This window comes from Manis javanica, chromosome 1 (genome assembly GCF_040802235.1).
Source record: "Manis javanica isolate MJ-LG chromosome 1, MJ_LKY, whole genome shotgun sequence".
NCBI classification, from domain to species: Eukaryota; Metazoa; Chordata; class Mammalia; order Pholidota; family Manidae; genus Manis; species Manis javanica.
This window is the reverse complement of record NC_133156.1, coordinates 16,332,676-17,486,108: the sequence shown is the minus strand read 5'-3', so window position 1 is coordinate 17,486,108 and position 1,153,433 is coordinate 16,332,676. Positions and strand designations below refer to the sequence as shown.

Here is a 1,153,433-nt window from a genome sequence, read left to right as displayed (position 1 = left end):
GAATGTGGGTGTTCTTTCGTATATCATACATTTTGCATTTAAATTTTAATTTAAAATTAAAGGCAGGGCCAAGAAAGGAGTCCCAGGAGGTGGGATCCGTTTCAAGCCCTTTGGCTGTTTCTCCGTCTGCTCATCGGAGCTGCCCGGGGGGTGCTCACTCCAAAGGGCAAGGACTCCCCTAACCCTCTGCCGTGTTTCTAGTCCATCCCCTGCTTAAGCTGTGGAGGCCACGCCCTTCCTTTTCTTCTGACCACAATTACAATGTATTTTTCTATCTTATTTTCAGGTCATTCTGGGCTTTAGCTTTTTGATATTCTGATTAGTTCATATCATCCATCTCGTCTGTTATAAAACCCAGCCAAGATCATTGAAAATACACGGACCCCCACCCTGGGCAGCCCCACGGTTTCCTTACCTACCTCCTTCATGGATTAGGGGGTCTGACTGCCACATATTTAGAGGCTTCCCCCATCTTCACGGGACAGCTCTCCCTGCGGTCCGTTCCAGCCATGGGATCCTGTTATGTATTCTGTGGTTCTTTTCCCGTGTCTAGAAGGTGGTTTCCTAAGAGCTAACTAGCATAATCGACATAACCAGCTTTCTTCTCTCAAGGTCACTTCTCCTAATATTCTGGTAACACCCCTTGCCTCCTACTAGATGTTTCTTTGGAACTTATCATTCCATGTGTCAGTCCTGCAGCCACCCATCTGGCCGTGTAGATACACTGATACTTCTCTAGTTGTTTCCAAATATGCAAGGTTGTATTATTTTTCATACTCCATGCCTTTGTCAGCGGAGGGCCAGGAATGTCATTTCCAATCGCTCGGCTCCTTTCTCTACATCTAGAAGCACACACATCTTGTCTATCTTGTCTTCCTTCTAAAGCACCCAGCCACTTCCTGGTACACAGTAATACTGGGTGAATGTGTTGATAATAAATGAATGAATGAAAATATCACCTTCCATTCTAAAGAATCCAGGATTAGACACATTTTCCATATATTTCTCCCCAGCAAATGTTTACTTACAGCTATTACAATCCAGTTGGCAAATATCCCTCCAAATAAAGTCTTCCCAACATACCAAGGGGCATTTTATTCTTGGGCAGAATCCTGCCCCAACTCTATACCCTGTGCTGAAAGCCAAAGTTCAGAAAACTCCTTCTAGCTGTGTGATCTTCTCTATGCCCCAGTTGAGAAATGGTAAAATAATAATATGCACCTTAAAAAAAACCAACTGAGTAACGCATATAAAGCATTTACAACAGTGCCTGACAAACAATAAATTTTCAACAGACGGTAACGTATTATTACTCAAGTCACTACTCGGTTACTGTTTTAACAACAAGTTGTTTTTGTCTTTCACTGACAATTGATTTTTTTCAATAGCAAATCGGCGCTGAGGTATGTGAGACAAACGATCGAAATCCACAATATGAATGCAACGCTAGTGAATTCCAGGACATAGGTCAACAGAAGCACCAGCATTTTATCTCTATTAGAAGACCTGCTAATCTGCAAAGTGACTCCTGTGATCGGCCTCTGGGAGTAGCTATAGGTTGGTCCTCTGTGTTCAAAGCTTATGTGACTACCAGACATCCGTGCCCACTCAACAGCTCGGGAAAGGCATGACAGAAAAATGAGATGACTTGTTAAATCAGAGGAGAAGGCATTTTGTTTTTCACTGGTCTAACGTGGACACTTAAACAACCCTTTTTCTGAATGTTATTTTCCATGACAGGAAGGCTTGCCTGAGGATATCATTTTGCCAAAAACTCAGTGCTAAGGATGAAAAGTTTTGATACCCATGTAAGAAAAATGTGTGGAAAGGCTAGCCTTCCAGAAATGTGGATGAAAGTACTGAGAATCATGGACGATTAGAACGTCAGACCTGGAGGCAGACCTGGAGGTCCTCTCACTCATGTCTTCACTTACAGATGGAGAAACTGAGTCCCAAGGGGTCAGCAGTTATCCAGTGGTCAGATGTAGACCTAGGCGGTCCCTTTCCCCACTTTAAGCAGCCAGCGATGGTCCAGGACAGTTACAAGTCACACAGCCAGTTAGACTAAAGGTATGTAGTCAAACACCAGCCCAGCTTCCCAGGAGGAGAGGCAGAGACCCTCCTGAACCCCACCGGACAATAAACATCTTCAGAGCTTTGGAGGGAACAGAATACAAAACTAGGAATCAACATTGGGAACAAAATGAAGAAAACATGCAAAGGTTCACCATGAACATTACCCAATATGAACACTGTAAAACAAAATGATTCCTAGAACTTTTCCTATATATTACAAATCACGTCATTTCCAGTCAGCCCCTATCTTGATTTCTCCAGAATAAACTCAGTAGACTCCAAATTCCTGTCATCATTTCTAGTGTTTGTTATTGTTATCAACGTGCCAGACAGAGGTCTGTTCACTGTGGATGCCTCCCGCCAGGTGTGATAGCCAAGAAGGGGCTTGGGAAGAGGGGTGGACTAGAGCTAATGGGTTTCTGAAAGACATAGTCATAATCTAGAAGCTATTCATTTCAAAGGGGACTTAAATGTTTGATGGATGGGTGAGTGGGTGGGTGAATAGATGGGTGTGTTTAAAATCTTCTGAGAGGCACTATATTGCCCTGCACAGTGTATGGAGCCAGGAATGTCTAAATTTAACTTGTCCATAACTTGCGAGCTGTGTGATCCTGGGCAATATACTTAATGTCTGTTATGTGCCTCGGTTTCCTCATCTGTAAAATAAATGTAATAAGAGAATTTAGCTCACACTCTTGTTGTGAGGATTAAATAAGTTAATGCGCATACAGCCTGCAGAATATTCTCTGGTGTACAGCATACATGTAATCAAACATGAACTGTTACTATTCAGAGGTCACTCATCCAGCAACCACAGTTATCTGGAAAAACGCCCAGGCAAGTCTTCTACAGAAGCTGGTGCTACAGCCTGGCCCTCTAGGTCATAGGCGAGTCTCAAATGACTTCACACTAAATTTTTATAGGTATATCTCTGCTCCCCCTGTGCAACAAATTGTAAGTCACAGATAAATAAATGTCTTCCTCCAGATTCCAGCCCCTGACACAGCTCCACAGTCACTCACACAAACTATTTTTATGGAGTCCCTGCTCTCTCCACAGCATGGTGGGGAGGCCAGATACATTTGCCTACACCAGGAGGTCACAATCAGGCAGGGAAACAAGCCACACACAAACACTTGGATGGCAGCACAAGAGTTAAAGAAGTGAGTGCAGGAGAAGCACCGCGCTGGGTGTGATCCGTTTAACCAAGTAATACAGATCAGCGCATGCCTCTTCTGGGTGTGTACAGGGGAACCCCCGGGCCCACCGCAGACAGGGAGTATAGCTGCCCACAGACGGGAGGGACCTTACTCTCCACCGAGATTAATTACCACTAGGCTGCCAAAACGAAAAACACTGCATCTGAAGGAAGACACAATACGCAGATCTTTGTGTCAAACCCAAATAATTACATCAACAGCCTATAAACCCGGGATCACAGACATGGCTGCACAGGGTCACCACAGGGTCCTTGCATGGCTATCTTCTTAAGGGGAAACACTGGGCCCCCATGAACACAGGGGTTTCTTCCAACTCCTGGAGCTGTGAGGCCCTGGATCAGTGACTCACCACGTCACCCTGCCCTGCCCCAGCGCTTCCAGAGGACTGGTGACGTCTGCGTGAATGCACATTTTCTAAACGGGCCACTCATTCCTTTAATAACTCTTAATGTCAATGTATCCAGCACAGTCTGTGCAGCAATTTATGACTGAGGAGGAGGCACAGCAAAATTGAGTTTAGCAGGATGAGTCAGCTCTCCCAAGACTCCCTTCTATTAGTCTGGAGAGGGAGAGGCACGCTGGGGAGGCTTTAAAACTCATGCTGAAAATGAGAAGTTTTACCTAGTTCTCCTCACATGATCCGGCCACTTTCTAGGGATCAGCAAGCTTGTCAAAAAAAGAGTTTGTGTTGGTCACTTCCCTTTTTGGGGTGGTTAGGAAGGACTACGTGGGGTTTGCCTCCACAGGGTCCCTGTTAGAAGTCACCCTGAAATCCTCAAAATCCCAACCCCTCTTATAGGCATCAGGGGACAGCCTTGCACTTACGGCCAGAAAGATTGTCTGTCATTATATCTTGAGCCTAGATGGCCAACATGAGACTGAACTTAAAAGCTGGTTATGAGTCGGTATGAATGTGATAAAGAAGAGATTAGACCTCTGGCTCTGAGTTGGTCAACATTTGTGTTGGTGGACGTGCTGGAAGACTACAGGACTTCCCACTTCTGACACCAGAGGAGACGTTCAATCTTAGGCCACTTGCCTGAGAGATGTTCTCCTGCCAACACCGCTGATCCCTTGAAATGTGGTCCTCAGATCTCTGAGAACATGATAGGAAGGAAAGAAGTCTGTGTGGGGTGGTCAGGCTGTAGGAAAAGCACTGTCATTTCAGACCAATTTGGGTTACAAAGAAATGGAGACTTGCATATTTCTTCAGAAGACTCTTTGTTCCAGAAAAACCACTCAAATGGGCCATTTGGGTATGTAAATATAAAGGTGAGGCCATAATTGGAGAAGAAAGAGGCATTTGGGACTATGATGTGATTCTTGGAACTGAAGCGTTCTGTGTGTTAACAAAAAAATATTGCGTCCATGTAAAGTACACTCTCTGTACATTTAGTTGCCTTTTGGATTTTATTTCATTTTATGTTTTAAGAATGGCTTGAGATATCTTTGTGTTAGGAAAACTGTTTGTTTTGGGGAAGATGTATATGTGTATGTTTTTGTTTGACGAGGACTGTCAGGGAATTTGAGCATGAGGGTCAGAAGCTGAAGGAGATGCTCTCAGGAGAAATAAAGTGAAAACTGGAGCACCAGCAGGGCAGCTTCAGAGATCTGGAAGAGGGTCCACAGTTTGCATTTCTGGTGGCACTGCTCCTGTGGCCCTGGGAGCGGCAGCTCAGAGAGCCTCAGAGATGGTCCCTTTGCTGAGGGCATGGACGTTCCCGCCAGGGACATCATTGTGATGACTGATTGTGAGTCGCGGAAGATCCCTGGGCTGTATAACTGACCAGGGGAGCCAGAATTTTGGGAGATAACCCCCAGGGCAATTGTCATTCTCCTCAAGAATACCCAGGTGGGTTCCAGGGCTATAGATTACTGACTGCAGGGGCCAGAAAGAGAGAGGAACTTCAGAGGTGATTTCTGAACAAATTGTGTAAGGCCATCTTGGAGTCACTCAGAAATAATCAGTACAGTCTTCAGGGATGTTAAGTTCCTGCCGGCAATACGAATGGCTAAGGTCACCATTTATACTCCTGCTGGTGAGACTTAGACCAACATGGTTGCCTTTGGAAAGGCACCATCTATTGAGAAACTTCTATTCCCAGTTCTACTATTAATGCCATAGGTGGCTTTTGTTTAGCTGCCTTAGGTACTTGGAATTTTTTTTTTTTTTAGTTATCCCCAGATGGTGCTTGTCATTTGCTCTGGAGTCTTCAGGTGACATGGGCTGGATCATCTTCCATGACGGAGAAGGAACTGCAGGAGTCTGTCGCCCTTAGAAACACGGTCTGAGCAGAGACATATGAGACCAAATGTGAAGTACAAGTAAGAAATCCATGCAAAAGGAAAATAGAAGTAGAAATATTAAAGGAAGCTGCCCCAGATTGGGTTCTCGCCTAGACAGACCCTGACGCATAATTGGAGTATCCGTAGTTTATTTGAAGTCACAATCAACAAGTGCAGAGAAGTAGGAAGTGACACAGAGAAAGGAAGGCTGTTCGTAAAGTGTGCATATTAAACAAACTAAAGCTTAAGCAGTTAAGCTTATCCCACAGGAACACTCTAAGAAACTGCAAAATACATGCCTCAAGGCTATCTTACGCAACAGAGAGGGAGCTGCGGTATTTATACACCAACTTCTGTCCATCACTGGCTGAGGGTAGCTGTCAGAGGGCTGCCAATTCTCCAGTTCTTCTGGTTTGCTGGGCAAGCAGGCAGCCTTCTGCACTTGCAAAAAAAAAAGTTCCCCGATGCCAACAAGATACTGGGAGTTGGAAGTCACCCAGAGCATCCGGTAATGGTAGTCTGCCAGGCATAGGAGTGGGCACTCACAGACTCCACGGCACCCCTTGCCCTTGTACCAACCAGATCCACTCACAACACTTTTAAAGGTCACTCTGTTTGATTCATGCTTCCTCAAGGTGGCGACTGGTCCCAACTTCTTAAAGAAGAAGCTTACAACAGGAATCCATAGCCCCTACAGCTGCCCCTGGTCCCAAGGCCACAACTGATCTGTATCATCTGCAGGTCTAGAATCCATTCTAGATTCTCCTCACCTTCGGGCAACTTTACTGGTCTAGGTGACTTGCCCAGCGTGCCCAGCTGGTTGCTTACCTACTAAGGTAACCCACACCTTCATCTCTAATGTGTCCAAGTCCCAGGTCATCACGCCCTTGTTAGGCAACAGATGTTTCAATTGCCCGATTATAGTTATTTTGGATGATAGGAACACCAAGAAACATCAATGACTTCCAGATATACCTTCTCTGCCCCAATATGGAGCAGCACCCTTATCTCCTCAAGACAACCAGTTACCCCTTCCAGTAAGACAATTCCTTTCTTCACCTGCTGGTCTGTTCACATGAGGAACCCAAGGGACCCGGTAGCAGCCATGGTGACATGTAGTAGAACCCTTATTGCATCCCTGGGCAGAGCATCCCTCCCCTGAGACCAGGACATCGAGTCTAGCTGAACCTAAATTTACAGGAGCTGAAAGCTCAAATTACCCCCAAACGGGTTACTGGAAGTAATGGTGAAAAGGGCCATTCCTACTTCAACCCCTTATTCCCAGATCCATTTAGTATATCGAGGAGAAACAGCCCTATATAATAATCACTGGTTTTCAGTTATTTACTCCATCTTGAAGGATGGTTTCTCAACATCTCTGGATATCATCTCCAAGCTAGCGACTGATCTGTACCTTTAAGAAATCATCCCAGTGGCTTCTTAGTCCAGCCACTCCTGAATGACCTGGACCACAATAGAACCCGTGGAGCTCAAGGTCATGTACCTGTTGTTGCCTGTCTTCACTGTAAAGTGGCCCTTTTGGGTGATGTAATATGGGATCCCATGACATCAAATCAGAAAAACTGAGAACCTTCTGAGAGTGGTGCTGACAGAGGCACTAAAAACAGAAGAGGAAAACACATACCTGGAACATGTACTAATCCAAGTAGGGATGATACAGTGTCTTTTCAAGACAGAAAAGTTCTAATGTGACCACCTGCAACCAGGTGGCTGGTCGGCCTCTCAAAAGTGATTTTATAACAAGGTTTACCATCAGTTTTGGCTGCTAACGGTTGACGTTCAGCAACGACAATAGGCTAAATCAACCTTGTGCTGTCTGTGTTCTTGGGCTTAGGCATATCCTCAGTCCCCACCTCCATGACTATGTCCCTAGGCCCAGAATGCAAGAAGCGAAGTGACAAGGAGAGGGGCTGGCTTACTTCCCCTGGATGAATCATCCTACCCACCTGGTTGTTCTGTGCTTCCCGGATAGAGGAAATTCTTACAGGGCATTGAGGGGAGCACAAAGATCCTCACACTCCCCTAGAGGCACCCACACCGCTCTAGACCTCTTTGTCTCTGAGCTTCTAGTCATTCTCATCCTAAGTACCTGGCCAAACAGTTAAGTCATCCACCACTGCTCATTACTGTACATCCTTACCTCAGATGACCTCACCCTGCACACAGAGCTGATTGCCAGGAATGCTGTTTTAAGCTCTACCCACTGGGAGGATTTGCACCCCCACTGTCTTCCAGGGGCTTCCCTGAGTGGAGCTGCAGTGCAGAAGCATATCGAGTGCACCAACCTGCCCAGCTGACTCATCCCTGAACAAGGCCCGAGACTGTTCTTCCTTGGTCAGCCGGTCATACAGAAACATCACTGAGCTCTAGAGGAGGCCCTGGCACGCGAGAGAGATAGGTGCACAAGGATCTGGACCGTCTATCTTATAATTTACTTGTATTTTCCCATGCAGGCCTCAAATGCAGTATTTCCATGGTATAAGGGGTTGCTGCTGTGCCTACCAGATTTGGTGAGTCTGAAAATACCCAGGGCATGAAGGACAATTCCAGTCACTTGCGAGGCCAAGGTCTGGTGCTCAGTTTCTACAAGGCCCAGCAGCAGGCTAAGAGCTGCTTTTCAAATGTGAACAGCTCTCTGCTGCCAATGGCATGGCCTTGCTCTAGAACCCTGAGATTCAGCTCTGCAACCCTCTGAGAGCTCGCCAGACACACCATGGAACATTCTGATCTACAACAGCTATATGATGGGGCATCAGTGTGTCTCCAAACAACTGGATCTCTAAACATTTCACCAGTGTGACAGGATCTTGGATTTTTTTTTAGGTGTATTTCCCATCTTCTGATGAACACGTTTCTCAACACAGCATCCACAGCGGTTGCCGTCTGCTCTTCTAGGTCAAAATCAACATGATGATATCAAAATAGTGGGCAGGGATGTTGTTCTGAAAAATGTCTAGACAATCGAGGCACCTTTGGAATATCTTCAAATAACATAATAAGCCATTTGGATCGAGGACATGCCCATGAATGTACACTGCTGTCTATTCCAAGAAAATACAAAGTGCTTCAGATCCTCCCTCTTGAAATGAATTGGAAGGCATGCATTTGCCATATCAATAGCTACATACTAAGCGCCAGAGGCTGCTTGCATTTGGTTATGTAAAGATACAACAAACACAAGAGCTATAATTGGGGCTAACACTTGATTAAATTTACAGCAGTCGCCTGTCAGACAGATGAGTTGAATGCAGTCTAGACAACCATCCCTACTAATCTCATTAGGGTGGCACTGATTTCTGCTGTCCTACTAGGATGAAATTTTGTTTTGATTCATTGCCTTGGCTGAAGACAGGGGAATTAGAAAAGGGTGACAATCTCCAATGCCTCTGCGTGGCCTTTCCTGTGGGTCAGAGAACCACGGATAAGAGAATCCATCTGAAGGTTCTGTTTGCTATTATATCCATTTAGATCATACACCCCAGGGACCAGGAAAATGACCACAGGTAGGGTAGTGGATGGTGGACCAACGGGGACGTGCACTTGACCAGGTCTGGTCATCTCCAATTGCCTCAAATCTAGCATCTAATATGATGGCATATTGGATAACTGGTATTGTGAGTTATTTTCTCTGAAAACAGGATCTGAGAGGGATATTGGGAGAAATTCTGGAAATAACGTCCTTGAGGGGGCAAGGACGCAGACTTGGGAAGAGAAAGAAGTCGAAGTGTGATGCGGTTGCAAGAGGCCTCAGCTGCCACGGGGAGCTCTGAAGCTGGGATCGGCTTCCGTAGGTGTGACAGATAGAGGCCAGGCAGCCTAGCCTTGGACCCAGCACCTTGGCCAGTCATTAGTGGGGCTTCTCCCAGGGCGGGCTCAGCCCCCAGCCATCAGCAGCCAGCATGCTAGCAGCGAGGAATACAAGTCCTTTCCTCCTGGTGGTAGCATCTGGGCCACACACTACAGCAACCACTGTGGTCTGGCCCTTGCACACCTGGATCCTCTTGGTGTGCATGTTAATTTTACCCCTTCAGGAATAGTTCCCTCAGGATTCTGACTGTTATTAGGAGAGGCTATAGCCCCCACTGCTGCAACTGCTCTCAAGCCACAACCGATATTCATCATCTCCTGTCTCTGCCACCTATGCTACATTTCCTTCTCCATCGACCAGCACATCTGCTGTCCCAGTGACTTGCCTGCTAGCATGAACCAGAACTTCATCCATAAGGAGGGGGGTCCAAGTCCCTGGTCAGCATCTCTTCTCAGGTAGTAACAGTTGCATTATTCACTTATTATCAAAATTGGACAGCGTATGCCAAGGCTGTGGGCCAACCTAGACCTGCTGCCAAGCCTTCCCAGCTCTGGACCCCACCCAGAGCTGGAAGCTTTCCACGTCCTTCAATAAATAGATCAGAGCCTTATATCCAACTATGGAAATACGCTCTCTCCATAAACCTAAAAGGCCAGTTAGGCATTGTGCTGCCTTCTTACTGGTGGAGGGTACACAGGAAATAACGTCCTTTATTTTGGAGAGATATCCCAGCGTGCCTCAGACCACTGGAACTCTGAAGCTTCACTGACAAGGTGGCTCTGTGATTGGGTTTATCTCTCACCTTCCGGAGTGAATGTGTCATGTCAAGGCCTCCAACACTCTTGCCACCTGTTGTTCATCAGTTCAAGTAACATAATGTCATCAGTATAGTAGAGCAGTCTAATGTTTTACAGAATTTCCAGATGGTCTGAACCCTTTGGGACTACACTATGCCAGCAGGCATGAATTAAAACCTAGACAATGACTGTAAATGTAAACTGCTATCCATCCCACATGAATGCAACTGCTTTTGGTGCTTTCCTGACAAGAATAGAAAATAACACATTTGCCTGATCAGTGGCCATATACCACAGGCAGAGGCCATGTTGACCTACTCTGGTAATCATACCATTTTAGAAGCTGTAATTAGGACTTCTACTTAGTTGAAGTGGTAGGAATCCACTCCTGGGATCCATCCGGTTTTAGAGGAGGCAAGCTAGTGAACTAAAGGTGTGTATGAAGGGGATGGCCACCATGCATCCGTTAGATCTTTAAGAGCGGAGCTAATCGCCACCATTTTCCCCAGGATACAATGGAAGTGTTGTTTTCCTACCTTCTGTGGGGAGGGTGCAGATACAGAGGCTTCCACTGGGCCTTCCCCACCCAGTCAGCTCTTACTGCACACTCCTAAGCTCAGATGTGGGCATTCCTCCGACAACCAAGTGTGTACAATTCAAACACGTATTCGGGACCTAGGGACATGGCCGCCCGTAGGTCCTCGGGCCGAGCGAAGCCACCGGGAAGCAAACCATGTGTCATGTGGCATATACACACCCCTCCTTCTAATAGGGTGGCTATGATCATGCCTAAGTTGCAACAGTTACTGGAACCCTGTCCAGCAGCCATTGAAATGCTGGCTATTCCCCTTCCCCAGGTAAATCGCCAGAGGTGCCTTTGGGGAAGGCCGGGAGGCTCATCACCACATGCACGTGCTGTAGTGTCGTACGATTCTTTCTCATGGGGACCTGCCTCTCCTTTAGTCGTTGGCCTCCGGGCCTGAACACTGGTTCAGGTGAGAAAATAGCAAGGAATTCTGGCTTTTTAATGGAGGCAGGTGCCCTCAGCCTCCTGGTAATCTATCCTTGATTTCTCTTACTCGCTCTAAATGAGAAATACTCTTACTGGCAGCCCATCTAAGCTGCGCCTAGGACGCCATGCTCCATTCCCCATCTCCGTGGCTCTCTGCATGCCATGCCCTCAAGGCAGACGCTCTAACTGTGCTGCTCAAAGAGCCCTGTGCCACCGGGACTCTGGTACTCAGAATAGTACCATCCCCCTTGCTAGCAGAGGTCCCAGTCCTTCAACAGAATCACGTTCCATCAGCGCCCCCACCATTCATTCCTTATCTCTTCGGCAAACAGTGTCCTCTGGGATTCTTTGCAATCTGCCAATTACTTTCTCAAGTTGTATTGTTCTTATGGTGTTAAATCGTTCTTTTGTGTATTTAACCACTTAACTATATTTATTTTATATTGTTTTTTGTATATTATCATTCAGTTACCTAAGGTTCTTAGAGGCCGGACCTGATTTTTATTGTCTCTGGTGTACAAATCGGGTATGTCCCGTGTGGGAGTAAATCTCCCCTTCAGAACATTTTTGCATTCATTCCTGCAGAGTCCCTGCTGTGTCCCCAATCTGGGAACAATTTCTAGGAAAACTTTTGGTTTCGCTGCTACTGGGCCCCACGAGTAGGATAAATTCAGCATCCAAAACGCAGAAGCAGCACAGCCCTTTGGTTATTAATTTGGGGAGAGAAGAGGGAAGGGTCTCTTCTTTTCCTCCCAAAGACAGACTGGCTTCCTGTTCTCTTTCCGGCCAGCACACAGATGGAGCTAGTCCACCCTTCCACCGAGGGTGTGGCCATGTGAGCACGTGGAGGGGAGGCGGGGTTTGGGTCCGTCCCAGCTTTTTCATCAGCTCATGGCCTCATGGCTTGTTGGCATGCGTGCATTAAAATCCGAGGTCCCAGGCTCCCAAGACTGGCGGCTCCCTAGGCTCCCCTCTAACGTAAAAAATGAACAAGAACTTATCGTTCTTGTTTTCGGTTTCCTCTCCTTCTAGAACAAGGGGATTTCCTCTTTCTCTCAGAGCTACATAGGTATTCCAAAGAATCTTTGACATATTTTGTCCAAAACTTCTGGGTGTTTGCAGAAGGATTTGCGACTACCCAGATCCATGCATTTCTAGAATCAGCATGGTTGCTGAAACAGGCTTATTCCCCTTCCTGCCTCCCCTTCCCCCAGTTCCCTCTAGTCCCCAGCTGGAAGTCTGGCTTCTGTTCCCGCTCTGTGGAGCACTCCATTCTAGTAACACCAAACTGATGCCTCTACCCGAAATACTCCTGTATCCCTCTTGGCCTGATTAGTAATAAATGTAACTTTGAGAGAAAGAGAGGAAATTCCTCGCTTCTAGAAAGAGAAAGAACTAAAAATCAGAATGGTACGTTCTTATCTATTCTTTGGGCGAGGGGAGAGCACAAAGCAGGCTGTCAGTCTCTAGCCTAGGAACTTGGGTTTCAACATGCACATGGCTACTTAACTCTCAACCATCCATCATGTCACAGGGCATATTTCATCTCTGAGAGGGCTTCCCTTTGAACCTCTATAATCCCATGGATCACGGGGTTTATTTCTATCTCACTCACTACATTATAATGAATGTATCTTTAAGTGTCTGCCTCCCCAGTTTAAGATCCTTGAAGTCCAGGACTATGCTTTATGCATTATATCCCCAGAACCCAGCAGAGCATTTGACACACAGTAGGTAGTTAATTCATTAGTTAACTGAATAGATGAACACAGACCAGTTCCATAGTTATTGCCTTCAAAAGGTTTAGCAGTCTCCCAGACCCTGGGAAACTTCCACGTTTGTTTTTTGCCTAAGAAAAATGTGAAGTCCAATTAGACCAAATGTTCAGATCCCTCCAATGACTTGCCAGAAAATGTAGTACAAAGCCTCAGGCTGTCATTCAAGGTCAAGCAAGATCTAAGACCTGGATTGCCTTTCCTGTGTTATTTTCTGCTCTAAAGACCTTCACTCATTCCCTCGAAAGGATTATGAATCTCATATTATCGTACCATCACCCCTTGACCCCAAACCCCGTATCATTCTGCATACAAGGGCTCAAAAAGAGGTGATTTTGCTGAGAGCACATTATCTGTTTTTGGGTTTTGCTCCTGGCTTACTTTATGTCACTTAGGTATATACTGAAGGAAACAGAGTGCATTTAATTGGGTTACTTTGGCTGTAATAAAACCCTCCGCTCCTCTGCCTACATCTCCATGAGCTTTTTGTTAGGGCTGGACTTCAGCCTGCGCGCAGCCCTGCCCCGGGCCGCTCCCATAGCTCGGCTCCCAAGGAGAGAAGAGCAGCGAGGGGAAGAAACTGACGCGTCGGGTCTAGGGTGGCTCCAAAGGCAGAGTCGTTCCTGCCCCTCCATCCACCCCCGCCCCCCAACCCCGTGAGACGAGGGCTCCCCGAGTGGGGAACTCCCGGATTTGTGGGGCCCTGGAGGAACTCTGTGCTTGGATGTCACTTCTACCAGTGAAATCTGCTCTCCTGTTGGAAAGGATTTAGATGAAGTGATTACTTCAGAATAAGTACGTCATTATTTTCGTGGTCAACTGAGACAACAGCGCATGGGAAACCAGATGTAGCCCAAAAAAGAATTCAGTTTGGCAGATGCGGAAACCTGGTGGGGAAGAGAACATCCTCTGGCTGCCTGGCTAAGTAACTGCAAACAGCTGCTGCTCTGCACAAAGCTCAGGGGAAGAGAATCTCCCGGCCGGAAGGAGCCCCACCTCCTCCTGGTACAGATGGAGAAACTGAGGCCAGTGAGAACGTAGGGTCAGAAACCTCCTCTGCTTCTTTCACTGTTAAGATTTCTTTTTCTGGAAAATGCACAAAGCACTAAGAGCCCAAAGAACTATTTTCTTTGGCTTTTCCTATGCAAGGAGCATGACGTGATGAAGCTTTGTCACATATTGTTAAGCTACTGCTAAGCCAGTGAACGCCACCGAGTGATTGACATTCCGGAATGGCTTCTGTCCTCAGTGTAGCCTCTGCTCACCGTACAGCCATGTGAGCGTGGAGCTGTGAGCACTGAGCTCCAAGCACCAATAAATGGGCACTGAGCACCCAGTACTCTCGAGCTCATCAGCCTCCCTGCGAAAGGAAAGCCATCGTTCATGAGCCTCCTACCCCAGCAGCCTTAACTCTAAGGGAAGTTAAATGTCTCAATGCTGGGAAAGTTTATGGATCTCCTCTACACACAAAATATTCTGAATACCTTCTCTACTCTATTTATAGTTCATGACAGTCTCCAAATACCCACTGCATCCTGAATTCAGTTCAGGCCTCTGGCACATTCCAAAAAGTCATATTCCTCTTGGTCTCCCCCAGCTTTGCCCCCTCGGAGGAGAGAGCAGGTTTGGGTGGCGGCGTTCGGCAAGAACTCGCCTTCCACCTGCTCCGCTTCTGTTCCTCCATGAAGCTCTCCCCTGGCCCAGACACCAGCCCTCTCTCCTCCTCTGCCTTCCCGGAGGACTTCATGAAACTTCTAATATCCTGCAGCGTGCGTTCACAGAGTCGGCGTCCTCACGCCATTCCCCAGCCCAAGGCTGAGATCCAGGCAGGAGGGACTGAGTCACTCACTGCACCGTTATACCCCGTGGGGCCCTGCACGTCACCCAAGCTGCTCACTGATGAAAGGTCTGATGATGGAGGCGTGGGTGAAGGCGTGAGTCACTGCCTTCCCCTCTCCCTCTTCTCATCCCAGGCGGCCGCCCCACCCCCACGACTTCCCCCTAGCCTCTGCCAACAGGAGCTTCATAACCACAATGCTCTTCTGGGGTAACCACACACACACATACACACATACACACACACACACACAATGGTAACTGTGAGCTGATGGATGCGTTACTCAGCTTCATTGCGGTAAACATACCGTGATGTGCAGGCATGTCAAAATATCACATGGTATACACTGAACATATACAATTCTTATTTGTCAGTTGTACTTCAATAAAGCTGGAAAAAAGAAATTTGTACAGATGATGAGAAAAATAGCCATCCTCATGCTTTATCCTGTTCTGATGTTTGCAGACTTAGAGATACAGTTCTGGGCCCTGCAGAAATCTCTTTGGAATGCCAACCTAAGGCCTTCCGGAAGAGTCCTGGGACCAGCCAGGGGGCCAGCTCTGGGGTGAGCAGGCTTTCACAGCAGAAGGGAGCAACTGTTCCGCAAAACGGCCAACGCAGGGAAAACAAAAATATTTAGGTCTGGGTTTTCTAGCTTGGTAGGAAATGCGTATTCAGACAACTTAGATGTATCTGCTTCGTTATGAGAAGAACGGGCAGGAAGAAATTGCCACTGGTTTTTCTGCCACACCCCCTACAAATGTTAATAGCTGGGCTAATGTGAATTTGAATGACACCGTAGACTTACCTCCCTAACTTGTCTTTTCTCCCCGAACGTCAAGGCACAGCCGCAGCTGTTGGCTGTAGACGTCGGAATCCCAGCCAGGCTCAGTTTGCATCTGAAAACCAACTTTCCATGGGCTTCCCATTCCAGCTGCTTCTCACTCTTCGGAGACTGGTACTTAGCAGAATCCCTCCAACAGCAAAATCCTGCAGTTCTCTGGCAGGTTTTAAAGAGCACAGGAATCAGAAACCAGGTGCTAGAAGAAATGTTCAAAGATGGGAAGAGAGGAGGGTCCCCCCATTTCACTTGATGTTTTAATCCTTTATCACAAAATTAGCTCTGAGCTCAAGGCCCTGGGGTTCAGATTCTGGCCGGGTCCGCCTCCTGTATGCATGTCCATCGTTGCTAGGCCCCGCTGAGAAAGGGCGAGGCAGGGCGGGGAACCGTTACAAATCCTTGCTCCTGTTTTGGTTTGCAAAGGAAAGCGGCCACTTCTGTGATGCGTGATTGACTGTTAGTTTTGGTGATAATCAAAGCATAAACATTTCAAAAAGACCAATTCGGTGTTCGTCTCCCTGAGGTGTCACATGCACGCAGACACACGACTGGTCTTTTACCTGGAAGAGAGGAATGACACGGAAATTTTTTAAGGTCTCTGCTCTTATTTGTATTTACAGAAGCTTCTTAAAAAATGAGTATGTGTAAGAGGAACTGCTGAGAAGCGAATCATATGCCAGGTGAGCCCTTCGGTCAGGCAGTGATCACAAGATGCTCACATTACACGAGGACACCCCCAAGCTGCTGTCCCAGCTCCCACGAGCACCGACTGGGAGGAAGGCGACACGGTGGCGAGGAGAGGCCGAGGGGCTGGAAGGAGGACGGCTGTGCCCCGTCCAGGCGGGCTGTGGGGCCGGGAGTGTGGGGCCCTGAGGGCTCCTTGCAGAAAGAACAGCCCCCTCTGGGTACCGCTGGGCAGTGCCCAGCGCTGCGCTCTCCTTTGCCGCTGCCCTCCCCTGATGCTCACACTCCTGTCTGCAGCGCCAAGTGTGCCCCAAACACAACTCCCAAACCAGACATTCTCCTCTCTCCCTGCTGCCTCCACTACAGCAGGATTCCCCCAGAGGGCTCCTGATGGAGCTCCTGCCTCCGGCTCTGCCCGCCGGGCCGCCTCTGAGCTCTCACCTGCCCAGGGCAGCCGAAGCCTGGAGGGAGCAGAGCCCACCTGTCCCTCATTCGGGCATCAGAGGCTAACTGGCGTCTCCTCCCCACACACCTGCCTCTCAGGCAAAGGCAAGAGCCCTTGAACTTGGATCTGAAATGATCTCACGAACAAGGCGAGATGCCACAGCACGTTTCCCCCTGAGCCGTGAGCTTCCTGTCATTGCCGCCCAGTCACAGAGTCACACGCAGCGAAAGGCTGGGAAGAAACTGAGTCAACCATTTAGCGAAGGAATTGCCAACAGAGGTTGTCAGTAAAATCATACCCTGATCAAGGTCATAAAGGAAAATGGAAGAATCTGCAGCCGTGTTTGCTGACAAGCAGAGTTACTGGAACTGGGCCGGTCCATGGGAATCACGGGGACCATGAGGGGGCCCCCACCTCACCCCGGGGGTTGGCTCCTCTCGCATCATCCTGTGTGTCTGCATCTCCGCGTGCAGCCAGCCCCGTGTCCCCACGCAGTGGCCTCCAGTCATGGCACCTTATAAAGACCCACTCTGCAGGGCTCCCTGGCACATCTGCCCTCGGACCAGCACACTTGAGTCCACTGTGTCTTCAGCACTGGGCTGTGGTGCTCTAGAGAAAATGTGATTATGAGATGTGGGACTTGCTCCCGGTGAAACGGAGAAGACAGGGTCAGCCCAAGAAGAGAGGGCATAGGCAATGGCTGCTTGGTTGCCAAGTTTCGTGGCACCAAATTCACTGACCTACAAGGAACTGGAAGGTGAGGTGGGTGAGAACCGAGGAACGCCGTCCCCTGCGCATCTGCTTCCAGCCCTCGGCCGGGCCGCGTTTGCCACCTCTCCTGGCTGACGCCTGCTCCACAGCAGGGCTCGCCTTAAATGTCCAGGTCCTCGAGCAGCCGTCTCTGGTCCCGCAGGGAGTTTTCCTTCCATCAACGTCAGCTCGATTTGTGGTACTGGTCTGCTCATGGCATCTGTTTGCTGTCCCCTCCCACCGGGCTGGACACCCCCTGAGAACAGGATGCACCTGTTGGTTCATTGAACTTCAGACCCTGAGCCCAGGGTCTGGCACCTAGTAGGTGCACACGTGAGATCGGTCACTGAGTGAATGCAGCGGGGCCTGAGCTGGGATTGGGTGGAGAGGTGAGGACAGCAGGATCCCCAGCGGAGGCTCCAACGTGAGCAGAGACCGCAGCGTGGACATCAACAGGGCCACGTGTGAGTGGTGGGGAGACCCGCCTGGCAGAAGGGCACGGGATCTGGAACGCCCTTAGGGGCAGCCAGCAAGTGACTGCTGATGGAGAAGAAGAAAATGGAGAACCACAGAAGGTTTTTGATAAAAAGAACTTCCTAGGGAAAGTGAATGTGAGAGATCAGCTTTGCATCTTGCTGGAGGAGGAAGGCTCTGGAAGCAGAGGAACAGGTGATGCGGGCCTGGCCTGACAGAGGCGGGAAGCCTCACCCGTTTGAAAGCCCTGTGTGCCAGACCCTCTGCTCAGGCAGGAAGTAGGACGCATCCCAGAGGAAAGCAAAGCAGAACCTGAGGCTTTGAAATGACAGCTAAAGGGGCATGAAGGATGAAGGGGGGCCCCCGAGGCTAGAGGCTGGGGGACTGGGTCTGAGAGGACAATATCTGAGGCAGGGGGAGTTGGACTGGCAACTAGGGGCCAGGTGAGTTCACTCGTGACCTCCTAGTGACAGAAATCACTGGGTACATATTAGTGATCTACTGCTATGTGACAAGTCACCCCAAAACTTAGTGGCTTAAACACATGCAGCAATTATCTCACGATTGCTGTGGGGCAGGAGTGGGGCACAGCTTAGCTGAGTCCCTCTCTGCAGGGTCTCTCACTACGCTGTGCAGGGTTTCAGCTGGCGCTGGGCACTCACTGGAAGGCTCGGCCGGGGATGGGCTCACTTCCAAGCTCCCTCGTGTGGTCAGGATCAGGATTCAATTCAATTCCTCCCAGGCCATTGGATTGACGGCCTGGGTCCCTTGCTGGCTGTCAGCTAGAAGCTTCCTTCCTTGCCTTGGGGGCCTCTCCACAGTGGCATCTTCATTAAAGCATGAAAGCCAGAAAGGAAATAGAGAGAGTCTGTTAATGAGGTGGAAGTCACGCCCTTTCGTGACCTCATCATGAGTTGGAAGCAAGTTACTCAAGGGGAGAACATCAGACAGGGTGTGAATCCGAGGCTGCTTGCCACGGGTTGTATTTGGCAATGTGGAAATAAAGTTTGGGAACAAGAGAGGGGTCACCTAAATGTAGATGAGGGTTGAGATGATCAAAGAAAAGAGTATTATATAGATATGGCAGGGCCTGGAGAATCAGTCACATTTAAAAATAAAAACAGGGAGGTAGAGACACTTACAAAATGGAGAAAAGGAAACTGAGAAGATGATTTCACCAAATCCAAGATCATCACTTTCTTCAAAACCTAGAAAGAAAATCATCTCCTCCAGGAAGCCCTCTTAGATTGACTCTCCTCTACCTGGTCCTTCCCTAGTTATTTGCTCATAAGAGACCAGGAGTCTATTATGCTCGAAGGCTACCAAGCTGAGTGAGATCTAACAGTCTTCAAGGAGCTTACAAGTTAGGGAGTTAAGACAAATTCACAAATAAAAAAAAGTAAGAGTGACACGAGGGTGGTACAAACAGATGAGAAGCACAGGACTGCGTAGAGGGACGTCCGCTTCTCCCGGGGAAGTTACACTTCTGTGTGTCTCCAGCTAGTCTGCATGTGTTCATCCCTGTCCATGTGCACCTTTAGGGCTTAGGTCTCAGGACATCCTGTGAGCCTCTGGTTTGTCTCCCTAGCTGAGTGCAAGCAGAGCCCACATCTTCTGGACATTTCCTGCACTCCTTCAGGGCCTACCTGGTGTCCCGCACTGGTCACTTCTCTGGAACTGCCTTCTGAAGACAAAATTCCTCCGGTGTGGTCGAATTAGCAAGCCCAGGACACGGCAGATCGCCTTAGAATGACTGCAGTACTTGAAATACGCTCTCAGGATTTCCAAGTTGTTCAGTTCTTAGCAGACGAAGGTCTCTGCGGAAGGAATGATTTCTCCCCCAGCAATGTAAGTGGTGCTTTTTATGATTTATGATTGGTGAATCATTTCTTTATTTGGTGTTTGCATTGTGTTTCGCAAAATCACCTCAGGGGCAAATCTCTCCAAATGAAAACATTAATAAGACCAGATAAACCACAGCAGCTTTTCAAACTCTCCCCAGAGGTCAACCACATCACAGGCCTGAGCTCAAATGCCATGTGTAAGTCCCTGCTACAGAAGTTCCTGGGGACACACCCCATCCCCGTTCTTCCGCCTTTCTCCGCCCAGCCCCCGGGTGCTCCTTGGAAGAGAACAATTCCTGGAAATACACTATGAAGGACCAATGTGACAACAGGAAAACAGGCATCCAGGGTCAAATTTCTCCCAAGAAAAGCACTCCTGTTCGCTCAGGGCAGAGGTGAGGTGAGCACCCCTCAAGACCCCGCAGCAGAGGCAGGAGGCGGGGAGAAGTTTGCTCTCAGTCCCCAGCGAGGCAGGGCAGCCAGCAGTGTGACTGTCCCCAGCCCCTGAGCTGACCCCTGTAAGGAAGGGCTGCGTGCATGCGGCCGAGGGATGCTAACAAGGATCGGCAAGTGCCAGCATCCCATTTATTGGCTGACCAGTCACTTCTCTGGAGTCCTGGTGTGCCTATTGGACTCCAGATAAATCACAAAAATCACCACTGAGATTTCTTTGCCTTTTCTGACATTTCAAAGAGGGCAGCAGAAACTCACCCTGGTCGGTGCGGAGACAGATCCTGGAAAACAGGTGTATGTTTTCTCTGTCCTTCTTATACACAGGGGCCAGCCTCCCAGCGGTGAGCCACCGCGCCGGCTGGCCCTGCCCCACCTGCTTATCTAGGGCCCCCCGTCCGAAGTACACTCCTAGGGCCAGCACGTAGCATGACCAGAAGCTTAGTAAAATGCCCCAACCCAGACCTGTAGGACCAGATCCTGCATTTTAAGAAGAGCCCCCCTCCCAGATGGTTCGTACACACCTTAAGGAGCAGCACTGCTCTAAGCCAGCAATTTCATTCAAAAGGATTTATCCTGAGGAAAAGATGAGGTGCCCTCACAGTGCCATCCCTTCTAAAGACAGAAACTGGAAACAAGCCAACCATAGGCAGGCAGGACTTACTGAGCAACTACTACATGCTGCACAGGAAATAGGAGCGACAAGACAAAGTCCTAAAAAGACAGTTCTTTTTTTCAGATGGAACATTCCATAGCCATTTTTAAATACACTTTAAAAAAGTAGCCTGCTGGTCGAGCCCTATTTCCTGCCCCCAGATTGACTCAATTATTGTGATTTTTCTCCAGGCAAACAGTTTTCTGAAGGCTGCTGGCTGGGCTGGGGACACATTCCTCTGCTGAACAAATAAGCGAATGCAGAAGGGTCTGCACTGCTGGGACACACTGAGGTTGTGAAATGACCGAGATGCACGGCCAGGGCTCGTGCCGGGGGAACGTGACCGTTTGCTTACACTCCGCACCCTCTCACCCCGAGCCCCCAGTGTTCCCATCCCCCAGGGCATGCTCCACCCAATCTCAGCTGCACGCTGCCTCATCAGTGTACTTTCCAAAGGGCTCGGTGGGTTTGCATCACCATATCCCTTTTTTTTTCCTAAAAGACAGATAAAACAGGTTCAGTTTAAGCAAACATGACTTTATTCAAACCACCACAATTAGGGTAATAAACTCTAGAGAGGGGGTGTTCCAGAAAAGATAGCAATATTCTTTCGCCCAGCCCAGGGCTGCGATTTTTCAGCTGCTCTCAAGATTTGCCCAGAAATCATTGCCTCACTTTGCATCTTGCCAGTGGGTTTCAGCCCCGGACAAGTTCACTCTTGATTCGGTGAGACCCAAAAATGACAACGGAACGTTCTTGGGGTGAAAGGGTTTATAGCCAACTTTATTTCCACGGTGGCAGGTCAAGCGCAGGAATCCCGTCCCCCCAGAGCCAGTCTGCGTGCAGCAAGCCGGTTTGGGCCTCTGGGCCTCTCCACCCCCACGGCCGCCTCAGTCCCTGTCCCCCGGCGCTGCCACCGCTCCAGCCTCACCGCAGGGGTGCAGTCGGGGGTGGGGGCGCACTGGGCGGAGTCCTTATATGGAGTCAATAATAACATATTGGCTACACGTGTGCAGTGAGCCAGCCAACCGGGGCCAGAGGAGAGTCCTGGCCGTAGGAACTTAGATTTTCTCCACATTTAGTATTATCCCAACTTGGCAAAGTCATTCAAGCAACATTTCGTATAATAAGTAAATTGTCAGTGGCTGCCTTTAAAAGGAAAGCACCTGACCATACGGTCCCCAGCAGAGAAACGGCCCCCTGTCTGCATCACAGCCACGGCCCAGCCAGTGCCCCTGCAGCGCTGGCACCTGGAGGGGCCCTGCCGCGGAGACCTGCCTGCCCCCTCAGGGAAGGATGGCTGTGGCCATTCGGGGTCCAGCTGAAGGCCATCTTGTGGGTTTCCTTTCTAATGCCCCTCCTTAGCCTCTCAAAACTAGCATTCCAGTATCTTCCTTCATTCTGTCTCCAGGGTCTCCACTCGTTATCCATGTCTCACTCACTGATTCATTCAACAACCGAGCCCAGATCACACTGGCTGTCATATCCTCAAAAGCGCCAAGGCGCTCACTTCCCATGTGGGCAGAGTCATGAACAAAGGCAGCCCACCTAGGTGTCCATGACGTCACCAGTATTGGGACATCACATTCATTTTGTAATATTTAAATAAAAATGGACTTTCCCAGCTTGGTCCCTCCCTCCTCAAAGCTTCTCTGTTGCCTTCTATTCATTTGTAGCTCTAAGTCTCAGCACCCACTGAATTCTCCACCTCCAACACTCCACCAGGTCCTGCTTCCTTCATGAGCCAGCCCCGGTCTGCATCCTGTGCCCCACTCTGATGCCACCCTGCCTGTGTCACTCCCCAGAGTACCTCTGCCTGGCTTCCCCTTTGTCTCTCGCAGAAAAAGTTGATTCTGTCCCATTTTACCACGAAGAGTCCTTTCTCTGCCTCTGTCTGTCTCCAGATCCTCCCCCATAAATCTGAAATCTCATTTGGTTGACTGCTAACCAGGAGCCACCCAGTAGAGGACTCCGGGTTTGGGCGGCACAGGGTATAGTCCCTAAGAGCATCAGATTCTCAGGCAGCTCCTTTCCCCACTAACTCCTTTAATCAGGATGCAGCGGAGCCTTACTGATCCATGCTTTAACTCATGATACACACCTGCACACATGCAGCATGCTCACATACACCATTCACCCACACGTGTGTATATACTTTCACATGCATTCACATGCACCATGCACCCTCACACACTCCTACACGTACACATGTGCACATACATACACACTAATGCAAGCTCACACACTCATGCGCATACACACACACAGTTGCATACATGCACATGCACACTTTCTAGAAGGAAGGAAATTGAGTTCAGTTTTTCTTCCTGCTGCAGACAATTACAATGTGAACATGGTAAGTGATACAGTCAGAGGCAGATTTATCATAAAGCTAATGAAGCTTAAGTATCAGGCCTCCTTACTTTTACCAGCCCCAGAGGTCCTGGAAGGTCGAGGTGGAGAGCGGGAGTCAGGTTACCAGCAGGAAACATTCCTGGAAGTGTGTCTAAAACATCTCTAAAGAAAGAGACCTGAAGCTGAACAACTCCAATAACTTGCTGTGATTCCTCATGCTACATAGATACATGCATTCCTAGCTAAATTACTTGCAATTTATTTTCTTAAAGAGGGCCCCTAAAATTGTATTAGTCTCAGACACTACAAAACCTAGATTTGCCCCTTTTTGTGTTAAAACAGAGCATCTCAATCTTGGCACTATTGTCATTTGGGTCTGGATACGTCTTCATCGTAGGGGTTGTCCTGTGTATCCTAGGGGCTGTTTAGTAGCATCCCTGACCTCTACCACTAGGTGCCAATTGCACGTCCCCCTTCCCTTCCCAGCTGTGACAATCAACATCTCCAGACATTGCCAAATGTCCCCTGTTGAGGATCACAGTATTAAAGTTTGCACAAATGGCTATGAAAGCCCAGGAGAGAGAATCAGGATGGAAGGGTGGGCATTAAAGGATGAACAGGTGTGCACGACAAAAGAAACAATCAAAAACGAAAAGGTAACCTGCAAGATGAGAGAAAATATTTACAAAGCATGTATCTTATAAGGAGTTAATATCCAAAATATAAAAAGAGCTCATACAACTCAATAACCAAAAAAAACCCCACAAATAATCCAATTAAAAAGTGGGCAAAGGATCGGAATAGATAGTTTTCCAAAGGAAGCATAGAATAGAAGTGGCCTCAGGTACATGACAAGGCGCTCAACATCACAAACCATCAGGAAATGCAAATCGACACCACCAGAGATATCACCTCACACCAGTCAGAGAGGCTGTTATCAAAAAGATAAAAGATAACAAATGTTGATGAGGAGGTGGAGAAAAGGAAACCTTTGTACACTGTTGGTGGGAATGTAAATTGGTGTAGCTACTATGGAAAACACTATGGAAATTTCTCAAAAAACTAAAAATAGAACTACCATGTGATCCAGCTATTCCATTTCTGGATATATAGCCACAGGAAATGAAATCACTCTCTCTAAGAGAAATCTGGGCCCTCTCGTTCATTATTCGCATTATTCACAAGGAAGTTCTGCATTTGCGACAGGGTCAGACCTTGAGGGCATTATGCTAAATGAAATAAGATAAAGAAAGACAAATAATCTCACTTATATGTGGAATTTTAAAAAGCTAAACTCATAAAAACAGAAAGTAGAGTGGTGGTTACCAGGCGCCGCAGGATGGAGAAAATGGGGAGACGTTATCAAAGGGTACAAATTTTCAGTTATAAGATGAATAAGTTTTGGAGATCTACAGCATGGCGATTATAGTTAATAAAGTTGTTTTGTATAATTGAAAACTGCTATGAGAGTAGATCTTAAATGTTCTCACCAAAAAAGAAAAATGCTAGCTAGGTGAGGCGATAGGGATGTGAACTAACCTTATTATGTTAGTCATGTCACAATATATATGTATGTGAAGTCATCACCTTGTACACCTTAAACTTATACAGTATTACATGTCAGTTATATCTCAATAAAGTTGGAAAAAATTAAAGATTCATGAGAAATCACAGGTTGAAAAAAAGGGTGGACAGGGGTTCGAAGAAGACAGATGTTGCAGAAGACATAGTAACCACTGGGTACGGGCAATGACAAGAAAAGCCACAAATGAACAGGCACAGATACATAGCCTGGGCAAAGGGGGAATGGAGGGTGCCATTCACAGAAAGAAAAGATTTAGGAAAGGTGATAAATTTATTTTGACATTTTGAGTTTTAAGTACCACACGGGGATGGACATAGAGGGAGAGATGTGTGGTGAGTCCATGGAGATACGAGTCAGAAGAGAAATCAGGATTGCAAATCAACACCGAAACTTGGCCCTTGTCAACTCTGGGGACACGTCAGCCAGGGGAAAGCAAGGGTTTGCTCAAGAGTAGCGAAGAAAACCAAAGACTGAATGCCAGAGAACGTGAACTCTAGGTGGGCGGGGGAGAGTAAACCAGTGAAAGATACTGAAAAAGAGTTAAGAGTTTCAGGTGACCCCAGACAGTGATTTGAACCCACAAGAAAAAGAGTAACAATAAACGTAATTATGTCATTAAATAAACAGCATAAACACATTTTTTCTCCTTTCTTCTCTCAACTGATTTTAAAAGCAACTGTATAAAGTAAAATATGTATAATATATTGTATGTGAAGGGCCCCCACCAGTAAGATGGCAAACTTCCGGCTTCTCTTCGGGGTCCTCGGTTCTCACCGGCACCACCTGAAGCGTAATCACCTCTCGCCCCCCTCCCAATCCCAGCACCTAGCCAACAGCCACCAGCCCCGTAGAAGTGACACCTCAATCCCCCATGCTCCTTCCTATATAACCCAGCACCTTTCCCTAATAAAGCGGAATTCTCCGGTGAATTGCCGCTGTGTGTCGCTCCTTTCCTTTCAGTATGTATTTTGTAAAACCTTATATACATTGTAAGACCTATAACATGTAGAAATGTAACTTTTGTGTAATATATTTGGGGAAAAAAGCACAGAGGAGGTAGATGGCAGTAGACTTGTACTGAGCTAAGGAAATGACTATAGATGGCAAAATAGTAATTATAGAAAAATATTGTTGACTTTGTGACATTAATAGATATGATATTATAGTAATGTTACAAAAAAGAGGGAAAGAAAATAGATCTATACTGGAGTAATGTTTCTATACCTCACTAGAATTAAGCTAATTTAAATCTAAAGCTAAGTCTGACAAATTAGGGTATGTATGGTAAGCCTCAGAGCAGCCACCAAAAAGTTTTCAAAATAGTATATTGAAAAAGTTATTAAATAAATCTAAATACTTTATTAGAAAATACTCATAATGCAAAAGAAATCAGTAAAAGAAGAGCTGAAGAGTAAAAAACACATGAGAGATGCATAAAAAATGAAAAGTACAATGAGAGATGTAAGCCCAACCATATCAATAATGATACAAAATGTGTATGGATTAAACAATACAATCAAAAGGCAGAAATTGCCTGACTGGATTAAAAACCATCTACATACTGGTTATCAGAGACACACTTTAGATTAGAAGATACAAATACCAGTTAAAAGATGGAAAGAGAAAGATGATACAAACAGCAACATCAAAAAAGCTGAGTTGGCTGTACTAATAGCAGACAAAATAGACTTTAAAACAAAAATTGTAACTAAAGATAGAGGGATATTTTATGATGTTAGAAGGTTCAATCCATCAGGTAGACATAACAATTATAAAGACATATGTACCTAATAACAGAGCAACAAAATAAATGAAACAAAAAACTGATAGAAATGAAGGGAGAACTAAACAATTTAACAACAGTTGGAGGCTTCAGCACCCCACAGCCAGAAACAGACAAAACAACAAAAATAGGCAGAAAATCAAGAAGGAAATGGAAACTTGAACACTATAAACCAATTAGATTTAACAGACATCTATATAACACTCTATCCAACAAGAATATATATTCTTCTCATGTGCACATGGAATATTCTCCAGTACAGACCACAGGAGCTCAGCACCCCACAGTCACCCTTTCAGAGCCTGCTCCATGGGCGACCCCAGACCCACTCACCCTTAGGCAGACATAATGATAATAGCTTATAGATTTTCTTCAACTAATGACAGCACGTGGTGCAGATTTCTTTGGGGACCTCAGGGAACTCACCTGTCTTATGTATCTGCCTGTGTTATAGTCCTTTGCCGCTTCTCCTGCAAACTCAAGCCTTTGTCACTTCTTACTCCTTTAAGGACATAAAGAATGTCCTCTGGTTTGGGGCACATTATGGACAGCCCGGTGCCAGGCACACGTTTCCCCAGCCATGGGCGCCCCTGGTCCCCACGCACAGTGCAGCCCAGTAAAGCCCTGGTGATGAGCCGCTGTTAGGGCCTTCAGGCCATGCCTTCTGCCCGCCTTAAGTAACCACAGTGTGCAGGTCCTCTGTAAGCTGGCACAGCAAATATTCTTTACCACTTTCCTCATTTCAGAGCTTTCTGAAAGAGCTTCCCACAACTAAGCAGAGAAAAATCCCTATTTGCATCCTGGCATTTAAGACAAACTGCTGCCCACTCACTATCCTACTTTCTCCCCAGTAATCCTGTAAGTGAAAGGCCCGGAGGTGGGAGAGGGGAGGTGGAAATTTCAGAACAGTAACATTTTTAAACATTTCTATTTTTCCATTTTCCTTGAATTTCTTAAATTTGAAAAATAAAGGCATGAACTCTTTAGAATAAATAATAAAGTATTTAGAGTAAAAAATTCTTTATTATTCATATACTTATTTATATCTTCTAATTGTTCTTTAGAGAGATTTCACACAAAATTATAGCAAAAACTACATCTGAATTAGAGTATTGCCAAACATTCCTTAGCAAACTGCCCATGAAAAGCCAATGTTTGAGGATTTAAATGTATCTTTGCTTACATATGCCAAGAAAAATAATGTATTAGGAAGAGAAATCATTGGGCTATCCTTTTTTTTTTAATGCTCCAAGTACCATGAGGGAACAAGAACAAATCTATATGGATTTTCCGGGAAGGGGGTGATTGCTGGGTGGGGATACCCAGGGAAGACCCCGTGTAGGCCTGAGCCTACTGGCTGGACCCTGAAGAGGCCAGATTTCCACAGACAGGGATGGAGAAACATCCACGCCAGAGTAAAAGCCAGAAGCAAAGACAGCCTGACCAAACGGGGCGGCAGTGTTTTGGGGCACGTGTTGTGCACAGCGCATCCTTCACGACAGAGTGTGTGAAATGGTGGCAGGTGACGAGGCTGGACAGAGAGACGGTTCTGCAAAGTCCGCAGACTTGCTAGTCCGACATTTCTTCAAACCTAAGACAGCGTAGACTGCGAAGCACACCGCTGCTTTACATCCCAGGGCTGCCAGTCAAACCGACAACACTGGACTCTAAGATGCACCCCAGTTTCAAAGACGGAAAAATATATCCCCGCTCCCCCCCCCAAATACATCTTAGAGCTGATCACATACAGTACGTGAGAACGTTGAAGCAGTGCAGTAGGGAAGGAAGCACGAAGGGTGATTTCAGTGACCCAGGCCTGAGGACGAGGAGAATTTCCTCTGAGGTTAGACGCCAGCGAGGAGGCACCTGTTTGGGATCAATGGTCCTGCAGTGCCCGCAGAACCCAGGACCCTGCCCTCAAGCATTTAGAGCCCCGGACTGGACAGCCCGGCTGCCAGCTCCTGCTGGGCCCTTGATCCCGGCCCTGCCTCCCTGGCCCGCCTACAGCAAGCTTCCCACCAAGGCCACTGCAGGGGAGGGAGAGGGAAGCCCAGAAGCCTCAGCGACTTCTCCCCGGCAGACAGCCTAGGCCCGTGGAAAGGCCGAGAGAGCCCAGTATGTTGGGCTCCCTTCTTCCACCGTCCACAGCTCGTGGCAACAGAGGGAGCTGGCGGGATGCTCCCTAATGACGTGTTTCCTAAGAGAAGCAAGGAGCTTTTCACCCATTTGCATCCTTGTGATAAAAAAGAACCTTCAAATCCTGGCGTGGAAGCCCAGAGAAACCTATGGATTGGATTTTTGTTAACATCAGCAGACAGAAAGGGGGAGCTGTGAACCTTAATTCTGGATCAGAAAACAGCCCTTCCGAGGCAACACTGTCACTCCCCCCCCCCCCACGCACATGCACACACGTGTGCACGGATGCATGCACAGTGAGAGGGGAAGACATTTGCAAGAGAAAAATAGATATTATTTTTGATTCTGGGATACTGGCTGCCATCAAATTTTCTAACATAATCTAGAAATGGGTGGCTTTCAGTTTACTCTATGCAAGTTCCTGCTGGTTACACATTTGTCTCTACAGTGGCATTAGGAGTGGCAAACCAAGGACTTACATGCATATTTCATTAGTAATAATTATGTTCCTTATAATTGGTTTCTAAATCAGACCATTTCACACAATTACGGTGTTTTCTTTGCCTATTCAGTCAACTGAAGATAGTAAAGAAAAAAGAAAGTTCTTTGTTATCAAAAGGGTATATTCTTAACCTCTTTGAGGGAGCAAAGGAGATAAACTAAAATAAAAATACAACTATTTTGCATATACAGAATACTCCTTGTTAAAATGCATCATAGCTTCAAAAGAAAGAAGAGAAAGACAATAAAGATGGACGTTTCTTAATATATCAGGAGTGAAGAAAATACCAAAAGGGGAATTTGAGGGTGAGGGCTGATGAAAAGAAGACAGAAGTCATGCTGTTTAAATGCCACAATCATTTTTCACCTAAATGAATTCAGAAAACAGGGTCATCTTCAGAGCCACAGAGTCACACAAACAAAGGGCCTACACGAGCTGTGTACTCAGGAAGACCTACGTTTATTCCGTCACTGAGTCCACACACATTTCCTGAGTGCTGTGTTGGGTGCCAAGGACACTAGAGTGAGCAGAACTGAGTGTCAGCAGTGCTGGAGTGTAGCAATGACCTCTGGGCTCCCACACACACGCGTGCACGTCTGCGATGCCTCCATAACGCTTAGGGAGGCATCGCACTGGCAGGGTGAATCCTTTGCGAATCCCACTTCTACCAACACCTTGGGCGACTAGCACTCTAAGCAGGTAACTTTCTGTGCCTTAGTTTTCCCATCTGTAAAATGGAGGTAATACAAGTGTACCTACCTCATAAGGGTGTTGTAAGGATTCCATGAGTTAATATACATAAAGCACGTAAAACAGTGCTGGAATGAATGAGCAGCTGGATGAATGAATGAATGTACAAACACACAGGGAAGCAGAAAACATTTGGAGGTTATGGATGTTTATGACATGGATATGGTGACAGTTTCATGGGTATATCATCAAGTTGTATGTCAAATATGTACAGCTCACGTTATTACTTGTACCTCAATAGAGCATTTAAAGAAAAAAACACAGCCCTGGCATAGTGTAGGCCTTATTATAACTGTTAGCTATTATTATCCTTCCCGGCCTCTTTACAGCTTTCCCCCAGCCTGAGGGAAAAAGCTGTCATGGGGCTTCCCAGGGACCCCTTGGCCATTTTTAGCTTTCCCCAGACCTCTGAGCCTACCTGCAATAACCCCAAAGTTCAACCACAAAGCTCCCAGCACTGATCCACAGCAGATGATCAATGCATTTGATTCCCTCCCCTTGCCCAATCCCTCCTTTAATTGCTGCCTGCCCCCAACAGCACACTGCCAGCATTTCATAACCCCCCAGCCCTCATTTGGAGGAGGGGAACTATGTTCATGGATAGAATTGTCTTAATTTAAAATTCCTCAGTCCATTTTTCCTGTGTCACTGGTATCTTCCCACCTCTAGTACACCCACCAGACATTAGTGTGAGACAGTATCTGCTTTAGCGCAAAATTTGGTATTTAGATCTTATAGATTAAATAACTAAAATGTCATCATTTTCCAAACAGATTTGAGAACCACTGCTGGGAGGCGTTGGTCATGGATATTAGTGGCGTAATTACCATGGGTATTTTGTGATGCGAAGGGAAGGAAAAGAGGAGGAGTTAGGACTGACCCTGAGACTATGAAATGCGGTCCCTTGGGGAAGTGCTTGAAGTGAGTGGAAATTTAGCAATAAATGGGGCAAGTATGTGGAGCAATCTGATGTCCCAAAGCCAGGTTCCTTCACCAGAGAACATCCGTACCTTGACCTGGCCCACCTGACAGGGGACAGAGAGGCCGAGGGGACAGGTGGCACTAGGGAGAGACAGTGACGCTGGGCAGGGGTGGGGGATGCTGGAATGCTGGAAGCTCAACCCAACTTCCACAATGCCATTTCCATCCAGAGCAGCGGCCAGTGCTCAGAAGGTGCCAGAAGCACCGATGTCCCTCTGAGGTCCGGCACCCGAGCATGAAGGCAGAGAGGCTTGCAGGTGGGCAGACAGCCTGTCTCTGGTCGAAGCACCCTCGGGGGCCCCAGGGAGACTCATTCTCAGGCCCCCAGTGACCTGAAGCCCTCATCCCTGCAGACCCGCAGAGAAAGGAGCAGGGGCCCTGCTGAAAGGAGAATGAGTAAGAATGAAGTTGGCGGCTTAGGGCATTTTTCTCCCAATTTAGACACCATGCCAGCTTGTTCAGAGAGGAAGATTGGAATACAGAGAAAATTAGGAGACCATGGGAAATACACACAAGCCCTGCTTTGAAGCCTCCCTTCAGAGACAGCAAAAGGACTTTGACAAGGCCTGGTATTGGCTGGGGGCATTTACTTTGTCCTGCACCCGACCAGAAGGTGTGCCCAGCCACCAGCTGTCCACGAGCCCTTCGGATAGCCCCCAGCTCCCCGCCCTCGTAATCCCAGGTTGTCACACTGCTCCCGCCCTCCCCTGACCCAGCACAGCCCCCGTGCCAGTCTTTCCCTACTCCCACGTCTTCCTGAGCCACCCATATGCCCACTTTCACTTATTTCTCAGCTCCTGTTCCAGACAAGAACGATAGCAAGACTCTCAGTTTTTAAAAAACCACAGCAGGCTGGGTGCACCCAGATGGGTCATCCCCACCACAGCCCTTTCAAGTCTGTGCTCTTATTCCAAGGACATGTCACTGGCCTAAAGCAATGTCAGCGCCCCTGCATGGACTCACCTGCAAACAGTCATCAGCCCCGCAAGAACTCTTGGGTCATTGTGCTGTATTAGAGACACACTCACCCCAGTTTAATGCAAAAAAGCCTCAGGCTTAGAATCCAACGCCCTGGCCTTTTGTCCTGGATTCACTACTTGCCAACTCTGTAAATTCAGACTTTAGCTCACAGGGTTTCTGTGTCTTGTTTTCTAATTGGGAATAGTAATGTACCTCATCCAGTTTGTAGGATTTTGTGAAGCTCAAACGAGGAACTAGAGGAGAAAGCACATGTAATGCCACAGAGCATATTAGACTTCTAAAATACTATTCTCTCTTTGTCTCCCAGTTTACTCACAGGGTATCTTACCAACTATCCTCTCACCTTTACACTCTAGAGGAAACAGTTATTCATTCATTCAAGAAAGATTTACTGTATCCCCTCTATGCACCGGGAACAAGATGAATAGCACTGACTCTCTGTCCTCAAGGAGCCTCCAGAAGAGAGAAATCAGCAGATGCAATTGTGAGCGGATGAATGAATGGCCGAGTGAATGGAAGAGAGTCCTAAAAAGGCATCAGCAGGTGCCAGGAGGTGACCAGTTGTGGAAACAGGTAGATGGGGGCAGGAAAGCCAGTGAAGATTTTAAAAAGAAGAAAGACGGTAGCTGAAGCAAATTTATTCTTTCAGGAAATATATATTGAGCACTGACTCTGTCTGTGTCAGGACCGTGCGAGATGCTGGCGACATAGCTGACAACGAGCAGGAAAGGTCCTGAACCTGGCTGGGTACACAGCAGACAAGTGCGAGAGGACCTAAGGGTTCTGCCTGTAAGAAGAGCAAAGGTGGAAATAAAAGGGGCAAGTGATATTCTGGGGCTGGGACTGGGACTCGGGTGTAGAGCCCCTTGAAACAGGGCAGTCAGGAGTCACCTCTGCAAAGGTTACATCAGAGCTGACGCCTGAAGAGCTGAGGCTCTAGTGGAAGACGGTTCCAAGAACAGGGATTGGCAAGAGAAAAGGTCCTGAGGTAGAACAAGCTTGGTTGTTCTGGGAATGAGAGAAGTCTGCCTGAAGCTGGGGGTTGGGTAGGGAAGAGAGGTGCAAAGAGGGATCTGGGAGGCCGACCCGGGGCATCACGCAGAGCCTTAGGCGCTGGCAAGGAGTTCGGGTCTCACTCCAAGTGCACTGGGACGCCACCGAGGACAGGCTGGTGGCGGTGATGCCATCGGAGTTGCATTTTAAAAATACTAGTTCCTGTGGGAAGGACTGATTGTTAGTTAGAGCAGCGAAACTGCCAAATGGCTATGGTTGTGTCTCTCTGGGCAGCACGTAAGCTAACGCTGGAACAATGCAGAGATTTGTGTGGCCCCTGTGCAAAAATGACAGGCAACTTGGTAAATAATTTCAGACTTTTAGAGAAAAGGTTCCTGCAGAATGGGGAGGCAATGCACCCGGGAAGTCTCAGAAAGCAAGTCACGAAATTTTTTTAAACTACCCAAAAATGGCAGAAGTGGGCCCTCTTTGAGGTAGAAAACCCTTTTTGAATCCTATCTCAATCTAAGATTTCAGGAAAACTCAGTTCACATAAAAGCTGACAGCAGAAAATCCAGGTTAAACCCTATACAGATTGATCAGAGGAAAACAAAAGGGGTAAGTAAGGGCAGAACAGCATCTCGCCAAACAGTAAAGCCCAGGAGAAAGGCACACCTACAAAGCTGGCCCAAACTATGATTCACTATTTCGAAATGGTAAAGACGTTAAGAAAATTATATAAGACATGAAAGAAAACACAAATCAGAATTAGGAAAAGTCAGAAATGAGGCTGCAGAACTTGAAAAGAATCGTTATAAATTATCTCAGAAAGATTAAACTAGAAGAAACACAAGAATGCATAAAAGGAATATTGCCTTAGTTGCAGCACTCCAAAATCGTGCGACTATAGACTATCTACTGTTAAAAGAACATATGGGATGTGAACAGTTCCCAGGAATGTGTTGTTTTAATTTGTCTGATTTTTCTCAAAGTATTCAAATTCAGTTGGACAATATCCATCATATCATTGATAAGTTTTCACAAATGCCTAGGGTACCTAACTGGTTTTCTTGGTTTCACTGGATATGGCTGGTAATTGTAGGTCTGTTTCTGTTATATATCTGTATTCCTATTATGTTAATGTGTGTATGCAATTTAATTAGTAGTTTGTTAAAACCTATATATGCTTAAGTTACTCTACAAGAAGATATGTCAAAGAAATAACCAATCTTCCCATGTTTTCTTCGTCTGCTACCTCTATAGCTTTTCTTCTTCCTTCCTAATTACAACCCTTTAGTAGAATTCGTGCCTCATATCAAAAATTACCGAGTATCATAATTCTTCCAAGTGGTAAAGATACCTCGAGACAAGTGCTGGGCATAGAAGCCACAGGGCATAAATCTGCAAAGAAGTAAAAAGCTAACCTTTCAAACAATATGGCTTCTCTCTCACTTACCAACTTTACATTTCCCTGTATGGCCCCGGAAGATGACTGGTTAGCCAGAGACGGGTAAGATTCCTCAAGGGAGGAACAACCTAAGACAGGCACAGTCGCAGGGGGGCCATCAGGTGAGAATTTGGGGATCAACAGAGGTGAGGCTCAGAACCTCACCCCCCTGTTCTGAGAGAAATCTTCTGCATCCGTGGATGTTTTGCTGCCCTTGTCTAGCTCGGATTAGCACATAGTCTACAGGCACACACCTGATCATCTACATTTGCCCTCTTGCAGCACTAAACTATGTTTTCTACCTTTATCTTGCATCTACCTACCACTTCAGCATTTTATTTCAAAATAATAATAATAATAATAATAATAAGGGAGAAATGTGGATTTACATATAAATCAAGTATAAAAATCAAACGAATAATCATATCTGACTTGATTGTTTATAGTTCATAATGCGTGATCAAAACCGAAAGTTTCTGTGATGACTGCCCTTGCACTGTTCACCATGTAAGAACTTATTCACTATGTAAGACCTTGTTCACCATGTAAGAACTTGTTCGTTATGCTTCAGAAGATTGGAGACTGTTGAGAATTAGGCTTGGGGTGGATTAATGATTGTGCATTGAGTCCCCTATACAGAATTTTATTGTTGTTAACAACCATTTGATCAACAAATATGAGAGATGCCCTCTCAAAAAAAAAAAAAGCCCCAACATCTCCCAGACATCTGTTAAAAAAAAAAAGAAAGAAATATTGCCTTCAGAAAGATAAAAGAAGAAAGTAAAAAAGAAATAAAGAAGATAAAAAGGATTTAAGACAAAGAAATAAATATTGAAGATTAAAAATGCAGGTAATACAAGTCCCTGGAGAGGAAAAGCAGAGCAGGAGAACAGAATGAATACTAAAAATTATAATTGGGGAAGGCGTTCCTGAAATTAGAAAAAAAAGAGTTGAGACCACATATCGAAAGAGCACAGTTTGTACATGAGAATATTAACCTAGAAGGACCACAAGATAGTCTAATAAAATTCCTGGAGGAAAAGAAAGACTGAGAGGCAGGCAGAGACCAAGAGAGAGAGAGACAGAGATAAAAAAGAGGGAGGGAGGAGGGAAGTAAGAAACAGGGAAGATGTCTGGCATCTAGAAAAGGGAGCACGTGACTCATAAGGAGAGAAAGTTAGATGATCATCGAACTTCCCAAAGGCACATTTATGCCAAAGAAAACAGAATACTAAATTATGATGCCTAAGGAAAGAAAGTGTAAGTAATTGGTTTTTTTATCAAGTAAAACGAACTTTCCAGACTTAAAGACACAGACACACCATTAACAATGTGCAAGAACTCCAGGAATGTCGTTTCATGAGCCCTTCCTGACACATCTACTATAGAATGAGCTTCATTTCAGATAAGCAAATTAGCTAGAGACCTAAGGTATATGGTGAGCAAGAAATACATCATACCCTGTACAACTGAGACTAAGTGAGGGTCAGAAAGGAAGAACATAAATACAGTTGACCCTTGAACAATGCAGGAATTGGGCACTGAACCCCGTGCAGTAAAAAATCCACATGCAATGTTTGACTCCTCAAAAACTTAACTATGAATAGCCTACTATTGACAGGGAGCCTTACTAATAACAGTCATGAACACATTATTTTGTGTGTTGTTTATACTGTTTACATTTCTCTCAGCAGCAAATGGTGCCATGTGTAGTCTGTGTTTGTATGTGCAAGTTTTTATAAATTGTAACTTTTTAAAATAGAAGTGTGTATATTTTATAGGAGTAAATAATCAGACTAGTGTCTCTATATATTTTATGCATTCGTGACATCCCTAACCTTTGCTTATTTTTTTTGATATTGCTAGGCTATATGGTTTCTTTGCAAGGGTTTTCAAATTGTCACATATCTCCAAAACATGTTCTAATGTATTTCTTGAAAAAAAAAAGACTCCGCATGTAAGTAGACCTATCCAGTTCAGGCGCATGGTGTTCACGGGCCAGCCACAGAATGTAAGGGCCACGTGCTCTGGAAGTTCAGACTTGGGGTAACTATTTTTTAATGGAGGGAGCAATGAAGACATTTTTTCATTTTCAGGGCTCCTATTGGTTTTAGTGTTGTTATTTTGAGATTATGGCATGTGGTTGTGGGATTTAAAAAATATATAATTGTGGTTTATTCTAAGTCTATCATTCTTTGTGTCCTTGAGAACCAGTATCTTGGTAGGGAAGAAAGGAGACAGTGACGTAATAGAGGACAGGTGAAGTAAAACATTGTGGTCTTACTCAATTTTTAGTTGGAATTATCAATATGAAATCATGAGGTATTTTACTATATATATATACAAAATATATATACATTTGTCATATACATTACATATTAAAATTATCTTACATATTGTGTAATATATACTAAAATTATATATATTATGTATATTTGTGTTAGATAAAATATGATTTTTACATATAATGTATACAATATGCATTTATATATTGTGTATGTGTGTGTGTGTGTGTGTATTTTGTCCTTAAGCCCAAAGGTCTACAAAATTGCCATCCCTATTGTGCTTCTGAAATTACCCTCTCTCTCTAAAAGAAGCCAGGGCTTCTTGAGGAAATGGCTGATTCAGGGTCTGGTAGCCAGAACGCTATCAAATACCACTAGCGTCATATCAAACGTGGTCTATCTACACAGGTACATGAAGCAGAGAGAAGAGAAATCAGCCAGACGGAGAGCTGGACCAGAGTGTAGGATATCTGTCAGGCTTCATCGTGCATCTCCTGGGGACGAGAGGAAGGGCAGTGTTCAATCACCCTCGTGGCAGCTTCTGCGTCTGTGCCAGCCCCCCCGGAGATGTGTCTCTACCCCCGAGAACCGGCCCAATGAAGCACAACACTATCTGGCCCTCCAGTCACACTGCACTGCTGCAGATCACGTGCCGAAGTCAGTCTCAAGGTGACTGTTTATGAGGTAAGAGAAAACGAGACCCCAAAATCAGAGTCAAGCAAAGACTTACAGCCTAAACAGGTGGGGCACAAATCGCATGGGAGCAAGGGTACCTGGAAATAAAGTTGAATCTTAACTCAGCCTCAAAGGAAGGGGCAGATGTGGATTAGCAGACTCGCAGGAGAGAGCCCTGGGGCCGGCGGGGGAACTGCTGAGGGCAGGGCGGAGGCAGGGGGGACCAGGATGGAACCTCCGACAGGGCTGGGGAGAACCACTTCATCAGCGCAGGGTGTGCAGAAGCCAGTGTGCAGAGGCGCTTTCTGGGCATTCACACGGTTACCAGGTCAGTGGCCATGACGTGGTTGCCTGCGTGGTGTCGGGCCCCCGGGCCTGGGCCTGGACCTGGTCCTCTGGCTGACTGGGATAGGCGAGCCCCGTGGATTCTCAGAGGTCATCAGTTCACAAGAAATGGCTGATTCCATTCAGAGAAGAACACAGGTAGAGCCTGGGAGAAAAGCAATCATTAAAGTACCCTTTGCTCCTGGACCAGCCCAGACTATCCCCGGTGTATCTTTTCTTTTCCCGCAGAAGATAACCATTTTGCAATGCAATCCTCGGTGCTGCAGAAGCATAATTTGGTGTTATTGAGCCGGAGTGATACACATGGAAAACCTCCAGGCGGAAGAGGATCTCACTTCATGTACAACCTAAGATGCAATTTCAGGCTTTTATAAGTTTAATGTCTTTACAATTAGGTCCAAATTTTGCTGTGATTCTTTTCTTAGAAGGGGCATTATAATGTGCTATTTAGGGGGCCATTTTCTCCGATTTGCCATCATAAGCTAATTTCACTACATTAAATCCTGCTGGGAGTGTATCTAGAAGTATGAAAGCAGATCAAGACCAGTAGCAGGAGATGTGGTCTGGATACTGAAGGTACCATTATGTACAGCGTCAACGGCCTCCGTGTGCGCACACATTCACGCACACACACGTTGCAAAGAACTTTTATTTAAAAAATGAGTTGAATAATAAATTCAATATTTTCAATAAATGGAAAGATGAATTATAACGAAGGTGGATCTGTGTCCCCCAAAAGTTTGTGAATACTGATTTCACGATAATTAGTATTTTACTTAAATCTACATGAGAAAAAAGCATTTCACTTATGCTGTTTCACTCTCGGTTTAAAAGGTCACACCTGCTCTTACCCTGGACGAAGCATTCTGAGTGTGGCAATTTGTCCCAAATGAACTGTCAAAGTTCCAAAGAAAAAAAGAAAAAAATTCTGTGACACGTCTTGTCCCATGACATATAAATTATAAGCTAATATATCATCAATAATAATTTTTTATTATAATGACATGTATGGATTGGCCTTGTCTACAAAGCAATAATAACAAGGTTTAAATAATACAGAAAGTACCTTTACTAAGTTCCTTATTTTTTGTGATCAAATTTCCTATCTTACAAATTAGAAAAAAAATTTAAGCAAATTGATATAGTTTATCCACCTCTACAGGGAATTACTACTTATGACCATGTCCAGAATATATTGGAATGTTGCCTATGACAATGAATTCTACTTAATTAGCTGTGATAAGCCCACTATCAAGGAACAAAAACTACATTTTACATGTAGGAATAACATCTACAAAGTCTTCCTAGAAAAACCCATCTGCTCTGTGATTCAGACATCCCAGCCTCAAAGATAGTGAAAAATTAATCTTAGAGAAAGTAATACTGATAACAGTGATACAAATCCTCTCATCTAAAAAAGTATTTTACAATTCTAGAGGCCTTACAAAGCCTCCAGACAAAAATTAATTCTAAAGCTTTAATATCATGTGGCTCTAGCTTTGTTATATACAAAAAGAAGATATTTGTGTATTATTCAATATTTCTTGTTATGCCTATACAAGTAAACTGGTCACATCAAGTAAGATAGCAATTAAATAAGTCATGATAGTTTTATTCCTCTTACCACATAATTGGTGAAGGCATGAGCATTGACACATTCTGGTCACTGACATACTGGCAGAAACCTGGCAGACAGTATGCAAAAGATATTTTTGCTAACAAAAAGAGACACATAGAAAATCCTCCTTCTTCTAGTGACATTATCACAGCTGGATGTGATGACTGAACCACTGCAGCCATTTGCAACCATGAGGAGAAGCCAGGCTGCCAATCAGTATGGATTTGGGTCTTTACTTTACCCCCACTTGGGTTCTTAAATCAAACTTCTTGGTATATGTGATACATTTTCTTTTCTTGTTTAAGTCAATTGAATTGGGGATTTTCTTTTTCTTGCAACCCGGCCCAGACTTACTATTAAAGATGCCTACTGACTCTCTCCTATTACATTCAAGATAGATTCTGGTGCTCAGAGTAATGATACCAGGTAAACAGTACCGAAGATGTAGTGTCCTGGACATTATACTTGCTTTTAGAGGTTTTACAATAAGAGATGTGTATCTAAATAGGAGAAAATGTTGTAGGGCACTATATGGCATTGAAATATGAGGGCCACAAGGTAACCCCGTGATCCAGATAGAAAAGATCTCAAAGTCCCAACATCTCCAAGGAAAAGGATAGAGGTGAGATGAACTAACAAATGATTCCACGAGTTACAGTTAGAGGAAAAGTTCTTGGGACAGGAAAAGTCATGACTGAGAAAGGCATCTTCAAAAACAGAGAGTGCTTTAACCTGGGCCGAGGTCCTGTGTGACATGAAATTGCTTCTCTGTAACCCAGCACAGCACATTAAAGCCCAAAGCCTGAGGTTCCTCTGTGGAATAAAAATAGCTGTACTCCTCCTGTAAGGTGGGTGCCTGCACAGCAGACACCCAGTGGCAAGGATGTGGAGTCTAGAAGTGTACAGCTTCACTGGGAGATGTCCGCACATATCATTTTTCATCCACTGGGTTGAAGGGCCGTGAGTGGTACAGAGGGACAGGAGTGGACATCTGGTTAAGAGAGCTGCCCTCAGGGCTTACGTCTCAACACACAGTCTCGTTCGTTCTACATGACGTGACCATTTTCTATACCATCATTACACACAACCAGCAATTCTTCCGTATTTGTATATAACGAACCCTTTCTCATTTCTGTGTGAGAAATAATGTTTCTTACTGGGAAGATACGTTAACAATTACTGGGTCTCATCAACCATTTCACACACAAGGAAACCAAAGCCAAGAAAGACCTTGTAACTTTTACAAGATCTCAAGCCAGCATGAGAATCTAGGTCTTTTTACTCACCCCAAATATTCTTGTTCCCAATAAACATAATTTTACTCATTCTGCACACAATTCAATTTGAATCTTATATTCTCAGATGCTAACAACTGTTCTTCCAAGCCACTGGGAACCGACCTGGTTTCTAGTTTTTTGTTTTTTGGGTTTTTGGGGAAGTTTCTTTTTGTGGTTCAATGGTGGAGCAAAGAATAAAAACCCAGACAAATAGCCACAGAGAAGCTAAACCTAACAAAAGCTACAGTCATAATGAAATGTGTCTTCTCCTTGTTAACCTCTCACAGTGTCAGGGTCTTCCAAACAGATTTTAGAAGTTTTAAAAAAATTTCAGTAGTAGGACTATTCCCAGCAATTATGCTTATTAACATCAGAGTTGTTCTTACCACACATGTATTATTTATGATTAGGGCATTAATTCTCTAGATCCACAGAGATTAGACAGCAATCAATGTTTATATAATGTTGACACAGACCTAATCACATTCTGCTAAGTAGCCCAACGGAACTCAAGTAATTAATGGAGCTGTTGCTTTCTGCTAAAATCTAAGGCTGTCTGCAGACTTCCGATGACAAACCCTCACCTTACAAAATGAAGTTTTATGTAAGTTCCCTCAGCTCTAATTGTTTTGAGGATGAGACTGCCATTTTGATGTTTCAATGCATTCATGCCAGCAATCTTATTTCAGGCTAACCTTAAGCTAAGAAAAATGAACAGAGAAGTTATGTTGCCTATTGGAGACAGTAGTGAATCTCCATGATGGCACCACCCAACTGCAACAATCTCTAAGAAATGTTTCAAAAGCTTCATATTCAGACTATTGCTGGACATGAGTGGCTATTGTTAGGGCCTGACAAGTGTTAGCTATGCAGAGATTTGCTTGTTGAATTAGGTCGGATCGGCATAACCAGAATGGAAGGAGACACTTCAGTTTTTGCTGTAAGAATCAATTAATATGTGCTCAGTATCTCTTGGGGTCTGGCATCATATTATATTCTCTTTATGTGTAAATATATTTAGGAACAAATAAAATGTCACTTCTCCATTTCCAAATAGGCTTATACCGTTTTTAATTAAATTTCTTGGAGCAGTTTGTCAACCTTGGCATTTACACAGAAAACATCGATCATTATGTAAAGATTCTTAAGAGATTTGTTTAGAATGTTTTGAGTCAAGAGGCACAATGGCAGAGAAAGGGCAAAATTAAAACACTGACGACAGCTTATTCACATCTAGAAACAAAAGCATGAGAGCCGAGCCCCCACCCCCACCCCCACAGCAGCAAATCCTGCCCCGTGGGACCCGGGGAGAGCGAGGCACAGCCACCAGGGAGGGGTCACGCTGACACCCGGGCCATGCACATTGCACGTCTTCTGGGAAACAGTACCCTTGATTTCAGGAAAAATATTTAGGAGCCCCTGTAAGAGCAAATAATATCAACTAGACACTTGGGCTTAGAGCTGGCACAGTATTCCTACTGCAAGGATGGAGGGAGATGGGAAGGAGGGAAGCAGAGACCAGAGAGAGGGAGAGAGACAGAGAAGTCATGACTAAGGCTGACACCGTGTTCCAGGAAATAGCACCGCGTTTTATAAATCTCATTCTCTTAAACAGAACTATCCTCCGGGTCGTGGATACAGATGAGGTCAGAGCAGTAAGTGTCACCAGGTGTGGCAAGGTGTGGCCGAGGGCCTCTTCCCTCCCTGGTTCCCAGCCTCCACCCAGCAAGCCCTGCCGCCTTCTGGGACCTGCGCTCCCTCTGCCATTGCCTCCTCCTGGAAGCCCTCACACTGCACTCAGAGCTCTGGAAGGAAGGGGGAATGGCTCCCTTCCCCTTTCAGACAGTGCTCAGTCTGGAGGTGCTCCAAATCGGCGCAGCTTTCCTCCGTGTCACTCGCAGGGTTTGGGGAGCCGAGCTGTTACCCTTCACTTACAGGCCTGGCTCTCTTTGGCACAGACGAGCGCCAGAAAGGGCCAGGCCTCAGAACGCCTCTTTCTTCCTGGAAACCAAGGCTGTCGGGAAGGGGGCAGGTGGGGGCTGCCTCCTTCTTCCTCAGGTTGAAGAGCCTCCAGTCCTAATGCACTGGACTTTTGCATGCTGCCCCCCACAGTACAGGCACAAAGCCCCCAGATATCAACAGGTACATCTGTGACCAGAATTAGCACAAGCAGCTGCTGTGCGTTTCTCCTCTGAATCTTATTTAAATGCCTTTATACATAAACAAGAATACATGTAATGTTGTCACACAGCACAATGAATGAAATGCATAATAAATAAATGAAATTAAGAAATAGAACCAGAACACTACCATCACATCTGTGTTGCTTTCCAAATCCCAAGCTTGTGCCTCGGCAAGTGTAACCTCTTTCTTGAATGCCTGCATTACCATTTCCTTGCTTGTTTACATATACAGCTGTAATTCCATCACATATGTATATATCATTAACATACGGCTTAGTTTCACTTGTCAAGTTTCATGAAAAATGGCTTATCACATATGTAGTCTACTGAGACTGGCTTTTCTCATCCAACATTCTGGTACTAAAATCGTCCATGCGCATTATTTTCACTGTTTGTGAACATAGCTGGGTTCGTTCTGTTTTTCTCCTACATTTCATAATGCCCATGTGCAAGAGCTTCTCCAGGGTCTGTCTTGGGAGTGGAACTGCTGTGTCATAGAATATGCAAAACATTACATTTGCATTCATAATGGCACTGCATATGCCAATGTCTGTGATGCGCATCCTTTCCGAAACTCGGTATTCGCAAACTTTTACAGGTCTCCAATCTACGGGGTGTAAAATAACTTTTTGGCTGAGGTCTTCATTTGCGTTGCCTTGGCTGCAGATGAGTCAGGCATGTTTTTCACCATTTGTGTTTCCTCTTGTGCAGAATGCCTATTCTTCCATTGGGTTTTGTGCCCATTCTTCTAGTGGGCTGTCTTTTCCTTACTGAGAAACAGTTCTGTGTTCCAGACGTTCATCTTTTCCTGGTTATATATGTGGCAGTTATCATGTCCCAAGCTGTGGCTTGATCTTCACTTTATGATGTCCTTTAATGAACAGAAGTTCTTAACATGAATGTAGTCAAACAATCTTTTCCTTAATGGTTAGAGTATAATATGTCTTGTTAAGAAACCCTTATCTATCTCAAGGTCATAAAGTCATTGTCCTACATTTTCTTCTAAAATTTTTAAGCCCTTAACATCCGGGACTTTCATTGTCCTAGCTGCATAACCAATCTGGGTATCTAGAGAAAATTTTCCCATCTTATTCCTTAAAAGTAACTTTTTTGTTATATCTTTGTTCTTCTACTTCAATGTTAGAATTCATTGGTCAAGTTCCCTGAAAGAACAATAGTAGGATTGCTTTGAATCTGGGGACAAATGACATTTTTATTATATTGGTTCTTCCTAGCCATTAATATGGCTTATTTCTTATATATCTTTTAAATGTCTCTATTCTGGACATCTCATAGAAATGGAAGCTTATGATATATGACTCTTATTTTCATGTAGCATAATTTTTTTCAAGGATCATCCATGTTGTAGCAGGTATCAGTCATTCCTTTTTATTTGCTGATTAATATTCCATTATACAGATACACCAAATTTTATCCACTTATCAGCTGATGGACATTTGACTTGTTTCTACTTTTTTGGATATTTTGAATAATGCTGCTATGATCATTCATGTACACATTTTTGGGTGGACATACGTTTTCATCCTTCTTGGATTTATACCCACTAGTGGCATTGTGGCATCTTATGGTAACTCTATGTTTAACCATTTGAGAAATTCCCAGACTGTTTTCCAAAGTGACTGCACTATTTTGCATTCCCACCAACAATGTTTGAGGGTTCCAATTTTCCCACATTCTTGCCAACACTTACTACCATCTGTCTTTATGATTATAGCCATCCTAGTGGGTGTGAACTGGGATCTCCTTGTGGTTTTGATTATGGAGCCAGGCAGACCTAAATGTAGATCTGACCTTGCTATTTTCTGGTGGTCTTTCTGAGATGAATGGATTGTTAAAGTTTCTCTCCTCTTAAATGCTTTCTCAACATTCAATGCTCTAGCTGTCCTGGAGTTTTCTCTAAGGCTCCATGGCAGAATAAAATTTTACTCCTGTTGTTCTTTAAACAATAGTATTTTCCAAAAATGTTTTGTTAACATTAGCTCTACAAAATGCTTGTGGGTATTTTTCAAAAATCTTTGTCAAAGAGGTTTAGAAAACCATGGGTTCAAGAAAGAAGATGCTTAATATAATAGCATGAGCTTTGTTATGAGAATGTTCATAAAATATTTTTTAAGAAGGTTACCTGAAAAGAAATGCTTCCAAACTTACTGGTTTAAAAATCTTGGCATCATGGTGGATCTGTTACCACCTCTTAGAACTAGTTTTCTTAGCAAAGGGGCCTGGGAGATGCTGCTTTGCACTAATAGACAAAAATTACTCATTTGTATTTAGTATCTTCATAAATACATAAAAATGTATCCTTTTCATATTCAAATACTCTTTGAAAACATGATTTTGGATGACTGTATATTATTCTGCATATGAATAAACTCCGATTACTCAGTTCTACTCCCTATAAATATATTTAGACTGTTTCAAAATTCTTCATTATTATTTATTGGTTTCTAACTTGAATATATGCCATTTAAAAATCTATTTGTGAGATTAAAATAACATATTGTGATAACAGTTTATGCATCACCACTTTCCCACAAATGTGAATGGCCCTCCTCTTTGTAACCGTTTCTCTGGCCTCTGATCAGCACACCGCCTGGGAAGCCCCTGTCTGGCCTCTGGCCCAGCCGACCACTGCACACATCAGGGGGATGGTCTTTCTGTCTGCTTCTTTCCAGCTTCATTATGTCTTTAAGAACCACGGTTGGGGGCAAAGTCAAGCGCTCTGGGTATAGGCATAGGGTGATCTTCCCAAAGCATTTCGTACCAGTACACCAAGCTGGTGCTGGTGAGCAGCCGTCAGGATGTACCTTTGCGTTACTATTTTGTCTCCCATCTACCTTATAAGTCAGACACCGGGGAGAGCCTGCCCTTGCCTCTGGATGCAGTGGAGGGCAGGCCCGTGGCCTTTGTGACCACTCTTCAACAGGCAACCCTGCGGTTACTTTAAGTCATACGTGTCATACTTGGAAGGCTCGGTCCAACGTATGAACTGACGCTTCCTTCACCCCCCAGCCATCTCCTGTCTCCCACCAAGCTCAGGCCTGTCACAGTGGGGACCCTGCTTTGGGGAGGGGACGTGCTCAGTTTCTACTCCTTTCCTGTCCACCGCCTCCACTACCTGCCGACTGCTCCGAGGTGAATCCCAGAGGGCGGAGTGAGGGCCGGGGGAGAAGGCCCCAGCACGCGACCCCCACGAGGGGTGCCTGTCCTTCATCCGCTCCTCTCCTCCTCAAGTTCAGCCCTTGGGGTCCCCCACAGCTCTTACTGCTGAGCAGTTCCTACCCTGGTCGGCCACTTTCTAGGACAAGACCTCTTTTAAAGGACCCCAAGCCATTCCATGCAATGGGTTCCACACCTGGAGCAGACTCTGTGCTATGGCCCAGCCAGGCCACCCGAGCGGAGCGTGAGCCTTCCCTCCCCCTGCCTGCCCCTGCAGCTCCCCCAGCCTCGGCCAGACGCCAGCAAAGCCCCTCACTAGCTGTGTGTGGGGGTGGAGGGGGAGCTCACAGCACGGGTTTTTGGCTAAGAAATCCTCTGTCCACACATTCAGCTATTTCATATCTTCCCTTCTACAGACGACACCTTGTATGTTTTCTAGTGAATTCTCATACCACACTTTCCCGCTCTCGGTGCCAGATCTGGGTGGCCTTTCATTTAGTCTTTTAGCAGCTGCGGCTCCACATCTCGGGCGCCAGGGGCTCTCAGAGCCGGCCGCCTACCCCTGCTCTTCGGGCAATCACCCTAAAAAGGAAGCTCCACATTTGAAGCAATCCTGCCCAGACAATAGACCTCTTCTTTAGATTAGTTGCTTTCCGGGTTTGAATGCTCTAGTTTTAGGCTAGTTGGTAGTAGGAGAAGCTGCAGACTGAAGGAGGGGAAGAGGACATATAAACCTTCACAAGCAAAGCAGGTGCAATCACTTCCGTTGCCCTTGGCTTTGGGGTCAGGTTACTGTGATGGCACCGTTTCTCCTTCATAAGGTCTGCAGACGTTCTGATCCAAGTGAGGATGGCACACGAATGAGGGGGGCAGGGACGTTCAGAGAACAAAGCCAAGGGGAAGACAGCTCGTGCTGGCGTGGGCGAGCGCCAAGGGTCAGGAGCCAGAAAGGTCAATGCTTCCAAAGACTTTTTCTCAGGAAAAATGGAGCTAGAGATCAGGCACCAGACCAGGAAGGAGGAACCAGACACCAAGAGAGGCCAGTCCACGTGCTGCTAGGTCACTCCCAAGGCAGGGCGAACTTTCCAGAAAGCCACACCAAGACATGCCCTTTTCCCTTGCATGTCTTAAAATGCCACTGACCCTCCTCCCCTGAGAGGTGGGGGCTGTGTCCTGGCTGAATGACAGTCCAGTGTGGAAGTAGGATAAATATATTTTCAGACACCCAAGTACAAAGTTTACCTCCCAATACCCTTTCTCAAGAATTTCGTTAAGATGAGTTCCAGCAAAATAAGGAAAGAATCTAAGAGGAAGACATGAGACCTAGGGAGCAGATTCTACCCGAGAAAGAAAGGCACAGAATGAGAAGCCCCCAGAAGAGGGGCTCCAGAGAGGGGCTTGGGGGAAGGCATGGGGGTGGGGTACAGTAGCCTGAGAATTGGGGGCATTTTATTGCAGGCCTGTCCACAATTTCTGATGCTCCCAACCATGTCGATATACTACTTTTTAAAAATTAAAAATTATCTTGGTATAAAATGACGCAGCCACTGAGTCCTGGAGAAAGGGGTTGTGTTTATGGGCCCTGCTGGTGGCACCTGCTCTACAGGTCTGGGTTGGACTAATCAGACTGACGATGCAGTGAGCTAAATTGGCTATTAAGACAAAAATAACCTTACTGAGCAGAAGACAGGCTTTAAAAGGAAAACTGAATCTGTAGTTTCAGCTTCAATTAGCATATATGTTGATGTCATTTTAACAAAGAAAATATTTATGGTCTGGTTATGATACAAAGAGCTTTGAATCAGGAGGCTGGTTGGCTTCTAATCCAAGCTCTATTGACTCACTACATATGCTTGGAAAAATGCATAACTTCTCTGTTCTTTAGTTTTGACATTTATCAGATGGGAATTCTTTTATTCATATTATGCATATGTATTGACTGCCAACACACAGACCCTATTCTAGACCCTGGGGAAATGACAGCCAGCCACATTTTAATGAGGGGGACTGACAATAAATAAAATAAAAAGTGTATGATACAGTACACCAGAAAGTCATGTGTGCTATGGAGAAAAATAAAGCATAAAAGGGAAAAAAGGAGTGCTGGGGGACTGGGGGTATGGCACAGGGGGGTGGGAGTGGGGGACACAATTTTTTATAAGGAAGTCAGGGAAGGTCTCAATGAATCAGAAACATTTCAACAGCTTGAAGGAGATGACAGGACTGGGCAATACCTGGGAGAACATTCCAGGCAGAGGGAATACTATGTGAAGTAGTATGCTATGGAGACTTGCCGAGCATGTTCAGAGAATGGAATGGTGAGCAAGCCCCTGGGCTGAAGGTGTGTGTGAACAGAGGGAGGTGAAGTCAGAGGCATGGCAGTAGCCAGATCACAGCCAGGCGATGATACAAGTCTTAAGCGGAGAGAGAAATTATCTCACTTCCATTAAAAAAAAATAACTCTGGCTGCTTTGTGGAAAATGGTCTTTAGCAACAAGGGGAGAAGTAAAGAGACCAAGTAAGAAGCTTCTGCAATCCAGATGTCCTGGGTTGATTGTGTGCCCCCAAAATCCGTATGTTGAAATCCCACCCACCAGCACCTCAGGTGGCTTTGAGATAGGGTCTTTACAGACATAATGAAATCAAGGTGAGGGCATTAGAGTGGGCTCTAATCCAATATGACTGGGGTCCGAACAAAAATGGGAAATTTAGACAGATACGCAGGGCAGAAAGACGATGTGAAGGGACGTCTTGATGACAGCCTCTGCAAGCCTGGGAGAGAGGCCGGTAGAATCCCTCCCTCACAGCCTTAGAGGGAACCAATCCTGCCAACACCTTAACTTTGGACTTCCAGCCTCCAGACCTGTGAGGCCGTCAGCTTCTGTGGTTGAGCCCCTAGCTTGTGGCACTTGGTTACAGCAGCCCTCAGAAACTAATACTCCAGATAAGATGCCATAGTGGACCGGACACAGAAGTAGCCATGGAAGTGGTTAGATTTAGGATGCATTTTAATTCAACAGTATTTCCTGACAGACTAGAAGGGACACAAGCTAGAAATCAGAACAAAAGTTGCATTAGGCTTTGGGTCTGAATAACTAAAAGGATGAAATTACCACAGACTGATATGGGGAGAGCTGGGCTGAAAGAGGTTCAGAAGTGGATGTGGTGGAAAGATCAGGAATTGTTTTGGATATATTATCAGAGATCTAATTAGGGAGGACTATGACCCAATTATTGTGAGAATCCAGTAAGTTCCATACACACTTATCTTGTTTATGTGTGCAAAATTGAGGCATTTGTAAGCAGTAGATTTTTCAAGTCACTGTTTCATAGAAGCTTATATACTATAAACCACATGGGTAAAATAATCTTAAAAATTTAAAGACATCAAGTGTGGAAAAGTGGCCCAGGCTGTGCACAGTTTGTCTATAAAGCGATCAGGATGTCTTTGCTGGGTTGTTAATTTCCTCTAGATAATTTCCTAGTTGTAGTTCACAAGATAATGATAACAAGTCACTGCAGCTCATACGCATATGCTCTAGCGTATCTGGCTTTCCTTAGTCTCACTACTATAAAGATCTACATTCAAATTCTGGCTCTGACACAAACTGTTTGAACATGGCAAGTTATTCTGAGTCTTGGTTCCTTTATCTGTAAAATGGGGATAATAATACCTCATAGAATTATTGTGAGGAATGAATTAGATGACATACATAGAGTGCTTATTCTGAATCTGTTCATAGCAAGTACTCAATAAAGCTCTTACTGGTGTCTGATGGCGCCTTAGGAATTCAGGTTGAGATGAGCTATCAGTCTAGGGTCAGGAAAGGTACAGTGGGACAGCAACTTCGAGACTGGGATTCAAAGCAGGAAGATTTCACAGACCAATGCTTCTCAAATTTTAATGTGAATTCCAGTAACCCAGAAAGCTTATCAAAACACAGACTGAATCAGCAGGTCTGGAATGGGGCCTGAGATTCACCATTTCTAACAAGTTCCAGGGTGATGTCCTTGCTTCAGTGAAGGCCAGACTTGGAAGAGAAAGACATAAATCATAAATCACAGGCGAGTAGAATGGTGCGAAGCAGGCACAGGAGTCCTGGGGCACAGTGTATTGAGGTGATGGTCCTAATCAGTGTGGCTGGAGTAAAGTTCCCATTAGAAAACTGTAGGGAAGCGTTTGAGAAGACAGGATAAGGACATACCCTGGCAGGCTGTGGAGGGAGGGCTCACTGCACTGACACTTCAGTGTGTAGGAAGGACACATAGCAGGACTTTCAGATACTCACCCTGCTGTTAGCTGTACAACACATCAGAGCAGGAGTGGCCGAGGGAGGGGGAGGCCCAGGGATGGTCGCTCCAGGCAGGTCCTTCCGTCTGGGAGAAACTGGAGTCCCTTCAACCAAACTGGTTAACGGGAAATGAACAGGGCTTATTTGAAGGCTGGGGAGCTCAAAAAGTACAGGGGTTGACTGGGTGCCAGAGACCCACGTCTCCCTCTTCCTCCTCTCTAAGGGCTTCGTGTCCTCTGGCACTTGGCTCAGAGCGGCCTGTGGATTGTACATTTATCCACAGCTCACTCGTGTTGTCAGCGTCTTTAACCAATTAGGGGCAAATTCAAACGGGCTTGGCTGATCTTCTGAGACAGGCCACCACCCCTTCGCAGTCAGGTGGAGTGAGAGGTGGGGCAAGATCGCACAGATCGGCAGGGGCTGTGGGCCAGGGCAGAGTCCTTAAAAGACCTGCACATTTCCCTGTGTGGCCCCGGAAGATGACTGGTTAGCCAGAGACAGGTAAGATTCCTCAAGGGAGGAACAACCTAAGACAGGCACAGTCGCAGGGGGGCCATCAGGTGAGAAATTGGGGATCAACAGAGGTGAGGCTTAGAACCTCACCCCCCCTGTTTTGAGAGAAATCTGCTGCATCCGTGGATGTTTTATTGCCCTTGTCTAGCTCGGATTAGCACATAGTCTACAGGCACACACCTGATCATCTACAATTGCCCTCTTACAGCACTAAACTATGTTTTCTACCTTTATCTTGCATCTACCTACCACTTCAGCATTTAATTTAAAAAAATAATAATAATAATGGAGAAATGTGGGATTCACATATAAATCAAGTATAAAAATCAAACGAATAATCATATCTGACTTGTTTATAGTTCATGATGCGTGATCAAACCAAAAGTTTCTGTGGTGACTGCCCTTGTACTGTTCACCATGTAAGAACTTATTCACTATGTAAGAACTTGTTCACCATGTAAGAACTTGTTCGTTATGCTTCAGAAGATTGGAGACTGTTGAGAATTAGGCTTGGGGTTGATTAATGATTGTGCATTGAGTCCCCTATACAGAATTTTATTGTTGTTAACAACCATATGATCAATAAATATGAGAGATGCCCTCTCAAAAAATAAAGAAAAAAGAAAAAAAAAAGACCTGCATGGGAAGGTATCCCAAAATATGAATGTCTAATGGAGAAAAAAAGGCTCCTTTAATTTACCCTTAAAACAAAAAAGAGCCCTCTCCTCTTTCCTGCTCATCCAAACTTCTCCAATCAGACTCCCCTGCCACCCCTTCCCGACGGGCCGTCCACTCAACCCCGTCTGGCTTCGGGCTCCATTCCCCCCACCCGACAGTGCCGACACCGCCCTAGGAAAAGGCACAGGGGGCTCCCCAAGCTGTCAAACCCCAAACCAGAAACCCCGGCGCCTCTGATTCTGCCTTGTGCCAGTAGCTGCGGGGAATCCGGCTCCTTCCCCAAAGCGCCCAGGCACGTCCAGTCTCACCAAGCAATGGTCGAGTTCAGTGAACTGACACAGTGAGGCGCTGATAATTCATCATTTCACTCGATAAACTGCCCCCGCACCCACTTTTCCTGCTCCCAGCTTGCTCCCCTCCGCACTCACCAGGGAGAGACCCCAGCCCCTGTTTTGAGCACCGGGCCCGCTGACTCCGGGGGTCCGGAGGCCCAGGGCCCTCTGCACCGGCAAGAGGCGCTTCTCGTGCCACACTCCTGGCGCAGGTGAGCGTGCCACAGCTGGGTCTCCTCCGGCACCTTCTGTTGCATGTGTCACCAGCCTCTGTCCCTTCGTTGCAGGCCCCGGAGGGTGAGGGGCTCTAGTGCCACGAACATGGTAACGACAGGTCCCCAAGTGCCAGCTCAGGCCCCCCAAGCTGGGGTCCGGGGGCAGGCTCGTTCCCGTCAAGGCCAGCTCATAATTCCTTGGAAAATTCGGAGTCCAATCGCATATTTAGAAAAGGGTATTTCTCTCTCACTGCTGGTGAGCCTTGCTGCTCGGTAGTGCTGCCATCCCTCGGTTGGACGCCATCCCCTCCCCCGGGTTTGGGTGCCTTCGTTTCCAACACGCCAACACCAACACGTCAGCACATTGCACGGACCCTGCACCCTGCACGGACATCCAGACGCCACCCTTCACCTTGGCCATCGTCGCCGGCCGGCCCAGCCGCGCACCCCCAGATTACCGCAATGGCCTCACCCAGTCTGCCCGCCTCGGCTGCCCTCCCTCCGTCTGTCTTCGTCACCTCGGCCAGAGGGTCCTTTGCAAATGCACGTCAGAGCATTCGACACCTCTGTCCACAGCCTCCACCGGCTTCCTGGCTCACCCCAGAGTAAGACGGCCACGAGGCCCCCCACCTGCGCTCCTGCCGTTCCCGTGCCCGCTGCGAGCACAGCTCTCCCGTCTGCTCCGTCTGGCCGCACCGGTCAATCTGGAAAACGGTAACAGTCGCTAATATTTCGCGGTCATTATGTCAGGTACTTCTTTATATTCATTTAACTCAGTGAAAATGAGACCTTGAGAGGCTGTTCAACTCGCTCAAGAGTGAACACCTGGGAAGCAGCAAAACGCGGAGCAAAGCCAATCAGGGTCTGGCCGCAGGAAGGCCCACGTCCTCACCCACACAGTACAGCGCCATTGCCTTTGATTCTTGGTATTTTCATTATACTTATTTTCTAGTCATCTTTCTTCCTTTGGCCTGAATGTATTAAAAATAAAAATTCCAGGTGAGTAAATATGTTCTGAAATTTTGGCATTTTCAGATTCTTTGTGGTATGACAACCGATTTTGGTAAATGATTCACAGTTTCTTGAAAAGGTATATTCTATTCCAAGGACAGGGTTTAACATATATCGATTAGATCTACCTTACTTTGAGCCCTGATACACTTTGATCTGTAACTATTTACAGGCTAGTTTTCATCTCCTCAATCTCGTCACTTTAAGATCTTTAAGTTCAAGTTCTCTCATTTCTTTGAGGGTATGGAGAATGTCTGGGGATATTCTTTTGGTATATAATCTTCACCACCTTTCACTCACTGTGTTCCTTTTGCAGAGTGGGAATATGGGGTCGGGAAGGCACCGTTGGGCCTTGGTGACTATCTGGTTCCTCTGCTGGCTCCTGCCTATCACCCACCTTCCGAGGATGGCCGTTCTATCCAGGCCCACTATCTACGAAGGCCAGGACACTATCTGAAGCAGCTGGCAGCTTCAATTTATACACAGCCACACACAGGGGAATATCATTCAGCCTTGAAAAAGATGGAAGCTCTGACAATGGTTACAATGTGGATCAATCTTAAAGACCTTATGCTAAGTAAAGTAAGCCAGTCACCATGATGTCACTCATACAAGGTACTTAGAGTAGTCAAATTGTAGAAACAAAGTAGAATGGTGGCTGTCAGGGGCTGGGAGGAGAGGGGAATGGGAAATTACTATTGAATGGGTAGAGACTGTTTTGCAGTAATGGAGATGCATGTTGGCAATGGACGCATAAATTACAGACGTATTTACTACTACGAAGATGTGCACTTAAAAATGGCTAAGATGATAAATTTGATGTATATGGTAAAATAAAAAAATGTGGAAACAGAATCAGTGGGCAAGGTAAACTATACTTTGGACAAAGGGCAAAGGTCAACGATTTGAATGTCCAATGGTGGATATTTCCTACCTTTGCCCCCAAACAGTAAATACATCACAGTATATGTGGTATACACATACATGTATATATATGTATATATAATACAAATCCTATATACATGTATATGTAACTCTATTCTCCATTTTTTTACATAGTGTATTTTATTTGATTGACTACACTTTGAGTTTTTATTTTAAAGCTAGTAACTTCCATTTTACTGATGAGCAAACTGTAGCACAGACATGTAAAGTGACTTGCCTAAAATCATATAGCTGTTACATGTGCACAGCCAGTCGAACAAAGGCTATGTTACCAAGTGTGGTAAATCTAAAGTTGCCATATAAATGTAGTATATTCAAAAGTACCTTTGAAAATCCTTTACATTTCCCATGGTCTTATATACAGAACCCACAGTCATGATTTCCATGCTCATCAGAATTTGAGAATCAATGCCCTAAACCTATGAAAAGCACAGAAGAGATGTGAGGGTATTCAAACAACTCTGCCTTTAAGGTAACTTTGAAAACACTGGTGAGCGGAAAATAGGTAGATATTGCTTCTTGTAAGATTTACTTCATTTTTAAAAAATATTTTGCCTCTTATGTAGTTGTTCAATCTTACTACACTACATGTGGGGATCAAAGGAGATAGTGGAGTCCTATCTTTCAAAGGGAGGTCTTTAAATAGTGCATAAATATATTTATGATGTAGCTATACTTGAGAATTATCTATGTATAAAAATATATTTCCGCAATCTATGGGGGGGGGGGACTAAGTGTACAATCTCTACTGTGCAGAAGTCAGAAAGTTGTTTTTTGCCTGTAGAAAGAGGACACGTTGACAACTCTGGGATTAAGTTACGATGCCAGTTTAAGGGGTGAGTGAAGGACAAAGAACTACCAGTGGAAATAACGTTCAGGAAGGCAGGAAGGGAATGTGATTCTAACAGTGTCAGGAGAGCCAGGCAAAAAGCAGGTGGCGTGCGGAGTCAGAAAGCACGGAGAGGAAAGGACTGGCTTCGGCCACCGGTCATCTCTGTAAAAGCAGTTGCTCTGAACTGGGCTGGACAGCGGAGGCTCTGAGGAATTGTAGCGACTTCAACTGACAGGGATGAGCGCTAATAGCATCACTAGACATGCAAAAGGTATCCGGGCTTCTTTTTCTTAAAGTAGCTTGGGAAGGCTCAATGCTCATGGATGAAGCACAAGCTTATGATGCTTTTGCATCCCACAGCACCCCCCAGACAAAAAGAAAAATGGGCTAGAATGCAATATAAGCTGGAAGCAAGAAGATATTCTACTAGGTCCAGACGGAATACTGAGTACCAGCAATTACCTTTCCTTAGAAAATAAAAGCAGATAATAGAAGTGCACACGCACACTCCTGACAAACCCACAATAAGATAAGGAAAAGAAATGCACAAATTTTGACAAATTCTGGAGAGACAGACAAATTTTTAGGAGGAACCACAGCCCAAACATACACTGGAGAAAAGTGCCATAAGGGTAAAGTTGACATGTAGAAGACAACTCAAAAAGCTCCAAAAATCTGAAAAGAATCCCAGAAACAGAAGAGGGGAAAAGAAAGAAATAATAAAGACTAGCTATATGCTCTCTTAAAATCAGATATAAAACTAAAGGACACAAGGAAGTAGGAAAAAAAGAGGGTATCAAATGCTGATAAAGAGTGTTGCGAGGTTAAGATCAAATAGAATTCAAGCAAAAGCAATAAAGGGGGAAAACATTTTATGCTGTGAAATGGTACAAATCTATCAAGAATATATACCAGTCAGAATTTCTAACAGCACAACTTTGAAATATATAAAGTAAAAACTGATACAAGGAAAGATGAATGTATTAATAATCTTTATAGGGGGTGCTGACAGAGCTATCTCCTAAACCAATAGGTTTGATAGACAAAAAAGATATAAAAGTTTAAATCACCCAACAAACAAGCTCAATCTAAACACACATACACATACATAACTTGGTACCCAAAATACTATGAATAAACCTTTTTTTCAGACACAGAGGGAAACACACTAAAAAAACCCTCGATACAAACCAAGAAGTAAAATTACACAAGTGCTATTCTTGACCCACATTTAGTTAAATTAGAAATTAATCAATCACAAAAGAGTAAAAGAAGAAAATCACTTCCCTGCCTCAAACCTATCTAATCAGAATTTTTTTAAAAACTCTGGTGGGAGAGAAAAACACCAACCTTAATAATCAAAACTAAAATTATAAGCTATTTAGGAAAGAATAATAAGGGGAATACTCACAAAACCAAACCTTGGATGAGAAAAACATATATTAGAAAATAAGAAAGACTAAAGGGAAATGAACTAAGTATACAATCCAAGAGACTAAAACAAGAATAAATTCAAATAAGTTGAAAGAAGAAATGAAGATCATTGCAGAAATAACAAGGAACAATGAAAACGCTCAATCAATAAAACCAAAATCTGGTTCTTAGGAAATTTCAGTGAAATCTAATCATAAGGAAAAGAAGAACTGACAAAAATTTTTGAATCAAGAAAAATAAATATATAAAGATGCCGCGGAGATTTATAGAATTGCCTACGTAAACCTTCTACCAACAAATTTTACAATCTAAACATGCATGATTTCCAAGGAAAACATGAGTTACCAAAATTTCACTTCAGGAAGAAGTAAAAAACTTTAACTAATTATAAATAAAGCTAAAAAGATAAAATATCATCTCCTAAGAAAACTTTTAGAGGAGTAAGGGTATAGGGGTAAGAGCAGACTGAGCCAGAATTCCTATCCACCAGCAACAATCATAATTTTAAAGAAGTAATTTTAAAGAAAGAGACAATTTGCAAGACCATTAGAGAGGAAGTTGTAAACTTTACTGATGGATATAAAAGGTAGTTAAACACCAACTGACCAATCACATTCACGGATGGGAAGGTTCAATGCCATAAGAATGATTATTTTCTCAAAAAAAAAAGTTTTTATTTCAATGCAATTTCAATAAAAATCCTAAGGAAAGTCCAGGATTTGGCAGCCTGATTTTAAATCATGTGGAGGTGATAAAAAGACAAGAAGAGTCAAGACAATTTTGAAGAGTATTCATAAAGGAGATAGATGCCTTACTATAAAACTGTAGTAATGACAATATACAGGAGTTATATAACACACATAAACTAATGGAACACAAGAGAGCCCTAGAAACATTATGAATATGATAAAAATAAGTATATTATTCTTAATATATTCTCAGTATATAAAGGCACTTGGTATATGACAGATATGGAACCCAAATCAAAGTAAAAAAATAAAAGTGCTGAGATGAATGGCTAGGCATTTGAAAAAGATAAAAAAAAAAGACCCCTAACCCACAGCACACACAAAGTTAATTCCAAGTGGATACAGGTATAAAAATGAGAAGTAAACAAAAGCTCTTATATGTTGCTGGTGGGAGTATAAAGTAATAAAAACGACTTTGGAATGCAATTTGGCAACAGCCAGAAAGTAGAATACCATGTTCACTACATTCAACATTTCCATTCATGGCAACAGCCTGAAAGTAGAATACCATGTTCACTACATTCAACATATCAATTCAGAGTAATTGTTTTGAGACAGGAAAGATATTCACTTCGGCACCAATTTGTTAATATTACAAGTACAAAATATCTGATTATCCATCAGTAAGAAAAATGATTAACTGTTTTATAAACATGGATTAAATGCGGTATATTCAAACAATAGAATGCTTTACAAAAGCAATTAAGAGGTATTAACTACAGAATCTAATACAATCTAAGATGGTACCGACTAGAATATGCACCATTTTGTCATTAACAAAGAAAACGCTGCCAGTTTCAAGCTATCATTGATTTCATTCCAATTTCAGAGATGTTATATCGTGAAAAATGGGAAGATCAACATGTATCAACATGGCTGTATCACAAAGACAGTCCTGGGTGAGAAACAGCAGGCTGCAAAATTACAGAGGAAGTCAGACGGGTCACGCCTGAAGTTTTAACAAGGTTTGAGGGAGGTGCATGTCACACAAAAGCGCGAACACCCAATCGTCATGCTTATGAACTATAAAAGGATCTGATGTGGATTTCTTTTCATAAAAATTTAAAATGCACAAAATAGTCCAATGTATTTTTTACAATACATACATGTAACATGATGGAAATGTGCAGAGGGCTGACCACACAGTAATGTCAGGATAGTTATCTCCTAAGAAAAAGGGGGAGGAATGGGGAAAAAGTTATAGGCTTTAGCTACACCTTTTAACATTTTACTTATTAAAAACAAAAAAGGACGTAGCTTTTGCAAAGCATAAATAGTGAATGTGAGCTTATCCTCCCCATGAAGGGCCAGGTACAAACTCAGTCGCTCAATAGCATCTGTGACATGGTTGTGGGATGTTTGCTCTTAGAACACAATAAAGAAACATTGCTTTCTACACATTCCTGAGAGATCTCACTGCTCACACACAGAGAAAGGAGAGAAAGAACACGTACATGATGGGTGGTGGGGCGAGTTAGTGAGAACTGAGACGAATATGGAGAAGTGTTGACATCTCCTATTCTTGGAGAATGAGATCACGGTGGTCGTCTGTATTATTCCCTAGATATCTGAAATACTTTTCACTTAAAAATTTTTAAAAATAAAAATTTTAAAGACACCACGTACAATTTAAAATGTGAGCTCTTAACTTTTGAGAATTAGGCTTGGGGTTGATTAATGATTGTGCAGAGTCCCCTATACAGAATTTTATTGTTGTTAACAACCATTTGATCAATAAATATGAGAGATGCCCTCTCAAAAAAAAAATATTGGGAAAATTATACCTAAAAATAAAATAAAATAAAAAAAATAAAATAAAATAAAATAAAATAAAATAAAATAAAATAAAATAAAATAAAATAAAATAAAATAAAAAATAAAATAAAATGTGAGCTCTATCAAGATTTCAGGAAGTAAATAACTCCAATATTATATAAACTATTTTCTAGAAAAATATGGACAGCTTTTGAACTCATTCTAGATGGCTAGCAAAACCTCTCCTATCAATAAAGATAACACTGGAATAAAGATAACACAACAAAGAAAATTATAAGCCAATCTCATTATTCAACATGAATATAAGGATACTGAGTAAAATGTTAGCACACTGAAACCAGTAGCAGGACCAAGCTGGCTTAGTCCTACCAAAGCATGGATGATTCTATTATGAAACCTATTAAATATAATTTATTATATTAACAATTACTTTTTAAAAAACACAAACTGTTATGCAAACACGGAATTCAATATACATTACAGATTTTATTTTTTAACCACCCTGACTAGACAGAAATAGATACTTAAACTGGAAAAAGACAGGAAGCTTTCTATTTAACAATGCTGGGGTGGTATCAACACAATCAGACCAGAAACACATGATATGTAAGTATCAGAACAATTTGTAGAGAGTGTTATTTATCTAACAGATCCAAGAGAATTAACTAAAAAAAGGTATTACAACCAATATAAGTCAGCAAAGTGGCTGAAGATAAAATATAGCAGGCATAACTAAGCAGAAAATAATGGAGTAGCAATGTTAGCAATAACATAATCCACAAAATATTTTTTAAAAGATGCAAAGCCTATTCTTATGAAGCAAATAATAAAACTATATTGAAGGAAAGGCCTTTAAAAACATCTCTCAGTGGGCAGGCTCAAGACTATAAAGATGTAGATATTTTGAGTAAGAGAAAGTAACAAGAAAGGCCTAGAATAGTAAGATACTATTGAAATTAAAATTAAGGGTAAATTTTTCAGATGAAATTTTAAAACATACATAGGAAATAGTAGTCACACTAGATGATACAGGAACAAAGAGATCAGTGAAATGTGAGTCCAAGAAGATAACCAGGTAGATAAAGATATTTAAGTTCATGATACCCATGGCATTCAAACCAGTGGAGGAAAGAGAAACTATACAATAAACCATGTAACGGAAAGTAACTATACACGTAGGAGAAAATTACATTAGACCAAATCACATACAACATACAAAAATTGTCCCCAGATGAATTACATGATTTAAAAATGTGTATTAGAAAACAGTATCTTCACAATCTTGTAATAAGCACAAAACCCAGAAGCCATAAATGAAAAATACTTAGATTTTGAGCTCACAAAAAGGAACTTTTTTGTGACAGAAGATATTTTTAAAAAAACTTAGTGACTCACTAAAAGATATCTCCCACATATTTAATAAGAGAATATGAGAATATGTAAAGAGCTCACAGAAAGATGGTGAGCTCACTTTCAGCACATAGAGCAGTTCCCCCGTATCCATAGGGGATGTTCCAACACCCCCAAATGGATGCCTGAAACTGGGGTAGTACTGAACCCTATACATAGTTTTTTTCTGATGCATACATACCTATAACATTTTAATTTATAAACCAGGTATGCTAAGAGACTAACCACAGTAACAGAACAATGATATATTGTAGTAACTTATGTGAATGTCATCTCTCAAAATATCTTACCGTACTACACTCGCCCTCCTTGTGACAATGTGAGATAAAATGCTCACGTGGTGATATGAAGTGAGGTGAATGACGTATGTATTGGGATGGAGCATTAGGCTACTACTGACCTGACAATATGTCAAGAGGGTCATCTGTCTCTGGACTATGACTGAACACAGGTAACTCAACCTGTGAAAAGCAAAATGGAGGGTAAAGGGGCAATCCTATAGCCAAAAGCCACAGTACCTTTTTTTAAGAAATAAAATACATCACAGTGTAGCTGAAGTCCATAACCTACCACCCCTACCTCCTCCCTTTTTACCCAGACATAACTAGGTAAAAAAAGACAAGTAACTAAATAGAAAAATGGGCAAAGAATACGAACCATTAATTCACAGACTCTAAAGAGCCAATCAAAATGAAAAATGTAACAATGCTGTTCATTTGTAATTGAAACAGAAATGAAAACAAATTTTGTGTAATTGCTGGACAAAAATTAAAAACCATTATTAACTGGAGGACTTTTTGAAAAGCAATTTGGCAATGATTTAAAGGAGCTCCACAAATTCTCTGCATAGCAATCGGTCTCACAGGAAATGTGGTACTTCAGCACAAAGACATATACGTACAGAGATCACTGACTACACTGTTTTTTTAACAGCGAAAAACGTAAAACACTGAAATGCCCATCAATAGAAGCGATTAATCAGGCATAGCTATACAGTGGGTAACATGCGCTTGTTAAAAGGGTGCTGATAGCTTTATAATAACACAAAGTAGAGGAAAAGGCTGTGGAAGGTATGGTTGATCCTGCTTAAATAAAAAAAATGTAGGTATCTGAGTGAGAAGGTGGGGCAGACAGGAACCCTCATCTAGTGAACCGAAGAGAGACTCATTGCTCTGAATGTCCATGTTGTTTCTCCCTCCTTTCTATGGGCAAGTATTTAGGAAGCACCTGCGTAAAATTTTAAATAAAAAAAATCTTTAACTGGCTGTTACTTATTGTGAATGTTGTCTGCTTTTTTGAATAATGGAACTATAGAACTCAGTTCTAGCAATGTCTAGTTATGAACAGTCTGAGACCTCTAGACAAATTATTTCTTCAAACTACTAAATGCATTCTTACAGAAAACTGCCTGTATAGTCTCTAACTGTATTATTACACACACACCCTTCTAAAGCCATTGAGTCAAATGTCATAATAGTTCCGTATTTCATATCTTCATTCTTTTGCTCTAAAGTTCTCTTAGCTGGCTTTGGAATTCAAAGCCTATAAAATGTTCTCACAAATTAATTTTCCAAGGATCTCTCTCCACTACCCAACCTCAACTCAAAAGTTCTTCACTTCAATGAGCTGGTCTCTCAGCTCCTAAATGATCCTACCTGGTATGCACCCAAGCCCCAAACATTTACACACCATCTATTGAGTGCTAACAGTATTACCACCTGTCCTGTGACTTTTATACATAACTAAAGGAACTATAATGCAGCACACTATAAAGGCCAGCTGAAGTCATTCACTCTAGAATGTGAATAATGTTAGATGAAATTCACATTTTTATCCACCACTTGCTAAGATCTCAGCCTGAAGCATTTTATATGCTTTCAATAAATACAAAGTTTTGGGTTAAATAAGTTATTTCAATTCTAGGCCAAATCAGTAGTGCATAAGGCCACTACCTCTAACTGGTTCTACTCTACCTTTGGGCAAGTCTACTAGGCTTCTTCATTTGTCAAATGTTGGTGACATATGCTTCTCACAATGGGAGATAACACAGCAAACGCTGGGGCAGAGTATCAGTAAAATGGCCATTTTCATGTTCATCCTCTTGACTGGGAAATCCGAACACAGCCTGAAAAGTTTATTATCACTACTTGTCTAAAATGCATCAGTATGTATTCAGTGTTGATGCCTAATACTTGAGGTTGTACAGAAAAAGGATGGCTTTGAAGGACAACAGCTGTGACCAAAACTTCAGTCACCACTTCAGAGATGAAGAATCTTGAGTAAATCACAATGTTGTCAGGCCCTCCCTGGTTCCAGGGCATACTATCAATTACGACACAGAGCTACAGTGAGGACTATAATGAAAGCTGATCTAGATTTCTGCAGCTAATGGTCGGGGGTACTGTGGGCACTGGGCACTGTGCAGATGGCTAGAGAGGAACCAACTAGGAAACACACACCTACACCATCTCGGTGTTCATGCAGCTTTCCATGCTGGAGGCAGGGGGCAGGCATTACTCAAACATTCCACGTCAGCTGTACGAAGTGCTACGGAGAGGTAAGCGAAGAGGGCACAGAACAGTGGCGTTTGCCCTGACCACAGAAATCAAGAAAGGCTTCCCTAGGGAAAATATTCACTCGCAGTGTGAACAGGAAACAACTAGACACAGTGGAAGAAGGAAGAGAGCACAGGCAGAGAGAACGGAATAGGCGCTCTTTTGAATGTCTATATACCTTTACACGCACCGATAGCTTGTGCCTCTGACACCAGGTACGGCAGTGTAGCTGGCACAGACCATGAAGAGACTGGCTGGACAGGCGGCACCAAAGACGCAGAGCGTTGCCGGGCCCATTACCCTAAGGGCAGCGGTGCGGGGCGAGGGCTCGTGGGGTTTGTGTTGTTGCTGCGGCGAATCACTGCCTTTCACAGCAGTCTGGGAACACTGTGAAAATGAATCTGAGGTCAGGCAAGAATGCATGTAAGAGGCCTAGTTTGGAGGCAAAAAAAAAAAAAAAAAAGATAAGAAATTAGAATAAAAAGATTACGCTGGGGAAAAAAGTAGAGCAATTCCAGGGATACTCAACAGGACTTGATGACAGACTGAGCAGTCGGGGGCAAAGGGCCAGATTTGGGAAGGAAAGGTTAGTTTCCTTTCCCAAACACGACCCTTTTTGAACATGTGGAGACCAAAGCTATTTTTTTTTGTTTGTTTAAAAAAGACCAAAAGGTTAGACCTTGACAGTCTTCTACTCCAAGCCCTGCCATGGGTTTCCATCAAACGCTGAGCCAAACCTGTTGAGTTGTGTGTGACTGGGCTCTTCGCAGTTTTCTGACTTTATCTCCTAACCCTTCATCCCTTGGTCACTTTCTCCCCAGAAACAGCCTTCTGGAAATCCCTGATGTCCTTGCAGTTTCTTCTTCCCTAAGGATTCCTGTACTTACTCTCCCTTCTGCCTGTAATACTTTTTCCCTCAGGTATTCGTAAGGCTTGATCCTTCACGTAATGAAGTCCATACTCAGGTGTCACCACCTCAGAGAACATTCTCTGACTATGCTATAGAAAATAACTTTTCTATCAAGAGGCTGGGCTGGGAAGGCTGAATAAACCTCGTCATCTTGCTAGGCTACAGGGAAAAGGCTTGTCACATGATCCAAGTCCTGCCCTCAAGACTTTTGGAACAAGTGGGCCGAGGCTAGCTACAGCGACAGCTCAAGCCCAGCTCCATGAACGGAGTCCATCAGTCCCTACAGGCCTCCCAGAAAATGAGGCAAATCCTCTACTGGGGAAAAAAATCCCATCAACTCCAACCCTTTAGTTTTTTTATACACACTGTCCTGCATAAAAGAAAAAAAAAATCATATGCCCTATAAAGAAGGAGAAAGAAATATGAGGAGGGAAAATGTGACTAATAATCAAGAAAAAAAAAAATCGGGGAACAGAACCAGATCCGCGATGATTCGGGTGTGGGAGTGAGTTATGTGACTCAGATCTTTGGCAGCTATGTTAAAAAAAAAAAAAAGGTAGAGTAAAAACAAAGAGACTTTCAACAGTGAAATGAAAATCTATAAAATGATATCTATAACTGGCCATCCTAAAACCAAAAATATAGTACATGAAATTAACTAGTTGGATGGGTTACATGGAAAATGACATGGCAGAAGAAAGGACTGGTACATGTGAAGATGGGTCAATACAAAATATTCAAACTGAGGCAGAATGAGAAAAAAGTAGTAAGAACAAAGAAGAAAATAAAAAACAAACAATATGCTTACAATGAGTGTCAGACAAGAGTGATAACTGAGTATAAGTAATAGGGGAAAGGAAAATGGCCAAGAATTTTCCAAAACTGATAGGATACATCAGCCCATAGATTGTAGAGCTCAGTAAACTCCAAGCAGGATAAATAAAATGAGAAAACCACAGTAGGCTCATCATAGTCAAGCTGCTGGAAACAAAGATAAAGTCCAAAAGGCAACCAGAAAAAAAAAAAAAGAACGTATTACCAAGGTTTTCAGCTAACTTTGCAACAGAAAATATCAAAACCAGAAAATGATGGCATACCTAATTTTAAACTGCCAAATAAATGAATCTACCCAATCTAGAATCCTGTATCCCAAGAAAATACCCTTTAAAAATGAAGGTATGATAAAACCTTTCAAACAAATGCTGAGTTAAGTGCCACCAGACTTGCACTATAAGCAATACTGTAAGAAGTTCTTTACGCTGAAGGAAAATGAATTAAGATGGAAGCACAAAAAAAAAGCAAATAAAAGAGATGATGTATGGGTAAAGCAACAATGTCGTGGTATTTATAACCATACAATGTATAACAACTGTAGCACAAAGAAAGACAAGCAAAAAAATGGGACTTGAAGTGTTTTGAACTTCTTGCATTGTTCAGAAGATGGTAAGAGCATTAGTATAATACAGACGATAAGCTGAACAGATACTGTAATCTGTAGGGTAACCATTAGAAGAATAATACAATCAGGCATAACTAAAAAGCTAATAGAGATAAAACAGTAAGAAGTAATTTACTGAGTCAAGAGAAGGTAGAAAAAGGAGGAAGTAAATAAATAAAGAAAAGATAGGCAAAAAAGAAAACAAAAATCATGATAGTAGGCTTAAAACCTACTCTATCATAACTGCACCAAAAGCAAATAGTCTAAACACTCTAATTAAAAACAAGGACTCTTAAGACTGGGTAAAAGAACAGGACCAAATTATACAATGTTTACATAATGTATGTTTTAAATATAAGGACACAAATCGGTTGAAAATAGAGGGGAAGAAAGTTTTCTCACACAGTATAGCTACAACTGGTATACCTCTATTAATACCAGACAAAGTAGGCATGAAGTAATCATATAGATACCAAGTGAGATTTTCTAATTATAAATGTGTCACTTCATCATAAAGATGTAACAATCCTAAATTTTATCTTCAAAGTACATGAAACAGCTTGTGCAATCATTTCTACTCTCCAGTCCCACCTTTCCTTTTCTAGTCACCACACTTCCCACAATCTTAGATTATACATTTCATGACTGTTTCCTTACCTCTCTCCCCTGCACCCCCACATGGAGAAGGCAAGAGGTTCACAAGGGCAGGGACACTCAGTCTATCCTGACCACACTTCATCCTCCGTAACTAGCCTAGCACACAGTAGGCGTTCAATAAACATTTGCTTAATAAATTAATAAAATTACCACTAGCAACTTATTTTCTTAGTCTCCAAGTTTGTATTACACATTTATTTTCTTTAATTATGGATGGAATCCTTTAACTTTAAGTAGTACTAGTAAATTTCTGTTAGCCAAGATTTTGCATGAGAAGTTTAAACAAAAAGCTTCAAAAATGTTACTGGGAAAAATATGTTTACTCTCCATGAAACAGAACCTCCAAAGTTAAAAGTCATCTAAATGTGCCTTTCTCCATTTAGTAAGCATATTTAAGTATATATGGATTCACATAAATAAAATAATACAATTATACATTAGCTTTCATGTTTATTCAACTTCACAGAAAATCCAAAAGGTGTCTGAAAATTGGTTACCTATCTAAAATACCCATGTTCATTATGGTGACATAATACTATGTGGTAGGGGAGATGTGTCTAAGTTAAACAGATTCTTAAATTCCTGACATTCTTCAAGTGGGCAAAAACAAATCTTAGAAATCAAACTTGCAAACTGTAAGAAGATACAGAAAGTAATTTAACCTTTAATACCTGGAACCAGTTTTACAGCCACATTGGTAATTTACATATACAGTGGAGATCACTGAAAAAGCTTCCTGTTGCACTGCAGCAAGAAATTTTATTATAATGTAGGCTACACGGCTTTGCTACCGAGTGCAGCAAGATAACCTCACTGAAGAAGAATCTTAAGATTTTCATAATGGAACTTGTTACAGTGAGTTAAATATTTTTCTAAATTTTATACAGTACATATTTTCAAAATGAACATTATCACTGAAGACGTTGCTAACCATTGTTAGCAATTAATGTTTTATACATACTTACTTTTACTTTATTATAGTATGTGGCTCTGAATGTTAGTTAGTACATGAAATGTTAACTTAAAACATAATAGTAAGAAAATCCCCTAAGATCTGAAGACTCAGGACATCAAAACTTTGATCATTATTGCATCTATTTTTCTACAGAAAAATGGAAAATTTACATCCTCCCAAAAAGGGGACAAGCTGTAAAATCACAAACTCATTGGCATTGAACAAAATCTACAATGAACATTTTTTGTGAACCGATGTACAGAATTAAGGTGAAATGAAATTTGATTAACTACAATCATGCAAAAAAAATCCTCCACAATCATTTTTCTGTTATGTTATATAAAGTGGTCTTAAAGATATACTTCCATAAACATTTCTGGTGCAATTTAGTCAACAAGAAAAATACAAAGCTATCCCTTATTCTTTATTTTATAGAATTAAAAACATGCCTTTGTACTGCTGACATAGAAACAGCGTGTTTGAGAGAAGTGAGCTAATAAACATTTAAAAACCAATGTATCTTGGTCCAACATTAGCTGCTTTCATATACAGCAGCCTCCTATAATCAACTGATGTCAGTACTGTTGTGAATGAATAGTTAAATATTGAGAGATTAAGACACAATTCAGAATATTTTTTAAAGCATAAAAGGCCATTTCATAAACATGAAGAAAATTTTAAAAGAAAAATAATCACATCAATTGTGATACATACTGGACAATAGTAAAATGTCATTTTCCAAAATAGTTTATTATATCCCACCCATCTATTATAACCAATCTTGGAAATATATCTTAAACATACTGGTGTATTGTATGAAAATGCTCCATTATTCAATGTGGTAAGTTTAATAAGTTAGAATATGATTTTCTTTTCTGATGTTAACCATGAAAAGATGAAAGAACAGCACCTGAAATACTAAAATGAATTCAAGGAAGCATTAAGTAGTAATCTATATGTTTTGGTTCAAAATAACAGTTTATAAAACTGTATAAATGATACTGCCTTAAGTAATTTGTTTCTATATTTTGCAGATTACATGAAAAAAAAGAAAAGATCTGCTCTAAAACCAAATAAATTTCCACCTTTCCCAATCTGGACAAAGCGGAATTTCACTCAAAGTTCATATAAGACCGTGATACCTACAGTAGCTCATATAGCTGGATAGGGCACCCCTACCCTGGCTGTCCCCTAAAACAATTTTTGGCTCCAAAATAAAGTACAATAAACTCTTGATGAGAAACTATGTCATGGGGCAATCTATCATACACTATGGCTAAATGTGAATTTACAGAAAAGAGCACATCCCATTTTCAGCACTTTTTTTTCATAAACATGCAACTCACTATAAAGTACAAAACACTTGCTTTCAAGAACAGATTTATAAAGACACACTGCATCAATAAAATTTTTTTCTTCCTGATTAACTTTACACTGTTATGGAGAACTGGAACTTTTCTAATGTGTATATATCAGGTTTTATATTATAGTGTAATAATTTTTATTTTCTGAACATAATGTTCAAGAGGAAGTATCTATACACAATAACATTCTAGACTATTAAAAACTAGTTCAAATTACAGAATTTTATTGATACAGTAGATTAGTAAGAACTGAAAAGGGATGATAAAATGGGATAAAGAATTCAGTACATTATTTTATAACACACTCTTTAAAATTAAAATATTTTATATCTCTCTCTTAAAATTTTCATCGCCATGAAAGGCCAAAAACCTCTGGGACCAATACTGAGGTGTAAAATAATCAAACAACTTCAGGACTATTTCACAATTTGCAGGGTGTCCTTCCTCGAGAGGCATCGTTCAGGTGTAATGGCAGACAATTCAGCACCTCTGAAGATTAGGGTGCCTAGGAGGAAATACTAGGTAACATACACAAGGGAAAGAGACCATTTAACTCGCCAACAAAGAGTGACATCAAGAAAATGACACCATTTGTTGAAATTTTTTTTTTCACAGTAAAATTGCAGAGAATACAAATACAAACACTGACAGATTACTGCTTAAGATCTATCCTAACAAACTCTTTTCAAATTAATAGATCCAATAAACAGTTGGGTAACTGTCAGTTTAAAGCCGCAGATAAAAGCTATACAAGCACTTCTGAAGTCAGAAACATTTAAAAAAAAAAAAGAAAAAAAATATTTACAACTTTCTTCTTTAGTTTATGTCTACATAGCCATCACACGTTACACTTTCACAAGACTCCATAGTCGATCTATGACCACGTGAATGGCTAAAGCGTATGACAGCAAATACATGAGGCCATCAAAAGTAAGGTCCAAGTGTCCACTCTTCGGCAGTCCCATCTGTGCATCAGAGGCTTTTACTCGGCCTCAAGCTTAACAAAAAAAAAAAAATTTTTTTTCAAAGCTTTCACATAGATAGGTACTAATTACATGTGTTCACCGCCTTTCTCTTTTAGAACTTCGCCGCCGTACCTTGAAAGAAAAATCACAGATGCTTAATAAAAATATTACACAGAGCAGTAATTACTACTCTTTTAAACAAAATATTTAAAATCTCTCTCTTAAAATTTTCATTGCCATGAAAGGCCAAATAAAGTTTTAACCAATCATTATTCTTTCTTGTTTCTGATTTTCTTTGCTTTTCTTTCCCTGAGACCTTCCTCCAGCTTTAACCTTGGCCTTGACTCACATTCCTAGACCTCTATACCACTGGGATGCTCATAAACAGCCTTTCCCAGAATAGAAAAAGAGAAAACTATTTATATTTTAAAGGGAAATCAGCAGAAGTCAACGTAGTGCACAGAACACATTTCATACTGGTGGGAAAACAGTTATGGAGTTTGGGTCCTAATACAAATAATCTGAAATTCAGACATATTACTATTTACAGGTAAGCACTAATGAAAGCATGTAACTTTAGTGCAAAAAAGACCAGTATTAACAAGAGGAATATAAACAGAACAGGATTTTAATTTAATTTAATATATGGCATAGTTTTTCTTAATGAAGACAGCGATCATTGTGGACTCTTCATCAATTTTATTCCTAACAACCCTCTAAGAAACAAGTCCAACTAGTTTGAGACCACAATTCAGCATATTCTTCGGTGGTCTTAAACTATTCAGGTGAACGAACCCTGGTGCAGATGGAAGTGCTGACTATATTCAGGATAAAGGGGCAGGGATCAACTCTGGGACTTGGTCACAGAACACAAGTTTCTCAAACAAGGATGGCTGGCTGAGCTGATCCACAGATTCAGCATTAGTATTATCAAGAGAGCAGCTCTTACATAAATGTTAACTATATTTCTTCCAAAGAGAAATACCTGAGATGCGTTACCTGGCAGAGACATGCATTACTTTAAAAAAATAAAAGTATCTCAGGCAGGATCACATTCTTACTTTTTTTAAAAGGAAGTGTCTATTACCAATTTTATGAATTTCAATGGCTGATTTTAGTTAAAGACATGATTTTATTCTATATTCCTAGTTTCTACTGTGGAATTCAAACAAAAAGCTATGAAACATAAACAACAGTATATTTAATGGATACCAACACTCTAAAACCAAGCTACAATCTAAATGCTTGAAACACCAGTATCAAACCGCTACTTGCTCTTCTCCACATTCAGTTTTAAACTTGACATTTACACTTTCACTAGGCCGAATCTATTATTCTCACTTAGTTTCAAGTTTCCATAAAGGATGTTTTCTCCATTGCCTAAGCTCGTAGATGGAACAGTACTACATAACTAACAAGGAAATTATATAAATACTTAGCATTGCAAGCGACAGCAAGTGCTCCATGGATCTGGCCAAAGATCCATTACTCTTATTTCTAAATTTCATAGTGTCACGCATGGTACTTGAAAACACATACATTTACTGTAGCAACTTCCTCTTCCTCTGTTTCTTCCTGGGGAATATCGTCATTGACAGGAGAGCTACCCTGAAACGCATCTACTTCTTCACTCGAATCATTTTCTTTAGTGGCTGCTTGTTTGGAGCGTCCTACACGGCTAGAGTAAAACACATGTGAAATGAAATGAACATTCTGATCTTTAGTAGATTACCTCATTTTAGAAAACGCTTTAAATATTTCATGAATTCTCACTTATTATCATTTTTATCCTCAATTACCTTGTAAGACAAATACTATTTTTATATATTTGGAAGCCTAAATTAGTGTTTAATTCTAGAATTTTACATACAAATATCTATCAAGTAACAAAACTAAGTGTAACTGAGACCAATTCCATAAAGGATTTTAAAACAAAATCCAAAGTCTACTCTTCCTTTTATCTTTCCCAACTCAGTAAAAGGCATCTGTATCTATTAAGCTACTCAAAGCAGAAAATTTGGAGTATTTTCTTAACAGTGTACCACTCTTTATCTGGCCCCATCCATTCATTCTACTGAAGAAGGAATCTCCAATCTATTCATTTCTCTCCACCTCTATTGCTACCATGTATTTCCAAAACATTCTCATTTCTTGCCCTCTTCTATTTACAGAGTAATCTTTTAAAAGTACAAAAACAGCTGATTTCACTCCCCCTAGATAGCTCTCTACGAACAGAGACTAATTCTGTAAACCTCCTTAACACAGTATATAAGGCCTACTATTCTCAAGGAATCAACTCATCAATTTCTGAAGAGAAAACTGCCCAATACCACAGCCCTCCCTAAACTGTACACACCCTAATTTTTTCCTTGAGGGCATACATTACAACTCATAATTCCATGTTTATGCGTGACTAATGACTACATGCCCACTCAGAGGTGAGTCCCATGAGGACAATAACCATGTCTGTTTTGTGCCATTGTATTTCCTAGCACTAGCATCCTCTGACACATGGAGGCAATCAAAAATAGGTAAGAGATACTACCATTTAATCAAATGTGTCCTTCTTCATAGTCTTTTTTTAAACTTAGGAATATAGGTTATCACTTCTCTAAGCAATCCAAGATATATATTGTTATTCCATGCTCAAACCAAATAACTTTTTTATTCAGTGTTTCAGAATTAACAGAAGAAAATACAGTAATTACATGGAAAATAATACACTTTTTCTCAATTTCACCGAGGTCAGAACAAGTAAAACAGAAAATCATAATCCATTATTATACTAGTTCTAAAAAAGAACTTCCCAGTGAAGGGAGAAGTGGCTGTTAATAAAAATATAGAATCTTTTTCTGTATTCATCTTTTTAAAGAAATACTTGTTTGGTTTACAGCATTCATGAGGACTTGTGCAATTTTAAGAGAGAGTATAATAAACCACTTAAGCCCTTAATTTTATTATGCCCAAATATAAACAAAGTTATGAGCTTGAAAGATATTTACCCCCAGTTATTTCTTTATTATAAAATTAACCATGGGAATTTAATATTCCTTAGGAATTCTTTTTTAGAAACAGTCATTTCCCACAGTTGAGTCTAAACACATTTAAGAAACAGCCACAAAAATGTACTTACCTTTACTTTTTACCTGAGGGAAAAATTAAGTGGAAGAAGGCATGAGGTACTGGCTAGAGCCTCAGGTAGCATCCCTCTTCCTGTGGGATACACAGGAGTAGGAAAACCCTCTACAGTAACTGATCCTTAGCCAGGGTGTGCTGGCAACTGCCACCGACATGATAACATGATCACGTAATGGGATCGCTCCCAGAAAACCTGCAGCGGATCTGACTCCGGAAGGCTCGCTGTCCCACTTCTACTCAATAACTGAGGAGCAGGAAGGGCCAAATCGACAAGCTACAGCGCTGACGCTCCCCGTCCCTTCAATGATCTTGAATACAGATGTTGTTGTGCCTCTGATAAACATGTGTTTGTGTGAACATCCAGAAGTATATGTAGGTACTAATGTGTTAATTTGATTAGAAACCAATGATTCTGTTTGAGATAAAAAACTTGAGATCAATATGTGATAATATCTATAGACACAGTTTAAGAAAAATGATGCCTATACCTTTCCTATATAGTTCAAAGAATAATTTCAAACATATAAAAGCAATTTTTTTTAAAGTTGCTGAGGAGACACCTGACAAAAAACTAGAGCGGAATAACAAGGCAACCTGGTCAATGACTGATTATTTAAAAATATCTTATCTGTTTAGGTATCATCAAGTCTGTATTGGAAATAATAAACGATCTGGTATTCATTTATAAAGACCTGCCTGAAATCTACAAACAAACACAAATATTACCAGAGAGTATATTAGTTATCAATCACCTAAGTAAGTCTTACCTAGTGTATGGGGCTAAAGATTTGGGATTTAAAGACAGCTCTATGTATATTTTAAAATTTATGAACTCTTGCAAAATAATTTGAAATTGGCTTGAAATTTAATATTATTTACAACTTACACATTTTTTTTTGGTTGTGATGGTGATGGCGTTTTTGATGGTCTTCCTCGTCCTTTCTGTGGTGTGGATTGTGTGGATTCAACTGCACTAGTTTCAGGAGATTCTGCTCTGCTTTGGGGAAGACCCAAATGTGGATAGCATCAAATTACGATTTGTAACATAGGCACTGAACGCATGCAGCTCAGAGTCGCACATGCTCACCTCTGCTGCGCGCGCCTCGATGGCCGGTGCTGTTTGCTCTTGGACTTCGGCTCAGTGTCTCCACTCTGTCTTTCTTCTTCTTCCTCTTCTTCTACTGCTGAAGGTCCAGATTTTTTTTTACTGCCTTTTTTAGAAGTCTTCATCGTTGGCTCTTCCTTGGGTGCACCTGCCCCAAGAGGCTTTGGTGGTCGGCCTCTTTTACCTTTTTTTGGTGGACTATTCTGTTCATCCTCATTTTCTAACATATCTTCTTTGAGCCTCTTTTCCTCAGGCCACTGCTGTTCGTCTGACTCTGAGACTGTGTGGCCTCTCTTCCGCCCGCGCTGGCCGCCTTTAGGCTTCTGTTCCTGTACCAACTTAGTCAGGTCATCCATACCCAGTTTCTCCTCTGAATCTGTGACAGGTGTTTTTTTCCGGCTTCTAGGTTTGTCCAATTCAGACTAGGAATAAAAATTACAATATCAAGTATCAAATTGTTAGTATGCACATTTTGAGAATAAAACAAAAAAAAAATGGTTATTTACTTTTGTCATAACAATATATCTACATGAAGTATAGAATGCTTAAATATATCAGAAATATAACTAGTTACTTGCTTTTATTAGTTTTTTTAATTAAAAAAAAATTATCTGGAGTAGAAGAACAAATTCTTATTCTTACTTAAGCTTGACAACCTCAAATGGAGACCTCTCAAAATCAGTATTTGATCAAATTATAAGTTTTAGTGAAGAGCTATATCAAAAACAGAACACTCTAAATTAAATGCTTAAATAATGTCTGACTATTCTGAAGTATAGCGGATCTGTTTTGATAGTCAATTTAAGTAATTCTAATTTTATTACAGTGTATAAAAAGACAAAATATAAACAATATTATACATCATGCTTATTATACATCATGGAAGAACTGTATTTATTTTTTTAGGGAGCTATAAGATATAAAAGATAAACATATACATCATTTGTTAAAAATCTGAAAACACTTCTGAATCAAAGACACTGCTTCCTCCCAGGTCCAGCTAATTAACAAGGAAAACAATTTATAAATCAGTATGACTTTCACATTTAAAATAAAATCCTAGTCTACATTTGGAGAATTTATGCACTGACCAACAGCAGATGGAGACTGAGGAAATTCTCCAAAGAAACCAAGAATAATGTATATGTACACCTATAATGATCTCCTTACACATGCACATAAAACACATAAATATACGCTGCAATACTAAGTTAATTTCTAAAAAGTTTGTACCAGTTTAGTCTTAAAAATCAATGAGAAAACAAACATTATATGGCTACCTGTGATTTTTAAGTATGTCTGTCATTTGTGTTTCCTGTCTGTGAACTGCTTAATTATGCCCTCAGTACATATGCTCACGTGTTCTACCTACAGTCTTCTACATTTTTGGGTATGTTTAAACTTCATTTCCCATTTGTTATGGACTGCTGTGTCCCCACAAAATTTCTGTGTGGAAGCCATAATCCCTGATGGAGATACCTGAGATGAGGTCCTGACACTGGGACCCTCCTGATGGGATTAATGTGCTTCTGAGGAGTGATCTTTTTCTCTCTCCACGATATGTGGATGCAGCAAGAACGCGGCTATCTACAAATCAGGAAGGGAATGGGCCAGCACTTTGATCTTGGGACTTCCTAATCTACAAAGATGTAAGAAAATTAATTTCTGTTGTTTAAGCCACTCAGTCTATGGTATTTTGTTACGGTAGCCTGCACAGACTAAGTCATTCTTGTGTCTTGTTTTAGAACAGGATGTAAGACGACATTCTAAATTTGTTTTTCCTACTCCCATCCCTAAAGAGACATCCATCCAATCATTTCAAAAATCACTGATTTGTAATGCTTCCTTTATTTTGCATTGTGTTTTAAAATACAATAATGTTTCTGGGCTATTGTAACAGCAGCACAATATTTTACCAATTATAACTAAATATGTTTCTATCTGGCTGGGCTTATCTTATCATTATTATTCCTTTTTGTATCCATTTATTCTTCCACATGGGCTTAAACTCACACTAGAATTTTGCAATTATACATTTAGAAAGACCTGTCATTTTTTTAAATTAATTTTCCCCATGAAGGAACACGGCCTTTCTTTAAGTCTTCTGTTTCTCAATTTTGTTCCTTTCTTCCATACAGGTTTCCCCCTACTTCTTTTTTAAGGTTCTGTTTAGATCTATCTAATTTTGTTGTAGTGGTTATTGTGGTGAAGTAAAACCCTTTCCCCCTGTGTATACCTGATATATAGTAAAATTACCAGAGTAACATTACATAAATACACACATATAAATGGCTATGACGCTGACTTTTTAAGTTTTTCAGTTGCTTCTCTTATTTTTCTAAGAGTGCAAAAATAAAAATGAATTTATTTCTTCTTTTTCATTGTCATACCTTTGAGTCCTATTTCATGTCTTCCTGAATTAGTCAAACATTCTAGCATCATTTTAAATAATAGTGGTGACAGCAGGTGGCTTGTTTTGTTTTTGATTTTAATAAGAATGCTTCAAGTATTTTGGCCTTTAGAAGAACAACTTGACTAAATCATTGACTGCTAAGGAAGTATTCTTCTGGTATTCATTTATTAAGAATTCATATTTGTCAAGAATGGGTTTAGAATTTTATTTATGTCTTCTTGGGATGATCTGAGATCACCTTGTATTTTTCTTATTTGGTATTTGCTATATTATACTCAAAGATTTTCTAGCATTAAATTATCCCTACATTTCAGGAAAAAAAGACCTGTAAATGATTGGTTTTGTCAGTACTTAGTGTTTTGTATATAAATTAAAAGTTAACTTGTATAAGAGATGGGAAGAGAAATATTAAGTTAAAACTAAATTTAAAGGGTCACCTTCAATTTTAAATGCTACAATCATTTCGGTGTCCAAAGATCTGAAAAGGTGGCTGAATTCCTTTATGCTCTGGAAAAGGTTGGTGGTAAAAAGGAAATCCAATGCCTGCTTTCTGGAGAATACCATAAAATAATCTAGTTTCCTAAAACATTTTTCATTTTGCACTGCATTGCTTTAAGAACAAAGGGAATATAAAACTGAGGTTAGGAACAGGAAATAGGGAAGACATGTTACTTGTAGAACTAAATAGTTGAATATAAATGTATACAGACAATAACTCCTTTGCAGTCAAATGTCTAAGTGAAGCTGATCGTATGCAAAGATTACAGTACTCTTTCACAGTAATCTATCTGTCTTTAAACATTCTGTCTCATAATGCTCACCTCTTTGAGGGTATTTCAGTTGAAACTAGCTTATTTATTAATAAGGTCTTCTAGTACTTCTGAAAATGACTGCAATGTTACACAAAGGACAACCAAAGGCTTCCATTATAATTAAACAAATCTCAAAAGCTCAGAAACCCAAAACTCCTCTATGAAAAATAGACTTTGTTCTGCATTGCTCCAAAAGGTAGAGGAGATACGGAATGCATAGGATAACAAAATATTACGAATTAATCAAAACCATGTTTCCCAAATATTTTTGGAAAATGGGAGGAGGTAAAAGGGGAGTGGGGGATGAGGGTGCGGGTGGCCTAGTTGATGTTTCCAACATGAGAGAAATTATAAGCTCTCCAGTGAAAGCATTTTCAAGCACATGGTAACTAACTCTCATAATTGCTAATGAAGGAATTTCTGCATTAAATGAGAAGTAGGACTAGAAGACATAAATACCTTTTCCAATTCAAGGATTCTCTTCTATAAATCCAGATAACAGGATTCCTTTCTGGCTAAGCGATCAATTTTTAATTCTGCTTGGGTGAAATTTTTAAACAGCCAATAAAAATCAGAATTTACAGTTATAAATAGTAAGGATTTAATAAGAATTTTAGAATTACAATTTTTCAAGTGGAAAAGAAACAATCTGGTAAAATTAATTACTGGAGAAACTTGAAAACAACTGAAAATAATTTAAATTTCCTGGGATATGTAATGCTGGGCCAGTGGAAAACAAGAAGGGCAGTAATATATTTCAGAGAAATCAAAAGTTATTAGTTTATTAATAACCTTCCTCCTCTATTAATCAAGTAGATTCAGACATATTAACTTTCATTATTATGGTAATCATTAATCAAAACTGTTAACTATTTATAACAATGAAGCAGCAGCAATTCATTTGAACTAATTCATTTATCCTGATAACCTCACCAGCTAAGCATCCACATTACACAGATAAGGAAACTGACTCAGAGAGCCTCATCGGTTATTCAAGGAATGTTTAACACTAACCAGAAAGTCAAAATCTGCCAAATAATTATGACCATAAGGTTGTGTTGCAATACATAACTGTATTCTATTTCCGCACTAAAACTTCAAGGGACATTTACAAATTGTGTCTGTCTTACAAGTTATCATAGCTATTTTCAAAAACTAAGCAAGCACTTTATGAAAAATGTAGCATTTCCTACCCTTACTAGATGCTTATTTAGTAATTAAAGGCTCAAAGAATCAATTAAAATGGAGGAGCTTTAAGAATTCTCATTCTGCTTCTCTCAGGCTAAATCTAAGCTTATGTGGTTCAAAAACAAAAGAAACAAAAACTAAGCAGTTCTAGGTATGGAACTGGCATGTTTGATTCTAAAGACCTAAAGAATAAAGATTACTTATTAGAATGACAAGAAACAAGAGATTCAATACACTTAAATTACACGGTAGAGGATAATTATAAACTCAGATTTATGATTAAAACCATTAAAGAAAATCAGATGTCAAATTTGAGAGTAAGGTAACTGGTTTCAGAGTAGGAATTATTACTTATACAGTAAAATTATTTTTATTATAATTATTATAAAATCAAACCAAGTATCTCACCCTTACAAGATCAGAGTCGTCTCTCTTGTCACTTTTTTTTCCTGGCAAAGGTGAAGACATTGTATAATCTTCATTTTCACTGTGATCCATTTCAGAGCTATCAAGCCTTTTAATATAGACATTTGTAATTGTTATTACAATCAAATAACCTTAAAAGCTTTTTCTTTTCCCTAGTGTAGCTTTATAGCTTTATGAGAAGTTTCATTCTTTTCAAAAGGTATCACTTTCATTCTATTCTATTTGGCACCAAATCAAGAGGCAATGAAGCACATCTAAGTTAACAGGGAAATTTAAAAAATCAGATAGTTTTCTCCCTCTTTTTAAAACATCAACTCTATTCACAGGGAAATTTTAAAAATCACATAGTTTTCTCCCTCTTTTTAAAACATTAGTTCTATTTGGGAGTAGGAACTTCAGCAAGTTGGGTTGGCCTATGTTACAATCTGCCCTGCCCCCTGCCGCCCTTATCCCCATTCCTCTTTTTCTTCTCTGTTGCATACTCAACACCCTCCAATTCATACTAAAGTTATTATATTTATTGTCTGCTTCCTCTCTGCTAGAAGGTAAGCACGGATCTTTTGTGAATTTCACTTACCAATTTATACTAAGCACTTGGATCAGTGTCTGACATCAAGCAGGCAATCAATACATACTTTGTAAATGAAATAATAGCATCGGTACTGGTATGAAGGCTGTCTTCTGCCCTGGTGAGCTCATCCTTATCTTGTTGACCCCTAAATTTCAATTTCTAGCCCAGAAGCTATGCTGAGCTCTAGACTCACACATCCAATTGCCCACTCACTTGAATTTCTAATAGGTGTCTCAACTTTTAACACAGTCCAAATAGTTATTTGGACACTCTCTTTTTTTCCCACCTGTCCAACACACACACACACACACAACAACAACAACAACAACAATAACAACAACAACCCTGTTGCTCCTCAAGGCTTCTCATCAGGAAAAAGGCCAGGATACATCCGTAAGTCCTTCCTTTCTGTAACTGTTTGCATCTAATTTGATGGATCTACCATCAAAATAAATTCTGAATTTGACTATTTACCATCTTCCTCCCTGTCTATTCCTTTCCCAGATTATTACTGGCTGACATGTTAACTGGTTTTTCTACCTCAATTCCAGCTCCCTTCTTCTCCACAAATAATTGGGGCAATCTTTTAAAAACACAAATTAGATTACTAGACTCCAAAACCACATCTTAGCATGGGGGAAGAGTCAAAGACGATTTTTAGACTCAGCCTAGATGACTGTGTGAATTAGATCATCTTTGATTATAACCAAGAATTCAAGGAGAAAACCCAGTAATATAGGAAATGAGTTGCTGGAAATGTTTTTGGTCATGTTAAGTATGAAGCCATCTACCAAAAAATGTCCAAATGATATAGGTGAAGGGTCACTTAGCTATCAGCCACTAATATGCATTAATATAGGAATCTAAAACAAACAAGAGCAGTAAATGTAATTTTTGTTCTATTTCTATTATACTATATGTCATTTAATGATTTATTCACTATAAAGAAACTGATAGATATTTTAGAGTATCTCCTTCTTTCTTTGCCAACTTGACTGGTTACAAATAATGGAAAAGACAGCACAGTCTCTCATAATAATTTAGCAAAATCAATAAATAGCACTTTCGCCCTGTACAAGGCCCTGCTATGAAATGGCGTTCTAATTACTATGCTAAAACCAGTGAAATGTGAATTTTTATTTTCTAAAAAAAATAATATAAATCTGTAGGACATGATTTGAAAGTACATTTTTTTAAACTACTTTTTTAAACAAGAGAAAATTCATACTGGCATGTGGTAAAAAGCAATTCAAACTATTCCAAAAAATAGATAATCATCTTCCTACCACAGATTACTCTAAACACAATTAAGATATTGTGTATTCTTCGAAAACCTTTTTTCATGCATAAACAAGTATGAATGCAAATCTGCTTTAAAAACTCAAAAATACTGTAACACTCTTCTATTCTTTGCCTTTTTAACTCAGTAATGTACTGTGGGAACTCTTCATATTAGCCCATACCTCATCATTCTTAAGAATTATTATGTATTTCATTGTATGGGTATATTAAAATTGAGGTTTTACAATTGCTAGAATTTCAGGTTGGAAACTAGCTTATGTCTACCAACACAGCTAAAATATAAAAGACTTTATGATGTGATGGAGTTATCCATGTAAAATGAGCAAGCAAATCAATATGAACTTATAAACGGCTACCAATATTAAATGGGAATGTTCATGTACGCATTTATTTCCATTCACTGACATTAAATATTTTGGGTTACATTAAGTTAGATCTGATAACCTTGTTGGGATCCTTAGACATAATATCTAATATTTCTCATATACTCACCTCCCTTTTATTCTTCCAGGAGAACTTGGATTTGAACTGCTGCTTGCATTGCTAACAGTTTCCATTCGTGATGATTTTGTCTGAGATTGTTTGCCTGCTGATGAAAGTGGCTTATTAACAGCTCCTAGAACATTGGTTGTTTTAGGCTGAAATGAAAAATGTATAAAACTCTATTTTAATAAGCCAAAAGAAATTACATGTAAAGAACCATAAAAGAAATCTTTGTCAAAATATATATAAATCATGAAAAATGTACCTATCCCTAAGCAAAATAAGGATTAAAAATTGAATTATCACTTGAACAATGAAAAACTATATAGTCGGCATAACAGTTAAGTTTCTTAGTTATTTGGAGGAAAAGGCTTACGTAAAAGTAAGAACCAATGAAATATATAGTCGACAATGAAGACAGATAATCAGACTCTTGTTATGGAAGCACATAGAAGATACTTTTTAACTGGATTTTTATCTTGATATTAGAGAATTAGATATTTAAGGATCAAGATCTCTGGGGCTTTAGTATAAGCTAAAATTAAGTTTATGTATTTCAGCTTGCATCAGAATACAGGAAATATAAAACTATTTCTTAGTAGTAAATGGAAGATGCCTAATTAATTATATTTTCTACCTTAAGATACACCAATTTTTAAAGAAATACAAAATAACACAATTACCATAATCACACTAAACTACCCCATAAAAATTAGAACGATTCTCGAAACCTACTTTTCCAGGAGTGAAAAATGATTTCATTTCTGGAGGCAGATAATTTTTGGTGTTACTAAAGTTCTATAAGCAAAGGGAAAAGATGCAGTCAGTGAATATTAAAACACTTTATGAGGTTTTAAAGTACACAATTAAACACATATTTAATTAGTTGAAATACGAAATTTTAGTCACTGATTTAAATACCATAATAAGCTTAGACTAATCTACCAACTCCAATATTAACAAACCACATTTGAGCTCTAACATGTCAGAACTCTAACAGAGCATCAGAACACACATGCTTCTGTGGTAACACTCTCCAGAGAAGAGACCACATATACTCCTGTTATCTTCATCACACCAAGGCGGGTGCTTGAAAGCAGACAGCCTCTTTGAGTTAGCAGTGAACCCACAAGGCTGTTCCGAATCTCTATACTCCAGGGAGACCTTGACTGACACTTTCCTTTCTAAACATAAGAATTTCGTGGTAGTTGCCATGCTCTCACGTACTCGACAGGCTTAGGTGCATGGCGAACCATGTACCTAAGAGAGATTCTGGAAAACACCATTTACATCTCATATAATACCTGAGTTTTATGAGAGTGGTTTGGGAACATTCCTGCGGTGTCCCCAGGGTCTGAACCTGTGCCAGTGTCTGTCCTCTGCCTGCTTCCTCATACCAGTTACGATCTCAATCAAGGGCTTACAACTTCAGACTAGATCTCTATCAGCTTCCACCTCTCCATTGTGGGTCAATGGCCATTAACTGACACATCCACATGCTTTGGTGACATTTCTGCCTCTGCTCTGAGCCTGGTATAAAACTCTGAACACACACTGGAGACCATCCCACCTAATCTCTGAACCTTATTTATTTTTGGTCCAAATCCTGTTCTTAAGTCACATCATTAAGACTGGCGGTGACCTTCCCATGACGTCAGGAACGGGCTAGCTCTTCACACTGTTTATTCCTGATCTTCCTGCGACCTAGTGCTGAGAATATGTTTTATTTCAATTGCACACGCACAAAAATTTAAAATAACTACCTTGTCAGGTTGGGTGAAAAAACGAGCTGGCAGCACTGGGTCTTTAGGAGATTCCAAACTGTACGTGGTGCTCTTTGACATGATGATATTCATGGCGACGTCACATACAGTGTACAGTTTCTACAATGGCATTAAAAAAAAAAACCAAGTACTTGAGCTGGCATCCTAAACTCTGAATCAGGAGTAATTCTCGAACATGCACTCAGTGCTGGCACACCCCGGAGGTATGGCGGGTACGGTTCCAGGGTCACCACAATAAAACGAACATTGCAATGAAGCGAGTCAAATGAATTTTTTTATTTCCCAGTGCATATAAAAGTTATGTTGACACTACACTGTAGCCTATTAAGTATGCAGTAGCACGATGTCTAAAAAAAAAATGTATACAGCCTAATCAAAAAAACTTCCAGTTATAAAACAGTCACAGAGAAGAAAGTACAACACAGGGAATTTGGTCAATAATATAGTAATATCTATGCTGACAGAAGGTAACTACATTTATGGTGTGTATTTAGTAATGTATATGATTGTCCAATCACTATATTTCATATCTGAAACCAACATAATGCTGTGTATCAAATATATTTCAATTAAAAATGCTGTGAATCAACTATATTTCAATTAAAAATACTGTACTGCTAAAAAATGCTAACGTTCATCTCAGCTTCCAGCAAGCTGTAACCACCTTTTTGATGGAAGAGGGCCTTTCCTCGACGTGGATGGCTGCTGACCAATCAGGCCGTGGGTGCTGAAGACTAGGGTGGCTGTGGCCATTTCTTAAAGCAGGCCAGCAGTGAAGTCTGCCGCATCAACTGACTCTTCCTCTCCCCGCTGAGTTCTCTACAGCACGTAAGGCTGTTTGGAAACACTTCACCCTCACCAGAACTTCTTTCAAAATTGGAGTCAATCCTCTCAAACCCTGCCAATGCTTTTTCAACTAAATTTACTTAATACCCTAAATCCTTTGTTGTCGTTTCAATAAGCTTCACAGAATCTTCACCAGGAGTAGATTTCATCTCATGAAACAAATCTCATTGCTCACCCATGAGAAGCCAGCCACCCTTCATTCATGAAAGTTTTATCATTAAATTGCAACACATCAGTCACATGTACAGGTTCCACCTCTAGTTCTAGCTCTCCTGCTACTCCCTTCCCTGAGTCACCAAACAAGGGCTGGAATACTTCTTCCAAACTCCTGTCAATGTTGATATCTTGACCTCTTCCCATTAATCACAAATGTTCTTAATGGCATCTAGAATGGTGAATCCTTTCCAGAAGGTTTTCAACTGACTTTTCCCAGATTCATCAGCAGCACAGCATACCATCTATGGCAGTATGGCCTTTACAAAATGTATTTCTTAAAGATTAAGCCTTGAAAGTCGAAGCAACTCCTTGATCCATGGGTTGCAGAATGGATATTGTGTTAGCAGGCACGAAAACATTCATCGCACTGCACATCTCCATCAGAGCTCTGGGGTGACCAGGTGCATTGTCAAGGAGCAGTAATATTTCAAAAAGAATCTTTTTTTTCTTAACAGTGTACTTAAACTATTCAGTAACCCATGTTGTGAACACATGTGCTGTCACCCAGGCTTTGTTGTGCCATTTACAGAGCACAGGCAGAGTAGACGGAACATCATTCTCAAGGGCCCTGGGATTTTCAGAATGTCCAATGAGCGATGACCTCACCTTCAAGTCCCCAGATGAATTAGGTCCTAAGAAAGGTCAGCCTGTCCTTTGAAGCTTTGAAGCCAGGGACTGATTTCTCCTTTCTAGCTGTGAAAGTCCTAGATGGCACCTTCTTCCGACAGAAGGCTGTTTCATCTACATCAAAAAGCTGTTGTTCACTATAGCCACTTTCATGAATGATCTTAGCTAGATCTTTGGATAATTTGCGGCAGCTTCTGCATCAGCACTTGCTGCTTCACTTTGCACTCTTATTAAACCACATGAGCCAACCTCTGCTAGCTTCAAACTTTTCTTCTGCAGCTTCCTCACCTCTCAGTCTTCACAGAAATAGAGTTGGGCCTTGCTCTGGATTAGGGTTGGCTTAAGGGAATGTTATAGCTGGTTTGATCTTCTATCCAGGCCACCATAACTTTCTCCGTATCAGCAATAAGGCTGTTTCGCTGTTTTATCATTATGTGTTTACTGGAGTAGCACTTTTAATTTCCTTCCATTGCACTCACAACTTGACGAATTGGTACAGAGGCCTAGCTTTTGGTCTGTCTTGACTTTTGGCATGCCTTCCTCACCAAGCTGAATCATTTCCAGGCGTGAGAGACGGGGGACTCGTCCTTTCAGCTGGGCACTCAGAGGCCGCAGCAGGATTACTGGTTGGCCTGGTTTCAGTACTGTCGTGTCTCAGCCACAGAGAGGCCCAGGGAGAGGAGGAGCGGTGTGACAGCCAGGTGGAGGAGCGACCAGACCGCACACACAGTATTCATCCATTAAGGTCGCTACCTTGAACGCATGCAGGTCACAGAGCCCCGAAGCAATCACAAGAGTACCATCAAAGATCACTGATACTGTTAACAGTGTAACAACAGTGAAGAGGTTTGAAATATTGTGAGAACTGGCAAAATGTGACACAGAGACATAAGGGGAGCAAATGACGTTAGAAAAATGGTACCAGGAGACTTGCTGGATGAAAGGTTACCACAAACCTTTAATCTGTAAAAACTACATTACCTGGGAAGCACAGAGAGTGTAACAGGAAGATGAGGTCTGCCTGCATGTAGTTTTCAGTACAGCAGTGTAAGTTAAAATGCTTACCCCGACTATTGTTTTCATTAGTTGACTTGTAACAACATTACTACTAATTATATGAGTAAGTCAGTTACTACTAATAGAAATACTATTTACTATAGATAAGTCTTACGCTGTTTACAAATACTATAGAAGTTTCATACCATACAGTCAAATGTTTAAATGAACATAGAATCATGATTATTATAAAGAATTACATACTTCATTCATTTTTGCGTCTTCTGGTCCTTGGGCATCTTTTGTTTGTTTAATATTTTCTACCATCTTTCTTATAAATGCATGACTGTTATTTTCATTTTTGGCCATTAATATTTCTAGAACAAACCAAAGACATCTAAAAACAAGAAGAAGAAATACAGAAGAAATAGTTGGTTGTTAAATTCAAGTACCATAACTCTAAATAGAAATATCATGAACTCCAAAAGCAGAAAAATTAAAAGAAACAGCTATGTATCAACAGAGGAAAAAAAGATACGTATTACAACATATCAGCAATGTAGTTATGAGTTTGTAAGATCCACCCCCTTAGGTTTACAAAGGATATAAATGGTGAAAAGCATGAAGTGATCCTAAGCCCTACTAGCTAGGACAGGAAGGGAACTTCCTAACGCAGTTAACTGGACCATCGATAAGGTGAGGCGGGATATACTCAGTACTGACTGTAGTCCTGATGGGACGTCTTCAGCAAAATGTAACTGCTTTACTGTATTCAACAGTTAAGAATCTTCACTGATAAATGAGAGAAGAAGAAGTCATGGCTCACAACTATACATACTGTCTTTGCTTAAAGAAGGAAAAATTAAAAGAAAGCTTCAGTAGTTCAGTTTTAATTACAGAAAATTCTATCACAAAAAAAGTCAAAAGTGCTTTGCATTTGTGAAAAATGGGACAGAGCACAGAGGAGAAAAGTAATAGGAGAAGAGAGAAATGTGAAGTGCGGAATCATTCCAGAAGGGTTTAAAAAGTAACTCTGAATCTCAGGCATAGGTTGAGTCGTCTGGAGTGGCTCTCCGATAGAATGGAGACTACTCATGGCTATACTGGCATAACCTGGAAATACAGCCAAAAATGTTCACTAAATCCCAAAGAGTATTTTATCTATTTCAAAAACCAGTGTTTTCTGAGGAAGAGGGGTGGCTAGAAGTTTCATTAGTTATAATCATTCTAACACAGAACTAATTTTGGGAGAACTGCTTATTTTAAAAAATGGAAACAGGCAAAAATAGAGTAACAGCTTTTCCCTTGCCATGAGAAAGTTATCAATAATTTGATTTTATTCTCTTGAGACATCTCAAATATTTAACTATAAAATAATTCTATGAATTGAAAAAACCAAGAGTCATTTTCCTTCGACAGAAAGCCAAAAGTATAAGAAATTAATTTATTCAAAACCACAAAGGCCATCCTTTACTATAACAGAAAGAGGACCAGGGACCAGGGTCTCTAGCTTATTTTAAAGAACTATGCTAGTCTTACAGGCTTCTCTAATACTGCTATATTCCCTTATTATACACCCAGGCATACATAGTCTTTTGACCTCTCAACAATAATCTTTGAAAGAATTACAACTGTCATACATGTTATTTCGAGCATCACCACTGAAACAGTAAGTGGGAGCAGCTCCGACCTGGCCCAGGACTAAATCAGCCCATCCTCCTCCTTATGGAGGAAGACAGTTACTGCAAAGAAAATATGCTCACTATGTGAATAAAGCCGAGTATTAATTCACCCACCTCACATGGAAATCTATACAGTCTCAGAAGAAAGTAGGAAAAGATAAGAACTGGAATGAAAACAATTTAAAGGATTGGTTAAATCAAAAAGAAATGCCAGACTGGTGGAGAAATAGAACAGTAGTACAGTAATTATCTAAATTAAGTTTTGCCAACTTTTATAAGAAATGAAGTTTGAAGAGACACTGTGAAAAAAATCAAGAGTAAGGGAAAGAACCTTAAACTCCTATGAAATGGAACAAATCTAATGAGACAATTATAACAGACTCCATTATTAGCAGGAAGCAGAAAAAAGTTTCAGAAAATATGAAAATGGCCTGGAAAAAATCTTACTCTTTAACATCTTTAAGTTGTTCAATATCCTGTACTTTGACATAATCTGGGTCATGTGCCAAAAGGTGAATTGTATATGGAACAACATACTCTGGTAGGAGAGATAATAATTTTTCTGAAAAAGAAAACAAAAACAAAAACATCACATTAGAAAACCAAATGTTACTCACTCTTTCACTCATTCTCTTTCTAATACTGTATTTTACCACAATATGACCAGAAGAAAAATATATTGAAATATCCAGTGTTGAAATACATCACAAATAGTTTTATCCATCCATCCATCAAGTCCACTATGGAAACACCTACTAAATGCACCATATGCAGAAGCTACAAAGATAAGTATTTATCTTCAAATGCACATGGGAAAGAGTGACCCAAATACTTTTTCCCTTTCTTAGATAAAAGAAATATCTAAGACTAAGAAACATATGATCCATTTTTCTTATTATTACAGGGAACTATATTCAACACTCTCTCATAAACTGAGCAAACTGAAAATCCAGTAAATCGTTCAGCCTTAGTATGGTACAAAAGGCTTAAAATTTAATATTTAAATTTAGTAATTTAATATTTATAACAGAAGAATAGATATAAAAGAATAGACTTCAAAATTTCTATGACATTTTAAGTAATAAAGAAAAATCTTTTTGGTTTAAATTCAAATATTTTTGTATTTTGACTTAGATGAGCATATTAGAGGTCAAAATGGTAATCCTAACTAGCTTTAATAAATATTACTCAAAAAGACCAGGATTTATATTCTGAATGTTAGCTGTTATGTTTCCTACTTTCAAAAAAAATTTTTTAATTAGAAGTTCAACCTGGAGTATTTAATAACATATGTGTCAATAGGCACCAAGTTCTTTACTGCTGAATTCAGAGTGAATAGTTTGTGCTTAATATAAACCATTTCAAGGCAGGTATAGATGACAAAAGGTAAGAAGGCTCAAAATTCAGAGAAATTCAAATTAAAGTTCATCAAATATTTACTGAGTGCTGTGCTTACTAATTTTTGGACGACTTCCTATTTTAGACATGAAGATGAATGAAACTAGACAAAAGACCTCACACTAAAGCATAAACAGAAACAAAAGCTGTACTTCAGTGTGGAAGGTGCCTTAAAATAAGAAAGGCTAACAAATACCGAGTACTTCTTTGGACCATGACATTAAGTCGGGTGCTTTATGAGCATAACTTTTTAATCCTCATAATAGCCATGAGAAATGGGTGTAACTACACCAACTTTACAGGTAAGTACACGAAGGCTCAGGATGCTAAAGTGAGCCATCCACACACGACCGGTAAGTGGCAGCAATAGGATTCGGCTGCAGAGTCCTCATTTCTTCCAAGGTGAGGAAGGAAGAGAAAGAGGGGTGGTTCCAGAGATGCCATAACACCAAGACCGTGTTTTAAAAGATTCAAAAGGTGCAAACCACACTCTTTGGTTTTCTTGGTTTATTTTTTTGTCTTGAAGCGGGAGGCAATCTCCAGAGTGTAAAACAGGGAAAAATGGCTGCACAAATTTCACATAATCCAAGGAGAACAAAACTGATAGCAAGGAGTGGCTAGACAGAAAGCTTGACACACAGGCTGAGAGTAAAACAACAAAGGAACATGCCAAGGAGTTCCAACATTGTCTCCTAGACAACGAAGAATCTACATGGATTTCAAGTAAGGAAGTGATGTGATCTGATCTGTTTTAGAAAAGGGAATTTTGATCGTGGTGTGGCACAGCTGGAGGCAGTCACAGGCAGGGGAACATTTACAACAGGGAGATGGTTAGGAGAGTACACAATAATCCAAGTGCAACACAGTAGAGGAGAGTTGAGATGTTCAAGAGAGCCAGAGGGAGACGGGCGATGCCTCGGTAACTGAAGAAGGAAGAGGGAGGTTTAAAGAATGCCCCCAACTTCTGACTTTGATAACTGGATGGATTACAATGCTGTTAACCAAGTTGTAGAAGTCAGAGAGGTACAGAAACTAACAACATGAACGGGATAAAGTGAGCAGATTAAAATCAGGCACACAAATACCTGCTACTCATGTCAGCTACTGGTGGTAACAATCAAGAGATCAAAAACCTGTACTTTTTAAAACTGAAAGAGAGTACTTAGAAAATCTACATAAATGTGCACATATTACTGTTCTATTAAAATGTCACTGCTCATTTCCTTTGTTCATTTAGTCAGTTACATAAAGATGTGGGTTGATATTTAAATACCCATGCATTTATATTTTTAAAATGACCTTTTTAAAGGAAAGCTGTTATTGAAAAATAGTAACAACTTCTTAATGAGTGCCAATCAAAATATAACAGATAATAGTAACACCATTTTGTGTTCTATAAAAGTGAAGCCGGCAGGCTGTTGAAGTATACTTTGATTTTCATATATGCTTACCACTAACAGCTGCATGCTGCTTCAGATACTCCCGTCTCACATTTATATTTTTTACCAGACACTGCCTGGCATGAGCTCTTCTCTCTTTCACAGGATCTTTCGCACAAAGTGCACAGATTGCCATGTACTCAAGGGGAAGTCGTAATCGGGAAAGGCCTTTGTGGAGTTTCTGAGCAAATACTTGTCTTACTTGATAGCATTCATCCTGTGAAGACATAATTATTTTCTGTATTATCCATATGGCAGCAAAAAATAGGTAAAAACTTCAGATACAAAGTGTGCTGCTATATCAAGTAACCAGAATGGTAAATGGCAGCAAGTTCATCTGCAACCACTGCTTTTGTTCACAAGAGGAGATGCTGTAACAAGTTAATTTCAGGACTGGAGTGGTCATCTGAACCTTAATAACTACCAGTTGTATGAGTTACAAAATTATGAATGTACTTTTAAAACATAAAACTAGCAAACATACAGCCATATTAACTTTAACAAGATATTTAAAAAAGTTTAAACATCTATTTTTCTCATATTTAGCCTTTTCATTTACTGAGCAAGATGAAACTCTATCCAATTTATATACTTTAGTCCTATCATTTAAAAAGCTATTCCAATTAAAATTCACAACTGTGAGCTACTAATCAATTTCAGAAACACCAGATTACTTTTAGTTCTATGAACAAACCGACCTGTTCATCACAGCTGTCTGTTTCCCTCCTGCTCCATCTCCCTTAGCTAAGCCCTCCTGTCTTTAATGCAGCTCCCGTATTTCCCAGAAACCACTGTGTGCTCTTTACCCTGCACCCACCTCTGTGCTCCCTTAGCGCTCTGCTTATCCCCAGCACAGCACCCATACACAGTATTAAAATGACTGGTTTACACGTTCGTCTTGATCATCAGTGCTCATTCCTCGAAGATATTCATATTCATATTTATGCCTCTAAACCTAACACAGTGTCTGCTACAGAGACTATCAGAATTTTAAAATAAACTATAGGGAAGAGCTCAGTATGACTTTCGAGTCATATATGAGACATCTAAAGACCATAATCATACCTTTACCCTCTACTAATTAACACAAGGGGTCGTGTGTTTCATATCACTGCAAAGTTGTGGATGCTATTTCATCTGGCTAGAATAGTCATTTGCTTTTAGCATTTGTTTTTCTTCAAAACCTGGGTCATAACATTTTACCCTTACCTTTAAATCCTTACTTTGTGTATTTTCTTTCATTAACTTACATTTCACAGTTTATTATAATACCAAATACCTTCTTTAAAAACAGTAGTCTAGCTTTCACAGAAATGCTGTCTATGACCTACCCTTAGACTCAACAAAACAAAGTCACAGCTAACATACTCCTTCCTCAGTATTACTCCTGTGGGGGAGAAGAATCTTCATTATCCAATTATTTACTGTGAAAATACCCAATTACAAACTGTACAAGTAAAAGTCAACATACCAGAAATAAATTCACAAATGGACAGACCATAGATTAAAAAATTAATCTCCACTCTAATACCCCCCCTCCCTACTTAGACATTTACAAAAAAGATGATATTTTTATCACTCTCACTAATTATTCAGGATCCAACAATACAGTGCAAACTAACTAAAAATCAAATTGTGAATCATGGCAAAAGTAGTAGGACTCCAAAAGGTCATTAAAGTGACATTAGAGAAGAGCCGTCCAATCGTATGAAAAGCAGCTGACACAGTTGACAAGGAAGGATGAGAACACTGACAAAATGATGACACAACAGGAATATCGAAGGGAATCAACCATCTGAATAAAGATTTAAAAGATATGCTCCTGGGAACAAAGCAATTTATAGATACACTGCAATCCCTATCAAAATACCAATGGCATTTTTCAACTAACTAGAACAAATAGTTCTAAAATTCATATAGAACCACAAAAGATCCCCATAGCCAAAGCAATCCTGAGAAAGAAGAACAAAGCTGAGGGGCTTATGCTCCCCAGTTTCAAGCTCTACTACAAAGTTACAATAATCAAAACAATTGAGTACTGGAACAAGAACAAACCCACAGATCAATGGAATAGAATAGAGCCCTGATACAAACCTACACATATATGGCCAATTAACAGACAATAAAGAAGCCATGAATATAAAATAGGGAAAAGAAACCATCTTCAACAGCCTGAGTTTGGAAAACTGGACAGCTACATGCAAGAAAATGAAACTGGACTACTGTGTAACCCCATACACAAAAGTAAACTTGAAATAGATCAAACACCTGAATGTAAGTGATGAAACCATAAAACTCTAAAAAGAAAAATAGGCAAAAACTCTTGAACATAAGCATGAGCCATTTTTTTCCTGGACACATCTCCTCAGGTAAGGGTACAAAATAAAAAATGAACAAATGGGGCTACACCAAACTAAAAAGCTTCTGTACAGAAAAAGACACCATCAGCAGAACAAAAGGCAGCCTACAGTATGGAGAATATATTCATGAACAATTTATCTGATAAGGGGTTATCATCCAAAATATATAAAGAACTCATATGCCACCATACCAAGAAAACAAATAACCCAATTAAAAAATGAGCAGAGGAACTGAACAGACATTTCTCCAAAGAAGAAATACAAATGGTCAACAGTCACATGATTAGACGCTCCACATCGCTAATCATCAGGGAATGCAAATCAAAACCACAATGAGGCATCACCTCACACCAGTCAGAACAGCCACCATCCAAAAGACAAGAAATGTAACAAATGTCGGCGAGAACACAGAGAAATGGGAACCCTCCTACACTGTTGGTAGGAGTGTAAATTGCTGTGGAAAGCAGTATGGAGGTTCCTCAAAAAACTAAAAATAGAAATACCATTTGATCCAGTAATTCCACTTCTAGGAATTTACTCCAAGAAAACGAAATCCCTGATTCAAAAAAATATATGTACCCCTATGTTTATCACCATACTAATTGCAATAGCCAAGATATGAAGCAACCTAAGTGTCTATCAACAGATGAATGGATAAAGAAGATGTGGTACATATACACAATGGAACATTATTCAGCCATAAAAAGAAATGAAATCTTGCTATTTGCAAGAATATGGATGGATCTGGAGGGTATTATGCTCAGTGAAATAAGCCAGGTAGAAAAAGACGAGTACATATGATTTCACTTATCTGTGGAATATAAAAAACAAAGCAAAACATAAGGAATAAAGCAACAGTAGACTCATAGACACTGAGAAGTGACTAGTGGTTACCAAGGGGGAGAGGCTTGTGGGGGGGAAGGGTTTAGGTGGGCAGGGGAGAAAGAGGCACAATAATTCACAAGCACAGTGTAAGGTGATCATGGGGGCAGTAGCAGAGCATGGCGAACATAGTCAATGATTCTGTAACACATCTTTCTATGCTGACAGATAGTAACCGCACTAGAGGTGGATGAGGATTTAATAACACAGGTTAACTGCTGAACCACTGTGCTGTACATCTGAAACCAATATAAGATTGTATATAAATGATACTTTAATAAAAAAAGAATGATTCATCATAGAAAGTTATGAGTAAAAGGAATAATAGATATCATAGGGCAGGGTTATCTGCACTTCTGCGATGAGGTACAAGAACAAGCAAATAGTCAAATACAAACTTGTGCTTTTAGGTCTAAGAAATGCCATTCAGATTTATTTAACACTTTTTGAAGCTCTAAATGTCAGGAAAGAATAGATTTGGGAAAGAGTATGAATTCAATCTTACATTTGCAGAACAGAAACCATTTGAAATTTCGGTTCAGCACTGGAGGTGGGAACAGAAACTTGACAAAAGTTAATGTTGCTAGTACAAGAGTCACACCTACAGACAATGAGACGGCCAAAGAAGAATGTGTAACTAGAAGAGGTGGTCATGGACAGATCCTCACAGAACACATTTAAAGGAAAAAGATGAGCTAGAAAATGTAGTCAGAGAAGTTTGACAAAAATCAAGAGACAGAAACAAAGAAGAGAGTTTCATTAAAGGTGCAAGGAGCTGTGTCAAATGATGCAGAAAGGACATATGCAAGACTAAGCCATTGGATACGGGGGCTTAATAGAGCATTTATGGAAAACAATGAAGGCAAATGCCAAATATGGAGTGAGAGATTACTGTTTCCTGGGGGTTTAAGAAGAGAGTGGCATGTGGTTTAAAGGAACAGAATTAGGGAAAAGTTTTGTTTAGAATAACCTCATAAATTTGTAAGTTGTAAGAATATGCTAGTAATTAACGTTTAACCATTAACACATGTTCCACAGTCAACAGAATTCCAAAGCAATCTTAAGACCTAGGCCATCTGAATTTTTACCTTGGGAATATGGTGACTGAGATAGTAATATATAATAAGTATTGTGCTAGAAAATAAAGTCTCTAGAAGTTAAAATGTGTGGATACTTTTTACACACAGTGGACATTTAACTAATGGTTTGCACACATTACATACAGTACATTTCAAAGACCATCTCTCTTACCGTATTTCCATAATTTCCTGGTTTGGTTTTTTTTACTTTCCATTTCAATACTGATAAGCACCAATACCCAAAGAAATATCAGACCAAGAACCTGATAAATCAACAGACTGCACGTATTACAAATTTCAAAAATACCTATGTAGGTGATTCCCTCTAAGAAATTTAATATATACTTTTCAAACAATTTTCATTTTCTTGCAAAGTAAGATTATCTCCAAAATTAAATGGAAAAACCATTCCAGGAAATAACGTGTTCCCCAAAATCTTGTTTTCAAATTGGTGTCTAAATTATAATATCAAAACTAAAACAAATCAAAAACAGTATTTGGAGTAGTGTTTTAACTTAAGTACCAGAAAGTGACAAAATGATGACAATTAACAGGTGATTGCTTATATTCAGCAGTTATAAATAAGCAGCTATTTAAAAATAAACAATGAAAAGGGGGAATGCAGAGAAAAATTACAAAAATTCATGAAATAAGTGCCAAATTCTTGTATATAAGACTGCTTAGAAAAGAATAGGAAAACTAAGTGTAAAATAACCAAATTATGAATGAAAAGCTCCTATCAGAATATCACACTATTATGAAAGCTTTAACTTTCTCAGTGATGACAAAGACTTCTAAAGTGATATAGTTCAAATATTATGTTACTCTAATACAAAAGCTGGAAGGCTGAAATATGAATCCATTAGTGTCACTGTTAATAATTTGAGAATTCAACTCCAAATGTTAAGAATGTTTCTCACCTGAAATTTATCTACGCCACATCTTTACAAAACTATAAATTTCTGGGTTTTTTTCCTTCTAAGAACTAAATACATTCCATCCTCATTATTTTCACATTCCAAATTTGTGAATTCACCTACTCACTAAGCTTTATTTGTAACCCCCAAATCAAAGCTTTCAGTACTTTCATTTTCAAGTAAATGAGTAGAACAAAAAAATACTTTTTAGTCGCTTGTCACACATGCCAGCTGAGTTCAAACAAGGCAATGCTCTGCCTTCTTGTTTCAGCTCTTATTATAAACCAGTGTCTTTTTGGCGGTCTGTTTAGTGCCACATTTTTTGCATTTCTGTGCTTTTTGTTGGTTTTGTTTATAATGCCTGCCAAGTATAATGGTGAACTGCTGTCTAGTGTTCCCAAAAGTAAGAAGACTGAAGTGCCTTCTGAAGAAAATGTATGTGTCAGAGAAGCTTCATTCAAGCACTGCTGGCTTTGAGTTCAATGTTAATGAAGTAACTGTATATTAAATAAGGTGTCTTTAAATAGACACACCCATAAAACAAGGTTATGTATTGATCAGCTGACAAAAATGTTGTGACTAGAGGCTTGTAGGAACCACCCATTACTTCCCCTACAAATAACAAAAATCAACTGTACCCAAAATGCATAAATAAATTTGCCAAAAGGAAATAACTCAAGATTTTTATCTCTATATCATGGTAGACTTTTTTCTTTCCTAAAAGTCAAAGACCACATAAAGTCATGATCTATACAGCCATTCTCCTTACATTGATGGCTAGTGCACACAGCTGATATTGTTCTAAAGTGATGATTTCATGATAACAGGGTTCTTGTGCCAGCTTCACAATAGCACTCCCAGCAGCAAGTCTCAGACGTGACATGTCTGGTTTGCTGAAAAATAAGCAAGAAAGAATATAAATTAGATTTCTAAGTGCCTGCACAGAAACATTCCTAGAGGTCATTTTATAAAAATTCCTTTGGCCCAAAAAAAGGGTAAAAAATCAATTTACTGATACTGAATACTCTATTATGTTTACTTAACTTTGGAAGATGATGCCTAATAACACTAATTTCTTCTCTTGAACGTAAGTCCATGCCTAAAGGCATTTAATTCTCTCATCTTTACATGAAATACCTTTTAGATAAGCTTAGAAAAAATTCTATTTGTATGTTTAGGTGTCTTAAGTCTTTCAGTGTGGATTTTCTTAAAATATATGTTTACTTATAGATTAGGCATTAAAAAGTCCTGATTTACTAATCAGTCAACTAAAATTACTGTGCTAGGTACATAAAAAGTGGAATGAAGGCAGTTGTAGTGGATAAAACATTATAACTTTTAACTAGAATTCAACTTTTCGAATATTACCAGGAGGCTCCTTTTAAGGAAAGAAAATATCTAGTAAATGGAACACATTTTAAAGGTTAGTAAATTCTTGAGTAGTAAATACATCAAAACATAGTATAATAACATAATACAGTAACATAGTAGATGAATTATGGGCATTTTGAACTAATGTTAAGAGGGAAAGTTATAATTCCTTAATTAGGACCCATTATATAGTTCTAAAGTAAAAGATTATTATTCAATATTCATGTACGAAATATGCATCTATCATATTTAAAGCATTGAGAAGGATTTAAAAGACAGTCTTCCAGAAACTACTGATCTAGTTGGTTTAAGACTGTTCCTTTATCTTTTCAAGGATTATGTGAAATACTACCTGAATGCAGGCATCAGTAAGGTTCTGAAGTTAAATGGCCCAGAGGGGCTTTCAGTTCATGAAAGGCAAAATCCCAAATAGCTATTATGAGGTAACTCACTTAACCATTGCTAACAGAAAGTCTGTTTTTCTTGTTGGAGTTTGTAGAAATAAAAAACAAGTAATTATAATTAAATACTTTACAACTATGTTTTTGAAGATTAGGTTTGAATATAAAGCCTTGTTTAAAACTGTAGAACCAATTAATTCACATATATTTTCAGAACTCAAGTACAGATTTGATTTTGTTAAAGAACACCATGAACAAAAACAGCTGAAATGTGTCTAAACATGCACATAAATAATATAACAACAACTTTAAGACATAAAATGTATTAATATTAGGGAAAAATTTTTCTCCAATTATTACATAAATCCTGGACACTGGCATATACAAATTATGAGAGTGGAGAGGTGAAGTCAAGTGATTAGACAGAGAAGGTAGGTAAGTTACAGCATGTGGAATGGTTTACCTAGTTTTATTTGACTTAATTTGTTTGAGAAAGACATGCTGTTAACATTTCATGGGAAAGCACAGCATGAGCAGAACACACATGAAGAATGAGGATGGACGGGAAGAAAGAGGCTGCCAGCTTCCTCTTTATATTTTGTCCCTGAAGTCTTAAAGCTAGATATATTAAGGGGAAAAAAGGTTTTCTCACATTTTTTTAACCAATAAAAGGCAATCAATGGCATTTGTATTTTCAGAGAGGACAAACTTCATAACTTTAGCCAACTTGGATATAATAACCACTACCAACCACCAATACTTCTAATTACTCTGCACTAGGCAGTGTTTTAAATACCTTAAATATACTAGTATTACTATCATAATAGCTACATGAGATAAGGATAATCATTATCTCTACTTTATTTATAAGGACACTCAGGTACAGAGAGGGTAAAGCAGCTTGCTAAATGTCATGGAGCTAGTTAAATGGTGGTGCCAGGATTTGAATCCAGGCTCCAGAGTCCATTTTTTCAATTACTATACCATACTACAACTTTCAAATAAAACAAAGCAAAATTGAAACAAAGTGTGGGTATTTTAAATAATTGACATCAAGTGCATTTTTTTAAATTTTCATATATTTATACTTCTGGAAACAAAGTAAGTTTAAGTTGCCTTTTACCCAGTCTGTTCTTTTCCCTTTAGATCAGCTACTGATTGGTACACTATCATTTTCACATTAGATATTCAAAAAGTAAGCATCTATTGTTTAAAATGCTTACCATGTATAGCAGTACCCTGGTACCAGACCTGTGACTGCCACTTTGAAATAACTGTCAACAGCATATTACGGTACAAGTATATGCAAACATACAAAGGAATACTAATTATCTTTTAAAAAATAAACTGCACCACTTAACAATTATACCAGATATTGAAATACTATGCAGTCCAAAGAACTTTGAAATAGTAATTACATACCTAATCTTCCCCTGTTCTGTCAAATCCCCGTCACTATGCAATATTGTTGTTAACAATCTTAAGGTGGAAGTTCCTGATTTACTGTGATTATTTTTCATTCCAAGTAGCCATCGAACCATCATTTTAATAGCCTGAATCTATTTGAAAGAAAAATTGACAAATAAAACATTGCTACATTTAAAGAATTCTGTATCAACCACAAAAACGTAAAGAATTCTGTATCAACCACAAAACCAAAAATGAAACATTTTTAATGGATGCTTTTTAAGAAAAGGAAAAAAAAGATTCTCTTTTGCATGTATGGTAACTGAATGCTTTAAATAAAGATGTCTTACCTCTCACCCCAAGCAACTGACGAATGAATGATTTAACTAAAAGACTGTTTCTTTTTTTTTAATGTTTTTCCAAAATACACTCTACCCTTTAGAACACACAGTAAAATCGGGATAACTTTCAGAGTCAGAAAGTTAAGTTCCCAACTGCAAATTCTATTCAGTCTTTTGCGCCTAAGAGATACCACCTCACATTGGTACTACATATTATGGTTACGAAGTACTTAAGTACTTCAAAACCTGTGGCTGTCTTTAATACTTGCAACAACACTTTTTTTAAAGGGGTGAATACCTTGTTCACATATGAGCTTTTTACAGATTGAAGGCTCAGAGGCTAAGTGGGTTTTGAACAGTGGCATGTGGCAGACACTCTTTCATGACCCTTTTCCCTGGGCCATTTTTTTATAAGCACGAATTCAAGTGTAGGTGACCCGCTTCTAATCCAGTGTTGTTCAAACTACAACAAAACTGCTGCTTGAGGCCAACGATGAGAAAACAAGTTTGGACAAATCTTAGAGGTATCAAGCATCATTCATGATGTTAGAAAAGAAAGGCTGCTCTCCAGCTCTGAAGAAACAGTATCACAATCTGAAGCTAGAACAATGTGACCAGGCTCATAATGTGAAATATAAACACACATACACACACACACAAAGAACTGATTTATATAAGAAATTATAAGTAAAAAAAACAGTACTTATTTGTTCCTGTCTTTCACACCTTGGGTAGTGGATTGAGATGAGGTCTGTATCAGACTACTGAAGGTTTTAGAGATCAACCCTCTCTTCACTAGTGATATCTGATCTTTTATGTTTAACTCCTATTCAAGGAATTACAGGATGAAATTTTTTTAATCAAATAAGTTTTATGAAGTCCCACAGAAAAAATAAATAGTCTTAAATCCCTGGATGACCACCTTTACTGCGTAGGAGTACGTATATAAGAAACCCAGCATTGCCTTAAGCCATTAGGTTGATTTCTAAGCAGCAGCAACCTGGAAGTAGTTTCAAACTCTTTTTTCTCAAATTAGATTATGTACAGCAGCCCACAATGCCTCCTGTTTCTCACTATTGCTCTATACTTTCACAGCACAAAGGATAATGTCATACACTAAATATAAAAACTTGAATTATTTTAATTGCCATATAATAAGGATGGAAATTTTAACACCTTTAATGATAATGTATTAAATACATTAAAATCAACAGATGTATGCATATTACTCACTTTGACCATTGTCTCAGGAGAAACTTCTTCATCTGGAACCCAAAGCTTAGTTGTTTTTTTTCCTGGAAGCTAAACAAAAATTAAGGACTTTAAAACAAAAACAAATTCTTATGTTTAACTGAATGAGTATCTTTATCTTCTGCAACGACAGTCATTAACATGGCTAAAATACCTCGTCTAACCCTATCACACTAAAAGGTTGAAAGATCCCTTCACTAGCACCCACGTATAAATAACACTTACACATCCACCTCCAGGTGGGTCTCTCTAGGTATAAGGTAGGACTGACTGTAACCTCTTACGTATACTCCCTTACTTGGCCCTTTTTGAGACTAATTATTCAATTATTTAAGACAGCTGGCAAGGGCTAGGGTAAAAATGGAGCCAAAAAGTGTAGTTCTTAAAACAAGGGGAAAGGTATATAAAGAAAATCTTCAGAAGGGGTAAAATCAGAAAGGTTTGTAACTGAAGATAAAAGAGAACATGCATTGATTTCTTCCTACTTAAATCCCACAAAAATGGCAACACAAAAAGCACACACCCTTAAGTTAGCAGGGCTGAGAAACAACAGAGGCCTAAAGGCCAGAATCATAGGAAAAATCTGAAAAGTACAAACCATACAGTAAAGAAATTAACAGAGCTACAGGGCTTACATCTATCTCCCTAATAGCACGGAACACTCTAGAAAAAAGGTTTGTTTTTCTTTTTCTTTTTTCAGCACAATCACAGATTTAATCCTGAGATAATGAACTGCAGGTTTTAAGACACATGAATTTACAGTGGCAGCCAGGAAATTAAAGGAAGGTGACAAAAAGAGCTCCCCAGTGTTGGAACACTGGAATCCCATTTTTATCCAACCGCTGACATTTTCAGAGGCAGCCTAAGAAACAGAAATCAAATAGCACCTCAGGTAGCCCTCTGGCAACAGGATGGTTAGTCCCAGCATTCGGAAGGCACACTCCCCAAATACACAAAGCTGAAGATTTACATATAGCTTCTTAAAATTCTCCAATTAAGAAATGCCTTCAATTAGGAAATGGAAATAATGAAAAAGAAATCACACAGGACACTCTGATGAAACTTCTCAACTAAGGATATCAGAGAGATCCCAAAAACTTCCTTGGGAGAACCTACCAAAAAAGGACCACAAATCAGATCAAATATAGATTTCTCAGCTGCAAGACTAGGCATCAAAAAGTAATGTTCCAAATATTCTGCAACCAAGTGACTTGAAACACAGAATTCTTGTATTCAAGAATGAGAGGGAAAATATTTTCAGAAATCCAAGAAACGGAGGAAGTTTCCAAATTACAAGCCATTTTGAAAGTATTCAAAGATACACTCCACTAAAATACTTAATTCACAAGGAAAAAAATCGGCATAATTACAATAGAAAAACAAACAAAAGTTATAAATAAGACCAATGGATGGTCAGATGGGTCAAAAATTAAAAGAAAAAAGAGGAAACACTGAAAACTTCATCATAGCAGAAGACCTGAATATACCTCTTTGAAAAACTGATAAAGTTGAGATAAAAATAATGGTTAAGTACAGGAAATACATGTAAAAGTATAAAGAAACAGAGACATCCAAGGACTAGAAAATAATCAAAACTGGCATTCTTCATAAGCTGATTAAAAATAAAGAGAAAAGAATTTAGCAGGAAAAGATGGATAGAAGATAAAAACTACAAAATAATAACCCAAATCAACTACAAACAATAAAACATTACTTTTAAAACCAAAATACTTGAAGTTGCGCAAGAGAAATTTTACAATCTTTTCTTTACAGAGAAAATTAAATCTAACGAAAGCCGTCTTGTAGATGAGCAAACAAAGCTGTGGTCAAACAGAGGCGATCTGAGTGGAGAGCTGCAGGTGACCGGAGGAGAGGTCATCTACACACTGTACTGGGGCAGCCGGTCACTCTAACGGGGAGTAAAAAGAAATGGAATTCTGAAGTAACAGCATACAAACCAAACAAATTAATACCAGATGGATTACATTTTTTACGTGTGAAAAGTAAACCTTAGAACTTTTTGAAGAACATATGGAAGACTATTTTTATGACACTGGAGTAGGGAAGGATTTCTTAAACAAGATGTAAAAAGCATTAACTACAAAAGAAAGGAAGGATGAAGTTGGCTATGTTAAAATTAGTAACTTTCGTTCACAAGACACCACAAAGGGAATAAGGAGATAGACTGTAAATGAGATTTTATGCATTTTATAAAGATATTGTAACATGTACCTGATGAAGTATTCTGTGTAAAGATTACCTATGAGAAAGACAAACAATGGAAAAAAAGGCAAAAAAACATAAAAAGGAACTTCAGAAAGGAGGCACACAAATGGTGACTAGATATAAAAATAAGAAATTAGTAACCCGGGAAATGCAAATTAAGACTATAATGTGTAGTATTTTACACCTGTTAGGTGGGTAAAAGTTAAGAAATATGACAAAAATGAGTGCTATAAATGGCTAAGAAAATAAGTTTTAACAACCACTTTGAAAAATAACCCAGCAATAGAAGTTAAATATTTGTATATACTGATTCATTAATTTCACTCATATGAATGTAACCTATAAAAATTTTTGCTCATATACATCAGGAGGCCTCTGTAACATTCATATGAGCACTGTTGTAAAGAGGAAAGAAACGAAAGTACCCCAAATATCTACTAAGAGAATAAATTATTGGATATTTGGCACAACAACATAATACAGAGTAATGAATGAACTACAACTAGATTTATTAACAAGGGTTATTCTAAGAAACAAATATAACAAAAAAGTCCCTGAGAATATAAATGGTATAATTCATAAACTTCAAGAACAAACAAAACTAAATACATTGTTTAGAGTTTATATGTGGTGAAGTGGTGTTTTGTTTTAGTTAGAGGACAATGAACCTAAATTCAACCTAAATTCAATAAACCAAAACTCAATACAGTGGTTACCTGAAGGAGAAAAGAAACAAAAAGAAAGGTTTGGAGGATAATAAAACCAGGAGCTAACAGTAAACGGGTGTTCACTGTATCATTACAAAACAATCACACAAATATTACATATATATTCCTCTGTACTTATCAAATATAACATAAAATAAGACAAATTAATGAGTTAAAAGTTCTGGTTTTGACAAGACCTGAGTAGGTTGTTTTGAACCTATATTGCACGGGAACAAATGAAAGGGCTGGACAAAATATTTATTAAAAACCAGTTTGGGGAATGTAAATTGGTGCAACTGCTATGGAAAGCAGTATGGAGTTTCCTCAAAAAACTAAAAATAGAAATACCATTTGGCCCAGTAATTCCACTCCTAGGAATTTACCCAAAGAAAACAAAATCCTGATTCAGAAAGATATATATGCACCCCTATGTTCATCACCGCACTATTTGCAATAGCCATGATACGGAAGCAACCTAAGTGTCATCAATAGATGAATGGGTAAAGAAAATGTGGTACATACACACAATGGAATATTATTCAGCCATAAAAAGAAAAGAAATCCTGCCATTTGTGAAAACATGGATGGATCTAGAGATTACTTTGCTCATTGAAATAAGCCAGGAAGAGAAAGACACATATCATGATTACGCTTATCTGAGGAACACAGAAACAAAAGCAAAACAAAAGGAAGAAAACAGCAGTAGACTTACAGACACTGAGAAGTGACTAGTGGATACCGAAGGGCAGGGGTTGGGGGGGGAGAGAGATAAAGGGGTACAATAATTCCCAATCACAATATAAGCTGATTACAGGACTGTTGAACCACTGTGATGTACATTTGAAACCAATATAAGATTATATATTAACAAAACTTTACGAAAAAAACAGTTTGAAAGTATCAGAGCTACAAAAGCAGTGATAATTCACAAGGAAGTTTTAAAAGAGGAGAAACATCATGAGATTTGAGTCTGGCACTAGGATTGCTTTCTCATACAAATGAGAGCTGATTTTGAAAGTGAAAGGCTGAGAGGCCAAACAATGCTTTCATCACTGTCACAGAGCTCAAAAGAGAAAAAAAACTGGAATTACGGGCCCAGTAAAGAATAAAGTCCTTGTTAAACACCCTAGATTTTTTGGGTGGATCCCAAAGAAATACATCCTAGACATAAAGGTGACCAAAAAAAAAAAAAACAAAAAACACATCAGCCTCTTAAAAATTAAAGTCCAACTTCCAATCATTGCATTCTTGATTGGACAAAAGTGATCTGGCAATAGCTCAACTGCCTGTCAAAAGCAAAAATACATCCTCCATGGAAGAATTATAAAATCACCCAGAACCTCACATTATCTCTAAAATTTTTTGTACACAAAGTCTACCATTCAATCAAAACTAACATGTGTAAGACAAGACTTGACCAAAAAAACCATCACTAATCACCAGAGCATGTAAATCAAAACCACAATGACATATCACCTCACTCAGAGTGAAAAATATTATCAAAAAAATAAGCACTGGCAACAATGTGGAGAAAAAGCAATCCTTTTTCACTGTTGGTGGGAATGGAAATTGGTATAGCCACGAGGGAAATCAGTGGAGGCTCCTCAAAAAATTAAAAGAAGAACTACCACATAATCCAGCAATTCCATCTTTTGGACATTTATCTGAAGGAAATACAAACATAAGCTCGAAAGAATATCTGCATCCCTATGCTGACTGCAGCATTACATATAATAGCCAAGACATGGAAACAGCCTAGGTGTCCATCAATGGATGAACTGATAGAGAAATTTGTGTGTGTATACACGTGTGCGTGTCTGCATAAAATGGACCATTATTCAGCCCTAAAAAAGAGAAAAATCTTGCCATTGGCAACAACACAGGTGGCGTTTGAATGTATTATGCTAAGTGAAATAAGTCAGACAGAGAAAGACAAATACCATAGGATCCCTCTTGCATGTGGAATAAAAAATTTTTTAAAAACCTAAATAACACAACAATAAGCCACAACTCACAGATACTGAGAGTAGACTGGTTGCCAGAACAAGGGGTTGAGGATGGGCAGAATGTCAAAGGGGGTCAAAGGTACAAACATCCAGTTATAAAATAAGTAAGTCATGGAATGGAATGTGCATATAGCATGCTGATTATAGTTAGTAAATTGTACTATACACCTGAAAGTTGCTAAAAGAATATTATCTTGAAAGTTCTCATCACAGGGAAAAAAATTTAACTATGTGTGTAGCTGGATATTAACTAGATTTATTGTGGTAATCATTTTACAATTTGATATACAAATATCAATATGCAAGTTGTGCATCTGAAATTTATATAATGTCATATGTCAATTGTATCTCAAAAAAACTCCATAAAGAATTAAAGAACAACTTCAAAAAGAAGTGAAAAGACAACCTACAGAATGGGAGAAAATATTTACAAAGCACAATCTAGTAAGAGACCTATTTCTAGAATATAAAAATTTATTAAAACTCAACAAAAAGACCAACGACCCTAAAAAAAATGGGCAAAGGACCTGAATAGTCACTGCTACAACAAAGGTATAGAAATGACTAAGTAGCATATTCAAAGATGCTCAACATAATTAGTCATTAGAGAAATGCAAATCAAACCCACAATAAGATACCACTTCACACTCACTAGGATGGCTATAATCAAATTAACAGAAAATAACAAGTTGGCAAAGATGTGGAGAAATTTGAACTTTCATACTTGCTGGTGGGAGAGTAAAATGGTGTAGCCACTATGGAACCCAGTTTGGTGGTTCCTCGAAAAGTTAAAGATAGAATCACCATACATTCACCCAATCTACTCCGAGGTATATACCCAAAAAAACTAGAAACAGATACTCAAAAAAATCCTCTGGTACAAAATTCATAGCAGCACTATTCACAATATTCAAAGTGGAAACAACCCAATGTCCATCAATGAATGAATGGATAAGCAAACCATGATACATGCATACAACATAATATTATTCAGCCATAAAATGGAATGAAATGCTGATACATGCTACAATGAGTTTGAACCTCAAAAACACTATGCTAAGTGAAAGGAAGCAGACAGACACAAAAGGTCACATATTATATGATTCCATTTACAGGAAATATTCAGAATAGTTAAATCCACTGAGATGGAAAGGAGATTGAGGTTGCCAAGCGCTGGATGAAATGGGGAGTGACTACTTAATGAAAATGATCTGAAACTGGATAGAGGTGGTGGGTGCAAAACACTGTGAATGTACTAAGTGCTACTGAATTGTACACATTAAAATAGCTAATTTTATGTTACGTGAATTTTACCTCAATTTTTTAGAGCAGGAAAAACAATGTTTTCAATAAATAGTACTGAGTCAAATGGAAATAAAAAATGAATCTTGCCATCTATCTCATACCACATAAATAGAACAATTCCAAGTAGATTGTAGAGCTAAATGTGAAGCTAGAACAATAAAATTCCTACAGGAACACTGTTCAACACAACTTCCTGTGATGGTGGAAATGTTCTGTGCTGCCCAATACAAGTCATATGTGGCTAATGAGCACATGAAATGGGTGAACAGGTTTATAATTATACTTAGTTCAAACAAATTTACATAGTTTTATGTGGCCAGAGTCTAGCACAATTCTAGAAAATATTATATGGAATACACTCACAACCTTGGGACAGGCAGAAAAGACTTAAACAGGGTAAGTTCTAACCAAAAAGAAAATGATTGATAAATGGATTTTGTTAAAACTAAGAACTTTCCTTCATCAAAAAATACCATTAGGAGAGGGAACAGGCAAGTTACAAAGCAGGAAAAGAAATCTACAAAACATATTGCCAACAGAATAAATAAGGAAATCTTACAAGTGAATAACAGAGTAACTGACTACTTAATAGAAAAATGTGGAAGATACTTGAACAAACAGTTTGCAAAAGAGAACAATGTCAATACATATAAGAGAAGTACCCAGGAGCACACATTTGTTACACATTCACATAATAAGTTATAATGTTAAAGACAGGCAGATCTACTACAGACAAGGAAATGGTACAACCAGAATTCTCATTCAGCACTTATAGGAATGTTAATTGGTACAATCACTTTGAAAAGCAATTTGGCAAAATCTACTAAAACTGAACTTATATAAACTGAACTCTAAGACACAGAAATTGCACTGTAACACAAAAGTGATATATAATGCCCACTAAATGATATGTAAAAAAATATTCATAACAGCAGTATTCATTTAACACTGAAATAACTTAAATGTCTAGCAACAGAACAGATGATTATAGCGTATACAAACAGAATACTGGACAGCAATGAAAATGCATGAACTACTGCTGTAGGCAGCAAGATGGATTCACCTCACAAATGTTGTATTGAGTAAAGGAAGTGAGACATAAAGAATTTACTCTTCAAGATTCCATTTATAAAAGCTCAAAAACGGGTAAAACCAATCTTTGGTATTAGAAGTCATAATAATGGTTATCTTTAGGGAATACAGAGGGTGTAATAATAGGAAAAAACACAGGGGGCTTTTAGGGTGTTGGTAATATTCTACTGGTTAGTCAAAAATGCTAATTTTGTGTTAACTTAATGAACTGCACTCTACAAAACATGTACTTTTTTGGTATGTTTTATCTCAAAATTTTTTCATAAAAAACCAGTAAGGCTACAGAAAATTTGAAACATGACTAGCATATATGACTAAAGAATATATATGAAAAATAGTGCACTTAGGGGAAGAAAGAGTGAGAGACACAGACGAAGAACACAGGCAGAGGAACTGGTGGACAATGGTGATTAACACAGGCTCTGGGTCTCCAGATCTCAGGGATCTAATCAACTGAACTTAAACAGCCACAAACCATTAGAGATCTAATATATACAATTATCTTGGCAATTATCCCCACAAACTTTTTTTCCATAATCAAACAGTTAAAATGTATTTATAGAATTAAAGTATATTATTGGGCTGAAAGAATAATGATCATGAAACATGGTAATAAATACAAGTACACATTTCAAGACTGTAAATATATTTTATGAGGAGAAACTTTACCTCATATTTCTTAATTCTGCAAAGAACCGAACAGTGCTGAGCACACAGCTCATATGGTTACATATGTCTCTCAATGTATACACACACACACACACACTCCATGTGACCAAAGCCAAACATATCCTGCCCCAAATAATCACAAACCAGAAATAGACAAAATCATTACTTCTTTGCCAATGTTTTCTCCCAAGGCTCTTGTAATTCTCTATCACGTGTAGGGAAAGGAATTATTGTCATGACAACCTTACTGTGAACTAGCTTGACAGGCTTCACATTATTAAAAATAGATGTCACTACAAAGTTAAACCCCTGTAAAGGTGAAATAGACAGAATCAGGGGATATCCTGTGTTTACCAAGGAATGCATTTCAGGTCGCATGCCTATGCTGCACTAAAGAAATGGTTCAATGCTATTTTCCTTTTAATGGAGATAACAGCACCTTTAAAGATAGGAAAACCTTAATAACATAGTTTTACTTTTCTCTTTGTTGCGTAACATTTTACAAAATAACATTATGAAGAACAAATGTCTAAATAATATAAATTACCCGATCATTCATGAGAAGATCTTTCACAATGAAAGTCGCTACCAAAGACTTCAAAGGAGCAGCAAACTGGTCAGGTGCAAGGAGAGCAATATGACCGATGGTGACCAGCGGTGTTATGAGATGTTCCAGGTTGCTTGGATCTAGGCTCTTATGCAGAGGCTGAAAAATGAGGAAAGGAAAATATATTCAGTTCCATAGTTACACAAATAAGCTATTCACATATTTCATCTTCAAACTAAATAAACCACAAAAGTTTCAATACACATACATGGTATAAATGGTGGCTCAGTCTCACATTTAACCTTCCATAGCTTATTTATATTTAGAAGGCATCATGTTTAAATATTTTCAGTTTGTCAAGGTCATATTTTAAAAGTAGGTAAAGAAACATGTCAGCATGGACATATGTTTTCTGATCACATGTATGAATATGGTAGAGACTGCCAGGGCTCACCAACAGCTACTTCTGCTCTACTTCCTGGGCATAAGGATAATTATTAAGTGCAGCTTCCTCTGCAGTTAGGTGAGGATATGTGAATAACTAAGCTCTGTTTAGAGAATGCAAGTGAGGCATGCCATGCCTGCACTGAGGTAGGTATGAGCAGTGTGTCTTCTCCACATCCTCTTTTTGAACTCACTGGTTAGCTTAAAACCAAGGATCCAGTGGGACTAAAAAGAGAAGCCCCTAGTCAAAAACAGGCTTTGTGCCTACATCTCTCATTCAAACGCAATCTAAACATGCAAGTGGACTTCTGTATAGTCACATGTATTTTTGTGGATTTTTACAGCATGAAATATTATATACCATTTTATAACATGAAATAGTAACAAAATTATTTTTGTTATTCTGATAGGAAACCCAAATATCAATACATAATTTGCTGTAACAGAAGAATGAGGTTCCTCATATACTCACATAGAATAGTATCTAAAATGTATTGTTCAGCTCTTAAAGCAAAGACATCAGAAGAGTGACTATGGTATGCTCTCACTGGTGTAAGATGACGGGGAAGGGGACAAAATGTATGTGTGTGTGTGTGTGTATGTGTGTGTATTTATACTACCTGTATATGAATAAACTCTCTCTAAAAACATATTAGAAACAGGTAACATTGGTTGTCTCTGGGAACGGAATTGGTGACTTAGGATACACCAAGAAAAGGTACATGAGGCATAAGAGAAAACTTTTTACTACTTTACTACTTACTATTTGGATATTTGTTTAGTATTTTTTGATACTGAAGTGAGAATATATATATATATTAGAAATTTTAATGACACATTTTAATGACAAATTGATACACTATCCTCCCATACTGAATGCGCAGAATTGTAGGCTTGAAAAACTATTCTTTCTCAAATATTAGGGCAATATGAGGTCTCATTTAGTCAGAAGTGTATTTAAATTAAATTCACTTCTTGCTATCCTTGATGACTTCCCTCCATACTTCTCATTGCACACCTAAGTGTCAGCTTGTTTCTTATATTATAAACAAAAATCATAGCGTAGTTTTTAATTAGATTTATAATTGGTATGACAATCTTCCATAATAATACTATCAAATCATTTCTGAAAAAGCAAAATTAATGGTCAGATCTTAGATTCATAGTAGTCTCATGAAGGCCAGGTATCCTTATGAAACCTTTTCTCAGAAAGCCACCCAACCTTGCAGGCTATAGGAGGAAGATTACAGCTTAGATTCTTGTAAAGATGAAATAAAAATGTTATACATTATCAAAATGAAAATAAAAGAACCCTAAGAAATTCAAGTTATGATCATTTTCCACCACACATCATTGAAAGGAACAAAAAGGAGATTAATCAAGAAAAACAAAAGTTTTGTGTAAGTTAACATGAATTTGTAGAAACTATTCTCATATACAAAAACAGAGTACAAAAGATACCTCTCCCCAAAATTCACAAAATATAAAGCAAATCATTTACTATCTACAGCAAAGACGCTGTCTGACCAAGAAAACGACTTTTCCTCCTCCTCAGGTCTTTACCCTAACACATGGAAAAGTGACAGGGTTAGCACCAATGTGTTTAAAACGGCAATACCAAGTCCAAGGATTTAAGGCAGGTGGCTTTGGCATAATTTCCAATTATTTGACTACATTCAGGTATCCTGAACTAAAATTACAAACTGGGATTTTATATAAGAATACTAAATACAGAGTAGGAATGTTAAAGACAGCCCAGATCATAATAAAATTGCAATGCTTAGTTAGAAAGGTAATGGTAATTTAAAGTGTAGAAAAAGTACTATGAAATACATTGAAAAGACACTTTAATCCGACATAAAATTAGGCCAACCACTAAAATATCCATTTATTTATATTGCCAATTATTATTGATTTCCAAAGCCCCATACTTCAGTAGTATATCATAAACAGAAATCTCAGTTTTAAACCTGTAAACTGACAGAATAATCTATTACCACTATAAATAAGTATTTTATATGTAATTACATATTAATGAAAAAGTTTTCTAACACTAAATGTATGACAAAAAATATGCAATTGTTTGACTTCTAAATCTGAGTATTAAACATCTGAATATTCATGTATTTCCATATTTTAAGCACTCGTCAATGATTATACAGATTCAAATTCTGAAAATATACTATAAAATTATGCATTTCTAAATGTAAATATTCTGCAAAATCATTTGTATGTTTTTAACGGTAACATATGAAAACATAAATTTCTTTTTACTTTACCTCAAATATCTGTGCAAACTGGGTCTCTTTACTAGAAAATATAGCATGGATACAATGAATGGCATATTTGGCTTGACGGGGGGGTCCTTTTTTGGATTTGTGATGTAAAACAGGAAGCAAAGCTCTTAAAAAAAATGGAAGAAAAACAGTCATCCAGAAAAATCAACACAACTTCCAATAGATATTTTCATGTTTGAATTTTTTAAGTAATGTTTTATAAAAATGAAAAGATGTCACATCTACTTAGACTCATTTTCAATTGTGTATAATTATACTTTATGAATACCTATAACACAAATATAATCCAAATACAAGTATTTTTGTCCTCACTTTTACTTAGAATTGTGAACATAAAGAAGAATGGTGACCCATTTCCTCTTTTTAATGTCGTTCTCATCAGCCTTTGCTTGTATTTTCACTGCTATCACTCCAGCTAAGCTTCTGCCACTGTGCACACATAGACCACAGTGGGACCTAAGTCATTCCTTCTTTCTCAAGTATCTTCCTCCTCTTTCATTTGGTGCCAAACCAACCTACATAAAGGGAAATTTGATTATTTAATCAACACAAACTGAGTGCTAACTATATACTAGGCACTATTAAAAGTCCCACATTCATGCCTTTAAGCTACCAGCATATTAGGGACCAAATTCTAATACACAAATTAGCAAAATACATATTATGTCAAACTGTAATAACTGCTGCAGGGGGTGGGGGGCAGGGGGGGAGAAAAAGAAAAAGAGGGTAGGGATAGGAAGTGGGAAGGTTGTGTGAGACTGTTACAGTTTTAAGTAAGGTGGTCACAGAAGACCTCTCTGATAATGTAAAATTTGAGCAGAATCTTCAGAGACATAGGGAGTAAGTAATGTAGCTAAATGTAAGAACATTTCTATAACATATTATTATATTACATTAAAGGTGAATACTGAATAAGCAGGACTATTATTCAAACATTTAACAGTAAAAAGCAACTTATGAATCCTCCCCCTTGCCCAATACTGACTGTGCGTTCCAGGACCAGGAATTTAGATACAATAATTACGATAATTGTCTCACAGAAGATATCAACAGCAAGTGACAAAATGAGGAGAAGTTTTACATTTCATATTACAGAGACAGGGTTATTATCTCTAACATGTAAAGACCTTCTACAAATGGAGAATGAAAAGATCAACAATATCATGGAAAAATGGCTTAGACATAAAAAGAGTAGAAAGCTCTTCAAAAGAAGATACGCAAATTATCTGTGATGTGTAAAAAGATTTTTACCTTCAATTAAAACTACCCTGAGAGAACTTCTGTTTCAGATTATGACAATGTATCTGAGATTGGATTTACTCTCCTACCATAAACTCTCCCACACGATAAATGTATGTTAATGGCTTCATACACTGGACAATAGGAGCATGTAACTATAACCCTTAAAAGATGGTAAGCAAAAAAGAAGAGCCCTGAGAGAGGATTAAAGATGGTTGCATGAGAGGTGAGACAGAGGCTTCCTCCTAAAACCGCATATAATACAAAAATATAATTAATACAACTAATCCTGAAAGAGCAAGAGAGAGAACTGCACCAGACTGCATACACCTGGAGAAAAGAGCAGACCTCACGGAACAGAGTAACGTACAAAAGCTGTGGCCCAACGGGACTTAAGCCCTACCCCCACCCCAGCTCACCGGCAGGAGGAAAAGAAACAGAGCAGGGAGGGGGTGGAGGCCTGGGACTGCTGAATACCTAAATCTGGAGATCTTCTCTGGGAGTACAAACTTACATTTCATGGTGCTTGCATGGTACTCTTGTGAATAGGGGTTGGAAAGCTAAGACAGGCTGTATTTCTGCAGAGACTGAAATCCCAGCCGCTTGTGGAAAGCAGGGATCCATACTCCCAGCTTCTCTGGGACAAAAGAAAGGTAGGCAGTCTGAGAGACTTCCTAACAAGGAAGCCGTTAGCAAGAGGGCTGCTAAAGGGGCAAGGATTGCACAGAGCTTACTCCTCAGAAGAAAGGACAGGTGGACAAAATTTTCCGGGTGCACTCTGCCTAGCAAGTTGGGAGCTTTCACAATCTTCAGGTGCTCCAGCTCCCTGGCTGGCTACACAGCTCCAAGGACCCCCTCCATGACACACAGCCTACTGTGCCTTTCTCCCGGCCAGCCCCACCTGGCTCACAAACCAGCAAACCCTACCCTGGCGATAGGCCAGCCAGAGGGAAGACTTGTCTACAGCAACCATAACGCAAGGCATAGAGGGTTATACCTGTGTGCTCGGCCCACCAGTTCAGGCAGTGGAGACAGGCATAGCAGCCAGGAAGCAGGAAATAGCTCCTTCCACCCCCCAGGCACCAGCACCACTCCCCTGTGACCCCCAACATTGCTTCGGGGGCTGAGCAGCTCCAGAGTAGAGCTTCTGGGCACTAGAGGGCTCCATATACAAATATGAAATGTCAAAGGAACCTGGTTTCAAAGTAAAATTATTAATACAACCCCTGAGAAAGATTTAAATGATATCGACCTCATGAATTTTCCTGAAAGGGAGTTCAAAATAAAAATCATTAACATGCTCATAAACGTACGAAAAGATATTCAAGAACTCAGGAGTGAATTGCTGTCGAAGATCCAATTGTTGAAGAGCACAATGGAGGGTATTAAAAGCAGATTAAATATGGTGGAGGAGATGATAAATGAAATAGAAACTAGAGAAGAGAATACAAAGAAGCTGACAAAGAGAAAAAATGATCTCTAAGAAATAAAGGAAATTGAGAGAACTGTGTGACCAATCCAAATGGAACAATATTCGCATTATAGGGTTACCAGAAGAAGAAGAGAGAGAAAAAGGGATTTGAGGAGGTAATTGTTGAAAACTTCCCCAATTCAGGGAAGGAGATAGTCTCTCAGGCCATGGAGATGCACATATCTCCCAACACAAGGGGTCCAAGGAAGACAACACCAAGACATACAGTAATTAAAATGGCAAACATCAAGGATAAGGACAGACTGTTAAAAGCAGCCAGAGAGAAAAATAAGATCACATATAAAGGAAAGCCCCTCAGGCTATCATCAGACTTCTCAGCAGAAACCTTACAGGCCAGAAGGGAGTGGCAGGATGTATTTAATGCCATGAAGCACAAGAGCCTGGAACCAAGATTACTTTATCTGGCAAGATTATCATTTAAATTTGAAGGAGAGACTAAACAATTTCCAGATAAGCAAAAGCTGAGAGAATTTACCTCCCACAAATCATCTCTACAGTCTATTTTGGTGGGACTGCTATAGATGGAAGTGTTCCTAAGGTTTAATAGCTGTCATTAGAGTAATAAAACCACAGTAAAGAAAGTAGAACAGCTAATGATTAAGCAAATACAAAAGTAAATTAACTATCCCCAAAGGCAATGAAGAGATAGACAAAGAGCACAGAATATGATACCTAATTTATAAGGAATGGAGGAGGAAGAAAAAGGAGGAAAAAAAAAAGAACCTTTAGATTGTGTTTGTAATAGCATATTAACTGAGTTAAGTTAGACTCTTAGATAGTCAGGAAATTAACCTTGAACCTTTGATAACCATGAATCCAAAGCCTGCAATGGCGATAAATACATAATTATCGATAATCACCCTAAATGTAAATGGGCTGAACGCACCAATCAAAAGACATAGAATCACTGAATGGATAAAAAAACAAGACCCATCTATATGCTGCCTACAGGAGACTCAATTTAAACCCAAAGACATACACAGACTAAAAGTGAAGGGATGGAAAAAGATATTTCATGCAACTAATAGGGGAAAAAAGCAGGAGTTGCAGTACTTGTATGAGTATGAGACAAAATAGACTTCAAAACAAGAAAGTCATAAGAGACAAAGGGCATTACATAATGATAAAAGGGTCAACCCAACAAGAAGAAATAACTCTTATAAATGTCCATGTGGCCAACATAGGAGCACCTACATATGTGAACCAAATACTAACAGAATTAAAAGGGGAAATAGAATGCAATGCATTCATTCTAGGGGACTTCAACACTCCACTAACTGAGGGATGGAACAACCAGACAGAAAATAAATAAGGACACAGAGGCACTGAACAACACATTAGAACAGATGGACCTAACAGACATCTATACAACTCTACACCCAAAGGCAGCAGGATACACATTTTTCCTTCTCAAGTACAGATGGAATGTTTTCAAAAATAGATCATATACTAGGCCATAAAAAGAGCCTCAGTAAATTCAAAAAGACTGAAATTGTACCAACCAGTTTCTCAGACCACAAAGGGATGGAACTAGAAATAAATTACGCAAAGAAAATGAAAAACCCCACAAACGCATGGAGGCTTCACAACATGCTCCTAAATAACCAATGGATCAATGATCAAATAAAAACAGAGATCAAGCAATATATGGAGACAAATGACAAAAATGATTCAACACCGCAAAACCTGTGAGATACAGCGAAGGCCGTGCTAAGAGCAAAGTATATTGCAATACAGGCCTACCTCAGGATTGTTCAATCCTATATGAGCAGTCTAAACTCAATTAACGAAACTAGAAAAAGAAGAACAAAGGAGGCCCAAAGTCAGTAGAAGGAGAGACATAATAAAGATTAGAGCAGAAATAAATAAAATTGAGAAGAATAAAACAACAGAAAGTATCAATGAGAGCAAGAGCTGGTTCTTTGAGAAAATAAACAAAATAGATAAACCCCTAGCCAGACTTATCAAGAAAAAAAGAGAATCTACTCACATAAACAGAATCAGAAATGAGAAAGGAAAAATCACTACAGACACCACAGAAATACAAAGAGTTATTAGAGAATACTATGAAAAATTATATGCTAACAAACTGGATAACCTAGAAGAAATGGACAACTTTCTAGAAAAATACAACATTCCAAGGCTGACCCAGGAAGAAACAGAAAATCTGAACAGACCAATTACCAGCAATGACATCAAACTGGTAATCAAAAACTACCTAAGAACAAAACTCCTGGACCAGATGGCTTCACCGGTGAATTTTACCAAACATTTAGTGAAGAACTAATACCCATCCGCCTTAAAAGCTTTCGAAAGAGTAGAAGAGGGAATACCTTCCACACTTACTCTATGAGGCCAGCATCACTGTAATACCAAAACCAGGCAAAGACACCACAAAAAAAGCAAATTACAGACCAATACCCCAGATGAACATAGATGCAAAAATACTCAACGAAATATTAGCAAACTGAATTCAAAAATACATCAAAAAGATCACATCATGATCCAGTAGGATTTATTCCAGGGATGCAAGGATGGTACAACATTCAAAAATCCATCAACATCATCTACCACATCAACAAAAAGAAGGACAAAAACCACATGATCATCTCCATAGATGCCGAAAGAGCACTTGACAAAATTCAACATCCATGCATGATAAAAACTCTCAACAAAATGGGTACAGAGGGTAACAAGTACTTCAACATAATAAAGGCCATATATGACAAACCTACAGCCAACATTATACTTAACAGCAAGAAGCTGAAAGCTTTTCCTTTAAGATCCGGAACATTGCTAAAAGCTTTTCCTTTAAGATCGGAAACAAGACAAGATGCCCACTCTCCCCACTTCTATTCAACATAGTACTGGAGGTCCTAGCCAAGGCAATCAGACAACACCAAGAAATAAAAGGCATCCAGATTGGCAGGGAAGAAGTTAAACTGTCCATGTTTACAGATGACATGATATTGTACATAAAAAAAACTAAAGAATCCACTCCAAAACTACTAGATCTAATACCTGAAAATCAGCAAAGTTGTGGGATACAAAATTAATATGCAGAAATCTGTGTCATTCCTATACAAGAATGATGAACTAGCAGAAAGAAAAATCAGGAAAACCATTCCATTCACAGTTGCATCAAAAAGAATAAAATACCAAGGAATAAACCTAACCAAGGAAGTGAAAGACCTATGCCCTGAAAACTACAAGACACTCATGAGAGAAATTAAAGAAGATACTAATAAATGGAAACACATCCCATGCTCATGGATAGGAAGAATTAATACTGTCAAAATGGCCATCCTGCCTAAAGCAATCTATAGATTTAATGCAATTTCTAACAAAATACCAACAGCATTCTTCAACAAACTAGAGAAAATCGTTCTAAAATTCATATGGAACCACAATAGACCCCGAATAGCCAAAGCAATCCGGAGAAGGAAGAATAAAGCTGGGGGAATTATGTTCTTCCACTTCAAGCTCTACTACAAAGCCACAGTAATTAAGACAATTTGGTACTGGCACAAGAACAGACCCATTGACCAATGGAACAGACTAGAGAGGAGCCCTGATATAAACCCAACCATATATGGTCAATTAATATATGACAAAGGAGTCATGGACATACAATGGAGAAATGGCAGCCTCTGCAAAAGCTAGTGTTGGCAAAACTGGACAGCTACATGCAAGAGAATGAAATTGGATTACTGTTTAACCCCATACACAAGAGAAACTCAAAATGGATCAAAGACCTGAATAAAAGTCATGAAACCATAAAACTCTTAGAAGACAACGTAGGCAAAAATCTCCCAAATATAAGCATGAACAACTTCTTCCTGAACGCATCTCCTCAAGAAAGGGAAACAAAAGCAAAAATGAACTGATGGGACTACATCAAACTAAAAAGCTTCTGTATGGCAAAGGACAACATCAAAAGAACAAAAAGGCATTCTACAGTATGGCAGAATATATTTGTAAAAGACATATCCAACAAGGGGTTAACATCCAAAATATATAAGGAACTCACACGCCTCAACACCCAAAAAGCAAATAACCCAATTAACAAATAGGCAGAGGATATGAAGAGACAATTCTCCAAAGAAGAAATTCAGATGGCCAACAGACACATGAAAAGATGCTCCACATCACTAATCATCAGGGAAATGCAAATTAAAACCACAATGAGATATCACCTCACACCAGGGTAAGGATGGCCAACATCGAAAGACTAACAAAAACAAATGCTGGCGAGGATACGGAGAAAGGGAAACCCTCCTACACTGCTGGTGGGAATGTAAGCTAGTTCAACCTCTGTGGAAAGCAATATGGAGGTTCCTCAAAAAACTAAAAATAGAAATACCATTTGACATGGGAATCCCACTCCTTGGAATTTACCAAAAGAATACAACTTCTCAGATTCAAAAAGACATATGCATTCTTATGTTTACTGCAGCACTTTTTACAATAGCCAAGATATGGAAGAAACGTAAGTGTCCATCAGTAGATGAATGGATAAAGACGAGGTGGTACATATACACAAGGGAATACTATTCAGCCATAAGAAAGAAGCAAATCCTACCATTTGCAACAACATGGATGAAGCTGAATGACATGATGCTCAGTGAAATAAGCCAGGCGGAGAAAAACAAGTGCCAAATGATTTCCCTCATTTGTGGAGTGTAACAACAAAGCAAAACTGAAGGAACAAAATGGCAGCAGACTCAGAGAGTCCATGAACGGACTGGTGGTTACCAAAGGGGAGGGGTGTGGGAGGGAGGGTGGGGAGGGAGGGAGAAGGGGACTGAAGGGGATTATGTTTAGTACACATGGTATGGGGGATCACAGGGTGAACGGTATAGCACAGAGAAGGCAAATAGTGAATCTGTGGCATCTAACTATACTGATGGACAGTGACTGCATTGGGGTATGGGTGGGGACTTGATAATATGAGTAAATGTACTAACCACATTGTTTTTTCATGTGAAACCTTCATAAGAGTGTATATCAATCATACCTTAATAAAAAATTAAAAAAAAAAAAAAAAGAGGAGCCCTACATCGGCCTGTGCTCATGGCCAAGAAGGTAGTTTCCAGACTGTAGTGTCAGGATATGTAACCCAAATAGAGCCTCATGGTCACACAGAGTTGAGAAACAGACGGGAGTTCCGGCAGGCCAAGGCAGCTACAGTTTCTAGGGCAGAGTATCCCAGAGGAGGGAGGGGCAAAGGGGGAAACAGAGCTTGGGTTCCAGAAATCCAAAGAGAGGTCCCAAGTCTTCGGCTGAATAATGATCAGTACCACGCATGAGGAAACACTGAGACAAGGAATAGAATGCCAGAAAGCACTAAGCCAAAACATTTCTTAACACACACAGGGCTGGTAATAATTCATGTTCCCACTAACCACAGTATATTCAATACATAACCAGGAGAAAACTAATCAATAGAAACAGGTCTAAGGTAAGAAGAAAACATGAGTATGAGGAGGGAAGAAATTAAATATATGTAAGAAGACCCAAATGGAGCTACTAAATATGAAAAATACAACACCTGAAATGAAAATATAGTATTAAAAGCACCTATATATTACAAGAGAAAGATAAGTGAGCTGGAAGACTGGAAGACATAGCAACAGAAACTATACAAAATAAAAAAAGAGGAAAAAGCCAGGAAAAAAAATATGAACAGAGCATCAATGACTGTAAGAGTACATCAAGTAGTTAGAGTACATTCAATTAGGGTCTCAGAAGACAAAGAACTGGGGAAGGGAGAACAGAAAAAAATATTTGAATAAGTAACAGCCAAAATTTGTCCACATCTGATGGAAATAAACTAGTGTCCAAAGAATCTCGATAAACCTCAAGCAGAAGAAAAATAAAGCAAACCATTCTAAGATGTATCATTATCAACTTGGTTAAAAAAAAGTGATAAAGAGTAAACTCTTAAAAATAGAAAAAGATGGCTGCAAGGTTTTTACAATATACATTAATGATATAATTTTATTTGAACACAGAAAAGGCAATAATGGAGATAATAAAACAAAATTATTAAAAATAATCACAAGGAGGGCAGAAATAGAGGGAAAAGTGAACACAGAAAAGATGAAACAAAAATAAGTATCCAGATGGTAACATTAAACCCACCTCTATAAGTAAGAACACTAAATGTAAATGGTCTAAGCATTCTAAATGAAACACAGAAGTTTGTCAAACTGGATTAAAATAACCAAAAACAAAACAAAGACAAAACTATAGGATATTTATAAAAAACTCATTTTAAGGATTAGTCTCAGGGAGACTTAAAGTGAAAAAAAAGGGGGGTGGTGAGAGATACGCCTCACAGACACAAATATAAAAGGAAAAAGCAGTTATGTCACTCTCAGACAAAAACTGCAGAACACAGAACATGACCAGGGACGAAGAGACGTGTTTCGTGACAACACAGTCTGCTGACAAGGCTGTGGGGAATTAGGTTCATTCATACACTCCAGTGGGAATGCACAATGGCATACCACTTTGGATGGAATGCAGCCAAAATCTAGCAAAATAATAAAACAAATATGCATTTATTCTATGACATATCCACATGTAATAACTGTCACTATACGTAAAGAAGGTGAAGAAAAGTGTTTATAGCATACTTTGCTATTTACCTATGAAAGGGGTCACATGAATACATATCCATACACACACTTAAATACACCCAATAAATGCGTGGAAGGACTTATTTTTTTTTTAAGTTTATCTGTAGGTAAGAAAGAATAGGGTAGAAAGTTGAGGAATAGAAGCTAGACTCTTTAGAATATATCTTCCTTTTTAACTTGTCTTTAAAGCCAGTATTTCATATAATGAAAGAAACAAAACTAAACTTTAAGAAAACCACCGCTTAAAAAATAAAAGGCAGCTCACACGCATCAACAAACAAAAATCAAATAATCCAATTAAAAATGGGCAGAGGAACTAACAGTTCTCTAAAAAAGAAATTCAGATGGCCAACAGGCCAACATGAAAAGATGCTCCACATCGCTAATTATCAGAGAAATGCAAATTAAAACTACAATGAGGTATCACCTCACACCAGTAAGGATAGCTGTCATCCAAAAGACAAACAACAACAAATGTTGGCAAGGCTGTGGAGAAAGGGGAACCCTCCTACACTGCTGGTGGGAATGTAAATTAGTTCAACCATTGTGGAAAGCAGTATGGAGGTTCATCAAAATGCTCAAAACAGACTTACCATTTGACCCAGGAATTCCACTCCTAGGAATTTACCCTAAGAACGCAGCAATCAAGTTTGAGAAAGACAGATGCACCCCTATGTTTATCACAGCACTATTTACAATAGCTAAGAATTGGAAGCAACCTAAATGTCCATCGGTAGATGAATGGATAAAGAAGATGTGGTACATATACACAATGGAATATTATTCAGCCATAAGAAGAGGGCAAATCCTACCATTTGCAGCAACATGGATGGAGCTGGAGGGTATTATGCTCAGTGAAATAAACCAAGCAGAGAAAGACAAATACCAAATGATTTCACTCATCTGTGGAGTATAAGAACAAAGGAAAAAACGGAAGGAACAAAACAGCAGCGGAATCACAGAACCCAAGAATTGACTAACAGGTACCAAAGGGAAAGGAACTGGAGGATGGGTGGGTAGGGAGGGGTAAGCGGGGGAAGAAGAAGGGGGATATTAAGATTAGCATGCATGGGGGGGTGGGAGAAAGGGGAGGGCTGTACAACACAAAGAAGACAAGTAGTGATTCTACAACATTTTGCTATGCTGATGGACAGTGTCTGTAAAGGGGTTTAGAGGGGGGACCTGGTATAGGGGAGAGCCTAGTAAACATAATATTCTTCATTTAAGTCTAGATTAAAGATAACAAAAAAAAAAAAAAAAAAGAAAGAAAAGGGGGATTACTCCCTGATAGGATAAAACTAACTGTAAATCAAAGATGAATGCATGCTTTAAGTATCCTTAATTTTGATCACTTAAAGGGTGTCAGATGATCGGCTATGGATGTACACTTTTCTGATAATATTCCTTTCTCTTAAAAAAAAAAAAAAGCAGTTCCTAGGTGGTGACCTCCAATGAGTTCTACACAATGGTATTAAGGGCATATCAAAGTGTGGGCAAAGGGTCTGTTTGTGTTTATACAGAGGATCAAAGCCTAATTTAGCTACCCAGAAAATGAACTAAGAGACGATATGAAGAACAACTTCCAACATCAGCACTCTCTGGAAGAGTCACACCAGAAGGTGATCATCAAAAAACCTCAACAAACATCCAGGCGATGCTGCAGTTGTAGCTGCATTCATCCCACCGGTTCCTGGACTTACCATTGGAATGAAGAAGGAGATATCTAAGCTGGCCTGTGCATACAGTAAAACAACAAATTTGACTGGATCTATACTGTTGGAACTCAACCAAGAATTAAGAGAAATGCAAGTTGTAGTGCTCCAAAATCTTGCGACTACAGACTATCTACTGTTAAAGAACATATGGGATGTGAACAGTTCCCAGGAATGGGTTGTTTTAATTTGTCTGATTTCTCTCAGACTGTTCAAGTACAGTTGGACAATATCCATTATATCACAGACAAATTTTCATAAATGCCTAGGGTGCCTAACTGGTTTTCTTGGCTTCACTGGAGATGACTGGTAATTATAGATCTGCTTTGGTTATGTAACTGTATTCCTATTATGTTAATGTGTGTGTGCAATTTAATGCTTAAGTTACTCTACAAGAAGATATGTCAAAGAAATAATCAATCTTCCCATGTTTTCTTCCGTCTGCTACCTCTATAGCTTTTCTTCTTCCTTCCTAATTACAACCCTTATATAGAATTTGTGCCTTATATCGAATTTACTGAGTATCATAATTCCTCCAAGTGGTAAAGATACCTCAAGACAAATGCTGGGCATAGAAGCCACAGGGCATAAATCTGCAAGGAAGTAAAAAGCTAACCTTTTCAAACAATATGGCCTCTCTCTCACTTACCAACTTTACATTTCCCTGTATGGCCCTGGAAGATGACTGGTTGGCCACAGACGGGTAAGATTCCTCAAGGGAGGAACAACCTAAGACAGGTACAGTCACAGGGGGGTCATCAGGTGAGAAATTGGGGAGCAACAGAGGTGAGGCTTAGAACCTCACCCCCCTGTTTTGAGAGAAATCTTCTGCATCCATGGATGTTTTATTGCCCTTGTCTAGCTTGGGTTAACACATAGTCTACAGGCACACACCTGATCATCTACATTTGCTCTCTTACAACACTAAACTATGTTTTCTACCTTTATCTTGCATCTACCTACCACTTCAGCATTTTATTAAAAATAATAATAATAATAATAATAATAATAATAATAAAGGGAGAAATGTGGGATCCACATATAAATCAAGTATAAAAATCAAACAAATATTCATATTTGACCTGATTGTTTATAGTTCATAATGCGTGATCAAAACCGAAAGTTTCTGTGATGACTGCCCTTGTACTGTTCACCATGTAAGAACTTACACACTATGTAAGAATTTGTTCCCCATGTAAGAACTTGTTCGTTACACTTCGGAAGATTGGAGACTAATGAGAATTAGGCTTGGGGTGGATTAATGATTGTGCATTGAGCATTGACTCCCCTATACAGAATTTTACTGTTGTTAATAACCATTTGATCAATAAATATGAGAGATGCCCTCTCAAAAAATAAATAAAATAAAATGAAATAATGAAATGAAATGACATGACATGAAATGAAATGAAATGAAATGAACGAAAATGTGTATCCACTTGGTGGCAAAGCTACACAAAGAATCATTCCAAGTAAATTTAGAAGAGGATTTTGACTGTAAATCTCTATTATGACATATTCTCAATACAAAGAGAACCACCTAAACAAGTAAACAACTGTTTTTAGGAATCATATTGGTGGTGCTACTGCTACTCTTAGACTCCTATGTATTTTTTATGGGGTAATTCAAATGAATTATGTACTATCAGTTTTATCATCCTGTTATCTCACCATGGGGGAAAAATGAGATACAAATATAAAATTGAAGAGGTTCAATAAAAGCCCTGTAGTCCTGAATCTGAACTGGAAGCCCTTTCTTTTTTTTCAGCTATGTCAACTCAATTACCCTAGAAAAATGACCCACACATTGACAATTAGTACTGACAGGACTCACATTCTGATTTCCTAAAACCATTCCCATTAAAAGGAAGAGGGGCTCCTTAAAGAAATGGCTGATTCCAAGTCTGGGGCAGGACATGTACAAGATGGGACTGGAACATTTTTTCAAACCAGATGCAAAGAAATTAACAAAGATTAACAGACTTGTTCAAAAGGACTGAGCGGTCAACTTGAATCTGCTCCCAGTACAGAAGGGAAAATCTGTACACCAATGAGAGTGATCACTGCCGACTGACAGAAACACAAATCCCTGTAAATCCACGAGTTCATAAGTGTATTTCAGAAAGACAACAACAGTTAAATGATCACAACTGTAAGATACTAGTAAACTCACTCTTTATTCTGAAAACTCTTCAATAACATGAACATTTAACCTCCGTTTCCTGAATAAATGTAATACTGAGGAATCAAAGAAAAGATGTAAAGTCCTTCTTTATATTTAGCTAACAAGTGATGAAAGAAAAACAACATTACCACTGATTAGGTCATCAGCTGCTAAGATCATAAAAAGAGAAACAATCAGATACTATGTGCCTCCTGATAGAGGAGCTACCATCAGCTATAAAGTGACCCTCTAACAACAAAGTTGAACCAGAATCCAATCAGGCCTCTGGATTCACTATCACTTCACAGGAACCCACTGAAATACACCGAAGGCATACAATTAGCAAAACAGTCTATGTTAAACTCTGCAGGAGAAACAACCTGGTTTCTTATCAAACACAATGAGAGAAAGAGAACTGGAGGAGGAGCCTCAGAGAGACACAGACCTAGATACACAAACCAGTAATAATGTGGAAAACTACTTGGATCCTGACTCCAAAAAAAAAAAAAGTGCTCCAAAAAAATTACTACATCTTTGAGAAAATTTAGTGGATATTATTAACATTAATCAATTATTGTTAACTGTGTCTATGATAAAGGTATTATGTTTATTTTTTAAGAGTTCTTATCTTGTAGAGATATTTAGATGTATACACAAAATGATAGAAGTGTCTGAGATTTGCTTTCAACTACAAGGGCAACAGGAGGAGTGGGGAGAACTGTAAACACAACTAACTATAAGTTATTCATATATAAGCTGGTTGGTGGACACATGGGAGTTCATTATAATATCCTATGCACTTCTATACGTTTGACATTTTCAATAATAAAATGTATAAAAATAGCAATTAAGAGTCTCACCAAAATGCTATCCTTTCAGTCTATGGTTTGTGGCTTCTTTGTGAAATGAAAAATTATTATTTTTGGTTACTTACATAACTAACCTCCCCAGATAAGATCTATCCTCTCATAAATCAGACTGTACACTACAAATATCCATAGTATGATTTTTTGGTACACAAGAGAAAAAAATTACAGGTTATACACAAGTAAAAAGCAACTTCGGTTGAAATTTCTTAAAATAGTATGAGAAATTTTAAGCTCATCCAAATGCTTTTACATATTCATTTAGACACAAAATGGATATAAGCCAAAAACAATAAACAAAGAAGAAAAAATAACAATTTCAAGAATTTGAGGTAGAAAGCAGTCTCAGAAATTAGTGAGATGTAAATGAAGCAGCTGACTTTTTGTTTAAGTAAGTTCCCTTTAAACAGAATCATTTATTCCCTCATTAACTTCATTTTCTTTCATATTCGTTTTTTCCCCTGTAATAACAATACACATGCAGAAAATACAAAGCTGAAAAAATATATTACAAACCCTCAAGAAGGAGGTGGAGCCAACATGGCAACATGAGTAGAGCAGCGGAAATCTCCTCCCAAAACCACATATATTTATGAAAATATAACAAAGACAACTCTTCCTAGAATAGAGACCAGAGGACACAGGACAACACCCAGACCACATCCACACCTGCGAGAACACAGCGCGTCACGAAGGGGGTAAGATACAAACCCCGGCCCGGCGGGACCCGAGCGCCCTTCCCCCCAGCTCCCAGCAGGAGAGGAGTCAGCAGGGAGGTGGAGGGAGCCGAGGACGGCTGAACATCCAGCCCAAGCCAGCCGCACCAGAGCACAGACACACAGTGCATGCATGGGGTGCTGGATACTAGGAAAACAGGGCAGCAAGACCAGTGAGTGGGTCCCTGTGGCCAGTGGCAGAGGACAAAGAAAAGCGAGCGGCTTTTTTTTTTTTTTTTTTTGGCGAGTGCTTTCTGGGAGTCTTTAAGGGACAGGGACCCCAAAACCAGACAGAAGCGTCCCTGGACACTTAGTCCAGAGGCAGGGAATCTGTGGATCTCTGGGTACTCTAACCCCCTGGGCAGCACGGAGCATGGAGGCCCATCACGGAGATAAATAGCCTCCCGGCCGCTCCCCTTCCAAAGCGGCTCCACCATTTTGGAGCAGCAGACTGAGCCAGGCCACGCAAAGAGCAACAGCGGAGATAAACTCCATAGCAGCCAGGCAGGAAGCAGAAGCCCTGTCTGCGCGCAGCTGCCCAGCACAAGCCACTAGAGGTCGCTGTTCTCCCAGGAGAGGAAGGCCACAAACCAACAAGAAGGAAAGCTCTTCCAGCTGTCATTTGTACCAGCTCTGGAAACTATCCCTATCACCATGAAAAGGCAAAATTACAGGCAAACCAAGATCACAGAGACAGCACCAGAGAAGGAAACAGACCTAACTAGTCTTCCTGAAAAAGAATTCAAAATAAAAATCATAAACATGCTGACAAGAGATGCAGAGAAAAATGCAAGAGCTAAGGGATGAAGTCTGGAGGGAGATCACAGATGCCAGGAAGGAGATCACAGAAATGAAACAAACTCTGGAAGGATTTATAAGCAGAATGGATTAGATGCAAGAGGCCACTGAAGGAATAGAAACCAGAGAACAGGAATGCATAGAAGCTGACATAGAGATAAAAGGATCTCCAGGAATGAAACAATATTAAGAGAACTGTGTGACCAATCCAAAAGGAAGAATATCCGTATTATAGGGGTACCAGAAGAAGAAAAGAGAGAAAAAGGGATAGAAAGTTTCTTGGAAGAAATAATTGCTGAAAATTTCTCCAAACTGGGGGAGGAAATAATCAAACAGACCACGGAAATACACAGAACTCCCAATAGAAAGGACCCAAGGAGGACAACACCAGGACACATGATGATTAAAATGGCAAAGATCAAGGACAAGGAAAGAGTTTTAAAGGCAGCTAGAGAGAAAAAGGTCACCTATAAAGGAAAATCCATCAGGCTAACATCAGACTTCTCGACAGAAACCCTACAGGCAAGAAGATAATGCCATGATATACTTAATGCAATGAAACAGAAGGGCCTTGAACCAAGGATACTGTACCCAGCACGACTATCATTTAAATATGAAGGAGGGATTAAACAATTCCCAGACAAGAAAAGTTGAGGAAATTTGCCTCCCACAAACCACCTCTACAGGGCATCTTACAGGGACTGCTCTAGATGGGAGCACCCCTAAAAAGAGCACAGAACAAAACACACAACATATGAAGAATAGAGGAGGAGGAATAAGAAGGGAGAGAAGAAAAGAACCTCCAGACAGTGTATATAACAGCTCAATAAGCGAGCTAAGTTAGGCAGTAAGATACTAAAGAGGCTAACCTTGAACCTTTGGTAACCACGAATTTAAAGCCTGCAATGGCAATAAGTACATATCTTTCAATAGTCACCCTAAATGTAAATGGACTTAATGCACCAATCAAAAGACACAGAGTAGAGAGGGAGCCAAGATGGCGGCGTGAGTAGAGCAGTGGAAATCTCCTCCCAAAAACACATAGAGCTATGAAAATATAACAAAGAAAAATCTTCCTAAAATAGAGACCACAGGACACAGGACAACATCCAGACCACATCCACACCTGCAAGAACCCAGCGCCTTGTGAAGGGGGTAAGATACAAGCCCCAGCCCGGCGGGACCCGAGCGCCCCTCCCCCCGGCTCCCGGCGGGTGGAGAGAAACCGGAGCAGTTTTTTTTTTGGCGAGCGCTTTTTGGAAGCCTTAGAGGGACGGGCCCCCGTTGCTGGGGAGGCAGGGTGGTGGGACCAGTGAGGAGGTGCCTGGGAACAGCGCCGGAGGACAAAGAATATCCCGCGTTTCTCCCTGCGAGACCTGGGGGCGGGTGCCTGAGACCGGTGCCTGAGGACGGAGGAGGTCGCGCGTTTTTCCCCTTTTTTTTTTCTCTTTATGGCAAGCGCTTTTTGGAAGCCTTGAAGGGACGGGGACCCCAGTGCTAGGGAGGCACGGTGGCGGGACTGGTGAGCGGGTGGCTGGGACCGGCACCTGAGGACAAAGAATATCCCCCGTTTTTCCCTGCGGGACCGGTGGGCGGGTGCCTGAGACCGGCACTTGAGGACAGAGGAAATCGCGCGTTTTTCCCCTTTTTTTTTTTTTCTCTTTTCTGCGAGTGCTTTTTGGAAGCCTAAAAGGGACAGGGACCCCGGTGCTAGGGAGGCAGGGCGGCGGGACTGGTGAGCGGGTGCCTGGGACCGGCACCTGAGGACAAAGAATATCCCGCATTTTTCCCTGTGGGACCGGTGGGTGGGTGCCTGAGACCGGCACTTGAGGACGGAAGAAATCGCGCGTTTTTCCCCTTTTTTTTCTCTCTTTTTGCCAAGTGCTTTTTGGAAGCCTTGAAGGGACAGGGACCCCGGTGCTAGGGAGGCAGGGCGGCAGGACTGGTGAGCGGGTGCGTGGGACCAGTGCCTGAGGACAAAGAATATTGAGCGTTCCTTCCCTGCGGGACCGGTGGGTGGGTGCTTTTTGGAAGCCTTGAAAGGACAGGGACCCTGGTGCTAGGGAGACAGGGCAGCAGGACCAGTGCGCGGGTGCCTGGGACCGGCACCTGAGGAAAAAAAAAAAAAAATCGCGTGTTTTTTCTTTTTTTTTTCCTTTCTGTTCCCTCTCTCATTGTTGCTGTTGTTGTTTTGGTTTGGAGAGTGCTTTTTGGAAATCTTAAAGGGGCAGGACAGGTCACTTAGACCAGAAGCAGGGAATCTGGGGATCTCTGGGCACTCTAACCCCCTGGGCAGCAGGGAGCACAGAGGCCCCTTACGGAGATAAATAGTCTCCTGGCTGCTCCCCCTCTAACGGGGCTCCACCATTTTGGAGGAACAGCCCCAGCCAGGCCAAGCCCACAGCAACAGTGGAGATAACCCCCAAAGCAACTGGGCAGGAAGCAGAAGCCCTGTCTGCGCACAGCTGCCCAGCACAAGCCACTAGAGGTCGCTATTCTCCCAGGAAAAGGCTACAAACCAACAAGAAGGGAAGCTCTTCCAGCGGTCACTTGTACCAGCTCTGCAGACTATCTCTATCACCATGAAAAGGCAAAACTACAGGCAGACAAAGATCACAGAGACAACACCTGAGAAGGAGACAGACCTAACTAGTCCTCCTGAAAAAGAATTCAAAATAAAAATCATGAACATGCTGACAGAGATGCAGAAAAAAATGCAAGAGCAATGGGATGAGATGCAGAGAAAAATGCAAGAGCAGTGGGATGAGATGCAGAGAAAAATGCAAGAGCAGTGGGATGAAGTCCGGAAGGAGATCACAGATGTCAGGAAAGAGATCACAGAAGTGAAACAATCCCTGGAAGGATTTATAAGCAGAATGGATAAGATGCAAGAGGCCATTGAAGGAATAGAAGCCAGAGAACAGGAACGTATAGAAGCTGACATAGAGAGAGATAAAAGGATCTCCAGGAATGAAACAACACTAAGAGAAATATGTGACCAATACAAAAGGAAAAACATTCGTATTATAGGGATACCAGAAGAGGAAGAAAGAGGAAAAGGGATAGAAAGGGTCTTTGAAGAAATAATTGCTGAAAACTTCCCCAAACTGGGGGAGGAAATAATCGAACAGACCATGGAATTATACAGAACTCCCAACAGAAAGGATCCAAGGAGGACAACACCAAGACACATAATAATTAAAATGGCAAGGATCAAGGACAAGGAAAGAGTTTTAAAGGCAGCTAGAGAGAAAAAGGTCACCTATAAAGGAAAACCAATCAGGCTAACATCAGACTTCTCAACAGAAACCCTACAGGCCAGAAGAGAATGGCATGATATACTTAATGCAATGAAACAGAAGGGCCTTGAACCAAGGATACTGTATCCAGCACGACTATCATTTAAATATGATGGTGGGATCAAACAATTCCCAGACAAGCAAAAGCTGAGGGAATTTGCTTCCCACAAACCACCTCTACAGGGCATCCTACAGGGACTGCTCTAGATGGGAGCACCCCTAAAAAGAGCACAGAACAAAACACACAACATATGAAGAAGGGAGGAGGAGGAATAAGAAGGGAGAGAAGAAAAGACTCTCCAGACAGTGTATATAACAGCTCAATAAGCGAGCTAAGTTAGGCAGTAAGATACTAAAGAAGCTAACCTTGAACCTTTGGTAACCACGAATCTAAAGCCTGCAATGGCAATAAGTACATATCTTTCAATAGTCACCCTAAATGTAAATGGACTTAATGCACCAATCAAAAGACATAGAGTAATAGAATGGATAAAAAAGCAAGACCCATCTATATGCTGCTTACAAGAAACTCACCTTAAACCCAAAGATAAGCATAGACTAAAAGTCAAGGGATGGAAAAACATATTTCAGGCAAACAACAGTGAGAAGAAAGCAGGGGTTGCAGTACTAATATCAGACAAAATAGACTTCAAAACAAAGAAAGTAACAAGAGATAAAGAAGGCCACTACATAATGATAAAGGGCTTAGTCCAACAAGAGGATATAACCATTCTAAATATATATGCACCCAATACAGGAGCACCAGCATATGTGAAGCAAATACTAACAGAACTAAAGAGGGAAATAGACTGCAATGCATTCATTGTAGGAGACTTCAACACACCACTCACCCCAAAGGATAGATCCACCGGGCAGAAAATAAGTAAAGACACACAGGCACTGAACAACACACTAGAACAGATGGACCTAATAGACATCTATAGAACTTTACATCCAAAAGCAACAGGATATACATTCTTCTCAAGTGCACATGGAACATTCTCTAGAATAGACCACATACTAGCTCACAAAAAGAGCCTCAGTAAATTCCACAATATTGAAATTCTACCAACCAATTTTTCAGACCACAAAGGTATGAAAGTAGAAATAAATTCTACAAAGAAAACAAAAAGGCTCACAAACACATGGAGGCTTAACAACATGCTACTAAATAATCAATGGATCAATGAACAAATCAAAATAGAGATCAAGGAATATATAGAAACAAATGACAACAACAACACTAAGCCCCAACTTCTGTGGGATGCAGCGAAAGCAGTCTTAAGAGGAAAGTATATAGCAATCCAGGCACACTTGAAGAAGGAAGAACAATCCCAAATGAATAGTCTAACATCACAATTATTAAAACTGGAAAAAGAAGAACAAATGAGGCCTAAAGTCAGCAGAAGGAGGGACATAATAAAGATCAGAGAAGAAATAAACAAAATTGAGAAGAATAAAACAATAGCAAAAATCAACGAAACCAAGAGCTGGTTCTTTGAGAAAATAAACAAAATAGATAAGCCTCTAGCCCAACTTATTAAGAGAAAAAGAGAGTCAACACAAATCAACATAATCAGAAATGAGAATGGAAAAATCACGACAGACTCCACAGAAATACAAAGAATTATTAAAGACTACTATGAAAACCTATATGCCAACAAGCTGGAAAACCTAGAAGAAATGGACAACTTCCTAGAAAAATACAACCTCCCAAGACTGACCAAGGAAGAAACACAAAAGTTAAACAAACCAATTACAAGCAAAGAAATTGAAACAGTAATCAAAAAACTACCCAAGAACAAAACCCCGGGGCCGGACGGATTTACCTCGGAATTTTATCAGACACACAGAGAAGACATAATACCCATTCTCCTTAAAGTGTTCCACAAAATAGAAGAAGAGGGAATACTCCCAAACTCATTCTATGAAGCCAACATCACCCTAATACCAAAACCAGGCAAAGACCCCACCAAAAAAGAAAATTACAGACCAATATCCCTGATGAACGTAGATGCAAAAATACTCAATAAAATATTAGCAAACAGAATTCAACAGTATATCAAAAGGATCATACACCATGACCAAGTGGGGTTCATCCCAGGGATGCAAGGATGGTACAACATTCGAAAATCCATCAACATCATCCACCACATCAACAAAAAGAAAGACAAAAACCACATGATCATCTCCATAGATGCTGAAAAAGCATTTGACAAAATTCAACATCCATTCATGATAAAAACTCTCAGCAAAATGGGAATAGAGGGCAAGTACCTCAACATAATAAAGGCCATATATGATAAACCCACAGCCAGCATTATACTGAACAGCGAGAAGCTGAAAGCATTTCCACTGAGATCGGGAACCAGACAGGGATGCCCACTCTCCCCACTGTTATTTAACATAGTACTGGAGGTCCTAGCCACGGCAATCAGACAAAACAAAGAAATACAAGGAATCCAGATTGGTAAAGAAGAAGTTAAACTGTCACTATTTGCAGATGATATGATACTGTACATAAAAAACCCTAAAGACTCCACTCCAAAACTACTAGAACTGATATCGGAATACAGCAAAGTTGCAGGATACAAAATCAACACACAGAAATCTGTAGCTTTCCTATACACTAACAACGAATCAATAGAAAGAGAAATCAGGAAAACAATTCCATTCACCATTGCATCAAAAAGAATAAAATACCTAGGAATAAACCTAACCAAGGAAGTGAAAGACTTATACTCTGAAAACTACAAGTCACTCTTAAGAGAAATTAAAGGGGACACTAATAAATGGAAACTCATCCCATGCTCATGGCTAGGAAGAATTAATATCGTCAAAATGGCCATCCTGCCAAAAGCAATATACAAATTTGATGCAATCCCTCTCAAATTACCAGCAACATTCTTCAATGAATTGGAACAAATAATTCAAAAATTCATATGGAAACACCAAAGACCCCGAATAGCCAAAGCAATCCTGAAAAAGAAGAATAAAGTAGGGGGGATCTCACTCCCCAACTTCAAGCTCTACTACAAAGCCATAGTAATCAAGACAATTTGGTACTGGCACAAGAACAGAGCCACAGACCAGTGGAACAGATTAGAGACCCCAGAAATTAACCCAAACATATATGGTCAATTAATATTTGATAAAGGAGCCATGGACATACAATGGCAAAATGACAGTCTCTTCAACAGATGGTGCTGGCAAAACTGGACAGCTACATGTAGGAGAATGAAACTGGACCATTGTCTAACCCCATATACAAAGGTAAACTCAAAATGGATCAAAGACCTGAATGTAAGTCACGAAACCATTAAACTCTTGGAAAAAAACATAGGCAAAAACCTCTTAGACATAAACATGAGTGATCTCTTCTTGAACATATCTCCCCGGGCAAGGAAAACAACAGCAAAAATGAGCAAGTGGGACTACATTAAGCTGAAAAGCTTCTGTACAGCGAAAGACACCATCAATAGAACAAAAAGGAACCCTACAGTATGGGAGAATATATTTGAAAATGACAGATCTGATAAAGGCTTGACGTCCAGAATATATAAAGAGCTCACACGCCTCAACAAACAAAAAACAAATAACCCAATTAAAAAATGGGCAGAGGAACTGAACAGACAGTTCTCCAAAAAAGAAATACAGATGGCCAAGAGACACATGAAAAGATGCTCCACATCGCTAATTATCAGAGAAATGCAAATTAAAACTACAATGAGGTATCACCTCACACCAGTAAGGATAGCTGCCATCCAAAAGACAAACAACAACAAATGTTGGCGAGGCTGTGGAGAAAGGGGAACCCTCCTACACTGCTGGTGGGAATGTAAATTAGTTCAACCATTGTGGAAAGCAGTATGGAGGTGCATCAAAATGCTCAAAACAGACCTACCATTTGACCCAGGAATTCCACTCCTAGGAATTTACCCTAAGAACGCAGCAATCAAGTTTGAGAAAGACAGATGCACTCCTATGTTTATCGCAGCACTATTTACAATAGCCAAGAATTGGAAGCAACCTAAATGTCCATCTGTAGATGAATGGATAAAGAAGATGTGGTACATATACACAATGGAATACTACTCAGCCATAAGAAGTGGAAAAATCCAACCATTTGCAGCAACATGGATGGAGCTGGAGAGTATTATGCTCAGTGAAATAAGCCAAGCGGAGAAAGAGAAATACCAAATGATTTCACTCATCTGAGGAGTATAGGAACAAAGGAAAAACTGAAGGAACAAAACAGCAGCAGAATTACAGAACCCAAAAATGGACTAACAGGTACCAAAGGGAAAGGAACTGGGGAGGATGGGTGGACAGGGAGGGATAAGGGGGGGGAAGAAGAAGGGGGGTATTAAGATTAGCATGCATGGGGGGGAGGGAGAAAGGGGAGGGTGGGCTGCACAACACAGAGAGGACAAGTAGTGACTCTACAACATTTTGCTAAGCTGATGGACAGTAACCGTAATGTGGTTGTTAGGGGGGACCTGATATAGGGGAGAGCATAGTAAACATAGTATTCTTCAGGTAAGTGTAGATTAAAAATTTAAAAAAAAAAAAAAAAGAAAGAAAGAAAGAAAAGGGGGATTACTCCTTAACAGGATAAAACTATTGGTAAATCAAAGATCAACGCATGCTTTAAATATCCTTAATGTTGATCACTTAAAGGGTGTCAGATGATCAGCTATGGAGGTACTCTTTTCTGATAATATTCCTTTCTCTTAATTAAAAAAAAAAAAAAAAAGCAGTTACTGTGTGCTGACCTCCAATGAGTTCTGCACAGTGGTATAGAGGGCATGTCAAAGTGTGGGCAAAGGGTCTGTTTGTTTCTACGCAGAAGATCAAGGCCTAGCTTGGATACCCAGAAAATGAACTAAGATACGATATGAGGAGGAGCTTCCGGCATCAGCACTCTCTGGAGGACTCGTGCCGGGGGATGATCATCAAAAAGCCTCCACAGGGATCCGGACGATGCTGCGGTTGTGGCTGCATCCAGCCCACCATCTCCTGGACTTGCCATGAGAAGGAGGAGGGAGATGTCTAGGCTGGCATGTGCATACAGTGAGACAACGAATTTGACTGGATCTGTACTGTTGGAACTCAACCAGGAGTTGGGAGGGGTGCAAGTTGTAGCACCCCAAAATCTCATGACTATAGACTATCTATGGTTAAAAGAACATATGGGATGTGAACAGATCCCAGAAATGGGCTGCTTTAATTTGTCTGATGGTTCAAGTACAGTTGGAAAATATCCATCATATCATAGATAAATTTTCACAAATGCCTAGGGTACCTAAATGGTTTTCTTGGCTTCACTGGAGATGGCTGGTAATTATAGATTTGCTTTGTTTATGTCACCGTATTCCTATTATGTCAATATGTGTGTGCAAATTAGTTAGTAGTTTAAAACCTATACATACTTAAGGTACTATACAAGAAGATATGTCAAAGAAATAATCAATCCTCCCAAGTTTCCTTCATATGCTACATCTATAGCTTTTCTTCTTCCTTCCTAATTACAAACTTTAAATAGAATTCGTGCCTCATATCGAATTTACCGAGTATCATAATTCCTCCAGGTGGTAAAGATACCTCGAGACAAGTGCTGGGCATAGAAGCCACAGGGCATAAATCTGCAAAGAAGTAAAAAGCTAACCTTTGCAAACAATATGGCTTCTCTCTCACTTACCAACTTTACATTTCCCTGTATGGCCCCGGAAGATGACTGGTTAGCCAGAGACGGGTAAGATTCCTCAAGGGAGGAACAACCTAAGACAGGCACAGTCGCAGGGGGGCCATCAGGTGAGAATTTGGGGATCAACAGAGGTGAGGCTCAGAACCTCACCCCCCCTGCTTTGAGAGAAATCTTCTGCATCCGTGGATGTTTTGCTGCCCTTGTCTAGCCTGGATTAATACTTAGTCCATAGGCACACACCTGATCATCTGATCATCTACATTTGCCTTCTTACAGCACTAAACTATGTTTTCTACCTTTATCTTGCATCTACCTACCACTTCCGCATTTTATTAAAAATAAAAATAATAATAATAATAGGAGAAATGTGGGATCAACATATAAATCAAGTACAAAAATCAAATGAATATTCATATTTGACCTGATGGTTTATAGGTCATATTGCATGATCAAAACCGAAAGTTTCTGTGATGACTGCCCTTGTACTGTTCACCATGTAAGAATTTATTCACTCTGTAAGAATTCGTTCACCATGTAAGAACTTGTTCGTTATGCTTCAGAAGATTGGAGACTGATGAGAATTAGGCTTGAGATGGATTAATGATTGTACATTGAGCATTGACCCCCCTATACTGAATTTTATTGTTGTTAACAACCATTTGATCAATAAATATGAGAGATGCCCTCTAAAAAAAAAAAAAAAAAAAAAAAAAAAAAAAAAAAAAGACACAGAGTAATAGAATGGATAAATAAGCAAGACCCCTCTATATGCTGCTTATAAGAAACTCACCTCAAACTCAAAGACATGTACAGACTAAAAGTCAAGGGATGGAAAAACATATTTCAGGCAAACAACAGCGAGAAGAAACCAGGGGATGCAGTACTAATATCAGACAAAATAGACTTCAAAACAAAGAAAGTAACAAGAGATAAAGAAGGACACTACATAATGATAAAGGGCTCAGTCCAACCAGAGTATATAACCATTCTAAATATATATGCACCCAATACAGGAGCACCAGCATATGTGAAACAAATACTAACAGAACTAAACGGGGAAACAGACTGCAATGCATTCATTTTAGGAGACTTCAACATGCCACTCATCCCAAAGGATAGTTCCACTGGGCAGAAAATAAGTAAGGACACGGAGGCACTGAACAACACAGTAGAACAGATGGACCTAATAGACATCTATAGAACTCTACATCCAAAAGCAACAGGATATACATTCTTCTCAAGTGCACATGGAACATTCTCCAGAATAGACCACATACTAGCCCAGAAAAAGAGCCTCAGTAAATTCCAAAAAATTGAGATTCTACCATCCAACTTTTCAGACTACAAAGGTATAAAACTAGAAATAAATTCTACAAAGAAAACAAAAAGGCTCACAAACACATGGAGGCTTAACAACATGCTCCTAAATAATCAATGGATCAACAAATTAAAATAGAGATCAAGGAATATATGGAAACAAATGACAACAACAACACAAAGCCCCAACTTCTGTAGGATGCAGCGAAAGCAGTTAAGAGGAAAGTATATAGTGATCCAGGCACACTTGAAGAAGGAAGAACAATCCCAAATGAATAGCCTAACATCACAATTATCAAAACTGGAAAAAGAAGAACAAAGGAGGCCAAAAGTCAGCAGAAGGAGGGACATAATAAGGTCAGAGAAGAAATAAACAAAATTGAGAAGAATAAAACAATAGCAAAAATCAATGAAACCAAGAGCTGGTTCTTTGAGAAAATAAACAAAATAGATAAGCCTCTAGCCAAACTTATTAAGAGAAAAAGAGAATCAACACAAATCAACATAATCAGAAATGAGAATGGAAAAATCACGACAGACTCCACAGAAATACAAAGAATTATTAAAGACTACTATGAAAACCTATATGCCAAAAAGCTGGAAAACCTAGAAGAAATGGACAACTTCCTAGAAAAATACAACCTTCCAAGACTGACCAAGGAAGAAACACAAAAGTTAACCAAACAAATTACAAGCAAAGAAACTGAAACAGTAATCAAAAAACTACCCAAGAACAAAACCCCTGGGCCGCACGGATTTACCTCAGAATTTTATCAGACACACAGAGAAGACACAATACCCATTCTCCTTAAAGTTTTCTAAAAAATAGAAGAGGAGGGAATACTCCCAAACTCATTCTATGACGCCAACATCACCCTAATACCAAAACCAGGCAAAGACCCCACCAAAAAAGAAAATTACAGACCAATACCCCTGATGAATGTAGATGCAAAAATACTCAATAAAATATTAGCAAACTGAATTCAAAAATATATCAAAAGGATCATACATCATGACCAAGTGGGATTCATCCCAGGGATGCAAGGATGGTACAACATTCGAAAATCCATCATCATCCACCACATCAACAAAAAGAAAGACAAAAACCACATGATCATCTCCATAGACACTGAAAAAGCATTTAACAAAATTCAACATCCATTCATGATAAAAACTCTCAGCAAAATGGGTATAGAGGGCAAGTACCTCAACATAATAAAGGCCATATATGATAAACCCACAGCCAACATTATACTCAACAGCAAGAAGCTGAAAGCTTTTCCTCTGAGATCAGGAACTAGACAGGGATGCCCACTCTCCCCACTGTTATTTAACATAGTACTGGAGGTCCTAGCCATGGCAATCAGACAAAACAAAGAAATACAAGGAATCCAAATTGGTAAAGAAGTTAAACTGTCACTATTTGCAGATGACATGACATTGTACATAAAAAACCCTAAAGACTCCACTCCAAAACTACTAGAACTGATATCAGAATACAGCAAAGTTGCAGGATACAAAATTAACACACAGAAATCTGTGGCTTTCCTATATACTAACAATGAACCAATAGAAAGAGAAATCAGGAAAACAATTCCATTCACAATAGCATCAAAAAGAATAAAATACCTAGGAATAAACCTAACCAAAGAAGTGAAAGACTTATACCCTGAAAACTACAAGACACTCTTAAGAGAAATTAAAGGGGACACTAACAAATGGAAACTCATCCCATGCTCATGGCTAGGAAGAATTAATATCGTCAAAATGGCCATCCTGCCCAAAGCAATATACAAATTTGATGCAATCCCTATCAAATTACCAGCAACATTCTTCAACGAACTGGAACAAATAGTTCAAAAATTCCTATGGACACACCAAAGACCCCGAATAGCCAAAGCAATCCTGGGAAAGAAGAATAAAGTAGGGAGGATCTCACTCCCCAACTTCAAGCTCTACTATAAAGCCATAGTAATCAAGACAATTTGGTACTGGCACAAGAACAGAGCCACAGACCAGTGGAACAGATTAGAGACTCCAGACATTAACCCAAACATATATGGTCAATTAATATTTGATAAAGGAGCCATGGACATACAATAGCAAAATGACAGTTCTCTTCAACAGATGGTGCTGGCAAAACTGGACAGCTACATGTAGGAGAATGAAACTGGACCATTGTCTAACCCCATATACAAAAGTAAATTCAAAATGGATCAAAGACCTGAATGTAAGTCATGAAACCATAAAACTCTTAGAAAAAAACATAGGCAAAAACCTCTTAGACATAAACATGAGTGACCTCTTCTTGAACATATCTCCCTGGGCAAGGAAAACAACAGCAAAAATGAATAAGTGGGACTATATTAAGCTGAAAAGCTTCTGTACAGCAAAAGACACCATCAATAGAACAAAAAGGTACCCTACAGTATGGGAGAATATATTTGTAAATGACAGATCCGATAAAGGCTTGACGTCCAAAATATATAAAGAGCTCACCCACCTCAACAAACAAAAAACAAATAATCCAGTTAAAAAATGGGCAGAGGAACGGAACAGAGGATGGGTAGGTAGGTAGGGAGAAATGCAAATTAAAACTACAATGAGGTATCACCTCACACCAGTAAGGATGACTGCCATCCAAAAGACTAAAAACAACAAATGTTGGCGAGGGTGTGGAGAAAGAGGAACCCTCCTACACTGCTGGTGGGAATGTAAATTAGTTCAACCATTGTGGAAAGCAGTATGGAGGTTCATCAAAATGCTCAAAACAGACTTACCATTTGACCCAGGAATTCCACTCCTAGGAATTTACCCTAAGAACACAGCAATCAAGTTTGAGAAAGACAGATGCACCCCTATGTTTATCACAGCACTATTTACAATAGCCAAGAATTGGAAGCAACCTAAATGTCCATTGGTAGATGAATGGATAAAGAAGATGTGGTACATATAGACAATGGAATATTACTCAGCCATAAGAGGGCAAATCGTACCATTTGCAGCAACATGGATGGAGCTGGAGGGTATTATGCTCAGTGAAATAAGCCAAGCGGAAAAAGAGAAATACCAAATAATTTCACTCATCTGTGGAGTATAAGAACAAAGGAAAAACTGAAGGTACAAAACAGCAGCGGAATCACAGAACCCAAGAATGGACTAACAGGTACCAAAGGGAAAGGGACTGGGGAGGATGGGTGGGTAGGGTGGGATAAGAGGCGGGGAGAAGAAGAGGGGTATTAAGATTAGTATGCATGGCGGGGGAGGGAGAAAGGGGAGGGCTGTACAACACAGAGAAGACAAGTAGTGATTCTACAACATTTTGCTCTGCTGATGGACAGTGACTGTAAAGGGGTTTATAGGGGGGACCTGGTATAGGGGAGAGCCTAGTAAACATAATATTCTTCATGTAAGTGTAGATTAAAGATAACAAAAAAAAAAGAAAGAAAGAGAAGGGGGATTACTCCCTGATAGGATAAAACTAACTGTAAATCAATGATTAATGCATGCTTTAAATATCCTTAATTTTGAACATTTAAAGGGTGTCAGATGATCAGCTATGGAAATACATTTTTCTGATAATATTCCTTACTCTTGAAAAAAAAAAGCAGTTCCTGTGTGGTGATCTCTAATAAGTTCTTCACAATGGTATAAAGGGCATATCAAAGTGTGGGCAAAGGGTTTGTTTGTGTTTATACAGAGGATCAAAGCCTAATTTGGCTACCCAGAAAACGAATTAAGATACGATATGAAGAAGAACTTCCAACATCAACATTCTCTGGAAGAGTCATTCCAGAAGATGATCATCAAAAAACTTCAACAAAGATCCTGGCGCTGTTGCAGTTGTAGCTGCATTCATCCCACCGGTTCCTGGACTTGCCATTGGAATGAAGGAGGAGATATCTAAGCTGGCCTGTGCATACAGTAAAACAACAAATTTGACTGGATCTATACTGTCGGAACTCAACCAAGAATTAGGAGAAGTGCAAGTTGCAGCGCTCCAAAATCTTGCGACTACAGACTATCTACTGTTAAAAGAACATATGGGATGTGAACAGTTCCCAGGAATGTGTTGTTTTAATTTGTCTGATTTTTCTCAAACTATTCAAATTCAGTTAGACAGTATCCATCATATCATTGATAAGTTCTCACAAATGCCTAGGGTACCTAACTGGTTTTCTTGGTTTCATTGGAGATGGCTGCTAAATTTCAGGCCTGCTTTGGTTATGTAGCTGTATTCCTATTATGTTAATGTGTGCATGCAATTTAATTAGTAGTTTAAAACCTATATATGCTTATGTCACTCTACAAGAAGATATGTCAAAGAAATAATCTTCCCATGTTTTCTTCCGTCTGCTAATTCTATAGCTTTTCTTCTTCCTTCCTTATTACAACCCTTAGGTGGAATTCGTGCCTCATATCGAAAATTACCGAGTATCATAATTCTTCCAAGTGGTAAAGATACCTCAAGACAAATGCTGGGCATAGAAGCCACAGGGCATAAATCTTCAAAGAAGTAAAAAGCTAACCTTTTCAAAGAATATTGCTTCTCTCTCACTTGCCAACTTTACATTTCCCTGTATGGCCCTGGAAGATGACTGGTTAGCCAGAGTCCGATAAGAGTCCTCAAGAGAGGAACAACCTAAGACAGGCACAGTCGCAGGGTGGGCCATCAGGTGAGAAATTGGGGATCAACAGAGGTGAGGCTTAGAACCTCACCCCCCGTTTTGAGAGAAATCTTCTGCATCTGTGGATGTTTTGTCACCCTTGTCTAGCTTTGATTAATACTTAGTCTGTAGGCACACACCTGATCATCTACATTTGCCCTCTTACAGCACTAAACTATGTTTTTCACCTTTATCTTGCATCTACCACTTCAGCATTTTATTTTAAAAAAAAAATAATAATAATAATAATAATAATAAGGGAGAAATGTGGCATTCACATATAAATCAAGTATAAAAATCAAACGAATAATCATATCTGACTTGTTTATAGTTCATGATGCGTGATCAAACCGAAAGTTTCTCTGATGACTGCCCTTGTACTGTTCACCATGTAAGAACTTATTCACTATGTAAGAATTTGTTCACCATGTAAGAACTTGTTCGTTATGCTTCAGAAGATTGGAGACTGTTGAGAATTAGGCTTGGGGCTGATTAATGATTGTGCATTGAGTCCCCTATACAGAATTTTATTGTTGTTAGCAACCATTTGATCAATAAATATGAGAGTTGCCCTCTCAAAAAAATAAATAATAAAATAAAAATAAAATGAAATAAAACAAACAACAAACAAAACAACAAAAAATAAACAACAAAAAAACACTCAAGAAAAAACTCAAAATTCCACGACTCTGAAATAATTAACATTATGGTGAACATACTTCTAAGATTCGTCTATACATGCATATTTGTGTGTGTGTATCTCAAATAGATGAGGGTATAACATAATATTTGGAAACACTTTTTCGCTCAACAATGTGGTTGACAATCTCCTATGTCAAGTATTGCTAAACACTAGTCTTTTTAATTGTCACAGAGCACTTCAGTAGGTAGCTTATACCACAGCTAATCTAACCATTCTACATGAGTGTTTAGATGGACTTCTTATTTTTATTTTTTTAAATCTTAACAACAAAGCCATGAACATTCCTCTGCTAGTTATTCACCTACTGTCTCTGAGCTTTAAATCTATTCTATAACCTGCTCTGAGATGCTGGAGCTGTAAATCTCAAATTACATTTTCTGGACTCCCTCAAGTCCTGGCTTTCTGTGAGGTTCTTTTTGTAAGTGATAGCATAGCGGCTTCAGGTACTCTATTCACTAGCTTCACCGCCTCCCGCCAACAGCCAGCCCACCACCCCCTCTTTGACAGGTGGCTGAGGTAGACGGGCCTCTTTCCCAGGTTGAGCAGTTCTTAGCACATCTTCCCAGTTGTTCTACCAGCCCAAAGGGTTGTAGCTGTTTCCAGTAATTCATAATCTCTGGGTTACCAAAGCACCTTTGTTGCCCTTTCATCCTTCAAACACCTGTATTGATTAATTTATGTTTAGAATATCTAGTATGGTTTCTGTTTCTCTGCTTGCTCCCTGAACCATATAATTGTTAGTTAGTTAGACATCTTTTCTACTTATCTCCAGGTTAAGTTTCTGTGAGTGAAACTGCAGTGTTGAAGACTATCCACATTTTAAACTGTATTATCATATTACTAACCCAGCAAAGCTGCATCAATTCATACTCCAAGAGAGGACCTTTGGAGTGCTAGCTCACACTGGTCATGGCACATGAATATTTTTATTTGTATTTTCCTAGAGTACTACTAACAGGCATCCATGTCTTTTCTTGATTTGGGGGGCTGTTTGTGAATATTCTGTTCAGTCCTTTTGCTAGTATTCCAGGGTGAGACTTGCTATTCCATTGTTAAAGTTTTTTATATATATTAATATTGAATGAATACTGAAATCATATTTATTGAGAATAGTCTCCCAGCATACCATTTTTGTTTCCAACTTCATGATTTTTGCTTTTGTCTAAACACTATTTTCCCTCACTAAAATGTAAGGACAGAGACTTGTCTTGTCCATTTCAACATCCTCATTATCTTACACACAGTACAGCTCTATAAATATTTTTTCAACAAACGGATTTTTTAAATCCCTGCCGTCAATATTTCATTTATGATTTGCACTAGTGTCCCTTCCCCCACAAAAAACAAAGTTAAAGAAATGTACTAGTTACTAATTCTTTCATTAATTCATTTTAAATATTTAAAATTTTAGATAAAGAACTTATATTTAGCTCATCTGGAATATATGTAAAAACTGAGATAAGCAGTCTGTTAATTTTTCTTTTCAAAACAGCTTGCTAGTTATTCACTGGATAATCTAACTTTCCTGATTAATTTACTTTGTTAAATATTATTATACTCCTCCATTTGCTATTACAGGGTTACAAATTCCTTGTCTACTTCTGGGTCTCCCGGTTTTTACTCCTACAATTTTTTCTAAATGATTATTAATGGTATGTAAGGAAAGCTTTGAATTTTTACATATTTATTTTGGTCTATCTTGATTTTAGTAGTTTTTAAGTTGAATCTCTTGGATTTTCCACTTTACACAACTTTGCTTCCTCCTTTCTAGCACATGTTCCTCTTATTTTCGTAATTGTATTGGCTCAGGCTTCCAAGATAATGTTAAATCCTGGCAAAGGAAGTGTATTTTCTCCTCTGGGTCCAGATTTTCCTGGGAATTCTTCCAGTGTTTTACTATATGATGGTGCCTATTGGCTTGAGAGATATTTATTACGTTATGAAGTCATTTAATCCTATTTTAATGGGCTTAATTACACATACACTGATTTTTTTTTCAGAAGCACTTTTAGCATCTATCAAAATGATCTATTGTGTGTCCTTTCCCTTTTACTCATTCATGTAATGAATTGTAACACAAACATTAGGCTTACTAATTAACCCTTCTTTGTAGCCCTGAAATTAACTATATTTGGCAACAGTATATTACTGTTTCACTGTACTAAACTCTCTTTGCTAATATTTTATTTATAATTTTTGCATCAATATTAATAAAATTTGTCCTCATTTTCTCTGGAGGGGCTCTTTTACCAGGTTTTAGCGTTCCTGGTGGTTATCTTGGTTTTACAAGTAAACTGGATGTTTTTTTTCCTCCTATACTCAGAACAATTAAAAAGAATTAGAATTCCTGGATTTTTGTAGATTTGAAGTATTTCCTTTAACATGTAACTTTTACTTCATTCAAGGGTCATTTTCTCAACTTCTTTTATATAATTTATAGCCTATTAGGTTTTTTTCTTCCTTCTTGAGCCAATTTTGCTTATTTTTATCATTTTTTTAAAAAAAAAAACCCAGGTTTTCAAATATGTAGAACACAGATATAGTACCATCTGAAACTTAAATACTGAGAATAAAATGGTAAGAAAAGACAAACTAGTGACATGCAAACAAGAAGAAAATAAAGTTGAATTCAGGAGCATAAATACAAACCAAATGCAAAGGGAAAAAGCATACAACTTGGTAGATAAAGTGACTTCACAATAAACAAGGGATAATACATTTCCTAAATCCTTTATGTAAAGACTATCCTTCACTAGCCCTTACACACAACTTGGCTGGTTAGGAAATTCTCGTTATATCCTTTTCATCTATCAGAACTCTCTAGCTGTTGAATCATAAACTTCGAAAATCTTACATGGTTGAAAAGTAAGTCGGCTTCATTACTTTTGTGTTGTACACAACCTACTTCCTTTATTTTTTCCCCCCTTGATGTTTATGAAATCATTTCTTTAATCCCTGAAAATTCAGTGAATTCCATCAGGATACTTTCCTAAAACATAAGTCCTCCTGATCTCCAGATTCACGTTTTCATTTCATTCATCTGAAGTTTACTATTATTTTTTAAAATATTTTCCACTCCCATTATTCTATTGTCTTCTCCACAGAATCCAATTACAGCTTTTTACTATCTGCAATTCATTCTCTTCAACTGCCTTCATTTCTCTGCCTACTAACTGCATTCTCTGCAGTTTCCTCAAGTTCAATCTCTACCTTACTGATTGCATTTTCTATATTGTTTAGCTCCTCGTAGCTTGCAATAAATTATATTCTGTAATACAAATGTTTCTACCCTCCTTTATATCCTTAGCTCTGCCACATCCCTGTTTATATATCGTTATTTTTTCTTCTTCAGATTATCATTTACTGTTTAACCTTTTTAGCAATTTAGAACTGTCTTGTTTCCTGTTTTCCTAGAAAAATTCAATTCTTCCACAGAGTACTCATCAGCTATCTTTTGAATGCTAATTTTTTATATATATTTGCATAGGTTTCATGTTTGTTAATTTATTTTTTAATTACAGAAATTTTTAATGGCTCCATCATTTAAACAAAAATGCAGATAGTGTTTCCCTGACGACTGAACGTTGGACACTTCTTTTAAATAATTAACCTCAAAGCTCCCAACTCAGGCTATACTTGCTTTCATTATAATCAGCACAGCAGAGGGAGTTGGGACTAAATTTCTCTACAAGTCTACTAAACCTTTTCCAATGATGACAACCAGTCCCACCTCGACTATGACTCTCTCATATGCTTGAAGATGTTTGGGCACATGTGCCTACTTTAGAGTGAGCCAAAGTCCTGAGAGACAGGATGAGTCAGGATGGAGCACACAGCTCACTATCATTTCTGCTGATTGGATGAGCACATGATTTTTTCTGTTCTTGTAAAGTTGATAGTAAGTTATTTGCTTCACAATTCTATCTAAGCCTTAGCTCACCTCTAAGCTTTGTTCTTCCTGTGAAGGAAAATAGATCAACCCAAAGAAAAATGATACGACACAATGTCTTTCCTTTAGTTTTACCACAGCTGAAATTAGGCTTCCCCTATTTCTCTCAAAGCCTGCCTATACCTCAGTCTCCTCCCTCAAAATTAATAAATGATAGAACAATTACCATACATGTCTTTATACACCTGATTCAGGGATATGTGTATCAATTGCCAATATTCTCACCTTTAATTCAGTCTAAATGGCTTACCTATCACCAATTATGCCAATTATTTGATGTAGCTTCTACTTAGATACATTTTTCTTTTGGTTCTTTTCATTTATTTTGTTGGTTTCAATGGAAGATAATTTAATAAACATTCATTTAACTCTACCATTTTTCCTCAAAATCAACTCACCCAATTTAATAATTTAAAACATAAAATCTGCATACATATTTTATCTCTTGGAAGACATATACTATGAGTTACTTCATCAAGAACAGTGTGTGCACACAGCAGGTATTCAATATCAGATGAGTTAATTCTCCTCATGAGAGAATTTTAAATATATTCAGCACATAAATCAAATGATTTTAAGTACTTCAGTTCCGTATTAAAGCAGCATATGTTTTAAAATGCCCTTGAGTGTTCTAAGTGTCCACCTTTCGACCTTGCTCTCGTAGTTCTCCTACAATATATCAAACAATGTTTCTTTAAAATATAAAGGTACGAGGAAACACAGTCTAGAATGAAAATAAAAACCTCCAGTGAATAAATCAAAATAACTTGTTCAAAGCTTTAATTAAGAAAGAAACTATGCCATAATGGATATGGTACCATAGGCATTGACCAAACAGACCTAAATTCAAATCTTCACTCTCTACTTGCTTTACATGACCTGTTTCCATTTTATCTCAATTGAACATTAGATTTCTCATCTAGTAGACCAAGGTAATTCTTATACTTTACTGAACTGTTACAAGGTTTAAATGAGATAATGCAATAGTCAGGCATTCAGTACATGGTATAGAGTTCTTCACACTGTGTGTGTGTATGTGGACAGATGGACAGATAGATAATAATCTCTAAACTCTTGATCTCTGATCTGAACAGTAGAGTTACAGCACCATTCCTAAGGGAAAGTCATGTCTTAGGCTCCCTTGAAAATTAAGAAGTCAATTCTAAATGAAGTTTCTTACTCTTGCCAAAGAGAATACTACAACAAAATTCTGACATGTTTCAATTACCATTTAAATAATGCCTGTGTCCTATTTATCAACAGTTTCTAGAACTGATTAGGTTCAGGTGAACAGAAAAGAGTAACAAAAAGTACAGCAGAGATTTTTAAGATCTGGTTTTGTCCCCAGTCTCTGAGGAAAAGAGCCACAGGCAATTCTTACGCGTGAAGAAGCACGTCACCCAACCACAACTGACTAGACCAGAGGCTAAGGCAGAAAGAGGTAAAGAGGCAGAGGCAAGCCCAGGCACCAGCGGGCACGGCACTACCAGGACCAGCCACCGGGAATGTCCTCCTGGCACACGGAGGAGAGGTGCATCAGAGGAGTAAGCAGGGCTCCATAAAGAATGAAGATTCACTCTTTTGAGCGACTACAGAATCTTGAACAATAACCAACCACTATCAGTGATCCCCAGGATAACAGCGCAATTTCGAGTTTTTGGAAATACTGAAAACACGGAAAAGTACACTGCTGTTAAGATGACTGACCATTCCCTGCTTCCCTGCTCCCCTCTGTCAAGCAGAGCGCAGTCTCTGAAAATGTCCAATCCCATACTCTTGATCACGGAGGACAGTGAAGAGTGACAGGGACGGACTTTCTGAAAGTCCAGGGAATTTCCAGTGGGGCCTTAAATTCACATGAACTATTGATTCTATGGCTATCATACACTAAGAGGTGGTTTTAGTATAAAATTGTTTGCATTGACATCTTTAAACAAAACTGACGCTTCAGAAAGAAGTGCCACGTTCATTGCACATGTGCATGGATCTTCTGAGATACCAATCAATGCTTACTCCCAAGAAATGAGAATCTACATTGAGTAGTATAGACATAAGGAAACCTCACCACTAATTATTTCCTCAAAAACTTAGAAGAGTCCAACTATTACATAAATCAAGAAATAGTACATTATTTTTCTGTTTTCCCAATATTTATCAGAATAAACTCAACTCACGATCTGATATGTGGGAAATCCTCTTCAATTTTGCTTCCTGTGTTTTTAAAAATTTGGAGTGCAGCTTCTGCTACTTTTTCATCATCCATTTTCAGACAAGCCAGGAGAGATTCAAATGTTTCAGCAGAATGAAACGAGATGGGATGCGTAAATGAAAGTACCTAAAAAAGAAGTCATAAAAATGATGTGTGAACATTTTTCATCTTATCAATATCAATCCAAAATAACTCATAATTGGAAATGCTACAAATCAAAGTAAATATAAAAATAATTAGATAACAAGTAAATGAGAGCACCATAAAGTTAAAAACTTACTCAAATACATAACAGAAATGTTGTGTAGGAAGACTGTATGATCTAATAAAGTCACTTTTTCAAAATTAATTACATGTTTATATAATTCTACTGAAAATAACTTGGATTTTGCTTACTGTTTGGGGTTTTCTTGGAGGGAGAAGAGGGTAAGAGAAAATGGGACAAGGAGTGAATTTAACAAAATTTCTCTATTCTTCTAAACAAAGATTATTAGAAGAAACTAGCTAATAACATTTCTGAAAAAGAGTAATCTGTGGAAGGGGATAAAACACCAGATACTAAAAGATACTGTAAGGTTACAAAAAATGTTTATTATTTTTACTGGGCCAGACACTGCTAAAAAATGTATGTACATGGTTTAATTTAGCCTTCCGTGAGGTAAGTGCCGTGTACCTCCATTTCAGATAAAGTACAGGCAACAAACGTGCCCAAAGCAGACATCTAGTGCATAATAGCCAAAAATCAGATCTGCTTCTGACACTCTTAAAAAGTGTCAAAGCACTAAGAAAGCACTTGAAAGCACTAAGAATATGCTCATAATTTAACAAGGGAAAATAGTGAAGATATATACTGAATACTCAGTCTGATCTCAACTATGGAAAAGTTTGCATATTTTTAAAGGATTAAAAGGAAGCAAACTAATGGTTTATGTAGGTAGGCTTAGGAGTGTTTTCTTTATAATTTTGTATTTCCTAAGCTGTCTACAATTAACTGATATTTTTATAATCAGTAAAAAAGGCATTTTAGCTAATAAAATAAATATAAAATGGAGTTTGAAGAAGAACTTAGCTCCTGTGGTAGGGCTAGCACCTTCTTTGCTTACTAATGACTCCTTCAAATTATAATCCACTATTTTAATAGTCTATAATATATAATTTAAACCTGAAAATATTTAGCTTACAAATATTAGCATGCGCAATTTCTACATTATCTAAAATGACTGAGAAATTTTTACTTTAAGTTCTATAAATTTATCATGTAAATCTCAAGAATTAAAGGTATAAATTACATATGTTCAACAGTTATCTAATCAGGCACTGAATTTCACCTTAAGTGTATTTTACCTTAAGCAGTTCAAGACCTGCCCTGATGGCTTGATCAGTTGGAACACCCTCATCTTCATCATCTGCTGTTCCATCTATTGATTTGTTAACTTGCTTAATAAGAGCACTATAGTATGACAAAAAAGAAATATTAGCCATGTCTAAGAAAAACAATCCTGAATATTTTCTATACAGACCATGTCTAAACCATATCCAAATTCGAGGTAGTTGTTTCCCAAACAATGTTGCAAAACAAAAAACTACAATAAACTTCTTGAGACACTTTTATTTTTCAAAAATAGTATTTTCTCTTGTCATCAAATCATTACTTGATTTGCTGTTTCTTAATGCTATCTGTATTTTTTTCTTGTATTTTCCCTGGAAGGCCTATGCCCAAACATACGAATGATAGATATTTTTCATTACCTAAAATTCCTTATTGCTTTAGTAAGTGGAACAATGTACAATGAAGTAAAGGATAAATGGCAACATTAAACACTTTCAAACCATTTACATTTACAAGTATTACTGTGTGTCAAGCAATGCTGTAAGAGCCAGAAATACACAAGCCTGCTCCTGAATGGTATAAAAATACTTAGGTGACCAATAAAACCTCACTAGAATGAGATCAAAAAGAAAACATAATGTTATGAAATTTTCTTCTAAAAACAAGCTTGCCTATGTTATTTTAAAAAAAGCACTGTAATGTCCTCTCTATTATCTAAAATAGTCATTCACACTGATAGATACTTGATCAATTTATTAAAAAACGCCACCAGGTTAGAGACATAATATGTATCAAAACACAAGAATATTCAGTTATTCAATGTTCTTTAAATGTTTAGCAGGTCTGTGTTTCTACAAATATATTACATACAGGAATTTAAGATCAACCCAGGAGGTCAAATGTATTTGTCTTCCTTGCAGGGTCCTCTTCAATTTATCATCCCCTCAACAACTGATATCCTTGAGAATGTTTCTCTCCTATTCTGACCATTTTTCCTGATTAACTGATTCTCACAGCTCTAACTATCCCAAATAAAAATCTTTAGCCTGAATCCTCTTCCCCTATTTTCAGCAGCCCCAAGGTTTCTTACCTAGATGTACCACAGGGATGAAAAATACCACATACTAAAGATGAAACTCATTATTTTTTTCCATAATAAGAGCATGAAGATCTCAGTCCAGTGAGGGAAGGCCAACAGATAAATTAATTACAAAAGAAATTCAGGGAACAGTAAGGACTAGAAAGTGAAGACAAGAAGTGAAGTTCTTTAGTGAGGGTAGTCAGGAAAGGCATTTCTGAAGAGATACAACCGAGCTAACAACCAAAGAACAAGAGCCAGTCATATAAAAAACTAATCCGAGAAAAAGCATCAACCTGGTAAAACCAAAAGCAACAACTGAAAAACTATTAAAACACACTGAGTTCAGTGAGGTGACAGCAACAGAACACTGGAAAATCAAAAGTGCTTTTCAGCCAAAGCCACCTAAAAAACATACAGTCATAATGACAAGTCAAAATACAGGAAATAACTAAGAATAAAAAGTTTTAAATGCCCAGAACCTACATGTAAATTCCAAAATTATATGGAGAAGGCATAGAGATTTAAATAACTCAAGACATTTTCGTTAAGTTGGAAACACAATATTACACAAATGGCATTTTTCACTAAATCGATCAATGTCTCAAGAGAATACAAGGTGGGGTAGGACAAGATTTAACAGAGGCATTCTACATATGGCTCACCTGGAAAAATTCATTAACATTTGGGAACAGCTGGTAAGTTTTAGGGGTGGAGGGATGAAAGAAATAAAATAACTAAATAATAAATCAGTGAAACAGAAACATATCATAAAACCCTCAAAAGACAAAGGACCTAAAGAGAAATCCAGAAGGAGTCCAAATCATATAAGAATTTATACTATAAAAAGGCATCATTTCCAATCAGATGGGAAGGAATCAATTTTTCAATAAATGAACTTGATACAACTATAATTTTTAAAAGAAGGTTGTATCTCTACCTCCACCTTACACTAAAATGAATTCCAAACCAATTTAAGATTTAACTGTAAAAAAACATAACCACCTAATATGATACCAAATGTTAAAAGAAATCATAATGGAAAAGATAGACTTAATTATATAATTTAATGTTATGTCAAGCACAAATTTTAAAAGGCAATAAACTGAGTTAATAGCCTTATTTTATAAAGCATGATTAAAATTAATTGAAAAAAGACAATTCCTCCAAACCCTTCTAGAAAAAAATAGAAAGAAATGCAATTAGCTAAGAAATAGATGGGGAAAAAATGTTCAACTTAATTAGTAATACAATTTTTTTTTTTTTAAGCACCATCATTCACCTAGGAAGTGGTTTAGACAGAACAGGTGAGTATCCACTATGAGGAAGAGTCAGGCGAGCTACTCAGTGACAGTCGGTGGGGACCAAGAGTGGCAAGCTTTCTGGAGGCTTCCTACACAGCGTGGCAGCTGAGCAAGAGAGCTCAGGAGACAGACGTCCTGGGTTTGAACGCCATTTGCCACTTCCCTGTAGTAGGAAAGTCACTCAACATCTGTTCACTGTTCCTCATCTGTAAAATGGGAATAATAGTATTTCTTGTCTCATTAAGTTAAGAAGTAAATGAGTTAAGACGTAAAATATTCAGAACCCTTCCAGGCACATTATAATGGCTACTACCTGTTACCGATATTTGATTTTGACGTATCTTCTAGATCGCTATGATGTACTGACTGGTAAAACCAAAGACTTGTTTCAGACTGTTCATTACCAAGCATGTTATTTGAGTATGCATCATTTCTGAAAACTTTCTCTACCTAACTTTCAAAGCATTTCAGTAACCTGGTATTCTTACATTTCTGTAATTTTTCTACTGTTAAAAAAAAATTTCAAAGATCTTTTCATCTTTTTCTTTCTTCACAATCTCTTGCTCAGGGAACTAACCCATTCTCACAGTTTCACACTAAACTCAATTTGCCTTGATTTTTTTTAAATTTTTTTGTTGTGTCCAAATAAGCAGCACATCCTTTCTTACCTTCTCCAAATACAAGTCCCTGCATTCTTTCAAAGTATTACTATTCTCTTCATCATTTGGACTTGAACTCATACTTCTTACTCCTCCTTCTCACCTTTATTGTCCATTTCCAGTACAATGACCCATTTTTCAGGCTGTTCTTTGAACGGTTTCCCAAGTTATGCTCTCACTTTCCATCCCACTACCACCACCCACAGACAATTATAACAACAGCTTAGCTTTGAATTCTTCTACTTCCCTCCTCCCATGACCAATCATCTGCTGTTTTCAACAGACCAAAGAATAAAGTAAAACCTCTAATGTTAGATCTTAAAGGCTTTCCACATCTGATCCCAAGTACTTTTTTAGGATCATCTCAGAACATTTTTATACCTCTCCATAATGGAGTTTAAATTAATAGATGGCAATCATTTTCTAAATAGCCTTATTCCTATCTATCCAGTTAGCTTGGCTTATATTAATCTCAATGTCTAGAATACTCACTCCTTTCCCCAACTCTGTAGAAAGAAAATCTTACCCATTCTTCCTCTTATGTTGAATACTACCCCCTTAGAAAAATCCTTTCAGTCCTCTGAATGTTATTTGTACTAATTCTACAGAACTGTAATATAATCTCCTGATTAAAACTCTTTATTACATTAATAGACAAAAGGTGATACAAAGCACATATACCTAACCAGCATTGCCTTGAATAGAGAAGGGATGTAATTATTTAATTAATGAATTTCATTCTGATTCATAGTCTTTGTCACACTAATACACAGGGTTCTAGTGTTTTATTTTCTTTTGTTTTTCAAACCACAGAACACCTTCTTCAAGTGAAAACTGATATAAGAAGCACCCTGAGGGCCTAGTGGTTATACAAATGGAGGCTCCACACAAAGGTATATACCTATCGTGTGGGGAGCCATGGGCCAAAAGCTACACTCTATGCTCTCCCAAACAAAAAAGCCCCAACGGTGCTTTACTGGGTACAGGTTGTATCATTCATATAATTTATTTTTAGATTCTACTATGCCTCTGCAAGTTATACTGATGACTAGTAAATCAGTACATTATATATATTTTATAAGTACTTATTTTTACAACCAGTTGAGACAGTAATATCAAAACTGAAACTTTTTAAATGAGGGTTGTTTTAAAAATAAGTTTCAGTTTTCAAACATCTGTGAAAATGCATCACATGCCGTCTTATAGCCTATCCACCTAGTTTTCTTTTCCTGAGAGTTTAACTACAAATTGTTTGTACTACCTAACCTATACAAGTTAACTAAAAAGAGGAATTCCTGTTATACTGGTAACAGATAAACACTAGGCTTGGACTGACAATTTCTCACACTAAGCAATTTAAACAATACTTAAAATAAGTAACAAGAAAAACCACATATATACAGATAAGCGTGTGTGTGTGTAGACATAAATATATATGGTTAGATATAGATACAGAAACATAATGTGTATATAACCACTGAATAGCAGGTACTCAATGAATGACTAAAACATAAATGAATGAACTGTAATGAAAACTCAATGTTTTTATATGCAAGTACCTGATAGATTCGGTATCTATGTGCACAGGTGCTATCCTCTCCAAAAGAAACTTGATCATTTCCAGGAAAGGATTTGTAGGCTGTTTGGGGTTGCCCAACTTCTTAGTTATTTCACGCTGTAATATAGATTATTTTTAATATTACAAAAGTATGTTTAAATAATTATATTACATTAAAATATTAAGAATTTAAAATAACTAAAACCATGTAGTATTGGTGCTAGAATAAAGAAATGAACAGGGATTGAGTAAGTCCAAAAAACAGACTAGTTGAAGAGTTTATCATATAAGGTAACATTTCAAGAAAACAGGACGAAAACAGATTATTCAATATACTGTACTGAAATAAGTGACATTTAGAGCAAAAAGTCAGATCTCCATCTTATACCTTAAGCCAAAAATATTCTAAAAGATAAAAACAAATATAAAAGAATAAAACCAAGAGTCAGTAGCTATACAACTTCATTGAGCAAAATATCAGGGGAGCTTGCTAAAAAATACAGATTCGTGGACCTCATTGTAAAGATTCTAATGTAATCAATCTGGGTTGGTGCCAAGAATCATCTTGTTTTAAGAAAAATCTCTTGGAAGATATATGAGCAACAGACTAAGAAATACTAACATTAGTAAATATTTTCATTGAATTTGCAATAAAATACTGGGATTTCATAAGCAGGACACCAAAGGCAAAACCCTTGAAGAAACTGCTGATAGACTCAGACACTAGATAAAAATAAAACTATGGTAAGTAAAGGGCATCATTAACAAAACGAAAGGGCAAACTACAGCTGACAGATAATGGTATCAGCCTAATTAATATACAAGGCCACGACAAACTCATAAATCAAAAGATAAAGACAAATATTTCAGAAAAATAGGCAAAGATTAAGAACACACAATTTACAAAAGAAATACACCCAGGAAGAAAAAATGGCAGATGACTCGCAACCAAGAAATACAAACCCTATCAAAATAGCTACACTTCTTGTTTTGCTTCTTTCCCATAATGATACTGGCCAACACTGAATTTATTATCTTAAAGAAATAATCAAGACTGTAAAATTACTTAGCTACAAATACATTAAAGTGTTTGTTACATTAATCACAAACTGGGGGAAAAATCTACATGTGTAACACAAGTGGAATGCTCAATGAACTATGATACATATACTTAATGGGATGCTGTGTTGCTATTAACACTATAAAAGACTCATTAATGAAAAGCAAAATGTACAAAGCTATATATATATATATACATATAATATGATCTTATTCTGGAAGGATATATACCATAATATTAAAAGCAAGTGTCTCTATAGAGGAATTATAGTTTATCTGTATTGTTAATGTTTGTGATATTTTCTAAATTTTACATAATGAATATATATTATTTTGTAAAAGGGGACAAAAAGATTTGGGAGGTTCTTCAAACATTAGCTATTAGGTTTCTCTCCTTACCACACAACCTTCAGCCTGCTTGCAGGAGCATGTTGGACTGACAAGTACTTCTAACTGTTTTCTTATTTTCTCATCATCTTCTAACACCTGTGTGAACTTCTTCATGAAATCCTGAGCCTTACCAGGATCGGGCAAATTTCCTTAAATTAAAATTCAAATGAAATAAAAATTTTAGAAATTTCTCAAATATAGTAAAAGATCCACATTTTCATTCTTTTTAACTTTGATTAAATGATTAATAATCCTAACTTACAAATTCAGTTTAAAGAAAGAAATTACAGAACATCTTCAATAGTCAATTTTCACAAATAAAAATCTGCTTTCTAGAAATATAAAAGAAGATCACTGTGAGGGAACATTTGTGTAAGGAAAGAATAAACTGGCTATTTCTAAGTAACTCCTTATAATATTTAAGGGCATTAAATGTCAACTTGAATAATACCTATTTTATTACTGTCTCCTTAAGTTTGTTGCACACATTATTTTCTTCTAATTCACAGCAAGAGATGAATTACTAAGGTTCACCTTTAAGAAACTATCTTCTTGCATTGCACTGTTTATTATTATGCTATCCAGAGATAATTCATATACACATGCATGCTACCTGGCACTGACACATGCTAAGCAACACGTTCCAGGCTATTACTGCTGGAAAGGATGAGTCCCTGTGGTGTTTATCCTACTCTCCTAACATGCCCATGTAGAAAAACACGTATGAAAACTAATAAAACGTTGATTCCACTTTTTTCCTGGCTACTCACAATTTTAATTAAGAACTTATTAGACTAGGACACTTCTAGTAAATAGACATTATAATACAGCATTATGAACTATAACAAAAGTTGTAGAAATTGAACTAAGTATTAAAATATAAATACAGTAAATGCAGCCTTCAAGCTCATACACAACTTTGAAATTCAATTTAAAGCCTTGGCCAGATCACTTAATATAGTGAGAACAAAGATTTCCCCAAATACTTGACTGTATGACCTTTTCACATTTCAGTAATATAAAAACATTGACTGTACTATTTTCAAATAATTTTGGAAAATGTCCCTTTACAGCTCCTCCATAATGAAGAGGAGTCATATTAGTAGCTGCAATAAGGGCTGCCATTAAGGAGCAAAACAAAGAGGGAATGGGGTAAGAGGAAAGGGCAGAGGGAAGGACGAACAGAAAGAGGAGGAAGGGAACAAAAAAACCCTTTTTTTCTAACAATACCGTTAACACCTGCAGTGCACTAGTATTCCTCAAAACAGAATTTGCAAACTACTATACCGGTTGGAAGAAAATGGATGGGGGTGGGGGGTGGGGGGTTTATAGAAAGAATATAGGAGACAGTGTCCACAACCAAATACTTAGGCGACAGTTATAAATAAGCGATAAATAGCACAAAATTACTTGCTTTAAGTTATCCAAAGGGACTGAAAACTATTTTATATTTAACTGCCCAAGATTAAAAGATGTTTGGTCTTTAATGTCCTACTCCTATCACTTAGTCTAAAACCCAGTGAATTAGGGCACTGCTGTCTTCAGCATCCAGCATACACATCCTGGAATATTTGTTAACATCTTCGAAATCCAGTCTCTTCAATACTATCAAGTAGGAGCTCAGGGTCAGCCCTCCTGGAGGTGCTCCTGACTCCCCGCTGCCCATCGGCTCTCCATACAGAGTGATCTCCGGGATGGGAAGGAAAGCAAATGCCCTGCAAAAACAGCTACTTTACCTTATTCCTGCACCATACAAAGGAGATATGCTGCACAAGCCTTACTGGTAAATGTAATTAAAAACCATTTTAAATCACTGAAAGCAAAAAGGCAAATTAGTATTTTTCTCAAAGAAGCTCTTTTATAGTTATTGGGTATATCCTTCCCTCTAAATTTTGGCTCAGAATGAAATCAGCTTCAGAGAGATTTACATCAGAGCAAGCACAAATTCAGTTTTAACAGTGAGCTTATGTAATAACTGAATGAATTCTCAAAAAATAAATTTATGTAATAAATCCTTTCTCCAGTTTTTGCTCATATCAACACACACACACAAATAAAAATTCTATGTAGCATGTGAAGCAAATGAAAATCAAAACAAGGAAAGCTGAAGCTGAGCTTTCTGTTGAAAAAATCAATCAAACACACTTGAATAATTTTTCTGTATTATCACAGCCTAAACTGGAACTCCATGAAACACTTCAAATTGTCAGAAAGAAGTGTCTCAATTAAACCTTAAATTTTACATACAATATTTGAAATAACTTACTTGTAATAACCATCACTTTTGAAAATATGGCCTTGACACTGGCATCTGTCTGTAAATCACACACAAAAAGTGCAAAATTAACATTTCTTAACAATAATCTCCATTACGGTTTTCAGAAAATTCAGTAAGCATAACCAACTACGGCTCCAGCCCACGCCATGGCCACCAGCACACACTCCATCTCTAGCTGTATTTGAGCTCCAGCTCAACTGAGTGAAAGGTGCAAGTATTCAGAGCCTCCCGTTTTGTCAACCTTCAAACAAAAACAACAGACTGCTGCATTTTGTTTTTCTTTAGTACTGAAAGAACAGGGCAAATAAGTGTAGAAAAAAGAAGAAAACCTGAAAATGTTGGTTTTCAAGTTTTTAGTCTTATCTCAAACGAAAAGTCTAGTTGACTTGAGGTGTTCCTGAGGATTATAAGGAATAGTCATGAAGCTTATGGGGAAAACACTGGATAAAAACAGTTAAAAAGATTGCCACTGACATGTACAACAGAGTTTTCCAAGAGTGCTAGTTATTTGCTGCATGAGGTTAGTATATTTCAGCAAGTCAATATGTTTACCACATTTTGTTACATGTAATACACCCTGTAAAGTCACATGCATAAAAGATGTTTCTAAAAGTACTACTTATCCATTGCATTAGGTTAGATTACTTTAAAAAAAAAAAAGATATTGAGCAACTCTGTGTAACAGACTGAGCTAGAAAAACATTGGGGTAAAGGCAACAAATCACATTAATGATCAAATAAACCATTCCTATTGAGGAGGAGCTTCCTAAGTGGAAGTGAGAGACAAAGCTTAATAGAGTGTAGGATTTAATTCCCAGTATCTGAAATTTAGAGTATTTGAATAGATCTGTCTAGAAACAGAAAAGATTTTCCTTGTGTAACTTTGGGGGAAAGAGGTGTTAGTGGGCTTTCAAGAAATTAATCCACATGAGAAAGATTCAACACCAACAAAAGTACAACATTGGAAACTAAGAAGTGACGTATAAATGAAGACAAAGGATTACGCTGCTGAGCTAATAAAAACTACCTTAAGTCAGACTGAATAATGAAGAAGGCAAAAAAACTTACACTGATTATTAAGTACCTAAGAGTCTTCCTGGTAAAATAAAAAGAAATATAAACACCTAAAAGTTAAATAGTTTTGTATCTTTTCTAACTTTGACTCTATTACTTACAATATTAATTGTAAGTAATTCTTGGTATAAAGTGACTGTTAATAGGAGACTTAATTCTCCTCACTAGAATTCCACTTTACATACTATTCTCCTCCATCCTGTTTCATCTTCAACCGCACCACACATACATGCGAATTCCCTCTTTAATTTGGTTAACTCAGCAATTATTTTAAAACAATTTAAAGGAAAATTTGACAAAGTAGAAGGGAATTAAACATTCTAACTGAATTAAGACTGTATTTTGTTATTTCATGTAAGACTGAACAGGAAACTAAAAATGAATCCGAAACTCTCAAGTTTTGATCAGCAAGCAAGGGGAAGAAGGACACACTCCCTAAATAAATTTTTAAGGGCCAGTGAGAGTTAAAAACAAAGTTATTTTGTATAACAATCTCACATACCACGCTATTTAAAATATGATCTATACACTTACACTACTTGGCTGCTATTATGACTTCAAAAATGCCCAAAATCAGGAATAAATTTTATATACATGCACATCAGACTACCTCACATTTTTAATTAATACTTTTGCAACTTTGGCCAAAAGGAAGTAAGTTAATAAGGCTCTAGGTAGCAAACAGGGGCACTTTATCCAGAGCTTATTAACTGTTAACACACTAACTTGTCGCATTACAAAACTGACCAAAACACATATTTACTGGCCAGTACACAGTAACTTGATTGGGGTGTTCCATCTACCTCCTTGGCAGAGAAAGAATTCAAAAAGCAGAATCACTGAGGTCAGTTTTGACTCATTTATTATAATGGAAAACTTATCCTACCAGCTTCACTATACTCAATCATAGAAGGTCAAATTATGTTCAATAAATCATAAAGTGATTATTGTTAGCCTATAAAACAAAAAAACACTGCTCAGTTGTAAACTCCAATCAAGCAAACAAGTATGAAATGCCTCATTACTTGTGATCTGGATGTAAAAAAGAAGAGTGAGGAAGTCCCTGTAAATCACTCAACAACCACTGTTAGCTCATTGATTTTTAGGACAAATAGCCAAATTTACACCTAGAAAAAGCAGATATTGACCTCTGCCCTATTAACATGAGGTGTATGGTTTTCTTTGGGAGGGCACAGGGTGGGAGGTGGGGGGAAAAGGGGAAGTCCGCTATGGAGTGAAAAAGAAATAAAAAATAACATCATGTTTTCCCTGGATTCACTTTAAAATGACCAGGCACACTGCTTTTTAGATAACTTATGCCTTTCATAGGCCTACATACAAACTTCTCAAACAATATTCTAAGAAAAAAAAAATACCTAGAATCATTCTAAATGTCCAAAAAATAACATATGTAAGAAAAGGATGAATACCACCATTAAGTTATAATTATGAAGACAAAGTAATACATTAAAATTAATAGTACATGATATTAATTATAAATAAAAATTATCAAGATACTTAACTATAATCGCATGATATTAAAATTTCTTAAAACCACAAGATTATAAAAGGTGATGGGAACATTTTAGTTGAGCAAGATGAAGGGCAAGCTTACCCTATTTCTATGCTTTCACTTCTGCTAAATTATTTTCATTTTTCTTTCTTTTAAAACTATAAAAAACCCTGAATGAAAATTTTCATTAAATTCAACTTACTTTGGGTTGCTTAATTAAATCAAGCAAATCCTTTACTTGATGTCGGAGGAGATTTTGACATTTCCACATTTCATTCAATGCTCTGAAAAACACAAACATGTAAATTTAAATGACAAAGAATAAAAATATTCTGACTATATTACTTTTTTCCAAAAAGTATTCAAATTACAAAGATGATAGAGTTGAGGTTAAATTCACAGGACTAAGCAATTGATGACTAAGGACCTGTATAGAGGGAAAGAGAAGAGTCAAATCTAACAGGTAATAATGTGAGGAGATCCCTATATTGGATTAAAGGGATTAACGGTGATTGTTTTTCTTTTGTATAAAAATAGGGAAAAGCTATCATTATGTGAAACATGTTTGCAGTCTAGGGCTTTGGAATTAACTGCAGAGATTATAAACTTGGGAAGTAAAGGAATTTTGATGGAGTAAGGGTCCTATAGTAGACAAGCTGAAAAAGAATCAAAGACAAACAGAAAAAAGTTAGCCCTGAGAAAATGAGGATACTTTTCCCTAAAACAGAAATATTATCTTTATAATTTTGTCATATTATATACTTGTATATATCATACACAGATATATATATATATTATATATATATGTAACTACTTTTATATGGCAAAGATTTTGTACTCAAGAAAATACACATAAATCACAGACAGCAGGTAATGTTACTGAAATATTAAGTTATAGAATATTAGGACCACACATATTTTAAAATTTAAAAAGGAAATTTTCCAAAAGCAAGTAATACTTTTCATTATTTTGTTTTCAATTATCTACACCTCTAATAACCTCCACTATCACACATATTAGGTATTGCCTTAGAACAGTATATAATACAGAAGCATATAAAACCACTCTTTCTTTTGACAGATAAGACTATTAACTGATTTAATATTTTCATTCTCCTCCTTAAGAGTATGTTTTAAATATACCTTTGGATATTTTTTAAGGACATAAATTAGTTTAAATTTGGACCTTTAAATTCCTTAAGGTGGTATTGGCAAAGTAACAGTATTAGGGCATTTTGCCTTAAAATTTAGAATAGCTATTACCACATTGTTTTCAAGCCACTAAATTTCCATAAGAAGTTCAACTGGCACACTTTAAGAACGTAAACATTAAAAGAAAAATGATCATTATACAAAGACTTAAAAAATATAACAGCTCCATGAGAGCTATATAATCAAAAGTGTACTTTTCAAAGAAACAGAGAAGTCATCTGGAGTCAATGAATTCTCTCTCCCTTCCTATATACTTTACCACTTCCTACAACTTCTTAAGGGGCTGGATTTTGAAACTTGCTTTCACTTAAAATAAAGCAAATTATTTTACCTATTATAGTAACTTATTACTTTAAAAATTCAATCTCAAGCAATTCTAAATCCCACTTTATTATGACTATAGCTTAACTTAAAAAGTGAACATCACTGACAAAGGATTTGTACTGTAACATTTAGGGAAACCATCGAGTATTTTAATAGGATTTTATTAGGCAACAAAGACAAGTTGTCCTTGTGTTTTACTTTCTAAGTAGTCAAGAAAAAAAAATTTATCCTAGAAGCAATGTTACTACAGTGAAAAGAAAAATATCCATTTATTTTATATTAGCCTGAATTCCAGTTCTATTACTAGATAAACATGAAAAATCTGGTGAGAGCCTGGATACTCTTAAATTTATTATCGGACATCTTAAGTGGCCAACTTTCCCTCCCTCGGGCTTCTTGTTCACGTGAATATACCACAAGTACGTGCCAACTCAAAGGAAAGGACAGCTACCACCGGGCTGCAATCAGAAGCCTGTGCAAATGTTGAAGAGAACCTCTCCTCCTACCTTCTGGTCCCAGTTGGCAAACTACCCATTAGACTCAACAGTACAAACCTGCCTAGATGAGAGACCGCCCAATAAAAGAGAAGACCACAATCAGAATAACTGACACTACTACTTACTCGTCACTAGTACCTGCCTGGGAAACTCGAAGGAGGCAGAAATACACACCATGGTCAGGGTACTCAAGCCTGCCTCTATAAGAATACTTAGCACATTCATGCTCACCAGAAACCTGCCTGCCAAACAGCTATTTTTAAGCCCCTTTCAAACTAATTAGAGATCAAAAATTCAAATGACTTCTGGGCTAGAAAGGTAATGTAAATGAATGAAGTAGGACAAGTGTTACAATACAGAATTGTGAGGACTATGGTGAAGTGAGAAACATTAGAACATCGATATTTTTAGTGTTCAGGAATATAAAAAAAGGTGACATAAAATTTGGTACCCAAAAGATTCACAAAAAATGTCTCATAATGTTCAGGAGAATGTAGAAACTTAGAAACCACTGGTAGGAGTAAAATTCATATAATCATATTGGAAACAAATTTGACACTAGTTTATAAGGCTGAAAATGCGCATGCTCAGCAATCCCACTCCCAGCTATATACCAGCGACTCCCAACCCTGGTTGCACATCAGAATCTCCAGAAACATGTACCTAAATTTCCACAAGAAGTTCAACTGGCATACTTTAAGAATGTAAAGATAAAAAGAATGACCATTACCCAAAGAACTGTAAAAATCTAACAGCTACATGAGTTATGTAATTAAAATTATACTTTTCAAAGAAACAGAGAAGTCATCTATGAAATTACTTCTGAACTCCAAAGTCAATGAATTCTCATGTAGCTGTTAGATTTTTACAGTTCTTTGGGTAATGGTATTAGTAAAAAAACAAACAACACAAATGTCCGTTTTCTTCCTTTCAAATTTCCAATGTTCAGGGTAATGGAATAAACTGTGGCATAATGACATAACATAATTCAATACCACAGTGAAAATGAATGACCTACAATCTCTATGGATGAGTCTTAAGAACATAATAGAGTCTGGGAGCAGAGGGAGTCACAGCAGAATACACCCACAATTATTTCAGTTTCATAAGTTCAAAAACAAGCAAAAATATTGTTGAGGGATGCCATACATACATACATACATTTAGGTGACAAAACTATTTTTAAAAGGGAATGATGAACACATAATTAAGGCTACGGTTTCCTCTGGGAGGAAGACAGGAGGATAAAAGGGACAAGAGTTCAAAAGTTGGGTGGTGGATTCATATTTTTTTTATTTTGTGTGCTTTGAATTCATATGTAATTTCTTTGTGTGTATTAAGTATTGCATAATAATAAATGTAAAGACTTTTGAAAAAACAGCATCTTTACTTACTAATTCAGTCAAATTTACTTGCCATTTAAGACGAATGATATCTGACATAGTTTTATAACTGCTATTCAGTGTTTTCGACTTACAATTATTTTTATTTTTCTCTCCATTTCTGGTACTAAAGTTGTCATCAATTATTTTTTGCTCTATGGGTTTGGAGAGCTGTACATTCTAGTTCTATTCTTTCAGGGGTAACTCAAATTTTTATTATGCATACTTGATTTATGGCCTAATTAATCAACATGGCTGTGCTCACTCTTATAAGACAAAAGAACCTTTACACACTTTACTTATCTTACACGCTGGTATCTCATAGGTTGCACCTCGTACTCGAAATATTTCAAAGGCACAAGCACGAACAAGTAAGAACAACCGGAAGCACAACAAGGCCCTAGTTTCCCTACTGCTGCGCCCAGACACTGGCTGGAGAAGGGGGTTGGCCAGGATCAAGGGACTCACAAGAGAGCTTACATACTGCTGCAGTGGTGTGTGTTAAGTATCAGCCTTGATGCTAACCTACTTTTTAATTCACAACCTGCTCCTTTTAAAGCAAATTTATTATTATTGTTTTTATAGGCATTACTTAGATGTGCAAACCTGAAAGTTCTGTTGCTTTTTGCATCCTATTCCTTTCTTCTGGATTTAATTTCTTTTTTTGTCAATAGAAATTATTATTCTTTCAAATAGAATCTCTTGAGTAGCAAACTCTCATTTTTTGCTGAAAGTGTCTGTATTACACTTTTACTCCTAAATGACTGTTGAGCTGAGTCAAGAAGTCTAGATTGTTATGTCAAATAGATATACACATAGATACATAGATATAAAATATGTCATCTATTCTAAGAAAACATCAATTGCACAATGAAGGATGCATTCTAATTCCAGAGACATTAGCATATGAGAACTGTACGTCTTAAAACCAATCAAGCACGGTAGTGACATATTGTACTACTTGCAGCGGAAAAGACTGAGCTTCAGGACCAGGGACAACTGAGTTCAAATCCTGGCTTTGTCTCTTACTACCTGTGTGACTTTGTGCAAGTTACTTGGCCTCTGTGAGATTCATCATGTGTAAAACAGGAAATACATTGTTTATACTAAGGGTTGGCAAGCTTTTTCTATGAAAGGCCAGTTAGTAAATATTTTAAAACTTGTGGGCCAGATGGTCTTCGTTGAAACCATCCAACTCTGCTGTTGTAGTGCGAAAGCGGCCCGAGATAATTCCTGTGCCTGGAATAAAAGCATGTACATACATTTCTCCCTTCTACAACCTTTCCCTCAATGTTTCCACACAAAATATATAGTACTTGTAATGATTTCCATGAGGGAAGTGAAGTCAGAAGAACCTTTTAAGCATGGGGAGGAATGAAAATTATATACTACTCCTTCAGCTTCCAGTTCCTGAACATTATAATCCCCAACAGCTGTAACTATAGTTGCAGGAATACTAATAATCTGCATTTTCCAAAACCTAACACAAATCAATCTCCACGCCTCAGTTTCTTCTCTCTCAGTATGATCCCATCAACAATGTCTCTTCCATGTCTAAAAGGCCAGTTCCCTGCAAAGGTACCCAAAAGCATTTTTTGCATGAAACAGTAAGTCATAAAAATATATTTGTGCTTACCCTTACGCCAAGCTATAACACTACATTGAGGCTATGCAGCACAAATATATATACTGCCCTATAACCAAATTCAAAACTGTATCAGGTAAAAAGAAGGTAGCATTTTCACAATATGGACCTTTCTAATGGATGTCTTAAGCAAAAAACAAACAGAATAAAATTTTTTTGTATTTCTTGAGACAACAATATGAAAATCTGTAAAAAGAAAAATCAAGTCCTGAAAAATTTCATGTCAATCAGCTCTATTTTTTAATTGCTTACAAAAATCTTTGTTCATCTGATGTTGACAGCAGTGCTATCTGAAAAAAATGAAGTTTGTTTTATTGATCATTCGAACAATGTTTACATAAATCATTAACATTTAAAAGAACTGTCTTTTGGCCCATAAAGTCCAATATACTGTGAAAAATGGAAAGAACAGTCTGACATTTGAAAAAACATACTTCACAGCATTTAAATCCAGTGTGGCATATAAGTAATATAAACACTTCATCCGTTCTGTAGTTTCCAAATTGTGGGGAACCATGTACTGAGCGAAGATCCGTTCAACAAGCAATCTACAAAAGAATATAGAGAAGGCAATGATTTTTTTTAAAAAGGGAAGCACTACATTTGATTATAAAATTCCAAAACACACAAAAAAATCTTATAACAAAAGTTCCTGCTTTCTGAGAGGAGATGAGATTTCAAAAATCAAAGACCGCTTTCTGTAAAAAGAGGAGCCAAAAAAATTATTTAGCTAAATGTACTGGAAACAACCCTATACTCCCAACTCTGTATGACTTCGGTTAAGTTATTTATCAAGATCTCAATTTCCTTTCTAAATAACAAAGGGTTAAAAAACTATCCCAGCTCCTTCCAACTGACAAATTCTAAATGTCATTAAGCTAAAACTAAAGAAATTTTTAAGATTCTTCTGAGTTTTTATAGTGATCATCATGAAAAAAGACCTGGTTCAAAGTGCAAAAAAAAATAAAAGTAGTATCAACTCAACGCAAATCTCTGGGCTTTGATGCCACATACTCAAAATGTCTAAAAACTTCAATTTTATAAATGTAGTAACTATGAAGTTTCTTAGAAAATGTTAACCTAAGATACTCAGTTTTTAGTTCCTATGCCTCTTAAAAGGTAAGAGGGCCAACTGGTTCATGTTTTTCTCATTCTGATCTGTTACAGGCAAGATCATTTGGATCCTACTAACAGTGTGTCAAATTAATTCAGACTGCAAAGAGGATTTACTGGTCTACTAACAAGTAAATGGTAAGGATCCAAAGATCTAACCTCACACTGGAATAGAAAATACAAAAATTATATTCAGATAATGTGTTTTATATAAATGTATAAACAGTTTTTTTAGCATTGAGTAGGAAGTGTTTTTATGTAAAATGTCTATGATCTAAAGGTTTATTTTCATTTGAATTTTATTTGGGAAAAATGCAGACCCTGATAACAAAATCACCTAGGAAACAAAATTTAAATTATAATTACACAGATTCCTATTTTAAATATTACTGTGTGAATATAAAAGCTATATACATCCCTAAAGTTATATGCAAATTACTGCTTCATTTATAGCTTAGGTGGGAAGGAAACTAGTCACTCACTACCTTCAACTTGCAGTAAAAACTGAAGGAGTTTAAAGTTATAGTTTGCCTAAAACAACAGATCAACAAAAGTCCCATAACACCAAAAGCACCAAGTATTTTTTTATCACATTTGTTACTTATTTAACTTCCATTAAATATATGAAAAAATGCAACAAGAAAAATATATATTCCTAAATTTCATCCTCTGTGTGAATTATGTATATGGAACATTTAAAATTCCAGATCTTGCCTTTTTTTCTGAGATCTCTGTTGTCACACAAATGATAGGTAAGAGACAGCATGTCTAATGAGTGTTGACAATAGTACCAACTATTTTATACATAGTATCCTTAACCTACCGATCATCAATACTATTTTGATAATATATATGTAGCAATTTGTCTTTGATCCATGAAATCTGTTTTGCAGCATCTTTTCCAGCTGCTGACTGTAACGCATATTTCTTATAAATTTGGGCAAGTCCCATCATGGCTTCTTTGCGCACTCTCCACTGAAAATAAAAACAAGTATGTTTCCTTTTAAATTAAAAATGCTTCCAGTTGTATTCAGAAAATACTAGTATTCTAGTTTTTAATTTATTGTACACAATATATTCTCATCAAGCTTGTTACTGGATATCAATTAATAATGACTGCATGAAAAAAAGCACAACTATCATTTCAATGTATCTACTATGCAAAGTACAGATATATCAACATGTATAAAGAATAATGCTTTAATATCCTAAACCTATCACCTACCCCTAAAAACAGAAGTCAATCACAATCTACCTACAGTCACTTGGAACTGGTAAGGGAAAGAATGCTACCAAATTTTAAAAGGCAAAGACAGAATTAAGTGGGTAAACTGTGACCTATACATTTATACAGTTGACCCTTGAACAATACGGGTTTAAACTACATGGGTCTAGAATAAGTACAAAATTTTTGCAATAAACAAATTGGGAAAATTGGGGGGAGATTCACAATAATTTGAAAAAGCATTTTCTTTTAACTTATTTTAAAAACACAGTATATAATACATATAACAAACAAAATTATTTGTCAATTGACTATTTTGGTTATTGGTAAGGCTTTTGGTCAACAGCAGGATTTTTTGGGGACTCAAAAGTTATACACGGATTTTTAACTATTTGGGGGGTTGGCACCCTTCACCTCCACGTTATTCAAGGGTCAACTGTAAATTTTTTCCAAATTGTGGTTGATATTAAGCATACTTGTGCTAAAGGTATTTGTGTATCTGGAAATCAAGCTCAAATAGAAGAGGAATGTGTTCAACTATTTGAAATAAATACATGTTTGCTGTAATATATCAACATTGCTTTATTATTGTAGAATGAGTTTGCTCTTTAATTTCACATAAACAGAACACTGTCATCAGTAGAATATCAGTAATGTTTAGAATTTCATGAATCTGCAGATTACTCAAATTTGCAGTCCATCATTCATAGCAATATTCTTCCATTTTTCTTTCAATTAATTACAGATTAGTCCTTACCTCATCCATCCACCACAAAATTTTTCTCAAAAATTTTGTTTTTAATATTTAAATGCCTCCCACTGCCAAATAAAGGACTAATGACATCTATATCTCAATATTTTCAAATGAAATACTATTAAACTTTCAGATTCAACCTACTACTAATTATTTCTACTTACCCGTTTGTCTAATGTTCTCTCTCTCACAAAATTAAGTAAGTGATCATTGACCAGAAGAATATCCTTTTTAGCAGCTGTAACTATAGACACAATAACATCATGTCTAATAGCTTCCTCAGGGTCATGTGACCTCACTTTAAGATACTCTGAAAGATAAAATTTTATTTGATTAAAATAAAAATAAAACCTAAGTAGAAGGTTCAATGTTTTAGGAAAATTAGGAGCAGGGGACGTAAGAGGGGAGGGGAGGGAAAAAAGGAAGGTCAGTCCTTCCATCAAAATATAATATTTTACAAGCAACTGAGTATTAAATCCCCTCCCCATTTAGTGGGATAGGGTAGTTAAGGAGTTTTTTACCTCATTAATTAAACAAACCATATAATTAACCAAGAAGTATATCAACATTAAATATTTCACTTTTGTTTTTTATTTAAATGGTTAAAATACTCAAGACAAGTGGTTCTATAGGAAAAAAGCCAGAGCGTTCAAGTTTCTATCCCTTAACTAGGGAAACTGAGTGAGATTATTGAAAGAATAAAATTGAGATACTGACTACCAATAAACAAAATTATTGGGGAGACAAAAAGATGATTCATTTAAATGAACTAAGAACAGCCAAAGAGAAAATAGAAGAAATGAAACATTAAACAATTATGATTGACAAGAGGAGGATCTTAAAGTAAAGAACATGGGAGTTCAGATCTGGCACTGTGAGAGCAGAAAGAAAAACTGACATCTTCAGTAATGATATATTAGGCTTAAGGAAGAGGTACCACAATTGAACATAAATTTAATGAACAAAGTATTATTCAGCTTTTTTATTGTAAGAGCAGTAAGCTAAATTTTCATTGCTTGGATTCAGAGTAATAAATATAGCCATGCCTATAACTCAACAAAGAATGCTTATGATTATGAATGGATTTACTTCTCTCTAAATTAACCCTTTAACAAATAATTATAATATAAACACCCATAAAACCATTGCCCAGGTCTTAAGCCCCTGCACTGTGAGCAATCTCCACTAATAGGAACTATTTCAAAAATGAGAAAGAGCTTATGTTGCTAAAGAACTTAGGGAAAAAAATGGAAATTTACTTAACTCAGTAAAGAAAGTTACTTTTAGTATTAATTTCAAAGGGAGCATGTTAAACATTAAGTTCATTTTCTCCCACCAAGATAAATGAAAGAGTTGTACTTTTCACTGCACTTGTTTGAAATGCAATACATATAATTTTAGGTGCCACTAAGAAAAAGACAATGACACACAATTAATCTTAAGATGCATCCCAATTTCCCTAAAACAAATCATTCATATTAAACAGGTATATACAATAGCTATTAACTTAGAGATTGCAACTGTGCAGAGGAAAACAGAGAAGAGAGACGAAATTCTTGACGGTTAGCCTGGCCAAGCATCTAGTAATACCCTTCACAAGGTTACTATGTCCCTCAAAGCTTGGCTGAAGGCACAAGGATGAATTTCACAAACACTGTTAAGATAAACTCCTGAGACGCTAATAAAATGTGTTTTAAAAGGCACAAGTAACAACAGATGAGATCACAGGAAAAGAGATTTTTCAACAAAATTTTAGCACATGGATGACTAGTAAATAACAGAGGACAAAGGAAAAGGATGAAATAAAAGGGGAAGGGAACAAGAAACAAGCTAATTTCCAGGGTTAGAAAAACGCTGAAAGCATTTATGAATTCAAGGCACCGAACAATGAGAAAAGCAGAGATGAAGACTGCAGCTGAAAACATGAGAAGTGGTTGAAAATTTGCATAAAGAACAGTTAGACCCCTAGATTTTTCAGAGCTGTCTTTTAGCCAACTACAAAAATATAAATGTGCCCAGAGGCTTAGGACTAGGAAATCATACAACATAACAACATAAATGCTTCATTAAAAAATGAAACTACATTTCATCTTTTGGTAAAGCAAAACATTCAAAACAACTGTAAGGACTAAAAAGGTTATTCACATCTAAAGTATATTTTAGATAGCTATTTAAAAAATCAAAAGATCTATTTATTATTTTGTTAATAGTAAATTTTATATTAAGGTTCTGTGCTATGGAAAAAAATACTTAAATTTTTTCACACTTTAAAATAGATCCAGAATATGCATAGAATTACTACACAAGAAAAAAATTCAAACAAGCCAATTAAAAAATGATGGGCTTAAAATTTTAAAAGGAAATATGTTATCAATATGCACATAAAAAGATGCTCAATGTCATTAGAAGAATGCAAATTAAAACCACAACAGAACAGTAAGACCTGTGAAAATGGCTAAAATCACAAAGATTAACAACACAAAACATTGGGAAGGATGCTGAACAACAGAAATTCTCAAATGTTTTCTGATACAAGGGGAAAAAAACAACTAATACATAAAGTTAGTCGTTATTATAAAGTTAAACATGTTTTTACCCTATTACCAGCAATTTTATTCCTAAGTAGGTCCAAAGAGAAACAGAGACGTAAATCCACAGAAACACTTGTACAAAAATAGGCACAGCAATCTTAATCATTATAGTCCCAAACTGAAAATCACCTAAATATCCACCAAAAGAAAAAATGGATCAACAGCTACTGTGTATTCATACAATGGAATACTATTCAAAAATAAGAGAGAATAAAGTAATAATACAGGTATGCCCAAGCCACTAGCACCTAGACCTTGAAACTCCTCATAGGATAACTCTTCTCCGGTGAATCTGACTAGCTGTAGAGGAAGCACAAAACTAAAGATTTTCCAATGAACAACCCACCCTGATCACCCTAAAGTACAGTTCACAGTCAATAATCCCATCCAACTACTCAGAACTATCTAAAGAGCTTCTGATTTACTTCCCCACTCTTAACAATGAGAAGACAGCACAGACTCCCAAGCCTTTGAGGAAAGCTTCCAACATTGAAAATAGAGACAAAAGCGACAAAAGCAAATAAAAGACAGCAAAACAAGTTAGCTGAAACAGACATTTTGTTAGAAAAAGAAAACTTCCCTCAAAATACTATCACTTATTTTCTCAGAGAATTACACCAATAACAAGAAATGGATGCCACAAAGAAAGGAACATCCGGGGGAAAAGAGGAGGAAAAGAAAGGGGAGAGGCCTGACAGACACACAAACACACAGACACAAACGCATCCACACACCCCAAGTCCAGATGTGAATAGGCAGATAGAGGGCTCCTAGCATGATAGCTCCCCCAAAAAAGGATGACAATGATAAATATCTATTTAAATCTGACTGACAGGAATTCAACAAAACCTGAAAGCATTGCTATAACAAACTATTGAAAACATTACAAAAGGACATGCTTTATGATTTTATCAGAAGGAACTCAGAAGGAAGTGATGATTTAAGAAGAAACTGTAAGCAAAGACTATTAAAAAAAAGCAGTTAAAAAATTACTGCAAGTTGGCAAAGTTTAAAAAAGATTAAGTAACTAAATAATAACAAGACTAATGTGAAAGGTAGAAGAGAGTGTTCACAGTTAAAGCTGTCAAGGGTCCGTGATTGCTCAGGAAGAAACTAGAGAATTCTGATTAACTTCAGACTTCATTAATCAATTATGCAGTGAAAGCTCAAAAGAGGATGTTAACTTCCAAGCCCATGGCGGGGAGGAAAAAAAGAAAAGGACAAAGAAAATTAATCAACTGAGCAGATGAGAGGAAAACAGAAAAAGAGAAACAAAGAAGATGCATGGAAAATAGAAAACACCAGAATAACCTAACAAGTTCAATTATGTCAAATATGAATTTTATCATTCCAATAAAATTTTAAAAATATATTACAACACTATGTATTTTATGTACAGATACACATGTGGCCTAGATTTAAAAAACATGAATAGGATACAGAACAAATTTAGCAGAGTGGTTACCCAGGAAGGAGAATAGTTTAGAAGGGGCATTTCAACTATATCCACAATTGTCTTTTTTTTAAATCTCTTAAGCAAATAAATACAGCAAAATGTTAACATTTCTGAGGAAGACACAGGGCTGTTATATTCATCTGTATTTTCTGAACTATTTTGTTCAGAAAAATTAAAAATTTTTCTAACAATTTTAAAAAACAGCAATAGTCAGATACAGGATATTCTCATTAGTATAAAAATTCAAAGTTCTGAACTGCCTTATAATCATACAGATTTCAGAAAAGTTACCTTCATTTAGAATGGTTAAATTAGGTCACAAATTAATGACTCACCTCAGTTCTCAAAATATTAGCATTAAAATCTTGTAAGCTATTCAATCAAAACTTGTTCAAATCCAAATGCCTGAAATAATTTTAGAATTGTCCTTACACTAAGAAACTAATAATATCTGGTAACATCAACTTTTTGAAGGTGCCTCTAGCCTAAGCAGGCAATAGGAAGTAAAAATTCTAGCTTCAGAGAGCAACTTCAGTGATGAACTGAAACAAGATTTCACCTACTACAAGAACAAAGAAAAAAGATTTTTTCCTACACAGAAAACCAATTTTTTTTTTTTTTTTACCAAGAGCATCTAAGAATATTTATTGTTAAGGGGATATAGTACCTGTTAAGTCCTTTGCTAAATCAGGATGGTTCATGAGACAATGGCTGGCAAATTTCACACATTCCAGGCGGATTGGTACATGGATATCATTAAACCTAATAAAATATAAAATGCATAATCTTTAAAGAGAAATAGGTATGTGTTTAATCTACACTCAATTTATAATTATTTCTCTAATTAAAAGAGAAAAACAATGCCTGTAGGATAATTCAAAGTAGAACCAGACTATTTTAACAAAGTTTTGATGTACTATTTTTATGTATGAATGCTCTGAAAGCTCTATTTTAAACTAAGGCATAACTAGTTCCTATGAGAAGTATATGTACTTTTAAGAAACATGTTTAAATAATACACATTTGACTCTATACAAACTATTGGAATGACAATGTTTTTCCTATAAATACTATACGTTCAAATATATCTGTTCATGCAAGTGTGTTAACACAGTCCATAGATACATTATATAAATTCCATTCTGTGTTTGAAAAGAAAACCGTTCTTCCAAGAATTTTTTAGATAAAGGGTATTCACAAATGTTTGTTAGATCTTGCACCAAACCCTGTATTATTTTGTATGACTCTAAAATCATGCTCCCATTACTCCTGTCCAGATAACCATCACAATATCACACTTCTACTGATATCAAAGGTGATACTTACATGGAAATGGAAATGTCTCAGAACATATGACTAAAAAATTAAAACTCTTTGGTTGACATGTTATTTAAGTATATTTTAATCTTGTATTTCCCCTCCATATCTCTTCTATTTTCCTTGTAACTTACTTGGTGAAGCAACTGTTTTGTGTTTGTGTATGTAGTTTCTCCACAGTTTAGATTTTGCTAATTAGTATTGTTCTGATGTCAATTAACATGCTGTCCTTTCTCCTAAATCTTACAAGTTTACCATTAGATCTAAAACGTGATCTTATTTAAGGTTCAATTTTTTTAGCAAGACTGCTTCACAGATTGTGTTCCTTAGTCAGGAAGCACATGACGTCTGGTTGTCTCTAAACCACTGATGTTCAAAAACCTATACAGATTAACTCACCAGGGACTACAAAACTTATTAAAAAAAAAAACTTCTAAAGTAAGAACAAGAACATTAAAGTGAAGCAAGAATTTTCCATTCAATATTTTCATGTCTTAATTCTTTAAGAATAAAGGGTTTCCAAATCTTGTACCACCCAATGCCCTAAGAAACAAAATTTAGCACTTTAAAGGAGAAAAAAAGTCTTCAAAATGAGCGTCAAATTAGTTATAAAAGCATATCATCAGAAAAGAATATGGCTCCATCAAGTATACAAAAAAGTTATAAAACCTATCCTATGGTCTCGGAAGTTTCCTGGGTGCTTTGAATCCATATACTCAATCCCAGCATACTCCACCATTTCTCAGCTAAGTATGTACCATATAACCGTTATAAGTAAATGTAAGGCATCTTAAAAAAAAAACTCTTATCTCCTTGAAATTGGTAATAATATGTGAGTTTTATGTCATTAATATTGAGGAACAACTACAATGTAATAGAAAGGTGACATACATTTAAATTAGGATTTTTCCTCCTAAAAAGCTGTAGTCTGCATATTCCAAAACCTGACTTAAAGATATATTAAATGTCTCTATGTAAAAACTGTATTTTTGTTTTAACACAGTTAATAAAATTGGCTTTACATTAACATATTTTTAGGTTGTACAATTTAATTAAACAAAATATTTTGCCCTCCTGCCCGAGAGCTTTCCATTGTATTAAACTCAACATGACAATGGGCTAATGTTTGTTAGTTTAATGTACCTTGTTAAATATTACTACTGAGCTACATGAATGAGAATTTAGCACTTAAACAAGCACTTATAAAACTTATATCCTCACTTAATAATTAGAAAAGAACAAGACATACTGAGTTTATCATCATTGACAGTTCTGATACTGAAATGGAAAGCAAGGTAGTTAGTGATAACAATGCAAATATTTCAATATAAAGAAAACAGAAGTCTTTAAATCCTATTTAATTATTATTTGTTACAAGAACAATATGGGGGTGGGGAACCTCCTTTATCAAGGTCAAAGTAGGTTTCAGCCAAGGCACTTTAAGTGTTTTCAATGTATTACAGGTCAGAGATACCTTTAAAAATGTAATGAAATGAAACCCTCTCACAGAAAAGAGAAATACACAAACACACTAAAATTTCTCCTACCAATTTCAGAGGGTTTGTGGATCATTAAAAGCAAATAGGGAGCCCAGAAGGCGGTTAGGAGGAGGAATATACAAAATCATTTATTTATTCATTCTGTGGACACCATTATCCTTTCCTCTGAATAATCTAATTAAATATAATTTTTTGTGGAGGAGCTGTATCTCACAATGATGTATTTTCAGTCGGAATAAATCACTGCAATGTCATATTAGATTTTAATACTTTGTGGGCTATCTCTTTAAGTGTATCATCTTTTAAAAATTACTGAGGATAAAATAAGGTGAAAAGAAAAAGGGCAATTGTAAATATGGCTTAATCTCTATTAGCATTCAAAAATCTCAAAATACAAAATCCTTCAATTTTATGATTTCAGGGAACAATCTTATATGTGAATGGTGTTTTAAAATAATATAAATAGATATACATATATATTACTTCTAAACAGGAGACCAAAATCATATACCTGCCCAAGTAACATTGCCAAAGTGGTTTGTTTTGAGAAGCCAATTCTGAGTCCTTTGCCCCAAACATTTTTGCCAGTAGTTTAACAACTTGCAGGCGTTCCTCGTTATCATTGCTCTAAAACAAAACACAACCACAGCTTTAAAACCATGAGGTACATATATTCACAATTAATTTTCCCGTGATTTCCCTTATCCTCCAGTTCAACAGAAAACCTTTCATGAACTCCACCTGAAAAATTATACAAATACTCAATATACTTTTCACAAAATTAAATGTTATCTTACATGCTCTGATCAGAACAAATTACATTAATCAGTACTCCTACATGAAAATATGTAGGAAACTATCCAAAGTTTGATTATATGTTCAAGGTCCCTCCTGCAATGGAGGCTTATTTCTATTCAGAGTCAAATTCAAAAACTAACTCACATCAGACTCCTTGAAAAACTATTTGTGATTTTTAAGAACAAACACTGATAGAGACCAGGCCTACCGTAATCAGAGAATTCTGCATGACTGTATTGGTTAAGCTCTTTGCAGAAATAAACACATGCTAAAGTCTCCCAATATGAGAGCCAGTTCACTTACATATACCAGATTCATAACAGAGTTCAACAATGTGAAGCCTGCACACAGAAAAACTAAGATTTGTGCTTTATATATTAATATTGTAGGTACCCTGTGAACAAGAACTCAATTTTATTACTGATTTTGGTGCCTCCAACTAGTGACACAATGATCAGATGAATGCGCCAGCCAGAATACTAGACAAGCATAAAATCTAACAATCAGGGATATCAAAGCGGACTGACGTTCGAGGAGCTAAGGCCAGAACTGTACAACTTGTTTTTAAAAATCAGCACCTCAGCCAGTGCTGGTTCTTGGGGGTATCTCAGTAATATGACCTAACCTATCTCTATTATTTTTCTCATCATTCCTCTAAGTACTTTTCAACCCTGGCTGCACATCAGAATGTCCTACAAAGTTTAAAAAAAAAAAAAAAAGACAACACACAAAAAACCCCAAATGAGGCCGGGACTCTACTGTCAGAAATTCTGGTCAACTGATCTGGTTTAATGCCTTGACATCTGCTTGTTTAAGGCTCCACAGGTGAAGATTCTAACAGGCAGCCAGGGATGACTTAAACTTTATGCTACTGTGCAACTGTAATTCTCTGTGTTCCACAAATTTACCCAGCCCCTTCTTACCTCTATATGCCTTTGCATCTTGTTTCCTTTACTTCATTTGTATACTGTATCTTTTATGACATTTAACAATGCCTGGACTTTTATTAGATCCAGAATTTTTTCCTTGCTTTCCCTACTAGATGTCAAATCTGCTGATCATTCCTCATTTTTGTATTTTTATCCAGTATTTTTATCAGAGAAAATCAGACCAAAAAATAATTTAAAAGACTGCCTCCTGCCACATCACAATTGCTAAGTAAATGAAAAAAGGGGGCAGGGAGGCCAATGAAACAAGGGGCTCGCTTGAAAAATATACCAATACACTCCAGAATGAAACAAAAATAATTATTTGCTGGTTCTTGGGGGTACCTACCAACACACTACCAACATGAACTGTTTATTTTGTTGTTTTTTTAAGACAAAATTTTTAGAAACAAGAAATACAACACTTCAACAACTTTTCTGATGGTACACTGGGGTTCATCAAAGATTAATTATAACCAGCTTTAGTTATCCTTCCTATAATAATTTGAAAGAGAAAAGAGTATTCCCTAAATGTACAAATTAAAACTCAATTTAATGGTGTAATTTTTTTATTGACTTTATTCCCTGTGCTATACTTTTCACCCCCATGACTTGCTTAACTTTAATTGGAAGTTTGTACCTCTTTATTCTATTTCATCACTTTCCCAACTCCCTCCCCTATGGCAACTACCAGTTTGTTCTATGTATTTATGAGAATATTTCTGGTTTATTTGTTCGTTTGTTTCATTTTAGATTCTACATATTAGTGAGATCATATGGTATTTATCTTCCACAGTCTGACTTATTTCACTAATACCCTCTAGGTTCATCCTCATTCCTGCAAATGGCAGGATTTCATTCTTTTTTTGGAGCTAATATTCCACTGTGTATGCATGACATCTTCTTTATCCATTTACCTTTCAATGGTCACTTAAGTAGCTTCCACATCTTGGCTCCTATAAATAATGCTGTGATAAACATATGAGGGCACATGTCTTTTTAATTGGTGATTCTGTTTTCTTCAGGTAAATATCTAGACATGCAATTCCAGGCTAGTATCATATCCCTACTTCTAATTGTTTGAGGAACCTCCATATTGTTTTCCATAGTAGCTACACCAATTTACATTCCCAACAATGTACAGGATTTTCTTTTCTCCACATCCTCAGCAATACTTGGTATTTCTTGCCTCTTTGACAAGAGTTATTCTGACTGGTGTAGGTTGATAGCTCATTGTGGTTTTGATTTGTATTTCCCTGATTAGTGACATTGAGCATCTTCTCATGTGTCTCTTGGCCAACTGTATGTCTTCTTTGGGAAAATGTCTATTCAGATCCTTTTTTTAATCAGATTTTTTTTTTTTTTTGCTACTGCATTGTATGAGTTCTTCATATATCCTGGATATTAGCCCCTTACTGGATATAACATTTGCAAATACATCCTCCCATTCAGGCTGCTTTTTCATTTCACAGGTTTCCTTAAAAAGCAGTGCAGAAGCTTCTTAGTTTGATGTAGTAGTTTTCACTTGTTTATTTTTGCTTTTGTTTCCCTTGCCTAAGAGACGTACCCAAAAAAGAATTACTAATGTTGATGGCTCAAGAGTTACTGCCTATGCTTTCTTCTAGGAGTTTTATGCTTTCAGCTCTTACATTTAGGCCTTTAATCCATTTTGAGTTTATTTTTGTGTATGGTGTAAGACAGCCGTCCACTTTTATTCTTTTGCATGTAGCTGTCCAATTTTCCCAACACCAGTTACTGAAGAAACTGTCTTTTTCCCCAGTGTATATTCTTGCCTCCTTTGTCATCGATTAATTGACCATATAACCATGGGTTTATTTCTGGGCTCCCTATTCTGTTCCATTATCTCTACATTCATTTTTGTGCCAGCACCATACTATTTTGAATACCACAGCTTCGTAGTATAGTTTGAAATCAAGGAATGTGATACATCCAACTTTTGCTTGTCTTTCTCAAGATTGCTTTGGCTATTTAGGGTCTTCTGTAATTCACACAAACTTTAGGATTATGTGCTATAGTTCTTTGAAAAATACCTTTGGTATCTGCAAACAAAACTCAATTTATGACATACTTTAATGTCAAAGCATAGGGATATGCCATCAAAAGATTCCAGAGAACTATGTGAAAACCAAAGGAGTTTTCAACTTAGGCAAATATACTAAGCACAAAGAGAAAATACCACACACTACATGGATAACAGACACTAATCTTACAGTCCAATCAAGAGGTCTTGAGAACCACGACAAACTGTGCCTTGAAAACATAAGCTTGATGTATAGCTATGACCTCAAAAGTTAGTCACAACCTAGAATCCACTGGAAAATACTGGAATACTATAATGCAAATCATTGGATTAGGGAGCCACTACCTGTTAGGCACCATGCCAGGCACTAGAGACACACAAAGAGGAAAGCACAAACATGTAAATAAGTAACAGTAATATAACACCACAATTGTAACACTCGGTTAAAACCACTGTAAGAATTAAAAAGCCATAAATAATGCTCTTTGTTTATTTGACTGACAGACCATATTATTTTTATAATGATTACCTTTAATTTAAATTCAAGCTGGGGTAAAACTGAGAGCAGCAAATGACTATCAATATTGTAGAGCTCCAAAATTAAGTCAAAGACATGCTCTGATAAATCGCTGATAGATGTTTTCCCAAGCATCAGAACCTGATTAAAAAACTTTGAGAAAGAAAATTTATCATTAATAGAAACACCATAGATAAAATTAATTGTCTAAAACCTTAATTATTATTCAATTAAATTCATTATTATTTTATACAAATATCAAAATAGGCATATCAAAACAATTTCTTTTCTAACAGGTAGCAAACCACCGCAGGCTCATGAAAAGTTAAAACATGGAATTCACTTTGCACACAATAAAAAACAGACAATTTGTATTGAATTATCAATTAACATATCAATAAATACCCTACACACCAAATGCCTTCTCCCCATTATGATATTTGCTCCATTTTATCCTGTATTATAGTTATTTGTGTACACGACTTAGTTTCTTTACTAGATAAAACATTTTAAGAGCAAGGGGCCACATCTTGTTCACCTTACCAAGTACGGGAGATGCCAGCATCGAAGAAAGAGACTTATACCTTCATAGAAGGGGCCAATTCCATTTTTTAAATATTTAGTTTTATACTTACAACGCAAAAGAACCTCTTTCTAATCCTTTTTGTCTTCTTTTACATTCTGGTGAACAATGTGTACATATGTACAAGATTTACAGCAGTAAAATCTACTACACAAACACAAGGAAAATTCAAATTTGAATTTTTTGGATGAGCCAGCTCTAAATAGTCCCCGTACTCAGATCATTCATCATTTACTGCTGAAACTGGTAAAGATACACAGCATAATGGCTCCTTTCTCTATAAAGTCTTCCAAATATGCAAAAAATTAACACAGAGCATATGCCACATATTCTCAACACATCTTCTGTCTCCTTGAAGAAGTTAAGAATTGTTTACACTACATCAACTGCCCTGATCTCTTCTGTGACAGTTAACACACAACTTGGCTTAAATAGATTTTTTACATGCAAAGTACAAAGCCAACGACTTCACATTTCTCTTTCCTGCTTGCTTTTATTTCCTGGATTATTTTCAAATAAAGCTTTTTAGGTCTACAAACCTGTATAAATTACCTACCCATATAGGGGAGAAAAGAAATTCTTTTTTTATCGGTTTTAAAAATAAGTTTGTCCTCCTTACTATCCATTTTATATAAAATGTATTTCATAACAATAAAGATTAAAGTTATTCAGGTTGAAAATGAGGTGACTTTTTTTTTTTCACAAATTTTCTCATGTTTGAAAACAGTAAATCTACCTTTCCTTAACAAAAAACAATAATCCTTTCCAATCTAGTCACCTTGGTGATCAAATTGCCCTTCTATCACTCTAAGGAAAACTCATTTGAAAGTGAAAAAAAAAAATAATAATAATTCCCTGGTTTAAATTCTTACAAATTCCATCAAAAAAATTTAACACTTGTAATCTTCAAAAAGACAAGGATCAAGTCAGTATTCTCTACTTAATAGCGAGAGCCTAGCACAGCGCCTGATACAGAGTAGGTACTGGAGACTTACTCAGTAAATGAATGAGGTATCGTGAAACAAATAAAAGTAAAGTAACCTTTACCCTCCATGATGCTCTGCAGTTTAATAGAGGCAGATACAGATTTGATTAAAGTATTTTCTTCCAAAAAAACACTAGTCTTTCATTTATAAGTGGGTAATTTTCACACTATAAATTATTTTATTTTAACAATTGCCTCCTAATAAAAGGACTATGAGTAAGTTAAAAGTCAGTAATGAATTGTACCTTAAACAGTCAGTTTTAGTTACAAGTGTTTTCACATTAAGTAACACATTCTCTACCACTGTCCCAAGCATTATTAATCCCAAGATACAGATGCAAAAACTGAACAGAAGCAAGATTAAGGAACTTAACCAAATTTTACCTATATCAAGATGGACTCGATACAATTTTTCAGCCCAACAAAATAACTTTGTGCTATCTCTTAAAACTTGTGATTAAAAACATCTGGTGAAAAACAGTAATATTACCAAGAAGTGATCAATGTAGGAAACTTTTTGAACTGTCACTATGTACTTTTTGTTTTTAATACTGTTTTACCTTTTTAAAAAATCTATTTAATTATCCTGAGTTGTCGAGTTAGAACAAATCACATTTTAAAAAATAATCTACAACACACAGTGATTTCTTATGTCCCATATATATAACAATCATTATCTATAAAGAGCAACTTGAATACGTCTATATATTCATGAGTGAAAAAGACACAATTGAAAAACAGAAGTGGGGTTGTTGTTATCTCAGTATGCTACCTTTATTTTTGCTTGCAAGTTCTCTACTAGGAAGATAAATGAATAATGGCTTTTACAAGCCCAAAAAGGCTGAGAATGAGTTTTAACATTATATTCACTTTATCCTACTACAAGCCAATTTACAAGTTCACTGTAAAGTAATTTTACATGTAACTGTGTAAGTCTGAGATAGCAAAGTAAGACCACTTATAAGGGAATAAAGGAGAAAAAAAATCTTTTAATGACTTGTTAATAACCCTCAAGGTAAGAGACAAGAAAACAGGGAGAAATAAGAAAATAATGGACAGAGTAATGGCTATATATATATATATATATATATAATTGAAAATAAACTCAGACCATTCTCCTAATCCTGTGCTTCCTGCCCCCAGCTTCTGATAGACTTTACAGGAAAGTATGGGGTGGGGGGGTTCTATTTCCGTAGGCAAGAACTAAAACCAAGACATGAATATGAGGTGATACGGAAATGCTTTTACCTTGATTTAAAGTAATTCCTTGGTCCTTTATCTTCCCTTTAACTTTTCTTACAAATCTTTTTAAACATAAACAAATGTTGAGAAAATATATAATGAACTTAATCACCTAGCTCCAATAGATAACACCATTCTATTCTAAACTTTTTTTCTTTTATTACCCATGCAAATATTTATTTCCCCAATTGCTGCAAAGATATCATCCTGGTATAGTATTATTTTCTTATTTTTATGCCAGAGAAAGGCCTCAAAAAGAGGTAAGTGTTCCTCTAAAAAATACCTGGCTTGACAATATCAATTTAAATAAACGACCACCAGGAGGAGCTCACCTAGTATATCTAATGGGCCATGGAGAGAAGTCATTCAGAGGCACTTAAAGCAAAGGAAAAGGGAAGGGGTAATTAATCATAAAATGCTTAAGCCTGGTCTGCACACTTCAACTGCCATTAGGTCAATAAAGAAAAAAACTGAATCCACTGAATCTAACCAATTTACTCCAGCCAACAGCCAAGATGCACAAAACTCACAGAAATCAATACTCAAAGAGAATTCTCTGCCAATCTTGGAGTTATTAAGACAGATTACACTATTTAATTTTCTACTACTGAAAGTTCTCCCTCCAAAACAATTTATTTACATATTAAGTACATTTTTCCAAATCATCATGTGCTTATATTTTTAAGGCTGTAAGCCAGAAACAAAACCTGAGATTTACCAAGGCACTGTTTTATAAAGTATGCTTGTTTTCATGATGTATTTATATAGACTTAAAATTTTGTATACCACAAGTAAAATCCTCCTTCAATAAACTTCATGAAAATTAAGTAAATAAGTAATTATAAACGGTTTTCTTTCTCACTTTTCTCAAGACAGATTTACATCCTTTATGTGTTTGGAAGTGGTGAAAGTAGAAAGTAGGTGGAGAGACAAAACTGCTACACAGTTCCAGAGGCCAGCGTGAGCACTGCGCTCTAGATTTGTCCCAGCGGGCGCCATTCACATGGAATACATGGAATACATGTGAATGGGGCCATCGAGAGCTGTGCAACTCCACAGAACGGTGGAGAGAAAATAAAACTGGAAATAAGCTCCTAGTGAAACTATCAGCTAAAATACATTTCTTCTGAAAACAAAAGATGGCCTATCATAATTAAGTTGATTTGGAATGATACTGAAAGGACTCATTTCATCTGAAAGGTAGATGTAGATGGAACCTACTCCAGGTAGAGCAAGATAGGCAACTTTCACCAAATCACTGTCATTAATATTTGCCTTCAATTTTTAGATCTTGGTATTAGTTCATATCTTCTTGTATAAATCAATGTAATCTCCAAAAAGCTATAAGCAACTTTTCTGAACAATGAAAAGTTTCCTATGTTTTATCTAACATTTAACTCTACTATTAACATTAGAAATCTTACTGACCAAAATGAAAGTTGTTTTAGTTCTAGGTAATTTGAAAGAAGTAAATCAGTGAACAAATGAGATGAGCTAACCTTCCAGAAAACATTAACCAACAATAATTTTAAATAAGGAGAAAGAAAATACATTATGATTAAAACACAAAATTTTAAAGTACATACTATTTTCTGAAATTTTGCTTCTGACAGTCTTTAAAATTTTGGCTCTATCCTTCTGACAACCAATTACAAGTAAGACTTACATTGGTAATATATGGTTCAATAGCTTGAGCTGTCCTCTTCAGTAAGGCCTTTGCCAAATCATATGCTTGTTTGTTTAAATTCTGAAAAACATAAACAATATCTCTATGAAAAACAGAGTATCACCTATATCAAAAAAGCTACTCTCATTGTCAAAATGGCCATCCTGCCTAAAGCAATCTACAGATTCAGGACAATCCCTATCAAAATACCAACAGCATTCTTCAACAAACTAGAAAAAATAGTTTTAAAATTCTTATGGAACCACAAAAGACCCCAAATAGCCAAAGCAATCCTGAGAAGGAAGAATACAGCAGGGGGATCTCGCTTCACAACTTCAAGGTCTACTACAAAGCATTCTTCAACAAACTAGAAAAAATAGTTTTAAAATTCTTATGGAACCACAAAAGACCCCAAATAGCCAAAGCAATCCTGAGAAGGAAGAATACAGCAGGGGGATCTTGCTTCACAACTTCAAGGTCTACTACAAAGCCACAGTAATCAGACAATTTGGTACTGGCACAAGAACAGACCCACAGACCACAGAACAGAATTGAGGCTCCAGATATTAACCCAAACATATATGGTCAAGTAATATACGATAAAGGAGCCATGGACATACAATGGGGAAATGACAGCAGTTTCAACAGCTGGTGTTGGCAAAACTGGACAGCTACATGTAAGAGAATGAAACTAGATCACTGTCTAACCCCATACACAAAAGTAAATTAAAAATGAATCAAAGACCTGAATTTAAGTCATGAAACCATAAAACTCTTAGAAAAAAACATAGGCAAAAATCTCTTGGATATAAACATGAGCAACTTTTTCATGAACATATCTCCCCGGGCAAGGGAAACAAAAGCAAAAATGAACAAGTGGGACTATATCAAGCTGAAAGACTTCTGTACAGCAAAGGATACCACCAACAGAACAAAGAGGTACCATACAGTATGGGAGAATATATTCATAAATGACAGATCCGATACAGGGTTGACATCCAAAATATATAAGGAGCTCACGCACCTCAACAAACAAAAAGCAAATAATCCAATTAAATATTGGGCACAGGATCTGAACAAACACTTCTCCAAAGAAGAAATTCAGATGGCCAACAGGCACATGAAAAGATGCTTCACATCGCTAATCATCAGAGAAATGCAAATTAAAACCACAATGAGATATCACCTCACACCAGTAAGAATCATCACCATCCAAAAGACAAACAACAACAAATGTTGGTGAGGTTGTGGAGAAAGGGGAACCCTCCTACACTGCTGGTGGGAATGTAAATTAGTTCATCCATTGTGGAAAGCAGTACAGAGGTTCCTCAAAAAACTCAAAATAGAAATACCATTTGACCCAGGATTTCCACTCCTAGGAATTTACCCTAAGAATGCAGCAGCCCAGTTTGAAAAAGACAGATGCACCCCCTATGTTTATCGCAGCACTATTTACAATAGCCACGAAATGGAAGCAACCTAAGTGTCCATCAGTAGATGAATGGATAAAGAAGATGTGGTACATATACACAATGGAATACTATTCAGCCATAAGAAGAAAACAAATCCTACCATTTGCAACAACATGGACGCAGCTAGAGGGTATTAGGCTCGCTGAAATAAGCCAGGTGGAAAAAGACAGGTATCAAATGATTTCACTCATATGTGGAGCATAAGAACAAAGAAAAAAACTGAAGGAACAAAACAGCAGCAGACTCACAGAACCCAAGAATGGACTAACAGTTACCAAAGGGAAAGGGACTGGGGAGGATGGGTGGGAGGGGAGAGATAAGGAGGAAAAAGGGGGGGCATTACTATTAGCAGACATAATGTGGGGGGGGCACGGGGAGGGCTGTACAACACAGAGAAGACAAGTAGTGATTCTACAGTATCTTACTACACTGATAGACAGTAACTATAATGGGGTATGTGGGGGGGGACTTGGTGATGGAGGGAGTCTCGTAAACATAATGTTCCTCAGGTAATTGTAGATTAATGATACCAAAAGAAAATAAATAAATAAAAGATTAAGATGGTGGCGGGGAGGGGGGAGTTGGGGGGGAAAGGCTACTCTAGTAAGTCCATGAGAAAACTGCCCAAGACTCACATAAAATAAAAGAGAGAAAGCAAGAACTTTTCTTCTCTTAAAATTAAGTGGGCTACTAGATCATAAGATCCCTTCCCAGCAAAAAAGATTATATTCTCTTCATATCTTATTCACAGCAAATGATTAAACACAAAGGTCAATAAATACTTATTAGACAGAAGATACTTAAGTCATTCTAAATCTAGTCCGAAAGTCAGATCAGTTCTGGTGAGTACAAATGCCATCGGTTTCACTCCAGGTCCAGAAGAACCAAAACATCATTAGAAGATGAACTGGGTTATTTTTACTGTGGATAAGAATAAGGGACCCACAGGTGGAGAAGTTAAAGAGTGGGGGGCAGCTATGGGAAGGCAGATGTACTCAAGCACCTCTCAGGGCACAGGTAAGCCCAAGGATACAACAGGCAACATAACAAATAGTAAAGTGGGAAAAGAAAAAAGGTACAAGAAAAATTGTCTTAAGAAAATGTGTTTTCTAAGAGATTCTGATGATGACAGAAGGAATCAAGACCAGTGATCTAAAATGGAACCACTATTCCAGTTTAAACATATTACAGAAAACAGGAATATTGTATATATCCTCAACTTCCCAGTCAGAATATTTTTAGATTTACCTGTATTCATGCTTCTACTGCATTATTTCATTCATATCTAACTGCTATTTGGTATTTCACTATATATTACGCTACAGCTTATGTACTCACTCTACTACTCAGACATTAAATTATGTCTTGTGCACGCCTGGCTTGTGCTATAAGAAATAATTTTAGATAAATGCTATCTTTACCTTTTTTTTCAAATGGACTGTTTTGTCTTGTTCTTAGTTGTAGCTTCTCTATAAATTCTATACACTAAACCTCTGACAATTATACATATAACATATCTCAGTCTGCATCCGTCTTTTCACAATGCTTCTGGTGTCTCAGAGCACAGAGAAGTTCTAGTTTTAATGTGATCAGATTCATCAGTCTTTTCCTGTTTGGCTTGTGCTCACTGTATTTTTCTTAAGGAATTATTTTCCAAGTTGAGGCTAGGATGTTTTATATTTTCAAGTAAAATTTTAAAGATTTGGTTTTTTGATTTAGATCTTTATTCTACCTGCAATTTATTTTTATGTATGGTGTGAAATAAGAATCTAGTATTATTTTCTGTATGGACATTCAAGTGTTCTAAACCATTCATTAAATAGTCCATTATCCCCTCCAATGACCTACAGTACCCATACTCTCTAATTTCTATGTAACCATGCATCACAACTACTCTCCATTACTACCTATGTCTCTTTGTCTCTTACTGCCTGATTATAATCAAAGGGATATGGAAGCAATCCCTCAACACAAGGTAGGGTAAGTCCCCACTTTATTCTTGTTCAAAACTGTTTGGCTACTAGACATATGCTCTTCAATGTGAATTTCTGAATAAATTTGTCAAATTACATGGATACACACACATATATTCTCTTCATATCTCTCTTCATATCTCATTCACAGCATTCATGACTGCTCTAAGCTTGTTACTCTTGTGTTTTAAATCCTCAATATTTGACAAACTACTGGTCTACTGATTTACAGTCCCTGGGAAATGTGTTAAAATGGCCTACCAAATTTTGAGTTTGTTTTTCTCCTTATAATTCTTTCAGTTGATGCTTTATATATTTTGAGCTTATGTACATACAAGTTTAGATATACTCCTAAGAACTAAACCTTTTATCACTGTACAAATCCCTTGGGAAGGACTATAACATCTAATATTAATAAAAGCTACTTCAGTTTTCTTTCAGTTATTGTGTGCCTGGCGAGCCTTTTTTCCAGCCTTTTAACTTTTAACCTTTTTGTGAAAATGTTTTTGTTGTTATTTATTATTAACAATGACCAGCTAGATTATTTTCAATCCAATCTGACCATTTGTTTTAAGTAGTAAATTTTGGCCATTTACATTTATTGTATTTCTTCCTTCCACCGTGATCCTTAAAATTTTAACATAAGTACTTTGCATAAAGTTAAGTTTATCAGTAGCTCTACACCCCTGATTATCTCCAGAATCAGATCCGTCATTAACTCCAGTAAGACATTCAATCTTATATGTTATTAGTATCCAGTTGTTTAGGACTATTTTGTTAATACACATTTATCATTATAATTCTTGCTGTTACTGTTTTTATTTTATGTATGTTTTTTGTTTAGAGCATTTTGTGGTTGTTCACAGACATTTCTCATATCTCACCTTTAAATTCAATTTCCATCATGTTAAAGCACTGACCTAGTCTCTCAGGACGGATGTACTGACAGGTAAGTATTAATGTCTTAATTTCACTCAAACTGGACTGCAATTACACACACACACACATACACACACAGTTATTTTATCTTAGCACTATGGAAACAGAGTCCCATTATCTTCTGGCATCTATCCTTGTTACTGAGAAGTCAGGAATCAGCACACTCTTTATTCCTTAGTAAGGACTATGACTTTTCCCTCTGGGTGCTTTATAGATTATTTGTTTTAGAGTTCTACAATTTCTCTAGGATGTGCCTAGACTTGGATCTGCTTTTATTTATTCTACTCATGACACTATTGTTACCTAACCCACCCATAAATTCATGATTTTCATAAATTCTGGAACATCTTAAGGAAATTTCTATTGTATATCACCTCTTCTCCACTCTCTACCTGGTATACTGAAATCATTATTAAACCTATCAGACCTTTTCATTCTACCTTTCCATGTCACATATCTTTTGTTTTCTTTATCTCACTGTGTCTGTATTATTTCTTCAGAACTATCTTCCAGTTCTCTCTTAAGTACCTTTCATAATCCAGGAAAGATTTTAATTTCAATGATCGTTTCGCATTTCTACTTTTCCCTAACCTTCTTCTTTTCATATGTCTACCTATCATGTTTTTTTAACTCTTACATCTTTAATCCCTTCAGCATGTTATATTTAATCTTTTTAAGAGTATTTATTTTTATCTAATGAATGTTATCTGAATTTTTAGGTTTAATCTTGCTATTTGTAGTGTCTTTTAGCATTAAGGGACTATTTTAAGAGTTTGGAAATATTGGATTATGAGTTCATTTTTGCTGCAGCATTATTTATGTGACTGCTTTGTAACAATAAACTTAAATTGTATCTTGGTAGAAAGGTGTTAGATTTGCACAGACCTTTATACTGGTGATTCTTGTGCCCTTCTCTTTAACCTAGACCTCTTGTAAATTACAAAACAGTATTTCCAACTGCTTACTGGAGGGTTAGTCATTTCCACAGTACATCTTACATATATAGGCACACACATATACACGTTGATTAACATCACCCAAGGAAGAAACACTGTCATCAACATATCCTCTGTCTACAATTAAGATGAGATTTCCTTTTTAAATTTCACCCTTCTTCTCCATCTACATTACCACTAACACAGTCCTTTTACTTAGTGGCCTAATTGGGTGCAACATGTCCCAACATACCAAATTACATGTCATCTCAGTAGCTACTAACTCACTCCTTGAAACATAACCTATACAAACTGAGTTATTACAGTATTTTATCATGCAAACCTATTTAATTAGTGACTAATAAGTGTATTATGCATTATTAAACATTAAACACAATTAGACATTATTCCAGTTACATATATTGCTACTTACCTTATGGGCAGGTACCAGGTTTACTAAAACTGTATCTAAAAGCTCCTGAGATACAGTATCACCTTCACAGATAATAGAACTCATGAGGTCTACCATGTGCATATGAACTTTCTGATTGTGGCCATTGCTGAAATTCAAAATAGATTATTTTATGTAAAGAGTAACTGAAATGTACAGAATTTAATCAAAACAGAACAGTCATTATACTTTATAAAAAATGATACTAAATATTAATTAAATCAAATTCTATATATTCACTTAAAGCTTGTATCTCTCTCTCTCACATCTTAGAGTAATATCCAAAATACTTTTTTAAACTTTATTTCTGGATCACTTTTCTCTAATTTTAGCCAGTCTCACAATCAGGAGTAATTCAAATGTAAGTTTCAGTTTTACCTTAAACTCAGAAATCAAATTGTTTTTCTGTAGTTAATTCTAGTAGGTAACTAGTAGGTAATTTTAAAGAATATATAAAAACCTCAATTATTCACTGAGTTAAGAAGTAATACGTAGCTTAAATAAAAATATAATCTGAAAATTGATTTTACATTGGCTACATATTGCTTTATGCCATTCTTGTATTATTCCTTACATTACAAAGTTAAATTCTGTTCATTTTTAAATGAATTCTATTTAATTAATTTAAATTAATTTGATAATTTCATTTAAATTTAAATTCTATTCATTTCTAAAATCAATAAAATAACGTTGAATTAAGTTACAACTCACAGTCTTCCTATATTCATCGTAACAAATGGTTTAGCAGATTAATCTGTAAGTTAAAAATTCTTTGTATTTAAAAAGTTATATTCCTATTAAAAGAAACTTACTTTATAACTGAAAATAATGTTCTGTATAATTGGGTAAAAATTTCATTGCTATCTTCCAATTCAAAGCATATGTTATATGACTTGACCCAAGCAATGTTCTAAAAATAAGAAGTAAAAAAGGTGAAACATAAACACTTAATCAGTAAAAATAAATAGAGAAACCAATTTAAAATGTCACTTCAAGATACAATATATTGCTTACCTCAAGTAAATAAAAATACCTATTGAATTGTGGGCTCTTTGTATCCTCCAGCCCCTTCAACTGCCTTGTTATAAACATAAATATATCCTTAAAAAAAAAAAAGACAAAGTATTATTTAGATTACAACTGCTAAATGAAAATACCCACTAAACTCCTAAAGCTAATTCAGCACTCACATGTATCTATTACGATGAATAGTAAAGAATCAAAACAAAAATTGAATGTGGCTAGAACTTTTTTAAAGTGCTTTATCATATAAAAACACAAAATGCCTTATTGCCATTCATAGGAAAACAGTAAACAATTTACTATGAACTTGAAGTAGAGAAAGAAAAGCTTCATTTTACAGCAAGTTAAAAAGGTAGATCTGAAAGCTGAGTGAACTAAAATTTATGCTATTAGAACAAAAAAGGTTGCAATGACTGAGAGCTGATCAGGTTTGTGGGAGCAGCACCATACACGGTAATTACACAGCAAGCACACAGGTTAGGAAACTTAAAATTTCACAATAAAATCACCAAGTGAAAAGACAGTGGATCACAAAAGCTCAGACATGTTAACAAGACCCTTCTATTACTGCGAGCTAAGCTGTCACGCTCCCTCCCTAATCATTATGGCCTGTTGGCTCCCCACCATTTCTCAATGTATCCCAGTCTCTGGCTTTTGACTTTTTACTAATCCCCCCTTTGTACCTGGACAGAGAGACGTTCAATGTCACTTTGAGTCAAACTTTTAAGATGATGACTGAGAAGTTTGAGAAAGGTTAAAACTGCAAAAGCTACTTCTGCATAGGAAGCATGTTAATCAATCAAAAAAAAACGTTTCCCATATAAGTAAAATCAAAAACAACCACTATTTTTAAAAGGGAAGAAATATAATATTCAGATGACTGAGTAGCTTTTTAAGAAAAATACTGTCAAAAGCACATCCTTCAAAAATGGTTACTTTGATAGTAGTATTATATGAAATATGTCCTCCATGAATGAATTCTTCCTCGTTTGACTGAAAGAGAACTAAGTATCTATCTAGAGATGGAAAGACAACAGTCACTCATTTATAATCTCAGCAATCATTGACCTGAATATGAAGCTATAACAAGAGTTTTCTGATGACAACAAAATAACAATTGGAAAGGTTAGGATCAGTTTTTCTATTATCACTACTACACAGTTTTCTATTATTATTTACTACAGACAAAGAAAAATACAAACTTGATGCTAATCAAAATAGAATGGAAACTATTCCACCACATTCAGAAAACATTCTCAAAATGAATAATTTTTAAGCACTACCCCAATAAAAGGAAAAAAAAGGCCTTTAAAGTAAGACCAAGAAAACTGGACAGAAAAAATAAAGACAAAACTTTTCAGCTATGGAATAATCCAAAAAGACTCTAATCTCAGTTCTTCAATATTCTTCTCATAAACTGTCCTGTTACAAATGGAACAGATCTGTGGCTATTGTTTTGGGAGGACTTTTAGTTACCCCAAAGTCTTGAATACATCACTGATTAAGCAAAGTGAAAAATCCACAAGAGAGGTAGAAGAAATCGTGTAGCAGCACTCTTAAGTTTAGACTTCCCTCTTCATGGGAATGCCAACAATTAGCGAGGAACAGCCACAGCCCACAGTCAACCAAATACAATCAGTATTTAAACCAATTAAGTAGCCCAAATTAGAGGTTCACAATTAGATATCAAGATATACACCTGGGTACACACAATCAGCTATGTTACCTACTTTAAGTCTCCGATCATTCTCAAATCTTAAAATTCAATTCCACTTTTAAATGACAAATATTGCCCCTAAATTCCCCCTCAGAGACTCTTTTAGCCCATCAAAACAAAAAACAAGCATGCCCAAAACAATCTGGATATTCCATATTGGAATTTTGGCCAACTTGATCAAAAGAGCAGGTTCACTCCGATTATTAGAAGCAACTCCATGGTAAGAACCACGCTGGGGTTGTTTTTCATCACTGTAAACCAGTTCCTGATGCATAATTAACATCAGTATTTGTTAAAATGAAATAAACCTAAACGCCTGACATCTTTTCCATACGGAGTATTAATGATCTTCCTATGGACTAATTCTCTACCCCACAGTTTCCAGTTATCTTAATGTTAGTTTTCTCATTTTCTGCCTTATTAAATTCTCTTTTTGCATAGTTCTAATAATTTTATGCTTTCTCCACAAGCTGGATTAATTCATGCTACTTCCCTTCTTTTTCTCATCTTTTGAAAGATTTTCCATTCATTTGGTTTTACTTACAACTACTGTGACCAGTACTAGGTATCTTTTCTATCTTTCCATTAAAATTTTGCTCACTATTTTCTTCAAGACAATTCACACTACACTTCCATTAAATGAAATAAGATTTATAGATTACAATCAGGTTTACACTACATACTATCTTTTAAACAACAAACATGGTCTTCAATACTGATTTTCAAAAGGGGAAAGGACGTGACCCCAAGTGATAATGAATCAGAGCTAATGATGACATAATATAGAAAGTACAGGATCTATACTATACTCATCTACTTCTTATCCTGTAGATCAGAAATTGTTTTACAAAAGTTAGAAGTAAAGAGGCATGGCAGTAAGTTCTAAAGAAAACAGAAGTAGTAAAGATTGCTGCAGCCAATGTCAAAGAAATGCAAAGAAATAATCTAAATAATTCCCATTTTAGTTAGAAAGATAAGTGAAAATGCCAGTCAATTTTGGCAGTTGTTCAAATCAGTACTTGCCTTTAGTTTATCAGGGGATGTGTAAGGAGCTTCAGGAGCATAAATCCTGAAAATATCAGCAAGGCAGCAGGCTACCAGTAAGCGAACATCTTTATCAGGATGCTTGAGGAAAAAATCTGAAGCAAGATGTAAAGCTAGGTTTAAATAAAGCTCCTTTTCTTCTTCAGAGTCCTGGTCCATATCCATGAAAGTTTTCACAACCATCTACACAAAAACGGAATAATCAAATAATGAAATCCTCCATGTAAAAACAGTCATCTGAAATAAAAGCCATATTAATTACAAAAGTTAACTTCCAATAAACAGATTTTCCCCTGATAGTGTCTAAATGAAAGAAAAAGATCACTCGAATAGCAAAGGGCAACAAACTTTTCTTTAAAAGACTAAAATACATTTCATTTACCCTTCATGCCTGTTAACCAGATTTTTAAAGCTTAAAACTAGACTTACAGAGTGTTTCTGGTCACTTTTACAACCGGGCTAGAAGAAGCATGTCCTTAAATTAGCATCCCCTTTTATAATATTTCTAATCTTTTATTAGGAGAAAAAGGATACTATAAAGAAAAACCTAGAATGACAACTGAAAAATTGTGGCCATGTGAGCCATAAACCACTCCAGGTATGTTGACTTGTGTATTCAGCTAAAAAAATAATGTATTTAAGAAAAGATGGTGAGGACGCATCCATAGATGTTAGGAAAGTACCATGAAGGATCTACCATACCATACCAACCAATGAAGTACTTTCTGCGTCATAGTAAAAGAGAGTATGATATTGATGATTCATTAGTAGGATTCAATGGCATGTACTGAGCGTGCAGAAGGAAGCTACAGGAAACGTTTCCTTTTTCAAAAACATAAAAGAAGTGGGATGGAAACAAGAATGGTGAAGAATGGTATAGTTTGAATTCTGTAAAGAACTTATTCTCACTTGAGTATTAGTAGTCACAATGAACCCTCAGCCTGTACTATTCCTACTTGAATGAGACCAAACAAAATTGCCTAACTTGACAGAACATTTAAATACAACTCTAATGGAAAGGTGAGCATCTGGCATCCACTAGGTGGTGCTGCAAATACTGAGTAATCAACCATTAGAGCCGCCAACAAGAATCAAGGCCTATGGCTTGATCCTTGAGATAAGGCAAGGATTTCCACTCTGCTGCAGAACTAGACTTTGAGTAATAAATTCTCCAATGTCTTAATGAATATTGAAGAGTAACTATGAGGAGCAGACCCTCATTTCTATTTTTCCAGATGCCAGAACCAACAGGACACTAATCCTCCCAGTCTGGCACTACCTTTAAAGGGTACAATGTCTAGAGTTACTCTCCAAACTTTTTAATTTTATTACTTTTAAGACATATGCTTTGATGGCTAGGTGTATTTATGAAAAGAAATGAAGATAAAGAAAGCTACATACAAGGAACTGTTATTTTCTCTACAAGCTCTTTGCGAAAGACTGACAGATTAAGTATATTTTGAATAAAATGTTGTAAGAACTTTAGAAATATATAAACAATGACACCTCACAGATCAACAAGTTATAATTTATAAAATACACACCTGTACTTACATATATCAAAAATTACTATCACACATTAAATCCTTTTTGTTTCTCTAAGAAAGTTGATAAAAATAATGGGAAGTATAAATTAGGAAAGTAAATGAAAAAAAAAAAAAGTACATTAACCAGATTACTGCTCAACATAAATGCCCACAAAATAATGAAAGCATACTACAAACATGTTATTAGCACTGTGAAAATCATTTCACCAAGACTAACAACAAAGTTTACTCAGATGCTAGATAATGGGAACTCCTCAAAACTCTCTTTAACTCACTAATCAGTGAGTTATAAAACTCACTAATAACTCATATATGAGTCCTCTAAATTGAAGATGTCTGAGAAAATAACAGTTCTAGAAGACACTAAGTGCTAATCACGTTATAAGTGGTCTGTGTTTAACTTTAGTTTCTTAGCAAACACTAGGGATGTTTAACTATTACTACCGAAACACAAAAAAACCTGAGGAAATATATTTCTCTAAAACTTCAACAGGTCAAGAGAAAGCAAATACACAGAAAATGGAAAATGTCATCTCAGAAAGGGTTTGTAGCTTGACTATTCTTAATAATATATATGCAAAATCTCAACTAGATAAAATATCCACACATTGGTGAATTAATCTGCTCAAAGATGTCTTTTCCCTCTAATAATAAACATCCGATACCTGATTTTCTAATACTTTGTGCATAAGAGGACAATACTAAGACTTCATGTGAAATTTATAATAGTATTAGGATCCTTTTTCTCTAATAAAATAAACCATGATGCAGCAATAGCTATAAAATAGTACTTTGCTTTAAGGCTCCTGGGTCTTCAATGATTAATTAAGGGAAGTTTTCTGGTCTTGAAATACAGGTAAATAATAATATATCAAGCAACATAGATGTCTAGGTATATACAACCTGGAAGGGAAAAAATGCTCACATGTAAAGAGTATCGGAATTAACTAGCTGGTAAAATCAACCTAACAGTCTCCTTGGCCACTCTGTTCCATCAGCCATTTTAATTACTACAGGGACCATCACTGCCCTGAAGGGAAAGGGGAAATTTTATTCAAACACACCTATAAGGAGACTCTAGCCACACAATGACTGCCTTACCTATGGAAGCTCACCAGCAATCTTAATTGACTGCCACATGTCATAAGCAGAGAAGCTAAAAGTAAAAGCTCTTTAACCTACTCTCAAAATAATTTACAACAAAGTAAAACACAGTCTAAGTACTCAGTACAAAGACTTAAAACTTCCTTTCTCAGATTAAAATAGTTGTTTTAATAATAAATGAGCAACAGGAGAAAGGAGACAACATTCTACAGACAAAAATGATGAGCAGTGTGGATCTGTTCTTTATCCCCAAGTACAGGAGCCCTACAAACCTGAGATTCCTTCTTCCGGGTGCTCTCCCACTGACAACAGCTAAGAAAACCCCATAGTTCTTTCCCTACTCCATTCTCATACTTTTCCTGCCACTTTCTCATGGGATTTGCTTTTTTAAGTTGCCCTAACAAGATATAATCCTATGTGATTTCGACAGGTGACCCCCACACACACACAAACTCCAAAACAGATATCCAAAAAAACATAACCCATTTTTACTCACCTTTAACCGTCTCACCATCTCTTCTTTAGATATTTTATCTGAGATTTCCTTGACACCAGGAGGGTAAGTAATTTTTCCATCATTGGTCCTTGTCTTTGAATGAGCCATGATGAAAATATTTTTACCCCTAGAACAAGAAAATTATTAGATACAACTGAAAAATAAGTATAAATAACATTCATTCATAATGAACATGAAAAGTAACCTGCCACCCAAATAACTTTTAACTTTCTAATTTATAGTAATTACTTACTTAATTAATGAAAATCACTTTAGTAAACATACCTCAATTTTTTTTGTATTTTGTTTTTAGTTTCATTTCAAATAGTCGCAAGCAAGGTTATTTGCACTAACCCTCCAACTACAGAAACTAAATAATAATACAAAAAATATCCAAAATAAGCATATTATTTTTAAAAGCACCACAAATTATTCAGGCCAAAATATGAGAGAATACAGGATTCACTGCCAGAGACTTGAACACAAGACTCACACCAAGAGACAGAAAATAAATAAGGAAACAAAGGTACTCAACAATACATTAGATCAGATGGACTTTACAGATATCTACAAACACCCAAAAGAAGCAGGATACACATTCTTCTCAAGTGTACATGGTACATTCTCCACAATAAATCACACACAAGGCCACAAAAAGAAACTCAATAAATTTAAAAAGATTGAAATTGTATCAAGCAACTTCTCAGACCACAACAGTATGAAACTACAAGTAAATGACACAAAGAAAACAAAAAAGCCCACAAACACATGGAGGTTAAACAATATGCTTCTAAATAATCAATGGATCAATGACCAAATTAAAACAGAAATCAAGCAATACATGGAGATAAATGAAAACAAAAATACTTGAAAGCAAAAAAACTTGTGGGCTAATGAAAAGGTCATTCTAAGAGGGAAGTACATGGCAATACAGGCATACCTCAAGATCAACCCCAAATAGACAGTCTAAACTCATAATAAACTAGAAAAGGAACAAATGAAACCCAAAGTTAGTAGAAGGAGGGACCTAATAAAGATTAGAGCAGAAATAAATAATACAAAGAATAAAACAAAAAAAATTAATCAAACTAAGAGCTGGTTCTTTGAGAAAATAAACAAAATAGATAAAACCCTAGCTAGAGTCTTTACCAAGAAAAAGAGAGACAAAATAAACACAATCAGAAATGAAGAAGGAATAGTCACAATGGATACCACAGAAATAAAAAGAATTATTAGAGAACACTATGAAAAATCATATGCCAATAAAGTGGACAACCTAGAAGAAATGGACAAATTCCTAGAAAAATACAAACCTCCCCAGATTGACCCAGGAAGAAACAGAAAATCTGAACAAACCAATCACCAGCAATGAAATTGAATTGGTAATGAAAAAACTCCAAAACACTAAAAGCCAGGTCCAGATGGCTTCACAGCTGAATTCTACCAAACATTTAAAGAGGAGCTAATACCCATCCTTCTTAAAGTATCCCAAAAAGTAGAAAAGGAGGCAATATTAACAAACTCATTGTATGAGGCCACCTCAAAATCAGGCAAAGACACTACAAAAAAAAAAAGAAAATTAAAGACCAATATCCCTGATGAACACAGACGCAAAAATCCTCAACAAACCAAATTCAAAAATACATCAAAAGAATCACTCATCATGACCAAATGGGATTTATTCCAGGGATGAAAGGATGGTACAATATTTGTAAATCAAGCAATATCATATATCACATCAACAAAAAGGACAAAAACCACATGGTCATCTCAACCGATGCCAACAAAACATTTCACAAAATTCAATCTCCATTCATGATAAAAACTCTCAAGAAAATGGACACAGAGGGTACATACCTCAACATAATAAATGCTATATATGACAAGCCCACAGCTATTATACTTAATGGTGAAAAGCTGAAAGCTTTTCCTCTAAGATCAGGAACAAGATAAGGATGCCCATGCTCACCACTTTTATTCAACATACTACTGGAAGTCCTAGTCATGGCAATCAGACGACACAAAGATATAAAAGGCATCCAAATTGGAAGGAAGTAGTTAAATTGCCACTATTTGCAGATGACATGATATTATATATAGAAAACCCTAAAGAACTCCACCAAAAAACTATTAGAACTAATAACTGGATTCAGGAAAGTTGTGGGATACAAAAATACACAGAAATCTGTTATGCTCCTATATACTAACAACAAAGTAGCAGAAAGAGAAATAGGGAAACAATTCCATTTAAAATTGTATCAAAAGGAATAAAATACCTAGGAATAAACCTAACCAAGGAGGTGAAATGACCTGTACTCTGAAAACTACAAGACACTTATGAGAGAAATTAAAGACGACACAAGTAAATGGAAATCTATCCTATGCGCATGGACAGGAAGAATTAATACTGTCAGAATGACCATCTTGCCCAAAACAATTTACAGATTCTATGTAACCCTTATCAAAATTCCAAAAACATTATTCAATGACCTAGAACAAATAATTCTAAAATTCATATGAAACCACAAAAGACCCCAAATAGCCAGAGCAATCCTGAGAAAGAAGAACAAAGCTGGGGGGTTATGCTCCCTGACTTCAAGCTATACCACAAAGCCACAGAAATCAAAACAATATGGTACTGGCACAAGAAGAGACCCACAGATCAATGGAACAGAATAAAGAGCCCAGATATAAATCCACACATATATTGTCCATCAATAGACAATAAAGGAGCCATGAATATACAATGAGGAAAAGACAGCCTCTTCAATAATTGGTGCTGGGAGCACTGAACAGCTACATACAAGAGAATGAAACTGGATTACTGCCTAACTCCATACACAAAAGTAAACTAAATAGATCAAACACCTGAATGTAAGACATGAAACCATAAAACTCTTAGAAGAAAACATAGGCAAAAATCTCTTGAAAATAAGTACGAGCAATTTTTTCCTGGACCTATCTCCTCAGGCAAGGGAAACAAAATAAAAAATGAACAAATGGGTCTACATCAAACTAAGAAGCTTCTGTACAACAAAGGATACCATCGGCAGAACAAAAACAGTATGGGAGAATATATTTGTGAACGACTCATGTGCTAAGGGGTTAAGGTCTAAAATATATAATAGCTCATGCACCTCAACACCAAAATAAACCTGATTTTAAAAATGGGCAGAGGACCTAACAGACATTTCTTCACAAAGAAAAAATACAGATGGCCAAGAGGCACATGGAAAGATGTTCCACATCACTAACCATTAGGGAAATGGTAAGCAAAATCACAATGAGAAATCACCTCACGATCAGAATGGGTGCCGAAAGACAAGATAACAAGTTTTGGGGAGGACGTGGAGAAATGGGAACCCTCCTACACTGTTGGTGGGAAGGTCAACTGGTACAGTCACTGTGGAAAACAGTACGGAGATTCTTCAAAAAACTAAAAATAGAAATACCATTCCACCCAGTAATTCCACTATTAGGAATTTACCCAAAGAAAACAAAATCTCTGATTCAAAAAGATATATGCATCCCTATGCTTATTGCTGAACTATTTACAACACCCAAGACATGGGAGCAACCAAAGTATCCATTAATGGATATAGACGTGGTACATATACACAATGGATTATTATTCAGCCATTAACAAAAAAGAAATCCTGCCATTTGCAACAACATGGATGGATTTAGAGTGTATTATACTCAGTAAAATAAGCCAGGTGGAGAAAGACAAATACCATATGATTTCACTTTGTGGAATATAAATACAAAGCAAAACAGAAGGAATAAAACAGCAGTACTCACAGACACTGAAAAGTGACTGGTGGTTACCATGGGGGAGGAGCTGGGGTAGGTGGGTGGAGAATTTGAAGGGGATAAAGAGGCACAAAAATTCTCAATCATAATGTAGGCTGGTCACAGGGACAGTAATACAGAATGGAGAATACAGTCAATGATTCTGTTAACATCTTCCTATGTTAACAGATAGTAGCTGTACTAGTGGAGGGAGGATTTAATAATATATGATCAGGTTAAACAACTAAGACAGATTTTAAAACTTCAATAAAAGAGAGCTTACCAAAAGAAAAATTTGAAAAAAATATGGATATGAAATATTAAAAGTAAAAGGATGGGAAAATATACCAGATAAACACTAAAGAGAAGAAAGCACTTGAGCTAAATATAAATTTTAAAACATACGTTATAAAGTAGGCCCCAGGATCCACTCCTTGGTATTTATTCAACAGAACACATACATGTGTGTACCACAGGACATACATAAAAATGTTTGCAGCAATTCCATTCATAGTACTCAACACAGAAAAGACAAATGTCTATCAGCAACAGAATGAATAGATATACTGAGAATATTCATATAATGGAGTACAACACAGTTATGACAGTGATTAAACTACTGATTCACACAATATGGAATAACACTACAAAATTATGTGAAAGAAACCAAATGTAAAATACTACACACAGTATATGACTGCATTACTGAGAGTAAAAAAAAAAAAAAAAAAAAGGAACCCCATCTAAGGTTGAAAGTTACAACAGTGAATACCTTTGGTGGGAGATGTAACTAAAAAGGAGGTAAAAGGGGATTTCTTAGATACAGGCAATGTCCTACTTCTTTAACTGGACACTGGTCACACAATTGTTTTCACCTTGTGTAAAGTTAGACACTTAAAATTTTTACATTTCTGAATTATACTTGAATCACAAAAAATAAAGTCTTCAAAATTTAAAAATTTTCAAGTATTTCCTAATAATCAATGAACCAAAACAAAACAAGCATAGACTCAACAAAATAAAAAAAATGACAGAATAATCTTACAAAGTTCTGATATAACATTTGAAAATTTAGATAAAATGGAAAAAACCTGTACCTTACCAAAGCTGACTCAAGAAAAATAACTATTAAAGAAACTAAATCAATAATCAATATATCTTTCCACAAGACAAACAGCAAGTCTAGATGGCTTTACTAGTGAGTTCTGCCAAAATATTGATGAGGAAATAATTCAAATGTTACATTAATAGGTCTGAGGCCTAGGAAACACAGGAATCCTTTCCAATTAATTTTATGCTACTAACTAGCATAAATAACCATGACAGCAAAATTAAATGAGAAAAAGAGAAAGGAAAAAATATTACAGACCAATCTTGTTCACATAGATACAAAATTCCTAATCAAATTATTAGGAAACCAAACGTAGCAACACACACAAAAAATGGGTTTAATCCTAGGAATGCAAGGTTGAATTCATGTGATAATCTCAAGTGCAGAAAGTTTTGATAACACTCAACACCAGTTCAAGACTTTTAAAAAAAGCTTAACAAATTAAGAATTAGATGAGTTTCCTTTATCTGAGGATGGTAAGGTGGTACAACACCACAGCAGGATAAATCATACTTACTAATGATCCACTGCAAGATTTTTACTTGTGATCAGGACATACACAAACATACCTACTTTTATCCCCTCTATTTGACACTGTAATAGAGATGTTAGTCAAAAAAGGAAGAAAAAGAAATACAGTAAAGAGATAAAAAGGAACAAAATAGTCATTATTTGCATATTATATGATTGTACACACAGAAACTCCAAAAGAATTTACAGATAAAACATGAGAATTAATAAACTGAGTTTGGCAAGGTTTTAAAGTGGAAAAATTTATATTCAAACATCAATTACCTACAGATAACAAAATAGTTGGTGGTAAAAACTGAGTGATTCCTTTTATGGTCAGACAAGACAATGAATGACGTTTGGTCTCACCACTCTTACTTAACATAATACTGGAAGCCCTAGCAAGCACAGTAAGGCAAGAAAGAAGACTTCAAAGGAATCTTAAAAACAAACATAGTGCTAGCTCAGATCTTACATAAAGTAGTCAACCTGGTGTTCCATCCTTCAACTGCTTTCTTTAGGCTGACATAACCCTCTATTATCCAAAATAAAATTGTACAGAAGATTAAAAAAAACATAGTTCATCAAGGTTGCAGGATATAAAGATCAACATTCAAAAATCAATTGTATTTCTATAGACTAGCAAGGAACAGACAGAAACTGAAGTTAAACAAACAATACTATTTTTAATCACTGGCCCCGCATTAATGAAATACTTCAGTATAAACCTAACAAGACATACAAAGGATTGGAATGCTGAAAGTTACAAAACACTGATGAAAGAAGCCACAGAAGAGCTAAATAAATGGAGAGATATACCACATTCATGGATTGGAAGACTCATCATAGTAAAAGATGGCAATTCTCCCCCAAACTTATCTATAGGTTTAGGGATTCTAATAAACCAGCAAGACTTTCAACAGATACAGACAAGTTTATTCTAAAATTTATATAGAAAGGCAAAGGAATTAGAATAGATGAAACAATTTTAAGAAAGAATGAACTGGGAGGAAATCCTTCTATGTAACTTTAAAACTTTCTTTCTAGCTACAATAAACAAAACAATGTGAAGTTGGCAGAAGGACAGATACACAGAACAATGAACAGAATACACAATCCAAAAAGAGATCCATACAAGTATGACCAATTCATTTTTTTTTTGGCCAATTAACTTTTTACACAGGTATAAAAGCAACTGAATGGAGCAATAAGTCTTTTCAACATGTAATGCTGGAGCAACTTGATGTACATAGACAAGAAAAAAAAGCTGTGACCTCAAAACCTCACACTTTTTTTTTTTTGTGAGGGTATCTCTCATATTTATTGATCAAATGGTTGTTAACAACAATAAAATTCTGTATAGGGGACTCAATGCTCAATGCACAATCATTAATCCATCTCAAGCCTAATTCTCGTCAGTCTCCAATCTTCTGAAGCATAACGAACAAGTTCTTACATGGTGAATGAATTCTTACCTAGTGAATAAATTCTTACATGGTGAACAGTGCAAGGGCAGTCATCACAGAAACTTTCGGTTTTGATCACGCATTATGAACTATAAACAATCAGGTCAAATATGAATACTCGTTTGATTTTTATACTTGATTTATATGTGGATCCCACATTTCTCCCTTTATTATTATTATTATTATTTTTAATAAAATGCTGAAGTGGTAGGTAGATGCAAGATAAAGTTAGAAAACATAGTTTAGTGCTGTAAGAGAGCAATTGTAGATGATCAGGTGTGTGCCTGTAGACTATGTGCTGATCTGAGCTAGACAAGGGCAATAAAACATCCACAGATGCAGATTTCTCTCAAAACAGGGGGGGGTGAGGTTCTAAGCTTCACCACTGTTGTTCCCCGATTTCTCACATGATGGCCCCCCTGCGACTGTGCCTGTCTTAGGTTGTTCCTCCCTTGAGGAATCTTACCCGTCTCTGGCTAACCAGTCATCTTCCGGGGCCATACAGGGAAATGTAAAGTTGGTAAGTGAGAGAGAAGCCATATTGTTTGAAAAGGTTAGCTTTTTACTTCTTTGCATAGAAGCCCTGTGGCTTCTATGCCCAGCACTTGTCTCGAGGTATCTTTACCACCTGGAGGAATTATGATGCTCGGTAAATTCGATATGAGGCATGAATTCTATTTAAGGGTTGTAATTAGGAAGGAAGAAAAAAAGCTATAGAGGTAGCAGATGGAAGAAAACATGGGAGGATTGATTATTTCTTTGACATATCTTCTTGTAGAGTACCTTAAGCATGTATAGGTTTTAAACTACTAACTAACTTGCGCACACATATTAACATAATAGGAATACGGTGACATAAACAAAGCAAATCTATAATTACCCGCCATCTCCAGGGAAGCCAAGAAAACCATTTAGGCACCCTAGGCATTTGAAAACCTCACACTTTATACACAAATTAGTTTAAAATAGATGGATTCAAATATAATGAGAGACAAAAAAAGCTTTTTGAAGGAAGTCTTCACTACTGGGGCTAGATAAAGAATTTTTAGAAATGACACCAAAAGCAAGATCCGTAAGAGGAAAAAATTGATAAATTGTACTTCAAAAATTAAAGACTTTTGCTCTGTGAAAAATTCTGTTAAGAGAATGATGAAAAGAGAAGCTAAGGATTGGGAGAAAATATTTGCAAATACACATCCGGCAAAGGACTTGTACCTAATAACATATAAAGAACTCTCAAAGGGAAACTGTAAAAAAAATCCAATTATAAAACGGGGGAAGACATGAGCAGACATTTGAAGAGTATACACAGACGGGAAATAAGCACATGAAATGATGTTCAACATAATTAATTAGGGAAATGTAAATTAATACCACAATGACATATCACTATACACTATTAGAACAACTAAAATAAAAATTAGTCATAGCATCAAAGGTAGGCAAGGATGCCAAAAAACTGTATCTATCACACATTACTGATAGAAACATAAATTAGTATAGCCATAGTTGAAAACAGTCTGGCAGTTTCTCATAAAACTTAACATGCACTTACCATACAAACCAGCAATTGTACTCTTGGGCATTTTTTTATCCCAGAGAAATGAAAGCTTGTGTTCACACAAATCTGTGTAAGAATGTTTTTATAACAGATTTATTTATATACCCCAAAACTGGAAGCAATCCAAAATGCCTTTCAATGGGTGAATGGTTAAACAAACACTGATAGATCCATACAATGAAATACTCCTCAGCAATAAAAAGAACTGATTTACTGATAATATGCAATAATTATGGTCACTATGTTTACTGAAAGAGCCAGTCTCAAAGGTTACATACTGTAGGGTTCTATTTATTTAACATTCTCAAAATGACAATACTATGGACACGGAGAACAGCTTAATGGTTGCCAGGGGCACAGATGAGAGTGAGAGGTAGCATGAGGGAATACCTTTTTAGTTCTCTATCTTAACTGTGACATAAAGCTATATATGGGATCAAACTGCACAGAACTACACACACACACACACACACACACACACACACACACACAGAAAATGTCATGCAAAATCTCAAGAATTTCAAATAAGGTTTGTAATCTAATCAAAAATATTATACCAATGTCAATTTCCTGATTTGACAACATACTACAAGTTACATAAGATGTCACCATTGACAAAAGAGGGATAAAGGATTCACACAGTATTTTTGCAACTTTACATTTCTAAGCATTTCAAAATAAAAAGGCTTTAAAAAGCAGATCGATTGTATTTATATGAATAAGCAACCAAAAAGTTAGAAAATCAATTTATATCGAAAAGTATAAACTACCCAGGAATTAACCTAACAAAAGATGTACTTACACAGAAAATCAGAAAGTTTTATTGATTAAAATTAAAGAAAACCTAAATAAAATGAAGAGATAGTATGTTCATGGATTGGAAGTCCCAAATGCTATAAAGATAATGTATCTCCTAACACTGATTATGGAATCAATACAATTCCAGTCAACCCCAGGCTCTGATCAACACATTAAGTTTTAGAATCTGTGCATAAACCCAGAAGGCCAATAGCAGCAGACACATGAAGAAGCAAAGCGCAGCGAGGAGATAAGCCGGCTGTGAGGCTGGGGTGGCTCAGGTGGTGGGGAGATGGTGCAGAGGATCAACGGGAGATACTACACAACAGATCCACATAACATGAAAAAACACATGACAACAGTGCAACAGTGGCAGGGCATATCGGTAAGAAAAGGACAAGAGTACAAAATTATAAGTTCTGAATATCATTTATTATTTTAACATTAAGTCAAATCTATAAACACTGGATGTCTTTCCATTTATTTGTGTTTTTTTATTTCTTTCATCAAATGTATTGTAGTTTTAGTATAAAAGTTTTTCACCTACTGGAATAAGTTCATTTCTAAGTAATGTTTTCTTTGTGATGCTATTGTAAAGGGATTGTTTTGTTAATTTCCTTTTCAGATAACTCACTGTTAAAATACAGAATTGTAACTGATTTCTCCATGTTGATTTTATATCCTGCAACTTTACTGAATCTATTTATTAGTTCCAAGAGATTCTTCTGTAGGGCCTTTAGGGTCTCTACATGGAAGACCATGTCATCTACAAATAGCTAATTTTACTTCTTCCTTTCCAATCAGGGTGCCTTTTATTTCTTTTTCTTGCCTATTGACATGGCTAGAACTTCCAGTACTATGTCGAAGAGTAGGGGCAAAAGTGGGCATTCTTGTTTTGCTCCTGATCTTAGAAGAAGAGCTCTCAATCCTTTACCATTGAAAAATGCAAATGAAAGCCACAATGAATTATCACTTCACTTCACACCTGTTAGGATGGCCATTACCCGCCCCCCGCCCCCCAAAAAGAAAACAAGTGTTGGCAAAGATGTGGAAAAATTAGAATCTTTGTACACTGTTGGCAGGAATGAAAAATAATGCTGGCACAATGGAAAACAGCCTCAAGAAATTAAAAATAAAACTATCATTATGATCCAGCAATCCTAATTCTGGGTACTTGTCCAAAAGAATGGAAATCAAGATCTCTAAGAGATACCTATACACCCATGTTCTCTGCAGCACTATTCACAATGAGCAACATATGGAAACAACCCAAATGTTTGTCAATAGATGAGTGGATAAAGAGAAAGTGGTATATACATACAATGGAGTATTATTCAGGCTTAAAAAAGCAAGGAAATCCTACCATTTGCAACAACATCGATTGACCTGGAGGACCCTATGATGAGTCAAGTCAGTCGATCAAAGAAGGACACATACCGCATGGTTCCATTTACATATGGTATCTAAAACAGTCAAACTTACAAAAGCAGAAAACAGAGTAATGGTTGTCAGAGTATGGGAGGAAGGAGAAATGGGGAGTTGTTATTCAGTGAGCATTATAAAGTTGCACTTATACAAGAGGATGTTCTAGAGATGCGCTTGCTGTACAACGCAGAATCCGCAGTTAACAATAGTGTTGCGCATTTAAAAATCTTAAGAGTAGATGTCATGTTAAATGTTCTTACCAAAAAAAGAGGTAAAGGGACACAAGGAAACTTGGAAGTGATGGTATGTTTATTACTTTGACTGTGGCAGTGGTATCACAGGTATATGCATATGTCCAAAATCATCAAATTATATATATTAAATATGTGCAGTTTTTTTGTGTGTGTACCAATATACTTCAATGAAGATGGTTCTTTAAACAAAGAGATTTTCAGGCACCCTTTAGGAAATAAATGCTTTGCCCCATGTGCTGAAAAAAAGAGAAAAAAATGGCCATCCAGAGAGATGTCTCAATGAGAGAGAGATTTGAGAATCCTCAGTGAGAGAGAAAATCTGGGGCCCAGGTGAGAGCATTCAGGAAGGCTTGTTAAGTGAGAAGAACGCGGGGCCAAGGAACAGATGAGCAAGACCCGTCTTTAAAGAATGGACAGAGGAAAAAGAGCTTGCAAAGGACTCTGAGAATGACCAAAGAGGTAGGGGGAAAACAAGGGGTGTACGAAGTTTCAAGAGGTGACCAATAATACTGGCTGCTGCAGACAGCCCAAGAAGAAAATCTAAAAAGAATCCATTGAGGGATTAAATGTAAATTGGCATGGGTATCTTATTTGGCTGATGAAATGTTCTAAAATTGGATTTTCTGAGATGGTTGCACATCTCAGAAAACTTAGTGAAAATTATTGAGTTGTACACTTGAAATGGGTGAATTTTATTAATTTTATGGTATGTAAATAACATCTCAAAATTTTTTTAATTTTTTTTAGTTTTTTTAAATTTCTGAGATACTTTCATACCTATATGGAAAAAATGACATTGCACTCATACCTCAAACCATGTACAAAAAGAATTCCACGTAGATGAATGACCTAAATATATAAACAAATGTAAAAGCTTTAAGAATATAACAACTTCATGACCTCAGGTGAGGAAAAGCATAAACGACTGAGCAAGAACCCAAGCTCATGGCTGTGTTTATTCAACCAAAGAACATACTCAGCCAAGGCCCAGGACAAATCATTCCCAGAGAAGGTTTTAAAAAAAAGTGAAAGGATTCCCAGTTCTCTAAAGAACCTGGAGTGGAAGAAATTCTCTCTGCCTTGCTTCAACAGAAGCAAAATCTGTGATCATGACTACAGACTACAAATTAATAATGCAGACATGGTACCTTTATAGAATACAGTCATCCATAGAGTCAAAAGTTTATCAAATACCCCTTTACTTACAGAACTCTTTAGCAGTAACTATAGGGCAGAATGAGTAAGATGGGTCTCAAAATCTACCAAAGGAAACACACATGCTCCTAAATATATCCTAGTAAATTCTAAGATTATCCTAACAGAAATAACAAATAACAAACTTGGAAAAATGAGATTGAAAGTCCACTTCTCTAAGTGGATGGGGATGAAGTGGCAACAATATATAGAACAAAAGCACAGAGAAAACAATTTGAATAATTCAAATCTCAGAGAAAGGTCAGAATTTGTTACTAAGCTAGAAGTATGAGTGAAGAAGAAGATGTAAGGAATGAAGAGAGCTCAGAAGGAAAAGGCAAGAGCCGACAAAGGGGCAGGTCACTCGTCTGTGCTTCAGATTTACAAGCAGCGGTATTGTGAGCAGAGGTCTGAAATGACTCTGAATATACACAGGCTGTTTCTTTCCTCAGAGTAAGACATACTTAATGGCTCCTGCCTACCAAGCAAACTCTGTGTACCTTAAAGTCTCAAGTCTATACTTAAGCTCTCCCTGATCTCACCAGGCAGAGCTAGGCTCCTCCCCCTACAGCTAGGCAAACTCTGAACGTATCATAATTAACATCAATCACAACATATTAATGAACTCAGTTCTGTGTCTGTTTCTCTTACAAGACCATAAAGCTCCTTAAGACAAGCAGAGTATGCCATTTTACGATAGCATCTATTACAGAGACTAGCATAAAGTAGGTACTCGGGAAATATTTAGTGAATGAATGACTAGAACTATGCTAAGAAATAATGGCTATAACAGGCCGCACAGACTAGACAGCGGAGAAATCAGATAAAGTAAAGCCGTTAAAAAACCACTACAAAATTCCAGGTAAGAAGTAATGAGAAGCTGACTGTAAGCAATGACTGGAAAACAAGAAAACTTACTCAAAGAATGATTATAAGAGGGAAGCAGCAGATGAATCAAAGATTCAAAACTTTTGTTCCTGAAAAGCCAAATAACTATCCCCTAAGAATTTACATGGCACAATATACTATACTATGCTCGGCATTAAGAATACAATGATAAGGAAACTATATAAAAATCTCTACTCTCACTGTAATAGAGATAGGAGAAAAAAAGAGAGATCAAGTCTTGGGAAAATTACAGCTTGGTCCAGAAGGCAACTAGAGACACAGATCTGAAGTTGTGGAGAAAAGTTAACACCAGAAAATATTTTAGGACCATGTATACAGCCCATGCTTTCTGAGTTTACAAGATCAATAAAGAAAATGTATAGGGTAAGCTGAGATATCTAGACTGAACCTGAGGAGATATCTGTATTGATATTGGGTGGGGGTGGGGGGAGAGTCAAGAAGGAAAACAGAAGAGAGCATAGAAAGGTAAAAAATACTAATTGTTAAAAAAAAAAAAACTAGAAAAAATGTTTGAAGATGGAGTGATGGTATACAGTGCTAATTAATTACTTCAGAAATACACATCACTGAAAACATACAAAATAACCTCAGCAAATATCCATTGGACTTGGTAAGGCAATCTCTTAAGAAGTTTCCAGAGAATAGGAATGACACCAAATCAGAAGGTAAGAGAAAAAGGTGAAAAGAAAAAAGAGGGAGAAGGAAAGAAACAAGGCAGAGGAAGAAAGAAAGAGTACAGAAAAGAAATACTACCGTTAATTGTTATCAGAAATCAACAGGAAAAGTTAATACATAACTGCCCCTCTGAGGTTAAACAGAGTGTCAAAGAAATTATTTGACATAATTTCTTTCATCTTTGTGGAATCTCAATTATTCACTTTTAAGGTAGGGAGGATACACTGAAAATGAGAAAATAACTGTACTTAAAAAATAATTATACAATAGTGACCTGTGTCAGAATCCATTTTATATTCTATATATACTAAAAAATATGTCAATTAATTTGTCTCTATTTAAAAAAAAACACATGCTTTTAAATTACCACCAATTTATTAAAAAAACTATGATAATCTAGAATTTTCCTGCTTTCAAAGAGTAATATGAAACAAATACTTTCAGGAAGCAGTTAATTTCAAAATTTATTGTATGCATGTTATTAACAAGCATTTATACTAAATATCAAGTATGAACAATAAGTAAAACAAAAATTCTAATACTAAAGAGTTCATACAACCTTTGGATAAGTTCAAATAAAATGGTCATGAATTAAAGGAAACACATGTCAATATATTTTTTAATTATAGTAACAGTCCTAGGAAGAAAAATTAATGTAATCATCATTCTTTATTCTGATATTAGATGTAAACAAATGTTCTTAAGATGAAACTAAGAGACTGCAGTAAAAATATTTAAGATTCAATAATGGGAAGAACAACAAAGCACTGGCTGATTGAAGAGCAAGGGTAAGAACAACAGCAATAACCATCATTTTCCCATTGATCTGGGAAGAAATAAAGACAGGCATCTGCCATTTTCATGATGATTCTTAAAAATCCTGTGACAACAGTTCAGAGTTACAGAAATCAAATCAAACCAGTACTAGAATCCCTACTTGGCCATGTTTATTAAAAGCTGTTTTTCCCTTCTGGGATTTTACTCCAGGGTTGAGGTGGAATTAGAAGGAAAACAAGACTTTGTGACAAGCCCTGTAACTGCAAAAGGCAGTCTTCCCCCAACCAGTACCTCTTACAACCGGCAGATGGTGCCCTCCATAAAGACAACCCTTTCTGTACACAGTCATTACACAGAGTAAGAGGTTAGCCTTATTCTTTGCCAGGGACAACTGAAAAGCTAATAGGAGTGTTTTCTAAGGAGTGTAAAATAAATGATGCTATTCTCCCCTAAGTATATAACCTTAAGACCACGTTTACATATTTCCACCTATTCAAACAAAGAGCTGTTTTTTCCATATACAATGTTACAACTATCCACCATTCAGCTTGAATTAATCTTTATTAATTCAAATTAAGTGTATTTAATAGTTATTCCTATGGATTCTGGAAAAACTAAACCCATTTAAATGCTTTAGATAGTTCTTTAAGAAAGCATTCCCTTCATATTTTTTGGTATAGTTTATTTATAAAAAGTTAAACATATGATTACTCTCTTGCCTACATCCTTTTGAAGGACCATCAATGTTACAGAAGGGAGTAAAGTTACACTAACTGGTTCAGAGAAAGAGTCCCAGACCCTGGAACATCTCAACTAGCATCAATATCTAACTAGCAGCAGGAAGTGTTCTGTTAAATCTCTTTAATGGTATTTCTCTGGTCACGTATTCATTCAGCTCAATGTCCCATGTTAATGAAAGACTTCTCTATTCACATCAAACCTCAAGCACACATTCTTGCACAATCCCCTACTCTCAGTAGACTGTCTCTATGTCACTGAGAAAAAAACAGAAGCTCTGTCAAACAGGAACTTCCTTCTGTCAGTTTCCGTCATCAAATCTACCTGCGTACCTACTACATGTGTACTCATTCTCTCCTTCCTTATGCTACATAAAATATGTAGCCCAGCTCATATCAAAAACTAACCCCTTCACAGCTGCACAAAATCCCATCCTCTCAAGGCTTCTCAGAGACTGCCATTTCACCAGCATCCTGTGTGTCTACTAGATCCTTTCTCTCAATAATCAATGTATTCTGTTCAAGAATGGAAGGAACGCAATCAGGAAGAGAAAGAAAACACAACACACATGCTTAGACTACAAAATCCCCTCCAGCTACTATTTTCTCTCCTAAATTTTCTTCACAGCCAAGCTTCTTAAAAAGTAATCTACACCTAAAACCACAGTGAGATATCAGATCCTCAAACCAGTAAGGATGGCCACCATCCAAAAGACAAACAACAATAAATGTTGGCGAGGATGTGGAGAAAGGAGAACCTTTCTACACTGCTGGTGGGAATGTAAATTAGTTCAACCATTGTGGAAAGCAGTACGGAGGTTCCTCAAAAAACTCAGAATAGAAATACCATTTGACCCAGGAATTCCACTCCTAGGAATTTTACCCTAAGAATGCATCATCCCAGTTTGAAAAAGACAGATGCACCCCTATGTTTATCACAGCACTATTTACAATAGCCACGAAATGGAAGCAACCTAAGTGTCCATCAGTAGATGAATGGATAAAGATGTGGTACATATACACAATGGAATATTATTCAGCCACAAGAAGAAAACAAATCCTACCATTTGCAACAACACGGATGGAGCTAGAGGGTATTATGCTCAGTGAAATAAGCCAGGTGGAGAAAGACAAGTACCAAATGATTTCACTCATATGTGGAGTATAAGAACAAAGAAAAAAACTGAAGGAACAAAACAGCAGCAGACTCACAGAACCCAAGAATGGACTAACAGTTACCAAAGGGAAAGGGACTGGAGAGGATGGGTGGGAAGGGAGGGACAAGGAGGGAAAAGGGGCATTATGATTAGCAGACATAATGTAGGGGGTGGGGGGCATGGGGAGGGCTGTACCACACTGAGAAGACAAGTAGTGATTCTACAGCATCTTACTACATTGATGGTCAGTGACTGTAATGGGGATTGTGAGGGGGACTTGATGATGGGGGGAATCTAGTAACCATAATGTCACTCATGTAATTATAGATTAATGATACCTGAATGAATGAATGAATGAATGAATGAATAAATAAATAAATAATCTGCACTTTCTACCTTCAGAATCTTTAGTTCCCACTTCACTTTTCATACTAATCTAATATTGAATTGGAAACAAGATTGTTTCCAATATCCCCCATCACCAGCAATGCTTTTACCATAATCACTGTAGCCAACTTCCAAAAGGCAACAGATTATCACCTATCTACATCCTTGCCGTGTGACTTGGTTGCTCCTCCCACCAAGAAGCAAGAGTGTTTAGAGGTACAAACTTCCATTTAAGAAAAAAAGAAGTAACAGTGTTTTTACAGCCCGTGACTCTGAGATGGCCTTATGACTTGCTTTGCCCAACGGGACGTCGGCAAGCTCAGTAATGGCTTGCGTCTTTGGGTGTACAGACCTGCTGCTCTTGTAACTGCTCCTCATGTGTGGCAAGCCCATTAGTTAACCCACTGGAAAATGAAATAGCATATGGAGAGAGGCCCCAGTTATCCCACCCCTAATCATCATAAACAAGCCAGCCCCAGCCAAACTACCAGGTGACCATAAACACATGCCTACAGATGCATGAGCAAGCCCAGCTAAGGTGACCTGGGTCATCTGACCTGCACAGCAGAGCCAAAATCAGGTTGCCAGCCTGCAGAATTGGGATCTAAATAAATGGTGGCTGTTTAAAGCCATTAAGTTTGGGGTGGTATGTTATGCAGTAAAAGCTAATCAAAAGTCATCAATGACCTCCATGTTGCCAAATGAAATGAACACTTATCTAATCCTTATGACACACAGTTGACTGCAGTGGCCTCCTTGAAACATTCTTTTCTTTTGGTTTCAATTACACTTTTTTTTCCTGACTTTTAGCTCACTGGTCACTCTTGTTAGCTTTGTTTCCTTCTCCTCTACGCAGTCTCTAAACATGAGTAATTCATCAGAGATCAATTCTGGTCCCCTTATCTGCTTTTTATCATTTTCTCCCAAGAATTTTGCACTAAGATTAAAGCTACTCTGAAGACTTTAAAACACATACCCCACTGAGAGCTCTCTTATGAACACCAGTCCACACATACAACTGTCTACTTAACATCTCCACTTGCGTATGTCAAGTGAAAGGCATCTTGGACTTACAACGCCAGACCTAAAAACAAACAATCGCCCAATTTCTTCCCCCTCCAAAAAAATTCCTTTCTTCAATCCTTTCTCTGTGTACTGCCTTGCCAATGGCTTTTAGCCCCAGGCAAGTTCACTATGGATTCAATGTGACCAAAGAAAAGACAGTAGATCGTTCTTGGGCTGAAAGGGTTATACCCAACTTTATTTCCATGGTGGCAGGTAAATCACTAAAATCTCACCTACTCAGAGTGAGTCTAAATGCAGCAAGCTGGTCTCTGCCTCTGGGCCCCTCTGCCCGCAGAGTCATCCTCTACGTCTCTGTCCTCGGTGCTGCCACCACTCCAGCCTCTGCTCTGCTCCGCTCTCCTGCAGCCTTGCAGCCCGTGCCACCGTGTCACCCAGAGCACTGGGCAGGGCTTATTATATAGAGTCAGTAACGATACATTGCCCACACGTGTGCAGTAAGCTAGCCAACCAGGGTCGGGTGAGAATCCTGGCCATAGGAACCATGGTTTTATCCATGGGACAGTGCCTTGGTATACCCAATCTTTTCCTACCAGAAAACTGGGAGTAACCATTGACAATTCTCTTTTAACACTTAAATGTAATTCTCACATCCTGTAAATGCTACCTGCAAAACAAATAAAATCCATCCTTCATTTGGCCATCAGTTCACCACAATCTAATCTAAGCCACCTCCAATTCCTTGTCTTCAAAAAGCAGCCAGAATGATCTTAATATAAGCTCATCTCTTCTCTCTCTCCTTACTTAAAATTCTTAGCTTCCCATTATCCTAGAGTAAATTCTAAATATCCTAATCTGGCCACTTTCTCAGTACAATCCAGTCACTCCTCTATTCCTTGAAGGCACCAAACCAAGATCCTTGTCCCAGTGTGCAGTTTTTTTCTGCTTCATAACCTTTTTCCCTCTGTCACTCCTCCCTGTCACCCCTCATTCCTGGCTAATACTGGCTTTTTCAAGTCTCATACATCAATTCCTCGGAAATGCTTTCCCAAATCCAACCAAGCTAAATTTACATTGCTACTGCATGCTCTCAATACCAGCTCTGTATTTTCCTTCAAAAAATTTGTAACTGTAAATATTTACCCTCTAATGTATGTTTTCCATTCTAAACTTTTCAAAACTATATGAGAACAAGAACTCTATAGTTTGTTCACTGCTGTATACCTAATGCATAACAGTGAGTGACAAGCAAGAAGAGCTCAACACACAGTATTAATAAAGAGATGAGTCATATAATCATGCCCATTTTATAAATGAGAAAACTGAGCATAAGATATTAACTATGCTGAAGTTATCCAGCAACTAAACTGGAAATAATCTACAGCTGACTTTGACAGCTTATTCCCATAATCTTAGTAGTTTCTAAGCTTTGGGACACACTTGAATCCCTAATACTCAGACCCAAACACCTGCACTTGAAAAAAGTTTCACAGGGACTTCTACAAAGTTGAGTAACATGGCATTCTAGTAGCCAAAAAGTGTAAAAATGCAAGTATCTATTAACCGGTGAATGGATAAACAAAAATGGCACGCCCACACAGTGGAATACTATTCAGGGAAAAAAAAGGAACAAAGCACTGATATGTAACATGGATGAACCTCAAAAACATTATCCAAGTAAAAGAAGCCAGAGACACAAAACACCACATATTGTATGATTACATTTACACGAAACATCCACATAAGATAAGTCTATAGAAACAGATAATAGATCAGTTGTCACCTGGGACTGGGGGTGAGAAAAGTGACTACAAATGGATACCAGACATCTTTGGCGGACAGTGTTACATACTCTAAATTTATTAAGTCACTGAACTGTACACACGAAAAGAGCATTTTAAAGAAAACACAAGAGGGAACAATTCATTCTGTCAAAGATGGTAGAAAAAGCTGTCAGCAGCTCATCACAGAGAGTTGGAATTAAATATAAGCTGTGAAAGACAACAGGTGGCTAGGTGAGGATTCTGGGCAGAGGAAATACTGAGTTATAAGCAAAAGCACAGGGATATGCTAGATCTGACGATAAAACAAGTAAAGGTATGTTATGTGTGCATTTCAAGAAAAACCTCACATTCTGCAAAATCACACTTTCAAAATAACATTAGAGAACAACGGTCCACATAAAAAAACTAGTTGGTCTCAACTAGCATTTGTTTCTAATATCAAAATCAAATTTTCAGCCTTAAATTTGGGGGCTCAGGCTTTCCCATTCAAAAAGTAGGCCCTTGTAGGTACAGGCAGATCTGTTTTATTGCACTTCTTTGTGCTTTGAAGATAATGCATTTTTTACAAAGCAAAGGTTTGTGGCAACCCTGAATTAATAACCAAGTCTATCAGTGCCATTTTCTATTTTTCTGTCACATTTTGGTTAATTATTGCAGCATTTCAAGCTTGTTCATTATTATTGTATTTTTTACGGTGACCTGTGATCAGTGATCTTTGCTGTGACTCCTGTAATTATTTTGAGGCACCACAACCACACCCATGTAAGACAGGGAACTTAACAGGTAAACCTTGTGTGTGTTCTGACCGCCCCACCAACCAACCATTCCACCATCTCCCTCCCTCTCCTCGGGCCTCCCTATTCCCTGAGACACACTAATACTGAAATTAGGCATATTAATAACACTACAAAGGTCTCTCGGTGTTCAAGTGAAAGGAAGAGTCTGTGTCTTTCACTTTAAATCAAAAGCTAGAAATGGTTAAATCAGTGAACAAGGCATGTTAAAAGCTGAGATAGGCTGAAAGCTAGGCCTCTTCTGTTAGGTACCACACTGTTATCCAAGTTGTGAATGCAAAGGAAAACTTCTTCAAGTTAATTAAAAGTGCTACTCCGGTGAGCAAATGTATGGTCAGAAAGCAAAAGCACCTTACTGCTTGCAGTAAGTTTTAGTGGTCCGGATGCAGATGAAGCGAGCCACAACATCCCTCTAAGTCAGAGCCTCATCCAGAGTAAGGCCCTAAACTCTCCTCAGTTCTATGAAGGTTGACAGAGATGAGGAAGCTGCAGAGGAAAAGTTGGAAGCTAGCAGAGATTGGTTCATGAGGTTAAGGAAAGAATCTGTCTTCAAAACAGAAAAACACAGAGTGAAGCAGCAAGTGCTGATGTAGAAGTTACACCAACAAATTATCCAGAATATTTAGCTAAGATAATTAACAAAGGTGGCTACACTGAACAACGGATTTTTGATGTAGACCAAACAGCCTTCTAACTGAAGAAGATGCTATCAAGGACTTTCACAGCCAGAGAGGAAGGGTCAATGCCTGCCTTCAAAGCTTCCAAGGACAGGCTGGCTCTCTTTGTTAGGGCTGAATACAACTGGGGATTTTAAATTGAAGCCAATGCTCATTGGCCATTCTGAAAATCCCAGGGCCCATAAAAATTGTGCTCAATCTACTTGTCAATGTTCTATAAATGGAAGACTAAAGCCTGGGTGACAGCACATCTGTTTACAACATGGGTTAGAGAATATTTTAAACCCACTGTTGAGACCTACTGCTCAGAAAATAGAGTCCTTTCAAAATACTGCTTGACAATGCACCTGTCACCCAAAAGCTCTGATGGAGATGTACAACGAGATGAATGTTGCTTTCATGCCTGAATTACACATCCATTCTGTAGCCCATGGATCAAAAAGTAATTTTGACCTTCATAAATTTCATTTGACTGCCACAGATAGTGAATCTTCTGATGGATCTGGACAAAGTCAACTGAAAACCTGCTGGAAAAGATTCACCATTCTAGATGTCACTAAGAACATTGTGATTCATGGGAAGAGATCAAATATCAACATTAACAGGGGTTTGGAAGACTTCGAGCCTTCATGGACGACTTCCCAGGAATCAAGGCTTCAGTGCAGGAGGTAACTGCAGATGTGGTGGAAACAGCAAGAGTACTGGTACTGCTGCATCTCACGATCAGACCTGAGCAGATGACACTTGCTTCTTACGAAAATTCTACTGTAGATAAAATGTTACCAAACAGCAACACATGCTACCGAGAAACTGCTCCTGAAAGGAAGAGTCAAAGCGGTGTAACTGCTATTGTCTTAATTTAAGAAATGACCACAGCCACCCCAAGCATCAGCAGCCACCACCCTGATCTGTCAGCAGCCTCAGCAAAGCAAGACCCTCCACCAGCAAAAAGATTATGACTCACTGAAAGCTCAGATGATTACCATTTTTCAGCAATAAAGTATTTTTTAATTAAAGCATGTACACTGTTTTCTTAGAAAGAATGCTACTGAATATTTAATGGACTACAATACAGTGCAAACATACTGGGAAACCAAAAATTTCATTTGGTTCACTTTATGTCAGTGGCTGGAACTGCACCCACAATACCTCCAAGATATGCCTGTACTTACTTGTAATAGGAAAAAATTTTAGCAAAATTAAAAATTTAGTCCAGGGACAACCTTCAATTTTTTGTTGCAAGTGGGGAAAACAGCCTCACAAGTGTTTCATCTGCACTTGCAGCTGTACCAGACAGCTTAACAGATTTTTCTTGATACTATTAAAACTTCTGCTTGTAATAAGCAAAGGAAGTTCTGCATGAGGATTTTTCAGCTTTTTAAATTTTGTATTACAACTATGGATTTTCCTTCACAGTACAATAAATCTAAATAATCTCTTTGTCAAATATGTAGGGTCCAATATAATTTCAAACATAACATATGGTCCCACATAAAAGATTAAAAAAATTTTTATTGATATAATTGACATATAACATATTCATTAAAGGTATACAATATGATGATTCAATATATATGTATACATTGTGAAGTGATCACAATGAGCCTCATCAACAAGTTACAAATTTTCTGTGGAGAAAACTTTTTTATTTTTTTTCAGCTTTATTAAGGTATAATTGACAAAAGTTGTAATATATTTAAACCACTCAACATGATTTGATACACACATACATTGTGAAAGGATTTCCACTATCAAGTTAATATCCATCACCTCACAGTCACCCTTTTATTATTTATTTATTTTGATGAGAATGTTTAACATTACTCTTAGCAAATTTCCATTATGCAGTACAGTTTTATCAAATACAGTCACGACACTATTCACTGGATCATCAGACCTTATCCATTTTATAACTGAAATGAAATGAAACAAAAATTTGTGACCTTTTCCAACCTTTCCCCATTGTCCCCAACCAGAGCTCAGGCCCTGGAAACTTCTGAATTTTAAGTGTACAATACAATAAATATATAATTCTAAAGCAAATCTGCTGACATTATGGATACCATATTACTTCTACCTAATTGAATTCACTATGCACGTGGCTTAGTATGGTCCTTAAGTATCAATATAGACAGTACAATTATGCCCATTTTACTGTAGTCTAAAAGAGATACAAAGTAGTATTATGCAACATGCACTTGACTTTGAATTTGAAGTCTGGGTTTCTCTGAGTTGGCACTGTTTAAGTTACTTATACATTAAGTTAGTTATACTGTGTACCATATTACTGAGCACAAAAACTCTTTGTAAACAGTTTTCATTCTGAATTCCCAAGGAGAGGGAAGGATTAGGGGAACTAGCAGGGATTTCAAGGAGATAAAATTACCATACAAGTCATGCTCTGAGAAATGGTCAGGATATTTTCCATTCATGGGTAAAGCTTGCCTACTGCTGTCCTAACCTTTCTATCCCACTAAGACACACTTCTCTACTTTTTATTATATTACCTGCTTTACTACAATAAAATAAAATAAAAATTATGTACCTTGTAGATGGAACTGAATTAATGAACTGGGGGTACAGGAGTTGGAAGATAAATCTGGATGCCAAGTCCACACAAAAGTTTAATAAATCTCTTGGTAGATTTTCCTATAATGAGAACATACCAAAACCAGCATAGTACATAAACATGTGAAGATATTCCTTAATATATTGATTTTGAAGCTATGCAGAGGTATTTTAATCTAGTCTCCTTGATTAATATTAATGCTTTTCAGTTATTCTTAACTGAATCAGGTTCAATAATTTCTTGCCTACTTAGGGATATTCTGCAGCTGCATTATCCCAACTCCAAAACTGCTTAATCCATGGAAAAACCACAAAGGCTTTTCTATGGTTTTGACAGACAATTGTTGATTTCAAAATCTCAGTGGACTAGTTAAAAAGATTAGAGATGGGTGGAGAGTCATAAAAATTAGTAATTTTAAGAAACTAAAATAGAGGGCCAAGAAGCAAAGAGTTGAGAAATTTAAAAAGGAATTAAAAGATACTGGATGACAGAGAACTTTGCAATTGAGAAGAAAATAAAGGAAAAGAAACTATAAACATGGAAACAACATGAGCAAACACCATATATAATAACAACACTAATTTAGCGGATTAATAAAGAACTAAAATGATGGGCATCATCATGGAGTAAAAGAGCTTTAGTATCAATTTTGAAAAGGGTCAGCTATTAACCTCCAGATTAACTTTTAAAATGAAAGGTAGAATGTCAAAGGTACAGAATAACAGTTTTCTTTCAAGAAAGAAACAAACTATAAATTCCATACCAAAAAGAAAACATGGAATGGGGGATGACATCAGCACCATGGCATACCAAATCGGTTTTTTTTTCTCCCTTTCAGTTTACATCTAATCACACATACATAAGGAAAAAACCTACCTCTACCCAGAACACCCAAGAGAGCCACCATCTGTGCACCGGAAGTGGGTGGACAGGACCTTGGAGGAGGCTGCAGAGTGAAAGCAATGGCGTCAGGTCCAGCAGTCGACCAACAAAACCCTTCTGGCAAAGGAGGTGGAGAGAGTAGGCAACAAGTGGGTTTTTGCCCAGCCACATAGGATTCAGCTTTAAGAACCCATTAAGCTCTCTGAGTAAAGGCTACAATGACTGGAGGAGAGAAGGGAAGACAAAAGACAGACAAAAGGAACTGAAGGAAAGCATTCCTGCTGTCTGCCCCAAGAGTCTGATAAGACAGACCACCATGGACCTATGGAATATCCCCACTGAGGGATCCCCCTACTGGGCTGTGGCTACACCAAGGCCCAAAGTGCTAATCACACACCTCCCCCCACTCTGCTGCCACCCCTTTTTTTCTACCAGCTATTTTTTCTGCCACTACTCCCAACCTTAGTGGCCAGTCAGCTCTGGTAAGAGAAACCAAAAACTTGTGATATGGCACCACCCACTCAAAAACAAAAGGAAAGATCTTAATTACCAACCTATTGAACTTTTAGAATACAAGTAAACAAACCTGAACATAAAAAAGGTGTTTGGTTCTTTAAATACAGTGGAAGAGGCACTTTTCATCAAACGCCATGAAAAGCCATGGTAATACAGTATCACCAAACGAGTTTTCCTGCAACTGAAACCAAAGACATGTAATACTGCAATCTAAGTGATAAAGAATTCAAAATAGCTCTGACAAAGAAATTCAATGAGCTACAAGAAAAATCAAAATGACAATACAATGATCTCAGGAATAAAATTAATGTGCAGAAGAAGTACTTTACTAAACACACTGAAATTCCAAAAAAGAAACACAAATATTCTGGTGTTAAACTCAGGGAGATGAAGAATGCATTAAAAAGCATTGGAAAAAGAGCAGAGAGATGGAAAATGCAATAAGCAAACTCAGAGATAAAAAATAGAAATGATTCCGTAGAGGACTGAAAACTAAGATTTGTAAAAAGTGAAGAAACCCTACAAGAACTATCAGACTCATTTAGGAAAGCCAACATAAAAATAATAGGTACCAGAAAGAAAAGAGAGGGAAAAGGGGGCAAAAAGCATATTTAAATAATAGGTGAGAACTTTCCAAACCTGGGGAAGGAACCTGACATACAGTCCACAAAGTTAAGAGAAGACCTTATTATCTCAGTGCAAAACGACATTCTCTAAGAGTAAAGAGGTGTCCAGATAAACACAGTTTAAAGGAGTTCACCGCCACTAAATTAGCCTTACAAGGAGTGTTAAAAGGACTTTAAGAGGGAGACAAGCCTGTAACTAGAAACAAAAATAATTATGAAGAAAAATTTCACTGATGAAAGGAAACTTACAGCAAAGGTAGTGATTTACATTGAGAACCAGTATGAAAGTTAAGAGGCAAAAGTAGTAAAAATCAATTCTAAATTTCAGTTAAAGGAATCACTTTGAAAAAGTGTGAAAGAAGACATCATATATATAAAACGTGGAAGAGGGAAATAAAGAATACAGTGCTGTTAGAATGTATCCAAACAAGTGACCATCACCTAAGACCACTATATATGTAAGACATCAAACACAAACCCCATGGTAACCACAAACTAAACACCTATAATAAAACATACACACACAAAAGAAAGGAATCTAACCACACATAACACTGAAGAAACTGATCATACATAAAGGAAGACTGCAAAGAAAGGATCAGAGAAGAACAAAAACAACAGAAAAATTTAACAGAATAGCAACAAGTACATTACTTTAAATGTAAATGGACTAAACACTCCAATCAACAGACAAAGGGTGACTAAAAGGATAAACAAAACCCATCTATATGTTCCCTCCAAGAGACTCACTTCAGACCCAAAGACACAAACAGAACAAAATTGAAGGGATAGAAAAAGATATTTCATGCAAACAGAAATTTTAAATAAAGCTGTAGTAGGACTTAGACAAAACAGACTTCAAAACAAAGACTGTAACAGGAGACAAATGAGGACCTCATATAATGATTAATATGCTCAATCCCACAAGAACATATAACAATCATAAATATCAACACGCCCAGCACAGGAGCACTTAATATATAAAGCAAGTGTTGACAGACATAAAGGGAGAAACTGACAATAATACAAGAACAGTAGGGGGCTTTAACAGCCACTTCCATCAACGGATAGGTCATCTAAACAGACAATAAATAAGCCAACAGTAACTTTGAATGACACAAGAGACCAAATGGACTTAAAAGGTATAGGCAGAACACTGCATCCTAAAACAGTAGAATACATATTCTTTTCATCTGCACATGGAACACTCCAGTTTAGATAATGTTAGGTCACAAAACAAGTCTCAATAAATTTAAGAAAACTGGAATAATAACAAGCATCATTTCAAAACACAACAGTATGAAACTAAAAACCAATTACAAGAAAATAACTGAAAAACACACAAACATGGAAGCATTCTACTAAACAATGGGTCAACAAAGAAATCAAATAGGAAATTTAAAAATATTTGGAAAAGAATAAAAATGAAAACAATGATTCAAAATATTTGTGACACAGCAAAAGCAGTGGGAAGTTTATAAAGATACAGACCTACCTTAAGAAACAAGAAAAATCCCAATCTAACCCTACACTTAAAGGAACTAGAAAAAGAGGAACAAAGCCCAAAGTTAACAGAAGGAAAGAAATAATAAAGAGAAGAGAAGAAATAAATATGAGACTAAAAAACAATACAAGAGCAATGAAACTAGCAGCTGGTTCTCTGAAAATATAAAACTGAAATCTAGCTAGCTAGATTCATCAAGAAAAAAAATGACTCAAAATCAGAAATGCAAGAGAAATTAGAACTGACATCATAGATATACAAGATATACAAATGATTATGAGAGATTAGTACAAAAAATCATAATGCCAACAAACTGGACAATGTAGAAGAAATTACTAAACTGCTAGAAACATGCAATTTCCAAGACTGAACCAGGAAGAAATAGAAAACCTGAACGAGTCAATTATTCTTTTAACAAAACAGAATCAGTAATCAAAAAAACTAAACACAAAAAAATTCCAGGACCAGATAACTTCACAGGAGAAATCTACCAAACATTTAAAGAAAGGTAAATACCCGTCCTTCTCTAACTATACCAAAGAAACTGAAGAGAAAGTAATGCTTCAAAATTCATTCTGTCAGGCCAGCTTCATCATAATACCAAAACCAAGCAAAGACACTACAAAAAAAAATTACAGATCAATATCCCTGATAAACACAGATGCAAAAATAATCAATAAAATTAACCAATCAAATTGAAAAATACATTAAAAGGATCCTTCACCACAATCAAGAAGGATATATTTCAGGGATGCAAGGATGGTTCCACAGTCAATGCAATTCACATTAACAAAAGGAAGAAAAGAACCATATGATCATCTCAACAGATGTTGAAAAAGCATTTCACAAAATTCAACATCCATTCATGATAACTCTTAGCAAAATGAAAAAAGAGGAAAATATCTGAATACCAGAAAGGCCATATATGACAAACCCACAACTTAGATAATACTCGAATACAAAAAGCTGAAAGTTTTTCCTTTAGTCAGGAACAAGACAAGGATGTCCACTATCAACACCTTTATTCAATACAGCACTGTAAGTCCTAGCCACAGCAATTAGGCAAGAAAAAGAAATATAAGGCATCCATATAGGCAAAGAAAAGTTAAAATTGTCAATTATTTGCAGCTGACATGATAGTAAACACAGAAAACCCAAAAGACTCCCCCAAAAAACTATTTGACCTAAAAAATGTACTCCCTAAAGTTACAGGATACAAAATTAACATACAGAAATCTGTTGCACTTCTACATGCAAATAACAAATTAGCAGAAAAAGAAATAAAGAAAGCGATCATATTTGCAATTGCATTAAAAACAATAAAATACCTAGGAATAAATCTTACCGAGGTGAAAATCTTGTACTCTGAAATACTATGAGATAATAATGAAATTGAAGACAACACAAATAAATGGAAAGATATTCCATACTCAAGTATAGGAAACATTAATGCAAAAATAGCCATATTCCCCAAAACAATCTATAGATTCTATAAATTCTATCAAAATATCAATGACATTTTTCACAGAACTGGAACAAATAATCTTAAAACTTGTATGGAAACAAAAAAGACCTCAAATAGCCAGAGCAATCTTGAGAAAGAACAACAAAGCTGGAGGTATCACACTTCCGGATTTCAAACTACACTTCAAAGCTACAGTACTAAAACAGTATACTGCTGGCACAAAACTGAACACACAGATAGTGGAACAGAATAGAGAACCCAGAAATACAGCCACATTTATATGGTCAATCTATGACAAAGGAGGCCAGAATACACAACGGGATAAAAAGTCTCTTCAATAAATTGTGCTGGGAAAACTGGACAGCTACATCCAAAGAATGAGAATGGATCACTGTCTGACACCATACACAAAAATCAACTTGAAATGGATTGAAGGCCTAAATACAAGACCTGAAACCATAAAGCTCCTGAAAGAAAACATGGACAGTAAATTCTTGGACATAGCATTAGTAATTTTTTTTTGTGTATGTCTCCCCAGGCAAGGGAAACAAAAGTAAAAATAAACAAGCGGAACTATAGCAAACTAAAAATCTTTTTCACAGCAAAGGAAGTTATCAACAAAACAAAAAGGAACCTACTGAATGGGAGAATATATTTGCAAATGATAAATCTGATAAGTGGCTAATATCTAAAATACAGAAAAATCTCATGTAATGCAGTAGCAAAAAAAACAAACAAAAAATGGGATGAGGACCTGAATAGATATTTTTCCAAAGACGACATACAGATGACCAACAGTCACATGAAAGGATGCTCAACATCATTAATCATCAAGGAAATGCAACTCAAAACCACAACGAGGTATCATCTCACACCAGTAAGAAGGGCTAACATCAACAAGACATACCAAGTGTTGACAAGGATGTACAGAAAAAGGAACTGTACACTGTTGGTGGGAATGTGAATTGGTGCAGCCACTAAGGAAAGCAGTATGGAAATACCGTATGATTCAGTCTGAGAATTTACCCAAAGAAAACAAAATCACTAATTTGAAAAGATGTATGTACTCCTATGTTTATCACAGCATTATTCACAATAGCTAAAATGTGGAAGCAACCTAAGTGTCCACCGAAAGATGAATGGATAAAGATGTGGTATATATACAATGGAATATTACTCAGCCATAAAAAAGAATGAAGCCTGCCATATAATAAATATGAATCTAAAAAAAAAACAAAATAAATAAACAAACAAAACAGAAATAGACTCAAACACAGAGAACAGACCAGTGGTTGCCACAGGAGGTGGGGTTTGGGGTGATTGGTGAAATAGGTGAAGGTGAAAAAAAAATTGAATGTTTGATGTCTTGATCTGGGTGATGGTTACATGAGTGTATACACATGACAAAAAGTCATCAAGATGTAACTAAGACTTGTGCATTTTTGTATGTACCTCAATAAAAAAAGATCATCATCTCCAAGACACATCATATTAAGACTGTCTAAAGTCAATGACAAAGAATTAAAGGCAGCCATGGGGAAAAAAAAAAAAGAGAGAGTAGCTTACAAAGGAAACCCCAACAGGCTACTGGCAGATTTCTCAGCAGAAACTCTATGGGTCAGTGGAAAGCAGAATGACATACTCAAACTATCAAAAAAAAAAAAAAAAAAGCTGCCAGTCAATATCCCATCTGGCAAAATTATCCTTCAGATATGACATACATACAGGTTTATACCTACCAAAATAGAAGCTGAGGAGTTCACCACTACCAGACCTGCCTTAGAAGAAAAATTGAAAGGATCTCTTCAATCTGCAATGTAAAGGCAAAATTACACAAAATACTGATTAACATGGTCAGAATTAGAGAACTGCAACTCACTTTTAGAAGAATATACTAAACCCTTCATTACAGCATAAAGGTCAAAGGAAAAAAGCATAAAAAATATAAAAAGGGAAGAGCAAAAGGATGGAAATGTTATAGGTGAATGAAAATAAATTGCTATCAGCAGAAAAGGACTATTTTATCCTTATTTTATGTGAACGTCATGGAAATTGCTGAGCAAAAACCTAGAGCAGAGACACAAAACTTAGAACAGGGAGACTGAGTAAATCACCATGGAAAACCAACATTTGGCAGAGAAAGAAGGAAAAAACAAAGGAGAGACTAAATAACCAGAAGCAAAAGATAAAATGCCAGTACTAAACCCTTACATACCAATCACCAGCCTAAATTTAAATGGATTGAACTCACCAGCCAAAAGGTACACAGTGGTGGCATAGATTTAAAAAAAAAAAAGAACAGGACTGAACTTTATATGTTGCCTGCAGAAGACTCATTTCAGCTCTACATTTACACACAGACTCAAAGTGAAAGGACAGAAAATAAAATTTCAAGCAAACAGAAACCCAAAGGTGGGCATAGCTATACTTTTAGCACACAAAACAGACTTCAAGCCAAAAAGGGTAGCTGATGAGATACTGTGATTCTCCTCGCCAGATTCAGAGGTGTCAGGTCATAGCTCAGGAATTTGTTTTAGATTAGACAAGTAACAGGCACATGATCTCTCTTTCTTGCAAAGGAGTTCTCTCTGCAGACTCTCAATGTCAGAAAATTTATTCATGAACTGTATTAATAAGTCAAAGAAGAAAAAGTATAAAATCATCTACAATAAACTGCTAACTATTCCTGATTTACATAAATCTCTTAAAGCCAATCAGGAAAATGTTTACTATGATAAACAGTAGTTTTCAGAGTAAATAATACAAAACACTTGAACATTTCCACTTAGACAAGTGCAAAGTAAGGGTGCTCATAATATTCGTTTAGATTCTTAAAGTATTAGGAACAGAAGTGCCCAGTCCAACTACCTTCAACAACAAAAAAAAGTACATTACCTCAGGAAAACAAATAATCCCAGAGCAGGACAGGCTTTGAGCATGGTTCCATTTCTGCTCTTGGCTCTGTTTGTCCCGTTCCCTTGATTCTTCCCTTCCGCACATGCAAGTTTCAATCCCAACATACAAAGCAATGGCAAACCCGGCTACATTTTTTTTTTGTATTTACATGTAGAGGTGGGTGTAACAGCAAAATATTGAAAATTACTTACATGTCCTGCAACAGAAAAGCTAACTTTTGGTGTAACCATACAAAACTAAAATGTATGAGGCAATTTATGCGCTGACCCAGACCAAAGTCTAAAATCAAACCGAAAAGACAAAACTGTAGATATAGCATGACACCCAAGATGCGTTTTAAAAACAAAAGGTTTTAAAAGAGGAGAAAAGTAATGGCCACTTCTAGCTTAGCACCCTGACATACTTCTAGAACCCAAGATGTAACTGTATTTCACAGTATTTAAAGAAGTCTTTGGCTGCTCTGAAAACAGAAGTCTACCTCTCAAGTAGCAAATTATTGTATTTATCACATAAGAAATGAAAGAATAAAACTAGCATTAGCTGAGGACCTGTTTGCCAGGAACTATACGTTACTTTCACGTACTTTGTGCTACTCCTCCTTCAAGCAGCCCTGGTATCTGATGCCCAGGCTCGGAGGCTGGGAGAAGGAACGCATCCACAGCCGAGTCCTAACACCTGAGCTTGACAAAGCCGGAATGTCTCCATTACACCGTGATGACGAGAAGGTCAGTGAATGTTCTCAAAGGACATATAACCTTTCACACCATACACCATAAAAATGTCACCAAGAACTGAAAATTACTAAAAAAAACTAAAAAAGGTGTCAAGTAATAAACTGCAATCAATCCTAACAGCAACTGTCTCCTCAGAGCTTCAATACACAAGCTTTCTTTAATAAATCATCATGGCAGCCCACTTTTGTATATAGCAGGTATCCCACTATTCACCCTATCAAAATTTCTAGTTCCCACAGATCTCAATTCACAGCTTTGGACAGTATAGTTATGTGATTAACTGACGAATAAATAAAAACAGCATAAAATAATTTAATAATAAAAGTAACAGAAGTACCTCTGCTTATTCTACTACATGTAACAAGCTAGACTCATACATAATGCAGAACAATCTCATAAATATCATGTTGAGCAAAATAAATCAGACAAAAGATTACCTACATGATGGACAGTGACTGAAATGGGGTATGTGGTGGGGACTTGATAATGTGGTTACTGGATTAACCACAATGTTGCTCATGTGATTGCATATTAAGAATAACAAACAAACAAGAAGATTACATACAGAATGAGTCAAATTTTTTAAAGTTCAAAAATAGGTAAAACTAAAGTATGACGTTCCAACTCAGGATAATGGTTACCCCTGGGGTGCAGTAACTGAGAGGAGGCATGAAGGAGGTGTCCCAGGCCTGTGGGGAATGTCTCTTTCTCGATCTGGATGCTGGTTAACAAAGGAACATTTAGTCTGTGAAAATTCCGCACCTGTCCACTTATAACTTGTAAAAGACAGTAAAAGGGACAAACTTATTCATGCAAATCAATCTCTACTGGAGAACATGAAATAGTAATCGTCTTGGAGAAACACAAGACCTCTACCAGGATTTTTAAAAGACAAAAGAAAACGAGTCATGTAGGAAGGGAGAGTGAAAAGAAGCTGACATTTGGCGTTAAGATCAAGGTTTGGCTCGCGCCACTCAGACAACACACTTAACCATTCTGAATGTTTCTACTTCTGCAGAAGTAAAGACACATGGAAATATGTAATATCTACTTTGCCTGTTTTACAGACTAAAAAATTAATCATTCAAATGTTGACTCAAAGAGGCGTTTGGAATTTGGGGCTAATAACCACCTAAATATTTGAAAGACAAATGACTAAGCTATTAAAATCCAATTTGAGTCCCAACTAACTTCTTTCCTAAAATATACAAGGTCACCCTAAAATTCACATGGAAATTCAAACAACACATATAAAACAATCACGAAAATAATAACAAAGATGGAGGTTTCACACTTTCCAATTTCATATCATACTAGCCTACTACAAAATAATAGTAATTAAGACAGTGTGGTATTCACACAAGGCTATATATATATCAATGGAACAAAACTGAGAGTCCAGAATAAACCCTCACATTTACAATCAACTGGTTTTGACAAGGATGCCTAGGAAATTAAATGGGAAAAGAATGGCCTTCACAAATGGTGCTAGAAAGGTTATCAACATGCAGAAGAATGAACTGTGTATTTGCCTCACACAAAAGTTAAAATTTTGTTAAAAATTAACTCAAAATGATTTAAAGACCTAAATATAAGAGCTAAACCTATAAAGTTGTTAGACGGAAACATAGGTTTAAATTTTTGCAATCTTACATTAGGTGGTGGTTCTTCAGATGACACCAAAGGCACAGACTATAACTGCAAAAATAAACTGACATGATTGAAATTAAAAACTTTTCTGCTCCCATACAAAATTCCACACTATACTCTCTCCATTTCTGGGTATTTATCCAAAGCAGCAAACATTAACTCAAAAAAACACAGGCAGCCTCATGGTCATTGAAGCATTATTTACAACAGCCAAAACACAGAAGCTATATAAGTGCCATCGAGGGAAGAATAAATAAGGAAATTGTGCTGTATATATACAATGGTTACACAGCCATAAAAAGGAAACCTTGACATTTGCAACAACATGGATGGACCTTGAGGACATTACACTAAGTGAAGTAAGTCAGTAGAGAAAGATAAATGCTGCATGATCTCATTTACATGTAGAATCAAAGAAAGAGAGGAGAGAAACCAACCAACCAACCTGAATTCACAGGTATAAGGAACAGACTGATGGTTGCCAGAGGTAGAGAATGGAGGGTGGGCAAAATGGGGTAAGGTGGTCAATGGCACAAACTTCCAAAAACAAAGTAATCAGTCATGGGGATGTAATGTACAGTATGGTGACTGTAGTTAATAATACTGCATTTTACATTTTCAAGTTGCTAAGAGAATATTAGAAGTTCTCACCACAAGAAAAAAAATTTGTGACTATATATGGGATGTTAACTATTAATTAGACTTACGGTGGTGATTATTTTATAATGTGTATAAATATCAAATCACTATGCAATATACATGAAACTAGTATTATATGTCAATTATATCTCAATTTAAAAAATATTTTAACTGTACTAACTAGCCCTTATCTTTTATTAGCTCCCCCATATATTTAATGTCCCATAATTTGCCACCCTTAGAAACTCAGTCCTTTTCCTTTGTCTTGTTACTTCTCTAAAAATGATTTTTCTTTTGTTAAGATGCTGTATAAGCCCACATTCTAAACAACCCTTTTGAGTTAGTCATCAATGAGTATTCCCATGCAATGCACAAGTTAATAAACTTCTATTTTTTCTTGTTAATGTGTCTTCTGACAGTCTAATTTGCAGGGTCCCAGCCAAGAAATTTGGGATGGGTAGAGGAAAGAGATTTTTTTCCTCCCCTACAGCAGATTAACAAGAGACAAAATCAATTTTTATTCATGTATATACATACACTTCACAGAAAAATGTTGACTCAAGGAGGTGTTTGGATCTTAATAGAAGGGGTAAAAGAGAAGGACACTTACAGAAACACAAATGACTTTTTTGGAAAGATCAAGAGGCCCTTAGAACAAGTGGGAGATACGGTAGTTGTGTGAGGTCTTTGTTTAGGTGTGGTTTGGAAACTTCTCAATTCTAGTGATGAGTCAATTTTCCATGTCTACTCCCAGGAAGAGAATTAATGATAACTGAGTTATTTAGGGAAGCTCTGTTCTTAGGGAAATAAGAGATTTCAGGTACTCTTCAAACACCTTGTCAAAAAATTTTTTAGGCCACAGTAGCTTATTCTGGACCCCTCCCTTGAATTGTCAAGATTATCACAATAGAGAGACTGAGCTCAACTCCAAACACAACAAGGACAAGAGGGATTTGTAACAAACCAAAAAACAAAACAAAAAAACTTTCATGCTTCAAAGGGTAACAGCAAGAAAAGTAAAGAACTATTACAACTCAATAAGGAAAGATAACCCAATTTTAAGATGAACAAAGGATCTGAATAGTTTTCTGAATACACTAAACCAATGAGTGTACACCTGCAATTAGTGAATTGTATGGTATTTGAGTAACATCTAAACAAAGATTTTAAAAACACCAATGTGATAAATGCTGGAACAAAAGTATATACCAGAGGCGGCAAAAAGTCTGAAATGTGTTATGGGGATAAGGAAACCTCACACTTGAGCTAAATCTTTAAAAAGATGCAGTCTGAAAGTCTGCAGAGAGAACAAACCTAGGCAGAGGATTGAGATGAAATCAAAAACACATGCAAATGAATAGAAGTTCAAGAGAATGACAGTCCTCAATATTTTCATATAGCAAGAACTCAAATTCTGCTGCAAAGTAAGTAAAGATTCTATTGGAGAGGGAAACAGGCAGATTCATCAAAAACCCTGAAAGCTCAAATTTTATTTTTTTTCTTGCAGGCAATGGGAAACAAAAAAAAAAAAGTTTTAACCAAGGGAACTGAATGATCAAATGTCTTTTACATAAAGTATTTTGAAAGTGTTCTAGAGGGAGGGAACGAAAGAAGGTAAGAATGGAGCTGAGAAATTAAGCAACTAAAGTAAAGTAAGCTTCTAAACTAAAAATAAAATTATGAAGACTTGGACTAAACCAGAAGCAACAAGCATAAAGGGGAAGAGAAGGGTGTGAGATCATAAAAAGGTAAATTTAATGACTAATTGGGGAGAAGAAATAAAAATCAATTAATGAATGAAAATCAGGACTGAGGTCACAACTCCATCTGTTGATTTGGAGGTAACCAACATAAAATAGAAGCCATTGAAATGAATGACATTATGCGGGTAAAGCTTAGAAAGGAGAAGAAGAAAAAAAAGTACTGCAGGGAAGTTTTTCTCCAAATTGAAGTGTCCCTATGTAATCAATTCATATCAGGAAAATCAATAATTATTATATTAGGAAACCCATCATAAAGATTAACACCACTCCATGAAGAAATAGATGGCTTTTAACATGGAAAGAATGGTAATTTCAGCCTCATCTAAACTTTTAAATAAGATAATGTTTTAAAAGGTTTGGGTTAAGACAATATGTAGTAGTAACAAGAGAAGGAAAAACAACATATTGAATATGTACCTAGACGTGCTCAGAGCCCTAAACACTTAATATACAATAATTCATTTAATCCTCACCAACTACAGAAAGGTTAAACAATCTCCTTTCCTAGAGAATGAGGCACAAAGAGGTTAAGTAATTTGCCCAAAGCTGAATAGCTGGTAAGGGGTGGGGCAAGGACTCCAACACAGTTGGTTCCAGAGCCCACATTTTTAACCCCTGTATGGCTCTAAAAGGCAAATTGGATTTTCAGAGCAAAAATTTTAAAAACTGGTTAAATGTTGAGTCTACCACCACCATTGGCATATTGGTAACTTTAGCAATTCGGTCTGTCTCCTCAGCTGCAAGAAGGAAATAATGGCAGTATCACAGGAAATTATGAATATTTAGTCATGAATATAAAACATCTGAGTATTATTACCAAGTAATAACAACAGTTAACATTTAACAAGCACATACTGGCACTAATCAAAGCATTAACATTGTTTACTTTATCTGATCTTTGGAATCATCTCAAAAAGTATCATTACTCTCCTAACCTTTTTTATAGGTTATGAAACAGACTTAGGGAGATGAAGAGATTCATGCAAGATCACACTGTATGGTAGAACGATTTAAACACTGGCCCCAATTCTCCACACCTCGGGGAACCCAAACCCCCTGCAACGGACACTGAAGCTCCTCCCGCCAAGAAGCAGAGCTCATCTCCCCACATTCTGATACTTGGTTGGCCACACGACTTGCCTTGGCCAGCTCAATGTGGCAGCAGTGACACTGTGCCAGTTTCAAGTGTAGGCCTCAAGAGACTTTGCACATTTCCACTACTTCCCTTAGACTCCTGCCACCATCATGTTAACAAGCCCAGGTTTGCTGATGACTGGTGAGAGACAGGTACCCCAGTCACCCTCTATCACCCAGCAGAGAGCCGGCCAACAGCCCAAAATGTGAGAAGCCACCCTAGGCCAGCCAACCACAAGCCAACCTCCCAAATGACCAAAGACTCTGTAAACTCTCTAAAGGAGAGGGTTTATATGTTATTAGTTGAACAAAGCACAGTCGTGTTATGTTCTGCAAAAACGTAATTTTTAAATTGTTTTTCAAAGTTAAATAGGATTAAAAGAGGTGTGTGTAGGTGCCATGATGGCAAGGGATGGACTGTGATGGCTTTTTATCGTCAGTGAGTTTGCAACCACATTTCTCCAAATTCTGTTCCCTGTATGGGTGTGGGTTAGGGTTGGCCTCAAAACAAATTCCCATGAAATTCACAAAAGTGAGGCAGCAGCCACATTCAGAACATCAACGTAAGGTCAGGTATTACTGCGGTTCTCACAGGCTGTCATGGATCTTCAGGCTCAGCACAACTGGTGTGGGGCAGCAAATGGGCCCACAGCAACCCGAGCTCCCGTCAAATCTCCTTTGCTTTTCCAAAAAATACTGGAGCAGGTTTGTGTGTAGCTCCAGGGTGAGGTGCGCCACACCTTCGACAGGTTATTTACTCATCGAAGTTGCCGGTTTGGAATCAATGAGAAAGAGACAAAGGTTCAAGTTTGGACTGATAGGTTCCAGCTCTTTCTCTAAATTCCAGATCTTTGCAGGTTCTTATTTAATCTTTCTCCTCTCCAACTTAATGGCTATCTTCCCTTCACAACTGCCACCCCTCCTGACTTCAAACACCAGACTCAGGAGTAGAAGTGTACAACCAGTTCCTACAATTGGTAAAAATCCATCATTACAATAATTTTACCTCTTTAATCAAACCCTAAATGAAAGATATGGAAGTGTTATTTAGGGCTACAATACTGTAAAATGGACTGAATGCATCCACCTGTCTCTTCTCTACCTTGTAACACCCAACTGAAGAGAAAAAGGTAAATATCGTATGTTGGGGTTATCATATACCTCATTTTCCTCCCATCAACGAAAATACTTAAGTGTTTAAATGAAGAATATTAAGTTTTCGATGCATTTACTTTCTCAAATAGCAAGTTCAAATTTTAAAGTCTACCTTCTTACAAAGATATTTACATTAAAACATCAAAATAAGCACTATCTTAATTCAAGAAAACAATTAAAAATCAACACCTTAATATTTAGATTACACTAATATTAACCTTAGAATTGTGCTAGAAGTGCAAAACAAATCTATTAGATGTGTGTGCTGTCTCTACAACCAACTCACCCAGTTCCCTCTTGAACACACTTTTTTTTAAAAGTCTGTTTAGCTAAAGCCAGACAATTGTAGAATTGTCCTAAAGGGTCCTCTGGACTGAGCTGCTCCTCACTAACCATTTAAAGATAAATGAATGTCCAACAATCCTATTAATGAACATGAACTTTGAGACAAATAGTTAAGACAAACATTAACATATTAGTACTTTTCCACAGAGTAGAAATACCAAGAAAAATAAAGGTTGAAGACAGTTGAAAAATGACATTTTCTTCCAACATTATCTGGTCCCATATGTCCCACTGTTGTCTATCAGAAGTTGCTGCTAAAAAAGGGGAGCATAATAATAATAATGCTAAAATCTAACAACAGTGCAGAGCTTTTATCAATTCATTAACCATTCCACAGAAAATAATTGTAAATTCTAAATAAAATACTTTTAAGAATGATATGAAGGTATAAGAAAATGACCAAGGACAGGTAGCAATTGGAGATTTGACCACTGAAAGAAGTACACTCAAAGAGACTCAAATTTATAGTTTTATTGATGGGGACACTAATAGTCTGCAACAGCATAAGGCCACTAGAACTGAGGCAGTAGGCTGCAATTATACTGAAGTTCATGGACATTCAGAAGGGAAATTGAGGAAAGGAATGAGCCACAGCAGAAGCCTCAAAAACTAATATAAGCTCCTTCAAATTCACCTACCCCTGAGCTACTTACGCTCACAGAAGATTCCAAAGAGCCTAGTGGAAAATAACAACTATAAACTGGAAAGTACTCAGCAGCAATTTCAGCTGCTGCCCAGTGCAGGGAAGACATGAGCCTGGAGTTTGAATCTCACCAAGTCACAAGGGCTGTGAACACACCTCAGGCTTTCTATACAGACCCTCTTAAATAAGTCTAAGACTAAGCCTCCCCAGTTCAAGATGATCAGCCAGTAATTTAACTATACTCATCAGAGGAAGATGAAGAGAATTTATAGAGATGACGCACTGTCCACAATTCCATCTACAACTAAAACCTTGTAGACATGAAAAGAAACAGGAAAATGTGATCTATTATCAAAGGTGGGGGAAAAAAATCAGACAACAGAAATGACCATGAATTCAGAGGTGGGAATTCACAAGTAAGGACTTTACTGTAAATATGTTCAAAGACTTAACAGAAAACATGGTCACAATGGGGAATCTCAGGAGGTAAATATAAGTCATTAAAAAAAAAAGAACTAAATGAAATACTATAACTGAAGCATACATTTGAAAAAGGGCTTAGAAATATCTTCACCCCCATATTCACTGCAGCATTATTCACAATAACCAAGACACAGACCCTAAATGTCCATCAAAAGATGAACAGATAAAAAAAGATGCTATTTATCTTTTTATATATCATATACTTATGATGGAATATTAGTCAACCATGAGAAAGAAGGAAACCCTGCCATTTTGACATGGATGAACCTTTGTGGGCATTATGCTAAGTGAAGTAAATCAGACAAAGAAAAATACTATATGACCTCATTTATACATGGAATCTAAAAAAACCAAATTCATATAAACAGTAAACTGGTGGTTGCCAGGGGCTTGGGGAGCTTTTATCAAAGAATACAAACTTTCAATCATAAGAAGACTAAACTTTGGAGATCTGTGTAGCATGGTGATTATAGTTAACAATACTGTTTTGATCTTGAAAGTTATATAGAGAATAAATCTTAAGTGTTCTTACCACACACATACACATATACACACACAATAAGGTTAACTATGTTAGGTGACAGATGTGTTAACTAACCTTATTATTGTGGAAATAATTTTATAAATATACATATATCATGGCACTACACATCTTAAATTTACATAATGTCATTTGTCAATTATATCTCAATAAAGCTGGAAAAATAAGTAAATAAAGGGGGAATGGGCATAAGTGCATATTAGAAACAACATTACAAAAGGGTTAATGACTTTGAAAACAAATCAAAAGAAATTGTTCAACCTGAAGAACTGAGAGAAAAAGACAAAAAAAAAACAGACTCAAAGACCTGCAGTACAATATTAAGCAGAATAACAAGAATCTTAGGAGAAGAGTGAATGTGGCATGAAAAGCATTTTGTCTTTTTTTTTATTAAAGTATCATTGATATACAATCTTATGATGGTTTCACACGAACAGCACTGTGGTTTCAACATTCACCCATATTACCAAGTCGTCACCCCCTCTATTGCAGTCACTGTCCATCAGCATAGTAAGATGCTATGAAGTCATTACTTGTCTTCTCCGTGTTGTACTGCCTTCCCAATGACCTACCTGTATTGTGACTGAGAATTATAGTGCCTCTAATCCTCTTCTCCCTCCCCATCCACCTTCCCCAACCCCTCCCCTTTGTTAACCTCTAGTCCCTTCTCAGTGTCTGTGAGTCTGCTGCTATTTTGTTCCTTCAGTTTTGCTTTGTTTTTACATTCCACAAATGAGTGGAGTCACTTGGTATTTATCTTTCTCCATCTGCCTTATTTCACTGAGTGTTAATACCCTCTAGATCCATCCGTATTGTTGCCAATGGTAGGATTTCTTTTCTTTTTATGGCTGAATAATACTCCATTGTGCATACGTACCACATCTTCTTTATCCATTCATCTATTATATTGATGGACACTTAGGTGGCTTTCATATCTTGGCTACAGGAAAGGTATTCTTAAATAGTGGTTAAAATGTCCCAAATTTGGTAAAAACTATCAACTTACAAACCAAACAGGCTCATCAAACTCTAAGCAGAATACCAAATGATTACTAAAGAAAAATACATATCAAATTGAAAATTAAAGACACACCGAAGATTAGAAAACAATTTTAAAAAATCTTTAAAGTGGTTTTAAAACAAGATTGTCAGTCCAGAACTATATCCAGCAAAAATATTCTTGAAAAATAACAGTAAAATATATATGTATTAAACTAAATGAAAGCCAACAGTTTTATCACTAGACCTATTATGTTATGCAATATTAAAGGACATTCTTCAAGCTGAGGGGAAATGACATCAGGTAAAACTTAAGATTTACACAAAGAAATACTTAAAACCTGAATATGTAGGTGTATACATATGTAGGTGTATACATATGTAGGTGTATACAAAAGGCCCGTATTCTTCTCTCTTAAAATCAGCACTGTGTTGAAGCAAAAGATAACACATCAACAGCACACAAGTTAGAAGTAATTATGCTGTGCAAACAGTGCTTTGCTCTTTCATTTTACATGAAGTGGCATAATGTTAATGCTAAATAAACTATAAAAGTTAATTACGAATGCTATAATCCCTGCAGCAATACTAAGGAAATACAAAGCAGCATAACTTATTAAAAAGCCAATAGAAGACTTAAAATGGAATATATTAAAAATTTTTGGCTAACATAAATGAAGGCAGTAAAGGAAGGGAGAAAAGAAAAAACATAAATATAAAACACAGTAAAATGGCAGACTCAAACTCAACCACATAAATAGCATTAAATGTAAAGTTACCAAACCCTCCACTCAAAGGCAGAGAGATTGCTAAATAAGTTCAATATTAAAAAGAAAAGAAAAAGCCCATTAAATATATGCTGTCTGTAAGAAATGCACATTAAAAACAAAGGCAAAGGTTAAAAGCATAATGATATAAGAATTGTATCCCATGAATATAAATAGTGAACATAAAACAACTGGTATGGTTATATTACATTAGAAGAAAACAACATGAATAAAAGTTATCAAAGATAAAGAGATAATAGGTCAATTCATCCCAAAGGCATAAAAATCCTAAATGTGAATGCATCTCGTCTCAGAAAGCTTAAGGCAAAACTGCATGAAGGAAATGTATGAGGCAAAAGCAGACAAAGTTTGAGGAATAAAGAAATACAGTTACAGCTGGAAATTGTAACCTCCTCTCTCAGTAAAAAAAAAATCTGTATGTGTATAAATCAAGGGTCAACAAACTGCAGGGCAGATCCATTGCTCTCTACCCATTTTTGCAAATAAAGTTTTATTAGAACACTATGTCCATTCACTTACATATTGCCATTGCTGCTTTTGCACTGCAAGGGCAAAGGAGCTGCAACAGAGACTGTATAATCGACAAAACCTAAAATATTTTCTATATAGCCCTTTACACAAAGTTTTCTGATCCTAGTATTGATGACTTAAACACTACTATTAACCAACTTGACTTAATTGAATGACAGACTATACACTACACCACAACGTAACTCTCAAATTTCAAAAGAGAGAAATCTTAAGACCAGAACAGAATTATATTAGGAATCAATTATAACAACCTATCTAGGAAAAACCAAAACATTTGGAAATTAAGCAACATACGTCTAAATAACTCATGAGTCAAAGAAATAATTACAAGAGAAATTAGAAAATATCTTGGACTGACTGGTAATGAAAAAACAACATACAAAAATTTCTGGGATGTAGTTAAGCAATGCTTAGAGGAGAACTTACAGCTGTACATCCTTATATCTAAAAATAAAGCCTTAAATAGAAATACCTAAATTCCCACATTAAGCAGCTAGGGAAAAAAACAAATTCAGAAAACAAAGTGAAGGAAATTATCAAGATAAGAGCACAAGTCAAAATAAAAGAAACCACTGAAACCAAAAGCTTTGGGAAGAAAAGAAACTGCTAAACCCAGAGCAAAAACGGCCAAGAAAAGAAGAGTGTAAAATACAAACTAGCATAAATAACATCCAGAATAAAAGACGGATCACTACAGGTCTTACAGACATTACAAGGATCTTAAGGAAAATCATGAACTTTATGCCAAGAGTTTAGATAACAAATGAAACAGACAAGCTGCTTGAAAAACCGAGATAAAAGAGAAAATCTGCATCACCATATATTTACTAACAAAACAAAACCTGTTATCAAAAATCTTAGCCCTCACCCAGACACATACACCTCCATGCTTAGACGGTCATCAAACACTAAAAAAATAATACCAATCTTACACACAAACTATTTCTGGAAACAAAAGAGGAAACTCTTGCTAATTAGTTTTAAAAGGGTAGTATAACCAAAAGGCATCACAAGAAATGATAAATTCCTCATGAACACAGACCCTAAAATCCTTACTAGAAGACCAAATCCAGAAACAGATACAAGGACATCACAAACAAGTGAGATTATCCCAGGAATGCAAGATTGGTTTGACTTTTAAAAATCAATATAATTCACATTATAACAGAATGAATGGTAAAAGACAAATGTAATCATCTCAATAAATGTAAAACAGGAAGGGGGATGCATCTGACAAAATTTAACACCCATTCCTAAATTTACAAATTAAAATATTGGTAAACTGGGAATATACGAGAACATCCTGCATCTGATTTCCTTTTTATCTACAAAAACCCACTGTTGACATTCTATAATGGTGAAAAACAATGAATGCTTTCCCCTTAAGATTAGGAACAAGACAAGGATGGATGCCCATTCTCACCATTTATCTTCGACATTAAAGATGCTAGATGGTGCAGTAAGGGGAGACAAAGAAGTTAAAAGCTTATGGGAAAGGAAGGAACAAAACTGTCTTAAGCCACAGATAGTATGATTGTTTTTATAAAGAAAATCCTAAAGAATCTACTAAATGAATTGAAATAAGGTCAAAGGATACAAAGACAATAATTTTTTAAACTTTGCATTTCTATATGGTAGCATGAAAAAACTGAAAAATGAAGTTAATAAAGTTTATAAAATTTCATAAAATAAAATTTCATTTGTATTAGCATCAAAAAATCTTTAGGAATAAATTTAACACAAGATCTCTAAAGAGAAAATTAATATGCTACTTTTTATCATATGTAAGTTAATATATTAACATAATTTATATTAACATAACTAATATTAAGCCATAATAAACTTTTAATATTAACTATTTTAATATTTATTACATATTTTAAAATATTAAAAACCTATTTCGGTAGGCTGATGTAAAGAACTTGCATTTATATACATGTGTATACATACATATATGTATGTTTATAGTACATGTTACAATAAGGATCTAAATAAAAGGAGGAGTGCACAGCTGTATAAATAAAACTACCCCAAACTTAGCAATTGAGAACATTTAGTAGCTCAGTTTCTAGGGGTCAGGAATCCAGAATACCCTAGCTGGTGCTTCTGGCTCAAGGGTCTCTCATGAGGCTGCAGTCCAAATGTGGTCAGTTCTGTGGTCAGCTAAAGACTAGAGGATGTGCTTCCAAGCTCACTCAAGGGTACTGGCAGAAGGCCTCAGTCTCTGTCACGTGCATGTTAGGAGACAATACTGCACAAGTCTCTTGCACCTGAGGCTCTGACTGCCTTTTGTTCCATACTATCTTTCCAATGATTTCTCTAAGTGAACACACTTGGAAGACAAAATCTCCTCCGCAGCAAAGAGCAGGCAGGCATGGTTACAGCCCATTAAAAAACATGCAGGTTCTCTATGTTCAGAGCTCCTCTCCTAGACCACAAGCCACTGCATAGGCAGATGTCATGTGTCCCCAGGCCCTCTTCATGTTACCTGGTGTGAACTGGAACTCAAGGAACTGGGCAACAATGCTGATATTTGGTTACAAACAGCAAATAGTACTATCATATATTCACAGTAGTATAAAATGGAAAACAACTTCAAAAAACTGTGTCAGTTTTTTTTATATACTTATACATACACATGCCTATGAACCAACAATTCTATTTCTAGCTAGTTACTCAAAAGAAATGAAATCAACTGTTCACAAGAAAACCCAAGTAGGTCTTATTCTTACAAGTAAAAAACTGGAAACCCAAATGTCCATCAACAGAAGAAAAGATAAACTCTGGCATATGCATCCAATGAAGTATGATTCAGCCATAAAAGAAAAACTGTGATACATCCAACCTGATGGATGAATCTGGAAATACGTGTTAAGCAAAAGAAGCTAGATGCCAAAAAAGCACAGAAGTATGAAGACAGAAGAAAACTATGTTGTTAGAAATCAGAGTGCTTGATGAACAGGGAAACTGAACAGAAAGGGCAACCAGGGAACAATCTAGGGTGATGAAAATGCTCTACATCATCTTTCAGCTGCATGGATGTAAGCGTCGCACCTCATCAAAGCGAACACCTAAGATCTGTACATTTTTACTGTATTTAATTCACATCTCAATATAAATAAAAATACATTTTTAAAGTCAATGTATGAGTGCACTATATTAGCTTCCTATTTTTCTTTAGTCCTGAGTTGCCCATATGTCTACAGTGCATATATTTGTGTATTCGGCACTTATTACCACCTACTATGTGCCGAACGCTATGCTCGATTCCAAAGTAACAAAGTCCATGCCCTCAAAAGGGTAACATTCTGGGGCAAGGAAACACAGGTGTGGGTTTCCATTATAGAGGCAGGGTCTTGGGAGAAAAAGAGAGCACTACCCTCTGCCTGAGAAAAAGGAGGTATCAGCAACGCCTTTCCACTAGGTGGAGCACAACTTTGGACATGTGGACAAGCAGGAATGGACAATTATTAGCACAGAAATTACCACACGCAAAAATGAGACAAAGGGTTTAACACGATAGGCATCCATGAGTAGTTCAGTACTTTTGGATGTTAGAAAACCTATAAGGAAGTAAAAAGAAATGCTGGCAAGGTAACTAGGTACGAGGTTAATGCTAAAATACTTGGATTATAGAGGCAGTGAAGAGCCATGGAATAGTTTTAAGCAAGGAAACGATACATTCAAATTCGAGATTAGAAAGACCACTCCATTAACAGTGTGAAAGACAGCCTGCAAGAAGTGAAATTGTAAGCAGAGCCCTGTCAGAAGGCAACTAGAGGCAAACAAGCAAGTCATGTTTACTTTCAGTAAACCAACCAATGGCAAATGCACCGAGGAGAAATTTAAGAATCTCCAAAGTGGACAGGAAAATGGGTAAATATTAAGATCAGACAGTTCAAAGAAAAAAAACTGCTCTTGAACTTAGGAAAAGATGCTCAGTTTCACTAGTTTGAGAAATTGAGAAAAGTAAATTAAAACTCCGTAACTTATCTAAAACTTGGACAAAAGGTCCCTCCTCCAAGAAGTTTTTCATGGTTCCTGCACTCAGCCTAACCTGATTAATTATGTCCTTTTATCAAATTTCCAATTTCAAATACTTTGTTTACACCTCCCTAAAAGCACTTTGCCTTCTCCTAAATGACATGAATGGTTTTTGCCAATCGAGTGTCCATGCACTTTGCACCAGGTAAGCATTCAGCCTGGCTTATCCCAAAAACAGATGAGTTAGGGGTGAGAAGGTTTATTTTATGTAGACAAAATATTCTAAAAGTAGGCTGTGGTTACTGGTGCACAAACCTGTGAATGTACTAGAAAACAATGATTGTATGCTGTCAGTGGGTGAATTGTATTGTATGTGAATTATATCTCAAGCTGTTCTTAAAAATGACATATCTGCTACTATCCCCACTTTATAGATTAAGAAACTGAAGCCTGGCAGGATTAGGTAATTTTGCCCCATTGACACAGCTAGCTAGTTATGAAGACAGGATAAAAACTCAAGCACTCTTGACTCAAAGTCTGTATGCTTAACCACCATGGTCTTCTGCCTTCCTTAAAACAGGGCTTCACTCATCAAGCATCCCTTCAAATGCCTGAATATGCTCTGACTGCTATTCAAGTCTTAAATGCCAGTGACCTTCTGAACTCCAACTAGGGTAACAAAGCCTCCACCTAACAATGTTAACACCATAAAGGTAGGGGAGAAGGCAAGTCAAAAGCTGAAAGGAAAGACACCAAAGAGACAGAAGAGAAAACAAAGAGCTCAAGGGCCGTATTTTAAGGCTTGCCATTTTGAGCATAAGACTACATGAAACATTATTGCTACTGCTTGATCACTACCGTCAAAGTTGGTGGGAGGCCTAATGCAGCTGAGCTGGGGCTAACTGCAGGCTTCCTGGACTAGTCTAACAGAGACTGGGGTTTCTCAACCTTGGCACTACTGGAATTTGGGGCCAGATAATTTTTTGTGGTGGAGGGCTGCCCTCTGTACTATAGGGTATTTAGCAATATCCCTGACGACCTCAGACCATCAGATGCCAGTAGCACAACTCTGCCCACTGCCACCCCAGCTGTGACAACCAAAATGTCTTGCCAAATGTCTCTGGGGAGAAGTTAGGGAGGGAGGAGGTGTGTAAAATCACACCCAGGTGAGAACCACTGGCCTAGACTAGAGGTAATGATGAGGAGCCAGCTATCTGACGTTAACTAGAATATCTAACAACTGGAAACAGACAAGAACTTTTTAACAGCTTTACTGAGAAATCTTTGACATTTAAAATTACATATTTACGGTATACAACTCGATATTTTGATGTTTTATGCATTGCAAAAAGATCACAATCAAGCTAATTAGCATCACCACTACATAGTTACCATGTGTAGGTCGGGGAGGGGGTGGTGACAGAAGAGCATTTTAAACCAATCACTTCCCAAGCCAACTATGAAAAAACCCATTTCATAAAAAAATATAAAGCTGCAGGTAGGGGCAATATGTAGGAATTAAATAAGAACAAAACACATGTAGTCATGCTTCCATCCCCATTTCTGTACAGATCAGCATATAAGGCCTCTTACACTCTAGCAGAATATCAACGATAGAGAGGCACTATTGAAGACCAGGAAACAGATCTAAAGGATGTTAGAAATGAGAATGCTCCCCGTGACTGGTTTGAAGGAAAATCCGTTTCCCTCATAAGAAAACCTGTAAGTCCTTCATCTCTGGAGGAACTGAAATAATAAAGCAAACCAATGACAGTATAAATAAAAACGAAATGACAGTTGGGGGTGGGTGGGAAGGGGAATGGTGAGACCAGAGAAGCAGACAGTAGGAGACAAAGCTGATCCTATAAAAATTTATTTGCCCTGACTCTTAAATCTCCCTTCCTGCCTTTATATATCTTCTGTTAACACCAAGTTAAGGGCTCTCAATACCCTCATATTAACCCTTGGCTTTTCAAAGCCTAGGGCTGCTCCTCCTCGAGGTGCCACAGGCTCTAAAATCTTATTCCTCTCTAAAAGTCCCACTTCCCTCAGTCTATTAGGCTGTAAGGGGGAGGTGGGGAGGGGACAGTCGCAATGAATTATGCTACTAAATCGAAAGTATGTGCTCCAAGTAACCTCCACTCAATAGGTATATTGAAAAAAATGTTCACCCACACTCATAATCAAACAAATGTAAACCCAAAACAAGATAAAAATTTCAGATATCAAACTGGCAAAATAAAGTCCAAAGTTGGTGAACATGTAACAGGCATGCTTACTGCTGATTAGTATAAACTGTTAGAACCTAAATGACTCAAAAGGAGTCAGAATTATGATACATCCATATAACAAAATATTCTAAATATTTTTAATTGTGTTGATCTAAATATGCCAGCATGAACACAGCTCTGTAACATTAGAGAAAAAAAGTAAATTGCTATTTAAAAAAAGTAAACAGCAGTACAGTAAAATACTATTTGTATTTTTTTTGAAAAGTAAACTTTCTGGAAACTTAACAGCGGGTTGCCTTTTCAAGGCAAAGAAGAGGACAAGCAGCTTTTATTTTTATTTTTCTGTACAATTAGAATTTTTTAAAATTATGTATACATGTTCAACTTTTAACTTAACATATGCCGTTCTCTGAAGTACTCTATTGCCCCCAGTCTTAACCCCACTCTCACCACCACCAACCTCCAAACACACACACACACACACCCCCGTCCCAATATCTGAAAGTTAACTAAAACTGCCTAACAGAAATTCAGCTAGTAAGTGATATATTTTGGAGATACATATCTGGGGCTTTTCTTTAAAATCTCTTCACTTCTCTAAAACAATGTTGTAAATGAAAAAAAGAGAGAAAGAACCCCTACACTACCCAGGGAGCCATACACTCTAGTTTCCTTTAGGTCCCTAACCGTATTCTCGGAGAGAGACAATGGTTATGGTTCAAGTATGTCCTTCTCCTATCAGTTTTTTTATCTAGTCTTGGCTAATTTCACTCTCCCACACAAAGAGCAACCTCAACTGCCACTCAGGAGGTTGGAAAGTAGTAGAGAAGCCTGCCCCTTCCTTGCAGAACACCCTAACAGCAGGGCCCTACTCTGGTTTTTCTCAGCTCTCAGCACCTTGGTGCAGGTGGCCAGCCACTACTCTGAACTTCTATAGGGTCTCAGTCCTATTTATTGCATCATCCCTGGTACTGTATGTATAAGGAAGCTTAATATTTGTTCATTTTCACTGAATCAGGTCAGAGCATTCTCTGTCAAAGGAAGAGGCAGGTTAGTGGAGTACTTCTAGGTCATGGCCCTTTAAAGACGCCCCAAAATAGCTTCCTGCTTTAATCAGTCTTTCCTCCACTCCCGTTGGCTGACTTGTTAAGTTTTGCCTGGCTAAACCAAGTATTTTTAATTACTGCTTACTATTAACGTTTAATCACTAGAACACAATAACTATTATCGGTATTTTAAAATATCTCAAATTAATGGCTTTAAGATTGAAACTAAATTTTACACATCTGAGTTTAACTTCATGATTTCCTCACTGTACATGATCACCCCTCTCAAGTTGAGCAATTACAGTATCTAAGCAGAAAACCTACCCTTAATTTTAAACTAATTAGTGAGAAAGGGTTATAAACCTCTTCCCAGGATTGGGGAAAATGGTTATAATCAGGTGGTTCCTAACAGCACAGCGTGGGGAAGAGCTGACCTTCACACTCCAAGGAGTCAGAACTGCGAACCACTTGGCATCTTAAATAAGCTTAAAAAGTAAATACATACTTAGAGAAATTACTGGGTTTATTTTTAAACTAAGTATTTTTGGAATTTTTAACATTCCCAAATAGGAATACTCAAATACAATTTTCTCCAAATACCTATTGTAATTGAAAGTGACAAATGACTTGTGTAGCAAATTGAGTTTAAAAGTTAAAAAAAAAATACACACTCATACACAAAGACCTCTTATAACCAAATAAAGTTCAATACTAACTTCTAAATTATTCTGGCTTACAAGTTTCAGGAAGAATAAATAAATGTCATGTCAAGTAATGTTACACAGTGAAAGACCAAACAGTTCCTGGAGACAAGAGACATGCAAACCGTTACATTCTGAGACAACTTAAGTGGACTGAATCCTGGATAGAAATGATTAAAACCAGACTCTGAAACAGATGGTTAACCTTGAAACTTTTTATTTCTGGGCTAAATGACTGAAAAGAAAAGGAGAATAATACACTACCTGGCAATAATTTTAAATATTGCCTGAGTCCTGAATAAAACAATACAGACCATGCGGAAGCTTTTAAGCTTCCAGGACATCTAAGGACTGCCCAATTCCACCAAATGAATGTGACTGTGACTATGAATAAATCAGTTAAATTACAATCTGAACTTCTCATTCATATAAGCAAGTTGGAGATCATCTCTAAGTTTTCCCGTCACTAACACTGACAAAGGAAACACAAATTTACTCTTTTCTAATGCAAATTACATATAGTACTTGCCATCCCAGTCAAATCACAGTAAGCTCTGCTGTTAGTTTTAGGTACACAGGGTCAAAAAAAAAAGTAGCACTGAGGAAGCCAAAGGACAATCCCAATTCCCCAAGGAGGGAAAAACAGAAAGAACCCCTACCTGCTCTCAAAACAGTCCCCTCCTCACAAACTTTTGGATACAGTCTAACATTTCACTCACTCTTACCAAGGGCAAGCCCTAATATAGGGTATCACTTGTTTTGGGCTTAACTAACTATTGATAGAGCCTAGACCTCAAAATACTACTCTTTGTGACTGTCAAACCTGCAGAACAATTTTAAAATGAAGTTAAAAATTATAACAATTTTTATGCAACAGCCACCTCAGTAGAACTACTTGTCAAATACACTGAGTACAAAACAACTCAAGGGAACAAGAATCTTTATCATCACCACATTACCTCCTCTGATTATTGGGAAAAGTGAGGCAAAAGAAAGAACACAGGAAGGGTACAAAAGCTGCTGTGAAAACAAAGTCAATACAAAGAAAATCAACTTCGACAAAAAAAGGAAAAAATAAGAAAGGGCACAAAGCTCCCCCCACCCCAAAGAAAAAGCCAATCCAAACACTACCATGCCCTTTAAAATCCACCTTAAAACCCAGTTAAGAGGATAACTTTTTAAATAATAAAAAAAAAAGGCCACAAAGAAATTACTACTCAGCTACATCCGTAATGAAAATAATTAAGTGCACCATTTCTATACATATTTGTAAATTTACTTCGAAGGAATAATGAATGTTCTGACTTAAGATGTTTTTATAGTTGTTCTTTGAGAATAACTCTATCTGAACCTAAGTCCCATGTTTCACCTACATATTCACCACTACAAATTTTAATTAGGTTTTGACCTGCATACCACCACAGAAATGCTCATCTTATTGCCCCTAAAACTGCTAACACCCCTGACACCTGTACTACAAAGATAAAAAGTGTCCTTTCTAACCCTTATTTTGCTTAATACCACCATTTCTGTGATTTCAACGATTTTACCTGACTACTCCATGAGTTAACACAGAAAATGCTCCATCTTGGAACTTTAGTTGAGAACAATGATTATATTGCCAATCAGGCTTTAAATAATTATGGTTTATTTATAGCTGGCCTCCTATATACTTGAATCTTTCAAGTTTACGAGGAAGACAGTGGTAGACTCCCAACTCACTCAAGCCTGCTGACCGACCTTCGAAATTAAAGCTTTATCCAAAGTTTCCGAACTATTAAACAGGGTGGGATCGTTCGGGACAGCACCGCCCATGTATCGTTTCATCACAGAAGTATGAAAAGAGCGTTCCTAGTACCTTCTTCAAAATAAAATAAAGGATTCCCTTTATTGGGTCCGTCAAGACACCTAGAACGTGAGTGGAGTGGGCAGGGATCTGCTCTTGCAAACCCTTCCCCGCGTGCACACGGTCCGCGGGAAGGAGCGCGGTAGGTAACATGTAATTCCGAAGACGACGCGCTGCATTTCGGGGTTACAGCCATTCCCTCGAGTAACTGTACCGCTGCGGAGCGCGGCTGCAGCACATATACCACCAGCAGAAGCCACATACGAGGTTTTTCCAAAACTTTTCGTGCCACTGAGATAACGGCGCCCAACGTTAACTAGTCACCATTGCACACCATTTTCATTGTCTTTCCAACTCGGAGGCTGCCGAAAGGAAAGCCAGAACCCAGTTGTCGCCTGGGAGGAGTCGCTCCAGCCCGTGCAGGAGGTCCTCAGGGTTCCCGCGGCACCGGCTCCGAGAGGCGCGGGCAGCGCGCTTTATGTCGGGCGACGGGCGAGGAACAGTGTAAAAATGTCAGCCGGGCGGCCCGTTTTCCGCGCCCGCAGCGCAGGCTGGGCGCCGCGCGCAGGGGGCGAGGGCGCCCGCGGCCCGCACGCCGCCCCGGCCCGGCCCCGCGCTCCCTGCCCCGGGCCCGGAAGGGGGAAGCCCGCCGCGCGGATTCAACAGGAGCCCCGCGCCGCCCGCCCGCCGCCCGGGAAACGGCCGCCGGCCGCGGGGCGCCGCGGGGGGAGGGGCTGCGGGGCGCGGACCCCGGCCAAGCGCAGGGTCGCCGCCCGCCGCCCTCGCCCCCGCCGCCGCGGGCGCCCCGGCCCGGGCCAGGGCGGCAAGTTTGACTTCCCGGGGCTGCGCCCGAGCCCGCGGCGCGCGCCGCCCGCGGGGCCCTCCCCGCCCCCACCGCGCCGCCCGGCCCGCGCCCGCTCCCCGGCCCCGCGCCGCCCCGGCGGCCGGCGGCTGCAGCGCCCGGCCCCCCGGGCGAGTCCCGGCGGGCGGGCGGCGGCGCCTGAGCCCCGCCGCGGGTACAGCCGCGGTGGCGGGCGCTGAAAAATGGAGCGCGACGAGCAGAGGAGAGAGACATTTTCTTTCCGTTAACTGAATTGTTCCCTACCTCCGGGCGTCCGCCTCGAGCCTCCTCTCGCTCCGCGGCTCTCCAGGATCCGCCGCCGCCGCCGCATCCAATCGCCTCCTCCCCCCTCCCCTTCCGCAGCCGGCCCCGCCGTGCCTCCTCCTCTCCGCTTCAAAATGGCGCCAAGCGCTCTTCGGCGGCTGCTCCAATCGAACCGCCGCGGACGGCGACCTAGGGCAGGCAGAGCGCGGCGCGGGTACGCAGCGCCCCCTGCCGACCGGACGCCCCGAGCGCGCGTCCTCCCGCCCGCCGGGCCCCGTTCCGCCCCGGCCCGCGCGCGCGCGCGCCTGGCTCCGCCCCCGTCGCGCGCGCACGCAGCCGCGCGGGTGCGCCGCCGCCGGGGCCGCGGTGGCCGCGAGACCCGCAGCTGTCAGTGCTTTCTCCGCCTCCGAAGTTTCCCGGACTTTTCCCGAAAGCCGCATCGGCTGTTAGATATCTCTAACTTTTTGGATAAAAGTTGGGCTTCTTTTTTTAATATCACTGAAATTGAGTACTGGTGTTGTGCTATGTAAAGAAAATTGGTATTACTAACTGCTTTGCTCCTTACGTGGTAATATGACCTTAGTCATGTCAAAACGCTATAAAATAGTTTTTTCTGCACTTGTGCGTTACGTCTGAATCCCATAGATTTCCTATTTTGAGGAATTGCTTAGGTGACAGGTGGGGGTTGGAACACAGTAATTCAACCTGTAACAAAGCAATCCATTCATTACTTTGTCATCACAATTGTCCCTATTGGGGGAGAAATAATCTGAAGACCACAGAGACGCCAGCCTTCCAGGAGGTGGGCTTCTAGCGCCCCTCACCTCCAGGAGGTGCCCCTCCTCCCTCCTGCGGCTCTGAGAGATGATCCGGCAGCTCCTCTTAAGGGCAGAAGCAAGAAAGAAATCTTTAAGACGTCATTGAAGCATAGTTTCTAACAAGAGAAACTATGTTTTATGCAACAGCAAATGGATTTACAAAAATTAATAATATAAGCCTTCATTTAAAGCAACACTGTTTAGGAAAACTGGAATCTGAAATTAGTATTAAAGCAAAAATAAACCGCTGTGTTTAGGGCTTTAAAAACTAAGTGCGCAAGCAAGGTGCATATGGGAAATATCTGTATCTTCCCCTCAATTTTGCTGTGAACTTAAAACTGATCTAATTAACGTAAAGTGCAAAAAAATAACCAAGCTGCAACTCATTCGGACCAGTATAATTGGATGTGGCATAATTTAAGACAGTTATGAACATGAAACTCTCAAAAATCAGTGGTGAATGTTGCCTACCCTGAGAGATAAGTTGTGTGCGAATGATGTTTTCAAAATGCTCACTTTTATACAGATGTCTGTGGTTAGGAGAATGATCTTGGATGATAAAGAACCACAAATCCAGTCACCAGCTTTTCTATTGCTGCTGTAACAAACTATCGCAAAGGTAGTGGCTTAAAACAATACCAGTTTATTACCTTACAGTTCTGGTAGTTCAAAAGATTGGCATGGGTTTCACTGAGCTAATATCAAGATGTTGGCACAGCGGCATTCCTTTCTGGAGGGTCTGGGGGAAAATCCATTTTCTTGCCTTTTTCGTCTACTGGAGGATGACCATATTCCTTAAGTCTTGTCTCCCTCCTCCAGGGTTACCTTTGGCTCAGGAGCATCTTTCCGACCCTGTTTCCATTGTCTCTTAGTTTGACTCCCTTCTGCCTTGTTCATTCACTTTTAAGGACCTTTGTGATTATATTGGGCCTCCCTAAATTATCCAGGATAATCTGCCTAATTTAAAGTCAGATGACTAGCAAACTTAATTTGATCTGCAACCTTAATTTCCCTTTGCCATGTAACCTAACATATTCATAGGTTCTGGGGAATAGGACGTAGATAGATATCTTTGGGAGCAGAATATCTTATTCTGCCTACCACATCACTCATATTCGGGTTACCTAGACTCATTTGTTTTCTTGGTAGGGTATAAAGCTGAGGTTAAGGGGATTAGGAAGTTGGAAGACATCAGGAATGTTCATAATTAATATGAACAACCCTAAAAACACCTACATTGCCCCCACTACATTTTGAATACAGCCTCGCTACATCAGAGCAAAGTTTCTGAAATCTGTTATTCTACACCTGAAGCTGGAAGTTATATGGTCTTGACTATCCCCCTAGCTGCCTGGGGGCTATTTGAACTTTGCTGAATGTTGTAGTGGGTAATGTCAGCACAAGAACAATTTTATTTGAAAAGTAATGAGAATGAGATAGAGTTTAGGCTGCAGCTCTGAATATTTACACAAAGGCATATGAGGTCATACAATATGACATATTTCATATACATCCATATTAAATCACTAGTCAATGTGTTTATTTTGCACCATCAACAAAATCAGCATTCCAGTGTAAGAGAACCAAAAACATCAAACCAATTTTTCAACATCATGTTTCTGTTCTAGACGATCTATTTTTGTATATGATGTAGTAACCCGCTCTCTATCCATCCAAGTTTGTATCGCTTTTGATCCCAGGTAAATTAACTTGACTCCTGACACTTACCTTTCTTTTTTTTTTCATAATTTTGTTTTTTTTTTATTAAGGTGTCACTGATATACACTCTTACAAGGGTTTCACAAGAAAAACAATGTGACCCTTATTATCCAGTCCCCCTGCCCATGCCCCATTGCAGTCGCTGTCCATCGGTGTAGTAAGATGCCACAGAGTCATTACTTGTCCTTACACTTATTTTTCATAGGTAAGAAGCATCTTTTGTTTTAATACAGAAATTCTATTTCTTTTCCTGGCTATAGTAAAAACAAATATGGCAATATTTGAAAATTAACTTTATTCAGCAGCCAGCAGATGGAGCTGTTGAAAAATGTTGATGTTACTTTTAAAACAAATTTTTTTAGTTTGCTGAAATAAATAAACCCAGTTTAGGCATATTCTTAATTTTTTTTTGCACAAACTATGTGTTTATTGTACAGAAATCTGGAAATGCAGTTAAGATTAAAAAGAAACAATCAATCATGATCATACTACCAGAGAAAACTACTTTTAATACTTTGGTGAATATCAATCCACAATATATTCTGTTCATATATGACATTTCCATTTTATAAAAATGTCATGTTTTATATGTTTTATAGTACAAATTTAATAAATATTAAATATGTATTTATAATGTCTTACAATTTTCCTTCTCTCCTTATAAGATTCGCTTGTATAGACATCTCCAGGGATAATATTTAAAATATTTGCAACTAGGCAGGACAAGCAAGGCTGAATCAGAATGAGTATTGGCTGTAGCTTGAACAGGACTCTGTATGGTCCCTACTGTGTCGTTATTTGATGGCTGGTGGGTAAGGTCTAAAGGGTGACAGAGAGGGGCTAGAGTGCCCAGGGAGGAAGTCGAGTCAGGGGTCAGGAAGGCAATTATGTAACAAACTGACACAAGTATTTCATTAACATACAGCCACACCAATGCGCAAGCCTGAACTATCAGCTCTAAGATATAAATAATAATATGTCAGGATACATAAAATTAGTGGACTACTAGGAGGGGATTGGGGTGGCTTGGGAAACAATGGTGGAAGAGAAGTTTTTCACTATATTCACTTTGGTACCATGATTATGTACTTAACATTAAAAATGATTTTAAATAGAATATCATGAATAACTTTCAGGTAAATAAATACTGATATCGTTCATTGTTTAGCGGCTATGTCCTACCATTATTCCATTGTTTATTTCATGAACCTCTATTAATGAACAGTTCAATAATGAATTATAACATATGATTAAACCCATGAGTTCATATATTTTAAAAATAAAAACTCTTAGTCACTATTGGAGAAACTCATCATTTTGAAACCTGGCAGGTAAAGTAAAAAAATCCATCATTTATCCTACCTGTTCTATGAACTGTACCAGTGTATAATCAAACACTTTTCGTTGACTAAAAGTAGCCCAGCTATTAAACAAAAAAGGAATGATAGAATTAGAATATCACCATTTTAAAAACCCTAAAGAAAGTAACAGATCCAGACACGAAACATAAATATCTGTTAATACTACACATAGGAACAATGGAGTATTGCATGCTTCCTGTTGGAAGAGCATAGCAGAACTATTCAGTAACGTTGCCATAATAATCTAATCTGAATCTTATCAAGCCTCTAGATGCAAGTACCAATTCATAAGAACTACAGAGGGACATGTCCTGGTTTCCTAAATAAATTCCAAGGGTTGCCATCAAAGGCAAAGGAAACAAAAGCAGAAGTAAACAAGTGGGAGTACATCAAATTAAAAACCTGTGTACAGCAAAGGAAACCATAAACAAAATGAAAAAGCACCCTACCAAATGGGAGAAAATATTTGCAAATCATACACCCTATATGGAGTTAATATCCAAAATATATAAAGAACTCATATAATGCAATAGCAGAAATACAAACAATATGACTTTAAAGTGGGCAGAGGATCTGAATAGACCATTTTTCCATGCAGATGGCCAACAGGTACATGAAGATGCTCAATGTCGATTCATCAGGGAAATCCAAATAAAAACCACTATGAGATTTCACCTCACACCTGTTAGAATAGATGTTATCAAAAAGACAAGAAATAACATGTTGGCAAGGACATGGAGAAAAGAGAACCCTGGTACACTGTTGGTGGGAATGTAAATTGGTGCAGCCACAATGGACAATAGTATGAAGGTTCCTTAAAAAATTAAAAACAGAATTACCATAGGATCCAGCAATTCCACTTTTGAGTATTTATCTGAAGAAAATGAAAACACTAACTTGAAAACATATGTGTACCCCCAAATTCATTGCAACATAAGGGTTTAAGTTGAAAACAACTAAGGTGTCCTTTGACAGATGAATGGATAAAGAAAATGTGGTACACACACACACACACATACACACACACACATACACACACACACACACACACAATGGAGTGGAGTACTATTCTACCATATAAAATAATGAAATTTTTACATTTGCACCAACATGAGGGACTTTGAGGGCATTATGCTAAGTGAATAAGTCAGAGAATGACAAATACCACATGACTTCACTTACACATGGATTCTAAAACAAACAGAAGCCAAGAAAAAAAACCAGTCTCATAGATACAGAGACAGATTGGTGGTTGTCAGAGGTGGGGGGTAGGAGGTGGGTAAGATAAGTAAAGGGAGTCCAAAGGTATAAACTTCCAGTTATAGAATCAGTAAGTCATGGGGTGTAATGTACAGCATGGCAACTATGGTTTATAACACTATATTGCATATTTGAAAGTTGCTAAAAGAGTAAATCTTAAAAGTCCTCATCACAAGAAAAAATAATTATTTATTTATGGTGACAGATGTTATTTGGACTTACTACAGTGATCATTTTGCAATATATACAAATATCAAATCATTATGTTGTACACCTGAAACTAATACAATAGTGTATGTCAATTACACCTGTCCCTTCCAGAGATGAGACCAAAATCCTAGAGGTACTGTCTCATTCTATGTCTGCCACAATGCCTTCACCCACACCCCAGGCCCTCCTGGTTTATCATCCAAAGTATGAAAACATGGGGCAATACTTTAGTCCACTCAGCCAAGGTGGTTTTACCCGTTAGTCATTTAATCTGCTGCTTTAATATTCCATGTTTCCTTCCTACCAACTCTGCTGCTGCAGGTTGTGGGAAAGACAGAACCTTTGTTCAATGTCATGTTCTTTTGCCCAGTCTTGCACAGCGTGACTTTTGAAATGTGCCCCCCTTCACTGTCTAGACAAACTCAAATGTCTGTCCATACATCTTGACCCCACAGGGGCTTACCCATGGTCATCCACCCCTTGGCTTTCCACTGCTCAAGCTATAGGGTCAACCTCTTTAGAACAGCCCAACGGATGGTCAGTGCAAGGGGTTAATGGCCAGAGCCCACAAGTGATTACCAGCCCAACTGCTCCGAGTTCAGCCCATTGGCTGCTGTACTGGCTGTGCAATGAGAGGCTATACCTGGTGCAGTGCTGCGTACACTGCCACAGCTGCCACTTCTAGGGGAATCTTGGTGGAAAAAGTTGTCACTAATTTTGGGAATCATTGTCTTAATCTGCGCTCTCTTGCATGGGCCTATGCCACTGCTGTGGTGTCTGCCTCCGGTGCAGCCAGAAAGCTACCAAATGAGCCACCTCCATGCCAGTGAACACCTTTGCTGACTGCTCAGGGCACATTGCAAAAGAGGGTGCATGTGAGATTGTAGGGGCCAGTCATAAGAGTTAGGGAAGGTCACTGAGAAGACATGACTAACAGCTGACCCCAGAGTTGAGCCTGGGCAGTCAGAGGCTCCTCAGTCTCTTACCTGTCATTGGAATGTGAATTCCAGTTCCCTTTCCCATGCCAGAAACTGCCCTGAGGACGTAGCCTTTTGCACTAGCAATGTAGTGATGAGACCATCTGGATGGTAAATGTGACTGAGCCCAGTTAAGGCCTCTATTGACTTTAAAGATCTGGTAGGCTGGTGTGCTTAAGCCTTGATAATCAAGTACATTAAACATCCAAAATAAGCCTTGTAAATAAGTTCCCTTGTTTCGTGAAATTGCCACTTACCAACCTGGAGTAGTCTGCCTGTTTCTCAGTTCCCCCTTACTCTGTGTGTAAGAGGGGCTAGCTTGCACCCCAGCACAAAGAAATACAAATTAAAACAACAATGAGATACCACTACACACATATTAGAATGGCCAAAATCCAGACCACTGACACCACCAAATGCTGACAAGGATATAGAGCAACAGGAACTTTTTTTTTTTGAGAGGGCATCTCTCATATTTATTGATCAAATGGTTGTTAACAAAAATAAATTCTGTATAGGGGACTCAATGCTCAATGCACAATCATTAATCCCCAAGCCTAATTCTCGTCAGTCTCCAATCTTCTGAAGCATAACGAACGAGTTCTTACATGGTGAACAAATTCTTACATAGTGAATAAGTTCTTACATGGTGAACAGTACAAGGGCAGTCATCACAGAAACTTTCGGTTTGATCACGCATTATGAACCATAAACGATCAGGTCAAATATGAATATTCGTTTGATTTTTATACTTGATTTATATGTGAATCCCACATTTCTCCCTTATTATTATTATTATTTTTTTTTAAATAAAATGCTGAAGTGGTAGGTAGATGCAAGATAAAGGTAGAAAACGTAGTTTAGTGAGCAACAGGAACTTTTATTCATCACTGGTAGGAATGCAAATGGCACAGCCACTGTGGGAGACAGTTTGGCAATTTCTTACAAAAACAAACATATTTTACCATATGGGCCAGCAATCATGTCCCTTGGTATTTATCCAGAGGAGTTGGAAATTGTTATTAAACTCCATAAGTAAGTAATTTTATGTTCTAAGAGAATCCTCTTAAACTAAGATTGGCATATGAAAACTTACATCCATATAAAAACTTTTTTTCAAAAGCTTTATTCAAAACTGCCAAAATGGGGAAGCAACCAAGATGTTCTTTGGTAAGTGAATGGATAAATAAACTGTGGTACAACCAGACAGTGGAATATGATGCAGCACTAAAAATAAATCATCTATCAAGTCAAGAAAAGACATGAAGGAAATGTGAATGCAAATCAGCTAAGTGAAAGAAGCCAGTCTGAAAAGGCTACGTACTGTGTACGTCCAACGCTATGACACTCTGGAAAAGGTAAATTATGGAGACAATAAAAATATCAGTGATTGTCAGTGGTTGGGGTAGGTGGTAAGGAGGAACAGGCAGAGCGCAGAGGCTTTTTAGGGCAATGAAAATACTCTATATGATACTGTGAGGATGGATATACATCATTCTCCATTTGTCCAAACCCATACAGGGTACAACACCAAGAATGAACCCTGCTGTGAACTATAGACTTTGGGTGATTGTGATATTCATCAATTTGTGATATTCATCAATGTGTGGTATTCATCAATTTTAATGAACACACCACTGTGGAGGGGAATGGTGATAATAGGAGAAGCTATGCATTTATAGGGGCAGGAGTGTATGGGAAATCTCCATACCATCTTCTCAGTTTTACTGTGAACGTAAAATGTCTAAAAAATAAAATCTTTATCTATATAAATTTGATGAGCAGCATATTTCTGTATGTAAAGTGTCCGTGTAAAGTTAAAAACAGAAATGCAAATAAAAACAATGATATAAAATGGTTTTTTTAGAAAAAAAAAGAAACGTTATATCTTGAATTTGTTTCAGCATAATATAGATGAAGGAAAAGGCAGATGGAATATACGTGGAACAAGACTGACCTCAAGTTGATCATTGCTCAAGTTGCATGGTGGACACATGATAGCTGATTGTAATCATCTGTCCAGTTTTGTATATACTGAGTAAGTTTTTTTAAGCACACAGATTTTAAAGTTTCAGTACCTAGTGCTAAGCTGCTCTCCTGAAAAATTGTTCCAATATTTATTTTACTAGCAGTGTAAATCAATACCCACACATACTGGTATTGATGTAATTTTATAGAAACAAAATTAGAGATAATGACATCACTGGGTATTTTAATTTATACACCAATTAGTTTGAGTTTTTTCTTGGCACAATATTATAAAGTACAAAAACCATTTTAAATGATCATACGATTTTTTCATTAAAGAAAGATTAATAAAATAAATCTAGTATCTAGAGACAACTTGAAATAAATTAGAAAGAAGCCTAATTAAAAATGTGTATTAGCACTTCAAAGTGAACAGATCTACCTAAAGTACATGAGTACACACATAACACATTTACACATAAAGACACCACCGTCTTGTAGAAAGAGAGTGGATTTTGATATTCTATGAACCTAAATTACATCCCAACTCCATGTTCTGACCCTTGGGCATGTTACTTAACCTTTCAAGGGCTTGATTTAAGCACCTGAAAAATCTAAACAGAAATGTTTGCCACCTTTCAGAGATGTGATTATTCAAAATATTGTACGTGAAACCCAAATACAATTCTTGGAACATTATAGTCACTTAATAAATGGAAATTATTTTTCAACACTCAAAGTAAGTAATTTTATATTCTGTAAGAATCCTCTTAAAGTAAGATTGGCATATCATTATCATTATTTTCTATATTTTTTAAATATTGCAAAGAACCAGAGTTGGTAACCTTTCAAGATGGTATGGCAAGTCTTCATTCATTCAGTTCCTGGACAGGGACGCTATGGTTCTTGTTTGTGACTTGGGAGCATCCTCAGCTGTAGAAGGTACTACTAGCATTTCAAAGGCATTTCCTTTGAAAATGCAAAGCTTGCAGTTGAGATGCTGGGGATAAGAAGTCTAAATTTAAGTCAGCAAACAGCTTAATTTTCAGTTACTGTAAAAAGAGGGATGAAACGATACCAACGGAAAGCAGTCAAGAGTGAACCCAAAGCTAAGCACCAGAGGGAGAGTTAAATATACAGTTTACTTTTCCAAGATCCCCCTTTTTTTTACAGCTTTGCCTCCTACCCTCATTAATGCAGCAGCCTGTTCTTTCCAGCCCTAGCCCTTTATAAACAAACCCTCACAAAGTTCTAAAAAACAGTTATCTTGTTATTTCCCAGCATCCTTCCTTACAGGGGATGTTTTACAGAGCTCTTTGTGACCCTTACCCCAGATTACCTTTCTAATAGAATATGCCCTACACTCTGGCCATGTAGGATTCTATTCAAGGTTCTCTCTTTTGTCTTCCTGATTTTGAATGGTTTGTGCCTTTCTCCTCCAGAAAAACTAGACGTCCTCAAGACTTAACTCAACTGAGAAGCCCATCGTTTTGCACATGTAGTGTTAGGCAGCCCTTTAAGTATGCTTACCACAATTCTTAAAAACTTTATTTTCACTCTAATTACCCTTTATTTGTGTTCTATGTGTTCATAATTTGTTCATATGCCTATATCCCCTCCTGGACCATGAGTTCCTTGAAGATAACCACAATTTATGCTTGTATTCTCAACTCTTAGCCTAAAGAGAAGGTCCTGTAGATCGCACAAGTGGAGGAATGTGACTGACTATGGAATGTTAAAGGTGACTGTGGTGACAGTTGTGGACTAGAAGGGCAATTATAGGCTAGACAAAACTGGGTCAGAAACTGGACTCCAGACTTAATAGCTATAATCTTGGGAGATATATACTTAACTTTTTGGAGCCTCATGTTTCCTCATTTGTAGAATGTTTTATTACCCTTCACTATAGACCTCTATCATTTCTCTCTGCAAGGAGAAAATTCGAAAATCGAAATCTGACCAAGTGACTCCGTGGCTTTTGGAAAGGGAGAGAGAGATTTGCCGTAAGGAATTGACTCACACAACTAAGGAGGAGGCAAAGAACAAAATATGCAGGGTGGGCTGTCGGGCTGGAGACCCAGGGAAGAGCCGAGGTCGCAGCTCAAGTCCAAGGCCATCTACTGATAGGAGTCCCCCTTGCTTCAGGTGGGAGTGCGGGGGAGTGTCAGTCTTCTGTTCTGTTCAGGCCTTTAACTGAATGGATGATCCTCCCCCGCATTATGTTGGGCGATCTACTTTACACCGAGTCCACCAATTTAAACGTTAATCTCATGCAAAAACACCCCTCCCAGAAACATCCAGAAAATGTTCTGGGTGCTATGGTCCAGCCAAGTTGGCACAGAAAAGTAACCACCACAGTGTATCACCCTCCATTATTACTGCCTGTGTGCTAGTTTAAGCCACACCCTAGGTTACAATTTTCTGAGAGCAGGGTCTGTGTCTATTTTACAAAATTATGAACACTACATTTTGTACATTACCTGAAATAGAGTAGGCACTTAATAAATATTTACTGAATACATTTATGGTTAGCCTTACTTTTTAGGAAATAACTTGTCACCCTGTAGAAAAGGGGCCATAGAAGAAAAGAATGGCACCAGATGGTCTGTTCGGGAAGCTATTCTAATAATCCAGGAGAGAAATGATGAAGGCATTTGGCCAGAACAGCAGAGAGGAAGGAACAGAACTGAGAGCTATTAGAAGGTGACAGATTAGATGGAAGAAGTGAGAGAAAGGAAAATGTCAAGACATTCAGGTGTGTGGCTTGGGGAACTGGGTGCAAGGCCATATCATTGAAATAAAATGGAAAAACCAGCAGAAGGAATTGGCCTTGTATACGGTGGGAGATAGGGAATGATGATTTGTGCATGGTGTTTTTGATGTGCCTGGAAGATCTCCAAATGGCTTTGAATAGATACATTTGACTGGATCCACGAGAGAGGTTAGAGCTGAAGATATTGAGAGTTTTTAATAAGGAAGAGCTACTTGAAGCATTAGACTTGGATGAACTCACTTGAAGAGAATAGAGAGATGAGCAAAAGCAAAAGGCTGAGCTCAAAATCTTCAAGATCACAGATACTGGAGAAGCAAGGAGAAGGAGCCTGCAAAAAAGGAACAGATTGGTGGGAGGAGGAAGTATCAAAAAGAAGGTCATGGTCAACAAGGTCAAAGGCCATAGGGAGGACAGAAAGGAACCCCGGGATCTAGAGATTAGGCGTTCGTAGGAGATATTGGTGACGACAGTTTTCATTGCACAGTGCGAGGTAGAAGGCAGATTCAAGTAGGGCTTACCTGTAAGAAGTGACGATGTTTTCTTAAAGCGTGGCTATGAGATTGCCATGATGCCTGTAATTTATTTAAAATATTTCCCACAGACAATGTGATAGAAATGTGCACTCCAACTACTTTCTAGGTGCAGCTAGCATCCTCATCAGCCATTTGTGTTGGGGGAGGGAACTACTCACCTTGGAGCAGAAAGGCTACATCTGGCAGCTACCACCACCCCTTGGGCTAAGAGAATCTCCATCAACACCACTTTGCTAACTAACAGAGTTTTTTACAGTTAATGGCTCGTAAATCATGAAAGATGTTAGAAATGGATTCTAACTGGTGAGATTAAAAGTATTCAAACTAAAATATTTGGGAGATACTCCCCACTTTTACAGGAACAATGCTAAGAATACATCAAATCCTGTAAGCTTCCCCCTTTGAGATGCCATTCAAACATAGGTCAGGAGGATACCTGGTGGTCCAGTGCCAACTATGAAGAGTAACAGAATTGTGTCTCTGAAATACAGTTGCATCTGCTTCAAAAGAAAAGGCGGTGGTTGAAGAACAAGCTTACAAGAGTCTTGAACTCTTCTGGGTTGGCTGTCTGAACAAAAATGTTCATTTGTAAAGGTCTGTAAGTGAGACAGAAACTTGTTTCAAGGTTACAGGGCAGAAGGTAACCCTTACTTGATGCTAACCATTGAAGGCAACTGTTACCTCTCAAAAAAATAGAGTTGGGTCTTGTTAAATTTGTGTAGGTCAGCTCACATCAGAAATAAAAAAGAAATACAGGGGTCCCAGCAGGAGGAATTTTAGGACTGTGACACACCTCCCTCTCTATGGTATCAGCTGGTTCGCCTCACCCGAACTGTCATGGAGTTAACATTCTCAAATGTATAACCGGCTCCACACGAGATAGATGATTGATTTTATAATTGCTTAGATGACAGAATCAAAATTCCATGCCTTGGTCCCCAAAGGAAGAGATCCCAAGAGTTAAAAAATGATAGTCTTAGCTGAATTGTACACTTACAAACAATTTAAATGATAAATATTATCATTTTATTTTACCACACACACAAAAAAACAGCAATAGTAACAGGGAGATCTGTTAATAGAAGAAATCAACACTTTCAGGTTCTTGGACAGAAAGAAGATTCTTTGAAAAAAATTAAATGGAAAAAAGAAAGGGATTAAACTTTAAAATATTTTCATTTGCAAAGAGACAGAAAAATACTGTGGAACAATGACAGAAACCATTTTTCTGCTCCTAGTATGTCCTGCTCCACAGTCACTTTCCTGAATAAGGGAATCCAGGGGGCCGCCCAACCCAGGAAGTTCTGGGATTTCTCTGAAACTAAGACAATCACCTCGCCTCTCTTCTGATAACTTTCTGCACATGATATTCACCGAGTGTGGTCTCCCCCAACCTTTGGCAATAAAGAAGACAGAGTACTTTCAGAGGGGCTTTGCCCCAATGTATGTGTTCTAAATCACTTTTAATAACAAAAAGTTCACACATTTTTCCTTAAATATCATTAGAATGAGAATTTTACAAGCAGGAAAAAACTACCAATCTTCAGAAAAAATGAAAAAATCTTATCATTTGGCCAAAAGGCAAGTGAATGGAAGTTTTCCAAGCAGGGCCAGCTTCATGGACATGGGACCTGAGCAGCAGAATAGGAAACCCCATTCAGAAGGGCCAGCACTTAGTTTAATGCTCTGCTGTCACCATCTCGAAATTCTTAATAATTCTTTAACAAGGGGCCCCATGAGTTCATTCTGGATGGGACCCCACAAAGTTCAATTTCTGACTACTTGGCTGCCCCTTGGCTGTCCGAGGTTCCCTTGGGTCCCTGCCAAGGACTGGAGTGTCAGCCAGTGCCAACCAACCCAGTCTATCCTTGGCTTCAGAATGGGGGACTCCGCAGCTACCCTTTCCTCCCAGACAAATACACAAGTGCCTTTTGTTTTATGGGTTTCCCTGTTAACAATTATAAGGAAAACAGAATTGTCAAAGGGACAGTTCCAGAGGCTTCACAGTTACTTAGCGTCACAGTGATGTCCCTTGCTGTGTATAGTTACACCGTCCCTTCTGCAATGGCCACAGGGTTATCTTTGCCCTGTCAGATTTCCTCCTGAAGATCCACACTCTTCGGTGGGCAGGACTTCTTCCCAAAGGCCCTTCTGCCCAACACAGGTACCAGAAGAGGGAATTCCAAAGAGTAAATGTGCATATTACCAAAGTGAAATATTTCCAGCGAAGGACTGAAAAAAGCAGCCTGCAAGAGCGTGGGCAGGGGATGATTCCATTTTGTGAAAAGAAGGAGCAGAAAGAAAACCCCCTCTATGTGTGTATATATTTGTATAAACATGGAGAATGATGTGAAAGGAGCCATTCCACGATGTTGCCATTGGTTACCTCAGAGGAGTTGGGCAGAGAGAGGACTGGTGGGGAGGTGATTAGCTTTTCCTTTATACACCTCTGTTTTTAACTTGTTTTATATATATATATATATATATATATATATACACACACATATATTTTACATACATTTTTTACAAGTTCAATTACATTTTATAACATTGTTTTATAGTGATCAAACTTAAATTTTTGTAATGACTTTAGCATGAACACACCCGAATCTTCCTAAAGTTTATTCACATATTTTCTACAAGGCATACGTCTCCATTGAGTTTAGAGTAAACATAGCTGACTCAGAGTGTGGACACACCAACAGAGCTGGTGAAGAGCGGGGACCCTGAAGGCAGATTGTGTAGTTTCCAATTCCAGCTCTATGACCTTAAGCAAGTTACGGTTATGAACCCCTTCTGAGTCTCACCTTCTTGGGTTGTAAGATAGGGATGATAATTGTACTTACTTCACAGGCCTGTTCAGGAAATTCAATAAATCAAATAGGTAATGCATTGGCAATAGTGTTTGGCCCAGAGTAAGCATTGTATGTTGGTTACTCTTAAGCTCTTTGGGTTGAGAATCAATCATTTATGAAGGTAGGTTATAGAAGTTGAGGCTTTTGAAATAAAGTATTTTTGATTACCACAGTACTAGAAATCTCTGCAGTAAAATAGTTATGCAAATGCACACAAAACTGTTATGCATTATGAATTTTAGGTAATATGCTGTCTATAACAATTGTACTAAAAGCTTGATAATTTACAATAAAAGGAGGTTCTCAGGTTATAGTGCATGCATAATAAACATGGAGTAAGGGAGGCAGCATGAACACCTTTACATGAAAATCAGATCTGTCACAAGAAGACATCAATGGGTGTTCAAGCTTATCAATGGTCTGGCACTGAGGCATGTGTGTAGTGCCCCCGGGGGGGTGCAGAGGTGTGGGTGTGCTGAGGAGGGAATAGTAGGGAGGCTTGGTGCTGCCTTCTGAAACACTTTACCAGATTCTTTACAACCAGAAGGGAGGCCCAGAGCACAACCAGGCAAAATACACTGCCCATAGACTGTTTTTCCTCCATAAGTAAATACATCTTATCCTTTTTAGGTAATGTCCTAAGGAACATGCCTTTTCTCTTCTTCACCTTTCACCTCTTCGCCATGAGCTTTTCCCATCTGCCCCGTGCCTGACCATTTCAGGGCCTGCATCATTCTCAAATGCCCCTGTCCCCCTCCTTAATGCTCCCTTCTGGGTTATTTCCCTACACTTGTCTGCTTTTCCTGATACTGTGCAGGAGGTTTTTTTTTATCCCTCATCTCTAAACAGAGGCACACACAAGCTTAATCTTTTGTAAATTCTGATTTATTTTCATATATATATATATATTTTATGTATATATAAGATATATATATATATACATATACATTCACATCACTAAAAGGTTCAAATAGGCATTCTGTGAAGTCTCCCTTCTCACTCCCAGCCCTTCCCCAAAAGCGACCAATGTGTTTCACGTGTTACTTCCACAGACATTTTATACACATGTATGTGTGTGTCTGTGAACAATCAAAGCTTGAGCAATGTGGGGGTTAGGGACACAGTTGAAAATCCATGCATAACTTTTTACTCTCAAAAACCTTAACTACTAATAGACTACTCTTGACTAGAAGTCTCACCGACAGCATAAAAGTCAACTAACACATATTTTGTACATGTATGATAAACTGCATTCTTACAACAAAGTAAGCTAAAGAAAGTATTTTTTCAAATTGTCACAAATCTCCAAAAAAAATTTCCAACATGTTTACTGAAAAAATCTGTGTATAAGTGGACCCTCACAGTTCAAAACCATGTTGTTCAAGGGTAATTGCATTGCATGTGTCTGTATATACACACATTCACATATATAATATGCATACTTTCCCTCTTTTTCACACATAATATAGAGTACCGCTTTTAAGCATCTTGCTTTTCTCAAATAACACAGAACTCAAAGATCATTCTACATGAACACAGAAGGAACACCTTCATTCTTTTTTTCTGCTACATAGTATTCTGCTATGTGAATGTACCATAATTGTTGAATAAATCCACTGTTGATGGACATTAAGTCTCTTCTAATCTTTTCTCTTTTACGTCAAGACCTAGTTCTCAGTTTCCTGTTTGCCTCATCTCATATTAACCTACGGAGCATCTCATTCTTATAACTTTACTGTTCGTTATGCACTAGGCAGCTGACAACCAAGTATCTCCTGCTCTGTTTTCTCTCCTGAGAAAGATGCACATTCCGAACTGCCTATTAAAAATCTCTTTTAGAAGAATCCACTCCCTCAAACTAATCATACCTGAAATAGAAAATCATCCTTCTGTCCTGCCTGTGTTAATTTTACCTGGGATGCATAGCATTTAATCACAATTTCCCTCATGTATCTAGGCACACCCACGCTGCTGTTGCGTGTTTTTGATGCTCTATTATCCAGTCCACACAAACTACAGTCCTAGAAACAGTAAAACCAGCGTTGTACGGTTGTATGGTTGTGCAGTTAGATGGAGACGTCCAAGAGACCACCAGATTGAATGTGTGAGTAGCCAATCCTGAAATGCTACTTGAGCTATCCCCCATCTCATCAGTGAGAGCCTTCAGAGAGGGTTCTTATAATTCCATGGGGATCAGTTCCTCTTTAACCTCCCTCCGTTTTTGATACCTGGCCAATCTGAAAGGAATCAAAATGAACTGGTAATAAGGGTGAGGTTTCAGAAACTGAAACAGCCTGTTACTGTAGGGTACCAACCTCAGTGAGAATGGCAGGAGGGAACCTCCCAGTCTTCAGGTCTAAGGCGTGACACCTGTGGTGGGCCCAGCATGAAAAGTTACATGAAAGCAAATAAGTGCAAGAACCCTAGAAGGAACTGCAGCAGAGGCACCGGCAGCATCTTACTGAGCGAAACACTGAGGATTCCAGTGGCTCCACATCCTCACCAATACTTGTTATGGTCAGTCTTTCACATTTTAAACATTTTAATAGATGTGTAGTAATGTATATAATTGTGCTTTAATTTTCACTTTCCTCATGACTAGTGATGTTGGGCATCTTTTCGTGTGCTTATTTGCCATCCACATCTCTTCTTTTGTGAAGTCTCTGTTCAAATTTTTGCCCATTAAAAAAATTATGTTCTATTATTACTGAGCTTAGAGGGTTCTTTATATTCTAGATACACATCCTTTAGCAGAGGTCTGCAATTCTTATGATATAGAAGTATTTTTTCCTTAGAAACTATCTAAATTTCCAACAGTAGGGAAATACTCGAGCATGCAATTATGTTATGGTATGGATAAGTATTTGACCATTAGCAATGTTTATGCTACATTGGTAATTGAAAGAAGTAAAATTTTTAAAAATTGTCTCCTCATTCTGTGATCCAGCTATGTAAAGAGAAGAAAAATATATAGAAAAACCTGAAAGGAAAGATAGCAAAATGTTTCTTTGGGCGGTAGGCTTATATATAATATTTGTAACATCTCCCTAGACTATTTTTGCCATTCTTTTTGGCCATCTAGGATCCAATCCCAGACTTTCCAATAGTATAGCCATCAAATGTGGAGAATAATAGCACATTGTATGCAGTCTTGGTGGGAGGAAGAACAGCACGGAAAGCTGGAGGGATTGGGTTTACCACTTTCCCTGTTCGGGACGGTCAGTGTATGGGCACATGGTCTTGGATTTGGGTAATCAAATGTTTCTCCCAGGATTCTGAATCTTGATGTAATGTCACAATGCTACGGGGAGTGTCAAAGATTCGCTGTAAGCAAATTCACTTCACTGCTAACAGGACGTTCCTGTTGATGTACTATTTCCTGTTCTCATGGTTCTTCCAGTGAACCATTCCTGAACAACCCTCTATCAGGTCATTCATTTTCACACTGGTCCCCAGCTGAACCTCGGTTCTGCATCATCTGATAGGCTTCCCATAGATTCCCTTCTGCTTAATCTAGTCAGAATTGGTGTCTAGGGCTAGCTCGAAGTTATATAACTTCTTTATCCTTCTATATTTTTACATTTTCTGTGATAACAATGCATCACTTTAATAAAGCAGAGGGGAAAAAGTTAAACAGGGACATTAACACCCACTTCCGCTCCACGCATACTGTCTTCTCAACAGTCTTAGACAATGACTGAGTGAAAAATAAATTCTGCTTTTTCATTTCTAGGTTCTAAAAAAAAAAAGGTCACTTCATGTAATGAAATGCCACTATTTTTCAGAATAAACTCCACCACATGATAACTACAAATATTTCTAACAGAAAAATCAATAGATCACATCACTGATGGAAAATTAGGGAAACCATAAAAGTCATATATGAGGTGTTATTGAAGCTGTATATTTTTTAAAAAGCAAATATATTGACCACTTCTTCTGAAAGATTGCCTACAAGGTATAATTTCCAATGACCTTGGCACTAAAGAGCCAAGAAAGATGTTTTTTTCTGCAACTTCTGATTAGGAGCGTAAATGGCTTCATGTACAGATCAATAAACATTTGTGGGAATTAATTGCATTCCATGAAATAAAACTGGAACATGGGGATTTTACTCACACACTTACTTTTTTTTTGCACAAGCCCCTGAAATTTCCCGTTTTAGATATAGAAATTACCAAATGCAGATTTTCTTTATGAATAGGATTAAAAAAAAAACAGGTGGCTTTACAGCAATCCAATTTTTCTTTCAGAAGAGCTTCCTTGGGGTTCAGTGAAAAGAACTGTTTATTCTTCCATCTTTCGGTATTGTTTTATTTGTGTGAAGTCTGCTATGCCATATCCTTTGTAAAGTTTTGTTTTTTCCGTAGAAGACTGACTGAAAGATGAGTGGGGGTAATAATGCCCATCACCGGAGCGTGTACTTTTACAAGATCGAATGGTGGACAAACTTGATATACTCTCTGGGCTCTGCTTTGGCCTAATTATACCTGTGTCATTAATACTCACTGCCTAAGTGCCACCCATGCTAGGGGAAACCTCTCTCCCTTGCTCCTCTGTTTAGGATTTATTCACACTGTCACTTTCAGGGACAAGTGCCCTTAAGCATAAAAAAAGGAAATAAATGTTTGATTCTTATTTACACAGTGCCTCCTAGTGTCACTTTGGGAGCAGTGCAATACAAGTCAGGCGGGACAGATGAATGGCGACTAAGCTCATGAGCCATTGTAAGTTGTCTGTAGTTCATCTTCAGTATAAACAATGTGACGTTAAAGTGTGTGTGTGTTAGTTTAAATCTACACCTTAACGGTGGTTTGTACCCTAATCAGGAATATATTTTCAGAGATGGTTAGTTAACATTTAATAAAAAGGCCACATTCCAGAGATGACTACTACGCTCACTTTAGCTCTGTTTACTTCTGATCAACACCAGAGATTTGTTAATTAGCATACTTGGTGCTAGACATGGATTATTGTCGATGAAATTAGTGATGTTTAAGATGTGTGTGTTTGATGTATAGAAAGATAGATATGATGAAATATGGAAATATAGAAACAGTTCTCACCCTTGATTAACAGGGTATCTTCTGGAGTGATGCAAAGTTTTACTCTGAAAATGTTTGTGTACAGTCACCAATTTGGAAGATTCCTGATGTCTGTAAAAAAGTAACTGAATTTGCCTCTATTGTCAGTTTCCACAAACTCTGGTTAGTACAGTTAAAGGACAAATTTGGGATTTCACTGAGTTTACAAAATAGGTTTATAATTGTTGTGACTTTGTTTTGTGGCAGTTTGCTAATAATTGTTTGTATGTGTAGCAGAAGTTAGTCTGAGATTTGCTTTCTTTATAACCTGGTAGCAAAGCTGTGGCAAGAAGCCCTATAGGGCCTAGTTGTGGTCCTAACTCTAAAGGTACAGCCAAGTTAACCAGTGAAGATACCACAGAAAGTGAGGAGAAACCAGGAGAAAATAATCCTATCAATTTTGAGTTTTTAACAGCCAGGGATGGAAAGGCTAAACCTAATAAGCACTGTATATGTGATATAAAGAAAGATGGTTCCAAAGAGTTGGTGAACTCTTTTTCTGCAAGCATGCATAATTTCAAGGCAAAAGAAAATAAGAGGGTCCTAAAGAAATCAGCACATGCCATAGAAAACATTCTAGTGGGCTAAGTATTTTTTTATTGCTGTATACAAAAGTTCAAAGATGATGCACACCAAGGGTAGTCCAGATTCATTAAAATATTAATTTGAAAATTAAAGTCCCACGTGGACAAAAAATATAAGGACAACAAAAGATGGCTAATTAAAGGATGTTCAGGGAAAGATCTAAGGAGACAGAAAGTACAACTCCTTAACTATTTTGTTTCTGTTATCTCCATCAAAGACTGATCTTTGACACTTAAACCTGATTAAAACATGACAAAAAAAGTTACAAACCAATATTACTTACAAACACCAATGCAAAAGTCCTAAATACAATACAGTGAACAATCTCCATTACATTACGAAAATAATGTATTATGAACAAATGGGATTTACATCAAGTATGAAAGTATGGTTCAATATTAGGAAATGCTAGTACTAATACAATTCACCATATTAAGATGTCTTGTTCCTGAAAAACACTTTAACAAAATTCAATACTTATCCTTAATAAAAATTCCTGAGAAAGTAAGAATGGATAGATACTTTCTAATATGATAATTTATAGTATTAAGTATTATCTTAAGGCCAGAATCTGATTTAATGGAGAAACACTAACAACATTTCCTCTAAAGCCAGGAACAAGGTAAGGATGACATTAGTGCCATTACTATATTATGCTAGAAGTATTAGACAATGCAACTGGGCAAGAGAAATCAATCAGAGGTATAAGAATTGAAAATGAAGAAGAAAACACAGCCTGTGTATACAGATGATATGACAGCATGCCTGTTAAACCCTAGAGAATCAATGCTAAAACTAACTCAAACAATAAAATAATTCACTAAGATAGTAGGATATGAAATTAATATGAAAAACAACTTAACTTACACAAATAACCAGTTAGAAGATCTCAGGGAAGAAAAAAACTCATTTACAATAGTACAAAAAGACCAAATATTTAGGAATAAACTTATTAAATGCTCAAAACCTATGTGAATGAAAACCATAAAATACTTCTGACACAAAAATTGATGCTAGCAAATGGAAAAATATCCATTTTCAGTTAGGATATATCAATTTTACCCTTGTATCAATTCTCCTGAAAGTAATTTGCAAATATAGTATAACCTCAATTTAAAAATACCAAAAAGCTTTTTCTTAGAAATAGGTAAGTTGACACTAGAATTTATATGGAAAAATAAAGACTTAAGAATGGCAAGGAAGTAAAGCCTATTGGGGGTTGGGGAAGGACCAAATAAGCCCTGTAAAATATACAGTTAAAATAGTGTAGTGCTGGTACATGAATAGACAGAAAGACCAATTGAATAAAATAGAAAATCCAGGCTTATGAGGATGTTTAATATACCATAAAATAGATATCTCAAGTCACTAGGGCAAAGGTGAACTGATTAAAAAATTAGGTTGGAAGCAAATTAGATATTCATTTCTTATGTGATATGTAAGTATAAACTTCAAATGGATTGGAGACCTAGCAGAAAGCATGAATGAATTCCTCTTAACCTGCATGTAGGTGAAGATTTTCTGGCTATGATTTAAAGTCCAGAGGAAATAAAGGAATAATGAGCTTTCCCCCAAAAAAATTGAAAATAAAAAACATTTACATGGGAAAAAATCCATGCATAATAAAAAAACCACATAAGTTAGGAGAAAGTATTGCAAGAAATATTTCAAATCAATTGCTAATATCCCAAATACACAAATATGTTTTTTAATTCAGTAAAAAAAATTTTTTTAATCCAATGAAATAATGAGCTGAAGACAGACAATACTCAAAAATGTACACAAACATAATAAAACAAATGTAAATTAAAGCTACATTAATATGTTTCTTACTCAGCACTGACAAATTTCTTACTCAGGATGTTGGCAAAAGTCCAGGTAAACTGGCACTTTCATATATTGGTGGGAATGCAAAATGATATAACCTCTATGGAAGAGAATTTGGCAATAGGTAGTACACGTGGATTTGCCCTTTGATTTAGTAATCCTACTTTTGGGAATTTACTCTAAAAAGAGACCTCCTGAAATATAAAATCACAAGGTTACTTATTGTAGCGTTATTTATAGTTGGAAAATACTGGGTGCTACCTAACACCCAAGCATCTGATTTTAAATGAATCAACCATGGTATATCCACATGATGGAGTACTATGCTGCTGTAAAAAGAATAAAGATCTCTGTAAATAGAAGGTATTGTTAACTGAGAAACACAAAACACAAAGCACCATGTATGGCATGTTCAACTTGGAGTAATAAAAAAAGACAAAATAAGAAAACACATTTATACTTATTTTTGCAAAAAAACCACAGGAAGGATATATCAGAAATAATAAAATCATACACATTTAATGGTAGTAGGAAAAAGGGTTCAAAGTATAGGGGAAAGAGTGATGTTTCTCTAATTGTACCTTTTGTATGGCTTAGACTTTTGGAAGCAGATTTTTTTATTCCAAAGTAAAATGAAATTATCAATAAAACAATCAATGGAAGAAAAACTAAAACTAAAAATAGAAGCAAATGAACTCAAGTGTATTTCAAATGACTAACATAAAACCCTCTGAAGTGGGATAGGGTGGGGTAAGAACTAGTCCAAGTAATTTTTGCATATACTATTTTGACTTTCAACCTTCAACCTAGGGAAGGACTACAAACAAGGCTTAAACCTTTTTAGGAGGTTTCCTTTTGTAATTATACGACTGTAGCAATTCTGAAACTATTTTATGTGCAAGGAAGGATTAGACAAATAAGTAAATGTTGTTGCTATTAGGAAACAAGGTTCTTAGTGCTGAAGGAGACTGGTACAAATAGGAAATGAGGAAAGCAACAAAGAACACTGGAATTGGATTTTAAGTATCAATATTCACGATTTCTTAAATGAAAAAAATTTATTCCCCTCCCCTCTCTCTGAAAAGGCCTAAAAGCAATAATACCACAGTGCCAAGAAGCACATTTAGTGCCAAGGTCTTAGCTTCTAATTACCATTTTTTAATCATCAAAAAAAAGAAACCAAGGCATTTAGAGAAATTGTTGATTCCAGGTCAGGAGTAATGAATGTACAAGATGAGCCTGGAAAATCTTACTGTGCCACAAGGTGAAGAAGTGCTCAATGTGCAGGTCAAAAGAAGCCAACCTGAATTTAGCCAAATATGATGATTTCAGTATTAAAATCAATAAGGATGGTGGAGAAGAAGCAAATCTCCCATGGAGAAGAATTCCAAATTAATTATGTAAATAGTCTAATGGAGAAGGGAGCATAGCAACCCACTCCAGAAATGTGTGCTGCGCACAGAGCCTTCCTTCCAAGGAGCACAATATTAAAAATGTGGGGAAAAAAGACTGACTTCACAATGGAGAAACCTGACAATTGCTTAGCCAGGTGATCAAGTTTAACATAAACAGTCATAAAGCAAGTGGGTAGCATGTAGCCTTGCTATGATGATGAAAATGACACTTCACTTCTGTGGTTTTCTGCTCAAACACCCATAACCCCTCAGGACAAAAACATCAGATACATTTCAAGAGAAGGGCATCCTACAAGATACTTGATCAGTATTCCTCAAAATTTTCAAGGTCATCCTGGTTAGCCAGAGACGGGTAAGATTCCTCAAGGGAGGAACAACCTAAGACAGGCACAGTCGCAGGGGGGCCATCAGGTGAGAATTTGGGGATCAACAGAGGTGAGGCTCAGAACCTCACCCCCCCTGCTTTGAGAGAGATCTTCTGCATCCGTGGATGTCTTGCTGCCCTTGTCTAGCCTGGATTAATACTTAGTCCATAGGCACACACCTGATCATCTACATTTGCCCTCTTACAGCACTAAACTATGTTTTCTACCTTTATCTTGCATCTACCTACCACTTCAGCATTTTATTAAAAATAAAAATAATAATAATAATAGGAGAAATGTGGGATCAACATATAAATCAAGTACAAAAATCAAACGAATATTCATATTTGACCTGATCATTTACAGGTCATAATGCATGATCAAAACCGAAAGTTTCTGTGATGAATGCCCTTGCACTGTTCACCATGTAAGAACTTATTCACTCTGTAAGAATTCGTTCACCATGTAAGAACTTGTTCGTTATGCTTCAGAAGATTGGAGACTGACGAGAATTAGGCTTGAGATGGATTAATGATTGTACATTGAGCGTTGACCCCCCTATACTGAATTTTATTGTTGTTAACAACCATTTGATCAATAAATATGAGAGATGCCCTCTCAAAAAAAAAAAAAATTTCAAGGTCATCAAAAGCAAGTAGAATCTTAGAAACGGTTCACAGGCAAGAGATGCCGAAGGAGAAACAACTACATGTAATACGGTATCCTGGAACAGAAAGGACATTAGATAAAGACTAAGTCCAAATAACTATGGACTGTAGTTAATATTAATGTATCAGTATTGATTCATTAATTTTAACAATGTACCGCAAATGTAAGAGGTTATTAATAGGGAAAGTTCTGTGTGGGGAGGATGGGGAGAGGGGCACAAGGGAACTGTATTATCCACTCAATTTTTCTGTGACTCTAAAACTGTTTTTAAAATAGTCTATTAAAGATAAACAATAAATAAATAAAGGACAGCAATGGATTATAACCTCTTAAACAAAAAGGAAAACAAATTCATACTAATGGTAAATAAATAAGAAGGGCTCTTCTTTATGGCAGCATAGGGACTAATAAGAAGCTAGGGGGGAAAAATCAACATTTTGTAACCATCATCAGAAAGGTTGTTTGCAGCAGAAATCATCAATGAAGGTTGAACCATAAGGTGGAGTTTGATTAGGAGCAAGATATTTGCTTGGTCTCCAAGTATCTCCTTACAGATTGCTTATTAGATGAAAGAGGGTAATTACATAGTGGAAAACCAGCCCAACATCTTGATAGGGTGATAAAGATTAATATTACCTTATAATGAACAGACATTCTGTGTCTTAGGACGTAATATCCTGAGAAGACTCACTTTCATTTATGTGCTTGTTTTAACCGACGGTGCATAAATTGAATCTAATCAGGAGGAAACATTAGACAGATGTCGATGTGGGAATTTCTTTTGAGGGAGATTCTTTGTAAGGGGATGGATTGCTTTGGTGAGCCCTTTTTTTTTTTTGGTCATAAGAATGTTAAATGCAAATATTCCAGACTGCAACTTTAACTATTATACTTATTTATAAAGAAATATTTATTTAGATATTAAGAGATTAGCAGTTTCCCTTGCGTGACAGGAAAGAATTCAAGGGAGGGAGAGGATCTAGAAAGAGTGGGGAGATGACAGGAAGAGAGAAGAGACTGAGCTGAGGATTGCCTGTTGTTCGGTTTGTATTTATTTCTAATCTAACAAACACATAGCACTTATTTTTACCAGGCGCTGTTTTAAGTGATTTTCACAAACTGACTTTTTAAATGTAAAAGCTCATAACGTCTTTATTTCCCAGAACAAAACAAAACGCAGATATGACACGAAACGGTTTTCTCATAGTATTTTTTATCTGTTATCAAGCCTCTGCTGCGTGATTCTCTCCTTCAGTAGAAGAACGTTAGCCTACAATTAGCGGTTTTGCGTCGAAAGGTGGGCAACCCCTTACCTGGCGACACCCCATGTTGAGTCCCCTTTGAAAAGCCTGGCTTCTTGTCTCCTGGAAAGCCTTAAAAGTATGCACTTGAGAGCAGTTTACGTATCTGTTTGGATGCCAGACACTCAAATTCTCTTTTCCTTTAGGGGTGAACCCCAGAGCAGCTCGCTGTAATTTTCAGCCTAAATTGACAGTTGTAATCAACCTCAACGCTGCAGATCTAAGAAGTAGTTCCGGTCCGCGTTTGTTGTCCGAGTGAGTATATCACGCAATGGATTCTGGGAGATCAAGTCCCCGAACACCGAGGTCTCCGGGCCCGGAACGCACGACTTCAATACCCACAATGCTGCGGCGGAACCGCGAGGCGGCCGCCATCTTGCGTACGGAGGCGGGGTTTGTTAGCCGGGTCCTGAGGGCTGGTCTCTGGGCTCCTCGGGTCTCCGTTCTTTCACTTTCCCAGGGGTTCGTGTCTCTCTGGGAGCAAATTTTGTCGGGAGGTAAAGGTCAATGCAGAGCTGTGGTGGAAGGTGAGTAAAGCCCCGTTCCAAGGGAGGGTGGGGTCCGCTGGTGACGTGCTTCGGCCTCTTCCTTCTTGCGTTAGTGACTCGGGTCCTCGCCGCCGCACGGCTGCCCCGTTTCGCCGTGAGTGTAGACGCGCGGAGTGAGCCTTCGCAGGCCCCGAGATCGCTTAGATTCCTGGACGGACCAAACGTGCCGTTGGTGGGGCGGAGAGAACTGGGTGACGCACTTGGGCCCCGGCTGCCCTCCTTGGAGGTCAGGAGGCCACGGGGCCCAGGTCGCGTCTAGTGCACGCGGTTGACGAGCCCCCTCGCTCGGCCGTGGGACTTTTCTGGTATTTCGAATGGGGAAACGAGAAGCCGAGCGGTGGTCGGAGACGGGGGCCGCGGCCGAGGAGACGGCCTTCTGCACAGCCGCGTCCTCCGCCAGCCTCTCTGGGCCCAGCCGTAGCATTTTCTCTAATTCATCTCCTCTGCCCTTTCCTTTTGCTCTCGTGTTCGCGGAACAGGGCAGAATAAAGAAACAGTGAGTAAAGCAGGCTTTTGGATTGTACTCCGAGAGGGTCCCTCGGAAATTTCAAGGGAAGCACATTTATCTTTGAGATAGGCCAGCCGTGTGGAAAAGAGGAGCCCCTTGATTTTGGGAGTTGCCAGATTTATCATCTGAGCAGAAAATGATAGTTTGTGTCATTCTCAGTGCAACTAAGGTTACCCTTTTTTTCTTTTTTCTTTTAAATGGACGTAGTATACACCCCTTTGGAAGCCACCTTTACACTAGTTTCAGGAATAGGGCTCATAATGACTGGTATTTTAGCGAGTCGAACGTTTGCTAAGGAGATGTGGTTGTCTGAGGTTTGGGACCTGGATCCGTTTATTCCTAAAAACATTGTGGTTTTAAAAAGGAAGACGTTTGTGATGCAGTTTGTCACAACCAGTTTTTGTATGTGTCAGTTTGGCCGATTTACTCTCCTTAGTACACGACTGTGTTACAGTACTGACTAAACTTTCCAAAGTTACTTAAATTCCGTAAGTACTCTAAATTCAGAAATGCATTAAAGGTGATATATATGTATATAAAAAGGATATTTACTTACCTCCAATGAGATCCCTCCCTTAAATTATTATAACAATATTTAAATAGTAGTGGTTATAAAATTACCATTTTATAATTTTTTTATTTTGGGGAAATGTTACCATTAAGGGCTTATGTCACAAATTTAAATGTCTTTTTTGATTTTCTGGTTTCTGGGGAAACTTTTGTCTAGAGTTTTAAAATAGTAGTTATTAATTGTATGATTTATTTGCTCTTCAGATGCCTTATGATGAAATTGAAGCCAGATCCTTGGAACGTGGTGAAGAACTAGCACATGAACCGTGCTATAAAAAATTGAAGTCAACTGAAGAAGCTTATGTTTTTCCCCATCATCGAGGTGCTAATTTCCACAGAATCCAAGAGAAAACTGGAAATGACTGGGTCCCTGTGACCACCCTTGGTGTCAGAGGACAGAGGTGTCCTCAGGAGGACAAAACCAAAACTACAGATTTGCTGAAACCCGTGCATAATGAGATGCCTGGTAATAGACCAGATGCTGTTAAATCCATTGATTCACAGGTTTTACAGGGTGCACGTCCTCCATTGGTATCCACCAATGATGAGATATACAGCACAAGTAAAGCATTTATAGGACCCATTTATAAACCCCCTGAGAAAAAGAAATGTGAACGTAGGAATCAGGTAAAGACTACCAATGGTATAGATGGCAAAGGAGGACAAGAAAAGAAACAGAAATTAAACTCCAAAAAATTAGAGCTTGACAATGAATTATCCCAGTTTTACAAAGAAATCGAAGAGCTTGAAAATGAAAAAGATGATTTGGAAGGCAGCTGTAGGGAACCCAAGCCCTTTGAGGAACAACTTACTACATACTATCAAGGCCATGATAATGATCCGTTAAGATCTGAAGAAGAAAATAACAGAGATCTCCGTGATGTCCTTCAGTCACATTGTCGTTATCAGCAGTATGAAGGGAATGAGCTAAGCGAATATTCTTGTAATGGACAAGTACTACCTACATTTTATGATGATTCATTTACTTCCTTCAGGCCTGAATGGCAGTCAGTGCATTCTTTCATAGTGCCCCAAGGTCCTCCTCTTCCAAGTTTTAACTATCTTTTAAATACTCAAAGATTCAATGTTCCACCAAATACATCATTAAATATTTGCCATGCCCAAGATGGCTCTCTGATACGAAATGGATCTTTTGCAGATAGTTGTCATGTTAACTGGAATTGTCTGGCTTTGGATCAGCACAATGAATATATTGTCTGTGGGGAGAATACCAGTAGCGATCATTCCTCAAGAAATGGCCACGGAGTGCAAGGTGGATATGCCAGTAATGGTTTCTGTGAAACCAGAGAAGGATGCTGGGAAGATCCTTCTATGTACAAGCATAATGTAACAGACAGATTTATGAACCAGCAATTTCAAGAAGAAAATTTCAATAAATTGCAGAAGTTACTTATTCTTTTAAGAGGCTTGCCCGGTTCTGGGAAAACAACATTGTCTCGGTAAGTAAAGGATACCAAGTAAATACTTGGTACTCATTACTTACAAATCATAAATAATAGTTGTAGTCAAGAACAAACGCGTTCATATTTCTAGTAGAAAATCTTTTATTACACTTGCGAATGACATCTGACATGTAAGAATTGACTTACATGTTCATATTAAGATTCTGCTAGTGCGGGGGGTCGTTAAAAATAGATAAACCATGTATAATTAGACCGCCAGTGAAAGTAAATGCTATTTGAGAACTGTGCTGGCCTTCCCTTCTAAGCAATTCAAGAAGAGTTGGACTCAAGGTTAGAAGATTTGGGCTTTGACTCAGTTATTTCAGTTTATGAGCTTGGACATTTTTGCTGTCTGTTAATACCTGTTTTTCTAGAATTATTGTGAGGAGTAAATGAGATGATACAGGAAAAGGAATTTTGAGTGTGTTTATACCATTGATTGGCAGAAGGAACCCTTTTTTGGTTTCTTTAAGGAGTTTAAAGTGACCAGTATCTGAGTTAATGGAGTTAGAGCAGGTAATATTTTATCATATGACAAAATGTTTTTTAAAAAAGCATATTGACCGTCACCATAGTAAGATGCTATAGAATCACCACTCTGTGTTATACTGCCTTCCCCGGGGTATGTGGTGGGGACTTGATAATGGAAGGAGTCTAGTAACCATAATGTTGCTCATGTAATTGTATATTCATGATACCAAAATAAAAAAACAACAAAAAAAGTATTGATACACTTGAATACATTTGCATAGTTGTGAAAAATAGTGAAAAGAAAATAACACAAATTCTTTGCAGTTTATATAGGGAAAAGGAATGTTATATCTTTAAGGGATAAAGACAAAAAAGTTACTGGAACCATTTTGTAAATGTTTTATATTTACTTGAAAGGCAAGCTAAACAATCTAAAGTTTCTTCAGAAGTAAGAAATTAGAGGAATATTGAATTTATGATTTTGACATTTCAAGCTAGATTGTAAACTGTGATCTTTGTAATGAATTTAAATTTAGTCCTTTGCATTTTGATTCCTCTTACTGTAATGAAGATTTTATAGAGAAGATGAAATTTCAGCTCTTTAGAAAGAATAGAAATTAGAAGTGCAGTTGCACGAATATGGGCAGCCTTCTAGATTTAGGATACAATACCAGAGAAAAGAAATAGCTGAAATTTGGAAATTGGCTGAAGGCGTCTTCTAGCCAGGGCCACCTGACTAAGAGTGGGTATAGAATAAACAGGAAAGATTAGGTTTGGGACAATATATTGGAGTATGCTGAAACTGAAGGTGAATAAAGTAGTGGTAATTCAGTAAAATTTCAAGGAGACGTAATTCTAGTGGGAGATGACAGGTGACTATATATGTGTGTATTTATTTGGGGAATTAAATGTATGATATAAGAGTGAAAGAGCAACTACCATCTGGGTCATAATTTACTGACATCTGACATGTAAGTACTTCGTATGTGAAAATCTTATAAGATGGGTTGTATTATTTCCATTTTACAAAAGGAGCAGAGACTGAAGAGAGTAAGTTCAGGTTAAGTAAGGGACGTGGGAGAAGTTACAGGAAGGTACAAGAATTGGTAATTGATCAGACTTGGGGTATAAATGATACTGTGTTTCTTCCCTGCTTCTTCACTTTAAAATCAGTTGCACTGGTGGCCTTATACCTGACTGGTGATGTCCAGGAACTTGTTTAAAGAAGCAGTAATCTCTCTTTGGGTCGACACTTTTTGAATGAATTAAAATTGGTGGCTTGGTATTGGATATAAAACTACATATTCCCTGGTGAGGAATGGCTTCATATAAAAGTTAGCTTTCTAAATGAGTTTTGAAAAGAAAGTTGTAAAGATTTGGTAGATCAGAGTTGAGCTGATTTGGGGCACTAAATTAAAAGCACTGTTTCGTATTGTTATGGGTAATGAGTACAGGGAGTTAGGTAAAGTTCAAATTCTTTTAAGGTACTATTCAAGTCCTCCTTTTCCGTAATTTTGTCCTTCCACACCTCTACGTTTTTATATCCTTCCACACCTAAAATATATCCTTTCATTGTTCTCAGGACTTTTCTTATTCAAAGGTTCTCTTAACTGCCTCTACTTTTGAGGTTTTGGCTTATCATCTCAGTCCTCAGTAGTCCTTCAGAACTCATGTAATATCTGCCCTTACCCCTCTTTGCATTTAGCATAAGCTACTACACAAGACAGCATTATCTTTTTATTTATTGGTAACTGATCAAAGCCAATTTGGTTATAAGTGAGGGAGGCTTGGTTGTTTACCCTTAACTGGGCTAACAAATTTTAATGACATGAGCCTTGGATTAAATGCTAACACAAGTACAGACTTTAAATATTTATGAGTAAGCTTGTACAAAACTTTGCAGGTATGATAAAGTGCCAGGCCTTCGTCCTTTTAGACAAACTGACAGCACTTTGATAAAAGGTTCATTTGAGGCAGAATTCAGAAATATTCTGGAGTAGAATTTTGTTACTGTTGTACTCTGAATCAGCCAAACAGAATCCTCTGACTCAATAGCTGGACACAGGACCACTTAGGGATCAAGCCTTGGGTGTCATTCCCAGGGGTGTGAACTGTAGATTTTGCTAGATTCTTCTACCCTATTCATGCAAGGAGGAGGGGTGACTCTAAAATATCTTAGCTAATCCACATTTCTTATACTGTGCTGATTTCACTGATGAGAGAGAGTGTATTTTCAGAAATAAGCCACTAATTTATTCTGTTATCAAAATGTCTGGAGTTGATCAGAAATAAAAGATAGTTGAAGCACTTGTCAGTGTGGAAAGAAGATGCTACACTGCTGGTTTTGGAAGATGGAGAAAGGGACAGCGAAGGTAAGCAGGTGGCCTTTAGAAACGGAAAAAGGCAAGGAAACATTCCCGGTTAGAGCCTCTGGGAGGAATGCCAGCCTGCCCACAGTGACGTGTCAGAGCAGCGAAACTGATTCCTGCTTTCTGAACTTCAGAACTGTTCTGTGTTTTTTAAGCCACCAAGTTTGTTGTGATTTGTTAGAGCCGCCATAGGAAAATACAGTTTGAAAAGAAGTGAGAAAAAATTTTTCCCCTCTCTTCCTGCTTTTGGAGGAGATCTCAGTTTAAACTCCTGAGGGAAGATTGACCTTTTCTTATATAGGTCCTGTAAGAATATAGTAATTTATCCTCCATTTGCCCCATGGTCCCAAGCACAGAAGACGGTGAGAATTATGCCTGGGCTTGCCTGGGGCTTGACTGGGCTCACCCCGCCTTGTCTCTAAACATCCCGACCCTCCCCCAAAGCAACAGGCCGAGCGGATCCGCCACAATAAAAGGCACCACGCTGCTGCCCTCTCTCTCTGTCTCTCTCTCTCTGTCTGTCTCTCTGCTGCCCTCTCTGCTCTCTGCCTGTCTGTCCCCCTGCTCTCCCTGCACTCTCTCCCCCTCTCTCTCTCTTTCTCTCTCTCTCTCTCCCCACCCCTGTCTGGGGGCAGCCACTTTCTCCTTCAGATAATAAAATCTCTTGGGTGGGCCCGTGTCTCCTGAGTCGTTCTGGGTAAGGAGGGTCGCGGCGAGATACCCTTTCAGGTCCCTATTCTTAGTTCACGCAGTGTGTAGAGAGTGAAGTGCCCTAGTAAAGTGGTCTTGGGCTAAGGGTGTGCAAGGTCACTCAGTCAATAAGGAAGTAAAGGTTTCATGTGGCTTTTTTTGGAAAAATCACTTCTATTTTGAACACAAATGGATGAATTAAAATAATGTTGTACAGTTCTTAGAAATGTAAGAAACAAACTGTGAAAGTTAATTCTGTCATTGTAGGCTGTTTTGGGGACTAGGGTTCTGAAAGCAGGGTTTAAAGAAAAGGATTCATTTGTTCCTTTCTTCAGTGGAAAGTTATAAGCACAGAGAACATTAATTATATAAGGCTGTGTGACAGATTATACTAAAACTGAGTTGGTAGAGCAACAAATAATTATTGTCTGACAGTTTCTGAAGGACAGAAATCCAGGTGCAGCTATCTGGGTGCCTGTGGTCCAGAGTCCCCCAAAATGCTGTGATCAAGATGTTGGCTTGGCTTGGGGAGGATCTGCTTGGAAGAGTTCTCATGAGATTATTGACAAGACTCAGTTCCTTTAAGCTATTTGACTGACGGCCTCAGTTCCTTGTGGCTGTAGACTGGAGAGCTCCCTCAGTTGTCTGCTACTTGGGCTTCTCTCCATTCACAGCATGATGAGAGAAAATGAGCCAGCCCTGAGCCCAAGACAGAAGCCACTGTTTTCCTGTAATCTAATCTTGAAAGTGGCATTCCATCGCCTCTGCCATATTGTTAGTTTAGAAGCTAGTTACTGACTCCAGCCTACACTCAAGGGTTGGGGATTATTCATGCATCATTGAAGGCCATCAACTTGGGCTTTCCTGTCACTATTTCCGTAACTCTGGTAGCCTGATTTCTGAAACTATTTTCTGGTTTTGTTTAATATCAAATTTGCAAGGTTGTTGTGAGAATTAAGTGAGGTCATACATGTATATAAAATGCTTGGCATGTAATAGATTCTCAGAAAGATAGCTGCCTTGAAAAAATACAAATCAAGTGGCTAGTGACCCCACATCTGATTTTTTTATAAATTAGATCCTTGATTTTTCAGAGTTGTAAATTTGGACACTCTGAGAATCCATTTTAGTACCTGACTTTTAACTTACTAATATAATCTGACTATAAAAATTTTGAAAATACTAATATATTTAAATAATTATTTTTGGTTCAAATGGTTGGTATAATATGGGATATGTCCACATTAATGTAGGTATTTTAATGTAAGTCCCAGAAATAAAGATTCACAGTTTGAGATAATTCAGGGAATTTAAAAAAGATGTATGAGCAGTCTGGGAGGTAAAAGTCTCTCCAAGCTAAAATTATTTGCTATAATTATGATTTACATATTTAAATATTCTTCATAGAAGTTTATTCATGTTTAAGACTGACTTGGTTTAATGATGTGAATTGATTTACTGTCTCCTCTCCCCCCTTTTTCTTATTTGGAAGTGTTTAAAACATTTATTGGATATAAAACCTACTGTACTCTGTAGCATGGTATTAACATATGAAAATTCACCTGCTGATAAAGTAATAGGGAAAAATGTAACATGGGGTATCTAGGAAAGGTGGTGTCAGTTTTCTGGTACTGTTGAATATAATTACATATCATGTAGTTTATTAGGATCAAAATCATTGACTGAGCTTTGGTTTGGAAAGCTAATATTGGGGCATTTTTATAGTCTGTATTATCTGTATGAGCAAATAAGGTGCCAAATAATGTTAAATAGTATATTTTGGAAAAATCATGGCAGCTTAAAAAATATATCTAATCCACCCCTCCAAACAGAAAATAAACAACTTAAATCATCTATTTTCACTTGGTTTGTTTATTGTAATTTGAACTATAGTTCTGTAAGTAGAAATGCATATTTTAAATTTGTAAGATTTCTGTTTTGATATATGTGATTTTATTTTTATTATAAAATATAGGGGCATACTTTGCTATATTATGCATCATTTTGTTGCACTTCACAGATAATGTGTTTTTAACAGATGGTTTGTGCAACCCTGTGTCAAGCCAAGTCTCCATGCCATTTTTCCAAAAGCATTTGCTCACTTTGTATCTCTGTCATGTTTTGGTAATTCTTGCAGTATTTCAAACTTTCTCATTTTTTACCTGTTAGTTACAATCTGTGATCAGTTATCTTTGATATTACTAATGTAATTGTTTTGGGGTGCCACGAACCATACCTGTATGAGATGGTGAACTTAGTTGTTAAACCTTGAGTGTATTCTGAATGTTCCACCCAACCGGCAGCTTCCCCTCCCCTCTCCTGGGGTCATGATATTCACCGAGACTTACCAATATTGAAATTAGGCTAGTTAATAGCCATACAGTGGCCTCTAAAGTGTCCAGGTAAGAGGAATAACCACACATCTCTCACTCCAAATCAAAAGCTAGAAAATATTAAACTTAGTTAACAAGGAATGTTGAAGCCCAGATAGGCCAAAGCTAAACCTCTTGCACCAAACAGCCAAGTTGTGAGTGTAAAGGAAAACTTCTTGAAGGAAATTAAGAGTGCTACTCCAGTACATGAATTACAAGAAAGTGAAATAAGCCTTGTTGCTGATATGGAGCAAGTTTTAGCAGTCAGGATAGAAGATCATAGTAGCCACAACATTCCCTTCATTTGGGTCTAACCCTTTGAAGGCCCTAACTCTTCAGTTCTGCAAAGGCTGAGAGAGGTGAAGATGCTGCAGAAGAAAAGTTAGAAGCTAGAAGAGATTGGCTCATGAGGTTTAAGGAAAGATGTTGTTCTCATAACAAAGAAGTACAAGGTAGGCAGCAAGTGCTGGTGGAGAAGCTGCATCAAGTTATCCACAAAGTATAGCTAAGAATTCATAAAAATGACTGCACTAAACAACAGATATTCAATGTTGGCAGAACAGCCTTCTGTTGGAAGAATATGCCATCCAAGACTTTCATAGCTAGAGAGGAGAAGTCAATACCTGGCTTCAGAAGATAGGCTAACTCTCTTTTTAGGGCCTAATGAAGCCAATGCTCATTGACCATTTGAAAAATCCTGGGCCCTTATGAATTATCTACTCTGCCTGTGTTGTATAAATGGAACAGCAGAGCCTGGATGGCAGCACATCTGTTTACAACATGGGTTACTGTACAGTTAAGCCCACTGTTGAGACATATGGCTCAGAAAAAAAGATTCCTTTTACTACTGCTCGATGACAGTGCACTGGGTCACCTAAAAGCTCCGGTGAAGATGTACAATGAGATGGATGTTGCCCTCATGCCTGCTAACACAACATCCATTCTGTGGCCCCAAATCATTCTCTTACTGTGTTTTTTCTTTTTTCTTACCACACCTCCCAGTCTTTCATGAGTCATTAGTTAGGAAATTCTGTGACACTAAATGCTTATTAATCTTACTGTACTTAGAAATTTAGGGTAGTATCACATTGTGAGAACAAAGCTTGGTAATCATTGGCTTGTTCTGAGATTGTGTTCTTAGAGTTTAATAATTTACTTCATTTAGTAATTTAATCTCTTAAAAATTTTAAAGTTTGATTGTACTTTAGAGGATTACAGGTTATTTCACAACCTTAAGCCTCAGGCTATTTCTGACTCCCACTTCTAGGTCATATGTTTTATGCTTCATGGAAATGACTTTGTCAAAGCTATCTTGAGTCAAATAGAGTTCTCCCCAGATGAATTGCTGGCTTCAGTTGAGTTGCCTTTTTGGTTACCTGTTGCACTAAATTTAGGCAATTTTAGACACCAAATACAAATTCACTAAAATTAAAACCTGGATGACAGTTGACATGATTTTGGGATCTGTTGAAGAGTGTTTTCAAAAGTTGCAGTACAGATGCTGCTTTAAAAGTTTTTGTTACGGGCTATAATTATGTACATTTAAGTGTGAAGTGATATTTGAAATCTGAAAGTTTTTTAAGGTTCAGCTCCTATACTGTTCTGTTCACAGGATATTTACAAGTAAGTACCAGAAATTCATTTAATGAAACCTTCCCTGTGTGGCTTATTTTGATGGTTACAGATTTTACAAATAGCACCTTTATGATTTCTTTTATTAACAGAATTCTGCTTGGTCAGAGTCGTGATGGCATTGTGTTCAGCACTGATGACTATTTTCACCATCAAGATGGGTACAGGTATAATGTTGATCAACTTGGCGATGCCCATGACTGGAACCAGAGCAGAGGTTTGTTGTTGGCCAAGTCTCCTGGGATAGAATATTTGACTAGGAGTCAGAAGACCTGAGTTTTTATTCTTGTCATGACATTTACTAGCTGAACGACTTTGGCAAGCCAGTAAACAGCTTTGAGACCCAATTTTTTCATCTATTAGAAGTGGTGATAATTATACTTGCCTTACCTGATCAAGGTTGTTGTGAAAATGAGGGCATTTAGAGTATTTTGCAAACTGTAAATAGTGCCTCAATATAAGCTGGTAAAATAGGCGTGTGGAGTATTTTGATAGGCTTATATTAAATTCAGAGAACTCTGTTAGTACCTTATGTGTTCTCAAAAGTTATTTCTCTCAGAGTAATGGTAATGTTTTCTAAGGCTTACAATGCCTGTGAATACTACAAATCTTTCTCACTGATACTACTCTACAAAATCTACTTAATGTATTTTTAGAGGCACATGGGTCAGTTTCTTTTCATTTTGCAATTGTAGTTCTTAACCTTGCCAGCACATTTCAATCACTTGGATACTTTTTTTTAAAAAATGTATGCCTGAGGCTTCACCCCCCCAGAAATTCTGGTTTAGTTTATCCAAGTATTAGTATTTATTTATTTTTTTTTTCCATGGTAAACAATTTATTTTTCTACCTTACTTGCTTACAGGGGGGGCAAAAATAAAACGTCATTAGGGAGAAGCACAGATGAACTATTTATAGAGATGAAGAAAATTCACAATGTCTAAAATGTCTAAAAATGTCTATGAGACAAGCATACCAGGACAGTTCACTGAAACAAAGCAATTCACAGCAGAACAAAATAAAGAGGGGAAAAACATCATATAGATTTTAAAAAATTTCACTCATGAAAAAGCTTGTGGGAAATAAAAGGATTTGGAATTACAATACCATCATTATTCAATTTGGGCAGTAATGTTAGTAAAGTACTAATACTAGTATTAGTATTTTTTTTTTAGAGTTAGCTGGATATTCTAATGTTACAGTTAGGATTGGAAATGGTTGTTCTAGAACTATGTGAGTAAATGCTTATGCTGCAGTTTAAAAAGGTGAATAATGCAGATTGTTATAATGATGAAAAATTTTAGACCTAGAGTGGAGAGATCACAGTGAACCCCGTGCAACCAGTGCTCAGAATTATCATCAGCTATCAAGCTTTTGCTTACTGGTTTTATCCTTTTTGTTTTCACTCCCCACCTTTTTAATTTACTGAATATTTTTAAGTGAATTCTAGATATCATACTTCATGCATTTCAAATTACCTTCTTTATCATATTTAATTTCAGTGCTATCATCGCATATAAAAAAATTCCTTGACATGTACTACCCGGTCTGTAATCACATTTCCCTTATTGTCTTAAATATTTCTTTACAGTTGTTTTGTTTGAATCAGGATCCAAAGTCCTCACAGTACAGTTGGTTTTATGTTTCTTTTAATTACATCACTCTATAGCAATTTTCACTCTCGTTGCCCTCATACCATAAACTTGTTGCAGAAACTTGGTGGTTTGCCCTATGGAATGTCCCACATCCTGTAGTTGTGTGTTTGCTTCCTTGTGGTCACCATTTAACTTGTTCTTCTTTCTATTTTCTTAAATGGAAGTTAGCTCTAGACTGGAGAATATATTAGGTTCAACTTTTTTTTGGTAAGCATATGTGTAGTGGTCCCATTTTTAGTGTTACAAAGATTGACCTTAGCTCCGAAGGGACAGCCTACTCCCTCCATTGTCAAGTCCCCCATCAACCTTCTATCTGTTGAGTAAATTGTTTCCTGAATCAGTTCATTAAGGGTTGCAAAATGGTGGTTTTCTAGGTCTGTCATTCCTTTCAGGTTTAGTAACTAGAATTCTTCTAAAATGAAAAACTTCCACTCACTTAGAACTAGCCAGCAGGGTTACCCTAAAGTACAGTATGTACAGGAAAAACACAATAATATTTTCAGTTGTCAATTTTCAGAGTAAGAAATTTCAGTGAGGATATTTTTGAGTAAAAAAATTTAAATATCAAATAAGTTTGATTGTAAGGCTATTTCCTAATATTGGTTCTATGACATTCTAGGATTTCTTCAAACATATTAGTGAGTGGCATAAAAATCTCAAAAAAATTAATTCTTCTTGATTATTTAAAAATGCCACACAGCATTACTGCCCAGTGATGGTATTGTAATTCCAAATTGTTTTGAGTTATTGGCCTCAGGTTAAGGGGAACAGGTGCTAGGTGGAATGAGTAAAGACACTGAACAGAGCCAATATATCTTTGGTGGACTGTGAAGTTAGTTTGTGTGGGACACTTTCTCTTTGCAGTACTCGTCTAGAATATTTCATTAAAATGTTTATGCCATGTGACTTAGACTTGCTGAACAGAATATGGAGTCTAGATGAACTGTTTTATTATTAGTACAATATGGACTTTTTCATGGTAATTTTTACCTTTTCCAAGGTAGTGATAGCTGGTGGACATTAGACATTTTGAAAATTATAAAATTACTTGTTTTATGAGGGCAAACTTTCTCTTTTCAACAAATATTTATTGAATACTTTTAAATGTCAGGCACTATTATAGAAATAAAGATCTGCCTCAGATTAATTATTACAAGAATCTGAATTCATCTTAGACCACTTACAAATTGAAAACATCTCCAAGGTACCATTATTCTCTTTCTTAGAGTATGGTTAATTTATTTAAGAAAATGACTTTTATTAATTTGGCTATTCAAACACTGTTTACTTAGAAGCTCTCTTTCCATGGAGTGTACTGGAATGTGGTATTGGATGATGGTTGTTCATGGAAAGAGGATAATCTCCCCATCCCTGCAGATCAGATATTTATTTGGTCATAAGTTCCTCTTCTAGAACATAACTCCTGGAGGTATAAGCCTAACTATCAGCCATTAGGAGAATTACTTTAGTAAGCTTTTCTTAAGTGAAAGATTTGATTACTGTTTATGATTGAGAAGGGAGCAGTAGGAGATGATAGCAGCTTGATGCCCAATTTTTGACCAAATTCTAAATTTCTTTTGGTGTTTAGACACATCATCTTCCAAACATGTGTTTCACCATAGTCATTATTAAACTAACATTTAGAATTCTGTCTGCCCTTAGAGGTGTGAATAAATGTTTTCATTATGTAGAGCTTAGTGGTTTGAATTCTATATCCCAACAAAATTTCCATATCATTGCATTTTGCCTCCGCCTTTTTTAATTGTGGGTTCTTAATTAGATTTCCTGTCTCTTTACTCTTGGGAGTGCACACACTCCTGCCAGTAACAGTGGCTCACTGTGGTGTGGTTCCCACCTCATGGGGGAAAAGATGGCACAGGATAGGGAGGTACAGTTCAGAAAAGTTTCATTTTGTCTTAACTCCCAATTTGGGAATCACAGTCCTAAGAAATATCCACAAAATCTGTTAAACTGTGGTATTTAGCTACTTGGTATATAAAGTTTTGCTGACAAACAATGGTAAATCGGTAGCACTTTTTTTTTTAACCAAAGTCCTTATTTCAAAAGCATTATTTGTAATTGCATAACATGGGAAAATACAGATAAGTATAGAATGCAGATATTCCCACCACCTTCAGATGACCACTTTTCATTTTTCATAGCCACTTAGTAACTCATCCCAGATCTTTATATTTTGACCCAAATAAGGTCATACTTACATACTATCTCATAACTTGCCATTTTCAGTTAACCATTTACATCTTTCCAGGTCAGTAAATGTTCTTCTCTTTCCATATCTAGACCATGCTCAAATGTAACTTGTTCCTGTATTTCCTGTAAATGAAAGTTAGCTTTTGACTGAAGCCTTCCTTACTGTAAATTCAACAAAATGTCCTTTACACCTAGTTTATCAAAACCAGCATCTGGTTTGGAGAATACACATTGCATGTGGTTATGTTTTTTAATTCCCTTTTAATCTAGCAGAGCCCTTTTTTTTCCCATGTCACTGATTTAAGAGATTGCACAGTTTTGTTTTTAAGTACCGAGATGGAGAAAAATTCTTAATAATGAATGTGTAAATTTTATTTTCTGTATTTTAACCTAATAGTTGTCTGGTTTTTGTTTTTGTTTTTTAAATTTATTTTTTATTTCAGCAAAACAAGCTATCAATCAGGGGAGATCTCCAGTTATAATAGACAACACTAATACACAAGCTTGGGAAATGAAACCATATGTGGAAATGGTAAATATGAGATATGAGAGAGTTTTTATATTTTATTCATGTCAGTGTTTTCATATTCTGAAATTTTGGTTCCTTTGATCTTTATTATTTAAATATTTGTCCTTGTATTCTAAAGAGGCATAATCGTTTAAGTTTTCAAAAAATTGGGAGTGGTGCTTTTTAAGGAATATGCTCATCTTGTTAGTTTTGTTTGGACTTGAGGATAATAATTGGAATTTTTCCAGCTAAGTAGTCTTAACATTTTCATGATCTCTGTTATTTTTAAAGTGAAATTTTTCTTGGTTGAGCAAATTTAGAAGTATTGTCTAAATGAAATTTATTATCTGTCTGTCATCTTTTTACTTTAAGAAGTATTCTGTGGGTTTTTTCTTCCTTTCCTTTGTGTAGGCCATAGGAAAAGGATACAGAGTAGAGTTTCATGAACCTGAAACTTGGTGGAAATTTGATCCTGAAGAATTAGAAAAGTAAGGCACTCAAATTTTTTTTGAATCCTTACCTTTTTTCTTTCTTCTTTACCTGATTAATTTCTTTGTTAGCTTTTGCCCATCGTGTCTTTGCTTCTTGTGGATGGGGACCACTAAACCCCCTCCCTGTTCACAGGAACAGGGTCTGAAATTGAAGGTTCCTGAGGCACCTTGCTGTGTTAAGGTTTATCAAGTTTTCCCTGTCGAGTGTGTTTGTTACTTTTTCTTACATGAATTCCTACATTGCTCACGGTTTGTTGAATATTAATGGAGATCCAGAAAACTTTGAGGGAAAATTTAGAGCTTTCCTCTGGCTTTTAGCTAGGCCACATCTCTCTATTGTCCTTCCACTTTCATCTCCTTTCCATTTTCAGTCCCATACCTTTTTATCTGGCGCTTTTGTCTTGCTCCCTCTTTTTCATCTTTACTGCAGATCCATAATCCTATAATCAAGGCCCTTGGAATCCGTGTGTTTTGGAATTCACATTTTTTTTGTTAGGAAGGTAATATAATGCATATATCTAATTGTAACACCCCAGCTGACTTTGGGGCAGTGTGTCATGATCAAACATCTTAATATTTCTGTAGCAAATCATGACTAGTTAGTCTTAAGTAGATAAGATTTTACATAATCTAATGTTCTGAGAAATTTGTGCTACCAACTGAGTACAGGTCTGAATAGATTTTGCTGCCATATGAGTCAACAGAAAACGGAGTTTTCAGAGAGCAGTTTAGACTTCAAAACCTGTGGGGAGGCATTGACTGGTATTATTTGCAGCTCTTCTGTTTGTTAACCTTTATCCCTTTCCCCCCCACATCCCTTGGTTTCCTGCCGATGACTCTTTGCTTTCTTTACTTTCACTTTCCACCCCTCACTTCTTGATAACAACTTTGACATATAATTCACATAATTTATAATCTAACGATTAAAAATATATAATTCAGTAGTTTTACTGTAATCGCAGAGTTGTATAACCATCACCTCCCTTTTTTTAAAAGCAGTGTTTTCCTCCCACATCAGTTTGCTCTCTTACAGCTTCAGGCTGTTATTCCAAGCGCGATGGTGACTAGATTGATTCTTTCTCCCTTGCCTTTCATTCCTTTGGTTACCCTTCTTTCCCTTTCTGATTAGCATGCCATGTGTTAATATGTGAATAAACTGACAGATTTATTAATACTTGGTGGTGTTTGCCAGCTTCTGTGTGTATTGCACCTGTCAGAAGAGACAAGTTTAAAAACTAAAGCTACTTGGGTTATGCTGGACCAACCATATTGACAAAATACAGTTATGGAACTTTTTCATTTATATTTACATTTACATTTGAGAGACTTGAAATTAATTAGAATTAATATAAATTGACTGCAAAATAAAGTCAGCTTAACTGATATCTAGCGTGACAGATTTTTTGTAAGTAATTAGATCATCAGTTTTGATATCTTGTGGATTTAGTCATACTTTGTCAATTTTTCAACCTCAGATCTCTGTTTTTCTATTTTCTGTTTTGCCTTGTCTTTTCGGATGTAACCATCAATAGATTTGAAGAGTAAATATTTCTTTTGTGTGCTTTTCTGTGAAAAATTAATTAGTATTAGTAAATGTAGAACTATAACATTGAATGTAAATTATGTTCCTTTGTCTTTTGCCTTGTGCAAGTCAAGTTACAGAAAACTACAAGGGTAAAATCAATTGTAAAAAGTTATTTGAGGATCAAGAATGATTTTTAAACCATTTTTTAATCATAAACTCACAGAAAAGTATATTAAATATAAATATACAGTGTAACAAATTTCTTGTAAGGCAGGTATTCATTTAACCATTACCCATGTTATGAGAGAATTAACCAATAGAAGTTCTTCAAATTCCTTTTCCCAGTAACAATTCCCTAGTGATTATTTCCTTGCTTTTCCTTAAAACATTTTTTTTTCCTGAAACATCTTTTGCCTTAATACCATGGTTTTTGTTTTTTTCAAACTTTATAGAAAAAAAATTATACAGCACATATTCATTGGGTCTAGTTTCTTTCATTCAACATCATGTTTGTGAGATATGTCCAAATTGTTGTACCTCTAATAATAATTTGGTATTGAAAATAAATTTTTAAAGTGCAAAGGAAGTTTCCTAAAGTAACTTCTAAAAAGTGATAAATATTTTATATTGATTTTGTATGTCCCAGAAGTCCACTCAGTTCTTCTATAATTCTCAAAACAGTATCTCATAATGTTTGATTGTATTATTTAAAAAGGGGAGATTAACCAGTTAACCATAGTTAATCCTATGTGAAGAGGTATAATCAGTTAACATTTTGCTGTGATTTATGGAATCTTTAAATCTTTAAAAAAGTCTGTTAAAAATTTTGAGAGCCTATATATATATATATATGTATATATATATTTGCATATATATATTTTTTTCTTATAAAATTTGCGTAAATGAGGTGTATCTTCTAGCATTTATTTGCAAAATGTAATTTAGAATCTGTACTGTTACTCTAAAACGGTTTAACCTCTGAACCTATACATTCTAAAAAAAGAATTAAAATCCTTTTCTTTTTTGGTAGGAGGAATAAACATGGTGTGTCTCGAAAGAAGATTGCTCAGATGTTGGATCGTTACGAATATCAAATGTCCATCTCTGTTGTAATGAATTCAGTGGAACCACCACACAAAAGCACACAAAGATCTCCTCCTCCACAGGGGACACAGAGGTGGGGAGGCTCGCCAGGCACACCTAATCAAGTTTGTGTTACAGATCAGCATTAAGTTGGCTATTTTTCAGCTAGCCACATTTGTTGCTTGCCCTTGAAAAAACATTAGTGAGCCTGTCTTGAAGTTTAAATAGTTTCTAATAATTGAAAAAGAAAGACTACATTGCCTCACAAAGGATGTTCCCAGAAAGTTGTTTAAATTTCTAAAGTGTAAATAAAAATTATATAGAATTGTATTTTAAATGTTTTTATAATCTTTTGTTGTAGTACTTCTGATTACTATGAAAATAAATGAGTAGAATGGGTAGGAATTAGGATGCTTTTCTATAATTGAATTCTAAACCAATTTTATCTGTTTTGTAGATAATACTGAACAGTTCATACCTAAATATAACTTTTCATAAAACTGTAGTATTTTTTTCTTGGCTGCCTTAAATATACAAGAAATACTAACTTGCTATAGGCACTTTAATTGATTCTGCTATTTGTTATACAAGAAAAATTTTCTGCAAATTTGTGTGACAAAAATATTTCTAAGCTATAATTGTGTCACTTAGTTCAAATAAAATTCTCCATCAAATGCCATACAGTAGGTATATCGATCACCTGGGGAACTTTTTCCATAATATACATAATATACAAATTTATAATACAACATATACATGTTTAGCACCCTTCTCAAGCCATCCTCCTATGCCCCCATTCTTCCCAATTCTAGAATGGATAAATAGGGAAATCACTATATAGTTAGAAAAAACTCAGGGCTATTCTGATAACCACTTTTGTCTATGCAACCTGGTAAAATTCTAATAGAAAAAATATTGGAACAGTTCCTTAGCATTAAGCATAAGATTTGTCCTATAGGATATTTTATTTCTCCTGGGTTTAATTTTTCTGTAGATAAACTATATATCTCACTGGATGGTGTTCTTTGGTAGGTTGTGTTCCTTCACTTAAAATTTTAAAACTGAGATAGAATTTATTTCAGAGATCTTGTAATTCATCCTAATCTTTGCCTTAATTTACTCTTGTTTTAGAAAAAAAATCAGCTAATTGCTTGCTATTTTAAAAATCATTATGATCCTTCATGTGTTTTACATGATATTTCATAGCCTTTAAACTTTCTCTTAAAACAACCCATTCTGAATCCCATAATTTTTCTTTGTGGTTTTAAAATCTTCTTTTCAGCTTTATTTTAACTGCCCTCCCATATCTTTATATTACTTTTTAATATAGTGGGGTATTAATTAGTGGGATAAGAATATGATTTCATTTATTTATACTTTTCAGTGCTGTTTACATTTGAATGAATTGGTATTACCTTTATTTTGTTTAACATGTATGTGTGTTTGTGTTTGTTCAGTTGTTCATCTTGATTAGGTTTGATACAGGAATATGCTAACTCATGTTTTGTGTGTGTAAATGTATATGTATTTATACATACACATATTTTCCTTCATCTATTTTCATGTGTTCTCTTGTTTCAGAGTAATACTTCTTGGTATTTGGGCTGTGTTTCCTAGTATTTTATATGTAAACTAGCATATTTTGAAAGTAGTACACCAGGATTTAATTTTGAGACAGATGAAACAAATGTTAGAGATACACTGTGTGTCTTTATGAAACTTCATTTAGGACAGAATAGTACCATAAATCTGTAGTTTTTGAACAGTAGACTCTTAATTAGCCAAAGAGTCTAAGTAGAGAATTGCCTTTGGAAGGTACAGACTCTGATGAAATATGTTTATGTTTGTCTAAAATTTCCAGATATTATTACAAATTCAACTTTCATCTCCTAGTACTTCTCAGTACTAAATAGTAATGCAAGAGATCATTAATTTTTGCCAATTCTTTTTAAAAGTTATAAATGCTTATTGATCCAGGGAATTAACATTCTGAAAGGCTAAAGTTATTTTTTTTAGACAAAATTAAAGTAATAGTTTCCCCAAGCATTCTGGCTACTTTTTATTTTTGAGTAATTACAGAATGGAGGAAGGCATATGCAATGAAAGATACCAAGTCTCTCTTACAAGTCATTGCTTGATGTTAAAGACCTCTAAAAATAGGAACTTTATCAATTCAAGTTTTTTTATCAAAATTTTTTCTTATGTTCAGATATATTCTCAGTGGAATAGCCCACAGCTGCTAACCCCCTCTGAGTTGGTCTCCATGACAAAGAATAAACCAGTCATTAGTCATTCGGTGAAGATGAAGGACAGTCTAGTTAACAGAACACAGCTCCTAGTTTGGGTTCAGAAAGATTAAGTTGTCTTTCCGTAGGTTTGGTGTAAAAATCACTTTCCCTTTTTTATAAGTAAATTTATAGTTTTCTATATGTCATAATCCTATCAAAAATACTTGTGTGGTAATGAAGTTGAACTTTTTGTACTGATATTTAAATAGACAATCTTTATTTTCAGTATTACCTTTCTAAAAGAAAATGTTAGCTCTTTAGTATTTTATGTCTTTTAAAGTAAGATTACTTACAAAAGATTAGGCAGTATTGTTGGAGTGATAGGGTAGATTTAAGTATTTGAAGATTGTCTCTTGTCTGATTAATAAAATTTATGGAATTTTCCAGTTTTATGTATAGGTAGGTTTTGAAAGAGTTCATAATTTCAAAGGATATAAAATAATTGTTTTGACCATATTCAAGTGTTCGTTATTGCAGAACTGTATGATTTTCTGGGACTGGCTTTCAAAGTATTTATAAAGAAAATTGGTGGAATTTTCTTTAGAAAATGTTGAAGAAATGTGGTTCTTAATGCCTTGACCAGATAGGTTTGCTAGCCTTTATTGTAGTTTCATGTACTATCTAACAGGAATGAATGTCTTCACTGAGAATTCAGGTACTAGTGTTGAAGTTTCTGGTGTGTGTTTTTGTTTTGTTTTTACATCTACCTTCTCTATAAGTACAGTAATGCCTCTTAGTTTAGAATCATAACAAAGTATTACTTGTTTTGTTACAATGACCATTCAGAATATTTGGTGGCGGCAGATTAAATTGGTGGTTTTTAGAGTTAAGTTTTATATGTTACAATTCATAAGTAAAAACTTTTTCCCATTAAAATTGTTAGCTGTACTTCTTGTGAATTTACAGGGAACGGAGAGTGTATTAATGGATTAACACATATCTTCTTTAGTGATAGTTTACTTTCTTTTTACCAATTAAATAAATTGGCACACCAATTCTTATTTTATTTTTTAAGATTAAGATACTGTTAAAACAATTAGCCTCCCTGTAGGTATACCAGATTCCCTCCTTAAAATGTCCTTAACCATGGTAAGAAATAGCGTTGTATGTTGAAGTAGATTCTGAAAGAGGAATGATTACTTATTTTCTCACGTCTTTCTGGTTCCTTTTTTTTACTTTGCAAAACAGTGTTTAAATTAATCCAGTTTCAGTTGATTCACATTGCCAGTGTCTGAAGTCTAAAAAATTTGCACTTTTGCATAGTTTTTAAATTTCAGAGCAAAACTTAAAATGTTTCTGATTATGATTTTTGCAACTCGGTTCAGAAAACTTGTTTTAGAATGGTTATAATTTATACTTACTATCTTTATATCTTTAGATGACACTCAGTGGTTTAATTTTTATTATAGAATATGCATATGTAAGCTTCATTTTGAATATATCTCCAATGGAAATTCTTGATACATTGTCACTGTCAAATTATGCACAGAAACAAGGTGAAAGAGTAGCACAAGTAACTCTGAAAAAGAGCCTCAAGAGTAAATAGTTCATTTTGAAGCAATGGCTGTGTCTGTTGGAAAGTTTTGACTTTTGGTACATTTACTAGAAGTTTAGTCATTTAGATTAGAAATATTCTCTTTTTCTTCTCTTTCCTCCTAACAGCTTCTGTTCTCTGAATAATAATCCTGTCACATTTCAGGTGTGATAATTGCAATAATCACATGTAATACTTCCTAGTACAGAATCCATTAACTTAATAGGCTGTTTTAAATTTAAGTTCTAATAGAATAGATTACTTTATAGTCTGCCATAGTTTTGACCCTTAAGTTTAGAACTAGACACAATCACACTGACAAGCATTATACCTACTTTGGTGAGTAACTGAAGACTTTGTCTGGAGGATTGTCCAGTGGTTAATATTTCCACATGGTTGTTTTTCATTTAATTGAACTTGTTTTTATAAATTAATGGGAAGATTGTTTTGAAATGACCTATTGAACTTTTTGCCTCTCAACTTTATTATCTAAAGAAGAAAAGTAAGAATAATCCGTTCGTTTCTGGTTAAGATTGTATTGAAGTTCAGCAGAGTCCACTGAAATATACTTTATTTGGATTATTTTCTTCTGCTGCTGTTTTAACTGCATTCTTAAATTGGACAGACAGAATTAAAGTTTTTACCCTTGGAGTTAGTTCATCTACAACCAGTAATTATAATAATTGTATAACTTTGTTACTGTCTCCTCAGTTGTAATTCTGAACTCTCATGTTTTTAGTGTAACAAAATGAAAGAAAATGTGATTTGGGAAGGGGTTGTGGGTTCTTCCTCTTCCTTCTCCTTTTCTTTTTTGGTTTTCTTCTGTCTTAATGATACTAGAAATCATGTTTCTTGTTTCCTTTGTAGTTTTTTCCTGTACATGTTTTCTTTTCCTTCTGTCCATTTTCTGCTCACCTATCCTCGTGTAACTTCATAATATTTTTAATGAAGATGATGAGATGGTAAGTGACCGACAAAATGGAGGTAACCTTTTTACCCTTCCGTGTTCCACTGAGCTCATTGTTCCTATAAGCCTCATTTAACCATGTTAAGTTTTATAGACCATGGCTTTGCAGTTGGTTTCCTGACTTGTTGTTTAGGTAGAACTTTGATATGAAGTTACTTGGAAAGATTTATGAAAATCTGTCAATGGTACTCCTTGGTTAGAGTCCCATGACGTAAACATGGCATAATACTTGCATCTATGGATTTGAGGGAAAAAATTATTTTGCAGTACTTGGGCATCATGATGCTAGACTAGTTGATAAGTAGCAATTGGGTATTCACTTCTAGGGAATTTACTATTAGGTCATGATTCTACAGTCTGCCTATATTGAAGAACTGAATGATTTTAAAGGAGAGCTGATAGCTGTTTTGAGATAAACTTCTACAGGTGATTCTTCATATTCTGCAATGCTGCTACAATGAGCAATAAGAGTTTCATAGGGACAAGCCTTAATTTAATGTTCATTTAAGTAGCTGCCATTTATGGCAGTCAGTGCCAGGCCCTATTCCAGATGTGATTGTTAGTCTCTAATTCACAGCCATTCTACGAGGGTTTTATAAAGAGGAACAGAGATTAAGCAACATATACGACATAATTTCTCTAGGGCGATAGGTAACTGGGATTCAAATCTAGGTCAGAAATGATTCCTCACTATATCCATTTTATCTTTTGAACCACAGAGTTACTAATCTAAAAAATTATTTAGTTTTTTTTCAAGGTAGGAAAGAAAGGGAAGAGTTAAGTGTATCTTTATAGTACTTCTGAATTTGTAGGGTGAGAAAGTATGTTGATTTATCAATGAAGTTCCTTTGAATGAAAAAATCTGTAAGTAGCCATTTATTTAGAATGCTGTTTTTGAAAGTCAAGATTGAGAGTTAGAGATACCATTTAATGTTGGTTTTCTACAAAATATAAATTGATATAATGAATAGTCATGTTTCAGCAACATTTTTTCAGTTATAATTTTACATTTGCTCTTGTGCTTTAATGTTTAAAATTTATTTTAATATTTTCTGGTTTTGCTTAGCATTTCAATAGTATTTAATAAATGGATTTTTAAATTACATAAGCTGCTTTTGTTTTGCTGATTAATTTTGAGGCAGTATTTCCTAAAATGATCAACAATTTGTAAGTGGTCTTGATTTATTTTCCTCCTAAGATCCACCTAAGAGGAAAGTGGTGGCAGTAGATGTGATGGGAACACATACGTTTTCTGATTTCCTCAAGAATTGTTTCTTTCCTTTCTAATTAGCATCCCGTGTCTCAGTTTTTCAAAATTAAAGGACAGTAAAGAAGCTGGTTGCTTAAGTTTACTATGTAAATAATATATTGAATTAATTTATTAGATTTTACAAGGAAAACAACTTAAAGGACAGAATGAAGAACTTTTACTGTTATTTGCCTTACTTTGTTTTAGTTAGCTTAAAAATAGAAGAACTGGATCTTGCTTGGTTTTTCTTAATTCTTTAAGAGTAGTTTGTAGTTTTTTTGTTTCTAAATGTGAAATCACAGGTGAAATTTTTGTTAGACTAGAGAAGCCTAAACAAAAGAAGTAACAACGGTTTCATGAATAGTTTAAGATGGTTTTTGGTTCAGGAAACTGGAAAGCAGTACTTAATGGATTGAGATTACTAGAATATAATACAATGTAACATGGGCAAAGATGTGGTTAAAACATTTTGTTTCAAATGTAAGTCAGTTGAAGTATTTATAGGAAATATAATAGAAGGCCTGGGCTAGACATTTTGATTAGTTAAATAGGAAAAAAAATTTTTCAGTTCTGGGGAATGATAGGGAAAAAATTGTAATAGCTATAGGAATAGTGGTCAAAAGTGGTATTTCTCCTCCCCAGCTTCCCTGTGCTGTTCAAAGACTTTAGAGCCCAGGGTGTTGTGTTAAGAAATACTGTCTTACCCGTGCGTGCCAAGAAAGCAGGGTCTTCCTTGTCTGCCTCAGTCACTACTGTGTCTTGGGAGCTTTGTCCTTTAATAAGAATCAATAAATATTTGTTGAGTATTAGACCTAATCTCCCTAAAATGATCAAAAACCTTTTGATGTTAAGGACACATTGATCTAAGCACAGCAATTTTACAGGGCAGTTTGTAATTTAGGAAACATGGAGGTGGGGTGTGAATTAGTTGTGTTTAATACTTGCTAGTGGAGAATGTCCAGACCAGCTGAGAAGGAGGCTCACCCATTCACCCGTTGGTGTGTCTAACACCATCAGGGCCTTTGTTCCAGATTTTTAACCTCACTAGTAGTATTTAGATTTTTGATTTATGATAAATTATATTCCAGAATACAGAAAATTAGAAAGCACAGAATACAGATACCTTAAGGCTTTTGATTATTTCTTTTTGATCACTTAGAGATTATTCTCTTGTTTCCTGTTGCTACACTGTGGAACAATCCCCAGGTTGAGAAAAGTACTTCAGGTATTTATCCTAATCTTGAAGTGATTCAACAAAAAGTTCTTAATTGTTTTTCACAACCTGTTTTCCTTAATTGTTTTTCACAACCTGTTTTCCGAAGAACTGTGATCTTTAGGGTAACTTTTTAAAAAGTCAAGTGCTTGGATCTCTTTTTAGTTTGAACATATCTTTATTTAGCAATAAAGAGTAGCTGGTATTGATGCATTATCTTCATATAATTTATACTTTACTTGAAAAATAATATGTATCGACTAATCTCAATTTAACTTTTCTTTAATTAGTTTTTCATACTACTTAGAACACTTTTCAAAATGTCCATAGCATGATTTTAGTGGAAAGAACATGTGAGAGTCCGGCAATCTGGATTCTACCCCCATTTGTATCCATCCTCTCTCCTCTCCCTTCCATTTCAACAGAGTGTAGTCTCCTCTGATCCAAGGTTAACGCCTTCACCTGTACTCTGGGTTGCATCTCGTACCGTCCCAGAAATCTTTCTTTGTTGTCAGTTATTCCTTCTCTCTGTAATTTCAGTCTTGCCTCTATCCTTAAGTCTTTGCACATTTAAACACAATCAAGTCTCTTATCTCTTAAAGTCCCTATTTTTTGACACAGCTTATTTACAGCCAAACTTCTCTAAAGAACTGTGTACCACATTGTCTTTTTTCTCTCAGCTCTCACTGTATTATTCAACCCATTCCACTCTAGCTTCTGCCCCTAATATTCTAAACAGACTTAGAGGACTCCAGAATGTTCCTCTGTATTAATGAGCATTTTTCAGTTCTTATCTTACACGACTAAGCAAACATTGGACTCTTGATCACTTTTTTCCTTAAAATATTTTTCCTTGACGTCATGGTGTTGTTTGTTTCTGTCTCATTTGCTGCTTTGTTTTCCTCTTGGTCTTTGCTTTTTAGAATTCCTAAGTTTCAGCTCTAGATAGATCATCTTCTAAGTATTAGCTTTCCCCATTAGAGTTCATCATTTCTCACTTGAACATGGTCATCACCTCACTCTTATCTTTACCACTCTCAGTTATATCTGCTGAGCAACTAGAGTAATTCACATTTCTAAAAATCACTGTAAATTACATAATTCCTCGCTTAAAGCTTGCATAGTCTGGTCCTTGGGTTCTCAGTCTTGTCTCACTCAACCCTTCATTTGCTCTGGTCCGTCTGGATTGGCCTTTCCGCCTGCTTCAGACATGCTGACCGTGATCTTGCTTTACGCTCAGTGCTGTTCTCTTCCATTCTTCCTCTGCCTGAGATTTTCTCAGTATTCAGGTCTCGCCACCAAACGTCACCCCTGTACGGAGGCCTTCCCTGCCTGTTCCCATCTAAAGTGATCCTACCCTGCCACCCTGTTACGCTGTCCTGTTTCGTTTTCATCAAAGGACTTAGTAGTTGAAGTTACTTTATTTAATACAGATTTGTTGGCGGGGGTGGGGTGGGGGTGGGTGGGGAGTCTTCCTGACTGAGAGTACAAGTTCTATGAGAACTTACTGTTCATAGCTACAGCCACAGAGTCTACACCACTGCCTGTAATACTGTCGGAGCTCATTAAATACTGGCTGAAGTATTTTATATCTGCTGCTTCTCTTTATTAACAGTATTGACCCCCAATTGTATTTTCTTAGACTTGACCTCTGCGTTCCCACCTGCATCCTTAACTGCCTACCTGACATTTCTAATTTTTTTAAGCCTGGAAAATTAAGCCTGTGATCTTCTGTACCATCTCTGGATCTCCAGGATTTCCCTGCACAGTGAATGGATCTACCATCCAATTATTTCTGCAAGCCAGAAACTTGGGGGCCTCCTGGGGTGCCTCTTTTCCCCCTTCATAGTCAGTCTATCAACCGCAGTCTCTCCATTTTTGACTGCCATCTTTCTAGTTTGAATTGTCACCTCTTAACTGAGACCAGGTTCCCCACATCAACACTTGCACTGTTCTAACCCTTTCTCTCCTCAATCTAACCAGATGGAAGAATAATTTACATTAAGGAAAGTGCGTACATTATAAATGTGTAGTTGGACATATTTTCACAAAAGAAACATATGTAACCAGAACCCTGCTCAAGAAACAAAATATTACCAGCACCTTAGGAGCCCTAAAGTGCCCCCTTCTTGCCAGAGTGATCTTTGTAAAATGAAAATATGATTATGTGTAACCTTTCACATGCTTCCTCTTAATGTTAAAATAAAGACAAAAACCCTACTGTGATTTTTAAGACCCTGGCTGATGTGGCCCCTCCCTTCTAATCCAACCTCATGTCGTATCACTCTTCTTACTTTCTGTATTCCAGCCCTGCTGGCCACTGTCTCAGTTCCTGGAATGTGCTGTTCGATTCCCTCTTCATGCAAAGTTCCATGTGTACACACCCCTTCTGTACTCATCCTTCAGATCAGAGCTTTCAAGGAAGCCTTTTTGGATGTGACAGGGTTTAGTGAGATCCCAAATACATGATACATGCTCTCATGTACTTTATAGAGTATATGATTATTTCCTCCCATTGTTTTTAAGTCATAGATACTGAGTTGGAGATTGTACATGGTCATCAGCTAGCACAGTGGCTGGAAAGAGTGATATTCAGAATGGATACAGTAAGTAAATATGAGTAGTCTTAGCTATTTATGGGCTTAATTGTATCTCCTCAAAATTCATGTGTTGAAAGTTCTAACCACCAGTACCTAGAGTGTGACTGTTTTTGGATATAGGATATTAAGATAAAATAAGGTCATATGGCTGGGTTCTAACCCAATATGAGTGGTGTCCTTATACGAAGAAGAGATGAGGACACACAAAGGGAAGACCTTGTGAAGACACTGGCGGAAGACAGCCATCTACAAGCCAAGGAGAGAGACCTTTGAAGAAACCAACCCTGTGACTCCTGGATCTTGGACTTCCAACCTTCATAATTGTGAGAAATTAATTTCTGTTGTTTAAGCCACCTGAACTGCGGTGCTTGGTAGCTTTGACAGACAAACACTGATTTGGTCTGGGGAAGTGGAATGCTACTCTAACCAATACCTGAACATGTCGAAGTAGCTTGAGAATTGGGTATGGCAGGAGTTGGGAGAGTTTTGAGGTGCATGTTAGAGAACACCAAGGTTGCCTTGAGAGATTGCAGGTAGAAAAGTGAAAGGTAATTGTGGTGAGGGCTCTGAAGGAGAAGAGAGCTGTCAAGAAGGCTTCTGTTCTCAAGATACACATGTATGGTCAGAACAGAATATTCGTGGAAATGCAAAAGGTACTTCTGGTGAAGTCTCAGGTGGAAATGAACATGTTATTGGAAACTGGAGGAAAGGAGATCTTGTTATAAAGTGGCAGAGAACTTCACTAAATTGTGTTCCAGTGTTTTGTGGAAAATAGAGCTTAAACTGATGGACTTGTATATTTAGCTGAAATTTCTAAGCAAAATGTTAAGGCATGGCCTGATTTCTCCTCATAGTGAAATGCGAGAGGAGAGAGATAAATTGAAGAAGGAATTGTTAAGCAAAAAGGAACCAAAACTTGCAGATCTGAAAAATTCTCAGACTGTACATATTGTGAAAAATCAGGAAGTGTGTTATGGAGACAACATCAAAGTTGTTGCTAGGCATCCGTTGAGAGATTATGGGCCTGTGATATATGGATCCGTTAAATTGTCTCAGCAGCAATAGAGATGGCGTTAACGCCAGTAGAAACAACCGGCTTGGACTGAAAGGGATGGAGACAAAGTGAAATGAAGGGAGGCTGTCAGACTCCTGGGATTCTGCAAGTCAGTAGAGCTGTCTGGCTGGGGTCATACGTTGTCTTCCAAGAAAGAAGAATGGCCCTGAGGTTGGCGGCCAGGGGATCAGAGCCCCAAGCCTGAGTGGGTGGGGCTCCTCCACTGGGGGGCCTGGAAGGCAGAGTCCCTCCCCAGTGGGTCTGGAGGATGGAGCACAGAGCCACGGGAAGGTTATTCTTCAGCCTTGCAGTTCAATGGCATTTGCCTTGTTAAGGTTTAAAACTTGCTCGGGATCCATCACCCCTCTCTTCTTTCGCATGGTTCCCTCTCCGAACAGGAACGCCTGTGGTTTGCCTGCCCAGTGCTGTTTTGAAAGCAGATAACTTGTCTAGATCACAGCTTCACAACTGGAAAAGAATTTTGTCTAAGGATGAATTGTATTTTAATTCCACCCATACCTGATTTGAATTATATTTAGATAAGATTTTGGACTTAAAGTTGATGCTAGAATGAGTGAAGATTTTAGAGGCTGTTCGAATGGGGTGACCTGTGTTGTGTATGAGAAGGACATGAATTGTGGGGGCAAGAGAGTGGAGTGTTATGGACTGAATGAATTCCCCTCAAATTTCAGGTGTTTGAGGTCCTACCCATCAGTACCTCAGAATATTATTTGCAGATAGGTGTTGAAAGAGGTATTAAGATAAAATGAGGTCATATGGATGGGCTCTAATCCAATATGCCCGGTGTCTTTATAAGAAGAGGAGATGAGGACATAGACACACACAAAGGCAAGACCCTGTGAAGACACTGGCGGAGCAAGGCCATGACCAGCCACGGGGAGAGGCCTGGGAAGAAACCAACCCCACCGACACCTTGATCTCAGACCTCTAACCTCCACAGCTGTGAGAAAATAAATGTCTGTTGTTTAAGCCACCCAGTCTGTGGCACTTTGTCACAGCCATAGCAGACTAACACACTGTTACACTAGCTAGTTGAGAGACACTTGTGAGGCATTTCCTTCTCTGTCCTGCAGTTCCTTCGTGTGTAAGGTGACAGCATTTGACTGGATTCGTAGTTCTTAATTTTTAATTTAATTCAAAATTTTCTGAAAATGAAATGTGTCTCATTAAGAAGTATCTAGTGGGTTGCCTGACCCTGGAAAAGTTCACAGCACATTTGAGGTTTGTGTTCCAGACTGATCCTTCAAGGTACCCAGGAATTATTGTGAAGCACAGAAACCCCCCCACCCCAAACAATTCTGATAGAATATAGAATTTGAAATTGTGTAATTTAAAGGTAAGTTGCAGTGCTGACTACAGCTTGGGCAAGCCACTTAATTTTCTAAAACTTTTCCTCATAATTAAATGAAGATAATACCTTCTCATCCTATACCATTGGATGGGTTAAATGAGACAACTATGTTTCAGCTTAAATAGCTCTTGTGTTAACCTCTAAATTTTGTGACTTTTTTTTGCATTTTGATGATTTCACCTCTTATTCTTTATGTACACCGGAGATGGGCAGAGAAGGAAGGAAACAGACCAGTTAATTTTTATACTGTTTAGAAATACCAGGGGAGATCTAGAAGGATAAAGTTTGATATTTTGATTATTAAATTTGTCAACTATATTCATAATCCCCATTAGCATGGGCACTCAGGAGTTAAGTTGTAGAACAGCTCAAAACAATTTGTGATGATGTAGGTGCCTTTCTGTCAGGATGGTTGGCACTGTTTTTTCACCTGTGCTATATGGCCTGTTGGGAAGGTTCAATGAATCTGGTGTTTCCATTTTTACTGACAGATTTCGCATGATTCGTTTCAAAGAGCAGTGCATTGGCCGGACCACACAAACCATTCCTTCACAAGAAAATAAAAAGAACATTTTTACTGTGTTTTAGTGTCGAGCATAATGAAAGTAGTGAGCCCTCCTCTGCTGCCTTTGGTTTTCATGGAGACATTTTTTCCTCTTGTTTTTCATACATACTGTTCAATGTCATATTCATGTGACAGTGTGATCTCAGCTGAGCTGTAATTTTATGACACTGTTAGTAAATTGCAGCCTAGGCTCCTGTGAAATGAGTTTTTCAAGATGGGAACATGAGTTTGAATGGATGTCATCTTTCTATTTTTATAATAGGGAAGTGCCAGCGTTGTCACAAGATTCAGTAGACAAAAGGGAAGAAGGTGTCTGTTGGAGGATCAAGAGAGTTGGTAATATTTTAAGATACAGTTATAGAACCTCATTTGTTTTTGTAAATCATAGTATTCTAAATTTTTAACACCACTCTTATTTTCTACTCTTACAGTAAAGTAGAAGAAATACTGTATTTAGAAATAATTTACGTATAGAAAAATGAGGTTATCTGCAGGCAGATTAACATTCTTTGGAGAAGAGAAATCAGAGGAAAAAGCAATTTTTAATGAGTTAAATAATTGGCCATTGAGACTCTCTAAGCAAGATAATAAATTGCTGTGTTATGAAAACAGTGTGGAATGTTCAAGAAATCTGTGTTTGGTGCTATGAATTCTCTCCTTATAGATGCTCTAGTGTTAAACCTGCTGAAGGCACAGATCCTATCATAGGTGCTCAGGTGAGCATCTGCCCCACGGCCGTCAAAAGAGTTAGAGTGGATTTTAACTAAAAGTCTCAGAAAGCACCAGAGATTATTCCGAGGAAACATAAGTTCAGTCAACAAATATGAAACAAAGGTGTGGGAAATTCAGAAACAAAGGGAGTCAGAATCTGAAATGGAACTGAGTACAGTAGGGTGAATTCCAGGATGATACTAGGCCATTGCCGTGAATGGTGCTCAAACACTGGAGGCTTGCTTTACTTGTAGCTGTATTGTTTCTTTGTGTAGGATGGACTTTGCCACAGTTCACTGTGACTCTATTTCAGGTTGTCAGGGCTTGGCCGGTGTATAGAGAATTGGAGTTCTCAGAAGCTAAGAATAGTGTAAAATGCCTGATGGGTTTAAGTTGGAATTAGAACTTGATAGGATTGACTTTGATTAGGTCCGGGAAGATCGCCAGCGTTTGGCAGTCATGCGAACCTGTCGAGTATGGAAAACAACCAACGCTTCCTCCTTAAGTTGTCTGGCCTGGTGCATATCAGAATGCTTCATGTTTTACCAAGTATGTCAGATGTGTTTTGTCTCTTGGGACAATCTGTGCAGATACGTAGTAGAAGTGCTCAGTGTGGAAGGAAAATAGCAGGTGAATCTCTAGTTATTAGGGATGGAATGGTGTTTTCTGATTGGAGGAATGTGACTGAGAACTGTGAAGCAGCAGGGAAAGGAAGCAGTCAAATGTTTTTGGCCTGAACTGTAGCATTGGATGTGTTTTCCCCCTGTTCAGTTAATGGATTGGTAGTCATTGAGTGAGGTGTGGGGGACTAGGTTCAGGGAAGGCTTCCCGGAAGAACTGTTGCCTAAGCCTAGTCTAAAAGTGGGGTTTTTAGCAAGGAAACAAATCAGGATAAAGGGCCTGTAAGCAATAGCAACTGAGTGGTCAGCGGCCCAGAGGCAGGAAACAGTAATGCATTTCATCCATGCATATATTTATTCATTCAGCAGTATTTCTTGAATGACTACTATGTGCCAGGCATTGTTCTAGGTGGTAGAGATACCGCAGTGACCAAAGTAGGGAAAGCCTCTGCCCTCCCATGGTCAGCATAGGGAAGCGGACCCTAAACTAATAAACAAGTCTATAGTAAGTCAGATGGTAAGTGCCACAGAGAAGACTACAGCTGCATCAATGGGAGGGAGGGTGGGGCTCAGAGGAACGGTTACCACTTTACCTGGAGGGAGCGATCAGTAAAGGCCTAACCGACATGGTAACATTTGCACAGAGACCTGAAGAAAGTGAGTGAGTGAATCGCAAAGAGAGAGCAGTGAGGGAAGAGCATTCCAGAGAGAGGGTCCTGCCCGTGAGGCTGTGCTTGGAGGGTCAAGGAATAGCAGGAGGTCCATTTGCCGGAGCCCTGTGACAAAGGGCGGGAGCAGTAGAAGAAAGTCAAGGAGGGAAGAAGGAACCAGGGAACATGGGCCTTGTGAGTCCCTGAAGCCACGGAGGCCTTTACCCCTTGAGAGGGGACGGAATTGGAGAGTTCTGAGTGAGCGGTGACCTGATCCGACGTGGGTTTAGGTTCTGGCTGCTGTCCTGAGAACCAGTTTTAGAGAGACAAGAATGGAAATGGACTAGTGAGGTGGCTCTCGTGATATTCCAAGTGAGAGGTGATCGGGCCTTCAGCGAGGGGATAAAGGTGGGAGTGGTGGGCCGTGCTTAGAGGCAGAGCTGACAGGACTTGCTGAACAGATCAAATATGGGTGTGAGAGAAAGATGAAGGTGCAGTTTAAGAAAAAACGTATTATAGGGGGCGCGCATTTGAAAAAAAGGGTTGGGTTTTGGGACACGTTAAGTTTGAGATGCATTCTAGACATCTGAATGGAGATGTAGACTACATCGTGTGTGTAGAGTTTAGGGAGACATCTGAGCTGGAAATACAGATTTGAAAATGGGTGGGAAAGCAGGCTTTCTTCCATTGTTGGAGCATAAAATTTCATGTTTTCATGTATAATGTAGTGGGAGATAACTCTAGACAGACATCAGTACTTCTCTTTTCCACATCATGACACACACAGAAAGCAAAATTTTTAGAGTTTGCTAGAGTAAATGGACCAGGCTACTCTTCCCAAGGCCAGCTCCATCTGTCACCAACTCCACTCAGCGGTCTCTGTCTGTCACCCTTCCGAGGCATTTTCACATTGTCCAGTGTGGCAGGTGCACCGGGTGGGAAGTTCTGCTGTAGAGAAGTAGTCGGGGGGCCAGATCAAGGAGAACCTGCAAATACAATGTTAATGAACGAAGACTTTGTCCTGCAGATAATGGGGATCACCGAAGAGATCCCGCAGAAATCTGACATAGTTGTGTTCATTTTAGATAGGCACTTTTCAGACTTCTCATCACTTTTGTGATGAAAGACAAGTTTTTAAAAATTTCCAATCTATTACAGTCTGATATATTAGTGAAGTATAATAAAAGTGAGTTCATGGAAAATTTTTTAAAATACAAGTCAAAGATTTTATTTCAACAGATATGAATATAAATTATTATAAAAATGAAAATTATTCTCAGATTGCTGTAAAAGTTTTTTTTAAACTTAACTCTCAATTTCTGTCCTCTTGGGAGGACGAGTGGCCCGTGGCTCGAGGAATGGCGTCAGTTTGGATAACGCTTTGGGGCAGCACTGTTCAGAGGGGAGCCTACCCAACAGTGGGAGTAGTAATAGAAAGAAGGAGGCATGTGTGGGCGTCTTGTCAGCTAGTTGGAAGGTCACCAAATGTCTTGTTGGGTCTGTTGAATGCCTTGAGCGGCCATGCCTGAGCAGCGGCATCAGACTTGTTTGGGGCTTACTCAGCTGGTAAGGTGCCTGGCTGTTCTGATAGTTGGTCTCCTTTTCTCCTCCAGGGCACTGCCCTAGGGGAGCCGTTCCAAGGTGGCCCTGACCTTGGTCACGTGTAGCTTACATTTAACCATCTCCTGGTTAATAAATGTGACGGTTGTGGTTTCACTGGTGACCAGAGGGCTGCAGAGGATTTGGGGTCGAACATCTCTCAGGGTAGAGTGACCTTGGTTACCTGGTCTCCCAGATCATGTGGCAGAATCAGCTGGGTCATTTGAGCTGTCCAATATATAGGTCATAAGAAACTAAAAACTTTGGATCAGGGGGGCCTCTCGGAATTAAAGATGAGTGAAATGGTTTGCCCTTTCCTCAGTGCACAAGGCTGCCCTGCCTGGGAGACCCACTGTTGCTTGTTTTTCTGTTTTTGTTCCCCTACTAAATGTACAAGCATTTATCAGGAGACAATGAGGTTCTTCTGAAATCATGTTACATTTCTTTCTGTTCACAGGACCTGAACTGCACCCTGGAAGTGAATATTTCCATTTGCCAGGGATATGAGGTCACCAAGTATGTTATTAGTGAAGCTCCGCCCCCCTCTTTTTTATTAAAAAGCTCTTGTTTCTCTGTGATAAGCATGAGTCCACTTCCATTTGTATGGGCTCTTCACTACACTTCCACTAAACTGCACCCACCCTAAGCTGGGCTGACCTGTGAAGTCTTGGGCAAAAATAGTGAGAAGGCGTTACCAGGTCAGAACCCACATTGTTAAAGCACATGGTAGATTCAAAAGTTCTTACTGTTGGAATACACTCTGAGTGAGGAGTCACTGCAAAATGGCTCTTGAATATGCAGTGGGAATTTGGAGTTTGGTGGCATGTTGGCTCCCTGACCCACCCCTTGGCATGGTCAACAGTGTCTACTCTGTACCAGGGCTGAGTCAGAAGAGTGGCCAAAAACCAGAGGTAGCTTGGTTGCATATGCTTTTTTGCAGAGGTAATACTCAAATTACTTAATAGTTGGTGTGGTGAACCATCGGCCAGCTGGCCCGTCTGCTCTCTGACGGTCTCAGGCAAAGTCCTCGGGAAGCTGCAGTTCCCACAAGTAACCACATGAAGGCAACTCCGGGAAATCCGGTGAGTGGCCACAGCCTTCAGATGCTGGCCTGCCAGTGCCACTGCCACTGGTATCTCACCTCCCACTGTGTTCCAGGCCAGTTCTGGCCTAGGGCACAGGAAGGAACAGGAGCTGGCTGGCTGCTGAGACTGCTCATTCCAAGCCTGGTCCTTGAATTTGCCAGGAACAGGAGGGAAGGCAAGAGAAACATGCCCTGGCTCTTGTGGGCTCCTACAGGGGCACTGGCAATGCCCAGGAGGTTTAGGAGAGGGGTTGGGGTGGGTGGGATGGGTGAGAGACGAAGAGGTGCAGAGATCTCAATTATAATATGAATTGGTCACAGGGATGAAAGGGCAGCAGGAGGCATGATTTGGCGGGGGTGGGTTATTGCCTGGACACCAATTGGTTATAATTGAGACTGGTTACTGTGCTGGAGAGGAAACCTATGGACCGTTTGGGGTCCAGTCATGAACTCATTAATTGATGGGTCAATAGGGGTTTGAGAGAAGGGTCTGGCTGTGAACTACAAGGAAGCTCAGGATACTATATACTAAATGGTACAGAATTTATTTTAACAAAGTGTGTTGCCCCGAAAGTGTACTGACTGTTTTAGCCCTGTGAGGTTTGAGACTCCCGAACTCATGGGTATTCATGGCACTTTTTACACGCACAAGGAAATTGCTCAGTGTCTTCAGTTTTTTCCTAATTATATTCTGGTAGAGGTAGAGTCCCGTAGAGACTGAGGTGAGAGTGCCTAGTATTAGGTAAAAAGTGCCTCCCTCATCTCTGCTACTGGTTGGATCGACTGGCGGTTACCCTCTGCTGGATGCAGGGAGTAGCATGTGGCTTCTCACTTGTGTGTGTTGAATTAACAGTAGATGTGTGTCACTGCCAGTTTTAGGGACAAGTCAGAAGATTGTGCAGGGAGATGGGAGCAGATGGACTTTGTTCTGATGAGACAGTTTAGGTAGGAGACACAGCGAGAGGTGGATATAATGCTTAGCAAAGCTGAGAGTGGAAAAATGCAGGAGGGTCATTCAAACCAACACTGGAGAACTTTGAAAGCCAATTTGATTCATTGATTTCAAGTGCCAAGAGCTTGCCAGTCCTAGAGGGGAATGCAAGAAAGGCCACAGAGAGAGGAAGGTTCAAAACCATCTTTGCAAATAGTACAAAGAATCTCTAATGTCCTTTTCAACTACTCGATGATTTGGGTGTGTTGGATACGTGTAAAGATACAAGCTCCAAGGAGAGATTGATGAGCGTAGAGATGATAATGACAGACCTTTCTGTACGTGGTTGAAATTTATGTAGAGAATTAATGGAAATTATGTAGTAAATGAGACCAACACTGCATACAGAACTCTTAGGACAGGTCCTAGAAAATTGGTGAAAAAGTATCATTACAAATATTCTAATGATAGAACTGAAGGGGAAAGAGAATGCTGTGAAGACTTGAAGCAGTAAGAAATTGAGCAGAATAGGTTTGAGTACATTAGCAAATTGGCTGGTTAGGGGTGAGAAGGGTTAAAACACATTGCTTTCTAAGTATAATAAAACAGCAACAAAGTAGTATAGTGAATAGAATACTAAAATCACAAACAGGACATTAGAATCACTGTCCTCATTATGCTACAGTTTTGTGACTACAAGTTGCTGCCCAGTTCCTGACTCAAATATCACATCATAATACCTTTTTGTTTTCTCATGAATACTGTGAATATTAATTAGGTACTATTGATGGTATACTCTGGATTCTGCAAAAAAATACAAAATGTATTACTGGCATCTATTTGGCAGAGTACTTAACATGTTTAAAAATAGGGTTTTAGGAAGAGTTGTCTTTGTAATATTTTCATAGATAAATGTGGTTTTGGGAGGAGATTTCTGCTGCTCTACTCACGCCACCATCTTGGCTCCACCTAAAAAAAAAAAACAGGGTTTTAGGGCTCAAAGATTTATAGGACATCTAGCTCCAATCTCACATTTTATAGAAGAGGAAATTGAGGTCTCCAGAGGTGAAATAACTTACTACCTAAATTCAGTGAAGGAACTAGGACTAGGATTTAGGACTCTTGGTTATCAGTCATTTCTTTCCTCTACCAAAAATCTTTCCAGTAAATATTTGTGGCAAGTAATGCTAGCTTTTGTGTTGTTTTAATAGTTCAATAGTAAGTCTGAATCCTTGTCAGTTTACAAGTTGGCTACCCAGAGAAATTCATGATTTTAAGGCAGTTATATAAAAGTTGATTTCCTTCTTAGTTACATATTTCAAACAGCAAAAAGCATGATTAAACATAGGCTCAGTTTTAGTCACCTGTGTAACTACGTTTAACATTTTAATGAGAAACATTGACAAGAGACTTTGCCTTACTTTGGGGGTAAGGGTGGGATATTTACCCAAATCAGCAGTGCTGAGTTCTTTAGATAGGAAGAAACAGCACGTTATATGATACTTTGTAAATTATTTTGTTGAGTGACTAGGGATATTAGCTGCTGGATCATGTACCAATTTAAAACATGAATGTGCAGTACATAGGTAAGGGTTTGTCACTTTTACACAACTTAAGGTTAACATAATTCTACTTGTACAACACAGTGATACATGGAATAGAGAAGTGAAAACTGAATCAGAGAAGTCAAGCTGTATCCTGCCTGCAAGACAGCCAGAAATATGTTGTGAACCATCACTTAAAAAAAAAAAAAGCCAAAGGTCCACAGAAGGGCGGCATTATCTGACCTTCAAGGCCGTAAACTTGGACCCACCATAAATAAAACTTTTTAGACAGCTGCTCCTTTGGAATGCATTATTAAAGCAGAAAATAAAGTCACCGGCAAGGTCCAGGAATGCAGCCAGCCTAGCACAAAGGTTATGTAGCCTGGATCACAGCTCCACTGGTACTGTATGTGCTAGGGTCCTCTTAAGAAGTAGTGCCATGAATCAAAAAGTGACCAACTGCCAGCAGTCAAGAAATCTATGCAGTAAGTACTTTGAAGCATGACTTAAAACCATGTTATTTGGCTATGACATGAGGGCAGAAAAAAGTGGTAGGTAGTACTCTGTGCAGCTTTCACCAGGAGCAGTGGCTCCCTTTGAGCATTTCTTGTGGCAAGTGAGTGACAGGTACACAGTCATCCCAAGTACACAGTGTGGAAATGGAAATCATCTGTCATGCTTAGGTTGTCTCTGGATAGACAAAACAAGATAAAAATTATACATATAAATAATTCAAGCATGATGTAAAAAAATTCATACAGAAGGAGGTGAAACAAAAGTAATAGTCCTTTTTATTCCTCATCCCCTTCATACTCTACTTCCTAGACAGGATCAGCAGTTCCATGCGCATCCTTCAGGTTCTTTGAGTGACTGTGTGAAACACACACAGTATGTATACTCACACACACATGCATACAGATAATATTCATATGCATTAATTAAGGACCTACTGGGTTCTAGATCCTGTGCCAGGTGCTCTTTCACTCCAAATACAAATACAGAAAGAGTTCACTTGTTCAGCAGTCATTTCCTCATGAAATTTGGAACATTACTAAAGTCCCCAAAGCAAGAATTTGCTGATTTGCTAAAGTAAATGTCATGTACCCTCTACACTCATGTCCCAATTCAGTACCTTTTAAAGACTCTCTGAGGCAATTTACATTTTTTATACAAAATTCCAGTAAGACTGTTTTAATGGTTTTCCTTCCACAAATATTTTTAGCAGTAGCAGGTGGTGGTAGTTAAACTTGGGCAGTCCCAGAGAGAATAGTAAATTAGATCGAATCAGAAATTAGCCTAAAAACATTTGAGGATACAAAAACTATAAAATGCAGATAAAAGAACTCAAAAAGTTTATCTATGTGGGGCTGCTTGAAAAAAAAGCCCTAAGTAGCTCCCATACATTTGATATAATTTATAGCTCAGAAGAGTTAACATTAACTTATTCACAGTACATTGGAGGGCAGAAATTGACATACACATTTGTTAAAAACATCTAGAGGCACATCAACCGTTTTCCAGTGAATGAAATTATTGATGTCTGTCAAATGTCTAATACGTGATTTTTTGTGTGTGCTGAAAGTAAGGGCTACAAAAATCCACACATTTTGTTGCTTTCTGTCAGTGCTTTCTATTTGCATAAATGATGGGCTTAAAATCCCCAATTTTATGTGTCTGAAATTTTTAATTTGTTCTTATGGGATCATCTAGTTTTGGAAGTTTTTATTCTTAGAGGACATGATGCTTTCTTCTTAATGTCTTGCTTGAAAAGATTTAGAAATGTAGTTAACTTTTAAAACAGCTGTGACTCAAATGTGTCAAACATGGTAAGAACTGGAAAAGTTGTAGTAAATCAGGGCTGTCTTAATAGTGCCTTATACTAATGGGACTTACCTATCATATACAAGTCTGATTTGAAAGAGTATTTATATCCTTTTCAGGCATAGAGAATTCTCACTTTAATCATTAATTTCTGATGAAAACAGATGTTGATCCTATCCTAATGATATTTGCAAAATGCATGTAGAAAAAGATTGCATGATTTTTAAATATTTATCTTGGCTATTGGGATATCTTTTGAAAGTGCTAAATCCTAAGGCAGTAGGGGTGATGTGCATATGAGATCATGCATAGATATTACATATCATTTCAGGCTTAGGACAAGAAGTAAAATTAAACATGATACATTTTTCTTTTCCTACAGTTTTCAGAAAGCCATTTAGTTTTAGTATTTTATTCATTGCTTATCAAATTGTCAGAGTTGTACCTTTTTAGGGGGTATGTGAAAAGACTTTCTTTTACAAAGCAGTATTTTTTTCCATATATGCAAATTCCATAATAAATGACTATTACAATTAGGAAGAACTTCTGATAAGTAAATAACATTTTTTGCAGTTTTTTGTTGTTGTGAACTTATGAGTTTTTCCCTGTTACTGGCTTAGCTACTTTGTAGCCTTAAGTTTCTTTGGTATGGCTAGTCCATCAAAAGATATTGTTAATAATTTTAGATAACTAGGACTTATTACTAGAAAAATTTACAGAAATTGTCTCACCTTTTTGTATTTGGTCTCTGCTTCATATAACATGAGCAGGGCTAGCCAGTAATAATCCTGATGTTGCAATCTGTGAATTCTCATAATTCATCACGACTATGTAATTTGTGATGGATCAGGGAACAGTATTGTGTAGTATTTAAGAATGCAAACTTTAAATGCCAGAGACCTCTTATCACCTGGCAGATTTTAGAAAGTTACCTAAATCTCAACATCTTCTATTTGGAAAGCGGCATTGTTAATAATATCCGAATCCTATGGTTGTTGTGAGAACTAAATAAGATAATAGATGTAAAGCATGCTTAGTAAGCACAATGAGGAAGAATATTGATATAATTAATAACTGAGTAAGAAGAGTCATATAAGACCCAAAGAATATAGGAAAGGAAAAAGCGCCCTGTCCCTTTTCCCTGTAAAATCTAAGATCTTTTAGTTTTCTTTGCCTGGCTTTGTTTTGCATTTTCAGGTTCTGAGCCACTATCCAAGATATATATATATATAAGCCTCTCTTCAGCCGTGGAGGCATTAGTGTATCTCAGTTGAGACTATTGGAAAAAGTTGTCCTGCTCTAAGCAAAGTGAAAATTGAGGATTTACTTTTAATTATAAAGTTAAACATTTCATTTCTCACATATTTGTATAATACAGTCACCAAATTAAGCTCAGGCAATAACAACAGCTTCCACTGTTAACCTTTTGGTAAAATTGTCATTCAACAGCACCTTCTGGTGTCACAGGCAGAAGGTACTAGGGAACAGCTGGGAGCAAAAGAGATGAAACCCAAGTCAAAGACAAACCATCGCCTGGTGGCTGGAAGTCCGGTAGAGCCAAGGAGAACAGGAGATCGGGAGAGGAGGAGGAGGGGTGCCGGCCCAGGGCAGGGGAGTTTGTGTTGTGGGTGGGGCTGGCAGGGAGGCAGTGGCTACAGTTTTAAACCTGGGGTGAGGTGGGCTTTACCTGAGAAGGTGACATTTACACACCTTAGTTGTCCTAATTTTGGTTTAAACAGTTGTTAAGGGAATTTTTGAACAACATAAAACCCAAGCCCAAATATTTTAGTGTTTTTTATATAATCACATAAATTATATTTAGTTGTGGCTTTTTCTTAATAAACAGTGGGCATCTGTGAAACAATACTGTCCAACTGTCGGTGTAAATGTTATTTCTTAGCAGAGAAAATGAACTGCAAGTGTTTTTTTTTTATTAGAATTGTCTGAATCTTGGCAATTAAACTAGATTTGTAATAGAAGATGGGTAATATAATTAATAGAATTGAAGTTAATATATTAGGCTATTGAATTCATTTACTTTGTTAATCAGGGATTTTATGCTAGCAGCAGTGTGAACTTGTCAAGGGAAAATAAAGTCTTTTGTATTTGAAGTAATCCCATTGTAGTAATGAGAATTTACTTCAAAAGGTCTTAGATTTGGAAATTAACTAGTTCCCTTGGGTAATTTAACTTTCAGAAAAATGGTGATTTTTATCTAATATATTTAAAAATATATACTGCTTTATCTCTTTATATATATATATATATATATGTTTTTAAATTGACTAACTGAACATAATGAAATCAATATATTTAAGAGCAAACTACATGTTAACTTTAGGACTTGCAGTTAATTATGCAATAATAAATCTAAAGCAATGTGAAAACTTGAGATCTCACATGATAGAAACAAAAAAGTTGATTCAATACACCACACTGTGAGTTGGACTTGCCTTTGTTCATGACTAATGAGGATATAGAGAAGTCACCAAATAATAAGGAGTTTTTAAAGATGATGGATGTTAACAATAATTGCTGAATCTTATTAGCTAGAACTAAATTTGCACACAGGCTGGGTTTTGTGTGTGTGTGTGTATGTGTGATAAGTTAATGTTCATTAATCAAAGTTTATGTTCATCAAATCTGTAAGTGGATTGATTTATTATTCTAGAGTGAAGCTTAAATGTTGAGACATTTTAAAACACATTTATATGTATTTTTTCTTTGTTTTGCCTAATTTATTTACTGAAGAAAGTCTTAGGGACGTATTTATTTTTTTTATTACAAAAGTAGTGCACACACTGAAAGAGAAGAGGGGATTGATAAAAGGAAAAGAGGGGATGCGAACTCCACAGTTCAAGCAAGTTTATTGCTGAACCTGAGAGGGACCCCTCTGTTCTGGTGAGCAGAACAGGCCAAGAGGCTTTTATGGCCGGGGTTTTTGGTGGGCTCTTTGAGGGGAGGGGTCAGGGGAAAGGTGGGCTGGTGGCTTGCTGCCGTGTCCTCTGGAGTATGCTTGTAGCCTACGTAAGATGAAACCTAGGTCTCCTCTGAGATGGTGGGTGGGCTTATTCAAAAAGACGGTACTTATTCAAAAAGGTAAATACATATACCTTTATTATAATTGTGAGATTTATAATTTGAACAGTTATTTAGCATAATGGTTGAGGACATAAACATTGGAATCAGAGATAACTTGAGTTTAAGTCTAACTCCACATGGTTCTTAATTATGTGAGCTGGGCAAGTTTCTGAGTGTCAATTTCTTGTTAAATGGGGAAGATGATGATCACAGCACTTTCCCCACAGGTTGTTCATAGGTAGGATTAAATGAAATTATACATATAAAAAACAAATCTCTGCCCCGGTAGCAAGTATATAGGAAACAGGAGCTTCCTCAACCATACTTGTTCTTGCCTGTCTTTTTTATTATAGCCAGACCAGTAGGTGTGAAATGGTGTTTAATCCTGGTTTTGATTTGCATTTCCTTGATGGCTGATGAGATTGAGCATCTTTTCACGTGCTTATTGGCCATTTGCTTATCTCCTTTGGAGAAAGGTTTATTGTGCTTGCTCCTTTGTCATTTTTAGTGTGGGTTTGTCTTTTTATTACTGAGTTGCAGGTGTTTTTTAGATACTCTGGATACAAATTCCTTATTAGATACATACTATGCAAATATTTTCTCCCATTCTGTGGGTTATCTTTTCACTTTTTTGATGATACCCTTCAAAGAATAAAAGTTTTTAATTTTGATGAAATCCATTTTTTCTTATTTTGTTTTTTATTTTGTTGCTTGTGTTTTTGGAGTCATCTGAAAAGCCACTGCCTAATTCAAGGTGAGAAAGATTTTACATCGATGTTTTCTAAATGGAATTCTATGGTTTTAACTCTTATATTTAAGTCTTTGATCTGTTTTGAGGTAGATTTTATATCTGGTGCAAGGTAGGGTCTAATTTGATTCTTTTGCATATGGATATCCAGTTGCCCATCATTTGTTGAAAAGACTGTTCCTTCCCCACTGAATTATTCATCAAAAATCAGTTGACCATAAATACAAGGGTTTATTTCTGACCCTCAATTCTGTTGCACAGATTTCTATGTCTATTCTTATGCCAGCACCAGAGTCTTTGATCACCATAGCTTTATAGCAGATTTTGAAATTAGGAAGGGTGAGTTCTCCAATTTTGTTTGGTTCCAAGATTGGTATGGCCTTCCTGGGTCCCTTGAATTTCCATATGAACTTAAGGATCAGTTTGCCAATTTCTACAAAAAAGGCAAATGGGATTTTGGTGGGAATTGCATCAAAACTGTAGAACAATTTGGGGAGTATTGCTGTCTTAACAATACTGTATCTTCTGATCTATCAACATGGAAGCCTTTTCAATTTTTCAGATCTTTAATTTCTTTCAACAATGTATTTTTCAGAGTACAAGTCTTCTGCTTTTGTAAAATATATGTCTAAATATTTTCTTCTTTTTGATATCGTAAATGGAATTGTGTTAGTTTACAGATTTGTTCATTGGTGACATGTAGAAATACAATTGGTTTTTATGTATTGATCTCATACCCTGAAACTTTGCTGAGCGAATTTATTAGTTGTAATAGTTTGTTAGTATCTTCCTTAGGATTTTCTATATATAAGATTGTGTCATCTGTGAATAGAGATAGTTTTACTTCTTTCTTTCCAATATGGATGCTTTTTTATTTATTTTTCTTGCCTAACTGCCCTGGCTAGAGCCTCCAGCACAGTACTGAATAGGAATGGTGAGAACAGACATTCTTATCTTTTCTCTGATTGAAGGGAGAAAACATTCAGTCTTTTGCCAATGAGTATGATGTTAGCTGTGGTTTGTCATAGATGTGTGTTCTCTAGTTCAGGATGTTTCCTTCAGTTCCTAGTTCGTGAAGTGCTTCTGTCATGAAATAATGTTGGATTTTGTCAAATGATTTATCTGCATATTTGAGATGATCACGTGGGTTTTCATACTTTATTCTGATGATATAGTATATTACACAAACTGATTTTTGGGTGTTAAAACAACCTCTGTTCCTGGGATACATACATACAACTTGGTCATGGTGTGTAATCCCTTTTATGTGTTGCTGGATTCTCTGGATTGAGTTTGCTAGATTTGTTTTTGTTTTTAGGTGTTTGCATCCATATCCATAAGAGGTATTAGTCTGTAATTTTCATGTGTTGTCTGTGATTTTGGTATAAGGGTAGTACTGGCCTCAAAGAATTAATTGGGTGTGTTCCTCTATGTTTTTTGGAAGCATTTGTAAAAAATTGGTATTCTTCTTTTTCTAATATTTGATAGAATTCATCAGCGATGCCATCTGGAAGTTTTGAACATCTTTTATCTAGTTTGCTTTACTTTCTAGCTGTTCCTTTACCTTAGGGATTCTTTTTTCATTTCTTCTTGTGTGGCTAAAAAAAAAAAAAAATGACCTTACTCTTATTTGACAAGGATAATAATTATATACCACTTTCAAAAAGAAACAAGCGTAACAAAAACAAAATTAAAAGAAAGGAACAGAGGAAGTGAAGAAAGGAAACGACTTTTTTTTTTTTTTTTCAAATAACAACTGTTGATTTCTTTTAAAGAACTCGAAGGAGGGCTCTCTTGTCCCCTCCTGGCCTGAGCCAGGAGCTCGGTCCTCTTGCTTTCTCTCTAGATAAAAGCCTCTGCTTTGCTTTCCTAAAAAAAAAAAAAAGAACTAGAAGGAAACCTCCCCCTAGGAAGTGAGCTTTATTTACACTCTCCAGGTGTTGGAGGGCAAAACACTTATTTTTAAGAAAATGTTTTTGAGGTTGGCCTGTGAATAAAATAATGTCAATAGGTGTTGATACAATAAGTCCCATTGTGTCAATAGGTCATTTTGCTTCAAAGTAAAAAACACAGATTTTAGAAAATGGTCATTTTATATATTAAAAATTCCCTGCATTTTGAATATTTTTTATAATTTGTATATGTCTGTGTCTTATGCTTTGGATTTTATAGTTAAAGGCTGTTTTGTATTATGGCAATAATTTATTATGAGGTTATAAAAGTAGAAATGCTCCAGCTTTCTCTAATAGATTTCATATTCTTAACAATAAGTTAATACTAGATTTCCTAGCTGTTTTGGAGTAATTACTACCCTAGGTCATAATCATCAAAAATAACATTTTTAAAAGAAAATGATTTTACTAAGGATGAAAAACCTGTCGTTAGATGTTTTCAAGCGATGTAGATGAAGTTAAATCCACTTACAGCCTTTCAGATTGCTTTTACTTAGACTAGGACTTACACAACTCCTGATAGTGAGCATCATAGTATCAATTCCATCCTATAAATTATATTTTGTAAATGGGATAATATTATGTAAATGTGAGGAATATTGGAAAGAAAAGCTGTGACATAAAATTACTAGACTATTGTTTTAGAAATTAAGTTTTAAAAAGTAATTTTAGAAAGTAATCATGCAGTGCCACTACCCATTCCTGCTCCACCCCAATAACTATAAATAAAGGCCACCTGGCGTGTTCCTGTCTTCCACCAGCTTGTCAGTCTGGATGTAAAGATGTGTTTGAAATTTAGTGATGGGCCTACAAAAATCAATCATATTTTTATCTACTAACTATTCTTGCTAAGTAGTTATTACCATCAAGAAAGATAGCTTTAATAAAATTTTAATAATAACATAGATTATCTGAATTAAAATAACCTGAAGAGAAACAGTCTAGTCATCAAATGCCATCTGACTTTCTTTCCCTTATCAATAAATAGCATGTGAACTTGACTTTTTTCTAGTAGCCTTGATGAATTTGCTTTGCCCATTGCATTCTCCCACAGGACTTCTCTTCTGGTACACATGTTTGTGAAAATACTGGTTGTGAAATAGAGCCTTTGGCCTTGTGTAAGACAAGGGTTTCCCAACTTGAAACATTAGTGCTGAAATACATGTGAGCTAATAAACCTAAGATAAGGGCTAGTACTTCAGACATCAGTGGTTAAGCTTATCACATTAGTGAAATAATTAAAAGAAAATTTATAAAAGTTGAAAAATTAATTGAATGCACAGTACACTGATATGAGTCTGAATAAGTGAAAAACAAAGTAGCATTATATAGAACCAAATACCAATATTTGATACAAAGGATAATATTGTTACATGAAATCAGTAAAAGAGAAATTTAAGTTTTGTATTTAAAAACATCTCATTGCTCTTAGGTAAAATAATATGAACATTTATATAAAACTATGTTTAGTTTAGATCAGTCAATGGCCAATCTCTGCTTTCATTCTCCAGGATTTAGGGTAGAAGCAATCTTTTTATCTCCTACCTATTGATAGGAAAACTATATGAAATATGACTGAAGAGTCTAATTATAGGCAATTTATTTAATTTAATTACTTCATAATTATATATTAGATATATAAAGCCCCACTATAACAATTTATTGTATACATTCAGCTATATTGAAGATCCCTGCACTTTTTGTCATTAACTAGAGTGATAATCGATATAATGACAACCCACTATGAATAAAGGGGTCACTTACTAAATAAGTTCTGATTATCCATTATGAATCAGGCATTGGATATATTCTAAGATATTGGGGCATTGTTTGGTTTAATTTTGTATGACTTTTATTGATACTTTAATTCATTATTTAAGATATACAAAAAGATAAGCGTAAGTCAACAGTGTCCATTCACAGGCCAGCAACAAATATGTTTGAAGGCCCCTATATGCCCTTTACCCTGGAACATACAGGCAACAGCCATGAAGGTTTAAATTATATACGTTTACATGGACACACACATACATAAACACATCTAAGTTTTGTACTGTGATATACCATAAAGTTCTTTGACAAAACAAAAGGGCCTTGTTTGGGTCTAGCTGCTAAGGCTGGAAGAGGGCTGAGTCACTGTGGTATAATGAGTCATAAGAAATACATATTTGGTCATTCATTTGACCAAATATATATTCCCTAGGTATATTGGTCTTCATCCAAAGTTCCTGAAAACACTGCAGACTTTTAAAAGGTGAAACGGGTGTTTTGTTATGTTAATGAGACTTTTGGACCCTCCCCCAAGGGCGGGGCTGGGGGCTGAATCAGCCAATGGCCAATACTTCAGTCAATCATGACTATCCAATGAAGCCCTCACGAACTCCCTGAGGAGAGTTTCTGCTCTGTGCCTGGCTCATCCTGCTCCTCACGGGGGAGAGCCCCTAGGCCTGGGGAACCAGAACGCCTCCGCGTGCCAGCCGTCCAGGCCCCAAGCTCCACGAGGAGAGAAGCTTCCTTATTCGGATTTCACTTCACTGGCTGTTAACTTGTATCCTTTATCAAATTGGTAAGCATGAGTGTTTTCCTGAGTTCTGTAAGCAACTCTAGAAAATTAATTGAACCTAAGGGCGAGGTTGTTGGAAGCTCCGCTCTGTCACTGGTAGGTCAAAAGTACAGGTTAACTGCCTGGGGCACGTGGCAGGCATCTGGAGTGGGGTGTGGAGGGCAGTCTTTAGGGTGGAGCCCTTAACCTGGTGAATCTGGGGCTGTCTCCCAGCAGATAGCATCAGAATTGAGTTGGGTCACCAGCACCCTGCTGTTGTTCAAGAATTGCTTGGTGTTAAGTGACCCCCTCCCACATGCTTATACACATTGGAATTGGGTCCAGGAAACTGATCAGAGTTAAACTACTATTACTGCTGTGCCTAATACTGTTATTGTTATTGTTATATGTAGCAAAGCACACTCTCACAGTCACCATTTGCATTGAGATATACTATTCCAGAGACTCGGGTAGACGAACTGTGAGGTATTTATAGAAGAATTTGAATAATGGTTAAGGAGGAAAGAAAAAAAAAAAAGCATAAGATTTGAGGTACAAATTAAAGCTATGCTATGATGAGCCAGAAATGGGCTTAACTAACCCCTTTTCCATAATATAACCACTTTCAGAATCCATTGAAAGCTAAAGGCCCTCCTTGTAAAAATTGCACTCATGTACATATTTACACTTCATTCCAATTTCAGGGAGTTTACAGATCCTCTGAGAAGCCTTGGATACTGAATATTGGCATAACTAAATGAATATTGGCATTTATTTGGGGTAGATAAGGGTGCAGAATGAAAGTGATTTGGGTTAGCATGTGGATGAATCTGAGGCCTCTTCATAAAGTAAGAAGAGGAAGATAGTCTCAAGAAGTTGGGCTTCAAATTAGTCTACAGAAAACTCTAGGTTTTATTTGTCAATCACACCTCAAAAAAGCTGGAAAAAAGAAAGTTTAGTCACTGTTGCAGGCAGGTAGCGGGAGGCTGGGTAAGCGTGGCTTTGGCCACAAGCTTCAGGAACAGCTCCCTCTACTTCTACCCCCTTATATCTTTGGAATCTATTTAAAATATTGACTAGTAGATGAATTCTACTCCTTGTAAGGATATTTGTGTGCAAATATCTCTTCAGACCCGGCTTTCAGTTCTTTTGGGTATATACCCAGAAGTGGAATTGCTGGAACATAATGGTAATCCAATTTTTAATTTTTTGAAGAAATGCCATACTGTTTTCCATAGAGGTTGCACCATTTTTTGCATTCCCAGAAATAGCACAGGGTTCCAATTTCTTCACATCTTCACCGACTTTTTGTTATTTTTGTTTTTTTTTTTAAATATCATCCCAGCAGGTGTGAGATAGTAGCTCATTGTAATTTTGATTTGTATTTCTCTGATGATTAGTGAGACTGGGCACCTTCTCATGTATTCATTGGTCATTTGTGTATCTTTGGAGAAATGTCTGTTCATGTCCTTGTTCATTTTCAAATCAAGTCGTTTTTGTCTTATGAGTTTTAACAGTTCTCTATATATTCTGGACATTAATCCTTTATCAGATGTATGATTGGTATGTATTTTCTATTCGGTGGGTTCATTTTTACTCATTTCATATTGTCTTTTGATTTCCCAAATGTTTTAATTTTCATGAAGTCCAATTGTCAATTTTTTCTTTTGTTGCCTGTGTCTTTGGTGTCACATCCAAGAAATCACTGCCAAATCCAATGTTGTGAAGCTTTTGCCTGATGTTTTCTTCTAAGAGTTTTATAGTTGTAGATCTTACATTTAGGTCTTTGAGTTAATTTTGTATATGGTGTTCGGTAAGGTTCCAACTTCATTCTTTCACATGTGAATATCCAATTTTCTCAGCACTGTTTATTGAAAAGAACAGGAAGCAACAGCAATCTGTCTCCACACTTGGATAACTGTCACTATAGCAATAGAGTCCACTGAAGGCTTGCAACTTCCAGGGGGCAGGCTCGGACAGTAAATCGCAGTTATTTCAGTCAGTGTCAGTTCTTAGTACAGTAGTAGCTGCCCATCTCCCATCCCCAGCCAGGCAGGCAGCTGGGCACAGGTTTCAGAAGCAGCACGTGCAGTTTGCAGAAGCCAAGACAGGCAAGAAGGACTGTCCTCCAAACATAGGGAATTTGTGCTCTGATGACTAATTGCTGCTTCTAAGCACAAACGTGCAGACAAGGAGGGATGTGGCCATTTTTGTTGTATGTCCCTTCGTATTTGCAAGCCCCTCTTTGGCTGAATTGGCTTCCAGGAGACTTAAGAGAGCTAACACTTTTTTCCTCCTTCTCATTTTTCTCCCCATCCCCTGCTTTTTGGTAGCCAGACACCAAGGATTAGGACATTCAAAGCAACTGTATAGAGAGAGAAAATTAGAAAGTCACTGTTCATGCTGAGGAAAGTATGCAAGCTCTGAAAAGACCTGGAAAAAGACCTTAGGTTTACACCTTAGGCTGATCCATGGCACCAAGATACTAGGTACTCTATGTTTTTGTTGGTATGGTAAATACTTACATGGCGTATGTGTATATTATATGCTAATATATGTATATACACATATATGTATGTCTGTATATGCATATATTAAAGTACATTTTCTAACATTATTGCTGGTATATGTAGTTGACGTCTATTTCCCATATAATACATACTTTTTTGTTCATTACTTTTACTGCATTCTTTTATGTTAGATTATTTATGGCATGCCAATTTTACTTCCTTCCAATTTCTTTTACTCTACATTTTTAAGTTATTTTCTTAGTGGTTGCCCTGGGGTTATAATTAACATCTTAATTTATCACAGTCTAGTTTGAATTAATGCCAACTGAGTTTCAATTATATATAAAAACTTTGCTACTCTAGGGCTTTGTCCCCTCCAACCTTTTCATGGTTATTGTCACAGATTACATCTATAAACATTGTGCCCATCAACCTAGATTTATAATTTTTTATGTAATTATTTTTTAAATGTGGAAATATAAGTTATAAACCAAAAATACATTAATATTGACTCATATACTTTCCTATGTTTCCTTTACCATTGTTCGTTTTTCTTCATATGGATTTTAATTACTGTCTAGTGTGTTCTTCATTTTAGCCCAAAGGACTCCTTTTGGCATTTTTATAGGACAGGTCCTCTAGTAATGAATGCTTTCATTTTTTGTTTATCTGGGAATTTCTTCATTTTTGAAGGATAGTTTTACTGGATAGAAAATTCATCGTTAGTAGTCTTTTTCTTTTTGAATAGCATTTTGAATATATAATCTCACTGCCTTCTTGTCTTCATAGTTTCAGATGAGAAGTCTGGTGTGAATCTCATCTTGGTGATCCTCTGTATTTGATGTCATTTCTGTCTTGTTGCTTTCAAGTTTCTTTCTTTATCTTCTAACAATGTATCTCAGTATAGATCTCTTTGATTTTTTGCTTGGACTTTGTTGACATTCTTGGATGTGTAGATAAATGTCTTTCATCAAATTTGGAACATTATCAGCTATTATTTCTTCGGATAGTCTCTCTGTCCCTCTCTGTCTTCTCCTGCTGACTTCCATTATATATATGTTGGCATGATTGATGGGATCCTAGAGATCTCTGAAGCTTTTTCTATTTTAATTCGTTCTTTTTCCTTTGTGCCGCTTAGACTGGTAATTCCAACTGAACTGTCTTCAAGTTCACTGTCTGTCTTTTGCCTGTTTGTCATGTTGTACTTCTCTAGTGAATTTTTCATTTCGCTAGTTGTATTCTTCAACTCCAAAATTTCTGTGATTTTATAATTTCCACCTGATAATTGATTTTCACTATTTGATTAGACACTGGTCTTATGATTTTCTTTAGGGTTTTTTTGTCCATAGTTTCTTTTAGTTCTTTGAGAATATTTAAAATAATTGATTTAGTCTTTGTTGAGTAAGACCAATATCCAAGCTTTTGCAGGAATAGTTTCTCTCAGTTACTTTTTTCCAGTGAATGGGCCACCATTTCTTGTTTCTTTGCATACTAACTTTTTATTGAAAATTAGACATTGGCCTACCTGTAATCAGATTCTCCTTCTTCCCAGGGGTTGTTGTTACTGTTTTTTGTAATTTTTGTTTGTATAGTTTCTTTTCTGCACTAATTTTATGAAGTCTGTATTCTTTGTTTGGTGTAACCTGAAGTCTTTGTTCCATTAGCTTAGTGATCAGATGATTCAACAAAGGTTTCTTAAAACAACTAGAACCAAAAAAAAAATCTCCATCTTTGCTGATAGGCTCTGTGTATGTGTTGTGCACACCTTCCCACTAAGGCCGTTTACAACTCTGCCTTGTCTTCATTTCCTGAAGGTCAGCCAGAAGTGAGACCTTAGGGCTTTCTCAGTGCTTTTCTGACCGCACATCTAGCCCTGGCATGACATGGTCTTCCAGATTCCCAGGAATGTCTGAGAACTTTTTAAAGCTCTTATTCTCTAAAATGACTCACTCCTCAGCCTTTCCTCTCAAACTTTTTGGTTTGTCTTTTGTTTATATTTACTGTTATTCCTTGCCCGAGGTGGCAGTGGCTAATGCATTTGCCTTTAAATGTACTCAATAGATGCCCTCTGGGCAGTCACCTTATTCCTAAGAGAATTTGAGTTAGTCAAAAAAAGGCAAGCCCTTTGAGCTAGGGATGCCACTAAACGAGCACATTTCTTTGAGAATGAGTTCAGCTCTGTTCTGGTACTAGCAACCTGCAGTTGTCTTCAGGTTGCAGACTGTTGTCTTCAGGATTTATGCTGATCTGGGGAACAGTAGACAGTACCAGAGTAAGTTTAAAACATCCAAAAAATTCTCTTACTGAGAGTCAAGTATTTTTTTGTTTGTTTATTAAGCATTTGCCTGGTAGCTGTGAATCCTGATTAGTTTCCAGATTTCCAATAGCTTTGATTTTGCCAGTCCTTACCAGTTTATTCATTGCTTTCATGGAGGGATAGGCTTTTGGAGTTTGTTACTCCACCATTTTTGCTGACATCATTCATGCATTCGACTTCTAAAAATTAATTTTATATCCTGCAACCCTGTTAAACTTTCTTCTTTATGGTATTGATTTATCTATATAGTTCTTTTTTTTTTTTTGAGAGGGCATCTCTCATATTTATTGATCAAATGGTTGTTAACAACAATAAAATTCTGTATAGGGGAGTCAATGCTCAATGCACAATCATTAATCCACCCCAAGCCTAATTCACGTCAGTCTCCAATCTTCTGAAGCATAACGAACAAGTTCTTACATGGTGAACAAATTCTTACATAGTGAATAAGTTCTTACATGGTGAACAGTACAAGGGCAGTCATCACAGAAACTTTTGGTTTTGATCATGCATTATGAACTATAAACAATCAGGTCAAATATGAATATTTGTTTGATTTTTATACTTGATTTATATGTGGATCCCACATTTCTCCATTTATTATTCTTATTCTTATTATTTTTAATAAAATGCTGAAGTGGTAGGTAGATGCAAGATAAAGGTAGAAAACATAGTTTAGTGTTATAAGAGAGCAAATGTAGATGATCAGGTGTGTGCCTGTAGACTATGTGTTAATCCAAGCTAGACAAGGGCATTAAAACATCCATGGATGCAGAAGATTTCTCTCAAAACAGGGGGGTGAGGTTCTAAGCCTCACCACTGTTGATCCCCAATTTCTCACCTGATGGCCCCCCCTGCGACTGTGCCTGTCTTAGGTTGTTCCCCTCTTGAGGAATCTTACCCATCTCTGGCTAACCAGTCATCTTCCGGGGCCATACAGGGAGATATAAAGTTGGTAAGTGAGAGAGAAGCCATATTGTTTGAAAAGGTTAGCTTTTTACTTCTTTGCAGATTTATGCCCTGTGGCTTCTATGCCCAGCATTTGTCTTGAGGTATCTTTACCACTTGGAGGAATTATGATACTCGGTGAATTCGATATGAGGCATGAATTCTATTTAAGGGTTGTAATTAGGAAGGGAGAAGAAAAGCTATAGAGGTAGCAGATGGAAGAAAACATGGGAGGATTGATTATTTCTTTGACATATCTTCTTGTAGAGTAACTTAAGCATGTATAGGTTTTAAACTACTAATTAAATTGCGCACACACATTAACATAATAGGAATACAGTTACATAACCAAAGCAGATCTATAATTACCAGCCATCTCCAGTGAAGCCAAGAAAACCAGTTAGGCACCCTAGGCATTTGTGAAAATTTGTCTATGATATGATGGATATTGTCCAACTGTACTTGAACAGTCTGAGAGAAATCAGACAAATTAAAACAGCCCATTTCTGGGAACTGTTCACATCCCATATGTTCTTTAACAGTAGATAGTCTGTAGTTGTAAGATTTTGGAGCGCTACAACTTGCACTTCTCCTAATTCTTGGTTGAGTTCCAACTGTATAGATCCAGTCAAATTTGTTGTTTTACTGAAAGCACAGGCCAGCTTAGATATCTCCTTCTTCATTCCAATGGCAAGTCCAGGAACCAGTGGGATGGATGCAGCTACAACTGCAGCAACGCCTGGATCTTTGTTGAGGTTTTTTGATGATCATCTTCTGGTATGACTCTTCCAGAGAGTGCTAATGTTGGAAGTTGTTCTTCATATCGTCTCTTAGTTCATTTTCTGGGTAGCCAAATTAGGCTTTGATCTTCTGTATAAAAACAAACAGACCCTTTGCCCACACTTTGATATGCCCTTTATACCATTGTGTAGAACTCATTGGAGGTCACCACACAGGAACTGCTTTTTTTTTTTTAAGGGAAAGGAATATTATTAGAAAAGTGTACCTCCATAGCCAATCATCTGACACCCTTTAAGTGATCAAAATTAAGGATATTTAAAGCATGTATTAATCGTTGATTTACAGTTAGTTTTATCCTATCAAGGAGTAATCCCCCTTTTCTTTCTTTTTTTTTTTATCTTTAATCTACACTTACATGAAGAATATTATGTTTACTAGGCTCTCCCCTGTACCAGGTCCCCCCTATAAACCACTTTACAGTCACTGTCCATCAGCATAGCAAAATGTTGTAGAATCACTACTTGTTTTCTCTTTATCTATATAGTTTTAAAAATTATTTACACAAGTCTACATAATTGTGTCATCTCTAAAGATAAAATTTTTGTTTCTTCCTTTAAACATTTATATCTCTTCATTATTTTCCTTGTTTAACTATTTTGCTTAGGAGCTCTAGTACAGTGTTGAATGAAAATGGTGATAATAAGCATCCTTGTCTTGTTCTTGATTTAAAGAAATGCTTCTGCTATTTCCTCATTAGAAATGATGTTTGCAATAAGATCAGTGTCTAATATTAAGGAAGTTCCTATCTATTCCTAGTTTTCTAAGAGTTGTGTGTTATTAAAGTATGATTGGCTGTTCAGAGTTTTAAAGTCGTTAGTGGGAAATGAATAAAACAAAATTTCTGCATCTATTGAAATGCTTTTATATATGTTTTTTTCTTTAACATAGGTTAAACATCTTATGTTTTCAAAAACATCTTATGTTTTTTAAATATGGTGAATAATGTTTACTGATATTCTAGTGTAAACCAGCCTTGCAAATCCCAAGATATATCCAGCTACATCCTATGTATTATTAGTTTAATCATTACTAGAAGTAGTTTGCTAATGTTTTGTTTATGATTTTTGTATTTAGAATGAAACTAGCCTGGTAATTGTCCGTTTTTATATACTTCCTGTCAAGCCATGTCAGCATCATGCAAAGAATTGTAGGTATTCTCTCTTTTCCTCTTTTCTGGAAAAGTTTGTATAATATTTATAGTGAACAGTTCCTTCAGTATTTATAGAATTTTTCAGAAAAATCACCTGAACGTGGAGTTTTCTTTTTGGGAGAAAAACTTAACTTTTATTATTTTAGCCATTAGAGGACTACTCAGGCTTTCTGTTTCTTTTTTAGTAAGCTTTAATAAGTTGTATGTTCTAGCTATTTATACATTTGATTTTCAAATGTATTGGCATGAAGTTATTCATGGTATTTTTATCTTCTTTAAACTGAGATGTAATTGAATATAACTTCATGTTAGTTTTAGGTATATCACATAATGATTTGATATTTGTATATATTGCAAAATGATGATTACAACAAGTCTAGTTAACATCGATCACCATACAGAGTTACACATTTTTTCCTGTGATAAGAACTTTTAAGATTTACTCTCTTGGCAACTTTTAAATATACAATACAGTATTATTAATTATAGTCACTATGCTGTGCATTACATTCCATGACTCATTTTATAGTTGGAAGTTAGTACTTTTGACCACTTTCACCCTTTTTGCCCACCCCCCACTCCATGCTTCTGGCAACCACCAATATGTTTTCTGTTCTATGAGCTCATTTTGTTTTTGTTCTTAGATTCCACATACAAGTGAGATCTATAGTATTTGTCTTTCTCTGTCTGACTTATTTCACCTAGTAAAATGCCCTCAGGGTTCATTCATGTTGGAGCAAATGGAAAGATTTCCTTCATTTTTTATGGTTCAGTAGTATTGCAGTGTGTGTGTGTGTGTGTGTACATTTTCTTCTGTTGTGTACATTCATCTGTTGATGGACACTTACATTGCTTCCATATCTACTACTGTAAATAACATTGCAGCCTTTTTATGTTTTAACATCTTCTGTATCTGCATTTGTGCCTCCATTTTCATCCCTAAGACTAATTTTATTTTTTCTCTGCCTTGTTTTATCTCACTGGAGGTTTGTATTTTATATTGATCTTTTCAAATAACCAACTTCTGGATTTGTGGATCCTGCCTGTAGGATGTTTGTTTTCTGTTCCTTTGTTATCTTTTTATCCTTTATTATTCCCTCCCTTCTACCTTTTTAGTCTTCTGCTCTTCTTTTTCTATCTTCTTCAGTTGTGTGGTAAACCCTTTAATTTAATTTTATGGTAAATTCCTTTTTTTAATGTGAACATTTATGGCAAATATCCCTTTAAGCTCATTTTTATATGTAATTTTTAAAAATTTTCATCCAGTTCTATATTTTTCCATTCCATTATTTTTCTGCCTATGAATTGTTTAATATTTAAAAATTCAAATAAGTTTTTGTTACTAATATCAAAGTTAATTGCATTATGTTCAGAGAATGCACATTAATAATTCTTTAAAATTTGTGGAGGCTAGTCTTATGGCCTAATTTCTGTAAATATTCCAGCTGGACTTAAAAGGAATGTGTTTTCTCCAGTTATTGGATGGCGTGTTCCATATTTGTCCATTACATCGAGCTCTACTAACTTGCTATTTATAGATTCTATATCCTTGCTCTCTCTCTCTCTCTCTCTGTTTTTTTTTTTTTTTTGTCTGCTTGTTCTATCAATTACTGAGAAAGGTATTTTAATCTCTGATAAAGATGGTGGATTTTTCAGTTAATCTGTATATGGCCACTTTTAAAAGACAATATTTCTCTACTTCTAATCATTTGCCATTATATTAAATAAATCACATTTTGAGAATTTTGCAGGTCTTCTATCTCAGATGTTCTTTTTGCATAAATCATATTAGCCATTGCAACATTCTAATCATGAATTGCATCCTAGGAGTCTTACTGAAATACATAAAATTGTTATTATTGTTGTTAATATATGTAAAAATGAGTTGCCATTTATGAGATACCCGCCACTGTGCTAGAAGCTTCATTTACGATAAAAGTCCTTTTATCTAACATGATTGGGACAGATGGCTGGTTAGTTTGGTTCATTAAAAATGTTGATTAAAATAAGCAATCATTAAGAAATAAACATAGTTTAAACATTTTATTTGAACTTAAAATGTGTGCTTACATGTACATTCATTCACCAATCTTTACGTATGGTTCTGTTTAGTGAAGTTTGGCATTTTTCATGTATAAACCACACCTGTAATGCCTTGTCAAGAATTTCTAGTTTCTATTGATGTAAACCGGAGAACCCAAAGAAATTTTCAAAACAAGAGGAGTACAGAATTATAGGTTTCGTATTATTTTTAAGCAAACTTTATCATTTTCCTCTCCACACCTAATTTGAAAACAATTCTTTAGTGCCTCGTCTTTATTGGTTCACCTGCTTCAATTTGATTTTGTATAGAAACTTTTTCCTTCAATTCACTTCCTTCAATTTAATTTCGTATAGAAATCTTTTCATAGTCTACTTGTTGAAATAATGTTTACATGATGTTTAACCAAACAACATAGTTATGGTAACAATTATGATTAGTATGAGCAGACTTCGGAATAAACCCATCTGACTGCCTGTAAATACACAGCCCTAAACGATGGGAGCTGCGGCCTGTGGTCGGGCTAGAGAGCGGCCGTCTTGGGCGCCTGTGTGTCATCACATGACGCAGAAGCAGCGGAGAGAGTTATTTCGATCTGTCCTGTTAGTTAAGCAGAGGTCACTGAACACCATTTATATTAATGGTTTTTGCAGCTCTGCAAGGAGGGAATGTTAAGGAAGGGAGACTGGATTCACGCAAGATGCCATCGTGAGCATATTTCCGAGACAGGACTGGGACCTAGGCCTGGAATCCCAGCCACAGTCATGCCACGAGCTGTGAGGCCGCTCTGTTATGATCTGCGTAGGGTGTAATTGATGAGTATTACTTCATTTCTTGCTCATGCTTCATAAATCAGTATATAGGCCTCTACAATAGGAAATACTATATCCGCCCCCTTAGTTATATTTTTTTTGTGAAGATTCCTAGGCACTTAGCATACTTTTTCTTTTCTTTCTTTTTGTCCATAGTAGTCAGTCTTGGCCTCATCTGGATAGTCTCTTGCCCTCTCTTCAGGTCGCCGTTCGCCTGGTAAAGCTAACTTGTCTCTGAGCAAACACACTTGCTCTGATTCTTAAGAAGTATCCTCCATCCCTGCCCAGAAGCTTGGATTCCAAGCCATCATCTAGAAAGCAGAATGTTAGTTACCAGAGACTTGTTACCTTCTGTTCATTTCTTACTCCTTCTTTTCTTTTCTAAAGCTACATCCTGTGCCTCTGACTCCTCACTTCCTCTCCATGACTCACTTTTATTTAGTGATGATTCTTTTCTTTTCATGGTGCCAGTCATCCCTAAATGAATCAGCAGAAGTGAGATCAAGTTTAGTGAGCCTTGACACAGGTTTGATGAGTCTGTCATACTTTATAGATAGATGAAGACATCTACTGACCAGTCACATCCAACACACACACGTTCTAACAGAAGTCAACACCATCATCACCACCTCCATCACTTTCCTTTCCTCCCAGGTGCTTCACAAGTCCTGCTACTGATTTGTGTTACCTTTTCAGAAGGCCTGGTCCAAGTACTGGAACAAATATGGTGGTTATGTAGAGCTTCAGTGGTGCAGAACTTGGCACAAGTCTCTGGCATGCCTCCTTGTAGAGTCACGTCCTCTGATTTTTATGTTTCTTGGCATTGTGTTGTATTTTCAGTTGGAATCCAATCCTTAGGGACTCCTTTGACTAACTCTTTAAGCAAACTGCTTTAATAAATTGTGTGATCTCCCAGACTCTGGTAGCTTATTTTTCAAGCCATATTATTCTTTCATGAACTGTGTTAACTTTTCTGCGGGCATCATGAATTTTGATCAGCAGCAGATTCCTACGAAAGAGCTATCAGACTGTAATCCAGGTAAAACACAAAGGAACCCTTGAGGAATATTAGAGAAGCCCTCATCTTTTTTATTTTCCAACCTCTGCTATAAGGACAGATTAGTTTATTGGTTCAGACTGTGAGCTGAACTTTGAGGCAACTGATCTAGCATCCTTCTTCCCAAACCTTCCATAGGCGTCTATGTCTCAGTGAATGGCCACTTCATCCCTCCAGTTGTTCAGGCCATAGCCCTCGCACACATAATTGATTCTTATCCTTTTCTCATACTCTGTATTCAATTTGTTTTCAAGTCCTGCTTGTTTTTCCTTCAAAATATATCCAAAACGTGATCACTTCTCACTACCTCCGTCTTGTGCTGAATGAACTAACTCCAGGAAGAGACCTTGTGCCCATAGGCAGATCCAAATTACTGGGCACCTACCCTGTCTTCTCATTGTTCATATGGAGTTTTGACATAACCTCCAATTGGGGAATTGGATCCTGTTCCACGCCACCTCCTCTCCCTTTCTGTTGTTGTTTATTTACTGTGACCCAGAGTAAGAGAGGACAAGCAGAAAGCCTCAGGACACCATTAGGTTAGTGATGGTACGAGTCAAGGCCCAAGTGCTACTCATGAAAAGGACTGGACTCTTGCCAGCTTAGTATCTCTATGTTTATGCACGTGTAAGAATTTGAAGATGAGAGGAAGAAGAAGAGAAGGAAGTGAAAGAGGGAAATGCTTCTGTAAAATTCTCTTTTAGAATTGAGAGGCAGTTTTGCATAATATTAAAGAGTGTGGATTCTAGAGCCCATTGGCCTTGGTCTGAATCCTGCCAGTCGCCCTGTGACCTTGGGGCAAAGTTTTTTTCTTTCCAGTTTTATTGAAAAACAATTGACATACATCACTGTATAAGTTTAAGGTGTATAGCATGATGGTATGATTTACATATATTGTGAAATGATTACAGTAGGTTTAGTTAGTATCCATTACCTCTCATAGATACAATACAAAGAAAAGAAAAAAAAAACGTTTCTCCTTGTGCTGAGAACTTTCAGGATGTACCTTAACTTTCCTGTGTAACACACAGCAGTGTTAAAATAGTCATTGTGTTGTACAGTACAACTGTAGTGCTTATTTATCTTATGATTGAAAGCTTGTGCTTTTTTACCACCTTCCTCCAATCCCCCTCCCCAGCCGCTGCCTCTGATAACCACAAATCTGATCTCTTTATGAGTTTTGTTTTGTTTCTAGATTCCACATATAAGTGAGATCGTACGGTATTTATCTTTCTCTGTCTGACTTATTTCACTTAGCACAATGCCTTTAAGGCCCATTGGTGGTGTCACAAATGATAGGATTTTCGTGTGTTTTTTTATGGCTGAATAATATTCCGTGTGTGTGTGTGTGTGTATGTGTGTGTACTCCATAACTTCTTTGTCCATTCATCCATCAATGGTTAGGTTGTTTCCATGTCGTGGCTCTTGTAAATAATGCTGCTATGAACATGAGGATGCAGATTTTATTTCAAGTTAGTGTTTTGATTTCCTTTGGATATATTCCCAGGAGTGGGATTGCTGGATCATGTGGTAGTTCTATATTTAAGTTTTTGAGGAACCTCCATCCTATTTTACACAGAGGCAGTAGCTGGAGAAATCTTTCAGCGTCTCCTTGGTTCCATTGCCTTTTTGAGAAGAAAATAGAACTAGCATTTGCCTAACTATATAGGGCTGTTGTGAAAATTAGGAGTATTTTACATGTACAGCAATTAAACAGCCTTAATACATAATGTGTAACAAATAGCATTTCTTTTAAAGCCAATTAAAAAAAAATAGCTTTGGCTCTTAGAATTCCTGATGGCATAAAGAGTCACAAACATTTTTGTGACCAACCATATCTAGTAATCCCATTGCCACAGACCAGGGCTCTTCCCTCGACAGCAGGGAGCTTATTAAAGGGGCAGTAACTACACATTAAGTTTCAGCTCCACAGACTCACCAGTCCCTGAGTGAGTCTTAAGTCCTAATACATTGTCATTTAGTCCAATGAATAAAACAACAAACTCTACCCATTCTGTCCCTCCTTTCTCTGCCCCAGGATGGTTTACTTTTGGGTGAAGACAGGAGAGTTTGTTTTTAGAATGGCCTATGCTCATCTGCAGGGTGAATTTCCTAACTGCTGTTGCACCTTGGACTTCAACTAGAACGTTCATGAGTATCGGAACTGATCATGCCGGAGAGTTACCACCGAAGCTGGCATTCCTTTCTTGGTATTACAGCTTCTCAGTAACTTAGTGTTCTTTAATGTTCTTTATAAACCAACGTCCAGGAATGTGTGAACAAGGCCGCAGCAGTTAGGTGATGAAGAACAGGGTATTCAGGGCTCCTGCCTGTGTGACTTGTGCAGCAGCGTGGGTCAGAATAAGCCAGGCAGAGACCCAGGGTAGGTTTACTAAGTTTCTTTGTCTAACGCCCAGTCAATCAACTGACTTCTCTTCTCAGCATTGCTTTTGGCTTCCATGTTTGTTTACATGTTTAATTGCTTGTTTGTTTTTCTGTTCCCGTGTCCTGGATTTTTTCCTCAGTGTCTGTTGTCCTTCCTCATGGCATTTTACTATTTCTCTTTCTGTACCCTATAGAAGAGAAGACAACTAGACCTTTATATTTTGAGTTAAAAAATCTCCTAAATCCTCCTTTTTCTCTTAGTATCAAAGACTGTCTTCACTGAATGGGAGCTTGAACTTCAGGGTGCTCAATGAAAGCACTGTCACTCTTTAGTGGGGGATGAGTTTTCCCTGTGAAATTGTCCCCAGCATTGTATAGTGGGAACATCCCTGGTCTCAGTACCAGGTGCCAGTGACACATTACTAGTTACTGTGACCACCAGAAATGCCCTCACATGTTTCCAGATATCCCACTAAGTAGTGGTAGAGCCTCTGGGTTAGAGCCACGGCCAGCTAGGCAGTCAGAAGCTGCTCACTCAATTACTGGATTTTGCCATTCATCATCAACTGTTCTTTATAATTTGATGAAGCGACTTAACTGCCAACATTTTTATGTCTAGAGAAAATCTAGCTATTAAAGCAACTAAAATTGGGCCATTCTGAGACTATACCAGTCACTGTTTGCTTATCAAAATTCAAGGTGTTACAAAAACCCAAGATATTTATTGGTAGGTTATATATATATAAGTAAAAAATAATATTTCACATATATAAAAACTATTTTCTTAGGGAAAATATTATTTTCATGAAGTATTGCTTTATTAAATGATATAAAAATGAATTGTAAATTTCTCAAAGTGTACTTACCTCATTTTTAATTTAGAGGATTAAAGTGTTTCTCTTTTTTAAAGTGATTTTAAAATATAGTACAAAGTATACACACACAGCCCTTAGAGTCTCTTGTACGAATGATTTGTAAATCCGCACATTAAGAGTGTCATGTTTTGGTTTCCTAATGTTATACAAATAATTAGGTTACAAATTTTCTTCTGTTTCAGAGAAAGAGCTGTGAAGAAAACTGGACACAGGCTCATCACAACCAAACAGAAGAGAAACAGAAAAAGAAATAAAAGGCAGAACAGTTATAGCAAAACCCTGGAGGAAAACCCATTTGAAACCAGAAGTTACACTTTGCCGGGAGATCGGAAGCCATCTCAGAGGGAAGAGGAAGGTCTGGACGTGACCAGAAGAGAATCGGGCTGTGCCTTCGCCGGCGGTCCCGGGAATGAACTAAGAGGTTTAGCGGACGGCCGTAAAGATGGAAGACGGGAAAACACAAAAGCCGAAGACAGTTTTCCACATGTTTTGTCTGCAGTCGAGCTGGACAAAACACCGAAGAACTTCCTCCCTAAGGAAGATGATGATTCATTTCTAAATCTGTCATCGATGCCGAATGAAAGCTCTGCTACTTTTCCGACAGTGACTCGGAATGTTTCCTGTGTAGCACGTGGTGACTGCTCTAGCCTAAAGGTGGAAAAGCATGTTGGAAATGGGTATATCACGGACATCCAGGACCGACTTTCTGAAACCCCATGCTCGTTTAGGCAGGGGAGAGAGATGGCACACAGAAGCCTCCCGAATGAAACGGTTTTGTGCCGTCAGTACGGATCCAGAACTCCAGATAAGGTGTTAAGAAAGGGGCAAGGAGTAAATACAACTAAACATAATCATTGGGCTCTTTGCTCAAACAGTTTATCTGCCGAAGAATCACAGCTGGGCCCTGACAGACAGCCCTGTTTGGATAGCTGGCCTGTGGGACCTCATCAGTTCGCATGTGAACAGAGACCGAAGAGAGAGAGACGGCAGAATCGGGCCGGTCCCGACAGCAAGGGGCCACCGATCAAACTGATCCCCGCGTCTGAAGGGGCGTCAGGCCCCAGGAGCGGTCCAGAAACGTGGGTGGAGGAGAAGCTATTGACAGAAAGTGAAGATGTGTCACCTCCAAGTGAGAATACAGATTCAGTCCGAGAAACAGAAATAGGTATCTTGGGAAACTGCTCACTTAGACTGGACATCCCAAAGGCTGCCCCACACTCAGCAAGGAGTAGGAGAAGGAGGCAGAAAAGGATTTTCAGTTTGGCACCTGACCTTACCTCACTGGGACAGAGTCATATCGGCGTGAAAGTAAGGGGGAGATGTGGCTTGTTATCAGAAAGCCATAGACTCAAAATTGTTTTGGAAGAGGAACAAGGTGGAATTTCAGAAATAAATAATGAAGAGGAGAATAAGCAAAAACTTACCATCTCCAATCATTACCCTTCATGGTTTTACTTTGATATTATCCAACATTTTCCTCTAAATGTTGGTGGACAATTTTATTCTCATTACCTGTCATTTAATAGACAAAGGCACCCCGTGTATTTTTACAAAAACCCTATTTCTTCTCTTGGGCTGCAATATACATCTCGCTTTTGGAAGGTATCTTTTTCAAGCAAGGACTCATTTTTGACTTTCAGATCTCAGACAAGAGTAGATAATAAACCAAATGACATAGGGTTTATTTCTTCAGAAATTTTAAGTACCCAACCTGATACTTTATACTCTTTTAGGATCAGTTCTGATCTTCTCTTTTTAAATGAAAATTCTGATGAAAAGCAAAACACAAGGGACGAATCTAAGGCATTACCGTTCTTGCAAATCGAGGATAACCAAGCTTTGACGGGCGCTGACTCGGGTTCCTCTGGGCAACCGTTGTCACAAGGGTTCGCTTCTCAACTAGTGAAGCTTTTTGGATCTCCTGGAGTTCCGCTGGGTAAATTGTGTTCATTTGCTGCAAATCGAAAGTCCAGTTTAACAGATGTGAGGAATTTTTTAGGTGTTGCTTCCTCGTGTGAATGATTTCACGCAGCTGATTGACCTTGTGACGCTGTCAGCTGTGCAAGTGGAGCCCCAGGGCAGCTGGTGCTGCAGCTGCAGAGTCCCGCCCCCCAGGCCCACGTCCACGACAAGGGTCACAGCGTCTTTGAGCATTTAGAATACTTGGACTCTCAATGTAAATAGACACGGGGAACAATGAAGGGTGACGTAGGCAGACAGTGATTATGTAACAAATAGAAATGGACTTTTAAAAAAAAATCTCTTTTCTACATTGCCCTCGTTTGGCACGTGGTCCTGTCCTTTCTCATTCACAGTACACCTCACAGATACAGGAATAGTAAAGGGCAGGGGTGGGGACACTGAAGATTCAATGATAAGAAAGTATCTTAAAAAGTTGAACTGAATTTTTAAAAACTGAGAGGGTTACTGGAAAGAAGCCTACGAAGGAGTCTGGTTCAACTAAAAGGTTCTTTGAGGCTCTTAAGATTGTTTTCTTGGAAACGAAAAATCCACGTGTGAATAAAACAAGTGAAAATATGTTTTTAATATTCTAAGTAAATTTCTTCGAAATAACAAGCATATTTAATATGTTAAATGTCTAAAGAAGAAATGGAGTACATTTCCCAGCTTTTCCTTATCTGTAAGGCAGCTGCATGTGTTAGTGGGTCCGTGCACTCGCGTGAATCCCCTAGGGGACAGAAGCTGCACAGCGGAGAGGGCAGAGCTCTGATCGCTGCAGTTCCCCTTTTCCTCTGTATACTCCTTCTCTCCTATACCTCCCGGGGTAACTGGGCCCTGCTCCTGTCCCACAGCTTGTCTTGCAGAGATTTTTTACTTTGCTCCTAAACTTCTGCTGTTCTGGGCGAACTCAGTCCCCACAGCTCAGGCCCAAGGTTGGCTAAGTTTCAGGGTCAGGGAGGCCACAATTATCAACCTGCCCTTGTTTATCTGGCATCATGTTTATCATTTTTTATACACTCTCATAAATAATCACGTCTTAACTGCTTGCTGCAATTTTCTATCCTCCTAGATGCCCTAAAGAAACATACCAATTTTTAAAATTAAAATGCATTTGCTTTGGGGAATTTTAAAAGGTAATTGAAGTCATTGTAGGTCAGGGATCTTAGTCTGAGATCCATATTCTGAAATTGTATGTGAAATTTTTTGTGCCATTTTTCTGGGAGAAAGTCCATAGATTTTCATCAGCTTCTCAGCAGGGGATGGAGGGTGGGGGGTAGGGGCTGGGTGTGTGCAACCATGGTCCAAAAAGATTAGCCATCACTGCCTTAGCTCTGTGCCAGAAAACGGGCAGGCACCGGTGAGAAGAGACTCTCAGCCTCCTCTCTAGAATGCGCACTACCACCGTAATCAGCAGTGATGATAAGGCATCCATTAATTAAGCTTTGGAAAGCTTTTCAGAGAAAATAGACCTCATTCATCAAATAGCTTACCTTCTAAGTGGGGAGACCAGACTAACAAACAAAATTATTGCACATAGAAAATATAAGTGACAAGCTTATGAATATTTTATGAGTGAGGTCAGCAGTTGCTAAACGGATTGTTGAAGAGAATGTGGAGTTACAGTTTTGTGTGGAATGGCTTCAATGTGGAAATGAATTATAAGGAGTGTTTATACAAATGTGGTTTAAAAGAAAAACAGGGGAAGAATTTCACATTTGGAGATGGTGTGTGCTTAAAAAAGGAGAGGAGAAAACTAAGTGGAAGCTGTCAACTGATTTGTCTGGCTAGGCTGGACAAGGGAAGCTCGGGTCTGTCTATAGTCAGTGGCCTAGTAAGTGAGAGAGGGAACACAAGTGAGTCCTAGTATCAGGAGCTCTGCCAACACAGTGGGGTTATAGTAGAGACATCTGTAGGCTTGAAGAAACTGAACTACCTATGTTGTTAGGATGTGCAAGTGTAGGAAAAATGTTTTGTGTGGCTTGGTATGGCTGATATGTATATATCAACGTTTGGACTTGTTTATAAGCACCTGAATTATTTGTGAGGACTTTTCCCCCCCAGACACTCTTACGTGGAAAGAGCGATTTGCAAGAAAACATTAACTTGCTGTAGTTGCAATGTTTTATACATGTCACAGGAAGGGATGACTATCTAAAGTTTATGCCCTGTGACAGTATTGTTGGAAGCTCTTATATATGTGTATATGTGTATACTTATACTTACGTGAGAATATGAACTATGATACAATTATTTTACATGTCGACATAAGAATTTCATTGTATGTATGAATAGTATTTACTAACAGAAATGGACAAACTCCTGCTTTAGTCACCACGGAAATACCCTCCAAACCAGACTTGCCATTATGTCAGACTGAATGTCATATTGCGTATCTTCACATTTAGGGTAAAAATCTGTGTGACATGAAAGATGAAATTTGTTCCCTTGATTTTCACAGAATCTTTATTGCCTGGTGACTGTGTGGTTCCCCTCATCTGGAAGACGCTGAAGATGATTTATTTGCAATGGAAGACCTCAGTAGAGGTATATTTTTATGGCTTTCTAAGGAGAACTTCTGTAACTGTTTCCTAAAAAAAATGGGAGAAAACCTGTTCATCGAGTATCATATGAAGGGCTACATCTCTTATTGTACAATAGAGCGTATGGTGGATGGGTAGATAATATATGCATTCTTCTTTCAATCTGTCCCAAAGAGAAAGTTGCATCTAATTCTCTAACGTGGTTGTGGTGTAGGCTGGTCTAAGGGCCCCCTGTGCGTTACCGAGGTGCCCAATTTAGGAGAGTTCTTTATTGTTCATTACATCTGTTCTCCTGTCCAGCCTTCAATCTGATTCTGTTATGATAGAGTAACAGCTGCAAATAAGGTTCGTATTTACTTGACTTGGTGTGTCCTTCTGGTCCGCAGTGAGGGACATGACTGCTCTGACAGGTTGTTAGTTTTCCAGGTGGCTAGGGGTGGCCTGGCTGGGAAGGTTAGAAAAGCACTAGAAATTCTGGAAAAGCCAACACTCTATATATAATGTAGCAGGGAGAGGGTGGCCGGCATTCTGCTGACACTAGTTGATAGTGGTTTAAATGTTCCCGGAGGCAATGCTAGGGGTACATTTTGAAGCAGAGAGTAAAATCAAGGTTTAGTGAAACATAGAATTATATAATTCAGGATAGTAGGTATTTCTTAACTGTTCGTATAAGCACAGCTGTGGGAAAAGTAGATTCATTTTACAGTTAGTAAAACCAAATACCTTTTCTTCTTATTTATTTTCATTTCTTATGGTGACATTACTGCTACCTAAACACACACACACACACACACACACACACACACACACACACACACATATCCAAATACTTTCAATGTTTAAATTGACATTTGTGGTTTTTATGTTTCTTTTGTCATTTGGGGGGGGTGCCCACATAAGTTAAATGATAGTACACACGTAACCTGAATGCCAAATATTATTTATGTATTTTGACTAGAGTTTCTAGAAAAGACAGAAGATTGGTTAAAAAATGAGAATTCCTTGTGCCAAATATTTATTATATTTTTTTATTATGATCCCTAGAAAAGACAGAAGAAGATTGGTTAAAAAATAAGAATTCCTTGAACTGTAAGTACAGCCTATTCCAGAGACCTCGGTATGAAAAGAAGGAAGTGGATGCCGACATTATTTGCTCATATGCACTGCGACTGGAAAGTAAATATAAAAAATGAAGTCTGTTGCCATAGCAACTCTGGGTGCTCTTGTACATGTGATGTTTTTATTTCTATTAAATGTAGATCTTTTAGTGAAATACAACAAAGCTTAGATTGTTGCTACCAAATTTATTTTCCAACTTTATTGGTTAAAACATACTTTAGACATCTGTCAACACACAGTTTAGGAGGGATTCCCACCCTAAATGATACGGGATTGAGAGCTGGGAATGAGGGATATAGGTTATATTTAAATATTTAAAGACCCTTTAGGATAAGAGGTAAAACATGTAGACAGACTCGTGTTATGTTTTCAATCTGACATCAAGCTGACACTAAAAAACATCGCACTTTTTTCAAATGCCTGAATTATGAATAAACACAGCTGCTCCTATTTCAGTGTATATGTGTCTGCATTTGGTAAGAATTGAATGCACTACACATTTTACCATATGTTTTCTCTCATTTTAACTCTTATTTCTAAGACTATGCTGTGTTCCCATTTCTCAGCTTGATAGACACATATACCAGTGAAAACATTTTTGTTTTAAGCCTGGTTCTGCTGCAAAAAGGAGAGAGCCTAAAGAGTTGAGAGATTTGGAGAAACTACTAGAAAATGTAATACAGATAGAGTGTAAGGAGAGGTGAGAGGCTATGAGGAGTGAGAGAAAGGAGGTGAGGAAACTCATTCATTTGTTCACCAAAATGTATTGAGTTGCTTCCACCCTGACGTTGCTCTGCACACTGGGGGGACGGCGGCGAGAGCAGTCCTGCTCGCACGGAGCTGACGTTGGGACGGGAGTGGGGGAGTGCTTTTCCCTCCCCAGGGAGGCGGCTCCACTGTGACACCAGTGTAAGCAGCAGGCGACGAGCATGGATGTATTTGGTTGTGGCCAATTCGGGAGTCTTTCCTACCTGCTAAATTTGGATGTTTTGTGTCAAGGACACTTTCTGGACCAAAGTGTTGTTTTTTATGTCCATCTTCCACTTTCATGCTAAACTGTGCTCTGTGAACCCGGTCTTCTCAAAGAGCAGTCACCCCTAATCGCTGATCAAAAGATTCTTACTGAGGAATTGTATGCGTGCTGCACAGATTTTTTACAACTCTAAGAAGGGCCTCCCTGTTCTGTGGTTGGCGTAAGTACTACTCAGGGGGCCTCAGGGGTAAATGGGAACTCTGGGAGCCGCAAGTCCGGTTTGTACTCCCGCCTGTTTTCCTGCCGGCCTCCAGGGCGTGTAGATTTTTGTCACTCCTTTAAGTAGATGGGGGAGAGTGTGGGAAAGAGGATGGGTCCCCTCCTGAAGTCACTGCTGACTGGCTCTGTGGCCTTAAACAAATTACCCTCTCAGATCCTTGATTTCTTCACCTGTAAAAATAGGTTTATACTACCAACCTGTCATGTGGATAGCAAATGAAGATTAAATGAAATAACTTGTGTGAAATAGCATAGTGCCTGAAAAATAACAGGCTCTTAGGAAGGGTAATTCCCTTTCCCTAAATGCCTGCTTTGGGTAAAAGCATGTCTTTGAAACAAAATAGAAATTGTGTTATCCAGGAGAGCAACATATTGACTCAACGGACTTGTTGCACATTTGCATGAATTAGAATTTATTAATAACTTTGTAATCTTAATAGCTGGGTCCTCAGAGAATGGGACATAGAGAAGGTTTTGATTTGGATACAGGAGGCTGGGTGATTGCAGGGGACAGACTCTTGAACGAGGCAGGGCGTGGGGATTGTGGGGATGGTGCGGGGTCCTAGATACCAGGGGAGAGGCATGGGCTCCCTTCTTGTCACCATTCTACTGCACCTCTTGTGTGTGTTTGTAGTTGGACCCTCTGGCCTTCCTGGTGCTGTTGAAGATCCTAGTCATGGAGAAAGAGTTCTCAGCACTGATCCGAAGGATTAGTTCCAGCGATATGCTCATTGGATAACAGAATCCGTTTGGATAACCTCTCCTACTATTGATTATCTATCTTAATAATAAAACACTCGACTGAAGAGGTAAAAGCTTGCACATTTAATTACCTAGTTTTGAAGACATTGCCATACTTTGTTTTATAGAAGAAAATGAGGCACAGAAAATTTGTGTTGCTTATTTAAAAAATTGCATCAGGTGAGAAGGGTACACCCTATATCCAAGTATGGGTCCTGATTCCATTTCTAGATTCTGAAACCCAAAAAACTCTGAAAAACCACAAGTTGTTTTGTTTCTTTAAATGTTTGGCATTAAAGTTAACTTGGCAGGAAAGCTTGACCCAAATAGGGTAATTTTACTCCCTATTTATCCCATTTAATGTGACTATTCACACATTTCACTGCAGAAATATTAATGTATTTAATTTCTGGGGCTCCCCTAGACTCCCCTTAGAATGTAAGGTTTTATATATATATATATACACACACACTTTATACCTTCAGCAAAAAAAAAAACTAAACAAATAAGCAAACATACATTTTCTGAATTCTGAAACATATCTGATCTTAAGGATTTTGGTTCATGATTGTGAGATTTGCACTATACTACAGATAACTATTATTTTAAAAATCTTTACCTTAGTTTAGTTTTACTTAACAAACGTCCAACACAAAAATTCATATTTGAGAAATATAAATAAAGGGGTCATTAGTCCCTCTTCGACATGTAAGCATTTGTTGAACCCCTCTGTTTTCAGCAAGGGCGCCTGCCCACCTTCCCTTACGTCCCCACCCGGACTCGGCCCCCCGGGTTGGAAACCCCCGGGCGTGGCTCCGGGCGCAGCTGCCTGGCTGCCTGGAGGCTTGTTTCCTCCGCAGACTTCCGGCTGACCTTCCTGCTTAGACCCCCGCCTCCAACCCCGGGTCTTCCGACTCAGGAAGGGTGTCGGGGTTGTGCTGGGTAAATTGCGTTGCTCCTTGGCTTTTCATTATCAGGTGTTTTTTCTTATTTGTTTTGCCAAATTAACACTTGACCTTTGCTCTCCAGTTTTCAAAATTCTCTCTTTTCTTATGGTTTTTTGCTTAAGAATAATAACAACCCCCCCCCCAAAAAAAAGCCCCTTTACATTTTAGTGGGGTTTCAAGGAGGGAGTGGAAGTTCACTGTGTACTGCCATCTTTATTGGGAACTGAGTGCTTTATTTAAAATAGCCCAGTGTCTTCCTTATGGTCCCCTTGTAGAGTCTACCTTTCTACTAGACTGTAGGCCTCCTGCAGACAGAGCAGGGTCCCCAGTGTCTGGCTGAACTCCCAGGGGCCAAGCCCTCTCTGCGAGCTCCTTGGGCAGTTGCGAAACGGGGCTAGTCTTTAGCCTAGGATGGACGAGTTGAGGGAGGAGCCGCCCAGTACTGGGGTGGAAGCGCAGCCCCTGCAGAGGGGACTCTGGCGTGGGGCGGATCGCTGCTGCCTTAGGGGCCTTCGGGAGCAATGCTTAGGGGTCTCTATAGGCACGCTGCAGTGGATATAACCAAGGGTAGTATTGTAAACATTTAGCAACGAATAGAGCATGCGTAGTGACCAGCTCTGCAATACCTTTATGCTGTACTGATGGGTACCAGCCGACTATCCACCCAGGCTGTACTTGGGTTCCAGATATCCCCAGCTTTCTCAGCCCGTCTTTATTATCTTGCACTAATTTCCAGAATGAAGCTACTCTCCCCATTTCTCAGGCTTCCAACTCAAAGCTTATTCGCAATTGGCAAATACTACATGCTGTGAAAATAGAAGATACGGTCTTTGCCTTGGGGAAGAAGAGCAACACCAAAAAGACGAAGGGCTGGAGTGGAGGCGGCAGAGGCAGGTGGGGCCGAGTGAGCAAAACCAGGCTTGTCCAGAGGACATTTCCGCACCGGCAGCCTTCTCTCGGGCCGCCAGAGTCCTGGGCACTTCCCTTGTCCATCCACATGGACATACTCGGCATTCCCTCTCTTCCCGTGGCCCCTTCCTAACCTCCTTCAGCTTCCTGTGGCCTCTGTCCAGCTTCTAGGGGAAGGGTGAGGGAAGAGCCAGGGGGCAGCAGTGTCTGGCAGAGACGAGGACATGGTCCTGCCTCTGGCCAAGCCGTGCAGACAGTGCGGAAGGCGCACGCGCGGAGTGCCGGGCCGACAGGAGGCCGCGGAAGCAGCCGAGCAGGCAGAGACTCCTTTTCCATCCTCTCAGCGCGTATCACTTACATGTATTAACAAGGTGCCTGCGTATGTTCTAAGACTAATTTACATTTTTGGGTAAAAAAGATGAGTGAAGTTCCTGGCAGGGGATGAAAGGACATAGGATTAGAGAGAATTGTGAAAGCCGCCGCCCATAAATTTGACGTGGTTACCGAGGTGAAGGTTTCTGGTCAGACTGCTTTGGGAGCTTCGTCATCATTCCAGACTTTCTGCCGTCTTGGCATCTCTTGGGGAGCAACCTGGGAGTTATTTATACTTAAGCATTCTAAATTCTGGGTTATGTGGTTGGAGGGTTAAATTCCTGGTTTCCACCAGCCCTTCTCGTGCCCTCCTTGTTTTTCCACATCTTGTTAAACAGTTATAATTAGAGAAACATTTGGATGTTTCCTCATTTGCCAAAAACGACTTAGGATCATTTTCTTTACGCTCAGCACGGTAAGCGTTCCCAGAGCAGCAAGGTGGGGCTTGCTGGCCACCGTGTAACCGGGAGATGGAACAGGCCCGAGAGCTGTGAGGGCGGCTGCTGGGCCACGGGCACCAAGTGGTTCATCTCAGGGGTGGATCCGCTGACTCCGGGCAGCCCAGCTCCCTGCAAGCTGCCACCGAGGTGGGGTCGGTAAGGCTCTGAATACAGCTGATGGCAGGCTGGCTCGCAGACTGTCCAAACGGTCACGGACTTTGTTTACATTACTCTTCTCTGACATTATCACTATCTTTGCTCAGTCTTAATCTTCCTTAAATCCCAAGCTCAGACTCATTTAACTGAGGACGTAGTTTAGGTCCACATACAATTACTGAGCACCGCCTGAATGTCAGGCACTGTGTTAGATGACTCCGTCCCCACCTTGAAACTTCAGTCTATTGGGAGGAAACAGATACACAAGCGTAACTTAAATAGTGTGGTTTTGAGGAACAAATTGTGAAAACAGCGCTTACTGACTAGGTAAATGTGGGGGTTGAGAGACAGGCGAAGCGTCTGTAGTCATGTCCAGGCACTGCCAACCGTTTTCTCCCTGAAACTTTCCTTGCCTGGGCCTCCCCACCCCTCACTGTTGTAGTCTGTTTGCTTTGCTGATCATTCTCTTGTATTCTCCTTCAACGGATCCACTTACAAACATTCATTTCTTACATACCAGTGGCCCCGGGGCCCCCTCTTCAGCTGTCAGCTCTAGTCTCATCTCCTCACTGGGCAAGGGTCCAAAGCTCTGTGCCTGCAGCTCAGACCTCGCATCTGAGCAGCACACTCTATTTCCCAGCGTCGACTAGGCTGCTCCACCTGCCCAGGCCCGGCAGACTCTCTGTGCCAAACCTCCAGCCCCCAGAGCTGTAGGTCTTCCCGCTGCCCTGCCCCTCACTGCCTGGGACCTCTCCGCAGAAAGAAGCAAGGGACGGAAGGCTCATGCAGCACGGTCTGATAGAAACATGCCAGCTACTTTTCTAATAGCCACATTAACAAAGCAAAAAGGAACAGGTGAAATTAATTTTAATAACATATTAACCCAATATTATAATTCAATGTGTAATCAATGCAAAATTACTGAGATATTTTATGTTCTGTTTGCATACTGAACCTTTGAAATTCAGTGTGTATTTTAATCTGTTTGTACTAGCCACATGTCAAGTGCTCAGTAGCTTCCGTATGGGACAGCGAAAGTCTAGAATGAAAAAGGTAGTATTTGAGGCTGGCAAAAACTGTTGTATACATATATTATAAGCAACACTATTTTCATGATTCATATATATTCTCTATCCTTACAGTTTTTCTCTAATCTTTAGAGAAATTTCTGAAATTAGTGTTTCATAGCAGTGCTAAGGGAAACCATGAAGTAACTTTCCTCCAGTGCCGGGAAGGGATTTCCAGCGCGTCTCCCGGGCCCCCAGCCCGGGGCCATCACAAGGGAAGGGGAAATTCTTCCCACAGAGCCCCTCCCTGCCGGAGAGTCCCTTCCAAAGCTTGTTGTGAAATCCGTTTCAGAAGAAAATCGCTTTTCCTCACAACTCCTTTTCAAAATTTTCATACCTTAGCTGCCAGAAACAAAATGTATTTACTTTACAATAATTGTTACAACCAAAGTTACCATATATCCTGGATTTTTCCAGAATGGTTTTTTAAAAATGTTTTTAGAAATATTTTTATTAAATGAGTCATATGGTTGTGTAATTTTTTTTGTATCATTAATCTACAATTACATGAGGAACATTATGTTTACTAGGTTCCCCCCTTCACCAAGTCCCCCCAATAACCCCCATTACAGTCACTGTCCATCTGCGTAGTAAGATGCTGTAGAATCACTACTTGTCTTCTCTGTGTTGTACAGCCCTCCTCTTACCCCCACCCCCCACACTATACATGCTAATCGTAGTGCCCCCCTTTCTTGAATCTTGGTTAAAAAAATAGAATCACTCTATCACACTCTGAGTGTAAAATACTGAGATCAACCAACTGGCTGTCACCAGTACATGGAACTTAGAACTTAATTCTGGATACTTGTTTATACATGGTTCTGGTAGACTGCTCCTTTCCCTGGGGGGCTGACACAGTTCCTGGGGGGCCCCGTCTAAAGGTGGCAGCAGTGTGAGACCTGGGCCGCGGTCCTTCCTGCTCAGGAGACCTAGTTTATGCGGCTCTTCAGAGATCAATCTGAGTTTAAGGGGTACTTTTTTTTGAGGAAGAAGAGATTTAAAGTTATGTGGAGGCAACGAAGCTTTCTAAGAATATTTTGGCAGGCTGATAAAGAAGGATTAAATAAATCAATAAATAAAATCCAGGCTCTGGAAGAGTGGTGTTAACCTTGGGACCTCAGCCAGATGTTGGTGCTCACAAACCCGGGGGACAATGGCCTTTACTGGTACTATGCAAAATGCTGTTGTTCCTTGATCGTCAACTAAAGTTATTTCACTTTCGAGGTCTAAGCCAGTCGGGGGTGGGCTGGAGGGAGGGTACTGCAGAGGGCCTGGCGTGCGGCCCGGGAGGTGCCCCTCGGGGGACCCTTTTCCCTCTGGGCGAAGGGCACCGGGAGGCAAGGTTGGAGGGGTAGGCGGAGGGTTGGGGTGGGGGGGCCGCCCTTTCCCCGGCTGTCGGTCTCCCAGAGCCCCCTGCCCTCCAGGTGCGGACGCCCCCTCCCACGCGGCGCGGCCGGGCGGGTGGGAAGGAGGGGCTGGGCTCCGAGCGCCCGCCCCTCCATCTATCACATGGCCGGAGAGCCACAAAAACAACGGCTTTGGCCGCGACCGCGACTCCGGGAGAGGGAACCCGGGCCCCCGCGGCCAGCCCCCGCCCATGGAGGACAGTTTCCTCGAGTCCTTCGGGAGGCTGAGCCTCCGGCAGCAGCCGCGGCGACCGGCCCCGCCGCCCCCGCGCGGGACGCCCCCGCGCCGCCACAGCTTTAGGAAGCACCTCTACCTCCTGCGCGGCCTCCCGGGCTCGGGGAAGACCACCCTGGCCAGGTAATGACAGCGGCCCCGGCGCCCGCCCCTCCCCGCCGCGGCGCCCGGGGCCCGGGGCCCGCCTAGCCTGGCCGCGGGGCGCGCGCGGGCCCGCGGAGGCGGCGGCCCGTCCTGCTGGCGTCCAGGCTGCGCTCCCCCGGGAGGACGGAGCTCGGCACTGCGCCCTGCGCCAGCCCCAGGTGGCACCGGCGCCGGGCCAGACCCAGTGCCAGCCGGGCCCGGGGGCCCCCGGCGCCCCAGCCCCCGAGCCCGGGGTCGGGAGGCCCACAGGGATCCTTCTCCTGGAAACCGGTGGCGACTGCGGAGAAAACGCCGGGCCGCCGGCCAGCGCGCAGGCACCCGCCACGGCGCGGCAACAGGCGTTTGCCAGCCGGTGTAGAGCCGGGTGGAGGGGCCCGGGCCGGGGTGTGCGGCCCGCGTGGGGAAGCCCCGGGCGAGGCAGCGCCGCGTCGGTCCCGCCGCCGCGAAGGCGCAGGTGCGCGGGGAGGGGGCCGTCGGCGGCAGCCGCGCTGGGGGCGCCCCGACTCGCTTACTCGCGGATCGCGTCAGCGGCCCCTGTGCCCGGTGGGCGCCCCTGCCTCGGCCCCCACCGCCCCTGCCTCGCACCTGACGTGCCAGCACCGCTCACCTGTGTCTCTCCTTGCCTTGCCGACGCTGGCCCGCCGGCCCGGCCTGCCCCCCGCCTCCCTGTGCCCGATCGAGGCCATTAGCCCTTTCGGACTGCGGTGGGTCACCTCCGCGGCAGCCACCCCACCTGCCAGCAGCTGCGGGTCTTCTGGGCTCCTCGGCCCCTGTTCACGGCTCTGGGCCCGCGCTTGGTTTTGCACATGGTGTTGTTTATCCTTCTGTAAGTTCTTGAAGGTAGGGGCCCTGTCTTACCCGGCCTGAAGTGTGTGTTCAGTAGAAAGTGGGCCCTCACCGCAGTTCCCCATCCCGTGGGAGAGGCGGCCGGCCACACGCCCCGAGGTGCGCGGGGCGCATATGCAGGCGCTCCTGTGGACGGTACACAAACGCCACGGGAGGAGGGTCTGGGCCTCGGGGGGTCAGCAACTGTGACAGCCCTGGCTGGCGACGGCTGCCAGTGTTAATCGGGGTTCCTGCCTGATTTGTGGAGAAGCCTTTAGCAAAACAATATCGCTACATTTTCAGATTGAAAATGAAGGGATGGGTGACTTCCAAAGAGCCACCGGTACCCTGTCCTACACGCACGCACTTCAGTAGGGCCTTCTCCCCGGGTGGGGCGTGGAGAGCGGGGGACCCTGCTTAGAACGCTGCAAAACCTGGTTATTTTGTTACTCAGGCGTGGTGGGTCCGTCAGCTTCTGAATTCAAACCCTGTTTTAGTTTCACTTTGGCTTTGCAGATCTGTGGCCTGTCACACACTGAGTGTCAAAGAAGGAAGTCAGCATTCTTGGCCAGATTTTGTTTATAACGACTTAGAAAGGAAGTGACACCAGGAGTGGAAGGTGCACAGACGTGAACGTCGCAAGTGCGGGGTTGGGCCCCCGCGCGCCTTGTCGGCCCAGTCAGCGGGCTGGCCTGGGGTGGTCTGGACGGTCGCTCCTGGCCCTAACATTCTACACTTTGAGGATTTTATTCCTGATTGACCTTTGGCTAAGCAGAAGACAGCGGGTGAGAGAGCAGCTTATGAAAGAACCTCTCTGTAGGGACGACTGGCGTGAAAAGTGGCCTGGAGTCTGAAGATGGTGCCTTTAGATCCTATTCGTCGCAAAATAGCCGGTGACTCGGGGCGATCACCTAGCTTCTCTGGGATTTGTTTTCCGTATCTGTGAACACTAAGAAGGGATTAGGCTAGTGATCTATTTAAGACCCTTCCGGCTCTGTCGTCAGACGTAAAAATGGTCTGTTAACGATGGCTAGGCAAACAGCTCTGACCGTGAAGTCCAGGTGGCTGCAGTGCAGGCTCTGCCGCTCCCTAGCTGCCATCTGTACGCCATCCCTCTGCCCCTCGCTCTCCTCTCCTGTGAAATGGGGACATCTGTTCCGTCTCCTGCAGAGGGCTCGCGTGAAGCTCCATGCGTGTGGAGACCTTGCTAAACTCTGCAGTGCCATGTACGGGTGAAGAGGGACCAGTTACTGCTGAAGATGATGCGGCGCTGTGATAAACCTTAAAGGTGCTCCTGGGGAGAAGCCTGGCCCCGAGGCGAGACAGCAGCTGGAAGCCGAGTTCCCCCGTCAGGCTGGGCCTCCGCTGTCCGGGGAGCAGGGGTGCCCGGGCACTGCTGTGGGGGGTGGGGGGTTGTGCTTCTATAAGAAAATCTGGGGGGGAAGCAAGGGGACACGCCACCGCTCAGCAAGGAGGGAGGCCCGCGGTGAGGATGAAACGAGCTGCCTACATTGGGGGGTCTGGTGGGGGAGGGAAGGAGCAAATTGTTAAGAAACACACGTTAGAAAATAGTAAAACTGTACGGTTATCTTATGTATTGTTGGATTCTGGGAAATTCGTATTTTCTTTATGCTATGTGTTTTCCGAGTTTTCTATAATGAACGTGCATTTCTTGAATCAGAAAAATAAAATTTCTTTTCTTTAAAAATTGGAGGCGATCCATTTTTATAAATGCGGGCTCATCTTTTTTCTCCTTTTCTCATTTGATTAAAGAAATAATAAACATGTTTTTGAAATTAGGATATGTCTTGTCTCCCAAATCCGTGTTAAGTTTCTGTGCTTTTCACTTATATGTTTTCATAGTTTGAAGAGGTTGAAATGTGGTCATACTATTTAAACTCTTTGGACATACTGAAAAGATAGTTGGAGTTCTACCTGGTTTAAAAATTTTTTAAGCACATCAGAATACTAAGAAATTAGCATGCCCCCTAAATCTGTTTATGGCCTCTATTTTATTGAAAAATTTTTCAAAAAAATAGGTCCTTACATTGATTGACCTGTAAGTCCTACTTCCTGGAACTTGTCCCAGGGCAGTAATTAGACAAGTGCGTGAAGATAGAAGATGCTTATCACAGCTTTTTAATGTGATAGAAAAGCCAACCGACTTGAGCACACGCGGGTGGACGATTGACTTACAGCCATGCAGACGTTCCCGGGGACATGGATGTATGTCTAGCCCCCAAATATATTCACCCCCCCACTAAGTTAAAAAGCCTGTTAACAAAGCTATCTATATTTATACACCCAAACACTCCGTTTTCTAATCAAAGAAGGGTGGGGTCTACAATATACTCAGACAAATGTGTGAAGAGATAAATGGCAGTTGGTCGTTGCTGGCTTTAGGTAGTAGGATTATAGACTTCCCCCGACTTGTCTTGTTACTTTTCTACAACAAATAACGCATTCCTTGTGAACTATTTAAAGGTGAAAAAATAACTCTTCAAGATGAAAATAGTTTTGTGACATAACTTTGCAAGGCAGATCCAGGTTGTGTGACAAAGTATCTGTTAAAGAACTAAATAAATATGACATTTTCTACCTAAGACGACTTTCCTAGTTGGACCTATGCTAGGAAAGATTTTTAATCCACGAGGTGATTGGTTTTCATTACTTAGTGTTATTATTAAATGTTATTAATTATTAATTTTTCTTAACTAGCCTGGACTAGCATAGGTCACTTAGTCCTTCAACACCTCAAGTTCTTTTCCATTAAAACAGAGCTGATATTCCATTCGTCACTTTATTGTGAGGATTTAGGATACTGTGGTAACAATGATGCCATGACGACGGGGCAGTAGTGAGCAGCATGTGAGCTACATAAATGCCAACTATTGTTTATTATTCACTAATCGACAGCAGTAGTACTCACGGAGTACTTACAAGACTGCTAGTACTTGCTTAATAAGGTTCACCCCAAGTAAGATGGAGAAGCAGCCCACACGAGACTAACAGATGGAGAACGCTAGTCAGCCCATTACTGTGGGTAAGTAAAGTCCAGTGGGAAATGGCATCTTATTTGCTGTTGGTGCTCAAGGCCAGGGGAGGCACCAGGATGATTAGGAAGATAGGATAGTGAGGGAAGAGAGCCTCCTCTGGGTGGGGGTGGTCGGTGAGCTGGCCGCGAAGATGGGGAGGATGTGGCGGGACAAATGACCTTTGGCAACATGAATAAGGAGATGGAGGTGGGAAGGCGCAGGGTGTTCCGGGCTGGGGAGAACTGCCTGACGGAAGGGACAGTTCACATCAGTGAGTGTGTCGGGTGGGTAAACTAGGGCCAGATCCTGGAGAGTATATTAAAAGCTGGACAAAAGAGTACAGAGCAGATAGAAGAGATAAGATTCCAATCCCAAGAGCCTTCATTCTCAGTAGTCGGCCCAGAGCTCTGTTTCCGCTGCTGAGCTGGCACACTCACCTGGATCTGTGCCTATCCTTCCCTTCTACCTCAATGAAAGCATCCGTGGGTGATGTTTACCTCTATGCTTTTGTGTGTGTATATGTGTGTGAAAATGTCCCCCTTTTGGGCCGTTTTAACCATTTATTAAAAGTACAGTTTAGTGGCATTAATTACATGAGGTTGTGCAACAATCACCACTATTTATTTCCAATTTGATTATTGCCCTAAACAGAAACTCTGTTTCAATTAAGGGCCCCTTGGTCTCTGCAAACCTCTGATCTGCTTTCTATCTCTGTGTATTTGAGTCCCCTAGATACCTCATGTGAGTGGAATCATACAATGTTTGTCCTGCTGTGTCTTGTTTATTTCCCTCCGCTTAATGTTTCCAAGTTCATCTGTGTTGTAGCATGCGTCTGGACCTCATTCCTTTTTATGGCCAAATAATATTCCACTGCTTGGATATACCACCAAATTTCCCTTTTGCAAATGAGATGAAATGGCAGTAGTAGAGGGTAGTGTCTCCTTTCTTCTTAATGGCCTTATCTGAAAAATTACAAGTTGTCCACCTTAGGCTAGTTTCCTGGAGTTTTTGAAAGATTTTTAGTCATCAAGGCCAAGTATGGGAAGCATGCTGTAGCACGTGCTGCGTCCTTGAGCGCTCTGGTTCTTTTTGGTACCATCATAGGTGGTTTGTAACAGGATCAGTTACGCTGGAGGGATGCTTGCTGGCAGCTGACTTTTTTCTTCATTCATATTTCTGGATAGCGTGGGATTTTCCATCATACGAAATAACCCTTTCATTATTTCTGGGCACTAGAGCTTGCCTAATAATGTGGAGATGGGGACAGAGGTGGACTTTACAACCAAACAGAGTGAAATAAATGTAAACAATTATTTAAAAATACTTATTCATATAGTCAGCAGTGAGAAGAGGGGATCAGGTGAGAAGCTAGGTCCCAAGCATGCTCCGCCCCGTGCTGCTCCTGCCGGGGGCCTGGACCGTGGCCAGGGTGTGCGTAAATAAAAGCAAGATAGAAAGTTTGCAGTAGTTGATCTGTTGTGTATATAAAATAGAGTATCAGGCATGTGACATCTCTGATCTTCATTCACTTAGGTCTACTTGGAGAAAAAGCTAAAAAAGTACTAGCTTTTTGTAGTTTTAGTGATTTTCCTAAGGGGGTCCCAAATCTCCTAACACTGCTGAGAGTCTTTGCAGTGCCTCCCTCCGGAGGGTGGGACGACTGAGGAGATGCTGAGTGTGTTTAACGGAGAAAGACGGGGCAGTGCAGCCGGTGTCTGTCATCACGTGATGATCGCTGGACGGGATGCCCAGCAGGACAGGAGACTCGGCGCCGTCTCGGAAGCACCGGCGTAGGGGAGGAAGGTCCTGCGGGCTCGGGCCGAGGCAGTGCTGCAGGTGGGGCCTAGGCCTGGGGAAGCCCTGCAACTGGAGGAAGAATAGAAGAGGAAGATGTTTTCTTGGGAAAACCTCAGGAGATACCCAGGCTGCCCCCCAGAGCTCACCCTGTGCGAGCCCAGGACACTGAACTCTGCGAAGTTAAACGTCCCCACGCAGGTCCCAGGAATCAAGTCTCCTTACTTATAGCTCAGAGCTTTCCTTCTCCACCAAAAGCAGCAGCTTATGAGGAGTGGCCGGGTGATAGACTAATGAGGTTGTTTTTTATGGGTAATGAAAAGACATTTGAAGGCCTAAAAGCATTTAGAATTACCTGAATTTCAACCATCTGGGTAAGGAAGCCACATTTTACTGTGTGTCAGTATTGATAGGTTTCTTCTGCTATAAAAAAAAATAGCAGGGAATTTTCTTTGTTAATGTGGAACCGTGGGGGGCAGTGGAAGGTGAGATTTAGATTGTTAAATAATTATTCATATTTATCCTGATTGTGACATGGTGGAGAGACGCCATAGTCAATACCAAAATCCCACGGGTGTGTGGAGCCACCTACTCGCCTGCTCACATGGCAGGGCATTTGTTTTGATTGAAGTATAGTCAATATACAATATTATATTGGTTTCAGGCATGCAACACAGTGGCTCAACAGGTACCCACAGTACTAAATCCTCAGTCCCACCACCGCACTTGCTGTCAACACAGATGTTACACAACCACTGGCTATGCTCTGTGTGCAGCACTACCGCGTGATGGGAGACTTGAACTCAGTGCCTTCATTCGCTCTCGGCATTTCCATGAGCTCTTCTCTGTCTGGGCACCTTTTCCACAAAGGGAGAGGCTAGTGGGAGTGACTACTAGGCCCATCGAGACTCTAGAGGAACCCAGTGAGAAATTATTTTCACTCCAAGTTTTCTAAAGATATTTAGGCTCTATAGAAACAGTGTGATAAAGAAAAACCAGTCTAATCTCTAACAGTTCCTCCGCAAGGACCTCTTGTCATATCATGTATGCCTGGGAAGAAGGCAGCTGCTTTTATCAGGGTAAGAGCCTGGGGCAGGGGAAGGGGGAAACAGGGAAAGCACAGAGCTCATACTCACTGAGTGCTGATTGTGTTTCTGACACTTTATATATGCTGGCTGGTGGGTCTTTACAGTGACCCTAAGATACATTGGTTTTTACTTTATAAATGAGGACATTAGGGTCAGAGAACACGCATTTGGTTCTGAACTTCATAATACACAGAGTGGTCTCGCCGGACCAGGGCGTTGATGGGCAGGCACCCGTCCATCTGCTTTTCAGTTACTGGGGAATCCTGTTCAAGCGTGATTGCGTAGCTGGAACACGTCAGCGTTCTTTAACCACACTTTTTAAGGTCATATGACCAAGGAAAAGGTCTGAGCGAAGCTTTCGCTGCTATACTAGCACTGCCAACCTTCTCGGCCCTCCGTTTGATTCTCTTTTCTTCCTTGACTTACCACCTGACATACACTTATTTTCCTGTGTTCTATTTTTTTACTAGAAGGTAAACATCAAGAGATGTGATGTAAGCTCCATGAGGTCAGAAACTTTATTCTTCTCAGCTTCTGAAAAAGGCTTAGCACATACTAGGCCTAAATCACTGAATATTTGGTGGATTTGTCAATGCCAGAAGCTTCCTAGAGTTGACAGTTCAGATGTCAGCATGGGTCTTGAGGGATGAACAGAACCAAAAAGGGGATAATTGCTGTGAGGAGCAATGCAGAAGAATGAATGAGCTGTGGAGAGGAGATGAAAGGGGGGGAAGAAAGGGACAGGGCCCCTTTACTCCAGAGCCCTCTCAATTCAGGGCACGAGAGAACCATTCCTGTGGTTTACCCGTGAGCATGTTTGATGTGCCCTCTCCTCCACCCAGTAGTTACACTGAAAAAGGATTTAAGAATTAGGATCAAAGATGCAGCTGCTTCCCAGTTAAGCAGCCGTCAAAAAAGAGCCGAAAGTGACAGTTTCCCTGGATGGCCACTGTTCTATTGTCCGTAACTGATTTAGGACCTTCTGGGAAAACACAGCTAAAAACAAGTAAGTTCTTGTCAACTTGATAGGTGTACTTCTGATCCCTTCTGCTATTCTGAGCATGGCTGCACTGACCGATGACACAAGCACAGGGTGACCCGGTACCACTGCTAGATTCTATGGAAGGGTGCTGTTCATAAGCAAGACAGTAAAAGGAATTTCTTCCTAGTAGAATGAAGGAAGACCACATTGGCCATGAGGGGGTCTGGTTTTGGATCTCACAAACATGCTCTTCTTTGGAGGTGTAGAGCGTTAAGGGCAAGCGTGAGCCCTTAGGGACAGATTGGGGACGCCTCCCTGGAGTTTCCGTAGCCACCATGGAGGAGTGGTGGTAGCCAAGGGATTGGCGATGGCTGAGGTCCATCCCTGCAAGCTCAGGGCTCAGCACTGGCATGGTGGATGGCAGCAGTAAGGTCACACAAGACTGTCCCAAGGTGTTGACAGCTGTGGCACCCTCCCCATTCTCAGGCTGTTGGGTCACAAAACCGGTTCCCTATCTGCCAGTTTAAAGTCCACAAGGACAATTTTAATAGCGTCCAGAGGAAGTTCTGAGATTCAAGAAGAATCCTCTCTCCCAGTTCCCTTTGGGGAATAAACCCAAGGTTTGAGGTAGGTTATCAATACACAGGATGAGTCCATAGAAATTCTCCTCCTGCAATTTGGGGCTCTATAAAAAGAGCTTGCATAATGAAGGCAAAAGAGCTCAACATTCAAGAACCATTCATACATTCACCAGATGTTTATCAAGTATTCCTCATGTGCTTGACATTCTTCTGGAAGCTTAGAATAGAGCAGTGAACAGAAGAGACAAATGGAAACTTCATGAAAGTGAGATCATACAGTATTTGTCTTTGTTGGATTTATTTCACTTAGCATAATGCCTTCAAGGTTCATCCATGTTTTTGCAAATGGCAGGATTTCCTTCTTTTTCATGGCTGAATAATATTCCACAGGATGGAAACATGACTGTCCATCAATGGATGAATGGTAGAGATTGCATTCAATCTACAGATGACTTTGAGTAGTATGGAGTTTTAACAATAATAACTTTGCAGTTCATGGCCATGAAATATATTTCCATTTGTTTGTCTTTGATCTCTTTCCTTGAAGTTTTGTAGTTTCAGTATATGGAGATTTTACCTCCTTATTTAAGTTTTTTCCTAAGTATTTTTTGTTTTTGATACAATTATAAATGGGATTGTTTCACTTCTTTTTCACACACTTTATTGTCAGTATATAGAAATGCCACTCATTTCTGTATATTGATTTTGTATCTTAGTTTTTTCATCTGTAGTATGGGGGTTACTAAAAGTACATATGTTACAGGTCTAGTTGAGCATTATATGACAATGTAAAACCACTAGAATGGTGCTTGGAACACAGTAAGCACTTAATAAGTGTTAGCTATGTTTATTATGCTAATGGAGTTAATATGTAGCTTTATATATTTTGGATGTCAACCCCTTGTCGGATCTGTCATTTATGAATATATTCTCCCATACTGTAGGATGCCTTTTTGTTCTACCGATGGTGTCCTTTGTTGCACAGAAGCTTTTCAGCTTGATATAGTCCCATTTGTTCATTGTTGCTTTTGTTTCCCTTGCCTGGGGAGATATGTTCATAAAGAAGTCGCTCATGCTTATGTCCAAGAGAGTTTTGCCTATGTTTTCTTTGAAGAGTTTTATGGTTTCATGACTTACATTCAGGTCTTTGATCCATTTTGAGTTTACTTTTGTATATGGAGTTACACAGTAATCCAGTTTCATTCTCTTACATGTAGCTGTCCAGTTTTGCCAACAGCAGCTGTTGAAGAGGCTGTCATTTCCGCACTGTATATCCGTGGCTCCTTTATTATATACTAATTGATCATATATGCTTAGGTTAATATCTGGAGTCTCTATTCTGTTCCACTGGTCTGTGGCTCTGTTCTTGTGCCAGAACCAAATTGTCTTGATTACTGTGGCTTTGTAGTAGAGCTTGAAGTTGGAAAGTGAGATCCCCCCTGTTTTATTCTTCCTTCTCAGGATTGCTTTGGCTATTCAGGGTCTTTTGTGGTTCCATATGAATTTTAGAACTATTTGTTCTAGTTTGTTGAAGAATGCTGTTGGCATTTTGATAGGGATTGCATTGAATCTGTAGATTGATTTAGGCAGGATGGCCATTTTGAGAATACTAATTCTTCCTAGCCAAGAGCATGGGATGAATTTCCATTTATTAGTGTCCTCTCTAATTTCTCTTAAGAGTTTCTTGTAGTTTTCGGGGTATAGGTCTTTCACTTCCTTGGTTAGGTTTCTTCCTAGGTATTTTATTCTTTTTGATGCAATTGAGCATGGAATTGTTTTCCTGATTTCTCTTTCTGCTAGTTCATCATTAGTGTATAGGAATGCAACAGATTTCTGTGTATTAATTTTGTATCCTGCAACTTTGCTGAATTTAGATATTAGTTCTAGTAGTTTTGGAGTGGAGTCTTTAGGGTTTTTTATGTTCAATATCATGTCATTTGCAAACAAGAGACAGTTTGACTTCTTCCTTAACAATCTGGATGCCTTTTATTTCTTTGTGTTGTCTGATTGCCATGACTAGGACCTCCAGTACTATGTTAAATAAAAGTGGGGAGAGTAGGCATCCTTGTCTTGTTCCTGATCTTAGAGGAAAAGCTTTCAGATTTTCACTGTTAAGTATGATGTTGGCTGTGGGTTTATCATATATGGCCTTTATTATGTTGAGGTACTTGCCCTCTATGCCCATTTTGTTGAGAGTTTTTATCATGAATGGGTGTTGCATTTTGTCAAAGCCTTTTCAGCATCGATGGAGATGATCATGTGATTTTTGTCCTTCTTTTTGTTGATATAGTGGATTATATTGATGGATTTTCGAATGTTGTACCGTCCTTGCATCCCTGGGATGAATCCCACTTGGTCATGGTGTATGATCCTCTTGATGTATTTTTATTTCGGTTTGCTAATATTTTGTTGAGTACTTTTGCATGTATTTTCATCAGAGATATTGGTCTGTAATTTTCTTTTTTTGTGGTGTCTTTGCCTGATTTTTGTATTAGAGTGATGTTTGGAAGTTTGGAAGTATTCCCTCCTCTTCTATTTTTTGGAAAACTTAAAGGAGAAAGGGTATCATGTCTTCTCTAAATGTCTGATAAAATTCAGTAGTGAATCCATCTGGTCCAGGCATTTTGTTCTTGGGTAGTTTTTTGATTACTGATTCAATTTAATTGCTGGTAATTGGTATGTTTAGATTTTCTGTTTCTTCCTGGGTCAGTATTGGAAGGTTGTATTTTTCTAGAAAGTTGTCCATTTCTTCTAGGTTATCTAGTTTGTTAGCATATAATTTTTCATAGTATTCTCTCATAATTCTTTGTATTTCTGTGGTATGTGTAGTGATTTTTCCTTTCTCATTTCTGATTCTGTTTATGTGTGTAGATTCTCTTTTTTTCTTGATAAGCCTGGCTAGGGGTTTATCTATTTCATTTATTTTCTCAAAGAACCAGCTCTTGGCACGTGTGTCAGCTGGGATAACAAAGTCCCTTTCTGCTTGCTGGTCACCTTGCCTGTCTCCGCTGTCTGTACTGGTTAACTGCACACAGGAAGCAGCCTCTGGGTTAATCCCCTAAGCTGCCGTGGGCAGGGAGGCCCTCCGGATGTCCTAGGGCAAGGGCAGGGGTCACGGGCCAGCAGCATGTGTTCTGCCACAAGAGCGAAGCCCCTTTGTGCGTCCCAGCCTCCGCTGTCTGTGCTGGTGAACCATGCTCAGCGAGCAGCCTCTGGGTTTATCCTCTAAGCTGCCGTGGGTGGGGCGGCCCTCAGGATGGCCTAGGGCACTGGGGGGTGTCGCAGTTGAGCGGCGTGTGTTCTGCCATGAGAACAGTGCCCCTTCATGCCTCCTAATCTCCGTGCCTGTCTCCGCTGTCTGTTCCGATCAACTGCACGCAGGGAGCAGACTCTGGGTCTGGGCAGGTTAGCCTTGGGCAGGGAGAAGCCTCTGTGTTAAGCTGTGTGGTTGCTGTAGGCGGGGCTGCTCTCGGACTGGTCTGCAGCAACTGGCGGGGACAGCTCACAGGTGCCGGTAGGGAGGAAGGAACGGCAGGCTGCTTATCACGGTGAGGGGCCTCAGAGCTGCACTGCCCACCAGGGAGGGGTACAGTGCGCCTGAAGCTCCTTAAAGTTCCCAGCCTGCTGGGCTGAGTGTGCCAGGGCAGTTTTTGTCCACCTGCTAAGCCCTTGTCCCTTTAAGACTTTTAAAGCACCTGCTTTGCTTTTGTCCCAGAGCAGCCGGCTGTGGGAACTTGCTCGCAGTCTTAGTCTCGGATTTTGCTCTTCTGCTCCTCGAGTATCCTGAGCACCGCGCGATGCGCGTCTGTGTCCCAGGGCAGGTCACTAGGGCTGGGTATTCGGTAGTCCCGGGCTTCTGCCCCCTCCCCGCTCTGATTCCTTTCCTCCCACCGCTGAGCTGGGGCGGGGGCAGTGCTGGGGTCCCGCCGGCACGGCTTGTATCTTCCCCTTTTCTGGGTTCTTCCAGCTGTAGCCTGGCTGGTATACTGTAACTTCTGGTCATTCTTTTAGGAATGGTTGTATTTGCTGTATTTTCAAAATATATATGGTTTTGGGAGGAGATTTCAGCCACCCTACTCACGCCACCATCTGTTCCCCTCCTCCAGCCTTAGTTTCTTTATCTAAAAACTAGAGAAAATATTCATAAAATTGTTATAAAATTTAAAGAGAGAATATATACCCAGCTCTTCATTCAGTGCTTAGCACTCTTGGGAAAAAAAAAATTAATTGGAACAATCAAATTTTAGCCCACCTGAGAAGAATCCAAAACATCCTTTTATTTGGTGGTGTTCAGAAATGTCTCTTTACCAAAATAAGACTATAAATCTTATAAAGGAAAGATTCACATCTACTGAACATAACTGAGAAAATATGGGAAACAAGGTAAGAAGAACGTACACATCAAACTTATCAGAACAAAACAGAACGTCCAGTAACAGGCCTGATAATTTGTTATCATTTAGTACATAGCAAAAGTTAATTAAAAATAATGGGGCATTGATGAATTATTCAGTCAGTGGGGTTGAGATAACCAGGTTCCCAGGTGGAAGAAAAAATCCAGTTAGATCCTTAACCAGTGCCAGATACCTAAATAAAATTTTTCAGTGGGTGGGGGAGTAACATGTAATAGAAGATAGATGAATATTTACATGACCTTGAGGTGGAAAAGCCTGTTGTAGATGTATCTTGACGAGGCATTGATTGGAAGAAAATAGAAAGTAAAAGACGGCTCATGTAACTAGATGTGCTAGAGTTTATTTTAAATAAAATTAAAATGTAATTGATATACTCAATAAGAAATCTACATAGTCAACGTAAGTGTCCCAATAAAGGATTTTATTAATGATCAAACAATACGAAAATGCAATTCACAAAAAGTACCTCTAAATAACCAGTATACATAAGAAAAAAATAATTAATCTTGCTGTGAATCAAAGAAGTTGTGGACCACCAAATACCTAACCATAGAGCGTTAGTTAAATTGTGGTATATCCTAATGAATAACTACATCATGCTTGTTAAAAATCATTTAGACTATTTCATAAGATGGGAAATAATTGCTGTGGAAATAACTTTGGTGAAAACCCAATATGCTGTATGTTTCTGCTTTTATGTAAGAGAACATCAGATAAAAAGTAGAAATTTTGTATCTACTTGTCTGTCTACCTACTTCTTACCTACCTATCATTCTATATATGTCCTGGAAAAAAGATCAAAATGTTAATAACAAGTTTTAGATGGGGGAATATAGAACCTTCCCCTTCTGCAGCTTTCTGTCTCAAAATATTGTGCAGTGAATATGTATTTCTTTGCCAATTGGAAAGGAACAAAATATTTTTAAGGTTTGTGTAGACAAAGACACAGGAACCATTTGGAATAGGTATTTACTGTCCAAATTCGGGGCAATTTGAGTATCATAAAAAGTAACAATAGTAGAGATTATCAGAAGGGGAGGGGAAATTATGTAACGAGAAAAATACGTATCCTGCATTTACCAGTGTAATAACAAATTCAGGCAGCGATCAGCAATGAATGTAAAGATCATTGCTATGGGGTCTCAGAGTTCCACCTGCCCCCCAACATGACCTCATATTACAAGGGAAACAACGTACCTTTCCAGGGGAGAGAGCTGGCAGACACCACCTTTTAGCGAAGCGATCAAACTTAGCATGAGGGTACAAACTGTCACTGTGTGCAATCAGAAGTACACAAACATCACCTCTGTACTTTTCCTTCCAAAAATGTTTAACCCAGATGTAATAGGAGGAAACAGACAGCTCCACAATGTGGGGCACTCTCAAGGCACTGCCCTGGGCTCTTCAGAAAGGGAAGCCAAGAGGGCATGAGGACTGTTCTGGATAAAGACACTACAGAGCTACAAAAACCAAATGCAGTACCTGACCTACGAAAGATATGATTACCACCACTGGAGACATTTAAACTTTAAAAATCCATTAACATTAGCTATTAGAAGTTAACACCGCTTGTGGTGCATGCGTTGATGTTACTGCAGTTTGCAGGAGAATGTTCTTGATCATGGGAATTAGGAACAAGGATCGTGGTGCCTGCAACTTACTTTTCAGGTGGTTCATCAGAAATTCATATGTGACATAAAATAAATGTAGCAAATGGTAACAACTGGCGGCTGTAGGGGAAGGGCAAGCACCGTTCACTGTGTATACTTTCAACTCCCTTCTGTATTTTCTGGATATAAAAGGTTGTGGGAATTTGATCAATAAATATGAGAGATGCCCTCTCAAAAAAGAAAAAAAAAATACAAAGCTTTAAAAAAGAAAAAAAAAAAAAGGTTGTGGGAGAAAAGTTTAGGTGGAAATAAAAAGGAGAGGGAAACACGGAAGAATAAACGAGACCGAAGGGATGTGGTGGCCAAACACAGCGTGTGGAGCTTGTCTGGCTCTTGAGTGAAACGAATCAACCCTTAGGGAAATTTGAGCACTGCTGGGATATTGAGTGAAATGAAATATGAAGCAGGTGAAACAAGACTGGCCCCATGATGTTAGTGGTGGAGCTGGGCCGCCGTGTCACACGGGAGAGTGACTGCATCATTCTGTCTACTTTGGTGTGTTTGGAAATTTCCATAAGAACAGAGTTGGGGGTACAACTCAAGATTATGCAGCTGTGTTGCCTTTTGTCAGTGAGCCAGTGAGTGAATATTAGATATCCAAATATATTTCCAATATATTTCTAAATATGGTTCTCTGTTATTAAATATAGAATGGCACAGAAGAATGATGAGATGTGAAAGTCAGATGGGTGCCGGGATTCCTAACACAGTGATTCTAAGAGAATTTGGTGGGGAGCTGGGGGAGGTCAAGGTCATGTGGAAGTAATTGTCTTTCTATTTTTTTCCTTTTCTTTTCTTTTTATTCTCTCAATTTCCTTAATGCATGAGGCTCCTGACCACCACTGTAAAGAAAGCTAGAGCTGGGGCACTATCCTCACCACTTCTGCAGCTGCTGGAATGGTATTTATTGCTTCCACTTAAGTTTAAGAATCTCCAGGTTGTCTGTGTAATCAGCTCTGGGTTTTGCCAGGGGAACTTTTATTTTCCTGCACATTCAGGATGCTGTTGTGGCTGCCAGTGCTACATTCAGGGGTAGATAAAAGTTTCTGAATGAACGATCATTCAGACCACCTGCCCCCATCTCCCCAGATGCCCCCAGAGCCGCAGAAGTGAACGACACTCATGTTTTTGCCCCTTCCTGTTTGTTAGGAGGTCCAGGTAGCCTACAGGCAGGTGTCTCTCAGGAAATGCGGAGTGGATGGTCGAGCCCCATAGCAGTCCAGAACAATTTAACTTACTGTAAGGTGAAATTTTGCAGTCAAGGGGGGCAGTAGTTTCTTTGTTGTGTTTTTGTCTTTGTTTTCTAGAAGCGACTAGGATTCAAATAAAATGTTAATTGGACACTCATGCCTTAAAACTTTTTTTTTTTTATGAGAGGGCATCTCTCATATTTATTGATCAAATGGTTGTTAAAATTAATAAAATTCTGTATAGGGGACTCAATGCACAGTCATTAATCAACCCCAAGTCTAATTCTCGTCAGTCTCCAATCTTCTGAAGCATAACGAACAAGTTCTTACATGGTGAACAACGTCTTACATAGCGAATAAGTTCTTACATGGTGAACAGTACAAGGGCAATCATCACAGAAACTTTCGGTTTGATCACGCATTATGAACTATAAACAATCAAGTCAGATATGATTATTCATTTGATTTTTATACTTGATTTATATGTGAGTCCCACATTTTTCCCTTATTATTATTATTATTATTATTATTTTTAATAAAATGCTGAAGTAGGTAGATGCAAGATAAAGGTAGAAAACATAGTTTAGTGCTGTAAGAGGGCAAATGTAGATGATCAGATGATCAGGTGTGTGCCTATGGACTAAGTATTAATCCAGGCTAGACAAGGGCAGCAAGACATCCACGGATGCAGAAGATCTCTCTCAGAACAGAGGGGTGTGAGGTTCTGAGCCTCACCTCTGTTGATCCCCAAATTTTCTCCTGATGGCCCCCCTGCGACTGTGCCTGTCTTAGGTTGTTCCTCCCTTGAGGAATCTTACCGTCTCTGACTGCCTTAAAACTTTTTTAAAGGAAATGCAAGAGCATTTAAACATCAGAAAGTATTAATAGTTTGTATTATTAATAGATAAAATAAACCATCAAGAGAAAACCAACAGTAGAAAGGCTATATATTTGAAAAGAAAAACTCAGCTCTGAAAATGGTAAAAAACACCCCTCAAAACAAAACCTATGAGGGGCAGACTTCATAGGAAAACAAATGAAACCCCATTTAGAAGGGATATCCCATCTGGGACCAAAGAGAAAGAAAATCTTGGAACCGATATGCACAGTTGCGTAACTTAGTACACAAAAGATGAGGAAAATAACTTACGTAAATAATTCAAACGCTGTAGAGAGTATACAAATATAAAACACACATACCTGGGAGTGCACTGAGCGCCGCCCTCACATGGTTCTTCAGGTGCCTTTACAATAACTGTTCGCATCAGAGGTTAAAGTTTGGGCTTACGATGGGGCGTTTCAGTTTGAGGATCTTTAAAGTCAAATAAAAGACATTTATATGGAAACAATGGGAATTCATGTCATCAAATCTTTGTATCCTCTTCTTTCATGTCACTTTTTGGGTCTCCTGTGGCAGGTTAAGGACGGCCACATTTCCTGTGCCACCTCTCCCTGTCCCCCTGTCCTTGTTTTCCCACCCTTTCCATGGGGCAGCGCAGTGACTTGCTCTGACCAGTAGAATGTGGCACAAGCCTAGGAGTTTCCGCTTGTGCTCTGTTGAAATGCCAGTTTGTGAAGAGGCCTGGGGCCCGTGCGGATCGGACCCAGCGCCAGCGGACACCGATGGGCGGGCGCAGAGCCGCCGGCCCCTCGCCTCCAGATGACCGCGGCTGCGGAGCGGGCCCCGGACACCAGGGAGCGGCCTTGCTGAGCCCGCCACGCTGCTGGCCCGCGGAACCAGCACCTCCCCTTGCACGCGAGAGGCTTCCCAGCGTCTGGGGACAGCTGTCACGCGCCGCCTCCATCCTGTTCCCGGCTTGCGTGCCCCGCCTTGCTCTGCTGACCTTTGCTCCTCTGACCTGGTGTCACCTTTACCTGGTCACCCTTCTCTGGACACCCAGCAGTGTGCCGGGTCTCTCTTCAAGCTGTGCAGCACTGAGGATGGGGACGTGCCTCCGACCTGAGCCGCCCCTTGTGGCTCCCAGCGGCCCTGCGCTGTTCTGCCCTCGAGCCTCGTGCTCACGGGCCCCAAGCGTGAGCTGCCTTCCCCTGCCCCCTGTGCTTCCCCGAGGCAGCATTTTCCCGTCCCTGGGGGCCACGCCAGATGCGTCTCCTTGACTTGCCGCGCCTGCCAGAACCGGCTCCCGGCCCCAGGCCCCTTGCACTCCACTCCTACAGCTCTTCCCGAGGGGGGCAGCAGTGCAGGGCCTGGCTCCTTGGCTGGGCTGTGCATTCTTGAGAGCAACTTAAACAGAACAGAACTTAAGACTTCACTTGGCACATGTTAAGTGCTCAACAGAAGTTTAATGAGTTGGATAATTATCTAATATTCTTTGGGTATTAAGATCCATTATCTTCTGGCCCACATTTCCCCACAAGTCTATGAAGAGAGGCATCAGATTCTTGTTTAAACCAAGGTTTAAGATCATGTCCAATGAATTTCCCTGTTTACCACCACAACCCATGAAAAAAAATTGTGTTTTGTTTGGCATTACTTTTTCAGCGATCCTATGTTTCCTCTTAAATATTATCAAGCCTTCCAAGGAATTTTGACTGAGATGTTTGATTACTTTTTCTGGACTGTTTACTCATTCTTGAGATTTGAGGCATTTGCTTTATTTTCATTTCTCATTGCTCTCCTTCACTGCCATATCTGTTATCTGCAGTAATTGCACGGTGACGTCCACGCTCCAGTGTCCTTTACGCTGAGGCCTGAACCAGTCCGCGTGGTAATCTGGCTTCCTTCGTTACTCCTGTTAGTAAAGAACAGCCCTTCCCGTGCGCCTTACCCTTCGGCAACTGTGTTCCTAGACCCCGTACCCCTTGACCTCATGGGAAGTGATCATTATCTGTTTCTTGGCTAAGGGAACAGGAGCTTAGGAGACAGGCTGCAGGCCTGGAAGCGTCGGGAGCTGAGCCCGAGTCTCTGAGAAGGATCCGGGCCGCTCCTTCCGCGGTGCTTTCCTGCCCAGGGAGCGCGCCTCTGCCGGAGAGCAGAGCCGAGCCGAGCAGCTCTGCTTTCTCTTTGCATTTCTCACCCTTGTCCTTTTGCAACATTTCCCCCCAGCTCTGAAGCATCCTCTTGTTCCGAGCATGGCCGCCTGGTCCCTTATCCCACTTGCCTTTTGCCGCTGTGTTGGCAGCAGGATTCTGCGGCCGAGCGCCGTGGGGCTATGTGGCGCGCCCCCTGCTGCAGGGGCCGTTTCCCGGGGCTGCAGCCGCCTCCTAACCCGCACTGGAGGGGGCGGTACCCCCAGCTTTCAGGGATGAAGAGAGGAGGCTCGGGGATTGCCCCATTTACGACCCACCGTAACATCCATCTTCTTCCCCTGGGTAGTCTGAGTAAAGATTGTGGGTGGAAACATCTCTTTAAAGCCAATTTGTGCAGAACGTAATATGCTTTGTCTCTGTTTTGCTGTGAAGCCGGACTCCGCCGGGGCTTCTCTTTGGCCTGCTGTTCCCATATTTGGCGTGACGGAGGTTCAGGGGGGCACGGGTCACGTTGGGCGCACCTCTTTCTTTCCTGGTTGTGCTTTTTTTCCTTTTGGCTTAGGTCGCCTGTCACCTCCTCGGAGAGGCGTGCACATCATTCTATCAACATGTCATAGCTCAGCAAAACTAGTTTCTTGGACGGGACCCTGCAGAGAACAGGGCCCCAGGGACATGGGAGCCGGGGCAGGTGTGAGGCTGGGGGGTGGGGAGGGCGGCAGCTCGGGCACGGCGCCCACGGGTTGGCGCAGGGAAGCGAGGTGCGCTGGGGCCACGAGAGGCCAACGTGCTGCCCTCAGCTTGGCCTCCAGAGGTCTGCCCGGGTCAGTCCTGGTTGCCCCTCCCGCCTCCTGTGAAGGAACGGTACCACTCAGGGGGAATGGGCATCTCTCTGTTTCTAAACCGAATTTCAGCAAGTCAAACCCAGTGGACTCAGAATTATAAACTGCTAAATGTTAGAGATGGCAGGAAAACATTTCTATCACGACTGTGCACAGTCACAAAATAATCTCTTATTTCCCCACTTTCCAGACAACTGAAACACGACTTCCCCAGGGCCCTGATCTTCAGCACGGATGATTTTTTCTTCAGGGAAGATGGTGCCTATGAGTTCGATCCTGACTTCCTGGAGGAAGCTCATGAATGGAACCAGAAAAGAGGTGACCAATCCCTTTCCAAACTCCTATAGGGAAATCCTGGTGTGACGTAGAATGTAGCTGCTGCAGAGGGAATGTTTTATGGAAGGATTTAATCCAAAGTTCTGCCGTTTGTTTTCCCCAAACAGAATGCCAGTGCCTAACCTCCCTAGATTCCAGGCAAAGGAAAACTATCGATAATGGGTTCTGAAAATAGGTGGCACTGAAGTTGGGCAATGAGGACAAGCTGTAGTGACGATAACAAAATGCGGAGCGTGCTCACCCTTCCCTCTGGTGTCGCCTGTTGCTCACTGTTCTATAACATTGTGTTGCAGCAAGAAAAGCAATGAGGAATGGCATATCCCCCATAATTATTGATAATACCAACCTCCACGCCTGGGAAATGAAGCCCTATGCCGTCATGGTAGGAAGACGTATCATTCTGAATTTTCAGTTATGGGCATTTTGTGAGAAAGTTGAAACATTTGTTCTTTTTTTTCCGATCAGTGTGATCATGTTTATTAATAGTAATCCTCTCAGGGAGCGAGAGGTTTTATTTTTGTGTTTCTTTTCTGTTCAATGGCCAAGATTTGCTGAGATTGTAATATCGGGGTACAATTTTTAAACAGTCCTGGGTCTGATTTCTTGATAGCTTTTGGTCTTGTTTGTTCCCCAAAGGGGAGGCAGGCAGTGGGGCACCCACTGAAACCCGCAGAGAAGGGCTGGGCTTGATGATGGGCCTAGCAGAGCCAGAGATGAGAGTGACAGGACGGGTCTGTGTTGGGCAAGCTGGGACTTTGGTACTATGTAGTTTTGCTGCAAGGAAGTTAGTTCCAGGACAACAGAATTTTTAGTTTAAAAAGAGATTTAGGATTAACACTGTAACCTTGTTAAGATACGAGAATACAAATATAAATACACACATAAAGGTAACAACCCAGCTCCCATAGTTGGAAAAGAACAGTAAGATGTATAAGACAATTTACACGTTTTAAGTTTTGAAATATGTCTGATCTTTGTTTAAGACATATTTTACTCTTCGGCTAATAAGTTTTCATTTCCTACTGGGTACAGAAAGGAGAAAAGGTCCAGGAACATAATGGGACAAGAAGAAGACAGCTGAGGACCCCCTTTTGTCTTACTTAATCCCCACTTGGCTGGTTCTGAAGTGAATATTGCCCAAACTGGGCCCATGGCAGTCTATTTTTAGGCTTATTTTAACATTCTGGGCCAAATAGTTTACATATATATCAGTGTACTTTTCTCTATATTTTCATCAGTTTACTTAGGCCCAGACTGTGGTGAGTGTAGGAAAGAATTCTACAACTTTGTGGTCATTTCAGTTCATGGACCAAGAGTCCACTTGGGGGACAAATAAACAGCGATATGAGGAGTCCACTTAATTAAGGCACAACTCAAAACCAAGAGTTAGGGGTTAACTGAGAGGTGGCCTAAGGGAAGTAATTTTACTTTTTATTTTCTGGATATGTACATTTTTTTTCAGCCATCCAGTTATTAATAAGACCCAGAAATTAGCTATTTTCCATATATGGTACTTGACTTCTTCCCTAATCAGGAGTGCCCATATAAAGAATAAAAATGAAGTTTTTTTACTTAGCTCTTTTCATTCTGTATTTTATAACACAATAAATCATCGTGATAATAGAATTCAGTTTGAGATAAGTAGTAGTCAATTTATGAATGCAAAGAATATTTGGGTTGTTTATATGGAAACGAATACTTTTCTAGATTCAAGGAAATGGGGCCCAGTGCGTTGAGCCGAACCGTATGGCACAGCAGGTAGGGCGCCTTTGGGAGGGGAGAGTGCGTGGATCACTTCTACTTCATAAGCTCCGACCCCACGGCACTCACTTTCTAAACCAACGCCTGAGGAATAGGACCTGGCATTTGACAGGAGAAAATCTATGACAACCATGTGAGGGGCTTTGGGAAGCCATCAATTTCATTGCTCATACCTGTGGACATTTAAAACTAGTTCAGCTGTTTTAAAAAATGCCCAAACCAAAGAACTCTTAAAATGTGTCTCCATAATAGATAAAATTGACCATAATTTATAATTGGGAATCATAATACAATCTGAGAGAGGCTACGTATGGAAATGGACCAAGTCTACTTATTAAGATAAACTAAGGCATGTAAAACAAAAGGAATTTTGGAAAAGATTTGTAGTAAATGTTAAATGGCAGCATAAACATTCCCAAACATACATACCATGTCTTCAATGTTTTATGTACTTTTGAAAAATCAGGCGCTTGAAAATAACTATGAAGTTATATTCCGAGAACCTGACACTCGCTGGAAATTCAACGTTCAAGAGTTAGCAAGGTACTTCTTTGCTTTTTCTAGCTCCTCATTATGTATCCTGCTATTTTCAGGTATTTCAGACCGAACAAAAGAATCTTTTCAGGCTGGAAATGGACATGGTAGTTTTCAGGCCAGAAATGGTAATTCTTGGAAATTGATAACTTTGGAATTATTAATAAGACCTTAGTTTTGTGTCAGTTTTCTAATAGAATGCTAAATGCTAAATCTTGGCTTGGACTTGGTCCTTTGAAAGGACACATTTAACTTTCTGCTAAAATGCTTCCTTGTTACTGAACATTAAAGCACTTTCCTCTGCATGGGGTTGCACACGCCAGTGGTGTTTCTGCATTTAGGCTAAAGAAAGATGGGTAGATGTTGAACACTCTGTGGTTCATTCATGGACTAGATGCTCCTTCTAATTTATAAAGTGATAAGCATCCCAGTAATACTAACTTGTTGACTGAATGCATGGTTCTGGTATATACTGTCTGTGTCATTTGATAATGTCAGTGATTGACAGTAACCAGTGATACCAGAATTTACTTTTAAGGAATAAGGCTAGTTTATCTTACGGGTACACGCAATAGTGTTTCCAAAGTGGGTCCGTGGAGCGCCCATCAGAATTGTTTGAGGTGGTCATTAAAGCCCTACTTCCTGGACCCCGTTTCATATGGAATCGCTGGTAATTAGATTTCGAACTGCATCCTGAGTTGCTTCTCATGCTCACTGGGATTTATGAATGTTTGAATAAGTATCTAGAAGTATCTAAGCCTGGCTGGCATAAACCGATGATAGATATATATGCATGATTAATAGGCAAATATGTAATAAGAAAGATCTCACGGTGTTCTTTTATGCCTTGAACCGCAGAACTGAGATTTCCAGAAACAAAGCACTTCTGAAGCCTTAGCTCTTGGCTAGCCTCTGGGGAGTGTGGGGCGCGCAGGGGGCAGGAAGGCCGGCGTGGGGCCTGACAGCGGCCCAGCAGGCTGCGGTGCGTTGGTCAGCCGCACCCCGCGCCTCGGGGGCTGCTCTGGGCAAACACGGGGCGTGGAAATGCCAGGACCTCGGTCCGATGTACGGCCGTAACCACCTGCCTTCTTTTCCATGTAGAAGAAACATTCATGGCGTCTCAAGAGAAAAGATACACCGGATGAAAGAGCAGTATGAGCACGACGTCACCTTCTACGGCGTGCTGCACGCGGAGAAGCCGAGCCGAGCGGGCAGGGCGCGGGACAGGACGGCCGCCTCCCCGCCCGCCGCCGCGGGGCTCTGGGGCGCCTGCGCCCGCGTCCCGCGCCGCGCAGCTCCCGGGGGCTGCCCGCAGCCCAGCGCCTTCCGCAGGAGGGGCGGCTGCCAGCACGGGTACTAGAGGCCGCGCCTGCGGGCATCCACTTTCCTAAATCAGTTTTTACTTCAATTTTTTGGTATTTATTCTTTGCTCGGTTTTAGAGCTGTAATTCCAGTGCAGAAGTGATGTCCCTCGCCAACAGGTGTCTGGCAGAGCGACGCTACGTGCAGAGTCTGATGTGCGGAATTCTGCAGAGCCGAGTAAACAAAGCCTCTAGGGAAAGAACGGATTTGAAACTGAAACCTGAAAACCGAAGAACATGACCAGCCCTCCAGGTTCATAAATGAAATAAAGTGTTTATAATATATCTATAAGCTTCAGGACCACTTTGTCTGAAGTAATCTATTTTTTCAGGAAATTCATCTCTATCAGGAACCTGGGAGAGGTGGGGAAGGCGAGGTGGGCGGCAGGAAACATTTTAGTGCCAATGCTACTTGGATAATCCTCGTGTCAACAACGTGAGCTGGGTGGCTGTCACGGGGAATATGGATTTTTCTTTACAATGAATATGCTAGAAAGAAACACCTAACTGAATATTGTCCTTCGAAGTGGATACTTTGGGAAATTATTCCTTTATTCTAGCGATGTATTGTTAAAAATGTCTATTGGATTCTTCTTAAGTATACAAGTAGTGTCATTATTTAAAGTCATACCTTGTGTTTTAACTACCACTTTACTGAACAGGATTAAACCTGAATGACTTTTGGCTGCTGTGCTAACAGCATAAATAAAACAAGCCTGCCTTTATAAAATATCAATTTTTAAGATGAATAATTAAGCGATTTAAAAAATCATGCCTATAAAAAATATGGGATCAATTGGCAGCCCAAATATTTGGGAATGCAAGGGATTAATCCCAGGATATAAATCATATAGGAATGTGTAAAAGCCATGCTCATTGTGAGATGGGCAGTCTTGGTGTTTTATGTGGCATTATTTAAGACACTAAAGTTCAACCACAACTCTGGAATGGCCCTCTTATATAAGTAATTCATGAACCCAAATTAAATCTCAGCAGGTTGGAGTAAGATTCATTTGGTGTGAGATCACGATAGCTGACCATGTAGGACATGTTTTATTTCTTGTTGGCCAACAGCTTCTTTCTAATGTTTTGTGAAGTATTATTTTAAGTGTCCTATATAATGGTGCTTTTATGGTTATTAAAAATTATGTATGCTATTGCTTTACATGGATTTGTCATTGAATCTAATCTTTTTTTTTTTTTGGTTCAACAATGTAAAAAATTTACCCAAATCCCACAGAATTCTACCATTTTAAGAACTAGTTTTCCTATATCATAAACTTACCAGTCTTCTTTAATAAATAGGAGACATTCACGTAAAGACAAAAGCAACATATTTTTCTTGCTTATATAAGTTAGTTTAGCTGTGCACATTAGAAAGACTATATTACTTTGACATTTTATTATCTGGCATTATTGAAATCTACTCAACATCTTGTAGCTGAGAATACCAGCAATGCATCTGTGATGTTTTCATTAACATTCTAAAAGTTATCTCCTCTAACAAAGTTTGACAAAACTAAAATGTAGTGACTTTGAATCTAAGGTACTAGAGTTTTGCTAAATTCTATGCAACTAAGGACAGCACATCAAAATCTAATAATAAAATCCACAGAACAATACTTACGTTTTTAAGGCCCAGGTAATCCTGGGTATCCTAGTCAGTGTGGTGGCTGCAGCACTAGCTCAGTCTGGACGGCTTGCTCCATCTAGGATAGAGGGAAGTGTCAGAGCCCACACGGGAAGTGCCTGCTTTTGATTCCGTGGCAGCAGACAGAAGGGTCAGAATTCAAGCGCTCCTGGTTTGGGTCTGGCTCCCGGTTTCAGTTGGGCTGAGTGAGCAGCACGGAGAAGTGGCCCAAGGTAATAGATCCAGGCTTTTAAAGGGCTCAGAATAGTTTCCCCATCTGTTTTCCTATCTGACTCCTGAAACACTTGGTTTGAAAGCATAAAAAATTATTGATTAAATGCCACCAACTTTATCCCAGCTAGAAGTGATCATTTTTCTCTTAATTCCCACGGCTCCTGATTTATATAGTTTTTGAACACCCAATACTGACTCGTATTGTTTTGCATTCTTCCTCCGCTGGCACAGCATGTGTGCACAACAGGCTCTCACTGATTGTTGAGTAACAAGAATCCCTTTTACCACTTGCCTGGTCTCATGCACTGTATGTACACTGTTGACTCTGTAATCATTAAATTGTCACTTTTGGGGTTAATATTCACGTATATTCAAGCTTCATACTTAGCGCCTCAGTACCTTGGCTATATTATTTACAATTTATAAACTGTAGTATGTGTATGGACTCTCTCTATAGTCGGTAGTCTGAATGGTAGTGAAGAGTGGAGGAGGTAATAGCAATTACATTTTTCCAGGGAGAAAAAAAAGGTGAAATTCTTATAATCCTTTCTGTTCACCTGCCATTCAGGTCTTACTCCCTGTTCTAGAGTGGACCACTGGGAAGATGATGTGAGGACCAAACTGTGAACAAAACTCACATCACATTAATAAGACTGGCAGAACGCAAGTTAAAAAGAATAGCAGAATGGGCTGTTAAGAGATTTTTAGAGAAAAGAATCATGGATTACAGTATGGAAGAAAACAAACTGCTTTTTAAAAGGTTTACTCTTGGCTTTGAAATGTGCTTATAATTAGATGTGAAAACATATATAAATTTAAGGCATTAAAAGACCTGATTAAGAGCTTCTCTATGCAGTTAGCTCCTAGTTAGAATTGCTTTCTCTTTTTCTCTATTTATGTAAGTAATAAGTGAGGGTATCATCTTACATTGAACTGTTATCTTTTGCCTTGGTAGTCAGAGACAACTAGATTTAAAAGGGAGTGCTTGCTGGGTCCTGGGATAGGGCTAAGAATAAAGGGAGATTACTGTGAGTTTTGAAGAAAAGATTTGCTCCTAAGCTGCAGTCCAGATGATCATTTTGATAAAAAGCAAAACACTATGCAATGTGCTTTTTGTTTAAAGTATTTGAATTTTTAATTGAAATAATTTAATTTCAGAGATCACACTGGAATCATAAAAAAGGTGATTCTGCCCTTTTTTTAAATTGCAGAGGTCCCACTGGAATCATAAAGATCATTCAGGGTAGTTTTTCTTGTAGTCATGCCGACTTGAGGAGGAAGAATTGGTCAGAAGACAGCACCACTGTAGTATCTTACTCATCCTGACGTTTGGCCAGGATGGAACCACAGTAGAATCAACACATGAAGGAAGGGAAACTAGTTCACAGTGGGTTACCCCTAAAAAGCCCCCCCAAAACCTAAAACAGAAACTAAACTAAAAGGAATCATGTGAGTCCAAATAACTGTATTGGAAACCTAGATTTATTTAATTAAGGACATAATCTAAAAGAAAAAGGTATGTTTACTTCATTTGTAAACTAATACTTGTAGTGATCAAATCCAGTCATAAAGACTTAAAGGAGACTGTTTTCCTGATTAGTTAATAAATTACATTTGGCTTTATGACCCGGAACTGAAATAAAGTTCACCAGTACAGAAGCGGGCAAAGAGTACTCCCAGGACACACAAGCACGTAGGCAAATCTGCACCTGCTCCTTCTCTCATGCAAACACTGGCGTGCAGTGTGAAACTGTGTATGCTGTACAGACTGGAGAGGTCAGGAGCCAGTAACTAATCTGCGGTCACTTCCTTCTTTGGTCGCCTTTGCAGTCTCTGCGATACACCCTGCTTTGTGCTTGTGTCGGGCACATCAGTCTGTTCTTCGGTGCTGGCTCGGGGAGCATCTTGCTCTCTGACCACAGACGCAGTGTCAAGCCCTTGCAGTTGGAGACGGTCTTCTGATCTGGCGGGAGCAGTCTTAGTGGAGTCCCTGGTGGGTGTAAGCTGACTGTCTCCTCTTGAAGCAGACAAAAGGGTTTGGGTATTTATCAGGGCAAGTTCTTCATCAGCTATTGAATCACTTTCCAAAAGAGACATGTCATTACATTTTTTAAGTGGCGTCATCTGAGGAGAATTCAACTCTTTTTCCTTTATAGGTGTTTTATATTTGGTGCCACAACTCCGTGGTGGCTGAAATGCCTTCTGGGCAGCTGGAGACACAAATGTACAAATGGGACTAACAGGCGGAGGTACAGGCAGTCTACTCAAGAAATCCAGGGCTTTTCTCTTCCTGCAGTTCCTTGGGTCATCGGTCTCTTTCTCCCCTTTACAAGACGGCTCTGAACTCGCTGGGGCTGCTACACACGTGGGAGCAGGCTTTCTTTTTTGCTTACAAAGTGGTAAAGGACTTTGATAATTTTTATCACTATTGGGTGAAGACATCTAATAAAAGACAAATTAAAATGTAGCTTATATAATTATATATTAACATACAAAACAAAATCAAATTAGCTTCTCATTAAAATATTTATACACACAAATACCACACATATTCTTACTCCCCTAGTGGCTAATCGGTCAGATGATTTCAAGAAACATTCATATATTATTCTTAGTCCAGAAGGAAATAATTTTACATATAAAAATGACATGAAAAGCAAGAAATATGAAGACTAATCATAGTAAAAGAGAAAAAAGGAGGTAAGAGATGTAACTTTTGCTTTAATCTTTCTATTATTAACAGGTTAAAGAAAGATAGCTTTTTTAAAACCATTTTAAGAATATAGACTGCCTGGTTTCTAATACATACTTTTCTAACTGTGACTTTAGGCAATTACTTGACTTTTCTATGCCAGAGATTTCTTGTCTGTAAAATGGACTAATTTTTATCTCATAGAGTAATTGTGAAGATTAAATGAGTTAGTATGAATATACTTAGCAATGTTAGCTACTTAATAGTCAGTAGCCAATATTAGACACTTTAGCTTGATTCACATTTTTTGTGATTTAAAGAGTTAAACTGACTTCACAAACAGCCCTAATTGTAGAGAGTAGTAGTCCTCCTAGCAGACACAGGCAAAAACATCTTTTCACTCACATGTATTGGAATGGTAAAAATGAAAGCCCCGTTTGTAGAATCTGCTCCCAGAGTATTCCATTTTGGCATCAGTAAACAAGACATAATTTCCAGCCAACTTACAGGAGCCAAGTGACCATCAGCCTCACTTTCTAATTAAGTTTCATTACGTTCTACCATGTTTACTAGGTATCTACCAGAATATATTTCTGCCTCCCTGTGTAATATTTATAGAATTAAGTTTCCATTAACTTACCAGTAGCGTATCTCCGGTTCCCGGGACCGTCTGAGCTGTGTGCAGCCCTGAGGTACAGTCTCTGGCTGGGGTAGGCCACTTTGGGTCATTTGTGTTAAGTATGTGCATAAGCTTATTTTCTGCATTGGTGCAAAATACAGTAATATTCTAAGAAATAAATTAGAAAAGCTGTTTTTTAAAATGCAGATCCACACATTTATATTTTCAGAAAGTGTTACTTTTAAAACCAGAAATAAAAAATTCAGACCAGAAAAAGGAATGAGACGCCCAAAATTTGGTGGCCACTGTCAAACCATATGCTGATGGAAACATTCAAAACCAACATCAGTGATTTAGGGAAACATAGTTGTTGGAGAGAAAGAGGGAGTGTGTGTTGTGTATGTCAGGGAAAGAAAGGGATGGAAGAGGTCTTGTCAACCATCTAATTTAACTGGCAAGCATCACATGACGCCGGATCAGGAGGTGGAGCTCTATCTGCTACCTGGTCACCCAACATCTCTAGAGCGCTCCCTAGGTTAGCAGGACAAACGAGTGCTGGCTCACGTCTGCCCCATGAGTTACCGGAAATAATGTATAGGTTAAACCACATGAAACTATTGTTTCAGAGGCCAAAATGGCCAAATATCAGCAACCTCATATATTTTAATCTATTTCACGAGAGTATTTTATAAAGCCTTAAAATGCTATAAAATGACAGCTGTCTCTGAACTGCTGCTGAATAGTCTGAGAAAACCTGGAATGTTCTCTGTATGGGGCCCAAGTAATGACTGTAACCCCACTACATGCCCAGTTTAGAAACCAGGTAATCAGGGTGTTATTCCTCACATCTTTATGTTAAAATATCACACATACTTCCTTTAAACAGCTAATTAATGCTTTTTAAGATATACTTTTATTTATATATATTTTGAATTACATTTCAAATATTAACCTATAGAACTAAGACACTTACCTTTTATACATTCTTACTAGTTGTCCATTTATGAAATCTAGCAGTCGCAAGCAGCCCTGCAGAGTAGTTTGGGCTCTTACTCAGATGGCTTAAGTATGAGTCCTGGTTCTACCGAGCTGACCTTGTGACTTAGCCCGTTTCTCACCAATGAAATGGAAAAACAGTTCCCTACCTCATAGGGTTGGTGAAAGAATTCAATGAGTTGGCTTAGAACAAGGCCTGGCATATAGTAGGCCCTCAAAAAACTTTAGCCCATATTATTTTATAATGTATATATAGACTTAAGCATGAAATGCATATGTTATCCAGGGAAAATAATTTTAGTGTTTTCCTATTTGGGATTATTTCAATATAAACTATATAAAACCTAGTTTTTTTTATAGGTATAAACTATATATTTTATATTACTTTATATTATATATAAAGTATATATATATTATATATATATATACTTTATATATATAAACTTTATATTATAAACTATATAAAAACCTAGATATGGAGCTTAAAATGTAAATTTGGAGTCTGCACAGTATTAACTAATTACACTGTCAACTGCTACCCCATGGGTAACTGCTATTATTTCATGAGCAATTAATATATGATTAAACCTCATCTTACATTTTATTTCAACTATCCAATTTTCATTAAAGTTGCCACTCCTTGACATTTGTCAAAATAGGAAAATACCAAATACATGGTAATGCTCAAAACTTATTTTACCTGAACAGTATTTTTCATTTTGTAGAATGTCTCTTGAAAATGGCTCTCCTTTGGACTGGCAGAAAACATGGAAAAATCTCCAGCCAATAAAGTAGGAATTCTTGATTTGGATTCTGGTTGCCACTGGAGGTTGCTCACAGCAATTAACATGTGAGGTTTTACAATGTCTTCGTTAACATCTGTCCAAAACTTTATTGCCAGTAAATTATGACATTCATCTGACAAATAGACCAAAGGAGGAAGACCTAAAACGAATCAAAACAAAACCCCTATTTCATCATATACGTGTAAAGATACATTTAAAAATGCAAGGGACCTCTAACATGCCCATCTGTCTTGGTATGTGGATGGTAAAAACAAATCAAAATAACTAAATTTAGACAGAGCACATGATTTCCAAAATGACCTGTTGCTTCTGGTGCTAAACCTCCAATAAGACCACACACTTGGGTACTGAGGCTGTGGGGGCAGCACATGCATACGTTGTGCTGGACATACAAATCTGTGCAGCGAGAAAAATGTGGTCATATGTAGCAAAGCGGCACATGCACTTCCCTTTCTCGCCAGCAATCCCACTTGCAATACTCTACTCTGAAGATATGCTTCCAGTAGGAGTAAGATGCATATGAACAAGGTTCAGGAAACACCTGTGTATGAGGTCATTCAACGAAACACTGTTTGCACAGGCACACCTCACTTTACTGCACTTGGAAGATACTGCATGTTCTGCGAGTTGGAGGTGTGTGGTACTCCTGCTTCGAGTATACTGGCACCATTTTTCCAGCAGCATTTGCTTGTTTCATGTCTGGGTCATGTTTTGGTGATTCTCACAATATTTCAAACTTTTTCACTATTATTTATGGTGATCTGTGATTAGTGAGAAAGCTCAGATGATGGTTAGCATACTTTAGCTATTAAGTTATTTTTAAATGATGTACATTATTGTTTGGACATAATGCTATTGCACACTTAGCAGACTACAGTATAGTGTAAACATAACTTTTCTATGTACTGGGAAACCAACGACTGATTGGACTTACTTTATTGTGGTATTTGCTTTATTGCGGCGGCCCGGAACCAGACCCACAATATCTCTGAGGCATGCCTGCAACTACAAACCAGTGAGAACAACCAGCGCTGCGGGAGAGTAGCTGGGTGACCCTCGCTATGCCCGCACAGTGGCGCGCCATGCAGCTGCACAAAGGAATAGGAGATCTCTGTGAACTGACTTCCGAACATACTGTTACGTGAAAAAGAAAAGCACAAAATAAAGACTAGAGTTTGTTATCCTTCATATAAGAAGGGGAGGTGAGAAAATATACATGTATCTGCCCACTAGAGGAAAACAAATATAGGATGGATAAATCGGAAACCACAGGGCAAGGTATGAGTGGAAAAAGGGAGGGACAGCACTGCAGTGGTGGCATAAGGAGGGAGTGACGCTTCTCTGACTCTCTCACACCCCCGACACACACCATCCAGGCAAACTGACCAACAAACAAGCCCAAATGAGCCAGGAGGAAATCCAAAATCCCAAACGGAATACAAACAGGACCTAGTTCTTCTTGCTTGAAATGGTCTAGAAGCAGTTAACACCCCTATAGATAAGAGCACATCTAGCAATCAGATCTTGGTTCTAAACACTATTTTCTCTTAAAAAAAAGGGAAAAAAAGGATCCAAGATTCCTTGGAGTAGGTGATTCTAGGACTGGGACAGGGGCACATGTATGATGAACCTGGAACATCCTGTGATGCCAGAAAGCAAGGAAGTGCCCAGGAGAACATAGGAATCAACTCAAAAAGCTCCTAATGGCCCAAACTGAGCAGTAAAATAATGAGGGTGCTTAATTTTAACCCTCAGAATAAATAAATATTCATAAAAATTAAGTTTGGGAAAGTTTGGGAAAAGAGATGGCTCTTCTTTACAACAGAATTCTAATAAACGTAGAAGGAAAGAATAAAAAAGACAATCGCCCTTAAGTAAATACCAGTCACAGGTTGCAAACGAAACCAGCTGATGGATGCTGTAATTAGTGGGCAGGAGTCTGGGGTGAAACAGGGTTTACATCATCTTGAATCTCCTCCAAGATATCTATTAACTACAAAGGGAAAGACAGCTATCTCACAGGTGGAAAACCTGGCCGACTCCACCTGAACCAAATGATCAAGGTTGCCATTACCCAAGCAAGACATACCAACATCACTAACCTGCCCATAAGAGGTGCAGGAAAGGACACTGTTTCTGTGGTAATTTTGCCAAAAATGAACAACCTGCTTCCAATCAGGAGAAACCAAACCGAATGGAGGGAAATGCTACAAAATAACTGACCAGTATATTCAAGTGTCAAGACCATGAAAAACAAGGGGAAGTCACTGAGGGATTGTTAAAGGTTCCAGGAGACTAAGGACTAAATGAAAATGGGATCTTGGAAACGAGAAAGGAAAACTATAAAAAACTTCAAATGAATCTACAGTGTAGGTAATAATACTGTGCCAGTGTTAAATTCCTGATTCTAATAACCATACTGTGGTCATGCAAAAGGTTAGCATATGGGAAGCTGCATGAGGGGTATTTGGAAACTATTATTTCTGCAACTTTTCTGAAGGTCTAAAATTAGTTCAAAATAAAAGGTCAAAAAATATCAATCCCCAAATTGGGAAAAGCCAGGATAAGGCTGAGGTGATGAAGATCTACTTGAACTAGACAGACAATAAATATCAATTCTACTATTTATAGCTTCTTGTTTTGTTTCCCTTGTAAGTGACAGGAAAGAACTGCCTTTCTCAGATAATGATTTGTTTACCTTGTTGCAAATGATGGTTATTCCTTTCGCTTTTCAAAGCTATAAATGAAAAATTATTTATTTAATGGATTTTCATCTTAAATACTGCTGTTGGAGAAATTATAAGTTTCCCAAGCATGTTCTATTTTCTAATTTTGGAATTTGCCTCTAATTATATTCAAAACTCGATTACAGTCCTGCCTTCTACGAAGTGACCCTTCCCACAATTAGAAAAGTAATACATGTAAATTAAAAACATTTAGAAAATGAAAAATATTACATTAGAGTATAGTTTCCTCATTTCACTTTTCATAAGTGGAGGTTTCTTATCTGGATCAAACTGTATGCATTGAAATGAACAGAAACTTATTTCTGTAATTACCATGTATCTTGTACAAATGGTAACAATCGGAAGAATTTTTTAAAGTAATACTTTTGGAATGTTGGTACTGAACAAATAGTCATGTAAATAAAAGGATGGGAAGAAAATTATTTTGCAGCTTTGTAGTAGGGGGTCTACCCTGAACTTTCACAGAATTCTTTGTGCCTTTTTAATTCCTTATAAAAAATTTCATAGAAATGGTAAGGCAAGTCGCAGTTTGTAAAACCATCTTCGCAAACTCTACCTCTAAGTCCTCCAGTGACTGCTGTGGTGTGGGTGCGAATCCCTCCTTCAGAGCCGACGCTGTGGTCCTCCTGTTTGTGGGGAGGGGTGGCTGTTGACAGCTCGCGCCTGGGCTTCTCCCTGGTCTTGCCCTCACCTGAAAGGTGCCGACTTACCCGAGGTTCTGCCTGCTGTCTGGAGGGGGCAAGTGCCCAGTGACTGGCGCCTTGCCTCAGTCTGGCCTGACCCTGTAGGGCCACTCAGTCCCAGAGGTCCCCAAGGAACTGGTGCGTGGCTGTCCCCTGCTGACTCTGCCCCTCACAGAGGCTGCTCCCAAGGGCCTTTTCCGGTACAACTGCATGAAAATCTCCTGCGTCTGTTTTCCCAGGAACCCAGCCTAAGAAGTTGTATTTCAACTAGTTCCTTTTATATCAGAGTTTTGTATAATACAGCAATAAGACAGGCTGAAAATATAGAATTCCCTGTTTTAAGCCCAGTTCTCAAATGTTGGTTTTGTTTTTGTTTTCTCAGTTTGAAGTATAAGAAAGCATACATAAACTTTAAAGTCTGGGTTCAAATCTCTCTACGTAACTGTGACGTTGGGCAGGTTATTTACCTTCTCTGAGCTCCACCTTCCCCGTCTGTAAGGTGGATGGTAACAGCAAATGAATGGTGTTGCCAGGATTTATGAAACTGTATATACCATAAGTTTTCCACCATCATCTCCCCACCCGTTCTGTTAGAAGTGGGATAGACACTAAGACAAGGTTCCTTCCTTGAAGAGATCACAGTGTTAGGGGAGGTGCCTGGGGAAGAGGTCTGGAAATGTAGAGAGGACCACAGGCCTTGTGATGGCTGTTCAAACCACTGAACACAAACAGCTACCAAAGGTGAGGACGGAGGCTCCATCTCTGCATGTCCACACTGCAGACACCTGGCTAGGGAGACAACAAGCAAGCTGAACAATGAATGGGAAAAACTCATCAAGACTGGGAGGACAAAGTGCATTCTAAGCAAAATGAGTGCATTTGTAAAGGCAGGAAGTGTTAAATGTCAGTGTGTCAGGAGTATGAAACTGCAGGTGAGGTGAGGTGTGTGGGTGGTGGTTTAAGGCAGGAAGTGGAAGGGTCTTTCAGGCACATGGGGGGGTCTGGGTCTCACTCACTCATACGCAGGGAGCACTGAAGAGTGTGGGCTAGGAAGCGTGATGAGATTCGGGTGCCAGATCACTAGTACTTCAAGCTTCAGGTGGCACTTTGAAATTTTCTAGCACAATTTTCTTCCTCTAATAATAGCAAACTAAATTTAAAGAGTTCACCAAAACATACAAATGAAGAATATTCTGATGGAAAATTTAAACACTGATGAAGGAAAAGATGATGAAGAAGAGAAACAGAAGGCTGTGGATAGAGGCAAACACAGGAAGGCCCAGCTTCTAACCCTTGCCCCCAGATGGCGAAAGGACACAGGCTCTGCCCATGCCACGATCCTTACTCCGAGGAGAGCAAACAGGATGAGCGCCGTTACCTTTCTCTTCTTTTGATCAGAAATAATGAAAACGGCTGCAGGGGGAAAGCAGGCGACCAGGAGTGGCTGACAGAAGTGAATGTTCCAGGGTGTTAGGGGTTGAACTGTGTCCCCAAAGTGACGGTGAAGTCCTAACCCCCAGCACCCGTGACCGTGACCGATTTGGAAGTGAGGTCGTTGCGGATGTGGACAAGTGAAGATGTGACCATTATGGTGAATCCTGATCCCAATCCAGTGTCCTTATAGAAAGGGGACATTTGGACCCAGAACCGCACACAGGGAGAATGTCACGTGGTGAAGAAGGCCGACCCCGGGGTGACACATGGACAAGCCAAGAAACACGAAGAATGCCCGCGAGCCCCCGGGAGCTGGGCACGGCACAGCGTCCCCCCCACAGCCTCAGGAGGAGCCCTGTCAGCACAGCGCCGCCAGCTTCGCTTCCTGACTTGCAGCCTTCAGAACTGCGAGACAATACGCTTCTGCTGTTGAAGCCACCAGTCGGGGTGCTTTGTTACAGCGGTGTGGCGACTTAATGATATACACATCGAAAGAGGAAAACCCAAAAGCGCTAAAACACAACCAAATACAACACATTAAAACAAGGAGAAAAGAGCATCACAAAAGACAAAGAGCACAACCCATAAGGAAACAAAATTAAAAGAAAAAAATTCTCAAGTCTTCAAAATTGATTCATGCTATTGAACTTAGTAAGAACATATGTTCAAAAAAACAAAAGCTTGAATATGGGATGATAAAAGCCCTGTAAAATGAAGAGGAGACCGCAGAACACAAGAAATAAATCGAGGACACCAATAAAGGATCACAATGGAGTAGATACAAGCATTGGAAATGGTAAGAATAAAACGCATTGCACAAAATAAAATTACTGACATAAAGGCTACATATGATCATGGTGAGTGAAGATGGAAAAGACAAAGGGACAAAAGCAATGAGAAGAGAAAAAACAAAAATTAAAAAAATCCAACATCAGACTAAGTGGTACCCTTCAAGTAGAGATCCCAATAAATAAAATAGCGGATGTACTCAAAGCTGCTCCTGAATCTCCCTGCAGCAGAGAGAGCAGTGAATCTGGGGATTCAGCCCCGTGTCCCGGGAGGATTGCGTACAGAGTGCTTACACCAACACGCAGCTCCGTTAAGGCTGCGGACTACAAAACATATTCTTCAGGCATTGAGACATAAAAGGAAAATCACCTCAATGGGGGATAAATTAGGCCAGTCCCCGACTGTCCCACGCCAAAAGAGCAATTTCTACAAAGTTCTGAGGCAAGGAAAGAAAGCATGGTCCCACAGTATTATCTCAGCATTAAGGCATACATTTCAAACATACGAGGAACTCAGCACACTTGAAGCCGCCTTGAAAATAAAAACTGAGAATGAACCTGAGCTGAGGAACTGAGAGGGAAGAGACCACAACAGCGCAGCTGATAAACAAGGGCACCAAACATCTGAGACCCCATCCCGTGCACCTGTAAGAGGGAGGGACAGCAGTGACAAAGCCTCTGTCCTCAGAGCTCATATTCTGGAGGAGGGAGACAAAAACCCAGGTCAGCGCGCATTGCCAGGGGCTGGTGAGGGCTAGGAGAGAGAAGGCAGAGGACGGGGGAGAACAAAGGCGAGGCGGGCGGACGGAGGGCTGCTCCCTGACAAAGGGAGCCGGGGAAAGGCCTGCACGGGCAGCACTGACAAGCCTGGGGGGGCCAGGGGAGGCGGCAGGGCCGGCGGGAAGGGGTTCTGGGGGAGCAGCAGGGAGCGGGGAGGCTCTGCAATCAAAGCGAGCCCTGTGGGCTCAAGGAGGGCAAGGAAGATGCAGAGGCGGCTGGACTGCATGGGGGGCAGGGTGCTGGGAGATGAGACTGAGGCGCCCGGCACCAGATAACCAACAGACGGAGACCTCTGCTTCGACTGGGAGCACGGCTGAGCCTTGCTACTTCCACCGCACCCAGGCAGACAACAGCGCGTGGCTTTGTTGATAACATGTGTGCATAGAGAGAAGGACGGAGGCTGTGCACTGTCACCGTAGGGCACGAAGTACGGAGGGTCTGGCTGAGGTGCTGTGAGTACTAAGGACGGAGGCCAATGCGCCAGCCGCACTCGGCCGAGGCAGCAGGCATCATCTCCTCCCCCGCTTTCAGCCTAGGTTTCTGTGACTTCCGCTCTCACCTCATCCCACCACATTTTTCTCCCTCCACTACTCTTTGGGTATTGAGGAATGGTAATCGTGAACCAAAGGAGAAGACGACACAGATATCAGCTAGAGGGGCCAATAGCCGCTTTCTTTGTTGGTAAAGCAGAATTGGAGATTGTGGCTTTGACCTAATATTGAACAACACAATGCCTTCTTCCCCTTCTTCCCAAGGCGCAGGACTCTCTCCTGGAGAGCTCGCTTGCAAGCCGGAGGAGGAAGGAGCAGGGGGCAGGAACACGTCTTTGGGCTCATGAGTTCCAAGGGAGGGAGCCAGAGACAGCCGAGGGCAAACATGGATGATGACCCATTTCCCAAGGTCACCAATTAAATATACTTTTTTTCTTGGGCAGATCAGGGTGAAAGGGCTAGACAGAAATGGAGTTTCTGTTATTTAAAAATATTTATTCCTTGAAAAATTTAAATCGAACTACCATATGACCCAGCAATTCCATTTCTGGGTATATATCCAAGTGAAACAAAGATACTGTATTGACAGATATCTGCACCCCCATGTTCACTGAAGCATCATTCACAACAGCTAAGACATGGAAACAACCTAAGTGTCCAGCAACAGATGAATGGGTAAAGACGATGTGGCACATATACACAGTGGAATATTACTCAGCCATAAGAAAGAAATCCTGCCAGTTGAGACAGCATGGATGGACCTGAGGGCATGATGCTCAGTGAAGTAAGTCAGAGAAAGACAAATACGATCTCACTTATATGTGGAATCTAACAACAAAACAAACAATACCCAAAGAAATCAGATTTCCTGATCAGGAAACAAACCTGCCCTCTCTTGGAGGCAGACACTCTCTCTGTCCTTCCAGGCTTTTTCGCTATATAAACATTCCTGAAAAGATAGTCTGAGACAATAGCTACCACAGAGTGTGTGGAACGAACCATCATACAGAATTGCCTTCCAACACAAGGAACTACTGGAACAAATAGAAAACAGCTAGCAAGGTGGTAGATTTTAATCCAACCACATTAATAACCACATTAAAGGCAATTGGAGTACACAAACCAGTTAAAAGATAGAAACTGTCAGATTGGATAAAAAAGCAAGATACTATCTGCCAGAAACCCATTTTAAATATAAAGATGTCGAGAGATCAAAGATAAAGGAATGGAAAAAAAAACCTGTACCATGCAAACACTGGCCATAAAAAAGCTGGAGTAGCTACAGTAAACCAAGTAAGTTTTAGAACAAGGGATACTATAAGAGACGAGGGATACTGCGAAGAAAAAACAAAAGCTAGAAGTGGAGGCTTGAATTTTCAGTTAACTACACAGGGAGAATAAAATTCTTTAGCAATCGCTAAAATGCTGCAAAACATTTTCCAGCAATTTCTTTAAAATTAAGTAGCACAGAATCAGAATGGGATGTAAATTCTTCCCTTGTAATAATGTAGAATTGCTTTTCATTAAGAATCAAGGTTCAAACGGGCCTACTTTCAAATCACTATTCAAATTCACCAATTTGTAGCTCCAGTTAATCACAAGGAAGACAAATTTTAAAAGATAATGTTTTTCGAAAGCATCAATAAAATGCTACAATTAAATATATCGTGCATTACCTATTTTCTTCACAATAGAAACTACAAATCCTATCAGGTCCACCTCCGAACAAGGTGGCTGGAAGTCGGGATCCAGTAATTTGTTGAAGGGAAGGGACACCCTCGGCTGATAAACTTGGAATAGGATTTCATCTGAAGCCTGTAAGAAAATAAAACAATCAATATATGTGGATTTCATAACCTAATATGCATTTATCAAAATTGAAAAATTATGAAAAGTTTGTACCGGCAGTTGTTGGTACTGTGTTTTTTTTGTTGCTGTTAACTGTATACTAGTTCTTCCAGATTTACTTTTAGATTTTGATGTTGCAAGATGATAGATTCTGTATCTCTTTCCCTCGGTTAACAGGGAATATAAATCTGATGATGGACGCCAGATACTCAGTATAACTATTTAGATAGAAAAAAAGACATAATGTAAGAATTGATAATCATTAAAATTCTTGTTTTAGAATAAGTACGGTAACAACAAAGCTCTAAGGATTCTATCATCATTTAGTGGGCACTGAGAGCCCATCTCTGCTCCGCTGATACAAACTAACTTTACACTATACTTTAACTTAAAACTGATAAAAAAAAAGTTTCATACTGACCTGAATTTTTTTCTTTTTTCTCATAGCTTATGATACGTAACTTCCATACACTTGTAACATTCCTTGATAAAATCTGTTCCCCTTGCTCAGCAGATCCCACAGCCTTTGTGAATTCCAACTGCATCTGTGCTTGCTTCTTATCATTCAACATCTGTCTGTGATTATTCAAGGTTCTTAACTGCTCTTCACTAAAATAACCCTGTGATCATTTAACATATTAAGGCAGATGATATTGGAATAAAAAGCAAACCAAACAGAAACAGAACACCTCACCCACTGTAAATGAATCCCTTTATATGGCAATAAGGATAAAATGCAACAGAACTGAGTTCACTTTAAGGGTGTGACAATATAAAAATAGAGATAAATGCACTCAGTTTATCACAAATATTTTCAGGTGCCTTAAACTGTTTACTAATCTTCATGACAAATTTCTCTAGGGCCAAAATAACCCCCTGCTTATAGATATACTCTAATAATCATAGTTATCTATATCAACATTATAACTGGCTAACATCTGAATGCTCGTTGTATTTGAAAAATGGATCTATGTGCGCTGAATGTATTAATTCATTCAATCCTTACAACAACCCTGTGAGGTAGGCACTATTGTTTTTCCATGTAATAGATGATGAAACTGAGGCACACAGAAAACAAATAACTTGCAGAGCCATACAGGTAGGGGTTAGCTCAAGAACCCACATTCTTAGTAAAATTTTATCAACTCTCTGTAACAGTAGAAACAATTTAAAACAGACATGTTCTACAAGTGCTAATCTTTGCCCACATACCTATCTCCCAATCATGTCAGCAAATTGCTATCTATAACTTGTGGGAATCTCACCCAGTGTAACATAAGTGAATGAATGAATGAATGAAAAAAATTAAATCAAGTAAAATAGAATGAAATCCAGACATATTAACAAAGTAGACTGCTGCCTTACACTTCTTAATATCCTAATCTATATTTGGAGGGGAGATTATGGTATCTCTGTATCCTGAAAAGGTCTTTCTAAATATGTGTGTTTGATTTAAACATGAATTAAAAAAAAATCTGTGATTATCAAAGTCCTACAACATGTAACATTGTCACTGAAAACAGCTCTTTTTGACAGGGCATTTTAGAAACTGATGGCTATTTTTCCCTCCAAGAATTACAATGCTAACTTTATTTAAGGGAGAGCTTCTAGAACCACGTAATCTCAGAACTTCAGAGATAAATTACTCTCTGGCTTTCCCTTGACAGAAGGTGGAAAGGAGCCCTAAGAGAGAAATCACTTGTCTAGATACAAAAGGGGCAGGACACACCTTAGTCCTCCAATTCTTAATTTCTTAATTAATAAATTCTGCAAAAGGAAATCAGATTAATAAATATTTTGTTAAATTCTGTGGATGAGATTAAAACTATATTCATGACTGCTCATAGGAAGCATAAGCTTCAGCATATGTAATAATGTAAATATTTAGAGGCAAGTAATTTTTCAGGAAAGCATAATAACGTCTTAAACCTACAGACTTGCACCAAGTATACTCACAGGCTAAAGAGTGGACTCACTTCTCATAAGGAGAATCCGAGCTGTAGCATTTAAGAATGAGGAAGTTCTATTCCTAATAGCAGTGCTCACTCTCCTAGAGTATTGTTTATTTTGTAGTTAGTACTGCTACTGCAGAAAGTCTGTATACAAGATTTATTTTCATCAAATAAATGAGATTAATCAATGAACTGACAACAGTTTTCCTACAATTTCCACTCTCCTCCCTATCTAGCAAACTAAGCCTAGAACTTAGATTAATTAGATAGCCGGGTACCTAAAAATTTATTGCCTTAATGCAGGAAATGATGTTCTAATATAACAACATTTATATGGAATTTTATAACTACAGTTTTACATACAGTATCTAATTTGATCCTAAAACAAGTTATTTTGTATCCATTTTATCTTTATGCCCAATTTGGCAAATAAATGGCAGAGCCATGATTCTACAGCTCCTACTATTCCTGACCACTGAGTGCTTCTGAAACTCCACCACAGCACCCTTAAGGTAGAGGATCATGAGCTGAGAACAGGGAAACTGAGACACTGCTTGTCTTACCTTATATGTAAACAACTTTTGCCTGCATTTTAACCCACATTTATTTAACATATAAAATCATTTAACCCCTCTACCTTCTATTTGGTTTAGAACCGAAAATGTATGACACTGGTTTGGCACATCATTTACCCCAGAAATGCACACATGCCCTTTGAGAAACACAGCATTTCAACACACCACTTCCTGTAATGGCCGGAAGAGTGACTCCAGTTTCCACCCTAAGGGTGAGGATCAAGGCTCATTCTTCGCCCTCTTCCTCTCTCACCTCAAGGTAACTCGGGTCTGGGGCATTCTTCACTGCTTCGTAGAGCTCTGCACCGTCCTGCAGTGCGTGGATTTGTTGTCTTGTTAGTGCACGTGACAGTCCACATTGCTCTGTTCTATTTTCTAGGAAAAAAAAGCATCACTAATTAGCTGGACCACAAATTTAAGCCAGGGAACCAAGCAAAAAAACACCCAAAGAAGTGAGGTTAAAAAATAAGAAACATTTACCTGCTAAATTTTTCTAGGAAAATTTGAAACTTAGTGTACTCGTGGTTTAAAAACCATCAGTCATAGAGTGTTTCCTTACTTAATTTATAAATTAAGTAAATTATTTCATGATTTACTTAATCATGAAAACAGCATGCATGAGCTAGGGATAACCTTAAGCAAATCAAATACTAAGAGTCCAATTACTCTGCAGATTTATACAGAACATGAAATTAATACAGAAAATCATGAAGAAATGCAAGAAAACAAAATTTTCATCAATAAAAAATATATTAAAAAGGTAGATAAAAAAGGGCATTTTGTATCCTTTCAGCAAAACAAAATTATTATTTTTATTAAAATTGATGCCACAGGGAAAACAAGTTCTAGCTCCAGGTTAGAATGATGTAAAAACCAGCAGGTATAACAACAAAAACGCATTAGTCCCATAATGTAGGTAATGGACGCTGAAGAAAGAGATGACAAACGGCTCAGGGGAAACAGCATTTTTTTTAGTGTTTATCTTTTTTTAAATTGAATATATTTGGCATGGAAACTGGATAAATTTAAGGTGTATAATGGGTTACTTTGATACATTTCTATACTGTAATATGACTGCCGTTGTGCTATTGTCTACATTCATTACATTGTGCATTAGATTACTATGGCTTACTTATAGCTCCTTGAATATTTATACCCTTAAATAACATCAATTTTGTCTCCACCCCCATCCCCTGGTAACCACCATTTCATTTTTTTTTTTTTTATAAGTTTGACTTTTTCATATCCACATGTAATATCATACAGTGCTTGTCTCGGGGAAAATAATTTGGTAGTTCTTTCCTTTGCTGCTATTCTTTCTCTTATCCCCAAAAGGGATACTATAAGCACTTGAGTACTTAGGCTTAAGAAGGGATTTACTTAGTTAACACTTGTGAAAAGTCCTGTGGGCATGTAATATTTTATTGCCTAAACCAATCACAAGTACTCTCAAAGCTCAGTGTATTGAAACAAGATGTGATAATATGGAGATAGTTCAATGCTTATCTGAATATCCATGTAAAAATATATTTTGTTAATTTTTAAGAATTCAGATTCAGAATTAGAAAAAAGATGTTACTCAAAGACAATTCACACAAATAACAAAAATTAAATTAGAAGCCTCTAAAACTTCTAATTAAAAAAAACTTATTCTCCTCAGATTGATATCCAAGTTCTGTATTCTGGAGTCATTGCTTTTCATCCTTTTTAATGTATCTGCGCCAAGCTTTCTATTTCTGTGCAACTTGGTAAATTCTAATTCCTTACAGATGAAATAAATGGCAACATTTATGGAGTGAAAAACAAAAAACAAAAAACAAAAAAACTTATTCTCAAAAAAAGAAAACCATGTGATATGTAACTGATTTCACCTTCCCGCTCTTCAAATTCCACTTGAATTTCAGTGAATAGGGCTTCCAGTTTCTTCTGTCGGGCCTCTGCGTATTTTGCTGCTTCCTTTTCTTCTTCTTTCTCACTGCGAAACACATACAATCCAGATGATGTCTTCTCCACCCACTGTAATGATGTGTCAAACAAAAATACATGGTAGGAAGGGGTCGTCCAGGCTAACTGTCTCACCAGAAACACACAGTAGGTCTGAAGGATGCACCATACCTGGACAGGGTAGGCTCTCTGAACAACTACGTCAACACAACCGACGTTTCCTCCATCACTGAAGAGGGACGACAAGGGGAGCGGAAAAGGTCTAGGGTCAGGAGAGAAGCCCAGTCTGGCATACCAGCAGGCAGGCCGAGTGCTGTTGGCAGAAATCTGGACAAATTCATGAGCACATTGATTTCTAAGTTAAACACATATTTAATTCTATTTCAGATTTCATAACATTTTTCATTCTTTTAGGGCTGCTTTAAAAATACTCATTTAAAAAAGTCTTACGAAGGTTAATAGGTAGAGAGATTGTATGCAGTAAGTGAAACTACTTTCACAAGTATAAACTCATGTAGTATTTTAATTACTTCAAAATACAGTTATTTCAAAAATTTTTTATACCGCTATCAAGTTTTAATGTTAACATTACTATTAGAAAATTAATAAAAGAGGCTTTAACTTAAACCTGATGGATTAAAATACACTTTTTTACCTAGGCTCCCTCAAAAAATCTATGAGAGCAAAGAGAACTGGAGTGAAGAGGACAGTAGATGTCGGTAGCTAAAGATTTGTTGGAGGAGTGGTAACAAAGCAGCCTGAGAATGGTTACAGTTAATAAAAACAGTAAACATGCACACGGTACTTCCTATAACATATAATAACATTAATCTTCACAACAACCCTAAGGCTTATTCCTATTTACAGATGATGAGACTGAAGTATAAGGGAAATTACATAACCTGCTCAAGGTTACTCAGCTAACAAACTTATATGGAGCCAATGTGATACAAAGTGATTTAAGGAAATCGCTCAGAAACTGGAGACAACAGGTACCTCTGAAGGCAGGAGCTTGAGGTGTGGCAGAAAATAGGAAGAAAACTGGTTGAGATTTTGTATAAAGATAATTAAGGTCTCAGATTTCCTCTTGTATCCCAAGCAGCCAGGGGACTGGTCCTACCCTCATATCAAAAAAAGCCCAGGAGACTGTGCTCTCTGGAGAGGCTGCACCACACATCCTGGCATCTGGAATACCAGGCAGAGGCAGCCAGGGCTGGGGGTGAGATGCTACGCTGAAAACAAAAATGAAAATCCTTAAGTTAAATGAGTCTCCCTATTAGTTTTCGTGCTCTGCTCAGCTCTCAGAACAGTCACTGATATTTATAGGTCTCCTAATGTAAAAAATCAAATCCCTGTTTTATTATCTTACCAGCTGACAAGCCCCATCTCACCGAGAGCTTCCAGTCAGCTAGCTCATTAGCGTCCTACTCTCAAAGGAGAAAGAATAGCTAATCATCACCAATCGAAGAAAATTTCCAACCTGAGACACCCAAACAAACAGGTTCAAAGGGGGGAGAAAAAAAACTACCAGGAGCAGAAAAAACTAAAATAAAGCAAAGTATTAACAACAGCTTCAGGAAGATGAGAAGATATTATATCTATGAAATCAGATGTAATAAAAAAAGAAAGAAACATTTTGGGAATATTGAAGCCCTCTTGAAAATTGAAATTATGCCAAGAGGCATAAATTCACTTTAGCGATTAGAAGATACATAGAAAATAGCAGGAAAAAGACAACAAAAATAGAAAACATAAGAAAACAAGAAATTAGAGGACCAATCCAACAGGCCTAGGGCCCAAATATCAGGAGTTCAAGAAAAATGAAGAGAAAAAAAATGGAAGGGAAGAAATAATCAAAGAATTACTTCAACAAAATTTCCCAGAACTTAGACGGAGGATATATGTTTAAAGATGGATTGCCACTGTGTACCCAGGACAATGATTTTTTAAAATGTTGATACCAATGTACATTATTATGAAAATTCAGAATAGCAGAGACAAATGATCCTAACCACTTCTTATAAGCAGAACACACAGTGAAAGACTGGGAATAAGAATAGCACTAAACTTTACCGAAGCTGTACTAGAAGAAAGAAGATGATAGAGTCAATGTCTTTAAAATTCTGAAGCATTTATTTCAATCTCAAATTCTAGACTCAGCCAAATTTACAGTAAAATTAAAAAAAGGTGCATGTCCCCTTTCTTGACAAGCCTCTGGGGTTGGTCTGCCCTCAAAGCTAGGGAATAAATCTAGAAAAATATGAAATCCAGGAAATAGGACTTCTAATATAGAAATAGGTGAAAATAATTTCCAGAATGGTAACTGTGCAGCATACATAGCAAATAATCACTTCAGAAAGGAGCAATAATAAGGACAGGTCCCAGGATCTCCAAGAAAAAGAAATGGAACTGATAAAGGTGTTTTAACATATTGAGGTGACTTTTATATAGCTCCTGTGTGGGGATGAATTAGAGATAAAGGATACAGAAAATAAAGAAAAACCAAAAAAGCAAGACAGTTGTAAACTTCTGGATAGCAGTTCAGCTGTAAAGGAGAGAAATGTATTCATAGTGCAGTTGACCCTTGAGCAACATGGGTTTGGACTGCACGGGTCCACTTACGTGCTTTCTTGTTCAATATACAGTATTGGTGATTGGAGGTGAGGCCGCAGATTCCACAAAGTGGTCGAGAAGTGGTCAACGGAAATGGAAGAATGTTATATGTAGTGGCCCTTACAGGAAATCAAACCTCCCACCTTGGTGTTATTAGCACCATGCCCTATCCAGCTGAGCTAACCAGCTGCTATATGGACCAGAGAGAAATGCCGAGACAGGGGAGAGGCCGAGGAGCTGAGGCCCAGGTCAGCCAACTGAGAGGAAGGAAGTGGGAAGCGCTGCTCCTTTGAAGTGTGTCCCTCCCGCCTAGGCCTGACCCACCTGCGGGCAGGTGTCATCTGGGGCAGGGACCAGGACAACAGCTGACTCACCCTCTGCTTGCGCTCTTTTCTCTCTTGGACTCTACGACCTTCCTATTTCTTCTCTACTCTTCTATCCTTTGTTGCATCTGAAGTTAACTGACCCATTTTACATACAGTAGGCCATTAGAACTTAAGTTTTTGGAGAGTCAAAAGTTGTATGTAGATTTTTGACTACATGGGGGTCAGTGCCCCTCACCCCGAGTTTAAGAACCACCTGTATATGCTGAGTTGCAGAAAATATTTTTTCAGTCACTATAACATGACTCCCACCTTTCTCAGCAGAAAGCGAATTAAAAGTTCCTGTCTAAACTGAAGAAGACACAGCAGTACAAGCAAAACAAATACCCAAAGGGGTTCAAAGTTGGCCAGGAAGCATGAGTGGGAGTTAGGCAGGGCTACAGGTTGACTGCTTTCTTTTTTTGGGGTCATAAACCTTTTATTATTTGAGTTTTGAAATATGTACATGTATCGATTTGATAAAACCAAACACTGAAAGCCACTGCCAAGTTTGATATTTTAAGCAACATAAAACAAAAGGCTGTTTCAGCTTGACTAAAAGCAACTTAATGTGGAGTTAATGACAAAGTATCTCTTCACCTTAAAAGTGTTTAATTTTATAAAATGCTTTCCTGAATTAGAGTGACCCAGAATATAAAAGAAGTAAACTTTTTACAAGGTCTTTTATGTGAATCTGAATGTGCTACTATCAGTAATTTCTGACAGCAACATATACACTGCTGAACATGATGAAGTCCTAGTATGTAGTTTTAAATCTACATAGAGGTAAAAGGCATATTTTATTATTATATATTCAAGAATCACTGGAATTTAATTCTCTAATCACATTGGAATAGAGATGTGATCAAATATTCAGGGTGGAGGCAATTTACTATGAGAACAAGATAGTGGCGGTGGGGGGGGCAAAGTTGCACATTTGCTACAAATTTATTATTCTTTAATTGCAACTGCATTACTTTAGCTCAGTAAATATCCCAAAACAACCCCCAAAATTTAACAGTCTGAGGAGTCTTCCACTTACACTAAGGTTATCAATACGTTTTCAAGAAATGAATCATCCTTAATAGGCATAAGTTTAAAATTCTCAGTGTAAATCTTCTTGAATTTAATTGAATCAATGATTGATTTTTTTTACCAAGATTGTGCATTAAATTAATTTACCTTTAACATAAGAGATTCTGGGGCTTCAAGAGGTGTACAGGCCTCAGGAGAACCCACCAGTTCTGCTCCTTGAAGGATGATCTTCTGACCCACAGTCAGCCTGCCGTTCTTTAAGAGAGCTAGGAGGGGAGGGTCTAGCTGGGCCTTAATTGCGTACCACCCATCTGTCAGTTCGATGGCACCCACTTTTTTGGTATCCACACTACTTGTTTTACTGTTAGAGGTTTCAGATGCATCTGTGCTTGGGGAGATTATTCCAGAAATACAGAGAACAAGCGTTTTTGCAGCTGTGTCATCCCTTTCCATTATCTTTTTTATAGCTGATCTTCTGCATCTATCAATTTCCAGATCGTATCTACAAGAGAAAAATGCATATTTTAGGAACCATGTCTACAATTACACTGTCAAGAAAAATCCTTGAATAATTGAGAATAAAAATTAATTCCTTTATTGAAGAAATAAAATACTAAGAAAAGAATTTGAAATTTGGCAGCTAGCAATGTATTAAGTGTTATACTGCTAAAGTAAGAATTAAATATTAAAACACCCCAAAATGCAAAAACGCTTTATTAGCAATCCTTGAATAGATCAAGTTAGTAATTCATACTCTTTTCTCGTATGCCCAGAGGTTAAAAAGGAGGTGGTGGAGGAGGAAACCAAAGTTGTATGAATATGTGATTTCTCTTAAGTGGGGGCTGAGGGATGACAAGAGAATGACTGTACAACGGAACAGCAGCGTGGGACAGTGACGGTCACCGCCGCTCATGTGCCTTTACGATGTGGGAGTTACAGACTCCACAGACGTCTGAACCATACGGCTGTATCTAATCACATAATTCACGATTTAAACTTGCCTGTATTTTAGTTGAAGAAGTACCCTTTCTGGGCTTAGGCATCTATTAGCAAATTCCTTAGGAAAGGCGAATTCCATAGCTGCCAGTTTCCATATAATCCATCTATAGTGATTAGAAACCCAAACTGCAGAAATAAGCTTGGGATCCACACCTGGGGTGTCGCACAGAGCCCTGAGCAAACAATGGTGGAGTAATGGAATGAAAATGTGGTTTTTATAATAAAATAAAAATATAATAAAAACATAAGATATTGACTTCAATAACCACTATTCTTTGCACAAAAACTACATTGTACAAGATTATTCAGTAACTTCTTATGAGTTAACATATAAAATCAGTAAGTAATATAATTGTAGAGGGTGATTTGACATGTATCAAGATACACTAATAAAAATTCCACTTATTAGTCAATACAGTTATTTTAACTGGAAAATGAGACCCTTAATTTAAAATAATTACATTTTAGATTATTTCTCTTACTATGCTCTTCTTTGCACCTTCTCCTCTCATCTTTAACCCCTCCTCCTTTCCCGCCCACACTCAGTCCCGGGGCGCAGAAGCCACCCAGAGAGCCTTCCCGGGCTTCCGCGCTCGCACCTGCCAGCCCGCCAGCTCCGGACCCGCGCGCCGCGCCCCCTCCCGCCCTCCCTGCCTAGGCAAGGACGCCGATCTCGGGAGCGCCTCCTCTTCTCCTGTGTCCTCATTTCTTGCCCTGCTACTGACCAACCATTAGCCTGAAAACAGGTTTTTTTCCTACATGACAACAGACACAACAAAACCAACACCCTCGGGTCCCACTTCCTTCTCCAGACGCTGCGCCCTTCTCTCTGCCGCACTTCTTGGCATTTCCGGAATGGCCGCATTCTCTCCCCACCTCCTCTTCTTCCACTGTCGTCTAAGCGCATTCTGAGCAGGCTTTTGCCCCACCAATCTACTGAATTATTTTTATTAACATTAACAACGATCTCTGCATAGCCAACTCCAGGCGTCAGTTCTCGGTCCTCACCTTGCTTACTTGTCAGCAGCCACTGGTCATTCTCTAGTTCCTGAAGCTCTATCTTTATTTGGCCTGCAACACACCACAGTCTTTGACATTAATTTCTAACTTTGGGGTACTCTTTCTCAGTCTCTTTTCATGGCTTTAAATTCAATCTATATGTTGACAACTCTCAGATTGATTTCTTTGGCCTATACTTCACCTATGAACTACAGACTTGCAGATCCAGGATCTCCCACCAAGAATCTTACTTATTCAGTATCCCCATTTGGATGTCAACTAACACCGCAAACCTCAAATGTCCTAAACTGAATACTTGATTTCCGTTCCATCTTTAGTCTCAGTTCTCAGGATAAGGTAACTCTATCCTTCCAGCTGTTCATACCAAAATCCTTGGAGCCACTCTTACTCTCCTCTTTCTCTCATACTCATCAATCCTTGAGCAAATCCTGATGGTTCCGCATTCAAAATATGCCCAGAACCCAAGTGCTTTTCACCAACTCCACCGCCACCCCCCCGGCCCAGGCACCCACCTCTCACCGGGATCACTGCAGTAGCTTCCTGAGAGCTCTGCCTCATTCCTTGCCCCTCTCTGCAACCTGACCCCAGTAAGCAGCCAGAGTCAGGTCATGTCACTCTCTCCTTTAAACAATCTAGTCATTTGCTCAGAATAACAGTGGTTCCCCCCACCCACCAGCAAAAGCCAACGCTCTTACAAAGGCCTCTAAGGCTCTACCTCTCTGCATGTATTCCAACTACAGTAACTCCCCTCTTGTTCCTCAACTGAACATGCCCCACACTCAGAGCCTGGGATGCTCTCCCTGAACGGGCCTAGCTGACTCCCTTGACCACCTTCAGGGAACTGATCAGTCACAACCAGTGAAGCCTCCTGACTTGCTCTATTTAAGAACCTGCACCTCTCCTCTCCTGCTTCTTACTACTCCCTTCCCAGCTTTACCTTCACAGTATTTATCACCTTCTAGTGCACTATACAAGTGGCTTTCTTTCTAAAAATTTCTTTCCCCACCACAGACACTTCCACTAGGATGTACGACTTACTAAGAAAATTTTTTGTTTTTGTTATCACTAGTACCCAGAATAGCATCTGGCACATAGTAGGTGCTCAATACATATCTGTTAAGCAATCAGAAAAACACCTTGAGCTTCAACACTCAAACACTGTGAACCATGCCCATGTGATTAAAGGGTAATCACGCTTAGCCTCCCCAGTATGCAGTCTACTTAAGAAAAGAAAATAATGCAATTGTTACCATGCTTTTTCAACTAGAATTAAAAGCAGGTATTTGTTTTGAGACAAGTATAAGATATAAGTAACATTCCTATTCTAAAATACTCCAAAAACATTAAAAAATTTAAGGAAAATTTATCACTTTCCTAAAACTATAAATTTTGGAAAGATGTACAGAAATTTAAAAAAATAAAAGCATTAAAGAAAGGTTTTCTATCTCTGGCCATTGACATAAGGTAACAAATCCCTGATAACAAAAAATTTAAATTACGCTTGTATAAATAGTAGAATCATAACAGGTTATATAGTTTCTAAATTTTTGATGTTTTAGGCACTGGACTTTACTATTTACTTGCTAATACTGATATTTCTGTTTGATTTTAGTATTTATATATGTGTTGAAATACACAATGGATGAGAATATGACATAATATATGTGTGTGCATAGGTCTACAATAAGGTCAACTCAAATTTAACTTTTCTTAATCAGTCTTTGTTTTGTAAATGCAAGAAAAAGTCCCAATTAAAAAAAAACAATGAATTAAATCCTAAGACAAACCATAATTCACTTTTCAAAAGATCTCAACAGAATGGCAACCAAACCACAATGCCCTTTACAATGATTCAATGAATAAAATATATATAAGGAAAGAGAAACTTGTGAAAAGAGAGGGAGATGACAGGGTACATAAAAATGAACACGGAATCTTTTTGCACCGAGTACCTATAAAATTCTTCTTTTCCAGCCTTTCCGTCACTGGCGGGTATGAGCCATCCGCCGTCAGCCAACTGCATTCCTCTTCCAGCCCAAAAACCTTCCTTACCAAAATAATCCTGAGTGTCAAACTGAAAAGACTCTGCATTTTTGCTGTTAATTTTTATGCAATGTTTAGAAACGCCAAACATATATAGCTGCACAAAATAAATGATAGAACAATTTGATAATGAAAACCAAAGTCAAACAAGAGTATGTTTCATAAAATAAAAACAATTATAACAAATGAAAACTGAATTTAGTCAAATGTTTTCATTTAAATATTAAAATATTCACATAAAAATCTTTAACTTTTATTAGAAGATAATATTTTATGCAATATAAACCACCCATACATTCGAAAGTCTCAACTTTTACCTTCCCCTTGTGTATATGCCTCCCGCTATACCTGCCATCAGAAGTCACTGTGAGGATAAACAAGTAATTTAATGTTCTACAAAATTTCTTAAGTTTAAAAATTTAGACAGGAAAGAGCAGTATGTTAGGGACTCTGACCACTGGAGGTCAGACTGTCACCCAGGCCCAGAGAGGCGCTTCCCTTCACCCGGACGCCTAACCCCAAATTATCCTTTCCTTTGTTCCCACGTGACTCTGGGGTCAGACTCCTCGCTTTGGAATTGTGGGTCTTCCACTTATTAGTTAAGTGGCTTTGGGGCAGTTACTTAACCCTCTCTGTGCTTCAGTGCTCAGCTGTGAAATGAGGGACAAAACAACAATGTCTTTCTTTAAGGTACTTGGGGAGGATTAAGCAAGAGAACCAATGCAGGAACAGTGCTTGCAAGAGTGCCTAGCAAGCAGGAAATACTCAATGAACGTCACCTATTAATATGACCAATATTATTTTCACTTCCCCATTGCCTAAAATTCTAATTAGACTAGTACTGGGTTAATAAGAACCTTCTTTTAAAAATGTAAATAGCATTTAGTGGGTGCAGGGCAATGAGCTATTCACACTTTACATTCAACGAGACTACTTTCCTCTAACAACTCGCTGACAGCACTTGTAGTGACAAAATGAGTATGTTTTGAAGGGGGAAGAGAAAGCGTAACTTTGAAGCACAGATCCCTTGGGGAGGGTAAGGCAGCGGCGGAAGTAGCAGCCACTGTAGGGTGACTAGGAAGCATGGTAATTTCATTCATCCATTCCTGCATCAATTTGTTCTCTCTTCAAACAGAACTTGGACTTACTCATTAATAAAACTGAACTTTCTATAAAAGCTTTTAGTATTGTAGACAAAAGTGTACCTGTTTGTGAGAACACGCTGAGGGAACTCGGCCTTCTACTGCTACTTTCAGAGAGATTCTAGGCATAGCAGATGTTTTTGCAAGATACAGACTGCCTGGCTGTGGAAAAACACGTTGTCTTTGTTTCTTTTTAATTCGCATATCCTGTGTATCTCTGGCATTCTGAAGATTTGTGATTAAATCTATTGAGGAATAAATAATTAGCAAAAAATAAAATTGACCATAAAGCTTAAAAAGAGCATAATACAGCACACTGAATATAAAATTTAAAAAGGTTTTATAAATCCATATATATCATTTTGGTTTAATTTTCAATCTTCAGGGATGGGAAAAGTTTCAACTTGTAAAGAACAGATCTATTGTTTTTATTTCAATTTGGAGGAGAATTAGTGGGCTGATAAAAAAAATATATTCCAGTAATAGCAGTTCTAGGTTGCATGTCTGGTTTTTTTTTTTAAACAAGAAAGTCTATGTTACCTTTAAAAGAAACAATTAGAATACTTTAAACCTTTGGACTTAGTAAAATCTAAAGCATTAAAAAAGGTTTTGAAATTATTAATCATCACAAAAAGCACAAAAAAGAGTAAAACCCTCAAGGCATTTCTTTGACATGAGAAATGTCTAACTGAAAGGCAAAAATGTGTCAACACGTATTTTCACACAATACCTAAAGGTTCCTCTTTACACTTTATGGAAATCAGAGTTGCTGCTTGATTGGAGTTATTTTTGTTCAGCTGATGAATTTCACTGTCATTAATACTGTTTTCTCTCTCACCAGAGCCATGTTCACCTACAGTTTTTCGTTTTTGCTTGTTTTCCTCCAAATCAGTATTCCTGCTAACACACTGCTCATCTCTGTGAAAATGTGATTTCGTTTTAAAAGGGGGGACGAAGACTTTCGTCGGTTTCCCTGTAGCAATCGAGTGTCTCCGTTTTTCATTTCTTGTGGCAGGAACCTTACAAAATGGCTGCCTGGTAACTGAAGAATTGCTTGAGGATTTTTCAAAAGTCAGGTGTTCATAAAAGTGAGATTGAGAGAGAAATTCTTGACCAGGAGCAGTAAAATTTGGCCTCTGTATTTCTTGCCACTCCTTAGTTGTGCTGCAGTGGGGAGAAAATATTTGTTTGGTTATTTGCCAGTAAATGTACACATATAGAGTTTTAGAATATGCTTTTTTTTGTAGACCCCCCAACTACTATACATGGCAATCCTATTCTGGTAACTTCCGCTTATCATGGTGGTTGCCATCCAAAACAATGCCGTGTTTTTCACATCTGTACGCGTTTCTCGCACTGACTCCCAGCCTGTGGCTTTCCCACCTACCACACATAATAAAGAAGAGTCTGTGAGTGACAGATCTTCCGTGCTTGTCTCCTCCAGGGCTACCCCAGGACTCCTTGTCAGGATTACCCCCCTTCCCCCGAGAGGTAGGTCACTGGATGTCAACTGATATTAAATGTTACGGAGAAATGTAAAAGCACGGCAAGGGGCCCAGGAAGTGATCATCAGAATTAGATAAATGATATTCGATCCAGGGTAGGGAGGCAGACATCACTGAGAACGGGGCATGCGTTCAGAGACCCGAAGGAAGTGAGCAGGAAAGCCCTGCAGGCGTCTGGGAGGCCGCTGCAGGCGGAGCACACCTCAGGTGCTGGGTTAGACAGAGGGTGCCCGGAGCAGGGCGAGCAGGGGCAGAGCGAGCAGATGAGACTGGCGAGATGGAAGAAAGGGCAGATCCTGGGGGTCTGTTCACCACCGTGAGGACCCGGGCTTGTCTCTGAGATGGGAAGCCCCGGAATAACTTGGGAGTACAGAAGGGACATCGTCCGTCCGATGTTTAAACGGAGCCCCGGGCTTCTCTGCTCAGAACTCTCGGTGCCGGCAGGGATGGCTGGGCCAAGTCAGAGCGGGGAGACCAGTTCTACTGAAACAATCCACGCAGTTTTATGGGCAGAAGCAGTGAGAATGTGACTGAATTTTGGGTATATAATTTGAAAGTAGAGGTGTTAGACTTTTAACTTTTATAGGAAAACAGATTAGGATAAGGGACATCAGTTTTGGAGTTAAGTTTAACATGTCTATTAGTCTCTCAAATGAAAATGTCAAGTGATTAGCTGGGTGACTATGTTGCTCAGGCAAGAAACAAGGACTAAAGATAATAATTTTGGAGCCATGAGCAAAGAGATGGTATAGAAAGTCATGAGTGTGGACAAGATTACTAGGGAAGAAGGCAGAAGAAGCCATCTGCAGCCGACTCACAGGTGAATTCAACATTCAGTGGCTAGGGGAGGACCCAGCGAAAGAGCCTGGGCAGAGTGGACATGTTTGCAAGCTACAGACTGTCTGGCTGTGGAGCAACATGCTGCCTTTGTTTCTTTTTAATTCGCATAACCTGTATATCTCTGGCATTCTTAAGATTTATAATTAAACCTATTGAAGACAATTAGCAAAAAATAAAACTGAACATAAAACTTAAAAAGCGCATAATACAGCACATTGAACATAAAATTTAAAAAGTCTTATAAATCCGGCCTGGAGGAGGTGGGAGGTGGGGAGGGGGCGGGGACACACACACACAAAGTCTTATAAATTCATACCTATCAATTTGCTTTCATTTTAAATCTTCAGGGATAATACAAGTTTCAGCTTGTAAAGGATAATTATTTTTATTTCAAATTTGAAGGAAGATTAGCCTGATAAAAAATATATCCAGTAATCTAGAACAGCCAGTGGGACAGGAGGAGAAGTGAGAGAAAAGCCCCAGAAGCCAGAGCAGAGAAAGTGTTAAGACAGCAGGAGCGGTTAACTGAGAGGGTAACACGAGGATGGAGAGCTGACAAGGGTCAGCGATGCGGAGGTGAACTGGCAATTCCGACAAGGGGTAGGATATAGTGATAAAAGACAGGTGAGTTTAGGAGAGAAGGGAAGAGATGAAGTTGAAAAATTCAGTATAGACAATTCCGGTGAATTGTGCTTTAAGGGGGGGTGGGCAAGAAAATGGATGTGTGGAAGTGGGGGAGTCAAGGAAGGCTTTTCTTTTTAAGATGGGAAACTCACAGCAGCCACCACAGGGATGGGATCAGTCTAGCAGAAAGGAAAAAATGACTCATGCAGGAGAGAGAGGGGACAATTGCTGGACTGATGTCCTCCAACAGATGATTTAAAGGAGATTTAGTGTGCACGAATGAATAAACCTTCTGCTCCAAAATGTATTTTCATCCATCTTTTTTACTCCTTGTTTTTAAATACTAAGAATATTGTGAAAAGGGGGAGTTTGCTTTGTAGGTTATGATCCAGGTGTCTATTTGTAGCATCTAAGTGGAGCCCTTCTGGCACTTTCAGTTAGTCACTATTTGGCCAAGACAAACGTGCACCTACCCAGGGTCCGACTTGCTGGAAGTGACATCGAGGCAGCTTCCTATTTAGTTCTAACCTCAGTTTTTTGTTTTTTTTTCCTCGCATTCCCCAACCGCCCCCTGCCTGCCAAGACCCATGATTAAAGTCACACACCTTCTTACTATTTCCCAGCATCTGGAACACCCTCTTCCACCAAGCATTCCGTACATTCTGCCTGAAGTACTTTTCCTGCAAAGCTTTTGTCCCAGCTGCCAAGACTCTATGCTCTCACATCACTCTGTCCTACCTATTTTAGTATTTATATTTCACACTAATTCTTTTCATGCCTGGCTCCAAGACTAGCAATCTTAAGTAAACTTACATATCTTTTCATCTGTCAGGACAGTATAAATTAGATACTTAGAAAGGGTACTTAATAGATGTTTGTGAAATGCATAAAACTATTTTCCCATCATATGTGTAAATTAAGGTAACATGCAGATAAATAACTAAGCAATTACTTTTAGTATTACATGTTTTTGAAAATGAAAGAAGAAAAATCACCTAGCTTTCTACACTCAAAACATGTATATTAGTAGACTGCTGAAAATATATTCCAGAAATACAGTTCAAAGACGTTTTTCAACAAGGCCACAAGTTATTTTTTATTTTCTGCCTCATCTTCAGAAGTACAAGTTGCTGGCAAATGGATTTTTTCCTCAGGTTCTGTGGGGGAAACTGGGTGGCTTCTCTGCTTGCTAATATCAGATTTAAGCTTTCTATGGCTTTCTAAGTCATTCATGCTTTTTTGGCTTCCAAAATTTTGTTTCTTCTGATCACTGTACATGTGGATGTCTGCATTAAAAAAAATTTTCTTAGCAATTAGTAGAGTTTTGAGAGGGAAGAGAAATAAAAGGATATTTTCAATATTCAATATATGCCATCTTTTTGTTAACTGATTTTGAGCTTTTTCCTTAACCTCTCTCAAGCTTAGTACCTTATCTGAAAATTGGAATAAAATTTGTTTTTTCTACTTTACAAAGTTCTATGTAACTAAAAAATGACATAATAATACGAACAGCTACATGAAGTCCTACCAAAGTATCGATTTAGTCCTGATGCAGGCTTTTAAAAAAGGGAAGGGTGAACTTTTTTACTGTATATTAGTGCCATTATTTTTAGAAATATTTATTTAAAGAACCCATACATTCCTTACTCTATATTAAAATTAAAAAAAATTTAAACATGTCTTACCGGAGGGGTCCACAGGTAATTGGCTCTAAAGAAATGTGATGCATAAATAATCTTCTATCTTTGATTGTGCCTAGAAAAATATTATTTTCATTATGTATTAATGAAAATCTAATGGGAGATTTTATTTTTTATGTGTTTATTGCATTACATAAATATTTATATAAAAAATTTGAGATAATTATAGACTTTAAAATTTTCAATGCATTTATAATGGATGCTCAGTAAATAACTATCAAAAGAAATATTTGACTCACAAACTGATAGTGACTATCTACCAAATAACTCACAGTGCAAACATGTAAACCAGTATAAATTTAGTCAGCTGATGTTAATCATAACTCCAAGTTGTTAGCAAACTGTCAATGTAAATACCAAGTTTAAAAGTTAGTCTTATGAAGGTTTACAAGCTATACTTCAGATTATTCATTCTCAGTATGCAACCTATACTTCTTAAGCCTTCAACTTATCCATTAGTAGGGGATTGGTTGAATAAATTAGGATATATTGAGAGAGCTACATGATCCGGCACTACGCAACATGAAAAAGAATGAAGAACATCTCTACATACCATTAAAGAGGGATGTCCAGATAAATTCTAAAGTAAACAACAACAGAAGGTAGAGAGGGTGTATACAATAATACCCTCTAAGTAAGAAAGGAGGGAAATGAGAATATATACACATATATTTACTTAGTTAGTTTTACAAGAATAAACCCTAAAAGGATGAACAAAAAAACCATTAAAAATGATTACTGATATGATGAGCAAGAAGTGGCAAGATGATGAATAGTATGGAAGGGACAGGACTTTCCAAGGAGATCTTTCTATAGCTATTTAAGTAGCTATATAAGCTATGAGCTATGTAAGGGTTTTATTTATTCAAACATAAAATTTAAAAAAAGCAAATCCTAAAACTGAAAACAGACTGAAACAAATGAATCCAACCTAATTATCAAATTGGTAACCACACACAAAAGAATTATTTTGAGTAATATTTGAACATAGTATTTTGACTATACATTCTTGATAATATATATTTCTTAGGACAAAAACCACAAAGAATTCTTCAACTTCCCTTAGTTTTACTGTTAGTAGTAAAATCGGTATTAAAAATCTGAAACTATTATGTATGTATTATAAGACAATGATTCACAACGCGTGATCCATGGAACCGTGGGGGAAGGGTACCCAGACCCTTTTAGAGGATCCAAGCTGTCAAAACAATCAATAATAATGGTAAGAACAAAAATACGTCATATATGTCTTCTTCACTGTGCTGACATTTGCACTGCTGGTGTATCCTGCTGCACACTTTAGTGTGATGACTGTTGCAAGGAAATGCACTTAAATGAACTGTGCTACTCTTTTTTTCCCACAAATTCCATTTTCATGTGAAGGAAAAACCAGTAAATCAGTTATTCATACTTAGGTATTTCGCAGGTATTTTCTCAAAAATGAATGAAATGAGCTTGTCACTATAAGGAAAACAATTGCCAGTATTTGTTGGTAGTGGTAAAACCCAAGCTTTTAAACAAAAAGGAGAATTTTGGAAAGCTTGTATCTGGCTGTGGGCTTCCAAGTGTCTCGAATACTTAAACTTTTCAGATTAGATTAGTGGTATCATGAACAAATGTGATTGTATAATAAAACGTGCCAATGTTTAGGAGAGCTGCATAACTCGGTGAACTGTTTTCAAAATGACCAATGTACAATGTTACAAATATTAAAATTTCTCTATTTTAATCTTGAGTATGGTAGATGCAAATAGATGTAATCCATGTTAACAAATGTTCTTTGCCTCAATAATTTTTCAGCACACAAAGAGGTCTTGAGACCAAAAAGTGTGAGAACCACTATTGTAGGATAAAACAAACAAGTAAATACGTTAATGTTATTAGGAATCAAGGATTTCAGCATTAAAAAAACAATAAAAGCACCATCAGCAAAAAGCATACGCAGCACCCAAACCTTGTTTTTTAAAACTATTAACCACTGAAAGGAACTTTGGAGAAATGGTGCTTCTAGCACTGGGGTTACCAGGACATCATAGGAAATCTTTGTTATGATAGTAAAAAAGCAAGAAAGTGCTCAAAGGTTACTCGAGACATGTTAAAAAATTAAACCAACAAACCGACCGACCCTTCGGAACTTTGAAGGGGTTTTCACTTTCAGGTTTGGGATGATTTGAAATAAAAAAATAACATTATCTTTTTGCAAAGAAATACATTATTTATACTGTATTTAACTTTTAAACTTAATATACATGTTAAAAATAAAATTCTAAGAAATCAATTTTACTCAAAAGAGAAAAAACCAAATTCATTTGTTTCCATTGACAGTGATCATTACACCTTATTCTGAAAAGCTGGTAATTAAGGGAAAGACTCAACGTTTACTCTGTCTTTTCAAACACTATAATTCATCCCCAACTGTTAAGGAAAAGCTCTTCCTCGTTAAAGTATCCCAGCTAATAAATGTACATAAGGAGTAACAGAATTTTGAAAATCAGTATGTTTAAACCTCCAATTAAATAACTGATTCAGGTAAATATTATCAATGGATGTTAAAATTGTGAGTGAGACTGTCTGGGAAACTGAATATACTCACAAGTACAAAGAATCATCCCACAAATTACTTGCTAATTGCAAACAGAAAAATATACCTTTTAAATGAAGTGAGACAGTAGCGTCTTAACCAAGGGATCATATCACTTGGAAAAATGTACCCTCAATGTTATGCCATACATGTACACAGATTTTCTATGAGGCATTCTCGCCAAAAATGTATAAACTAGTCCTAATTAAGTCTGATCCAAATAGGGAATAGAGCGACAAGTTAATGATACTATGAGGAAATAAATAAATCCAGAGTGTGTGACAGTCTAGAAACAATTGGCTTAAAGTGTTAATATCATAAAAAACAATATAAAAATTGAAAAAAGGTAAGATTACTGCTGTGGATTAGATTATTAGGCTATTTTCTTTGGTGATCTTGGCTCTGTGATACCATGGCTCTGGATACCATTATGAATTATCATTATGTCTGAAACTAATACTTAAATGTTTTAGCAAAAAATAAAATAAAAAAACAACCACAGATATATTACTATGTATATCCACATATTATATGTAATTAGATAAAACAAACACATCAAAGTAGTAATAACTTGAATTCAAGCGGCAGTTATATGGGCATTAGTTATATTCTCCTAACTTTTCCATGTGTGAAAATGTTCATAATAAAAAATTATAGGGAAAGAATCATTCACTGGCAAAGGGTATCATGATCAAGCTGAAAAAAATCATTCTAAAAAATAATGAGATGTGATGATCAAATAAATACTGAATATCTACTGTCTCAAGATAGAATTATGATTATGCAAAGAGAGAATTATGATTATTTTTTGCAACAGCAACTCTGTTAGAACTGCATACATGTTCTTCTATTTACTTTTCCCTAGAACTATGTCAAACCAGTTGTTTTACAAGGACAAGATTTGCCTGTAGCTTACTGTCTGACACCATTCTTTCAATATCGAGGGAGAAGCTACATCTTATACGGGTTCTAAAGACAATTTAGCAATCAACAATTGAGTATGGTAAAAATTACCCTAAAAATCTGCTCATAAAGAAGAGTAATCATGGTTTTAGTTTTCAACTCTTTTCAGAATTCTTGTGCTACTAAGGTTTGTCAGGAGAAAGAAAAGAACAGAAATAAATGCAGTTTTCTGGATACTCAAACCATCCTGTTTGTAAGATAAATGACAAATCTCTATCACTAAATGAGACAAGAGTTAGAAAACTCCGTATGTTCGTGACTCTTTGGGGTTTATCCCATGTGTTTCAGAACTAAGGCTGTAGAGTTTCATACATTTATCCTTCACCATCTGAATTCCTTCTGTCCAAACCCAGGAACCAAATACATAGTGAGCAGTAGTTACGTATGTTTTATTTACTTTCAGGTACTCCATTGTAAGAGCTTTGGATTTCAATCTAAATGTGATAGGAAGCCACAGAGAGGTTTAAGCAGTCAAGTGACATGATCTGACCTTTGGGTTAGAAGATGATTGCTGTGCTGAGAACAGCCTGGAGAAGGGGCAAAGGCAAGAATCAGTTAGAAGCTACTCAGTGGCTTGGATGAAGGTGGTAGGGGTAGAGGTGAGAAAAAATGATCACATTCTTCTTACATTTTGAAGGTAGAACCTAAAGGACTTGTTGATGGCCTGGGTGTGGCATAAGAGGAAACAAAAGAGTGAAAGGTGACATTAAGGTCTTGATGTGATCAATTGGCAGGATGGCAGTGAGAAAGGAGAGACAACAGAAAGAGCAGGGGTGGGGGAGGGAAATCAGTTCAGCACAGGCCGTATACTTGAGATGCCTATCAGCAATCCAGACACAAGTACCAAGTCAGCCAACGGGGAAGTAAATCTGGAGTTCTGGGCAGACTAAGAGCCCATATATAATTTTGGTTAGCACTGAAGTTTAAGCACAGAGCAGATCTAAGGACAGAGCTCTGGGGCATTCATAGATTTAGAGCAGGGGAAGAGTAAGGAGAACTGAGACAACCGAGAGTAAGTGTGAGCAGAACCGAGAATGCGTGGTGGTGGTGTCAGAGGAGTGATCAACTATGTCAAACGTGGCAGAAACTCAGACTTGAATGAAGACATAAAAAGCCTGCTGAATTTGCCAACACAGAAATCACCACGTGACTTAGGAAAGAGTGATTATGGTGGAATGGTGAAGGTCAAGAGCTTAACTGGATTCCAGAACCTAAGCTTTAAATTATTACACTATGTTCTTGCTAAATTTTTAGTTTTTGTTGTTGTTAAAAAAGCCATTATTTTATCATCATTGCATGCTTCCTAAGTACAGAGAACCTCTTCACCATACTAGGTACGAAGAAGGAAAAGTTCACATAACAAGGTAAGATACAAGTTTAACAAACCGCACTGTTAAGTCTTGTCCAATTATCTACATAACCAAATAAGCTGAGAAAAATAACTTCTAGAATATTATGTATAATACCTATAGAGGGGAAAAAGATACAGATAAAAAGCAAATTTTACCATCTGGAGTGCTTTTTGAAGGCTTTAAGGGTTTTTCTTGGTTTTCTTTTGTCCTGTCAAATTCATTTATTAAGTTTCTTTTGATCGGGGCTTCTCCTAAAAAGAAGTTGCCATACATGTTTTTAAAGCACATAATATCAATCATATTCAAAAGCCTACAGTCCATTTTTAAAAACTAAAGTACAGACTCTTATCATATGCTAAGCAAAAAATAATTATAATCTCAATAGCAACCATTTTATTTTGAAAGAGAAAAATCCATTTTTCACTAATTTCTATTAATTTTTGACCATTTGAAAATGCCACTATTAAACAGGCCCTAGGGATGAAGAGATGTTACCTGGTAACAACAGATGAGCTAATTTTTAATAAACTGGTAACAAATGTAACTAAGTTTACTTACAAAGAACAAATTTCTTCAAATAAACTGTTTCTGGCACTAAACTCAAGAAGGAATTTATTATATAGATCCTTGAATTAGAATAAGAGGAAGGACTTCTTAAACAACCAAAATTACATTAAAATGTTAGTACAAGTACTTATCTAAAAAGTCTACAAAGGCTGAGAGCAAAATTAAACCATGACTCAAGTTATGCATTTCCAGGTCATACTGAGATAGTAAATAACAACAGGTACTTTGCTTTTGGATGCTTTATTAAAGAGAATGAATTTGTAGGATTTAATAGGAATGTCCACGCAAGGCTTTATCAAGTATTAGATTATAGAGTGATTTAATTGTTTCACAAGAACCTGCACTATTCAAGTAACCAGAAGCTAATTAAGCTCTATATTTATATAAAACAGAAGTGAGGGAAATGAAATAGTGATGCTCTTGAGGACATTTATTAGAAGTTTGAGTTTTTTTGCTACGCAAAGACCAACCCACTTCAGTATACACATGAACAAAATGAGTTCCTCTAATTTTCCCTAAAATAATTGTGAATATCTTTCAACATCTGCACTGCAGCATTTTAACTAGAAAACAGCAACAGTTGAAGTTAGTATTATAAACTTACTACTTTGCTCATTACATAAACTTGGTATAAACTGTGATTTGGATGAAACTTGATTAAGCAAATCTGTATCAACCAGTATCGCCTATGGGCAAAAGGCACCAAGTGTAAGAATAAACTGAGTGGAGTTAGTGTCTTTCTCTGTAATACGAAGAGAGTAGACAAGAAGACTTGTGATAACTCAACTCTTCTGTTAGCCTACAGCTTTTTTAAAAGGAGCTAGTTATGTAAGATCATCCATTTAAAAGGTGGAGTTAGTTTCGGCATTTACTTTAACTGTAACTGATGAACAGATTCAATTATTTAAGATTATTCGTAGTCAGAGATACTAAGGAAGGACAACGGAAAGATCACACATCTTAATGCAATAGTTGAACTAAGTTGTCAGATACACATTTAAAAGAGAAGTTAGAATATAGTCCAAATGGCAGTAAGGCCAGAATACTATTTGCTAAGGGTAATTGATTTTAGAATACTTTCTAGATGAAGAAAAAGGAAGCAAGCCAACACCTGTAACTGGAAACTGACTTTTAAAGTTCACAGGAGGCAGGGTCTGAACCTCCACATGCCTGCTCTCTCTATACACATATTCATATACGTATGACAACAGTTAATAGGTTGTCTTATACAGGCTGTTGTAACATGAAGATAGAGTTTCAGCTTTTCTAGAGAAATGCAAACCTTTAACATAATTTCTCGATTACAACTATATTAATAGTCTCTAAAAATACATTAAGAGAAAGATGACTTCTTGGTACAAAGCCTCAGAGATATCAAGAGCGATATCAAGATAATCACATTCCCCCAAATTATATTTAAAGCCTGAAAAAAGATACTTAGTTTTTTAGATATACCCTAATTGCTATAAACTAGCATATCAGCAGTATTAGTTAGGGACTTAAAAAGTGATTGGCAAACTAAAAGGAAAAAGTAGACACTTACCAATCGAGACAAGTGTTTCTCCTCTTCTTTTTCCAATTCTTGAATTTAACAAAACTGTTTCCTTGTTGTTTTGGCATGTAAAGAGTGTGTGTTTGGCATGACTCAGCAATTCAGAATCTGTCAGCTCTCCATCTTCCATAAAAGCTTTGGCAATCTCTACTGCTTCTGTTTCCAAATAGTTTCCTGGATCTTTGGAGTAAGTAGAACAAATTTCTATATTTGTGTTCACAGGAAAATCAGGCAAAGTTTTAGTTTTCCCAATTTCCATTTTTATATTTTTAGGCCATGCTTGTTCTTTTCCCAGATGAATGTTCTGAACACATGATACTTTGGTTCCTAATACCAACTGTTTGTCTTGCTTTAACTCAGAGAGAGATGGAGAAACTTGAACTGAGCGATTACCTTCTGAAGAATCACTTTCGATGTCATAGTTATTTGATAATTTACATTCCTTACTGTTGGCTTTTTCCACTTTGGGGTTTACAGAGTGATCTGGGGTTCTCACATCAATACAAGATAGAGGAAGTATTTTTGATAAATCGTCTGTAGATGTAGATGAATGCTGAAGACTATATTCAGTTCTGATTAAATCGGATTCCTGCAACATTCCCTTAACTTTGCGTAAGGCACGTTCAGAAACTGGAACCTGTTTTCCACTTGCTGTACTAAATCCAGAGAAAGCAGAAGACAGCAAATTTGGGGGAGTATGTATTATAGTATTTTCTTCTCTTGCGAACTTGCCTGAATGTTCTTCATTACTTTTAAATGGTACTTTGGAAGAGAGTTGCTTGGTACTTTCTTCTATCTTAGAAAATACCTGTCTTGCCTTTTGTAATGAAGCATCTGATACTTGTACAGACTTTCCACTTGCTGTGCTAAAAATCCCACAGGCATTCATAGAAGAGACTGACTTGGGAAGCTTCCCCATATTATATTTACATATATCAGAGGGGGCGCTTTTAAAATTAATCTGACAAGGTGACATTTCAGGAACAGTCTCTAATCCAGACGTACTTCGGTTGTGTCGTAAAATTTGTTCACTTTGCATGTCAGCAAAGACCTTATGTGAGTGCATACTATGTTCTTCACTATCCAGAGAGTTAGGAAAAATGATATCCTCGGCATCTTCCAAAGTGTCGTGATGACCTGCCACAGTTCCTGTTCGGTAAGTGCCTGATTTACTGCTCTCAATCACTTCACTGCAGGTGTCTGTAAATCTTTCTCTCACTGTTGTTTCATGTGAAAAAAAGACTCTTCTACCACTTGCTTTACTCAATGTAGGTGGCTCTATCTCAAAATTGCTTGATTCAGATACGGGTACTTTAGTAGCTGTGTTTTTATTCTTGCATGATGAAGAGTTAGTCACAGTTTTCTGACCACAAGTATCTTCACTTAGAGTTTGTGGGTGTGTGTTTGTTTCTCTTACAGTGGACATTACTTCAGAAAAACCAGTGTTTTTTCTCTCTCTGACACTCTCTACAATTGGCTCAGTACCAGAATTATCAGTTTTATTTTTTGAGAGGTATTGTGATTTAGTATATACTTGACTGGGATGGTAAAAATCAGAACGGTTAGACATGCTCTTACTTAAATATGTTAAATCTTGTTTATCAGAGAGATGATTTCTGTCCTTTTCAGGTATGATACTATTTGAACTATATCTACATGGAGGACTTCCTACGTAATCCTCAGGATACTCTTTTAAACATACGACCTGGGCAGCATTTATTTTTTCTGATTGATCGTCCAATTCTCCTTCTCTAAGCCATTTCTTTGCTTCAAATAGTGAAGCCTGATTCACAGAAATTTTCCTACCATGTCCTGTGTAAAACGCTAAAGCTGAATTTTCAATGGCTGAGCTAGTGGACTGACTTGTATACCAAGTTGTAGGACTTTTTGATGTTTCTTTGTCTCTATTTTCATGTACTTTAACTTCCAGAGAGATACTATTTGATATATTGAGATTTTCAGTTTGTCTGCATGAATTATCACTTAAGAGCTTGGGCAGCAAGGCAATCTCATTAGAAATAAGTTTCTTCTCCTCTAGAGCATTCTGTATTTCTTTATTCTTTGGGGCAGTTGTTATTTCAACTGCCTCCCAGGCTAATTCAAGCCCTGCTTTACATTCTTCTCTGTCCTTTAGTGTCTTTGCCGCTCTGTGGCTGAAATTAGTGATTTCACTATAATCTTGCTTTTGTTCATCAAAAAGACTTTTCACTTTGTCCAAAGATTCCTTCGCAATTTTAATTTTTTTCCCACTAGCTGTATGAAAACCCAACGTGGTAGGTTCTTTGATCTTTTCAATATCACATTGTGGTCTTTGCTGCAGAATCAGTAATTGATTATCAATATTATTTGGGTCACTTTCTTTCAATATTTTGTCTTTAACCATATCTGTCTCCTCATGACTTAAAATGTCTACTTTATTGCTATTTACGCCAGGAAGTAATTCAGAATCCAAGAAGTCTGAAGAGCTATTCAATTCTTCTTCTGTACATTTTTGATCAAAGAAACTTACAACTTTATTAAATGACTCTTTGGAGACTGTGATATTTTTCCCACTTGCAGTCTGAAAGGATATATCAAAGATGTCAAAATCTTTCATACTTTGCTCCATCTTACAAGCAGTTAACTGTTCTTTTTTTGATATATTGACACAAAATGTGTCTTCAGCTTTCACAACTTCCAAACAAGTTAAATCTGACAAATCTTCTTTATTTTGAATGTTTCCCTCCTTCGTAGACTGGTTTGGTAATTTTAGATATATATTGTGCTGATCAATACATGTCAAGCCATTTTCATCTTTATGAATACAAACTGTCTCACTTTTACCTGAATCATTGCCATCAGATTCTTCTAAGTTACAAATATTTCTGTTGGCACCTGCATATTTATCTCCATTTTCTGTATTTCTTTTGTAATCGTCAGTATTTTCTTCAACAATGCCAGTAGTCATTTCAATATTGTTTTGTAGTATGAGTTGGCATTTATTACTTTTCTCATTTAAGTTTTTACTGTAATTTTCTCTCATACACATTGCAACAATAGAATCATTACGTTTACTGGAAGAGAAACTTCTTGGATCTACTTCTTCAGAAGTTTCCTCACTAATATTCTCAAAGTCACTGAAAAGTTTCACAGCTTTTTGCAGTGCTTCACTAGAAACATTCAGTTTTGTGCCACGAGCAGAATAAAAGCCTCCAAACTCTTCCTTTTTACCTGTTAAACTACAAGAAGCACTTTTGTTACAGTTGGTTTTCAACAAGCAAGCTATCTTTTGCTTACCTCCAACTATACCTTCAAATTCCCTGCCATCTACCTGCCTGACAGATGGGGCACTCATTTCTAGATGACCAACATCATTCCAGTCCTCAGACGTGGTATTCAAGACTGTCATCTGCTTTTCAGGCATTTCAGATGGATTGCTTTGTATTATGTGGATTGGTTTTCTAAACTGAGTAAATTCAAACTGACTTCCTGATTCTTCCAATATAGTGGAAAGTTCTGTAATTTCTGCCTTTTGGCTAGGTGTTAAATTATGGTTTGGATTAAAATCTTGCTTTAAATTTAGAGGAGTCATGTGACTGTTTTCACTCTCAGAAACAAATGTACTACTCTGCACATACCCAGATACAATATTACTTGACTGGGAATCAAATGCATGAGGTTTGCTTAGTTTCTTTGGACTTCCTGATGGTATGGTATTTACAATTTCAACACAAGCTATGTTAGTAGGATAATGTTCTTCAATATCTTTGAAGAGCATTTTACTTTTCTTAATGTTGTGTTCAGAGAGTTTTATCTCTTTGTTAGAAGCTGTTCTGAAGCCATTTCCAAAGCCGTGATTTGAAATTGGATCCGAGAGTCCTGCCCATTTGTCCATGTAGTCGCTGTTTCTGTTTGATTTCGTATCTATGTCCAAAGTGATTTGTGATTTTGAATCCTGACCTAGCGTCATTCGTAGTTGCTGTTTTACACTATTTCTGTTCTTCTCTGTAGGATCATGGACTGTAGTTGATGAATCAAAATTTTTTGTAATGGGCACCTCGGCTTGTCTGCCATCTATGTCTGTACCTAGTACTTTGGTAGAGTTCTTGATTATAGGCTCTCTTACGCAACTGAGGTCTGCCTCATTAAGTTCCTTCCCATTCTCAAAGACAGGAATATTCCTTTCATTACTTATTTGAAAGACAAAATTACTCTCATGGTCTGGTAAAAGTTCTTCAGAGTTTGGACAGACAGTTATTTTTGAAATTAAAGTAGTTTCTTCTTGGTCTTTTTGGATTACAACTGGATTTGTATTTTGGTTGAATTGTGCCTTTGAAGAAGGTGAGGCTACTCTTGTGTATTTTCCAGGTGATAACAGCTCAGCTTTTATAGAATTTTCATTTAAAACACATATATCTTGATTCTTTTCCATGGGAATATTTTTAGTTAAATCAAAATCGGCTTTAAAATTCTTACATTTTAGTTTCTCTGACATTTTATATGATTCTTTTCTGCCAGAAATCACAACTGGGTTTGATGGAGGGTCCTTGGAGCCAGGAGTTAAAATGCCAGAATTCTCACAGTCATATGAAAAGCTTTTCTGGGGCTGCAGGTGAACACTACTCCATTCCACTTCTGAATGTGGCACTGCAGGCCGATCTACTGCAGGCAGGACCTTTTCTTTTATATCTGAAACTTTCTGGCTATTTGGATCATCTTCACAATCCTTTTCCTTTAAGCATGACAGACGGTTAGTTTCTACTGTTATAAATGACTGCAGTTTTTCCTTAATTTTTGCTTCTTCATAATTAAGATCCTGAGATATCATTTTATTATTACACGAACTACTTTCATTATTGGAACATTTTCCCAGAATTGTCCCAAAAGAGCTGGTTAAAGACAAAGTTTGTTCTTCACAGTCATTCTGTAAACTGTTTTTTTTTGTAGAAGAATTCAATAAACCTAAGCATAAAGACATAAAGTGAAAAAGTTAAAGTACCATGAGTTACATTCACTAAAGATTTTCCACTAACTTAAAAAGATAGTGTCTAAAACAAGAATTACATGAAAAGCAAGAGGTGACTATTAGGTTTAAAACAGAAAGAATTCTAAATAATCCATATTTTGAAGTTACATTTTCCAACTAAAGATAAATAGGACCTCACATTTTTTTTTAATGTATCAACTCAATCAACCGTATACAGTTCCAGAAAGCAGCTAGCTACCAAAAGTAATTTTACGGGAAAATAAAACTGGAAAAAACTCCATAATATTGGTGTAATAGAAGAGAGAATAGCAAGACAAAGGAATTAGAAGAGTATTAGGTAGAAAAACAAACATGAGTGGATGGTGGGAGAATAAGGCCAGTTGGAGCCCACTAAAAGCAACTAAAAGAGTTAACCAGATAAAACTAGAGAGCCAGAAAAGACTCACAGTTAATGAGTTAATTAGTTGAAGTTTCAAAGGCCACCAGTAACTTGCAATGTCCAGATATTCCCCAGATAAAGAAAAGTATCAGAGTGCAGCCCATGTCTTTACTGTGTCAATGAGATCGCGCCATTATAAAATCTACCAGGCCTGAGAAAAAGGCCCAGCTTCCTCTTTAATCTATATGCTGTTCTTTCTCTTCTTCCAGCCCCTTAATCAAGAAACTATAACCAGGGCAGGTGATAGACCTCCCAAGTATAAACGAACGTATGTGGATCACGAATGCCGAGATCTAGACCAACACAATTACTTAAATAACACTATTCTTAAGACAAAACTTCATAGGAATTATGAATCACCTGTATACATCATGCCTTATGCTGACCCTTACCCAAAAGGCACTATAAAACCCTAAACCCTTAAGCACGCCTCCTTCTCTGAGGTTGCCCACACTCCCCTTTCTTCAAGTGTGTCATTCTCTCTGTTCTACTCCAGGTAAGCAGGGAGGGACTACTGAGAACTCTGGGGCTTGCAAGTTCTTATCGCCTGGGTGACCCACAGGACTGCAGCTACACGAGTGTGCTCTTAATAGCCTGCCTGAAAATCTCCTTTTTTTGCCTTTTGGTAGTTCCCAGAATATTACCTCACTCCATCCAGTGCCTTTTGGCACCCCAAAATCCTGGGGTGGTAGGGACTTAGTTCCCATACCATGTAGATTCAAGTAGACACTGGACGCCAGGCGACCCTGGCTTTAGGAGTTGGCAAGGGATTTTGCCCAATGCCCAGCAGGAGTTCAATGAGCATCCATTTCCTGCCTTTGTCTACCTTGACTCTGTCCAGCTCCTCCCTTGGAGTGTATTTAAATAAAACTTTCAGTCTACTTTGCTACTGTGTCTCTGTCTTTCAATTTTTTTGTTGCTGGCACTGACAAGAACCCAGCAGAATAAACTCAACTTGTAACAAAAGTAACCATTTTCTTTGGTTAACTCAGTCTTTCTTACTGAAAAAACAGAACAACAAAAACACAAAAAACCAACCTTTAAAAAGTTTTTACATATGAAAGGACTGAAAGAGGATCTAATCTCAATTATAAAGGCAAATGAGTTAAACTGCTCCATTAATTTTAACTATCTTCTGAATTTCCTATTAACAAGTCAAAATTATTAATCTCATTTAATCAGTGACCATTTCTACATATTAGATGTTTCAGTGGTTTTAACTCTGATATATACGGCATCAAACATTTTTCTCTAGAAATTAACCCAAATCTTAAAACAGTCCCTCTGTCTTCCAGTTCCACTAAACTTACTCACTGAGGTAGTCCACCCACCAAGATCTTCTCTTGGAAGATAGAACACCTTTTTGACATACAGTCTATCTGCCAATAAAATTTTGAGTTGTTGCTCAAATATAAAACTGAGTTTCACTGTGCACACTCTCGATATCAAGAGACAGTTATTACTCCAAGCAATCTCTAAATATTTAGGCAAACTACCTAACAACAAACAGATTTTAGGGCTGGCTTACATTAAAGTCAGCTAGCAACAGAATTTTTTTTTTAAAACATGCTTTAGAGAAAATACATTGTAAATAGCATATTTCCAGAGTTGTTAAATTTGGATATAGTAAACCTGAAAATTAAAGCAGGAATTAAGTAGTTAAGCTCTTGATGCTTATAAACTACTTGCTCTGTCTCAAAAGTGATGGTTTTACATATACGATGCAAACTGACCCAGTAAGTTTGAAGGAAATGATTTTGATCACTGGTAATCAAGATGCCAAAACAATAATGCAGACATTGCCTGGTACTGAATATAAGATATTAGAGAATATAAAAAGTCAAAAAAAAAAAAAAGAAACTATATAGCTGTATGTTTTTTAAAAAGATAAAAGAGATTTTACCTACAAAAATAAAAGAACACACACACACACACACACACACACACACACACACACACACACACACGAGGTACCTGCATCAGCTTTTGCAAATGTTGATCAGTACACACACACACACACACACACACACACACACACACACACACACACACACACACACACACGAGGTACCTGCATCAGCTTTTGCAAATTTAAGTGGTCCTTCAAAACCGTTTGCTTCAGATTGGGCTGAACAGTTGATCAGTCCTGATTCTTGGTCTTTTTGTATTTTTAGTCCTTGATAAGATGTCTTATCATTTATAGCATAAATAAACTTTTTTGTTTTTTTTTTCAAAGTGGATATTAAACCCTCTTTCTTCAAAGTCACAGAAGTATGTCTGATAGTGGCCGACCAGCTTCTATTACCAAGTGAACTTGTACATAAAGAATCGTCTTTCTGTGAGCAAAGAGTATGTGTTCCCAATCTACCTTCAGGAGCTTCAGATTCTTTGAGGTTTGGATCAGTCATATTATTTGAGAAAACTGGACTGAAGGTCTTTTCAGGTTCTTCTTTTATCCTAAATATAGATTTTTTGATACCCTGAGGTGGAGAAGGTGTTAGAGAAGTTTCAGACATTTGCTTTACAAGAATGGAATCTTCATGAGATGCAACACACCGCCCTTCAGCTCTCTTATTTACCACTGTTTCCTTGTTTAGTATCTTCTCTGTGTTTGGTACACTTGAAATACGTGGCAAAGAACTTTCCGATGTAATAAAGTTGGTATATTCTTTCTCTGTGTCTATGAGGTCTTTTTCTGCATTATTTTGGTCACAAGAAGAAATATGCAGTAGGGGTGTTTTCTCCACGTGGGTTCCATTTAGAACTGAGTGGGTTAGCTGAGACCATTCAGAGGCCGAGGAGGACAGAGCTTCCTTGGAGATTCTGTGATTTCCATTCCCAAATGGCTTCTGATTTGTTACATTGGAATCTAATACATCACTGTCATTTGGTTCCATTTCAGATACAAATGAATGTTTATTTTCTTTCATTTGTTTTTTAGCTTCTTCATAGTCACTGGTTTTTGTTTCACTGAAAATGTTTTTCCTAGTATTGCCAATTCTTGTTTTTTGATTTCTTGTTTTATATTTAGAAACACATAATGAAACACTATCTCTTTCAGAAACATCTCCAACTGTTTCACGTACTTCATCTTCCACATTTGGCATACAGTTTCCAAAATGGTCCTTGCAGCTATGTACTTTACCACATGAATTCCCGAACGTGTTCCCCAATCCTGTTAAAATTTAAAACAGAAGCATGTTAGTAACATTTTAAAGACAACCATATAATTTATACTATTCCCTCAACCTGTATCAGAAATAAATACACTAAATAACACATAACTTAGCACTTAAAAGGTTATCCAGAATGCTATTGTTTTATTTAATTTTATTTTGGTGAGACCCTTGTCCTGTTCTGCTAGATTGATTTCAATGTACCCAAAGCCTTTTATCTATACTCCAATCCCTAATAACCTTTCTTTTCCAGTTCTACACCCAGTCTTACTCACCCAGTCTTATTTTATATACACAACTGAATATTGTAAGATCAAAACAGATGGTTTAATTTTGTGGCCTTACAGTAACTGAGGGTAAAATCTGATTTTATGCATACATATATACCCATGCACAGACATCCAATCCATCTATACAAACATATGCACAAACTAAGAACAATGCTCTGGTGACCTTATGAGGTAAATTTCAGTATATATATTTACTTTCTAATTAGAAAACATAAAATAAGGCCTTTACATTTTGTTAATTGTAAGTCTTATCTTGATCTCTAAGTTTTGAGTAGTGGATTTTGTTTTTGTGTCACAATATCATCTTATATAGTATTGTCTTAGCATGATGTTTAAACATTTTCATCTAAATCAAGTTAGTTTCTACCGTTAATACCTTTAGTAATCAATAAAGGAGAACCAATGTGTTTTCTGCTTAAGAGAAGCAATACTTCAATGATGTCAGTTAAAAACAGTAGTTCAATTAAACATAAGGACTTACCATGACTTTTAGCTTCTCCCTGATTTTTGTTTTCATCATCTGGTACAGAAGGAATCAACCTATCAATTGTCTTCAGACTTTCATCATTGTTAGAAAAACAGCTTTTCCAAGTCTGCAAAAGTTATATTTAAAAATTACTAGTAGAAAAAATTCTTACTATGTATACATATGTAACTTATTCTTAGAGAGAGGGCAGAGTTTCATAGGAAGTCAAAGAAAATCATATATAGGAACAGGTTTAGTGACTTTCTCAAAAGCTTAGATAAATCATGAATTAGCATATGAATGCAAGCAAGTTTCCAAGGCATTCTAAAATGATAAGCAGTTCTGACAGTGTGCCCAACAACTTGTCATATTTACTTACAGCAGTAGTATCATTAGGAAATACAGTGGCAGAAGCTTCCTCATCTCTGACTGTAAAACAAACAGAATTCAGTTTACCTACACTGTATTATCCATCACCCACTAAAGTTAATGCAAAAACTTACGTATTTTTTTGATAGGACATCAAAAGACACATACACTACTGGATTAAATAACACATTTGAAACAAAATAAATTGACCCAAACATAGTAATTAGAAAGGCCAATCAACATAGTGAATAAGCTACATTTACTTCCTTAGTACTGCTCATAAGGTGAAAAAAACTATATATATATATATATATATATATATATATATAATATATATATATATTACCTTATAGTCAGGTTTGGTGATTCTGACTATAAGGTAATACTGTCCACAAAGACTTGGAAAATCAGATGAAGCTGTGAAGTCATGACTTAAAAGGTGAAGTTTGTACACTTTATCATTTATTTTCTGAATGCATATCATTTGTTAAACACTTCTTACTTTTCAACGTACTTTTACCTATATTATTTCATTTGAGCAACAAAAGAAAGTTAAATTCGCAAATAAGAAGGAAAATGGAATATATTCTTGCTGGAATAAAAAAATCCTAGTTTGCATAAATTAATTTGACTCATAGAATACCACTTAACATACTTGTGATTTATTCCAATCGACATTAAAATCATTCTGACCTACTAACACACTTATCAGATACTATAATCTAATTATCATCAATCTTTTCATATTTTCTTTTTAACAGATGCATTAGAGATGGCAATTTATCAAGATTGTCTTTGTCCCCGTATATTATACATTTACCAATATTACCTATGAGCACAGTAGAACTACGGGTTGGTGGTGTGGCTAAAGAACTTGACCAAGACATTTCCGGATCCACCTCAGCTCCTAGACTTTCAGAAATTCGTTTTGGTGTCTGACCCTGGAAATAAAGAAAACACTTTGTTTCAGAGAGATGCACTGATAATTAAGAATTTTTTCATTTATCATTTACTGTATGTTCACGTGAGACCACATGTACACATCTATAAATCTCAGGGCATAGGTATGACATGTGTCAAATTCTCAATTACTGCACAATAAAAATAAACTAGGCAGAATATTTACCTTCATAAGCTTTGGTGTATGAAATAAACTTCCACATGCCACTGGGGGTACAACAAGGGAAAAATTACTAAGCTTTATTTTTTATTAAAATCCAGATATTTTAAAAATAAAATCCTTGTTTTTAATCATACCTGACTTTCCTCTTTGTGGTGTTACATGTGCACATTGTAGAACAGGACTGTAACAAAACAAAACAAATCCCTCAGATTATTTGAAAGACAACAAATGGCAAAAAGAAACAAAATACTAATTTTATTGTTAAAAAAAAGAACTCTAAGTCATATCAATTATTAGACTTATACCTTTAGTATCTTTGCTTTTTAAAAAATAAATACTTCCTGAAAAATCAAGTAACCACCAAATCATATTTAAAATGTCCACTGAAAGTAATACATAAAGTACTCACAAATTTCAGCTGCTAGAACTATGTATTTTGAATTTGAAAGTTATGTGAAGTGAATTTATAGTAGCATCATATTCTTTTTAAAGATTCAAAGTACACAATTTATTTCAAACTGATATTTCAAGGGCATTGCTTTTCACCAATATTTTTGTTGTTTAAAATTTTACAGGACATACACAAAAACCAGTGAATTCAACATTATAAGAAAAGCAAAGTAAACATTCCTAATGTAAAAACTATTGTATTAAATGGCTCAACCTACAACTAGATGACTTAAAAATAAAAGATTCTCCACCAGGCTCTGAGTCAAAATAATAGCAGGAAAATTACATGCATTTCTATAAAACAAATATCATATATGGGAAAATGTCCCACTAAATATTTTAATGTAATAGCTTCATCATACCTTTCACAAAGACAAGAGTTTAGAGGTGGGCTGGTAACATCATTTGCTTGATCCATTTTAGCCTTCATTGTACAACAGCTTTTATGTTTACTACTGGTAGTATCTGTTCCTAAAACAGTACAATAATTTAGTGAGGATGTATATGTTCTGGACTGTGAATTTTCACTCTCTGTAAATACCAAAAAAAAAAAAAAAGTCTCATCTATACTGAGAAGGACACTATACAGAGGTAGGGGTGATTGAGTCTGAACTGCTTTCTCAGTTTGCTGATTCCTCCCAAAAAGGGATGTCCCAAAGGATATCTGCCCTATTCAACAACCAATTAAATACACAATATGCATAAGACATTCTGGGTAACATAATTCCAGACAGAGCTTTAATCTCAAGGAATTCATAATATATTTGGTAGGGAAAATTTTCTGAAATGCATACAAATGGAATACAAAGTAGAATGTGGTATGTCCTATTAATTTATACATATTACAATGGTATCATGGAAGATAAAGAATAAAGGAAAAGACATTTACTGAAAACCCACCAAGGTACCAAATCTGACCATATCATTCTTCTGTGGAAGACTTTTCACAATCTTGTTCTCAAGGTCAAGCTCTAACTCCAAAACAAAACTCCCTACTAACAAGGCCTTTCTGTCTGACCTCTTGATTTCTATGATAACACTCTTTCACACACTACTTTAGCCATATCCAAGCACTTGCATATCCTGCAAGAAGGCTTTCTTTCTCTCTAGGCCTTTGTATAAACAGTTTCTTACTCTTTTTATTTATCTTGACCTGGAACATCCTCTTCCAGGCTTCCATTTTGAAACTACCTCTTCCAGAAAACTTTAAGGTCCCTAAGGTGAGATTAAGTGACTACCCTCTAATGTGTTCCCTGCAGATTTACTGTACATAGCTCCTGTTTCCCTATTAGACTGTGAGCTCCTTGAGGTAGAGATCTGATTTATCACTGTATCCCTCAGTAACTACAATAATTGCCTGACATGTTTCAGTCACTCTACAAATACTGGCTAAATGAATTAGCAATGATTAGAACACTCGGTTGTAGATTGTGACACCTAATACTTATGTTGTTGAATACATGCTTTCTAAGCAATAATGCTCAAACAGGGTTTCTAAAGCTACACGTAGTTCTATTAAATTCTATTACAGTTTTTCAACATTCCTATTTTCTGTATCACAAAAGTGGCACTCAAGACACTCTTTATTACTCTTAAAAACTGCTTTTAATATCAATGATACCTTAATAAAAAACAAATAAAAATTGCTTTTAAAAATAGTTGTTTTAACTGATCCAATAATGTCTAACATGGAGAACCTTTGGGAAAAAATAAACTGTTATCAGTGTAATAAAGTAAAGCTAAGACCAAACTGAAAACTATTTGTAGCAGCACAGACAGAAACAACTGTGTTATATTTTCATTTCTCAAGTAACAGGGAATAGAAATAATCACTAATAAACCAAATGTACATGTAACTTAAAAACTCCACTTCAATAAAATATCTAACCTCTTCTTCTAATGAGACTTTAAAGACAGTAAAAAGTAGCAAAATGTATTTTTTGAAATTTCACCTTTTTCTCTGTTGACTTAAACAAAGATCCTATTGAAGAAGAAAAAAGACTTAAAAAAGATGAGATATTACACACTTATTAGAATGACTCAAATCCAAAACAGACACCCCCAAAAGTTGGTGAGGATGTGGGGCAAGAGGAACTCTCATTCAGTGCGGGTAGGAATGCCAAATAGTACAGCCACTTTGGAAGACAGTTTGCAGTTTCTTCCCAAACTAAACATACTCCTACGACATATTCAACAATCTTGCTCCTTGTTATTTACCTAAATTAGTTGAAAACAGATATACCCGAAAACCTGCATATGATATGGTGGCTTTATTTGTAACTGCCAAAACTTGGAAGCAATCAATGTCCTTCAGTAGGTGACTCAATGAACAAACTCATACATCCATACAACAGAGTATTATTCAGTGATAAAAAAGAGATGAGCTATCAAGCCAGGAAAAGATGTGGAGGAACCTTATATTGCTAAGTGAAAGAAGCCGGTATGGAAAGGCTACATACCATATGATTCCAAAGACACCACATTCTGGAAAAGACAAAACTATAGACAGTAAAAAGATCAGCGGTTGCCAGGGTTTCAGGGACAGGGAGGGGTGAGTAGGTGGAGCATAAGGGATTTTTAGAGGAGTGAAACTACTCTGTATAATACTGTAATAGTGGATACATGTCATTATACCTTTGTCAAAATGCACAAACCTGTACAAAGAATGAACTCTAATGTAAACAAAGAACTTCAGTTAATAATAAAGTATCAACAATGGCTCAGCAATGAAAAGAAACCCAACTATTAAAAGAATGTAAAAAAATGAAACAAGGAAAAGCAAGTTCATATAGAAATGAACATTTCTTACATGACTTCAGAATCTCATAAATAAGCTGAGCAATGGTGAGATAAACTGGTATGATTTCATATAAAAGGAAGGACCACTGAAAAGTAGAAATAACACATTTCTTCAAAGAACTTTAAGGGAGATTCTTTTTTTTTAAACTAATATATTAGATGTTAACACTGAACAAAGTAGGTAGAAAACCAGCTTAAGTCTAACTCTGACACTTCAACACTGAACATAAAGTAAAAAAAAAAAGGCAAAAGGTCTCAAGAGACTACAGCCAACTTATGTACAACCACCACCTTAAAAAAGTTAACTTCTGCAGCAAGTCCAGAGTGGCCTCATAAATTCATTCCTATTTTTCCCTGATTATGGACAGATCATTCCATCAGGTTACAATTAGAGAATAAACCACCAGCTCGAGGCATCTTTCCAAATGGAGTAGATTCACATAAACTGGTTCACAGAGCTTTTCCTGACCACACTGAGAGATGGCTGCCCCTTTTCCTATGCCCACAGCACAGTGCTCAGTACATACACCTACTGTAACATACATATCCATATTTTCTCCTATGTAAGACTGAGTTACTAGAGGTGAAAGGTCATCTTATTCATGTTTGTATCCTGAACACCCAACAGGGCATCAGGTACCACACCTGCAAGAGTGGAGTATTTGTTGAATGGATTAGTCTCTCTCCTGTGTTCCCTTTGGCATTTCATCCGCTGGCTATTCCTGAAGGTTCTATTCAAGGGGTCACCATCATCAATTTTCTCGTCGTCATGTGATCACTTTCCACATAGATGGATGATTTCTGTATCTTTCTCTCCTGCCTGTGTTATTTCTTTAGTTTCAGTCTTGCATGTCCCAAAGCCTTCAGGACATCTCCACATTAAAATCCCATTGGTCTCAAATTGTGGTCCAAAACTCAGCCTAATTTTTATATTCTTTCAAGGTTTTTCCTTCTCATACTTGCTTTTCTTCAGAGCGTCCAATGTCTATGTTCTAACATAGTCATGTTCTAGACCTGTAACTTGACCTTTTCTTTGGGAGTCTCCATATCCGGGCTGTTGCAGGGCCCTGCAGTTTCTGCCCTGTGTACTGGCTTTCACTACCATCACTCTAATTAAGGTCCTTCCTGCCCCTGGACCATTACATGTCTACTAACTCATGTCCTGCCTGCACAGTTCCCTTTCCATAAGAATCATGCAATTATTTTTAAATGTACATTCATGAGCTTTATTTCCAGAGATAATTTAAGAGATTCTGAGTTGGGCCTGGAGTCTTCCCTGTCAATCAGCCCTTTAGGAGATTCTGATGGTTCAGGCATCACATATTAAAAAACATGCTCCAAAGATTGCTTCCAGGTTATTAGGCTTTCTAAAGCAAAACAAATATTCACTCACTCTACAAATATTTACTGAATATTCTGTATGCCACTTGGTATCCAGTAACATACAAGAAAATCTTTGTACATTATCTATATCCACTTTGTGTGTGCATTTTCTGGTACCATGAATTTCCTCTTTCATAGTATTTATCACACTATAATTGCTTATGTAAGTCCCCTTCACTAGAAGCTGAGTGAGGCAGGGACTGCTTCCAGAAGCAGATAAGATCTGAAAGATGACTGTAAATCAGCTAGACAAAAAGGTAGTACATGTTGGTCAGAGGCAACAACGTACAAAGGGCCACACAGCATGGTGGTTTTGAAAAGAAACTCTATACGAATGAATGGTAAATTCAGGATGGGTGAGAGAGGGATTATGGCAAGATGAGGGAAAAATTAATGAGACCAGATTAAAAGGACCTTGTTAATCGTTAAGGAGTCCGGGTCACATCATGAAGGCAAGGGGGGAGGTAATCGACAGTTTGAAGCAGGAAGAAGCATGATCAGTCTGCATGGGATTTCTCTGCCCAACCACCTCTCAAAAAAATTCAATTTCTTTAGCCTGGCATTCAATGCTTGTCTCTATTCTACTCTTTTTAGCCATCTGTTGTTCATTGGTCCCTTTCAGACATGCAACACACCAGTTAATCTCAATTACTTCTATTTCTTTTTAACAAACTACCTATTCTTCCTCATGTTTTCCTTCTGCCCAGAACACTATCGCTCTACTCTATGTTCGCATTTCTGCATCTCATCATCTATCAAGGTTTAATTCAAATGAACCACTCCCTAATTTCCCCCAGTATTGTTTGTGCTTTTTGCCCAACTCTCATTGTATTTTTTGTACTTTTCTTTTGGCATGTACCATATCAATCTTAGACTACCTTATCTGTGTACTGTTAACTCCCCTTACCAGAAAGTACTACTCCAAAGAAAGGGAGAGTATGTTACTTAATCAAGCAGGTTAATTCACATTTAAATGACTGAATATATTTTATTACATGAGATTGGACACATCTAGAATGCAGGCCGGGGAAACTGCTACCAAATCAAGAGACACTGTAGCAAACTGATAAAAATAATCTCTATTCTCTGTCACAGCCTGCAGAAATAAAGTTTAGTTGAATTAATACCCAAATAAACCCTGGGTTTTTGTGTACAGCAAAATACATATATAATTTGGCAAATCTCAACAGGCAGGATGTATTAATCAAAGGAGGGAAGAAAAGGAACATTTATGAAGTACCTACATTATTTTACTTAATCCAAACTTATCAGGTATCAGGTATTATTTCCATCACTTCCATTTTTTCAAATGGGGAAAGGCCTAAGAGGTTGATTTGACCAACATGACACAGTTAATGACAGAGCTGGAATTTTTAACACAGGTTTGTCTGAATTCCTAGTTCGCCTTAACTGCTGGTTCATGTTTTCCCCTAGTCTATCACATTACGTTACTTACCCAAACATAATTTGCATTGATCTAATTCTTTTAAAGGAGATTGGTACAGTGGCAGGCTTAGACCTTGTTCTTCGAATGTTACCGGTGTTGATGCCAACTGATGATAAGGTTTCCTTTGTGGTGTTTTAAATAGGTTTGGTTCATAACTGCTGACTTTATATTCAGATTCTTCTGCAGGTTCAGAATTATAGGGTGGAGCTTCTGAAGAAAGCTCTTCAAACCAGTTAAGGCTTACTGGCCCTAAATCTGTAAGAAAATAAAAATCCCATCTTGGTTTTCATCAGTGACAGAAAAATTCATGAGCTAGTAAAGATTATAATGAAGAAAAGGATGCTTGGGATTTTGGTGGTGGGTTACTTTTGTTAAAGCATGTTAATTATAGATCATTAATCTGCTCTATTAGCAATCTGTAGTAAGGTATAACAGGTTTACAGGAGTTACAAGGAGACGGTTCTTCGTTCTATTAGCTCTTCTAAAATCTCCTTTCTCTTACAGTCACGATTCAGAAACAAAGGCATTCATAGTAAGAATGCATTCCACAGATACAATTCAGGTAATTATAAGACTACCTAAGTGGATGTTATAAATCTAGAGGTACAAGGAACATGTAGATTCACAAAGAAAATGAAATAAAAAGATTTTCTGTTAAAGAGAAAAGACAAAATTTCTACCATGATCTATCCACCCATATAGTGGTTCTCAAAGTATGGTCTGTTGGACCATTTGGGCGGAAGGTCCCCAAGACCCTTTCAGGAGGTCCATAAAGTCAAAACTATTTTCATATTAAGACTAAGGCATCATTTCCTCTTTTTACAATGTTGACATCTGCACAACTGGTGGGTAAAACTGATGACAACTTTGCACGAATCAGGCAGTGGCAACCAACGGTACTAGTCAGTATTGTTCATTGTGCACGTTAAAAAAAAAAACCAAAAGAAAAAGCCAGTTCAATTTAAAACGTCCTTAATGAAGCAGTAAAAACTAGTCGTATTAAAGCCCAACTGTTGACCACATCTTTTTAATATTGTGACGAAAAAGAAAGTATGCATAAACATTTCTGCATATTTAAGTACAACAGTGGTCTAGAAAAGCATTCGAGTTGAGCTGAATTAGCACTTTTTCAAGGGAAGACATTTTTACTAGAAAGAACTCATTAAGTCGATGAAAAATACGAATGATAAAACGTTAAGCTTTCAAATGAGAATTACAATTTTGTTAAATTTTAATCAGCCTCGGTGAGCTTGACATCTTCCAATCTTGAGACTTTCCTGGTGAGATCAGTGAATTGACAAATGCGATTTTTCATATTGTTTAATGCAATGTGCCAATATATGGAATTTCTGTTTAATTAAGAACGCCAGCATTTTCGCTATCAATGAGTGATGGTACAGCTTGGATAAATGATTTATTCACAGTGCAAGAAAGACGAACAGAATTTACTGTAACAAGAGTATGGTTTCAGATTCCACACTGCAAATCTTCAGAAACATTCCTCTTAAGTGTTGGTGTAGATTCAAAGAAATATACCCACAATTAACAGAAGATCACTAAAAGAGTCTGTTTTCAACTACATTGCTGTGTGAAGCTCGATTTTTTTCATGTACGTCTACCAAAACAACAGATTGCAACAGATTAAATGCAGAACAGATGTGAATCCAGCTATCTTTATTAAGCCAGATATTAGAGAGATGCAAAATTATAAAATACTGCCACTCTTCTATTTTTTTGAAGTTTTCATAAAAATGTCATTCATGTTAGTATCAATGAGTTTATTTTTAAGTGAATACATTTTTTTAAAGTTCTTTGTTTTAATTTATAATATGGTAACCTACATAAACAAAAGCTCTTTTGACATCCTCATTTTTAAGAGTGTAAGAAGTACTGAGACCAAAGAGTTTGACAACTTCTGCTATAAAGTAACATTACCATGCTTCTGATTTGCTAGAAATTCTGTGCTTTAAAAAATTTTCCTACTGCTAACCAACGGGCTAGTCTCCTCTTAATCTGCCAGGGATTCTATACTTATCATCTGGTTAACTGTAAATGATCATCTTCTTAACTGAATTTATGACTCCATCAACAACAGTTTGTAGTGTAATCAAAAACCTGAAGCACTGTGTTCTTTTCGGTAAGCGCAAATACGTGCGCATTTTTCTGAAAACATTTTCTCAATTAACTGCATCAATTTATATAAAAATCTGTCAATACCTGGTTGGTTGCATCGCGTCTTAAAGATTTCAAAGAAAGTTGGCCTCTCTTTGCATCCAACAGGCATTTTCATTTACAATATTTCTCCGACGCTCGGTAAATAAGTCTGCAAAAGAGAACACCGAAACACACTCCACAGGGATGCAGTCCTTGCTAAGTGACACTGAAGTAAAATCAGAAGCAGGTACGCCTGCCCAAAGTTACACTTATTTGCCTGGATCCCATCTTTGGGGACAAAAATCAAAGTCACCGAGAGGATGGAAGCATTCTCTGTATGTGCTGTCCAACATGGTAGCCACTAGCCACATTAAGCATTTGAAATGTGGCAAATGCGACTCAAGAACAGAATTTTCAATATTATTTAGTCTTAATTAACTAGTCATGTGGCTAGTGGATCCGCAGTTCGGGCTCCTACTGGAAATAAACACTTGACAGTTGCAAATCAGTAAATCCTCATAACACAGCAATTACCTGGAGGTTACGGCAGATACACTGTGCCAGAAACTGTAAAACATTTTCCAAAATAGCAATATTTCGTTCAAAGTAACTTTTATCTATCGTGTTTCCAATCAAGGACATTTCATACGGGGCGATCTGGGGGCGGCTGGGGGCAAACCTGAGCGGCCTGCGCGGCCCAAGACTGGGACAGGGAGACGCAGGGCGGGGCCGGCCGGTTTGCCTTGGGGAGGGGCTGAGCCTTCGCCCCGAGGAGCCTGTCCTCCCTCCCCACAGTGAGGGGCCTACGGAGACCGTGGAGGGCCGGGCGCGGGAGCCGCCACCCGGGCCAAGGGAGGTGTTGCTGCGGCTTGAGGCCGCGGAAGAGACCCGTCTCCACCCAGCCGACACTAACCGCCTCCGGAGCTGCAGCTCTTTCCGGCCGGAGTAACCTGACCAAACCCGCGCCGGTACTTGGATCAGAAATCTGACGCCTCAGGCTCCTTCCGGCGGCGCCCCACAATCCCAGCTGCACCCAAGGAGAGGAGCCCCGACAGCTCCGCCTCCGCAGACCCTGTTTCAGACTCTCGCGCCAAAAGTCCGCTCTCGCGGCACGTCACGCGGTGACGCTTGACGCCGCACGCAGCGTGTGCGGCACCCGGAAGTCGCGCTTTGGCCCGACCGTCTCCGCCTCTGCGGGTGGGAAAGCCAAGCCTTCATTGTGCTGAGTTACAGTCTGTCAGGAACCGCGGAAAGAGGGAATTGGGGCGCTTGCCCTCTTCTCCCTGAGCCTTGCGCTCACAGCGCGCTGCTTGGGGCGGGGGGGCAGCGTCCGATGAATATTCCCCGGCTCCTTCCCGTTCTCTCTGCTTCCGCTCACTTTGGGTGGCCACCTTCCCACCCGGCCTGGGGTCTTGGAAAGGCCCTTCTTCTGACCTTAGGGCGTTAAGTGCTCCAAACTGGGCCCCACTTTAGAAAACCCGAGTGTTCCGTGGTTGTGCACGACTCCCTTGCACTTGCTGCTCTCTATGTGGAGTAGAAGGGGCTGAGATTTGAAGTCAGAAAACTTTTTAGTTTTGGTCCTCCGTTGCTCTTTGGTGGCTTGTTTTCAGGAACCCTGAGCCTGTTTATCCTCTTGAAAATTTGTGAAACCACCTTAACTCTCTCCTGCAATGTTAGGTACTGCCTTTTGCAGGTTTCGAGTGAATTCTGGAGGTGCAGGCTGCTCCTGGGCCTTGCTGCTTCTGGAAAGCATGTAAGCAGTAAACAGCGGAAGCAACCTTACATTAGAAAAAGGAAGGGCTCACTTGGTTTCTTAGGTGTCATTTTAGTTTGATCATAACTCTTAGGGTAGCTGGAAGCCTTACCGCTACAGCTGGCTACCAGAGTTTATGATAGTCCAGGTCTAAACCGCAAAGGAACACAGACTTGCGATCCTTACCTAACATAGCTACCATTTATGGAATCTGCTTTGTGCTTAACAAGCAATATTACATTTACTCTTATAATAACTGAAATTGGTTAGTATTTTCAGGTGGGGAAACTGAATGACCTAGTTAAGAAACCCTCCCGGTAACAAGGCCCAGGTTTCAGTTCATTAAGTCTGAATTTACCCTCTAAATTGGAACAATTTGCTTTTACTCTCCTTTTGAGAGCAGTCCTCGCTAGGAGTGGACTAATGAGAGCCACTAGCATGTCACACAACCCTCTGGAATACATTTTCTCTCACCATATACACTGTCTCCCCTTCCCCAATAACTTGAGGCTCCTTGATGCTGTGGCACTAGAAGCTTTAGATTCATTAAATCTGCCATAGTAGACTTTCTTTCTCACACTCTTGTAATGCAGCTGCTCAAACAATTTGCTAGGTGTATTCAACTTAACGCTTTAAAACAATTTCTAAAATGGCAAGTCACTCTAGAAGTAATTGCTAATTAAAGCATGTGTGCGAATAAGTCAGAAATGAAAAACAGCTTTGAAAAAAAGATTCAGAGAAGTGACTTGAAAAGATAGGAACCAGTAATTAGGAATCAGGTGGCAATTAGACCTCTGTAGGTAGGTAGATCTTCCCTCTTCAATTAGTATAATAGGCAGCAACCCCCATCAGAATCTGAAATAAATGGAGAAGCTGGGGATGAACTTGAACCAGCCTGACCAGGAGGAAGAAGGGGCGAGTGAAGGTGGAAGACAAAACAAACTATACCAGGCTGTTACTCTGCACTTGGGTTTTGGGGAGTGGATGGAGCGCTTTGTCCATGTTCCCTACGGCTTCTACCAGGGCTATGGGAACACAATGCCCTTGGGCCAGCCTGGACTCAATGAACACAAACAGCCAGACTGGAGGCAAAACACCGGTCCCCCCACTTTCCTGGCCAGGCCTGGGCTGTTGGTGCCTGCAAATGCCTCCGACTACTGCATGGACCCTTACAAGAGGGCACAGCTTAAGGCCATTCTCTCCCAGATGAACCCCAGCCTGAGCCTGCGGCTTTGCAAGGCTAACACCAAGGAAGTGGGTGTGCAGGTGAGCCCGCGGGTGGACAAGTCCGTGCAGTGCTCGCTGGGGCCTCGCACCTTGCGCAGCCGCTCCCCTTGGGGCCGTGCAGGCCACAGGGCACCCCTGCCAGCCTGGGGAGTCTACTCGCCAGTGATAGGCCGCAGAGGCTTCATCCGTCTTCGGAAGGATGGGGAAGACGAGGAGAGGAAGATGCTCTCGGGTCCTGCAGAGGCCAGCCCGCAGCAGCCTCCATCACCACCTGCCAAGTCGGAAGGGGACAGCCAGGAGGAACTCACGCAGCATGAGGAGCTGGCGGAGGAAGATGGCTCGAGTCCTCAGAAAAGGAAGAGCAAGCCGGCCCGGGCAGACGCCGCCGATCGGCTCAGGAAACCCTGCTTCCAGGTGAGCCCCTCCCCTCAGCCCTCTGCTAACCTCTCTTTCCTCTTTTCCATTTCTGGGGCAATGAAAAACAAAATTTTCCCTTCTCCCTTTATTTGACGAAGAAGAGAAAGTTCTGAAAACATGTATTTCACATGGTCTCTATATTTTGCAACTTTTTCGTAAAATCGGTGCTAGCTTTAAACTTGGGCAAGCCAAAGTCTGGCAACCACTGGGAATCAGGAGACAAAGAAGGGTTTCAAGTCTGTCACATATGTGATTGGGTTTTTGTTTCGGGAAAATTGTGTTGGTGGCATGGTGGAAAACCGATTGGAAAAATAGGACAGTAGCGAAAAGAACCCCAGAGTAATCCTTGAGAGATGAGACACCAAATTACTGTTGTAACCTCAAAAATAGCTAAGAACAAGGTTAAAGAGGTTTTTTTTTCTTTCTTGTACAAAGTCACAAGGAAAGAAGTATCTTTCCCCTCCCAAGATAGTAAAGGACTTTTTCCCTTTATCTGCAGTTTTTGGAACCAAAATATGGTTATTTTCACTGTAAAGATTGTAAGACCAGATGGGAGAGTGCTTATGTGTGGTGCATTTCTGGAACTAATAAGGTAAGTAAAAGTGAGAGGGCCTGGGGAGGAGGATGGGGCTGGCACAGACGTTACGTGGAGGAACAATTTGCTTTGGAATGGAGCATGAGCAGCATGCTGCCTGGCTCATCTTGGCATTCTCTGCTGGGCACTTAGGAAATACTTGATTTGAACTGAACCAGCTCCTGCGGCTCCTGCACCGTATTCTGGTGTTGGATTTGGTTCGGTAGTTCTGTTGGGTTATTTATTTAGATGAACTCTTATTCTTGTGTATGCTGGGACTGTCTATAATCTTTTTTTTTTTTTAGGTTTATTTGAAACATTTTTAAGTCTTAGCTCTAGGAAATTGTCAGTCTGTCCACAAGGTGGAGCAATAGGAGAAATAATTTATTGTAAAGTTTAGCTTGGAGGGATTTATTGAGGCTTAGAGGGCTTTTCCCCCTTAATTTGAATTAATTGCCAACATACTAAGATTGGGGAAGATTTCACAATCTGCATTCCAGATTTTGCTGATCAGACTGTGTTTACAGACTCTCATTTCCGTACGAGAACCTTAGGCTGAGACTGCAGCTGGGCGGCTTCTGTCTCCTCTCACTGGGCATATGCACTTCATTTTGCAACCATCTACATGTGGCCTATTTCATTAACTTCTACAGCATTTGAATCTGAATTCCCTGTGCTGTCACATTTTAGGTACTGCTTTTCTGGCCAAAGAACTGTGGAAGGAGAGGGCAAGGAAAAATGCTAAGACTTGAATGAAAACTTGGCTTTTTACACAGGCCATTTACTAGACCCTGGAATCAAATAGATTTTTCAACTAAACTGAAGTTGCTTTCCTTCTTTTGCCAGAAGAAAAACAACGGGCTTATTTCAAATACTCTAAGACAGTAGGATACAAAGAATAGGACACAAAACTCATCCTCAAGAAATTAATTCTAGTAGGAGTGATGCAAATAAAATGAATCTGGCGGTATATGCAGTGGCACCCCTCGTACGGATGGTACAGAAGTAACACAGGAGGGAGATGATTGGCTCCTTTGGAAGGAAGGGATCATGATGTGCAAGCAGGATTTTAAAACAGGCCAAATAGGGGAGTTCACTGAGTGAGGCAGGGAGAAAATGCACAAGAAAGGCCTAGTGTATTGGTGGGAAACTACAAGTAATTTGAAGTTCAAGTGGGGAAATATGGAAACAGTAGGAAAAGTAGGGGCTAAGAGAATAGGACAAATGAGAAGATCCAGACTTGATTTGAAGACTTTTACTGTGGTACTTTATGTACATTATTACATAGTTGTTAGAATTATAGAAAACGGAGTCGTGGTATCTTGGTTTTACAGGTAAGGAAGGTGGGTTTCAAAGAGTGAGAAAAAGTGACTGACGACACTAGCAGAACTTGAGACCTCAGGGTAGAGGTTGGGCGAAAGCAAGGTCCAAGGTGAGGGGAGAGACTTCTTAAATTAACAACTGGGAGCCTAGGGTACATATAAACTTATATTAAAAAAGACAAATTTCTCCTTAGGTTTATTTCAAACAACTCTGCTGCAAATGCCACAAGAGTTTTAACCCTTATCGAGTAGAAGCAATCCAATGTCAGGTAAGCACACAGAATACTTAAGTTGTCTCCATACTGTTTCCATTCTTACATATGAAGCTTCTGTGGCAAATGTTAGGATTTGGTAAAATTGTATATTTGTATAGGAGTGTTAGGTTTTCTAAATGTTTCAGTTTTTATAACATTTTAGAAGCAACATTCTATTTTTTCAGGAGGGGAGTGGAAGGGAGGAAAGATTTACTGTTAAGTTGCATTCTATGGTGTGTTTATGTTTGGGGTTTCTGTGTTTTTTTTTTCTTGACCACTGTGTATAGTTTGGGTGTAATAATTCAATAGGTAACCTTTATCAAGCTTTTACTATGTGGTAAACTTTGGGATAGGTGTTCTGTATGCGTTTTCTATAATTTAACTTTTGTAGTAAGTACATGTTATCCCCAAGTTACAGACTAGAAAGCTGAAGTTCAACAAGAAAATAACAAGCAAGGTTACACAGATAGTATTAGAGAAGTGATCAGATTCTACAGTGTCTCTAATGTCTGCAAAGTCACAGAATTAGATGAGATCTTATCTAAAACAACTTGTAGATAGCTTCTCTTTAAGTTTTTCAGAAAAATGTGAGTTGATTTTTCACAATCAAAACTTTTAAAACCTAAATCCCTCACTTAGTTAAACGTATCTCATCTCTTTTATATTCTTTTGAAATAAATGACATTTTAAAAACAAGTCTGATAGTTTATAAATGGTTTATCTTAGGTTTTCTAGCCTGACATTCTCATTAGTGTTTATGTTTAATATAATTACTTATTAAATTGGGTTTGAATATATTTTCTTATACTCCTTTTCTTTTTTCTTGTGTTCACTTGAATTGACTGAAAAAAATCATTTGCCCTCCTCTGCTATCTGGGCAGTTCATTCATTCTTTAGTGTTCTTCCACCCTAGGGATTACAGCACGATTCTTTGATTTACCAAAGTCTACATAAAGCATTAATCTTACCTCTCCTTGACAATGTAGTGACCATCGAACATTCTAACTCCTCATCACTTTATCCTAACTTCTGTGCTGCTGTGGTTGTGTATTTTGATTTTAAACTTTACAAGACATTATTTTATATAATAATTCATCTAGCTTTAGCTACATATTTATCCTTTCTGTTGCTCTTAAGTCCTTTTTGTATCTGCGACCACTTTCCTTTTACCTGAAGAACACATTTTAATATGTCCTGGTGCACGTCTCAAGGTACATATTTTGTCTGGACAGATTTTTTTTTTTTTTTGAGAGGGCATCTCTCATATTTATTGATCAAATGGTTGTTAACAACAATAAAATTCTGTATAGGGGAGTCAATGCTCAATGCACAATCATTAATCCATCTCAAGCCTAATTCTCGTCAGTCTCCAATCTTCTGAAGCATAACGAACAAGTTTACATGGTGAACGAATTCTTACATAGTGAATAAGTTCTTCCATGGTGAACAGTGCAAGGGCAGTCATCACAGAAACTTTTGGTTTTGATCACGCATTATGAACTATAAACAATCAGGTCAAATATGAATATTCGTTTGATTTTTAATCTTGATTTATATGTGGATCCCACATTTCTCCCTTTATTATTATTATTATTTTTATTTTTAATAAAATGCTGAAGTGGTAGGTAGATGCAAGATAAAGGTAGAAAACATAGTTTAGTGTTGTAAGAGAGCAATTGTAGATGATCAGGTGTGTGCCTGTAGACTATGTGCTAATCCGAGCTAGACAAGGGCAATAAAACATCCACGGATGCAGAAGATTTCTCTCAAAACGGGGGGGGGTGAGGTTCTAAGCTTCACCACTGTTGATCCCCAATTTCTCACCTGATGGCCCCCCTGCGACTGTGCCTGTCTTAGGTTGTTCCTCCCTTGAGGAATCTTACCCATCTCTGGCTAACCAGTCATCTTCCGGGGCCATACAGGGAGATGTAAAGTTGGTAAGCGAGAGAAGCCATATTGTTTGAAAAGGTTAGCTTTTTACTTCTTTGCAGATTTATGCCCTGTGGCTTCTATGCCCAGCATTTGTCTTGAGGTATCTTTACCACTTGGAGGAATTATGATCGTTGGTGAATTCTATATGAGGCACGAATTCTATTTAAGGGTTGTAATTAGGAAGGATGGACAGCTTTTTAAAGGATATTTTTGTTAGGTATAGAAATTTTAGGTTGGCAGTATTTTTCTTTCTGCACTTTAAGGATCTGACCTTTATGGAAGTTCTGTGAGTTGGCTATGAGTCTTATTGCAGCTCCTTTGAAGTAATATCTCTTAATCTCTGGTGTTCCCTTTAAGATCTGCTTGCTTTAATGATATTTATCTCTAATTGATTTTCAGCAGTTTTATATTATATGCCTAGTTGCAGGTTCTTTGATTTATCCTGTTCAGGATTCGTAGTGTTCCTTTCATCTGAAGCTTGAAGATTTTTATCACTTTTGGAAAATTAAAGGCAATATCTTTTGAAGTATTACTTCTGCCCTCATTCTCTTTCTTCCAATTACACATCTTAGACCTTTCACCATATCCCTTATGTTTTTCTGCTCTTTCCTGTATCTCCTGTGCTATGTTTCTCTTTGCTTCAGTTTAGATATTATCTACTAAACCATCTTCCATTTTTCTAATTCTTCCCTCAGCTCTTTCCAATCGGCTGTTAAACCCATCCATTGATTTCAGATACTGCATTTTTCAGTGCTAGGATTATATCCTTTAAAAAAAATGACTTTCATTTATCTGCTGGAAATATCATTCTTATTTCTTTGAACATACGAAGCATAATTATTATAAAATCTGTATCAGATACCATGTTAACTTAATCCCGTGTGGCCCTGTCGCTATCCTCTTCATCTTCCTTGGTTTTCAAGTCTTTCGTTCTGTCTCCTTATATACCTTGTTACTTACTTTTGACTGAGTCCTAGACAGTGTATAGGAAAATTACACTGATAATTTGAGGCCTGAGATATTATCTTCTTCCACAGAAGATTTGTTTGCCTCTGGTGGGCAGATACGGGTGCTAACAATGTCAGATCACCACTTTCCAATCAGGGTTAAGATGTTTTGAAGCTGGAATAGAGCATTTGTGAAGGCTGGTCAATTTTTAGTTCATCATTATCCTTAGTGTGTAGCCTTTCAGGGCCCCAGTACAAAACCTGAATTGTTTATCAGGGCTCTTCCATTTTGGCATATTTAAGATTATCCTTCAGCCTTATCAACTTGTCAAACTCATTTTCAACTTCCTACTTTTACCCCACTGAGAACTGGCAGATACCTTTAGAGAGAAAATAGTCCCAAATATCACGTTTAACTCTGTTCATAAATTTCCTTCTCAGTGCTTAGATAATTCTCCAATGCCTTTAGATAGTTCTTCTTTAAAAATTATTCTTTTTAGCTGAGCTTTTCTAGTTGGCCTAAGCAGGAGGCTTGGTCAAAACTACCTAATCCACCATTGCCAGAAACAGAAATCCATTTTGAGATTAAATCTTGATTTTTTTTTTTAAATTTTAAATTTCTTAAAATTGAACCTTTTCTTCTTTATAAGTGTATTGTGAACATTAAATGAATTAATCTGTATAAAGTATTTAGAAAAGTGAATATAGTAAATATCATGTGAATATCATATTTAAGACTCATTTGGAAAATGAAATGCCTGTTTTCATAATATAAAAGGTAAAGCTTGACCCCCTCTGTTTGGCTATGGTCATACACAGAAAAGAGAGCGGCGATTATCAATCTCAAAGATTAGCAAGATTGGGAGGATGGGCCCAGGCAATATCCCAGTCTCCATGGGGTGTGATTTTTATTTATCAGAAGACAGAATGAGATAATGGTTAAAAAAATCAGTGAAAAGTAGGCATGTCCAGAAAGAAAACTTAGCTTCCTCTAGAACCCCACCCCTGCCACCCTCCAGCCCCTAGTTGTGACAACCAAAAATATCTGCAGACAATGCCAAATGTCTGCTGGTGGATAAGATACTGCAGATGGAGAATCACTGGTGCAGTGTGTTTAGATGTGCCAGTCTAGATAATCAAATCATTAAACCCCTTAGTACTCATCCACTGTCCCTCACCCCCACCTGGCTCCAAATGTAAAAACCCAAATGAGTTGTTTGGTATAACTTGGTATCACTTTTGTATAACTAATCATAAGACTGAAAGGAAGATGAAGATACCAGGGATGGGGTGGTAGGAAGAAGTATTTTGAGGATGATTACATTTGAAACATGAATTTGATCACTTAGTGTTGAAACTGTTCCTTATTTTCTAAAGACCTGTTCAAAGTCTCGTTGTTCCTGTCCTCAAAAGAAAAGACACATTGATCTAAGGAGGCCTCATCGACAGGAACTGTGTGGTCGCTGCAAAGACAAGAGATTCTCCTGTGGCAGTATTTACAGCTTTAAATACATTGTGTGACAAACAGTATGACTCGTACAGGACACCCAAGCTCTTCTTGTGACTTACTGTACTGTTCCTCCTCTGCCACTTAGCTCTGACCTGGTATTGAAAATGGATTAAGCTTTTGTACTTTTTGTAGGTTGTATTACAGTTGTACAATGTGAATAGAATAAAGTAAATGCATGTAAAATAGCCCATGCAGTTACATTAATTGGTAATCCTGAGGTAAAAATGTCAATATAGCATTGGGAGATGGTAGACACTGTCACTTTTATGAAGGTAGAAGTGAAGAGGGACAGCAGTCATTCATCTGACACACTTTTATAAGCTGGCTGTTCTAAGCACTAGGAATAGAGATGATCAAGGGGCAAGGTTCTTGCCTTCAAGTAAATGCAATAATTATAGCAGATGCCTAAACAGCACAGTTAGTAGGTGCCTGGTATTGTTTTAATTTATCACAACAGCCACATTAAGTAGGAATCCTTAATACCCCTTCTTAATAGATGAGGAGAGGAAGCCACAGAGAGGTCATAGGAATAGTCAGATTTGAACCCAGGTAGCCTAGGACTTGCTCCATGGCTTTACTACATCGATATTTTTTCTCAGATTCAGATATAGTAAGTGCTGTGATGGAAACAGTAGGCTATGAGAGAGTGACCCTTTTAGATTGGGTGGCTGGGAAGAGGGGACATGAGAATTGAGACCTTCAGTCTGAGGGAATTGGAAGAAAAGATGATTTTGATTCAAGGAGACAGCAAGAGCAAAGGTCCTGAGGAGTGGGACATGTACTTGGCATGTCCCGTGAATAGTAGCCCCTGAAGCTGATGTGGGGCACAGACTGGAGAAGACAGGGTTCAGGCCATACCCACGAAGGGGTTTCAACAAGGCAGCGATGGCATGACATCAGATTCTTACTTTAAAAAACTTGTCACTGTGAGAGAAGACCAGGTAAAATGGAAGGAGGGAGACTATTTAGAAGGTTCGAGAACACATGAGCAGAATGATGGCTTGGACAAGGGTGGTGGCCATGGAGTTGGGGAGAATCACGTCAATTCAAGATAATGTTTGGGAATGTGCCGTACAAGATTGGAAGTGATGATGGAGAGAGAAAATGACTTTTAGATTTCTGCTATGAGCTACGGGGCACATGGAACTGAGCAGTATGACCATTAGGAACATGCTCTGGAGTCAGATTACCTAACTTCAAAACCTCCGTGTGGTACCTAGTTGTATAATTATGGGCAAGTTACAGGTACACCTGAGGGATATTGCAGGTTGGATTCCAGACTGCCACAATAAAGTGAATATTGCAATAAAACAAGTCAAATGAACTGTTTTGTTTCCCAGTACATATAAAAATTAAGTTTACATGTAGTGTATGTACACATAAACACACACACACATACTACAGTCTATGCAATAGCATTATGTCTAAAAAACAGGGCACATACCTTAATTTAAAAATAACATTGCTTAAAACAATGCTAGCCATCATCTGAGCTTTCAGTGAGATCTTTTTGCTGGTAGAGGGGCTTACCTTGGTGTTACTGGCTGCTGACGGAGCAGGGTGGTGGTTCCTGGAAGTTGGGGTGGCAATGGTGATTTCTTTAAGATAACAGTGAAGTTCTCCAGTTTGAAAAAGACAGATGCACCCCTATGTTTATCGCTACACTCTTTACAATAGCCAAGATATGGAAGCAACCTAAATGTCCATCAGTAGATGGATAGATAAAGAAGATGTGGTACATATACACAATGGAATATTATTCAGCCATAAGAAAAAAACAGATCCTACCATTCGCAACAACATGGATGGAGCTAGAGGGTATTATGCTCAGCGAAATAAGCCAGGTGGAGAAGGACAAGTACCAAATGATTTCACTCATATGTGGAGTATAAGAACAAAGGAAAACTGAAGGAACAGAACAGCAGCAGAATCACAGAACCCAAGAATGGGCTAACAATTACCAAAGGGAAAGGGACTGGGGACGATGGGTGGGAAGGGAGGGATAAGAGCAGGGAAAAAGAAAGAGGGCATTACAATTAGCATGTATAGTGCGCGGGGGACACGGGGAGGGCTGTGCAACACAGAAAAGACAGGTAGTGATGTTACAGCATCTTACTACGCAGATGGACAGTGACTGTGAAGGGGTATGTATGGGGGATTTGGTGAAGGGGGGAACCTAGTAAACATAATGTTCTTTCTGTAATTATAGATTAATGATACCAAAAAAATAAAAATAAAAAATAAAAGAAAGTTGTATATTGAAAAAAAAAAGATAACAGTGAAGTTTGCCACAGTGATTGTCCCTTTCATGAGCAATTGCTCTGTAGCATGTGATGCTGTTTGATAGCATTTTACCCACAGAACTCTTTTCAAATTGGAGTCAGTCCTCTCCAACCCTGCTGCTGCTCCATGCACTAAATTTATATAATATTCTAAATCCTCTGTCATCATTTAAACGGTTTTCATCAGGAACAGATTCTATCTCTACCTCTTTGTTTATCCATAAGAAGCAACTCCTCACGCTTACAACTATGATCGTGAGATGCAGCGATTCAGTCCCATCTTCAGGCCCCACTTCTGATTCTAGTTCTCTTCTTGTTCTTTCCATGACATCTGTGGTTACTTCCTCCAACTAAGGCTTTTTTTTGGGGGGGGTATTCATTAAAAATTTTCCTTTTTATTGAAATGTAGTTGACAGAGAATATTACCTTCAGGTATACAACAGTGATTTGAAAATTATGTACATTACAAACTGTTCACCACAGTAAGTGTAGTTACTGTCACCATATAAAGTTCTTATGATATTATTGACTATACTCCCTATGCTGTACTTTCACCCTCATATGACTTATTTTATAATTGGAAGTTTGTACCTCTTTATCCCCTTCGCCTATTTTGCCCATCTCCCTACTCTTCTCCTCCGGCAACCACCAGTTTGTTTTCTTTATGAGTATGTTTTTGTTTTGCTTGCTTCTTGTTCGTCTGTTTTGTTTTTTTAGACTCCACATACAAATGAAATTCTGTGACATTTGTCTTTCTCCATGTGACTTATTTCACTTACCATAAAACCCTCTGTTCATCCATGTTGTTGCAAATGGCAAGACTTCATTTTTCATGGTTGAGTAATAGTCCATTGTATATATGCACCACATCTTCTTAATCCAGTCATCTAGCAATGGACACTTAGGTTGCTTCCATATCCTGGTTATTGTAAATAGTGCTGTAATGAACATAGATGTGTAGGTGTGTCTTTTCAAATTAGTGTTTTTTCTTTTGGTAAACACCCAGAAGTGGAATTACTGGGTTCTGTGGTATGTCTATTTTTAACTTTTTGAGGAATTTCCACACTGTTTTCCATACTGGCTGTACCAGTTTGCGTTCTGACCAACAGTACACAAATGCTCCCTTTTCTCCACATCCTCATCAACATGTCTCATTTCTTGTCTTGTTGATACTAGCCATTCTGACTGGTGTGAGGTGATACCTCACTGTGGTTTTGATTTGCATTTCCCTGGTGATCAGTGACTTGGGGCATCTCTTCATGTGTGTCTTGGCCATGTTTGCCCTCTGTGAAACAATGTCTAGTTAGGTCCTTTGACTATTTCTTAATCAACAATATGTTTTTTTGGTGTTGACTTGAATGAGTTCTTTATATATTTTGGATATTGGCCCTTTATCAGATATATCATTTGCAAATATGTTCTCCTTCACAATAGGTTACCTTTTACTTTTGTTGATGGTTCCTTTGCTGTGCAGAAGCTGTTTATAGTTTGATGTAGTCCTACTTGTTTATTTTTGTTTTTGTTTCCTTCACCTGGTGAGTGAAACATATCCAGAAAAAATTGCTAAGGTTGATATCCAAGAGTTTACTGCCTATGCTTTCTTTTAGGAATTTTTTGGTTTCAGGTCTTACATTTAGCTATTTAATTCTATTTGAGTTTTGAAAAAAATATGGCTTAAGACAGTGGTTTTCTCTTGCATGTAGCTGCCCAGTTTTCCTAACACCATTTATTGAAAAGACTGTCTTTTCCCCACTGTATATTCTTGCCTCCTTTGTCATACATTAATTGGCCATATAAGCTTTATTTATTTATTTCTGGGCTTTCTATTCTGTTTCTTTGATCAATGTATCTCTTTTTGTGCTAGTACCATTCTGTTTTGAATACTGTAGCTTTGTAGTATAGTCTGGAGTCAGGGAGTATGGTGTCTCCAGCTTTGTTTTTCTTAAGATTGCTTTGGTTCTTTGAGCTCTTTTATAGTTCCAAACAAATTTTAGGATTATTTGTCCTAGATCTGTGAACAATGGCATTGGTATTTTGATAGGAATTGCATTGCACCTGTAGATTGCTCTGGATAGTATGGCTATTTTAACAACATTCTTTTAATCCATGAGCATACTTTGTTTACTTATTTGCATCATCTTCAGTTTCTTTCATCAGTGTCATAGTTTTCAGAGCACAGGTCTTTTATCTCCTTGGATAAGTTTATTCCTAGGTATTTTATTGTCTTTGATGCAGTTGTAAATGGGATTGTTTAAATTTTTCTGTCAGCTCATTGTTAGTGTATGAAAATGCAACCAATTTCTGTAAGTTAATTTTTATCCGTGACTGTATTGACTCACTTATTTGTTTTAATAGTTGTTTGGTGGAGACTTTAGTATTTTCCTGCTTCACTTGTGGAAGATTGTGTTTCTGTGAATTTATGTGTTTTACTTACGTTGTCAACTTGGTGGCGTATTATTTTTTTATAGTAATCTCTTACATTCCTTTTTACTAAATTGTGTCCATTGTAACTTCTCTTCTTTCATTTCTGACTTTGAGTTTTCTTTTTTTTTTCCCCCCCTCAGTGAGTCTGGCTAAAGATTCATCAATTTTATTTTAACTTTTCAAAGAACCAGTTCTTAGTTTCTTCGATTTTTCTTTTAGTCTATTTACTTTCTTTCTGCTCTGATCTTTATTATTTCCTTCCTTCTACTAACTTTGGTCTTTGTTCTTCTTTTCTAGTTCCTTTTGGTGTAAGGTTGGATTTTTAAAATTTTTGTAATTAAAAAATTTTTTAGTTTAAAACCTTTTTTGTTTGTTGAAGTACACCTGTATTGCTATAAACTTCCCTCTGAGAATTGCTTTTGCTGCTTCTCACAGATTTTTGAACTGTTGTGTTTCTATTTTCATTAGTCTCCATGTAGTTTTGATTTCCTCACTGATATCTTTTTTGACCCATTGATGATTTAGTAGCATGTTGTTTAGCTTCCACACGTTTTGTATTTTTCCATTTTTTAAAATTGATTTCTACTTTTATATAGTTGTGGTGGGAGTCACAAGCATATGCTTGATATGATTTCAATGTCTTTAATTTGAGATTTGTTTTGTGACCTAATATGTGATCTATCCTGGAGTATGTTCCCTGTGTACTTGAGAAGAATTTATATTCTCCTGTTTTGGGATGAAATTTTTTTTTATATATTTGCTGATTGTATCTGGTCTAATGTGTCATTCAAAGCTAGTGTTTCCTTGCTGATTTTCAGGCTGGATGATCTGTCCCTTGACGTGAGTGGGGTTTTAAAGGCTCCCACTATTACTCTATTACTGTCAACTTCTCCCTTTGTATCTGCTAGTATTTGCTCTTTAGGTGCGCCTATTTTGGGTGCATAGATATTTATAACTTCTTTCTTCTTGTCAGACTGATCCCTTTATCATTAATAATGCCTTTTCTTTGTCTCAAAGTCTGTTTTGTCTGATGGAAGTGTTGCTACTCCCATTTTCTTTTTTTTTCTTTTTTGCTTTTATTTGCATGGAATATCTTTTTCAATCCCTTCAGTTTCATTTTGTGATGTCGTTAGGTCTGCAGTAAGTGTCTTGTAGGCAGTATATAGATGAGCGTTGTTTCTTTACTCATTCAGCCACACTGTGTCTTCTGATTGGAGCATTTAGTCTATTTACATCTGAAGTAATTATAGATAGGTAGATATTTTATTGCCATTTTGTTGTTTTCTGGTAGTTTTTATAGTTCTTCTGTGCTGTCTCTTGCTCTTCCTTTGTGAGTTAATGACTTTTTAGTGCTATGCTGATTCCTTTCTCTATATTTTTGTGTATGTTATAGGTTTGTGGTTACCATTAGGTCATATGTAGCATTCTGTATATACAGCAGTCTATATTAGCTTGATGGGCACTTAAGTTCAAACATATTCTTAAAGTACTACTTTTTTATTTTCTCCTCCACTTTTCATGCATATGACATCATAATTTACATATTTTCGTGTCTTTCTTCACTAATTTTTGTGTATAATTGATTTTACTACTTGTGTCTTTTGAGCTCCACATTTTTTAATCTCTTCAACTGTGAACGATAACCTGGCTGGGTAGCATATTCTTGGTTATGGATTTTAACCTTACAGCACTTTGAAAATTCATGCCACTTCCTTCTGTCAAGTTTCTGCTGAAAAATCTGCTGATAGCCTTATAGGGTTTCTCTTGTAGGTAATGGTCTGCCTTTCTCTTACTGTTTTTAAGGTTCTCTATTATCTTTCCCATTTTAATTACTATATGACTTGGTGTGGGCTTCCTTGGCTTTGTTTTGTTAGTGGCTCTCTAGTGCTTCCAGGACCTGGGTGTCCATTTCTTTCCCCAGGTTGGCAAAATTTCCATCTATTATTACTTCAAATAGGCTCTCTGACCCTTTATCTCATCTCCTTCGGGGCCCCTTTTATGCAAATGTTGTTTCATTTGAAGTTGTCACAGAGATCTTTTAGCATCTTCTCATTAAAAAAAGCCTTTCTGTTTGTTCATTTTGGGTACTTTCCACTACCCTGTCTCCCAGATCACTGATCTGTTCTTCCGTAGCCTCTAATTTGCTATTGATCCCTTCTCTTGTATTTTTCATTTCAGTTATTGTATTCTTCAGCTTTGACTAGTTCATTTTTTCTGCCTCTTTGTGGAAGTCCTCCCAGAGTTCATCTATTATTCTGTCCAGTACAGTGAGCATGTGTATGACCAGGACTTTGAATTCTTTATCAGGTAGATGATCTCTGTTTCATTTGGAATTTCTCGTGGTGCTTTGTTCTTTTGTTTGGAACATTTTCATCTGTCTCCTCATTTTTTCAGGTTCTCTGTTTTTGTTTCTATGTATTAGATAAATCAACTATGCTGGCTGGTCTTGAAAGCAGTAGCTTTATGTAGCAGGTGTCCTTTGGTGGCCAGAAGCACAAAGTCCTCTGCTCACCAGAGCTCCAGGGGTGTCTCCTGTGTGGGTTGTGTGCACCCTTGTGTGCACACAGGGAACTTCTTGAGCTGGTGTCAGCTACACACTGGGCCTTCTGAAGTGGTGTCTCGACCCTGCTCTTGTATGCACTATTAGTGTAGGCCTGGAACATAAGCAATGGCACTCACTAGTACCTCTGGTCTCAGAAAGAGTTCTGCAGTTTCCCTGCCATTTGGGTGGCACTCTAGATTAGTAAATCAGCCTCCTTCACTTATAGTCTAGATGCTCTTTAAACCATTCTTTTTTCCCTGTGCTCCAGGGTGGCTCTGAGTGCAGGTCCCTTTGTGATATCCTGCCTTACTGCAGGTTTCTCTCTGCATTGGTGCTAGGGTTCCTATCATCACCAGGACCCTATCTCTCCTACCTTTTTAAAATGTGGTCTACCTTTTGAATGTCACCCAGCACTCAGTTCTTCTTCAGGAGGAATTGCTCTGTATGTTGGCTAGATTTGGTGTATACATGGGAGGAAGTGAGTATAGGCTCTTTTTACACCACCATCTTGGACCGCCCCCACGTCCATTTATGCTTAGAGGAATTATTAATAGGTAGGTAATTATGGCCATTTTGTTCATTGTTTTCTGGTTGTGTTTTGCCATTCTTCTCTAGAACTTTTCCTTTCTTTTGCTCTCTTCACTTATGATTTGATGGCTTTCTTTAGTGTCATGATTAGATTACTTTATCTTTATTTTTTCTATCTCTATTAAAGGTTTTTGATTTGTGCTTACCATGAGGTTCATATAGAGCATTCTATGTATATGTCAGTCTCTTATTCTCCTCTCCATGTTTTGTGTGTATATATATTTTTTGTTTGTTTGTTTGTTTGTTTTTCTTTTTTTAATAAAGTATCATTGATACACAATCTTATGAAGGTTTCACATGAGCAACATTGTGGTTACTACATTCATCCATATTATCAAGTCCCCCTCACATACCCCATTGCAGTCACTGTCCATCAGCATAGTAAGATGCTATAGAGTCACTACTTGTCTTCTCTGCTCAACACAGTATTTTCAAGATTCATCTGCAGTGTAGCATGAGTCAGAATTTCTTTCCTTTTTATGGCTAAATAATATTCATTGTATGACCACATTTTATCCGTCTGTTCATCTGTTGATGTACACTTGAGTTGTTTCCACATTTTGGCTGTTGAGGTAATACTGCTATAAACATGCTTGTACAGTTATCAATTTGAATTCTTATTAACTCATGATTGATATTTCATTTAATCTATAGATCAGTTCTGGAGAACTGACATCTTTAATATATCAAGTGTCCTTACTTAGGTCTTTTTTAATGTCTTTCAGTAAAGTGTAATGATTTTCTTATACAGGTCTTTCATACCTTTTGTCAGTTTGATTCCCAGGTACCTTGTGGCTTTTGTAAATGGTGTCTTGTTTTAAATTATGTCTTCTAATTATTTGTTGCTTGTGTATGTATAGAAACAATTGATTTTTTCACTTGTGTATATATTTTTATTTTGTGTATTCCTTGACTAATTTTTATGTATAAAATTGATTTCACTACTTTTGTCTTTAGATATCATACCAGCTTCAAAAGTGATTGACATACTACTTTTATTGTGTTTGCTCTTACCAATGAAATATTTTTCTTTAATAATTTTCTTTGAATTGTGCATCTTCTTTTCCATTTAATGAAACTCCTTTAACATTTCTCGTAAGGCAAATTTAGTGCTGATAAAGTCCTTTAACTTGTGTTTATCTGGGAAGCTCTTTATCTCTCCTTCAATTCTTATTGATAACCTTGATGGGTAGAATATTCTTGGTTGTACATTTTTTTCTTTTCCTTACTTTGAATACATCATGCCACTCCCTTCTGGCCTGTAAAGTTTCTGCTGAAAAAGCTGAGAGCCTTATGGGGTTTCCCTTGTATGTAACTAGTTATTTTTCTCTTGCTGCTTTGAAGATTTTTCTTTATCTTTAATCTTTGACATTTTCGTACTTTGTGTGTCAAGGTGGACTTTCTTGGGTTCATCTTGTTTGGCATTCTCTGTGTATCCTGGGCCTGGATGTCTGTGTCCTTCTCCAGGTTAGGGTGGTTTTCAGCTGTTATTTTTTTCAAATAAGGTTTCTGCTCCTTTTTCTTTCTCTTTGGACTTATATTATGAATACTGCACCTCTTAACCTTTCCTTTTTAAATATTCTTTTTTCTTTGTACTGTTTAGTTTGGTTGCTTTCCATTATCCTGTCTTTCAGATTGCTAATCAGTTTTTCTACATTCTTTAATCTATTGACTCCCTTTAGTGTATTTTTCATTTCAGTTACTGTACTCTTCAGCTCTGACTGGTTCTTTATATTTTCTATCATTTTGTTGATGTTCTGAGTCCATCAGCTCTTCTGCCTGGGGTCTGGTGAGTATCTTTATGACCATCACTTTGAATTCTTTTTCAGGTAGATGTCTCATCTCGATTTTGTTTAGCCATTTTTTGTCTTTTGGTGTGTGTATGTCCGGGACATATTTCTCTGCCTGCTCATTTTGTCTGGTTCTGTGTGCTAGGTAGATCAGCTATGTCTCTTGAAAGCAGTGGCCTCACGCAGTGGACACCCCATGGTGCCCAGCGACGCAATGCCTCTTGGTCACCAGAATCAGGTGCCTCTGGGGGTGTCCCCTGTATAGTCTTCTTGTGCATCTGGACCACAGTTGTTGGCAGAGGGCTGGTGGGAGAGGCTGGCTGTTCACTAGGCTGTCGGCAGCGGCCAGCATCACTATTACATCAGGTTGCAAGGCTCTCTCGCAGTGTGGTTGGCTGGAATACTTGGCTTCAGCCCCTGCAGTTGTGCTGGTGGGTGGGGCCTGCCCTCTGCCTGGTTGTCAGGAGTGGCTAAACTATTGTGGGCACACTGGTGGAGAGGGCTTATTCATGGCATGGCTACTTTAGAGGCTCAGCTGTGTCTACTGCCTGTATACGCTGCATCTTCTCAAGGTAGGAGTTAATCTGGAGGGGTAGCATCCTGACTGAGGCTGTCTGCACACTGGGATGGTTCAGTAGGCATCCTGAATGGGTGCCTGATGGGTCAGGCAGCTTGGTAGGACGAGTCCACAGGGGAATGCCAGGGCAAGGTGAATGGTGCTGGCAGGTTAGAAAGTGTCAGAACTGGTTCCCACAAGTGTCTGGCCAGCTAGGCTGAAGGAGGCCAAGAAAAGTGGTACCTGTCAGCCTCTCCTCCCCCAGAGAAAACTCCTTCAAATCCCCTCCCTCTGGTATACATCCCAAAATCAGTTGATAAATCTCCTTTACTTGTAACCCAGGTGCATCCCAAACCGCTGCTTCTGTGTTAGGTCTCAGACTGATTGACACAGCACGCTAGCCATCCAAAAGCAGAGGCTTTGCCCCTCTGCACCTTGCTCCTCCCCCTTGTGGGCTGGAGGTGGGGAGGGGCTTGGATCCTAACTGTGGCTCTGCCCCCGAGCCCTTCTCAGTGCAGTCTTTTCTTCGTTTTTAGTTATGGAAGTTCTGCTCTGTCTTCAAGTAGTTTTCTGAGTGAGTAGCTGCTGCCTTGGTGTGTGTGTAGGAGGCGGTTGCTTCTCGAACCTCCTTTCTGCCATCTTCCCAGAATCTCCCATGAAATCCTCCTTTTTAAAGAATAAGTAATCCATCATGGTGCTTCTTTGCTGGGTTCCAGTGCATGGCAGAAAAATTCAACCATGACTAGTCAGCCCTTTCCACTGTGGGTCCCAGCAGAACTCTGACAGTTGTTTGATGTTAACCACAGACACCTACATCTTATGATATTTTCAGACAGACTGTGGTTCAGGTGTTTCCTACAAATCATCTTTCGTGTAAGTTGAAAAAATCATAAGAGGAATATGTTGACAGCAATATCCAGAAAGTTTTTAAAGTAAGTTACTCGTTGTTATCTGTGGCAACAAATAAATCCTGGGTCAGACTCCCTGTGTCTGGATACTTCTAGAAAATGACTACTTATGATGTAGTTGTTGTATGTTGGGAAAGCAAGCTATATTTGTCAGTCTAAATAAATATGAGTGGGAAGACAGTAGAAGTTAGATTGTGTGTCTGTTTCTCGAGTGGGGTGGAAGATAGATGGGTGGTAGTGACAGAATTAAAACCCCTTTTTCCTGCTCATTGTAGTCTGTTTCACAATTTTAAGGATGACAACTTACTTATAGGCTGTGGAGAGGTGGAGCTTTCAGTCTTCTGGCTTCTCTCTTTAGTTGAAATTGACGTTCTTTTTTTGTTGTCCTCTTCCAGAGAGGTTGCAGATCCCTCCTGCTTCACAGGGTCAGGTGCTTGGTGCAGAGCCCTAACAGGCACCATTCATGGAACAGACATGAATGGTGCCCCTACGGGTTGTCACTGTGGCAACCCACATGACACAAAAAAAGGTGTGTCAAAGGCAAAAGCTTCATTAACCAGAAAGAAAATCCATGGTCAATACGTGTTTTGTCTTTTTTTTTAGTCTAAGGGAAGTTCTGAACAGAGTATCAACCAAGATTACATCACAAAAACTTTAAATGTATTTACAGAGTGAATAAGTTACATAGATAAACTCTGAATATGTTTTTCTGATGTGCAACAGGTTTACATGCACACATCCAACACTTGACAGCCTTAAGTTTATGGAGAAAACTTAAGAATGGCCATTTACATATATATTACAAATAAAATACAACATTTCTTAAGGAAAAAAGTGACAACTCATATTTTACCTTGATGATTCTACTTCTGGCTATCCAAGTGGGTATTAAAATATTCATGCATGACAGGTGACAAGACTTGATTAATAATGTGAATGTCTTTTAACTTTTTTCTACAAAATGGCAAAGTTGGTTAAAATTAACACTTATCCTTCTGTAGTATAAATATGCTCATAAAAGGAACCTTCTAGTAAAAAGCAGCCAAGATCCTTAAAAAAAAAGTCTCTGGACCATTTTTGGTGCTAGAGTCCTAATCACAGACCCCTGCAAAGAGGTCTTAGGGCTTTCAGAAACAGTAGCCTAGCAACATAAGGAAGGTACTTCATAGCAGCTCATTTTAGGTACAGTAATCATATTCAAATTACAGTGTACATTAAATTGTCCATTTATAATTCCCTTTTCATGTTTACAGGCTGTCAGCTTTTGACCATCTTATAATTTTCAGTGGCCAGCTTCATGCTGCCTGCTCCTTCCTTAGCCCACCAAAAAGAGGAAAAAACAAAAAAAGGGAAAGAATGTACAAGTTCTAGAATATAAAATTTTTTTAGTGAAGAAACATTGCACTTTTGCCAATCTAAAATTATTTCTAGAAAGGAAGGTATTGTTCAGTGTAGTCAGCTTTGGTATGCAAAGGAAGTCACTTCTTCAGTAGTGAGTTGCATTTGCTCAGTAAAATGATAACACATTTGTGCCACACAGCATGATGGGCGGTGGAGTCTGTCCCAGAATATTCTCGGCTACCTTGCTTCTTAGAATATCGCTACACATGGGAAGTTCTGCCATCTTCTTTAGAAAAAGTCCTACAGGTAACGAGAGGGAGGACAGTTTGACCAAGTCTTCTGAAGGCTGAGAAGACACTGAATGACGTCACTCCAGCATGACAGCACCCCCAGCTTGGGACCCATGGGGGATGGGAGGCTCCTGTCAGAGACTAGTGCCAGAGGCGCTGGAGTCTGGAACATAAGCAGCGAGGACCCGGTAGCTCTGGGCCCTGCGAATCATGTCCCGGATCTCCATGTTCAGCTCCATCAGCTTCGTGCAGATTTCGGTCAGGCTCTGATTAGACCCCACCAGTGCGTAAGTGCCTGTTTGCCCTAGAGTTTGGTGACGGAAATAAATATTCAGTAGTGTCTGGACCTCATCATCAGAACTGCTTCCAAAGATATCATTGGGCCACAAACTTCTGCAGTCAGAAAATAATGGCATACATTAGAGATTATGAGTCTGTTAGTATAAGATAACTCTTTTAAAAAAAATATCTTTGAGATATATAATTTACATTCTATGTAATCCGGTCTAAAGTATACAATTTAATATTCAGCGAACAAACATCAAAATCAATAATACTCAATATTCTAAAATTGATGATGGTGATGGAAATATCTAAAGTATCAAAATATCAGATGGAACATGATAATCTTAAAACATTGATGTTATTACTATAGCTCTCTGGTTCCAATGACTGTGAATATACCATCAACACATAGGGGGAAAAACCCCAAAAGGATATTAGTTTTCAAATTATGTTGGGGTATATTTTGAAGTGTCTCAATACTATAGGGATGACAAATTACTAGAACCAGTACAAATACTTTAACATTTAAGTTCAAAAATCCAATGTTTCTGTCATGAGAATGGTAAATATCTGAGGCAGACGTATATAAAATGTCTAGCTATTCATGCTATAGTGAGTCAGTCCCCAACCACATGCAAAGTCAAAATCAGGCATGCATCTCCTTTAACCATCTAAAAGAAATAGTAGAGCCACCTGCATTCCCTGATTTGCCATAAAGCCTTGCCAAGTTCGTTGTTCTTCAAGCACTCCAGCACGGACTGGATGGCCGCTTCAGTGGACGTGAAGGTTGGCTCAGACCACGCGCCCTCTGTATACAGAGGGTCAGCTGCAATGGCCGCCGTGGCCTCCTTCAGGTTTTTCTTTAAGTCACTCAGCTCCCTGGACATATTTAGCAGCTGTTAAGAAAATTTTATTTTTGTCATATTTAGTTGCAGGCTGGATTATACGTGTCCAAAGGAAAACAATTTGATTCGATGAGGTCTGGTTAAGCATGAGCTTAATAGGTCAGTTGAGACAACTGAAACTGTGCTACATGGTATGTATAGAGGGCTGTATGCACTGAATAACTTTATGTATCAACAGCTGGGATGCTCTTGTATAAAAGATTAAGACTTCCTTTAAAATGTTTTCTATTTAAGTAGAAAGGCATCACAGGTAAAATGCGCAAGAGAACAGGCTTGGGAGCTGCGTAGAGCTGGGTTCACATGCCAATTCTGCAGTGTCCTAGGGACTATAGTCAAGCAAATACACTTTCATGGGCCTCACTTTTCTCGTCTGAGGCTAAAGATCTTCCCTACCTCATAGGTTGTTTTAAAGATGAAATGAGATAAAGTACATAAAATGCTTAGTACAGCTTGGCACATAAATGCTCAAAATATAATCATGAACATGGACCCTGTTGAAAAATAAATTTTTCTCACTATTTCTATGCCATGGGAAAACGTTAAAGACATAATTTTAAAGAAGAGGAAAAACCTCAGTGTTAATAGGCGTGTTCATGGTAAGAGACCTTTCCCTCCAAAATTACCGGAACCCAAAGTGCCAGAGTGTGTTACAAAGTAAATCATAAGAAAAAAATCTGTGTCCCTTTTTAGTGCCCCAGGATGTACTATGGAAGTCAACTGTGTTGCAATTTGATCTCAAGAGCATTTTAAAAACATTTAAAGGGGTATTTCCTTTGTGATGTAAGCTGATGGTGCTCATTTTTTTTGAAAGCTGATTTTCCCATCATCTTCACATTTCTTTGTTCCCAGCTTTGCTCACTGTACAACTTACAGAGCAGGAACCCTCAAGGGCTGTTTGTCTTCACTCAGATGCCTGTTTAATACAACTACCTATTCAGGTACGAGGCTTAAAATTTACTGAGGTAATCCTTTTAAATAAGATACTAGAGTATCTTATATATATAACTTTTGATTGAAAGCGAATTTCTCCTTATTTTAAATCTAGGTAAGTTTTAAATACCATGTGTGTGTCTAGTATTTAAAACTTACCTAGATTTAAAATAAGGAGAAATTCATTTCAAATTTACTTGATAATTTTATTATCATGATATATGATATGTATCATATGAATCATACATACCATACAATAATACATATTACATATAATATGTATCTATACACATGATATTTAACACAATGTACTAAAGTGAAACTTGAATCGCTTTTTTAATATGGAAAATCACTTGCGAGGTTACATTTGCATATCCTCTTTTTTTTTTAGCACAAATGGACTCTAAGGATCCTGCTAATAGTTGCTAGAAGAATAAAAGCAACTTTTTTCTTGACAACATGGTAAATAACAGGTAACAACTGTCTTTTACCTGTTAATTTCTAAATCTTTGGAGAACTGGTTTCTGAAGCTCTTCATAAAGATGTGTGACTCTTGCCTCCCTTGAAACTGGCATTTGAAAGTATAAAAACTACACACCTTTTCCCAAACTGAGTAATAAATATGGTAACATAGTTGTCATTCTGTCCCCTCCTCCTCTTCCATGTGGCATCCTCGGCTCCATCATCACCCCACTCCTCAGGGTAGGATGTTTCATGGACTCTTGGCTGTTCACCGACAATTACCACTTATGCACCTTTATCTCTCCTCTGATCTCAGATCCTCATATTTAACTTCCTGCAAGAGGCCTAAACCTGGGCGTGGTCATGTAGGTGGACCCGGTCACTGACTGGCTGGCGGAAGGCTTGATGGGACGCACAACTGCTGCAGTCTGCTTTTTCAATGCCTGTCTCAGCTGTATCACCACTGGGGCCCTGCTTCATCTGATAACCTTTCTCCCCTTTCCTACTCCTCTCCAGAGACTGACTTCTCTCCTAGTTCAAGCTCTCATCTCCCACCTGTGCTGTCTTAGCAGACTCATGACTGATCTCGTTGTCTCCAGTCTAGCTGTCATCAAATCCACCCTCTGCATCCCTGCAACAGAGGTCTCCCAACATCTTCCATGACCTCAGCCTAACCTGTCCCTCCTGTCTTCTCCCATCACCCCCCTTTTGGTCTGCATGTTGTATTCTAGCGACACTAAGTGCTTGGACCCGTAGTTTCCTTCTCTTACTATGCACTGTGTTCATGTCCGTGCTGTTTCTTCTTGCTGGAAGGCTCCTCCTTAGCCCTGACCCCTCCTCTCTAACTCCGACTCATCCCTTAAGAGTCAGCTTAAGTGTGATCTCCTCCGTAAAGCTTTCCTGTTTCAACCTCCTTGCCTCCAGGTGAAGCGCTTACCCTCTGCATGTCCATGATACATCCAATGTACACCACCATTATTTCACTGACTGTATTGCATTGTTTTTTCACTTCTAGGAAAATTTTGGCTTGGAAGTAGTATGTTTAAATTATTTTACCTTTTTACCCTTAAAAACGTTAAAGCATCCTGATGCTAAGCAGGGCAGAGAAGCCAAAGAGAATCCCACATCATGTATTTCCTTCTTATCTCATTGTAAAAGCTATGAAAAGCTGAAAGTAAAGTAGAAAAATTATAACACAAGGAAATTTTTCTAATAATATTTCTCAAATAATTTTTCAGGGCCAGGATTGGAGTGGGGCAACTGAGGTGTCTCAGCATAGTGTTTAGAGAGGTGCTCACTCTTGAGGGCCATTCTTAAATTTTGTGCCTAGGCTTGTCACTTGCCTCACCCTAGCCCTGGCACTGCCAAGTGAGAATAGGAAGAGATAGAAGACACATTTAAGACTTGTGCTTGAGCAAAATAATTATGTGGGAATAAAACCTCTTGGGCAGTAATAAACAGGCGAGCTGTGGGAACCAAAGGAAAAGAATGATTTTCATGGCGGGTCTTGGGGTTGGGAAGTGTGTGGGCTCACCTCTGGCATGGAGCTGACTTCGTGCACCTGGCCGATGAGCTTACAGTAGGACTGAAAAAGCAGCAGCAGCTGGAAATGTAGCTTATAGAGTCTCTGACACAGTTCCAATTGCTAAAGAGAATTTGCACGGGAAGAAATAGTTAAGGATCACTCTTGGATAACAAGTGAAATCTTGGTGGGGACAAACACATTTTTCTTTTCATCAAGGAAATGCAACTAGCTATCAAAATAGAACAACAAAATCCATTCAATAAATATCAGTGAAAGATGCATGAATACAGAATAGCTCCTGGAAGATGATAAATTAGAAGTAGCAAGCTATACAGGGACTGAGTGAATGGCCAAGTTTCCATTATAATTGCCACTTACATACCTACAAATGATAGCTGTAGTAGCCTTAAATTTTGTAAGCTGAAATTGTTTTTAGAAACAAATAACTTTTTAAAAATTAAAATATATTTGAAAGGCAAAACGTCAAGTCATTTCCGGTGTTCAATTTATAAAATCAGCAGACATCTGGGAGATTACTTCTTGTGACAATTCTGGCTGTGATTCAGGGTGCAGATACTCATCCTAAAGTCTGTATAAATACAACAGTCACATGACCCTCTAAGGTGCTGTATCAGTTTTACTGATGATTGAATTAGTTAGAAAAAGGGCCAAAAGTGCTTTAGGAAATGAAATATTAAAAAATTTGTGTAAAGAACATTAAAAACTAGTCATACAAAATGGCCCTTAAGCCCTGTAGATACCTCTGGAATTTAAAATGTTTTCATTATGTGGCTTGTGTCTACTATGAGGGAAAAGAAATCATGAGAAATTCCAATACCAATGATCAAGCTACTCTTTGAGTTGTATCTGCTTATAATGGCCTCTAAACCCTGTTTTTTCCCAAGAACGGGTTAGCTCTGGGTAGTGGAAGGGAATTCTGTGCAAGGAAAAGAGCACCTTCACTAGAGAGAATTTCATGGCTCTGCAGTCACCAGCGGAAGTGGGTTAAACATGTGGCTTAAACTAAACACTTCCTTGTGCAGTTTTTAATTGTGGTTAAAAATAGGGTCTTTCTTTTGCTGATGGACTATAAAGAACCCAGCTTGGAATTGAGAGCTTCTGAGGTGACCCAAAATTGTTTCCCCATCAGTTTAAAGAAAAAAATTACAAGAACTTAAACTTGAGTTTTAGGAAGATACTTCTATTAATAGTATTACTAGTAGACTTTTGATCTTAATTTTTTTTAAAAGTTACTACAATTGATGCTAATACTATGCTGAAGGAGTAACAAGGTTTTCTTGCTTCTCTCATGCTTTCCTTGGCCTTGGGTTGGGGGAAACAATTCTACTTGGATTCATTTGATTTCCTAATGCAGCCTAAGTGTAAAGAAGTAGCTACACTCAGAAGTTAACCCAGACTAGATCGTTAGTTGGTTTAGTAAAATATTTTGTGATCCTTTAAACCTTTCTTTATGGAAATCTTTTAAAATCTGGTATAAAAGATAACTGCCAGAGATTCACAGATAAAGTACTACTTAAAGACATAATGTTACCTTCACAATTTTGGGTGAAACCTAGCTGTGAAAATTCTGACTCTCCTAAGTGTCAGATAATGGTAGTTATTACTCAGAATATTCCACAGATACTTTGAGAGTTTATAGACATAAAGGTTTCTACTGTGGGGCTAAAGCAGCCCAGAATGCTACTACTAAACTCCATGTCTCAGTCCACCAAATAAAATTAAATGCAAAGGGGAAAGAGATATAATAGTAACAGTAAAAATAAGATTTGTTATGGGTCCGTGCCTAAAGTGGACAAAGAGTATGAAAGAAAGTTAACTTACTGCAAGAGATTCCATTTGCTACACAGCAAGCATGGCACAGGAAACGAAGGAAAGGAAAGAAAGTACAGGGTCAGTGTGTGCATGCAACAGGAAGCACGGCCCTCTTCCAAGAGCAGAGCCCTCAGCAGTATTAGCCCTGCTTGCCCAGACTTGATAATGGTTGCAAATGTTGTACCCATTCAACATGCACAGCGGCCCAGTTAAATACAAGCTCTAATGGGAAACATGTTGAAAAATGTAATTTGTAATCTTTTAGATTCTCTGATTAGTTGGTTTAGATTTCGTCAGTCTTAGAGACCAGAAATCAAAACTTCTATCACTTGCAAATTTTAATGTTTAAATATGAAAAATGTGTGAACATAGTAAAACTGTGAGGAGACCAATTGAGTAATTTGAAAGAATTATAGCCCCCCAAAATTATACTGCTGCTAAATGTTAGTTAAGTCAGAGTCTTAGTACGTTTGGCTTCATATCTACTAAACTATGACCATCCAATTAACATAGACTATAATTAACAATCTAAGTGGCATTTTCTTTGGAAGTCATATTGCTCTCCACATTGAGAACTTTTTTAGGATTGCTAGATATTGTCATTTCAAAGGACTAAACGTTGTGTACTCCCAAACAAGTGTGAGATATGACAAGTAATTTTCTTGTATTTTAGTTTTCATAAAATTTTTTTTCCCAGTAGATAATTTCTAAAAGTAATCTAGACCTGATGGTTAGTCTAGAATAATATTAGTTTATAACTTGGTCATGTTCAACTATGGCTACCAAAACTCTTTGGTGTCACCATATCATAACCATAGAGTTGGTTTAAGGAAAGTTTGGGGATATGGGAAGAGATAAACACAACTTGACAGAAATGCCATTCCTAATTATTGGTCCATATATGTGGTTCTGGGTTTTCAAAATATTTAAGAATCTACTTAACTCACTTTCTAGTCCTTAACAACAAAAACCCCTTATTTTAAAGCTCTTCCCCAAATCTCTGGGTTATCACCAGTTACTGTATTTGTATTTACCATAAGGTATAGCCTGTTAAAAAAATAAAACCCAAATTATTTATCAGTATCCTCAAGAACAAAGCATTACCATTACCACCCTGGCCCAACTATTCACAGATTTCTTCCCACCTCACCTGTACTAATATCATGTGGGTTTGGGATATTGAAATACAGTTGTCACATTAAAAAAGAGTACACAGAGTTTTAACTCTCTATATATACAGAATTTCCACCCATGAAGACCTTTTGGAAAACATCAGATCTGATTGAACAGTTTAGTATGCATCTTAGCAGGCAGCGGCTTCTACTATGGAATTTAATTTTTAGAAGTGTGGAATGAAGCAAGTGCTGAGTACATTACGTGGTCTTGTGTCAAGAAAACTGCTATTTTTTTACAGGTTTCCAAAGCAAGGTTGTAATCCAAAAGGTCATCAAATGAGTTAAAGCAAAATCTTCTTTGTTCAATAAAAGCAAATGACTTTTTGACCCCCGCTTGGTGCCAAGCAATTTCATTGTCAGTGAATTCCTCCTACTCAGCCTTAAGGCCACCAACTTGTGTTTCTTGGGAGATGGCCAATTTGATGCACAGTTCTCAGCATCCTTCTTAAATTCTCCTTTTTAAATAGGCTAGTCCAAGCTGCCTTGATATTTATTGTCTCAGAATCCTTTCCTAGGCTGCAGGCTGGGACCTAGTTTGTATTTTGAGCTCCAAAAGGTTAGAGAAAAATGCCTTCTAAAGAAGCCATTTATGGAAAATGTTAAATCCCCCCCTCCCCCATGCTAATGTTCTCCTGCATCCAGGTTGTAAAAATAATTCCTTTATAAATGTATCTGTTCTGGTGACTTAGGTTCTTTTGAAAATGTTGCAGGCATGTCATTGTTTTCTTTGATCACAAGGATTTTCTCCAAGCTCTGTTCCTGTACTCCTGATATGGCTTGATTTATAAACTGGATTAAGAGGTAGGTTTTCTCAAAATGAGAAAAAATTATCAAGAAACTAAGATGTTAGGAACTTATCATAGACAGGGAAGGTTAAAAAGCCCAGAATAATCTAATTTTACTCATTAAGAGTGGCACAGCCATTCTTATTTTTCTGTATTCTGCTCTAACACAAATTTTATGCTTATGATTGACATAGCCCGTCAGGTTTCCTTAGGGAAGGGAAATAGCCAAAATAAGCTATGGGACCACATCAAACTTCTGCACAGCAAAGGAAACCGCCAACAAAACAAAAGGGTAACCTACTGAATGAAAGAAGATATTTGCAAATGATATATCTGTTAAGAAGTTAATCCAAAATATATAAAGAACTCATTCAAGTCAATAACCCCAAAACCAAATAGTCTTATTAAAAAACGGGCAGAGGACATGAATGGACATTTTTCCAAAGACATACAGATGCCAACAGACACATAAAAAGATGCTCAGCATCACTGATCATCAGAGAAATGCAAGTCAAAGCCAAAATGGGATATTACCTCACACCAGTCAGAATGGGTCGTATCAAAGAGACAAGAAATACTAAGCATTGGCAAGGATGTGGAGAAAGGGAATCCTTGTGCGCCATTGGTAGGATTGTAAACTGGTGCAGCCAGTATGGAAAACAGTATGGAGATTCCTCAAAACATTAAAAATAGAAATACTATATGATCCAGTAATTCCATTTCTGGGTATTAGAAAGAGAGAGAGAGAGAGAGAAAGGGAGGGAGAAAGGAAGAACCTTCCATTTACATCTCTGACATCTAATGGATAGATCATCCAGACAGAGAATCAATAAGGAAACCCTGGCTTTGATTGACACATTAGAACACGATGGACTTAACCGATAAATACAGAACAGTCCATTCAAAACAGAATAATGGACTGTCTTTTCAAGAACACCTGGAACATTCCCCATAATAGGCCGAACACAAGTCTCAATAAATTTAAGAGGTAAAAACTGTCAATTGTAAAATATTTAAATTAGTCATGGGGGTGCAAAGTACAACATGGAGAATACAGTCAATGATACTGTAATAGGTTTTTGGGGTGACAGAGGTAACTGCACTTACCATGGTGTGCATTTTGTAATGCATGTAATTATTTAATCACTATAATGTACATCTAAAATGTATGTGTCTATGTAATATATATATATGAACTATATGAAGTATAAAAATATGAAAATATAATGTAAATTGTATTTCAATTTATGAAAATATCCAAGGAGATACATGTACAGTGCTTGAAAAATATTAGTTTCTTCTTTCTACTTTTGTCTTCTCAAGACTTTATTTAGTATAATGCTAACAAAGCTGCCACATATAAGTAAGTGAATGAATAAGTTAACTCTAAAAACAAGAAAACAGATGGGAAGAAACAGGCCTATGAAACAGAAGTAAAGAAAGATAGAGGTGGGCGAGGAGCAAATAAGAATTCATGGACCAGACATAAGATTATGCAGTCTTTCTTTGAGGGAGATGGAGAAGAATTGGGTGAGGGTTGGGGGACGGGAAAGAGCATCTAAACAAAGTGAAACAACAGAAACTACAAGCAGAACAGAAACACCCATTTGAAAATTTGGATGTTTGGGAAATAGAATGATTTAATTGGAGTTTCTGGGTATCTGAGAATTAGCCAGGAAGCTATAAGCGAAGAACAAATAATAAATTTGGTTTTAACCCTTGTTCTTAAAAATCTGCAATGTATTAATGCATTTACCTGACTGAGATTTGATTATAGGGAATATAAGAGAATTTGATGATTGAAGGTAAATATTTAGATAACTTTTATATTCCACTATACAAGCTATATCATGAAGTGGATTACATTTGTGCTAATTGTCAGTCATAACCTGGTAACTTTTCTCTGATTGAATTTGTTTTAAGAGCAGAGTATACTTGGGGGAAGAACTGGGCCTGGAATCAGAAAGTGTGGGTGTTATTAGGTGGCCATAAACCTGAAACATAGGTTTTATATATATATATATATATATATATATATATATATATATATTAACATATTACTTCTTCTGGGGTCTGCTGATCATGCAGGATATCCAGTGAAAATTAGAGCACGTCATAGACATATAAGCAGGAACTAATGGAAATACTGGAGTTGTATTTTGAACTGCACATTCAACTATGCATTGCTTATGAGAGACATCTTATGTAAAGTCATTAAACGTAACTTTAAAAATGTAATGCAGCTGACCCTTGAACAACATGGGTTTGAACTACGCAGGTCCACTTATGAGAAGTTTTTTCAATAAATATATTGGAAATTTTTTTGAGATTTGTGAAAACTTGAAATACATTTTCTTTTCTCTAGCTTGCTTTAATGTAAGAATACAGTTGTATATATAACATACAAAATTCATGCTCATCAGCTGTTTGTATACCTGGTAGGGCTTCTGGTCAACAGTAGGCTATTAGAAGTTAAGTTCTGGGGAATCAAAGTTACACTGGATTTTCAACTGTGTGGGGGTGCTGGCACCCCTAACGCCTATGTTGTTCAAGGGTCAACTGTATAAATAAACCACTTATGTATATTTGTCTGTTTCCAGATGTTGTGGCCAAGCTGTTTCTGCCTGTCACTTATCAGCTGTGGAGCCTTGGATAAGTCAAGCTTAGTTTCCTCATCTGTAGAATGGGGCTAAGGCTGCCTACCCTGCACCCAGGGAGAATCAAATCACTTCAGGAATGTGAACGTTCTCTGTAAGACACAATGTGAAATATACATGTCCTCAAGAAGGGCAGTGATGTGGAAATGCAGACCACACTTTAATTTCTGTACTTAAAGCGATTCTAAATGAAAATGAAAAATCTGTTTCTAGAGTGCCTGCTGAAAGGTCAACCAAGACTTTATTTATTGAAGGAACTAGTGACTTGGTGAAGAATTAATAAAATTTGGTTTTATATTCTGAAGAACAGATTTATTGGGAAATGATTAGTATAGTTAGACAATGTCCAGCAAAAAGGTTACTTTATACCTCTATTTTTCAAAAAAAAAAAAAAAGAAGAAAAGAAAAGAAATCCACTCCAAACCCATAAACACACAGTCATGCTTGGCATGAATGTCATTCTGTCTTACTCTGTGGGTTTCATGTGAACTGTGGGATGGCTCATTCCTTCCTCTTCTTGTCTCAAGTGCCACGCTTCTCAGGTGGATCAAAACCAGCACGCAATGTCAGAACAGAGTCAAAATAAATTCCAACAGACTTACATTACCTTTTCTTCCGAGTCCCCTGGTTGACAGGTAATCACGCCATCTCTTGATCCTCCTGAAAATGTCGCCTTACAGTTTGCAAGCCACTGTGGTCAGAAAGGGGTGTAGACGTAAGTGAATTCAGTGAGATCCTGAGAACATTTTTATCATCCATTTGTCAGGGAAAATCGATTAAGCCTCTAATCGCAGTAAAATAAAATTTTGCCATAACTTTCTGACAGTCATTTTTTTGGACTGAAGATGAACTATTTGAAATAAAATATCAGTTCTTGTGGGTACAGTTCTTGTTAGCATTATACTAAATAAAGTCTTGTGGGTAAATGTATAATTTAAAAGAAATTCATATATGGTTAAAAACCTTTCATATGACTGAGGTTAAGAGACAGGACCAAATTTCCCCACAGGCTGGGTGATTCTGAACAATGCAACCTGACTCATGGCACCCCTAGCTCTCTGTTACACTGAGGTGGCTTCCATGGGGGTACGTCTACTTTAATAAAGAAAGGCTATTAAATAATAACTCAGCTATTTAGAGATTCTACATGTCATAAGCATTTGGGATAGTGACTAATACAGATGTGAAAAGGAACCTTTGGTCAGAAAACAATAAACACTGAAGAATTGAAATTCACCCTTGATATGGAAAGATTGGTTTGTCACTAACCAGAATGAAGAATTACGTTTATTAACCAATGATTGAGAGGTGAGAAGCAATGACAGGTAAAGAGCCACAGAAACAGAAGATAATGAGAATTCTTACAATGTTGGAATTCCTGCCCTTGGATAGGTCATGAGAATTGCAATAACAAAAGTAGTAATAAACAAAAACCCAGTTACTTTACATTGAATGTGTCCTATATACAAGGCGCTGTGCCTACTTTACAGGCAATGCTGTGTTGTGGTTGACAGCATGGACCACTGAACCCCACAAACCTGGGTTTTAATATCATTCTTCTACCTTCTGGCTAATGAGGATAATAAGAGCTGACTCCCAGGGTCGCTGTGGGTGTCCAATGATTTAATTTAAGAGATTTAACTCAACAGGTTGTTGGACACATTTAAGGGCTCAGGAAATGAGAGCTGTTATGACTGTTTGTAATTGTTATATCCTTACAACAATTCTGCAAATTATTATCACTGTCTCATGGATGATGAATCTGAGATGAGAGAAGGTAAGTAACTTTTCCAGGGTCACTAACCCTTAAGAGGCTGAGCTGTAATGTGAACCCAAGTCCATGTGACTTCACAATCCATGCTCTTTCTACAGTGCCTGGTATATTACAGGAAGTGCTTCATAGATATCACACACTGATTTGTTGGAAATCTGGGGTTTGTACGGACGGTTTCTGGATCACTTCTAACATTTTATAGTCTAGATCTATGTGGGAAGAAAAGAGTAAAGAGCAGGTGCTAAGGCCAAGAGAGGCAATAGAAACAGGGAGAAACAGCAACCAAGAGTAGTTAAGAGGAAGAGAGATGGGCTCCAGCTCAACTAGGTTTGGGTGAGGCTAACACTGGAAGGAAGTAATGAAGAATTTCAAATCTCTGGGGAAAGTTTTAACGCTGATAAAATGACATATTAAGCAGATACTCACTTTTCCCGATTTCTTGGTAGAGAAATTATGGGTCTAAAAATAAAAGCTGGAAATTTTCTGTTTTGTAGCTATGGGTCTAAAAATAAAAGCTGGAAATTTTCTCTTTTAAAGCTATTATTTTTGAATGGTTCACACTATTAACAGTTCTACCACCATGAGACTGGAATTATAATACCTAACAGAGGACTAGATAAAGTCTGTCTTCTCCCAAAAGAGCCTCTCTTAGGTTAATCACAACACCTCCCAGGAGCTCAAAGAGGTTGGGTTCATTTGATTTTAACTGAATCATATGCACAGAAACACAGACACTTACTGAGAGAGTGGCCTCTTTTCTGTTGTTGTAAGTATCCAGATATTCTTGCAGCTCCAAAACACTGAATTTGAGCTTGTCTAGAAGTCCACAGGAAAGAAGCTAAAGACAGGAAAAAAATTTGTATTAAAACAGCTACAGATACCTACATAAAAACAAAGCCCCAGAAAGAAAAGAGAAGTATATTCAGAGGAATATAAAGTAGGGAGCAGGGGCATCCATTTTTATTATTTTTTTTAGTGTACATTGTTTTTGAGTTTTTTTTGGTCTCATTAATATATAATCACATGAGCAACATTGTGGTTACTAGATTCCCCCCATTATCAAGTCCCCACCACATACCCCATTGCAGTCACTGTCCATCAGCATAGTAAGACGCTATAGAGTCACTACTTGTCTTCTCTGCGCTGTACTGCCTTCCCCGTGCCCTCCCTACGTTATGTGTGCTAATCCTAAAGGGGCATCCATTTTTAATAAGCTGTGCATTCTGTGATTTTGCTGTGTTGTCAGCTGCAATTATAATTGACCACTAGCTTGCTAATCCAAATCTCCTAGAACACTACCCATTTTTCCAATATTGAGACAGACAAATGTTAACAAATATTCCATATGAGCACACATTAAGATACGATTTCCATTTTATGCATACTCTAGTATCTTCATCTAGTAAGAATACTGCAAGCAGTATGAAGACAGACCTCCAAATACACTTTCAAACTGATTTTGTATTTAATCTGTATTTTAAATCATTTAAGATAGATTTCTCATACTGTATTCCTTGCTGTAAGAGAGCCAACCACCCATCAAACTGGGAAAGACTGACTCTTCAGAGACTTCTAAAATCAAAGCACTGAGTCTAAAGCTCAGTGCCTGCTCAGCACGTGAGACAGGTCTGTGATATGCACAGGGGATGTGACCAAAGCTGGCAGACACTCCGTGCCCTCAAAGAGCTCACCAGTCTTGCAGGGTTAGAATGATACTCATAGCGCCACAATTCAGCAGTCAGCCAGAGCCTGTTGTAGTCATCCTTTAAACTCATCATGTGCAGTTTGGGCTGGACACATGCACCCAGAGGCCAATCAGTCTCCACCTGAGACTCGGGGGTGGGAAAGTGATGACAAGGCGCTCCTGGGGACCCACCTGGCAGGCCAACCTGGCACCGTGGGGACTGGCTAGGTCAGCGCTGGGCTGTGAGCTCACCATATTCACAGCTGCCGGCACCAGCAGAGAGAATCACCGAGGACAGAGAGGAAGCCCAGAGGAGGATTTTTCCTCCGATCCTCTGAAATGACTTTGCCTTGGCCTGGGCTGACCATGTACAGTCAGGCCTTTAGGAGTCATTACACAACAGCGCTGTCTGCGGACACGGAAAGCGTCAGCCCAGCAAACCACGGCACATACATGCTTTCCTGAAGTTCCGCACCCTACACTGGGCAGGCTGCTCGCCAGAGCAGGACTGGGCTACTCACGGTCTCCGCATCCACGAAGAGCGTGGGGCACTCGGAGCAGGAGGTGAGCATCTGAGAGGAGCTGAGAAACTTGGACCCGATGCCCCGCAGGTTGTCTCCGAGGTAACTGGCGGCATCACAGGTTAGGAAGCAGAACCTTTTCTGAATATTCTGAAAGGCGACATAATTGCCATTTGTAAAGGCCAAGTTTTTGCTGAGGTACTAGAAAAAACTAGTTTTTAATCTTTATAAAAACATCAAGTGAGCGTTAGGTCCTCAGTGTGGGGACGGTACCGGGAGCAGAGTAAACATTGGTCTTAAAATCAAGTAAAAAGCACCCAGTGTGGACTAAGTTTCTTCCTAAAATCTCATTTCCCAATGTGTAGATGCTCACGCAATCTTTAAAATAAATACTGCTTTTCTTTTTGCTGATGGTCAGGGTCAGTCGGCAGCGGGGATCATCCCAGCCCGTCCATCAGATCTGTGGAGTTACTGAGAACACTTCAATGTCAGGGAGACAAAATAGGTCCTGAGACGTGACTCTGTCCTGTTTCCCAGCATCACAGCTCCCGGAGACAGAGCGTGAAAACCTGCCCCTTGAGCCGGAGAACGGAAGGGCAGACACCACAGGGGACCTAGAGTAATAGCTCCATCTGGGCACGTGTCCTGTCAGGTGTCTAGCTCTGTCCTGTAGCTTTGCACTCCTCAGCTCATTAGTGCTCACAACCAGGTGAAAACATGGAAGTCAAATGACTTGCTTAAGGTCATGCAACCAGTAAGAGAGAGAGTACGGGCGAGCCTGACCCCAAAGCTCACATTCCTTCCCTAGGTCTATAATGCTTCCTAAAAGTTATTGCTCTTCCTGGACCATCTGTGGGAAAGCCACAGTATAACGGGGCATGATATTTAGGGACTATACATTCAGCTTTGCCCTCTCCTGACTTCCATCTAAGCACAGGATAGGATTTGGTGGCACTGTGAGATACGGTGATGATATTCTAACACACATTTGTGTAACTATTATTGCAGATAAGCTTCATAGGGATCGATGTAATACACTGATAAAGAAGAAAAATTTAACCCAAAATGTACCTTCCCAGGGCCCGGCCCCACCTCTCAGCTCTGTTACAACATGCTGGCCTATTGGCATTAAATCAGAAGCTGTATGTTTAAGATTTCCTTAAAAAAAAAAAAAAAGAACAGTTTTTCCATTCGTTTTTTTCTACACTTACTGAGCACCTATTGGGTGTGAGCGCCTGTGTTGGCTGCAGGGGACTCAGAGTAAGATGCCGTCCCTTGCCTCTTGAGGGGAGACAAGACACCTCACCTGAACAAGTAATTCTAACAGAGTGTGACCAGGTACAGTGTGCTGGGGGTCCTGGTGACGGGAAGGGAGGAAGAATAAAAGGAAGCTTCATTCACTGAGGCGACCTCCCATCAGGGTACTGTGTGTAACCGGGAGACAGTCGAGGGACCTGAGGTGATCATTCTGGGCAGAGAAAAGTACTGCTCAGGAGTATGAAACTGAGCAGGAATAGTCTAGTAACTGTAGTAAGAAAAAATAACTTTCACAGCCAAACTTAAATATGTATTATCAATCATTATTTTAAAACAGACTTTAGAACAATATAAATAACAAATTACTTTGCTTCTGAATCCTTCACAATTCACTGTGCGTCAAATGGTAGCTTTCTCATCGTTTGTTTTTAAACTCCAATCTGGCTTAATTGAGAGTGTCTCTGGAATTCTTATCTTTCAGCAGCCAATTGTTTTCTGTTTTAAACCTAAGGGCTCCTCCAGGCCCCAGTTAATTCCAGACACACCCTTAGTTTGTCCATTCAACTTCCTAGACAGTCTCACTAAAAGTAAATTGAGAAACTTGAGGGCAGCACAAAAAACACAAATGAGAAATTGTAGCTATTTGTACTTTTGGTATATAAATCTCAAAAAATGGGCCATAAGAAGTAGCTCCAGGCTTAAAAACAAGAGTTTACTTTTATATTAACTAAATTATGGCTCCTTCAGATTGAAATTATTTAAGGCAAATGATTCCAGTTTTTTCAGTTTTTTTTCATTTTGTGCTCTTCAATGCCTTATCTTCCTGCCTTTCCTTTCGGCATGGCTTCTCCTGAAGGTGATTAGAGGGCTCCGTCCCTCAGTCCCACCAAATGTGTGGCCGTCTCTCACAATATAGTCAACAGAACTCAACCTCTACCGACATTTAACAGGGTCATAACTTGTCTGTCCAGTCATTCATCCACCATTCAAGTCTATTCAAAGTCGGAACTGCATAGTCCTTTCCATTTCTTCCCTTGTGTTATGAGTAGCAGTTCTATTTTGTGAGTTATTAAAGTTTAAAAAAAATGCTGAAAGATGAACTGATAGGCATTTACATGACCAAAGGGTAGGCAGGTATAAATTAAACCGTCGGCCACCGAGCAGCAGGCAAGTTCCCTCCACCTCTTCCATTCAGTAGTTGTTGTTACTTGTTTGGGGATCAAAAGTGAAATCTGGAGGTGTGCCCACTGAGAGGTGGGCCAGCTGCCACAGGCGCCTGGCTGCGGGGCTGAAGTCCCGCCTGCGCTCTGCTGGCCACGGACGGTGCTGCGACCCTCTGGAGGAAGGGATCTGTTTCCTGTTTGCACAAGGACACTGAGTGGACTGGCCAGGCTGGGCTTCCCTCAGGAGAGGCAAAGAACAGCTGTTCATCTGTTCCAAAGCATCGGAGGGCAGTAAACAAGTGCTCCTATCTGGCTAGCATGGTTAAGGAATTCACAGTGGAAAAGATAAAAGACAAGACAAGACAAGAGAAAACATAAATAGTGAAGAAAAAAGAGACAGGAAGGGTCTAAGAGGAAAGAGGAGATGGTAGACTTGGCAGGCATCCCACTCACTGGCCTTGGGGTCACGGCTGCCCAGGTTGGGTGATGTCAATAAAGGGCTGGGCTGGCAGCAGTGCTCCCATGAGGGCAAAGTGCTCACCCCCTCGGTTTGAGAGGGTCAAGATTAAGGGTGAGCAGAAGAAAGGATAAAGTCAGAGGTAACGGGGGTGGGGTGTCTGGAGGAGAAAGGGGACAGACCCAGAATAAAACAACACGCCCTCCTTGGAGGATAAGCCGGAAGCCGGCCGACGCCCCGAGGGCCTCGTGCTCCGCCAGGGGCTGTACCTTGAACAAGGAGGAGAACACGTGGAACGTGTACACGGCGCAGGAGCCGTCCGCGTCGCCCATGAGCTGGTGCAGGTGGCTGCGCCAGGCCTCCTCCGCGTCGTCGCAGGCCGCCGGCTGAAACGCGGCCAGGATGGCCGAGAAGAAGGGGGAGGGCGGCGGCGATGCCCCCCTCTCGGCGTCTCCATAGCTGCAAAGAAACCCAGACACGGCCACACTGAGTGACGGCCTTGTCACCCTTTACTGGGTTGCATGAATTTGCATCCAGGGCCGGCCTCCCGAGGGACCCCCACCTGCCCACCTCCCTCTGAGCTGCTTTGGGCACCCGGCTGTCACTCACAGGCCTCCGAGATGCTTTGCTGAGTCCAGGGCACTGAGTTCTCACCTCTGGGATCTCTGGGGTGCCTCCGTTTCGGATCCCCTTCCCACCGACTCTGGGCTGCTCGGCCCCAGCCACTGCCTCTCACCCACCCCGCGGGCCATACCCCAGGCACCGAGGAGGGTTCCTATGCTTTGGTCTTTGCAGCCCTTCTCTTTTTGTGTTGTGGAAAATTAGAACAAAGACTTTGAATCTTTCGACTTCAGCTTTGTGGACGGAGAGTGCTAACGAATGCATTACATAGATGCCCAGAAGAGAAGGGTGGAGGGAGGGAGGGAAGGAACTGAAAGATGAGACACGCAGGGTGAGAGAGGCAGAGAGCAGAGAGGAAAGGCCGCCTCTCCGCTGGCATCACTTAAGCCTTGACTTTGATGGGCAGGTTCTGCCCCCCTCGGGGAAGGCTTCTGTCTAGCTGTATCAGCAGCTTTTACTTAGTTCTCACTTTCAGCCTTCAGAGGAGTGGTTTTAGGATTTTGGCTTCTCTTCTCCAGAAGCAAAGCTGTGGAACTGCTTTCTTTTTGATTTAGTCTAGATGCTGCATTAGTGCTTTTATCTGCCCCTCTTTATATTTTTTTCTATTCATTTTCTCAGACTATATTGCCCTGGCCTCAGAAATAATCAGCTAGTAGGCTGAAAGCCACCCACTTAAAAAAAAAAAGTATTTAGCTTATAAAGAGCCTCTTGTTCTGGACTTTTCACTCAAAGTGGAAAGAACTGCTCATTTTCAAGGTTGCCATTCTTGCTTGTTTTCAAAGCTTCTAAGGCCTGGACCATGTCCCCAGGCCTCTATTTGTCTTTTTATGTTATTCTATGGCACTGTGAGTTGCTACACGGGCATCTTTTCAGTTCTACGTAAGGGCCCAACCAGCTGAGAACCCTCCCAGTTACATGCCAACTTGGACTCCTTCTTTAGCAAGTCCCAGCACTGCAAGTGTGACACTTGAGTTTGAATGAATGTAATACAATGTGCCACATACACTCACACCATTCATTTCCGCCAGGGGCCTTGTTACCTTGCAAGAGTAAACTGGTCCAGCGCCTGAGTGCCTTTTCCTTCCGCCTCGGTCATATCCAGGCTAAAGCTATCACTGCATTCAAAGGTTGCTGGGAGTTCATTGATGGAACTAGAAAGATCATCCTCGTGCACCGTGGTGTCCTCCTCCTGGACGGCTTCAGCCTGGGAGAATAAAGAGAGAGAAGAATCCCCCCAAGTATGTAAGAATACATACAGGAAAATCAGTTCAACTAAAGGAATAATAAGAAAGGCTACAAGTACGAGTGACAGAAATTGGGGGCACTTGTTTTCTGGCTACAATATATTCTGCCTCTGTACCTGGACTCAGGGGTTCCCTAAAGCCCTGGCCATTCATCTTATTTTCAGTCTTTTCCTCAATAGTTCCCCAAGAGGCTCTTCACAGATCACCAGATGTGACCCATGATTATGGGGTCTAAATGCTAAAGTTGGAAAAGACCACAGAGACCCCCAGTTGATGTCCACATTTTATAGATGAAATGGGAGAGAGACTTGGCTGCCATCAGGTAGATTATCAGAGGCAGGCTGGGCCTAGAAACACTGCCTTTGTATTCCGGACTCTTGATTGTCCAACCCCAGCATTCTAAAGCAAGTCTGTTTCCAGTGTAGAATTCCTGTAGGTATGAGAACTAGAACTTAGAACCATCGGTGTCTGCGGTGCGCATGAGTGCTCCACAGTTACGCACGGAGCCTGCCGCATTGGTAGGCCTTTCTCTACTGAAAATCCTCCAAGACCCATTTCCACGTATGCTTTACTCTTGGGAACACTTGCTCCTTGAAGATAAAAGAGACGAGAGGCTGCTCTCACGTTGCTATGAAACGTAGAATGAGCGGTAAAATGAAAGGGCTCTAGGGTGAGCAGAACTGGGATCAGAGGGCAGGAAAGAGTCATAGCAAGTAAAATGGAAAAAGAGGCTGGGTTTGAACTTGGGCCAGGGGGAGTCAGCTGGAGAACTGATTGTTCTTTTTGAGCGGAAGGAAGGCACTGGGGTTACAGACCAGAGGAGGAGAGGGAGAAATCACAGCACGTACTTGTTTCAGTGAGTCATTTTCTTAAAACAAAAACACAATCAAGGCAACATAGAAATATATATGAATTAGAGCATTAATCATGCGTTGCCATCTGGCCACCCATTTAGTTATTTTGAATCTAGGATTAATGGGGAAATTAACAGAAATGTTTAAAGATATGTTAGGGAAACAGGATCTCTCATGTCTGTGAAGGAACTGCTCGTAAATACTGAGTTTCAGACGCTTATCCATATCTGTTTCTTCCTGCTTTTTAAAACTACAGTGGTGCCAGCAAGACTGGCCACCCCTGACTGGGTTGTTAGGATACATGACCGTCATGTTTTAGTGGGAGGGCTGAATTCTTAGGAAAATCACTTTTATTTTCTCTTTTGGACATCACAGAGATAGCAAACATTGCAGAAACCCAGGTCTTGTGAACAACACTGACAGGTTTTCAGAAATTAGACTCAACCTTGCTTTGACAGACTTAGATGATTTCTGTGTGAGTCCCTAAAAATACTACCACTAAGGTAGTGCTTTCTATAAGAAATCTACGTAACTTAGCATTCAAAATAGGAACATTGAGAAAATGACTATTGTAAGACTGAGAAATATCAGATGCTAATAATGACACAGTTGTTTTATGATGTCCTCTCCATAAAATCTTTCTTAATCTTAGGATTCTGGCATTTCAAGCTCAGACACATTTCCTTTCTGGTCCTTTTTTTGGCTAGGAAAGACTCTGCTAAATCTTGATCAGTCCCTTTGCAATGAGAACATCTTAGAAAGAATTATTCTTTAAGCTTCAGTACTTTTAGGTGATTGCAATTTGGCTGGTTGCTCTTGGTTTAAAATGCATAGATTTCCCTAGATCTTGGATCTGTTTCCAGTGCACTATAAAAAAATACAGAATAGCCAGGACCCTATTTCCCAGTAAAAGTATCAAAAAGAATGTATTTTCATACATTTTTTTTTCTATTTTATTTTCTCTTTCAAACTTACAGTACCGTAATCAAACTCAATGATAAAGAAAACTTTATCCTGACCACAATAGGCTATTTTGGCATTTCTAATAAAAGAAAGCAAAATTCTATACTGATGGGCATATATATGTGTAGGCACTTAACAGTGTGGGAGTGGATTGTTTTACAGATAGGATAATTTATGGCAATTTTGATAAAATAAACTTTAAATGAAATATACATTGTTACATTTTTTTAAGCTGACCTTTGAAATAAGAAAACTGCATCCTTTACTTAACTTTTCTCTGCAGTCTAGCTAGGATAGTTTTCTGCAAATCTGGCATAATACTGTGATTGACATTAAAAATTCCAGTAGTAAGCCAAAAGGCAAGAGTCGAATCAATGTAAAAATTGTATAACTGTTTCCTACTTAAGAAAAAATTTCCCCAAGTACATGCATACACCCACACCTCACTTAGCATATTGTTTTATAAAAGTCGTGACAAAGAATGGCAGTTTCCTGTCACAGCGATCTCAGGCAGATGCCAGTTTGCTGGCCGTTAATCAGCAGTGTTCATGCGATATGGAAAATGTAAGATACTTTTCTACAAAGAACTCAGATCCAATCTCCCTGAACCAACAAGAAGATGGCTGCTCTTGTTTGTGGTTCAAACAACTTGGAAACAGAGGTCAGGTGCACAACCTCAATTATTTCCAAAAAAGTAAGAAGGAATAATATAAAGATAATCCCTCACTTATAATCCTCTAAGATCTCGCAGAAAATTGGAAATACTTTTTCTTGAAGAAAGCTACAAACTTAATTGCCAAAAGTCTTCACCTTTGAACCCTCAGAAATCTGAAGATTATTCATCTCAGGCAAAGAAACATCAAAACTGGCCATTCTGGTGTGGAAGGCATGAGGGTCGGCAGGGGGCATGTCACAGGCCGTAGTAAGAGACTCCATGGGATTGGTTTCCGAAGGGGAGAGAGACATGATCTGCGGACAAAGTAAAGAAAAGAAACAGTCTGAAGTTTCCTTAACAGTTCTAACTGCTCTTTACATAAGAGTACAAACCACTGTACGAGCTACTTGTGGGCCAAAGGGTTTTGTTGAACGTACATATTTCCCTGTTAAAAGAACCTAACCATAGCAGCTGGCCATGTATCACGGCCCAGCACTCTGAAACCCAAATCCCCACGTTTTCACATAACCACCTCAACATGTCTGCCTGTGATCCTGCCTAAAACGTCAGATGTCTGAGGCATTTTTACAAAAGATGCCAGCATAATAAAAGCTATTTTTGGGGGAAAAAAATCTAGGCCTTGATGACCTTCAGGCCTTAGAACAAACACCCCAGCATTTGTTTCCATTTGCAACCTACAGAGAAGCAGCCAGTTTGAACTGGTTAGACACCATCCGACATTGCAGATTTCAGTTTAGCAGCTCTGGAAAGTTTCTTTCGCTCTGCGTGGAAACGGTACTACTGTTTTAATTACAAAAGTCAGTCTCCCAATTCCCACAGCGGGGAAGTTGCGACTTACTAGGTCAGAGTGCTGCAGGATCTGGCTGGTCGTGAGGTCTTCGTCCTCGGAGGATTCGTCGGAATCCTCGTGGTTCATTTTATTTAGGCTGGGAGAACTTCCTGCAAGTTGGATCTCCCCGAGAAGCTGCATATCACACTTGTCCAGACTCTCCAGAGAACGCCTGCGCACTCCCCAGTTGAAATTGTCCATACTCTCGCCCTGAAATCACACGTCAGCTGGTTTTTCATGCCAGAATCGTCCTGCACTCACCCCTTCACATATTCAATTAGTCCTAGCTTAGAAGTAAGTCCTTCATTATGAACTCTCAAACCCTCATCCACTTTGGTACCAAACATTTTGTTAACATGACGTGAAGAGGAATAAAACATACTCTTTTCACCTAAATGTGTATTAAATCATCGGTAAAGTGATCAGACACTTTTCTTAGGCATGGCAGGTAATATTAGGCTTTTGAAGAGGTGACTTTGGCAAATTCTATAAATAATCTATGTTTCGAAAAATCTGTAAGAAAGAGACCAATATTCAAACAACTTCAGAAGAGGTATAACCCCTCTTCCCCCCACATGGGTTTAGTACTGTTTCAGAAGGAGGCAAAGGTGGAGCTATGCTTGGAGCACATTTCACATCTTCTGGGCATTAAGTAGAAGAGCATTAGGTTAACATTCCAGCCTGTTTCTGCTGCAGCAGTTTTCACAGATAAAATGCAGAGTTAAAGACGATCAGAGAGCAGCTGGGCCGAGTCTGAGGGATCATGCACGATGCAGAGGCCAGGGCAGCACAGCCTCACTTTTACATCAGGTTCACCTGTAGGTGCTTGGCCCGTTATAGGAAACAGTTACTTTCCTGGGCCTGAAATGATGGACTTGGTACCAAGCATTCTGGTTGACATGTCCACTTTAATTTACCAAGAACTGGGCTCAGGGGCCATGTGTTAAAGAAAGCTTTTGTTTGTATCTCAGACTTTCTTTACAGACCATCTGATATGAAACAAATTTATTTAACCAACACAGAATTTTTTCTAGAAAGTAATTTGGGTTTTAGTTTTCTCTCTGCAAAGACAGAAATACAAGAAGAGATATATTACCCAGCCCACAGGTTTTAACCTAAGCAAATAGGTAATCTGAAAAAATCTAGCACAGGATTCTTTCACTTAGTAGGCATTTGAAACACTATCTCATGGTTCACGGAATGAACTTTTTTTTATGAGAGCTCAGTGAGTTAGTATACTGACAGGAGAGAGGCAAGCCACTATTAAAAGTAGTGACAATAAATTTATTACTTTCCCTTTGGTTTCAGGGTCTGTCTCCTCTGGATTCTACTGAAACAAAGCTTGTCATTCTCCCAGATCTCTCATATATAGATGCTTAGCATGTCCAAAGTTCATTTTGGCTATACACGGTAGAGGGCAACAGAGAAGAATCTAAACACATTCTGGATATGATTGAGAAATGGTTATCATTATTCATCCCCATTTATGATGTTTGTGATTGTTCTTAGAACTGTTTCATTTTAAAGAGAAAGACTCAGAATACGATTTTCATATTCTGTAGCTCTATTTGCTGTGATAAGTTCCCACCAAATAATTCTTGTTCCTGGTGGAAAAGGCTAACTATTGAGACTTTAAAATAGCTATTTCAGTGAAAAAATAAAGAAACATGGAAAAGGTGAGCATTCTACAAGGAAAAGAAAATGCAATGTATGAAGAAATTAAAAAGATAAAGTGAGAATATGCAGAGAAAAAAATGTGTGAAAATTACTAGAGAAATATACAAATGTAAATATAAAGCATCAAATTCACAAAACCAGTTCTCTTGCACCAAATCACTGGGTGGGTTGGATGAACTACCTTAGGCAACAATTCTGGAAGCCTCCCACACTGAACCTGAGATGGAACCAGGAGCTTGCAGAGAAACATAGGTGTTTAGGGTCAGAGAATGCTGCACCAGCCAGAGAGTTGCTGTTCCTGTTGGTAGGATGGCTACCTCTGGTGAAGACCTGGCCTGAGCAGGTGTGAGGACTGTAGTCAGGGAAACCTATTCTTAAAGCAACAACATCTGGATGTCTGGCTAGAAGGTGCAGCAGATCCATTAGAGCCCAAGATGCTGAAACTGTCTCCCCAGTGGTGGCTGAGGAGCAGAGACGGAATAGTGCCAGAGTCTAGCTTAAGTTAAAGTCCATGGTGATTGAAAGTCAACCAGGCCTTCTCAGCATGGCACAGGAATATCTGTTAGGAGAGCCACCCTCCATCGTCCCCACACCCAAATATCAGATTTGCATTTTAATGTTACAGACAAGGTCAAAAATCAGAACAGCGTTTTACTGATTATGCCAGATTTCCTGTGTGTGAGAAAATTTAGAAGATGGCTAATTAGGCCTCATGGGCAATTTGCATATGTCAGTTATTAAACTTAAATAACCACTCAGGATTTATACTGAGATGAGAAAGTATTAATTATTGAACACTCTAGAAGTGTTGGAAATAATATTCTTTAAATAACTTCTTTCATATCAGAGCTTTGTCAAATAAGAGTTATTGTGGAAGGAAATTAGGTGTATTGAGGTTAAAATATGTTTCCCCACTGTACCTACTTAAAGTAAATCTGATATGACATAGATATAGAATGTTCATAGGTCAATCTGCCCTGGATGGTGCTGGTGTGTGCCTGTTGTCTGGATTAATTATTATTAATTATTATTAGCACTTTTTTTTTCCACTTGCAAAAGCATCCTTATTTGGATGAAATGTTACATAGTCACCATTAGAAAGATAGCTCCTAATTCCTGGAAAATAGAAGGATTCACTGGAAGTGTCTGTGGTATATTGTTAGATACTGCTTGTTCACTTCACCTTTAATAAAATAATTTAACAATGAAACCAATCCAGTTGTACAAGTGCCTAATCAATATTACAGGATTTCCATGGATCATATTTTAAAACTCACTTTCTCTCAGATGTAATCATGCAACTTCCAGAACTAGGCGTATAAAGATTTTAAACCTCTCTTGTATTGTATACTTTAGGAAATATTTCCATAGTAGAGCAACCATAGAAAATACTTCGTAAACCACACACGTATCAGTGTAAATGTGCACACAAATAGGCATACATATGCTAGAAGGGAGGAAAAAAGCAATTATGTTGTTACAAATCTGCAATGATGCAAAATGTCTACTAGCATATCTGAATTAAAAACAGCATCATCTTACCTGAAGTTCCTGGGTAGCAGGTGAATGGACAGAAAAACAAATAAAGAGGTCTATTTACAATGTTATATTAAAGATATTCAAGTGCATTTGTCTTAGTTTTAACACAACAGCCACTAACAGTGCTAACAATATATACTTCAGTAGGTGCAACTTAAAAAAAAGGCAGATACACAAACCCTAAAGAGAAAAGTTGGGATCAAACACCAGGAATTCTAAACCTTTCAGTGGAAGATGGTGCAGCTCGGGTAACAAATCATTAATACAACTTCTGAAATGGCTTTCCACCTCAGTGACAACTTTGGCCTCGACAACACTTTTTTTGGGGGAAATGTTTAAGTTTCTATTTGTGAGAAAACTGTTAAATGTCATGGGAAAACAAATAAGGGTCATCAGCTGGGAAAAAAAAAGAGGGCATCACCTGATCTTGCTCGCAAAGCTAGAAGTGTTTGCATCTTAACCTGTTCGCTGCTGATGTGCGATTAACAGCAAAGACCCAGCACCTTTTAAAGATTCTGAAAAGTTCAAAGGCAAACCCTTATGGGTATCAGTCAGTAAATTCTGAGACTCTTTAATGAAAAGGAATAAACCTGACAAAAAAGCTTGTCTTTTTTTTTTGATAATTGTGCTTTGATCTAGAAGCCAAAAATGCCTAACTTGCTCAGCTGAAGATATACTGAAATTATTCACCAGCAGCAATACAAAAGCATAGACACTTTGGACGGTTACTGGGTGACTAACACCAGGCTTGAAGCGTCACATAGGTTATCATACCTAACTCTTCACATCAACTCTACAGGCAGGTATCATACCCACGTAATAAATTAGGAAGCCAGGAGAAACTGCATCCTTGCTTGAGATCATATAGGTAGGTCAGTGGCAGAAGTGAAATTCAAAGTTAGACCTGCCTGCCTCCAAAGCCTTATAAGCATGCCAGAATCCCTTATTATAATCTTACTGACAAAGAGCAAACCATTCTTAAATGGTTTATTTTATTTGGATAAAGTATATACTTTCACATGCTTGAGTTTCTTATAAAATCTTAAGATAAAACAATCATGATGATTTTTTAGTTCCTATTGGCTAGGACAGTAGAGAGAACTCTAGAAGCAAGGTGCAGTATTCATTATTGACTGGCCCTGAAAAATATTTGCATAATATTTATTTTCAAGTGATGGACACCTCAGATTTTTTTTCTTCCTTTATATTTGATAGAAACTAAATTTGTTAGTTGTCCTGAAATTGTGCCTGATTTCTCCACTTTACATTATTCCTGCCAGGTCACTTCACATAACACATTTTTCTTTGGCTGAGACTGGAAAATGATGTCTCTTACTTCATCATTTTCCCCCTGCTCAGTTTAACTTCTCGAGAGAAGAGAGAACCCAAACTTGAATTCCAGCCTAAGAGTGAAGATTAGGTCAGTTGCCTGGATCAGGGAGATCTTTTAACTTTCTCTGGCTCAGAGACATTTTAAAAGTATTAAAAATACCTGAATTTTGCTTTAGGGCTTTTTAAACAATCCTCATTGCATTTGGTGATCGGTGTCTTCATCACTGATGATGGTTTAATAGCTAGAAAACTCTGCAGTGCTTCCACTGGTTCTAGAACAATGCAGGGTGAAAAGCTGACACTGATCTTAGAGATGCCTTGCCGTGCGTGCGTCTGTCCTCTGTAAGGACTGCGTCTGCTGAGCTCGCTTTCCAGGGAAAGAACCAGTAAAGAAAACAACCTTCATTCTGAGGGCCTGATTCTCCTTTGCCGGCACAGGCCCCCGGGGTCATCAGTGGGCCAGGGAGGGACAAAAGCAGACGGTTCCTTGGCTTCCCCTCAACATAAGCAGATGGGGCAGCAAGCCTGTCCTTTTAGGGAAGGTAAGGAGCTCCCTGGAGCATCGTTTCCCACAAGTTTACAATGAAGCTGGAAGGGGCCTACCTGCCAGAGGATATGATAAACTTTGAACTGGGACCTCCGATTTAACTGTAAGATGATCAGAACTAGCCTTTCTGCATCTGGGAAATACATTGTGCTTAGTTAGATGTGAGCCGAGTGTGCTGAGCAACACCACGAGCCATCTCGATACAAGGCATTTTTACACAGGCCGGTTCACCTCAGTGACCTTAGTTGTCATCTAGGAAGCAGAAGACTACCTCTCAGCCAGAATGTGCCCCTGAGCTCCTGAAATGAGACAGGGTGATGTTCCTCCTTCCACTCCCGGTTGTCAACTGCATGATTCATAACCGAAGCATCTTACGACCGTAATCATCATTCAAATAAACGCAAAGGCATTTGCCCGTTGAGACTTGAATTCAGCGGCTCCAGGTGTTGGGAGCGCGAGCTCCCGACCTAAAGCAGAGAGCTGTCTTTTGCCTTCTATCTTATTTCAGGTTCTAATGATTCCAGTAAGGACAGCACAGAGCTACTGGAGCCTGAGGCCTCCCCTCTCCTGTTGGAGCAGGCCAGCTTTGAAGTGATCAAATTAGAGCGGTTTCACCTTTAAAGTAATTAAATGCTTAGCATGTTTTATCCAGGTAGCCGTGAACAGACTCAGAACTTGAACGCTTTTGTGATTTTTCTTTTAAAAGTTCACCTCTGGACTACACACATGTAGGCTTTGTGCGGTCACTTAAAGGCAGATCTTTGCCATTTAGAAATAACTTGGCAGCTTCTGCCGCGGCTCAGACAGGAAGGGTGTGGTGACTTTTGCCAAAGTTGAGCCGCTGTGCTTTGAATAAGTTGATTCAAAATAAAGTCTACAGCTTTCCAATTAAAGACTGTGTTATAAAAACTCACTATTTAGCAGGGAAAAGAAAGTGTTCTGTTAGTCAGGGTAAAGGCGGGGTGCATTGGTTTTACAGAGGAAATGCTGTACCTCTCCATCCTCCAGCTCCACGTCTAGGAAATCGAAGTCTCTAAAGACGCGAAACTGCTGCTCACTGTTTGTGTCATCCATGTTGTCCTGTTCCCGGGTGCTGTCCTCAGAAGACACCAAGCTTGTCTGGTGCTCAAGCAGATCGAGTTCCCCACACGATGAAAAAATTACCTAGGCATCAAGGAGAGCTCTCCTGAGAAACCACGCTTGGCTCAGTTGTTTGTGCTGCAGAAAACTGGAACAGGCTCTTCACAAGCACTGGATTTCCAGTACACACCGAATTCCTTAAGTGGGTATTTTTAGAATGTTCTCTGACTATTTATGTTGGACAGGTGCCTTCTGATTAAACTTGTTGCAAAGACGTAAGTTCATGCACTAGGAAAATGTTCAGGAGTGAAATTGCTGCCTCTTAATGGATGAAGACTGGATTCTAGCTGACTGTGTGTATGTGTGTGTGTGTGTGTATGTGTGTGTGAACTGAGCATGTGTTCACAGATAAATTCGGGCAGTCAAGAAACTTTCCACTGTGTCTGAATCGACTGAGGTTAGAAATTGTTAGAAACACATTCACACACATACACATCACATATATATTATCACATACTATTTTAATACCCAGACAGATATGTCATTGTAGCATGAACTAAAAGCACAAAGGATTTTACCCTTTTAGAGATAAACCAGGAACTGGTAAGAAAAATGAATCAGAAGCCATGAAGTATAGTACTTGCTCATTTAAATTATAGGCGATTAGATGACCAGCCATGCTCATAATTTATACTCAAAATTCCTGTCCTGTTGATTTAACAAAACAAAGACATTTCTAAAAATTAAGACCATTAGAATACTCACATTTTAAAATTAACTTCTACATTTAGGTTTTTTTCACTGGGCCATTTTTATAGAACTTTGTAGAAATAATAAACTGCAAATGATGTTTTTGTAGAACTTTGTAGAAAAAATAAACTGTAAATGTTTTACTCTCTGGCCTCTCCTGAACACAGACTAATATATAAAGTGAACAGTATTCTTTAATTAACCATTATAATCTGGCCTTCCTTGAAATGTAGGCAAATAATAAGAATTTAAACATAACAGATGTCTCTCAAAAGTTAAAAGTGAACGGATTTTAAATATAATTTTTTTATCAGGGTTTAAGAATAGTCAGATGGTTTACACTATCTTCTCATAAAATGATGCACGACACACAGTGTCATACATGGCACTGGGGACTGCAGATGGGTTTGCAACATAAACAGCATTGAGGGCCAACTAGTTAGGGAGAGATGAGACTAGAATTCTGGTTTTCTCAGTTGAGAGCTCCCTGTCTTGTGCTGATTCTGTTATTTCTAACATAGTCCAGGTACACATTTCTTGCTAGAAAGGCATCAGCCCAGAAGAAGGGGGGTTAGATCTGAAGGAGAAAGTGCCAGCCACAATGGCGGTAAGAAATGGCCCTTGCTCCCAGTACCACATGGCAGTGACAAAGGGCTCTTGTTTCTCTCTCCGTGGCTCCTGCCTCTGCCACTATCTCATCCCCTCTACCCTAAATAATGTCCCAGGAGCAGTAACAAATGCACTGATCACTAACCCTGAAAAGCTGACTTCTGCTGACCTTAGCTCATGGCTGGCTGGGGCACATTCTGAGATAAGCGATATCAGTTTGCATGTTAGCAAGTATTTCTGATCCTCTAGTATTTTGCCCTCTCACGAACTATATGATTAGATACATTTTGGGATTTTTAAAAAGAGATACACAGAGAAATTCTTTGCTAACTCTTACCCTATTTGGGAAATTATTTGGGTTGCCATTTCTTTTTTGTTAATAACACAGATTTGGTGATATACATGAAACAGAAATATCTGGTGAAGCCAGACCCTGAGATTTGTATTGCTTCTCCTGCCACACACTCACACATGTAACAATTTGAATTTCCTAAGTTTTCTAAAAGTTTCAGAAGCTAATTTCTACTACTTCAATTATTCACTTATTTCATAGCCTAATGGCATTTTGTTTTTAAAACTAACATCATTGGAAGTTTATGTGAGAAAAAAATGATGATACATCATTCTTTTCACCTTTACTATACATGAGTAAAATAATGATATCACAGTAATTGGTGTGTGTACAGAAAGTAAAATTATACCCCAAAAGGACTTACATACAGTGGTGTCTAGGACACAGTCACACATAAATAATTCAAGGAAGTCTGGAATATTTATAAAGAAATCCAAGAAATGTTTCAAAATGAAAACATGTATTCATCTGCAATCTGGAGCAAATAAAAAAATCTTTCATTCTTTCTGAACTAGGCTAAATTAAAACTCATGGTGTAGAGAGAAATGACCTAGGGTTTGACCTAGATGGTGGCTGTCACACTTGTACTTCATAACTGACTCTAAACTATACGACCCAAGGTAAAAACAAGTCAAAGGCAAAAAAGATGTTGGCACGCCAAGTGACACTTGATGGAACTTACTGATGGATTTTTGCTCAGTCCCACTTCTTGGCCACACAGAGAAAGGACATGCACCAGCTTCTCTTTCGTTCTCTTCTGGAAAAGAAACACACAGGCAGGTTTAAACATGAGGTCCTGAGAGCCAATCACCTCTACTACAGGAGCCGTTAGCCACACAGGGCTCCTGCACTGGAATGGTGGCCAGTGAGGACTGAGATGTGAAGTGCACGAAACTTGGAATGAAACAGCAAAGTGAAATATTTCATTAATAATTGTAAAAAACGGATTACATAGTGAAATGATATTTTAGCTACATTAGGCTAACATACGCTGTTTAAATTACTTTTGTACTGTTTCTTTTTACTTTTTTTTTTTTTAAGGCGACTCTTAGAACACTTGCAATGAAGCTCGCATTGCATTTCTACTGGACGGTGCCGATCTAAGTTCTCCCAAGTGGAAATCAATCCCTAGGTTCTGCAGCGGGCATTCCTACTCAACTTAGTAATCTTTTCTTGCATGTCATGTTTCAGCATGAGCAAGACGCTCCTTACACCAAAGTTAAATCTGTTATGTCACAACACAAACCCCTTTTCCTCCCATGGCAGAATGACTTTACTTTCTGCAGAAGTAAGAAATTCGATTGGCAAGCCATCTTTCTCAGCTCAGTCTTCCTAAAGTTGGACAGATTCGATCCCTTTTGCTTTTGTTCATAAACCTTATTTCCCAGCCACTTAAGCACGGAGATCTTCCAGACAGCCTTCTGATCTTCTGTAAACCGTTACATTTTCCAGTGACATAGATAGACTAGGTCTCAGAAGGATTGGTGAGTTGGGAATGAGAGGGAATGATGGTCAAAGCCTAAAAAACGTGAATGTCCTTCAGAACTGCTCTTAAAGCAACCTTCTTTAAATAATCTCTTTAAAATGATTTTTCCCCTTTTCATCTGATTTTGGTTAGTGTGGAGATGGCTAGGAGGCCACACCACTCAAAGATTTTCCTTCTTAATGGAACTGGGTTCACTGCATCCTTTCCAAGTTATAGAAGGAACACTCAATATGGTGTCTTTTCAAGGTCAAAGACAGGAGGTCCTTGGTGCTGAAGTATGGCTACAGGTTCGCTAAACTATTTCCCTAAGTTTTAGTGGGCATTTGACTTCTGGGGAGGAATCAACAGAGAGGAACACAGAATCGGGCTGCACATTTTTCTTCTCCTTTCCAAATCCCCAAGAAAGTACAGAAAGTCCCTTACCAACAGTTCAGGGAAAACCAGCCATGTCCCAGCAGGCATTATGCTCCATGTGCCATTTCTCTGGCCTACATGCCAACAGCTGGGCATGTAGTCAAGTGCTTTCCCTGCTCAGCACCCACTTCACCTCCTCCCAGTAAGTAACCCAGGCCCTCTATCCCGGCAACAGCTCCTCTCCCGCTAACCGGGGCTTTGATTCCTTTGCACATGCTGCAAAAGTCCTTTTTCTAGATTTACTACAGCCACCGGGAGGGAAGGCCTGTCCTGAAACCATCGGAGCCAAAGACCATGTCAATGTGCACCCACCAGAAGTCATCGGTGCCTCATGTGGGAAGGGCTTGCCCGACAATGACATCTAGGAAGAGGACACAGGGCCAGGATGGGGAAGGGAAGTGGGGACAGAGAGAGAGAGGGACAGAGTCTAAGGATCCAGTTCCTAACTTTTGGTACTAAAGTCCAGCTGTGCTTGCAGCCAAGATATATGAGTTAATAATTTCCCTTTCTACTGAAGGTAATCTCTCACTGGGCTTCCGTCACATGTCACCAAAAGAACCTTGAATAATGAAGGCTTTTACTTGACAAAAAGCCCCATGACATCCATACTGTGACGCCGCCCCCCATGGAGTGAAGAGTCTTTGGCTGTGGTGCCCGAGCTGTAGAGAAACCCGGCAGCCCCTGGGTTTCTGTGCGTGGAAACCCTGGCCAGACGACATGCTCAGAGGACAGCAGCCAGAAAGGTCATTGGCTGTGCAGCCCAATCACAAAGAACTGGCTGGGAGAAATAAGGATTTATTATTTGGAGAAGAGAGGACTCATTTGGGTAAGTGGCAGAGTGGGTAGGGCTTCTTTAAATATTTGGAGGGCTGCCATGTGAAAGATGGGGTTTCATTTTCTAAGCTTTAGGAGAACATAGACCAACAGGGACAGGCGACAAAGTATCAGGTTTCAAGTCAACATAAGGAGCTGCTCAAGGATGGAAGTGGTCCCTGGGAATGCCACGAACTCCCTGAAGGGCCGATTCCTGGAAGGGCACCCTGGGATGGTGACTGCAGGAGTCCTGTATCACATGGGCAGCTGGCCTCAATAGGTCCCCTACACTCCCTTCCAATCCTGGGAGTCTGGGGTCTATACCTGAGAATACTGAGGCCTTTTCCAGCTTACAGGCACGAGGACATTGGAGTTGGAGCCCGATGAGGCGGACGACGTGCTTCTGGTGACAGCCACGGCCCTGGGCTTCCCCTCACGCCCGGAGTTCTGCAACTCATCGTATGGCCTCCCGATGATGGGTGTCTTGACAGAAATAAAGAACACAAAAGCACATGTTCTTCTACTCATTAATAACTGTAGAATATGGGATTGCTCTACCCAGCAGCAGCCAAGAACCGCTTATTTGATTAAAAATCAGACTACAGAAGTTCAGTGTTGTAAGTAGGCTAATTTTCCTGATGTTCTAAATCAGTTTGCATCTTCAGCATTTTCCCACCCTCTTTAGCACCTGAAGACAGCTCAGTTGCTTATTCCTAAACATATTTTAGAAACCACTGGTAAAGACTAGAAGCAAAACATTCAGGAAAGCAGAGTCAGTTTTCAGATGTGTAGGCTTGATGGGATTTTTTATAGTTATAACAAGAGACTAAAATTCCTTCCCCTCTTCCCAGACTTCACTCAGCAATCTTTATATACTCTCAATTATTTGAAAATTTAAATTATTTATATCTTTTCAATTATTTAAATGAATGAGGCCGGAGTGAGGTACTTGGGTTGCACACCTTAGAAATTTCACTCCTTGAGAGTTTATTTCACATGCTGGCGTGTGGTGGCCGGATAGGATGTTCCTCCCAAACAGGTCGCCTCTGCAGGAACCTGTTCACGGGCCTATACTTGCACATGGCAGAAACCAGCTGGTAATTTTCTCCCTGGCTCTGCGAGGCCCATCAGTCCCAAAGAGCTGGGTCTCTGAGGTGGGCAGCTGACTGGATGTGCATTTTCTGTTCCTCTTTTGAACAGAATAAACTTAAGTCAGAGTAAAAGTAGCTTTCCCCCACTGGTAGCAATGCAAAAAAAATGCTAAAAATGGAAAAGTATTGATCTGATACTTTAATATACATACTAACTGTAGATGCAGGTTATTGCAATGGCAGCAAAATAGTATCTCATCCTGAACAATGACATACTAAGAGGTTCATGAGTCCACTGTGTGAGAAAACCCAACCCGGCAGTACCCTGCCTAACAGACCGAGTAATTCCCATATGAGCAGACCTGGTTTATTCCTTTAGTGATTTATTCAATTCAGCAATGTCGAAGAGTATTAAGTGCCTAACACGCACCAGATACCATACCAGACCTTGGTTACAAAATGGACAGATCGTAGTTTCTGCTTTGGGGGTCTTATGGATCATGGGATAGGAGACATAGGAAAGCAAAGCATTTCTACATCTTAGACTAAAACAGTTATGTACAGGCTTCCCACATGTTCATTAATGGACCAACAGGTAAATCTGGGCACTTTCTGCCCTTTCTTAGCTTCCAGATCCTAGCTTGGTTCGCTGGTCCCTCCTCCCTTGGCAAGAATTTAGATAATTTTCCTGGTTTAAAAAGCAGTGCGGTTCTGGGGAACAGCCGTAAGGACAGATTCTGTATTCCTGTCAATCTCTGTCATTTACTGGTCTGGCTGCAGTTCAGAGAACAAGGTTGTGGATACAAAGAGGATGTGACACATGTCAGATAAACAATGAGTGACGGTCATGGTTTAAAATGCTTAAGATCATTCCATTTTACAAAGATTTCTTTTTTTTTCCCCAATGGAAGTATAATTGACATACAACATTATATTAGTTCCAGGTGTGTAACTTTTGATTTGACAATTGTCTATATTATGAAATTTATCTTTCTTTTTTTAGAACTTGTTTTTATAGAACTGAGGCTAGCTTCTACTGTTAGAAGCTGCCAATTGAGAGCTCAGGTGAATATGACACTCAATGTGTTCTTAAAAAACAGAACCTAATTTAAGCCTTAAAAGCCCTCATTAGAAATAAATGGAAAATCAGTCTCCCTTTACCCAGGCAACTGGTTTTGACCTCTGCCACTAAATATTCATGCTAGAGCTTACAGAAATAGGTAACATACCTCTGAAATATCAAAGTGAAAGTCCAGGGTTTTTCCAGGTAATTCCTTTGAAGCACTAGTCCATACTCGATGGATTTCTATCTTTGAGAGGTCGCTGTGCTGGTAGGAAGGCAAAACTAGGCTGGCAGATCGAGAAACTACCAGCTTCAATATATTCAAAGCTTCTCTCCAGTGAACACTCTGAAGCAAATAAAACATTCAGTGGTAAGAAATAATTTCATTTTAAAAAATATACCACCAGCTACTCAAACTCCTTCTGACCAGTCAGAATTCACAGATTTCCAACAGTGAAGGAAATTCCATGACACATAAAAGACAAAAGACGTAACAAGACAATCTATGTATAAGATGAGCTACATTTAGGAAACAAGCAAATAAAAGATCAATTTTAGTTTATATTCAAATAAATGTTTATAAGAACAAGGTATCATTTTTGCTAGTGAAGCCCTGCCTCAATCTGAATAAAAATAATCCTCGATGCCTTTATGTTGCTGACCACTACTCACTCCTTCTCCAAATTCTCCGCACCTCCAGCTTCCAGCGTTCCTTAGTCCTTCTCCTACGTCTCTGGCCCTTCCTGCCCATTTCCGTCTTGGGCGCCTGATCGTTGCCCTCAGCCCTCTTCTCTTCTCACCCCATGTGCTCCTCATGACCTAACCCAGGAATCCGGGGGCCATCCTTAACTCCTCTTTCCTTACCTCCTGATAAATTGCTCTCTCTCTCCTTTCTTGCTGGCACTGGCTCAGCTGGGTCCTCTCCAGTCTCTGCCTGGCCTCTTTCAAAGCCTCTTAACTGGACTTCCTGATGCAGCCGCTACTGAAGTCCATCATCCCCACTCCGACCTCAGTGTCCTTTGTAGAACTCTTCAGACGGTACTCCTTCCCTGCCTCCTTGAACAGCTCCCTCTGGTGGACAGCGGGGAGCCCACACTGTCTGAGCGCAGCCCACCGAGGTTATCTCCCCCAGGCTACCGCTGGAGGTCCCCCAACCAGGCAAGGCCTCTCAGCCTCTGTGCCTCTGCTCATGCTACTACCTCATCCTGGAAGGAGGTAAGAGCCCCTGTTATCAGCCTCTCAGGAGCCCACTATTCCCGGAAGGTTCACTTGGTTTCGCCATCTGTGTCTCCCTCACGACCCCCAGGCAGACTGAGGTGTTTCTTCCACAAAAATATTGAACATAAATGAACCAACTTGATAAAATGTTGTTATTATTATTTGCCCAGGCTTTGGATTAAAAACACATGAAATAAAACACCTTTCCTTCACTGTTCAATTCTGCATAAGGGAGGTCATAGTGTGTGAAATGAGCCATCATTCAAGATAAGATTCAGAGCAGCCGAGACAGCCCAGAGGCCTAAGATAGAACAGGCAATCTGATAATACAATGATTTTTTTAAATTAGGCGGGGCGCACAATTAGTAGAAAGATGCGAGCTGACCCTCGGCCTCCTGTGAGTGTAGAGTGTTACTAAATGCCTTCCATATGGCAAAACTATTACTGGCTCACTGCGACTTGAAAACAGAAAAAAAAACTCAGAAATCATTTTTAGTATTAAATAATTTCTTCAAGTAATGTGACTGGTGAAGTTAAGATGGGAAAGGATGTGTAAAATTTGCATTATGTGGCTTTGTCAGTGAATTTAAGCAGAAAAAACTTAACACTTGCCTTTGAACTCTGCAGCTTGCCGAATACACTATTTGTTGGCTAAAGTATTTTCAAGCTCTTTCATGTAAGTTTCCTAACCTTAGTTACCTCAACTCTACAGTGACAATTTTAACTTCTGAACTACCATTTCACATGTTGAAACATCTGTCCCAGAACCTGGCACATGCAAGTTCCTTCTCTCTCTGACTTCTCTGAAATAGAATACCACACATAAGAAAGACCCTGTCCATGCCCGCCCAGCCAGGTGTGTGTGTACAATACCCAAGCTGTTAGTCTGAAGAGGCAGAAACGTGTCCTCTGAAGGCTCAGGAAAGCAGAGGATCTGGTCCTTTCTCCTCAGTGTATCACTCAGGGTGCTGGTCAACCATCTCTTTTGATGGCTCTCAGCGTGTTTCAGGCATCAGTGGGTCAACACATGGCCTGGCGCCCATACAGCTTTGTAGCCACATTCAAGCTACATATTTTTCTACTGTTTTTCTGGAATGACGCTGGAAACACTCTGGTTCATAGGTGAAGTTATTAAAAAACTCACTTGCACGTATTTTTCAATGGTCTTCAGAACTTCCACATTAAACTGCTTTACGGGAACAACAGAAAGATCCATGTAGCTGAGCAGACTGTAGATCACCTGCAGCAGGGGCTGCTGCATGCTAGGCAGGCCTTTCTGCAGCAGCTGTGGGAGGCGGGGCACAGTGTGAGTGAGTCTGACACCAGCTTGCTTCTCAGAAGCCCCGGTGTTTCCCCACACCTCTATGATCACGTATTTCCTTAGGAGGGAAAAGAAAACCCTGACTGGGGAAGAGATGGAGATATCCGAGGCAGCGCAGGCAGGTCTGAATATATAAACATAATATTCACACAGTGGAAGACAAAAAAAATACATTTCAAAAGGAAAGCATCAAATGCCACTTATTACTGAAGGTCACAAGTTACAACCAAAGGTACAATTTACCAGTTATCACACTGGCAAAGATTAGACATGGATAATGGTCAATATTGGTGCAGTTGTAAGATGGGTCATCTTACACATGGGTGGAAATGCAACTTGGATAATATGGCAGTTGAGATCAAGAGGACTGGACTGGTTCACAGTTACTTTTGAAATTGTAATTACACTTTTAGGAACTTTTCCAAACCTAGAGAAAGACATGAAGGTTTATATATAAGATTTCACCAAGGCATAATTTGTAATAGTAAAACTGCCCCCACAAAACAAGAAAGCTTTGTAAGCAGTTTAAATGTTGAACACTAGGGAAATGGGTACATAAGTTATGGTGAATTGTATGAAGTATGTAGTCAACAGAATGACAGTTTTTAATGATAGTAAAGTATATTTAATATTAAGTAAAAGAGGAAGGACATACAATTTCTACATAATAGATGATGCCATTATTGATGTGAATGAGTATGTGTTATATAGAAATAACATTGAAAAGAAATCCATCAGCATGCTAATAGTGCTTCTCTCTAGATAATACAGTGATTTTTGGTGATTTTTCTTTTTCTTCTTCTTTTTTCTTAAGTTCTCTTTACCTTTGAAATTTTTCAGTTATGAGCATTTACTCCTAAAAAATATCAAAGATATTTTCAAAAAGGAAAGCAAAGTAATGAGAAAATTTATGTGACAGATGTGATAAGAGATTACTGTTCAAAGTAAAAAATTACAGAAATGATTCAAATAAATGCTGAAATTCCACATCAAAAGTGGTCAAAAGAAATAAACCGAGCAGTTAACATATGAGGACATAAATAATTATGCAAACCTATTATATGGAAAAATGAACATCTTCACCAGAAAGGAAATATGTAAAGAGAAGAATTTGAAAATACCAATAAAAATATTAAACTGACAAATAAATGGGATGATAAAATTTAGTGGGGATATGGGAAACTTGAATGCTTATACACCACAGTTATAGTGAATTGGGAAAGGGTGTAGACCAATTTCTCAAGTGCGTAGGAGAACTAAAAAAATAACACCCACCTATTTCTTCCCTTAACCAGGATAGTTACTTCGGGAAATGCCACCAAAAGAAATGACTTAAATATAACCTTAAAGTCTACATAAAAGGACCATTTGTAATAGAAAAGTGTTATGAATATAAGCAACAAAAGGGACATGGTTAAGCAAACGGTGTTACATTAACCTGATGGAATTCCAGAGTTACTGAAAATGACACTCCGTGAACGTGTCAACATACGGAAAAATACGTACAATGTTAGTGCTACGTGAGAAGGCTCAATGGGAGTACTGCCATGACCACCTAAAATCATATGGATATGCCCGGCCAATACCTGAAAGAACATGCAACTGAAATAGGAGCTGATATGTATTATATATGCCGGGAAGGTTAAGTTGATAATAACATTTCTGGTGACAATTTCTGAATAGAACAAATTAGGTCATCCATTTTTCTTCTTCTTCTTCTTGTGGTAAAATACATAACAAAAGATTTATCAGTTTAACTATTTTTAGAGGACAGTTCAGTCACATTAAGTACATTGACACTGTTGTGCAACCATCACCACTGTGTCCAGAACTTGTTTATTATCCCAAACTGAAAAATCTGTAACATAAAACAGGAACTCTCCATTACTCCAGCCTCCGGCCCCTGGCAACCACTATTCTATTTTCCGCCTCTGTACATTTGCCTATTCTAGGTACCTGATAGAAGTGGAATCATCTAATATTTGCCCTTATGTATCTACCTTAGTTCACTTAGCATAATGTTTCCAAGATTTGTATATGTTGTAGGGTACATGAGCAGTACTTCATTTCTCTTTAACTCTGAATAATATTCCATCTTACATAAATACCATATCCCACTTGTGTTTCTGAAACTTTTATGTCTAGTGATCCAGACAAGTTTTTCCTCCTTTGCTCTCTCATGCTTCACCTTGTTTTAAAACAGGCATCGTCTGCCTTTGAAAGCAGGGCGTTGGCAAGGGTTATCCCAGAGCACCTCGCTGCCGAGGTCTGCGTGGGCTGTCTTAGTAACTCTTGCAGGGATAGATGCAACCGAGGTGATCATCAAATTGAGCAGCAGGGTGGCACTTGGGAGAGGTTCTTTAAAATGCCAGGGATGGGGGTGTGGAAGGAGCAAACGAACCATTGGCTGTTGACAGTGTGAATACGGCGCAGGTATTGCTGATCTGTATCGCAAATCAGAACCTGCAGGATCAACTATAAATGTTGGCAGTCAACTCTAAAGATTGATAGCTGATATCAGCTATAGAGATAACCAGCCCTGTCCTAGGCAGAGGCTTTCAGTCTGGTGGAGACTTGACTCTTTAACCTATCTGCATCCTGGATTGGTGACCCAACTGAAAGAGTAATTAGAATGTACCATCCTCAGCACTTCTGAAAAGGCCCAGCCAGAGGTCTGAAGGCATAGCCCCAAAGAAAAAACAACCCTGAAAAGCCAAAGCAAGGTAGCCTCCATCAGCCATTAGCCCCACTGATTTTGTGACCTCATATATGAAGCTAGAGGAAGGGGATGCGGTTCTCACTTGCCCGAAATGCTTGTAACGACTGTGCTAGAAACACGTTTGCATGAGAACAAAAATCCTATTCCAGTTTTACAAACAAATACATAAGATGAAAACAAAAAGTTTAGTTCCAAATAAACGCTTTGTTAATCAGGTTAGAGCAACGACCACCAAACCCATCAAGCCACATAGTAATTCCTTAAGTACGTTTTGAACACTCAGAGTAAGTAGGATAAAACATTCTTGTCTCTGCCAAGTGGTGACAGGTATTGTTGTGGTAAAAAGAAGGTTGCTTGAGCTTCGGAGGCAGCTCTACCTTGGTTCAAAGGATGGCTCTGCTGCCTTAAACTATGGGAGCTCAGGTAACCTCAGATTCTTCTCAGTTGTATCTATTTCACTGGGTTGTTGGGAGGATTTAAAGTGATTCCGTAGAGCATCTAAGATAACTGCTAACAGGCACTCAGTAAATGAAGTTAAGAGCATTACTACCAGTTCCATATAAATATTTCATCCATGGGAACTCTAATAGGTTTTACCTGCAATTAAAGAGCTTACCTCCGCCAGGTAGGTAACCATATTCAAGGTAATATCAGCATATGCTTCGTGAAGGTATCGGCAGACCACATTGACCCATGTCGCACAGTCCCTCGTGTAGCTGTGTGTTTTATAAAGAGTCATGACATGTGCAAGGTTGGAAAGTTTGGGGTTCTTCTCTTCCAAACAAACCTTTTGAGAGAAGAAAACCGATTAGGGATAAAACAGCCTGATGAATAGGAAGGTAGGTTAGTAATTTTGCTCTAAATTCTGGCAGTCTGGAAATCAGATTGATAACCTTTTTCGGTAGGCTGCAGAAGTGCCTCTCATAGTAATGAGCTATGATATTATGAATAATTTTCAAATTCTTTACCTGTCTCCTCAAGAAGGAAACCATAAAAGACAGTGTGCATCAGCCATGTGCAGAGATGCAAATTACCAGCAATATCAGCTGTTCTTTTCAGGTTTTGTGAAACTCATTGCCTGCTCTGGGCCTGGTAATCTCTGTCCAACACTGGGCCTTCCTAAGGATCCATATGGCTCTGTCTGAGCGTGGGACCATAAATCATACCTGAGCAATCCTTTCGGCTACATCTTTACAGAACGGATTGGGATTTTCAAAATGCTGAATCAGCTGGGGCAGGAGACATAACACGTTCAGTGGAAACCCTGGATTAGAGAAGAAAGAATGGAGAGAGCTAAATTGGGTACATTTTAGCTGTTAACAGTGGGAAGGAATATTATATTTTTTATTCTGAGATGATGCAAAAGCAGTCTGGTGAGTCAGCTTTAATACAATCCAGCAAAAATAGACAATCAATAATGACACCAGTTACGAAGGAGGCGATGAAACAGATTTGTAATTTTAAGATACAGCGATTGTCTTGCTATGGACTGTTTGTGAACATGGATGACTGACAGAGGTTTGAAAAAGCTGATTCAAATGACCTGAAGCACTAGTTTGAAATTTTTATCAAGAAACGTATTTTAAGAAAAGCTTCCATAATGTAATATCTTTGTATGGTGACAGCAACTACATTTCTCACCTTAAAAGTGTACATAATTGATGAATCACTAAGTTGTTCATCTGAAATCAATAAAATATATAAATGGTATTTCAATACAAATGATAAAAAAAGAAAAGCTTCTATGAGAGGATATAGGACAACTAATTTAAGTCATACTCATGTAATAAAAAAGACTCTTTAGAAGGATGAGAAATGGTTTTAGTACCACTGTGTGAAGTTCTAGCTTCATGGTAAGAATTCTGGGCTGCATGCCATGGTATTAAAATTATAGTTTGTTAATTTGGTTTAATTCAGAACAATACGGATCCAAGAGAATTTTCAAGAGGAAAAAAAAAAAGACTACGAAAAAAAGATTTAGGAATTGAGAAAAGGTAAAAAAAAAAAGTCTGTCCAAGAGGAACAGAATAAACATTATCTGCAATTTGATATGGAAAGCATAAAGAAATGATAAATATCTTATATATTACCTCTCTCCCTTTTATGTTATTGCCTTAAAAACATCTTCTATAATATAAATAATTTTTAAGACTTATGGATAATTTGAAAAGAAGAAACAAACTATTCCAAGGAACCATTTCTAAGCAGAATTGTTAAAAGCACTGAAACCACACCGTCTTATTGTGCTAAACATGAACACAACAACGAGCGGAACTGTTCAAGTGATGCCGGCTTTACCAATAGCTCGGGATGAATCCACCATGGATACTTTGGACACTGGTGTCAGCAAGCTGAAAAGCTGCAGGGTCAGGTCGGCGGTGGTAAGGGAGGTGAATCCTTTTAGCAGCAGCTGCTGCAACCCTGAGAAGTCGGCCCACTTGAGCTGCGCCTGGAGTTTCTCCAGTTTTTCCCGGTTCTCAGCTTTATCGAGCGGCATGTGAGCCAGCAGTCTATTCAACAGCCTTAAGGCCATTAGGTATTCAAACTCAAAGTCAGATTCCATCAAGGCCACTGTGACCCAAAAGATGGTGGCCAACAGAGTGGTTGGATGGTTTATGTGCGACGGGTCTGTGAGGCTGTCCTTCAAGGAGGATGAGCTTCTGGTTTTGGAGGAGAGGGCTTGCTGGGTACAGGCCTGAATTCTGTCCAGGGTGGCACTCCGAGGCGGGTCTGAGGATCGGTCGACGACACCAAATTTCTTGGGCACAGAGAAGCTTCGTTGATGCCGGCTTCGCTCTCCAGTTGCTGCACTGCCACTGGCTGTCCCGGGGTTTACGTTCAGTTGTCCTGTGCTCTTTCTGCTTGCTGTTAGTTTAGTGTTAGAGCTTAAATCTGGTGATGAAGAGCTGGGTATAAAAGTAAAAAAGTTCAACAGAAAGCCAACATGCTTCAGTGGAAAGCCAGTCCTTCCCCCCGCCCCCCCCCACCCATATTCTTAAATTTAACAGAAAAAGTTTCTCTGTTTTTAAACTTAAAGCCATATAAAACACAGCTTAATCAGAACAATCCTCACCAACTAACAACAATAAAACCTAACACTGACTTCCACTTATTAACAGGTTAAAAAAATAAGCAGTTGGCTATCAAGTTTACTAATCTTTTATTTACTTTTTGTTTGAATTTGGTAAGAGTAATTATAAAGTAAAATGCACCTGATAGGTATAAACTTTAATAGTCTACCAACTGACTGATAGGGAGAACAGAAATGGAAAAGATATCTAGAAATAAAAAAGTAGCAAATATTTCTCAGAGTAACATTTTTGTACCTCAGAAATTTATGAAAAAGGATTTCTCTCTCAAGCTGAAAAGATAAAAATTTATCAACATTCTTGCTAAATTTTTACTGATTTTTAAAATTGAAGTACCTATAATAAATGTTTGCTGATTCAGAAAAATCTGTAGGTTTACATAAATATGTATCATGTTGGTTATCACACTAACATTACCTATCCATAAAAAATGTTCAATTTAAAAATGAAACAAGGCTTAATGTGATATCACATTACTGACTCAATATCAAGTAAGATGAGCTCAATTACACAAACAGAATATGGAATCGTGAATGATCTGAAATGGGTGATTGAACATGGCAGGAGTAAAAGGAGTTAAAAAATAAAAAAGAAAGATCCTACAGTAGGAATTTCTTTACATAAAATCAACATTTATTCCAATTGTTTTTATAGTGATGGTTCAGATGAGTTTTGCAATAATTTAAAAATAATATTTAGCTTTAGCTTCTGTTTACAATGTAATACACAGAATACTATAACATTTGAAAAAATACCTACAAATGAAAATGAAGTATCATTAATACTTGTCCCACTTAGAGACAACATTTGTTGTCTGTTGTCCTGATGTTTTAACATACTTACATAATGTGTGTGTGTTGCACTTCCTTTTCTTTTTAACTTAAGAAAATGTCATATATACTTTCTCGAGTTATAAGTAGACTTTAAAAACTAGATTTCTTCTTTAGACTTTGCCCAAAGTCCGGGCATCTCCTAAGTACTCAATACAGTACATTTTATTTTGAAATGGTCTTAAGCTGGCACTCACCGAGATAATACCGTTAAGAGGTCGCTGTTCTTCAGGCAGTCCGACAAGTTATCCACAGCAGCTTCCAAGGTAAGAAGCGCTTCCATTACATAACCCTGCCAAGCGTGCAAAGAGGACATTTTGTACTGCTTAGAACTCCTGTTAACTTCCTGAAGACATATTTAATGAATGCAAACTTTACTTAAATAATGTTAATATCGTTGAAAGCTAGACAGTCACTGAGACTTTAATTTCCAAAGTCTAAAAGCGAACTGTAAGGGCCCCTTAGGAAATTCGATGGCTTAGGAGTCAGCAGACAGTCATGAAGGTTTCCTTCCCTAGGTCTGAGGTCCTCAACAGACCAATCTCATTTAAAACTCAACAGGGAGGGGGCAAGAATAAAGGGGACAAGCATGCTCCCCTACTGAGGGGATGATGGGCATTTGACATGCAGAGTGACAATGTCTGCGAGCCAGAGTTTAAGAGACCAGGCGTGAGAAGGGCGGTGCCTCTGTGGCAGTTTAAATAGCACTGCCAGTGCCAGAAGGAGGAAAGGAAGCTAGAGTCTATAGGTGTGCAGCCTCCTGAGATGCAGGGACACTTGTGATGGAAAAGAAGGGCTTGGCCCAAGCTACCGAGCTTGCAATGTCCTTGGTTCTCAACCCGCCCAGCTCCTGAGGCCCTGGGGTCCCCAGCCTACAGGTGTGGCATCTCCTCTCTCCATTATTTCCTCAGCTCTTCTCAGTTGACTGAAGGCTAACCATACACAGAGGATGGTGCTTTGACAGATACAGTCTGTGCAAAGAAGGAGATTCCTTCTCTTGTGGGGAGATCGTACAACTGCATCCCAGGTTGGTAGCAGAAAGACAGAACAGTGCCAAATAACTCCTCCATTCACTGCCAAAAAAGCCCAACAGCAACAACCACGAGGGCATCACCAAAAGATTTCAGTTGCTGGCTCAATAAAACAGTACCCGTTGCATTTCGAGGGCAAGGCTCCCTGGAGTGAGTGATTTTTGTAAACATGAATGTCAACCTCTGAAATTTTTTAAACAAGTTGTACTTGTCTGAGTGGCTGGTAATTTGTAAAAGAAGCCTCAGAGAAAGTTGTTAACTTCTCATCTTTGAAATAGGAGAAGGATGGGTTCAGTGGTCTTTTCTTCCGTACCTGAATCTCATCTCCATGTTCTCCAATCACCTCTACCAGTCTTGAGAGAAGGTCAGACAAGGCATGGGCAGACAGAGGCTGTTTGAGCGCCCGGAATATCTGGAAGGACCGACCGGCATAATGCCTTGAAGAGCTTGCAAGTGCTGTCTGCAATGCGACTTCACTCAAATGCTGCTCCAGGTGAAAACCTAGGATGCAGAGAGAGAGTTAGGTCAGCCGCTACTCTGCAACTGGGCCGTCAGTTATCTGTAAGTTCAAAATGGGCTAACAGCACAGGGCTACGTGCTGGTGGTACTCATTTACCTCTTGAAAATAAAAAAAGCAAATTTAAATGAATCTTAAGGAGGCATAGTAAAGCAGAAAAAATTAGAAGCTTTGGAGCAGGCTAAGCCTTGATTTTGCATTAGGGGTTTTTGAGACTCTGGGAAAGAAACTTATTTTCTATGAGCCTGTTTTCTGATCTTTAACTTGTGAATAACAGCCATCTATCTCAGACAGTTGTGGAAATTAAACAGTAAAAAAAATCTTAGTACAGTGTCTGGCGCACAGTATGTGCTAATAATAAATATATTATTATTTATTATCCTGCTGTTTTTCTACATTGCTCTTGACTACTTTTTACAAAGAATACTTTTACTAGTTTTTTTCATAAGAGAATTGGCTAGGAACAGACTTTCAGAATACTTGTGGATCTAGTCAGCTCTAAACACAGCCAGGTCTGTACCAAAGTCTCTGCTCTTCAGAATAGTCTGTAAACATGCAGACAGAGAAACGGGGACATTGCAAAGCGGGCGGTCACCAGTGACACTTTTTCCTTAATATCTGTTCTTCTAATAGCATTAAGTGACTCTCAGTCATCAGAAAACCCCTTGACCAGATGGAAATGCAGATGTAAGGTAAAGCCCATGATTGAATTCTGGGCCATTAAACTAACTCTACCCTGTTGTGCCTCTCTGCAGGAAGAAAACCTGGCTGCAAGAGTCAGAGGACATGACGAAGGCAGCAATTCTGGCTGTCTCCGTGATATAGAGGGCTCAGTGGCACGTTTGACTGACCCGTGGAAGTAGAACAGGAGAGAGATTTCAGTGTCGTTGTTCTTAGCTGCCACCTGACTGTTGGAGTCTAGGGACACATAGACTGTATAAGAAAATGTTTCTGCTGAGCACTCAAAGGTGCCTGGAAAATGGACTCAGACATATTCAGGGTGGTCAACACATGATTAAACCATATAAGCAGTTCACAACTTATGAATGGATCATGATTTAAAACCGATCTTATGTCTTTATGTAGTTTTTCGAAAGATATTCCTAATTAAGCCATTTTATATGTGGGGGATTAGGTCCCCAGGCAATGAAAAGTTTATTTAAATCATGATGCTAGAACTATGCTAATAGGATCGCAGAACACCCCCCCACCACCACCATGACAGCGTCCTTTGAGAAAAGCTATTTAATGTGTGAGAGAGAAAAGGAAAGTCACACGGTGCACCTACATTCCCCAACCTTCCCTGTAGTTAGGTATGACCCTGTGCTTGAGTCTTGGCCAGTGGTATGTGGGGAGAAGCACTGAATGCCAAGTTCAAGGCCGGCATGTAAACTCCTCTTGAGAAATCCTCTGCTCACTTTCTCCCCACCTGCTGGCTGACGCACAGGGTGTAGTAGGGGTCTCTGAGCGTAGGAGCTAACAGTGCCATAGGATGGTGGATCTTTGAAGCAGCAGGTGGAAGGCCATCTGCCAATCACCCACACAGGCAGCAATTCACATGATCCAGAAATAACCTTTTATTTTGTTAAGCCTCTGAGTTTTGGGAGTTGTTTGTTATAGCAGTTACGCTACCTTGACCCTTAATAAAAGTGTTCCCAGGAACACACTTGATTGTGCTATAGTGGAAACAGGCAGAAAGCAAGCATATACAAGGAAATTAGTGGGTAAAATATCTTGGGCAACATGTGAAAAGACTCAGGCTCTAAGCAGCCTGAAGCACCCCCTGGGAACACAGTATAAGGCATTTGTGTCATTTCTCATTTTTGTTATCACCATACAATAGAGAGTTTTAGACAAATTAATGGTGTGCACACAGTACATTTCTTCCTTTGGACTATGTTCAATGATTAAGAGACTTTTAAGTGAGGGAAATACCAATGTAAGAGGTCTTAATGTTTCAAAGAAACTCTGAAGAGGAAAATCCAAATAAGAAATAGCAATTCTATTCCTGGAATGACTTCTCATTTTAGCTTATCAATATTTTTTGTTTTTTTTAGAAAGCATCCTCTGAAAATGAAAAGAGATGTGGCAAATCTGGAATGTTTCAGACTGTGCGATGTGCTAATTATCAGAGCAGCTGGGAAAGCTGGTGAGCCTCATTTAATATGAGCAGCCTGGTGTGTGAGAAAAGGTACAGACAGTTCTTGCATCACGCTGAGGAACCGAATTCAAACACAAATCAGCCCAGGCTAAGCTTAATCTGATTGGAATTCAGCTAAGGGCTTCAATATTACAATGGTCCTAGAGTCTGCGTAAGAGTTGCACTATGTTCAGCGTACTGCATGCTTAGAGGCAGAGGATATAAATGTTAGCAAAGACTTTTAAAATCAAACGCATTTTATTAGAAAATTCTTTTTTTTAAACCAGTTTGCAAGGCTGGCAATTTCGCATGGTTGAGTCGGAATACAGTCCATTAATAAGATTTATTGCTCATGGCCTGCTTCAAATAAAATTAATATGAAAGGCATAGTTTAATTTTAGTGACATAAATGAAGCAAGAACAGTGACCTTGGGGAATTATTTGAGAGAGCATAACGCAAATATACATGATAGTAACTCTCACGCAGTTAGGCACATCTGAAGGAAGCTTCAAAGCTCTGTGTGAAGATTCTTTCGCTGTGGATGCCAAATGCAGGAATGAATGTATCTCTGTGCACAGTGTGTAGGTATTTGGGAAAAATGAGTTCCATTATAAAAAAATGCTGGAAGTGGGGTTTGGAGAAATAGGAGAAAGTACCTGATTTGGAATCTTTAAATACAGATACAACATGACGTAGAAAGTTAGTGAGCTGTTCAGCACTCTTTGAATTTTGATTTTTGGGTGTGATGTCTTCATGGCACCAGAGTGGACCAAATGCCCTTAAACAAAACATACAAAATATCAAAAATATAACTATCATTTTGCATTTTAGAACTATATCCCTAGTTATACCTCCAAAAGGCAATATATGTTTTTGAATTTTATTAATGAATTCAAGGGTTTCAGTCTTATAAGGCTTAAGAGCACACTCAAAACAGATGTAGCTAATTTACAGACATGACTTTTCTTTGGTTTGACTAATACAATTAAAACCTCTCAATTCACCAAACACTGTTTAGCACATATTAGGTGCTATGTGTTTGTTAAAAAAAAAAAATGATGTAAAATAAATAAAATATAGTTTGAGACACAAATTCAATTGCACATTTTAGGATTTGCAAAAATAATGCTTTGATCAGTCTCATGTGATTAGGTTGCCAGATAAAGTGGACCCAAATTGCAGATATGCCCTTTGCGGCCTGCTTGGATTTCAGTGTAAGACTGGGATGGAGCCATTTGAGAGAATTTCACAGAACAGCCTCCCCAACACGTGGTCTTCACAGTGGTGAGGGGTGACCACACCTTTCTTTTCCACAAACCATTCAGGTACCCTGAATGTAGACCCCATCAGCCCCCCGCCTAAACTTTCTGCTCACTAAATCCTGTTTGAGCTGAGAGATGCATAGAACATTGTTTTCATGAATAGAGGAAAGAAAATGGTCTGTTTTCCATTTTCTGCATTAATCAATACACTAGTTGAAGGAAGACAAATCAGGTGAGTTGCCAGATACACAAATACAGGCCAGGCTTCCAGGACTTAACTCACTGAGAGGGGATAGCATCCCTGGGTCCCCGGTAAGCATACTTTTAAATAAATATGGGAGCTTGGGGTGTTAAGACATTCTGAAGCCTTATAAGGCAAATTGTTCACTAGAAAACACAGACGACTTGAAAAAACAGAATTGCTCACGATTTTTCTTGATTTTGATTTCTTATTAGTTTGAGTTTCTTTCCTATCTTGCTTTCTATTGTTTCTGGTTTCTGACTTCTGTTTGCAAACGACTCTTTGGACTAGATGAGCAGACAATGGTCTGCTGTGCGGCTGCTCCTGGGTTGACGACGGCTAATATCTTTGGCTTCCAGAGCCACTTTCATTGCCAAGTCTCAGAACTCCCAGATCCTGGCAGTGTTGATAGATGGTGAAAGTCATGCTCACTGTGGGGTGCTACCACTTCCTGCCCCCATCTGTGGCATCGTCGCTATGGAGTGTCCCTGCCAGTCACTGTGACATTGGAGGGATCTTAAGCTCTGCCAGTGTCTCCCTGGCACACAGACTCCAGCAGAAGCACTCAGAGGAGAAAATAAGACTTTTCTAGAACTCTGGGCTTCCTTTTCCATCTGTGTGCTTTTAAAGTGAAGGTAGTTTCCCAAAAGACACGGAGCCTGGCTCTGGACCCCTCATTACCTGGTCGTCAGAAACTCGATGAGTTTGTTTGCCTTCCCGTCCGCTTCGGCAGCTGTGTCCACGTCCTCTGCCTCTTGGGTCATCTGCGGGAGGTTCCCGCTGCTGCCTCCCAGGCTGATGCTGGACGAGGTGGAGCTGGAGCTCAGGCCTGAGTCTGGCACTGGGGACGGCTGGTCCTCCCTCAGGAAGTCAAAGCCGCCTGGTGAGAGAAGAAGGTCAAGGTGGAGTGTGTCAGGTGGGGTGTATAATGAGGTCAGGAGGTGAGCATATGGAAGTGTGTACTTACACCCACTTTTTGGAGAAAAACACTTGACCTTGGCTATGGCTATGATTAAACAAGACTGATAGTCTCTCTGTGCTTATGGAATAATTGCACTGCGATGTAAACCAGAGTGGGGTTTGGTACTAGGAGTGTGATTTGCTATGTTCTACTCTGGTATTTTGATTGATCTTTCTGCAAAGGAAAAGGTGTGTGTGTGTGTGTGTGTGTGTGTGTGTGTGTGTGTGTGTTCATGCACATGTGTACAGGCTGATGAGCAATTCCCTTATACATTTGGACCTAATCACATTGTTGACAAATTATTCCTGGGCATCAGACTACTTAAACATATGAGATGACACCATTTTTGAGGATACAAGGATCTAATGGCTGATGAGCAAATTATATATAACATTTTTGAGTGACTGTGTCCAGAATTGTGAATGTGAGTATATTAATATATTTTAATAAAATATGTCCCATGCTAGTCAAAGAAATATGGGGTAAGCAAATACTATGTTTTTTTCCAACTACGTATTTGGTTATCATTGTACATCTCAGGGTGTGTTGTGGGCTTGAAAACATATGTATGTAACCATCCCTTTTCTCCTATTAATAACTATAAAAAGTACATAGCTCTCTTGTGTCTGACAGATATATTGAACTAGGAGCAAAAAGCCCTGGGTCTGAATATCATCTCTGCTGTTTATTGTGTAATGTCAGGGAGTTTTTTATTTAACTTGTCTATATAGTAGTATATATAATTATAAGATGAAAACAATCATTTCTATCACACAGGTTTTTAGGGTGGATTTGAAAGCAACTATGGCTGAAACTAGGTAGTCAGAAAATATTTGATAAATGCTTACGAAAGGGAGACCCTTCCGAAACCTCCTGTATACCTAGTCCACGTGTGTGATAGACTTCTCTTTGGCTATCTGTTGTTTGTCTTCCCTATGGTATATTGTGTTCTGTTGGTAAATCCCCACTCTACCATTTTATGTCACATCAGTAGCATAGCGAATGTAAAACTGATGTACTCAGAAATGCAGAACTTAACAGACATTACAAATTTCTCAGTCTAAGGCCATTTTGCTTAGCGGAATATATCCTTATCCTGGATTAGAATTAGAATAGTCAGAAGTCTTCAGATTAATTAAGCATCTATATAGTAAAGAGAGTTTTGTGTCTCCGAGAAGCTATTGGATTATTTTCAATAAAGTGCAGCAGGGTTCAAAATAAAGAGCTTCAACTGAGGTCAGTAGACCTTATATCTCAGAGTTAATGACTTCATATTTGTTTTCCAAAGAAATGTGTTAATAGCTGTCAGAGGACAAGACAGTGCTAACAGCCAGAGATGAATAAGGGGCACATATTTTTCAAGGTTAGGAAGAAAGTACATGGACACATATGAAATGCTGTATCATATCCAATGCCAATTATCATGTACAAAATAATAAGGTAAGAAAGTAGGTCCAGGACTGTTAGTTCATCATTATTTTAAGATATTTTAAATGCTCTGGTTCTAAATGAGAATGACCGAGCAACCCTCTCGCATAAGTTTTCATGAATATCTGGATACAGTAGAGTGACTTCTTGTTCTCATTTTAAAGGAGAAATTTTTGGTTTCAAAACAGCAATGATTTTTAATAGACATCCACTAATGATGCCTTCCAGAAAAGTCAGTCATTTAATAAAGTGACAATTCTTTTGAAGGGACTAGAAGGTACACAAGGGATATATCTGGCACCTTGGCAATGACCTGTGCTCAAGGCGGCAGTCACTGTTTTCTGCTCATCCTTCAGTGTTCTAACCGATGCCCTCGGCCAATGGATATTTTAATTTTCGATGCATCAGTAGGAACATATTGAATGAGAGCAGTACTCATAAGAAGAAGAAAAATACACTTGAAAATATTCAATAATGAGGAATTTTGAGTGGCAAGTGAACATCCAGTGAAAGGGTGCATATTTATTATGCTATTTTATCATTTGGAAAGTCAGGGGGTAACAGCCACTTGAGAAGTTGACTTGGCTCTGTGGCACGTCTGGTTATCTATCTGTGACTCTTAGTGTCCCCCGAGGCTCCTCCTACTGTTACCTGTGTAGAGATATTCAGGTTGATAAGCGGGTTGGACTGTTAGAGTCTTAGCTTCCCCCAGCTCTCGAGTCTGCAGGAGCACAGAAGCGATGGCATGAAAACTGCTGTTGCAAGACAGGGCGATCAGGAGGTGGAGAAGCAGTTTTTTGCTGTGTTCGAAGACTTCAGGCCGGTAATGGTCCAAACCTGGAATAAAACAGTGGAATCTCTTAGCATAAACACATTTTAAGCTCGTTTAGATTCCAGGGATAGTAAAGATTCCAAGATGCTCTGGAGGGACATGTTGAAAGAATGTTGAGTTTTCTTTGTTACTGTTTATGTTACCAACATAAAGATGTCAGGCTTAGGAAAAACAAAATGTTCCTTTCCTTAAATCCAATGTTCTCATAAAACGCTGATAGGTGGAATTCTCTTGACCTCGCTGTAGCGTTTGATGTGGTCAACATTTCTCCTTCTGGAGATGCTGTCTTCCTGTATTTCCTGGTTACTGAGGATTCTAATTTTGTTCTTCTCTCTAACTGAATTTCTGAGTCTCCTTGGCTGGTTCTTTTTCCTATTTTTGCTTTACAACTTGAATATTTAAAAATCTCCGTACTTGGCTGGCAGTGCTCCGTGTTCTTTCTTTCTGTGTCCTGACCGCATCTCACGGCTTTAAGTTTACCGCACGTAGCCAAAGACCCTCCAAGAGGTCCAACTTGTTTTGGTATCTTTATAGGAATGTTAATGAGGTACCCCTCTGGTTAGATTAGGAATAACAGGATGAATGTAAACAACGACTGATCAATGGATATTTCAGAGCAGAAGTCACAGAAGGGTGATGAGAAACGGAAGAGACTGAGTCAGAAATGAGGAAGGTAGGATGCTAATGAACAAGGAAAGCTGTGTGGACTATGCCTAGAGGTGTCTGGCCCTACTGGCCAAGAGCCCTCTAGAGTCCATCTTACCTAAGAAGACAGCATGAAGCAATAATGGTAGATGCAGGGCCCAGTCTTCTCTTACACTGTGATCCACCACCATCTCAGTCATGAAAATCACAGCAATATTGCACCTAATCAATGAAAGGATGAAATCAGTGCAACTTCTGAAGAGGTTGGAAATACACTGAGAAATCATTCAGTCACAATTAAACACGACTCCTCAGAATTGCTGAAGAATTATGTAAGACCCTTATTCCAGGGAAGGGAGTTTAACTTCTGACCTAACACAACGCCCCACAAGAAGCCGCAACGTGGGTGGAGCTGATCACACGATGGGGAGTCGACTCCTGGGAACTAGGCAATAAGAGCTGAGGGATGGAGGGGAACGGAAGACCAGGGCCCTCTCTTCAAGTTGCTCACAATCCCAAAATCATAACAGGCTGAATATACACATCAAGATTACATCAAGGAAAAATTCAAAGGGCTACAAGGCAGTTTTGCACATTGGTTAATCTTTGACCAAACTACCAATTGGTTGAGAGCTGCGATTCGAGTCATGCACGCTTCCTCTGACATCAAAGGTCATTTCATCTGATGGGACCTGGAAAAACTTATCTTATTCTTAAGGCAAGGGAAGTCCAATCAAATCTAAATGGTTGTTTCCATCTACCGGTACATGCTACTCACCTGTGGAGTGGCCCCCGGGGAGTGATGGTCTCTGGGAGGTAGTCAACCAGGGGGGCCCAGCATCCTCCAGTACAAGGCATGGGTAAGGGCTGCGGCTGCTTGGCCTCTGTAACAGTCAACAGCCAGCCCGTGTAGGGAGAAATGGGGTCATCTATAGGGTGAGAAACACAAGTGCGCTTTATTTTTAGGGGAAGATTTTGTTTTCCACACTTGGTGTTTGTCAACAAGATCTTACCCATTCATGCTTGGAAAAATAACTTCCTAACCATTCAATTTAGTATGAATTACATGATCAAATGGGTTAGAATTACTTGATTAGGTTTTCTTGCCCCATTGTTTTTTGATACCGAAGTTATAGTTATTTATTACCACACAATGGGAAATACGCACACACATAAAGAAAATCATCAAATCGTCTGAATTCCTATTACAAGTGAACACATGCTCTTTCTTCAATCTTTCCCATCACTGTAAAATGCAATCCCTTATTCCCAGTTTTCTTGAGACTCCCTGGGGTCATCCCCAACCTCTCTCTCATGTCTCGCATCCAGTCATGATGCTAGTAACAGTAATAATAAAAATAATGGCATCAGGAGCTGCCATGGACAGTCCTTACTTTATTCCAGGTGCTGCTGTGTGCATTTCACACATCAATAGCCCAACAGTAAGCACCTATTTTCCCTATTTTATGAGGGGAAACTGAGTTTGGGTAACTAGCCATGATCAATATATTCAGCGAGCTCTACCTTCCTAATGTGTCTGGAGTATGAATGTATGGTTCTTTCATAGAAAATATACTTCAGAGGCTGAGCATAGTCCTTCCTTTTGGAGAAATCCAGACTATGAGGCACTGGGCTGCTGGGTCTCTCCTCATCGCTTCTTAACCTTCCTATCTCTGCTGATCCCCTCAGGAATTCAGGGAGAAAATAATCACCCTGAACATACTGGATGCCTAGCCATCAGCTTTTGAAATTGGCCTACTAACCTGTCCTCTTGTGGCATAGGGTGTATCCATCATTGTGCAGCCGGCACCAAAAACAGGCCAAGGAGGATCCGGTCACCAATGACTTGAGGGTATTCATGCCCTGTTAGACATGCCACTGCCCCCAACACAGCCAAAGTCAAGTCCTATGACTTGAACACCTGGAAAAGGATCTCTGTATATATTTTATGGACCTTCTGTGACGAGGTAGGTTGAGTAGCTTGAGTTCATTTTCCCTTATAATGTAGTTTAAAATAAAAGCTCTCAGTGCCCAAGCAACATGCTAGACCCTAACTTCTCTAGTCAGTAACGGTAATCATGTAAAGATTATTGACGTATGACTCAGAACTCAATTCAAATTCTGTACCAGGATTTGCCCAGGAAAATGTTGTTTATGCTGGAATACAACAAATAGAAATGTTTACAAACATTTCTAGGTAAAAGAGAGGCCACAATGATGACATTAGGCTTCTCTTTATGCCTATCTGCATTCACAATAGCTTTTTTTTCTCTTTTACAAATACATTACTTTTTCTCTGTCTATAATGTCAGTGATCTGAGTTTATATAATGACAATATTATCTCATTTAATTATAATTACTCTCTGAAATTCACTATTTAGAAATAAACAAGGGATTTGAGGTCTTAATATGATAGGGCTTTAAGGATATATGTTCAAAATGATTATTGCTTTTCTTCCTCTGTGTTTCTACCAAATTCTATGTCTTGCACCCAAAACAAAGAGATATATTTTAAAGGAATCAATGGGCAAAGGTCAGAAATATTCCTGCTGTAAAATCCATGGTCATAAAGTGTTATATTATGCTTGCCATGTTCTGGGAAAGTCGGAATTTGACTGCTTACCTTTCTCATGATTCAATTTTCCTGTCCTCAAATTTTGAGTTACCAAATATTGCACAGTAGCCAGATTTTTCTTGACCAACAGCTCTCCATTTCTCGGGGACTACTTTCCTCATCCGTAAAACCTGGTCCCATCTAGAACTAATGGTCTATGCTCCTGACTCTCAACTATTCAGTGTTTGGATGGTACGGTCCCCTGAGTGGGCACAGATAGGACAGAAAGTACCAACAGCTTTATTTTACCTCGTCCTGACAGTACTAGCAAAGTTTTATAGGGACATAGCTGAACTGAACCTAAGGTAGAGGATGGCAATTATATATGGATTGTAGACATTCCTTCCTTTGGTATTTTGAATAGTGGAGAACTTCCTGCCTATACATTAAGAAACTGAGTAAGGGCAGCCGATAGGTGGTGTCAGCAGAACTACTTAGCTCTTACCCACTCTGCACATTTCCCATAAAAGCAAAATGATGGCTACAAAGGCCTGATGCAGGGCATACAAAATGAACATAACTCGTACAATATCATCATATTTACAATCCCCACCAAAATAGACAAAGTCCACCAAATAGTGTACTGATTTCCTAACATACCCATTGTCCCTGGGGGGGTGTATTCTGTGGTTCCAGAATTTCCCTAACTTGTAGGCAAGTAATAACCTTTACCTGCTCAGTGTCTGCAGAAGCTGTTCAGGGCTTAAACAAAATAAATGCATGCATTGCCCTCTTTGGTTTTCCCAACCTCCCAAGGTACAAAGAAATTCCTGTGACAATTACACCTCCCAATTTAGCAAGGTTTTTACTTGGCTTCTGAGAGTCTGCCATTGAGAGATTCAATGTGCAAACATCCTGTCCTGGACGAGCTGACTCACAAAGCTTAAAGGTTAAATCCACTCCCAAAATAGGTTGGAAAATGGAACTGCAACATTTGTTTTCTAAGGAACAATAGCTTACTAGCCTTTCCCCAACTCCATCACCAAGGGGAAAATGCCAGGAATATGGAAATACGGACTTGGGATGCAGTTTGAAGTTGAATTGTCCACTGCTAGGCTTTCTCTTGCTTTTAAGATGCCAGCTCTGTGCTCGTCTGCACAGTTGGATTAAATGGTTACTGAACATTTATGGATGCTTTTTTAGTAATTAGACCAAAAATAATCAAAATACTCATTTTCCATTCTCTGGCCACTCACACTGCATCTGCAGCTCCACAGCCTGCTGGTACTTACTTTTATCCTCATCATACGAGCCTCCAGAGCTGTTGCTGTATCTCGACTCTAGGCGAGTATGGGCTCTGATGACGTTACTAAACCTTCAAATACAAGAACAACCATCAGAAATACTGGCGCGCGCGCATGTGTGTATGTGCTGTTTACTCAAAAAATATGCTATTATTTAGCGGTTGATTTTGGCAGCTAGCTCCAGTGATACTGTTCCCATAGGAATTCACCAGTGGTCACTCTTATTCATAAGCACAAGGTCAAACCTTGGAAAGTTGTATTTTAAGGCTAAAATTTGAATTGAACTAGAAAATGGTAACATTAGTCTGGAAAGAAAAATGGGCATGATAGCAAATAACATGAATCCTTTATCCACATGTAGGCTGCATATGGTAGGTGGTTAATAAATACCTGCTGAATGATTGAACAAGTGGATAGAACTGGAAATACACAGAAACAGTTTTATGACAAATCTCTGGCTTTATCAGCTTTGAAGTTTCCCTTAAAATGATCTGAAGGTATTCAGGAAAAGGTACTAATTGAGGTGTAATATAACCAGAGGGGCTCTTTCTGTCTGGGTTCTTATGGGTTAAGAAGTAACTACACAAAAAAGTTTGAGGTTTAGTAACTTTACACACATTATCTCATGTAATCCCACTCGCCCATTTTTGGAATAAGCATTATTTACTTTATAAATAAGGCAACAGGCTGAGTGAGGTCAAGTGACTTGTCCAGTGTCAACCAGAGGGAGGGGCAGGAATGTTTTTGGTGTCACGCTGCCTCTGAGCAGGTAAAACACATGAGCTCTCATACACTAGCTCTGTGATCCTGGCCAAGTCCTCTCCCTCTTTGGGGACCCTGTTTCCACACCTGCCAAAAAGGAATAATAATAACACCTCACCATTTACTTTGCTCGGATTGTTGTGGGAATCATAAGAAATGATGTGAGAAATCATCCATCTATAAGTATTAATTATTATACAGTTGACCCTTGAACAACACAGGGGGCAGCCCACGCACCTGAAAATACATGAATAACTTTGGACTCCCCCCAAAATTAACTACTAATGGCCTGCTGTTGACTGGAAGCCTTACTGATAACAAAAACAGTTCGTTAACGTATGTTTTGTATGTTGTATGTATTATATACTGTATTCTTACAATAAAGTAAGCTAGAGAAAAGAAAGTGTTTTTTTCAAATTGCCACACATCTCCAAAAAATTTTCCAACATGTTTATTGAAACAAATCTGCACGTTAAGTGGACCCACACAGTTCAAGCCCATGTTGTTCAAGGTCAACTGTACTTCTAGCTTGGATTTCTAGAAAGTTTTTACCCTTTGGGGTACCAAAGGCTTTCAAACCAATAGCATTTTTATCATCCAAAGACCTATAATGTAGGGTAAGGGTGTGGTCAAGGGGAAGTGTGAATAAAATGGTACGTCTATATGTTATATAAATGATACAAAGGTTTTATCTACTTGACATATGTGCAGCCAAAGCAAAGAACTAAGGCTATCTAGAAATATCTGGATAACTCAAAGTAGATGTCTCCCCTATATTAATGACTGGCTCTTCCGCCTTAATGGACAACAGATCTATACTCTCCTTCCCTCTGCAACACTGGAAAATTCAGCGCTACAGTGTATGGAGAAAGAGTAATGTTTCAGGAAAAAGTAGAGGTTGTGCCATCAAGATGCCTACCTGGTCCCAGGTGTAAAACCTCAAGACGCTGTATCCGTGATTTAGAATTGCTGACTATAGCAGAAAACGTAGCAGACTATAATGACTTTGGTTTTATTCACTTCTTAGACATTTACAGCAGTTTTTTTTTTTCTCCTGACACAGCGATCTTCTCCCCAGCAACTCTTCATTTCAAACATTCTTCACTGTCATATCTTTTGGGCTATTGCTTTGTGAGCCCATAAAACAGAATTTCTAGGAAATCTGCTTAGTCTGTCTCGGTCAGACCAGGACTTAGAAAATTAGAAAAGAGATGAACCTATTACCTTCCGAAGATGTTCTTTAATCATATTTATGCTGATAAATGCAAAGTAATACACAGCATATATATCCACAGCCCAACATCACTCAGTGAGCAATAAAAGCAGGCTGATGGAAGGATTCCACGTCTGGAGACTTCCAGGGGCGAGAACGCCCCATCGCACACCTGGCGACTCACGCACTGCGATGCACACCGGGTTTACCATCATGCTCTGGACGGCCCAGGCAGGGAAGAATTACAGAAAGGATGGCAGTGCTCCGTTGTGCCTTTCTGAGACAGACCTGAAGGAGTGTTGGGTGTAGCTTATGAGACCAAGATGAAGGGCGGCAGCAAGCCCCTTCCAGACTGTTCTGATTCCAGAGAAGATCAAAACCATAGTGCACTGAAGTGTACACTTGGCAAAGAAAAAGGTAAAACTGCCTCCTAAGAGTAAAATCCGTTATTTCCCTTTGCTTTCCTGAATTGAAGGAAATAACTGTGGAACTTCAAGGATTAAGTACACTGAATGATCTTCTAACATCAAAGGTACATGTCTTAAGAAATAAATCATGAAAATGGCCTGATAAGAGGAAAATGAAAGGGAAGAAATGTTTTTCTAAGTTTCCTCTTGCTTATTTAGCTCAAATTAATACTTAGGCAACTTGCTGTAGATAACTAATCTCTATCCTTGTATCAGCACAGGTCGCCAGCAATGTATACAGCTGAAGTTAATTGCTTCAGCTCCCTATGAAAAAATACTTTCATGGAACTACAAATTTACAAAATAGATATTTATTAAGGGTTGATATATTGAAAATACTTATAGAGTTTGTTTCTGCATATTTTACAAACTCCTCTAAATGGCTACTTAATAAAAATATGTGTTTGCTTTGTTGTTTAATAAAACAAACTACATGATAAATAAGAGAGGTTAGGGTACTTTCTGTCAGTAGCTTCCAGTGAATTGTGTGTATGTGTTTTATTTTTTCAACACACTGACAGTTGTAAGATTCTCTATATTTTTCTTTTTTACTTTGGCTATTGAGGAACTTAAGGTTAGACTAATATTTAACTTTTAGTACTTCTCCTTAGCAGGACTTTTGAGGCAACTATCTTACACTCTTCCTAACTTGGCTCCTATTCTTTGACCTTTGTTTTAATTGTTCTGTTACTATAAGTGCTATGAGCTTTTCGTCAGTATGTACAGTATTATTAAGTATTTCTGAATTATATCAGAGAACCATAATCCAGTTGTAAAAGACCCTGCATTTGCATGACTCCACGGTGCCCCCTGGAGCCTAACGATGTGCTCGAATGACTGGCACCCCTTGCGCCACGCAACAGCCCAGTCAGTATTTCTGACCAATGACTCCATAGACTCTTTGTCTACAAGGGTCGTAAAGAACAGAGTAAATGCCCGTCTTCCGTAACGGAGTCAGCAAGACTGAGGGAGGTTAGGGGCTGGCGCTGGACGGTGTTTGGAAAGCTTATCTACCTCTGGGGTTATGACGCTTCTCTAGTTTTCACTCATGTACTGAGTAAATGTTTAAAAATGCCTACTCTGTGCAGCACAGTAGGCTAATCGTTGAGGACAGATCTATGCCTAAAAGATATATGGTCTCTGTTTTCCAAGAATCGGAATCTAGTGGTTGAGGCAGGCATGTGTGCAGTACCTATAACCAACATGATAGCCAACTGGGAACAAAGGGTGGTAAGAAGACTGAAGAGAAAAAAGGTATTTTAGGTTGAGGGCACAGTCTACTTTCACAGAAAAGAGAGGATATATTAGAGAAATGGTGTAGATGGACTATAGGAATCAATGGATTGTAGTGGTATCCTTTGGGATAGAATATTCATGGATGTAGGGTTATATATACACATATGATCAATTTATAGATAAATAGATATAGTTAGTATGAGAGAGTCAGATGTGTATAATAGGCATAAAACATGCAGGTAGATAACCCATCAGAGTTTCTAGTGGCCAACAGAGGTACAGTGACAGAAGAGGAATATAATTGCTACGTGAGAAAGCCTCTCCTAGGGATGTTCTCTGCTCTTGACACTATAGCGAGGACCAGCTTCTTAATTTCATGGGTTACCACCAGAAACACAGGCAGGACGCTCAGAAGTCCGGTCCTAAAGGAACCTTTATAGTAAGACATGAGTATATAGATATGTGTCACCTTTCTAACCTAAATAAAATTAAGATGGAAAAGTCAGACAGACAATAAACGATAAAGAATATTACACTCTAGCCAGAAAGTAGAATTATCTTTAGAAATAATGTGATTATTTATTATGAGGGAGTTTTCCAAAGATGGTACTAGCAAATATACATTAAAAAATAACATGTTAATTAATAATCTTATACTATCAATTATGTAGTATGCAAACCTTCTTTCATTTCTGAGAAGGAAAGGCCTTTATTGGAGAACTATAAAGGACAAAGTCTATAATTCATGATCTGCTGGGCTTGGGGGTTTGGTCTTGAGGACGGCACATATAGATGCGCATCTGCCTGAAGGATGTATTGAGGAATTCGGTAGGTGTCTGAGGCAGAGAATGAGCCTCCAGCACCACAGAGGCAGTCAGCCCCATGTCTGATAATTTTCCACCCACAGCCCTGGCTGCATTCTTGGGCACAGGATGAAATCCCAAGGATGTTCATGAAGCACCGGGGGGCTTTCTGGTCTAAGAATTATTTTCGTTATTTGATGAATTGAATTTTCTCCAATAAGAATTTGTATCTCATCCTTGCTACGAATTTCTCAAGGGCTCCCCATTACTTTCACCAGAAAATGCTCAGCCTAGGCGTCTTCAACACCAGGAGAATCATCCTCATTTTGATTTTAAAATTTGAGTTCTGCTATCTCTTTGGGTGTGTGTGTGTCTCTGCTCTTCACAATTGACTGTGGGAAATAAAATCCAGATTTCATTTACTGATGAGTAGTTCCTAAGCAATGTGAAGGCGGGGGGTGGACAAGAGAAATGTTATCATTAAAGAGCTAATATGCAGGCCACAGAGAGTTCCTTTGGCAGGAAGAAATAAAGATGATGTTTCATAGAAACACCTCAACACAACTCTCTACCTCTAAGAAACGACTCAGCAATCAGATTTGAAAATTGCACATGGAAATGCCCTTTAAGTCCCACTAGCAGAACAACTAGTGGCTTTTATTAACTCCTGGGGTAGGTGAGATCCAGTCACCAGAATGATATCCCTCTTAATCTTTTCCTTCTCTGGCTCTGCTCAGGAAGAAATCATTATCTTTAGGATGTACCAGGCAGAGTCGGAAAGTCAATTTGTATTTTGAAAAACAAAGAAGAATTTGTGGATATGTGTATAACATATGAAGCCCCACAAACCTTTACTGGTGCCTTTGTTAGACTATTGCCGAAAGTTAGGCCACATCTGTGCACCCACCTCTCATCAGATTCTTTCAATATCTTGTCCTCGGCATCCGGAAAACTGTCCTGGCCGGCAACCACTGTGTTACTGCTGGAGGTGGTACCTGCAGGTGGATGAGAAGACGCTTAGAATAAGATGTGTGCGGAAGGGGTCAAGCCCAAGTCTCAAGTAATTCCAGGAAAGGGTTTCCCGTAAAATCTCATGTTTGAAAGATTCATACATTTTCTGCATGATCTCAGACATTTTAAACCACCTGCCAAGCCCACATCGCCAAAATGGGAGAATCCCAGATATTTGTTAGGGTCAAAACAAATTCCTTAACTCTCTTGCAATGTGAGGCTACATTCCTGAAACCCTTTCTTCCAGGCCACTAAGGTAATGACCTTATTTATAGTGGCCGGCCCTGCTCTTAGCTGCTTCAACATTCCTGGGTCCGGCGGTTATTAAACCAAGGTTAGTGAAGCAGTCCAAGTACCTAGGGCCTCTGAGGCCTGGTCTATGGCTTCTCTGCAAGAACACTTCCGTGGTAGCAGGATGGGGGCAAACGGAGGGCATCAGAGACTCGGGGAGCAGAGAAAGCTGGAGGCAGTTACAATACTAAGGGCAGCTAAATAAAAGGCTTTCAGGAATTTAAGGGGGATGCTATATATTTCATCAAATGATGCTGACAGGCCAATTTGGTGGAAGTGATAATACAGTGATGGGGGAGGAGAGTACTTTGGTCAGCCTTAGGAGAATATTAGCCAAGGGCATCCCAGAGATACAGGAGGGTCCAGAAATGAGGCTCCCAGGTGACTGCGGTGTCCTGCCCGGGATCAGCCTAAAGTAAAAAGCTCTGTGGCATATGAGTAGCGGGCCACGGGCTGATGGTCATCCTTGCAAAATCACTCCACTAAACCGACAATGCCTTTAAGAGTCTTGGCTGTTCTTAAGCCATTTTTAAAATGAAGTTATACTCAGGAGAAAGAAAAAGTACCCAACACATACTCCTAGCTTCTCAATGCTCTACAGGAGAGGCATGGAGAGGCCCCTACCCGAGGCCGCTGTGGAGGCCTTGCTGCTGGCGGCGAAGCGGTAGAAGGGCGGGTTGTCGCAGTGCTGCACGATTGGGTTCACCGGCTCCGTCTGCTGCAGCTCAAAGAGCAGCTCCTCCATGGTCTGAATGGTGTTGTTGCGGCACAAATATATTGCCACCTTTTTAATCTGAGAAGAGAAACAGGGCGCAAGGGATGTTTTCCAGAACCCCATCCGCAAGAATGCGGGGCTGCCAACAGCAAAGATGGTGGCCCATGCGTTTGGGTGAACGCACCATCGCCTGTGACCCTGATCACTCACCTCTATGCTCTCCTCGGACAGACCGAGCAGTGCGATTGTGATTCTTTCTCTTCGTGTGCAGGTCTGGTAGGAGGGTGTGTTATTAAAAGGAAGGCCTCACCTTTCTGTACATCTGAGTTCATGAAAGTGACTTTTGGGGCACATGAAATTCTATCTGACCTAAAAACTTGCCATCTATAGTCTTAATCTTGAGCAAGGATTTTATTTTTACAAACCATGGGGAAAAGCTGCTAGCTGTTTTTGTTTAAAAAGGAATCCAGTCCCCTGCTGTTCTCTTCTCCCCTACAGACAAATGCGTTCTAGCTGTTTGTATGCTTTTAAATTTAAAAAAACCCTCTGGATTAAAGCTCCACATTACTGTAACCCTCATAGTCAAACCTGAGGCATGGAAGCTGCTTTAAGGCTTATGTGGCTCCTAACAGCAGGCAGGCGTGCAATCTCTCAGAAAAACCACCAGCACACAAATGCCAGTTGAGGTAGGGTTTTAAAACTGCTGTCATTTGTCTGATCATATCATCTTTAAATACAAACACTAAACTCAGAAGGATTTCTCCCTGCTTATTTCTCTCTTCTACCATCTAAGTCTTTGAAGAGAAAAACCGGGGCGCTCTGCATCCAGACATAAACCTAAAGCATTCTTATTAGGGGTAACAGAACGTTTGACCTAGTTTCTCTGGCATCGCCCGTCTAATGTTTACAGAAGGCAGCTTTTAGGAACCGTAGAGTAAGTTTCCAACTATTAGTCCCCTCCTTAATTGATAGGTTTCTGGGTCAAGGGTTAGAAAGGAATTGACAGAGGTGTCACTAAGAGATTGTAGTCTGATTCTCAGGTAACAGAAGGAAATTTTTCTGTAGTATCTAGACAAGCTCATAGGAGGTTAACATGACAGACAAAATGGGATTTCTCTATTTTGCTTGGTGCAAAGGGCACGCTCTGAGTTCCAGACTGCAAATGGAACCACCAGTAGGCATAAGGAACGATTCCCAGAAGTCCCAGACCTACTTACGTAGGGCAGGAGAAGCGTGTCACTGCTGACCCCACACAGGCTGATCAGGAACTGCAACGTGATCCTGAGATTGTTGCTCCATTTTTCATTGTTAGCTAACGCATTCCAAGCATTCTCCATTTCTGGTCCAGGAACTTCATCTCCATACTGTAACAAACAACATAAAAAAATGGCCCTGGAGACACGCAGGAAAATGTAAGGATGCTAAATGTGTGATGTAAAGTTGTTTTAAGGGTCATGGCCATCTCAAAATCTTATCAAGGGGGTTAACATGGCCATTCATCAGAAAGATATCATTTTTCAGCAATTTATAATGCATAAATCAGTAAGATACATACTTATTCACATGGTTTTTAAAATGGTAGGCTTCTTTTTATTTTTGTTATTTAAAAAATGGTGACAAAATATACACACAAAAGTTTATCATCTTAGCCATTTCTGAGTGTATGGTTGAGTGGCATGAAGTACGTTCACATTGTGGCACAGCTGTCCCCACAGTCCAAGCCCTCTGCATGTGATTTTTAATGATAAATGCCATTTTCCCTAGGTCTGCAGTACGGAGTTTGATTAACCCCGGGTCTCAGGTGCTGGAGTGTGCCACTGAGGCACGCTTCCTCTGAGTTTACCTTGGCCGTCATGTACATGAGGTTGTTCAGGACGAGCGATGTGGCTTCGGGGGAGCCCCAGCCATTCCCTTTCAGCCCGTGGGAGGCATTCACTTCCCCTTCCCGGTCCTTGATGTCATCCTCCGGGCTGTTGGGGCTTGACCCCGGGAGGAGGAGCCTGCTGTCCACCAGCTCGATGTTGTGCAGCCAGGGCAGCAGATAGGTGAGCATGGTCTGCCGCCCGTTCGGGTGGGTCGTGGGGAATCGCTGGCTTACCTCTGAGCAGAACGGCAGTGACAGAGAGCTATGTGTTAGTTCACCCAAATAAACTAACCTATTAATGCCAAGTGACAGACTGAACAGTGCCTTCAGTTTACAGAGAGTTTTCTCACACAGCAGCACCCCAAGGCCACAAAATCTTAAAGCCAAGGCTTGTCCTCACACCTCGCTTCACATCTGTGCTCAGGGGAGGAGACAGCACAGCAGGAAAGCATTGGCTCAGTAACAGAGGAAGGCCTCATGAGTTCAAATCCTCTGCTAGCAAAGAGGAGCATTCGGTGGGGACACACAGAGGACTCGGAATCAGGACATGTGATTAGACCCCAGTTCTTCCACACAGCCGCTGCCTGAACCTCTGGGCTGGCTCTTTAATCTCTCTGTTCCTCAGTTTTCTCACTTGTAAATTGGGGCCAATAGGGACCCACACTGGGCTATTGTGAGGACTAAAAGATATAATGAGGATGAACATAATATGCTCAGCCCAGGGCTTGTCAACCAGCAGACTCTTAATTGACAGTGGTTAGGATTATTACAGTGACTAAACCAACATTTTACAGAGTGTCTTCCATGAACAATTAGCTGTTAAAAAGTGAGACGTGGACCTCCAGGAAGAACAAACCCAGTGCACGGTCTCCTTAGAGTCTTGACAACCGCCAACTACATGGACAGTGTTGTTCAATGCTGCACTTTACAAAAGAAATGCACCGAAAGGGTAAAACTGTATGTCCAGCCCTGTCATTTCAACATTCCGTTCTCTACTAGTGTTTCTGCTGTGTTTCACTGCCAGCAGCATTTAATTTTATAATCTGAATAAGCTTTCTATAGAAATAAAAGCACAGCTTTACATATATGCTGCAGACTTGGAAGTAATTTCTCTACTATCTAGAGAAGGAATTGTTTTATCATTAAGGGAAGTTAGAAAGCAGGATCTAAAAAAAAAAAATAGAAAGCAGGATCTGAGGCACTCCTTAGCCAGCGTGGCATGTCATCTCATTCAGAGAGCTCCTGGCTGCTAAACGATAGAACAACACAGAAGCAGGAATTACACCAAGATAATCCCCAAAATGGCCACTTTAATTGATGTGGCCCTTTTCCTAAAATTACAATTGTAATGTTTTATTTTGAAGAAGAAGAATATATTTAATGCTGTGCCAGGATTGTCAGTGTTGAGCTGTCCTGGTTCATAGAGGTCACAATTTCAAAATTCACTTAATTTCTAAACTTTATAAAAAGGATGGATGATATTATGGGCTTTTGTGACACATATTCAGATCCTTATAAAATCAGGTCATTCATTTATTCCAGCATTCTGGGCATTTTCTAGGTATAAGCCCTGTGCCAGGCATACCAACTAAAGATTTGATTCCTTTCCCTGAGAAGGAGGCTCTGAGACAATTGATGTTGACAGGTGACTCTGGGAAGAGCAGAAAGTGACAGATGACAGAAGAGAGGCACAAGGTTTTCCGGGGGTTTGGTAGAGGAAAAGGACTTCTGGTTACAAAGATTTGGGGCACTTCTACGGCAAAAGATTTATCTGAACTCTGCTAGGAAGGATGGGAACTTTGGAGAGGAATAAACCTTCCCAATCAGAGGGATAACCACTATTAAAACTACCTGTCTTTCAATAGTGGTGTAAAAATGAACAGACTTTCTGTAGTAATGATTGCCTTCTAATATATTGCATCATTTGCTTATTTTTGATGCTTATTGCATCTTGTCTGTCAGACATAATAAGGTCTGACAGGGTAGGGATGTCTGTCCAAGACGCCCCAGGCATCTAGATCACAGTTGGATTGTAGAGATGTTTTTGAGCGGAAAAGAGAAAAAAATAATGCCACAGACATGCAAACAACCCCCAATTCATGTCTCCAGAAACAAATTAAATGAAGTGTGAGACAATGTCAGTGGAATTCTGTATACATTTCCCACTTCTCTGGGAGGCCCTGAACCAGTTCCCTGGCTACTTCCCAAGAATTAAGTCATCTGAAATTACAGGTGATAAAAATCTCACCCTGAGATTCTTAATAGTAAAGGCAGTAAAAATAAGGACTAGGAATCTATGATAACGTCCTTAGTTTTCCATATTATTTTTAAAGAAAGTTATTCCCCATTCATCAAAACAGCCCAAAGGTTGAAGAAAATCTAGGTCGAAAATGCTTGCAACTCATTCTGCGAGCTTCTTTTCTTGTTAAACTTGCTGACTATTAATCTCCTCTCTCCCAGCTGTCAGCCTGTCCCTTCCACTGGCTTCTCCCTCTCAGCTCATCAGCGTGCTGAAATCTCTCAAGTGCGTCCTGCTGTTTCACAGGTGGAAGCCAAAGCCTGCCTAAGGAATGCAACGCCTGCCTGTTTACCGACTGTAATGTCAACTACTTGTCTGCTTTGTAAATTCCTACTATTTTTTTTTTTTTTCCAAAACTGCAGCTCAGCCATCTTCTCTAGGAAGTCCTTCCTAGTGCTTCTGGCCCACTAACTGAACACACCCTCATCTTCCATCTCATACACAGCACGTGCTTTCCCAGCAGAATTTGCTGCGTTGCGCCATCACCACAGGATTGCAGGGTTTTCTTTACCACTAGACTATGAGCCTTTGATGGGAGAGATGGTTTTATTCCCCTTCGTTTTTGTAGGACCTGAGCACAGTGCCTGGCAATACAGGTGGCACTCAAATCTTCCTTGAAGTGAATAAAGATAAAGTTTAGTTTTCCAAGAAGAGAATTAGTTTATTCAAAAGGCTTTTCTTGAGTTCTTCCACTGTTTTAGGCACACACAAGGATGTGACTAACTCTGTCTCAGAGAGATGGAGAGATTTTCACAGTAGAAGATTTTAAAATCAGATCTTAAGGGAGATTGGGAGTTAGGGAGATGGGATGAAGGGCCGTTTCCAGCAGAGGGAACAGCATGAACGGAAGCAAGGCTTTACAAAAGGTCCTGACATGCTGATAAAGCATTAAGTGAGACCAGAAAAAGGGGCTCTTGGGTGGAAAGGGGGAAAGCAAATCTAGAGATGGAGGGTTTTTTTTGTAATAGGCAAAGGGGTTCCACATATACAGCACTGGTTTTGGAGGAAAAGACCTAGATTGAATATTGACTGGGCTGCTTCCTAGCTAGTTGGTTTTGACAAAATCATTTAACATCTCTAAGCCTTAGTTAATCATCTGTAAAACAGGAATGCTGATTATGGTAGTAGTAGTAGCAAGTCCATGCCAGGACTGGGCTACCTGCTTGATTTTCATTAGCTCATTTTAATCCTCACACCCTATGAGGCAGTTATTATCGCAGACAAAGAAATGGAGTTTAGAGGTTGTGTGACTTGCCCAAGGTCAAACAGCTAGTGAATGGGAGGGCCAGCGATGAGGCCAGGTTGCCCGGCTCCAGAGCCCCATTTCAAACCTCAAAGATTAAATAAGTGCAATGTATCTAAAGTGCCTGCATAGATCCTGGAATATAATCACCACTCAGCAGATGAAAGCTGTTTCTACCAGCAATTATTTTTTGGACAACTGGGCAGAGAAGTCTGAGTCGAGAAGTGCTGTACATATTTGGTTTTATGAGAGCAGGGAGAGGTGGGGGAACTGATGGGCATCTGCACTGAGGTGCTGGTGATGTAGACGGAAGAGGATGAATTAAGAGATTGGGGTCGGTCACTCAGCAAGGTGCCACATGCACTGAGACAGGAAGTTAGTTGACATATGCAATTCTTTAAGAATGGATTTTCACAAAAATTACTCACACAGATTACTTGGAAAGATTAGCTCCAAATCACTTTCAACAACCTCTGCGGTATGTAGCAATATACAAGTCACAAAACACCACTGTCATCAGCATTACCCAGAGCAACTTGCAACAATTACATGTATTAAATTAAAACCACCCGTGCTTAATTTCTTTGGGAAATTTTACAAATATAATGAATGTAGAAATGTATAATTAATCGAAGCATCCTGGCATTTGTCTTACATTTATTTGTACTTCTACTGTTTTAGATAAGCACTTTTTTTTTCATATGGAATGCTTCATGAATTTGCATGTCATCCTTGCACAGGGGCCATGCTTATCTTCTCTGTATCTTTCCAGTTTCAGTATATGTGCTGCCGGAGCAAGCACTAGATAAGCACTTTTGAAAAAAATATTTAAAGATATCCTAGAATTTCTTTTAGAGGTAATGGGACTTAGCCCAAAGCAATTTTCATCTGCAGATTTAGCATCCATAATTTTGACTCTAAAATTATACCAGAATTTAAAAAGGAAGGTTGCTTGGAGCAGCAATGATCACACATGTCATCATTAGCTATTGCGTGGTACCTGAGAAGAGTGGGAGAGTGAGCTCAGGGTACATCCTGGCCAGTTCACACGATAAGAGGCCTAATGACACACTGTAGAGAGGTGGCAATGGGCCGTGGGTCCCACAGAGAATACTGCCAGGTCTTTGTTCAGTTACTTTCTTCGAGTATACAAAAAGCTTTGCTTCAAGGATCTACAAAGAGGTAGGAAAGTAAGAAAACAGTATGAATAAACATCACCTGGCTATCCCAGGAGTATTTATACCTAATAAAGTTTCATAGTAACAAAACCGACAGATGCATATTTTAATATATATTAAAGGTGAGGAATCAGTTAGTTTCTATGTTTATAGAGGATTATGCAATTGTTTTCTCACTCTTCATATCCACCAGTGATCTGCAGATAAACATAAATGCACAGCAATAAACAGCAATCCAGTGACCAACCACCATTCTGATTTTCGTGCTCAAGAATGGAAGTTTCCATGTAAGTAAGTGATACGTGCCTGCATGAGCTGCATGGAGATTTCATAAATCTCTCTGTTGGTGTCAGAGGCCTTGAACAGAACAAGGTTTAACAATGTCACTATATCGAAGGGATAGTTCCTAAAGAAAAAACACAGCAGAGTTTACAAGATAGCTTGGCTAGTAATCTTGCTAAATCATTACCCTCAAAGTTCTAGATGGCACACTGACCTCAATCACTTACTTATGAATTTCCCATGCCCATTTAACCATCGTTTTCCCCCCATTTTTGCTGTTTATTAGTAGATGAAGGGAAATAGCTCTGTCTTTGTTTAAAACTGAATATTGTTTGCACCAGGATAAACAAACACAAGAAGCTGAACGCAAGTGGATTTTATGCATTTTGATGAAAGAGATCTTAATGAAAACCAAATATAAGTGGAAAGGGCCAAAGATGATACGTCTAAGTTTCTTAGTAGCTCACTCACTTAGTATTTTCATTCAATCCATTCACGTTTATTATGCACTGAACACATACCAGGAACAACTCCAAAGAACTGATGATACTAAGTAAATCTGGTGCTTTCCTAGAGGGGCTTACAGGTTAGTCAGGGAGACGAAGTATACTGTTTAGTGACAGCTATGACAGGAGTCCCTGAGGCATGCTGCAGAATCCTGACGAGGGACACCTGCATCAGGCGTTGGCTAGGGAAGGTTTTCCCAAGGCAGAAACAGGTGTACTGGGCCTTGAGGCACGAGGAGACATCAGCCAAGCAAGCCAAGAGCAGTATGGGGCATTTACCAGGCAGAACAGCACTTTGAAAGGTTAAGAATGAAACAGCAAGATAACCTCTGTACAGTGAATGCATCTGTGTACTAGACTGTGCGAAAGGCATAGGAGAGGGTCACAGGGAGATTGGGCTAGCATGGGAGGGGGGTTCAGGAGATGACCAGCCTGTGCACCTCAGCCTAAAAATTATGGGGATCCTATGGGGTTTGCAGCTGGGGAGGGAGGCAATGACATCAGTCGTTGATGAGTCACTCCGTGTGGAGGATGGCTTGTGGAGGGGTCCGTGCTGGAAGCTGTTTCAGTAATTGCAGGGGGTTGAGTTAGGGCAGGAATGGTGGAGGCAGCAAGGAGGGGTTAGGTCTGAAAAACGCTAAGGAGATAAATGAGCAGGATTTCAAACCTGCATGTGTGGAATGGTGGCTGGGGAGAGTAGGAACACAGGGAATAGGTGATGTGGAGATTAGTGGTATAATCAAATGGAAAATGGAGATAATGACTTTTTTCTTGGTATGTAGTACTATTTAAGATGACTTTCACTGTGTGTATTCTCTTAGTCTCTAATGTAAAAGAGGTCATAAATAGACAACGGGTGATACAAACAGTGAATGATCTACATGTAAAAGGTAAGTGACTGATATTTATTTTGAGGAAACTTTCAGAAAGCAGAAGATAGCTTGGAGTATGAAAAACTTACTAATTATTTTACTTATGCATCCTTTTTTTGATTCTCTATAATTATATTGTCTACGAAGCCCTATTTTAGAAACATTTTATCCCCGTAGAAAGGCAAGGGACTACTATGAATACATGCCCATTGTACAGCAACTTCAGAGAGAGATGATAGAGAGAATTGGTTAAATACATGAAAAAGAATGGTTTGTCACTTCTTTTTAATATTAATTACATTGAATGTTTTATGATACTAGTAATACATGAGTATAATTTTCTTTCAACAGATTCAAGGAATACATCGGGCCAGAGGATCAGTTCTGAGATGGTCCACGCACATGGCTGCCAAGTTGGTGCTGGCCGAGCAGGCGTGTGAAGGGTAGAAGCCTCCATCTCCCTCTGCCACACTGTGGCAACCACCCTCTTCTAAGTGTGTGTGTCTGTGTACATATATAAAATATGTGCCCTCCAAAATGGTTTTATCAATTTAAATTTGCACTCAAAAATGATTACTTTTCTAGAGTTTTTATTTTTGAATGAACAAAAAAGCATGAGGTTAATGTGTCAGATGGGAAATAGGGGAAAGCCCCCCAGGTGCCAGTGGTGAGCATGGTGATGAATGCCGGTGACATCTGGGTTACGACATGCTTACTCTGTGCTAGGTACTGAGCCGAGGCTTTACCTAGATCTGCTATTTAATCTGTGAGACTTAGAGAAGTTAAATGTTTGCCCAAGGTCATGTGGAAGTTGGGGAACCTAGACTCCATTCTCGATATGTCTGACTCCAAAGCCTCCCAGGCCTTACCTGCAGTGCGATCAGCTTCCTGGACAGCCCACAGCAGCGCCTCTCACAGCCCATCTAACTTGGAATTCTTACAAACTACAGTATCTGGAAGTAGACCTCTCTGACTATGAAAGTAGAAATGAAACTCTTCTGGGCCCCATAGGGGCAGAGATGTCTTACCTACCTTGTTGTCTCTGACACTAGATTTAATACACACATATTAAAGAACACTGGGAAATATTGCTGGATGACTGGGGGGTTAAAGGCAGGAAAAGCATAGACAAGGCCTCCCTCTCATGAGGGCCATGCACTTGGCCATGTAATTAGGACATGCAATTAGCTGCTTTGGAATTCATGGAAACATTGAAAGAAGTAACACAAATACAGAAAATGAAAGAAAACCCAGAGAAGGAAAAAAATCAGGAGTTTCTCCAATGAGTGAAATGGTACAAATAAAACATCTGTACTTAGATGTTTAAAATAGGCTTGGGACTGAATCTGACATTTCCCAGTTGAAAAATTTAATTTTTCAACATAGGTGGTGGGAGGGTAAAAGATAAATACAGCTGTGATCATACAGAATAACAATCAGATGGCAAAGTAAATATGAATGGCACACATGATTCAGCAAGTAAACAAGCAATAAAACTCTTTTTTTTCTATCAAGAAGAGAGGAGATTTTGAAGAACTTGGGGAATACTAGCACTGGCTTATGCAGAACTAAATGACACAGCTCAGGATAACTGAGGTATTCTGAAAAGAGATGAGTCTTACTAGTAGAGGGGATGACATCAAAGCTCTTTGCCCCCAAATACTAATGAATAGTAATAGTGTTTGCAGGGTGCTGTGTACAAGGTCTGAGGTCGAGAGATTGGTCTTACGTACCCCTCCCCCCAGCCCTATTACTGCTCCCATTTTATAGTACGCAAGCATTTGTAGGAACTTTGCAATGAATTTTGCAAGTGATTTGTGCAGGAACACACAGCTTGATTAGAGGCAGAGCTAGAATTAATTCAAACTCAAGAGAGCACATTTCCAGAGCCCGAATCCCTACACTCTGTGCCCTCCTGCAACACCTCCACTGACGCAGCCAAATGAGGGCCCTCGTCACCATTAGGGGCTGTGACTGGCACTCACGCATCCTGGGCTTCTCTTGGCCTCCCTGGAGCAATGCTGTTCCCTTAAGAAATGTGGGGCATTTGCTTTTAAGGATTCAAGTTTGCTGGGTCTGATTTAAATTAGGAAAGATTTTCAGGAAGTTAACTTGAAGCAATTGAGGCATACAAACAACATGATGATAAAAAACCACCCCCGACAAAACTCTTTAAAAATGATAAATTTGATCTATGTGAATTCTAAAACATCTACTAGTAGTAGGGTGGAGGGTAAGAGTGAAAACAATGGAGTTCTGAAGTGTTTAAGTGTGAAAATAATTCTGATGAGTAGAGCTAGGGATTGGAAATGGACTATATGTTTAATATGCAGCATACTATTTACCTTGGTTTATAACCTTGGAAAGCCACTTAATCTCTTTCTTAATTTTCTTATCTGTTCTGTACTGGCATAATTTGGAGTTGAGGGGAACGTTAATAAGAACATATCCAGAAGCCACATAGTTATTTGAACTAGTGCTGCCTGACAGGTGTGGTAGGTTCTTTCATGTGAAATTATAGTACTGAGGTGCATTTACTAGTTTCAATAAAACATTGTATGAAAAATTCCTTAAATGAATGTTACCCACTATTACTTTGTTTTATCCTCATTTTGTCAGGTCCTATTTAAGTTCCACTCTGACCTCCAAATCTCTCAATACCACCAGAGTCATATCATAGTTATAAGTCTTAGTTTTATTGGAGATCAGCAAGTTCACAACACACACACACACACACACACACACACACACACACACACACACACATACACACACACACAGAGTCCTTCACAGAAAAAAAAGAAACCAAACAAAAGATTGTAGAGAATCATTTTTCCCCCATTATCCCAGCTAATGAATATAGAGATTGATGTAGTTAAGTATGCAAAAATGGGGTTAATGCCCCTTTCTAAAGCTAAAGGCAGAAAATTTTAATCAACAGCATTAAAAAATGTTCAGTATTTTAGAGTCAGTTTTAAGTGGTTCCTTAATAAATGAGTCTGCTTATAAACTGTCATATTCCTATACAAAGAAAACCAGCATTTGTTCATTCCTATTTGCAAAGGAGGAGGGAATAATTTACTTTACAAGAAAGACACTGTGCTTGTAGGAGTTGCTATGCCAGTAACTTGTTTCAAAATTTGATATGATCCAGTTTCAGTTTCTTATTTCATAAGGTTGGATATTTAGGTGTTCCTTAGAAGAAATCTTGCAGAAGACAAATAAAGCAGAAGTGAAGACACCAGACTTGCTTTTGAAAATGCTACTGAAAACCTCAGTGCAAAGATGGCTCAGACAAACCTGCGGGCTCATCTAGACTCACGGAAAAGTTATGGGAAAAGAGAGCCCATTTAGGCCACGGCTAAACCTGTGAATTGTCAACATGCTCTCTGGTTAAGAAATGACAGAAATGTTGGTTACTGTCTTGGCAGACAGGCGGCAGCCCTGGCATGGCTTGGTTCTCTGAGCTTCCTTCAGAATAGATGAGTGTTGTGAATGTAAATTGATATGGAATATTTGTCTAAGAAACCAAAATAGTTTAAGAGGATATCTTAAAACCGAACTCTAAACATAGAGGGTTTTATGACCCAATATTTTTTGCGGCTGGAGGTATTACTGCAGTTGAAATTATATTGCCAAATTCATAAAGCTCTTATTTATGCTCCCTAAGGAAAAATACCTAGATTCATTCAGAGGGATGCAGTGTGGTATTTTATGAGATGGTCATGCGGTGAAATAAATATGACTAGGATAGTTCAAACCAAGTTCACTGGGAGAAGGGCAGCAAAGAGAGAAAACTTTGATTATTCTTTTTTTGTCAAATGAATCCTGGGTTCAAATATTAAATTCTAAACACATTTAAAAAAAATCAGAGCATGTGGCAGAAATTTGTTTTTAGAATGCCAAAATAGCTAAAAAAGAACACTCCAGAGAAAGAGATTTTTTGTAAAAAATGTTATTTTGGTAATATCTTCTAGGTATAAAAATTATTTTCTAAGGCTAAAATCAAGAAATAAAGTGATAGAAAATCAGGCAGTTTAGATTATATTCATCTGCTATAACTTTTTTTAGTAAGGTATCATTGATATACAATCTTATGAAGGTTTCACATGAGCAACATTGTGGTCACACCATTCACCCATATTACCAAGTACCCCCCCCACCCCATTGCAGTCACTGTCCGTCAGCATAGTAAGTTGCTATAGAGTCATTACTTGTCTTCTCTGTTCATCTGCTATAAGTTTTAAAACATATAATAAGAATTCTACTAAGATTATGGAGAAAGGAAAGTCATGGACATAAAATATTATCCACTATCTTTATAAAAGAAAAATAAAAATATTAAAGAGAAGCTTATCTTTTTAAACAACACATTCATTTTGGGTTTATTGAAAAGTAGATGTCTTCTAAAATTCTGCCCTTGTTAATTTAGAACTGTAATAGGTAGCAATTTAAAATGAATTCACTTTTATTTCCTTCCTCTGGTAGTTCATGCTAGCTATTTAAAATGCAACATTTAATTAAAAAAGGAAAATCAAGTCTATAAGAGTTATTTCAAAAATAAACTTGAGCTGCCTTCTCTCAATCGCTAATCCATAAACTCTTTTTTGAGAATAGCTTATGCAATCTGAGGAGTCTTTATTAACTGTTTCATCTTGGTAATGAAATTATTTCACTCAATAAATTATACAGTGCAGAACGGCTTCACTAAATGACCAATTGATATAACCAGGGCATTGGTTTTAAAAGTGTATCTATGGGACTCAGGGTGCTACATTTTGTTTTCTGCCTTTCTGAGGTTTTAGACAAAAGGGATTCAACATTTTTACGTTGCTTCCTGGATTTATTTGGTCTTAAGAATGGCTGAAGGGCTTACAGTTCACCCCTGCCAGAAACATTTCTAGAAATTCCTTTAATCCTCTAATGTATCTTGGATAATACATAGTGTATTTTTATAATCCTGCTCTACTATTTCACTATGAATTTCCAGGCAATTAAAAAGAAGGGGGCTGTCCTTACAAACCACTCTCCTGGCAGAATAAGAACAATCAAGGCTGGCTGCAAACTTAGAGAGGCCGTCTATCAGCTGGGGAAATGCAGGCCAGTTTGTATCCCCTTAGAATTTACTCTGCTCAAATCATTGCGAAACAGTCAGCTTTCAATTACTGATACCATGAAGGGCAGGCAACCTTAATTGTACTTGCCACTGACCAATACTTTCCACTTAAAAGGATTCTCACCTGCTGCCGCACACGGTTGCTATGGCTTTGAAGCAGCCCGATGCCAGTTGGTAGGACCCTGTGTAGCATCGGTCGATTGCCCAATTAAAAAGATTTATTTGGTCAGGATTAAGTTCCAACAGCAAGACGACCACCTCACAGCCGAGCTGATGAACCTGAATACATGGAGAAAAGTAATTATTTAAGTTTAATGAAAGATTATTCTAGGGAAAGACACAAAAGACACAAGCTTAGTCAATATAAACTATGTATAATGAAAGTAAAGACTGAGCAACCATCTTGATAAATTTTTATTCCATGTAGTATTCGTCTTTAAGAGGACATGATATTGCAACCAAAAACTGAAATGTAAAAACTAAATTTGACTGTATAAATCTGTCAAATAGGATCCACTCATTCTCGGTTTTTAACTCTGAAAAGGTGGTGAAGGCTTTATTGGCAGTATTCCTTTTTTGCACTTAAAATACTTTTGAAAAATAGATGTATTTGGTTAAAAATAACTAAATATTCAAAAGATACTCTTTATGCATGCAAAGTGTTTGAAGGAAAAAAATCAGAGGGAATATGTTTATGAGGCTTGATTACTAAATATACTTAGTTGGCTTAATATATTTATTTATATATACATAAATAAATACACACCTACACACACATATATACAAAAACTGGCTGGAAATCTTCTAAAAAGAAACACAGTGTCAAAAACTACAGTACTTTCATATGAAAAGATCTTCATATTGGATAGAATTAACAGGATCCTTAATTGATGATTCCTGAAGCTACTGTCAACACCCATTTGTCCAGGAGAAGCCAGGTGCCTGGAGGTTACAGTCCTCTCAGAAAGTAACATTTTCCAGCCCTCTCCCAAAGTTGTCCACTCTCTTTGACAGTTGCAGGAGTTGCAGAAGGAAAGATTCTGGACAGTTTTTTGTTTTGTTTTGTTTTCTTAACTATGAAGTGTGGGCCAAGATGGGGGTGATATTCTAACTGGATGGTCAAACTTCATCAACCTAGTTCCCCGTGGGCTTAAGGAATTAGCAGCAGACAAAAGCTGATGAGACTATTGCAAAGGACTTAAAGAGAACATTAAAAAGTTAGTTCAACTTGAAAGAAATTCAGCTAATTTGTATCACCCTTTAGAAACTTTATGCTGAAGTATAAAAATAGATAGATGGTATATAATTCACAATTAAGTGGTAAGTTATCTTAACTGAACACACTAATGTGAACACCGTAAAGTATACAACCAGACTAGCACCACTGAGGCATGCCTGGTGCATTCTCCTAATTATCAGACTTCCTTCCCTCTTAAAAAGAAACTACTCTCCTGACTTCTAACACTATTAATTGCTTTGGGCTGTTTTGGATGTATTATGTAATATATAACAGTAAATGGGATTATATAGTATATAATTTTGTGTCTGTTTTCTTTCACTCATGTATTTTTGAGAATCATTTATATCCATTTTCATTGTTGTATAATATTCCAATTTAGATCACTTTCTACTACTGATGAACATCTGGGTTGTTTCCAGCTTTTGACTTCTTAATACTGCTTTCAATGTTTTTGTATGTGTCTTATGCGGCACACACTGGATGTACACATTGGAGTGAAACTGCTGGGCTGTAGGGTATGATATGTTCAACCTTAGCAGATAATATCAATCAGTTTTCCCAAGTGGTTATTCCAATTTTCATTTTATAGCATTGCATTAAAGTTTCTGTTGCTCCATTTCTTCATCAATGTTTGATGATGTCAATCTTTTAATTTTAGTCATTCTGGTGGTTTTGAGGAAGTATCGCCTGTGGATTTAGTTTGCATCTCTGATTACTAATGAGCTTGAGACTTTTTTCTTATGTATATTAGCCATTTAGATAACCTCTTTTATACATTGCTTGTTTAAGTCTCTTGCTCATTTTTCTGAAAGTGTCTTTATCTTATTTATCTTTAGGGATCTTTTATATATTCTAGATAAGAACTCTGTTGATTTTTTTGTTGCAAACATCTTCTTGCACTCTATGGCTAGCCTGTTTACACTCGTAATGGTCTCTTTTCATCAAGTGTTTTAATTAGTCTTTCTTTATGGTAATTTTTGTGTAAGAAATCTTTCCCTAACCCTGGGGATTAAGATAGTCTCCTGAATTATTTTCTGGAAACTTGTCTTTTCACTTTCACATTTACATCTATAGTCTGATTTCTTCTTTTTCATTCTTGGACCTTATTTTTTTTTTCTTTCCTAATGCATTGGCAAGGATCTTTAGTATCATGTTGATAGAAGTGGTGAAAGTGAGCTTTCTTGGTCATCCTAACCTCAGGGAACACTTTCAATATTCACTATTAAATTTACTTAGTATAGGGTTTTTTTTTTGTAAGACTTCTTTATCAAACTAAGGAAGTTCCTTTTTATTCTTACTTTTATTATGAGCTTCTTTCCTGAATAAATGTAGAATTTTATTAAGTCCTTTTTCTGTATCTATTGAGATGATCATGTGATATTTCCTCCTTGACACTCTTTATACAACACACTAATGAATTGAATAATCTTGTAGTTCTTGAATAATCTCAACTCGATCATGAGGAATCATTTTTTTAATATATCACTGAGTACAGTTTTCTAATATTTCCTTAAAGTTTTTGTACCTATGCTCATGAATGAAATTTTCGTTTAATTTTCCTTCTTGTTAAATTTTTATCCTAGTCCTAAAGTTTTCTTTGTGGGAAGACTTTCAATTACATATTAAATTTCTTTATTACTTGTATGACTACTCACATTTTCTTTTCTTGTGCTTTTCAAGGAATTTGTCTGTTTTATCTAAATTTTAGAGTTTATTGGCAAAAACATTTTCATATATTCTATTTTTAATATCTGTATCATCTGTAGTGATGTCTCTTTATATTTCTGATGTTGGTGACATGTACCTTCTCTCTTTCTTGATCAAACTTGCCATGGATTTCTTAATTTTATTAGTCTTTCAACAAACCCAAACTTTTGGCTTAAATGATCATTTCTATTTATTTTTTTCTTTCACTCACTTCTGCTCTTATCTTTATTGTTTCCTCCATTGTACTTTTTTGAGTTTAGTATGTTACCTTTTTCTGTCTTCTTGAGATGGATGCTTAGGTCACTGAGCTTTTTTCTTTCTAATATATGCATCTTGGACTATACATTTCATTCCAAGCAAGGCTTTATTTAAGCAAGCCTGCAAGTTTACTATGTAGTATTTTCATTATTTTTCAGGTAAAAATATTTTTTCCCCAGTGTTGCACAGAGAAGGCAAGTGGTGAATCTGTGGCATCTTGCTGCCCTGAGGGACGGTGACTGCATTGGGGTGTGGGTGGGGACTTGACGATGCGGGTGAATGTGGTAACCATAGTGTTTTTTTCATGTGAAACCTTCATAGGAGTGAATATCAATAATACCTTAATGAAAAATAAAAAAAATTTTTTCCCCCATTTCTATTGTTATTTATTCTTTGACTCCCTGGTTATCCGGAAGAACAATTCTTAATTATCTTTTATTATTGATTACTAGCTTAATGCCACTGTGACTAGAGAAGACAGTTCATGCCGTTTCAGTCATCTGAACTGTGAATACTGGCTTTACGGTGCAGTTTACGATCAGCTTCGGTGGTTACTGTGTTTTTTATCCTGACGCTTCATAGTGCGATGTGAACAACACCTAAACCTACACTTCTGTGGCTGAAGTGTGATTGCTGTGCTGTGAATGATGCTTACCCACCTCAGTAACCCAACTGAGGCAGCAACTCAAGACATTTAAAACAATGTATTTTTGGCTAGTACTTACTCGTAAATCTTGACAAGCCAGAATGTTGTCAAGCCACTTATACAGGTAGCCATCTGGGGAAAGGCCCACATTATCAAACACCGGGCCACAGCACAACACTGCTGACATTGCCTGAAAACAAAACATGGGAATGAAACATGGAATGATCTAACATTACCCAATTGACTTTATAAATCATAGCTACCAGATTTATAAATGATGAGGGTCTTTTAAAGCAATTTATTTCCACAAGATTTTAAAATATTCTTTAATCGATTCAATAAGAATACCAGATTCCCAATCTTGAATCTTTTTTTTATAAGAGTTAAAATCCATAGGCTTAACTTTGTGGACATGTCATTTTAAGATTATAATAAATCTTTATGATGAAAAAGTAAGATATTCAAAACAAAATGCCCAATTTAGAATATTTAAAATAAACACACTTTCAGTGATTTCAAGGGAATGACTTCAGCCTATAAGGTAAATAGAGCTTTTCAAATTTTGCTTTGATGAAAAATGTTTGAGTCATGTACTGAACTGATAAGGCTGGCAGATGTCCAACTAAGGTGCTAAGCTGACAGACTGTGAAACAGATGGAAATAAGTAATGGTGTCTTAATCAAAGACAAAGAAAAGGAAGAATATGAACTTCAGTTCCTTTGGGGGGAGTGGGGAAGCAGCAAAGGTGGGTAAGAGGAGTGGAGATCTTGATTAGCTTTGTAATCTGTGGGTCTAAATGACGTTGGTTTAAATCAGCTCCACTGAGGCAGAAGTCAGCCTGACAGCCAGCAACCTCTGGTTTATATGACAGAACTGATTATACAGCTGATTTTCTAAAGGAAATCAGGCTGTAGGAATCATGCTTCTAAAAATTTTGAACAGTCCTACTAGTGTGGAAACTTATTTCCGCGAGTCTTCTAGCATAGGAGGGGACTAAAAAGGGAATGTGGCTCTTGGTAGGTTTTGAACTTGAGGTACAGTTAATTGGCAAGGCAGCCCCTTACAGGGTATCTAAGCAAAAATACGTGGTTCTCACAGAGAAGAAACACTGCATAAAAGTGGGAGCTTGGAAAAGTTTTGCATTTGGGAATTGTGAACCCAACTGGGATATTTATATGTTTACACATAGCTACCTATGTTTATGTGTGTACCTTTTGGAATTTTTAAAGTCAGCTTATTATTATTTTTTATTATTACTACTTATTTAAAACATGTATTTAAAAAGTCCAGGCTAAATTTTCTTTCCAAGTGTTATTCTTTCTCACATTGCAGTCAAATAGCACCTTGTCTCAGAGCAGGAAGTTATGAGATAAAAAATGGACTCACAGACATTGTATGTATGTATGTTTGTGTGTCTGTTTATTTAATTTCTTTCTTTCTTTTTTTTGGCATGTGCACTTGCATTTTATCCTCGAGTATCATAATTATTTTAATCTTATCTAAGGCCAGGCTGTAGTTTGAGGAAAGAGACCTTTCCTAGTGTGACTAGGCAGTCACTGAGGCAAAGGTGACCTACCTTTAATGCACAATACTGGTATCTGGTAATTTGATGATTTCTATCACTGTAACGATCCAGAGGCGTGAACATGACGCTGAAAGGTCCTGCCCACTGGCTAAACAGGATGAAAAGATGGTGCCTCAGGCTTTGCTGGGGAAAAAGGAATCTTCGGTGATGAACTAGAAGGAAAACACAGAGTTAAGTGTCTCCTAGTGAACACAGTGACAGGTTAGGTCACTAGTACACGTGCGGCTTAAGTTTTGGGGAAAGGAGTAATTTCATTTCCTAGCTCTGGTTTGCCTTAGGTAAGGAAACATGTATTTAAAAAGTCCAGGCTAAATTTTCTTTCCAAGTGTTATTCTTTCTCACGTTGCAGTCAAATAGCACCTTGTCTCAGAGCAGGAAGTTATGAGATAAAAAATGGACTCACAGACATTGTTTTCTAATCAATATCTAGAAAAACTGCAACACCTTCCACCAAGCTGTTGCTTACATATAAAATATTCTCCTCATTGCTGCTGCCTGTCTTTAGGAAGAACTATGAAATATAATGCATAGACTGTCTATTTTAAATATATTTTGACCAAAAATGTCAACTCAAATCTTAATTTAGGGTCATCAAAGATGAAGAGGACTGGTAAGAAGAAGGTTATGCGACATCAAAATACTAAAAAGTAGAAAAACTGAGTAGTGGCTTTTTGTAATTATGTCAAAAAGCTTTAATTATAGTAATTAATTTTTATACTACACTGACCAGCTATTTTTATTCTCTATGCTGCTGGATGAAAATGTTTCATATCCAGTTACTTTGTAAAAAAGAAATACCCTCTCCACAATAGAGTTTATTCAGCTGTACAGAATTCTATATCATGTACTGATTGGATAGCGTCAAGAGCAGGGATATTTCTGGGATTTTTGTGCTCACGGATTAGCACAATAAGAATGAAAAAATAAAGCCTCTGTCAATATTCCCTCTCAATTACTTCCTTCCTATGGAAATCACATAGGTTCATTTTGAGGTGGGAACCAAAACAAAGAATAGAGATAACGACAAGCACAAAGCCACATGTAATTCTTATTGTTCCCTTTCTGACTCTGCTGCATTACCACAATCTGCTCTTATGGGTATTTCCGAATAAATGATCCCATCCTAGACCTGCACACAGGCGAGCAGGCTGGGAGAGGAAAGCCCCGTACTGGGGAACGCAAATGGTTTCCCCAGGTAATCTGCAGCGGGGCGTCAGTGTACCTGGCACGCACTGAATCAAGTTGGCGACCATCGCACTGAAATGTGCCCGGATATCTTTAAGAATTTCAACTTCTTTATCATTTTCGGCTTCTAGGAGCATGCGGGTCAGGTCCACGTATTCTAAGAACAAAGCCCCAAGAGCTAACGTATCCCGTTCCAAGGCTCCATTTGTGCTAGAATAAAAGATAAAAATAAAAATGAACGTTTAGGTGATTCGTCTTTACATCAAAGAGGTCCATGCCTCACGCACAGTAAGAGTCACTGTCAGAACTCACACTCTGAATCTGTTCCAACCTATCTGCAGTGTAAATAGACTATGACAAAAAACAGATAAGCTTTTTTGGATATTTCTGAGTAAAAATTAAAGGTAATCTATATTTTAAAAAAAGACAGAAAAAAAGAGAACAAAAATAGTTTGGTGAGGAGAGATCACCTCAGTAGTGTCCCCCTACCTGTCACTTATGACACCAGCATCAGCCAAAAGTTCGAATATCCGAAGGAGTTGTAGCCTTAACAAGTCTCGCCGCTCTCGGCGCTTTTTGTTCTGTTAGAAAGAGGTAACACTACTTACAGACATGGGCCAAACACTAGGAAGTTTGCTTTAGGCAACTCTATTCAAGAAAAGCATAATGGAGTTATTTTCAATTTTCTAAACAGAAGAGACAAAATGTAATTTTCTTTCTTCCTAATCCTTAGAGAAAATGCTTGCTGTTACAGGCAAGGAGAGGAACAGATCATAAATGGGTCAACAAATACTTCTGAGGCGGAAATGTTGGGATCCCACGTGTCTCATATCCTAGATGCTCCCAGCATCTGCTGAAAGATTTCAGGGTCTGAAACAAGTGGAAAGGTGAGGGGACACTCCTAATCCCACTGACTCTGGTCACAGAGGTAACGCTGTTCTTACACTGCTAAATTTCTGCTACTTTTTGTATCTGAGCTACTATATAGGAAGCTTCTTTTTTCAGTCTTAATCTTTTTTATCTTATTTTTTTATCCTGCTACATTATAAGTTTATCCACCTCAGAGTTCACTTCGGGGAAGATAAGAATTGATGAAAATGCTTCAGATGCCAGATGAAACAAATACTATTCTTGACCATCCAACTCCTTGTGAAAAATCAAGGAAACAGACTAAGACCCACAACTCAGTCCATTCAAACCTCCTGCAGAAGAATGTAATGTCTTAATATAAATGTGACTAAATATTTAGTCTGTTTTGCTTTCATAAGTTTAGTACATAAAATCTCTGTAAGTAGGAACTATAGTATAGTAAATACTCAAACACTGACAAATAAATAAGAAAGATTAAAATATTAAGATTCATTGTTAAAAGCATGTTGGGGTGTTTGCATTCTGGAGGGGAAATCACTGGGTGTGACTGAAATTCACCGCACTGTCCAAATGAATCAAGGCATTATAGAAACTCAAAATCTTACCTCTGGTCTTCGTTCTAGAGCTTCTTTCATTAATGGATGAAGTTCCTCTACCAATTCTCTGGGGAGGAGAAAGGTCAGTTGGGATTCATCTTTATGGACACCAAGCTTGTCACCAAATATATTCAGTCAATCCTAAATCAGATGCTTTATTTCACTGGGTTCGTGACACCACAATCTCCCCCGGCCTTTCCATTTCCCAGTCCTATGGTGAACTGCAAATAGGTGCTGGCCTATATTTTTATTACTGGTCTTAATCCCAGTCCCCTGTATATCACCTCAGCTCCTTACATATTTGTTGACACAATTTTGATTTAATGTTCTGGAGTCCAATGTGGCAAAAAATACTATCTGAACAATGAAACAATATTCTGCAAGTGCTTACTAACTTCACAGCGCTTTATTATAGGCAGTGACGCTGAAGAAAAATAAACTCAAATTCCTGTACAGAAGAAAATTTTAGTCTAATGAGAGCCAGAGAGACAGATGCAATTACTATGGTACTAATTTTGGGGTCTGTGCTCAGAGGACTCACTAATAGTCTATTAAAATAAATTAGGGTAAATTTTTTAATGATGAGGTTCTGGTTAAAACCTTTTCTCTTGTGTAGTAAAAGTAAGTTCAATCTTATTTATATCATACTACATGTCTATACTTCACTTGTCTCCATTATCTCCAGTTCTCAGCTGTGTATCTGCTAATCTAATTAGGTGTCTTCCTTAGGAAATAACTTCTGAACTGCTATGTCAAAACAGACAAAGTTATGAGATGTAGCCTGTTGCTAGGTATTTTGCGTACAGTCAGCCCGCTTCATGTCTGAAACCTTGTATTTTCTGGTAGGGTGTTTTGTGCTATTAGATGTCACCCTACAGGGGCAAGGACCGGAAGGCACACTCTATGGCATCCGGCGCTGAGACACCGAAAGCCTGTGTTCCAGGCCAGATTCCTTCAGTACAGATGCTAGAACTTTTCACGAAGGAAATGGAACTAGTATTAATGGTCTCCTCCATCTAATAAACAATCATGTGCTGAAAATTTACTATGTGTATGTTTACATTTAATCCTCACAATAAATCTCTGAGATAGATTTTACAATGATTCCAAATTTCCTTTTTTTATTGGAGAGATACACTTTATTTTATTTACGATAACAGTTTTACAGGTGAGGGAGTTGAGCCTAGAGACATTAAGTTTTCCAGACCTACATGACAAGTAAATGCATAATGCTACCCACCCCTCGGAGTACTGAACGCATAAGGTATATATGCAAAAGCGCCCTGGGCTCTTTGGGAATAAATATTAGGTAGCTCTAGGAATTATTTCTGTTATCTTCTTTCACGATTCCTATGCTTTGTCTCAACTAAGTAACTAATAAGACACTGGTTAACTGGCACTCAAGTAGTCAGAACTCAACATTTTTAAAGGATAAAGTCTGACTCTACACATGAATATGTAACAGATCTTTTCTAGTTGCCTCTAAAACATCTCATTAATCTTTATTTTTCAAATAGGGTTTCTCACAGATGCTTGGAACTTTCCATTTTCTATCTACACAAAAAACTTTAAGATTTTATTTGTTCTTATAGACTTTCAGTGCTTCAGCTCAAGTCATCAGAGGCAGTCCATCTAGCATTTTATGATGACTCTTTCAAAAGGCTTGGATGCTGCCCCAGATTGAACGGTTATTTGATTAAACGTGTGAAATGAGTTCAGAAAGTGAGTTATGATGTTTCTATTAAGGCAGTAACGTACCTGATAGAAAGATCAGCGAGTGTTATCAGAACACCCCTGAAAGCATCCTGTCAGGACAAAACCATGGAGAGCCTGTTGCATAAATGGCTGAGGAATCAACACGCATTTTGGTGTTAAAGCCTCTGAACAGTCTGGCTAACCGGGGACTGAGACTGAATTCTCTTTGTGTATAGTTATCTAAAACAGAGCTCGCAATAAAGAGAAAACCTGAGAGGTAAAATCAAAGCTGCAGGGTCTAAAAGGGAGATGCGAGGCAGTTGCAAGGAACGTTTGTTACATGCATGACGACCAACGCGGACATAAAGGAAATCGTGCAAAGCCTGTAAACACTGGGGGAACACGCCAAAACACAAACTCAAACTCGAGTTAAAAACAGGAACTACGATAGCAGCAGCATGTATGAATTGAGAACTCATGAAGACTACTGTACCTGAAAACAAGGGAATTTGTTCTTCCAAATCCTAAAACTAAGGACTCTGTGATCTCAATGCTCTCTAGTCTCATCAAAGGCACCAACTGCTTTAACAGAACTCCCACGGATGGGGTGCCTATGGCCTGAAACAAGTTGATTAAAAGTGAAAAAAGAGGTAACATGATAGCTTATGTTTCCTTTAATCACATCATGATCCCTTATGACAGTTTTAAAATATTAAACCACATCCCAACACACTGCCATCACTTCAGAAAAAAGAAAACAAAACCCATAAATTTTAATACAGCACAATGAATGCATTTTTCAAATGGGACACAAATTCTAAAGAACATTACTATTATAATAGTATATATATACATTTTTGGAAAAAAACTATAATTAAATCTACAAAACCATCTTTAACAAGCTAATTTACCAAGGTATGGTTTTAAAGGTAAATACTTAGTGCCGAGTGAGAGAAATGTGGTAATTGGGGAAGAACCAAATGTCAGGATACTAATAAATACAAGTTACTCTGTGGTCTTAAGCAAGGTTAACTTCCCTTTATCTGCAGTTCCTCACTTGCCAGGGGGGAATAATAAATTATTCACAGAAATGTTCAATGGAATTTAGAAATGTGTAGGATGAAAATCTGGTCCCGTATACTCCAGACGGCAGGCACAGGGCAATCTGCACTGTGGACTCTAGACAAACAAGCTAAAAAAAAAACCTTACAGAATAATTCTTCTGAAGCATGTCGTGTCACCTTGTTATCGTAGCTCACTGTACCATCAGGGGTGGTCGCCATTATTTCTGGAGTGGAAGCTCTTAAGTGTCCCGGGCTCATAATACTGGGTTTTGCCACTCCGAAACAAAGAATAAGGTAATTTCTCCACAAGGTAACATAGTTGTCTCCACTGCCGGCACTGCTGGTTTTCTTGGCATTAATTGGGCTACTAGGAACACAAGGTCAAAAACAAGAGTGAAACCAAGTTCCGGATTTTAAATATCACTTATTACATAAAGGCCCTAGAAGTGCTCAAATAGAATTGAACAATCACTGGTCAAGGCTTGTCTTCACTGTCAGGAACTGTCTGGACAGGGAATGTCTCTACTGGATGGGAAGATGGATAAAAGTTTAAGGTCCTTTTCACCAGTAAGGGTCTCAGATTCTATACTCAGTTGTATTCATTATTAGGGAAAAATATCCAAACCAACTAGCTCTAGAGGAGAACCTTTGACCCGTTTTCAGGGAATGCTAAGAATTCTGTATTAGGAAGTGCAGAAACGAGGGAGGGCTGCCATGTTCCACTCTCTAATCTGAAATGCTAATGTAAGAGGGCAAACGGGGCGAGCAGCTCAGCGAGAGGGAAGCCCGAGTCCTTACTTGGGGTCCACCAGGGGCATCACCGACTGGAGGCGAGTGAAGGCGTAGGGCCAGGCGTAGCCGAGGGCCGTGGGGCAGTGCTTGGGCAGGTGCTCCTGCCGCAGGAAGCTGAAGAGGCACAGGACCCAGGGGTCCTTGACGGACTGAGCGAATATCCAGACGTGGGAGGGGCTCTTTACATCGTAATGGCTGTTGACCAGGACTGCGTTCCACTCCACCAACCACTGCAGATCCACGCTGTGGGTCAGCGGTAGCGTTGTCTGCGGTGCAAGAAGCAGGCACTGGGTCAGCACTGAGCTGGAAGCTGCCTGCCCTCGTTCTGGCTCAGCCTACGTGTCCCTTCTTCTGCAGTGCTTTCCTGACCGTCTCTGCCACGGGCCAGGCTTTGAATCTGGAGCACCCCTCCGACATCGGTCACATAGGACCTGGGTTTCTAGTATAATCGCCGCTGCTTCTGCTGGACCACCAGCAGCGCCAGCGCTGAGCTGAAGGGCAAGCGTGGTATTTCGTACAGATTGAATGTCACGTCACACTGTGCGTTAGTACACAGAAGCTGCCTGTTCAGTTTGTTGAACAAATACATGACATTATAGGTAATGTTAAAGTCATGTTAATTTGACCTTGACCATGGACTTGCCATTTTTAAATTCTGAAAAGTTACTGCTGTCTGAGATTCATAAATGTGTTTTTATCCCTGCAATTAGGTTTTTTTCTTTTTTGGTTTGTCTTAAAAAAAATTTTTTTTAAGCCATGATCTTGTCTCCTTTACTTAGACTGAAATACCTTCTCTCTGACTTAGAGAGATAGCTAAGTGCAATCCCTTTTATGAAGAGCATTTTATTGATGGTTTCTGAGATAACTACTTAGTTTTGTCCTATGATATCAAACCAAATAAACATTCTAAAACCTTTTGAAAGATAGGTAACACATATGTTCTTATATTTCATTTTCTTTTAAGTCTAGAATATCAAAGTTGAGGGAAGACAAAGTTTCAAATAATCCAGCTGTGGTGCCAGGAGAGAAAATCGCTTTTATGTTTGTTAGGCATTTAAGGTGATGTGTTGGGTCTATCGGTTCCTGTGGGCAAGAGGGCTAAGCAAGTGGCCTCTGCGGTTAGTGGGCTATAAGGGCTCAGCTTGAGCTCCAGAGCCGGCGAGAGGAGCGCACACTGTGACCTGGGAAAATGCCTGTCTCTGTCTGCTGAATTTATGACTTGGGAATTATAATGCTGAACTCACCTAATCTCTATGTGAATTACATGAGATAAGGAATGTAAAAACACCTGGCACAGAGCGGGCACTGCTTTCCCCATGCATTTCCTCCCCTTTCTGTGCATTTTCCTAAGTGCAGTACTGCTGACTTAGTTACCCTGGTTCAAGGTTTTCATTCTGATAAACACAGAACAAAATCATGTGAACAAAATATAATGTATAAGAAAATAAGATACGTACATAAAACAATTACACTCGGCTTTCTTCTCATGTTAAAACCATTTGAATTTCTGAAAGAAGAACTAGACTATTTAGGATCACTGTTAAGGTCTTCATGGCCTGGCTAATAGTTACAGTAATTATCATTATTATTACAAACATAAGAACAAGGCTACTAAAAATAGGGATCTGTGTTCAACCTTAGTTAGAAAGGCCACAAAAGGCTCACAAATGCTTTAGATCCTGTATTTATTTATTTATAGTTATTTGTCTAATATGTTTACAGTCATTTATGGTTATTGGACGAGGATATACAAGGGCCATCAGCAGCAGGATTCTGTGAGCAGCTCCAATCTGCCCTGCCTCTCTGCAGCTATTTAGCTGAAATTAATCCAGGTCCCATTACTGTACTTACTGATTTTTAAAAAATCAGATAATTAAAATCAGTTTCAATTTCCCCTTGTTCAGAAAATTCAAAGTTGCCAATGTGCTTTTTAAAAAGAAGATGTATTTGTGCAGCAGGTAAAGTTCTTCTATATTCAGAAGCCAAATAAGATCAAGTCTGGGCCCTAACACTTCTCTGTGGCCATGGCTTTGCCCCTTAATGTTTTTGCTTGGCTACCTGTGAGGGTCAAAAAAGATAATAAATGTGAAAGCACATTATAAACTGTAAAGCACCATGTAAATATAAGTAACATACAGTGTCAAGTATAATAAGGCAAAATAATATTCTTAAAAACTCCTGAGCAGTTCTTGAAATTGCAGTATGCAAAATATGTATATTCTAAGGCTCAAATTTTGTTTGAAATTTATCTGAATGTCTAAGCTCTTTTTGAAAAGCTAGTCTTGTTTTCATAAGTACTTTCATGTCAGTTTATTAATCTGACATAAAACCCCAGAATTCCTCCATATCATTTGTCTTTGTCTCTCCCTTTTCAGATAGGTCCACAGCTTACACTTAAGAACTGTGAATACCAGGATCAAACGTGTACTTACTGAATCCGAAACTGCTACATGAATAAAACTTTCGAGAATGGAAGAACTTAGCTGATCCATGACATCAATCATAGGCCTGTCGTCGTCCTGTGTGAAGAAAGGCGATTACTCTCCATGGGAAAATGAATCCTCCCCACCCGCGTCACTGCCTTTGTCTGGCACACGAGGTCGAACAGCTTGCAAGACTGAGATAAGGGTTTTCTCACAGGAACGTGAGTGCCAAGACGGTGAGAGGTAGTGGCTAAACTCCTCTCATTTCGGGTTTAGTCTTTCAAGGGTCAGTGGGAGATCATTAGATTCCAATTTCACATGCATCTGAGTTTCAAAAACTGAAAAGACATGTACTGAATTTCAAAAACTCACACACATACAGAAGAATCTAAACACCAGGACCAAACATGATTCACTCAAGTGTTCGTGTTGTCATGAATTTTAGAGAACGGAAACCCTCCAAGAACATGCTTTGCCAGACCACTAGGCTGCTACTTACTTAAGTCACCGATCTGCTAAAATGACTGATAAATTGTTGACTGTGACTGAATTTTAGGCCCAAAGAAACTTCACTCTAAATGGCCAATGTGGTATCTATGTGGTACACAGCTGTTTGGTAAAAGCAAAAGCAAACGGGTGAGAATGTGAGAGAGAATCTTATTGGGAATTCTTCTTTTTACATGAATAGAGCACATATATGTATATATATGATTCTGTGTATCTTTGCCATCCTTTATTACAGAGAAGCTCAGAAATATGAAATTATTTACTTAGAAACCTTACAGGGAAGCTTCAGAATGTCTTTATTCATGGATGAATGAGAATGGTTTTTAAAACATTGTGGCTGGAAACAAAACACGTAGCTCACAGACACAGAGAACAGATCGGTGGCTGCAGAAGTGGGGAGCAGGTGAAATAGGTGAAGGGAGTCAAGGTATAACCCTCCAGTTATAAAATAAATAAGTCCTAGGGATGTAATGAACAGTATGGTGACTATAATTAATAATACCATGCCGCCTATTTGAAAGTTGCTAAGAGAGCATCAGATCTTAAAAGTTCTCATTACAAGGAAAAAAATATCTAACTATGCATGGTGACAGATGTTAACTTATTGAGGCGATCATTTTGCAATAAACAAATATCTAGTCATTACATTGTACACCTGAAACTAATATACTGTTGTACGTCAACTATGCCTTAATGGAAAATATACCCCTACCCACCTAAAAAAATTGTGGCTGCAAAAGAAAGCGACATGGAAAATGTCCTTAGCATGGCCTGCTGGAACAGCATGAGGAACCTGTGGAGCTTCAGGAGCATGTACATCTGGCTTTCAGTTCTGGCTCCATCACATCCTAGCTGTTGATTTGGGCTGAGGTATTTAACCCCCTAAAGCCTCCGTTTCAGTATCTGTACAATGAGGGTAATAACAGCACTAATTCTTAGGTTATTGTGAGGGTTCAATGAGACAATGTGCGTAGAGCACAGTACAGTGCCCGGTACAATCCATGGTAAGTCACAGAGACTTAATAGAGGTTTACCAAAATAGAGCATGCCTTTGAGATCCATTTACCAGATTCTAGGGATGTCTTAAAATACATCAGAGAGCTATCTGAAGAAATGTGAACAGAGAGGACTGGGATGACTTTGACAGTACTTTGCAAAGACAATGACCATTTTGAGAATCATGAAACCAAGATCAGTGATTTAAAACAAGAAATCAAAGTTGTATTTTTCTAAAGAAGTATGTGACATAAAAAGCTGGTCTTTCATCAGTTCACACACAGGGCTTGGCCCCCTGTGCCAGCAGGCAATGAGTCTTAACATTTGAACAAGGGTGTGTAGTACGTGACCAAGTGTGGGAGGTTAGTTGGAGTCAGTTGGCTTAATAATGCTCCATGTGACTCACATCCGTTTCAAGGGAACATTTTTCCACCATTATCGAAATTAAACAACTTTCAGTTAGCCAGACTCTTTGGTACCTTGTCATTTGAAGTGAGATGCGTTTATTTTCTCAAGTTCATTCCCTAATATAAATGCAGTGATGTCTTCTTAATTCAGTGTATGCCAAACATTATGAAGGAAAACCATTTGTAACCTAGTCTTAAAATCTTTCACTTCTTAACAAAGCACCATCTCTTAGAGAATCAGAAATGGTCTTTTCTATTGTTCTTGGAATATATAACATACCTTGTGGGTCAAGAGTGCTATTTCACCATTAAAAACTCATCATGAATAAAAAATTATTTGTTGACATCACGTGTGATGTGAAACCACATAAAATAGGAATGAATTATTTATAGTTTTAAATCCAAGCTTGAAAACTGTTGAAAGAAATAAATGGGAAAATTCAGAGGGCAATCCATACCTCAGGTTGACCCAGGGCAACAAATAAAGCTCGAATTTCCTTCAGAATTAAAACGGACAGTTTGCGTGTAGCCACCTGGAAACTGCACAGCTGCACCAGTGCAAAGCCTTCCACGGCATGGAGTGCGCTGCAGTGCGGACCCCGCTCCGACGGAATTCTGTGGCTGGAGCCATTTGGAATTAGCTGTCATGCAATAAGAACATTCTATATTCAGAAAAATAACCATGGAAGAAAGAACTACTATGCACACATCTTTTGGCATGTTTGACCTTGTAACAGTCAAATAAATCACAATGGCTTAGATGGAGAGGTGTCTATGAATTCACTATTATTCATGCAATATCATAGATCCCCTTTCTGTTTTCAGATCTGTCGTGACTTCGGACTTCCATCCAATATCTGTTACCTCTGATAAGAAATAGCTTTTCAAAGGCTATTAAGATTAATCATCCATACCATTTGAGAGACTTGGGAGTATGCTATATATTCAGAGTGGCCTAATTGTTTTCTACTTGAATTCTCTTTTGACTTTTGGATACTACTAAATTGAATTTTCAAACGTTTACTTTCTGATCACATTGGCTTACTTGCTTTTGTGTTCGATTCTAATCTAGATTTTGTGTATCTAAGGTCGGTTTTGCATGAGCTGCGTTCTGAAAGTTTCCAAACCACGACCACTGAGCCTAAAACAAAAGGAAGCCAGACGACAGGGCGGATTCCACCTTCACTCCCCTTGTCCTTTCAGAAGCTTCTGGAATCCCTGGTTCCCTGGCTTTCACCTTCCCACATGTACAGAACACAGGGAAGGAGGCGTGACCTGAACCTCATCGCTGAGATCAGCCCATCGTGAACCTGCGCTGTACCTAAGTGCTGCCATCCTGCCCTTGACCCTCCGCGTTCCTTAGACTCCCCCTTACACTCTTCTCTAGCCAGACCCCTTCCTCCACCTGCTCACTGCCAATGTCAAGTCACCACAGCCCCTGGTTCTCCTCTGACAACACTGCCTCAACCGGCTCTTCAAAAACTGTTACCATTGGTTTTTACCATTCAGGTTTGGGGCATGAAAGAATACAGGGACCACGAGACTGTATTTTCTTCTCTGTGGATATGGGATAAAGCAACCAAGGTTGCTGACTAGGGAAATAAACTGGTGGACAGCTGACTTTTATATATCTACATTCAGATCCTGGCCTATAATCATGTGCTTTCAGATTTATAATCATAATTCTCTGAAAAAAACAATTTCTGCTCCCTCAAAGGTCTTGTAAATATTAACAAATCTAACCTGATGTGGCATACCATCAGAAGCCCTGAGCTTCTTAGTCACAATTTATCTGATGGAAGAATTAAGGGCCACCCCTGGGGAGATAGTTCCTCAACGGCTGGAAGTAAGAACTCCAGAGGTTCTCCAGGCTGCAACTTACATACACACGTACTATGTGAAAGAAAATAAATTGGTGGGAAGAGTGGGGAAATCACCTCCGAATTCCTGATTTTGTTCACTTGTTCATAGACTTTTCCTTGAGTTTGTATGACCAATTTCCACTGGGTGAGGAGCTGCAGCAGTAACTTAAGGGATGAATCGAGGAGCGTGTGATACATGTCATTCACTTCCCGGAGTAGGAAGTTGGTGAAGCCAAACAGCACGTCTTCCCTCCAGTCCGGGAAGTCGACAAGCAAACCCTGCAGAGAATTTTGTGCAATATGTCGCAGTTCATCATCCATATGAATGGAGAGCCTGTGAAAGGAATAAAAGACAATAAGATCATTTACTACATGAACTCTTCTAGATGCATCAAGGAACATATTTGGTCTCTACTTTCGCTGCTGTTTGAAAAGTGGGCCATCCCCCTGTAGATTCTCCACTCGGCTTCCCTAATGTTAACGTCTTATGTCACCACGATACATTCACCCAAACTAAGAAATTAACATCAGTACAATGCTATTAACTAAACTACAGATTTTATTCAGATTTCACCAGTTTTCCACTAATGTCTTTCTTCTGTTTCATGGGATTTAGCTGTACATGCATACTTCTTAATACATTATTGGCAACAGAATAAATTAGTACCAAACCCTACCACTTTTAAGGATGAGAAACCTGAGTCCTGGAGAAACCAAGGGACTCATCCAGAAGTTCAATGAAAATGAGTAATTAGTTAGGTCAGTGGTCCACAATCGGTTTTATAACCACCACCAGGAGATACTCGGTAAGGTCTAGAGGGACATGTTATTGACTGTCACAACTTGGAGAGCACATCTCATAGACAGAGGCCAAGAGGCTGCTGAGCACCACCCTATAAGGTACAGGGCAACTCCCGACCACAGAGAATTATCTGGCACCTAATGTTGGCAGTACCTAGGTTGAGAAATTCAGAGTTAGCCAACTAAAGAGTATCAGTGTATTAGTGGCTTAGCCTAGAACAAGCATAGTGATATTAAATCTCGACACTGGTATGGCGCATTGCTTAACACAATACTTTCTATATTCTTTTGTTTATTTCATAAACGAATATTTTTGAGACCCTCCTAGGACTCAGTGGTTGCACGCACTGCACAAAGCCCTGAGCATTCGGATCTCAGTGTGGCTGTGACTCCCGGGCAGGAGGCTTCAAGAGCAAGTGGTGAGATGGTGCTGGAGGCAGAGTGGGAGCCGTGAGGACTGTGGGTCACCCAGGGGATGACACAGCAGGGAAGGGGTGAGGTGTGCGTGCTCGGGAGGCAGAATGCCTGCCTCTGGGTCTTGCCTCTGTCACTTACTAGCTGTGTGACCTTGTGCTAGTTGCTTAATCTCTGAGCTTCAGCGCCTCACTTGGAAAATGTGGGTAATAACTGTCCCTGTATCTCATAAACCCATCGTGAGGTTCATGGAGGTGATCTTGTATGGTGTTAGCACCAGGCACATAGGAGGCACTCAGTAAATGTTAGCAATTGTTATCAGGGAAAATGAACTGTATCCTGGAAGTTATAGAGGAAGTAACATGAGTACTTTCACATCTGAGAAGAAAAAAAAGGGCAAAGAAGCGGAAGATGCCTTGAAGGAGCATCAAGATTGAGGGCAGAGACCAGCTGGGTGGTGCCTGCAATGACTCAGGCGACAAGAGATGGGGGCCTGACCCAGTATGGGAGGGAGAGACATTTAGGAGATAGAACTCCCAGGACTCAGCAGCCTGGAGGTGTTCAGGATCAAAGTAAGGGGGCTGAGCCAATGCGGGCCTCCCCACACAGGGCAGATATGATCTCCAACTCAGAGAAGAACAAAGTGTGGCCCAGAATGGCTGTGGAACTTCAAAGTCCAGGATTCCACAGGATTCCAACCCAGGACTTCTGGTCCTTAAACCAAAGTTTCCTCCACAAAACAAGTCTGGTATAATTAGACGTTTTGAATAGATTGTATTTCAAGAAGTTGATAAGCTAATACCTTTCTTATTCTTTAAAGCATAAAGTACACTAATTGGTCCAAATTTGACAACATAAACCAGGCAAAAGCTCATTAATAAGTAGACATATACCAAGTCAGGGAAGATGTATTTCCTCTTCTAAAAGCAAATACAGTTCTCCAAAGATGCTGAAAAGTAAGACTGAAGCTAACTCTTCAGGGAAGAGTTACTTCCTTAAGTTTACAGTTCTTAAAATCACAGCTGCTGAAGGAAAACGTAGAGGCCTTTAACCTGGGCTTCTGGTTAACGACTGAGGCAGGAATTTACAAACTCTCTTTGTTTTTCAATCAGTAGCTCCTTTTTTTCCAAAAAAATTTATGTTGAGCGCTCATATATGATACATAAAACCTGAGTGCTCTGGGTGAAGCTGGGGGCAGGGCCTGAAGTGTGCCTTTTCGGGAAGAAATGTTCCTGCATTCCGAGCAGCTTATTGAGAATTAGTTTACAACAAGCTCTTGAAGTCATTTTCCTGTCTTGAGTGTATTATTCCTATTTACTACATTGGTACCAGTGTATGGTCCTGGATGTCACAGAGAGGGAGCTTCGGTAGACGACAACCCACCTTCTTAGGACAGGAATGACAGGCACTCAATAAACATTACCCGAGGGTAACAATGCTGGTCGTTGTTACAGGCTGAATTGTGTCCACCCCAAATTCATACACTGACATCCAAAGCCCAGGGCCTCAGGATGTGACATTATTTGGAAATAGGGTCATTGCAGATGCAATCAGCTAAGTTAGCATGAGGTCATGGTCCAGAAGGGTGGATCCTAAATCCAATATGACTGGTGTCCTTATAAGGAGAAAGTTGGAGACAGACATGCACACAGGGAGAACCCACATGGAGATGGAGATAGAGATTAGGGTCATGTTTCTGCAAGCCAAATAAGATCAAAGACTGCCAGAAACCACCAGAAGCTGAGAGAGTGGCATGGGATAGGCTCACGGCCCTCGGAAGGAAGTAACCTTGCTCACACTTTGATCTTGGACTTCTAGCCGCCAGAACTGTGTGATAATACATTTCTATGAAGTCACCCAGTTTGTGGTAGTTTATTCTGGTGGCCCTAGGAGGTTAATACAGTCATAAAACGAGGCAAGCACCTATTTTTAGAGTCAAAATAAAAGCCACGTCAAAATAAGAGTTTCATGCATTTAGATGAAACTTTTAAGGGCCAATATTTCTGGATGTCCAAGTCAGATTAATTCTCCCCTTCACTGAACATAGCTCTCCTTCACAATATGAGATCCAGAAACTGTTTTAACTTTAAACCCACAACACAGAGTCATGTTAAGGACCCTGAAAGTCCGCAGGTGGCACAGCGCTTGCCGTTTCGGGTGGCCCCTCCTGTGGAAATGGTGGTGATCACGTTTAGCCAGTGAAAACGTTCAAAAATATTCCTGGGACCTCGGCACAAAGAGAGGGGAAGGGGCTTCGGGACTAGAAAGCCCAGCTGACAGTAAGGGTGGAATGTCTGTGGAAGAAAGAGGTCCAGACCAACAGGGAAATGAGAGAGCAGGCACAGGGTGCCTAGGCAGGTCTGTGCGGCGGCCGGGGAGGGGGCCGGGCTGGGGGAAAGGCAGGGGTCCCTCCCTGTGTTTGCTGCTGGAAGAATGTGACTGGGGAGCTACCTGCCTCTCAGATACAGCTGCCATTTCTTCCACCCAGATCTTTCTCATTTTTGCTATTAGATTTTAGCCAGATATTCACAGATTATCTTATGAAACACAGGAGACTTGGTATTATAAAATAGGAAACAGGAAAAAATGTAGCTACTGAAAAGGAAGAGAAGATGGAGTTAAATGAGAAAGATACCCAGCCACCTGCATATGTATAGGAAAACAGTGTGGTGCTGGCCAGCATACATGCAGGTCCTCGCCTAGAGAGCACAGAGTGGAGGTGAGGGGTCCCCAGGCCCCTGCCGGGCCATCAGACAGAGAAGCCTGACTAAGAAAGGAAGGACAGGTTCTTGCCTGTGAAATACCCAACTGCAATTAAATAAAAAACTTCTCTATGGGAGTGCTTGGTGGCAGTTAGGTGAAAGGAAGAGAGACTTTAAGAGAATGCAGTCTGACTAGCTGCAGGAAGAAGGTGAAATTTCTAAGAAGCTCATCTGGTTTCCAGGAGCCTAAAATGGGTCACAGGTATGTGGTCACACACAAACCAAACCACAATAAAACATGCCAAAAGAAACCAGTATTGCCAGCATCAGTGCAGCTGTCCGTCCGAGGCAGGTGACAGGCGGAGCACGGATTGGCCGGCCTGACCACCGCGACTCTTGCCCGGGCTGGACTGGCCGGTGCAAATGGGCCTGGAAGTCCCCGTCTGCAGGGGAGCAAGAGCTGGTGGCCAGTGGGATGGGAAGCATGTGGGGAGACTGTGGTGCTGCTGTGTCTGCATTACCCGGTAAACGTCCACAGATTTTAAGGCAACACTAGGTGAAATGTATTCATCTGTCATTTTGCATAGAACCAATGGCATCTGTCACTTCCACTTGGCTTCAGGAAAGTTTGATAAATTCGGGCAACTGACTTTACTCTTCTGAAGTTCAATCTCCTTGTCTGAAAATAGGAATGAATACGCGCCCAGCTTTTGTCACATAGTGCGTATGAAAATGCATTGTACACGGAGGCACAATATGGCATTCAAACGTAAAGATGCCTAAAAATAATAACTAACATTTGCCGAAAGCTTACTGTGTTCTAGGCGCTATGCTAAGTGATTTAACATGCATTATTCAATGCTCACAACCCTATGACAAACTGTTGAAAGGGGAGGGTGCATATTGAACCTTCAGTGCATTTATAGTGCTGCAGGAAGCAGCAGAGGACAGGAGTCGGTAGACCGTTGGGGAAAAGGTCCTTCCTGTGTTTGAGGGGTAGGACAGGAAACACCTGGATGGCAGAGAGAGAAAAACCGTGGTGGCTGCCGAGGAGAGAAGCCAGCGCCATTCCTCCGTGGAGAACCCTGGGGGACCCAGGCAGCCAGGAAGGCAGGCTCTGCTGAGGCCGGGAAGGAAGTGCCCCGCAGGGATCTTACCATCATGTCAGGAAGGCCTGAGAAGCTTCCACGGGGCCTAGGTGGAAAGATTCCTCTCACTCAGCCATTATGAGTGGGCCGAGCAGTACACCTAAAACCAGAAGCGCAGTCGCTGGAGAAAGGGGTGAGCCAGTTTCCCTCCATCCACCACCGTCGTGCTGAGCGCACTGGTGTCAGTCTGAGCGGCAGTGATGTAGCCGTTACCCGAGGTGCTGGGGAAGGGGTCTGGCACAGTCAGGGGGGACAGATCCTTGAAATGCCTTCTCCAGGGAACAGAGTTGGGAGGCATAGGGCTAGGAAAATGGCAATGCAGGGATGCAAAATTCAGCATTTCCAAACGATTCAGTTTCCTTTGCAGTTTTTGTACCTTCTCCAAACCCCTTCACAGGTTCCCATATAAGTCCAGTCATATTTTCTTGACTTTGCCCTAGGACTTGAACTCTCAAGAATATTTATTTGCTCTTTTCCCTCATAAAAACAGTACCCACTGCTTTGAGCTTTGAAGAATGTACATAATAATAAACACGATGCACTATAAATAGCAGTGACATTCCAGCCACGTCTAGTGGAATTCCCTTCTGACATGCCTGCCCCGTGGTCTGCAGACCCAGGCGCCACTGGATTAGGCCACCGAGGTGATTCCAGAGGTAAGAGTCTCCCACACAGACTGGGAGCAAAGCAGTCTTAGAGACTTTATCAGAACACTGCATGACATTTAAAAAAAACTTACAACTTCAAAGGCCTTAGTGTGCATAACCATCACCAGTTAGAACTTGACTGAAATAATTGGACCTATCTTTCCACCTTAAGGAAAGTAACTATCTTTCACCTGCTGGCACATTTTCCCTTGGAGGAACCGAAGTGCATGCCTTACCATTTAGCGCCTAGCCGTCTTATGAGATAGGCGCTATTATTCCATTTTACCAAGTGAAACAGATAGGCAGTGGGTTAAATAATGTGTCCAGGTCACAGGGCTAGGAAAGTGGCAACGCAGGGATGCAAAATTCAGGATTTCCAAACTATTCAGTTTCCTTTGCGGTTTTTGTACCGTCTCCAAATCTCTCAGATGGTGGCTTCGCTTTCTCTGGTGGCTCCCAGGCCAAGGAGAAGGGTCTTCTGCTCCCCAGTTCCCACCACCACACCCAGCCTTGTCACTCAGCAATCCCGCCCCTACGTGGAAATACTCATCAGCTACTTGAACCTCCATCCATGGCACACAGACAGGCTGCTCTGGGTAATTCAGCACATGGTAACTTTTTTTTTATGGTTGCCTTTTATTTTGTGTAACGAGATCTATGATAACAAGTTATCAGTATAAGTATCATGGCGACTTTTCTTTATTCTCAGTCTGTGCCGTCATTCTGGGAGGCGCAGTATTAGTGTGGGTGACCCTGCATAGTATCTTGGTTCCTTCACTGCTCAGCTTCCCTCACCCCCAAACCACCTCATCATTATCTGGGAATCCCTTCGATCGTCTCACCCAGAACTGAAAACTCCTTTCTGACCCAGGCTTATTTTTTCCTTTTTCCCACTGTTTTCCTACTTCCAATGAATGTGCTCTGCTCACGTTCAGTTGCTAGGGCTCCCCAAAAGCCTGGGTTGTCATTTTTTTAAACTTTATATTCCCCTTAAGTATGTCCTAAACATGGAATGGAAGGAAGGACCTGTGACCTAGACTTTGCCGATTTAGCACAGAGCAGGTGACAGCAGGTGACTGAAGCCAGTCAGGAGGGCACAGCCTTTGGTCAGAGCACCAAGGCTTGACACAGCAGTTTCCAGAGAAACGTGCCCTTGGGCAACCTCACAATCCAGCCTCATCCTCGTGCTGGCGGTGACTGAAGCAGCAAAGGCCTGCCTGTGTTGGCACCACGACTGAGGAGGAACCGGCGAGGACTGGAGGCTGTAAAAGCTATCAGTTGCCAGCAGGAAGGGATCAGCGTTGGAGTCCAAACTGGCTGCCCGGAGCAGAGAGCCCCACGGCCACAATCCCCGCGGTTCTCCGTGGGGACATGCAGGAGGCGTGGCTGCCTGCAGTAATCTGCAGTCACCTGGGCCCGGGCTTGGGGTTATTTCATTTGGATATTGCTGGAAAGGGCGCTCTCAAGGGCCAGCGATCGTAGGTAAGCCAGGTTACACATGACGCATCTTTCATTCAGTCAGCACTAATATTTGTTATCTTTCTCTGAGTTTTCCTCTATTCCATCATTATCAGATTAACTAGCCTAAAATGACTTTTCTTTTTTAATGATGTAATCCTCTGGCTTAAAAACTCCATTAGTCCAAATGCCTCAGCTATAGTAAACATTAGCTGAAAATCCACCTCTCGTCTTTTTTCTGTTTATCATTGGGTTTCTAAACTCCTTTTCTTTTTTTCTCAAATCAAGGGTGACGTTGCTCTTCCTCATTCATGTCCTCTGTGCTTCCCATGATTCTGCATCCCACATGGCATTTAGGTAATAAGTCACATTTGATTTTTAAATGAAAGACATGCGTTAACTGTCACAGAACTTCAGATTAGCATGAGAAAAACTATGCTGACTTAACTGTAATGACATAATTTCACTCCAGGCAAATTAACTTTAGATTCTAGTTGGGCTGTACATTCTTAGGGAGGATGGGAAGGCTGAGAAACCTATGGTGGTTGGCAGCTTTCTGAAGTAGTAAAACTAGCTTAGGATTCCCATTACCCACCTTCTTGGTCCCCTAGGGTCTGGGGGCCTCAGCTTAGGAATCAGACCCTGAATAAACTCTTAAGGACAGACTCACCTCCCCCTTTCGGCTCACATCTCTCCCTTCACCTTTCTGAATTCTATCTTTCCTTTAAAGGGCATTGAAGTTCCACCATCTCCCAGGAGTAACTTGCTGACTTCCACAGTCCACAGCAATCCCTCTACCCATTGAACTCATGTATCACACTTTTTGAGCTATTAGTTTGCAGTTTCAGGCTTTAAACTGTGAGGTACCTTATGTGCTTATGTATTTACTTCTATAATAGATTTTAAACCCTCTCAACATGGAGAAAACACACCAAAAAAATCTCCACATAGTACCTAGAATAATGCCTCATTTAGTAAATATTGGTCAGTTTTTAATAATCCATCTATTTTTTTTCAAAGTCATACTGAAGGATTAATATCAATTTTGATCAGACAATGCCCACGGTCATGCTCACCTACCTAGCCAGCAGGTCAATAAGTTCAAGTTTGGACATCCCATCAGGGAGCAGTCGAGGAATAGCAGCAACACAAGTCCTGAAAAGATCTATTTTTGGCTTTCTCTCACCCCTAGAATTTGAAAACAAAGTTTTTCAATAAAACACAGGTCAAAGGTTATAAAAATTTAATAAAAAATCAATCACGTATGTGAACAAAGACTAGAATCTGTGCCTCTTGAATCACTGCCTGATGTTTGCTCCATTTTATTCTCAAATGTTTCTACCCTTTCTAGTTTGGCCATTTCTAAGAGAACTTGTAAAGATTTAATGTTAGACTGAGGGATATATCTATAAAGAAAAACACCGAAAAAAAAAATCGACAGCATTGTACCAGATTGCTTGCCATTCAGTTGGATTCTTTGGGGTTTGTTCCCTGCAGCCTGCATTTAAAACACTGAAAAACACGGAATTCACTGAAACGTCTAAAGGAATCAGCACGTAAGGAATGCACTGCAGTCATTCCTACATTTAGCACTTAAAAATGGGATTTCAGTGCATATAAGCGAAGGTTTCCTCTCACAGCACAGTATCTGGAAGCTTCTCTCCCTGATGAGTTATGCTTCTCTAGAGCTCCTACCCTCCTTTTTTAAAAACATTAAGTGCTTCCAAAAATAAGTCTTTCATAATGTCAAGTAAAATCCTGAAATGATGTATTTGTGCACCCATTCCTGATTTTGTAGAAATATACTTTTGGGCCTGACTTCTATGGAGGTTCTGCCTCTGTTTTTACTTTCTTGAGAATATGAATGTTTAAAGATAATGAATGCCTCCTATATTCCGTTGTATAATGTAAAGGAAAAGTGTACATTTTGTGATAAATTATTTCAGTTTTTAGTTGTTTGATTATGTAACTGATTGTAATCACATATTTTGCCAATAACCTTTATGAAAAAACTAAACTACCCATTATTTTTCAAATAACCTAAGAGATCAAATATAACAGTATGTTGCCATTCTGATGATTTAATTTTCTAAGAATATAAAATTGGCACTAGTTAATGCAATCATAGGACACCAACACAACAAGGAAAATGCAAAGTAGCATAGAAGTAATTCCTTTCTGGAACTGTAACTGTGGTGATTTGAAATGCAATGAAAAGGATCCATTCCCTCTAGAATCTAAAGATGGTCAGACACCTTCCTGTCTGACAGCAAGTTTGCCCTGTGACATTACATTTCAGCATGCTTTTGTGAATTTGTTAGGCATGAATACAAAGTTATTGATGTGAAAGATAAAATGCATATATGTTGACTTCTGTAATACTGTGCTTTTATGGAAAGCTGTAACATGATTTCTTCTCCTTTTCTATACTCTGTTTGCACGGGACGTATGAGGACTCCAGAGAAGAAGCCATTATGCCTGGTTTTCAATCAGCCCAAGGAAAGGAGAGTCTTGAAGTGACATTCTCAGTAGCTGAACAGAGTTAGAGCTAGTGATCTGTTCCTCTGCAACCCAGTGAGCCATTCAAACAGTTCTAGCGTGCTCACCAGATGTTTTAAACAACCGGGATTATTTTCCTATCTGTCAGAAAACAGATGACCCTGCCTGGCCTGAAGCGTGAGGTGAATTCTGCAGGACCTGAAGGCTGATAAAGCCTAGATGAGGAACTCTAGTTGGGATGTGGTTTCCTTTTACTCTCCAGACTGTTACAGGAAGCATGTGAGCCCCCCTGCAGATAACCTAATTTTTACTAACAGACATTATTATTAAACTTTGCCAGCATGAACCACCAAAGGGATGGTGAATGGAAATGAAGCAATACAGAATGCCTCATGTTCAAGTTCATACCCTGAGCAAGGCCTGGGGATGTGATGCACCAATCTGGTCTATCAACTCCATTGACTGCTTCCCTTACTGTGGTGTGGACCTCAGTTCTCTTCTCCTAAATGTTTATATGATTCCCTAATGTTTCTCCCTGGTTTTTGAGAAACGTAGCGATTAGTTATTTTGCACCCAGGGATCTGCCTAAAAGCCTTGCATGTAAAATATTCCTATCCCTATGGGGGGGTCCGGGTCTGAAGATGGCTGAAGAGGAAAAAGTAAAGAACTGCCTTAGAAAAAGTTTAAGGTATTGGTTAAAATACTAATGAAATGTTTACATTATGTTTAAACCTGTTTCTTTTTATGAGTTTGAATATATTGTTTTGGTTCTGAACCCAACTTACGATTTCTTGATTATACATGTAGTTTTCCTTTCTAGGTCTTTCATTTCTTTTCTATTTTTAGAGGAAACAACTAAAGGGCAGAAATTTTAAAAGCATTTCTTATTATTTTCTACATTATAAATTGAAAGTTGCTTTAATATATTCAAAGAGTATGTAATAATGATGTTAAAGGTTTACTGACAGTTGGACAATTTGTGAGGTAAGAATTAGAGCTGTAGACAAATATACTTAATGTTTATTAACCTTGGTCAACTTCAGTTCTGCTGTCATTTTGATTGAAAAGTCTAAAGCAATACGTCATGATCTTCATATCATTTAAATCAAATAGTTCACACTCTGCAGGATAACACGCATTGTATAATCGTATTTTTGCAAAGAAAATGTATATACATATATTTGTGTTGACACAGGGGAAGGTCTGGGAGGAATCACACTGAGCCAAGGAATGGTTGCAGATTTCAAGGGAAACTCTCAGAAGGAGTCTTTCATTTTAACTTCATATACTGTTAAGTATGTATTTAAAATAATTCTGTAGTTTTTGCTTGGCTTTACCTTGTTTCGTTTTGTCACACTGGGTTTTTGACATGCTACCATTGTGATAAAAATGCACACCCACAACATGAACTTCCCTAGATAGGTATCAACCTTCCAACTAATTGTAATATTTGGAACTGGATATGCGGAGTGACAAGAAAAATCTTTCTAATTATATTTTTGGAAATTTATTCTATAGGTTCCAGATATAATTTAGCTCATAGTCCAACAATAAAGTCCAAACTTTCTTAAAATGTAAAATTATAACCTAATCCTCATTCCCGCCATAATTAGTCAAAATTAGCAAATTCAAGGTGTATGAGTTTCTCCTGCTGAGCTCTAATTACAAATCCAGGTCTTAGGTTACAAATGCTTTCTCAAAATCCAGTATTTCTTTTTTTGATACTTAAAATCAAGTATTTCTTTCTAAAAGCCAGTATTTCATAGAGACTCAGTTGTATGGAGACTATTAAGTAGGTTCAACTCTTACAGTTCAGGAACAGTCACTAGAAACCCGTGAATGTGAGATTTACAAAGATGAAGTGTCTGCAAACTGATGACATCACTATATATAGCCCATGGGCTGTGACAGAGCTTGAGAGGAAAACATTACTGCTTCTAAATGCGGGCCAGTAAGTATCTAAGCCCTATTGTTTAACTTACTGGCCTAATGATACATGGGATATAACCAAAGTACGTCAATCTCAGTTTGATCTTTTCTTCAGTTAGTCAAATATTATCAAAGTATGTTTTCACTATCTTTGACTTTAAGAAGATGAGAAAATATAGAATAAATGGGAAGAATCTCTGCTGTTCTCCTTTGGCTAATGAATTCTTCACTGCAAACAGTCTTCACTGTACTCACGTGATCATGTCTTCGGGTTCTTTGTTTAACATCTGGACGTTCGTTAGCATCATACACCTTCCTACTTCCTTATCAAGGTGCCTTAAAATATTGTCCACGGCTTTTCGTACTTGAGAGTAATATAATGACATGCCTGAAAAACATGTGCTAGAGTTACATCTTTGATTAAACCTATCAAAGAATGAAATCCTAGTTTATCCATCCTCTATGCTGAGCTTTTACTGAGGACTTTCTATGGGTCATTGACGTCTTCGAGCAGAGTCTAATTCAATCTTTGATCTGCAGGACATTCAACTCATCCTCATTCCTGTCATAATTAGTCAAAATTAGCAAATTCAAGGTGTATGAGTTTCTCCTGCTGGATCTGTAACAAATCCAGGTCTTAGGTTAAAAATGCTTTCTTAAAATCAAGTATTTCTTTTTTTGATACTTAAATTCTAGTATTTCTCTCTAGATTAGAGGATGCGCTTAGAGGATGTTCACTAAAATTCATTTAAATTCAATAGAGAGGAATTCTAATATTTCAAAAGGAATAAAGTAAACAAGGAAATAAAAAGTTTAACCTTATGGTTAACAACCATTTGATCAATAAATAGGAGAGATGCCCTCACAAAAAAAAAAAAAAGTACACACTTCCAATTGTAAAATAAATAAGTAACCAGGATGTAATGTATAGGATAAGGAATATAGTCAAAATATTGTAACAACTTGGTATGGTGATAGCTGGTACCTAGAATCATCATGTATATAAATGTTGCATCACTGTGTTGTACACCTGACACTAATGTAATACTGTGTGTCAACTACCCTTCAATAAAAAATACTTATCTAAAAAAAAAAAAAAAAGTTTAACCTTAGAATTTTTAGGTTTCTGGTTAGTACAGGAAAAATCATAATCATTAGTGTCATAACGGACAATTCTCATTTGGGGCAAGGATTTTAACAACTTCGTATTATTCTCTGAAAATATATATGTGGGGTTCTTTTTAGTAAAATAAAATGACCTCATATCATACATTTTTAAGTGAAGGAAAAGTTACCTTAGCTATATTGTTTATACTGTTTTCATTAAGTATAGTGTCAGTATCTTACAGTGGAAGACACGTATGTATAGCATATGTACTTCGTATATGTATATGACCTTTTATATATTTATGTATATAATCCAAATGAAAAGTAAATTGCTTTGCATTTAAAATGTGTACCTTAATGAATAATTATTAATGGTTGTATCTCATGCATTGAATCTTTCTGAACTCATTCAAGTATTGCATAACTAAAGCTAAGCATTTTAAAGCAAAAAGTTGCTCATGTATTTCTTTCATGTCTTTGGAATCCACAAGCTATCTTAAAGTTTTCAGCAAGTTTCAAAATTCCATAAAAAAGAAACAATCGAATAAAAAAAATCACCTCTTTGGATTCAAATAGCTAAATTAAAGAAAAAAATAGTCTCATGTGGACTAAATCCACAGTATAACCTGGTGTGTATGGGACTTGGCATATTTAAAACACAGATTAAAGTAATTTTACTGAAAAAAAAGGAAAGAAATATAAAAATGAATGAACCAATGAATGAATGACTATATATATGGTTGCCTTATAAACAGGATTACCTACCAAAGGACACAGATGTCTTACTTATTTCACTTACTGTTAACTGTAGATAATCAATACTAGAAGTCTGAAAAGATCATAGATGAAAGTCTAGCATTTAAATGGCAAAATGTTTACCAGGAAGTTCCAAAAAGTTTAAAGGGCAGTAAAACAAAGCCCAGCATGAATCAATCAAAACAATTAATGTTGGAATGTCTCATCAGCAACTTTTATAAACTTCTAAAAAGCGTCTCTCACTAAGGGTAAGTATCGGTTATTTTAAAGGCTTAACGAGGCATCTTTGAAACCCACCTATCGTTTTGGCTTCCTCTTCCGTTAGTGTTTTACTCAAGTACGTTTTCTTCACTCTCAATGTGTTTCCTGACGGGAGAACAGCTCCTGTGACCGGCATGGGAGGCTCACCATCTTTCTGCTGCAAGCTATCGGCTATTACCAAGAAGGCCCGCAAACCAATGTTCATTCTCTGTAAGAAACAGTATGTTTGTGATGAAAAGAAAGGCCTGCTATTTGTAGTCGAATTAAACCATTTTAAGCATGGTCTGCCATCTAGATTAGCATGGGGAAAGTAATTTAAAATGCACAAGAGTTTAGGCCAAACCTATGAAAATAAAATAAAGTCTCTGTCACTATTTATTGCTGCCTCACAAGAAAACAACTGGCAAGATTTTCACCAAACTTGGGAGAGTATGTTTGAGACGGTCATATACATTCTGTTTGGGGGATCCCGGGTGTACCTCTAAAGGACAGGCAGTCATCCTTTGGAGCAGCTGCAACTAAGGTAAACTGAGGTAAACAAAAGGCTCTTAGGTCTCCTGGAGGAAGAGATATGCCATGTGTTAATTCACAAAGACTGAAGGAACACAAACAGGAGTTGCAAATCACAAAATAAAAATCGTCTGCTCTGAACTGCAGGTTGTTGACTTCTTATTTAAAAAGGCCGGAAAGTTTGAAAATAAATTTTAAAAATTCAGTGCCAGAGAACCTATTATTGGTAAAAACACATAAGCTTGTAAGAAGAAATGCTATTTGGGGCCAGATAGTTATCTTCGTCAGGCTCAGGTTAGGCATAACACTGGCTCTGAAAGACGGCTCAGTAAGACAGCTGCTCCCAGTAGCGATGATCTTAAAAGGTCAGAAGCTACTAGAACATCTGTACGTCCTTAAACAGCCATGCGTAAATCATTTACATTATCCTGTAAAGCACACTAATATTTTCAAACCACATGAAGTAATAAGTTCCCGTAATAGGCTGATATCTACAGTGGGAAATAATATTACTAGTATTAACATGATAATCTAGGTACAATTTATTGAGTCCCTAAAATGTGTCTAGAACTGCTCATTAACTCTCATCTTTAAAATAGCCATGCAAGGAAGTCATGATTATTCCCATCTTTCAGGTGAGGAAACCGAAGCCACATAACTAGTAGGTGGGAAGCTCTTCTTGTCAGGTTTGTCCAAATCATCTATCTTGTGGTACTTGATTACATTTTATAACATTAATATTGACTTCTATTCATTTTAAAACTACAGCTGACCTTTGAACAACAGTGTTCTGACCCCATACAGTTAAACCCCCCCCACGTAACTTCTGATTCCCTCAAAACAACTAGCAGTGTTGACTAGAAGCTTTACCAATAACATAAACAGTTGATTAATATTTACTTCACATTTTTTCAAATAGTTGCAAATCTCCAGTTTTTCAATATATTTATTGAAAAATTCTGCATATAAGTGGACCTGTGCGGTTCAAACCCATGTTGTTCAAGGGTCAACTGTACTTATTCAAGCTTTAGTAATGATATTTCAACCAGGATTTGGTGAACATTTCTCTGGTTCATTTATATCTGATTCAATGCATATGTACACTTTTATGGTCTTCAATAGTGTTCTTTTTCCATTTTCTAGAAGAAAGAGTATTAACATTAAAAAATTTAACTGTATATTAAAGTCTGTTCACTCCCACATTTATTTTAGTAGTTCTTTAATGAAATGTTTCTAGTCTTCTGTATTTTTCTCAAGACACGGCAATGTTTTCAGCGAAGAAATATCATGCTGAGGATAACTGTGGAATGACATAAATGGTCAAGCCTCAAATATTTGTAAATATTATGCAATTTACAGACCATCCTTGCTAGGTCTCCTGGTTTTCTTTCCCTCTGGTAATACTAAGGGCACAAGATGAGGTTATTTGGGACCCATATTTTCAACTCAATTTCAAAAATAATTCTTTTTGTATTTTATATAGTTCTGCATCATACTTCTCCCTTTTATTATCTGTCTGGTCTTGAGAAATTACTGAGCTTTTCCAAGCCCAACTTTCAGCTTCCTTACTATAAAATAAGGATAATAATGCCTTTCATCATAGAAGGGCTATGATGAGGATTTGTGTCATGTTATGAGGAAAGTTCCCGCTGGCAAATATGTACTGTAGGCTAGAATCTCCACTTAATTAAAAAAAAAATAAAGTCAAGTTTACAGAGATAATACTATGTAGTACAATACACTCCTTTTAGTTGTACAGATCTTTGTAATATAGTCAGATAACCACCATCATAGTTAAGTTTTAAGGTATTTCTGTTGTCGCAAAAAGTTCTATCATGCCTCTTTATACTGAGTCCTCTCCCCAAAGCCCAGAACCTGACAGTTTTGCCTTTTACAGAACATGACATAAATGAATCAAACAGACACAGCCCTGTGTGTCTGGCTTCTTTCACTTCGCATAATATTTTTAAGAGGTTGCAATATCTGTACTTTGTTTCTTTTTACTGCTGACTACTATCCTGATGTATTGATGACTCATAATTTTTTTTAGCAATTTGTCCATTGTTGAACACAAGTGGTTTTCCTAATTTCAGTGTATATGAATAAAGCTGCTGTAAATATTCATACAAGCCTTTGTAGATAAAAATTTTAATTTCTTTTGGAAACTACCTTGGGGAAGTTGTAGCTTTTCGTATTCTTACTAAAATAGCATGAAGTTCCATTTGCTCTGTATCCTTCTTGTATATCTCAATGTGGTTTTAACTTGTATTTCCCTAATGACTAAAGATGCAAAACATCTTTTCTTGGGTTTATTAGTCATTTGTATCTCTTCTTCAGTAAAGAGGCTATTCATTTTGCCCATTTAAAAAACTGGGTTGTTTATTTTGTTATTGAATTGCTAGAGTTCTTTACATAGTCTGAATAGAAGTGGCTTAATCAATATGTGTTCTGCAAATATTTCTCCCAGTCTGTGGCTCTACATTTTACTAACAGTGTCTTTTAAAATACACACTTTCTTAATTTGATGATGTTCAATTTAACAACTTTTTCTTTTATAATTTATGTTTTTTGTGTTCTAAGAAATGTTTAGCCACAAAGAAACTCCCAAAGATTTTATCTCAATGTTTTCTTCAGGAGGGTTCATAATGTTGGATTTCACATTTAGGCTTATGATTCATTTTGAGTTAACTTTTTGCATACACTGCAAACTATGGGTCAAGGGTAATCATTTTTCAAGTGGATGTCCAACTGTTCAGCACCATTTATTTGAAAGACTCCTTTATGCATTGAAATAACTTGAAACTGTTGTTGAAAATCAACTGACCATATATGCATGGGGCTATTTCTGGGTTCTCTACTCTGTTCCATTGGTTTTTACATTCATCCTTCTGCCAGTACTAGATTACTATAGCTTTACAGTAAGTTTTGAAATCAGGACATGCTAGTCCTCCAATTTTATTCTTTTTCAAAACTATGGTGATTACTCTAGTTCCTAATACTTTCCATATAAATTTCAGAATCTGTTGATTTCTATAGAAAAAGCTTTAGGGATTTTAATTGGGATTATAGTTTAATCCATTAGCTCAATTTAGGGACAACTGAGATTTATAATTTTAAATCTTTTAATCATGGACAGTATTTATCGCCATTTATTTGTTCTTCTTTTAAAAATTTTTCTCAGTGTTTAGCTTTCAGGCCTTGCACATATTTTATTAGCTTTACTGTTAAGTGTTTTGCTTTCATTATTATTGTAAGATGTTTGATTTCTAACTGTTCATCACTAGAATATAAAAATGCATTGACTTTTACATTTTTAATCTTGTATGATGCAAACTTTCTAAAATCATTTATTATTTTTAGTAGATTTTCTTTAGATTCCTTGGTATTTTCTGTATAGGCAATTGCGGTCTGTAAATACATATAGTTTTCTTCTTCCTTTCTCATCTGTATGCCTTTTATTTCTTCTTGCCTCTGTCTCTCATTAGGACCTCTGGTTCCACATTATTTTAGGCCAAGACAAAAACGAGAGAAATGGGTGACCTAGGAACTCTTACCATCAATGAGTAAATTCTTGTGATATGAAGGGGGCAAATGGGAAGCCATCTAGGTCTGAACTAAAAGAAGGCAATAGGTAAGAGATTACCTAACTGTTGATGGCGTTGCAACACAGACTTTGTAGTAAGATAACCCTTTATATTCCTGGGCCTTATTCCATAAGCTACTTCTAGAAGATTATTTAAGACACAATCTGGATTTGTTTCCTGAGAAACTGTGCCCTATAACCTATTTCATCAAGTGTATGACATATGTTTCATATTCTCATCCTTGCGTGTGCTGTTGAGTGGGGTCACAGATATGCCTTTGAGCTTCTAATTACCAGCTACTGATGAATATAGTCTTCCATAGTCCTAGAATATCAAGAGAAATGGAAGATGGTACTCAAGGATAAATTTTATAGATGGTGATAATGATGGTAAATAGCTTTCAACATGTTCTTTTTTGACAAGTAACCCAGTAGTTCTGAGAATGACTGTTAAAGATAGTAAAGCCATGATGCTTGAGAAATGCAAAAAATTTTGAGAACCTTCCCAGCAAGCAAAGACTTTTTACCAGTAGGGCGTTGGGCCTCCATCCAACCAAAATGCCCTGGATTTTTATTGGCTTTGCTCCCCTCCGTCTGGCCCAGTGGTCTTGGCTGGAGCTGTTCCTGAAGACTATGATGTCATTAGACACCAGACAAACTCCCATCTGGGGCTTTTCCCAGGTCCCTAGACATGGGGCAACCTTAGCACCAAGAAGGGAATGCAGGGTGTGGTGCGGCGAAGCATGAGTATCCCGGGAGCCCCGGGCGCCCTTGGCTAACGGTCAGCTGCTTATTCTGAACCTCTGGGCTCTGGGCCTCCTTCCTCACTGACGGATGAAGCAGCCACGTAGTATCATGGCGACGATGGGAACAATCTTAAAAATAGTTGTCTGGTGTACAATTTCTTTCTTTTTTCTTTTTGGTTTAAGAGGTCGTAGTATCACAGTATCACAGTTATTCTGCAAGGCATCTAGAAAAGTATTTTGTCCATTTTACTGGTGAAAAAGCTGAAGTTCAGAGAGGTAAATGGCACATAGCTACCAAAAGGGGTAGAGCCTGTGGCTAGCAGCAAATCCAGCTCTGCTGACCTCTGGCTTGGTGCTCTTTCCACAATCCCAGAGGGAAAGGGCAGAGAGACAGCTTGTCAGCTATACTGTGCTGGCCAGAAGTTTAAAATGGAACATTCTTTCCCTTGGCAATCGCCCTGTCACTCCACATTGCGTATCATACCCACGGTTTGCTCATTTCCACGATCTGGCCCTGGAGTTGTGATGTGACACAGAAACATATATCCACCCATTACTTACTTAATTTCAGCAGATTCTACTGTTTTATTATTACCTGAATGTATTCTTCTGTTTCATCACTTCCCCATATTCAGTTTGCTAATCTGCATCAAAATGGCCATAAATAAAAGTACTGACTTTTCTAAAATAAAACAACCTGACTGGGTGCGACAGGGTATCTTTTGGAGCAAGATGTACTCTCTTAGACAAGAGCAGAACATGACAGCACATCAATCTTTCATCAGTCTAAGTCGATTCATCCAAAATCCTACATTGCAAATTCCAGCATCTCCACTCTCTAGTCAGATAACAAGGACAGGAACAAACAAAAGACTTCAAAGATGCCCTTCCCATCCTCCCCGAAGACGCAAAGCAAAGGTACAGCTCTTTCAATACATGCTCTGTTAGAGGTCATAAAAGGGTCATTCATACCTCTGGATTGAGACTGAATGCTTTTGCTGGTTTTCCCACACAAAGAAAATCAAAAATGATTTCTTTCATTGCAAAATCTAAACGTTCCTGTAGTGAGAAAATGGAAGCAAAACAAAAGTGTTAAAATATAAATTCCACACGAAAGGTCTATTTTCCTGAACAAATGTTTGCATCAAACAGGTGGCTGCTAAGAGAAGGGAGGCACTGCTAAATTTCATGGGTCACAGAGAATCCCTCTCTGAACCTTTGGGGGAGCTGCTCCTGTTTCCAGGTGGTGGGCAGAGATGCTTTCATTATATAATATGTAATTAGTCTCTAACCCTCGGGATGACTAATGACAAAAAAACCTAAAAATGAAAAACCAAAATGCTTGGAGTATCTGGGCTTATACACAGTCCCAAGCCTTTCTGCTTGTACTGCAAATATTGATAGCTTCTTAAAACTCAGTTTAAATGTATTTTTAAAAATGCTATTCTAAAATGACTATTTTGTCCTATTCTCTAACATTTCCAATTCTTTGATTCATATTATAGTAGACAATTCTGTAAGTGAAATGAACAATCAACATGTAGGACATATTCATTTATTTAAATGAGAAAGTTTAAGTTAGATTCTAATAATTTGAGACAGTGGCTACAAAGATATGACATGTTCACTTTATAGAACTTATTCCAGAATCATCAAAGCACATTCTCAGTTATGCAATAACTATACATCAAAGAGTTACATTAATTCATCTGCCTGTAAAACAAGTAATCTCCTTTACCTCAGTACAAATATTATAGAGGCATTTCATTATACTAAACAGAGAGATGTTATGTATTCAATAGTCTGTGACTTAATAATTGAGCTTATGTCTTTATGTCAATATCAAATGTATGTCAAAGGTATTTTTATGCCTATTATTTCCCTTTATCCACACACAGCATTTTGAGGTATACTGAGCAAGCATTTTCACCCACATTTTACAGATAAAGAAACTGGAAAAAAAAAAGATGTTTTCTGACTTAAGGGTATAGCGCTGGCTTGTGCCAGAGGTTGAACTGGAATAATCATCGTTATATGTTGCTCTGTAAATTATGAGTACATCAAAGTCAGGGTAAAACCATTTATTCACAAAGTATTTTAAAAAGTAAAGATCTTGAGTCTAAATACAAACTAAGCACTAAAAATCATGCTTAATATTGTTGGACCCATTTTTAAAGTAAATCAGTATGTGGGAAGCGCTTAGAACAGTTCTTAGCAAAGAGTTACATGCTTGATAAATACTCATATCCCTGTTACTTTCTTCTATTATTTCCTCTTCAAATTGCACGAAATTGCTCTCGATTTTCTCCAAACATCGGACTTTCTGCTTCGTTCTGACTTGTTGAATCCAGAGCAGAGAATCAAAAACGGGGACCGAGAGTCAAGAGACCCTTTTCAGTAACAGGCTCTCTGGCCTTGGGTGAGTCACTTAAACCCAGTCTCTCAGCGCCTTCCTTTGTCAAATGCTGGAAATACTTGACATCCCCATGTCTCAATATGTTTTGCAGGAAAAAAAACCCCCAAAAAACAAAGCTATGTGTGAAAATACTTGCCCACCCTTTCTGAAAAGTCTTTACACGTAAGATACTATTTTAGATTCTCATCTGTTGTACTTCATAGGAAGGAGGCTGGCTACCTAAGGGCAATTAGAAGATGCCCGCGGCCAGAACCTTCTCCATTACCTGGGCAATGAACTGGATGATTTTCACAAAGATGTTCAGAGGCATATCTCTCGGCACCACACCACGGGACCCTTTGGGGAAAAGTGTGGTGATGATGGTTATAAGGCGGCTGAAAGACAGAAGGAGGAAGAAGAGGAGACAAGCAAGATTGGCGGAGCTCCAGTTCCCTGGTGGGGGGTGGGGGGGAATGGCAGGTGTTTCAGCTTATCTAAGTATCAGCAAGAATTCAGGAAAAGAAAACAAACCTCTTCATCCCTTTTCCATTAGCATAATTACTCTATGAAAAGTTTTTCTGGAAAATGAAGGGCAGTTGGGAAAGGACAGGCATTTCCTTTGTTCAAGTGGCGAATGCAGCCCTGGACATGGAACTGGGCAGCCCCAGTAGAGGCTGGAGTTCCTGCAGTGGCTGCCCAGGTAGCACCGAAGGGCGGCCTGAAAACGTCCTTGGGTCTTAGATCTTTTAGAGGCTGTCAGCTTGCAACAGCTTCTAGTTTGATTAGTGTAGGTAGCAATCAAGACACCCTCTTCATTGGCTGAGTTGACGTGGTTGCATTGACTCAGTCATACGATCACCAGTAACCCAAGCCAGCTCCTTACCTCTGAGTGGCTGTGTTGCTCTCACATTTAATTCGAATCATGTAAACCCAAAGTAATCTGTACAGAGATTCCAGGGCAACTCGAGCCATCTTGGGGTCTTTATTCTACAACAGAAACCAAGACGTGAGGTTGCAGATTCAGTGGTGACATATGGAGCTTATTCTTTTCTGCATGTTGTAAAATGGAGGGTCCCAGGGGAACAGCAGGGTGCCTGTGAGGCACACCATGGCATTGGGGACTTAGGGGGTATTTGCCACCTGGGGTCCCTTGGGTAAAGGGATCCAAACAGCCATGAGGAGGGCATGACCGAGTCGTCCTGGGAGAAGTCATGTCACTCTCTCCTTCATCAAGGTGAACACTGGATATCACCTGCTTTCTCCAGTTGTAGGGCATCCATATTCCTGAGCACCAAGAGGGGAATCAATCTCTTCTATTGTTGATTATGCCCTTATAAACACTGCTACGGGTTTGATTCCGCAAACTCCTGGCCCCACCTCCCACCTATTTATCCTCCAACATTTATTGAGACTAGTGTGTAGTAGGCACTGTGCTAGACCCTGGGATATAGAGATACAAGGTAACCCCTTTTTCCTAAAATGTTCACAATCCATGGGAGATGGGAGGCTGACAAGACACAATCAACTCTAAGGGTATGAAAAACGGGTAGAGACAGGAGCTAGAGGACAGAAAGAAGGGCAAACTCGGGCAAACTCCAGGAAAGAGGTCAGGGAAGGTTGTCAGGGGCGGATGAAGACTCAGATGAACTTTAACCCACCCATTTACTCATCTGTTCATGCAACAATTTGACTGGCTACACTGGGCCAGGTAGCATGTTTGACACTAGAAACTGTGGATGGTATAAAGAAATGAATGAGGATGGAGAGCCCTTTAGGCAGGGGCAACAGCACACGGAGCTAAGAGAGCTGGTGAAGAGGCTTGTGCTTTGGAACCTGGGAAGTTTGTCTGCCAGGGCACAGGGCCACCTGGAGCAGAGCTGATGAGGCTTGGGAGGAAGAAAGGGGTTACACATGGGATCCTACAGGCTGTTAAGGGGACTGGGGTTCTCACAACGGTGACAGGAAGCCACTAAGATCAAGGTCACCGCATAAGAAGACTCTGCAGTGTGAACTATCCTGAACAGTTTACTTGAAAGTCCCTTCCTTCATAAGGCTTCTCTGTGCCTCCCCAGTGTCCTGAATCCCGTCCCATTAAAACTATTCCCTCCGGAGTGTCCCCTGACCGTCACACAAACCTCTGTCACACCCCTTCCACTTCTTACATATGGTCTTGTTTAGACATCTGAAAGGAAGGGCATTATTCACCCATAATTTGTTATTAGAATTCCTGCCATACCTCAACGACTGACAAATGTTTGCTAAACAGTCTTTAAATGCACATCCCGTTTGCACAGGTCTTTTGCTTTTATGTTACCTCTCTTCCCTTACTCACTTTTTTACTTAACTATTTCAGCTGTTTTTTTCTGAGTGTAGATAATTTGGGTACTGATTTTTGCAGAATTCATAGCTGTTTAGAGATTATCTAGGAAAAGTTTACCTTTAAATTATTTGCCAAATAAAGCTGAGTCCTGTAAATAAATTCTGTGAAAAAGACTATAAGGAGTAGTTTCTTTTATCTATGTGGTCTTAAAATAATTTTTAGTATGATATTTATTAGTCATTCTACATTTCTATATGCATTTTTATCTGTTTCTGGATTTCAGTTTTGTCCCATTCATGCTAATACTGTATCTATTTATAGTATGTCCCGATGATGTGCTAATACTATATCTATTTATTTCTGAGGCTTTATAACGTGTTTTACTGTCTGGTATGGTCTCCCTTCTACCATCCAGGGTTCTTTTTCCTTTAGGATTTTTCCGGATATTTTTTTTTTCATGTTTGTTCTTCCAAACAAACTTTATACCTACTTTTCTATCTCCAGGAAAAAAATTCCCAACTTCTTAGAAGCATACATTTATAAAGATTTTCTTTTTTTGCCTGTTAGTAAAATAGGTATGATACACCTTATAATTTATTAAATGTCTTGTTACGCACAGGAACTCTAGGTAAACAATTAAACCAGTAAAGTTGCATTTAAAATATTCCATCCTTTAAAAATTTTGGAAATTCTAACTATCCTTCCTACAGTCACTCTAAATTAGCAACTGTCTGTGATGTGCTTACATGGTGGTTACAAGCAGGCTCTAGACACACACTCCTTGGGTTTGAATCCATTCTTCCTCTGCAATTTATTAGTGGTTTGGCCAATCTCAAGGAAGCTCCTTAACCTCTCTGGGCCTGATTTCCCTTGTCTATGAAAGGCAGATGATAAAATCCTATCTCCCTTATAGGAGTGTTAGGAGAATTAAATGACTTAATGCATTTAGGGTATTTCGCACAGTTCCTGCTCAGAATAACTATTATGCACAAGGCAGCAGGCAGGATCAGGTGGCAGCAAAGATGTAGTCTCTGACTTTGGGAAGCTTCCATTCTAAGGGAAATGTCTCCCCCTTTGTGAATTTCCCTTTACTAGTATCTGTATTTTATATTTGCGCGGCATATCATTTAAAATTCTCTCACGTGACTTACAGTGTGAGTCATGATGAGCTAGGACACGCGTCATAAAAGTTTCACTGAGGAACTTAGTATCTCAAACCACTGATTTCTGTGTCAAAGATATCGAACTTCAAGACTGGCAAACTATTCTTCCATTAGAGTCCGCTTCTGCATTAATCAATTAACTGACAATTAATTTATTTATTGTGGGTCTGAGGTTACATTGATAAAATTGTTCAAGAAAATAATAGGCTTCAGGGTGGATATTCCCTGGATCCCTGCATCTCATCTCAGTGCTGGTCACACTTCATGTGATTTATCAGTCTGCCCAACACCATGCCCACCTTCTTTAAATACTGCTTTAGATCTAGTTGAAACAATTCAAGTAGGGAGAATTGAATTCACTGAGAACTTGGCTAATGATAGGGTCACTGGACAGACCAATGTTTATCAAGGTCCATCAGTTGACCATTTGGAACAAATCACTGGGCTTCTTATAATACATGCAGATTCCTTGGATGTATTGCAAGGTCCATCAGCTGACCATTTGGAACAAATCACTGGGCTTCTTATAAATCTGCAGATTCTTGGCTGTACTTCAGACATTCCAAACCAGAATCTCGAGGTAGGTTTCAAGAAACTGCATTGGTAATAGGCTTCCTTGAAGATTCTCCTGCTTGCTAAGGTAAAGATCTATTGGCATCAACTGATAAATAATTTGAGTTACCTTTTGATCTTATCATAGACCTTCTAGTTTTCTCTTCTGTTTTAATTAAAGACACTGAAGTAAATCAATTTATTTTTGTTTTATTTCCTTGCACATCATAATCAACACCTTTCTTATTTTTGGCATTTCCTTCTGATACCTGAATCGTTTACTTTGATCATCATTCACTCTCTTTGATGACTGTATTGCCCGAAGACATATGTGCTATGGTTTAGGATGACCTCTAACATTACCATCCCAACAATGGATGGAAATTGTTTTTTTTTTTTCCATGGCTGAATGACTAAGGCATTCACGGAACGTAGAAGACTTGTCACATGGTCACTAACTGTTAGAACAGTGTATGTTCACCATTAGCATTTGTCAATGCCACTTGGAATTGTGCCTTTGACAGATCTGAATCATAGATAAGAGACTTGCTCAAGTTTATAGAAATGAGGTTAATAATAAAGCAGAATAACTTCTTTAAAATTAATATTTCAAACAGCTAACACTGTGCCATTTAAAATTGATATTTACAAAGAGAACAGTAGTGGTCTTAAAATAAATGGTGCCATGCATTTTAATGCATTCCAGCAATGACTGTGGAATCCTTAATATATTAATGTCTCCACTTGTAAAATAAAGACTATTGTTAACACCTTTACTATTATATGAAGAGTTTTAAAAAAGCACTTCTTAAACCTCAGTGTGATTATTACACAAAAATAAATATGAAGTTCTGAAGACAAGTTTCATCAAATACATTTATAGCAACCACACTTTTTTTGAGATTCTTAATGGAAATCAAAAGGCCTTCCTTGTACCTCCTTCCTTCACTCCTGGATGCATCCTTCTCTGTCACAATATCCTATTTGATCTTTTTTATAGCAGTTATCATTATCTAAGGCTTATTTTTCTCATGCATCTGTTTACTTATTTACTGTCTGCTTCCTCCACTAAATTACAAGGTCTAGGAGACCAGAAAGTGATACTGTCTTATCTATCACTTTTTCCCAGCACCTAGAACAGTGCCTGGTACATGTCTTATAAAGAATTGTTGACTAGTTGACTGGCTGAATGAATGCAGTCAAGTCCTAGCACAGCAGTGACTGAGTTGAAAGGAGAAACATTTTTAACTGTATTTTGGCTTCTAGGACTATGAAACTCAGCTGACTAATATCCAACCTTCAGATGAAGTTTTGCTATCAGAGAAAAATTTTAAGAAACATAAAAAATATCCATGAAAGCAGAGGGAGAGGTCACTGGAGGCTATGACATCATTACTATGATCCATGACAATATACATGAAGTCCTACCACTGGCTTGAGTCATAATAGCTACTGTTATTAAATATACAGTAAATACATTTCTTAACTTTTGAGGTCTCTTTCTTGCTTTGGTTTTGTTTTAAAAATCCACATGTCACTGGTCTATTAATTACTTTCAAAAGAAAAGAAATACAAAAATTCTCCCAATTACATCCATTTTGAAGGATAAGAAACTGGTACATAGTTATTATGAACACTTAATAAAAGACTACATTTTAAAAGAACTATTAATAAATGAGATTTACACCACAAAATAAAAGTGCTATTAAATCAAGTTTTCAAAACATATTTTCTTTTTTTTCAGAGTTAGGTCTCTTGTACCTGATGTGAAGGGAAAAACGCATCATTTTTTTGTAGCCCATATGTTCAGATTCTGACATAAAATATACACAAGAAAAGAGTATTGGTCACCACTGACCAAGAATTCCTGAAGGATGTCAGCATCATGGAGAAAAGATGCCATAAATTTCTCATCACTTTTCATGGGTATATTGCTAACATGTGGTTGACTGAGTTAACTAAGGGTGAGTACAGATTTCACGTTTGTGTGACCAAAGCAGCCTGCTTCTGATAGATTGATGCTGATGATAAGCCAGGGCACTACATTAAATGAAGGCTGAATCCAAAAGCTTGTGTACTTTGAAAGCTGATTTTTTTCATGCCTCCACACACTTCTATTGGGCCAGATATCATGCTGCCCCCTGGATGACTCGCCTCTGCAGAACACATCAAAGATGGCCACCCAGGCCAACACGGAGCGTTCAAACACCAGGTTCATCATACGTAAGCATGTGTAGGAGATGGGGAGCAAGGGGTGCTGAGGGGAAAAGGGGGGAAGGTAAATAGGGGGAAGAGTCGGTTAGGTGGTCCTTTAGGAAATACATGGTGGGCTCTAAATCCCACAAAATACTGTAGCTATTCAAGACAAAGTAACCTTCTGAAGCTGTGTTAGTTTTCCCTTGGGTTTTTTCCCTACTGAGGACTCATAAGAAGGTTTGGAATGTTTCCTGTATATTTATGACATTTTTAAATGATGTCATTTAATCCCTACTGGGTTTAGTTCTAAATAGATGTGATATAATTTTATTCAGACTGTAACTCATCAAGGATCATTTTATATCTTTTAGCCTGGGGGGTGGTGAATTCCCACAATTTATTACCCATAACGTAAAATACCATTGCCTTTACTCTGCCTCCCAACTCCGTCCTTTCAGGCTTCATGGGGCAGCAGACCTACGAATGGCACAGGTCTCTCCCTGCTTCCAACTTTTATGTCCCTCACTGTCTGTATTGCACATTTGAAATTTCATTATAAAGCCCCCAATGAAATCCTAAGTACCTCAAGGACAGGGACTCTATTGTATATTTAGTCTTTATATAGCTGACTTCCCCTATCTCTGCACTTCCAGCACTTTCTGTAGACCATGCACAGCAGGCATTTCACAACTACATGGTGAACTGAACTGCATTCTGAGTGTGGTGCAGACTCTCCATACTATTCACTATTTATTCTTTCTGATCCTATTGGCTTTCTCTTTAAGAAATCCTAATGCTTGACATGTTTGCTCGGGAAAACACCAACTTGCAGCCCCGCTTCTATGGAAGGCCGTTATTAAGTCTTGTTTTGTGGGCTTTGACTAGAGCTCCAAATAATATTCTAACTTCTGAAGCAATTCAGTTCTGAAGTAGGATTATACTGCTCTATTTCAAAAACAAAGCTGGACAAAAAATTTTGGTCTTTTTGGCCACAACAATCAATTGCTATGCAACATATTATTTTAATTCTAACTAAAAGGCATCACAGTTAGCATTACATACGCAGAAAGACGCATTGTGAACCTTGTTAGTCTTTTTTGTTGTTGTTGTTTTGAACAACATGAACATTTTCTATCTGTGAAGACGTAAAAGAAAAAAGACATGTTTAACTGGCACTAAGAACCAGATAACATAAAAATGGACCAACTAACAGTAAGAAACTGACATTGGGCTGTGTGTGTTAGAGGTTTGTGACAGATGGATAAAACCTTAAACAAAATACCTGAAAGTGGCCATTATATAATAGTTTGGCAACCCTGAAAAGCATTTTTTTTTCAGAATACTTAAAAGATTAATGCTATATCCACTGCTATTATATTTCCCTGCCAATTTGAAGGAAATAAATGATTCTAATCTTGGATTTCGCAGTCAGCTTTCAGAGCCAGGACACACAGTTGGTGCTTAAGACAGCTCTAATGCAGATTACTGTGTAATTATGATGAATGCCAACATAATATAATTAATCTTAACCACTTCACCAACTTAAAGCGTCTTAGAACAAAAAAAGACCAGGCAACGTATATAAGCACATACAGGATTTTATGACCAAGGATACTTTGGAAGTTCTAAAGAAGCAACTATCAGATTTGTAAAAGAAATAAACATCTTTGGACACAACCGAGAATAACTGTGAAAAATAATATGCTTTTTGCACTTCTGTTAAAGAGGGTTTTCATTTATCTTTTATCAATAGGTCACTAAAACTCAAAATATGTTTGCCACTTTGAAATTAGAGAGCCAGTTTTAAAGCTAATCATCACAGTGGTTTAAATGTAGCTTCCTCAGTTCACAGGGACCATGACTTTATTCTTCACAGCCCCCCAGCACTCATGCTGCCTACCTGGTTGTTCACAGATTAACTGTCATGTGGCTTGACTAGAATACCTTCAAATGATGAACCACAGAAAACAGTGACAGGAAATAAATGTTCTCTATTAGTCGTTCAGTCTTCCCACAGAATGCAACTTGTCCCCCAAATGTTGGGGTGGGGACAGGTAGAGGACGGTTCGAAGAGGCATAGGTGAGCTTCTAAATCAATTCACACGCTTTTGCAGGGGAGTGTGTTCTCCCTTTAAAAAAATCCTTTAGATAAAATATGACAACAGATGCATACACAGGGGCATTTAATTGTACCTTTAAAGTGATTCTTACTAGAAAGTATCTTTTCCCCAACTTTGAAGTGATTTCTTATTCCCTAGTCACCTTCTAAAATTGACTGTATTTAATAAGGACAATGTGAATTCCCATCTTTGTCGTCATCTCAATAGTACAGGATAATTCCCTGCAAACATCAGCATCAATCTCAGAAGCACATACACCAGCTAAAGACTCATACGGATTTTTACAGAAGACGTGGTGAGCTGACAAATACTAACTTTAAGGTTGGATAGGCAGTTGTTGAGGAAAATGTGCCACCTGTTCAGGAACAGCTGCTTCTGACTGACACAGAGCAGACACGTCACCAGCGGGTACAAGGCCTGAAGAGAAAGCAGAGGAGGTCACAGGATGATTCCTATTTCAACAAACCAGGGAACACATGCTCTCTGGAATCACTACCGATCCAGATCCCCCTGTGGGCTGTGTGGGCCCAGAATAAGCAGGATGCTTTACCGCACAACAAAGCCCAGCCGGCACACGCAGAAGTGGGCATTCCACAAGTGCTTTCTGATAGCGATGGGGAAGGAATCACCCAGTTATGTGTGGTATATAATAACTTTCGAGTATAACAGGAGGGAAGGGGATCCACCGATTTAGACTTCTGCTGTGAATTTTAAAAACAAACTCACTTAGATCACTCTCCATCCTCAGAAAAAAATGCAGGGAGATCTACTAACTTTGAAAACATTACTGGCTTTTTTGCTCTTAAACATTGGCTACTTTGTTCCTGTCTTAGAGGTAACTGTATATATTTCCGTTTGCATGCAATCTTACTGTAATTAAGGAAGATTTCTGAATGCAATGTTCTTGCATTGGTAAACTCCACCAGGACATTTAGCCACAGGAGGAATTTGCTTACGACTGAATAAACAGAGGTGCTACTGTCCTTTTCCTGCCTAACTGGGCTGGTTTCCTGCGGCAACAGAGAAGACAGGAGAGCTAATGGGCAGCCACCCAAAAATTGCCTATGCAGACCCATCACTGTTTGGCTGAACCAGATAGCATACACCTTTATGGCTCCCCAAAATTAAGGCCAGTGAAGATTTAAACAACAATATAACTGGCTCATCCATGAACTTGAATTAGCAAAAAACGATCGCCATAATGAGATTCAGTGCTTAACGATCCGTTAACTTGCTTAAAAGAATTAATTTAATTTTAAGCTGACTCTGAACTACTGCTACCATGGAGTGCAACTCTAATTTCCAGCCAGTAATCCAAAAAACAAAAAATCTGTACAAGTAGCCCCAGTGACAACAGGATATAGACAGATGAGCGATTCGTCACCATTGCCAGCAAAGCAACCCAGAGTACCTGCTCAGTTAATGGTGATGGTGTTCAGACTTTGAAGACGAGCATAAACCATGCCAGCAACTACCTACCTAAGCAACTTGCTTCCTCCACACCATCACAGTCACGTGCTGATTCAGAATCCAGAGGGCAAAAGGTGATGGTAATCTATAAGACTTTCCTATGCTGCTCTTCAGTACAAAAGTTTTCCCAAATACTGCTTTCTCCGCCTTCAGATCATCTTTCCTATGGACAGCTCTCTGTCTCCCAGCTCCCTTCCCTGCCTGCTTCCATTTTGATTCTGAATATCAGGACAGGAATTAGCCAGAGAGGACTCCTGGGGATTGGGAAGAGAAACTGTTATTATGAACTTTAGCCTTCAGATTGGAAAAAATACCCAGAAATGAAGACAAAAATCGAGCTAAGGCAATCTTGAAAATAAACAACGGAATCCTTAGGACTAGAAGGTCATCCGAGGTGACCTGCTCCAATCCCCCTCCATGACCATGCTTCAATCATGGTAAACGTTAAGTACAAGCTCCAAATTTTGAACTGCTACCTCTTTTTGAGGGAGCTGCAGGTCATTCTTGCATCTGTAGAAACTTATGACTCTCAGATTTCAGCCTAGGAATTTTAGTCTCTGCAGTTTTGTGTTGGATTTTCTTAGAGTTACTAACCAGGGAATGCTTCTTTCGAGAAGAGAGTTCCAGCGTAGTATCATACAGGCTTTCAACAAAGTTTCTAAGGCAGGGAACATTTACTTCATTTTTGACAGCCTGAAATAGAGAAATATGTTGATATTATATTAATGGAATTGCTGTTTCTATAATCCAACTTGAAGAAGGTCTTAAGAATGGAAACGTAACTCACTGCAGCAACAGGGACAAGAATTTCAACAAAAAGTCCCGCCAAGGCATGCTTGATATCTTTGTCCTTGACTTCGAGGAAATAATGTGCACATTCCTACGAAGGAGTAAAAGGGTGGGTACAAGGAGAAAGAATAGATTGAAATGTGCACATAAAATGCATTTAAGCAAATTTAAGGAAATAGCTCTTCATTCAATCATACATTCTAACATTGCATATTCCATAATCATAATCATTAAAAAAATCACTGGATTCAAGGATTTATATTTAAGTTTACAATGGACCCAATGACATTGTGCAAGGCTGGTTTTCTCTGTCTCCTACCTCTAGCTCGCATCCCTAGGCTGAAAGGCCCAAGCATCTATCACCAGCAAGCAGGCATCCACTGACTTAATGGTTGATTCATTCAGTCACTCGTTTCCAACAAATTTGTATTGACTACCTATTGTGCAGGTGGGGGCCCTGAGTCCTTGATGAACTCACAGATTCCCCAGAGAATGAAAACATGGGAAGAGAAGCAGAAGACATCAAGCTTATTTTAGGCCTTGACGGCCCTGGACACAGAGCGGTTTACTTGTTCGCCCTGACAACTGAGGTGTGTTTCTTAATCGGATAGTTTCCTAAGCATGTCTGGAATGTTTCGCTTTCCCACCTCAGACAAGTACTTCAAGCAAGGATATCTTTGCCAGTGAAGGGCATTTTTGCTCGCCCCAGGAATCATTTATTAGAAAAATGTGCCGTCCAGAATTCTGAAGAAAGGAAAAGATTGTGCTCTTACCCAATTTCATGTTCATAGAACAGTATGTAGCCAATAGGTAAACAAGAGACAAAAAAGTCAACAAATAGGACATTCTACTGTACACCTTACTCCAAAGATGATATGAAAGTTTAAAAATGAAATTATGTGCCTGTAACCCTATTATCTGGCTACAAAACACTTCATGAACTACTGAGGGAAAAGTATTATTTCCGTATTGACAAGTGGGTGAGTTTTCACATTCTAGGTCAGCCTTTCTGATGCCAGGAGTTGCCCAAGCTAATAGCCCCGTAGTTCTCTCCCCCCAAAACATTACCTGCATAAACTGAAGAGACGCCTCAAAGTCTTCCACCGGATACATCTTAATTCGAAAGAATTTCATTCCCATTATCAAACTGATAATGCTCTGAACAACATATGGGCTCTGTTCTTTGTGCCGTAATTCCTTCAGCTCTGCCATGAATTTCTTCTTTACAGCAGGGAATCTAAGAAGAGAACACAAGTAGTTTAACAAATAATCAGTAGTATAGTGACTGTGATGGAGGCGTGCAGCATGCAGGCGTGACAGGGCGCAGAGATGAGGGTCCTTTGAATCAGCTAAATCACCAAGGCTGTCATTTTGCAAGGACTTGATATTGGGGATTGGGTCAAGAGCACAATCTTTTCCTTTCTTCTCTTATTCTATAAGATACTCAACATCTCTTGCAGGCTAGGGTGACCATCCAGTTTCTTTAGACCTTCTCAAAATGGTCTAGCTCTTAAATTGAGCATGATGGAAAAGCTCCATTTCCTCAGGCTTAGCAATTTTCAACATACTTGTAGACGCCAAGGACCTCAGGCATCCACTGTGGGCCTATGAGCAGCAATAGCCTAGGCCAGCTGTTTCTGACAAGGACAGCAAATAATGCCAAGAAATAGTCCTCCATCCATTTCCAATGTTTTCTGTTGTTATTTCTTTTATAGTTTTAGGTTCATGATCATGAAAAAAAATATTTTTAGGTTGGAGGAAAACCTAGTAATGGGAAAATTCAAATCATGCCTTAAAGATGAATAAGCTCTCTACTACATATATAGGATTTTACAACTAAAAACACAGTCCCCATGGAACTTCAGATATTTGTACTGTTTCAAAGTAAGATTGTATTAATAATGTTAATTACAAAAACATTATCATACAGTATTGAAAAAGAATAATAGATCTTCAAAGTACCTGAAGGCAGAGGAAGATACACATAAAAGTTCTTCATACTATTTCTGAAAGGGTTGGTTTGACTATTTGAAAAAACATGGAAAGCACACTAAGACTTACTGCATTTCATTTCCAGAAACTATCAGCCTGGGGTTCTGCATAAGTGAAAAGGTTCACTTAGGAGAAAGGCATGATTTGAGAGGATAATTCTGATTGTAAAGTTAAAGGCCAACTCATAGAATCCCAGAAGTTTGAAACAACAACTAGTGATATCTCAAAGTAGAAATTTTAGGACAAAAAAGTAAGCAGTCAGCATGCAGATACTATTTCACCAAATGGCAGTCGAAGGGGTTTATGACGGACAAGTTGGGTGGAAGGAGCTTTGCGGTAGCTGGAAGCTTTTAAATTTTTGGGTGAAAGAGGTTGCATGGTGTTCATTTGGTAGCAATTGGTAAAACTGTTTTTATTTTTCTAAACCAAATCACGGATTTTTCTTTATATTTGCTCCGTGTATTCCACTATAAAAAAGGCTTTAAGAAGGCAATGAAGCAGAAAATATAAATTCCAAATTCCAATGTCAAGACTATTTCCTACTTCTTACAGAAAAAAATGATGACATCAATCAAGGCAGACATCCAGAACTTACAATATGCCAGGCAAAATTCAGTGAACTTCACAATGCGGGATCAAAACCGGAAGTTTCTGTGATGACTGCCCTTGGACTGTTCACCATGTAAGAACTTATTCGCTATGTAAGAATTTGTTCACCATGTAAGAACTTGTTCGTTATGCTTCAGAAGATCGGAGACTGACGACAATTAGGCTTGGGGTGGATTAATGATTGTGCATTGACCCCCCTATACAGAATTTTACTGTTGTTAACAACCATTTGATCAATAAATATGAGAGATGCCCTCTCAAAAAAAAAAAAATTCAGTGAACTTTACATATGGCGACTCATTTAATCCTCCCAACAGCTCAAGTAGGGTACTAGGATCACACCCCTTTAACAGAAGAGGAGCTTTAGGCAAAGATTTTGGAATGTGATATGGTCACACAGCTGGTAAGTGGTGGAGTCAGAATTCTCAGCCAAGTGTCCGGCTCAAGTCTCTCCTCTTAACCTCCACGCTATGTTACGTCTACACCAGAGGTTCTCAAAGTGTGGTCCCAAGACCAGAAACATCAGCATCACCTGGGAACTTGGGAGAAATACGCATTTTCTGGCCCACCCCACACCTACCCAATAAGAAACTGTGGGGATGAGTTCCAGTAATTTGCTTAACAAATCCTGTAGGTGGTTCTGATGTGCTAACGTTTATGAAGCACTGGTCTAGACTAGGAGTAAGATACATTTGTAAGATGTTTTATATTTTATGCACATGATATCTTTTTTTTCCCCCAGAGGAAAGCCCAAATGCAGGCCCTCGCTACCACAATTTATGCAATTGGGTTTCCCACATTTGGGGAAATTGCAGGGGTCGGCGAATATAGAGCGCAACAGACAAGCCTCATTCTAGGAAAACCACCTTCATGATTATGGTAATTCCCCAGCCAGGTAAGTATGCACATTATATCTTTTACATTTTTATCTTCACAACCACCCATTGAGTCAGTGACGGCAGTGAATGTGTTGCTATTTTACAAATAAAGAAACAGGCTTGGAAGGTCGCAGTGGCAAAGAAGAGACTGAAATCCACATCTTCTGATACAAATTCGAGGAATTGACACTGTACTCCAGCTGCCTTAGACAATCAAAAATGAAGAGATGTAGTCGCTGCCCTATCTAGAACACGGTACAGTTTCACTGGGAAGATAAACAATGCAGCAGTGACCAGGAGCCATAGGAATATGATGGTGATGACAGCAGTGGTGCTGATGAAGTGGGTCAGCACGGGCGTGGCACTTGGCCTGGATCTCTGGTCCTTCGTGCCCGTTGAATGCCCAGACCAGGTAACCTTCTCATACTTCACATTGTCTTTTATGTGAATAATATACTTAAAGGGGCTACAGGCAATGGAGAAGGAAGAGGCTCCTTCCACCTGGATAAGAGGAGGAGACTTCAGAGGGGGTTTGAGTTGTTCTGAAGGGGGAGCAGAGGTCTTTAGGCAGAGATGGATAAAGGTAGGACGCAGAAATGGCATAGTAAAGCAATGCAAGTGACCCTTTCAAAGAAGATTATAAAAATTCAGTCATTCTACACCGAATGTTTTAAAACTGTATTTTAATTCAAGTTATTTCCAAACACTAAAAAAAAAAGAACTATGGTTTTACTTTGAAATGTGAGCATTTTAAAAGGGAAAAGTAATCTTATAGGTTAGAGTTATATTGTTTGAAAAACCACATGATACTGAAAGTTTGTTTTACATTTCTAATCCGTGACTAAAATAAGGTAGGGGAAAGACAGATTATTTGTGTAACCCCCAATTTCTATATTCTCGGGAGTTAGTGGCTAAAAGTTTATATATTCCTCATTCAAAAATAAATACAGCTATCTTTTACTTTAAAAAGTTCCAAATAACATAAACATGTTTTTTTTAGCACAAAAATAATCCAAAATTCTATTTGTACTTAAAATAATTTTAGGGAAAAATCAATTTATTTTCAATGATCTTGCCTTTACTGTTTAGTGCTGTCTTTAGTAAATATAGAAACCAAGTGATAAGTTCATCTTTGGTGTACTATGACACTCCCATAAAAATAATACTTCTGCTTTAGATATCTTATAGACATATTATATATGTATATAATAGTGAGAGTATAAGAATATATACATTATGATTATATCACAGAAACAGAAAGAAGTTCTGAAATTTATGAATCTTAGAGACAATCATCACTATTTAAATGTATATGAGATTTTAATTCAAAAATCTTTCCTTAAAAAAATCTCATTTTAATTTGACTTTGAAAAAGTCAACACACTATGTGTGAATATAATTTAAGAACAAAAATATTTCCACTTAATGACAGCAATTAAGCATATTAACATCAGTGAGATTAACAACAGTGATTTTGTTAAAACTTAAAGACTAAACCATGTGAAGGAGATATAAAATCTAATAGTAGAATTTGTTACATTACTCGAGTTTATTTAAAAATAAAAGATAACCATCCTGTACCATATAAGCATACATTCTTTTTTCTCCTCCCTCTGAGGATAAGAGAAGCACTATTTTTCTAAGGCAGTGATAAAATAATGGTCTCAGTATACTTATAAGAAGAAAAGGATGTGTTAGTTCATAGTATGATACCAGTTTCAGATTGTAGCATCTACCAATAAAGGTTAAGTAAACATTGATGGCTGAGTCATATCATTACAATTACTATATATTATTATGGTGATTACTGCAAAAACCACTGGTTGAGGGTTTTCTTGTGACTGAGAAGGAATGGAACCTTGTCCAAGTTGAGGCATTTCTTAGGCTCTATTATCGCAGAATTGGAACAAATACTGACGTCATGAAAATTTTTTAAAAGTCACTGTTGGCAAGAAAACACTGGCTTGGTGGAGTATAAATCTGACCTAATATGGAAATTCCTACAACTGTAGAATGCTGCTTATGATACTGTTTCTCAATTCATTCCCAACCAACTCAAAACTGATAGAGCTAAGGAAGTAACCAATATTGTTATGCATAATTCACAAAAACTCAGAAAAACACAAGAAGTTATTTTCAGTATATTGAACTTTTTAAATGAGATTATAAAAGAATTATGCTGGGATAGTTACAAAGGAATATGTTAGATTTTTCAGGACTTGACAAATAGGCCAAAATATGTATTAATGACTCATTTTTGTGATCTTTTCTAGAAATGAGGTGGATACATGTGAATTAATTTTCCAGATAATTGCACCTTATTCTTTCAAAACGCCAATACTTTTATTATTCATTTGCAATGAAAATCTCTTTAAGATGCATTATGCATTTTTTTCTTGATAATTCATGAAGTGTAATTATTACAATGGGCTATAATGAAAGTACAGGACAGACAGTCTCACGCAGAAGGGCCCAGATAACTCTACTCTTACGTAATTACATATGTTTTGGCCAGTTTTCTTTCCTCTCTAGTGCCGTCGGTCTTTGAGCCTGGTGTTTCTCACTGGTGTCTCTGTATCTACCACTCCTCCCTCTAATACTCATGTTTTATTTAAGAAAAATAGGTAGTCATGATGAATAAACTGGGTTAAATAAATCACATCAAGGAGTGTTTTTTTTTGCATCTGTGTCTGAGTTCTTGCCTATGTTTTGGCTAGGAAAAGGTACTGAGTAGATAGATACTTTATAAAATTTTGTTTTCTGATAGACTGTCCATTGCCATGCTATTAAGTGAGGAAATGCCATCTCCTGATGATGAAAATCTCTTTGAGAGGATTACGTTTCACAAGGATCAGGACGTCACTTTTTAAAAAAATTTTTATTAAGGTATGATTGATATACACTGTTATGAAGGTTTCACATGAAAAAACGATGTGGTTACTACATCCCCACCCATACCCCAATGCAGTCACTGCCCATCCCAGGGCATCCCTTTTGCTTTAAGTTGGCCTCTCGGCTTGGGTTCGCATTGTGTGCCTGGCTCCCTGGGCCTAACCTGGGCATTCAGGGCCTTGCCCGATCTGCCGCAGGGTGACTAGGATGCAGACCCATGAACAGGGTGCGGCATCACTTTTGGAAGAAGCATGTTATTGCTGATAGTCTAACCCCACTTTATTCTAGCCTGCTGAGAAGTATTATGGGGCCAGATAAATTTAGCAATGAGAATTTTCCCCTGACTTGTTTCCATGACAGAGTCCGGGACATTTTTAGCTCAGCTGAATTAAGTAAGGTCTATAGTAAAGGGACGCTGGAGAACGGAATCTTTCCACTCACAGAGGGTATATCGTAACCACCCACTCATGGAATATAAGAAACCAAATTGGTGAAATGGTATAACCTTCTTTGGAATATTTGGGCAGAGAGAAAAGTTGTTTCGTTGAGTCCATTTCTTTCTTTGAGGCCATAGTCTGAAAGTTATAGACTCTTGGTAGGATCTGGCCATCCTGCCAGATGAAAAAAATAATCGAGAAAACAAACTGTAGGAAGAGATGGGTATTTCCCTGGGGAAGCTTTTAGCCAGTTTCAGGGACAGGACACACAGGAAGAAAGAACCCCAGCCCCCTTAGAAGCTCTCACCAGCTTCCTGAGGGTTGGGCTGGGGCAGGATGGGGGAGGTACTCGTGTTCCCTGGTAAAGGGCTCCGACGGTCACTTACTTAGCTTGTGCGAGCACTCCAGTGACTTCTGCATACAGGTCTGCCACAATGTGCATATTGCCAGTGTTAGGACCGAGGTACCTAAATAAGATATAATTAGCCAAGTTAGGGGGTCCCTGGCCATCTGAAAAGAGTGAACTTGATTAACTCTTAAGCAACTACTTCAAAATTCTGAGATGAGAAATGACTTTACCCTTCTTTGTATTTAAAGTGCTTAAAAGCCAAGTTAATAACATCATGTATTAAACTGTCTATCACAGGATGAAGTGGAATCTGAAAAAAAGAAAAAAGATAGCTCTTAACTTGGGAGGGAATATTATAGATAAAATCAGTAACCACAATTTGGTAACTATACATAGACTTTAGCAGTTAATAAACATAATCCATATGACTCAGTATTTAAAATTCATGAACATTTTAGTAAACTTAGACTTCAAAAGCTTTAGTTTTTAGACAAACAAGTCTTAACTGAAAGTAACATTAAATTAATGACCTACCTGTTTTAAAACTTCTATTAACACCAAAGAAAAAATAAAATCAATGGCGAGGTCCCGTCTTTCCATTAAGTAATCTCGCTGCTGTTCATCACTGTAAAGTTTAAAATAAAGTCACATTAAATGGGACTGAAGATATTCTCAAAGTGATATAATCCATTGATTTAGGACTCATTCCCAAAGGACTGCAAACCCATTTTGTTATTACAAGATCCAGTGGTAAATAGGTGCAAAAGCCATACCTATTATCAGCGTGGTGTCATGGACAAACAGAATATTTGACTTCCAATTAAGGATTTTCAACCCTGTCAACTTGAGGAGCTACTTGTGAGTCTATCACTCCATCTGTGGACTTTTCTAAGGTACCTTTCGACCCAGGAATTCTATCATCCGTAAAATGGACACAAACACAAGACAGAACTACTGTACTGGAGGTACACACTGAAAGGATCTTGTGAAAGGAGCTAAAAGGGAATAGTAAAGAAATAATGTGATTGTCAACTGCAGCAGGACTACGGGGGGAGGAGGAAGGGTCAGAATTGCTTTTCTTTGGTTTCCCTGCCCCTTTCTCCTTGACCTTTGCCGCTTGAGTTATGCAAGGAGGAAGACATGAAGGGGTAGTGGGAGAGAGAAAGATTGAAAAGCAGAAGCAAGAGGAGGTCAAAGGTGAAGTGACATCATTTGAACTCATTCCAAAGTGAGGAAACAGAATTAGCATGGACAGGACAGAAATGTGGGGCCACACTACACCCCATTTTCTGCAAATCTAACATGCTGGCTGAAGGCTAACTGGGAATTGAGCAAATAAAGACAAATGTAATGATTGCCAAATTCCTTAGCACAGAACAGTGGCTCAATCTCAGGCTTTGGTGGGGAACAGTTTGGGTTAAAATTATGCCAGTCATTACTCCATTACAAAATGGGGATAATCATCTTAATTACAGAAAGGTTTGCTTGAGTGTTAAGTAAGATAAAGCCTGTAAAGTATTTAACATATTATCCCAAACACACAACTGCTCAATACTTGGATACGAAATAAAACCAATGAGGAAGGATGACAGGATTTGGACTTGCAAGCAGATATTTTCAAAATACATTAAGGATATTTTAAATGTTTTTCTCTTCAGTTAAGAGGGAATGAGAAGAAAGGAAGGTGATATTTAAGATTTTAAAAAAGTAAAAAACTTCTGGAGGAGCTCTATAACCTTGAGCAAGTCGAAGTTAGGCTGGTGGATGAGGGATAGGTTAGCAAAGGAAGTCACAGCTTTAATGTTCAAGGAGAAACGTATGGACAGGGTAGGAAGTCATTCATTCGGGATCATTATGAACAGTCCTGCTGGAATGAAGAGCAGTAGACCGAACCATCTATTTGAACTACTTCAAGACCCACGAGAACTAGAAAGTGCTACTGCCAGCAGAGAAGAGGAAAACAAAGGGAACTACCTTAAAAAAGAAGGTGTTCACAAGACCAACCTAGAGATCTTATCATGGAATAAGAAAACAAGATGTTTGCAAACAAAATCACTAATCTGAAAAGATGTACACTCCTGTGTTTCCTGCAGTATTATTTACAAAAGCCAAGATATAGTAGCAGCCTAAGTGTCCACTGACAGATGAATGGATAAAGAGAATGTGGTACAAACATACAAGGGAATATCAACCATAAAAAAAGAATAAAATCTTGCCACTTGCGACAAGGGTGAACCGAGAGAGTATCATGTTAAGTGAAATAAGTAAAATAGATGGGCAAATACCATATGGTTTCACTTATATGTAGAATCTGAAAACCAAAACAAATTAACAAATGAATAAAACAGAAATAGATTCATAAACACAGAGAAAAGACTGGTGGGTACCACAGGGTAGAGAGGCGAGGGGATGGGCAAAATAGGTGAAGGGGATAAAGAGTTAAAACCTTCCAATTATAAAATAAGTGAATGGGGGGGATGGAAGTACAACACAGGGAACATAGTCAAGAGTATTGTAATGACTTTGTATGTTGACAGATGGTAACTATATTTACTGAGGCACATTTAGTAATATGTATAATGTTGAATCACTATGTTGTACATATGAAGCCAATATTGTATATCAACTGTACTTCAACTTGCAAAAATAAAGAATAAAAAGTTTGAAGACCAAAAGGAAGGAGAACTCTCAAAGATGGTCAGCAGTGGAAGAGAGAAAATTCTTACGTTTAATGATGAATAAGGCTCTTCAAAAGGGGCCAGGAGTTTTGAGCAAGTAGCAGTTCTTGGTCAAAAAACCCCATTTAAACTCTAATTCTATTTAATTTAATAAGCCAACTTATGCTTTCAAATAAAAGTAAGACATAAACTTTTCCAGTAAGGAACTCAACTTTATTGCTGGTTTAAGGTCTAACTGCCAGAGGCCAGAGGCATTTGACAAATCTGTTTGGCAGTCAAGATGTTGATATTATACTAATCTTAGAAATCATAACCCAAATACGCATCCATCACATTTGACTGTTTTTAGTTGCATATGCTTCCCCTTAAAGTTCCTCTTTTCTTTTTCCTATTAACAGAAACTGACGTTATTACCTATAGCATGCTCTAGAGATCCTCATTCTTACGGTTTTCTCCCAAAACACATTCTCTCTCTCTTACTTTGAACTTTCACATGCTAACTGAAACGCTACTGAATTGAATTTCTCTTTCCTGATTCTGTGCTGGTCTTGGCAATTACTCCATCTCCTGAAAATATTCAGGATCACAATTTTTAAAAACCTGTTTTCAATCCATAAACAAATCAATTCATGAAAAATCTTATACTACTAACTGAATCCTAACAAAACAGAGAAATAAAAATAAAACTCATTTAAGTCCACTCATTAAAACTTCTCTGCTCTCCACCTCCAGGAAAATGTTAATACCTGCTCATCAGCTAACATGCAATATGGAAAGAATAATAAAATAACCCTGCAATTCATTAATCACACAGTCTGAGCCATTTTCAGACACAGGATTGAAATTCTACCTTTAAAATTTGATATATTAAAAAAATATTTATGATGAGAGGCTGCTAGCTGGTATGGGGTTTCTTTTTGGGCTGACAAAAATGCTCTGAAATTAGTGGTGATGGCTGCACAACCTTGTGAATATACTAAAAACACAGAATTACACACTTTAAGAGGGTGAATTTTACCATATGTGAGTTATAGCTCAATAAAAAATTCCTTCTTCAACCAAAAAGGTTATTCAATATGAAAAAGTTATTCATTTCTCCCCCTAACAAAATGATAAATATGTGACTGAATCTTGTATAAATTCAAGCATATTACAAGTTTGAACAAGAGGTAATTTAGTAAAATTGCAGGTCTTCAATTTCAAGAGAAGTTGATTTTTTTTATTTTTAAATATTAGGAGTGTCAAGAAAAATGAGAAGGATAAGTCACTCACAAGAAGCAGATTGTATCAGATTTTTTGGGTGATTAATTTCAGTTTACTCTTTACAAAAACACATAATCAATTCCTGTGGAGAAATCTAACTGCTTTTAAAATAATCTCCTTTTCTTAAAAAAATGGTAAATGAATGAAATGTTCTTATATTCACTACCTTGCTGTAGTAGGTTGATTTCAAATGCATGAATTACATATATTTACCTCGACTTGGGGACCCCCACAATCATGCAACAGCATGAGAATCTTAAGTTCCATGGCTGCTGACAAGCTCACGTAAGCAGCAAGTCGTACTTTTCAAGTCCACAAGGGAAAAGGGCCACAGAACAACAACAACAAACATTCTCAGCTTCAAGGGAAGTTAGAGATGGTGGAATCTGACTTCCCTGTTTCACTCACGAGAGACTGAGCTACAGAAAGCTGGTGGGATGCCTAAAGTCACAGAGCTACTTGGCAACAGTCCCAGGACCACCACAGATGTCCAGAGCCGCCCTATAGTACACTGGCTTCTCAAGGCTACTAAGGAGGGCTAACAGGTCTGAGCAGCATCGTGCGGGGCCTGCAGTTCTTCTGCCTTTTGGTGTAGCCTGGAGGAGAGAGGAGCAGGCAAGGGGGTAACCTGGAGCCCCATACATCCCACCCCCACCCATGTCGAAATCAGGCCTGCACGACTTCAATCTGGCAGTGACCGGCAGTGACCAGCACTCCCCCTGCTAGACAGGGCGCCCCTGCGGCCCCTACTCGGTATCGGTAGGAAGACTTAGATGCCTCCTAACTCCCTTTTTGATTTATGTATCTGAAAGGGAAGAAGGGAAGAAGGGAGGGGAACGAGGAAGAGATGGAAGGCAGGCACCATAATCCTCATAATTCCTACAGAAAAGAAATGTACCTTTTTGATTTATTGCTCGTTCTTGGCCTGTATTCATGTGATTCATCCTCAATGCCATTTTGCCTCTTATACCAGTCAAACAGTGTACGCAGAATGGAAGGCAGGCAGTACTCACAAAGGGAGCTCATTGAGCTGATGACCTGCAGAGAACAACAGGCGATTAAAGGACCATGGTGGCACTTCCAGTTACTGAGAAACTTTTCACTGCACTAAAAACACCAGGCTGTAGTCATTACAATTTTTTTCTTATTTATCATAGCCTTTCCTTTAAAAATTTCTGTTAGTATACTCTCAAGAACCCAAGTCTTTTAATGTTGACAGATGTGCCTCATACAATAATAATTTTTTGGTGCAGGGAAGTCAATTACCGTGACTCCTTTTCATTCTAGAAATCAGATGTTAATTGCATACAGTTTATTCATGGATCATAAAGAAATTATTTTCCCACACCTTCTAAGTACAGTGCCTCATCCTTCTTATATTCTCAAAAATGCTTCTTGTATAAATAAATATATTATTACAATTATATTGTTAGGTGAAATAAGCAAATCTAGCCCCCAAACAAATAAGCTAAGTGGTACTATATGGTTTCCTGCCAATGACCATTCATCCATGAATCAGACGTATGCTACAAATTAGACTCAAGATACGAATCAGCAATGATTTACTCTCTATTACATTAAAGGCAAACTTCTCCCCTCTTCTTTAAATAACAAATGTGCCTTTGATAGATGAGTTATCCTAATTTCCTTAATCTGGAAAGGTTTTGTGATCTTTTATTGATTGTCACCAAAAAATGGACCTCCATATATTGTACCAAATGCAAAAATGAACTCAAAATGGATCATAGGCCTAAGCCCAAAACCTAAAGCTATAACTTCCGAAAAAACAAAGAAGAAAATCTCTGTGATTTTGGATTAGGCAAGGATTTTAGGTATCACATCAAAAGCAAAGTCCATGACCACTGGATATAATGAAAGTCATCAAAAATAAAAGTTGCCTTTAGAAAGGTACTGTTAAGAAAGTGATGAAAAGACAGGTCACAGGCTGGGAAACATTATTTGTAAAAGAAAGACCCGATATAAAGACCTGATAACTAGAATATGTGAAACTATAATAAGATAGGTTTTAATTACCCAGTTCAAAAACAGTATAAGCCAACTGTAACACTCAGTACTGATGAGACAGTGATAAACCTCACATGTTTCTACCATGCTGACAGAAGAAAAAAAGGGGCATAACATATCCGGATAGTAATTTGGAAACACTTATCAAGAACCTAATAAAAACCATTCTCAATAAGCCTGCTCTTAGGAATTCATCTCAAATACATAATTAGAGAAGAGTAACAATATTTAGGACAGCATTACTTACTATAGGAAAAATAGAAACAACCTAGAGTCTAACTATATGTAAATGCCTTAATGCAATGTGGAATTTGATGGAGATGATCTACGAAACCATTAAAAATCACACTTCAAAAATACCTCATGACATGAAAATGTTCATGCTATGTTAGGTGGAAAAATAATGAAAAATCATCTAATTAATTGGTAGGGTCCCAATTTGGTATAGACATGATATAAGTATGCATATACAGAAAATAAGACCAGGAGGACTTAATACCAACATATTAAGAATGCATATTGAAACCAGGGGTTCTTGGGAAAGACGGGTCACTAAGAGGGAGAGAGAAATGAAGGTAGATTTTTACCTGGGCCTTTTTAAGAAAGGGTAGAAATTTAAGATGAGAGTCAAGAAAGAAACAGCAAAGACCCAAGGTACAAGAAAGCCTTCAGTAATGAAGGTGCAAAATAGTTGATTGTCCGTGATGATTATAATGATAAATTTAACAAAGGTTTTGAGTGAACTGAAGAAGAAATGTCCAGTTGGTGTAGGGACTGCGGCATACCAGAGTGGAAGGAAACGATGCTGAAAATTTTAAGTTGGAACTAAATTATAGAAGGTACTTTTTAATGCTTGTTCTAAAACACACCAATTTTCTTCTCTAGAAACATGGGAAGTCCCCCCAAATTTATGAATAGGAAAGTAAGCCCATAGAAATGGTGTTTGGGGAGATGAAATCTAGCAGTACACGAAGGCTGGACCACAGGGGTTGCTCATAGACGTGGTGTTGAGAATGTACTCATACATGCTTGACTCCAGTGAGGTTCCTTCCACAGCCCCAGGCAGGCAGGCAGTGATCGCGGCCTGAGCTGGGTGGTGGCAGAAGAATGGAAAAGCTTGGTCAACTTGAAATATTTCTGCAGTTCAACAGGCAAGCCTTCACTCCTTTTCAGAAAGCAGGAAATGAGAACAATAGAACTAATGTGCTTCACGTCAATAGCACCTTCCACCTTCACTTTTAAAAGAAGCTCTAAGATTATGCATAACAATTATTGCTTTTTCCTCAGATTCTATTTCTCGATAGCCTTATTTCAGGCTCTGTCTCCTAATAATTATGGTTGTCCATACATATACAAAATTATACATTATCTTTAGTTATGGGTTAATAAGTTAAAAATAAATAAGCTATTGCATTTTCCTGTCCTGTGAACCTAGTTACCATTAGGTTTTTTTAAATTGAAAAATACCTATTTTTTTAAGGGGCTTCACCCAACACGCTGTAATATCCACAGCCACAACACATTTTCCTGTTGTTCCTGTGGATTTAACAACAGTGTCCAGGGGGTAATTTACTAGTTCTCTCTAAAGGTACCATGGCACAAGAAAGGCTATTTCCTTAAGCCACCACCATCTAATCTATCTTGAATTGGGAAGTGAAGGGGGTTCCTTCCACGGGGAAAAAGGGATCAGAATTCAAAGTCCCTGGCCATGGGTTAATTCTGTCTTAATTATTGCATATGTCATAAAATCTCAACGCATTTACTATTATATTTCAATCATTTAAAAATACTTGTGTAAGTCTGGACAAGGCTTAAGGAGACAGGATGAGTGACTGTAATGTGGAATCCTAGACAGTATCCTGGAACAAAGAAGAGATATTAGAGAAAGTCAAATGAAATACAGAGTTTAGTTAATAACAGTGTAGCACTGTTGGGTTCTTAATTGTGACCAGTACAGCACAGAAATGTGTCAACAGGGAAAACAGCTTTCTGTGCCATCTTTGCAAATTTTCTAAAAATCCCCACACTATTCTAAAATAAAAAGATTCCTTAAAAATATTCATGTGGGACATTAACGTGCTGCATTATTTACTACAGACCCTCAAAGGTGATACAAACCTATGTCTGACTGCTAACCATCTCTGGGCATAGCACATGGTGCTCAGCCACCTCACTCAGGTGTCACCTACATTCTCTGTAGAGAACTCCAAAAGTGTTCTGCAAACCTCAGCTATTATCATGTTTTTCTACCCATTGTAAAGTCATCCTGAAGCCATTCCTGGTATTATATCTACTGGGCATACTTTCCACGGCAAATACCCTGAGCACGTCTTAAAAGAGACGAAAGGTCAGCATGGGAATGTCTGTGTGTTTTTTCCATCACTCTGTTTCTGCCCTTTGATTCCCGGCTTTCAGGAAGGAAGGGTGGATTCTGCAAAAGCCTGGCTCTCAAAGCTGAGGAAGGGAAGAAGGCCTAGCTGGCTTCTTGGTTCCTCAACTCCTTCGTTTATGGGAAGCAGAGCCGATGGTGAGATGAATTCCAGCTCTGTGCTGCTGTTGAAAGGGGGCGGGCCCATTTACAAAGATGTTCTTGTTGCATTTAAATGATCATATTCTTCCATCCTAGATGAGTTGGGCGCTCTGCAGCTTGAGGAGAAGTGTACAGGATCACAGAGCTATTTCATACCAGTGTTTTCTTTTACGTTGCAGGGGGGAAAGAGAGGAATACTAAATGTACTTTGCAAATGTTTTCTTAATGTTTATTTTGGCATTTTATGTATAAATAGGCTAAAAGAGACAGTCCCTTATGCTGTAGCTAAGACATTAATTTTTCATAAGCATTTTATTATACTTGCTGAATGCAAAGAAGGAAACCTTACACAAAAATATTTAAATAATTATTTGGAGGAGTCATTCCACTTTTACAGTAATAAGGCTGACTTGTCGCGAGGGGTACATTTAGTGAACAATTTTCAAATAATTTCATTGATGGTTTAATTTCTCCAACTAGTTCAGATGGCTGAGCACTGGGGGGTCAGGGTTCTCTCTACAGAATAGCACGAAACACTGACTTATTTAAGTAATTTAGATGTAAGTTTTTTTACTCCATTATATAACATTCTGTTGCTGTGATGAGTGATGACAAACACAGAAACGTTAAGAACTTATGATAAAAATTTTAAATGACAAAAATCTATATGTTAAAATATATTTTTTCCTGCAAATTAGGAAAAGATATTCATATTTGATTTTAATATCTTGGTCCATTAGGGAATGATTTCAGAAAGATGGAATAATGTTGATAGGAATTCGATGCCAGTTGACTTGTTTTTACTCTTAATTGCTTGTATTTTTCATTTATACATTTTAAATAGATTTGCAATGAATTACAGTATTAGAATCAATGTTGAAACACTGGAATTTCATCTGCTTCTTTTCCAGGAAAATTATTACCACCCAAGACGGTAAAAAGCTACCTGAGCTCTATTACAGATACATATATTTATTTTACAATGTGTTTCCTGATTATACATGGCGTTTTTAGCAGATGAAAAAACTAAGGTTCCACAGAAGTACATAAACATGTAACATCTAGAAGAAAACCCCAACAGGAGTTACTTGAATGTTGGAGCAGATTATCTGGACTTTAACCAGTAGAGAATTTGTCACATGGAATTGCCAACAGCGGCAGTGTTAAGTAATGTCAGAACACCTGATGTGATGACTGAGCCTTCCCAAACCATGTTTTCATAATTTCATTAGTGTATTGGGAAAATCAAACAGCCCTGGGTTCAGGTCCAGCTTCGCCCTTTATTGGCGGTATCAGCTTGGGCATGCTGCCATTTTTCTGATGCTCTGGGTCTTCAGCGGTAAAATCGGACTTCGGAACACTCACCCTGCTGGGTTTTACGAGGACTAAATGAGATATTACAAAGTGTGGGGACATAATGACCTTCAGAAATGTCTGCTTCTTTGTTCACTATCCCAGGTCCAAATATTGAAACTGAAGAACCGACAAAAAGTGTTCACTTTGATAAAGCTCATCAGCTAAGTTAATGACTTAGAATGAATGGCAGAAGCTTATTTATCAGAGCTGATAAATGTTGCTTTTAGGTGTAATGTGGAAAAGAAAAAGCACCCTCCCTCTTATCCAGGCATAAGCTACCAGGGCCTCCATTAGGACCTCTTCTTAGCTTGTGTTCCCACACTTTTCTGGCCCCAGCAGTTGTAAGCACAGTGCCTGACAACACCTTCTTGCAGGGGCTGCTGAGCAGTGCGTGCCCTACATTAGCTCCATAAGAGAAGGTAACGAACGTGGGGCTCCCCAAGTGTGCTGCCAGCAGCAGCTCCCTCCAAAGCAAACGGGAAGGACCCCGAGACAGTAACTATTCCGGAACCAGAATCAATCAGCTGAACGAAACCAGTTATTCTAAGTCCAACTTCTCTACATGCCAGACTCTCAGGAACCTCAACCATCCTGGAAAAAGTGTTGAGCCCACATGTAAGTGAAGAATGGATACAACCAAGCTCTCGTCTTTTCTTTAACAGAAACATAATGAATGAGGCTCAGGCATTTCTCCTGAGATGTTCTACCCTCACCGGAATGCGGAGCGTGTAAAACTGCTTTGTACCTTCTCCCCAGGCACAGCATTCCTCTGCTTGGAGAACTCCTTATCCGCAGAAAACAGTCCACAGACTCCTGAGTGTACTTCAGTAGCCGTTGGAGCAAATGGGTTCCAGGCCCCCCTCCAGCTCCTTCCCAGGCTGCTCCCCAGAACTCTGCTGTCCTTGTCTGCAACGTCTTTGTCCTTCTCTCTGCCGTGACTGAGCCCACCTTGTTCATCTGGATAACAGGTATCTTTAAAATGTCACTGCCCACCCCTTGATTGCTGTCTGTGATGCACCTGCCTGCCGTCCTAGCATCATTAACTGCCGCCTTACCTGGGCTCCCACAGCACTTGAAATATACCTCAATTGTAGCTTACCTTGCACATTATTTATACTGGAGACTATTTGTTTAGATATCCGTCTTCCTCCTAGGATTTGAGAAATCCTTGAGGGCAGGAATTCTATCTTTCAGTTGGTGTACCCCTCCCCCAAACCAACCTTGCACAAATCCTAGTATGCTTCAGGCGCTCAATGTTTGCTGCACTGAATGGAAATGGTTCCAAATCACAGTTGAAAATTATAGTGACACTTGATTTCTCCTTCTCTCAACCCATATTGATTCTTCTTACATAACTTTGCTTATAATTATTCTGAAGCAGGAACATGGGACAAGGGTCATGCCATTGTAAAATGTATTTACTCTGCAAAAAAGGTCCAGTTTATTCTTCAGCTTAATCTACGTACTGTTTTTCCTTTTCTTCCAGCCCCTTAATCAATTAAGTAACTTTGTAACCGGCACAGGAGACAGACTTTTGAAGTATAAATGAACCTGTGTGGATAAAGAATGCTGAAATCTGGACCAACGCAATCCCCTAAATAACACTATTCGTAAGACAAAACTTCAAAGGAATTACGAATTACCTGTATACATCATGCCTTATGCTGAGCCTTACCCAAAAGGCCCTATAAAACCCCAAACCCTAAACCCTTAAGCGCGCCTCCTCTTTGAGGTTGCCCACACTCCCCTTTCTTCGAGTGTGCGCATTTTGCTTTAAATAAAGACTTCTCACTGCTCAACTTACCGCATTTTTTGTCTTTGCACTCTTCCAGTGGTAAGCATCTTTGCGACTTCACTATTTCATTCTATTTTCTAGACTTAAACAAAAGTCTTCACTCTCTCTGTTCTGCTTCAGACAAATAGGGAAGGGCTACTGAGAGCTCTGATTTGGGTTTGCAAGTTCCCATCATCTGGGGGACCTGGCCAGGACTGCAGCTATACGATCATACTCTTTAGTAGCCTGCATGAAAAATATCCTTTCTTTGTCTTTGGGAAGTTCTCAGAACATAATCTCACTCTATCCAGTGCTCCGTGGCTCCCCCAGCTCCTGGGCTGGTGGGGACTTAGTTCCCATGCTGTGCAGATTCAAGTGGACACTCGACTGTATAGAGCAGGAGTTCAATGAACTTCCCTTTCCCCCCTTTGTTCTTCCTTGCTTTCTACTGCCTGGACGCCTGCTGACATTCGCTTCTGCTGTCGCTTTAATAGATTCCTTCCATACCTGCATTCATCTGACCTGGTCCAGAATTCTTTCTCCACCAGGGTCAAGAACCCTCCCCGATCTGGGCTGAGGTCTCACCCAGGGTGCAGGGCGAGACCTCCCCAGATGCAGCTGCCTGACAATGATTCCTTCTATCCAGTCCCACGGTCTCTGTTTTAGTTCGAGCCTTTTAGTCTCAGACCTTCATCAATACCCAAACTCCACAAATGCCCCCAGACTTCAAGCATCTCTTTAGTTTTGACTGTTAGAGCACAACAGGCATTCACATTCCCAAACAACCCTTCTCCAACCAAATCCTTTCCCATCCCTCCCAAAAGACTGAAACAACATATGCCAAAGGTCTGCGGGCAAACCTGATGTCAGACAGTTCTGCAAGCACCCTGTGGCTTAGCAGCCAACACAGTTGTACATAGTTAAGGTTCCTGTGATTCACCCGGGTAAGGCCCTACCCACTGTCCTTCAGATCTTCCGTATTCTGACCTCTTCCCTAACACTCCAAGACTGCAGGAAAACTTTGTGTTTCAGTACAAAACTTTGAGTTGTTTAGAGCACACTTCTCTAGGGGTTGTCTGATTCTCAGAATATGGGGGCTCTGCACTTTTTGATGCCTTGGAGCTATTTGTATGGTAGATAACTGATAGGAACGCAAAATAATTCTGTCTATCTACAGGAAAAGCTCCACCCAGTGAAGTCCAATCGCCTTTCCCCCACTGCCACTGTGGAGGAAGCCAGTTTTGCCTCTGATTGCTCACTGATTTCCACGTTCCTGATTCACAAATGGGTGTGTATTCGGTTTCTCTTCTGAACTGGTTGTACCACCTCATTAATAATGATTTGAATAAAACCTTGAACACATGTTCACTTTATATTTTTATGAAAGTCAGGATGTGCCTCTTTTTAAGATCATTCTTTAACGATATTTACCTTCTGCCCCAACTAAATTGATCCACTCATCAGTCCCCCAAAATAACATATTATTGTCAGTTTTCTGTCCTTTGCACAAAATATTCCTTTTCCGAAATTTCCTATCCTTCTCACCATTAATGTGCAGCAAAGTCCTATAGCTTCTATTGTTTTAGGCACTTGATAAACTATGTCGTCTCCTGGAAAGATTTTTCTAGCCACTTGGCCCTGAAGTGCATGCCTGCAGTTTCCTGACGTCTCCCAGCAGTTACTGTCTGAATCACGTAGCATTTCTTACACACAGGGGCGCATGTCACAGCTGTCTCTGCTCTGCCTTATCATCCTTTTCTGCATCTGAAGCTTCTGGAATGCAGGGACCGCATCCTTACATCTTTTTGTCCCATACAGAGTGTATATATACACACACTAAATGTTTGCTAAAATCAAGAACTTTATTACAGGATAATTTTTCATTCCTTTTATTTTGTAAATTAAGACATTTTAAATAAATTAGCAACAGTGTATATTTTCAAAATGCTGTTGGAAATCTTTTCTATATGTGTTAATTCTCATAACTGGTATGACTTTCTCACTAGCCGAACTGGAAGCCCTCCCTGACTCACTAGTACAGGCAAAGCTTGGTCTCCGGGGCTTGCACCATGCTTAGTCCTTCCACTGCGAGCTTACTTACTAGCCTGAGGTTATAATTCATCTGATGATGTGTTTCTTCTTTGTCTCACCCACTGGACTGAAGGCCCCCCCACACCAGCCACCCCAGAGCATACATCACGCTTCTGGCCTGGTTATTTCCACAAGCTGTATATAATGCTTGGCACATGGTTATCACATAGTAGGTGCTATGTGGAAATGGGTCAGGTTCATATTCATGAAATTCATAGCAAGTGGGAATGAGGGCACAAATTCCTAACTTTCCAGTGTGTAAAGCAGTTACTAATATGATTTTTCTCCAAGTAATACTGAGCTCAAGTTATGAATCCTGTTTAGACATCCTGTCATTTATGAAATAATAGGGCTTCTTTTCCAGGTCTATTCTATACAGGGTTAGATTATAATTAGGTTAAATTAGGAGATATTCAACTAATAGTCAATTAAATACAAAAGAAATATAAAAGAAAATTGAAAGAAACACAAAGCTTCAACCTTTAAATAATGTACATATATATTTAAATTCAAACTGGAAAATTGACAAATTCTACAAGAATTCCATGATGGAAAAAGAGAGGCAGAGAACTCTAAGTAGTATTCTTTACTGGGCATTTTGGCAAAACAAAACAAAGCAAAACAGGCTATATATCTAATACAGACAGGTAATACCCAATGTCTATTCTTCTTCCTTAGTTACCAAAAAATATCAGTTTCAGATGGACACATGGTTGCCCAAAATAAAATTTCCCAGTCTTTCTTACAGCTATATGTGGCTGTGTGATGAAGATCTGGCTAACCGGATATAAGTATAAGTGGTGTGTGCAATGTTGGGACACTCTGGGGTTTTTGTTTTTTGTTTTTCTTCTATAATTCTTTCTGCATTTCTCCTTTCTGCTGCCTGGAAGACAGATTGAATGGCTGAGCTCTTGAAGCCAAACTAGATCATGAGATAACCTTCGGAATGTAAGCCATCACAGGAAAACAAAAATAATATACAGATGCTGGACTGATTTTCTTTATACGTCCTGAACGTGCGCGCAAAATAAAGTTCTACCTTGCCTAAGCCACTGTTTTTATGTGTCATCTACAGCCAAATCCATTCTTAACTGATACGGGATCTTAGATCCTTTACCTGTTAAAAACTCCCCTCTGAATTCTTACCAACTTAGTTTTTATAAATATAAGCATGTTACAAAGAAAAAAACATAAGCCGGGTACTCAGAACATGTGCGTCTCAGGCTTGGTGCCTTCAGGATCTAGTCATGTAATGCTGGGCAACCTCTCTGAGACCCATTCCCATGAAATGTGATGTAGAGCTGATGGTGATGACCATACTTTCTTGGGATTGGTGGGAGGATTGAGTGATGTCAGGTGATACACTATGTGTGAAGGGGCTTGGTAAATTATGAAGTATTACATGTTTTTTTTTTTTTGGCTTCTATTTCTAGAAGAAGAAAAATGAATCCAGGGCTTGTTAAGTGGGCAAATAAACAAGGCCACCCAGGATCAGGCACTGAAAGTGTAGAAGGCAAGCTCCTTACAGCCTATCATTCATTCCAGGCACATTTAGAAGGAAGAAATTGATTTAAAAAATATTCTTTAAACAGAGACCAGTCGTTTGCTATTCCAAGGATGTATTTAGCATAGCACCTCTCCTATGGTAAGTATCAAATAAATGTTACTTCTGCTATTACTGCTCCCACGAGTACAGCAATGGAGTTTACATCACTCACGGGAAAACCATTAGTGTGTTCTTTTCCCACAGACAGACCTCTGCGTGAAGCCTACTGCTTGGAATCACAACAAGGGGAATTATATGACTTGAACATTTCATATCAAAGGACTAAGAGAGCCTGATACATTCGTAACAGTGACAAGGGAACCACAATTCCTATAATTTGCTGTCAAAACAGTAGACAGGCACTTTCAAAGGTGACTCTGCTGACTTTTTCATTGAGCCCAGGGGGACCAACTTCACTCAAGTTTCCGTATGGCCTGGGAGTCTCACTATCTCTTTAAAATGAGATAGATTTTGTAGGCTGTCTTCTCTTATGGTTCATGTGTAAATTTATAATTTAATGATCAGAGAATAACCTTATGTGTGAAAGCTCTCAGTGACCATCTCACTAATGATTCATTCCTAAAGTGTCTTTAAAACATAGAGATGTGTCACCGAGCCACGCTCCTCAAGCTTTATAGGTCACACGGGGATCTTGTTAAGCGGCAGAATCCGATTCAGTAGATCTCGGGCAGGTCAGAGATTCTGCATTTCAACATACTGAATAGTAAAGTTAAAAGTATTATAGCTAATTAAGTGGCAAAGTTGGGATTTAAAACCAGGTCTGTCTAATTCCAAAGGTTATCTCTTTTCCACAGTGCTGAATGCACAAATAGAGGGCTGAACAAAACATAAGAAACTGTGTTTAAGCCAAATTATTTGAGGGGACTATTATCGGCAATGTTACAGTTTTGAAGTAGTTCTCAGAGAACAAAGAACGAGGTACAGTAAGCCGGAGAAAAATAACATTGTTTTTTCTTTGAGGAAAGGGCAGTGACCAATCTAAGAAGACAGAGACAAAGAATATAACATAAGAGTGAAAAATTGTAGAAGACAGATAACTATGTACATTCTTAAAGAGAACAGAAGGAGCCACAACTTGCCACATTTCCAAAATAATGACCCCAAACATTCATCCCAGGGTCTCTGAGCACCCAAGCACCCACTGGGTGACAACAACTAGGGATGGTATGACTAGAGAAGCCAGCTCCAGGACACAGAGGGCGGAAGAGAATTCCAGAACACGGCCGGCTCTCCAGCAGCCGAGTGTGAACCCAGGGCCCTAGCAGCCTCCCGAGCTGCAGTGAGCAGGAAATTGTGAGGTGTTCCTCAGCAGCTGACAGAAAATGAGGATGTTGTCCCTATTGCAGGTCCTTGCATTTTTGGATTGAACAAGTCTGGACTTCAATAGCCAGAGAATTTTCCTCTTGATCCCACATTAGGTGATTTCAAAGTCCCTCAGAAAGTGTATGCACCATGCGTTCTACGTAAGTCCATAAACACCCCACCACACAGGGCAGGCCACGGTGCATCCAGCAGTATTTTGTTTCTGCCGGTGGCACTAAGAGGCTTTTTTAAAGAACAGGCTGTCCTCTTTGTCGTTAACTGCAGAAGTTTAGGAAACAACACAAACCTGCAAACCTGTCTCTGACTTCCCCCGATGTCCTGATATCCATCATCCTTAAACATACTTAAGGCCTTCCTGAAATTCCTGAGCCGGGGTCCACCAGACCCTGATGTCCTACGTTTATTACCTGCTGTTCAGAGTTGGGTGTCCTTTTACTAGTCTTGATATATTTTCAAAGGACTTTCTTTGTATATATTCTGTCTTAAATGTTTTGCTCCTGCAGTACATCTTCTGTTAGAATCTACGTTACTACTTTAGAGTTATGATTTAGGTGGGCTTTTTCTCATAGGATTGTTGATTCTTAAAGGGCTAAAACCTGTCCTAGATTTTGTATTTTGCAGCACTGTGTCAAGCAAGTAGTAGGTACTCAAAAAATGTTAGAAGAAAACATGAATAAACTAGTGCACATAGTGATGGTCATCTGAAGGATCTTAATACATTTTTGAATGGAAGTCCCTTCACCTTTTCTTAGTTTCTCTATTTCTGGTATACAAAGATTTAGGAAATAATCAAGAGCCTACTCCTATTATTACCACATTTTCTAGTTCTTTCCAATCCAAATCAACAGATAGCTCCTTTATGTTGACCCTAAACTATACCTCTAAAAGCTGCAAGACTCAGTTCTAAGATCACATCCTTGTATCTTCTTTAAGGAAGTTCACCAACACAGCAATAGTGAGTATCCAGCCGTTGCCTTTTGCACATTTGGGAATAAATAAAAACCAGTATATAACATATATAACATATCACATACTTGATCGAACTGGGGGTCTTCTCCACGTTGTAGAGATTTTGTCAATGGCTTTTCCTACAAAGAGAAAGTATACAAGAATAATTATTGAAAATTCTTAAATATTATACAAGTCATGCCGTTATCATTAGAATTTTTCTCATCTATTTCCCCCTTTATGGGATGAAGAGGTGCCAGTTTTTAAATAAGTGAGAAACTCCTCCTTAGCTATTCTGACCATAGCACATGGTGTTAGAAGGTTACCACCATGATTCCTCTTATCCATCTTAACATATACCTCTTTGACCGAAACATTAAAGTTCTGATGATGTAAGCAGCTCTATCTTTTAATGGAAACCCTATAATGAAAACTACGGAAATCATTTGAAAAATTTTAGTTGAAAGGGATACGCTTTCCTAAGTCCCTAGATTTAGAATCAAAATAAGGTCTAATTATTAGACTGGTGTTGAGGGACAATCTATGATGCTTTTACGTATGTGGAACTGGAGAATTTCAAACATCCAAATCGCTGCAAAAATAATCCAGGTGGTGACGCAGGTCTACTACTATTCTAATATTTCCTGGTCATCACATCTTTGTTTACGTTAGGAAGCCTTAACTGACTTTCCAACAGGACATTTTATAATTATCCTTATCTGCACCTTTTTCTTTTTTTTTTTTTGGCATGGAAGCTAATACTGATCCAACCTTTGGTTTAGGAATAGAAATCAAGTAAGTTATATATCAAATGGTAGTAAGTTTTATTTTAGCCAATGTAGATGTCCTAGAAAGACTCCATTTACATTTTGCCAATCATATAGAGCCTTCCCCTGCCTCATTTCTCCAATCTTCTCCTCCACCTCAAAAGACTCACAAGATGGATGTGAGCCCCACCTCACCACATATAACCTTTGTTCTTAAAGATATGCACATGGTGGGGGGTGAAGGGGTCAGCACTCATTTTGGGTATCTGATGTATTACCAAGAGCCATATGAATCAATTGCTCTGTCTTATTTGCAAAATATACCACTTCAAAGTGTGTATTTATCTAAAATAAAGAGAATACTGCATTCTTAAGAGCTAACAGACATTTTCTCTTCAAAGTATACCATCTAGAACATACTGGTGGGAGAGTAGATACAAAAATGTGGGTGAGAACAAACAACAGATTCGGTTGATTATACAAGATGACAAATTCAGCCTTCAAATTGGAAAGCATTTCCTGTATATGTGAAGATTCTTTGTAAAACCAATTAAAATATAAATATGAGCTCTGAAGAAGTGAGACCAGGTGGTGGTAGGTCCCAAAACATCCTTGGAACAAACCCAGTATAAACATCTCTGCTCCATGTTTTATTTATTCATCGCTCAGCAGTCACTGAGGGCTCACAACGTGTCACATGCTACCTATGGGTGGAATGCTGAAGAATGCGTGGTTCTTCCCTTAAAGGTTCTGAGATGGCAGAGGTCACCAGTGACCTCTTAAGAGTGTCATTTATACTCACTCATTATTCAGTGTTCAGCCCCCCTGTCACTTCCTCAGGGGACCCCTTCTCTGAGTCCTCTCCACACCAGGGCTGTCCACCCGCTGCAGCCTGCAAAGCTCTCTTACTCGGGCTTTCATAGCACCAACCCTAGTGTGAAGTCCCCTCCCAGGGCCACACAATTACCCATTCATGAGGGAGGAGCTGAGGGCTACTCTCCATCCCGGACTCCAAGCTCCGGAAATGCAGGCCCCTACATCTGTTCCTCCCAGCACACAGAGTTACAGTGCAGAAGACTGCTTGGCAATGGCTAAAAACTGGCCAAACAAAAAAAAAGCTCTAGGCCAACGATGTCCTGTTTCTTCAAAAATGAAAGCCCCTTATTTGCACATGTGTTTATGTGTTCTATTGTAAGTTAAAATTTTTAAAATACATTTCTTTTTTACTTGTGGCAAAATATACATAATGTTAGCCATTTTTGTAAACATGTTAGCCATTTTTAAGTGTACAATCAGTGGTATTAGGTACATTCATAATGGTGATTAACCATCACCACTACCTGTTTTATGAAGTCCCCTTTTAATGTCAGAAGTTTTCAAGGAATTCCCAACTGCAAAACACACTGCCTGTCACATCCACTCAAGACAGCAACTCTACTTTAGTATCTGTTGTTTAAAACATACATAATGACAGAGAGCTAATACTGTGACTTCAATGATACTTTAAATGGCTTTGTACTATGACAGCAACAATATTTATTTTATATACATCAGAAGAAAAGGAGTACATCTATATGGGTCACCATAATTTACTCAGCCAAAAGATAATGCCTGCATATATCTTTTTGAATCAGAGATCTTGTTTTCTTTGGGTAAACTCCTAGAAGTGGAATTACTGGGTTGTATGGATTTCTATTTTTAGTTTTTTGAGAAACCTCCATACTGAGGTTTACATTCCCACCAAGAAGATACATGTACCCCTATCTTTATCACTGCATTATTTGCAATAGCCAAGATATGGAAGCAACCAAAGTTGTCCATCCACAGATGAATAGATTAAGAAAATGTGGTACAATGGAATATTATGCAGCCATAAAAAAGAAAAGAAATCCTGCCATTTGTGAAAACATGGTTGGACCTAGAGGTATTATGCTAAGTGAAATAAGCCAGGCAGAGAAAGACAAATACCATATGGTTTCACTTACATGAGTTATCTAAAAACAAAACAAAATGAACAAAACATCAGTAGACTCACAGACAGAGAAGTGACTGGGGTGACCATGGGGGAGGGGGTGAGAAAGGTGGGTAAAATAGGTGAAGGGGATAAAGGGGCACAAAAACTCTGATTATTTAAATTACTTATGGGGATGAAAGTACAGCATAGAGAATACAGTTAACAGTACTGTAATACCTTTCCATGTAGTAACTACACTGGTTGGGCAAGCATTTAATAATGTAGATAAGTGTCAACATTATGTTGTATACTTGAAACCAATATAATATTACATATCAACTGTACTTCAATAAAAACAATAAGCTAATCCAAAAAAGATACTACTTGGCACACATATGAATCTGTAGACCTTTCAAATAACTCAGGATTTGGGGAACCTTCTTTAACTACCATCCGGAAGGCAAGATCCTCCTATGGTGCAGGAAGGAAGGTGACCCTCTTCCCCCAGCCATACCCTGAAACTTTCCATGCCTGAAAGTTCTATTTTCCCACTAGTAAGTGGGTGGGAATGCTGGTAAACATATTTTGTGCTTACACACATTTGTATACATGTGAAGGAAATAATGGGTCACAAGTCTTCCATTCTTTAGCAGGCAAAGTTGATGTGGCAAGTTGTTGCTATACACAAACGTCAACTATCAGCCAAGAATTTGGATTCAGTGCTTCGATAAAATTATATACCCTTTCTTAACTATTTTTACAAATATGCTGTCTTACTTCCTATTCTTTGAAGACTTAGTTTAATTGTCACTTGCAAGACTAAGCCCTCCCCCAGTTTTCCCTGGCAGAGACACCTTTGCATCTATTCTTGTCAGCATGTCCACTGTGTGGTAACTTGTCTGTCGCCCCACACCCCTAGCGCATAGTTGGAACTTATTACCAGGGTTTGTTAAATGACTGACTAGATCCCCATGCATTTGGAAAGACAGCTTTGGGCACAGAGAATCAAATTCACATTTTACCACTGCCAAGATTGTCTTTGTATCAACATAGATTTTATCTATGGTTTAAAAGTAGACCTGGGAAGATCTACTTTTTTATCCCACTGGCTAAAAAGCAAAGAGAAAAAGAGAAAAACAGAGATGAAACAAAAGATTGAAGGCTAGAAGGAAGGGAGAGACAAAGAAGGAAGGAGAGAGAGGACAGGAGGGGAGGAAGGTGAATTTGCTCCAGCCGGGAAGAGAGCCCGCTGAACACAGGGCAGGGACCACTCAGGCCCCCCACCCCCGCTGGAGAAGAGAGAACAGCAGAGGTGTGGCTCGGCTTGAGGTGCACCTGGAAGAGTCCAGCTGTGGGGAACCCCATGTCTGTGAGTCCAGGGTCTGCACACTCAAGACATCCCAGCTCTCCAAGAACATTAAACAAGAAGTAAAGTGAAATTAATACCTATTGTTTGATGAACAATACATCAAATAACAAATACCCATTGTTATTTAAAGACCAAGGAGAAATAGAAATAACAGAGGAGGGTGAAAATAATGGGCTCATTCACCAGTAAGAACAGTGCACTTTTCTATTTTTAAGAAAATGTATCCTTATTCTCTCTCTCAATACGATTAGACTTATTTATTGAAGGTCCATTAACTGAGCTGAATGATGTTTGCTCTTTAAAAATCATTTGGAAAAAAACATCACTTTGAGGTCACGGATCCCTGAAAATTCTTCGTGGTCCGTGACTTGGCGGTCCAGAAGCCCCCGCCTACTGGGAGTCAGATGAGCAGGGATGGAAGTTAAAAACACTGGGGCCCGGAAGATGACTGGTTAGCCAGAGACGGGTAAGATTCCTCAAGGGAGGAACAACCTAAGACAGGCAACAGTCACAGGGGGGCCATCAGGTGAGAAACTGGGGATCAACAGAGGTGAGGCTCAGAACCTCACCCCCCTGCTTTGAGAGAAATCTTCTGCATCCGTGGATGTCTTGCTGCCCGTGTCTAGCTTTGATTAATACTTAGTCCATAGGCACACACCTGATCATCTACATTTGCCCTCTTACAGCACTAAACTATGTTTTCTACCTTTATCTTGCATCTACCTACCACTTCAGCATTTTATTAAAAATAAAAATAATAATAATAATAAAGAGAGAAATGTGGGATCCACATATAAATCAAGTATAAAAATCAAACGAATATTCATATTTGACCTGATTGTTTATAGTTCATAATGCGTGATCAAAACCGAAAGTTTCTGTGATGACTGCCCTTGCACTGTTCACCATGTAAGAACTTATTCACTATGTAAGAATTCGTTCACCATGTAAGAACTTGTTCGTTATGCTTCAGAAGATTGGAGACTGACGAGAATTAGGCTTGAGATGGACTAATGATTGTGCATTGAGCATTGACGCCCCCTATACAGAATTTTATTGTTGTCAACAACCATTTGATCAATAAATATGAGAGATGCCCTCTCAAAAAAAAAACACAAAAAAAGACACTGGGGCCTTGGCCTTGAACATCAATGGCTGCTGACAGCACAATAAAGATATCAAAACCCTTCCAATAAAAGCACACTGTATGACGTTGTCTTGACAAAAAGAGAGAGAGAAAAAAAAATCAAATCCTGAATCTGACCAAGCCTTTAGATACAATTCCTAATTCTTAGGGAATGCAGGGTTCGGAAGGAGTCAGAGAAATAAATTACACTGTGTCGTCACAGGGATGCAATCAACCAAGTTGAGACAGGAGACTTAGAAGGAAAGAAGATGTTTCTTCAAAGAATGAGCTGCAGGGGGCGTGGGGGAGAAATGGAGGGGCATCGTACTGATTTTTTAAAACCACTGTTACAATGTTAGGATCTTCTCTGGATATGGACTCAATCTGTTAAAAGAAACGTCGTACCTTCATGAGGCAATTGGCAATTTGAACATTTACTGGATATTTGATGATGTTCTAGGATTACTGTTCATTTTTGGTGTGGTAATGGTATTGCAGCTTTGTTTAAAAGAGAATCTGCCTTTCAGAGATACACACTGACATGCTTCGAGATGAAATGTTTCTAGAATTTGCTTCTAATAACACTGGGAAGAGATGCAGAGAGTGGGTAATTAGTTTGCCACAAGTTGATAACTGTTGAAAATAGGGTTCATTTTACCATCTGTCTACTTCAGTAGATGTTTGGAATTTTCCACAAACACAAAAACTAAAAACAGGGGAACAGGATGCATTATTCTGTCATCATTTAAAATACTTTTTCCAGTGTCCTACCTTTCAAGATGGAACAAGCCACTTACAACTTACTTCAGCAGCACCCAGCCATCTTCCTGTCTTCTCCTAGAGGAGCTGCGGAAGGGACCCACTCTCCATGCGTTCCATTACAGAGAGGATGTGGGTAGCCAACATCTCCCCTGCTGTGTGAGGAGCAAGCAGCCGCCTGGGTCTGCGCTGTGGGCTTCTCTCGGAGTTTGCTCCCCCTGAATCAAGAGCACCGCTGTCCCGACCCATCCGAGACGGTGCTTCTGGAGGGAAGACTCCCCTAGGGCTTCCGACTACTTCCAGGGGAAAAGAGAAAGCTCCCCCTTTGTGCCTTCCCACTCCTTCCGCCCTCTCCCACCCTCCCTTAAGAAAACATTAACTCTAGAAGCTCTTTGTCCATACTTAGAGGGCAAAGGAAGGCCACCGACTTCTACCTCAATTTTCAAATAAATCTCAGCACATACCAGCTACATTTTCACTTGATAGTCTTGATTTCACAGTGGACTTCTCTGTAGCCTGTAAAAGCAAAAATGGCCCCACACACCAGGACATAGGCAGTTGGACAAGCCTAGAGAGGCTTATGTCTTGAGGGTGTTTTATCTGTGTGATGCAAGGGACCTATTTATTCATTTCTTTTTACTAAGGTATCATTGACATACAATCTTATGAAGGTTTCACCCATATTATTGAGTCCACCCCCCACACACCCAACCACAGTCACTGTCCATCAGCGTAGCAAGATGACAAGGGGTCTATTTAATAAATCATTGTCTGTTTCTGAATTTTTAGTGGCCTCAAGGAATTCCCAGTGTGCCCCACATAGGCAAGACACCACCTATCTGGAAAGATCCAAATTACTATTGCCCTCGGTGATATTTCAGTGCACAGCAATGGCACTGGAGTTCATATGAGATTTAATCTCTTAAATATGTCACTAACCTTGCTTAAGATGCTATTTTATTGTCTTTCAATTATGACACTTGGATATAGTCGTTCAGTGCATGAGCTTTGGAATTTGAGAGACTCGAGTTTGAATCCTAGGTCCCTTATTTACAATGAATCTTACTTAATCTCTCTAAGCTTCAGTTAATTCTGAGGTAAAGGATAAATAATACCAACCTACCTCAGAGAACTGAAAGATGAATGGCATAGCGTACTCAATAACTGATAGTCGTTGCTATTATTAAAATTCCTTTTAACACCAGTATTTTTGGAATTAGGGAAGATTAAGATGTGTAACCTCTTTCATAATGTTCAAGACCTGAAACTAAGTTCCACCCATTTTCCTGAGGCAAGGTACACTCCTAACAATAATTAAAGCTTTAATTTCGGCTGTTAAATGTAACTAGAAAGCAGTATTACAGAAAATAGCAAAAAAAAAAAAAAAATTATGAAGAGTACTTAGTCTTCTCATAAAAAAAAAGTCAAATGTTATTACAATGACTTTAATTCTTAATACGTAATTTAGAGGAAACCTTTTAATTTAATGGTGGGATGCTATAAAAACAACCAAGCTTAAAAAAAAACAAAAAACCATAAAACTTCTGAAGTTGAAACCACCATGTGTTTTTTATTATAAGGACATGTTTATGATGCAGGGCTTTGATCCCATCAGCAGTGAAATTTTATAATACTCCTGTGTGGTCTGAGTAGCCAGCAGAAAAATGTCAGAACTGAGCGGCCACAGCCGGGATGTGTCCTTCACCAGGATCCCAGGAGGCTGCGCAGCGGGCCGCCCTCCCGTGAGGACAGCACACTTCAGGGCACAGAGCTGCGGGCCTGCCTGAGATGCCACCACGGCCCTTACCCAGAGCCACGAGCAGATGGGGACAGGACAGGCACCTGACGTGGATTCTGGTAAGAACTAAGGACCACAGGCTAACACCCTTGGGCACCTGTGGGAGACGGTGCTTGCAGAAGCGGCCAGAAAGCGTTTCCCTTTAGTTCTATTCAGTTACTAAAATAAACGTATTTAGACAAAACAATACTTGCCGATATTCCCCCAAAACACTGGGAAAAAAGAATTCCCAGATCCAGGGAATGATACAGAGAATACCTCGCATCACTGAAAGGTGCAGGCAAGCAAGCTGTGATGCAGCACGCTGTGACTTGAAATTCGAAGATGGGTTCAAATCTGGAAGAACGCTTTGGCACTCTTAAAACAAAATCTAAACACCCTTGGGAGAATCTGTCCTTATTTGTAGCTGGCTTTGCACATTTCTCTGCTAAACCCTACAGTCCTAAGGACAAATCCATTATTTGAACAGTGCAGGGGAAACTTCAATTAAATTCAGCTACCAAGTTAATCTTCATTTTCACTCAACAAAAGAGCAGCTCCCACAGGCACTTTTTTTTTTTAAATGATAGCAGTTACCAAGAAATGTAAGATAACTGCATTCACTCCTCTGTTTCTCGGTTACATTCTATTTTGTTGGTGTTTTTTATTTTTTTTGTCCCAGTGTACTCCACTAACTGTGTGTGCACACCCATCATACAGACACTCAGGACATGTGGGTGGACCGTTCCCTCCACCCCAGGGGAACTCGCTCCTCCAACCAGCTCCTCACTGCCCCAAAGTCAGGTGCCGCCCCACTTTGGCTCTTTCTCTCAGCTGTCAATACGCTTGGACCATTCCGTCTCCGTGCCTGCCGGCCCACACACCCACCTTGGGCTAGTTGTCTTCCTACCTTGTTCTCATCTTTAGTTCTTCAGAGATTGGTCTACACTATAGTCCCTGTCTTCCTTTTCTCCCCATTCTTTCAACCACCTGAAATAGGCCTTTTCTGTTACAAAAGTTATAAAATCCCCAGACACTTTGCAAATGACAGATCTGGTGGCCATTTTTTAGTATGTTTCTTTGCGGATCTTCCAGCTGCAGTAAGACACTTTTGATGACTCGCGTCTTCACTGGAATCATCCCATTCCCCCAGCTTTTCTCCTCCTGACACCCCTTCTCTGTGCCCTTCATATGCTGGCATTTTATATATGTATATAATATAAATGTTTATATTCCCCAGGACTGTCCCTGGGGACTTGAAATCAATCATGTTCTGATTTTTCTGGCGTAACAGACAAAGACGCACACACACTCCACCTTTCTCAGACCTTTCATCAAAAAATCTTCTTTGTCTTTTCAGGGTCATTTACTCCATCACGCTTTCTCTGATCACGCCTACAGAAAATGACAGCTTGTTCACTCCTCTCCAGTTCTTTCAGTATTCTCTAGTTCTTGTGTACCTAACCACTGTCATCCTAGCTTTTCATGTACACGTCATTTCCCAAGTAGACGGGAGCTTGGACTTTGGAATCGGTCAAACCAGGATTTGAATGGGGGCATTATACCACCTTTGTAAATTTTATTGAATCTCTCAGGTTTAGCTTCTCTGACTAACAGTTAAGGAGGCCACAGCTGTAGGGTTCAGAGCAAAGAGCCCAGAGATAGAGGGTCCACCCTGAACACCAGCTCACCACTTCCTGTGTGACTTTTCAGTTGTTTAGCCTCTACATCTTAGTTTGCTTGGACGTGAAGTGGGGGTAGTGACAGTACCTACCTCAGGATGTTGATATGAAGATTAGGTGAATTAATATTACTCAGGTTATTCAGAAGAGCGCCTGCCCCTCAGTAGGCACTATATAAACTGAACTTTTATTATTATTACCGACCGTCTAGGGTTAAGGTGAAAATTAGTGTGTGACAGGTAAACAAAAAAAAAAGTTACTGTTCAAGTCTGTCTTATTCCTCTTTGTATAAAGCCATAGCCTCCTGTATAATTACTTGCATTGGGAAGTTGGAAAATTCTGTCTACCTCCTATCTATCTATAAGCTACTGTCAGAAATATCTTATAAAATGTACATTATTATCATTGTTAGTATGATCTGTGGAAATCAGACTTGTTTTGGTTAAAACTACACTCAAAAACTACTTATTAACCCAAATGTCCATCAAAAGGTGACTAAGTAAACACAATGTGGTACATACATGAATGGAATTCTACTCAGCAATAAAGATGAATCAATTACTGAGAAACAATAAAAAATGGATATACCTCAAATACATTTTGATGAATAAAACAAACTACAATTGACTCTTGGACAATCTGGGGATTAGGCACACTGACCCCCTTATAGTTGAAAACCCATGTGTAACTTCTGACTGCCCCAGAATGTAGCTACTAATAGCCTACCACTGACCGGAATCCTTACTGATAACATAGTTGATTAACATATATTTTGTATGTTACATGTATTATACACTGTATTCTTAAAGAAATGTATTCTTAAAGTATGCTAAAGAAAAAATGCTTTTTCAAATTGTCACAAGTCTCTGAAAATATATCCAATAATATATTTATTGAAAAAAATCTGTATAAGTGGACACACAGTTCAAACCAGCGTTGCTGAAGTGTCAACTATAGATGCAAAAAAGCACATACTGTACGGCTTCCATTTACATGAAATTCCAGAACATGGGAATTAATCTACACATAGATCAATGGTTGCCTGGGGGCCTGGTGGGGGGTGGTGGTGCAGGGCTATCCACACAGGGCCACTGGGGCTCCTGGAGATGATGGCAATGTTCTGTTCATGGACTGTGGTGGTACTGACACATGTGTACAAATTTGTCAAAATTCACCAAACTGTAGATTTAAAATTCCTGCAGTTCATAGAATATAAATTATTCTTTAATAGTGTGATTTAAGATAAAACTTTTCACTGAATGACTGAGAAAACTTGATCAAGACTCCTTGATCTATTCGAAAGGCATTTTATTTTCTTGGAGACCGCAGGGAGGAAGGGAGACAATTCTGAGAGTAATGACCAGTTTTAGGGACAGGGAGCCGCTGCCTACTTCCTTTTCTCTATTGCCCCAGGCAGGCCTTCCTGAGCATAAGCATGGCAGCTTTTGCCTTTGAGAAGCTCACAGCATGTTGTCATCCACTGGGAATCCCAGAAGGTCTTGGGCAAGTGGGTAGGGATGAAGCCATAGAGCTGATAATCTGTGGAGTCAGGCACTGATCCCAACGGACTTGCTGGGAATCTCTGGAGCTGGAATTTCTGGACTGGCTGATTGGATGCATATGGAGCATTAGTTAGGTGGGAAGGAATGGGTGATGCACACTTTCTACAAGTCCTTCCAGCCGAATGCTTCTCAGGTGTTACTGAAGGTCAGAAGCTGTCTCTGGAGAGTAAAGACCACGTGACTCAGTGCTGCAGGGAGTTCTCCTTGCAGGAGAGATTCGGTCACATGGCGCCATCCTCTGAACCAGCCGCTAGAATCCCAGGTGAAGGGGATGGAGGCTGCCATTCCCGAGTGGGGATTTGGCTAGCACACATGTGTGTTCTGCTGAAGTTCTACAGTCCATAAATATCTTGAATTTTTGTTTTCTACATGACATAAAAGAGACAATTCCATAGGCAGCATCTTCTTCATATCATCATTAGGTAGCATTCATTACATACCAGATCCACGCAGCCAAACAAAGCTTCTAAGTTAAAACTTAAATGATCCAATTATTTTAATTAAGAAAAAAAGGTTTGGCTTTCCTAGCTAGATAAAAGGGAAACTGTAGGGGGTAAAGAATAGAAAAATAGGTATATCCAAATTTACTTACCTACTCTATCTTTTTACGAGCTGTTAAAAGGCAATGTTCTGGAATTAGACCGCGGTGACAGTTGCACAACTGTGTGAATTCCCTTTAAACTGCACACTTTATAGGATAAATAATATGGTGTGTGAATGTATCACAATAAAAAAGCAATACACTTGAGGGCAGTAAAAAATATTTGTAGATTATAGTACCTAACTTTCTTTTTGTTGCCTTTGATTCCTGGACACAGTTACTGAATCATCTCAGAAAATCCTTCTGGAACATTCTAGCCCCACCTCCCCCCAACTTGCATGATTACAACTTACGAATCGAGTAGAAATCCCCAAGGGCATCAGGAAATGCCATCAAGTGGAATACTGTATTTTCAAAAACACACTTAAGTCAGAGAGAACAGATATCTATATATCTATACATATAGATATAGGTATAAATAAACAAAAATACTTAATAAAACATATCATTGTTAACATAATCTGTTAAAATTACTATGATGCTACAGTAGACTGCTGCTGCCTAAAATTGCATCAGTGACTTTCAGGAACATGAAAATGCAAAATGCTGTGTGTGGAAACAGAGCAATATTATATCCTAGTGATCATAGGAATAGACCTTCCACACTTATTACCATGTCACATTACTGAACTTACTGTTATTGGCATTTTCTGTAACTTTAAAATATGATATGTTTTCAGACAATCTTTTATTTGTGTTAAACATGATGCCTCTATAAATAGTAAAAATAAACATCGAATCAGAAAGAACTAGACAGAAATAACTTGAGGAATAATCTGCTCTGGGTTTACATTCTCAAGAGGAAGAAACTGCGATAATTTTCTCTTAAAGTCACTGGACGTAAAAATGATGGCCATACCCATGGATGAATTGAATACTATTAATTTGAAGTAAAAAGCTCTTCAATTATTTTTATTACTTCATGATACTTTTCATATGGTTATTTACTGGAAGGTTCAATTGAACTTCTTCTATCATGGTGCATTAAATTTCATTTTAGAGCTGAAAAATTCCCATTTAACAGCCACAAAAAAAAATTCTTTTCATCTATATGATTCCAGGACTATTTAAAATAAGGGAAAGAACCTTCAAGTTGAACAGTATACAATAAAAAGTAAGTCTGTAAGCTCACCTGGAAGGTCACCTCATTCTGTAGCTAAATGAAACATTTAACAATTATCTCCGGTTTTAGCTATTAATTCTGTTTTGTTTTTGGGTTAGGGCGAGTTTTCAGATTTCTGGTGAATGTCTTTATAGATTGAGTGAGGGGTGCCAAGCTGAGCTGCTTTGCTAAGGAATAGCTATTTTAAAAGTTATTTATCTATTTATAGTTTGGAAAATAAGTCTGTATTTTGTCAAGTATCATATAAATATTCCCCATCTGACCAGAACTTTTTCTTACTCTCTTTTCAGGACAGCATCACTTGAAATCTATCACTACACTCACAGGGAGCTAAATCTAGAAATTATCTTTATTCTCTTTATATTTCTCTTACTAGGTTTGTTGATTGAAGCAAGAAGGGCCTCCATTTAAACAGGAGTTTGGCTAAGAACACCTAGCTGGTTGTCCTGGGAAGCTGACTTGAACCCACAGAGCAGACAGACATTCAAGCTGGTGTTTCTGCTATTCAGTTACTCAACAGACATGTAATATTTAGTTAGTATTTAGTATAGGAAAACCAGAATATAGAACAGTGCAGAAAAATCACCAACTGGCAAATGTGGGCACGTCAAACTATTATTATGAAACACCGCATGGCTGAGGTTAGTGAATGGCTATTAGGCTACAAGCTTGACTAATTAGGAAAGGTTTTATGAAGATCCACTACAGGAAGATCCAGATTTAATGAGAGACAATAATTCTGTCCCTCATTTAGAAGAGCAGGATTTCCTAACTTAGAAAATCCCTATCTACTAAAATGTTTCCTGATTAGAGGACCTGATATTTCTGATACCTAGAAGTCTATAGACAATTCAGGATACCTGAAAAAGTGAAACACGGAACTACAATTGAAAGCTCAATCTCTATATGGACCAGAGGCAAAAAAGGAAAAACCCAGCACAAACAAACCACATATAGATGGTTTCCTAACCCTGGTCTGTTCCCTCTCATTACATCCGGTCTAAAATAAAAACCGTAAGAGGCAGCTGAGGTGTGCATTTCACTTGCCAAAGGCCTTGCTTCCTTAGAGCCTCATCCGAATCCATTCAAAGTACTAGAACAAATCATCAGATGTAGTTTGGGGTGGGTGGGGGGTACGGTGTCCTTTTCATAGCGCTGTGCCCTGCTCAGCTTCTGGGTTAACTGCCATCCCTGGGTTAACTGGCATCAGCACCCATGAGCAGCTGGAAGTCTGCGACACGGGGCCAAGGAACAAGGGTTTGTCAACAGACATCACTGCCTGAACCTACGACAACATTAGTGTGCAGGAATGCTGTCACTAGCTGATTGCCTGGCCTTCTCAGTGTTTGCACTAGCTGGCCATGACGGATGTGCACATGGGCTTGGTCTTAAGGCATGACCTGTTTCATTACAGATTCATGGTGCAGTGCAAGGCTGGCAGCCTCAGTTCATCAAAGGCTTGCACACCAAGAAAATGTTTTGTGTTACCTACAGTTTACTTTCAGTCTTCTACTGAAACAGAAATTCCTTTAACTGTTTCTTTTATATTAGCAAACCAGCTAGATCACGTTATGTTACTGTTAAGTCCCTATCCTGGCGTAATGCAGTTAGCATCTTTATGAGTAAGTGTCTATCATGCCACACACTTATGCTCCAAGCCCAACACAGGGGTAATATCTGAAAGATTCTGCCTGTATCTTGTCTATGAACTATTTTGTAAGCAGAGGTTTTCAAGGCTCAAGCAATGCCAATAATAAAACCTTCCCGTTTTCACATCTTCTTTCATCATAAAACTGTTTTAAATTACCAGAGCATTGCAGGAAGGCAAGCCCTGCTCTGTCATCGGTGCTGCCTCTGCTAAAGGGCAAGATGAGAGCTGGGTGTGCTCCCTCCCTCCTTCTCAAGTTATACAGATCTTTTCCTTTTTTTCACATTTCAACCAAAGTGGAAAATAAATGACTGGCTTTCTGAATAAGCCCTAGTCAGGCAAGTTAGAATTTCCTCTTCCTGTGGACATTTTATGCTGATAGACTGTAGATCCAGATGAAACCCTTGGCCCAATATCTCATTTAGCTTCTACCGAAGTTTCTGGAAGGGCAATGGGGGCTTCAAGCAGGGTGGATTCCCCCTGGCATGACTTATACACCCAGACATGCAGGGAGTTCGTGCTTACATTTCATTTGTTATATATGATAGAGCTAAAACTGGGCTTGTTATCATTTCATAGAAGAGAAAACAGTGATGGATCACATTTAAGTGACTGTTAGGAGCACAGGCTAGTGGCTGGGTTACGATGGAAAACCAAGTTTTTTGAGTTTTGGTCAAACTACAGGAAGGACAGTGGACAAAAGAGGCCGCTTGAGAGGTGTGGCTGAACATTCTCGAAGGTACAAACCTCCAGTTACAAAACAAATGTAAGTCCTGGGGGTGTACAGCGTGGTGACTATGTACAATATGGCAATATTGTACTGCGTATTTTTAAGTGACTAAGAGTAAATCTTAAAAATTCTCATTGCCAGAAAAAAAATGTGTAACTATGTGAGGTGATGATGTTAATTAGTTAGACTTACTGTAGTGATCATTTTGCCATATGTATATATATATATATATATATCAAATCATGACGTTGTACATCTAAAATTAAGAGAATGTTATACATCAATTATATCTCAATAAAACAGGGGAAAAATCAGTTTTGATTTGATGACTAACTAAGAAACTTAGATATTTCTCCCTCTGTGGTTTTCAATAAATGTAAACATACAAATGGAAAAAAAAATTCTTGAAATTTTCTGGACTTGCTTTACTTAGTTGACTAATCTAGCCTTTCACATTCTGGAAGCCACTGGCTTCCCAGCGTGACCTGACATGACCGTGTTCCTCCTCATCTCTGATACATCTGCCTTTAGGAATCTTTGAAATTTCCTCTTGGAAATTTCAAACTTAGGAAAACCGTTCTATGTAGACTCACTTCAAATGTCCGGTTTCATTCTTAGGTCCTCACAGTTCATACCCAGGTAAGCCTCAAGTATTTTGCTGGAGGAACAGTGAGATGGGGGGTGCTATCTTCTCGCATGTCTTTGTTTGCCTCTGTTAACTCCCAAGGCACAAGTCCCTGAAAGATCCAGACCGGGCCTGCTTAAACCAGCCTCGGCTGTGCCTCTCTCACTGCCATGTCAGGGTGCAGGGCACCATCTGACAGTAACAGTGACTGGCCACGACAGGCACCCAACCGCCCTGCTGAAGCAGCCACTCCTTTTGAACAAACATAAAGAGAGGAAGCTCCAGGTGGTCTTCCCAAGAAGGACACCAGAAGATTTGGCTGGTTGGTACCAGTTCCTCAGTGGTGATGGGAATGATGATGACTGAGCCCTTGGGAGGGGCTGAGGTTCCATCAGGAGCTCCACATATTACCTCTCGTCTTCTCAGTCACTCTCAGAGCTAGGTTCTGTTACTCTGATTTTGCAAATGAGAAAAAAGGGAGATTGACTGACTCAAAGCCATACAGCACTAAAGAGGTAATCAATCAGGATTCAAATGCAGATCGGGATGAATTAGAATTTGTTTTGTCTTTAGCTTTATCTTGTCTTGTCCATTAAACCTACAAAATCAAGATTATGGGAGCTCTTGCATTTTGAAAAGCTGGAGAGTCTTGTTTTTGAAAGAGTTGATTGAGAAGGTAATTGCCTGTGACTACAGTGATGGATGCTATATAAATGGAGAGATTCAGGGATTATCTATTAGTCCAGCTACTAAGATCAGCCTGACTCTCCTCTTCACATATTGCTAGGGTGAAGTGGGGAGCAGGTGGTAACACCGATGAATAATGAGGTATCTTAGGTGCCCCCAAGGCAGAAGGCTGAGAATATTTCTTACACTCAGCAGATTGTGGGGCATTCATTCATCTGCTGAGTAAAAAGAACAGAAGAAAATCCATTATTATCAGTTCAGAGATTGGAAGATGACCCTCAGAAGCACACAGATTCATACAAGGATGTTCCTTTTAAGCTATTAGATTAAAATTTTTTCATCCAGTCACCCATCTATTCATTCATTCATTCATACACTCACCTATTTAAAAAATGTTTTCTGTCTATAGTATATAAAGCAGAGAGTCCTTGACAGGGGGACATGGTGTGTGTGTGATGAATCAGACACAATTATTGCCTGTAAGTATTTACAGACTGATATAAGGCACAGATTCTTTTAAAGTTGAAGAAATACTATCCTACGACCTGAGTTTTCAGCAAGTCGTTAACTGTCAATCAGAGATCACCAGAACAAATATAATAATGAGAATTTTGAAATATTGTGACGATTACTAAGATGTGACACAGAGACATGAAGTGAACAAATGCTGTTGGAAAAATGACACTGACAGATTTGCTAGATACGGGTTGCCATAGACTCTCAATTTTTGAATAATACATTATCTGTGAGGAGCAATAAGGTGGGGTGCAATAAAATGAGGCACCTATAGTTTGCTTGGGAGAATGACACGGTGGTTCAGATAAAGCAGATTTACAGGTGTGTATATTCACATTTGCATAACTGTGTGGAGTCAGCGGGGAAGAAATGAAGTAAACCTTTTCAGATGTTGAGCTACTCCAGTTGGGCCCTGGAAGATAGGCAGGATGAAGAGATGGGTGGTATTCCAGGAAGAGGGGCAGCGTGCATAAGTGTATGGTGGGAGGCAAGCACAGAATCGAAACATGGTTTCATAAAGGTGCATGGGGAGAGTGAGATAGGCTGCAGCCAAATCAAGGAGTCAAAGGGTGTGAAATGAAGGTTTTGAATAAGGGAATGAAAGGGACAGGGTTGTATTTATGGACAATTCATCAGAGAGGATTAGAAGAGAGAAAATTGGGGACAGTCCCCTCACTCTTCCTTTTATTCATTCTGGGGACACTGCATCTCGCCATGGGACCTCTGCTTGCACATGAGGTTCACAGGGCAAAAGCTCCCATGTGGCCTTATCTGCATGAGAAGCAAACCAAGAATTCCACAGAGGACTTTGGCAGGATAACGGACTACGATGACCCCAAATCTCATATGTTATAAACACTTGGAAAAGTTGAATGTAATATAAGATTTTTGTTTTAATGCAGAAATAGTTCACAAGAAAGGAAAAAGGAAGTGAAAAGCAGGAAGATATGAGGTGACATAGTGGCTGCACAGGGGTAAGACTATTGGTCTCATTATCCGGGAGGTTCTTTTTTTTTTTGTCCACTTGGGGACAGAAAACAAAGCTGTGATTTTGAGAGATGGGATTTTGGAAATAAAGACACCTACATGAAGTCTGGTCCTAAACAATAAAACAATGAAGTAGGGAAAAATCTATCCACAGGCACAGGAAGATGAAAAGATATTCCCATGATCCCTGCCTGGGTTCCAGGTAAAAATAACAGTAACAACAAAATCCTCCCTGAGAATTTGAAACCACAGTCTCAAGTCTTACATGAGTTTGGAGTTTACATTTATATCACCTTCTAGGTACAGGAACTCCTAGAAATAAACATAGTGTTTGGCTCCAGTCAGTGATAACTCTGGGGCTAATCTAAAAGAGGACACACAAAAAAATGTGTGCTTAAGGTGATCAAAGATATAAAATAAAAATTGTCAACTTAAGAAAGGAACAAAATGCACCTAACAATCCTCACCTAGACAGACTTTAAAACAGAACCAAATAGCACGTCTAGATGTGAAAACTACAGTCACCAAAATTATAATTCTCAGTGGGAAAGTAAACCACAGAGTAGACATAGCCTAAGAGAGCATTAGTGAATTGAAGACAGATCTGAGAACATTACTTAGAATGCAGTAGCAAGAGACAAAGAGCTAGAAATAGTAAAACAAGAGTAAAAAGATAAGGAATATAGCCCAAGAAGGTCCTTAAACAGCAGATGTAAAGTGGAGAAATGGTAATACTCAAGTAATTAATGGCTAAGAATTTTCCAGAACTGATGAAAGATATAAACCATCAATACAAGAAGAATGAGGGTTTAAGAAAAAATAAATTCAAATACAAACACAATGTTAGTGAAACTGCAAAACACTACAAAGGGAAAAAACCATAAAAGCAAACAGGGAAAAAATGTAAATAATCCACAAACAGGTAACAAATCAACCACAGGCTCTTCAACAGCAATGACAGAGGCAACATAGTGAAATATATCATCAAAAGTTTAGAAGGAGAATAAATGTCAAACTAGAATTCTATTCTCAGCTGAACTATCCCTGATGATTGAGGAAGAAATTAAGGCATATTAAATAAACAAGACTGAGTGATAGACATACTTTGGAAAGAAAAAAATTTAAACCAGAGGAAAGAAGTAAGAGGCAAGAGGGAAAAGCATGTGTTAAATTATTTTCTGTATTTTTGTTTTCAAATAACAATATAAAAAAGACAAATGATTCAACTTAGCTTGCTTAAGACATTTTGTTTGGGGAAGGTAAAATAATAAGACTGAACAAAAGCAAATGCTATCAAATGACCCCATGAAGCAAGAAAAATGGAAAAAAACTATTGACATATCCATGAATATTAATGAATATGACCTGAGCATCTTTTGGGTACAAAGAACAATATTGCTGAACCAACAAAAGATGTTTATAAAGAAAAAAAAAACCTAAAATTTGATTTTGGTAGAACATTTTTGTTTCCTATCTTTTTTTTCTCTCATCAAAGTTACCTATTTGGATATTGGAAATTCATAAATAAAAATGTAATTTATTTGTGTATAATTGGTCCCACACAGTTTAGCTGTTGTGAAATTCTGAAGGATCCAGTCTTTTAAAAATAAAACTAAAAAATACAGATTGCTGAGTAGCCCCATAAGTAATAAATATGTATTTCTAAATTTTTTGAAAATTACCCTTATCACTCCCATACAAGTTTTAGTTATATTAAAGATAATAGAATACAATTTTGTGATTTGAATAATCCATGTAAGGCCAGGCCTTTAAAAGGATTCAATGTCTTTCTAAATAAAGCTAATCAGCAAGAGAAATAGGGTCCATTTATTAAATTCACTTTAAATATACCATACATTTATCAAAAATAAAACCTCTTGCTGTGGCTACAGAACAAAATGCCAAATGACATTTGCATTTTTAGAATCAGGTAACAAGCCACCGAATCTACTCACATTTATTGTCCTATAGGTACAGCAAATACAAAGACAAAAATTACTAAGCATTTTTCAGCAGACAAGAAACGGCCTGGCATTACCTCTCTGCCAAAAACTACAAGGGGAATAAATAGCCTCTCTTTATAAAAAGCAACAATACTAAAAATTGATTGAATAGACTTCCTCAGCTAACCCTATAATGTCCATCTACTTGGCTGTCGGCATCTAGTCAACTCTCTTCCCCCAAGCACACAATGACGATTGCTGATGTAGAGGACTTGATGTTTTTCCTTTTCCTTTATTCTTGTTTGGGGACACTCAAGTTGCCTCATAGAAAGGAACGAAACTGCCTACCTCTAATTAAAAAATGCTGTGGCACACATTTGCTTTTCAGACATAATATTTACTCCAAGAAGAAAAATGCCACGCAAACAAATTTCAAGCTGAGTGGTGGCTAAGATGAAGACATTCAACCCGGGCTATTTATTTCATAAATTCTTAAATAACAGTGTTAAAACTATCATTTTGGAAACAAGGATTAGCTCAAAGGGTGTCAGGATCTAGACTTGTAAGCATCTCTTTCAATTTTTATGCAACTTCCCAGTTCTTCTGGAAGACTCACAATGATACACAATGTCAGAGAGCCGTGACCTCCCATCTTCGGCACTTTACTTCTGCTAAGGAGAGAAATGACTCTTCTTTGTGCCTTAAACTCCCTCATAACCTCTGGAGCTGAGGCAGCTTCCACTCTCCATCAGGGGAGGGTGTCTGGGCTGCCACCCAACATCTCTCAACTTGCACTGTTTTGGGCAATGGGAATTTGCGTGGGCGATCTTTGTGTGCCGGGACAGCCCTGTGTTAGTTTAATAAGTTAAAGAAGATGTCTTTACATCAAGAGGACCATGCAAAGACTAGCAATTGAGCATTTAATGACTCAGAGGTGGGCTCTGAATGCCCCCAGCTTGAATTCAAATCAACACTGTGTGACCTTGGGCAGTTACTTCACCCACTCTGTGCCAACTTCTCCCACCTGTAAATGGGGATGTGTACAGACTACCTACCAAAGGCCACCAAAGATCAAAGGAGATGATAAGATAAACAGTGCCTGGCACGTAGTAAGTACTGCAGAAATATTAGCTAGTAGTAGTAGTAAGACTAGTAGAAACATGGAAACATGAGTGAATGGGTAAAAGGTACTGTACTAAGGTTCAATTTAAATAATTTAAGCTGTGAAACTAAAGAACATTTTCCACAATAAGAAGTTAGAATTCACAAAGATATGTTCCAGTGATCTAATAAAAACTTCAAAATTCCACATTTGTAGTTTTCAGGTAACCACACACTTAACGAATATTTTTTCATTTTGATTCCCAAACCTCGAATTGTGTCATTTTTTAATAAGCGATGTTGAGCCTCATCTGTTAGGTATTTTCAGAGGCTTGTGTTGCGGCTCAACAATATTCACATTTAATTATTTTAAGCTATGATGCCATTAAAGCAAACCTCAGACTGCCTTGTCTTGCCCCAGTATCCTCACAGGAGGGACAAAGCCAAGCTTCATAGAAAAAGCTCAGTCACTCTGAAGTCCTTTCCTTTTCTCTTATTACGCGTGGCCCGCCACCGTCAGAAAAAAAGTAATCTGATCTACCAAGTGGACTTCCTGCCTGCCTGCCTGTCCTTTTGAGATTCAGCACCATCTTCAGAGCCCTTGTTACAGCAATGAACATGAGGCTCAAACACCTGCCTTATTTTGTAGCCGAATCTTCTGCAAAGAGATACTGACTTCCTCCCACATTATCTGTCTAATAAGGGACCTAAAGGTGAGTCAAGAATCTTCTGTCCTCTTTTCAGAAAACAAAGTGATGTTTCTGAATGGCTCACCGAAACCTTCCTGGGACAACATCCCTGCGCCACATGTTCTCAAACTGGGAGTTCCAGGCAGACTCTTGGAGAACGATAATTTTTATTTTTTATTTCTTGTCATTTACTTTAAACATGGGACAAAAGATTTTGACTGAAGTATACATATATAGTAGAGATGCTGAACACACTTTTTCTAAGATTCACACTTCTTTTTAAATTATGCTTGTTGGTCCTAAATGCAGTAGTGAAGCGTGTTACTGAATTTTATTTGCTAAGGATTGTTTTCAAGTCCTCAACCCTCAATCCTTTTTCTTATAATCTTTAAAAAATTATTTATGGTATCAAAAAAAAAAAACCTTGGGAAATTAAAAGAAAAGGGAAAAGCAATCTGTTCTGTCTTAAAGCTGTAGCGTCTATTATATTCAGTGTAGAGATGAATTCCCGAAGGAGTCGGTTTCAGGGCACTTACTCACCAGGGGTTCTGCCATGATGATGCGAATCTTGCGCTCAGCCTGGGTGGTGAAGTTGACAAATAAACTCTTGAGAACATACTCTCCTGGTTTACTGTCTGGGTCCACACTGATGGGTAACATGGTTGGGGGGCCTTTCTCCCTTTGTGTGCCAGATACAGGTGGAACTGGAGGCTTGATATAACCGTTGCCAACTGGAGAAGCTGAAAAAAAATAATGGATGTTCTTAGGGTCTGGAAACATCATCGTAAGTATCCAGTTTGGCTGTGCTAAACCCTAGTATGAGGCTAGGAACCATACTAAGTATACTGTACCTAGTATCATAACCTGGCCTTATGCTTCAGAATTTTATTATTTTTATTACATTAAGGGATCAGAATTTTATTATTTTTATTACATTAAGATTACGTTATGTCATGTATATAATCCCCAAATACTTCTGGTTAACACATTGCTTTAGATAGATTATGTTGCATGTACATGACACAGCTGATAAATCCTACAATATTTACAATGTTTCCTGGCTTCGTTTTTATGTTTCAGGGAACTAGACTAAGGAGATGGATACGGGAAAAGGGATTTCTTGTCCTGGTTTTTCCTAACAGCCAGAAGCTCTCTGTCTTCTGTGCTTCCTTTTATTTATGGAAAAAACTCAGAGGTCATCCCTTCCAGAAGTTTCCAAGGGTCACATTTTAGAAAGCCCAGCTGGCTCTTGCTCCTGTAAGGGATGGGATCTCCCGCCCACCTTGAAAGATAAAAAGCTCAGGCAGTGCCCCGTCTATGCCGTTCAAGGGGTGGGTTGGACTCTTCACGCTCACCCCACTTTAGCTGGGTCAGGACACGCCTCCTCATCACTTGTAAAACATGCGTATTTCCTACTTGGCTTAGATCTTGAACAGAGACAGCTATTAGGGTCCCTGGTGAGGGGCCTCTTTTCAGATAGTTACAGGAAAAAAAAAAAGTTTATTGATTAATGAAAATTTCATGTCTCTCTACTTTTTACTCTACTTGGATATGTTAAACTCTGACATGCACTGTCCCCGCTCTCACCTAAGCATTTGTCAGACGGTCAGCTCTCCACATCCAACCAAAGAAATGTGAGAGGAAGGATCAGGCACTAGTGATGCTGAGGCCAGGATAATGGGAAGGGAGGCTTGGAAAAGGAGAAGTATGCAGTTTGGGGGTGACTAGATACAGAGAGTAAGGAGACGGTACAGAAGAAAGTGGATTTCCAGTGTGGACACGGGTTTGGATATCAAGAGCATGGTGGTGTGTCACAGACAGCAAAAGAAATAAGCTGGACACTCTTCAAAACAACAAATAAATTCAGGGTTTCCCTTGCCTTCTTTCCATCCCAAGCCTAATTCTGAGGAAGCCATGCAAACATTATATTTTATTGAATTATAAACATGCCCTCATGTTAGGCTGTAGATTCTCCCTCATTTTTCGTATGATTTCTAATGGCCCTTCCTCTCCACCTCACTTACCCTGCCAGTTAAGGAGTTCCTTACATCTGCAGGATCTTCTCATATCTCAACTACCAGTGAACTTTAAAAATATGGCCTCTAAGATAGGTTAGCAACCTGAGTGTTCACTGATAGATGAATGGGTGAAGATGTGGTACATACATACAATGGTATATTACTCAGCCATAAAAGAATGAAATTTTGCTAATTGCAACAAGGTGGATCTAGAAGTATTACACTAAGTGAAACAAGCCAGGCAGAGAAAGACAAATGCCATATGATTTCCCTTATTTTTGGAATCTAAAAAACAAAACCAATGAACAAACAAACAAAAGAGAAATAGTCTCATCAACACAGCGGACAGACTGGTGGTTGCTGGGGATGGGGTGAAACCGGTGAAGGGGGAAAATGTTTGATATCTTATCTGGGTGATGGTTATATAAATGTATACACATGTCAAAATTCCTCAAGCTACACACTAAAATGTGTGCATTTTATGTACCTAAGGAAACACTAATTAAAAAAAGAATGCAGGCTCTCAAGTTATAGAAATAAAATATGCTGTGTATTTTTTCATTTCCTCTCCATTCGCATCAGCTCTGTCCTAGTCTAGGCCCCTGGAAACTTACGGCTTGACTACACTATACTATCCCTCTGCTGACTTTATTTCATTCATTTTACAACACCAAACTAATCTTCTTCAGCAAAGCTTTAATTATAACATTTTTCTGCTCAGAATTTTCAGTGGCTCTCAATTATCATCATTAAGCCTCAAACACATGGCCTGGTTTTGACAGCCTTCAATGGTTTCCCTCAACGCTATGCCCGAGTCATGTCACTGCCCTGGCTGGCCCGTGAACATTTCTTTCTCTCTCCTGATGCCCCTTCCCATTCTTCTCTGCTCACCTAATCCTCCTGTCCTCTCAGAACCACTTCCGGTCTCATGTCCACGTCCCTAAAGCCTACATCCTCCCAGTCAGTCCTCACGGATGAGTTTGTATTACAAGATGAAGCATTTCGCTCACGCTCTTTGGCACTGTACACCCTACATCACCTAAGAAAGGCTAGGTAGATAGTTGATAAGTGAAGCAGTGATCAACTGGCCACGCAGTTTTGCCTAGGGCTGGCCCTATAATGGAACTATACATATTCTTCTACAAGGTCCCCAACAAGACTGCAGCCTCCCAGATCTAATACCGAGTTCTTCACACAGATAATAATCAATCTCCTTAAATAACTAACTAAACTCACCTTACTTTATTTCTGTACGTCTTGAAGTGGTCCCTAGGAAGCGACTGCTGTGAGAAGGCCAGTAGGGTCTTTAAAGGAATAAGGTGCTGAATTTGCAACAAAGAGTCATCAGTTAAACAGCACTTCAAGCAGCTTACGAAAAGGTGCAATGGATTCTGAAGGGGCATATTCAAATTCAGGTGATGCGAATCAAGTCCTGGCCCTTCCTCTGCTTTACCTCCTACTTTCTCCTGGGGAAGTAGGAAGTCTCTCAAGTCCAACTTACAGATCTCCATGAAGTACCTTCCTAATGTATCAAGGGCATTGTGCCATCAGACTGGAGACTGGGATATAAACCAAGAGTCTGAGTGTAGGACAACCTTTTATTATGTTTAGTTTTCTACATAATTTTATCCATTTCTAGAAGACAGCAACAATCGGGTTGATGAAGCACATAATTACAAAATCAGATCTATAATTACAAGACTCTGGGGCCTAAATGTCATAACTATAGTGAGAGAATTTTCCTAAGAGTGACTCTAGGCACGCCCCTTGCAAAGGTGCAGTGTGAACCAGACAGCTGAAGCCCAGATGCCAGAATGTTCTCACACAAACCTTCTATTTGAAAGGCTAAAATGTTGATTCACTGCTATCATAAAAAGTGTTACCCACCTGCACTCCAAAGCCAGATGTTCCATGCATGGCTTTAGTGGGCTGGAACTATCCCAGCCCAGCAGAGCCCTGGAGCAGGGCTGAAAGTGATTCAGGGGCATAGCGCTCATCATTCTGGTTTCAAGCAGACCAGCTAGGCCGATGGAAATGCAGTCGGGGTTCACGGGCTAAGTACCCTTGAACTAAATCCACCCCCAAGTTTTTGTAACCTCTCTTCATTCTAGTCTTAGAGTAGGTGGATAGCCAGACATGAGCGGGGAGGGGGCTGGGGACTTTGGCTGGTGTTTACATTTGGTTAAATGCATGTTTATATTCTAAACATTCCATGTAAACTGTTCTCAGGGATGTAGGAAGAGGGGATATAGACACACGACTTGCCAAACTGATGAGCTCCAATATGGAGAAGTTGACCCTCACTTCACCTCAAAGTACATTATATGCTCATTGGCATATTAAGATCACACCCTTGGTACCACGACAGTTCTGAGGAATATCATCTAAAGACAAAAAGAGGGCATCACCTTACTTTCCCAGAGAACCCCACCTAAGCCAGTGAATATTCCATCCCTGCTTAAACTCCACCCAACCCCAACCCTACCGTGCTGCTCACGTCTGAAGCACCCCTGCACTCCCTCCTTGAGTGTGAACTTTCCTTTACTGAACTATCCTTTGCTTGTCCCTGCTTGACCTGCTTGTGAATTCTTTCTCGATCAGAGTCAAGAACCCTTTCCCTGGCTGAGATCTCACCAAGCGTGCACAGAGGATCTCTCCATATTGCCCCAAAACACTATCATGACTAATACATAACAATTCACAACTAATTCAAACTATTCTTTTGCCATAATAGTTTTCAAAAGTAAACATAGGACATGGCACCTTTCAGTAACTTGGTTATTTAGTGATAATATATACAGTTAAGAACCAGGAAACATATATCCCCTTGTAATCAAAATTGAGTCAGAGCTACACTTGTCTAAACATCAGAACATTACCAATTGGAAAAAAAAATTGCTGCTTCTCCTTCAGCACTTGCTTGTTCTTAATCTACACATAATTAAGATTGATTTTCTGGTTTCCAAGTTCACAATAGTCTGAACGCAGAAAATCACAAGGGAAAGGCGCAACATCTATGGATAGCAACACCAACCACAAAAAGAAGGGGAAAAAAATAGCATTACTCTAAAAAGCCACCAGAACTTAAAAATGCAGTTTCCTGAAGCCATTTAGGACAGGGCCACAGAATCTGACATCCTTACACACTTGGGGATCGATACCTCCTTCCAGCATGCTGTCACCATTTTACTGTTTATGACGATGACCCTGAATCCCATGGAAAGTTTGAAATAACTTTGATATTTAGTTATGGATTTGAGAAGGCGGGGAACAGAATGATATAAATTTCCAAAAGGTTTCTATTTCAAAAGGATCAAACCAAAAAAAGATTTTGGTGTATAAAAGGATCAACACGGTCCCTAAGAATTTAGCACTCAGGACTTAAATCTGTTTCTTCTTAGGTCTGATTTTTAACTGACAGTTATTTTTGATTGAAACAGACAAAACAAGCCACCAGTTCAGGAAGAGCCATGCTCAGGCCCCGTCGTCCAGCTCTGAAAAGCAGGCAGTTACTGCGCGAATCTATGTCTCTCCATTACTCCCCAGCTCTCTACCCAGCCGGGCCAGCAAGCCCACCCGCCCCCCTGGGGGCCCAGGCCAACATTTCCTCTTCCTCCTGGCCAGGTCTGGGCCCTGTTCTCCCCACCTCATGCTCCTTGTGGTCTGACCTCTGAACAGATGCATCCCGAGGACAAAAGGGTCCTGACAGGTCATTGCTTTCCTTTCTTGTCTTCCCCACCTCAATTCATGTTGAAGGAACAATTTAATTCGTTGGATTAAAATTTCTTGCATGTGATAACATTTTTAAGCTTCAGCTCCATCTGCCTGTATCCTGTCTCCTCTCCTTCTTCACCTTTGTGTTTCCATTCCACAGCTCAATGTCCCTAGAAAGTCACTCAAACCGACGCTCTGGGGCGGGTGGAGAGCCTCGGGAGGACGAAGGGCATCACTTTCACATGGTAATTAGGCCTCTAATCATCAAGTCTTTTTGATATTGGCTTTCTCTTTATATCTTCCCATGTACATTTTAATCTTCAATTAGACATGTTCTCATTTTTCTCCATCAGCTTCTTTGTCTTAAGTGGATTTTGTGGGTATTATTTTATTCTAGTTTATTCCAAATTCTGTTTCTGGTCAGTTCTGTAGGGGCCTCTGGAGGGCTCTGCCCTCTTTTCCTGGGTCTCTATTTCTTAAACCAAGCAGAGCCCAGTCCTTAATCTGCATGAAGTCTGTTACAGGCTTTTGCAGCCGATTCATTACCCCCTGATTAGATCGATTTCTGAAGGCAAGCAATGATCTTTTGAATGTGGCTACTTTTTCCCCCAATTTCAATGCCTAATACTTTAATTTTTAGGCTGGCTGCTCTTGGCTGGCTAAGGTCTTTAGTACAATTTCCCAAAGTTACCAACATTTCCAGGAATGACCTACCTCCAAAACTGCAACACCAGTGCAAACACCCCCACAGCTCATAGTTCAGCTCTGTGACCGTGGGACCAAAAGGAAAGGAAATGCTAGGCTGAGTGTTCTCGTGTCTCGGGAAGCACCACGGAGGCTGCAGGTGGCCATATGGTCACAGGAAGGCAGGTGGTTTTCTCAGTTGGATTTTTAGAGGGTTTATACCGTTGCTTCTTATAGGCTATCATTCATCTGTTCACTTACTCATTTCAGCCAGTATTTATTTAATCAGTGTCCATGTTTCAGTCACTGTTCTAGGCACTGGGAAGATAGCAGTGAACAGAACAGACAGTTCCATCCCTCAAAGAGCTTACAGTTTACCCAGGCAGAGTCACATAATCAGTAATTTTGTGTGTGTACACACACACACACACACACACACACACACACACACACACACACACACACATCGGATTGCAATAGGTTCTAAAAGAAAAAGGGAAAGTTAAGCAGAGTGAGTGGTTGGAGGAACCTGCTCTTCTTTACATGCCCAAAGGTGCCCAGGTGCTGTGGAGAGGACTGAACGCTGCATGCCTTCCTGGTGTCTGAGGAAAGCCAGACACACTTGGCTTGAGCAGGATCTGCATTCCCATCCATCCCTTGCGCCTGCCGTAGCTGTCAGTGCTGGTGGAAATGCGAATCTACCTGGCCTGTAAAGGGCATGCACCCCAAATGCCCATCAGACACACAGCTCCTCCACCTCCCCTCACAAAATACGTGACTCAGAAAATTCTTTGTCTGCTTTTCACCGGCTTATAAAGACACAAAAGCACAGACCCAGTTCTCAAAACACTCAATTCCTTTTTTTTTTTCCTGATGTTCCCATTACTGGAATCAGACTCTGAGCATTTGAAAGAAAAAGTGGTTTCCTTTTAGTTGAAGTACCCCTGAGATGACATGTGGTAACTGTTTGAAGTTAGGACTCTTCTTAGAAATAAAGGTCCATTTAAACTACTTTACTTTCTAGAGATCAATGCAACCTTATCGTTCAACACAAGAGTAAATTTATTATGCTTCTCTGTTCACAGATGGACATGTTATTCTTTCTGCCAGTTCTCAGGGCCTCATTCATTTTGCAGGTTCTGAGGGCAAACCCCGTTAGTGACCGAGAGCTGGGAACCTACATTAGGACGATGCTTTTCCCCCACAGTCCGTCTTTTCCCGTAAGACTTACTTTGTTTGCTGGCACTATAGGAACATTCCATAGAACATAACAAACCAAGGATGACGCAGCTACTGTGAGAACATGTCACCCTGTATATAGAACATAATAAATAGGCCGCTAATGCATTTATGAGGGTGCTTTAGAAATGGCATTTCAAAAGGTACTGCAAATACTCAAAATGACCAGAAACCCTGAAAGTCAAGCAAAATAAATTAGGATAAAAAGAAAGAGAGCCTCCAACTTTGATAAGAAGAATTATTTTCTTCCACAGAGTAGTATTAGGAAATGAACAACGTTGGGATAAGAAGAAACAGTTCATTTGAGCAGCAGAAGAAACATTGCTTAAAGAGATGGATGATTCTTAAATATCTTTTTAAAATTTTTCATTAAGGTATTAGTGATATACACTCTTATGAAGGTTTCACATAAAAAAACAATGTGGTTACTACATTTACCTGTATTATCAAGTTTCTCACCCATACACCAATGCCATCACTGTCCATCAGGGTAGTAAGATGCCAAAGATTCATTGTTTGCCTTCTCTGTGCTACACTGTTTTCCTGTGACCCCCCACACCATGTGTACTAAAATAATACCCACAATCCCCTTCTCCCTTCCTCCCCACCCCTCCCCTTTGGTAACCACTAGTCCCTTCTTGGAGTCTGTGAGTCTGATGCTATTTTGTACCTTCAGTTTTGCTTCATTGTTATACTCCACAAATGAGGGAAATCATTTGGTACTTGTCTTTCTCCGCCTGGCTTATTTCACTGAGCATAATACCCTCTAGCTCCATCCACGTTGTTACAAATGGTAGGATTTGTTTCTTTCTTATGGCTGAATAGTATTCCATTGTGTATATGTACCACATCTTTATCCGTTCATCTACTGATGAACACTTAGGTTGCTTCCATATCTTGGCTATTGTAAATAGTGCTGCAATAAACATAGGGGTGCATATGTCTTTTTGGGTCTGAGAAGTTGTATTCTTTGAGTAAATTCCAAGGAGTGGGATTCCTGGGTCAAATGGTATTTCTATTTTTAGTTTTTTGAGGAACCTCCATACTGCTTTCCACAATGGTTGAACTAGCTTACATTCCCACCAGCAGTGTAGGAGGGTTCCCCTTTCTCCACATCCTTGCCAAAATTTGGTGTTCTTAGTCTTTTGATGCTGGCCCTCCTTACTGGTGTGAGGTGACACCTCATTGTGGTTTTAATTTGCATTTCCCTGATGATTAGTGATGTGGACCCTAAATAATTTTATACATTTCCAAAGTAGGTCAAGAAGAGAGTACCTGGTAAAAAATACTCAGAAACTTTTTGTCTTGGAAGAAAAAGGTATTCAACATGTTAAGCTCAGTTTAATAAATTTCCATAAAATTCTGATGATGTGAAATATTCCTCCCATTTTTGACTAATACATTCCTCCTTTCTCTTATACTAATTAGTTCTCTTAATCTGACAGGTTTCAAATTGTATTTCTTCAAGTTTCCGGTTCCACAAGATACCTCCAGGATAATTAATATCTTTAATTCTCAAAACATCGTAGAAGCTAAGCAATGTCCCTTTTACAGGTAAGACCATGTAGGTCTAGAGATGCTAACTGACTTGTCCAAGAACAGGACCTTAACCGATGTCTATCTGATAACGTATCTTGCGAGCTTCCCATACGACCCTGCCGTTTAAAACAAACCAGTCGCTTATGATGAAGACTGAATAAAATGAGCCCCTTTACCCACAGGTTTTACCCTGGCATAAGCTAGTTTTGAGATGTTAGGGGATGACAAAATTAAATACAAATATGATTTGGAAAATGAGGCTTCCTATAGATTTGTATAGATGGTTATTTTCTAGAAAGACTAAGATAAGGTGCCTCCTCCCAGGTTCTCTGTCCTTTGAACTTGAATGCATCTTTTAATCATTTGAGGGGCTTTGAGAAAGGCTAGGAGTACAAAAAAAGAGTCAAAAACCAAGAACCCACTAAAAATATGAAGTCTATTTACTGACACACCTTAAAAGGGTCTGGAGACTAATCTTTCCTAGACATAGCGATGATATGAACTTGAACTGGTTGTTATTCCACCAAGAAGTGAGTGAACTTGCAGACACAGTTTGCTGTGTTTCCTTCCATCTGTGGCCTCTCAAAACCGGTTTTGTCTGGTCTCTAAAAGCCTGATTACCTTAGAAGGACTGAAGGAGTTCAGCAACGGGAAAGTAAGCATCAAAGCCACTGCCCTGTTTTCTTTTCTCTCTTCTTTGCCTTTCAATATTTTACCTTAGAGAAATGACAGTAACCCTTCAGTGATTTCCTTTATAAATGTCGGTCATCGGCTAAGATGCAATTACATGGACGTTCCCCCCGTTTTCAAAGTAGGTCCCCTCACCACAGCCTGAGGGAATGCATGCCAAGATCTTGAGCAAAGGAAGATGGGGTTACATTGACATCTCAGGGTCCTTTCTCACCAAAAGGAGATTGAATGACCTGCCAGAGGCCGGATAATCCTGAATTTCAACTTCCTCCTCCGCAGAACTGGCAGCCTGCTCCTGTTCACGTGTCCCTTGCTGACTGTCCTTTGCTCCTCCTCTCATTTTCTGCCCCTTTCCATTTTCTTCCTCTTCTGAATCATTTTATGCTGCAACACCTCATTCACTTGAAATCCATTAATTCAAAATTTGTGATAAATTAGTTTGTGTGTGTGTTTTTTATGTGAACTATGAAGACGAATTGCTGACTACAGCGTGATTAGTGGCGCTGAGAATCTGCACATTAGATGCCCTTGGAAAGCTGGGTGGGCCCGGAGTAGGGCTTGATAATTTGCATTTCCAACCAACCAGCTACCAGGTTAGGACAGTGTGGCTGTCCTGGGGACCACTGATGTGAATAAACAGGAAAGCAAAGGGGACCAATCCATCCAGTGGATGAAATGTTTAAAATTCCATTTGCCTATAGAAAAACTGGTATGCCTCAGTAACTCCAAACAAGTAAATCCTCTGGAGGCAAAACAGAAATGGGGAGTCAAAGGTCTGAGTTCTAGTCTGGCTTTATGTGCCCCATGGGGGAGAAACTTTACCATCTGGACTTTGGTTTCCTTACCTGTCATTCTTAAAGAGGGTAGGCCAGCTTGTCCTTTTAGCTCTAATATACACTGAAAAAGCATGAAAGCATCACTTCTTTAAGAGTTTCACAATTCAACATTTAATAAGTAACATTTGCCTTCCCTTGAATTAATATGAATTAGTGAGATCCTGTCATCTATCCTCACCACAGAAGAAGGTCTGCAAATAATCCTGACCCTTCCACTTATGACTCCACTTCTTCTCTCATGTTGCTTCCTGAGAAGATGACACAGGAAGAAGGTGGACACCTGAGAAAGCCTGTCTTTTTTCCTAGCTGTAAACTCAAGACTCATGCTAACATTAAAAAAAAGAAAAATTAGGTACTGACAGCCTGCCCATCACAAAACCCTGGATTAGGCCTAGTGAAGGACAGAGGCGTCCTCTCTGCTTTGGGCCATTGATTAGTCAGATTTTGTGGACTCGATGGCGTTTGACCCACTTCTTAAAGGACAGGTAGGATTCTGATTGGTACAGGTGAGAAAGGGGCGGCCCAGGCAGGGGGCCCAGCATGGCAGCTGCATACAGGCATCTGTGAAGTCTCTCCCTGCCCCCTCCTTGTCTCTCCCTCCCACTATGCATCCCTATCAGCACAGAGGTTCAAACTTTGTCTTCACCAAGGAACTGGGAAGGTCTCAAGAACAGGAATACATCTTGTCTTTATTCCCAGCTTTTAGCATAGTGCCTGGCATAATTAGACAATTGTCTTACTTAATATTTGTTGAACTGAACCCATCTGATTCCACAAAACAGTCTTTGTGTAAATGAAATAATCAAGTATACATATAAAAAACTTAAACTCAAGTCCTATAAAAATGTAGGTTTTTAATTGTTATTAGAATTAAGGTCTTGAATGGCAAGCCACTGAGTTTGGACTTTATTTGGAGGATAATTGCAAGCTGGCAGGAAAGAGCGTCGAGCTGATATTGTTGTGTAGGATGGGATAAAATGGGGCTATTTGAGGGACAATGCAAATTAAAGATGACAGACCCTACCTAGAAAAAGAATGAAGATGGGAACTGGATGGGGCCTACTGGAGCAGAAAGGAACCACAGCTTATGCAGATGGGCCTGCGATCCTCTCATGTCAACCTTAATAAGATAACATACAGGATATACTTTTGGTGAGACATTATAATGATTACAGTTTTTAAGAAGATTTTTTTAGAACACTGACTGCATGTGCTTTCTCAAAATTCCCAACCTGTGAGAAGATATTGGTCAGAGTTCCTATACCAAACCCCCAACTCTGAGAACGATTGGCTATGTATTCCTGGGAACCACAGAGTGGTTCTGGGTCTCCTACCACTAGGATACAAATGACTCCGACAGCGCGGCAGAGAGAGAATTGGAGTGCGCCCTATGTCCATGCTCATCAAGTTATCAAAGCATCAGAGCTAATGCTCAGTTGCAAGAAACAATGGGGATACAAACAAGTTAAATGTCATCCTAAGGAAGCAAAAGAAATACTTCAAAATTAGGTTCATTTTATAAGAAAACTGCACTAATTTCTGCCAGTCAGTGGAAGAGATAAAAAATGCATGGATGATTAAGGGAGACTTTGGAGACTGAACCACCAAATGCAACATGTGGATCTTGTTTGAATCTTGATCTGGGCGAGCCAGCTTTAAGACATTTTCGGAAATGGCAATCAAAGCAACTTGAATATGGACTGCATAATAGGTGATATCAAAGAACAATGGTCAGTTTTGTAAGGTATTATAATAGCGTTGTGGGTAAGGAAATGTCACTGTTTTCTAGAATACATGCTGATTATATGGAGTGGTGCCTATATTTGATTCAAAATACTTTAACAGAGACAAAAAAGGTGTAAGTCAAGCAAACATGACTAAATCTTGATAACTGTCAAATCTGACGGCAATACACTGTATATGGCACTATTCTTTCTCCTTTCGTGTTTGAAAATTTTCATAATAAAACATTTTCTTAAAAGATAAGGCTCACTTGTAATGAGTCCCCAACATCTCATAATGGCAGTAGTAGATGAATGCTCTCTTAGAACCCCAATTAAAAAATTAATTGTATTAAAAAGTTGAACACCATCTGTAATGCAGGTTTGATAACATGCATTTGAATGTTCATTAAAATTTCAAGGCCAACCATATCCTTTCCCTTCAACTGAATGTGTTGGATGGGATGCTGTGGTTCTTAGAGCAACTACACACTACACTTACAATACACAGCAAGGGTGAAGGCAGGAAGGATGTCATTCACTATATTACAATAGAGTTTGAATATGATCAATCAGTCAATTCATCAAAATAACAAATTTTCATGGAAGCCTTAAGATAGATAAGGCTTTCTGCAAAGTTCAGTGGAGAATACAAAGATAAATTCTAAAAAAACAATGTCAAAGTTTTCCAAAGCTTTTTAAAATTGAGTACTTTAAGCCACAAGAGGCCACAAGGCAGTGCCAGGTTGAAAAGCCGATGGAAGAGCAACAGATTTAGGAGAATGTTCATTCATTTCATCTATTTCTTTATTGTATTTGCTCACTTCCTCAGTCATCAAATATTTACCGAAGGCCCGTTCTATGCCAAGCAACATGCTAGCCACTGTGGAAACAAGCCAGGCATCACTCTTGTCCTCACATGGCTGATGGTATGCCAGGGGCAGATATTATATAATAAATATACCCAGAAATATAATGACAAGGTGGGGAGTGCTCTGACAGCTGCCCCCAAGAGAAACAGGGGAGACATATCCTTAATTGTGGGGTCAGGCAGGATTCCCTGGGATTGACACTGAAGTGAAGACCTAGAAATAATTGATGATTGATACAGTCAGAGAAGGCTTCAAGGCAGAAGAGAATGGGAGCTCGGGGGCTGTAGAAAGTATATAAGGTGAGGGGAAGGACGCTTGATCATGGCTCACTTGCTCACTTCCTTCTAGTTTTATCAGATGCTCTTCTGGCCAGCCACTCTTTGGCACCTCTCTCTGCTGGTAACTTCTATCCCTTTTACCCAGATTTACTCCCTGAAGAGTACTGCCTGCCTCTTGATATATGATGACATATTATATATTTGTTTTCTGTCTTCCCCACTACCTTTAAGGGCAACTAGGATAAGGAATTTGTTTTATTTATTCCTCTTGCATCCCCACCTTCTGGCTTAATACCCAATACTCAATAAATATTTGTTGCATTAAGCAGTAAGGAAGCATTAAGATATAAAAGGTTATGAAAACTAGAAAAGGAAGAACAAATGAGGCCCAAAGGCAATAGAAGGAGGGACATAATAAAAATTAAAGCAGAAATAAATAAAATTGAGAAGAATAAAACAATAGAAAGAATCAATGAAAGCCGGAGCTGATTCATCAAGAAAATAAACAAAAGAGATAAACCCCTAGCCCGACTTATCAAGAAAAAAAGAGAATCTACACACATAAACAGAATCAGAAATGAGAAAGGAAAAATCACTATGGACACCACAGAAATTCAAAAAATTATGAGAGAATACTATGAAAAATTATATGGTGACAAACTGGATAACCTAGAAGAAATGCACAACTTTCTAGAAAAATACAACCTTCCAAAGCTGACCCAGGAAGAAACAGAAAATCTGAATAGTCCAATAACCAGCAAAGAAATTGAACTGGTAATCAAAAAACTACCTAAGAACAAAACCCCTGGCCAGATGGTTTCACAGCTGAATTTTATCAAACATTTAGTGAAGACCTAATACCCATCCTCCTTAAAGTTTTCCAAAAAGTAGAAGAGGAGGGAACACTTTCAAACTCATTCTATGAGGCCAGGATCACTCTAATACCAAAACAAGGCAAAGACACCACAAAATAAGAAAATATCCCTGATGAACATAGATGCAAAAATACTCCACAAAATATTAGCAAACTGAATTAAAAAATACATCAAAAAGATCATCCATTATGATCAAGTGGGATTCATCCCAGGGATGCAAGGATGGTACAATATTCAAAAATCCATCAACATCATCCACTATATCAACAAAAAGGGCAAAAACCACATGATCATTTCCATAGATGCTGAAAAAGCATTTGACAAAATTCAACATTCATTCATGATAAAAACTCTCAACAAAATGGGTATAGAGGGCAATTAACTCAACATAATAAAGGCCATATATGACAAACCCACAGCCAACATTATACTTAACAGCAAGAAGCTGAAAGCTTTTCCTTTAAGATCAGGAACAAGACAGGGATGACCACTCTCTACACTGTTATTCAACATAGTTCTGGAGGTCTTAGCAATGGCAATCAGACAACACAAAGAAATAAAAGGCATCCAGATTGGCAAGGAAGAAGTCAAACTGTCCCTGTTTGCAGATGACATGATATGGTAGATAAAAAAAACCCTAAAGAATCCACTCCAAAACTACTAGATCTAATATTTGAATTCAGCAAAGTTGCAGGATACAAAATTAATACACAGAAATCTGTTGCATTCCTATACAATAACGATGAACTAGCAGAAAGAGAAATCAGGAAAACAATTCCATTCACAATTGCATCAAAAAGAATAAAATACCTAGGAATAAACCTAACCAAAGAAGTGAAAGACCTATACCCTGAAAACTACAGGACACTCTTAAGAGAAATTAAAGAGGACACTAATAAATGGAAATTCATCCCATGCTCTTGGCTAGGAAGAATTAATATTGTCAAAATGGCCATCCTGCCCAAAGCAATCTACAGATTCAATGCAATCCCTATCAAAATACCTACAGCATTCTTCAAATAACTAGAGCAAATAGTTCTAAAATTCATATGGAACCACAAAAGACCCCAAATAGCCAAAGCAATCCTGAGAAGGAAGAATAAAGCAGAGAGAATTATGCTCCCTGACTTCAAGCTCTCCTACAAAGCCGCAGTAATCAAGACAATTTGGTACTGGCACAAGAACAGACCCATAGACCAGTGAAACAGAATAGAGAGTCCAGATATAAATCCAAGCATATAAGGTCAATTAATATATGATAAAGGAGCCATGGATATAAAATGGAGAAATGACAGCTTCTTCAACAGCTGGTGTTGGCAAAACTAGACAGCTACATGTAAGAGAATTAAACTGAATTATTGTCTAACCCCATACACAAAAGTAAACTCAAAATGGATCAAAGACCTGAATGTAAGTCATGAAACCATAAACTCTTAGAAAAAAACATAGGCAAAATCTCTTGGATATAAACATGAACAACTTCTTCATGAACATATCTCCCCGGGCAAGGGAAACAAAAGCAAAAATTAACAAGTGGGACTATACAAACTAAAAAGCTTCTGTACAGCAAAGGACACCATCAGTAGAACAAAAAAACATCCTACAGTATGGGAGAATATATTCATAAATGACATATCTGAGAAGGGGTTGACATCCAAATTATATAAAGAACTCACACACCTCAACAAACAAAAGGCAAATAAGCAAATTAAAAAATGGGCAGAGGAGCTGAACAGACACTTGTCCAAAGAAGAAATTCAGGTGGCCAAGAGGCACATGAAAAGATGCTCCACATCACTAATCATCAGGGAAATGCAAATTAAAACCACAATGAGATATCACCTCACACAAGTTAGGAGGGCCAGCATCCAAAAGACAAACAACAAATGTTGGCGAGGATGTGGAGAAAGGGGAACCCTCCTACACTGCTGTGGGAATATAAACTAGTTCAACCATTGTGGAAAGCAGTATGGAGGTTCCTCAAAAAACTCAAAATAGAAATACCATTTGACCCAGGAATTCCACTTCTAGGAATTTACTCTAACAACGCAGCAGCCCAGTTTGAAAAAGACAGATGCACCCCTACGTTTATTGCAGCACTATTTACAATAGCCAAGAAATGGAAGCAGCCTAAGTAGCCATCAGTAGATGAATGAATAAAGAAGATGTGGTACATATACACAATGGAATATTATTCAGCCATAAGAAGAAAACAAATCCTACCATTTGCAACAACATGGATGGAGCTGGAAGGTATTATGCTCAGTGGAGTAAGCCAGATGTAGAAATCCAAGCATCAAATGATTTCACTCATATGTGGAGGATAAAAACAAAAAACTGAAGGAACTAAAGAGCAGCAGAATCACAGAACCCAAGAATGGACTAACAGTTACCAAAGGGAAAGGGACTGGGGAGGATGGGTGGGTAGGGAGGGAAAAGGGGGAAAATGGGGCATTATGATTAGCAGACATAATGTAGGGGTGGGGGGACACAGGAAGGCAGTATATACAAAGACAAGTAATGATTCTACAGCATCTTACTACGCTGATGGGCAGTGACTGTAATGGTGTATGTGGGGGGGACTTGATAATAGGGGGAGTCTTGTAACCATAATGTTGTTCAAGTAATTGTACAGTAATGACATAAAAAAAAAGTTATGAAATGTCTCCAGCTTAGAAACCCTACATTCAACTCAAGATTCACATCAAGTCTATTGAGAGAGCTATTTCTGCAGCCAAGCAGGACACTGACAAATAAAGCCCCATTATGCAGATGTGCGTCCACTCTGGCTCATAATGCAAAATGTGTTTCTTCCTGAGGGTTGTGGTCAAAGAGGCTCTAAAAGGCTGTGGGAACAGCTGTTTTTTTGTGGACCATTACCTGGATGTTTGATTCTGGTCTACTAAAAACAACAACTCCAGCTTCTTGAGCTATTTTATTAGGACCGTATTTAAGCCAGACATCAGTGGCCAGAGAAGAGCAGGTTTTGAACAGAAGGTTTTGCAGCCACATCAGTGGGCACATTACACAGGGACCCAACCAAGGGACAATGAGGACAGGGCAGACTGGGTGTGTGGGGGGCTGCCACCAGAGAGCAGTGCCAGAAGCTGCTGTATTTTCACAAATAAGGATCACAAATTTGAGTTTTAGCTATTCCCCTCGAAGATCCCTGCAGAGATTACATGCTGTCGAGCCCTACATATGCCTTTGTTAATGTCACACAGACTAGATTATGAAAGAATATACATAAACACAGGCACAATATACAACATGCCTTCTATGAAGTGTATACTCATACATGTGTATACAATAATGTACATATGTATATAGAGATGTCATTCATACATATATAATACGTATGATAACACAAGATACAGTTCCAACACCTATAATGAGGGAAGGCTTCCAGTACAGGTATACAGTAGGAGCTCAGTAAACATCTACTAAATGAATTAACTGAATAAATGTAATCCTTTATCATCTAGTTAGCTTTTGATTGTGTCCACATCAATATATTTATTTATATAATTTCCTGGTTCACAGACATTTATTTAGCTCCCTGCTCATTTAATAAAAGAGGATTTTAGGTTTTATTAAATTCTTAAATAATGATGGGAATGTACAATAACCATGTAAAATTCCCTTCATACATGCCTACTGGAAGTTTGTAATCTAAGACAGTGATTAATCTACCAGTTCACAAAAACATGCTGTTATTGGTCCCTTATCTTTTGATAAGTTTATGTACAGGAAATAAGAAAGGCAATGAATTAAAGTGGAATCAAGGCAGTTACCAGGCCAAGGGCATGGTCCATTCAGCTGAAACACAACGAGGGTCACGTAACATTTCCAAGAGATAGTGAAGAATAAAAATATTAAGTATTCCACGTAAGTCCTACTATGATGCAGGATTTTTTCAAATCCATGAAACTGTAAGTTTTATCATTTAATTAAAACTTCTCTTTTATTGAAAGAAAAAAAATTCCCTAACACACCCAGTATAAACCACAAAGTAAGGGGCAAATTAAGGACTAATAGATATTTTATTCCTCAAAACAGTGATATCATGTAAATATCTAACAGTGTCATTACAGATAGTGCAGAATAATTAGCAAGCAATTAAATCTCCCAAAACACTAATAAAGCAATGCTTCTGTTCTGTTAGAGCAATATGTTGTGCCTTTACCACTTACAAATTAACTTTTCCTACCTTCATTAAATAGAAAGTTAAACAGTCAATATCCAAGATGCATGCAATTAACTCTGTGCCATGGAAGTTTCCTCTCATTAATTTTTCTGAACTCTTGTACAATATTGCTTACGAGGTTATGCTAGAACTAATGCAATCAGGCTATTACTCTGATAATGGAAAAGCAGTACCCTGCAATTTGGACCCGTTTAATGCTTAACACATGGTATCCTGTTTTTCAGTTCATAAACAAAAAAAGAAAAACATTTCATTTTTGTAAGTGTTGGAGAAGGCTATGCCAAAAGCGAAGGAAAAACTGCTTTAGGCCCATTTTAATGTTTAAAACAAAACAAATGAGAGAATTTATATTAATATTTCAAAGAAATCAAGGATAGATCTTACCTCTGCTGTACTATTAAGTGTGATGGTATTAACTCTTTTCCAAATACATACTAGCTATTTTTACAGATCAGCAATTTTACAGCAGATAGTCATTCGGAACCTTTTAGTGAAACTTCAGTGCACAGAAAAATTCCATTACGTCATGGCTTGTTCACGGGCTTATGTACAAAAATTTCCAACTCTTGTCTCTGAAGTATTGCAATGCCAAACAGAAAATCAAAAAGGCATTGTCAGTGCCTCAACAGTGGCACTGTAAGAAATCCCTGCATGTCGATGCAACTGCTGCTCCCCCGCCCCACACCCACTGAAACCTTCCTGAGAATACTCCCTACACTCGGCATTTCAGAACCAATCACCCACTCCACACACACACCTACCGAGCCCTTTTATGAAGCTGATCACACAGGATCGTCTCCAACAGGCTGCTGTAATCTCCATGAGAGTGAAAAGGAACCTGAGCTCACAGTCTCAGCTGCTACACAGACTATGTTCCCAAGCAAAAGAACATGATGGACGGCATGACCCCGTTGCTTGCTGGCACCATAGGCGTCTCAGCCACAAGGTAGGGCTCTCTTATTTTGGGCCCAAGGTATATTTTTAGTCAGGTGCTAAAGACCTACAGTAGAAGACAGACTAAAACAGGCCTTCCTTCCAGGGCTGACTGTTCATACCAGTGGGACAATTTTTAGCTGTACAGCAAGACAGTGACCTACAACTCGGAGAGTGCCCGTATGTCTATATTTATCCCCGAGAACATACTATGCTGACAGATTAGCAAAGCGGCTCAAAGCACTCCAGGAACATGAGCCCGACCCACACGGCTTGTCGTAAACAGCCCGTGCAGGCCTGGATGTTTGCACCACCCCAGGACCTAAGCTGCCCACGCCACTGTGTGCCTGGGACTGATGACATGTGGGAGCACAGACAACACAGGGTGGGTGATAAACTGTTGCTCTGGGAACTAGGAGCTCTTGGCCACAAGTACAAACAGCTTTAAACAGCTTAAATTCCTCCAGATGAAACCAACAGCAGAGAATCCCCATCTGAAGCCAAGAGTCAGTGAGAAACCGTACACCCTTAAGGAAAATGAGACACTGAACATCTGTTGATAAAACTTGTCAAGAACAGTGATTGGGTTTAAATGTATACTTACATCATTTTCAAAAACGTGGCCTAAAATTGACTTGTGAAAAAACTTAATTTACAAGGTCAAGAAGGAGTTAATTAATACTGGTGCATGTTAAATGGCTCTGCCTTCAAAGGAAAGCAGGGTTAGGCTGGGGAGGAGCTAGTGAAGGAGAATGTAAAGTTACTTAAAACAGAAGTGTAGCTAATTGATCTTTCAACGGGCATTATTTTTGACAGAAGAACTGTATGAGGCTCAAGGAAAATCTATTTCTTCACTAACACAGCTGTGAAGAGCACACAACCCAACCAATTTTCTATTCTTGCTTTACTCAAGGTAATTGAAGGTTTTCTTGAGCAATGTAGGTTGGAATTACAAAACAGCACGGTATGGAGAATTGACTGATGAGCTGAGACATTTCACCGGAAGGAGAAAAATGTCCAAATTACCAAAATGAACACTTAAAGTGATTCAGGTAAGCGAAACGCCAGCAAAGATGTGTCTGACCCGGAGATGATCACGCCTTTTTAAAAGAGTTGACTGAGGCGCATAGGTGGTATTTGCTTATGTTTTACTAAAAGGGTATCAAAACAATTATAAAAGGGTGCCTAGGGAGAAGTCTGTGTTTTGAGCAATAAGGAGTTTTCTTCAATTCTCCTCTTTCCATATCTAAACTGGAATCAAGACTCCCCAGAAAACTTGCCCATGGTCAGCTTGGTCTCTGATGCTATTATTAGACCAACCTTTCAAACCATGTGACTGTCATTCCATTTCAAAGAACATTACTTCAAACAGCCTCATAGAAATATGAACAAAAGTACTTATTGTTTTATTTTTTTTTATACTTTGTATGGATACTGATCACCAAACAACATTTAAGGCAAGTGCCAACAAAAAAAACAGAAAAGAGACTCATTAACGGGCCTTGACCTGGATTCAGGTGGCCTGATGGGGCCTTTTCAGGTGCCATTTCATTCAGTCCTCACTGCAACCTTATATGGTGGTTGCATATCCCCATTTTAGAATCAGAGAAAAAAGAATAAATATAAGATTGCTCAAGGTCAGTCAGATACAGGTTTGTCAGACTCTGGAGTCACTACATTCATTAATTTTCATTCTAGTACTTTTCCTTCATACGAATTGGGACTTCCAAACAAGGGTAACCTGAGGGTATTTGTCATTGTGAGCATTTAAAAGCGGCTCCCCAATAACTGATTTTTTTCACCCAGACATGTCACATGTCCCAAGCCCAGCATATGAATTCCAGAGAGTATTGTCTCCTTTGATGCCCCCTGGGCCTATTCCTCCTTGTGGGAGGCCTGGCCCTTACTGGTTTGGGGAGCGCCCGACATGAACCACATTGTTCCCACCTCTGGATCCCAGGCCAGAGTCAAAGTTGAATTAATGAGCAATGGAAGGCGACGTTACAGTCAAAACTGACGGCACAGAGTCCTTCTATGACAGCTCAGAGTCTGTTACGAAGAAGTCCCTCTTCCTGTCACCCATCTCCACTGAGCGCTGATTTCTCCTAGGACAGACATCATTCTAGCAATCTCGACATCCCCTCAATTCCTGTTAGATTAAAATATTCAAAGCAAGAAAACATGAGTGGGTAAAGGCTCCCAAAGTCAGGCATACTGATGGCTGTCTGCTGATGACAGGTATTGACAGAAAAATCAGAAGAAACAACAAAAAGCAGACATAAGACTTGAAGGAGAGCAGCCTAAGGATATTTTTGTATAAAAAGAGAGAACTCTTCACAGCTCAAGAGCTCTGAAGGTAGCCCTGTATTACAGAATCTAATAATTCATGCATTTGCTGATGATCTGAATTCATTTTGATATAGTTAAATTATGATAATATCCTACAAAACAGATATAATATAGTGAATAATTAAGTACAGTTTAGAAAGATTTCTATTTGAAATAATTCAATTGATATGTTTTGATACTTTAAGGGTTAAGCTTCATGATTGGGAGAAACTGACTCAGAGACCATTTGTTCCCTGATAGTACTAAATAAATGTCATACATTTTAAACTCTATTAGTGTAATTTAAATTTAATAAAATAAACTGGATTGCTGGTACGTTTCATCGATAGTTCCATAATATCCTCAAATATCAACTGAATGATGGCTTTAAAGTTGATGCTTTTCATTGCTCTACCAGATAAAATTCATAAAAATATTACCAGTATTCATAAAAACTTTCTTTCTGCTTCTGGATGGCCTGGTAGCATGACTACAAATATTTTTTAAGTGCAAACGAAAAGTTCAAACCCAATGTTTCCACTTTTCTGAGCTTAAAAGTTGCAAAGAAGTTCCGGTGTTTAGTTACCTTACTGATTCAGGAAAGATTATTCTAGGTTCCCGGTCAATTGATAATTACTTTATTAGTGCGCAGGCTATATCATATGAGCACTCTCATTAAACACAGCCTACTGGATTCTATCCACTTTCCTTACTGTGTAGTCAGTCAATCCACTCTACTATGAGAAGCAAGACATTTCCTTTAGACACCAACTCAAGAAGTTTGTTCTGCTTGAAGAAAAAGTCAGCATTTATAATGATCATATTTAACACAGCTTCTACCATTCAAACCCTAAAGTGATGAGCAACCGAAGTAGATAATGATCCTTATCTTTTTCATTGTTGGTCTTATAAATCCAAAATTTCTCACTGAGGCTTTAGAAACTAGTTTGGGATAATATTTAATGAAATATTTCATTGATACAGTGGCTACATTTTATTTGCAAATCACATACATATTAGTCTTTTCAGAAATGTAGTAAATGCAAGTATTAAAATATTATCACAGAAATATGGCAGTTACCATAGATGCCAGTACCAAAGGGACCCGACCTTGTCATTACATCTCTATGACATAACATAGTACAGAATATATTTAGTCACTTGTACTAACCCATCTTTCAGGGACAAAGAACCTCTGAGGCTGTCTTAAGGTAGGAACCAAATTAGATGCAACATACACCACCTGCAGCCTTGCCTCTTGTCTGTGGAAACCATAACACAGAACCCAGAAAAGACAATGTGTCATTGTGCTTGGAAGTCACGGCCATCAGACAGGCTTCTCGTTGCACAAGCGTGTCTTTACCTAAAGACATGTGCAACAGAGGAAACCTGAAAGTGTTTACCAGGAAAAACTCTAGGATAAAGTCCTGGTTTGTTTTGGCAGGAGGGTGCCTCTGGATGCAAGCCACTGTTAAAACAGTGTTCTGCCAGCAGGTGTGTGACACTTATTAGGGGCACCCTGTCTGAACTGACATGGAGTCTCTCGAAGTATCACCCCGGCTCTTATAAATTACCAGGTGCATTTAAACTCAACCTTGGAGAGGACAATCAGAAGAGGTCCCATGTTAATGAGAAGTGAAAGAACTGACATTTGTTAGAAATATTCGAAATGCTTTTTCTCCAGTAAGTTTTCTCTGACCATTTCCATTAATCAGCTTATAAATATTCCACCAGTTCTACAACTCTAAGTCATCCTACCTGTAAATCCTACCTGAACTGTTCCATTGTCTACAGTCTTGTAATTACACTATTTTGGAGGACGATTGCATTGATCTTGAGATTAACCCATTTATTTTGGGGGAGGAGTGCCCAACAAAAGCTGAAAGATGACTCAAAGCTGGGGAGCTCTCTAACGTACAGATTCTAGGGCCTCCAGGACACCCACAGAATCTGAGCCTCTGGTGAGGCCAGTCAGTCTTTCTTAGAGGCTCTGTAAGTGATTCTAATGTGCAGCCAGGTCTGAAAGCTCCTGATGGCCTCTGGGAATATTTAATAATACACGATCGTTGAGTATCCTGTAAACTGTCTCCCCAGACAGGAGAACGCATAGGAGGGTTTAAATAGTACCATCCTGAGCAGACCTATCACGCTAGTGACCTCACACCTAACACCTCAAAACATTAGGAAGACCAGGAAGTAAGCCAAACACTCTTGGGGTTTGCTCATTGTGTCCTTAATCTGCTCACCTTAAAAGAGCCACACAGGTTCCCTTCTCTGCTCCAGTAGGGGTCACAAAATCTGAGCCCTTTAAACCTAGAGTAATGCAAGTTCTCACTCCAAGTCTTTTATTTGCAGTACAATTCAAGCAGGCTTCTTTGTTTTGTTTTTAAACCCTGAGCAAATTGGGTGCAGAAAACCAAAGGGCAAGATGAAAAATTCTAAAAAGCTTTCACACAGTTAATGACAAGGCCAGCAACGGCAGGGCAATGCCGTGCAGTTCAGAGTAAACCTCCTGCAACTCCTTAACAGTCCTTAAGGACATTTTTGAGTAGCTGCCCAGAACGAAAGAAGAGGTGTGTCCCAGAGGACAGTCCATCAACAGTAAAGGCAGAAAACTTCTGAAGGACTTTCATATTTTCACCCACAACGTCTAAATACTTAATGAAACGAAGCCGACAGTGGGCGTGCAGTGCTGACTGACTTGTTCTCTGGAGTTCAGGTGGGTACAGTGAGAATAAGAGTAAACTATTTGCACCTAAACGAGCATCATTCAAGCCGAGATTTCCACAGTGTTGACTGCAAAGGTTAACCTTTCCTATGAAGTGTATACATTCTGATGAAATGGGTAATGCCAGGAGCTCAGGAATTAGCTCATATCCTTTTTGACGGTTCACAAAGCAAGCATATAAGAACTCACAGTGTCTAAGAAGCAGTTATACTGAATGTTAGGGAGCTGTTCAGCTAAAAGCCCATATCCGTTTCCACCCAGTGCTTATGAATCATCTTTACTGGTTTTATTTAGAAGCAAATGAGGAATTTCCAAAAGAGAAATTTGTACATAGAGATGTAGGTAGTAAGAGCACACTATTGTGAGGGCCATCACGTTGCTGTCCTGTCAGGTTAAATTTTGCCCTTTTACCAGTGCAGTGAAGGAGCAGAAGGAGGGCCACCCAGCTCACCAGGAAATCCCTTCCCCCACTACCTTCATCTCTACTGCTCTGCCCAGAAAGGATTCTTTAAGACAACCCAGGCTACAGTTTCACCTTGTATCATGGATTGATGATATTTTTGAGATTCAAAAAATACGGCCTGAGCAACGGTCCACCTTCAGCTGTGACATTAAGGGCACAAAGCAGGGCACCAGGGACCCATACGTCCTAAACGAGGCAGACTGTGGACCCGTATGTCCATGCTTAAGGACTGTCTCTATCACACAACTAGCCGGGCGCCTTGGACAAGCCCGGCAGCCTAAGATGCAGACTATTCACCTGCAAAGATGATGAATTCAGATGCATGCTGTGAAAAAACAGTAACCCTTCTGCAGCAATTGAGCAGTAACTAAGCACTCAGGTGAATCTAAACAGCTTCATTCAAAGGAGATCTCACACGGGCAGGCAGAATGACCAGCTGTGTCAGGGGTCACGACTAAGCAAAGTCAGTATAAGGCAACTCTCAAAATGAGGTTTAGGGTGCCTGTTATTTTATATTAAGAGATATTTCTTCTGCTTAAAGATCTGGGGATCTACTGAAAAATGAATCAAGATCATTTAACCTGTGTCATTCAATGCTAGCCACATGTGGCACTTAAAATGTGGCTAGGGCGACTGTGTCACTGAATTTGAATTTGAATTAAATTAAAATTGAAAACCAGATGCTTGATTCACCACTGGAAAAAATTTCACGGACCTTTGGAACAATCTGCAGATGGAAACTACTTTCTTAATTGCAAATATTATGAAATCTAAATAGAGATCAAGTATTTTGGACTGATTTGATATCCAAATTTAGATGTGCTGGTGGTGTAAAATACCCACTGGATTTTGAAGAATTATTCCCCCAAAACAGAATGTAAAATATTTCATTAATAATTTGTATGCTGATTATCTGTGAAAATATTTTAGATATACTAGATTAAATAAAATATTAAAATGAATTTCAGATGTTTTGAAACTGTTTAATATAGCTACTAGAAAATTCAAAACTGTATAAGTCTCTTGCATTAGTTTCTGTTGTGTATGTTGTTCCCTAGACCAATTACTGCTTTATAAAACTTAGAAATATAGGCAATCCTTCTTGTGAATAAACACAGAAAGCTATTAAGAAAAGCCACAATGTTGCATAGTCATGAATTAGTAAATACCTGCAGTCATACATACATATTCACAAATAAGGGATAAAAATATTGACTTATTGACTCAATAAGCAAACATCTACTAATCACTTCATAAAGTACCAGGCTAGATGAGACTAAGAGGTGGTTACCATGGTCCCTACTCAACAACTGAGAAAATTAAACTTGTCCAATTAAAATGAAAACTTAAGATCACACACCCAATAAATGTCCGAGAAAAGGACTCACACAGCTTTTCTGGCTTAGAAGTTTGTACTCTTTCTGCTATACCAGATTGCCTCCTAGGAGCTATGAAGCAAAAATATCATAAAATATATCTCTGATACTGAATGCTTCCACGTAGCACCTAAATCCATAAAAAAATATATATATATATAATTGGCTAGGGAACAGATTTTTAAACACCTTAGTATACCTTTCGCACTAACTATATTATCCACATTACAATTGGTTACCCATTGATGTGTGACAGGTCCTGTATTGCCATTGTCATTTTTACTAAATATGTCATCAATTTCCTCTTTGGGGTGAGTATGTCACAATTCTTTGCAGTTCACCCTGGTTTCTACAGCAGTGTTTGAACACAGAGGGTTCTCAATGAATATTTGTTGACTTGTTTATATCTTTAGTTTTTTTTAAACCCACATTTATGTGGGAAGAAAAGCTGGTAAAACTGTATGAAACCATTCTTAATGCAGACTTGCATTAGCGAAACAGGTGCACCACTATTTCGAACATGCCGTTACCACTGCAGAATGATTTTCCTTGTGCACACACAGTTTAGTGGTCTCAGAGAGTTAGTACCCACCAGAAAACTCAGGAGTAATTTAAGTGCCCAGGAAAACGGGCTCAGTATTTAAGCAGAAAGCTAAACTGTCAAGGTGCATGTGAATTTTTGGTAGGGTTCTTTTGCATTCCAACCAGTAAGCTCTCGAATTCCCTTCCATGTGCTCTTGCCGGCCAGCTGTCCACTCCCTTTCTCTGCTTCTTTCACTCCCAACTCCACTTTTTGTTAGACATGCCTTTTCCCCCGAAGCCTGCTAACTCATCTTCTCTTTCAAAGATGTTTTAAAAATCTCACTTGTACCACAAAACCTCCACTAACCAAAAAATAAAAAGGGAAACCTTAACCAACTACATCCTGGGATGCAATAATTCTGAGTTCTCAAATAGGAAAGGGATAGAAATACTTAAATACGTTATCTACACAAATGGAGTTTTATTACTGTAGAACCTCACAGCTTGAATTTTTATCTGTGCTCTTGACTGTATTGCTGTAAGTTCACCTACTTCAATAATCCTCATTAAGTATGTTTCATATGCTGAATTGTCTTCCTGAAGTACAATATGCAGCACATGTACATTCATTTTAAGTTCTTTTATTTTGCAATACTCACTCAGAGAATCTAAACTTTACAAGACAGTGTAGATGTAAGGTTTACAACCTGTGGTTTCATTATGACACATTCGATGCACGACTGCCTTACTTTCCAGTGTGATGATATGTCACGTGCCATGGCTTATTAATCATCACCAGAGCACTCTCTGGCATTCTCAAGTAGTTACTGCCATGCCCTGGCAGCCCATAAAAGTTAATGCAACTTCCAGAAGTTTCCTCATGGAAGGGCAGAGAGGAGACACAGGGAGAATCTGATTCAACTAGCCTCATGGGATGGAGTTCGAATTGGCAAAAAAACCAGAAAAGCAAGTCACCGTCAAGTTGCCTAAGCTGGGAGAAATCTTCTCCTAGAGGCATTTATGCAAGTATCGTGGCCCCAGAAAGCACACCGCTCTCCCCAGAGAGTGAAACAACTGGAAATTCCTATCGGCCACAGCAGGACCAAAGCAGGGATGGCTGGGAGAACAGTAAGAGGCACCTAACAGAGACCATCTTGAACTCTGTTTCTTAAGAAGGGCCACCTCTGAGACTCTTCACGATGCACTGGTCCTATGAAAATTATACTACGTTTTCCTGGGAGACTTCCATATACAAAAATTGGTTGGACAACTTAGATGAACTATCTCCAAACCACCCCAAAGTAGAGCAGGGGGCTATGCAGCATTCTTTGGAAGCTTATTTGTACCTGTAACTGACTCAAGGTCATTTGGTCATCTAAATTTTATATTTTCTTAAAAAATAATAATAAAAAAAACTTCTCTCAATCTATAACCTGGGAATAACTGTGAAATGAACTCAACAGGAGCTCTATAGCAGCTGCAAAATGGCTCTGCATTATTTTGGTGCAGTAAAGCAAATGGGTATTGTCAAGAGAAAACTCAACCGTCACCTTTCAGCTGCAACACAACATAAATATTCTATTTAAAGAACACAGTTTCTACTCAACATAAAATTTCAAAACACTGTTCGACAGGTAACTGCTTCCATCTCTTTATAAGGCATCTTGCATGAGCTACAGAATCATATGTGTTTTTGCCATGCATTAAAATAAAGCATAGGCTGGATCTGCAGAAGACATGAGACACTAGCAATTCAACCTCAGAAAAATTACTTAAAACTGTCCCCTCCTCTCCAACACCTCCATTACTACATTACTCTGAGTCCTTGTCATCTCTTACTGGGCTACCATTACGGTAACTCTCCCGACATCCATGTTCAGCCAAGACTCCCAGAATCAGCTGGGATCTAACCATGTTGCTCCCTGCTGAAACATCTGTGGGGGCTGGCCAGTGATTTCAGGATGGAGCCCCGAGCCTCCAGTAGGTCCTCCAATGCTCCTTATGATCTGACTGCCCTTGCCTAGAGGTATCCTCTGGCGCTCTCCTTCAGGGACCCTGGGACCCAGCTGCCCCGAACTGGATACTGTGACACCGCTCTGCACTTGTGCTCTTCCCCTGACCTCTTCTCTCTTCTCTGTAGCCCTCTTCAAGTTCAATGTCACAACCCCTTTGAGCTATTTCTCAGCCTGTTTCCTCCCACTTAAAATAATGGATCACTTCCTTCTTTTGATTATTATTTATGTCAGTATCCCTAAGTCCTAAGTCCAGGCACAGTGCCTGGCACAGGAAGAACATTGATTTAATAAGAATTTTTCTTCTCTGTGCAACCTCCTTACATCTCCCCTTTTCAGCAAAGCAGGCTGTCTTTAATTGTAAAGCCCACAGAAGGCAGGAGCTGGGGCTGCTGAACTATTATGTACTCCATCTACCACAGTGCCTTCTACAAGCAGGCATTTAACAATTTGTAAGAAGGGAAGTGGGGGGATCTGCTGATTCCCTCTCAGGGACTTCCTGAAGCTCATTCAGGCATGCTCAATTTGGGCTGATGCTTTCAGAACATCCCCATTAATTGTCATGGGAAAATATTTGGGTTCAGAACTTTTTTTTCTAGTAAGGCAGTCCATTTCTCCAAATAAATATGAAAGAGCAGCATCCTTCACATGGAAAAAGACCTTTATCAGTGAAGAATTAAATCAGCTCAGATTTCATTGAGGATGGTTTCTTTACAATTTGGCAGAAGTGGCTGGAAGGATGAAAAGTCCACTTATAACTTCCAAACACATGACATCTACATGAGTACAGGAATAAGTTAATATTTTAACAGAGAGCCATCTTTCATAATGTTGACTGATTGAAAGCAAACACAGAAAATCCATTACAGAAACATTTGGTCAAGTTGGCTGATCAGTACATAAATAAAAAATTATTTCATTTTGAGTTTCATGGACACATCTGCCCAGGGTTCTGTGAACATAATAGGACAATTTAACTTGTTGAATCCATTCAAAGAAAACAGGTAAGGGTCACAGAAGGAAAGGGACTTTATAGCCAAGATGAGATGTTGCATTTACTGTTTGGAATAAAAGAAGGACCCCCAAAATTTGTTGTTATTTCTGTGTGTGTGTTGGGGGGTACTGATCCATAGATGAACTAAATGCTAGCTAAGCTTGGTCATAGACCTCTCCCACCCACTCAGCTAATTTTATTCACTCCATCAGCATTTAACAGCTTATTAACAAAAGCCAGTCCAAGTGTCCTGAAATGTGCTGGAGAGTGTAACAGTAAGAAGATGGTTGATTCTTAGCCCAAGAGGGACCTAGCCAGGCAACACACAGTTACACAATGTTCCCATTGCTACAATGGAAGTACGCTGAAAGGGGAGGGGAAGGGGGCAGTCAGAGCAGACCTCACCCTGAAGCTGACACTTGAACTCATACTTGGGAGAGGGGTTTGGCTCAGGTCTAAAAACACGTGCTTAAGGTTCCGTTCGTATGACACTTGCAGAAAGTGCTTCAGTGACAGTATATACTAATACCTGGCTATGTTATCAGTCTCTACGCAACTCAGAATTTGAAAGGAAGATATTTTATCTGGACATCTTCAGATGGTTTATTTTCTGAAGTTCTAGAAATGTACCTCTTTACCAAAATGTCCGCTATAAGAAGTGGTAAAGATCAGGTCGCCAAGCTGAGAAGATGTTGCCGAGAGTCTCTAGGACTCAATTCCTGGTCTGACTGTCTTGGCAATGAGCAAACGAGATAAAATCATTAACTCAGAGGAATTTATATAAGCAAGGATTAGGCAAATTAATATTAGTAATGGCTACCACTTATGAGAAATTGTCATAGTGAGACTATATCCTAAACACTTCATGAAACCATGAACCCATGAACCCATTTAATTGTTACGGTTCTATGGGCAGGTATATATACATATACATAGTGTTTATGACGACATACGATAGATACTAATACGTTCTTATAGAATCAGAGTTGAAGCAACTTGCTCAAGGTCATATGGCAAGTAAGTAGCTGAGGCCAAGCACCTGTTCACGACTATCCCAAATCACACAGAAAAAGTTAGTCGAGCAGGATTAGATACAGCCTCTCCATTTTTGCATCATAATTGGAGTGAATCAATCCAGTGGTCAAAAAGAGGAATCAAAAAGAGACAAGAAACAAAGTAAAACATTGTGACTCCCCCACGCAGAGAAGGGTCCACGTTTAAGAGCCACGGCTCTGTGTTGCTTCCCTGGGTGGGTATCGGAGCTCCCCTCACACGGGAGCACAATGAGGAACTAGGTTTGCATAATGGACCTTTCTTCTTCGGGCCCCAGGACCAGCGTTGCGTCATTTCTCTCTGCAGCCGGGCTCCGTGAAGAGTGTGATTCACTTCTGTTTTCAACGAGAAAAAATAAATGGGATGCTGCTCCTGGCTGACACTTCTGGACTTGGTTAATTTTCCACTTTAAGTGGAGTGGATGGAGACTTGGACTGAAGCTCTGAGCTCGCCTGCCAGCCCCAGCCCCAGCAGGCATGGCTAGGTCCTGCACATCAGTTTAAGACTGTCCATAAAGAACATTCTAACCTTCTCTCCCTTGTGTGGGTCAACAGCCGGAACTTCATAAAAACCCTGGGCTGAAAAAATCAGCCCAGCAGTCACCTTTCAATGTAAAGTATATGCCAATCAGATGCAGACTGAAATAGGGAGGGACGTCCTAGCAACAGGATGAACAAATTCTCTCTACCCTATTCCCAGAGCCTGAAGAGCATTTTCATTCTCTTGGCCCAAGAAGTGACAGTCTCCTAGTCACTCCCTAAAACAAGGGCCTTGTCTGGCAGAACAATATGATATTTAATGAGCTCATTGGGGCCCTTTGATGGCTGTTAGTCTGTGCATAAGGGACACTTGACAATTGTTGAGTGGGCCTCCGTCACGGAGTGTGTGTACTTCACAAGTAGTTAGATCCTCTGCCTGAGCTCTTTTAGTATAGTAACCAGATTGTCATCCTCAGCCTCCTTTTATATAACTAGAGACAAGCTTCTCTTTAATTTCTGCATCATGCCCATCAATTCCACACTCTTTCAATTGCACCAACATCAAAATGAGTCATATATGTTACTCCTTTTACCCTACTAGGATGTTTCTAGGGCTACACCAATACTCCCTCCACACTGCTGGCCCATGACCCTGATTACAGACCATGGGGCAGGGACTGGGTCCATCTCAGCAGACCACAGAACTCGCACACCTACCGAAACAAATGCTTTAGATACATGTGGTCCATAAAGTGAATGCAGAGGGTCACCGTCAGTCCATAATGACATTTTAATTAGTGTGTTCGAGACCACTGGCATCAAAAGCACTTGCCGTGTCATCCCTGTCATGTATGGAAACATCACTCTTACTGCCGACTGCAGAGAGGAGGGGAAGGTCAATGCTCACAGCCGGGGCAAGGGGCCTGATGTCCTGGAAACGTGTTGGTGGCAGAAAGGCCAGCAGGGAGGGAGTTCTGAATGCTCCAGATAGGAGGTGATGACTACCGGGAAGCGGGCCCTGGCAGAGGCGGCAGAGATCCAGGTGTGGGAGACGTGATTTGGGAAGGAAAGAAGTGTCAGCCAGGAGCAGCATCCCATTTATTTTTTCTTGTTGAAAACAGAAAAGCAAAACAAGTTTCAGCCACGTTTTGAATGAACAAAGCATTGTTGAAAAGGACTTCAATTTTTCTTGCCTGGGACGGACTGATGGTGAAATTCAGCATTTAGGATGAGGAGCTGAGCACAATAAGGGACCCGGAGGAGAGAGATGAACTCACAGCGCCACCAGGTTGGTAACAAAAGATGCAGCTTTGACGATGACCATCAGGAACACAGGGAAATAATGGGCAAAATCTGGCCTTCAGGGTCAGGGAGTGATATTTATGTACAAACAATACTCATCCCCCTTACTCACATACACAATTCATCTTACATGGGGCTGATTTCTGGTCATATTTTATTATAATTATTGACGTATATAGCCCTCTTTCACTAGACTATCCTCTCCTAAGAGCAGAAACCTGGCTTATGCTTAGCTTAAAATCAACTTGGGGTGTTAGGATTGAGAATTCTTTTCTGCTGTCCACACACACAGACTGAGTCCAAAGGCGGGAAGTGGCAGGTCAATCCAAGTGGCAAAAGATGCATTTCTCCTATTTTCAGGAAGAAAAATCAGAAGATCTCCAGGCAACTGAGTCACAGTTGCAAGCCTGCACTGGAGCCTGAGAAAAGCAAGGACCGGCCTCTCTCAGGGTCCTGGTGGGAAAGAGCACAGGAGCAGGGGACAGGGAGTGGCTCCTGCTGGGCCACCAGCAGAATAGTGGCTCTGGAGCCAGAGGTGGATTTGAATCTGGGCACCAGAACTTACTGATGCACTCCCCATGGGGAAGCCCCCTACTTGTTTAATGGTTTTAGGTTTATCATCCTTGCAATAGTATTTGCAATAATAGGATTTGATGACATTTAAATGAGACCATGCTGAGTACAACATTCTAGTCCTTCATAAATTCTACCTAATCTTCGTCTTAGACCATTGCAAGACCTAGCTAAAGGGGCTTATGAGTATAGGTAAAGTGAGTCATTGATAAAGACCCTGCAGATTAATAACTAAATCTGAGTTATTATCAGATTTCTGAACAAGACTGAAATCTACACCTCATTGGTCAATACTGGTATTTCTACACACAGACACACCTCGGAAATACCGCAGGCTGGGTTCCAGACCACCTCAATCAAGCAAATGTCACAATAAAGTGAGTCAAACTTTTTGGTTTCCTAGTGCATATAAAAGTTATGTTTATGTGATACTGTAGCTCATTAAGTGTGCAATAAATAGCATTATGTCTAAAAAGACAATGTACATACCGTAACTGAAAAATACTTTACAACTAAAAAATCCTCTGAGCCTTCAGCAAGTTGTAACCTTTTTGCTGGTGGAGGGTCTTGCCTCAAAGTGGGTGACTGCTGATCAGGGGGGACCCACTGATCAGGGTGGTGGGTGCTGAAGGTTGGGGTGGCTGTGGCCATTTCTTAAAATGGCACAATAATGAAATTTGCTGCACTGATTTGACTCTTCCTTTCACAAATGGTTTCTCTGTGGCATGTTATGCTGTTTGATGCCATTTTACCTACAGAACTTCTTTCAAACTTGGGAGTCAGTCCTCTCAAACCTGCCACTGCTTTATCCACAAAGTTTTCACCAAGTTTATGTCATAGTCTAAATCCTTTGTTGTCATTCCAACACTATCCACAGCATCCTCACCAGGAGTAGATTCCATCTCAAGGACCACTTTCTTTGCTCATCCATAAGAAGCAACTCATCTGCTCAAGTTTGATCATGAGATGCAGCCATTCAGCCACATCTTCAGGCTTCACTTCTGATTCCAACTCTTGCTATTTCCACCACATCTGCAGGTACTTCCTCCAACGAAGTCTCGAACCCCTCACAGTCATCATGAGGATTAGCATCAACTTCTTCCAAACTCCTGTTTATGTTGTTGATATTTTGACATCTTCCCATGAATCACAAATGTTCTTAATGGCATCTAGAATCATGAATCTTTACCAGACGGTTTTTAACTGACATTGCCCAGATCCATCAGAGGAATCACTATCTATGGCAGCTACAGCCTTAGGAAAAGTATTTCTTAAAAAATAACACTTGAAAGTCAAACTTACTCCTTGATCCCTGAGCTAGAGAATGAATATTGTGTTAGCAGGTCTGAAAACAATATCCATGTCACTGGACATCCCCATCAGAGCTCTGGTGACCAGGTGCATTGCCAAGGAGCAGGAATTTTTTGAAAGGACTTTTTTTTCTTTCTGAGCAGTAGGATGCAACAGTGGGCTTAAACTTCTCTTTAGCTATGAAAGTCTCAGACGGAATCTTCTTCCAAAATAAGCTTTTTTGTTTACACTGCAAATCTGTTGCTCTGTGTAGCCCCCTTCATGAATGACCTTAGCTGGATCCGGGTAACTTGCTGCTCCACCTTGTATTGTTATAGAAATGGCTTCTTTCCTTAAACCACTGCTAGCTTCAGACTATTTTTCTGCAACTTTCTCACCCCTCTCAGCTTTCATAAAATTGAGAAGACTTAGGGTCTTGCTCCAGATTAGGCTTCGGCTTCGAGAATGTTATGGCTGGTTTGATCTTCTATCTAGGCCACTAAAATTTTCTCCATGTCAACAATAAGGCTGCTTCACTTTCATATCATTCCTGTGTTCACTGGAGAAGCACTTTGAATTTCCTTCTAGAACGTCTCCTTTGCATTCACAACATGGTGAACTGGTACAAGAGGCCTGGCTTTCCGTCTTTCTGAGCTCTCACCATACCTTCCACACGAAGCATAACCACTTCTAGCTTTTGATTGAAAGTGAGAGACATGCGACCTCCTTTCACTTAAATATTTAGAGGCCATTGTTGTGTCTCAGGGAACAGGAAGGCCCAAGGAAAGGAAGAAGGATGGGGAGAGGGCTGGTCGATGGAGCACTGAGACACATGAAACACTAACCAATTAAGTTCCCCGCCTACATGGGCATGATTCATGGCGCCCCAAAACAAATACAATAGCACCAAAGATCACTGACCACCATAGCAAATAGAACAGTGAAAAAGTTTGGAATATCGCAGGCATTACCAAGATGTGACACAGAGGCACAAAGTGAGCAAATGCCTTTGAAAACATGGTGCCAATAGACTTGCTCGATGCAGGGTTGCCACAAACCCTCAATTTATTAAAAAAAAAAAAATGCAGTGTCTGTGAAGCTCAATAAAGCAAAATGCAATAGATTGAGGTCTGCCTATAAATGGAAAGATCCAAAGAACACATTTTTGTCATTTTGGGGTAATGACAAAGTCAAGGACATTTCATCTACCACTGGTAGGTTGGATTCAAATGAGTAGATGCCGTATTTGCTCATTTAAATCTAAGAACAGATTTAAAGAAACCTAATGTATTCCTTTGTATTTTTTCTATTTCAACTGAGAACTGGGTACAATCTTTTTTTATTTGTATTTGAATTTTTTTTATTAAAGTATTATTGATATACACTTTTATGAAGGTTTCACATGAAAAAAAATGTGGTTACTACATTCCCCCATATTATCAAGTCCTCCCCTCCCCCCATACCCTATTGCAGTCACTGTCCATCAGGAGATACAGAATTTTTATTTGAGTACTTACAAATCTCTTTGCCACTGCCTACTGACAAATTCCACTGTGGTAACTTGCTGGGGGGGTACATGCAATGTACCTCTGGCTCCTACCTCTGGCTCATCAATTTTATTTACTGTTAACAAATATCTTCATCTTGAGGATAAAGATAAGAGGTTGCCATAGTGTAGTGTTTATCCTACAGTCTAGGTTTGATCCCTGGCTCCGTCACTTATAAATGGTATGTATAAAGGAGGGTCATGGGGAAAAGTAGAGGAAATGATGCAGGTAAAGCATTTAAAATAGTACTTGACACTTCATAAGGACTTACACTATCAGTTACTATTACTGTTTTTAACACAATATTGTACAACAGGTGGTAAGTTATTAATAGTCACCTACCATGTACAGTTTACATTTTACGGCAGTTACTATTGGTTGCCTATGCTTCTCTGCTTTGGTAAAAGAATCTCTATTTTATTTAGGTAGCAGTTAGAAATCTTTTGTCTTACAGAAGGTGGACGCTCTGCAGCGCTATTGTGATTCATCTAACCTAACATGGAAATTTCATTCAACGCTGCCAGGGAGGGGCCTGGGGCCCAATTCCAATGAGAGGGACAGAAGAGAAAGTCTATTAGGATCTTTGGCAAAAACTCCTCCTCCTTCCCAGAAGACCTAGCCTGGGCTTCCTTCCTTCCCGACTCTTTAGTGAACCACAAATGTTTGGAACTGAGGTGCCATCTTGTGATCACGTAGTGACAGGTCTAAGGACTAGATGGTCTGGGTCTCCAAACTTCTAAACCCGCCTGGAACCTCCTCTATCCAGACTGTGGGTAAAACAAGCTAATTAAAAGTCCTTACTTCTTCAGCAATTACTAAGTTATTATTTTAGGAAAAACACCCTAAAATGCATGTTTCAAATTACTGGATAGCAAAGATTAGTACTGTAAGTTAACTGTCCCATTACACCTGTGAGCAACAAGTGTGCTACTGTGTTGTGATTAGTGACAAGAGGGATTTGGGATTTCAAAAAAGTCACTGATCTTCAAAATCCTACTCAATCATTTCTAATTTATATTTACTTTTTCTTTTTTAAGCAGTTGACAAATTGCAAAAGATCATTTGAAGGTCAACTCCTTTGCCCCCAAAATGGTAATAAGCATTGAAATGGCTAAGAAAATGATTAACAAGAGGAAGAAGCTATGGTAAAACAGATTTTTGAATATTTCAAATGTAGAGAAATACTCATTCTCATTTATAATTTTGACCTTTCTTAAAGTTCAAGCATTTGAAATTGTTAGTTGAAAACTAAGAGTTTCTTTCAGTTGAAAATGGGTCCGGTTTTCAAACACCTTCAAAAGTGATGCTGCAGTTGGCATAAAGGGGGATTAACTTTCCCCTAACCATAAGGATTGGGGGTTTCTGTTGGTAAATGGAATGAAAATTCAGAAGGCAAGGGTAAAATGTCTCTTAGTTTCTTGCAATTGTGTTCAGTCAAGTCAAATAGAAAGGACAGGTTGTCTTGTACTCTCAACCTAGAAGAAAAGACTAGAACATCAAATTGTCCATCAACATATCATAAGGGAAATGAAACAAGACAGCAGGTGTGGTCTGACACCCAGCTTAGCTTTTCTTGAAATTCCTGTAGGAAGCTACAATTCTCACTAGTGAAGTAGAAGATTAATTTTGGGGGTGTTGAAATAGTGCAAGTGATACTACAGTTAAGCCCATGTTGTCATTCAATTGCAAGGCCTCATTTTTAGGGGCGGGTCATTAAAAAAATATGAAATATGAAAAGTTGAAAAGCAGAGTTTTTTCTCTTTTTGAAGAAAAACAAATTTTCTACCTGGTGCTCTAACTTGTAAATTTTAAACTAACTGCTTATAGTTGGCTAAGTCACAGGCAATCTGTTCATGTAGGGCTTTCTTTTTTTTAAATTTTAAAATACACAGAGTTTTCTACCTTCCTGCAGGCATTAAGTAAAGGTGATTGGTATAATAAACCAGACAAGATTTCAACAGATTTTTTAAATAGCATCTTGTATCCTTATGAAGTTCTTTATTTTAACAGGGCTTAACTGAAACATGGCATCGACCAAAATCTGGGAGAGTATCCTTTGACTGGATTCTCATATGTTATAAAACCTCCAGAATGCTAGCAATTTCCATAAGCACCGTATCTCACTTGCAGACAGAAATGCCATCTCCAGATCAAGAATGCCAGCACTTCAGAGGGGAGACAACAGTGTTCAAACTCACTGTTAGACACACAGTCACTTTACTGTAAAAAATAATAGTAGGAAGAACCCAATGGGCTGCGTAATGTGACAACTTTGTCTTATTCCAAGTACTTAAAAGAAAGCTAGTCCAAGAAACCGATCAAGCTTAGAAAGTCAGAGATCCAGTCTCCACTTATCAGTCAGGTTCACTAATGCACAGCTGTACTCCTTCAGCCTGGCTTTAATGGTGTAGGGGAAGTAACGGACAAAGGTTATGATCTTTACATAAACCTCATTTTTCAGTGGAGCTATTCAAACTTCCACACATCAAACAGCCAGAGAAAGTGTCAGGTATGTTCCCTTCCCATAAGGGAGTGAGGGGAGGCGGCACTGAAGGTCACACACAGAAAAATAACAGAAAAACAGGGAAGAAAAACCTAACGTTGTATTTGCACAATGGAAGCGTTTTATTGATTTGACTTTTAGGTAATAAACCATTTTATTGATTTGCCGCATCTCTCCTACATAAATATAACATTCAAATGGAATTTCACCAAAGTATTGCCCTAGTTAATCTACTACCTTATCCTTTTCACGGCTGCCAAAATACATATTTACCTGTTTAAGTTTAAACTCAAAGAAGACAGCCTAGTGTTTCTTCTTAGGCTTGGGAAAAAAAAAATTTTATGTTAATTTAATTGCATATTTCTGTCATACTGTGCTTCTGGCATTAGCTGAGAAATCCTGGAAATTTCAAAGCTGTCTTCCATTGCTACACTGCTTTGCACTTCGCGACTGATTAAGAAAAGCAGAGGCAGTCAGAGTTGTATATCAAATTAGGGTTGATAAAAGCACTTAATGTAGATTTGAATGCCTTCTCGAAAAAGATTTCAACTCCCGTAAATTGACATGACAACAAATTCTTACAGCAGCATAAAAAGTATTAGCTGAAATGTTACGGCTTTGGCTTAAATTTCCATCTGCTGCTCAGCAGATGACTAAACAGGAGAAAGGAATTAAAGTAAAATCAGACTCATTAGAGAGTCTGATGTGCTGGCAGAATATAAACTTCCACTGCTTAGCATCTGGAGTTTTGGGGACCCAATATTTAAACGTGTGCTTTTATGTTCTGTGAAAAAGAAGTAAAGTATTTGTGAGAATATAGGTGAAACGTATGATCATTAAATGTAACATAGAAATATATACTTCACACACACACACACACACACACACACACACACACACACACACACCCTTGTCTTTAATCCCCCAAATATCCAAAGAGTGAGAGGACCACTGGAAGTGAAGGATGATAACTGGCTCTAACTTAGTCCCAGGTCAAAATTCTGATAAACAGGGCAATGCTTCGCCAGTTTTCTAATGTGAAGAATGCCCATCCAGACGAGCTGCCCCAAATACCAACACCTAGTCAAATGTCCCAGTGCAAATAACTCAACTTTCCCTCTCTCCTGCAGCCACTCAGCTAGAAGGAATATTTGAAAATGTTCTTATGGGACTTAACCTGCAAACAACAGGCTTCCATTCCAATAGTTCTCCGACACAGTGTAAGTTATCAATCCATAAAGTTAAAATCAACAGAATCTATCAAACATATCCTCCCAAATAAAATTCACTAGGATTGTCTCTTGAAATATCACTGGATCCTCTCCCTAGAATTCTCTAAGTCCTGGAGCTTCTGTATGAACAGTCCTGGCTTCTGAATCTAACCCAGGGAAGGATCTAAGCTCTGAGATCCGTGATGGTGGGACCCAGGTCTGACTCAGCTATGACTCTCTCAGAGCAGTGTGTCTAGTGCACAGTTGATGCTCAATAAGTATGTGCTGAATAATCTTGGCCTGGCTTCTCTGACACTGTTGTATAGCACAGCATTTTGGAGCCATAACCAAGAAAATCCAATGCTACAATACTAAGTATTTTTAGTATAACCTAACATTGAAGAATAAGTAATGATGTTTTTATGAACAAGGCTATTCCTATTGCTCGTCCAAGCCTGGGAGATACAGCTTTTCAGCTCAAAGAGAGAACACTCTCTTATATTCATATAGCCAACAGTTCAATAAAGGTACAATACTGAAATGCATATGATGAATGGGATGGATCAAATGAGAAAGATTAGTAAGAAGGAAGTGAGATAAAGCTGTGTACTATCTTTTCCACACACACAAATGCCATCATCTTTGCAGGAAGCGCCTTCTGCATTGGGGTGGTGTGCAAATAATGGGTGATTCACAGAAGGAAACACATTGTAGAAAATCAGAAATGTTTAAGCATTTAAAAAAGAGAACTAAGAAAAATGTTAAGGTATAAAGAAAATCCAGAAAAATCTTGACATGTTTTTTGGTGGACTCTCTTCTGTATATTCTAAGTGATAAATGCCAAGCTGTCCTCCACACACACATGCACACACACACAAGTCCCATTTGAAGGTTAAGACCATGGACCAAGATCATTATTTGTTGATTTAAATATGATATGAAACATCACCAAACATACTTACACGATGCCATCTGGGTGTCTTATATCACAGCAGCTGAACTCTGGGAGAATTATCATCCCAAACCAGGAAAAGAAGCTAATTTACTCATAATCAATGCATCTCATTCATCAAATGAAGTCATGTGTTTGAATGTGCTGAGATAACTACAAGGCACTAAATAAATTTAAGGTGTAGTGCCAGTAAAGAACCCACACAAAAAGCTTATATAAAGGGCTGTCAATCTACAGCCCTCACACCATAAAATGCCATTTCTCAGTAGCCTGAATTCATATCTGAACTCAGCTTATTCTGAGTTATCACGTAACACCAAAAAATATAGAAGTTACTAACAAGATGACCAGGACATATGCAACCCATTCAATTCCTTGAACTGTACCCCCAAATTAACTAATGAGTCATAGGCATTCAAACTTTTTGAAACAGATGTCTTTTAAATAAAGAGAATATTTGTATGCTGTTATCAGTGGAAACACCTAAATACTGGCAACTTTCTCAAATATCTTGGGCTGTTCCCAGATTGTAAAAGTATGCAGGTCATCTCTCCTTGCCTAATGCTGTTTGCCGGTCTATTTCAGTTCTTGGCAACTTTGCAAAGCAGCATATGCAACAGGAGGTAATAGAGTTAAAATCGAATCATTTCATGCTGCTAGTCTCCCAGAGAGGGTTTTATGGAGGCTGAGACTGGAGTATCAGGTAAAATGAGATACTTGAATCATAGACAGATTTCCATTATACCTGGAGATATGCTCCTTGTGTTCACTGCTAAAGATAATTAGGACTTCACTACTGGCTCCTAAACAGAAATAAAAGATATCAGAGAAACCTCAGCAACGTAAGCAAATGACCCTCCTACAGGAAGCAAAGACCATTAATACATTTTTATTTACTAGAGCCATTTAAATTTAATAATTACATATACTGATTAAAGAGGATAAAATCAACATAAAACACTCCTAGCAGAAGAAATGCACCTCTTTATTACAATCTTTTTCTGGGTGTGTGCTTAATCAAATGACTAGAGAGCCTAGAACTACCTATATAGTATTTGGAATAACGATGGGGAAGATTTGACAATACTTAGGTCTTTTAAGCAGGCCTGTGCTAAGGCTGGTTCTCTTCAGCACTGGTTCTTGAGAGAGAAAGAACAAGAGAGGTTCAGAGGTGCACAGGAAGGGAGAAGGCTAAGAACTGGCGGTGGCATCAGCCAAGAATGAAATACTTCTAAAGCACTAAGTTCCCCAAAGTCTTCTTGACCCTTTGATCATCCTATGGGTGGTCAAAAAAAAAATGTGATTAACTGCATCGGGGAAAGAGTTTACCTCACTTACTAGCATCCTGGCTGTGAGCAAATCACTTTCTCAATTCTCATTTTTATTATTTTCATCTGTAAAATGTGGATAATACATAACCCTGCAGAGTTATTGCAAAGGGCAAAGATAAACAGAGTGGTCATACCGTCTCCTTTGCCCTGGACAGTCCAGTTTATGCCTAGTGTCCCAGCATAATTATTAACTTTTACTCTCAAAAGTGTCCCAGTTTGGACAAATAATGATGTCGTTGTCCTACATGTAAGTCACCAAGCAGAACATGTGACATGGGGTCGGCTCTTCGTCAGTGTGGCAGCTACTGTTATTCTAGGATCATTGTTCACGCATTTTAATCAAACCAAACCAAACCAGAAAACCTTCTTTGTCTCCGTCCTAAACCCAGAGACAGAGTGGATGTTGATTTGGAGTTTGATTTCTCATTAGGACTATAAACTACTATAGATACTTTAGCAGAAGTGACCAGGGCCTGACACAGTCCATGGACTGCCCAGCATCTAATGGGCTACAGGCACCCCAGAGGCTGTACCTTCCAAGTGCCTGCACAGGGCTGGGTGCTTCCTACTGCTGAGAGGACTGAGTAAGTGTGCATACACTCCAGGTGGCCTGCTCTGCTGGATTTAGGCAGCTTGAATAACCTCTCTACTCTTTGACTTCTTTAAATCAACCCTGCAAAGAGGCTAAAATGAACACCTTGCGATTTCTCTTAAGCTTTTTCATAATATCTTTGAGGAACACTGCTGATATAAGAAGGGATCAGTAAGTTCTGCTCTGCAGTGAATCAGAGGTGTTTTCAATCTTCATTTGCACCATTTCTCTTTGTCCCCAGAGCTAACCTCATCCTAAGCAGCATCTCCATGTGGGACAGAAATGTTGTCCTTACAACCACCACTCACTACAACAAATCGGGACAATGCCGCACCCAGTCCTCCCAACTGAAGAAAGTTTTTCTATGGTGACTTTAGACATTGTACAGTGCAGACCGGCCACTTCCAAAACAGGCAAAGAGCCTGCTGGCTCCCCCGGAGCAGTTTGTCAATGGAAGTCTCACTACCTGGAAGAGTTAATTGGCCTTCAAAAGTTTCCTTCTCTGGGGTCGCAAGATCTGCCAAATGTTGTAAGAAAGATGAAAGCTGCCCTGGCAAGATCAAGATGTGGAATGGATTCTGAATGTCCCTTCATTCACGGGGTAGATGGAAGCACAAGGAATGCCAGATAGAGGCTTCAGACTGGGGGAGTGCCCGCACCCCAGCTCCATATACGAGTGTAAGGCAGGCCCTCCTTTCTTGGGAAAGAGCTCGGAACTATCTACTCTAAACTTCTTCTGCAGCAAACCTGAAAGGACAAGGTGACTTCCTGCCCCTGAGAATATTCTCAAGGCACCCCCACACTGCTGGAAGGTATGTACCCAGGGCAGGTAGGAATGTTCTTAGTAGCTGAGAAGGAATAGAGGGTAAAGTTAAAAAGTAAATCTAGAAAAAAACATGGCTCAAAGCGAGCAACTTATTTTGGCATACATTCTCCCAGTTCCCTTTTCTAGGGGAGCAGCAAATACTGAGTACACGTAGACTAATCCACTGAGGGTGTCAATGCTAAGGGGAAAAAAATGGTCTAAGTCTGATTTTATGTGGATTTAGAAAAGAAGGGAGCATTGAAATATATTAACATTTATTGGGCATTTACAATGGGCCAGATATTGTCCTAAGTACTTGATTTCTTTATACCCAATTTACTCCTGCAAAGGACCCATTATTTTTGCCTCCATTGTACAGATGAGAACGTTGAGGCAGAGAGTTAACTGTCCAAGGCCACACAAGTGCAGGAGCTAGAGATCCAAACCATGTCTATCTGTCCTGCAACTCATGTGTACGCCAGATTGAGGGGCTGACACGTGCGCAGGCGTGGACTGGAGAACAAGTTAGTAAAATGCAGAGGAAGGGGAGCAGATTCATTAAAGCTGGAACAGAATAACAGGAGAGAGGATGAATGAGGAGCCCCAAGACGGTCCTGAATGGCAGTTGTAGACTCATGGGGCCACAGGAAGCGGGGGCATCATCTTTGAAATGCTGGCAGTCTTTGAAATGCTCCGTGCTTCTCTAAGTCAGGTGGACCACTCAGAACCCACAGGCATATTCCAGGTGAAATGAGAAAGACCCGTGGTGGCCGTGGCCATAACACTGGGGGGCGGCAGCTGTGAGAACCATGGATCGTTTGGGGAAAGTCTGGGTAGGAGTCGGGCAAGGAGAAACAGGACAGGGGTCCCAGGAGATAAGGACGGCCTCAGCAGTGACGTCTGCACACGACATTTCACTTCTGGACACCAAGGCCATTTCAATTCCTAACTCCAAGAAAACGAAAGGGCAGCCTGACAGAGCGGCCCATCAACGGAGGAAGGGGTGTCAAAATAAACATGAATAAAAAGCTAATACATCTCATCAGGCAAGGACTGATTTAACCAACTTGTTCATTCTTCAGAGGAGACAAATACATTATAAAGTTATACTTTCCCCACAATGGGCCACTAAAAAAATACAAACACCCGGAAATGCTCATGGACTCACCTTTCCTCTAACTACCGCCTTGCAAAGCAATCAGCCACAGTTACAAAGTTTGTTTCACAGCTTTTTAATTGTAGTTTTATAAATCAGCACCACTATACAACTAGGGGGCTGATTCTTCATTCAGGTACTGAGCAGGCACCCTCCCCTCTCAAACCTGATGCCGGGCAAATCAGCTACTTGCCCCACAGGGCATCCTTCCGGGCAGGTCACAATGAAGAGGCTGAAATCCCTGAGGCTTCTAATTTTCTACTTTGTCTTCCACACAGACACATTCCTTTCTCTTTGCTACAGAAAATATGTAAAACTGAGAGCTATGCTAGGTTGTAAGCAGGTTAGTATTGCAATTAGCTCAAAGAGGACTACGCATAAGTGTATTTCCTATTCCTCTTTCAAGAAAGGACTGAAATACATTCTGACCCCAAAAGGAATGTTAAAGAATTGCCAAGTTCACTCTGACAATGAAGAAATTAAGATAGAGGGCAGGTACTGTGTCTTGTTCACCCTTAGAGCCCCACAGCCTGGCCCATAGTAGGTACTGAATGACTATTTCCTGAATGATGGGAAAGAATTCTAAATTGTGTCCCGCATACTCTCAAAGTAGAAATGAACAGTCTTTTTGGACCATTTCCTGATGTGAGTATGGGGGAGTGGGGAGGGTTCAGGAAGAGGAGAGAATATCTAAGGTGTCTAGAGTCACTGAAAGCTGACCAGGGGAGAGAGACTTTAAAAGAAATCCCACTGACCTCGCTATTGTCATAACATAATTTTCTGTCTAACCAGGCAATGACAAAATTGATGGAAGAAAATAACCTGGCCTTGGGGGGGGGGGGGCTCAAAAGGATGATTCAAAACCACATACTGATGTCAAACTCACAGTAAGTCTTTCCAGTTATTGGAAACCTGCTCCATAAAGAGCCCGTGTGTCCAATTCTTTTCATTAATCAAAGGGTGGATAGACAAAGGACGATTCCTCCTCCAGTGTGAAGTACTGCACAAATAACAAGTCCAGGATAAATGAATTATGACTACAGCAAATGAAGGAATGCTGTTCGGGCTTCAGTATTTCTCCTAAATGGCTTCCCACTTGTAGGAAGAGGGCTTCGGACAAGCCCCATAGTGTATACAGTGGTGCAAAATGACTAGGAAAAAAATGGTTTCTCTGGATATCATTTAGAGATGCCTATCCCCGAATACCTTAAGGCTGAAGGTACTTGTCTTTTTTCTCAAAGCAGTTACAGCCCAGGTTCCCTGGCCCAGGTTTTGTTTACCTACGAACAATCTTGGCCACAGGTCATTCCTGTAGGAGATAACTGATCGCCAGCTCTGTGAGCACAGGTAGATTAATTAGCATGCACGTAATACAACAGAATCTTTCTTGGGAAATTTTTTTCGATTTCCAACAATTAAGTCTCTGTCTGTAGTACCGGCTGGTCTTTTATCCAAAGCAGGTATAAAGGCTGTTGGTGAGCTAGAGAAGACTTGTGTTTTTAAGCTGTTCCAAAAACACAAGACGTCACTGACCACCTGAAGGCCTCATTTTAATTTGATTCCAGGTCCACGATGCCTTAGAGGTTGTCTTTTCATATCTTATGGCTAAAATCTTTAAGTAGGTCAGAAATGGAACTTCAGAAGCTATATAACGTTCTGATATCCTAATACACGATTAGGGCCAGAGCGTCACTTGCTTACATTTCAGAAAACCATGCTATTTGGACTATAACCAACATCAAGGTTTGTAAAAATTCAAATATTAAACAGCATTCCTAACATCATCTACACAGACAAGGGAGAGATCAAGTAAATGTACAAAAGCAAATTTATTCAAAAAAAAGATGAGTCTTAGGTTTTGAACTATTGAGTACTTTTTTCTTTAGACAATGCTACAACAAAAATTACGAAGTCCTCTGAAACCTTGCCACACCCCTCTGACTACAGCACACTTCACAAAATACTAAGATTAAGCCTGAACAAATCAAATAAACATCGAGGCAGGAAATGCAGCCCGGAATGCCCCCAGCCTGTGTTCTGCCGAGTCTGAAGGGCTATCTCACTTTTAAATTTCATCAAACGAAATCTGCTGTAATTCCACTGCAGCCTTAGCACTTAAGAAAAGCGAGTTCAGTCTCTGACATTTTGATTTCCATAGCAGATGGAAGCAAAAAAAACTTCCTTGCCCCCCAATCATATATGCACCCAGTTGAGATTTTATTTCTCGAACCTTAGGCTACAGCCAGCGAGCAAACACACACACAAAAAAGATTATTTTCTGTTACTCACTATTACTCCAGGATTTCAGTAAATATTTGATACTGATCTCAAAGAAGCCGGAATCCTGCTGGCTGGCCATGTCGGCGGCATACAAAGGGGCGCCCCGGACCAGGGCCGCTGGAGGAGCGGGGACCGAGCGGGCTGAGCGGTGCTTGGTCACAGGTGAGTGATGGAAGCGGGGTCGGCGGCGCGGGGCGAGGAGAGGCTCTGCGGATCTACCCCCGGCGCCCGCGGGGAGTCTTCATTTAAAGGACACCGAGCGGCGGGCGAGAGAGATGCTCGGCCGCTGCTCCTCCTCCTCCGGGTCCAGGACTCGCTGCTTATTCGCTGGGGGCTGATCTGCCTGCAGCCCTGGAGGCGGCGGCGGCTGCTGCTTTCATGCTGCGCTGCCAAACCCAGAATCGCCTGCTGCAGCCCGGGACGGGACCGAGGAGGTCCCCACCTGAACGGCGGTCGTTTTCCCCCGGGGAGGGGAGGGCTTCTGGGCCCGCCGCCCCGACAGCGCAGGCGGCCCCGGCCCCCCCGGCTGTTTCCACGGCGGCCTCAGGCCGAGGATGGGCTGGGAGCGCCGCCCTGCCCCTGCGCACAGCCTCAACCTGCGCCGCCCCGCAGCCCCGGCTCAGCGGGAGGAGGCGCAGCCCGGCTTCTCTGCAGCCTCTCGTCTCAGAAAGGCTTCCAGCGAGCGGCCCCGGGCGTGCACCGGCTGCCACGTCCCCTCGCGTCTGTCCCTGAAACACACACAACTGCACCGCGCTGCAGCAAGCAGAGCTGCACCCCTGGATCTGGCTGCAGTGACGTGTTTCAAAAGCCCCATCTGTCAGCCTCGCTGCAGTAGGAGAGCTAGATAACAACAGAATATTCAGCGGCACAGTGGCAGCTGCACCTGCCCGGCTCCCGTCCTGAAATGCCATCCTTTTGGTGGTGGTGGTGGTGGGAGGCGCCCCAGCCCTAACGCGAGCTTCCAGGAGGACCTAGAAAACTAACCGCTTGTTTAACGAACATGGGCTCCACAATGGATCTGTTTCTCAAAGCTTTCATTTCTAAGAATCACAAAGCTTAATAAAGCTTATTTGATTTGCACCCCAAGGATAAGAAGCAACAGCATTAGATTTCTTGCCATACAATGGCTTTTTACTTCACGAAATCTTGCTCTCACGTGTCCTGATTTCAGATAGCTTTGTTTCATTTTATCATTTAGCTTGACTAGGGGATTAAATGAGTATTTTAATTTTGACTGTCTATGTTGCATAGGGGGGGCTTGGCCAGCCATCTCATAAACCACGGAATCCCTCCCCGTTCCCAGTAGAGTTATGATTATGTTTGCCATAGGAATGAATAAGCCATATTAATGATTATTTAACATAAAAAATGTTGGGCACTCTTCCCCTCCACCCCACAAGGATTTCCTAGACTAACAGTCCACTGGAGAAATGCAGGAGAAAGAGTACAATGTAGGTATTTTTAAAGACTAAGAATTTTTAAAATTCAAACACTAAAGAGAACTTTGAGGACTGTGCCCCAAAATGCCCCGTCACTCTCCATATGATGAGCTTTCCAAATTCCCTACCCTCCCACAAAAGGCCAGCACTCACCCAAGAATGCCACCTCCACTCAGCACTTTATTCTCATGGAGTCTCTTAGCAGACTGACTTATTCCCTGACACACATACTAGGGATCATGAGCTACTTTTATCACCTGTATTTTGAATGTATGCATTCCAGGTGAAACAGGACCCAAAGGTTTTATCTTAGCACAGCTGTTCTATCTGAAATCAAAAGCCAATCTCCATACCCACCTTCCTGATGCCTCCCCCACGGCAGATGGCAGTGGGTGAGCAGAGAGGCCGCCCCATGCCTTGGAGTTACTGAGCACAGAGACCTAAGACAGGCCCCAGATTCCCACCTGGCACCACACACTACTAGTTAAGAGGCCTGGGGCCAGCTATTAACCTCACTAAGCCTTAGTTTCTTCATCTGTAAAATGGGGATAATAGTGGTGGCACCAACCTCATTCTGTTGGACATTGTAAATGACATTATGAATGAAAGGGTTTAGCACAGTGCCTTCTTACACATGGTGAAAACGTCATTCAATTTTAGCTGTATTGATATTTATTACAAACCTTAGGGACTCGAGAATAGAACTTTTAAATTTAGGTTAAATATGTTCTTGTGCAATTTGTATGCCACAGAAGGTATGTCATGTTTGAACACAAACGGTAAGTATTTGGGGACAGCAAGTTGGGGACATTTAGAACAGCTGCATAAGTAAACTTGGCACTACATATTGTTACTCAAGCACACAGAGATTCTCCGCTGACTTTATAAAAGAGATATTAACTGGCTTTTAAAGGTTTTCAGTCCCTACTATAAACATATTATTTGCTGAGAATGCCACTCATATATATTTCAAGAGGAAAATATCATAAAATTTTAAATACTATTTAGAAAAGAATGTCTTTAATGGCATCTAATTTTCCCTGTGTAGAGTGATTCAGCAACTAAGGGCCCAGTTCTGTCCATTAGAACCTGCAATCTTATCCAATGTATGCTTTTTATCCTCATTCGAGTACCTTTAAAGAGAGGATATATTGTAAAAGAACAGAAAAGGCCTTTTGTTTTGTTGAAAGGCCTGCAAATCAAATAGAAAGACACCTGCTACAAGCTGAGATAAAACATTTACCCTTCCATGTCCTCTCTCCCTCAGGGGGCATGGGGCACGGTGCTTACAAAAAATGTAGTTAGAAAGGCACTGGGACAGAGGTGCCTAAAATGCAAACCAAAATCTGAATTTATCCCTGGCTTGTTACATGAGCCTTCAAGTTGTCATTTAAGATGACCTAGAACGATTTCACTTTCCATATCTGTAAAAACCAATTGACTCTTCCTTTAAAAATCTTAGGAAAACATACAATGAATCTTTAAGAATAGGGTTAGGCATAGATGTTGGGGGCCCAGAGAAAAGTAGCAGTAGTACAGGAAAAGGGGGAGACCTCAGGAAACAGTATCATAGTGGAAAAAAGCCAGAAAGTGACCTGACACAAGTGATAACGATTAAGGACACTGTCTACATTTACTGTGCTAAAAATACCTATTCGAACCACATCCCAAACTGATGGACTAACAGCCCCATTTTATAGATGAGACAATGGAGGCTTAAAGAGGCATACAATAAGGTCAAGCTTATATAACTGGTAAAACTTAGGTCTACCAAACTTTTTTTTAAGATAAGAATCATGGTTATTAACTTCCTTAGCGAAAATCCAGGAGGAGTTGCTAAGATCCTCTAAATCACTAATGGAGAGAGAGCTTCAGGCCTCACTGGCTGTGCAGAGGACTCAGTGCTTTGCATTCCAGTGTTTGCCTGAGGGGGAAATTGTGCCCTGGGGGCTACAGCCCCACTCCAAAGGAATCTAGAGAAGAATGCCATTGGTTTTCACTTTAATCTGATTCTTCATGCAGGCTGTGGTCTGCACAAGGATGCGTGGGCTGGAGTGAGCAGGGGCAGGTGCGGGGTACAAGTGAGGGGGCAATCTAGTCTGAACTCCACTCTCCAAGCTGTAAAGGGGTGCTAATGGGCTGTGTTCCCCTTAGCATGGGGACACATCTGCCCAATACTGAATCCACAAGAAGGGGTGCCTATTTGTGATCATGATATCTAACGGGCTGGCAGTAGCTGTGGTGGTACAGGTAAAAACATTGCTTCAAGAAGGCAAAGGACAACTGGTCACCTATGTCCCAGGCTGCTGAGTGGCTGGCTGAGTGGGATTACGGTGGGAAACAGTGCAATGATCGCATTTTATAATCTATGGTGTTGGCCACATCCTGCCTGGATTCCCAGTGTGACCATCTGTCCTATATACCCGCAGAAGAGCTGCATGTCACTCAGTTGTGAATCCCCCTTGGTCTGCAGCATACAGTGAGTCCTCATGCAAAAAACACCAATCAAACAAGTCAGTGAATGAATAGATGTGTCATGCGGACATGGTGCTGTTGCCTGGGGAAAAAAACTGTGCAACACAAGTACAGTCAGTTTGTCTCTTAATGCATATTTAATTTTTCCTTTCCTGGCATTCTCAACTTTTTTTTTTTGAGACTAAAACGTGTGGTGTTCAAAAAAAAAAATGAGAGCAAAGCTAGGCAAGCCATCTGGATGCTTGCCAACATCCATAGCCATTACCTAATGATTTGAAGAAGTCTGACTGAGTTGATTGGGTTCGGATTGGAATCGCCCCCTTTCCCTGTGGACGGCTGCACGTGGATGCACATGTGGAATGACTGTCACAGACTGACATGGACATTCACGTACACAATGTATTAGGTGGAAGAGAAATGTTTTACTAGCATTCTGAGGAAACAAAGGAACGTCATTTATTTTAAGAAAAAAACTGCTTTATCAATTTTGGATCAGCAGTTTCAAATTCCAAAAAAGCATCAACTAGATTATATTCCTACGATTATACATTGTTTCTTAATAAGCACTGTTCCCAAGTCAAATTAAGCTTCGCTTGGTTTGTGCTAGAAAGGCAGGAGCTGAGATCAATGTGGCCATTATGGAGAAAGGGTTTTGCTTATCTTTAATCAGTAGAGTAAGAGGCCTTTTAAAGATAAACTAAAAGACAGTGTTGAGATAAATCAAAAACTTCTCTTTTGATATATTTGAGATCCATAATTTAAACTGATCCCGCGCTACAAAATATTGTCGACAAATATGAAGTGATACCAATGTTCATTTCATAAACATAAAACACAATAATCATTCCTTAAAAAAAATTCCAACCCGCATTCACAAAGCCTCACAAAAACAGATTCTGCAAGTTCTGCAAACATTTACTCCGTGACTATCCAGTACCGTGTTTTTTCAAATGGATTGAAATATATTCAAGCAACAGAATTTCATTCAAGCACAGCTTGTTTGTTGCCCAGATTCAGATATAAACAAGGAAACTCATGTCTCCTAAAATTGTTTTCATTAAAAAAAAACAGCAGCAGAACCCAATTTTCTTCCCCACTCACCTCCCCTACAGAGGAGTTTTATGAGGAATGCTGGGATATGACAAAGGACCCGGCGGTTAGTCTAGTGCACTGGGAAAAGCCTGAAATCCATTCTTCCTGCTCTATAGAGGGAAGGCCCCCATCGTAAGCCCACTGTCACCCAAGGCGTGGTAAATGTTTAGAGTCCATAGGAGGCCTCACCTTCAGCACCAGAAGTGGAGACATAGCGCAAGGCTGTACTTCACAGGACCTGCATGGACAAAGCTGAATAAAAGGGGTACATCTGCTAGGCACCTCTCTCCAAATGGGACACCCTTAGAATGCACTGGGGCATCAGTAAGCTCATGTCTCCACCCCCAGCCTCTCCATAACTGGAGAAATAAATTGGGTCTCTTCCCAACACTACTCAGGACAACTGCATGGCGACTTCCAATGCAAAGGTTCCAAGGACATCAAATGTGAAGGGACTCAATGTAGTATAACTGAGTCGAGTCCCTGCTCTATCGTGTTGCAGCCACATTGCTGCACATCTCAGACCTCAGTTTCCTCATCTGTAAAACAGTGCTTCTCACCCAAGTCTATCATGCAGATTAAATGAGTACGAAGGCAGATGACAGCTGTTGAGGGGCAGATCTATAGGTAGCAATGAGCCCAGAATACCCATCCGAAAATGCCCTCTTAACTGCAGTCTCAGGAAAGGGGGAGAGGGATGCTGCTCATCACAGAGACTCCCCACCCCCCCCACCCACCCACCCCACCTCCAGCCACCTCTGCTGGCTACCAGTCTAAAGTTTTGCAAAGGCAAAGAAAGCCTAACCATGTGCACATACAGAAAAGTATTATTTAATATTTGAGTGCTTCTAACTGTTGGTGACCAGGGTAAAGCTGAGTAGAGGTTCTGATTAGATTAGTATCAGCTCAATATTTACCCAATTTACTCCTTAACGTCTCAGGGTAGGGCCTGCATATTTGGGTAGTAACTTAGAGCCAAACCAAGACCTGTGGTTCGTACATATTTTGCATGGATAAACACAGAGATGGGACCTCAATTTCTGTAGAGTAAGTGCAAGGCACAAGTAATGTTTAATATTGTATTTCTAGACATGTATGTAAAGAGAAAACATGGAAGGGTTTCTTCCACCGACCTTTATCGTGAAAGCACACAATAGTGTGATAAAACCGATAACCTCACTGCCCCATGTTCAAATACCACCAGCAGTCTGAGAAATTATTTACACTGCGATACAAACAGGCCTAATATAACTGGCTACAATAGTAGCCAACAAGATATGATTATAAAATATTAAGTCCTTTCTGAAGAAGTTAAACACGGCAAATGGCATTTGCTTTGCATATCATTATTTCCCAAAAGTGGACAGAGAGATAACACTTGGGATAAAAAAAAATTATATTTCTATTAATCATCACTTTCCCCCAAATACTATTTGCCATCTAAAGGAGAACTGATAAAATGTTGGTTCTTCCCCATATGAATGATAATATAACACAAAAGAGGAACATTCACATAGCTGCATTAAAATTTGAGAATGACAATGTTTCCATTATTTTGTGATTAAAATTAAGTACCTTTAATGGCTAGAACTAATATTCCCACTAATGTTCCCAATTTCATATACAAAAATAAATATTATATTTTTTAAGTCATAAGGAGTACATCAACTTTTCCTCAAAGATACCATCATACATATATATGAGAATTGAACTAAGGAATTAAAAGTTGAACTAAGGAATTAAAAATGTGTGGAATCTTTCTTCCTTTGAACTATATAGATATGATGAATTACATATATATAATTTTAAAGTCTAAATCCATCATTTAGAAAAAGTCAGTGAAACTGGGAAACAACTGGAAATCTTGATTAGTTTTTTTATACACTCACTTCTTAAATCACATACTACATATACTAAAAATTTCTTCTTTTAGGTATAATCACAAGTCTACAGTTATATACCAATGGAGGGTGAAGGGTTTGGAATCAGGCAACTCTTTATTCTTTATCCTTATTTGGACCCCAATACCATGACCTTGGACAAATGACTTCTCCACTGAAGGAAGAATGCTGCTTCTCATCACCAGGCTGCCTCACGTCTTAGGGCAAAACCAGCTTTCAACTTTCCATACCATTGGGAGGGACTGTGCCATGGTGAAAGCAGAACACCATGTAATAAACTATTTGCTCTGAGTCTTTCGCATCAATTAGTTGAATTTTTGGCAACAGATCCACCTTTTCAATTATATTTTGATACAGCCACTATCAAAAGTATCCAGGGTAAAAGCACACACTGGCTGACCAGCAGGAGGGGCTAACACAGGACCAAAAAATAATCGGGAATTAGAGATAAATCAATAATGATCAAGTTGTCTCCTATGAAATTGATAAGATGATATTAAAGCGTGTCATTCCACTTAGAGGAAACCTGATAGGAACATACAGCGGCCAAGTCCTATAACCAGGGGTAAACCAGACAACTCTGACCACTGAGATCAGGAAGAGATGAACTAAGGAATCACAGATACATGAAACATCCCTTCATTTGCAACTCATGCCTTAAGAAGGACTGTTTACTTCCCTGAGCAGCCCTGATTAAACCTTCAAAATGACCAGCTGTTGGTGGTGCTGTGTGGTTCGGACCCTCTGATTCCTGCCTTTAGAAAATGTTGTGGCCCAAGCCCACAACAGTGAAGCAGACAAACACGTACATCACCTGCTCCACCCACAGGCAGAGCAGAAACGTAGTAGAAAATGTAACTGCAAGGGCAAGTATATTTTGGAGAATAAAGTCTTGCAAGGCATGTTTTTAGAAAGGGCGGGGAAATCACCACCCTATCTTGACCAGACAGACAGGCTTTGTGTAGGTGGGCAGGGCGGTTAGGAACTGAAGGTGGGAGGGCGTGGCGTAGCAGGCTGGTGGGCGGAGCTATTCCAAATGGACGGCTCAGCTTAGCAGTAGTGATCTTTGCGGATGGTTAGGGTGGCTGAGGGGCCCCGACCAGCCCAGGGAAACCAAGGTGGAGGGTCATGATTGTGCCCCTCACGGGGCACTATGGAGAACCCCAAGCCCCGCCAGTCCTGGCCACAGCGATCTACTTCTGCCTTTGAGCTATTTCCTTCTCGTTTTAAGGTGCTAGTGATACTACACTCTCTGCTGTCTGCAGAAAGTTGTTTTATGATCTCAAAGGAGATTCTATAGCTGCAAGGGCTTTGTGTTCCCAGGGTGCTAGCGTTAGGGTGCTCAGAGCTCCAGCAGTATAAGGATCAGGCCAAAAAAGGACAGAAGGTTCCCCAGCTCTTCCCTCTTAAACACACTAACACCTTCCAGCTATTGCACGTAGCCCGCTGGACTTTAGTTTTTGGCTTAGGATCACATGAAGGTTGTCCTGCTATTTAAGTGGCCATTTCCAGACTCCGGGAATGTGCTGGCAGTTCGCTTGGCTCTTATTCAAATGCCACTCAGGCCTCTCTGGATAAATACAGGATGGGTGGCAACTGCCACTCCACCCTACCTCGAATCATTTTCCACTTTCTTTGCTCTCCAAGTGAATTTTTTTTTCTATCACTTCCACTTGTATAGTTTAAATTTTTCTGTTCATCAAAACAGCAGGTAACTGCAGAGTAAGGAAAAGGGACACGGATGTGCGACTTCTGTGGCACTTTGGGATAAGATGAGGTGGCACTTCTAATAGCAAGAAGTGTATTAGGCAGAAGGCTGAATCTGGAATGAACAGAGCAATATACTCTCCCTTGACTTTCTTACAGTTGAGGAAGCTGAAATTTATGGGGATCCAACAGCTAGGACATTAACGATAATACCAATAATGAAGATAATTGCTGGTTATATGAGAGAACCTAGACTGGAGCTCAGGTTTGTCTCTAGGTTAGTGATGTCCAACAGGAGTGCAATGCAAGCCACAGGTGCAATTTAAAAAGTTCTAACACCTGCATTTAAAGATGATATAGACTAAAAATCAACAAGTGAAATTAAATTTAACAGATTTAACTCAATATACTCCAGATAGTATCATTTCAACATGTAATAAATATAAAATTATTTGTGGGACATTTAATATTGTTTTTTTGCACTAAACATTTGAAATCTGGTGCATATTTTACCGCACATTTCAGTTTGGAGTAGCTACATTCCACATGCTCAAGAGCAGGCTGGTGGCCAGTGGCTCCCTTATTGGACACAGCAGCTTTAGGTTGTTCTTAACTATTTCTGTGCCATGAGCCCATTTGGCCAACGGACAGAGCCAAGGAATGGGCTTCTTTTCCGAATGAGTTTCTATGAATAAGACAAAATATACAGGCTTACAAAGGAAGCCAATTATTTTGAAAGACAATCATCATATTATTTCAGAAACCACAAAATTGTAGTATTATATATATATATACACACATTCTTTAATGACACATTAATTAACATGACCCAGAGACAAACCTAATAATTATTTTTAAATTAAATGATGAACATTAACATATTGACCTCTACCTCAAACAACTGTGACATGATGCAAGTGTGTGTGGTTTCAGTTGGTAGTCAAGTCACAGGTACAACTAATACCGTGTTTGGGGTCCATATTCATAACAGAAGGAAATACTGAATTTCAGCGAGAGGTGAATAAGAAGTAAAATGTGATTTGTTTCCCATCCAAGCTCTGGACCCCCCCAGTCCCACCCATGGACCCGCCTGGTCTCCACTGCTTCCAAACACCACTCCTTCCTCCCTCCAGGAAGGCGCAGTTTCAGGTAATTTCTGAAGACGGTCATAGATAATTGCTGCATACATGGGCAGCTTCTCATGCTCTGGCCCCAGTGCTCTTGATTCTACTTCTCGCCCCTCATCTACTGCTTTCTTGGTTTGTCATTGTCACCGTCGTCTTCAGCATTTTACCCTGCTGAACGGAGCCGTTCAATAAATGACGGTAACATGTATCACAAAGCTTTTCCTAGAAACCACAGGGGCAACGGCCACCAGAAACCGGGCTGCCTGACTATAGAAGAGAAGCTGATTGCAGTCCTCACACTCCGTCAGGCACGTGCAAGATAACTCACATTTGTGTATGGTCAAAATTGTCCATGTTGGAGAATATATAAAATGTCATCCTGACAAGTTAAATATGCTTCCCCCAAAAAACTTGTATGTATTGATAAACGATATCCTGACCTCTTTGTTCAAATAGAAAGGAGATACATTACAATTTTTATACACTGAGAATAGTATTCCCATCTTCACAGCTAATCTGATTTTAAGATTTCATTTTGCTTTGAGTGGTGGAACTAATTTGGTAGATCAAAACCAGCACATTTTTCTAATCAAATGGAACAGGAAGGAACACACTAGAGTGTGTCATATAGTAAGAAGGGTGAGTACTGTTTCGTGAAACTTCTGCATTATACATACCTATATATGTATGGTGTATATGTATATATATATATATATAATATAAATATATACACACATGTGAATTTACACTGCTTGGTGGTGATGTAAAATACCTTTATTATGAGTCAGGACCAAAAAAGTTTGGAAATCTTATATATTGCTGGTGGGATGGCAAAATGGTTCAGCCACTGTGGAAATGTTTGGTGGGTCCTCAAAAAAGGCATAGAATTACCATACAACCCCATAATTCCACTCTTGGTATACACCCCAAAGAACTGAAAACAGGAACTCAAACAAATACATGTACATCCATGACCATCGACATACTACTTCCAATAGCCAAAAGGCAGGAACAGCCCAAATGTCCACCTATGGATGAATGGATAAACAAACTGTGATACAGTCACACAATGGAATATTATGCAGCCATAAAAAGGGAAGAAAGAATTGACACATGTTACATGGCTGAACCTTGAACACATTATGCTAAGAGAAAGATGCCAGACATAAAAGGTCACATATTGTATGATTCCATTTATAAGAAATGTCCAGAATGGGTAAACCCATAGGGACAGCATGCAGACTGGCTATTGCCAGAGGGGGCTGGGAAGGGGAATGGGGAGAACCTGCTTAATGGCTTAAGTGTTTTACTTAGGAGTGATGGAAAGATTTTGGAACTAGATAGAGGTGGTGGCTACACAACAATTGGATGTACTAAGTGCCAGTGAATTGTCACTTTAAAGTGGTTAGCTTATGTTACATGAATTCCACCTCAAGATTATTTAAAGACGAAACAAAGTTTGAATGCCGTGGCCCTGGAAGCTGGTCACAGCTGCATCGCCACGTGTATCCAGTTCGCCTGCGTGCTGCTACATCTCCACCTAGTGGTGAGGAGCCTTCCGTCTGGACTCAGGGACGAAGGATGCTTGGTTGCCAGGGGAGCCACCGTCACATCAGAGGTGGTGTGATATCTGCAGCAAGTCAAGGCTCCCACCCGCTGGGCTGTCTACTTCATGAGGGCCCAGATAATGCACAGTGAAACTTTCAGCCCCCCTGAGATCTAGGCAAGGAAGGAAAATGGTTTCCAGTCCTGACGCTGAACTATTTCTCAAGAAGTCACTCAATTTCCCTGGGATTTGTGTCTGTGTCTACAAACTGGGACCCACATTCCCTACAGCAAGATTACCGCCAGGGTTAACATAAAATAACATAAGGAATAGCCTAGCCCGACCTAACCCAGGTAGATGCTCACCAAATGTTAGTTCCTGTCCTCGTCTTTCCTTATTCCTAAAGATACTTAGGATGGACTTAGAAACCCCAGACTAGATGACATGCACCTCGAAGGGGCCTCCCTGCTTCCGACTGTCATTGGGAGGAAGAAGCAGAGGTGGGACCTGGAGAGGAAAAGTATGGGGCCAGAGCAGAAGCTAAACATAATGCAAAGCCCAGAGGTGAAAGCACCATGGGCCTGGTGAGTCTCAGCGGCATGACAGGAATGGGGAGAGAGAAGGAAAGGAAGGTTCTATCAGATGCTCTAAGTAGGGCCACAAATGTTGGCAGAACGTTCCAGAGAGAGAAAAACACAGAGACAGAGACAGGCCAGAAAACACATAAGGCAAAGTATCTGGATATATATATATTTTTTGCTAGTGGGCTTGCACAAGATTCCAACTTCATACTGTGCTCTGGGACGCAAGGCCGACTGAACTGTGAGACGTAGTCCCAAAAACCACCAGAAAAGGCAGACACGTAATCACGTGCTTTCCAAATTATGGGGCCAAAGGGTACATGCAATTCAAAGGGTGAAATCGAGAACCCAGAGGGAAAGATCATCAAATTAATTACAAATAAAATAGGGAGGAAAAATGATCAGAACAAAATGCACAGCTCCCATGTCAGAATGTTTGGGACCTGTAGGAAATTGTATAAAGTGGTGCAGTTTGGTACTAGAAAACCACAGGAAACAAAATCAACATATTCTTCTTATAAACTTCTAAGAATGCTGACAGGGTCACTGGCGGAGCTGGTGAGCAGAAAAGAAAACCCTGCCAGCAAGTAAGTATAGGCAGCCAGGTCCCCACCCATTGTCTGGAGACAAGCGTGCTTGGCCTTCTGCAGCCATTTTCTCTCCACAGCCCCCCACCCCCCTACTTCCCTTCCTCTCCACACCCAGTCCTTCCTCAGTCATAATATGACTGCCTCATAGATGGCAGGGTGTGTGAATGCTCCCATCTTCCTACCACTGAGTCCCCCAAGGCACCTCCCTGCTCTCTCCTGCTAGGATGGAGGAACCCCCTCTTCCCCACCTCCTTGCTGGGACCACCCTCCCTTGGTCTCTTGTATTTTAGCCTTTTTCCTCCTGGGAGAGCTCCCCTGTCTTTGTTAGAACATATTCAGTACCTCTCATTTGAAAAGCAAACAATAAACAAAACAAAAACCTTCCTGACTTCCCAGCACAGCTTGTGCCCTGCTATCCTGCAGTTCCCTTCTCTCCACTACAGTCTGGCCCCCGTGGCCACACTCCTGCCAAGGTGACAACAGCCTCCAGTGAGCCAGCAGGCGCTTCTCAGTCCGTAACCCAAAGGGCATCTCGGCACCTTCACCGCTGCTGAGCCCGGCCCTTCTCGAAACCCTCGGCTTCCGGGACCTCGTAGCTTCCTGGAGCGCCAGGTCCGGCCCGGCTGGCCCTGCCTACCTGTCTGGGCTCCCCTTGCCCTCCCTCCCCTGGTGGGCTCTTCTTTCCTCTCTTCCCTTGGCTAAATCCTGCTTGTCCTTCCATCAGTTCAGGTTGTACATCCTCAGAGAAGCCTTCCCTTGACATCTGGTCTAAATCTGTTAAAAATCCTCATGGCTACTTCCACTTCTCTTTAAGAATCCCATCACGTGTAGTTACCCATTTCTTGTATATTTTTCCAGTATGCATTTCTGCCTCTTCAGACTATTGACTCCCCAGGGGAGATTCCTAGTTTATTGGGTTCACTGTTTTATTCCTTGTGCCCTAGGAACCATGGCAAGCACAACAAACATAGCTCACAGTTGGCACCAAATAATTGCTGAGTGGACCGCTATTCAGGTAAATGAATGAATGAGCAAATATTCCAACCAATGGCAGCGAGTCAGAGCCCATCAGTGACTCTACCCTGGCTGCTTCAGGCCTTTTACCTTCGCCACACAGAAGGTGTTCATCATTTTTCAGGCTCTTGGATATCTGTCTGAACAAGCTCCCAGCTTTCTCAGACCAAGAGAAGCCTGGGCGAGAGTTAGCTGGCAGCACAGGAAGGCGAGAAGCCAGGGGGAAAGGAAGCTGCAAGAAAATAGCCCCCGTTTCCTCTGTGTCTGATTGCTTGTTTCCCTAACCATCCCCGGGCACGTCAGGGGCAGGCGCAGACCTGGAGCTGCAGAAGCCGGATGGGCAGGCCAGGCCCAGCGTGGCAGGTGTGGGGAAGGAAACACAAAACGAAGCTCGGAACACAGGATCCAAGTCCAGGGTGGATCTTACAAGTCACTGAATCAACTCCACGCATTGTGTGGGTAAGAAACTCAAGGCCAAGCTCCAAGGGACATAGCCAAGTCCTCCACTGGATAACCGGAAGGACTGACGTCCCGCACCCTTTTGCATAACACCAAGTGCCCGCTCAGGTAGAGGCCAGGCCCCCGATCCTGTTACTTCTTGCAAGGGAAGGGAACGATTTCTCCTCGGAGCTCTTTCACATCCGCCCTATTTGAAGCACGGTTTTGCCTGCACTGAAGACTGCTCGCATCTAGGCTGTAATTAGACTCTCAAACTCTTTGACTGCTTAGGAGTAATGGGACATCTTAGAAAGTTCCAAGCAAGTGTCTAAACAGGATTCACGCCTGATGTAAAAATTTCGACCCTTATCCTTTGAAACAATTCTGTGAAGAGCCCGCTGATTTGGATGATGACAGAGGGACAGAGAGGTCCCTCCTGCACGTGCCCAGTTTGGCAGGAAGACGTCAATGGTAGGGATTCAGCCGCATCTGAGGAAATAACGCACAGGCCCCTCTCCTCATCAGAGGCAAGTTTCCTTTGAAAAAACAAGACAGCCACGCTTCCTGTCCCCCCTTCCTAATCCCACTCACTCCCCAGGTTACTGCCTTTGCAGCTGGCTGGGACCGAGTGTGCTGGGACCACCGGGCCGCACCCATGGAACCTTCCAGACCTCACCTCGCCTCTTAGCAGCTTTGGTGCTGTTGGTCTTTTATGGACTCTGACTTGGCATCTGTGACGTCGGTGACCTGTTCTCCCACCTGTGTGACTGTTTGGTGTTACCGCCTTAGGGCCCCTCCCCGAGGCCTCCTGTAGGCCGTAGACTAACTCAGAGCTCCATATTGAGTGCCTTTTCTTCTCATATATAAATACTGCCTAAGAGTCTCCATCCAAACCAGCTTCAACTACTGCGTGATGTTTCCTGACTTCTGAACCTGAGATCTTACTGCGGAGGTTTGCATCCGGATGTGCCTTTACATCCCGTCGTTCATCTCCACCTGGATCCACACCCTCAGGGACCTGAAACTCAGCACGTCTCCATCTGAACCCACCATGACCCTTCCCCCACTTCCACCTCTTCCTTCAGTGTGATTGGCTCCACCATTTACTACGTCATTCAGACTAGAAAGCCAGGACTCCCCTTCTTTGTCAGCCCCTCACCCAAAGCCCTGTCCTTCCGTCTCTTGAGTATTTCTTGCATCTGTCTTCTCATTCCCACCGCCATTGTCTTAATGCAGGTACTCATCATTCCCTGCCTGGCCCAACGCCACAGTCGTCTTAATGGCCTTGCCGTCCTGCATTCCACTGCCAGGTTATTTAATGGTTCCATTATCACTTTGGGGCTAAAACTCAACCTTTGGGCGTCATACTAGACCCTTCCCTGCTCCGCTCATGTCACGCAAACCCGCGCTTCAGCGGCAGGAAACTGCGTGCAAGTCCCCGAGCCATGCAGCTGCCGCTCACTGTGAGGCTCTGCGCCGTTCATTGTGTCTTTTCTCCCCTGTTCCCAGCTCGAGCCCTGCCCGTTCTTCTGAGAAGCCCGGACTGACTTCCCCAGGCAGGTGAGATGTTCCTCACCTGGGCTCCGGCAGCACCAGGTACCTGGCCTTGTAATTATTAATTGTCTGCCTCCCCACTGAACTGTGAGCCCTTGAAAGAGGCAGAAGGTCATGCTCTTCATCCCTGAATCACCAGCACCTAACATTCCACGTGGTATGTGGAATGTAACAGATTCTAAAAGGTGCCAGCTGAGGCTTCCTGTTGTGGGTGAGCCACGAGCAGTGGATATGGCAGCATTATCATAACAGTCTCAGTACATTCAGTGTATCCTCTTTCTGTAGACCTCTACAGAAATGATAGAAAGGAACATATTACTTGCTTCATACAAAACCGAAGCCTAAAAATTGTATGACAGTATGGAAGAGCCTGTTTTCATTAAAATATCCAGTCAGATATAAATTCTAGAGATGAGTTTTGAAATCTTCTACCATTACCACCAAAGTTCCTTAAATGTCATACGTTCAACCCTTAAAAACAATGATGCGGATGCAGGATGCGATCCAGGGAATCTTCCAAAGCCCAGCCGACACTTGTCAGGGATGAGACTCCACTGTGCCGGGACACCAGACAAGCAGCCCCACCAGCACAACCACCATGACATAACCAGTTAATTAACATACCTGATGTCACAGCGAAGGTCCACCATGTCTCTGAATTTCACATATGGAGAAATTGAGGCATTTCAGTAACAGGGTTATGACCAAAGAGAGTCCAAACACTGTTCTTATGATTTGCTAACTTTCCTCTCAGGACCAAATGAAGTTATGTCGGTGGCACTTTAGAGTCTAATTTTTGAAGGAGTCTCAGGTTTATTCATCTGCACTTCCTGGGCCCCAGAGGTCACTGGTGTGTCGGTGGGCAGCCACGACCCGCTGGGCTGTGGGAACCCCTCTAGCTGGAGAGCTGAGCCCAGTTGGCCACACAGCATCACTCACATACTCTGCTCCCGACACACATCACCTCTTGGAACCTGGTATCCAGAAACTCTTGGAAGCATGTTTGCTTTGTAACCAAAAAAATTTCTCAGGATGCATAGTGCCCTGAGGTGGGCCGCCAGGAGGTCAGGGAAGGCCGGCAGTGCTGGACAAGAAGGCAGGCCTCAGGAAGGAACCTCACCCCAGGTTCTGCTTATCTGTCTGCCACCAGTGGACTGCTCCTGCGGTACTTAAACACAGGTGCAGGGCAACCAGTAAAGGATCAGAGCTTCTTACTCAAATTTCCAGCTACTCTGGCCCTTAGCCAACTCCTGTGCTTTATCTGGAGGATGAAAATAATAGCACCTGCAGGATCCATTACTAATAACAGGTTCACAATAGACCGCAAAAGCTTTCTCAGTCAAGTAGATGACCAGCTCTCACAATCTCACACTTAATAAATATGCCTCTACTGCTCTCCTAATTTCATTAAACATCCATACATGTGTACATCCATCCATACACACATACACATGTATGCACACACATGGCCTAGGGTTAACTCCTCAGCCAGTTAAGAACCCAGATTTAGTAGAACAAAAGTCCTTCTCTCTCATGCACTTTAGCTCACAACTAAAATAAGACAAGCCTAGTGAAGAATTAATCCAACTTCCTGCTATACTTCCTGGAGCACCAGCAATGAAGAATAAGCACTAGCCCCACTCTAGCCGCAGAGCCTCCTGTCTTTTCCTCAAACAGAGCAAGCCCAGGGCCTTTGCACTGGCTCTCCCCTTGGCCTGAGCCACCGCTTGCCTGACGTCCACACGGTTTGCTGCTCCTCTTTCTTCAGGTCTCACCTCCTATCAGCAAGCTCTGCTGACCATCACATATAAGGTAAGATTCATCCTCCTGTCACTGTGTCCTCCTGTCCTTGCTCAATTTTATTCAAAGCATGTTTCATTTTCTGAGTGATACATTTTTACGTGTTCCTAGTCTGTCTCCTACTCCCACTAGAACATAAGACCTGTGGGGGCAGGGGTTATGTCTGTTTTATATCCTGCTGTAATTCTAGCACCCAGAACAATGCTGGTGCAAGATAGGTGCTCCAAGAATGAATGAATGAATGAATGAATATACTGTGCGAAACTAGCGAGCAAGCCAAGGTCAAGAAATATCGATATTAACAAACGCTTCTAACAGTACTTCTCTGCTCACGAACCTTGACAGGTTATGGTCTGTGCTAAAGTAAAGACCAGGTGTATTTCTGAAAGCAATTCCTTTTCCCCTTGTTCCCAGTCTGCTGCTGAGGACGAGGGGGTGACATTGGCTTGGAGGTCTAGGTTGATAGGCCTGCCGGATGAATTACTCAGTTCCCAGTCCTCTAAATTTTGAACTCTATCTGCCCTGACCAGAAAGAGAGTCAGTTCAGTGGACTACCTTATACCTAAATATCGGATGTGATAGCCAAGGACAAACACAAGGACTGTCTGTGGGGAAAACCAGGTTGAACCCAGGTAAGAAGTGCACAACTGGTTATGAAAGCCAAGGATGCCCAAGGTAAGAAGACAGAGCGCCAGCAGTCTGGACTGGGCAAGTTCTGGACTCGGACCCCTGCTGCCTCGGGCTTCCGGAGCAGGCCTGCATGGCAGGTCAGATCCATTTAAAAGCAGTTGCTGCGGATCACCTCTGAACTTTGGCACTATAAAACACTGTTTTGGAAAGGGGGTTCTTTCTGGTTAGACTGAAAACAACTTTCATTTCCCCTCATTGTGAATGAAACACTTTAAATGGACTTGACCTTTAAAGAATCACCAGACAACATGAAAGGCCTTTTGTGACAAATGTGGCACAACCAGAGGGATATTTAAGGCTCAGACCAGTGATACAGAAAACTGAACAGTGGGCAGCTTGATTCTTGTTAACATTTCTAATTAGATTCCTGCTTTATGTGTGACGGCTAGACCTTCAGCTACGTGTAGCGAATGGCTGTTGATGTTTTGATGAATGATTTGGATGAAGCCAGAAGTATCATATTAAAGAAATGAAGGTTGGGGAGCGGGGAGCCTGCACAGTACATAATAAATGACAGCCAAGATCTCTCTTATAAATGACTGGAGCAGGGTGGATTTTGCACCAAATCCAAAATATACTATTTTCTTTCAGGATAAATGCCAAACTGTGGCAGCAGCGGTCCAAGTCTAGAATATTAATGTATTAATAAAATGTATTAATGAAAGTAAGGCACCTCTCTCATTTCATAGGACATAGAAATCTATAATTTTATTATATTTCTTTGTTCATTTGTTGAAAGCCTTCACTGATATAGTTTGAACTCCAAAGACCACGACAATGTCCATGTGGTTCCCTGCCGCACAGCCCATGTCCGTGCAGTGCCTGCGGTGTGGTGAGTACTTGGGACACGTTTACTGAATGAATAACCAAACGAGTGGATAATCCATGCAAAGGATGGAGGCAGATGTGAACTTAAATCCGAGTGCTTTTGTCCCGGACTGCAAGGTCCCCATCAACCGGTAATGCTGGAGCTCGCAAAGGGAACTAGAGCTTCCGAATGTCTAGAACGTGGGACATGACCCTCCTGCCTTATTCTTCTTGGGGAGTAACTGCCTGCTTCTGAATGTTCCAATTTGAGAATGACATTGTAATGGGCTGACTTATATCTCCCACACCCCCATTCTTATGCAGAAGTCTTAACTCCCAAATACCTCAGAATGTTTTCTGCATTGGGAGTAAGGTCTTTAAGGAGGTAATTAAGGCAAAATGAGGTCACTAGCACCCTATCAAATATGACTGGTGTCCTTAAAAGAAGAGATTAAGATATAGACACACACAGAGAAAAGGTCGAGTGAAGAGCCAGGGAGAAGACAGCCATATGCAAGCCCAGAAAAGAGGCCTTAAAGGCCGACACGTTCCTCTTGGAGTCCCGCCTCCAGAACTCTGAGCTAACTTGTGCTGTTGCCCTGCCCAGTCTGAGGCATTCTGTTACAGCGGCCCAGCAAACTCATACACACAAGTAACGGCTTAACCAACTAAATGTGTAATTTGGCAGTGGGAAACCGAGAGGGCAATGAGCACTTTCTTCAGATACCTAACAATCATTATATAGAAGAAAATAGAAGGAAAACTTTCTGACAGAAAGACACCTGACAATGGAATGAGTGAGCCCTTTAATATATGATTTACTTATTTAGTGAATTTATTGTTTATTGGCTGACTCCTTTGGCTAGAGGTAAGCTCCACGAAGACTGACACATAACAGGTGCCCAATAAATATGTTGAGTCAATGCATTTCCTTTGGAAATGAGTTTCCTGTCCCTGGAAGTACCTGAACAGAAGCCAGACACCCCCTCCACGAGAATATTAGTGAGAACTTCTTGCAGAGGGCCCATGGATAGGCTACTTCAAGGTCCTTTTTCAGTCTGAGCTTATTGATCTGTACTATTGATGACTGAAATATAGGTACTCATCATAGCAAAGGTCCACATTTAAACATCTATCTTCATATACAGATTCCAGTCAAAGTTTTAGGACTGTACACTTATATTTGGCGTTTCTTTCACCTGAATATACTACCTACCCAATGTACCTCCTAAGGCAAGAGAGAAATAGTTTACTGTACATTGTTTTCTTAAAGCCAGCTCTTTTCATTTTTTTTAAGGAGATAGACATTCCTATTTCTTATATCTGTTTAACTTAAAGCATGAACTTCAACAGAAGACTGTGTCATCTTAATAAGTGTTTAATGATGAATAATTAATAATACTAAAAATTATCATTTTCTTATACCCCCAGGAGCAGTGGCAGATGGTGAATTCTGGCTGTGCCTGTGGGTGCCCAGAGATTTTCCAAGAAGCCAACATTCAAAGAACAGAGTGAAACTCACAAGAATTGTATGAAGTTTTCCTGTTGTTCTAAAGGTTCTTCTGGCACAGGGGCTGCTCTAGCAGATGAGCCTGATGCTTTCAATCACAGCAATTCCATTTTTTAAAAACTCACCAGAGACCTTACAGATATTTAAAAAAAATAGCCTGTCCTTGAATATGTAGGAGTAAGGGGGTAAGGGGGACAGGGTAACCTGCTACTTCCGTTCCACTGAAGAATCTGGGTCCTCATGTCACGATTTGAAGCCTTTCACATCAGCACAGAAATACTGAGCATTACAATGCTCAGGTAACTGGAAAGCACAAACATCTGGGTTTGGGTCTCCCAAAGAAAGGTAGACATATGCGAAGAGAGAAAACTTAGGAAACGGTACAGTCAGCCTGACAGGAATGAAAAAATTCAATCAAGAGAGGAACCAGAAAGTAAGAACATGTAATAATTTATGCCACCCAGACATTTTAAAAATGGGAACCCAAAGTGGTATAAAATAAACCCTTGCCCTCAAATACTTGCAGCATGATCAAGCATGCAAATACTGTATGCAGTCTCTTGCACACTAGGAATTGCCTGACATCAAATACACTGAATCTGATAGAGACGTCTCATGTAATTTCCAGGGGTACACCTGCTGGTGGGCCAACAGGCAGATGGTTCAACTAGAAAGGTGACGCAGGCTGAAACACGGGGACAGAGAAAGAACAAGGCCGTCAACAGTAAAACGACTGACTCATTGGGAAGGAAAGGCGACATGGGGAATATTCCCATGAAGGCTCTTAAAGTCTTATTTATTGTGGAAACCAGCTCCGCAATCCAGCTGAACCTGAGAGGAGTGGGTGGGAGATAAAGAAAAACAGAGAGATAGATACAAGAAAGACACAGAAACCAAAGTTGGGATCAGGAGGTTCACTGACCGCTGGTGGCAGAGCAGTGACACAGTTTTATTTCTGAGCACAGCTTATATACACAGGCTCAAAATGAAGTCACTTCTGGCTGATCTTATATCCGGTGTTCTCACTTCCGGTTCCGGTGTTGTCACCTCCACTAATCTCACATCCAGCCCTCCACAATTTATATGTATTCGGTTAAAACTATAATGTAATTTATTTTGGGCAGTTCCGCAGTTTCCAAGTCGTTTTACAGTAAGTACAAATAAGATCAGAAGTGCTTGAGGAAGGGAATTCTTTGTTTTAAATAAGCGATTGACATGTTGATTATTTTGAGGTCCATGATTTTGAAATTTTAGGTTAATATGTGATATTAACATAGGAAAGTTTAAGAGGAATTGGAACACACTGAAGTTCATGGCACTCTAATAGGGCTGAATAAAATTGCATAAGTTAGGCTACAACATATGACAAATTAAGAATTTGGACCAAAGTCATAGCTCAAAAGTTAATTTTACTGGGAGAAAATGAAAATGCTAATTCACAACAGTGGTTCTTTAGTGCATTGCCACCTAAACATGCACTTGGTACACAAGTCTAATCCTGACTATTTCTGGAGTAGAAGATGATATCTTCTTTTTGAGAGATAACTAATTGTTATTTTTCCTTTAAAAAAATTTTTTTTAAGGCTTGACTGCATTTAAGAAAGGTGATCCACCTGACTGTCTTTTTTAAAAATCTCTTTAGTGCACGGATCTGGGCTGCTTCTAAGGTTGAGGGCATCCTGGTGTGTGTCGTCCATTCCTGAAGTGACACTTGGCTCCTGCTGTTGCCAGACAGTCACTCAGCGAGTTTAATCTATGCAGCTAGGCCACTCCGTCCTGGCCCTGCTGTGACACCTGCTCATGCTCAGGCCATGAGATTGAATTTACTGTGTTCTTACAGGGTTCTTACAACTCAACCATGTAACTCACATTCTAGAAGATTCTGGGAGAAAAAGCAACGGACAGGGGAGGGCTTCTGTCATGTACAAATAGGGTAATTATTAAGGCCAGGAAGCATACTTTCCCCTGGCCTCTGCTCTTAAAAGAATGTATTCTACATGATTAAGAATTTATCTCAAAATACTCCCATGTTTGAATGAGGATGTCAGCACAGTCTTGGGGGTAGAAATTCTCAATTAAATGCTATCTTAGAGGCAAGCAAGGAAGGTCTCTAGGATTGTTTTTCAATGTAGTACTCCCCCCTCCCTTCAGAGAAATGCAAAACTCATGAAATATCTGTCAGGAAGCAAAATACAATCTAGACATGTCCAGAAGAATCTAAAAGTAATTACCAGAAAATGGCATGAAAATTTCAAGGAAAAATATAATTTAGGCCTCATCTATTTATTAAAGCTGAATTATAAGAGGTAATTACTATAACACCTGGTATGAGATATTGCATTACTGTTTAATGAGTACATGACTATACAGTATCATGTTCAAGATTCATATCCCTAGAGGTTTTAAGCAGAGAAAAATGAAATCCATCTGCAAATTAGGAAATGGGCTTGGAAAAACCAGCTCCCCTCTGAAATGGGCAGAAAGAGATGCAAAGGTGAAAGGGCCATTTCATATATTTGAAGGGCTGGCGCCTTCCCTTTAGCACTGCTGGCCTGTGACATGCTCCCATCGTACTGTCCATGGGGGATATGACAAGCTCCAGGCACAGTCTCAGATGAGCCCACACTTCCTGACGGCAGTGGTGTGATGCCCCAGAGCACAGGGTCTGGAGACCTAGGCCTGGTTTTGAATCATGCTTTGTCACATCCTAGCCAAGTGATGGGGAAAATTACTAAATCCTCCCATACCTCAGTTTTTCTATATAGTGAGATACTAATAAGAGCATCTTCTCAAAGAGTTATTACAAGGATTGAGTTAATGCACTGTCCAAACTCGAAATGCCACACGTCACTATTTTTCCTTTTGCACATACAGGTATGCCCCACTTTTCAAAAGTTCGCCTTACCCCACTTCACTTTCCCAGAAGACCTACATTAGTACCTGTTTTTGCCAACTGAAAGAAATCCGAAAAGGATTTTCACTTTTACCAAAAGGGGCAAAAGCAAAAATAACATTCAGGGCTTGTTTTCCAGCCAGCTGTTAGAGAGGCAGCATGCACCCCACCCACCCCACCCTCCTGGAGGGACAGTGACCGCACCCAGCTTCCTCCCTGGGAACCATCGTCAACATCTCAGCGTCAGGCCCCCAGAGCTCTTCACTGTGTCTGTGAGCATCTCTGCTGTACCTCAATTTACTTTGTGCATCTGTTACCAAGATGTGTCCTGAAGTATCAGAAAAGCCCAAGTGGGGTTATTTTGGGGGTCTGAGAAAGCATAAAACCATTTCCATGTAAACTAACGGCGACTGCTTTCTCACTTTATACCATTTCAGCTCACGGAAGGTTTCATAGGCACACTCTACTTTCACGGAGTTGGGGACCTGCACTGGAAAGCTCTCATATCACCAAATGTACTTCCAATATAAAAAATAAGCATCGGGACTGTCACAGCAAGGCTGACACAGGTAATAGGATTATAAATGATGTTTAAAAAGGTCTCGGCATCTGTACAGATCACAGGGTCTTATATACCTCATGACTTTATCTTCCACACAGAAGCTGAGACTCACAGGCAAAGAAAAATAGGTCCTTGCCAGAGAAACAGGTTCCCGCCAGAGAACAAGTCAGCCAAGGGAGGGGCCTTGGGCCCACGAGGTGGCACCAGGTCCTGGCCCCCCTTTAGACGGCTGGGGCCAGCCTGTACCATCTTTACATCTCTGGCAGCCCTTGACTATTTGATTTAGTTATTGCGTTATCTGCTTGGGTAAATGTTTTTAAAAACACAAAATGAATTGGTTTTCCTATTATTTCTTCATATTCTGAAGTCTTTTTGAGAAACTCATAAAAGGTTGCAGAGTCCAGCTTCTGGGAATAATTCTCAAGACTAACTTTCTCATAATAAATGGTACGAAAACCAGAAATCACTTCACTTATAATTCATCTTTTATGTTTTTCTGTATTTTTTAAAAAACACTAAACATTCCATATATCATTCATTTTTTTCAAACATCAGTGATCTCTATACAGAGATTATATGAATAAATAATATATACTTTTTAAATCGTGAAGTCTGCACTTTCCTTAGAGGCCTTGGTTTATACATGTAGTTACTTATACAGAAGGTTGCTAAGTAGGGTCTAGTGCTAAAAAAGCCCATGTGAACACACATTCCCCCCCCAGTGTAGCTCACTTCACCACGGCAGATAAGAAGCATCCATTTAGAGATACTCTTTCCATGCCTGCATCCTACAGCCTGCAGGAAACAGCTCTTCAGAGCAGGTCAGTTATAGTCCATTAGCCACCTACAGTTGGCCTGGACTCAAATCTCCTGCAGTGGCTCTGACCCCTTGTGCCAGGTCCGGACGGAAATCTGGGAGCTACAAGGTGTCTGAAGTTCATCTGTTTGACCCAGCGAACATGGTCTGGGTCCTGAGAGCCAAATTCACATGGGCCTCTGCAACAAGGAAGTTCGCCATTACACCTGCACCCTGAATGGCAGCGTTTTGATTTTCCCTTTGGCCCTTATCCCCTCTCCTGTATCAATGGTGCCAAACCACACTGCCGAGGCTGGCCAGGCAAGAAAGCACTTCACTGTCCTGCCCAATGAACTGGGCCAAGGGATCTTGGTGAGGGAGGTGCCAAGTATGACAAAGGTCTTCCAGACCCCTCTCCTCCCCCGGCCCCCGACCCCCAGCTGCACCCATGCCAAGCTCCTTCCCAAAGCAAATGTGCGGCCCACCTTGTGGAAAACCTGGATCCCTCCAGATCTCACCAGGCTTCTGAATCCCCCCGGGGATGAGGAGCTCCGCATTCTGGAACCCAGGGCACAGGGCTTGCACAGGGCTCCACGCAAATCAGCCCCTGGCGACCCAGAACAGCCCCAGGGAGCTTATCTTCTCCCCAGCCGCGTGAGCGCCACCTAGTGGCAGCAGGGGATAAAACCCCGAGGAGGAGAGTGCGGCTGAAGCTCTCCCAGCTGGGGAGGCTGGAGGAACTGAACAGACTGGATCTGTGCATCTGCGCTCACTCCAGCTCTTCACAGCTACAGCGCATTTTCACAGGTATGTGTCTAGCAATAATCCTGTGACGTGATGATTTCACAGTAAAATCATATTTTCATGGAAGACCTCCTTAGTTATGTCACTTTCTTATCTCAGAGAGGATGTGGGAGGCAGAATTCCTAAACTCAAGCCCCAAAGGCGTCCTGCTGTAATCCTCGGACCCCATCCTACGACGGGACCTTACTCCCAGGATCATGATACGTAATGTTATGCAATAGGGTGAAGGTCCCCTTAACTCCCCTTAACACACAGAGATTATCCAGGTGCGCCTGAGCTGGTCACAGAGCCCCGTAGGGCAGAGAGGGTTCCGAGGCTGGCGGTAGGAGAAGACAGCAGACCATCGGCAGCACAGGGGGCTCCAGGGGGTCACCGCCGGTTTGAGGGTGGAAGGAACTACCCGGGAAGGAACGTCGGCAGCTATGTGGAGCTGAGGGCGGCCCCGGCTCACTGCCACCAGGAAGGGGAACTGCGAGGGCCTGATTCTGCCGACAACCTGAACGAGCCTGAGAATGGATGCTTCCCACAGCCTCCAGGTAAGAGCTCAGCCAAAACCATGATTTCAGCCTATAAGACCTTGGGCAGAGACCCAGCTTTGACTCCACACCCAAAGAAACTGAGAGAGCAAGTGGGTGATGCTTGAAACTGCTAAGTTAGTAGCAATTTGTCACATAATAATAGAAGGTTAATATGGATGATTATCAGATTTTTGGATTATCCTTAAGTGGGAGCCTCAGAATTAGAACTCCATCCTTTCTCTCTGTCTCTCTGTCTCTCTGTCTCTCTGTCTCTCTCTCTCTCTCTCTCTCTCTCTCACACACACACACACACACACACACACACACACACACACACACACACACACACACACACACAGAGTCACACAGCATCCTATCCTGGTGCTAAATCCTACTCTGAGCTATCACCACTTGTCCTGCTTCATTATTCAGTGGCCACTCACCTCCTTCTAGCTCTCTCATTGTCCTTTATCTGGATTCTTATCTGGCTTCCCCACCTCTCGTCTCTCCACCCTTTTCTCTAATCCTGGGTAAGGCTGCCCGATTCAGATTCCTAATATCATAGTTCCAAACACTGCCCCCTAGAATAATGCTAATAGGAATGAAGTTCTCACCAGTCCCTGGTACTACCAACAATAATGATAAAAAAGGACAATGGGGTAAGGGTTTTTTTCATAAGGCTAAATATTTCATATTTGAGGACCCTTTATCCTAACTTTTTTTTGGTCAGATGCTCTTCTATGAAATGATACTTGTGAGCAGAGGGCAGCCTGAATGGCCATTCTCCCTTATTTGTTCCACCCTTTGCGATGTGACCTTGCAACGCCTCCCCTGAGAGGGTTACATACACAGCAAATTGATACAAGAGCAGAAACTAGTTTGCAGTGACTTAAAAAAATGTATCCTCACTTAGAAAACTAAAATGTGAATAAACTTTTTATAAGTACTTTTTACTATCTCAATATTTAACTGGCCCAGGAAATTAGAGAAAAACTTGGCATTACTGGCTTCACCCACAGCTCCAAACGTCTCAGTTTAGCTCAAAAGACTGAAAACTGCTCCACAGAGAAAGTCCTGGAAGCCTGGTTATAGAGATTTTTCTGTTTGATAAATGGTATCAGGCCGAGAAGGAGGGCGGAGGAGCAGAGGGCTGAGGGGCTAACTTGCATCCAGAAGGGGGTCAGCTGTGGTTAGAGGCGGTAAGGTTGGGGTGAAGAGCCCAGGCTGTTGAAGAGAAGCTTTTGATTAACCCGGATCTATCTTTCTTGTTGCTGTCTCAGGAGAACACCTGCTGGCAGATTTAACCCTTTGATCTTTGAACTTCTCTGAAATACTGTTCCTTGGCATCCCAGAGTCTGCGTAACCCTCCCCAGCACCGCCCTCCCCCCGCCACCCCTACCCACTGTCTGCCTGCCTTTCTGGTGTAGACAACGTTCAGTCAGACACTCGGCAGTTCTGGACGCTACCAAGCCAGAGACGAGAGCCCTACCTACCGAATGGAGCGACAGGGGCTTGAACAATGTGGGCTTTCCTGGAATCGGTCTGGATCTGCCCTTGGGGTGAGGCCAGTGTGGCTGCCACCCCCGGCAGGCAGTTATCGTACAGTCATTGCAGGGTTAGTTCGAGGGCAGGGTTAGTTCAGGGTTGGTTCAGGCACCTTATCCTTCAAAAGGGGTAACTTGGTTTATTATTTAACTGTATTTTCCTGATTTTTATGGATCAGCTTTTTTTTCTACAAGCTTACAATTTTATCAAATTTGAAACAAAAAATGGAATTGGTAAAAATATGGGGAAGGATTTCTGTTTTGGGTAATATGGAGAATAGGTATGGACCCTCCTGCTGGAAACAATGTAAACATTCTGGATAAATGTTAAATTCTTGGACCTAACACCTAAGTGGAGGAACTCGGGGTTCACTGGAGCACCACAGCTGACTTTCTCTCCAGGGGAACTTGCTCAAGTGCATGAACTTCAGCTCTGATTTTCATGACCATGCAGGGCTCAGGTAAGGAGCCTAGAGGCCATTCTGTACGTGGAGTAGTCTGATATGAGCTCCTCTCTGACATAAAGTGGGGACTGCAAAGGGCTCCATGCTCAGTGTATGAGAATGGAAAATGACACCTGCTCCTTGTACTCACAGGCGAATGCCAAAAAGAAGGTGTAATTTCAAATCTAGGTACTAAGCAGAGAAGAAAAGAATCATTGCTGAAAATCTGGACTCACAACCTGGTACACATGTTAGTTTGGAGCTCAGACTCACAGTACAGAAGTGGTACTTCAGGCCACACATTTGACTTTGAGTGACTGGTAGTGCCCCCGGGCAGTGTTCTGGTAGAAACAATGCCACACCTCTCTGAAGGAAAGCATCTTTGTTTTGGGTTCAAACAACTGTTACACATAAAATTCCAAAGAAAATAAGTAGTTCACAGTAAAAAAATAGCTAACTTTAATACACAAGGAAACAAGGCTTTGTAAGGCACAATTAGCAGAAACAGCAGAAATAGACCACCAAGGATTTCAGATGATGAAATTAGTACATACTGACTCCAAAATATAAATATAAATATAAATAGCTATATTTACTATGATTAAATAAATAAAAGACAAGTTTGAAAATATGTGCAGGGAACCAGAAATAGTAAAGGATATCCAAATAATAGATTAGGCAAAGAAACAAACTCCTAGAAATAAAGAATAGAGTAATTGAAGTTAGACCTGGACAGATTTAACAACAAATTTAACATAGTTGGAAGAAAGAATTGGTAAACTGGAAGGGGTCTCCGAAGAAATATTCCAGAATATAGCACAGACAGAAGAGACAGAAAATGTGAAAGAGATGAAGGGACAAGAAGACTAGAAGAAGAAATTCTAACATATATTTAATTACAGTTTCCGAAGAATAGGACTGACATTTTTGACTTATTGCTTGAGAATTACCCCAGCTGTGTATGTCAATTAACTTGAATTATAAGCAGGGGAAATTCATGCTGTGAAAGAAATGGAAAAAGAGGACTGACTCTCTGTGTGGTATAAATGGAATTAAAAGATCATTTCTAGGTGTGGTCAGAGAAAGACCGAATGGAAATACTGTGTTTTGGGAGCCCACACAAGGTTAGACACCTTTACCAAAGGAACTAGTGGTAAGAGAAACAAGAAAAGAGGTTGAAAAAAGGGCACACAGAAAGGTAAAAGAAGTGGAAATATCCTCGCAACTCTTAAAGTTTCCTTAAGAATTATTCTGAGAAGAATAATAGAAATAACTAACATTTACTGCATGCTGACTGCATGCCTGAGCTATCCCAGCAGGAACCGAGTTAATGTTTACAGTCCCAGGAGGTAGGTCAGTCCTTGTCCGGATGTTATAGCCTCAGGACAGGAGGGTTTGGGAGGCCAAGTACTTCGTCCAGGCCACATGTTTAGTAAGTAATAGGGCTGATATTCAAACTCAGGTCTTCTGACTCTAGAGCTATATACTGCTTCACAAAACCAGAAAAACTAATAATCAGAAAAACTAAAAAGAATCAATGCTAGATTTGGAGTCAAAAGAATTTGGTTTGAACTCAGCTCTGCCATTTATGTTTCTTAGTGAATTAATCAACTCTAAGAGTCTCACTTTTTTCCTTTATCAGTTGGGAATGGTAGTATTATCTCACTCCTAGGCTTAGTCTGATAACTAAATAAGGCAACACATATGAATGAGCCGTGTGCTGTACAAAGAGAAGATGCTATTTCTACTGTTATAGTCTATAATTAAGGCAGGTTCCAGTATAGGCATGGAGCTATTTATTATAACTGATAATGTTCCAAATATCCCAAAAGTAATGGCAGAACCATTAGTGTATAAAACAACCCAGATGCAGAAAAGTCAAGGTAAAAACTTTTAGCTAAAGACTATAGTATGTATAATTTCTTTTTTGTCAGAGCTAAATCTGAAATTAAAACACTCTTCCCCATAGACCCTAAAGGCTGGGAAAATCAGTACAAATAGGCAATAGTCAAGTCACAAACAGAATGCCATGGAGAGAGAGTAATTTACATTCCAGAATGTACTTTATCATGTCAGGTAAGTTTCCACATCCTCTGTTTACCGTTGTCCAGGTAATGAACCTTAAGGAAAGTATTTCCTTCCTGTGACAAGCGTGTTAAAGATCGCTATAGAAAAGAGCAACCCCGTGGGGAATGAATTAAGAACACATCACAGAAATTACAGAATTTAAATGGATGCATTTCACTATGTCTCTGTTTTTCAAAATAAATTGTACTGAAATACTCCAGCCGAGAGGAGAATACTTATATATAACAGGAGATACTGAGGCATGTTCAGCATCTCTTCAGGCGATGTCTCTGTCCTTGGGATGCCCTTGCCTTGCCCTTTCAGTCTTAATCTCTTGGGGGAGATACAGTCCAATGTATTGCTTTCCCTTCTTTGGCACCTATATTGGAAGAGGAAAAAACATATCACGTTCACATGCCTATGTCCAGGTTTCCTCAAGTTTTGAGCCACATACCGTTAATGGGCTTCTTTAGCCAAATCATCTCTCCCATGACATACTGTTTTAGGCTTTGCATGCGTCATGATCAAAGATGCAATGGACTAGAAAAGGGGACTTGGAGTGGTTACTCCTTGAGAGTATGTGTGGCCTTTCAGCTATTGTATTTATTAAAAAGACATAATGGCTGACAAGGAATTATTGTGAATTGTTCAACATTTTAAGCAAATAAACATTGGGTCAATGAGATAAACAAAAATAAGCCTCATGTCTTTAAGTGGCTTGTACTTTGGAACCCTTCTGAACAGGTGTATAGACACAAACACGAAGTCAAATCACTTCTACACAATTGAAGGCACCTCCTTGGGACACGGGTGCTCTGAGTTTCTTTGGAAATCGCACAGCTTTTTGGTCTGTGACATAATCACTTTGGATTCCTAGGACCAAGCACAGTGCCTGGTGTATGTATTGAATATTTGTTTAATGAATGAAAATGAACATATTAGGCCGAGTAACGTCAAAGTGGTTGTTTGGTAAGAGTCATAATGAGATTTTTTTTTTTTACTGAGCTATCAAATATTTATGTGGTGCAGGAGGTACAGGGAAAAGGAGAAGTGAGGAGATAGGAAGGAGGTGGATAATAGGTCTGCTGTTCAAGGGCTCTTCCCCACTCACGGAATCCATTAGAAATCCCAAACTGGCATCTGCCCATTAGCACCACAGGAATAAAGGCAGAGAAACATCCAAGCAGAAATCAGGGAATGCCAACAGAACCAGGGGGTGGCTGGAAGATGGCAAAAATGAGACCCCAAGGAGGGATCTGGAGCTTCACGTAGAGAGTCCAGGACGCCACTAAAACAGTTTTAGAGTTTTTATTTCTGCGAGTGGTGGACAGCCATCAGTATTGTTTATGGGATAACAGGTCGGTATCGTACCACAACACCTGAGGGTCAGGTAATGTCACATTTCTTTATCTTCTCCAATTAAACCGGAATCAGCCCCAGCTCTCGCTCCCACTGTCACCTACTGGTCCCTGGTGTTCCCTCCTCTTCCCCTGGATCATTCGAGAAACTCCAGGGGCTTTGGCAGCTTCAGCAAGAGGTTTGCCAGACTTCTGGTTCCTGGGAAAAATTAAGTCCTCACCACGAACTCTTTTTTTTTAAGTGAAGTGAAATTCGCACACATAAAATAAACCTTTAGGAGCGAGCGATTCCCACTTGCGTTCCCAGCGCGGCCGGACCCGCCACTGTGGGGCTCAGAGGCACCTCGCTGTCGGACATCGCTCCTCCCCGTAGAAGTGAGGTCTGCCTTGAATGGTGGGAACTCTGAAGAGACGTTCCCTTCAGGAGCTCCACCCGCCTTTGCCTGGTCGGATTCACCTTGTCCGGACTCCCAAGGTCAAAGCCCCAGAGCCTCTCAGGGGCCCGATTCCCTCTGGGCCCTGCCTCAGCGGATGGACTCAAGCACACCTGGGCACCCACCCTTCCCAGAACCTGCAGCTTTGCCCCTTTCCTGCCCCAAGGGATCAACAGCACCACTTCCCATTTATTCTCACCCCACCCTCTACTCAAATCCAAAATCAGTTCTATTCCTTTTTGACAAGTCATCAGGAAGATGGTCCGGCCTTCAGGGCCCCCACCCCTCCATTGTTTTAGGAGGCCGATTGTTCTTGATAACCCTTGACCTTTCCTCCTGAGTTAATTCATCCTCCTCATCCCATGAAAAGGACAGACAGCAAGACTCATCGTCGGATTAGAAACAGACACACATACATAGACGGAAGCCTCAACTGTTCAAGCCTTTGATGCAGTTTTGCTCTACTAGTTTTATGTAAGAGTTTCAGGTCATTTATTGAGTGCATTTTGATCAGGAGAGAGTATGAAGAACAACAGTATTTAAGTGAGATAATGGAAGCTTCGTAAGAGGAAAGAGTACACGGCGGGGAAGACGGTGTCCCCCACTTAACACACAGTAGGTACTGAGCGTGTGCAAAGGGCAGGTCTGTGCACATCAGCAGCTGAAGTACTGTTAAGGGCCTGGGGTGGGAAGTGAACAATGTAGAACTCAGCACAGTTTTCACATTCCATAAATCCAAAATAATAAGATTATATGGAAAGGCAAAGGCACCTCAGAAGTTTATTCCAGAATCCCATACCAAGCATCTCCTTTTATACATTTCTGATAAGCTTTAGAGAAAATGAAGAATTTAAATAAGGAGTTCAGCTTCTTACTTCACAGATGGTATCTCATATTATATCTAATTCACCTTGAATTTGCATTTTCCCCCAGGAACCATCAGCCTGGATCTAAAAGCTGTCATCAGTTTCTTAGTTGTAGGTAAACCAAAATGCCTGTGAGGTCTCTCTTTCTGGGGACCATTAGGACAGTTTGGGGGAATACCGAATTTATTCTACCCTCAAAAATCACTCATTTAATCTAGCAGCCTGCTGCTTGGTCCAAAGGCCTTGAAAAGCTGTCACCTTCATGATGTCATCTTCTGGAACAATCCAAGGGATTCTCAGTTTTAGATCTCTGGTTGACACAGAAGTCCAGGAGGTAGATGTACACTAACTTTTGTTGTTTTTGTTATAATCACTGTTTGAACTATTTGTTCTATTTATTAGAACACTGCAAGTAAATCACTTCTAAAACTTAACTGCTTTATATTTGACGGAATAATAGTTTAATTACTGCAAGGTATGGTTTTACTTGAATAAATGGGATGTTTCTGTATAGCTAAAACATCTGTAGAGATTTAAAACCTTTTTTATTGAAATATAGTTTACATACAACATTATATTAGACTCATCAATTATAGTAACTTTGTAACTTGCAGACAGTGATTCAAGGGTTGAGTCCCTGGAGTTTTACTGCAGTGTTTGTGGTTAACAACACCTGATAGGGTCCTTTCCATGAAGTTTGAAAACAGTAAAAAACTGAATTACTTGCTTCATAGAATATTCAAACCTTAGCACTGTACCAATTAAGCATGTAAAAAAAAAAAAAGGACTTGGAGGTTTCAAAGACACCTTATGCAGTTGTGGAGAAACTGTTCCCTTCCAAAGGAGATAGATTAGGGGGTCCCTGGCAGGCAGGTAACTTCTGAGTCGGCCTTGGGAACATAGCCCAGACCAGATTTGTAGGCATTCTCTGCATTCAACACCTGTTTGTTCAGGTACCCTCTCTGACCACGTGCATCCCACCTGGCCTCCGTGACCTTTTCCAGTAACTAAAGACCAACAAATCAGCTCTTTGTCTCCACTCAGTACCTGCTGAACCCTGCTCTTCCACCCTAGCATTCTCCTGTGTTTGTTCTCTTAGGACATTTTTTCAGAGTATTAGGACGTTTTGAATGAGGTCAAAGGTGGAGAAAGAATCCACATGGTAAAGAACCTCTTGTGTAGATGGACAAAAACCTGGAATATGATTCGCGCATTCCTTTACTCTCAAGTTTATTATTTTTTAAAATTATGATCTGTGTTCTTTATTCTGTAGCACCATATCTTTTATCTAAACACTACATAACCAGGTCTGTTTCATTAAAATCATTTGCTCACCTTGCACAATGATTTTTTTTTGTTAATTTCTTATTATATCCTAAATTATATGAAGAGTTATGTACGCTACGTACAAAATTCCTTTTATTTTCACTGGGGATAGGTAGGTAGCAAGGGCTTTCTTGGATATGTTGAATTATGAGCAGACTTTAGTATCTAATAGTCTGTCAGGTCTAAGTTTTGATATGTCAATGGGAACTAAAAACAATCCCCAAATTGCCTTTTCTTCCTTAAAAAAAAAAAAAAGGACGAGCAAGCCTAGCTTTGGACATCAGAAAGCTAAGTATCAACTCCTTCTTTCAACTTTGCATTTCTACTGCAACAAACTGTCCCTCTAGAAATTTACACACCCTTTGCAGGATAAGGAAAGGATGGACATACGGACACCTTCATAAAGGCGATCCTTGTTACATATGCACGGTGATGTGCACATTGCGCCTTTCCACTCTCCTGTTTCCACATTTACTGTGTACCTCCTGCAGGGCAGGTACTGGGCGTTGTGTCAGGGACACAAGAGGTGGTTGCTGTCCTCACCGGGTCAGTCTAGACCTGTGCTATCCAATACGGCAGCTGCTAGTCCCATGAGGCCACTGAGCACTTGAGATGTGCTGTGTGAAACATGCATCAGATTTCAAAGACTGAGCACAAAAAAGAATGTAAAATATCTCAATAATAATTTGTACATTGATTCCATGTTAAAATGGCAATATACTGGACATAGGGGAGTAGACAGAAAATATTATTAAAATCAATTTGCCTGTTTCTCTTTTCTATGGTGGCTATTAAAAATTCATAAATCACGTACATGGCCTGGGTGCTATGGCAAGCGCAGTGACAGAGGAAGCCACAGGGAGTCATAGGGAGCAGAGGGAGGAATTCCATCTCAGCCTCTGTGCTGGATTTAATAAGCCCTCCCTGGTGAGGGTGACACATGAGCTTCCCCCGGAGGGGTGACCAGGTGCCAGCCTGTGGAGGGAGCGAGGGCAGAGGAGGCGTGCCTGCTGGGGTAACGCATGCTGCGCCCGCAGCTCAGGGCTTGGCACGTCGTTCTGTGTTTCAGTGAGTGAAGGCTCTCACAGACGCCGTGAGGACACAAGGCATGGAGAATGGAGGGCACTGAAAGCAACTGGAGTTGATGGAATAAAAATCAAGGCAAAAAATGGCAAAAGAGGAAATGGAGAGGTGGAAGGGCAGACCCTTCGCGGCCCTTCGCCAGCAGCTGGCAGCTGAGGCTTTTTGCCCTCTCTGGCAGCGGTCTGTGAGGGCTTTAGGAAGGTGAGATCTTCCCACCAGGGAGCACAGTGGGGAATGATGAATGAAGGGGGCAAAGCCAGAGTCAGGGAGCTCAGGTAAGAAACGATGAGGGCCCGGACTGGGTCACTAATAGTGGGGGTGCAGAGTCAGTGCATAGTTAGGGGGTAACTGAAAGTCAGTGATCAGATTTGGGGGTAAGGAGAGACATGGGGGAAGGACTGCCTGATTCTGAGTTTGGGTGTTAGGTGACTAGAGATGGCGCCAGCCGAGAGACCGTGTCAGGAGACCCACCGTGCAGACAGGAAGCAGGGTGCACTTTGGAGCGTGCTGGCTCTGAGACCTCAGGACCGAGGGAACATGAGCGTCTTGCAGGTAACTGGATAAACAGGCTGGAATTATGAAGACATCAAAGCTGAGGATCTAGGCTGAGGTTCATTCACAACAAACAACAGGACAGGATCACATGGGACTCGCTTACTATTTATAAGAAAGGAGTGAGACTTCACATACCTTATCGTATATCAGAAAACAATTCTCTCCAGACTCTTGGGATCACATCCCTTCACACCAGAAAGCCCTCAGGGTCCCCTACAGACCACACCCTGAAAACCACTGCGCCAGGGCCACGTGTGGCCACGGAAGGCTTTCTCATTTATTTATTTTTAATAACGGGAGTGGGAATATTCTCCCGGGCACAAAGGAGGGATTAGAAAGTGACACGCAGAAGGCTCAGAAGAGCGGGACAATGATTGGGGAGCAAAGCCCTGATAGCTCTGGGGGTGAGGTGGGGACCCAGGTCATGGGGAGGGGAGCGGATGCTCTGAAATTAGGGAAAATGAGGTAAGCAGTGCTGTGTTTCCCACAAAGCATATGAAGAAATGTCATAGCAGTAGGCATCAGAGAAATTTAAGGTAGGGGGGAGGTGCTTTGTAAAATGTGTTTATAAGAAGCTATAATTAATGAAGTTGACAGTACATTCTGGTGGTGAGATTATAGGACAATGTGTACTCTAGTGTGTTACCGGCAGAAGTATATATTGATACAGATACAAATGGAGGTTAATACGGCTACTTCTATCCAAATTACAATTACACTTCTAGATATTCGTTTTACAGATATCCTGGCTCTATTTGGAATGAAATCTACACCAGGTTATTCACTGCAGCACTGTTCGTCATAACAACATGTCAATAACACAGAGGCTGACCTTGCTTTATTGCACGTTGCCGACACTGTGTTTTTTACAAGCTGCAGGCTTGTGGCAACCCTGCACCGGGCAAGTCTCTCGGCACCGTGATTCCAACAGCATGCACTCACTTTGGGTCTCTGGGTCACGCTTTGGCAATTCTCACAATATTTCAAGCTTTCTTATGATTTTTGTTACAATGACATGTGATCAGTGGTTATGATTTGCAGAAACTCAGATGATGTTACCATTTTTTAGCAATAAAGTAATTTTTAGTTAATGCTTTGCTTTTTAGACATAGTGTTATTGCGCACTTAATAAATAATAGTATAGTGTAAATGTAACTTGTATTTGCCCTGGGAGGCCAAAAAATTCATTTGACTTGCTTTATAGTGCTATTTGCTTAATTGCAGTGGTCTGGGAGCAAACTTGCAATACTTTCAAGGTCTGACTGTAAATGTCCATCAATGGGGTAGTAGGTAAGTAAATACCAGTACATTTCTCAATGGAATACATATATCTTCAAGAATAGCAAAGACCTTCTCTATACAGTGATGTGGAAAAATCTCCAAGATCTATGAAGTGTAAAAAGTGAATTGCAAAACCATTTTAAGAATATGCGACCATTTGTGTAAAGGGAGGTCTAATCATCTGTATTTGTTATTTACTTGTATATGCAAAGTAAAGCAATAACTGTGCTGACCTAAGGGGGTAAATGAGGTAGAAACTGCGTGGATGGGATATAGAGAAGGGAGGGAAGCTTTTCACTGCATAGTTTTTGTGTGTTTTGTGTTGTATATCATCTGATATGCCTCACATTCATAATTCACATACAAAAAAATTAATTAAGCACTACTTCTTGTCATGTATAGACTAGCTTCCGCGAGTGTTAGTCCCAGACCACTGCCTAATCTTTTCACATTAGCCTTGTGTTGCTTTTCCCCAAAAGTTTTCCTAAAGTGTCTCTAAATAACTTTCTTATCCTTCACGACTATTTTAAAGAAAAGATGAGCACCATTTCTTTTCCCAGAAAGTTTAAAGGGCATATAGCTTAAAAATAAAATACTCTAAATCCATGTCCCAAATCATCCTAATGAGAAATAAAAACAGAAATGTAGAAAGAGACCCATATGGCAACCAAGTGGCCTCTCTGGAGAAGAATTTCAGAAGCAGATATACAGAAGCTGATTGAAGAAATAACACCAAGTGGCACAAATCTGTGCACTGTGTCAGGAAGGCCAGAAGCCCAGAACGAACCCAAGTCAGGGGCACAGAGGCACAATCTCTTGCTGAGCTACAGACGAACGGTTTAAGATCCATCCTTAGCCAGCCTCTGGAATGCGGTTCATCCTCAAATATTCACGGAATGGGGGAAGGCCTGATTCATGACAGCAGTCAGAGTACTGAATTCCTCGTGAGTAATTTCTGTCTGTCTTCTCAGTGAGTCTTATTTTTAATTATGACAAACGTGAGTGCAAGGGAATAAAAGTCTAGTATAAGTAAAAGACAGTAACCCAGCCACTCTGAGATCAAATCTGCAAACCCAGATGAATAATGACTGAGCACCCTGAGAAAACTACAGATGGGAGTGCAAAGCTGCTGGTATTAGTCTTAGAGACATAACAACAAAGGCAAGAAGTGCCAAATTCCAAAGAAAGAGGAAAAGCATATTCTCGAAAATGCAAAACTATAACATGGATTTTATTTTATGTCCTGAATTCCAGAATAAATTCAAACAAGTGCTTTTAAGTGCTTTGAAAAGAAGTCAGTAATCATGAGAAACCAACAGGTATTTGCTGTATCAGCCTCTTCTCGTTAAAAGATTAAAAGATCGGGGAAATGTAGCAGGGAGTTCACAAAGTGTTCATTAAACTCTCATAGGTAATCTAGGAGAAGTACAGACCTGATACTAAAGGAGATTCAAAATCAAGCAGATGAATGTCTATTTATGTACCTTGCACATAGAAGGTTTCTGGTAAACATTTATTTATTGGATGAATGGATGAATGATTAGCCTTTACCAGTTTCCTGAGACAGCTCATTCCCTTTCTTTTGTTCTTAGAGCACTGAGTTCACATATGTATTACACATCAGACTGTAATTATTTTTTATGTGTTTGTCACTACCACCAGAATATCATAAAATTTTCCAGCCAAGAGTCTATTCATCTTTTGTCCCCAGGGCCCAACACTGTGCCTGAAATAGCATCGTGTTCATAAATGTTTCTGAATTAAAAAACAAACAAACCCAGAAGAGGTATATCCAAGGCTCAGAAACTTTGGGAATGAAAGAACTAAACTGCCTTTATAAACACTAACATGATAGAACTACCCTTCAAAAGGAAATACAAACATGAGCTGGATGAATAGAGTCCATATGTCATTCTGGCAGTGCTCAGGCCACAGCTGGACACGTTGGCCCATGTTTTTTTTTAAATTGGAATATGGTTGATTTTGACAAACTGATGTCCAGGATATTGAAAACTATAGAAACAAACTCCTATGAAAAATCATTTGAAATTGGCAGATATTTAGGTTGAGAAGAGAAGCTCAGAAGGGCCACAGCCAGTTTCTTCAAGCATTTGCAAAGGGGTGTCACAATGCAGAAAATGTAAGCTTAGTTTGTTCATAGTTAGAACGTACAACTAGGTAGGTAGCACCAGTGGGTGAATTTGGTTGTAGTCAGAGGCAAGTGTTCTAGCAACTAGAGTTGCCCACTAACAAAATGGACTGATATGCAAGGCAGGAAGCTCCTTGTCAACTGAGAATTTCAGAAGAAGTCAAAGAACCACTTAACAGTCCAGCAGATGTGTCAGGCTTATGATGGATGGCATTCTTGGGTTGGAATTAAAAGCAGCTGAGGCCACTAACTACCTTCCCTCTAAGGCATGTTTTCTATTGCATTATCCCTTCTAATGCATGATTCTGTTATTGTCTTCAGTTTATATACTTCTCATTTCCATATAATTTCCATTACAGGCAATGTGTTTTCCAAATTAAAATTCTTCCTCTTTTATTTTGGTTAAACTGTTTGAATCTAACTAATTCTAAGCTGTGTCTAACCATCCCTTTCATTAATAGATGTTGGTTTGTTCAAATTTAAGTTCTCCCCTATTTTACAGTTCAACTATATAGGTAAAGAGATTATCTTCTTTTCAGAAAAATAAGGTAATGCATTGCCACCATGCACATTACATCCATCAAATCTTTTTTTTCTGCTTTTCCTCTTCATGAACACACATTGTTGACTTCTATCTACTCTCTAAACAAACCTCAGACTTCCAGATTACCCTCAACAACCAAGTATTCAAACAGCTCTACCATAGGCCATTAAGAACACAAACATTTGAGTAAACCAACTCTGCATGTAATTGGTTGACCATTATATTTTTATCTGTAATTTTTGTTATGTCCTTGCTAGTAAGTTCAATGTCTCAGAGAGCAACTTTTCTTTGTGGAATAGTTTCCAAATGTAGCTGACTTTTTGACATTTTCCTTATGATATCCACTTGAGAAAAGAGAAATAAATATAAGTGACATTTTCTTAAGAAACTAGATGGAGGCTAGAGAAGGAAGTGACTATTATTTCAGTGCCTGACTAGAATCTGATGCAGGATGAAATTATTCAATAACATGGAAATAAGAAAAGAGTTATGATCAGAATATGACTCATTGGCTAATAGTGGATTGAAGGGTCAGGAGATTTGAGACCTTCTGTTTCGGGAATATGACAGCACAGAGCTGCCTCCCACGTGGTCCCGTGATGCCTTGTGGACCTCTCCTGGAGTGGTGCTCACGTGGGACGGGGACTGGGCTCTTGTCCACTTTGCAGGCTTGCTCCCAGTCTCGCGTAGGGCTTAGAACCTTGGGGGTCTCAATGTTTGTTTAATGAATATATGAATGAATAAATGGACCTAGAAGCAGGTCAATGGCACAGTGGGATGTTTGAAACATCAGCAATAGATGCTCCTGGTAGTTAAACTAGATCAGAGGGGTTTAAAAGGTAATGTTAGCATTGAACTAATGCAAAGACATGAAGAAATGAAGCTTGAGGAAACGGAACAGCTTCCAGTGGACCAAGGAGCCAGTTACTCAATCCCCAGTGTAGGTTAATGAGGCAGGAACAGTGTGTCTATAAAAATCAAGGAGGCAAATACGTGACAGTATATTTGTGCCTCTGCTTCCCTAGCATTGGTCCCTGTACTAAGGAAATGGAGTTGAAATGGGCTGTGTTTGGGAAGGCGTCCATGTGTACTTATTCTTCAGAGATGTTAAAGAATTCACTGGTCACCAGAACCCACGTCCACAGACCTTTAGTCGGGAAAACTGGGGATCGTGGGGTCTGGGTCTTGCCCTGTCACATGGTGGCATTTTCAGGCAGAGCAGGTTTAGAGTCCAGGTTTCCTGCTCTGTGGTCTGGATGTCACTTCAGTGCATTACCCAGACTCCAGAAAAGAGCCCCAATTAAACTCCTGCTTGTCAGGGGGCCTTAAAGACTCACCGTCTCCCACGCTCTCAAGACTGACAGACGTTCATTCAGGGTTTCCTAGAAACGTCCAGAATCTGCCAGCGGGACCCCCACCATCTGCCCTTTCAACGGCCTTTATTTTCTACCGTAAGCAGTGTCCTAAGCTTATGTTTATCACTCCCCCACCCCCACCCAATGACATACAATGTATTTCAAAGCATTTTATAATGGGGAAATGTAAACACCCAGTTAAATTTTATTTTTAACTTAAAAAAAGCTTGAGCCATGGTTTGGAACTGGGTACAAACCTTCGTGGTAGCGATAGTTTCTGAGAGAGGCATTGCCAACTGCCACTGGATCCGGGCCCCCTCCTTGTAAACTGTCCGTTAATGCAACTACCAGGGGGAAACTTACCCAGACTCTTGTGTCACTGGGCATCGGTGTGAGGCGTTGGGCAGGGAGCTCAATGGATGTGTGTCTCTGTAAATTGCACCAGGCCTTAAACCAGGGAAAGTTTTTATTTACTTTTTAGCATTCCTCTTCCCCATCCATGTACAGCCAGGCAAAATTTTTAATTATACATTGTTATCCCTCATTTTGGCTAAAAGTTCACTGTAAACCTGAAGTTGACTGGCCTTTTAATGAGCAACATCTAGATGGCTGCAAAGCATCAGAGACACTGGGAAACACAGGCGTGACCTGGCCCAGGGGATGGGTCTCATGCCAAACCCGCTAAAGGGAAAAATGACTGTTGGAACAGAATGTTTCGGGTGAAATGTTATTTAATAGGAATCTAGTTTTATCCATCCAATAATCAGTCAGGATTTCGTCTCCCTCAACCCATGAAGTAAGTTACTTATAATTAAAATTTTAGCAGCAGTGCTGTTGACTAAGAAGTGGCAACAGCAACAGGGGCTTTGTTAAGAAAGAAATAGACAATAGTCCACAACGGAGCAAAACTGAAGGAACAAAACAGCAGCAGACTCACAGACTCCAAGAAGGGGCCAGCGGTTATAAAAGGGCAGCGAGAGGGCGATTGAGGGGCGTTAGGATTGACTGGCACACATGGTGCGGTGGGGATCGTGGGGAAGACAGTGTAGCACAGAGAAGACAAGTAGTGACTCTGTGGCATCTTACTACACTGACGGACAGTGACTGCAATGGGGTGGAGGGGGCTTGATAATATGGGGGAATGTAGTAACCACATTGTTTTTCATGCGAAACCTGCATAAGAGTGTGTATCAATGATACTTTAATTAAAAAAAAGAAATACACAATGCTCATATTAATTATATCATTAATAATAATGAAAAATGCAAACTTCTGAGGTAATTTGCTAAAACCACCGTATTTACTTCCTAAACAAATAACTTTTATTCATGATTATATGTGTCTATTTTAGAAAATATGGTCACTTTGGGGGAGTATTCCTAACAAAAGAAAGTTGTTTTATAATAAAAATGCTCTAAGATATTTCATGCTAACATTTAGTTAATATTATTGTAAAACCTTTTGTCAGGTCCGAAATACTTGATATCAACAATCACAGATTCTTAGAAGGTAACTCAGGAAACTGGAGACCCCCTTTTCCAGACACCGACACAAATCGCGGAATTCTGAATAGTCCCATTAAAACATGAACACAAGGCATAAAAGGTTTACCACAGGAAAATGGGCTACGAAAATGAAGTTAGAACTTCTGTTTTCTGCAGTGTTGCGGAGAACATGACCTAAAAACATTTGTGTTAGACGCACTCAGATATGCTGGTGAAAACACCGCACATAACCTTCAATATGCATAGGAAGGTTATAAGAAAGAAGGGGAAATCACAGGGTTCCTGAAAATCCCCCAAAACTGAACACCTGTGAGAACAGGGGGGGACATGATGGTGGCCCTGGGAGACAGGTCGGGGCGCAGTGGCTGGTCTTGGGATCTGAGGGGCTTGAGCTCTAAGGCCAATGTGGGGGACATGAAATCAGGTATATTTTTGTGAATACAGACATGTAGTAAAACTACTAAAACATTTCCTAGGAAGGTACATACACCCATGTCAGGACTCAGTGATTATCTTTTGGGAGGAAGAGGAAAGGACGGAGACTGAGATCCCACCGTGTATGCAAGGCGTACTTGCCTAGATTATTAGCATCTGTTTGATGTTGAGGGTGGCTGCAGAGGCGTCCGTGATTGTATTTTTTATACTTTGCTTTCTGAAGAGCTTCATAATAATTTTTTTAGTTTAAAGGAAGAAAACCCTAAAGCTATATAATCCACAAAGGAAATGAAGGGGAGACATGCAATGGGTTAAAGAGGAAGGCAGACCCGCTCTTGGGAATATCAAGGGAGATACTCCATCTTCCTCCCGTGAGGAAGAGCTTGAGGGTCTAGGTGGAAGTTGACAGGTGTTTTCCTAATCGGTGTTCAGACTTTACAAGATCGGAGGAGCTGTTTCAATGACAGAATAGTGCTTGGAAAATCAGAAAGAAATGCTCAACAGGAGGCTTGGTGCTGTCCGCAGTCCTTGACTACGAACAATAAGAGAACAAGTAGGAGACTTCAAGCAGAACAGTACAGGAGGAGCTGAGTATTGTTACTGTCATTTTTTGTTTTTACTTTATAAGGGTGCTCGTCCAGCATGTACACTATTGACACTATTTTACTGAAGCACACCTACACAGCTGCCTAAATGGAGCATAAACTAGCCCTGCAACAAGGGATTGATTAGGATTCTAGGATTCCTACCAAATTGTGATTTCTATTTAATGCCAAATTAACCTACAAAGATTTCTAGGAAGCACTTTGGAGGCCAAATGAGAGCTTCAAAAGAAATCTCACATGCTCTAAAAAAATGTCAGGATCTGCTTAGAGACAATATTTCAAAAGCCCTTCATTGTAAAATCTGTTTCTTACTTATGTGAGTTGTAAGTATAACATATCTAGAGGTAAAAAAAAGAAACCAATATTACAAATGAGATTACCCATAGAAAGGACTAGGATTTCAAGTGGGAAATAATACTCAGTTTTATAAGGACTCAAAATGCTTGTTCTTTCACTTTCTATTACGTGTCTGGCGAGTTCTGGCCAGGCCTTATTCCTATTTTCCTGCAGCTCTCTTACTCCTGGATAAAGTTATGTTTCCTCCATACTTCTTACCTATTTAACTTCTCTTACCCAAGAGATTCTTCTGCCACAGGCAATCTTTGCATTTTTCTCCCACATGATTACCTCCTATGAATCATTACACACCCAAGCAGTGTATAAATCACCAGGCAAGGTAAATCCTACTGGCCTCATTTTACGAGGAAACTGAAGCTCTGAGAGGTGAAGTCACTTGTCCAACACCAGATAATTAGTATGTGACAGGTACAAGTGTCAAGCCCAAATGTTCCTGATTCTAAAGCACATGCTCTCTACCCAACCTATGCCTTCATTTGACAAATATTTAGTCAGCACGTCGTAAGTGCCAAATACTATGCTAAGTGCTTGACATAAGGTGTCACACGTAAAGCACAAAGGTGCAAATGATCCTTACCCTCATACAGGCAACAGTCTTCTCTCCGACATGTTTCCAGAAGTCTAGATCTAAGATGGCTCTGGAGCCACTTGTGTCAGGAAGCAGGTGTCAGTGACACTGGCTGGCAGTTTCGTTTTTTTAATTCCTGAGATTTTCAGCATTATGTGCCCCCAGGACCACCCAGAATGCAGGCTACTCCCTCTCCTCCGTGGACCTCTTGTGATGTCCATGTCCCATTTTGGACAATTTCCCTCTGACCTTCATTTGCAGCCATGATGGACGACAGGTTTTGCTCTGTATGGTGATATGGTGCGGACGGCAGGTCCCGCATCTGATTGTACTCTGAGCGGTTTGGTCTGAGGCATCTCCGCGCAGGGCAGATGACCCAGTTAATGAGGCAAGCCCAAATGTTCCATCACAACCCGTCTTTTCTCCTGCATTCAGGGCCTCTTGAAACCACGAACACAGTGCTGAATGCCTGAGCCCCCCGATTCTTTTACTGCTAAATAATTGCCGTGGCTTCCAAGCTGAAATTCCCCTTCTGAAAAGCTAAGGAGAAGTAAATTCCCAATACACTCATACTATTGTTACAGAGAAACAAATATACAATAAGAGGTGACTGGCTAAGTATATCAGCTCATTTAGAGCACTACCACATCATTAACTATTACAGTTATGAAGACAAGGAACCAACAAATGCAAATACAGTGTAGTGTTAGGATAAAAATTACACACACACACACACAGCTGATCCCTAAGCAACATGGGAGTTATGGGTGCTGACCCCCCAGCACAGTCAAAACTCTACATACAACTTTTGACTCTCCCAAAAGTTGATTACTAATAACCTATTATTGACCCAAAGCCTTACCCATAACATAAACAGTCAGTTAATACATACTTGGTATGTTATATGCATTCTGTACTATAATCTTACAATAAAGTAATCTAATGAAAAGGTTCTTCCAAACTGACACATATCCCAAATTTTCTAATTAATTATAGAAAAAATCTGTGTACAAGCAGAACCCATATTCAACCCATGTTGTTCAAAGTCTGCCTGTGTATACCAGGAGATTACAATATATTTCAAATGAAAAGAAAAGATTGAAGAAAATGAACAAAAATGCTTACAAATTTGTGTGAAGGATTTTAGGTGAGTTTCCTTTCCTTTTCTTTGTTAGTACAGATGTTACAGTAAAAGACAGATTGGTACCTGCTCCTTCAGCACTGACAATTCTGACACATTATTATGATGAGCAGCCTTATAACTTCAACTATAGGCTGAATGTAAAGAGCTTAACTAACCTAAGATTGAAATCTGTCTGCATGGGGCACTCTTGGTCATTTTAACTTGCTGTGTCTCAATTTTCTCACCCATAGGATGGAGAAAATGAAGATAACCACCTCAAGGAGCTGTTAAGAGGATTAGGTGAGCGAATGCTTCTAAAGAGCTTGACATTGTCCCTGGCACATGGGAGGAACTTGGTGAGAATTAGCTATCATTCTTGTGTGCATGTGTCAATGTTCCATTTGCAGACCAGGATGAAATCATTCATTCATTTGTCCACTAATTCATTCCATAATGTTACTGACTCCTGCCAAGGTGTCAGGCAGTGTCTAGGTATTTTTAAGAAAACTACAAATTAGGCAGTTTTTATCCTCAGGCTGCTCACTAGCCAATGGGGGAGACAAGCGAGTGACTAGAACATGACAACCAAGTTTTGCAGAAGGCTCTGGGGAGAGCTTAGAAAGGGGCCCAACTCAGCAAGAATGTCAAGGCAGCTTCCCAGCATGGCTCGTGTGTCAGCCAAGTTGTGAAGGAGGCTGGAAATGATCGGGCAAGACGGACACTGGTGGAGCTGGGAGGGGGAAGTCTATTCCAGCTGGTGGGCACAGCATGAAGGTAGGGAAAGTGCATGAATGCTGGAGTAAGGGGACCAGATAGTGAAGACAATGGTGTGCTGGTTACAGTAATTGCTGTAATTACAATTCAGTGTTCCTGGAGCACAGAGATGAGTCTAGAAAGCCAGCAGTTACCTACATGGAAACCTGCACCAATTACATCAGGGCTTTATGAGGCCACTTTATCATCTGAGCCAGCCTTTTCCAGAGATGAAACTATTACCTGTGCCTGTGCACATCCACGTGTCATCTCTGAGAAATGCAGCCCTATGATCTGCTTAAATCTTTGAATCTTTGAATGACAGAGCATCACACATTAAAATAGATACAGACATCACCTGCTGAACAATTGTGTCTTTCTAGCTATCAGGACTTTGCTAAACAAAAACATCTCTATGTGTCTAACAACGAATTATACTAAGAATTCCATCACTGTTTCATTATTTTCAGTACCAAAAAAATGTGGTTGTTACGCTCTCTTCTGGAAGTAACATTTTGCTGACCTATCTGGCTACTTCATGAGGTAAGAAATGAGATGTATCACAGCAACAGGATGTGAAGAGAATTAGATGTCGCCACTTGGTATTTTTATAGATTTTGTTTTTCTTGAAAATAATTCAAAACATAATATGATTAATCAAATTCAGGACTCTGGAAAATCCCATTGCTTGGTGGTGTGGGAAGGTGGGTGTGACTTAGAGGGAAGGACATAGGGCTACCTTTGCACTAACTGCTTCCTTCACTCCCCAGCTAGAAGCCTGGATGTTTCCAACTGCTTAGCTTTCATCTTTTACAAGCCAATAAATTTTTCTCTGATCAGAGTAGAATATCTAGACACATAATTATCATCATTTAAAATTTGATGCATAGATTATAACTACAGTGTTATTTATCAAGAGTTAAATACATCATCCTGGTTATTCTAAAATCTCTCAAGAATAGGTTTCAAAATTGTTTTTTGTCATCCTTCACAAGCTACTACATTATGTCTTGTTAAGTTAGATATAGTCCATACGAAATACTCGTATGTGGAAACCTACATTCCCTAGTATTGATAGCAATTTGAATCTTGGCCTATAGAAACATAATTTTATAAAAAGGTCTGTGCCTTAAGGGGATAAAAGGGCTAGCTGAAATTCCTTTTTCTATTTTCCTTTTATAATCTCTAAACACAATATTGAAACTGTCATCATGAATGCACACATGTATTTACACGGCTATAAATCTGTCAAATTAGAGCCATGTGGAGAAAATTCTCACAGAATTTTTGTAAAGCCTCAGAGGGGATAACAAAGTATTGGCTCAAGAGTCAGGAGACAGAAATTATTTTTACCACTTTGCTCCAAATTTACTGAATAAACTGGAACCAACCCATGTGCTAAAAGTGACTTGCTTCCTGCTTAATTTTAGGGGAATATTCTGGGAATCAGATGATAATTTTAGGACACTTAGGTCAGCTTGACTGAGAAAGATAAGCATAAATGCAAATAGTTCTTTATACAGAGCCTGAATAATTTGTGTTATTACTGAAGAGTAGAAGTTAAAAAAAAAAACTAACTCAGAGATTTAAAAGATTGGCTTATATTCTTCCTAGTCCATATTTCAGTTACTAGTATCACCTTTCACTAAATGCATAATCTAGGAATGTCGGTTAGAACTGAGGAGAGGGGAAACAAGAAACTAGGTCTTGTTAGTTGCCTATTGCCTACTATATACTAGACACTTACAAGTATTATCTCTTTTTATCTTCACAACCATCCTATTTTATAGATGAGAAAATGAAATTCAGAATGGCTACGAAAATGACCTGAAATCACAGTTATTGTTATCTACTTTAATTCTATTGAATCTATTTCCTGATTCCCTATATGCTCCATCTTCATATCCCTGGCCCGTGCTTCCAATAGGTTACTAAGCCTTAGAATCATACTTTCTAAATCTCTCTTAAATGTATGCATCTGTCTTAGCCCAGACCCTTACCATTCTCAGTTAGTCCAATAAATAGGTTTCTAATTGTTTCTCTGACTCTGAAGCTTATTTTCTCTTGTACAATGATGTGTCATTTTAAGAGTTACTTTTTCTAAAGCACAAACCCGTTTATGTCAGTCTTGCTATCTCTCTCTCTTCCTCCTCAGATTATGAGTTACTTATGAGCAAGGGTGATGTCAGCAAGATGACAGACTCCAGGCCCTTGTTCTCCCACAGAAATACCAAGTGAACAACAACATATGCACCGAAGTGGCTTTGTGAGAATCCTAGAAACAAGTTGAGAAACTGTAGCAGGTGAATGTCTAACCAAAAAAAAGCCACGCTCAACACAATAGGACATTTCATGGCATTTTTGCTTGCCCTTACCCTATTTGCTCCCCAGGGCAGCACACTGTGGCCAGGAGGATGCCACCCAATTGCTGGTCCCTCCCTCAGGACAGAGGAAAGAGTGGAATTTGCTTGCAACATTCTGGCTTGTCTGAGAACTGGTTTCTGTCTGGCCTGACTCAGAGCGCTGATGGGAATGATGGCATATTTGAGATATCAGGCTGGAGGTAGCTCAAAGCAGCTGTAGATGAAGTGGCCTGTGAGAGCTTCAGGGAACTGCAGACCCATGGGCACCTGAGGACAAGAGATTTCAGGCAGAGAAATACTCAGAACATCTAACATCCTGAAAATAAGCAAGAATGAGAATCTTCAGAAAACTAGGAAATTTAAAAGCAGTTGTATTTACAGAAGAATTGGACAGGGGAAAAAGCATATGCAAAGGCCCAGGGAAGACATATCCCTAGAAAAAGTCTGAGAGGACTTGAGCCTTCATGCCAGGTTAATTAGTGAAGGTCTTTCTCTGTGCATAGTCAGTCTACAAAAACTAAATGAGAAGATGGTTTTTTTTCAAATGCATAATTTTCACCAAAAGATCACAAGGCCTTCAGTGAAAGAGGTAAACACGGCCCATTCGAAGGAACAAAATAAATCTCCAGAAACTGAGCCTAAGAAAACACTGGCCTTAGAATTACTTAGTAAAGACTTTAAAACAATTTTCTTAAGTATGCTCAACGAGATAGAGGAGAATATGTATAGACAACTAAACAAATTCAGGAAAACCATTCATGAACAAAATAACACTATCAATCAAGAGATCAAAATTATAAAAAAGGAACCTAACAGTATGGAGCTGAATACAACAATAGCTGAATTGAAAAATTCACTCGAGGAGTTCAACAACATATTCACACAGGCAGAAAAAACAAACAGGGGACTTGAAGATGGATCCTTGGAAATTGTTGCGTCTGAGAAATAAAAAGAAAAATGAATGAAGAAAAGTGAAGGAGCCTATAGGACTTACGAAATACCCCAGAAACAGAGCAATATACGTATAAAGGGAGTCCCAGAAGGAGAAGAGAGGAAGGGTCAGAGAATTTATCTGAAGAAAAAATGGTGAAAATGTCCCAAATCTCAGGAAAGACATAGATACACACATACAAGAATCTTAACAAAGTCTAAGCAGGATAAACCCAACGAGACCCCAAATCAGACACATTATAACCAAAAAGGAAGTCAAGGACAAAGAGAGGATCTTGAAAGCAGCAAGTGAACAGTGACTCATTACATAAAGGGTCTTCAATGACATTATAAGTGATTCCTCAGCAGAAATCTTGCAGGCTAGAAGGCAATGGGATGATAAACGTAAAGCATATGAAAGAAAAAACTGTCAACTGAGAATACAATATCCAGCAAACTGTTTTTCAAAAATGAAAGAGAAATTAAGACATTCCCAGAAAACCAAAAGCTGAGGGAGTTAACACTAGACCTGCCCGACAAGAAATTCTAAAGTCCTTAAAGTTGAAACAAAAGGATACTAGGCAGTAATCTGAAACCATATGAATATGTAAGTCCTCTGGTAAAGGTCAATAAATGGACAAATATAAAAACTTGAATTATTGCTAATTTGTAATTCTACCATTCATTCTTTTACGGGATTTAAAAGACAAAAACATAAAAAATAATGATCAATCTATGTTAGCAGGTACATAATATGTAAAGATATAATTTGTGACATCAGTAATGTAAACTGGGGTGTAAGGCAGAGATGGAAACAGGTAGGGCTTTTGTAGGCAATTGAAGTTACCAGTTTAAAATAGGTTGTTACAATTTTAGGATATTTTATGTAATCCCCATAGGAACAACAAAGAAAATATAGAATATACTCAAGAGGTAATGAGAAGGAAATCAAAACATTATTTAAAAAATCAAGTAAACACAAAGGAAGGCTACAAGGAAGGAAGCAAGGACAAAAAGTTATGACTTACAAAGGAGGACTATCAAAATATCGATAGTAAGTCTTCTCTATCAGTAACTGCTTTAACTGTAAATGGGTTAAACTCCACAATCAGAAGATGTAGACTGGCATAATAGATTTTTAAAAAACCCCAGGATCCAAGTTTATGCTGTCTACAAGAGACTTACTTCAGATCTAAGGATATAAACAGGTTGAGAGTGAAAGGGTGAAAAAAGCTATTGCATCCAAACAGTAACCCAAAGAGACCACGGGGAACATTAAACAACATAAACTTTAAGTCAAAAACTAGTATGAGAGACAAAGGGCACTATACAATGATAAAAAGGTCAATTCACCAAGAAAATATAACAATTACATATGCACCAAACATCAAAACACCCCCAAAATGTGAATCAAATATTGACAGAATCGAAGGGAGAAATAGCTCTAAAATAATAGTAGGAGACTTTAATACTTATTAGCAAGTTCTAGTCCAGTACTTGGCTAGTAGTAGGTACTCAAAAAGTGTTTGCAGAATGAATGAATGAATGACCTGGTGTATGATCTTTCTATGAATCATAGCCATGATGGGAGAAGACCAATGCAGAAAAATGATAATAATAAAAATCTCAAGATTTACTAATATAGAAATGAAGACTGGATTAGACAAGACGATCCTAGTCAATGATGGAAAGGCCAAATTAGTACCTGGGAACTCATTACTAGAATATACATTTTTAAAGGTGTTCAGAGGGATAAATAATTGCACTTAAAAATACTATCAATGACTTATGTGCTTCTGGGTGTATCCATGCATTAATATGTAATATTAATTATTTAAACATGAGAGTAATACAGGCATAAATCATTACAATGAGAAGCACAATAGCTACTGTAAGGTGTTGAAGGTTACCTGTGAAGACTTAGTGGAACCAGAACCCTCTGCATTCCAGCAGAAAAACCTAACTGGGGTTCACTTCCCTGAATGACTGTTTAATTTCGTATAAGTGAAAAAAGACTACAGGTAGAAGTGATCCTGCTGTTGGCCTGGGATAAAGAACTTCTCTCAGTTTACCTGAGTCACCCATGGAAACCTCAGTGCGCTCAAACCAAACCTTGGCAGACTGGGACTTCCCAGATAGGAGAGGAAGATGTGGTGAGTACAACTGAAAGATTTGCACAGCGATTTTATGGGTCCTTAACTACTTCCCTTTTGGCAGATAAATTTGGGTCTTTGGAAGAAGCTATTGATGGAGACGTAGAGCAGGTTAAATCCTTCTGTGGGCTGATGAGTGTTGCTGCAAGAAAAACAAATATTTGGCATGAGCAAAGATGGTAGCCAAGGTGGCCAGACATAGGGATGTTGTGGCAAAAGTCATGAGAGTCCTTGGGAGAGAAAATGAATGGAAGAAGATAAGGGCACCGCCACTGCCAGAACACTTGGAGCTCTGATGGCAGCAGTATCTTTATGCAAGGAAGTTTCCACCTGAAACGCCCATAACTGCAATGGATCTCTGTGTCTTTATCTCCTGTCTTGTTCTTTGGTAAACAGAAAGATAAGGTTCCCAACATTTTACTGATAAAGAAACCAAGGGACAGAGTTCACACAATCATACAGTTAGTAGGCTTTTGTCGGCTAGAGATGGTCGATCTTGTTCTTTCCGATTACTTTAAATGTTGGTGTTCTGTTAAAATTCACAGAATTACATAGTTACACTATTCTGTGTGTATGTACTTTGGAATTCCAATCAGACGCCACAACTCTCTTCTTCTATATAATGCATATGGGGTAAATTCCTCAAAAAGAAAATAATTAGGCAACAAATTAAGTATTGGAATAGTAGCACCTCTTTCTCATTCACTAGAAAAACATAAAAACAAATTGATTTATTTCTTCTGAGTAAGAAAGCCTAAAGACTGTATCTGGAAATAGGCAGTGCACTAGAACCTCGGGGCCAGAAACAACATTTGTCCTTCGCCCAGAAGGATCTTTTTCAGAGAAACAAATGGACCTCCAGAGAGCTGCCCACAGTCACGTTGTTAGGTACAGAGCCCAGAGGACGAAGCCCAGGTCTCAGTGCACATTTTTTAAGAAGTGATTGCTTTACCTTTGGGAGGGAATGTAGCTCACTCTGTAAGTCATCTATCTCTAAAACTGAAGTGATTTTTAAAAGAAAGAAAAATACATAGAGTACTGTTTGAAGTTCAGAGTGAATTATATTCCAGCCGCCCAAAGCACACCCCAACCCTAGAGAAGACGGTAGCTTCTCATAGAAACCAGCCTAAAAGTGGCGCCACACCTCAGATGATTACTGTGGAAATACATATTTGATTATGGACATGGCAAATTAGGAAGGCTAGACCTGCCAGGAATAGGTGTGGGAGGAACTGTTATTAAATATTTATATAGTGCTGATGCACAATAAGTATAATTGTGCCAAACATATAAACTCCTTGCCCTACGGAGTTTGCTGCTAGTTGTAAAGCTGGTTATTCCTGCGACTTCTGTTATGTTTCTTCACCAGGTAAACAATCCCATTCCATACGTGAAACGACCATCCTTTCAATCAGCTTTCTTAGGAATAAGACTTTACAACTGGTAATGTAATGCAAAAGTTGCAGATACTCGTCACAGGTTAATAACATCAGGGAATTCGCTTTTACTCTCTGACAAGTTTATGGTTATCTCTTTTGGTTAAGTCTCTTTTCATTCTTTCTAGTTAACTCTTCTCTATTGTTGCACAAAGTCAAGTATATTCCATGCTGGCAACGATCTCAGCAAAAGTGAAGTGCATTAGAAAGTTTTGCCTTTGTAAATCTATGTTAGCACAAAAACCAAAAACAAACTGTCAAATAATGGTAGCCAATCACACATGGAGAAACAAAATACATTAATAAAGACTACTGATTCAAAAACACTGCACAAAATCTGATGGACACATGAAGAGCTGACATCAGTTTTATACGGGACACAGTAAGTGGAGAAAGTGATGCCTCCTTTGATAAAAAAAGAGCTTATGTAACTCAGATGATGCTTAGAAGACATCTTATTTACCACTTAATTAAATCTGAAAAAGATTTAAAGTAGCTAATAATATAAGCAAAAGAATCCTGGGATATATAGTATGAAGGCAAAAGTGAAATAACAGGACCCCAAGTAATACAGATTTGGAAAAAGGAGAGAGAAGAGGGAACTACTTTCATCAGAAAACTAATACTAAGGAAGACTGCTGCTTCTTAGGAAATACTTCAGTTTTGTGCACGTTACTGATGGTTAAGCACACCAGGCAGTTCAGACAGACAGACGACAGACAGGCAAAGCATTCATTAACTCATGATATACACAATTTCTGCCTTCAAAAGGCTGGGAGCGTGGCAGAGACGGTGATGGTAACAAGAGGTGTGTGCAGAATTACATTCCATAATAGCACAAAGTGCAGAGACTTACAAAAAAGTGGTGTGCTATCACTACATTACTTGGGGTGGGCGTGTAAGAGATAGTTTGAGAGATAAAGGGACATTTAAGCTCGACTTTGAAGCAGAATATGACAGAGAAGAGTTGGGAGGGCAGACGAGGAAGCCTGTGTGAGGACCCACAGCAATGACAGGGCGGCAGGGGAGCGGGCAGGCAGGGGCTCGTGTGGGTACAGCAGCACAGGGAAGGGCCAGCGCAGGAATGAGGCCTTCCACTGCCAGACTGGGGGGGCTCCTGGGTCTTCAGCGCTGTGCTCAAGAGTGTAGGCTTGACTCCGAAAAGGGGCTTAAACATGAGTGAGACACCGTCAAAAATAAAACGCAGGGTGTTGCAGAATATCTCAGTGCTTAACGGAAGCATATCTACCCGTGGATGAGACAACTACGCCAGAGATGCTGTTCTAGACTCCTGAGAGGCCCTCAAGATAGTGCAGATGCTTGGGATCAGCTACTCTTTTTATCCTGCTTTACAGGGAATATTCTTAGCTATGCAGGGTGGCCAATGACTTCGCTAGATTCACACAGTGCAAACGGAAGAAGGGGGAGTAGGACATGACTCTGGGTCCTGAGAACCCACTGTGGGCAGAGATCAGTGGATACATGCTTCAGGGAGATTTTTAAAAATTGAAAATATAGGTCTTCTATTCAAAGAGCTAAGAATTAAGTAGATAGATGACTGAGTGTGGCAGAAGATAGGAAACTTTTTAAGAAAAATACAGTCACATATTTCTTTACACAATGGAGTTGATACCTTCCTGAAAAGGTAGTGCCACATTTTTGTAAAATAAATCATTTACAATGTATGGAGTAGGAGAATTTATAAATTCATAATTTATAAATGAATAATTTATGTACTTTATAATGACCCTCTGATCAGTTTCTGATTTTTATAATTATCTTTTAAAAGGGACATAACTATACTGTAAACTGAGTTGAAAACACAGCTACATTGGATAATGCTGAATTAATCCCAAATTAATGTGAACTTATCACAAACTACTCAGGGTATTAAAAATATAAAATAATGTAGAACTCCACTAACCCAAGATGGTCTTACTTCCCAGTCCTTTGTACACCATGCATAGCCTTCCATGACGTACCACTGGAAATGGTAAGCAAAGTTCCCTGGGTTGTCCCAGAACAAGCTTCGTCCACTATGTGATTTGGCTACATGGGTCACTGAGCCTGTTCAAGTGAATACAAACATGTTTTTACAAGAGAAATCCTCTTAAGATAGAAAATATGAGTCTTATCCCCTACTTGTGTCTTCCAAAGTTTTAACTGACAGAGCTTCTGAGAAGCATCTTTGGCTTATACCATAAGATGATCTGAGCAATGGGGTAGTGGACAGATGTGTCACTCCAATCAGTGAGGACTTTCCAGGACTTTGTATAAAATAAGGTATATTCTCTATGGAAAGGAGGAAAAAACCTTCTCTCTAGACTCAACTTCTCCTGTAGAGGATGAACCTTATGGGACTACAGAGATTCTCAAACAATGGCTGAGGATCCCTCTAACTGAATCAAATCATGACTATTTATTAGGTCAATCCCAAACCTGATGAACCAGCATCTGACTTCAATTTTATTAAGATTTGCAGATGGTCCTCACGCACCCTTGGGATGACTATAGGCTTAAAGGAAGTAGTCGTGGGCGGCCCTTGGATCTCGATGAGCATCTTGATTGGTTTTGGATACGCATTGACAGGCCTGACAGGAAATGGGCGTTGGGGAGATCAGACTTGTTCTACACAAAAGAGGGGAGAAGACAATGAAATTCTGGGGACGTTGTGGTAGAAAGGAATTTGCAAGGATTGAGGGGAGAAGAAAAGAAGTGAGCCAAGAAGCCTAGAGGTTGGCATACTGACAGAGTAAGCCCTGAAACATCTCCAAAGATAGGGTGGCTTACATGGGCTTTTAAAGAACAGGATCATGTAATATTAAATCAAAATTGTTTGTGCTGAACGAGTATCTAAATTCTAGATTCGCCTTGTCTGTCCAAACATCCAGTAGTAAAATCTGCTCGACACACAAAGGCTTGTATGGTTGAGTTTGTTTTGTGAAAACCAAGGAAAAAGGCTGAACTTCACTTCTGCATCCACACAGCACAGAGCAGAGACAGAGGAAGATGAGGAGAAAATCCATAAAAAAAGAACAAACCAAACAGAACAGTAGCAGAAGCAGGAACTTAAGGACATGGAGTCCTGAAAAGCTGCTGGAATCTAGGGACTTTCTACAGGTACTGGCATGGAAGCTTGCTTAATCTTTATTTAAATTTAAAGAGCAAAGGGCTCTTACCTGACACTTGGGTTATATGAGGTCCTACCACCTTCTTTTCCTTCTACTACTTTAAAACAAAATAAAACAAAAACCCTTTCCATATTTTCAAACTCTTGTGCCTAGCTCTTTGAAAAAATTTTGCTTTATTTTGAGCTCTTCTAGAATCCTTTCTCCAAAGCAATGATTATCACATATACTTTTAGGGGTATAGAATTTCCCATCAGACAACTTTTCAAACGGAGGACCATATGAAACAACAGGGAAACCTATTTTTCAGGGACTAAATTGAGCCCTGACAACCTTAAAAAGGAATGTACTTCCCCAAAATGAGAAAATATTCACTTTTCAATGACGGATGCAGGCACACAGCTGCTCCACAAGCATATTTGGGCCAAATCTACTATCTACACTCATTGCCCCTTTCATCAGGAGACTTATTAACTGATTTTTAATTAGGGATTTGGTTATAACCTATGTGGAAGAAAAGATAGACTTCTTCGGAATATTAGTAAAACATATGGTTGTAAAGCTGCTTTAGGCTGTAAGTTTTTGAACGTGAAAACGAATCTGGTGACGGAGAACTTGAAATTGATAAGCTGTGAAGTCTTGTCTGAAATTTGCTCTCTTAACATTGAACGGACTTCCCATATGCCTCAGTTTCCTCATTATGATAGGGAAAGAGTAACAAATCTCAATCTGTGAGGACAATGAACATTTAGTAGACCTTTCCCTTTCAAAAGGAACATATCCCTTGGCCTCTGTGCCCACAAGGAAATGTTTATACAGGGTCCAGGTTTTCCCCTGGATTGTATCTCTGAGGAGAAAGCGTGTTTCCTTGAACTAAAGTTACCTTACACTGAAATTCCCTCTCTCACTTGCTTTCGTCAAAGAAACAGACTTTTTAATGTCTTAAGGGCAGAATGAAAAATAAAACCCGCTGACGTCTCAATCCTTCAAAACCTCCATGACTCAATGATGCTTTCATTCTCCACTGTGCTCACTGCCAAGCGAGTTATTTTCTTGTCTAGGTTCTAGAACAGTGCAACAGCCAAGCACTTTTTGCTGTTTGAGCTCTGAAAAAAATAGCAAATTCCCAGGACTCAAAGGCATGTCTGTAGGACTACTAATGAAGACGGAGGGGAGAATCAAACTTCTGAGGGAAGGCCATAGGTTTTCTAAGGTCATATCATTACAACGATAACGATGACTGAAATAGCTCACTGATGCCCAGAATTGGCATGAGCCATGCTCGGCGAGTCTGTACGACTTAAAAATGTGCCTACTGCTCCCTGTTTTACCCAGTAATGAAATGAAAATGTTTTGAAAGTGAGGAATACTTCTCACTTAATCACATGCCATAAAAGTTGGTTGGAGAAATGTTGCCATTTCAGATGAAATTCACGGCACATCAACTTACATAACTTATTTTAAGTCCTAAAATATTCAATGCTTTATTATGCCACATTTAAACAGGTGTTACGTCCCCCTCTGTTCAGCAGTGAGTAGCACGCAGCGTGTGGTACCTTAAGATCATAACTGTGGGGTATGAAGATTAGGGACTTACAAACACTCCTGGATGGGAGCAGAATTCCCCTTCAGGGCTGATCAACCTGTATTTTGTGCACAACTTTGGCACACCAACCTATTTAATAGTGTTTGTTAATCTCCAATGTCTACACTCTAAGGAAGCAAAACCTCAAATACACCACTCTGCTACAGCTCCTGGGAGTGTAGTGGATTTTTGAGTACCTCTTCCGTACACTTCTATACACCGTATTTTCAAATGCAGTGAAAGCAACCTGCAAAGCTGGACTTCTGTCTTAGCATTCACATTCCCTGTATCGGTGATTTCTACTTCTGCTGCCTAAATACAATTGAGCTAGATCCTAATACTGTTTAAAGCAATAATGTGCGGACTGAGCTAGGGCGCCTTCCAAGGAGGAATGTGACAGTGAGGAGAAGCCAGTGGACTCTCAGAGGTTTCTTTCTCTGTCCCCGCCTCTTTTGTCCCCTCGCCTCTGCTCTGCTTTCCTGTAAGTCCCCCAGGGGCAGAGGCTGGAGAGAGATTGGATGGAGAGAGACATGTAATCCGTGGTTGTTGTTTGGGGAGAAAATGAAACAGAAGAAGTCCAGTCTTCCTATCTCACCTTATTCAGTCTTGTATTAACACATCATTATTTTCAATGTTTGGAAACTTTAAAGGAACTTTTTTAAAGAGGGAACCATTGCTTCTTAAATAGTAAGATTTGATAAAGATTACAGACATTATTGCATTCCTGCTGCACTCCCTCTTAGCCATCTAGATAACATTTAGGGAGCTTCCCCACTCCCCAGATGCAAGCACCAATCCCAGTTTCATAATCTGAAAATTGTCTTATCCTGTCCATGGCAGTAAAATATTTAAAATAAAAACTAGCTCACTTATCCCCTGCTATGGGAGGTGACTGTGAATGTGGGTGTCACATTATTTTCTTTTTACTTTTTTTTTTAAGTTTCCTCTGCTGAGCATGCTAGCCAAATTCCTGATGGATTTCTTCTGTGTCCCACTCACCTCACTGTTATTAACCCACTGATACAGATTTTTTTTTAATTTTAGGTTGCCTATGAAGGATATCAATCTAGACCACTTCCTTTCTTCCTGTACATATGTGTTTGTGCATATGGGAGGGTTTGGTGTGGAAATCAGAAGCTGACTCATTGCCAATAAAACGGCTTCTATCATTATATGTATTACTTAAGCACACTGATTTTAGTCCCCCTGCTTTTTATGAAAGAAGTACTGAACAGCAAGGGTGAACCTGAAAGAGCAAAGCCCTCTCTAATTTAGCAGAAACAAAGACAAAGGGCAAAGCCATAACTCTGGGCTATTTACAAGCTTCTGAAACTGCACTACTTTCTGTTTAAAGAATTATGTAGTGGTATGTGGTATCTTTATTAGAAGCATTTAAATTTTGGCAATACTTCTTTTGAGAGGTTGCTCAACTGCTATTTATTTTGGATGCATGTGATTCGATAACAAAAGAAAATAAGTAGTTATAGTTTAGCTCATTTCTGAGTAATGCAAATTCTGTGCAGCACTGAGTATCATGTATGATACTAACTCCATTGATAGGACATTTCCATATTTTATAACATTACTTGTAGGGTTTGACAACTTATTTTTCAGAGCTTAAAATGTTTCTCATTCATCTCATTGGCTGCCTCTAACAAGGCTTAGTGGCTTTGTCTGTTCAGGCTGCTATAACAAATCACCATAGGTTGGGCTGCTTAGACAATAAACATTTATTTCTCAGAGTTCTGGAGGCTGGAAAGTCTTCCAGGTGTTGGCAGATGCAAATGCAATATATGGTGAGGGCCCCCTTCTTGTTGTGTCCTCTCATGGCGGAGAGAGATCATCTCTTTTACGTCTCTTCTTAAAAGGGCACTATTCCCACTAATGAGGGCTCCACCCTCATGGCTTACTAGCCTTTCCAAAGGCCACCATCTCCAAATACCATCCACAGGGGATTCAACCTATGAATTTATGAGGGATGCAAACATTCAGTCCTTAATACATTGTTGCCATTTAAAAAATTGGTCAAGGGGTGGCAGAGAGAGTCCTAGTATTTCATCCTATGGCTCTGAGCAGGGGTTAGAATGAAGACTTCAAGGTGGGTAGTCTGGACCTCTGCATTCTGCCTTGCGACATTGTAAACAGGAGCATGGAGAAAGTCTGTACAGAACAGAACTCAAATCTGGGGACTATTAGGAGACAAAACAGGTTCTACCCTGGCCTGAGAACATACTGATCTTTGAGGGTAGTGATGGCTCTTTTGAATGTGGTGACAAAGAGAAGGGATGGGGACATGCCATGAATAGCCGCCTCCTGCTTCCTACATGTGAAACATTGAATAGTTTAAGAATAACTTTGATCTTTGAGGATCTTTCCCACTTCCTTAAAGTCAGTGGTTCTTGACCAGGGGATAGGACAAATATTTGTCACCTGTATGTGGCGAAAAATTTCACATTGCTGTTAAAAGCCTGCCTCCAACCTAAATCAAATCTCCAGGGCCAGTGCCTGCGGATTCTGAAAAATTTCCTCCCATAACTCACATTTGCACAGGTGATTGAAAACTAATGCCCTAAGTTGGTAAGTTAATATTCCCCTAGTTAACACAGGAGTTCAAAAATCTCAAAAGACTGGAAATTCTTCCTGAGCTGGGCGTTGGAGAGGATCTTCGATTTATGACTCCAACTGAGCTCTTTTTTAGAAGGTGCAAAAAAGAGGCACAAATTATAAAAAGTACAACCCCCAAGCAAAGAAACCCTGATAAGGAGGATAATTAAGGCCCCCAGGGACTTTCCTGTAAAGAGATGCTTTGTGGCCAGATTAAGGCTTCTGTGCCACAGGACACACTGTCACTTTAGCCATGAGCTGATGCAACAGACAGACTTCAGCACTGCTTGCCAGAGAAGCTTGAATGCCCATATTAATGCACCCTGCTCTCCTAGTAAAAATTTAGATATGAAAGTAAATCACCATGTAGCGTGGTCCTACCATTGTTCAGTCCTTGCACAGTGGATATAATAGACATTCAGCAAGATAGTTTAGATTTCTGTAGGATAAGATGTTGTAGTCTTTCTCCATTGACCCTTGGACACCTATCTCGATACTTAAAACAAAGGAAGGTCTCTTTAAATTGTATTTTTCTTGGTCATAAAACCTCTAAAATGCCATCTGGTATAGATCTTCCAGTGAGATGACTTTAGCCTTTCTTATGTACCTTGGAGGGAGAGAAGTGCCTTCAGTTGACGGAGCTCCATCAGAAAATCTGATCTAAGGACAAAAATACACACTGTCCTTGGTTCTTCCAGCTCTATGCTCTTGATTCCCATGTTGTTCAAGGTACATCTGACAAAATAATTCACTCACATCCCACTTAGGATGGAAAGATTTTAAACTGTGACTGAAAAACACTCTGACCATCTTGTGATGAGAGTTTTTACATTCATGTCACAGAAAAACAACTACCTGCTTAATCTCATTTGGTGAACCTCTACTCCCAAATTTTTAGTTTTCTCTATTTTAAAAGAAAAGCTGGAGGTCCTCTAATTAAATTTTGAAGGCAAACTCTCTTTAGATAGTTCCAAAGTATTTGAATCAAAAGAAGGTTGGGATATGGTTGTTTCTTAAATAACTGAGTAACTGGGTGGTCGTCTCCCTCAAAGTATTTGTCAAGAGTATGTTATTCGGGCAAACAATTAAAAATGCTTAAGAATCATCACTGAAGTATATTGAGTAAATATCAAGTTATGTAGATATAAACATATATAATCTTTTCATAGTCTAGATGTGAACACATATTTAGAGCATTTAAAAATGAGAAAAAAGTGTATGGGAGTTCTCAGTCTATAAAGTTATACATTTGTCTAGATCAACAAATGGAAATGAGCTGCTTCTAGAAATGTTTAAGACACTTTTCAATATACTTACATAGTAAGCCTTGAATTCAGCAGCCTGTATTTTAATTTTTATTTTTTTATAACAAGGAGAAAAGCCTGAAGTCAAGCTACAAATCTAATGTCTCCTGCTTATGCTGGGCTCAATCCCTGCATTAAGGTAAAACATATTCCTCCTTGCTTATAAATATTGCATATAAATACCAGAGTATCAGGATTTTTGTTTTCCTTAACAGGAAAAGGGGTACCACTAACACCCTCATTAAGTTTTTTTTTTCTTCTTAGAAAACAAAACAAAGCAAAACAAGAACAAAACTTCATCCCCTTGAATAAACTTGTCCAATAAATAAATTTGATTATTTAAGTAAACGGGCTATCTCAGTTTTTGTTGCATTGGTATTTTTGAGTAAGAAACAACACATATTTTAAATGGTACATGCTGACTTTCTAAAATTTGTGAAGTCTAAACACTCCAAATATTCTAAAAGGTTAATTTCAAGCCGTGAATTCATTTACTATCTCATATATAAGCTGTTTTTTAAAACCACAAGTGTAAATCAATGGCTTTCCTATTCCAGGTTCGTGTTTTAGTATTGAACAATGTGCAGAGGCTTCACATGACAGTCCTCTCAGGGGTAATGATTCGTGTCGAGAAAATACATGGATATTTATATTATGAAGTTTCCATGTCAACCACTTTTATGAGAAACTTAAAATTAATGGGTCTTTTAATGGTGTCCCATTATACACAATCTACATTAGCGGAGGGTCTGATTAGCAGCTTGGATGTCTCTCCAAACACTACAATTTGCCGAAGTGTTACAATTACGCTACCTGCATTAAAAGAAAAAGTACTAATTCTGAGAAACAAAAGCTTCAGTGCCACCAAAGAAAAAGAGAACAGTCAATCCCAGGTGACATCATTTTACAGTCACGCAGTATCTCATCTGAGCTTAACACAACCCATGAAACTGGTGTTTTCAACCCCATTTCATGGATGAAGATGTGGATTCTAATAGATCAAGTGACTTGTCCCAGATTACTCAACTAGTAAGACATGGGACCAGACTTGAACCCAGTTGGGAGGTAGGTATTTACTTTGTGAAATTTTTTTGGTGGAACCCTTTCGTGGGAGGAGAGGTTCGAACTCCTGCCACTGAGGATCCCTTTGCTTTGGCCCCTGGGCGCAGCCTGCACCGGAAGGAGACACTGAAGGAAGTTCCAGGACCAGACGGGCAAGGAGGGTGTGGCCCACGAACGTTCACGACACATCTCTCACACGTCTTGCACCTTGTCTGAGCGTTTCGACACTTCTTCAGCACCTCTGTATGCAAAGCCTGTGGTAGGTGGTGGGAATTCCCGGGTGTATGAAATACGGGTCCTATCATCACAAAGGGGAACCACTGACCCCACTCACAACCTATGACAACTGACCACAATCCCAGGAAGCACTGTCTTTACAGCACGTCTTTAAGAAGGCCTTGACTTAGGTTCTCTGCGTCCCTGGAAGGCCCTGCTGACCCGTCATCAAAGGCACCAGTCAGCAGGATTCCGGAATGACAGAATGCTGACAGAACATGGTCCTTGAGGAGGCACGTGTAGGGACAGCATTGTTCCCTGCGCCTGTGACGTGTGGGCTCTTGGGAGAAAACACACACCTGCCCCTCGCTACCCTCAGTGCTCTCCTGGCCACCCTAAGGAGGCCAGAAGGAAAAAAGTTTTACTTTAGAAATGTTCAAACTCTGTTTGAATACAAAAATAACATGATTTTAAATAACGATTTTTAGATTGTGGATTTGAAAAAGAAAATGCCTTTCAAACTGAACTGAGTTAAAAAACGAATCAAGGTGAGTCTACGTGCTGGGGTACCTACCACACGGGCCCTGCCGGGAGCTCCCCACCCTGTCTGCTGTGAGCAGTCCACGCCCCACAGGTCCTCTGACTAAGCAACAAGGAAGTCCGTGGAATTGCCTTTTCCCTCCGAGCAGATGGATCCCTGCTTTTCACAACGGATGACTGTAAACTCAGGAAGGTATTTTAAGAAAGAGCTGATTAAACAGACCAGCTGATTTGCTTCACAGTGCTGAATGCGCGGCCCATTACACCTGGCACCTGAGCCCCACTTTCTTCCAGGTGCAGGACGAGATGCTCATTTTAATCCGACATGCCTTACGGGTGTGTGTTAGGACCCCTGCCCTCTCCTGCCTCCGCTGTCTTCAACTGCACTGAGCCCAGGACTACGGCGTGCCTGGATTCCTTCTGGAAGGGGAGGAAGCCAGCCTGGTTGCTTGCTAGGGATCCGCACTTAGTGCCTGGCCTGGAAGGGCCCTGTGAAGTCGTAGAACTTCAACCCAAGCACTCAAACCAGTCTTCTACTGTTGAGGCTCCTGTCATAAGGGAAGGAAATGGTTAGTTACGGAAGTTTTTGTATAACTATGATTTTCAAATGTATTGGTTTGCTTTGTAAAGAGTCACTGCTCTGAGAATGGTGCTCCCTCATACCTTTATTCAAGAGTATTTATGGAGTTGCTCAATACACAAGGCACCTGTTAGGAAAATTCTTTCTCATCCGTCTACGTCAGAAACTTATTTTCAGCTTCCTTCCCAGGGTCTAGAAGAGTTCCTGGTATACAGTAGAATCCCAACGCATTGAATGTGTTTTTCAATGAAAGAATTACACACTGAGACAAGGGATACCTGCATTCTCCCCCCAACAGTTCTTACAGAGATGAAAGTCAGTATAAGGAAAGGCCTTCCCTGCGACAGTCTCTATCCGTGTTCTTTCCTAGAACTAGAATCCAATGGACACAGCTTCCCAGCAAATCAGTTAATTAACCACCAGATGTTGACTGAACACCTACTATGAACAATTCCCTCCTCTAGACAATTGGCCACTCATGGATATATAAGATAAGATCCCTATTTTCACATTTTCTATACAAACAAAAACTTAACATCCACCACAAAGTGACAAAGTAATCACTAAACCAATTCACAACCTCAGACAATAGAACATACTCCCAGAAAGTATTCTTTCTTACAGCTTTATGCAGTGCTGAGCCAAGGAGGTGGTAGGCATAAAGGAGATCTCAGAAGCCAGAGGGGGAAGACTAGGTGATTGCAGAAGACAGAAGCCTCGAGTTGGATGTTGGAGCCAGTTGGAGAATGGCAGAATGGGCATGATAGGAATGTGGGCATGTGTGCACACGTGCATGTATTTGTGTGTGTATGTGTGTGTGTGTGTGCTGGTAGGTGAGAGAGGATGGCATGAATAGAGTCGTGAAGAAAGGAAGGTACACTAACAGTTAATTCAGCTCAGCACAACCTGAGTTGATTGAATAAATATGTATTGAGAGTATACTATGTGCCAGGCATTGTGATAGGTCCTAGGGATACAACGGCTAATAAGACTGATACGGTCCCGGGCTCACTGGCTAGTGGGAGATACAGGCAGGTAAACAGACAATTACAATACAATGTGATAGGAGCTGTGATAGGGAGAAGTCCAGGTGTTAGGAGAAGGACAGAGAACTGACCCAACCTAGATGCGGGGTCAGGAAGGGAGGTCAAGCTGACAGTTGAAGCCAAAGTAGGAGTTAGTTAGGTGAGACTCCACAGGCAGTGTACGCCGCACCCACCCTGGAAGAGCCTGCGAGATGGGCCATGGGGATCTGGAGTCGGCTGAGTTTGCTGGAAGGCAAGGGAAAGCGTGCTCAGAGAGGAGGCTGGGGATGGAAGTGGTGCCCAGTTGACGCTGTCTCTTGTACTTCATAGTAAGGAGTTTGGGCTTTATCCTGAGAGCAGCAGTAACCAATGAATAACTTTAAGCAAGAAAATGAAATAAACAAATCTGCCTGTTGCATCTAGTGTCTGTCTGCAGGGTGCGATAGCCCTTAAGGAGAAATGGGCAGTAAGAACAAAAGGGTAATATGTCGCTAGATTCTTAAAGGTCTACCCCTAACATGGTGAACAATTTAAATGAGTATTTTATGAATGAATGAATGACTTGATTAACCAGTCAGTCAGTCAGTCAACACAGAATCAAAAATAGGAGACTTGAGGTGGAGGAAAAGTTGTCTGTGTGCATGTAAGGGTCAGAGTGAATGTGTATTGGAACAGAGACATGTCTTCAACTCTTGAATCCCACCAGACAAATGATAACGGCTGACAATGGAGGGCGGTGTGACAGAATGGAAACAGCTCCAATGCTGGGGTCAAAATACCCAGGTCTGAGCCCTAGTTTTGCCAGTTATCTCCACTTTGGAGATGCACCTCAATTTCTCTGACCCTCAGCTCCCCCTATATTACACCTGCTCTTTATGTGCACCCACAGGGCAGTATAAAATGGCAATGGCTGGCACCATCTATGTACATGTCTGTTTGCAGATGCTGTTTAGGAGCTGTGGTGGGACACGCTGCCCAGTGGTGTTTCTGAGCCATCCACTGTAAAAAGAAGCTAGTGCAACAACAAACCAACCAAGCCATGGTTCAGGGGAGAGGAAATTTAGAAACCCAGTAGCCAGTACTGTTCAAACTTTGGCCACGTAACTCTAACTTGTCAGTTGGGCACCTGCAGAAGGGTTGGAATGAGGATGGGAAGAACCCCTCATCTGCTGCTGTCCCCAGGAAGGGGGATGGGGACAGAAATAGAAGCAAATACACTTGAAGGCCGCAGGGGTCCATGAGGTGGTTTGGAGAACACACACAGCCATTTAGGGACACAGTCTACATGAGACCTCAGCTCCCCTAAGTTCATTGCTCTCTGCAAAACTCCACTAGGCCAAAATAATGATGACAGTTCAAGACCTTAGAAAGGATAACTTGTGCGGGGTCCAAGCTAAGAGGTTTTCTCACAATTGTGGCTGTGGCTGACAGCCCAGCACGAGGTGACCTTACAGAAAGAGAGGGCAAAATGGGACTCGTGGCTGGAGGAGGTGAGGTGTACTGGGATCTGGTTGTTTGGAGAGGAAGAGAAACCTTCGTGACGGAGGGGGGTGGCACTGGATCTGTGATGGTAGAGAGAAGCAGGATGCATGGATCCCTACACGCTAAACCGGAGAAGGAAGGAAAACAAGAAGGGGCACGAGGTGAACAGGTCTGGGAGGAGGGGCTAGGGAACCCACTCAACAGAAAGAGCAGCGAGTCGTGCAGTTTCGGGGAAACAAGCAGACCTGGGCTCCTCGGCACCTTCAGGCCGAAGAGGAATTAGTCAGGCAGCGACTGCGCATGTGTGGCTTTTTTAAAGGTACTTTAGACACTTAAATGCTCCTCCTTTCATCATTGTCCATACCACCCCTTCCTTCTCACCCAGCCCATGCACACATGCTTACACCTCTGACCATTCTAGTCCAGGCTTTGCTTTTTTTCTGCAGAGAAGTTGGCACCCGGCAGCAGCCCTGAACCAAGAAGAAATTTAGGAACTCAACAGCTTCCTTAAGGAATGTCATTTTCAGCTTGTGGCCTTGAGTCCCTTATTTGTAAATCATCTCCTAGCTATTTACTGAAGCAGTATAAAGACTCAGCTGTTTACTTTTACAAAGTAAAATCGACTGAATTAACTTTTGTTTCTATCATTGCAGAGTGAGCCCTTAGCAGTGGGGTCTAATCTATCCTCCATAAAAGCTCCAATCAATCAATCAATCAATCAAACCAAAAAGGCCACTCCCAGTTTCTCCAGATGAGGGTGGCACTGGGTCCATGCAAATAGTATTGAAATCAAGTTGACTAAATTGATACTTTCCAGTGATTACTCCCCAGGGAGACCTCAGGTAGGGCTCACGGTCACAGGCATCTTATATGATCTCCACAGCTGTAATACCCAGGCATGGACATCTAAAGCAGCCATCAGGGTCCCCTTATCAGGACTGAAATCCATGAACCTTCGGTGCTCTCAGATACTTCACCGTCGCATTGTTGAATTGAGCCCTTTACTACAAATGGTTTTAGGCTCTGATGCAAGACAGGAATTTGAAGCATGCATTGGAGAATTTAATGGTGTTAATTTCTGGTGCCCTCAAACATCAGCTTCACTCAACAAGCCAATAATCTTGCAAAGTAAAGAAAATATGCCAGAGAATGAAAGGCAGCAGGGAATTCTTCCGGACTGCAAGCAAAGCAGTTCCATGACCCTGCTGCTCCTGACAAGTAATAAAATAACTAGCTGCCTATTTACAGACCTTAAAAATGTTACCCTAAATAAAGAAATAAGATGGAAGCGGGGGTGCTTTCAGATCAAACACTATTTTTTACATTCAAACATGTATATTTGGCGACTTTAAACTCTCAAACATGTCCCAAGTTTACTTTAAATCTAACACATTTGATCATAAATGAAATACAGTCCCTGTTTCTGCTTTATAACTGGCAGGCGTCAAGTTTAAACCATTCCTACCTGGAAATATGGACGGTCTCTTTTTCGGGCGCCGCAGGTGAATAGGTTCCAGATTTTTAATGTTTCTTTGAAGTCTTCTTCTAATGTCATTTCCTATGAGTAGTTCAGGCGGCAGACTACTCCGTCTGGATGATTTATAGTCATTTTGGGATGCATTTAGTTTGTTCTTCGTTCTGGAATATAAATTGCTGTCATCAACTGCCATTGCAGGAGATACATGAGAGACTCTTATTAAACAAAAATCTGAAAAGCCAGACCCAGCGGCAGCCGCCACCTTCTCAACCCCACTTCAGATGTTCTCATGCTTTATCCTGCACTTGTTTGGGAAGCTTAGCGAGTTGATAGGCGTGGACTCGAACAGGTGTAGAATTACTAAGTAGCCCCTCCTTTCAACAGTTAATAGCACCAGGGGAGGAGAGATCCCAAGAAATCCCAAGAAATCATTAGGTGCGCGAGGCGAGGGAGCTGAGCAGCTGCGGCCGGAGCTCCCCCTGCTCGTGCAGACGGTAACAAAGCTGTGCAAGGCTTGCTGCGTGCATTTCTGTTCATCGGTGCAATGCCAATTAGCACACACAAATTGATACTTAAGAACGAATACCTGTGCAAATTACAAGTCTAATTTTTTTTGCTATTTCCCCAACTCTCACAGAGTTCAGAAAGTTTTGGGGCAACATTTTGATGTTCCCTCATACCCTTTCTTTTCAAACGACATAATAGAACAAACATCCGTCTTTATTAGATTCCTTACTCGGCAGGCGGCCAGCTGTTAGTTGGCTGGAAGAAGGAGATGAGAGACGGCTGGCGGTGATCAGGTAGGAAGCCGGGGTGGGGCGTGTCGGCAAGAGCGCCGGGAATGCAGCCCTGCTCCCCGCCCACCCCTGCCCTCCTGCGCTCTACCTGGCGGATGGCTCGCCTGCCAGGTCGGCTGCCTGGCGGCCAAGTCAGAGGTCTAGCAAACAAGCTTTGGCTACACAAGGGATGGCGGCCTCCACTCAACAAACACTGAGTAAATGTCATCCTGGTGGGAGTCCGTCTGCTTTCCCCTGAACGGGCAGCTGGTTTGGGGGTCTGAGAAACACCGGCATTTACTAGGTTCCGGCTCGACCTGCCGCATATTTTCTTTCTATCTCCTCCGGATTTTGCGTTTTTGTGTCCTTGCCCCCGTCGCCCTTGCCCTGTTTGTGGGGAAATGTTCTGCACTCTTTAACCGTCTTGGCAGAAATCAAAACCCTCATTCATCCCCTCCAGGCACGGCCCAGCGCTGCGGTCCTTGGGCCCCTTCTCTGTGTGTGTGTGTGTGTGTGTGTGTGTGTGTGTGTGTGTGTGTGTGTGTGCGCGTGAGTCAGAAGATCAGAACAGACCTGCCTTTTTTCTTCCCAATGCCTGGAATCAGTAGATACCTAACATAAAGTATGTGGGGTCATTGCAGAAATCCCTGTTTATTTTGGTTATTAGGAAGCCAGGCAAGTTTTATCATTTGTGAAAATTCAGGAGTTGCATCTCCTTAGTGAACTCAAGTGTAACAAAGCACACGGTTACACGCTGACAAAAGTTTCATTTTTAGTCTCCATTTGCCTTTTCAGCAACAGGTCTTCAAACAACAACAGATTTTCTAAAGAGAAAAGTGTTTTTTTAACAAGTATATCCAGATTAGGGGTGCTCTTGTAGTCAAGCAAATATGATTATTTTCAAGCAATTCTTTTTACATTTTAGGTATTATTTTGCTAATTATGAGAAACACCTGCAGCATTCCCCTCACAGGACTTAGAACTATTTTGTCAAGTTGAAATGGGCCATAAACTTCAAAACAATGAGTGGCTTGTACAAAACTATGTCTAAAGCCCCATGAGACTGCTTGCATCTCCCTTAGCTTAGTGAAAATACATTTTTTTTTTGGTCTAGTAAAGAAATAAAAAGTAACGAATTTTTTGAAGTTTGGGATAATGATTTACTAATAGAAAAAAAAATCCATAACCCAAATCACTAGAATAATATTTAAGTTTCCTATCATAGAAGGGTAGAACCCTAGGGCACAAAATATTGAATGCTAACAAGGAGAAATACAGCTGTAGACAAGCAGAATATCAAGCTATTTAGTGACCATTTCCTAATTCATAGTGTCAGCATGGGCCTAAATAAGAATGTGTTAAGATAAAATGGGAATCTCTGAGCAAAGCTGTTATTATCACACATAGCGTGCACATAAATTTTGCCTTTGTCTTTTAAGAGGCTGGCTAGAAGCACAAAGTCCATATGAATCTAAAGTCCACTACAATAATAGCCATCATTTATTTCATGCTTAATACCCAGCCCGATTCTTTGCTAACCACGCCTCTGACATGCATCGTCTCATGGATTCTTCCTAATCACCATAATCACCGATACATGAGTGCACCGAAGCACAGAGTCAAATGTCTAGGAATTGGGGGAGAGAAGATTTGAACAGAGGTTTTACCTGACTTCAAATCTCCTGTTTCAGTTAGTGCCTGAACTGAAAACTACACCACCATTCTACATTATTAAAGGTTATATGAAATCTAAAAGGAATTGAGGAGTCTTACTCTATTTGCCTAAAAACAATTCTTGGGTTTAAGCAGATTCCTACTGTATCAACTGCATGACTGAGGAATGGCCCAGCGGACATCACTAGGCCTGCACCATGTAACTGAGTGTCCGGAGATCTCTAAGGTTCACGGAATGAAAGTGAGGAAAAGCAGGTAATAATAAAGTATCCATGTTGGAGCTTTTCCTATTGAAATGCACTTACAGTATTATGTTTTCCTGAGGTTTAAATTATAATTAGAAAAAAAAAACCTACCTTATTATAGAGATACCCCTAATATCCTGATCCTCAAACAATTAAATGACATAAAAATACTCAAATATTCCTGGTATGCTCAAATTAATCCCTCTCCTGCCCAAATCATTCACGCCTCATAAAGAATATAAACAGATGTGAATCTAGCTCACTTAATGTGCTTCCTTACAGAGAAAAGTGGGGATGACTTGAATTTGATATTGTTAAAGTTTTAGGACAATAAAAGCAAAGGGCTATATTTATTTAAAAGCAGCAGTATTAATCTGTGAACATGAAAAAAATTAAACCTTCCTTTCAAAATATTTAAATTGGCTGACAACATGAATGATTATTCATCACAGAAAATTTAGCTTGGTTTGGTCTAAATGAGACTATTCATAGATTATAATGTTAAGTGTACCCTTCTCTCTTCATAGTAATGGCTGAAAATGGAATTTCATTTCTTTCCAGGTGATAAAAAGAATGTTGATATTGGGCTTTGAGCTAAAAGGAATCTCAAAACTTAGAGCATAACTAGGTGATTTTCAATATATAATTGGACATTTTCTATTCCTCTACTTTTTAATAGCCATTATATTTTAAAGGTCTCCCTTCTCCTAAAAATCCAATATATTCATCTCTTTTGAATTATTCTAATTTCTTATCCTTCAAGAACTTGTATATTTTATATTAAATGATGTTACCATCTCATGAACATTTATTCTGTCTGGTAATAAAGCATTATTTTTTTTCTTTTAAAATGTTCCATGAAAGACATTTCCTCACTTGGAAGCCAGGGTTCCTTGTTAATTTTAGTAGTTTTTAAATTACATTGTGAAATTATTTTGCTTTTTGTGAGAAAGCTGCAAGTTTAGAACTGTACAATTTTACAGCTGTCACCATCCTTCTCATTATTACCTTCTAAGAAATGTTCCAACCCGAAGATTTAAGGCCTCTCGGATTCACCAAATTAGGTTTCACATCTCAACTGGATCTGCTGCACTGTTAATATCCTGCAAATATTTTTACTTTCGAACTCTTTACTCAGCGTTTAAACTGAAAGAACGCATTATTTAGCAGGTCTGACCCCAAGAAAAAATAACTGTGCAGAATGTCAGAATGAGGGACATCACGAAGGCAAACAGCTCCACTGAGGCATCTCTCCAGGAGGTCACCAGCCACCTCTACTGTCAACACGTGTTTGCACGGTGTTGGCAACCACTGTGTTCGGTACGGTGTGATTACGGCGAGGACATCTTTTCTCGGTTCCTAAAAATACAGTGAAGATGTTCAGTACTTACCTCGTTGGCTCGTGATGGCAATTACTACTAATGACTAGCCTCTCCCTCTTAAAATTCTCTGTTCCCCTGCCTTCCATGACACTGTTAGCTCTTGTTTTTCCTCCTATGTCTCAGCTCCTTTCTGCTCAGATTCTTCTGGGGATCATTAAAAATCTGTTTTCTTCCCTCCTTCCTTCGCTCCTTCCCTGTGGCAGGCCCATCTCTTGAGTATCTGCCATGTGTCTGGGACCACGCGCAGTCCAAGGTTTCCGCTCTTGAGAACCTCTTCTCCAAGGACGGGAGCAGACCTGTAACAAACTAGTTACTGCAACGCAGAGTGACCACTCTGCAGACGTAACACAAAGAAGCCACTGGGGCAACTCTTCTCAATGGACGTGGGACATGAAGGGAAGGGCTTTCAGAGAAGGAGTGAGTTCGCACGGCAGATAAGGGAGAACCTGAGCAGAGGCACCGAGACGTGATGTGACACCAAATGCCCACCGACGGGCAAGGACCGCAGTCCCATCCCCATAGCAGGGCATCACAGCACACCAAGTACATGCATTGGAAAACAAGATCAGGCAATCCTAGAAAATAGGGGACTGAAGGGAAAACTGAAAGTTGGCATCATCACATATATTTTAACCACCACCGCAAAAGAGACATATGAAAGCCACCCACTTAAAAAAATCTGGGCTTAAAAACTGGCTCCAACCTTTTCACACGACTTGGTAATTCCTAACAAAATTTTGAGAAATTTGGCTCCAGTAAGTAACCCTTCTTCTGAATCATCTTTATTTATTCCAGAATCTGTGATGCAGGGATTTGCAGAAGCGGACTCTTACACAAGTTTTTGAGGTCATGCAGACTGTACCTTTTTTAAAAAAAGCTTTAGAACCAGTTCTTAAGGCCTGAAATCCAACTTCATTTACACTTGCATTCCTCTTGGTTCAGTTTTGCAAGTCTAAGCAAAGTGCCCTTGGAACTGCCTGGCCTCTTCCCAAATGAAGGCAGGGCTTAGGGGCACATGTTTCTGGGCTTGCTGTGGAGCTCTCTGGTGAGAGGGTACAACCAAAACAGATTTCCCTCTCTGTGCTACTGCCAGACACACCGGCAAGGTCTGTGGGAGGGAGGACTGACAGTCTTTCCTCCTCTGGTTAAGGGATTGAACTGAAATTTGCTTTCATAAAAGAACTGAAGCTTTTGAAATGTATTGTCTGAGTGCTAGACACTGTAACCTCAGAAATGTGGTTGCTAAAACCAGGTTGGCACGTGACTGCTCTGAGCTGGCAGGAGCGGAAGGGGCACGGTTCGGTCATTCTCACCCATGATTGCAACTTTCATCAACGTGCCAATGACATGGAAGCCCAAATCCCACCCCAAACTACTCCATAGATTCTAGATCTATATGTTCAAGGGGATATCAAACACTCCCTAGTGAGAACTCAGCATGTACAAAACGCGCCCCTCCAAACCTGCAGCTCCTGAGCTTCTGAATTTCTTATCCAACTAAAATGGCATCGCCACTTACCCAGTGACTTGAGCTAATCAACCCTGGATTTACTGTGCCCAGATGATGTTGTGTGGGCCCTTCTGCATCTCTGCTTCACTTGGTAACATTCATTATCTCTCTCTGGAGCTACTGCATTAGACTCCCAACAGGTCTGGCCACTTCTGGTCTTAGTTCCTCAAGCATTCCACCTTTGACATGGCATCCTGACCCTTCATATCTTAGCAAATTACCTCCGGTTAGCCTATTTCACTCTTCAAAATGCCATTGAGAATTGGATTAAGAAAACTGTGTTGTGCTGACCTGACCAGGGAGTCATATGGTGAGTTCTGACCTTGATACAAACACCAACTTCTATTAATGCAACACACGATTACTGTAGTTTTTATTGCAGCCATATGTCCTTACTGTCTGATGGTTTGACACACACACATTAAGAAATAATGCCCACCCATGAAAATGGCTAACATTTGAAAAGATTCACTATACCAAGTATTGGAAAGAATTTCCATACACCATTGGTAGGAATGTAAAATGGTAAAATCCTTTTGGGAAAAGTTTGGCAATTTCTGAAAAACCTACACATAAACATGCCATATGATCCAGCCACTCCACTCCTAGGTCCTCACCCAAGAGCAGTGAAGACATATGTTCCTAGAAGAGGGTGTACACTCATGGTCATAGCAGTTTTACTTACTACAGGCAAATGCCAGAAACAAAATGTCAATCAACAAGTAGATGGATAAACTGTAGTATATCTATACAGCAGAATACTATTTATCAATTAAAAGATGATCATTGATGCATGCTACACCATGGGTGAATCTCAAACTAATTATGCCAAGTGAAAGAAGCCAGGCGAGAAAGTATGCACACTGTATGACTTCATTTATATAAAATTCTAGAAAATCTAAACTAATCTAGTGACAGACAGCAGATCAGTGGTTGCCTGGTAACAGGGTTGGACGGATGGGGCAGTTACCAAGGAACACAATGAAATGGTGCATGTTGATGGATTCACGAGTATATACATGTCAAAATGAATCAAATCATTTACTATAAATATGACTAATTTATTATATGTTAATTGAAACTCAATAAAACTTTTTTTTTAAGGCAATGTTACACCTTTCTTCATTGCATTGGATCAGGATTCAGAAATGTTTTGGACTTTAGCTAATAAAATTAATAAATACAAGGGACAACAATTCTTCTGATTCTGTCTGCATCAAGAGTGAGTGAAAAATATACCCAAAAGTTCTGTTAGTCTTTTTCACTTAAGACAAGACTTTCCTTCTTCTGAATTTTGTCTTTAGTTTTTAACTTATTATAAAATGCCAAGAATGTCTACATTGATGTGCCCAGGTATCACATTCACTGTCACGGTGAGATGCCCAGGGAAAGTGGGCAAGAAATACTGCAGAATGAATGAGGGAGTAAATTAGTAAAAAGCTGCAATGAAATAAAGAAGGCATTTCTTAAGAGCAGGTTTCCTCACAAGCTACTCAGAGAAAATTATGAAATCTTTTAGGCCAAAGAACCTCAAGGTCAGGATAAACATCGGTGACCTTGGGTGGAGCACAAGCAGCCTTGCTCAACAGCAAAGGGCTGGACAAGATGCAGCGAGTCTGAAGATTCTTCCTACAGTTTCTGACACCGCTGTTCTTCAGACTATCCTTTTTGAACCTTCCAGATGTGAGCGGCAGCATGAGTATCTTCAGTGGCTTTGAAGCTGGATCTAATGCTGCACTGATGTGAGGTGACAGCACACATCTAAGGACAAGTAGCTAAAATATTCTAGCCATTTTATACACTGAGCCAGCTCTGTTCTGTGCAGATGCAGTTGTAGTCAATGGAAAAACTTTACAACTTAGCTGTATGTGATCAGCATTTTTTTATATCTTACTAATGGGCACAAGAGTAAAAATAAAGTTCCTCAGAAAGTGATATTAGCAAACAAAATACCTGTAAGGGTACAGATTTAAATATGACCATTGAAAAGCCTGATTTAATGGACAGAGGGTTCTGTACACCAAAGTAATGTCTGCTGAAATTCATTTAGAACATCTTAAAAATATGGGCCATGTTCTAGGTTATGAAATGAGTCTCAAAATACGAATTTGTCTCATGTTGTCATATTGGTGAGACATTCTCTTAATACTACCCAATAAGCCTGGAAATCAATATAAAATAACAGCAAAAACATTTTCTTCTGATCTAATGCTGACTATAGTTAATGTGCTGTGAATTTCCCCACTTGGCACGCTCTTCTCAGGCAGTATTTCGTTTCCCCTCATGACTGTGGTCCTGTCATTATCTCCATTTTACAGAGGAGGCCACATTAAGGGGGGCCGAGAAACCGCATCAAGTAACTAATTATAATCAAGCCTGTTCTTCCTTTAACACCCAAATCTATAAAATATGGATTTCCCAACCACTTCCAGGCTGTTTTCGTTTTTGCCTCCCGTTTCCCTGGTTCCTTATCCTTGTCTCTGGACCATCTCCTCTGCCCACTCTCATTGGTGGGCCATTTTCGATGACCTGTAAAAAGCAACTGAGTCAGATAAGGAATTTCAAAAGGTGTCCTTCCAATACTTCCATGTTCAGGAGCCGTCATTTTCCTTCCTTCACCCAGGAATTAAATTCTAGCTGAGGATTCTGAATGCCTATGTTTTAAACAAATTTTGGAATGCACCATGTTTGTTTATTCACCGTTGACTTCTAGTGAGCTTCAAGGGAACTTTATCAAAGCTTGGAACTATCTTCACCTATGAGGGTCAGTTCTTAACATCCCATTTAATTTTCAATTCTCCCAGGTTCCCCTATTATCTCAGAAAGATCTATCTATTCTTTATTTTTGTTATTTTTCAGGTAAAAAGATAATTTATTTTTTTATCATATTCTAGAAGCTGGGAAAAGTCCAAGTATCAGAGACACTAAACTTCATATACATGAAGCCAACATACTTCTACCCCTCAAAATACAACTATAAATCCATATTAATATTATTCATAATAAGTTGATCCACAAATTTATTCATCATAAACTGATATTTTAAAGACAGGATCTTAAGAAGCAGACCTATTTTTGATTTGTTGCACCAAATTCATGGTTCTTATTGGTTTTATTAATCCTATTAGTAATTATCATTTAAAGGGAGGCAGCTATTTTCATAGTAGTTAGATCTCATAAAAAATTGCCTTAGGAGATTATTTTTCACTGTTTTTTAAAATTCTCTCTTTTGATTACAAAGGAAATACATGTTTGTTGCAGAATATTTGGAAAGCACAAAAAATAAACAAAAGGAAGCAGAACACAAGTAAATAACCTTACCAATCAAGAAACCACTGGCAACATCTGGGCACATTTGGTGCAGGTTCCAGGCTTTGTCCTGCCATTTACCAGCAAGCCAGCCAGGTTCCGTTTCAGAGCCTCCCCCCAGCCCACTGAATGAATTCCCGCAGTGAACGTACCATGTGGCTGGGAGGGGGCTGGTGGAGTATTTCTGGAGCCGCTTCATTAAGGGAGATAAACGAGTGAGGCTCTCCTGGTGTAAGAAAGTGGGTGGCGGTGGACCCTATGAAAATCCGGGGCAGACATCTCTCTTCTAAAGGCGGTGACTTCCCAAGATGCAGTGCACCGCTTGTGGAGGACGCCCAGGGGTGCCTCATCCTCTCCTTTTTCAAGAGAAGCTTGAAACCCAATATTGATGCAGAAATACCCTCATTGGTAAATGTTGGCTTCAGGTTTTTAAAAATACCATATAGGACAAAGAAGTCAAAATTGTGCACCAGTTGTGAGGCCTCTGGTTTAACTCTCTTCCCGGAGCCACAGGGTCGCGTTTTCACAGAACTCGTGTCAGTTAAGCCGTCATTTTCAAACAGCAGGTCTGTGAAAGTCCTAGTGACAAAGGTGAGCCCAGGGGAGAAACATCAGGGAAATTCTGCAAACAGTCACCCGCTCTTGGAGATTAACCACGCAAGGGACCCTGTTAAAGGCTCTTGAATCTTGCAGCAATGAACCAGTCCTACTTAGCTTTGTTTAACTGGTATTTTCCAAATTGAGTTGAATACAGAACTTTCTCTCCCCTTTATTCTGTGTAACAACTATTAGTATCCTTGAGCCCTGATGTTCCGCAGAACAAAATTTTGGAAGTGCTTATTAACACAAAGCCACCTGTTCAGGCCACTTCGGGTGTTGTGACAGGGCACGCACGGTAGGGGAACCCAGACCAAGCTTATGATGTGCCTTAAAGTCCTGCACGTGGCCTTCCAGTTTCCACAAGCAGGACAGGCTTCAGTGCTATGTGATCAATACAAAGTCAACTACTTTTTACCTGTGCTGAAGAGGACAGACTAGAGTCATTGCAAATTACCTGCAATTAACAGCAAAAAATTGCAAAAAAAAGTATATGCAAATAATTTGCATCAGGTTCAAGACTCTAACACAAACCAAATGAATTGTCTTTATAAAAATTATACAGGCAACTAAAGAAATGAGTTTTGACTCTTCTATCACATACCAACTGTGGTGTGAAGTCAAAACACAACTTATATTTTCTTACAGATGGTCTTCAAAGTGGAAAGAAAATGACAAAGTCAACAATGGGCTCATTAAATCTGTAATTACTCTGTTATATGCAAACCTGTATTTTTCTGGTTGCTGAACAAGTTTCTCCACAAGGGCTCAGCTATCACACCACCTTTATGAAATGCTATCCTATTAGGGAGGTCAGTTTTTTTCCATCTATGACTGCTTGTGCTTTCATTTTGGTCATCACAGAGATGTAGAAATTTGACTTCTCATTTCATAAAAGCTATTTTGTGGTTTTTCCATTCTGCCACAATAATTCTTCTGAAATCCTCAAAAGATGACCATTACCTTAGCTTGAGCCTTCCTATATCTTAATTTTGTCAGGCCTTTATTTTTTTTACTTACTATTGATCTGAAAGGCCAGGTATTTACTGGAGTTTTTCTAATCCCACTTTTCAACATTGAGAGATAACTGTTAGGGAGTTTACAGTAATGAAACCTGTAAGAAATCTAGAAAATCTTAGAATTTTGGAAAACCTAGCATGGAACTCTCAGTGTAATTCAGACTGGAAAATATAAAATATTCACCAATGGTTACAAATATGTACTCTCCTGCCACTCCAGGAGAGGAATCGTAAGAAATAAAATTCTTTAAATCACTTGATAGAAGAGTTCCCTGTATTTGTCATTTTGGAAAGTAATATGTATCATAGTATACAGATAAATATCTGAAGCTTCTTTTCCCTAGAATACATCTACAATTCAACTTCCACTTTGAAACATCAAAATGACTTTAGTGAATGCCCAGATCTAAAAATAAGCAGTGTTCTGTACAGTTTCATACTTACTAGTGGGGAAAAGAAGGGCTGGGCAAACACATTAAAATATATGTTGTTTGGGGGAGTGGGGTGTTAATGGTGACTTTATTCAATGCTGAGGGTGTGAGAGGTTCTCTTATAAGCTCTGGTGAACATTCTTTCTCCCTAAACCAAACAAGTTAGTCATTTGAATCTCTTCCCATATCCTGTAGCTGTCAAACACTCTTCCTGGACATGGATTCGAAGCTGTCATTTTCTCACGCACTGCTCTATTTTTGGACGAGGTGTGTGGTTTTTGGATAATGTTGTTTTGTCTACATTCCTAGCAAACTTCTCCTCTGAGGCAGGACTTCACTGAATATTATTATTTCACTCATCTGTTCCCAGGGAAGGGAACAGGACGTACACACATGTGCGTATCTTTTTGTATGTCTGAAGGTATGTCTGGGGTTTTGGGGACAGGTACTTTTAATTAAGGGATAAAACTTTAAGCCATGCTTTGTATTCTCATTTCAAATATTGGCTGTGTGTTCTTCAGATACATTTAATTCTCAAATCTATGCTACCGCCTCAGATTGGGGTTCATATATCCACCTACCCGATGGCTAATTCCACCTGGATATTAGGGACACCCAAACTCACCCCATCCAGAACCCAAATCACCATGATCTCTAAATTGCTACCCAGCCTGCATTTTCCTGACCGCTCCAGATTCTAACTTGGGCAGCACTAAACGAAGGCATTCTCTCCTCTCACCACCACCACATGCACTGCTCCCCAAGGGCTGCTAATTCTGCTCCTCTTGAACTCATCCCTTCCTCTATTCCTGCCACCCTTGTCCTAGTGCAGGTCTCCATTAACTCTTGCCTCAATTCTGCAGTAGCTTTTTCTCTGACTATTGCTCCGTTCCTCAAACATATCCTAAATGGGGGTGCCAAATGGCTCCGTCTAAAGGGCCACTTGCGAGGTCGTCGTTCTGTTTAAATTGTTTTCATGCCCCCCTACAGCCTGCAGGTAGAAAGGCAATGACAGCTCCACTTCAGCGCCTTAGCAAGACCGAGTGCTTCCTCCGTGGCCTGGGCCGGTTTGCGTCTTCACTCTCACGTCTTACAATTACCCTCTTTGCATTGCCTGCTTAGCAACACTCAACATGCCCCGCTGCGGCCATTTCTCAGTTGTGCCTGAGCCCAGGTTGCCACCTCCTCTTGGAGCCCTTCACCCTCTCCTCCCCATGCCCCTCCCCCAATGACTCCCTCCCATCCTTCTCTGCATGGCCCTGCCCCCACCCCTGCCCCAATTCCCCAGGCTCCATGAGGACACCATTTCTGGCTTGCAACAGCTGCGTCAGTTGACCCCTTGTGCTCCTACCTGACCCTGCACAGCCATCTACCACTGCCTTTGCTATAGTTTTAATATTATCTGCTTATTATCAGTCTCCCTTGCTGGAATATATCTCACTTCTTACTCATCTTTGTATCCCCAGAGCCTGGCATACAGTAAGCGCTCAGGATTTGTTTGCTGGGCTGTGTACTGGTCGCCCATCCTCCTGACTTACTGGGCCGCCTCTGCCTTGTCCTGGACACATGCATCTCTACACCCAGCTGGGCTCCGTGGCTGGGGGCCGGGAAGCCAGGTGGACACCAGAAGTGTGTCTTCTGAGAACTTGCAACTTCTAAAGGCAACTTGGGGCTGTGGGAGTGGCATTTTTAACACTTAGAAGAACACAAACACCTAGCTAAGTGACGTCAGCAGGAGAAAGGAAGTTAGAAAAAGAAAAATTAGAAGAGTTCAAAACAAACAAATATTTAGGTAAGAGGCTGATATGGAAGGATAAAGCCTGAACACATGACTCTAACCTTAGAAGGTGGATTTTCCTGATTCTCACGTTTGACTCATACATGACTCTCAGCTGCTTTGGTTAAGTTTCAGGATGAGTGAGGGCAAAAAATAGTAATGAGAAAGCCACTTTTTTTTAGTTATATAAAAAGAGACGGCAAAGAGAAGAGAATTCTAGTGCTGTCCCTGTTAATGACGTTTCTTGATTCTAAATGATACGCAGTGGATTTGGGCACTGGTGACAGCCCATCAGGGAGGCCCCCCTGAGGGAGGAGGCAGGGGTGGGCGGATTGGACTGCAGAACCTATGGCCCCACTGCCTGAAGCAGGGAACAGTATTGTGTGTCTCATGAGCCTTAATCCTCTTCTGGAAGCACTTACCTCTGAACACACAGCAGGGTTTCTGGAGGTACAGACAGGATGCGTCAAGGGCCAACCATTGCTACAATCCCATTCCGTTCCATAGAACACATATTTGTTGAGTTTTCTTATGTATCAGAATAAAAGTCCAGGGGTAGGAGGGGGGAATATAAGAATTGGGCAGAGTCCCTGCACTGGGAGAATTTATAATCTAACGAACCATGGAGAATGATGCTACTTGATCAGATTACCTGGCGAGTGTAAAGAAAGGCCAGAGTATACTGTGAATAAGAAGGTGGGGGAGGAAGGAGAGATGAAGTGTGCATCATGTGTATAAATGAATAATTGATAGAAAAATGATTATAAGCAAAAAATTTGTAAGTAACTTATGCCAACCAACAGCATAGTGTTTGTGCTGAATTTCACAAGTGCAGCAGACCATGCTGTCTGTTCCCAAGTTCAAAGGGTTATCTATGTGCCATTCTAGGGCAGAGTAACAGTGCAATATTTCAGAGGCCAAATTAGGAACATTTACTTGAAATGACATACTACTGCTGACGTGTGGAGCTTTGAAAAAAACTACAAAAATTCAAATACAGTTGTAAGATATACATCAGTTTTCAGAAGGAGGAGTTAGGAATGATTTGGTTAAAAAAAATCACTTGCTTAAAAAAGCCATATCACCTAGATTTGGTGCAAAAAAAATGCTGGTACAGAGAGCTTTAGCTTCATTTTTGATTTATTAGTAACCAGTTTATGATAGAGAATGAACTTCTGAAAAGCAGCTTCAATTTTACCTGGCATATGAAACATCTTGTTCATGTCCTTGACACTGGTTATAAATGCATTTGTTATGACCCTGAGATGCAGCTGGATGAGGTAGAAATGGCACCAGGGTATGTTAGAGACCTTCTGTGAATCAAAAAGGACACCTTATGGAAAGTACAGCTCACACGGCCTGGGATATAGTATTCACTAAGAAAAAGCAATTTCTTATTCCCCCCCTTCTGGATTCTCTATCAAACTGAACGGAATAATTCTGGGACAAAAAACTCATTATGTAAGGCAGGGCAGGGGATGGCTAGTGTTTAAAGATCTTACAGTGTTGTTATCTGACCTCTTAAAGCTTATGTAATGCTTTGATAATAATAAAAACCAATAAAAGATAATAAGCTGCAAACCACTTAATCTGTGGGGAGACAATGCATTGTATAAAGGTAAACATGACCTTCTTCTAGACCTTAAGGTGTTTGTCCTGTAGTACGAAATTGCTGGTCTGGCAAGCAGATGAAAGAATATTACAGTTGAAATCAGATGTGGGTTTGATTTTCGACTCTGTTATTCTGAGCTGTGTGACCTAAGGTAAGTCAGTTAATCTCTCTGAGCGTCTGTGTGTTGATCTCTGAAGCAAGAATAATAGCATCAACTATACAGGAAGAGGCTGGAGGAGGGTAAACAAGGTAATTCCTGTGAAAGCCTCTGGGCAAAGGGCTTGGCACTGAGTTGGATGGTAACAAACCTGGGTTGCTCTGAAATCTCTGTGAGACTCATTAAATTTTACAGGTAAACTGGAGTTTGGCAGCTTACTTCATTGATTTTTGTTTTTATCAAAGCATAACATAAGCATTCTTTGAGAGGTTGGGTAACAAGATAAGGAAAACTCCCCTTATCTTCATTCAGTGCAAGAAATAGAAATAAAGCATATACTGAGTGAGCATTATACTGTATAAAATGTAAACACCCAGACAAAACAAACACTTAGAGGGGTAAAAACGTTCTCGTGACAAAAACATTTCATCAGTTTACATAAAGATGCTCCACTACAAGATTCCTTGGGTTTCAGACTCTCCTGTGCATGTAAACATAGGCGCATGTATACATATATGTACCCAGGTAGGTACATACATGAAAATCCATCTTTTTATATCTTCATTCTCAACAGATCAATATCCAGTGTTAAATGGAAATATTCAAGCTACATAACCCTTTGTCAGTACAAAGAAAGGAGAGCTCATTTTGGACTCTGTATCGACATTTGTTTTCTGCCCCATCCCACCCTCCACCCCCCTCACACTAACACAAGTTAGGGCAAGAAAGGCGAAAGGCACAGCGCACGCAGGCTGGGCTGTTCATTCACGGAGCTGCTTTCACTGTGCTTGTTCTTCTCCACTCCCCGCCCCCAGTTAAGTTTACTGGCCCTGCTCCCAGAACCCAAGGCAAGGGGACAGCGATCCTTCACCAGGGTGGCGCTGTGGTGAAAGTGCCATCAGGTCACAGTAGCACAATGGCGCACGGGTGGAGGGGCGTGGGTCAGATGGCACGGCGGGAAGGAGGAGCTGCTCTGGCCTCCAGGGTCTAGTATGGAGCTGGGCAGTGGAAGGAAAGAACAGCTCCACTGGCTGGTCTGAAACTCTAGCTCCAAAGCCGCTCCCGACAGGCTCTGCGTCCTACCTGAGTCAACTGAGGGTTTATTTATTCAGCTCATGTCAACACAAATTAACCTCTGTCCCAGAGAAAGAGAAAACGGTGCTCTGAAGCTCTTAGCCAGCTACTGGAGTCCTGGCCATTTGAGAGGGGTTTCCCAAGCAGTAATGGCAAAGAGGTCACATTCCCAGTTTTTCCTAATTTAGATAAATGCACTGTAAAAATATAAAAGCATGTCCTTGACCTTAGGAAATATATGTTGAAGTATTTAGGGTATCTGCACAGCAGTTGTATCTGCAACTGACTGTAAAAAAAATTGTGTGTGTGTGTGTGTGTGTGTGTGTGTGTGGTGTATGTACACAGGGAAAAAGAAAGGGAAGGCAAGAAACAGATAAGGATAATATGAATAACAAGGCAAATAGACAAAATGTAGATAATGAGTAATTCTGGGCAAAGGGTACAGGAAAGTTCCTTATAAGATTCTCGCAACTTTTCTGTAAGTCTGTAGTCATATAATTACAGAAAGTTACAACTACATATATTGCTATGTATGTATGTTACATATGTATATTATATATTGAGTGGCTTATCCTCTTAGACATGAAAACATATTTTAAAACATTGTGGTAGTGTAAGTATTCAGATGGAGTAATAAAACAGACTAGAAAGTCCAGAAGCAGATGGAAGTATTAGTAAGAATTCAGAATATGATAAAGTTGAAATCTCAAATTAGTAAGAAAAGTCAGTCTTAGTGTAGAGAAATTTTTTCAAACTATGGCTACAAGGATAGGAACTATAAAGAAAAAGATTGGTAGATTTGACTGTACCTTGAAAAAAATATGCATAAGCTCCCATAGAAAAGTAAGTTAAGGTCATCAACAAGCAGTTCTTCAGAGATGAATGAATAATAGCTAATAAATATATGGACAAAATATTCAACCTTAATAATGATCAAAGAAATGCAAATTAGACAACAATGAGATTTTTCACTGACTGAACTACCAACAAAAAGAATGGTATTTTCCATCATTGGGAAGGGTGCCAAAAATATGCACACATACAGTGGAAGACTATGCCCATTAATAATGATAAAGATAACTATTTATTGATAGGAAAGATGTTCAGGAATTCCCCCATTCCCTTGGCCAACTCACAATTATCTACTAGTTCTCAACGTAAATATCCTTTTCCCCAAGCCTTTCCTTGGTTTTTACACACTCTTACACCATCTAGTACTCATCCCGCTCACTCATCACAATTTAATTATAATGGAAACTGTTGGTGTCCCATTTGGGGTTCCTCTAAAAGCAGGGCATGAGACAAAGACTTGGGTACAGGAGGTTGATTTGGGAGACGGTCTCAAGACAGGGAAGCCATGAGACAAGAAGGAGGAAAAACCAGTAAAGGATGACAGTGGAGCAGTTGTCTGGGGCAGCTGCTCGGTCCTGCTGAGAAACTTATCAGGAACCATGCAAGAGGGCCTGCCAGCTGTCCTAATGCAGGACGGGGGCTGGGACATTTACCTGCTCCCTCCATCAGCTCCCGTCTCCAGGCGCTAAGGTTTGCTTCCGGGATGTGCTGAAGTATGAGCTTCTGGGGCGTCAGGAAAAGCCTGAGGCAGGACGTGGAGATACCCCTTGGTGCATGCTGGAGACATTACGGTGCACGGTGCGCAGACCGTCCGCAGAGGTGGGCTGATGCGGGTGTGGGGCGGGGCCCAAGGAGCGCTGTACTGAGATATTTCAGGAATCCTAGCTCAAGGCAGGGGTTCAAGAATATCTGTTAAAACATAGCTTCTATAATATTTTGTTTTATATAATCCTGTTCTGGTTAAAAAAAAGATGTGTGTGAATATGTGTGCATGGGCATGCAATACGTATGTGTGTAAGACATAAGGTAATGGAGAACTTTCAAAAATAGAATGAAATTATTATATCATTATTTCAGAAACATAACTGGTAGGAGAAGGCAAAACTGCTTACGGGCCAGGCATTGTGCTGTGGATTGAGTTCTTAGACTCCTGCTGTAATTCAGCGCCCCTCGCTTCCACACCTGCAGCCCTCCCATCACACCACGGGGCAGTGGGGGGGCATCACAGAAAGGCCGGGTGCAGCAGGCCAGGAGCAAGGCGACATTAACCCGAGACTGGGACAAGGACAACAGAGATGTAGAGAACTGAGCAGACAAAAAAGAGATTTTACAATTCAGGTACTTAGAACTAAACGGCAGGCTTGGGGGAGAAGCCTCACTGTGAGAAAGGGAGGGATCAAAGATGACCCCAAGATCTCTGGCTTGATACTCTGGTAATGCTACTAAGGTATGTTACGACAGGAGGACGCAGTACTTTGGGAAATACAGGGTGAGTTCAGTTGGGCTATGCTGACTTTGAGGTACCAGAGAGGAAGGACACAGAAATATTCAGGAACTGCTAAAATGGAGTTTCGAGCTCAGGAGAGTCAGCGCTGGGGGTGACTTAGAGGTTAGGAGTGTATGGAACCCACGACAGTTCAATCCACAGAAAAGAGAAGAGCCTTTACAATAGTCAGCGAGGCTAACGTGACCGTAACAGCAACTTTACAAAGGAAAAGAAAGAGCAGTAACTAAAATCAGAGAAGCCTGAAGACGATACCTGGGAATTCAAGAGAGAACTTTTTAAGTCAGGGATTTCAAGGCGTCAAAGACGTAAAGTAAGATACTATGTTCAGTCCCTGTGCATGGGGTGACCCTGACCTTTGAACTAAAAGGGCAGCCAAGGAGACATTCTGCTCAGCCATCAGCGGCATGGGAGCAGGACCGTGTCCGCCTGCCTGTGTGGGAGAGCACGGCACTGAACTGTAGGCCCTGGGTGAGTGAGGACAGTGCTGTGAGCTGGCCCAGAATAATGCCCGAACCTGGACTGAAATTCACAGCCAACGCCTGAAATAAGATTGCTTCTCTGGTCCCTGCAGTTAGAAATAGATAATCGTGGAGAGAAGACTGGTTCTTGCTGTTTCAAGTGGTCTTTCTAATAATGTCTCCTTATCTTTCATTTTCATTCTGCTTTACTACGTTATTTATGTCCAGAGGAATGATGTTCTTCTACCCAAATGGCTGGGATTCAAAGCAGCCAGTTAGTATTTGCTCACATTGTTAAGTAAAAATCTCTGATGCTTTAAATCCCAGGGGGCTGGGAGTACAATGGAAAAACCCATTTTAATTTAATGTGGAACGATTATTAACCCTGAAGGTATTTAAAGTTCCTCTTTCTTCCTCTAAGAGGCCCCTTCTGTCTTCTAAGCAGACTGTGAAACCTCTGTCAGGAAGTTTGTTTTTAAACCTTCTGCCATATAACAAGGGGTCTGAATATGTTGTGGCTGAATGACAATCTTTTCTAAATTCAGTTCCGTTTTTGCAAAACTCCCTCAAGTAATCTGTGAGCCATGGATTTGATATTTCAGAGAGAACTGATACTAAGTTAAATGCCTAAGTTGAATAACCAGGGATTTCGATTTTTTGTAAAAGTTGGCTCATGTAAGAGTTCATGCTAGCCATATTCAACCATTTTTAATACGGCCATTAATGTTTCTACTCACGTTAAGGTCAAAGTGAACATCTGATAAAAAAAGGACCAAGAGTCATCTTTTCTACCCGTCATCTAGTACTTACATGTGGGTACAGACATCTGCAGTGTGAAGAACCCAACAGACAAATGAGAGGATGAACAACATGATTCCGAGAAGGAACTGTAAGACCACAAGCCAGGTCTGGGTGTGACAGCATCCCCTGTGGACACTAGCCATTTGCTCCTGGCCCATCCTCTGTCTTTAGATGTACCTGAGTCTGAGAAACAGAATCAAGCAGATTTCTGAATATCTGAGTATGGGGGTCCCTCTCTACAGTTCAACTTCACAAAAACCCTGGTTGCTGGTTACTCTGAGTTTGATGAGCAGGGCATATCTTTTCGGACTATGAAACGTTACATGCAAATATAAGCAAATATATGCAAACATCAACTTTGAATGCAAAAATCCAGAAAAAGACCTGGACTAGAAAGAAGCTGTGTGTTTTCCAAAGTAAGCTTTCAGTGTTTAGAATTGTGGTTTTGCTTTTCCCATCTTCCAAAATTTCAATTCTGTAGGCAACTTCAGCTCATCCCACTTAGAAGTTTGACAGTTCAGGTTCTAGTGAGATTCCACTTGGCCCAGAAGGTAGCATAGAATTATGTTCTAAACTGTTCAAAGTGCATTGAAGAATGGAGTAGCCCATTTTTCCTTTCATCAGTATATAGGAAAGGTCTTTGGAAAAAGAAAACGTATACAGTGAGAATGTGCATCTTGAAGGAAAAAAGAATGCATGGGGAAAATAGTCTTATTTTAGCTCTAGTATAATCTCTCAATTTCTGAGTTCTTGTTATTCTCCCCTTTTTGGTAAAAGAAAAACTGATTAAACATGGTAGTGCAGTGATCTACACCATTTCTTTGGGAACTGAGTATTTTCAGCATGGAACTGCTTTTCCACAATGCTATGGGAAAACGATTCTCTAGATGCTTTTCATATTGTTTTTACAACAGTGTTGTTTAGACTTGGATTATTGTTGGCAGCCGTGCTCAGAAAATAGCGCCCAATGCAGGGCAGCCGGAAGGCCCCGAACTTCCTAATGACAAATCATCCCACACCACTAAACTACATGCTAATTGCGCCTTGGGATAAGGACCAATGAGACCCACCAAATGGTTATGCTAATAAGGCATATGGAGCCGCACCAACCAGGTCAGAGCATGAGAACTATATAAGCAAGCCTCTCCTTCCCCTCTGGGTCCTGCCCAACTCATTTGTTTCACAAAGAGCTGAAGAATAAAGCTTTCTGCATAAGAATCCTGCTGTTGTTGCGTGCTGTTCTTGCCGGCGAGGACGGGGCGCGCGACAAGTGGTGCCGAATCCCGGGAACCAGAACATCACTGGCACAGGGAGGACCCTTCAGACATCTGGAGAGGATTCAGAACTGCAGGTCAGAAGAAAGCCCGGAGGGGTAAGTTCCGAGAGGCCCCTGCTTTTTAGGATAATGGTTGATGGTTCTCTGTAAATAAGGAGGCACCATGGGGAATGCACCGTCATTAGTCACGGCGCTGCAGACAGCTCTCAAAGAGCGAAACTTGAAGGTCTCCAGCAAAGTCTTAGGATCTTTTGTGAAGGAGATAGACCGTGTGGCCCCCTGGTTCATTTGTTCAGGGTCCCTCTCAATCCCGAGCTGGGACAAACTGGGGAAAGATCTTGATAGAGAGGAGGAGGAGGGTAGCCTGAGGGGAGGCACCAGGCCCCTCTGGAAACTGATTAGAGCTTGTCTGCAAGATGAGAGATGTGAAAAGGTAATAAAAGAAGGTCAGAGAGCATTGACAGATATCCAAGAGAGCATGTCAGAAACGGAACGGGAAACAGAGAGCGCGCGCGGCCGAAAAAAGGCCACAAAAACGAAAGTAAAGAAACCCCAGAGTGAGGGAGAAAGCCCGCCTAGGGCAAAAGCGAAAGAGCCCCGAGAAGCGAGTGACAATCGCCTCGGAGAAAATAGTAAATACCCCTGGAAAGAGTTGAGGGACCTCCAACTCTCCAATAGGGAATCTGAGGAGGAATTAACGTCTGCAGAGGAAGGGGAAGAAAATAAAACCGCAGAGTGCAGAAGTAAGGGAACCAGCAAAGTTGAAAAGCGGACCAAGGAAAAAATGAAAGTAGGGTGTCCCCCGACGCCCGTTGCCCCGCCACCTTACGTGAGTGGCGCACTCTCCTTTTGCCACCCAGATACTCTTCAGGCAATTAGACAAATGTTTCCTGTATTTGAGGATAATGGCGTACGCTCTCACCAACCCCTGAGTCATAAACAAGTTAAAGACTTAGCGGAATCCGTTCGAGCGTATGGGGTCAGTGCCAACTATACCATAGCACAAGTTGAGAGATTAACAGAGACAGCCATGACACCCGCAGACTGGCAATATGTAACTAAGGCATGCCTTTCTAGTATGGGGCAATACATAGAATGGAAGGCATTGTGGCATGATATCAGTATGACCCAGGCACGAGCAAACGCGGCCGAAGGACAGCCTGCGTGGTCATATGATATGCTGACGGGCCAAGGACAGTGGGTAGCCAACCAGACCGCCTTCCCCTTACAGGTATATGCACAAATAAACACGTGCGCCGCCAAGGCATGGAAAGCCCTCACCAACAAAGGAGAAGTGTCCGGCAATTTGACAAAAATTATTCAAGGGCCGAGCGAGCCATTTTCTGACTTTGTCGCTCGTATGATGGAGGCCGCAGGCAGAATATTTGGAGATCAGGAACAAGCAATGCCCCTAGTGGAGCAATTAGTATTTGAACAATGTACCAAGGAATGCAGACAGGCGATAACACCCTGGAAACAAAAAGGGATACACGCCTGGTTGAAAGCCTGTAGAGAAATAGGAGGGCCACTCACCAACGCGGGCCTAGCTGCAGCCATATTACAGAGCCACAAACAAGCCAGGATCACTAACAGAAGTATTAAATGCTTTCACTAATCTGTCACGAGGCCTGTCCCAGTATCTTTCAGGAAACTGGTCCCAAGACTTCGATGGGACACTAGAAGAGCTGCGGCGAGAAATTATCCACATCAACTCCACCCGTCTAGATATCTCCGTAGCGGAAGGACTCTCTTCCTGGTTCCTCAGAGCTCTCTCCCACGTCAAGGAGTGGGCGGGCATGGCTGGGATGGGCGTGTTCCTGCTTGGAGGTCTCATGCTCTTACTCTGGTTGTTATGCAGACTCCGCAACCAACATAAGCAGGACAAGGTGATCCTTGCTCAAGCCCTAATGGCGATAGACGTTGGCGCCTCTCCCCAAGTGTGGCTCAATATGCTTAAGAAGGAAGCTCAGCTTTAGCTTGAGGTAGCTCTTGCACCCTGAGCCCATGTGGCACTGCACCAGGCCCGAGTACCTCAATGCTTAATCACAGCTTTCTTTAAGAAGCTCATGGTGCAAGAGGGTTGAGAAAAAAGGTCCAAACCCTTTGTACCAAGCGGCCCCAACGCCAGCCAGAGGATGCGAGGCAAAGCACTGCAAGAGGTCTTGGACCCCTCTGAGAGGCATGCCTGACTGCATAAGAGTAGATGCCCAGAACCCCTCTCCAAAAAGAGGGCATCAGGAAGTATGATGGAGGTCAGGCCTCTGTCTCCGCCTCTGCTGGCAAGTTCCGCCTTGAGCTTCTGTTAGACAAAAAAGGGGGAGATGTTGGCAGCCGCGCTCAGAAAATAGCGCCCAATGCAGGGCAGCCGGAAGGCCCCGAACTTCCTAATGACAAATCATCCCACACCACTAAACTACATGCTAATTGCGCCTTGGCATAAGGACCAATGAGACCCACCAAATGGTTATGCTAATAAGGCATATGGAGCCGCACCAACCAGGTCAGAGCATGAGAACTATATAAGCAAGCCTCTCCTTCCCCTCTGGGTCCTGCCCAACTCATTTGTTTCACAAAGAGCTGAAGAATAAAGCTTTCTGCAGAAGAATCCTGCTGTTGTTGCGTGCTGTTCTTGCCGGCGAGGACGGGGCGCGCGACAGATTATAGCTTTCTTTCAAATGTTAGTGTGACAGACAAGGAACACAACTCTAAAAATGAATGACATTCGATCTGAATTCTAAATTTATTTTTCTGCTTGTTTTCTAATGTCAGAGGCCACTTATCTTCCTCCCCAAATAGATACCCAGTTCCTGTCATCTCACTTGCTGGAAGCGAGCCAGTAGGTACGCAAAGACTTCTACTTAGCAGCCTGAGGAACATTACTCCAAGCTAAATATGATGCAGCTCCAACCCTTAAAATATTACATGAATGCTGTACTCTAGTAGCAAATGGAGATGTCCATGTGATTCAGCCCCAGGTTTGATCAATTATGTACTAATTCTTAACCTTTCAAGAGAAAAATATTTTCCCATAGAGCAAATACACACTAAAATCAACACATTTATCGAGTGACTGTTTCGTACAGGTAATGCATTAAATGCATCAAGATACACAAAGATATAGCTCCTGTCCTTAGGGAATCTGAAATCTATCCTGAAAAATGTGATAAGAAAGAATGGGAATACAAACAATAATCCAAGATTTCAATGACGGTTCACAGGATGTAAATGACAGTTAAAAGAAACTGTCATAAGTCAGTACAGGATTCACTTCAAAATGAATCAGTAGATACTATATGAGTTAAAAGCAAAAGACAATTTCTTCATTTTGGGATGAGCAGGAAAATACTCATTGAAAAGACTAACTAGGATCTGTAGATCAAAGAATGGATATTCCGTGTTGGCCAGGAGACATAAAGAGAACCTTCTAGAAGTGGCTATGGTGGAAGCTGAGATGTGAGGGTCATAGAACACTTCAGGTAATTCCAGCTGCTTGCCTTCCACTCTCTACCTGCTGACCTCTTTTGGTTAAAATGAAGAAACTAGTGAGAATGTCTTAGCAAAGGAGTCAATATTTTTTGGTATAACTGGGTGTACCAGAACTAAAATAAGTTTGTTTAGAATAGCAAGGTGCATAAAATAGCAAAACCACTTGCTGCCATTAAAGTTGCCTTAATTATACCCACTAGTTGCTCAGTATAAGAAACACACACACTTATAGCAAAGAAGCAGTCCCAGATTCAGAACAACTTGGTTGCCTATAATACCTGCTCACAAGTACCATTTCCCATCTGCCCCACCAAGAAATGTCACAACTGTTGCTAAGAATGTGTTAAGCAGCAATCTGGCAGAAAGCCAGTCACACCGTGGTTAATTGGTTGTGGAGTTGCAAGTGGAAAAGTCAGGGATTCCTAAACTCACAGAACTTCTCAACTTTCATGTACAAGTAAATCACTAGAGGAACCAGTTAAAACGCAGATGCTTTCTTTGTCAGTAGGTCTGGGGTGGGGCCTGAGATAAATACTTATTTATTTTGATTACCTATAATGTTCCCCTTCCCACTAGAATGTAAACCCCAGGAGGACAGGAATCTTTTGTTTATTTCCTTCACTGACGTGTCGCGAGCACACCTAGAACAGTGTCTGGAACACACTGGATCCGTGTGTGTTGAATGGCAGAGTGGTATTACCCATAAACCCCACACTAAGTGGGTGGGAACACCAATTCTGACTTGGAGTGATTAGGCTTGCTCAAGAGACATGGTTGATTTCTTAAAACTAAGAAAGGTCTGCAACAGGGACAGAGGCGGCCAGGTGGCTAGAGGTGACCCCATGGCCAGAGGTTTGTTCAAGATCATTTTCAGAGGCACCGCCTTCCTCATTAGGGCCCAGCTTGACTTGAGCGCCAGACTTCACCTAACCAAAACTCAGCGGGCTTGAGGACTGGCCTGGCATGAACTTCAGCTCCTGATATGGATTCCTGTGACGCCTGCTCGCTGCCAGCTGGGCCATTCGCTAGGCTGTTCATGCCAATTGGGGCCTCCCTGTCTCACCAAGTCTTCATCCAAATTTCGCATCCTCCCAAACTTTGTGTGGTTCGGCTTAAGACCTGAACTCCCTGTTACCCTAGCTATTGACTCTCTGAGCTTTGGCAAAGTTGGAAGAATTAGGCATCAGCTTGGCATCTAGTTCCGGTGTCACCCTGTGAACTTTGTGGGTCTTTGACCTTCCCCAAATGTCACAAGGGTTCTGGGCACTTGCATGGGTATCTGCAAGGCCTACATATTACATCCCTATAATTAGGGAGGCTGAATTCCTTCTCAGGCCCAGTTAATTTTCTTCTGTGTATTTTATGTTCATTTCCTTTGCCCAATTTTATATCAGGCTGTGCTTCCATATCTTATTGATTTACAGTTTTAAAACATACTCTGGATACTAATTTTTTTGTTCATCTGATCTTTTTTTATTCTTTTGAAAATTGAACAATCTGAATAAACAGTAGTTAGAATACTCCATAATACTTCACTTACAGATTTCTGAGCTATACCAATGCAAATGGCTTCTCCCATTACATAACTCACCATTCTATTTTGTTTACAGTATTTTCCGTTCAACAGACCACATTAATTTTAATATATTTAATTTATCAGTTGGGATGGTGTTTTCTGTATCCTAAGAAATCCTTTCATAATATCAGACTTTGAAGCTATTGTTCTTATGTTTTTGTTCACACACGGGTCTTTCATGCATCTGGAATTTATTTTTGTATGTGTTATGAGGTAAATGTCTACCATTTTCCCTATGTGATGCCAATGTCTAGTGCCATATATGAGGTTTCTACATATGCACACATTTGTTTCTGGGGTCTCTGCTTTGTCTATGTTTCTATCCCTGCACCAGCATCACTTTGACTAAATCAGTATGGCTTTAAAGTAAGTTTTGATATCCAATCATTCAAGTTTCTACACTTAAGTGTTCCTCACACACACTCCAGGTATTTGTTTTTTTGTGTACTTCTCATATGAATTTTAGGATCGGCTTGTAAAATTCCACACACTCACACAAAACCTACTGGAGTTTGTCTGGAATATTACTGAGTTTTAAAATCAGTTTGGCCAATGCTGACATTAATACTGAATCTTACCATCTAAAAATGTGGCCTATCCTGTCTTTTGATTTGCATCTTATTTTACATTCTTCAGTGATGGTTTTAAATTGGCTCCATAAGGACTTGAATATCTTTTAGATTTATTCCTAAATACCTTTTAGCTTCTGTTATTGTAAACAAGAGCCCACCCCCCACCGCCTGCCCCCCATAATTACTTAACAATGCTTTGCTGTTGAGGCCAGAAATCTTCAGGTGTTTGTGGCTGACCCCATTTGTGTCTGGCAGTCTGGGGCCCCAGCTCCCCCAAGGCTTTGCTGCAGGCAGCAGGTTAATACGTTCTTTTTCAGCTTCTTTAGGGAAGTGCAGGAATCAGGGGGTTTCCTGAGATCTGCCCCACTGATCATTCAGGCCAGGCCTTGTACTATTGACCTCTGAGCACAGTTTTCCTCTGGTGAGGCTGGGAAGGTGGGGCTCCCAGAAGGGAAGGGCATCAATCATTTTAGGGGTCCCATTGCACCCAGATTTCATATTACTATTCTCATTTCCAGAGGCTTACAGAGATTAAGCATCTTTCCCAAAGTTAGTAAATGGTGCTGGTTCAAGTCCAAGCCTCCCCGACCTCAAAGTCAGGGCTCCTACCCTTTACTACGCATTTCCTTCCAAACTCTGCCTCTGGTGAGGAACTAAGCCCAGGCCTCCACAGTGCGAACACAGGACTTGAGCAACTGGACCGCCCGGGTGTGTGCAGAGGCCCAGGCTAGACCCTGGGGATGGCGGCTTCCCTGCAACATCACCGAAGCACAGGTCCTGCGGACTCCACCTGTCCGGAGCTCTCACACCCACGCCCCCCTCTCTCCCTCGGCCGTCACTGCACCCCCATTATTGCTGCAGCCTCCCTGTGGCCCCGTTTTCACCACAGCCTCTTACTGTCTCTCTCACAACAAGGCCACTGTTTTGCTTCAAAAACCTGATCATATCTCTGCTGTGTTTAAAATGCGGTGCTTCCCACAGCAATTAGAATGAAACAAGCCTCCTTTCTGGACCTTATTCCTTGGAATCTGGCTCCCGTCTGTTCTGTCTTCATTTCCTGCTCCTCCTCTATGCGTCTCCTTCCAGCCTCACTGCTCTGTATTCTGCCTCTCCCTGCTCATCACAACCTCAGGGCCTTTGGCCCTGCCACTCTCCCCATCTAGAATGTTCCTTCACCAGATATGTCTATGGTGGAGTCTCTCAGGTTTCAGCCCAAATGCCACGTCTTCAGAGTCCTTCTTTACCTCCTCACCCCAAGAGAGAGCACAGCCCCCCAGCCTGCCTCTCCAAGTTGCCCTCCACTGAATCACCTGGTTTCTTGTTTCACAGAATTTACCACCACATGCCCAGAAAAGAAACCATCTTCCAGAAACCTAGATTTTGGTTTCTCTTAGTTTTATATTTCTTCACATCACAACCTCACAGAATGTTTGTCTGTAAGGGGAGGGAGCTTTTTTGTTTTGTTTTTAATTGTGATAAAACATTCCTTACATAAATTAAACCACTCTAATCATTTATAAGTGTATGATTCTGTGGTATTAATAACATTCACAATGTTGTCCAACCATCACCATCATACGTATTAAGAATTGTTCTTTTTTCATCTTTTAAAAAACTCTGTACCCCTTAAACTCAATAACTCATGTGCCCCCCACCCATCCCCGGTAACCTCTCTTCTTTTTGACCTACAAATTTGATGTCTCTAAGGTTACCTCATCTAAGTGCAATCATACTATGTTTGTCCTTTTATGTTTGGCTTGTTTCACTTAGCATGTTTTCCAGGTTCATGCATGTTGTAGCAAGTATTTGAATTTCCTTCCTTTTTAAGTCTGAATAATATTTATTGTATGTATATACATTTGGTTTATTCATTCCTCTCTCAGTGGAGGTTTGGGCTGTTTCCTTCTTTTGGCCTTAGTGAGTAATGTTGCTATCGTGCTAATTGTTAGAATGTCTCTATTGTCTGTCTCTCCTCCCTTGAATGGAAGCTCCAGAGGGCAGAGGCTGTTTAAATAGAACAGTGCCTGGCCTCTGGCAGGAAGAGTGTAAGGCGAGTGCAACGTTGTCAGCAAAGTGTGACATTGTAACTCAGTACTCATACTTGAAGAAGATCAATCACTGACTCCCTTCTTTCACGGGTGGGCAGCATTCCCAGCTGGGTGACGGCAGGAGGGTTCTGTGCAAGCTCTGGCCTCCCTGCCTCTGGTCGTGCTCTTGTTCGACCCATGCCTCCTGCTTCCACAGGAAGGATGTCTTTAGCACACAAACCCGATCACAACCGCCTTCTTGAGTGACTCCCCATTGTTCTTGCAAGTCCAGACTCCGTTCCAGGCAGGGCTTCTGAGGACCTGGGGAACAGGCTGGGCTTACCTATCTGGCTCCAGCTCCACCCCAGCTCTGTGCTCCAGCCAGTGGACCTTCAATGCCTTGACTGGGCTGTGGCGTCTCAAGGACTTTTGTAGATGCTGGTCCTTTTGCTAGACGTCTGCTGCCCCCTCCTGCATCAGCTGCAGTTTATCCTTTCCATTTGCTTGGACATCACTTGTGGGAGAAGCATTTCCTGTCACTCCAAGTCTGGGTTAATTGCTCCTACTGTGTTTGGTGAAATTGCCTGTTTTTTTTTGTTTTTGTTTTTTGTTTTTGTCTTTGACCTCAGATTGTAAGCTCCATGAGGGCAGGAACTATGTCTGTTTACCATTGAATCTCAGTGCCTAGCTTGATGCTGTCACTTAGTAAGAGCTCAATAATTTAATGAACAAATGAATGCATTTATAAGGTTTATCAAGTTGAAACAGAATCAGGAATATTATGCCTAATAGATTAGAAAATATCAACCTCATGGTGTCTAGGTGCCCAAACACAGCCTTTTGAACAAAGGTGGCCCATCTAACAAAAAACATTTTTTTAACTCAACTACCTGGATCTCATACATGACAGGCCATCTGTCCTTCAGAGCACTGCTACCAGATGTCACCCAGGTAGGAGGGGATCAATCTGTAATTATAATTGAAGCTTCATGCAATTAACTACTTCATATTCAAGTTTAATTCCACCGATGTTACAATCATGAAACCAGGGGAACTACCAAAAAATAATTGATAGAAAAAAAAATAGATCTAAAAAAATCCTGGGCAGACTTTTTCCCCTGGGACAGCCAAGAACTTGGAGAATCAAACCAACTATAGCAACACATACTAGGATGAAATAACATGGTTTGGGCAGAGCTGTTTTATTATAATTAATCAGTGGTTTTAAAAAAGAATCTGTCAGCAGATATCAAACAGATTAAGAGATGCAAAACTGATCAACGTGCCCACATAACCCAGTGGAGGGAACACTAAATACGGGACCTGAGTCCTCTGGCTTCTCCCACAGCCACAAACAGCCACACGCAGATTCATGTCCTGGTGGCCCATGAAAAAAAGCAAAGAAGGGAGGGAGGGAAGGAGAGAGGAAGGAAGTGGGGAGGCAGGGAGGGACAGAGGGAGGGACAGAGGGAGGGAAAAGGGAGGGAGGGAGGGAGGGAAGAAGGAAGAAAGCCTCCTGCAGTACCTTTAATTAGGTCCACTTTATGGTCATTTGTTGTGTGACTTGGGGATCACACCAAAGATTCCCTTCTATCAATACTGAGCACAGGTTTTAATTGTTTTATACTAGCACTTGATAAGTACGCCTGCATTGACATTTATAGAAATTTAGAATGTTTATCACCTCAGCTTGTCAGACTCACCATTTCATGATACTTAATGATGTTTATCACTTGACTCATGATAACGAAAAATTGAACCTTTGACTCAGTTGCAGCGTGTCTATAGAGTGGGAATCTATCACGTGCCACCCCCACCCCCACCCCCACCCTGAATGACGCTATAGATCAGTGACTGGGAAGATGGGCATTTAGACACTTGTTAAAATACAGATTCGAAGCCAGGGCCCTGGAGATCCTGAGTCCGCAGACCCCAGCTAGGGCCTTGGGCTCTGCTCTCTAACAAGCCTTCCGAGGCAGGTTTTTATGCAGTGAGTTTGTTGATAGGAACCATCATACAGAGATCAACACGCATTTATGTGGAAGTAACTAAGTGAAAACCAAAGGCTATAAAGTAATGTGTATTATAACATAACCTCATTAAAAACTACCTAGGTAGACAGAGAGAAAGACTAACAGGCATGTACAGAGAAAGCCTGGAAGGATCGACACCACAGTGGGAACAGCAAACTGGGTCAGAATAGAGTGTTTGTCAAAAAATATTTTTGCTCTCTGTATTTTCTTTTTTTCCACAATGCATGTATACTGCTCTTTATACTAACAAAAGGATATTTTTAATTGTAGAATAAATATCTACTGAGTTCCTAATATGCACTGAACGTGAGGACTACCAAAGATGAAATCAGGCCATGGTTCCGCCTGTGGCTTCCGGTCCCTCAGGGGACACGGGGCCTCCCCAAGTGCACGGGGACAATGCGGTGCCACCTGGAGGGAGCTCTGCAGAAGCACCCAGGACTCAGCAGCTCCCTGCCCCCAGGCAGCCCAGCTGGAATGCAGGACCTGCCGGCAGCACACCAGAAGCACTGAGCTGGCTGCTCAGAGCTGTGAAGGCCATGCAAAATACCAGCGCTCCTGGGAATGGAGAATCACTTGCTGTCCAGAAGACATTTGGGGTTTTTTTTTCTGTTAAAGAACCACCACGACAATAAACAAAACCGGAACAAACAAAAACAACAAAACTCCAACCCACAACCTTCAGAACAACGAATTAGCATGAAAAAATGGCATTTATAATTTAGGGTTGGGATCCCCCCGTGGAAGGATGAAGCCGTGTTTGATATATTGCTGCAAATGCAATTTTTGCCTGCCCTTCCTCCTGGCCAGGCTAGGAGTCTGCTCTCACCTGTCCTCTGCCTAACCAAGTCCTACCTGTCCTTTATGACCAACTAGTTCCTCGCACTCTACAAGCCTCCTCTACCCCTCTCATCCTGAGTACCTCCACCCTTTAAACACACAGTATTTTATCTGATACACATTGGCAAATCTTGTATGTTTGGTATGTATTATTTATCCCTTGGATTATTTTCGTTATGTGATAACCTCTTGAAGAGAAAATCTTTTTTTCTTCAAATAGACTGTCAGGTCACTGGGGGCAGGGAAGGTTTAAAAGACAGTTCTAGGCACAGAGAGAGACATGTAAATACTAGGCACAAAATATATACTTCTAAAAAATTTGTTTAAACAAAAATATTTAGGTTCTTAAGACAGTTTAACTTTGAAAGATAAAACCTTCTGGTTAAATGAAAATGATTGTTTATGAATAAATGCCAGTGTAGTTTTCTAACTATCCGTACTTAAATTGTTCCCACACTGCTACTTTATCCTGATGCATTCATAAGTTTTATTTTAAATTCAACAGTAGACACATACTGATCAAATACTCATTCATTTCCTAAATGTATAGCAGATTAGAACTACTATACACTTTAGCACACATGACTGTCTTTCGGTTGAGGGCAAAGCCAGTCTTGGAAGATAAGAACGTGCTTTCCTTTTTAAAAAAGCTACCTAAGAAGAGCTTGCTAAAAAGTCTTTCCTTATATTCAGCATGGGAAGAAGAGACCCGCTCCTGGGAAAAACAGTGACCAACAAATGTTTGACTCAGATCATAAAGCTGTGTTGTGTAACTTCCAAAAAACGTGTTCAAGACAAGGCAGTGCATTATCTTACAAGCTTTACCTATTTTTTACCAGCAGAGCTAAGAGCAGGGGCACCTTACAAGTGTCACTCTAGCACCCCCTGGTGTCCTATTCGCAGCACGCCATCTTGAGTTCATTATTTGCTATTTCTGTGGCTGTTTGCAAAGGAGCTCTTGGGGGAATAATCACTGACGTCTCTGGAGGGGCTGCCTCAGCAAAGCAAAGCAAGTCCCTGGATCTTACAACCGTGTGCTGTGCTAATCATGCCCATCCACACTGTTTCTCTCTCTCTGGGGAGCAAGAGCCAGCATTGCACGGGTAGGAGTCATTTTCCCCTTCTGGAATTTCCTCTTATTTTTTTTCTTCTTTTGGTCATAGTAGGAAATTACTTTTATAGTGGGGAAAAAACTCACATCAATAAATGAAAATTCTTGAAGGAAATGTGTTTGCTCAAGGTTTTCTGAAAATACATGTACAGGAAATTAGGGCAAAGAGAGGGGATATTTTGTCCCCTTTCCAAATTCCCCCAGTTTGTAACTATAAATCGAACTTTTATTTATGATAACTTCACCTATGGCCTTTATGGCCTTTTGACTCTCCCTTCACTCTCTAATCTTGAATCCCAAGTGCTAGAAGGAGTTGCCCTCATTTCTGGCTACTGCTGGCCTGTCTTGGTCCTTGTCACAGCTGAGTAACTAACTGACAGTTTATGCAATCCCAGTCATCTGTTTAGCAACAGGAAGGGTGGGGCTCAAAACAGAGGGACACTGCCCAACCAGCATTCTGCCACTGTGAAATGAGAAGGAAGAATGGGGAACTGGCTACAGGCCAGATAAAATTATTTTCAGTATGATTTGAAACTATTTCCAATACTAAATCCCCAAAGGATGGCTCAGACAGGAAGGGTCCCATATTCTTCTCATAGAGACCTCTGTAATTACAGTCTTTAAGGGTTTCATGTGATAGGAATGCTATTAACAACACTCCAAATGACAAGTAAATACAAAGTTCCTTACCCCTGGATCCCTAAATGGGTCAGTGGGCTTTACCTTAGAAGTCTCTTAGGAAAAGGGTGTGGCTTAGCTGAGAGTCAGAAAACCTGCTCAGATGGGAGCTCTGGCTGCACAGGTGGGAGCCTGTGACATGGCTAATTCTGCCGCGAACGTCCCAGCGCCGTGTCTGGTGTGCTTTTCATTTCACCTTGCGTGAGCAAGAAGGAGGGAAGAATGGGGGAATAATCGAGACGGCCATTAGAGTAGTTCTTAGTGCTGGAAGCTTTCCGTTTCTGCCACAGTCCTTGAAATTTACAGCTACAATTTCATCAAATGAATGAGAGTCCAGAGGTCATAGGTCATAGGATTCTGTCTCCATGTCACGTTAAATTCTTCCATGCATCAAATCAGAAGTATATCATATTTACAGTGTCAGCATGGCCTTGCTGATGGGAGCCTTGACCACCAATGCAGAAGAAAGAGGTTTCAGTGAACTGACCTGGCCAGATGACAGTTTTTATTTTATTTTATTGATTTATTCTTGGGAATTTAGCTAGACCTGCCAAGACCTTACTGTGAAATAAAACAGAAAATGTCCATTTCCACTTGGGCGACTGTCCTGTTGCTTTACATTTGTCCATTCATTTGCTCAGCGTGTTTTTTGAGCATCTACCACATGTGCTGTTGCACGCACTGAGGTTACTGTGGGAAACTGGAACGATCAAGGGCCCCTGCTCTCAGAGCTTGCAGGATAGGTGGGTGTGTGTCCACTTGCAGACTCAAACTAATATATAGATAAAGGAGAAAATGTCAGATAGTAACAAATAAATGGGAGAGAATTAAGGCACGGTGACATGCTAGAGAGCGGCCACCGTGGATTGAGTCACGCGAGACAGCTCTGAGGAGGTGAACGAGGCTGGTGAGGATGGAAAGAAGGGTCCAGCCACTCCGAGATAAAGGGCAAGGGCTTCCGGTCCAGAAACAGCACCTGCAAATGCTCTAAGGAAGGAACCTATTTGGTGGGTTAGGGAACAAAAAGGCAACCAGCACAGCTGGCGGGGCAGACAGGGAAGGGCACTACGAAATGATGCGGGAGAACTAGGCAGGGCCAGACGAGGTAGGGGCTTCGGAAACGAGGGCAGAGACTGGATCTTACAGCTGGTCAGCCAGATTCCCACTGGGGAATTAAACACGGGGGAGGGCGGGTGTGATAAATAATATGTCTGATTTTAAAAGATCACTGTGGCTGCTGTGCAGGGAAGGGACTCAAGGGAGCCATGAACGGGAGACAAGGGGAGGCTGCTCCACGAGGTGAGGGTCAGAGGCAACGGCGATTAGCACCGGCATGTTGATAACATGGATGTCGATGGGCTGGGATCTGTTTTGGGGACGGGCTTGGCAGGTTGGACTGTGGAGGGTGAAGGCGAGAAGATAACCAACGATGAGCCCTGGAATGTTTGTCTTGATGTTAGATGATAGTGTATCTACTGAAATAGTTGAAGTGGGGGAGAAACAGGTATGTGGTAGAAAACCCATTTTTATTCTGGCCATGTTAGGTCTGAAATGCCTCTGACAGCCCCAAGAGAAAGCGTTTAAAATACGAGCTGACTATTCTGAGGAGATGTCGGGAGCAGAGACAGTCTGGGAATTTTCAGCAGAGGGGACTGGAGGAGGTGGCCTCAGAGAGTGTGTGGGCAGTGAAGAGGGGGCTGCTTGGCTCCCAGTGTCCTGGGACCCCCAGCGTTAGTGGCTGAAGAAGGGAGGAGGAGCCCCCAACAAAGATGGAAGGACAGCAGACAGTGAAGCCCGAGAAAATCAGGAGAATACGGTGTCCAGAGAAAGCAAGGGGGGAGGTCAGCAGAATCAGTTCTCCTAAGTATCTTATTGAGATATGACGAGAAGGGTGACCAATGGGATTGGCGACATCGCTAAGATTGAGTGGATGAGGGTGTCTCCCCGAGAACACAGCAACGGAGATCAGAGTCACACACCTTGAATATCCTACCATAAGCTTAATATCTCTCTTTTCTAAATTTTGCACCTTTTCACTACTTATAGCTCATACTTATTTCAATAACCAAACTATCTAAATATGTACTTACATATTTCTAGCCTTATAAACACCTGTTGTAATATATACATTGAGAACTGGCTTCATCAATATTTGTTGCCTTTCTTTTTCTCTCCTAATTTACCTTATTTTGTTCAACATCAAGGGTATTCAATGCCAAAAAAGAGGTAGAATTAAAATCAGTTAACAACTACCCTTAGGAGAGAACTTCTTTTTTTTCTGAAAAGAAATTTGAAGCAATTGGCTAAAATAAAACTTGGTGACTATCTCTGGGTTTTAATGATTCAAATGAGACATGATCCCCATTTTATTACAGAAAAACAAGGTCTACCTTATGTAGACTTGCAACTCAATCTTAGTGATGCAAAGGAGACTTATGTGTCCTGCCCAACAATTCTCACGCTTTCCAATCTTTATTTAGACATTGAACAATCTCCACAACCCAAGCAAAAGGAATTTGGATTCGTGGAGCCACTGAGTTGACTTGCTAGTGGGGGCTCTTATTCCATTCTCTGAACCCAAGAATACCCTCAGGGGAAATGGGTAAAGAGAGCTGAAAGGTGCAAACTTGCTGTTATAAAATAACTAAGTCCTGGGGATGAAGGTGCATGTGGTGGCTACAGTTAGCAACACTGTATAATCTATTGCAAAGTTGCTAAGGGAGAAAATCTGAAAAGAGGTGTAGTGATGGATGTGCTAGACACTGAGGTGATTATTTCACAATCTATACATCTACAGAATCATACTGTATGCTTAAAATTCATTCTATGTAAATTACATCTCAATTTCAAAGATCGTTTAGGTGGGAAAAATAAAGTAGACATGCAGGGCCGCCCAGCACACTTTTGTCTGATCTCAGTCATGAATAGTTGTTATTGTTTGTGTGGCAATTATATTTCCCACTGCAGCGACATTTCCAAGTGCCTAAGCTGGTACTCTGCGAACAGTAGTTAATACAGCTATTCACATTTTTCAGTGGAGACACAGGGGCATAAAATTGCTTTTAACCTTAATTGACATTGAGGCAGAGTCACCCAATTTGAGCAGGAACATAATATGAGATGAAAATTCAGTTTGAGAGGGAAAAATGAAGGTTAGTTAACAACTGTTCTTAGAAGAAATAATAAAAGATGTGACGCCTGGCTAAGACATCAGAACATTTTCCCAAGTTTTTCTTTATTGCTGTGGAAAGAGAATTCTTCTTTTTTCTTAAAGCACATTCCTTTGGAAAGCTTACTCTGAAATCAGCCTTTACTTTTTATGATATTGTCAGGTCATATCATCAGGTAAATAGTACGTGTAAAGTTGGGAGGAATTTGCACTTCAACTGCCATTCTCTAGAAGCAGAAAGTCCACATAACTATGTTTTTAACAAAGGCCTTGAGGTGATGCAAGACTCCAACCACAAAATAATAATACCTCCCATTTACACGGAGCTGTACTTACAGACTATTTTCACGCACTGTCTCATCTGGTACTCAAGTCCACTTGGTGAGGCGGCTGCCCCTCAGCCCACAGAAGAGAGAACTGAGGTTCAGAGAGGTGGAGGCCCAGGGAACTTCCACAATCATTAAGACAGAGCTGGGACTCCATGCCAGACTTCTTCACTCTGACACCGTTTTTCTCCCCCATGGCTTAGCTCTGCCGCATCAGGAAAACAAACTCTGCAAAAGGTTTTGTGATTGGTTTATTTTATCCTGCTTGCTCGAAGAAGGAGCAGTTGGGTTTGAGGATTCGAGATTCAGCTCTCTGCTAGTTAACTGTGTGATCCCAGGAGGGCCACTTCTCTCTGTACGTCCGTTTTCTCAACTGCAAAAGGAAGGACTGAAAGACTCTTACAGCTCTGCACATTCTGAAACTGTATTAACTAGAACATGTGACTGACCAGAATACTCTATTTGCCTGCTAGGTTTGCTACCCATGATATTTCTCCACGCAGTTCGGGGCACAGCATTTTCACTATACCGTGGAATGCGGTCTAGTTCAGCCTTACAGTGACAGCCTGTTAAATTATTCACCTAAATGCTCTTTGAGAAATTACAGACCTCTTTGAGTTTATCCTGTTTCCCACTAGAGTACCAGCTTCTGAAAGACACTGTTTTCTCTGTTATTTCCTATTCAGTTATCAAGTATCAACTAAGTAAATAACGTATACCAGGGAACAGACAATTATAAAAACATAATTTACATTTGGTTCATGAAGAGTTTATAAAGAATAAGATACAAAAGAACGGCCAAGGTGAAACAACTAAAAACTTGTGAAAAGCTAAATCAGTGGAACAGACCATAAGGACTATATAGACACTTAAGAATGCAAATTACTGAACAAACGTTTTGTTCTATTCATGCTTAGCACTATGATGAGGTAAAATGGAAAATGAAAAGGACTCTCCTTGGCTCCCTCTTTTTCAAGTTTCCTAACTATCAAAGTTTGTGAATTTATGACTTTCCAACCATTTCATGTGTATTGGTTTCTAAAATAATATATAGTTTCTTAAAGGCAAGAGTCATTTATGTGTATGCAATAAGTTGAAAGCAACAGATCTGATTTCTTTAAATAACTTACAGAAAAATCCTCCTCCTTAATTTAGAATGATAACCAAGGTAAGGGGAAATTTGTTCTTAGAAGAGCATTTTTGGGGAAAGGAATGTGCTTTCAGACAGAAACAGCCTGAAGGTGGAGAGGGTCAGTTCTTGGAATGAGATTCAGAGAAAAGAGGTATTCATTTGATGTGCTGTTTTCTCTTTATTCGTGATTTTTATCAATCAGATAAACATTTATGGAGGCCCAAGCAAGGCCAGACACCAGAGTTAGGGGTTGGGGGTGAGGGTGGCAGAGAGGAAATACCCCGGCCTTTGCACAGCAGGCATTCTGCACACTGGGTTGAGGGGCCCCCATGGTTACCCAGCCTCCTGGGGACCAGAGTAGGGTGGGTGAAGTCTGCAAGCTGGAGTGCAGCTCTCTTTGTGGAAGTGCTAACTTGCCCAAACAGGTCCAAAATAATGATTATGGCTTTATTTGCCCTCTGCAGTATCAAACTTTCCCAATAGACCGCTCATAATGCCTATTTTAGGAAATACATTTGCCTACTTATGCAGGCAAATACATTTTCCCAATATGGTATCATCAGTAAATATTTGCAGTGCAGCTATTTTATATGACATGCTTATAAAAAAGGCCCTTGAAAGCACTCTGTTTGGGTCTTGACTCTTCCTAATCTATGAAAAAAGGAAACATATCAAGAAGAGCAATGATGGAATTAAGTGATGGAACTGTAGAAATCAAACTTCTTCAAAAACTGGCGTAATGATGATTACTATATTAGGCAGAACTCTTTTGATTCTTGATCTAGTTTGAAGTGTAAGGGGTTTGGAGGTCTGTGGCCTACAGAGCACGCATGGGGTGCGGTGGGAATGGAGCTTAGGAGTCAAGGAAGAGAAGCCCAAGGCCCCGCGCTTCGGGAGGAAGGCTTGGGGGCTGCTCCAGGGCCGCAGTCACCGGAACCAGACCCTCAGGTGCTGCACGGTGACTGAATGCTCTCCGGTGCAGACAGGCTTTGCCACATGCAGGAGCACCTGCGGCTCGGAGCGCACAGGCCCGCAGAGAGGAAGCGCCTCTCTTTCCAGCGAAGTTCACTGATTCCCCAAGGAAGGGCTGGTTCGGTCCGACTGGAGTATAAATCCAATGAGTGCGGCTCGGGGTAAGATGTGGTAGTAGGTTCAGCCTGAGATGTCCGTCCCCCCTACTAGGGGCACGTGACCCACCGATGCCTGCCAGGGGAAGAAGGGTGGGTGAGCGTGTACAGACAACACAGGCAATAACCCCAGCTCCTGCGGATGGAGACCCTGCCGCCAGCTGCTCAGTTCCACGAGCCGGTAAGGCAGCTGTCACTATACCTGCTTCACAGAGAACAGCAGTGGTAACTAGCTCTCCAGGGTCATGCGGCTGATAAAGGGAGAGCGCGACCTGGACGCAGATACATCTGATTTCAGAGCCCAAGTTCTTTCTACGTCATGCTGCCTTAAGGAAAAGAAAGAGGAAATGGGAAAAGCTGTAACATGGACTTTATCTAGATTTAGCAAGGATGGAAAAGGCGGCATATCTATTTCTACTCTGAAATTCTGCACATGCAGACATTCATTGGTCACAGACCTAGAATTCTCACACAGTACTCCGGTCACACCAGACTGGCCCACGAGTGGAAACCTACCAGTCACAAGCACGGCTCAAACATCGACTGTCTTGGTCTTTGAGGTCTCGAGCAGACAGGTCTTCTTTAACTACTAACCAAATCCCAGTCATCTGCCTGTGATTTTTTTAGCATTATACCACTTTATGATTGAGGCAGAAACGATGGAAATACCAATACCGTTTACCAGAATGTGCAAAACTACAGGCAACGGCAATACTTTATTTTGAAAAGCATCTCATGGGGGTCTTGACACCACTTGCTGATATTTCGAATTTAAATGATGTGCTTGATTGAAAAGGAATTACAGAATTTAAAAAGATTTGGTGTACAAATAAGGCCAGGAATTTCCGTCAAAGGTGAAGTTTTGCTTGTCTTCTCTCATCCATTGAGCTGAAAGGAGTTACTCTTTCAGCTAAGTAAGAGACTCACATACGGCAAAGGCAGAAAGGCAAGAAGGGACTTGGTGCAGGAAAAGCATGGTGTCTGGTAAGGCGATGCTCTCTTTCAAGCTTCAACAAGACATACCAAGTGAGAAAAGTGAAGAGCTAAAGATTATATCTGAGTGCAAACCCTGGGGAAAAAATACCCAAACAGCCTCAGGCTACTAAACCAATCCAGAGTATTAAGATTTTAAAATAGTACTGGAACCAAAATGATATTCCTTACATGGATTTAGGGCTAATGGATATGTTTATTTAACAATAAATATAAATTCTGGACCCCTGTGACCAGGGTTTTAAAATAAATCAGGAAAAACTGAGGAAATGGACAAAAACAAATGTGATAAAATCTCCCTACCTTTTCTTTTCGCCCAGTTTGCTTGGTTTTTATGGACTCCTGCACTGCTGCCGGAATCATGTTGCTCAGTACAGGTCAGTTTTAATACTTTCACAGAGTTGTAATGTGGAGTGTAGTATATTGAGTAAATAGGGGGATTATAATTCCTACAAGTCAAGCAGAATTCATATTTTTCTGCAAAGTCCTTGCAACACTACTATGTCAACATTATCTAGGTTAATAAATATCTGTTCAACTTCTTTGTAATTGTTGTCACGAATTCCTTCCTCTGAAGAAGTATGTTTTCTAGAAGCGAAGGAACTTCATTTATTTGAGAAGCACAATTTTCACGAGCATAAAAAACGCAGACTGCCTGGGACACACTTAGTGGTGTGCCGTCCTGCGGCCTTCTCCTTTCCATCCTGTTCACACCTGCCTACCTGTCTAACCCCTGCCTACAGGCTTGTCAACTCTCCCTCTTTGTTCTTGTAACTTCGGAAAAGGATGGCATAATCCCAAGACTTCAGAATCCAGATATGAAAAGAGAAATGAAGAGAAAGATGTGATTATGAAAGAGAGTCAGAGAGATGAGAGTAAGAAGGCCTTGGCTTGGTCCTAAAGATAAAGGAAGGGGCCACAAGCACAGGACAGCATTAGGGAGTATATGGCACACTTGGATGGCTTTCCCACGCCCACTAGGGAGGAGGCCACAGCAGCTCTGCTCTGTCCACTGCTTGCATGGTTGCGCAGAGGGAGGGACGGAAAGAAGTCAATCCCGGCCTGGCGTGGCACACACTTCCAGTGTGAGGGGAATGCAAGCCCCCAGCAGCCGCTGAGCTCTAGTGGATGAGATCTGTGCTGAGCAGCGTTAAGCAATTCCCAGCCTTCCAGCTCCCAGGCCTTGCAGCTGTCCCTACTTGAAGCCCTCGGCTCCCCTCCACACCCCCAGTGAAAAGCTTCTACACTGAGTTTGTCCATCTGCCTCCACGCAGGGACCCTGCCTTGGCAATCGAATCCCCGTCTCCTCTCTGCAGGCAGCTCCTTCGGGCCCTGTCAGCACGCAGTACTGTCACCGTCAACTCCCCAGTGACCTTCTCTGCAGAAGGGCGCCACCTGCTAACTTGGGTGCAACCCCAGCACGGCTGTCTACCATGCACTCCCTTCCTGCTGCTCTCTATACCATCTTGCTACCACAGGCCACAAGAGGAAGCCAGAAAAATGTGGCTGTACTTTAAAGGATGTGCTGTGCTAAACTGCAAGTTCATATTTATGCTCTGGGACAGGGCTGACAACCAATTTATATGCTAAACATATGGCAAAGACACACTGAAGCCTGGAGGAAATGAGCTGAAGTGAATGTGGTTTGCCTGGAGTTTATGGCAGCACCCAGTGGGTAGTGGGCTCTGTTACCCTGGATAATAGAGCAAATGCTGTAGAATGAGCAATAAAGATGCTCCGGGCCACGTATTAAAATATTTATAGAATGTTAAGGGAGAAACTCTCTCTTCCTGAACGTAATACTTGAACACATTTTCATTTTGCACATATAAAATGCATTCGACTATAGAATTCTGTACAGGAACTGATTGGACTTGCACAACCTTTCACTTCTAACATTTCAGCATTTTCTCTATTAATTGATTTCCGTCTAGGCTGCTGACCACCACCACATTCCAGAGCCTCCGGGTGGCAGGCTGAATAATTGTCCCCCAAAGATGTCACATCCTCATCCCAGGAACCTGGAAATACGTTATCTTGCATGGCAAAAAACGGGCTTTGCACATGAGATTAAGTTACAGATCTTGATTTGGGGAGATTATCTTGGGTCATCTGGGTGGGCCCTAAGTACAATCACAGGGGTCCTTACAAAAGGGAGACAGGAATGCCTGAGCCAGCCAGGGGGATATGACAAAGGAGGCATGGTCATAGCGGGCAGGACCCGCAGCCAAGAAGTGAACCAAGATGTGTGGCTGCTGCCAGGAGCCGGAAGGCAAGGAATGAGCATCTCCAGCAGGAATGCAGCCGTGCTGACCCATTTCAGACTTCTGATCTTCCGGAAATGCAGGAGCCCAGAGCTGTGTGGCTTCAAGCCCCTGAATTTGTGGTGATTTGTTACAGCAGCCTAGGAAACTGGTCCATTCAGAGCAGGGCAGGCGGGGCATTCTGTGCTGCCTGATCTAAGCAAGATACACGCAAACAAAAGATGTCAAATAGTGTATAATAGGAAGCAGCTCCTAATCACTTATATTCCACACAAAATAAATACAAGTACTGATAGCTGGGCTAAGATTTAAACTCTCAAGTATTAGTTTTTTTGGGTTTTTAAAAAATGATGTCTGAACTCAGGATCCAGTGGTTTGAATCCAATCAATCATGTTTCTGGTTGTTATGAGCTTCCTCCGCTTTTTTATACCATTCTCCTTCTATTCATGAGGTCAAAGTTCATGGTCTAAAATTACCTCTTTTCCTTGTCTTAAGAGTCATGCCCAGTGAGGGAAAAGCTCTGCTGTGGTTTTTAGCACCCAGAAACCCCATGGGGCTACTTAGTTAGGCAGCTCTGAAGTGGGCTGTATTCTGAGGGTGGAGTCCTGTTTTGAGGGTGAGACAGCAGCTTACTCCCGGGCTACTCAGTGGAACACCAGACAGCTGGCCTCCCCCGGTGCCGGGGGCACTGCTCCTACACACTATTGTCAGAGTCACCCAAGGGAGCTCTACAGTCATTGAGGGGGCTGCAGTTGAGGACTAGGGGCTGCAGGTGTCGGGGAGGACTTCCCCCAGTTGACAGTATCATTTCAGATGTGTCCCCTCTCAATAAAAAAACCTTCAGAAGCAAAGGTCCCCAGGCTTCCCTTGTGACAAGCCTGTAACTTGTCATTGTGAGAGGCTGTTTATCTTTCAATTTTGTTTCAGTCAAAATTAGATGAAAGTACTTCTTCAGGCTGGCACTGAACCCCGTTTAAACATTTACTCAGCACAGAACACTCTCCCTAACGTGAAAACCCCTTCCTTCCTGCCCATTCTTCAAGCACCCAATCCTTGTGAATATTTCCGACTGCTCCAGCTCACAGAGATCTCTCCCACCCCTGCACATCTCTAACATTTGTCCTCCCAATTTTCCATTAACTTAGAGTTCCAACTTTAAGCAAGGTCATAATATAAGTCCATAGGTAAAGTCTAGTGTTTTGAACTCAGGCCACTTTTTCCCACAAGCACAACCACCCCACCTGGCAGGGCCTCCAGACAGCAGTGCAGGCTGGCTCGGGGCCGTATCAGGGCAGTGGCTCTGTGCTGCCACTACCACTTGTTAAGCATGTGCCATGTGCACGACACTGTGCTATGCATACCATGAGGATCAACTTGTTCCCTTATTCCCCACAAAGACATTATTTTCATTTTACAAATGAGGATATTGGGGTTTTGAGAGGTAAACTATGCAAAGTTATGTGGTCAGTAAGCTGAGATCCAACTCAAATCTAGGCCTGTTTAAATTACTATACTGGATATTTGCAACGAAACCAGCAAAACACTATGAAGTAAAGCTGTTGCAAATAAAGCACAAAGAATAAAATTGGCACATGAATTCACATTGGTTGGGTGTGTGTTTTGTTGGAGCTCAAGGTAAAAGAGTTGCTGTAATGAGATGCCTTGTGTAGAATGTATGTGTCTTCCCCCGATACTTGAGTGCTGAAATGTATGCCTGCTTCAGAGCAATTAGAAATGAGAAGGAGGACAAAAAATATAATGTGGATCAGTGAATTTCTCAAACAAGCCATCATGAGATCCTAAGAATTTCCAAAAACTCCCTAAAGATGCCTATCATGACTTAATCTCAAATCGACCACCCCATGAGTTATCTGACCTTTTGAATAGCTGTAGTAAAATATGACAAAAATGATAAAGATGAGAACTTAAGCACAATACCATGTCCTATTAAATGTAATTTCATATGGTAAGAAGCTTACTTTGTACACGTAAAGGTTATACAAGCTCAGTGGTTAAATCATTAAAGTTTTCCTACAAATATATTTGCTATAACTTTGAGTGCCCCTTGAAGCAAACGTTTGTAGATGTAAATAAAATATGGTATCTCTTAACTTCAGTATCTTCTGGAGATGTTTTCATTTGCCACTCACTTTTATAGTATTTCGGTGTGTATTATAACTATTAACTCCACTTCACTGTGATTTTTAAATTCTTATGTCTTTCTCTTCCATCTCCTAAGACAGCTATTAGATTATGAGTTACTGCAGCTTCTCAAGGATGCATTTTATTCATCTTCTATGCAATCGTTCACTAGGTTTTACGAGTCTTCTATGTAACAAGCACTATGCTGAATACTGATCTCAATATTCTTAGCCTTAACACAGTGTTTAGCTTACAACAGATGCTAAAAAAATTATTGAACAACAGATATTTCTTAACCTGAAAAGCTTACCCCAAATTGGAAAGATCTGGATAGCTTAATACTGTCAAAAATAATGTCCAGTCATTCATGAAAATAAGTAGAAAATGGGAATGTTGACAATGGAGGAGGCTACGTGAGGGGGGGATGAGGGGTAAATGGGAAATTTCTGGACCTTTTTCTCAGTTTTCCTGTGAATAAAATGAAATCTTAATAAAATTAAGTAGAAATGTTTCAGACTATTTTACTTAATGCAATCTCATCTTTCATGAGTGTAGTGCAGTGAAAATTCCTGGAATATCATAACAGGGCGCTGAATATGCTTTAGAATATAGCTGCTATTCTCAAGAGGTCAGAATATGGGCAAAATGTTCCACAACATTTAACTGCAGTATCACTAAATTGCTTCCTTGATTCCTTGATTTACTTGTACTTTAACGTGTTTCTTAAAATGTCGCTAATTTTAATACCTGATTATTTAGACTGTGAAAGCTCTTTACCACAGCTCATCACTGTCCCCCAAAGTGGGCTGCCTCAGTTCCCCACGCCTGTTTTGTGACTTGGCAGCAATATTACTGACGGGCAGCACTCTCGGGCCTCATTCAGACACCCCGAAAAATATGGAGCGTGTCTAACTGTGTTGTTCTGACATCTCTTTGAGAATGTTACTTTCCTCATGAGAAATCATCCACCATCTAATTTTCATGACTACAAAGAGGAAGTCATTCGGCACATAGTGACAGCTGAGCGTGAGCCAAGGGGCACTATTCCACCCCAAAGATATTGCACACATGCTTATTAAGGCTATTAACATTATAATTGTCATCTGTATCTTTTCTGAGCTGGCTAGACTCTCTCCAGGCGCCATCAGTTCTTTTATTGAGCTGCCCAAGAGGACAATTATCCTGTCAAGACACTCAGTTAATGACATTATGTGTCCTCTGCCTGAACATGGTTCTGTTTCCTTGGCTTGCACCCCTGCTAAAAAAAGAAAATAAGCACATGATAAAAAGGATGAATTTCTTTATGCCCATATCATTTTTTTCTGACCACTATGGACACAGTATTATAGCTGACACTTTACATATAAAACTATCTAAAACTTGATATCATACACAATTCTCTCCTTATGCAAAAAGTAATAACTGTAATGTGTACAGTTTTGAATATACTCATTTGAAAAGAGCAGTAAACACATTTCATATTATTTCATTCAACATTTGCAAACAACATAGTACATAAAATATAAGCAGAAATTCTTATATATTTCCTCTCAGAAGCTGAATGACTGATATATCAGAAGTATGACCTCACAATTGATATGGAAAAATAGAAAATAACAGCCAGTTATCACTTTCTTAACCTTCACATAAAGTTTCTCATATGTAAGGGAAGGAGAAAAAGAGAAAAAAATATTCAAAATCAGCGGACATATAGAATTATCTAATGCCACTGAAACCCAATATTAATGTATCAATTTCAGAGTAAGACTTAGAAATGAGGTGCAATGTTGCCATGGTGAATTCTGTAAGATAATGTACAAGAGGAGCCAGGCTGGTAAATAATTGATAGGTGCCTAAGATTAGAAAAGCTAATTTACAGGCTGTTCCTATGTGACAGGTACTAGGAAGTCTCTGATGAGCAGCGATGGAACTGACAACACGCCAGCCGTTTCACACGCACAGTTCTACACTGTTGATCACAGAGAAGCATGTTACAGGGAGTGAAAAAGCAGAATAGCTTTATGTTAAATTATGTGCTTATACATTAACTAGGCAATAAAAAGAGTGGTGCTCTGGGTTCGGAGCATTTTCCTGTGTGTAGCTCATTGTGTGCTCACAGCTGCTTTGCGATACACACTTTACACACGCAGAGGTGTGTCTCTGAGAGGTCAGTGACTGGGCTAAGGTCCCTCAGCTGGTCCAGAGCACAAGCTCCCAGGCTTCTGCTTCACTTTGCCCTGTAAAAGAAGCCCCTCTTACACTAATATGCTCTGGGGGTGTGTTTTCGAGTCAACCCTTAGTGTTAGATAGGCAAACAGTACTTTTTTGATGCATTCAAGACATCAAGCCTGCACCTCCTCCCACCCCCAGCTAGAGTTCTGTCCTCTTCTATGAGCAGAGGGATGGAAATTGTTTTTCAAAATGTATTGTCTCCCCTTCATATTTTAAGCAGATCAAGAGACTTGACAAGAAATCCAGGTCACAAGGAGATTCACCTTGACCTGTTCTACCTGCTGGACTGTGGTGGTTTGTCCTGCCATGAACCCAAGATGGGATATACGCAGAGTAACCAAAGGCAGGCGAGTGGAGAAATACAACATGCATCCAACCAGGAGCCCTGCAACTCTCGTGAGAGACTACAAAGCTATGTAACTTGCACACCAAGTATCTGTTAATATCCATGCACAACAAGAGGGTCTGGAAACGTGTGCCGTGTTCCTTTTCATTAACTTGCTTTCCACCCGGAGTTCCGTCTTAAGGACATGAATTGCCGTGTCTGAGAGTGGCGCCTTCCAAATGCTCTGGGCACCGAAACAAGGGCTGGCCTCTAAGGAGGCCTCAGCAGCCTGTCATTTGCACACTTCAGCCACAGCTGACAGCAGAGTCAGATGCCTGGGTGTCTGGCACTTAGAGGGAGCTTCATTGCTTGCTCATTTTACAAACATTTGATAATCTGTCCACTGGTGCCACTGAACCGCTACAGACGTGGGAGTCCAGAAAGCAGGGAATTCAGTAGCTAAAACTGCCATTGTGTGACATTTTGAAGCATTTTAAAGTGCTCTCCCCATCGAGTTGTCTCCATGAATATGTAGGCAGATGGCTATCAGTACAAGATTGGCCCTGCACCTCCCACTCAGGGAGGGCCCACGCACCGAAGCACAAGCGCGCATGACGCACTGGCACAGGCGTGCAATTCGGACAGCAGAAATACTACGCTAAACCGCGCAACACTTTAAAATAGCAACAGGGATTATTCAAGTGGGAACAATGAAATATCATTTATCTACAGCCTGCTTATCACTATTCCTGACTTTCCTCTCAGTCATCTTGCAAGAATTAAAAAGACGTTCAAACATGGCTCAACCAGTCAAGAATGTATGGTTTGGCTTTGAGGAAAGAAAAAGCACCTGGGATCTGGAGAAAGTGCTGTAGCTGCTGTGACAGATGACAGAGGTGGTCCATGGGGGCTGTGAGGGGCTCCCCAAGCCGGGGCGGCCAACCCCTGCCCACCTGCCACCCAGGATGAGATGTGCTTTTCCCCTGCAGCCCCGGGACACACGCGGACGGGCATCTGTACACACACACACACACACACAGACTTCTGCAAACATAGCTGAATAGAAGTTTCATGCAACAGTTCTTAGCCTTACTGAGTGTAAGACACTCACATTTTCTAGTCTGTTCTGCTCTCCTCCATTATACGTATGTTATGAAAAATGCTGTCGAGGTCCTGCCTGTGAGTTACAATCCACTGAGAAGAAAGAAGTGTTCAGCAGCATCTAAATTTCTATTCATTTAACTCCAGGTGCTAAGTGTTAGATGATGGCATTGTTCATTCTTCAGAGAGAGAATTTTACACATTAGAAGCCTTCTACATAGGCAGAAAATCAAAACAAAATTTTTCTGCAAATACTTATGAAATTTGTATCAATAATAAGTACATTTCTAAATTAAAAGAAATGAATAGAAATAAAAGAAACCTACTTGGAGGAAACCTGTTTACTCGATTACTGTGAGATTTCCCCCTCTGTTGCCAGGCGATGCGAGAACTTTCATGGGACTGTACTCTGGGTGTCCTCAAGGCTGGGAGGCACTTCAGTGCCCCCTAAACCTGCCCAGATGTGGAGCTCAGCATCCCGGCTGGAGCCCAGTGGAGACTTCCTCCCATGTATCTAGTTGCATGCACTAGTTTCCTTGGAAACAGAGAGGTCTTTTTGGAGTAAAGTGATCTGAACCCCAGCCTCCTTCCCCTTCAGATGCAAAGTTGTCAACATTTGCCCGACGATGGTACCTTGACCAAACTAGATGGAAGGGCAGAGGTGCCCAAGGGAAGAGGCCTCCAGAGGGAAGCAGAGATGGAACCAGCGCCTCTACACCAAGCGTTGGAGACTGAAGGGACCCTGGTCTACATCCACGAGGTGACTTATTCTTGTCCCAGGGCAGGCAAGGCGGTGGCAGGCGGCTCCACCAGGATGACGCATTCAGGCTGTGTTGGTGAAATAAGGGCCAAGCCACCGGAGCATTCAGGGCAGCGCTGAGGGAAGGGGCATCTGCCCTTGTCCCTGAGGATCACTGCGGCTTGGGTGAGTCAGCAGGGCCCGGGCCGGTGGCTACACCAGCCAGCTGCCACTGCAAGTCAGCTCTGGCTCTATTGGGCCACTTTTCTGTGTCTTCTTGAGCTTCAGCAAAAGGAAGACTGTACTTCTGTCTTCAGCGAATGGAGCACCAGGACAGGCAGAGTTGATTAGCTCGGCCAGAAGCTCAGCCCATGGGGCCCGATTCTCAGTTCCCTTGGGTCATGGTGGCAAGGGCAAGAATTTGTCACTCAAGGGGCTCAAGCAGCCTGGCTTTGGAGATTTTCTCCAGCATTTTCAACAAGCATAACACAGAGGGAACCATGCCCCTTTTCCTTTGGGGGGGAATGGTGGGTGGCTCTGCCACGGGGACAGCATTACTGATTTGTTAGATGGAACCGTCGCTGTGCTGATGCAGGGAGTAGGGGGGTGACTGCAATATCTGGGCCAGCTGTGGATTTTGCACAGACATCAAGACTGACCTCAGGATATGCGTAAGCACCTCTGCAATTTATTGAAGTCACCAAGGACAGGTGATGGTGGTGGCATTATGACCAGATGTCCTATCTGGGGCTGTACTTTGAGGAGAAAGGGTGGCATTGTTTATACTAGTGACCTGGACACACTACTTTCCTTCTTCCTTTTTTCCCAACAGTTCATTTATTGATAAATATGTGTGCATAATTATGAACAAATGACTGTGCTGATATAGCTTAGAAACTAGTGATCATGAAATGGTTAAAGAGGAAAACATAAAAATCTTGAGTAATGCCTCCAGAAAGGTGCTTAATGGTGGAACTTGGGAGGTATTCCAGACTGGGGTTCATCCTCAAAACAGCTCTCTTCTACCGAAAAACTGGTTCAGGATATGAACTTAAACTCCTTCTCGTTTGTCACAGCCCAAGAAGCAAGATTAGAGAGAAGCAGCTTTGCAGAGAGAGAGAGAGAAAGGGAGACAGAGAGAGAAGAGAGATGAGTGGGCATTCCTGGCATAACAAACAGCGGCAGCAGGAATTTCCCAGAATATTTTGAAACCCAAGTAGATAAGTTTATGTAATGGAAGAATTTCAAAGCCCAATTAATGACAACTGGATCCTTAAAGGGTGAAGCTGAAGCAACGTGAGACTGGAGGTGTCTCTGGATCTGAGCAGCTTGGAGTCTGCCATTGAGCCAGTGAGATGTGCAGGGCAAGACCGGCGAGTTGGACCCATGAACGAGAAGTGGTCAGAGCAGCCTGGGCCACTCGCTCACGGTTTCTGCACAGCACTAGGACAGCAGGGGCGGGGGAGGACCCGTGAGGCACCGTACGCTGGACTATGGTGTACCATTTGCCTGTGTTTTGTTGAGAAAACCATGATTGAAGCTTTCTCAGGTAGATCTTCACTTTTCTTGAGGACATCTGAGCTGAAGAATTCCTACAGGTAGATTATATAGATTCCCAAGTTCTATCAAGGGACAGATGCCCAGAAGGGGCAGATCTGTTGCTTAGTCTTGCCTGTGGGTGCTACATAGTACATTGGGTGCTGTGGAAAATAGGTCAAGAAATAAGAAATGGACTCTGCCTCCATGGCCCCAGTTTAATAGGAAAAGTGAACACTTTATGTAAATACCAATAATAGGATGTTAAAACCAGTAAGACCCATAAAAGAAACACAGATAAAGAGCTGGGAGAGTTTGTTAGAAGCATAAATGGTATCTAGCTGGAGGTGGAAGCAGGGAGAATTTGGAGGCCACAAGTTTTGCCACCAAGAAAGTATAGCACAAGGGCCAAAAGCCTGGGCTTTGGAGTAACATCGCTTGGATCTCAGTCTCGGCTCCCCCACCTCTGGCCATTTGCTAACCTTCCCTGAACCTCAGTTTCTGCAGTTGGTAATGCAGATAGAACAATGAATGCATCACTCCAAAGCCGCACGCACTAATTTCCCAACAGAACAGCGTCTTGTACCTGGTAAGCTGCTCAGTTAATGTTAGCTGCTTTACCGTTAATAAAGAGGCCTTTGTTGAGCTTGGCCTCAAAGGCTAAGGATGATTTTGATTTGTGGGGATGGGGACAGGGCTGTGGTCAGGAAAGCTAGGACAAAGCATGGCAGGACAGGCTGAGGGGGCGATGCTGCCCTTCCCCCTTCCTCCCCTCGCCTCCCCTCCTGCTCTGTTAATGCAAAGCGGTGTTAAGGTTGGAATGGACGTGCTGCCTGGCCTCACATGACCTCATGGTAGCTTGCTCCTCCCGCATGTGTGAGTGAGGGTGAGGGCGGGGGCGAACAGAAAAGCCTTAACATATTCCACCCTTTGTGCACACAGGCGTGCAAGTCTTCAGGAACATTCCCACTGAGGCTACATAGGTGGGTCAACCAGTTCCCATAATGTAAAATGTAAGATTTGTGATACATGCTCTGCTCGATCTTGGGGCTTAAATGGGAAACAAGTGCTCACCTGCACAGCACCCCCTTTACACTTAGACATGACTCTATTACACTGGAATCTGACCCGGCAGCGCTCACTCTCTCCCTCCAAAAAGCTACAGGCTTCAAACAAGTGGGTTTCAAAAGCTAGAGCCTGTCACATTCTGGAATCACGTTCTTAGAGCCTTCAGCCAGGTGACAGGTTCAAAAGAGTGCAAGGCAACTGCCACGATAGGTCCCAACTTGAAGCGACCCTGACTCTGCAAGGCGGAGACTACAGAGTGCGAATTCAGCCAATATATCTCAAGGACACACGACGCAGAGTTCAAAAATACTCAAAGAAGGACCATAAATCTGCAGATGTTGAAGGGTCTTTGGGATATATGCAAACTCTCATTCTTATGGCTTATTGATACAGTATTAAATTCAACACATATGTAGATATTATCTTACTTGACTAAAGTGAAGATTTGTGGCTCTTGATTCCTCTTGAAGTCCCAGAGTCAGATGCTGAGATGAGTGAAATAGTGAAGGAGATTAAGAGGTACTAACCGGCAGTTATAAAATCAATAAGTCACAGGGATGAAAGTACAGCATAGGGACCACAGTCAGTAATTCTTACCAGCAACTTCTTTTGAGGGAGACAGGACTACACATGCGTGGCAAGTGAGATACTTATTAAGATCTAGGTCTACTGGTTCCCAGTTTTAAGTCCTTCACAAAATACTACCAATAGTCTGGGATAGTTTAAAAAGCTCCAGAGAAGAATATCATGATGTTAGGTAAGTCATTAGACCTTCTTGACTGTTTCAAAAGGATGCATTTTTAATTGTGTTAAAATATACATAAAATTTACCACTTTACCCATTTTTGAGTGTACAGTTCAGTGGCATTACAGTGTTTCCAGAATCTCTCGCCTGGCCTTAGTGCATCTCCATATCAGTAGGTGTTCCAAGGGGTGGAGAGAAGTGGTCCACCTCCATATCAATGGGTGATTAATTTTTGCCCAGCCATCACAGTATCCATCCACAGAACTCCTTCTATCCTGCAAACCTGTAACTCTGCCCATTTAACCCTAACTCCCCACTCCATCTCCTCCCAGCCCCTGGTGACCATCATCCTACTTTCTGTCTCTATGAGTCTGACCTCTCTGGAGACCTAATATGAGTGGAATCATATAGAATTTGCCTTTCTGTGTCTGGTTTATTTCACTTAACATAATGTCTTCAAAGTTCATCCATGCTGTAGCATGTTCCAGAATTTCCTTACTTTTTAAGGCTGAATAGTAGTCCACTGTATGTGTATATCACATTTTCTTTATCCATTTATCAGTTGTTGAATAACTGGGTTGCTTCCACCTTTTCACTAGCATGAATAAGGCTGCTATGAACATGGCTGCAAATATCTCTTCATGTCCCTGCTTCCAATGGTTTGGGGTACATACCCAGAAATGAAATTGCTGGATCGCATAATTTTATTTTTAATTTTGGAAGAACCCAAATACTGTTTTCCCACATGGCCACACCATTGCACATCTCCACCAGCAGCATACAAGGATTCCAATTCTTCCACGTCCTACCCAACACGTCCTCCTGGGGCTTTAAGTTATTCACTTACTCAGTCCTTCAGTAAATACTTGTACAAAACTTACCGTACACCAGAGGCAGGGGATACAGTGAGGAACAAGATGGATTCTGCCTGTCCTTGAGAAGCCTGCAATCTGCCACGGAATAGGGACTCTGAGCAAATGACAGGCGGGATGAATATTTAAAAAAAAAAAGGAGTGCAGTCAGCTACATCAATGAAGCGCTTTATCCCAAAGACTTTACAGCTCTACGTTCTGTGAACGCATGAAATTTTTTTTCCTGAAGGTACTATCTCAGGTGGCAAGCGCAACCCCTGAATAGATTCTAACGGGGGTAAAGTCCATACATTTTCAAAAGTGTTCAACCCATTTGTATTCATGAAAAATGGGGATCCTTTATTATCCTTAACCAAATTTAATACAGCACGTTGCATGAGCCACACATTGTTTAAAATTTGAAATGCCAGAAACAGAGGCCACGAACTAACCACCTGAGGGCCAGGCCCCTATAGTGTTTTAAAAGCTTGAATTAAAATCAGAATTAGAATTAGAATTAATTAGAATCAAGAAATTTCCCACGTGACTCTGAATTTCTGGCTTCCTTGGAAAAATCAGAAACCTGATAGCACAGGGCTACGGTAGGAACTGAATGAGCCGAGAGCAGCCCTGCCCGTTGTAGAGAAGCCACAGCCTGCGGCAGGCCCCGAGTGGCCTCTTTGTCCACTTTGACTGTTCGGACCCTGGAAGCCTTTGGTCTGGAGCTGGGCCGTTCAGTACTGTAGCTGCTGCCCACATGTGGCTACTGAGCTTGAGAAATGTAGCTAGTCTGAACTGAGACATGGGCAAATATGAAATACCCACCAGATTTCAACTGCAGTAGGGAAAAACGATGGAAAATATCCCATTAATACTTTTAGATTATTATATGTTGAAATGATACTTATTTTGGATGTACGGGTCAAAGAAAATGTTTCATTAAAATTAATTCACCTGCTTTTTACTAGTTCTAATGTGTCTACTGGAAATTTAAAGTGAAATATATAACACACATTATATTTCTATAGGACGGTGCTGTCCTAGGGTCTCTTCCAGGACAGGATCTCTGGAACTTTTCTCCCTATAGGAAATTACCATTTGAATTGTGTCGTAGCAACTCCTTCTTATAATGCATAATCATATATTCCACTTATTAAGAAAGAAAATAATCCCAAGAGGGAAGCAATTAATCATTTATAGCAATTGTAGCTCATGTAAAAAATCAGAAATCACGGGCCTTGTATCACTTAAAAACACATTTATTCTTCTCCAGTGGGTGCACTAAGATAACATACCTCACTATTGCTCTGGGACTTCAATATGACTCCAATATTTAACTATTTTCACTTACCTAAGATACTTAGTAAGTACAAGGTGAGTTATTCATATTTGTTTATGTCACTTAAAACACTTGAAAATGAAATCCAATCCACTCATGGAAGCCCTTTGTACAATTCTTTTTGCAGAAGAATTAAAGACTGCCGGTATACTTGGCATTTCATAGGCTCATTAGTTTACGATTTTATTGGATAAATGACTTCTTAAAAGTCGTCTTGTTCAATTAAACAAGTGACTGACTTAAAATTAATTTCTCAGGTGTGGGACAAGGGACTCTCAGCCAAAACCAAAGGGGTCATTCTGATTGGTCTTTTCTTTTTGCAAAGACAACCAGTTAAGTCACTACTCTGTTCTTAACAATACGATGTATTAAAATGGAGCGACATTCTGATTTTAGATGTGTAGGACACAGATATTTAAGCCAAAATATGTTTTTAGGTGACATTCACTCAGCACACAGAGGACAGTGAAGGATTAGGAAATTATGGAGCAATTCTGGGACAACTGAAAAAGGAAAACACAATTCCCAAGTAAAACTGTGTTTTGAACCATGCCTTCCGGTTTGCACATTACGCGGATGTAACGTGTCTGGTCATCGGCCTGCATTCCCATCTTCTCTACCAAGTACTTGAGGAATTTCTGGGAGTGGGGCCCACCTTCAACGGAGCACTACAGAAGTCCATCTTTTTTCTCTCCTTTTTTGTTCTCCCTTCTTCCTCTCCATAAATTATTTCTACGGAATGATCACTCTTTACAGGTCTGACTTTTAAACAAGTACATGACAAAATAGTGGGTCCTCAGTGCGTACACCAGCGCGTCACTGCCCTCGGGATGTGGTTTCCATTTGGGACAGGAAAGGATGTGCTTCATAAATTGGGTAAGAGGACAGGTGAAATTATGGCACAGAGCCATGGAGCCTACGGTTAGAAGTCTCAGCCAGGGGTGAAAGAGAAAACACCACTCATTAGCCCATCATACACTTGGGATATCTTCATGATCATAAATCTCTACCTTTCTTTCAAGATAAAGTGTCTAATAATAATGGTAGGGCATTCAAGTTGTTGTTTGGTGTTTTTTTTTTTTTTTTCCTTAACAAGTCCCAGGACATCTTTAAAAATACTTCAACTTTTACACTTCTTGAGTTTGTTTTTTTTCTTTCTAAAATACATTCGCTATAGTGTGGTCATCTCAGTGCACCTTCCGTCTCTGCTTAACTGCCCGCCTAATTCCATTCACTGACATTTTACAGGTAACTTAGAATTCATTGTACCTCATGGATTAAAGAAAGGCTTTCAAGAAATCACAATTAACGTAACAGTACTGCTGAAACAGCAAGACTGACGTGCTTACGTGGGACTATGATGGGCCTTCCTGTGCATCTCAGTGGGAGTAATGTTTATGTCTTGCTAAATAGGAGAAAAAAATATTGTAGACTCCTCTAAGAACCTAAAGCCCACTCAATTTGAAGCTGAGAAGGGATTACATTTCTTTATGAGGAGAGCCAACTCTTTTCTGACACCCGAAGCTGGTTGCACAAACACAAGAAAACCTTTGCTCTTGGTTTTTAAAATAAGACATATTCCCGGCTGCTTCCTCCTATGTGACACTCAGAAAAGAGTCTAAGGTTTGCCACTATCAAGTTCTAGCTGGTTTCATTTATGGCAAAGTCAGCTCAACGTCCTCAATGTCTGGAGCCTTTACCAATCATGCTCTCAGGAAATGGTTACTACTGAGTAAGGCTGGACTTTATTTAAAAATCTCTACCTGTAGCAAATCCTGACTTTAAGTAGTAGGAAGTTCCATGACACACAATTAAGTGGAGCAAAACAGTCCTCATTAGACTAGCTGGGACTATGTGCGAGGTCTGGAAGAGGATAAATGACCAGGACATGCATATTTCAAAGGTACACACAGGGTCTCTGCCAGCCTCGGAGAGTGCCAGCACACTGAAGTCCTAGAACCACTCCAGTGCCCAGGTAAGAATGACTGGTAAATGGCATCTGAAGCAAACTGCCTGTCAAGGATGATGCTTAACACGCTGTAAAGCCCCGGCTGTTGCTCACTAAATATTTGCTGAATGAACAAATGAACATTTATTTCTAAGGAACTTAGAAAGAGGCTTGGTACTTGAAACAGCACAGGACCCTAGTTCAAACCCCCAGTCCACTTCTTCAGATACACACCTTTCATTCATCATTTAAACCCTAAGCCTCAGGTTTCTCAGTGGTGAAAATACAGATGCTACTATGTACTTCAGAGGCGACCTGTGACGTTAAGTTAGGGACACACATGCGGTGCTTAGCACTAAGTGCGCTCCTGGTGCTCCCCTCAAAGGCCTATCTTGTTCAACTATTATTTCTACTTTTATTACAAATGTAGAAATTGGAGACTTATGCCAAGGTTTCACCAAAATAATCAACTTCAGATTGTGTGTGAATTAATGAGATGTCACTGTCACTGCCTTAATAATAGTAATAACCCTAAAGCTAATTATATCTATATTTAAGTCACTTAATATTTTTTCTTCTAGTATATTTACAGTCATGTTTTAAGTTAATATATGGAAATAACTCATTGCATCCAAACTATGTATCTTTACTCTCCTACTATGATATAATAGATATTACAGATATTATACCATATGTATCTTGAATTAGGAAGCCAATCTCTAGGCTTTCTTGCTGAACAGGTACAGAATCAGAGTATCAAAGTAGCAAAGATAAATACTGATGTTACCTGAGTATCAGTCTCAGAGCTTATATTCCCACTCAGCACAGGGGTTTTTCTCACCAAATAAATTTCAACTCTGCAACAACCTGAAAATCTCAGATTTAATTCAGAACACCTCAAATTTGAACCATGGGCTCCTACAGAAATTATATTTCAATGTTAGAACTAATATTCAGATAGCAGTTGGGTCCTGGGATTCTAGGATGATGTCTGCCCCATAAGGTTCTTAGACTTGAGGCCCACAGTTAGTTTTACATACAAAAAAAAAAAAAACAAACTAGAAAATCTCCCCACTGCCTTTATTTTTTTTTAAAAGAAAAACTGTTCAAGAAAAAGCAAAAACACTTTTTTATCAACAAGCTCAGGCATGGTCTATGGCTCTTATCTATATGCTACGTGGACATAGGGGCATTTGCAACAATTAACAACTTCCATGTTATTCAGGAATGTACTTGAAAAGCAGGGAAATAATTTGAGAATGATTTCCAGCCACCTGGGATATAGCTACATATAAATATACAATCATGTATGTGCATGCACACATCCATCTACAGAATACACACACACACACATATGCACTCACAATGCTTACTCTCTGTATATATATTATGTATACATATATTTGAAAAGACTATCTGTGTAGAGATACTTATGACCTATGATATATATGAGTATGTACATATGCATAACACCCACACATAGACCATAGACAGTCCTTTCTGAACAGATATATTTAAATCTCGTGCATGCACACGAAGAGGTCTTTTCATAGGCTGCAAAGCATCAGGTTTCAGGGGTGGCTGTCACATCAGGACCCCAGATTCCTCTTCCATTCTGAGCCACATTCAAGGGTAATGATAGTCGCTCCTTATCTGACTCAGCTTCAAGTTTCCACTGCGTCTCAGTTCCATTTGTTATTCAATCTGCAGTCAGTTAAATTACACTTAAGTGAAAGGTATGGGTGTATTTGGAAATAAGTCCAGGCATCAATCTTGGTCATGATTTGACATGTTATGCTTGGAAAACTGTCTTGGCAATACCCACTTTATCAGCATAGACAGAGAGAGACCTCAATGAAGACAAGTCATGAAACTGAATTTGGCTACCCCGTACAATATCTTAATAAACCAAGCAACTACTAAAACATGGTGGTAAAAAGAAAACATTTACAAAGAAACCTGAAATAAATAGCTAGTCCCACACAAATGCTTCTCATATGCACCAATATAAGCTGCATGACTTGGTCTTTCCAACATTGGCATATGTGGCATTTGTTGACCTTTCACTTGAAACCCAGAGTTTTGTTTAATCCTTTGAGCAATGGATCAAAAGCTATGCCTTAGATTAAGAAATGACTGAAAACTATTTAAAAATAGGCAGAGTTGATTCCCAAAATAGAAATTTTCCATTTGTCTGGCAACAAAAGGTCCCTGTAGATTCCCTACACTGGCAAGGGAAAAATGAGCCTGTTTCAAAGTTAAAATTTCAACTGGGCCTTCATTCTGCCAACATGCTGAACTCTTCTAGTATGCCATTAAAGTAGCAAATTTTAAAACTCACATACAGTTTATTTGTGGAGTTAGAGAAAAAAAAAGAAAACATATTCTCAATTGAGTCCCAAAGATTAGAACATAATCAGTTGCTTGTCATTTAATGTACCTTGAATTCTACTAATGAGAAGCAACGCAGGCTAAGAATCTAGTTCGGTTTTGAGATTCTTACAGACCCACATTCTTGCTCTGTTATGTAATGAACCACATATATTTGTACATCTATAATATTCAAGTTGGGCAAATAATTAATGTTGCAAAATCACCGATGCCCTGACATATTTCAGAGGACACAGAGTAGTTAAATAAAAGGACAAGAACATGCAGGAAATGGTTTACTATCTTTCATGTCAACTATGAATGTCAGTTTCTCAAGTTAATTTTTATAAAAGCCTCCTTTGACCCTCCTTTTACAAAAGCAATTCCTGCCTAATGCTGGTATTTTCCCTCCTCTTTAACAGAAGCCTTTGACAAACCCTATGATAATCATTATTTTCTTTCCTGGCACTTTACTGATTTTTAAATAAATTTCTTTCTTTAATTTATCATTTTTGATATAAAGTAAAGCCAGTATTTAGGTTCTTACAAATAATGCTCCATCTGTTCTACCTTTATCCTCATCCAACTAGGGGTGGATTTTTCTAGCTAAGATTTTCCCCAAACTTGAGTCTCATTCCTGTAATTTTCTTAATCATACTGCCCTTCCCAGGCTTTCCCAATCATCTTTCCAAATGCGTTTTCAAGATAGTCATGTATAAGCTTAAACTCATTAGAAAGCTCGTATTTCAGATCCCAAAGGAACTCAATGGTCTAAGGATGAAATGGAATACCAGAATTCACTCTGGTGGATATTCTTTAAGGGAATTAAAATACATCACAAAATATCCTACCTGGAATGCAGAAGGATTATCCGTTTCAGAAACTTCTTGGGGAACTCCAGGTTGCAGGATGGCAATGGACACTAGCAGACGTGGTGGGTCCTTCAACTTCACTTGCAAGTTTAGTGTAGACATAGCCTTAAAGACTGCTGCTTCTTGTGTATGTTAAATATTTTAAAAAGCAGATTTCACCATTACTTGATGGCCCACCCTTTTATTGATTACCTCCACTCAAATTCTATCAACTGCCCTATGTTTTTAAGCCCCCAATCCGACTCTCTGACCAGATCTCTTCATGCTGTGGCATCTTAACTGTCCCTTATCTCTGCAGCATCTCCTGTGTGACAGCTCATTAGCAATTCAAATGTAACTTGACCAAGACTGTCGTCTCAAACTTAGCAGGACCTTCCCCCAGTGCCGCTCAGTCTTGTCGTCTGACTTGCCTTGTAGCATTTTTCTCTAACTCCGCTCATTGATTTGCCGCTTCTGGCCCCAGAGCTCCTTGTTCAACTTTAACAAAGTTGGATTTTCAGGGGAAGGCTTGACAACGTTCTTTAAAAACGTGCCATTCTTTCAGGACATGTACACAGAGAGGGACCCCAGATTCCTTAGGGTAGCATTAGCATCCTAGTGATACAAAGTCAGTGTGATACCATGGTTAATTGGCCCCTGGAATGACTTGTCTCTTCTTTGACTTATTGTGTGTGTTACTGCCCAATTTCACTGAATAAGGAAAAAGCACATGACCTTGTAATGGAAATGAGGCAATTTGTGCCTCATACTTTTCATTTGATATTTATAGATATGGCTGAAGGTACCAAGCAACATTCTACATGCAAGGAAACTTGATTTTCCCGTTTTACTGAGATATAATTGATATATAAATATTGTGTAAGTTTCAGGTGTACAGCATAATGGTTTGGTGTATGTCTATATTGCCAATGATTACCACCCACCCCAGCTCAAATGCCTCCATCACCAAACTGGCACTTGGCTTTTCTCCATCACTGTCATCTATTCACCTTCCTAGGAATTTACTCAGTCCAGTCATGCTCTTTAGATACTGGAGGTTGCCTTTTTTATCCCTAGTTCAGTATCCGATCTTCTAGGTGCTCAGTGAGTGCTTGCTGAATGAGTGAAAGTTGAGAAGGGCAAAATACCAGCAGACACAGACAAGCACATTCCTAACTTGCCACATTTACAAATATGAACTCATTTAATCCTCCTTAACACGGAAACTGCGATTTCCTTCATTTCATGGATGAGGAAACTGAAGCACAGACAAGTTAAAGAACTAGCTCAAGGTCACATAACCCAAGGAGTCTGGGAGCCTATGTTGCTTCCCTATTTTGTGTATTTTTTAAGAAATGTAATAATTCTTTAAAACAAAATGATTCTCCCCCTCCAAAAAGAAAATAAATGTGCCATTGTGGATAGTGAAGAAAACTACTCAAATACTAAAAGTCACAGGGCTTTATAAAATTTCTATGACAATATAATGCAAAGAAAAAATTGTTAACAGCCTTGAAATAGCCCCACTGTGTTTTCTATATTCCTTGGAAGAACCGGCAGACTTGTTCTATTTTTGCTTTTTTTATTAGATTTTGTTTTTTCTACGTACTGTCAGGACTCTAAACTTTGAAATGCTACTTAAAGTGTTTAAATATTTAAATTCTTTGCATTATCAAAACTGACTTGCATACACCTTAACAGTATCTACAAAAATGGAGTTATAAATATAGCCTTGAAATATTTCAATATGCTTAAATTACATAAAATAAACAGTTTATATTTACTGCCCTATTTTTTGGAGGATCATATAAGCATATTCATTACTTTTGTCTGAATTCAGCAACTTTAAATTGATTCTTTACTTCCCTAGAGAATATATTTTTCCTAAGCATGAAGAAATAAACTATCCTTTGTATCACTATATCTAAAATGTAATTGAAGATACAGTATTTCTATATTTCAAAAAGCATTAAATAAAGTAACGGTTCTTGAGCTTCTCTAAGATCCATATAAGAACTACATATTATCTGCAATCCAGTACCAATGTAGGTATACACATACTTATTTAAATGTGTATAAAAATTTTTGTAAAACATTTAACCTTATAATACATGACTCACTTTTGTAGTTCTAGTTTATTCTATTTAATATTTTTAAAAATAAGTGGTTATGAATCACTAAATTGATTTTCTGATCCACTAATGGGTCATTAATGGTTCGTGATCTGCAGTTTTTCATGACTAAAAAAGTAGTCTCTGCAGTTCACACTTTCTCCTTTGGATTCTGGTCATGGCAAGTTCTTTAGCGAAGCTTCCTGGTCATAAGGAGGGTAGGCCCACAAAAAACTGTTGCCTTAGGCAGTTAAGAAAGGCATGTAGTCGTGTGGGGTACACTTATCCTATTTTCTCAGGACAGTGGCCTCCTGATTAAATACTCTGCAAAGAACTCATTAAAACTTGGCTTTGCAAAGTTAGCCCTTGGTCCAGTTATTGCTGCCAGATTTCCTGTTTACACTGAACTCTGTGTGTTAGGTTATTGTCCCCACTGAAAAGTACTTCAGACAAGAAAAAAAGGTGAATCAAAGCAGGAAGCCATATTCCTAGCATCATTTCATGGTGCACTCTGGGAAAGAATTAATGAACACCATATGACTGTTGATGAAATCTAGGAGCCTGCTGCAAACGCTAACTGACCAAATAATCATAGTAAATGGTCCAAAAGGCTTAATACAGTGTGATTAGTATATACTGCTTTCTCCTGGCAGTCCTTGAGAGAACAGCCCACTGGTTACTTGAGATATATTTTACAGAAGTTTCAAGATGAACATTTTCCATATTCCTGAGCTAAGAGTTGAGGTAAAGCATTTTTGTGAGTACACTGATAACACTTCGTATAACTCATATTTCTGCCCCAAATCATGTGTATATAGAAACCTAGTTCAATTGAACTGGCTACTAGAGGCACATTTGTTCTGTTAATTTAAGAGTTAAGAAAAGGTGAAGCCATCTGACTATTTCCTTCCTTCTGCTATTTTTGAATAGTTTATCCTTCTTTTCCTAGCTCCTTAAGTTGTAAAGTTAGGTAATTTTTTGAGATCTTTCATCTTTCTTTAATGTAAGCATTTATCCCAATAAACTTTCCTCTTAGTTCTCTTTTTACTGCATCCCATAAGTATTGGTATTTTGGTATTTTGTGTTTTCATTTTCCTTTGTTGTGAGGCATTTTCTAATGTCCTTTTGATTTCTTCTTTGACCCAACGGTTGTTCAAGAGGATGTTGTTTGCTTTCCACATTTTGTGAGTTTTCCAGTTAGCTTTGTGAAAAGATAGGAAAAACTGACAGACTCTTAGTTACACTAAGATAAAAAGAAGATTCAAAACTAGAAATGAAAGGAGTCACTATAATAGGTGACCCAGAAATAAAAAGGATAATAAGAGATTACGATGAAAAAATACACACCACCCAACTGGGTAACTAAAAGAAATGAATAAATTCCTAGAAATATACAACCTACCAAGACTAAATCATGAAGAAATAGAAAGTCTGAAAAGACTTATAATTAGTTTAGAGATTGAATCAGTAAACAAAATCTCCCAAGAAAGAAAATGCCAGTACCAGATGGCTTCCCTGGTTAATTCTACCAAACATTTAAGGAAGAATTAATGCCAATCCTTCTCAAACGCTTCCAAAAAATAGAATAGGAGAGAACATTTCCAAAATCATCTCATGAGGCCAGCATTAACCATGATGCCAAAGCCAGACAAAGACACCACAAAAAAAGAAAACTATAGCCAATATCCCCAATGAGTATTGTTGTAAAAATCATCAACAAGATACTAGCAAAGTGAAGTCAACACCACATTAGAAGGATCATACACCACAACCAAGTAAGATTTATCCATGGGATGCAAGGATGGTTCAACATAAAAGATAAATTAATATGATACATCACATTTACAGAATAAAGATAAAAATTACATGATCATCTCAATAAATATAGAAAAAGCTTCTGACAAAATTCAACACTATTTCAAGATAAACATTGTCAATAAACCAGGAATAGAAGGAAAGTATTTCAACATAATAAAGATCATATATGAAAAGCCCATAGCTAACATCTTAATGGTGAAAAAACTGAATGCTTTTCCTTCCTTTAAGATCAACAAAGTACTGGACATCCTAGCCAGAGGAATTAGACAAGAAAAATTTTTAATGGCATCCAAATCAGAAAAGAACAAGTAAAACCGTCCCTGTTTGTAGATGACGTGATCTTAAAACCGTGACAGAAAACCCTAAGGACTCCATAAAAACAAAAACAAACTTAAAACTAACAACCAGATTTAATAAAGTTGTAGGATACAAAAATCAGTTGCATTTCTGTGTATTTACAACAAAACATTTAAAAAAGCAATTAGGAGAAAAACCCTACTTAAAATATTACAAAAGGAATAAATCACTTAGGAATAAACTTGAAAACTACAAACATTGATGAAAGATAATAAAAAAGACATAAATCAATGGAAATACATCCCATCTTCATGTACTGGAAGACTTAATAATGTTAAAAATGTCCATACTATACCCAAAGTGACCTACAGATTCAATGCAATCCTTATCAAAATCCCAAAGGCATTTTTTTTTTACAGAACTAGAAAAAAATTCTAAAATTCTATGGAACTACAAAAGGCCAAGAATAGTCAACTCAATCTTGAGAAAGAAGAACAAAGCTGGAAGCACCACACTTTCTGATTCCAAAATATGTTACAAAGACACCATAATCAAAACAGTATAGTACTGACATAAAGACAGACATATAAACCCATGGAACAGAATAGAAATCCCAGAAATAAATGCATGCATATGTAGTTGACTGATCTTTGACAAGGACTTCAGGAATACACAATGGGGAATGGAGTCTCACTTCAACAAAAGGTGTTGGAAAAACTGGTTAGCCACACGCAAAAGAAAGGAATTGGGCCCTTACTTTACCCCATACTTAAAAATCAATTCACAATGGATTAAAGCCTTAAATGTAACCTGAAACTATAAAACTCCTACAAGAATACATAAGAGAAAATTATGACAATTGTCTTGGCAATGATTTTATGAATACGATACCAAAAGCACAGGCAGCAAGAACAGAGCTAAACAACAGGGACTACATCAAACTAAAAGGCTTCTTCATGGCAAATAAAACAACAGAATAAAAAGGCAATCTACAAAATGGAAGAAAATATTTTACAAATCATACTTGTGATAAAGGGTTAATCTCCAAAATATATAAGGAACTCCTATGACTCTTGAAAAATGGGCTAAGTACTGGAATAGACATTTCTCCGAAGGACACATACATATGGCCAGTAAGTACATGAAAAAATATTCAATGTCACTAATAATCAAGGAAATGCAAATCAAAACCACAGTCTGTCAGGATGGACGGCTATTATCAAAAAAATAAGTGATAACAAGTGTTGATAGGGATGTACGATTCCTGTAAATTGGAACCTTTGCATTCTGTTGCTGGGAAGGGAAAATGGTGCAACTGTTATGGAAAACAGTACAGAGGCCTCCCCCCAAAATTAAAACTATAATAAGATCCAGAAATTCCATTTCTGTGTATTTATACAAAAGAACTGAATTCAGGGTCTTAAAGAGATATTAGCAAGCTCATGTTCACTGTAGTGTTCCTTTAACAATAAACAAATGTGGAAATGTTCCAAGCGTCCTTTGAAAGATTTTTTAAAATGGAATACTATTCATCTTTAGAAAAGAAGGAAATTCTGCAGTATGTGACAACATGGATGAACCTTGAGGACATTATGCTAAGTGAAATACTCCAGTCACAGAAGGACCACTACTGTAGATCCCGCTCATATGAGGTATCTAAAACAGTCAAATTCATAGAATCAGAGAGTGGAAGAGTGGATGCAAGGGGCTGGGGGAGGAGGAAATGGGGGAGTTACTAATCAAACAGGATAAAGTTTCAGTTAAGAAAGATAAATAAATTCTAGAGATCTTTGTACAATATTGTGCCCATAGTCAACAATACTGTTTTCGTAGTTTAACTTTTGTTCCAAGTGTAGTTCTCATGTTAAGTGCTCTCACCATAATTAAAAAAAATAAAGCTGCTTTCAGCAAAATTTTTTCTCTGGGAAAGGTGACATGCAAATGAGATAGTCTCTCTCTCTTCTTCTTCACGCCACCCTAAGAGAATTAGACCAAACTTGTTACTTACCACGTAACTTTTTTGTACTGAGATCACCCATCATAAATAGGTTGTGCGGCTTCACCTCAGATGAAGCACAGCTTCTTGGCTAACACCACCAGCCTTTTCTATCTCATGCAGGGTCAAGTACATGATTTAGGGTGGTTCAGGGACATCTACAGTAGGATTAGGTGCTGCAACCATTAAAACCATGAGCCAGTACTAAGAAGTACTAAGCTCTGGTCTTGCCATCATATCAAAATGTATCTGACCCACCAGGGAAGCTTGACAGTCCTTATGTCTAACAAAATCAGCCCTACTTAAGTCCATTTCCTCTTGGTTGTTTCTCTAAGAACATCAACACAACTTTGAACCTCACACAATCAAGTGCTTAATTTTATATAGTCTGTTCATTGTTTCTCGTATGTGCATCTCCTCTTTGCAGTGGCCTTTGAGCTATTCAAAGGTTGGAGTTTTGCCTTATTTTTTTGTTTGTTGCACCTCCTGCCTCCCTTTTGCAATGACACTCGCTGTCACCTATGGTCTGCCCAGCTGATTTCTGGGACTACCGGGTGTGTGCTAGTGGAGAACTGAGTGGAATCAGGGGTGGGAACTGGTTCTGAGAGTGTGGCCCTTGAGTTCCAGGGAAATTCATCCAATTCTAGAATAATATATCAGCATAAAAGTTGTCACTGATTCATTCTAAAATCTAGAAAAGCAGTTGTCTGCAATACTGTACTATCAAGTTCATGTACTAGGCCATAGTATGCTTGTGGGCAAGTGCCTAATAAAGATTATTTGAAAAAGATTAAAAACCTATAGGCCTTTTCAATTATTTCTAGTGAACAGTATGTTATTTTGCACCACTTAACTTCTAAATACCTTAGGATTTGATGTTGGTCTAAAAGAAAACCAACTTTATAGCAGTTTAAGGCCTTGTAATCCTCATGTTTGTGTTTTGAGATAATTTTCATGCACAGGAAATCTCACTGGTTGTCTTCCATTCAGAAACTTAGGGTAGAAGTGTTTGTCATAAGGATTCCAAATGCAACACACTTCTGAGGGCTGAGAAGTTACTATATAAATATTACAAGGAAGCCCTTCCTGTGCCTTAGGTCCCAAAACATGATTAGCTAGCATAAAAATAGAACATGCCCCAAATGGTAAATCTGGTGAATCATTTTCTTATATTTTCTGACACATATTTAAATATATTTTCTTCACTGAACCAGAAGATAATAAACCAAACAAATATAGTACATGTGGAGGTGGAGAAAATGAATCTGACATTTTTCCTGGTGCCTGGATTTGACTATTATATGTCTAATTATAGCATCATGGACAGGGCTGCTTTAGGCTGGAATGCAAAATTAGTGAAAAGAGATCATTTCCTGGGTAGAGTCAGACCCATTTTTTAAGTATCATTAATCTTTCTTTTTCTATTAAGACATAAAAGGTAGATGCTTTTCAGTTTAATGACACAAGTTTCCAGGTAATTAGAAATGCAGAAATGTGGCTGATGTTGATAAGCCAGCACCGTATGCCTGGTTACAGCACCTACGTTAGATGATTTACAGAATCATTTAGGGTACTACTTAAGCACACATACACAGACCCCAGATCTTGCTCTGAGATTCATTTCCTCCTTACTGCAGATCTCATTAAGACATTATAATCAGGTCGTATGTGTGAAACCACCGTCTACCATCAGCAGAGCAGATCAAGTGGACTTGGGTGACCCAGTGTTGCTCCCTGTCCAGGAATACCCACACGAGAGGAGTCACATCACTCATGTTCCCGCTCTGACCTATTGATTTGTCACTTCCTCTAAACGGCTTGCCTGGATTACCCATGCTCCCACCTGGACCAGCTGAATGGCACTGTGATGAGGCTCTCTTTTACAGACCTAGCGCCTCGTGGTTTTACATTCAGCCTCCTAAGGGAAGACAGGCTGCCCTCCCAGGGGAAGCCATGGCCTGACTATGGGTCTACAAGGTCAGTCAGGGGCTCCCACATGTTAGAGAGATCTCACCCAGATGTTTACATGAACTTTCCTGGATATGGGAGTGGTTTGTAGACGGAGCTTCTCCTCCAGGCTGCCTGCAACACTGGAATCTATGTTATTGCTTCCAACTTTTCCTGAATGATATTTGTTTTAAAAATTCTCACATCCAAGACACTAAAATCATTCATGATAGTTCAGGGACAATTAAAAAATATGAAAACTAGGGTTTCCACTATCCACTTTTCATCCCCACCCCAGGCTGAGAGACCAACTTCATAAGATAAGACATAGCTAAATCAGGAGCCTCTGACTTCCTTTTTATAATAACAGTTTACTACATGTTCAGCACAGCTCTGCGTCCTGTACATACTCCCCTGCCAACCCCTCACAACACACCTGTGAAGTAGGCATTATAATCTCCATTTTACAGATGGGAAAACTAAGCATCTACTACGTGCCAGGTCTGGTCTAGGCGCTGGGGCTGAGATTAGTTAGCATGCGCAGGAGCAATGGCCTGGAGTCGTCTGACCAGGTTATACTGCCCAGTAGAAGGGCTCCATACAGCAGTATGATTTCCCATCTCTTCTTTGCTGTTCACCACACTTTATAAATGCAAAGGCCAAACTCTAGAGAAAGGTGACAATGAGGAAGAATCTAGATTTGTCTACTGTGCTGCACCCACATGGCTCAACTGCCTTCGAAGTCAATCCCCGCCCCTGAAATCAAATGCTTGTGCTGGTGACTCCAGGAGGGTCTGCCTCTCCTCACCCCCGGGACACAGATTTCATACAGTAAACCCACAGTAGCTTCATGGTGAAAGGAGGGAGATGGTAAAAGTATTATTTTTGTTAAAAGCAGGGAAACTGAGCTTACAAACTGCTGATGACTATACGTTTTCCTGTTGGAATAAAATAGACTGCTGGTTTAACAGGGAAACAAAAATCGTGTTCCACAAACAAACCTAGTATGTAAAGGGACGATTTATGACCATCCCGTGAACTTCACTAATGGAGAAAAGTGACTAAACATTTCTGGTCCAGAACAGTTTGGGGACTTAAATTATCTGGTTTACACCTCCAGAATAATCAGTTTTATTGATCAACTGCCATATCTCCAGGTGACTGGCATTGGTGAAGAAAAAAGACTATTCACAACTCTAGTCTGGAAACGAAAAGGAAAATAATATCAAATGCTGCTCTAGGACAAAGGAGAAGCTGCTGTAGTAACCAGACTTTTCTATATAATTGAAATATGTGTGCATCTAATTAAATAGTATCTAATTATGCTATTCACAGGCACTGCCAATACAACTATAGAGAAGTTTTAAGCAAGGAATCCATAGATGTTTAATTTCTTACAGGCTAAAATATATCTACTTCTAATGAAAAAAATAAAATTAAATATTTTTTTATTAGAAGTTAATTAAATTATTAATTAAAAATTAAATTTTATTAATATTTAATTATTAAAATTAAATAAAAATAAAATATTATAAAATAAATAAATATTGGAAGAGGTATAATGAAATACAGAGATACTATCTCCATTCCATGAAGGAATTAATTATTGAAGATAAATAAAAATTATTTTTTGATTGTTAAGCATGTATTAGGAAAGATTATTTTTGTAGGAATATATGTATAGAAACCAAGTCATTAAGCTATTTAGCATGTGGCCAGTATCTTAAATCTGGGAGATGCACAACTCTAAATATATTAGATCTCTCTGTACTTACTGCAAAGTTATGTTTACATGCAGTGATGTGAGATCTTCAAAACTCCCATTTTTTTCCCTTTAGGCCCTTATTATTTGAATTATTTAATCATTTTTGTTATTTACAATACACCATGCACAACATAAATTAAACCAAATTCTTGGTCAAGGTACAATTAGTAGACTGACTTCAAAATTTTAAAACTGTGAGATGTATTTTAGAATTTCTGCCCATGTTATTATAATGAACTAGACGTTATTGCCTAACATAATCCCATTCTGAGGTTAAAAGCAATAAGCATCATCACCTGAAGCACTGTCAATCCTAACTCTGTGCTAAAGCATTCTTTATCGCATAAGCAAGATGCAGGCCATCCAGGGAACTGTAGGAAATGGGTGTATATTAAATACTCCCGCAGCTATGGGAAGTTACCATGACAATCTGTGGGAGGAAAAGGGTCCATAAAAGCCAGAGCAAGTAAGTGTAACATCTGAGTCACTTTGCTTAATGGACAAATGGTCCGATGTTTGTAAGTTTACAGCCCCAGAAGGAACAGCCCTATGCTCACACAGATGGCTCAAGCCATCCAGAAAAGGGAAAGTTAACTTCAGGATTGTTTCAGAAGAGAGAGGAGCATGTCTCTATGTTAGAAAGACTCCCAACACAGTGAACTTGTGTGTATCTGAAACGCTAACACACCTGGAATGTTCCCCTATAATAGTATATAAAGGTGGTTTTATTGTACTTGTGAAGTCGTAAGTGAGACTTTGCGTAAGCTTCCAAACAGTAGACTCAGCTACTGCTGACGCCAAAGGGAATGCTCTATTTGTAAACAGAGGGATCTCTTTGGCACTTAAGTAATAATGGTTTAGGATCAACTATGGGATAAAGAGATTAACATCGGTCAGTCATACTGTTCTCCACTTTGGTCGGTTAATCCTCAATGAAGAGCCCCTTTCAGTAAAGCTTACCCTCTTATGGGAGCGGTGTTCAAGTAAAACAGAGACCACCTTGCAAGATGTTGCAAAGAAAATCCATCCACAAAAATCCAGAAGCTTCACTCAAGTTCACAGATAAAACTCATGAGCAGACTTGATAGTTCAAAAGGTTCGCAAAAGGGAATTAAGCCAATTAGTGCAAAATAAATGTTAATTAGAATTTCAGTTTTAAAATAAGGTGGAGCTTCTCTACAATATTGATAGTAATACTGATATCAAAATATGAATGGAAAACTTCCAAAAATGAAAATTTCATCATTTGTTTCCTTTCCCTTTGTATATATTTGGTCATTTCATCACAGTGTGGGACACAGTAAAGGGCAGTTCTTAAGCTTTCCAAACCTACCTGCTTGTCAAAAAGGCCTTGATTATGACTTGATTTCATTTTGATTCATATTACTTCAAACCACCCATGGACCCATCCTTTCCACAGACCAATATCAATACTCTCAAAGAACTTAATATCCTGAGTGACAAACAGGATAAATATAATCAATTCTTAGTATGCTTATGATCCAAAAGATCATATATTTTTTAATTAGTAGGGTGCATTTTAGAATTTAGAACTCTGAAGGCATATTTGGACCTTTAAATGTTCAGGGCTGCAGCCAAAATTGTAGGAATTTATGCCCACTGGAGCCAAAATAATAAAGGGCCATTGTGCTGCCCAGTCCAGCACCTTCCTGCAGCCTTCAGACCAGGCTGGGGATGGGCGGTGTCACCCTCCACACCATTCAGCCTCCCCAGAGAAGTCTCCCTCCAACTTTGTGATTTCTTGGATTCACTGGGTACTCAGGAAGGTAAGGGTTTGGGTTTAAGGACCCCCACACCCTGGTAGCTGAACTTGGAGGTTAAGGACACCTCAAACTTCTTCCCTTTCAGGGTAATTTGAATAAAACGTCCAGCCAGCAAAGCAGAGGCTATTTTAAAGTGGGGAGAAAAACTAGAACTGTGGCTCTGAAACACTTTTTTAGCCATGGTTTCTTTTAAAAAGTTTATTATAGATTTTCTTCTGAAAGGAAAAGAACAGGGAGGGAGGGAGGAAGAATACATACATGTTGCCTGTGTTTCACATAAACTTCAAGGGAGAAAAAAAATCACTGCTGTCCTGCATGTCATCCGGGCTCCCAGTGAAATCGGTAGCTCTGCAGCCATTTTCCCTGGGCTTTGTTGGCTCTGAACTGTGTCTCGCGCTTTCTACTCTAGTGGCCCTCCGCTGGCACTGGCCCTCTGTGGGGCCGGTGGGTCTGGGGCCCTGTGTTGAGAGGGCGCTGAGAGCAGGAACACAGGCTGTTCTCTGCCTCCTAATCAACAGTCCTCACACCCAGTCCTGGCGGAAGGCTGGGGCGGCTCTGCCAGCTTTGACTGTCTTCTACTAAATGGGGGTAATTCACATATTTCTTTTCAACACTTCCAGCAACTCCTTTTCAGTGCTAAGGACATGACCCAACAAGATATCAAGTTCTAAGGTTTCAGTAAAGATACGACTGAAAGCACGTACTACAATGCATTTGTGTCCAACTGACATTTCTGACAAATACCTCAACTGTTTAACAAACACTGAGGAGAATGTGAAAACACCCAAAGGCACTCGTCCAATTTGCACTAGCCGGTAAGTGCTGGCAAACGTCAGTGTCTGGGAGAGCTTTTAATGTTATTGATAGCTTATTCAAATAGGCTGGAGTGATCCCACAGGGCCTGAATCACTACCACTGCTATGCAATAAGCCACTTACAAAGGAAAGATGGGGTAAATGTGCTCAGAAATAAGTGCTCTAGCATGCCGCAAACAAAATGGCCCTTTGCAGCATTACCATGTCATCAGAGGGCAGGAACCCTTCCCTGCAGTTATGCAACACAACTGCTGCAAGAGTGTCTTGAAAGCCGAAGTGCCGAGTGGCTTCCCTTAAGAAAGAAAAAAATTCTAAAATAGGTAGTACTGTTTCCAGAAACTTGAACAGCTGCCGTGGTCACAGAAAATACCACGGTCTTAAAGTCTGTTCTTTCCAATACACCATATGTCCTTGCTGAGAGGACAAAAACGCCAGGGAAATAGAAAAAGGCATTGCCTAAAAGGAAAGAAAGGGGAGAAGAGAAATGGGAATGCTGAGCGAGGGCTTTATGTTGGGGGAGAGAGGGTAACGGGGGGCACAGCTGCCCACACGGGCCAGGGAGGAAGGGCGAGTACACGAGCACCCTGGGCAGCAGGCAAGGTGGAGGCTCAGGCTCTTCAGTGGGAAGGTGAAAGAACAAGCACATTTGAGGCTAGAAAATGGGGAATGTTGATTCATTCTTTAAAATGTGTGTCTGTATATTCTGTATATGCATAGACACACATCAATTTTTTTTTTCAGAAGGCAAAATGAGTATAAAGAAGAGATTAAGGTAGTGTTTAAAAAAGAAACATAAATGAGTGGGAACTTGTTTGAAGAGCTTTGAAGGGCTTTTGGAGAACCTAGGTAGCCAAAAGCAATCTATACGTGCCTGGGTAAAACATTTGGATAAAGAACCAAGGCCTAGTGTCTGATTCTACTAGAATGAAACACACTGCTGAGCACTCTTCACAGTGAAGTCGCGGGAGGTTTCAGAGACCGATCTATGAAGTGGCAGGATCTTCAAGATAGTCTGGTCCTGCTTATCTCTCTGGCAACCAAATTTTGGCTGCTTCACTGCTCATTAGGCTTTGAATCAGGGGCTAATCAGGGGAAATAAAAGAAGGAGAAACTCAAATCAGTCCATTTATGAGCAGCTCTAGCTGCAAGATGGAGGGGGAGGAGATTTGCCCTATCATAAGTTTGGTTATTATCTGTGGGATTCCCTTATCTCTGGTGTGCTGGCTCCCTGGGGGAGCTGTAACTGAGAACCAGCTGTAGAAATGCGAATTATAAGACAGGGATGGTGTCTGCATGCTGAGTGGCAGCTTTTGAACAGCAGACGGGCTTGGTTTCAAGAGCCCAGTTGGCAGGGTTGTGTGTCCCCTGACGTTCCTCTATCAGAGGATGAAGGCAGAAAAGCTCACCTGCTCTTCCATGTCAGAGCCATGGATGACTCTGCGAACTCTGGGAAGACTATGACAACACTGGGAAGGTCATGATGCTGAGTCCCAGTACCGGGAAGAGATAGGGGGTCAGGCGTACAGCTCTCACTTCACAAGTGAGACCAACTCAAGCTCAGGCTACTTGGAAACTCCACCAGGTAGGGGCGTGTCCTGAACAGACGGACAAAAGTCCTCAGCCCAGGGCTGGGTGGAGGCTCTCCTAGTGTCTCCAAACACAAGGACCAAGGTCTGATGATTTTCAATTTGTCTAAAAATCTATGTAATGATTTGCTCTCATGGAAAGACATTCAGGATAAATTGTGCTATATGAAAAAAGCAGCTTATAAAATAGCAGAGTAAATGATTCAATTGTTACAAACATGGTATCTATATGTGAAAAAAATATGAGAGGAAACATGCAAAATGCAAACAGTGATTATATTTAGGAGGTAGAATCATGAATCGTTTCTATTTTCTTCTACTGGCTCAACTAAATTAAAATTTTTTCAATATTGAATACATTACTTGCATGATAATGTATTTAAGGTACATTAAATATATTTTAAAATGTATTAATCAGGTGTCACATGCCCATGGTGCTGGACCTGTGAAATTATAAGAGCACTTTCATAATTGATTTCTAAAAACTCCTAAGTGGATGCCTGAGGATCTTGTCAAAGAATTGCGGGAATACAATGTAGGTTTCACTAGCTACAATGTATTGACACGAATGTTTAAGGTCTGCTAACTACTTAAGACCTTATGGAACCTCTAATTAAAAGCCTTCTTTCTATCTAGTTATTGCTTCTGGAGTAAACTACAGGTTGCCTATGGTTTTATTCTTATTCAAGAAGATAGCATATCTAGGACTCAAAGGATAGCAAATGAAGATGACAGTTCCCCAGTTCTCGGCACCGGAGTGCTAGGTGTGGGTGGATTTGGTCCCACTGCTTTGCTGAGTGGCTGCAGACTCCTGCAGAGAATAATGCTGCTCTGCGTCCTCCACCCCCTTTTAAAGGGGTTCTGTTTCTACTTGAGCTGCTTCCCACTCAGCTGACACTCTGTGTAGGGTAAGACAGACAGCTCCGGTGAGAAGTGAGGGCTCTGGACTGGACTTCCAGAGCCTAGTAGGGAAGTTCCTGTAGATGTGTAATGGTGGACAGCTTGATACAGCGGTTGCCATAGCAGTGGACAGGACAGGGCTCAACCCGAGAGGCAAAAAATACCCAGGACTTTCACCAGATGAGTACCTCACACTCATTCCCAAAAACAAAAGCCACAGCAGCAATAGGCAACTGCTCCGCACCAGGCCATCAGCACAGGAGATATTTTACAAATGCTCTCCTGCAAATGCACAGCAAACTGCCCAGCAGAATGAAGGGACCCCTTTTACAAACAAGGGAGCTAGGAGACAGGGGTGTCAGGTGAACCCCATCGGGTACAATGCAGGGGTTTAAAGGCATGGTTCTGGGTCCCACACTGAGGCAGGCATCTTCCTTCAACTTCTTCACCTGCCACCGAAGTGACATGGGCAAAACATCTAACCTCTTTCTTCAGTTTCCTAACCTGTAAAATAGAGATAATAACAGATCTCCTGTGCAGGGGGCTGCTGTAGGGATTAAATAAGGAGAGGACGTAAAGCTTGTAGCTTAGTCCTAGCCGCACAGCCTTCAAAGGGCACTGGTCCACTTATCCTGTGGATGAGGGGGTGGTGGGTCCAAGACTTTCTGAGTCTGAGCTCTTTCCACCCCCAAAATCACACCTAATATAATGTAGCCACTGCTCAAGGGGTCTCCCAACCTCTACCCTGGTCATTTTCACAGTCAGGAAAGTCACTCTCCACTCCCGTGCCATACTCACAGAGCCTCTACTCCGGTTCCCTCAGAAATAAGAGGATAATGCTGAAGGGAAGATTGTATTGAGACCAAATTTCAAAGCCATAAGCAGTTTTCTGGATAAGTGTGTTTTTAAGAGATACAACTAAGGCGGAAACCTGGTCTCAAGTGCTACTAGGGTCTGTGAATGTCTGAATCGAGGTCTCTTACTGAATTTCTGTCTACTGTTTGGAAAGACATCTAAGCAAAGGAGGAGAATCCTGATATGCTATTGTGTCTCAAGTGGTTTCTGAAAAAAAGTCTCTAAGGATTTACCATCTCTAGTAGCAATTGAAGGATTATTGTCATTATTTTTGTTTTACTAGTTCAACAAATGAAAAAAAAGTCACTGGACACAGAACTCCAACTTTCCAGATCAGCTTTGATTTTTACAAAAAGCATAAACTGCCCCTTGAAGGGGTGGCGATTAATACGCATGTTTTATGTTCTGGAACTATCATGTAATGATCTAACATTTCTATTTCAGTGTCCAAAATGTCTGCTCATCTCCCTCAACCCCACGGACTAGAATCTGACTACTCCTGCCATCAACCTCATATCCATATCAACTTCTTACATATTTTCAATAGGTTTTCCTTAGCCATGTTCTTTCTCATTCTGTCATTTTGCCTTTGAGAATTGTTTCAGTATATTTCACTACTTAGGTGCTTTTCGTTTTCTGTATATGAGTGCATCTGTCTTTTGTACGATGACAGAAACATTCAGAAAAATCTTCTTTGCCTGCAGACCTGGGATACATGCATTACTTTGCCTGTTTCCCATCCCTTTCTCCCTCCCTTCCTTTTCCTTTTTTATTAAGACTTTTTTTTTAAGGCAGTTTAAGGTTCACAGCAAAATTGATGAGAAGGCACAGACATTTCCCATATGCCTCCTGCCCCACACATGCGCAGCCTCCCGTATCATCAGCCTCCCCCACTATAGCGGTGCCTTTGTTACAATGATGAACCTACAGTGACATATCACCACCTGTGATGTACACATTTTATCTCATGGTTCACTCTGGATTTTATTGTACATTCTGTGGATTTGGACAAATGTATAATGACATGTATCCATTATTATCATATTTCTTTATCTTCTTTCCAACATGTAACATTATGGCTTATCTGAAATTAATTGCTTTTACAAAAGACCTGCATTAGTACCCATTGTCAATAGCTGACAGAAATCTGAAGGGGATTTTTGCTTTTATGAAATGGTAATTGTTCTTTGCTTTATGTCATACTTGTTTACAAAAGGTTTCATAGAAATGCTCTACTTTTGCATAGTGAGGAAACCCTGTATTTGTTTATGACTAAAATATGTTACTTTTTCTGTTTTTCTATTTTCTTTTCTTCAAACTGTTAATTCTATACTTTAGTAAGCTTCATTAAGTAACTGGTATTTCCTCAAAGCTATACTGCTTATTTGTGTGTATCAAATTAAGTTCATTAGATAATCTATACCAAAATCTGGAATATACTATTATTCTTACTCTAATTTTAAATTCAGTATCATAGAATTTTAATAATGGTCATTTGTAACAGATTTTTAAAAAAATTTGTGAAGGCATGTTTATCTTTGTGACTTCTTTTTGTTAAAATTTCAGTTTTGATGTTCTTGACTTTTTATTCTAGGTGATGTAACTATCAAATTATAAAGCATTATATAAAGACTTTTATTCATAATTAATAAGAATCTTTGAGCCAAAGAAGGATGGAAATTCCTGTGTCAATCAGGCAAACAATATATTCTAATTCAGTACATATTTATTAAACTCCTACCATTTGCAGGCCCTTTCCTAGTCTCTAAGGCTCAAAAGGTTTGCAAAAGTATGCCTCTCTCCCTTCCATTCCCAAATGCGTAAAGGTTAAAGCTAAAACAGAATGCAAACACCTAGAACAGCCCCAGGAAGGCTGTTCCTCCCACTTTGGGATCTCATGTGCAAGTATCCAAGCCAAGGAGGGGCTCCAAGAAGCAAAGGACTCCTGATTGTCAATGATTTTGAGAAATATCTGAAAGCAAGATGCAGCACTCATGTAGATTCAACTGTTCAGTACAGTTTTAGGACAATTCAAATGTTTCCGCACATTACTGCATTTGACTAACTACTCCATTTTTACATGGGTTTAATTCGTGTATGGAACCAGAGGTTAAAAGGCCACAAATACTGGACTATAAAATATATTGGATTAAGGCAGACACACTTCAGCGGTGTGGATAGACCCAAGGACTGTCCTGACCAACATCAAATCTAGGTCAGCAACATAAGCCAGGCAGAAAAGCTTTACTGGCCAGTTTAAGCTAATATTGCTACTTTAATTAGGGAGTTACGATGTCAGTTTGGAAACACGATGGGGGAGCAGCTGTGCTCCAGTGAAAACATTCCTACCATTTCCATCAACACAGACAGGCTCCTGCACAATGCAAAGGAGATGTGTGCAAAGTCACACAGTGGAATGAATGGGAGACAGAGAGCAATCTCACTTCTCGCTGGAGAAATTACCCCTCTGAGATTTTTGAGACTGACCACCTGCTTATGTTTTCATGACTACTTCTTCACGTGCATGGTCAAGATCCCAAGAAAATGTCATAGAACTTGAAAGACATTGTAATCATTAACCAGCCACATACAGAAAAGTCACGATAGCAGCAACACATTTAACTTACTTAGCCATCCGTTCTAACACTTCTCCAATCACTCATTCCTTCTATTCATCATTAAAAGTAATGTCTTGAGTCTAACCCCATGTCCGCTCCACTCACCGCTGCCCTCCATCAGCATCCTGAAAATAAAGGTACATTTTAAACATTCTGCACCTAGGCTTGTCACCACCGCATGCTGCTAATGGCATCCATACGATTCCCTCCAGCACCAGGCCTTTATGTGCACGTGCACCATCTGATCATCTGATCAGTACTGACAGGCAGTCAAGAAAAAAAGTATGTTTCATTGCTATTTTGAGTAGTTTACATGTAAAAGTCTACTCCAGAGCACACTTGCAGCACACAATTCATTTTGCAACTCCAGCGTTACACTGAGAGATGCCCTTTTTAAAAGTTGCCTGTTAATGTTTATGCCTCCTGCCTTTCTTGATACTCCAAACCCACAGTGAATGAGGATTTACCCGGAACATAATGACCTTACAGGTTTTAAGATCTTACAGCTAAAGATGTATTTGCTTAAGGCTCACTTATGTGTTACAGATTTAAGTGCTCGCCTCCTTTTCACCTGGGCGGTTCATCTTTTCCCTGGGAATCTTTTCCGTACTGTGCAGTTTCTCATATTTTCTTTCTCTCGAGGTGAACACTGAGCCCCTGACCCCAGTACCCAGCAAACACTAACTGTGAGCACGGCTGGACCATCTGGTGCCACGATCAGATTTAATTAATGTTTACTGGATGAGAGGGCCGTGTGTCAGGCCCAGCACCAGGCATTTCAGCACGTTTGGCTGAATCCTCCATGTGGACATGGACCGAATTCATTCATCTCCATGTATTCACTGTCTTTTATTTTCTGTATTGTGATGTTTTGACGTCTTGGGGCCTTGATGACGCTGGCAGGGCTGCCTCTCCCAGGGTGAGCCCATTCCTACAGACAAACAACTGGTCTTCCAAAGTGCCTTCCCTAAGCAAGCCAATCAATCCAGAGTCCATGCTCCCAACCACCTCCTGTATTGGCGCTCACATGTAGGGCACTAGCCACCTGCTGTAATCATTCTGGGGTCAGGGGTCAGACAACGAGGGCAGCCCTATGCCCCAAAGCCTTCTGAAATTATTCATACCAGCTGGTCTTATGCCTGCTTGTCCTGCCTCTCCTGTTCCTTCCAGTGGAAACCACGAGAGAGGCTCTTGTCCACAGTTCCCCTTACTTCCTCTGCTTCTCAATGGGCCCCAGTGCTTCCGATGTGACCCTGCATGACATTCTGTGCCTCTTGCTTCTGGGGGACTGTGAGCATAATACAGTTATCCCACTGTGGCAGTCATTTCTACATCTGCCTATCTCAACATACCTGATTAAAACAAATCCTGGGCACCATTAAAACACCCCCACGTACTCACAGAATTGGCAGCTAAGATTACTATGTTTTTCTTTGATCCCACCCTCTGTGTTCAGTAAAAACAAGTTTTAAATTTTGTCATTTGTCATTTGTTTGGCCCACTTTAACAGGACTTCATAAAAGTAATTATACGTAAGTTTGTTTGGCATATAACCAAAGGACTTGATTAATGATTGTTTTATACTGTATGAAAGAATCAACTTATGGTCTGTCTGCAGGGTCTGGTCATGGAACCTGCTACCTTGGCACATGGGGAGAGGCTGTGGTGACCCTCTGCCCACATCATGTTCTCACCCTGAGCAGGCGGACTGAATGTATCTTAGGAACTCACGAGTGACCTTTGTTGGTTATGCACTTGTTTCAGACGTCACACATGTCACTGGACTGGAGTCTGGGTGCCTTTGCAGATACAGTCTTACAGTCACGGACTTGGAGGTTATCTGGGCCGTGCTAATTACCTCGGCTCCTCGGAACTGACGCAGAGATTCTGCTAAGCTGAGCCTCCCTGCCGTTCCTTCTGCTGCGTCTTCATCCAGCTTCCTGTCCTTGGCCTAGAAGTACAGCCGGCTTGACTAGGGGGCGGTAAGGAGGCAGAGGCACTGATAGATGGAGGTCTGTACCGCCTCTCGAGCTTTTTCCTTTTTTGTCTTTTTCTTTGTCTAAATGTCAAGATGCCCTTTTTGGGATTAAAAAGTGGACAATAGGCAAGGCCTTGAAATACATATACACATAAGTCTTCTTGGAGATGCGCATCTGAAGTCACCAGCACTGAGTGTCTGTGTCAGAACAGCCTACGGCGGGAACAGTACGTACCTATGAACTCTCAGCTATGTTTAAGTACACAGTGGGACAAGTACCTGAAATTGAACTAAGCATAAAATTCGAGCAATTTTTTATTTTGGATCATACAAAAGGGCCAAGATAAAAGTTGTTACAGATTCCTTCAGTAATCAAAGATTAATAAAAGTTACAATGGAATTTCTTCTACCCTGCACTAGTTTTGTAACAGCATGAAATACTTTGAATAGGGATCTGTAAATAAAATCAAAGACTTAAATGCTGGCCTCAGTCTTTTTCTGTTTGGCATTTCTGTCAATCTCATAATCATAAGAATGTTTTCCGACCAGCAGGAGAACAGTCAACTCCTTGATGCGTCCCTATGACACTCCATGGAAGAATGACTTCCATTCACTCATTCTATGGACATTCACTGAGCAGATTAACTATGTGTTCTAGACTCTTCTAGTGGTTGGCATATAGTAGAGAACAAGATAAGAAGTCCTTGCTCTCCAGGAGCATGAAGTCTAACCAAATGAATGACTACGTGAATGAATGAATGAATGAATGAATGACCACATGCAAGAAGGTAGGCAGGTTAGGGTTCAGGAAACTAAGGACACAGACTAGCAGATCTCATAGCTAAGGCTTTTTTCTTCATATTTTAACTTCTCTGAAATCAGGGTGAGTCTTAATATTGGCAGTATCTTAAAACTGCTGACAAAATGACAGTAGTCACAGCACAATTGTCATTGTTCTGTCACATGAACAAACTTGGTCACAGCTATTTATTTTGTTGCCACTTCTGCTAAATTATGGGCATTGTTGGCACTGTACACGTTCTGTTTAATTGCCATTCAAATGGTTTTCAAAAAGATTAGGCTGTGATTTTAACTGAAAGATGTCACTTTGTATGCACCAAGGCACAGAAATAAAGCAGTGGGGTACACGTGTTATGTTACTAAACAACACATCTGTCTATTTTTTGGCATTTTCCTGTTACCTTGCAAAGACAGATTCAAGTGCTTTACCAGACTGAAGAAAGAAAGACACACAGATGAATCTGAGCTATGGTCTGTTAATAAGATATATGCAAACCCACTGCCAATCACACTCTTAGCAAGGAAACTGAAAGGACCAGCAGGAAAAAGTATCAAAACCCCAGGAAGCAATGAAGGAAACATGAAAGCAATAAAAGATAAGTGTGACCAACTCACACACTGTCATGGAAAACCATTGTTAAAGTGGCATGTCATAATATAACAGGCAGTATCTTCTTTCTTTTTGTGTGATCACAAATAATGTGTCTTAAAACTGATGGTATTTTAGATTTGATGAAATATGGAAATAAAGATGGCATGCAATTAATGTCAAGTTTTATAAACAGAATAGAATGCAGACTGGAAATCTGTTGACACTGGACCAGTTTAAGTTAATGAGGTATTTGCATGAACCCAACTTTAGGCAGACTGTGTGATGTCAATAGTTTGGTATAATTCTCTGGGTAACTAGTCATTTTAAAGACATCTGCTTCACTCTTCATCCCCAGCAGTGTTTCTGGTACATCTTCCATTCTGGTGTAAGTGTGTGACTATGAGCAAATCTCATGTTCTCTTTTCCCAGCTTTAATTAGTGCTGTTACAGTTTCTGGCAATTTAGAGATATTGGAGGGAAGGTGTCGGGGCTGTATTCTAAACTCAAACCTGACAACTGCCACAGGGCATGGAGTGAAATAATTAGATAGGAAAGTCCATTTGAAATCCCAAAGCATGCATACAGGACTTTGAGACTCTGCACTAGGGTAACATGAGTAAAATGCCAGCTACTGGGATATGTTTCCAGGCAGCATATGGCCACAGCTCAAAAAAATGCATCTATTTCTTTTTAGGCATGGTACTGTAAATCATTTTGGAACCAGAGAGAGTTGAAAACTATATCAGGGGATGAGAACAACACACACCCCTAAGGAGGAGAAATGATACGATTTCTCTGCAGATTGTACAGACATGGTTTTTTTAGGCCCAGCTTCCAAATATACTGTGTCGCAACTCTGACATCAGTTCTTGACACTTCAGCCAAGTGACAACCGCAAGGCTGCAAAAGGAAGTATCAAATCAGACATAGGTGTGTGGCCACATCCATCACCAGGACAGGAGGTAAAAGGGTGTCTATATGGTGGACACATATCTTCAATAGTATTGACAACAGACTATCAAATGCATGGCATTTCACACCATGGAAAAGGCCTGCTTCCTGCTCCTAGGGTCCTCTGGTAATTTCCTTTCCGGTCCCCAGTGGAGAATCCAGGGATTTCCTCAACTTAACACCGCCTTCTCCAGCAACTTTGTTTCAGGTTTTCCTTTTAAAGTAGGCTGGCCTGTGTCAGGAATTCTCTGACAGTTGGTACAGGAAGATAAGTGTGCCAATGTGAACACTGCCAGGTTGCGTTGCTGCCAACTGGTGGTGTGTATTGTGCGTACAGAGCTAAAACAGGCTTGGATGACTGAGAGGGTAGAGACTGCTCCTGAAGTGACAAGGAAGGAAACACTCGGCTACCTGTCTTCCAGAACCAACTTGGCTGAAAGGACAAGTTTATGTTTCCATCTGATTTCACATGCTGGAGTCTGGGGAGTTCCTGACGTCACTCTTTGGTGAACAGAATATCTGCTGGGCACAGGCATGCAGTGTCAGGTTCTCAGAGGAAGAGAATATTGTAGAATGGGGTCTGATCCAGGAAGCCAGTAGAGATAGTATAAATTGCCATATCTGGATTACCTACTATAACACAGGGAACGCTCTCTCAAGAGGGGATGAGAGACAGCATAGGACAGTGGTAAAGAGTATCAGCAGGTCAAGGAGATCCAGGTCGAAATCCCACCCCCATCAGTATATCTGGCACACAGTATGTGCTCGGTACCACGTGTGTCACTACTAAGGACATTTCCTTCTCTTTATGATGCAAATGTTCCTACAGATGTGACATTACCACCTGCTATAGCGTATATAACAGGAACCAGAACAAAATGCACATTGCCCTTAGCCGAGCGTGTTTTTAGGGCACAAAAGTTGGTGTTATAAAGTTGTCTTATGGTATGAATTTGTCTTGAGAAGAGAAGAAATGAACAAAGCAAATGCCAGAATCCATGTGATCTGAAAAGTATCAGACCCATTGGAATTAAACAGGATCAATATATATTTGTTCATTTCAATCCCGTGATATCTACTCGTTACTGCCTCTATTGTGAGCTACTAACCGATGATGAGGTCCTACAATCTTGTGTAACGCTCAATTCTGACTGTATTTCTCTGCATTAGAGTAAGTTTTGTAAAGCAAATAACTCCCACCTAATCCACCTTGTTTTGAAGGTTCAAACTTTCTCCTATCTTCAAGTGGGTACTTGTGTTCTGTATTCATTGTTGCCACCTCTCCCCCTTAGAACTGGGCCGTAACTTCTGCTCCCTTTCCTGTGCCCCACAGCACCCGCCCAGCACTCAGGGAAAACTGGAAGCACATGGCAGTAAGAAAATAGCCAAGATTTGACAGAAGTAATTACGGGCGCCTTGGACACACTGGTGTTTCCGGATCTTTCATTAGAAGGTCGTTTGAAATATGTGAAGCTCTTAGAGCACGCATAGCACCCACTGCAGCTCCCATTCTAGGGGGCGAGGACATGGGACAGACCCGCTGCACTGTTTTCAAGCAAAAGCCACAGCGTGGGGGCTCTGGAGGCTCTGTCTCCGGAAAGCCACCTCCCCAAAGGGGTTCCCACAGAGGAATTTCCTCAAGGAAGCGTTCGTGGCAAGTAGGCTGCTCGGGTCCCAAAGCGGTTAAGGATTCCTGCATGTCCATCCTCGGGACCCGGGCGTCCCCGGCAGCGGATGTGCGGGCCGCGGGGACCCTCGAGTCTGGCTCCTCGAGTCTAAGTATCAAACTTTCTCCTGGAGCAAAGCCTCTTGCAAACCACGGGAGGCAGGAGGAGGATGGAGGATGGAGGATGGGGATGCCGCCCGCTGCCGCCCGGAGACCGCCCTCCTCCCGCACCCGCTTCCCTCCGGCGCCACCCTCCGCCTCGCGGGGCCGGCAGCCCGACGGCGCGGCCCCGCCCAGCCCCACCCGCCCCGCTCACCAGCCCGCCACTCGCTCCAGGAGCCTCGAGCCCCGCAGAGCCGCGCCGCGGGCCCCGCGGAGCCCCGGGGAGAGGGGACGAGCGGGGCTGATACCTTCAGGAAGAGGCCGGGACGCCGGCGCCCGCCGAGAGCCGCAGCAGCGCCCGGACACCCCTGCCGCCGCCGCCGCGGGAGGCTACCGCGCCGCGCCGAGGACCGGATCCGGCGGGGACCGCGCGCTCCCAGCGCTGCGCTCAGCTCGCCGCGCCCGGGCTCCGCTGCCCGACGACCGCCACTGTCAAGCGCAGCCCCGCCCCCTGCGCGCCCGGCGAGCCGCGGACCCCCGGGACGCGCCGCCGCCGGGATTGGCTGCCGGAGCGGCTGGCCCCGCCCACAGCCCCGCCCTCCCGCCCCGGGGACGCGCGGGGCGGCGGGAGGGTGGGGTCCCTGGCTGGGCGAGGCTTCCTGCGGGGCACGGCGCGCTCCTGGGTTCTGCAGTTTCTCTCCTTTGCCCGCCCAGAAATAAACAGACGACCCAGAGGAAAACAGAACATGGAAGCCTCTCTCGGGCCCTTCTCTCCCTGGGAGGGCAGAGGCTGCAGCAGGGTGCTGAGAAACCTTAATTATTTAAAGATATCGATTAAGGAAGCCCGTCAAAGGCTACCTAGGGTGAACTGTTGCAATTACAGCCAGAGGGGTTTCTTGTGTGTTTTTGCTGGTTTGTTTTGTAACCTGAAGGTGCCCTCATTCCCCGTCTAAACTTCGTCATGGGAAGAAATAAAAACCAGTTCAACTAGCCCAAGGTCACAGAGGAAGGAGATTGACTCTGCTACTAAGTCAAAGCTGCTTCAGATTTTATTTCTTTTCAATCATGAGAAGAGATGCATTCTGATATTTGATGCTATGTCTATTGCCTAAGAAGAAATTAATTAAAAATCCGTAAAGACAGAAAAATCAGTGGTTGCCAGGGGCTGGAGGGAAATGGGGAGTGGCTGTTAACGGGTAGGGGCTGCTTTTTAGGGTAATGAGAATGCACTGCAATCGGACAGTGGTGATGGATGCACAATTCTGAATATAGTAAAAACCTCTGAATTGTACAATTTTAGTGGAGAATGTGAGCTGTATCTCAATAAAGCTGTTATTAAATATGTTGATAGCACTTTGGGAAAACTCACAAAAGCACCCAGTTGGTGTACGTCACAGTTCTGTTCTTTGTGGGCAGGAATGATGGCTTATATGCGCGCACCCACCAATGCATGCAATAAACCACGTCCATCTCTACCAGGTACTCCGATTGGGGTACAGAGATTAATAATGTATGATCTCCATCTTCAAGGAGTTCCCAGACTATTGAGGGGGCAGTCATTATAGTGCAATATGTTAAGTGTTAACTCTACGGAGGTTAGCAATGCGCCAGATTTTGGGTCCAGAGCAGGGAAGGAGCTTTGCACAGTCAAGGAAGACCTAGAGTGCGTTGTATCTTACTAAAGGCTAATGTGGCCGAGTGTGAGAGGTGTGCAGGGAAGGGACGCTGGACAGTTTACTCACACAGCAAAGTACCACTTGAATTAGAGTTCAGTTCAGTATTAGCAGCCTAATCAGGAAGTGAACATTTGAATTGCTCTGGGTCTTTCCTACGCCTGTGGAGTGCGTGCTTTTGGTGAATAGACTTAATGTAAACCACCTTCATCATTTCATGAGGGAACAATGGTATCATGCACGGACCTATGTTTCTGCCCCTATAGTACACAAAGTGCTCTGTGCATTCTCTCCTCTGAAGCTGGAGAGGGGAGGCGATGTGCTCAGGGCCTTCTAGTTTCTGAGTGATGGAGCTGAAATGAAATTCTGTTTCCTGGCTATGAGTCGCATGTTCTTGACGTTATCAACCTTTCCAGTTGTGAAGCTTCCTTAGAAGTGCAAAGAACTCTTGAGCTAAAAAAGCTTTCTAAGCAGCAGCAAATGAAAAATGTTTTTATATGTGGAATCGATCTACCTTTAGATTGGAAAGTAGAAATATTATTAGGCCCTAAGTTAAAAAAAAAACAAAACACAGCCACTGATCATCTCAGGTTGGGTCATTGTAGTAAAATCGTGGAATCTGGCTTTTATATACATGTGTGTGTGCGTGTGTGTGTGTGTGTGTGTGTGTGTGTGTGTGTGTGTGTGTATTCTGGCTGTTCTAAGAAAATGAACTTACCTTTTGGTGAATATGAATGCACACACCACACACACACACACACACACACACACACACACACACACACGTAAAAGTGGCTCTGCAATTTGAAACCTGAAGGCTACCTATTTGCATCGTCAGTATCCAGTACAGTTGCCAGCACACCAGTGGCATTCTCACTTTCCTCCACCTTCCCTGCCATCCCTCATCGGACTGTGAACACCTTTTGAAAGCAGATACTGTGCTTTGTTGATTTCCTTACCTGCCCAGACCCTTCTTGCATTCCCATCCATCCTAACCCTAACCTCCTTCCCACCCTCAGACCTGGGACCCACGAGTCCCTCAATGAATGTTTGTTAAATGTTCAGTGTTGTTTTATTACCAAAAAGGGAGTCATTTTTTACATGCTAATTGTTTATAATGCTGACATACATTATAAAGTTTGGATATTAGCTTACCCACATAGTATGTACCCTCTAGAGCTTTGAGACATAGTTGCAAGAACATTAGGGAATTACATTCCACACTTTAATAAACTGTGAATTCAACTCTAAATCTAAATGCCTGCAATTTAAAAGTTACTCTCAATCTAGGAAGGCACAATATGAATATTTTAACAGTAAATAAACTCAGTACTTGAGAGCAGGATAATTTTGATATTAATTATAGAATTTTTAATTTCCAAGGAGATAATTTACTAGTGGTTTTAAAGGTCTTTGAAATCTTTTCTATACTGTCCTTGTTTCTTTCCTTTTCCCTTTTCAATCCTTTCTTTGGGGTTCATTTTCATCTTTCACAGTACTCTGATACCTAATTAACACCTCCACATTACAATTCTCTTTTCCATAAAATTTGTGTAGAAATCTAGGGAAGCCAAAAAAAGGGGGGTGGGCAGGTGCTGATATCCCTGGAGTCTGGAGTTTGGAGAAAACCAACAAGAAGCCTGTGGCCGTTCTTCTTGCTGAAACAGATGTTGTCCCTCCCCAGGGACTTTTTAAGGATTGGAAGAAATGAGATAATGAAAATAAACCAGCTACTTTGTGACTGTTATCAAATCTCATCAACACCAGCCACATAGATCCCTGAATAAAGTATTCTTTACTGATAAAAGTCAAAGCAGATAATGATTAGCACACATAATATAGGAGGGGCACGGGGAAGGGAGTACAGCAGAGAAGACAAGTAGTGAGTCTACAGCATCTTACTACACTGATGGACAGTGACTGCAATGGGGCATGTGGGGGGGACTTGATGATGGAGGGGAATGTAGCAACTAGAATGTTGCTCCTGTGAAACCTTCATAAGACTGTATGTCAATGATACCTTAATTTTAAAAAAAGTCCAAGCAGATGAACATGACAGTTTTCTAAATATACTCAGAATAAAATAATCTGTAACTCTCCAGTGGAGAGTTACTGGAACAGTGATCAACTGCCCATTAGGGTACTTATGGGACCTGCTTTTTGGATAAAAAAGGCAACCAAAGATAGGACTAGAGCAACCACCAAAATGTTTCCCTGCTGAGCTGTCTACCAGCCCCTGGTGTTTTCAATCAGCTGGCCTGGGGTTCCTGACTCTTCTAGGAAAATGAACTTACCTTATGGCGAAATTTCAGGAAAAGAAGGACCCCAGCAGATAAGGATTACAAAAGCAGATAACCTGATGAAAAAGAACAATTTTGTAAGTATCATCAATGTAAAATTATGAAGGACTTTTAAAAAACATCAAAGATAGGCTACAATTGCCTACTCTAGAAGAGTTAATAGTGGGGAACCATCCCCTAGCAAAGACAAGAACACCTGATGCTGTCTGGATCAGAGAAGGCCTGCAGATGGAGGTGGCCTGGGCTGACAGTGAAGGATGAAAGAGGAGCAGCAGCCTGAGAATGAGGGAAGCAAGGTGTGGGGTAAACCGCACCCGGAAAGTCCCAGGGTGTGAATATATATATGGTTTCAGAAAAAGGCAATCTGATTTGATGTGGATGAAATATGGAGCGGATACACGTGTCTGTTCATCTCAACTGCTTATACTTTCTTTGGCTTTTTGTATTTGCAGATTCCCTACCCCCATGTCCAGAAAATAGATGCATATTTAAGAGAGAAAAGGAACAGACTTGAAGTAACTCAGCTGTTACCATAGAGAAAAGAAAACAAAAATTTTCATATTATGTGAAAGGAAAGTCAAGCGTGATATATAATTATTCAGAATAAAGCACTACAGAGGCTTTTCAATAGAGTAAAGAAGAATAGTTATCACAAGGGAAGCTACTGTTTTGACATTTAACTGGGAAGACATCCAAAAACTTAAGATTACAGCCCTTGCCTTTCTTCTGGGAGACTTCATAGAGATCATTCAGAGAAGCTGATGTTTGCAATTCTAGTTACCTTCAATGATAATAAAATAAAAGAAAGCAAAACCCAAGGATGCATATGTAAAGGACACTGATAGTAGCATCGTTTCCATCCATTTAATAAATGACCTGAAGCATTTTCTTGATGTAGCTAAACTTCTTTCAAAAATGAACTTCAATTTTCCTTTTTTATTTCTTCACTCTGTTTTTGCCTGCTTTCTAGACTTGTTGAGGTGGTTCCACTTCCCTTTTTTTCTTTTTCTGTCTCTTGCCTTGCAAGAATTTTATTTCACACCATTGGGAGTGGCTTAGAATGAAGTTACCAACGTGTTAATCTATGAAGAACTCCGAGGTGTGAGAGTATGTCAGGAAGACAGGAAAGGGAACAATTCAAATCCAATTTTCCTAAACAGAAAGAAGTCATTTCCGCAATGTAAGACGACTGAACTTGATCAGGATTCTGACTGAGGGTCTGGACCAGGTTTTTAAAAGCCTTGGTATGAGCACCTAAGAGGACGTAATGACCACCAGATTCCAGCAGATATTACTGAAGAATAAATCATGTCAGATTAACTCTCTGGGATCCCCCAGGTTATACAGATAGGTCAGATATTATTAGATTAATGTACAGGTAACAGAGACTGGTAATTGATCTCCAATATCTGTTCTCCTCATCTAATTTTCATTAAAATAACCCCTGAGTAATAGTTGTAGGCATAGTGACCTAGTTAGACTCCACATGGCTGGACGTAGCCATATGACTAGGTTCCTCGCAACAGCATACAGAGCAGGAATAATGTGTGCCACCTCTAGATGGCCTCCCGCTATTTCCTCCTTCCCTTTCTACAGACAGGTAGTGGGGAGGAAATTCGGCCAAACAGTGAGAACAACACTCAGGGGAAGGTGGAACAATATAGTGAGTCCTTCAGTGGCCTCATGAAGAAAAGCCACCCATCTCTCTCTACATTGTACATTAAAGAGAAATAAACTCTGATTTTATTTCAGCCACTGTTTTGAGTGTCCATATTATAGCATCTTAGGTTGTATTCTCACTAATGCAGTGTATGAACTTCAAAAGATATTTGCTTATGTCTTTTAGAATGTACTTCTATACAAAGAGCGAAAAATGTAAGACAATTATATACATTTGTAGCTGGAAGAATATCTTTACTTAAATTGAACTCACTGAAAGTTGTTATACTCACAGTTACGGTGCATTACTTTGAAAGGATCCAGATTAAATCAGCCAAGGAAAGAATCAGATAGGTCAGAATCCAGAAAAGTTCCACATGTAGATCTGTATGTCCTCTCCCAGTGGAGTCCTGGACAGAGCTAACTTCTCCCAACAAAAATAAGCAATAATTTGCTCCAAGTAATGCCAATCAGGGAAGGGCACCAGAGCTTTGGTGTCTGGAGTTATTATTGGGACTTGTTCACACAGACCACTTGCAAAGCTAGCCTTAGCCTCCAGGCCCCCAGAGGTCGAGCTGACACTGCGTGGCTCGCAGCCCCAACCATAAGGCACATTATTAGACTATCTTGTGTGGCCCAAGGCTCCCAAATAAACAAAGACTCTTATCAGGCAGGACATTCCATGGGACTAGAAATCACTTTCCAGGAGATGAGGGCAAAGACCAGGTCTCTCTTAGGTAAGGTTAATTTTTTACTACACAATAGGTTTCAATCCATTGTAATTACTGTTCTTGAAGCTCAAATTGTGTCATCTTTGACCAAAGAGAGTGTTTTGAGTTTGATTGCTGAGTCCTAGTGAGAAGAGTCAGTGATCTTGGATGGGTTCCTTCCTAATTTTTATGAAAACATGCTCCAGGCTCATCTGGTTTCTTTTGAAACAAAAGATCAAAGTCTGTATCCTAGGAATGTTCATCACTATTGAGTTGGTTATTATTTCTAGGGATTTTCAGTGGACAGAGTTAGCAGGATATGTATTCCACATATTATATATAGAATGTTATATACATAATAAGGATCAACATCTTATGAGTGTCATACTGGTATTAACAATTGGACTACAGTAATACAGGACTTTTACTTAACTTCTTCTGTATTACAACTACATCTTCTTTCTTACATACTGAAAATTCTGATTCTCAAGGACCAATACTGAGGATATTACAGTTACAATATCCCTTAGTTATTTATTTGCTTTATTTATAAACACACAACAAAATAATAATACTAACAGCATTGCCCTAACATGATTACTGAAACAGCTAGAATGTTTTCCATGTGCTTTTCCCCATCTTTCCCCTGCTAATTGTTTACAGGTAGTATATCTCTACTGATGGAGTATATAACCTCTAAATACTATACTATCTCTTTTTTTAGACACCATTAGTTTTAGTCCTATTTTTAAAAAAAACTACACATTTAACATTCACAATAAATTGCATGGCAATGTCTCTCTTGTCATTTTGGTTATCTTAACCTCGTTCTCTAGGATTCTTTAAGAAGAGCTCACAGAACAATGTTCTTTGATCTCTTGAATATTGCTAATGTTTTTCTGTGCTCTTTCTACCTGAAAACCAGTTTTGCTGGACATAAGAGCCATGGCTCAAATCTCATACATATATATATGAAATGGAGCTCTGACAATAATAATGTAAGACAGGCAGGACTGTCCCAGGATGGGTTTGGAGTCAGAGTGAAGCATTTTTTTCTGGCAGATCTGAATCACCTTGGCTAGTTTTGCAGATTCAGTTCTCATTCCCATCTAGCGCTGTTCTGCTTTTATCAGGTTAAAAGACATGAGACCCGTGCAAGAACCACGTATATGTTATCTTGTGCAAAGCAGCTGCAGGTTTTTCAGCTCTAGGTAGGTTCCTGAAGCCCTGTGTTCTCATACCCTCTGCCTGATGCCGAACTAGACTCGTTGAATTACAAGAGCTGACAGAAATTAATCCTCTGGAATGTTGAAAAATAGGTAGACCAAACTCTGGAGCTCTGCTGATAAACTCAGATGATACTTGTTGACTGTGCAGCCTAGGGGTGCTCATGTGAGACTGACCGGCAGCAAGGGCCTGGAGAGGTGAAAATCAGGGCAGCACCGCTTCTACATGTGTGCACAGTCAGGAAAGAGCCAACGGCACGCTTCTCTCCCTTTACAATTTGTTGAAGGGAAATCAGGATAAACTCAACAGCTGCCTTGAAGACAGAAATGTGAAATGCAGCTTGAGGGATGCGACTAGGCAAGGGGCAAGAGAAATCCCATCTGGGTTGAGATTTAGGGGTTGGAAGTCCGTAGGTATGTGAGCCCAGGTATTCTCAGCACCTCCTGGCAGCATTGTTCTCAGCCTCTCTCTTGCCCAGGCCCCTCCTTCCTGTCCAGGGTGGTCTGGCAATGTGTCATCAGTTTTGCCTGTAGAGATGAAGCCTTGTGCATTTCTTGTGAAATAGTTACGTATTTCATTAATTCTTTTCTCTACGCTATGTATTTCTAAGTTATGTTTCTATAATTGTTTTTTCAAACCAACACCTACGAGGCTCTAAGTATTTTATAGTTAAAGCTTCCAATTTGAGGTTACAACGAAATGTTTACTAAAACTACCATAAGTTAAAAATGTATAATTTTCAGGCATGTGCTGAAAAGTATACCTAATGTATAGATTTTAAAGTGCTAAAGAATCAACAAAATACATAATCCTGATGAATTTGGAAATGTTGAACAATTAAAAGTAAAATAAAATTATCAATACCTCTTGGTTCAGACAGAAAACCAATTTTAAAATTCAACTGAAAACTAAAGATCATAATGAATGGTAAAGTAACTGTAGTCCGATTTGTTATGAATAAGACTAATATGTTGATTGGTTTGATTATAATCTTTTGACACAGAGCATGAATTTTAAAAACTTGAAATAATATATAATTACAGACTAATTTTTTTCCAAAAAATAGTCTTAATTTCCCTAAAAATAATCATGGAAAGAAAATTTGCAAATCTCCTCTAAGGCAAAATGTATTTGTATCTCTTTACCCCCAGCATATTTGAAAATGCTTAGGGACTTTGAAACAAAACAAAAAAAATGTTATAAATTATATTGCTTTATTGTTTAATGATTATTATTGATTGGTTTAATTTTTATGATATTAAGCCATCTATTTCTCCAACCATACCTTAGAAAAATTAATTAAGTGTTAATATAATTAGGGGATAATAATATTGAATTAATGAATAATATAACTGCTCCTTTTTCTATTTTTTCATAAGCATTAAGGTAAAAGAAACTTATAGTAAACTTTTACCTTATTCATTTCTTTGCTAGTCAGTATTTCTGGTAGTTATGTATTTACCTAGACTTAGTGAGCTACTATAGAGCATCAATGGCTAAGCTACTCAAGTTTAATATTCTTACAGCATTTAGTTCATCTTCAGAGTTGGTTAAATCTAAGTATTATTAGTGCATAGTCAAATTATACAGACTGAATTGAAAATATAGTTTTTATTTTGATAGAGTATACCTTTGATTTTTCTAGAGATGTGCATGATTCCTGGATAAACAATACCCAAGTATGCATTTAAAATACTTTTAGCTGTTAATTCTTGAATCATATTTCAGAGACCATTATAGTTGTGTTTATAAACACAATAACAGACATCTCTGCAGTATTCAATAATAGCTGTTGGATCAGAGAAATAATGTACTTCATTTTAAAAACAATATCAAATAAATATATATGCATATTATACATTTGGATTTAAGCTATGTGATTAATAGACAAATACTTGGAACTATTTCTACTTCACATTCTAAGAAATTAAACCTTTCTTTCCTGGGTCACTTACTAAGAAAAAGAGACCAAATCAGCAATCTGGCTTTACTTTATCATATCCATTAGGTGCATTGACACAATTGAATTTTTCCTTAAAATGCTGTTTCTTAATTGGAACAAGAATACTCATATCCTAAAAGTATAAGATCATTAAAAATCACATAATTTATTCTCTATATTCTAAAAATTGAATATTTACTCAGGACTATGGAAAATCGAATTACTTCTTTTTTAGAGTTAATTATTAATTTTGGCAATCTGATATTAAGCAAAAGTGAGTAGCATGCTGATCTTGCAAACACTCAAGTTATAGCTCTTATTTTTCTGACTCTTGCATTTTGATGTTGTTTTCTTTCTACAGTGACAACTCAGTGAACAAGTCCTTCAGGCGTGAAGTTTCACGATAATAAATTTGACCAAAATTGACAAAACTGACCTAGAAGAAAACAGGAGGTAAGTTCCTTGGCAATGACTCTTTTGGATTTGACACCAAAAGCAAATCTAAACAACTGGGAGCCATGTCAATCTAAAAAATCTCTGTATGGCTGAGGAAATCATCAACAAAATGAAAAGGCAATCTACAGAATGGGAGAAAATATTTGCAAATCACGTATCTGGTAAGGGGTTATTATCCAAAATACATAAAGAATTCATACAATTCAACAGTAGAAAAAAAATAATCTGATTGGGCAGAACACTGAATAAACGACATGAAAATAGCCAGTAGCTACTTGGAAAGGTGCTGAACATCACTGGACATCAGGAAATTCAAGTCAAGACCACAAGGAGCTATTGTCTTACACCTGTTAGAATGGATGCTATCAGAAAGACAAGAAATAACAAGTGTTGGAAAGGATTTGGAGAAAAGGGAATGCTGCGTGTTGGTGGTGGGATGTAAACTGGTTCAGCCTCTATGGAGAATGGTTTTTAGGTTCCTCAAGAAGTTAAAAATAGAACTATCATTTGATCCATCAATCCCACTTTTGGGTATTTATCCAAAGGAAATAAAAACAGGACATCAAAGAGATACCTGATGGGATGTGACCTATCCCTGTTCACTGCAGCATTGTTCATGATAGTCAAGACTTGGAAACCTAGATTTCCATCAATAGATGAATGGATAAAGTTGATGTGATATAAAAATATATATAATGGAATATTATTCAACCATGAAGAGGAAGAAAATCCTGCCATTTATAACACGGATGGACCTTGAGGGACCTTGCTAAGTGAAATAATCCAGAAAGAAACAAATCCTGCATGGTAGGTATCACTTACATATGAAATCTAAAGAAAAAAAAACAGTCAAACTCATAGAAACAGAGAGTAGAAAAGTGGTTGCCAAAGGCTGGGCATGGGAGAAATAGGGAAAGGTTGGTGAAAGGATACAAACTTGAAAAAAACAAAAATTGGCCCGATTTAAAACACATGCCTATAAAGTAATCATGTGGAGCACAGCTAACTGCACAGATGAACAGGAGAAAGAAAAAAAAATCTCTTCTAACTACACCCAAGTGGAAGGCAGACATAAAGATCATTCTGGAATACGTGGACGTTGGTGAAATCTGTCTCAGTCCCTATGCTCCCATTTTCCACTTCATTCATTTCACTGAATAAGTGAATGACTGTTGCTCATGTCAGTTTTCAGACTTTCTGGGTAGTCAGCACTTCCCAGGACCATCAGTGGTATGGACCTTCCATTGACCAGTTCATAAAAACAAAACAAAATGTTTGCTCGTGTTGGTTTTTATGTTTCAGGTGCCCTAAGATCAAGAGCCATCGGTTTGCATTTTGAAAGAGAGTAAGAGCTTGTTCAAGGTCACACTGCCTCTCTGTGGCTAGCTGGGACTTGAACTAGGTCTTTTAATACCCAGTGTAGATTATTTCAACCCAAGAGCATGGCCACCTCATACGTCCTTCATGGAGTGTCACAGGCTGGTATTTCTAAAAAAACAGACTGAGACATAGTGCCCAGGGGTCTTTATTAAGGATGTACCCCAGGATCAATGCCTGTGGAAGGGAGAGGAGCAAGCAGGTCAGGCAGAGGAGGAGGTGACCGGGGTTGCAGACCAGCAGCCACAGCTGACACCCTGGGGAGGATGGGATGTGACCCGGCAGAGCTGTCATGCGTTGAGCTGCACTGGGCCACAATGGCTGGATCCCCACCGCACTCACTCATTGGATGCCAGCTGCATGGAGAGCATGACATCGGACAAGGAATTCTGGAGATGAAGTGATCCTTGACGGTGCTGATAGCTGAAGGCGGCAGCTGGGGCAAAAAGTCCTTCCTTAGCGGGCCATGGGGGTGGGGGGCACATCTGTCTGCAGCCACCACGGAGAACAAACAGGAGGTGGGGTCATGACTCATTCTGCTTAGCTGCCAAAAAAAAATCTCTGGCGACCTTAACTGCAATTAGAAGCTTCAAGGAATGCTTACTACTTATGGCCACATAGTAATAGAAAAGTCTAGTCCACATTCTGCAAATCTCACATCATCGTCTCAGCTAAGCCTTACACCAGTGTTAAAGCAGAGTCAGAAGAGAAGGCTTGATCTGCGCCATGTCAGTCCATCGTCAGGAGCACAAGTCCTATCACATCACTGGCGTGCCCCTAGCAGCACTTCCAGGGTGCGCGCACTTAGTACTCATCTGGGGAGCTTGGAAAATGCAGGTTCCACTTCAGTAGGTCTGAGGTGGGGTCCGAGATCCTGCAATTTTAACTAATTCTCAGATGCTGCTAATGGTGCTGGTGCTCTGACCACACTTTGGGTAGCAAGGTCCAGCGCGGAAATTTCAAGCCTGTCTTCAAAGACCAAGGAAAGGTTACCTTACCTAAGCTGATGGAGGGTGATATGCCTGCACGCCACCACTTCGCATCTGCCATGTGTGCTAACGGCACTCTGTTTGTGGTTTTTCCTGTTGGCATGCCCTGTGCGGTGGTCAGGTAGAACCGGTATGACAAAGAACCTGTACATGTGGCTAGTCAAGCACTTACGTTTACTTTGTGTGACTTAGCCATTGTTTGCAAAATTATGGAGGCTTCTTTCTTTATATTAGTTTTATAGTATGGTGACTCTTTCAGAGAGAATAACTCTCTCTGAAGACAGCTGACAGCTGACTTCTGTATTGGTACTCGTCAGTTTTCTTAAGGAATAAATTTTACCCAAACCAAGATTTGGGGGCCTTTCCAAAATGTGTATTTGGTAATACATAACAGCATAGTGCCTTCCTTTCCTAGTGCTCGGCACATTTCTGTTATAATAATAATCTTACAACATAGGCAGGGAAAACGGTAGGGAAACCTCGAATATTATGCAGTCCAATGTCCTGATTTCCAGAAAAGGCATGAGACGTAGTACAAATATTTAGAGGGAAAGCAAGAACTGAAGTTTAATTTACTAGCTCTCACATAGCCCTCTTCCCACAATATTTTATCTCTATTATTATCCAATAAATTGTGGGTATTTGCCATCCCCACTGGTAGGTGGAAAAGTTGAGTTTTTTTTATAGCATATTGGTGTTAGAGTCAGGAAGAAAATCAACTATTCATTCTTCTTATACGGTCATTTTCTCATCCTGGCCAAAACACTGAAACCAAACCAAACCAAAACATAGTGTCTGGTAAATGAACCATAGGCTACCTTCATTTATGAATGAAATGGTAACGAATGTTTAGTAGAGTGCTGGGCACATAAAAAGTACTTTGGGCTTCCTGAATGAATGAACAAAATTGGAAAGAACCAAAATATTTCACACCAGGAAAGTAGTTAAGTCAGTGGAAAATCGTGCAATCTCTACATAGAAAAATAGCAGTTATGAAAACTGTGTACCGGTAAAAAATTTTACAGTCTTTCAAAAGGAAAACAGCACAGCACAATTGTAGGTATGCTGGGTTTACAATGACAGAAAGCATATATATTCGTATATAAAGGGTAAAAAATAACAAATGAAAGAGTCATTACATTAAAATGGTGGGGTTATGGGTAATTTTATTTTTACTTATGTTTATTTTAATATTGCCATAATTTAGTTTGTGCAGTAATAATTACATCATTGAAACAAAAAGGAACCATACCACCACTTGTGGCTTTCTCAGCACCACAGCTGTGCAGGAGTGAGCCTCCTGTATCCCAGACGTGACTGGGGTTGACGGGGTAGCTGGAGCGGAGAGCTTCCACCAGTGTGGAAGTCCAGGACACTTACCATTTACTTCCTCGGCCCACCCCCAGGAAAGATGTTGACTCCTTTGTTAACGGCTATCCTAAAATCCTTAACTCTTACACTGAATCTTCAGTATCTACTAATTCAAAACTACATTGAGTTAATGGAATTTTGTTTCTTTGGTGTTCATGTTTAAATCCTTCAGCCAGTTTTAAATTCAACGAGATTATATTAATTCAGTAGTTGGCAGATACAGACCAAGAACCCCTCACTACTGCTGTGACCCTGCAGAGACCCTTTTCTCTCCTGTATGTGCTTTGCAGGTGACTTACTAAGAGCCTAGCATCATTGCTACAAATTGCATATGTTTTGGCTAGTATGCAGAATTCTCCAGTGTGTTTCAACCTGATAACAGTATTTGTTTCAGGGGTTTAGAGCTTGATCCACACTCTTTCTCTTGAATCCCTTCTCTTGTTTGCCTGAGCAAATTCTGCAAATTAAACTGCTTTCTGCTCAGCCCCCAGAAAGTCTCTCCGGAGCCTAGATCTGAGGTCTGTTCTCTGTGTCCCACTCTCTGGGCAAATTTTCTCCCTCTTGTGAGTGAATCAAAGTCAAGGGTCTTACTTCCCCTCCCCCACCTCCGTGCTCTGTACGGCTTTGTTGCTCTAGCATCAGGCGGGAGGGTGTCGCACGTGCCCTCCCTTTTAAGACAGTCTGGTTTCACCAACTATTACATGAAAGGTGCTCTACTTAGTAGGTAATAAAGTTTTGGAAAAGTCTTATATGAATCTCACTGTCCTCCTCTAGGTAGGACTTATCTCTGGGTAGGTTTTCTTATGTATTGACAATCATTACTCCCTTAAGTGGCTCTGTGTCCAATTACATGGCAAGGAAGGATAATGATGGGGGTGGGGAATTTCTGAAGATAGATATATCCACACACACATAAACACATCACCCTCTGTCCTGCGTAGCACCCCTTCAGCCACCTAAAACCCCTGGGTCATTCTGGATAACTGGACTGTGATTTCAGGAAGCCAAGGACACACACATTTCATTCATTTGACATATAATTACTGATCACCTACCATGTGTTAGGCACTGTTCCAAACAACCATTTATCCACCAAAGCCTAAAGTTTAAAACGAGTCCTTTCTAAAACCGTTGATGTTTCTGTTCACTTTGTCCCTTCTACAGTGCCCTGGTACTAGTCTAATCTTTTCTTGGTGACAAAGGGTTATACACAGCTTGAAAGAGTGGAAAGGCCTTGCATTAGCAGTCAAGAAAACTGGATTTTAGTTTCAGTTCTGCTGAAAATAATTTGTGTGATCTTGAATACTTCTTTACAGATTGTTTTTCATGTAAAAAATCCTTGTAAACTGTGGAAGGCTATACTCATAAGGCATCGTCCTTAGGGACATTTATTCTAATAATTGGGTCATGATACAGACATTTCTTCAGTACCAACTAAGGTATACAGAATTATTTGCCCCTATACTAAATGGACTCAGATTTTGGGCTCTTAGCATTTGTATGTATGTGTAGGGGGAAGAATTGGGTAAATTGTGGTGGGGGTGAGGAGGTGGGCCAGGGCAGTCTCACCACTCCTGCAGAGTTATTCTGGACAGAGGTAAAATGAATTCTCACACAGTTTCCCTGTTTTCTGGAAGACTTATAGGGGGAAGCTTTGTAAAGGGAAGCTATCTTTCATATAATTTGATCATGCTCAAGGAAAACCTAGAATTGCAAAACTTTTCCTTTTCTTTTGTGCAACTAAAAGGTAGAGACCCTGAATAGAAGGCCCTTTGTTAGCAATGTGGATTCATATTCTGGACAAGCAAAGGTAGACTTGGAACTTCTTTGGGGGCAGGGCTGCAGAATGACACTATTCTGCAGAAGGGTTAACAGGATTTTGGAGGTAGTCTGGCAGAGTAGGGATAATCTGTGTGTGTGTGTGTGTGCATGTGTGTGTGTAAGAGAAAAGCCCCAGAGGATGGAAATAATGTAGGCTTAAAAGTAGAGTTGGAGGTGTCTGCATGTGCTTTTAGAACAAATTTTATTTACATTTTTTACTGAACTATAATCTATCTCATTATCCTCACCTCTCAGTACAAGTCTCTAAACAGTTGTGTGCTTATATTGTGTTAGTAATGATACAGGGAGTTGAGGGATAATGCAGATCCCCCCACAGCATCACGTGGTGATGGTGGCACACGCTGAGGGAGGAATGAGGCCTGTGCTCCTGACCATCAAGGTCAGAGGAGGTCAGAGTGGGCCATCAAGGTCAGAGGACACCCAGAGCTGGGGATCATGGAGAAGGAAAGATACTCGCAGAACAGGAACTGACTTAGCCAAATTGGAAATCCTCTAGAAATTCAAACCATGAACAGACTTCTGGACAGTCTACATTATGAAATGTAGGATGAAAATGAAGGCTTGAGCCATTTACAGTTTAAGTCTAAAAGATGTTGGAACCACAGAAAAGTTTGTGAGTTAATACATCAAATGCACACTCTGGAAAAATTAAACAATCACATTAGTTAGAGTTACTTCAGGTCTTTTTAGTTTTTTGTAACATTTGTGGAAGAGACATTAAACACTTTTTGTCTGTACTTTCCCAGAGGTATAAATCCTTTCGTAAAATTGGAGAATATCATTCCCATGTTGGATATAAATGGGATGTATCATTTTGTGTCTTTTAAAATTTTTGTATAAATGATACACGGTACACAATTCTTTATAACTTTAATTTTGAGTCAATGCTGTGTTCCTGACATTTCTCTTTTGATACATGAGAACATTTTAACTATTGTATGGTAACTGATTGTTTGAATAAGCCACAGGTTTTTTACCCATTTGTTCACTGTAGGATAATTAGGTTGTTTCCACTTCTGAGCTATTACAAACAGTGCAGCCTTGAACATCTTTGTATCCACCTCTTTGTGCACATGTGCAGGCATTTCTCTAGACTGAACATCTACAAGCTGAATTGCTGGGGTGTAGGATCTCTTAGCCTAGATCCCCTAAAAATTCAGAGCCTGTGGCAAGGCTTAGGCGCTGACACTTTGGGAAGCCAAGCCTAGATCAGTGAGGGAAGCAGGAAGTGTGTTTACTACTGATTTCCATCACCTAGAATATGGCCTGGCATAATCGGCTCTCAGAAAATGCTTGTGAATGAATGAAATGCTCTGTGCTCTTTCCCCGTGCACCTTCTGTTCTGAGCTTTCACTGATGAATCTGTAACAACTGTTTTGTCTGTAGTTCCTTCAAGGTCTTTAAAAACATAAGGGTTTCTTCTTCTGACTTACTTATGTCCCAAGTAGGTGAGATTGCTAAGTACATTAATTCCAACATAGTGAGTTGTTTATGTGTGTGTGTACATGTCTGTAAATGTGCATCGTTGAGAATAAGCAATGTTTGACTTCCATCAAATTAAAAGCTATGGGAAAGCATTTGGCAATCTATCTGTTCAGAGAGAAGATGTTTCCACTATTATTCTGTGCTATATGATGATGGTGGGTCAGATCTGTATCGTAGACTTGGGGCACTTACAACCAGCTGAGAGAATAAAAATGAACTTAATCAATCTGCATCCTGAAGTCCACTTCTTGCTTTTGGTTTCTCTGGCCTTATATCCCTCTCCAAATATTGCCTACATAGGGAAAGAAAGAGAGAGGAAGGAAGAGAAGGATAGAGATAGGACAGAAATGAGGAGGTATAAAGCAGATTTAAAGAGGGATAAAGAGGTGCGTGTGCGTGCATGTGTGTGTGTGTGTGTGTGTGTAGTGAAAGAACAAGAGAAAAAGGGTAAGAAATGTCAGCAGAAGTTTTGAGAGAGGAAGAAGAAAAGTAGAAAGGAAAAGATATTGCAATAAAGAGGCATACTCTTGAATAAAAGTAGTAAGACTGATACACATGTGGAACTTAATCTCTGAAGACAACTCTAAACAAGGCCCCCCTTGCCGAGGCTGTTTTATTGGATCATGACCTTGGTGGTGACTTGTCAGACAGCACAGGATTCAGCTTCAGGAAGCTACGGAAGGCTTATTTGTGGACAGAATAAATGAATAAATGGATGGCGACAGAAAGTTAGATGTATTCTTTTGGGAGTGATTCACTTTCTTTAAAAAGTAAATTATTATTAAACAACACAAAGAAGACAGTAGTGATTCTATAGCATCTTACTACGGTGATGGACAGTGACTGTAATTAGGGTTTCTGGGGGGGACTTGGTGATGGGGGAAGTCTAGTAAACAATGTTCCTCATGTAATTGTAGATTAATGACACCAAAATAAATACATAAACAAACAAACAAACAAACAAACAAATAAACGATTGTTTTAGAGTCATACCTTATGTCCAACTGCTTTCTTATTGGCTGACAAACAGCAGGGCGAGCTCTAAGCACGGCCCTGTTCCCCGGGGGCGCGGCCAAGGGCTGGGCTCCCGCTAGGTGGATGGTGGTGAATCTAAATCAAACTCAGTGCTGCCGGGTGTAGAGTTAGCCCCTACTGAGAACAAAACATTGAAGCTCTATTTTGGTCTGATGTTTGGATAATAATATAGAAGAGCAAATGAAAAATTCAAAGCAACTTAAGCACCCAGCATTCTTAAGGAAAACCATCAGCAGTGGAAGTGGAGAACTAAGACAAACTAGTTTGCTGTTTCAAAAGCAACAGAAAAATTCAGCTCTTGACCTTCAGGCCTGGCCCCCAGAACCAAGAAAGATAAATCAATTAGAATCACTGTCTCAGCCTCTAAAGCAACTAGCCTGTGACCCGGGGTTTCCACCCCACCCCGTCCAGGGACTCCCCAGGGATGTGTGGGAAACATTTCCTTAAGATCCCTTCTGGATCTCATACTTTCAGTGGTCAAGTCTGCGAATTCTGATTCGGTCCAACAAAAATAGAGAGAAAGTTTATGTAAGCTTAGGTCCTGGACTAAAAATAAGGGAACTGAGAAGAATTTACATATGGAGTTACTAGCATCCTCATTTCCCCTTCTTTAGTCTGGGCTGTTTATGTAGTTTAAGTGTATGGAGTTTTCTATCCTATTTTAAAAACTCCCAAACAAATAATTCTGATGGGTTTTGAGCCCATTGTGAAACGTGTAAAAACACATCACTTTGGGGTAACTTTGAGAGAATAGCTGATTCTCTTCAAGGAGGTTAGAACTTCCCATAAAAATTATAGTATAATTGGTGGAGGAGTTTAAAAAATAAGTGCTGAGCTTCAGTGAGAACCACCAAAATAGCTCCTCATATTTGTATTTTTTAAAGTGAGTTTAAAAAAAATTAATTTACTTAGCTATGACAGCCAGAGAGAAACTGAAGCCAGGGTGGGCTGTAGGGAGGGCCAGAAACAGGGAACCAATAGGAAAACGTCAGAAACTGGTCTGTAAGTTTTTGGGGACAAGAAGAGGAAGAGGAAATTCATAAAGGTGTCAGGAAAGCCAGGGAAGGAGTGTCGAACAGGAAAGAGTGGGGCCCTCCATTCCAGGAAAAGAGTTTAAAGGAGGAAGTGGTCATTAGGAATAAATCCTCCGGAGAGGTCAAGTCATGGGACAGCCGCAGGGGCGTGGTGGGGGTGGAGGCTTTCAGGGATTGAGAGGTCAAAGCATTGATCAAATGCTGTCAAATGTTCAGTTATAAAGAGACGGTGGGCATCAGACAGATGCTAAAGGAGGGTGTAGGCTGGTGCGGCTGTCCTGTTAGATGCGAGACATCCGGGCTGAGGGGCAGGAGCTGACAGAGGGAGGGGAGGAGGGTACAAGAGCTCACGGCTGATGGTGCCAAGGATGAAACAAAGATCAATTCCGGGTCCAGAAATACATGTTTTATCCTAGTTCTATGAGGGATTTAGATATGTCATTGTTGCTTTCTCTGAATCACACTTTTCTCAGAAATATACCCAGTTATACACGCTGGACTTCCCTGTGCATCTGTGTCTGTTTTAGGGGGTATTGTAGGTGATAGGAGACCTGTTTATACACTCACGTGAAGAGAGGAGCCTGAGATTTACTGTTAAAATGGTCACGTGTTGATTGCCGCACTGTCTGCATTCCCAGATTTTGCTGGCAATAGGTCACTTAACTTTTAAGTTGTGCCGACTGCCCTGCTGTTGTGATCCTGCCATGTCTTAGAAAAGCTTCATTGTTTGAGGTTTTGCCTCAGTTTTCTTTCCCAAATAGAACAGGGCCCGGTAAGGCTCCCCTGGAGACGTGGATTTCCTGTGCATTGAGGCTGCCCGAGAAATGTGTGACATCCCAGGAAAACGGAGAATTGGATGATCCTTGAACTTCATGTGAACTTTTGGATTTTTACTTCACACAGACCTTCAGAAAGGGGTTTAATCCAAGTTATAGATCTTCCCAGAAATGGGACAAGACATTGGTTTATGTGACAGGATCTTAAGGAACTCGGGTGCAGAGAATGGAGGAGATTGAAAGATGCTTGGCTAGATCTTACAAGCAGTTGATGGCTGAACAACTGCGACCATGACCCCAGCCCACTGACATCTCACCCTGCATTTCCTCACCCTAAATGGATGTTGTCTGTTGCAGGAAAGTGTATAGCTTCCATTACAAAACCATTACTGAACCAAACACCCGAGCACCATGAATTCAGAAAATCAGTACACAGGTGACAGTTTTACTGGTTCCCAGACAGTCCAGAAATAATTTCTTCTTGTATCCAAACTAGTTAGGAGTCTATAACTCAAAATAGTTAGGAATTTGCTCAGGTCCCAGAGGCAAGAGGTGTCACCGAGGGCTGGGGCCAGGCGCTTTCAGAGAGCAGATCCCCATTTCTGGATCTGCAGTTTTGTCACTTGGCCTTATTATTTTCTATTTCTTCCTTTGTAATTTCTCCCTCCTGTACATGTTATGTGAAGGTATGTCCTGAAGACTATGCTAATGAAGCGCACTGAGTAATGAATAGGTTTCAATCGGGACTTTAGGAAGAATTTCTCAAGGACTGAGATCTCCTACTGAAAAAATATTTAAAGGGAGAATAGTCTGATCTAACTTTATTTTCCTTGTTCAGAAATAAACATTATTATTAAATATGCATCTTCATATTTTATATACCGTATAACAGACAGCTGACATAAAAATAGGTAAATATATTGTAACTTTGGGGGGAAAACATGTTCCCAGCCTGGGGCAAATTACCTTTGAAGCTGATATCATCAAAGGGAGAAATAAAGTGGGAGAAACTTGTTTATTGCTTAGAGGCAGTCATCCACGTCTGCTCGCCCCTGTCTCACTATCCCGCTGCAAAAAGGGCACTACTAAACCTCTCCAGTCCAGATATACCATTGCTCCGCCCACCCTTGTAATCACCTATTGATTTGTAGATGGCCTACTTCTCTCCACGCTTTGGAAACACCTATTGATGTGGAGATGCACTAAGGTTAGATGAGAGATTCTGGAAATACTGTAATTTTACCCACATATATAAACAGATATATACAAACAGATGTTTGAAATCACTCTTTCTTATTCACCAGGGTAAGAGAATAAGAAAAACACAAATGCTTATCTTCAATACTTTGTTTCTTGAGTAAAGGTGTCTAAGTCTATGTATTTAATATGAATATATGCCCACTTACCCTACACTGCAAAAACAAAAAAGAAATACATCGGAAGATGCATTTCCTTTAGATGCCCTTGGAGCATTAATAAAGCAATAGCATGGATATCATTGGTGACACTTTACCATCTCTCATTTCTATCTTGTGCCTTCTCTGGATCTCTGCGCTGCTTATGAACTTGAGGATGGAAAGCACAGTTAAGAATCACCTTGGGTGAGATAAATTCTGGAAAATGTTACATGAGTAGATTTGTAGCAAATTACCAAATACGGACTCGATCTGGCCCCCGAGTCAGCCTTAAAAGACAAATGTTGAGGGGGTGGGTTTGCCTCACGATGAGAGTCCATGATGCTATGGAGACCAGGTAGATGGAGATGCAAAATTGTGGAGCAAGGTAGAGATGGGGGACTCTGATATGCTGCCTGTCTACAGAAGCTCGGATATGTGTGTCTCATTTAAAGCCCCGGGCCATCAAGAAGCTAGTTCAGCAACTGCAGTGGACATCAACTATTTTAGTTTTAATTAGAGGTAGACATTAAGAATGAAACAAAATGATGTGAATAAGCTTATCCATGAACCCTCTTTTTGTACACTTCTCTGATGCACCACATCAATTTTTTTGAATATCTTTTTCTGGTCAAGACAAGATGTCAATCACACACAGACACATGGGAGGAATATGGACCAGGTAATTCACCCTCATCATTTCCTACTCAGAGATGACACAGTCCATGGCCACTTAAATTCTGGAGCGATGTTTAATTGATGTTCATATTGTGGAAAATGATTTAGAGGTGGTATTTTCATAACCACTCAGAAACACTGGGTTTAAAAAACAAGTCTGGCCTAATACAAAAGACCTCACTTGATCCAGATAAAACACTATTATTTGCTAAAATCAAATGTACTCCTGATGGGTTTCTGCTTACACAGCAGGACAGAATGAGATTGTTAATTGCACAGCTATCAGAATTCAATTCCATACCATTTGTTGGCATGCTGCCGACCAGTACGTTGCTTCCATTTCTCTGTGCAATGTGCTCCCATCTCCCTTGGCTCTCCTGACCTTCTGCTTCCCCTCATGTCCTCAGCTCAGCAGCAGGAGCGCGGACCTCGCAGACTCGGTTCCCCCACGTTTGATTCATAGGCTATGCTTGACGTTTCTCAAGACGGGGAGACACACGTTCGTGCTAAGATTGCAATACCCTAGGCTCAGGGTCTATTCCTTACTTATGCTCCTGATGTTGGGAACTGTATTAGGAAATAAATCATATGGTGATCAAGAACTGGCAAAGGACATTTAGTAAAATGTTAGTGAATGTAGAAAGCAACTGATTGTTTGGAACTAAGCTAAAAGCTGGGAAGCAACTAATCATAGCGAAGAGACAAGATGGAGAAAAGTTCAAAACCATAAGGAAAAAGGGCAGCCTACCCGATGTGTAGGAACATTATTTGTAGAATCCTACTGGAAAGATTTCACTGATGTAAGAAATATCTCACTTGATTAAAAGGAAGGACCATATGTAATGGCTTTAGTCAATACTAAGTAACAACAGGTAAGTGACTAGAACAGCTGTGATGCGGAAACTGAGATTCCTCCTTGCCTGGATGCTACTGGATAAAAGGTCGTCCCATTAACAAATAATCGAGACAACCCGGTATTCTCGGTCAGCTGCTTACATTTCCTTTCATTAAAGGAACTCGGAATGGAGCGCGCAGCAGCGAGGAACTGAGGCTGCCGCCTCTTGCTTCGGTAAAAGGGGAGAGAAAGAAAAAGGTGAGATGTGTCTTATTAAATGAAGCTGTTTCCGAGCTATATTGTCTGTCTGGAGAAACATGGCTGACAGTCAATAAATCCACGGTCTGTCAAACTGAAAGTAATATATGGACAAATGCAAAATATAATTTTATTTACCTGATTGTTTTTTCACATATACTTTCAGTATAAACCATAGCGAGGCCTTCGCAAGTACTTCTCATTTTCAAAAAACGAATCCAAACTTACGGGGCTTTTTGTTAACGACAATGGGAATTTACCGGAGTAAGCAAATGGTCCCAATCAAACCACTATCCTTAAATCCTCTTTAACACCTCTTATCTGTGTGTTCTCTGAAGGCAGAACTTTCCAGCAATGACAGTTACACTTAAAATTACTTAAGAATATAGATCTTATTAATACTTCAATAAAAATGTTTAAGTGTAAATCTTGACAGTTTTGTCCACTTTTCCTCTGTGGCCTGCAAAGCAATATCCTGTTTGGGATCTCTGTTCTTCTGACATTAAGTAAAAGCCGAGAAGGCAAATGGTACTAGGCTTCGTCCGTGTGCCTCTCTGGTCATATGCTAGGTGTGGTAGCCTGTATGAAGTTCTGCTTTCAAAGTTGCTACTCCCCCGCCTCCGTAGGGCTGGACTTGAGGTGGGTGAACATCTCAGAAATCCTGGGCTAGCAATTAAGCAGGAAGCTGCTGATTTAATTTGACGTGGAAAAAGCAAAGAAAGCCATGATCTTACGGCCACACTGGAATTGCATGCCATGAATGTCTTTATTTTATGGACAGTGCACCTCAGTTTAAAAGCAGAGCAAGCAGTGCCCACATGTGGGCTTTCCCTGGCAGGTTGGTAGTGCTGACTAGCTAGAGAGCAGCTGCACAACAGCCTCCTGTTAGTTGATTCACTAGTGCATTTCAAGGATGCAGGGTGAGAAGAACCCTCAGGTACAGTTCTCAGCATAGCTTGTAAGTAGTAAAGCTGCTGCCAGAATGCAGTGCCAGCGGGCATTCGGTTGTGCCCTCCTTGCAGAAAGCTTGGCCATTGGTAAAGCTGAAAGGCTTTGCAGATGTCATTGTCCAAGTGCTGTACTTTTTTATAGGTAGCCCACCAATGTCCAGTGAGCCAAAACCATTATTAGGAAATTGGTTTCCCCATACTATCGCCAAGGGCTATTTTGTTCAGAACCCCAAGTTTAAGTGAAGAGGAACCATCTGTCCACACAATGGATGTGGATAAACTCTTGTTTTTAGTTTTGAAAATTGATTTCCTTTGATGTTTGTGCAGCAGCTGTTTAAACTTGTCCTTGAAGAAGCTGGTTGTGAGTGTGTAGAGGATGGGGTTCAAGGCACTGTTGACTGGCAGGAAGAAAACGACCACCCAGGAAGTGATTGTGCCTGGAGAAGAAAGCAGAGAATGAAAAGCAGAAGTTGGCATTTTAAAGAGACACAAAATGCACACGACCTTGTGTAGTCAGGGGTATTTTCGAGAAGGTTGCCTAGTTCCTTTTAGTTTTCTCTCACCTTATTGAATATTTATGGAAGCTATGAATTCAAGGTCCTACCACTTAACATCTCTAAATGTCAGTAACCACTTTGTGGGTTGTTGTGAGGCCAACGGAGAGGAAATGTGTGAATGCATTTCACAAACTATAAATTGGTATGTAGTGGTATTTTTGTTTTTATTGCCTTTCCTTATAAAAAAAATAAGAAAATGAGGGAATCATTCTTAACCAGTGGAACAGTGTTCAGGAAACTGCCGAGCCAGGTCAGATCTGACCTTGACTTTAACTGCAGCCCTGAAGGCCTTCTTGCCCCCCTCATATTCCAGGGGTTCTGGGCAGACAGGACTCTGAGAGTTTGAAGGGCAGAAAGGAAGGCATCTCCAAACTCAAGGAAGTCCTTTTGTGTGGAGCCTCACAAATGCTAAAAGAATATTAAGGGAAAGACGCCACAAAATGTTCTTTGTGAGGATAAAATCTGGGATGCTGTATGTTCCGAATACATCATTTGCTTGGTTAGGAGGAAGTGGATTTCCCTGTTACATGCAGTTAAGACACCTCTTAGCTATGTCACTGTGGGCAAACTGTCTCAGCTCCCCAGACCTCCCCTGCCTTCTGTGTGAAAGGGGGCCCCCATAACTTACTGGATGGACATCAGGAGCCTGGGCCAGTGTCAGCTCTGCTGACGTCCCTCTTCAGCTTCAGTGCCTGAGGCTGATTCTCCACTTCCACCCCCAGTAGGAGGCCTCCTCCCCCTTTTCAAAGAGCTCCAGATAGAAGCTGGATGGTGAGACCAGAGGTACTATGCCTCTCACTCTCTGTTGTCACCCCCGTAATTTTCTTACCCTGCAAAGCCCATGACTTGTTCCTCTTTGCCCTCTTCCTTCTTTCCAACCTTTCTGGTTTTCTCCTTTTTTCTGAATCTTCTCTGACTGCTCACCTGACCTGTCCCCCGTCTCCTTCCTCTATGTCTACCCCCCTTTCTTCCCAACCCATCTTCTCTTTATTGTCCCTATTTATTTATTTTTAACTGGAATGAATAGGGAAGAAAAAGATCTATATTTGGCATACCTTAGACTTATTAAAGTTTCATGTTACTATATTATTTGACTTTAATTTTTAAAAAAGGAGAAACTAGGCACAGTTCATGACTGAAAAAAAACAGGGTACGTTGCTTTTTGCCTGTTGGGTCCACCAAGGATCCAGCTCAGGAAAGAGACTTCCCACTCAGTGTCAGGGGGACACTCTCAAGACTCCCCTGAGATTGCAGGGCTAATGCTGGCTTATCTTTTTGGGCTGACCCCACTGCTGTCAGTGACATGAAGCCTTCACCAGAGTTCTTGGTGGGACCAGAATGGGCTTAGGACAGTGGGTACATTTCTGGCAACACCGTGGGAAGCCAGGCAAAGAAGAAGGGGCTCAGTCAGATATGATGAAGATTTCTAAGTGCACTGAGGTGCTCAAAAAAATCCTCAAAGTACACACTGTAAACGTAGAGAACAGCAGTGTGATCTGATAATGTTTTCACAAGACATTTTTTCTGATTCCGGTTCCCCACCATGATCTGAAATGTCTTAGTCTCCCAGAGGATGATGACTGATCTTGCTGCCATCAGATACCCTTGATCACCTGTCATGTCCTGATTCTAAATCAGAGAATGTTGTGGGCTGAATAGCATTCCCCCAAGTTCATATGTTGAAATCCTGCCCTCCCACAACCTCAGAGTGTGATTATATTTGGAGATTGGGCCTTCAAAATTTTAAGTTGAGTCCATTAGGAAGGGCCTTCTTCCAATCTGATGGGTGTCCTTATAAGAATGGAAGTCTTGGATACACACAGAGACACTATGAGTATGTGCACCAGAGGGGGGGACCACATGAGGACCCCGTGAGAAGGTGGCTACACTGAGGAGAAGCCAAGGGGAGAGGCCCCCACAGAAATCTGCCGACACCTTATCCTGGTGCGAGAAATGCATTTCTGCTGTGTAAGCCTAGGGTGTTTGTTATGACGGCCCCAGCAGAATAGCACGGGGAAAAAAGCCCTTAACAAGTTAACAGATTCAAAGAACATTAAAACTGGGAGGCATCTGAGAGACCATCTAGGAACAGCCTGGGTGAGATGAGGTGAGGCCCTAAGTTCCCTCAGTGGCAAGGTCAGGACAGGAACCCAGGACTCCTGCCTCCCCCGGTCCTTCTCCCACCACACTGGCTGCCTCCTCAACAGCCAGTTCTGGGGTGGAGAAGGGCCCCAAAAGGTGTAGAAAGAGGAGCCAGGGAGGATGACACCCCACTACCCCCATCTACCACTCTCGGACCAGCTCAGCATCTTTACCTGAAAAAGCATATATTCAATAACATTATGTGTAAAGACAAACCAGACGTGGTCTCTCCTCTCTTGAAGCTTATAATCTGAAGGGGGCAATGAATACACTTAGAAAGTACTACTGACCTGAGGCAGTTCAAATGAAGCTAGTAAGTAAAATGCGAACAAGATACAGCTGACATTTAAGCAACTGGATTGAATGGGAGAGGGGTGGAGAGAGGTCTGGAAGGGGGAGTATTTGGGGTGAACCTTGAGGGATGAGAAGGGGTGTTTAGGAGGCTATTTACTGGTTGAAAGTACAATCCAGATGGAGACAACAGCTTCAGTAAGGGCAGGACATCAAGGAAAGGCAGATTGAAAAAGGCCAATCATTCTAATGGGCCTGGATCATAGACTATATGAGGGTCGGGTGGGAGGTGAGAAATATTTTAGTGCCAATCCCAGCATTTGGACTTCACTCCATGAGGAATGGAGGCCAAAGGACATCTTGGTCCTGTTGAATTTGCAGTGCAGGATGTAGAAGTTGAGATGTCCAGGAAGCTGCAGTTGACTTGAGACTGTCCATTAGGTTCCCCATCTGGGACATGAACACTTAATTAACTCTGCTCTTCATGTACCAGGGATCTCGCACACATTCTCATGGCTTCTGCTCCCACCACCCAGCAAGGGCTTTGGAGTAGCTGACACTCATCAACTTCCTGGATCTCCACTTCTACATCTTTCATGGCTCTAGGGCCATCTCTGCCTTGTTATGAGACTAAGCTGACAGGTTAAGGGGATGCTGTGTGTCATTTTGCAGTGAGGCATTTGACAAGGCCCCCCATGACTTTGTGTACAAGCCAGAGGGGCATAAATTGTCACAGCTGTTCCTTGTAAATTCACCATTCTTTTATAAGGGCTTCCAACATGTCGCCCGCATGCTTGATGCTGGGGTACCAAGATAAATAAGACACAATTTCTGCTCTGGTTGAACTCTCCAAGGAGATTTGCAATAGCCTGAAACAATGAGTTGAAGATGATCACAAACTCTGGTTCACAGGAAGTCAGCCGAGAGCTCTGGGTGGCCCCTAGGTGGCTATGACTTCCAGGTCCCAGAAAGGGGGACCTGATAAATTTCTAACTAGTGTGAGGGTTTGCAAACATCTAGCACTCCACAGAGTGGAGCCCAGTGTGACAATCACAGGCCCAGGGCCAGACGCAGACTGGTGGTTCTTAACCAGAGGTGTATGTGTGCCTCAGAGTCACCTGGGCAAGTTTTCCATAACACCCATGTATAGCCCTTTGTCCCTGTAGGTTAAACTAAGAAGCTCAGGGTGGAACCTGCGCATGTTTATTTTGATATTTTATGTGTACAGTTGGTCAAGAACCACTATATGTCTCAGGTAGAAGCAAGACACTAAGACTTAATTTTTTTCTATCTCCTGTTTTTTGTTATTCTTGTCTGAATTGCACTGCTACCCAGTTGGTATCTTATAACACTGATTATAAAGCACTGAGGGAGATAACTGTTTGTACTGAAGTTGTACGTATTTATGGAGCATTTACTATACATAAGTCATTGTATTTTGACCTCGCCAAACAAAGAGCATAAGAAGACACAATGTACTGGGGAATAACCGAAGGGACTGACCTGGTATTTCCACCCGGAAGAGGGAAAGAATTTTAATGACAAAAACCGGAATCCAGCAGATGGCATCAGAGAACACTATAAAAAAGAAGCGATTTGCAACGGCCACCTCTCTTCCAATGTGATTCTTCACATCCGAAGTTTGCAAGGCAGTTTTTTGAATGGAACAGAACATGATAGTGTAGGAAAAGACGATGATGAGAAAAGCCAGCAAGTTCACACCTGTTGGGAAAAGTTCACACCTTTTAACATCTCAGGTGCATAAATCAACAGGAAAAACATTGTATTACTTAGGTGTTCGATATGGTGCCTCCTATGCTGTATTTCCAAGGAGCATTCTTTTGTATAAGCCCAGTGGTAATCAGCTAAAACCCTAAATCCAAGGCTCTATGCTGGGAAAAGCAAAAGGAATTGAGCTTGCCAGATCAAAATGATACCTCAAATACATAAACGTTTTATAAAGAATTATAGACCTCCAAGATTCAGAGCTAGGTATATCACGAGGTAAATTTTAACCTTTTTTTAAAGAGGAAAAAAGCAATTTTTGCTTTTAGCTCTCTGAAAATTCAAACCTTAAGGGATTACTGTAATCATATATATATATGTAATATATATTATATATATAAATATGACCCCATTCCTTTATCTTACAAATATGAATAAGATGATCTTGGAATATCAAGAAGATAATAGCCCCAGAACAGTATTTCTGTTTTTTGGTCTTAAATAAAAGTACTACATAAAACAAAAATACATTATTGTTTTTCTTCAGATTGCTTACTGTAACTTAAACTATCAGAACCTGTTAGACATGTTTTAGAAAAAAAGACAATAAAAAAACCTTTTTAATTTAACTATATGACTTCTTCAGGGTCAGATATGTTCAGAAGTCTCTCACTTAACATCACCATCCTATTATGCTGACTTCTTAGTGACTTTGTTATATTCCTACTATAATAAAAAATCCCAGGAGTGATCATGTAATTCTTCATTGTGAGCATAAAACTGGCACATACATTCAAAGTTGTTTAAAAAAAATGTTCATCTGAATCTAGACTCTGTGGAAGATGGGCAAAGTCTAAGGGGAAATTCTATAGATTCACGGTGGTCTGCTGTTTTTATCCAAAAAATATTTCACAGACTCTCATAGTAAAGTCACACTATAGAAGTTTATAAAATTGGTGTATCTTGGGCCTCCTGTCAGGAAGTTTAATTAATAAATAAAAACAACTGTTAAAGAGAACCCTCTGGGACAAATTGTGAAAACAGACCTACAGAAAGGCTCAAAAGTGTATGTTCTGAAAACCCCACAGGAACGTATAAGAAGGTAACAACCGAGGAGCCTGGGGGCGGGGCGTATGGAAACTACTCTCCTCGCAGCTTTCCTCTAAATCTAATTCTATTCTCAAATAAATAATTTAAAACTGTGTTTTCTTATGTTCTTCAAGCAGAAAAAAGGGCTCCAGGAGTCATCATCCAGGTGAGCCGTGGGTATAGAGATGATGATGTGTGTGCACGGGGGGTGCGTGGGCGCGTGCGTGCACGTGTGTGTGCACATGTGTGTTTGTGTGCTGTAGCTCTTTGGAGCATATCACCTCTCAGCCTCCTCCCTGCCCCTAACTGAGATCCAGCTGCACCCAGTTTCTTTCGCCTTTCGTCTGGGCCTGTTCCAGTCTTTTCCTGGAAAGGACGTCACCTGGCTAGTACCTCCTCACCCTTTGGGCTTCAGTTGGGATTCATTTCTGTTGGGAAGCCTGTCGGGCCCTGCGATCTGGGGCTCCTAGAACGTCCTGCTCTCCTCCTTCGTGGCTTTGTCAGCCTGTGACGGAAGGATGTTGACTTGTCTTCATCCTCCTTTCCGGCTGTAGGTCTGTGAGGGCCCATCTGTTGTATCTCCAGTCCCCAGGGGAGTGCCTGGCCTCTAGTAAGTGCTTATTAAATCCTTGTTGAATCAGTGAATGTAAAGGAGCGCACGTGTGTGTCAGTGAATGTCTGTCTGCCGTGCACCAATGCTGGGAACAGCTTACCATATCCTGGCGTAACATATCTCTGAAAAATAACTACAAAACAGGGTGGTATGTGAAGAGTATTATCAAAATGGCACCAAAAAAGTGTATTTTTCAGAGAGACAGGGGAAGGAATCACCAGAGAAGAGATGGGGACAGTGGTTAGGACCATTCTCTGATTAGTTTAAACTTGATCTTGCAGTAGCAGGGAGTCATGGAAGGTCTCTGGGCAGAGGCACCCAGTCTTTTTGGCACCCGAGTGGTGAGCAGATAAAGAGAAAGAAGGCCCCCTACAGGCTAAAAGACCAATAAGAGCTGATGTAATAATTCCAGGCTGAGATTGTCAGGTTTTTAAGGAAGGTAATAGCAGTAGGTAGAGACTGGAAAAAATAGAAAACATGCATATTTTGATGTAAAATATTTGATGAAAAAGAAAGGGTTATAAAGCATATTGACCACTTAGCTGAGGGGAATTGAAATGCTAAGAAACAGAGGACATAAGAATGGCCTTAACTTGAAGCAGGAGAGATACCTGTTGGAAAATAAGAAATGTGTTTTTTTTAACATTAAATGTCTGATCTTCTCATTCATCTGTTACAGAGAAGGTGGGGGCTTCTTTTCTAAAAAATTAGGAGAAATTAAGAAAACCTTGATCACTCTTACATTGCTGACTTTAGAACTTCACTCACCAAGATAATAAACCTTCTTGGTATTTCATATAGATAATCTCCTGCTAGTGAGTTTTCAGAATTTCATTATCATTATTTATCTAATTCATTCTAGGTTGTAAAACAGAATATGAGTTCAAATAACTTGGTAGGGTTACAAGACAAGGCGCTAAAATAGAATTCCTTCAGCTCATAGTCACTACGTGAAAAGCAAAGGGTCTTAGAGATAATGCAAGATCAACCAGAGATCCAGGCAGTGTTTTTGTTTCCCCCTACTGAATCTTTATAATAGCAAGTTTAATAAACATTTCCATACATATGCAGCAAGAACTTTTCTTTAGGAATGCACACAGTCTTGGGTATATTCATTTACTTCCTGAGATGGACAAACATGCCTTTGCTGAACTTTCTGCTATTTCTACTGCAATTACATTTGTCCAGGAAATGAAAAAATGTAATTTACCTAGGAATATGCCCAGAGAATATCCTTTGCTTCCGACATCTTCTGTTTGGTCATAATAAAGGGGGAAACAGACTCCATTTTTTCCATAAAAGTTTCCAAAATAATCCTCATTCCAAAAGGGAATCACCGCTATTAAAAACCCCACGATCCAGATGCCCAAGAGGATGACCGAGGTCTGCCGTTTTCCAGGACGAAGGTTACTGAAGGGAAAGACAACGGCCAGGAACTTCTCCAGAGTCAAGTAGGTCAGCAAGAGCACGGAGACTTCGGTGGACAGCACGGCCAGGAACCCCATGAGGCGGCACTGCAAGCTCTCCATCCACAGCAGCGCGTACTTCTGATACTGCCCGCGGTATTTCATATCGGAAAAGCCAATGAAGAACAGATAGACGCCCATCAGGCAGTCCGCACCTGTTGGGGGACCAGTACACAGTGTGTGGGTGCTCCGCATCTCTGGTGCTCCCACCTAGATCTACATCTTTCATCCTGTATTAAATAGATGTATATAAACACCTACAACACTACCTGGAAAGCAACGGACTTCAAAAGCTGTAATGTTTTTCAAGTACCACCTCGGATCTTCGTTTGATCATTTAAAAGAACAGTGGTGGTGGCGGGGGTGTAATTTTGTGAGGGGAGGTAGTTTTTAAACAGTAGATGCATATTACACAGTTAATCAAGGGAAAAATTTTCTGGGCATTGAGGAGCATTGGTGCTATTATAATTGAAGGTTAAACAAAGCTTAGTTTTATGACCCACGAACTGTCCTCTACATCCATCCTTGACTCATCGGTTCCTCGTGACCCCATTTCTAAGACATAACTGCTAGGGGTGGGTGCTCCATCACTGCAAACCTATGCAATCTAGAACAGAGAGGCCCAAGGAAACAGTGCCTTCATACTTAGAAAAATGAATTGCCCGGCATATGTAATTCATATTAAATGCCATTGCTGAAGGCCAATATATGTCTAGTCACAGCTCACAGAAGATAGAAAACATACTTACAACAAAGGATTTTGATGGACATAGCGTGAGTCGTATTTTCAGCTTTAATGATAGATCTCATGCCAATGACAAAAAGATTTCCAAGGCAGGTTATGAAAGCTATAACCCAGACAAATATTCTGAGGATATTGTTAGCCAAGAGGTCCTCAAATGAAGAAATGCCGTCAGTCAAGGGCATACATATTCGGACATGGGGAGCATAGGAGCAGTATCGAAAGTTTTTAAAATAACTAAAGTCAAAGGGAAAAAAAAGAGTCACTTTACATGCAATGACACAATGAGCAGCTGCAATCCCATGAGCTCCATTAGGTGTGTGGCTTCACTAGGTCTGTTTGTGTTTGTTTAGTAGTGATAATGTAACTACAGAGCTCTTTATTCAACATTACTCTACCCTGGGTAATGTTCTTGTTTTAAAAATGAAGAACCGAAAAGACAAATGAATTCGGTGTCTTGTCAGAGGAGAGTCGGGGGAGGACATGAGATTGGAAGTGTCTGGGACCCTGTTTTTTCCCCCGCATCATATTGGACTCTTCTCTAGGGTTTTATAAAAAGGAGATTGCTACTGCTAAATTGATCTTTACCAACAGTCAGGCTCTTGTGTTCGGGGTGTAAGGGACCCAGAGTAACTCATTAGGAGCATTCCTGCATTGCACTTAGTTTTAAATAGACTCACTTAAGCCAGGCCTCCTTTTCCCTGACATGGGCAGGAAGGGAGGATCTCTGCCACTAGGAAAATTCAGTCTCACTGGAGCTGGGAGGAGAAGCAGCGGCCTTAAACACAGATTTCTGATCAGGGCCTGGAAGGACTTAAAATAATATCTAGAGGAAAAGGTAGGTTTACATGTGATCACTGTATTTATGACCTAGGTGAGCGCAGTCTCGAGGTGTTTGAACTAGGAAGGTCATTTGGTTTATTGATAGTCCCCAAATATCTGTGTTTAGGATTTTCTCCCATAAAACTCATTCTATGAATTTTTTTCACCACGTTTTCAAGTTCATTTCTCTCCATCTTTTTTTCTGTCATCTCCCCATTCAGTTTCTGGACCAGCAAGTTAGACAAAGCTTTATCTGGCCCTGGCGGGACTGGCCCTGAGGCCTCACTGCCTCCCTTCCTCACTCTCTCCACCCAGACACGCTGACCGTCTAATTCTCAAGCAGGCCAGGCTCATCCCCTGCCCAGGGCAGCTCTTGGGCTGCTCCTTCTGCCTGGAAGGTTCTTCCCCCAGATATGGGCAGGGCTGCCTCCTCCCTCCCTCCAGGTCAGCTCAAATGTCACGTCTCTCTGATACCCCTTCATCTTGCTTTACTTTTCCTCACCGAATTTATGAACTTTTTGAGCATTGACTTCTTTACTCTGAATGGCAACTCCATGGGGCAGCCACTCGTGTCTCCTGTTCAGCCCCCTGTTCTCAGGTCCTGCACAGAGCCTGACCCCTGGGAAGTCCTTAGTACTCAGCAAATACTTAGGTGAACAAAGGAATGATGGGTAATTTGGTTCTGGGCATGTCAGGTAGAGAACCAGGAGACAATCCCTGACCTTAACTTCCTGTCTAGAGTCCTGATATCATTTGTGCAGTTAAATGCATTTGACATGTAATTCTTTTGCTTTCCTCTTCCCTGGAGCCTCCTGGATCTTTCAGGGTTCCACTGTGTCCACTATGTTCAGAGAGAGCCAGCCAGCATCTCTCTCTCAGAGACACAACCTCTCCTCCCACTGTGGCTATGGCACTGGTTGGCAGGTGTAACCAACTGACACATTTTCTGCCAATCATTGGTCCTTCTTGACCTCAGCCTCAAGTACACATGTTAAAGCAGTAGTTTCTCCATCAAATTCTGAAGAGGTTGCATTTCTCTATTTTAAAACAACCTCACATTCTGAGTGCAACAAGGACATGACACCTTCCTTAACTATTTATCTACTGGTGCCACAGAAAGAGATATGGTGAAAACCACGTAGTGTACATGAAATGCTTGTCTTGTATCAATCTACCTGCTGCACAGATATAAACAAAATGTTCTCCCAAAAGAGCACCTTGGCACCAACCATTTCATCCACTGGCTGCACCCAACTTGTAATCTTAGATCAGAATCCTCCCTATTGTTGTGGGTAACAAGGGTTAATTTTGGAGATTATGAACACATAGATTACGCAGTTGATAAAGAAATGATCATGTCATAAGCACATATATTAACACAACTTCCATAGTGCACTTTAGCCAAATCTAATAAAGTGACTTATCAAAAACTATGATAAAGATTAATTACCTCAATTTTGCAGTGCACTTAGTAACAGTAACACCTGGAATTTATTATAGCACCTTTCTTCCTAGGGACTCAAACCATAGAGCAGCCGACTGCTCATTCATGTGAGGTGAATTAATGATTGCAGGTCTCCTGAGTACCATTTAGCCAGTGACTTCATCTCGTGTAATATGTGGCACTCTGGTACCCTGATCTCTTAGTGGGCCTCAATTGGATAAACAGCGTGTTTCCAGAGAGAAGTGTCATTCGTGTCGGCACATCATAATATTGAACTCTATTTGAACAGGGACCAAAGGTGACAAAATTAAAAAGTTCTCAATAAAAAGACTTTTCTTGCATAAAAACACATTGCAGTGATACATTAGACAGTTTACACTAAAACACAGGTAACATTGCATCATACTTTCTTCTCCATTTTTTCATGCATACATACATGTGAGAAAGATTCTTCATGGGCTGAAACATTTGTGTATTTATATTTGGAATCTCTATCCCTTCCAGGTCTCTGGAAAATATGCACAATAGGTTGCATGTTTTTAGGGCTGAACTTTTTAGCAATTACATTCTTTCTCATATCAGAAATGCCATGTTTAAAAATCTCATGTTACCAATTCATATCAGGATTCAAAAATTTTACAGGTAGTCTCTTAGAAAATTGCCATTTCTCTTTATGCCCCCTGTAGGTCGAAGCTGATGTGTCCCTTACTGTGCAGAATGACATTCTAATAGAATGCACTTGTTCACTTAATTTAAACATGGCAGAGGTGATTTGTGTGATTATGAAATTGGCCCTGTGGTTTCATTTTATAAACCATGTGCATTTAGGGTCTCAGACAGGAGCTGATATTTCCAACCTAAGAATATCACTGAAGCAAGTTTTGTGAGAATCTGGATTTAATCACATTATAATTTCATGACAGGCCTGTGTGTCTTTAGAGGGGACACCAGGGAAGCAGTATGAGCAGCTTCAATTCAGGATAATTGTTCTTAAGACAACAGTGGGAAGGGTAATTCCTTTCACTCCTGCAGGGCCCATCAGTGGCTCTCAGAGGGCTGTAAGGAGAACCCCTATGCTCCTCGCTTATCCAGAAGCTTCTTCCAATATGGATGCTTTGAAGACCCTAGGACGGCATGAATTAAGGGAGCCTGCCGTGTTCTCAGCAAACACAGGTGGAGAGAGAACAATCTAAAAAGGCAGAGCCTTACCCCTTTAGGGTTTATTTGGAAAGATGTTTGATTCTCAATCACTTTCTTTTTGGCTAATCCAAATAAGGATTTCTTGGCATGGTTCTGAGTTTTCCTTTGCCCACTGTGTCCTTCAGAGAGGAACTGCCCTGTTCTTTGGCAGTCAGGGATGAAATTTAGGGCACAAATTATACCACTGAATCATCTGAGGGTCAGTCCATTTGAAAGGATCCCCCCTCCTCTCTTCTGTTCCCCAGCTTTCTCCTAGACTTGTCACCACTGTTAGCTTTACAATGGATGGTGAGATTATGAGATTACAAGCTCATAATTTCCAAAAGTGCAGAGACCACTGTCTCCTGGGTGCCAAAGAGTGCTATGAATAAAATGGTGGCCAATAAGTGTCTGCAAAGTCAACGTGTGAGTCTTTAGGAAAAAAGGAATGAGACAATAAAGAAAGGAGAAACATTGTTTAAGTGCGGAGTAGGTCATCGCTACTCCGACTTGTAGAATGGCCTGATGTGGTGACATGGCATCTTGACCTCAGAATTCAGTGTGTGCTGAGTGCAGGGAAGAGTCACTCAGCCTGCGTCCTGGGGTCTGTTTTCATATTTAAAAACAATCTATCATTTATATTTTTTGCTTTTGTATTCTAACTTCTTGAGAGCAGGAACCCAGTCTTTTCTGTCAGCAGATGCTCCCTAATATCTTTGAGAGAGAACCTAAATCTTGCAGTATTTTCCAATAGAAAATGATTTAGCAAGAATAAAAAAGTATTGTATTAAAGATGGGTCTTTGGGATGAAATGAAGACAGACATTAGGCTGAGATCGGGTCATGTAGTAGAAACAACATGTTTCTGTGCAGAAACAAACAAGTAAGCTTCAGCTAACAAGGGCTGTTCGTGGGAAACGAATCATGAAGCTCGGATGATGACTGGCAGAATTCTTGGCACTGAAGCCAAACATGTTTGAAATTCTAAAACACTACACAACATGAATTGTCTGAATGTTCCTATTTGTGGGAGAGTTTTTTTCTCTACTGATAGAAGAGTAAAAAGCATGCTCTGTAGATCAATACCAAGTGGACTGTTTTAGCAAAAGGGAAAGGAAAACACAGGTAAATCTTAATTTGTTCTTTTCCAACTGTTTGGTAGCAACGCTATTGAAAATTCAATTCTTTGGGAAACTTTAAGATGAGACTCTTGCCTATGAACCAGTTTTCAGGAAGGAATTATATCTAGCTTCAAACGCAGAAAGGGTCTTCACATAATTTGAATGGTTAAAAAAAAGATTCAGTACATACTCCATGGTAACATCTTTGAATACATGTTTTATGGTAACAACAGTATTTGCAACTGTCTGAGGATGCAGGCTCAAGTCAGAAGCCTTCATGTATATTAAATATACCCACTTAAACATAAATTTGGGTCTAAGTACATCCACTCAAATGATAATCAACATCCTGTTAAATTTCACTTACAGAGACTGGAGTTGTTCAAGGTTTTCAAACTGGTTCTTATGGAGATATAAAAGAGGATTGGATGACAGATTCCTTTTGGAATTAGAAGGAGGAAGAAAGAAGCATGAGAGCATTATTATTTCAAAGATCAAGATGTTGCCATTTCAATCTGATGAGAGTAGGAAAAACTTACAATTTTTGTAGAAGCGTCAGGTTTTCAAAAATGTGGGGTGGTAGCTCCATTATCATATTGCTAGACAGGTCCCTGTGGGTGACAGTGAAAGAGGCAATTACATTGGAAATAAATGACATACTTATTACTCTTCATAATTATCATCATCCCATTTGACATAACAGAAAATATGCTCCATTTTAACCAACCTGATAACTGGTTACCCAACTAGCCAAATGGGTGTGGTTCTCCATCATTCTCAGATGTGACACTTTGCTCATCCAGTTCCTGCCTGGAATTTACCCTCAGCCCTTCTCCAGCACATTCCTAAACTGGCTTCAACATTTACTTTGATTTATTTCCTCTGTTTTATGTGCCCTATGTACACTTTGATTTCTCCATTGTTTCTGTGATTTCCACTTGGTTCCTGTATGATGATATGTTGTTTATCCAACTATACTGTAAGCTTTCTGAAGTCAAGACCTTCATCTTCAACTTATTTCTCATTCCAACTAAGATAGTATTGGCCACACAGTATCTGCCCAGATAACCTTGAATGAATAAATTCACACATTTTTAACTTATTTTAATATGGTACTATTTTTCACAGGAAACTGAGAATTTAGAACTGAATATAATAGGACTGTCCAATCTGGAAAGAATCATAGGGAAGTATTTCTACAGAATGTGGAAAAGAGATGTCTTAAGACCCAGAAGGAACCAGGGATCTTTAGGGATCCAAAATACACCTCTGAGTCAGAGAAGATGTTAAAAGTGAAACAGATGTGAAGTTGCCTAAGAGTCAAAGAAAAGATCCTGTTTTTTGGAGCTGCTGATACGTGGGAGTTACAAATAACTAGGACTTAGGTCTTTCACAGAGGGAGCTTGCAACTAGGGTAAGCAACTAGATTATAAAGCTGGGATGGAACCAAGCGCTATTACAGAAGTACAGATAAACACCAAGGAAGAAGTCGTCAAAGTGGGCCTGGGAAATTAGGAAGTGTTTGGTCAAAGCTTGGTGATTTTTATGGGTGGAATAAAAGAAGAGGATCGTTCAGGTGAGGGTTAAGCAGGGTCAGAGAACCAGACATTGGTAATTCAGGACATCTGCAGGAGTCAGCAAATGGTCCAACGTGGGTAGAGGGGGAAATGTATGGGAAGATAGGAAGACAAAATGGGAAGGCCAAGGGTACATTCGGAAGCAGGGTTTCCCGCAGTATGTCCAGGTGTCAGGATCCGGGAGGGTGCTGCCAAAGAGCATATTCACGGCGTCCACTCCAGAAGCATTAGGCGAGAATCTCTGGAAGGGAGCCTGGTAACCCGCAATGTAAAGCCCATATCCCCTCTGGTTCTTCTGAACATTAACATTCAAGAACTGCATCAAAGACTTTGCTCAGCAGCAGGCACCAAGGAGCGAGGGCATTAAACAGCACGGTGGCATATGTCCCATGTTCTGACTGTGGGATGATGATTCTTTCAGAAGCCTGAGAAGTCATAGAGGCAAAGGAGAGAGACCAGGCCGGAGGCTCTGGCCCTGGCCCAGGGGGGACCTGCTGGGCCTTCAACGGGGCACAGGCAGGGCTTGCGGTCGGCTAGGGTATGAGGAGTAGAGACGGGCAGAGGGAGACGGAGCCGCCTTCCAGCCGGCTGCGAGGAAGGGTGCTGATAGCACTAGGACAGCAAGTCCGGGGGAAGAAGCTGGCAGTGGGGTAAGGGTCATGTACAAATTACTTCTGAGGTGCTGCTTTGACATCCCAGTGGAGACATCCTGGGAATTCTGGGAATTCTGATCTGATGCTCCAGATGTGAGGAGCACACCTGGGTCGTGTGCACAAGGAAAGCCACAGGTATGCAGGTGGAGAGAGCGTGCCAGCAGAGTAAGAGGATGATGATCTTGTGTACCTAGAACACGTTGAAGTGTCTATTGAAAAGTCAAGTTGAAAATCAAGGGCAGTCTTTTGTGGGGAACAGACTTTAGTGGCCTCACCTAAGTGTGCTTATTGCTCTCTGGGAGGGGTGTCTTGAAATCCCTCCACCCGTGTAACCCAAATTCAAGTGTCCATCCTCCCAGGTCTGCTCATAAATGTCCCTGTGAGGAATGAGTGAGCTCTTCTGAGGGAGCTGTCTGTAATTTTTTACCATCGCATGATAACATTTTCAGTTCTAATGCACCGTCTTGCACATAGTAGGCACTCCTAAATATTTGTGGATTTGACTTACGGTACTTACTGATTAGACTGAGTTATCATAATTATTTGGGAATTAGTTTTCAAATTACTCTTACCAAGTTATTTTTTTTCCCAGCCCTTTCTGGATGTCAGTACAAGGCATACAGAACGGGGGAGAGATTAATTTAGAAATTATTTTCCATTTTTAGGATTTAGATCAGGAGAAGGATTTCTCTACCCTAATTGCTACAATTTGTAATGTAACAGACTTAATTTTAACTTCCAGTGATACTTAATTGCATTGGTAGCAATGAATTAATAGCAAGCCAGATGCTTTTTACAAGGCTCAGATCTACAAACATATATTTGGACAGAAAAAACTACACAAGCTCTCTGAATATTTTTCAGTGAACCTACTACTACTCTTCATGCTGGATATTTGTATTTTTTTCATGTACCCTAGAGGCAGTAAGTGTCTTCATTCTTTTGTTCCATTGTAATTCATATTATGTCAGTCAGTCACTTATTCATTCAGCAAACATTTATTGAGAATTAACTATACTCCAGCCATTAGACATGATGATCCCTGAGTTTAAGGAGCTATGGAAAACTCATTTATCCCAAACACACACACACACACACACACATATGAAATAACCCAAAGAAAATAGGGAAATTTGAGTAGGTTAAATCCATATTAAGCCCACTGTCCAATTTCCATTTGCTTTTGGCGTTAGGATAATGTTGGTTTCCTTAATTGATTTTGAATATCCGGTATTCTGCAGGATTTTGATCGCTGCTAGTGGAAAGGCAGTCTCACTTAGTCATTTAAGTTTATAATCTAAGAAGAAGCAATCATATTCTCCTGGTAGGCAGTGCTACTTACAGTTCTCCTAAATTTTTTAATGAGGCAAATGTCGTCTCTGGAACAAAATCAATTTGATTTCTAGGCAGAAACCTGCAAGACACGGTGAGAGTCAGCCCTGGTGTTTGCGTCTGGCGTAACCACCCGCTCTCACTGGGAGCTGCCATTGATCTGGGTGTAACTTAATGAGCCTCCTTTGAAGTCCTGAAGTGAGGCATGTTCTGGGGTCGAGCACAGGCAGGAGTTTCTCACAGAGGATACCCGGATGTCCAGGAACTGCTGCCATAACTAATTGGGGGTGCTGGGTGTGGTCTATAAAGTGGCACCTTGTTTGGATTCTCGTTACCTTAGAAAGTGTTTCTTTCCTAATATTCCCAGGTGTAATGTCAAGTCTGGACATTGTTAATAGTTTTCGGAGAGGCTGTGAGACAATCCTTGCATAAGGAATGTTCCTTAGGAGAAGATCAGAAAAAGCAATGCTTGAACCAACCTCATAGCAGTTTCTGGGGCCACGGACAAATTTTAAATGTGGTGGGGGGGATGGTGTTTTTACATTTCCTTTGTCTAGAAATGCACTCCTCCAAGCATAACAGCACAAGGACGGGGTCAGCAGCTAACTGCCTGACAGAGGTGTTAACACATACGATGACGAGTATGAAAGTGATGCAAAAGCTACATGGAGCTATCAAAAAAAATAGAAGCTGTCAATGTAATTTGTTTGGTTTCAGTGTTCTTTCTTGTTATCCATGAGAAAAAAAATAAATTCTGCATCTCCTAAGTGGGATAGCTTCTTTCCTCATTAAATATGCTAATCTGCAATCTAATTAATAAATACACCCCCTGGCAGTAGCCTTATCTCTTCCTTTGTTGGAGAAGAGGGGTTAAACCACTAGGAATGGATATACTCTGATTTTTCTTTTCCAACCATCCACCCAGCCAACAAACTACCAAGTGCTTACTACGTGTGGATAACTAAGGCTAAAACAAAGGCAAAATTCTTGGCTTTTTAAGCTTACCAGTGCAAAATTTGCCTGTTAACTGCTCTGTCTGCCTTCCTGACTCCATAGAAACATAATCAGTAATTAGAATCACCAATCAGAACCTTTGGCCAATCAGAATACATTAGACAGTCTTCCTTTTAGAATAAAATTATGGCTTTCTTCTTTAGAAAGAGAGAGAGAGAGACATCAAGTAATCAGTGTGATTGGCAGTGACAACTAATTGCCGATTAGCTAACCACTTTCACACACATTATCCCATTTCCTTGGCGATGATGGGCTGGGTACCAGTTCATCGGAGAGGATGCACAGAAATGATGATTGCCCTCAGATAAAAGGAGAGCCACTGGAGACTTAAATGGTGGGTGGATGAGCATAAGGCTCGGCCCCACTGTGAGGATCAAAATCCATGTATGCATTTTCTAATACTGCAGTGTCAGACCAAGGCTGTACACAGAACACAACTTTAAAATTCCTTGTCAATATTTTCATGTGATTTCCAAATCCTTTGGGCTTCCCCTCATTTGCTGAATTCCATTGTATACTTACAGCACAGTGAGTGAACTGCATGACAGCAAGGTGGAATTCGTAAGGTATTTTATTCCATTGCCTTCCAAATCCCTAAAAAGTGTGGAGGAAAAACATTTTTAATGTTTTTGCACAAATCATATATCTAGAGGCACCTTTGTTGATATAACAGCTCTGAGCTTTATTTTTACTTCATTCCAAGTTTTATGTCTTCCTCCTAATCATTGTGGGGCTGGTATAATGAACATTATGCCTCCTTTTTCCTTCCAATTAATATTAGAACTTAATAAAATTGAGGGAAAGAACAGCCCATCATTTTACTGAGTGTTTCTCTGTGCTGAATACCATGCTATTAATTACCATAATATCGCCACAATAATAGCAGTAACTACAATGTATTGGGCTTTGATGGTACCAGGTGCTGTTCTGAGGGCCTAACACAGCACTCCCCCTAAGCTGGTATCATTACGCCCCTTTTAACATAAGAGGGATTTGAGGCTTGGAAGTGCACTTTCCTTCCTGTCACATAGCTGGTAAGTGGTGGGACTGACCACCTTATCCAAGTCTGTCTGAATGTAATCACCGACCATGGCATCATAGACTGTTACCTCCCTCATTTCCCCCCAACATCAGGAGGATATTTTTGTCTCTATTTGGCTGAAGGGGAAATTCAGGCCAAAGGTGCCTTCCAAATACTGAATCGCAGAGTCAGGATGCGTGTCCCATCCTGCGAGGTGGAAAGCCAGGGCTCTCTCTGTGGGGGACCAGGGACGCTGTTGCTGAGCGCAGCGCCGCTCCCAGGGTGGCTGTGGGGGCCCTCCGTCCCCCGGAAACTTATTAGAAATAAAGATTCTGGGCTCCACCCCAGACCCTGGATCTTAAACCGTAGGACTGAGGTCCAACCATCTATGCTAACAAGTGTTCGCCTTGTTTGCTATGCACGCTGATGCTGGAGAAGCCTTGGTCGAGAGATGACACTGTGCCGATGGCTCCTTCAAACAGGGGTGGTACACGTACCCCGGGAACGCCCTCGGCTACACTGCTGCATTGCCGCTTCCTGCAGGGCCTCAGAACGAGAGCGTTGACTTTTCTGCCAACTTGTATTTATAGTTAGTCTTGGACAGTCTTCCTTACATATGATAATAGCTATTTTGCTGCCTTTGAACCTTACTCAAGTTCATACTGAAACCACCAATCCATTTGTCATTTCCCTTGAAACCCTATTTTAAATCCATTTAGGAGGTCTTATAGGAGCTCAATATTTTTTTCACTGTCAAAATATGGATTAAAATAATAAGCACTGTAGCCTCTTAAAAGTCTGAATCTCGTTAAATGGGAAAAATGTTTTTATGTCCCACAAGTGTTAAGAGAGTGGCACACTCACAGGAGACCTCTATTGACTTAAAAGCCTTTTGGTGGCAGGAGTATAAATAAATAAATACAAAAAATAATCAGTAAATAAATACAAGGTATCATCTTATAGGTACCTTGATTTGGCAATGAGCGGAGGGGACAGTCCAGTCACATGTCACAGGGCAGGGAGTCACTGACTGTGACAGTATTGCCTGTCTCAGGAGACTGAGAAGGTGAACATGACAGGGAATGGCAGGTAGTGGTGGGGAAACTTTACATAAGCGAGACTTACATAAATGCTTTAATAACTTATTGGTTAAAAGCTAACAAGGAATAGAAATGGTTTAGCACATTCATTTAATAAGGATTTGTTGAGCACTTATTATGTGTTGATCATGGTGTCAATATCAGGATATAAAATCACTAGATAGGTTTCTGCCCTCAGAATTTACAGAACTGTACAGGGCAAACAAGTAAATGAATGATTCTATGCTGTTAGTACTGTGAGATAGGGGTGTGGTGTAGACAATGGGTGGCTTGCTGGAAGTCTGTTCACGGTGTAACAGGAGCACGGAGGCAGCCGCGGAAATTGGTTGGTATGTCCGGGGTGGCTTCCTGGAGTGATGCTTAAGTGGACTTTTGAAGGAAATGTTGGAGTTAAAGGAATAACCGAGCAAGACTGTTCCGAGAAGGAACAGTATGTGCTCAGGAAACTGATCAGGGGAGCAGTGGATTGGTGGCACATGAGGGGGGCGGGCAGGGAAAGAGACTAGATGGGGGGAGGGATAGAAAATGAGAGGTCCTGAGTGCTTCGGGGGGAAGTTTGAACTTTACCCTGACAGCCGTGGGAATTCTCCAAAGATTTAAACCAGGAAGTAACATAATGGGATTTGGGGTTTGGAAAGAAGATCATGGATGGGCTTTTTCGGTAATCATGAATTAACTTCAGGATTACTTTCCTTAATCCAGTCAAATAGCAAATTAACCCCTAAATGCATACTCACATCCAGTTGAGGTGAGGCATTTGGGTGCACATCTCCTTGGGAAGGGCTTCCAAGTGGTTATTAACCATAGACCTGAACACGAATAAGACATTAGAAACACAGTGACCTGCCACTTTGCAAACAGTATTTTTACTATTTCCACAAATTGAAAACATGCATGCTAAAATCGATAAAGTAGGATGAAGAATATAAATGTAACTGCCTCTTCAGAATGGCCTCTAGACACGGATATGGTGTCGGTAAGGGAGCAGACGTCACAGAAACCACAAATGGAAAAGTACAATCTACACCCTAGGAATAAATATGCACTTTAATTTTATGAAATGAATCAAAAGTATATATTGGGTAATAACTTTGAAGTCCATGGCAATTTTCCTTGTGAATTTCAAATTTACAATCATTTCCAGCATCATACATACAAAGTTTCTTTTTAAGGGAAACACTAATCATTTATAATATTAAAGGGCTACATTGGAAACTGCATTAAATCAAAGAAGCGAGAATAGGAGGCCTTTGGGGAGAGAAAACAGCTCATCAGCATGTTAAGTAAGCAGCATGATTAATTTATGATATTGAGGCCCCTTTTGACAAATGGAAAAATAATGAGCTATATGATCAACTGTAAAGGAACATAATAACACCCTGCTGATAAATCATTGCAGTGTATTAATAAGCACGGAAAATGTAATTATGAGAACAGCTCTGTACGATGAAGATTTTAGGATTTTCAGTGACTCTTGCTGGGCACAGGCACATTTTCTTCTGTTAAAAATGTAGTTGGAGCTGACCCCCTGGGAGATTCTAACAGACTTATATGTAGTCAGGAGATAAACATGAATACTATCTTTGGTCAAAAACTGCAGATAAAAACATGCCTGAGGACTAAAGGAAATTAAAAGAGAAATCAACTGGTAGACTTGAAATATACCTGGAGATACGGCCAGGAAGTAGCAACAGTAATATTGTGGCTGGAAAGACAGGAAAGGTTTTGAGTAATACAAATTTTAACTTGATTTTTTTAAAGCCCTGTGTGTAAGCTAGTGTTTGGTGTCCTTGCAATTTATAGACAGAGGTACTGAAAGGTAGAGGAATACTTACAGGAAAAATAAGGACTTCAATCCTGTAAACAACCGCTGTGATATTCTGGTGATTGGATTGTCATCTAGAATTCTGACAAAACACATCACAAACATGTCCAGCATCAGAGACGTTTGTGGGATGAAAGCAGAAAAAAATAAAAGGCCTATGACGATCCTGCTTCCCCCAACACCTGCCCTTGATCTTGCTGCCCTTCCACACTCGGCACCCGTCTCCCCCTCAAGAGCGTTTCCTGCTCCCCGTGGTTGGAGCTGTCCTTTGCTCCAAATTCCTACAAGCCCCATGCCAGCACTTGTCAAGTCTATGCTGATTGCTTCCCCTTCCTGCTTCCACCTCCCACTGAACTTGAAGACCCAGGTCATACCCTTCACCTCTGGGTACTTGGGTCTGGCACAAGCTGCACTGATTTACTCACCGAGTACGGGCTCCATAAATGCTTAGACCTACTGACTGACCAAATGAAGAATGAATGGACAAAGGCTCAGGAAATCACGAATGGTTTGGCAGTCTCATGATGTTCATGTGATTATAGGGTCTGTACAAACTCATGAAGGGCTTTGAGGATGAAAGACTGAAAATATTTAAATATTCAAATCACTGGTTTTTAACTATATATGGTATTTTCCTAGAAAATATTAGATGAAGGGGAAATTTGCCTTCCTTCCCTTTACCTTTGAAGCTAGGTACCATTTTATCTTCCTCTCAGAATTCCCTGATGTAGGATTCAGAGAGGGAGTTAACATGAGCACCTGCTATATGCCAAGGGCTCTGCATGTGGCACTTTATACGTGCATTGTGATTTAATCCTCACAACATGACTCTTAAAAAGGAATTAGGACTACAGTTTACAGATGAGAAAAAAGAGGTCTAAGAAGATTAAGAGCATTGCCTGGGACATTAAGCACGGGGCCGCGGCATATCCAAGGATCTGCACGAAGCTGACGTCCTGGCTTTGCCCCCTAGGCCAGGCCAACCTATGGAAACTGGGCAAATACAGAGAGCCCTGAAACTGATGGAAACAAACACAGGTATCTGGGCTGGAGCTGTGGGTTCAGGCTGGAAAGTGGTGAAATGCCAGGAACTATCATATTTTCAGACTTTTCTATGAATGCTCTGGAAATCACAAAATTCCTGAACAGGCTTACTTTCCTGGTGAGTGGTTCTCAACAGATGGCATTCCCCCAGGGGCATTGGAAATGTCTGGAGATACTGCGGGTTGTCACAACTCTGGAAGCCAGAACTGCTGGCATCTGGTGGGGTAGAGAGGCCACAGATGCTGCTGACCACCCTAAAATACACAGGACATATTTTCCCCACCCTCCAGTCAAAGAATTATCTGGCCCCAAATGCCAATAGAGTTGACCTGCTGTGGGTAAACACTGGATGGATGGGCCTAGCAAGCCTACTGCTGGGCTCAGAAGGCCCCCTGGAAAAGTATGGTGCCAGTTTACTCACACACAACTTCCGTTCAGCATGCCATTATCTGAATTGCTTGGGTAAAGTGCTCCAGATGGTATGACAATCAGAAAAACAAGATGCACAAATGGAATTAAGACCAGGATCCTTTGTGGAGGAAGAAAGAGCTAGCATACTTACAGCCAAGTGAGCTGATGCAAGTCTTTGAATACTCCAGGTCTGAGAGCTGTAATGCAGTTGTGGCTGAGATATCTACAAATAGCATGGGTGAGTTAATTAGGCAAACTCGATACTGTCACTCACATATCATTAGAATATGAGCTTCTCATGATAATTATGAAGTATGGACATCTGTTTCTGAAAGCACTCTACCGGCTGAGCAGAAGAGGAAAAATCAAAACACAGCCAAGAAATACAGATATCCCCAAGCCTATTGTTTGCAATCCCGGGGCCAGTGCCTGGAAAGTGCCCCAGAATAGTGTGTTGGAATATTATAGTATGTTAGAGTATATGACTAGAATAAATATGTGGGGCAATTTTTGCTTTTGTCCTTTTGGGTCACATCCTTAAAAGACTAGCATTTCAAGAAAGTACATAGGTAATTTAGCAAGGGTTAGAAAAAATAAAATGCTCAAAAATTGTGGAACTAACCCTCACTTGAGAAGATAGGGTTAAGGAGAACCTTTGCATCCACCTTATGTCAAAAACTAGGAATCTTTTTATAATTCCTTCAGCGGAATAACTAATCTAAGTACTTTGTGATAACCTGTTCCTCCTGTTTCTTTATAGTCAAATCATCCCTTTTAAATATACCATTCTACCCTTTAATCTATACTGAAAATTCTACTCATAATATAATTATAAAGAAGTTACTCACAATATTTGCAGATTATGTAATCCAAAAAATGCTTTCCTGGATACGTGTCTAATACAGTTATGCTGCAGGAATCTGGTAGGAATAAGACAGAAGTGCCAGGTGATTACGGTTTTTGTACTTGGTAGGCTGTTGGGTGGGCTCTCCACTTTCTTTACCTAAAGACAATTTGTGAAACTGGTTTATAAACTCTCAAACGCTATTCTCAGGTTGAACCCAGCCAATGCATGCTGTCCCCCTAGCACCCCTCCAGTGAGACTCGGGCGTGCGTGATTTGGACCACGGAACTCCAGTGTGACGCGTTGGTGGAGGGAACTAGTCCTGTTGCCACAAACCGGAACTCTGGGGGTCTTCTTGTTCTGACCTGCTGGAGTCTCGTACCACGTGAGACTGGCCAGCATCTGACTGCTGAGCTGTCTTCCTGTCTCTGCTCAGAGTTCCACCCTGAACTCCTCATTAGCTCCCCAAAAGGGAGAGGACAAGTATTAATCATTTCTATTTTGAGATACAGAGTGAGATGCACAAAGCCAGCTGGCGAGGTCCCAAGTAGCATCAGTAGTTGAACTGGGGCTACTACACTCAGGGTCATGCCTTGTTTAACCCCTGAAGCAATTTAGCAATATAGTATTGATTCAATAATAGCACTGTTGGAAGCAATCTAAGTAAATAATTTCCATTTCCTGTGCTCATTATGGGAGGTTAGGCCTTAATTCATATTTTCTAAAGACCTTTCAGGACAGGAAATAATATTACTAATATAGTAACTAATGGCACATAATCCTTTGAACGACTTTCCTTTCTCTTTTGTTGATTTGGTTGGGCTCTTGCTATATATAATATGTAACATTTTCTTGTTACGTTACTTCACTGAAAATCTATTGCTGAAACATATGCTCATTCAGCTACCTGTGAATTTTGTTATGCCACAATTATTTCCTAGGAAAACTTCCCAGCCTTTGAGTCATGAATGTTGTACCAGGTATGCCAGGATATTGAAGCCCTCAGCCCCATAGACAGCTAGGTAAAGCGGAGACGAGGCTCCAGTTACCAGCAAACCCATATTTTTTACCCTAAATGTTGAACAAATATTGTCATTTTATCTGTGTACTGCCACGTGGAAAGATCAGTACTACAGAGCACCTGCGTTACATCCATAGCAGTTCAGAAAGCATCCATTTCTCTCCTACAAAGTAAACCGGAAGCCCAGAGCACCTTGTGCCATTCCTTCCAAACCCACAGCCCCTGGACCGTGTCTGTGAGAAGACGCTTCCCATCGCAACATAAATTCTGCCTTTGGTTTAAAGTTCTACTATGAATAAAATAAACCCATATAGATCAGTATCCGTTTCAGCATTTTCAAAGCCCTTGCAGTGATGTAATGAAAGTTAATACGATAAATTATGTTATAACAGCACATGAAAAAGAGAAAAGCATATATTATAAGAAAGGTATATTGAAGTTCCTCCTAATATAAAATGTACTACCTAACTAGTGCTGTTTACATTTTATTCAGGGTAAGTAATTCAAAAGCACCAGGCACATTTTACCCACATGTTGTCAGTACTGAAGGGATGCATGTAATCGTGAGTTCTGAATTTGACCTTGTGCATTTGATCTGCATGACTCATCTGATGTGTACAGCCTAACTGCCTTCCTGACCTTGAGTTAAGATTCCAATGCCTACAATAATAAAGCCTCCAGTCTTCTATTTACTCAGCTTGCTGGCACCCTGTTGAGAACTGGAGTCCCAGATATCTTGTCTCAGACTTAGGCTGCTGCATTTTCACTTGATCCCCTAGCACCTGCTTTCTTCTTTGCGGAATAGTAGCTAGGTGAATATAAGGGGAAATTAGGAAACATGACAATTTGGCAATGGTGTCCTCTTTTTATTCAGAGCTGAGATAGGAGCCCATTTAATATACTTTACATGAAATGGCTTTTCTAAGAGTAACTTACTAGTTCATGAATTCCTGCTGTTTCAGCTGTCAGGGATTTTCAAGCAGAAACACCAGGAATTTATGTACCTGAAACTAGAGCAAATAAATGCTTTAATGACATGCGTGTTTATAGGCTATTTTTTAATCCAACATTTTGTATTCATGAGTCAAGCAGACTTGAATTATATTTTGCTGCCAATAACTGCATTGAATAAGAACCCAGTTTAAGAAGGAATTCCTGGTTTATATAAGGTTTATATTACAATGAGGAGGAAAATTGCTGTTGGTTTCCATGGTAGCAGTGATAAACTATTATAGTCAATCTCCTGAATTATATTTTATTTCTCTGAAAGGTCATCTGAAATTGCTCCCCTCCATGCAATGTTAGAAAGGCTGGATATAGTAAAAGATTATTAAAATGAATAAACTGATCAATAGTAAAAGCATTCAGATAAGTTGAGCAAGAGTTACCATCTGGCAACTAGAATTTCATTTTGATTTAGGAGTTTGTTTTTCTGGATGCCTAAATGGCCTCTATTCCACTGTGAATATTTACAGCATTCCAGGCCAGAGAATCACTTAGCATTAAATATTAAATTTGGTGATCTCCTAGGATCTATCCCAATACAACTTAAAAATGCATATTAAGTTTATTGGTTCAATACAATGTAAACTACACCTTTGGGTAGGCCTTTTCCTTAGTCAAACAGAATAAAACTGAAATTCTTTAGCCAGGAATCTAAAGGTCCTACAATTATGATTCAATGATTTCTCCAGCATATGTTTCATTGTTTCCTATGGGAACCCTTTTCTCTTAGAAAACTGCCCTTTTCTCTCTTGTCACAATATCCTTGGAGGGTTTCTGATTATGTTTTTCATTCTCCCTGCTGAAGATGCTCCACACCTTTGCTTTAGTCCTGTGGGTTAGTTGTATACATCATTCCTTCAACAAATAATCGTTGATCCTCATGTGTGTTTTGACATATGCAACATTGAGGGGTAGTGGTACACGGTACCGGGGGAAAACTAGGACCATCCAACTCAGAAGGAGGTAGGTAGTCAGTGGGGGGTTCTTCATAATTCAAGGATGAATGGGAAGGGTTCATAAAAATGGAATCATAGTCCAAAGAATGATCTAAGTCATGTTCAAAATTCAGAGAGTAAAGAACACCGTGGGCAATGGAAATGTATTTCTAGTTATACTTTATAAACAAGAAAATGTTAAGGAAATGACCAAGCCTAGTATATGGGAACTGTTTTATAATATGATGAAATAATATAAATAATATATAAATATAAATTCTTAACTCCCTGCATTTTTCCTGTCTTCTCAGTCCAAGAGATAATCTCAGGACTGCAATGAATAGAGAGAATACAGGGTTGGGGCAGTTCAAGCCCAGATGATAGAGTACATTCACCAAAATGAGTTAAAGCTCTCTGGCTTGGGCAATTTCTCCTAGAAATTGAGAAACACCAAAAATGAAAACACTGAATCATGACCAATTACTGAGAAATCTAGAAAGGAGAAGAGCAGCTGGAAAATTAAAGATGGAAAGCATAGTTCTCATTTTTCAAAAATGGAAAAAGTAGATGTCACAAGCTGTGGCTGGATGAGCTTGACATTTGTTTAGGGAGAGATCGTAGAGCAGGCTCATAGAACACCGCTCTGCGAGCGCCTCGAAGACGGAGAGAACAGGGCATGTCAGACCCTCCTGACCTTCTCTGAAAGACTGACCAACAGAAATGCTCGGTATAATGTCTACCAGACACCGATCATGTGTTTTCATGATGTGTTTATGGACGAAACAAAAGACAATACTTATTGTCTGAAGGATGATGATAACGGCCCTGGAAAGGTGACTTGGCCACATCCTCTCTGGTATTTTATGCCAGATCTTGGGTTAAGATGGGTCATCTTATTTTCAGATGACAGAGTGCTGGGAGGATAGTGAGTAGGTGGAGTTTTGCTACCTTGGTTACTTGAGCTGTTGTACTGCAGAATTTGGAGGAAAAGGTAGTGTTGAAGGACAGGAGAGGCCCGGGCTGGGCTGAGGCTGGTGGTTGGAGAAGAGTGGCCGGAGCTGCTGGGAGGCGGGAGGGGAGCGGCCGTAAGGAAGGGCTGCCAAGCTTATGAGCGGCTCTACGAGCTTCTAGTGACACTTGTGAAGAACTTGAGTCATTCTCAAAGCAGAGTTTGGTTCCTGGACATTCTCCTTGATGGTTAACAATATTCTGAGACTGGACCGTGTGGGTAAGCTTCCAGAGGATCACGATTGGAGGTCTGGCTTCGAGGCCAAGCTCTGCTATTCACCAGCTGGCTGACTCCGGACAAACAACCTCTCTTTCCCGAGTAGGTTTCCTCATCCTGAAAGGGACCTTCATGATTTCTGCCTCACCCTGCAGATTTTGAGGATCAGATAAGAATTTCAAATCTTAGAACCCTTTGTAAACTTTAAAAAGTGACATTGCACCTTGCATGGCATAGACACTTCGTGAATATTCATTGATGACAGTCTCCTAGTCTCTTTTCTCTGGAGTCTGTGGGAGAATCAAATTGCCTAGAAAGCATCAAATAGCACCTTGCATCAGGAGAACCCTTGCTGGATGATACCCAGGCTATGATGTGGTACCTAAGTTCTCTCAAAGTAGGATTAAACATTTATTTGGAGAAGTTTCCAGCTGATTTAGGCAGTTAAGGTTAATCCCTACTCTTTTTAACTAGGAAAAACTGGGGCCTGAATTAGCGAAATTAGTGATTCCATATTCTTCCATTGAGTGGAATAGCAGATACTGTGAGAGATAAATATAGATGTAGCACAAGGCTTTGGGTCAGCAGTCTGGGAAAACACTTGGCCTGAGAAGTCTAATTTTAATGCTCCTCTGCTTGATCCTCAGTTGAGCCTTCTGCCCCCCCCAGAAGATAGTTTTCCCCAAATTAGAGGGGAAAAAAATGTGTAGAAGGAGGGGTGGTCTGTGTGTTGAAGAGCAGTATGTGTTGGTAGAAGATTCAATTAGATGCTAGAACAATTTCTTTCCATCTCTACATTTCTGGTTATTGTGAAATAAACACTGCATTAGGCATTCGAAATCAGGCTCTAATTCTAGCTTTTCCACTAACTAGTTGTAGATCTTAGGTAACTCATTTAACCATTGCAGACTTTAATTATGTCATGAATAATGAAAAGACTTAATTAGAGATTCATCAAACTTCTATGGCTCCAGGTAATAGAATTTCAACAGGCGCTCTAAACTGTGAATCTTTTTCCTTTTTTCTGCTATTGCTCTTTTGTTTGTCCTCCCTTGAGCGTAAGTCAGGCAGTGCAAGGACTATATTGATTCACAGAATGAGTATGTGGTGATCCTAAGAATTCCCAGTAAGATTAAAAGCAGTGTGTTCTCTAGAGGAATCTGGAAACCCAGAGCTAATGCACAGCTACTCCTGTGTGACAATGACAGTGTGACCACATTTCCAGGATGGAGAAGAAGGTCCTGACTGCAGATGAAATTCACACAGGCTATAATCAAACCCAGGCATGGTTATCTATGTTCACATAAAATTCCACCTCACCAACGGACCTACGTCAATGACTTCCTGTCTTGTATGAGGGATTCTGGACCTGGATTCATGAACAGCACACAGCTGTCGGTGGGATTTGAAACCAAATATGTTTGTCCAGTATCAGCAAAGGATCAGACGTTTTTCATTCCTGGTTTTGGCATATTCCACATTTCTACAAAACTCCTCCTCTGTGCCGAATGTTGATGGATAAAATAACAAGCTGATGGCCCTGCCAAGGGGCCCTACAGCATAACTTTGCAAATTTTTAAGTCTACTCTAATGACCATCTTGGCAAGTATAGAAACTTGATCTCTCCATTATCCCAGAGTGACTGGGCATAGAGGGACTGACACACAGTAGTCAAACTCATAAAAGTTTGAATAATCTCATTTTCTTTACTCAAATGGGAACTATCTTATTCCACAAATAAGAATGTTTCCCAAATATGTTAGTATGAGTAATTTGGAAAGTTAATGTAGTTATCATAAAGTTGCTTGGTGAGCTGGCAATCAAAGCAAGGACTCTCTATCAAGAGACAGTTATGTAAGTTGTGACAATTACCAGTCCATCCCTGTCCCCCCATAGAGGCTGCCTCTTGGTCATATACCCCCCAACCCTGGCTTGCTTTCTAGGATGATATTGGCAACATTTTGACACTTTGTTCATTACTGATTACCATTTTTTCACTGCTGACTGCACCAGATTTATTAACATTTTATTTCCTCAGACATACTCTTATCCGTGATTTCACTCAGATTGTGTTTTTGCTCCTATTGGGAGACAGCTGTCATGTGTTTAAAATGATCTGATCATTCTTGCCTATGCTAACATTTTTCTTTGAAGTTAAAAAGTGCATCTAATGTCTCTGAATCTGCAATGTCATTTTCCAAATATCCTGGAGAAAAGCATTCAACTATGTGTTTTCTTATTAAAATGCCTGTTCTCAACTCTTAACTCTGTAAAAATAGTTTAAATCAAAATTAGCTCAGCTATGTTATGAAATGGAAAGATACTACTTTTCAATGCTTTCTTTTCTAATCTTCACTATATTTAGAAAAATTAATTTAATGATACAGGTAATCAACATTATATTTCATTTTACTTTAGGATCAAAAACATCTTAAACAAAACATCACAAGGATTTCCCCCTAAAAAACACTATTAATAGCTACTTACATCTTTTTAAGTTCTGTGTATTTGATGAAAACTTTATCTGGAAGACTGTGAATTTTGTTTTTCTTAAGAGACCTACAATAACATGTAAAGCAGACTTCATTACGATTGTTATGACCAACCACTCTTCCTTAGAAACTGTGCTTGAGAAGTAAATATTGGTGATGTTCCAAGCTACTTAACACACACTTGAAAAAAACAAAGTAACTTAAAACTTTATCATGGCAGAAGAAAAAGCTTAGGAAGCACAATTAAAGCAGTTTGCAAACATTTGACAAGTCTAGTCAGCTAGTTAATAGTCTGGAATGTCTACAGTGATTTAACTTTTTTACTTAACAAAACCAAAAAGTCCACAAATCCTAACCAACTCACACATGCCCAAATTATGACATGACTGAAATTCCTGAGGCTCTCAAAAGGTTTTTTCACAGCACAGAAAAGCTCACAGGATGATGACATAGCTAGTTTCATAGCTCTTACATCTCTGCAGTCTTGGCTACCATTAAAAATGAGATCAAATATGTGAGTATTCTTCCTTTTTGAGTTTTATTTTTAGTTGTACAGATCTGGCATTTTCCTAATAATACCTACATCAGAAAGCAATTAAAAATAAGAACTCCGGACATCTGTGAACTAAAGCATAACCTGGCTAATTGAACATACAGTGTTGAAAATGTTTTTTTCCCTGGAGAAGGACTGGAATTCTCTGATGGCTGGTGGTCTTAAAAGCAGGCGCTGTTATTTTGCCAATATACAAGTAGCATAAAGCAGAACAAAGAGACGTTGGATCCAGTTACATGGCTTTCATATGACTTTAGGGGAAAATAGCATGAAGATCTGACACCTACTCACAGTAAGGTGGCATTGCTGGAAGTCACGGGCACGAACTTTAAGCCAGCATCCACGCATTCCAGCTCAGTTTCTTTGCAGTCACAGTGCTGTGGAAACTGGTCTAGAACTAGGGGCAAAAAGAGTGAGATTGCACTAGGGAAAATATACTTTGCTTTAATTATGACTTTGTCTCTAAAAATCATGTTGTTCTCTTTGCACTGAATGTATATAACATTTATGTCTTGTTAAAAGGACTAACTCAGCCCTATGATAAAAACAAGTCAGAATCCTTTCCTAGTCAAATATAGACTGGTGTGGTGTTCATCTCAGTTCTAGCTTCCAGGGGTCATTTCACAGGCATATAATAAGTGATTAGAAAGAAGCCACAGAAAAATTTTAATATCAGAAAAGCATCTAGTAAAGTAAGATTGAGTTTTCCTCAATGAAAAATGTTACTATAATTGCGTGTATCTCTATGGTATAATCTTTAAACTTGAATGGGTATAATTGAGGCAATTTGATTTAATTGAATGGCACAAAGAGGTTGCTCAATAAATACTGTTGATTTAAATTCAGTTCAGTTCTTTTCCCATTTTCAAACCTCTTGGAGCTGTGAGAAGTTGCAGGTTTTACCATAGACACCAATTGCACCTTATTAAAATAAAAAGTCAGATACCCTGTCATTTGGGTTCTTGTTTTTCCTGGCTAGGAAGTTAAAGTAGGTCGTACAAGTTGTAGAGAAGCTGTAAAGTTGAGAAAAACCTAGATCCAGCTATCTGAAGCATTCAGAAGAAAGAAGGTTTCAGAATTTACTCTGAAGAAACTTACATAATTACAGAAATAATGGCATATAAAGGTCTGAAGAATCTGTGGAGAAACCAGGCCAAGTCACTCCATGGGACGGTCACTGTGTGTGGATGTGTTTGTGTTTGTGTGTATGTGTGTGTGTTTGGCAGAGAGAATGACCAGGGTACACTAATGGAGCATTTGATTTTGTCTCTGATTCTACTGGTATTTGCTTTGATGGCACTAAGAAAAATGAGAATTATTTTCAAATTTTAACTTTTTTAATTTGTTGAAATCTGATTATAAGTTCTTTCAAGTTGCTCTGCTTCTTCTAGATCACTTTTAAACTTTATTTTAAAAATTAACTTCACTGAATTTTAGTAAATTCAACACACTTATTTTGAATACCTGCTCAATTCAAAAGATGCATTTTAGCATACAAAGTTTTGGGAAATAGTCAATGTTGTTTATAGGTTTATGCTAGGTAGCTCAGCTTCCTAAAGATAAGTTCAAAATGTTTACTTCAACATATATTGGCATTGAAAATAGTGGTTATTAGATTAAAACCCTGGGGTTGCAGACTTCTATTTACCGATAAATAGATGTTCTTTAGGGGCAAAATTGTCCCAGGGAGAAAACCACCATCCTAACCCATTCTCTACAATTCTGGTGGAGGGATCATTTTTGCATATATTTCTTATCATATGCTTCTCCTCTTCATTGAAAGAAAATAAGCACACAACTTAGGAGGCTGCCCATTGTGTACAACAGTGACAGCCACAATGGGACATGTGTAAGGTGTCAGGAAGAGAATATAGAACTTTCAGTTCTGTCTGTTTTTAATCTTTTTAATTTCTAAATTTATACATGATATACTTGTGAATAAGTCTATAATAAGTGGTAATTATAAACTGGTATTATAAAGTATATAAGATATTGTCAATGCAGTATTTAATATATATATATATATACATGATGTACATATATTATATGTACTTACTAATGTGTATATATAATCATATATGCACCTACATAACTGTGTCTATATTCACAGTATACATATATAATACATGTATATACATAGACATATTTCTATCTCCAGCATGGAGGCCAATCTCCAAAGTCTGTACCCAGAACCCCTTAGGGGCTGGCCCCTCTCTGGGTTCATGTCCTTCACCTCATGCACTCAGAACCATGGCCACAGGCATGGGGAACCATGCTCTTTACCTTCCCATTCCAGCACTTTCCTGGCCTTGCTTTCCTGCTCATCCTGTTACCGCCTACCCTTCCCTCCATCCAAGGATGTCAAAGTCCATCTCACTGTCATCTTTTCTGTGGATCTTTCCCCACTCCCAGCAGGGCCATCATTTCTACCAGTGGGCGTCCACGTTGCCTGTGCAAACATCATTCTTCCAATTTAGCATTAATAGTGTATCCTTCCTGCCTCTGTAAGGACTTGTCTTTCTTACTGCAATGTGAACTATGTATTTGTGGGTTGGGACCACATCTTACGGTAGTCTCAGTGTCTGATGCAGGGGCTGGAAAGTAGCTGGTGCTCAATATCTTTACTGAAGAAAATAATTAGAGGGAATAAGATCTTTATTATTTGTCACAATCATTCAATGCCTATATATTCTTGCAATGATAGACTAATACATAAAATTATCATGAATTGAGAATGTCTTTTTCTTCTTTCTTTTCAGCCTATGGGCAAACAACAGATCAGTTGACCCTTGAAATACGCTGAACTGAAATTGAAATTCTAAAGGGAATTTATCACACTACCCATATAAATCCATAAGCCACAAACCGTGTTGCTTGCAAAGCTGATAGTGAGTCTTTGAACCAGTACCACTTACAGCACTCCTGTGTTAATGTCACATTATTAGCATTTCCATGGACTGTGCCAAATATAGTTGCCCATCCACTCGTGTCTCCTGTGAAATGGTTATGAATATGTGTCAGTTATTCCATAAACCAAATATCAAACTACAAAGCAAAAGTATAAAAATTTGATGACGAAATCAATTAAAAATTTGCTTAAGTATTAACAACATCAATGGTAAGGGACAAAGAGCTAGGTAAACATTTGGAGTTTTCCCCTTTTTCGCAGTTACAAATATTTCAAATGTATTTATCTTGAAATATATAATGAAAATCAGTAATTATTTTACATTCATATATCCATCTTGGAAACTGTCACCTATTTCTATACTGACATTTTAAATGCTTGATCTTAATTTTGAGGTCCTCAGAATAATACAATATATTCTGAATTCTGTTTTGTCAAATGCATATGCATTACATATTACATTGATAGATGTAATGAGTTCTGATAAAAGTCATGTCTCCTGATCTTTTTAATAAAGCAAAATTGAAATTCCTTTTCATGAAGGCTATCCATTCCTGTTGAAAGAAATAATATTTTCTTAATTTGTCAGAAGATATGATTTTGCTTATTTGCCAAGGTTCTTTTTCTTTTTCTGCAATAAAATCGTATTCGTTTTAAAAAGGAGGCATCATTTGAAGTATCATTAGTTTAGCATATGCTCTTAAAAAGGTACACATCATACGTATGATAGCAAAGTCCACACAGACAGAAAAGTAAGTTTAAAATATTGTCCACAGGTGCCTTTGAGCCCTGCGATCTTTAATTAATTTCTGTCTTATAATACTTTCAATGGTTTTTTTAAATGATTCTATTTGATGCCTTTGTAGGAATTATCTAATTTGCATTCAGAATATCCTCATGAGGCAGATAAGCCTGCAGAATCTCTGATCCCCGTGCCATGAGGAGGAAAGGCCAGGAGCTTGAGTGACTTGCCCACCGGCATCTGGAGGGCTGCCCCCCATCACCGATTGAGCACCTGCAACGGACTTCATTGTTTTAGGCTCTGGGACAGAAAAACAAATAAGCCACAAATAAACTCTTCTCGAGGACTCCATGTCTAGTGACATAAGTATGTGAAAAGACAAGAAGGTCCTTAGTACATCACAGCAGATACACTAGGATGCTGTGGCCACAGACCGGGTGCTCACCCTAGACTGATGGGGAGCTTCCGGGTCAGGGTACATGGCCAAGCAAGCCAGCCTCTCCATGAGGAGGGGACACCTGGTCAATGAATTCGTTCTCAGGGCAGGATTAGGATATTCTTGCAACTGAACCATATTAGTAATCCTTAAGGAGGTAGCCACAGGAAGCCATTTAAAATCAAAATCTGGGGATCCAAGGAGATTTCAAAATACAACTGCAATTTTTATACAATATTTTTAACTTTACAATACTGTATTTTATACATGTTGTCGTTCTGTATTTTATAATACTGTATTTCTGATTTAAGCAACCTCTATGAAAATTCAGATCATCACGACAAATCAATCAGGGATCAATTACTCATGTTCCCTATAGAAGAGCAGATCCGCCCCGCTGCCAGGTGACCATTACTGTTCCGTGTGCAGGTATCAGGCGGACTCACCGCAGTTGCCCTCGTCAGCCCCGTTCCCGCAGTCGTTCACGCCGTCGCAGTGGAAAGCGCGGGGCAGGCACTTGGTCAGATTCCCGCAGGGGAAATATCCTTTTGGGCACAAAGGAGTGACTGTACCGCCTTCAGTCAGTGCAAAATCTAAGTGAAAGGGGACCAAAATGTCATGTAATAGCAAGAAAGTGCTAATATAGCCGAGCTTTTGTCACGGTGCTGCCCCATTCATTTCGCTTCCCCAGGAACCCTCTGTGTTGAATATGTCCCATGTTATTCTCAGTGCACAATTTCTTTGAAATTCTTAATTAGAATGTTCTATCCAATCACCATCATGAACCCAACACCAGCCGTACCAGCAATGGAGCCAAGGCCCATTCTGAGTTCACTTGATGAAGGCAATAAATAGTAAACAAAACCCAAGCTACTGCGCTACTTTTGTATGAAATCAAAGCTAGCAGAATCCAACAGGGGGATTTGCTTACTCATTAGTCCTTCACAAGGATTTGAGGTGACATATAATAAAAGATGCAAAAGGACTGCTGAAGCGTGAATTAGGGGTGCAGAACCACATCCGAATAAGGAGAGCTAGTAGTAATAATATCTGACACTCGTGGAGTTTACCGTGTGCCAGGCCTTTGCACAATGGTTATCTCAGCTATTCCTTCATCCATGTCTGGGTGATACTGTCCTTTATGTTTCAGGAGTAAGGAGGTCGAATGCCATCACCCATCTGGAAAGTCACATATGACTGGTTTAAATCACCCCCGTCCCCCAGTCCCAGATACCCACGCTTAACCACTCTGCTCTGAGGACATCAACTGAGTCAGGAACCTACATTCCAAGGAGCATATGCCCTCTATGAGTACGAGCTGGGAACAGTCTCTGTGCAGAGAACGTAAGAGAAGACAAGAGTTGAACAACTGCTGGGTTGAATGAAGGAATGCGGCAAGGACATATAACTAGCACTGAGAACATGTCCTGCTCTGTGGCTAGGATGACCAAAACATGCCATTTAGATGTAAGAGACAGTCTTTCAATTTTGTAACAGTACTTTTTCAGAAAATAAGGAGGTATGTTCTTTGTAAGTAGTAAAATTGTGAAAGTCCTATAGTTTTAGAAAAGGGGGATAAGATGAAATGTCACAGAAGCCGATCTAAAGAGACTGTAGACTCAGGCATGGCTACAGGTCATTATGAGTAATTGAAGGAAGAGACGGGTGTTGGCAAAGTGTTCCTAACCATGCCCCTGAATCATGGCCAGAGATTTCCGTGAGTCAATGATAAGATGTTTGTTAATATAGCGGAAGGATGGAGAACAAACCTTCGTGGAGCACCATCTACTTAGCACTGGGTGTATCCTAATCATCTCACTTAATCTTAATAGCAATTTTGTGTGGTTGGTGTTATTACTTCCATGGAAAGATGACAAAATGAAGCCTGAGAACATGACGGCACTTCTGACTCTGGTTTTTGGGGAAATGCCCTTGTTACGTCTGGGTCCTTCAAGAAAATGCTGATTTGGAGTGATCTGCTCCCCCACCAGGCAGGCCACCAGGCTTTCCTAAAGATAGTGGGACCTGCTGGCCCTTGTTGTTTAGCAAATAATGCCCTTTATCACAAGGCAGGAGTTTGATATAGGCACTAAAGACATGTCTGAGCTACACGTGCATGTTAAGCTTTTAGTGATTTCATTAGAGAGGAAGAGTAGATGATCTCATTACTTGAGCTTTAGACCTTGAGTCATAACGACTCTCAAAATCCCATAAATGCAAAGAAGGGGAGTCTGGACCTCTCTCCTGGGGACAGTCGATGTGACAGTGACACTGTCTGCCAGAGGCTGATGCATCTGCTAGGCCTTTCCTGAGTAGGGATGTGGCCTATGCTTTCTACCCACTGGATTTTTGTTCTTACAAAAGCAAAAAACATTTTCTTTGTTTCTAAGGCAGTGACAGATGAATGATTTACTACCAGCAACTAGGCACTAGAGATCAGTCAGGTGTGACTATTTTAGGGACCCTCAGCTGCATGCCTGTGGGGTTTGGCTTATGAAGCCTATTCACCCAGCAAGAAGCATACCGAGTCTTAGATTTTTAAATCTCTTAATTTCTTCTGTGTAAAGATTTCTGTAGAGGGCAGAGTCATAAAAACTAGTAGTCCTTCTATGTTGGGGACACGAATGAATGAGAATCAATACATCTCAGTGCAACAGTTTTGGAATTTTTTAAAGAGAGTTACAATTAGAAATAAGTTTTGTATCACAAATAAGCAAGCTCGCACATGTACACCACTGAAAACAATTTCTTCAAATACTCCTTGTCTTTTACTATGTGGGATGTACTCTGATCATTGCTATTCTGACTTATTCAGTTAAAAAGGACTCATAGGCCACTATGTTGATCTGTGACCCACTATTCAGAAATGTACCTTAATGAAGTACTCTGGAAATTATCAGACCTGCCTGGATTAGAATTCGCTCTGCCACTCACTAGTGGTGTGACTTTGAGCAAAATACTTGATCTCTAAACTTTTGTTTTCTCATATTGAAAATAAAGTAATGATAATATCTCCCATATGGGTATGTTTCAGGAGCTGGCCAAGCTAAGGCTTGTGAAGTACTGGAGACTGCCAGGCCCTCAGTTAACCTTGTCATACAGGCAATTTCAGCACAAGCTCAGAAAAGAGGACTTAAGGAAGGTCTGGTGCAGAGGGAGGCTTGCAGTGCCTTAGCATTGCACCATGTTTTGTGACTTCTATGAAAAAATAATAGGAGCTGTAATAAAGCTTCCCTTACTTCTCCACGTTTTTCTCTCTTAACTGCCCTAGGACATTACAGCTTCTGTTTTAAGCAGCCTCAACTCTCTTTTGAAAATTAATGGGGGTCTGTTAATGACAAATAAGCAATGAAAATGTCCTCATAAACTTCTAATAATAATACTTTCTTAACTACCCAGAAGAACTGCTCAAACATTTGATGAAAGACAATTTTGCAATAGAAGGCTGGGGCCCTATAACATATTTTGAAGACAGTAGTTTGTGTTCCCTTATGACATTTACCATGAAGATAACCTTGAGTTCTTTGAGGGCTAGACCCAAGTAATGCCCATCTCCCAGCGACAGACTCACTTAGGGGGAAACAAACATTCAACTGTCAGATGAGAGGGATCAAGATAGTTTCTTTTTCTGTGGAAAAAACTGGGTCAGATCTAGAAAGAATGGGTGAGGGAGGGGAGAAGAAAGACCGGCCATATGCCAACAGAGTTTGTCCATTGTGTTTCTCATGATTCCCCATTTTCACCCCAGAATGGCATCTTCCTGAAGACACCTTAAGGTATAAATTTTATATGAATTGAAAGTAAATAAATGAAATCTGTCCCCTACCCCTTGCCCTCTGCATCCTAAATCCCCATCCTGTAACTTAGGGCCTGGTACGTGGTGCTCAATAACTTTTTAAATTAATGAATGAATTAATGGGTCCTTTAGGAATAAAAGAGGAATTGAAGGAAGAGGCCCTTACAAAATTTAAACCTCCCAAAGTTTCAGGCTTACATTTCTATTCTGATGACAAAATATTGTTTAGTCTTCTGTTTATTCCATTTATCATTCTGTTCTGTCATACAATTTAAAAAAATAATTAAGAATCCCTGCTGTATTTGGCACATAATGAAAAAGAATGAATAGACATCTGTGGAGGGTATATTCTGCAGTCTATTCTCCCTGCCATCTGTGGGAATGGAAAAAGCAAGCTTTTATGGAAAGTTGGGGGTTATAAAAATGGAGGATGTCTACATTAAAGCTATGCTGATAGCTTCCACAGCAATTTCTGTGGGGCCCCTGCCGAACAAACAGCCGAGGGGAGGTGTGAGCACCGGAGAAAATCGCTCAGGAATAGTCTCTCTTCTTCTGTCTTGTGGTCAATATTCTGGACATGTCTGTGCAAAGGGATTTAAAATGACTCTTTGATAGCTTTTTGAAGCCTGCTGGACTGCTGTCCAAGGCCCTTTTTTTTTTCCTGCCCACCAACACCTTCCTTGTGTGATTGGGAAACAACAGGTGAGAATGACCTTTTAGGTTCTCAGTTTAAGAATCCAAAGAGATGTACAAATCCTTTGCTTTCTCTGATTCTCTGCCAGGGCTAGTCCTGCTTACAGCTGGCCAAAGCCTTCACCCCTCAGCCTGCTGTTCTGGCCGAGTCTCTCTCCTCAGTGGGGCCAGAGACGACAACCCCGTGGTCCCAGGGATGCGGGGACCACAGAGGGTCCAGGCCAGGGAGGCCATTTCCCAGAGTGCACCACTCCTAGTGGAGTTCGGTCCTGTTCAGACGCAGATGAAGCCTCTGCCACGGACGCCAGAGAGCCAGCCGCTCTTGAAAGAGCAGCACCAGGGGAACCGCTCATTTAGCATCAAGGAAATGTTAACCGAATGCCCTCTAGGTGCTAGGTCAAGGTCAGACAGCATCCATTCCCCCCTGGGGCTCAGGATCTCTACGAGGGGCAGCCACACCATTCAGCACAGCCCCCATGAGAAGCAAAGGCGATCCAGCTCATTCGAGTCCACCCGCTGCAGGCCCCCCACTTCGGGGACGGGTCTGAGCCTCACTGAAAGCCCACCGTGGTGGGGCACACGATTCACTGTTTGTGTGAAGGAAACCAGTAAAGTCTTGCTAAGAAAGCTTTTATGTGACGGTGAGTGGAGAGGAATTGGCCTCTTGCATGCTGTTTCCTCAGTAGAAATCTTATGCGTTTATGCGACCGTTTGCCCTGACAGGACTGCGTGGCCACATCAGTCAGTAAGTACAGGATTCAGACCCCATTTCATGCACACTTTTACCCCAACCCCTTCCCATTTCAAAGATGCCTGCCTTCGCGGAAGGTCACCGAGACCCATTTCTGTCATGTTTTTCAGGACAAACCTATGAATTTCCCTCAGGCTTCTACTCACAGATTTTCTCAGAAAACTGTCATCCCATCTCCCTCTTCAGATATTGTCTGATGTTTGGACAAACTGATTTACAGTAATGATACATACCTATGTGGAATAAAGTATGCACTGGATACATGTTGACTGATAGTTGAAAACAGGTGAATTTCAAATTGTCAATATCATTTTCACCAGGGGTAAATTTCAGCCCCATGTCTCCCCTAGGCTGGTGCATTTATGTGGATCACACACAGGATGTCGAGGCCTTTGCGGGGTTATAAGGTGTATAAGGGCACAAGGAACGCTTGTCTCCCCAAACGATCTCTTTTACTGACCAGGAAACTGTATACACTTCACCTTGAGAGATACTTTCTTTTAGCTGAAAGCTTGCCTTTTAGTCTTCAAACACCTGTCTTGTTCTGCTTGAGTCTGAGAGACTACGTTCTTCCTACAAGCTGCCTGAGCACAATGAACTCAGAGAATGAACGCTGTGGTGTGTGAAGGTTAGGTGGACTTGGGGAGGGTGTCTGTGCAGGAGACAGGGTGCAGCCTGATGGGAAACGTGGAGAGGACAGAAGGGGACACTTTGTGCTCTTTGCCTCTCCCTTGATCCCTCTTGGATTCGTTGGCTGCCCCGTCCCAAGGGGCTTTCACTGGCTATTATTCCTCTTGGTGGTCATTCTCCCCAATTCTAGTCTCATTGGATTACAGATTTATATGCATCCCAGACATCGGTGGACCTGGCACGGGCATGGGACCCCTTCACACTGATGGACTAGTGCTGAGCCGTGAAGATGCTGCACAGTCTTGGTTGGAGTTCTGGAAGCGTCTTTTCTGGTGGACCAAGGACAGAGGTCTCCCTTCCTGCCCTCAGTGTGGCCTCTCATCTGTGTTCTGCATTCCATCTAACCGCCTCTTCTCAGAATCTCTCTTCTGTTAATTATTTCCTTTATCTCTTACATTTTCAATACCCCTGTCTTTCCCCTTAAGGGTTTTTCTGTTAACATTAATCTTATTCAATCTCCTCCAGTCAACCAACTAAACCAGTCAACCACTCAAGCAAGCAAGCAGCCAATCCACTCAAATCCTACTCTGTCCACACGAGGACTGAGGCCCACATTTCTCCTTTCAAAAGTAAATTTCCCTGAAAAATCAGTCAAGTCAGTGTCTCCACGTCCTCACCACCCTTTTTTCTTCTGAAAAGCATTCTGTCTTAGTCCTGCTGCTCTGCTGTCATTCTTCACACCAGAAGCACTAATATCCTCTTTGTTACTAAATACAGCAAGCATTTCAGAGTTCTCTGCAGCGCTAACGCAGCCAACCGCAGTCACCAAGTAGAAACCCTTCTCTGCCCTGGCTTCGTGGTGCCCCACTGCCTTGGTTTACTTCCTCTTTCTCCATAATCTCCAAAGGTTCCCTTATCACCACCCCTTTTCTCCTTAATGCTCTGGCTTCCCTTCCTTTGCCAATTCCCTGAGGGTCACCAATACGCAGATGAGGTCCGAGGTTTCTGACACCAATAGGATCAACTGAAGAAGTTAGAGGGACCTGCAATAAGTTACTAATATTTTAGTTTTGCAAATAAGAACATTGAAAACCCAAGTGACTCTGTTTTATAATAATGGTTTGTTAGAAAAATAGTATTTTATTCTTAAAATGAGAGTGAACATATCCACAGAAGAAAAGATAATCCTTTGAAAGGAAGGCATTTAGCTTTGTGAAAACCTAATTTATTTAGGCTCATGGACTGGTAAAACTTGCATTCCTGACAGCAGTGGCCTGGAACAGTGCTCTAATATGTGTGAGAAAATGGAATCTGGCAATGTTACCGGAATTCTCTGGGGAGGTTAGCTCTCTGTTGTATAACTCACAGATATTTTCTCCCAGTTTGTCACTTGTCTTTAACTCTGCTCATAACAGGGGCTCCAGAGAGAGAACTATCAGATCCTGACTTTAAAATAGCTATGCAAACTGAAAACAGAAGGTAACTTACTTGATTCAATTAAGGATATTTATAAAAACCTATAACATAGTATACTCAATGGTGAATTTTTATGGCTTTCCCTTTGAGACTGGGAACAGCACAGCAATATCCCCTATTACTACATTTCTTCAATATTGTGTGGAACAACTTAGCAAATTCAGTAAGGCAAGTAAATCAATGGTATAATTATTGGAAGAGAAGAAATAAATCTGTCATTATTCATGACTGGTACGATTGCGAACATGAAAAATCCAGAATAATAAACTATTAGTGTTAGTGAGTTTAGCAAGGTGTCCATAAAATCAATTTAATTTCTATATATCAGCAACAAACAATTAGAAAGTGAAATGTTTAGAAAAATACCCTTTACCATCACATCAACTGTTTCATATATTTAGGAATAAAACTAACAAAAATCTGCAAGACATTTATGCAAAGTCTATAAAATTATTGAGAGACATTAGAGACTTAAATGAATGGAGATTTACTATTTTGAAGATGTTAACACTTACCTCAAATTCATCTATAGGTTCAAAACAACACAAATCCAGGAGTGTGCATGTATATGTGAGCAGAAATGGGTAAGTTGCTTCTGAAAGGCACATGGTAATGCAGGAGAGAAAGAGGCAGCCAAGTCAGCTTTGAAGAAAGAGAACAAATTGAGAGAACTCATCTGTGTGTCAAGACTCACAGTGGTGCAGGACTTTAAGCAGTACGAGATCAGGGCAACTGCAACCTAGATCAGTGGAACAGAATAGATAGTTCAGACACAGACACACACGTATGGACACTTGATTTATGACCTGGTGGCAACACAGAGCACCGTTGAGTATGATCACTTAGAGGTAGATTATGCTACATATTAAAGGTAAACCAAGGAAATTCCCAGAAGATAATATAGGAGAAAGTCCTTATGACTTTGGGGTAGAGATTTTAAGAAAATACCAAACAACAAACAAAAGCATCACTCATAAGAGAAAAGAGAGAGAAACTAAACTTAGGAACTGTTGAAAGATAAAATGTCACTATTAAGAAAGTATGAAAGTAAGCTGCAGAGTAGATGTTTCAAAAACTTTCAAAGTCTATAATTAGAATACATTCTAATACTCTCTAATACATATGTATTTTATATTTATATTTATGCACATATTTATATTATCTATCTACCTTATATATATTATATATATATATACACACATATATATTAGAGAGAGAGTGGTCCTACTTATTAATAAAGAAAAGATGAACAGTAAATAGAAAAAGTAGCAAGAGCTTGAATAGACTCTAAATATAAGAGGATATCCAAATGGCCAAAAAAATCTGAAAAGGTATTAAATCTAATTAGTGATCAGGGCAATGCAAATTTAAAGTACAAGGAGATAGCACACAGGTTACCAGCATGGCTATAATTTAAAAAAAAAACAATCATACACTATTTGACAAGGCTATGGAGCTATGCAAACTCTCACACATGGGTGGGACTCTTAAATAGAGCAACTGCTTTAGAAAACAGTTTGTCATTTGTGACCTACCAAACTTGAGGCTCTGGGAACCTTATGAACCAGCAGTTTTACCTCTAGATACAGATCGCCGTAGAAATGCACGCCCAGGTGCCCCAAGAGACTCAGACAAGGATATCACAGAAACAGTACTCAGAAAAGGACAAAAGTAGAAACAGTCCAACTGTCCTTGCAAAATAAAATGGCTAAGAAATGGATGTATTCATCGATGCGTAACATATGGTATTGAAAATGAAGAAACTAAATCATTCAAAGTGATTTCAGATCAAGCATAGCCAGTGGACAGTTCTCCTGTAGTTCTTATAATCGCTGTGTGTTCCGTCAGGGAAACAGGCGTTTTATGGTAATAAGACATTGAGACATTAGTTTGCCCTGTTCTGTATGTCCGAAATGTAATTTTTCTCATTTTGCACTTCATTGTTCTTTGATATTTATCTCAAAAATCATTTCTCTGCAAACTTTACTGATCCCTCCACGACGACTCCAGAGGATGAAATTCTCTTTTCTTTGCAGAGCATCTTGCACATACATCTATTGTAGTATTTATGGCATTTATTATAATTAGAGATATTTTAATTCTTCCTGTAGTTTACTGTGCCCCACCTATGGAAAGGAATTGACTTAATTAATTTTGAATCTCCTGATGCCTAGAAAAGTTCTCAGTTTTTAGCACATACCATATGCCTCCAAATTGTTATCTAAACTTAATTAACATTTTCAAGGATAATAAAATTGTTTTCATAATTGGCCTACACATGCCTAAATCCCTGCATGTGGAAGTGGGGAACATACAGGTCCTTCAATGATCATGTCAGAAACAGGCTAAGTTTGTGTTGGATATATGCCAGTGTAGGTTAGGTGCAGACACAAGTTCTATGCTCATTTTCCCTTTTTTCATTTGTTTTATATCAATGCTTCTTTTTTCACTTCAGCCTTTTTGCTTGAAGGAATCTCCCATACACAGCAGAGGTAGCGGACGAGGAGAGGCGGGCAATTTCTGGGTGAATTCTATGGCCCACACTGGCTTATTACACTCTATGCTCTACACCTAGAAATCAGGTTATAGGACAAGGAATTGCCCCATGCTTTTACTTCTTGCAAAACCTCTGCGACTCATACATACAATGAATGAAAATAACACAGCACTACAAAACCCTGTGCTCTTACTGAGGGCAACCTATTTTCAAAGTAGATAATTTTAGCTTTAGTAGTTACAGCTTAAGTAGCATCTTGCCAATGGGTTTCAGCCCCAGGCAAGTTCACTATGGATTCAATGAGGCCAAAGAAATGATAGTAGAACATTCTTGGGGTGAAAGGGTTATATCCAACTTTATTTTCATGGTGGCAGGTCAATCACTAAAATGCCATCCACTCAGAGCAAGTCTGCACGCAGCAAGTCAGACTCTGCCTCTGGGTCCCTCTGCCCGCATGGCCATCCTCTGGGCCTCTGTCCTCGGCACTGCCACCACTCCAGCCTCTGCTCTGCTCTCCTGCAGCCTTGCAGCCATGCCACTGTGTCGCCCAGAGCACTGGGCAGAGCTCTCTATATAGAGTCAATAACGATGTATTGCTCACACGTGTGCAGTGAGCTAGCCAACCAGGGCCAGGTGAGAATCCTGACCACAGGAGCTTTCATTTTATCCACCGTAGTTAAGAGTGGCATTTTTTAGTGGGAAGCAGGAAACAACCATGAAGGAATGGCTTCTAAGCAAGGGAATGGAGTTTTTCAGTACCGCTCAGCACAGATTATTTTTCCTGCCTGTAGGTAAGTTTACCTACAACTCTTTCACCTCATCCTCAGATAGGATTTGAGGCTTTTGAGGGAACACTTTTTCAGTGGCCCTCAAAGGCAGAATGAAAGTGAATTAATATCTTTTGCATGTTTTACATTTCATGAATTTACATAAAAGGAAATTAAGAGTAGGACTATCTGCAACAACAGATGCACTACTTTTAGCCTGTGTGGATGAGACAGAAAGTCTCACTCAAAGTGTGAGTAAGAGATGGGGCTGCGGGGGGACAGAATGGAGGGGGGAAGGGGGAGAGAGGAGAGGCCCCTGAATTAGCACTCTCGTCCAGCAAATGACTAATTCCAGTGTCCACTGGCCGGATCATAAACAAAAAAGTGGATAATGAAATCCAGGTAATGATTGAGAAAGAGAATCTCTCTGCAAATCAGGGCTCTTCCTTGGCCACATATGTCAGGGGTTTACTAATTCTTCCAAAGAAGGGAGTGGTAATTAACATCAAAACTGCTTTATAAGCTTTCACATTAATTATACTTCTAAAAATTATACCATCCCTTAAGAGGCTGTATATTGGTCATTAGACAATACAGGTTCAGCTATCTCCCTGCCAACTATTTAATTTGTCCTCATAATCCCCAAAATAAAAAAAAATACCTTTTCAGGTAGAGTTATTAGCAAGTTAAATAATCCAGGCGAACCCAATTAGCAATCCCGGTACACACAAAGAGTATAACAAGGAATTTGCATCTCTTATTTTTTAAAAAGCCTACTTATATTTTGAGGTGTTACCTGTTAATACCAGTTTCCGGAGGTGTGATCCATGGGACAAGTTGATCAGATCCCTGGGCCCCTTCTAGAATGGGCAGACTCCCACATCCCACCCTAGACCTATTGAATCTATGGGGGCTGGAGTCCTAGAATTTATTTAATACCATTACAAGTGGTTCTTAGGAACTGAACAATTCTACTGGTGTTATGGCTGAGGCTGAGAGGTTTTTCCGTATGCGGCTGAAGGTCAAAGGCAGGTAAGGATCAGGCGCTGTGACAAGTACAGGTCTGCTGGCCCTGAATCCAGCATCCTGTCACCGTGTCGCCTCTCCTAGCCCGTCCCTTATGCTTGTGTAACCCTTTACTTCACGACCACGTCTCTGGTGAGCGTGCCTACCCGTGTCCAATCTCTAAGAAGGCAAAAATCTCAAGGATAAAAACCACCTTCTTTTCTTAGCTTCTGGTCCAGATGACCTTTGTGAGCAAGTCTTGGATATGTTCCCCATGACATACTCTTTCCCACAGACACGGAAAGCGTTGATGTTATGTTTTTTCATTAAAACCCTTAGCTTGTGGAAGAGACAACTCCCCACAGCATAGGACTAGAGGAAAAGCCACTGTCGGGAGAGGAACTGACCCGCTTGGTCAACAGGAGCTGGGGCTGATGAGCAATGAGAGCTGGGTTCTTGCCTGTTTGAGAAGGTGCTGAGTGCCACCTGCCCAGGTGACTCCGGGACCTACAGGAGCCACATGCTGGGACTGAGACCCTGGGAAGGAATGAGGATTGAAATAGCTCTGCTTGACCACTCAAGGCTGTGATATGCATATTGCCCATTGCCCATGACCAGCAGTCACACCTTTGCAAACTGGGCGTGAGATTTGGAATTGAATCACCCATGAGGTGAAATCCCTGAGATACTGATACAAACTGCAGCTCAGATCTGAACACTCCAATGGCTATATTGAAGCAGTTATGGGACCATTCACAGGGAGTCTGTGCAGGAAAATATCCCTCCAAGTTTATGAAAATGTCCAGGACTCCGAAAAGGGGAGAATTTATACCTGGGGAACTAAATGATGGTGCTTCAAAGAGCTGTCAAAAATCTGTGCAATTTAAAATTCTCATAGAAATAATGGAAGGAATAATATCATCAACAAAACCAGATATAATAATATGATATAATAATATCATTATAAAACCAGAACAGATTTAAATACAGTTGGAGTTATTAGAAAGAAAAATATAGTCACTAACATTTTTCTAAGAATTGGGTTGAATAAAAAGTAAACTAGAGTCAGAGAAAGGGAGAATTGGTTAAAATGATCTCTTCTTCATCAAACATTTATTCTATTAACACACAACTTTCATGGGCAAAGAGGACGATCAGATATTACTAGTGGGTGAGCTAAACAGGGCGATGGCTAGTGCAAATCTCTAATACCTTCATAGGAACCCTTTGGAGAGATGTGTTTCAGAATTCATAATTTGTTTTATTTTAGAAAGTGAATATGATATACACACTATAAATTCCATAACATTCCTTGCTAGGTCTGGGGGGAAAATACCATAATTAAACACATCAATATTTATCTGCATCACGATGTATGACATTTTGCAATAAGTTTATAAATAAAGGCTCTAAATAGCTTCTGGGTATATTGGCAAAAATGTTCAAACTTTCCATTTTCAGAACTTTCTGGATGTCAGAATTGTAGATAAATCACAAGAGCAAGCTGGTGTTGAAGATGAAATTCGATGTAATACTTGTTTGGTTCCATTTGGGCACATGTTCCAGCAATGTGAGCAGCAGAAACGGTGACTGCTGACCAGGCCCGGAGGCACTGGGGCTGGACACGAATAACAGGAGGGAGGCAGGGTCAAAGGGGAGGCGAGAAAAGCAGCTGAAAACTCCGGAGAGGAAGCTCAACAAAGGCAGGGCTGCCGAGAGGTGAGGAGTACGTGAGGAGGAGCAACCTGAGGGATCGCGGATTCCACGGTGGAAATGTCAAGGCGATGCTGATCATCGGAGAGGAGCAGATACGGGAATCTGAGAGCCCGGGATGCGGGAATCTGAAGCCTGAGTGGGAGAACATAGGAGCTCAGAGGGCAAGAGGGTAGAAAATGAGGCAGGAAGACAAGGCAGGAGGGTTTCAGAGGCCAGGAAACCTGGGAGACAGAGGTGAGAGTGAGCAGGTGAGGTGCAGAGATGGTGGGAAGAGGGTCAGGGAGCGGATCCCAGACAGAAGTGTGCAGAGGTGGGCGGGAGAAGGGGACACAGGTGGTGGGAAGCCGAACCAAGAAGGGCGCAACGGCGCGGGGCAAGGGGGCAGAGACAGTGGCGGGGCAGAAGCCAGAGCAGTGGAGAGGAGGGCGCGCAGGAGGAGAGGTCAACGATGTGGTCAGTCAGGCTGACCATATTTCAAAGGCTTTTTTTTTTTTTGACTGTATGATTCCATTTATGTGAATGGAATGTTCAAAATCAAAGGCCTATGACTTAGTATTAAAGTTGACTTTTCAATCCAAATTCCTTTCTAATCTTAGAATGTTCAGAAGTCTATTTGTCGCAAAATTATTACATCAGTCATTTCATTTTGATTTAGAAGCACTTTTCTGAGGCATTTAGCCATGTGGAAATTTATTGCAAACTTATTTTTTTCTCTAGTCCTCAACAACTGGAAGCAGAGGGGTGAGAAATTGGTATGTGTGAATAAAGCATGGAAAAGAGGTGTATTTTTCATTTTCAGATAATTCCACTGTTATTTCTCATGTAAAACAAGCACATTCATTCTGCCTGGTGAACGTTAGGTTATATATTTACCAAACAACTAAACCAGGCAGTTTGTGTTCTCAATATTATACATTGAGATATATACATATATAATATATAAAATGCAATATATTATATATATACGTGCTCTCCTAAAAATGCTGTGCATTTATTATTATATAACTATGTACACAAAAACTATTCTTAGTTAACTGAGTTTCGTTCAGGCCACAATATCCTAGGATAAAAACACACCATTTTTCAATATCAATTACTTAAAAGCAGCATCCCAATTGCATCTCTAGAATTTAGCCAATTTTGCCACTTCAAGTGAGAGTCCTCAAAACTCTTAACACATCTGGTCATATTTATTCACCGTGAGATGAACGAATGATATACATTTGTTGCCACATGTATTTAGCAGTGCTGAGTGGTTTTAACGTCAGAGTTTCTGGTATTTTCCCTCCTCCCTCACAGCGGGGCTCCATTCAGCCCCTAGGCGGATGCGTTTCTCTTTCATTAGTGGTGTTGCTGTAGCCTCTCAGTATGACTAGCCTGCAGTATAATTGATTTTCGCAGCTATCAGAAGCCTGGATGTAATTGTGTGAAATTAGAATTTAATTGGAAAACCTTTTCTCAAGTTAGAGACCAATTTGAACTCAAAAAAGGACGGTCGGAATTGAGCTCTGAGCTTGTCCACTAGGGGGCAGTCAAACACTGCTCACTTCAAAATGCTGCTGGGTCCCTGCTGTTGATGACGGCATTTTTCCAAGGTTAGCAAATTATTTGATAAGTAGGAATTGGTAGTTCCTAAGTAACATGCTTGACACTTCATGATTTAAATTCCTCATGTAAGCCCATGTTTGGGTTTGTAATACTGTCCATGATTAGTCCACAAAAAACTGTATTTTTTCAGGGTACGAGGTGGTTTGAAGCTGGTTAACAAGGATACCCAGTGAATAAACGAATGACAAAATACAGTAGAAAGTGATAATAAGATGTTATATTTACTTATAAATTAATGTCTGTAGCTTCAGATAGTATCATTTATTCCTCAAACTCTCAAGTTGGTCTTGGCCAGAAGAAAAAAGACAAAATATAATTTCTACCCTTTCCTGTTTGGTTTAGATTTGGTTCTATGAATCTAATACAGATATTTATTAAACTTTAAAAAGCAGTCTTTGCTCTTACATAATTAAAAATTACTTTGCTTGTTCTGGTCTTATAGCTTTAACTGTCTATAATTTTATTGCGAAAAAGAAAAAAGTTTTGCTATTTAAGTAGTAAATGATTACTACTTTAATAAATACAAGGAAGATATCAAAGTATTGATTTGCACATCTAACTTTGAAAATAAATTATTTAAAATATAACAGGTTAAATTAGCAATCCAAAGTAATGTAAGATTAGAAAATAAAGTTTCCAGAGAATTACAATTAATAAATGCTTATCAAGTTGTTACTATGGATCTGAAATACGGCATTTACGTAGAAATAAAAAACAAATAGTAATCATGTGTTTAAAACCTCTTTCCTTCTTTTTCTGGTTTAAAGAACACCATTACATTATGACAAAACTTAAAACATTATTTTAGTAATAGCTGTTTTTAATCTCAGTTTTTTTCTAAACAAAATCAATGAAATGCATTACTGCAAGTAAAAGCAATACTATAGTAAAATTTAACCTTATATTCCTGTATACTAAAGAATTTTTAAGAGTATAGATGACCTCTATAAAGTGTGTTGAACCCAAGAACCTACTTTTAACTGTCGATTTTTAAAAATCACATGAAATTGAATATTGCAAATGTGCATAAGGTATGACCTTCTGAGAGACCTTAAATCAAAGAAATAGATCTGTTTGTGATGCAAAATGAGCTCATATGTTGTTTCTTCTTAAGAAATACTTCATATAACACATTGTGATAACTTAAAATAACAATTTTTCATTGAGATTAAAACATAAAATATAAATTGTGCTAAGTGCATCAGAATATTTTTAAATAATTTGAAGCATAGTTTTAGTATCACTTCAAATTCAAACTAAAATTTAAATGTTTAAAAAATATTGTACTTGTTAGTTCTTAAACAACTGCTTATAAACACTGCATTCTAATTCAAGATTTAAAATATTCAGTTGATCATTTAATAAAAGTAAATATTTTAAAAGCCTAAAATGAATTTCTCAGAAAATTAAAATAACTTCAAATTGTAACTTATTTTCAGAGTTAACAAAGCCTTTAAGAAAGACTATGAACTTAAATAGGTATATTTTTTAATAATAGTAATAACCCCCAAATGCCTTGGATATGATGAATAGATTATTTATTTACTTACTTACAAATGTACAAGCTCACAACAAAACAAGTCCCTATTTTTCTTTAAAACCAGGTGAAGATTAAATCTTTTTGCTCAGCTTTACAATAAAAATGCCACTAACTTGAAAATTAGCAGTTTGACTGAAATAAAAATGTTTAAATATCAAAAACAGAAAAGAGAATTATCAAAATAGGTACACTTTTGTACATTTTTAACAATTTGATATTAGATAGGTTTCCTCTTAGGGAGAGACACTGGTCTTCAGATTTGTCTGTGGCTTTGAGGTTCCCAGCTTAACTAGTTTAACTACATTAATGAAACATAGCAACTAGCAATTGCATACATTTGATGAACAGATTTCAACAGGTTGAAACGTTGTAAGGTAAAATTCTAATTAATTTATCATTATTTTTTACAAATACTAAAATTTTCTCCATAACTGATATATTCCATGTTCTTTTTTAAATATATTTCATCTAGAATTTTAATGACATATTAAGGCAGTTTCCATGAAAAATTTGTTCCATCTAGAAATTGCTAGGATGGGACTAGAAACAATGACTGATAATGATAATGAAAATGCAGATTGGATTTCTGTTTAGCAAACGCTGAAAGGAGTCTATGATAAATGTGATAGAACTAAAGAGAAATATTATATTCTTTTGGAAACTACATTCATTTATGTGAGAAAGCAGCAGCCTTACCTTTGATATCTATCAGAACGACGAAATGAAGTAGAAGAAACATTGCAATCAATCTGAGGCTGAAGAGATGTTTAATACCAGCAAAATAACAATAGGTTTACAGCGATTGAGTTATCAGATGTATCCTCCTTACACCTCAGAAGGAGTTCTGATATAGTGACTTTGGTACCTCCCATGCGTCTGAGCATGCTCACAGCTAGAGCTTTACTGGCATGAGGGGAAACCATCTTTTGACACTACGTAGCCTATCTTTTTTGTTGTTTTGTTTGTTTGTTTATTTCATTTTATTTTAAAATTACAGTTGCACTACTGGTCATTGATTCATAGTATGTACAAAGAGATATAAATAAGACTGGTATCATTAGATAAGAAATATTTTTAATCACTTAAAAAGTGTCCCCTCAATGCATGCAGCACAATGTGCTCTTATATTTAAAACACAAATATATATGAAGTTGTTAGATATGAAGGGATATAGATTTACACCGAATAGGTGATGAAACTTTCTACAAGCATATTTTTTATGCAATAAGCAAGCGACAAAAAGCTACTAACTAGCAAATACACAAACACCGATTCTATTCAAATGCATTTAAATGTTTTTACACAACATACACAGAGATACTAACAACAAAAATATATGGCCTTGCGTTTCACTCATTAATGCATTTACACAATATTTGCAACTTCTTTACTTCCTCTATAATCATATCTCTTTTTTAAAGTGGATAATTTTATTCTTGCTTTCAATTCTGTGTTGCATGCCTGTTAGAAAACATTAATTAAAATTTAGTTCTTATGTCCCGAAAGCAGCCCCTAAACAGCAGTTCGTGCCGGTTAAAAGTACAGAAAGCGATTTTTGGTTGTAGGGTTTCATTGACCCTTGTGTGGTCATAAAGATTCCTACAAAAGTTCTTTGTAGAGTTTCACTGTCAGAGTCATATATATTTTACTAACAAGGAAATTTCTATGCAGACATACAAAGCCGTTTGTCGTCCTGATATGGACGGAGGATTGTGCTAGTGAAGGATATGGACTCTCTTGTGTTATTAATGGTGCCGTAGCAACAGTGTTTTAAGAAAACATCCCGTGATAACAGGCTGTCGTCACCACGCATCAGGAGAGGTGGGGTTTTCATCCTGCTTTCTTTCATTCCAGCCTTTGATAGAATAAAGATTCAAAAGGAATTTGAAGTAGAAAATACTTTAATTATCATATAATGTGGTTAGTTCCTTTCTCTCTTAACAAATGAGCTAAATTCCCCAAGGCTCTTTCCAGACACACTGAGATGCGTTCTCCTATTTTTCAAAAAAAGAAAGAGCAGCAACGAGAATAACGTTAAAGATGAGAAGAAATATTTCAAGATCTTTTCTTACACTTCAAGCACCTTTTTCTTCATTAACCTCAAGGTCTTTTCAGATAAAAATTGCCTTACTTCTCTTTAAAAACATGTTTTCTTACATTTTGTATTCTGCAAATAACATCATGGACGCTAGTTTCTGGGATTGAAACTTTAAGCTTGAATTTTTAAGTGCAGTTAAAACACCATGAATTGCCCATCACAAGTCTATTTGAAGTTTAAATATATATCCCGTTAAAATACAAACTTTGGAGAAAGGAAAAGATGTCAAGATTTCAAAGAACTTAGATTTTCTCATGAACATTTACCTTAGAAATAGATTTAAATTGCTAAAAAGTTCAATCATCATCCCTTTGTGTTAGGCTTTTAAAGTTAATCTTTGAAATATTAACACAAAAATATTCAGAACTCAGTTAGGATAAATGATATTTACAAACATCTTTGGCTCATTACAGGGTTTTCCAAAAGCAGAAAGTACAAACACTGAAATGTGTTTCACTCAGTATGTTTTAACTTTGATTTTTCTAGTGTGAATATTCCAACCTTCTGAACTAAACTGAAGTAGGTGAAATGTTCACAAAGATACCATGTATGGGTTTAAATAAGAGTGAATCAATTTACTCTTTCCTTAGAGACGTCATTGGTAGGGAAACTCTAGAGACCGCTTCAGGCAGAGATGAGAGAAACTTGTGTAAATTGATTCATCCTTGGATAGTAACTTCAAATTTGTGCAAGTGCACTTTGTTGACTGTTGTCTGAATCAACTCACTCCTTCATGCTAATTGCCTGTGCATAGCACACACGCATACATTCGGCAGTAATAGCATAAAAGCTCGTGTAAATATAGTATTTACAACATAGTATAATTCAATGCAATTCTGGCTCATTCAAGAGAGTTTTTTTACTGAAAGTACTAATTATCTTATTCCATGTGTAAAGGCGTGGGGGTAGGGGAATTTCTTAATTTCTACGGTAACTTTTCTTCACTTCTTAGAAGCCATTGTTACATATAAAGTTCTGAATCCAGAACACAATTTATTTAAATATGCTCAGAAAACCCTGATTTTAGCACATTTTCAGAATTGCATGATTGCTCTTCATATAGGCTGTAAATCACATTCTTGTCAAATGAATATTTTCAGTCAAGATATTTATTTAACACCCATTGTGCTTAATGCCAAGATAGGCTTGTAAACACGTCTCACTTCTACAGACTATCTAATCTGTTATTCCTTAGCTGTTTAGTATCACTTTCTTTTTTTGAGAGAAAAGGACAGCATTAGTCATTGAATGAATTATATTAATGGCTAATATTTTTCCTCAAGAAGATAAACTACGGAGTAACAAATATCAGAATCGAAAGCTCGTGATAGCTAGCAGGCCCACAGTGGCCATGTTCGCACCAGTAGTCTCCTTACCATAAATGGGGTTGTAGTAAAGCCTTGGTAATTCAGCCATACTAGCTAAGTTATTTGTGATGATAATTACTTTAGCCTTTCTTTATGAGATTATATTATTAACTCATCATTCAATAAGCAATATTTTGAGTAACCTTTTTAGCAGTGGTAACAGATTTATATGCACCCTGCAGGCAGAGCAAATCTAACTGACTCACGTGATCTCCTTAACATAGTGAGTCAGTCATTTAAGCAAACCAGTCCTGGTATTGGGTGCATTTTGAGCAAGAAAGTCAAAGTTGAGTGTTATAACTCTGCTGCTCTATGTTTAAAATAATTTAAGTCATGCTCCATTTCTCTGGGAATTTCAACTCTTGCCAAGCTCAGCTTTTAGAAGCAGAGCTATAAACCCAAAGTAAAAAATATCACCGAAGACACCCACTGCTGGCAGTACTGTAGATTAGATACTCTGCAGGGCCTTCTTGCTTGAAAATAATAGCCCCAGCATAAAACAATTTTATCATATTTCTGAGGTCTTAAAATGCAGGGAATTAAATCTAAAGGGAGATCACAAGACAAAACCAAACTGAAATGCTGAAACGGCAATGGAGAACAGCAAACAAATGTAGAAGGCAAGATGCCTTCTGCAAACAAATGTGGATATTGGCACGGCAGCTTCTGGACCAAGCCTTGGGTCTGTGGCAAGGTCTGAGGCTCCATCTCGGCCTCCTCAGAGGATTCAGCTGAGCGCGGTCAAAGGAGGCCACCAGCATCATGCAACAGAAACATGATCCTCAGTTCGGATCCTTGGGTTTTACCCAGATTAACACCAATGAAATACTGGCTCATTAGCAAAGATCAACCACGCACACTTGGGTGAAAGTCAACAGAAACAAAAGCAATAGATTTAGAGCCTCCAAAACCTCCAATATTAAAGTGATCAACTATGGAATACAAACTGTTTAAAGACAGAAACACATGGAATCACAAAAGTGAGTAAAGAATAAGAAATCACTCTAAAGAGCCAAAGAGAATTTCTAGAAATGAGCAACAGGTTTGCAGAATTTAAGAAGTCAGTGGGTGGGTAAAATCATTGTTGAGACAATTATCCAGAAGGTAGTACAGATAAACAGAGATTTAAAAAAGTTGAAAAGTTAAAAGATTTGGAGGAAAGCAGGGAAAGTTTCAAAATATGGCTGGAGTCCCACAAGGAGAGAATAGTGAGAATGAAGAAGAGACAGTGTCTGAGGTGCTAATGACTGAGAATATTCTAGAAGTGATAAAAAATAAAATTTACAGAAATAGGAAGAGTAATTTCTAGTAGGCAGTACAAATAAAAATAAATCAACAACTGGACATTTGGGTATTGAAATTGCATAATATCAAATACACAGGGCAACATACGCATCCCTATGTTTATTGCAGTGCTATTTACAATAGCCAAGAAATGAAAGCAACCTAAGTGCCCATCAGTAGATGGATGGATAAAGAAGATGTGGTACATATACACAATGGAATATTATTCAGCTGTAAGAAGAAAACAAACCATGCCATTTGCAATAACATGGATGGAGCTAAAGGGTATTATGCTCAGTGAAATAAGCCAGGGGGAGAAAGACAGGTACCAAATGATTTCACTCATCTGTGGAGTCTAAGAACAAAGCCAAAACTGAAGGAACAGAACAGCAGCAGACTCACAAAACCCAAAAATGGACTAACAGTTACCAAAGGGAAAGCGACTGGGAAGGATGGGTGGGAAGGGAGGGCTAAGGGGGAAAAGGGGCATTACGATTAGCACACATAATGTGGGAGGTGGGGGCATGGGGAGGGCGGTACAACACAGAGAAGACAAGTAGTGATTCTACAGCATCTTACTACACTGATGGACAGTGACTGTAATAGGGGGTGTGGTGGGGACTTGATAATGGGGGGAGTCTAGTAACCATAATATTGCTCATGTAATTGTAAATTAATGATACCAAAATAAAAAGAAAATACGCAGGGCAGGATTTAAAAGAAACGAGAGAGAAAAGGCTGACCTACGAAAGGGAAATTGGAAATCCAGCAGACTTCTCAAGAGCAACAATGGAAGTCAGACAAAGTGAGATAGCAGCCCAAGTTCTGAGAGAAAATAACTGGCAACTATAAATTGTGTACCCAGGAAACCATTTTTAAAGAGAGTATAGGATAAAGTCATGTATGAGATATATTAAGAAGTAAGAACCAAAATGAACCATGCAGACAGGAAGTTCTAAGGCATTTGAGGGAAAGGAACATTTCAGTTGTGTTGCAAAGCCCATTAGGTGAAACTTGAGCTCTGTCCATCTTGAACAACCTAACAGCCTAAGAGATTAGAAGTCAGGGCAACTCTCCTCACAGTGGCATCAGGTATTAGGATCACTCAAGAAAGGCTAAAGGAAGAAGGAAATAAAGCAGGTTCTCGTCAGAATACCGTGTCTGGTCATGCATGGCTGCACCAAGACCACGACAGATACTCGGGAAGTATATTAGAGATGCCATAGTACATTAGATGATTGTTCCCAAGTATTCTGCTTGCTGTAGAAGGATGCTGCACTCCCACTTTTTGCCATGTGACTTGGCAGTACCTCTTAAGGGCTGTGGATGTTATCTGCTCCACTGACATCTCCCTTGCCCATGGGACTGGTTTGGACCAATTGACCGTGACTAGATGTGACACGTGCCATGTTCCAGCTGAGGCTTTGAGTGTGTTTGTGGGTTGTGGCTTGACCTTTTGTGTCCCCGACTCCTTAGCCAGAGGCAGCATGCTGGAGCCTGAGTCCAGACAAGCCCAGAAGAGCCACCAATGATGCACAGACCTGTGACTGAGGCATATGTGTTACTGCTGTCAGCCCCTGAACCTGTGACTCTCTCGCTGCTGTTGTGGTGGACACAGCAAAACCTAACTCAGATAGGTCAGTCTGGACATCATCCGTCCTTGGTTTTTCAGGACCAAAACTGAGAATATTGACCTAGAGGTATATGCCATGTATGTTGAATAAATGTATATCCTAACTCCAAATGTAAATATATATTCCAACAAATTTTCATTTTTGGGGATATCTTCAATATTCTATTCTATTCCCAGGTTTCTTAAAGTAAATTATACAGGGGTCACTCCCAGAGGTGGCATTCCCTTCATTATTCACAAAATGCTTCCTAAATATTTACAAGACCTTTGGTTTTTCGGAAATTCTGTGTGACTGAACTTCAGTATGTGCTTAAGTGAATAGATGCTATTTTCCAGTGTGTATGTATCATGGTCTCTAAGTGTCTGCATTTATAGCTTCAGGTTACATGAAATAAACTAGGACACTATTTGGGGCCTATTTCAATTGTTGAGTCAGTGTGCTGAGTTTACCCTGAATGAATGTACCTTTATATAAAGCAGTCATGTATATTACTGGGTAATGTTGTTTGATTTACAGTGAAAAGCCATAAATGATTTTTTAAACCTAAATTCTTTTTGAATTCATTATGCAGCCCTATATTTTATAGGATCAAAAAACACAAACTTGGCAAAGCCCAGAGAAGGCCTCACATGAGCCCAAAGACTCACAACAGCCATTGTTCTCTCCCTCCTCCCTTACTTTGCCTTTTGCTTGGACGTGAGCGCCGGCCTGCCCGCTCCTTCTTCCTTGTATCCCTTCACATCCTGACGGCTGGACGAAGTACCAGAGCAGCGCCCCAGCTCTTGGCTTTAGGTGGGAGAATGAGCAAAAGCCATTCCTCAAATAATCAGTAAGTCAGATCACCTCTGGATGCAGAGTTAACTCTGTTCATCTGTGGGCCATGCTGTGGCAACTCACGATGGCTGCTTTTATTTCACTTGTTGATCTATTCTTTAACAGACACTGTGCGTGAGCTGAAGAATGAGGGAATGTGGCATGTGCAGAGGGCTAGAGGGCAGGGGTCTGTGGGCAGAGGCCAGGGGCATTCACAGAATAGGACAAGCGTAATTTATGAGGGAAGAAATGTAGACTTGCTGTGGCAGGAAAGTGAGAGTTGCTTTAATCAAATGGAAGGGACAAATAGCTTGGCATGGCCACCACGGAGGGTGTTGCAGAGGGCAGAGCTTGAAGAAGGAGGACCGTTAGATCTGCTGCCGTAGTCCAGGAAGGCATGAACCAAGACTGTGGTGGAGGGAATGCAGAAGATGAAGCAAATGTGAGATACATTCAGGAAGTAGCATTGAAGGGATATGATGAACGAAGAGAGACTGAGCCACTGGATAATAGACCTAGGAGGAGGAGTTTGCTTTTCTAAATCAGGGGCAATGCTGAGGGAATATTTCCATGTGCTGAATTTGAGGGGCCTGAGGAACATGCAGATAGCAGTGTCTTGCTAGCAGTTGGAAGTTGATGTCAGAATTCAAGAAAGAGGTGTGGTGGGGCAAATAAGGAGACTCTTTTGTCATAATAATTACCTAAATGACTTTAAAATAAAGGGATTGAAAAGCTACAGTCAAAAATTTTAAATCATTTGGTTGCTGTAGATAAGAAGATAGTCATTAGAAGCTTTATTGAAAAGTCATTAACATGCTCTGGCGCTCACAGTTCTAGGGCTACATGCAGCTGATTTCAGATTGCTACCTAGTGCGCATTCTTTGTTTGACCGGCATATACTGACTGCATTTGGGCAAACCAAAATAAAAGAGCTAAGAAAAGCAAAGCTATAATATCACAGGTAGGAGATGAGGCTAGGTAACTAATGACATGTGCATATAGGTAACTAGGTACATGTGCATATTCTAAGGCTGTATGCAGATAATTGGCTAGGTCCTGCCAGTAAATGCTACTGGGTTTCATGATGGATATTTAAAACACACAAAGCAAACAAATGAATGGAGATAAACTTTGTGAAAATATTGAAAAGTTGTATATTCATGGGCTATGACATAGCAGCTAACTTCAGAATCAGGCTGATGAGCCCAATAGTTACAGCCAAGCACAGGGTCAGGGAAAGGCTATTAAATCAGTCTTCCCCGAGGCAGATGCATGTAAGGATGGATGACTCCTCTAGGTCTTTATTTTATTTAGGAGGCCCCTGAGCTCCAGCGATGGTCAAGGCTGCTCAGAGAGACTCAGAAAGGCACCTGGGATGGGGGTTGAGGTACGGAGAGACAGGAAGGATCTCACTGGCTGGTGTAGACTCTGGCCCGAGTTTCTTATGTACATTATCCAGCATTGCTGGCTGCCTAGAATCTGTACTGCTCTCCCTTCCCTCATGCTTCTGTAGGGACAGACATCTCCCATTCTTTTAGCCAAATTTAACATACACATGATTTAGGAGAATGGGATGCATTTTCATGTTTTCTGGCCCTTTTGGGAAGCCACTGCTAACAGAAAACTAAAGAAAGGAGGGAATGTGAGAGACAGAGAGAGAGAGAGAGAGAGAGAGAGAGAGAGAGAGATGGAGAGAGAGAGAGGGATATCATGTCAACAGTCCAGAAAGTTGTAGTCATTGAATAAATCAGCAACACCTCATTTCCTGAAACAAATACTGAGAATTTTATGACATCTGCAGAGTATGTCTTTAACTACAATAAGTTGAACTACTTCTGTAGTTTAAAAACCACTTAATTACTAATTTTAGTAAACTGAGTCTTTGTTGAAATTTACAACAGGGACTAATTACATATTTCACCTATAATTGAATGCATTTCCTTTAATGTATCTTTTAGGAATATAAATAGGTTGGCATTCCATAAAAAAGTAATCCTTGATTAGAATCAGTTTCTCACTACATGAAACTCTGAACTCAGGACATGACCACAGACTGCAGAATATTTGTTAAGATAACATTGGATTACTTTGCATTTGGCAAACTTCCAGCCTGTGGGCCAAACTTGGCCCTCGGCCTAGTTCACTGAATCTTGGCTAATATTCCCTAGGTGAGTGTGGGCCTGCCAAGAGCTTCTGCAGCCCCCAGGGTGATTGTATTATTGGGATTATTCCATTTGGGGAGGAGTCGGTGCAAATTTAATGATGCACCGAGGAGAACCGTGAACTGCAGACCTTAACTCAGCATCGCATTGAAGGGTGGCAGATTCAGCTTCCAGACTGTACCATCGCCACCAGCGCAGCCTTAGAAACAGTTAACCTGGGCTTCCTCTAGTTCAGAAACCACAGGCCTTCTCCCGTTTGTCACTCCTTCTACCGGCTTCCTCCTTGTCAGCATATTGCTCCAGGCACACAGGAGTCCCTCAATAAACATTTGCTGATGGAGTAAAGCTGTGACTATTCTCTTCATCCATTTTTCTTTTCACCCTGTGTGTGATAGTCTCTTAACACCTTTCTTTTTTTCTTTGAGAGGGCATCTCTCATATTTATTGATCAAATGGTTGTTAACAACAATAAAATTCTGTATAGGGGACTCAACGCACAATCATTAATCAACCCCAAGCCTAATTCTCAACAGTTTCCAATCTTCTGAAGCATAACGAACAAGTTCTTACATGGTGAACAAGTTCTTACATAGTGAATAAGTTCTTACATGGTGAACAGTGCAAGGGCAGTCATATCATAGAAACTTTCAGTTTGGTCACGCATCATGAACTATAAACAACAGGTCAGATATGATTATTCGTTTGATTTTTATACTTGGTTTATATGTGAATCCCACATTTCTCCCTTATTATTATTATTTTTTTTTAATAAAATGCTGAAGTGGTAGGTAAATGCAAGATAAAGGTAGAAAACATAATTTAGTGCTGTAAGAGGGCAAATGTAGATGATCAGGTGTGTGCCTGTAGACTAAGTATTGATCCAAGCTAGACAAGGGCAACAAAACATCCACGAATGCAGAAGATTTCTCTCAAAACAGGGGGGGTGAGGTTCTAAACCTCACCTCTGTCTTAACATCTTTCTTTCTTGCTGTTTGCTCATTGAAATTAAAACAACACGGAAATCAAAGAGATTGATGCCAATGATTTTAGCTTGCTAAAAATTAAGATTTCTCTGCTAAAAAGAATTTAAGGGGTCATGTGATCCCAGAGTAAATGGATGAATTTACTGTTTTGTAGTATTTTTAAATCTTGATTGATTTTCTGTTTATTATAAGTTCTTGATAGAAAATGTGTGTTTTATTCCTTATAATTACATAACCACAGTGTACTTTCAACATCAGTAAATTTAACATTGATACAACACTTTAACCTACCATCCATGTTTCAATTGTGTTAATTGACTAAATGATTGTATTTTTAGCATTTTCTCCTCTCCAGACAAGATCTAGGTTAGGGTTAGGTATTGCATTTGGATTTCATGCTATTTCATGCTCCTGTAATCTGGAGCATTTCTATAACCTTTTGTTGTCTTTTATGACACTGATGTTTTTGAAGAACACATACCCTGATCCTCACTTTAAAAAATAGAACAGTTCTCACTCTGGGTGTGCCTGAGGTTTCCTTATGATTAGATTTGGGTTGTGCTTTACAAGCCAGAACACAGCACAGGGGATGTGTTCTTCTCAGAGTGTCCCATCTAGGGGCACACAAATAACAGAGGCCCCTCATTCATGATGTCAACCTGATGGCCTGGTCAAGGTATTTTTGACTTTGCTATAATGTAAGTACATTAATTCCCCTGGCAACCAGTAAGTGATCTGCAGGGAACTGCTTTAAAACATCCACATATCTTACTCCTTACAATAAATTTCTTTGTAAAGTAGCATCCACTGATGATTGCCTCCTGATTCAGTCTTTCTATGATGGTGACAAAATGCTGACTTTCCAATTCCAGCACTCCTAGCTTTACCAGTCTGCAACAGACATTCTGCAGTACATAGGTATCTGTCTTTCCTGTTCATAAAATTCATTTCTGTAAGTGTGAACTGTCCCAGATTTGACCAGTGGGTGCCCCTTCAGGTTCCTGTGTCCCTGGACATACACCCCATCATATTGTTTTGATCACGTATGCACGTTGTGGCATACTCAGACATTCCTGCTCTGCCCTGGCCCAGGAATCAGCCACTCCTCCAAGGAGTTCTGGTTTTTTCTGGTGGAGGATGGTATTAGAGGTCAAGATCTGGAAGACCCAATGGACAGCTGCTGTGGAGACTTGGAAGGTCAGGAGGGAGACCTGGTGGGGGACTCCATGTACTAACGGAGTCATACATTTAGTAACAGAGTGATACGCTATCCGAAAAGGCCCCTGACTCGGCTGCATCATGTCTGATGCATTCTGCGTCACTTCGAGATTACCCCTCCGTAACTGCGTATTTCCATCATTCCCCACTGCCTTCATAATGAAATCAGATGCTTTTATTCCACCTTTCAAAGTCTTCCTCTCTCACCCAGTTTCCCATTGGCTCCTCCCTGGTTCCTTGCCTCCAGCCAAACAGACGACCTTAATATTTTTCAAATACAGCCATGGTTTCTCACCTATGACCTTTTGCTCACGTACTGTTCTCCCTGCCCGCATTGGTTGCTTAGGAATCTATGTGTGTCCGAATACATGTGACCAGTCTTTCAAGATCTGGTCAAAGTACCACTGCCTTCTCATCACCCTTTTCCAGATTTCCAGCTCACAGAGATTCCTCCCTCCTCTCAATTCTGGAGGCAAATTTTTGTCTATAACATAGAATTCATTGCTGCCTATACAGCTTTGTGACCTTATTTATTCCTCTAGGTATATATGTTCTCACACCTATTTTAAGTTCTAAGCTGCTCAATGAATAAAAGTTAGAGAATAAAAATTGCAGTCTTCCCTAATCTTGGTAACTTTGTTCTTATGAGTAGTTAATGAGACAACACCTTTAAATCATAGTTTGTTTCTGCTGTTATTGTTATTTTATGACCTCCCAAATATTGGCTTTTAGGAGATAAAAAAAACTCCTGCCTTTTAAATTAGTTTTTAACTTGATTCCTTTTCTAAATAGTAATCCAGTTATATCATAATATATTTCATAACTGATAAAATTTTGCTTCCACAGGTCACTTGATAGTGTGCAAAGTATTTACAGACCTCGTTTAATCTTCAGAACAACTCTGAAATAGGCAGAGTTAGTATAGTATTATTCACTGCACTTTTTTTTAACGAGTGCAAAACTAAGGCTGAAAGAGGTTAACTAGCTTGCTTAGGTCATGTCAGCACCGCCATGTGTCTCGACTCCTTTTCTGAATCACTTGCTGCCGTGTAGAGATTCACAGGTACGTTGTTCCCCAACTGTAATGGGGAGGCACTCATGACTTCTGTTTGGTCTGTCAGCTTGGCTGAAATGAAATCTAAAGCTTCCTTCATGGCTGAATGAACCTGGAGCCATTACACCCAGGGAAACAGGGCCGCACGCCCATACCCATTGCCGTACAAGTTGGCGCAGAAAGCCAACTTACTCATTTTTAATGAGGAAAATGACTGCCAGGATCACTTTGACAAGGAATGTCAACACATTTTTTCCTCCTAGCAGTGAAGCCTGTTTGGGAAACCAATTCACTCTATCTGATTAGAGCTTTGTATAGTTATGGTTTACAAATCACGTTCAAATTCATATTCTCATTTAATCCACCCGCCATCCTTCAGTGCCAAGCAGAAACAAACATGTGGTCCTGGCCTGAGGGGAGGGCCTCCCACGGCAGATTTCTCATCCCAGAAGCAGGCCGGGGTCAGCCATTTCCACACCATGACAAAATTGTTTGTCTGAGTTTACTAAAAAGTCTCCAGGGCCTGCTCCCCTCTGCCACCTCACGCCTCCACTGTCACCCTCTGCGGGAGGCTCCCGGCTGTGCCCTGCTGCTCTGCCCCCCACATGGCCTCCAGCACGGCTGAGGACCCAGGAAACACTTGGTGGGAATTCCCTGAACACTTGGAGAATGATGCAATTTCAAATGGAAACGAGATGACTGTCTGAGCCTGCAGGGGCTGCTGCGACAGAATACTGTAGACTGTGTGGCTTAAGCAACAGCATTTATTTCTGCAGGCTGGGCGGTGCAGGGCCGGGGAGTCTGGGGAAAGCCTGCTGGGTAGCAGGTGGCCGTCTGCTCCTTGCGCCCTCGCACGGCAGTGGTACACAACGTGCAGTCCCAAGCTATGACCGTACCCCAGAGTCTGCATGCCCCAGGCCCTCCAGATGGGTCCTCCTGCCCACATCTGTTCTTCTCCCCTGGTGTGGTGCTAAATCCTGCCATTCACGTGGGTAACGGGCATCTCCTTGGCTAATGCCCCTCCTGCATTAGTATCTAGTCGCCAATGGGAAGAAAACCACCAAACTGTCCTGATGGATGTGGGAGTGGAACAAATGGAAAGATCTGCTATGTTTTTAGGTGTAAATACTGATCTTTAAAAAAGATAATGACTGTTATCTTACAGGGTTAGCATAACTGAAACAAAGAATCCCGGTAGACTTTTGGAACTTCACAAACAACTTGCATAGTATTGAAAGACATAAACAGGCAAAAATTACTTCAAAAAGATGGATTATGAATCATCAGGTTTCAAAATCCATTTTAAAGAAAACTAATGGTGATATGACTATGATGATGATAAACTAACATTTGGTGAGCACTTATGATGTGTTAGGCATTATGCTAACCACTCTGTGCATTATTTTATCTAATCTTCACTATAATGCTATGAACCAGCCACTGTTATTATCCATATTTTACAGAAGAAATTCAAGTGGTTAAATCACCTGTTCAAGATCCAAGAGCTAAACAGCTGTGCAGTGGGGGAATCTGCCTGACTCCATGGCTTATCTTGTCAGCCCTCTACTATAGACATGAAACCCAGGCGCTGCTGACGAAAGAACAGGCAGATAGATGAGAGAACAGACTGGAAAGCTTAGGGTCATTTCCTTAGTTAAAAGTGATGAACTAAGACACAGGAAACAACTATAAAAGTAACCCTCTAAAAGTTTTAGTCTATGTTGTTACAAACATATACACACTCAGCACACATACAAATCAAGGCTAAAACACTCAAAAAAAAACTGCAGCAAATATGGCAGGGCGCTGGAATGGGGTTAGGATCAGAATTACAGCCTGCAGGTGGGAATGGAAAATAAGTGCAAAAAGAATGGAGGAAAGAGGCTAGAAATGCTGAGAGTCAATTTCTTGTTCAGCATCAGCTGCTCTTGGCTTATTTTGCTGAAAGGATTGGGGTGGGGTGGAGGGGCGGGAAAGCAGGTGGGATTAAAACAACACACCACTAAGCCTTACCTATCAAACTATCTTCCCTTGTAGGGATCCATAGCCCCAACCTGGGGCAGATGGGTGACCCTCGATGGATTGCCATTCACAGTGGGACACATTTATAGCTGGATCAGGGGTGGGTGAGAAGTCCCCAGATTGAGCACTGAACATGCCACCTGCTGCCTGCCTGGAGCGGGACAACTGGGGGGCACGTGTCCAGCCCCCACCTTCCTCACCCTCATGTCCAGGGCAGTGATGGAAAGCTGGCCTGCCCCTGCCAGGGTGATGCCCAGGTGGAGGGTGGCCGTGACTGCAGGGACACAGAAGACCTGGGGCTTCATGGGGAGAGGAGGGGATGGCAGGTCCTCTCCCCTTTGTGGGGATGTGGGGAGATGGCAGAAAGTAAATCTGAAGTGAGTCAACTCAACTCTAAGCCCTCAGCACAGCCTCCACTGTCTCATTGGACTTCATTTATAAAGCACACATTCAAAGATGAAATTATTAAGACTTTTGAGACAGGAGTCACAGAGGATGAAACCCCCAGCAGGGGCTCTTCTGAGCAAGGTCCCTGTTTGAGACTGCCTGGGTCACAGGACTAGGAAGCTGGCCCTGGGAAGAGTGGAGTAGTTGTGACAGGGACCTTACAACTCCTAAGGTACCTCTAGAAATATTTTAGAAAATCATCCTCGGACCCCTGGTCTAGAGGATTCTGATAGGCTGTTGCATTTTGTGGGGATCTGTCTCTCCCATTGGCTTGACAATTTGGTGACTCCTTAGCAATAGAAGGTAACTCTAGTGGGCTAATGGTTATGCTAACCACATGCCTGCACAGGATGGAGGTGCTGGTGATTGCTGCTCTGCCCAAGAGGCAAAGTCTGCATCTAAAAGCAGATTTGCCTCAGCCTTCCAGATGGTTCATGGCTGCATCTGCTCTTTGGACTCTTCCTCGCCTCCCTGACGTTTTTACTTCTTACTGTGAAATGAGCTAAAGGAAATGTTCAATGCATGTTGACTTTATATTTGGATTGGGTGTCCATGGCTCACCTTTTCTAAAGAAGTTATTCTTCAACAGACTATCATTCTTTAGCCTTTAACAGAATAGTGTTGTTTATCTTATTTATCTTGCGATTACCTTTGATTCACCTTCACAGAAGGGGCGATGTGTGTTTGTTCAGGGTCAGGATTTGGAGAGGGTTTTTTTATCATTTTTTTTTTTGTTGGTGTTTGAGATTGTGTGTTAAACCTTTCACCAACTAGTGAAAGAGGAAAATGTATGTTTTCTGAGGTCCTGTGTTGCCGCAGCCCAGTTCCCATGGGCTGTGAGGCCTGGAGGTGGAAAGGTCAGGAAGGTGTGTGTCAAAGCATAACCCACTGGCTGAAGGGTATTTCTGGACAGTCAGGTTGTTCCCAGGCACCATTGGGGTGCAGAGCCTAGTGAGGGAAACCTTCACTTAGGTGTGTCTACACTGCTTCCTCCTCTGTCACCCCTGGCCCCCAGCTGGGATGCCCCCCCAGCACACTACAGGCTGATGTATGGCCTGCCAGCTCTCTTCTGCTGCCTGAGGTTTCCAGGGCCCATTCAGGGATCCCTCTGGGGCATCCCGTCTACTTCTTTCCTAGTGGGGTTCACCTTTGCTCATTTTAAATGTGAGCAATCTGCTCTGGTGAACACCACACAGTCTGGCAGATTTGCAGCATTTTTTCCATGTTTATATTAATGTTCCTAATTTTTCAGAGCTGATACCAGATTTCCTCTTTTTTAAAAAAAATGCCTCTTTGGCAATTTCAATGGGATTTGGGAGTAAAGCAAGGCAAACCAGTGGGATCAAATAGTTTTTTAAAAATATGTCATTGGCAATTATTCAGTTGTTTAAATAACGATGCTATTTTCACATTGGGATAATATTCTTAGGATCTAGACCCACAATGCAACTATTGCCCCATGCATGTTGACATATGTACCTCTTTTGATGTACAATTGCTAAATTGCTTTTCTAAAGGGTGGGTCCAATTTATGATGTATGAAGTTATGAAATGGCAAGACTCTAACTCATCACTCACATATTTCCTCCCTAATTTGGAAGCTAAAATAGCACTTGCTGCTTATTTTAATTTGTGTGTCTTTTACTCTTTTGAGGAAGAACGTGTTACCCTCACGTCAGGGGCAGGGAGGTTCGCGTAGGGCTCCTGCTTGCCAGTTTCACCTTGTTCCATTGTATTTAAATCAGAATAGCTTCAGTTCTTTTGCGCGGTAGGAACCCACTGTCTGCGATGGCACATCTGGAGATTTGAGGGGCTTATTTTTCCTCTAGTCGCTTCTTCTTCCAATTTTTTGAATCAACGGAATTCTCAGTCTCTCCTGTTTCTTACCTCATGTGACTCCCATCACACTGTCCCCTTTCCTTCACGTCCCCCCAACACTCCAGACCACGGACAGTAAGTAGACCTAAAACCTCTTAGGATGACAAACCACCTTCACGTTACAGGTGGCACATTTCTACTTATAAAAGGGCACAGCCCTTCTTGCTCCTAGGAGCTTCTCCCAGTGGAAAGGTCCCAGCCTCCCATCTCGCCAGCCCGTCTCTTCCAGACCACACCTTGCCCAACTCACCCTTGCCCGCAGTCCTGGTCTCCTCTCCCTTGCTTCAGGGAGCCTGCAGTCCGGCTCCCACCTCCACCTGGCCAGGTCCAAGGGCAAACCTTCACAACCGGAAATGGCCCATTAGGGTTTTGCTACACTTAAACTAGTTTTCTTCCTGAATAATTATGTCAATGACTTTAAGCCATTATTTATTCCTCCCCCTTTCTCTCACCATATTTCCTCTTTCCAGGTTCTTTGCCCTTTCCTTGATTGATGTCTTAGCGTTTCTCATCTTGGTGAATATCCTCTTTTGGTTCATTTAAAGATTCCTGAATTAAGAGAAAAGTCATCATTAACAGATGTTCCCTCCACAATAAACAGAAGGTACTATTTCTTCATGACTGGGGAAAATGACTTCTCCTAGAAGGATCAATACATCTTTCAAAAGATTATTACATAAATGGCTTCAGGCAACAACACAGAAACTCAAATCTCATTTTCTATATATATAATTTTATATTTATATATAAATATAAAACTGTGTCTCAGGCTTATCTTACTAATCAATACCACATTTTTTACTTACAGAAAATACCACAGATAGTCAATTTCTGAGCTCTACTAGACAAAACAAACATTTTTGCTTTGAATGTTACACACATGTTCTTTAATTTTGAATCCTATTCTGAATAGTTTGAGCATTATCTACTTCTAGAAACTTATTCTACCAAACTCAAATGCTTAGCTGTGTGTTTGAGGAAGTTACCTTATCTTGTTTGTTGTTATATCTCAGATGAAAAGAGGTAGATTTTTAGAATCTGCAATTCAAGGGTGGGTACTTAAATCTTTTCTTTAAAAATCTGAGCAGCCATATAGCAGGTACAAATTAATAATAAATGCCCAGAACTTTTACCAGTATTTCTCAAATCCTTCCCAATATATATGCAGTAATGGCCATTTGATGACAGGGGTAAAGCTCTTCAAAGAAAACAGTGATTCAAGAATGACACACAAAGACAGATTGTGAAGAATCAATGGGTAATCAAAATGTTAAAAATAAAATAAATAAAAATAAGTATTTAAGTGTACTTAAAAAATATATAAACTAAGTCAAATAAAAATAAAGGGCTGTCATGTCAAGAACTTGAAGGTCAAAGTAAAGAAATTCTATGCCACTAAATCTCTATGACTGATGTAAAGTTTCTGTCAAAGGGCTGACGTGCATTTGCTGAGAGATAAGCAGGCTGCAGAAATATAAGGAGGCTTCACAGGTACAGAATCATGGTAGCAACCTAAACACTATCTCTGGATGGTTAATGAATTCCAGAGTATTCTGGAGAGGTGACCTCACGCAGTCATGACGTGTCTAGTCAGAGGGCTCATAGGCGGGCTTTGTGATTTATGAGCTGTTATCCAGCAAAGCTGTCAAAATACAGCAAACTTCTTCTTATCACATTTTCAGCCCCATGTTTTTACTGATTCATATAAAAATAATTCATAGAAACTAAATACACCTGCAAAATATCTCCAGTAACTTTTAAGTACAGGGAAGGAAACAGTAGGTCTTAAGAACACAGATGGCATTTTTAGGTTTTCTTTCACTTTGAAGACCAGGACCTGGAACGTGAAGAGACCAAAGGGATCAAAGTGAAAACTTGCTTACATGGATTCTGTCAGGGAGGAGACTGGTTTTCTAGACCATGGTCCAAACTTTCCAAATGGTGAGTTTTTTTATTTTTTACCTGTGGGTCTTTAATAAGGGGCAGAATGCTTTCCCTGAACACCAGGGAAAAAAAGCATTTTTCTTTCTCTCATTCAAACTTACAAAGGCTAATTATCTGATTAAGAATGTTCTTTTATCAAGGTGGGTGGAAAGAAGAAAAATGCTTTTGTAACCTGTGCTTCCGGAGGTTGTACTAGCTTGTGGGAAGATAAATAGAGGTGTGTTTAGCATTCTTATTGGTAATGAGTATATTCTTTGGTTCTGAGCCTGAAACAAATTATGTTGACATCCCAATACCCACTGCACTGTCCCCCACAGCTCTGTCCCTTGCCAGGTAGATGAGTAGCTATTCTTCGTTTGGTGAGTGTGTAACATAGGGGCTGTGTGTGTGTGTGTGTGTGTGTCTCAGGCACAGCATGTGAAATGGGCAGACAGGACAGGCCCAATTCCTCCCTGCAGTGTATAGTACCTCGCACAGTTCCTGGCGGATACTTCCCATGGACATGGTGAGGCTCAGGGGAATAAAGAGAAGCATACAGCATTGAATGCAAAAGCCCTGTCTGGAGGCAGATGAGTTTGAATTCTTTCGCTTCCTAACAGCATCACCTGGCAAATCATTTACCTTGTCTACCCCTCCAATTCTTCATCTTCAAAATGAGGATGATAGTACCTGGCTTTAAAAATGTTGACTCATTGCCCAAAATAGGAGTAGTTCCAATTCCTTGTTAATACTTACAAGCTTCTTGATAGCTTGGCCTCACGCTCACCATGACCATTCCTGAATCTTACAATTTCCCAATACACCCTGTTCTCTAATCCCACCAAAGACAGATCCCCTAGGCATTGGGATCCATTGGACAGTCTATCTGACAGGACTGTCCCCCTTTCTACCTGCTAAACTCCTTCTCATCTTTATCATTTCAAAAAATTTCCTGCCTTCCCTGACTTCTCTGCTTCATAGGAAGGAGTTACTCTCCTCTGAGTGTACAATGAAATCTGAGTTTCTAGCTCTCTAGCAGATATCACTCCATTTTGTACTATTATGATGAAATTTATAAGCATTTTGAAGGCAAAATACATGTCTAATTTTTCTTTGTATAGTTTCTAAAACAGTAATGGTACATAATAGCCTCTCAATGTTGAGTGAATTAAGTTCCTCCTTATGTGATTTTATATATTTTCTAAAAAATGAACTTAATTTGATAAATAGTCTTATATAACAGTTTATACAATAGCTCAAATTGAGAAATGAGTAAAATGAGTGAATTCTCTTACTGTATCACTACTGCTCCATTCTGTACCTTGAGGCTGGTTGATTCTAGTGTAGCTCATAGAAAAATGAACAAACAGCCAGAAAATGTGAAAGTATGTTCAACTGAACTAATAAACAAAGATGTTAAAATATAAAAACAAGATACCAAATATTAATGAATAAGTAAAAAAAATTAAAGATAATTCTGGTTAGGGTGCCAGTGAAATATGAACTTTAATATACGACTGGTGGGAGTATTGATCTATTTCTGTAAAACAATTTGGTAATATTATCAGGAGTCTTAAAAACCTTTCCATCTTTTCTGTCAATCAACTTCTAAGAATGTATCACTTGGAAATAAGCAGAAATGCAGACAAAACTTTGTGCACATAATTCATAATAGCAAAAATTGAGAGCAATCAAAACAGTCAACAGCATAGGAAGAATTAAACAAATTATAGTACATCCACACAAGAACTATTATGCTGCCACTGAAAATCGTGAGTCCCAGGAGTCTTTAATGTTGCTGGGAAATGTTGATGATTAAAAGTACATCCTCAGTGTCAGCACAATGATGGCAGATACGCAGCCCATGCCAACAGCGCTTTTCACTAGGTGCTATGCTTTTCCTGTCTACTTTCAGTTTTCTGTAATGAACATGTATTTTATAAAAACTTTAAGCATTCAATTAAAATAAAAACCTGAGCTGATCAGAGAGCTACAATTGTAGCTTCAAGTGGCTCTTCCCATAAATGGATCCCTTTAAGTGCCCCTGAGCAAGAGCTCACTAATTTTTAAGCTGAACTTTGAAGCATCAGAATGGGTTAGGCAGGAAAGGGAAAGAGCATTCCAGGCAAGGGAATAAATGGCATTGGTAAAGAAGATGGGGTCTCATGATGTTTTTAGGAATTGCAGAGTGGGATATGAGTGGTGGGCTTCAAACAGATGACCAGTTTATACAGTGAAGGTCTGTTCTTGAACTTTGGTCTTAAATCTGCTGCCCATGGGGAGCCAATGGGGGATTTTTGAGAAAGGAAGTGAGGTGATCGATTTCATTCTAGAAATTGGTTCTCTGCCTGTGTTATTGAAACAAGTGTTCAGTAACTGCTTTATTTGAATAAATAAGTGAATTTAAGAGGTGTGATCCTGGAGACGGAGAGGCAGTATAAAGGTGGTTGCAGCCATCTTCAAAAGAGAGGATGGTGGCCTGAACAAAGACAGGTTGGCTGCTGGGTTGAGGTGAAGAAATAGTTTGGAAGGAACTGGAGACTTCTGGGTTCTGGTCTCCCATGTAAGGAGCTTGGAAATCATCTCTCCCTGTTGACATAACAATGAAAGGCTTTGCAATAGGAAATTAACAACTCTGCTTAAATCCATGGGAACTGAGGTCTTGGACAAACCCACTGCCTCCAAAATTGTAGGGACAGAGAAGCAGACACAGAAAACCACAAATTCTCTGAGCAGAAGCCCAGGAATGGAAAACTCTGCAGGAATCAGTAGTGATCTAGGAAAGCATTTTTAACTGAAACTCAGTGTGGGCAGGTTGAGAGTTAAAAGCTTCAGGAGGGCCCAGTTTTGGGGCGGGGTGCATATTTCGTGAGTTTTACCTGCAGGAGCCCTCCCAGGTTTTCTGAAGGTCAGGGAAAATCCCTTCATTCTCTGGCAGGAAGAGAGGGGCAAGTGACTGTTCAAAATATGCCCAGAGTATTCTGCTTTCTGCAAGATTTGCCCTCAAGAGAAATATGCAAGCAGTCAGGGAGTGGAGTTAAATATTTAAAGTGTTGAAGGGAAAGACTCTTTAACAGTACCTTGTGCCCATTGAATTCTCCTTCCAAGTGAAGAAGAAAACTTGGCAGGCAGAATAAAGCTGAAGAGGCTTTATTGGCTGCTTTAATGGGGGGAAGTGGTGGGTGAGTGGGAGAATTTTATGGTTATTTCTTTCTGCTGCAGAGACCGAGTAGATTAATCATGGGTGAGCAGGGGGGGAGGAGGCTGGTGAGGGATGGTTTGGACGTACAGAATTTAGGCACTTGGCAATATCTATGGGGAGCACAGGGAAGAGCCAGGGGTACAGCTATAGATGTGTACATACCTCAGCAGCGTATGGGTGTCAGGGGACTTGGTTCTTATCAAGGGAAAAAGAAGGAACTGAGAATTAACAGCATTTGGCTGCAACTGAAAATCTTAAGTGTGGCTTAAACAGACGGGGTTTTATTCTCGTAAGAACAAGAAGTCTTGAGTCAGCACTTAGTTGGTGCAGAAATCTCTCTAATTTGTGTTTTCCTTTAGCTCCTACTCACACGTTTGCTGGGGGCAATTCCAGTCACGTCATCTGCATTCTAGGAGGAAGAAGGGAGAAAGGTGCCAATTACCAAGAAAACAAAACTTTGCTGGGAACCCCACAGCTGACTTGTGTGTGTATCTCGTTGATTAGAAATTCCTCAGTGACCTACCTTGGTTGGACGATGGTTAGGGGGACAGAGAATGGGGTGGAGGTTGCTTAGCTGCCCAGTAGTGTCCAGCACCGGTGGGTAAGTAGGGGCAAAAAAGGAATCTGAGGAAAAAGACTGGGGGAAGAGGAAAACTAGGAAAGGAGGTTGTCCAGGAAACGAGAGGAAATTGTTCCAGAAGGCTTCGAGTCTTAATTCCATCAAACACCTCAGAGAATTCCAGTGGAATAAAGACAGCCACCTACTGATGAAAAGGCTACTGGTCACATTAGCAGGGAAGTTTCAGCGGCGCGCTGGGGGAGGGGTCCAGGCTGCGGTGGGTTCAGGAATGAAGAGGCGGTGAGGTGCCAGGAACCCACGGGGCTACTCTTTCTTCTTCTTTGGCCTTACTTGATGCTTACAGGAGCACATATGTAACATATATGTAAGTCGTGCAACGTAGTGATGAAATGAACACCACAGCCTGCCACCCAACAGAAGATCAGATTATGGCCAATGCTGTTGCGTCTCCCTGGCCCTGAGGCCTCTGTCAGAAAGTTTGATTCTAAAGGACAGAATACAGTGAATGATGTGGGCTAGAGGGAGAAGAAAGCAAGAAAGGCACTTGTTTTCACCAAGACACATCGGAAGACTGGAGGTACAGGGGTGAGTGTAAACATGCCAGCAGCACGTCAGTGCCCAGCAGAGATCTCCCAGATGCAAAACAAGGCATCTGGCCAATTTTGCAGGGTGTGAGCTTCCTGACGGAGGACTGATAGCGCTACTCTTTATCCTAGGTGGGCAGGTCTAGGAAGAGAATGATTAACACCAGAGGGAGGGATGCAGGTCAGAGCTCCCTGTTCGTTGGAGTGGAAATGCTCTCAAACGCAATTCCTGCGAGATTATAGGAAAGCATCCCAGCTCTCAGCACAGCGGCGCTGGTTCAAGTCATTTAAACGGCTACCGTGAGTCCCTCCCACAGGAAATCACTTTCTGTCCCCAAACCTGGTATCCAGTCTCCCTGAATGCAGCAAATAAGGAAACACCACCCTTGGATAAACAAAACCCATACTACAAGGCAGGTTTCAAATAGAGACTCCGGGCGACAGAATCCAAGCAGTTCCTGACAGTGTCCCTGCATCTGTCACCCCTTCACAGCTGTTACCACACCTGCTGTGTTCAGACCCTTCTCTCTCTGAGAAGTGTCTCTCTGGCTTACATGTGGACAAACATAGTTTTTTCTCCTAACCAGGACGAAATCTGTCTGGATTAAAAATTTAAAAAATAATAACTCCCACCTTAACTGAGTAAAACACAGAAATATTTTCTGAATATGAAAAGCACTGAGCTTTGAAAGGACCGGCTTCTGACTCTATAGAAACTACAATCTGTTTTTCTCCTACACCTTTGCCAGCCCTGCCTGGCCCAAACACAAACGTTTATTTAGTTAGCATTTTTATGTGCCAGGAATGGACTAATTGCTTCAAATGGATCATTTAATTTGATTTTCATGTTTATAAGATTATCTCAAAACTTTTATCTAAATGAAGCTACTGGGGCTTGCAGAGGTGAGTAACTTTCCTGAGTTTACAAGGTGTATCACTGGCAGAGCTGGGATTTGAATTCCCTATTGAACGTACCAGACTCAACTATGCCAACAGCCCTGATGTGTCTTCAGTCCCCACAGGATGTGCCTGGAGCTTCTTAGAGAGCTGCTGCACACACAAGCCCTCTGTTCTTCACTCTCCTGTCTCCCTTCTATTTGATGAGCTGTAGATGTTACATTTCTCTCCTGAAATAGAATCCCCAGGATTAATACCCAGTTCTTCAGCTGAGGTCCGGCCTGTGTCAGGTGGTGGGCCTTTACTTTCTTTGTGATGAACATAAATCTTATGTGAATGCAGAACTACTCTGCACATTTATTTCTGTTAATTCCATGTTGTCCATCCTGTGCAGTATCATAAACTTGTTTTTAGACCCCAATGAAGGATTTTATATTTATCCCTATGAAATTTTACCTTATTTGTTTGTCTATTGCTTTAGCATGTTAAATCTTTTTCATCCAACATATTATTTTTTTCTCTAACTTTCTAGCATCCGAGTACCTTCATCCATAAAAATAACACAATGACAGGTCCAAGAACAGAGCTTTGTGGCCCTACAGATCATTTTAGTTGCCACTGATCTTTCAAAGAATGCAGGATTCTTAATTCAACCAGACAAAAACACAATTAACTACATGATCATGTAGCAATACTTTAAAAATATTTCTTAATGAAGATTTTCAATGTCATATAGCCTGTTTTGATTGAAGATATAATGTTCTCAAAGCACAAACTCAGGTAGACAAGAAATGTAATCATGCTTTTATTAGACATATTCTCTATCTTGATCTATCACTGCCCCCAGTAGCAAAGTTCTTAATTCAGGTTAGTCTATTAAAGTGAATTAATTCTGTGTCTTCTTGACTGTCTCTATTTCTTTTAGTAACAAATGAAGCAAAGTTATTGGTGAAAGCAAAGATTGTAGAGGGGAGACAGTATGTGTATGTGTCTGTGATAAGCAGAGTGGAGCAGAAAGGAGAAGATAAGAAATTGTCTTTTTGGAGAGTGAACAAGCATATGTATTAGAGATGTGCTCATGTGAGCTGGTCACTGGGAACTTAAACAGAAGTGGGTCGGCTTGATTGTGTATATGCTGCACCATTGTTGCCCTGCTTGAGGGCAGGTGGGGAGCAGGTGGATGGTGGGGTTTCAACTTTTCAAGTCCAGCGAAGTGAAGGAGGCAGGAGTGGGGGTTAAGTTTATAGTCATGATCTACAGAATCTATGCTGAGCAGGAAGAGCCACAAGCACAGGGGGAAGATAAGACTGACAGCAGCAAAAGGTTGGCTCAATGTTTTGGTAGGGCTGAAAATTTATGGAGTGGCACTCAGGGTAGGTGAGCTGGAAGGGAAAGATGTGGCTTTCAGGGAGAGAGCTTTTTAAAGACTCCAGAAATGTTATTGAAGTGAGAGGAAGTAATAGGTCATTGGAAGCCAAGAGCTGAAGGATTTGAGAGTTCAAGATGCTGAATCAGTGGTGCAGAGCGGTGGGACTGAAGAATGTGCTCAGTCCACAAATTCATCAGTGAATGAGAGGGATTGAGGTGGAGTTTACCCATGACGACAGCAAAGAGGAGCAGGAGGTCAAGGTGATGCCTGAATGTCAGATGATGGGGTGCTGGTCCTCTGGAGCGTCAGATACAACTGGATGGTCACGAGATAAATGTCAGCTGGTTGCCTATGCTTTTCCATCTTTGGATATTGTGGCACAGTGTGAGAAGGGCTGTCAATACAGAGTTTAAAAGAGAAAAACATCCCACCCTCTTTACTTTCTGAACAACACTCCATGTTAATTATACCACAATATGCTTAACACACTCCCTTGGCGATGGCAAACATTTGGAGAACAAAGAAATCAAGATACGCTAGGGCTGGTAGCAAATGATAAGTGAAAAATGTACTAATAACTCAGCTGTTTTCTTTGATGGTTGAAGGAGTTTCACTCCAGGCAGATGAGACATAGAGGCTTTGCCTGGAGACCATAAAGGAAAAACCCTAAGCTACTAGAAGAAACAGAGTCATAATTGGACTCACTTAACAAAAATAAAAAGTCATAAAATGCAGTACTCTGTGAAATTATTGTTGGTCATTTCTTATAATGCAGCTGAACAATATCCCTGAGGCTGTTTTGTCTGATATTTTTCCATGTCGTATAATGATGATGAATTCAGTGTGATTTCTGGTGATGTAAGGTGGAAGTTACAGCAAAAGCATAAAAGATATAAGTGTAAGATAAAACTACATTTTACAATGTATTTAGAACAGATTTTGCCATTAGATAAAATGGATGAAATTAAATAATATAATGTCCAAGTTGTTAAATCCAAGAGTAAATGTATACTGTGTAATCCAGGAGCATATGTATAATATATATATTAATTTCTCTTCTATCACCTATAAATACCAATGTACCTTCCATTACATTTTTAAGTTCTAGCCATCTGTGAAGCCAACCCAAGACCTACCATCTCCATAAAACCTTCTAGACCTTCCCTGAGTCTCATGGTCTCCTTCTCTTCTGAAATTCTATAGCATTTTTATGCAACAAAGTACTACTGATCACATTTTAGGTATCAATTGATATACCACTTTTCTGAAGGTTCTTATATTACTAGGAAGCAAGAATTGGAATACTGGTAACCCAAACCCACATTTTCCCCATGACATCATGCTGGCTCCAACTCTTAAATTGTCTGAAGCCCAGCTCCCTCCTCTTAATCAGCAGTGTATCTATACTTTCTGTATCCAAGACGGTCAGCACTAGACCTATGTGGTCACTGAGCACTCGAAATGTGGCTTGTCTAAGTCAAGTTGTGCTACATGTACAAATCACACACCAAATTAAAAGACAGTGTAAACAGAATTAAAATAGCTTGATGACAATTTAAAAATATTTATCATATGTTGAAAGGATAATGTTTTGGATGTATTGTACTAAGTAAAATATATTATTAAAATTAATTTCACCTCTCTTGTTTTACATTTTTTAAATGTGACTCCTAGACAATTTTTAATTTCCTATGTAGCTGATATTGTATTTATATTGGATAGAGTTGATCAAGACCATTTGTCCCTGGCTCTGTAATCACAAAAACTAATCATCTCTATTCAGTTAAAGTTCAAGACAATGAAAATCTGCATAAGAAAGAAAGATAGTAAGATTATATATCCCAAATAAGTCAACCCTAAATCTACACAGGATCAGGTGGAAACTTTGAAAGGTTCTGGAAAATTAGCCTACTCCAAAACATCTCCCTTGACAATCCTCATGGATTTCCTACCATTAGACTCACTCCTCTGGAATGTTTCCAAGAAGTGTCATTACAATGAAAACGTCTTTACAATGAATCAAGGTAAAAGAGTATATATCAGTTTGTCAGATTATCTCTGAAAGCGCTTTTGAGTGTATGGTTTTGATCTTGAAGAAATGAGAAAGATTGCAACCTCAGGCACTGCCAGGGAATATAAAATGGAGACTTGGAAATTTTCAATGATCAGATCAAGAAAATGTATATTTTCCATTTTACCTGAGAGACCACTTGTTGCAGTCATTTAAGAAGATGCAACTATGACATGGAACTACATTTATGGTTATCTCTTTGTTGAGAATTGGTGACTAATTTCTCTGAGTTGATTTACCCAATCCAGAAATCCATATTGCTCAGTGCTGTGTGGACAGAGCTTTAGGTGGGCGGTACTCAAACATTTTGGATGTCTGAAATTGTTTAATTTCGATGTTTTGAAGGTTGTCTAAATATTTTAATTTGCATCAGGAAGATGGAATTGTGAATATACATATCATTTAATGTGTGCTTTTCAGGTGAATTCATCCACTACACAGCTGTTTAAGATTGGCTTCTTTAACTTTTTAAATGTAATGTCTATAGCTGTAAATCACTCACCTTAACCCTGTCTTTGTGGTATCCTATAACTTCTGGTATATTGTATTTTCATTTATCTTCAAGTATTTTTAATTTTCCTTGTGATTTCTTCTTTAACCCATTGTTTGTTTGTGTTGTTTAACTTCCACACATTTGTTAATTTTCCAGTTCTTTTTCCACGTAAGAATGGTTATTGTGCTGTTCTGAGGTAGAGAGCTCTGCATGTATGTCTGTTAGTTCTACTTGCTTTTGTATGTTGTTCAAGCCTTCTACTTCCTTACTTATCTTCTATCTAGTTGTTTTATTCATTATTTAAATTGGGGCATCAAAGTCTCCAAGTATTATTATAGAACTAGCTATTTCTTCCTTTGATTCTGTTTAACTTCTTTCAGGGAAGGTTTGCTGGTAATGAATTCCCTCGCTGGATGGCTGGGAAAGTCTTTATATTCGTTCCCCTTTGAAGGATAATTCACTGGCTGTCGGTCTCTCCTGGTATGAATTCTGGGCCTTCGCAGCTGCTGGAACGAACAACCGGTCCGAGCGTGGACAATGGACCGCTGCGCTTGGGTCGCCGCAACCTTGGACCTGGGCAGGCATTGGACTGGGCCCTGGGGTTTCTCAGCAGAGGCCCGTGTGGCTGCTTTGGGGCTTCTGTCTCCCGGGTGTCTGGATTTGCTGCCTGTGTGTGCCCACCAGTCGGCCTCCCCTGTGGTTCTGGCTGGGCGGCAGCGCCCCTGCACAGCCTTTGGGGCTCTGGCTCCCCTGTGTCTGGCCCCTGGGGTGAGACATCATAAGGGGAGCGAGTAGGAGGCGACGGTGAGGACTGTGCTTTGCTTGATGGATGGCGTGGGCAGGACAATCCTTGCAGAGGCATCTGGGACAGGAGACCTTAGTCATCCAGGGCAAGCAGACGTCTCCCTCCTACGATTTTCTTCATCCCTTTAGAACCCCTGAGATCCCGCGAGACCCCCGCGAGACCCCGCGAAACCCCCGCGAGAGCCCTCCAGGTCAGGCGTCGTCAGCGCGAGCGCCTCGGGCAGGCGCGCCTCAGGCTAGGTTCCGCACGTCCCTGAGCCGCCTGGGGCTCGCAAGGTCCCGGCCCGTCGTCTCCAGGCCGCGCCGCCCGGGTGGCACTTGCTCCGCGCGCACCCGAGGCCTCAGAGCGCGCCCCGCGGGCTTCCCTGTGCCCGGTTTGCCTGGGAAACCTGCGCTCCACGCCCCCGACGCAGGCCCATCCCGCCGCCGGCGTCCTCGTGGGAAAGACTCCGAAGTGCCCGCCGAGTCCTCCGGGGCAAGTCAGCTGGATTCCTCCTCCCTCCTCCGCTGGTGAGTGGCCCTCCGCGCCCCCGGGTCCCTTGCAAGGTTTGCTTTTGTCCTTGTCTTTGTGCACTTTGACTATACATCCAGGTGTAGGGCTTCTCATTTTTGTGTTTTAGGTTTTGTATGTGTGTGTCTGTGTGAGATCCCTCCGAGCTTCCTCTGTGGGTGCTTCGGCAGTCGTCATAAATCTGAGAAGTTCTCAGCTTTTATTCTTTATATATAAATACATATATATATTTGCTCTATTTTCTTTTTATTCTCCATTTGATATCCCCATTATGCATATGTTGCTCCTTTTATAATTGTTCTGTTACTACGTTCTTTCTGATTTTCAGTTTGGCAAGTTGAACGGACCTATAATCAAGCCAATTGAGTTTTTCTCAGCTGTATCCACTCTCCTGTGTTCATCTAATCTTTATTTTCTGTTTCAGTGTTTTTGATGATTAGGATTTTCTTTTGATTTTTTTTCTTAGAATTTGTCTATTTACCCATCTCTTCTTGCATATTGTCTAATTTTTCCATTGCAGACCTTAACCTATGGGACTTACTTAAAATAATCTGATAATTGTAATGTCTGTGTCATTTCTGAGTTTGGTTCTCATACTTGTTTGTCCCTTCAAACTTTTTTCTTGCTCTTGGCATGACTTGTAATTTTTGGTTGAAATCTGGACACGATGAAGTGGGTGATAGGAACTGAGTTAATAGGCCTTTAGTGTGCGGTTCTATGTTAATCTGGTCGGTAGCTGGGCTGTGTTTGATACATGCCATAGCTGTAGGTGTGTCCGAGGCTTCAGGTTCTTTCAGTGTGCTTGTTTCTGTCTCCCTTCTTGACTCTGGGACCTTCTCTGTACTTCTCCAGGAGCATCCATGTCCTGCAGCTTTCTCAGCTATAACTCACTCATGTTTACGGGAGCTTTATTAGTGTGGTGGTAAAGCATGTGGGAGAAGGAGCATTCTACTATCTTCCAATTAAATCTCAGTATTTTGCTGAGCCTGTGTCTGTAGCCTGTGATCACAGGTGTTTCTTGTATATACAGTTTCCCTCTGCACACCCATTAGGTAAGACGGGAAGGTTGGAAGGGGAAGGTGTGGGGAAAATGCAAGTTCTTATGGCCGGAATCCTCCCCTGACCCTAATGCTTGAAGATGTAACTGGCCTACTGCTGGGCTACTGCCTCCCCACCCTTGGCAATGGGCTGTTATGACTGAGTCACCATATAAAGGGCTCTGCTCAGGGCTCTGGGTGGAGGCAGAGACAGAGGTGGATTATGGACCTGCATGCAGACTGCTGGATGCAGATGTGATTTTAGAGCTCGACCTGTCACCGGGAGAATAAAGCCCTTTACCCCAAGAACATTCCATTGTCATTTCTCGGTCTCACTGAACCCATATAGTGAACTTGCCCAAGTCTGAACCCTCAGGCAAGACAGGTAGGAATCAGGAATGACCTACTTCCGCAGCTCTAGGAAGCGTCTCTGGCAGTCCTTCCCCCTGGAGAGAAGGCCTTTGTTACGGAGAAGGCCTGGGCGTCTTTCACAAGCTTTATTTACCCCTTATTTTCTGTGCTAGAGTTGGGAGGGTATCTGAATTTTCACATCTTCGTCAGGAGAACCTGCTGGGATTCATGGAGATAAAGCCAAAACATGTATGTGTGCCACCTTCTAAGACCACAGTCCCAAGGAAATTCTTATTCTTATGCTAGTGCAAACTTCGTCTCCAGCAGTTCATCAAAATTTCCACGTAAGTGTTTCCACTAGTATGACTCCACCAGATAAGGAGTTCTTGGCTTTCACTGCCTGGATTCACCTGGCTCTCCAGATTTTAGGGTGGTGGATTGCCCTGTGGCATCAGTTCTCTTGTAGGTCCAAGGTAAGTCAATCGTTTTCAATCTGTTCAGCTCTTTCTTCTAAGGGCAGGATTGATGACTTTTAAGCCCTTTACATGTTAGAGCTGAAATTGGAAGTTTTTAAGACCTATGACTTTGTGAGTGTTAATTGGAACAAAGTCATTTTTAGGGTTTTAGAATTTGGGGAGAACTGCTTTTAATGAGGTGAAGTGGAGGCACTTTCTGGGGTATGACTCAGAGTCTACAGTCACTGCATTCAAGAACCTTGACTAGGACACAGAGAATATGTTGCCTACATTAGTTATTATTTGGGACAAACTAATGGAAAGAAATGAGGGAGATGAAGTGAGCTAGAGGGAGAAATGCTCCTAAATACTTGGGTACTTCCTACTGTGAAGACTAATCATTTATATAATGGGCTGAATATGTCAGTTTATCATCATATTTAGTTGTCATGAGAACCCAGTATCTATCAGGCATATATTGAGTGTTGAAGTAGCAACATTTACCCTCATGGAGCCCATATCTTAATGAAGGGTCCCAAAAAATTGTTTCTTGTCTACTCAGCAACCATTTCCTCCTTCTCTCTAACAGAACCATTATTCAGATAGCATGAGGAAATCCTTTGATCTCAAGGAAGGCAGATCCTGTCAACGTCAGGGTTTATATTATAATCAGTCTAAGATAGCCATGATAACCCCATTTCTCCCAGCTAGAAATTCAGTATTCCAGTCTCTGTAGCTGCTTTTCCAGGGGCTTCCTGGTAAAGCCTGGAATTTATTCTTCCTAAATAGAGAGGGTCTTTGAGAGTAGACGCCTTTTGTCCTTTCCTTCTTTTGTGGGGATTTTGGTATGAGGATGTGATACCTCAGCCTGCAAAAGTCAGTTTGTGACTCTAAGGGGTTATAAGCAGGAGGACAAGTCAGCATCTGTGGGGAGAGAAGGCTAGAAAGAGCTCTGAACCGCAAAATGAACCCTGAGTCCCCCTGCCTATAATTAATGTTCTGTGGTTGATAGCTGTGCTTCTCCTTATTATGAGTGGTGGATGACCAGTTTTTTCCTAATTCTTTGAGGAGTAATACTTTGCATCTTCACTCTACTCAGTGAGACAAATCCATTGATCATGTGCTTTGATGTTGTGGCACTGTCACCCTGCCATCAAAGCATCTAAGCACTCTTGATTCGTGTTTATTTTATTACAGACTTATAATGGACAGTCCACAGATTGGCACTGGTTGACATGCTGTATTTTGAGTAGTGCTCACTAGTTAAGTAGCCACGCTCCTTAAGGATGGCCAGTTAGAGCTACCATGTGCTAGACATTCAGGCAGTTAGGTTTATTTTTTTAACTTGTAACCAGATGCTTTTCTAACTGATAACATAGCAGACAAGTAAATACATGAATGAGTGATACAAACACACATACACACATCATTTGGGGGTTGCTAGAAATGTCTTGCATACGCTTGCAGCCCAACTGTGGTAGCCTGTGTGATGCGGTGCCGTTGGATATTCTTGCTGATGCTGGGTGTGCTGGATCCCACTGTGTCTGCCCAGCTTCCCTGGGACCCACCAGGTGCTGTGGTCTTTCATAGCTGCTCATAAACCACAGCCTGAGAGGTGGGACAAATGCTCCTCTTTGTTTACCGTTTCCACTTTGTTAGTGCTGCAGGTGCTCTTTTATCTTACAGGGTGCTGTGGACTGAATGTGTCCTTCCCACTGTCATATGTTGAAGCCTAATCCCAATTCAGTGGCATCTGGGGGTGAGGCCTTCAGGAGGTGATTAGGTTATGAGGGTGGAGCCCTCTTCGATGGACTTAGTGTCCTTATAAAAGAGACCCCACAGAGCTCTCTTACTCTCTAGCATGTGAGGAAACAGCTGCAGAAGGGCAGCCCAGGAGAGGGTCCACCCCAGAACCTGACCGTACTGTGATCCTGGTCTCAGGCTTCCTGGAGCTGTGAGGAATGCATGTCTGCTGTTGGTAATACCAGTCTCTGGTGTTTTGTTATGGTGGCCCAAACAGAGCCACAGGGAAACAATTCTTTATGTTTTCATATCTGGTCCTCTTACCACCCTCTGCCTCTATCATGTGATTCAGAGAAGAGCTCATCCCAGTGGCAGGGGTCAGATCATGCACTCTGAATCTCCTTTGTCTCCGAAACTAAAGGCCAGACCTACCAGGCCAGGCCCCCTTTTCAGGAGGATCCTTGCTCGCTTTGACGAGAGCATTTGTAGAGGACCCTGCACCTGTCCTGCCAGGTAAGCCCAGACATGCCTGAATCTCAGGAGTGGAGTATGACCTGGCCACACATTGGTTACACACACACACACACACACACACACACACAGTTTCTCATCAACTAAACATCAACATGCCCCTCTTTAGACAATTATGTGTCTTTCTCCCTCACAATGCCTGTGCGCTCATTTGAAACAGGTTTTGTATAAATATTTCATATAAATATGTGTCAGAGGAAGGAGGTAATGGAGGATTCATCCTGTAAGTTGAATTATAGCAGTGGCCCTGGTTAGGGGCACCCCAGCAATTGTATTCACTACCAATATTTGGCAATTGAGAAGACCTAGTGGATTTCTGGAAAGCTAGTCTGTGTGGAAAAATGCGCCGTTGCCAAGGGGATGTAAACATTAACAGTGGGGTAGGGAAAATTGTCGAAACTCCAAGTGTGCATCTAGTTAACTAGGTCATAGAAATACTTAATCAGAAAAGCAATAATGCTGTGAAGGCAAGATGAAAGAATTAGGTGCAAAGAGATGCTTACATTCTCTGGAGTGAAATGATGTCAGTTTGTAATTCAAAGACCAAGGGAGAGATTATTCCAAAAGTAATTTCCTGTGTTTCCTTCTCGGCACAGACCACAACACAAGGCTGTAATATTTTGTTCCTTTTCTGAACCGGTATTGCTTAACTCCTTTGCTGGGTTGAATAGTGTCTCCACTTCCCAAATTCATGTCCATGACGGTCCTGTGAATGTGACCTTATTTGTAAATACGTGAGCATGTTTATGACTTGTTTTGCAATCTCCATCAAGGTGATCTCTGTTTCATGTAGCCCTCTTTCTAGGGTTCTGTCTTGTAGTTTTGACTGGATCAAATTCCTCTGCCTGCTTGTTTTGTCAGGGATTCTGTGTTTCTTGCCTTGTATTAGATGTCTCTGCTATGCTTTCTGGTCTAAAGAGTAATAGCTTTATGAAGAAGATGTGCTGTGGTGCCCAGAACCTCAGGATTCTTTACTCTCTAGTGCCTGGTTCTATTTTACGGGGGCCCAGTGGTTGGCATGCTGTGTGGGGGGCACCTTTCTGCCTGGCTTCTGAAGTGGTCTAAGTGTGGGTGGGCAGTTTGCTCGAGCTGCTGCCTTTGTGATGAGCTCAGGAATCTCTGTTGAGCTCACTGTGGGCAGGGCCACCTTCTGCCAGGCCTGCAGCAGTGGGGAGGCAGCAAGCGCTGGGTTTGGGCCCCTGCGGGGAGGAAGGAGCTCTTGGCAGGCTCCTCCAGGCACCTCTCTGGTTGGGCTGAAAGGGAGCCAAGGAAGCTGGGTGGATCTCCTTCCACCTGCCAGGCAGCAAAGTCTGATGCTGCCACTGGGCCAAGTGGGTTGGTTCCTGGCAGCATGCAGGGAGATGCCTCAGGGCTGTGTTATCAGCAAGGGCCATGGAGCATCTGGGGCTCCTGAGGGTTCCCAGTCTGTTGGGCGGAGAAAGGGCTGGAGATGTGTCCTCTACCTGCCCTTTCTCCCGAGGAGAGAGCTCCATCCAATCCTCGTCCCCTCTGGCACCCCTCCAACTGCTGGCAAGTCTTTCACACTGCTGCCTCTGCTTTGGGTCTCAGGACTTGGGGGGCGTGCCTGCTCTCCACACTGGCTGGGGTCCAGCCCCGGTAATCACCGGAACCCAGTGTACTGTGGGCTTGTGCTCCCAGAGCAGATCTCCAGGGCCATGTGTGTAGTGCTCCTGGGCTCCTACCTGCTCCCCACTCTGTCCCTTTCTCCCACCTGTAGGCTGGGGTGGGGGGAGGGCTTGGGTCCGCTTGATCTTGCCGTTGCCGCCTCCCCTCTCTCTGTGTGGTCCTTCTTCCTCCTCAGGTGCAGGAGTCTGTTCTGCAGTCTTCAGGTTGTTTTCAGGTCTAGTTGCATTTGTGGTATTTTTCTCTTTTATGTGTTTTTGGGAGGAGGTTTCTGTCTTGCCTTCCTATTCTGCCATCTTTAATTCCAATTCCTTCTAATGTTTACATTTGGAAGTAGAGTCTTTACCGATGTAATCAAATTAAGATAAGGGTCCTTATAAGACGAGGGATATTTGGACACACATAGGAGAAGGCCATGTGGAGAAAGAGACAGATTTGGGTGCTATAGCCACCATCTAAGAAGGCTAAGGATTGCTAGTAACAACCCCTACTATGTGCATAGTATAGTGTTAGAAGCATAATAGTTTTGTATGAGTTAGGCCATGTCTCTAGAATACATACACAGATGAAATGGGGGAAAAAAATCATCCAGTTTTCTGAAGTGTTTAAAAATTATCAAAGACAGGTACTATTGCTATTGTAGGAATCTTGCCAGTGGAATAACATTTTCACTTCTCATCAGGACCCAGATGAAATGATTCAGGATGTGCACTGAATCTGTCATGGCATCCAACCTGTTCGGACGTTATAAAATATTGATATGATAATATGACAGAAGTAATGGAAAAATGAACATCATCCAGTGTTCCATGATTTGGAGCTAAATTTATTAAATAATTATCCTTTAAGTTGTCCTATTTTTGAAGCACAGGGTGTGGGGTAGGCACGCCTGCGTTAGAGTCTTGATTCCACCACAGGCTGTCTGCAAGGTTTAGGGAAAGCTAATCTTGTCAGATGTCTGCTTCTTTATCTGTGAAATTGTGATAATGTGGAGCATTATATAAATGCAGGTAAATATATATATAATGAGAAAATCACATGTGTACACAGATAGTTGCAAGAGTAAATCTAATGGTACTAAAGGAAGAACTGGAAATATCAGCGATGTGAAATAAGGAAGTTGATGCCTTTTTTTCTGAATAAAGAATGTTCTTTAGTAAGGTGACCCAGACTACAAAATTACAAAGCTGTTGAATTCTTGGCCTCTCTTGATCTCTTATGAAATGGTTCAAGTATTGAGAGTGAGGACCCAGGAACTAGAATAGAAAATAAGGGAGGGGTTATGAGACTTGGATGACTTCAACCTCTGCTGTTCATCCCTTATCAGTCAAGAATCCAGTTTCCCCATCTATTAAAGCTGTGTTACCTTTTTTGAAGAGTAATGATACCCTGAAAGGCAAAGTCAATGTATACAGGGCTCTCTTACTTCAATACCAATAGCAAAATGCATGAAATATATTTCATATTCTCTGAGAAACTGGTTGAGTCTGGGATATTTAAGTCCATTGCTTAAGATTTGCTATTCATAGTTATTGAATGCTAGTTAAAAATATCCAGATTTCCTGGAAATTCTAATTCACTGGCAGCCCAGGTAATTTTTATCATTCAGAGAAATTTCCAAAATACTTTCAGCCAACCAGCTACCAGGAAAACATGACGCTTTGGAACTAGGAGAGTAGGGTTGGATGCCGTGAGAGATTCAGTGCACGTCCTGAACCATTTCATCTGGGTCCTGATGAAAAGTGAAAACATCAATCCACTTGGTAAAATAAAGAAGTCATTAAAACAAATACGGCCTGTGACTGGTGCAGAAATGAGGATTGTGACATCTGCATAAACTTTCTTGCTGAAGCACATACATATTCACATATTTGAATTACTTATCTTTTATTTCCACCCCCTTCTCGTATTTTTTAAAGGGTGTGTTGATTTTAATTTTAGGGTTTAGTTTGTAAGTTATAAAATACTGAGATGATAATATGACAGTAGTAGTGAAAAAAAGAACATCATCTAGCATTCCATGATTTGGAGCTAAATTTATTAACTAATTATCCTTTAAGTTGTCCTATTTTTTGAAGATAAGGATAAGCTCTTCTTAGTGCTACAGAAGGTAGTTACATGATTGAAACAAAAGCATTTCTCCCTTGTTTCCTCTCCATATTTATCTCCATATTATGTTGGGTATCCAAAGGAATACTACATGGGTATTTAGCATCCACCTTTTTTTGGATGTCCAGCATCTGTACTTCCTTCCCACATTTGGGAAATGCCCAGAGTCCCTGGTGCCCTGGATGAAGAGCCCGCTTCCCACTATAGCTGTACTTTATGCCACTGATTCTCTTGAAGCTGGTAGAGGGCATATGGCCCTGGTATCCACTGATCAGAAGCTCCCCCCCAAGACCTCGAATTAGGAGCTTTTCAGTGGGGGAAGTGTGGTGACACCATCCAGGGTACCAGGTGGGATGCAGCAGCAGCAGGAAAGGATGCTTTGTCAGCCAGTGTTTGGTGATGGCTACAGGAGTGCCCTCACCAGATTCGCTGTGTAGCAGGGTTTTACTTGTAGTCTGGCTATGGTTTAGCATCCCTTTCTCTTACTCATTTTCTAAGTTTCATTCTTCAGCCTTCTCAGGGACTCTAATTGCTATTCTGCCAAGATGCAGTTTTTACCTAAGACCCCTGCCTGACTCAGCCCTCTCAGTAACATGGGTTCTGTTTCTTCCTTCTCCATTCCCATCTTGTACCATCTCGTCATAAATTAACCCCGCAACAGTAACAACCCAAACGCGTGAATACCACATGGCCCTGATGACTCCCTAACACAGACACTGCTAGTGCAGTGCCAGGGGAATTCAGGATTCCTGCTAGGCCAGCACATGTGGTGGTGGTAACAGCAATGACAAAGCCTTACTGCTGACATGGAGACTTTCTGATCAGGAGATACACAATCTGATGCAACAAATCCGTATTTCTTTGAACCAAGTTAATATTTTGGTAAGGTATTCCTGGTGAGGATGCTTTGAGATTGTTAAAATGACAGCAAAGGATTTAGAATATTACATAAACTTAGTTGCTCAGAAAACAAAGATTCTTTTAAAAATATTCCTACTCATTGACAGTGCACCTGGTCACTCAAGAGCTCTGATGGAGATGTGCAACGAGATGCATATTGTTTTCATGATTGCCAACACAGCATCCATTCTGCAGCCCATGGATCAAGGAGCGATTTCAATTTGCAAGTCTTGTTAATCAGGAAATACATTGTTTAAGGCTGTAGTTGCCATAGGTAGTGACTCTTCTGGTGGATCTGGGAAAAGTCAGTTGAAACACCTTCTGGCAAAGATTCTCCATTCTAGACGCCATCAAGAACATTTATGATTCATGGGAAGAGTTCAAAATGTCAACCTGAACAGGAGTTTGGGAGCAGTTGATTCCAACCCTTATGGGTGATACATTGAGTGGTCAGGTCTTAAGTGGGAGAAGTTACTGCATATGTGGAAACAGCAAGAGAACTAAAATTACAAGTGGAGCCTGAAGATGTGACTGAGTTGCAGCAAACTCATGATCCAAACTTGAATGGATGAGGAGTTGTTATTCTTACGGATGAGTAAAGACAGTGACTTCTTGAGATGGAATCTATTCCTGGTGAAGATGCTATGAAGATTGTTAAAATAATAACAAAGGATTTAGAATCTTATATAAACTTAGTTGATAAAGCAGCAGCCGGGTTTGAGAGAATTGACTCTAATTGAAGTAAGTCCTACTGTGGGTAAATTTTCCTTTTCTTGAAAGGAAAAGTCGATGAGGCAGAATTCGTTGTTGTCCTTTTTTAAGAAATTGCCACAGCCACTCCAGCCTTCAGCAACCACCGTGGTCAGCCAGCAGCCAGCAGCTTCGAGGCAGGACCCTCCACCAAAACATGAGGGCTTCCTGAAAGCTCAGATGATGCACAGCACGTTTAGCAATAAGGTATTTTTTAATTAAGGTTTGTACATTGTTTTTTAGACATAATGTTATTGGACACTTTAAATAGACTACAGTATACTGTAAAACAACTTTTATATGCACTGGAGAACCAAAAAACTAATTTGACCCACTTTAGTGGGATATTTGCTTTATTGGGGGTGGTCTGGAACCAGACCTGCAGTATCTCTAAAGTATGTTTATAGGTGGGCTTCATTTTTGAGTTGCTTTGTGTAGAGGGGATCATATGATACATCTATTTTTTGTAACATTTTTACCTAGTGATACATTTTGGAGATCTTTTCATGTAACTGTAGAGTTGTACCTCATATTTTAAACTAATAACATTCCATAGAATGGCTATATACTAATTAATGTAACAGTCCTACTCGTGGATATTTGTGTCTTTTCCAGTGTTTGATTTCTTGTGAAAATGTTTCCAGAGGTTATATTTATTTCTGCCTCCTTGGGAACATAAATATTTCTCTTAGACACCAGGAAATGAATGCTCTCTGAAGAGTGTGCATTTTACAAAAGACTGTGGCTTTGGGGACTGCATGTTAGCTATAGGAGTAAATATTAAAAACAGCCCAGAGTGGGAGTGTTTTGGAATTAAGGGGCCAGAATCCCTCTTGGCCCTGTCCAAGAACAACTCTAATGACTGAACCATCCCTCAAATCTCTTCCAACTGTAGTATTTGAAGGCTAAATCGACCTCTGGCTCTCTTAGGGAACTCTCTGTGGCACCAAATCTCCACCTACATATTTGGATTGTAGAATGATTGACAGAACATATACTCTTCCAAATCAAGGGAGTCTGGATTGCTAGCTTAGTGTCCATGGTTCTTAGCAAATTCCACCTCTGGGGTGCCTTGTTGATTGAACTATGGATGAAGTTAGAGTGCACTTAGAGTGCGTTTGATCACCTGTTTCATTCTCTCTGTCTGAAAGTGAGACGGATCAGTTATATTTCATTTCAAACCCATGGTTCCTAATCAATTTGGACATCAATATCTGGATATAAAGCAATTGACTTCAGACTTCCTAGTTTAGAGAGAAATATGATTTAGGGAATAGGTCACAGACTCTGGGTTAGACAGATTTGGGTTTGACTCTCAGCTACCCCCTAATATGTGAGGAACTTTAAGCAGATTACTTAACTTAGCTCAAGATCGTCATGTACTGTAATGGGAATGCTAGTAGCTACCATAATAGCTTTGGACTAAGAAATAATATAAAAACTGTAAAATGCCTGTCATACAGTAGGTTCTCTTGGGAAAAGAAATATACAGAAGGCAAATATGAAAACATATCAGCTGTCAAGATTATTATCTAGGTTGAGATTATGAATCTATGTGACATAGCTGATATCAGGCAGTTACTTCATATTTCTAAATCTCAGTCAAATCTAGCAATTCCACTTTTGAGTATATACCCTCCAAAATTGAACGCAGAGTATTGAACAGATATTTGTATGCCTGTGTTCATAGAAACATTATTCACAATACCTAAAGGTAAACAACTCAAGTGTCAATCTACAGAAGAAGGGAGAAGCCAAATGTGATATTTAATTACCCAGTCTTAAAAAAAAAGAAATTCTGACCCATGCTTCAGCACAGATGAACTTTGAGGACTTTATGCTAAGTTAAATAAGCCTGTCAGAGCAAGCCAAGTGCCTTATGATCCCACTAATTTGAGGTACCTACAGCTGTCAAATTCATACAGACATAAAGTAGAATGGTGGTTGCCAGGCCTGCGTGAACTGGGAATAGAATATTTTTGTTCAATAGGTAATTGAATTTCAGTTTTGGAAGATAAGAATTCTGGAGATGGATGATGGTACAATATTATGAATCTATTTTATACCACTAAACTGTACATTAAAAAATGGTTAAGATGGTAAATTTTATGTTATATGTATTTTACAATTAGAAAAATAGGAAAAATTATTATTGAGTATGATGTTAGTTGTGGGCTTGTCATATATGACTTTTGACTTTTATTATGTTGAGATACATTTCTATACCTAATTTTTAAAGAGTTTTTTATCATAGATGGATGCTGAGTTCTGTCAAATATATTTTAATGTATATTGATATGATCATGTGATTTTTTTTCTTTCATTCTGTTAAAGTGATGTGTCACATATATTGATTTGGTATATTGGAACAACCTTGCACTCCAGGGATAAATCCCACTTGTTCACGGTTAATGATATTTCTAGTGTGCTGCTAAATTTGCTTTGCTAATATTTTATTGAGTAGTTCTGCATCTGTAGTCTTTATGAATATTGACTTGTAGTTTTCTTGCAGTGTCCTTTTCTGGCTTTGATATCAGGGTAAGGCTGGCCTCATAAAATGAGTTTAGAGTGTTCCATTCTCTTTGATGTTTTTGGAAGACTTTGAGAAGGATTGACATTAGTTCATTTTTAAATCTACCAAACACTGCCTGGGTTTGGCATTTTCTTCATTGGGAGATTTTAAATTACTGATCCAGTCTCCTTATGTAATTGGTCTGTTCAGATTTTCTGTTTCTTTCTGATTCAGTCTTGGTAGATGGTATGTTTCTAATTTTTTTCCATTTCTCCTAAGTTCAGTTTATTGGAGTGTAGTTCATAATAGTCTGTTGTGATCCTTTGTATTTCTGTGGCATCAGTTGTTATGTCTCTTTCATTTATAATTTTGTTGATTTGAGTCTTCTCTTTTTTTTTTGACTTGGTTAGTCTAGCTAAGGGTTTGTCAATTTTGTTTATCCTTTTAAAGAAGCAAGTTTTACTTTTGTTAACATTTTCTGTTGTTTTCCTCTTTTCTATTTCATTTATTTCTGTTCTGATCATTGTTATTTCATTCTCTCTGCTAACTTTGGCCTCAGTTTGTTCTCTTTCTAGTTCCTTGACATGCAGAGTTAAGATGCTTATTTGAGATCTTATATGTTAATGTGTTTATTGCTATGAACTTCCCTCTTAGAACTGCTTTTGCTGTATCCCGTAAGTTTTGGCATGTTCTCTTTCCATTTTTGTTTGTCACAAAATACTTTCTCCCCCCTTTACTTTCTTCTTTGATCCATTGGCTGTTCAGCAGAGTGTTGTTTGGTTTCCATGTATTTGTAAGTTTTCCAATTTTCCCTGTTACTCATTCCTAATTTCATTCCATTGTGGTTAAAGAAGATACTTGGTATAACTTCAGCCTTCTTGACTTGCTAAGACTTGGTTTATATCCTAACAAATGGTTTGTTCTATAAAATATTCCATGTACACTTGAGAAAAGTGTATATTCTGTTCTTGTTTGATAAAATGTTCTGTGTGTTTTTAATTAGGTCCATTTGGTTGATAGAGTTGTTCAGACCTTCAGTTTCCTATTGAGTCTCTGTCTTGGTGATCTTTTCATTGTTGATAATGCATTGTTGAAGTCCTTAACTATTGTTGTATTGGTCACTATTTCCCCCTTTAGCTCTGTTAGTTTTTGCTTTATCTATTTAGGTGGTCTAGTTCTGGGTGCATAAATATTTACAGTTGCTACATCTTGATGGAGTAACTTCTTTCTCATTATATAATCTTTTTCCTTTTTTTTTTGATTAAAGTCTAGTTTTTGTGATTAAAGTGTATTTACTAGGATTCCCTGTCCAAGAGACTGTAGGATGGGCTCTGAAGCTGCCCGGGTTCTCTAATCAGGCTTACTAGATAGTCAGGACTGGGTACTGTAGTCAGTAGTAAATGGGACTATGCTTTAGCTTCCCTGCCCTGGGACAGAGGGCAGCAGAATGGTCCCCAGGGCTTGCACAGCTCATTTTTAGGGACCTGAATCAGGCAAGAGTATGCATTAAATTCCCTGGCTAGGTGGGGCACCAGTTTTGCTCTGCATATGGGAGAAGCCATGAACTGTTTTTTCTGTTAAAGTGCCACTGTGTGCAGGGCTGTTGGATGGGCTACATAGCTTCCTGTGTGCTCTAGTTTGGTTCCCTGGTTTTGGTTTCCTGCTCAAGTGGAGCAGGAAAACTATCTTTAAAACAGGCAAGCATCTTTTTTTTGTGATCTTGACCAAAGCAAACCTATTTCCTAAGTTCCCTGGAGGAAGAATGCTATTTGCTTTCTCTGTAGACAGTCACCTCTGCCTGCCAGATTCTGTGTTTGGACTGTGGAGCTTCCAGGTTCTGGCTAGGCTTTCTGGCCAGGTAGGGTTAGGAGCTATATACTGTAATGACCAGAGCAATGAATTAGCTTCCCTGCCTGAGCAGAGTGGGGGAACTGACTCGGAGCCTGGAGATGCTTTGTTTGTGGTCTTCAGCTATGTTGTCTTGTGTTCCCTGTGTCACTGGTTTACTCTACAGATTGTCAGCTCTGCCTGCATCACTCTCTGCTCAAGTGTTGCTGGCTATGCAGCTTCCAGGTGTTCCGGTCAGATGCACCTGGGAGCTATACTCAGCAGTGTGCTCAGCACCCCTGCTTGGGCAGGTACAGGACAGGCTTCAGGTCTGGTAAGGTTCTTCATTTGGAGACCCAAATCAGGCAAGCCTGCATCCTGCCAAGTTCCCTGGTCAGAGGTACCACCATCTTGGCTGTGTAGATGAGCAAAGCTGATGGTAGTGATTACTGTCTGGGTGCTACAGGTGGGAACTCAGTCTGCTAATATCCAAAGGTTGGTTGCCGTAAGCTCTTCCCCCTTGTCTGTTACAATCAAATTCAAGTGGTCAAGCCTTGTATATTCCCTTGCAATCCCTGTGGAGTAAGACAGGAGTGGGGGCTCCCAAGATGTTACCCACAACACTGGGGGCAGCTAGATGTCCACCCTGGGTTCTCTTTTCCCACTGAAGGAACTCAGGGAAGACCTCCTGGTGTGATGCTGTGCCAGCTGGGGAGGGGGAAGGTGCAGTGCTGTCAGCATGTACCACTCCTTTCCCCCCTCTAATGCAGTCTGTCTGGGTCTCTGGTGTGGTGCTGGGGGTTGCTTCAGTCTCAGCCCCATGTTCTAGGATTCTCTCAGTGGCGTCTTCTCCCTGATGAGTTGTTAGTTCTTAGAGAGAGAGCAGAGTTAGAAATGACCTGTGTCACTATGACCCATACTTTTCTTTTTAAAACAACCTATATCACCATCTCGGTGACCCATATCATATCTTTCTTTTTAAGCATTGTTTATTTTATTTCTTTTAACATTTATAATGGCTACTTTGAAATCTTCATTACATTTGACATCTGTGTCCCCTGAAAGTTTCTATTGCCTGTGCAATAGGTCATACTTTATTGTGCACAGGTCATACTTCTCTATTTCTCTATTTTGGTGTTTCCAACAGGTTTATTGTTGTTTGCTTTTTAATGTATTTAATGATTTGACTGGACTATTTTATTGATTTTGGTAATATTTTATGAAGCCTCTAATGTCATTCCTCAGAAAGCACAGCTTGGGCATGTACCTGTCACTCTGCGTTGACAATGATCTTAGCAGTTCTCTTACTGGCTCTTTCTTTGCGGCTTTCTCGGCTTTCTCGGAGGCTGCCTGCGTCTGCTGTTATCACAACAAGATGATAGGCTTCACTAATTGCCGGATAATTGTTCTGTTGTTTCCAGGAGTGCCCTACAACATAAGTTGTTCCAGCATCTTACCAATTTAATTTGAGCTGCTTTGCTATAGTTTTTGAGTCCAGTGTTTGAAGTTTGTTCTGACCCCAGGAGGGATTTTCTTAGCTATCACTGTTTGTGATTCTCTGGTAAACAAACAGGCTTCTAGGTTTTAGCTCCTAGTGCTCAGAGAGTTACCAGTCCTCTTAAGTGCTATCACCAGAATCTCCACTGGTTTTGAAAACACCCTCAGGCTTGCACTTCCCCACACTTCTTCCAAATAAAGACAGTTCCTTATAGAGAGCTTTGGGGCTCTGTTCTTATGGTCTGCCTTTCCTCCTGGAAAATCTCTGAGCCACTGCTCTACAGCTGGGCTCAAAGGCAGTGTGTTGCATCCCTTGTAGTGACAATCCCGTTTTGTGAGAAGGATGCTGGGCAGGGGCCATACCTCCAGGTTTCTCAGTTTTCCTTGCCTAGCACAGAACCTAAACCCTATGAAGAGCCTAGAACAGGGAAGTTGGGGCCCCATTATCTTCAATCTAACATACCTGGGGTTGAACCACCACCCTGCAAGTAGGGGCTGGGTGGGGAAAAGGAGCTCTTGATCTTTCAACTGCATTCACTTGGAAGTTAGCCTCTGCAACATGAAACCAGTGAGTGATGACATATACTGGTGGCCTCCTCCTTCTGGGGATATAACAGCCTCTTAACCAGGGTTTGGGGGGAAGGGACCCTTGACTTCTTGGCCAGACCCACTCATGTGGAATTCTCATCATACTGAGATGTTTGGGTGGGAGGAACAGAAATGATTCAGGTGCCACAGACTCTTAGCTAGATGTGATAGATTTTCTTCAATAAATGATCCTCATTTGCTGTATGACCTTGTGAGAATTTTCCAAGACTCAAGTAGTTATTTTCTACAGTTTTTATCAGCTCACATTGTTTTGCTGAGGAGTGGGTCCACAGAGCCCATCACTTGGCCTCTGCAGAAATTGCCTCCTTTGAAATTGTGCAGTGCAGGATTGGAATGCAGGATTGGATCCCTAGATAAGTTATTTTAAAGTCACTACTTTTTAAAGTCAGTGACTTCCTGCCCATTTTCCTGTTAATTGTACACAATACATTTCTTAAATTCTCTAGATTTTGAAAGTCTCAGCTTCTCCTGATCCTCCTTCATTAACCAAGATCACTTTAAGTACTTTGCATAGAAATAATTAGCTCCTTATTTTTAACCAACACTTCTTAATCAACACTCACATCCCTTTAGCTAAGCTTCCTGTGGGGCACAAAGAAAGAGGAAGTCCAGCCCCAAGGGTGATTTTGGTTTTATCTGATTCAAAAGTAAAATTAAACACCAAACATGTTGCAGAAGAGGGGAACTAAATAGCTCCTGAGGGTATATTAGGCAAGTTTCGTAAGACAAGCTCTGAATGCAAAGCAAATAATTTTGCAAAACAGAGTCAGCTGAGGGGTAGGTAAAGGCAATAGTTATAAAAATCTTTTATAATCCAAGTAATATCATAATTTTCCCTCTCCTATTCAATTGTTTTAAATCAAAATTCAAAAATTTATTATTGACTAAATTCCAAGAAGAGAGTTTTATGAAATCAAATATGACCACAATTTACTGTTTGGATAATTATTTGCAGATGTTTCTGAAAATATCTAACTCAACTGTTGCTGTATTGCCTAATATTTAATATGGGATAAATAATAATAAAAATAATTTTTCTATTAAGTTCATGGAGCATTTTGATGGCAAGATAAAATAATTCATGTGCTCTACAAAATTTTTAAACTTTGTAAATATATTTGAACTATTATTTGAGTATGTATGAGGTCCTTTATTATTTTCAAAGGGATCTACAAAAAAAATGTCAAATGAAGACAAAGTGAGAATTTTGCTAGACAATTTTTTGTTCATCACTAGTAGATACCCTTTCCCCCCAATTTCTGCTCTGCTCCCCTGAGAGCAGATGTACTCACCTTAAGCTCTGAGTAGAATATTGAAGATTCCTGCCCTCTCCATTTCCAGAGCAGATTTGCTTTTCATCTGTTTTATTATGGAATTTCCACATAAGACTTCTGCTTTGCAAATCATTCCAAGGCTAAAATAATTTTAAAAACCACTGTCCTAGGGTACTTAGTAACATGAATTTAGTTATCCACATTTAAATTATACATGCATTTTCCTAAAATGGTTGCAGATAAAAAAAAAAGCTAAAGGAGTATAGAAAGCATGATTTTCAATGGGAAGGTGATGATAATACTGATAACACCTTCCATTATTGAACATTTATATTCTGTGAGGTAAATGGCAGTTCCTATGGCCAGGATCCTCACCTGACCCTAAACTACTTGATGATGTAATTGGCCTGCTGCTAGACTAATGCTTCCTTCCCATAGGCAATGAGCTTTTATTGACTGAGTCACTATATAAAAAGCTCTGCCCAATGCTACTTGTGGAGGCAGAGATGGATGACGTGAATAGGGACCTGCAGACTGCTGGATGCAGATGTGATTCTAGTGCTTGACCCGCGGTCATGGGAGTAAAGCCAGGTGTAAACTCTTTTACCCCAAGAACATTCTGTTGTCATTTCTCAGTCTCATGGAATTCATAGTGAACTTGCCCTGGGCTGAAAGCCTCAGGCAAGACACTGTCTAACGCTTAAAACAGCCCTGCAACAAATTATCTTGATTTTTGAGTAGAAAGTCTTCATGATAACTGTTCTTAAAAAAGAAGAATGAAAGAGTGGGAAAAGGATACAACAATTTGGGGAGCTGATGACAGCATCCTTTTATACCATATTCCTAACTGTTGTATCATGTATGTTTTGTAACAAGTTGAGAAATTTTAGCTTCTTGGGAGTATGAATGTAAAGTGGATTTTTTTGTCTTCATTGCTTTCAACTGCACTGTGTTAAGTCTCCTTGAGCTGCCCCCTAATAATAGTTCACTTAACTTTTTTGTCAGGCTTATTCTGCTAAATAACTCTGGAGTGTCTTGTTTTTCTTTGAAATCTATACTAAGTATGAACCAAAACGTGCCTATTTTTGCTTGGAGTAGGGAAGGAGGGGCTCCGGCTCCGCGAGCAAGAGGAGGAGGAGCGTTGCAGATGTTTTCTTAGACATCTTCCCACGCACTTGCCCCGTGGTGGTTATGGGGAGTTGTCCCAGGCCCTGCTCTGGTTTTGCCTGATGCTGGTGACTGATGGAGTGGTCTCTGGGGTTTGTGCACTTTCTGTGAGGTGATGTTTACTTTCACCTGGACTCCTCCAATCAATGACGTCCCCATTGGGGAGGCAGCTGTGTTTTCCTTCGGCCCGTCTGTGGGACACTACCAACTGTGCTCCACTCCCCTGCAGCTCCCTGGCAGCCTCATGGTGCATGTCCCTCTTTAACCCTGTGCTCCTTCCACGGAGCCCTGGGAACCTCTGGAGACCTCTTCTGCATCATCTGAGGGCCTTGGAGAACATAGCAGGCCAGAAGCCATCTTCTTTCTAGGGTTACTACTTCACTGTCTGTTGAAGTGGGACATATGTTTAGAAATATTTGGACCAGAAATAGATACCAGTCTTTGCTTAAGTGTATCCCTAACCACAGGGAATATTTTTCTGAGCATCATCCTCACCTCTCCCTTACTGGGAAAGGGATGTTGACAATTGACAACATCACTTGGCATGCTTTAGAGTTCTTGAGCTCTCTGATTCTGTGCTCTGGTGGAGGCATCAGAGTGGGCCTTCGCGTAGTGCAGCTCGGTACGCACCTCTTCTTGGGCACTCCCAGTCCAGAGGAGGGCTGGTCCAGTAGACCCTGTAGGGAGTTGGCTGCCTCGCTGCTTGCAGCTCCATTAGAATGAGGAAGTGAGGGGGGGGTAGTTTTATTTCCCTGGCTTGATTCAGACCTCATGAGCCAAAATACTAAATCAACAGGGAAAATAACTCTAGATATCCTGCTACATTGCGATGTACTACAGGAAAAATATTTCCATGAATTAAATCATTTGGGTTATGGACTAAGAGGCATTTTTCCACATTCATTTAGAGTTCAGCAAATTATCTAGAATTGTCCTAGATCTGTCAAATTTTAAAATTGAAAAAGCTTAGCTATTAGAGATTCTGTTCTCTAGTTTTATAGGTGAACAGACAGACTTAGAGAAATAAATTTTACTTACCTAGGAGCTAGTATCCCAGAACATGGATCTCTTGACTTCCAATCCAGAGTTCTTTCTACTACACTGTGATCTCTTTTCATGGAATGCAAAACACAGTGGGTTCTGTATTAGCTGTGTGACCTAATACAAATGGCCTCAAGTTTATGTTCTTCAGTTGTTTCAAAGTAAACAGGGTGGTAATAGTACCTATCTTAGAGATACACAGGTTCAGTAATGTGATGCATGCACAGAGAGCTTAACCTATGAGTGTCACATGGTTAGGGCTTACAAAATGCAAACTCTTGTTAGTCATTATTATCATCACTGGCTACCACTCCACTTTTTCTGTCTGAGTTTACTTCTGTTATGGCAAATTAGGCAAGGCTGTTGCACAGTAATGTGCAAATGTTCCATTTAAACACTAAGAGAGAGATTCTTTCCTCCAACTACATGTTAATATAGCCTCCCTAATCATTTCTGTCTGACTGCAGGGCAGAGGGAAGGTGAATCCACACCTGTTGGCCTCTCATTCTCTGAACCACTTATGGAGACAGGATAGGAGAGCCCAGATATAGCACACAGATCAAGGAAAGTGAAAGGGTTACCTGGAACCCGTGCAGTGATCTACAAGCTGGAGCCCGCAAGGTTCCCTACAGCTGGACAGAAGCCAGGAATGCTTACCCTAGACAAGATCATCAGTATCCTAGGAAGACCCACTTTCCTAGTCACCCACCACCTTAGCCTTGCTTTGAGGGGATTAGCTTTTGGACTTCAATAGCAACTTCATCTTTTTACCTTTGTTCTGATGATTTTGTCTTTTTTGATCATTTAAAATGTTTTAGGACATAAATGTATAATTATATACTGTATATGTAATATATAATATATACTAATGCATACAGCATTATGGAATATTATCACAAAAGTGTTTTTTTGATTAGTTTCCAGAAGAGATCTTGTATCTCTTCCAGAATCGTGCAGCCCCTCTCCCTGCCGCCTCTGCTAGTGTTTCCATCTGCGTCTTCATGGCCAGGTGGTGATGATGTGTTTGCTGTTCTGCAAGGAAGTATGAAAAAGACAGTAATATTGTATCAATTTAAAAAGCTTTTTTAAAAATGGTAAATTTTTATGGTGTTTTTGTTTCAGGATGTCTTTTCTTTTATGATGTAATAGTTATAATAGATGGTAGGAGGTTTTTTTTAAATGCCATTACTTGGAAAAATATAAACAGGACTATAACAATCTCTCTCTCATTTTTATCATATTGTTCAGTTCATTTGTATACAAGTAATAAATTCACATAGTTAATTAAATAAAAAAGGAAAAAGTAAATGGTTTCCGTGCACCCCACCTACTACTGTTACTGATTTCTTAGTACTTTTGTAGTTTATGTGCATGTATATATATATGTGTGTGTGTGTGTGTGTGTGTATATCTGTAACACATTTTTTTATTTTTACCCCTCTAACTCTTTTAAACAAAAGATAATATTTACTGCTCTGCCCCTTGCTCTTTTCACATAAATGTATTATCCTGGAGGTTTTTTCTTTTTTTTTCTGTATCAGCACATTGAAGCATTTTCTTTCATCCTTTCTTAATAGTAGCATAGAATTTAAAGTAGGAATAAACTATAATTTATTTAACCAGTCTTCTAATGCATATAGAACTGTTTGTAACTTTCTGCAGCTATAAACAATGCTACAGTGAATAGCCTGGCATATTTATCGTTTAACACTCATGCAAGTTTATTTATAGGACAAGTTCCCTGAAGTTCTCAATTGCTAGGTCTGAGAATAAATGCAAAGGTAGTTTTTTTCCCCAATAGGTTTGTTTGTTTTTTATTTTGATATATTTTTTATTGAAGTATAGTTGATATACAATATCATATTGGTTTCAAGCATAAAACATAGTGATTTTATAGTTATATGCATTATTAAATCCTCACCCCAACTAGTGTGGTTTACTGTCAACGTAGAAAGATGTTCAGAAGTTTTGACTATATTCTCCATGCTGTACTTTCATCCCCCTGACTAACATATTATGATTGAGATTTTGTGCCACTTTATTCCCTTCAACTATTTCACCCTCCCAGCCCCAATCAGTCCCCCAGGGTAACCACCAGTCACTTCTCAGTGTCTAGGAATTTATTGCTGTTTTGTTCATTTTGTTTTGTCTTGTTTTTAGATTTCACATATAAGTGAAATTATATGGTATTTATCTTTCTCTGCCTGGCTTATTTCACTTAGCATAATACCCTTTAAGTCCGTCCATGTCATTGCAAATGGCAAGCTTTGTTTCTTTATTATGGACGAATAATATTCCATTGTGTATATGTATTATATCTTCTTTATCCATTCGTCTATTGATGGACACTTAGGTTGCTTCCATATCTTGGCTATTGTAGATAATGTGGTAATAAACAGAGGGGTGCATATGTCTTTTTGAATTGGAGATTTTGTTTTCTTTGGGTTAATTCCTAACTGGAATTACTTGGTCAAACAGAATTTCTATTTTTAGTTTTTTGAGGAACCTCCATATTGCTTTCCATAGTGGCTGCACCAATTCACATTCTCACCAACAGTGTAGGAGGGTTTCCTTTTCCCACATCCTCACAACCATTATTTCTTGTCTCTTAGTGGCCATTCTGACTGGTGTAAGGTGATATTTCACTGTGGTTTTGATTTGCATTTCCTGGGTGATTAGCAGTGTGGAGCATCTTTTCATGTGTCTACCATCTGTATGTCTTCTTTGTAAAAATGTCTATTCAGATCCTCTGCCCAATTTTTAATTGTGTTATTCTTTTGGTGTTGAGTCATACAAATTCTTTATATATTTTGGATGTTAACCCCTTATTGGATACATCATTTATTAATATATTACCCATAGTGTAGGTTACCTTTTTGTTTTATTGATGGTTTCCTTTGCTGTACCAAAATTTTTTAGTTTGATGTAGTCCCACTTATTCATTTTTGCTTTTGTTTCCTTTGCCTGGGGAGACATGTCCAGAAAAAATTACTCATGTTTATGTTGATGAAGTTTTTGCTTATGTTTTTTTCTAAGAGTTTTATGGTTCATATCTAATATTTAGGTCTTTAATCCATTTTGAGTTTATTTTTGTGTATGGTGTGTATGGTGTTTAGACAGTAATCCATCCAGTTTCATTCTTTTTCATGTACCTGTCTAGTTTTCCCAACACCATTTATATTAACTGGCCATAGGTATGTGAGTTATTTCTGGGCTCTCTATTCTCTTCCATTGATCCATGGGTCTTTCCTTCCTTGTGCTGGTGTCATACGATTTTGCTTACTGTGGCTTTGTAGTATAGCTTGAAGTTAAAGAGTGTGATGTGCCCAGATTTGTACTTCTTTCTCAATATTGCTTTGGCTACTTGGTGTCTTTTGTGGTTCCATATGTATTTAGGATTACTTGCTCAAAAAATGCCATTGGTATTTTGATAGGGATTGCACTGAATCTGTAAATTGCTTTGGCGGATGGCCATTTTGACAATATTAATTCTTCCCATCCATGAACATGGAATAGATTTCCATTTATTTGTGTCTTCTTCAATTTTTTTAATCAGTGTCTTACACTTTTCAGAATTCAAGTCTGTCATCTTCTTGGTTAGGTTTATTACCACATATTTTATTCTTTTTGATGCAGTTGTAAATAGAATTATTTTCTTGATTTATTTGTCTGCTAATTCATTGTTACTACAGAGGAATGAATTCGATTTCTGTATATTGATTTTCTATTCTGTGACTTTGCTGAATCTTGTTATTCTAATAGTATTTTGGTAGTCTTTGGGTTTTCTATATATAGCATTATTTCATCTATAAATAGTGATAGTTTTACTTCTTCCTTACCAATTTGGATGACTTTTATCTCTTTTTCTTGTTTGACTGCTATGGCTAGGACTTCCAGTACTATGTTAAATAAAACTAGAGAGATTGGGTATCCTTGTTCTTCATCTTAGAGGAAAAGCTTTCAGCTTTTTGCTGTTGAGTATGATGGTACCTGTAGGCTTGTAGTATATGGCCTGTGTTTATGTGGAAGTATGTTCCCTCTATACCCATTTTGTTGAGAGTTTTTATCATGAATGGATGTTGAATTTTGTCAGATGCTTTTTTAGCATCTATTGAGATGATCATATGGTTTTTATCCTTCCTTTTGTTAATGTGGTGTGTCATATTTATTTATTTATGAATATTGTACCATCCTTGCATCCTTGAAATCAGTTCCACTTGGTCATGATGGATGATCCTTTTGAGATGTTTTTGAATTGGGTTTGCAGTATTTTGTTGAGGATTTTTGCATCTATGTTCATCAGGGATATCGGTCTGTAGTTTTCTTTTTTTGTAGTGTCTTTGTCTGGTTTTGGTATTAGAGTGATGCTGGCCTCATAGAATGAGTTTGGAAGTATTGCCTCCTCTCCTGCTTTTCAGAATACTTTAAGAAGCGTGGGTGTATTAACTCTTCTTTAAATGCATGGTAGAATTCACCTGTGAAATCATCTTATCCTTGGACTTTTGTTTGCTGGGAGTTTTTTTATTACCAGTTCAGTTTTGTTCTTGGTAATTGTTCTGTTCAGATTTTCTGTTTCTTGCTGGGTTAGTCTTGGAAGATTGTACATTTCTACGAATTTGTTCATTTCTTCTAGGTTGTCCAATTTACTGACATATAATTTTTCATAGAATTCTCTTACAATTTTTTGAATTTCTGAGGCATCAGTTACAATGTCTTTTTTTTCACTTCTGTTTTTGTTTATTTGTGTCATTTATTATTTTCTTGATAAGTCTGGCTAAGGGTTTGTCTGTTACATTTATATTCTCGAAGAATCAGCTCTTGATTTCACTGAAATTTTTCTATTTTCTTATTCTCTAATTTATTTCTGCTCTGGTCTTTATTTCCCTTTTGTTATTTGATACTTGGATAGTCATAATTTTATGTCTTCATTAACATTATAGAGTTCTTTCCTTTGCCTTAATTCTTTTTGAAAACTTGAACTCCACTTTATTTGCTATTAAGATTTTAATCCCTGCTTTTAAGTTATGTGTTTGCATTTGCCAATTTTCCTTTATTCCCTATATCCCTTTTATTTTCCACCTTTCATAGCCACATCTTGTGTATAGTTAAACTCTGTCATTTATTGCTATTAGAGTTTTATTTTGTATTAGTTCTGTCAGTGTATTTTATTTTTTAGAGTTTATTTTAAGAGCCTTTTGTTCTGTACAGTCTGTTTTTTTTCTTTTGTGTCTCAGTGTTGAACGTTGAAAGGCAGTTTTTCTGTTACATAGACTCTTTATGTATTTTTCTAGTTTCCTTTTATTTCAAGAATTTTTCTTGATATATACCTATAGTTACTGGTTTAGTTCTTTCTTAGGGACTCTAATTATGTATAATTTGGATCACCTGTGTCTGTCATCTTTAGCTGTCATTGTATATGTATAATCTTATCTCTTTATTTTCATTTTACACTGTTCACTGTTATCTTCTTCTTTGAATTACTGTATTTCGTCACTGAAGTTACTATTTTATTAGTTCTTTTAAATTCATAGTAAAATATTTGGTCATGATTTTTATTGGCCCCATGCCAGTATTTTTTAGAGTATTCTTTATTCTAAGTTCTGTTTTTCCCCATTATTTTTATTTTATATTCTGATTAGTTCTTTGCCTGTCATTTTTTGTTATAACTCATCCAAATGTATTTTTGTTGGTCTAGACTTTGCTGAAGATTGGCACACACGTGTCTGTGTGTGTGTGTGTGTGAGTGTGTGTGTGTGTGTGTTTAAGGGTAGTGTAGCCTTTGCTGAAGATTGGCACATACGTGTCTGTGTGTGTGTGTGTGTGTGTGTGTTTAAGGGTAGTGTAGCCTTCCAGGCTTCCCATTCTAAAATATTTTCTCTCTATGCTAAAACGTTTCTTCCATGTTACTTTTTGTTTGGTCTGTTATCATTTGCTTTTCTTAGTCAAACTCTGTCCCGAGAGACTTTTTCAAGCATTCCTGCTAACCCCAGTTCCTACTCCCATTAATAAAGATGATCTATATTGGTTTGTACATCAGAATGAGGCCTGTTATCTTCATCAAGTATATTTTACTTGGCTCTGAGATATCTAGCCATTTTTATGGTTTTCTCTGAACTTCTACTTTATTTTATCCAGACTGAGCTCCTTTTGACATCCTCACACATATTTTGAAGTATATGGGTAATAACTATATCCTAGTTTTACTGAAAAACTGTGTTTTTCCCCCTTTCTTCTGGTTGGCCTTCATGGGACTTCAGGAAGGAGAAGAGAAAAGATGCTGACTTAACCTGCCATGTCCATCCTAGAAGTCTCTCCCTCTATGTTTATTTTAACTATATATCTCTGAATTATTTTAGTTTTTAAAACTGAATCAATACCTAAGAATTTTCAGGTTCCACTGATGTAACTCAGCATCACTGAGACCCTTAGCAACTGATCCTAACCCCACTTTAATCAGTCAGTCAGTTTGGATAAACACAAATACTGTATGCAAAGTGCCGTAAGAGTAGGGTGCCCTTCACTAGCAATATGATGACACAAATACATGAACCAGAGTTGAATAAAGGATCTGAATTTAGTGAATTCTAGCTAAGTAGGAAAGTGTATAAAGGAACTTTGCCAAATGTTAAATGTTTAGTGAAAAAAGGAAAGTGCATATAATTTGATCTTCATGAAAAATTCCCAGATACATTTAAATGCATAGTTCCCATTCAGTTTGCTCTATTTTTCTCACATAATGTCCTTAATAGAACATGTTTTCAGCTATTCTCCCAAGCTAGATCATGAGCATTGAACTTATTACTGCTGTATCTCTAAGAATAAGTGGAATAAGAGTTGTTTTTGCTTTCACTGTTTTTTGTCGTATGTATTTATTCAAGTGCCTGGGTGAGGAGGTTTTATTATCTTCTGGCAATGATGAGAGATGGTGGCCAGTTCAGATGGATTAAAAATAATTGTCATTGCTGTGTTGTTTGTCAGTGGATACTTTAGTTTTCATCATAGATTTCTGCCTAGTTTGTATAAACTTATGCAGCATTTGAGCCAGAGATGTAATATATATATAAAAGGGCAAAAAGAGAATATATAGCAATGGAAATGACTTTACTCCTTGCCCTTTGCTTTTGCACATCTGTAAGAGGAGAATAGAAAGATGATCCTAAAGTCCTTCACTCCTAAGATGTTGTGCTCTTTAATACTGCTCCAGAAGCAGTGCAAGGGGCTGAACTATGTAGATAATCTAAACCAAAAGACTTCAACCCCCAACCTCTATGACCCCATGTGAGCAACTTTGGGCATAACTAACTGATTGTGGTCTGGATGGATCTGTCCTTACCTTGACTAGAGACACAACTCTGTCTGTTGTAGTCTCTTAAGTGACTGATGAATGTTTTAATTTGGTTTCCCATTAGTGGAATATTTATATGCCTAGTCAAAACAACAGCAATCATAGCTGAACTATTCCAAGAAGTCTGAGAAGCTACGTTTGCTATTTATATCGAAGGGAATCTTCAATGAAACCACTTCAGCTGCACTTTGAAATCTAATTAACTCTAAGGGGCAATTTTTTATTTTTAAGGGAGGTCCCATGTCTTGGAAGCATGAAACATGCCTCTTAGGCTCACACAGCCCTGCCTACCATGCCTTTGAAGGCACTTGCAGCTGTTGGCTATGACATCTGAAGCCGTGCTCTACAGATGTTAATATAAATCAGAAGGTATGTTGATGCAAGCCAAATTTCATTTGACAGGTTTTAGTTCAGTAACCAGGGTCCAGGTTTAACTAATAAAAAGTCTGATTCTCATTCTGTATTCTGTGTGAGTCACTCAACATGGGAGCCTTCCAATCAGTAGTCAGTTTGGGTCACCTCTTAATAGTTGTGTACATTGTCACCACTGTTGTCATTTTTAAATGCTTCTGTGTTTAATGGTTAGGGGGCATTGTCTTTAGGGGTCCGATGGTCTAAGGCCACATTTCCCTTCATAGCTGGGGGATCTGGGGCCAGTTAGTTGCTTATTAACTCTTTGGTTCTCTGTTTCCTCATGTGAGGATCAAAAGAGTGGTCACTAAAGCACAGAATACAGGGTCTGTCACAAAGTCACATGGCCTTACAGTGAAGTTACACCACACATTCAAGGAATAAAGCCTCCCAATTGCACCAATTCTTCCTCATGATATATTTTATGAAGCTAAAAAGTTTTTATAAATTCCACATGAGGAAAATAGGAGATAAATCTCACAAATACTGATTAAAATAAAAAACAATCATATCTTAAATGAATTGGTAAATGAAATTCAATTTAGCTACATATGTAAAATAGCACATCATTTCAGGTTCATCTCAGGAATTGCAGTGTTGACTTGTAAGTAGAAAATCTTCCCTTGTAATTCAGCATATTAAAATCATATAATCATCTCAATAAAGCATAAAAACATACTTCATAACATGATTGTTACTGCTGAGATTTTTAAAACCTTTTCATTTATAATTAGGAACAAGTCAAACATGCTCATTGTTTTCTTTTCGCTTTTGAATTTATAGTCCCAACCAGTGCATTAATATGAAAAAAGAAATAAGGTTATCAGGATTGAAGAGAATGAAAGAAAAATCTCATTATTTGTGGAAGTTATGATTGTATACAAAGAAAATCCATAATAATTTTCAAATAAATTAATAGATTTAAGAGATTTTAGCAAGGTTTTTAGATATATGCAAAAAATTTCTATATGGCAGAAACAAAAATACCATTCTTAAAAAGATAAAATTTAATCCAGCCAAAAGTATTCATCTAAAATACATCCCATGGAAAGTTTGCAAGACCATTGTGCAGATATTTAGAGAACTTTTTTGAGAGAGAGCAAAAATCTAAATTAAGAAAAATACTATGTTCATGTTGAGGATTCAATACATAAGACAGTTTTCATTCAAATACATCTACAGATTTGAAACAGTTCAAATGAAAATCCCACTGAAATTTCTTTGATGATTTGTGTAAGTTGATGCTAAAATATATGAAAAAGCAAAGTCCAAAAATAGTCAAGGCTCTCTCAAATAATAAATTGGGGGAACTTTGCCCCACCATAATCAAGATTTAATATGAAACACCAGAAATGAGGCTTCTGAATTAATCTGAATTATGTTCAGTTTTGATCTCAAAGATATTAAAATATGGAAATATATGCATTTTAGAATTCTTGAATTACTGTTTCAAAATTTAAAAAAAATTATGTGTATATACATATATATGTATATATACACTTTGCTTTCTTAGACATATCTCATATTTAACATATTTGTAAGCACTTCTAACCTTCCTCTTTCAGTTTGCCACTATTCCTCTTAAACTATTGTGACAAGAACTGAACACAGTATTCATTTACAGAATGGATTCTATTATAGGTGTCCTCACATAATGTGAATAAAGATTTCTATTCTGCTGGACTAAAGGGTCCCTAGAGAGGTTACCTTTGCTCACTATACTGTAATTAGGATTGTTGCAGAGTACCAGCTTCTAGATGGTTGGTCTGGTAGGCAGACAGAGAAAAGATAGGGAAGGAGCTCACAAAAGAACATGTGACACTTGAGGGGTGCATAGAAGGAAGAACATGCAGTTGCCAAGCAACCAGCCTGTGTTCCTCGTCTTGAAGTGCTGACTGTAAGTGGCACAGGAGCCTCAGGTCTTGCTCAGTATAACAGTGTGTATCCCTGTCTCCTCCTTTCAGCTCCAGCTCCTTTTCCTTTCACACCCAAGGACAGGTTTCTGCAAAGAGTTCCTTAATTTTGCATTCTCTGCTGACATCTTTGCATCTAGTTGCCCGTGTTGAATGAATTTGACTCAGAAATAATCCTTGTCTTTTTGGAATTTCTTGGGTTAAAAGTATAAAAACCTAGAAAGATCTTTTAATGTATTTTTGACTTATGTGTGGGTGTGTTTATGTGTGTGTATATTCTCCATATCTTTTCTAGAGATATTTGAGGCAGCTGGAGTGTCATGTATTTCATTCTCAGTTGATAAAACTGGATATGAAATTAAGTCCCTCTTCTATGATGTGTTCCACAATAAAAGTAAGATTTTTCAACAAGAAGAGAGTGTAATATAAAACCATGCTACTCTAGCTGCATGATAAAGATGGTTGATTTGGGTGATATGGGAATATAGAGTTATTTACCAGTGTATGCCTTCATAAATGCCAAATAATTTCGAAAGGTCAGGTACCAGAAAATCCTAGTATTAAGTCAGTGTTCTCTTAATTAGCCTGTGTCAGAGTCCCTAGTCACTCTGAAGTTCATTGGATACGGTCCTGGGGTTTGCATTTCTAGTAAGTTTTCCAGGCGATTTTGAGACACACCCCTTTAAGTGATAAGGCCCCTAATCCTGAAGAGTCAGCATTGTGATCAGAGTGGGCAGTCTCTCTAAATAGAGGATTTAAGATGCAATTAGCAGAAATATGCCTTCAAAGCATTTTTACCAAGAGTGGCCTAATGCAATTATAGTAACTACACATTCTCCAGTTAAAAATAATTTGCCCTGTTTATCCCCAAATCTGCTTTACTTCTTAGGCCATGAGCCTGATCATTTTCTTCACTGTGTATTTAAGCAGTCTGATAGTAGTTGATCCACACCTGACCTTGGAGGCTACCCTACTTTACCCTTCTGATGTAGATAAAGGCAAAGACTCAACATTAGCCAGCATTTAGCGCAAATGCTCAGATAGACCATCTCTACCAGCACCCCTTTGATTCTGATGTGTTTTCACTTGATTTCCTTCTTTTAGTTCTTATCTCTTTGGACTTCCTGATTTGGTGCTTGTTCCTATTCTAGGCAGTCAGATCTAACATCTCAATTATTCTAAAATAACCCACTGCTGGGAGATAAATCCCTTTTTCCACCGCATGCCTGTGGAAGCCAACTCCAGTATGGCCATGCACGGTGAGCCCTGCTCTGCTCCTCTTTCAGCAGGAGGCTGGGGGCCCAACTTGGCCCCTGCCATGCCTCTTACTACTGTAAGGGGTCCTTTCCTCTGGGTCTTGTTTGCTTCAGTGCAGCTGACTCCAGGTATCCAGTCTCTTTTGACACCAGCTGAATGGGCATAACGTGGGGTAGGGCGGTTGTCTGAACTCAGGTGTGGAAGGTTACTTTGTATGCTGCTGCCTCCTGTCAGGAAAGCCTCTTGGTCCACACAAGACCATGTATCCTGGTGACAAAGTGGGATCCCATCTATCCTTGTTTTGGTTCCACACTGAACTCTCGTCCCTGCCAAGGTCTATGTGTCTAATGATGAACACAGGCATCCAGGGAACCAGGGAATCAGAAATACAGCTGAAGACTTAACAGATTAACTTTAAAAACATTTACTAGTGCCTACTTTGTACCAAAGATTATTAAAAGTATTGGTAATACACTATTGAAATAAAGTCCCAATTCTTGTCCAGTTCATGTTTTAGATGAGGGACACAAATAAATAAATGTAAAATACATCAGGGATGATAAATGCTAAGAAGAAAAAGCATCTAAGGAGGCATCTTAACATGGTTGAATCCTGAGACAAGGGCTTAAATGTAGGTAGTTTATCTTGGGTAGATACCCAAAGTACAAGATTGAGGCAACAGGGAAGAATGAAACAATAAAGGAGGAAAATCCCTTCTTAAGGTTTGTTACTCCTGCAGGCATGGGAACCCAATCCCTATGGGGATCTCGAGGAACGTTATTGAATGTGCCTTAGAATTGTCCACCAGATTCAGATGGCAGTATTTACTCATAGCTCCTATTCTGCATAGGTCAAGGGTTCTGCCACTTGGTTCCAGGTTTGGACATATGCCAGGATGACTGAGTGGGCTCTTATAGGTGAGAACAGGAGAGAAGACCAGAGACGGACAGCAAGAGCTGTGCAGCAGAGTTGAAGAGTTACATTTGCATGAAGCTAATAGCCACAGTAATGGCTGGAGAGAAAGGTGGGCTGAGAAAACAGAATGAGGCAAGGACAGGGATGGGTGGAACAATTTTATATAAGTTGGTTAGGAATAGCCTCAGACTACCTGCTCTGCGCTGCATGCCCATGCCAGCTCCAGTGGTCACTGCTGTGGACCGGAAGAGCAGTCGTGGCGACCTGACCTGCATCTTAAGAAAGCTTGAGAATGGTGGTTGCAAGCTGGCTTCTCTGAAGCTCTGTGGAATGCTGCTGAAGTGGTGCAGGACGAAGAAGTAGGCTGGTAGGGGAAAGGGGGCCACTGGGTGGAAGTCCACTTCAACCAGAACTCTGCTTTCATCCATTTTACATATGGAGCTCCATTTCAATGATTCTAGAGCTGAAATGGATTTGGAGATCAGAAGATCACACCAGGAAATTCCTCTGGGAGAAGCTGGGAGGTCTCAAACCTGGCACGAGTTACCCATCTCACCTCTAGCCACTGAGTTAGGCTAATATTCAGTGCACCATTAGAAGCTGCCTGTGAGAGAGAAGGTGTGTCATGAGAGACTCCTCGTGGGAGTTGACACCTGATATCTAATGAGGAATCCTCAATTTAACTTTCTTTAGATTGTTTTTTTTTTTACCCTTTGGGTTGAAAACTAAGGATTTCTATTTCAATACCTAAATATAGTCACTGTTTCCATCATATGATATAGTATTAAAAGGGTTCATCAGCTAATGGCAAAGTATTTATTTCCTGGCATATATGAAAGAAGGAAAAACAATGAGATGCAAAACTGTTCATGTTGCTGATCTTCTCCCCCAGGCTATCCTGCTGTCCACCTTTGGGAATGTAAAATTAATAATCAGCACACCCATCTGAGATCACAAGGCTGTTAGCAGGCCATTCAGTTAGCAAACACGATGTTTTCTTTGAAGACTCCTGCCTGAGTCTGTTTTTAAATATGCATGTTACATGAACAGTAGTCAAAAGTCTGCTTGCCTCTGCTTATGTGTTAATCTTTATCTTTACTTGCACAGAGATTATTTGACCTGGTTGCATTCTAAGCATGCCCTTGAATGGTCCACAAGGCTCTAGAGCTTCTCCCCCTGAGGGAACTGTTACCTGATGTTTCTCTTCGCCATCTGTTTCTTTTCTGCAAAGCTTTTGGAAACTCAGCCTCTTGGAACAAGGAGAATAACAAAGATGAAATTTATTGCCATCGATAAATTTTAAATAAAGTTGGATGTCTTGCAGCCACTCTGTATTGATTTTCTTTTTCCTCTTGAGAAAATAACAGAAATGAGTTAGAAACCATGCAGGGGACTGAATCAATATAAAAGTGAGGAGAATTTTGTGGAGGTAATCGTGTGGAAAAGCAGGTGATCACAGGACTAGTTAATAGAGGTGAGTTACTTACTCAGCTTTATTAACAATTCACTAGGCAGGCCATAAAATACCTCAGATTTTCCACCTTCATCTACGTCTCTCTTCCCTTGTGTAAAGCATTCACTGTCAACTGTTGCCTCTTTTCCATGATTCAGACATGGTTAGGGCCTCTCACGATGATATTCAGGAGTGCCTATTTTTTGTAGCGTCATAGCGTTAGAGTAATGAGCTCTGAAGTCAGATAAGAGAGTAACAATTATAATGTTGGTCCTAAAAGAGTACCATTTGAATATCATTACTTACTTCCACTGAGAGCTAAAGATATGTTTGCATTCCCTCCCCTCTGTGACCTGTCCCCGCCCCCAGGTAACTGGTTACTCTATCTTCCTTAATGTAGCTTTTAAAGTTTCGTTAGTAATATGTATATACCCCAAATTTGCCATTTTAACTATTTTAAGCATACAATTCAGTGGCATTAGGTTTAAAATGTATGACCACTATTTCTAAAACTTTTTCATCAGCCCAAATAGACACTGTACTTATTAAACAATAATTCTCCATCTCCCCACAACCTACATCCTAGTAATTGCTTATATAAGTAATCCTTGTATTCTGCTTTCCGTCTTTATAAATTTGCCCATTACAGAAATTCCAGATAAATGAAATCATTCAGTATGTGTCCTTTTGTATTGTCATATTTTACTTTGTATCATATTTCCAAGCGTCATCTTCATTGTAGCATGTATCAGAAGTTTATTCCTTTTCGTGGCTGGATGATACTCCATTGTATGTACAGTTGATCCTTGTTATTCATGGATTCTGTGTTTGCGAATTTGCTTACTTGTTAAAATTTTTTGTAATAACCCCCAAACCAATACCTGCTCTCTTTTGTGGTCATAAGTGGACATGTTCAGAGTGCGAAAAAATTTCAGTCACCCAATGCTGATGTTTCTACATTGAGGTTGAACAAATAATGCTGCAATAACATTGGTGCACAGGTTTCTATTTAAGTCCCTGTTTTCAATTCTTTGGGGTATATATGTAGAAGTTGAAATGCTGGGTTATATGGTAATCCTATTTTTAATTTCTTGAGGAACCTCTACATTTTCTATAGTGGCTGCACCATTTTACATTTCCACCAGCAATGTATAAGGGTTCCGATTTCTCCATATCCTCACCAACATTTGTTGTTTTCTGATTTTTTAAAAAAGGATTACAGACATTTTGGTACATGGGCAGTGGCATCACTGTGGTTTGGATTTGAATTTCCCTAGTGATTAATGATACTGAGCATCTTTTCATGTGCTTGTTTGCCATTAGTGCATTTTCTTTGGAGAAATGTCTGCCTAGATTTGTCCATTTTTTAATTGGGTTGTTTATCTTTTTGTGGTTGAGTTGTACGAGTTCCTTATATATTCTGGATATTCTAACTTTATCGAATGTAAAATTTGCAAATACTTTGTTTCTTTCTGTAGGTTGCCTTTTTACTTTCTTGCTAATGTTCATTGATACACAGAGTTTTATCTTTAATCCATCTCCTTCCCTACTGCAGCTATAGGTTAGACCGTTTCTGTTCCTAGTCAGGACCACTTCGATACACTGTGGGCTTTAGCTGGTGTCTTTGCCTCTGCTCTAACCTCTGTTCCCTTGTGCAATCAATTTTCCATTCAGTTGTCAAGTGATTTTTTAAAGATCAACCCAATTAAATCTTTCAGTGTTTTCCCCTAGCAATCACAAGAAAACCCAAACTCCTTAGGATAATACTGAAGCTTCATTATCTTCAGCCTCATCTTATAGGCCATTGTTCAGTTCATAGCTGATGCTTCAGTCACAAATTGAAAATGGTAGACTTGTACTCCAGGCACATGGCACGTGGTCTCATAGTTCTGTTCATCTGTGCATGTGACGCTGTCTGCATGGGATAGTTGTATTCTTCTAGTCTTCAGCTATTAAAATTCTTTTTATCTGGACTTCAGTGCAAGGTGCCATGAAGAGCATAGATGTGTGGCAGCATATCACTGAGGAGGAAATTAACTAGAGGTATATTAGTATCTCAGAAAAATAGGACAGTGAAAATCATTAGGTCATTTTAATGCTAATTGATATGTAAGATGTCAAGGAAGCTCAGTAATGTGGCTTTTTATATAATTTGGGTCTTAGCAAGTTAATCTGACTTGCAGACATCAATGTAAACTTACTAGTATTAGTCCTGTCAAGGAAAGACTGACTGCCCAGCTGCCAGAGTAACTGTATTACATGTATGGTCATGCAAGTAGGGGCACAAGCAGACCTTCTGAAGGCCTGGAAGTAAACCACCCTGCTGAGCGGACCGCTGAGGGACTGCCCAGAAGGTGGTGGGTGCAAGATTGCAGGGGGAGTCAAAGCAAGGATCTAAGTGTCAGGATGTATGTTAAGTCTGCTGTGGGGAACTGCGCGGGCAGTGCTGCTGCTTGTTCTTCCCAGAGGCCTGTTTGCTGCCGAGCGTAAATCAGTCAGTGCTGGCACGTCTTTACACTGCATCTCTTCATTCTGTCCCTGCACGGGATCGTTCTTGCAGTGATAAGGAGTGTTAGGAATTGAATAGCAGTTGGGGCAGCCTATTGCTTTAACTGAGGGGTCAAATGATTTTTTTCTGTAAAAGACCACATCATAAATATTTTAGGCTTTGTAAGCCAAGAGGCAAAATAAAAAATATCACATAAATACTCAAAAAACAAGAAGGAAAACACATTTCCACAAAAATTTTTATTGATGAAATTCAAGTGTAATACAAGCTACTAAGGGGAATGAAATTATTCTTTTTGGAATATTGTTTAACTTAGGACACAAAGTTAGTGCTCCCCATCATTAAATTGATTGGAAATGTTTATCTGTGAAAACCATGCTCAGCATGTGGGCCGTGCAGAAGCAGGCAAGGGCTTGCATGCTGTAGGTTGCCAATCTCTGTGGTTTAACCAGATCGTTCTGCATGTTTCTTAAAGCTGCCAGGAAGGTGTGAAGTTGTCAAGAACGAAAAAGGGTGGAGGAGGGTTGTCGACAGAACATTTTGTCCTGCACACTACTTATACCTTCAGCACCTCAGCCCTGCCAGCATTGTTCTTTCATCATCTCTTCAATGAGGCCTTTTCTAACCGCCCTATTTAACACCACAACCCCCTCTCTCCACCAGTCACTGCTGATTCCACTTATCCTACTCTATTTATTTTTTACATAGACTACATCACTTTTTAACATGCTATATGATTTCTTCATCCATCATTTTTATTGTTCATTTCTGTCTTTTCCTGCTAGAATGTAAGCTTGATATGAGAAGCAATCTTTGCCTATTTTCTTAATGTATCCCAAGAACACAGAATAGTGCTTGGCATATAGTAGGTGCTTGGTAAATATGTGTAGGATGAATCAATATGAGTTATTTTACTTCATCTTCACAAAAACCCTCTAAGATGAAGTACTGTTACTACCTAGATTTTACATATGAGAAAACTTTTACATATGAAAACTTAGCCTTTAGGAAGGCTAAATAATACGCCTAAGGTTATATAGCTAGTACTACTATCACTGTCACTACTCCTACACCCAGGAAACTAATTACTTAATATTGATCATGAGCTAGAAACTGCTCAGATATCTTATTTAATTTTAACAATAGCCCTATGAGATTAGTGGCAGAGTTAAAATTTGAATCCAGGTAGGCTGATTCCTGAGCTTATGTTTCAATCATGTACTTATAACTTAAATTATAATCAGAAGTAAATTCTTAGTTGTAACTCGGGGGGGGGGGAAATATTTTCCCAGCCCAGGACAAAATACCTTTGAAACCAAAATCAGTCAAAGGGAGAAAAAGTGGGGAGACTTGTTTATTACATACAAGCAGCAGTTGTCCACTTCTGCTCACCTGTGTTTCTCACAACCTCTCCAGTCCAGACATGCCCTTGCTTGCCCTTGTAATACCTATTGATGTGGAGATGGGCTACTTCTCTCCACCCCTTGGAAAAACCCATTGGTAAGGAGATGTACTAAGGCCAAGTGAGAGATTCTGGAAATACTGCAATTTTATGCAATAGTTTTGAAAGTTTTTATTATTTAAGTAGTAAAAGTTAATAAAATCATGAAGAAATCAATAATGAAATGAATATAGAAATTGATAATAAGATAAATGTAGAAATAATCTTGAAAATAGCAGAATTGATTAAGAATTCTTAGAAAAAAATATGAATTTCTTATAAATCTAGTCATATAAAGGGGAAGTAAAGCAAATTAAAAGCACAAAGGAATTATGTCTCTAATGTTAGATGAGACAGAAATAATGTTAAATAAAAATTTAAGTATTTTAAATAATTTACTGTAAATATTAATAATTATTTAAATATTAAATAATATTAAATAAGTGAAGTCAATAGGTTGGACTCTAATTCAGTATGACGAGTGTCCTTAAAAAAGGGGAAATTTGGATACAAAGATATGCAAAGAGAAATGACAGTATGAAGGATTAGGGAGAAGTGGGGCGTCCACAAGCCTCGGAGAAAGGCTTGAAGCAGACCCCTCCCTCACAGCCATGTACAGGAGCCAGACTGCCCACGCCTTCATTCAGACTTCAACCTCCAGACTCATGAGACAAAGTTCCGTTGTTTAAGTCACTAAGTTTGTGGTACTTTGGCAGCTCTAGCAAACTGATAAAGCTCTTAAATTTGGTTTTTTTCATATTTTGAATCAATACATGGAAAAGATGGGCTAATTATTTTGTAATATCTGATTTATTATGCAAGATCTGCTTTGTAGGATTCTAATTCAAACTCATCTTAATTTTTTCACATTCCCCACTTAGTATTTTGAAACCACTTGAATATAACCAATAACAACATTTCTTTCCATGAAACTTCTGGTATTCATCTAGTAGGGAGGTTTTTGAGAATCCACAGTTACTTTGGTTGGTATTTAAAATGGATTTTAACAATGAAAAGTAAATGCAATTCTAGGCCAAAGGAAATTTGACAGGAACAGCAAAATCACTGTAAAGCAGGAAGACTTCTTTTAGACTGGATGGGAATGTGTCGCCGTGGTGGGTAGAATCCTTTGGCTCAGCTGAGTCCTCGAAACTACTACTTTTTTGCCATTTGGTTTTGCTGTTTTTATTCCTGGAGTCCAATTGCAGTAATTAAAGCCTGTCTGTATAGTTCTGTTACAAAGAACTCCTTGTTCTTCAGAACAAGATACAGATATGCCATAAAAAATATGTGGATTAATACAATGCCTTTATTTGGACATTCAACCCATGTTATACACCAATCCCAATTTCCTTGATTTTGGCATTCTTTAAGGGAGTAGGGCCACTTACCTATGCCAGCATGTTGATCAAGTCAGTGGCCACACATTACAAATGACATACAAACCAGAAAGAATTTGATACTATTTCCCTTGAGATGGAGCACATGGTCTCCACATTAGGCTCAGTCCCTAGATCAGGTTGGGGACAAAGCTTAGAAATTACAGACCTTGAAGTAGTTGAATTCTGTGAGCGGATTCAGAATTAAGCATACATGAGTCAGAGAGAAGTGCTAGGCAGGACCAGACAGATATTTTAGGCTGCCTGTCTCTTTCTCAAGGTTGCTCTGACCCCTCAGGTTCCATGAGCAAAATTGAAATGGAAGGATCCTGCTGCTCAGAGCAAGTAGAACCGGCCTAGGTAGTGAGATAAGCTAGGATTTGGGGTCAGGCAGCCTGGGTCCAAATCCTGGCTCATCTGCTTCTAGTTGTGTGAGAATCCACAGTTACTTTGGTTGGTATTTAAAATGGATTTTAACAATGAAAAATAAATGCCGAATTAGTTAATCAATCTTCCCTTCACACCCTGCCTCTGAAGCATCTATCATAGGTACCTCAGAGGACTTTTGTTAAATGTGATCATATTTGTAAATGGGTGTGCCTGACACATAAAATAACAGTTTAACAAGAATTAAAAATGGAAACATTAATGTTGGGGGGGGCATGGGGAGGGCTGTACAACACAGAGAGGACAGTGATTCTACAGCATCTTACTATGCTGATGGACAGTGACTGTAAAGGGGTATATGGGGGGACTTGATGATGGGGGGAGTCTAGTAACCATAATGTTGCTCATGTAATTGTAGATTAGTGATATCAAAAAACAAAACAAAACTGTAAACGTGACTGTGACTGATTTGGGAAGCATGGTGTGAAGCACAGCCATACCCTGTCTTCGTTGGGAGGCCATAGGGTGCACATGAGTTGAGATCTGGATATGATATTACATGAGAGTTACATGAAGGAAAGCCCTCAACTAATAGTTCAGTCTCTCGGCATAGCCTTGGACATTGATTGTAGTTGGTACCAGATTGGTTCTCCATAGGAAGTCCCATAATGGAGAATTTCCTGCCCACCTTTTCTCTCCCTGAGCCACTTTTCCACCTGTCCTAAGGGCCTCAGGATAGGGATACAGCCAGAGAATGGGTTTCTGGCTGCCTGAGGACCTCAACGACTTGAGGGCACAGAACCAATATGTGTTCTTGTCAGACTTCTAGGTTTCAGTCCATTCATCCTTCTGCCTGAATGCCGGAAAGAGCAGTGAAGAGGGTCAGGTCATCACCCTGCCGTCAGTATCACATATGCCGACTTGGAATGTACTTGGGTTCAAGCCCTCAGTGTAGGAAAGTAAATTTTTTCCCTGCTGTACCAATGTGGGAAATAAGTAAGTCTGTCTTCTTAGCATGTTAAAAGACAAGACTTGGGTAGAATAATTACCTTTGAAAAGCCAACTGTTTTTCTTTAAGAAGATGTCAGTTGGGGAACAAATGGACATCTGCTCTCTCCAACCAGAAAGAGGGAAAAGTCTTCTGAAAGCTTATGGTGATTTGTGTAAATGTCAAACATTTTCCTCACAGAGCTTAATGAAACTGACTCCACACCCTTCAAAACATGGCTAAGTTGGATTCTCTGGCTTGGCAGCAACACAAAGTAGAAATAAGAATCCAAATCCATGTGGCTCATAAATGAAGAGGCAAGAATTTCAGGCACGTTCATGTGATCACCAGCATAGTTCCAAAGTAAGGCCTTAAAATAGGGTAGGCATTTGTGACAACCTCCTCCACACAGGCGCATGTTCAGTGACTTCCGTCAGCATTCAGGCTTGTGATTCAGTATCCTGATTTAACATACACATCGTTGCCGTAAGGAAAAGTGACTCATCTTGAGCTTCACACATCATAGCTTTGACAGTAATGAACTATATCGCCTTGAGAAGGACACTGGCTGGAAATCCAGTGTTAGCACAGGCTGCTGTAAAAAATACCAGAGACTGGATGGCTTAAATAACACATGTATTTGTCACAGTTCTGGAGGCTGGGAAGTCCAAGATCAAGGTGCCAGGAGATTTGATTCTTGGTGAGGACTCTCTTCCTGGCTTGCAGACAGCTGCCTTCTTGCTATATTCTCACAAGGTGAAGAGAGGAAGCTCTGATGTCACTTCTCTTCTGTAATTACAGGCACCAAATGCCATCATGGAGGCTTGACCCTCATGATCTCATCAAAACCTGATCACTTTCTGAATGCCCTGCCTCCTCGTACCATCACATTGGGGGTTAGGACTTCAACCCTAATTTTGGGGAGACTCAAACATTTATTTCATAATATCTACCAACTCCAAATAGACTCGAGTGGCCAAATGATATTCAGTTAAGGAATATTCTCAAGCTTTCCTTTTCTTGGGCTAAGAAATCCTGAATACAGTCATGAGAATCATTTACTGCACATTACACTCTCCAATCCTGATGAATAGATGGATGAGTGGCAGCTTGGGGAATGCCCTTGTCCTAGAACAAGATACCTCATTCAGCCTCTTGATCAGAGATTTAGATGAAGAACCAGAGAGCAGGCTTACCAAACTGTAAATACCACAAGGCTTAAAGGGGGAATTCAGTGGGGGCCAGAATTAGATTCCCAGAAATCTCCATGGGCTGAAGCAGTGAGTCAAGTCTTAACAAGATGAAATTTAATAGTGCTAGCTATGTAAGGCTGTATACCTGCATTTGAAAAATAACAAGAGTACACAAGTAGCGATTGGGGAAGACGTGGCTTTAACAGCAACTTGAGTGGAAAAGCACATTCTAATCAAAACAGTTTGACATGAATGGAAAATGTGATGTCTCTGAAAAAGGTAACATAGTAATAGAAGCATGTCTGGAGTGAAGGAGATAACCTGCTCCCACCCAAACCTGTGCCCCATGTACCGGTCCAGACCTCACACTTAAAGAAATGGAAGTATTGGATCATGTTCAGAGGAAAGTGTCCACGACAATTCAGAAATGCAAAGCTTTGTTGCACAGTTTGATGACCCGGGGGATGTGCAGCCTATAGAGAAGATGACTTGGAGCCACAACTGCTGCCTTCAGATGTCATGAGGGAAAACAATAAACCAATTTTATTTGGCATGCTCTATTACGGAAGGATTAAGACAATTGATGAAAGCTTCAGGGGCATAAATTTTAATGTAATTTAAAAAGCATTTTAATAGTCAAACTTAGACTTAACACTTGTTGAAATTTTTACAGCCACAGCCTGAACATCTTGACAATGATTCATTTCAGAAATTTTGAAACTTGGAACCCTAGTGTGTGTATGCATTAGGTTTAAACTGGGAGTAATAAGAAATCCCAAAGTAACAGTAACTTAAACCACATAGGGCTTTATATCTCTGTAACGTAAAAACCAAAATTAAAAATTCCAGAAGCAGGAGACAAGGTAGGGCCTTGTCTTCGCCACCATCCATTCCTGCATTCACTGGCTTTAAAATCTGCCGTTCACCCTGCCACGTTATGAATACCCCAGCACTCTGGAGGTTATCACAACGCTGTGGAGCAAGCTATCTCGTGATCCAAGATGGCCTCTTGTGCTGTGGCCATGATGTGTGCACTGCATGTGGAAGGAGGGAGGTAAACCGTGGAAGAGGGGAAGGGATCACTTGGTCCTCATCCAGGAGACTTTCCAGAAGTTCTGCACAGCCCTTCTGCTTTTACCTCACTGGCCAGAACTCTGCCTAAATTGGAGTTTGGGAAATGTAGACTTCACGTGGATTTCTCTCTTTGCCACCACTCGTGCTCTTCCATGGTGGTGACAATTCCTTGATTCCCCTCCTTTTCCTCCAGCCGATCAGTCCCCATGTCTTCCTTTCTCTTATCAGCTGGGGTTCTTTCTCAGATACATCATTTCTCCTATTGACTTTCTTATGAGCGTCCTGGGTTCCCTTCGCCACCCTCCTTTCCTGCATTCACTGGCTTTAAAATCTGCCGTTCACCCTGCCACGTTATTAATAGCCCAGCACTCTGGAGGTTATCACAACGCCATGGAGTTCAGCGCCACGACAATACCTGGGTTCCCAGGTCACGCAGGCCCTTGATTCTGCCCACCCCTCCTTTTACTACATCAGTTATCTCTCTATCTTACACTCCTCCGTGGCTGACCTAAATCTTCATCATTTCTCTCAAGGAGTTGTTATCCTCAAATACAACCCTATATTCCTAGGATAAACATTGCTTGGTTATGTGTTATTCTTTAAATATGTTGAATTTGGTTTGCCAACATTTTGTTTAGAGTTTTTGCATCTGAGTTCATAAGGGATACTGTCAAATCAATATTAATGGAAAAATTATAAAATAATCAAACTTATGTTGACAGTTGTTTTTGAAGCTGAAAGATCGCCCTTTTTGCCAGTGAAACTATTTCTAGGTCATTTGAAAAAAATCTCTTACTGAGTTTATTGAAAAAAAATTCATTTGCTGAGTTTATTTTACAGCTTTCTGCAAACAAAGCTTTTCTTTCTGGGTAATATTTAGATGGCAAGAAAGTGGAGGATACACCAAAGGGGAGTGAGATGGGTTGGCCAGTACAATAGGAGGATTGAGACAGAAGTGTTCTAGAAGTCACGAAAAAAAGGCAGGTCAGGTGGAGATAATATTCGGATCCCTTGTATCAGTTACTGCAGGTGGGTTGCATTACATGTGGAGTGAAAATTGATTCTTCATGGCTTTGACAACATTGAGGTCATGGATTTTGGTGGAATGGTGAGGGCACAATCCTGACTAGAAAAGGTTCAGGAGAGGAAGCAAGTATAGACAGATTTTTCAAGAAAATTTTATAAAGGGAAACAGAAATGATTTAGGACTTTGAGGTGGATGTTTGGATTAACAGAATTTTTTTTCAGGCTGGGTAATAATAGGTGTTTGCTCATGGAAATGGTCCAGTACTAAAGGAAAACTTGTTGACTAAAACAACACTTTGTTATAGATTTGGATCCCATTGTTTCTGGCTTAACATGATGAGCATTTTTTCATGTTATTTTAATTTTTGTAGATGGCTTTCATGGCTGTATTACATTCCACAGGACGAATATAAAGACTTTAGAAGCTCTCTCCTTATGTTTTGTGCTTTAGCTATTTACTCTTATTTGCTACTATAAATAGTGCTAGGAGGAGCATCTGTTTGTCATCTTACCTTTCTCTGTTTTACTCCATTTCTCATTTCCACTGAGGGGTTTAAATATTTTAAAGTCCTCATACACTGACAGATGTTCTTTCCAAAAATCATGTTCCACGTTTTCAATTTGGGGATTTAAACATTTTTCTTTCAAAGAAAATACCAGACAGCTTCCCTAGACCCCACTTCTAGCTTAGTGTCGTGCTGAGCATTGGCAACATATTGAAGGTTCAGAAAAATGCCCAAAGTGACCCCACATCACTTCAACAAGATAGCTTAGAAGCAGTCGCCAAAGTTTCACTGCTGAGCAGTGCACTTTTTGCTTTTATATTTTATAAAGTTCCCCAGTGGAAGAATCGAGTTATGCTGAAAGGAAAGCATTGTTAAGTGAGGGATTTTATCTAGATCTTTCTGTTGTTATTTATGAAATTGACTGATGTTTAACTTCCTGTGTGGAACTTTTCTGATAGTCATGCTTATTGCTTCAAAGTGGAGAAAAAGGTAGGAGACTTACTAGTTATTTCAAAACAAAAGGGGCTATGAATAGGTGGTAAGTATATAATCCTCTGGAGTGGGGGCGGGGGTAGGGTGGGGTGGGGGGGCAAAGGAAATAAGTAAAAGAAATTATAAATATAAGCAGTGAATCGCTAGAATCTTTTGATTTTTCTGCAACTGATAAAAATTTCTTTTTTAATTTGTGGGATAGAATTAAAGAAAGGGAAAGATTTACTTAACAGCTGTCTCCTCTTGCCAATCCCCAAAACACACATAACTTCAAACTTTTTTGCAGTCATAACTCTCTTCGGCATTTATAAATGGTCAAAATCTTAAACCACATTGGTGTTTTACCGATTCTGACATGCTGGAAATAGACATAGTTTATAATTTTCTAGTTTTCTATACATTATTATTTGTACAGGATAGATGGTCTTAAACAGAGTTTTTTGGTTTTTGTTTTTGGTAATGAAAGTTAATTATAGCACTTTATAATCCTTCTTGATTCTGTGTGAAAGCCCCACAGAAAATCACTCAACAACAATGTAAAGTTCTTTAAACAAAGTTACTCCTTTCATTGTAGAGCCTCAATCTCTTATCTGCATTGCCAGAATGTAAAAAAGCCCTGAAAATTGAAAATCTTTTTGTAACTCATTTGGCTACAAAAGCTGATCTGACCTGAACTCATTTGACCAAAAAATTTGACCTTACCTCACATAAGGCTGTTGTTGGTCTGTATTCATCCCACTTTATGTAAATATTCATAAATTTCTATGCAGAGATATTAATGTATTAGTTACTGATGCTGTCTTGGAACACTGCTGAAAAATCAGAATTCTGAAGCACCTATGACTCCCAAGGGTTTCCAAAGAGGGATTATAAACCTACATTCCTTTCCATTTTCATTTCTAATATATTACTTTCTAATATTCCCTTCTCTGAAAATAATTGATGAGATATACAGCCTTCCCTGATAATAGAGTTTTAAAATAGAGTCAGACTTTAAATTAGAACTAGCACCATATTCCTCTATTTTGTGTTCTCTTGAAATTTGTTATGCTTAGTAAAAGGGTTTTAATGATTAAAAAATAAGTGTGGTTAAAGTATCACTTATATTTCCATTCCTTCTTTCTTATTCCAAGGTCCCTCCCAGCACATATATAATTTATATTTTTGATATATATTTGATGACATTTAATGATATGTTTGGTGATACATAATTGATACTTTTTTCAATTTATTGATGAAAGGAAGTATACTGTGGCCAAATTATTCCTGATTGACATTTTAAACACAGGCAAAGGTAGAATAGACCCAGACTTCAAGAAATTCCCAGACAGTAATTTCTCCCTCCCCAGATTTTTGGAAAATTTAGTTTAAGTGCATAATAAAAGTAGAAAAATGACTAAAAGAGTGTTCTGTTTTGTTTTGTGATATGCATGGTTTTTCACTAATTTACATAATCAGAAAGGCAATCTACAAAAAAACAACTGACTTCTTTGTCTCACAATAGATAAAGAGATGCCTTAGTAGATAAATAGTTTGTTCATAACTTACGTAAGGAAGAGAGATGACTGGAGAACTTCACAGAAACCAGATGAATATAAAACCAGAAACAGGCCCTGATAACCACTGGTAGAATATCTTCCTTCCATGACTTGAACATTTGCCTTCAATCAGATCTTCTCATTCCATATGATGTAGGCTGGATGTAGAATAATTTGGATTCTGTTCCACTTTGTTACTGCGTGTCTATAGGGAGTTTGGATTATGAGTTTATCTAGTTAGGTAACAGACATAGAGAAAAAGCCCAGTTTTTGCAAAGAAAACTACAGCACCTCATACAGAAAGAACTACCAAGGATGTAGATGACTCAAGAATAAAGTTTGGAGCCATTTTCTAGGCAGAGAACTCAGATAAGTTGAGGCCTGGCTAGTGGCCAAGGCAACATGAACGAGTTAGTACAGAAGAGTGATAAACCTGGTTGTTAGCAACCAGTTGCCAAAATGAGGATGATGGTGTATAGCATATTTCCTTCTTGTATCATGTATTTCCTCATATCTTGTATCTTGATAATGATAATATCTGCAATTTACTTATATTTGTTCCATTCCTCTAGTATATACAGGATGTGTTGAGGTGGTGAACATTACAAATTTAGTCCAGAGACTTCAGAATACCAAATAGGATCATGAAAAAACTGGCTGAGAAATGGATTTGGCCCGGTATTCCTGAATTTGGAGCTGGATGCAACGAGAGACTCTTGGATTATTTCCTTTTGGCAATAGGATGACTGAGTTTTGATTTCTTCAGTTGCAGTATTTTAAGAGAAACTATCTGTTGATGTTTGAAAATTTAAGTGCTTAAGAAGACTATATAGATCTTAGAAAGACAAGTGATTATTTGTCATTTCTGGTGTCCATCTTTATTCTTTCTGCTTAACTAATGCACAAATTGAATTCTGGATCTCAGCCTCCCTTGCCAGTAGGATGTGAATATTGAAGTTGGGTCTGACATCCAGTTGTTTTGTGTAGATATTCCTTTTGGAAGTAAGCTGTGTGAGAAACAGGCTCTGCCCAGAGGTCCCATCTTGCTGAAGCATGTGGTAGTGGGAGCTGCTGGCTTTGGGCAAGATAGCTTGAGGGTGCCAGGTGTAGTTCCTGGTATAGGACTGTTTTCACCCAGTGCCTGTCAGCTTCCACGGACTCAATAAATGATTGATATTGATAGTAGTATAGTAGTAGTATCAGCGGCATATAACGAGTTCCCTAACTGCGGATGTGTTTCAGAGTGGGTTTAGTACCTAGGATGCTGTTTAGTACCTGGGCTAGGTGACTGCTGCACATCATGCCTTGCTTTTTTGTTATCCTTGCTCTGGTTTCATAGGGGAAGCTGCCTCTTCCCTATCCTGTGTGACTCCAGTAGGTTCTTACTCTCCTATTGTCAGGTCAGTGTGGACACATGACTCAGACTGTGGATACAGTGATTTCCACAGTGGGGGTGGGTGGGTGTCTGACCCAACAGGGCTAATTCTGGGACCGATTCACATGCTGGGAGTGAAATAGGGGAGAGAAGATGTCTCCTTCTCTGAGATTATTGTGGAAAAGGGCTATCAGGCTGCCCTGACCGTCATTTTACAGTCAGAGGGCCTGCTTCCACTTAGGTGAAGAGTAGCAGAGGCAAATTGAGCTGAGAAATGAAGAGAGGAACGAGTTTAAAAGAGAGGGAGAGAAGGACTTGATGGCATTTTTGAACACCTTCATCAAGCTGTACCTGAGGTTACAAAATGTATTTCCCAGTGGTGTGAGCCAGTAAATACTATTTTTGATTTAAGCTGTTTTGGGTTGTTTCTGTCTCTTGGCAATGAGGAAAGTTGTACCCAAGAGAGAAAATGTTATGGCCCTTTGGAATGTGAGATACTGATATTTTCGGCCGAGCAAAAGAGGAATATTTTCCTTATTTCTTGGGCATCAAATCATATTCAAACCCATATCATTCTACATATATCTCATTTTTTTTTGAGAGGGCATCTCTCATATTTATTGATCAAATGGTTGTTAACAACAATAAAATTCAGTATAGGGGAGTCAATGCTCAATGTACAATCATTAGTCCATCTCAAGTCTAATTCTCATCAGTCTCCAATCTTCTGAAGCATAACAAACAAGTTCTTACATGGTGAACGAATTCTTACATAGTGAATAAATTCTTACATGGTGAACAGTGCAAGGGCAGTCATCGCAGAAACTTTCGGTTTTGATCACGCATTATGACCTATAAACAATCAGGTCAAATGTGAATATTCGTTTGATTTTTGTACTTGATATATATGTTGATCCCACATTTCTCCCTTTATTATTATTATTATTATTTTTATTTTTAATAAAATGCTGAAGTGGTAGGTAGATGCAAGATAAAGGTAGAAAACATAGTTTAGTGCTGTAAGAGGGCAAATGTAGATGATCAGATGATCAGGTGTGTGCCTATGGACTAAGTATTAATCCAGGCTAGACAAGGGCAGCAAGACATCCACGGATGCAGAAGATTTCTCTCAAAGCAGGGGGGGTGAGGTTCTGAGCCTCACCTCTGTTGATCCCCAAATTCTCACCTGATGGTCCCCCTGCGACTGTGCCTGTCTTAGGTTGTTCCTCCCTTGAGGAATCTTACCCGTCTCTGGCTAACCAGTCATCTTCCGGGGCCATACAGGGAGATGTAAAGTTGGTAAGTGAGAGAGAAGCCATATTGTTTGAAAAGGTTAGCTTTTTACTTCTTTGCAGATTTATGCCCTGTGGCTTCTATGCCCAGCACTTGTCTCGAGTTATCTTTACCACCTGGAGGAATTATGATACTCGGTAAATTCGATATGAGGCACGAATTCTATTTAAGCGTTGTAATTAGGAGGAAAGAAGAAAAGCTACAGATGTAGCATATGGAAGGAAACATGGGAGGATGGATTATTTCTTTGACATATCTTCTTGCAGAGTACCTTAAGTATGTATAGGTTTTAAACTACTAACTAATTTGCACACACATATTAACATAATAGGAATACGGTGACATAAACAAAGCAAATCTATAATTACCATCCATCTCCAGTGAAGCCAAGAAAACGATTTAGGCACCCTAGGCATTTGTGAAAATTAGTCTATGATATGATGGATATTGTCCAACTGTACTTGAACAGTCAGAGAGAAATCAGACAAATTAAAGCAGCCCATTTCTGGGATCTGTTCACATCCCATATGTTCTTTTAACCGTAGATAGTCTATAGTCATAAGATTTTGGAGCGCTACAACTTGCACCCCTCCCAACTCCTGGTTGAGTTCCAACAGTACAGATCCGGTCAGATTCGTTGTCTCACTGTATGCACATGCCAGCCTAGACAGCTCCCTCCTCATTCCTGTGGCAAGTCCAGGAGACGGTGGGCTGGATGCAGCCACAACCGCAGCATCGTCCGGATCCCTGTGGAGGCTTTTTGATGATCATCCCCTGGCACAAGTCCTCCAGAGAGTGCTGTATATCTCATTTTTTAAACAGAAATTCAAGAAACAGTTTTTTAAATATGTGACTGGGCAAGGGGAAGTAAAGAAGAAACACTTGAAATAACCTTTGTGGTGTCTGATTTCCCTAAAGGGCTCCATGCTTGTCACCAGAGGAGAACTAGGCGGGTCCCCCAGTCCAAATATCCATCTGTAGTTCTATGGGTGAGGTTAAAAGAATAGTATTTGTTTTATCCAGATTTGGACTTCTACCAGTCCATTCCTGAGCCTGTTATCATTCTTGATCAATTGCTTACAGTACTTTTAAAGGATGAACTAATTTTATTTAATCTTCACAATATCCTCTTAGAAAGAAAGGGAAAGACAGTCTTTAAGAGACTAAGAAATAAGTTTCCGTGATTTGTTAAATATGGAGCCAGAACAAGGAGATGTGACTTTAAAATCTCTTTTCTTTCTATTTGATTATTATTGTGTGGTCAGAACATTTAACATGAGATCTACGCCCTTAACAGACTTGTAAGTTTTGTGATACGGTATTGTTAACTACAGATACAGTGTTGTACAGCAGATCTCTAGAACTTACTCATTTTGCATAACTGAAACTTTATACCCACTGATTAGCAACTCCCTTTCTCCCCCTCCCCCTACAGCTTGGCAACCACTGTGTTAGTCTCTGTTCCTATGAATTTGACTATTTTAGATGCACTGTGTATAAATGGAGTCATGCAGTATTTTGTCCTTCTGTGACTGGCTTATTTCACCTAGCATAATCTCCTAAAGGTTCATCCATGTTGTTGCATATTGAAGTATTTCCTTCTTGTTTGAGGCTGAATAATATTCCATTGTGAGTGTGTGTGTGTGTGTGTGTGTGTGAGTGTGTGTGTATATCATATTCTTTATCATTCATCTGTCAATGGACATAGGTTGTTACCGTATCTTGGCTGTCATGAATAGTGCTGCAGTGAACGTGAGAATGCTAATAGTTCTTTGAGATTCTGAATTTAATTCTCTTGGATAAATACCCAGAGTTTTCAGGATCATATGATAGTTCTATTTTTCATTTTTTGAGGAATATCTGTATTGTTTTCCATAGCAACTGCATCATTTTGTATTCCTGCAACAGTATAGAGGAGTTTCCACATTCTCACCAACATTTGTTGTCTTTTGTTTTCTTGATTGTCATCCTAAGAGGTATGAGGTTATAACTCATGGCGATTTCATGTGCATTTCCCTGATGATTAGTGATATGGAGCATATTTGCATATACCTTTTGGCCATTTGTACACCTTTAGAGAAATGTCTACTCAAGTCCTCAGCCCATTTTAATTGGGTTATTGGTTATTTTGCTATTGGGTTGAAAGTGTTTATTATATAGTTTGGAAATTAACCCTTTATCAGATACGTGGTTTGCAAATATTTCTTCCCATTTCATAGGCTGCCTTTTTACTCTGTTGTTCCCTTTGGTGTAGTTCCACTTGTGTATTTGTGTTTTTGTTGCCTGTGCTTTTGCTGTTAAATCCATGACATCATTGCCAAGACCAAAGATTTTAATCTATGGTTTTTTCTAGAAGGTTTATAATTTCAGGTCTTATGTTTGAATCTTAATCCAGTTCAAGTTGGTTGTATATGGTGTAAGATAAAGGGCCAGTTTCATTCTTTTGCATGTTGATATCCAATTTTCCCAGTACCAGTTTTTGAAAAGACTATCCCTTCCCCATTATGTATTCTTGGCACCCCGGTTGAATATCTGTTGACCATATATATGTGGATATATTTCTGGATGTGTTTTCTGTTCTATTGGTCTGTCTATGTTTATGTTAGTATTATACTGTTTTAATTATTGTAGCTTTGTAATATGTCTTGAAATCAGGAAATATGATGCCTCCAACTTTGTTCTTTCTCAAGATTGTTATGGCTATTTGGAATCCTTTGTGGTTCCACATGAAATATTTTCCTCTTAGATCTAGAACGAGGAAAGGATGCCCACTCTCACCACTTTTATTCAAGCAATACTGGAAATCCTAGCAGAGTAATTAGTTAAGATAAAGAAATGTCATCAAAATTGGAATGAAGAAGTAAAATTATCCTTGTTTGCAGATGACATAGGTAGAAAACTGAGAAAACTGTTAGAACTAATAACCTCAGTAAAGTTGCAGCATATGAAATCAACAAATATTAGTCATGTTTCTGTACACTAATAGTAAATTGTCTAAAAAGAAAATTAGGAAAAAATCCCATTTATAATGGCATCAAAAAGAGTAAAATACCTAGGAATAAACTTAACTAATGAGGTGAAAGACTTATACCCTGAAAGCTACAAAACACTGAAGAAGGAAATGGAAAAAGATGCAAATGGAAAGACATCCATGTTCATGAATTGAAAGACTTAATATTGTTAAAATGTCAATACTTCCAAAAGCAATCTGCAGATTCATTACAATCCCTATCAAAATCCCAATGGCATTTTTTATATAAATAGAAAAGGCAATTCCAAAAATCTTATAAAAATAAAAATGACCCCAGATAACCAAAAGAATCTCTCAAATGTTACTGATGTGATAATCACATAATAAAAAATGTCTCTTATAAGTAAGATGTGGGGAAATTTTTAGATGGAAATGTGCTGTGATACAGTGAAGATGGAACAATTCTGCACATCTCTTCCCAACTCAAGTTTAGTGATGCCATTTGGAAGTTTGAAATAAGACATAATAGGATTATTTATATCACAGAAATTGGCAGATTTTACAAGTCAGGACTTTTATTTGGAAAGCTAGTTGTTAAGGCTTTAACAGCACTCCACTGCTTGCATGTAAATGAACATGGTAGCTCATTTCTACTTTTCACAGTTAGTATATACATAAAATAGTATGTAATATATATAATATTAATATAATGACTTAAAATTTTTTTCAAGAGAACTCATTTCCACTCAGATAATTTGGAGTTATGAAATTGAAGATTTAAATAGAACTCTAAACTTACTGGGATAATTTTTGAAATCTAAAATTAAGGATATAATTCCTTTTAATTTAGAAAATATTTTCAGATATTTATTGATTTATTCTTAGCTCTCTAATTCTTTTTTTAAATTTTTTATTAAGGTATTATTGATATACACTCTTATGAAGGCTTCACATGAAAAACAATGTGGTTACTACATTTACCCATATTATCAAGTCCCCACCGAGACCCCAATGCAGTCACTGTCCATCAGTGTAGTAAGATGCCACAGATTCACTATTTGCCTTCTCTGTGCTACACTGTTTTCCCTGTGACCCCCCACACCATGTGTACTAAACATAATACCCATCAATCCCCATCTCCCTCCCTCCCCACCTGCCCCCCCACACCCCTCTCCTTTGGTAACCACTAGTCCCTTTTTGGAGTCTGTGAGTCTGCTGCCATTTTGTTCCTTCAGTTTTGCTTCATTGTTATACTCCACAAATGAGGGAAATGAAATCATTTGGCACTTGTCTTTCTCTGCCTGGCTTATTTCACTGAGCGTAATATCCTCCAGCTCCATCCATGTTGTTGCTAATGGTAGGTTTTGTTTCTTTCTTATGGCTGAATAGTATTCCATTGTATATATGTACCACATTTTCTTCAGCCATTGAAGGACACTTAGGTTGCTTCCATATCTTGGCTATTGTAAATAGTGCTGCAATAAACATAGCGGTGCATATGTCTTTTTGAGTCGGAGAAGTTGTATTCAGTAATTCCTTTTTTTAAGCTAAATTTTGACAGAGACAAATGGGGAGGAAAATCTTAAATATGTCAGCCATAAGTCCCAGCATTCTAGTCTCCTATTAGCCAATTATGACTTTTTACTTGGAAAAAATAGTCACTTTTTCCATAACCCTCCAGAACAGTGCATCAAACTACAGTAGAAACAAATTTCTGAGACAGTGCTTCACTATAATCAATGTCATGGTGATATGAAAATTTTACCAATAAGGGTAAAATCATTTTTTTACTCTTATCAGGTAAAAATATTTTGGGTGGCAAGTGAATAAATAGGATGACAGAGATACCTTATGACTTATCACTGACAATAGCTTAATAATGAGAACATCCCTGGAATCTCCACTTTAAAAGATGCTGAAAGGCCCTGGTTAGTTCTGAAGGCAAAGCCAGATTTGGAGCTCAAGTTTTGTTTGTTATGTAAATGTAGTCTTTGTCTTCCCTGGCGTTGTAATGAAATATGAAAAGAGGAATATAAAATGAATTGAATGTTAAGGTAGAATCCAGAAAATCTGGAAGCCTATATTAAGTATCAACTTTGTGTGAGATTTTGAGGTACTAACAATTTATTAGAAGAAAACACATATACATGTGGGCAGTAGATAGTAATATGGGGGAGTAGATAATGAGAATCAAGAGATTGAGATATATACTCCATAAGAGGTCAGAAAAATGGGAAATCACTTCTGAGTTGTGATGGAAGATTACAAGGACTAATTGGGATATAATCCAGTCCCCTGATACCTTGTTTGGAATGGATTAAAAACAAAGGACAGAGAGTGTTCATCATTAACAAAGGCATAAATGCTTTGTAACTGGAAAATAAACTAGAGATGTGAATGAAATGTGTTAGTTTATTTCTGGGTATTAGTTTAATCAGGGGAATTGAATACAGCCATTCTGGGTCCAAGGAATCTGTGAGCTCCATGAACTCCCCAAATGAGGGCCAGGCTGCTGTGAATTGGGCCCACAGGCAAGTCCCTGGCCCTCATCCTGCCTGTGACACTCACTGACTTGCTGTAGCTTCATTTGTTTTCCTTATTTATAAAAATAGCCACTTACAGTATTGAAACCAAAGCATCCCTTCAAGTTCTCAAATTCTTTGATAATTCCTGGAACCACAGAACCATCTGTGATGTCACTCTCCAAGCATGCTAACCAGTTTGTCCTTTTGGTCATTGTGCTTTTTAAAAAATATATATTCCTGGAATGGCCAGTTCACACTGTGGACTCTTACATGGTATGTCATTTTTGCTACTATTTCCAAAACTTGAGGGTAGATGTTATAGTCCTTAAGATTGACATGCAGGTGGTTCTCAACCGTGGCTGCTCATTGCAGTCTTCAGGGGACCTTCAGAACTGCAAGTGTCTCGCTCAGGGATTCTGATTTAGCTGGTTTGGGTGAGGCAGGGCAGGAACATGGGATAAGGGTCATGCCATTGTAGAATCTGTTTAGCCGGCAAAAAAGGCCTAATTTATTCTTTAACTTAATCTATATGCTGTTCCACCTCTTCTTCCAGCCTCTTAATCAATTAAATAACTTGGTAGCTAGCACAGGAGATAGACCTCTGACGTGTAAATGACCCTATGTGGATAAAGAATGCCGGGATCCGGACCAACACACTCACCTAAATAACCCTATTCTTAAGACAAAACTTCAGAGGAATTATGAATCACCTGTATACATCATGCCTTATGCTGACCCTTACGCAAAAGGCCCTATAAAATCCCAAACCCTAAACCCTTAAGTGCACCTCCTCTTTGAATTCACCTGCACTCCTGAGTGTGTACTTTCTTATATCAGACAAACTTTCTTGTTGCATAAGCTGATTGCACCTGTCTCTGAACTCTTCTCTGTGATAAAGACAGGAACTCACTGACTTCCACCTCTGGAGGTAAATGTCTGTCACTTTGCTATTTCATTCAGCTTTCTAGCCTTAACATAATCCTTTCTCTCTCCCTGTTTTATTTCAGTCCAGTAGGGAAGTGGAAGTTCTTAGAATGTAATCTCACTCCAACCAGTCTCTGCAGCTCCCCCAAATCCTGGGGTGGTAGGGGCTTAGTTCCATGCCATGCACATTCAAGTGGACACTGGATTCCAGGTGACCCTGGCTTTAGGAGTTGGCAAGGGATTTGACCTACACCGAGCAGGAGTTCAGTGAGCTTCCCTCTCCTCCCTCTGTCCTTCCTTGCTCTATGCTGCCTTTGCAGCTGCTGCCATTCACTACTACTCTTGCTTTAATGAATTGCTTCCTTACCTACACTTGTCTGACCTGTTTGAGAATTCTTTCTCATTCAGAGTCAAGAACTTCCCCTGTCCAGGTTGAGGTTTCACCTAGTGTACAGGGAGAGACGTCCCTGGATGCAGCTGCCCGAAAACATTGTGTGTAGCCTTGGGTATAAAGATCTTTAACATCCCCTCAAGCAGTTTTACTGTGCAACTTGTGCTGCCAACTACTGCATTAAAGGCATTTTCAGATACTCATTAACAGTACTAAGTTTACACATCATATCCTGCTGTCTCACAAGACTCAATTCAGTTTCCTATTTTGCCTATGTTATTCTGAAGGAAGTGAAGTACAGGCCAGTCCTGTGTGGCTGGTGAGAGGGCGCTCGTAACAAGCCTGTCCTTACTCCTAATCTTACCCTCCCCAACCAGAACTCATGTCAAGCCCTAGTAGAAATGTAGGGGTGGGAGTGAGCCTGCTCCTTCTTCTCCAGGCTTGTTCGGGAGCACCTGTATGTGCATCACCAGCAAAACTTCCTATGAAAGCTGGGTTTTCAGTATATGTGGGAAAAGCCTAGGAATCTATTCATATGTATTTAATGCTTTTAATGACAGATGAAACATAAAAATATAATGACAAAATTTCAAAGGAAAGCCACTATTCATAATTTGATGATAATATCTAAAGTTAAAGGCTTTAATAAACACCAGGAAGCTGATATTTAAATTGAGTTAAAGAGCTTCATGAGCCACTAAAGATCGCTTCTGCAGTTTTTAGCATGTTGTCATTCAGGAAAGACTACCTAGGAAAAACAGGGAAAACAGAAGGCTCAGAATTGATTACTGCAAAATGAAAAGCGTATGGTGTGCAGCTGCACAAATTTGGCACATTTGTCCAAAGTAAATGCTTTCTAAATATTTCATGTCACCCCCAGCAACAGTGATTCCATAGGAAAAAATGGCTTTGACCACAGGGCCAATTAAAAGAGCCTTCTTTGGAGTGAAGTCACTCTTTTTATACAATGCATTCTTGTCTTTTAAATGTAAAACACTATTTTACCATAATATGCCTTCAATCAAGCAGCCAAGTTAAATTGTTTAGCTTTTGGGATAAAAATAGTGTGGCAAGCATTGTAGAAGTTGGGAGAGAATATTGAATTCCAGGGATCCACCTAGGGTCTTCCTTCTGTGGTTTGCACTTATTGCTGAAGGTATTAAATTATTCCCTGAGGAGAGAATTAGGAAGCCCAGATGGCAGAATTTCTTTCCTTGTGGGTCTTTGAGGGCCATAAAGTGGAAGTTAGTGAAAAAATAGAACAAACGCAAATCATTTGGGGTATCTATTGTTGCAACAAAAATCGCTCTCAAAACTACTGGCTTAAAAAAATAAAACTTTTAGGCAGAAAACAGACATGAGAGGAGTGGAGAGAGAAGAAAGCCAGTAAAGCCCACCAAAAGGGACTCAAAAGAGTTAACCAGATAAAACCAGAGAGCCAGAAAAGACTCACTGAGCTAATGAATTAATTAGTTGAAATTTCAAAGGCAGGAATGACTTGGAATGTCCAGATATTCCCCCAGATGAAAAACAATTCCCTATATAAAGAAAAACATCAAAGCGCAGCCCATGTCTTCATTGTACCAATTAGATTAGGCCTTCATGGCCAAGGACTGTCAATCAAGGACTTCTTTGCCAGGGCATGGAAATGGGACACGGGTCATGCCATTGTAAAATCTACTTAGTCTGTGAAAAAGGCCCAGTTCATTCTTTAACCTCCTCTATATGCTGTTCTAGCCCCTTAATTGATTAAGTAATTTTGTAACCAGGACAGGAGATAGACCCCCAAAGTATAAATAAACCCATGTGGATAAAGAATGCTGAGATCCAGACCAACACAGTCACCTGAACAACCCTATTCTTAAGACCAAACTTCAAAGGAATTATGACTCACCTGTATACATCATGCCTTATGCTGAACCCTACCTAACAGGCCTATAAAACCCCAAACCCTAAACCCTTAAGCTACCTCCTCTCTGAGGTTGCCCACACTCCCCTTTCTTTGAGTGTGCAACTTTTTGCCTTAAATAAAGACTTCTTATTGCTCAACTTACTACGTTTTGTTTCTGCACTCTTACAGTGGTAAGCTTCTTTGTCACTTTCATATTTCATTCTATTCTCCAAACTTAAAAAAGTCTTCACTCAGTCTCTGTTCTACTCCAGATAAGTAGGGAGGGGCTACTGAGAGCTCTGATTTGGGCTTGAAAGTTCCTGTCGCCTGGGTGACCCGGATAAGACTGCAGCTGTGCAATCATGCTCTTTAAGTAACCTGCTTGAAAATCCCCTTTCCTTGCCTTTGGAAAGTTCTCAGAACATAATCTCACTCCATCCAGTGCTCTGCGGCTCCCCCAAATCCTGGGGTGGTAGGGACTTAGTTCCCATGCTGTGCAGATTCAAGCAGACACTGGACACCTGGTGACCCTGGCTTTAGGCGTTGGCAAGGGATTTGCCCTATGCTGAGCAGGAGTTCAGTGAGCTTCCCTTTCTTCCCTCTGTTCTTCCTTGCTCTCTGAAGCCTGCAAGGCAGCTGCCACTCCCTGCTATTCTCGCTTGAATGAATTCCTTCCTTACCTATCACACTGACTTCCCTGCATTTCCAAACCAAATGCTTTCCCAGTAGTTAGAAAGTAGGAAGCCGGAGGTATGTAGCGATTGCTGACTCATGTCACTAGTTCCTTGATTAGGCTCTAGTCCTATTTCCTTGGAATAGTTATCCTCTATTCTTGTGTCATCAGTTATCTATTGGTAGGAAACAAATAATCCCAGACCTTAATGGTTTTGGACAAGCTGTTACTGTTGGTTAACTGGACCCAAAATGAGCAGTTCTCACTTACTGAGATGTGGTTACAGTTAGTCTTGACTGGGACTGCAGTCCTCTGAAGGCTCATCTGGAGTTCTAGCTTGCGAGATTGGGATGATTAAATATCCGTGCACTCTGAGCTACACAGCCTCTCTGTGACAGTTGGGATTGGGACTCTGAAAAATTGTATTTCCCAAATGCCCCTGCTAGCTGGCTTCCTAACAGGTGCCACTGAGAGGGACTTCGGGAAGCCTGGAAGGCAAGAAGAGAGAAAGTTTCCTTTCTATATTTTCCAGTTTCTGTCAGCTTCACTCCAGTCAAAACAGATACTTGGTTCTATCCCCAGCTTTTTTTTTTCTTTTCATTGGGATATAAATGGCATAGCATTATATTGGCTTCAGTTATATAATGTAATTAAATACTTTTATATATTGTAAAATGATCATGATAATAAATCCAGTTAATATTTGTCACCATAGGTAATTACAAATATTTTTTCTTGTGATAACTTTCAAGATCTACATTCCTAGCTACTTCCAAATATGCAATACAGTGTTATTAACTATATTCACCATTATATCCCCATGATGCTGATTTATAAGTGGAAGTTTGTACCTTTTGACCCCCCCTTCACCCATTTTGCCCCCCTCCACCCCCAACCTCAGGTAGTTACCCGTCTGTTCTCTATAGCTGTGAGAACGCCAGCTTTGGGCACCAGTCACAGAGCAGCCCTTCTCTCACTCTGAGTAATCTTAACCTTTTGTGTGAACGTTACCCCTGCAGGTCTGACCAGTCCTGGAGAGCCCCATCTTGAACTGTAGGTCTGGGGACCCCAGCTCTTCTTTTGGGTTCCCTTAGCTAACATTGGAACTGACTTCTTCAGTTATTAATCTCTGAGTGGCCTCAGCATACCTTTTTGTTCTTTCAACCCCACAATATTTATACAACGAATTCCCTGCATTAGATCCCCTTTGTGTGATATGGTATGGTTTCTATTTGTCTGACTAGACCTGGATGGATACAGAGAGTAAACCAAGGTGCTTTCTCTCTTATGTCTCTTGCCTTTTTTTTCCCCCCAGTCTGTTTGGGGAAGGCTATTTCAGACTATGTTCTGAGCTCATTTCCTTGGCATGTTTAATATACTTTTCCTCTGCCTCAGAAAGGCTCAGCCCTTTCAGCAACTAGTTGACACAGGGATATGAAGACACCTTTCTTAATCTGAGGAGAACATGCTACAAGTCTACCACCATCTTTCCTGTCTGAAAAATAATTATTAGAAGTCATGTGGGGTCAAGCAGGCTCTGCCCTTAGATCCATGCCTAAGCCCCAAGCGGTCTGTATAAGTCCACCCATATGGAACAGCTCCCTAGAATGCTATTCCAGATTCTCCTTTTATGTTCCTCGGCCAAATCTGGGGTCAAAGTTGCACACCTCAGTGACAGCCGTATTTGTGCAGTTGAGCAACCTCCTCACCCTGGAAAGCTCCGTGGCCTCTGAAGCACGTGTTTTATAGGCACCTTCTAACTTTGGAGGGAAATTCCATCTCACAGGCAAAAGCTAGTACCTTAGGATTTGACAAAGAGGTACCTGGTTTAGTTGTTCTCAGAATCTCAATTCAGAGAGCCACACATTTCATATTCTATTCAAACTCCTCCATGACTAGGTACAGCTTCACTTTCCTAGGCAGGCGTTCTATCGGGAACAGGCATCAAACACTGCCTTGTTATATTATCTTCAGATACTCCCAAATGGTAGTATTTCTGCCCTTCTTTTTATTCTTTACCATAGGGGAATACTAGAGATAGAGTTCCATAGCTGGGTTTAGATATGGAACCTGCTATTTAAGTGTTATCCCATGGGTCTTGTCTAAACTATCTATTCCAGAGACCTGCTGATCTTTCTATGCTATGTCTAGCATTGTTAGCCTGGGTCCATAGTCTATAGAATCTGAGATTATTCTCAGGTCTGTAGCTGATCGTATGTCTATGACCCAACACTTCTACTGTCACAGGGAAGGGGATATTTTTCTGGGAAGCATGTCTGTGACTCTCAGACTTGAGTTCAGGGGTTTGAGAGTATTCTTGGAAACAAGACTGGTGGAGGAACACAGGAAAGGAAGGTGAGCAGCAGAATTTGAAGTGCAACACAGTTGCAAAAGCACCTTCAGCCAATACAAAATCAAGGCAAAGAGGGTATGGCCATTAGTCACTCCCCAATCACTGGGTGTCAGCTACCTCTAGCGACAGGGAATAATGTCAGATGAACCAGCTACGTTCATCCATGAGGAATTTCCAGGGAGTACGTCAGCTGGATCCGGGCGATGCATCAAAATACTTGCCACAGTCAACCCCCTGCACTGCTTGGATCCACTTCATGTAAGTTCAGTGCATTTGGAAATGTTGTTCTATTTATAGGGCACAGGCAGAGTAGATTTAGCGTAATTCTTAAGGACCCAAGGATTTTCCTAATAGTAAAGGAACATTGGCTTCAATTAAAAGTTACCACTTGCACTAGACCCTAGCAAGACAGTCTGCCTGTCCTTTGAAACTTTGAAGGCAGGCATTGACTTCTTTCTAGCTGTGAAAGTCCGTCTTTCAACAGAAGGCTGTCTTATCTACTTTGCAAGTATGTTGTGTAACGTAGCCATGCTCATGAACTATCTCAGCCAGATGTTTTGGGTGACTTGCAGCTTCACCTGTACTTTGATGATAATGGATAAAGCTTCTTTCCTTCTCTCAGGAACCGACCTTTGCTAGCTTCCAACTTTTATTCTGTTGCTTCTTCACCCTCTCAGCCTTCATAGAATTGGAGAGAGTTAGAGCCGTGATCTAGTTTAGGCTTTGACTTAACGGAATTGTAGTGGCCGGTTTGATCTTTCACCAAGACTGCTCAAACTTTCTCCATGTCAGCAGTAAGGCTGTTTTGCTCTCTTATCATTTGTGTGTTCACTGGAGTAGCACTTTTAATTTCCAAGGAAGATTGATGACAATGTAATTCCAATAGTTTGGCTTCTGACTGATAAATTCTGAAAGTTCCTAAATATAGAAAATGTGAATAAATTTCCTGTCACTTGAAAAATGGATAAGCATTTCTCTTGTGTTAAGTAGACATGGAGTGAAGTATAGGTTCCATGCCAGCACTAGTCTAAGCTATAAAATGTAATTTCTCCCAAATTGAGATACATTATCAATTCCCAGTGTAATAGTGATTCAGAATTAAAAGTCATTAATCAGCATGTTTGGCACAAGCAGAAATATGGAGCAATAGTAACAGTTCTTTCGAAGTAGAGAGTCTAAACATTAATTATCATTTTTAATTACCCACTGTGGGACAGGTCTTGTACTAGACACTTTGCTTACCTTTCCTTTATACAGTAGTCCTGCCAAGTAGATGTGGGCCCTAAAATATTAATAGAGAAAAGTCGTAGAAGGAAATAGGCACATGAGGAATAGAGACCCAGAAAATTTCCAGGGCTTTTCACTGCCTTGAACCGTAAGTGACACCTCATTTCTATTTACTTGTCAATGAGTGGAACAAGTAACATGGCCCTACCTAACAGCAAGGTAGCTGGAAAATAAAGTCTTTTCTATGTCTAAGAAGTAAATAAGAACTAGTCTTAGTTGAGCTCTAGTAAGGCCCACCACGAATTGCTTCTTCTAAGTGCATGAGTATGTATATATCCTTGGGGATACATGGTTAAGATGATTTGATTACATGTTATTAATGAGTAAGGGAAAATAGCCTTAATAATTACCCAGGCTCTTTTTATTGATCACCTTTAATGAGTGTTTATTTTTTGTATTAATATTATTACAGCCAATCTTTAGATATTACGATAACATACTAAAATCTTGAGATAATAATAACAATAACATTTTTAGGCACTTACTTTATCCAGGCATTGGGGCTCATTGCTTTAAATTGATTAAATAATCTCAATCTCACATAAATTGATTAAATAATCTCAATCTCACAACTCTGATGTATATGTATTTTTGTAATTCTCATTTCACAGCTTAAGAACAAAAATAACAACAAATATTAGGTTAAGTAATTCAATATTTAATTAGTATATGGCAGTCATATTTTAAATATGTCTGACCTCAAAGCTCATGTTCATAAACAAGTCATACTATGTTTTGTTAAAAAGGAAACTTAGGTTCAGAGAAGCTTGTGTCCTGAGTAGTGTCATTTATCCTGAAGGCTGTAAAGCTAGAACTCATGTAACTTTTGGGGTTGAAATATTTATTCATTTCTTCTGTGCTGAGAATAGCCTCTAAAGCAGAAGTCCATCTGTCACATCCTACTTACTTCTGGCTGCTGACACCTTGACCATGACTCTTGGATCTGAGGACTTTCCAAGATTTCTTTGGGTTTTTCTTTTACTGCGCCTGTTGTGTTAAAGCACACACAGAGTCCATTCAAGGGCACATTCTTTTGACTACAGCAAAGGCATTTGAGAGTGCAAATCTGTTTTTAAAACTATAGAATCTGTTTGCTTGGTGAAGTTGTTCTTCTTAAGGAGCAGCTGTTTCACAAATCAGTAAATGTTGAGTTACATTAATTTGAATTATTAACTTAGAATTCAGTTGAATGCATTAATAAAGAACTTCTTTTGTGTCAGGACTGAGAAGATGTTAAAAAGTTAGTCTATGTACCTATTCTATTATTCAAGAACAGCTGGAGTTAAAAGAGAGGGTGAGAGACTTAAAATGCTATTTATGGGAGACTATCATAGGAATGGTACTCTAATAAGAGGCATTCCTTTCCTTTCTGTCCTTCAGAACATCTTTTCTCTCAAGAAAAATCTCAGGTTACCCTCTGTTTACCCCAGGAAACTAAAGCTTTTCCTAGGATCTCTTGAGTACAGTACCAGAGTAAGATTCATAAAAAAACTTAATTACATCCTAAAATAGCTTTATTTATTATTCATAACAGCCAAAATCAGGAAATAATTATAATGTCCATCAGCTGATGAATGAACAAAATATAGTCTATATCCATATAGTGGAATATTTGCAGTAAAAAGGAATCAGCTACCAATGCCTGCTACAACATGAATTAACAAAAACATGGTAGTGAAAGACACCTGATGCAAAAGATTATAAATTGTACAATTCCATTATGTGAAATGTATACACAATGCAAATCTTTGAGACAGACAGTAGACTACTTGTGTGGGAATGAGGGTGAAATCAGGGCTTGACTAAAAATGGGCACAAGGGATATTTTTGGAGTGATGCAGTGTTCTAAAACTCAGTGGTGGTGGTTACACAACTCCATAAATTTGATCAAAATCACTGAATTAAATACTTAAACTGGGTAAAATTTTCTGTATATAAATTGTACCCCAATAAGGTTGTTTAAAGGAAGAATATATCCCATTCATTCAACAAGAACAGGACACTATGAGATACAAAGAATAAGAACATGCAAGAACTCTTATGAACATAATTTTTAAAGTAATTTTTTTAATATAATAGAAGTTTGAAATTAAAGTCAAGGCAATTTCATAGAATGTGAGACTGAAAGATAGAAATAAAAGGTAAAGTAACTTAATTCAGCAACGATAACATCTGACCAATAGGTGTTCCAGATGAAGAGAGGAAAAAAATAGGGGAAATTTTAAAATAAATAAGAGCAGAAGTTTTCCTATGACTAGAAAGAAGCATGAGTTCTGCAGAGACTCAAGAAGGAATGAAAAAGCAAACAACTCCCTAGACAAAGTGCAATAAAATTTCAAAACACTAAGGGAAAGACCTTGACGTTTTCACAATACAAAATGTGGAAAATGAGAATCATATAGGCATTGGCTATCTCATGACAATGGAGTAATGGCATTTAAGTTCTGAGAGAAAATTATTTTAAACCTAGACTACTATGCTTACCTAAATTTTCAACAAGGTTAAGACAAACAAATCATTTTTTGCTATTAAAGAGCTCAGAACATTACCTCCCATATAGCCTTTTTGAGAAAAACAAGGGTAAAGAGAAAGTCATGGTTTGTAAGAAATAATGAACCTTACTCAGGAACTCATTGAAAATGATAACTGTACAGAATGTCTAATAACTGGTTCCACTTAGAATAGGAAGCTAGTGGATTGTAAGAGGAAAGGGGAATAGGATGGATTCCAAGCAATATATGATGATGGCAGAACTCCTTTATATTAGCAAAAAATGGTAAAAATAAAAACAAACAAAAATGGTTTCTACTTTCAACAAGAGGGAGGTAAAATAATTAAAACAGCTAAGACAGTTATAAAACTAAGAAAAATCATTCCCAAATACATTGCAAAGTTAAAATGCAGCATGATTTTGAACATTAGAAGTACAAGGAAATCCACTTAGGTTGGATGCTTTGAATTGTCCCCTTCAAGTGACACAGCAGTAAGGACATTGCACCCACAGAGAATGAAATATAATCCAGGTGCTCTATTTTGCACACAGTTACACTTTTGTAAATATTTTTTTCAACTTTAAGAGATAATTTACTGAATCAAATGCAGTTACAAAACAGCATAGAAACATCATTATTTAACCTTAACTATATAAAAGGAAAGGAATTCAGAAAAGTAGTAAGAAAGTGGATACTAATATCCTCATCTAACACAGTGGGAAATTGAGATATGGTATCTCAAGTTGGTGAAGCAAGAAATAGAAGTTTAAATATGGCATTTAAAGTTACAAAGGCATACAACAGAACTAAAATATTAACTATCAAAAATTAGGACCAGGAGATAGACACTTGGACAGCTTATGAGGTAAATTCTCATCTTTTACAATGAGGAGTTATGTGTTAAATGCAAAATCAAGAAATAGTAATATAAACATATTATGTAGAAAATAGGGGGATAACAACCTTAACAAAAACTGTTAGTCTTGAAATTTTTATATTTGTTTTGATTCAGTGCAAAATGTGTTAGTCTTGATTTGGTGCAATCCCATTCATAACAGCAAGCAATTTTGTGGATATTGACAAACTATTTTTAAAGTTTATATGGAAAGGCAAAAGACCCAGGCTAGTCAACGCAATATAGAATAAGAACAAAATTGGAGGACTAACATCACCCAACACAAGACTTACTGTAAAGTGACAGTAAATCAAAAGAGCATGATATTGGCAAAAGAATAGTCAAATAGATCAATGGAACATCATAGAGAGCCCAGAAATAAACTCACATAAGTATATTCAATTGATCTCTGACCTTTGTCAAAACAGGCAACACAATGGAGCAAATAAATGGTGCTGCAGTAACTGGACATCCAAACGTAAAAAAAAAAGATCTAGACATAGACCTTAAACCCTTCACAACAGTCAACTCAAACTGGATCATAAACATAAATGCAGAACACAAAGCTGTAAGACCCATAGAGGATAATATAGGTGAAAACCTAGATGATTGTGAATATGGCAATGACTTTTTAGTTTTTATAACACCAAAGGCATGATCCATGAAGAAGTAACTGATTTCATGCAGATTTAAAACTTCTGCTCTGCAGAAGACATCAAGAGAATGAGAACAAGCCACAGACTGGCAGAAAATATTTGCAAAAGACACACCTGATAAAGGACTGTTATCCAAAAAAAATGCAAAGAACCTTAAACTCAACAATAAGAAAACAAGCAGCCTAATTTAAAAATGGGCCAAAAATCTTCAGATACTTCACCAAAGTAGATATATATGTGGCAAGTAATCACATGAAAAGATGCTCCTCCTCATATGTCATCAGGGAAATGCAAACCAAAACACCAGTGAGATATCACTATATACCTGTTAGAATGGCCAAATCCAGAGCATTGACACCATCAAATGCTGGTGAGGATGTGGAGCAAGAGGAACTCTTCACTCATTGCCAGTGGGAAGACAGTTTGATGGTTTCTTACAGAACTAATACTACTACCATACAACCCAGCAATCATGCTCCTTGGAATGTACCCAAAGGAGCCATACACTATATCTACATAAAGACCTGCACATGGATTTTTATAGCACCTTCATTCTTAATTGTCAAAACTTGGAAGCAACCAGGCTGTCCTTCAGAAAGTGAATGGATCCAGACAATTAAATATTAGCACTAAAAAGAAATGAGCTACCAAGCTATGACAAGACATGGAAGAACCTTAAAGGCATATTACTAAGTGAAAGAAGCCAATCTGAAAAGGCTGCATACTGTGTGATTCCAACTATATGACAGTGTGGAAAAAGCAGAGCCACAGAGACAGTAAAAGGATCAGTGGTTGCCAGGGTTTAGGATATGGAAAGAGTGAGGGATGAATAGGCAGAAACAGAGGATTTTAGGGCAGTGAAAATATTCTGTATGATACCATAATAATGGACACATCATTATACATTTGTCCAAAGCCATAGAATGTACAACACCAAGAGGAAACTGTAATATAAATTGTGAATTTTGAGTGACTATGACATGTCAGTGTAGTTTTTTCAGTTGTAATAAATGTACCACTTTAATGGGGAGGCTATGCATGGGTGGGAGCAGGAGTACGATGAGAAATCTCTGTACCTTATCAATTTTGCTCTGAACCTGAAACTCCTCCTAAAATATTAAGTCTTATAAGTAGTGACTCTATAGCATCTTGCTATGCTGATGGACAGTGACTGTATGGGGTATGTGGTAGGGACTTGATAATATGGGGGAATGTAGTAACCACAATGTGGCTTGTGTGAAACCTGAGCATAAGATTGTACATCAATGATACCTTAATCAAAAAAAATTAAGTCTTAAAAAATATATATATTTTTTGCTAAGTGCTTATCTTTGAGAACTGGATGTAGGGCCAGGGCTGAGGAAAGGCTTAAAATTCTTTAATCTGAACTAGGATTAAAGATGGCAGTGTGAGAGGTGAGCCAGAGAACTCCTCCCAAAACCACATACAATACGAAAATATAGTTAATACAATTAACCTTAAAAAGCAATAGGAAAGAAGGCTGCGCCAGACTGCATACACCTGGAGAACAGAGCAGACCTCATGAAAAAGGAGGGTATATCAATGATACCTTAATAAAAAAAAGGAATTCTTTAATTCATGCATTCCTTTAACAGAACCTTATTGAGTACCAACTATGTGCTAAACCTCATTTATCATTTTATTTTAATATCGTGCATATATTACATTAGGAAACAAAAAACTGGGTAAGCCAAATAAAAATGGGAACAAATGAGAAATATAATTTAGTATTTGCTATATGAAAACCTCTTCTATGATTGGAAATGTTTTAAAAATTCATATTTATGTAGTTCCATAATGAATAACTTTGATTCTAGATGAATTGCTACTTAAATTGCTTTTGTGCCTGACTGAACCAGAAAGATTCAAATTAAAGCATTCATTTTTACCCATACTCCTCTCTACTTCTCACTTTCATTTTTCATTTAGCACTAGCAACTACTAAAATATGTCTGAAACTCAGAGCCAAAATCAAGAGTGAAAAGCCTTACAGCATAGACTGAATTGGATATTTATAGATTATTTATACAGTTACTTCCAAAAATAACTCAAAGAATTTTACAACTTTAAAATGAGATCGTTAAAAGAGAAAAAGTGGGAGCAGAAATCATTATCTAGAAGAGGTAGTTTTTTGAACACCAATAGAGTAGAGTCCTACCATGGCCTGTTTGTTATAGTGCCGATTCTGGTAGGCTGCAGGTCAAATTAATCTTTTTGAGCGATTGCTGCTTGGAGAATGCTTTATGTATATGCCAGGAAATAAATGCACAGCCAAGAAAACATTTTCACTGGTATGCAGTGAGAAAGAAGTTTGGGGAATCCCTTCCATAATGAAGAAGATGGGTCAGATACTCCCACAAGACCTTGTTGTGCCTCATCCTTCTCAATTCATTCCATTTTTATATGGAGAGGTTCCAAACAGGGCATAAGAGACCGTGACAATAAACATTTCTGCACAGCAGAATTCTTCCCCTGTAGCAGTTAATAAGATGAAATCTATCCCTGTATAATCTCTTCATGCCATTTTTCAGCTCTTCCCTGGACTGTGGCTTAGCCTTCCATAACTTTTGCTCTGCTGTAAAAATTATCTCTGACCCGCACTCCTCTGTACCTCTACTCTGTAAACCACCGTTCATTAAAAACCAAACATTTCTCTCCAATCTCCACCATGATCCTCCTTCCCAATCTACTGAGCACTTAATGTTTCCTTTATTCTTCTCTTGATCTTGTTTTAGCTAAGGGAGAAAAAAATGTTAAGTTCTATATGTAGGAAATTCACAATAATAGGAATATCAAAGGCCAAGTAAGGAAATTTTGTTTAGGACCAGAGACAGAGGCTTTCTAGGGTTAATAAAAAGCAAAAAGAGTTCATCTTATGCAATAGGTTTATATCATATCATTTATTCCTACAGTTTCAGTGAAAACACTCTACCCTAATACACAGCCAGTGCAGGGGAATCCGCAATTACCCATATGGAAAAAACAGTCTAAACTAAGATAAGATCATGAGGTATCTGAGCCATTAATAGAAACCAAATAGCTTCCTCATTTAATTAGCAAAATTTTTAAGAAGGCTTCCTGTTGTAAAGCTAAGGATAGAAATGGAACATAACCACATAAATGCAACTAGCTATTCCCATTGGTAGAACAGGTTTAAGACATTGAAGAAACTAATTTATATCAATGCTATGATGAAGGTAATTCACAGGGTAATAAGAGCTACTAACCTTTGGTGTAAAGAGCCCTGGCTGACACCAAGTTGTCTAGGATTGCATTCCCATTCTCTTTGCCTACAGTGCACTTGGACTTCAGTTTCCTGTTGTATGATTGACATGGGACATAAAAATTACTGCCCACAGAAGGTGATGGTGAGGAATAGGTAGATTAATTAATACACATGGAGTGCCTGGCACATCATAAACATTCATTAAACATCAGCTATAATAACTTGTACTACTCTTTTCTGCATTTCACTTAGGATGCAAAATAATTAGCTAAGAAGAGATGGCTGCAGTCACTAAGTTCTAATTGGGTGGCCACAGTAAATCTTATTTTAGCTTTTGCAACATAGAAAGATAAGTAGTTTTTAAAAAATCAGTGTTTATTTTTATTGAAATATAACTGACATATAATATCCTACAAGTTTCAGTTATATATCACAGTGAGTTGATGTTTTTATACATTAAAAAATGATCCCCATAAGTCTAGTTACAATCTGTCACTATGCAAAGTTATTACAATGTTATTGATATACATTACATCTCCCTGACTTGTTTATTTTATAACTGGAAGTTTGTACCATTTAATCACTGTCAACAATTCACCTGCACCTCAACCACCCCCCCTACTGATGACTAGCAGTTTGTTTCCTGTATCTGTAAGTCTGTTTCTATTTTTTGTTGTTGCTTGTTCATTTGTTCTTTTTTAGATTCCACATGAAAGTGAAATCATATGCTATTTGTCTTTCTCTGACTTACTTTACTTAGCATAACACCCACAAGGTCCATCCATGTCATCACAAATGGCAAAGTTTCATTCTTTTTGTGGATGAGTAGTACAACATTTCTATCTATCTGTTTATATATAGATATATAGCACATCTTTGTCCATTTATCAGTGGACACTAAGGTTGCTTTAAAATCTTGGCTAATGTCAATAATGCTGAAGTGAACATAGGGGTGCATATATCTCTTCAAATTAGTGTTTCATTTTCTTTGGATAAATATCCAGATGTGGAATTTCTGGATTATATGGCAGTTCTATTTTTAATTTTTCAAGGAGCCTCTCTACTGCTTTCCATAGAGTGGCTATACCAATTTATATTCCCACCAGCAGTGTACAGGGGTTCCCTTTCCTCCACATCCTCACCAAAACTTGTTATGTTTTGTCTTTCTGATAATAGCCAATCTGACCGCTTTAGGTGTTATCTCATTGTGGTTTTAACTTACATTTCTTTGATGATTAGTGATGCTGAGCATCTTTTCATGTGCCTATTGGCCATCAGTATGTCTCTTTTGGAAAAATGTCTGTTCAAGCCCTCTGCCCATTTTTAAATCAGGGTGTTTGTTTTTTTTTTCATATTAAGTCATGTAAGATCTTTATATATTTAGGATATTAACCCCTTATTGGGTGTAGGATTTACAAATATTTTCTCCCACTCAGTATGTAGCCTTTTTGTTTTGTTGATAGTTTCCTTTGTTGTGTAGAGCTTTTTAGTTTGATATAACCCCATTTGTTTATTTTAGCTTTTGTTGCCCTTACCTGAGGTGACTGATACAAATGGTATTTCTATTTTTAGTTTTTTGAGGAACCTCCACATTGCTTTCCTCAATGGTTGAACTAGCTTACATTCCCACCAGCAGTGTAGGAGGGTTCCCCTTTCTCCGCATCCTCGCCAACGTTTGTTGTTTTTAGTCTTTTTGATGCTGGCCATGCTTATTGGTGTGAGGTGATATCTCATTGTGGTTTTAATTTGCATTTGTCTGATGATTAGCGATGTGGAGCATCTTTTCACGTGCCTGTTGGCCATCTGAATTTCTTCTTTGGAGAAGTGTCTGTTCAGATCCTCTGCCCATTTTTTAATTGGATTATTTGCTTTTTGTTTGTTGAGGTGCATGAGCTCTTTATATATTTTGGATGTCAATCCTTTATTGGATATGTCATTTATGAATATTTTCTCCCATACTGTAGGATGTCTTTTTGTTCTATTGATGATGTTCTTTGCTGTACAGAAACTTCTCAGCTTGATATAGTCCCACTTGTTTATTTTTGCTTTTGTTTCCCTTTCCCAGGGAGATACGTTCATGTAGTAGTTGCTCATGTTTATATCCAAGAGATTTTTGCCTATGTTTTTTTCTAAGAGTTTTATGGTTTCATGACTTACATTCAGGTCTTTGATCCATTTGAATTTACTTTTGTGTATGGGGTTAGACAATGATCCAGTTTCATTCTCTTACTGTAGCTGTCCAGTTTTGCCAACACCTGCTGTTGAAGAGGCTGTCATTTCCCCATTGTATATCCATGGCTCCTTTATCGTATATTAATTGTTTGGGTTAATATCTGGACTCTCTATTCTGTTCCACTGGTCTGTGGTCTGTTCTTGTGCCAGTACCAAATTATCTTGATTACTGTGGCTTTGTAGTAGACCTTGAAGTTGTGAAGCGAGATCCCCCCTGCTTTATTCTTCCTTCTCAGGATTGCTTTGGCTACTTGAGGTCTTTTGTGGTTCCATATGAATTTTAGAACTGTTTGTTCCAGTTCATTGAAAAATGCTGCTGTTATTTTGATAGGGATTGCATTGAATATGTAGATTGCTTTAGGCAGGGTGGCCATTTTGACAATACTAATTCTTCCTAGCCAAGAGCATGGGATGAGTTTCCATTTGTTAGTGTCCTCTTTAATTTCTCTTAAGAGTGTCCTGTAGTTTTCAGGGTATAGGTCTTTCACTTCCTTGGTTAGGTTTATTCCTAGGTATTTTATTCTTTTTGATGCAATTGTGAATGGACTTATTTTCCGGATTTCTCTTTCTACTAGCTTATCATTAGTGTATAGGAAAGCAACTGATTTCTGTGTATTAATTTTGTATCTGACAACTTTGCTGAATTTAGATATTAGTTCTAGTAGTTTGGAGTGGAGTCTTTAGGGTTTTTTATGTACAATATCATGTCATCTGCAAATAGTGACAGTTTGACTTCTTCTTTACCAATCTGGATGCCTTGTATTTCTTTACTTTGTCTGATTGCCATGGCTAGGACCTCCAGAACTATGTTGAATAACAGCGGGGAGAGTGGGCATCCTTGTCTTGTTCTCGATCTTAGGTGAAAAGCTTTCAGCCTCTCGCTGTTCAGTATGATGTTGGCTGTGGCTTTGTCATATATGGCCTTTATTATTTTGAGGTAGTTGCCCTCTATACCCATTTTGTTAAGAGTTTTCATCATGAATGGATGTTGAATTTTGTCGAATGCTTTTTCAGCATCTATGGAGATGATCATGTGGTTTTTGCCCTTCTTTTTCTTGACATGGTGGGTGATGTTGATGGATTCTCAAATGTTGTACCATCCTTGCATCCCTGAGATGAATCCCACATGGTCATGGTGTATGATCCTCGATGTATTTTTGAATTCAGTTTGCTAATATTTTGGTGAGTATTTTTGCATCTATGTTCATCAGGGATATTGGTCTGTAATTTTCTTTTTTGGTGGTGTCTTTGCCTGGGTTTGGTATTAGAGTGATACTGGCTTCATAGAATGAGTTTGGAAGTATTCTCTCCTCTTAATATTTTTTGGAAAACTTTAAGAAGAATGGGTATTATGTCTTCTCTATATGTCTGGTAAATTTCAGTGGTGAATCCATGTGGCCTGGGGATTTTGCTGTTGAGTAGTTTTTTGATTACCGATTCAGTTTCGTTGCTGGTAATTGGTGTGTTTAGATTTTCTGTTTCTTCCTTGGTCAGTCTTGGAAGGTTATATTTTTCTAGGAAGTTTTCCATTTCTTCTATGTTTTCCAGCTTGTTAGCATATAGATTTTCACAGTATTCTCTAATAATTCTTTGTATTTCTGTGGGGTCCATCGTGATTTTTCCTTTCTCATTTCTGATTCTGTTGATTCTCTTTTTCTCTTAATAAGTCTGGCTAGGAGTTTGTTTATTTAGTTTATTTTCTCCAAGAACCAGCTCTTGGTTTCATTGATCTTTTCTGTTGTTTTATTCTTCTCAATTTTATTTATTTCTGGCAGGAATGCCTTTTAAAAAGTGATTTTATCTTTCAATCTGCGTTCCTCTTTAAAATAGCCTAGTGTACAGTTTCTGGGCCTAGTGTACAATTTCAGCTTGTTTCATCTTGCAGTTTTCTCACTGCTTGCCAAGAACTCACAGATGAGAGGATGTTTTATACTTTATGTAGAAGTTGTGTTTCACTCGCAGACATTAACCACCAGATGTCAAGAAGTGGCAGATGTATGGGACAAAACAACCAGCATAAATTACATTTTAAGGTGCTTGGATGAGAGCAAAGTCAGTACCTCCATGGACCACCTCAAATTTCTTTCAGAATTAGATGGTGTTTTAAATTTCATGTCATAAATAAACAAGATATTTCTGCACTGTTATACTAACATCATCAAAGCAAACCACTTTTTTTCTTTCTGAGTGTGCCTGAATTTGAACCAGAAATAAAAATGGTTTTAAGGAAACACAGAAATTTTCTAAATGAAAGTGAATTTAAACTGAGAGTTGTTTTTTTTTTTTCTTAAACCCTAAATGAAAGTCATCATCACCCATTTTAGCTACTTAAGAGCTCCAGTGACATGGGGACAAAAATTTCCTGGATAAATGATCCTCTTTACTTTGTTAGATGATATTCCACACATGGGTTTACTTGAACTGCTATAAAGTTACAGCAGTAATCGTCCTGTAATGCAATATCTGGTTGGGAGAAAACAGTGGTGGGAACTCTGATAATAAAATAGGAGGACCACTGTGTGGGTTTGGGAAACCCCACCCATGTGTATGACAAGTATCAGTTCTTAAGATGTGCCAGAAGGAGATCGGAACTACACGGCTGGTGAAGTAGGGATGTGTCTCATGGGTGATCAGCCCTGACATGCTAAATTAATGTTCAGCAAACGTAGAGGCATTCGTCTCTGTAGAAGCTGAATTGGCACTTAGAAGATACGCCTAACTAGAAGATACCTCTAGACTTCACAAAGAACTTGGGAGGAAATCAAGTACTTTGTTTATCATGCTTAGATACAGCAAGTGATTTTGTTGTGCTCTTGTAGGAGAAATATTATTTTCCTCATAAAGATACCATATACCATTTATTAGAACCAACACAAAAATCATAATCTATAGACGCAGCAGTATTCCAACAAGTCTTGGCAATAGGCAAAAACCATAGGAGTAAAGAAAAATATATTGACATCAGTAAATATAAAAGCAACAGATTTACTGATCAATAAAATCTGACCCCTTTTATGTCATACTGTGAATGTCATTTATCCAGGAAATTTTTGTCCCCGTGTCACTGGAGCTCTTAAGTAGCTAAAATGGGTGATGATGACTTTCATTTAGGGTTTAAGAAAAAAAAAAACTCTCAGTTTAAATTCACTTTCATTTAGAAAATTTCTGTGTTTCCTTAAAACCAAATTTGAGTTCTGCTGTACAGAGAATGCTGTGCCTGAAAAGCCAGTCATAGTATAAAATATGTGTGAATGGATTTTGATGTAGCACTGTGGACAAAGTAAATGTATCAGTCAGAACTGGAAAAAAGGAAGTGGCAAGACACAATAAATTTTGAATTTGTCACAGATAGGCAATATGTACATAAAATATAATAACTGATAGAAAGCTTTAAACACATAGTAAATTTGAAAAAATTCCAATATCATGCATGCATGCACCAACATGAAGTATTTCCCTGACTGTGGTAAATGACAGGAAGCAAGGGAAAACATTATGAACTCTGATAGATAACTGTCTTGAACTTGTTATAATTATGATGTTTCTCTTGGTTTTAAGTCATAGCCTATTTTAGGCAAATATATACCTAAAATGTTAGTAAAATAACCCAAAATCTATTTGTTACCAGTTGTGTGGCTTCAAGCTTGTTATTTTTTCTTTAATAAACTAACACCTTCTCTGGATGTCAGGCTGCACTATAAGGAGTAGAATATCCCTGCTGTCCTGCTGTCCACCATCCTCACGCCTTCGGGGCCTTGCCTGTCCAAGGAATAGGAACTCGTGGGATAGAGGAACACTTGGTATATTTACAGGAGGTCAGGGGATGTGTGTTATAGCCAAAAAATTCAGTGTATTTGGATAACTGTAGTAATGGCTGATACATTGATGTGTTTCATTAATCATTAAATTTCTCTTAAGCAAAAATCACGCACTGTTGAACATCCAACTCTTATTAAACCCAATTTTTAAATCCAGTCACTGAAGATGACATTAACACAATGCGATCAGTTGATTGGCTGGCCAGAGGAAAAGAGGCCCTTGCTTGTCCGTTATGTTAGCGCAGTATTGTACCTCAGAGCAAACGCCCTGGCAGAAGGGACTGCAGAGAGGCAGGACCAGTAACACAGAGAGAGTGGGTGGCTGAGCTGACAAGGAGCCACGGGCCAGGAGGTGATCGTGTACTAACGTGCTTGCCAGTGATAGGGCCCGACAGCGATCATTAGAAAGATGGCCTTGCCTAGGTGAGTCATGTCCTGAGAGGCAGCTAGGCTAAACCCCTCAGGAATTCACTTAGCTGTCATAGCCTCAGGCCACCTTTATGTTAAGGGAGCAAATGAGTATGACACTGATATCAGGGCGTTTCCAAAGCAGTAATGACCAAAAAATGTATTTTGGGACCACAAGTGTGTCTACACTTCTTCAGCCCACAATCTACTACAGTTTATGTCTGCATCTCAGTCAGTAGCTACAAAATGAGCACCGTGAGCAAGCAGAGCCTAAACCGAATGATGAACGATACTCATACTCCCAAGAATTAGTTATATTGAGATTACATATTCTGTGGAGTCTACTCTGTCTCATAAAACAAGGAAATGTGCATTTTAGAAATTTTCCCATTAAAAATGAGTTATAAAATTTAAAAGGTTTGAAGATAGCAGAATAAACTTGTCCATCCAGTAATTCTCATTTGCTAAGATATCTGGATTATGGAATGCTTTAAATAAAATACTGTGTAGATTGCTTTGGGGTGTATGTAAATAGTGTCTCCTTTTTAAAAGCCATTTATCCTCTTGCGCCTGTTCACCTCTGCATACACCAAGTGCTGCTTTTGATGCATATAGTTTTTTAATTCAGCATAAACTTCCCTTATCTATTTTATTTTTAATTGCAAACTCTTTTCCTTGTTTAGTCTCTCTCCTCTCTTTCTCCCTTTCCCTTTGGAAGCTATGGTCATGGTACAGACAAAATGTCCACCTGGTGGATATTCTTTATTATGAGTCGCAGTGTGCATATTATCTCTCTGAGAAAAAAAGAGTCCGCTGCATTCTCTGTGGCTCTCTGCTGCCTTCTGTACACGAACCTGAGAATTCGAGCTTGAAGAGACCATACAAATCACCTGGCCTATTCGATTTTATAGGTGAGGAAATTGTGACCCTAAGATGTTAACTAACTTTTTCCAAGATTGCACTGTTGTCATTTGGAGGCACTAGGGACATGATGTCCTTTCTCCCAGCTCTAGTCCCAGGCTTGTCTCTCTAAAAATTCCCAGGCTCCCACTTTTCTTGTTGATGGTAATGTGCACTGAAAGCTCTATTTGCTTGTTTGAGGAGACGGGAGTAAAGTGGGTAGTGGGAGGGGAGCTGGGTGAATATTGCTTGTCCATCTTCCAGAACATTGTGAGGATACGTGAATCTTTGAGGTACAAGAGTTACATTTCCTCTAGGGGCAAAAACATAAAGCATTAATAAGAATTAAATATGGTTTGCCTAACCACAATATGGTTAACATCCAGATGTGGAATATGGAATGCAAGAGTTACAAGCATTCAGAAATAACCTCTTTTCTTCCCTGAGCCCTTATTAGATTGGCAAGCTACAGAATTTTAACATATTCTTCAATCTCCCCATGACTATGACTATGAACATTTCCAGCAGTATTGTGAATATGTAAACAAAATGCTGTGGGGAAATGTTTTCTTTTTCAGAAAATGCATACAAGATGTCTACCATGGAGCTTTTTCCAAATCCGAAACAGTATATAGACACACACAGCTGTCCTTTTTCCTGGCCCATGACGCCATCACAGCTTCCTAGTGTACCAGACCTCAAGGGTTGCCCCTCAACTTCCCCAGGTTTCCTTCTGTGTTCCCCAGTGGCCTCCAGAAGCTCACCACCTCCTGGTGAGAATACAACATTGCTGGGGAAGGCATCGGGGCAACTGGTGTAAAACTTTGGTACAAAGGCTCTTCTGAAGTTTGCACAGAACAGCCTCATTCAGACACTCAAACACACCTGCTTGGGCAGCAGCCGCCCTGCAGTTCACATGCAGTGCCAGGCAGGGCCGCTGCGGCCCACGCTGTGAACAGGCAGGAGCTGCCTGGAGCCCCTTCTGCAGCCTTGGCCTCTGTGGTGACCTGGCGCCCTCCAGTATTCCCACTACTAGAAAGCAGACTTTGAAGAGGCAGGGAAGTTGCTTAGCTTAATGAGATATTACAAGTAAAAATCAGTGGTTCAGCTCAAACCATGCTTATGGAAGAAATGCTGAATAGGAGCTTGGATACAGAAAGAAATTTGAGAACGATCTACATTCAAGCCGAAATATAAAGAAACTCTGGGGCTTATGGATGACCTGAGGTGGGTGGAAAAAAAACAAGAACAGTTGTCATGAGAAAGACAGCATTAGCTGTTTCCAAAAGGAAGTTTGGTTGAGCTGAAAATCCATTAAATCAGTCAGCTGTCACGTTCTGAGTTCAAAAGTGAGACTTTTATTTGCTTAATTGTCCTTGAACTCCATGCTTTTAAACTGGGAATCTCTCACTCATTTATTTAACACTTAAAAAATCGACTTCACTTCCAAAAGACCTAAATCTTTGCCTGTCCTCTTCATCCCATCTACATGTACTTAAAATTTTCTTTCCTTTCCAGAAGCCTTAGAAAAGTGAAGGAGGGGGGAGACAAAGGAAGATTTAACAATTAGCATCTTAAGTGTAAAAATTGACAGCAGCTTTTATCCATCTAAACTTCTGCATCCACACCTGAAACAGACTGAGTGCTTTCAGGTCCTCTGAACAGCTTTTGATGCCCTGTGAGAGAAGGATGCTGATTGATTGGCCAGCTCACTGACCTGGGTTGGGTGCTTAATGGGACTAGGGGAAGAGGTGACCCAGGCATCAATCATTCCAGAAGCATTTGAATCTACTGCTGTGGTGCTGGGACTCCTATACCTGCCTGCCACCCGCTTCTGTGCTTCTCAGTCTGAATAAGCCTCTACCCCATTTTTCAACAGATACTTATTGAGCAACTATTATGTGCCAAGCATTATTCTGGGTCTCCACCTTCATGAATGTACATTCTAATTGGAAGAGAGAGAAACAGTAATATCTTACTATACCTCAGCATCTTATCCCTCAATACAAATTAAAAAAAAAAAAGATGAGATCATGTGAAAGACAGAGAGTGGCTTTGCTGGGCATCAAAAGGGACAATCAGAGAAGGCCCCTAAGGCCACTTAATATTCTGTCAGCACCTTTCCTCTGAGATGCTGCAACTAAGAAACCAGGTCTTCATTCCTGTCAGAAGAAATGAAAAACATTTTAGAAGAGTATTCAGATATACAACAGTATGCAAGTAGGTACACTTAGAATATAAACACCAAGAGAACATAGGGAAGCTGGGAAATAAGAATCACTATTCTAAACAGACTATGTGGTGAAGTTTTGCAAATGGCCTCCATTCCTTAAAAGATCCTTGATGCTGCCCCCTTTCACCTTAAGGAATGAGAGTTTTGCTGCAAATTTACCAGGGGAGGTTTGGTGTCTTTGCAAAATCTCCAGGAAATGCTGCTATCACCTTCTGTCCCTAAAGACATGGTGCCCCGTGAAGAAATGAGATGAGGTGTAGTTTGGGGGGGGGGGGGTAAGTGGCTGCAGGGCCATCAGAGGTGTGGCCGGACCTTGTCGTAGTCTTGCATGGGCCAAATGGTCTGAGCATTCCCCTTAGTATTCCCAAAACTTGAGAAAAATATAGTTCCCCAAGAGGAGAAAAGTTGTTTTCTTTGATTATTGAACCCTGATGATGGAAGTGTGGTTCTAATTTCTTCCAACTATGCTTTGTTTCCAATCTTATACTTGACATCGATTTTTTTCTAACATTTTTTTCTTTTTGATTCTAAACAGCTCAGAAAGGGAAATACGGTACTAATCATGCAAGCTTGGTACACTGACCCCAGGCTTCAAGGCATCTCCTTCCTTTAAATCTGGGGAGAGTGGGGGGCAGGAGCCTTCAGGAATATTCAGCAACAAGCACTCAAGCCCCCTGTCCACCCCCCTCAACACAGTGCACTCCACAGATCTGCACATGTCCTTTGTCACATAATTGTGACTGTCATCAGGACAGAGTCACTAAAAAGCAGGAGGTTCTCATGTTTAGTCCCATCATTTGTGTTAATACATCCTATTGATTTTTTTTTTCATCCTATTGATTTTTAACAGGAACAAATAAAAAGCAGAATAGGTAAAATAATACTTCCTTCTGGACCTTTCTTGCTAAGAAGTGGGATATGTGACAGAAGCAGATCAGTCATAGAGTGAGATTTCCCAGACAGAGGGGACATGAGACCCGGGGGTGAGAGGAAGCATGTCTGCGGAACTGCAGAAAGTGCTTTAGAGCCGTGGGCTGGACGGGGGGGTGGGGGGGACGGGGGACGGGGAAGCCCAAGAAATACTCAGAGGCCCGATCACAGAAAACAAGAGCAAAAGCTGTATGAGGGGCTTTGGAATTTATCCTAAGGGTGACAGGTAGATAAATTAAATAACTTCAAGTGGAAATGCCATTTCACTCATGTCTGTGGTGAAGCTTTGAAAAAGTCATGGTTGGAGGCTGTCATAGAAATCTGGAGTCAGAGATGGTAAAGCTGCTTCAACTAAGGGTTTAGTGGTTCGTGACACTGGTTTATGCAACAAGACTCGTTCACCTACCGCCTAGGTGCTTAACCTCTGTACACCTCACTTTCTTGTCTGTAAAAATGAGAATAGCTCTGGAGTTCACTGAAGCTTACCCAGTGATATGAGGAATAAATAAGGAAACACATTGAAAGCACTTACTAGAGAACCTGGTACATAACAAAGGTCCAGCAAATGTTCACAGGTGTTATGTAATGGTCATAGAAATGGAGACAACTGAGGAGAGTCAAGAGATATTTAGAAGAAAGAATGAATAGAACTAGTAACAGATTGCTAAAGTGGGACGAGGTAGAACCAGAAGCCAAGGTGAATGCTCTGGTGTCTAAGTGGGCAGTTGACTCAATGGCACTGTAGATTACGGTGGCTCAGAAAGAAAAAAACAGCTAAGGTGTTGGTATGTATGTGTAGGAGGGTTAACGGAGGTGCTTGATTCTGTTATTGATATGTTGAGTTTGAAGGTGATTCTGAGACTCCCAAGTGGAAAGACCCAATAAACATTGGTTGGACATATTTAGAAAGATCTGAGCTGGAGCTCTCGATTTGGGAGTCATTCGTTGAGTTCAAGAGGGTGAATGCAATCACCCAGGAACACACATAAAGTATATAAAGGAAGACCAAGGATAGAAGATATGTATGAAACGGACAGCACTTCCCTTCTCATGCCATTTATCACCCTTTGTTGTAATTGATTGTTTGATGTCTCTGCCACATAACTCCATTAGACTGCAGGCTCCTTCGGGGCCATGATCATGTCTGACTTGCTCACCATTGTATCTCCAAAGAGAATTGTCTATCTGGCACACAACCCCACTCGATAAACATCTTCACTTGAATTATTAAATTACAGGCATTCTTTAAAGCCAAAGAAATGATATTAAGTACAATATATAGCAGGAAGATGCCACCAAAGGTCCTTGAAATTCTGAACATAAAGACAATCAATACTACAGCAATATGCATATGGTATTAGGGAGTTTATAACAATGAGGTATATGAGCAGTTGGTAAATTAAAGTTGAATGAGCACTCTAAGATGGACTGTGAGGGAAGGATGGACAGACTGTGTTTATTGGATGATGATGATGATGACAATGCTGTGCAAAAAAGACAGAATGACAGTGTCATTACGAATAGGATAGTCATCTGTATCCTGTGATTCAAGTCCAGTCCCACCTGGTGGCAGATCTCTTTCTGATCCAGTAATTCTGAGGCAGTGCAGACTTACAGTGGACATCCTAGGCCAATACTGAGATTGCTCTTTTTCATGCATTTGCGTGTTCATTCCACATACATTCATTGAGCTCCTTACTCTACGTCAGGACACAGAGTGAATGAGACATCATACTCCCTCTGCCTAAGAGGAACTAGTATACCACTTAAGTGCTATAGAAAGAAATGTAAACAAATTAACAAGCTATAATACTGATTTTATAATCTGGATATAGGACACTCTGTCCAAATTCCTCTTCAAGGTCGACAGTGACCCCCATGTTGCCGAACTAGTCAGTTCCATGTGTCATCTTACTTGACCAATCACTAACATTTGGAACATTGATCACTCCCTATTTGTAATACTTTATTCCCTTGGCTCCCCAGTTTGATTACTACCTTATTGCCTGCTCCTCTTAATCTCCTTCAGTGCTTCTCCCTCACCTCCATGACCTCTAAACATTGGAGTGCCTCAAGACGTAGTGCTTGGGCTTCTCTATCTGTACTCATCTCCTTGGTGATCTCATCTGTCTTGGTTTTAAATACTGTCTGTATACTGAAGTCCTTTAAATCTATATCTCAAGCCTGAAATTTTCCCCTAATGGTCATGTAACCAAATCTTGAATTGATGTCTCTTGGCTGTCTGCTAGTCATCTCAAGTTTCACATGTCCAAAATCCAACTCCTGGCTGTCCATCCGAAACCAGCCCTCCTTGCCGTCTTCCCATCTTAGTAATAGCACCGTCATCCTCCTAGTTGCTCAGGCGAAAACGCTTGGACTCATCTGTGACTCCTGTCTTTCTCCAACACCTCACAGCCAATTCAGAAGATCTTTAGGTCTTAATGTCACATTATGTCCAGGATCTACTTTGTCCATGATACGGGCATCTCTTACTTGGACAACTGCAAGAATTCCTAACTGTTCTCCCTGCTTCTGCACCTGCCTTTCTGTAGCCTTTTATTAATACAGAAACCAAACGACATGTTAGGTCACTCTTCCAGCCAGCCCTTGTTCTCCATCTCCTCAGAGAAAAAGCCGGAGTCCTTATAAAGCCGGCTTCTCTCTCAGACCTCAGATCCTCCCTTGCTTGCTCTTTTTAGTCAAACCAGCTTCCCTGGTGTTTCCCAAACACGCCAGCCACTAGTTTGTTCCTTCAGCTTGGAACAGTTTCTCCCAGATAGCTGACCTTTACCTCCTTCAGATCTTCCCTCAGATGCCAAGTTCAGAGAGGCACAGTTGGTCCTGTGAACCAGTACCAGCAGGGGCCAGCTGCCCTCTGGGAGGCTGAGCAGCTTTTCCTGGAGTCATCCGATTTGTTCCCTCTGTGATACTTAAGGACCTATCCTTTCAAATGCCTGAAAGACTATGATAGCGGTAAACAAAATCCATCTTGGGAATACCGGATTATGTCTTCCTCCTCAAATAGACGTCTTCCCAACAGAGCACAGACAGGGTGATGTGACTGGCCACACAGTCCTTGGTCAGGGATGTGCAGGGTGGACCAGAGGGAAAGCAGGAGGAGGGGTTACCCGGTGAGCTTCACTTGTGTTCAGCTTGTGAAGAAGACCTGCCCATCCTGGGAATGTGCCTCATTAGTAAGACAGTCTTTTACATCAGAGGCTCATAAACTGTTCCATCAGAAGCCCTGCTGGGCAGCAGGCAGGCCCCAGTGAGAGCAGCAAATAGTCCCACAACTTGGGCAGCAGGCAGGCCCCAGTGAGAGCAGCAAATAGTCCCACAAATCTGAAGAGGGAAATCAGAACAGCGTTAGGTAGGCAGATTATCTAACCTTGTATTTGTAGAATTTACAATTCCAGGCTAACAATTTTCCCTTTGAAAAGGTTAGAAAGGGAACATTTGCTTATTGGGGAAGCATCTAAGATGATTTAAGGGCTAAATATGTATTTCCAGCCCCAAGTAACCTGCCAGTATGAACCCAGAAATATGAATAAAGTGTGAAGGCAATAAAAGCCTTTTTTAAAGTGCTTAAAATGTACCAGGTACTGTGCAGACTATTCTATATAAATTATTTCATTGTACCTTTACAAAACCCTCAAATTGGGTTCTTCCCATGTAAACAGGGGACTAAAGCTAATGGAAATTAGGTAAATTGGCTCAGGTTGGTGGTAAATGACAGGGGCAGGTCTGTTCACCCCCAAAGCTTGTGCCTTCCACTATACCTGAAGATAGATCAAAGGGATGTGGGCAATGTCTCCTACAGAGGAGGACAGTGAGGACAAGGCTGAGTTCCCTGGCAAACCCTTCTTTACCCTCCCAGACGGGCCTGCTTCGTTCTTCTCCGGGCACCCCTCCCATGAAGCAGCCATGGACCACAGCCGCTAGAGGGCAGACACGCCTGAAAAGTGCCAGGCCAATGACGAACTTCATCCTGCCCATTTCCCCCTTGGTCTCCCTCAGACAGGGACTCAAAGAGGCATTTCTGCATTTGCAGAATAAATGGTCACACCATTTACATTTCTACAGCCTTTCACAATTTATAAATCCCTTCTAAATTCCCATTTCATTTCATCCTTGGTACACCCTCATTGAGTAGTGTTTTTTATTGTCTTCATTTTACAGAAACACTTGGAGAGTTATGGGACAAATGTCTGATTTCACCATCAATACTTATCTAGATGGCAGAGACTTGCTAGAGCCCTGGAAGGCACTGATGCCTCAGGGCAGATCGGTGTGATGGGATAAACAGTCCAAAGCACAGAGTGTGGGCACTTAGAGGGAGCAGCCCTGTCTTGTTCAGTCCTGAGTCCCTCATAAACAAGTGCTCAAGAAATATTAACGTAACTGATTAAAGAAAAGAGCCTCAAGAACCTATTGTGTCAAGTTCACCACCTTCAAAATTTTACACACAGGGCTACTTGACATTATTATCCCATTTCAAAAGCAAGGTAGCTGAAGCCGAGAGACTCACATAAAGCCGTAAAGTTTATCAGTGAACAAAGTGGGACTTGGGTGTGTTTCCTTTCAGAACCCTTTTCACTGTGCCTCATGATAATCACTAGATCCCGAACCCTCAAAAAGCCAAAGTCGGAAGAGCCACAACCTGACAATCCGATTCTAGGAGATTGGGTAAGTCCAGGCTCTGTCACTGACAGGCCGAGGTGTCTGTGGCGTGTCCTGCCCTCTCAGTGTGATCAGGGTTAGACAAGGCCGCTCACCTCACCTGCTTGCAGAGCTGTAGCAGGATTCGGTCACAGCAAGGCATTGCAAGAGCACCCTGAAGGCTCACTGTGAAAGGAGGTTGAGAAGAACGGATTCTGAGTCGTTAGGATGACCCGCTGCAGAGTAGCTGGTAGGGACGTCTACCACGCTATAGTGATGGTATCTGAACTAGGATAACGGCAGACACAGGCTGGAAACCTCACTGGATAAAACAATACAGGAGGAGAGTCTCATAAAGAACTAACTGCACTTAATTCTTCAACCAGATTCCAATCTTTTCACTCCAGTATCTGTGAGAAGATTCTTCAGCCGTACTTCCCAGCCGGTCCTCTGCCCGGCCAGCTTATTTTCTCTTGGGAAACCTGGTTGCTGCTGCTTCAGTTGATGCTCCTTTTGGACTGTTTCATTCTCAACACTGGCCTCCCTGACATGCTGTCTTGCGAATGCCATTAGCGCCATAGTCTACAGCCCTGGCACAAATCCTCCTCACCCCCACTTCTAATCCAGCCCCCAGAACCCCATGCTGTATGGAACCCTGGTCCCATTTTTCAGTAAATGAGCCTGCATATATGAGAGCCATTTTCATAGCATCAATTCAGTATCATTCAACAAATGTTGATTCAATTTCTTTTAACAAGTATGTATTGTACACATTCTGTGTGCAAGAGTTGTGCTGGGTACATGTGAGGACCAAATGAGAATTTAAATAAGTATATACTCACAAAGTTTAACAATCTATTGGAAACAGGAGAAGATTAGGGAAAGATAACCCTAATAAATGATGAAAGATTAATTTTCATTGTAAGTAGAGAATGCTTAAGGAGGATGAGATTATATCCAAATTAGAAGGATCAGGGAAATCTTTGTAAAGGGTTTGGCATTTAATAAGCATTAAAAGGGATCAAAGCAAAGGGTATTTCAAGAGAGGAAATGACATCCTCAAGAACATATGCACAGAAAGTAAGTCTAGATTGGTGTACTGGCCCAGTGTGGCTGAAGAACGGGAAATGGGACTCTGGACAGGATGTAGGGGGCCAGCCATGTGGCTTCTGGAGGCACAGGCAGGGGATAAATGAAATTGGCCCTTCTCAAATGAAGGGTGCACTATGTTCTGACACATTAAGTATTGAGTAATACTTGACCCAGAAAATTTCCACTGGGCGAGCTTGTGCTGGTTGGGGCTCCTTGGTCCTGTGAGAGTCACTTCCTTAACGTGTGCCTGGAACTTCTCTTCATGTCCCCCACCAGTTCATTAACCTCTCCCATGCTCCAACTCACCATAAAACTTGTACCTTTTCTTCTAAATCTTGACTCATTTCCTGGAAGAGGGTTAGTAATTTCACCTTTAATAACAAAATAGATCACCCCAGACTGTCCCTCAGAGATCACCTTCTACTCTCCCAGAGCCTCCAGACCTCCCATCTTCCACCCCGCCAGACATTTTATTCATTCTTTGTTTACAAGTGTGATTGCTAAAAATTGATTGGGTCCATTTCCCTCCACCGTTCTGATGGACAGGTCTGCATTCTGTGGTTTTCCAAGTGGCTGGGCTCACTAGCACCGTGGGACTAGAAACAGAGCTCAGGAACAGCTCTGAGGCCCAGCCAGGTATTCTCAGTGCATGAAAGATGCTTTTTATGGTTAAAACCTAACATGCAGGTAGAACTCTACACCTCAGTTCACAAACAACTTTGGAGAAATCACCCAGGAGTGATCTGAACTGTGGTACCTGATGATGGATCCACTCGGTGGTGGTTTGCCATTAATTCCCTTGCTCTTGTCAAGTGACAAGACTTTGGGTGATGTGAGAATTGCTACTTGTTTAGGGACTTGCTATTACAGGGACTGAAGATAAGTTAGTAAGACATTTACAAATGGCTTTCTCGAGGTTCCTGGTGAATCCAGCATTCCTGGAGTAAGGACAGGAATGCTGAACAGATGGGGCCCTTCTGTCTGTACACCTGTTTCCATAAGGTGTTGTGAAGTTGTCCGTAATAGCCAGGAAACCTTGCTGAGTAAAAGCTCAACTAATTTGCAAAAAAACTTCCATTGATTTAAAACTCAGAATTTTTTTCAAAGACTCAGAACTAAGATGTACTTTTAGGTCATGTGTAGGGGGAGAAAAAACTTCCCCAGAATAAATAACTTTGATCAGCATATTTTCCCCTTCTTTCCATCTCTGTGAATTATTTTCCCTAATTTTACATTTCTTCCTCCCATGTAATTGATTAGTCTGATGATTAGCTTAATGTCTCAGAATTAATTAAAAGATAGTTTGACTTTGGTGCTAAAAGTAATAGAAAAATGAAGAGAGGTAGTAAACATTCTTATAATATGTAGTGGGGAGGCACTCTTTTGCTCTGGATGCATGTATTTTACCAATTTTAAAAATTAGAATAGTAAAAAGGGTATTACGTAAACATGGCCATAGAAGTATGGTGACAACATAGAGACTAGGGGGTTTGAGAAATATGTAGGAAGGCTTATTTACATTCTTTTTCCTGTACTTAGCCTTACAAATTAAACTGCCTACACATTAAGTGGACATTTTATTTTATTTTCACCATATATTCCTTTGCCTCTCAGGTGGTTTGCCTTTGTGCAGCCCATGGTCAGGCCAAGCATTAGCCATTGTTGAGTATGGTTTCCACACACACATATGCCATAGCCATTTCTTATCTCTACAGTCATGTATCCATCAATGCCAATTGGATGCATGAGAAGGAAGGATTTCATCATTCCACGTTTGGCTTAAGTATGGTCTCATGAAGAGCTTGAAGCCAGACACGTGAAGCCTGCCTGTCCTCAAGCCACCAGAACTCAGGAAGACCAGATCTGTGAAACATTTCCAGTGCACGATGTTTATTTAAACCGTCCAAGGGTTAGCATATACCCTGCTCAGTTTCTTCTCGAGGATATCTAAACTCTAGGCTTTGCATCCTGTATTTTTCCCAAACAACTCTGTCAACATGGTAAAGCAAACACACTCGGCTGGGCATTCCTTTGCTTAGGCTTGTTTTGTCCTTGCACACCAGCCCACAAGACAGCAGGCCAAGACCTACCAAACTCTGACTTTTAGAAGCCTAGTATTTGGCTCTAAAGCAAAGACTCTTGTGTACTGGATAATTGTGAGCATCCTGCAACTAACCACATGGAATTGTTTTAAAGCACCATTCTCTAAGGAGAAATCAGTGTACAGAGGGTGAAGACTCACACGCTTACACGTCCTCACTGCCCCCAGACACGCCCTACCTCTCTGGCTCTTCATCCATGGAGCGCATCCAGGGCCCTCCCTGCGCAGGCCCCTCTGCCTCTGTGGTCCCTTTCCACAGCCACTGCAACGTGAGCCTGTACTGCTGCACTCCTACTTTGGTCCAAGTGGTACCCCACCCACCGTGCAAGCTGCTTGCTCCTCATCCCCTCGAAGGCCTTCCCACACCACCTGAGTCCTCCTCTGCTCTGGATCCAGACACCCATTTGTCCATACTGTCTCCCAAATGTCATACGCTTAGCTTTGTTGTGTCTTATTAACTTCTCATGCTATTTACCTAGTCACGACCTTTCATCTACTTAGATCCCAAGTTTCTTGAGCACATAGGCCCTGTTTTCCACATTGTTATACCCCCATGGCACCTCACAGCACATTGTAGGGGCTCCATACGTATTTGTGGATAACATGCAAGGACAAAGTAGCTCAAGATCCTCCGGAAGCCTGAACTCACAAAAGACAGAATATAAATATGTCCATTCGGTGATGCCAGCTCCCTGGAGGGCCAAAGAGCCCTGGCTCACCCTGTGGCCTGAGTGTTATTGCAGGCTCTAGCCCCTTCTCTCCACCTCACCTCACCACACCCTGAAGGGGCCCTTCTCTGCCTTCTGCCCTCTTTCCACTCCCCGTACCCCAGCTTCTTATCTGGGTCAGTGATTTAGCATTTGCTCTTTCAGTGTCTTTTGTTTTCCTCCAAATTAGAAACCATCAGCCCCAGCAGTGATCAAGTCTGAATGCCCCAAGCCTGCTTCCCCGTCATCACTGCTTGGGATTATGATGTTCCTGCTGCTTGTTCACCCTCTCCAATGTTGTCATCCCTGTACTGCTCTGTGCGACTCCCCTGCCAGCCCCCTTCCACCCAAGCGCTTCCAGTCTACTCTCTGGTACTCCCCGTTATCTGCAAACCCCTCATGTCTACAGACCTCTCCCCCAACCCTTTCCCCACCTTCACCATGACTAGCTCCCCACCAAAGACGCAAGGTCTCCTCCAGTCCCAAGAAGCTGCTCATTTTCTCACACCCTTGTTAAATGAGAATAAGATATATAAAATGTTTAGCCCATAGCTTGGTATATAGGAAGGTCTCTCCAGAAATGGCAGCTGTTAACACTCCATCATCATAATTATCATTGTTGTTATTTCTCAGGTCGGGAGAGGAGGTCATTGCCCTCCCCATTCCCCAAAAGCATGTCTAGAACATTCTCCGCCCTCTGGTGAGGACCCCGCCTGCTGTGGAGTGACCCTGGCCCATAGACCCCGACTCTCCACCCTGCCCGCCAGCCCCACCTCCTTCACCTCCCTTCCTCTGTGACTTAGACTTCATGGTGCAGCCTCTCCATCATACCCCTGCCCGTGCCCTAAACTCTCTTGTCTGCCTTCCATGTTTTCCAGACCTGCCCAGACACATCTCATCCCTGGGTGGTTCCACTTCTGCCTTTTCTGTGCCAGCAGCTGAGCAGGTAAGCTTTACACTTAACTTGCTAATAGTGGTTGTTTATACAGTACTTTTTTTCACACATTTCATAAAATAGATTATTTGAAGTTTTCTTTCTGTGGTATATTGTTAAAAACAACAAGAAATTACAGAGGATCTGATTTGCTGCAAACTCAGATAGCAGTGAAGACACTGACATGGCCACAGGGTTCTTGAAGGCTAAAAGCGTGGCTACATGGCTATAAAATAAATAGGGAGGATTTTTATCTTTTCATGCTGTTGAGCACAAGAATTAACCTGTCCCTTAAAAGTTTGATAATGATTAGTGTTCATTGATTTTAATATGGAGTTTGGCCTTTGAACATGAGAAGTATTAAGTCTGTTTAAATCGACTCAGATTCAGTAGTAGAACCAGGATGGAACACTTGACTTTAGCTCTTCTTTAAGTTCCAGATTATTCTTATGCTATTTACTTTTGGTCAAGCTCTGGGACTTTGGAATTGAATTGTCTAGTTGCAGACGGTCAGTGTAAGCACTGGTTTCAGAGGTGGTTGAGGGACTTCCTTGGGCCCAGAACTCCATTTCCTCTACCTCAGTGCCAGAACTTACAAATCCTGCCTGAGTTTCAAGCCTCCTGGCCTGTCCTCCAGACTTAAAACTTTCCAGCCCCCGCAATTACATGAACCAGTTACTTAGAATAAACCTCTGTCTAAACTATGTATCATTATGTATAAAATATATATATATTCCTATTGGGAGAAACCCTTACTGACACTGATATCCCAAACATCGCTGTATTTATAACTGTCCCTTCGCCTTCCAGGGCCCATAGTCTGCTACTGTAATTCTTCCTTTGAAGTCATACACAACACGATCCATCATTCAAAAGCTAAAGTTTTATAAGCACTTAGGTACTTTCTTCAGTATCTTCAGGTACTTTCAAAAATAAACTCATGCAGTTTTTGGAGAATATTTTTTTTTAAATAATAAGACCTGAGAAAATATTCATAAAATTTTATGAAATTTTAAAAATCAATAGAAAATCTATAAATAAATTATTGCATCATGCTTAGTGTACCAGTTCTTTTATTTTGATTTCTCTAAAATTTCATTCCAATTAAGTATGATTCTAACGTTTATTTTTAAAAATAAGAAAATCAAACTGGGAAAAATATGGACATTGTGAATCTCCTTGAGGTCGAATTACATATGGGATGTTTAACTTTATAAAATAATATATATATATATATTGCTCTTGTAATAGGAAAAAAATAAAGATTCTGAAAAATAGAGATACTTGTTTTTATAGTATGCAAGTAAAGCAGAGTTGGATTTTGAGTAATATGGATGAAATTAAAGAAATACTGAAAAACATGAAAGAATTGGGAACTGAGAAGTATAAGATATAAGCTGATTTCTCTAATACCACAAACAAGATGCACAGGGCAGAGGGACAGGAGTACAGATAATAGGATTAACCACTACACCGTGGAAGGGAACCAGAATTCAGCTTCCTCGGAGGGTCAAGCCCCAAGCGTCTGAGCCGTAGGTAAAGAAAAATAGCACTCTTATTAAAAGGCAGGGCTGTTAATTGGGGCCCAGGGTTCTGAAATATCAGCACTATTGGCTCCACCAGGGAACACCCTAAATGAAATGCAAGAATAACGGTAAAGGTGGCTGAGCAAGACAAAAGGATTTGGGAAGAAAATACTCTCCAGAGAAACTGAACAGTAAGGAAGCCAAAGAAACTGACTTGCTGCTTATGCTGTTTTTTTTTAAAAAAGGAAAGGTGTCCATAATGAGTTAAATTGAAATGTGTTGAACTTAAAACACAGCAGCAAAAGATGAGAAAGATATTCAGAAACATATTTAAACTTTGAGAAACTTTCTCAATCAAATGCCATCCCAGAAAAATCCTTCTGGATAAAAAATCCTTTCACCAAATCGTGTAAAGGTTTTATGGGTTTTTCAGAAGAAAGGCACCCTGGAAATCTAAGTTACTTTTTATCACTTTTATTGAAAAGACCATTTCTCTGCTCTAAGGCTGAATTCTTTGATGCAAGTTCAGTAGCTTTAGGGTGAATCTGAATGCGGTTTTCAGAGCAGTAAGGAAAGTCATGCAGTATGTAACACGCCAAGCTTCTTCCAATAAATGTTTTGAAAATAACTGTTAAAGATGCTTAGGGCTCCCCTAAATTCCTCTGAGGCATAGCATTCAAAGCAGCTGGCGGTTTGGATCAATACTTTCCCATGATTACATACTGTTGAATTCTAAAACGCCACATAGCAATCTAAGAGCAAAATATATCCATTTTTAACTTATCGTGGACCAAATGCATAGATAGGTTCAGTCTCCAATTTGGAGTTAAGGAGGTGGATGTGGATGTGACAGTCAGGTCACCTTGTTGGCTGATCTTAATGATCATTACCAATGCCATGGCTGTCAGTTATTAGGGAGGGAAATAAGCCATTTCAAGCATTTGGCAAAGATATATCAAATACCAGGAGGAAGAAGTGGGATAGAGCAGAAACAGTTATAATACAAGTCTTTATAAAAAACCAAGAGATCTAAGCTGGCCTATGACCTCCCTGATAGCACACACAAACTTAACACAAGAAAAATTTTTTTATCATTTGTGTAGTTTGGACATTTTATGATTTGTTTTTTTTTTAATTTTATGCTGTTTTGTAACACAATTTGAAGTTTAAAATTTCTCATATATATTAGAAGCCATTCACTTAATAACAGTAGTAGTCAGCACACCATGCTCTTTGATGTATTAGGCACTGTAGTTTACAAGTATTCCCCCCCACAACCTTCTAAGATAGAAGATTGTTTCCAGCCCCATTTTGCAGAAGAGAAATCTCAGTCACAGAGAGATTAACTTCCCCAAGTTACACAATTATGTGGTGACAGAACTAGGATTCAAACCCAGTTAGTCTGGTTTAAAAATCAAGGCCTGTAAGCTCCCAGCCGCCTGCAGGGCAGCCACCCTTCACACCCACAGTGCTGGGGCTGGCAGGAGACAGACAGGATGCAGCACTGAGGTCTGAAAAGAAAATGTCAGAACCACAGAGTTCTAGCATGAGCTGTCTGCACCAAAATAGACAAAGTGGGTGGTGGGGAGTGGGGTCGGGAGGGGAAAGATGGATGAACCCTGGTCTTGGCAGCTAACATCATTCTCTCAACATTCCCTGAACGTTTCTCAAGCACCTACAAAGCACTGGGCACCTCTGTACATTGGGGATACAGCCATGACCTATAGAGACAAAATCCCCATCTTCTGGGAACCCAGATTTTAGTGGGGAGAGCAGGCCATCAAAGACAACCAGAAGATATAAATCAGTTACCTAGAATCAAGATATGATATGTACTAATAAGCAACGGGAATGACGGAGACAAGGCCAAAGCATGTGCCTTGCAGAGCCAGTGCCACGTGAAAAGGTGGGGCCCTTGCTCAAAGAGCAGAGCAAACGTGCAGTTTACAGGTACCCAAGAGTTTCCTTCCTTCTGTTGCCTACCCTTCCTCTCTCGACTTGTTACTGTGTTTTTGATTTGCTATTTATTGTTGTTCTAAGTAAAAAATCATTTAAAAGTTAAAAAAAGATCAAGGCCTTTACGCAACAATATCACACCCTGTGGTTTATAGCTCTATTGTACACATATTAAGGGCATGGCTTGTTTCTGTAGATAATGTGAAGTATGAGATAGGGTTTTTTTAAACTTTTAAATAAATAATTGAGTAACTTTCTGCTTTCCAAAAGATGTGCGTACACACTTAGCAATTTGCCATCTGTACTAAAAATGCGTCAAACAGTGAAGATAGCTCACTGGCAGAGAAGAGCTGATAATATGATGCCTAATACTCAACTATCCCCAGGGTAATATCTGGATCGGCTGGAGAAAACACATGGCTCAGTTACGGCTCTCTGGGCTGGAAGCCTGCCTATTATAACATGAGCAATGAGAGAGGCCCAGGCCTCCACACTTAGCCCACTCCCCCATCTACGAGAGGGCCCCATCTTAAGGCCAAGACACCCACCTCTGGGTTGTCCTCGGATTACTTTTTGCTATAACTGAAGTCTAATGACAATAACAACATTAATAATACACATATTTTGCTTAGTACTGCCGTGTACAATACTGATTTGTTACTATATTCTCACCACAGAAATATTTTTATTAAAAATACTTAGAGTCTATATAAATCCATTACAGTGAGGAAGAATATCATTATTAGAGTGAAACACATGAAATTACCAGCATTCAACCTTTTAGACCTATAAAAAAAGTTTTCCTATATAGAGTGGGTATAGTAAATAAGTACTGTCATAAGCTCTCATCCAATAAGCCAGCTTCTCATAGGACAGTTTTCTCAGTCAGAATGAGATTTAACTCTGCAGTCTTTCTCCCATTATTGTATATTCTTGGGGTTCAGTTTTGACTCAAGGAATAACGAAGGATGCACAGGTGACAGTGCCTCAGGTGCTGCAGAGCATCATGGGAGAAGTTCAGGGTGACGTTGAAGTGCAGGCTTCATGGCTAATGGCCCTCCCTAGGGAATGTCAGAGAAGCACAGGATGAAAATCAGCTTCCACATAAGGAGTGGAGCAAGTCTTAAGCCATTATGAATATGAACATCGTCAATGCATTGGAAACATAAAACAGAGACTTGCGACAACTTCAAGAACTAGGACAATAATGAGTGATTATCAAGATGGCCTCTTCTTAGAGATTATTCCCTGGCAGTCCATATTTCCAAAAGGCATCCTCTATTTTACACAGCTATGCCTAAAATTGTAACGATAGGTCCCATTTCCTGAGGACTGTGACAGGCAAGGCCCTGGGCTGACTGCTTCATATGTTTCTATCAGGGTTCCCCGGAGCAGCAGTACCAGGGGCGTATCTTGGGATGTACTTCAGGAAATTGCCTTACACATTGGTGAAGCTGACGAATTTAAAAGCCGGTTGAAAACCCTCAGGCAGAAGCTGATGCTGCCATCTTGAAGCAGAATTTCTTGTTTCTGAAGAAATCTCAGTTTTGCCCTTAACTTTTTGACTGATTATATGATAACAACGCAGATTATAGAGGATGATCTCCTTTCGTTCAAGTCAGTGGCTGGTAGATATTAACCACATCTACAAAATACTTTCAGAGCAACAACTAGGTTAGGTTTTGATCAATAACTGGGGACTATGGTCTAACCAAGTCGACCGGTAAAACCGACAGTCAGAACATATATGCCATCTTTTCCTTATGAAAAATCTGGGACCATTTTGTCCCGATTTTACAGATAAAGAAACGGAGGCTCAAGAAGGTAAAGAACTTGTTCAAGTTCACACAGTTTGTAAGTCATGTTTTGAAACCAGAAAGTTTAACTTCAGAGCCTGTGACTTTAACCAGCGGTTCTTCCATCTTAGCAAATAGAAAGAGTTTTCTGGTGAGGATGTGGGCATTAGGTAGGGAAAGGCCAGCACGAGGTAAAGCCCAGAGGCGTCAGCTTGGGCTCTTGTGCATCGGAGGACGAGCTTGGCAGTGTCGTAGGTGCTCCACAGCCACCTCACCGGACGGTAGGAACAAACTGAGAACCTAAAAACTGTACCAGTCTGTACACAGAAGGGAGGTTATAACATAGTGAATATGGAGGTACCAGATGTGTGGCAAAAGAAAAATCAGATGAAATTGAATTATATATTAAGACAGACCTCAGAGGGAAGAGTCCTTTTTCCTGCCATTCCAAATAGACTCTGAATTTTCAAAGTTCCATTCCCCGCAGGAGGGCTTCACTAGGACCTGGGAAGACAGCCCCTCAGGGGCATGGCGATGTGTACCCATAAGGGTGTGGGCCTCAGGGACTCCAGGGCTAGCAGGTAGGCAGCCTTGGGGTGGGTTTTTACGGTTGCCAGAGGATCTCCCTCACCCACCAAACAAACGCGTCCTTCCCACTGTCACCCTCCCTTTCCCATAGTTCATGGTGGCACTTGCAAATCTTTTCCACATCCCTAAAGCTCCCAGCTCTGCTTGCAGATGTTTTGGCAGAAGACCTAGTTCCCCCCTTGGAGAAAGATAGAGGCCCTCAGAGATGGCCTTCCCACACAGCTTCACACCACCACCAGGCAGAGGTCTGTGCCGGTCCCCCCGGTGTCCTCTGCAAGACCACCCCTCGTTCTGTGCTCTGGACTCTCGATATCATGCTGCCCACCACCTCCAGAAGTTACCCCACCAGTCATCATTTCCCTTTCCTTCCTTCTATTTTCCGTCTTTTTAGTTTTCCTTTCCCCTTCTGATAAATGTTTCCACCATCTTAAAAATCTCACTTGCATCTAGATAATTGTAATATATGTAAATGCAGTACAGTGCTTTATAAATCGGAAAATTTGGTCAGAACAGATGGGATTAAAAACCACCAAGAATTCCATTCTGAGTCTGGGAAACATATCTCACATATGAAAATATAGAGGTTGAAAAGAAAAAGATTTAAAAAAGTACTCTTTTCAAACCCCAAGGAAAAGAGAGTGAACATCAGATAAAACTTTAAAACAAGAAATATTGCTAGAGATAAAAAAGAAGTTTCATAATAATAAAAATTTCAATTTGCCAGGAAGATATAAACAACTCAATCTGTATATGCTTCTATATATGATTCTAAGTTTGTATTTTTTTTTTTATTTCGGTGTCATTAATCTACAATTACAGGAAAAACATTATGTTTACTAGGCTCCCCCCTTCACCAAGTCCCCCCCACATACCCCTTCACAGTCACTGTCCATCTGCATAGTAAGATGCTGTAAAATCACTACCTTTATTCTCTGTGTTGCACATCCCTCCCCGTGCCCCACACACACTATACATGCTAATCGTAGTGCCCCCTTTCTTTTTCCCTGCCCTTGTCCCTCCCTTCCCACCGATCCTCCCCAGTCCCTTTCCCTTTGGTAACTGTTAGTCCATTCTTGGGTTCTGTGATTCTGCTGCTGTTTTGTTCCTTCAGTTTTCCTTTGTTGTTATACTCCACACATGAGTGAAATCATTTGGTACTCATCTTTCTCTGCCTGGCTTATTTCACTGAGCATAATACCCCCTAGCTCCATCCATGTTGTTGCAAATGGTAGGATCTGTATTTTTCTTATGGCTGAGTAATATTCCATTGTGTATATGTACCACATCTTCTTTATCCATTCATCTACTGATGGACATTTAGGTTACTTCCATATCTTGGCTATTGTAAATAGTGCAGCGATAAACAAAGGGTATCTGTCTTTTTCAAACTAGGTAAATTCCTTAGGGTAAATTCCTAGAAGTGGAATTCCTGGGTCAAATGGCATTTCTATTTTGAGCATTCTGAGGAACCTCCATACTGCTTTCCACAATGGTTGAACTAATTTACATTCCCACCAGCAGTGTAGGAGGGTTCCCCTTTCTCCACAACCTCGCCAACATTTGTTGTTGTTTGTCTTTTCAATGATGGCGATCTTTACTGGTGTGAGGTGATATCTCATTGAGGTTTTAATTTGCATTTCTCTGATGATTAGCGATGTGGAGCATCTTTTCATGTGCCTGTTGGCTATCTGGATTTCTTCTTTAGAGAACTGTCTGTTCTGCTCCTCTGCCCATTTTTTAATTGGGTTATTTGCTTTTTGTTTGTTGAGGTGTGTGAGCTCTTCATATGTTTTGGATGTCAATCCTTTATCGGGTCTGTCATTTACGAATATATTCTCCGACACTGTAGGATACCTCTTTGTTCTATTGATGGTGTCCTTTGCTGTACAGAAGCTTTTTAGCTTGATATAGTCCCACTTGTTCATTTTTGCCTTTGTTTCCCTTGCCCGGGCAGATATGTTCATGAAGAAGTCACTCATGTTTATGCCCGTGAGATTTTTGCCTATGTTTTTTTCTAAGAGTTTTATGATTTCATGACTTACATTCAGGTCTTTGATCCATTTGGAGTTTACTTCTGTGTATGGGGTTATTCACTGATCCAGTTTCATTCTCTTACATGTAGCTGTCCAGTTTTGCCAGCACCATCTGTTGAAGAGACTGTTCTTTCCCCATTGTATGTCCATGGCTCCTTTATCATATATTAATTGGCCATATATGTTTGTGTTAATGTCTGGAGTCTCTATTCTGTTCCACTGGTCTGTGGCTCTGTTCTTGTGCCAGTACCAAAATGTCTTGATTCCTGTGGCTTTGTAGTAGAGCTTGAAGTTGGGGAGCGAAATCTTCCCCACTTTATTCTTCCTTCTCAGGATTGCTTTGGCTATTCGCGGTCTTTGGCGGTTCCATATGAATTTTTGAACTATTTGTTCCAGTTCTTTGAAGAGTGCTGTTGGTAATTTGATAGGGATTGCATCGAGTCTGTATATTACTTTGTGCAGGATGGCCATTTTGACGATATTAGTTCTTCCTAGCCAGGAGCATGTGATGAGTTTCCATCTGTTAGTGTCCTCTTTAATTTCTCTTAAGCGTGTCTTGTAGTTTTCAGGGTATAGGTCTTTCACTTCCTAGGTTAGGTTTATTCCTAGGTATTTTATTTCTTTTGATGCTATTGTAAATGGAATTGTTTTCCTGATTCCTCTTTCTATTAGTTTATTGTTAGAGTATAGGAAAGCTACAGATTTCTGTGTGTTAATTTTTTTATCTTGCAACTTCGCTGAATTCCGATATTAGTTCTAATAGTTTTGCAGTGGCGTCTTTAGGGTTTTTTGTGTACAATATCATGTCATCTGCAAATAGTGACAGTTTGAATTCTTCTTTACCAATCTGGATTCCTTGCATTTGTTTGTTTTGTCTGATAGCTGTGGCTTAGACCTCCAGTACTGTGTTCAATAACAGGGAGGTGAGTGGGCATCCCTGTCTTGTTCCCGATCTCAGAGGAAAAGCTTTCAGCCTCTTGCTGTTCAGTATGATGGTAGGTGTGGGTTTATCATTTATGGCCTTTATTATGTTGAGGTACTTGCCCTCTATGCCCATTTTGTTCAGAGTTTTTATCATGACTGGATGTTGAATTTAATCAAATGCTTTTTCAGCATCTATAGAGATGATCATGTGGTTTTGTCTTTCTTTTTTGTTTATGTGGTGGATGATGTTGATGGATTTTCGAATGTTGTACCATCCTTGCATCACTGGGGTGAATCCCACTTGGTCATGGTGTATGATCCTCTTGATGTATTTTTGAATTCGGGTTGCTAATATTTTGTTGAGTATTTTTGCATCTATGTTCATCAGGGATATTGGTCTGCAGTTTTCTTTTTTGGTGGGGTCCTTGCCTGGTTTTGGTATTAGGGTGATGTTGGCTTGATAGAATGAGTTTGGAAGTATTCCCTCCTCTTCTATTTTTTGGAAAACTTTAAGGAGAATGGGTACTATGTCGTCTCTGTATGTCTGATAAAATTCCGAGGTAAATCCATCTGGCCCAGGGGTTTTGTTCTTGGGTAGTTTTTTAATTACTGATTCAATTTCATTGCTGGTAATTGGTCTGTTTAGATTTTCTGTTTCTTTCTGGGTCAGTCTTGGGAGGTTGTATTTTTCTAGAAAGTTGTCCATTTCTCCTAGGTTTTCCAGCTTGTTAGCATATAAGTTTTCGTAGTATTCTATAATAATTCTTTGTATTTCTGTGGGGTCTGTCGTGATTTTTCCTTTCTCGTTTCTGATTCTGTTGATGTGTGTTGACTCTCTTTTTCTCTTCATAAGTCTGGCTAGAGGCTTATTATTTTGTTTATTTTCTCGAAGAACTGGCTCTTGGTTTCATTGATTTTTTTCTATTGTTTTATTCTTCTCAATTTTGTTTATTTCTTCTCTAATCTTTATTATGTCCCTCCATCTGCTGACCTTAGGCCTCATTTGTTCTTCTTTTTCCAATTTCGATAATTGTGACATTAGACTTTTCATTTGGGATTGTACTTCATTCTTTAAATATGCCTGGATTGCTATATACTTTCCTCTTAAGCCTGCTTTTGCTACGTCCCACAGAAGTTGGGGCTTTGTCACTTAGCTACAGCAGAGAAAACATAGTGATGAATAATGAAATATGCATGAAAGGAAAAATTTTTTTAAGTTTTCTTAAGTAACTCTGAAATCACAATGTGTGAAAATACTTTTTCTCTCATGATTCTAAGTGTCAAATTCCTGAGCGCAGAGGAGCGTATTTCTTGCTCAGCTCTGTCATGTGGCAGGACAATGGTAAATGGGAGCTGGCCATACCTTATCCTCCCCTTGTGCCAAGAATGAAGTCTGGTTTAGTGAAACACCTATTAAGGCCACACCTACTGGGCAGAAACTGCCAGATTCCCCTGGACCCTAGAATGCCACTGCCACTCAGTGTGGGAATAAGCCACGCATGCAATGCTGCTCTTTGAGATGGTGGAGGGTGTTTCCATTTAGGGTGCCAGGTAAAAACTCAGTGACTAGTATTGTCAGATGATGGATATTTGCACATTACTCTAGTAATTGCCAGGAGAAAATGATTTTGTTTTCTCTGAGGCCTGGGGTTAAGAAAGAATTCACTCATTCTAGGCAATTTACCAGATTGAGAAAATTGCTTAATTTTTTTTTCCATTTGGTTACTTCTGTTTGTAATATTTATCTGTGGTACAAGATGCCTTTAAGCCTTTCATTAAAGGATGACTTTGCTGACACATGATCAGCTGATTATGGGACAGGGATAGGCAATTGACCTTGGCCAACACAGATTCTTTGGTCTTTCCTGCTGTAGCTTTTGGAAAAGACTGATTGTACTGAAGTTGCTAATCTGGTAGTATAAGATTTAGGTTATTGGCAGAATATTGCCACTTAAAGGAGCAATGCCCATTCAGAGAAAGGGAGAGAGAGGAAGCCCTGAGGACACTGGTGAAACTTCTGGATTCAGCCATGCCTGAAACCTCAGATTTTTAGTTCCATAAGACAATATCTTTATTTTAATTTTGCTGTCATTTGTAAGTTAGCTAAAGTTAAGGTCACTTGCTGCTATAGAGTTCTAATTACCAGTAGAGAGCCATCTGCATTGCAGAGATCCAGTCTCTTATATTTTTAAGATTATCTAGGAGTAATGATGGACTGTAACTTTGCTTAGCATCTATAACATTATTCTGAAAATGGTCTACTTTGTTTACTACTTCATACTACTTAGCTTATTCTATAGCCACTGAAATCTATTGACAGAGCTGTTTACTGGGCAAGGTTGATCTTGGAAAGACAACATGGGAGGAAAGGTCACCAGAAGGCAAACCTCAAGGGAAAAACTGGAGAAAACATCTTCCCTCTACAGGTTCCACCATCTCCTAGTGTACACAGTCAGGTACCACTTGCCTTCTTTTTCCAAGGATGTTTTTTGGGGATTAGTGGGGCAACAAGTCCTCAGTCCAAAGTGTGAGAGACGCAGAGAGGAAGCTCCTTGGCCTCCTGCTCAGTGTCCTGGGTAGTATGTCGATGAGGAGATCTGGATTTATAAAGCTTATGTGGAAAAGCAAGTAGCCCAGCAGTGTGATGAAAAATAGGGTCATGAAAAAGAGAACCTGAAAAATCCTGCAAAGAGAAAGCCACAAAACTTTCAGCCAGATGTTAAAAAACCAGGAACAAAATAGTAAGTCATACCTAAACGCACACCTGGCTCCTTCTTGATATTCAAATGTCTCCCACTAAATCTTGTCTCCGTTCCCAGCAACCCCTTGTAAATGTGGTCCTTCCCTTGTGCTGGCTTGCTAGTTACTGTTTTCCATCACTGTGTTTTATTTTCTTTTAGTATTTATCATTATCTGAAATTGTCTTGTGACATAGTCACACCAATTTATACCCCGCTAGCAGAGTATACATTTCTATGGATCTACACCCTCTCCAACACTTACCATCAGACTTTTAAAGTTTCACAAATCAGATGGGTGTAAAGTAATATCTCATTATGGTCTTGATTTGTATTTCCCAGATGAACAGTGATGCTGAATGTCTGTGCATAGGTTTATTGGTCTGATGTGTTCCTTTTGCCCATTTATCTGCTAGCTTCTTTGAGCTTTTCTTACTAAATAGTAAAAGTTTTTTATATGTTCTTGATATGAATCCTTTTCCATGTGTACTTTGAATAAATTCCCTCTACTTTCTAACTTTCACTTGCTCTAAGTGTTGAAGAGCAAAAGTTAATAATTTTGAATAAAGTCTACTTTATCAACCTTTCCTTTAATTAGAATCAATCCTTTTCATGTCATGTTAAAAATCCATGCCCTATACCAAGGCCTGAAAGGTACTTCTATCTTCATTGAGAGTTTGTAGAATTTTAAAAATACGTTCACAAATTCTTTGATACTCCTCTCATTATGAGATTTCCCTTCATTGGGGTGTGGACTGGACTTACCGGCTCATTTCTAAAGAATACAGTATTGTGGAGGTGCCAGTGTATGTCTTCCTAGACTGGGTGCTAAAGACACTGCAGCTTCTTCCTTACTCTCAGGAGAAAACCAGCTGTCCTATTGGGAGGGTACCCAACCAGCCCTGTGGAGATGTGCCTGTGCTGAGGAACTGAGACCTCTTGCCAAAATCCAGCAGAAAAGCCAGTGTGAAAATAGATCCTCCAGCCCCAGTCCAGCCTTCTAATCACTGTAACTTTGGCCAACATCTTGTCTGTAGCCTCCTACCAGACCTTGAGCTGGAACTACCAGGCTAAATGACTCGAAGATTCCTGACTCACAGGAACTATGGGATGATAAATGTTTATTATTTGAAATTAGTAAGTTTTGGGGTAATTTGTTGAGTGGGAATAGACAACTCCTGCTGCATTTTAAAGATCCCTTTCTGTTTGTGGACATTTCAGTCTTTAACACATTGGGCTTCCTTTTTATATATGCTGAATGTTAGTGATCTGATATCATTTTTTGTCTTCTTTGGATAACATTTTTCCCTACCAAATTTTTGAACAATTCTTCCTTTCCCCTAAGACATATCATTAGTGTTATATATCAAAGGTCTAAATGTGCACTGTTTCTAAGCTCTTTTTTGTTCTGTTTCATTGTTCAGTTTTCGTAGTCTGGTCCCAATAGCACAATATGATAATTGTTGCAGCTTCATAGTAACTTCTGATATCTGAAATGGCATATTCCCCACCTCTTGCTTTTCTTTAAAATTTCCAGGTGATGTCTGACCCTTTACTCCTCCTAATATAGTATATTTTAGAATCATTTCATTCAATTCCATGAAAAATCTTTTGGGGAGTTTGATTGAAATTGAATTGACTATTTATCAACTGGAGACAACTGATGTATTTCTGATATTAAGGCTTCCTATCCATGATCATGGTATTTCTCTTCTTTCATTCATGATACTTTTAATATTTCTTAATACATTTCTCTAAATTTCCCTATAGTGGTCTTGATTTCTTCTTTTAATGATGCATTTTTTCCCCTTGCTGTGTTACTGTGATTTGCATGAGCAAACCGCCACTGTTTCCTTCCTACATTAACCTTATCCAGCTGTTCTGGGCTGCCTCCAGCCCCAGGAAAAATTCATTACCACCTGCCCTCACTAGGCAAAGAGAACCCCTTCCCCACCAGTTCTCTGAAATCTTTCTCTAGAGTTGATCTTAGAGCCAGGATCCAGGATCCATTCTGGTGAAGTATCTTAGAATTAGAATCAGAGGCCCTTTACAAACCTCTTTCCTCCTTCCTGCAAATCTCCTTGAAGCTGGATACAATATTGATAAGGAGGTTCTGGGTGACATTCCCAGGGAAAATCTTAGGAATAACCAAGTTTTTAATCTCTTGGGTTAACGGTCTGCATATCAGTGCCCCACAGAATGGTCGAGTAAAACAAGAGGGAAGGTATTTGTAGTTTGCTGAACTAAACTTGTACATTCTCCTCCAGATTAGCAACTCTCATTAAGGCAGACAGTCCTTGGGAGTCCACATGGGCCATTCCATGCTGGGCACTGGTGTTAAAAGTATAGGTGAAGGCAGTCCTAGGAGTTCTAGGAAGAATTCTACTAGTTCTTCCAGGAACACTATATGTAGGGATATCAAAATATGTAGTACTTCATTTACCTTGTATGAAAGGACATCCCCCTTAAGCCAATATTCTAGACATTTGGAAATTACCTTTAAACACCAATAATTTTATGTTAATCATTTTGATGGAACTCTTTCTAAATCATATTTCATACCACTTTGAATCTGTTCTGTATGCCTTCTTGAACAGATTATATTGAACATAATTTGACCTTTTCTTGAAAATACAAGGGCTACATGAATATAAATTTTTGCCCTCCCAGTGATTCCTTCAGAACTAATATGCACTCAGTTGTTTGAATCTTGAGTTCTTACTCAGGTTAACAAATATTTTTGATCAATTATGATGTGCTGGCTACTGTTAGGTGCTTTATCTCTTTTTCACAATCATTTCCTCTTTTATCTGTTATTAGGCAGCAGTATACTTGCATTTGGAAGTTCTCTCCCTATGTATGTATTTATTTTTCATGTCGGGAGTAAAGAGCTGACATTGTAACAAGGTTTGAGGGAGGCGTGTCTCATACAATAGTGTGAAAACCCAATCACTATGCTTATGAACCCCATTTCTAATCTACTGATTCTACTGAGGATCCAGATACATCAAATGAATTCAGACTGTTAAGGGAAGAGGGAGTAAATATGAGATTTCCCACATCTCTTTTAGGTGATAAGATTCCCAGTTTCTGATTCCTACTAGGCTGTTCCCTGCTAATACTGGAAAATGAGATTAGTAATTGCCTTTCGGCAAGAAGTCATAGCATTAAAACTGAGCAATGTGGTCACTGATGACACTAGTTTGTTGACTCTGTGTGTGTCTGTGAGAGAGAGAGAGTGTGTGTGTGTGTGTGAGTGTGTATACAAGGTTCTCCTTGTCAACTGCAGGATGGCTAGTAGATCTTCTAGTTTTCAGGAAGTCTGCTCAAAGATATTTACTTGCCTTTTACAGAGTCATATTCCCTTCTTTTGGAGAGACTTGTCCTGGGAGAAGAAGAAAGGACATTGATAAATAAGCAGTTTTTCAAAGCTGTCATCACTGTCAAGTAATATTCAGTGAGCCATTAGTTATATGTTATGTTTAGATACCATACAAGTTTTTTTCATAAGCATAAACAGATGAAAATTTCAAAGACAATGCATATACATATATATATGCATATATGTGTGTGTGCAGTACTTATATATACATATGCATATATATATACACACTTACATATTTATATATAATTTTGTGTCACTTTCTTATATACTGATAGGATTATAGGAAGGCATAGAAAGTTAAAGTATATTGCCCAACGTTATACAGCTAGTAAGTGGTAGGGCCAGGCGGGACCTCTGGGAATCCACATTCTGGGCTCTCATAACTCTTTGCTTACCTTCAGCTCAGCCAGCAACCTTTAGAGAAATGAACAAGCTATGGAAACCACACGAATATATTCTGAGATAAGTTTTAAAAGTATAAAAATGTAAAGATGAAGATACACCCTGAATTTTTGTGGCATTTCTTTTACAAAATATTTTCTTGGTTATTTCATTTTCCTTTTAACTTCCTTGGGAGATAAAAAGACAGAGGAATGAAAATCACATTTTAAAATTGTGTAAATAAGGCTCATAGAATTGGAATCATGAGAAACTTTATGTTTTATACATTTGGTTCTATAACTTGAGTCAGATGAGGTGAAGTGCCCTCTAATCAGTTCTCAGGGAGTGTCTCTGTAAAGACGGCTCAAACTCAGGGCATGGGACCATCATGGGACTCTCATAATCTTGATGAAGACACTCTGTTTTTCCTCTGGTGGGTTGTCAGATGAATACTTTGATGAACCATTTGGGATGGATGATGGGACTTATCAGAAAGTATGCTAAGCCTTGTCCTAGAGAGGGGGAGTCCAGTTAATTTTTTTTGCTGTGTGGAATATGCAAGAGAGGGGCCAGAATAACTTGGTCAGAACAATCGGAGTCCTGGTCACTGTGGGCATGTCTGACATATACCCAAACACATCTGATGACCCCAGGGACAATGGTGGATTATTGATGTTTGCTTTTTAGGAAAAGAAGACTTTTTTTTTTTCTGAGATTATCAAGACCATATATTTCATGCCAATAAATTTCTGGGGAATGTCAACCTTCCCTCTAAAACCAATATCATTGCAAAATAAAGTTAAGTAAAGGTTTATTTTCTACCCTGTGAACTTACTGGCACAAAATGCCAAACAGGCAAAGAGCCGTGATGCTCTGCATCCAATTCTATGTCCTTCTGACCTTTGCATATATGCTGGTGACATCACGATGTTAAACATGAACAGATTTGGAGCTGTGTCATAAAGAAGTGATGACTTCTTATGTTACGTCATGGGGCAACTCTGATCAGATAGTGACAGGTAACCCTGGTGCTCTGTGTTTTGAAAGATTCGGGACCATGTTGGGATCATCTGGAAAGAGTTCTGTGATTGCAGGAGGAGGGCGGTGTGGGTGTATGTGTCATGTATTAGCCTCTTCTCTGTAGGGCATAGCCTCAGTTAATGTTCCTTCTTGCTTGCATTCTGAACCTTCTTAGGTCTTAGACTAGTTTCTAACAGGACATATCTCATATTTACACGGCTGTAAGAGAGGGAAGACAGTTGTCTTCTTTGTTTCAGGTTGGAATGCTTTGAAATTATATCTAGTACTATTCTTGGAAAATGCACATGGGAAGCTTTGTGTATGTTTCCTGGCTTACAGTGTTTTGGAAACCCTGACAGGCAGTGGCCCTGAGAGGACACAGGGTGGAAGGCTCACCTTATTATTTTGTCTGTTATGTTCTTTTCTTGCCGAGTTCATGCTCAAGACTTTTGATCTAGGGGGAAATGAACCAAGATAGGGATTGAATAAAGTACACTCAAATATTCATACTACATAATGATTATTTTAAAAGTTTCATATTCTAAAGCTGTGCTGTCCACTATGGAAGCCAGTGGCTGCATGTAGCTATGAACACTAAATTAATAAAAATGAAAATAAATAATCTCCTCAAGATTATCAAAACCATATATTTCCGGCCAAAAAATTTCTGGTGAATGTCAACCTTGCCTCTAAAACCAATATTCATTACAAAAATAAAGTTAAGTAAAAGTTTATCTTTTATTCCTGTGAACTTGCTGCCACAAAATGCCAAACTAACCATGTTTCAGGTACTCAGTAGGTGGCCTGTGGCTCCTTATTGGATGGCACAAAGTTTCACTGGGCAGCTCTGTTCTAGAAACTTATCTTAGCAGTGAAGCCATACTAAATGTTCAAGAAGGCTGTCGGGAAACTTGAAGGTATCCTTCAGAATTCCAAGTCCTGGTACCCTGTGGCCCTTCCAGGCCACAATGCATACCAGGGCTATTTAGAGGCGGTATGAAGTTTGGGTCTCTTTACCTTGATCCCAAGATTCCAAGATATTTAATAAATGTAAGTACTTCTCAACTAAGTTAAGATTTAACTTCTAAAAAGGGGCCCAGAAATGGGAGTGAGATTTTTTACTTTGTTTTCTCACAATGTCAATTCTAGACAAACTCAGAAAGGAGGGGCTTTTGTTTTACCATTTCTGACCTTTAATGATCATAGTTTACTAGTTAATATAGTTTACAGTTTGAGTTTGGTAATATGACAGCCTTCGTGTGTCTAGAGGTTAGTTTCATGCGTATCTTATATGGCTGAGTCTCTATGTTTTTGGGGAAATGAGGGTGGTATTACTTTAAAGGGCTTTTCTGTGAAAGTAGGAATGTCCTACTCATCAGAGTGCCTAACTACCAGCCCTTTTAAAAATCAGATGTTCCTGCCCTTAATACAAACCTGAATAATTGAAAATGTGATAAAAGCATGAAGGGAGATGTGTTTCTGTGGTTTTTTTTAAGAAGGATGGAAGAAGGACCTGCATTTTAAAGTTGCTGTGGTTTAGTGGGAGTCAAGCAATCACTAATACAAGGGGGAGAGATGTGGGGTTGGGGCTCACTCAGTCCCGAGTAGGAGTTGGTCAGAGGAATGTTTGCTCTGACCCAGGCTGAGATGGAGTCACCACTAAAACCAAGAAGTTCCTTTTTTGCCAAAACTCACACTTCTCTCTCAAGGAGCCGTGTCTCTACCTTTTCTTCAGTGTTCTTTGAAGTTTCCTGGTACTTCTTCCAAGAGAAATAAAAGAAACCACAGTTACTAATTAGAAGCCTTATGCTTTTTCTAATCATAAGAAGCATGTGTTATCACGTGGTAACATGAATGCTGGGCCTCCTGTTGCAGCCCCACACCCACCAGCTCTCCTGGTCACTCGCTGCACTTCCTAGCTTCCCAGGCAGGTCCCTGGGTAATTGGCATCATGAAAGGAAAAGTGCTCGTTATGAATTTAAGAGCACAGAGGTCAGGAGACCAGGGCTGTAACAGAATGATATTGGTGCTGGGTTGTCAGGGACCCAAAGACCCTTTGTGATGCCACTTTGAAGAGTTAATATTGTTGTAGAAAGTGTTCTTTGAAAAGCCTGGTTTCATATTATCCTGTACCTTACAAACCCTTCTCTGTCCCGTTACCGCGAAACTGTACCTTAACGCAGAAGACCTGATCTTTGCAGAGCTGGGCCACCAATGGGTAGTCTTCCATTACCTGGGAAACCAAAATTCAGTCTTAAATTTCTTTCAGGAAATTTCTCTAAGAACCAGAGTATACTTGTTTCCTCCTACATCCCAGACCCTAAATGTAGGTTTCTAATTGTTCTAAATAAGGTTTTGCTGTGTGTATGAACTCATTTCTTTTCTGAGGCTAGATAGGCTTTATTTTGCAGGGAATTTTATTTTGGGACAGTTGAGAGAAGAATGGATACTAATTTGTTGAAGATACAGTTATGGAAAATATCCTATAAAAATTATTGAAGAGTAGGAAACCTAGGAGACTGCATTTACCTTCCTTCCCTTCATCCCCTCCTCAGCCCCATAGTGGTTCTGGATCTGGAACATTAGTATATATATATAACTCAATCATTTGCAGAATGTATTGCATCGTCTAACTGAACATCAATTTTCCTTCCTCTGGGAGAAGAAATACTGAAATTACTACCATCACCTTAGCCAGTTCCTTTTCTTGCTCGGCACAGGAAGTGTCCAGCTGTTGTAATTTAACCTATAGAAAGGGAAGAAGATGGGTAACTGAAGGTGCAAGAAGGCTTCCATTCTGAAATGCTGTCTCAAACGTTATCTTCCTGTGGTTGACGTGCATCAGGTGTGATATCAGATGTCTTTTTAATGGAGGCGAGTCAAACCATGCAGCGTCCTTCTGGTGAACCTGCCCTTCTACACTCCCAAGCCCTTAGCATTCATCAGGGCTCCACTCACGCTTAAACTACAATTCTTAGCTTCCTTCCTTCTTAGCCATTCCTCTTAGGAAAAACATCTATCTTGAAAAACCTCAGTCTTCCTTTTCCTTTTATATATTTACTGCCCACTCCTTTTTTGCTCCCCGTAGTCCTTCTTCCTTCTTTTCCTTCCTTGTTTGATGGAAGCCTATTCTATATTGGTCACTATGTTGGAGTGATGGGTAGAGGGCCATGAGAGCAGAAAGGATACAGTGGTGAACAGGATAGACAGGCGGAGTCTCTGCCTCACAGAGCTGACATTCTCGTTGGGGACATTAACAGATAAGTCAGCATGAGAATGATAAATGCTATGAAAGCAATACAAACAGAGAAATGTAGTGATAGCGATGGCATGAGAGCTATCATAGTTGAGGTCCTGTCTGATGGGATGATACTGGGTTGAAATCTAAATGGTAAATAGTAGCCATATGGAGATCTGGAAGAAATATGTCCCATGCAGGGTTGCAGCAAGAGCCAAGACTGTGAAAGAGCACATGTGTAGTGTGTATGTGGAAGTTATGTGGCTGGAGCTTGGGGAAACACCTGGGAAGGAGATGAGGTAGGGAAGGGCTGACATGGATGAGATTATGTGTAAGGCCCAGTAGCCTTACGGTGGCCTGCAGAGGGTAATAGGAGCAGAGGAATAGATGTGCTCGGGGCGTATTCCCTAGTTAGAGCAGACAAGCCTGCGTTTTTCCTTCCTTCCACTTTGAGCTCCACTGTTCCCACTTTGATCTGGGTACCATCGTTTCACATGTGAAGACTTCTAACAGTTCCTTTCCTCTTCAGTCAGTTATATCCAGGGCCCGAGAGCCAAATGTGCTAAGGGCTGTATCTTCAGGACGGTGGTCTGAGACACAAAGAGGCGCAGCAGACCTACCATTAAACTGAGGAGCTGATTGCCAGGATGTAAGAACAACAGAAGCAAGGGATACGCTATGGATTTCATAGAATTAGAGAAATCACTTGAGAATTCTACAACACATGTAAGCAAATGGGAGTAATTTAAAGGGTCAGTAATGCTTTAGAGTTCTTTGGAGGTAGGCTAATAGCTTCCAGGAAAACAATGGCCATTGTTTTGACAACACCTGGAACTACCTATAGTCTTTCGGCTCAGCTGGGGTGACACAGCATCACCAGACTTAAAGCCTTGCCATGGGCTCTGGAGGGCGACTGTCAAGAAAACTTGTTTTGAGCAGAAGGAAGCAAATGCAGTTGTATGGCAAGGCTAGTCAAGGGGCTTCTTAAGCCTTTCTAACCTGAGCCCCACGTTTATCCTGAAGCACATGCGGGCTCCACATTTCTTCCTTTCCAGATACATTTCCTGGACAGGCGTGGCCAAGGAAGCTGTTTTGGTGGCTTTGGACTTCCTGTTTTGTTTTTTTGTGTGTGTGGCCATCAGTACTAAGTTGGCTGACAGGAAATAGGGAAGTAATTCTCTATTTTTCACTTTCTATTTCTATTTTCAGTGTGTCCATCTCTGCAGGGGCCCCACAGACATAGTATGGGCTCAAGTGTGAGCTTCAGAAGCTAAAGAGAAATAAGGGAAGGGTAAGATGGAATTCTACAGAAAGTATCAAGTAAGAATTGTACCTGCTTTCTGAATGAAAAAATAAGTCTACCTTTTTGCATCTTTGATCAGACGGATTGTGCTTGTGCCCAGGTTTTTATGTTTGGAACACAATTAGAGAAATGCTAAGCAATGTATGATACCCTCAGCAGGGAGAGGCCCTAAATATTTGAGTGATAAATTGAATGACTCCTTGGAGGGGTAACACAACACAATAAATGAGTACATTTATTTATTTGGTATGATAAAAAAGGGCAATGCTATAAAGAAACATAGGTGAAGAGGGTGAGAGGAAATTCAGTGAGTACTGCTTAAGTGGGACGGAATTGAAGTTTTAAATAGGGTGGTGCAGAGAAAGCACTGAGCCTTGCCGGACCCAGAAGTGTGGTGTGGATGTGTTAAGAGGCCTCATCAATGGGAAGGAAACCTTAGGTTGTGCTGAGGTGAACACAGAATCTCAGGCCTCACGACCAAGGGCAGTAGCAGACGGGGCCCATGGCCCACAGAAGCATGGGCCAGCACGCAGCGAAGGAGGGCCCCGCAGGAGGCGTGAGGACGCAAAGCTCCTCCTTGGGTGCTTTGAGGACACGTAGCTTTTCCTGCAGCTGCCACTCTTCTGGGAAAAGAGAACTCTGGAGAGGGAGAATCTGTCCAAAATACTGAGAAAATACCCATAAGAGATTTTTAACTGGGAAAAGTCCGTGATATCTCGAGTTGGCCCCAGAAAACTAAACAACAGATGCTCTTTTCCCCGTCTTGCAGTGAGGAAGTGAGACTCAGTGAGGCTCAGGTAACTTACCCAGAGGGCTCAGTGAAGTCACTCCGGTCTGTCTTGCTTTAGAGCCAGTATTCCTCCTACTGTTAATTACTGTCTCTAATGTGAGGACACTGGGACCTGGGGATTCTATGGTAATTAATTGCTGGAGTTTCATTTCAGAAGCTTTGAGGATTCAATAAAGAACATTTTAAATGTCCAAGCAGAGCGTGACAGGAGTCCTAAAATGACAGGGTGTGCGATCAATAAAAGCAGATTGTTATCCACCATTATTGTTTTGACATTTGAATGTCTCTTTAGTCATTTCTAAGTTGAATCACATTGATGAATCAGCTAAAGGTCATGCAAGTAGCCATTCCAGAGAGGAGACCCAGAGACCCAGAGGAGAAGCGAGGAAGAGGCTCCCTCCGCTCTCCAAGCCCGGCTGGTGCTCCATCGGCATGTGAAGCCCCTTGGCCAGCCTCATCTAGATCATCCAGACCTGACTGTTCTCCCCACAAAAATCTTTGAGAACAAAAAGTAGAAAGATTTAGCTGGAAAATTAATCTTGAAGTGAAGTTAGAGGGTTTCTGACGGCCAGAGCCTTCCTTGGGAAGGGTTATCTCATCCTGCAGAGGGACCCCTGCAGGGTTCTGTGTGTGTCCAGGGGTTTGGACCGGGATTGCACTTTAGACATTGGAAAATGACAGTTTGGGTCATGGGGTGCCACTCAGCTAGCATCTCTTGAGGTCATGGATTACAAAGTGAACCTTTTCACTCTGTGTCCTTCCTGTACGAAGGAGATGTTTTTGTGTGATTAAAAACCCAGTGTTCACAGATCTTGGTCTGATAAAGTGCTGAAGGGTGTCCCCTAAAGATGGTTATTAATTCATAAATGCTTACTTTTAACAACAGGTGGATTTGTGTATATGAAGAAAGCATTAACACCACCTGCCTAATACCAAAACCTTTGCCTTTAAACTTGAGAAGCATCCCACAGGCCTCCGGGAACTCTGCTGTGCCACAGTAGAGGTTAGTCCTCTGAGCAACATTACTGGCAGAGGCTGACTTCTCAGAGGCCTTTTCTTTTCTGTGTTTTCCCCATGTGATGTTCAATTCTATTTATAACTGCAGTGCCAAAATCTCTGTCTAAAGAATCAACACTTACCCCTGAAAATATGTAACCCTTTCATCCCACGACTCACCTCTGATGAAAACCTATTCAAAGAGCTTGAAACACAATGTCTCAAATTTTAATACCAATCACCTGGAGGTGTTGATAAACTGACATGAAATTCGGATGGAGTTGGTCGGGGCGGGGGGGTGCCTGAGGTTCTGCATTTCCAGCACACTCAGAGGATCTGGCAGTGCTACTGATCTGCAGACCACACACGGAATAGCAAGAGCTTAGGCCATTGTTTTTCTTTTGAATATTTTGAAGATTATTTGGTCCTTGGAAAAAGTTGCCCCTTGAAACTGCCTCACTGTTACCAACAAGCTGTTCTGGACACCTCTGCAGAAATTTTCAAACAGATGGGGCAATAGTTAGAGAAAGTGAGATCATGGGAGGACTGTCCTCATTGGCCAACTGTTTCAACTCTCCACACAAGCATGAACTCAGTGCTGACCTAAAGGCTTACTCTCAAAATGACACATAAAGATGGATTTTACCAAGACTGCTTGACCAAATCTGCTTGTTTCTGATATCACCAGGCTCATTTTATTCAGTCTCAAATTAGTTATTTTCTTTGGGGTAATTTGAATTATTGTATGGGGCAAGAATATTTGCATGTCAAAGCACATAAAGAGAAGCAGCTCAATTGTATACTTAAATATTGTACTTGATTGAACAGAAGTAATACTTGTTCAGGGTTTTCATTTTCTGCTTAGATAATTCATTCATTTTAATGTGCAAAAAAACTGTTGTGGAAAATGCAATTTGTCAAAGGCATGTTTAACTGTCCAGGACAGATTGGGGACAGGGTATTGAACTAGGCAGCTTTTTAAAAATGTTTTAGCAATGTGTAATATGTATTGCTTTTTATGTAAAAAGCATAGCTATATATTATGTGTCTTATGTAGAAAAATGCCTTACCTGGAAAAAATAATAAACATGTGGTTCTATGTAAACTATACCAATTCTTAGATTTATCCCTTCTGTTCATTTTTTGAAAACTGCCTGCCTAGATGAAATCTTTAACACTACATTTTAGTCCACATCTTCCTAGTTATTAGTATTCCTGTCTAGCGAGGTTGTCTGTTGTTAAGTAGATATCTCTTCCAAAACATATTTGCCGAAATCTCCTTGACTGAAAGAGGTTAAGACCTTAACCATTTATCATTTAATTCTCCTACTTCAAGACGTTTGCTCTCAACCCACTACTCAACACCCTTTATCAAATAAAATGAAGATCTCAGCTTTGGGGACCAGTCTGTTCCACAGCAGAGGCACAAAGTAAGGAGCCCTATGTCAGTAAGGTAGTCTTACCTATTTTTCTCTGTCCATATGGACCTGTTCAATTAACTATAAATTCAATTTCTTTAATGAGTATGGAACTATTCAAGTTATCTATTTCTTATTCAGGGAGGTTTTGTAGTTTAGGTATGAGGAATTATTCCATTCCATCTAAGTCATTGAATGTAGATGCCTAGAGTTCTTCATTGTTGGGTCTGTAATCATGTCTTTTTTATTCCTGATGTTGTAATTTGTTTCTACTTTCTTGGTCAATTTGTATAGAGGTTTATCAATTTTTTTGACCTTTTCAAAGAGCCAATTTCTTGTTTTATTGACTTCTGTATTGTTTTTCTGTTTTCAGTTTTATGGATTTCTGCTCTTCCTTATTTACTTCCTTCTGATAACTTTGGCTTCTTTTGCTCTTCTTTTTTCTAGTTCCCTAAGGTAGAATCATAGTATTAATGTGAGGCCTCTCTTCTTTCTAATACCTACATTTAATGACATATTTCCTTCTCAACATGGCGTTAGCTTTATCCCACCAATTTTGATAGATTGTATTTTCATTTTCACTCAGTTCACAATGTTTTCTAATTCTGTTTGAAAACTTGCTCTTTAGCCTTTGGATTATTTAGCAGTTTTTAATCTAATTTCTAAGAATATTTTTCTGTTACTGATTTCTAATTTAATTCCATTATGGTCAGAGGATATACTTTACATGATTTCAATACTTGTAAATGTGGTAAGGTTCTTTTATGACCAGTATATGGTCTGTCTTGGTAAGTGATCTACGTGCCCTCAGAAGGAATATGTGTTCTTCTGTTCTTTGACGGATGGAGAGGTATTGTTCAGGACTACTACAGTGTTGTTGGGTTTTTTTTTGTCTACTCGTTTTATTATTGAAAGAGGAAATTGAAAGCCTCCAACTATAATTGTGGATTGATTTCTCCTTGCAGTTCTCCAGTTATATTGTAATACCGCTTTTATTTTTTGTTCCTGTGTGTGCATACGTTAAACATTGTATGTCTTAGTGCATTGGCCCTCATATCATTACATAATGAGCCTCTTTGTCCTTGGTAATTTTCCTTGTTCTAAAGTCTACTTGGTCTAATATTAATGGAGACAGTCAGCTTTCTTTGACAAGTGTTCACATGGTGTGTATTTTTCCTTCCTTTTTACTTTTAACCTATCTATATCAGGATATTTGAAGTGGGTTTCTAGACAGCATATACTTAGGTCTTATTTTTTTTGTCCAATTTAATGATCATTGACTTTTACTTGGTGTGCTTAGAACATTTATATTTAATATAATTATTGATGAGGTGGTATTTTCATCAGTCATTATTTTATTTGTTTTCTTTTTGTCCCCTCCATTTTGTATTTTCCACTTTTGTGTATTCTTTTGAAATATTTAAAAATATATTCATATTCCATTTTAATGTCTCTGTTTGCTTTTGGTCTTTGTGTAGTATTTGATGGTTGTTCTAGGCATTACCAAATACATATGTCATGTTTTAATCTATTAAAATTACTATTGTTCCTCTTCAAGGGAAATGTACAAACTTCATCTTGCCCCTTTTATGTTGTATTAGTAGTTGTCATATATATTACACATCTGCATACATTAAAAACTACCAATTTTATAATTTTGGCTTTCCATCGTTATATTCAAAGAACTTTAGAGGAGAAAATAATCTGTCATATTTCCCTATTTACCATTTATGTTGCTCTTCCTTCATGACTGAATTCTCAAACTCCCTGTGATATATTTTCCTTACTTCCTACAGTACTTTGAACATTTCTTTTATAAAAGCCTGCTCCTGATTAATTCTCTTAGTTTTCTTTCATCTGAGACTGTTGTTATTATTTCTTCATTCATCAAAGGTATTCTTACTGACTAACTCTGGGTTGACATTTTTTTTTCTTATACTACTTTTAAAATGTTGTACACTGCCTTCTGGCCTCATGAGAAGTCCACAGTCATTCAAATGTTATATGTCATTTTTTTTCCTCTGGTATCTTTCAAGATTAAAAAAAAAATATTTGTCTTCAGTAGTTTGATTAAGATACATCCCCGCATGGTTTTCTCTGAGTTTATCCAGTCAGGGGTTCTCTGAGATTCTTGAATCTGTAAATTTGTCTTTTACCAAATTTTGGGAGTTTTCAGCCATTATTTCTTCAAATATTTATTCTGCACCAATCATAGTCTCCCATCCTAGGTCTCAAATGGCATTAATGTTTTCCCTTTTTATTCTGTTCTACAGGTCTCTGAGACTCTGTTTTGATATTTTTTTTTCTCTGTTGTTCAGATTGGATAATTTGCATTGCTTTGCTCAAGTTCATAGATTCTTTCCTTTGTCATCATTAGTTACTTTATTTTTCATTGTAAAATGTCCATCTTGTTAATTTTTACATCTTCTCTTGATTTTCTGAGAACTACTGTCTTTCCATTTGTTTCAAGCGCGTTCAGTCCTACACTTCATGGAACATAGTTATTATAGCTGCTAAAGTTTTGTTGGATTTAGATTACCAATATTCAGAATAAGGTAGAAAGCTCTTGAGTGTCTTTTTCCTTATGACTTGTTCAAATTTTCCCTGTTCTTTGTATATTAGGTAAGTTTAAATTATATACTAGCCATTTTGAATATACTGTTAGGAGTTTCTGAGTCTGGTTAAAATCCTATGGGAAGTAGGATTTGCACAGTTCCAGTCAAGTTGGAGTAACAGAGACCAGTTTCACCATCCCTTTGAAGCAACCAAATAAAGGGACAAGTTATATGCAGCAATGGTTTTCAAGACTCTGATTGATATCAAGGCATGAAGGACAGCAATCCATGGAAAGATCAGACACAAAAGAGGCAAGCCCTGTAATTGCTCTTTTTAATTCCTTGAGAGAGTTACCAGATCACGATGCAGGAAAGAGGAACCACAGTTGAGAGTCTAGAGATGATGCAGGTCGGATCAGGGCTGGTAAAGGGACCTGACGACCCAGTGCTTTAGCAGTTCAGAGAAAGGATCCTGGCCTTCTGTGAGCACTGGTTTATCTATCTATGAAATCTCACCTAATGCTAATGGATGAGTTACTGGAAATCAGATAATGTATTTATTGGATAATGATAGGGAATATTTGAAAATCATTAGAATTCTTTTTCCTAATATTAACTTAGACAAAGTCCATTTTTAATGAAAAAAATGACAGCACTAAAAACATTAGTTGCTTAAAATGCACTTTAAAAGGGGGACTTTACTCAGTTTTCTTCCACCAAACAGCCCGCTTCCTAGGAATCAAAAGAGATGGTCTCTGTATGAAGAAAAGGGAAAATCCTGAAAAGCTCAGTGGGAAATCAGAGAATCAGAAATTGGGTCAGTCCCTGCTGTGTCCAGAAAAGACTTGCGGCCAGAAAGGCAGTGCTGTCCCCAAATCACGGGTACTCTCCCTGTCTCTACTCCCTCACTGTGCAGAGGCGCAGGAAGGCATTCTCGTTCTTTCTACATCAGAGACCCCTGGCAGCATAACAGCCTCTACGAGTGCTTGGATTTCCTCTACTACCACTGCGGCAGATCTCTTCAAAGTGAAGATGTGAGACACATGTATGTGGTTGGCTAGCCTGAGCCTTCCATGAAAACCTATGGTAGAAGTGTATAAAAATATTTCTGCCATTTTAATTTTAGACCATTAGATATAGATTTTTAAAATTGAAAGTAGCCCAGTGGCTTTACATAACTAGCTATCAGTTCCTCTAATAAACAGATTGAATGAAACTGGACCCTTTACCCCTCCAAAGAAACCAAAGTAGAGTTGATAGAACTTTGTCATTTCACAAGGTTCCTACTTTTCAAAGCTTTGACTTTCAACCTTAAAAAGGGTGACATTCAGTAAGAGCTAAAAGCCTCACGTTATTCATTTTTCTTTGAGCTTTTCTTGAATTCAAACTCTGATCTTGGTGTTTTTGGAAAGACTCCTTTTACAACAGCTGCCCAGTGAGCCATTAAAATGACAAGCCAAGGGCTACACGGAGGGTGAGAGCACTTAGTGCGATACTAACAGGGAGACGACAAAAAGGTTCCCTCTAGTCAGTTGCGAAGGTGTCTACATCTGGGAGCAGAGGGAGAATTTTCAAGTTAAAGCACAGATAATCTTTGAACTCCAGGGTTTGGAATTGGGATTATAAAGCTGTGGTGCCAGACTGTCTTTAAAGAAAACCCAAAAAAAGTCTATAAAGTGAGATAGCAATACACGTTACCAAGTTTGAGATACAAAATTAATATGCAAGAATCGATTTCATTTCTAAATGTAATTTCTATAACACAAGGTAGAAGTTGTACTTTTAAATGAAACCAATTTAAAGTCAATTCAAAAAAAGTAAGAATAATTTTACAAATGACAAGACCTCAAGAGTGCATTTTAAAATGTCAAAGACATTAAAGATGAGTTAAATAAATGGAGACATATAATAGTGTTGTAAAGATATCAGTATTATTATATTTTAGATTTGTAAATATTTTAAAGATAACAATCTCAGCATTTGTAATGCTTGTCAAAATCCAGCTGGTAATTTTTAGAAGGATTTGATTATTCCAAAATGTATGTAGAAAACAAAAAAACTAACTAGAAGAAATATGACTTGACCTACCAGATCTCAAAACTTATAATATTGTAAAAAATATGACTTGACCTACCAGCTCTCAAAACTTATAATATTACAAGTCTGTAGTAATTAAAAGACTCTTTAATTGAATATAACTACAGAAACATTACTCAGTGGGACCAAGGAGAGCTTGTGAAAAGACTCACACCTGTATAGAAACCTAAGTGATAGATGTGGCATTACTCATCTGTAGGAAAAGGCAGACCGTCATGGACCCTGTCTCACACCATACATGACACTGATTCTAGGTGTTTAAAAAACTCAACTATGTAAAGTAAAACTTAAAACTTCTAGATAAGAGTATTTTTACAACATTGAAGTAAGGAAATCTGTCTTAAACAAGCAAAGCCAACTTTTTACATACTTCATACCGATATCTGCTCATCTAATGTAGCTGGAGGAAAACCCACAATCACACTAGTCGATTCTACTTTAAATTTATGATCTTAAAAGTCAGGTGGACCATTATTTTATGATTGCCCAACAATTGCATTGTATTTTCCTTGTTCATTCACTCTCCTGTTCTTCTAGGCAAGTGCAGTTGATTCTTGTTATTTGCCGCAGTCGTGTTCTGTGAAGTGATGACAGACAGTGAGTTCGTGAATACTAAACCAGTGCTCTAGGGGAAATAGAGTTTCCTTTGAGCTCCTGGCCACATTTTTGTAAACAAATTAATATACAGTCTAGTTTTATGTGTGTGTTTCCGTTTAAAGAAATTTTATTTAACATATATTATTGATTCATTAGCATTGAACTCACGAGGCAACAACACTGCAATTCATGCCTGAATGGAGCTTCTCTAACACGCATGTTCTCCGTAGGGCATGTCACAGCCTTCTTGCACTGACGAACAACATACAACACACTTTAGCACTATGCTTGGATGGGTGGGGGGGGCGTATTTAAAATGCAAAATCACCAATCAAAGGCACAAAAATACTCAAAAGATGTGGCATTAAATAGCCCATGAAAAAGACTTGTTTATAGAATAAGAATGGAAACAAAAAGTCAGAGTCTCATCTTGCTCAGTCTCAGCTGGGAACATGCACATTGGCGAGTTAGATTTGTGGCAGCTGTAAGCATGTACATGTCTGCAAATGACCAAGAAAGCACTGATTTGGTTTGGGAGTTACAAATTAATTTTAGCATATAGCTGCATTTACAGTATGAAATCCACAAATAATGAGAATCAGCTGTATTTTACATCTTCTCATCTCATCTCATTCCTTCAATATCTCCTCTACACTCAAACTCATGACCATTTTTCCTACTCGTCCAAGAAATTTGAAGCAATCAGAAATTCTTGGTTCCCACCACCACACTGTCAACCTTCTAGCGTCTTCTCCCACATACTCTACCTTCTTACTTCCTACCAGAGATAAATTCTTCCTGTTCCTATTTAAGTCACACTCACCCCACCACCCTCCCCACTCCCCACCTATCTGTGCCCTAAATCCCGTTTCCTCCCTTCTCCTCAAGGACAGTCTTCCCTTTCTGCCAGATTTTCTACCATGTTTTCTCCCACCTAGGTCACTTTCATCAGTACGAAAATAATGTTCTCTCTCCTTCCTTGACAATCTCTCTGGAAGTTATTTTGCAGTATTGTGAAAAACTTTTAAAAGTATTCATATTTTTTGTAAAGATTCCTATATCTGTCTGTAATACTAGTGAGATATTCAGAAATAAGCACTAATAGTATCTACAAGCTCATTAATTGCAGAATTTATAAAAGAAAATAGTGTAAAGCAATCTAAGTAAACAGGGGGCTGATTACATGTAGCCAATAAAATAATATGCAGACATTATAAGTGCAGATGAATACTTAGTAATATAGAAATATTCATTATAAATTAAGTGAAAACTGTAGACTACTAAACACATTATAAAATATGGTCCTACTTTTCTGAAAAGAAGAGAATGTACTTATTTTGCCGCCGGGTTTGCACTCTGAAAAATAATCAAAAGATATATAGCAACATTTTACCCCTAATCTACTCTGCTTGACTCTAAACCTGTCTGACACGTCTGCTCTCAGTTAGACTGTGATGGAAGCCCATGGAAACTACTCTAAATCTTAGTCCAGAAAGCCACGCTAAAACTATACATGTTTCACTAACTTATTCCTGGAATATTAAAACAAGTTTGAGTTTCAGTGCTTTCTTTTTCCTATATGGATACACCCTATTTAATTGTAACATTGGGGCTATGACTAAGGGTCATGTTAAATCTAACAAGATGACTGCCCAAGTGGTAAGCTGGGATCAGAGACTGTGGGAACTCAAATCCAGTGCCCCTGATGGAATAAGAACAAACAGCTCTTCAGTGGAAAAACCAACCAGAAGTGTCCCATGATGGTGTTTTTAAAAAAATCAAAACGCTGTAATGTCAAAGAGCAAGAAGGGTTCTTTCTAGGCTAGGCTAGAGCTGGGTTTGTAGTAGGTTGAACAGTTCAAAGCCGGACATCATCCTGACAGCTGTTCTGATTCTCACAAACTGTCACCAGGACTGCTACTCAGCTAATACTCACCAGATGTTTTGAGACGTTGACAAAATCCCCCAAAATCTATCCCAATTCCCCCAAACAATTAAGAACTATCATCAGATTCTAAAAGTCATCCTTGTACAATATTAAACAACAGGATATTACTTAAGGAGAAAATAAGAATAGGCAATAGAATTTAAGTTTAATACTATTTCAGTTTTCAGAGGGCTTAAGCAAATTCTGTTATTTATTTTGACAACCATCCCAAAACAGAAAGAGGCAGTATGGTTACCCTGGCTTACAGGTGAAGAAAGGGCAGCTCAGTGGATTCAGTGCCCTGCTCAGCCCCATTGCTCACAGATGGCAGCACAGGAGCACAGACCCGCTGCTCTTGGTCCCCTGCTCTTGGCTGCGTGGCTCACTGCTGAATGGCTTTCAGACCTTGGAAGATATGTACCCCAAAGCCTTCATCCCCACCTCCTTCTGCTGACCCCGGACCCTCACTGCCGCACATTTACATATTGTAAACCCTTTGCCACTGTCCCCCTACCAGGTCCACAGTCCAGCTCAAGGCCCAGATGCTGCCTGTATAGAAAGCACCTATTTAGGTTCCTTAGGTGTTTGCTTTATAAGTTTTTGGATCCTTCTACATTGTATCTCCAAAAAAAAAGGTTAAGAAAAAACATTTCTATGGTGAAGAAAATGGTTAACTTTTAGTTTTCTTAATTACATCCTTTTCTTGTCCATATCTGTTAGCAGATTATGAGAGAACTGTGACCATTTCATGACCCAAGTCTTTGCCTCGGTCCCTGCTTCCTGACAGTCGACGTCTCTCATTGCTCATGACCTTTCCCACCTGGACCTGGGCCAGCACTTCATTCCCTAATGAAGTGAGCCTCGTTAACCCAAGAGTGCTGCCCACTTGGGCTCCTAAACTCAGGGAGCTTAGCCTTGAGGTTCACCCAGTTCAAGCACGGGCATAGAAAAATATGTGGAATCCTTTAGCTTAGGATTTTATGTGAAAATAGCAGAACGATATACTAAATACGACTGAACATATCCTTTGAAATGAGAACTATACAAAGGTTGTTATTTGCATGTAAAAAGGCATTTTTATCCAGGCCAGAGGCAAGGAACCTCTGTACCTGTGACCTCGAGGTCAGTTGCAATGCCCCAGATAGACCTGCCTCTCAACTGTCATAGAACATTGGGAACATTCTTAACTGTCACTGACAGCCGTGTCCAGGCATAACTCTAGATGCACCTGGCAGAGCAGAAACTCTGTAGGAACATTTGAAATCAACGTATATGTACATATTTCTGCTAGACTCTGTCCCCAAAGTAAAGTAGGCTTGAAGGGAAGAAGTATAGAAGCCCTGAGAGGAAATCCCTATGAATGAAGAAGTTTAGCCAGTTGGAGCTAATGGAGCAGGACGATGCACTTCGACAGAATGCAGAGATGCCCTGTGTTTCCCTGGGCCAGCGTTTCTACCCACCTGCCCCTGTATCCTCCCCTTCCCCAGGTGATGAGTGTGCTCCGGATAGGAGAGGGTGCAGGCCAAGAGGCCTGCCTTAGCCCTTCAGAGCCAGCGGAGTGGTGATCCAGAGGAGAGGGGCGGCAGGCGGGGAGTGGCCTGGGTGAGGGGGGGCAGAGCGTGGATGGGGGGCAGAGGGTGGTAGAGCACGTGGGCTCTGCTTGTATGGGGTACGTCCCATGTCTCCTTTTAGGCACTTGGAAAAGTGCCCTCCTAGAAGTAAGGGTATATTCAGATTACCAATGAAAGCACACTTAGGAATCCTGAGGAACATTTTGGAAGAGCCATCGTGAAGAAGGGAAAATAGAATCACCTGCCCTCCCAAAAAAAGTGGGAAGCTAAAGCAGGGGTAACAGCAGGGTCACTACAAACGGGGGAGAGTCGGTACTCAGTGGGAAATGGAACTGGCTGCCGACTGACAGCGTGTATGTGGGTGATGGTATGAATCTGGAATTCTTCCGCACTGAGGGATCGATGCCAACCCTTCTCCAGGCCAATATGGATCTTCTTCCTCGTGTCGTGGGCGTCCATCTTGCACAGATGGGATCGTCACTGCCTGCTGTTCTTTTTGGTCCACCTCGCTGAGACCTGGACTTTGTTTAGGCAGCTGCTTGCAGAAGTGCCTCGAAGTCGGGTGCCCTTCCACCTTAGGGCGCAGGCCGCCTCCCTGTAGTCGGTGCCGTGCGCGTCAGGGTGGCCACCGGGGGCTGCCCACCCTCTCTAGCCCAGGCCTGCTGAGCCTGTTTCTTTGTTCTTTTTGGCAATTTCATCCTCTTTTGGATCCAGCTTCTGATCCATGTTATGAGAATCAGAAATCCAGATCGGCAGTTGAATATCAGCTCAAAAGGATCCCCGTTGGATAAAACATGGGGATGGGGTTAAAATCTTAATATTCAAGTTCAGTTCCTGCTTGGAATTTGAGGTGTACAGTTTCCCGCACTCGTCCAAACATGGGCACCAATCCATTCTTTGTGCAGCCATGGGCAGCAAGCCTCTCTCTAGCCTCCATGCCGTCCCTTTGCCGGAGTAGCCGGGGCAAGTATATTTTGCCAATTTTGCTCCTGTGGCTAATGCAGACCTTCACAGAACTGGTCCTCAGACGTCGTTGCCCATCTCCGGTCACTTTGTTCCTGTTTCTTAACTTGCCACCCAGAACCCTGACAGCTAACCTGTCGGTAACCAGGTTTCTTACCTGGTCTAGACTCTTACTCTGGTGTCCCCCTCACAGAGCTAGCAGCACCCAGATAAAAAGGAGTCTGTCTTCACAGGAAAAGGTCTTCAAAGGAAAAAGTGACTTCACCTCTGAAAAGGTACAGTCAAGATGTAGAACTCCAGAAGGCAGTTGAAGTTGAGAGGGAAAAATAGACACCCCAAGTCTATATAGACACGTCTAGAGTTTGGAAAGTCAGGTTTCTGGTGCTGCAGGGTAGGGTGGAAGCCCGTTCCTCTGGTAAAAGCGCTGGGATGTCAGGAAAGCACACAGCTTCTGGTGCCCGTTCTCCCAGATCGTGCGGGTGAATGCGGGCAGGTCAGTGAGTTTCTCACCTTGGTTTTTTATGCAGATTTCAGGGAGGATGGGGAAAAGCTGGAGAGAGTAATCCCTGGGAATGTCTGGAGACCCTGGCAGGGCAGGAGTGGGTGCTAGAGAGCCCAGCAGGCGGTGCTGAGGTGGCTCAGGCCGAGGGCCTCAGCTCCGTGCGCGGCCCCGCGATACCTGCTGCCTTTGTGTGGCCTGAGCAGGCTCTTGACGCTGACTTTTCCTTGTATGTTCTGACGTGTGTGGCTCATCAGGCTGCTTGCTTCCAGTGCTCTCAGCATCCCTAAAGATGGGCTTCCTTTGCTTTAGCGAGCGAAGGGCACCTCTTCGTATTCGTTTCCTTTACTGCCACATCCGCCAGCACTACTCACTACGACAGTAGTGAGGAGAAGTCTGAGGCAAGAGCAGCCTAGCCGCATTTTGACATGTCTCTCTTGGTCATTTTCATTGTTAAATGAAAAAGTGTTTTCAGTTCAGAAGTGTATATTTTAAGAGGTTGAATAGCACTCTCCCACTTAAAACCTGAGATGATGCCCCATTTTCAGCACGGTAAACTCCTTGACACGAAATTGACAACTCTTCACAGTGTGGCCCAAGCCCTGCTTTCCAGTGTAATCTCTGTCAGTCTCTCCCACTCCTGGTTTCCCGGGCTCCTTCAGAGGTCCTTGCACATGCTAGGTACTCCCATGCCTCTGTAGTTCTGCTAACGTCGCCGTTCCCCCTCTCTCCTCTGCCTGTAAGGTACGCCTCCACCGCAGGTTTGGCAGCATTGCCTTGTTACCCCTCCGACCTCTCTCCTCCTCGAAAGGCACCTGCCCTCCCTGCTCCAGGCTCCCCAAATCCTACTCCGTTTATTCTCACTTAACTTTGAAATGTGTCTCATCTTCCCAACTGCTCAAAGTTTTAGGGCAATACGGACAGTTCTTAACGTTTCTTTTATACTTCTCATGGTGCTGGACATAGTACAAACATGTAGTTGTTCAATAAACGTTGAAGTAAAATATAGGAAAATAAAACATACCAACCACCCCTTTGGTGATGTGCCACTCTTAGATTCTAGACCTGCCACATTCATCTCTTGACCAAGCACTTTTCCACTGCCTTCACTGCCTTCAGGGACAAGTCAACGGGCTGATGCACATTCAACTCGTAGGCAAGAGACAAATGAAGCCAGTTTTCCAGGCATATACTAAGGAGAGCAAGATCTCCTGAACACTGTTTTCAGGATGACAATCTGTCTCACAGAGGTTAGACTACAATGTCATGAAAGAAAAACATGAGTGGCCTGAAGCTATATCTATACAGAATGCAGTCAAGACTTAGAATCTGTCTAGTAGTTAGTCTTTTAGATAAATGATATTATTTGAAGTTTAAAATGTAGTTTTTGAGAAGGTTGACAAAGGAGATAGTTCAGACTCACCTTTTTTGTTTCTGGATGTCTTTTAAGTGACAAACTATGTCTTAGAAGTCTTACTTCACCTACCTCCTTGAAAAAAATCTAGAGTTTTCTCCCCCGTGGTTTCCCTCAGGAATAAGAGATGAGAAGGATAATGGGTAATTGAAGAATTGAAAGCCCAGTGATTTTTAAACAATTAAGGAAACTACCGATAGCATTTGAGGCCATTATTACCAACTATTCCCAGAACATATAAATTTTTACATAATATAGGTAGTAGTGTACATCAGAATATAAACATGTAGTGTTTGCCCTTACATTGAAATGAATGCTGTACTTTTCTTGACCGAAGAAAACCTTTAATCCCAAGCCACAAAATTCTAAAAAATCATTAACATTGTACTGGAGTAATCTTTACTCATGTTCTTTCCTGGCACTCCTCAATCTTTCAAGATAGGATGAAAAAAAAAAATTGTCCTAGTTAGGGTAAGTTCAGTTTGCTGAGAAATACAAGTTTTTCCAAAGAAAAAATAAGCCATGAACTCAACCACTCATCAAGATCTGGGGATTATGAAGATTCCTGGCTCTTGGGTTATTACTTGTTTCCCAGAAATATCAAAAGACATGAGTTTTCATTATCCTTAGCATAATTAAAACGTATTTGATTCAAAAACACTTCAAGAGGTAGTCATGCACATAATAATCAAATCTTAAGTCTCTTCTGTTCTGGGAAGACACTGGACAGGATTGCAGAAATAGTCCATAACAGGTTTTAATCCTGAAGTCAAGTTACAGTGGATAAAATTATCAAGAGGACTTCCAATTTTAAATTCCATCTCAGTTTTTTATCTTATTGGCATATGATTTCTAAAAATGTGGACATTGAAGTATAGCATATGTTTTCTTATCATTTTACCCATAAAACTCTCATACCTACTCTCCCTAATTCTCTGTCTCTTACAGTCACTCTGTTCTCCACAATGCAGGCCAAAGTTTGTCTCTAAAATGCAAATCTGATCATGTCACTTCCCTATTTAAATCCCGCAGAGGTCTTCCATTGCTCTTAGGATGAAGTCCAAATTCCTAATCTTGGTTTACAGAGCCTGCTGGATTGGCCACAGCTCATCTCCCCAGTTTTCTGTCTTTTGCCCCTATTAACCTTGCAGTCACCTCACATCTCTGCTTTCCAGCTACACTGAAAATCTCTTAATCGTCTAGGCTCTCGTCTCTTTGACATTTTGCTCCCTCCTGGTCCTGCTCCTATCTCACTACATATTCCTTTAGACTTGACTTCATATATACGTGTTTGCACAAACACATTGAAGAATGAATGAATACGTTGGGTTGTCTGAAGAATGAAATTTAATTCTTAACTGTTGCACACTACAAATTCTGTAGTGATTTTATGGGCAAACATGCAACTGCCATATTTTTGGCTTGAGCTTTATCCCCACTCCACCAAGTCATTTTAAATGTTTGACATATTAGGAAATAAGTTCTGTTTTAGGTGGAAAGCAGCTCTAATATGTAGAGTGTCGTGGCCATCTCTGTATGCCTTTAATTGTACCCTAATGAGATTGGATGTGATCACTCCATCTGTCTGTTTGATTTGGCTTGGTCTCGACTATGCCAAACATTATACAGTAACAGTAGCAAGATATTTAATTCACTGAAGAGGTCATTAGTTTTCTCATTTGCTAAATTAACAGGAAGGTAGTCTAGGGGAATAATGAAATGCAACTCACCTGCCTGATTTTTAATAGATTTCACAGTTTCCACAAATCTTTAGAAGTATCATAGCACTTTCTGTAGTTCTATAGGAAAATAATTTTGCATCTGGACACATTATCCCTCAACCTCTAAGCTATTGCTTTCAACTCTTGAAATTCAAGATCATATGTATTAAGAATTCTGAACTTTTCTGGTTCTTGGTTATTGCCGGAATATCTGGTCAGTGGTCTGCATTCCTCAATTTTCAGTTGTTTTAATGCCAAGAAAACATACCCTTACATAACTTAACTTTAGTCCAGTAAGCTTTTCCTAAGCATTTACTGTATTTCAAGGCTTTGGTCCTTGGAAGAGCCCTTATTTATATTGACCTATAAAAGTGATCATTATGTGTGCCCAGTATATGGAGGAGCAAATGTTCAAACACTGGCATTGACTCTAGGACTCCCCTGGGTGACTGGGCTCTCTAAAGGGTGGGCTTTCCCAAGCCTCCTGGTGTTCTGTGTAATGCTGGCCCCCCTTCCTAGTGCTCATTCTTCAGAGGATGCATGCTTATGCCCGATAGCTGACATCATTTGTCCTCCACCGGTTTCATAGAAATACTGTCAGGATGCATCATGAAACTGAGGCTGAAAGGGGCTGATTAAATTGCCAAGTTCATATACCTCACTAAGGGCCGGGACCAGGATAGAAAGCAGGGACTTCAGTGTTATACATGCATTGTGCAGTTGTGTTCTGCTCTTCCTGAAGGAGAGAAACAAAATGTATGGCTTCAGAGTGAAATTCCTTACCAAGGGCAGAAAAGAATTCAGTACTCAGTAGCCTAGGCTTAAGTCTGACATGGGCTAAAACTACAAAGAAATTTATCCCAGTTTTGATAGTTGTTTCCACTTAAAAGCTTGCTTCCTGGTCACGTAACCCAAACCAACTCAAGATTGCTTTTTCATTTACCTTCGACTCTTCCAGTGCTCCCTGTAGATGGCCTTGCTCACACTTGGTGGCCTTTTGCGATTTCCTTGTAAGCAGTTGATTTTAAATAAGTACATATTTCAAATAAAAATAATACATCAAATAAAAAATTCTAGAAGACAAACACACTGTTTGGTGTGTAGAGCCAATAACATGGCCTTGATAAAGCTGCCAGTAGAAGGTCCCTTAATGGATACTTGGTGCCCTTGGAAGCATCTTTATTCTACCTCCGTCTTCTTCTCACTAGTCTTGGCCAGCAGAGCTGGAGTCTGCCCAAGCAGGAGGACTTCCCTGAACCCTATGCCATTCCGGGCTGCAGAGGGCTGCAGGCGTGGGTCGGAAAGTAGGGCGATCATAGGAAACCCACTGTATTTTGAGCAAGTGTTGAGGTGGAGTGAATGCCTGGATAAGGAAAGGGAAGCCCTTGGGATTTAAGTAATTGAAAAAGTCTCTGTTGAAAATAAAATTAACCTTATCACCTTCCGACAAAGTGTCAGTGGATTCCATTTTCTTGTGATAGAATGAAAAAACGCACGGGATCACCAAATGGCCCAAATGTCAACCCCACTCCCTTCACCTCATGCTCGCAGGGGAAGTCCATGGCATTCAGGGACGAGGCTCAACCTCGGGAGAGGGGGGCAGGGGTAGAACCCGCCCCCTGCACAGACTTTTCTGACATGTGGGATTTTCTGTGATCATTTTCCCTCCCTGGTCCCTTTGACAACTGGAGCCGCAGTGGGGAACCTGGGGAAAACTAGAGCCCATCCCACCTTTTTCTGAAGTTCTCTTGTGTCGTGGACCAGAGTCTCATTTTTCCTTTCCTGTTGAGAGAAAGAAGCAGTGCACAGGTGTGGAGCTCCCTGCGACCACCCATCTTTATTCAGCTGATTGTTCTCCCTTTCACCGGGTGCTCTGTTCCTGCAGTGACTCTACCTCGCTGCGTGTTGTCAGGTAAAGGACCTGTGGTTTGATTTCCACATACGTATCTACACCAACTCACCAGGATAGACATGCCCACATGCAGGGCTTCCCAATATGAAATATTACCAAAGAAACTGTGCCCTCAACAAATATTTTACCATGTCTTTTGACTATTCTTTGCATGTAAAAAAGAGGAGACTAGTTTATCTGATGACTGATGAGAGACAAGCTGAGGAATAACCTATCAGATGGCTCTTCCCAGCTTTCTGCTTACAAGTCTGGCTATGTCTTCTTCCAGGTCATGCAGCGTTCTTTCCCTTCCCACGGTGGAGCTATTCTGCTGCTCCCACTCCTCATCATCTGTCAGGTCTTGGGGCTGAGTGACCTCACTTTCCAGCCTGAATGACACAAGCACATGGTGTGAGGAACAGACTGCTTCAGAACTGAGAAAAACACATCTGTCAGTTTTAAGGGTACTTCAGTGTCAATAAATATGGCTCTCAAGTCAGAAACCCATCTTGCCTGGGTCCTAACCGTCATAATCACTTCAAAGGCAGGAAAAAAAATCACTTCAAAGTTTGACCTGATTCCCAAGTCAAACACCCTAGTGTTCTTTCAGCTCAGGTGAATATCATCCAATCTTTTAAGAATCTCTTTGAAACTTGCTATAATTCAGGGTTTGAGCCACAGAAATTGCCAAAGAATGAAGAAGAAACTGTTACATAAGATACAGGTAGGAAAATTGAGGTTTGTCTCTTCTCCTCTATCCCATCCCTTGGACTGGGAACTTCCCTCAAGAAACCCCAGCACTCACCTCTGTATTTCATCTTCTTTCTCGTGGATTTGAGAAGAAGTTCCTGATTTGCTTCATCTGTTCTTTGCAGATCTCCTTCAAGGTCTCTGTTCAAACTGTCAGTGTTCCTGTTTGACTGGGCCAGTCTTAAGATTTCCACCTCCTCTGACCTACAGATTCAGCCCTCGAAAGGAACAAGGGCCAGTTATCTCAGGGTCAGGGATCTTTGGGCCTGATGGGGTATCTAGGAGACATGTAGTTCAACAACCTGGCTTTTTCTGGGAGCACACCTTTCCTTTTTCTTAGGTTGGTGTTGGTGGGTCTGTGAAAGACAACCTACTCTCTAGGTCAAGCCCTGGGAGGCTTGTGGAGACCATACGCAGAAGGACCCTGTGCCCTATTACCCATGGCAATCCAGACAATTGGCAATACTCCAAAACATAGATGCATAAAGGGAGTGTCCAGAAATATGGAGCCTTAGATGGCCTCCAAAAACTTCCTTTATAGCTGCATATCTGAAACTGGTTGGTTGTTCCACATTTGGGGCATGGTGTATCAGTGGAACCAAAAGGGGGCCAGAAAAGGGACTGCGGAACATCCCTGCAACACCCTCTGTGTGGTCTGTTGTTCTCTTTGGGGAATGGTGTATCAATGGAACCAGAAGGGGGCCAGAAATGGGACTGTGGTACATCCCTGCAGCACCCTCTGTGTGGTCTGTTCTCCATTTGGGGAATGGTGTATCAGTGGAACCGAAAGGGGGCCAGAAATGGGACTGTGATACATCCCTGCAACACCCACTGTGTGGTCTGTTGTTCTCCACTTGACAAATGGTGTATCAGTGGAACCGGAAGGGGGCCAGAAATGGGACTGCAGAACATCCCTGCAGCACCCTCTGTGGGCCAACAGCTGTGGGTCCAATACAATAGTGGACAGCACAGTGGACAGCAGAGAGGTGACAGAGAGGACTGGTGGCCCTTCTGATCCTTTTGTAAAGTGCCTGGAACTTAGCCACGATCCTGAGCCAAAAGCATGAGAATCCCTGATTTGACTGGGATGATTTTCAAATAGCCCAATCAGACTGACAGCTACAAAGACTTAATTCTGACGTGTGTAGCCATTTAGACACACACATCCTAAATGTATAGAAAGTAGTGTCTAACCATTGAGCTTGGGTTATCACTGCTGAAGACGTCTCTTCAAGTGAAAGATTTGTAAGGCTGTAGAAAAGAAGTGAAGTTTATTGAGGGTTGATTATTCTGAGAGCTCATCCCACACTGGTGTGGTTCTGCGCAGAGAGCGGAGAAGGGGGAGGAGCCACAGCAGTTGCCAAGCTGCAGAACCTCACAGGGCACCCACCATGGGTTGCACAGAAAGTCAAGTAAATGCTTCCAGATCTTGGAGCAGATTTCGGCATTCTGAGAGGAAGAGTGGGCTAGAAGGGGCCTAAGGTCTGGAAGAGAAAGTTACAGAGGAAAATGGTCAGGACTTTGGTCGTCAGCAGAGGCTGGAGACCCATGCCAGGATGGATCACAGCCTCAGAACCTGATGCCCAGGTGAGGGTAAAATTTCAGTATTTGCAGAATCTCTCACCTGGTCTTAACCATCTCCATATCAATAGGTGTTTACGTGGGGTGGAGAAAAGTAGTCTGTCTCCATATCAATAGGTGCTTACAAGGGACTGGGGAAGAGGGGAGCAGACATTGCAACAGAGAGTTAGTTTTTGTTTCTTCCCAGCCAGGATGGGGAGAGACACAAACAAGCGTGAGTAGACAAATGGAGCCAGGGTTCTTCTAAGCAATAAATGGCCTTCTCCCAATTTATTTTTCCCTCTGATTGGTTTCTGCTTTCCAGGTTTCCCTGGCTTATTTTCCCTGGGCTGGAGCACACATTCCCCCTCGTCACAGCAGGTCACTGAACCATGCTCAGCAGATCCTGCAGGGACAGGCAGCCATGCCCACTAAAGATAAAATACCCCTTTCCAATGCCAGAAACTACTTTAACCCCCTTCCCTCAGGACCTTGATACTACCTCCAAAAAGAAGGCAGGTGAAGGTGGAGAGAAAAAAATCCTGGGTAATAGTACATTTACCCCACAGTGATCCAGTTTGAACTTGACAGTGATTGAGAAGATAACATTTGAGGGCAGCTGAAAAAAAATCCCTGGATTAGACTGAACATGCCAACATGGGAACGAATGAGCTCTGTGTTCTCAAGAGTGAAGTTGAGTTCAGTATTCAAAATAGTGTCATGGTTGCTCACATTCAAATTCATGAGGTCTGATGTAGACGTGCAGGCCATGCCAAGGGAAGTAGAGGAGAAGTATTACTGGATGAGTACTCTTGCAAGTGGGAGAGCAGCAGGCGATTGTAGTCAGGGGAGGATATGTGGTCATGCAAGCAAGGTTTATAGCAGGGAAACATTGCCCTTCACTAGAAAGCCACTTTATTCACAAAAGCAGCATTAAAAATAGTGCAGAGCATGTGATATTAGAGGTAGGCATCCAGAAAGGAGGCTGACTTTTACCAGCCCAGGAGGTAGGGGTAACTAGGTTGAGAAGAAGGGATAGATTTCAGAGAGGTTTAGGGCGTAAAAGCAAAAGAACTTCCTGTTTCATACTTGACTAAGTAGAGGGCAGAGGAAGGTGGAGGATGCAGGGTACCTTGTAGCCAGCAGCTACAGACAAGCGAATGCATGGGGATGACATTCAGTTGTTTGAGCAGAAAAGGCAGGGGCTGAGGGGGCTGCTTTCTGGGTGGTGAGAGGAAGTGAGATGCTGCATGGGAAGCACCTGTGGAAGTGCAGTTGGATGGTTCTGTGGCCCTGGGATTCAGAACAGAGATCTAGAAGGGAATACATATTTGGGAGTTAACATAGAGATGGTAGCTGAAGTCATGCTTTGTGTGAGATTGTCCAGGAGCCAATCATAGAGTGGCCTGGGGACAGAGACGTAGGGAGGGTGGACACTGTGCAGAGTATGGAGAGAGCCCATGTCGGTGAGAAGCAGCCAGAGGGGTGGAGAGGAACTAAAACATGACCGTTTCAGGTTCAGCAGAATGACAGAGGGTTTCAGGAGGGCGTGGGCAGTGGCACCAGGCTCTCAGAGGAGCCTGATACGCCCACCACTACGGAGTCATAGGCTCTGCCTTACAACATGTCAGAATTTCTCCTCTTTTCCATGGTTGCTTGAGTCTAGATGACCTCAAGGGTGGTGTGGACTGCCTGCCTGAACCACTGTATGTTTTTTCTTCCTCTGCTTCATTGAGTTTAGCTAATGACAGATAAATTAGCCTGACGGCAGCTGTAGAATGGCCAGAATGATGTGGGGCACCCCAGCGCCCCTATCCCTGTGAGACTTTCACGTTGTCATTGTCGCCCCTGAACTGTGGGTGCTGACTTCTCCAAGAGTCTGAGACACTCTAGGGGAATACGGGCAACACAGGGGCTCTCTGAGTGCCCTGGGAGTTATGCCCAGGCCGAGGGCCCTTTCCGTATGGTGTGCCCACCCCCACCCCCCAGACAGGGTACATCATGCTCTGAATTGTCTTCAAACACCTTCCGTGGCTGTTTGTCTCCTTAGGAGTCAGATAGCATTCAGCACTAACTTTATTTTGTTTTCAAAACTTGGGTAAATTTCTGTCCCCTTTCTTTCCCACTATACATTTCCCATTGAAGGGATGCCCAGTTGCTTAGTTTTCCAGTCACAAATGGAAACGAAATGAGTCAATCATACTCTCCTTTGTGCAGTTTTCCTAGGGGATGTGTGTCTGGAGAGGCCTCCGAGACTCCTGTCCTCACTGCTGGTCTCCTCCAGTGCCCCAGATGCAAACACTGAAGGCCCCCAAGCTGTGAACCTGGCTCCATGCCAGTCCCGATCCCTCCATCCCCCATAGCATGGTACTTGATGTCTGTTGGGCACTCCGAGGTGCCCAGTGGCCCGCCGATCTCTCTCTCATCCCTGCCTGTGACTAGTCAGTGCTCCTTCGCCACGCCAGGCCGGGGACTCTCATCAACCGGACCCATCCCCACCGTGCCTCACAGCCTTGCCCGCTCATGGCCTCCTCCTTTTTTGTTCTCAGGAGACCCACAAGAGGCACTGAACCCACATGGCTCTCCTACATGGAATCTAATGGTTTACCCATTCAACAAATATTTTCATGCCAGATACTGGGATCTAATGAGTCATAAACACAGTCCTTGCCCCCTCGGGACTTGCACCCTTGCATATACATATAACAGCGGGCTGCAGTATAGCAGACAATGTGTATGACCTCGCCCTGGAAGTCAGGAAAGGTTTCCTGAAGGATGTCTAAGTTGTATAGTGAAAAATAAGTGGTGGAAGGGAGTGAGGAGCAGAGAATGGTATGCAAAAAGCCCTGACCTGGTGCCTCGAGTGAGTGGGGTCTGTCGGGAGAGTCCAAGATCTCGGTCACTTGGTGTGACACAGACTGGGGGCAGGGAGCAGGGACAGACGGTGAAAGGCAGACCTGTCGGGAGAGTGTGGACTTCATCCGGTAGGCAGTGAGAGGCTGTGAGAGAGTCGGGTGAAGAAAGGCAGTGAGCTTTTGCTTTACGAGATCTGCGGATGACCCTGGCTCGCCTTCATGCGGGGGTCACACACAGCAGGGAAGGGCGTGCCCCAGGGGCAGACTATAAAACCACCTCTTTGGGATGTCAGGCATGGACACCATTTTTTAAAAATGAACTTTACCTGCACTTTTGGATTCTTAGACGTGAAATTAAAATAATTACATTTCATTCTCCTAGATCAAAAAAGTATGAATTCTGATTTATTTTTTTGCAAGTCACTTCATGTTCTCTGTCCTTCATTTTGAAACATTTATATGCATCACTTGTTATACCCCCTGCATATCCTCATAGAAATCTAACAGTTATTAACTTCCTACTTTGAAACTTTCCAGTTTTTCACTTGGACTCAGGCCCCACATGGATTAGCATAAATGCATCTTACACCAGAGCAGGGCCAGTGCCCGGGAAAAGAATATCCAGAGACCTTAATGCAGTTTGAACTCCAGCTGTGTGTACTCTGCTAGAAGGATATGAGGATGCTTGTGGTGGTCCTTCTTTGGTGCTGGAACTCCCTTCCCTGAGTGACCCATACCATACCCGTTTCATGAAAAATGTTCCCTCAGAAGGACTGCAAGATGGTAGAACTGGGTGCCGAGCCGTGAGGTCAGGGTCCTGCTGCACATGCTAGAGGGGCCGGCATGTAGGGACTGTAGTCAAGGAGCAAAGCCTTGCCAGAGTAACAGAGGGAGACTGTCCCTGGGTGTTAAAGGACACAACCCCTTGATTTGCACACACTGCCAAAAACTCTGTTGTGTGAGGTGGATGAAGAGGTCAGGTCAGCTGGAGGAGATGATACAGAAAGCTCTGAGTGTGTCCACATTCTGCTCTCATATTCAGGATATTAAGGACCATTTTCTAAAAGGGTAATGTTTCACACTTACATTGTTTTTAAGAACAAAATTTTAACTCTTGCCGATGTTATGGAATAAACAAAAATTCTCAATCTGATAAAAACAATGAACTGCAACAAAATATTCCAGCTCTCTGTGATACGTATAGTGTACCAGAATCACTCACTTCTGACATTCCTCTCATGCTAACCCACATGGAACCAAAGGTAAAGAGTCCTCTCAAAAGTCCGGGAATGCTATTTAGAAAAACAGTTGCAAAACAGTGTATCTAAATCCAAAATAAGTGTAACAAGTAGAAGAAACCAATGATCCTCTCTTTTTAAGAAAATGAACACCATTTTCAGGTACTGATGAAATAATTTGGTGTGACAGTACAGTCCTTTGGACTATAGCAAAGGTAAAAACAATGACGTGGGAAGATTCACCGGCCTGAGCTTCTCCAACAGAGACAGTTATTTTGCTGGCCCATCTGGGTGCTCCTCATGACGTCCCTAGAACGGGTAGTGGCACTAGCCAGAAGGTTCCATGCACCATTAACAAAGTTAGTCGGAAGCATACCTGACTCTCGATCCATCTGATTGACCATCTGTGGAGATGCGCATGCACTTGATAGTGGCGGTGGCAGCCAGGGAAGCAGTGGGAAGGAAAAGTGGTGACTTGTGAGCTGGGGAGAGGTGGGGGAGGGTGATGGGAAAGGACGGGGGTGTCCAAGGAAGGACAGGGCGTCGCAGAGGAGAGATTTGAGGCTGTGATGGAAGTGGGGGTTATAGAAGGTCATATGGAAGCTTCAGAGGTGGTGATTAAAGAGAGAATTTTTTTAAAAAGCACCTCATAAAGTACATGACTATCCCTGATAGACATCTCAGGCGTAGCATTCTAAATAACATGTGCATATCATCTTTGAAGCAGGCACCTGTTACTCTTGAATCTGGTTTGTAGGTATTCAAAAGACAAGAGAAACATTTTTAAAATTCTAAAATTATTCCTCTAACATTCCTCTATTACTAATTTTTGAGGAAAAATACATAAACATTGTAATGGATATGGATGTAGAAGCACTAAAGGTATCCAATAATCAGGAAACTCAGAGCACTGATATTTTCATCACTTGCAGCCTAGCATGCCATTGTTTTATGTCCCCAAATATTTCATAAAGGCTATGTTTGGTCTAGGTTTCTTACATAGCTGCAATACAGAGAAATCCTACATAGTCAGACAACTTGCTTTTAGCTTTATCAGCAGAAGCAGCCAAAAGCACAAATGGTTTTCCAATCATTCCACATATAACTCCTTGATGTTGATTTCCCTAGGAGAGAAACAGCTGTTCGGAAATAAATTCCAATTAAAAAAGCAAGGAAATATGAATAGGACAATATCTGCCCTGGAAAGATAGATCAGATTCAAATCTTAGTTCTTAAGATAGTTCCAAAATAACATCTCCAATTTGTTATATAATAAAATCAATAATGGTTTTATAGACTTTGTATAAATATATCTTCGGTCTGATGGAATTTTTCAATTAAAAGGATAGCTTTTTATTAATTTTTCTCTCTCAACACTGTATTTGCTGAGCTGCCAACTTTTTTCTCTGTTTTCATTGATTCCTCTTGCCCATACCCCTCCCACTCTAGGTTGGACTAATGAATACATTTGAGAAATTAGAAACTTAGGCAAAGAGCTTTTATTTGTGATTAGGCTTACACAGTTCCAAAAAGTAAACATAATTAACAAAACACCTAAAAGTACCAGAGGAGATGCTCCAGTATCAGTAGAAGGCACTGATTGATGGTGACACAGAAGAAAGCTTCATGGGGGTCCTAATGTACAGATGCTGCCTTGATGCCGTCAAGCAACTACACTGTATTCTGAGTGTGACCCTCGGTAGGAAGGAGCCGCAGGAACTGACCACTCCTGCTGGGGTCAGGCAGCTAGGCCCTCCGGGGTGTTGCTGTAGACAACATGAAGGGGTGCCTGATCCGTCCACGCCTGGGAGGGGACACAAAATTCACTTTCACAAAAATGACTCCAGTGCATTCAGTTCCACTGAAAACATACCAGTCCTGGTATTTGCTAACTTGGAAACATGATAAAAATACTATTTCATCATTTTGGAAATGAGTCAAATCTCAGCTACAAGGAAAATACATTACTAAAAACACTAATGGGTACTTTTGGTGGTATGGCTTCAAAACCCTGGGCTTGGCTATAAAAGCATTACAGGCAAAGCTAATGAATAGCAATTTTTATTTAAAAAATGAGGAAAGTATTTTACTATACCAAAATTAGTTTAAGACATACCAAAATCAAATTTTATGCAAATACCTTTAAGAACACTGAATTACATGATTAAAACATTAACAGAACTTTTTACAAATCAATAATGAATGTGTTAAATTACTATACATTAAAGATATGATTTGAAAATTAGAGCTGCTTCAAAACACTACATTCAAATTTAATTCTTCAAGAACCCTGGGAAATGCCAGGTGACCATGCCGGCCTTCCACAAGGATTTCAGGGTACCCTGTGGGGGGTCTGTTCTGAGTCAAGAGAAAATCATTAAGTAACATTCAAGGAAAAGTGGGAGTAAAACATCGGGTATATATTAATTTAATTCACTTCCTGAGACTTACACAGAGCCCACCGACTTGACTCAGACACAACGACATTGTCTTTGACTGTTGAGAAGGCCATTTCCTGGCAGCGTCCTGTGCACTCCCGTGCTAGGACCAGGCCATAAAGATCGGGCTTCAGAGGGAAATACAACACAGACGGACCTCTAAAGAAACAGAAAGCTCTTGCAGAAGAGTTCTTACTCTCTTTTTATGAGGCCCAAACAGATAAAACTGAACAGCCCTAATTACAGACTACAGGGGATTTCATATCTAGACTTTTATGATGTTTTATGAATGACACTTAAGATAGCATTATTCCTACTGAGTTATCAGGAAATAGTTTTTTATCATCAATAATATGGTTAAAAAATTCACATCATCATAATATCCATGTCAACAGACTTTCCCTCATCTTTCTATAGACGTCTGTCTGTCCAGTCTCATCCCCATATGAAACTTTCACTATAATGAAGAGAGAAAACAGGAAGGAGACGTCTGCACCACTTAACTGTCTCTGGGGGTAATAAAGCTGCTTTATCACAGCCTGAAAAATACACGGTAACCAGGATGTACTTCAATAACTGCATAATGCCAAAGCAGGTGATTTTCCTCAGAAAAAAAATGTTTCTCCTGTGACTCCATATAGTCCCTCCTCAAGAAATACCATGTACATAATTTCCACCTGAAGTCAGGAAGATCCCAGTGCCCCCTGGCACCCAGCAGGACAGGCCGGCTCTGCTTCCGTGTCCTGCCCGAACCGGGCCCACAGTCCGCCACGCTTCACAACTCTTCTTTAAAGCCTTTCTGCGCCTCCTGCCTGGCTTTGTCTTCCTCGCTGGGTGCCAGCCATGTGAAATACACCTTTACTGGGTCGATGTTCCAGTGTTTGTGGAACGAGACGGGAACTTGGTGAGAAAGGCAGTCCTTCGGGTAATCCACGGGACGAGCCTGCAGGGAGGAGGTCAGAATTATGCTCTCTTACTTAGGGAAAACAGTTTTGCTTCAGAATGGCATTTGAATCAAGCAGCTGCTTTCCTCCAAAAAGCAAATAAGGAAAAATTTTTCACTATCTTCTCTTTAATTGTAGGCTCTCTGCTTTTGCATCTCCAATTACTTTAATATCCAAAATGCATCATTTTTTGCTTCCGCGTGCCATAGTTATGACTCTGGGAGATTCTTCAACCACAGTAGTACGTATAAAAAGCTTTCTTGGGCAAGTCGTTTAAGTTACTATTATGACTTCTGCAAAGAGAACTCGTTATTTCCTGGGTCCCTCTGAAGAAATTCTGGCCACACACAGGCTGTGTGTCTGTGTGGTGGGCAAGGACTTTGGGGGCTCCCTTTGTCCACTGCTCTCATGTGTAATTAGGTGCACATCTTTCAAAGTGGAAAAGGTACAACAGCCATCAGGGAGAAGGACAGGCTAACTCACGCTCTCTTCCTACCTCCTTGCCTGGCCCCAAAGGTGCCGATGGCAATTTTCAGTGACCTGAAACAGTTTGCAAGAGAGGCCAAAAAGTTTGTGCATTATCACCATTTCAAAATTTTCTAGAACTTAAAGAAAGGAACTAAGCAGAGTCAGTGTAGAAAGAAGCTATTGAAAAAGTAACCCACAGGGTGTAGGAGAAAGCTTGCAACGAGATATTATTTTGTTTCCCCTAAAGAAAGTATCCATCTTCTCTTAGTGTTCACTTTGTTTACAAATTTACATAGCCCATCTATGTTATGTAATAACTGGCTGGGTTTTTAAAATAGTCTTTTAACTTCATTAAAACTAGTGAATACATTTCAAAAACAAGTCTTCTCCAATGTGGGATTCACATATAAATCAAGTATAAAAATCAAACGAATAATCATATCTGACTTGATTGTTTATAGTTCATGATGCGTGATCAGAACCGAAAGTTTCTGTGATGACTGCCCTTGCACTGTTCACCATGTAAGAACTTATTCACTATGTAAGACCTTGTTCACCATGTAAGAACTTGTTCGTTATCCTTCAGAAGATTGGAGACTGTTGAGATATAGGCTTGGGGTTGATTAATGACTGTGCATTGAGTCCCCTATACAGAATTTTATTGTTGTTAACAACCATTTGATCAATAAATATGAGAGATGCCCTCTCAAAAAAAAACAAAAACAAGTCTTCTCCAGGCTAATAATTAATTACATTCTGCTTAAGTTTTTTATGTGAATACTTAAATAAACTCACTTCAATGGTTTATAGAATACCTTCATTAAATTTTAGCTCACTCAATCCTTGAGACAACCTTGCAAGATAGAGTAACAAGATTCATCCCCAATTTATAGATGAGCAAACCAGAAGAGCTCACAGAGGTTAGGACTTTACTGGGGGAATGTGACCAGCAAATGTTGGAACGGGGTGAGAGCAGGTGCCCCGATCCCATTCCAGGGTCCCGCCACACACCTGCAGCTGGGCCTCTGCCATGCCACAGGCCAGGCTCTGCAGCAGGGCCTGAACTGCCCTGGCCTCCCTGGGAGACTTTATTCAGCCACCCAGCAAATGTCTTGCTCAGATGAGTGTTTAAACAATATGTGTGAGGGAGACTTCAAAATAATGTAGCAGAGAGCTTTCTTACTGGCCATTTTATTGCCCTTAAAAAGTGCCCGTGGCATTAAAAACCTAAGAAGGATATTTTAAAGGAAAACACAGTGAGACATAGACCAAAAATAAGTACTAGAATAAATTGAATTTAGTTGGGAGAGGTCTGAACATAAGCAGAGGGAGTACATATATTATGTGATGTTTATCTGCAAGCCCTCTGAGTTTACTGGCAGGACAGAACACCCAGGAGACACACTGACCTCAGTCCTCAGATCATTCCATGGTGGTCCCAGAAGGAAAGAAAGAAAACCAGTGAGAACAAAGCTTTGCCTGGATTTCACATTTAAAAATGAACTGTTGAGATACAAATGCATCTGACAGGAAAAAAACACATCCATACATCTCTCCCTCTGTCACAGCAGCAGAAATGATCAACTGCATCTCAGGCGCCATGCATGCAAGCGAAGAGCTGGCTTAGGAAGCATTAGATGCGCCAATCGTTTCTGATAAACGAGGTCACGGAAAAGAACAAGACAGAAGTAGAGAAGTGGAAAGTATCCACGGAGGCACCCATGACACCAGGAAGTCTATCCAGCCTCCAGTAATGACGGCTGTGTGCCCAAAACGCCACAAGGGAGTCCCCGACGGGCAGGGCCAGGGCGAGGAAGGAGGCACAGGAGCAGCTGTGGAGCGTGCTGGGAGGCTGTCCAGGAAATGAGGTGCTTCCATAGACCACAGGAGGACATACATTGGGTAAAAGATAAAGCCTTCGTATCTGTAAATATTACAGCACTGAGAAGGGCAGCAAGTGGAGATTAAAACTGTATTTCCTTAGACATACACATTTTTTACAGCTGTATTGACATCTGATTTACATACATTCAATTTATGCACAGTAACAGTATTTTGAAAAATTTTTGGTTAATATCCAGAGTCAGGCACCCACAAATCCAGTTCTAGAACATTATAGTTACTCCCCTAGAGTCCCTTCCATGCATCCCCTATAAGCCCCACCCCCACTGCCAGACAAAACCACCGATTTGCTTTTTCTCTACACTGTAACTTCTAGAAATCCTTATCAGTGGAATCACATGATGTGAATATTTTGTGCCTGGCGTCCTTCACTTAGCATTGCTGCATACATCAGCCTTCGACTGCTGAGCAGGGGTGTGTCGTATGGATATACCACACAAACAGTACACAGCTTTCAGGGCTCAGGAGTCTGGGCACTACTTATCAAGGACATCTGCACCGCAGTCTCTCTCGGTGCAACCAGGACGTCAGCCCAGGCGCTGGTGGTCCTGTCTGGAGGCTCAGCTAGGAGCAGGTCCACTTCCGAGCTCACTTGGTAGCTACGGGTAGCATTGATTCCCTGGGGCCACAGGCCTGAGCGCCTCCCTTCCCTGCCTCCAGGGCAGCTTGCTCCATGCGAATGGACAGGCCAGCAAGGCAATGGGGAGAGTCTGCGAGGAAGTCGGACGTCACAGTCCTTTGTGACCAATTACAGAGACATCCCGGGGCCTCTGCGGTATCCTATTGGCAGCATTTGAGAGGATGGTATGCAAACCTGTATCGTGGCCACTGTTATCCCCACTCAAATTTTAGTTCTCATTTTTATTTTTTAGCTGGACTTGCTAGATGTCACCCTGGGCCTGAAAAGCTAATTGGTTAAGTTAGGATCTAGGCAGAGGCTGTGCTCAAACACTGGGAGCCCAGAAAGCTCGCCCTGTGTGGGGGCTGGAAAGCACAGCGGAAGCTTCGGTGCGATCCCGGCATGCCTTGGCTTTTACTTGCAGCGAGGCTCATCCCCTGCATGCACGTGGTTTCTCAGCGGCCAGACGGTTGTGAGCTATCCTAGCCCTACTCTTGCTGCCTTGCCTCCAGGGTACTAGGGGTTACGTTTCTGGCTAACACACCCTTCACCTAATCCGAGACTGCAGCCTCAGGCCAGGAAAGGTACAGGCTGTTCTTGTTTGTTTCCTATGAAGTTTGACAATTTTAGCTGACATATCTGTGTATTTTCATCTCTTGCTCCCTATGTCAAGCCCATTCCCTCTGAGAGCAGAGCCGCCAGGCCCACCTGGTGAAAGTGCCCTGGCCTCTGCAAGCGTGCTGGGCAAGGCAGGTGGGTGGGGCTGGGCTTCAGGTGGAAGGGCCTCACACAGCCGCAGACTCTGTGGTTCTGACCCAAAACCACAGCAGACTTTTAGGAATAAATGCTTCTCAATGCTTTCAGCTGATTTCCAGAGACCTGGAATGGTGGTTCTGACAGTTCTGTTCACTGGCCAGTGCATACTGCCATACCCATTAGTGGCATATAATTTTGGAAGAAGAGAAACCCACATGCTTGGGTACTTTGTTTTTGGCAAAGAGATACACTAGACATTCTCTGAGGCCCCTTCTGAACCATGACTTCACAAGAACACGCTGACTAAAAAGAGGTAAGTGGCCAGGCAACATTGTGTCTGAGACTCTGCCCACTCTACATCCAACTCATGAGGAATCTTAGATTTTCTCTCTTGGCCTCGAGATCTCTCCTTCTCAGCATGAGTGAATATACTGTTTGGATCCGTATTCAAACATCACAAATGAAAAGTAATGTCCACATCTTAGCAAACCCTCTGAAAGAAGCTTAAGAACTGGAAGATAGAGCAGCATCTCTTGGGGAGGTTAAGTTTTAAGCATATTTTATGGTTTTAAAAAGGTTTAAAATTTACTATGTGAATTAGACAAATCAAGAGTTTTAAAGCACAGGAACCAACTTTTTTCATGTTTAAGTTATCCTAAAAGAACTTTTGCTTAAGGATTGTACATGTTCTTTCCCAGGTGAAAAAGGCTGCTATAAAATCTCAGACTGTCATATTAACAATGATAAACTATTTCCCTTATACACCAACAGTTTTAATCGCCCTTCATTTTCTTTGAGTCAGACGGTGTGAGATACAGCAGGAGAGTGAGCGAGAAGGAAGTGACGTCCTTTCTAAGTCATCACGACACAGCACGTAGGCGTAGAGCGGGAAAGACCTCTCGAGGTGGTGGATAAGTGCCAGTCAGACTGGTACTTTTCTCATACATTTCTTGACATTAAAGGTCTCTTTCTATCCTGCCTTGCTGTCCTTAAGAATGCAGGAATGGATTCTGCCTTTCATGATAATGCAACAACTTTCTTTGCCTTGTTCAAGGTATTTCCTATCGTGCTGTTGCTGCCGTGCTCATCTGTACTGCATGATAGCGTTTGCCACTGGTTACTAAACAAAGCGTGAATACATACTTCACAATGAGGAAGGGTACTTAAAATACACGACGCATTATACATTTCAGTTTCAAAGTTTTGAGACTCTTGAAGGAGAGCATTGAAAGAGTGTGGGCTATGGTTATTTTTAGGGCAAGTATATCTGCTATTATTATTACAATATCAGAACATTCACTGACCTGATTCTTCAAAACTCGAAAAAGTAATGCAGAAGGATTCCCTTCTCCAACTCCAAACTGGAGTATGGTGCCGCTGTGAGCACCAGGCTTCCCTGAAGCACCATCTCATCTCTTTCTTCCTATAACCTCCAGAATATATGCTTATTGACATACTATGTTGAAGTTTAAGAAAATGAAGCCACTCAGTGTAGTAGCAACCAATGGGGAAAAGCCCCAAAAAACAGCGCACAGACGGTGTAAAAACTGAGGACAGTGTAGAATTATATACACTTGATGGCTAACAGGACAATATTAGGTCAGTCCTGTATAATTTCTAGATAGCATTACACATCTAACCATTTTTAAATACCATCAGTTTTTTAACTCAGAAAGGAAACAGAAAACCAGCTTTTCCATGGTCCTATATGCAAGGAAATTGGCCAGACATCATTTCATTTTCTGGATGTTTCTGTCTCCTACCAGCATGCTGCATGTGGTACAGCATCAACCCTCTGGACTAAGAGGTCTGTTAAGGATGCCCCAAAGCCTGTCCACATAATTCTTAATATTGCTTACAGAAAAATATATGAAGGGCAAGAAGCAGGATTCTAAGTGATAAAAAAGTGCCCCTCTCCCTTGGGGGTAGGACTAAGACCATTTTGCTCACCTGATGGAAGAGGGGGCTGTGTGTCACAGGGATGCCCAGTCCACTAAAGCACATTCCCAGGACCATGTCATCCGGGGCATCGTGGCTGTAGCAGCGACACTGACTGGCGAGAAGTCTTCTGATTGCCTCTCTGCTGAAGACCATTCTAGAAGCCAGAGGAGAGAAGAGGGTAAGGGCAGCTCCTTGAAACTGTTCATCTGAATAACGAAATGTATAGTTCAGAGGCCACATTTCTGAGGAAGATAAAAGATCCGGACATCAGTGTCTTATATTTAATCTTAGTTTTGGGGGAATACTGTCTTTCTGCTTTCTATGAAAGGAAAGTCACTTTGAAGAGATGTTTACCTATCAAATAGGCAATTGTATTTCTTCATATATGCAGCACTCTTTCTCTAATATGCCATCAGAAAATTAGAAGAGTTCTTTAGTTCTGACACACTCAGTGAGATTAGTAACAAAATCTACCTTTCTGGCAGGTAGATGGTCTCAGAAATTCTGGGCACCTCATCCATACAGGTGATGAGGTGCCAACGACATCAAATCTAATTGAAAAAAAAAAAGTATTGTCCAAGTGGCTGTACCAATCCCCAGCATTATCCAAGTGGTGCCAGTTTGTAGGAGCTTCCTTAAGGTGGTTTTGAGAAATAGAACAAAAAAAAGAGGGAGAAAGAGAGCTTGATTTGCCTCAAATACTGTTACGACGCTACTATGCTACTTGACCGGGTAGGTATGTTGGCGAGTTCCTAGTGGAACTCACACCCACAGCTGCCCTTCTGTGCTCTCTTCAGCACTGCAGGGGATTCGAACAATTGAAACCAGTATCTCGCAGAGCCCTTGCCAGCCAAGTCCTGGCTTCCTTCTGACAACAGGGCACAGCACTGAGGGAGGCTGGGTGCCTCTGCCTCTGGCGGTCTCCGTGGCCGAGGCAGGTGGCAGTGGCTGTCCCATGGCGACCCATGGCAGTGGGCTCCAGAGACCACCACCTGCTTCCCTCCTGCAGCTCGGGGGCAGAGCAGCTCTCTGTGGTGAGTGAGCTCCGAGTGAGGCCAGCTGCTCCCGTTGCTTCCTCGGGCCCTTGCCACCACTTTGATACCAAGTTCTGCAAGAAATTACCTTCTTTTTAAAATATAGATTGGTTTCTAGTTTCCATTCCAATTGTGGGGTTGTAAGGGTCTTCTCATATCATGAATAATCCAGTAGCGATGGGGCAAAAGGGACTAATACAATTCACAAGTTCATTCCCAATAAGGAACAGCGTCTTGTAGGCAAAACTCTATGAACTGAATCCATATATTCCTATAGCCAAATACAGGGCCTCACATGCTCAGGAGAAGTCGGATGCATCAGACAAATGAGCACGAAACTGCCTTTGCAAAATCTTCTTCCCAGGAGAGGAAGGGCTCTGTCAAGTCAGTCTAGTGGGAAGGGACAGAGGACAAAGAGCTTGAGCACAGTCCCTGGTGCACAGACGCTGATGCCACACCCAGGGGGCTCTGGTCAGTGTATTTACTAACACTAGTGACCTCACGCTGGCAACACAGCAGCATGGAAGGCACTGTCCCTGCCCTGCTAAGATGGCAGAAGGCAGATGAACTAGAAGCTGTACGAAGATGTACATTGTACAAGATGAGCAAAAAAAGTTCTTGTGAACTATACAGAAAAGAAAACTGCAAGTTTGAAAACTCACCAGAATCTGCCTCTTAGGAAGTCTAGTGTCCACCTGTGACGCTGGGCCTCACACCTACAGGCCGAGCCAAACGCCTACTCATCCAGCAGACGCCCCAGTATGGGCCTCTGTGAGGGGACACGCACCACCTGTAAATGGACATTTCCCTTCCAGTGTCCACTTGAGGCACGTCAGGGAAAATTTCCTAAGTATGTAACTATATTCCCATCAGAGCCGTGATCTTGCTCATCCCAATTTAAATAAAAATACTCTTTTTTTCTTTTGCCAGCATCTAGTAGGATGAGAAAGAAAAGGAAGGCCTTTTACTTTGGCCACTCTCTAAAAAATTAATTTTACAGGAAGATAACATGTAAGCATGAAATTTCTATTAGTAATTTTTTTTTCTATTTTTGCCTATTCACACAGGACAGTCTTATATGAATTATTCACATAAACTAAGCACACACAGGCCTTTCATAACACTGTTTATTAGTATCCTGATGAGTTCCTTCAAAATGAAGTCACCCCAAAATGGAAAATCACCAGTCATTTCATGGTCTGTCTGCTCTGTCTGCCAACTTTTAAATATTAAAATGATTCTGAAAAGCTGTAAGACTAAAATGTGATTCCCCTTTATATACGAACTTTTAAAATAAGAAGCACTGACAGGAGTGTCAGGGACTTGCCCAAGGGCACTGTGCACACTGGGAGCACATGCGGGAGACAAAGCAAGTGAGGATGACATGCCCGCCCTCCAGCTGGCCCGCCAGCTGGTGAGGTCACGGCTGTCTCGGGGGAACACCGTCCAAGAGGACTCCCACGAGAACGATGACACCTGATCACAACACCCCACCCAAACATACGTGAATAAATATTTGCAAAAAAAGAAAATGGTTACGGAACCAATTGTCATCTAACACCCAAACTGTCGAGGAGTAAGAAACAAAGTAAACACCAGACACCCGGATGCCAACAGTGCGCAGGTCTCTTTGGCCAGACGACACAGAAGAGCTACGTGAGTCCCTGGAGGCCACCCTCTCCGCTTAGCTCTGAGGAGCGGGGCACGGGAGGGACGGTTTCAGGCAATGGTTTTAAAGACTTACTTGACTCTAAAGCAAATGTGAGAAAACAAGAAACATTTCCTATTGCAGCTATTTCTGTGCACAGTACATGTGTGTCTAAGACTGAAACAGTCTCACAAAACAGTCCTGTCTGTATACCTTGGTGGGCGCTTAGTGGTGCAGACAGCTGCCAATCCACTCTGCTGTACATCAGGGACTGATGTAATATTGTACATCAATGGTAGCACAATAACAAAATTAAAATAAGTAAAATAAATTATTACCTGGTAACTTTTTAAAAAAATTTACAAAGCAGTACTTGCCCTTACTACTTGTGATCCACTATATTTCTACTTTATTCTGTTCTATATTTCCTTATTTTAAAATAATGGTTTTGACCCATTAGTTGTTTCTATAAGCCATTAACTAATCCTGACTTGTTTAAAAAAACACGTTGGTTCTTCAGCTGGGTCATCAGAACAGTCTCCTGTCGTACCAGAGAGACTGGCCAACAGGACGTCTGCAGCTTTTGTCAAAGGCCGATAGGAGCCAACCTCAGTGTGTGTGTTTCCGCATCTTTGTAAAAGTGCTATTAAAATTAAAACAGACTACTACACTGGTCATTAGTTCTAGAAATATCAGTGCCCAGTGTTTACTCATTGTTTATTCATTTATTCACTGCACCTTGTGAAAAATGAGTCTCTATCCTAGGAAGTGCAGCCACAACGTGTCATGAGACACAGGTGATGCCTTCAAATAACTCATAATTTAGGTGCAAAACAGGAAACTAAACAGGCAATTAAATGATAATGGTTTGCATAACATGCTGTGAAGGTACATTAGAAAGGCATCAGACCCAGACTTGAGAGGCTAGCCTAGGCTGCAGGCTTCTTGGAATGAATACATCACAGCTATATGGCGTCCAAAACAATGAGGATGAGCCAGCGGACAGCGGCAGGAGGCTGAGCGGAATGGCGTGACGCAGAGGCCAGCAGATGCAGTATCTTAGGAGAGGAGAGAGAAAATAGCGCCTCTGAGGAAACGCAGTGCATTCAGCTAGAATTGTTTAAGACGAAGGTGCCAGGGAATGAGGCCCAAAAGGTAAAGCATAATGTGCCAAGATCATGAGCACCTTGGAAGCCTTGCTGAGGAACGTGGACGTCATCCTAAAGGCAATGGGAGCTTATAAAAGGCTGCAGAGGACACCCACTCTCGTGGCAAGGCAGAGAAACCCCCCCAAACTAAAGACCACATTTGCCTATAGACCTATTGACGCAACGGACGATGCTGAGATGAGCTCACTTCCCAAGAGAGGAATCCTTCACAGGGACAAGCTGGGCCTGGGGTCGGGAGGGCAGACGACCTGCTGGGATTGCGGCCCAAGGCAGCAGGGGAGGCTGGGATGAGGCAAACCAGAGGCCCGGTCCCAGAGGATCTGGTTCTTGTTGAAGTCTGAACACTTAGCTCCTTGTCTCCAGGCCAGGAGTGGGAAAGAGCCACGCTCTAGGGGAGAGACAATGTAGGGAGGCCAGTGACGACCGGCTGGAGAGTAGCAGGATCAGATGTGCTTTCAGAAACGGATAGAATAAAACAGAAATAGCACAGTGCATCACATGGAGAGAGTAAGTACGGTCTGTGAAATGTCTGTTTCTGTTTTACACACACACACACCAGTGTGACTGATGTCAGGGAGTGAAGGAAGAGAGAAGCGGGGACACCAGGAGGCTGTGGCGGGAGCCCACTGTGCGGGAGACGGTGTGGCGGAGACTCGGATGGTGGAGGTGGAGACCAGGAGGGGCACCCACAGAAGAGACACTTAGGAGATACGACTGACGAGACTGAGCAGCTGACTCCATTGCAGGGCAGTGGGGGGAGAGGGAGCTGGCTGAGACGTTTCTGGAGCAGGAGCTCACCTGTGCTGGTGTCTCCCAGACGAGGACCCTGGGAGACCACCACCGCTGGGCTAGGCAGAAATGAAGAGGTCAGTGTGAGAGGTGCTGAGTTTGACGTGCCTATGGTTCATCCCAGTGGCCATACCCTTTGGTAAGTGGACACGTGCATCAGGAGGTCAGGAGAAGCTGTAGGCTGGGGACAGAGATTCGGGTGCATTGAACATAAAGCCCCCTGGGTGGAGAATATCACCCAATGAGAACACAGAGTGAGAGGACAAGGGAAACGAGAAAAGATGCCTGGGAGACAGCCACGTAAGGGATAGAAGAAAGGCACTGAGAGGTATGATCAGAAAGACAGGAATAAACAAGGGAAGGATGATGTTCCGGAAAGTAAGAGAAAGGAGTGTTTCAAGACATCAACAGCCAACTTTGTCAAAGGCTGCTGAGAGTTTAAGATAAAGATTGGAATTGATCCATTTCATTTGGCCACATGGAGCTCACCAGGGACCTTAGCAAGGTAGTTTAGTTAGAGGGACCAATGAAGGTGGGCGTGGGGAGGCAGAGACGGTGAGAGTTGTGAATCCCTAAGCTTTTGAAGGGGAGAAGAGAGATGGTGTGACGGCAGAAGAAGCTTTAAGATGGGAAGGCTGGAGCTGGTAGGAAATACACAGTAGCAAGGGGGAGGCTGAACACGTAAGAGGCTGAACACGTTGGTGGGTGAGCAAGGCCTGCCCCAGGCCCGGGAGGGCAGAGCAGTGACCCCTGGGCAGTGTGTTTGCCACTCCAGCAGTAGCCCTGAGCCCCCACTGCATTCCCAGTGCTAGCCCACAGCCTGGGCACACCGGTGTGTCAAGTGAATGCATTCCAACTGCAGCAGTGAAAGGAAATGCTGGTAGGCCAGGAAAAGCCTTCTGGTTTCAGAAGGCCTCAAGTGCCAGTCACAGAAATAACAGCTAACAACAGTTTTCTTGCAGAAAGCACACAAAGTCACTTCCATGTTAAAAGCATAATAACATGTGCTACAAAATATATAAACTCATACACAAATAACAGGTCCCCTTTCAAAATGGAAAGTTCTGGTTAAACGGGTGCCATGACCTAATTGACCTCAAAACCTCACCCAGAAACTGAATGCATTACCATAAAGCCGCAAATAACTTGGACCTTTTTTTTAACGATGAGGTCAGTACTCCTTGACCTTAGCCTTTATCTTTTCAAAGGCCTACGTGGGCCTCCATCTCCTGCTACTAGTGACCCCAGGCAGACACAGGACACGGCTCAAAAAAGATCAGTACTCCTGCCCAGGCGTGGTTACGGCCATAAAGGGCCGCGCGCATGACCATTAATAGTCACCACTGAGTCGGCTACACCAAACCACAACACCTGGGATATGATTCTTGAGGTTCTGCAGTTAGAACTGTTTGCATCTAGGAGATTGCAAAGAACATAAAGTCCTAGCTCTTCAGAAGTCTATAATCCAGTGCCTAGAATGTTCTTCAGCCTACAGTAGATACCCAGCAAACACTGACTGAGTGAATTTAAATGACTGAATTGATAAGTTAAAATTCTTCCTAAATATCCCAACTGCAAAAACTGTAGAAATGATAGAATAGACTCACTGCTCACTTAACTTACCCAAATAAACCAAATTAAAATCTTCCCCTATAATAGACTAGGCATATGCTTCATTTTAAAACATTAACTTATTTAAAACCTGTAAACCCTGCACAAATACCACTGAACTGCTTAAGTCTAAACTTCTACACTACTCCTTTCTTAAAGGTGATGTATAAGCACTCAGTAATTTACAAGTCTGACTTATTTTCTGAAAATAAAATCTATATCCAAATTTTTTTCATTCATTCAAACTCACCAGCTACCTAGAAGCAATCATTTTAGGGTATTTCTACCAAGTCCCTCAGCATACATTTATATATTGCCTCCTCAAGGGGCAAACTTTCTTTACTGTGGGTTCTTGTCATATTTAGTAAATTGGATGTTCATTTTTATTACTGTAACAGCTACCACTTCCAGAGCACACAGGTGTCAGTGCAGACCCCCAGAGCCACAGACCCACCTCCACATTGTGCAATGGAAGTTAGCATTGAGAGTGTCTGCAGAAAGCCATGCTCATAGTTACCCTCCTCCTCCCGTGACGTAGCTGTAGCCGCCGGTGCCCAGGCCATAGCCATAGCGCTCCCCCAGAAACACAGGTTCACTGGAGTTGTAACAGCTAAGCAGGTGCCGGAGCCTGGAGATGCTAAGATTAGGGACAGAAACGGTCATTGTTAAATACAAGTGTGTTTTCAGAGTAAATATCTTCTGGTTCTCACATCCCACTGGTTATATTACATAACGTATATGCTGAAATCATTTAGAGATGAAGTTTAAGTGATCTAGAGAAGACATGCCTTTTTTGAAAAAAAAATGAAGTGATGAACACTGTCTACTACCGCAAATGAGAGAAATTGAGAAGCAAGGGGCTTAGCCCCTAGTTTTAAGGAGCCCCTGCCAGAACACGGCTGCCCTTCGGGTGGGTAGGGGGCCCGTCAGTGGAGGAAGGGCGGCCATACATAGCTCACTCCAACCAGTCCTGTTTCCCAGTGAGTGTGAATTAATCATCACATCTGTTCAGACAGACTTTGTGTTTTTTTAAATGTTCAATGGCCAAGAAAGGAACTATAAAAGAAAAAAATGAGGTTCATATCAAGCACGTGGCTGGCAGATGGGGAAGGGAATTTGGGAAGTGAGGCTTTCTAGAAAAGCTTCAGTTCTGATACACTACACTTGTTTCCCTCAAGGAAGGCCACTCCAGTCTGAGGTCTTCTCGTGCGTGTCAAGGTATTTTTTCCATATCCCCAAATTCTTGTTGATTGTGTTTCACTTGGACTCAAAGCTCCAAGTTTCGATGGTAACAGAAAAACTGCTATTGCTGTTCATGCTTTACACGGAAAGGAGAGACTGACTCTGAATCTTACAAATATTTAGCCTCATGAATTAAGAAAAGTTAGAGTTCACTGTGATCAAAGATGATGTCACAGTTTTGAAGAGGTGACAAGGCTTAAGCTGAAAAACACATTTAAGACATCATTGAGCAGTTAGATATTACTGCAAATAAATATTTTTAAAAATGAACATTTAGAAAAGCCTTCAGGTGGAGTAACTAGTGAACACCGATAGCGCAAGATTGCAGTTTCTTTTAGATGCAGTAAATGCTACACGAGATGTTGAAAAGGCATCATTCTTGGGGATGGTTGTGACCTGCAAGGTGTGCTGCAGATTCACCAGGCTTCCGGGATCTGTGAACTTACAGTTGCCATTAAATTTGGAAAATATGTCCTTAAGTATTTCTCATGTTCCCCTTCTCTTCAGAAGGTTCCCATTATACATGGACAAGGCTGCTGAAAATTTCCCCCAGCTCGGTGATGCTTTGTTCATTTGTTAAAATTATTTTTTATCTTTGTGTTTCACTGCTGTTGCAAGGTTCTGAAGTACCCTGATACTTTCTTCTGTAGTATCTAATTTGCTGATATTCTCACCCAGTGGAATTTCTACCTCAGACAATGTGGTTTTCATCTTTAGAAGTTCAGTTTCATTCTTATACCCTCCGTGTACTTTTATTGAACATATGGAAGAGTTATAAGAACTATTAGTTTAATAATTGCTAATTCTCACACTGCCTTATTTCTGGGACAATGTCAATCTATTGATTCTTCTCCTCATTATGGGTGAATTCTGCTGCTTTGCACGCCTGGTAACTTCTGATCAGGTGCCAGACACTGAATCCTATGTTGTTGAATGCTGGATGCTTTGGTGTGTCAGTACATTTTGAGCTCTGTTCCTGGATGCAGGTAGATGCTTGGGAACAGTTGCTCTTTGTGGGTCCAGGCAGGACTGGAGCAGTTCTTGGTCCCGGGTTAGCCATTTCCCACTATTAAAGCAAGGTGCGTCTATCTACTCTACCCGATATACCTTGAGAATCGAGGGTTTTCCAGTCTGGCCGGTGGGAACAGGAACTGCACTCTGACCTGTGTGAATGCTGGGCACCATTCCCGCTAACCGTCCAGGCTGGGTCTTCCCCCAGCCTCCAGGAGTCTCCTTACACACACACACCCATCAGTACTCCACTGAATACTTGCAGGGGTCTGCACGGGTCTCCAGTGCTCTCTCCGAGCAGCTGTCTCCTCTCCAGTGGTCTGTCCTACGAACTTTAGTGGCCTCAGTCTCTCCGGACTCTCCGCTTCGGCTCTTCAACCCAAGGAGATGGGAAGTTTCCACCCGGGCTCCCTGCCCTGAGCAGTGACTTGGACACCCTCTGAGGGCAGCTGCGTCAGTCATTAATGGATTACTGTCTTGTTGCCTACTGGCTAGTGCCTTAAAGACCCTCATTTCATCTATTTTGTTCTTTTTTGGGGTTGTTTCAGATGTGAGGGTAAATCTAGTCCCTTTTACTCCACATTGGCCAGAGCAGAGTGCCCATCATAGTTTCTGAAGACAAATATATTTAAGTCTACTTAAATAATTGTCTGTTTCAAGCCACCTGAAGATGAGAGTGACCTCTTACCTTATTAATGTATCATCATCCACAATGACTAACCACGCTATTTTGTCATGGCTGTGATTCAGAAATCTTTCCAAAATGGCAAATGTCTTTCCACAATGACCTAGGAAATTTGAGAAGAAAACTTACAATGCATTCTTTTCTTTAAAATGTATATTGATTCATTTTAAAGTTGTTTTTTTTTGGTTGTGAAGTTTTAAAGGTAAAAGCTTAAATGCTGACATGCACCTTAATAATTTGAAAAACTTTAAAAGTTAGCCTTTTCTAATTTTCATAGACAGAGTGAACCAGCGGGAACTTTAGAATCCAAGTCTAAGTCATTTATTTCATGTGAGGAAAACGGGGACCTAGAGAGAGGAGAGGAGTCACACAAGGTCACAGAGATAACGTGAGGCAGATAAAACTAGTGTCTTCACTCCAAACAAGAAAGGTGTAAGCCTCACAGAAATTACAGAAGCCCTGGTATCTTTCCTTAGATACACTTCTGCTGAAGGAACTGTTACAACTCTGAGCATCACAACCATGGAGAAACAGTGGGGCAAAAGTAGAATTCTATATCTTCATTCATTTTATAAACACTTGCTATTGAGTTTCTAATATACCAGATCCTGTGGCGCGTTCTAAGTACACACTAAAGATAGAGTGCTAAGACAGTTCTTAATCAGAAAGAATTGGTCCATATCCATGAGTAAAGATGTTGGGAGGGAAGGAGGGAAAGACTTCCATAAGGCAAAAATTATAGTACTTATTATTTCACTTTCATCCTAATCTGCTATATTTACAGAATGGACATTCAGAATAAGAGGAATGGTAAGAATTAAGGACTCACCTCTGTCTGTATTAGGAATCCCCAGATCCACTGTAGGGATGGAACTTTCTGCATGATCACTGTAGAATTCAATGAGACGTGCCTGCCCTGCCCACGTCTGCTTTACGATGGGTACTGAAAAAATAAGAGAGAGACAGCCGTCACTGGCGGTTACGTAGGGACGCCTGGGCTCTCCAGAGGGCAGCCTGATCAGCTGCAAGGCAGGAGAGCCACTACCCGTTCTTCAGGTGTTCCAAGACTCAGAGGTGGCTTCTGTACCCTGAGAAATGCCAAGGCTGCTTGTTGATGGCAGCACATGAAAAAAACGCTCTTCTTGAGGCATTTCAGTATCCTTTGAGCAAAGCTCTTGTCATTCTAATGATGAATACACTTACTTCCATATACTGATAAATTTTGTGGTGATTAGACTGTCGTGTTTAAATCAATTTTAACTAATTTTTCTCTTTTCCTAATAGGCTATCTCACTTAAAATTCACAAATGGTTTTTTGGGGGGGTAGGGAATATAATTTCTACTAAGGATTGGAATATTCTGTGTGATTCTGGCTGAGATACAAAGTTTTCTTTATTACAATGAGTTGGGGCAGTAGCAGGGGGAGAAGGGGTATCTTTCCAGATTACACACATCCCCAACTGAAGATTCTAACAAAACTGCCCAACCCTATAAAGGGCATGGCCCTACTATTGGGAATCACTTCATATGATGGCTGATAATGATCATGTTGCCCTTTTTAAAAATGTGGAAGAAATAAAATTGAGAACCAATGCAGGCTTTAAAACCCTATCATTAAGAAATGAATTGTTTTAATAAACATGAACAACAGAAAACTTTCCTGGAATTCTACCTGACACTGACAGTAATGTACCTAACCAACTACCCAAGTAATTGTTTTCTCTTAGACTCTTTTTAAAGTTACTGTCTGTACAATTGTCAATTTTAAGGGTAAGAAGGTTCCTGTCATTTTAATAGGAGAGGTCTTCCTATCTAGATTTTACACCCTGCTCATTTAAGAATCTCAACTCTGATGAATGAAATCTTCAGGTCAATATTTTGAGACTTTATCAGATCATTTATCTTTTCTTTTTTCTGAGACCAAATAAATACAAATTATATGCAAAAACTGCCAATGCAGTGCCATATTTAAGTGTTTACCTATGCAGGTCAACAAAAAACTCAGACAGCCCTTGCATATAAAATACAAAAGTACACCATTTTTATAGTCCATTATCTACCAGTGTTAAGAAAGAGAAAGACATATGAGTTCTGGACATTTGCTATTATAATCTCCCAATTAGCTATTTTAACCCACTCAGTATTATTTTTATGCATAAAATATAGTTTTTCTGCAATCATAAAAAGACAGACATAAAGATTTCTCCATATCAAAACAGACGAAGATGCTGTAAATGATAGATAAGGCAGCTGGGGAAGAAAAAAAGAAAAAGAGAAATTCTCACTGTCCTTGCATCCGAACTGCAGTGCAACAAAAACTGACCTGGGCACTGCAGGGGCGGATTGCTTTGCATAGAATGAGCAGGAAGACGCACCCCGGGAAGGGCTCCCTGCAGCATGCAGCCACTAAATGTCCGCACCCTTGGGTGCAAGGTCCTCCACTGAGGAAGGCTGGAGAAGCTGTGAGGAAAGGTCAGCAGTCTCCTTCAGGCCCCAGCACTGGGTGCTACAAGCCGTGCGAACTCGGCTTTTCCCTTCTCAGCCTGCAGCCTGCAGCCCCAGTTTACTCTGGCAGCTCTGCTAAACAGCGTGGATGGGCTCTTCTCCATAGCTCATCTGAATGAAATTAAAATCACAATCATGCGTGAGTTATACCTAACTACTTGCTCTCAGTTTTCTTCTGAAACAACACCAGGCACAGTGCCTGGGACAGAGTAGGTGCTCAATAAATAGCCAAATGAGGACTGAGTTTTGTAGGAAGTGCAATGAAAGGCTTGGGGATATATCTGGAACGAGTTTAAAAGGAGGTTCTATTCATGATGTCAGTTTGTCCTTTGGTACAAGGCTGGCATCACTCATCACCAATCATCTAAAAATAGACCAACCATTTTCATATATAGGTGTCAGGATTTATAACACTGAAAGCATTCAGCAGCTTGTATCACCTGTCCCTCATTTGTCGTATCTATCAGCTGGAAAGGCTGTAAAACTCAGGCTAAGTCTATTGTAACAGCTGGTGAAGGCTTTATTTTCAACCAGGCTGGTTCTAAATGACTTAAAACTTTTAAAATATTGTTCTATTTTATTAGTATTGTTTGAATTCTAAATTGAGTTCACTGTATTATTTGTAGAATATTTTACGGAGGCACTGTATTCCTAAAGATACTAAATTTTGAGAAAATATTTCAATAGCTACATGATCTGTTATCTCATTTTCAGTAAAGAGAAGCATACTTTCTACCGCAGAATAAAACAATAGCGAATGCCTCTTTCAGGGTTTGCCACAAGATAACTTAAAATTGGAGCAAAATAAAAACCAGACTATAAAAAAGCCCCTCTGCACAGATGGCAAAAATCTTCCACATGGCTTCACAGACGCGAAGCAGGAGGAGGTGTGTCTCACTGGGAGACACAGAACACACACTTTTTACACCAAGTGAATTTACTGCTAAACTTTGATTACAAATGAAAGTGAACTTACTGCTTGAACACTGCACAAAAACTGCCTGTGGATAAAATGAAGGTCTCTGTGGCTACGATTCCCACCTGGCCCTGGTTGGCTAGTGCACTGCACCCGTGTGGGCAATGCGTGGTTACTGACTCTGTACAGAGAGCCCTGCCCAGGTCTCTGGGCAACATGGTGGCATGGCTGCAGGGCTGCAGGGGAGGAGAGCAGAGGCTGGAGTGGTGGCAGCACTGAGGACAGAGGCCCAGAGGATGGCTGTGTGGGCAGAGAGGCCCAGAGGCAGAAACCAGCTTGCTGTGTGCAGACTTGCTCTGAGTGGATGGGATTCTAGTGACTGACCTGCCACCCTGGGAATAAAGTTAGGTATAAACCCTTTCACCCCAAGAACGTTCTACTGTCTTTTTTTGGTCACATTGAATCCATAGTGAACTTGCTCAAGGCTGAAACCCATTGGCAAGATACCACCACACAATGAAATGTGAATGACTCTCTGGATTTTGAGGAATCTGCTATTTTCCATTGGCAAATGGGCTTTCTGTCTCAGTATGCAAGTCAGTGCGCACAAAATAAAACCCTGGTTGCTCTTCTCTTCTGAGGAGAGGGTTAGAGACACACCCCAAAGGGTGCACTGTGACTCCTGATTGCAAAGGCAGGGTGTCCTTAAGACTAACAACATCCCACTCGGCTGATCTAAAACCCATATGGCACTCTGGGGCACCTTCAGCTGTTCATCGGCCAAGGGGTAACCGAACCCAGCGGAGCCAGCGTCCCGCCCTCCCTTAAGGGCTGATCTACTCACTTCACTGAGCCCAGGGTGCAGCCTTCCATCTGGCTACATCTTAATCCAAGCCTCCACATTTCAGGTAAGCGGATCAGACCACGGTGCCTGTGAGCCTCTCTAACCAGAAGGAACACAGCGACTACACACTCCTTTTAATAAGTTTGTTCAGATTTGCTGCTTCTAGGAAAGATCACTGAAGTAAAAATATAAGACAGGATTTTTTTTCTTTTTCAAATCTGAAAAGAATAATGTATTTTTAGGAGCTCAGGAAACTGTGAAAAGGGCCTAAGGGCTGAGCAAATAGCAATTTAACCTCTTTCACTGGAGGGAAACTGCTAACAACCCACGACTTGATGAGCAGGAACAGTGGCTGCCATGAAACACGTGGCACGCACACAGGGACGCGTGGCGAAATGATGCAAAGGGCATTCTTAACGTTTTCTGACAGTTCACGTCACGCAATGAAAAACATAACCTGACAGGAAGTGACCAAGCTGAATGTTAAAACTCCAGAGACCTTTGCCTTGCTTAGGTATCATTTTACATGCTATGCCCAATTCATCACTTCATGATACTTTTAAAGCTTCTTTAAAACTGTCCTAGCTGCGTGCATCTCAGAGAGTGCGGCTATTTCAGTGTTGCCAATGTGTATTTCTTTCTCAAACCAAAAGATAGAATGTATTTTTGCTGTGTCCAAAGAAGGCTTTATTTCATTTAAATCAGAATCCAGACACAAGTGGTTATATAAACGCTTGTTTCACTGTTAGACCAAAAAAGTACAAGATGCAAAATAACTGTGTTTTTTTTTTTTAATTTGGGGACTTTATTACCAGTTCTTCCATGAGGGTATAAAACTGAGTTGAACATATATCTTCCCTTGCCTTGACTAGAGCCTGGAACAGAATGTTCCCGCCCTCACCCTCACCCTCACCCTGGAGTTGGCCACATTGGAAGGAGCCAGAAGTGGGGCCTCTGCCAGTGTCTCCCTCTGCTCAGCACCTGGGGCGGTGCACCACAGGTGAGAACCTGCCGGCAGGTGAGTCACAGACAGCGCGACTGACTCTCTGTGTTTCAGAGATGAGTACAGTCTTATCTATATTTTTTTCCCTTCATTGTTATTTAGCCTTTGAGATTTCAACTGCTTCTACCACAGAGTGCACAAGGACAGGAAAAAAAAACCGCTCTAGTCCATGTATTCTGCTTGAGTATATGGCAATAATATGCTTGGGCAGGGCTGGCAGTCTAAATTCCCACCTCGATGTATACTTTAGATCATGTGGTGATTTTAATTGCTGGCTATCCCCATTGCTACCGAAAATAAAAAGCTTATTTCCACAGCTTCCGCCCAAGTCCAAACTGACCTTGAGCACAGCAGAGCATCAGCATGAATAGCAAATACTATTTGTCAACGGTTAGGTTTGCGACACATCCAAGGAGAGCACAGCACCGCTGCGCTGTGGCAGAACGAACGTGGGACGGAGCCAGAGAAACCAAGTCCCAGCTCCGCAAGAACGTGGGCCTGTGCGTCTCGTCCCATACTCAGTTTTCTCTACAATATCAAGTGATGACATTAACTATCACATCACAAGGAATCGTCAACATGCAATGAGATGACAGAATGAATGTGAAAACACCCCAGAAAATGTAAAAAACAGATCAGTAGTTAGAAGCAGTCAGTGTGGTATTGTCGCTGTAGCCAATACGGTTACTGGATAGGTCCTGGAGGCCAAGTGGTGGCTCGACTGGACTTCCAAGAGGAGAGGAGAGCACACTGGCCCCGCAGGCGGCATCCATCAAGCAGAATGGACACCAGAGTCCTGGAGAGTTGCTGCCTTAGACTCCTTCCAAACAAACATGCCCAAGTTTAAAGACGGCTTACCCAGACACCAACTGTGAGAGCCTCACAGTATCCTTGCGGTCAGGTCTTAGACTTCAGTGACCCCAGATGCAAATTAAGAGCAGCAAACCAGTGCATCTGGCTTTGGGAGGGGTTGGTTTTAATGCCCCCAACAGGCTTTTAAGACTAAGTTTTGAAGACCTTTGACTTCAAAATATAATTTAAATTCAAATATAAAAATCATTTGCTGGGCTTCTGAACAGATGATCTCAGTCTTATGCAAATAAGAAAACTAGATAACTCAAAATTACTAAATTAAAATTAGCAAACTTTTCTCCATGTCTACAGAATATTAAAAATACAACAGGGATTGTCCCTAATTTTACTGCTCTACTGTCACTTGAACAATGTGTTTCAAAAGAGAAAATACCACCCACCTCCACCACCATTATTAACATTAATATAAATGCAATCACTGCTCCAAGTGTAGCTTCAAGATCAAATCTGAACACTTCTGCTTTGCTGTAAAAAGCAAAACAAAAAGCCCAGCCTAGTTCATTCCCCCTGAAAATCTTTTGTGAAAGATACTTATAAAAAAAATCAACCCACAAAGCCCTTCCAGATTATGAAAAAAGCAAAAGGATATTAAATCTAGAGTAATTTGTGATAAATGAAAATTACTTTTAATGCTATACTGATAATTAGTATTTTAGGACTCCTTGCACAATGAGTGCATATCTTTATTTCCTAATATAATAGGACTCGGCACTTAATGTGGCTATTAGGTAAGCATGAAGTTTATAGGTCGTGTACTTTTAAGATACTGTTGATGACAACCAGATTTTAATTGATGTCAATTTATCTTAGACTTTAGACATTAATCTTAGATTATAATGCCAAACAATTTTTTTTGTTTTGGAAAATACATTCCCCTTTAAAATAATTTGTAAGTATCACCTCATCATATAAATTATATAAATCAACTTCCTTCAGAGCTCCAAAATGACAGCAGGTTTAGAAATCTCTCCTATATAAATATCACACACTTGGTGAAATTGACAGTCTTTTCATGGAAAAAATTAAAATATGTGCTAAACTTAGAAAATGTAAAAGACTGTCTAATTTTCAATCTCAGAAAAGTGTTGCTTGAAATACAGTGAAAAAAGAGAAATTATGTCTACCATTATTCAGGATGGCTTTTATTTAAACACTATCACCACAGTAGAATTTTGTAATGACACCAAAAACTTGAATAAAAACAACATCCATGTGCATGCCAGGATTTCCTTTAGAAGGGACCACTGCTTATAAGGCATCTTTTTTTCTTTTTCTCTAATACATCTACTCAGAAGCAAATACATAACTTTTTTTTAAAGTTCCCATGTGTGCCTTTTAAGTAAATGTAAAAAGAAGGAACAGTCTTTGTTTGCAGTTCTTTTTTGGCTCCCTGTCACCTTGAAATCCCCTCTAATATTCTTCAGACAGTTCACACAGCATGGACATAATAGGACATTGTTTTGCAAAATTGTTATTCACATACTGTCTCCGAGATTGCCCCAGCTGAGCTTTTCTATTTCCAATTTAAAACACTGCTCTAAATAGCATTTAGATGGGCTGGGAGCGCTCATGTTTCAATACAAAACTGTCCTTTCCGATTGATCTTGGTGATTGAAGTGGTAAGAGGAGGAATACTGATTAAATAACTGCTTTCCCTTCAACAGTATACGTGTCATCATCCCTTTCTTGAGTGCACAGCTGTTTTGTACTTTGTTGTTAAAGGCAGCTTGGCTTTTCAAAGTTTGGTAAAAATGAGTAACGCAAAACATACTTCTATCACCGTGAAACTTCTTGCATGTTTTCACTGCAACAAAAATATCCTCCTTCTTCACTGGTTTTCCCTAAACACAAGAAAAAATATGGAATTATATGAGTCCACGATATCTTAATTTCACACCCACATCCGATTTCAACACACTCTGGAGTTTGTGACCAGTGTCAGAGGTATCAAACCTGTTCCCAAGAGTAAGTTTCAGGGGAAAGTGGAACTGTAGCTCAGCTGACAGTGAAGCCCTGGGGACAACCAGATCTGAAACGGAAGCCCAGCTCTGCACGTGCGCACTGCGGCATCGGGCCACGTTTCTTCAGCTCTCTGAACTTCAGTCTGCTCGTTTACAAAATGGGAATAATGACCACCAGGCAAGCTGCTTTCACTGCCACTCTTTACTTAGCAAAGCACAGGTGCCCTACCTGTGAGGTACCTTCTCTTTCCTTTTTCCAGGTAGTGAAGATTTTGACAAAAGGAAAGAACCAGGGGGATGTTTTATGGTAAAATAAGAGACGCCTCCCTTTTGTAGGCCTGGTCTTTTTTTGATGTTTAAGGTATCTCTTGTCTGCCCACATCCAGGTTACAGTGATGTTCTGTCAGAGGTGGGCTTACTCCAAACACCTGGGGGTGGCGGGTCTGAGGCCCTGAGCTGACTCCAACCAACTGGTCACTCAGATAGAAGCGGGCACACACAGCGAACCGGGGAACGACCTGCATCCCCGGCCATGCTTCAGGGGGTGTTTGGGCCCCTTTATCACCTGCCCTAGGTCTTTAATAATACTCAGTCATGACTCCTACATCTTTTGGGGCTGGTTCACAGTGACATCTAGCCACAGCTTTGTCATGTCACTCGAGGCACCAGGAGGTTGACCCCTCCAGACTCCCTAGAAAAGCATTACAGGCCAAGCAAGCACAATGTGTAGGAAGACATTTTCCCCCTCTGGAACTGAGCACACCTTACAGATTCTCTCCCAGTGCTGCAGTGGTGGGGGGGAGGTGGGGGCGATGGTATTCATGTTTGAAAATTCAACACACAGACTTCTGGGGGACTGACTCGAGAAAAACAACATTTTCAGGGTGGTGAATATATTTTCCCTTATGAGGAAGGATTGTTAACCTAGTGAGTTCAGGGGACCTCAGCCTCAACCCGGGGACAGGACCAAGGGGCTGCCACAACAAGCAGGTTCACTCTCAAAGTTCTGGCCACCTCAGGTAACATCAAAGCAAGGGCACAGCTGAGAGGGTAAAGGGGTGGGCATGAGAAGAAGGATTAAGGTATAAGAGAAATGTCTGAAGTTGCCCTTCTGGGAAGTGGAACAGATATTCCAGCAGACACATGCTGCATCATCAGGAGAAATGCCTCTGGCACACTGGCGCTGAGCGCGGTGGCGCCTGCACAGCACAGGGGCCCTGCGGAGCCCATGCTGGCCGCGACCTCGCTGCCCTCCCCCCTGGCCCTGTAGCCTCTCTCTTCCCATGGATAAGTTAGGGTACCAGTGCTTGCCTTGCAGGGTTGTTATTAGCAGAAACATGATACATGGTTCTTACCTGGCACAGAGCAAATGTTGATATTTTTTCAATATGTAAAGTTTCAGGACAATATTATGCTCAGCATGGACATTTCCCTTTGATGTGCAAGGCAGTTTTTCTGTTACTTACACAAAGTGGTAGAAAAGAATGGAACATGGTGGCACAGTGGGCGTCTACACTGTCTGTACAGAACTCCGGCACTGGAGTGAGGGGAGGCCCGTCACCTCTGTCCCAGATGTAGAGGGCGATCTGTCCGGGGACAGGAGACAGGAAAGGAAGGGAAGAACTCCCATCAGTGCCGTAAGTGTAAGGAAGGATGAACTATCTCCAGGGAAAGCAGATAGTATTAGACTAAACCTTGTACAGACAGTATTAGATTGAACCATATCAATCTGTCAGTATTCAACAGCTGTGGTTTTTTTTTTAACTTATAAAAATAGTAACTCCATGTGCATCTATCTAATCTGTTATTAACAATTAACAATGAACTAAGAATCAACATTCTGACCTCTGGAAAATTCCAAAATTGTCATAAGCAATTTTAGGGGAGCTATTTTCAGGATTCTAAAACAACACAGAGAAAGAAAACATCATGACTCTGCTTTCCTGCAGGACGGTAATTACATACCCTCACCAGCTTGCTGAAAACATCTAAAAATGTTGGAGAAAATATCCTCAGAATCATTTCAGATTCAGTATCACTGACTTGCTCAGAAGTGTGGAAGTTGTGAGGACAAAAATGCAGAAGGGGGAAGTGGGCGGGGAGGAAGGGGACGGGGGACAGCTTCCCAAAAAAGGAGTCAGAGGCCCAGGGATGCCACGCTTCTGTAGATGCTAAGGGAATATGGTGGGGGGTCCAGCAGCAGGCCCTCTTCTAAAGCTGGGGCTTTGCATCTAGACAGGGGGAAAAAAATCATCTCCAAATCTCTGAGTTTTTGCCACCAAAAGCCAGGCCTCCCTAATTTGTGCCACCTGTTTTGTCCCAAACACTTCAAACAGAGTAACCCCAGTGGCCCCAAGTCAGTGCTGCCCTCTGCAAGCAGGCGAAAGCAAAGGTGCTTCTAGATCACAGGGAGGCGCTCGCTGACTCTGGGGCTTGGAAGGCGCCGCTGATATGTTACCCTGAAAAATCACCAAAGCCTGAGGGAGTGAGCCGGCCCAGAGCCAGCAGGCATGGCTGGGGCGGACCCAGGAGACTTCTGCTACTGAAGTGATCAAACACAGACTGTGAAGTTACTATGGTTAATGGGTCTTTATAAAGATAAGCACTTTAAAACATCAGGAAGACATTTTTAGAGGAAGAATACAAAAGAAAACAAATCTGAAAAACAAATGATTAGAACTTTTAAAAATTAAAAACAATAATTAACAAGAAAATGTAATGATTAGGATAAACAGCAGATTAAGACACAGCTGAATAAAAAATTAGGGAGCTGAAAGATGAAGCCCCTCACCCCCAAAGTATCTGAAATGTAGCACAGCAAGAAACAGAGATGGCAGAGTCTAAGATCTCAGACTGCTAGCAGTCTTCTAAAGTTCCAGAAGGTAACAGAGCCCAGGGATAGGAAATAACTGGAAAGACAGTGGCTGGGCATTTCCAAGAATGGCATAACAATCCTACTGTAGGAAGGGCTGGTGAATCGCGAGCAGGATAGAAAAAAGAGTCTAAATCTAGCCATCTCTTAGTGAAACTACAGAAAACCAAAGGCAAACAATCTTAAAATCGGGCAGAGGGAAATGCCAGATTACCTAACCAAGGAACCACAGCCAGAGGTGGTTGACTGCCCAGCCCGACAGCAATGACCGAAGTCAGAACACAGCAGAACAAGGCCACTGCAGTGAGAGGAAATGACTGACAACCTGGAACGGCACGCATGGTGCAACTACTTTTCAAGAACAAAGTTGGAATAATATTTTTAAAGGAAAAAAAAACCCCTGAGAATTGACTACTTTGGTAAAGGAAATTCTACAGGATGTACTGCAGGAAGAATAAAAATGATCCTACGTGGCAGGTCTTAGAAGCAACATGGAATAGTGAGCAAACACACTGGCCAATACACGGTTAAACGTATACAGGTACTGACTGCAAAAATAATGGCAGCATCTCAGTTGCAGGGTTTAGAAAAGAAAGAACAAAAATACTGTACAAGAGCATATACACTGGGAGTCGGATAACCAGAGTTAAACTATTGTAGGCCCGAGAATTTTCAGAACACTGATTAATTAGCCATTGTTAGGTTAAGAAGGCATGTTAAAATATTTAAAATAACCAATAAGGTACAGACATAAGAACTCAACTTCCAAAATAGCAGAGGGAAAAACCTGGAATAAAAAAAAAAATCTAAAAGGAAGTAAGGAAGTGTTAAAAAGAAAAATGCAGGAAAAGGATGAAACAAAGTGTCAGAAATAAGGTCAAATATATTACTTATCATGATCAAAGGAAATGCAAATTTGCTATCTGGTTAAAAGACACAGATGGTTAAACTGGGAGAAAAAAAAGTTCTGTCCTCCAAGAGATATGGACCCAGGCAGGTTGAAAGAAAAGGATGGCAAATGATTATGAAGCAAACACAAAAGAAAGCTAGTAGAGAAATGTTCATTTCAAACAAAATAAACACTAAGGCAAAGAGAGAAATTCACTAAGAAAAGGTACCGATTCTAAACTTTTACGCATCTCATCAACATAGTCTCAGCGTATAAAAAGCAGGCATTGGCAGTTCCACATGTCAGGTCCCCGTTATTATGCAGGGTTTTCACATTCCTCCCTTAGTAAACAACACGTGAGGCCCACAGAACACAAGAGGGAAGAAGGAAGCGAGGAAGGAGAGGTGAGGAAGGGAATAAAATATCTGAAAAGCACATTAATTATGCTTTAACAGATTGACCCATTCAATTAGCTCTATACAGAGAATATATCCACCAAATTGAGCATATACATCCTTTTCTCCATTTATAGAAAGTGAACATGGACCAGGCCCATAAAGCAAACCAAAAAATACTTCAAATTACTATTGCATAAACCACAATAATACTAAGTTAGAAATCAATAACAACATTTACAAATATACTGGGTCACATAGAAAAATGTATTTTTTTTTTTGAGAGGGCATCTCTCATATTTATTGATCAAATGGTTGTTAACAATAAAATTCAGTATATGGGGGACAACGCTCAATGTACAATCATTAATCCATCCCAAGCCTAATTCTCGTCAGTCTCCAATCTTCTGAAGCATAACAAACAAGTTCTTACATGGTGAACGAATTCTTACGTAGTGAATAAATTCTTACATGGTGAACCGTACAAGGGCAGTCATCACAGAAACTTTCGGTTTTGATCATGCATTATGACCTATAAACAATCAGGTCAAATATGAATATTCGTTTGATTTTTGTACTTGATTTATATGTTGATCCCACATTTCTCCTATTATTATTATTATTTTTGAAAAATGTATTTTTTAATGTGGGTCATTGTCAAAAGACAGTTTAAAGCTTGGAGAAACTCTTACTACCACATGCATCAATATGTTCATAGAAGCAAATGATTACAATAGCAAAAACCTATAGCAACCCAGAGGCCCACCACCAGGAGAATGAATGAATGAATTGTACAGTCACATGAGAAACTATAGAAAGTTAAAATAAGTTCATTGGAACTGCACGTATCAACATGGATGAGCTCCAAATTAGAACCATATTCATGGCACAATTCTGTATATAAAGTCCAGAAGGAAACAAAACTACTTCACATATTAGTCAGAGATACATGCATATGTTGTAAAATATGAAGAAAAAGGAGAGAATCTGAGGAAGTATTAACTCTGATGGAGGACGGGGAATGTCCTGTCTCTTAAACCAGGTGGTGACTACATAGATATTTTGACTGATCCTTTTACCCTCTGCGTATGTTGGAAGTATTCTTTTGTAGGTATTCAATGTCTAATACATTCCTGAACCTGAATGTCTAGACTAGAGCTGATTTTTCAGTAAAAATAACTAGGCAGACCCTGGCTTTCTACTAGTCATTCTTTCCTTTCTGTGGAAGAGAAGAATGATTTTTTTTACATGAATATCTCTCCTCAAACAAGCTACTTCATCATTTAAAACCACCCAAGAAGTCAGTCTTGCATGCACCGTCTCACTCAGGACGGGCTGCCGGCACCGCTGGATCAGCCCTGAGGGGCTAAGACACAGATGCCTGCAGAGGGGAAAGGCAGTCAGACGTGCCCGTGAGTGAGACCTACAGAGACCTTCCTAACATGATGCAGGAAGGACTAGAGATGGGACCCCCTGGCACCTGCCTCCAGGGTGACTGGTCACAGTTGTCCGCCGACGGCCAGGGGGCTGGGCCCAGGCATGCCGTAGCTGCCTGCGTAGGACCAGCTGGCTCAGTTCTGCTCCAGGGGCATCACACACACAGACGTGACAACGCCACACGTCTAACCAAAGCACCGAGTAAGACCAGAGGTACCGTCGATGACATTTGTACATGTTTTTAGAAATCTGTCTCTGGACCCATCCACGTAGCTTTAAAAAAAAATAATCAGGAATCCCAAGATGCAGTCATATTCGCTGCTCCTTCTCCACCAACCTGACCCAGATGAGCATACAGAGAAGGCCCTAAGTCACTGGAGTGGAACCCCAGCGGGGAGAAGATGCGAGTGGGGGGCAGGGACATGCACTGACAGGGAACACAAAACACTTTTTGTATCAAAAGACGTGACTTCTTGATCACTAAGACTTTTAACCAAACTATGACATACCTCATGTTTTAAATCTATTGTAAAGTCAGATTTCAGGGATTCACTCTTTAATCTCTTGGTAAGCCTAGAAAAGAGAGACAATTTGAGTTTTTTAAACCAAAAGCATCAAACAAGACTAACACATCTGTAGTTAACACTAAAACATTTTCTATTTGAAAATAGATAAAAGTAGAAATTTTAAGATAAAAATAAGAGTTTAATTTCCTTGAGGCAAAAGACTGGAAATGCAGTTATTCCTTGACCGGGAAATGAATGCAAGACTTTTTGCTAATGTAGCATTCATTATTTCAACATCTGGCAAATTATGTAAAATTAAATACAATACAATAAAACAAACGAAATACTTTATTAAAACAAGAGCCATGAGGTTTGTTGACTCCTAATAATCCTTACACTAAAAAAGGACAAAGAGAAAGAAAAAGAAAAAAAAGGAAAAAAGCTTTAATGGCTGAGAAGCACAAATTGCTGTTTCCCAGTCTCCCAAAGGAGTTACATTCGGTGGAGTTTTTAGGGGAGAGAGCGTGTGGTTTCAAGAAAGAAGAACAGTTTCATTTCAAGTCACTTTCTTACTTAAATATCTTCAGTGGCTCCTTTCCATGCAGAGTAAAGCCGGAGCCCCCGTGTGCACCGGGCTGGACGGCGTCAGGGCTCCGCCCAGCCCACGCGGGCTCTCAGCACTCACCCCCTGGGCCCGGAGCACGCTCCTGCCCGCTCTTCTCTTGGTGGTTTGGCTGCCTAGGATGCCCCTGCCCAATTTTATTTGGCATATTCTTCAAGACCATACTCAAGGGCACCTTCTGTGTGAAACTTCTCCAGACTTACCCATCAGAATAAATGGAAACATCCTTTGCTGCCAGAGTAGGAGGCACAGTCCCATGAGCTGGGTCACATGTGTTACAGCCTGTGTGTACTGCATCGCCAGCAGCGCCTGCGTGCCTGGCCACATGTGCACGCAGGGAGCAGCCTGAATGCATGAGGCCAATACATTCTTTGATTCCTAGCTGAGGGAGGTAGAATTACATACCTACCAAGACCACGAAACATCGAATGGTCCTTCTACTTTTGTTACGACTAGTGACTGGACTGTCAGTTTCAGTCACAAACCTCCAATATATACTTTAAAGGGAAGTAGGAATAAGTTTCAAAAATCTTTACTGAGTTTCTAGCCTGGATGAACCACATGAGTTCTTTAAAAATTTACTTCTAATTAGAGGGCAGATAAAGAATGAGGGTGGCAGTTATACTTTACAATTAGTTATAAAGCATTTGCCTTATGGTTGGTATTCACGTAGCTCCACAAGAAGCGTCATGTAATCTCTGTTACGTCCCTGCTCAGGATCTACCCCCAGATTTGTGAGCAGGGGTGGGTAAGAATAGAGAGACTCTGATCTCAGCTATATCCCCAATACATTAAGAGAAAAAAGTCTGCCCTGGCATGGAATTTTGTCTAGTTTGAATTCTGTTCAGCTGGAGACAGTTTTTATTAACAAACGCTACCAGGATAACTTTGGAATTTGGACATAAGTGCCTTCAAAATCTAATCAGACCGCATTCAGGTTCCAAAGACCAAAAAAAGTCATAGCTGGGCTCATTGCCACAGGCAAGAGATGCACAGCTGTGATCAGAATCCAGTGGCACGTGACATCATCCACCGTCAGGTGGCCGTGCTCCACATGCCCCATCTTAATACACAATAAACACTTCTGAATTGTTACTCTACACATACTCTCTACTTTTCTAAGTTTCTTTCTCATTCAGTTCTTGTCAATTTTTCTTTGGGAAAAACCTCCGAGAGGAAAACAGTAAAGTCTACTGATAGAATTTCTTTAAGATGGACCACGACTGATTTGAGAACAAATAAATACATACCACTGACATTTGGAAGTGGCCGTGTCTAGCGGCCCATGGAGTCTCCCATAAACAAGTGATGGTCATCTCAGCTTCATGAACTTCATGTTTGTAAGCCAGCCTCATGTGACACCCCAAACCTAAGTCAGTCACCTTGAAAACATGTTCAAGTTCTAAAAGTGCACAGGGCATTCACCTAACTTAGAAGGCAACTCCTAGACGTGGAAACTAGGTTTCATTTTTCTACACCCCAAGCAGGACAGAACAAGGGTTTCTCAAAGGCTGACTTCAATAACCAACAATGCTGAAAACCAGTGACGGCCAGAAATTCCAATTACTCAAACAAAATATTTCCTCATTAAATATTCAGTTCCTGGCAAATATGACATTTGATATTCAGCTTCCTTATTTTTGATGGCATTACGTCCTGTCCCAATAACACAGTTCTGATGACACAACCAGCCAGACTGGAAACTTGCAAAAGACGGAAGGCCCCTTCGACTCCATCCCAGGAATACTTCCTAGCTGACTTTTCGAGTCCTTACAAGCCAGTCAACAGAGCAGGATATTGAAGAAAATCTAGATAAAGTTTGCTGGTGGAAAAACCACAGAGAAAACCAGTAACAGTGTTCCACAATAACACACCTGTTTGAAGAAATCCTCTTACTGAAAATGAGAGCTCCTCCCAAAATGCAAATGTATTTTTTTATTGATGCTGTTAGAAGACCACATAGATGGATCGCCAGGAAATGTGGGGCAGTGTCCATTCAAAACTCATGCTGTGGGATTGCTAGTGCAAACAATATTTTTGGTGGGAAATAGTCTAAAAAAGTATGTGTTACAAAATGTCTTTAAGTAACCAGTTCTTCAAGGGACTCAGCAGGAGAAATACCTAAGTACCTACACATTGTTGCCCCGCCTACCAAGTGGGCCATTAAGTGAAGGAAAGGAGACAAAGGGCATCAACAGGGCTGTGTGGGCACTCACTGCTGCCTGCCGGCACGTCCTGCAGAGCTGCCCCTTCATGCGTCCTGAGAGGATTCTGATTCTGACTGATGATGAAGCCCAAGAAAAGGGCTCCCGTGTCGGAATCAGTTTGATCCCAAACAAAGCACTGAAATTCCCTGGCAAGTGCTGAGGTCCAGGGGTTGGTACTTGGCCAGAAGTTCACCCGAACGACTTCGACTGGAGAGTGAGAGGCACTGCTTGCCCATCACTTAGAGGGGTTCTGTGCTGCGGGACACGAACAAGAAACGCATAGCTCTGACCGCCTTGAAACCATAAAGGAAACCAGATTTAGGCTGAAAGCCACAGATGACAAGGTGTCTTATCCACTACCTTGTATATCTACACTGAGCTATAAAGTTTTTCAAGACTCCACACCCTAGAACAGAACACTTAAGAAAGAATAGAAACAGGCCACAATTGTTGTATCAACTTTCCGTTCTCTAAAGAACAAAAACACATAATAATAAATCTGAAGTATTCAGATTAAGAGAGGGTCTGTCAATAACCCTATTTCTACTGAATTACAACTTAATTATCTTTACTTTCCACATCTAAAAAAGCATTATAGCGATTATACACACAAGCAATGAGGCAGGAATACCCACAGTGCCTTCCGGGAGCCATCCCTCCTGCCTGGCTCATGTTTAAGCCTGTACAACCATGTACGTGATTAGTCATGTGCACTCAACTCCAGGCATGTTACAGATTCATTTTCTTACTGACGATCAAAGACACACCTACAGCTAACCAGGTCCATTAACAACAGGAAAAACACTTCTGGGTGTTGAGACCTCAGGACACTATGCACCCTCACAATTATTATTCTCACAATTTATTAGTCACCTCATTTTGCAGGTGAGTAAGACGAAGTTCAGAAAGGTTGAGCGGTCACTCTGAGGGGCTAGTAAGTGACAGAGCAGACACGAGAACCCTCAGGGGCACGGCTCCTGCCACAGGGCTTTCCACTCCACCACACGCTGCCTCTGGCTGGAAAATCCACTTGAGATCCATCAGTGACAATACTCAGCAAAATGAAAGTTGGCCCACACACCAAAAAAATAACAAGTCTAATATATTCTTACTTGTTTACAAGTGGAATACTAAGGGCCCAGCCAGCAGCAAAGTCTGGATATTTAAAAATGGTAGGATTTTCAGAAAAGGCATAATGGTGAATTATTGTAGATTCTTCATCATGTAATGCTTTTCCTAAAAACCATTCCTGTTAAATAAAGATATAAAATGTCATTTCTCTAAAATGCCAGTTCACATAAGACCAAAAACAAAGTCATATCATTAGTTTTAGTTAAATAGTCTGGGTGATAGAGAATTAACACAAATTATATATATTTAAAGAATTTAACAACAATATAATTAATACTTGTGATAACATGAACAAGCACAATCTGTCTAGTAAGAGAATAATTTAATGTCATATCATCAAGATGAACAAAATGTTAGCAATCATTATACCATAAATAAATAAAAGTTGTGTTTTATAGAATATTCCATATCAAAATACTATTAAGGCAGAGAAAACAGTGTTCCTTTACAATGAGGTAATAATTTGGAAAGTTCCTTCCAGAATCCGTGCCTACCTTATTCAATCATTCATTCAATTAACATTTATTATTAATTGCTATCAGTTAACATTTAACATTTATTCCAAACCAGAAGGGAATAGCTTATACAACAGTGGACAGACAGAAAAAAAGCAAGTGAATAAAGTAAGTTCAGATAGTGATTGCAATGTACTATGACAAAAATAAAACAGGGTGTTTGGGGGGCCATCCTGGAAAGAGAGAGAAACCTCTAGTGAGGTAACAATTAAATTGGGAGTAAATAATATTCAAGCAGCTCGCTATGTACAAGAGCAGTCACAGCAGTTAATACAGAGTCCTTGAGGTGGGAAGGGCCTGGCACCCTGAATGGGGCAAGCAGCCACTGGGTGTGGGGAAACATGAAAGAGAGGTAGGAGACAGATCAGAGTGGGTTTCAGATGCCAGTGGAAAGCAACATAGATTATACCTACTCCCCCACTAAGAACAAGTATAAAAACTAGAGAAAAATACTTAAGAGAAATGATAGAGGACATCAGAAAACAGAGACAGAAAGGATGTGAGGGCTGGTATCCTTGAAAGAAGGGAAGCCCATCCGTGGGAACCCATGTTCACCACCTTGTACCCTCAAGGAATTTGCTGGTTCCCAGAGCCCAGAATAGCACACAACAAAGCAGTGGTTGGGGACTTCCGCACCCTCACTGAACTGACACAGAGGCTGGAGCTGGAGACCCCAAGAAGGCAGAAATTTAAGAGGATCCCAGAAAAGTGAGCTCAAAATTTTGCATGTAATTTTGCTTTAACTCCTAAGCCTGTGCAAAAACCAGGGTAACATCCAAGAACAAGAGGAAAGCAGGGGTGGGGAGGCTAAAAACCTGAGCAAAGACTTCAGCACTGGTGCCGGGAACCAAAGGCTGAAGTGCAAGATCTGCCAGGGGAGAGGGGAGAGGGTGGCTGTGAACAGACCCACCCGAACAAGGCCTGCAGCCCAGAACTGTGAACCCTCCTCTCGGCAGGAGTATCCCCCACAGCCTCTTCAACTTTTCACACAGAACATCTGATATTTACTGGAAAAGTGCCAGGCATACCAAGAAACAAGGCCAGATCAAAAACAAAGAAAAATGAGAACTAGAGATGCACAGATCAATCATATTTTTTGTAGATCAAATTTTAAAAAAGAACAAAACAAAAAACTATGACTCATATATTTAAGGAAATAGATGAAAAGATGAAGAACTGGAATATATAAATAAGAGTCTAACAGAAATGCTAAAACCGAGTAACACAATAACCAAAGTTAGGAATTCAAGAGGATGTTACACACAAAAGAATATTAGTGACCTGCAAGGTAAGTCAGTAAAAAATATTCTGATGGATGTACAAAAAAGAAAAGAAGGAAAATAAAGAAAAAAAGCAAACGAGTAATACTGGACCCGGTGAAAAGGTCTCAAATACATGAAATTGGAAATCCAGGATAGGAGGAGGGAGATAATGAACTGCAGCACTCTTTGAAGAAAGGCAGGCTTAGAATCTTCTAGAATTAACAGAAGTCTCCACGCCAGGGATTCCAGAAGTCCTATAAATTCCAGTCAAGACAAAGACAAAGACAAAACCACACAAAGGTCTATATTTGTTGAAAAACCAGATATAGAGAAAATCTTAAAAGTAGCTTGGCAGGGAGGGAGGTACACATTTATTTCAACAGAGCAGAAACAGGCATACAGTTGACTTTTCAACAGAAATAATAGAACGTGAAGACAGTGGAATAATATCTTTACGGTGACAGAAGACAATTACTGCCAACCTGAAATGTACTATCTAGTGAAACTGGAACAGGAAGCCACTGGAAGTGTTTGAGCAGGGGAGTGATATGATCCACATCTCAAAGAGGCTAAGTTATTAGGACGGCAAGCACGGAGAAAGGAGGTCAGCCAGGGCACTCCAGCAATAGTCACAGCAAGAGAGGATGGTAGCCTGGACCACAGTGGCGCTATTGAATGTGGAGAGAAGATGGCCGAGAGGTTTATTTGGGAGGTAGACTCAAGTGGGTATGCCAACATGGGGTTGAGGATTAAACAGGAATCCAATCATGAGTCTCAGGTTTTTGGGCAACTGGATAGATGGTCATAACCATTTCTGAGATGAGGAAAATGGAAAACGGAAGAGATTTCAAAGGGGCATTAAGAGTTCAGTTTTGCACATGTTGAATATGAGGTTCCCATTAGACAGGTAAGTGGAAGAATTATCAAATTAGGCAGTTTGGTAAAGGAGTGGGGGCACGTGGCTCACGCCCTCGGTTCCTGCTCTGCTCAGATGTGACCTTTGAGTGGGGTATGGCCTGGGCACCCCAGAGAGAATAGTAAGCCCACCCCCAATGGTCCCCTATCCCTCCAATTTTGCTCTATTTTTCCCACAGCGCTTCTCATCACCTGACACATCACTTTCATCTTTGCCTATTGCCCATCTTGTAGGCGAGAAACAAGAGTGTCCCCTCCTCGTAGGCAGGAAAGCTGTCCATTTGCTCCCTGCTATATTTCCCCAGAATACCTAACATGTAATAGGTACTCACTAGTTTTTTGAGAAATGAATGGAGCGAGCCCAGGAGAGCTTTACCAGGCAACTACCCTGTTAGGCATGTAATTTAAATCAAGTACCCTAACTTCTGAAAGTCTTAAATCTTTTCTCTCTTACCCAACCATCACCACTTCATTCCCTATTCCTTATCAGAAAATAAGAGCAAGAGGGATACTATCTCCTAAGAGCCCTCTGCTGCTTGTGGTTGCATCCCAAATACCCACAAAGTCTTAGCTTTGGTCAATTCAGCAGCAGGTTGTAACTGAACGTGTGTGAAAGCCGTCCGTAGAACTGCCTGCTTAGGCTCACAAAGCCGCCCTATGATTTGCTTCCTGAACTTTATGGATATACTGAGTCATCACTGAGCAAAAGAAATAATTATAAGGCAATAGCTTTGGACTGAGATATAAAATTTAACATCTTTGAAAAAAAAACCCAGTAACAAAGGACTTAATCAAACTAGTAAACATAAGCCAATCTGAGTATCATCACATTTAACCTAACATGTCAATTGTTTAAGGAAAAATAAACACTTTAGCATATTTCTCACTAATCTTTCACTGTTACCATCTCCTGCTCCAAACATAATTTTCTACAGAACATGTTTTTATTCCTAATGGCTGTGTTCAGCTATTATCTAGTATTTGAGATTGTTTTTCAGTATTTTAGTGGAAGGTTATACCACAAACTACCCCTAAGGAGATATTAATATGGGATCTATGGTAAGAGGCACTCTCTCATCTTTCTTAATGATTTCCTTAATAGCTTCATAATAAAAATAATTATAATCCATATAAATTATAAAACAGTAACTTAGACAATGTTCTATTAATATCACAGAATTGTTCTTTACCAGCAGCCATATTTCACCTCTAAAAGTCAAGACATTTCAGCAAATGCACAGCTACACTAAAAGCATGCGATAGGGAAGAAAAAGACTTTAGCAAGATATGGAAATTTATAGAAATCACCTAGACAAGCAATTTAACAAAGATTAATTATTTTAATAAAGATTAAGTTTTTCCATTTAAAGTATTGTAAAACAGCATAAGTTTGCATTAGTAAGAATGACAGAAAGATATTAAAGAGGAAAAGTGTCAGAATCGAAGTAATGATACTAACACACTACATAATTATTATTTTATTATAGTTTATTTGTGTCAAATATCAAAGCCAGGTTTGCTTTATATTTTTGCCCTAAAATTTCAAATGGTGGGGAAAAAAACACAGTCATTTGAGCTAACTTGAACACTGTATAACCTTTCGTCCCTAATGCGAGCTTTGAAAGAAAGAAAGCAGCCTACATGTTTTTTTTTACATGGCGGAGTTCGGAAAAGAGAGGAGAAACATCTCATTTTACCTCTGTACTGTACTTGCTTTTCATGAACTTGCTTTGAACTTTTAAATTTATCATTCCAGTTTTCATTAAAAAGCACAGTGAGTCACTATCTTCTGTACGAATTTAGAGCTATAGATAATGGAAAAATAATCTCCAGGTGAAACGAACACTGGGAAGAGATTAAAACTCCTACAGCCTAAAAAGATCTGGGAGTTTTTCTCAAGTCAAAAGGGAACATAAAAGCCTAACAAATGTTTTACAGAATACATGGCAAAAAGCAGTAGACGCTGGCTAGCATCATCTGAAAAGATGGGGTGAGACACATTCATAATTCTTTTCTCCTTTGAAGGTATTATTTTTTTTTAGCCTAACAACCTTCTCGTTCAATTACATCTGAATCTTCCCAGAAAGTAAAAGCATGATGAAAAATCATAGGATCCCTGCAGCACTTAAAGAACATCAAACCTAATGGCTTTGTTGCGGTAATAAGCCAGCTTGCCAGTGTCTGAGAGGTCACCCCAGTGGTCACTGATGCCCAACTTCTTGTGTCTACATCAGCAACCAAGCAGGCACCCGGGGGCCCCCTCTCCTTCCCCATGTCCTCATTCAGCCTGACTCAGTTCTGGAGTGGGCTTCAGACTACGGGTAGGGCTGCCGTCCATTGGCACAGAAAGGCCCCCGTTCTGCTTATTCCAAGACTAAAGAATTCCGTAACATCCAGGATGTACCTGACGTTCAGGACGTGATCAGGGTGCAGCCTGGGCTTCTCCAAGAGAGCTCAGTAGCCTGAGTTACTCCTCACGTGTTTCCGAGGCACCTCCTGAGACACTGAACACAGCCCAGAGGGAAAGCTGATTGGGGATGACTCAGTTGTCACAATTATTTACTGACCACCTACTGTGTTCAAAACTCTGCTAAGTGCTAGGCTTTTAGAGGTAAACATGATCTGATTGCTACATCATGTGCACAAAGTAAAATATGAAAACATGAAAGTAACGGTGACCTTCTGAGGCAAGGTGCACCCCTTCTCACTGCCAGACCTTCTCAAGTAGCATTCGGTCTTCTTAGAACCCTCTCTCCTGCCAAGTCCTACTCATCCTAAGGACTCAGAGCAAAGGTAACTTCTGTCGGGATCCCCCCAGGTTCAGTCTGGTGCCCTGCTGTGTGCGTCCTACAGCACCCAAGGCTTCCCTCATTATTAAATGTCTCACTTTTAACGGTAATTGCCTCTTCAATGGCCCATCCTCTCGCTGCTATTCCACACCGTCCATGCGGTCAGGATCCCGTTGGCCCTAGGCCCTGCTGTTATAACGCTTGATACACAGTCAGTACGCAAGAGATACTTCCTATTTAAAATATGTGATCATTGTTGATAAAGAGAAATAGCCAATCTAAACTTCTTTCTTAATTCTGAGTTACAGTTTTTTCAACTCTCTGAAATTGCTAACACAAACAGATTTCATCGTTTAAAAATGGCTCATTAGAGGTTTCATCCCTCTGAAAGCTAGAGACTTCAAAGAGGATTATTTAGCGTAGCCTTCAGATACTCAACTATTCTTTCATTCTTTTTAATTTTAAATTGTTTTTATTAAATTGAGAAATCTCATTAAAATTAAATCTTCTTTTAAGAATTTTACTCAAAAGATAAAAACTAGTATTGAAATAGTATTCACCTTTGATGGGACGTATCTCCGGAGTGTTTCTAAGAGTTCTGGAATTCGAATTCTCGTCTCTTCTTCACAGAAGAAAATCCATGATGCATTTCTGCCGTAAGTTACAGAAAAGCTGACAGAAAGAAACAGGTTATAGTAATCACCTCTCTACAGAGGGTTTACAATAAGGTTTAAAACTGATCATCCAGAAATGGATGGACATCGAAAATGACAAGAAACCTAGTTTCCCCTAAATTTTTCTTCAGCAGATAGTTTCAGCTTATAGGAAACCCAGATACTAGTAGTCTGTGAAACAGCTGGAGTTTTTATTAAAGTTAATTCTGTCCATAACAAGTTTAGAAGACAGATTATTTTCAAATATAAATAGGAAATATATCAACATTTTATCTTTACGAAAAAAACACCTGAAAATAAAAGTTGTTCATTACTAAGAATCAACTATCAAGAAATTTGGTTAATGTAGTAGTCATAGAAAGTAGAGTTTAAATTTACTTACTACCTCTGAGGAAAAACATTCCCTTTTAATGAGAAAATGAGGGAGAATACAAGTGCTAATGGAAATGTCATTAATTTGCACATTTTGAGTTCAACCTACTGCGGCAGCAGTGGGAGTATGGTCCATGCACCTTCCTGCTCAGACAGCTGGTGAAGGAGGACGACTCTGGGGAGTTCCTGAAGAAATAGGAGCAAAGGAAGAGAAAGAAAAGAAAACACAACAGTCACTCCAATTAAAAATAAAAGGACTCAGTTTTAAAATGCAGGTATGTTTAGAAACCTGATGTTTTACTCTTCCTAATATTACTCTTTTTCTTCTCGTCAGGAGCTATTAAAAATGAAGGATTTGGGCTGAATGCACACAGCCTGTCCGGTGCCCCAGCACCAGGCAGTGCTGCTGACCTCTGAGAAGGGTCTGCAGGGATGCCTGAAGCTGACCTGAAATTTGCAGATTTGCAAAGATGACTGGAAGGGAAGTGCCCAGGAGAAATATGCAGGATAACTCAGAGGCATAAAAACAATTGTTACTGATACACAACACAGGTAGCATGTAGAAAATAAAACACCTTAGCTAAACAAGACGATGTAATATCCAATTTACCCCCCCAAAAAATTATGTGCCCTAAAAAATGCTAAAACACCATGTAATGAAGAGTTCTGGGTCTAAATTCTAGAATTACAGTCCTTAAGTACTTAGGCAATAGCATAATGACAGGATTTCCAAATCCATAAACATACAAGGAACTAAGATTTAGGAATAAGACACAGCTCTGGTTAAGGAAGCATAAAAGAGATTAATATTTTAAGGCTATGAATGTTAGCTTTGAAGTAAAGCCCTATTCAGTATATTTTGAGTTATTACAAACCAAAAGTCAGACATCTTATAAGTTTTAACAGCTCCCCACCAAGAAACTTGAGTACATTCTGTTTTATACTGTTTTCTGGTAATTACTACAGATAAAACTTTAAGAATAAATGCCTAAATATTTGAAGTATTGCTGCAATTTTCAATGTCTTTTTAAAAGTTGCAATATATAAGAATTGCAAGTCATTCAAAAGTGAATATATAGGTACATGTTCATGAGGAAGTATATAAGCATAAAAAATCATGTGTGAAAAAAACTAGTAACACGATCTGCCTAAAACTTTCAAATAATATGGGAGCATACTAATATGACTAGCTAGAAGAGAAACATAGCAAATGCTTCAAAAAGTTTTATGAGAAAATAAGTAGCAAATGAGCTCTCAGGTAGCACTCAAATTATAATAATAAAACCTTTTAACAGTGGCAAAGTCTTTATGCTAAAAGGAAAATAGACATGATTCCTACCATGTAAAACAAATCAGTATGTGAACAGAGAATGGAAAGGAGCCAGAAAAGTGAAAACATCAGTGTCAAGATGACAAAACTGTTACGTATACACTTTAAAAATCCTTTAATCTAGTTAAAACAGTTGAGTCAAAAACTTTCTTGAGGGGAAAAAAAAATGTGCCTCAAAATTTTTTCCCTATTATCCTTCCTAGATTATAGAAAATATATGTGATGTGAAGGTATTAGGTTGGACAGGCACTGTCCCCAGAAAGGCTGTGAGTGTACGTCCCTGGCCCAGATGCAGACAGGTTTCCAAGAACCTCTGTCAAAGCCACGCGAGGGCCGCAGGCAAAGGCTTAGTCAGCACAAAGGAGGAGAGGGGCTCTAGACCGAAATGGACTCTGGATGATAATCGTTTCTCTCTCCATTACTTTGTCTTTACTACATCAAATGCTAGGATTTCATATGTGCTTCAGTTGGTGAACAAAAACGGCCATCAAGTTTTCAGTACCCCTAATATCCCCAAATAGACACATTTCAAAAAGCAGCGTGCTGTGTTGTAACTGTCCCCAAAGGTGAATACCTTTGTCACAAAAATACAAAGGAGGTTCTCCCCTGACACTCAGAAACCTGGTCTTGATTTAACTCTTGATTAAGCCAAGGTCACTTTAATTATAAATAAAATCCTCAGAAGGGCCCAAGAGCTTTTTTCTTGTTTTGTATATATATGTGTCCACACATATGTATGTCCTGTATGTGAACACACACACACACACACAGATACACATATACTCATATGCATTAGTACTCCTAATATAAAATAATTTAAAAGGTTGCAATAAGACTTACCATCAAATAATCCTATCTCAGTTCTTACTACTTAGAATTTTAAGAATATATGTTCTTTTTATGTCTGTTTGAACACAAGATTTAGACCTCCTTAAAGGTGCCATTTCACCAGCTTGCAGCACTTTGTACATACAAAGCAAATTGTTAAATATGTAATTGGACAGATGACTGAGAACGAGTTTTCAAGTGAAAAATCAAGAGAAAGTAAGAAAATGTTATATCAGCAGAGCCATTTGGAATAAAACTCTAGTATAAAGGCACTCATGCATGCAGACCTGTTATCAGTCTAAACGGCACCTATTCACCAAACCATGCAACTATTCCAACCTAAAACGTAAGGCGAAATCCTGTCAATAATGAGGTGATGCCGTAACAGAGGCGAGCATAAAGGAGCTCACAATGCAAATGACCAAATGTGAGCAAAGGACAGACGGAGGACAATGAAGAAGTGGAGCACAGTAATTCAGGCTTCTTGCTTGGCTCAACTGAACTGACTACCCTTCTTTGAACATTTTCTTATCAAGGCACATATTCCCATTTAAAGCCGCTAATAATTACGGAGAACAACCAAATTCAACACCAACGCTCTGTTCAATTCCTGGCTTTTACACATATCCACCATCTTTATTTGGGAAGTGATTTGATCCCAGAGCTGAGCATTCTAGAAGTGCTTTAAGAATGGAGAAAGCCCATTATTCTTGGTATGAAGGAAAATCATTAAAAATTCATCTTTAGAAATATTAATAGCATGAAGGAATAAGCCCAACATTTGAACATGGATTAAAACAGGTTAATATTTTAAGTGTCATAAATAACTAATTACCAGGCAAATTTGGCTTTGAATCACTTTAGTCTTTCTCCCTGTCTGGGAAGAATTCAACTCATTTAACTCCATGCTGCTGGCCTTTTCCCTCGTCAATAGGCTGTTTCCCAATATTCAACCTGTCCACACCTTAATTTAATATATACGGCTAGAAGTACATGAGTTTATGGTCTAATTCAATCTCTTATTCAGACCTAGTATTAAAATACAAAGCAAAGGCCAACACATTTGTATTGGGCAAAGGTTCTAAAAGACTGAATCCTGTTTTAAGACTGATTCCAGTTCAGCTGTATTTCCAAATTCTATTATACAGTTCTTTGGCATGAGCTTGAACTTTTAGACCAACAAATAAATTATGATAATTAACATCTGTTTATTATTATAATTTCTAACATAAGAAGTAGGTTTATCTTACAAGAATAATATTAAAGACATATAATATACTGTTTGGAATACAAATCAGACAGATTTACTAGCCTTTAAAAGCCAGTGTTCATTTATGGACCAGATTACATGGGATGCTATAATAACATATCTTCCAGGAATCTGGGCCTATATTTTTTTAAAAAAAAGATTTTTCCAGGTACCAGTCTTAAGTATTAACTATTTTTTCCTAACAAGAGAAAAATATTACCTCATTATTTATAAAATTTATTTTTATAAACTATTAACTTTGAAATGCATTACTAAGTATACTTTTATAGCTCATATAAATCAGTTTTAGCTAATCATTCATTCAGTCATGAAAGGCAGTAAAGTTTCACATTTACAGGCCTGATTTCTAGAGCCAAGGTACTTACATCAGAATCCTCACTGTCTCTGCTGAGCTGTGCAACCTTAAGCAAGTTCCTTAACCTCTCTGTGACTTATGACTCATCTCTAATATGAGGATTAACAGTAGTTCTGGGCATCAAGTGAGTTAGTATATGCCAGGCACTGGACAGTGCTATGTATGTGATGTTATTAATATTATTATTGATTTTACAATATTTGCTGAGCAGGTACTATGTGCCAGGCACTATTCTAGGAACATAGTACACAGTTGTGAAAAGCTAGGGCCACGTCTCTGCCCTCTTGGACCTCACATTCTCATGAAGAAGACAGGCAAAAGGCAAATCGATCTGGAACGTAATGATGTCAGGGATAAATGGTATCCCAGGTAATGGGGTGCAGTGAATAGGACACTGCTGACTACCAGCATGGGGCCAGGCACCGCTCTGCACATCAGCAGGTGGCGGAGCAGAGAAAAGGGGCCTTGGAACCAGTCAGGGCTGGACGCAGGCATAACTGCGTAACTGTTAGCAACGCGAGTGTGGGCTAGTTACGCTCCAAACCTCAGCTTCCTCTCTGCAGAATGGGGGCAGTAACAACCTCCTTCATAAGAGTTCAGTAAGCTGATGCTTGACAACAGCCTAGGGCAGTGCACTGATAAGAGCCCTAAATAAGGTAACTGATGGTGCGCCCTCCACCAGTCAGCCGTGATCACTACTGTCGTTCACAACTCCCTGTCTCTCCTCCAGACCCAGGCCCCATGTATTCGATGTCTCTGGTCCCTCCAGCTCCACCCTCCCAAACGTAAATTCATCACTTGAGCTCACAGAGGAGCAACCTCCCTTCCCTTCACCTGCTCACGGCTGCCCAGCGAGACCCACGGCTGCCTGCCTCCATCAGAGCAAGTCCCCGGCGCGGCTCCAGGGGGAGTCCAGCAAACTGGTACTGCTTCTTCCGGGTTCGGTTCAAATGCCCTAGCGAAGCCCTGCTGACATTGCCAGGCAGGGCTGCTGCCTCTCTGCCTGTGTCCTCACGGTGCCAAGCCGAGGTCGCTTCGACATGCAGGGCTTTGCTGTCTAGGATGAGCCTCCCGGGAAGGGACCCCAGCAGCGCCGTCTCCAAGGAGCACTTGCACTGCGCCAGCCCTTAACATGGCCCAGTGTCACCTCTACACACTGGGCACCGATGTCACCTCCAGGGAAGTCAAGTTCCAAAGTGTCTGGCTTCCCTGGGCCCTTGACTTCCAGACTCAAAACCCTGAGTGGCGATATCTGGCCACACGTGATCCCAGGCCGCCCTCCCCTGAGCCTGGGCAGACCCAGCATCCGGCCTCTGGCTTTCATAGTGGGCCAAGCCTGGCTCCCCCTGGACTCATACAGGGCGGGGCTCTTCCCCACAGGGCAGAGGCTCAACGCTGAGCGGCCAAATGAGACAAGTGTTCACCACGTGGCCTTCCACACGGTGTGAAGGACTCAGGATTGCTGAGCAACCCCCTGAACAAGTGGGGTCCGTCTAAACGTTCTATTTTCTCCTGAGGAACCTTGCCCAGGCTCTTGCACTAAGTAAATATTCAATAAAGATCTATTAAATGAATGGATGAATAAATTCTTATTCAACAGCAATATAATAAAGTTCTCAGTTTAATAAATAATTGAATGTGATTACTTATCACCTGTCAAGTACTAAAAAAAATAAAACTAACTTCTGGTAAGTATCCAGTTGCTTTCACCTAAAAAGAAAAGTTTGGTGATAGACAGTGACAGACTCTCAGAGCTAACCTTTTAATGAAAAGCCTCACACCATCTTCTTGCAATAAAAAAATCTCTAAAAATAGGAAATACAGGTCATCTTTCTCAGGCTTCTTCACACTAGTCTATGAAAGACTGCTCATGGGTTCCTCACTTATTTTATGGAAATGGAGGGTTTTTGTGGGTTTTTTTTAACTAATGAGCCAAGTCCTGACTAACTCAAGAAAACAGTGATTTCCAAAACTTCCTGTGAACAAGCAAAAGAATAATTTATTTGTAAGGCTGAGATTCTGCCAGGTTTGAAATAAAGTTCATACCACAAAAGAAGGTAATATAATTAGAAGTGTCCGTTCTCTTCTAAAGCTGTCTAGCTGGGGGTGGGGTAGGGGGAAGGATTCTAAGCAACTTATCTGGCTCCTTTGGCCTAAGGCAGAAAATATGATCCCATATCTGCCACAAAATGTCATTTAAAAAGGCATCATTCCAACCACAGCCCCAAAATAAAAACCCTATAAGCATATCCCACTTCTGAATTTTCTTTTCTGCATGTGCAGGTTGCCTTAAAAATGGAGCCATCATTTACCTGCAGTCCTGCCTTCACCCTAAACTCTGTCCTCCCCTCTCCCCCAGCGCTCCTCACTCCCACAGTGTCTTAATTCCCCACACCCCATTCTAAGCCATTCCCCAACTAGGCATGACCCTTGCCCTGTGCCGAGGTTGAAGTTCACCCTTTATAGAGTCTTTACAGGGGTGCCTGACTGTTTGTTTTACTAGAACCTACTGAAATAAAAAACAGTAGATTATTTTCTTTCTCTTCTCTCCTATATTGTTTCCAATGTAATCTCATTTTGAAATTCCTTTGGAAAACAATGATTTCCATACATTAGGCAAGTGTTGATCCTTACTACCCCCTGAAGCTAGAGTCAAATTATCTCAGTCTAGGATCTCCTTGGTTACTGGATCCCAGGTTCCAAAAGAGGAAAAAAAGATTCAGATGACAGCTTGTCCATCACCGACACAACCACGAGATACTCCAATAGGGTCTCCACCAGAAACTGAGCTGTTTGTTCCCACTTCGTGTAACAAACAAAAGAATTTTCACACAAACATCCACTCCAGATCTCTAAGTTCAAAAAACAGAAGTCAAATCGTAATTGACACACAGATGCTAGACACATTTAACCGAAATACACTGAAGTGCCTGATTAATCCACAGATCATTGCACCAACTCTCACGAGTTTTTCCATTAACGTCACCTCCACCTGGCTTTTCATGCACCTTTTTAAACACTCAATCTTTATAACTTTCTCTTCCATCTGTCACGCAGGGGAGAAAAAAGAAAACAAATAGGACTTCATCAAAATCTATATTCTTGTCTCTCACAGGTTTGCATTTAGGAGCCCCATATCCATCAACTGTATCTCCCCAGGTCACCAACTTTTCTTCCCATCCATTCCTGTTGAAAAAGATGACTATTCCGTTACTAACATATGCCCGACTCACCCCGCCACCTGCACCTCCGCAAATCCCCGCTCTCGCCTGGCACTCCAGAAGTAGACCTTCGCGACCATTCATGTCTTCACCTTCCCGTTCGGGTTCCCTGTTCTAAACCAACATCCCTCCAGCTACTCTTGTCTGTCTTCCCTACCTGATTGGACAGAAGTCTTCTTTCCTTGTCCTCTTTAGCTTCACATGCCCAAGTAACACTATATTGACTCATGCTTTTTACATATTGGTCTGATTCTTCAAAGGCTTCAAATACACATTGTCTTTCATAAGGACCCCATGTATTTGTCTAAAGATGTCCTTTCACATTGAAAAGTAGTTAACTATAGCCATCCAATTGATATTTGTAAATATTTTAATATGCTTATTTGGATATCTAATTTCTACTGAATAATACAGTCATTCCTATTATGATAGAGTTACTGTCTACCTTATAAACTTACAAATAGTTCAAAGAATATCGTTTCTAATTCCTTTTTCTAACCCTGTGCTCCACAGCAACCTGGAGTGGCTCTCTGCACACAGAAGAGCATCTGGTAAAGTCTGCTCTTTACCAAGCAGACCCTCTTCTTAGAAGAAACATAACTATAAACTTCAAAACCATTATAAGCTTCAAAACTAGAGACGGCAATCACAACTTACAATGACCCAGTTATTTTAGATAACAAGGGAAATAGTTCCACCACTCCCGTGACAACCCCAAGTATATACTAAATTCCAGATAGAAAATTAGTTTAGGCTCCTGTTTTTATATTTGCATTAAGAAGATGAAAAATGTTTGCATTTTTAATAAGACCGCATTTTAGCGCCTTGAGGCAGAACAGGCATGGGAATGACTTGCCACAGCAAAGAGAGCGGTCAGAAGCAGATGCATAATCGCAGAAGCCATTACATGGTGCACCTTAATTTTTGGCAGATCTCATAGGCAACTGCAACCCGACAGGAGTAATGAAAAAATAAACAGCAGTTCTAGACATCTGGTAGTGTGGGAGGAATAGATATTTTGGGGCTATCAGATAAATATTCAAACAATAAAACTTACTGCACTTCCTCCCTACGCAACTTTGGTGAATGCTCATGGGAGGTAAATCTTTGGAGAAAACCAAAACTATAACCTGACAACGTCACGGTTCAGGCCCGAGGCACATGCGGGCCCAGCACACACCTGCCAAGCCACACGCCCTGCCTCAGTGCCGGGGGCCACCCTCTCTCGGCTTCCATGGCTGATAACTGAGCTGTCTATTCTTTCTCAAGGATATGTTCACGTATGTAGCATAAAAACTGTATAGAAAGAAAAAAATGAGCTAGTCATCAAGTACAGTTGCAAAACCCTGAAACCTCTCGGGACATTTCAACTAGCAGCAGACTTGTTAATCCAAATACGAGACTATCGGAATCCTAACAGTACACTCTGGGTCTTGTGAGCAAATTAGGTCCAAGTGTTGAGTTCCACTGCCACAACTTCAGTACTCATGGCTGGCTTCCTAAGAAATCCATCCTACGAAAGGATTTCAGAATAAGAAAAATAGCCTATCTTATCATTAAAGGGAAGTTTCCTTATTACTTTGGTGTAGATCCCATTTATCATCACAAAAACCAAGTGCTGGGGGGAGAAATTTGTTTAATGATATTGCTTAATTACGTGTCTTTAAATGTAAAACCAATACTGCCACCTAGCGGCAATCTAAGGCACCTACTAAACATGCTGTCTAAACTGCAAACAGCAAATGTACAAGACAATAAAAATTAAGCATTAAGCATACTGAAAATAGAAGCATAGAATAAAGTGCTAGAGAAGTTAAAATTTTCAGAGAAATGGAACTGTTTTCTAAGTTTTAAATGCTGAGAAAAATGCATCTGAAAATAGTTTCTAATGTGTGTATGAGACATTACAATAGGTGCCATGGGAGATACAAAATCTCATCTCCCTCTGGATTCTGGGGGCAGGACAGATGCCCTAGTGGACAAAGGGCACTGAAGAATACCCAGTGGGATACCAAATGGGCAGCCCAAACGGTAGTGCCTAGGGATAAAAATATCCTCCTGGTAGACCAAGGCTCCCATCACAGACACGGAGGACAGTCGGCCAGAACAGCAATAGCACCACCACCACTCAGGCCTTAAAAGGACGGAGCTGCTGGCACGTGCTGCACACACTGTGGATGAACCCGGAAGACATTACGCTACGTGAAATCTTAGTCACTCACAAGAAAGACTTACACCGTGTGATTCCACGTCCATGAGGCCCCTGGAGTCGTCAGACCCACAGAGGCAGAGAGCAGAGCCTGGGGGCTGCCAGAGGCTGAGGAAGGGGAAGCTGGAGTAAGTGTTCAGTGGTTATGGAGTTGCAGCTGGGAAGATACAGAGTTCAGGAAATTGGTTGCACAACATGAATGTACTTTTCAGTACTTACACTTACAAATGGTTAAAACGGCAAACCATGTTACATGGTTTTACCACAAATAAAAGTAAAAATAAGAATAAGCATAACAGCCACAGCGGCACCTTCTCTCTGTGCCTCCACATACTCCTGTCTGCCAAGAGGGCTGCTCCTGCTCTGCCCAGCCCCCAAACACTGGTTTCCCAGGGTCCCCCTGCTCCCCTGGAGTGGCACCTTCAAGCTGTTAGCCACCGCCAAGTCCTGACTTGCAGACCCACAACCATCTGGCCAAGCCACTCTCCGGAGCCTGAAACAAATGTCCAGCCTCCAGCCGAGACGGCCCCACCTCAGACTTCATCACATTTTCTCAACACCAACTCATAATTCTGTATTCTACTGTCTGCCTAAACTCTGTGATGTCACTGGGCAAAGTAAAAATGGCTGCTATATTTAATATGAAGGCAGTTGACCATTATCAATTTAAGAATTAATAATAAATTTTTTAAATAGACAAAATATTTACTTAACTTTTCATTTTCTCAATTTCATCTGGATTCAATTCAACTTGAATACCTTCTAGGGAGGAATCAAAAGCAGAACAAGCCCAAGAGTCTGCCTTCAGAGAACTTGTCATTTCCTAAAGGGGTATGTGTGGTGTAAGAGAAATACACAGAAGCTCCTATTGCCATAGAAAAGAGAGTAAGGGAAAATGAGATAATGGATTTCAGGGATCCGGCTCAGTTACCACTCATGGAGGGCTTCGGCTCAGTACACGCAAAGTACTGTGCTTGGTTCTGAGAAATCAGAAACTAAGACATATTCTCTGCTCTCAAAATTTATAAGAGACAGGCAGAGATATAACCAATAATATCAATACAAAGTGAGAAGTATACAATAAAAGTTTGTGTAAAACAGAGAAGTGGAACCAAAGCGGAAGGGGGTCAAGAAAGGCTTCCTAGGACTACAGGACCTTGTCAAGGAAGGGTCAACATGTGCAAAGCCACAGGCACGGCAGAGCAAGGCGATCCCAGGAACCATAAGAAGGTTGACATTACTAGAAAATAAAGTGCAAAGGGAGAAGTGGTGAGAAGTGAAGCTGGGGTCCAGAGCAGAGACTTGACTTAGTAAGCCCTGGTGTAACCATCTCGGCAAAAGGTGCCAAGCCCTGGAGGGCCCCACTGCTCTGCCAGATCCATACCCTCTCAGCTGCCTGCCATCTTGCCTCAACTCCTGAGAGACACGGAGGAGAAGCTCCAGCCAGCATACACTCTCCATCCCTAACCACAATGGCCGAGCACAGCTTAGACGAGAACCTGTAACCTTCCGCCCTGAGTCTAAGGCCAGTTTTAAGCATCCAGTGCTCCCGCACCCGGACCCCATCTTCTGCAGAGCCCCAGGGCCTCCTGAGGAAGCTGGATATAACCAGCCCCAAGCAGCCCCTCCCAAGCCTCGTTCTTCCTAAAGAGAAGAAAAGAAGAAGGAATATCTTATCATTTAAATTGCTTCTCAGCAGAAGGTACCCACAGGTCTTGTCCCCACTGTAAGCCCAGTCCTGGGAGCCCTGTCCTCCCCTGGGTGCCGCAGAAGCTGCTGCTCCTGAAAGAGTGAAGGGGGGAAGGGAGACAGAGAGATAGGAGTAATCATTTGTGAACAAAATAAAAGAGTGAATAAAGGTAGAATTATGGGTGTATACTCGATCAACTGGCCTCAGTCAGCAAAGCATGTATTTATCCACATTATCTGTCAAGGACCAGTAGTATGGGTTAAATGGAGAAGATACATAACCTGAAACACATGGATCTACCTTTAAACGATGAAAGGCATTTCTGAGAGCAGAAACACAGATGCCCTTAATTCCTTGTGAGTTACCTGATGCCTGACTGCCGGGTGTCCTCACTGATCAGACAGAAGGGGGACCGCCAGGGCCCAAGCAGGCTGATTCCCATTAACGCCCGCCTGGACCCCACCGAGAGGTGTTTGGGCTGCGGATTCCCCCTCCTTCCTGCAACAGCCTCCATGTGGCCGCTCCGCCAGAGCCTCTACCTCAGCCAATGGAAGAGGCCCAACCAGACAAGGTTGCTGCCTGTCTGCCCACCTGAGGAAATCAGGAAAGGCTGAGTAGAAGAAAATCTCTAAAAGTTGGGTTTCCAGACAAAGAGGAACCTTTACCTCATCAAGCTGCTCCTATTCCAATTACCAAAAAAAGCGATCTGCCTATACTGTCCACAGCACGCAATTCTCTCCCTCCCTTGGGAAGCTGACGCTCCACATGGGAGAAGCAGGGCCAGTCCTCGCAGGGATGCAGGGAGGTGGGATGGATTTTATCTGTAATGCATTGAAAGATGAAGCACAGTAAACCTTATTCTCAGCAGTGCCTTAGCCTTGAATACTGTTAAGGCTGCTAATTTTTCCACTGATACTACCAACCCTTTATTTCCCAGCACCCATCAACAGAAAGAAAGCAATCCATCAAACACACACGTCTCCTGTCAGAGCTCTTGCTGAGCGAACCAAGAGATGGTATTTTTCTACAATCACTTCTGTCTTGAAGGCCACGGCAGTGTAGTGTAGCAGGCTTGGAGGATTTTGGGGTTTTTTTTTTGGCTTGGCTAAAGAAGAAAGCATTTACATGGCAGTGCAGGAAGGGGGACCTTCCTCTGCTCCAAACCTCCAGTATCGTTCAAAGCAGCTTTAGACTCAGTTCGCACCTGTTTTAAACATTATTAAAACGTACCTGGATGTGTCGATCTTCCTCCCCATAATCCTTCTTGAATAGTACATTATAAATCAAAAGTGCAATTAATGATATCCAATTAAAAAACAGATTAAGGGACTCTTAGAGGAAACACAGCACTAAGGTTAATGAAAATGTTATTTCAACATGTAAATTGCCTTAGAACTTGTTACCAAAATTTTGAACATTAATTATCTTGGCTATTTTAAGCCCTCCTTTTAAAACGTTATTTCTTAACATAATATTGTATGTCAGTTATACTTCAATTTTAAAAAGCTACAAAAATTTGTAAATTGATGCTAGTCATTAATAAGGAAAAGGAAAGTTTAAAAATAAATAAACCCAGAAAAAACCATTTCTTCCATTTCTTTTTATCATACTTTATGCCAAAAACCTCAATAGTCCTATACAATTATATAATTTTCTTAAATGAAAAAATACATATAATAATTTAGAATATGATACTTTGAGCATTAGGAATGAACTAGAACATTTTAAGCAGTAGTCAATACTAAATAAGTAGAATAAGTCAGAAGAGTTTTTCTCATCTAAAGAACACTGATTCTCTATAGACCAAGTACTTTGGGAAGCATAAATGTATCAATAAATAAATAATCCGCAGCCATCGCAAGCCAGCGCCACATACCTGCGTAAGATTTGCAGCTTGCTTTAAGATGCTTTGTTTTAACTGTTCTGCTCTCTCTGCATGAAAAGAATTACTTTGACTCTGGATGACAAATACAATTCCTTTTAAATCTAGAACCAAAAAAAATGGAAATAGTTTTCAGGTACATTTTTCAACAACTGAAATAAACTTGAAAACAAGTAAAAACAAAAATCCAGCTACAAGACAAAGCTTCAGGGAAAAAAGACAATTTATATGTAATTCTAGCGACAAAATCACTCTGTTTAAACTGATCTCTAAACTTTCTTCCTGGAAGTTAGCCAGCACTAGGCTCACTGACCAGGCCAAACCCATGGTAATAAACTGAATCTGCTCCTGCGTCTGTCGGAAAAAAAGGCCTGTAAACTTGTGAAAGGATGAAAGCGTCTGGGCCACTAACCTGCCCAGCAGCTGAAATCGTGGTTGGCAAGTAGCCTTTTAACAATTCATATGTGACCCCCATACTGTGCTGTTATCTGTTAGGGGCTGAAATGTGCCCCCCCCCCAAACTTCATATGCTGAAGTCCAAACCCCCGGTACCTCCGAACGGGACCTTACTTGGAATTGGATCTTTACAAAGGTCATCAAGTTAAAGTGAGTCACCAGCGTGGGCCCTAATCTAGTATATTTGGTGTCCTTACAGAAAGAGGACAGAGGGAAGAGGCGGTGGGCATGCAGGGGGGAGACAGGGGTGTACAAGCCAAGGAGAGAGGCCTCCGAAGAAGGCAACCTTGCCGACATCTTGATCTTAGACATCCAGCCTCCAGAACTGAGACAAACTTCCTTCCATGGTTTAAATCACACAAATTGTAGCACTTTGTTCCAGCAGCCATAGCAAACTAATGCACTACCTCAAGAATGTTCTGGATGCCCCTTTAAGGTAAGACTCAACCATAACTGCTTACGTCCCCTGAGTTCACGAGAACCTGCAGGAATATAAATCAGTAGTGCTCACCCCACCTCACAAGGCACCTAGCCAGGATTAAGTGCCAGCTCCCAGCAAGCAGCCTCGGTTCCACAGCAGCTGAAATCGTATTGCGTCAGCAAGAAGTGTTGCAGAGAAACCCATCTACAACACCACTGGTGGCAGATCTGCCCGCCCGCCAGAGACCTGCTCAAAGCAGCCAGTTTTACAACATCTGGCAGGGAGGGAACCCTCGTGTGTCACACCCACCTGACCAGGAAGTCCATCAGAGGTCTTACCAGGGGAGGAGGTTGCTCAGGCCCCACACATGAGGCCTCCCTAGGTTCTGAGCTTGTTACAGAGAAATGGATAGAAACAGCCATTGTATCGGCACCCTGCCACCAGACAGGGATGTTGGCAGAAGGCAGATGTCACATAAACTGTAGCCTCTGGCCAGGCTGTCAGCAGCCGATCTGTGGGGACCTTCCCCTGACTGTGCACCTTTTCTGGTAACACCTTGACTCAGGGATGCTAATTTGGTTCTAATTTTCTTCATTTCTACTTTACTGTTCTTATATCAGTTCTATAGTCCCATTCATTTGTTCACTCACTCAAATATTTATTCAACAAATAGCCCCACAGTGAGCCATCCAGATCCTAAAAATAATCCAAAATGCTCTTTGGTTAAAACTTATTAAAAAATTTAGAAGGAAATGCTGAACCACCTGCTGAATCTGACCGTGTTCCTTTTCTGTAGGAGTTTATGTAAATATGAACATTCTGGATACCTACCTCTATTTTAAATCAGCTTCTTGGCTCTATAAAGTGGGCACACAGATAAGGCTTCAATAAGTGTCTTATATTTCAGCTGAAATGCAATCTCTGATCTACTACATCTAAAACATTAACATAACTGACATATCAAAAGAGGAGTTAGAAAGATTTCTTTTATTACAAATTGAGTAAATAAACTTCAGAGAATAATTTTTGCAAAAATTTAATAAAGTTGGAGGTGCACATTCCCAATGACCCAGGGCTCCCACTCAGATTTAATCATCCTTGAGAAACTTTCATACGTGTGTACAGAATATATAATAAGAGAGCTCACATCAGGACTGTGTAAAAGGGAAACACTGGAAGCTACCCAAATGCACACTAACGAGATGTACAAATTGGAATATTATACAGCAATAAAAATTGGCTAGCACTACATTTATCAATTCAGATGGATATTGTAGGTAAATACTATGGCAACAATGCTGGGATTAAAAAGGAAGTTGCAAAGAAGTAACTATAAGTCAGTGGTTTGCAAAAATATAAACACAAATATATATGCATGCATATATACTATATGTGATGTGAAAGTATAAAAGATTACATGAGAATGGAAAACACCAAGATACTGGTTGAAAGGCTTCAGTTGCATTCATCATGTTTTATTTCTTTAGCAGGGTGGTAGCTACGTGAATGTTCGTTAGATTACTTGTGGTAATCCTGCAGTCATCAGCTCCCACCACATCTACCAGTTCTACAAAGTTCCCACTCTTCTCACAAGACAACAGCTCTTCTGTGCAGGGAAGAGGCTTTACAAGAGGAGAAAAGGTGAAATCTTCCACTTTTCATACACTTGGGTCATGTGCCATTAGTCGTATTTGCTCTTCTGCTAAGAAATCAACACCTTCCTTTTATACGTGCTTCAATCACGCATTGTATGCTTACACATTCTGCAGACATCTCAGAGTCTCTATTAGGTATAAGGCTCTGGGATACAAAGGTGATCAGGTGCAGACCCAGCACAAAGTGCTGAGTCCATTCAGGAGACAGCCGCTGCCACCCAAGCCTACGTGTGACCCCACGCGAGCACAGGGCTCTAGGAGCACAAGTCCAGAGAGCGCTCCCAGCAAGCTGCTCCCCGAGCTTCCTTTCAAGAGTAGCAGTTGTCTGCAGACTCAGCCACAGAAGGTAGCAGCCTGATGGCAGAGAAAGACGTGGGGTCATCCCAGAGCCCACAGCATCCCTGAGTAGGGGACCAGGGAGTTGGCCAGGCATTCTGAGAAAGGATGAAGGGACAGTCAGTGACAAGGTTGGAGAGGGAGGCCGGGTCAGCCCGATCAGATGGGAACGAGGATTTCAGTGCCACACTAAGAAGCCGGGTTTATAGACTACAGCGCTCAAACAGGGGCAGGGCCTCGGTGCTATCTGGGGCCCCAGAGGGTAGAGGCACCGGGCGAGGGGGGGTAGGATCTGCCCAACAGAGAAAACAGTGAAGGTCTGAGACAGCGAGTAGGTTTAGGGCCCTGGAACTAGTAGTTAGGTAACAGGACGTGTAATGGGTGGTGACCAGTGATACGGCAAAAGAGGAAGGGTGTTCCTAAAGCCCTGATAACACCGAATGACAGAAATCCTCTATATGCCCTTCAGCCCCACCCCCAGTCCAGAAAAGAGCCATATCCGCAGAGGCTGGTGCTGAAAACAGCTCACGTGCTTGAATCCCTGCTGGCCTCTCCGTCTTTCTGAAATGCTTTCTGACATACACCCTAAGCCCTCCCAACTGCATCACGTTCTGGTTGAGTCCAGATCGCAGGGCTCGCCTCGATGGCTGTCTTCTGTTCATGCCTCCAACCACTGGCCAGTTAAGCTCTGCCCAGTCACTGGAGCCGCGTAAGATAAGGCGCTACCTCCTTACCGCTTCGTTGCGCTTCTCTCAACTCAGATTTGCCTTCAGCAAACGTCACAACTCGAGACAGACTGCGGCTGTTTCTCCTCCAGGAATGTGTGACAAATGGGTCGTACACTAAGTGCCTGATAATAATGATGAGGCAGAGACAGGGAAGACAGGCTAGAGAGGGAAGATACAGAAATAGTCAAGGACATGGAAAGGCCTGCGTGGTTCTGAAGCCCGCGGAGGGTGCAGAGAGCCCTCAGGAGAGACCACGGGACCGAGAGACGGTTAGAAAAGGACCCCAAAGGAGAAACGATTACTCTTTGAAGATAAAAGAGACGAAAGGCTCTCTGTTCGTCAGTTGCTGAGCACTTGCATCGTGCGCCGAACAGTCCATGAAATGCTAATCTTTCCTGGTCAGATTCCTCCAGAAACATGGGTCTCATCTTGCTGGTGTTCTTCTGACAAGGCAGAAAGGCAAGCAGCCTGGGTCTTGAGGCTGAGGGATGAATAAGCGCACGTCCACACATCCCAGAGCCACCCCAGGATGTTTTACTTGGTCGGGATAAGCGGCACTAGTGACTCTACAGATGAGGCAGGAAGCCCAAGGGGAAGAAGCTGCCCTGCCCTTGGAGTCTGTCACCCAGCCCTGCTGTGTGACCCCATGACCTAGGCACTCGGATTCCACTGGGCAGGGGGGCTGCTTCGGTAACCCCCTGCTCCTGCAGAGCCATGTTAGGATTATGGCAAACACTGATACCAAGTTAAATATCAATAGACTTTCCGTTTGCAATCACAAAGATGTAGGTTCACCTAGCCAGGTACCTTCCCCTTGGTACTTTCAAGCCCATCTTGCAGACTAGGGTCATTAGTTCATTGATAACCACTTGCTATGCGGAGGCCTGTCAGTCAGCGCCCACAAAATGAACACACACATGCCCAAGCCGCAAGGATTGGCAGCAGACAGAAAGTCTCTGGGGGAGCACACTATGACACAGAGAAACAGCAACGACCGGCGTGGCTCCTGTGGCACAGCTGCTCGCAGAGCCCCTGCCTCTGTGGTCCCCTGCACACCCAGGCCCCATCGCAGGCCATCCTGCCCTCACCGCAGGTTTCTACACTCCTCAGGATCCAGCCCAGGAGGGGAAGGCCTAGAAAGCCAAGTGTGCCCTTTCCTTCCTGCCCACAGGCCACCTTCCAGGTCTCCAAGGCCGACTTTGGGGTGACCCACGCTGACAAAGTCCACACCTGTGGGAAGAGGCCCAACACACCACCTTAGCTCCCCATCAGCCCTCTGGGGCCTGCTTCCCATGGAGTCCAAAACACAACTAACTCGCGGTCACAGCCGGGAAGGCGCTTACAGTAGCTGGAGGGAGAAAGAAGCGTTTAAAAGGGAGAGGAAGGAAGAGTGCCTACGGGCTGCCGGACGAGAACAGTGCGTCCGCACAGATGCACGCAGCTGCCTCTGCACCCGGGTTCTCAGAAGACTTGGCCAGATGTGGTTGGCGGCCTGCATGGAAAGCGGTTTTTGCAGGCCAGCCAGTGGGGAGCCTGGCCCCAGGCAGACGAGGAGACGGGCACAGGCCACGGCCTGTCCTTCTCTCCCACTCGGTGTAGGGTCCCTGAGAAGAGAGTCAGTCTTGTTCATCTCTGCAGCCCCCACAGTGACCACTGGCACAGTAATCGGCCCTTACTGGAAACTCAGTAACTGATGGCCAAGGGAATGAGAGCTAACTGTGAGCTGTTAATTCCAGTACATATCACCTGCCAATACATCAGGCTGGAAAGGGCTCTCCCCGTGTCTTCACGAGGTAAATGCAGGGCTGGATATCTGCACAACAGTATTCACTCCACAATAAAATCAGAAAGAAAAATGCACTTCTCTGAAATAGCAATTACAAGAAATACACATGGGCACATACTCTTAAGGTAAAAAAATCATTACTTACCTATGTCATATTTCCTGGACATACCATTTTCCTCCAAATTCTGTATTTTAAATAAAAGAGAAAAAGATAAATCTCATCATGCAACAAAGCAAGCAAAACACCAAATAAGTATGTGTGGCACACAGTTACATTTTGGGGGAAGACACCAAAGATGAGAGCCTGAAATGCTTCCAAAGGAACAGACCAAATCTTAAGGGGAGAAAGGCAACAAGGAGGTCCTTCTGCATCGTGACAGGCCCCTGTGGGGCTCCCCTTTCCTCTGTGATCTGGGCAAGTCACTTGGCTGAGCTGGGGCTCCTTCCTCCTGCGTAAGATGGAGTTAATGCTTAACTGGTTCACAGTGGTCTTGGGAGGGTTCATTTAAAAACCGTGCAAACTAAAGCACTGCAGGCCCATCAGAGGGACTGTCAGTTGTGACGGGCGTGTGCCTCCTGAAGGTGAGCTCGGCTAATTACCATATTTATCATCTTTTGGACTCAGACATGCTGTCATCAAGAATGTTACTCCAGGGTTCTTTCCCACCTGACAAGCAGCCCTGGGGGCCTAAACAGGGCCCTGGAGAGGGCCAGCCTGTCGCACACGAGAATTCACGAGCACAGAACAGGTGACTTGGAGCCACAGAGCTTTCGACACAGAAACCTGGGTGTTGGCCACTAACTCTGCCATTTTCATTGTCTTCTCTAGCAGAGAAGGAAAGAATTTTCTCTCTAATTGTCCTTTGTTGCATCCAACTGCCATATACTATAATCATGACAAGTGGCAAATATCCTTCAGTTTTCTTTACAAACTGCAAAAAGAAATGCAGTCGTCAACCTTTACCAACAGACCTGGGAACAGCTTAAAAGCCAAGACACAGCCACACAGAGAAATACCCTCTCAGAATGCCAGAGGGACTGTGACAAACGAGGAGGAGAGAGGGCGAAGCACAGGGGAGCATCTGCCTTTGGTAATGTTTTCTGAAATTATCTTCGTCTCGAGAATCCAGTGGGTGACAGAGAACCCCATAGTGATGGACTGATTTGTTATACGTCACGATCAAGTGACACACTTTCCTTAATGCTGATGCAGCGCGTACTGTTTGGAAAAGCCCACTAAAAATTACTGGGAAGCTTGAGTCACTTCTCTAGACGTGCTGAACCAAAGGCAGGTTATGGTCGTAAGTTAGCAGGTGTCTTCCACACTCTAAATGCCAGTGTTGCCCAGGAAGGCAGCCTGCTCTCAGGGACGGGGGTTCAGCTTCCACCATGAATGTGCTGCCCACCCCAGGGCTAAGCGGCCTTCTTCCTGAGAGGCCACAGCTTTGGCTGCCAGGTGAGCACCAGGGAAAATTAGAAATTTCAGATCTGAAAATAGCACAGATAAAGAAAAGGTGGTGACACATACAGTGGAATATTATTCAGCCTTAAACAGGAAGGAAATTCTGACACGGGATACAACATGGATGAACCCTGGGGACATTATGCTAAGTGACATAAGCCAGTCACAAAAAGACAGATGCTGTATGATCCCCCGTAAAGAGGTCCCTAGAGCAGTCAAATCCACAAAGACAGAAAGTAGAAGGGCGGTTGTCAGGGGCTGGGGGAAGGGGACGTGGGAGTAGTTTAACGGAGACAGTGTTCCACTTCTGCCAGATGAAAAGAGAACATCTTAACCATTTTTAAGTGTATAGTTCAGTGGTGTCAAGTACATTCGTACACTTAAACATGGTTAAGATATTACGTGTATTTTACCACAAAAAATTTTTAGAAAACAGCACTGGAGATGATCCAGCCCAATACTCCCCCTTTTACAAATGGGACAGAAGAGGCTCAGGAAAGATGCAGGATTTTCCAAGGCCCAACAGTCATTTCAGCCACAGAAGCAGGACTGAAGTCCAGGCCTTCTGACTTCTCTCCGATGCTCCCTCTCACACGTGACAGGGCAGGCCGGCCCTCTTCCAGGGCGCTCTTCAGGAAGCACGCGCCCCGAGGTGCAAACATACTGAGGAAGCTGAAAGTAATGTCTACAACAAAAGCCGCCTTTACCGATAAGTTGAAAGATAAAACGTATCTTGAACTCGGTGTCTCCAGACTGAGTAACTTATGCTGGAACACCAACTGGACTTTCTACCAGATAACTCTGTGAAACCGAAGAAAATGAATCAAAATTAGACTTCTCTCTCTGTGGTATTAAGCACTGCAGCTCTAACTGGCCAACACAATAGCTAGGAAATGATGAGCCATTTCCAATGGCTCAATTTGTAAACTGCAAAAATAAAATATCCAAGGAACGGTTGGCTTAAGTGAACTAAAACCAAACCAAATGGTCTTGTATAATTTCCCCTTTGGGAAAGAAAAACCAGACTAAGTGAAGGAATTGACAGAACATTTAAAATTCTGTCTCCGGCTTCCCTTGCAAAAGGGCTTAGCTCTTCCTACAAAGTGACACATGGTTTGTGTTATCATCTCTGCTGCCACGTTTCTTACCCTGACTTTCAGTATCAATCAAAATGTACACACTTGTCAAAGTTTTGTAAGTCAACCGAATTGCTGTTCAGACGGGAAAGAGATTTCTTGCTAACGCATGCAGACAGCAACTCCCCCAGCCCGGGAAAGGCAAATGCTAGTCACCCTTTTATACAGGTTTTATTTTTTAAGGCACATTAGATGTGAACACTTTCAATCCATATAAGTAATGCTCAGTTTATAAGTCCTTCATGAAAAGAAGAGAAAACATCCTCAAAAGAATTTGATATGAGATCTTTTAAGAAGAAAGAGAAGCAAAATGACATCTTCTACCAAGTCACAACCAACCACCCCTAGATTTTGCGCACATTGAATTAATCAGGATCTGCTCATCAGCCTGTGTTTTAATGCTGCCTCCACCACTTACTAACTCAGGCCTCAGTTTCTTATCTGTAAAATAGGAATAATAGTGACAACACCTACTTCACAGGGTTGTTGTGGGAGTTTAACTGGATGATATAATGCTGAGCACAGTGTTCCTAAAACCAACATTCAGTAATCGTGGGCGCCTAACCTTTTTATCATCACCATCACCACCGTCTACTTCATATGAAGTCAACTACCACCATAAAAAAAAAAAACTAAGTTGTAAAAGTAGTAAAGTCTAGGGTTACTCTTTTTACTTTGATTTGTTTAGGTTCCTCTTGAGGGTTGCCTGAGACGTTGCTTGCTGTCATCAGCCACACGTTTCAGTAGGTCCTGCACTAAGCAGCATACACACAAACACACACTCGGAAGCACTGAGTCTTCAGAACAGCTGTTTGATATAGTCCTGTTACCCCACTTTACAGACGGGGCAGCTGAGGCACAGCAAGGATCAGAAAGCCCCACAGCAGGTAAGTGATAGAAAAGGGACGTGATCCGCAGCAGCTCAGCTCCCGTGCGTGGCTCTAGCCCAGGACACCGTGAGGATGTGAGGCCAGGCAAAACTGCAGGCTGAGGACGGCTACGTGGCCATGGCTGAGGCCACACACACAGCCTGGCGGGCAGGCTCCCCTGCCAGCTGGGGCAGGTCAGCAGCTGGGACGGGACCAGAGACCAGGCACCCAGAGACAAGCCCGACGGTCAGGCCCTTGAGGTGAGACAGGACAGTCAGCACTTGGGACTTTGAAGTGAAGCCACCAGGCAGCCAGCGAGTCCACGCCCTGGGGAGGGGCCCAGCCCTGAGCAGGGCTGCTCCGGCTCTCGAGAGACCCCTGCCCAGGGCCTGGACTACAGCGAGCAGCCGGGTCAGCAGATGGAAGGCGGCTGCTTTTGAGGGGCAGTGGCCAGGCAGACCCTCACCGCTTCTGCGGCGGGTGAGGAATGATAACCCCGAGCCACAGTGGGCAGTGTTAAGAGCCTTAACGCCTACCCCGGGTTCATTACAGACTTTGAAGGACCTTGGACAAACTGATTCTTCTCCATCCCCCAGCCTCGGGTAAGGTCTACAGTAGACACTTCATCGCTACTTCTCTTCAGGGATTAAAGGCTTTTTCGGCTCCACGGCCTAAGCAAGGTAGGGTTAGGGACATTCTTCAAAGGCTTTTGTACCTTTGCATGGAAAATGACACTAAGATATAGGACTCACCTTATCTCTATATTTATATTCACATATGTATTTAACCTTATCTCTATCTATATATTCATATATGCATTTAAGACTAAAAATACATATTTTCCTCATTTGGAAAGATAAGCTAAAGCCTGTATTTGAAAGTAGGTGCTGTAACTTCTATATTTATTATACAAAATTCTAATTCCCTATTAGTAACTCATAGGTAGCACTTTAAATGCTTTATAAATGAGCGTCATTATTGCCAAACATACACGTTATAATGCCTATGGCTATATGATATAAAATTACAGTGTGAAAAATTCAAGGATTCAGAACATTTAGATTTGGACTTCACTTTTAACAGTCATGTGACCTCAGTCTAATCTCTTAACTTCTCTGCAGATAAATTTTCTCTGCTATATAAGCAGATCACATTTTATTGTGCTTCGCTGCTGTGCTTCAAAAGCATTGTAATTTTTACATATTGAAGGTTTGTGGCAACCCTGATAGACTGAACAAGTCTATCAGCACCTTTTTCCAACAGTATTTGCTCACTTAGTGTCTCTGGGTCACATTTTGGTAATTCTTGCAATATTTCCAACTTTCTCATTATTACTATATTTGTTACGGTGACCTGTGATCAGTGATCTTTGATGCAACTATTTTAATTGTTTGGGGGCTCCCCGAACCACACTGATTAAGGTGAACTTAATAGGTAAATGTGCGTGTTGGGTGGGACTGCTGTACCAACAGGCTGTTCCCCATCTCTTCCCCTCCTCTTGGGCCTCCCTACTTCCTGAGACATAATATTGAAACCAGGCCAATTAATAATCTGTAATGGCCTCTAAGCATTCAAGTGGAAGGAAGAGTCACACATCTCTCACTTTAAAGCAAAAGCTAGAAACGATTAAGTTTAGGGAGGAAGGCACGTTGAAAACCGGGACATGCAGATAGCTAGGCCTCTTACACCAGACAGCCAAGTTGTGAGCGCAAAGGAAAAGTTCTCCAAGGACACTTACAGTGCTATTCTTGCGAACACACAAATGATGAGAAACAAAACAGCCTTACTGCTGGCGTAGAGAACACTGTGGCGGTCTGGACGGGGGAGCCAGCCAGCCACGACGTTCCCTTAAGCCGAAGCCTAACCCCGAGCAAGGCCCTGACTCTTCTCAATTCTGTGGAGGCTGAGAGAGGGGAGGACGCTGCAGAGGAAAAGGTGGGGGCGACCAGAGGTTGGTTCGTGAGCTTTAAGGGAAGAAGCTGTTTCCATAACAGAAAAATACAAAGGGGAAGCAGCAAATGCTGATGGAGAAGCTGCAGCAAGCCTTCCAGAAGATCCAGCGAAGGTCATTCATGGAGGGGGCTGCACTGAACAACAGATTTCTGATGCAGACAAAACAGCCTTCCATGGGGCAGAAGATGCCATCTAGATTTGCGAAACGAGAGAGAAGTCAAAACCTGGCTCCAAAGGACAGGCTGACTGTCTCGTTAGGGGCTGATGCCGCTGATGACATTAAGTTGAAGCCAGTGCCCAGTGGCCATTCTGAAAATCCTAAGCCCTTTAGAATTATACTCGGCCTGCTCCGCCTGTGCTCTATGAATGGACAACAAAGTCTACATGACAGCACATCCATTTACAAGGTTTACTGACCATTTAAAGCCCACTGTCAAGACGCACCATTCAGAAAAAAGGATTCCTTTCAAAATATTCCTAAACCTAGAAATACTGCCAGTGCACTGGTCACCCAAGAGCTCTGATGGAGATGTACAAAGAGATGAATATTGTCTTCACGCCTGCTAACACAACATCCATTCTGCAGTCCATGGATCAAGGAGTAATTTGACTTTCAAGCCTTACTTCTTAAGAAATACATTTTCTAAGGCTATAGCTGCCACAGATAGTGATTCATCTTATGGATCTGAGCAAAGCAAATTGAAAACCTTCTGGAAAGAATTCACCATTCTAGGCGGCATTAAGAACTTTCATGATTCATGGGAAGAGGTCAGAATATCAACATTAACAGGAGTTTGGGAAAAGGTGATTCCAACCCTCATGGATGGCTTTGGGGGGTTCAAAAACTCCATGTAGGAAGTATCTACAGGTATGGTGGAAACAGGAAAAGAACTGGAATTAGGAGTGGAGTCTGAAGATGTGACTGAATCGATGCATCTCAAGATCAAACTTAAATAGATGAGGAGTTGCTTCTTAAGGGTAAGCAAAGAAAGTGGGTTTCTTGAGAGGAATCTACTTCTGGTGAAGATGATATGAAGATTGTTAAAATGATAAGAAAGGACTCAGAATATGACAAACTTTGTGGATAAAGCAGTGACAGGTTTGAGAGGACTGATTCTAATTTTGAAAGAAGTTATTTTAAGAAATGGCCACAGCCACCCCAACCTTTAGCACCCACCGCCCTGCTCGGTCAGCAGCCATCTACCTCGAGCCAAGACCCTCCCCCAGCAAAACGGTTACGCTTGCTGAAGGCTCAGAGGATGGTTTGCATTCTTTAGCAATAAATGTTTTTTAATTAAGGTATATACATTGACTTTTTTAGACATAAAGCTATTGCACACTTAATAGAGTATGTTATAATGTAAACATAACTTTTATATGTACTGTGAAACCAAAAAATTGATCTGACTCATTTTATTGCACTATTTGCTTTATGGCCGTGTTCTGGAACCAAACCCACAGTATCTCTAAGGTATGTCTGGAAATACCTGCTGTCCTTAGAAATACCAGGATCACTGAGATTACATTAAATGGAATGTCTAAAACGGCTTTCATAACCATGAGGACCTTAAAACCATAAGGAATTATTATCATTTCCCCTGCATAGGAATCCCATAATACAGTTAGAACAGATAATACTCTGTTGATAAAAGGAACATTCTATTAAAAAATGCTTTTATACTAATTGCCGGGTAAAAAAAATAATCAGCTGAGCCTTAATTAATATGACAAAGACTACTCATTTTTTAAAATATTGCTTCTCTTTCTTACATGCTACACTGATCTGATGCAGAGCCCAGATGGTGAAATCTAGATGACGCTCTTGAAGGCAGCCAGTGGTGAGCAGCAACAGCTCTGAGATCTGGGTAAGTGCTGGCCCCTCTCCACCGGATTCCCCAGGCCTTGGTTTCTGGCAGTCACTGTGGGGGTCTCTCGGCCAGTCCCCAATATGCCCTCTCATGTGGTGCCACCTTCAAGGTGAAGGACCCACAGGACGCCTCTCCACCAGCGCTCCTGGGTGACCAGGTACATTGCTAGCAAGCAGTCATATTTTTAAAGGGATCTTTTTTTCTGAGTAGTGGGTCTCAGCAATGGGCTTAAAATAGTAAACTGCATTGTAACCCCTCAAGGCACAGTATAGTCCTTCCTTCCTTGACCGGGAAAATTAAGTCCAAGGTTAAGATGTGGTAAGACTGGAGAAAACTACAGTATCCAAAAGAGGCTATTAAAATATGATATATCTAGTTTCATATCAAAATACCTTTTTTCTTAAAGTGAAATTTGAAACCTAGTGGGTCTGTTTTAACTAGTAAAGGATATTTTTTGAAAACAAGCCTTTTAAGGTTGCTGCTATGGACTCAAAATGTATGTTGACCAACAAGTTATTAATTCATAAAAAGAAAGAAGTGTAACTATTGGAAGATGAAATCATTACAGCTCCCATGAAAAAATAACCAAGCACATCTCAAATGGGAAGAGTAAATTTGATTATTAGAATTAGTACCTTAGACTGCTTGACCTCTTTCTTTATATCTTCAGAAACGAAAGCAAAAACTGGAAAAAAAAAAAAAGGAAACATTTTTATATTAAAACTAGCAATTAAGATTCATTCTCAAATTCCACAAGTTTGCTTAAAATAAGAGAAACAATGAAACTTTAACAAGACATATTTTGCTCATTTTTAAAAGCAGCTGCATTGTTGTAAATTCATACCACCGGCCACTTCCACCTCCAAACCTTAAATTATTCATCAGTGTGAGGCCGACATGCTTAGGCTACCAAGCTAAAGAAACACTACACCAAAGAAATTATAATCAGCGAAACCGTTTGTGTTTGTGTCTACAGGTATAAACTGCAAAATAGATGCATACAAATAGAACTTCTTCAAAGCCTCAGTTCTGGTGCTTTCTTAAGCAAAGGGGAAATCCTAAGAATTCCAGAGGGAAGAAGGACAAATTCCCACTCTCAGAATCACTGCCAGAGTGTGAAGGGCAACTGAGTTAAATCTGGAGCAGGCTTTCTGTCTCGGGGGTTGTGAGGCTGGAAATGTGGCGCAGGCCCTGCTGTGGACGTGCAGAAGTTACCAGAGTCCCACTAGAGCGATGGGGCCAGAGAGCGAGAGGAACCGAGTATTCCCCATTTAGGGTGGTTGAATGTTGTGTCAGAGCCCATAAACAGACAAGGATATCCCCGGACACACATCCAGGCTCTATATTTAAAATAACAATACTATTAATAACATGACAGTAACACTTTGAAAATATAAAGCAAAATGATAAACAAAATAGTCAGGAAAGTTAACCAGACAAAAAAATAATACCTTAATTTTACAGTGCATTTCTCCTGAACAGCTAAGAGGAAAGCATTTCATAGAGCGTGTTGTCCCCAGTTAAGCATTCCCAGGAGAAAATGGGCAATATCGTAGAGCCAAAACACCCTGAAAAGGCTGGACAGGCAATTTCATGGCAGCACAAGGCGAGTGAGTGGCCGGCTCCCCGGGTAACAGAGACCTACTCAGCAAGTGACAACCTGCCCATTGGAGGCCTCCGATCCCTCCCCACCTCCACCCCCAGGCATCCGAGGCCTCAGATTGTCTCTCCATTAACATTTGCTCAAAGGAAGCAATCTAAAACATCCACACTAAGAAGCAAATGACTAACATGGTTTAATTATTTCCATTTCCAGGATGACATTTCAAAAAGGCAGGGAGAAACTGAAATGTAAGCTGAGTGGACGTCTGTGTGTGCAGTTTAGATAACAGCAGGTATCCTGATGCCCCCTGAGACCACCTCATATAAATCGCAAACCCCAACTCTGTTTTCCCCTTCTCCAGAGCATGTACCACTCCTGGCATAATATATATTTATTTGCTTGTTTGTCTTCTATGTTAGTTTACTGTAAGATCCACAAAGGCAGGAATGTGGTTGTATTTATTTTTGCCCCAAAACCTAGAACACAGGCAGCACACAGAAAAAGAGCAATCAACATTGATTCAGTGAATGAATGAATGCCAAGTGTTCAGGATGGCCCGAGCATGTCACCGAAGGGCTGTCTGCTCCTTATTACTAGGCAGCACCAACCCAGGAGAATGAGGGAGTTCAGTGCCTCCCCCATTTATGCTTTCTCATTTTTACACACACACACACACACACACACACACACACACACACACACACACACACACACACACCAGGGCAAATGCAAAGCCCAAGTCATTCACTAAGTTCAAAGAAGAAAAGAGTGATTTAACTCCAAACACCATTTAAGCTCTGCTTCTAGGTGCTTAATTTTGTTTGTTTTGTTTTATTTACCTCAAAGCTAACATGCACATTTAAAACCCTCAAGAAGATATCAAAAATAGGATTATCAGTAAATATTACACAGGGAGGTCACGACATGTTAACACCACTCACTCAGTATCACAGAATTCCAGAAAACAGAATATTCTGACAACTTGCAGAATATGAAAACTGTGGCCAATCTAATGCAGGACTTTGATTCCAAAATCCATCTCTGCCAACCGCATCAATTCCTAATTCCAGACACAGACAGTCAAAGCTCTCTGGGTTGGCATTTCCTCTTCTATCAAGAAAAATAACCTTGTCAATTTAATATGTTCAGTGACTCATCACCTAACAACCAGCTTTTAGCCATACTTCACTAGAGTGTGTCAACACGGAAAGCCCCTGGCCCTTTAGAATATAAGCTCTATGCTAAAGAAAACATGTCTTTATTTGGTATTGGTTCTGAAAACCACCAACACATAACCTTTCATGAATAAGCAGCTAGTATTATCTGACAGTGTTACTATTTAAAGTAAGAATTACATAGAGAGAAAATGTTCCCAATAAATCATTTCCACGAATCCTGTTTGTCATAATCAAGATACCATACCTTGATTCAGATAAGATTTAACTGAAGTAAGGTAAACTAGATTTTCATTCCCTCCAAAAATACACAATCCTAGAGTTAAAATATCCTTCAAAAAAAAAACAACTATCATTTCTCTCCATCACTCGGATGTGAAATTAAGAACTCCTTTTTCCCATAATTGAAATAAACTATATAATATTAAAGCAATAACATTCAAAAATGCATCAAGAGTTACTGTCAGGCATAAGAGCAAATCACATGGCAAGTTAATCCCCATTAGATGAATATTTTGTCAAAAAATACCAGTTGGTATAACTTATATTTCCATAATCTCAAAAAAACAAAACAAATCGCCAAGAAACCAAACGTATTTTGAAAGCCCAGCATATGCTACAGCGCTAGTAAATCCAACCTTAAAACAATGAATCATTTACAAAATTCTTACCAACAAATTCCCAGCTTTTACAGTTTGTGGAAATGAAGACGAAATGGTGGAAAAAGAGGAGGGAAATGAGAAAAGTAAGGTAAGAAATTACCTGTCACCTTCAACAACTCTTAACAAGCACATGCATCTCAAGCCTGGGAGAGGGGGGAGGGAGGAGACCCCCCACACCCCCAAAGGGAGTGGCCAACGGCTCCGTGTTTACAGATTGCTTCATACTAATTTCCAGATTCAGTAGGGAAAAAATATCCTTGAAAGCTCGGTGCTAATGTGCAGTTGGAGAAATATTCCAAGGTAAACCCTGCTCTGATATGCCAAACTGCTGTTTAAAAGTAATTTTCCCTTTTCTATTTTCAACATGAATTCCTGTGAATTGCTACAGGGAACTATATTTAAAGTGCAAATCAGGCCAGGCAATAGAAATAAGACCTTTCTCATGATAACTTTAAATAACTCAAGCCAACAAAAGTGTTAGCACACCTATTCTGAGAGAGAAATCAAGATTTTACAACTAACCTGGGACTAAGATTTATAGGCTAGCCTAAGCCCTAGAGCACAAGAAAACCGGCAAGAAATTAATTGCAGCGCATTTAAGCAACACTAATCAACTACCTTTCCTCGCTCCTGTGGGGTGCAAGGGTCCCCACGCCTGGACAGGAAAGATGACTGCACCTCCCAACTCCTAACTGTTTTGCTCCTGTGCCCTGATGCGTCCTCCCAAATTCTCCTAGCAAGAAGCCAAATTAAATACAAAGCAGCAGAAACCATGAAGATGCTAACTAGCCCCACCTCAGAGGGGTGCTGCCAGAGTCGGTGAGGTGAGGCATAAAGCACCCAGCATGGGGGCTCCCCGCAGTGAGAGCTCAGAGGCGGGTTACAGGGCGCTGCCTGGGTGAAGATCATCCCTGTCAGTCCCGTGCTCCAGGGGGGAGGGAGCAAAGCACAGGCACCTGCTCTGGCTTCCAGGACAAAGCGCTCAGCACAGACCCTGGAATCCTGTGGCTGGGCATCGCCATGGCTCAGGGTCGCAGGCCCTCACCCATCCCACACACATAGGAGCCTTTGGGGCCTCATTTTCTTTCCTGTGACCTACTTACAACATGTTTCACCCAGCACAGCTCCGCCCCAAGTGGTTCTGCTCCCTGGAGCTCTTCAGGTCTAGTTCCAGGTCCTCTGCAGGGGGCTGTAAGCTCCAGGATGCACAGCCCCCTGCCGACTTCCTTGGCTCCTATTACCTGCTTTGAAGATAATCCGTAGCAGCAGCGGGAACAGAAAGAAACCCGCGCGGCCCAGCGACACAGCAGAGCCTGCCCCCCCTTTGTCCTCCTCACACAGATCCACTGCCTGCGGTGCACGTGCAGAGTGGCAGCTCCATCCACCCTGGGGCCCCACGGCCCGATGGTGGGGGGGAAACAGCAGTTTGGCACGTGTAATGTTCCCAGAATGGCCTGGCACATGCTGAGGGCTCCGGGTGTTAGCAGCTATTGTCAGTAGGATGATTAATTTATATTTTCATTTGTTCAACAGAAAATCAAAGAGTGGCTGAATGTAACAGGTGCCCCACGTTATGCCAGGAGCTGGGGGAGGAGATGGAGGAGCAGCTTCCTAGGGGGCTTGTGGTCTAACGTGAGACCTCGGCCAACAGCCCACTGCATTGGCGCGTGCTCTGAGGGCCCAGGGGTCTAGCAGCAGTTGAGGGGCACCTGGGATGGGGAGGAAGGGCCTCGCACCCAGGCAGGGCAGCAGAGGGAAGGGGAGGCGCCCAGAGAGGGAAACTCTGCTCAATGCTTGAAGAAGTCCAGTCCAGGAACAGGGCCGTCAAGGACAAGAGCACGGGGGGCCTGGAAAAGCTCTGCCCAGGCTCTGCGCACAAAGCAGGGAACAGTCCAGGGTGCCCACAGCCCGGACACCCGGGGGGAGGGAGACGGGGCACGGACACCAGGGGGGAGGGGAGACGGGGCACTGACACTCCACCCGGGAGGAGGGAGATGGGGCACGGACACCTGGGGGGAGGGAGACGGGGCACGGACACCCGGGGGGAGGGGAGACGGAGCACGGACACTCCACCCGGGAGGAGGGAGACGGGGCACGGATACGTGGGGGGAGGGAGACGGGGCACGGACACCTGGGGGGAGGAGATGGGGCACGGACACCCGGGGGGAGGGGAGACGGGTCATGGACACCCGGGGGGAGGGGAGACGGGGCACTGACACTCCACCCGGGAGGAGGGAGATGGGGCACGGACACCTGGGGGGAGGGAGACGGGGCACGGACACCTGGAGGTGAGGACCTGGGCATGGAAACCCGGGCGGAGGGAGACGGGGCACGGACACCTGGGGGGAGGAGGTGGGGCACGGACACCCGGGGGGAGGGGAGACGGGTCATGGACACCCGGGGGGAGGGGAGACGGGGCACGGACACTCCACCCGGGAGGAGGGAGACGGGGCACGGATACCTGGGGGGAGGGAGACGGGGCACGGACACCAGGGGGAGGGAGACGGGGCACAGACACCCCACCTGGGGGAGGGAGACGGGGCACGGACACCCCACCTGGGGGAGGGGACCGAGCTAGAGATGGGGTTGGAGATGACGGGGGCTGTATTCAACACAGGGGTTATGTTAGGGGGTGTGGTTTTATTCTGAGTGCATGAAAAGCTTTGGAGGCTTGAGGAAGGGGTGCACGGTGTTGAAATGTGTTTCTAGCGGCGTTAGGTTTCTAGCGGTAGTGTGGGGAGTGGGCTGCCCGAGGGACAGGAAAAGACACCTTAGCCCAGAGGCTTCCGGAGCCCTGCAGTGAGATAGGGACCAAGCCCAGCTGAGGCCATGCGCAGCGCAGGGGGTGGATTTCCCAGACGCCGGACCTCAGGCTGTGGGGCAGACCCGACAGGAGGATGCGGGCAGAGGGCAGAGTCCAGGGGCTGCTGGGCAAGAGAGCAGGGCACAGGGGATTCGCACGGGAGGGCTGCGTGGACTAGGGTGCTATTCACAACTGGAGAACTGCGGACACGGGAAAACGTGCATGGTTCCCAGTACCCTGCGCAGCTGCACGTGGAGATGCCCCCTCGCAGCCTGGTCTCTGGGGAGAGCTCAGCACAGCTGGGCGAGGACGGGTACCACCTCGGGGCCTCCACAGTGGCACTGAAGCCACAAGACTGCATGGGAAAGACGGGAGCAAGGGAACGCCAGCGTTTCAGAGACAAAACTGCAGTCTAAAAGAAATGGCCAGGCAGAGAGAACAGCTGCTGGAGGAGCTCTGAAGCCGCAGTTGAGGGAGGTCTCCCCTTAGAGAGTCACAGTGCGTGGGGAGGTGCCGCAAACAGCCGGGCTCCAGGTCCCGCTGGACTGGGAGGGGTCGCTCAGCGCGCCAGTCACACGCACAGAGCCTCAGCTGTCACCACACGGCACTAAGCCAGGTCCTGCCGCTTCGCGGCTCGGGGGCGTGCGACCCCGGGCCTGGCCCCTCGGAGCCTCTGCCTCCCTGTCTGTAATGCAGGGAAATTAAACAAGAAGGAAACAAGTCAACGCACGTACAGGTTCAGGACAGCACCTGCCCATGGGAAGAGCGACAGGACCTTTTGCTCAGGGGCCAAATATCAAACTCTTAGAAAAAGATGCTGCCTGGAGGAGGATGCTGGCACAGTTCTGCTATCACAGCAAGCAGAGAGCTGGACGTTTAGGGCCAGGGGACCCCTCTGCCCCGTTCCATGGCTTCTTCAACACTCACAACGTGATTCTGCCAGAGGAGGAAAGTAATGAGACAGGGTAGCCTGGTGCCCCCAACCCGAGTGTGGCAGTGAGCATGGTACAGACGTGACCATGGGATCCTCTTTTGAACCCACTACCTGACCAAACTTGACTTTGCTCCATCAGAAACACAGCCCGTTTTATCATAGAAGTCAATGGGAAAATGGAATTTGGAATACAGATTTCTCTTCACTTGGTTACAGTTTGCCAGGACCAATATATTCTGTGTGCTAAAGGGAAAACATATTTATAGGAAGGATAGGGGGTGGGGGGAAAAATAGGAAATAACCATATATTTCAGGAAGAAAAAGATCACTTCCTTCTTTAATTCATATTTCATTTGAACAAATGATAGGAAAACTTATACGCCACTCAGGATATGGAAACAGGAAAATTCCAAGTCAAAGTTTTCGGGGACAGATTCAAAACAGCACCCTCCTAGGCATGTTCTGTAGGCTGAGTCACAGGTTAGGCACAGAGGATTCCCTGGCACACACCGAGTCACCGAGGGACGCGGTGCAGGGGCCCTGGAGAGTGGTACGCCAACACGAAGGACTCAGGGCTCGGCACCACTCCTTCACAGGGCAAGATTATTAGTGAACAGTTATCTCCCAGGCTAGTTTACAAAAATGCCATTTATGCTTAACCTTTGGCTATCTCGTTTTTGTAATACAAAGGCAGGTTTTAAAAACACTCCTGTCCGTACCACTGAATCCATGGCATCCCCAGGCTGAGACATTCTAACACCTTCAGGGACTCACTTGTCTATTGCGCAAAAACCTTTGCCCTAACAACCCATGGGCTCAAGTAATTGAGACTCACGCTCCCCACACTACAGTCCCTCCAGTGGCATCTGAAAATCTGCCAAACGATGCCGGAATCAGAGAAAGACTTCTTAGTTTGAATTCTGGGGTTTCTGGTTCCTTTCCCAAGTAGACACAACATCAGACTGCTGAGTATAAGGCCTCAATTCCACGCTTTGCTCTCTCCAAAACAGCTCTGCATTTCATTTTAAAAACAAAGCAACCAGCGATCACCTTTATGTTGTGCAGATGTGCGTGAAAATCACCCAGAAATAGTCCCAGTTTATACCCGGGCCTAGAGCGGCCCAGGCAGGGCTCCTCCCCCGCCAGCACAGACAGCTCACCTGGGGCCTGGTTACAGCTGCGAATCCAGGCACCTCATGGCCCCTCTTTTGAATCAGAAGAATCTGGGGCTGGAATCTGCACTTTAACAAAGGGGACCTGCACAAAGGAGCTGTTTCAGACACTGGGCTGATTGTCAGGGTGTGCTCTATTGCTCGCGCCCCTCATGCCCAGCGAGACAGACACCCCAGGAACAGCATGGGGCTACTTTCCTAACCGTCCGTGGCCATCGGCCTTCCTTTACCCCCTTCATCTTGTAGGTGAAGAACAAGCCCCCCATACACTCTCAAGGATCTAGAGAAGATAAATTCAATGCGATGTAGAAAGAGCCTTGAGCTTCTTACAGGAAGCAGTGATGTAAACTAAATCATAATCACCTTTTCAGACCATAAAATATTCTTTTAGAACTGAAAGTAAGTCATCGCCCTTGGAGAAAATGGCATTGCTCTGAGCTACATTCAAATCCTATTTGATGATACCTTTACTCATTTTTGTTTGTTTGTTTAAACCTGTAGCTTTATATCATACAGATCAAGACTGTTTTCTTCCCCAACTTCTCCCAAATCTTTGGTACACATACATTTTGAGAAAAAGCTTAAATGAATTAGTTTTGTCAGTCAAGGGTCTCTTCTTTAAAAAAAGAAAAAGTTACTCAAATTATCCCCAAATCCCTCTCCAGCCAAACTCTCCTCTGAGTTCCAGACCCACAGATCCAAGTGCCCGTCCGACAGGGTACCTGAAGACCTCATATGCACTGCAAACCAGTTTGTCCAAAGGGTACTCACCATCACCATCTCCCCTAAAATTTAGAAAACTGGGTACTTAATGCTACAGAACTGTACATTTAAGAAATGGTTAAATAGTAAGTTGTGTTATATATACCTCACCACAGTAGTTTTTGTTTAAATCTGGGCCTTCTGCATAGTGTCTATACTGTAAACAGTACCACTAACCACCCACGGCTGATGATGACAAATACCTGAGATTCCCCCTTGACCCCACCCTTCCTCTCAGCTCACTGGCCCTACCAGTCCCAGGGCCTTAGGCATTCTTAGTCATCTCTCTGGGAGGTGACTCTAGCAGCCTCCTCACTGGCCCCCCGTGTCCACATTGGCCCCCTCCAATCCCTTTTACAGGGCAACCAGAGTGAGCTGCTTAAAAGGAAGTCAAATCCTGTCACACTCCTGTTACAGCCTTCATCAGCTTTCACTGCTCCGGGAAAAAGGCCGAAACCCTTTCCCCAGTCTGCAAGGCCCCCACCCCCCGCCCCGTTCCCCTGGCCTGCTGACCCTCCCAGCCCCTCTCTCACTCTCTCCTGTCCTGTCTGCCCCCCACCTGATTCCTGCGGTGCCCTGCTCTCTACCCTTCCGGGTGTGCTCCCTCTCTCCCTCTCTCCACTGAACTGATTTCTGCTTCCCCTTCAGGTTTGGGGTCTGATGCCCCTTCCTCTGGGAAGCCTTCCTTGAGCCCCCACCCCAGAGTTTCTCAACTCAGCACCTCTGACCCTTTGGACCAGCTCACTGGTCATGATTCTTTGGCGCAGGGGCAAGGGGGACGGGCCAGGGGAGGGGGGTGTTGTCCTGTGCACTGGATGCTCAGAAGCACCCGTGGCTCTAGACGCCAGCAGTACTCCGTCAGCCCCCCTCCCCCTTAAACCCCCTCCTCTGTGCCAACCAAAATGTCTCTTGATTTTCAGATATGGCCCCCGTTGAGAAGCCCTGCTTCAGACTCCAGTCTAAAGCCGTAGGTCTCCCTACAACACGTTCTCAGCACCCCAAATGCCTCTGCCACAGCCCTACCCACAGCTGCAATTCGTTTCTGGTATGGTTAGTATTTACTGTCTCCTTCCTTTCAAGACTGCAAGGTCTGAAGTACACACAGACTAAATCCATCTTCTTCATGCACTGATCCCGATGCTTGACACATAGCAGATACTCAACACTTGTTGAATAAATGAAACAGACTTTGAATACAGCTTTCCCTTTTAAAATTATTTAGATCTGATGAAACCCACACTCACCATAACTTCTCCTTTTTGTTGGGAAGGATGGAATTAACACTCCTGCACCCTTGTTCTTAAGCAAGAATCTGCACACCAAAGACAGACTACACGTAATGCTACAGGGAGGCAAAACACGTAACATTTGCAAATTCCCCGTAAGTAATCCCTTGTGCCTAGAAGTTGTGCTTATTTTATAATGTTTCTAATGAAAAGCAAACAATCTGGCCCTTAGTGCTCCAAATGAGGTCAGTTATGAAGACTTGCTGAATTCTGGGCCCACAGTGTTTGCCTCAGAGGAAGTTAACAAGAGGGTCAGGGCATCCTTCCCGCTCCCCACCACTCGTGGGGGACTTTTTCCCCTTCCCACCCCACACTCCCCGAAAGAGCTTGACAACTGGAAACAGGCAGACCCCCTTGGGTCAAGTCCATGACCAAAGGGCCATCCAACGTGGGGGTCCTGGACTACCTGGGTGACAAAGAACCATCCAGATGGTCAAAATCTGGAGTCAGGTCTGACTTGTTACAATGAAAAAAAATCTAAGCAAGATCTGGCTCAGAATGAAAAACCATTCCTAATTCTGGTAGGTGCTAAAAAATAAAATCTTGACTCATACAGAGTGGAAACAGGGATAAGAAAGATAAGTTAATATTTTACCCCTGGTTCAAATAAGCTTCTTCAGAGAGATGTCAATTAGGATTAGGTGTGGCTGCATGTAATAAAAAACTTAAACAGTTGAGGCTTAAATAGTACAGGTTTATCTTTAATCTCACACAATCCAAGTCCAGAAATAGGTGCTCTGGGGCGAACGTGGTGGCCCACATTGGGCAGCCAGGTGGTACTATCTTTCTGCTCTACCATCCTTACTACTGGCTTCCATCTTCAAGGTCACCTCATGGTCACAAGATAACCACCATGGCTCCTGCCATCATAGGCAGTGGGAGGGAGGATGAAACAATGGCAAACAGTAGCCTGAAGCCCAGCTGGGTCAGCCACCTTTATTGAGCTTTGCCGAGAGACCCACCCCAAAATCTCTACACATAGCTCATGGCTACCCCTATCTGCAAGGCCCCCTGAGGAATGTCTTCTCACCCGACGCACTGCTGCTGCCACCACCACCATGCCTCCATTCTTCCCCTCACTCCCTGAATTACTGGTCTGCTAGAGCCTCCATAACAGAAACCACAGACTGGGTGACTTAAATGGAAATGTATTTCTTACAGTTGTGGAGGCTGCGAGTCCAAGATCAAGGTGCCAGCAGGGCTGGTTTCTGCTGAGACCTCCTCTCCCTGGCATGTAGATAAATGTCCTCACAGGGCTTTTTCTTTGTGTGCATCCCTGGTGTCTCTTCCTCTTCTTATAAGGACACCGATCCTATTAGATTAGGGCCTCCATTTTATAAACTTATTAACCTTAATTGCCACATTAAAGGTCCTATCTCCAAACACAGTCACATTAGGGTCAAGGCTTCAACAGATAAACTAGAAGGACACAATTCCGTCCATGACACCCCTGATTATTTAAGAGGTTTTTTAGTCAGGAAAAGAGCAACTAAGAGTTATTGGGTAGGCAGACAGCAGTCTCTGCTACAATACAATCGGTATGTTAAAACTGTAAGAGATGGCAAAGTTCCAGTACGCTATCTCGTCCATACCTCCCATTTTATATGAGAAAAGTGAGGCTCAAACGTACAAGAAGCCACACGCTGGCTAACCGAGAGGCACGAATAAATCTTCTGATTCTAGAACTGGCACCAGACTTTAGAACTGAGGTTGCAGTGAATTTTATCTGTATAATCACCCAGGTTCAAAATAAAATCTCTCTACTGACTCTTCTCTACAAACCCAAATGAAAATGCCACCGTTTGTGAGAAAACTAAGCTACATACAGTCAGGCCAACCTTATAAAGGAATATTGAAGGTGTTTTTAAACTATGGGTATTCACATGCCTCAGAACTCCTATTATATTCTCTACTTCAGCAAGATTCCAAGAATCTTGGTTTCAAGATATATAAAGAGTGGCTACCACATCTTTTTTACATCTTGGTGCCTCCCCAACACATCAAAGCAGAGCTCAAAAAAATGAAATCATGATTTACTTCAGACCTGGACGGATACAGCTTCCTGTCTGTTCTAACACATGAAAGCCAGTTCACAAAGTCCAATGTCTCACAGGGACCCTTTTAATGGGCTTTATGTCTTATTTATTATGCTATTCTGACAACTTCGCAATGGTAATAGACATCTCTAAAAATGTGTTGACATTTTAGTTCATTCCGAATGTCCTTTAATGTATCATGGGCTTTGGACAGTGTACACGTTCCCTTCAGTACAGTAAAAAACAGATACACATAATAATACAAATATACATTTCAGCCCATATATTGAATACAGTATATACAAATATTATATCCCCAGTACAGCATTCTAAAACGCAGTGCTATAAATAGGATGCCAATGTCAGCTACCACCCACCCCATTTGGTTAGGTGCAAAACTCCCAGGCAGCAAGCCAACCGAGACAGCCAGGAGTCACCCAGTCGATCTCCCAGGGCTGCTGCAGCCCCTTCTGCCAGCCGCCCCCCGCGCCCCCGCCTGCCAGCAATACACTTTCTTCCACTTAGACACCCGCGAAGTTCAGATGCTCCCCACCATCAATTGCAGCCTTCTCTGTCCAAGGTGCCCGAACATTTTTAATTACCTTGTCGCTTATTTAATCATGCTTGTGAACAATTAATTACCAATAAATCTCGCTCGGCTTTCCCAGACTTACTGAGCATCTATAGAAATGCCGGGGGTACCCAAATAAGGTTCTTAAATCCAAATGAAAACGGGCTGTAGAGGTTCCGGTGGGCTACCACAAAGCCAAGTGCAATCCGCTACGCCTTTCCCTAAACTGCACCGTCTGCCATTTCTAAACATTTGAAGTCGCTGCGTCTTCACGGGATGGAAGCACGAGAGTCCGGGTGAGAGGACAACCCGGAGAACACCGGCCGCGGCACCATTTTTCCTCCAAGCTTTCAAACTTGAACAGATGTCATCGTGAAAGTCAGTTACAATGATATCTTTAAAACTTTTGGCACAACATTTCTGATAAAAGGGGGAGAATGCTGTCGTGAGAATGGGAGAAAAACGGGAAGCGGCGCTCCGGCAGCAGCGGACCCGACTGCGCTGCTTCCAGAAGTGGGCTCGGATCCCCCGACCGAGGCGGCGGCGGGGGATCCCCGCGGCCCCCCTCCCCACCCGCCGCGCGCCTTCGCGGGCGAGGACGGGAGGCCCCGCGGCCGGGCCCGAGGGCGGGGAGGCGCGGCGCGCGGGCGGAAGGCGCGGGGCGGGACCGCGGCCGCCGCCTCCCTCCTCGCAAAGTTTGTTCCAGCCGCGCATCAGCTCCGCGCTCCCTGGGGGTGAGCGGCGCGGCCGGCCGCCGGCTCCCGGCGGAGGGAGGCGGGCAGGAGGCGGCACCGCGCGCCCAGCGGTCCTGGAGAGCCAGGCCCCCCCCGGGGCGCCGCGAGAGGGCGCTGCGGCCGGCGCGGCGGGGACGGGACGGCGGGGCGCGGGCCCGCGGGGCAGGGCGGGGCCGCCCGGCACCTCCCTCCGAGCGCGGGGGCAGCGCCGGGGCGCCCACTCCTTCCCGGGCCCGGCCCGGCCGCCCGCTACTTACCCGCGGGGCAGGCGAGGAGCCAGAGCAGGGCCGGCGGCGCGAGGCGGGGGGCGGGCGGCTGCATGGCGGCGGCGGGGCGCGGGGACGGAGGAGGCGCGCGCAGCGGAGCGGGCTGCGCCGCCGCCGCCCCTGCCGCCGCGGCTGACCCTTCTCCGCCGGCTCCCCTCCTCCCTCCGCCGCTCCGCCGCGCCGTCCCCGGCCGCGCCCTCTGGCGGCCGCCATCGGGAGCGCCCCTGTCCTGTGCGCGCGGCCCGCGCCCGCCAGGCTCGCGGCTGCTGCCCGGGCCGCTCCGCCGCCGGGACGGCGCCCCGCTTCCAGGCGTCCGACCTCTGCTCGCCCCGGCCGCTCGTCCCCCCTCCTTCCTGTCCCTCCCTTAGGCCCCATCCCACCTTCACGGCCTCCCGCCTGCTGCCCCTCCTCCCCTGGATCTCCGGCTGTGGGTCACCGGTTCCCCTTTGTACCCCCAAGTGAAGGGGGGGCAGCGGGCAGAGCCAGGGAAAGGAAGGCACTTTCCTCCCTGCTGATGTACCATCTGCTATTTTTTTTTAAAAATCAGTAACTCTTAATATTGTTGGCACCAATATTCTATTTTGATGAAGGTGTTTTTAATCAGCTCAACTCATTTACTTAATATCCTCTTTCTAAATGGAATGTGGCCAATAACTTGCGCCTGGAATTTGCCTTTTAATAGAAGTCTGTGTAAGTATAATTTCGTATGAATGTGATTTTAAGTAGTCACCATACTGGAAGAGAATACAAGTTGGACGTGGGGGGTAGCAAAGCAGGTGCTG

The 1,153,433-nt window shown here is 40.1% G+C and overlaps 8 protein-coding genes, 2 long non-coding RNA genes, 5 other non-coding genes and 1 pseudogene across 56 annotated transcripts; 6 read left to right on the top strand and 10 right to left on the bottom strand.

Annotated features, from left to right (window-relative positions):
* Window positions 1-52,673: 52,673 nt before the first annotated feature.
* On the top strand, window positions 52,674-67,907 carry LOC140847793 (uncharacterized). Of its 2 annotated transcripts, none has more exons than XR_012127983.1 (3): window positions 52,674-53,077; window positions 53,406-53,704; window positions 67,785-67,907. It is a non-coding gene; the product is annotated as an uncharacterized lncRNA (long non-coding RNA). The 2 variants fall into 2 exon arrangements; XR_012127985.1 differs by having other exon boundaries at window positions 52,767-52,828.
* On the bottom strand, window positions 57,982-58,084 carry LOC118971388 (small nucleolar RNA U13). The gene has a single exon (XR_005059804.1). It is a non-coding gene; the product is annotated as a small nucleolar RNA U13 (small nucleolar RNA).
* PDS5B (PDS5 cohesin associated factor B) lies at window positions 66,440-250,988 on the bottom strand. Of its 8 annotated transcripts, none has more exons than XM_037012406.2 (35): window positions 250,834-250,988; window positions 197,007-197,133; window positions 193,839-194,042; window positions 191,090-191,176; window positions 190,888-190,985; window positions 190,058-190,184; window positions 184,306-184,386; window positions 179,842-179,982; window positions 176,059-176,174; window positions 173,399-173,493; window positions 168,849-168,994; window positions 167,529-167,680; window positions 166,027-166,140; window positions 160,735-160,816; window positions 157,934-157,982; window positions 155,677-155,816; window positions 154,220-154,335; window positions 149,634-149,739; window positions 148,255-148,415; window positions 110,790-110,913; window positions 108,067-108,225; window positions 99,497-99,565; window positions 97,938-98,074; window positions 95,513-95,636; window positions 89,518-89,722; window positions 87,116-87,230; window positions 85,251-85,383; window positions 82,281-82,400; window positions 81,253-81,315; window positions 80,527-80,672; window positions 78,144-78,249; window positions 73,305-73,744; window positions 73,104-73,214; window positions 70,619-70,757; window positions 66,440-69,211 (listed from the first exon to the last, which is right to left on the bottom strand). In XM_037012406.2, exons 2-35 carry the CDS (start codon window positions 197,112-197,114, stop codon window positions 69,176-69,178), a joined length of 4,350 nt encoding a protein of 1,449 aa, XP_036868301.1. In that variant the 5' UTR covers window positions 197,115-197,133; window positions 250,834-250,988; the 3' UTR covers window positions 66,440-69,175. The 8 variants fall into 8 exon arrangements, with proteins under 8 accessions (XP_036868301.1, XP_036868304.1, XP_036868309.1 ...); XM_037012409.2 differs by having other exon boundaries at window positions 73,104-73,211; XM_037012414.2 differs by having other exon boundaries at window positions 78,150-78,249.
* Window positions 250,989-276,410: 25,422 nt separating this feature from the next.
* LOC108394304 (NEDD4-binding protein 2-like 2) lies at window positions 276,411-372,688 on the top strand. 9 transcript variants are annotated; one of them, XM_073229010.1, is made up of 11 exons: window positions 276,411-277,080; window positions 278,384-279,639; window positions 287,269-287,393; window positions 291,486-291,574; window positions 291,962-292,038; window positions 294,597-294,743; window positions 339,853-341,606; window positions 344,091-344,176; window positions 345,217-346,484; window positions 347,178-347,352; window positions 372,561-372,688. In XM_073229010.1, the coding sequence occupies exons 2-9, from the start codon at window positions 278,384-278,386 to the stop codon at window positions 345,238-345,240; spliced, it is 3,558 nt and encodes a 1,185-aa protein (XP_073085111.1). In that variant the 5' UTR covers window positions 276,411-277,080; the 3' UTR covers window positions 345,241-346,484; window positions 347,178-347,352; window positions 372,561-372,688. The 9 variants fall into 9 exon arrangements, with proteins under 9 accessions (XP_073085111.1, XP_073085100.1, XP_073085126.1 ...); XM_073228999.1 differs by having other exon boundaries at window positions 345,217-347,352; XM_073229013.1 differs by lacking the exon at window positions 276,411-277,080 and adding an exon at window positions 277,115-277,597 and having other exon boundaries at window positions 345,217-347,352.
* Window positions 352,517-377,527, top strand: N4BP2L1 (NEDD4 binding protein 2 like 1). Of its 5 annotated transcripts, XR_012127948.1 has the most exons (7): window positions 352,517-352,939; window positions 372,561-372,688; window positions 373,000-373,088; window positions 374,934-375,010; window positions 376,103-376,354; window positions 376,442-376,615; window positions 376,695-377,527. XR_012127948.1 is itself a non-coding variant. In XM_073229062.1 (6 exons), exons 1-6 carry the CDS (start codon window positions 352,773-352,775, stop codon window positions 376,464-376,466), a joined length of 738 nt encoding a protein of 245 aa, XP_073085163.1. In that variant the 5' UTR covers window positions 352,517-352,772; the 3' UTR covers window positions 376,467-377,527. The 5 variants fall into 5 exon arrangements, 4 of the variants coding, with proteins under 4 accessions (XP_073085163.1, XP_073085175.1, XP_073085174.1 ...); XM_073229062.1 differs by having other exon boundaries at window positions 376,442-377,527; XM_073229073.1 differs by lacking the exons at window positions 374,934-375,010; window positions 376,442-376,615; window positions 376,695-377,527 and adding an exon at window positions 375,061-375,129 and having other exon boundaries at window positions 352,523-352,939; window positions 376,103-376,308.
* On the top strand, window positions 360,570-360,700 carry LOC118971401 (small nucleolar RNA SNORA16B/SNORA16A family). The gene has a single exon (XR_005059816.1). It is a non-coding gene; the product is annotated as a small nucleolar RNA SNORA16B/SNORA16A family (small nucleolar RNA).
* Window positions 377,528-379,373: 1,846 nt separating the features above from the next.
* BRCA2 (BRCA2 DNA repair associated) lies at window positions 379,374-437,638 on the bottom strand. 6 transcript variants are annotated; one of them, XM_073228925.1, is made up of 27 exons: window positions 437,455-437,626; window positions 436,605-436,710; window positions 434,397-434,642; window positions 429,121-429,229; window positions 428,443-428,489; window positions 428,312-428,352; window positions 428,015-428,126; window positions 427,196-427,245; window positions 426,832-426,943; window positions 424,956-426,059; window positions 417,471-422,420; window positions 415,516-415,611; window positions 410,450-410,519; window positions 406,526-406,959; window positions 405,859-406,040; window positions 404,563-404,750; window positions 401,593-401,763; window positions 400,739-401,093; window positions 396,753-396,908; window positions 396,500-396,653; window positions 394,891-395,012; window positions 392,532-392,730; window positions 392,165-392,328; window positions 391,939-392,077; window positions 383,234-383,478; window positions 381,559-381,705; window positions 379,374-380,668 (listed from the first exon to the last, which is right to left on the bottom strand). In XM_073228925.1, exons 2-27 carry the CDS (start codon window positions 436,675-436,677, stop codon window positions 380,018-380,020), a joined length of 10,317 nt encoding a protein of 3,438 aa, XP_073085026.1. In that variant the 5' UTR covers window positions 436,678-436,710; window positions 437,455-437,626; the 3' UTR covers window positions 379,374-380,017. The 6 variants fall into 6 exon arrangements, 3 of the variants coding, with proteins under 3 accessions (XP_073085026.1, XP_073085027.1, XP_073085029.1); XM_073228926.1 differs by having other exon boundaries at window positions 396,509-396,653; window positions 437,455-437,625; XR_012127910.1 differs by lacking the exons at window positions 379,374-380,668; window positions 381,559-381,705; window positions 383,234-383,478; window positions 391,939-392,077; window positions 392,165-392,328 and having other exon boundaries at window positions 392,578-392,730; window positions 394,803-395,012; window positions 437,455-437,637.
* A 51-nt stretch (window positions 437,639-437,689) lies between these two features.
* ZAR1L (zygote arrest 1 like) lies at window positions 437,690-461,881 on the top strand. 3 transcript variants are annotated; one of them, XM_073229049.1, is made up of 5 exons: window positions 437,696-439,935; window positions 440,438-440,530; window positions 442,029-442,103; window positions 461,238-461,326; window positions 461,710-461,881. In XM_073229049.1, the coding sequence occupies exons 1-4, from the start codon at window positions 439,159-439,161 to the stop codon at window positions 461,307-461,309; spliced, it is 1,017 nt and encodes a 338-aa protein (XP_073085150.1). In that variant the 5' UTR covers window positions 437,696-439,158; the 3' UTR covers window positions 461,310-461,326; window positions 461,710-461,881. The 3 variants fall into 3 exon arrangements, with proteins under 3 accessions (XP_073085152.1, XP_017530150.3, XP_073085150.1); XM_017674661.3 differs by lacking the exons at window positions 461,238-461,326; window positions 461,710-461,881 and adding an exon at window positions 446,345-446,488 and having other exon boundaries at window positions 437,694-439,935; XM_073229051.1 differs by lacking the exon at window positions 440,438-440,530 and having other exon boundaries at window positions 437,690-439,935; window positions 461,238-461,881.
* Window positions 452,235-832,044, bottom strand: FRY (FRY microtubule binding protein). Of its 11 annotated transcripts, none has more exons than XM_073228971.1 (63): window positions 831,373-832,044; window positions 747,432-747,604; window positions 632,801-633,000; window positions 610,701-610,754; window positions 597,899-598,038; window positions 593,594-593,684; window positions 593,290-593,369; window positions 593,097-593,177; window positions 586,971-587,139; window positions 585,901-585,993; window positions 585,708-585,806; window positions 583,959-584,060; window positions 576,176-576,279; window positions 575,579-575,687; window positions 573,870-573,956; window positions 568,095-568,266; window positions 566,190-566,322; window positions 562,587-562,694; window positions 554,412-554,670; window positions 552,933-553,115; window positions 550,574-550,660; window positions 548,148-548,407; window positions 547,527-547,716; window positions 546,779-546,903; window positions 544,600-544,657; window positions 543,614-543,705; window positions 543,162-543,334; window positions 541,931-542,091; window positions 540,434-540,544; window positions 536,628-536,782; window positions 530,034-530,133; window positions 529,550-529,721; window positions 524,987-525,243; window positions 524,361-524,507; window positions 523,053-523,221; window positions 522,034-522,121; window positions 516,634-516,716; window positions 513,565-513,715; window positions 512,905-513,008; window positions 511,961-512,146; window positions 509,602-509,800; window positions 508,074-508,195; window positions 505,073-505,260; window positions 503,926-504,020; window positions 502,108-502,715; window positions 500,976-501,073; window positions 500,426-500,596; window positions 496,914-497,054; window positions 494,718-494,897; window positions 492,722-492,880; window positions 490,367-490,441; window positions 487,887-488,057; window positions 481,808-482,008; window positions 481,104-481,262; window positions 478,273-478,436; window positions 476,881-477,070; window positions 473,735-473,884; window positions 472,269-472,367; window positions 470,363-470,446; window positions 465,148-465,165; window positions 463,315-463,425; window positions 460,177-460,379; window positions 452,235-459,591 (listed from the first exon to the last, which is right to left on the bottom strand). In XM_073228971.1, exons 3-63 carry the CDS (start codon window positions 632,918-632,920, stop codon window positions 459,333-459,335), a joined length of 8,898 nt encoding a protein of 2,965 aa, XP_073085072.1. In that variant the 5' UTR covers window positions 632,921-633,000; window positions 747,432-747,604; window positions 831,373-832,044; the 3' UTR covers window positions 452,235-459,332. The 11 variants fall into 11 exon arrangements, with proteins under 11 accessions (XP_073085072.1, XP_073085036.1, XP_073085077.1 ...); XM_073228935.1 differs by lacking the exon at window positions 831,373-832,044 and adding an exon at window positions 748,180-748,463; XM_073228976.1 differs by lacking the exon at window positions 831,373-832,044 and adding an exon at window positions 747,689-747,707.
* Window positions 529,245-529,351, bottom strand: LOC140844611 (U6 spliceosomal RNA). The gene has a single exon (XR_012123173.1). It is a non-coding gene; the product is annotated as a U6 spliceosomal RNA (small nuclear RNA).
* LOC140844590 (U1 spliceosomal RNA) lies at window positions 589,243-589,406 on the bottom strand. The gene has a single exon (XR_012123139.1). It is a non-coding gene; the product is annotated as a U1 spliceosomal RNA (small nuclear RNA).
* Window positions 832,045-854,246: 22,202 nt separating the features above from the next.
* On the bottom strand, window positions 854,247-907,649 carry RXFP2 (relaxin family peptide receptor 2; the record flags this gene model as incomplete). Its single annotated transcript, XM_073211558.1, has 18 exons — window positions 854,247-855,492; window positions 859,549-859,767; window positions 862,683-863,093; window positions 863,688-863,917; window positions 866,383-866,454; window positions 868,613-868,684; window positions 868,785-868,856; window positions 871,818-871,889; window positions 873,344-873,415; window positions 875,680-875,751; window positions 876,778-876,849; window positions 878,374-878,445; window positions 879,071-879,142; window positions 885,740-885,811; window positions 886,589-886,694; window positions 889,213-889,290; window positions 890,830-890,976; window positions 907,559-907,649. Coding segments are annotated over 18 exons (2,262 nt in total), but the record flags the coding sequence as incomplete, so codon positions are not given.
* Window positions 907,650-935,917: 28,268 nt separating this feature from the next.
* On the top strand, window positions 935,918-1,151,744 carry LOC140847761 (uncharacterized). 2 transcript variants are annotated; one of them, XR_012127897.1, is made up of 6 exons: window positions 935,918-936,255; window positions 1,024,462-1,024,529; window positions 1,093,642-1,093,769; window positions 1,128,342-1,128,495; window positions 1,138,572-1,138,644; window positions 1,148,679-1,151,744. It is a non-coding gene; the product is annotated as an uncharacterized lncRNA (long non-coding RNA). The 2 variants fall into 2 exon arrangements; XR_012127895.1 differs by lacking the exon at window positions 1,148,679-1,151,744 and adding an exon at window positions 1,140,464-1,140,903.
* LOC118969502 (small nucleolar RNA U13) lies at window positions 1,038,954-1,039,064 on the bottom strand. The gene has a single exon (XR_012123334.1). It is a non-coding gene; the product is annotated as a small nucleolar RNA U13 (small nucleolar RNA).
* LOC140843674 (transmembrane and coiled-coil domain-containing protein 5A-like) lies at window positions 1,062,825-1,068,850 on the bottom strand (annotated as a pseudogene).
* Window positions 1,071,732-1,153,004, bottom strand: B3GLCT (beta 3-glucosyltransferase). Of its 4 annotated transcripts, none has more exons than XR_005057412.2 (16): window positions 1,152,643-1,152,822; window positions 1,139,283-1,139,332; window positions 1,131,505-1,131,544; window positions 1,125,972-1,126,081; window positions 1,113,302-1,113,378; window positions 1,112,707-1,112,818; window positions 1,106,647-1,106,783; window positions 1,102,709-1,102,772; window positions 1,098,073-1,098,192; window positions 1,096,417-1,096,486; window positions 1,089,334-1,089,447; window positions 1,088,508-1,088,607; window positions 1,086,084-1,086,203; window positions 1,079,325-1,079,469; window positions 1,073,363-1,073,628; window positions 1,071,732-1,072,051 (listed from the first exon to the last, which is right to left on the bottom strand). XR_005057412.2 is itself a non-coding variant. In XM_073228916.1 (16 exons), exons 2-16 carry the CDS (start codon window positions 1,151,759-1,151,761, stop codon window positions 1,073,461-1,073,463), a joined length of 1,434 nt encoding a protein of 477 aa, XP_073085017.1. In that variant the 5' UTR covers window positions 1,151,762-1,152,071; window positions 1,152,643-1,152,787; the 3' UTR covers window positions 1,071,732-1,073,460. The 4 variants fall into 4 exon arrangements, 3 of the variants coding, with proteins under 3 accessions (XP_073085017.1, XP_036859782.1, XP_036859783.1); XM_073228916.1 differs by adding an exon at window positions 1,151,755-1,152,071 and having other exon boundaries at window positions 1,071,732-1,073,628; window positions 1,152,643-1,152,787; XM_037003887.2 differs by having other exon boundaries at window positions 1,071,732-1,073,628; window positions 1,152,643-1,153,004.
* Between the last annotated feature and the right edge of the window lie 429 nt (window positions 1,153,005-1,153,433).

What these genes read in the sequence shown, in the direction of transcription:
- N4BP2L1 (XM_073229062.1), top strand. Translation starts at nt 352,773, where the DNA reads ATGGAGGACAGTTTCCTCGAGTCCTTCGGGAGGCTGAGCCTCCGGCAG. An exon ending in TGAAGCCCTATGCCGTCATG is followed by an intron (nt 373,089 to 374,933) that starts GTAGGAAGACGT and finishes TTGAAAAATCAG; the next exon opens with GCGCTTGAAAATAACTATGA. An exon ending in AGGGGCGGCTGCCAGCACGG is followed by an intron (nt 376,355 to 376,441) that starts GTACTAGAGGCC and finishes GCTCGGTTTTAG; the next exon opens with AGCTGTAATTCCAGTGCAGA.
- B3GLCT (XM_037003887.2), bottom strand. Translation starts at nt 1,152,706, where the DNA reads ATGCAGCCGCCCGCCCCCCGCCTCGCGCCGCCGGCCCTGCTCTGGCTC. An exon ending in ATTCTTTTCTACCACTTTGT is followed by an intron (nt 1,096,487 to 1,098,072) that starts GTAAGTAACAGA and finishes TCTTGTGTTTAG; the next exon opens with GGAAAACCAGTGAAGAAGGA. An exon ending in GATGATGATACATTAATAAG is followed by an intron (nt 1,086,204 to 1,088,507) that starts GTAAGAGGTCAC and finishes CCCTAATCTTAG; the next exon opens with CATCTCCAGGCTCCGGCACC.
- PDS5B (XM_037012406.2), bottom strand. Translation starts at nt 197,114, where the DNA reads ATGGCTCATTCAAAGACAAGGACCAATGATGGAAAAATTACTTACCCT. An exon ending in CAACTTAAAGATGTTAAAGA is followed by an intron (nt 85,384 to 87,115) that starts GTAAGATTTTTT and finishes TCTTGTTTTTAG; the next exon opens with ATGTCTTTGGTTTGTTCTAG. An exon ending in AAGACGCAAAAATGAATGAA is followed by an intron (nt 82,401 to 85,250) that starts GTATGTAATTCT and finishes ATGCCATTGTAG; the next exon opens with AAACTGTACACTGTATGTGA.
- BRCA2 (XM_073228925.1), bottom strand. Translation starts at nt 436,677, where the DNA reads ATGAAAATGCCTGTTGGATGCAAAGAGAGGCCAACTTTCTTTGAAATC. An exon ending in TCAATGCAAATTATGTTTGG is followed by an intron (nt 429,230 to 434,396) that starts GTAAGTAACGTA and finishes GTACTGTTTTAG; the next exon opens with GAACAGATACTACCAGTAGT. An exon ending in CAGAATCTCTTATGTTAAAG is followed by an intron (nt 396,909 to 400,738) that starts GTAAATTAATTT and finishes GAATTTGTCCAG; the next exon opens with ATTTCTGCCAACAGCACTCG.
- ZAR1L (XM_017674661.3), top strand. Translation starts at nt 439,159, where the DNA reads ATGGAGAAGCTGGGGATGAACTTGAACCAGCCTGACCAGGAGGAAGAA. An exon ending in TCAGGAAACCCTGCTTCCAG is followed by an intron (nt 439,936 to 440,437) that starts GTGAGCCCCTCC and finishes CTTTATCTGCAG; the next exon opens with TTTTTGGAACCAAAATATGG. An exon ending in TAGAAGCAATCCAATGTCAG is followed by an intron (nt 442,104 to 446,344) that starts GTAAGCACACAG and finishes TATTTTCTAAAG; the next exon opens with ACCTGTTCAAAGTCTCGTTG.
- LOC108394304 (XM_073229010.1), top strand. Translation starts at nt 278,384, where the DNA reads ATGCCTTATGATGAAATTGAAGCCAGATCCTTGGAACGTGGTGAAGAA. An exon ending in TGAAACCATATGTGGAAATG is followed by an intron (nt 291,575 to 291,961) that starts GTAAATATGAGA and finishes TCCTTTGTGTAG; the next exon opens with GCCATAGGAAAAGGATACAG. An exon ending in AATGGAAGACCTCAGTAGAG is followed by an intron (nt 344,177 to 345,216) that starts GTATATTTTTAT and finishes TATGATCCCTAG; the next exon opens with AAAAGACAGAAGAAGATTGG.
- FRY (XM_073228935.1), bottom strand. Translation starts at nt 748,448, where the DNA reads ATGACATTTACTCAGTGTTTGTTGAGTGGAGGCCGCCATCCCTTGTGT. An exon ending in AGAGGAAGCCAAAACGATAG is followed by an intron (nt 566,323 to 568,094) that starts GTGGGTTTCAAA and finishes CATGTTTTTCAG; the next exon opens with GCATGTCATTATATTACTCT. An exon ending in CCCCGGGGGCCACTCCACAG is followed by an intron (nt 513,009 to 513,564) that starts GTGAGTAGCATG and finishes TTCATTGATTAG; the next exon opens with GTGCAATATTGCTGTGATTT.